The sequence below is a fragment of the Cavia porcellus genome, unplaced genomic scaffold (assembly GCF_034190915.1).
Source record: "Cavia porcellus strain 051 isolate PalLab524CR breed Dunkin Hartley unplaced genomic scaffold, mCavPor4.1 scaffold_10, whole genome shotgun sequence".
NCBI classification, from domain to species: domain Eukaryota; kingdom Metazoa; phylum Chordata; class Mammalia; order Rodentia; family Caviidae; genus Cavia; species Cavia porcellus.
In genome coordinates, this window is record NW_026947493.1 from 34358721 (window position 1) to 35512153 (window position 1153433).

General features: G+C 41.4%; 2 protein-coding genes and 3 pseudogenes across 8 annotated transcripts; 3 read left to right on the plus strand and 2 right to left on the minus strand.

Annotated features, from left to right (window-relative positions):
* Positions 1-129933: 129933 nt before the first annotated feature.
* Cacna2d3 (calcium voltage-gated channel auxiliary subunit alpha2delta 3) lies at positions 129934-969318 on the plus strand. 6 transcript variants are annotated; one of them, XR_010050128.1, is made up of 38 exons: positions 129936-130168; positions 130844-130925; positions 306571-306687; positions 369449-369508; positions 444101-444263; positions 484224-484355; positions 488803-488863; positions 488956-489106; positions 503836-503910; positions 546782-546871; positions 553414-553527; positions 666736-666814; positions 676566-676699; positions 720879-720896; positions 742493-742564; positions 743893-743973; positions 750175-750249; positions 774341-774424; positions 782415-782486; positions 782745-782806; positions 784167-784234; positions 787802-787847; positions 787978-788075; positions 790324-790417; positions 793378-793473; positions 798804-798925; positions 801714-801794; positions 862283-862344; positions 863104-863148; positions 872439-872501; positions 875359-875429; positions 888625-888700; positions 891649-891701; positions 893160-893215; positions 901637-901748; positions 967291-967403; positions 967611-967689; positions 968904-969318. XR_010050128.1 is itself a non-coding variant. In XM_063257291.1 (38 exons), exons 1-38 carry the CDS (start codon positions 130047-130049, stop codon positions 968994-968996), a joined length of 3276 nt encoding a protein of 1091 aa, XP_063113361.1. In that variant the 5' UTR covers positions 129936-130046; the 3' UTR covers positions 968997-969318. The 6 variants fall into 6 exon arrangements, 5 of the variants coding, with proteins under 5 accessions (XP_063113362.1, XP_063113361.1, XP_003480012.2 ...); XM_063257291.1 differs by having other exon boundaries at positions 967607-967689; XM_063257292.1 differs by lacking the exon at positions 546782-546871 and having other exon boundaries at positions 129934-130168; positions 967607-967689.
* On the plus strand, positions 259664-263067 carry LOC106025767 (poly(rC)-binding protein 1-like; annotated as a pseudogene).
* On the minus strand, positions 423984-426805 carry LOC106025766 (NADH dehydrogenase [ubiquinone] iron-sulfur protein 2, mitochondrial-like; annotated as a pseudogene).
* On the plus strand, positions 745048-745175 carry LOC134477969 (U4 spliceosomal RNA; annotated as a pseudogene).
* Lrtm1 (leucine rich repeats and transmembrane domains 1) lies at positions 816496-828350 on the minus strand. Of its 2 annotated transcripts, none has more exons than XM_013143932.3 (3): positions 827918-828350; positions 824734-825150; positions 816496-820629 (listed from the first exon to the last, which is right to left on the minus strand). In XM_013143932.3, exons 1-3 carry the CDS (start codon positions 827922-827924, stop codon positions 820181-820183), a joined length of 873 nt encoding a protein of 290 aa, XP_012999386.1. In that variant the 5' UTR covers positions 827925-828350; the 3' UTR covers positions 816496-820180. The 2 variants fall into 2 exon arrangements, with proteins under 2 accessions (XP_012999386.1, XP_012999383.1); XM_013143929.3 differs by having other exon boundaries at positions 824554-825150; positions 827918-828342.
* Positions 969319-1153433: the final 184115 nt, after the last annotated feature.

Consider the following 1153433-nt stretch of genomic DNA (forward strand, 5'->3'; position numbering starts at 1 on the left):
TCAAAGAGATGGTAGAAGGAAATCCCCCCATTTGCTATATTGCATATGGTCAACCTCCCAAGAGATGCTCAGACCTCTGGCTCCCATTTGCTAATGGGGGTAGGGGTGCAGATGGGATGTTTGATTCTCAGCCTGTGCGCCAGTAGGCTCACTATTGCTTACCAGGGAAGTGAGCTGGTTGCTTGGTTTCCCAGTGCCCTAAGTTCCAACATGCATGGATCTAGGGGAGACGCTAGGTAGTTCTCCCCCTGAGGCAGCTGCCACTTGCCTGAGCCACGACTCCTTACCAGGGAGGTGGGCTAGTTGCTTGGTTTCACAGCAATTTTAAGCCAATTTAAGATCTTAGTCACTTATACCCAAGTGAGTTTCAAGTGATACAAAGCTTAATTGGTGTTTCTACTTACATACTTGCCCCTGAACTGGTCTTGGTACCCTTGATATCCCAGGATCATTTCTGCTCTTATTACACTAGTGCAACAGGTTGAACTAGTGCCTAACTTTGGAGCACCATGGGAGATATAGTATAACTGGGTTTCATGGTTTATGTCGGTGGCCCCCAAGCCTCATGAGTTATGGACTGGACCAAATCTAGCATGTGTGATTGGTCGGTTGTCTAGTGCTCAGATTGGTGATGTGAGTGCTACACCCACCTAGGGGTGGAGCCAGCATACCATGTAATGGCTGTCTCTTGCCGTTTCGCACCTTGATGTTTGTAGTGGCCATGAATGGCTCTCTCGCCAGGGCACACTGCCTTAGAGACAACTGAGTATGGACTGAAACCTCCAAGGACTGTAAGAAATAAGCCTTTTCTTCTTAACTTTGGGCGTCAGGTATTTTGTCTCAGAGACAAGTAAAGAGGGGCTGGGCCTAGAAGATGAGAGTCAGGATGCCATGGTATCAGTAGCTGTCCTTGCCAAATGATCCTGTGATCCTGTTTTCTGTGGTCAGAGTTTTCCTTATCTCACACAGACTGGCTCGGATAGTTCCTCTGCACGATATTCTTCTGCAGCCTCTAGCAACCCAGGATCCAGGAGGCCCCAGATGACCTGGCTCCTGCCTCACTCTTACCCACATCTAGTCCTGGGCTCCTTTCCCACTAGCCAGCTTGGCTTTGGGAAGCTCCTGCTCTATTAGGCCTTTCTGGCCTTGGGAAGCTCTCCTGTATCTCAGTTCTTCACAGGCCAGCTCCTTGTTATCCCCCAGAAGCCTTCTAAGCTTCACTTCCTCAGAGAGGCCTCCCCAGAACACCCTCTGTAACAAAGGTCTTCCCAGTACACTTTATCAGAGGACTAAAACAAATGTGTGTTTGCTCTGTTTGGGGCTGCTTTCCACTCTAAGATGTAAGCTCTAGGAGAGGAAGTTTATCTGTTCAGTTCTGTCTGCCACATCTTCCTTGCTGGACCTGGCACTCAGTAGGAATTTGAAGACTTTGTGTGATTGATTCATTGATTAATGTCTTGTGTAGGCAAGATAAGTGCTCTAGCATAGAGCCACAGTCCCAGCCCTTTTTAAATTTTCTTTTTGTTTTGAGATACAGTAGTTGCCCAGGCAGTCCTTGAGTTTTGACCCTTTTGTCTCAGCCTTCGAGGTGCTGGGATCCAAGTGTGTACCGTCATGTCCAGTTTAGAGTTTATTGAGTGAATGAATGAAAGGAGTGTCTCTATGATAGTCTGCAGACACTGGAAAGTAAAAATGCTACATAGAATTACAGAAGGCTTCCAGGGCCTGCTGGGCAATGTCCTCTCAAGGGGCTTAGTGGCCGTTTAAATTTTCCACTAGCCCCTGCACTGACTGCATAGGAGGGCTGTGGTTTTATTCTATTACTTATGTGCTGCACACCAGTGGACTGAAACACAGGGTAGCCAACAGTGGAAACATGAGCATGGGATCTGTGAGAAGCTGCATCACACTGGGGCTAGAGCTGCTCTCTCCTCTTCACCCACCTGTCATACAGTCACTTATCATGGTAACTGCCTCGGTGTCCACTTCTAGATCTAACATAAATTGAAAGAGTTGCTTGAAAGCTGGTGGTCATCCTGTTGAGAACATCCCCTTCCTGTTTGGGTGTTGGTGAAATAATCTGCTTGTCCCTCATTCCACTGACTCAAAGTCTAACACCTGCTGGGCGTGGTGGCACAGGCCTGTAATTCCAGTAATAGGGAGGCTGAGGCAGGAGGATTGCCATGAGTTTAAGGCCAGCCTGAGCTAAATAGTGAGACCCTGTCTTGAAAAAAAATCCAACACACTACACAGCCAATAACCATGATTAACTTAACAGCTAACAGCAGTCACATAAATCTACTGAGTGATACAAATACGGTGAATGTTTTTAGTTTTAAAAATAATCATAGTAAAAGACACACTGTCATTTATCTCCCTCAAAATGCTCATCCTTACTTTGAACACACTTACTCCAGCCTTCTTTCCGCTTTCGGAAGCAGTTCTGAAAGTTTTCTTTCATGAGTATCTTTCGTGATGTCATAAATCCATTCAAAACAGTCACTTTCCGTGGTCATAATGACTTTGGAGAAGAGCCAGAACCGGGTGGTGTCAGATTTGGTGCATAAGGCGGAGGAGGACACACCGTGATGTTTTTGCCAGCCTGCTTTTCTACTGGATGGTACTCAGCAGCAGCACTCACTCTATTTTTGATCACAACTCATAAAGATACTGTCTGGGACCTGTGAGCAGTAAATTTCTTCTCATTGTATCATATCTGATACATATATATATATATATATATACCCAAACCTGGCTGTGAGAAAGAAAGAGAGAGCAAGAGAGAGCAAAGGGAGAGAGAGAGAGACAGAGACAGAGACAGAGAGACAGAGAGAGAGACAGAGAGAGAGAGAGAGAGAGAGACAGAGAAACAGAGACAGAGAGAGACAGAGATTTCAAGTTCAAACTAGAAAGAAACCATAACCATAGTTCCAATCTAAACTAGGAGCAAAGCTCCCTCGCTTGTGTCCATCCTGTGGAGCTCACATCTCAAGCTCAACATGTCTCCAGTTACGTTCACGTCCCTGTGACATAATCCAGTGAAATTTAAAATGCCAGAAGGCTGAAGTCTAAGAGAATTTGCCTCCTAGTCACTGTACCCTGACTCCCCAGGAAGGGTCTCCCTTGCCTTTCGTAACAGCATTTGAGTTTAAATTCCCCCTGGAATGTGTAATGGGGACGCTGCCTTTGGAACTCATTCACAGGCACCGAGGTGACTCAGCAGCCCTGAGTCAGAACCAGAATGGGCACTGAGAGGGTAACATTTTAGTTAACACCAGACCAAATTTCTGATGGTGATATCACAAGATGATAATGGAACTGAAAAATTACAATCACCTGTGACTTCACAGCTGTTGTAATGTGGTCATGCAGTATATTAGGTGTTAATGGTGGTGCTGATGTAAACAAACCTACTGCTCAGCCGGTCCTGTAAAATATAACACAATTAGGCACAGTGCATGCCTCTGGATAAAGGTAATAAACAACTGTTACTGGCTTATGTGAGCAGCAGACCTTTTATTGTTATTTTGGAGTATACTCCCTCTACTTTTAAAAAGGTTACTGTAAAACACTATGTCATATTATGCTGGAAGCATCTTCCTTTATCTACTGTTCATTGTGTTTCTTGATTATATCAAGAGGCTATGGTAAGAGATTGGCCTGTCCCATCTAGATTGCACAAATACACTCTGATGATCACACAAGGATGAAATCATCGAACAGTGTGTGTCTGAGAACGTGTCTTGTTAAGCTGTACAAGGCTGTATTTTAAAATGCAGACAAGGAAGCTCAAAGGAAAAATTCCTCCTTTTATAGTTTGCCATGTTCCCCAGCACATGCCTTTCTGCTTTCCCAGGTTGTAATACAATTGTGAACTGGTTTTCAAAAAAACATTATTCTACTTACATGTCAAATATACAAAAGAATTAAATTAGGAATCGATCTTAAAAGAGTCATCACAACATTTCTATAAACAGAGAGGTGTCTTGGAGGCAATTTAAATGATGGGATTTACAAACACTTAATTTGCACACAAACTTTCAGGAAAATATAATGTATACAGAGGAAGGTAGACAGGTGTGATTTGTGTGGGCACAATGCATGAGCTCTTTGTAAACTTTTGCAAATATTTCTACAGCCCCTCTACTATATTGTATGTATTATGATTATTTATTTTCATGTGTTGTCATGCTCTATGTGTTTGTTTGTTGGAGTGAGTCCCTTGATGGCAAGGAGCACAACACAGTTGTACCTCCAATGTCCAGCGGGTTCATTGGCAGCTGGATTCATGTCTTAGTCTCTTTTATCTTTAGCACCTAATTTAGGGACCGATGTTCAGGGCATTCAGAAAATGTTTGCTGAATTGAAAGAACTAAATATAAGTCCCCCTTTGAAAATAGTGTGGGGTTTTGCACTAATAAAAACACTTTCATTAGAATAACTTCTTAAACAATTATTTAATGCTCCTAGTCACAAGGTATCTGTAGGAACTCTAATTTCCCACCACTGGCTGATTTATTTATCACATGCCTATTATGTGCCTGGAACTGAGCTAGGAGATGAGTGATCAAGGCACCTGGGGCTTCTTCTCTTGTGAAGCTTATAGTCAAGGGGGAGAAAAATAAGGAACAGACAACAGTTGCACGCTAAGGGCTGGCAGGGTGGAGTCCAGGCAGGAGAGGAAATGATGTTTACCAAAAGACACGAAAGGATTGACCAGACTGTGCAGATGACAGAAGGTGACTTCACAGCTCAAGACAGAAGGGTCTTGAGTGCAACAAACTGAGTAAATTTTGGCCTAGCCAGAACATGGAAAGGCAGAGAGAGAAGAGTCATGTGACACAGGGCAGCCAGAGTAGGTTGGGAAAGGCTGTATCTGTGTGAACTGGGAGTAAATCCCAAGGGAAGGTGAGGGACAGCATGAATGGGGCTCTGGCCATGGCATGAAGAATGCGTTGGAGAGACCAACTAGGGTCTGTTGAGATACATGTCCAGATATACTTTTTATCATGGAAGTAAATGACAATCAGCCAGATAAGAAAAGTTGCAATCTGTTTATTAAGATCCTGCTATATTGGGGGGCCACCTTCCCCTGCTTTTTAGTAGAGACTCAAAGACCATCAGGAGAGTGAGAAAGCTGTGTAGTGGAAAACAGGAGAAGGTCTCTGATGTACCCTGGTTGCAGGGCTGAAGCTCAGGTAAATGGGAGCAAGGCATCTACATGATTGGTTAGAGGGGCATATTTGGCTTTCTCTAGTTGGTCCGAACCTGGAAACAGTGACAAACTGAGAAATCTGTCAGTTATTCATTAAGTCTGGCCACATGAAGCTCTGCTGGAATCCAAGGTAACCTAGATTTAGGGAACTGGAGATTCTGGGTATGGCTGAAAGTTCTGTAAATCTCTTATCCCAGTATCCTGTGTCCTGAAATATGAAGATACAGACTAAGTAAATTTAGGCCTAATAATAAACATTTTTGGGGCCAACTTTTCATATTCTCCCAATGGTGAACATACCTATATTCAGAGATGAGGATTTCACCCAGAGTTTTAAAATATAAAAGTCAAGGTTTATTTCACTTTTAGTTACCTGTTGGGCCTAAGATACCTAGGCCCAAGTGAAGAATCATAGTTTTTAGAGAAAAGCAAAAACCAAACAAGCAAAAAACAGAACTGCTTTTGAATGCCTGACTGGTTCAGAAGAAAACACAAATCATGCTTGTAATGAGTAACAGGTTAAGGGTTTGGGGTTTCTGTCCCTGTGCTAGTCTCTATGTTGCTTGGGTGGTACCTGGCACCACAAGCTTACCCGTGCTCCTTGGGAATCCTGAGCACTTTTCTGGAGCTATCATCTGTTTCCAGTGCCAATGGGTGCTCTGGATGCCACACAATCGGCCTTCATAGCCACACATTCTGCATCTGAACATTCAACCCCTGAAGACTGAAAATATTTGAAAAAAACTGCATCTCTACTGGATATATACAGACTTTTTCCTTGTCATTACTTCTTAACCAATATAGTATAACAATTGTTTATGTAGCATTTACATTATGTCGGGTATTGTAAGTACTACAGCGAGAATTTAAAGTACAATACATGGGAGGATACATGCAGGTCATATGTAAATACTATGTCATTTTATGCAACAGACTGGAGCATGGATGGATTTTGGTATTTTCAGGGGGCATCCTAGAACCAATTCCCTCTAACACCAAGGGACATCTGTATTAGATGTGAGTCTTATCAGTGCACCTGTGATACTTTGCAACTTGAATGTTCACAAGTCTGAGACTTACTATATAAACATATCAGTGAATTAAATTAGACAAAGTGCCCAAATTTCTTTGATAATTTGAAGAACATCCAGGACCCTGTCCCCAGAAAAATACAGGAAACATTTCACTTTAATGGAGTTTACTCCTCATTTTTCTGCCTTCACTGCTCATGGATTAGATGGCCTCTAAAAGCCCTTTCATGTTCCTAAATTCTCTGATTTTATGGTTCTGCAAACAAAGACATGCCCTCTTCAGCATTTTAAATCACCTTATCTCTTTCAAAGAAGCAAGGATAAAAATGGTACAGCTTTCATAGTGGATATGCTCTTTCTTTGAATTATCCCTCCATCTATTTATAGTGCAGCCCCTCAGGGCATAGGCTGTCTCTGTCTTTGTGCAATGGCTAGCATGTAGTTGGATGCTCAATAATGCCTAATTATAATAATATGGATCATGATGTAATGTCATCTGTAAACATTCATAAGCTTAGGATGGATGCATAACATTTAAACCTGTACAAAACAGTAGAGAGCCTTTAAGGGAATACACAAAAATCTTGTGTTTCAGTGTTACAAGGCAGGGTTAATTAAACATCCCCAAACGTTTATCTCTAAGAACCCATGTCTCACAGTATACAGATGTAGGTGTAGATATATATTCAGGAATTATTTGAAGTTGTCAAAATTAATCACTAGATCTACTGTCCTTAAAACCTTGCATTCAGAATCATCTCTTGATATTCAAAGTTAACTTTCTATATACTACTTCAGGCCCTACTATAAAGATTAGGTTTGGAAGAGGTGTTTCCTAGTTGGCTGAGAATTTACCCCTGTAAGTGCTAAATATTTTCTCCCCATTCTATTAAACAATTTGAACAGATAATTTTTTGAAATGTGCTATACACAGTGTCTTTTGAAGCAGATTCTTTGGAGCATAGCTTCCTCTTATGAGCGATGATTATTATCCTGGGTTGGTGATGGTCTTTATAAACTTTAGGCCTAGTAATCTCACTGCACAGTAAGATTACTGTATATGCTGGCTTGTTGGCCCAAACACTAACTGAATCCAGAGTACATATTTTGATTTTTGTTAGAATTATCCAGGCCTGTAGTTCGAAGAGCAACCAGTTCTTCCAGCATTTGTAAGAAAGGTAATTATTTCTAGCTACCTTGCTCTTATTTCCTCTTCCCCATCGGGAATCAGTTTTATATTTTTTTAGCTGATTAAAAATTGCCAGTCTGCATTTATAAATAACATGCTCGTGCCATTGCCTCTTTGTGTCTCTCTTTTCTGCTCTATATATTGACTTCTCACCAGTGAAAATAAAGATTTAATGCTGATCTTTCCCATCTCTACCACACACGTTCACTTTCCATCCTCCCAGGATCCTTTATCATAATTTTAGTTAAATCAATATTCAGTGTTTACATTATTAGGACTCCATATGCTCTCTGGAACTCAATCATGCAGAAAGCTGTAATTAATTTTCTTTTCCTGCACATTTTTCTTCAAGTTAATAGTTGTCTTGTTTTAAAATTTAGTTTTCTATTTACTTGTATCTGTTTTAATCCATTGTCTAAATCAGTGCTCTTCAAACTATGTGTAATAATTGATTAGTTTAAAATTTCTATTGTTATAGACATATGCTTCTATAAAGTACAATAAAATACCTTTCTGGAGCATACGTATTAGATGGTACCTGTTGGCCACACTTGGTGTGGCACATTTCAAGTCTTTTTAAATTTTTACTAGTCTATGTTTGCAGTGCCTGATGATTACACTGTAGTGAGTGGTAGAGGTACATGACACATCTGAATTATTCTTACATCTCCTTCCTCTCCCCTGAGTCTCCTCTTCCTGCATCCCTTGGTTCTCTTTCCATTTGCAAAAGATTTGTCTCTCTGTTTCCCATCTTTTATTTTGCTCTTTTATTATACTTTGGGCTTCTCATATAAGGGAGACCCTGCAATTTAAAAAATTTTTTGTTTAATTAAATCTGTTATTTATTTTGAGACAGGGTCTTACCATGTAGTTCAGGTTGGCCTTGAATTCACTATGTAGCTGAGGTTGGCCTCAAATTTTGGTGATCTTTCTGCCTCAGCCTCTTGAGTGCTGGGATTATAAATGTACACCATCATACCAAACAACCCTGCGTTATTAAGCCTTTGAATAAAAAAGTGAAAAAAGGAGAAAGTTGTACCACATTATGAAGGTCCTAGGTTCAATCCCCAGTACAGAAAAAAGTAAATAAATGTACAAAGACATTTCTTTTTTTACATTAGTCTCTTGGCTGCTTATTTGGCTGAGGGTAGAATTTTTGTTTGGAACTCGTTTTTCTTCAGAGTGTTGTGCTGCTCTTCAGCTTGCAGTATTGCTGCCAAGAAACCTAAATCACCAGGTGTGGCGGCACACACCTGTAAACCCAGCACTCAGGGGGCTGAGGCAGCACGATCACTGAGTTTGAGGCCAGCCTGGCTACATAGTGAGACCTTGTCTAAAACCCAAAACCCAAACCAAAACAAAGCAACAAAGAAAATGGAACCTAAGACCATTTTGGTCCCAGAACTTTTATTTTTTCAGAACCTTTTTATGTGACTTCTTTTCATTACTAAAAGCTTAGACACTTTCTCCTTTGACCCCATCTTGTGTATTTTACCCAATGTAGGTTTATTTCCGGCCATTATTTTGGTCACGTGCTGAGACATTTTAGTTTCGGTGATGTCCTTGCATCCCTGATTTCATTTTCTGCTATGTTTGGATCTTCCTAGGCCCCCGAAGGGCACTCCATGGGCTGAAGTTCTGGCTGCCAGCTTGGTGCTATTGGAAAGTGGTGGAAACTTGAAGAGCCAGGACTAAGTGGGCGTCATTGGTCATTGCGGGTGTGTGCGGAAGGGGTGTGGGACCCCAGTCTTTCCCTCTCTCTTCATTTTACCTCCAAGCCATGAGATTAGTGCCTCTGCCCTGCCACACCCCTACCATGATGTTTTGCTACAGTTCCAAAGCAATAGGACCAGACAAGCAAAATCTTTAAAATTGTGAGCTGAAGTAAAATTGTTTTATCTTAGCTGTTTGTTATCATGTTGGAAAACCAGTTAGCAGAATTTCTGTCACTCATTTTCCTTTTGTAGAAATACTGTTATTTGGACATTGACATGGTAGATTTGGCTTTCATTTGAAGATTTTCCAGTTGTTTTCTGGGGGGATCTTTTTGAGATAGGGTCTCACTATGTAGTTCAGGCTGGCCTTGAACTCACTGTACAGTCCAGTGTGGTCTCAAACTTGCAGCAATCCTTCTGCCTCAGCCTTCTAAATGCTGGAGTTATAAGCATGTGCCATGACACCTGGCTTGGATTTTTCATGTAGTAGTAGATTTGATTCTCTGTTTTCCTGAATACTAATTTAGGACTCAGCATTCTCTAGAATGCTTAGTTCCTTTTAGCTATCAAAATTATGTGTTATCATCTCTTGTTCATTCTCTGCATCCCAGAGAATTTGTACATTTCCGTGGTAATTTTAGTGAGGTTTTTTGAGGGAGCAAAATTAACCATTTAGTCAGCTTTCTGTCACTGTGACAAAACACAGTAAATCCCCAATTTATGAACATTCCGACTGAGGACTTTCATAGATTTGAACAGACCTCACCTTACGACATTCATAGATGTGAACCAACCATGCAGTGTGCAGTCAGAGCCCAGAACATCCAGAAGCAGGGGGAGAGCAGCAGGGATGAAGAGGGGCTGCTGGGAAGCACAAGCAGTAGACATCGAAACAAAAAGGAAAATAATTGAGACTGGACCAAGGCCGAAAGACTGGAGACGACCCTGCTTCTCATGACTTGTTCAAGCAGTGGCACAATTCTAAACAACAAGGACAAGACTATAGAACAGAGGAATCTTGTTCATGCTTTCCATCGTGTCAAAAGTATGTAAGACTCACTTTGTCGGACTTGCTAACAAATTCGGTTTACGAACATTCTCCCAGAATGGAAGTTGGCAACTTACTGTACCTGAGACAACCAGCTTAAAAGGTTGAAAAGTTTATTTTGAGCCACAGAGTCACAGGTTCCAGTTCTTGGTCACTTGTCTGTCCCTGTTGTTTCTGGGCCTGTGGCAAGCAGAGCATCGTGGCAAGGAGAATATGCGGAGCAAGGCTTCCACTCCTGAGGGCGTGGCTTCCATGACCTATTTCTTCCAACTAGGCCTTTCCTCCGGAAGCTGCACCACCTTCCAAAAACACTACAGGCTGGAGACCAAGCCTTTAGTACATGACCTTTAGGGAATATTCACAAAAACATGTGTTCAATCTGTTCAATCTACCATATTTACAAGTATTCATTGTCTACCTCTTGTTCTCCAGTTGCCAGGGGTTCTTTCCTTTTAACCAAAAAACACAAAAGTTGGGGATGTAGCTATTGGATTCCCCAGGCCTTGATTCCAGCACCATCAACATCTGTCAGTAGTAGTGTGACCCTGGGCAAAGTACTTCATGTTTCAGAAGTTTAGTTTTAATCTGTTTGAAGGGAAGAATAATAATATCTGTCCCAGGTGACTGGTGAGTGCTGGAGATGATACCTCAAGTATCCAGTCATTATTCCATAAATCACAGCTGTTACACTGCTGCTGGGGTTCCAGCTGTTCCTCTTCCCCCTTTTTCTCCCCACAGGTCATCTATAGCAGGGATGAGGAACCTTTTGGAGCTGTCAGTGATAACAGCCTGCTGCAGCACGTGTGCCATAGGTTTGCCACCACTGGCCTGCAGACTAGAAAATTGCATTCCCCTGCAAGTTTGACTGAAGTAAGACTCCCAGGGGGCTTTCCCAAGCTGTAATAAGGGAACATAATTGCCTGGGCTTTGTGGCATCTAGTTTGGCTTCCCAGCTCGTATATTGGCTTCAGATATCCACACCAGAGCAGAGTGGGGCCTTTCTGCAAACTGCAGGTCTCATCACTGAAGCTTTGGTACCTTCGTGATGAACACCATCTGTGGAAAGATGTCAAGGCATCTTCTTGGACTTCTAGCCTCGTGCCCACCTCACTATGTCCTTCTTCACCTCTTTTACTCTCAAGTTCTCTGCCAGCCCTGCAGAGTCTAAGCCAATGCTGCTCTGCCTTCAAGGGTCAGTGTGGTTTTCACCATTTCTAGGAATGAAAAGATCTCAAATAATACTTTACACATGATTAAAGAACAAAATTATTGAATTGAGGAACTTGACAATGTAATTATCTTAGAAAACCTTCAGAGTTCTACTCCACTCCCCAAGTAATAGTGTTTAATTGGCATTGTCCTTAAAAGTCTGTTTGGGTAGGGAAATTATGGGCAGAATGCTGTGAGTGCTCCAGTTCTCCATGCTTACAGATTGTCCAGTGCACCCAGGAGGAATGCAGTGTACCTTTAACTGTGTCCAAGGCAGGCATCGGCAGCTTTGAAAGTTTTCTAATCATCCCAGCAATAATATTTCAGTCACATTTCTGGGTGCTCATTGCTCTTCCTAAAATGCAAACTATGCACATGCTGTTCCCAGCCAAATGAAGACAGGGCAAGCTTTACATGTCTAATGAAGGCACAGCTCAAAAGATTAGGAACAAAGCATTTTGGTCACACCAACATGCACTTCAGGCATGCGAGGGCAGGGACTCCTGTCCATCCAGCAATAGGTGCTGTCAGTCTCAGCTTTTATCCTGGTTGCTCCTGAAGGAATCTGGATTAACATAATGAGGGTGTTCATGAACCAGCTCATTATCATTTTAGAAAACTTCAGGGCCAAATCAAACACCAGACTTTATGTTCAAGCTGTACCACTGACAGACAAGAATTTAATGAACTATTTTCTGCTTACAGATGGAGGTTGAAGTTGTATTCACATGCTCTAAATGTCAGCCTGCCTCTTTAGACTAAGTGAAACGAAGGAAAGACAAAACATGACGCACTTAACCTTGTTATGGTACTTAAAATAGGAGATTCAGTGTCTGGTAGCGTATCTTAATCCTTCTCTTGGCCTTCCTGATGGAGTATCAGCCAAGATAAGAAGTTTGAGTTTGGAAAAAGTTTTCAAAGCAGTTCATAAGATATCTGGGTAGTGCTATAATTTCAAAATTAAACAGCAATCAAGCCTCTAGGTTTCAGGTGAGAACTGGACTCTTGGAAAATGGTTGCTCTCTGGGGCTACAGTTCGAAGATTTGATGCTCATGGGTTGCAGTCAATTCCATGTCCTAAGTATGTATTTTATCTCTCAATACATTTTCATGTCTTACCAAAGAAAGTAAAGACCCATCTACAGCAGTCTTCCGGAAAGGTCAAAGGAAACTGACAAAGCAAGATCAAAATTCTAAAACTGACATTGATGAACAAGTGATGGTGCTAAGCAGCCTTATCATTATTAAATGGAATAGGAAGCTATTATATGTGGATGAGCCCAGAGTAAAATTGTTCACAAGAGTTAATCGCCCTCATCAGGTCACATTTCCTGAAGTACCCTCTGGATGCAAGTTATCACTGTTCTTGGCACTGGCTGTGCATTTCTTCAAGGGCAACAGACTCGGAATATGGAGCAACTCTGGACTTTCATTGGGGTTGACAAGAAGGGCAAAATACAAAAGCATCCTTGCCCACCTGAGTTATTTATGTTGTTCAACACAGCAGTAGTTGTCACTGGTCATGATCAATTTGGACCCATGAATATATTTTAAAAATGCTCTCTGTATTAAAGGGCTTCATTCTCATCTGCAGAGACATAGCAGGTTTTTGTATTCTGAGTAAATTGGATTTAGTTGTTTAGCGCTTAAAGCCACATGCAGTCAGGGAGATTATTGAATATCTTGGTTGATTGATTCATAGCCTCATGGCGATAGGAGAGGCACAAGAGAGAGATAATGATGACAAGCCAAGTGTGTCCTTCCCACTCACCGACACCCCGGGCAGAACCAGTCCACTGTGGACCCTGCTCTCTCTGAGGCAGTGGAAGTTCCCTGACTTATCTTGGTGTGGCTTGCTTTTCTCCACTGAACTTAAAGAGGCATCATCATATTTTACTTGTCAAAACCACAGGTTTCTCCTTCCTCTGTTTCATGAAACCGAGGAGCATAGTTACTATTTATCCGCATTCCTGTTCTGACCAGGAAGGTTGTACTCTGTTCATTTGAATTCAAATCTTTGTATCCTCAAGGTGGATTTTATCATTTCCATTTTGCACGCCAGGAAACCAGAGAGGTGGTGTGTCCAATATGTTTAAGTAGCACAGGTAGAGTTTAAATCAAGGTCTGTCTGATTCATTCTCTTCGGTGTGTTTGTGTGTGTATGTGTGTGTGTGTGTGTGTGTGTGTGTGTGTGTGTTATGAATATGAAATTAGGGCCTGACTTTATACGTAGAGGAATTCTAGCTTCCTCAAAAGTTAAACTAGGTTAATCATATGACACAACAACTCCATTCCCGATTATATACATCAAAGAATTCAGAGCAGGAACTCAGATATTTGTACACCAATGTTCACCGCAGCATATGTCACAGTGGCCAAAATGTGGGGAGAATTCAATCGTTTATCAACTGAGGAATGGGTAAGCCAAATGTGGTACATACATGCAACGAAATGCTAGGCCATAAAAAAGAGCGAGGTTTTAATATCTGCTCCTACCTGGAGGAGCCTTGCAAATGTTATGCTAAGTGAAAGAATCCAGGCACAAAAAGGCAAATGTTGTATGTCTCTACTTATACGAGGCAGCTCGAATAGGCAGATTTGTAGTGAAAAAAGTAAAACAGAGATTAGCAAGAGCTGAAGGAGAAGGAATATGGAGTCAGTGAGTTCGTTTTGGGGTGACAAAAATTTTGCACATAGTAATGATAGTCACATAACATTGTGACAGTGCCTATCACTTTATCAGTTTGTCATTTTAATCCTTACAGTGATTAAAATGGTAAACTTAACATTGTGAATGTTTTATGACCAAAAAGAAAAAGTCTTGTGTGAAGAGAAGGGTCAAGTGGATGTAGACATGAATCCTATTCTGTCAGCTACCACCTTTATGAATTGAGTAGTAACTTAGGATCTTTGAGCCTTGTGTTCCCATTTTGGAGTTGGAACTGACATTGCCTGACACACTCAGCTGGTGTGGAGTGTAAGATATTTAGTCACTGCCAAGCACAAAGTGTAAGCGCTCTCTCTGCGGTGTGACAGTGGAGGTGGTCAGAGTAGTGACAAGTTGTTATTCCTTAGCCCTGAAGGTCCTCACCACGAGGATTTATACACCAGGGACAGTGAATATTCTCACCACTTGCACTGATGAATTGTTAAATAGTTACTGAAATTTTGTTCTTGTTTTGGATAAACATTTTTTCCCAACAGAATGCCAGTGAAGAACCAGGTGTTTGAGAAATGTGGCTGTGTTAAGTTAAATGAGTCTTCTTTGGACTCCAGATGGGAGCACAAAGCTGTGTGAAACCCCAATGGTCTTTTCTTGTTGATTTTCACATGACTAAAAAAATGATTCAACCACAGTACCGAGGAGCTGCTGAGGTGTTCTTGCTGCCAGCTAACTGCTGTTATTTGGGGAAAGAAAAGATGTTAGGACAAGAACTCATAACCCAGGAAAACAGTGGATTTGCGCTAGAAGCCTCTGTAAAGGCCTTTAGTGATGTCCCTGTGGGGGTCATGTGTCAATTACAGGGCCCTTAGGGCCACTTCCTTCAACTGGGTAGAGTTACCATCGCTTTAGGAAACTGAGGTCTACGGTGCGAGAACTAGCAAGGTTAAAAAGACTTCCAGAGAGCATTTGAATGCTTCATTAGATGTTTGGTTTCTGTGCTCCATAGGGTGAATGATCAGTCCCCCATCTCACATGTAATAAATCTGCATTCAACACACGTTAACATTTTCTTGAATAAGTTATGCCAAATTCTTATGGGTATTGACTGCAGCCCTCTAATAAAGCACAGCTGTAGACCTGGAAACTTGTCCTTTGAACATTTGGAAGCATCTCTGCAGGCGCCTTCCTTTGCTTAGAGACACATATGGCCACTGAAAAATAATGTGCTTTTGTATTTAACCCTTGAATTCCGTAAAGGAAATGTTCTGGGGAGTTGAGCTTTAAATGATGTAGTGGTTTCTCGGTGATCTGTACACACCTCCCACAGTTAGCCTGAGCCCCTGCCCACCCCTCTGTGCCATGGGACAGTAGTGCTTTGAGAGATCACTAACTATTCCTTTGGAAATTTTTTGTTCAACTGGAAGTAAATGGGTTTTCAGGTGAGATTTAGGGTTTCAGAGAGGCCACATGCATAATGCCTGCTGAAACCAAGCATTTATGATAAAAAGCTGACTGATCAGTCCAACCACTAGTAGATAACTGTTGTTAAGCTTTAATGTATAACTTGCCAGACTTCTTTCAGTGCTTGAATACTTTCTTATTCTTTTTCTTTTGCACAAAGAGATTCATACTGCACTTAGTTTTTAAACTTGCCAACTATCAATACATTGTAAATATTTTTCTATATAATTTTTTGGCTTAAAATTTTAATTATGATGGACACATCTCTTCATTTTAAATCAGTAAAGAGAAGTTACATAGAAATCTGTAAGCTCATGCTCAACAAATGTATTTTCTCAGATTGAATCCTTTTGGGTATCAAAGACCATTTTACTAGACTTTTTTTTTAAAAATAAAACTTTTAGTATAAGTGAAACAAATAAGCATATGTGTTGAAATTTTTTCAGATGACAGGCTATGTAATTTGGGGGAGTCTTGAACTTTTCCCTATTTCCTAATTATATATATAATTAATATACACTACTAAAATATGTACACACTTCAGGAAAAGAAACACTGTTATAAATATTTTAATACTAAATTTATTGAGACATCATTTGATCAGTACAACTAACCTTTGGCCTCTGTAATTACAGGAGGTGCTCAAAGTGGTGACCATTAGCTTCCAGACATGTATTAGTACAGTGAACTGCTGAATTATGTATGCATTTCCTGGGCAGACTCTGTGTATAGTGTTTCTCACATAGGAGAAACCATGTGGTATTTGAACTTATGTGTCTGACTTATTTCACTTCACATTATGTTCTCATGTTGTATCCATTTACTTAGTAGTGCTTCAAGTTTACCTTTCTTTATGGCAGTATAATACTCTGCTGTGTATAAATACCACATTTTCCTTATCTATTGATGTGTTGTTGGACACAGAAGCTGCTTCCAAGATCTAGGTATTATAAATTGTGCTGCTGTAAACATGGGAATCATATATCCTTGTTTTGTTTTTTTTGTTTTTGTTTTTGTCTTTTTCCTTTTTATGGGTACCAGGGATCAAACTCACGACCGCCTGCTTGCAAGGCAGGCGCTTACCCGCCACTGAGCTAAATCCCCAGCCCCTATCATATATCCTTGTAACATGAAGATTTTATTTCTTTTGAGAAGATACCTAGTAGGGGGATTGCTGAGTCATATGGTATTTCTACTGTTAGTTTTTTAAGGAATCTACATACTGATTTTCATTGTGGTTGTACCTGTACATAATTCCACCAACAGTGTAGCAGTGTTTCTTTTTCCTTGATGCATTTGCCACTATTAGATTGTTGGATAATAACCATTCTTTCTGGGGTAAGATGGTATCTCAGTGTAGTTTTGCATTCCTCTGATGGCCAGCACAATAAGCATTTTTTCATGTATTTATTGGCCATTTGCATTTCTTCTAAGAAGTAAAGTATCTATTCACTTCAAGTACACATTTTTGATTGGGTATTTTATTTTAGGGGTCTAATTTTTTAAGTTTTTAATATATTCTTGATGTTAATCTTCTGTGGAATTGCTGGAAACTCCTTCCAACCCCATTCTGTGAATTGCCTATTTACCCCATTGATTGCTTCCTTTCTATGCAGAAGTATTTAAATTTGATACGATCCATTTCTTGGTTTTTGGTACTATATCTTGTATTGTGGGGGTTCTGTTCAGAAAGTCCTTGCCTATACTTATGTGTTCATGAATTGTACATATTTTATCTTCCAGGAGATTCTTTTTATTAACATTTAGATCTTTGATTTGTTTTGATTTTAGCTTAGTACATGATGAGATATATGGGTCTAGGTTCAATCTTTGGTATGCAGATATCCAGTTTCCCAGCACCATTTATTAAAAATACTATCTTTCCTCCAGAATATGTTTTTGGCTCCTTAATGAAAGATCAAATAACTATATGTGCCTGGGCTTGTTTCTGCTTCTTCTATTCTGTTCCTTTGATCCACATGCCTGTTTTTTGTGCAGTATCATGCTGTTTTAATCACTACAGCTTTATAGTATAATTTTGAGTCTGGAATTGTGAAGCAATCTCCTTTGATTTTGTTCCCTGAATTTATTTGCTATTCTAAATGTCTTCTGATTCCATGTAACCATATAATATTTTAAATGACTGTTTAGGTTTTACCATATTGATTCCATTTATGTAGTTTTTGACTATTGGACTTGTTAATCTAACTACTTACACGCTAGAAATAAGTTTACTTTTATTCATAGAAAACTGCAAATAGTGGCTTGAATAAAATGGACATTCTTTTTCTTTTTAATTACAGATAGTTTAGAGTTATATGGTAGTCATTAGGGACTTCATCTATCTTTTGCTCCATTATTTTTCTGGAAAGCTTTCATCATTGGGGTCACTTTTTGGCCTAAAATAGATGCAGGCGCTCCAAACAGTGTGACCAAATTCTAGATAAGAATTCTAGCTAGAGCAGATGAGGAAGTAAGATTCCAAGAGATTCTTCCTCAGCCAAGTCAACACCTTCAATTTGTTTCTCTAGCAGTCTCAGACAATGCTTCTGCTTTTTTCCCATAGAATGCTTCTGTAGTTGGCCATATCTTAACTGCAAGGCAGGGTTGAAGGGTGGTCAAAGTAGTCCTGCTGCCAAAGGAAAAAAGGGAACAATGGCTATTGTATAGCATCTAGGGGTTTCTGCCACACCAATCTTCGTCCGTATTACCAATTCTGTCACATATCTAATTTACCTAAGTATTTTGACACAACCAAGATTATTTCCTTAAGATTCAGTTTATTTTTATTGCTAAAGCAATATATGCTTTTTAAAAACAATTCAGATGAAATAGATATATAAATTGTCTTCATATATTTTACCACTCTGAGATGTGTTAATTCATAGTAGCCAGCTGTGCACACGGGGTCAATTGCATTGCATTCTTACTGTTACTTGTTATTGTCTAATCAACCAGTCCAATGAGTAAAAAACAGAAACATTAAATTGCTCTTTGATTACTCACCAATTGTCTGTTGAGAACTTTTGCCCATTTTTCTATTGGCACACTCATTTAAAAAGGATTTAAAAGAGTTCTTTATGTGTTTTTTATTTAACTGATGATTACTGTATCTATGGATCTGTATCTATATCCATATCTCTCTATCTATCTATCTATCTATCTATCTATCTATCTATCTATTCTTTGGTACCAGAAATTGGACTCAGGACCTTGCACTTGTCAGGCAGGGGCTTTGCTGCTGAGCTATATCCCTGGCTTGATTACCATGTATTCTAATATGTTTTCAAACCTGTCACTTTATTTTTAGTATTTTTCTCATGAAAAGATTTTAATCTCTATTTTCTTATATCTGTTTATCTTTTCTTTTTAAGGCCTGTGTTGGATTTGGAATTAGTCTCCTTGCTGAGAGCCTGTCATAGCAAAACAAGCAGTTTGTCAGCAGAATGCTCTCCTCCTCTCAGGCTAGAGCTTTGTGTACACTATCTACAGGAACAAGATCAGTATGTGTCAACCCCAGATCACAATCCGTGAGCTTCACATTCTGCAGCAGTCAGGTTTCTGGTACTTGGCGTGCGTGTGAGTCCCATTTTTCTTTATGAGTAACCGTAGGGAGAATTCCCACCAACGACCTGTAACCATTCATTCATTCAAATTGAGTCTCCCAGTTCAGGGGTTTATGGGAAGAACAGTCAAATAACCTGAACTGAAATAGGATAGCATTTGCTTCTTTAGGCAGGTCATGTGACTGGGTGGGCCTCTGTTTATGTGACATAAAAAGGATTAGAGGAGGTAGCGAATGTGAAAGCACCCAGCATTGTAACTAGTGCATGGCAATTGGGGCAGGCAACAGATGTTTCCCCACTCTGCCCAGAAATGAAAGGTTAGGTGTGTGGTGCTTATGGGAGTTCCTTTTGCAGTAGTAATCTCTTTACCATGCAGATAATCATCCCTTACTTTTACTGTTTGATAGCTCATATATGCAAATACTAGGGAAGCCTAAATAGGGCCTCCCTGGCTGTCCTGCTCCCACCTTTCAGCCTTCAGGTGAGTTTTAGCTATCCTGTGCTTCTTGCACTCCAAAAATTAGCTCCCAAACTGCTGCTAATTTTTTTTTAAACTGACAACTTTTGATTAATGAGGGGTGAGTGTGGGGAAGAGTAGGTAATCAGGGTCCCAGAAGGCCACACAGGTGACAAGTCATGGAGCCCCACAGCTGTCAGATTTCTTCTCTTTGCCTTTTAAGCATGCAAATATCTTTGGAGGGGGACAGGGTTCCTTTGTGCATTTAATGTTGGAACTGGAGAAACTGAGACCTGAAGGAAGAGCTTATGTGACACATCACAGTTAGTGGCAGAGCCAAAACCAGGCAGCAGCTCCAGCTTTCCCTGTCTACATGCCAGGCTCCAAAGTCGTTCAGAGAAGACGACCCAACGTGGTTAGCAGCTCACAAATCTGAGCAGCAGAGGTCAAGATGATCATTAGTTACGGCCCAGAGAAGAGTTATTTCCTATCCAAGGGGAATAATATGCCAGATGAATGGGAACATTAGTGATTTCCATTTGCTCTGTGCTTACTTCTCTTGCAAAGGTGAGCTGACTTTTTTAAGCTGCAAGCTGGCAGATTTCATTCTGTGCTATTTCTGAGGTCTTGGCAGCAGAGCTGACTCTCCATCCCATATCTCTGAGAACTTCAACGAATCTGGTGCAGGGTGTTCCTGTGAATGAAGATTTTGACAAGTATCAACAGAGTCTGGGTGATCTGGAGTGGAACAGGAATGCATGCGAGCAGCTCAGGGCCCAAATCCACATCTGTTTCCAAGAAAATGGGCTGTTCAACAGCCAGGGTACTCAGGAAAATCATCTAATGCTCTTGCTACAAAGATGGGCTTGGAGGGAGCTACCCTGTGCCACCCAGGTCCCCCCAGCTGTAGAGGGGATTGCTTGTAAATATCAGTTGCCAAGTATCCATCTGGGTATGGCAGGCTCCAGGAGTTTATGAGCAAAATAGCTTTAATAATTTCATCTCTAGCATTCACTGATGTAGAGCTTCTGTTTACTCTCCAGGAAGTTCATGTAAGGCATGTTTGTGTGATAAGTGGGTGGGTTGTGGTACAAACTAGGAAACAGTGACTTGACCTGAAAATCTATTATTAAATTTAGAACGAACAAAAATTACTCTGGCATGGGCAATATTTGTTTCAGCTCCTTTGCTCATTTAGTGTTCCCAAGCAGTTTAACTGGTTTAGTTCATCCTGACTCTAAGACCTCCATGTTGAAACCTAACCTTCAGTGAAAAGAAATTAGCACGTGGGGCCTTTGAGAAGTGGTTGGATTATGAGGGCAAATCCTTTGTGTGGGGTTAGCACCTGTATAGAAGAGGTCCCAGAGAGCACCTGGCCCCTGCTGCCATCTGAGAAACAGTGAGGAGGCATCATGGCTGAAGGAAGTGTCCTGCCCAGAGACTGAATCTGCTCATGCCAAATCTCTTCAGAACTGTAAGAATGCATTTCTGTTATTTGTAAGCTACTCAGTCTATGTCGTGCGTCACTTGCTATAGCAACCAGTCTAGTTTCAAGATGTGTAAGAGGAAAAGCTCTTGGAAATTGTCCAGAGTTCAAGTTCACTCTGGGTTTCACAGTAGGACTTTCCAAAAGCCCACCCTCATCTGATCCAAGTGTTTAGTGGACTACATCGGTGTTGACCACTGAGATTCTGAGGTCCCAGGCTGGGCTCATGGTGCGGGTTCTGAAAGTCAAGGTGTAGTTGATGAGCTGGTGGGGCAGTGGCCACCTGTAACTCTCCGCAGTTGTTAATTTACATGGAGAAAAGATATTGGCCAGGAGACGGTATGATACACCAAAAGGGTGGGGTGACGGAGGCTGTGAACTCTGGTATGAGCTTGCGCATTGCCCTCTGTATTTAGTCAAGGTTTTTGTTACTGGAACAAAACACCTAACACACACAATTTAAAGAAAAAAAATTTGTTTTGGCTTGTAGTTTTAGAGATGAGATTTAGAGATTTAGATGTGCTGTGGCAGGAATGACATAGAGGAAAACTGCACAAATCATGGAACTCAGGAAGAAGTGAGTAGGAAGAGAGCCAAAGGGAGAGGAAGGGACCAGAAATGAGATACATCCTTCAAAGGCATACCCCAGTGAGTCACTTTATCCAGCTGGGCCCCAGCTCCCGATAGCACATCTAGGTACAAATTCATCATTAAATTAATCCATTGATGAGGCAAGTGTTTCATGATTGAATCATCTTCCAAAAGCCCCACCTCCTAATGTAAGAGAATTTGAGGGGCCATTTTTTATCTCAAACCATACTAGCCCCAGACTCTGAGGGCCCTGGAGAGGGCTGCAGGCCTGGCCATCTGTTTCCATCAGGACTATGGCTGTGCAGAAGGCAGTGGCATAGGAGACTCAGGCCAGCACTGATTGGGACAAGAGTCCCATAGAAACCCTGGCTCTGCCTTGACATCCAGAGGTACTGCCCTGGAAATGTCTGTAACCAGTACCCAGGGCCTGGCTATCAGCATTCCTGTGGGAGGGCCAGGGGCTCAGAATGAGCCCAGCCTGCACCTCTTTATGTAAGGAGTTGACATGAACTAGGAGCCCGAGGTGAGAAACACCAACGGGCTGTCTGTGACTTGGACCAGCCACCCCAGGGTATCAGCCCTAACCACATGAGACTTCTAGTGAAACCAGAATTGGTAATTTGAGGTCTTATTAATATGGCTGGAACAGTGCCTAGGGAAGTTTAAGCTAATGAGAATTCTCTGTTTTTCTCATCTCAGAAAAGAACAACCAAGAGGTGTGGGGCACAGAGGCAATGGTGGCAGTCTCTGGATTTGAGATCCTGCAGTATTGTCTTTGAAGTCACCTTGCAGACCTTTCCTCCCCTCCGCTCCCTTTTCTCTCCTGCCCTTCCCTTCCCTCCCCTTCCGGGGGCTCCTGAAGTCTCCTCCAGTGCCATGGAATCTCGCAGCTCTCCTCCAGGGCCCCTTCATCTTCCTCACAGCTGTCTCCCCTGTGTGTTGGCCCTTTGAGGTTGCTGTTGGATCTCACCCCATCCTTCCCCACTGTGTTGACTCCAGTTTCTCATATCCACATTGGTGCTTTTTGTGCCCTGGCAGAGCTTGGTGCCCAGCTGGCACAGCCAAAGGCAGATGCCCTCTTTCCATCAGAGCTGAACTTTTGATTGGTTCTTCAGTGCACTAATTTTGATCTCTTACCTTTGTGTAGCCTCCTCGTTCAGAGAACTGAAGAAGTTACTCCTAAGCCCAGCTGCTAGACCTTACCAGTGTCTCACCAACAGTTCTCTTTCCACTCTTCATTAGCGGGCTCCTCCCTCATTCCTCCAGCCAGTGGGAGAATTCTCTACTTTGAGCCCTCTGCTTGGTGCTCTCTTTTCATATTCTCTTTAAAATTTTACCGCCTAACATTTGTACTTCAAGGATGGGATTCCTTAAAAGAATCTGACGCTCCCTTCCATGAGATTTTCCATATGAAGTATCTGGCAGTTACTTCTGTTTGTTTAAAGTTGAAAAAAATCAATGATTTCAAATTGCAAATTCAGTTAAAATTTACTTTACAGTAATGTTATAGGATAACACTGGCAGAGTTTGCAAGCAGAAAGCAAACGAGGCAGGAAAATAAAATAATCCAGAAGATGATAGAACAGGATCTTTGATTAGTGAAGCACAATTACATGGAATAAATACAGTATCGATTTTTGTGTAAAAAATCATGCAGAGGAGAAAGAAAACCAGGTGCTTTGTCATCTTTTCATTTCTACTTGTCAAGATGGTTCCACAGTCTTTGAGTCGCATTAGTTTTGCCCTTGTTTTTAATTCAGTTCTGATTTAGATGATTGAAATGGCATTAAGTGGCTTGGGTTTCCCTGTTTAGAAACATGCTTCTTCAGCGTTCCCTCAGCTCTGTCTCCAGCTCTCTGGTCATTCTCTATTTCGCACTACATGGTTGTGTAGATGTTTGGCGCCGTGTCTTCACTCATTTGCTAGACTGTAAATGTATTGAGGGTCGACACATACTTGTATGTGCTTTATCAACAATGAATTCACAGTGGCATGAGGAGGTGGAATTCTTATTCTAAGAACATGATTTTGAAAACTGAGTTACCAAATAATTTTCTAATGAGGATTTTCATGTGGAGTGTGTATTTTGGTGTCTCTGAGATGAAGAATACATACTCCATTTATATCTTTAATAATTTGTAGGAGGAAAAGATGGATATGTCAGCGGTGAAACAGTTTTTAGTTAATTATATTTGTTTATGGTTTCCAGGACATATTTAAAATTTAAAATTTAAAGAGGTATTCTCTCTCTCTCTCTCTCTCTCTCTCTCTCTCTCTCTCATACACACCACCCCCACACACCTTGAAGGCAGTGGGGGTCATCCCACTGTTCCCTTGGAGGTATAGTGTTGTGTCCCAGTAGAGCTGCAGGCTTGCTGATCCTGGAGGGCTGGGATCATGGATCTCAGGGGAGAAATGTGGTAACAAGGACCTGTTGGTGCTCAGCATCAGGAACCCTTTGGAACTGGGAAGTCTGGCGACGGCCCTGATTGAGCAGGACCAACCTCTCACTTCCCAGAATGAGAGCCCAGGGGAATGCTGGGATGATCCTATTTGTTTTTGCCTTTATTTTTTGGTGATTGATGATCTTGAGTTTTTCTGAGGACTCTTTACTTGGTATTTTTGTGTAGCCCTTTTGAGCCCAATGATTCTCTGAAAATTTTACTTTTGTATGTAACCTTACAGAAGGGATCTAGGATATTTCTTGACATTTGATAGCAGACCATTGCTAGAGAAGAGACCTAATTTTTTTTGAGCTGCATGTTCTTTTTATCAAGTTCTCAGCTAGGAAGTGAGATGCTTGGGCCCCAGTGCCAGGCCAGCTTTGGATTGGGGCTTCATTGCACATTGGCTGTGAGAAGCCAGTTAACCTGGAAGCAGACGATAATGAAATTCCAAGATTCATCTCTCCAAAGTGCCTTCCAGGGCCGCAGGAGGGACCCCAGCCCTGTGCCTCTTTCTACTCTTTCATCACCTTAGTGTCTTCTGTTTCTTGTATAGGGTGGTGCTAAATGGCCAAGGGCATTTTAGAAATCTGATTAAGAGGGTGTTGAAGTGGGAATGTGCTATTTTAGTTATAATTTGGGAAGCTAGTCGGTAATGCATCAATAAAACAAATGAAAAGTTACAGCTCTAATTTGAATATAGGTGAACGCTACATTTTTTGTGCTCATCTTTAAACATTTTAAGAGCTGACAAAAATTCATAGAAAGATAAAAATGTGAGACAAAAGTGGTGGAGTTGAGCAATAAAATAGACACAAATTATAATGTAAAATTTGAGCCGGGGGTGATGGCACGTGCCTGTAATCTCAACTATTCGGCAGGCAGGCAAAGGCAGGAGGACTGTGAGTTAAAGGCTGGCTACAGCAACTTAGAGACCCTATCTCAAAATCAAAACCAAAAAGGACTGGAAATGTAGCTTAGTATGAAGTCCCTAGGTTTACTCTATAGTAGTGGAAAAAATTTTGAGATCCTATTAGACTCACTCATTAATTAATGAAATTTTTTCAATCATTTATAGGAAGGGGAAATATTGACTAGAAATAGGGAAGAAGCTCTTGAAATTGTGATAATCCTTTAATGAAGAGTGAATCAAGTACTCACATTGGAAAAGATTTAAATTTCTTACCAATTTGACATGGAACAATGATACAAAAACCTACTAAGTCACTGTAGTGAACATGTCTGCCAACAGCAAGCAGATTAATAGCTGTGTTGGTGAAGTTGATTCAAGATGAACATTAACAGGAAACCTTGAAATGCCCAATGATAGCTCAGATATGAAAGCAATATAGTAGAGTTTCCCCCAAATTCGACAGCAACTCTAGAGATTCAGCTACTGTCATATATAATGAATCACAAAGCTGAAAATAATAAAAGTAAACTGTGATCAACCATATTACAGAAAATAAATGATATGTTATTGTTTGGATCCGGAATGTCTCCCCAAAACTCATGTATTGAAGGCTTGGTCCCCAGCTAACCCACTGGGATGAACTCCTAACTTAGTGTACAGTTATGAGATGAGATCTAATTGGGGAACGTGGACATGATTTTGAAAGATATTGCTATGGTTTGTATCTAGCTGTCCCCATAAAGCCTCATGCAGTCTTGGGGGCAAGCTTTTTCAGAGGTAGCTGAATATAGACTGTGTGATTGACTCATAGTTCAATGCTGGGATTAAGGGTGCTGGGGTTAAGGCTGGATGATTGCTGGATCAATCCACTGCCCTAATCCCAGCAGTCTGGATAAGACAAGAGAGGCAGGGAGAGACTTGCTTTCTCTCTTGCTCTCATGCCCCTTTTTTTGCTCTTGTGGCTTTTGCTGTCCTCTGCCATCACCAACTGTTGCCCTTCTGCCATGTGCCATCCTTCCTTGGAGACAGCCAATTAGGGACTAAAAATTCTACAAACTGTGAACTAAATCAACCTTTCCTCCCTTAACTTTGGATCTCAGGCATCTTATCTTAGCAATGAGAGAAAAGTAAGACAGGTGTAATGCCTGCCCTCTCCTCCTCCTTTATCATCATTGTTGTCACTGTCATCGTCATCCTCCTCTTCTTTCCTCCTTCTCCTTCTCCTCCTTTCTTCTTGCTCTCTGTCTCCTCTCCCCCACTCTTTGCTGCTATGAGGTGAGGGACTTTGTTCTGCCACCTGTTCCCATTACTATGCTGCTCTACCTCACCACATGCCCACAAACCACAGAGCCAGCTGACTATGAACCTCTGGAAATATGAGCCAAAATAAACTTTTTTTTCCTTTAAGTTGTTTTTCTCAGGTATTTTATTACAGCAATGGAAAGCTAACACGTTTTTTTTCTGTTCTCTTTATCAAAAAAATCTGTAGCCAACAAGTATATGGGAAGATACAATAGGCGTCAAGCAAATGATAAGAATCATGTTATTTTTTTGTGTCTTATGATATTTGTAATACTTTGCATTAATCATTTATTGGAATCTCTGTCCTCTTTCTAGAGAAATAGTCACTTTTAAACACTCAAATTTATATTTGTAATTTTATATTTTTTTCTTAAAATAGGTTTATTCAAGTTGTATAAATTTCAGGTCCCACCAACCTGGATCTGCCCTGCAGCTCCACAACCTTGAAGAAACAGTCTGAGTATTCTGAAGCTCAGTTTCCTCCTGACAGATGGGGGATTGCACGGGTTCCTGGCTGTTAGGTCAAGAGGTTTATAGGAGGTAATGAGAATGAATGCTTAGCCTGGAAGATGCAAGAAGTGCTCCTCATTGGTGTCATTTGCTCATTTATTCACTGGACACAGATTAAGCACTGAGATGTTTAGGCACTGCAGCTTCCATAGAGAACAAAATAGAAAAAGCCCTTGTTTTTAAGAAGTGATGCATTTATTCCAATTTATTCTAATTATTCTAGATAATTCTAATTATGATTGTGGTTTCCTTCTCTCATTATAGTCTCTGTGTTCCTCTTCCTCTTGAAAGACTTGCTGGCTCTTTCCCTTTTTCAAATTGAATGAATAAAATTACTTAGTTTGAAAATGATATGCCACCTTTTAGATATGTGCCTATTCTAGTAATGTTGCAAAGCTAGAACTAGAAGGGGACGGCTCTCTCTGCATTTCAAGGATGCAATAAAGTCAGGTTGGCACTGCCCAGTTTGTAGTTTGGTCTTCTGAGGGATCAGTGATAGAGGAGGATCAGCTCAGCAGGGAGCTCAGCCTAAGATCTGGAAAGAGGCCTGCCTAGGGGCTACATTTGTTATGTCCATCAGAAGCTCAGAGTGGAAGAGACCTTGTAGATCTAGGACATAGCATTTACTCACTTCTCTACAGGGTTGCCTGTCCTTCTAGGGTTTTCTGGGGTAGCCTATCATTTGGAGATACTATTTTCTGCATTAATAGCGTCCCAAAGTATAGCTTTCTAAAGCTGGAGCAGAGTCAGGAAAGCAGGCCATGCACACGATTCTGAGGATCAGTTAGATAGCTTTTCCTATGAACCCTTTGAGTCCAAGCATCTGCTGAAATTTATTTATAGACTTACAGAAAGGGTCTTGGTTGTTCTACAGCAGAAGCCCAGTGCACTGGCTTTGGTCCAGTTTTAGAAAGCTGAAATGTTTGATTCTTTGTTTTATTTTAGGAGTATGCTGCACTGGTATAATCCAATGAAGAAGCAGACAATTGTGAATACAATGCTGTTTTTTAATTAAAAGTTTTTTTTGCATATGGGTGACTTAGTTGGTGGTTTAATAATCACTTGATCATTTAGAGCCAGCTGCATTCAGTTATTAAAATCTCAGATCTAGAGAATCCACTTAATATTTCTTGTGATATGAATCTGTTTTTGACATCTAAGTCCCACCAAACAGGTTACAAATTCTGGATAATTTGTCCTGAACAGCTCCAGATACAGATTGTGAACTTCTTTTTAGGATAGGGACTTTAACTGCTAAGTTCCAGGAATCAGCATGGTGCCTAGCACTTAGTAAGTGCACAGTAAATATTTCTTGAAAAGAAAATAAGTAATGATGGAAGGAAGGATCATGTAAGCTAACAGAACTTCCAAAATAAAGCAGAGTGTCACCACCCTACTTAAAAACATTCAGTTGGCATTCATTTAAGGCAGGTTAAGGCCGACTCTGTTATTCTAAAAATAGAGGGGAGGGGTCAAGGATATAGGTTGGTGGCATAAGCACCTGCCTGGCAAGCACAGGGTTGTGAGTTCGATTTCCAGTACCCCCTCTGAAAAAAAAAGTTGAAAGTAAAAGGAGACTATTAGAGAAGAGGGAGGGGATGGAGGGAGGAAGAGTGGAGAGGGTAGCGGAGGAGAGCTAATCAAAGCATGTTACATGTGTTAGGAATAGGCTGGAGTGAAACCTGTGGTCTGTGTAACCACTATGCACTAATACGAAAATGTTTTCATGCTTTGAGAACAAACCATTTCTTGTACTGATGTGGAGTGAAGTGCTTTGCAACTCTCAATATGTTTACCTGAATGAGGAATATTTAAATCCTCAGTAAGGTAGCTAACATGCTTGCAAAGAGTGAGGAGGATGAGCCTGGCTTAAGCGATCCTGGGAAGGTTACCTAAGCACCCTGAATTTTCTCATCTATATAATGGGAATAACAATGATGACTTGGTAGGGTTATTGGAAGACTGAACAACAGCATACTTAGCACAAGTACTCAGTAAGTACACAGTAAAATTTTCTCCTCCCATCCACCTCCTCTCCCTTGCTTCCTCTTCTTCCTCTTCCTACAGCTGACTAAACTGGGCACTGGCAATTTCTTCTGCTGATCTCCAGGGAACAAGTTAGAGTCTATAAGCCACTGTTCAGCCCAACTGGTGGTGATATTTTTGTGTAGCCTTCAAACGTTAGAGAAAACATAAAAATTCTCATCCCCAGAATTTACAAGAGTCCAGCACTTAGAATTTTGCTCATTTAATTAGTAATCATCCCCCTCTAACACCCACTCTCCCCCTAACTTGAATTTCATCATCATTCCAAGTCTTTGGGATGGCTTTGTGTTCGTTTCTCTTTTTGGCATGCAAGCCTACTTTGATTTTCTTTTCTGGAGATTTTACTGGGTGAGAAATTGACATTGAAGACAGCTTCCTGAGGGCTTGGGGCTTGAAGGTGACTGATTTTTTGAAAGCTATTAGTGATGTAAGGAAGCAGGCAAAACTTGCCTTTCTGGAGAGATCCCACGACTTTCTAAAGCGGCTCTATCTCCTGACTCCTCTGTGAGGATTCAAGGTCAAACTCGGCGGCAGCAGTGGGAACTGGATTTTGCTCATTTTGTACATTATTTATGTAATACACAGGTTGTGAGGGAGTGTGGATGTAGATGATTCATAGGCGGGAGCAGTGGGAAACAGATTGCAGAAGTCCAACTCCTCCCTCTTGGATGTCCCCTCTGTCCCCAAGTTGCTCCCGGGGCTACTCCCTGCATGCCTTGCCACGGCTACTTGGCTAAGCATATCCCTGGCCTCCCCGGGAAGCTGTGTGGGCAGCGGGGTGCCCTGGCCCTGTAGAGGTCCCAAACCAGCGACAGATTATGGAGATACACCCACCTTCCAAGATGTAATTCTTGTTTTAAAAAGCCTAAACCATAAAATAGCATAAGGAATTCTAAAAAAGTGTGATGACTACTTCCACGCTTATTTTTTGAAATATCAAGTTAAAATTTTTTTCCCTTATTTTTATGTTGCTACCCCAGCTTTTCTGGGATAAGTTGGATGCTCATGCTTAGCCTACCTATTTATCAGGGACCCAGTGAGCAGTAAACATGCTACTTTTTCACTGATAAATTACCAAAGAATCGTTTCTAAACTTTTAAAAAGTTTTATGCTAATAGAGAGAACTCTCTTCAAGTGATGTCCAGCACTCCCCGATGCAGTGGTGAGAGCACAGACTGGGGAGGTGGGCAGGCTTGGTTAGAAGATTCATAAGTTCTGTGTATCAGTACTAGTGTGGGTGAAAATAATACCATGGGGTCAAACCTACCAAAACCTCCGGGCGGACAAAGACTTTGTGGCTCCTACATCACAGGTGTCCTCTAGGCAGCTCTGTTGATCTTGACTGAGGTTCTTTAGATATCTGGGTGTTAGGACGGGCTAGCCTGGGGAGATAGGCGCATCTCCATTCTCTATCCCAGACGTACTGTATGTGATGGCAGAAGTGAGAGGACACGTAGGCCAAGTTCCATGAACCGCCGTGAAGTTCCTTCTGGCAACTGATTTGCTAATATCTCACTGACTAAACCAAGTCACAGAGCCAAACCTAGAGTTGGACTGGATGGACTTGTGACATGGCAAAGAGCTTGGGAACACGGAGGGGTGAAGAATGGGGATTATTTTTGCAAGCTACTATATTGGGGAAAGTTACCTGTCCTCCCAGAGCCCCATTTTCTCCTTTTTCTGAAATATAAGGGTCATGACCTCTAATCACCACACCCGTGTGAAAATCAAGTACATGAATATGAATGGTTTATGGCCACTCAAACTTACAGAAGTGCTGTGCAGCTAGTATTAACCACATTTGTAGCTCAAGGAGAGTAAGTGCAAACCCTGCTGGCTGGTTTCCTCCTTAACAAACAAAGTGCTGTCTTAGCCAGGGTTCACCAGAGAAACAGAACCCAGGAGACATATATACATGTAGATTTATTTTAAGGAATTGTCTTACGTGATTATAAAGACTTGGTGGTCCAAAAACCTGCAGGGCAGGCTAGCAGGAGACTCAGGAAAGAGTTATAGTTCAAGTTCAAAGACAATGTGCTGGCAAAGTCTCTTTTGCTCAGGGGAGGTCAGTCTTTATCAATCAAGGCTTCAGTTGATTAGGTGAAGCCCATGCTTTATGGAAGGTAATCTGCTTTCCTCCAAATCCACCCATTTAAATGTTACCCTCAGAGGCTGAGAGTGTTGCTCAGTAGCAGACTGTGTGTTTACCATGTGCATGTGCGTGTGGTACTAGGTTCAGTTTCCAGTACCACATACATACACAAAACATGTTAATCTCTTCCAAAAAATACTTTCACAGAAACATCCAGAATAATGTTTGACCCAGTACTTGGGCACCATAGCCTGGCCAAATTGACCCATAAAAATTAACCACCAGAAGTGCTGTGGGCTCCAGTTTATAGTTAATGATTAACACAATAACTATTTATTGAGCTTCTAGTGTGTGGTGGGTATTTTGGTCATAATAGTTAGGAGCTGTTATCTTTGCCTTTAAAGCACTCCTATTCTAGTAAGAGGTAATTAAGCAGGAAATGAGAGAGCATGTTAAACACTGTGAGAGCTGCCATTTGTCAAATGTATTTCTCTTTGTTTGCATTATTATCTCATTTAATCCCAACAACATAACTGATAGGCACTGTTGTCCCTCTTTTGCAGATAAGGAAAATAAAATTTGGATGCATTGAGGGAGCCCTCAGGAGGCCTAGCAGCTCCTATAAGGAGCAGAGTGTGGGCTGAGCTGGCACCTGCCCGGCACCCCAGCCCAGGCTGCTGGGGCTTTACTGTCACTCATGTCCTTGGATCGTGGTTTCTCACAGATGAGAGAGCAGAGCAGAGGCACAGGACAACTATGCAAGCCTGAGGCTGGCCCGGAAGGCAGGCATCAGAGTCAGGGAGACATCGCTGCTGCTGCCTGGGAGACATTCCTGCTGTTCCACCCCTGCAGGCTGATTCACTTTGCCCTTCTTGAGCCTGAGAGGTGAACAGAAAGCAGGCCACTCTTAGAGTCTGAAAGTCCATCTTGGGAAGCAGATCTCTTCATGGCTGCATCTTTAAAAGGGGCAAACGAGTGTGCATCTGTGTGTAGGAGGAGAGAGACAAGATTTGAGACCTTTCCAGTAAAGCCACCCCTTCATCCAGTCTGCTCAGAGACGTGGTCTGGGTGAGCATGTGTACAGACATCCGTATGTAATATTTTCAGACTTGATCATACTTCCAAACTGTTCACAGTGAGGTTGCAGATGGAACTATATGCTAACGGGCATGGGGGAAAGTGCTCCTCTCTGTGTTTAAAGCAAACTATCTGCTAAGGGGTTTCACTCCTCACCAGTTAGCGCCAGGCTGCACACAGTGCTGCACACGTTAGCTACTGGCCTGGTGGATGCAGGCCCAGAAGTGTGACCTGCAGCAGAAATGAGGAACCTGTGGAGGCAGAGGAAAAGGGGGCGCTTTATGTAAGTGGCTTTTAGACAGATGGAGGATTCATTTTAATTGCATAAAAGGCACTCTTTCTTGAGTAGAGATGTAGGTCCTTTGCAAACCTGCGCTAGACAAATCTTTTTACTGTGGTGTTTCTAAATGCCCCTCTATTTCCATGACAATTGCTCATCCCTGGGCTGAGTTCTATCTGGGCTATTTGCATTCTTACCCTCAGGGTGAGTTCACCTCTGCCCTGTTGGTGCCATCTGAAAATTTGTAAGCCAAATTGTGGTTGAAACAACGGTTTTGACAAATGGAGTGGGTACTTCCAAGGTGGGGCACTGGGAAGATTGAACAGAGCTAGTTGAGAGCAGTAGTGTTCGGTTTGGATATGGTTTGGCTCTCAAAGCTTCACATTACAGAAGTGTGGTCCCCAGCGTGGTGGTGCTGATGTGGTAGACCCTTTAAAGTCAGGGCTGCGTATATAATTGGGCCATGGGAGTTCCACCTTTGTGAATGGATTAATGTCATCTTGCAGGAGAGCACTGATACCCAAGTTGTGACCCAAGTTGTTGTTGAGAGAGTAGACTGTTGTAAAGCAAAACTACTGCATGCCTTGAGCTCTTCTACATGTAGCCACTTTCCTTTCTGTGTCTCTTTCATGCCATGATGCAGCCAGAGGGCCTTCACCAGATGCCTGTGCCATGCTGTTCGGATTTTCTAGCTGCCAGAATTGAGAGCCGAATGAACTTTTTTCTCTATAAAGTTCTCAACCTTAGGTATTTTTAATAGCAGCACAAAACAGTTTCTCTGTTACACCTCAATGGATTGTTCAGTTTTGGGGAATCCATCAAGCTCTCAACCTTTGACACCCCCACACCTTCACCCGAGAGTCTACCATTAAGAACAAATCATCTTTATGACCTCCCGGAATAAGCATCTCTGAGACAGGATCTTGGGTTCCTGCATCTCCATCTTCGGAGCTCTTGTAGGAACCACTGTGAGTAGCTCAGTGACTTGGAGCTAGGAGAAAGTGGCTTCTTGGAAGTGCTAAGGGCTGCAGATTTGAGTGTAAAAACAAAGACGCCAACTTGGATCATCTGATTCCTATGAATGCTTATTTTATCATCAACAAATGAACAAAACCTAACCTCCAGCAGGAAGCTGCTTATGCTCTGTAGAATGAATTTTGCCTACGAAAGAAAAAAGAATTTTGATATACCATGCAGGACAGCTCTTTCCCCAAGCTAGTTACTTGCTGGGTGGGAGGAAGTTCCCTGCAGGTGTGGGGTTTTGTAAGTACTGTGCCAACTTTGTTAATCTCTGGGTATCCAGGGCTCTCCCCTGAGAGGCCAATGGTAAGTATTTGTTAGATGAATGAGAGGCTCTACTGAGAGCAGCCTCAACCACAGTAATAAAACTGTAACAACACAGTATGGGAAACCCAGCTCTTGTGCAGGTTGCTGGGCACAGCAATGTCAGGGACATAGGATCTTCTCCAACTTGGTCCTGGGCTTCTCCACACTGCGAGACACAGAGCATTAAGGAGAAAAAGGTTTCCTTTCCATTGTCATCCCTTTCTCTCCTTGCGATTTTTGGCTTCCCCCATAAATTGCACATTAATCTGAGTGTTTGTATTGTCACTGTTTGCAGTTCCTCTACATGTGTTGGCACCTCTTTCTGTGATGCTTCCACACTCACCCTGGGGACCCTTGCTTATCCTTCAGTCACGGAGCTTGCAATTCCATATGGGCAGCCTGGCCTAGAGCTGGGCCCTTGGGCTTGGGAGTCTACTGGCCTGGAATTCCACTCTGGGGCTGCCTCGTGTCTTGTGGACCTTAGCAAATTGCTTAAGTTACCTAACAAAGCAATATTAAAAGGGGGAAAATGATCTTAATCTTATTCTGATATCACATTTTGCCCATCACTTCCTGATTCACACCTGATGTGCCTGTCTAAATAGCCACTGCCTCTGTCCCTAACCCAGTCTGTGTCTCTGTCCCTAACCCTAAGTCTGTGCACTTTCCCTACTAGCTCTGGCTGCATCAGGCCACTGTGTTGTGGCCCTGTCCTTTCCCCACCTGCTACATGAGGGTCAGGGAAGATCCTCTGTGCCAGGGTAGGCCTTCTTGGACATGCAGGTTTCAAATACTCCTGACCTGTGCTGGAGACCAGAGTTTGCACTCACATTTAGAAAGGAGCACACAGGAAGGATCATATCACAAGAACCTGAAATCCAGCAGTGTTAAAGTTCATGAAAGGTTAATGCTCTATGGTCATCTAAGTACACTGATTTACTTACCTTTTCATGGTGTTGGTTACACTCCACAGAGCTTCAGGGGCCAATGTCAGGCATCCTGAGGGATTTTCATTTAGGAAATACAGGTGGCACAGCCTATGCCATAGTGAGGGTCACTGTATCGCATTGTCCCTGAATACATATGGCTTTGTGAATCATTACTTAATGTTCATAGATAGCAGAAAATATTTAGCATATCATCCTAGAGGAAAAAGTCAGAATGTGAAATTGCATTTAGGGTGTAATCTTAATCATGTACAAATCATGGGTTAGGACTAGAAGAGGCTGTAAAGTAACAAAAATAGCTTGATTTATTGGGAAAATAGGATTAAGATAAGTTTTAAATTATTGTTAATGTTATTGTTATCATGAAATTAAAACATCAATTAATAATATTAATAGTTTCCATTTAAGATACTTTATTACTAATGTGATAAGCACATGCTCAGTCTCTGCATTGTCTCCCAGCACCTCTGTGCGTTGGGAGTATTTATCTCTGGTTTATGAGAGAGAGGAGTCACTCAGAGTATCGAAGCCATGAGAGGACAAATGAGTTACCTTCCATACTATGGCTCCTCTCAACTATAGCTTTCTTACTAAAATGAAATGACTTTCCATGAATCAACAATACAAACTGTTAGAATATATATATATTTAAGACAGGGTCTTGCTATGTAGCCCAAGGTGGCCTGGAACTCATGGCAATCCTCCTTCCTCAATCTCCTGTGTGCTGAGATCACGAGCATGCGCCACCACACCTGGCCTATCAGAGAATATTAAAAACAACAGAAACAAAAACAACTTTAAGTTAAATGTTGTTTGGGGCTAGAGATGTAGCTCAGTGGTAGACCGCACGCTCAGCGTGTGTGTGGGCTTGCGTTCAGCTCCTAGCACTGCATATAAAGAAAAAAGTGGTCTCCAATAGCAGTATCTGAGAAAAACCATTGCTTCCTTTTTGGAAATATTGTCCAAAAAACATTGTGTGTCTTCCAGGGTACTTTCTACCACTGCTTCCACTTGTTCTTGAAGTGTACTCTAGAGAGTGGAGTCTAGAAAGGTCCTGAAACTACAGTGGGTGGGGGAGTTTGTCTCTTGAAATCTGAGTGATGAGGAGGAACTGGAGCTTCGAACAGAATGAGCCGCCTTAGCTGGCTGACAGAAGGCCACAGGGCAGAGCTGTGCCCAGGTAGCTGTTCTCATTACCGCTCTGCACTGATGTGGGGAGTAGATATATTCCAGAAGCACTTGAAAATCTTCAGCTAAAAACAGTTGAGCTTTCAAACAACATATGCATATCTGGAGCAAAGAACGCAGACTATTTTGTCGTAAAAGCTCTAAAAATTTATAAGGCAATTAGGCAGCACTCAGAGAATTATGGCTTTCCTACATTGTTAGAGCCATCGAGAGATAATACAAATGTGCCTAATGTTTTCATTTGATTAAAATATTTAATATTACTACACAATTTAGGTTTTATGAAGAATTTCTTGATTAGCTCAGAAGTGATTGTAATCTTCACTGGACTTAGTTCTGCCATAATGATTGTGATGAGGAGTTTCTGCAGCTTGTCACATAGAGATTTATCTGTTATTTGTTTATTCTTTTACTTATTAATTCATCTAGTAAATTTTTATCAAAAAACGACCACATAAAAATCCTTCCTCATGTATTTGTTCTAAAATCACAAGGCATTGCCTAGTGTATATTTATCAATGCTCTGTGTATAAAGTCCATGTAAAAAATTCTTTTAGAATAAAATCATAGAAAACCTTTTTCCTTTGAGCCATACCAAACACCCGTCTTTCTGCTCTCAGCCACTTCCCGTGGTTCCCATCTTGTGCTAGTTGCCAGGGAGTTTAGAGTTACTCTTGCTGCTCAATCACAAGCCTTGTATTACACTCAGGCTTGATATAGTTCTCATCCTCTTTTTATGGCCTCGACTTTCCACTTTAAATCCTTAATATACATTTTTCTCTTATCAGTTCAGCTCAGTTCTTCTTGGGAAAGCACAACGAAGAGAGGAACAGAAATTCCAGGCTCAGTGCTATACGTCCTTATCAGAGTTGGAACTACAGAGTGGAGATGTATGCACGACATGTAAATGAACTAAATGCTACTTTAAAATAGTTTTAAAAAATGGAGGGTATCTCCCAGATAATTGGTCCCACAGTCTAGTCCCACAGTCTAGAAGAGCCAATCAGTGTTGGTGATGTGTACAGGCAGTTTTTTCTTTCTTTCTTTCTTTCTTTCTTTCTTTCTTTCTTTCTTTCTTTCTTTCTTCTTTTTTTTAACCTCTTGAACTTTTCTCCAGTTATCTTTAAAATGAAACAACAAAAATTGTTTTAAATTACATAATTAAATATTTAACATTGAAAAATCAGTAAGATAATAATATTATGGTTTCAGAGTCACCCATATTTCTGACAGTCAACTAGGATCACAGTTACCATTTGTGCCTACCTCCTAGACTTCTGCATGGAGTCCACCCAATGCATGCATCCCATCATCCATCTTCAAAGTGTGGTCCCCAGGAACCAGTCTTGTGGTTAAGGAAGTTTAGAAAATGGGTCATTCCAGCATCTCTTCTTACAGATTCATGATCCACATTAGTAGAATAAAAGGTTTAAAAAATCTCATAGCCAAGAAGCCCATTTCACTGTGACTAATCCTAAATTTTTCCAGTGTGCTTAAGCATAGAATCCTTAGTTCCTATAACTCAGTGAACTGACGCAGTGTTTCATGGTAAGTAATGAAGCTGAGAAATGGTGGATGTCAAGAGTTAGATCAGATTTAGTCTACATAGTTGCATTAGATTGTTTAAGTCATGTCTGTGTTGTTAATGTGGTTCCTTGTCCATTACATTTTCCTAAGACATAATTTTTAGCTACGTAGAATTCTATTGTGTGGATACCCCATGACTTGGGGAACAAATGCCCTACATTTGAGATTTTGGGTCATCCCCCCTCCCCGCCATTGTTGGCTCTTGGAGTGTCCTTTATTACATCTAGCTAAAGCATTACCTACTCCTAAGACACTGCAGTATACAAAGCTTATTTTTTGTTCTCCACAGACTCCCCATGAGTGATTTTATTCTTGTTTCTTCCCCCTGTTACTTTAAGGGGCCCATTAACAGTACTCCAGAAAGAGAGGAAAGGTAAATAGTAGAAGTAAAAGGGTAGAAAAGAGGTGTGGTTTTGAAACTGGATTGGGTTGAAAAATGATTTTTTTAACCTTGTGTATCTGTGCCCAAAATTCTGACCTGGCTCCTGGCTTTTCTGTTTTTCACTTTATTTACTTTTAGAATTATCTAGTTACCTTCTGGTTATGGCAAGACGTCCCAAGAGGGATCATTTTTCTTCAAATATAAGTAAAATATGAAGCAAAAGTAGAGATAAAGAAAAAGTATCAGTACATAACAATACAAGTGATGCTCAGATGGGGCAAAAAAATGACATGTACAGGTAGTTGAAATTTGGGGAAGATTAGGTGAGCCCACGTCTCACTGGTCACTGGCCAGAGCGAGCTGCTCAGAGCTGCATGTCTGCATGCTCCTCAGCCGTGGTTCTGTTTTAGGTCCTAAACATGGTTTCTTCTCTGTCCTCAGCTTCCCCCTGCCCTGGGGGGTGGTACAAAGAGGACTTCACGCATAGGGATGCTTAGCTGGGTCTTGAAAGGGGGTAAGCATCAGACTCCATGGTCGGGGTGGGTCCATCCACGAGGCTGACCCCATGCAGGTCACAGTCGGCCTGTATTTATTGCAAGGGAAGGCACTTGGAAGGGAAGAAATAACATTTGGAACCAATAAATATAAATGAGTCCACTGAAAAACAGTTTGGTCAATGACAGTGTGTGGGAATTGGAGACATATTTCTTCTTTCTCCTCTGGTGGCTGGGAAAGCAAATAGCCCTAACGGAGACCGGCAAATAATAGCAATAAAAACCAAAGCCTGTGCGTGGGGCTGAGGAGAGAGGACAGCTCTGAGAAGGAAAAGACAAAGAACTGGAAGTGGAGCAGAGCAGCGGGATGTAGGTTTAAACCTGTGAAGCACAGGTGGGATTTTTACATTAAGGCTACAGGGGAAAAGCAGATGACTTTATTTCTTTTATGACAGAATCGATAGGATCTAATCAAGTTCTGAATGCAATTGTGGTAAGGGGAGAAATGCCAAGTGGATCCACGTGGTAGTAGGCAGTAACTAGAATATAATCATGTCCCGAAGGGATCACTGGAATGTTGCCCCACATTTCCCTCCCAGCCCCGATGGGAAGAGGGACTCTGCAGTGATGGAAGGATGGTACGGGCTCAGATTCACAGCCTGGAGTTTTGATGCCCTGCTTTGTGTTAATTTTATCACTCTTCTCTGTAGAGCGCCCCTGGGATGAGGCTCTCAGTTAAGAAAGGAAATGGATGTCCGTTTGGAGAGAAGTGCAGTCAGCTTTCATGCTGCTCAGAATCGGGTGGCCGATGCTCACCTGGAAGAGGATGAGGTCTGGGGACTTAAAAAGAGGTTAAGAGTAAGTGGTTTTAGAATCTCCCCCACATTCTGCCCAAGTCAATCAATATGCAAATAATCCCCCCAACAAACAAACAACCCTAGACAGCTTACAAATACAAATATTGCCTCAGTCTCCCCAATGAGACATGCTAAGACTGCCTACTTAGGACAAAGTGCTGCCCACGCGTGCTTTAACATTGATCCAGTTGTCCCTCGTTTCTTAAAACATTTTTTTTTTGTGATACTGAGAATTGAATGCCAGGCTTTACACATGCTAGGCAAGGGCTCTACCACCGAGTCAATTTTGAAAAAATTATGTTTAGACAGGGTCTGGCTAAGCTTCCCAGGCTGGCTTCGAACTCATGATCCTTCTGTCTTAGCCTCCCAGAGAGCTGAAATTACAAATATGTGCCACTGTGCCTATTCAGGTAATCCTCTCAAGCACCTCCATATAGGAGTTTTGGAGCTGAGCAATGATTAGAATTTGGGTTCATTGATTGAGTGAGGGATGTGATAAAGAGTGCAAACCATTTACAAATAGTGGCTTTAAAACTCCTCGAATTATATAGTATCTGCCCTGTTTGGTGCCAGGTCCTGGAGGGCAAGTGCATGGGTCAGAAACTGATCATTGCCTTTGAGGAAGCGATTCGGAGCTAAGTGCAAGACATAGGCCCAGAGTCAGTAATGTAAGTAGACGAGGCTTGGAAACTGGTGCCGTGGGAATTACAGGCAGCTCTACTAATCTGGGGCAGGAGATTGGCTGGGGCAAAAAAGCAAAGATCATAAATGATCATGATTTTTACACTAGTTTCAACCTATCTTTGATCTCAGAGCAAACTACCGCTAAGTGAGGTAATATTCTTTTAGGCATATATAGTTGCTCAAGAAGCATTTGTGATGAATGAATGACTAAGCAAATGTCTCCAGTGGAGAAATGGACACTTTGAGAAGGAACAGGTTACCTGATAACAAAGCAGACATTTAGATGTAAGAGTCTCATTCTCTTTCTACCACACACACACACACACACACACACACACACACACACACACATTTGCTGGATGGTGGAATGGAGAAAGCTAGAAGCCCAGACAACTTCAAGGAGAATGTGCAGCTGCTCATTAACACTGGGATTTTGAAAGAAAGAATTCGCCCTTGCTGTTCTCCTCATATGAGCAATTCACATTAGCCAGTGCACACACTGCTAATTGGTAAATAATATTTGTCTTTAAAGCAAAAACCTATGGCTCTCTATTTCACTCTCTGGTGTTTTTGGTTAGTAGCTTTTAGGCCATAGTCTGAATTAGCCCTTTAGAAATATTTCCATGTTTCCTCCTTCCAACCCACCTTGCTTGGGCATTAAATATAGAAACAACAAATGGAGCCCATTGGCCATATGGGTAAGTGAACTTTTTAAAGTAGGTGCTTTGCATCTCTGCGACTCCTGGAGCTGTTGTCATAGTAACATGTTCCCCCTTGAGTTGAAGAATGAGCAGTCCATGGAACCAATGGCAATGTAGGTCACAAGTGAAAAGTGGCTCTGTGGCTTGCTGCAGAGCCCAGTTTGGCACAGCTGGGGAGAGCTAATCCTGTGGGCTTTGGAGGGACTCACATTCCTCAGGTAGAACATTCTGCACTAGAACTGAGCCTGAACCGGCCATGCAGAGGAGGGGGAGAAGAGGCAGGCTGGCAGGAGACCCAGGATGTCCAGACCCCAGGTTAGCCTGTCCCAAGTGGTGACTGTGGGTGTGTGGGTGTGTGTGCAGCAGTGTCCTTGCTGCCTAGCAGGCCTTAGCACCCTGTGTGGTTCAGAATTCATTCAGCATTGCTTCATGAAGGCCCATGTCAATTATACAAAAATTATGGCTTGCAAGAGACCTCACTTTATATATAGCCTGGGAATGCATCCAAAGAGCTTCATTCATTCATTCATTCATGCAACACACATTTACTGAGCCCCTTCTTTGCACCAGGTACTATGCCGGCCATGAACAACTTCATTAGGCTACAGTTTCATTGAGCCTGTGCTCAGAAGGACTTTGCATTCGGTTCAGTGCTCTGCAGTTTCTGTCTTGAAACTCTCAATCATTTTGAACCAGGAACCCCATGTCTTCATTTTGCATTAGGTCCCACACTGAGGGTACGATGTTCAGCAAAGCAGATATAATTCCTGCCTTCCTGAAGCTTATGGTACAGTGAGAGAGGCAGACAGGAACACAAATCAGTGTACAAATACTGCTGTGATCCGCCACATGGAGAGGCACAAGTAGGAACTGCCAGGAGAGAAGACAGAGCATCATTTCACAGCTTTCCCGGTTGACCTGACTGAGTTAGAATAGGCAAATGGGTTGAAATGATATCAGAAGGGATTGGAATTGATGTTACTGAGAGCCAGTGCTGTGGTTGCCCGGTGTGGGCTTCTGAGAAGGAGGGGCATGATCCCCTCAAGGCCACAGAGACTTGGAGCATGTCCTCTGTCTGGGTGGGTGCATTGGGGGCAAACCTCTACCAAGTTTTTTCTTTTAACTTTTTACCTTGGCATAATTTCGGATTTACAGAAAAGTCAAATGACTTGTACAATGTGTTCCATGCATTCTTCATGCAGATTCCTCAAATACATTTGACCATCTTGTCTGTCTGTCTGTATGGCTCGCCTGACTCACTCACTTTATCTATCTCTGTATCTATGTATCTATGTGCCTGTTCTATCTACCTACCTGTCTATCTATTGTTTGATCTGTTGCAAACATCGTATATCTCTTTGCTGCTGTTATGAGCTAAATGTGTGTATACCCCCAAATTCAAACACTGAAATCCTAACTTCCAAGGTGATGGTATCAGGGGGTGGGTTCTTTGCCAGGTGTTTAGGGCATGAGGGCAGTGTCCTCATCAATGGAATTAATGCCCTTAGGAAAAGGCATAAGTTGGCCAGGGGTTTAGCCCTGGCTGGCAAGCATGAGGTCGTGAGCTCAGTCCCTGGTTAAAAAAAAAAAAAAGAAGCATAAACCAGAGATGTAGCTCAGTGGTATGGCATTTACCCAGCATGCACAACGTCCTGAGTTCAATCACTAGTACTTAAAAACAAAAAGAAGATATAAAAAAGCATAGCTTTTTTTTCCTCTCGGTTCTCTGATACAACTAGTGATTCCCTACAAACTGGGAAAAGAGCCCTCACCAGAATCCCACTATGCTGCTACCTTCTTGAACTTCTTTCCTCTAGAAAATAAACTGTGTGAGAAATAAACTTTCTAATTGTTGAGCCATTCAGTCTATGGCATTTTTGTTAAAACAGTTCAAACTGACCAAGAGAACTGCTAAATTCTTTAAAATTTTCCTAAAAACAAGATCATTCTCTTCCATATTCAAAATATGGTGATCAAAATCAGGAAACCAACATTTATACATCATTATCTAATCTGTCATCTTATTCAGATACCTTTCACTCTCCTTATAATGTTCTTTAGAGAAAAAGAAAATGTGATATCATATAGTATATTCACTTGTCTTATTAATTTACTTTTCTTTAATTTGGAATGGTTCCCAGTCTTTCTTTGTTTTCTGTGACATTCATATTTTTGTGGAGTGCAGTGAGTTATGTTTTTTTAAAATCACCCGTACTAAAGTAGAATTAATCAACTGATCATTTCATTCTTTTTAGATGTACAGTTCTCAGGCAGGTTGTCCTGTAAATTGACCCTCTGATATTTTCTTATAAGACTCAGATTATGATTCTTTCTTCAAAATCCCCCAGAAGGATGTTGCGTTTTTCTTCATTCATAAAATAGGAAATGTTGGTCATTACATTACTATAGAACTAATTTTTCCACTGTAAAGTTTCTCTTTTGTTCTTTTGCAATTTATATGTATCTTGTAGGGAGATACTTTCAGACTATGACTATATTTTTTTATTTCTCAGATTTTTACCACCAATATTTTCATTCAATGATGATTCTTGTCTGAAAGTTTGTGATAGTTGCCAAATGCTGATTTTATAATTTCATCATTGATTTTATATTCAGTAGTTGTTTTGCTACTCCCAGGAAAGCAAGCTTCCCCAACTAATTCATCAACTGAGCATAGCATTGTTATTCTTATGTTCTTCCATGGAGTATGTTCTTTTATTGCTATTTGTTTTGATTTTCAAGTTGTATCAGATTTGGCCCCTTTAAACTTGGCCATATTTTGACTTATCTCTATGATTCCTTGAGTTCTTTCTTACTTTATAGCACAATAACACGTTCCAAGTTCATCCTGTACTTTCTAGAGTCAACCATTCTCCAAAGAAGGGTGCGATTTTCCAAAGACGACGTACCTGTTGCCTACAGTCATCTCAGTCTTGAGATTCCTCCCAAATTTATGCCATAGTGCCAGAAAATGGAGATTGCAGACACCAAATTGTTTCAGGACATTTGCTGGCTCTTTTTGTCCCACTCTGAATTGAATTTGAAGTAATTTACAAAATAATTTTATTATGAAATTTATGGAACAAGAATTTTCAAAAGGGAAAAAAATGGTGACTAAGTGGAAGGGAAACAGATATGCCAGCCACAAAAGTTGCTGGACTTTCCCAGAAAAACTTGGCATTCAGCATTTTGGCAGCCAAATTAAAGAAGAGCTGCATGGGGAGAAGGTGCCCGGTGCTGAGAGATCACCTTCAGAGATTCTGACCTGCTGGCAAAGACAGGTGCTGCAGTGAGGCGCTGGGCTCACGTGGCATTGTGGGAATATATAGCTTGGAGGACAGCATTCCAGCTGGGCAGGAGACTGAGCTGCAGAGAGAAAACAGCAGGCCCAGGTCTTTGCTTCTTGAAAGCAGTGTAGAGTATATTCTAATTTTTAGATTGGTACTCTGCTGGGACCTCACAGTTGCTATCTGAGTGCTATCCAACCATTCCTTTACTTATTTATTCTTTCACTACTGGAGGTTTATGTAATACATTCTAGGAGAAGTGCAGCTTTCAAGCCCAGGGGAGGCAAAGACTACCAGGATCTCGATCCTGGCTACCAAGTCCAATAGCCAAAGCAGCTGGGCATGAAGGATGGTATACTAGATTGCTTGGGAAGTGCTACGGGAATTGAGAAACAACTATAAGTTATCTCTCCTTTGAAAGTTTCATGAAGGAGCTATTATTTGATAAAAACATGGAACTTCAGTTCTGCAAAAAGGCCTTGTGGAGAAGCAGGGACCAAGTAAAAAGTATGCAGTGAATGGAATTATCCTCATGTGAACAGACATTTTAGATCCTTCACTTACTCATTTATCCAGTGAATATTTATTTACCTATGTTGTTCTTGACTTGCCAACCCTGAGTGAGCAAAAATGCACCCAGTTTCTGCCCTCATACTGCTTGAAATCTAATGGGAAGGAAAAATTAAAACACATGCATTCTTAAAAACCACTTTTAAGTGCTATCCAGAGCGGTAGCCAGCACTCCCAGAGTAGGAGGGTAAGGAAGTATGCCTTGAGATGGGGACGATTAAGCTGAGAATGGAAGGAAGAGTTGGAGTCATGAGATGGGACAAGACAGGAGCAGTCCAGATAGAAGGAACTGTGTATGCAAAGCCTAAGGGGAGTCAGTGGACATCTGTCCCTAGAAAGAGACAGACTGATGTGGCTGGAGAATAGAATGCAGAGGAAATGTGGTGATACACCATGAGTCTAGAGAGGTGGACAACAGCTGAAGGGCACAAGCCCATAGCAAGCCTTCTCCCAGAATGACCAGGAGGGAGGAATGGGGCCAGAAAGAGTTAAGGTGATTGGGTCACAAAGTACAGTGTACAGGTTATAGGGCTAGAGCAATAATTTTAAGAGATGAAGGAGGGATAGGAGATGAGATTGTGAAATGAAGGAACAGCCGTAACAATAATAAAAATAGCATCTCCTTTTTTTGAGTGCCCCATTTTACCCAGACCTTATCGACAGAAGACAAGGTAAAGATTCAAACAGCTAAAGAGTGACCTAGATTACCTATGTCATCTCTTACACTCCCCTGTAGAAATGCTCTTGTGGGTGAGTAGGTCCACTTGGAGATGTCCACTGCAGTGATGACTGTAGTGAAACAACTGGGGGCACATAAACACTGATCCAAATGGGAAGGAGGAAATAGTCCGTAGCTCACTCTTACTGTAATGTAAGTGCAGCAATGGAAGAGCAGAAACCTCTATGTGCTGGCGTGGGAGCTCTCTAAGACAGTGCTGGGAGAAAACACAGGATACAACATCGTGATGGTATCGTTGCTGTAAATGGAAAAGATGTGGTCTTCAAAAAATACCATCTTGGCTGCGGCCCCTCCAGGGGGAGAACCACCAGTGTCTCCTGAGATCCACGCCATGTTGGAATTAGGGCGCTGGGAAACCAAGCAACGAGCTCGCCTCCCTAGTAAGCAATAGTGAGCGTATCAGTGCATGGGCTGAGAGTCAAACATCCCACTTCCCCTGCCCCCCCCCCCCGTTAGCAAATGGGAACAAGGGATCTGAGCATCTCTTGGGAGGTTGACCAGATGCAATGTGGCAAATAAGGGGGATTTCCTTCTACCATCTCTTTGAAGGCAAATATTTTTACTACTGTTTTGCTTTATTCTGATTAATGGTACTGCTCTATTCAATATTCTAAGTTCTATAATGTTCTGTATTTCATTTTATTTTGCTACATGTGATTGAAAGAACAACCATTGTGAAAATAACAAGATATACTGTGATACCTATTACTGTTATCCCGGTAACCTGCTGTGAAGTTCTGTATCAGTTTCACTACACTGTCTCACCTGGCTTTGTTCTGACTTGTTCTGTGGTATTTTACTACCTTCAAAATAAAAACAATTAAAAAACAAACGAACAAAAATACCATCTTAACCCCTCATAAGAACATATCTATTAGTATTACTTAAATGCCCAGAAAAATGTTTGGACGGCTTCAGAGTAAACAAAGCTGTGGTTCCCTGGGGAGAGGAAAGACCCTTGAGTGAAGGGGGAAGGATGTGGAGGGACTTTGGTTTTATCTGTGCTGTCTTAATTTGATTATGCAAACTTTTAAACATATACAAAAATAGGATAGTGTTATACATCTCCAAGTATCGACGCCCACACAGTCCTTCTTCCTGGACTATTTTTAAGCACATCCCTGATATTGTATTCCATTCATAAATATTTCAGTAGGTCTTTCTAACAGATAAGAACACTTTAAGAGAAGCATAACCACAATACTGTGATCATGGAAATGATCAAGTGCCCAATCATTGTCCACATTTCTGTTTTTTATTTACCGTTTGTTCAGATCTGGATCCAATAAGGTTTATGAATTGCAACTGGTTGATATACCTCATGAATTTTTGTTCATTTCTCCCACTTCATCTCTGGGACAAATTACCAGAAGTGACTTTACTGTGTCAAAATCATGTGTAAATGCTATCAAATTCTTCTCAGAGTTGCAGCGTTTTGTATTCTCATTGGCAGTGGTAAGAAGGCCCATTTCCCTACAGTTTCACCAGCAGACAGTACTGTAAAACTTTAGGGTTTTTTTTTTTTCTTTGCCAGTCTGGTAGATGAAAGGAACAGGTTATTATAGTTTTCATTTTTAAAAAAAGTTTCAAAAGAAAATGGGCTTGGGGAGATTTATGAACCTGTAGAAGAAAGGAACAATTTGCATTGAAATAATAATACTGCTGACTACCATTTAGCATATATTTTGTTTTAATGATCCTCAAACATTCCAAAGAAAGATAGTGTTTTAGTCACTTTCCTGTCATTGGGATAAAATACCAAACAACTTCAGTTTAAAGGAGGAGAGGTTTAATTTGGCTCACGGTTTTGGAAGAATCAGTCCATATGCTGGCTTTAAAGTAGAAACAGCATGGTGGAAGAACATGGTGAAGGAAACCTGTACAACCCACAGCAGCCAGGAAGCAGAGACCACAGGGCGGAGCCAGAGATGAGACTGCCTCCTTTCAGTCACACCCACAGTGATCAGCCAGTCCTGTCCCCCAGCAGCAGTTTGGCTATGAATTCACTGTGAATCAGCTCCACTAATGCACCAGTACAGTGCCCCAAGCCCTGCTTCTGACCACATGAAACTTTTGGGAGACACTTGGGATTTAACCATAACAGGGAAACTGTTACATCTTTTAGAGGAAGGAAACTTAGACTCAGAAGCATGAGTACATGTGTCTAGTGTTTCACGATAAGGAGGTGGAGGTCAAACATGAGCCTCCAAGTCTGTTCAGGGACTGCTTCTGGGGTGCTGTGCTAGTGTGAGCTGCCCAGCCTGAAAGACAGCATGGGCCTAGAGCGCTAGGGAACATCTCCCAGTTCCTTCCTTCTTTCCTTCTTGGAGCCAACTTCCAGACCACTGGAAATATCAGTCATTAGTTCCAGGGGTTTCTCAGTGGCTTGAAGGGCAAGAGGAAAGACATCACAGGCCATTACTAGACAGCAGATGCTGGTCCCATGGCAGTCTGGTGAGCTAGTGATCAAGGGCAAGACCAAGGAGTGCACAACCTTGGCATCCTTGGAAGCAAGGTTCTCAAGACTTTTACCTATACACCATTCTTGTATATAATTTGGAACCCCCACTTTTATATTAAAAAGACATATATGTCCCCTTTAATCTTCTTGAAGAAAAGATGAAAAGATAAAAAACACAAGTCTCTGAAATTCAGGCTTCTAAGACTCTGTCAAACATCTTTTGATTACTGAAATATGGCATGGCACATTTTAATGGCACATAAAATTTCTGGTTTTAGCTGTCCAACTTTACCACTGTGAACATGACAATTCCTTTTTTGGCCATTTGGTGGAGGAGGAAACTGAGGCATCTGTCATCTCGGGGGCTCTCAAGGTCCTCACACTTCTCCAGAAGAGACTATATTAAAGTGATACTTGATCCAGTCCCTTTAGGGAATGTTAGCCAAGATCCTCCACAAAATGGATTTTTGTCAAAGTTTGAATACTTGAGGAAGAAGAACTTTACTTGCTTCCCTTCGCATTGGGAAGGCAGGCACCACATTTCATTCTTCCTCTTCTTTACTCCTCAGTATCAGGGGATACAAGGGGGATCAGTGCCCAAGCTGGTTCTCAGGTGCCAGGGAAGGGGAGAAGGACACATGCAACTGGGTTACTTGAACTGAAAGAATCACAAATTGATTCTTTCCAGTCCATACGTGTGTGTGCGTACACATACACCACAACTCGAAGACACTGGCTGGTCCTCCAGTGAGGTAGATGTGAGCTCTGTTCTGATTGCCAGTTCTTAGCTGTGGGCTCTCCATTTATATCTGAGCTATGTCCTAGTCCTTTCAATCTTGGTTTTTAGATTTTGAGATGCGGATCACACTAAGTTGTTAAGTGGCTCAGGTTGGTTTTAAACTTGCAATTCTCCTGCTTCAACTTCCCCTACTTCTGGGAGCACAGGTGTGTATCACTGCCCTCAGACTCCTTCTTAGGAAAATGGTGCATCTGTCATGGCTTTAGAAAGGCCTGATGACATGGTTAGTACAGTGCCTGGGCATAGTAGGTGTGTAGGAAACACTAATGGAATCTAATCCCATAAATTCCATTGAGTGCTAGAGGTAAAGAGACTGTGGGGGTCACTGTGTGCCTTCTGTACATTATCTTCAGGAAAAGGTAGTGAGGAGGGAGATTTGTTTTGCTTTGATTATGAGCAGGGCTGGAACCCAGCCTTTGGACCCCAGTTCAGGCCTTCATTGCTATGCTGGACCAGGCCATCCCTGCTTTATGGATATACATGGGCCTTTTATTCTTGGTTTGCTCTCATTTCCTTTCTTTTGGTGCCACCTCTTACGAACAATCGTTTTAGAGAACAAAACAGAGGCCTTTGTGGGTTTTGGTACTTTGTCCATTCTCCACTTCCTCTAACTCATGAATGTCTTCAAAGATTAAGTTCAGATGGTAAACAGGGAGCAGGTCATTTTAGCAGTGAACCCTCAGTCCCTCCATGCATCTCTTTCCTAACAAAAACTCACCAACAACCCATGCTATCTTCTGGGCTCTTCCCTTTCCAAGCCCTCTAGGAGAAAGTTGGAGAATGATTCTGGGATTGGCAGAACTTCAGATTTTTTTTCCCCTCCTCAGTAGAAGCTTAATAATTCTTCAGTTCCAAATTTAGAAACTTGTATGGAGAGCCCTGAGAAATCAGTAGTAAGACAGCCAGGCTTTCTAACTTTTTCCCTCCAAGCAATCTGATAAAGCTATTGCATAGTTATTTCCCAAGGTCAATTTTCAGCTTTTAATAGTTTTAATGATCTGTTTAAAAGGGCTCCTCAATTTGTGCTCATCCAAGCTTGTACATGTTTGGGTGCAGGTAGAAAAAGAGAGGAAGGAAGGGGTAGGCAGGAGAACGGGGTTCAGTTCCACTAATCTGGGTAAAGGGGACCGCTCAAGGGCCAGGTCCCCTGCTGAACGTCCCAGGGATGCTAAGAGAGCATGGTTTCACCCTTGAGATTCAGACCTCAGGGACCGGAGAGGCAGTCTCCACTTCTTGCTCCAGACTGCATCTTCATAAGCTCTGACGCTGGGTATCTTCAGGGAGGAGGAGGAGGAGGAAGCTCAGCAAAGTCAGTAAAACTGTGATAAAGACAGTGGGAGACAGGAGCCTGAAGATTCTTGAGCAGCTGCAGAATAAATGAACCTATTGAAGGGGCTGAGAAAGAAAGAGAGGGAAGAAAATGAGGCTGAGACTCAGAGGGAGAGATCCTCCAAACACAACCAGGGCCTGTGTTAGGTGCTTGACGCTGATCACTAACAGCCTTACTGTTCCGGTAATGCTCATTATGGTAATGCTAATACCTGTGCAGTTTTTCCTCCAGAGCTGCCTGTGCCAGAAGGTTGGTCTCAGTTTTGTTGGATTGAGATGGTAGGACTTTTAAGAGGTGGGGTTGGTGGACATCAATTAAGTCTTGAGGGCTTTGACCTTGAGAAGGATGAATGTGTTTCTTGGAAGGGTCAGGTGTGGTTCGTATGGCTTAGTCCAGTGACAGTGGGTTAGCATGGCCCCTCCCTGGTCTCTTGCTTCCTGGCTTCCTTTGTATTCTCTGTCTCCTTGTCACAATGCTCCCAGACAATGCCACTTACTGTGCTGTGATATATACAAAATGCCCTCACCAGATACTAAACAGAAGGGGACATTTGCTTGGACATTGAGCTCTCCAAAACTGTGAGCTAAGTAGACCTCTTTTCTGTATAAGCTACCTAGCCTGAGATATTTCATTACAACTAATTAATGTGGCCTGAGGCAACGCCAGTACAATTCTCTACACCGCAACTGTGTACAGGGTTTTCTGCTCAGCATGTTGTGGGTACTTCTTCAGTTCTCACAGCTGCCCCTCTGGGGCAGACAATAATAGGCTCTATTATTGTCCCATGGTACAGAGGGGGAAATAAGGCCAGTTAAGAGACACTGGTCCAAGATCATCTCTTTGGAAGTCTGATTCGCATCTAGACTGTCTAGCTCTAGAACCCCTGATTATTACCACAGCTATTTTTTGTGTACCACCTGAAGCCATTGTGAACATTTTAGCAAAATCGAAAGAAGAAAATAAAAAGTACTCATAAGCTCATCACATAGTCATGACCACTGAGTGTTACGGTTCATGTGGAAGAGACCACAGGCTGTCCAGCAAGAGCCACATTTTCTTTTCCCATAGACACAGAGTTATAGTGAAGTCTACACCCTGCTGGATAGGCCTTCCTAGCTTCCTGGCAGTTAGCAGCCAGGATTCATTGCATCCCTTAGTTAGGCCAGCTTTCCCGAACTCTTATACCTGTTTATGTCTTCTCTTCCTGTGATTGTGTGTACAGTCATTTTGTACACATGCATTCTTACATATTAGTGCTTTCCCTCAGATTTTATAATCTCTTTCAGAATCAGGGAATCACTATCTAATGTCCAGACAATATTAATTGCAATGGCAGTTAAAGTACACACCACTGTCCCATACTTGATTTAAGAGGAACTTTGACCTGAGCTACTCCATGGGCCTCCTCAGGGCCAAAGAGGCGTGGGCTGCACCTGAAGTAAGGCTGCAGAGAGCTGCCACCGTCCCTCCCCACTCCAGGGACACCTGGCCTCTTGTCCTTGTGCTTTGTGTTGTGGTGTACAAGGCCCACTCATCCCACTGCCCATCAGATCTGTGTCCTGACTGAGCCCAGCATTTCTGTTTCATAGATTAGGACACTCTAAGCCTCACACCTGGTTGAGACTCCAAACCAAAGACTAGGAAGCATGGTAAGGACCAGGACTTATACTTGGCTTTTTCCAGTAAAAGATCAGTAGCTTTTAAGAAAAGTCTTTTTTTTAAAATTATATTTTCAAAGGTGGTGTATCAATAAAGTGGTATTCAATAAAACAGTCAGAATAAGCCTTTTAAAATGTCTTTTTAAAAAGATATAAATCAATTTTTTAAATGGGCAAGTATTTGAATGGACATGTCTCCAAAGAACACATACAAATGGCTAATAAGGCCATGAAAGGCAAATGAAAACCATACAAAGATACCGCTTCACAGGCTGTGGGTGACAAGAATGGAAAACATGAGAACATTTGCTCTCATGAGTGTGGAGGGTCAGAGCCTCCTGCTCTCTGGTGGGAATATTGAATGGCGCAGGTACCCGAGAGGACAGTTTGATAGCACCTTGCTAAATTGGAAACCACACAGAGTCTTGCACAGAAATGTCCACAGAACTGTTATTCATAATAGTCAGAAAGTGGAAACCACTGAGCTACCCATCAACAGGTAAATGGCTAACCTGAATGTGGTCTGCCCACGCAACATTGCAGCACGGATGAACCTTGAAAACATGCTAAGTGACAGAAGCCAGTCATAGAAAAATAGCAGGCAGCTGCGAGTGGTGGTCCCTGCCTATCATCCCAGCACTTTGAGAGTCTGAGGTAGGAAGATCTCAAGTCCAAGTCGAGCCCGGGCAATTTAGTGACTTCGTGAGACTGTGTCTCCAAATAAAAAATTTAAAAAGGACTAGGGGTATAGTTTAGTTAGAAAGTCTTTGGCTCAATCTCTAGTACAGCAAAAACAAAACAGAACAAAACTCTATGTGGCAGGTCCATAGAAAGAGAAAGCAGATTGGTGGTTGCCTGGGCGCGGTAGAGGAGTGGAGAGTCATTGCTAATGGGAGCATACTTTTGTGGCAGAATGAATGAAATGTCCTAAAATTAGACTGTGGTGGTGGTCACATAGCTTTTTGCTAGCATACCAAAAATCATTGATTTGTAAATGTTAAAAGGGTGGATTGTGTGGTGCATTATATATCAAAAGAGCAGTTTTAAAAAGCAAGAGTTGAACCCTGAGTATCCCCATTTTCCTAAGTAAGAACTACGTCTGTCCTCCTGCTGCCCCACTAGGCCTGGGTCACCTTGCCTTGCATTTTCTCCCTGACTGAAGCCGCACCTGCTCCAGCCTCCCTGGCCATGGGCTGCAGATGTAGCAGTGGCCTTCCTGCCTCGGGGCCTTTGCCCTGCCTTTTCCCTTCCCGAGGCACCCTAGTGAGCTCCAGTGCCAACTGAGTTCCCTGGTCTTGAGGCCTTCTCTGGCCACTCTACTTAGAATCCCGTTCCAGCCCCATGGGGGCTGTTCTTCCCGTTGTCCCTTGTTGTTTTGTGTAGAGTAGCATTGCTTCCTACCATTACATATAATTCACTTTATTGTACTATTATCCAGATCTTACCAAAATGTAACCCCACAAGATCTGCAGTTTTCTGTGTCTTGATCACTGCTAAGGTGCATTGCTCGGAACCGTGCCTGCCACATGGCAGGTTCTCGATCAGTATCTGTGGAGCGAATGGCCTAGGATGGACGGCCAAGCACAGTTGCTTGTTCCCAACTCCTAACTTGCATGCTTACCTGCCGTGACTGGGAACCCAAAACCTGGCTCTCATCTTCCCAGTTCACGGTACCTTCAGCCCAGGGTTCCCAGAGCACCAGCTCAAGAGGGGGCCAGCAGAGTTTCTGCTAAACCATTTTCTTTCCTGACAAAAAGAAAAGAAACCCAACAAGACGGTGCAATTCTTGAAAGTTCATGTGTGAGAACACCTTTTCAGAATTTTTCTTTTCATTTACCCACATTTTATAAAATTAGACATTGGGTTGTCTAATGTGTTGGTACATGCCTGTAATCCCAGCTACTCAGGAGGCTGAAGCAGTAGGATTGCAAAATAATAAATAAAAAAAAAGAGTTGGGGATGTGGCTTAGTGGTAGAACATTGCTCTGCAGTGTAGGAAGCACTGGGTTTAATTCACACTCCTGCAAAATGAACACACAAACAAACAGAAATTGGATTATCCTCTCCACACCTTGCTTGGTAACCTGCCTTTTTCCAGTGAGGGGTGTTGTGACATTTGGACTTGTCATTCTTATCCTCCCTAAGATTGCCAGTGTTTATTCACTCATGTGCCACTTATTTATTGACACCTACTATAATGACAGCCTGGCAGGGCAGATCAAAAATTGTTTCCTGTGTCCAGAGGAGAAGATGGAGTGATGAACCCGGATGTGGCATGAGGAAGGATTGGAAATGGGGGTAGGCACTGGGGATTTAACTCAGGGGCATAAGGGCCTGCCTGGCAAGTACAAGGTCGTGAGTTCGATCCCAGGTACAAAAAGAAAAGGAAAAAGAAAAAGAAATGAGGGTGGGGAGGGTTTTCAGGGAACAAACTCAGGAGAGAGTGGTGATTGAGTGGTCTTGAAATTGAAGGGACAGGTGAGGTCCTTTCTGTTCAGACTCCCAGGGCTTTGATGCAGCTGCTGGGTCACCCCCACCTGGGCTTATCTGGCAGGCAAGGAGATAAACCTGTGGCTCTGAGAGGGAAAAGCCATGGGGTGGTTTCATCCCTGTGCTCTCTGCATAATACAAATGTAATTAATCATGTCTACAATGGTTTATAATTTAGTATTTTTCACTTTTTGCAGTCTAATTAAATTCATTTAAGCTTTACAAGTAGTTATTTTAGAGTCTCTCTTTGTACCCCTACTGAGTGGTGCAGAAAACACAATAAATTCGTCTCAAGGTGGTTACTGCTGTTTTCAAAATGAGCCTCGGAGTCTGTTCAAGTGAAAAGTATTGTGTTATGCAACCTCGGTTAGCTGCAGAAGAGACTGGAAAATATTTCCTATTTCTTTGTTCATAGCCACTTTCCAGACATTAAAGTATTAGTGTGAGATCTCAGATGAGCCAAGGAAGGGCAGGGCGACAAGTGGCCATGGATGTCAGTACTGCTCCTAGGATGTGCTCTGCATGGGTTCTCAGCTCTCCTGTTTGGAAAAGAAGCCACAGATGCCCTTCTCTGTCCCTTAAAAAAACTTCCATTTCCTCATGTGTGCAAAGCTCACTTTAATGGTGGAGTAATTAAGTTAGACATCTGTGTTGCTCATCCCGTTACGACTACTCTAACCTACTGAGCTTACGCATTCCCTCCTGGAGAAAAATTACTTCAAACACAAAAGTTTAAAGTTTATTAACAATCAAAGAAATGCAAATTAAGGTAACAGTAAAATACCATTTCTTCTTACCCAGCTGCTGAAGATTTGTATCAGTGATTAATGCTTCGAGCTGTGTGATGTTGGCTGAAGTTTGCGTTGTACAGTCTTTCTGGGAAGCAATTGGATGGTTACCAACTGTTTTTGATTTTGGATAACTGTTTCTTTCTTTTCTTTTTGAGTATAAATTTGTTACAACATTAGCACTAGAAACTCACGCCCTGTAGTACTGTATCTTAAGGAATGGTGCACCTTAAGCAAGTACCAGAATAAGAGGGTTTTTGTTCATCTGGTTATTATTTGCTCTAAGCAAAATATAGTCTTTTCCTCCACCTTTTCTTGTGGATATTACCTCCCTTTCATTCCAAAGAAGCCATGTTGGAAATGCTAGACATGCTCCCTGCTCATGGACCCAGAGATGGGCCCTGGAGTCATGTTATTGACCCCTTCAGCTTACTGGAGCTTGTGGTATCCTCAAACAAATACAGGTAAGAATGCGGGTGGAGGCTGGAGTAAGGAAAATTATTCCTTGCAGCAAAATCTGACCTTTCTGTGTGGCCACTATGATTTATTTATCCTCATGTTTCATCAATGAAATATTAATTGATATTAAATCTATTGGCTGTTAACGCCCAGTGGAGGAAGGAGAAAGGAAGGTGGCGGCAGGCAGTTTGAGCTTTCATTGAGGCGGAGGAGGTTGCTGCTGGACAGGACCTCAGAGATCGCATCAGTCCCCATCCACAGAAAGGATGCCAAGCCACAGAGAGTGGTGGCTTCCCCAAGGGTGTTCAGCAAGTTGTTTTGCTCCTGGCTTGGCCTGGCCCGGCCCCTTCTACCCCTGGGCTGGGAGCACTCTTAGCAATAGCAGTCAACTTACCTGCACTTAGCTTTATCAGCATTTAACAATTTAAGTTTCTAGTTGTATCTGAGGAGAGTAAAATTTTATTCTGATTTTAGGTTTAAGCAGCATTAAAAGTTAATATTAAGGTCCCGAGCATTGTATATAGCATTGAGACTGATTCATATAGTATAATTCTATTCTTTTTTTGTGTGGCAAAACCATGCTTATATGAATTCATTCATTTGTATATTCAACAAATGGGTTTTTGTTTTTGTTTTTATGGTACCAGGGATCGAACTTCTAGATACTTATGCTGCTGAGTTAAATCCCTGGCTCCAATAAATGGTTCTTAAATTTAAAATGTTCCCCTTTTCTACTTGCAGGATTTCTGCTCTGTACTCTCAACTATTCTCATTTATGTCTCTTTTTATTTCATTTTTTCGTCAGTGAAATCCAAATTGTGTATCTCCTGTGTGCCAGGACCTATGAAGAAAACACTCACTCATGGGCCTGGCGTTCTGTTAGCATTACTTTATGGGGGAAAGGCAGACATTACATAGTTAAACAAAACATGACTTCAAAACACCAAGTGCTGTGAAAGAAGTGAGTCTTTCCAACTGTCTTGGAGATAGATCCCACCTCTTCAGTCCTCTGTAATTTCCAGGCATGCTCACAATCAAGTTTACTTCTTTCTTCCACTCAGACTTTCCTCTTCAGTGTCTAAACCACTCAGAGTGGTTCTGAAAGTTTCAGGAGCAGGACCCACTTTGAGGGCACTGCTGAAAGCTGTGAGTGCGCTGCTAAGGTGCACCCATTTCTGCATGCATTTCCAGGGGCTCCTACTTGGGAACTTCAGTGCTACAGGCATAAAGAGCTGCGTGGAAATGACAGTAGAGCTATGGCTTCCAGTTCTCCAAAGGCGGAGAACAAATTGCTAGGCTGACTTGTCTGCACAGTATGCCTTGTGTTTCTGTGTTCTTATAAAGAACAGATACAAAATAATACTAATTAATACTAATTAATTTAGTATTAATAATAGTATTATTAATTAATTAATAATACTAATTAATACTAATTAATACTAATTAATTTCTAAATCATTCAACATGTATTTGTTGATTTGAGATACAAAGAAACAGTGACTTGCCCAGGGTCACCACTTAATTTAACAGAGCCAGGGCTATTATGCAGGCTATTTTGTCCTCTAGAGAACCTGGGTAATGCTGGGGGAGATAATAGATCTGATTGGTGGGGAGGATGGTAAAGGGATTAACAGTGTACAGTGACAGTCACAGTGCTGATGTGTTTGTCAGTGGTGACATTTGTGGCCATCACAGTGTGGCAGTTACTGTAGTCCTAGTGTTGCTGGCTGAGGCTCTGGCAGTGGTGCTGCTGTCTATCAGTGCTAACTGCACAGAGTTGGTAGTGGTGGCAGTAATGGGTATTAGTGTTGGTGGGCCTGGCTGGTGGCTTTCCTGGTGACTCTTTGTTGGTAGTAACAGTGACAGTGTGGAGAGGTATTGAAGTAGAATAGGGCCATAGTGGTTAAAATTTTTAAAAAATTAAATGTAGAGAATTCAAAATTAGTTATTTTGATTGCTTTTCTAGTATATGTTTCTTTCTCCTTTTTTTCTTTCAGTCTTTATCCCTTACATTTTTGGGGCCACAGGTACCTGTTTTCATCTAGGAGTTCTCTTTTCTCTGGGTCTGATTATTACATGTAGAATATATATATATATATATATATATATATATATATATATATATTATTAGCAGGCTGTATATCTTTGTTTTGCTTTATAAACCATAAGTATGTTCTATTGTTATGGAGCAAGTACTTACAGCTTGTAAAAAGGGAGTCTTTACAAACCAAAGCTCTTAAATCTCCAGGTGTTCTTTCCACCTTGAGTTTCTTTGCACATGACCTAACAAGCTGTAGTTGTAGGACTCACGGAATGCAGACTGATAACTGCTGTGATAATGACCCCTGGGATGTGTTGACCTCCCTTCAACATTCTAAATGTGCTTAGCACGTAAGCTCCTGTGGGATGAATCTTGCCTTCTTTTCCTGTTGGTGTTAATACCAGAGAAGTTTCAGTAAAAATGGGTATCAAGTTGGTATATTTTGGGAGGTAGGCATAGGGCTGTTAACACTGCCAGACCAACTGCTGGTATTGTGTTAGTATTTAATCTCTGGTTGGTGTCTTATTCAGCTGCTTTTTATTCTTCCCTCTCCCCTCCCATGTGGGTGAGTACATAGATGACATGCTGATCGTATTTCTAGGCTGCGAGGGGGTTCAGAGAAAAGCTAATAGACAAGATGAAAGAATAGTGAACCCAAGCAATGTGGACAGTCTGGAGATCTGGGTCAAAGAAAGCAAGTTGGAGCATAATGGAGAGAAACGCACAGCCCAGCTTTTGGATCCAAATGAGAAATGCCACAGGGCAGCAGGCAGGGGGCCTGGCCCAAGTGCCCAGGAGAGATTCATGAGTTGTAGCAAACTACAGCCTCAACCGGGGAGAAGGGTGTCAGGAGTGGGAAATCTAGAGTATGTTAGAAAGGGGAGGAAGGAGTTCTACTGTCAAACTTTGCTGGGGGTCATGTTGAGTTTTCTTTACCTCACTTGACAGATAGGGATTGTCCTGAGCAAAGGGCTCAGGTGGGGGCTTGGAACCCCTGTGACGAACCTCAACATGGAGCTGAGCCATCAGCAGATCTTGTGAGATGCTCTTGGTTAAAATATGTTCCCTTACACTTTGCAGAATTGCCTGGTGATAAAAGCAAGATTGTGTCATAGAACAAAATGTCTTCAGTAAGCCAGTCCAGGTTAAGCAGCAGCAACTTTGTGATACCATCCACACCCCGAGCTCCTTCTGCAGATTTCCTTTCTCACTGCCCAGATAGTGCTGTCTGGATATGGGTATTCCACTGGCTTTTCAGTTTCAAAGTCTAACTAGATCCCATCTACAGGGCTGTGCCCACTGCTGCCTGCTCACAGTGGAATACAGAAGAAAGGAGCATGAAGAAGAGCTGTCAGAGAGGTAAGCATGTGCGTCTGCAGGTGGGCCCAAGCTTGTTTTTCAAATGTGGAGGCCTGGTGTGTAGAGGGGTCTTTGTGGGGCTCCAGAGGTGAAATTTAAAGAAGTGCTTTACCAGTTGGTGCCATCTTACAGGGAAGTCAGTTTTTGGTTTAAATCAGGTCAAGATTTCCCAATCACCATAGTTACCCAGGAGTGAAAGTCAGTGTTTAATGGAACGTGAGGTAGATTAGCACCTGTGAGAAGGGACATAGGCAAGGGGACTTCTCTCCAGTTCAGGTGTGGCAAAGGTTGAGATAGAGATTGCAACTATCTTCACTGACCTGTGAGGTTCCTTCCAATCTAGACAGTCTATGATTCTAGTAATTAGTTTTTCCCCTTTGAATGTTCCTTAGATAATTATGCTAATTGGAGATAATGTTTCTATTAAGTGAGGTGTAATTTCCAGCTGAATGGTATTTTTTATCTTTAGCATCATTGTATGAGATGCAGTGTTTACTTTGGACTTGGGCCTGTTTTTGGTTTATCACCTGCATTTATAAGAACAGAGCATTGAAGGAGGTGTCCTTTCCTGAGTCAGGTGTGGATAATGGTACCTGGACCTAGCCCACTAAGTGGCATCTTTGGGACTCAGTCCCATGGCCCATGGATATTGTTAGACTTGCCCCTATGGAAGTAGGGTATCAAATGGGCCAAACTGCACTCTTCACATCTGATGACTTTGCACAAGAGGATGGAAGTGACCCTCACAGATCAAGATATCAAGAAGGAAGGGGTGAGCCCTTCTGATGAAGAGAATTTGCTCAGTTTTCTCCAAAGGAGAGATTTCTAGTGGGTCTAAGTGCTCAGGGGAAATAGTCTGTTATCTAGAGTCTCTAAGGGTTCTTGGATGACATTTTCAATTTCCTTGCTGTTGGTAAAAGGAAGGAAAGGACTTGGAAGAGACACTTGTACATTGTTTTTCCTCCTCTCTTTAGATAGTGCTGTAGTAGGGACGTAGGGGCCTACAGATGCCCAGTGGGTATCTAAAAACAAGACGAAGCTTGGCCCCTTTGTCATTGTATTTGTACTTGCTTCCTTTATTACCCTAAAGAAAAAACCCAGCCTTCACAATGTCCTGCTGCAGACCTCCAGCTTAGCTCTGTACATGGGTGTGTTGATCACCTAATGAATGGCTATTACTACAAACTAGTAACACAAGCCTTACCAACCCTAAATTTTCCTGGTCTATCACATCCTCCCTCAAGAATAAGGACACCAAGATAAGCAAAACTAAAGTAATTTTTTAGGATCTTCAGAGACATTAAATTGCCAGCTTTTAAATGTCTTGTTCTAGGCCCCCTAGAGCAGTAATTGTGAATTTTTGGAGCTTTCAGTGATAACAAACAACCCACTACAGCATGTATGTCATAGATTTGCCACCACTGATCTAAAGAGAGCTCCTCTAATCATTGTCCTACAGTGCAGTCATCCTCAAATTCCAGGACCTCTAGGAAAAGCAGAGTCTTGCAGACCCCTCCAGGATGAAACCACCTCCCAGACAGGAACAACTAATTACCCATGACAGGAACTGAGACTGCACCCACAGGCAGAAGCCTAACTTGATTAAATGTCATCTCACTGTGGCTTCATCTCCGAATGGGTATGCATTGTCTCCCCAAGAGATGTGACTCTCCCAGCAATTTGCAGAACCTTGACCACAGCTCAGCTCAGATTATTTACCCTGCTAGCTGTGCAAACCTCAATATTTGCTTTTCCTCCCTTTTTTATAGAACCCTAAGATTTCTGTCAGCCCCCCACAGACAGATCCTGAGCATCTTGCCTATATTTCTCAGCATGGCCATGCTGATTACAGCTCCTTTCCTGCTTCTGTCTTTGATTGGTGTTTGGGCTGAGTGGATGCCCCTGGTCTAGGGGGACTCCTGGCCATGGCTTTAGCCCTCAGCTCCAGAAACACTACCACTTCCTGAAAACTCTATAGCACAATTTCTACTAGAAGACACTCTCCCCACCATACCTGTTAGGGCCACAGGTGTTTACCTAACCAATCAGATTCTGTTCTCAGGGTGTTTGGAACCTCAGGAACATATCGGAGTCAGTCAGTTCTGTGGGATGCCTGGTCACAGAAACAGCACGGTTGCCACTTTCTGTCATAAGCTCAGAGAAGTAAAAAAGGCAAGTGGCACGGACCATGTGGCTAACAGACCCTGAGGCTTTGTCCTTCTGGGTCTGGCTTTGTTATCTGTCCTTGAGCCCAGTTCCCCTACAACCCTAGACATTTCTTGATGTTTCAATTTGTGTCGCACTTTAGAGTCTGTCCTGTAACTCTTCTCCTAGATTGTCTGAGTAGTTTACGTGAATTTTTGTTTTTCATAGAAATATGAAAGAGAGTCCATCCTCAGAAGGGCCTAACAGGAAGCTAATATGAATTTTTAAAAGAGTCTCACCACTTTTTCCACATCTGAAATCATAAATTTTCACTGTAATTTATTTATTTTTAAAAATATTTTATTATTTTGAAGGTAGTAAAATACAACAGAACAAGACAGAACAAAGCCAGTTGAGACAATACAGTGAAATTGGTACAGAACTTCACAGCAGGTTACCTGGATACCAGCAATAGGTACCATAGTATATCTTATCTTCACTATAGTTGTCCTTTCAATCAGGTATAGTAAAATTGAACTAAATACAGAATATTATAGGACTTATCAAAACAGAATATTGAATAGAGCAATACAATTAGTCATAACAAAGCAAAACAGTGATAATAATATTTACCTTCAAAGAGATGGTAGAAGGAAATCCCCCCTATTTGCTATATTGTATATGATCAACCTCCCAAGAGACGCTCAGGCCTCTGGCTCCCATTTGCTAATGGGGGTGGGGGTGGATTGGATGTTTGATTCTCAGCCCGCAGGCCCGTAGGCTCATGGCTGCTTACCAGGGACACAAGTGGGTTGCTTGGTTTCCCAGTGCCCTAAGTTCCAACAGGGAGTGGATCTTGGGAGATGTTAGGTGGTTCTCCCCCTCGGGCGCCAGCCACTTGCTTGAGCCATGGCTGCTTACCAGGGAGGCCAGCAAGTTGCTTTGTTTCTCTCACTGTAATTTAAAAACATGCAGAAATGTCAACCTTAGCATGTGAAAATTCCAAAAATCATCCTCTTTGGAGATAACTGCCCTCAATAGTGTAGAGATGAGAATAAAAAGAGAGCCTACACAGGTACATGCGTGGCTTATTGGGCTTTCCTATGAACTACACATCCTTCTGAGCACCTGGCCTTTGAATCTTTACCAGAGGGCAGGTGTCAGGACAGTGCTATGCATTTGGAAATGCAAATACTGAGATGCAGAGAGGTCAAGGACCTGAATCCAGATGACTAGCTCCAAGCAGAGGCTCCTGACTCCTGTCTACACAGCCCCCTTTGTCACTGTTGCTATTATTCTGTTACATTATCCGAGACTTACCATAGCAGGCACCTGCTGTCTCATAGATTTTCTGGGTCAGAGTCTGGGATGGCTTGGCTGGGTCCTTTGCCTACATGTGTCTCTCCTAGTCTGTAATCAAGGCATTGATTGGTCTAGGCTGGGGATGCATTTGAGACTTGACTGAGGAAGAATTCACTTCTCAGCTTGCATGGCTGTTGGCAGCATTTGGTTTCGTGTAAGCCCATGAACCGGTCAGGTCCCTATGACTGTTGGCCAGAGACTTCCTCAGGCCCCAATTCAGTGGGATGCTTGGCAGGGAAGTGCTCTCCAGGGTGATTGGATTCATCTGGGCCAGCAAGACTACCAGCCAGAAGAACATTACTTTCCAATGTGACCGCAGCATGAGGTGCTGTCCCACCACCTTGGCATTTCCTGTGGGTTAATTTACATTAGAGGAGGGGGTTACACAGAAGTGGAGCTAAAGAACCTCTAGACTTGTTAGTAGCCTATTCACCACAGCACCTCCTTTCTTTTAAATTTGCTATTTTGACAGCTCTTTGGTAATGGCTAGGTTGAAGCAGTGCTTTAGAGAAGGTCACAGTGCACCAGCAGCCAGGCTTTTAACTCAGAGCAGCACTAGCTGCACCCACCCTCCCTAGTGCAGGAAGAAGGGCTGCTCTAGAGAGAGCTGCTAGGTCTGCTCTCCATCCCTTCCTTATTTCCCATCTACAGTCTGGAAATCGAGGTAGGGGCATGAGTGACACCGGAATAGGCAGTCTGAGACATTGGAGGCTCTCAGAATGTCCCCCTACTTCCCTGCCCACTAGGACACAGGGCTCAGAGAGTGTTTGCTGTCTTGGGGAGGCTGGATCAGAGCAAGAGAGCAAGGAGAGGCATTTGCGTCAGCCCTGCTGCTCCCTGCTGCTCAGGAAGCGGAGGAAAATTCTCACTGATCTGTGTCCTACAGTTTTGCACATTGGTTTTATCACTAAACTATTTGGGATCCTTCTATGTGAAAACATAGGGATCCAAACCATTCTCTTTTGCAATGCTTAGTACTTCACCACGTGGGTGGCCTGATGGATCTTGATTTCTACGGCTCTCTTCCAAGGCCACCACTTCTTGTGAAGCCATCAGTTCGGATGGGGCCTCAGAACTACCCCATTGTGATGTGTCATCATAAAAGCATGTGTTCTAAAGTTAACCTCCTGAAAAGTGTCTTCCTGGGTTTGGTGCTTGTGTGTCTCCTTGTGAATTGCTTCTCGCATGGGGCCTTTGAGACCTTCCTGAACAACGACACTCCCTAGTATCTCAGAAGAGGGTCTGGGCCTCAGAAGGAAGCAGCCAAGCTCTGCTGTTTCATGAGGGCAGTGGAGAGCTCTGCACTTGGAAGGACAAGTGTGTGAAGCCCTGGGGGACATGCTGTGTTAGTTCCTCCTCCATCCAGCGGAAGAGACGTCACTGCCTTTTAGGCAGCATCACCTACCAGCCCCCACCCCCCACATTTCTCTTGCACACTCAGATCACTTCTCCACTGCATGCTCTGCAGTTAGCGATGGTAAATCTCTGTGTGCCTCTCTACCCACAAGCGCCTTCCGCTTGGTTTAACTCAGGACATTGATAAATAACCTTTTCCCTCTCTTCCTTATAAAATCTGAAACAATGTAATGTGACTTCTGCATTGTGCTGAGATCTTTTCCATGGTTCCTCTGTTTTTAGGGTGGCTATGGTTTTACCTTTCTGATTAGTAAATAGTAATTTATTAAAGTTTTAGGGTACCCTGGCCCTGTGTTAAGTGTTTTATTGGAGAAACCTCCACCATAGACTGTGTATGAGCTTTTTTGTCAATCCTGTTTTAGAGAAAGTTGATAGAGGTAGAAAGAACACAGGGACAGGCTTGTTCTAGTTAGTGGTAAATGCTGTGAAGAAAACACTGCAGCAGGGCTCTGGATAAGCCACTGACTTGGGCTTCTCTAGAAAGAGGACAGTTAAACTGAGACCTTGAAAGTATAGCTGAGAAAATGCTTTGCTCAAGGTCAGGGGTTGCGTCTGAACCTATGCCTGCTTAGCAAGTGGCACTCCTAAGCCCTTTGCCACACAGAATTGTTGCCCTGTTTCTTCTGTGGGTTCACCTCGGGCCCCAGTAGGTACAAGGTTATCCAGCTTCTCTAGAGGACGAAGAGGAATTGGAGAGACTCCAGGGAAGGCCCTGGAAAGTGATTAAGAGGACAGGAGTAAGGCTGGTGAGAAAGCTCAGAGGAATAAGAGTAATTTAATCTGGAGAAATAAATTCCAGGGGCGAAATTAATGGCGTTCTACTGATGTCTTTGTGAGAATCAATTAAAATAGTTTTAAAGAGAAAAAAAAAAGGATCCATTCTGCTGTTTTATTATACAACATCAAAGGGGAAATTTAACTATTATTTTGTTTAGCTAATTCAATAGATACATAGTGAGCAGTGCCCATGGCCAGGATACAGAGTGCACAAGACAGACAAAACCCAGAGAAGAACTTACATTTTGGTGGCAAATTGAGGGAAAGAGGAGAGGGAGTTAAAAATGACAAGGCACAGGATTGTTCTGATCAGTGCTAACTGCTGTGAAGGTACCGTGACAGGAGCACGAGCGAATCAGCGACTATGAGTGGGCTCCTCCAGGAAAGGCACCTTTGAACTAAGACCTTAAAGTCCTATAAAGCTCTGGGGACAGAGTGACAGGTGGAGGGGTCCTCGAGGTGGAAATAAGGAACAGAAAACAGAAGAGGCTATTGGGTGCAAGATCAAGCCTGAGCCTTGCTGCACAGGCTGTGGGAGGGCATTGGATCACAGGTGATCAAAATGCAAGGTACTACAAGAGATGTCAGGGTGGAGATAGATGGGGGCGGACACAGGAGAAGATCAGAGTACCCTTTGATTGAATCTTGTATTCTTAGCTCTGATAAAATCACAGAGAATTAGGTGTTGCAGTGGGGCAGAGGTGAGAGAAAGAGAAGACTCTGAGGCTGAGTCACATTGAAGCCAAACTCTCCACACCTCACCTCATTTTGGTGGGGGAGGGACATGTACCAGGATCGTCTCATTTTTCAGAGGAAGGAAACAGAGGCTCTGGTGGCACCTTGAAGAAGGTCACACCACATCTGATTCTTGGCAGGCTCTATGCCTCCTGACTCCCCAGTCAGGGATCTATTTACCAGATGAGCTGCTTAGGGCCTGGGGATGCAAAGGCTGGGACAGGTGTTCATCTCACCCCGGACCTGGATACAATGGGGTTCTTTTTGGTTAGGGACCAGTTCTATGAAGGGGAGCTCAGTTCGTGGCACCCTCTGTGGCCAGCCTAGTGGAAATCTAAAGTAGGTCCTCTTCTCAGAAACATCTCTGATATTTGAGTGCTTCTGAAGTGTAAGCAAAACTCAGGTGTGACTGGAAGTGAAAGGAGGCAGTAGTGAGGTATGTGTGTGGATCTATTTTGGGGTGCAAATCAAGGCTTGAGGACTGTGGGAGGGTGGTGAGCTTTGCCAGGAAGTGTTCCCTTAAATGTTATTTCAGTAAGCCCTGAATTATAGTCAATCAGCTGGGATCATGAACGGAAATCTCTGTCATCATAATCATACCATGGTGCACCTTTTAAAGGCAGGAGTCAGAATGTTAGAGACACCTGCAGGAGAATGTGTTTCTCTTTAGTTTTGACTTTCCCTGCTTTGGGTACACTTGGGTGGCCCCAAATCTGAAGGTCAGCTAAAGAAAATCTAAGACAGCCCTTAAAAAAAAGCTGGCATAAAGAAGACAAAACCATGGTATCTCTAAAAATGTATAGAGATAAAATAGAGACCTCTTCTCAGAAATTTTTGAATAAAATTTCAAAAAACTTTCTAGTTTATCTCTTTGTGTACCCTGGTGAACAAATACATTTGTTCTGATGGTCATGATGCTCTGACCCTGAGGCTTATGGCCACGGGGTAAGACTTCAGAGAGCACCTGCAGCAGTGTTCCTTGAGGAATTGCTACCTTCCTCAAAGGCAGGGGCTGATTTTTACGACAAAGCCTATGTTTAGCCAAAGCTCGATTGACAGAAATTTTCAAGACAGAGAGTAGTGATCACCAGCAAAATTCAGCCTTTCTGAGATCTGTAATCCAAATACTTAGAAAGAACATCTTGCGGGGAGGGAGGGAGGGAAAGAGAGAGAGAGAGAGAGTTAAAGAGAGAGAGAGAGAGAGAGAGAGAGAGAGAGAGAGAGAGAGAAGAGAGAGAGAAGAGAGATCACTGGGAATCAGGATGGAGTTGACAGAAAACCTAGAAGCTACAGAGAAGTTGTGGAGACATGGGCCACAATGCAGAGAAAAGCATGAAGCAGGGCAGAGGCTCAGTAGCTCCCAGGAAGGGGAGGCTGCTTCTGCAGACACAAGGTAAGTGTCCAGGGCTGGAGGCTCCAGGGAGAAATGGTGGACCAGGCCTGTGGTGTGGGCCTGTGGTGTGTTGTGAACTGCAAAAGCAGTGCAAGGTTTTGCTCCAAGGCGATCCCTTCCACACAGCAGACAGCAGCGAAGACAGGAGATCCAGTGCAGGGCCAGCTACCTTGCCAAGGAGCGCTTAGTCAGGTGCCATTTCAGAAACATATTGATTATTTAAGTCCGAAACGCAGAACAACTGAAAATACTTCACTTCAGGTTTCCTGGTGTAACCTGTCACAGTGACTGGGGTGAAAGACAGCCGGGGAGACAGTTGCAGACAGGCAACAGACCAAGGAATTCCTGAGAAGTTTAAGGTCAGGCGAGGAGAGACCCTCCCTGGTGAGAAGCCAGGCCAGACTGGGGCTGTATGCAGAAACAGCTGGATCCAAAAGTACTGGTGTTAAGTACTTGAGTCCTTGCTCTGCTGCCTATACCCAGCACAGACCTGAAGTCAGAACGCCTTCCCCATCTATCAGTGTGAGCGGTGACTTGCCTCGACTTAGACAGTTGCCACAGCCGAGGGTGGAGCATCCTCCAGCACAGGGCAGCAGCTCTCAGACCCTCCGCTGTAAAGCCAAGTGAAGGAAACCATTGCTTGCTGGTTTCCAGAGCTGCAGATCTTGGAAAGAAACTATTCATTTAAAACTACAGAGGCCTATTTTCCTTTTGATGCATGTTCTTTCTTTTCTTTTTCCTACTTTTTCTCTTTCTTTTTTACTAGTTTATTGGGGCTGGGGAATTTGCCTTTTACTTTCTCCTCACCCTCTTTTGTTTTTTCCTTTTAGTTTTTTCCATTTTTTATTTAATCCTCTCTATTTTTTTCTTTTCCCCAATTTTTACTTTTATCTTCTTTTTCTTCTTTGTTCTTTTCTGCAAACTTTAGCTATTTATATAAAAATCCTCCTCCATACTAGAATCTTTTGTCTCATTTTTCTTTACTCTTTTCACTCCCATTGTTAAATTTTTGCACTTTTTCTTCTTTCATCGTTCTGTTCTCAAGCCCTTACACCCAACCGTTATACTTTACTGGTAAAACCATTTGGCTTCACCACTTTTTAGAAAGTTAGATAGCTTCATGTCATTGTTAGTGGAGGCATACTTGCTACATCTAGTAGATACTCATTATTTGTCAATGTTTGGTTTGTGTTAGTGTTTATACTAAAATTACAGATATCTTTTCTATGACAAAGAGTGGTATATTGTTGGTTCTTACAGTATGTCAAAGTCCAGTTAATCTTTGGCAACTTTATTGTTGCTGATTTACTTATTCTTTTCAGGGTCAAAGATTTCCTCTGTACACCAGAGTCTGAGATACCTTTCTGTCATTTACACTACTGCAGTCCATTCCCAGAGAACTGGGTGCTTTGCCAATTACACTGCAAATTCCGTTTGAAATTAACAGAGGTGTCAGATCTTGGGACAGAGGCAAAATACTGTAGTTGGTCATGTCTTGAGTTAGCCATGCCCTAAGTGCACTTAAAAGTAGGTACTAACTAAAGAGGTTTCCATGCTCACAATGAAGTCTTCCCACTATGAGTGCCCACAAACCTGGGTGCAAAACAAACATGGGCATAGGCAACAGAATGCTCTTCAAGCTCCCAACTCTCACAAAGCTGATGCTTGGGGCGTTAAGGGGGAGGAAAGCAAAAGCCACATGGCCAAATTATTTCAGATAGTAAGAGAGGAGATTAAAAAGCAAATCAATAAGTTGCTCACCAGGCTCACAGAAGATATAATTAAACAGATAATGGATGTAATAAACAAAATGATTAGGAAGCTTACAGAAGATACTAGCAAAATGCTAATTGGGAAAAACAAAATGATAGAAAACATGCACAGTGAGTTCAGCAAAGAATTTGGAGTCCAGGAAAAGGTGCCAAACAGAAACTCAGAATATTAAAAATTATACTGAAAGTATGGGCAGTAGACGTGACCAGTGTAAGGAGAGACTATCAGAACTGGAAGAGAGGGATTCTATCAAAGACCAGTTACTCAGGGATACCTCAAAAACAGTAAGAGAACATGAAAAACGAATCCACCAACTTCTAGATGATGCAAAAAACTACTCTAAGATTAATTGGAATAAGTGAGAAATCAGAAGGCTGCACAAAGGGCATAAAAAAGTTGTGGATAGAAATAATAGCCAAAAACTTTCTAAATATTAGGAAAGAATTAAACATACAGAGAAGTGACGCAAAGAGAACCCCAAATATCCACAATCAAAAGAGAACCTCTCCAGAACACACTGTAGTTAAAATGACAGAAGTTTAACACAGGGACAAAGTCTTAAAAATTGCTAGGTAGAGAAAAGCAATGAATCAGTTACAAAAGAAAATCGACTGTAATATCTGAAATGAATAAATACTTCTCAGATGAAGAACTACAAACAACAAAAAAACACATGAAAAAATTTCCAGCATCACTGATCATTCAAGAAATGCAAATTAAAACAATGCTGAGATTCCATCTCCAGAAAGAGTTATTATCATCAAGAAATCAACCAAAAACAAATCTTGGCAAGGCTGTGGGGGAAAATATCACTTTCCATTGTTGGTGGGAGTGTAAATCGGTACAACCACTATGAAAATCAATATGTAGATTCCTCAAAAAACTAAAACTAGAGATTCCATTTGACTCCCCACTGTTCCCCTTCTAGGCATTTTGCTGAAAGAGTTAAAAGCATCATACCTTTGTTTATAGCAGCACAATTTGTAATAGATAAATCTTGGAAACAGCCCGTATGCTTTTCAACAGATGAACAGATAAAGAAAATGTAGTGTTCATAAATGATAGGGTATACTCCGTTATCAAGAAGGATAAACTTGAATCATTTTTAGGTAAATGGTTGCACCTTGAGATAATAATTTTAAGTGACATAAATCAGACACATAAATTTAGATATCACATTGTTTCTCTTGTGTTAGAAATGTAAAGGGTAAATACAAAGCAAAATGGAGGATAGGTATTGGGAAGTAGGAAAAACATGTTTAAATGAGAAGGGGAATGGGGGAAGGAAGGAAGGGAAAAAGGAAAGAGATTGGAAGGAAAAAATGGATAAAAATATTTGTAAATGGGGGTGGGGAGTTGGAAAAAAAGAATTAAAATATAAACAGTTACAGATGTGATCATTATGTATGGCAAGAATGTACTAATAAAAAAGCAAAAAAATAAAAAAGGAAAGAAAGAAAACAAAGTAAGAAAGCAAGCAAGCAAGCAAGAAAGAAAAGAAATTCATTAGAATTACAGCAGACTTCTTACACAAATCTTAAAAACCAGAGAACTGGGAGTGAAGTGTTTCAAGCCCTAAAAGATAACAATTTCCGAATCAGGTTTATTTATCCTGCAAAACTATCTTTCAAAACTGATGGAAAATTGAGGTATTTTTTATTACAAAGAGCCTGTCAAGAAATTCATGACCACCACAAGATTTTCAAGTATATCCTAGAAACAGAAAATGAAGCCAGCAATGTCAATAAGTCCAGTAGCATGAAAAGGGTGAGCAGTTAAACAGAAGAAGGAACAAAACGAAATGGAACAACGGAGATAATGCAATGACAAAAATAAGTCAGTGCCTTTCAGTAATAACCCTCAGTGTAAATGGTCTCAGTTCCAAATTGAAAGATACAGGTTAGCAGAATAGATAAGAAACAAAACCCAGTGATATGCAGTATATGAGAAACATATTTATTCCCAAAAGAAGTTCACAGATTAAACTTCAAAGGGTGGAAAACAATATTCTGTGCAGTAGGAGCCTGAAAAAGCAGCAGTAGCTATCCCAACTTCAGAAAAAGTGGACTGCAATTCAGAACTGATCAGAAAATGAAATTAGTTAAGGGAACAATTCAATAATAAGAGGTAATAATTATAAGCATATGAACCAAACACCAGTTCACCCAATTCTGTAAAAGAAACACTATTGAATATTTTAAAAACCCAAATAAACACCAATAAAATTATGATGGAGGATCTCAATGCTCTACTGTCACATGTAGACAGATCATCTAGACAAAAGAACAACAAAGAATATCAGAGTTAAATGGAACTTTTAAACAAATAGAGATAACAAATATCTGCAAGATGTTTATTCTGGTGATAAACATTCTTCTCAGGAGCACATGGGCCTTTCTTTAAAATAGATCACATGCTAGCCCATAAAGCATGTTTAAGTGAATGCAAAATTATCCCACGCATATCATCAGACCATAGTGCAACAAAATTAGAAATCAATGGCAAAAGAAGACACCAAATTTTTGAAAACACATGGAAATTAAGCAATGTGCTCTTGACTAATCAGTGGATCATAGAAGAAATAAAAAAAAATTAGACATTTCCTAGCATGAAATGATAATGCCAGAAAAGGACTAAACCAAAAAAGAGACCAGTCTTTTTAACGAACACAAACACACAAATCCTCAATATCATACTGGCAAACAGAATGCAACATACCATTAAGTGATCATACATCATGACCAAGTGGGATTCATCCCAGGAATGTACAGACAGCATAGCATACACACATCAATAAATGTGATACATCACATAAACAGAAGCAAGCACAAAAATCCCATGTTGATCTTGTTTGCCATAAATTGCCTTTGACAAAATAAAATACTCATTCATGATAAAAAGAAAAATCCTAGAGAAAATAGGTATAGAAGGACATTATCTCAACCTGATAAAAGCCAGTTGTGACAAACCAATGGCCCACATCATATTAAAAGGGTAGATACTGAAAGCTTTCCTTCTAAAGTCAGGAATAAGACAAGTATGTCCACTAACACCACTTCTATCCAATTATGTTTCTCAAAACATTAGCCAGAGAAATCAGGCAAGAAAAACAAATAAAAGGGTTATATGGGGAGAAACAAGTCAAATTATCATTATTTGCAGATAGTGTGAGTCTCTATATAGAAGACTCCCAAAAATTCTATCAAAAGGCTCCTAGAATTCATAACCAAATTCAGCAGCATAGTACATTACAAATTCAGCACACAAAGTCATCAGTATTCCGGTATACCAGTAATAAACTAACCAAGCAAGAGTTTAAGGAAAGAATAACATTCACAGTAGCATCAAGAATAATTAAATCCTTAGGAATTAACCTAACAAGGAAGTAAAAGAACTCTACAAAGAAAGCAAACACTTCTCTTCACACTGATTATAATGCTCTGAAAAAAAGAGATTCAAGAGGACCTTCAAGAATGGAAAGCTATCTCCGGTCTTGGTTACGCAGAATCAATGTAGTCAAAAGGCCATACATGCAAAACTGATGCATAAATTAACACAATCCCAGTCAAAATACCAATACCATTCCTCACAAAACTAGAGAAAACAATCTTATGGTTCATATGAAACCAGAAAAAAGCTAGGATAGCAAAACAATAATAATCTTGGGCAATAAGAAAAAAATCCAATCCGGGACTTCAAGATATATTACAAAGCTACAGTGATTAAAATAACATGGTCTTGGCAAAAACAAAACAACAACAAGAAAACAAAACACAGACATATGGATCAATAGAGCAGAATAGAGAATGCAGAAACAACTCTAGGCACATTCAGGAACCTGATCTGTGACAAAGGGGCCAGAAATTTTACACTGTGGGAAAGACAGCCTCTTTAACGAATGGTGCTGGGAAAATTGGCTATCCACGTGCTGAAGATTGAGTCATGCTTCACCACATAAAAATCAAAATGGATCAAAGATCTAAATGTTAAAACCAAAACAACCTGCTGGAAGATAAAATAGGTGACACAAAATCACAGGCATAGAGAAGGACTCTCTAAACAGAACCCCAGTTGCACAAGAAATAATACCACCAATCAACAAGTGGGATCTTATCAAAAAGATTCTGTACAGCAACCAACCAATGGAGAGAAATACTAGCTGCAGAACAGATGACTAATATCTAAAAATATAAAGAACTCAAAAAAATTAGACCCCCCCAAATAAAAGACCCAATCAAAAAAATGACTAAGTGAGATAAATAGACACTTTCCAAAGAAGAAATACAAATGGCCAATAAATACACGAGAAAATGTTCAACACCTCTGGCCATTAGATAATGGCAATTTTTTTTTTTTTTATCGGTACCAGGGATCAAACTCACAACCACTTGCTTGCAAGGCAGGTGCTTATGCCGCTGAGCTAAATCCCCAGCCCCAGATAATGGTAAATTAAAACAACTCTAAGTAGCTCAGTATTGGGAGTGATGTCTATGTCCATCAATGATGAATGGGTTAAGAAAATGTAGTATTTATACACAAGGTAGCACTACTCTGCCATAAAGAAGGATAGGTTTAAGTAATTTTAGGAAAATGGATGCACTTTGAGATCACAATGTTAAGTAAAATAAATCAGATACACAAGCTGAATATTATATACTATAAAAAATAAAGGAGAAAGAAGAAAGAGGAGGGGGAGAGAGAGAGAGAGAGAGAGAGAGAGTGCTCAAAGAGAAGCTTTGTGGCAATGAAGGCCTGAGAGGGCCCGCTGGCTCCAGAGTGGCAGAACAGCAGCTCTCTTATTGAGTCAGGTGTTTGTAGGGAGTAACAGAGAATGAGGAAGCTGGGTCAGGTCATCTATCATTTTTATGTTATTTTTTAAAAACTTGTGCAATTATTAGTTCATTAATATCATCCAGGACTCATATATTCAATATGCTTCTTGAAATTATATAAACAAATGCAAATGGAAAGAATCCAAGTCAAAATTATATACCAAAACAACACTCCCTCACAAAAGCATGTAAAATTACAAGAACTTTGGTCACTGGTCCATTTCACGTTTGCGTAAGCTTCCCTGTTCTTCCAGAGCTAAGGGCCTCCTGGTCTGCAGTGGTCTGTATAGGAGTTCGCCCGGGCCTGTTAATTAGGGGTCATTGGTATTGTCACAAAGAAAAGAGAATGTGGGGAAGGGGCAGAACTCAGGGAAGATGTCCTATGGACTTTTCCTTTCACACAGTGTCTCTTATATAAGAAATCCAAAATACAAAGAAAGAGCAAACAAAAGACAAAGAACAGGAAATAGGGAAACTGATCTTTTGCAAATGAGAAACAGACCAACAGGTGGATGGAGGAGAAAATCTAGGAGCAAAAGGAGATTAAAAAAAGAATTATAATGTATTAGGTACATATACTACCTCCCCATGAGGATGAGGTCATGATTTACTGAAAATGTATACTAATAAAAAATTAGAAAAAGTTTTTAAGACAGAGAGATCTATCATATTTACTCCTTTAGGATTCCACTGGGATTCTTCTCAGTCATCCTTATTCCGTCTGAATTTACTTGTACTTTTCTATGTTGGGGCAGGTAGTTTGTCTTGAAGACTTTTACATATAAAGGAATGTGTGCTATTGGAAAATTTTATCACAGGCAATCACAAATAACATTATCACGTTGGTTGGCTCATGGAGTGGTTGGCAAAGCTCTGAGGAAATGAATCACACTGCGTAAGTTTTAATGAGTTAAAGAAGGAACAATCATCTGGACGTTCAGAACCTTCTGGTCTCAACTGATGGGGAGTGGCCAAAGGCTTTATTTCATGAACAACTTGGTTTCCTTTGGAAGGACACATTCGGCTGGGTCATATGGTTTACTCAAAGCTTTAGGCAAGGTATTATGCCAAGGAGTATGAGTTTGGATCTTGTTCACATGGCAGACTGAGGTCTCACACTAAGAGATATCCACAAGATAGGGGCTTTCAAAGGACTCAGAATTCAGCCACGTGCAGCAATGGAGTTACCTCCTCCTAAGGAGAGCAAGTCAAGTCCTGGAGAGGAACTCATCTGCTCTTCAGCTTAGCTCGCCAGGCTTTAGCAGGAGCCGTGATGACCGAACCAGCAAAATACACTCAGAGTGAAATGTTGACTGCATGAAGGTTTCTTCTAAAGCAGCACTGGCACACTTCCTTAGAGATCGTGTAGATAGCTGTGCAGGTATTTAGTTTTAGGGCCCTAACCACAGAATACTGGGAAAATATACTGTTGGGACCCTGAGAAGATTAACTATCAGTCACCTCAGGAAAACTCTAGGTATGGCTGATGCTGCATAGGAAGATGTTAAAGCAGAGGAGAAATGTGATGCTCGTTGACTGTCTGAATTAGGCAAGCACATAAACTGGAGCCCCCAGAGCTGACTGCTTGGCCAGTCTAGAAAGAGAACTTCCGTTTGAATCAGGCCCACCGCCAAACTCACTACATCTCTACTATTCTATGGTTGGTACAAACCAGCTTTGGCAAGTTGATGGGCATAGTGGGGACAGAGTAGAAAGGGATTTCTGGCATCACTTTTTGAGGTAAAACCCATGGTGCACGATACCAGTGATGAGCAGAAAAACCTTTTCCACTTTTCCGTCCATCAGGTGATTGGTAGAACCCCATCACTTCTGGCTCCAACTCAGTGTTAGTCTGGGGAGCACAGCTTTGAGCTGTTTTGGCTGTGCATTAGATGTGAGCTGTGTTTTCCTTTGTATCAGAGCTTTACGAGGTGGTTACAAATCTGTGCCATTTTGCTCGGCACACAGCAGAATTGTATTTCCCAGATTCCTTGCATCTCTGTGGGTGTGTGTGTGGGGGGGTGGGACTAAGTTCTCACCAGTGAATTCAAGGACAGATGGGTGCCTCAGAGTGAGAGCAGTAATGCCTTGACCCACTCACTTTGCCCTTTAATAACAACTTTGAATACAGTTCCACGTGATGTGGAGAGCATTGTTCCCTAAGAGGCCTGGATTTCTGAGTCAGTGCTGGTGGAGAGCTGCCAAGGGAGCTGCCCAGCCAGAACATCTCTGCATCTGACTTTGTGTGAGTGAAAAATGCAACTTGTTAAGCCCTGGATATTTAGGATGGCTTATAATGGTAGCTAATATTACCATCCCTGATTGATGCAGGCGTCCAGGGTCCATTCCCTTTCAGAGGGAAACTGCATCTATCTCAGCCATGTGCTCCAGAGATACACAAACAACAAAGTCTGATCAGTGAGACCTGCACTCCTACCCCACCCCCAGGCCACAGCAGTTGACTTACAGATTGGAAAGTGAGCCAAGAAGTGTCTTTGCAGAGGCTCTTCTCTGCTGAATTTGAAGCCATGAAGACAAAACAGCAGCTGCAGGTCTAACACCACAGGTTCCTTCTGCAGGCGGTTTCCTAAGTCACTGGTCCTCATCTACCCAATTTCAGAACTAGTGAATGAGCGAATGTTCACAGAGGTCACAATCCAGAGGAGAGTGAAATATGACTCAGCCACGATCCAAAAGTGGTTGGAGAAAGGTTTCGAGGTTATGGCACCATCCATACTGGATCTGCACATTGTTGTGGAACCCTTGAAAATGGGATGTAAGTGAACAAGTGACTGTAAGGCCACCTCACATAATGAGCACAAGTTGCCATACAGGATGTATGAGTGACTATGTCTGTGAATTGTTTGTTGGATTTCTTTAGCAATCAGCTGTGGTCTATCTTGAATTCTTTCTAAATGATGAAGCTCCATTATCGCCCCAAGAATGATTGTACCACTACTTAGGCTCAGCATGAAAGCTTTCATAATTCTAAGTGGAGGAAAAAAGGTCTTCATAAGACAGAAATGATATGCACATTTTATATGGCATTTCAGTGTTGAGCTTTTCATATAAGTAACGTGCACTAACGGATTGCGCCACTGGAGCTCCAGTGTTGAGTTTTCCTTGATCCATACACACTTTGTACTCTTTTGACTTGTGCAAATTTGGAATGAATGAATAAATGGCAAAGTTGAATAATTTAGGGCTAAAAATTCAAATTGGTTGGATGATAAAAATAATAACCCCATAACACTGAAAAGTCAAGGTTATACTGTGTTGACTCAGTAGTGAGGGGAGGGCTTCCAAGGCAATTTCTCCCAATTGCAATGACTTTCCTCATGGAGTATCATCTTTGCAATGGGCTTCACACTATTGGTAGCATATGATGGCTGAGTAGTTCCAGGCTTTTTCATCACTGTATGCACTCTCTGGGCTGAGAGAGATGGAGCTCTTTCACTGACTTTTGCAAACAAAAAGTACTATTTTTTTTTTTTTTTTTGCCAGAAAGAGTCAGCAGTGTCTTACCTCTGCCTGTGTTTCTGGCCAATCAGTGTCAGAAAAGACAAAGGGTGGGTGCTGATTGTCTTCAGCCAATCAAGGTCCACACATTGATGGGGGTTTCAACCTCATAAATTGCATAGCCAGATATGGAGGAGGGTGGTTTCCCAAAGGAAATATGGAGAGTTGTTTCCAAGAAGAAGGACATGAGTGATGGGCAGGAGGTAACAGGTTTCTTTACAAACCACAAGTGTATGAGTTGTAGCAACACAATATCATTTTCTATAACTTCTTTGAAGAGCCATTTTTAAAGTTTTGATACACTGAACTGCTCTCTAAGTGTCTTAGTTTTTTCATTGCTGAGACAAAATACCCGACATCCAAAGTTAAAGGAGGAGAGGTTTATGTGGCTCACAATTTGTAGAAGTTTCAGTTCATAGCCGGCTGGCTTCAAGGCAGGTTGGCATGGCAGAGGGGGATCACAGAGGAGAAACAGTTCATGGCAGGCAGAAGGCAGCAAGGCAGCAGGCTACGAGTGACAATAGCAGCTTCTTTCTGTCCTCTCATATTCCATCTCAGCTACCCACTCTCACAGTGGTTAGCATAGACACTATGTCAGCTCAATCAGTGGACTAATTTAGTCCTTAATCCCAGCACCACACACTCTAGATCCACAACCTCTTAAAAATCCCCACCTATGACCGCATGAGGCTTTGGGGGACATCTATACCTAAACCATAACAGTAAAGGACAAAGAAAATTGGCAATAAACATGATTTAAAGAATGACAATAAATAAAGATTATTGGTAAAATTAACACTGGTCCAATAGTAAATCTCCATATTTCAGAGGCTTAACACGGGAGTTTATTTTTCAAATTTTTCTCAATTTTCCTTTTTTAATAGTGCATGTTTGCACCACATGATTACACTCCTCCTGGGGAGTTACTACAAGTGCATAACACATCTCAAGTTTTTAAAACTCTTTCCTCTCCACATCCTCTCCCTCCATCTCTTGGTTTTCTTCCCATTTACAGAAGATCTATCTTCTTATTTTTCTATTATCTATCTTTAATTTTACTCTTTATTTATATTTTGTATTTCCTCATATAAGAGAATCCATGTGCTATTAAGCTTGTGTGCCTGATTTATTTCATCTAACAGTGTGGTCTCAAGGTATATCCACTTTCCTACAAAGGACTCAAGTTTATCGTTTATAGCAGAGTAATGTTCTATCATGTATAATTACCACATTTTCTTCATCTGTTGATGGACATATAGGTTGCTTCTAAGAGTAACAGCAATTGGGCCCAGAATTTAGCTCAGTGGCCTAAGCACCTGCCTGGCAAGCACAAGATCGTGAGTTTGATCCCAGTGCCAAAAAAAAAAAAAAAAATAATAACAGAAATTAAGTTCTTGATTCGCTTAATGGTGCTGGCCCAGAATTCTCACTCTATGATTTAGAGACCCAGGTTTTTTCTGTATTATGCCACAGCTAAAGACCCAATATTACTTCGTTCCAGGTAGGGATAAGGACTGTATCATGGATTTTAGGAGTTTTTTGTGGGCTAGGCTTCAAGGGATCCCCACCACTTTGGCTCTGAGTCTACTGGGTAGAATTCAGTCACCAGGCTACTCCCAACTTCAAAGGAGACCAAGACATGCCATCTAGCACCAGTGAAAAGGGGGAAAGTGTTAAAATGAAAGAACGGAAAAAAGTGATAGAATTTCATCTAGTGCATTTGCTAGCAAAGAAAAATTCTGTCTAAATCAAGATGTATGGGGCTGGAGATGTAGCTCAGTGGTAGAGTGCTTGCCTAGCATGCCCTGAGTTTTGTCCCCAGCAGTGCAAATGAATGAATTAATTAAAATATTTTAAAAGGTATAAGATGATAAGGGAGAAGAGTATATTATATTGCACTGTGCCAACACGAAGACTTTAGACTTTGATTTGTATGGAACTGACATGTATCAATAGCAATTTTACATAGTTTGACACAAAAACAATTTGATATGAAATCTAGAAATGAGAAGCTGAGAACATATTGGTAGTAGCTCCCATGGATTGTTCTGGGATCTTAATTTTCAAAGGAACTTTTCTGGAGGTCTGATTTATGTAAAGTAGAATGCCAGCATTTTAGGTATATGGCTTGATAGGTTTTGACAGCCTTATTAAATTTTTGATGGAGAAAATGTATAGGGAAATATGTGTATTTGTTGAGGGAATATTTGAAAACTTCTATGAAACAGTTTCTCTTGGAGTTAATTAACAGGGAGAAGGGATTTTCATCCAAGTCAGATTATTATTTCAGTTTACATGACTTCAGTCTTTGAGTAGGAGTACACAGCCTAGGATGATTATAAATAACAGGATTCTGATAAAACATGGTATAGGTTGGACAGTGGGATAGACTTGGAGTTGATTTCTGTCACTTTCCATGTGTAAACCTAGGGGATTGTGAACCCCAGTTTTCTTTTCTGTGAAATGGGACTGAACACTTGGCAAGGGTTGTATAAAAGCTAAAGGAGATAAGGCATGAAAACAATCCAATAGTTGGCACATAGCATGTGCTCAGTACACATTACCTATTATTATTTATTGCTCATTAGAGAAATATTTATTCTGAAAATCTCTGGCTCTAATTATTATATTGGTGGACAGCTCCCACATAAATTGTACTCAGCTTCACTTCTGCATCTTTATTTATTCACTCTCCTATTATTTTTACAAGATATTTGAATTTTTCATAGAAGCAAGAACCATAGTAACAAGCTCGCAGCTTCATTTTGCTTCAGCAATGATCATTAGTGGAATTATTATGATACTTTTTTGGGCAAGACAGCCTTAAGCTGTGACTACAAATGCTTTTTCAAAATGCCCTGGTTTATTTTCTGTTCAGCTGAACCCCTGCGTCTCTGTTTTCACATGTTTTTGATGAATGGATGGTGTTGGCTTTAGATGTTCTCAACCATCCTGGGCATAGTCAGATCTAACCAGTGGCTCCCATCAAGTGGAAACAAGGAGGGGAAATCCAAGGAAGAAAAGATACTGCAGACTTGCTTCCTCACATGTGCCTGCTAAGGGACTAGTTTTAGGAAATCTATAGTCAGCCTCTGATTATAAAGGTTCTTCCTTAAAAAGGAAAGAGAAAAAAATCACATTCACTTCAAAGAACTCCTGCCTGATTGAGTGGAGAAAAAGTGACCTCATTGCTTTGATCTTTTCCCTGAGAAAAACAACATGAAAAGAAAAGCAAAAACAAGGCTTAAAATGCGGGCTTTGTTGAGAACATCATTAGGACTGTTTATTGGCTGCAGCAGACACACATTCCAGCTCCGGAGCGTGCAGTGAGGTTCATCAGTACAAGGTGAAGGCTTCCACCTGCTTCTGCCTGGAAGGCGAGCAGCTGACGCTGGGCCATCTTCCCTTCCAACACAGGGAGGAGCAAGGACAGTAAATTGCAAACCTCCTTTATCTGTGGTGAGGCCAGGCTTTAGACTGGATTTTTTTTTTTTCTGTTGCCCTTGGTATTTATTCTCTGATTTTTTCCCCTTGAAGAGCAAAGCTCTTGGAGAAGCTGATGAAAAGGCTTTTTGTACATCAGCTTCTTCAAAACAACATTGTGATGAGTTAAGTGCAAACAAATCAGGATCAGATGAATTAAATTTTTGCCTTGGAGTACAGGGTTGAATGGACTTAAGGTGGAGGGGAAATTGTTTTACAAAAATTCTCTTCAAATCCAGGATATAGAGACAGCCAATACACTCCCAGTGTGGGCAGTTACCTTCCCGTACTTCTAGGACCACTTCTCAACCAGTATGCATGGCCTCTGTCCTTCACAGATAATCTTAATGACCTCATGAAGGTAATTTATTTTACAGTAGGAAATTTCCAATCCAGAGACATTGAACAGACAGAATATAAAGCTGAGCAGCACAGCAACTGTCTACTATGAGAAGATAAAAGGCACAATGTAATAGTAAGCTGATGCCAAGGAAATGCTATGTGCTTTGGGGAATGTGTGAGAACTCTGCTTCCTGAGCATATGAATGAGCAGGGTGAGGGCAGGAGCCATTCCACACAAACAGCACTGCCGTAAATTCCAGGAAGCCTGTAGCTAGGAGTTCCTCTAGCACTGGGTGCCCATTTCTCAGCCTGGGACTGGCAGACAGCAAATAGTTGGTTGTCCCATGAATAGATGAGGGAGTGAGTGACCCAGTGGTAAAGGTGACCAGGAGGCTGGACTTGCCAGATGGAGTCTACTTTCAACTGGGCCAAAATACTCAAAAGACTTAGAACAGTTGCTTTTGAGCAGGACTAGTCTCTGTCTTTCCTACCATCCATTCTGATGATGTGTGCAATTTTCTCTTCTGCTTCTTTTTCTGACCTGGACATTCAGTGAGGGCAGAGTGCATGTCTGTTGTAGTCAGGGGTTGTACACAGAAAACATCTAGGATTAGGACATGGAGTTTATAATATTTTTATAATGGTCACTGGAAGTTAACACAGGAAAATGCAGGAAATCTATCCGCAACACCAAAGACATAGATTATTTTGTCAAGAGCCTAAACCCCACGGCAATGTCCCACATGAGTCCAGATAAAAACCCAGAGCTCAGGACAATGCCTCCACGAGTCCAGCTGGAGGTCCAGAGCCCACAAGAAGGACTCACGCCAGTCTCTTCTCTGTGCCAGGAAAACCCAAGGGTCATCGGTGGAAGCCAGAAAGTCTATGCCAGCAGGATGAAGGAGCTGTGCTAGTGGGATGAGGGTTCTATGCTGGAGCCGAGAAGTCACACTCACAAGAAAGAGCAGGGCTATCCTGAAAGGCACCACAGCTGTCCTCAGCAACACGGAGGCCCCGAGCTCCTCCTCCAACAAGCTCAGTCAGGTAGGTGCCAGGAAGCAGCACGACGAGTTCATCCTGGAGACCAAGCAGCACATGTCTTCCCCTCCGGAGCCAGGAAGCAATGCTCAATGTGAAGACCAAAGCTTCTCCAGGAGAACCAACAGCTCATACAGCAACTCGTAGGAGAACCCACAATGCCTCCTTAACACCTCAACCCTCTCACACCTCCCTTCTTCTCCACCTGTTTATCCTGGCAACCCTCCTCAGGTGGAGCATCTTCTCTCAATGCATGCTCATGTAATCCAGCTGGCGTTAAGTTGACCACCAGTTCTCAAACCATAACAATGTCTTACTCATTTTTTTTTCTCCAGAAGGTTTGGTGCATGACATGTGACTCTAAATGATTCTGAACCCATGAAAAAGTCCAGACCATCATCTTTTTCCCACCTTCGTCATCGCCACCTTCTCACTGTCTTCGTCATGTTCATTATCACCCTGCTGCCACCTTCGTCACTTCCATCATCAGCCCCCATCGCCTTTATCACTATTTTCTTTCTATTCTCTTTCATTATTTCATTTTCTTTTCTTTTCTTTCTTTCTTTTTGTCTTTTTTCCTTTTTATCGGTACCAGGGATTGAACTCACAACTGCCTGCTTTCAAGGCAGGTGCTTATGCCACTGAGCTAAATCCCCAGCCCCTATTTCATTTTCTAATGATATCATTTCATGACGATGGTGCTATGCTGATATCTAAGGACTTCCCCAGGCTTGCTCCTACAGCAGGTGTATGTGCATGATCTTTGTCTGACCCAGTTAAGCTTTATAGTGAGGTTGATATTACTCCTTTTTCTTTGGTCGCCTTTGTTGGGCACGTCCTCCTGCTATAGATGGCTTTTGGTGCCATGAAGAAACATAAATGAGGATTTATTATAGTAAAAAAGAAATTGGTCAGATCACTTAGCAAAATAATCTATAATTTTAAAAAAAGAACTGAAAACAGGTACATTGGTCTTAGGAAGATAAAATACTCACTTTTGACCTTATTTCAACCAATATTTTTAATACAGAACATTCCAATTCTTTATTTATTTGTTTGTTTGTTTGTTTATTTTTGGTACCGGGGATCAGACTCAACAACTGCACATTTGCAAGGCAGGTGCTTGTGCTGCTGAGCTAAATCCCCAACCCCTATTCCAATTCTTAAACATTGCTTCAGGCCCTTGTTGCTCTTCATCAAGTAGTGAACTGTGTGTATGAAGGTGGGGAAAGCAGCTTTCCTCTCCCACGGATGCCAATGCACAGAAAGAGAGATTTTGCCAGACTGGGACATGTCTTCCCAAAGACCCACAGATCCCTTTGTGATGGTTGATTAGTTGTGTCAACTTGAGCAAGAGAAGCTTGACTAAAAGGCTCAGCACTCCCCCCCACACACAAACACACAGTGGATCGTCACGTAAATGGCATAAGAGGGAAATGAAGAAGCCTGGATCTGCTTCTGTTTCTTCAGAGGAGCTCCAGCCTTCATCTCCACCTTGGATGTCACCCTCTGGGTCCAGCGCAGGCTCTTTGGCTTCCAGCGTTGATTCTTCAGCCTTCCATTGCATTCCCATCAATCCCCTGACACAGACTACACTGGACACTGCAGCCAGCTCCAGACCTTCGACTGAATCTTTTGGTCTCCATGCAGACTCTCTGCACTCTTCCTCATCCGACTCTGGGTGGCCGTTGTAAGCCAGTCTTGTAAATTCATATATATTTATGTGTCTTCTGTTATATTTGTTTCTCTAGTAGTCACTGATACAGCTTTTCTTCGATCATTTTTGATTCTTTGCTGGTTTTCAGAGCATCCTTTCTCTCTGGTTTCCTTTTTTTCAGAAGCACGAGGTGAAGATTCATGGAATCAAAGACAGCTTTTTTGCTTTCAGATAACTCTTTTGAATAGACTTTGGGTGAATAAGTTCATATAACTCAACCTCTATCCTACTTAAAGAGATAGAGCTGCCTTGAGCCTGGTCTAAAATGAAAAAAGTTTGGGGCCTTGTGAAGCAAACATGATCTTGAAACTGAATTTTTAACCACCAAATTCTTCAGCATTTATATTATAATACTACTGAAAAGTAGATTGCAGAAAAAATGAGTATAAGCTTCTCATATTTTTATGAAACAAACTAATTTACTGGTTAAATTAAAACCAAAAATGAAACCAATAAAATTCAAATGAACAATGATATAGTTTTTCTGAGCTAAATTGCTTCTTGAAAAGAGGTGGTTAAGGTACATCCTGCTAAATTTTTCCTTAAAAGCCATCTTGGATTTTTGTGAATACCTTTGGTCCAAAGCAACCTACTCTTTACTATTATATCCAGTTTGGCTGTTTTTTCCACTAACCTTGGACAAAATAACACCATTTGTTGCTCATGCTGATGTAAACACAAATGCAAATTCAGGCTTTGGTGTTATTTTGGATAAGTTGGCCATCCAGGTAATTACAGAATGTACTTTTATTTATGTTTTTAAAATCAATAGGAAAATTGCAAATTAAAAAAATCTTCCTAGAGCTCCCAGCTTATCCATAAATTCATCTAAGTAACAAAGTAAATATGGACTTAAAGTTAAATCATTAAACTCACACTTTTAATGAAAAGGTTTAGATTGTAACACAGAGACTTTAATACATTTAATACTTTAATACATTTAATACACTTTGATACATTTAATACTTTTAATACATTTAATACTATACTTTGATGCCTTTTAGGATGCTTTTGAACTTTTCCCATGAATATGTTGAGCTTGCTTATAGCTTATCAAACAAAGAGCAAGTGTTTCAACAGAGTTGTGATAGCTAGCAGTTGTGTCAACTTGAGTAAGAAATACTCAACTAACTGACTTAGCATAGTTCTAGATGTGACTGAAGGATTAACTGAAAATGGAAGCCGAACTTCGGTGTACATGACACCAACCAATAGGCTGATAGCCTGAATGTAATAAAAAGGGGAAGAAGAAGGAAGTTTCCTTTCTGTTTCTTTAGAGGAGCTCTAGTCTTCGCCTTGGATGTTGGTCTCCTGACTTTCAACATAGACTCTTCAGCCTTCCAGTGAAGACCTCCTAGTGCAGTTCCTTTGGCTTTCAGATACAGACTTTCATAGGACTCGACTGTGAGTTCCAGGCCATTGACTTTTGACTGGAGTCTTCAGATTTTCAGTGCACAAACAGCCCTTCTGCTCTCTTCTACACCTGACTCTGCAGGTGACCATCATAAACCTACTTTGTAAACTTGTATCTATATACATATATATGTATATATCTTACATTAAATATATATGTATATATCTTACATTAAATATATATGTATATATCTTACATTAAAGATATATGTATATATCTTACATTAAATATATATGTATATATCTTACATTAAAGATATATGTATATATCTTACATTTGGATCAAAGGTACTCACAAAAATCCATTAATATGAGATATTACTTTAATATCTTACATTAAATATATACATCTTAAATCTGTTTCTCTAGTGAGCATTAATATAGGAACATAAGCAGCTTTTGAAGAAATCAAAGATTTTTTCTTTTACTTTTCTTCCATACAATCAGTATAAGTCTGATTACACAGCAATAATCCCCAGTCATATTGGTTTAACCCAACAAAAACACATTTCTCCAGTGATCGATAAAGGGGTTCTCTGCACATTGTGGTCACCTAAGGACTCAGGCTGATGACTTGGTCTTGACATATGCTTCCATCACCTGCCTGACTAGAAAGTATACGTGATGACTTGTGCCTTAGATTCCTAAATGTCAACATTTCATACACAAATTATTGTCCGCTAACAGTTACATGGGCAGCCTACTTGGGAGGAGATGGGAAAGTACAGTCTACAAAGTGCCTGCAGGAGGAAGAACCTGAGTAATCTGAGTTCTTTCTTGATCACTGCTCATTCATTACAAAGGCAGGCCTGACAGGGAAGGATACTGCCTCTCACACCTCTGCTAGGATGCCTACCTGCATTGCCTCTGTAACAGTGCCCCTGACACCCTAAAGGGAAGATAGGTAATGCAAATTAAGAAGGTCAATCCATTACTTTTGGGTGGTGGAGAGAATGCACGTTTGAGCAAAGATTAAGCACAAATTCAAAAAGTAATTAATAAAAATGATACCATATTTCTTCCTTGACTGAAGCTTATCTAAAGTAGTTATGATAATAGGAAGGTTAAGTTTTGAATCTTGTGATCAATATTAGGTAACAAACTGCTCCAAAAACTTTAGGGGTGCACAAACAATTTAAGGGTACTTGATAATTATCACTTTTCTGATGGCTATAGTTACTAAGGAAAAAACTCCATGAGTTTCTTTGTATTTCACTTTTTTATTTTTAAGTGGCAATGGGATCAAGCATAATTATACATGTAGTTTGTATTTAAATAAGGCATGTGAGTGGAAATATCACTTAATTTGCCTCTCAGAAATCAGCTCTCAATCGCAACGTTGAAATGTGCCATTAAAATACCTCATGCTATGATAATTAAATATTATGTTTTCCAAAGATGCTAAATGATATCTCCTGAGGGTTTTGAAATTTGCAAATGCCTCTGTTTTATATAATGGAACTTTAAAATGAGCACAAGTAACTATTTTATAAATTGAAGATTTAAAATACAAATTGGACAAACTTATTTTATTATATGACCAATGATAAACTCTTAACTGTCTGAATATAGTATATGAAAGCTGAAGATATTTCTCTTTTGCCAATATACTGTTTGATATGCCATCTTTTAGTTTTATTTTGGCCATTATGTTTTTTAAAAGTAAATATAACTTTTTCTATGATAGGTGATAAAAATTTAGATAAAACAGCTATTGCCTTTGATGCCTAATTATAGAACAAAGGCATAGTCACTGCAGGAAAATCAGGAATTAGTGAAAAACATAAAGAACCAAACCAAAGCAAGCAGAATTTTAAAATCCAGTATAAACTCACCACCTAAATGCAAACATTGAATGATAGATTTGGTATCAGCATTTCTTTTAGTGTGCATACACATGGATGCATACAACAGAGTTGAAATCATTTACAGAAAAATTTTATTTTTTGCAATTCTCACTTACCATTAGGATATTTTGGGCTATGGTAGTGAACAATCTAGGAGGTCTTGTTCTATAATAATTTGCACAGGATTGTGCCTTCTTTCCCCAAATTCTAGAACGTTATTGTGCTTGAAATGAAGGTAACAAAAATTCTTAGCCACAAAGATGTACCCAGTGGGATGCTTTTGGAAGCAAGTATCAGAAAACCTGACTCAAACTGGCTTGATCAACAATGAAATTTGTTATCCTGCATTATAAGAAGTTGAGAGACAGTTTAGGTTTAGGGTTCCTTGATTTAGTGGTACAAAAATGTCTTCAAAGAGTGAGGTTCTGCCCATCTCTTCTTTGCTATCCATTCAACTGGCTCAGTCCCATTGTTGACAGCAACAACTAGGTTAATGGGTTCCTTACATGCGAGCAGAGGGGGCCAGACCACTCCCTCCTGTATAATGAAAGTTCTGCCATCATTCGTGGGTTCCATGGTTATATTCCCACCTCGACACCATTAGCAGTTATCTCCTGAGTGTGGAAACTCAGAACCCAGAAAGATTGCCTTTCATCTATTGAAATCAGTCCCTGGGGTGTCACTTCTCCTGTATCCCATAGTTGTATAAGGGCAGGCTAATACCTACCCAGTTTCACAATGCTAGTGGAAAAGGTAGGAGTGGATGTGAAGGGGTGTCCAACACAATCCAGTGGAAAGACCTGTTTTAATGTCACTCCTGCCGTCCCTATCCAGTGTCACTTGTCTCTCCTGTCTCTCTCTCTCCTTCTCTCTCTGTCTTTCTCTTTCTCTCTCTGTCTCCCTTCTTCTCCTCCCTCCCTCCCTCTGTGTGTGCTACTGGGCAGTGAAACACTGAGGTGGATCCTTAGCTCTTTGTGTTTTCTTTTAAGACAGGGTCTTGCTAAGTTGTCCAGGCTGGCCTTGAACTTGTGACTTCCTATCTCAGCCTCTGGAGTAACTGGAATTATAGGCACACCCCACCATGCCTGTTCCTTCCTCTTTCTTGATTGCAGGCTTTTCAGGTCATACTCTAAACCTCAGGGCCTTTGCCCAGGCTTTTCCCGCTTCCCGGAATGTTCTTGCCTTCTCTTTTTTCTTAGTTAACTTCTACTCATCAAATGTTAGCTCAGCTTCTATCTCCAGCTCAGTGAGAGGAGCATCTAATGACCTCTAATAAGGTCAAATCCCTTATCCCTCCTCTCAAGCACTTATTAATGTTCAGTCTTTTAATAAAAGTGTCTCTAACTACAGTATTTTTCTTGACTTGTGTGTCTTTCCCCCACCCTTTAAATTCTAGCTTCCTTTATTCCCTGGGCCTTACACAGTGCCTGAAATATAGAAAATCCTTAATAACTAACTTCGAAATTAAAAAATGAATGGGTAAAGTTAATTTTAAACACAATTTGATTGCTAATGTATGAAGATGAAATTTAATGTTGAAGTTTTATAGTGAGAATTTCTTCCTGTTTATTCCAGGTATTATTTCCAGAGGAACACAGTGGTGGTATTTACTGTTGATACCACCAGGAGAGGTACTCAGAAGGTGGCAGGAGAGGATGTGGTATTCGTTAGCTTGTGATGGTTTGTGATTAAGGGACACTTTCCATGTTATTGTAGCAGATCTCACGGGAACATTTATGGGGACAAGAGGTGGCCAGATACCTCCTTTCCTTTTCATAGTTTGTTATCAATAGAAGTAAATCTCCTTTTTCTCTACAGGAAAAGAGATAACTATGGAAACATTATAAGAAGTGAAAATGTAGTCAAAGTGTGGATCTTCACGTGGGTAATGACTTTCTGTTTTGCTTAATGAAAAAATGTAGATGTTCTGCTAGGAAATTCAAGTTTATATATTTTAAGACTTCAATATATTGAAGATTTAATAAGGAATATTATTTATTATGGAGAGAATTGTGTATTAAAAACGCTAATAACTCACTAGGCTTCCTAGAGTAGATCTCACACTTTTATCATTAAAAACACTAATACAAATGGTCATGGGAGGGATACAGAAGAAGTTTACTTTGTACAGAAAACCCGCGATTCATATTTGCCTACATTGTTAACCCTAAGGTGGTAGAGAACACTTTTTCTTTGTGATACTAATGTCTGCTTAGTATCTCATTGCCTGGGCATATCATATCTAAACTTAAATTATTATGACATTTTTTCCAACTCTTAATATGAGCAATTCTTATATGACCATCTCACACAAATCTGAGCATAAATCCACGTACTAGGTTATGTCCTCCAAATTCCCAGAATTAGAATTACTGGGATCTCTATTGCTTATAACCACCTTCCAAAGCCTACTGTAAATTCATTATTCTCAATGTACGCTGGCCAACTGCGGTTCTGAAACTGGAGAAGAATAGGGAGGAAAGATAAAGTGTCCAGCTGAGGTGCTGCACTGATTCGCCAGAGACCCTAAAGCAGGAGCACTTTGCAGACAGGCCTGGGAAGGGGCGCTGTGAGTTGCCCCTCGTGATCCTCGGAGAGTCTGCTGCATTTCCAAAAGCACGAGGAAATTCCTGGCTCAAGCCCTAGTGCACGAGCACCTGCAGAAAACCCCAGGGAAGCCCACGTCAGCTGCGCACCTTTCAATATTGGACATGGAATGTGATCAATCAACAAGCCACAAGGGAGGAAGTATAAATAAAACATGTCTCTTGCAAAGAGGGCAGAGCTGCAATTTGCCAAGTGCACTGTAATTGTTTCTGGTTAATTATCTCAGTGGTGAGCTGGGAGCACCAAGGGTACACATTTACAACCACATTGTGAATCAAAATTATGCTACTCCTTGGAAGGTTCTACTTTTATTGTTGAGACATGGACAATGAAGATCCAGTTCCCTGGATCTGAATGACCAGAATGTGAGACATGGATAACAGATATGCACAGCTCCACTTTTTGGACTGTCAATTTTTATCGTCTCTATAATTGCTTGTAATAATTATAGTAATATAATTGTTAATAATAACTTCCAGCAACTACTGGACGTAGTCGATGGGCTAAGCACTTCTCATTAGCTCACTGAATTTCGCAGCAATCCTAAGAGGGAATATTATTTTCCTCATTTTCAGATTTGGCAACTGCAGCTTATAGAGATGAAATGACTTGCTCAAGGTCACACAGCCGACACTGAATCGAAGTTGTTTTTCTGGGCATTCAGAGGCTTTTCCCTTAAGTACTAGAGTAGATACACTGCGTCCCCTCCCCCAGTCTCCTGGGACCCTTTTTACCATTCAGTGCATCCAACTGCTTAGAGATATTGCTGTTGATAACTACAAGAATTCTCTTCTTGTACAATCTTTTTTTTTTTAAATTAAACATTCAGTTTATATTTTGAACACTGGAAGCCACACCAAGCCTTGCTGGAGCTCCCTTATCAAGCTGTCCTAGAAATAGAAGACCAGTGCTCAGAACCATATTGTTTTATCTGGGGTTTCTTCCATACTACAGAGCTGGAAGAAGAAGAGGGACTTTCCCACACTCCCCCGCTACTGAGCTCCGTCTCCAGACAAACCCTGACTTGGGTAGGATTGGGGAGAGGTGAGGCAAAAGCCACATTTCCATGTTTCTGTGGGTAGTCTTGGAGCTGAGCCTGGGCAACGGGGTGAGCACTGGCTCTGTGTACACGAAGAGGCAGTGACTCCACAGGCTGTCCAGTGTAGAGCATGCAGTGATGCTGTACAGTTGGAAGCCAGTGTGGAGGCTGCCAGCCCATGTGGGATCCTGTCCACAGTGGCTCTTTGATCATGGTGGTGGTTATGTGCGTATGGATCCTACAGAGTTATAATAGAAGTTTCTGAATTAGGCTATACTAGCTTCCCTTTGAAGAAGGGTCAGTCTTTTGGTTTGTCTAGTTGTACCATTCTGGGAAACTTAGTTTCCTTCAAGTCTCTAATGATTTTGTAAGCTACCCTGAAATAGACCCCTTATGCTTCAGCTTGCTAGAGTATATTCTATATCCTACAACTGAACTCAGATTGTGTTAGATAGTAACACAACTGGGGGAAAGATGTCTTGTGAACATAAGGCAGTGCCCTAGATATAAGCCTAGACTTGCAAGAATTAAGAGTCTACCAACAGTAGCTTGTCTTCAGTACCCACCACGTACCAGGCACTGTCTCCACACAGCTGGAAGCAGCAGAACTGGATTTTGAACCTGCTCTGTCACCTTGCCCATCTGCCACACTGCCTTGCTGGAGAGGGACTGCTCTATCTGGGATGCAAGGATCTGAAAAAGCCCCTAAATACAGAAAATGGTCTTTGTGCTAAGAAATATCTCTGGGGCATTTTTCTCTCTGAAACATTTTGGTAAAATTGGAGTGACTTTATTGTATGAAATGTTAGACATGCTCATGTTATGGCCATCCATCATCCCGAATCACAAAGGTTCTTAAATGGTAAGGATTTGAAGAGGAGATGAGAAGGGGAGTTGGAATCCTGAGCTCTCAAGGATAGGCATGAAAGAGAGGGTCATTTCAGCAAAGGACAGGAGGGCCTGGGAGCTGCATCAAAGGAGTGAGCTCCTTTGCATCCGGAGGGGAGATGTGATGGCCGCTCAGATCGGATTTAAGTCCTGGGTGGAAAGAGAACAAAGGAATCCTGGGCTCAGGAAAGAAGTAAGAAGTGGAAGAGCAGAGGGGCCTGTTCCTGGGCAGATGTGCTGTGCAGAGGAGTCCCAGCACCTCCTGCGGCTTTAGGGGAGGGAAGACCGGAAAGCAAAACATTGTGGACCAAGCACCAAGGTCCTTGAGATACCTCCGAGCTATAATCTTCTTTTCAGATAAAAATAGGACTCTGAGCCAACTAGGTTGGTGCCACAACTTTTTGCTCTCTGGTCTGACTGCCTTTGACTTAATCCTAACACAGCCTTCAAACTCCCTCCTTTCTATTAAGGCAGTCCCTCTGCATTGCCAGCTCAGGCCTCTCATTTTCATTAGTTACGAACAACACAGAGGCTTGGACCAAGGATGGAATGGGCTGGGCCAGGCACAAGCTTCCGGAGTCATCCACCCACTCTAACCCACAGTTTTCCCACTAGCAAAATGAGAAAGAGGATGTAGTTTAAATGAGATAATGCACAAGAAAGGCCCAGGAAAAAGCCTGGTGCACAGAAGTTCTCTATAAATATGAACTCTTATTATTACTTTTTACCACACTATTCTTTCTCTCTATACTCTTAGCTAGAAAAATAGAAAATATTAAGATTTAAGGACTCTGAATTCCTACTTGACTTTAGCACTTACTTGCTGTCTGATTTGGGGAAATCTCTAGATCTCTTTGGGCCTCAGTTTTCTTAATTCTGCAGTGGTTCCACAGATGAAAAAGTTGAAATGCATGAGCTTTCTTTCCTTAAGAGGATCATGCAATCTGCACTCCTGGAAATCACCGAGAATCATTTCCTCCTTTAGTGCTGGTAGGAGCAGTCTTTGGGTTGAGATCCAGTTTGCTTCTGTAAGTCATTCACTGAGCGCCTCTTTGTGTCAGGTATAGGGTCTGAAGAGGATGGGTGTGGATGGGAGACACAAACTAAGCCCCTTCCTTTAAGGGACTCATGTCTACTGCAAAAAATTGGAAGAAATACAAAGCTAATTACAACCCGCTGTGATGGAGTCACAAGATAGATGGAGACTGTGTGCAGAAGACAGGCTGGTTCTCTTGCTGCAGGGTAGGAGAAAGATTCACAGAGAAATTGAGGAGAGAACCTCCTATGTTGCTAGAGGAAATACGTAAAATGTATAAAAACACATAGAAAAGGAATCTTTTAATGGTCCACGTATGTCCCTCTCTTTCATGTGGTACATGTATGTATGCACAACTTGAGATCGTGGTCTGCATACTATACTGCCATCTGCTTTCAGTTTTAGCACCATGCCCTGTGAGTCAATAGCAGTTTGTTGGGAGAGGGACAGGGAAGAGAGGAGAGAGAAGGTAGGATTCCCAGCGGCAAAGACAGTGGAGAAGTAGAAGGGAATGCAGGGAAATACTTAAAAGATGGTGCATTTCTTTCCCATGCACACGCACAGCAGAGTAATGGCTAGAAACAAAGCATTTCCTCCTACATGCCTTGAACTTCAAGGTATAATAAATCCAGCAGCAACCAACACTCTATTGCCTCAGTGATAAAGAATTAGGTTCTAAAACCACGTAAGCCAGAATCTCTCAGGTGGGCTCATAGCTCCTTCCAAAAGAGAAGAGGTAAAAGAGCCTCTGTGAGGCAGAGGTATCATGACCTGGCGTTTCTGAGGAAAGTGGCCTTCAGAGGTTCTCAGGGCTTCAGGCTGTGTGTGTCCTTGGGGGCCTTCCCTGCAGTTCCAGGCAGGAGCTAGTGGATGGACCTGGGAGAATAACCCTCACTGTGGGCATACAGAGGCAGGCTGGTTCCAAAGAAGGCAGGCCTGCCTCAGAGGTGTCTGAGGTCTCTGCAGGGTGCTGCAGAATGCTAGATGTTCAGGGAGGGGCTGCATGGGTTCAGGTGGCCTCCACATGTGTGCAGCCTGACTGGCCCCCTTTCCCATCAGTCCAGAAGCCCTTCCTTTCATGGGAGATCATCAGTGCCTGACTCTTCAAATTGCAATGACTCAAATACAACTTTCTTTCCTGACAGTAACATCGGGCTGGCTAATGCTACCTTGCTGACTTACATTTTTGGAAAGTCTGTGAGGAATCTATTAAGCACAGCCATTATCAAACACTAAACTATGTATACACTTGAAATTAAATAAATTATGCTAAAAACAGACGTAGCAAGTACGCAGAACTCATCTCCTTTTAATTATTTTATATGCTGTATTCCTACCAATGTTTGTAAGATTTTTACCTGTTGTTTCTACATATAACAGTGGGCTACAGCAGTCTTCAATTCCACCTTCAGTGACTTCATTTTGGTAGTCTGAAATCAGGTACAGGCAGAGGGAGTATTTACCCCTCAGAAATCAAATCAGAAAACAGATCAAGGCTTTTTCCTCCGAGAGCTTGTTGTTACTCATTTATCAGCATGTTATTGCCTGCAGGCACCAGGGAAGCTGGGTTTTCTAAAAGCATTTTCCCAGAGAAGCGTATGCCTGATTCCACCCGCAAGTCAGCCCTGTGAGCGGTTGGAGGCTGTTCCGTATTTGTCACTCATGTATTAACACGATATCATCACAGCAAAGATTTCTTAGCTTATTATTGCAGAAACAGATACTCCTGTTTACCACTCACAGGCCTTTTTTGCATTCCTGTTGATTTTGTTGTCCAGGCTCGTCTTGAACTCCTGGACTCAAGCAACCCTGTCGTCTCAGTCTCTTGAGTAGCTGAGACTTTTCGTGCAGCTTGTATTTGATTCTTTATGATTGAATTAGTATGGAGCAGTCAATTTACCCCTCCTCTCTCCTGTCTCTCCTCACTGTCCTGAGGCACAGTATAGGGTGACAGAGAAGTCTTCGTTGCCGGGGTCATTTGCTGCTAAGTACCAGTGGCATGTTGACCAGACTGAGTTTCCTGGGAAAACAATGTCTCACTTCCTCTCACCCCTAAAGACAGAGGTGAGGCCCCTCTTCTGTGCCACTGTGAACCCAACGGATGTCAGGCGTTCACCTGATGGCCTCTCCTCTTGGAGCAGAGGAGGGAGTTACATGTGATGCCATGGAAAATATTAACTGGCTTATTCCCATCTCCCAGATCTATACCTGTGCTGCTAGAATGGGTCAAGATAGGAAAGTACGAGGCAGCCTTCTCCTACGACCACAGTCATCACTGCAGGCCATTACTTTCCCCTTGAGCAATGCACAGGGGAGCCTCAGAATGCTGTCTAGTCCCCCTTTCTGGCTCAGCTGGCCTGGGGCCAGGAAAGGGTGCAGACATGGCCTGGAGTAAACAGCTGGGAGATTGACAGGGATCTTCTGGTGCAGCAGGAAACATTTGATCTTATTTCTGAAGAAAACCCACAGAAGCTAAGTGTCCTGAGGCTCTACTTTTGCAAGAAGCATCTGCAGTAGCAAAGTTCTAGCTCAAGTGGGAGGGGGTTCAGGTACAGATGAGGCCCATGGTGTGGCTTTGGAGGTTGGGACTGCTATCCTGGCTCCATCCTATCACCTAACCCGAGCTAAATTTCATCACTTTATGGGGACAACAATATCAGCACTTGTCAGATGGTGTCACTTTGAGGGCTAACTGAAGAATGGTGAAGTGTAGCGGAGGAGGATCGGGCACCTAGCAAGCACTCAATAAATACTGGGGATGTTTCTCTCTAAACTCTATTGTTCTGCTTGAAAATTTTAGATTATGAATCTATGTTACCTAATTTTGGACATTTTTGAAAATTTTGTTTTAAAGAGAAAAAACAAAATTTCAAAACACAATAATTTGGAAGGTAACAATGGTTAAAGACAATGCATGTTGTTATCTTCAAATAAGTTACTCAGAGTACATGCTATCTGCCTTTAATTGTCCAAACAATATTAGCACAAACTGGTCTCTCTTCAATGAACTCGGAGAAATTAGTAGTATAATTATCTTAACACACACACACACACACACACACATAATTTGTTTTGGTTTCTCACACTAGGGAGACAATATAGTGTTTATACTTTTGTGTCTGATTTATTTCATTTTTGAGTATGATCTTAAATTGCATTCATTTGCCTATAAAATTCAAGTTGGCTGAGAAGTACTCCACCATATAAAAATACCACATCTTTTTGATCCATTCCTCCATCGATGGACATTTAGGTTGTTTCCAAGATCTGGCTATTATAAATTGTCCTGCTATAATCATGGATGCACATATATTGTTGTGGTATGATGTTTTTAATTCTTTTGGGAAGATACCCCGAAGGGGAATAGTTGAGTCAAATGGAAGCTCCAATCCTAGATTTTTTGAGGAATCCCCACACTGATTTCCACAGTGGTGATAGCATCTACACTCCTGACAATGGAGAAGCACTTGTTATTGGTTGATTTTTTGATGATAACCCTTCTGTTTGGGGTGAGATGGAATCTCAGTGTTGTTTTAATTTGCATCTCTCAAATAACCAGAACATTTTTTCATATATTTATTTTCTGTTTGTATTTCTTCATCTGAGTGGTATATATTCATCTCAGATGCCCATATTAGGACTGGGTCTTTAAATTTGGAAGGTCTGATTTTTTTTTTTTGGAGTTCTTTATATATTCTTGATAGCAATCCTTTGAAGAACAGTTGGCAAACATTTTCTCCCATGTCATGGGTATCTCTTAACACTGTTGGTGGTTTCTCTTGCCATGCAAAAGCTTTCAATAGGGTCAGATTCCAGTTATTGATTCTTTGTGATAGTTCCTGTGTGACTGGGGTTTTGTTCATAAAATCTTTGCCTCCACCACCAATGTCTTCAAGAGTTTTACCTATTCTATCTTTCAGCAGATTTAATGTTTCTGTCTTAATATGTAGATTTTAGATCCATTCTGAATTTAGTTTATTGCATGGTATATGATATGAATCCAACTTTAATCTTCAGCATGTGCAGAGTCAGTTTTTCCAGCATTATTTATTAAAGAGGCTGTCTCTCTTCCAGTGAATGCGTTAGGCACCTTTGTCAAAGATAAAGTTGCTTAGTATATCTGGAATTGTACCTGCATCTAATATGTTCCATTGATTCTTGGATTTGTTTTTTTGTTTGTTTGTTTTGCTAATACCATTTTTTTAATCACAATAATAGCTTTATGGTATAATTTCAAGTCAAGGGTTGCAATGCCCTCTGCGTTGCCTTTGCTGCCCAGGATTGTCTTAGCTATTCTAGGTTTCTTCCGGTTCCAGATGAATTTTAGAATACTTCTCTCTAATTCTGTAAGATATGCTATTGAAATTTTGGTTGGGATTGAATTGAATCTGTGTAATAGTTTTGAAAGTATGGCCACTTTCACTATAGTGGTTCTTCTTACCCTAGAGCAAGGGACATCTTTCCATTTTCCAATATCCTCTTCTATCTCCTTTTTCAGAGTACTGTAGTTTCCAATGTAGAGGTCTTTTACATCCTTCATTAGATTGACTCTTAGGTATTTCATTTTTGGGGATGCTATTTTGAAAGGTGTTATTTCCCTGATTTCTTTGTCAGTGAGTTTGTTGTTCATATATAGGAAAGCTAATGATTTTTGAGTGCTGACTTTGTATCCAGCTATGCTCTTGAATTTGCTTATTAAATCTAAAAGTTTTTTAGTGTAGTTTTTGGGATTTTCTATATAGAGTATTATGTCATTTGCAAATAATGGTAATTTAACTTTTCCTTGCCTATATTTATTCTTTTTATTTCTTTCTTCTGTCTTAATGCTTTGGTTAAAGTTTCCAGGACTATGTTGAATAAGAGTGAAGACAGTGGGCATCCTTGTCTTGTTCCTGATTTTAGTGAGATAGTTTTCAATTTTTGTGTACTTAGTACGATGTTGGCTATTGGTTTGTCATAGATGGCTTTTATTAGATTGAGGTAAAGAGCATGTATTCCAATTTTCTGTAGGGTTTTCACCATGAATAAGTACTGGACTTTGTCAAAAGCTTTTTCTGTATCTATTGAGATGTTCACTTGATTTTTGTCCTTAGCTCTGTTAATATAATGTGTTACATTTATGGGTTTATGTATGTTGAACTATCCCTGAATTCTCACTTGATCATGCTGTATAGTCTTCTTAATGGTTTGTTGCATTCCATTCTGTTTGCCAGTATTTTATTGAGGATTTTTGCATCTATATTCTTTAGGGAAATTGGCCAGTAATTCTCTTTAGATCTGTTTCTGGTTTTGGTCTCAGAGTAATGCTTGCTTTCAGAAATGAATTTGGGATATTGTTCCCCTTTCAATTTCATTAAAGAGTTTGATAAATAGTGTTGTTAGGTCTTCTCTAAACTTCTTATAGAATTCAGCAGTGAATCTGTCAGAGCATGGGCTATTCTTTGTTGATAGGTTTTTAATTACATCTTTAATTTCATTTATTGCTATTGGGTTATTTAGGATTTTTATACCTTCTTGATTCAGCTTTGGGAATTCATATGTATCTAGGAATTTGTCCATTTCTTCTGTATTTTCTATCTTATCAGAATGCAAGTTTTCCAAGTAGGTATAGATGATTTTCTGGATTTCTGCAGGGTCTGTTGTGATTTCATAATGTTCATTCCTAATTGTGTGGATTTGAGTTTTTCTTTTTTTTTTTGATGAAATTGGATAAACTTGTCAATTTTATTTACTCTTTCAAAGAACCAACTCTTTGATTCATTGATTCTTTGTATTTTTTTTAGTCTCCATTGTGTTAATTTCTGCTCTGATCCTCATAATTTCCTCCCTTGTATGAGTTTTTGGCTTAGCCTGCTCTTCTTTTTCTAGAGTTTGAGGTTCACCATTAAGTTGTTTATGTGGTTGTTCAATTTTCCTGATATGGGCATTTACTGTTACAAATTTCCCCCTCGGAACTGCTTCCATTGTGTCCCACAAGTTCCAGAATGTTGCACTGTCATTGCATTCAACTGTATAAACTGTCTAATTTCTTCTTCAATTTCACCTGTGACACCTGAATTGGTTATTTAGGAGGGTACTGTTTAATTTACATGTGTTTATGAAATTCTTGTGGTTCCTTTAGCCAGGGATTTCCAATTTCATTGTACTGTGGCCTGATAATGTGCATGGGATAATTTCAATTCCTTTGCATTTATGTAAGCATGCTGTATGAGCTAGTATGTGGTCTATTTTGGAGAACATCCAGTATGCAACTGGAGACGGATGTGTATTTTGATTTTGTGGGGTGAAACACTTTATAGACATCTACTAAGCCCATTTGTTGATTTTTTTTATATTACCCACTTTTAAGGCAAAAAACCCCAAATGCTACACAGAGTTTAGGTAGGTTGATGAAAGGATAAGAAAGGTCGTAACTCTTCCTACTGTCTTAAGTGTCATACCTTTATCTGTAAAGTGGCAGTGGCAGTGGTATTATGGTGTTAGTGAAGGCAGCGGCTCAGCCCAGGGCCTGGCATGAGGCCTTCACTCTGTCAGTGTATCTGCCCCTCATTAGCGTGAGTTCATGGCTGAGAGACCCTGCACACAGCCTGCTGATGCCAAATGTGCTTGCCTGCAAGAAAGCTGTCCTCCACTATGGTTTCTCCTCCAGTTTCTTTACTGTGTACCTGATTGTGGGTGCCCAATAGCCTTTACTAGGGCTCATCCAGGTTCTATAAAAAAAGATGCCAACTTGGGATAAAGTGCATGGATTATGGGAAATGCTTGTAGGAGGAAATGGGCAGGGAATTGAAGGTGCTGGGAGAGGTGTCAGGCCACAGTGCCAGTCTGATCCCACGTGAAGGACAGGGGATGATGGCTGCAGCAGCTTTCTAAGCCCCCAAACTATAAGAGAGTCCTCAAGCTCAAGCCAGCCATCAGGAGAGTCCCACATTCCTGGGCAGTCTCCACATGGTAGTTCCCTGCTGCACTGCCGTTGGCTAGGACAGTACAAGGCACAGTGGACTTCCTGGGTCCTTTGCACTCCCGTAAGGGTCTGTGCGGCCACACCTTCCTATATTCCCAGGCCCAACACAAGCTGGTCCACAGAGCATCACATGGTGGCCAAGCTGGTTGCTCTAGGGTATTTTCCCTAGAGAAGAAAGTCTCCTTTCCTTCCAGAAATTAACCAAATGCCTGGGAGCAAGCCACCGACTGGTCTGCGCTTTCTCTTTATGGCTAAATTCCTTTCACCAGTAAACTGCCAGGAATGCCTTGTCCCCTTCACCATCTGAGCAGTGTTCCCAGAACTGCTCCCTTGCCAATAATGTCGACAAAGCTACAGCTGAAAATCAGAGAACATTTTTAAGGAAAAAGGCCTTTCCTATCCCCCCGTTTCTCTGCAGATCCACTGCAGTAATTTTGAGACTGTTCGTGACATTTAGACTTTCTAGATATTCTTATGCTAGAGGAAGACTGTTCTTCCAACAGTTTCAAATAGTAAATCTCTTTACATTTCACCTGTGATGTTTTCCTTAATATAATGTCAGCAGAGAAAACAAATGTTTGAGGTTCCTGGAATAGGTTTTGGTGCCTGGGTAACTAACAAGCTTGGCATCCCTCCGTCATTACTCAGGAACTATCTTTGCAGTACCTTTTTCATAAGGTTAATTTGCATATGCCAGTTTCTTTTGTACTTCCTGTTATCTGAGCATGGCACATAGTAGCTTAAAAAATACCTTCCACATTATGATGCTATTGAGAGATTTCTTAAATTGGGCATCCGGGCATATTGCTCTTCCTTGGTGGACATGGTATGAGTGGCTGACATTTGAAAGAACAAGTTAGTTGGAAACTAATCAAGGTTTGCTTCTTGCAGGGATGCACAGTAGATGCTCCTTGGCAATCTTGTTTGGAACCTTCATCTGAGAATTCTTACACAACTGCCAGTATCAGAATTCTGTCTGCTTTATCACATTTAATCCTCATAGCAACCCTACGGGCTGGAGGTTCTAACTCCCATCTTACACACCAGGAAGGGGACCCTTGGAGGGACAGTTAGCTTGCCCGCTGTCTCAGGGTTAGGAAATAGCAATAGGCTGGATCAGAACAGGGGAGGCACTCCCTGGGCTCTGCTTGTAAAATATCCTTTCCTCCCAGATGATCCCCTGTGCAGCAAAGGCTGATGGGCAATAACAGCCCTGGGAGATGCAAACAAATCTGCAGGCTGCCCTTGGCCAAAGCCAGCAGGTCCTTTTGAGACAGTTAATCACCCCATGTGGACTTAAACATAGTTTTGCTGTTCAGATAGGAGAAGACAAAGATCTTATGTAAAGTGAATGGGCTGAGTTTTCACCCAGGACATTTGAGCAAGGCATGCTTTTCAGTTTTGTCCCCTGAATCCACCCTCTCTTCTGGCAAGAGTATGCTGATTGTGTTTCTGGAAGCCAGCTTCTCCTTACTCCCTGTTAGAGATAGAGCCCCATGAGGCAGCCCTGGGCGGTCAGGTCGTGTGCACCCCAACTCAGTGACTGGGGCAGGTTGGCATGTGGCCCAAGTCAGGCAGTCATGACCTGTCAGCCAGCCTGGAGGTTCTTGCTTGGGGTTTAAAACTGTTGCAGTTCTTCCCCTTCTCCCCTTATTCTTCCTCTTCTTTTCCCTCTTCCTCTTCATCTTCTGCTTTGTCTTCCTCCTCTCCTCCTCTTTCCTCTCCCTGTCTCTTCCTTCCCCCACCCTACTCCCTATTCTTTCCTCCCTTTCTCTTTCCCTCACCTCACCCTCTCTTTCTCCTTCTCCTTCTTCTCCCTAACCCCCTTTCCTCCTCCTTCCTGTGTTAGATATGAATCCCTGAAAGCCCAGCACTGTTGGGTTTCATGAAGGAAGAATCAGAATGGGGCCAACCATGGTAAATTGGGGCTAAGAGAAGCAGAGAGAGAGAGAGAGAGAGAGAGAGAGAGAGAGAGAGAGAGAGAGAGAGAGAGAGAGAGAGAGAATGTTCTGCACTATTTGAGTGTCTAGATCAATAGATACTTATATTTCATAGTTGTGCAAGACAATAAATTTCTTCTTGTTGATGAGAGTTCAGATTATATTTCCTGCCACTTACACCTGAGAAAGTCCTAACTAACATAGGATATCGGATATTACAGTCACATAAATCTAAGTAAGGGAAATACGCTTCTCTGGTAGTAAAGACATTCAGTCAGTCATTCCATAAATATTTATTGAGCTTCTACTATGTTCCATCTACTCTGATACCAACTGGGAGATTCAAAGCAGCCCTTAAGGGACAGATAGCCTGATGGGAAGAGCCTCTGAAGCAGAAGACAAGGAGAAGTCAAGGTGGCAAAGGAAGGTACCTCAGGGGATGCTGATGATGTAGTAAAGGGATCCTGGAGTTTGCTTACTCCCAGGAGGAATGGAGAACACTCCTTTTCCAATCACAAAACTACCTCTTCTCTTTAGGGTCCCAGGTGCTCAGTTCAGCACCTGGCACGGGACAAGGGCTCTGTAATTCCTTATGGAATGCATGGCTTTGTGGAGGGTATAGGGTGAGGGTTGGGACAGCTGAACTCCTGAGGGGGAGCGGCAGCGAGAAAGGGAGGAAGAACAGACTCCAGTGCCCAATTCAGACAGATTGTGCAGTTTGGTGGGAAAAAGGAGACCTAACTGTTTAAGTGTCCAGTGGCAAACTGATTTGTATCCATGTAATTGTATGGGACTCTCTTCGGGTCTGTCTTATCCTGGAGTTTCTTGAGAAAGAGTACTTTTTGAAGAAATAGATATTTCATTATTGATATTTTTCCTGATTCTAATTTTTTTCTAGGCTTACTAAATTTTCATAGACTGTATCCAGCTATGAAGAGGTACCATTCATAATCTTTTTTTTTAATGCTGGGGATTGAACTCATGACCTCGTGCTTGCAAGGCAGGCACTTATGCCGCTCAGCTAAATCCCCAGCCCCAACACTCATAATCTTACCAACAAGAAATGACAATTACTAAACCACACACCAAACCAAATTGATTTAATCCACTTTAGCATTATGTGATAGCTCTCTGTGTCAAGAAAGAGAATTGTACATTTTTGTACTCTACAGAGATCCAGGGAAATCAGGGATGATACTGGCAGGAGTTTTATTTTTTTTTAAGTCTACTTTATTCTTACACAATTACTGTTTTTTCTTCCCATTAAAATCTAGTGCTGCACTCTCAGTGAGGATGCTTTACCCTAATTGATGGGCGCTTCTCAACTGAAGTCCCAAGGAGGACACTGGGTGCTAACCAAGAAAAGATCCAGTGCTGGGAATGAGTCCCTGATCCAAGAGAATTCTGCCAGGAATCTCTGCAAGGGCAAAAACCAGTGACCCTTATTCATTTGATAACTAGCTGCTTAGGATCATCCCCAACATACCCTGCACCAGCCCAGAGCTAATTCACAGACTGTTCATTGTCTACGACATTTCAAGAGATTTTACCTCAAATTCCAGGAGTTTGCTCACACTGAAGCTCTACAGCAAAGTGAAAACTCACAGTCTTATAATCTTGGGGACCTGGGCTCCATTCTTATTTGGAGCCTGCTAACTAGTCTGTCCTGTTTCCTTCTGAGCCTCAGTTTCCTCATCTGTGAAATATTAGTGGCAATGATTCCACCTTCACACAGCTGTGAGGATTCAGCAAGATAGTCCACTCAGAGTGCTAAGCACAGAGGTTGATGTGTGGCAGGGGCAGTGTGATGAATATTATCTGTAAAACAGAGTCAATAATGCTAATCACATAAAGCTATGATTCGTATTCAATGAAATAAGGCTGAGTACCGGGAACCTGGACGGTCTCATGAAATGCTAGGGAGGGCTGTTTCTGTAAGGTATGTAAACACCAGTAGCCCTGCCTAGACATGAGCTACGCTAGTTTGGATGGATTTAAGATTTAAGAAACTGGAGTGTCCTGAGTGATTTCCCCCGCTTTAATGGCCTGGCCAGATGATTTCCCTGCTTGTTTCTCACTGCAAGAAATCTTAAAATATATTGTATGCAAAATGGAAAAAAAAAAAACAGGGAAGAATAAGAAAGGTAGGGAAAATCAAACCAGAAAGAGGAAAAAGGGGGTCACATTAATGGAGCAACATTAATGACAGGCAAACAAACAAATAAACAAACCCCCAGAGATTTGGGCTGACAATCTCTGTTAATGTGCATCAGGCAAATATGCCAAGGTTGGCACATGGGGCAGGCCTGGCCCCTGGCTGCATGGTGCTCACCCCTGAGGTCTGTACGCCTGGAGTGGGTGCCTGTGGCAAAGCCATGTCTACTGGTCAGTCGGCCCACAACCCTACCCCGCAGTGCGTTTCCCTGTCTCTACCCTCCCGTGATTCTGGAATCTGCTTTTCCGCCCCAGTACTCTTCATGGCCTAGGTGATGCACCTCTCTTTATTTGGCTCTCTCCTGTGCAACTCATATGAAATTTTCTCTTCTTTGAGAAGCTTCCTGATACCAGTCTGAGTTAGATCTACCCGTTGTACACACCTATAGTTTCCTGTACGGCTTAAGTAGTAATTTGTAACTGTGGCTTTAGACCTGTGTTTCCCATTAGCCTGCGTGTGAAGGCAGGAACAGTGACAGGTTAGCTCACAAGTGCCTAAGACTGAGCCTGACACATGATAGGAGCTCATTAAATACCAGTGAGGCAAAAGCTTTATTCTTTATGGTTTAAAGATATGTGTCATATTTTACTCTGTTTTAACCTGAGATTGTCTGTCTTGTTTTCTTGCTTGTTTGACATTATAATCTTCCTTTATTAGTATATTAGTTTTTACATATATCATCAAGACCAAACAAAGGAGAAATGGAGCTAAATAAATAGGGAAACTTTCCTCACATAATAAGTAGATGTAGAGTGAACAGAAATTTTTTTCCAAGGGGAAGACCAGAGGGTTGTCATAAATTAGACATGGACAGATGCTCCATTTGAAACTTTATAATATTAATCTATGATTATGGTGTTTCTTCTCATTTCTCAGATTTGAAAAGCAACTCGATGTTGTTGCTGTAACTTTAGATTATAGGGCTCTGTAAAGGTTTAAGCCCAAACACACTCAGAAGGGGAAAATCTGCACTAGAAAGTGTGAGCAGGGAAACAGGCTTTCTGGAGGCTAAGTTTTCTGTGCTGTTGGTGTCAGCTGAGTGTGTGTCCATGTAGATCTTGCCAGACCTACTGCCACAGAATGCCCAGCGCACTAGTCCTCAGAAAAGCTTCTCAGTGTCCAAGCCTCTACCAGGGAGGCAACTACATGAGTAGGGTCTTCTTTAATGCAGCCAGTGACGGTGGGTGGCTAACGTACCCAATGCCTGAAAATACGAGTCTGTTTCTAGCTGTTTCCTCAAATGGAGCTGAGACAAAAATTGTTGTAGCCCGGTGAAAACCTTGTGGGCTTGGGAGGTGGTAGAAGGCCATCTGAGACTCACAGACAGATTCTGGACCTAACTGTACATATGGCTCACAAAGGAACTCTACATAAGCTCCCTGTAGCAGGAAATGCAGGCCCAAGCTACTAGTTCCGAATTATTGATTATGTCCCTCAGAATACTATGGGACTATAGAACAGACAGCTCTAATAGCAAAAGCAGCTTGCCTTAGGAATAGCAAGTCACTCATTCCCAGGAGCCTCATTTTCCTCTCTGTAAAATGGGTTTAATCATGGGCCATGGGCCTAGGATTGCTCTGTAGAACGTCTAACCCAGGACCTGTGAGGTTGGTGGCAGCTGGACTCCTGCTTCTTTGTTCAGCTGGAGATTGATGAAGACACAAGGCCCAGGCTGGGAGGCACAGCTGTGAGCCAGACAGTACAAGTAGGGCCCTGTAGTGAGTCATAATTTCAAAGAAGGTTGGCGAAGTGGGAAGACTGTTTTCTTCCCCTTTGGAGGTTTGGTTTATTAGAAGCTTGGCCCTGAGAGAGTTCCTAGGGCCATTAGGAAGTTCAAATACTGTCTTGGGTACAATGTGGAGACTTCTGCAGGTCAATTTTTCCTCCAGCTAAAGGCACTTGAGAGCCTTGGGAGCAGGGCTAACGGAGACTACTGTGAAAAAAACATTGAGAGGGAAAAGCAGAAAAGCTATGCTCCAACTGACTGGCTCCAGATTACTGAGGTCTTCAAGGAAAGCAAGACGAAACAACAAAAACAACAGAAACCCCACATCGCTAGGCTCTGTCTGTGACTGCGGACTGCTGGCAGCTCGGAGGTGGGGAGTGTCTCTGTAGCCCAAACCTTCGCAGCTAGGAGCAGCACTGGGTCCCCCAGGGGCCATGCTGCCCCAAGACTTTGGGGAGGGCCACACATAGTAGATGACATGATGAAGGGGCCTACACACCCCCTCAAGAGGTCTCAGCGGCCCCCTTGCTCCACAGGCTTGTCACTAATTGACCCGCTGTTTTCTTCATTTGCTGGTTAATGGCTTTTCTTCATATGCCATCTGGGATCCTGATAGGAGTGAGCTGCCGCTCCCTTGAGGGCATTGCTTGACTCTGCACCATTTGTGTTTTTGGTCCCCAGATTTGTGGCATGAAACCCCACACTGCAGCCCAGTGGAACCCAAAGCATTCAAGCTGGGGGAAGTGGCCATGACCAAGGTCGTTGGGTATCAGAGTTTAGTGATTTTATTCCAAGCTACCCATTTGGAAGGAAATTGAAATAAAACCATTCACTAAGTTCTAGACACTGATCTTTTGGCTGGCTAAAGTTGTTGAGCTTCAGTCTTGTCCTTTTCCTTTATGTCAGATTCTAGTGAGGTATTAGGTGTCAAAGATTATATTAAGGATTCAAAAGAAGCAATTTATTAACATGTGCTCCTCTTCGGCGTTTCACATTTCACAGACCCTTGGGGTGTGTCTCACATGTGAGGCAATAGTATTGCTGGAGGTGGGACAGATATTAATCGTGGAGGTCCTAGAAACATTATGTTAGAAAGGCTCTACTGGAGGTAAGACGTTTTGCCTCTGGCCATTGAGGAGGAACTACAGCCAGACCACGACAGCGAGTGGATATGATGCTGTGTCTTCCTGTCATTGCCCTGATGTCCATTCAGTTCATTCAGCTGTCTTTGGGGTGCCAAAATATCTAGGTGCTTGGGATTCCTCAAGCAATGAGACATGCTCAAAACATCACTGAGCTCATGAGACTGAATTCTAGAGGGGACACAGAGTAAATCATTCATATTATTGAAAGAAAATTATTATATTGTACCACTTTTGCTCTCATGGTACCTTTGTGAAATAGGCAGGGCGTATTTTTTTTAAATTTTATTTTGAAAGTAGTAAAATACAACAGAACAAGATGGAATAAAGCCAACTAAGATCATACAGTGAAGCTGATACAGAATTTCACAGCGGGTTACCGGGATAACAGTAATAGGTATCACAGTATATTTCATTATCTTTACAATAGTTGTTCTTTCAATCACGTATATCAAAATAAAATGAAATACAGATTATAGAACTTATCAAAACAGAATATTCAATAGAGCAGTACCATTAATCAGAATAGAGAAAAACAGTAATAAAAATATTTGCCTTCAAGGAAATGGTAAAAGGAAATCCCCCTTATTTGCTATGGTCAAACTCCCAGGAGATGCTCAGATTTCTGGTTCCCATTTGCTAATGGGGGGGGGGGAAGAAAGGGGAAGTGGGATGTTTGACTCTAGGCCGTGCACCAGTAGGTTCACTATTGCTTAGCAGGTAGGCAGGCTGGCTGCTTGGTTTCCCAGCTTCATAAGTTCCAACATGGCGTGGATCTCAGGAGACACTGGTGGTTCTCCCCCTGGAAGGGCCACAGTCTGCCACACCGCCACCGCTTACCAGGGAGGGGAGCTGATTGCTTGGTTTCCCACAGTCCTAAGTTCCAACATGGCACAGATCTCAGGAGACACTGGTGGTTCTCCCCCTGGAAGGGCTGCAGCTGGCCACACCACAGCCACTTACCAGGGAGGGGAGGTGCTTGCTTTGGCAGGGCATATTATTAAATGGTGTTAATGATCAGAAAACTAAGCCTCAGGTTAGAGACTTCCTCCAGGCCACAGAACTAGTACAGAAGCAGGGCGAGTGATCAACTCTCCGCCCTGTGTCCATTCTGATGTCCTTCTACCAGGGAAAATGACAGGTTGATTAGAATAACAAAACTTCAGTACAGGGCACTGTGCCTGACACTTAGGGGTATTCAACAAATATTTGAGTACACATGTACTGAAATTTTATGTTCCTGTCACTGTTCTAAGTGCTGGTGCATAAAATAGACACAATTCCTGACGGAATTTAGAATTTATTGGGGGAGAGTGCTTTTCATAAAACATTATATAAATATTACAGCAAACCTTTACACATTTATCTACATCATAATCTAGTAAGATAGATCATAGTGTACAATCTGAGCTTTAGCATTGTTTCATTCAGTGTTTATTGAGTGCCAGAACTATAGCCCCTCTCCTAACTTTTTCTAGAAATGGAATGCAGTCCTTTTGTTATGGATTGCTTTTCTCTATATTATAAGTGATAAACTAGTAGCCAGTGAGTATCCTGTGATAAACACTGGTATTTACACAGAAACTTTGTATGAACTTGCCTCTTCCATATTTTGGTGCTCAAATGTAAAATAAATAAGTCTGTAAATGGTGAATGTGCATTCGCACTGAGACCAGTTAAACTTCTGTTTAGGATGAACAATTCACAGTTCCACTGAGCCCAGTGGATGGATAGAGACAGCAATGCAAGAGGGGGTAAACGGTCTTCCAGGGAAGGTGGGAAGAAGAGAGAATGGCAGGTAGGCAGGTGTGTGGCTAAAGGCAAGCCCGCTGTCTTGGAGAGTTTAGGCTACTGCGTTTGTAAGCCAGTTTGTTTGGTCCAGAGGCACTGCTAACCTCCTTGCCCTGCAACCCTCAGGACCTCTGCTTCCTATGCTGACAGTGCCTGTTCTTACTGAAGAGATTTGTCCCTAAGACCTAGTGAGGTCATTTAGGAGAAGCAGACAGCATCATGCCTGGCACATTGTAAGTGCTTGATGAAATTAGCAATTATTGTGATTTTTAAAGGCTTGTTAATCTTTTTAATAAATATAGTCTGTCTTGAAAGCTACTTTTAAGGTTGAAAGCACAGGTTCTTCAGAATATCTGCCTGATAAAGGCAAAAGACACAGTCAACTTTTAACCACCGTACTGTGCTTTCCAAAATCAAGTAATGAGTTGTTGCTTAGTAAAATTTTCCTGTGAGATTTCCTTTTAGTTTTGCTTTCTAACTGTGGATGATAACCCATTTTACTCAGCTAAGAACTGCTGGGAGTTTTGCGTAATTTGCTCCCACAGCCCACAGGCGGGACAACCCTCAGGTGGTTGGTTTTCCAGGATAAGAGTTACTCCAGGCTGCCCCAGCTGACCTGGCTCCACAGACTGCTTGACTGAGTTATTCACTATCCTTCATTGGGCCAGTCTAGGGCCAGCTCAGGAGTCCAGCCTGGCTTCCACCTGCCCTATCCAGCATACCTGTATTCCTGCCTGGAGCCCAGAGCATACTCCTTTGGCTTCCTGGGAAGAGGGCTATGTGGATGAGAAGTGAGGAACATGGGCTCATATGTTCACCTTCTGGGTTAGCTTGGTTGTAACTTTTAAATACGTAGAATATGGGCTTCCATTTGTTCTCTTGGATGCAACTCACAGGTTTAGGGGCAGGCTTGCTTACTACTATCCCTTTATTTCCCTCTTTCCAATAAAATATCATAGGTGTATTGGACTATTGATGGGTACAATCCTAAGGTGTAGAGAGTATGTGAGCCCCACAATGCCCTGCTTCTCCACCAGCATCCAGACTCATCATGTTACCTGACTGCCTACACAACTAACTGTATTAGCATATATTTTTTATAATGGATACCATATCATAGATACCAGCTGGGCAGAGCCTGGGGATTTCAATGTGAAATATTATATTCAGTGTGAATATATGCTTAGAGATGATCTGTCATGCATGCATTTATTGGTTAGTATATTACTTACTGTTGTGTAATGAATAGCCCACACATACAAATTAAGAAAGCCATATTTAGCACCTCAGAGTTTCTTTAGTTCAGGTATTCAGACAGGTCCTCTGCTGTAGAGGGTCCCAGGCTGCAGATGGCTTGGGCTGCATTTCAAGGCTAGACTTGGGGAGAAACCATTTCCCAAACTTATTCATGAGGTGATTGAGAGAATTAAATTCTTACAGGATGCTGGACTGAGTCTCAGTTTTTTGCTGGCTATTGGATGTTGGACACCTCCAGTTCCCTTCCATGTGGACGTCTTCACAGGGCAGCTTAAAACACGGCAGCTGGCTTTATCAGAACAAGCAAGAGGGAAGATACAGTGGATTATAAGGAAGATGGAAGTTATGGCCTCTGGACATGGTCTCAGAGAGTCACTTCACTTTTGCCATACTCAGTGCCTTAGGGCATGTCACAACAGGCCCAGGTCACAACAGAGGGGAGAGCATTACCCAGAGCAAGAACCCCAGGAACCGGGGACTCATGGAAGCAGTATAAGAAAGCTGCTCTCCAAGTTAGTTCAATTCTTCTTCATCTGACCCGGAGCCTTTTAGGCACTGGGCTGGGCACTGGAGTTTTCAACACATAACACTACTTTATCTCTGCTTTCAGAACAAATTTCAAATGACTTTGGGAACTGTGAAGGGTTAGAAATTCAGACTGGCATTGTGACTGCTTTTGTAACTTACACATTCTCATTCTCTTTGAGGACACACGTACGAATTATTTTTCATTCTCATGTATATAGAAAATCCTCTTCTTGTTTTAAAACAAAAATGTTTCTCTGATTCACTTTGAATCACTGAATCATTGAGGCACTGAAGGAATAAATAATGCAACCATATACCTGAAACAAAATAAATAGGGAAAGAAATCTGTTAAGATAAACGAGACAATGTAGGTGGATTCACCTAACCAAATTATGGTTATTTCATTAACTGTCCAATCGAAATTCCAAATCCTCATTCTATTAGCGGAGTTAAATTTGTTTAACATGAAGCCATGACAGCCTTTAAAATAATTATGCTTCTAAATGAAAGTTTAATTATTAATCATTTGCTTTGCTAACACAGAAACAAATGAGAGGATAATACGACAATTTACAAGATTCGCAATGGATCCCCTAGAGCTGGAGAGGCATGAATTTTTCCCGAGTGCTGCTGACTAGAGGAGGAATTCAAAATACGGTAATAGAAATACTTCCTTATAATGTTTGCTTCTTTCATGAAAATGAAAACAGAGGGAATTAGAAGCCAATAGAGGTAAAGCAGGTCAATGCCCCCTGCTCCATCGTGGACCGGATGGTGACTACCACCTTGTTTCCACAGTGAAGTTCGCTGGTGGATTTCTGGCCTTCTACATTCAGAGTGCTGCTGTGCAAGTCTCGTTATGAAAAAGAGCCAGATCCCAGTGAAACACAATGAAGACAATTCTTATCTGAGAGCAGCACAAGTAGATACTGTTGTACATTTGCCAATCATGAAATCTATGCACTAGGAGGGACTGGTTAATTCCTTTTAGCTTTTAGCCAAGTGCTGTGATTTTTCACTTTTTACATCACTTTCCAGAAGTTGAATGTAATGTCTAAGTCAGGTTGAAGATGTGAATTTTCTTAAGAGATCTTTTAAATCAGAATTACAAAGTAAGGAGGGAAGAACAAAGTCACTTTTGATGAACAATCCTCTCGTCTCAATGAGTGTCTGATGCAGGAGCCCTCTGCACTGCGACACACACTGCAAAGGATGCCGTGTTCTCTTATTCCAGGGCTTGTGAATGTACCGATTCTCTACTTCTCACAGTCTTTACTGCTTCACACCCCAGAGGACGTGAGTTTCCATACTACATGCACTTATTCCCTCAAAATAAAGTGGAAAATGTGTAGAAGGAAACGTACTGATGACTCCCCTTTTTTCAGGCTGCAGCAAGCACTAGCCTTAGAGGTGAGAGTGCTTTTTATTACTGGCCCTGACTTGTAATCTATATTTTGTTTGGTTAACTGTCCCTGGTCCTTTTAAAATCAGTGAGAGTGCAGGGACTTTCACTGTGGTCAGGAGTTGGTATATGACTTTTTAAAAGCTTGCTACCATTATTATTTATGAGAAAAATAATCTCATAGCACTACTAATATAAATCAAAGTGAAAGAAAAAGTTCATCCAATTGTTCATCACATTGGTGTCATTTTTCAAGTTCCCTCTCAGATCTCTACGGACAGATGTATTTTTATACAGTAGTAATATTAGGTTAGATGAAATTCCATATATGACTTTACTGTGGTGAATGACTGACAGATCAATTGGTTGTAGTACTGGGAACTGAACCCGTGATCTTCACACGGAGGTACAACCTCAGCCCTTTTAATTTAATTTTTTAAATTTTGAGACAGGGTAGTTAAGTTATGGAGGGTAAGTTTGAAAATGTGTTCTTCTTGCCTCAGTCTCCAAGAGTGCTAGGATTGTAGGTGTGGGCCACCACGCTCAGCTATTCCTGCATTTTGCTTTTAACCTTATGGAGTCATATAAATGTGTCAGTATTTTATTATACTCCTCACAGTTTAAGATGTTAACATTAGCATAAAATTCCATGAAATGGCTCAAAGAGCTGTGTCACTGGGTGCACCTTTGGAGGGTATTATCTCTCCCCTGTATTACTTTCTGGCGGCCATGAGGTGAGCAGCTTTCCTCCACCAGGCCTTTCCATCATGTTACTTCTGCTTTGGAGCTGGCTGACTGTGGATTCTTAAAACCACAAGCCAAATTAAACCTCTGCTTCTTTAAATTGTAAGTGTTGAGTATTTGTCCCAGAAGCAGGAAGGCTGACAGATATAGAATAGAAGCAGAGAATCCCACCCGAACTTCTGTACTAGTGGACTAGGAAGTAGATGTGACTGTTGTTTTAAATTGTGCTAATTTGTTACAGATCACAGTAAACTAATACAAAGATGTGGAAAGAAATATGTCATATATAGCCGAAATTACTTTTAAGCACCTTGTGGACTTGAGAGATTTCATGTGTAATGATTGCTGACAAGTTCACGGAGGCTTGAATGTTTTGGCTGTGGGTGCCTGTGCTCTGCTTTAGCTGGTCAAGTCAGGTGCGCCCAGATATGCGGACAGTTCATTGCATCCGTTAATATAATGATACATTTATATGTCTCTAAGTACTGTATCAACAGAAGACATAAGAGAGTGAACATGAAGAGAGCTGATCTTTCTTCAAAGCTGGCACTGAACACTGAAGAGACCAGATAAATGGTTATCACTGAAAAAAGCTGTGGAATTAGGCAGATGAGGAAATTAAAGGGCCAGAAAAGAATTGTGCATGTCTAGAAGACTTTCAGATTCAGATTACTCTCTGAATTGGAGACAGATTACTCCAAATCCTTCTTCCATGTTAGAGAATCTGAGACTAGTCCTTGTATGCAGTGCAATAGGAGAACAGCTTCCACGAGAATGCTCCTCTTCATGGTGCTATGCTCAGAATTAAGGCCCTCTGTCAGCAGTGGCAAGCAAAGAACTTAAGTTACAATAGGGTTTTTCACACACTGTTTTATCATAGTTGATGATTCTTCATGTTACCTGACTGTTTTTAACCAAAAAACTATCTAGTAAGTGACTGGGGAGAGTTCTAGTATATCAGGCACTTGCCTGCACCCTGTACAATTCACACAAGATGTACTAAGCAAGTTACAATGAAATGAGGTAAGAATACATTTTACAAAAAAGAAAAAAAGATTATTATCCTTTGAAAAATGGGAAAAGTCAATGATAGGTATATTTGAGTGGTGGGCTTTTGTTATTTTCTGTAATACAAATGTATTACTTCTGAAACTAGAGTACAAAAGAAAATGTAATAACAATAACAATAATAATAGAATAACTTCTGATAGTCCCTTGAAGGACAAGGTCCAAAATTTTTTCCCTGAAGTTTTTTCCATTCCATAAAGTTTTATAAACCATGTGTTTATTTATGTTTCCTTAGTCCCTTAATATTATTTTTAGTTTTGCAGGAACTGGTCTGATATGTAGCATGGTCAAATTGATCTAAGAGCAGGGACCATCACATGTAAATATCCATATTCCACAACACCAGACCAAGTTCCTTCCATCTAAAAGGTCCTCATCAATGGAGTTGTCTTCTGGTATAGCCACCAGTGACTCAGTGACTTGAAGAATGATTTTAAGAAAGTTCTCTTAGTGTCTTTTGGTAGATAGTTTTAAACTCATACTCTGATCTGTGTGATGCAGATCATGTATTTTAGTGTCTTATGTAATCTGAAAGCAAAGGCCATACATCAGTTCTTGAGCAGTGACTTTTTGGGAAAAATGAGAACAGCTTTCAGAAAAATAAAGGCAAACTGGGCACTGAATATGTGGCATCACACAGATGGGTGCCAGGCTCTAAAAGAATTTGCATTTTGGATGTTTCTTGCACACTATCGTCCTGTTCTGCATCTAGAGTAACTGTGAGCAAACTCCTCACATGTGTAAAGGAGCATTTGTGAGGCATTTGCAAGCTTGTGTCTTCTGCAAGCAGATTAGGCTATCCTGATTTTGTTAGTGTGATTGCTGAAAATGGAGCGGTCTATTAAAAAGTAATGGTCACTGCCTGATGGATTTGCTTCTTGCAACATTAGTGTCATGGTGATGGATTAGTAGTATCTCCAAAGTGGAAAAGCATGTTTCCTCAAATGTCTTGTATAAACACAATTCCCTAACAAATATTGCTCATTTTACTATCTGTTAACGTCTTTTTTTTTTTGCCAGTTTTCCTGGGTTAGTCATATTTTAATACACATGTAACCTTTGCTAGAAAGCTCTAAGTGATTCTGGAAGGGCCAGAGGAATCTTGGTGTTGTCTTACATTCATGTTTACAGTTTCCTTTCTGCTTCTGAGCTGCTTGCTGGAGGAAAAGAGAAAGCAAAAACCATAACGCAGGGCCAAACAATCTCACTTAGGGAAGCTGAGACAGTGATCTCTTTTTACTTCTACTAATCCTATTTAGTGATTTGAAGACTACTTGCTTCCATCTCATCTTTCACTCAAAAATTAAACAATTGCTTCTTATGTTGTCTCCTGACATTTAAAAGAACCAAATCAAGAAATGTATGCATTTTCCCACTAAAGTTGAATCCCACAGCCTGCGGAGCAGATCAAGAATGTGTTTCTAAGGATAAGGACACAAAACAGCTCTTGCATTAAAGTCACTCCATGAAAGACTTTAGAAGAATAATTTAGCTGCATATGGAATTTTCCTGGATGGAGAAGAGATTTGGTATCAGCAGACTTGATGAACCCAGAGTCCTAAAAGAGTAGGAAACCATTTGAAGAAGGGTGAAAAGTAACTAGTTAACAAGTGTTAGGGACTTAAGCACTGAATGGAAAGAGGGGACACCCATGACAACCCCTTCTCCATGTACGTAGAACACTGATTTCACTTAGCCCTGGTTTGTGTATGCTCATCGGGTAATTTTGCTGTATTCATCCTCCTGCTGGTGACTGGTCTGCTTTTACTTAGGGAACATTCTGTTCACCACTCTTAGATTTAGGTTTGGATAAAGTAGAATTGACCTCTGACATTAGGGCTCAGTGTGTGACCTAGGTTTGGCAAGAAAAGCCTCATCCTTTCCAGACCCCAGTGACAAGGGTAGCAGTGTATCAGCAACTGACCAGATGCAGCTATTCAGTGTCATGTTTCATGATTTAAGAATTCTTTCTTCTCTAGATGGGGACATTTTTGGTTGCATCTTACAAAATCCCCTTAGCAATATTATACTTAATATTTGTTTCTTTTTGTTGTTGTTCACCATTGGTGAGTTGTTCAACATTAGAAAGTATGGAATGCAGTTGATTTAACACACACAATATTGTAATGGCTTACAGGGTTAAAAGGTAACCAATTGGGAGAAAAATTCATTGTTTACTTAACTCTCACAGACATGAAAAGATAGGGTATTTTTGTGGCTGAGGATTCTAAGACAAATGAATCTTTAAGAAATAGCTTTGCAAACTGGAGTCCAGTGGGTTGCTTCAACCAGATCTGGCTAGCTGTAAACATCATTAATTTAAAATACTTCCTGTTAACTCTGTTGTCTGTCAGATTGGCTTCCTTAAAAGAGAAGAGCTATTCTTTCATACTTTAACTCCTTTTGGGGATGTAAAAGCTAGCATCATGATTCTGCAAGCTACATTAAGCTTGGATTCTTCTAGGTCAGAAGCCAGAAAATGTGATGTTTCTTCTACATGAGAGAAGTCAAAGACAAGGTGACTTTCTTAATCAATGCTTTAACAACTGAAACAAGGAGATCTGTATCAGTCAATTTATATGTTAGACTGATGGCATTTTTCTAATATTCCTATCTGCCACTCTGCTTATATTATAGTCTTGATAATCATGACCAGAATTTGCAAGATTTTGATGTTAAAATATGAAACTGATATCATATTTGGGGCTGTTAATGATTTTTTGTAATGAATGTTTTGTTGATGTTCTCAATTCATTATTTAAGTTACCAAGAAAGACTTCATGAAACCATTGACACAGTTTCTTTAAGTCAAAACATTAAGGAGGAAGAGAAAGAAGAAGAGGAAGAGAAGAAGGAAATGGTAATCATGGCACAAATAGTTCTATATTTAAAGAGATTAGATTTGAGGGATAAAATGGTCATTTGGACCTTGCATAGATTCTAGTTTGAACAAATAACATTTAGGGGATAAATCTGAATAAGGCCTAAATATTAGTTAAAGATAGTGTTATCTTTTCTGTTATGTATAACAGAAACTCATATTTTTTAGAAATGTATGCTGAAATATTTAGAGATGAAATATCACAATGTCTAATTAGTTTTTTAAAAAGATGAAGTAAGCATAGCAAAATATTAAGTATGCTGATGGTTATACAGAGTTCAGTGAACATTTTTTATGGATGTTTAAATCATTTTAAATGACTTTAAAAAAAAAGAACAAATAGATTGCCAGAAAATTCTTTTCTACATCTATTTTCAGAAACCAATATGGGCACCATCTCTGATGAAAACTATGCGAGAAATCTCCAAATATAAGTTAAGTAGATGTAAAAGTATTTTAAAAAATATCCTCTGCTACTGGAATATAAAATTATGCAGCATTTATAAGGAAAAAGTTCATGAAGTTTTCTTAATTCATTCATGTACTGTGGGTGGGGATAAATGAGTAATAAAACCATTGCCTGTTGAAAGAATAAAATTTTGAATCATAAATTGAACTCCTTGAACATTAAAGCACTTTTAAGTATAATAAGTTCACTAGAAATAGTTCTCATTTGCATTGCAAAATTTTCTATAAGTGAGAATAAAGTAATATACATTAATTCTAGAAAACTGAGATAACCCATTAGAAGAAAACATCTCCCATAATTTCACCCCATATTATTGACATGTTGCTATATTTCTCTCTAGCCTTTTTTCTCCTTCTTTCTTTTCTCATTATCACCAGTCTCCCAGAAGACAGGGAGAAAAAGTCAACCCAGCCCTCATGCTCATGTGCACACAGGCTGCCACTGGGATTCTCCTGAGGGTAATCAGCATGGGTGGGGAGAAACAGCAGCCAGCCTTGCCCCTACAGGCCTGCTGGCCATCCTTGTTTTCAGGGACCTGTAGTCAGTGTGAGCAGGGAGAATCAGGCAGACATATCTTGGAGAAGCTACCAGTGTCTGGAGATCTCGTCCCTGCATCCCGCTGCTTCCCTGAGAGCCTGGGTTAGGAAAAACCTAGGTGCCTGACCCATCCCCCTACACCATGGACAGGTAGCCAGTGTAGGAAGTGCCTGGGACCCCACACCCATTCATCTGGAGGAACCAAAGAAAATGTTAAGACAAAAGAGCAAAAGGCAATCTTTGGCCTCCAGCTCAAACAGAACAGGTCCAAGAGACACGGACACAGAAGAAAGTAGAAGTCACACATCTGAAATTTCTGGAAGTAAAGAAACTACTTCATGAGACTGTAAATCAGATCAGAAATAATATCTCAGGTAAAAGAAGAAATGACAGACATAATAAAAGTATTGCTGAGTGTATCTAAATAAGACATACATTTAAAAAAAGATGAGCATAGGAGAAGAAGGCAAACTTTAAATGAACAATTCAGAGAAGAAATGGAATGCATGAAGCAGACCCAAAGAGTTATCCAGGAAATCAAAAACTCCATTTAAATCTGGCAAAACTGCTTGAAAGAGACTGAAGGCAGACTTTCAGATCTTGAATACAGATTTTCACCTTTCAATCATTAAAGGAAAGATCTCTTAAAAATAACAAGTAATCAGAAAATAACAATTCAATGGCTACAAGACAATGCAAAAAAAATAATTTAAGAGTGATAAGTGTCAGCAAAAAAGCAGGAGTCAATATAAGTGACATAAAGAAACCATTTACAGAAGTAATTGCGGAGAACTTCCCAAGTATGGGTAAAGGATCTAGCATGCAGATAAGTGAGGCATATAGAACTCCATCTAGCCATAACCAAAATAAATCTACCCGCAGGCACGTGAATTAAGATCCCAGAAATTCAGCACAGGAGCAAAATATTAAAAAGCTGTTAGAGAAAAGAAATAAATCACCTGTAAAGGAAAACCCATCAGAATCACAACAGACTTCTCAACCCAAATCGTCAAGTCAAGAAGAGATTGGAGTGAAGTATTTCAAGTCCTGAAAGAAAACAACTTCCAACTCAGATTGATGTTCCCTGAAAAACTACTTTTCAAAATTAACGGAGAAACAGGATACTTCCATGCCAAAGAACAGCTGAAGGAATTCATGACCACCAAATCAACCCTACAAACAGTACTGAAGGATAATCTAAAGGAGGTAAAAGTGACCACAGTTCCAGAAACAGCAGCAGATTGGGATCACAGAGCAGGGCAGACCATTGAATGGAGGGGAAAAATAAGGAGCCAATGGCAGGAAAAAAGCATAAAAGAGATGAGTCAGTACACGTTGGCCATTACTATAGAAGGTCTCACTTCACCAATAAAAAGAAACACAGGCAGAGTAGATCAAGAAACAAGATCCATCAATACGTGGTATACAAGAAACCCATTAACTCAAAAGAAAATTAATAGACTGAAAGTCAAAGGAGAGAAAACAATACTCCATGTGACAGGTAACCAGAAAAAACCAGGGTAGCTTTCTCATCAACCACAGAATGGATAAGAAACATATGGCATTTTTTTTTACAATGGAAAGCTACTCGGCTATAAAGAAGCATAGTCACAAGGCTCCTTTAAGTAAATGGACGCAACTTGTAAGCATGCTCTTTGGGTGAAACGGTTCAGACTCACATAAGTGAACAGTATGTTGTGTCCCTAATATAAAAAAATTGAAGGATTTAGTGGGATCCAAAATATACAATAGATATTGTGAAAGAGGAGGAGACATCTAAAAAGGGAAGGTGGTGGCCATTGTTAGTTCCCTATTATCTTTGCTTTGAAGTTCTGTATCATTTTCATTGTTTTGATTGTTTTTTCTGTTTTGTTTGGTTTTATTGTATTATATTTGATGGAATGGGCAGCTATTTTGAAGATAACAAGATATATTATGGTAGTCATTGTTTATTTCCTATTATCTTGTTTTGATATTCTGTATCACCTTCACTATTCTGTTGATTCATTTTATTGTTTTACTTTGTTTGGTTTTATTCTCTTTAAAAATTGTAAAAAAAAGAAAGAAAGAAAGAAAGAAAGAAAGAAAGAAAGAAAGAAAGAAAAAAAAAGAAAAGAAAAGAGAAAATGAAGCCAGGAACAGGAAAGGTGGCCACAGTCAAGAACACAATCCACTTATAATAAAACAGTTTACTCCCAAAGAAAAGCTGTCTTTACTTGGCTAATTTGTTAGTTTTTTTTTTCTGGTATTGGATATTGAATCCAGAGAGCACTGAGTTACATTCTTATCCCTTTTACATTTTTTATTTGTGGCAGTGACTCCATAAATTGTGCAGGCTAGCCTTGAACTTGTGATCCTCCTACTGGAGCCCTCTGAGTAGCTGGGACTATGGGTATGCACTGCCATCCCCAATTAATAATTTATCATGTTCTTAAAATTATATTTAAAGAATTCTTGTATATAACGGTGAACAGCCCTTTACCTGAAAGATGAGTTGCAAATATTTTCACTTTGCCAGTTGTCATTTTTAAGTATTTCATAGTTTTTACATTACAATTGATCATATTTATGAAAACTGCATAAAGTTACAAATACTAATACAAAAAGGCAGTTATCACAAATCAAGATAGCCTATCAGCATCTCTTAAAAACAGTGTTATTATTGGTGGGCACCACTATTGTACAAAGAAAAAAACAAATTTAAAAAAGAGTAAGTCATAATTTACTCAAAATGAAAAGCTTAAAAGTTCAATTTTTTAAAAGTTTGGCACTAATTTTCACTTGTAGAAATGTCACCAACAACAAAATTTGGGAGATTTGTATCACTGCAGAAGAGTTCCCTTCTGCCCTGTATGGTCAGTTACCTGATGTCCTCCAAATGGCCAAGCACTTTCTGATTTGTTGCTACAGATTAGTTTTCATTGCTTTTGAACTTTATATATTTTGGAAACATTATAGGATATACTCTTGTACTCAGCTTCTTTTATTCAAGCATGATGTTTCTGAGATCCATTCACATTTCTTCTTGTGTGTATTGGCAGTTCTTTCTAGTGTGGGCAGCATTCAGTTATAAGAAGAGACTACTCTTTGTTTATCCAGAGTTGTCAAGGGACACTGGGCTGTTTTCAACTGAGGTGAGGAGCATTTGCATACATGATTCATATGGATGTGTTTTTAGTTTTCTGAGTAAATATATAGGAATTTTGAGGTTATAGAGTAAGTCTATGTGTATAAGGCATTTCACTAGTGTTATCCAAAATTATTATAACCATCAGTAGTTTAACAGGTAGTACATGAGAGACAATACTTATTGTCTAGCTTTTTAAATTTTAACTATTTCTGGGGTGTGTATTTGTGTCTCATTGCAGTTTTACATTTGTATTTATCTTTTAATAATTGATAAATAATTTTCAATATGCTTTTTCATGCCTTTCATAAATCTTCATTTATGAGATATCGGTTCTTCGTCCATTTGTAAATGTTATATCTTCATAATATGGAGTTTTATATTCTAGAGGCAAGTCTTTTATTAAATGTAGTCTTTCTATTTTCTTAAGGTATCTTTAAAAGCATAGGTATTGTTAATTTTGGTGAAGTCTAAACTATCAGTATCTTCTTTTATGATTAGTGTTTATTGTATTCTAAGAAAGATTTGCTCATGATTTTTGTTATGTATTTAATTTTTCATACAAAAATTATTAATTTTTGTGATGCAAAGTTTGAGGGCCATTTTTGCCAATTCAGATATATATCTATCTATATATCTATATATATACACACACACAATTCTTTCCCCATTGAATTACCTAGGGATCTTTGTTCAAAGAAAATCGACTGGCCATATACAAAGTCCACATCTTGATTATTGTTGAATTATTAAAATGTATGGAAGTTGGATTATGTAAATCTTCCAACTTTGTTCTTTTTCAAGATCATATTGTCTATTCTACATTCTTTATATTGCCCTATAAATTTAAGAATCAGCTTATTCACTTCTATAAAAATATCTTCTGGGATTTTCAGAGTCAAGTTGATCAATTTTGGGAAAATAGATATCTTACTAATAATGGTAGTATGCTCCATTTATTAGATACTCTTTAATTTGTCTCAACAATGTTGTATTGATTATATGTATATAGTTGTATTGATTATATTTTATATATATATATAAAATGTGAATTCTCATATGACCTCTAGAGTTGTGTGTTCTAAAATAAACTTAGTGTTTTATTAAATCATATTAAATATGTAAATTCAGAGATAATTGATATTTGTACAATATCCAAAAGAGGGTTTTGGGAGACAGTCTAGATCTAAACTATAACATTTTCTATGAGAAAGTCAGCTTGGTTGGATACAATACTTGCCCCACTTTTCTCCCTAGGAAGTGTTTAGAAATCCATTATCTTTTGGTTCTGAATGTTGCTATGGAGAAACCTGTGGCCCTTTATAAGCAGCATGTTTTTGGTTTTGGTTTTTTTTGCTTATCCATCCATAGGATATATTATCTTTAGGACTCCTTTTCACTCTGTCTATCAGCTTACAATTCAGGATAGCTTTTCCTAAATGTATACTATAACTTTTTTATATGTAGATTCAAGTTTTATATTTCAACAAAGTTTTACATTTGCAATTACACCTTTAAATATTTGATCTAGTCTCATTGTCTTGATTTTATTCTTTGAAGAAATCTTACAATCATGCATTATTTTGAATCACCTTGGGCAGTTATCAATATCTCATATTCTAGTTAATATTTTAACTGTTTATTTCTATTTTTTGTTTTTATAATTTGTTTTCTATGTGCCTTACTTTGCTTTCTTCAGTATTTATTCCCCTTTATATTGCTTCCAGTTTCATCTTTATTTTTTTTTAGTATTATCTTTTTCTTTTAATTCTTTCTAGAATTCTGTAAGCCTGTCTCACCAGCTCTTTTTTGAATGATTGCATTGCAATCCTGTGATCTTCCATCACTAGGATGATTGCTTCTTAGGCTTTGAAAGTTGAAATAAATTGTTAGTTTCATCTGCGTTATGGAAAAATGTCTTTTTTGTTTTGGGGGGGTAAATTTTATTACTTTTTACATTTTTGAGAATGAAATCTTTGTACTGGAGTATTTTTCCTCCTTGGTATCTTCCTCCTCAATCTCTCCCTTTCTTTTATTTTTCTCTTTGTCCTCCCCCCTCTCTCTCTGTCCTCCTTGGCTGCCTTTTCCTATAACCCCCTTCTCCTCTCATTGCCACCTTCTTCTTTTCCTTCTTCTCTGCCTCCCTCCTCTCCCCTCTTCTCTTCATCACTGAGTGCTTGATTTCCTAGATCAGTGTGTGCAGGGTCTTCAAGTAGGCACACCGGGGAAGGAGAGTGGGGCATCAACTGAACACGCCTCGTTTCCACCTGTCTTCACAACCCACAGACTTCCTCCTTATCTGCTTTCACAGTGACAGGCTATTAAAGGTAATTGGACTGCGTGATTCCTTGGGCAGTACCATCTTCTTTGCTCTAGGGAGGTCCCCTGAGTCCCGAAGGGCTTCTACTTCCAATTTTGTGCCATTTCAGGCCCATGTCCAGTGTTGCCACGAGAGACTTCAGGGAGAAGTGTGACTTCCTGGCCGCTGGGACTTCTGGAGTCTTCTGGTGCGGAGACCCTTTAGCACTCTGTCCTTCCACCCCACGCACTCCTGCTGCAGCTCCTGCATCATCTGCTCCTCTGGCAGCTTTTGCTGATTTTTGTAGACCCCAGACTATCTGCCTTCTTGTTTTGATGAAAATGGAATGTGAGGATTTTTAAACATCACTGTGGCTTTTGAAAGATTTTTCTGAGAGAGGAAAATAAAAAGAGGCTGAGTTAAAGGGGTCTTGTTCATACTAGAATTCTGTGTTCTTTGTGAAACTCGGTTTCTTTTCTCTCAGCTAACAATTTAGGACAGCTTTGCCATACACTATGTCTTTTCTGTGTGCGTTTAGTCAACCTCCACAGCTTCAGAGTCTATTACCAGTTTGCTGCCACAAGTGCAGGTTTCAGTTTCTATCATGAATCGTAGATGATGCTTGGGGATTAATTTAAAAAGTAAAGTATAATACAGCCTAAACAACATAAACCCCATAATATAAATGTTGTTTTTGCCAAATTTACATTTGAAGCAGAGAGAGTATTGAAAGGGTAAACAGAAATCTGAACATCCTCTTCCCTGTGGTAAATCCAGGGATCCAGACTGATGCAGCATGGAGAAGAAAAGCTTGTAGACCCACTGGTAGGCAACCTTGATGTGGGCAGGGACTCTCCTTACACCACCATGTGCATTGTAAAAGGAACTGTAAAATGTCTATGTTGATGACCAAATAATAAAAAACACAGATGGATAAATTACTATTTAAAGTTATAAGGACAGACCATAAAACAACTAAAAACAAATTATTCAGTCATTTCCGCTGGGGAAAAGGGAGATTTTGCATTTCTTTTACTTCATGGATTTGTTGAACACTATTTAAAATTATACTCACACAGTGCTTCAGTAATTTAAAAGAAATGATTGAATAAAAAAGGGAGAAAGAAAAGTACAAGTTCTGTAATGATAAAGATGCTCAATTTTGTTGTTTATCTGCATTTATTGATAATAACTTTTAAATTATTGATTATATAATTATTAATGATTGGCTTTTTATATTTAAGATAAAAACAGCATAATTTTTAATAGCTGCATAATATTACAAGAATCAGCCACAATTAGTTTAATCAATACCACATTTTTAGGCAAGGAAGTAGTTTATTCTTTATTATAGACAATATGATGTGTTCATACAGCAAAATATTTTTGTGTCCGTGATACTTTTTCTAAGAGGAATTCTTAAAATTAGGATTTGCCAAGGGTTTGTAACATTTCTATTAAATCATATGGCCATTTCAACTCATGTCATAAAGAGCAAGTTTGTCAGAGGATTTTAATTCTTCAGATAGGTTGGGCCAATATTCTTTACCTTTATATATTGTGCCACAAAGATAGGATTTGTAAAAATCTACTACAGATAAAACAGCTGCACATAACTGGTCACTTAGAATATCTGATAAAGAGGACCCTGTATGATAGGAGGTCGGCATCTCACCACCTGAGGCAGCAGAAAATGTGTAGAGGTAAAACTGTGACAACAAGGGCGGAGGGGACTGACACTGTTCTCTGACCGAGCTGAGATTTTAGGGTTACTCTTTTTACAAGAAGCTACGCTCAGTCCTGCCAGCTCGACTCAATGCTGAAAGACAGAAAACTATTAGGAATAAATACTTTAACACATTAATAAACAGCTAATCTCATTGAAAGTTCTATTTGCTCCTAGAATTAAGTCCATTATCTATGAACTGCGGTTTATCTTCCAAAGTGCAGCCTGTTGAATTCGGGGGATGGGGGGAGTGGTTGTTGCTAGATGATACTGGGGAAGCTGACCGAGGTGAGAAGCGGAAGGTGGATAACCTCAAAATTAACTTCAAAAGAGGGCCTCCATATATACATATAGATTTGAAATTTGGTTACTTCATTCAAAATGCAAAATATTAGATCACAAAAGTAATGTAGCAGAGAAATAATATTTTTGATTCTTGATATTCTTGGAATTTAAATCTTATGCCCCCAAAACACAGGCATTAAAAACATTTTAATGCGTAATAGATATTTGAGGAATTGAACTTCAGCACTTAAAGATTTGTTACCTGTGATAACAGCGCAGGGACTGTTGATGGACGCATGAGGCACTCAGAGGCTCTGTCTGGGCCATCCTGCTAAGGCGGAGCCTGCTCTTGAGTCTGTGCTCCTCAGCTGAAAAGATGTGCACTAATACCTCCTGGCAGGGCCTTATCCCAGCCCTGACAACCAGCCTCTTCTCCCCTGCCCGTTTATGAACTTAAGAGCAGTGATGGTTTTCTTTCTTACCACATCATGCTTTTGAAACAAGTGACTGTGCACAAATCACTTGTTCCTTTTGGGACAAAAAGTAGTTTGGAAGCTTCATATGTCAACATCCCCAGACTCATCATCTTCCAGTCTGGGGGATTTCTGTAAAGATTCAAGCACTCCAAAGTGTTGAAAGTGAAAAACTGAAACTTTCCCTTTGATTTCTCCATCCTGTTTTCCAGAGGTAACTGGCATTAACTGTTTAGTGACTTTGATGTTTGATACATATTTACCAACTCAGAAGCTGTATAGCAAGATATCTTTACCTATACTTGCAGTTACACTTATATTTGTGTTTTTAATGCAATCAAAAATGGGTTTATACTACAAATATCATTTTATAGTCTGTGATCTTTTTCCATTTAACATTTTTACTTATAGACAGAGTGGCATATGGTGCCTCTATGCATAGAAGTTATTTTTCCTTTTAAACGGCTGATGAAATTTCATTGTATGACAAACTGCAATTAATTAAACAAATTTCCATTTGATGGACATTTGGAAACCTTGAAATTTCTTAAAAGGTTTTAAAGAAACTGCTCTGATCCTGGGAAGATATTTCCTTGTGTCGCTCACCTCCAGAAGGCAATCTGCACTCTGTGAAAACAGATAACCTGAGATTCAAACAATTAGAAGGTACGTTATGCACGAACACTTCCTTCTCTTCCTCCATTTGGCTTGATGTGTTGAATGTGAAACAAAACCAGAATAGCAGCATCCACATATGTCGCAACTGTTCATTTAAGGGCTCCTCATTCCACACACACTTTCTGCTCTTGACCAAGGTGGATGGTTGCCGAGGAGCTGCCTCCCTGTGTGGTATGTGTGGCTGTGTGAGGGTTCGGCTGCTTTTCTGTGCAGACCAAGGTGACAAGTAAAAGTTGGTTCCTGGGATCCTCTCCATTGAATATGAGGTCTCTTCCCCAGCACAAAACTGCTGGGGTACAGTGGGCTGATCCACTCAGACTGTTCCTCTGGGGTGAGCCTGTGCTCCTGCCAGGACAGCTTCTCAAGGTCAGGGCAGCTCCTAAACAGAGGGGTCATATCTGGTACTAAGTGCCTCTGTGGTCACTCGTGTCATATCCTGTCTTGAGAACCTATGGGACCTCCTCTTCTGTGTCAGTGCAAGACTGCAGAGTTGAAAGGATTATCTCCTTTGGTAAAATTTAGCTGAAGTTGCCTAATATCTATTTCTTGCAAGGAACTTTGGACAGTCAATCTGGCATGATCTTAGGTCTATAGATTTTCCTAGGACATTTCAGACATAGCTAAACTGGCCTAGAAAATGGAATACTTCTGTTGTTCTAGTGGTCTCCTTGGCACGGACATACCTGCACACAGAGCTGGCTAGGGAAAATGTCACTGTTCTTTACCAGTCATTACTGATGCCCAGTTTGGGTTGTTGCTTCCGGTCTTGTCTTGGTGATGATGTGGCAAGAGTAAGCGATATATATGTATAGTGGTCTCGTGGCTCACTGACTTCATTTGTTCCACGATTCTGGAAGAGAAGGCCATATTCATGCTCACGTGCGCAAGATGGCTGCAGTCACGTTTGTCACCTCAAGCAGAGTTCACAAATGAAAACAAAATTTTGCCCATCTCTGTTTGTGAACCAAACTGTTCACAGACAGAAGTGTTCATGAACTGAGGTACCACTGTACATCATTTAGTAACTAAGATAAATGCCCAGAAGAGGAATTGCTAGATCTGAGATTATAGCATTGCTGTTTTGGTATTTCAGGGTGAAACAATTTGTATCTTCAGTGATCATACAGGACATTTTTTCTTGCACTGGGAAATGAACTCAGGACATTGTGCTTGCCAGGCAGGCACTGTGCCAATGAGCTATATCCCCAGCCATCATACTAGCCTTCTGTGCTCCTTTTTCATCCAGACTAGAATTTTTACTGTTTAGGTTCTACAGTCCCTTACTTTCTGATATGGAATTCACATAAGTCTACCTACCCTAAGTCAAAATTTTTTAAAGGTCAGTATGCTGCCTTATCTGACAGTATTAAAGAGAAGTAAAAGTAACGTGTAATAAAAGATATTTCGTTATGTGAAATGCTTATGCAAGATTAATTGTAAGATGTCGTGAAGTCATTTGCTTCTTAAACCTATGGGCACACAATGACCAATGCAGAGCCAAAGGATACATTGTGTTGATGGCTTAGGACCTGTAAGCATAGCTGCCTTTGGGAAAGTGATTTTGCAAAACAAAAAGAACAAAACCAAAGCACTTCACCTACACATCATACAAACAAAACCCCAAAATGTCTTGGTAAGCATCTGAAAAAAAATGAGACAACCTTCCCCTTATTTACACAGTAGTTGCATTCCTGGAAAATTCAGTGTTTATTAAAATCATGCAAAAATCCATATATATAGGAGTTTCTGGATTCAAATGGTCATATGTGTTTTCTTCCCGTACTTAAATGTCCAGAGGGATGTTTGAAAGTCCTGTGGGTCATGGGAATTCTTCCTTGTTGGACTGCTCTGCACCCTGTCCACCAAATGCCAGTACAGCCTCAAGTTATTATCACATAGAATGGTGCTGACAGCTCAAATGCCCTTGGAGCTGTGTTCCTCTTCCCAGAGAACTGGTGTTCCAGGTCTTACCGTGGAACCCACTGAGAACCGGTGAACTCGTTAAAGCCTTCATGTATGTTTCAGGCTTTTTCATTTCTGTTTAAACCCCACCAGAGGCTTGGTTTTGTCCAGCAACATGCAACATCCTTAGCTGCATGGACATCTTTTGGTTGGATTCAGTGTTTCAGATGACAGCTGGGTGCTGAAATGTGTGCTTTTGGTTGAACAAGATCCAATGCTCTGGTGACGCATCTGTTATACTGGAATGTGCTCCTGGCTGCAGTCAAAATCAGGTGAACTTTAGGTGGTTGTGTGTCTTCTGGCAGGTGCCTAAATCTTTCTGGGCCTCATTGTCCTATTTTGTTAAATAAGAGTATGGGACTTTATAGTTTAGAAATCTGTTTCTGTACTGATTTTTGATTCTGGAAAGAATGGTAAAGTGTGTAAGTGGTAGGACACCAAATCTCTGCAACCCTTTGAGCTCTGAATTTATTAAGAGTTCAAACATTTCTGAGACAGTAGGCAACACTTAGTGGGATCCATCTTGAAGGCATCGTGCATGATGTTCTGTATTTTGTGTTATAAATGCTCCACTCCTGGAGCTGGGATGCGTGGGCCCAGGCTCCTCTCTCCCTGCTCTTTAGCTGCCCTTAAACAACTGCAGAGTTTACCTGTGTCAGGCTGGCAGGGCATAATGACTGCTCTATTAAATGTCATCATGACCTTGGCATCCGGTAGTCCTCACTGTGCTTTGTCCAGCAGGCAGGCAGTTGTTTTCCCAACAGTTAACATACAAAATGGTAGTAAAGGTGTCACAGGTACTTTTCTTCAAATTGTTATTGTTGGTATCTTATCAGTGTACATAATCACCCACTTATCATTTGGCTTTGGAGTAAAGCCTGTCTCCCTTCTAGAGTAAAGAAGAGAGCAAATCGCCTGATTTGTTCACCTCTGGCTCCCCAGCACAGCCGACTGTGCCCATCATGTGAAGATGCTTTGCCGTGATTGACAGGATGTGTAAGCAAGGGCTTCACATTCAGGCAAAGGGCTGTGACCATACAGAGGAAATAGAAGGAATGGACAAAGCCCAGGCGCTTGTGTTCTGACAGAAAAATTAATTTTCTCCCAGTCCACAAGTTGAGCATCAAAGCCATCCGGACCATTTGCCCCGGGGTCAGGCTGTGCTTAGCTAGCTCTGGGAAAGGCTGGCAAGCTTCCATAGGCTGGAGGTGTGCACAGAAGCGGAGAATTCATTATAACCGGTTAGTCAACCGTAGAGATTGTAGACACTGCCCATGGGTGGGGCACACCTGGCTCTTTCCCATGGGGCCTGTTCCCTGTGTGGCTCCCTTCCGTGGGAATGGGACTTGTCAAAGACCACGGGAGTCCAGGGTCTGGTGCGGCAGGAAAAAGCACCAATGATCCCTCGGAGTGTGTCACCCTGACAGCCAATTCTAAAATCAACACCAATTTCTGCTAGGGTAACTTTTGGAGGACTACAGGCCGTCAGAGGTGGCCTGGGTCCTAGCCCAACCTCACACAGTGGAAGCTGTAACTCACCCTCACTCACTTTCCTGCCACCTAAGGGTGCAGAGGGCTGAGGGCAGTGACACGGGAGAACACAGAAAATCCACGCTGCAGAAAAGCAAGCGAACCCAGGCAGCGGGCAGCGCTGGGGGCCTCGGCGACGTCAAGCGCGCCAGGCTGCCCGGGGTCCACCGAGTAGCGCTTCGCCCGGTGAGAATGACTCAGCCTCACTTGGGCAGTCTTCACCGTCAGCCTGCTGAGGGCTCTGCAAAGTTCCTACTCACACCCCGGATCTTCTACGGGGACGGGGCTGGGTATTCGGATGGGGGAGCCGCTGCGGGAAGCCCAGTTCCCGGCGCCGAGCCTTCCCGACTTCTTTTCCCCAGCCCCTCCTCCGTGGTCACCTCGAGTGCGCCTCTGCCTGCGCTCAGCTGCATCCCGCCTGGGGTACGGGGCTCGGAGTGAAGCCCCGGGTGGAGGAATCCCTTCCCCGAAACCCAGGCTGTCTGCGGGGCGGAACGGACCGGCGCAGCATCTGCTTCCTCTCCCAGCCCCGCCATCCCCGCCACCACCACTCACCTCGCGGCGCGGACCCCGGCCTCGGCGGACGAACGCGAGCACCGAGCCGAAACCCCGGGTCCGGGTCAGAAAGCCCAGGGACCGCCGAGCCGCGAGCTCTGCCGGAGCCGGGGCGCCCGCGCCACGCCGCCCTCCGCGCTTTCCTCGCCGGGTGCGCGGCTAGGAGCGGCAGTGGGCGGCCACGCGGCGCTGCCCCCGCGCGACCCCTGACCCCACAGCTCGTCCCCACCCCGCTCTGCCGGCGCCCGGCCGGTCCGCTCCCCAGGGGGCTCCCTCGGCTGCCCGGCGAACAGCCCGTGGGTGGGGTTGCGACACCTCAGGGCTCCGCAGCCCGCGACCCATCGCCCCGGGCCCGGCCCGGCCCCGCCCAGGCGGCCCGGCACGCGGCGCCCGCTGCGAGCCTCCGGCGGCAAAGTGCGGGCCCCGGGCCTGGGCCTCCCTCCCGCGTCTCCGTACCCACCCGGCTCGGGTCGCCGGGCCTGGAAGCCCGCGGGGCCGCCGGAGCGTCGCGCCCGCGGCGGCGACTGCGGAGTTGTAAAGAACTCGGCGGCCGCAGAGGCCGGGCGGGGCAGGGCGCGATCCGCCGCGGCCAAGGACACCGGAGTTCGCTGGCCCCGCCCGCGCAGCGCCTGCCGCCCTCCCGCCGCGGCCGGCGGACTCCCGGGGCCGCCGAGGCGAGGCGGGGCGGGGGCCGCGAAGAGGCGCGCCCGGCTCCCCTGCTCCCGCCTCCCGCCGCGCTCCTCCCCTCGCGGCCCTCCCCCGCCCGCCCCTTTTTCTGCTCCCCAAGTGAGCCCGGCGCGCGAGCGGCAGGCGGGGCGGCGCGGCGCGGAGAGAGCGGAGCAGCAGCAGCCCGGCGCGCTCGCCCGCCCGCCGTCGCCCGGCGCCGCTCTCCGCGGCCACTCTCGCTGCAGCCGCGGCCGGCGCGTCGGACGGAGCCCAGCATGGCCGGGCCGGGCTCGCCGCGCCGCGCGTCCCGGGGGCCCTCGGCGCTGCTGGCCGCCACGCTTCTCTACGCCGCGCTGGGGGACGTGGTGCTCTCGGAGCAGCAGATTCCGCTCTCCGTGTAAGTCCGGCGCTGCGCCGCCCCGGGAGGGGACCCGCCGCCGCGCCCCGACCGCTGTACCCAAGTTTGGGCGCCTGCAGGTGCGGCTGCACGGGACCCGCTGCGGCGCCGGCTGTGCCTCTCGCACCTGCGTTCCGGCGGGCCCGGGGCGGCGAGGCTGGGTGGGACCCTTTCGCCCCTTCCCGCAGGTTTGCGAGTGAGACCCGGAGAGGCTCACCTCAAGTAACAGCGCCAAGTTTGGAGCCTGTTTACCGACTCCAACTTCCGTGGGCCATTAAATTACCCCCTTCTTTGCCTTGACATCTCACTCTTTTGGGGGAGGGGGAGGGGTGGATTTCTTCCTACTAGTATTTGCCGGGCAATGACCATTGGGGTGTTCAAGTCCTCAGGGCAGTTGTTGAGATGAAGCCAGTGGGCTTTTGGGGGAACCTGGGAGAGTTTGCGAATTCTGAACTCTGTGACCCACCTCAGACCCCCTTCTACGTTGCGCTCCGCAGTTTGTTGCTAGTGGCTTGTACCAACGCGCATTTTCTATCCCCCCTTTCCCTTAATGTTATAGCGCCCTGTTCTTTCACCACAGCCCCGTGTGTGTGTGTGTGTGTGTGTGTGTGTGTGTGTGTGTGTGTTGGCTGTGACAGGAGCGTTCCGTTTCTTCCATGCCCTTTCTCCCCGTAGGGTGAAGCTATGGGCCTCCGCTTTTGGTGGGGAGATAAAATCCATTGCTGCTAAGTACTCGGGCTCCCAGCTTCTGCAAAAGGTAAGGTTTCTGTGGTGGCAGGAAGCAATGATTTTTCCAGCACAGAAAATGGAGGCAGATTTAGTTTTCCAAACAAACGTGAGCCGGAGCTGCATCAGTTATCAGAGGAGTCTCTGATCCCAGTTTCTTGGCATTGTGCTGTGCAGCGACTTCTCCCTACCAACCGGTTATTTTTAGATGACACTTGATTCTAAACACAAAGAAAAACCAGGATACTCACTCTCACTGTCCTGGCTGGGGCTTGGAAACTGAGTGCTTCTGCACAGCTCTTTTCTCAGTGTCAGTACTGCTGTTTCAGTGTGACAGCAGATGCAACTCAGGCCAAAAATTGCTAACTTCATCGGAGAAGCAGAATCAGTGCCTGTTTTCTGATGCTTTTCCTCTTGCACTGGAGGCACGGGGTTCCGTGTATCAGAGGAAGACAGACACTATTGTTTGTCATCCCTGCGGTTGTACAATCCCATTATTCCCCAATCATCTAGACCCAGGGCTGGGATGCATTACATCATTACAGATAAGAAGAATGGATGTGGTTATCTTTCCACTCAGCTGCACTGCCGGGTAATAACCTAGGAGCGTGGCCTACAAACTTAAGAATTTGGTCTGTGTCCATATAATTCTGGAGAATGAGAATGGAGAATTGATTATTATTAGGCTTTTATCAGAAGCTGCATCAATTTTAATTCAAACAGGCAGCATTATGCTTAAAATTACATTGTGAGGGATATGGTCCTTCGTTCTTCCTTCCAAGAAATAAAAAGGATGAACTGGAGAGGAGAGAATGGAAGGGTTTTTAAGAGATTTTCAAGTTAGGAAATCAACAGGATTAATTCACATATTCTCCTGGCAATAGAAAATAAAATTGGCCTTTTGGGGATAATTCTCTGAAAATGGGTACAAACAGCTTAAATTGTTAAGTTAACTTTTAAGCATTTTTAAATGTGTTTCTGGGGCCGGTGTACCATATGTGTTGTGCGTGCTGCCTGGTAACCAAGTACGTTATTTTATTTATGGCATTCTGTTTTAGAGAGTAGCATTTTGGGGAACATTATATGAAACAGTTTGTCATGTGAAATCTAAATATCATAATAAACCTAAATATCCCATAATGGGATGATGAGGTATGCTGGCTTAAAAATTGCCAGTAGCTATATTTCTTCAAACCATGGGTAAGATTGTTCGCTTGCCTGTGTAATTTGGGAAGGTGTTCATTGACTTAAAGACAGTTGATATAAACTTGATGCTACTATGTGTCTTTGTAAGAGATGATAATTTACCTGTCCGTAACCCTCAGGGTTTATAGGAACTACCTGTTTCCCTCTTATTCTAATCTGAGTACATCCCAGGCTGCTTTGCTTTGGCTTTTTGCCGGCTTGTCAGGTATTTTATGTGAAGCACTGTGGACTGTGCTGTTGCCTGCGTATTTTCCCTTTGCCTTTGAAAAAGAGAACATTTTGTATAACTTTAAGGAAATATTTCTCATCTGCATGTTGTAGTTGTAATTCTCAAAGATTCCCTTCAGAGTCTGTGAATGGTTTGTGTGTGTGCGTGTGTGCGTGTGTGTGCGCACACTTACATATTTTTCCTAGCTCACAGTTGATGGGCACATGAATATGTTTATTCCTCCTTTCTAAAGTTAGAACACACACTTGAGAGCACACACACATACACTAAACCCCATCAGCTCTATTATTGGTTATTCTGTAATAGCAAATTGGAAACAGCTAAAATGCTTCTCTTACCTTCTCATCAGCATCCTTTCTGATATTGAATCACTCGCCTTGCTTTGCTTTTGTCGTGTATGCAGCTTGACAATTGTGTAATTATTTCCAGCTGTTTATGGCTTTGTTGTCATTTCTTGCTGCTGCCTGTTATTTGGTAAGGTGATACTAGGGGAAGGTGAGATGTTGCTTGGCCCTGGATCCCAGAAGTAGATATCTGCTTTAGCTCTTGGATGTATAATTACGTGATGTGAGGGGCTTGAAATACCCAGGGCTTTGTGTTGCTTGGCAAGGACTTTGCTGAGTGTTAGAAAGGGCGTGTTAGGCAACTTGGGGAACATTTTCCAGGTATCTTTTGGCCGTCTTAGCCCATTACCTACCAAATGTGACTGCATTTTTTAAACTAGCAGGGAACATTGTTTTAAAGAGTTCAGGGTATGACTGAGGTGCTTTGAGGGTAGGAAGCATAATATAAGTTGGGAGAGCAAGGAAACAATTGTCTTTCTTATTTTCAAGTTTCTGGCCATTTGTGTGAGGAGTTGCTTCTTCAAATCAAAAACTGTATGTATCTGTCCATCACTTTGCTGCACCCTGAATAATTAAAATGCCTTAAAATGAGTTAGAAAACTCAGTTGGAAAATGCATGAGCGCTGTATCAAGGGTACTCAAAGGTGACAGTACTGTGTTGCATAATAGACTGTTAGTGTACTTTTTAAGGCATGGACATTTTAATTTGATTTTCAGTTAAATGTATGCTATAGTACCATACAATTTGATGTATTTTATATAGTTTCTCTAGTTGGCATTTCATATTGTGAATCAATACAGTATGTTAGTTTTTAGAATAGCAGTTTAGTAATTTTTGTACTAAGACCTAAACTTTACGAAATTGTCATATATGAATTGGCCATGTATGTGAAGGTATTTGGAGATAGGTAAACTGCCATCTTGGTAGCATGCTTTTATGAGGTGATATAATTTGGGGTGGCAGCATTATTACTGACTTCATCCATGTAAACACAAACATGTAACTCTGCTTCGCTGTCATATTAGAAGGAATCATTGTCTCCGTTGCTTCTGTGCTTGATACCATGTGTTTCACCATGTTAACTTAGGGTACTACATTAGGTATTCAATGCAGACTTCTCTATTGTTTCTTCTTTTTGTCTTTGCTGAGCATAGGAATAGCAACTTACTAATTCCATAGAAGGAAGATATTTGTGATTTTAAAAACGTGGTAAGCCGCATATTCACAGAGTTGTGTGTGTTGAGTGTGGAGGGCGGCTGGTGGGATTTGCATGTCGCGATGGACCTGAGAGGCTCTACGGCTGGGCGGTACGGGCAGCAGGCCCTGGAGGGGAAGTTCGGTGCGCTGCTGTGAGCCCGTGTGCTGCCTTCCTTAGTTGGCACATACTGCAGGGGTTTCTATTCACTTCAACTTTCAATTACCTTTCCTATTTGACACATTTATGCCTTTATTCAACTGCCTCTGTCTTGCTTCATTTTCTTCGAAGAATGCAAGTTTGTTTGGGTTCTTTGGAGAGGCCTGGTTTGAACACTTCTGTGTTCTGAGAACCTGGACTGGTAAACATGTAAGTTCCACACCTTCAACATGAATAATAAAAGGCTTAAATCTGTGTGATTCTTGTTCCATCCTCCTTGGGGGATGTCAGTAGAGGCAGAATTTTTCATTCTATTTAGACCTGCATTTAGGGAACGGATGTCCATGGGAAGAAGGTTCCAGTTACATTTTCCAGAATTGTGGTGATAAGTATACAGCAGAAATACAGATAATGTGTGTCTCACCCATTGACCCCAGAAAAGAATTGACGTTTATGTGGGACATCTCGTGCAGTGTTTCTTGGAATATACCTAGGTTTTTACATTATCAACTATTTATTGAGAGAATGGCTTTAGTTCATAAACTTGATGTCTTTCTCTACAGGAAAGAGTCGGCAAAGTAAAAGGTTGATTCCTTAAGCCATCTTTATAATTATGACTTTTCATCAATGTGGATAATTTGGATAATTAACGAGGGGTATTCACAGATTAGGGTTTGGGTAGCAGCGATATGCTGCCCATCGGAAGCCTAACACTACAGATAATGAAGGAGACTATTTTGTTGAGCATTTTTTGTTTAATAAACATGATTACTTGTCATCACAAGGTAAAATGCATTCAGCTATGGTGCCGATGGTTTAATTCATAGCATGGTTTAATTCATTTTGAGTACTGGAGCAGATTAATTTTTAAAGTCTTGGAATTTCTAAGGGACATTTTTCAGAGAATTTGTTGGTGTCATTAGGCCAGTTACCAGGGCATGCATTTTTTGGGGGACATGCATATTAAACATGTATATCTAATTCCACTTGTAAACTCACACATGGTCACTTGCTGAGAGTTTACATGACCCTCTTTTGCTTGTTGTTTCTTCTGCTTTCTTTTTTTAATCACTCTCTTAAAATTTCTTTGTTGTGTTCCCTATTCTGTTTTGCTTTTTATTTTATTAAGAACTGCCGCAGCCTGAGTTACTCAGGAAATTTACAAGTCCTAGTCAACATTCAGAGAAGTAAAAATATGGGCATGATTTTCGTGTTGGAGGCAACCTTCAGATCTTTATCCTAAGGTGGTTATTTGTTTTGATTCTTTAGTATGATGATCTTATGCTGGCTTTCATTAACTAGTTTATTGTAATATCAGTTTGATTTTAGGCAAACACGTGAATACGGAACCACCTACCAATTATAAACCTGTCAGGCATGGTTAAACACAATTAACATTTCCAGTTTTTGAGGAAGACATAGCTAAGATAGTAGGATGAACAAAAATAAGGGCAGTGTGAAACTGATCCCCCAGTACCTGCGGCCTTTCCAGGCATTTACATTTTTTGTGCTTTGAAGCACTTCGTACAGGTAAATGTAACTTTGGGATTTTAGCCTTTTTCCGTTTTCCATTGATCTCAGTTGGTGTTTAGTGCCCCCATTTAGGGTGATCAATAGATGACATGGTGTGTTAGGCTTGCTTAAGAAGTGTGTATTCTCACATGGGCAGGATCTGTTGTCTCAGGTTTGTCATTAATCCAGATTTGCCATCTCAGAAGCCAGAAAAGGGACTTTAACAAAAATTAATGTAACACAATAAATATGAATAAAGGAAATGTTTAAAAATATTCTTTTTATTTCTAGGAAAAAATAAAACACGATTTCATGACCAAGTAATTAGAGAATAATAATGATTAATGTCTGTGTGTTATGATCTTACAAGAATAACCAAAATGCTCAGAGTACGAGTCATAAGCCAAAAAAGGTTTTCTTACCAAGAAGAAACATAAAAGGACTAGACTTTCTGTTCAATGCACAAAAAAGATATAGTAGAAATGAGACAAATTAGTATATGTTTTACAATATTTTTGAAGCAATGGAAGTAGATCATTTATCCAGGCAGTGGTCAGCAGTGGACAGAGTCTGTATCAGAGCCCTCCCCCCACCCCCACCGCTTACAGTCACAGAGCTGCAACAGCCTCTGGAGATGAGACCTCCAGCAATTTTTAGAGAGAGAATTTCAGCAGGTTGTAAGTTCCCTAAGTCACTGTGATTTGACTTAGAGGTTTTTGCTGTGCATGGCTGAGATTGAAAGAGAAATTAAATTGCCATTATAAAATGCCAGTGTGTCATTAACATATGGGATCTCTCCACCCTTAATGTCATTTTTATGTGAGAGGCACAGTGACCCGTGTTTCTTCTGGAGTGACCTCAGGGAAACCTACATGTATCAGTCATTGAGAAGGGAAGCTCCTGATGTCAGGCTCCAGTGACATGGATGGAGTCTTCATCTGTCCTCCTCAGGCCTTAAGCAGCGCATAGCTTCACCTTCAAGGGAGACAGACAAGGTAGTGAGGAAGAGGAGTGTGCTCGGTTTCTCAGGATTTCTCTGAATACTTAGCAATCAGCGACGCTCTCAGAGATGATTGTTTCTAAATGTAAGGCAGAAAACTGTCTCAGAAGACCATCTGAGAAGCAGTCCTGCAGCCTGTGCCACAGTTCACCTGCAGAGTATTAGGGTCTGGGTAGCTGGCACGCTGTATGTCTCTGTGCTAGCCAGCCTACAGACTCTCCACTTGTTTCACAAGGAGACTTGGAAGCGTTTCCAATGTGTTTGTAATTTTCATTTGCTTTAGCTACACTCCATGGTGGTTTAAATAGTGTCATCTTTATGAGGTATATTAAATGGATGTGTTGCATAGCTTCTCCAAGATTTGGAAAAATACACAATTCACGAGCCACACCATTAGTGTGCATTTGAAGGCTGTATTGGAGAGATGAGCATTATCTTTTGACAGTGAATAAACCGCCATTGCTTCACTTTGTGTTCTGCATAGTGTTCATCTTGACACCTATTATTGGAAATCAGTACCCTCCCAAGGTTACAGGAGCTGTTATCCATGGAAATGATCTGGACAGGCAAGTTGGGTAGAGCTGTAGATGCTGTGGGTTCATACAACATACCTCTGGTTATTCATTTTAGGGGAAGCAACTGCCAGTCCATATTGGAGGTTGCACGTCCTTACCATTATACTAAGTTTGTACGTGTGTTTGAGCCCATACCAAAAACAAACAAAAAACAATGGATGCTGCTTATTAGAGAATGTGCCAGGTGTTGCCTGCTAATGGGAGGGCTGATCTTGTCACTGTTGGTTTCTGGAGAGTTTGGTCTGAGATTGTGAATTGAGGTGCTTGGATAAAGACTAGAGATCCAATGGTTGTGGATTTTCCCAGGGCATAGGGTTTGATAGGCAACTAGAATGTGAAGATTTGCAGAGATAGGACCAGTTGTATGATTTGTAAATTGTAGAACACCTTGTTAAAAAATTATTAACACTCTCGAGATGATGAGAACAGAGCATTATGCCAAGTATGGGGTCCATTGGGTGCTGGCTGTGGGACAGGCGGGCTTTCTTTTAACTATCTGCTTTCTTTCTAGGAACCTTACCCTTTCAGCAGCATTCAGTGTAGGAAGCTTCCTTTGCATCATTTGTAGTAAAATGCTGCATAATAACAGGGTGAGGGAGGTCTTGGAACATCTTCAGAGGTGCACATCTTTCGAGAGGCTTTGTTGTTAAAGGAAAGGGCACTAGTCTAGCAGCTCCGTCTGTGTATCTCTTCTGTATGCATTTCCTGAGTGGCTTTGGGCAAATCACTTATTAATCTAATAGTAAAATCAGGTAGTATTCATCCTGTGGTCCATGTATTCCAGGAATTGAGATAAGCGGTTTACATGTCACCCCATAAAATTCACCCACAATTTTTAAAGGGGCAGGGACTACCATCCACCTCACTGTATAGCTTTAGAAATGGAGAGTTGCAGAAGTTAGGCAGGATCTGCAAGGCAAGCAAACTGGGCTTCTGAAGTCTTCACCTCTGGCCCCAGTGCTACACATTCTCACCTTTCTGCGATCTTTTTTGATTTCAGTTTGAATTTGAAAGAAAAAAGTGAGCAATGTAGTACTTGTGTTTCTTTATCTTAGAAGTGTTTGGGAGGATGGAGTAACATCTGGGAAGTTGCTTCAGACACAAAGCCTAGGTTAACAGCTAAGAAGACAGCCTTGGAGTTAGATAGACTTGGATTTAAGTCCCTAATGTGTCACTTCTTAGTGGAATAATCTTGTCATAGAACATATCTCTGTGCCTTTAAATGGAAGAGGAGGCCAGTAGTGTCTGAGGTGAGGATTGAATGAAATAAAATATGCAGAGCACTTTAGTGCAGTACCTGCACACCAGGGGCTCCTGCCATTGAGTTGCCATGGTTGTTATCTGTTCTTTCATGCAGTGTAGGCTCTTCAATATCTGCAGTGGCTGGCTGCATCTGTACCTGTGGACCTAGCTGGTCAGCAGGTGCATAGATAGGTGAGCAAGGGTCTGGTATGGGCAGGTGGGTTGGTATTCTCTACCTCTTCTACCTCTTCTGAAACCAATGTCTTAGAGAAGAAGGGTCACAGCATTGGTAGTGTCTGTCAGGATGTGTGTGCTCCACTGTGAGATCAGCCCCTTCTTCCTGTGGGCAGCTGAGGAACTAGGGTGACTGACTTCCTCCTGTCCTCTGCTGCCTAGGTGTGGGTCAAGCTGAGGAAGTGGCCACATCTGCTCCACAGCCTAGAGAGAGGCCTGTAAGCTGCAGCAGAGTCTTCGTTTTCTGCCATTTGCCTTGCTGTGAAGCTTGTACAGAAGCCACCACAGAGACTCCTTAACCCAGTGTCTTTTGGGACAGCAGGCCTGGCATTTCCTCCTGCGGGAATACTTCCTGCTTGGTCTGGAACAACCCAGGATTTCTCCTGAGGCCTCCTGGAAGCTGATAAGAGGATGAGGTGCTTGCCTGGGTGTTGTGATGTTTTTCCCTCAGTTAAGGAGCAGGGAGGTGAATTGATGTGTGGGATGGCCATCTGTCACCACTTTCAGAAGGCACTGAAGGGCACTGTGTGTCTCTTGGCTCTTCCCACTGGACCTGTGGTCCTGCTAAAGAGCTTCTTTGGCAGCTCTGTTGTTTTCTGGCCTTGAGGATCTGTAGTCCTGTGCTGATCTCCTTAAAGAAGTTTAATGAGCGAACCTTACCACTTCTCTGTGTAAACATGAAATGTAGGTATGGGTTTCTGCTGCTCTGGTTCCATCGCTTTTTGAAAAAACTACTTATTCCTAAAGCTAATATTATAATCATCCCTAAAAGCTAGCAGAGAGTCCGTAACAAGACTATATCTACCCAGGCTCTGGTGGTTTCTTTTAGATCAGTAGTCAGAAAAGTTTGAAAGAGCAATTTATTTACAGGAATGTTACAGAACTACAGTCAGACTGTGCTGAGGGCTTCCCAAATGCCCCAAGGTTATAACCAGCTTGGGGAAACAAAACATTGAGTGTTTTCTGCTAGCCAAGCATGCTCTGGGTAGCACTAGCTGATATGAGGCCTCTGATCTGGGCTTTACTTCCCCTCAGAGGTGGCCTTTTTAGCTGACACCCAGGCTGGACTTGAGGCTCAGGGAGGTAGGACACCCTGCTCTTTGGTGGGGCTGAGACTGAGGCTCTGGATTGTTTTGGCCCTTAAGTCTCTGATTCTTTTCTACAACACATGCTGGCAGTGTGGCCCATGCCACCCAGCGTGGCTAGAGTTGCATCTGCAGGGCCTGTGGAGAACAGAAAGGGCTGGATGAGTTGGGATGCTGTTGTCTGTGCTGTTTCCTTTCCCTGAGAAGCTTTGTGCTCGGGTGGATTTCAAGATGCGTTCTCCTTTGGCAGCAAAGAGCAGCCTTGTGGGGAGTTGGGTTCCCATGAGGCTCAGTACAGCTTCCTCACCTCTCAGGACAGACCTAGGGCTGCTGTGAGGTGTAAATGCCTCCTCACAGGGAGGGGGGCTGACTGATCAGCCCCTTGGTTGGTGGTGCCACGCAGCCTCAATCACAGTCCTCAGCCTGGAAAGTGGCACTGTCTGGGAAGAGACAGGAATTTCTTGCCACGATCTGATTTCAACTACAGCGTTAAGACTCTTCTTCAAAAACCAGAGAGGTCCCCACCCTAACTGTGTTTCTGCTAAAAGTAAAACCTGCTGTGCCTGTGTTTGCTCAGGTTACTGAGTGTATGTGTTGTACCATCCGCGACTTATTTTCCTGAGACTTTGATGTGTGTGTTCACGTGGAATGGAAGGAGTAATAGGCCTGAGGAATCCCTCAACCTAGGCACTCCGTGCTCTAAACTTGACTCTGGATTTCCTTCTTCATTTTCTGACAGTTGCTAACTCTCAGCTTTCAGGAGGGAACCAAGTACCTGGTTTTAGAAAGATCTGCCTTTCTATTGCCTTGTGCCATGGCCAGCTGAAAGAGAGTTTTTAGAACGTGTACTTGCAGTGGGGCTGGTTTCTGCCTTGCTATTAACTTTACCTCCCTTGGCTTTGATTTGCTCATTGTGAAGCAGAACAAATAACACGGGCAACTGTGTCATAGGGTTTTGAGGAGGATTAAATGATTAACCAACCAAAGAGCTGTTTAGAATCATGTGTGCTATATGGGAAGCCTTGGTTTTCTGGCCACATTCTCATTGATATGGTCCGACTTCATGATGAGGGAAGAATAAGAGAAGCTTTTGGAATTTTTGTCACTTTGATCCCATGATGAATTCATAAAATTAAAGCAACATATGTTGTGCACATATGTGACAGGGGTCCAGGGACAAAGAAAAGCATTTATATGTCCCCAAGGAGTTTCTTTTTCTTTCTTTCCCAAATCCTCCTAATCTTGTACAGTAAAGGTGGGCAGTGTGGGCTTAAAGTCTGTTCTTACGGTAATATTGTACAGTAATTTACAAAGCAAGGTGGAAGTCAGAAATGAGAGGCAGGTACTTTGTGTGTGTTCTGTCCTGTGTTGTTTCCAGGTACTTTGTCAAGGCAGAGGTGGAAAATACTAGTGAAGGAACACAGATGTAGGAAGTGGTGAATCTGCTGGATGTAGGTGGGTTCGGCCTCCGGTCATAACATGCAGCTTTCCTCCAGTCTCCTGCTGGTTTCCATTATTAGTGGAATGCCTATTAACGCAATAGGATCTCATCATGTACAAACAACTCAATGGGCAGAGGCTTTTGCCCTTACAGACATAAATGATAGTCATTTGGCTTCTGGGATTGTAATGCTGGAGTCTGAATATTTTTTCTTCACTTTGACCTAGGCCTGCATGGCAATGCTGCTGTCATTTGCTTTACCATAGAGAATTTGCACATTGACTCAGACAGCGAGGCAAATCACTAACAGGCGCTAGTTGAAGGGCCTTTGTTTTGGGGTCTGTATGTATGCATGAGTGCTTTATTGACACTGGTTGTTTTTATTTCATGAAAAGTGATCATAAGTAATTTAAAAATCTCAATGTCTGTGCCCGAGTTCAAGTATTTGAGAATCATAGGAGCCACCAAGTCACCCTGAAATAAAATGTAATCATCTCAGGAGAGGATTCACAGATTTTTAATCTTTCAGAAAACACACACACACATACACACATACATGGCATAATTCCCAGTGCAGAAATTTCAGAATTATGGAACCAGAGTTGGATTTTGTAGCCGAATAGCAAGATTTTCAGCTTTTGCTAGAAACAGATGCCCTAGGACTGCAGGAAATAAGAGAGACTTAGAAAGATGTCAAGGGGTTGACTTTTTAAAATTTTTTAAGAGAGGTGGTTAGTCTTGGGAAGGCAGATCTGCTAAGGTCCAGGGTCGAACATGAATGGGGTCACTGGGGTTTAAGTCTAACTACTTTGCTGTGGAGTCCTATGACCCTGCCATGTCAGGGCTGAGTACTCTGAGCTATCAGACACACTCTGTGATACTGACCTCGAGGGTGGAGTTGGGAGGCCTGGCTGAGAGGACGCTTGGTACAGTGCTTATTTTTTCTGTTTCTCTGCACAGTTGGAAAGGACTGTTTGGAAGAGAAGGACCACTGTCATGTTGTTGTTATTACTGTTATCCACAAGTCATTGCTTCCATAATCTTGGATGTGTTGCTGCTAAGCATAGCAGTTTGCTTGAGGGACAGTTAACACCAGGCCATTGCAGGCCTTGTCTGAAGCCCTCGGCCAGCTGCCTACCACTGAGGCCTGGAAGGGCTTTTTAGAAAATGATGATAATGATGATGCAGGTGCTTTATTTGTACTTTGTGCCTTGTGCTCTGTGAATTTCAACACAGCGGCCCTCAAGGCCTATTATCATCTCCATTTCAGAGATGCAGAAGTACAGGCAGAGGATTTTATTAGGCTCAAAGCTCCAGGTGGCAAAGGCAGGCTTAGAGAGGGCTGTTTGAGTCTCAGCTCAGATGCTGAGGGTCAGAGCTTTTGTCTGTTAGTGATTTATCAGGGCATTCAGTGGGACCTTCTTTCCTACCTTTATTATTTTCTCAGTGAAATTCTTCATCTTGTTGCTTGGATGGATTGTCATTTGCTTGTGTAATTCAGAATTTAAAAGGGGCAAGAGCTAGAAGGGGAGGAGGCCTGGTAAGCTGTCTGGATTTCTGCAGGTCTCTGTTTGCTTTTACACAACTGATGCTGCTTGTCTTTTGATTTCCTTTGAGGGTTGGCCCTCCCCTCCTCGGGTCTGACTCCTGAGAATTCTTCCTAAGAGTCTTGTGTGTTTCCCAGGAAGCTAGTGGATGGTAGTGTGAAAGAGCCAGCTTTGGCTCCTTGTGAGTCACTGTGGGGTTAGTGCCTGGGATGTCTGGGAAGTCCTGCAACTTTGGTTCCTTGGCTAGTGTTTTTCCCACTCTTTGTCTTTCCTACATGTATGTAGATGCTTATTTTTTTCTGCTTTTCTGCCCAACTGACCACTACCTTGGAGACCACAGCCCAGGGTCACTTTCATTTTGTGTGGCATGAGCCCAGCAGGTACTTCTGTGCCATGGCAGGTCTGGAGACAGGTTCTCATGAGGACCCCTTCTCTCCCAGATGGTGGTGGTAGGGGGGAAGGTGAGCAGGAGGTTGATAAACTTGACTGGCAACTGTCCCAGGCAGGCTTACTCTCTCTTACTGGAAAAGGTTCCCCCTCTGGCCCTTGGCACAGAGCTATCTGGAGGGTAGGGTTTGGGGTTTGGGTTTTGTTGTGGCTTACATGACTCTACAGATAAACACAGGAAGGAATACCCTGCCTAGCCTTTCCCTCGTCCCGGAAAGCTGGTGATGCAAATAGCAGTGCTGTCAGCATAGGCGAAGAGTGACATCCTTCTACCCCTTTCTCCATTTACTCTCTAGGGACTGGGTTTTAGCATCCTAAATATCAGGCCATGGGTGCTGCAAAAACTAGGTGCTGCCTTCTAGCTAGGGAGGTCTAATTTTGAAGCCCTGCAGACAGGTCCCTCTCCCACAGCTCCGCAGTACCAGCAGGGACTGCCAAACAGCACAGCCAGTGGGTCCTCCCCTTTCCGCACTAGGTAACTCCCTCCTTGCCTGAGGGAGCATCCCTGAAAACAGTGAATCTTCTTTGGAAGCATCCAGTCGGGCTGGGGGGTCCCAGCGCCTCTGCAGCACCAGGCCGTGGAGGAGCTGCCATGGGAGCACTGCAGTGCCGGGCGGGTGCACGAGGAGCACCAGGCGAGACTGATGGGGCCGCTGCAGCCGCCACCATCAACCTGGGAGAGGCCACTCGGCAGTGCAATTAGAAAGCTGCTGCAGCTAATTCCATAAAGCACCAGAACACTGCGTTCCTGGTGATGTTAGGGAGAAATACAAATGTTAATTTCTATCCCTTTGACCTTCACAGGCGGCGCCCTTCACCTGGCCCCCTCTGAGGCCCTGTGTGCTTCAGCTCACATGTGGGCTGAGCCTGATTTCACCTTCTCAGTGAGGAATTCTCTGCCTGTCTGTCTGTCTGTTTCCATCGGTGGGACAGGATGTCTGAGTTGGTGCTTTGCAGGCTGACTAGGGCTGTATCTCCTTTGGTGCTGCACATTTCTGCAGCGAGCATTGGATGCTCCTGGGGCGACCTCATGGTTGTGCTGCTCTGTGTGCACAGCTCCAGGCACCTTTATGCTGGGGGAGAGCCCAATGAGAAGCCCTGAAGCAAGTGTGGGTTATTTTTATTGGCCCTTGCATTCTGCAGGTGCGGTTGTCTGTTTCCTTCCCCTGATCTGGCCCTTGCACCAGGCACAGCCCCTCTGAGATGAGGATGAACAGCTGGCTGAGAAGGGAGAATTAAATTATATGGATTTAATGGGGAACGATTTTGCTCCAGCTTCTGCTTCCCCCAAATATGGGGACCCAATGGAGTAGTTTGCTTTGAGAATTTTGGAGGAATCCCACATGCAGCTCTTCTCTGATACATGACTCCTCTATGGAAGCTGTTATTTCTATACAGCAGAGCATCCATTTGGCCTCACAGTAACCGGGGTCTGATATTCACCTTCCTGCTGAGCCTCAACTACTCATTGAGAGGGGAATGAGAGGACTTTGGAGTCAGGACAGCTGTGGGGAACCAGCACTTCCTGTTAGATGATTCACTGGCAGGCCCTGGATGGATCTTAAAGGGATTCAGGAATACAGTAGTTTGAGCTCTGGCTTCTGACACCCAGCCCTGGGCCTTTGCATTTCCTCCGAGGGAAAGAAGAGTTCCATGTCCCACAGTGGGCTTCTGAGATGACAGAGAGAGGCAGCCTCAAGCCCCATGATCTGTCAGCTCCCTTTCCCATGTGGCCGTCCACAGCTTCCTGCCTGGCTCCACTGGAAACCTGCTGTATTTTCCTTTGCAAAAGGAAGTGTTTGCAACCTCTCCGCAATTAAATCACATCAGTGCCTAAATTTCACCTGGTAAAAATTTTCTCCCAATACATCTGTTTCTAAGTCAAAATATTTTGTCCTAATGTGTCATTGGGGAATATTCCTCTTATTAACCCTCTCTGTGTAAATCACGTGGGTAGGAGACAGCACAATTAGTCAACTGTTTATCAGTACTCTTAGTCCAGCCGGAAACCTGAGGCCTTCAGTATTTTCATTTCTCACCACAGTTCAAATGATCCAACACTTCCTTGAGGATAGAATACCGTGGTTTGCAAGAATCTGTGGCTGTCTTAACAGACTCGTAAGAATATATTTGATTTAGGCTAAATGTGGAAATGTTTTCTTCCTGTTTCTTGCTTCAGCAGATATCCATTGAATACCCACGGAGGCATGCAGAGGTGTGCGGGGTGCCAGAGTCCCTTTGCTGCTCTGGCCACCTCTTGCATCCTCACCCTGAGTGCTCTAATGACGTCGCTGTAATCACATTCCCCAAATGTGTGCAGCCGTGTCACGCTTCTGTGCTTTTGACTGTGCCTCTCACACTATTCTGCTGACCCTGCTGTCCTTGTCTGGCTGCTGAACCCCAATTCTACTTGTGCCGGACTTTGTCACCCTTGTTAAAATGCAGTATTGGAAGATCCTACTGCAAGACATTCTGACTCGGTAAAAGGCCCAGCATTTTGGAATCTCTACACTAATAAATGTCTCAGGGGGCTGACTTGGTGGTCCATGCACCAATATATGAGACACGCTCTTGAACATTTCACCTCTAGGAAGGCTTCTGACTCCCACCCTTCTCTCTGTATTCTTCTAGTTATATGCAGCTTCGCACTGTGGTTGGCTAACATGTCTGTGTGTGCGGAGTCTTTTGTCCTGGAACGGAGGCTGTGACAGTTCTGTTCCTGAACCAGGCTGGAGCCTGAGCTGGCACTGAGTCAGGTCTTCCTTAGTGTGGATGGTATAAATGGAGGAATGAGGGCTTGGAACAAGGCAGACATTTCATCTTTTAAATCAGAAGGTACCCAGGTGTGTGTGCCTGATTGTTGAAGCAATGTATTTAGAAATCACTGAGCACAGTTGAAGTAGCCACTTTCCAATTTGTGAGATGGAAAGAAATTTGTTGACCTGCCACCAATGGCATTTTCCTTTACCAAATAGGTTATGGGGACCTGAGATTTCCAGTCTTTTAACAGAAAATTGTTTGGTGAGCTTCAGGATGAGAGGTGCCAAAGGCTTCCCATAAAAGCCTCTCCTAATCTCCCTGGTACTAGAATTGCTCCCCTGGCACCTATTGGGCACAAAAACCACACTTTTTTTCTGTTAGTGCCTTTTGAACTTTTTTGACTGTGGCTCACAGTAAGAAATACATATTTCATTACGACTTATTACTCACAACTTCCCAAGTGAAAAGTGTTTCAAGAAACATTACTTAGCCTTATTCTCTGCAATGCAGTCTGGTGTGTTCTACTGTGTTCTGTTGATTCTATTTGACTTGATTCTGTTCTGCTTTATTCTGTACTCTTCTACTCTTATTCTATTTTGTTCTTTTTTGTTCACTTTTGAAAGCTGGCTGTTACCAATAAATTGATTTCACAAACTAATAAATGTGTTAAAAAACACAGTGCTTGAAATGTTACCAGGGTGAATTATAGGCAGGTTCAGTTTTATTCTAGGAAGTACAGCATTGATCTTTGGGACCAACGCTGTGTTTTCTCCAGGAATAATGCCTGGCGACAGCTATGCTACTAGTCAGTTACCACACTAAGTTCTCTGTGTGTGTAAATTTCACTCCACCTTCCCAGTAATCCCACGGGGTAGCACCGTTTTCTGGAGAAGGGGACTTAAGTTCAAGGAGGTGATGTGACCTACCCAAGATCATGTAGCTAATAAATGGTAGCACTGGCTTAACCCAAAACTGTCTGAAGATTGATGCTCATATGGATGGTTTCCAACTTACCATGATTCAAATAATAATTTTTCAACTTTATATTGATGTGGAAGCATGACTCATTCAGTAGAAGAGGTACTCTAAATTTGAATTTTGAAATTTTTTCCTGGTCTAGGCTATGTAGCACAATACTCTGTTTAAATGCTGGACAGCAGCATTGAGTTGTAGAGCTGAGTTTTCCAGAAAATCATGAGGGGAAAGAATTGGTATTCTTCAGTGTATTGTGTTCTGTAGACTGGGTGTGTTAAATGTTTTCAACTTACAAGGAGTTTATTGGGTGTGATCTCATTGTAAGTGGAGGGATATCTGTACTCTCAATTTTCTTATATTTGCTTCTCTACTTTGCCAGTGGTCGCCTTAGTTGTCTAGAAGTGTAATTCATGGTCTCTGCAGTGTGGAGGGCCGGTTGGAAGGAATATCAGGAAGGTGTGACAGGAAACAATGGGGATCTCAAACATGTGAGAGGGAGAATTAAAGAGGGAAGTTGGGGAGCCCCAGCTAACTAGGGATCTGAAAGCTGCTATTTTGCTTAGCACTTCTAGAATCGGCAAAGTGTTTTATAATGTGTCGGCTGCCTTTTTGCTCTTCCCTGGATTGCTCACTGCACCTGGTGTTTGCTGTTATACCTGCTGGGAAATTACTTGTCTCCGTTTCTCTTTTCTGACCAGCAGTCATCTCTCTAAAGGCAGGAATCGTGCCTTGTCTTTCTTGGCAAAGCCTGGCCCACTGTGATGGCTCATGGTGAATGGGCAAGAGTTGAAATGATCCTTTAAATTAATCTTCACAACTAGCTCTGAATTATATGCCATCTTTATGTTGCATTTGAGGAAAATGGGCCAAGTTCGTGCAGCAAGTGATAGAAGGGCCTCGGGGAGGCCGCAGCCTGGCTGTGACTACTGGGTTCATGTTGCCGGGTTTTTGCTTTCTGAAGATTAACTTGGTATCATATACCTCTTTCTGAGAGTTTATCTTCTTGCCACTTGGATCTGAGCTTTTTGGATTTTGTTTCCTTTTGTTTTTTAGGGAGACATGATGTGGTAGGGTCAGAGAGTCCCTAGAATGGGAGATGGTGGGCCTTGACCTGGAGGTATGAATTTGGGAAGCTTGGGGAGCTGCATGCTTTTCTCTGGGCCTGCAGAGAGAGAGAGAGAGAGAGAGAGAGAGAGAGAGAGAGAGAGAGAGAGAGAGAGAGAGAGAGACAGAGAGCAAGAGTGAGTGAGAGTGAGAGCGAGCTGAAAGGTCCCTCAGTGCTGAGAGGCAGCCTAGTGCCAGAGGACAGCAGACCTCATGCATTTCCAGGACATGCACTATGAGATGGTTGGCTCGGGCTTTTCCTTCTCTTCATTTTGTTCCAGTGTCATCCTTCCTGCCACTGGCTTTGCCCTGTAACCAGGCATCTGTGGAGTGAAGGAGGTTTGCAGATGCTGTGACAGTACCTCACTTTGCAGTCTAGTAGGGGCAACCAACTCTGTAGATGACAAGAAGGACTGAGCTGAGAGGCCAGGAGAAGATTAACATAGCACTGATATCTGAGGAGACGGAAGTGCCATCTCACTTTGGTAAATTCTCTACATTTTGCAGTCTTTCCTAGGAGTCCTTGTACTGTGGTCTTTTTCTTAGAGTTGTGCATGATAATGCAATCATCTTGGAGTATAAAAGACAAAAAGGGACTAAAATGTTTGACATATGATGACGTTCTGTGATATTTTAGACAGTGAGTAAATTGGTATTTATATAACCTGGTATATTCATTTCCCCTGATCCACCCTCCCTTGAATGTTGACTTAATAGCATGCTTGACTAAATGATGTTAATTGCTTTAAACTGCCAAATTAAAAAATAGCCAGCATTTATTCAACAAGTGTGCTGTGTTTACAGCCCAAACTGGAGTCAGGGAGGCAGAGCTGGGTCCCTTCAGGGATGGCAGGCCTAGGAGTGACAGGAGCAGCTCAGAAAGAGGGAACACACAGGTATCCGGAACCCCGGCTGCTGGCCTGGCCTGAACTTTGGGGACTGGAAGCTAGCATGGGTACCAGCCTGGCTGGCTGCACCTGTGGCTGTGTATGATCTCGAACAGTTTCATAGCTCCTCTTTTTCTCTTTCTTAATGATCGCTATTCCTTCATCCTGTTGTGAAGATTGAATTAGGTACAAGGATGGACTTGAGCTCAGTGTCTATCAGTCATAGGAATTCAATAATGACAGCGTTCACTCTAACCCTTACTGTCTTGAGTCAGGCGCCCACCCTCCAGGGGCAGTGGAATTGCCTCCTTCTGAGAGTATCACTCCCCAGAGGAAGACTTTTTGTCTGGCTTGTTCACTGCTCTATTTTAAGCTTCTGTGACAGTCTCTGCCAGTAAATAAATACCTGTGGTAAAATGAGTGAGTGTGGAGAATGAATGAACCTCACAGGCTGACAAAACAGGCCAGGAGGGGTCAGTGGGATACTGAGAGAGGACCGAGCTTCACTCAAGGCTGCCCAGGCCTCAGCCATGCCTAGTGGGGGCTTGTCACCTACACTGGCAGGGAGGCTCCCCGGTGCCTTGTGGTCTGTGGGTGAAATATGTGTGGGCGCTCACACATCCACTGCAAGATGTGTCCTGTTAGACACTGCCTTGTGGTCATTTAGAAACTAATTATTTGGTCAGTTTTCTTTCTTGAGTGAAATGATCCACTAGAAACCCTTTTCTCTTTGGGAAAAAAAAAAAGCTCCCTTAGAACTCATATTCTGAATGCATTAAAAAAGTGCCTCTAGGACGCAGAAACAGCTCATGCCTATCAAAGTCCCCAGTGAGGTCCTTATTTTGGGACCTGAGCAGTAAAAGAGTTTCCCCTTGAGCTGCGTGGGTGTGCATCCTTCTCTTGGGCATCAAAAGGTGATTTGAGCCTCCCTGCACCCCTCCTGGACCCTCACTCTCCCTTGCAGTGGGTTGTGGTGCTGCACTGTTTGTCCTGTTTCTCGGGGGAGAAGCGTGGCAGGGGTGGAGTGTGGAGAGCAGCATGCCCTGTTCTGTTAACAAGTCCTTGAGTTCAGCCCTCAAATAGCACCGGATCAATCTGAGAGATGATGGCCTCTGGTGCTTCGCTTCTTGTGTGGCCGCTGTTATTCCTGAGTGTCAGAAGTGCATCAATAACATGTTCTTTCTCCGTTTCTTCTTTCCACATGAAGGGAGAAGACAGTGGGTGTCTTGAGAGAACTTCGTTGCCTGAGACCATGGCTGATAAGCTACATAGCCTGGGCTTGATGGCTTCATTCATTTATTCATTCAAGAAATATTTTTGTGTCTTGCTACTAGGATGGCTATTAGGATGGCTCCTGGGTTGTAGGCACAAGCCAAATAAGATGCATCGCTTACAGCCTCATGGAGGTCACTCAGGTGAAGGAATCAGAAGGCATGCAAGCTTCCCTGTGGTTCTAGGAAGGAAGCTGACAGCTGGGGACCTGAAGGCCTGCTGTGGTGTGGAGTGAGGGGTGGCTTTGCTGACAGTATGGCTTTCCTGAGACCTGAGCACTGGGAGGAGACAGTGCAGCAGTGAGGGAGGGAAGATGTCCTGGACCACTTGTCCTGCGTGCTCACCTGTCCTGGCCCATCCTCATGCTCAGGGCCCCACTCAGCTGGGGCTTTGGCTCCTTGCAGAGTTTCAGGCTCTAGAACTACTCGTAGTTCTTTCTTGGTCTTTGCATCTCTTCTTCCTACCGTGCCAGCCTCCTGAAGTGGTCCCAACGGCAGCCTGTTGAATTCTCCGTCTGTCCAGCCTGTGTCTGAGCTCGGCCTTTAGGTTCCTACTGTCTGGTGTCTCTGCGCTCAGTCCTTGGTTGGTGCTGCCTTTGTTAGAAGTCTTTACCCTCTGTGCCTCGGTTGTGGTCATTGTCGTTCAGGGTACCACTGGAGAGTGTGAGGCCTTCCCTCAGTCCCTTTCGCCTTCCCTGTGCTTTCCCAGGACGGAGTTGATGATACCATGATGGCATCCTACTACTTCTGAGCACTAACCCGAGTCAGCATTCAGAATGCCCCATACGACCACTGATTTAGCTTGCACAGCTTCTCTGAGTGAGTCGTGTTCCTGGCCTGTGCGAGACCATCCACAAGCGGCTGAAAGCCAGACTTTGGTCTAGGCACCCATGTTTCAAATGCCGGCTCCACTCTGACCAGCTATGTGGATGCAAGGGCGCAACACCTTTGTGGAGGTTCACTCTGCCGAAGGAAAAGAATGCCAACTGATGAAGTGAAATAACACCTGTCAACACGCCTTAATTAGGGCAAGTGGTATCTTAATCACATTTACCATTTGTTCCAGCCTTTGGGCTTTGGGACTTCAGGAATTTGGATCATTTTAAAAACTGCTGTTTAAACATACAGAACCTTAAAATGTTCTTCAGATCAGTTTTGTGTGTGCAAGTTACTCTGTTGTCTTAGGGTGTCGGGTGTCACCTTCCATACCTGCTTATCAGATTCTTATGGACTGAGATTTAGGTTGGCTTCTACCTTGAAAGACTGACATTAAAAGGATAGACCATGATCCCATAGCTGCTGGAGGAGAGCACGCTGCCTCCCAAAAGCTCCCAATGCAGTCATATTAGCAGTCAAATAAATGAAAGGTAACAGTAATAATAGGAATTAACAACAGCTAGTTCAAATGAGGTAAGTTGCCAATTGTGCAGTGGTATCTAAATTCCAGACTGAAAGGAGGTATTTACAGATGTGAACTTGAGCTGGGCATGGTGTCTGGGGCCCGGTGTTACATTTTGATAGGAAAGCACTGTGGATGCTTATAAAACATGAATATTTGGAGCCCAGTGGATGCCAAATTCCAAACTGTTGACTGCTTGCTTGAAACCAGGGTACTCTAGATATTGTAAAAAACTGTCTTCTTTGTTTTAGAGAAGTTTTGTTTTGAACCTTTTAATATTGCTAGAGTGTCATGAGCAAAACTATTTCCAGGTATTTTCTGAATGCCTGGGTGGTTGGAAATGTAGGGAGCTGACTTTTCCAGGTAGGGCTGGCTCTACCTATCTGCGACTCCACTGCCTGTGCTGAGCACAGCGTCCAGTCACAGCGCAGATTGGCTCTCTCAGAGTGAAAGTCGACTTTTGCAGGAAGACCTCCGTCTGCTTTCAGTCATGGGAGATAATCCATCTTTGTCTTTTTTAACATGCCAGTTGTTATTTCTCTTCTCTCCTTCCCGATGGATATTGAGCTTCTCATTTTAGGTTCTCATCATGTCTTTTACTGTCCTGCGTTGTATTTTGAGTGAGTTTATCAATGTGTGTTCAGTTTCACTCCTCCTTCAGCTTGTTTAATCTTGTTAATTTGTTTCCATTTTTAAAAATTTGATATTTGTCATTTCTAGAATTTCTGCTATTGTTGTTATTATTTAATTTTTTCCCTGGGCCTTGGTTCAGGTGAGACAGCCCTCTACTGTGCCTGGAGGGCACTGGCCGTAGGTATACGCAAGCTGCGGATACTGGCTTACTTCTGTGTCTGGGTCCTCCTCTACACTGTAGGTGACCCTGGCTTCTAGTTCCCAAGCACAAGGCCTGGCACAGAGCTGAGCCCGGCACACCCAGGGTGTGTGGGGATGAAGGCAGTTGTCACTGACTGAGGCCACTGCCTCTCTTACTGCTGGGGCAGTGGGGGACTCATCTGTTGGTCAGCAGTCCTGCTCCCGGCCCCGGTAGGGCCAATAGCAGGGCAGCAGTGTCTGTGTCTGAGTCTGAGTCTCTCTTCCTTGCTCTGTAGGCGGAGTAGGTGAACTGGGAGATGTGATGGTCGGTGCTTGTTCCCATCCCACGGGCCAACACAGAAACAAACGTGAGGGAGACATGGAGAGTGGCCTAGCATGCTCCTGTCATGCGTGAGCTCTGTGAACCCCTATGCATCCAGCAGGCCGGGGGAAACCAGTGTGGAATGTAGTGTATTTTTAGGCAAGTCACTGAATTTCTTGAGTGTTGGTCCCTTTATCTCAAGGAGTGAGATGCTGGTTGTCCCTGCGCAAAAGGCGGTTGCTGGGAGCATAACTTGTGTGTGTGTGTGGGGGGGTATTTTGCAAGCTGTGCAGGGGCTGGAAACCTTCAGATGGCAGCCTCACTATGTCTCAGGGAATTGTATCCCAAGAACATGCTTAGCAAGGTAGCCTTTACTGCAAGCCAGAAGGGGCAGGGTTAGGGTTAGAATACTTGGCCAGTTTTCACACCCAGCCTGGGTGAAGAAAGAAGAGGGAACTGGGGAGCGGGAGCCAGTCCTGCCAACCTTTTCTTGATTCTGATTCTTGGTCACCTCCAGGTAACTAATGCTCTGGAGGTTGGCTCAGGTTTTGACCAGTCTCTTGCCACCCGTGGTCTGTTACTGTTACCTACATCTCTTCAAGAAGAGATTCTTGAAGGGAGCGTCCAGTGGAGACAGTTTTTAGCCTAGCAGGGAGACCATTCTCTTTGCTCCTGCTGAGGAGAATGGAGGATCCTATTGTTTGCTCTGTGGGAGGCTGGGGCTGGTTCTCTCTGCAGAGGGATTCCGATGAGGAGTACTGAGGAAGCCTGGCCCAGGCTCTCCTCTGGCCATTTTAGGGTCCCATAGCTTGTGTCTCCCACTCTGGTGCTTCTCCATACCTTGTGTTCCAGATGGACCAGCTCTCACCATCAGAGTAACATGTTGATAATGTGCTCTTTAGGAAGGATCTGCCCTCAATGCCTGTGTTTGAGCTCACTACTTCCTCTGAGATGGATGTGCTCCTATTATGCTAGCCTTGCAGATGAGAAACTGAGGCACACACGTCTTAGTAACTTGTTCCAGGTCCCCTAGTCCAGCGGTGGCGAACTTTTTAGAGCTCTCAGTGATACAGACAGCGCACTGTGGCACGTGCACCATAGGTTCATCACCACTGCAGTCAGAAAGTGACCAGAGATAAGGAAGAGGTGAGAGAGGAGCTGCATTAGCTTTAACGTGAACTGTGAGTGTTTCACATAATTATGACAGTAGAACATGATGTAGGAGCCTGGAATCATACACCGCTGCATGGAAAGACTTGTGTTCTTATTTAATCTTTCCAGGACTGTAATGGTGTGGAAAAAAGGTGTGACAATTCCCAGGTAATCCCCATCAGATAGAAAAAGGGCAGTGCTGAGAGAGGCAGCTGGTCAACCCAGGTCACACAGGGATTGAATCAGGTGGGGGGCTTGTGCTCTTAGTCTGTCCAACCCCGAAGGATGACTCAGTCCCTTATTATTCTTTGCTGGGTCAACATGCAAGACCTTTCCCAGGTCTCAGGGCTCTGATCCCTGCTCTGGCTCCTGATTCATCTTGTGTCACAGATTGTTTAGGAAAGAGCATTGCAGGAGGACCAGAATGGCACAGGCCTCCCCGGAGGATAGCCTTTTAGCTATACCTGTCTTGTGAGGTTGGCAGGCACACTCCTTGGCCCCCACTATCGTGGCTTGTATCGAGATGTCCCCAGGCTTCCTGTGGTCATAGGTGGGGCTTTTTGGAGTGGCTGAATCCAGCGTGTGTGAATGTGGATTAATGGCATGATCCTGGGATTAAAGATGTGGATTAGTCTGCTAGTTGGTTCTGGGTGTCTGCAATGGGAAGCCCTGCTCTAGTGTGGGTGGCACCACCCACCAGGCCTGTTGTAGCCTGGGGGGGGGGATAAAAGGGAAAGGGAAACTTGCTGCTGCCGCCTGCTGCCTTCTACTTGCTGTACTGTGGACTGTTTCTCCTCTGCCCCTCTGCCGTGCCACCTGTGCTGGGACCAGCCTACTATGGACTAAAACCCTGCAACTGTGAAAATCAAACAAACCTTTCCTTCTTTAAGTTTCAGTGTTGAGTATTTTGTCTCAGCAATGAAGAAAGTATCTAAGGCACTCATGAAGACAGGAAAGGAGGTGTCAAGCATTGCCAGCACTGGGCCATCAGTGTCATTGGGTCTTCATGATGCCGTGATGCTTGCTTGGGAACCTTGGGCTTTACCCCTGAGACAATGCATGAGCTGAGTGCTCCAGCAAAGGAGAGGTGGCACCTTGGAGCCTTTAAGAAGTGTTGTTCCTGCCTGGCACCCTCTTGTCTTCCCTCGATGGTCATACCCTGCTGGCCATGTAGCTTTCTCACTCACAGGGGGGAAGTGCTTTTCTGGGGGCCAGGAACACGTATGCGGGCCTTCTGATCTGTTTGTACCCAGAAAATGCAGAGGGAGACCCAGAGGTGGTTTGGGGCATCACGCTAAGGGTTCTCCCATGCCCTCCTGCTCCTCAGCTCCGTGTTTCCTGCCTGCCATTCTGCACTTCGCCACAGGGTGGCAGCAAGAGTCAGAGCGGAGGCTGCGCTTGGCTCTGCCCAGCTGGGCTCTGGGCCCCTCCTGGAGTTGGAATGGACACCGCTGCCAAGGGCCAGCTGAGGCTCGGCATCAGGCGTGACCTTTTCTGTCTGCATTTCAGGTTCAGAGAAGAGAGAAATCTCTCTCTTTTGGTGCATCGTGCTAATAATATACTTTGATTCTAATTAGCCTCTTCTGCAGCAAACCCCGTACTTTCTACAGAGAAATAGTGGATGGCTGCCAAAAAATGGAAACTAAATGTCCAAGAAGAGCTGGGAAAGAGAGTATAGCTACAAATCCCCAGTGCGCTGACTCCTGAGTCTTCATTTAGATGCTGTGGCTTTGCTCTTTAGGGCTTGTTGACTCCATCTGTAAAATGGGTACATCTGTGCCATGCAGCTGTTATAAGAGGGAATTCAAATGTTTAAAGCCATTATCTCTGTATCCAGGAATATTTAGCTCTTATGATTTTTTTTTACTATTTTATTTAAAAGGAAAAAGAGAAAAAACAAAACAAAACAAAGTGATGTAAGGGTACAAGTAATATAGAACCACAAAAAAAAAAAAAAAAAAAAAAAGCAAGAAACCACCAGTTAACAGATTACACATTATCGTCCCAGAGACAGCTGCTCAAGTCACAGCATCAAAGCACACAAAGTGAACATTCAAACAGAGAGACTGCAAACAGTTGTGTTCAATGATCCAACCAAAACCATTAATATGGTCAGCTATTTAATACCCCTAAACACACTTGCTGTTGTATCCTTTAGAGCACTTTTTTTCCCTCTCTTTTTTACAACAAAATTTACACATTTTGGGTTTTATTACTCCTTAGTTCTTATTACTTTTTTTTTTTGGAAGAGAATAAAGTCAAATATGGCAAAACAAAGCTGTCAGTCAAAACCAAGGATAGACATAGTACATGATGTAAGAACAGAGTACAGGGTTATCAACAATGGTTACCATAATGTCTCTTGTTTCCTTAAAAAGAATTGTCTATCTCATTAGGTATTATAAAGTTGGACAAAACAGTAGAGAACAAGACCAATAAAACTTAAACATTGTAAACATTACAGGACTTCCAAAGGAGATAATAGTCAAACCAGAATGGGCATCTTAGTGAATCTTATTGCCTTCAAAGTAGTTTCCTATATCCCCAAACTTGATACTATCATACAGAATGGAACAGAGTCTAATCAGTCAAAACAAGGCTCTTATGATTCTTTAAAACACAGTATTTGGTGTACCTAGAATTACTAGAGGAAAGAATTCCGAGAGGCACTTGCTTGGAGAATTTCTCCCTCTTCTCCCTCATCCTTTCCTTCTTTATCCTTCTCTGCCACTGTCAGTACTGCCTCACAGTAGCAAAGGTCACGGGCTTTGGGGGCAAACTCCAGGTCAGATTCTGACTTTTCCGTTCTCTGCATTACCCTGGGCATGTTATTTAACCTCTCTGTGCCTTTGTTTTCTTCATCTGCAAAATGGTAGGGATGGCAAGTTGTGGTTTTTTCCCCTTTGAGGATTTGGAGGGTTAATACTGGATGAGTGTCCCTTTTCAAAATGCTTGAGGCAAAAAAGTGTTTCAGGGTTTTACACTTTGTTATATTCTGGAAAATGTTCATAGAACTTGCAAACATCCTTTATCTGCAAATTTAAAATGCCCCCAAATCTGGAAGTTTTTGAGCATCACGTCTGTGCCCTTTCTTGAAGGGCTGGTGGTGCAGAGGGACACGGAGACACACGTCAGGCTCCAGAACAGACAGAAACATCTGTCAGTGTAGTCTGGATGCAGAAAGAGGAGCCAGCCTCTCTGTTACATCTTTGTGGGGGCCCGAGGTGCTGGAGATCCCCAAAGACGATGACTGCTAAATCAGAAATTGGCAACTGGAATGGGCTTGCACTCCAGGCCAAGGGGCATCCTGAGCATCTTGCAGGGGTGAGTAGAAAGGAGGACGTGGGGTGGTCTGACATGCAGTGAATGCATGCATGAAGTGGGCAGGAGCCCGCAGATGACAGGTGGGCGTGTTTCCATGCAAAGTGAGAAGCTTTTGCTGTGGGCTGAGTAGAGGATGAAGGCAAAATGACCAGGTTTTATGTTTTGACAACCAGTCAAGGCAGCTCACTGGAAGAAGTGAGAAAGCCTGGGGAGCCAGAGCACCTTGCAGTGAAGGTCTTCCAGCAGGGCAGTGAAAGCTGGGAGAACAGACACCCGGGAGGGTTTCAGAGGTAGAGTCCAGGCTCTCCCTAATGTTTGTGGCTCTCTCAGCATGTGGTTGCTGGATCCCTTCTCTACTGGTCCTCCTGGTTGTGAACTGCACGGCCAGGGGCCTTGTGCACACACATGGTGACACACCATTTGCAGATGTGTGCTACCTCTGTAAACCACAGCTTGGCTGCTCTGGGTCAGCGCTACCCATGCTGACAGTGGTTTCTGCTCTCTGGAGGACTGGCTTGGGAAGAGTAGCAGATTCTGGAAGCAGGCCAGAATGCTGGAGACTTTGGAATTCCACGTGCCCAGGGTAAGGTGGGTGGGTCAGTGGTGGGGAAGAGGGTCGTAGCAGGGCCTAGTCACCTTGGCCAGAGTCCTCTCCCCTGAGGGCGTGGCTGGAGGATGGTCGAAGGGAGGCCCTTTGGTGCTAGGGCCCAGGACAGGGCCTCCTGTGACTGAGCAGTTTCCTGAGGGACACAGGATCACAGAAGGATGAATAGTTTACACAGCGAGCGTGACAAACTTGGCTCCAAACATGCTGAATTTCTGGGATCTGCAGGGTGTCCTGGTAGTTTCCTTTGCTCTGGGGCTCACTGGAAGTGAAGGGAGCTGGTGCCTGGGTTTCTAGTGGGTGCAGGGCTTCATATGATTTTTGTATGGAGTCTTTCTTTAAGGTCAGTCTGTCTCTCTCGGTCTCTTGGTCTGTCTGTCTCTCTGTTTCTGTCTCTGTCTGTCTGTCTGTCTGTCTCTCTCTCACACACACACACACACACACACACACACACACACACACACAAATAGAAGCAGATTTGACCTTTGAGGAAGTTCAGTTTTGAGCATTTGCTTTCCTCTCTAGGAAAAAAGAAAACATTAAAACGACAACAGCAATAACAAAACACGTCCAGGGAGAAAAAACAGAACCGTGAAAAGCTCTTGTAACTCCTTGAGTTAAGAGGTAGTTTGCCTGTTGGGACCTAAAAAACTTGTCATTTTCTGGCTTTGAAGGAGAAATATAATGAGAGTGAAAGGCAGATGAGGGTCGTCTTACTCCAGGTGCAGTCAGAAGCCAGGAACTAGTGAAACCCAGGGACCCCTCTTCAACCCTTCCTCGCTCCTGAGAAGGTAAGCATGGGGCGTGCGGACCTAGGCGTCTTGCGCGGGCCTTGCTTCTGCAGCACTGTGGCTGTGGGTCTAAGCTCGGGGAGACGTTGTGTTTCTGGGAGCCATGATGGGGGACTTGGAACATAGTAAATTCTCAATAATTGGTAACGCTGTTGCTATTTCTGTCATTACAAATGCTGTATTTTAATTCTGTTACACGGTAGAGCCTTGAATCAAATTACCCGGAGAAGGCATAAATCATATACTAGCAGGGTAAACAAACTGATAATTATAATTCCACCAGGTAGGCTGGAAGGTATTGTAAGAGGGGGTATCTCCTGAGCTGCTGTAGAATTAAAGCTGAGTGCATGATGGAGGGATGGGTGGATGGATACATGAATGGATGTATGGACAGACAGACAGGAGGGTGAATGGATGGATAGTTAGATGACTGAACGGGTGAGTAGGAGGGGTGAATGACTGGATAAGTAGATGAGGGAGGAAGGAGAGAGGGGGAATGGGTAAATAAGTTTCTGAATGTGCATTGATGCTTCAGCCAACTTTGTGTTCTCCTCTTCTCTGGCCCTTGGAATTCTTGGCCATTCTTCTGGGCAATTGTTCTGTTCTCTCAGCCAAAATTATATACGTATTCCCTTGCTGTGCCAGTGCTAGGGTAGGGGGCACCAGTGCAAGGTGATAGGGGAAATGGGGCACCTGTTAAGAAGAGTGTTTCCCTGAGACAGCACTGAGTGGATGGCCTGTCCATCTCCCAGGGCTGTCCTTGTCCCTTGTGCTTGGCGGGCGTGTTCTTCTGTTGTCTGTGGCACGCTGGTTCTTTCAGCATTCTGTGAAGCCAGGGTAGCACCAACAAAGCTACCATCAGCTTTTTCTGGACTCCATCGTGTATCTTGCCCAACACCAGGAAGAAACCCTGTTCCCCCAAAAGGTCCTACACTTGCCTTGCTTGCTGTTATTGCCCGTATGTTTCTGGGTGAACCTTCTCAGTGCTACTCCTGTTCCTGGTGGTGTTCACAGGCCTTGTTTACAAGCACCTCTTCGCAGCAGCCTCCTGGGTGGTTAGATTCAGGTTCATGTTGCTGTGCTCCTGCAGGGCTTCCCTGTTGGTTCAGTTTTAGTTGAGGTTTGGCTACCTGCCCTTAGATGTCTTTCTGAACACTGAGCTACTACAGGACAGAAGGACCTTTGTTTCCTGTTTGTGCCACAGGTGGCCTGGTAGCTGCATGCAGTGGTTAAGACTCCAGACCCAAATGATGCTAATGTGCAAAGAGGCCTGCATTCAGTGGCTCAGTTTGTATTAAACTCCGTACTCAGGATGTTTAGGGCCCTGGACCTGTGTGTGTTTCTTTAAAAGCTGTGTTTCTGCCAACAGATCCTCTTAGATGGTAGGACTGTAAATGATGCTCACTTAAAAAGCGTTAGAGTAGGGCTTCTTTTTGAAACCTTGCCTGGTGCAAGAGCATGTAAATCCCAGTCTCACACATTCTAATACATACTAGGTTTTTCAGATTTTTTTTAAGGATTAATGAATTTTTTCAGGAGTTGTTCCCCCCTTGCACATGGTGGCCCACGGAGCTGTAGTACCGGAAATGGACAAAGCAGCCCAAATGTGGGTCACTCAAGGCCCAGGAAGGGGACCAGCCCCAGAACAGCCAAACTTTAGAGTATGTTTTTTCTTTCTTTCCTGTTTTTCCTTCAGCTTTGGTAGCATTTATGAGACAAGAACACCTGGGGATATTTTAAAGAGACATTTATAGATATTTTAAGTAACTTCTGATTTATCTTTTAATACCAAAATAATTAGCTAAGTGTGAGGGGAAAAAATGTGTGGTTGTGTGACCCAGTGCTTATTTACTGGGAGCAGACTGCTGAGGCTGACCTTCCTGTTTTGTGAACTGTGGGAAAGGGAAGAGATATCTTCTGGGAAGGAATTTTCTCTAAGTTGGAACTGGATGGATGACACTAGTGGTACAGGCAGAGACCCAGGGCCTTAGGAGTGCACTGTCACGCTCAGATTCTCCTTTCACTGGAGAATGCAGATGGAGTACTCTCTAGAAAGGACCCATCAGCCATGTAGTGCAAGGGCCATCAGGGCATGGGGACTCTTGGTGGCTAAGTTGCTGTTCTAGCCCTGAGTGTTGACCTCTCTAGTAAGGGGACAGTATCTTTTTTCCTAAGGAAGGGTGAGGTTGTTGTCTGAGTTACTTTCCTGATCACTGGGGCAAAATACCCAGTAACCACAGCCGGAAGGAGGGGGAAGTGTATTCTGGCTCTCAGGTTTGAGAGGATTCAGTCTCTGTGGGCCAGATTTGGATTCGAGGCAGTAAGGGCTCCTTTTCTCTAAGTAGAAAAGCTGCTCACTTCATGGTGGCCCATGAGAAGGGAGGAGCCAGGGAGGGACAGGACCCTTCTAGGTCACACCCCCAGTGAATCACCTCTTTTCACCAGATCCCACACCCTAGCAGTGTGTTCAGTTATGAGTTCACCTGCAGACCAGTCCACTGAGACCTAGAGTGTCCCCATGAGCCAGTCACTTCCAGAAAACCCAACTCTGAACACATAGGACTCTGGGAGACAGTCTAGATCCAGACTGTAACAGTTGTCTGTAAGAACCTGACCACAGCACTCGACAGAGTAACAAATCAATGCCAGTGGTCTACCCAAGTCCCTCAGTTGAAGACGGTGAGAGGAGACCATTAGGCAAGGAGGAATGTATGAATACTTATTTTGCAATCAAAATAAATACATTAAGTGAGAAATAGATGCTCTGGAGGTTTATGGGGGTTGTAGAATAACTCAGATCTCATTTATTTAATCCGCATTTGTTGAGTATCCACCATGCAAGGTACTGTGCTCATACAGTTGTTTTTTGAGTATGTGTGCTGTGAATTCCTTACTATTGGTTATGATTGATGAACAAGACAAACATAGCTTCACAGATTTGGTTTGGGAAGGGGACTGGATTATATAAATATATAATGACTAATGAAAATCTTAAAGCAGCTAGATTCCTTATTTTGAACTTTATAACACGATGCATTGTAAGACATAGTTGTGTAAGAAGCTGCTGTGTGTGTATGTAATAATTGTTTTTTCTAATATATATTGCACTGATATTTTTATTCCATTTACTTTTTGAAAAGTGGAAGTTCCAACCCACTAAATTAATTTTATTGTCTTATATAGGGTTGCTACTTGCAGTCTGAAAAACTTCTGTAGAACAATATTTAACCTTTTCATCTGGGATTTGTCTGGTATGCTTCTCAATAAAGTGAAATGTAATATAAAAAATCTTCCCGTGCTCCCTTTTGGACAGCATGGGTATTCAGCCAGTGAAGAATTAGAGGTTAAGTAATGTAGTAGACTGCAATCAGACACTGAATTCTAGACCTAGTTTAAGCTCTTAGCTGCAAAATATGGGTGTTTGTTTCAGCATATGATTGATAGGATTTATGTAGATACTTTCTAACACTGCAGAATAGATGGACAAAATGACTCTTTTAATCCAGCTAGCTAGTTTGAATGTTATTTTCCAATCTAGTCATTATTTTCTTTTATTCAGATTCAAACAATTTCTGCTAAGATCCTAGTATGTACATATTTAAAGAAAGAAAAAAATCTAGCATTTGTTATGTGGAGGGAACTAATTAAGCATTTAAATGTACTAACTCATAATAACCTGATTAGGGAAGGTCTCTTATTACACCTTACAAATGAAAAACAAGGTTCGTGGAGGTTAAATAGTGTGTCTGAGATCAAAGTGATAGAATTATGCTTCAACCCAGAGTTCTTGTGCCTAGGATCCTATATTTTTAAGTGGTGTAATTTGCTGTTGCAGTTGCTAGCCAGTATATTCTATGGTTCAAATGCCCCTTACTTTCTTTTAACCTACAGTGATTACTATTCCCCCTACAGCAGGCACAATACACCTGCTTCATTTTTCCTCTTCCCAGTGTTGCCATCTCCGCCTGAGCACCTCTGTTTTGATCTGCTTTCCAGGCATATTGACTCAGTCTGCTCTGTAGAGTCTAGCCAAATAAGAGCCTGTCTGACGTGGTTTTGAGATGACATGGTGTTATGTTACATGGCCACATTTTAAAACTCCAGACCTCATAGATACACAGTTCAGTCTTGACAAACAAAAGAGCCTGCCAGTCCTCACTGTCTTTCCCTTTGTGAAGTTGATGCTCTTTCTTATATTTCAGCTTTACTTTTATGACTACCTGATATTTACTATTTGTGTTGGTTGCTTTACTCTCATTGCTGAGATAAAATACCTGACACCCAAAGTTAAGGAAGGAAAGGTTTATTTTAACTCACAGTTTGTGGAGGTTTCAGTCCATAATCAGCTGGCTCCAAGGCAGGGTGGCAAGAGTTCATGGTGGCGGAAGATGGCAAAAGCAACAAGAGCAAAAAGGGAAGAGCAGGAAGAAGATTCTTTCTGTTCCTTATATTTAAGTAGGCCACCCATCCTAAGGGGGTATAGTCCTTACACCCATAACCACAGCATTGAACCATGAATCAGTCAAAAACTCTAGAAGCCTGCCCCCTTGACAGCATGAGGCTTTGCGGGAGACATCCAGACATAAACCATAACACTATTTTTCTATAAACTGACTTTTTGAACTTCAATAACATTATTTAAGAGGAAATCCTGCATCACTGTTATAAATAAATATCCATTGTCACCTGCCACTATGGAAATAACTGTTATGAAAACAATAGAATCCAATGCTAGCTGCTTATTTTTGCAAGCTGACTCTTCTTCTCTTGAGCCTTCTCCTGTCTCCCAGTGACTCTGAATGGGTGATTTTATAGGCCAGGGTGTATTAGACTATGCTGTCATTGAAGCTCATAGCTCAACTTACCAAAACTTGGTCTGTCCCCTAGTTGTATCTATCTCACATTTCCACTCAGGGCTACAGGTCCCCTCCGTTTGGGCTTTACCCTCCTGCCAGATGGCCTATATGGTTGCTGCAGAAAGGGAAAGGAGTGGAGATGTGCTCTCGTTCTACCTGCCTCACCTGGGAAGGGGCACACATAACTTTTCTTATCCTTTGACTGGCAGTAGTGATGTGGCTTCAGTCTAATGGCAAGGAAGGTTGGAAAATAAAGAGGAGTATGTGGGTATTTATTCACTAAAAGATTCTACCAAGTGTGACATTGAGGGTTTCCTCACCGTTAGCATGAGCTAAAGAACTGAAGTTATAAAGAGAAAAGCTACCTTGTGGGGAGATTACATGTTAATAAAGTTGGGACTTGAACTCAGGACCATCAACTTTCATATCCAGCCTATCATGTTTTTTAGCAGGTCTGAGCACTCAAGCAGTGATGAGGAAGATCATTCACAAGCAGGGAAACTCCTGGAACAAATATTCAACCTGAAAAAAATTTGTTTGTTTTGGGAACAGATTACTTCCAGAACTTTTATTTATTATAATTTAAAAATACATAGAATGATACTTTTATTGTTACCCATAAATCCTTTTCATGTGATCTTAGCCTTCTCAGCTGAAGCTTTACTGAGCACAGATTCTCTTTAGGAATATGCTAATAATAGTCTGTATCTTGGTTTTTTTTATCTTTTTGGAGACTTAACAGATTGGTTTATGTACATTTGTATGTTTCCCATCTAGGAAAAAAGCTCCATGAATTCAGGAACCTTCTCAGGCCCCATATCACCTTGGGCTGATTACCTAGCAGCAAGATATGAGTTACAATATGAATAAAAATTACTTACAAGGTGAACCCAGGAAATACATGTAGGGAAGTGGGAGAGTGAGACGGGGACAAGCAGGCAATCAGTACGGGCTGATCACCCACCCAATAGCCACTGTGGACCACTGGAGTGTAATTTTCTGGGAAACTCTGAAAGGAAATGTAGTAAACACACTATGGAATTACTCTACTCTAAGAGCGAAGGAGCCGGGACATTTAGATATGAATGTCCATGAATCATTGGTTGAGAGCTGCTTCTGGAACTTCCTGCCCATTTGGAAGGAGAATGGGCATTGAATGGGGTCTCTATTAGGTCTGATAACATCATAGTGCCTGATGTTCATTCTCTTTGTCTCCTAGGGTGTAGATTCTAAGATGACCTCTATTGACTTCTGTTCTTCCTGTTCCTGTATCATCTCTTCCACTCTGAATCAACTTGATAAAGTAGGACGTCTGAGATTTGGACTTCGTCTTTGGAGAGCTTGATCCTTTGAACTAGGGGAGCCAGCTACCATGCCAGGAGAGGTTCATGGTGGAGAGTAGCTGACCACCAACAACCAGTACTAACTTGCTATCTGCATTGAGTGAGCCACTTTTGAAGTGGATCCTTTAACCTTGGTTTAGCATTTAGGGGATGGCATTTCTAGCTGAGATCCACATAAGAGACCCCCACATGAAAATTGCTCAGGTCAGCCCTTCCCTAGTTCTAATCCACAAAAATCATATGAAATAAGGAATGATAATTACTATTTAAGCCACTAGGTTTAAGGACAATTAATATATGCAGTAGGATATGAATATTTATATTTATTGTATTAATTTGTTTGAACTACTACAGTGAAATACCATAGACTGGGTGGCCTCAACAAGTAGAAATTTTTTTTGCCTTCAAGTTCTAGTTCAAGATAAAGAAACACTCATAATGTATTTCTGATGAGAGAGCATTCTCTCCGTTTCTGTCTGTCTGTCTGTCTGTCTCTGGTTTGTGGACTGCCATGTTTACAGTGATCTTGCCTTGCCTTGCCTCTGATACTTGAGGAAAGAGATTTCTATCTCTTTCTAGCATCTCATTAAAAGTCTTCTTTTAATGAAATGAGTGCTGTTGGATTTGGGTCCCATACTTAGGATGTTATTTAACCTAGCCTGTCTCCCCAGAGGCCCACTTCAGTACCATCACACTGCGACTTTTAGCTTGAACATATGCGTTTAGGGGGAAGGGAAGATACAGCTTAGTCCTCAACATTCAGGGCTTTGCAAAGCTCCTGTGTTTGAACAATTTCCTTCCCAAGGGAGGGATGATATGCTGAACAAAGATAAGGTTTTGGGGAAACAGAGAGAAGAAAGGAGGAAATTCTCAGTGCGTAGATGCATTTTAGTGAGCAGCTTCCTTATAATCATTACATCCAGAGTTTTTAGGGAGGGGAGAGCAGCAACCTATAATTTTAAAAGGAGCTGCACCATTTCAGAAGAAAATTGCCACCCGAGTTGGGAGTCATAGCAGCTTCCTGGTGCTGGAAGCAGGGGAGATTGGCCTTCTCTGGTGTTGTCTGTCATCTCTGACCTGGGTTCCTACTGTCTGTCTACTTAGAGCTTTGTGATTCTTTGGTATGGGCTAGGCAGGTATTTTTGTGGCCTTTTATTTGGCCTCTGTAGGGGGTGTATTTTCCAGCAGCAGCTACGAGGTCACCCTGGGTGTAGCAGGATCCCCATACCTGTTAATTTAGCTTGTTTTGTGAGCTGTTCTATTGCAGATGCCTTCTGTGAAAATTTTGTTCCAGACTGACTTGAAAATGCTTTCAATATCGATTCTCTTTGAACAGCATCCCAGAGTTCACTGCCTGTCATAGAATAAAGGTGGGATAAAAGGAGCCCACCATGGGCTCTCAGAACAGCTTCCTGCATCCAGCCCACCCCAGTCAGAATCACACTAGGAGTCTTCTTTCCAGGACAAACCAAGCTTCTCTATTTGGCATAAAAGCCTTATCTCTTAAATACCAAGAGCAGCGCAGATGCTCAACTGGCTTCTCAAGACCAAAATGGCCACTGATGCATTCCAGAGTGGGTTCACTTTTCCTGTGGTATTTATTGTTACTGGGTGGTGTCACCCCTATCATGTCTGAGCTGTCTGAGGTAGTACAGAGGGGAGCTCTGGGGAGATTTTCATTTGCCCCCCCCCCAAAACAAATTTCATTTTCATTTGTTCCCCCTGGAAGCAAATTTCTTGTTCCTGTGCTGTTGGAGCTTCCTGTGGGTCATTACTGATGCTCACACATGTCCATCTCTCCTAGCACTGGTCCATGAGACCACACTTCTTGTCCTGGTGATGTTAGGTGTGGCTGTCTGATTTCTCTGGCCAGTGTAAGATGCCTGGAGGTGGTGTGTGTCATCTGCGGTGCTCTTCCAGACAGTAGATGCTGTGTCTCCACCTCAAGTGTTAAGCATCACTTTGGACCACACAGTCTTCAGAGTTTCCTTGTGAACCGTGTCATTTGTTTGCCATTGGGATCCTGTTGGATTCAGCCATCATGAAAGTGTACATGATCATTCAAGATAATTTGGAAAATACAGAAATAAAAAGAAAAAAAAACCCCATAGTTTTATTCCCAAACGTCACCACTGTTAACAAGCTTTTTGCTTTCTTTCTAGAGTTTTTTGCTCAATGCAAATTTTGTTCTAGTTTGGTTGCAGTTATTTGGTATGTTCAATTTTATGTACTGTCTCATGAATATCATATCATTCATGGTATTATAGAGCCTTTGTAAGGAACCTTTAGAAAGTGACTATGTAACTGGAGATGGCAGTTTAAGTAAAAAACAACAAAAACCCCAAAAAACTTTAACTCAGGGAGGTTGAGGTAGGAGAATCACAGTTTCAGTCCCACTTGGGTAACTTTGCAATTTAGAAGACCCTACCTCAAAATAAGTGACTGGGAATATAATCAGTGTGAAGTTGCTATGTTCAGTCCTCAGTTGCATGCATGCACACATACCCACACCCCACATGTGTGTGCAGGGACACATACAGTCCTGAAACAAAAGTTAACAACATTTTTTATTAATTCTGCATAATTGAAATATACGCGGTAGAAGAATCATAAAAGAGATGGAGGGAGACTCATTGTCTAAGTCTCTGTCGAGTGCCTCTGTCCAGTGCAGGTGAATGCTGGGTGATGGGTATAGTAGCAAATATGATAGAATTATCAAATTCCCATGGGCTTGGTGCTGATAAATGTTGATTTTATATGTAATCCTCTGGGGTTAGTTTGACTTCATTACCTACAATTTAAAAAGAAAAAACCTTACTAGTGGAATCTACATGTTAAAAAAAGACAATAAAAAAATCTCTGTTTTCCCTGGAGAACACTCAAGTTAAGGGAGATATACTATGAAAAAGAACAGAAAATCATGAATAGGAAAAAAAAATCACAACACATGATTTTATCTAAAAGCTAAAAGTGTCATTTACATAACAAGCCACAAACATTACAAAATCCAGAAAGTAACAGAATTATTATTTTAAAAATGGTTTTAATTAAATGCCTGACATACTGTTTAATCTTGTTTCTTTCTTACAGTTTTTGGCAGGATGCTTGTTGATCTGCTCTTCATATGATGATAATTTTGTAATATCATTTTGTGTGCAGAGAATAGAAAGATGAGTCATTCTTTTCTGGCAGTGGTTCCCTGCACAGGGAATATTTGGGAACTTTTAAGAATGCCAATGCTCAGGATGCTCCCTGGATCCATTCATTTGGAGTTGCTGGGATCCTAGCATTTTACAGATACTGGTGAGAACCAGTCCCAGAAGGGAAGCTAGAAATTTGATTTTTATTATTGATGTCTTAGAGGAAGCAACTTACACAAGCAAAGGATGTTGAAGCGTGAGTCTCTTTCACTTCACAGTTAACCCTGCTGTTTCAAATGATTTAGTAAATCTGACAGGGTGGGAGCTTAGGAAGAAATAAAAGAGTTACTGATGACAAAGTCGCAGCCCAAGGACCTTAGAGAATAGTGTGAACTTTTGTGCTTTGGTTATATTTTCATTGCATTTGAAATGAGTCTTGCTTATTTAGGTAGCATCCTCACAAAAATCAGCACAATATCACAATATGAGAAACATTAATCTTAGGCTGTTGGTCTGCTTCCATTGTGCACACTATAAGAGGTTCCTTTAGGAAATATAGCTAAGGTTGAGGAAAGCTAGCCTAGTTAGGTTTCTAAATCCTCTCATTTCCTGATACTAAGATAGTGATGGCTCCTTAGAGAGTGACCACTGTGTGTTCTGAGTGTGGAGGTTTGCCAGCTCATCATCTGGTTGATATTGCCGATCATGGCCATTTGGGAGATGTGGGACCCCAGGAACAGACCTGGCAAGGCTCAGGTCACAGGCAGTGCTCCTCTCTAAGACTTTTTGAAGATAAACAAAAGATGAAATTTAGTCTCAATCTGAAGATGAGAATGTTGGTCCAGAACAAGTTTTTTCCCCGAAGATATCTGTTGAGCGCCTACCAAGTCCATGCTAGGGATGGAAATGTTTCTGTTGCTATAGTTTAGTAAAAACATATTCCAAAACTTCCTGGCAAAAACAACCATTCTCTTGTGCTCAGGGATGTGGACTTAGCAATTTGAACATGGCAGAAGGGCTTGTGCCTGTTAGACGTCATCTGGAGAAACGATGGGAAGAGAGGACATGATGGCCAGGACGGGAATCACCTGCAAGTGACTTCACTCACATGAATGCTTTGCAACCTCTGCTGGACTGTTAGCAACCTCTTCCTATAGTCTCTCCTTCCAGGATAGTTTGAGCTCTAACTGTTGGATTCTAAGAGCACATCTCCAACAGAAAAAGGAAGAGCACGTAGTACGTAACGGTCCAGCTTTACTTGGCATCCCTTCTACCATATTAGTTGAATTAGTGAAGGTCCATCCAAATTCATAGTAGGGGAGTGGTAAGACTTTAAAAGGAAAGAAAATAATGTTCTTCCCAGTTTGGAAAGTACCTAACAGGAAAACGGTCCTGCCTGAATTAACCACCACATGTGTATTGAGCCAAGGTCTGTTCTAAAGATTCAGAGATAAGACAGATGTACCCCCAACCATGGAGCGTGCCCTCTTGTGGCAGAAACTGATAAGAAACAACTTTATTAATATATAATGTAATATTAGGTAACAATAATTGTTAGACTAGGTAAAGACAAATGTGGTAAAGGGGTAGGGGCTGTACAGATGGTGCTGTTAGAGAAGACCTCACTCCTCAGACACATTCTCAGCAAAGAGGAGAAGCAGCTTCAGGCCCAGAGGCAGAGCTATTCTTGGCAGAAGTAGTCAGAAGTTCAGCCAGTACAGCTAGAGCAGAATGAGGGAAGAAGAGAGAGGCTGAAAATGAAGTTGGGAAGGTAATAAGGGGTCAGAGGATACGGGGCCGTGTAAGGTGTGGTGATGGCTTTGATACTGAGTGTCGTGAGAACTTATAATTGCTTTTGCTCGGTTGTGCTGCAGTAACCACCAAATGTCAGTGCCCTACAAGGACTGATTGTGTAAGTGCTGTGAAGGAAAATCTCACAGAATACCTTAAGGATGGATGGAGTCTGCCTGTCAAAAACACGTTAACTAAAACTTTGTGGTTATGTGATCTTTGTGAGTCAGCTGTGGCTCTGTTCCACTCCTGTTTATCTCAGGATCTTCTAGACTGAAGGAAACTCCCTTCTTTGAGTGATTACCAACCTGGTGGCAGGAGGAAAAAGCAATAATGGAATCCATGATGGCCTAGAAAGCCATGGCTTTGAAGTGCATGTATCACTTCTGCTCACCTTTGATTGGCCCCCAATACATACATACATCGATAAATGCCTACGTACATGCACCCACACATACTTCCATAAGCCAGTCAGTCATCTGGCTCAGGCTGCGTCAGAGGGCTGAGAAGGGTAATCCTTCCCAGGGGGCAGTATGGGGGCATAAACTGCATACTGTACTTTGTGAGCCTTTGGAGGTGCTTGCTTGGGTAATGACATGATTTAATTTGCTTTTTCAGAGACAAATGTAACACTGCAGCCAAACGGACAGATAGGAGGGACAGGGCTACAGTGCTTGGGCTCCCTGAGTTATAGTCAAAAAGAACCTGGTAGATAAGGAGCAGTCAGTGTGTCTGTACCGCCAGCATGTCAGGCTCAGTGCTGGGGCTGCAGATGGTGCCACACAGACTGCACTGTCGCATTGGGGACCAGCCTGGAGAACAGTCAGTAGGGTTGTGCAGTGCCTGGGAGGTATAGGAGGAGATGGCCCTTCCCTCAAGACTCATCACCAAGTAGAAGTTGGCCAGGTGGAGGGGGGTGTTGGGGAGGATAGGAAAGGACTCTGAGGGCAGTGGGACCTGCACCTAGAGAGACAGGTGAAAGGATGGCTTCATGTCACAAAGCACAGATGTCCCCTGCCTTACCTGTGGGACCTGGCTGCATACTTACTTCCCTGTTCCCCAACCCTCCAGGAGCCCTAAATCTACCCCCACTCTCATCCTACAGGCCAGTGTCGAGACTACATACGTGTATCTCTGTACCCAGCTAGAATGTTGTGACAGAGGACAGGGAAAAATGGCTTGGTGTATCCTTGATTGCCCGCTCTGCAGCTCACTGTTGCTATGTGAGATGTTCCCAGCACTGTGCCCTCCTGAACAGGACAGGCCTCAGGGAGAGCTCCAGGCCTGCCGCTTTGAGCTGTGTGGCCTCCGAGAATGTCGGTTCCTTTTCTGCGACTTAATATTCCTCTCAGGATCCTTGTGTAGATTCAAGGACAAAAAATATGTGAAGCACTGATCCCAGGGGCTTGGTATGCACAAGTATACTAAGGGCTCAAGAAACAATTTCGCTGCTTCTCTTAATGGTGCGTTTACCTGTCCTTATGGAATAGAGAGAAAATGCTACAATACCAGGGTGTCAGCCCAGCCAGGGATGGCGAACCTTTTAGAGGTTTCAGTGATACAAACAGCCCGCTGTGCCACATGTGCCATAGGTTTGCTGCTTCTGGTCCCAGCCCTGCCTCCAAACCAAGTAGGTAAATTTGGGCAAAAATGCTTGACTTCTTTGAATCACTAATTCCTTTTCTGTTAAACAAGATGGATGAATGAGACCAACCTTTTTAAACAGAGTTTAATGTGTTTGGGGAGGCAGAATTCTTTGCACGGGACTGTTCACACTAAAAACCAGATTCTTTCCCCCAGAGCCCAAAACAGTGCTCTGCTCCTCCACCACCGGTCCCTGTGAGTTGTCAAAGGTGCAGTCTCTGGCTGAGATCCACAGAGCAACATACCCTGCCCTTCAGCTTTGCTCTGGCATCCAGTGTTAATGCCAGAGTAGGGCAAGGCCCATGGAACAGCTGGATAAGAAGCACCTCATCAGGGCTCTCTGCTCCTGTAATTCCGCGAAGGCTTCATTTCCTCTGACCCAGATGCTTCCTGGTCCCATGTTTTGAGGAAGAAAGGGGTTTCCAGCACAGGCAGAAAGAAAGCTGATTTTGTGCCCAGGATTCCTCTTTATCTCTGGTCATGTTCTTGGCAAATGATACATGATTCCCTTCTGGGATGGCAGACAACCACAGAGTTACTCAAAATACATTTGACCTCTAGTAGCATGACTCAAAGTGTGTGACAAAGAGAAAGGAGTCACAGAGGAAGGGGCCTTGGACATTCTGCAAAGCGAGAGGCCTGGCACGGAGGGACCGTGGCTGAGCTCCTGAAATCCTCCGAGCCCCATTTGTAGAGCACTGGTGCCCTGAGCTGGTCCTTTATGTATGTAAGCCCTTGAAATGCACTGTGTGGGTCTGTGTGGAGCTGGTTGAGTTTCCTTTCAGAGAAGACCCAAGGCTGGGAATGTGACTGTTGATATTCTTTTCTTAGCTATGAGCCACTGCCTCCCCAGTGCATAATGTCCCTCCACCCGTTTGTTTTCCCAAGGTCAACAGTTCTAAATGATAATGCCCCTTGCCATGTGCCATTAATCTTAAGCAAGCCACATGCTGCAAGTTATTAGTGGCTCACCTTGGAATCCTGTGACTAGAGAGGAAAATTACCCTACTGTCCAAAGCCCCTATTTAATTGAGCATGTGAGAGAGGAATAGAGAGAGTGTCATTAATTTTAAGATATGGGAATTTGTGTCCCCTTTTATTTAATTTCTAGAATATTCATTTAATTAAACTTTTTAAATTTGACAATTTGGGAGAAGATTTTTCTTTTCCTTTAATCACATGCATCTTAGTTAAAAAGAGTTGTCAATGTCATTGTTTCTGTGTTGCTTAATTTATAGAGGAATTTGTTGCACTCGTCAGGTAATTTTATGAACCTTTTAGAACATTTCAGTGAGTTTTTATTGTACTTTCTGTGACAGTATGCTGTGCATCTCTTTAGTGCAGAGATGAAGACAGTGACTTAATGGTCTGAAAAGTGATGACATCTTTATTTATGTGTGACTGATGATAGATTTTAGGTCATCTCTCCCATCAAAGATATCCCAATGAGACTTACTATTTTGAGGGAAGATTTTATGAGCTGTAATATTACCTGGATTAAAGTTTTCTTGAATTAAAAAAAATGCCTAGTGAGATTGTTTTGGGGAAAAGGATTCTGATTCAGTCTGCAGGTCTTCAGGAGGTGTCACTGACTATTCAGAGTGAGAATTTCTGCTCGCACAGTGTGTGCTGAATCTTCTGCCTTGCACTCTATTCCCTCTGCCTTGAATTCTTACTGGAGGTAATGTTATAGCTAAGTTCTCAACTAGGTCATAAACTCTCTCGAGATGTTTAAACATCTCCAATCCAGGTACACAGTTGATCCCTAGTAGATTTTTCTCAGTACAGGTTTGTTAAATGGAAAAGCACATAATTTCCCTAGCCCTGCAGAAGCACTGGTTGCCCTGGATGCTCTGACTGATTGAGGCAGCCCCATCCTCCTGCCTTCAGCAGAAGTGGACTGAAGCTCATGTGTTGTGACAGTAACAGGAGGCGTCACACCAAGATAGTGTGGAGACTGCAGTACACCTTAAAGGGCCTCTTGAGATGGTGAAAACTTGCAGAAGTCTCGCTCCATTGGAGAGGAGTCCTTTTGGCTTTGTCCTCTGCAGATGGCAAAGCCATAGTTTTTCTGAGGTTCTGCAAGATTTGTTATTTTTGACTGAAATCCTTCCTTCATTCCTTTCTGCTGTTTGTCATTTGCATTTCTCTCTGTTCCCCTCTTTCCTTAACTCCTGCTTGTTTGTGAGCCCTTTAGGAGAACAAACACAGGACTGCTATATTTGGCTCCTTGGCACTGGAGGAAGAGGTGTTGAGAAGGGGAGGTGTGAAGCAGGGGGTGACAAGGTCAGTGGAAGCCTCCTGCAGGCACCTGGGACACTGTTAGTTTCTCCACAGATGTCTGTAGAGTGTAACTTCCAGTTACTCGTGCTAACATTATTTCATTTTTATGTGATAGTTTGTAGTAGGTTATGTTTTGTTAATTTATGCAAAAAATGTCCTTTGACTTTTCTCCTTAATTGGGGAGCTTATCTTTTAAAATGTGAAGACAAGTGATAGCCTAGTAGTGATGGTGAAGAAGTTAGATTGATGTGGGTCTGGCGTTGTTTGCAGTTTCAAGTGGAGAGCTGGCTCTAGAGTGTAAGAACGCTTGCCTTCTGTGACGCTGTGATGCCGACGATCAGTCCTGGGAAGCCTGGCTTAATTTCGTTTACAATCCAAATGAGATTCTAGGTGTTTGCCAATGTCCACAGCTTTCTCAGCACTCCTGTCTATGTTACTGTGGCTGGTCCAGGAACCCGTGGCCAGGCAAGCTATACTTCCACAGCAGGACTGTGGACTCTCAGGAGTTTGCTTATGCAAATGAATTCACAGACTTATGCAAATGAGAGAGGACTGGAAGGCCTCCTCATGTGGTCTGGGCCAGCTCTGGGCTCCAAGGACTCTGAAGCTCAACAGACTTGTGGGGCCTCACCTACTTTAATGTTCAGTGCAAGGAAAGCGGATGTTTTAAGTACTGTGTCCCTAGGGTTTGATTCTGAGCCTTCCCTGTCCTCCCAGACAACTCTACTCTGTACTGATCTGAAATTTCTCAGGCTGCCCCGGTTTATTACGGTATATTGCATGGTGCCCACGCTGAAGAGTTTGAGATGGATGTGTCAGGATGACCAGGAATGTGAAACTTGTCATCAAAACTGGCAGAGGGGTTATTACTTATCACAGAAGACTGCTTGTGGTTTGTAGGATGTTGTGACAAGAAAGCCCCCCAGGGTCACTGGTCTTAGTACCAAAATACTGAAAACCAAAACAAAAAAACCCAGTTTTCCTGATTTCAGCAAAAGTATCAAGGTTGAAATTGGTTCATTATCTGCTCCTGAAACTGTAAAGAAGCAGCCTGAGTGAGCTGGGGAAGTGCATAGCTCTGGGCTATTCTTGGGAGCCCCCCCTGCCCCCAGTCAGTGCCATAGGCTCATTTGGCCCAAGCAAAGGGACATTGTATCTGAGGACACAGACCTTTCTTCTGACTCCTCATGGGCCATGAAAGAGTATTGGGAACCAAACTAGACCATGGACTCTCACATCAGTAGACCATGGACTCTCACATCTGGTTCTGTTTCTTGCACTTATTTTATAGTTTCTTATTGTGATTATACCTTGTGCCAGACACTTGCCCTCATAGAACTTACTGTCTAATGGGAGTGAAAGAAAATAAATATTTTAAATATCTTTTTAAAGAAATGGTGACAAATACAATAAACAAAATGAGGACTATTGATAAAGGTGTGCGTGTGTGTGTGTGTGTGTGTGTGTGTGTGTATGTGTGTGGTGGTGATGGTGGTGGTGGTAGTGAGTTGAAGGAACATTTCTTACTTAAGGTGAGGGCCCTCTCTCTTAGGCAGAGATGATTCAGCCAAGATCTGAATGATGAATAGGGAATTTTCCAGGTGAGAATGAGGGGAGCAGGTTCCCTAGGAACAGGCCAGTCCAGTGACAGGGACTCTGGTGGCTTCACCAAATACCCAGTGAGAAGAGGACGAGGACCATTTGGTCTGGGATCTAGTCACTCCTGTGGTTGAAGTTTCCATATCAAAGCAAATCAGAGCAGAGGTTTTCTGATTCCTAGTAAAAAATAGATTAATAAGGAAAACCCAATGTCCAATTAAAATTAAATGTTATGTATGATTGAAATATTTTTTATTCCGAATGACCAAATTCTGAGCCATTCTGAGGCACGGTGTGGAATTGCAAAATCTTGTTGCTGTTTACCTCTTTTGTATTGGTAATTTACCTTAGGAAGGCTCAGAAATCTTCCTCCTGTCCCCTTCTATCCCCCAACATGCTGGCTCTTTCCTTACACTCTTCTCTCCTTTCTGCCTCCCTTCCTTTCTGCTTTCTGTGCAGCAGTATCAGCTGCGGGTGGATCAATGAGCAAACTTGCCTTTATTGGAATCAGTTCTGTTCAGTAAAAGCTTTTTGTACAAAGTCCAGCAAGTGTATGTTTTGGAGTCTCTTTTCTGCTTAAGAAACCAAATTTTTGTCAAACTGGATTTCAGTCTTTTTCTAGGCTTTGTCAGTTATTTAGGCTAAAAAAAAGTTTTAGGTAGGGTAATTTTTAATTGGCTAAAGAAATGTAACTCTGTGTTACTTACGTTTCCTTTTTCATTGTGGAACAAAATACCCAACATCCATGAGATAAAGAAGGAAAGGTTTATTTCAGTTCTCAGTTTGTAGAGGTTGCAGTTCTTAGCTGGCTGGCTCCAAAGCAGGGTGTCATGACAGAGGGGCATCGCAGAGGAGAAGCAGAGCATAGCGTGGCAGGCAGGAAGCAGTGAAGCAGCAGCAAAGAGCCTCCCTTTCCCTTTTATTCCATCCAGGCTATAAGCCTATTGGTTGGAGTCATCCATACTCTGGGGCATTATACACACCAGAACTATGCTAAACCAACCAGGGGATTGATTTAGTTATCACATGCCCTTAGTTCATATTCATATGCTCTAGATCCAGCTACCTCTGAAAAGCCCTACCTATGAGTGAGGCTTTGGTGGGGGGATTTCTTACATTAAGGCCATAACAGGTTGAATAAAGAGACCTGTGCTGATGAAGAGATCCTGGGCTGTGATATGACAGTCTGTCTGGGGGTGAGAAGAGCTAGTGGGCCTTACAAATCTAAAATTCAGAGAATTGTGTATTTTAGTGCTTTTATGAAACCAATACATGAGTCTTGTTTACATTTTAAAGACTATAACCACTTCTTAGAAACAACTAATAGAAAATTGAATTTTTAATGGGGATGTGTCTGCATTCCATCTCTGTATTTTAGCTTCATTTTGATCTTGTCATGAACTTGCTTATCAATGTGATCTTGATGCATTACTATGGGATGAGCTGAAGGAAAACTTTGGTGATTCAACAACAGATGTGCTGGGATATATGCTGCCAGGCCCTGAACTTGGTTGTTTTGGTTTCTTGGTGGCAGGGTTGGCTTCTGGCACTGAAGAGCTCACTCAGGGACACTTCCATAGCTGTCAGGAGTAATCTTGACATGTAAGCTGATCACTGTCATAGAGGAAGGGCAATGGGTTTACAAAACTCCATGTTCCAGATGTGAAATGTTTTGTGTTCAGAACTATCAGAGGCATTATTTAAGAAGGCGATTTAAAGAAACTCAAATGTCTGTTGAGACTTAGAAGCATACAATAACTAGGTTAAGTGGGACCCACAAACAATTCATAGACTTCATAGACTGAAAACATGCCAGCAGCCAGCCAGGTTGGGTGGCAGAGTTCTGAATGCTGGGCCTGCGTGGCCCAGACTTGTCACCTGTTGAGAGAATGACACACCACTGCCATGGGATCCTTTCCACTGCACTTTGACTGATTCAGAGTTAAACCCTTGGTCCTTTGCCTCTCTCTTTGTGTACTGGTTTGTCTTCAGCTCCTCCTCTCTTTCTGTTCATTTCCTTTTCTCTCCTGACTTTCTTCTTGTCTGTTTTCTCTCCAAACTTCGTTTAAGTCTTTGGGTATCCTTCTTCCATTGCTGGGGTCCTAATTGTGCTCTTTGGAGTCTCTTGACCCCTAGCAGCCTCCTTGAAATGGGTTTTAAGTGACAAATAGGCAATGAGAAAGCCCTCACTTTTCATGAAAGGCTTCCTGAGAAAACCCATGGGTCCATTAAGCCGTTTTCTTTGCCAAGCTCATTTGCACAGCTGAGGTCTGAGCAGTGTACAACCACACTCTTTCTCTGGGCCTCTCTTCAGACATCTGCCGCCTCCAGTCTTCCCTTCCAGACCCAGAAATGCTGTTTACTCTTTGTGGGCTGCCAGTGTAAATCTCTGTGCAAAAGGTGTTCATTTTGTTTGGCAGAAAACATTATTCATACTGGACTTGTGTGCTTGTGTTCTGTGTGAGCCTTTGACATGTAGTCTTTGGCAAGCCTTGGTCACGCCATACAGAACTGCTACAAACTATTTGGATGTGATAGAACTGGAGGCCCCACAGCTCCGGGAGCTGTGAAAGCCCTCTTTCCACCCTGTGCACATCTAAGGGTAGTCTTGCTTTCTGAATGGTTCACTAAAAATAGATTAGGAGGATGGAAACCAGGCTAGAGGAGGTTTTGAAATTTACCAGGATGAACCTGATGCTGAGTGCATAGAGAGGTACCCTCTAGATAACATTTTTCACACAGTGAAACCTCAGTTTGGGAATAAACATGTGTGAGTTAGGCTGAAATGTAAAATTTTCTGTATTTGGCCATTTTCAGTCTACAAGAATAGGTATTTCTTATAGCTCACTCTAATAGCATTAAAAATGGAGTAAGCCTTGTTCAGTGTGACTGTTTTCTATATCATTAATTTATTTATTCAAGGTACACCTGTTGAACATATTCTCCTGTGCTCAGCATTTTGGTTGGTCTTGAGGTTATGAAGAGAAATAAAACCTATGTCCTGCCCTCTATATAAGAAGACCAGCACTCAACTGACTGCTGTGTAAATGCCAGGCACTAGGGAAGGCCTCTCAGAGAAGGCTGAGGGCACATGGGGTGATCAGCTGTCCTAGTTTGCCGAGAACATCCTAATTTTAACAGTTAACATTCCTACTCCTGAGAAAAATTGGACCAGTTCAAACGAGGGCATGGGTACAGTTGTGGCTCTGTGGAAAAGTAACAGCCATGTGGTTAAAGTAGCTTAACACTGGAATTAAAACCTACTCCTCCACCCTGGAAGAGAGAAAAAACACATTGCCAAGATCAAAGCTCTGTAAAGTCTCAAGAGTGGAGGAAGCTCTTTAATTTGTTGAACCAGAATTTCTCTAACTTATTTGATCCTGGAACTCTTTTTGTGCTCAACATCTTGAGAACATCTTTAGTCTCACCTCTTTTTCCTTTTGTAAAAAATTACTTCCTTCTCTATCCTAAGGTGCATGTCATTATATTATTAGTCATTTTCATAATTTGGGTGACAATTACTATTAAAATAGCCCCATGCAAGAACGTATGTTAGGAATGCAATTTGGGAATTAAAAGGTTTTTCAGAAGGGTTGCTAATGGGCTGTGGAGGGTTATGAGCTGTGGTGAGGGTCTTTTCCTGGCTGACACATACAGAGTAAGGCTGGCTGGCCAGCTCCTCTCCTGAAAATTCTTCTTCTTCTTTTTTTTTTTTTTTTTTTTTTTTAACATTGGAGGCTGAACCAAGTTGTTATGGAAACGGAAATGGTCTCCCCTGTCTGAGAACAGTTCCTAGCTAATAATTAGAGGGCATGGCTGAGCAAACTTTACTGGAAATGATTAATCTTTGCAAGGTGCAGGTAAGCCTAAAAGCTGAACAGGTGTTGTTTGGCCTTTGTACCTCCAGCCCCAGAAAATGTTCATTTGGAAAGAGTCCAAGAAGCTCAGGCTTTGAGTCCTTCCTTACTTAACAAAAAATAAAATTATCCTTCACTACTATGGTAGTTGGCTAATGGCAAATTTTAAAGCTATGTCTGAAGTCTGTGGTGCCTTAGAGTATGGTTTGTAAACCCAGGAGCTTGTTACAATGCAGATTCTGGGCCTCTCTCCAGATCCACAGTCAGAATATCTCGGCAGCATTTTGTTGGTTTGTTTTTTCTTTTCCTTGCTTTCTTTTCTTCTTCTCTAGCCCTTGAGCTCTTGTCACTTCTTTCTTTGCCTTGCACCTGTTGGGCAAGCACTCTACCACTGAGCTGTAACTCCAGCCCCTGGGTTTTGGTCTGGATGAGAGTGGAGCTGGTTCTTCCTCTATATTAGGGGTCTGCAGACCTTTTCTAAAAAGGGCCAGATGCACAGTTTGGGCTTTGCATCTCTGTCCTCATAGAAGGAGAGCAGCTCAAGACAGCGTGTGAAAGACTCGTCTGAGTCCCAGTATACCTTTGCTTCCAAAAACAGATAGCAGAGGAATTTGCAGACCCCTGTTAAGTGCTGCTCAGCTCATGGAACTTCTGCTTCAAAGATATTTGTACTGAAAGTTAACCAACGAGCCAGAAGATCTCTTTAGTCCTATCACAAGGCAGGAAAAAAGGGAAGAAGCTTCTGGAGTGGGATTCTTTTTGAAAGACTTGATAGCAAAACATTCTGTTAACTATAGTTGCTGGGCTGAGTTTTAAAGTGGGATGGCTCCCTTTGCCATTCTCCTTTGTTGTAGATAAGATGATTTCCTGATTTGGAGGCTGAACCAACAGTGAATTGATGAACTTTGATTTTTTTTTTTTTTTGGAAGAAAAACTTCAGGTTTTCCTTGAAGGTAAAGGCAGTTTATTAGAGATTAGGTGCATTGTTTTCCAGGGACTGATTTTCTTGTTTATCTCTATTCACTGTTTTGGGTTCTTTTTCTTGAGTTCTTGCCATGTGCCTTGAACTTTTCCTTGGGAGACAGACAAAATCACTCCATCCTTGTTGTTGGATACGTGTCTGTGCCTAACTTCATAGGGCATTAAAGTTTCTTTGGGAACCCATATAAGTTCAGTGACTTGAACTTGTCTTGCCTTTTGCAAGTACCACCATAACACAGACTATGTTACACGCCTTCAGCTAATTTGTCATTGCTTTAAAAATGCTTTTGGTGTGGATAGGGCCTGCTATGTAAGTGTGCATGTAAGTACTTGAGAATGGACTCTTCATTTATCCTGACTGTGTACATTCAGGCAGATTGTGAACGTCTGCTTCCTTTGTTCCAATATCTTGTTTTCCAAATGCTTTGCTTAGTTTCAAATTTCCTTTTTATGCACTTTATGGGAGACACAGTTCCCTTGGACCACAGTCACGCATGCCCTAAGTAATGCTGCACACATTTCTGGTCGTGCCCTTCAAGCTTTTCTTTTTGTGTCACAGCAATTCCTTGCTATTATCTTATTTTCTGATTTCTTGGGAGGAGATAATCATTGTGGCTGGTTTGTGCATTCTGTAGTGTTTTAATTCAGTTATGGTACTACTGTAGCATATGCTAGAAGCAAAATGGCACACATACCTGAATTTTTCTTTGATTCGGCCTTAAAATCTGTTTTCATGTGGTTTGAGTGTGTGTCTGTTGTGGCACTATTTGCTTGAATAGCTTTACAATGTCATTGTCATCTCACTGTTGTCAAACATAGGTGCATTGTCTTATGTCATATTTATAGCCCTTTTCCAAGCTGCTTTGTGTTCATTCATTACAAGGTGAGTTAAATCCTGCCCTTATTGATTGTTGTATTTTTGTTTAAACCTTGGCCTTTGGTTTTTTTTTTTTTTTTTTGTCTTTTTCCTTTTTATCGGTACTGGGGATCGAACTCACGATTGCCTGCTCGAAAGGCAGGCGCTTATGCCGCTGAGCTAAATATCCAGCCCCTGGCCTTTGGTTTTAAATATGAAAATTTATGCTTTGATCCTCTCTCTCACCAATTGTTTCTTTCTAATATGTTTTTTACTTTTTATTCAAAAGACATTTGTTTAGTGTTTTCTATGGGCAACACATATCTCTTCATTCATTTCCAGGAACTTTTGCTTAGACCTGAGAGGTTTTGCTGTCCCCTTTGGTTTGGGGAGAGCACTCTGGAAGTGTTTGTGGTGGCTGTTTCGGGCAGCCTGCTGAGGGAATAGGAGCAGAGTACTAAGAGCCTGGGTTTCCAGTCCAGCCTCCAGCCAACAGATGGGTGACCCAAGGTCTCACACCCCTCCTTTGTACTTGGAAAATGGCAGTGCCTTGCTGGGAAGAGCTTGTATCCCCTGCACACACCTGCCAAGAGTAAGTCTCCTGCCAGTGGTGCTGTTCCCACTGACACTCAGGAGAAGGTGAGTCAGCCTTTATAGCTGCTCCATAGTGTGAGCCTTTTCCTAAACACTCCACCTCTTCTGTCTACTGAAACACAAATGCCAGCTCTCTGAATTTGCTAGCTCTCATGGGCCTCCTCTATTTTTTACCTAAAATGCTGTTATTTATTGCAACTTCAGCCTGAAAATTCAGGTTCTTAATCTGTGGTTTGTTATTTTGAGTCTTGGACCAACAGTATTTCACAGGAAGAGTCTGGCAGTGTGTCTTTAGTTGGCCCAATTTTATCAAATAATAGAAACAGTAGATGTGATGATCATATTCCAGGTCCAGGTTGCTGCCTACAGTCCTGTTGAATTATGATCTAAGCTTTGGAGAGTTTCGACTTGGGAGAATTTTTCTGGGCCTACCCTTGATCCATCAGACTTGAGTTTGAGCAAATTATCTTCACTTTCATATATGACAGTGATGCTATTATAAAAGTTCATAGAGACACATGCTGTGTGATTAATGTGGAATGTTTTACTGCAGGCTCTTGCAATTGCTGCTGAGACTTTTTAAAAAATTTTCATTGGTTTGGAAGTGGTTGGATTGTGACTTTTTTATCCCCTATATTTATCTTCAACCTCAAGAGAGTGTTGCAGCTTTTGTAGCTGGTAAGCAGTGTACACTGTCAAATTCCACCTCTGTGAAAAATTGGTGGAAAATTGTGTAGGGAGAATTTCCTTTTTTAAAAAAGATTACCTCATTTAAAAATATTACCTTATTTCCACTGATCTGTCATCTGTTTCCATGGAAATAGAATTAGGAGATAGTTTCTGACGATCATCTTCAAGGCTGGCTCCTGATTCCCTCTCTAGTTTCCATAGAGATGGAAGCAGTGTGAGGGGAAGCCAAGGTAAAAGGGAGGCCATAAGGTAATAAGCCGACAGCTGCCCTGTGGACTGAGTCCAGTCCGCTCTCTGGAAGTTACTGTGTGGACAGCTTGGTTGTGAACCCTTGGTGATGCTAACACTTACTGGGGGCTGGGGGTACACATGCACTGTAGAAAGCAGGCCTTGCCTTAAGATGAGAAGCCCTGCTGATTTCCACATTGTATCTGAGGCCGATTCTAGAAATTTCTAGGATCGGCTTCAGATACACTTGCAGCCTCCTGGATATAGAGCCCTGCCTCTTTTTGTTTGTTTGTTTTGTTTTGTTTTTGACAATCAGGTATTGATTGCCTGGTAAGTTTGGTAGCTCTGATCTTACAAGGTGGCAGGAAGAGAGAAGTTGGCTTTTGTCCGTCAGTAGTTTAGCCTCTCTTAGGCTACACACTGGCAAAAGTTTTCAGATTTTCTGTCTACTTTAGTGAACACAGAAGCCATTGAGTGGTGTTGTCACCAACTGAACCATGCTTTGCTGTTCCTGAGGCTATCTTGGTTGTTGTCCAGAAATTTTGAAGTTGGCTTTATGCTTTTAAATTCAATCAATCTGCATCTTTTAACAGAACAGTTGGTCTGAAGCCGACTAATTGATACCATTAACAGAAATAATGTCAAAAAACAAAACAAAACAAAAAACCCCCCAAAAAACCAAAACAGTGTCCTTGGAAGAAAACAGTTATAAATTAAATAGGATAAAATGTGGTATTTGAGTAAGATTTTCTTTCTTTCAATCCAGGTCTTTTGTTCCTGGGCTACAGAAGGGCAGCACCTGAGACCCTCACCGTTGAGGCCACTTGTTGAGTGGATAGTTTCTAGAATATCCTGCTGGCCTTGGTTTGAAAGACATTTTAGGCAAAGGCCTTGAAACTTTATTTACATGGCAGTACCACTGATTTGAGATAGTGGCTAATGGGATCCAGCACTGCCTTTGCCCATCCCGCTGGCCTTTTTGGAAAGGGAGGAAGTATTGTGCTTTGAGCTCTATCTTGTCTTATCCTGAGAAGGTCCTTTTACCCTCTTTAGAGGTCTGGCACCTTTTTGATTTTGAAAAAAAAAATCAAAAGGAAAAAAACAAAGTTAGAAAGAGCTAGACAGCCATTGAGAGTTAACCTGTTTGACTTAGCTAAGAATCAGCCATTTGTATCATGTGTCCTGTGATTGCCTGTGAATTACTGCTGTGAAGATCTGAAAGATCAGGCTCAGGCAGCCTCGCTTGCTTCTCGATTCCCACAGAAATCTCTGTGGCTACTCTTGGGCCCTGTCCCACAAGTTTCTCCTCTGACCCAGGTTAATCCTTGAGTCACCAGTGTGCTTGCCTGTGATATTTGGAAGCAGCTGTGTACACCTTCTCCCCTTTGCCTGATGATGGAGGAAACTCACCTGATGAAATTTCTGCTGTCATTGTTTGTTGGTGACTGTGTGCTCCCAAAATTTATATATTGATGTCTGATCTTCAGCAGGTCGCTGTTTGGAGGGGAGCCTTGGATGGTAGTTAGGTCATGTAGGTAGAGCCTTCAAGGTGGAATTAGTATTCATATGAGTGGAGAGACCTAGGATGACACAGTGAAAAGGCGACCATTTCTAATTCAGGAGCTAAACCTTTCCTAAGGACAAAATCAGTGGCACCTTGATCTTAGATTTCTGGTCTCCAAAATAGACACATGTCTATAATTTAAGCCATGCAGTCTGGTATTGTGGTATAGCAGCAGAACTAAGCTATTCCTCAGTGTTCTTCAGATGGGTCTGTGGGTTGAACCTCTTTGTGGCCAGGCTGCCTGTGTCAGTGCCTTGGAATTTCTTGTTTTAACTAATGTCCTTTTTTTGGGAAAAGAAAACCTCTCAGAAATGTGGGTAACAATGACCTTGACTAAATTTCTAAGACCCTTGCCCAACAGTGCCAGGTGGTGAGTGGACTGCCTGAAGCTCTCAAGTCACCAGGTGGGGACTGTGCACAGGCCCATCTGTTGTGCACTTGCTTTGTGCCAGGTGTGACACAAAGTGCATGGTCTCAGTCCTTGGGATGAGCCAAGGAGACAGATCCAGAGTGGGGCATGCAACAGAGACGTGCTGACCCAATGAGCATTTCCATCTTCATTTCACAGGCACAGAGGCTCGTGCCTGATGTCAACTCAACTCTGTGAACCCCCAAGCCAGAATCACTGAGATACATGAACTCACTGCTAAAGACAAGGTCATATCCTGACTTTCCTTGGCCACAGGGCTGGGATTTGGATTGAGGCCTCTGGACTGTCAGCTGCTACTCCCAGCCCAGTCATTGTTGGTATCTAGATATGTAACTGTCTTATGTATTGCCTTGTCTTTCATTGAGGCCAGGCTTCCTCTTTGGAGACTTTTTAAGGCCCTTGTCTGCCTCCTGCCCTAGAAGTTGGGGTTACTCCTTACTGATGTCATAGGATCTGCTTGGGCAGTGGCCCTAGGGCTGGGAGTGTGGTCTGCTCCATCAACCTGCCTGCGAAGTGCTAGGGGCAAAGTGACCTGTCCTTCATGCTATCTCCAGTAGATGTTAAGTGAATGCTAGTGGAAAAAATGCTAAACTTGAGTAGAGTGGTCTGAGTAGCCAGGCCATCTGGTTGATCCTGTTTTGATGCATAACACAGCTTCCTAGGGTGATGTCCCTAACACGAATAGCAAGCCTCTTCCCTCTTGTCTGTGCTTGGTGGATGGTCCTATCCTGAGGGAAAACAGCAGAAAAGCTGACACTTGCAAAATTCACCCTTCACTTACTTACTGTGAAAAAGGGCTTGGTTGTAGGGTTGTTAATCAAGCTGTCAAGTAGAATATGAAGGGCTTATTTATTATATAAGGAGGTGCTTTATAAAGAAATTGGGTTATGGTAATGAACAGATATTGGGCACTAATTATGTTGCTGCTATTAATCAAGATATTCATATTTAGCAGTAATAGCAAACATAAGTAAAAGTAAATAAACTTTCCCATAGGTGAATTGTACCATTCATTGGTTAACTTTCCACTAAGAACATTGGATATTTAGAAAGACTTTTTAGAGAGTCATTACCCTACATTTCAGCAATACTTATAAATGTACATATCAACACAAAGAGACATTGCTAATTATTTTTTTATTAAATCCAAACAACTTCTTGGGTTTAAAATGTATGTACTTGTTAATATCTGTCCAAATCTAAACTTCCAAGGACTGATTTAAGGAATGTTTCATTTTATGAGCTTGGAATCATCAGACTTGTGCCCTCCATCACAGTTGGTAGGGGGCAGAGCCAGGATATACCCATTACTTACACTTTAAAAATTGATTTGGTATCAAGTACTGCGCTTACTTTTGAGACAATTCTATGAGCTGGCCTGAGCCACACATGCATCTTATTAAAGTGATAATGTGTCTTCTATCAACATAGAGTTAATTCTGTTTGCCTCAATTTTCTCTCTGGACATGATCATGGGACAGAAATGAAACCATGATTGTCTCGGGTACATAGTCCAGCACATACTAGGCTGCTAGAACATATGAACTGATTTAAAGTCATATTTTAGTGGTTTGAAGCAAATACCTAAATTTGGAAGTTGGATTTAATGCCTTTAATAATCTGGTGGACTTGAAATGTTGCTAAATACCTCCTCCTGGGAATGTATTTACAGGCAGCAAAATTTATCCAAGTTAGGTTTTAGATTGCCCCCAACTGAAGTAATAAAGTAATTTTAATGCAAATACTGGTGTTTTCTATGCCAAGACTGATGAAAAATGAGGGTGTTTTACATAAGCCACTTAGCAGTACAACCTTGTCCAGTGCTCACAGAGAACGCATCAGCCTTCAGTGAACTAACAGAATGGAAACATCTATTTGCTTTAAATGAAATTTCACTTGATTGTTATTTTTATGTTGAAAATCCAATTTTAGCTTTTAGCCTCACATAATAATGAGTTTTTTGATAACCATTGTCAACCTTTATTTTAGGTGTAAAGGGAAAATAACAAATAGCCTTCTATAATGAAATAGTGTAACAAATAAAATCTGATGCTGGTAGCCTGCTCATCATTAGCATCAATAAGTGGATTCTTGCTTACTGGACAGAGAGAACAGGATGCTAATTGTTAAATTGGGAGAAATTTCACATTGGGCTTGATAACTCAGAGAATGACTGTATTTTTATGTCTGATATTTTTTCTGTAGACTGACCCTGAAGTCTAAAGCCAGTGTTAGGTACCTTACTTGATTCAGAGCAACTACATTAGATAACATCAACAATTCTGGTTGGGCTTTACCTGGTAGCTGTGAGTCTACACATGCCGTGTTGGGTGTAGGGAAACGGGCCCTTGCCGGTCACTTTCTTGCCATAGATTCCCAGTGGGGTGGCAGAAACTGCTTATCGCAGCATGGTGTTGAAAATAAATCCTGGAAGCACCATATAGCTCAAGTGACAACTTGAAAAATAATAATCAGGGCACTGAATAGAGGCTGAGACACAAACTCAGTTAATAAGCAGAGGAACTCATCTGTCAAGCATTGGGTAGAAAACGTATTTCTGAGTTTATTTCACAGCACATTGGGACATTTCTTTAACACAATTCATCTCCACTTAAAAGACAAAAGTCTATATTTTCATGGAAAATAATCAGAGACAAAGCTTTGCTCTGTTTTTTTCCCTGAAATTGACCTTGTCCTCCAAAGAACATTTTTTATAGTGTAAAATGTAGTTTATTTGACCCCAGCAAACTTGGAGTAAAACCATCACAATCATCAGTGGATAAGGAAATAGAACTGAGTTTGGGAGAATCAGCTAAAGTGTTTGTTATTTTGTTACTGAGAAAATACATTGAAAGAGAGGTGGCAGGGAGACTCTGTAATTCCACAGGGGTGTTCACAGAGGTGGTGCTGAGAGTGGCAGGCAGCTGGGGAGCCCATGGTGCCACACCCCCCTTACTGTCTGCATGGGAAGAAGTCACCTGTTTAGTGTCACATGGCTGGTGTGGGGCAAGGCCAGATCTGTATCTAGATCATACACTAGGGCACTGTTTGCCAAGGTGACTTTTTAAGTCTTTACTTTCAGGATACCTGCAGGTTTACTTCTTTAAACTATTTCAGTTTCTGTGTTCTCTCAAGTTCTAGGTTCCCATATGCTTGCGTTTAAGAGAAGCCATAAAGTAAACGATTGTTCACCAGGGGTTTCAGCAGGGACAGAAGGGAGCAGTTCTCTCATCTTGGACTTGTTTCCTTTCAGGTTTGGGAACAGGGGACAGCCTGGCATGGAATCACCTGCTTTTCCAGAGGAACTGTCCCTGTGCGCTTGTGATGGTCTCTTTAGGTGAGACCTGGTTGTCAGAGGCCAGCTTGGAGGCAGGGTAGTTGTCTGAGCACAAGCCCATGTTGTCATCACTCTTTTTACAGCGAGGGAAGCAAGTGCTGTTATAGAGCTGGGGAGGTGGAGAGATCAGAGATTCTGCTGGTTGAGGAATGTGGGAGCCCTCAAGATTCCACCTGAACATTTGCTGCATAGCTGATGGATCATTTAGGGCAGTGCTACACTCCTAGGCTGAGGTAGGCCTTCCCGATGCAACTGAGTGAACACCAGCCACCTCCTGTTTGTTTTCTGTGTCATTCTCTGTGTACTAGGTTCTGTGGACAGGCCTTGTGATAGTCCCCTCTTTCCCGTTTTTGAGGCATGATGAGGTGGACTCTGGGTCATATGCCCGAGAGCAAGTCTGGAGTCTCTAACTCTGGGTTTGACTCGCGAAGTCCCTAGTCAAACAGCACATGGTCATTTCCATCCAGAAGCTGTAGTGCAGCCCTGCTGACCTTTCCTTTGCCCTTATGGCTGGTTCTCACGTGAAGTGAACGACTAGGTGAGAAAGTGCTTTCTTCATGGTTTGTTTGGATGGTGGTTATACCTGATGAGCTGAGCCCATCCTAGGAGTGAGCTGCTCAAATTTTCATCCCTTTATGGTTCATATTTCTTTCCATTTTTCCTTTGATCCAGAGTAGTGAATGTGAGTGAAAACAGAGGGAGGTTTTCTCTGGAACAGGGACCCAGGGTTAATAGTAAACGCTGCAGTGTCTGTCGCTGTTAACAGCATCCCAGTCTTTTCCAGCTCTGGTCGGGAGAATGACTTCTCAATTACTGGTGACTTCAGTAAAGCATGGAAGCCCAGCGGGGAGAGGGCTCATCTGGCCTCTCTCATTACCCAAGAGCACGAGCAGAGGTCCCCTGCCTTGGAGCAGGAGAGGCCTGTGTATTTTTGCTGTAGTTTCTATTAATAAACATGGTAATTTTTATGTTGACAAGGCAGTAATGAATCCATGGGCTTGGAAGAAGTAATGGAAAAACCTATTTCAGTTCCACAAAGTTGTGATTGTTGTACTTTTTAGATTGCAGTTCTTCTAAATGGCTCAGAGTCCAGAGGTTTCTAAACTTGGCTTTATCTTGAGATATAAGCTCTTTATGTTACAAAAAGAAATGCTTATGTTAGAATTAAATGGTTTTCCTGCAAAAGAGGATTTTTTTTCACAGAAAAGGGCTTTTGGACCAAATAAATTTGGGAAATTCGACTTTAAAATTGTTGCCATTGTATATTTGCACATTAAAGACTCTGAGAAATTCTGATAAAGAAACCTGTTCAGTTTTACGCTGTGATTTCTCACTTACTTATCATCCAAATTCTAATTTGCCTGCACTGCACTTCTAGAAATGGGGCATTAGGTTTGTAGAGTTCAAAAACATAACATCTAAATATTGAGCGATATTTGTTTAGGAGCATTTTTTCTACAAATATGACAGAATTTATTTGATCAGGGATTAACAGATTTTTTCTTTAAAGGGCCAGAAAGTAAATATTTTGGACTTTATGGGTCCCAGTGGCAGCAACTCAGTTCTACCACAATAGTGTGAAAGCAGTAGTAGAAAGTGTGTACACCTCAGACACAGAGGTGTTCTAATAAAACTTTATTTCCAAAGGTACTGAGTGGCAGGCTAGATTTTGTCTGTGGGCCCTCCTTCCCTACTTTCCTGTTAGATCCCTGGTCTGCTGATTACTTCATGCATGTTCCATTGCCAACATCTGAGAGAATGCAGGGGGCCAGCCAGTCAGTACAGACGTAGATGGGATAATCTGGATGCTGCAGATCAAAATGTCAGGTGACTCTCCCAGGGTCACCTCACCTATCAGCAATGGCTGTTGTTCCTTCCAGCAGTAATACATGCCTCCTCCTTTAAGGCAATTACTCATACTCAGCCTTGGGTCAAGTGTCCCCTTCCTCAGAGGCCTCCTTGACTCCCAGGACTGCTAGGATAGTCCTCTCATAGCTGTCTTTGACATTCACTGGCATAAATGCACGTAGTTGGATGGCTGTCCGTCCCCTCCCCTCCCCTCCCCTCCCCTCCCCTCCCCTCCCCTCTTTTCCTCTCCTCTCCTCTCCTCTCCTCTCCTCTCCTCTCCTCTCCTCTCCTCTCCTCTCCTCTCCTCTCCTCTCCTTTCCACTCTTCTCCACTCCTCTCCTCATCTGAATGTTGAGCTCTTAGGGGCAGAGATATTTATTATTAGTTTGTGTCTCCAGCACCAAGGACAAGGATGAGCATGGTACACCTGGCAAGGTGCAGGCACTCCCTGTGAGTTTGTTGAGTAAACAGGATTTGGTGAGCACTTGATACTGTGTTGTGTTGTGGGGTTTTTTCCCCCCTAGGTAAAGTCTTAAAGTTAACAAAGAGATTAGCAGGAGGAAATGTTTACTTCACATAATAATGGGTGATTTGAATGACTCTGAGGATGAATTCCTCATTTTCCCAAGATATATGCTTTTCTTGTGAAGAAAGGAAGAAATGAGACTTTGTATACTGTGCTAAATTACGTATATGGAACAAAAAAGCTGAGTGGAAATGATAATTTAGGGAGCCATGAGGAAGTATTTGAAAGATCTGAAGGCATATTTTTTCTTTCTTTCTCTAGGCATTAGAGATTAAATTGTATAGACCATTTTTTTCTTTTCACTCAGGCCCTTAAAATATTTTTCGGGTAATTTCTCTTCATATTACATGACTGCTGTAATTACATCTCCAGTTTTAAGATAATAGAACTGCATTTTTAATGTGCTCTCTCCTGTATCTGGATTGATGATATCTTTGCTTCCTTATAGCTTCAGAAAAAATTTAACTGAGTTAATATTAAAGCAAGGGAATTAAAAGGAAATTAGCCTTCAAATTTTCAGATCCAACCCAAATGCTTACTCACAGCCACTCTCAAAATCTGTGAGGCCAGGTAGGGCTTATCTTGTCTGCCTCCCTGATGATAAGGCCTCATGATCTCCAGGTGTGGCCAGCATCCCATGTGAGCTTAAACAGAAAGAAAGGAAGGTTGGCCTGATATCCCTAAGGCATTCACCTGGAAGAGACAAGAAGCTAACCATTTCTGAGTCATGCTGAGAGCTTACAACTTCTCAGGAATTTCTGCTGCTGTCCCTGGGAACACTGCAGGCTGTGGTGATTTTCAGAGCCTCCACAGCAGAGCAGGTATTATCTCCATGCCATTGCTGATAGGTGGGTGACTTTGAGAGAGTCACTTGACCTTAGCATCTGGATTATTCCATCTATATCTGGAATGATTGGGTGGGTCTCTGTATTCTCGCAGATGTTGGTAAAAGAAGCATCATTTATTATAGCCAGGCATGGTGGTGATTTGTAACCCCAGCTATTTGGGAGGCTATAGCAGGAGGATCATAAGCACGAGGCCAGACTGAACAATTTAGCAAAATCCTGTCTCAAAAAAGTCACGTACTCAATTATATATTAGATACAACCATGCCTACATTTCACTTTGGTTTTGTAGGAGTAGACAGAAACTACAGAGATACTAATTGAACAATTGAAATAGTTGCTCATAATTTTAAAACACATACCTCTTCTTCAAAGATCTCATATCTGGATGAAGGAGATGGATATACAGACCCCAAATTTCAGGACTGGAGGAGGAGGATTGCATAATCAGTTCCCTCTCTGGCATGAGGAAGTAGGCAGTCAGGAAGGACTTCCAAGGTGAGATTATAGTTGATCAGACTACTTGTTTAAGGATGACCTAGTGCTCACTGTATAGAGGGCTAAGTTCCAGTAACTAAAAAAAAAATTCGAGCTCCCAAATAACTGTCAGGTCTGCAGACAACAAGGGAGTGTCAAGAAATAACCTCCTCAACCAACCTCTCAGAAGAAAAATGAACATATGTATTGGCCAGGGTTATGGCTGTTAAGTTTTTCCTATGGCCACATTCACTTTTATCAAGCTAGGGAAGATGCACAAATCCAGAACGAAACCAACCAACCAACCTGAATAGCAAAAGAGGATGTGCATGAATTACTTTAGTGGGAAGATGCAGCAGAGAAGAGCAGTTGTGGTTCAGCACCAAGGACAGCGGCAGGCAGCTGCAGGATCTGAAACAATCCTTTGAAGATTCATGGGTATTGAGTGTGTTAGGAATAACATTCTCTACTGAATGTGTGCTCACTGTGCCCTCAGGACTGCATCCATGCATTAAGTATGGTACACATTATTTACATGCCTCAGAGTCCACATCCTCTTTCCTTAGACCACTTGGAGTTGTGAGTCTCAATCAAATCACAGAGGGAGCTGCTGCTGATACAAAGTGGAAGCCATCCTTGATGGGTTTCCTGCCAGACAGTTGGTCCAAGGTTATGGTTTTCTCCGAGATATTGTGTGTATGTGTGTGTGCGTGCGCGCTTCTTCCAGATCACAAATGGGGAGCACAGGGGCCTTACTATAATGGACCCACAGACTCCAGACTCCCAAAATGGGTAGTTTGGTGTTGTTGTGTATCATTGCATGGCATTAGTGGTGGGGTTAGCTGCCAAATTCTGTAGAATGCAGAGTTACTCATTTGGTACTTGGCAGGCCAGTCTGATATTGTTTGCAGTGTTTGTCTCTCAGCAACTCAGAATAATGCATTTGGCCTTTGACTGACTTTCACAAGTGGATGGCATTTTCTCTGCCCCACTCCTACTAAGTTCAGCCTCAGTGAGAAGGAGGCTGTGGCATCCTGCCTCAGGCAGGACTCTGCGTATTCTACTGTAAGCATTAGCTAAAGTAACCCCTGTTCTGGTGGAAACAAGGGCTCAGATTTCATGAAGGAATTTTTGGATTGTTACCACTTAGCCCGGGTGCTGCCTGGAAACTCCTTGTATGTGGACTTGGTTTCCTTGAGGGCCAGTGGAGAGGCGTGTTGGTTTGGACAGTCGTAGTTAGAACATCTAAGAGACTTTCCATGGAGGCTGACCACCGGCGCAGGGTTGTGTCTTTGGTTCTGAAAGGACTTGGGTGTTTAACAACTGTTTCATATGAGTATTTCAAAATAAACTCAATGTAATATAATTTTATCCATGGGTTTTTATAGGTCATTGTTCAGTTTGGCATACTTGGGGCCAGCTAGCTTCATGGATGTGTTGCCTGTGTAGTGGGGCTTAGAAAGGCTTGTGTTTGGATTAATGCTCTGCTGTCTTCCTTTTGAAATTTTTAATAATTTTTTAATTGACTCCAGATTTTCATATTGCACTTAGTCCTGTAAATTATGTAGTCAGTCTTGGGAATAATCTACTGTGCAAAGAGACTAACAGGCCTACAGTGGCCTTGTCTTTCCTATCAGCTCCAAGCCCCCTCTGCTTTTTCTTTAGATTGCCTCCAAAGAGAAGTTTTTATTCTTGTACTATGTAGTTAAGATTATCAAGTACAGATACTTTTATACTCTTCAGCCTTCATGTGTAATAATCTATTCTTATAATGCTTTGTCTTTAGTTGTTAGGTCCATTTAGTTTGCAATAGCAACACCATCAACTGGGTGTTTTATAAACAATCAAAATTTATTTCCTATAGGTACTGAGGTTGAATTCCAACGTCAAAGTGTTGGTGTATTTAGTGTTTGGTGAGGGCAGATTTTGAGTCACAGATGCAACCTTCCAGCTGTGACCTCACATAGTGCAAGGGAAAGGTAGCTCTCTGGTCTCTTATGAGGGCACTAATCCAGTCTAGTGAGTAGATCTAATAACTATGTAAAGGCCCCGCCTCCTGATACCATCACGGTGGTGCTGAAAATTTCAGTATGTAAATTCTGGGAAACACAAACTTGCAGCCCTCTGTGTTCCTCTGTGGAGATAAGGTTATAACAGACTGTCAGCAGCAGGTAAAGTGAGGCACCCAGAGTGTGGACACATTTCTTAAAGCTTTTGTCCTGGCAGAAGGTAGAGGGATGATGGAAGAATGTAAGTTTTAGAGTTTCCTAATAGTGACTCACACATTATACCCTAGATGGGTGAGTGAACCCTGCTCTGTTTTCAGCATAGACCGCTTTCCTCTCCCTCCACATCTAGGGATTTAAAACTTCACATCATTGTAACTTTTGATTTTCAGCTCCAGCTTAAATCTTTGAGCACATCCCCATCTGAGTTTCTGTCTGCAGAGACCCTTGAATGTGAGCCTCCCACAGGCTTTTTCATCTATTTCCTGGTGATGCATTATAATAAGCCACTCTGCTGCTAGGGGAAGTAAGTCTCTCTCTTCAAATATCCTTATAACATGATAAGTAATATTCGAGCTATATTTTACAAACCTGTATTTTGCAGCTGCGGAAGCATTATGGTCCAGTGGACAGAGCACAAGGTTTAGGTCTATAGAGCCGGACTCTAATCCCAAGTCTTTCCCCTGGTGACCATATTATCTTGACATGAGATTTTACTTCTTTGGGTATCAATTTTCCCGTCTCTAAAATGGGGATTATCTGTCTGGCAGAGAGAGAAGGAGAGGGAGACAGAGAAGGAGAAGAAACCCCTGCAATAAGGGTCCCGGGATGAAAGTGAAATAATTTCAGAAACTAGCCTTATCTTGGGTGTTGAGATGCTGGTGGATCAGTGGTAGCAGAAGCTGTAATTAATAACAATGCTTTTGTCAAGTAAAGTGTGTTTTAATCAATCACAGTGAACCATTCAGAGAAAGTCATGAAAAATTCCCACTGACCTGAAAACATACCGTGGGTTCTTCTGCAAGTTATAGAGAGTAATCTGGAGGTTTCCACAGAGCCCTTTCACCCCCTGAAAGAGGACTAGGCCTTGAGCAGCCAGCTGCCTCACGCAGGAACAATGTTGTGGGACACTCATGCAATGTTTCATATCGTTTTGTCGATGGGAGACCACATCAGATTAATGATTTTAAAACGAGTATTTTTCTGCCTTCTGGCTGTGCTTAATGTTGTCATGTCTTTTTAGAAATCATGATCCTGATCATCATGATCGTCACATTCACACCCACTCAGGGTTTTAATTTCATAACCATGCCCAGCAGTCCAGACTGTTAAATGGGCCTTGTACTTTGGTACCGGGGCGTGCCTTGGAAGGAGATGGGCTGTGCTTTGTGTTTTCACATTGAACTCACGCGGTGTGTCAGCCTGGTGCCTGCTCTTTTCTCATGTGTGTACCTAGTATCAGGCATGAGAGGTGGGGTACTGCAGCCCCTGTAAGCAGGCTGGCTTTGAGGAACTCAGCTTGGGACTGGGCAGAACTGGGTTTGGGTTTCAGGGTCCTGCAGACCATGTTGGGCAGTGTTACATGACTTCTCCAGGCCTCTGTTTTCTGATAGTTGGGTAATAGTAGCTAGTGATACCCAGCTCCACATGGCTGTTGTGAAGACTAAGGGAGGAAGCAGGTGACACATTTAGAGCCTAGATCTGTGAATATTAGCTGCTGCTTTTGCTGTTAATGTTGCAGTGAGACTTCATCTCCTGGGTCTATCTTGACTTGGAAATGGAGAGGCCTGGGGTGTGTCGACATTGTGGAGGTTTTAGCAGGAGGTTTGGGTCTATTTGGGACCTGCCAGCTGCCTCACTGCATATTCGTCTGCTCTTTGGAAGTTTTCTTTAGGACGGCTGTGCTGTCAGTGACAGCAGAACCTGGCATGCAGCATATTTTTTTCTTTCACTGTCTTTTCTTTGTATCTGTCAGTCAGTGCCAAGTGATTCAGGAGTGGGTGGCCCTTCTTCCTCCCACTTCCAGAAAGTTCTTTTAAAGAGTGCTTGGGGGTAGAGGGGAAGACTCTTCTTTTTAACACAAATGATGTGTTTTGACAGAAATATATCTGTGTGGTGAGTTCATGCTACAGGGGAAATGCTCGACGCTTATTTTACCTTCTGCAAGCACAGCACCGACTTGAGTTTCCCCATGCACCATGTGAACAATAGCTGTGATTGCAGCAAGAGTTAAGTATGATGCAGATGATATTCTTTGGTGAAAACAGGGAACCCGGCAGCATTGCCAAAATGTAAAATCTGAAGACACCTCGAGGAGGAGGCAGGAGTCCTAGCAAGCACACGCTTTTGAGGACCGGTGCTGCAGGTGCTGGCTCTACCTAGAGTCCTGATCAAATGACTCTTCTACTCGTGTGAAGCAGAGGATGAATGTGGGGGATGCAAGGCAGCCTCAGTGCTCGTGTCCCCCCCAGGTTTGTACGCATGTGTAAAGTGTGCATGCATCATGCTGCTGATTATCCTCTGGGACAGCTGACGCTGCTTTCCAGGTAACTCAGCCACACTAGGGACTGGAGGCATGCTGGGAGCACAACGGTGGTGCTGAGGCCGTATGAGGGAAGGCAACTCTCAGCCCAGCAGCTGGTATAGTGTCAGCAGAGCTGCTCAGCCCTCAGTGAGTCAGATTGCTTTAGGAGACCCATGATGGAAGGGAGGAGCCTAAGAATGACAGGCAGGGAAGTAGTGTCAGTCGCAGTCCAGCTGGACTGCATAACTGTCCTTCAGCTGTTTTTTCTGGGATCAGAAGGCCAGCCACAGTGACAGCATTTTTTCAGGGGATGAACCTTGGCCAGGCACTTAGGGGATTGGTTCGCATTTGCCCTTGACTACCGCACTTTGCGGAAGGACCCTTTCAGTACTGAATCCCTTTTTGCAGGTAAAAGCATGAAGCTCCAACCTCAGGGTCACTCCCTGGTCGTGTGGTCAGTCAGTCCTGATTTAGAGGGAATTTGGGCCCTTGCCTTTAGCTGCCGTAAGTCTGGCTGTAGAATTTATGTGGCTGTTCTGGGGGATCAGAGGTAGAGGCATGCTGTGCTCAGTTATCCAGTGAAAGGAAGCAATCAAAGGAATTTTTACCTTCCGTTTTATAAATCACTTGCTGTAACCGGTACGTTTTCTAGGAGCTGCTAATTTTGAAATTGATGGGGGCTTTTCCTGTGTCCCTGTTAGTAGTACTGGATAACCTGATAGTGCTAAACTTTTGAACTCTATCTCTAGGCACTTGTCCAAAATATTTCCAAACATTATCTCATTTAATTTTCATAAAAGTCTTATTAAGCAAATACTGTGATTATTCCCACTTTCCAGATGAGGAAGTAAAGTCACTAGCCTCAATCCTTGAGATTATTAGTGGCCATTTACCCTAGACAGCTTGTCTCTGGAGTTCCCACTGATGACCACCAGGCTGTATTACTCTCAGAAGGGAGGCAGCCTGCAATGTCCTTCGACATTTTTCAACATTGGCTCCAGGAGATGGGTTTTAAATTTGTTACTCCATTCATAGACCCACAGCAGTGGGCAAGTGATTATTTCTCTGTGCCTTGGTTTCCTCACCTGTAAAATAGGGAGAATAGTATGTTCCTCGGTGAGATGTTGAGAGCAGAGCTGTCAGTAAATTCACTGTTGAGGGGCAAGGCTGTCTTTGGGCACCATCTGTAGTAGCCAAAGCCAGAAACCTATACTGTCCTCCTTTTTCTCTCCCTCCTTCCCATGCTTTTCATTGTTTTCTCTGGAATGTTACTCCTCAACATCCCTTTTCTGCACTTAATTATCATCTGAATAGGCTGAGTTAGTCTACTGTGCTGCTGTAACACAAGATCTAGGACTACATAATTTAGAACAGGAACTGCTCACAGTTCTGAGGACTAGAAATCAAAGCCCAAGATGCTAGCAGGTTTGGTGTCTGGTAAAGGCCAGTTCCTCATGGATGGTGCAGTCTAGTATCCTCATAGGGCAGAAAAGTGGAACAGAATGAACTGACTCCTTTCAGCCCATTGACAGGTGTTTGGAATCCATCTCAAGGACCCTACCTTTATGATTAATTATCTACTAAAGGCCCTTCCTCTTCATATTGTCACATTGGGCATTAAGTTTAAGCACATGGATTTTGGGGGACATAAGCAGACCACAGTAGCACCCTCAGCATTTAAGAAGTGGCTCTGTAGAAGGCCTGCTGACCGTGTCTCCTGCCCGGCCTGGTCACCCCATGGTGCCTCCTCTGACCCATTGCTCACATGGCCAAACAGTTTAACCTCCAGCAAAGAGTGTCTGACCAGATTACATGCATGGTAAAGTGGTAATGCTCTGTCTCTTGCTGCTTCTCTGCTCTCTTATCTCAACGGGAACCGGGATCATGCAGTAGTGTCTACCTCAGATCATGTGTGTTAGCAGGTGCTCACTCAGTGACCAGGAGATAATTCCTCACCCCAACCAAGACCACTGATTTAGACCGCTGGGAGTGGGGCCCCAGGATGTCCATATTAGACAGCTTCTCCCAAAGGATCCTGCCACCTGCTGCAGAGAAGATAACCTAAACACATGGTTTTTATTTCAATAAATGCTGAACTTTCTAGGAGCAGGTCTGCCATAAATGATCGAGTAATCCAGTGTTTGGAGGAGTCACATCACTGAGGACAGCCTTCTCTTGGCATTGCTACTGCTGAATTTTCACTGGTTTTCTGTGTAGAGGTGTTGAGGCACGAGCCTCTGGCTCACTCTGCCTCTTCTTGTAGTTGGGCCTAACCGTCTATCTAAGAAGACATGGATTACTTACCTTTGGTTGTTTTTTATATTACATATCTGTTTTTAAAAGTTATATGTGAATATTATCTGAGCTTTATTTCAGGATAGTAAAGAAGAGTCACAAAACGATCTCAAGTCTGTTTCACTGGATTAAGAAAAGTGCAACGCAAAAGTCTTTAAAGGCAGGCGGGCAGTGAATTCTTGGGAGAGATATCTTGGGATGGGTTTTCCCAGAGAAGTTGTTAAATTAAAATGTGAGCCTGGAATGCCTTTGCTAGACCTCAGGGTGCCTCCTGCCCACATGCCACCGTCCTCCCGGTTCTCTTTGAGATGTTAATTTGTTGCTATGAAAATTATCTTGTCACTGACAAACGGAATCTGAAAGAATCAGCTCTTCTTATAAAATGGTTCCTATGGTATCTGCAGGGCTTTGTCAGTTTGCAAGTTATGAATATTTATGTTTTAGAAAAATTCATCATTTAAATTGCATTTTCTGTAATTTCCCACTTAATTTCACATAGAAAATAATGATATTTTCCTCCTTTGCCTAGGTGAATGTCTTGGGAGGTGGCAGTTTTTGCCCATGGGCTCAAGGGGCATCAGAAGTTACTGAATTCTGAACACTGATGCAATCCTGCAGCTCCCCAGTTGCTTCTCTGTAAAATTAGTCAGATGCCCATTACATTTTTGACTGCAGATAAATGGCAGACATGATTATGATGAATTAGACCTTTTGCATTATTTATGATATTATTCAGTGTAAAATGTGTTTCACTTTTCCTCACAAATGTTTACATAAAAGCTGTAGTAGGACCTGTTAGTAAACATTTTTAAAATTGAGTGTTAAAGGATAGTGCTAGCCTAGGTTTCCTCATCTCTATCAGCGAGCTTGGCAGGCAGAAAAATGGGTCCATTGAAAATGTGAAGGGTCATGTGGTGGGCATGCTCAGGGCTCTGGAGAAGTGGGGGCCGGTCATGGCAGAAGTGCCTTTGTTTGGGGTCCAGCTCTGTGGGTCACAGCCATAGTTAGGCATCGACAGGAAGATGTAGCATCTACACGTCTCCTCCCTGTTCTCAGGAAAACACGTAGGCTTTATCATGAGTCTACTTCTGGCACTTTTCCATATCAACACTGACCAGAGCTGTGTTTTCCTTTTTTATGTTTTTTCAGTACCATGCTCTTTCTCTTGTTTTGAATTGATTTCTTAAAGGAAGCCAAGAGGATGTACTTAGGGATGAAATTTCTTCCCGAACTGTGCTGTGGGTTCTTGTGGCACGTCATCATGACAACAACTCATTTTCCCTCAGGATTTTCCAGGTTCAGAATGGCTCCGGCCTGAGAGCACCTCTGACCCTCAGCTTGCTGCTGATGCAAGCCCTGTAGGGAACTGGGTGCGGCTGAGGCAGGTCACTACGCTGATTCTGTCAGCATCCATCCTTCCATGTTCAGCTTCCTGTGCATTCTTTGATGGACTATGTCTAAAATTCTTTCTTTCCTGTTTCCTCATTGTCTTCGACCCAAGATACAAGTTCTCGCCAGTGGATATTAGAGGCCCCCTTGGGAGCTAGTTTCCCTGTGAGCTAGCAGGCGTGGGCTTTGATTAGGGCATGGTATTATGTGTCTGCACATAGGAAGGAGGGTATGGAAGCCAGAACAGCATGGATGAAGTTCGAGGGAAAGAAAATCAGAGGTCAAACTGCTGCCTCCTATCAGATTTTTCTTTTTTTAACCTAAAAGATTTTTAAAAGGCTGGTTCTGTTCTTTCCCTGTGCATAGCAGGGAAGAAAACACACCAAGTCTTTGTGTTCCTTGTCTTTGTGGCATCTGAAAGAGGTCCAAACCCAGTGGGTTCCTTGTCTCTCTGCTCCTCTGAGGGCAGGGGGCCTGACGCAATGAACCCACGGGGCCAGGAAAGCCTGACCCTTGCTGGCCTTGCTTTACCTTTCCTGGGGTGCTTTCATGTCTGAACTGTTTGCAGGAGCCAGATAGAGCCAGCTAGATCCTCTGCTTTGCTGGGCTCAGGGTATTTCTGTAAACCAGCTGGAGGCTTCTGGCCAGGCTCTCTCAGTAAGGACTGATGACCAGCCTCGCAGTGGGGCTCTGTTTGTTAATTTATGCCATTTTCCTACTTTTTATGCTTCAGTTCCTGTACATTTGAACAATGAAATTAAAACGGCCCATTTCAAGCACATTAAACGGCTTTGTTCTCCCACTTTGGCAATGAGCCTCACATGGAATTGTTTAAAAAGAAAGTGCTCAGCTTGGGAGCACAGTGGAATTTAAGGTTTCCTGTCTGTCATTCAAGGCTGCACTGCTACCTGCCAGGCCCTGGGTGATGAAGGGTTCTTCTGGGGTGCATTCTGGCATCCTGTACAGCCCCCAGAGCCAGCCGGGCTTCCCTGCACCTATAGCCCGAGCGTGCAGATCTGGCCTCTGGGATCCCCACCAGAGCTGGCTTTGTTGTGTTGGGGCGGTGGCCCCTGCCAGGAGGTTCGGAGTGCCCTGCTCCCTGTACTTGGGGAAAAGGTTATTGACTTTATGAACTTTATCCCTTATTCCTAACCCCCTACCTTTTGTATTTTCTTCCCTTTAAAATTCCTTATTTCTGGCTTACATGTCTTGTCTTCTGCCTTCTTTCTCTTTTTCTCTTACATTCTTTTCCTACAGTTAATACTTCTGTGCCTTCTTTTGTACCAATCTTTTGTTGTTGTTGTTAACTTTTAAGTTACAGATAGTTTAAACATACACAAAACACCCACATTCAATAGTTGACCCACTTTGGGGTCTTCTATACTCTCTTTACCCCACTAAAATATCTTAACCTAATAGATTTTTGGTTATCTTTCTGGTTGAAATGTTTTTAAACAATTATCAGGCATGATTTTATCTTTCAGTAGTTCAGAGTGCAACTCTTAAAGAGAAAGATCCTTGCTTTCTCTCTTTTAGATGAAAGAATCTCAAGGAACATCCTAAAATTTCCTTATGGTCATTAAAAGCAGCATTTCTCAAAGTGTTGTATAAAAAGGGATTGGCATACAGTTGTTTAAGAGTGATTTTATATTTATTTTCCTTAATATATTCTATTTTATGGCAAGTGATTTTAGTATTTCATTATGATTACTAACACTAGGGAAGCAATGCAAACCAATTTTGAAATTAAAATATTGGTAAATGTAGTATAGGAGTTAGAAATACAGCGCAGGTGTCAGAAAACTGTAAGCCAAGGGTCGAATCAGGCCCACTGACTCCATTTTGAAAGTACAGTTTTACCGGGACACGTTTATTTCCACAATGTCCATGGCTGCTTTCCTGCTTTCCTGCAGAGGTGCAGATAGGGGTTGCATGGCCTGCAGAGATGAAAGCTCTGTTTTGCTCTTCGGCCACCCACCCCACAGAATGTACATGAAGGGCACACAGATGCCTGAGGTCTGGAAAGGCGCTGTCAGACCCGACCTCTAGCTTTGTAGCTGAGGCCAGGGCAGGGTAGAAGTTGCCCTGGTCACTCGGCCAGTGGATGGGGTGAGAAGCTATAGACCTGTAGCGTAGCTCTCTCAGTTACCATCTCTGGACTTCTCTATTGTAATACCATGGTTCTTGCTTTGTGCAAACAACTCTGAAGTATTTCAGATAGAGCTTAACAACTATTCTAAAGCAGAAATAATTCACAGTTTTTAGTAATTTCACACAGAATGCTCCATGTTAAGTATTCGTTGCCAGCCCCTAGATAGGAAAGTAATTTTAAAGGAGTAAGAAACCTACTTGTGAAGTTGAATAATTTATCACCAAATAGAATATACGGAAAGCATCACAGAACGCTGAGCTGACTGTACTCAGGGATATCAATTCCACCTCGAGCATTTGTGGTGGCATCCAGCTGGGGGAAGTATCAAACTAAAGTAAAATGCAGACCGTTTGTAGCACGCGCTTGTGATTTTCTTATTTCATTAGCCTGTTCTGCCATCATCGGCAGAGTGGGTGCAGTGCTGCGCGGAGAACTCTTGTTGGGTATTTTCTTTCACATAACTCGATTGCTTAAAATGGAACAGCCATGAAATTATACTGATCCACAGATCTTTCTCAGATGTCTCTGCTTCCCCCCATCTTTAGACAAACACTTGGGGGAAAGGAGAGCTTTTTTGGTTGTGATTTTGAGATGACTTTTTGTCTTTATTTGCAGTTCATAATAATAATTGTGTATCTTGTGGAAAAGATGATGGGTTAAAATAATTTGGTGATTTACTAAGACTTGTACTGTCCGATTCAGTAGCTGCTTAGCCACATTCGATTGTGGAGCCCTTGAAGTATAGCTGGTCTGAGTGCAAACGTCCTCTAAAAATGAAAAATAAGCACTGAGTTTTGAAGAGATAGTGCAACAAAAAGATTAGTAAATAGTTCATAATTTAAAAATACTGATTACATGCTCAGGTAGTAGTATTTCAGATATATTTGATTAAACCAAATGTATTATTAGAATTAGTTCCACCTGTTTCTTTTTAAGTTTCTAATACAGTTTTCAGAAATTTTAGGTATAGATGTACTTCGTGTTACATTTATGTAGGAAAGAGTAAGATAAGAGTAACTAAGGAAAATTTTGACAAGGCAAGAATGAGGAGGCTTGACTTGTTTGATGCCGAAGCATATTGCTATGATGTTTGAAGTTACTATAACAAAAAATGTACCATTGCTGAGATTCACAGACTGATGGGTGGAAACTTATAGCTGAGATTCCAGCTCTTAGCGGTCGTGCTCAGAAGATGAAAGGTGGCTTCAGATCACTTGGGGGGAAATGTAGGATTATTAAGTCAGTACCCTCAAACTTACTATTTGGTAAGAAGATTTTGAGTTTGAGTCTTATTGTATATTTTACCCCCAAATAGATTCCAGGTAGAGTAAGAAAATAAACGAAGAAGTGAAACATTTGAAAAGAACTATACCATGTAGTCCAAGGTATATTAAATTTCCAGAATGAGAACAGTAGAATAAATGGTAAAAGAAATACTTGAATAGACAAGAGAAAAAAATCAAGTTCCATTCCTTACAATAAATCTGATAAAATTAGAAGTTCTACTTATCAGGTGTAAGAGAAGGGAAAACAGCTCCATCGTCCCTGATACCTTGAAGGAGTGAGGTGCAGGAAAGTGACATCTGATGCATTTTGGAGCTTTCTGAATTTCTATGGGCCTATTCTTGCCAGTCTTTTGTGCATTAATAGAGTTGTCAGATTTGAAAAATTAAACTTCTGGACACCCGTTTAAATTTGAACTTCAGATGAACAAATAATTTTTAGTATAAACCTGTGTCATGCAGTGCTTTCCTAAAAAGATTGTTTATTGGAAGTTTAAAATTTAATTGGGTGTCCTATGTTTTTTTCTTTCCACCTCAAGGTCTGGAAATTCCAGGGCTCATTATACAGAGGGAAAAAGAAGGAGGAGGAGTTGAGTAGTTAAGCGCTTCCTGGAGAAAGGACCTAGGGTCTGGCTGTCCCAAGAAACAGGACTTTAAACCAGCTGCTGCTGGCTTCTGTAATACAGGGCATCGCTGTGTCCTAGGATGTCCTGGGTTTTGCAAGATCAGTTGGTTTTTCCAACAGATGAGAATAATCCAGCCCTAAATCATAGTTACTCTGTCTCTTCATGGATGTAGTAATCTTATTTATTTAGAACCCTTCTCCTACCTTATACTGTGAGTTTACTTACTCACTGTGTTCCCTTATTGCTTTCCAGTATGGTAGAAAAGTATGTTTCCTATGGTGAATAGGAAAGCAGCCTTAATGAGAATACATATTCTTGTTATCCAGTTAATACATGATTCAGGTTTATTGAAAAATGGAAAAGCTGGAACCTGGTGACACTAGACATAGGTAAGAATACAATATGTCCCAGGAGAGATCTAGTTTATGACTGATCATAAGTTTATGTCCTCGTAGTTATTAATAGTTATTAGCTTTAGTTATATTTCAGTGTCTTTCCTCTTCCTCCAACTTTGCCACCCTAAGAGTCTCTGTTTTGGTAGGAAATCATTTGGTCCTGATGGACTTAGGGGAGGGTAGGTGTTAACTACAGAGAGTGAGCTCAGGAAAAAACTGGCTTTCAAGGGAACTGGCAGCTGACACCTGCGGAAAGCTTCTCATCAGTTTTGGGTGCTGTGATGGTTATTTTTTTGTGTCAGTTTGACTTGCCACAGGGTGCCCAGATTAGGTATTATTTCTGGGTGTCTCTGTGAGTGTTCCTGGGTGATATTAGTATTTGAATCAGTGCACCCAGTAATTATCCTCCTCAAATTAAGTGGCCATCATCTAGTATTTAGAAGGCCTGAATAGAGCAAAAAGCTGAGTAAGGATGAATTTATCCTTTTTTCCCTGAATGATTGTTTGAGCTAGGAAAGCTCTCTCATCTCTAGCACTCAGACTGGGATGTCTTCCACCAGTTGTCCTGTCCTCAGGTCTTCAGGCTTAGTCTTAATTGCAGCACCAGCTTTCCTAGTTCTCCACCTTAGAGACTGCAGACTGTGGGTCTTCTCATCCTCCTTAGTCATGTGAACCAACTGCTCACTGTCTGTCTGTCTGTCTGTCTGTCTTCGAAGATTTTGAGTGTGTGCGGGTGGGTCAGGGAAACTAATCAGCTTTGTTTTTCTGGGGAAACCTGATTAATATAGATTCTAACTCCTGTGTGAATAGACAATGAGGATAATCAGAGTTTGAGAAAGCAACCAATGTGGGAAAATGCATACAACTAGAAAAAATGGAATCCCAAAGAAATGGAGAAATGGAAGACAAGAAAACATTTTAAAAACCTGAAATATTCTTAAAGATAAAACTATGTTACAGGTTAAAAAAAAAGTAGGAAGATTAAAAACTAAAGAAAAAAACTTGAAATGTGAGAGCCAAAATAAAAAATTTCTTAAATAGTTTGAAAGATAAAATTAAAGACATTGCCCTGCAAGAGAATAAAAAACAGTGAAGACATGGAATCAGGTAAGGGAATAGGCAGCCAAGAATTTGGTGTGGTGTCTGACACCTCCTGTGAAAAGTGCAGAGGGAAGAAGTTTCAGCAGATTCAAAGTCAGTTTTCCAGAACTGAAGATGGGCTCTCAAGATGGATAGGGATCATCTGGCATGGTGGGTTTGCAGTGTGCGGAGAATCCATACTTGGGTATATAGTACTGAGGTTCAGAGCACCAGGGACAGAAAGACAGACATAAAGTTTGTAGAGGAAAGATCAGGAAATGGGTTGGCATTAGTGTTTTCAACACTATAGTAGCATCTAGGAGAAAGGCATCTCCCCATCTAGACTCCAGACCATCACAAACTCAGTCAGGAGAGCAAGGATAGAGCACTGAGCGACCAGAGCATAGGCACAGGCCCTTTATTGATTTATTCTATACTGGACTCTAACTCAGAGGCAGTCTAACACCGAGCTACATCCCCAGCCTCTCCCCACCTTTCTAAATTTTGCCATAGGGTTTGCCTAAGCCAGGTGGGACTTGAACTTCAGTCCTCTTCCTTCCGCCTCCCTAAGTGCTGGGCGTACAGGTGTGTGTCACTGTACCTGGCTTTCTTTTTATTCTTCATCAGAGAAGGACATTGAATCTTAGATACAGAGACTCTAGAATTGGACACAGGACTTCTTTAGGCTACAGCAGTAGAAGAAGGGAGCCAGAGCGAGGTGGTGACAAGGAGCTGGAGCTGGAAGAGCATTTGCTATATTTGAACAAAGACGCAGGTTTTTGATAGATTTCTTACAGAAGACTTAGTGATAGGAATGTGTGTGGTTAGCAAATGAATATATAAGGCAGCTTTTAACATTGAGGAAAACAAAGTTGAGTGAGGAAATATAATTATGACTTACTTTATTTTAAACAGTAAAACTAAACATAACAAAAATAGAACAAAGCAGATCAGAAGAAAACAATGTAAGTGACACAGATTTCGAAACAAGACAACAGGAGATCAACAGTAGCTACCATAAAGTCTCTTGTTTTTTTCTAAATAGTTGTCTATGTCTTTATACCCAATGAATTCATACAAAACAAAATAGTATAAAACTGATCAGAACAGGGTGATGAAGATATTTATTTAGAGTGATTTTATGCTGTTTTGTATTATTTAATTTCAACATGCGTGAAGGTATGTGTAGCTATTTTGAAGAAAACTAGAGACATTATATTAGCCATTGTTGATTTTCCTATTGTCTGGTTATGACTTATTCTTCAGCTTAATAATGAACAACGTTTTCATGGGCAGTGTTTATATAACTGGGTGTTTTAAAAATTGTGACTGATGAAAAGACGGAGAGAGATGAAGCAGGGGATTCCAGTAAGAGCTAAGTTCATTTACTACAACAAATAATAATGTGGTGGGTAGTGTATGTGTTGCTGTTGTTGGTGTTTTGCAATGCACGGATAAATACCAGAGTAAAGAAATTGGAGTTGATAGTGGTTACCTCTGAGGCTGGAATGGAGTGGCTGTGAAACACGGAAAGGCAGGTCAGAAAATACTGAGGTGGAGGATGACCTCTTGGTTACCCAACATCATTATGCCACATAAAATGCAAGATTCTCAGTTATATTTGAATTTCAGATATACAGTGAATATTTCAAAAGCAGGAATATGCTCATGCCATCTTTATGATGTACATACATTAAAATATATTTGTACTTCATGTGAAATTCAAATATAACTCAGCATCCACTCTTGCTTAGTCTCTGTTATAGATACGTATTTTCTTGATAAAAATAAATAGAATCTGTAGTAATGTATACGTAAAAAGTTGAAGATGTTATACCTAACCTAGTTGTGGGTACTTCTTGAGCTGTATCTTGGGAAAAGAGAGGGGCATTAATTTCTCCTTTGAATTTTTGTATTTCAAGGATTTTGTTGCAAGCACAGGTTAATTTCAGGAGTAAAGAAAAAGCTGTAGATACTCCAGGCCATGACGTTGCTGACTGATGACCCATGGCAGAGGCCCACTGTGGGTGTCGGGAAGGGGCTGCTCTGTGTGGTGCTGGGAAGTCAGGTCAGAGAGGTTAAACCTGGGGAAGTTTTGAGCTGAGGTTTAGAAGATTACTACAGACTTCATGTCCCAGGAGGAAAGAGGGTCTCATTACTATTGGTGTTTCACGATTGGGATGATTCTCCTGTTCCTTGTGCTCATTCCCCTGAGATATAACGATTGCCATTGGGAACCAAAACACTGAAACCCTGCTATTACCCAGCTCTGGGAGAGCCAGACTATTGCTAAGCTCTAAAGCAACCATGTTGTTCTAGGTTACACCAATTCTGTTTGGGATTTGGGCTCTCATAATGAAGATAAATGTACAAGCCTCAGGGTCATTAACCCTGGGTACTGAAATAAGGAGCCACCAGTATCAGAGACTTATCATAATATAAATTCTGTCTTATAGTCATCTGCTGTGGTTCCCTTTTATGGAGTGAAAATCACTCGGGCGCCTAGGTTCTTATCATCTGGAGACTCCACTGTTCGCTTGGGACTTCTTAGAGCCTCTGACTTGTCTCATTCTGCAGTCAGCTGTGAACAGACTGACTAGAGACAGGCTAGAAGATCGTGTCAAGGACCCATGGACATTGTTTCTGCTCCAGTTCACAGGTCAGAGCCCAGTTGTGTGGACCCATTTTCTTTGCAGGGGATGCTGGGAAATGTCTTCCTGGGAGCCTGGGAAGAACAGGGCTTTCAGAAGGAGAATAAGCCTCAAGCCAGACACTGCTACAGGAGCTGAAAGTATGTCAGGTGCTCACTGTTCACATGTCAGCAGACCAAGGTGTTTGTATGTTTAGGCTCACTAAATCTGAGAGTCCTGTGCCAAGGTCTCCATCTTCCTCACCATGAGCAAAACATAGAGATAGAGCCACTGGCCGGGGTCATAAGCTAGCAGGCGGAGAGCTGGCCTTGCTCATGATGTGGCACCACTCTGTCCTTGGCTGTTCTCTGCACGCACCTTAATCATTTATTTAAATAGAGCATCATCAGCAAATTTAAGGCCAAGTTGGAGCTACAGCTGGGGTCTGTTCTGTTCTGGCAGTTTCCTCCTCTTCTGTCTGAGACTTGGACAATGCCTTTCTCTCTCCTGCTAAACCCACCATGAGGCTTCCTGAATGAGAGGAAGTTGGTGTGGGACCCCTGGTGGCAGTCTTCCAGGCTAGGTGAGAATAGCAACGTGCATTTGTCTGTGTCTCCAGGGGAATGTCACAGGCTCTGTGCATGTTCCACTTGTGGGAGTGGGCTGTGGAGCAGGGTCGGGGGTCAGAGGAAGGTGCTGACGGCGGGAGGGAGATGACAGATCTCTTGTCTCTGTAGCTTCATCATAGGAGCTGTGAATGGGCGCCACTTGACAGAAAGCATTTCCACTAGATTACTGTGGTTTAGCCATCCCAGCGCATCTGTTTTCATGACATCCATTATTGGGAAAGTGAGCTACAGCCCAGCTGGCTGAGTGACTGCCATGGTGTGAATCCCGCCTCTCACATTCCTGTCACCGAGCTCAGTGGGTCGCAGGCCCTTTTAAAGTCAGGGTTATGCTGTTCATGACTTGATTCTTACCATGCACCTCCTCTGCCTTTTTCCTGAATAATCCGAGTACTGAATGTGTTCTGTTACTTCTTTAGTTGGTTGGTTTTGTTTACTGATCGCCTTACATGTTGTGGGTTTTCCTCAGGCTTTTCCCGTGAGAGCTGGTATTGTGGGGTCGGTGTGGTGTGGGAGGTGGCAGGTTCTTTTCCTTTTTATTCTCCTCCCCTCCCCTCCCCTCCCCTCCCCTCCCCTCCCCTCCCCTCCCCTTCCCTCCCCTCCCTTCCCTTCCCTTTCCCTTTCCTCCTCTCCTCCTCTTCCTCCTCCTTCTCTTTTCTTCTTCTTCTTCTTCTTCTTCTTCTTCTTCTTCTTCTTCTTCTTCTTCTTCTTCTTCTTCTTCTTCTTCCTCTCTCTCTCTCTCTCTCTCCCTCTCTCCCTCCCTCCCTCCCTCCCTCTGGCCTTTTTGAGACAAGGTCTCACTGTGCGGTTCAGGCTGCCTTGGGCTCACTTGGAACGATCCTCCTGCCTCAGCCTTTTGAGTGCTGGGATTGCAGGAGTGCACTGCCATGCCTGGCTTTGAGCTCTTTATGTAGCCCAGGTTGCTCTCAAAGTCTGGCGATCGTCCTACCTCAGCCTCCTGAGTGCTGGAATTATAGGAATATGCCACCACATCCAGCAAGGTGGCAGTTTCTGAGGGGCCTCTGCTTTGGCCTTGGGAGAGCCTGCAGTTATGACTAGGCAGCTGGGAGCCACCTTTCCTCCATCCCCATGCCTGCAGGTGGTTTGTGCCTGGTTCTAGTCCCTATGTGATCTTGTGGATGCCAGGCCGCTGACTCAAAGTGACTCTGCTTTTAGCCAAATGTGGCCAGTGGGGTTCTCCACAGGCCAGGCGTATCCAGCGCTGGTCTGCACCACTGCTCCTTGTTGTGGAGAATCACTGTGTAAGTAATAACTTGAAAATTTTCCCTCCTAGCTAACTCAAAGAATACTTGGTGAGGAGAATGAGGTAGGGAGGCATTAGTTGAGGTGTAGTTTACCACCTTATACTCAAGGTTCTTACTATTTTAGAAGATTGTAAGGTATGGATTGAAACAATGAGACACCCCTGAGGATTATAGCAAGACTGGAAAATAATTTGGGCCCTAGAAGAGTTTTTTTTTTTAATAAAAAAATGGTCATTTGGTCATTTTTTTTAATAAAAAGATGGTCATTTGTCCATCCTGAACCCCTTCTTTTTTGTCTTTTTATTTGTTCTTGGTGACCTTGCTACAGATGAAAAGTCTGATAGGGGTTGAAACTTACGGGATATGGGAAAAGTTTCCAGAGAACTGTTAGCTAATGGAAATAGAGGTCAAAAGTAATTAATCTTCTATCTGTTCTGTGCTGAGTGAGGCTGAAAGGAGTTCACCCATTAAATTACATTTTCAGAGTTCTATTCCAATGTATGCTCTTTCACAACTTTATTTAAAGAAAGCATAATGTGAAAGCCTTTTAACTCTGATGGAAGAAAGGCAGGAACCCGAGTCAGTAATGGTAGAATCTCTCATCTTGCTGTCTGTCCCAAGAACAAAGATTTGTAAAAACCTGGATTCAGACAGTTTCTTTGGATAACATTAATGGAACATAACCTTAATAGACTCCTGTGGAGGGTGTTCTAAAATATGCTAACTCTCTAAACATTTTTGATCTTAAACTTTTTATCATTTTGCTGTGTAAATTTTCTGTGTTCTTTTTGCCTTTATCACATAATTGAATATCTAAGCGGTTTGTTTAAAAAATCAAAATCCCTTTAGAGATGAACATTGCACATGTGTCTCTTTTTAAGAATTTTTGATCACTAGACTTGAGATGGGTTTACCATTTATTGAGCAGCTACTGTATACTAGGTACTGTTCTAGCCTCTAGGATCCCTGAATAAACAGAAGAGAAGCTCTAAGCCCTGGTAAGGCTTATGTTCAGGTGGGAGAGACAGACAATGAAGATCATAGGTAAGAAAATTACAAAAGTTTGCTAGAAATTGAGAAAAATAGAAAAAGTGGCTATGGGAGAATATAGTATCCCAAAGTGACATCTCCAGGCCAGCTTGTCAACTTATTGGTATCCCACCATGTAAAAGCAGGTCTGGAGATACGAACTTATTAGGGTTTCGTTTCACTCTGATTTTTGGTGATGCTGGGGATTGAACCTCAGGCTTTTCACATGCTCTGGAAAGTGTGCTATTACTGAGCTCCAGTCCCAGCCACCTTCTCTGGCTTTTGGGCAATGCAATGGCTTTCATATTTTAATTATCCTAGGAGGTTAATTAAACAGTTATTTCTTAGCTAGTATATTTTTTTGCAGAAAAATTAACAAATGTACTTTAAATAGTTATATCTTATGGTATAATGTAACTCAGATTAACCAAAAGAAAAAAGTTCTTTTTTTAAAAATCTGGGATTATAATAACCCTGGTAAGGACACAGATGTCTGGAGTATACTCATCTGTCAGACACAGATTGATTGCTGAGAGAGTAGATGAGGTAGTGGATGTGAGAAGTCTTTGTGAAATGCAACTTATTATCTCCAAGAGGGAGGCAATGAAGTTTTCAAGGTAATTCATGCAAGCCCTTGGGGGAGAATTAACTCACCATTTGAAAGTCAAGGGCTTGGGCCTTCTTCCCATTGCCTGCCCACACCCTCAAGGGCCCATCATCCAGGCTCACCATCCGAGCCTCTCTGCCTGTGCTGAGTCCCTGAGTTGGGCCAGGGAATAAGGTAGTGGGTTCCACTCTCTCTTGGTAGCTTCTAGATGTCTGGTGGGCTGCGACTTGAGAGGGGCCAGGGTTGACTTTTAATGGAAGGATGTGATAGAGAACTGGCTGTGTATGCCAGGTAATACACTCAGTGTTACTCAGTTTTTAGCATGAATAATACATATACGAATCAGGTGTCAAAAACATGAGAAGGAAAATAGTTTATTTCCCAACTCTGTTTTCCATTTGCTCAGTCCCTACATGCCATCTATTTATTACCAAATAGGTAATCATTGATACTACTTTATTTTGCCCTCTTGGCATGTTAATGCATGTACAGCCTCTACTAGCATGTACTCTTTCTCCACTTTGGTTTTTGCATGATAGCATACTGTGCACCTTGCTGCTAACCCTGCTTTTTTCCACTTAAGAACACTGTGTTAATCAGCTTTCTATCACTGAAACAGTGTACCTGAGGTGAACAATTTAAAGGAGGTTCATGATTTCAGAGGTTTCAGTCCATGGCTACTTGACCATGTTGCTTTGATCTTGTGACACTGTACATCACGGTGGGAGCACATGAAAAAGCTGCTCATGTCATGGCAGCTGGGAAGCAGAGAGAGAGGAGGGAGGTGTCTTCCCACTACTTCTTTGAAGGTTTGACACTCCCAATAGCCCATTTCCTTCTACTAAGTCCCACTTTCTGAAGGTTCCATGGCCTTGGGATCAAGCCTTCACTACATTGGCCTTTATAGGTACACTTTTAAATAGTAGCAAATAATAGCACCTTTTGGAAGCATTCCACTGTCAGAGCATAAATACTTCCCTGGTTCCTTTCACAGCTTTGTGGTGTAGGGCATTGTATGAATGGTTGTCACACTTTTAACTGGATCTCATTCAAAGGCCTGTCTTGTGCAGTTATTCACAGTGTCACCATACATACATTGCACATACATCTCTTCACTTATGGACACTTAATTTTGGATAAATTCCTGGAAGTGGAATTGTGGACATAAAAGCTCCATGTGTTCATAATTTTGATAGATCTGACCTAAGTGACCCTCAGTGGGTTTGCAAACCTTGCCACCCTACCAGCCACTTATGATAATATATGTTTCCTCAAAGTCTTGCTGGGATATGTGTTGGTAACTTCCTAGTCCCTTTGAGGAGGGTGTTGGCTTCTTTTCAGTGTCCTCCTGGAAGAGCAGGTCCCTGGCATCTTTGGATACTACCTTGCATGACACCACAACCTGCTCTGTGCTGCATGTGTTCTTGACATTTGTCTGCAGAACTCAGTCAAACTCACGCATTTTTTAAAGGAGCTGAATACTTGCCTCCTACTATGTAGGTGTTCCTAATTGCTGTCTTAGTTGACGATGACTCAATAGTTTTAATTTTCTCTGTCATTAGCTTCTTTACCAAAATAGAAAGTTATCTATGAATTAATGCCTAATTGGCAAAAGGGTAACTGTTATTTAAAGATACTTAGGAATTGCTGAATAAAAAATACATTTATACAATGTAATTTATTTCATTCTTTCCTTAGGATTTTTGTTGTTATTTTTTTGTTCTGTTTTTGATACTGGAGATTGAACCTAGGGCCTTCTCACTGAACTGTGTCGCTACAATTTCCAGTCTTTGGAGGTGCTGAATGTCAGTACCAGGGTCTCTTGAATGGTAGGCAACACAGAATTTTTGTTGTTGTTGTTGTTACAGGGTCTGGCTATGTAGTTCAGGCTGGCATTGAACTTGCAGTGATTTTCCTGCCTCAGCTTTTGGGCATCCCAAGTGGTGGGATTACAGGTGTGTGCCACTGAACCTGGCTGAAGCAGTTTTTTTTTTTAAGAGATAAGGTCTCAATCGCCAACTTGCCTATGTGGGGCTTGAATTTGCAATTCTCTTGCCTCAGTTTCCTAGGGTGCTGGAATTTCAGACATGCGTTATTTTGCCTGGCATTTTCTATAGGTTTTTATAGTTTAATTTTTTTTTGGTCTTTTTCCTTTTTTTATCAGTACCGGGGATCAAACCCACGACTGCCTGCTTGCAAGGCAGGTGCTTATGCTGCTGAACTAAATCCCCAGCCACTATAGTTTAATTTCTGAAGTATTGAATTTATTAAAGGAAGAAGAAAAAGGTACGCAGCAAAGCAAAGGCACAGTCAAATCAGATGTGTTTATTTAGTGGGAAGACTACAGGGAAGGCTACCGAAATTGTAACTTCCCCCTTCTCTCTCTTGTCAAGAAATTCCTGCACATCCTGAGGACCCTTACTTTAGACTCAGGGTATGGAACAAATCCTCACCAACAGACCCAAGACAGAGTAGCTTAGAGTTGAGTGTCTCCCCTATAATAGATGGTTATGGAGGTAATAGAGGTTCCAATGTCACTTGCGTTTCTTGTTTCTGGAGCAGGGGTGGGGGGACCTGGACCTCCCAGAATATCCATTAAGGAATGTGGTGGGGCACCTGGGCTTAGGAGAAAACCCTCCAGGGTTTCTGTTTCCCCTCCATGTACATTAGTTCTGTGAGTTCATGGTTCTTCTCAGTGACTACCTGAGTGCATGATGTGGGCTCCTGAGTTGACAAGCCAAGGTCAGATTGTTCAGATCACCTTCTTCAGTGACTGGGAACAGTGCCCAGAAGTAACAAATGCTTCCACACATGGTTCTTTGTCACTGAAACTGGGTCAAATTTTCTTTAAGTAAATGCCCAGTTGTTGACTTCCTGAAAATCTTATTTTTCATCCCCATTTGAAAGATTGTCAATGGGTTAATTTAAATAGAAATAATAAAATCTTTTTTCTTGAGACCTTCTATTCTTATATTAATTAGCACATTTCTGTAATGTCAGTGCATCCATTTATCAGCATATTTTGGGCCATTAGAGGGCTCCCTTCCTACCCCAAACCCAGAACATTATGATATAGCAACAGTGCTCCTTTGGTCTTGCTCCTTGGTTACAGTTCACTGGCGTCTAATGGATGGCTCCATGTCTCCATTAAGGTTTGTCCAAGGAAAGTAACAGCAGTCCTTTTTTCTGCTGTGATCCTCATCCAAGGATGGTGCTATCACGTGAGGGATGTTGGCTGAATTAAGAAATCCCTGGAACTTATTGCCTTCAGTTTCCCCGATGTAGAGATCATACCTGCCACTCCTATGTTAATCAGTCTATGATAAAGTACCATACAGTTGTGAGGCTTTCTACTGGCATAATGGAAGAGCTAAGTATGGAGACTCATGATACATTAAATATGGAGGTTCATGATAGTAACATGCAGACGGCAGAAGTAAAGTTGAGATCCAGTAAGATTTATTTATCTTGATGTCCCCTTGGATTTCCAGGGGAAGAGGACAGTTTCTGGCCTTGACATCACTGGCCTTGGGTCCATATCCAGCACCTGAAGCTGACAGAGCCCTTTCCATAGGGAAATGCCTGGAGAAAGGATGGTAGAAGTCAGTTGGACGGCTGGTTCCCCATGAGGCCAGTGTTGCCATGCTGGGGTGCTCTATGTCTTGGCATTTGTTGCAGTCAGTTCTTCGTTGCTGTAACAAAATACCTGAGACAGGCTTTTATTCATGGTTTTGGAGGTGATAGTTCAAACAGTATCATACATGCTCTAATGAACTCTTCTTTTGACTGCATCACCTCATAGCAGGTGGAAAATGTTATGGTTGATACACTGTGTCAGTTAAGACTCAACAGAGAGCTAGGGTTCTTTGTAAATATTCTCAGCCTGTGCAAGAGGTGGGCAAGGAGATTTTGTGAGTGCAACACCTATCCTGGAGGGGGTTGGCCTGTGTACAAAATAAGGGAGGAAAAAGAGGTTTGCTTTTCTTTACTTTTGTTCTGGCTGCTGCCTTGAAGTGTTTGCCTGGTGCCATGCCACCCTGCCTTTGAGCCAGCTGATTATGGACTGAAACCTCCAAAAACTGTAAGCTAAATAAACCTTTTCTTCCCTAATTTTGTATCAGGCATTTTGTCTCAGCAACAAGAGAAAAGTAACTAAGACAGGAATAGTGGGAGCACATGCAGAACAAACACAGATATGCTATCACCAGCCAGGAAGTCAGAGGTTACAAAGGCCAATGATAAGTCTTTTATAACAACTTTTCTCTTGGGAACTACCAAGGCATTACAAGAGAATGACCTTAGTTTCTTCTGAGGGCAGAGCCCTCAGTGACCTATGAATTTCCCAGGAGGTCCTATTTCTTAAAAACTACACAAACTCCTACTCGGCCATACTGAGGATTAGCCTCCCAACACTTGGACAGTTTCAGGAGAAACTTCATCCAAGCCTTAGCAACATTTTAGATAGAAACATCGTGATAAAGATGTTTAGGAGTTTTCTGGGATTGCTGGACTATGGAGGTCAAGCCTAGTTGAAATGGGGCCTTCAGCCTATCTTGTGATAACTCGTAAGACTTAAGACACGGGGCTGGGGATTTAGCTCAGCGGCATAAGCGCCTGCCTTGCAAGCAGACGGTCGTGAGTTCAATCCCTGGTACCGATAAAAACGAAGAAGACCAAAAAAAAAAAAAAAAGACTTAAGACACCTGCTAGAGGGACAAAGCCAGTAGAAGCAGCCTGTGGCTAAGGTTATTCGTTCTTTAGACCCATCACTCACCATGCCTCAAGATCTAGCATTTATCTTTTGGTGATTGTGTGTCCATGTGCTTGTTTATTAATATTTTGTCTAGGTTAGTGAACACAACTAAGGGCTCTAAAGCTGACCTTTGCATCATGGGAAGAACTTGGTGAATGCATAATGAGCTGTCCTGGAAAATACAAAGAATGGGGAATAGTTGTATCTGCCATAGTCCTCATCCTGGCGAGCCAGGGATTTTTGCTGTGGGTTGGTAATGGAAATACACATAGGATCAGCATTATGGCTGAAAAGGGGGTGTGGTTGATGCTCCCGCTGATTTAACAGCTGAGAAGTTTGTGCTGAGTGACATGCCAGGGCACGAGGAGGCTCCCTTGACGAGGTTGGGCGGGTAGATATATCCAAGCAGGTGTGATGCATCCAAGTTCCAGCCAGTGTTCAGAGGTGACAGCATAAGATTAGAATACAACTCTGGTGTTTTATGTCTTGCAGTAATGAAATTCAGGTAACAGTGGCAGGATTGTGTGTGGTCTCTCTGGTTCTCATCATTTAGTGCTCAGAGACTGACATCAGCAGGGGCTGGAGCTTAGCCCCTAAGCCCTTCGTCCTTTGATGGAAGTATCCAAGAAGCCTGATGAAACACTAATATCTGAAATGCTCCAAAATCTGAAACTTTTTGATGCCAGCAGACACCACAAGTGGAGAATCTCACATTATGAAAGTTTTTTTTTTTTTGGTACCAGGGATAGAACTCAGGACCTTGCACTTGCCAGGCAGGCACATATGCTGCTGAGCTAAATCCCCAGCCCCTCTCATACAAAATTATTAAAGATATTCTATATAATTTTCCACTTTGTATGTATAAGGCATGTATGAAATAAATAAATCTGGTGTTTAGAGTTGGATCTCATGTCTACGATATCTCATTATGTATATGCAGATATGCCCAATTCTGAAAAACAAAATCCCAAATCCAAAACACTTGGATAAGTGATTCTCAAACTGTGCCTCAGAGGAAGATCATGGCCTCTTCCAAGCATCAGCCAGCCGCTGTATGACTGTAGACTTGTCCTGTCCCTTGTGGGCCTGACCACCCATGCTGTGTGCTCGATCGTCACCGTCCTCCTAGAGCTGCTGCTGGCTCCTCAGAAGAGCAGCCACAGAAAGCCAGAGTTGCCTTATCTCCATCCCAGTGTCTTCCTTCCCCAGATTACTAAGGTATAATTGGCAAAGATTGTATGTACTTATAGTATATGATGTAATTCTTTGATTGATATTTGTGTAGATTGTGAAATTCTTGAATCAGGCTAATTTACATATCTGTCACTAAGCTTGTTTTTGTGTGTGTGTATTCAAACATTTAAGATTTATTCTCAGCAATATTCAAGTATACAATACAGTATTATTATTATTATTATTATTATTATTATTATTATTGTTTTGGTACTGGGGATTGAACTCACGACCTTGTGCTTGCCTGGCAGGTGCTTATGCTGCTGAGCTCCACCCCCAGCCCCAACAGTATTATTGCTAAGGTCAGTACATGGACCAGTAGATTTGCAGGACATCTGCATTGTAACTGAGCCTTTATACCTTTTGACTAACATCTACTATTCCATACTACCCCATGAGTATATCCTAATGCATATGTGGGCTTGGGGGTTTTTGATTTTAGACTTATCTTTTGTTTTGGCATAAATGTTTACATTCACTGAGGTTGTTAGGCTCCTGTATATGGTACATCTTTAATTCCATTTATTTCCTCTTCCTCTCTTTACTCCTCCCCTTGTTCCGTTAGATTCCTTCCCTATTGCAAAACATCTGCCACCTTGTCTTCTTCTATTTCTCCTTTATTATTCTCCTTGTTCATGCTTTGCCTTACTCAAATGTAGAGACCCCATACAGTATTTAAACTTGTGTTTATTTCACTCAATGTTATATTTTCCAAGTCCATCCATTTTCCTGCAGATGTCTCAGATTTGTTATTCTTTATAGCTAAGTAGTATTCCATTATATGTAGATACCATATTTTCTTTATCCAGTTGAAGATATACAGGCTGTGTCCAGGATTTAGTTATTATGAATTGTGCTGCTATAAATATTGGTATGCATGTATTGATGTAGCCAGACAACGTCAGAAATGGAAATAAGTTCCTTGCTTCTGGGTAGGCAGAACCAGTACTGTCAGAATTGGCCATAATCCCAAAACTATTACACCCATTCCTGGCAGTCCCAATCAACGTACCAAGATCACACTTTATAGCTCTAAAGAAAACAATCCCAAAATTCATACTGAACCAAAGAAGTCCCAGGATAGCAAAAGGAATGTTAGGTAACAACAGCAAAGCAAGAGGCCTTACAATACCTGGTATCAAGCTGTACTACAAAACAACAGGGATAAAAAAAAAACCACAGCCCTAGGACAGAGACAGTTATGTGGGTCTAAGGAACAGAATAGAGAATACAGGAACATCCACAGACACATCCAGCCATTTGATCTTTGGCAAAGGGGCCAAAAGCATTCCTTGGAGGAAAGCCTGTTCAACAGGTGGTGCTGGGAAAACTGTTAGCTGTTTGCAGAAGATTGAAACTGGACCCAAACCTCTTACCATATGCTAAATTAAAATAAAAGTGGGTGAAAGAGCTAAACATTACAATAGAAATATGAAACCTATTGAAAGAAATGAAACACTTGAAGACATATGTGTAGAAAAAGATTTTCTAACAACCTTGATTAGATGAGAAATCATAGCAAAATCAACAAATGGGATTTTATCAGACTGAAAAGCTTCTTGCAGCAAGAGAATCAATTATTAGAATGAAGAGACAACCTGCAGAATGAGAAAAACTTTTTTCTAGCTACTCCTCTGAAAGAGGGCTAATAACCTAGAGTATATTAAGAACTCAAAAAAATTTAAACCACCTAAAATTAAAGACCCAGTCAAGAAATGGGAAGAGAAGTAAGTAGGCACTTTACAGAGGAAGAATTACAAATGGGAAACAAATATATAAAAAATGCTCAGCATCTCTATAGAGAAATGAAAATGAAAACAACACTAAGATTCTATCTTACTCTGGAAAGAATGGCTATCATTAAGAAATCAAATAATAACAAATGCTGGTAAGGCTCTGATGAAATAATGGAGCCCTTCTACCTTGTTGGTCGAATGTAAACTAGTACTATCATTGTGAAAATCAGTATGGAGATTCCTCAAAACACTGAGATTAGAAATTCATGCAACTTGCTATCCCCATTCTAGGAGTCATCCCCAAAGACCTTAAGGTCTCTCTTGTCCCCGCTGTTGGCAGGCATTGCCTGGAGGACACAAGAGGACCAAGACAGCTTTGTACTTTATCATCTGTCACTCTTTAGGACAGGGCTTACACGTGTAGTTCTTAGACCTGCTGGCTCACACATTCTTGCTAGTGCCAGTGGATGTGAAATTTGTTTCCTCTGGTCCCAGATGACTAGAGAAATAATAATGCAGGGAAGTGTTCACACATGTAAACATACCCCGCTCAGTGGCTAAGCTTTCTATTCTGAACATGGTCTTCTTTTTATTTAGAATATCCTTTCCTTTATGAAACGATCATTAGAGTAGACAGTATCTGTGTGTGCACGTACACATGTGCACGTTTATCCTTAGACCTATTCCCTCTTCAGTGTCCTTGCTTTGTTAGGTAAAAACTTAGCAATCAGTGGCCTCCCTTTCTTGAATCTCTGACCCTTTTAGTAACAGTGTACTCTGGCCCTGTGTGGCCACCTGCATGTACTTGTCTGTGAATATAGTTGTGTGTCAGTGTATGGCTGACACAGGACAAGGCAGAGACAGAGTAGAAGTGGTATGATACCCACTCTACAGGAGATTTTGCAAATGGAGGAATCAGAGGTTCTGAGAGGTGGGTCCTTATACTGTCAACTCCCAGGCTTCTTAATATCAGTCTTCTTGGAATAATACACTTCTTCACATTTCAGTGATTATTAAAAATTTGTGTTTTGATGAATATTTCAAATTTATGTGTACTTGTTATCATACTAGACAAAAGCCAATATTTGTATGATTGTCGAAATAGCCCACCTTCCTTTAAAGTTTCCATGGGTAGATTGTCAGCCAATTGTTCCCCCAAGAGCTTTAGGGGTGGGCTGTGAGCAGTAGAGAGCTAGGTCTATAATTGAACTTCTGGATTAATATCAATATTTTAAACTAATTAGGTAACAAAAAAGCATTTCAAAGAAAGCATAATGGCTTCTTGCACTCCAGCTGGAAGGCAGCACATTGTAATTGTCTGGTTGGAAAAGCTTTTTAACATCAGTGATTTAACTGAACACGTTTGAAGGAAACATAGAAATAATGCATTAACTATTTTGTTTTTGTCAAAAAGGAGTCCAGGTGGAAGATGCTAGTATGCAGTCAGTACTAGAAGCATTATAGTAGTGAGAGACCAGGAAACCATCCATTAAACTATTATTTTTGTGAGCATCTGCTTGTGTGTGAGGATGCTTTGGGGACAAGTCCAGTGAAGGTCTCTGGTTTTCTGGAGCATCTGTTTGGTGGGGAAGACAAATAAGAATACAACAAATAATTCCAGGTAGAGACCAGTGCTACAGGAAGGTAAAAATGAGTTAGCAGTTAGCATGGTTGGTGCAGGAGGGCAGGATGGCCTTTCCAAATGAGCAGGGCCCCGCAGAGCACCGGGCGGGGGGGGGGGGGGGAGGAGGAACCAGCTATTCCAGGAATGAGCAAGGCAGCGGGGAAGGGATGTGTGTGTGTTGGAAGTGGAGAGCAACCAGCATAACAGTGACTAAGGAATGGGCAGGGTTTCAGGGGACAGGTGACATCAGTCAATGGCAGTGACCCTTCTCGTTGACTCTGGGATGCTGCACACCTTGCTTTGGGCTAGATACACAGCTGAGCCTAAGGTAGGTGGGATCCTGACTACTGGGGTATATCAAGTCCTAATCCCTAGAACTTGTGTTACTTTATTCAGAGAAAAGATCTTTGCAGGCGTAAATTCAGGATTTTGAGATGAGATCACTCTGACCTATCATATAGGATACCGAATGCCAATATGTGTTGGCAGAGCTGTGTTCTTTCTGGGGGCTCTCAGACAGACCGTTCCTTGCTTTTCTAGCTTCTGGAGGTTGCCCTGGTTGGTGGCCCCTTCCTGCTATGGCGTTACTGCATCTTCTGCTTTTCTTGTCGTTATTTCCCTCTCTCACTGTCCACCTTCTCCACCATATAAGATCTCCTTCATACATTTCCATGCCTCCATATTAAAAACTTGTATATTTTCCTTGCCTTCCTCTTACTCATTGGGTTTGAGCTGGAGCTGGCTCATATCAGTTCTCAAGAGTTGTGTTAATCTTTTTCTGCCGCCTGTTTAGCAACTTCTCTCCACTGTTTTTGGGCATCGTCTTCATTTTTCTGGGGCCGTCATCTCATATTTGGGGAGATGATTCAGATGTCTCAGAAACATTATGGAGGTCTTGACATTCAGGTGATCACTCACTCTCTCTGAACTCTGTAGTTTTGGATTATCAAACACCTAACCTTTGGTTTTCTCTTCTTTCAAAGGAAGCTGGGGGATATTTGCTCATTCTTGGTGGCTACTATATATTTTTTGGATGATACGATAATTGTTCTTCACATACAGAAGGGAAGTGTTAAATATTTTCTGACAAGCCAGTGACCTCTGACCTTCACAAGTATTTGGACTTATTTGCGGACTGCTGACAGCACCCATCTCAGAATGCTGACATTGATAGACATGTGTTGTAGACTTATCAGCTGGCTGCAGTCCTTTTGAAAGCTCCATAATTACATGAATTAATAATCCGTAGAGCCTGGTAGAATAGGGCACATTTTGAGGCATGCTAAAAAGATGGTAGCAATTAATTAAGAATTCTTAATAAAAGAACTATCTTTCCTTATGAGGTGAAAGATTCTTAGAGAATAAATATGCTATTAAAACTTCAAATTGTTTTTGCACTTGGGATTTATTGTGCTAGCTGTGCCTTTTGAATCTCTAAAATTGTGTTTGCTTGTCTCTTTTTTAATGGAATTTCAAGCATTTTGATCAAAAAGTTCCATACAATGGGCTGTCGCAAATATGAAAAAATTGTAGTTTTCTCCTTTCATTTCAATAACTGGTTGTTCTTGGTGGCTGCTATGAATGTGTCTGTCTTTCAGCTTCATTTTAGCCAGGCTGCTCTGATAGAACAATTATTTTCATCACACAGATTGTAAATACATCTGAGACATAATTGCTCTTTTCAGGTTTTCAGTGAAGCCTTAGTAATTAGATGCATGAATTATTATCTAATATTCCCTGAATAGAGAAATTATTTTGAATAAGTTTGTTTAAAAATGAAGATTAACCAAAATATGGGTACGTTTACAAAAGTTTGCTATTTGAGTAACCAACACTTATTCCACTTCCTCGGTGCTAGGCTCCAGGCAAAGCACTTCACCTATTCCCTCATTTCATTTCCACAACCACCCTGAAAGATGTCTTTAATTTGTACCATAAATATGAGTAACTGCCACATGACAAGCATTCTTCTGAGTGCTGAGCTAGAGGTAACAAAATCAGTGAATCCGTGATTTTCGAACAGCGTACAGTGCATCCAATGCTAAGAGTGAAAAGGTGAGAGCTGGAGGCTGGTACAGGCTGAGTAAAGGTTTTATTATTTGCTTCGTTTCTATTTCAGATTACCAGAACACCTTATGATTACTATAGTGGGCATTTTCACTAGGCATTGCTATAGTATTTTATTTCTAACTTGGTATTTTACCTTTGCTGGGAACTATCTGAGATTATTTGAAATGTAAAAATTGATGTGTGTGTGTGAGTTAGTCTACACCGAACTATCTCAATGGATTAACATACTGGTAGAAGTTAGGTTCACATTATTTGTGAATTCTTACTAGCAAGATTTCTGTAAAACAATACTATTGATGTGCTGAACACTTTCTAATTCTGGAGGAAAATATTTTTTCTAATGAAGCGATTCACTTGTTCATTCATATGCCCACTTTTTAATTCCTAGAGAAAGCACTTGACCTTTCACCGTTTACTTAAATATTGGTGCTGCTTCGTGTAAAATAGACTTGTGGACCTTTGTGTTGTAGTCATCCTTTATATTGCTTTTACACGGCGTGAAAGCCCCCGTAGGCAGTGCTATAATTTTACTTCAAGCACTCACGCGTACTTAGGGAACTCAGCAGTACTGTACAAGCAGGAACAGTTGTGTGTTGCGTTTCACCAGCTGCTTCCATGTCCGTTGCTTTCCTTTTTGCCTGAGGTTTAAGTTTTCTCTATTAATATTTACTTAGGGTTTGAAGTCCTTTCTTGAGCATTTCCTGCACAGCAGGTCTGCTGGTAATAAATTCTCTTCATTTTCTTTCAGCTGTGAATGTGTTTAGTTTTTCCTTTATCTCAGAAGGATATTTCACTAGCTATGTAATTTTGGAGTGACAGTGGAAAAAAAATGAGTGATATTCATAGTTTCTTAAGGGAAATTTGTGAACTTCAAATTATTGCATAATATATATGTGTGTATTTATATATGTGTATTAGTTTTTTTCTAGTTACTTTTGAGATTGTTCTTTTTTATTTTAAAGAGAGTAAAACAAAACAATAAAGCAAATCAGAACAGAACAATGCAAGCAATACAGAACTTCAAAGCAAGAGAACAAGAAATGAAAAATAGCTACTGTAATTTCTCCCCTTTTCTTCAAAATAGCTGTCCATACCATCACACATAACAAAATCTAACAAAACAAAACAGAATAAAATCAATCAAAACAAAAACCGAAAGCATTATAGGACTTCAAAACCAATCAATAGGATATCAACAATAGTTGCTGTAATACATCTCATCATCTTCAAATTAGATGCCCATACCATCAGACACAGTAAAATCTAACAAAACAAGACAGAATAAAACCAAATCTATTATGAAAACAATGTTAGAATTCAAAACAAGATAATAAGAAATTAGCAGTGGTTATCACTTTCCCTTTTTAAGTGTTTCCTCTATGAATTTCATCATATTTGTTGTGTTGTTTGGATCCCATTAACTCCAATTTTCATGCTAGGAAGATAACTTGGTGTTCACCCATACAAGTCCAAACCATTTCACCCATGAGCATGATCTCCAGTTGCATTCATTTATCTACAAGAGCCTCGAGATTATCTTACTTTATAGCTGGGTAGCTTTCTGTTGTATGAAAATACCATATCTTTCTTATCCATTCTGCAGTTGATGGGCAAATTACCCTTGCTTTTTCTGATCTCCTCTCACATGGAACAGTTCTCTCTCCTTTGACTTTCAGTCTATGAATTTCCTTGTGAGTTAAATGTGTTTCTTGTATACAATATATTGATGGATCTTGTTTCTTGATCCACTTTCCCTGTGTTTCTTTTTATTGATAGTTGAGGCCATCTACATTAATGGTTACAACCAGCATACATCATCTCTGCCATGCTATCCTCCTGTTGTTGGCCGTCCACTTTTCCTCTTCCTGCAATTGCCTGTCCTGTTTGACAATCCTCCTGTGCTGCTGTTCCTGGAACCATGGTCATCATTATGTCTCTATGGAATATCCTTTAGCACTCTCTGTGGGGATGGCTTGATCGTCATGAATTCCTTCAGTTATTCTCTATCATGAAAGTTATCTTATTTTTACATCAATTTTGAAAGATAGTTTTGCAGGGTATATCAATCTGGGTTGCAAGCTGTTTTCTTTCAGGATTTCAAACACTTCATTCCAAACTCTTCTTGACTTGATGGTCTGTGTTGAGAAGTCTGCCATGATTCTAATTGGTTTTCCTTTAAAAGTAATCTGTTTCTTTTCTCTAACAGCTTTTAATTTTCTGTTCTTATGCTGTATTTCTGGAACTTGATTATTATATGTCTGGGTATAGCTTTATTTTGGTTATGGCTAGTTGGAGTTCTTTAAGCCTTACTTATGTGTATGCTAGATCTTTCCCCCATATTTGGGAAGTTTTCTGCTATTACTTCTGAAGTCTTTTTTATTTCATTTATGTAGACCCCTGCTTCTTCACTGATACCTATTACTCTTAAATTATTTTCTTTGTGTCATCTTGCAGCCATTCAATTATTTCCTGGTTCCTTGTTATTTTTAAGAGATCTTTGCTTTCACAATTGCTAGCTGCTATCCTGTCTTTAAAGTCTGATTGTCTTAAGCCTCTTTCAAGCAGTTTCACCAGCTTTTGATAGACTTTTTAATTTCCTGGGCATCTTTTTGAATCTGTTTCATGCATTGTAATTCCTTCCTATATTGTTCATTCAAGGTTTCCATCATTTTCCTATGTTCCTATTTTTTTTATCTATGTCTTCTTTAAATATGCTCAGCAATTCTTTCATTATATTTGTTATTTCTTCTTTTACCTGAGACATTATTTCTGATCTTGATTACTTTTACAGTCTCATGAAGTAGTTTCTGTACTTCAGTTGCTATCCTCTCAGAGATTTCAGTGCGTGACCTCCATTTTTTTCCATGACTATATCTCCCAGACTTGTTCTGTGTGCGCTGGAGGATGAGGTTGCCTTTTGCTCCTTCATCTTGACATTCTCTTCTGTTCCTCCCAACAAGCCGGTCGTGGGGTCTCCAGGCACTTCCCATGTTGGCTGTCCCTCTGTGGTGTAGGGGAATGGGACAAGCACCTGGGTTTCTCTGGACCCACCCTCTCAGGGAGGTGGCAGGGCATGGAGCAGTCTTCTCCAGACTCGGGTGGCTACACTGAGGCTTCCCTGATGGAGAGGGGTGCGTGGAGGCAGGGCTACTTCTTTTCTCAGTCTGCGTGACTGCACTAGGATTCTCCAGATGGTGGCTGGCACAAAGAGTGTGTTTGTCTGGTTCTCTCAGTGAGTGCTGGCTGCCCAAAGGAAGCAAGGGTTTCCAGTGGTGGCCTCCAAGTACACAGGGTGCATCTGGCTGTGTTTGTTGGATTGCGTTGGCTGCCCTGAGATGTTCTGCTTATACATGGTTTTTAGCCATTTAATGACAATGTGCCTAGGTTTTCCTTGCTTTACCAAATTTCTGAACTTCTGAGCTTCTTTGAATCTATAAATTTGTGTATATCATCAAATCAGCAGGGTTACTTTGCATTAGCTCTCTGAGACGGTAACAAATACCTGGCACACTCTGCTTATATGTAAAAGAAGAGGTTTATTTGGCTCACAGTTTGAGAGGTGTCAGTTGATTGGTTGGCCTTATTTCATTGGACCAGGAAGCACATCATGGTGGGAACATATCACAAAGCAATATCATTCACTGCATGGCAAGAAAACAAAAGAGGAAGAGAAAGGGACTGACGCTTTACATCTGCCATCAAGGGCATATCTGTAATTATCTAAAGACCTTTCCCTAGGTCCCAGCGCCTAAAGTTTCTACCACCTCCCAATTATGCGAAGTTGGAACCAAGCCTTTAAAACACAAGTCTTTGGTGGGCATCCAAGATCCACACTATAGCATTCCCCCATCCCCTAAAAGTTCCTATTCGTCTCACAATGCAAATGTATACAGTCTGTGTTTAAGAGTCCTCAATGCAGTCCTTAATTTGCTCTAAGTCCATGCCTCAAATCTTACTGACACTCAAGATAAACTCTTGTCTGTGAGCCCTTATTTAAATCAAAAGAGCACATTATATGCTTCCAAGTACAGTTGTGGACCAGGCACAGGGTAGGCACTCCTATTCCAAAAGGGATTGAACCAAAGCAAGGATGAAAAATCCAACAGGGAAACACTAAATCCTGGAGCTCTAGAACAGACTATGGTAGGATGTGGGCTTCCAAGGCTTATGTAACCCCAAGCCTACAGCTTCACTGGTTGCACCCTGCATCCTGCATGGCCACTCCCTTGGGCTGGCTTTTTGTACTGTCGATAGCTTTGTTAAGTAAGTGTTGCACCTTGCTGGCATCTTCATCTTTCTGGGATCTTCACTGCAGTGCTGGCTTCACTCTCACAGCTGCATGCATAGCAAGCCTTTCAGGGACTGTTTGCTGGAATTTTGACCTGCAACCCACCATGTGGCCTCCTAAGCTTTCCCTTGAAATTTTGATGGAAGCCTCCATGACTCTGTAACTCTTACATTCTGCATGCCTGTGAACCCAGCATCATGTGAGTGATCAGAAGGTCTGCCGAGAGAGACCTTGAATTACAGCAGCAGTAGTTCAGGATGCCTTTATGGCTGACCCTGAGGAGAAAGGATCTCTAGGCTCTTTGGGGCACACAGGACATCCTAGGCCTCTTGACCCAGAGGAAAGGTTTTGAAATGAATTTATATATCTATAATTTTGAACCTATAAAGAGTGAGGTGGCCTTGCAGCTTCCTCAAATTCTGCAACTCAAATGGATCTTTCTGCCTTGCTGCATAAATTTAAATAGATCCCATACGTGCATTAATTGTCTGGAAGAAATGTGTGCATGCTTCAAAGTTTATGTCATACAAGTTTGACTATACTTCACATATGCATTTTTCAGAATTAAGGCTGTGAGATGTATATACAGTATCTAAAACAGTTCATTTTTTAAAGCCTCATTATGAAAATTGGGATGTGTTTATAACTCAGGAATCAATTTGGTATTTGCTCAGTTTCATAAAATTAGACAATTCCCTCTTCTTCCTCTCTTTTAGGGCTCCCTATAGCCTCTTTAGTGGGCCAAAATCAACTTTGTATCATTTATCTAGCTAGAGAAATGGAGTTATTACTCACATTTTAATCACTAGCATAACTTTACTGCTTCATGACTGAGACCTACTCTCAAAAAAAAGTTGTGAAAGACCAAAAAACCAAACAAAAAAACATTAAAAAATAGAAAAATCCAAAATCCAAGTAGAAGCAAACCAAAACAGCCTGTACCACCACCAAGCGTCCCCATGTGGAATGTTTTGACTTCCCCATTATTTGATGTTTTTTACTTTGAAGAATTCTGTTGTTGTATTTTCATATTTTATCTGGGATTTTTAGTTATAAAACTGGGTAGTAGTTACCTTATGTAACCCTATAAAGACCAGTACTCTTTGCATTTCATTTAGGAGTGGAATGAAAACCTCATATTTTCTCATTTTGTAATATCTTGTCATACCTGGATAGCAAGGATCTTATACTAGCTGTAGTAAGTGGGTGGTGAAGTGTTCTTTCTTTTGTTCTCTGAGAGTTTGTGAATATTGTTATTTTTCTTTCCATATTTGGAAGAATTCTTTGTTAAGGTGTGGAATTGTTTCTGTGTGTGAGGTTTAAAGCTTACAATATATTACATTACATTTACTTTAATAGTTATGAGAGTATTTACATTTTAATATCTCTGTTTTGGTAATTTTTATTTTTTTTTATTTTTGTCTTTTTGAGACAGGGTCTCGCTATGCAGTTCAGACTGGCCTTGAGTTCATTTTGTAGCCCAGGCTGGCCTCGAACTCACAACGATCCTCCTGCTTAGCCTCCCGAGTGCTGGGATTACAGGCATGAGCCACCACGCCCGGCTCAATGTCTCTGTTTTGGTAATTTTTATACTACATAAGTGTTTCAAATGTGTGGCATATGATTATTTATCAAATTATCTTGTAACCTTATTAGGGTTCATTGTAATGTCATTTTTACTGCAGATATTTGGTGTGTGTGTTTCTTGGTTTGATCAGTCCTATTAGGAACTCAAAAGTTCTTTTAGTGATTTTTGAAAACAATTTTGTCAATTAATGTTTATTTTTTCTATTTTGTACATTTATTTTTATTATTTTCTATTAAATTTTTAATTAAAAGTTTAAATTTCCTGGTAGTTTTTTAACTTGTGGTGGATACTTGGATTCATTTCCATTCTTTTTCATTTTCAGTACATTGATTTAAGGGTACAAATTTTTCTCCGTGGATTTAGCAATATTGCACATTGTGATTTATTGTACTTACTATTTAGTTAACTATTTGTATTAGAGTTCTTCAGAGATGTAAAACCTATGTAAGGCATTGGCTTCAGCAGTTCTGAAGACTGACAAGGACTGTTCTTGTGGAGCTGGAGAACCAGGAGGACTGGGGGTATTGCTGTAGAGCGAGTCTGAAGGCTAAGGATCAGGAGAGCTGATGGTGTGTTCCTCCTCTAAATGCCAGGAGACTCGATGCCATGAGTCTTTCCATTCAAGTGCCAAGGCAGGAATGAATTAACGTCAGGGTATTGCAGCAGGGCAATCCAGCAGGGAAGAGTCCTCTTGCTCAGCCTTTTTGATGAATTAACATGTCTGCATTAGCGAGGGGAATCTTCACTCAGTCTACCCATTCAAATACTAATGTCATCTAAGATACCCTCCTAGACACATTGAGCGCCCCGTGGCCCACTCAAGTTGGTACATAAGATTAACCATCATGGAATTCTTCCTAATTCCACTGGGATTTCTTCATTGTCTCTACAGTTTTTTAAATAAATATATTGCTGACTTCATAAGCATTTGGGGAATTTTCTTTCTTGTAAATTATTGATTTCTGCCATAATGTCAGAGAGATCACAATTAGTTGTGATTTTGATCTTTTGAACTTTGTGACAGTAAGGTACAAATCAACTGTTTACTTAGTTTTCTGTTTATATTGTATGTTTTTAAGTAGCACAATTTTAATTTTTTAATCCATTCTGATAATTTTTAATTTTAACTGGAAAATTTAATACATTTCAATGTAGTACAATTATACAAGTATTTGGAATAAAATGTCATAATATCATTTCACACTCTTTCCAACTTTTCTATTATTTTTTCCTTTCCATCTTACTTTCTTTTAATCAAGTATATTATTTACATTTTTAAAGATTTACCTTATCAACTAAGAACTTATTTCATTCTTTTGATGGTTACCTCAGTATTACAAAATGCATATTTGACAAAGTGTAAGATAATACTTTAGCACTGTATGAACATTTTGAGAACCTTACAGCACTTTTCTTCCCTTCCTATTTTTTATGTTGTTGTGTCATAATTTTGTTTCACTTTGCTTTAATTAATTTTAGACAACATACTGTATGATATTATAATTCATGTGTTGTACAATCAAAGGGTTTCTATTCTGCATATTTAATTTATTGGTTGCTCTTTATTCTGCATTTTTTGAATATGAGATGTGTTTCATGTGCTTGAAACTACTATTTCTTTCAGTGAAATTGTAATGATAAATTCTTTCCATTTTGATTTCTTTCTAAATGCCTTTATTTTTATTTTTGAAGGATATTTCATTTGGTACAGCTTTTTAAACTGGCAGTTCCTTTCTTTCAGGTCTTTAAAGATATTCCATGTTCCTTTGGCTTCCATGATTTCCTGGCTTAAAAAAATACAGTACTGTATTAGTGTTACTAATGTTTCATTTAAGACCATTCATCTTCTTTCTCTAGGTGCTATGATTTTTTTCTGTTTGCTTCTCTCCAGTTTTTACTATGATGGTTTTGTGTGTGTGGTTTTCTTTATATCTATCCTGTCTGGATTCCTGAACCTTCCTGAATTTGTGACTCAGTTTCTCTTATTTTTAAGGCAAGTTCTTAGCACTGTTTTTAAATAGTGATTCCTGTCCTTTTCTCTTCTAGAGTATTTGCAAAACTTCCATAGATTATAATAATATTTCTGTAATATTCTATGTCTCTCACACTCTTCTGTATTTTGTTTGTATTCTTTTAAATGATAATTTATTAAGTGTATCTATTGTGTTGTAAATTTTATTTGATTTTTCTAAGCTCTAGATGAACTATTTGGTTTTCCTTAGAACAATTCTCTGGTGAAATTTATAATACAGTGTTATGTTTCTTGAGCAGGTTGATTACTGTTGAGATCTGTGTCTGATGACTTCATATCTATATCACTGAGATTCTCACTGAGATTGTTTCCTGTGGCTCCATGTATTGATACGCTAGCAATTTTAGAGCAGATGGCTGACATCAGCTGGTGCCTCTATGTGGATAAATGTCTCCAGGAATGACCTTCTTAAGTTTCTGGAAAGCACTTAGTGGAGGAGCAGGGATTGAATGGCAGGAGCTGGTGTCAGTCTCTGCATGGCTGATCTATTTCTGATTTGTCCTTATACCCAGGAGATCATTTTTCTATGGTCCAGACTGCAAGCCTAACATGTTTATCAGAGTTTATCTTTCTAGCACAGAAACTGATAATAGCAGTGAGCTTTTCTGCCTTTGTGTGTGTGGTTCTGGGGATCAAATACAGACTTCAGGCATGCTAGGCAAGCACTCTGTCCCAAGCACTCTAGCCCTGGCCTTTTCTGCCTCCTGTTAGGTTGCTGCTTTCTATGGAGCTTTCTGTCTCTCTTCCTAGAATATTGACCCAGATAAGTTTCAAACCTCAAGAAGACAGAAGTGCCTTAGAATGTTCGGTTACCCTCTCTGCAATGTGTTTTTACATAGGATCTTGGTATTCAAGTGTGTAACTGTCTTGGAAGCTCTGACCTTAACTTCCCAGCCACCTAATTCTGCACAGCTTTTGAACTATCTAATATCCCAAGTGGAAAGGCAGTGCAGAACATTGAATTCACTTCCGAGGATGTTCCATTGTTTCTAGGAATGTGTCCTCTTGACTCCAAGTTGGTTTGGTATGTTTCTGTAATTCCTCCAAATAAGTTATTTGTACTTGATGTAGCTTTTCAAACAGTTATCTGCAATAATCTACTTCATCGTTTTAGGAAGTCCAAGCATAGCTTTTAGTCTTACAGGAAGTGGCTAAATCTGATAGAGCACTGAAGTCAGGTGAAACCTGCAGTTCATTTCTCTTGGTTGGTGTACCACAGGGTCATTGTGAAGACTGTGGGACATGCTGATGTGTGGGTTTCACAAATGTGTTATTCATGTCAGGAAGCACTGAGGGTTTAGATTAACATTCTGTTGCTGTGCTATGCACTTATTTTATGGTTCAGGTGTTTCATAGTTGGATAAATATCCAGGGTGTTTGGTTCCTTTTCTTGTACTTCATGGGAATAAACCTTTCCTGGGAATTAACTGTTAACATTTAATAACTTCATCAGTGTCACTAGTCTTCTTAATTTGTGGTTGCTTCATTTGACTATAAGGCTGTTGACTTGGGGATAGAAGAAACAAAGACAAATATCTAGTCTCCTATTGTCTTAGTTACTTTTTACTGGTTGCTGAGACAAAATACCTGATGCCCAAAGTTAGGGAAGGAAAGGTTTATTTTTTATAGCTCTTGGAGGTTTTAGTCCATACTCAATTGGCTCCATGGCAGGGTGGCATGGCAGGGCAGCCCTTCATGGCTGCTGCAAATAGCAAGTGTGAACTAGCAAGAGAGAGACACACACAACCGCCCCCCCCCACTTACATCACATCCTGGCTCCACCCCTAGGTGAATGTAGCACTCACACCACCAATCCCAGCGCTAGACAATGAACCAATCACAAACACATAATTGTATGAGGCTTGAGGGCCACTGACCTAAACCATGACACCTATGATATTGAAATTGCATTCTTTAGTAAATCTCAACAGACTGGAGATAGAGTTTTACAAGGGCACAAAGCAAAGCCAAAGCCCTTGGTGGTTGCCTAGGACTCTGGAGTATTTCTCCACACCTTCTTGGCAACCTCAATAGTATTGTGTGTTTCTGTCCCTGAAGTGCGAGTGAAGTGGAAAAGGCTTGCATGCTGTCGGTCTGACTTTGTTCTGGGAAGCCATTGTGAACTCACTTTTATTTCAGTTGATGTCAGGCCTTGGGGTGCAGCTTAGGGGTTGAGTATATGTTTAGCATCAATGGGGCCCTGGGGTTCAATCTTCAATACTAACAAACAAAAATGAACAAACAAAGAAACAACACCTAGGTAATTGTGAAATACTATATTACTTTTCCAAAACCAAATTTATCCCTTATAGCTCCGACACTGACACTAGGGTTGGTAGAATCAGGGGCTTTCAGAACTGCCAGAGTACAAAGAGATTTGTTCATTCCCCTGATTTTACAGGTGAGGAGATGAAGGCCGTCTGCTCAGAGGTCTGCCTCTTGAACCTAAGTGAATGCACTCTGGTTTTCCAGTTTTCCAGGTTGGTTTTCTCAGCACAATGGTATGGCAGAGACAGGTTCAAATCTCATCTTTGTGACTTAACCATTTTCCTGTGGGAGGGTTTTAAGCTCTCATGTTTTTATACCATCCTCTATATAATGGGAACATGGAATACGTGCTTGTGTGCTGAGAATTAGAAACAAAGTGTGTAAATCACTGGTAGCCCAGTGTACCACTAAAAGGCGGTAAAAGATTTAAACAACCATATAGTGGCCTTGGCTAGCCTCTGATGGGAATATCGGCTCTGTTTTTGAAGAGGGGACTTTATTCTAGAAGCCATCTCTAACAAGTTCACAGAAATTTCAGTCCTTTATTTAAATCCTTTTATTTCACACATGAAATCAGAACGCCAAGAACACAGACCTGTGGCTTATTTTTTTTTTTAACTTAATTCTGTCCCCCTGCTGGATTTTACCATATGTCCCCTGTGGTAACCAGGTAACATCAGTGCAGTCTGAGTTGAGAGGTGACAGAAGCACTGTTTCACAGACAAGAATCGGAGATGCAGTCTTGCTGCGTCTCTTCTGCACGGGAGATTGGATTTTCCTCCTCTGCTGTACATAGATGAAATTGAGTCAATGCAGTAATTCAGCTTCTACTTCTAGTATTACCAACAGGAGCTCACGTTTGTTGTCATGGAAGACTGAGATCTCTCTGGATACAGATTGCACTTGCAGATTTGTATGTGTCTTGGACACAACCTGGGGCCTGGCGGGGCCTGCTGGGGTCCTCTGCCTGCACTGAGGGAAGTGGCAGCAGTGAATGCAGACCTTTCCTGAAGGGGCAGTGGCCCTGGTATTCAATCTGTGAGGACTTGGTTCTCTTTCTTGAGAGAGTTGGTTTTCTTTCTTAATTCTCTGGTATAAGCCTTTTGTTCCATTATAGTTTCTTGTACATTTCTTCGTTCTTGTAAGACACGGTGATTTCTATGCCAAATTTAATTTTTTGGTAAGATAAGGAAATTTTAAATCTTCATGAAGTTTTCTGGGTTTCTTGGTAGGAAGAAAAAAGGTAGGAAGCCAGCCCTGAGATCACTTGTCTTGGAATTTTTTTATATAATATGCTAAATTTACTGTATGGGGGACCTATTTTATTTTATTTTGCTTGGAGAAGAATGGGAAATTTTAATCAGCTGGATGCCTGCAGATCACAGAGGGTGCTCTTCTTGTATAATATCTTGTCATTTATTTTTGTCTTTTCAACATATGACACTTCCAGAAACCCAGAGTAGAGAGATCAGTCATAGAGAAATATGCGAATAGGGAATTTTGAGAAAGATAAGTTTAATTTCAAGCAAAAACAAAAGAATGAAAGGAAATAGTTGACACTGACTATGTGGCTGCTTAATTCCCCCACCCCCCACGACTCAAATATTTTGAAGCTATTAGTGTTTCTATTTTCTGGTCCTAAAGACAGAAATAAATTTAAAGTGTTGCATTGTCCTGTTATAGGCAAATTATGCCAGATTTCATTTTTCTTTTAATCTTGTTGGTATTTTCTGTTTTCTTCTTTTGAGTTTTTCAAGAGATAAAGATCTGAAAGTGTGAAATTCCTACTTTACCTTACTCATATCCAAGAAAATGTTTCCCAAATATCATAAGGATTATTTAAGGCAGTACATATTTAAATTGGTAACTTGTGTAGGTCATTAATTTCTGAAAAGGCATAATAGTTTTCGTAGATGATTTTGAGCATGTAGACTATGACCTCTGAGTGCAGAGCGCATGTTAGCATGCAAATAGCTTCTAAATCTGGGCTGGGCACTGGATTCTGAAGGCAAACTGTGTGGGCCTCTGTCGGGGACAGGTTGCAAATGTTGAGCTTCATTAAGCATGTTATACTTACAGCTTGAGAAACGCAATAAATTTGTAAGAGATATTATTCAGGCCACATGTCACTTCCACAGTCTTATAAAATCCCTTGTCTTGCCAAGGAATCTAGATTTGACATTTTTATTTCTACAGTATTTTATATAGGTAGATGTAGCTGCATCTCTTTGCCAAAGGAAGAATTATAAATGCTAATTCATTCAGCTGAGCTATAAACATTTTCTATGCTGCTTAATAGGACAAAATATATAAAGATTAATTAAACAATCCAAATTTTCAAGCTTCCTTTTAACCACGTAAATTGAATCTGTTGCCAAAAACTGTCTAGCTCTGGTAAATATGATGAATGGTGACAGGCACACATGGCGACTTGGGTGAACTCCACTTCTAGGTTCTGCCTGAGCACGCTGGCCACAGGCTGTGGTTTACAACAATCTCCACTCTACCAACATTCAAGCCAGGGTTCTGTGGTCAGCAGTTTCAGCTGTTGATCTCAGGATGCCTCCACATGGAGAGGACCAGGTGAGGCTCACTGGCTATGCCTGGGGTCTGTAGAAAGTAAGGGACTCCAATGTTGTAGCTGCCAAATATCTGAGTGTTTTAAGGGTTTCTGTTTGGTGAAACCTGGTGTTCTACCTTGCTTGGGAAGAAGTTAAGCAGGGAGTTGGAATGCCTACCTTCTGCCAATTAAGAGATCTGTTTGTTTCTCCCTCACTGGGGCTTCTGATGCAATGATTCTGTGAAAGCACCGTGCATTCAGTAGAAACTGTAAGTAACTCATGCTTCATATTTTGAATTTTGATTGTTGGGAATAGATGTTATCCTATGTTCTCAGTTGATTTTGAGCAGTGGCAGTGAGCACATCTTCTGGTCTACTCTTCGATCACAAGGGGAAAAAAAATGGGTGCACACAGGAGAGCTGCCTTGCTAATCTTGGATGTTCAGTGGGTTATGCACGTGTAAATGCATTTTTTACTTCGTTGTTGTTGTTTAGTTGGTATTGGGGATTGAACCCAGGTCATTCTACTACTGAGCTGTGTCCTGAGCTTCAGGCCTTTTTCATTTTTTATTTTGGATGAGTTCTCAGCAAGTTGCCTAGGCAGGACTCAAACTTTGCATTCCCTTGCCTCAACCTTCCTCAGTGCTAGGTGCTGCAGCCATGTACCACCATGTCTGCCTTATTTTCAACTTTTTACTTGGATGTAACCTATTATAATTTGAGGAACATCTGTATGCATAACTGTTTACTTATGCTTTTAGATACTGCTAGAATGCTGTTTGAGAGCTGAAAGAGATTTTTGCTCAGTTCCATTACTCATCTATTTCTAGGCCTGTACTAGTTAGCTTAAGAAATTGCTGAGTGAATGGTTTTCACAAACATTATAATGAGTAATGTACGGTCTTGTCAAGGCCAAGGTTATAGGTTTCATGGTTGTAGAGACACGTTCATCGTAGTTGTTTCATGGGGGCAGACTCTGCTTAACATCAGGCAGCTGCACGATGAGTGCACAGGGTGGTCCTGGGGTTGGAGAGAGCTCACAGGGACTCAGGCAGCAGCGCCAGATTTGTTGCACTTGCAACATTTGTGACCCCTTGCCCTTGGCACACCTGGGGTGTCTTTTTCCTTGTGGCTTGGCTCAGTCTCCAGCTCCTGGTCGCATTACATCATTATCGAAGCATAGCCTTGTTTAACCTGAATGACCTCTTGTGTGGCCTTGAGGGTGGCCTCAGCTGTGTAAACACATGCGTGTGTATGCTTGCGCATGTGCACATGTATATATTGTTTATATGTGATTCACAGGTGTATTGTGTGTTTCTGTTTGACATGACGAGCTCAGCTATAGAAGCAAACACATTCTGATTCTAAGTTCTGATTCTGGAATGCTGCTGGAAAATTACTGGACTTGAGGTTTTTTTGTTACAGGCATGGCACTTGAAGCTTGAGATTTTCAGCCACAAGGAGGTGGTACTAACACCTGGCTCACTGGGTTATTGTGAACGTTAAGTGTCTTTATGCCCATAAGAATGTAGAATGGATTGGGTGGCAGTGTTTGCAAGAGGATAAATGTTAGTTGCTACTACTTTTGTATTAATACCATGCGATAAGATTACTAGAAGATGGGTCCTAGGCTAAAAGGTTGTGCATTAACTAATCTTATTTAATTTCTTTAATATTATGACATGAGTTTTTAAAAAAGTAATACGTCATGAGTGGTGAATTGTATAAGAGTTTTTATAAATTTACTTTGATTCCTTTGTTTTGGTTGGTGCTTCCTGATGCTGACTTTGATTGTATTCTCCAAATGTCATCGTATACTTCTTGGGTCCTTTCTAGCAGCTTAGATCTTTCCCTGTATGGTTCTTCACTGGCTCTTCCTTACATTGGGTAGCCTGTCTCTTGAACAGCAGATGTAGAAGACAAACATTTTGTTTTATGATAGCACAAGGAACTACAACAGAAGTACAGACTTTATGCTACGTGATTAGGGTGTAAAGCCACATTGTAAACCGTGTTGCTATTGCTGCAGAATCTTCTACTAATCAATGGCCTTGAAGTTTGATCCTCATTGGGTATTGAGTCCCTGTAAAATACTATCCTAGCAGGATAAACCCAACCTATCCCTACTCCAAAAGGGATTGTGTGTACAAGGGAAGACAGGGAGACAAATAGTGATGGAGTGCTCAATACAGTGAGTGCTCCAGAAATGTTGGGAAAGTAACAGGCTAAGGAGAGGGACGGAGGTAGTCAGGATGGCTGCTGAGGTGAGGGGACATCTGCCTGGGTATCCCCCTGCACCCCCTCCTCGTATCAACTCTGGCAGAATAGGAGTTTACTCTGTTAACACTGTCTTGTATCCCTAGGGCCTAGACCAGACTGTTCTAATGCGGGACAAATGAATGATGGGTGCAGCCATTCCCTGTGAGCCATGAGTGACTCCTCCATAAAACCACAGACTAACGGCTTCCTGGTTGGGCGGGTGAGCCCCACACTGAAGGTGCAGAAGGGATGGCGTGCAGCATGCTCAGCTCATCCAAGGCATGAGCCCGGATGTACCCTAAGTGTATAGCTTCAAAAACTGCCTTATGTTTTGGCCTGTGTAATCTGGTAACCTAAGTATCCATGCAACTTGGATTTACATGTACGAATTAGATATAGGTCAAAATACAGATTTATATGTTACAGATTAATCTTTATCTTTGGAGCTGGATCTCTGGAACTTGGATGAAGAGGGAAATTAACTGACCCACAAGACTTCATTTACTGTGCTTGTATTTTTAATTTGTCCTTTTTCCTACCTGTAGGAATTATTGCATCAATATTGTTTACCCCAGTTGAAAATTCAAGAATTTCTGTATGAGCCTGTGCTGCAGCTAAGCAAGCTCACTGGCTCAATTCCTGTTTTGCTCCATTTTCACTTTGTTTTCATCTTTGAGTTGCAGAATCTCTCCAAAAAATTTTGAGTTCAAGTTTTAATAGGTGTTAAACAAGAAAAAGAATGCTTCAATGGATAAATAAGATTAGGAAATACAGAGTGAAACCAAGTTACAGAAGCCTCTTTACTGCAGGAGTTTTCAGAGCTTTGACTGCTGATTGCAGTGAGTCTGTGAACACAAGTGTAGTGTGATTCACCTCTCCAACTCTCACCTCATACCATGTTCTGGTTTGTGTCTGGGTGTCCCCCAAAGCCTCATGTAGTCATGGAGGTGGCTGAGACTAGTGTTTGTGATTGGTTTCTTGTCTAGCACTGGGATTGGTGGTGTGAGTGCTGCACCTGCCCAGGGACTGGTAGCTGGCATACAGTATAAGGGAGGTAGGGATGTGTGCTTTTCCCCTTTTGCTCTTTTTGCTTTTGTTGCTTGTGGCCACCATGAATGACTACCCCTCAGCCATGCCACCCTGTCTTGGAACAAACTGAGTATGGACTGAAACCTCCAAAAGCTGTAAGCTAAGTAGATCCTTCCTTTCTTCATTTTGGGCATCATGTATTTTGTCTCACCAAGACACAGCAGGTCTTGAGCCTGATGTGAGGGGTTAGTGTCAGGTGTGCACACTTGAAAAACCTTCTTTTGTGTATTTTCCAATTTCTTCAGACTCTTCAGACTTACCTTTCTGATGTCCACCATTGTCTGCAGCATAATTTACACGTGACAAATATTTTCCTTCCTATTCCTCTTACCCCTACAATAGAAGTTCATGATATTTTAACAGCAAAGTTGAAACCCCATGAAACTTTGGGTTTTATTGCAGTCCCATCATCTCCTGTGTTGGCACTGGTCACTAATGGGTCGTCAATCACCTGTGCTTACACACTGAGGAGGCAGAAGCACATTGCTGCTGAACCCAGAGGTGGAGAGAATTACCTCAAGTGATTATGCAAAAAAACATCTTACTTGGGTCTTGCAATTGTTTTCTTATGGCAGTCCCACTGTGTGAGCTCACTTTAATAGAAAAGCTTAGAAGGTCAATGCCCTTGGTAAACTATTTTCCTTCTGTTTCCAGAGAGCTTCTTACTTTTGAGGATACAACAGTAAATCTCAAATCATCTAGTTCCTTTGGTATCAGTTTTTTTTATGGGAGGGTCAGAAAAGTAGATAGAATTATACAAATGCACCCTGCTTTTCCCAAGAAAAGGAAAACGATACAAAATATCATTTAGTTAAAATCTAATTAATGAAAAAAGTTTTTGTAAGTGCTGCTGAAAAGATCTCTAATTATAAGGCGGTACATCTCTTTTTACACCTAAGCTGCCCATGATGGGGACCAGCTATGTAAGATACAATGATAGAAATCAACTTTTTCTCCTGTAGTTCAAGGGCATTAACTGGCTCATGCCTCCAGAAGTGGCATTTGCTAAAAACATAAACCATAGCACTAATGACTTGAGGTCTTTAGATCACTTCACCCATATATTAGCAATTTATAAACCAGTAGATGTGCTTATTATTGTAAAATGTAAACATACTGTGCTGTCATGCCTATAAATTAGTTGTCAGTCATTTTTCCTATTATTTGTTGAGGTAGTAACATTTGATAGGGAAAAAGGTGTGAATGTCTGGCCAGTGGCTAAAACATAAAACATCAGGCAGTAATGGACTGTAATTTCTGAGTCAGCTAAATCACAGCTGTAGGGTGGCACTTAACTTGAAGCATTCAAGGCTTTTCAAAGATTCTCAAAAAATAAGAAAAATCAGGGAATGAATTTTGAGATTCTTTGCTTCACTTTCATGTGCAAGAATGTAGTTATCGTATCAGCTAAGTGAAGAAATAAATGAGTTAGTGCCATCCCAAAGGGAGGATGTAAAGTAATGAACCTCATTCTTCTAGCTGTTAGAAATTTGGTGATGCTGATGTAGAGTTGAGAGGGAAACTTTAGGGCACTGTCCACCCATCCACCCACTGCCAATGCAAAGCTGAAAAATGCTGAAGCACCCCAGGGGTTTACTAATTGCATCTGAAAAACACTATTTTGCCTGTCTGTGGTTCCTTTTGTCACCTGGGGTCCATGCCAAAAGTACTGAGTCATGTGCTGAAAGCATTTGGGAAAGACACATTTGGTTATTATTTGATTTCTTGATGATAGTCATTCTTTCTGGAGGGAGATGGTATCTTCCTGTTGTTTTAATTTACATTTCTTTAATTGCCAGAGCTGTTGAACATTTTTTGTGTATTTACTGACCGTATATACTTTTGAGAAATATTTATTTATTTTGGTTGCCTGTTTTCTGATTGTGTCTTTTATTTTGGGAGGTTCTAATGTTTTGAGATGTGGGAAAAAGGAACCATCCTTCCTTATTGGTGAGAATGTAAACTAGTACCACCAGTATTCCTCAAAAAGTAAAATTAGAAACCCCATTTGATCCAGCTATTCCCTTTCTAGCTATGTGTCTTCCCAAAAGAGTTAAAGTCATTTTACAGCGATACACTCATGTTTACAGCAGCAAAAATTATAATAGCTAGATCTTGGAAATGGTCTGTATGTCTATCAACAGATGAATGGATAAATATAATGTCTGTTTATACACACTGGAGTACTATCGTGCCACAAATAAGGGTAAATTTGAGGCATTCATAGGTGAATGGATATACCTTGAGACCATTAATGAACTATTAAGTGTGTTAAGTAAGACACACAAACTTAAATATTAGTTTATCTTAATGAAAAACCTCAAATACAAAGAGCAAAATAAATGATAAGTAGGATGTAGAGAATCCTTTAAAATGGCAAGAGAAATCAGAGATGGAGGGAGGGAGAGAGAGAGAAGGGAAAGAGAACAAAATTTTAAAAATTAAAAAATAAATGGAAGTAGAGTTTTTGTAAATAAGAACAAGACCAGTAGCTGGAAAGAGTAGGGAGGGATGGGAAGAGTAGGGAATAAAAAAAATTAAGACGCATTATGTACCAACTTCCCATGATAAATATAGTCATTATGTACTGAAAACATTTACCAGTAAAACTATGAATAAGGGAAGGTTAAGAAAAAAGATAAATGTGTTTCTGCTGACTGCTGTGCAGATCATAACTTTATCTCCTGAAAAATTAGAGAGTTTAAGTCTTGCTCAAAATGTTGTCAAAGAGCCAGGTATGCTGGCAGATGCCTGTAATTCTCGCACACAGGAGGCGGAAGCAGAAAGGTTGCCGTGAGTTCGAGGCCATTCTGGGCTACAAAGTGAGTACCAGGCCAGCCTGAATGACGATATAGGGAGACTCTGTCTCAAGAAACCAAAACCAAGCAAACAAAAATACTGGCAAAGGAGATAATAGAACATAGTTGATAAATATCAGAGCTATAAATCATATTTACCTGAATTTGGGACAATTTATCTGATTTTTTAAGCCTCAGTTTACTCATCATTAAAATATGTATTGTTGAAATATAATATAATGGTAAAAGTCACCAACTTGTCTTTTTAGGAGAATAAAATGAAATGATACTTTAAAAATAAGATCATGGTACTCGAGGCTTTTACTTGGTAAAGTCTGAAAATCAGCTATTGTGGTAATCACAGAAACCACATCTGTGGAATCTTGTTAATAAAGTTTGCAGAGTAGGGAATAAAATAAGATAAAGGGCTTAATTTGTCATGTCAGTGTAAATTGCCCTCTTGGCCTAATGTCAGCACTGCTAGCAGTCTGGATGTTAAAGGGTTTCTCTAAGAAGGAGAATACTTGTAATAGTCAACCTATGGAGGTAGAAGAAAAGAATAGATTGATCATGTTACATGAGGTAGGTTTTCCTTTTTCCTTTTAAGTACAAAGAAAACCAGATGGGGGCCATGTAGGGGTTTGGTAGATGCTGTTGGTTGGCTATTGGTCACAATCCCAGGATTTGGGGTTGAAAGATCAGCAGTGATAAGCAAGCCTGTTTTGTTCAGTGCTGCCCAAGAGAACAGCAATTACCAGATGTAATAATGCTTGTCAGAGGTGGTTACTGAAAACCCTCTGCTGCTTCAGCATAATCAGTACGACAGAAGTTGCCGGATGATTTCCTTGTGAGAGGCACCCACTCAGAATGCTAATGGCATGAAGGGAAGGATTGTGGATCAGCAGCAGAGAAAGCATTTGCTATAGTAACTGATGATGGGTAAGGAAAGAGGAAGAGGGGCATTAGATCTTCCTGTTTTATGGCTTCTGGTGTGATTCTAGAAATGCTTCATTCTCTCTACTACTGCTAGTTTTGAGAAATGGGCCTGAAGCAATACCAACAGGGTGAAGGTTGACTTTTTCCTTAGACATTTTGGAAGCATTTCCCAATAGGGGAATACAGAACAAGGAAGCAAATCCATGAGGGCTCAGTTTGTGCATCAAAGTAAACTCTGAGGAGAAAAGAAACCATAAAAATAGTTTGGAGTCTCTTTCTTTTTCCCTTTTTCTGGGGGTCCATTTTGGTTTCTTTTCAGTAATCTCAAAGTGGAACTCAAATTCAGTGGCAAATGAGCCCAGTAGCTAGAAGCTGAGCTCCTTGGGGTCATTTTGTGACTTTCCTTTTATTTGTTGCCCAAGATTCAGTTTCTAAGGGAAAGTCAAACATTTATGTGAAATATTTCCGCGCTGACCTGAGTGTGGCTGTTCCTGAGGAGACCTGTGACTGAGGGTTTGTGCCTAAGCACTTCCCAAGCAGAACTGCCTGTAGTGCTTGTAGTGCACTGAGGGGCTGGTTCTATTACTATCACAAGTACCTATGTTATAGATGACAAGAGCCACCACTGTGAGGCTAAGAGTGTTGCACAGGGCTGCTACCATGTTTTGGCTTCTGAATGTACAATCAAAGACTCTCATGGAGGAAGGATGCTTTTGTGTAATTTTTAAGATGAAAATGTGGCCCACAGAGCAGAACCTGAGCCAACTGGGCCTTCTAAGAGGCACATTGGTCATGTCCAAGTCCAGCTGCACACAAGACATTGTAAGGTGGTTGGGACTTTCATACTGATGCCCATGGTTGTTGTCAAGTGGGTGTGAGAAGTGGGGGTGGATGCCAGGTGGGCAGTATTTCAAAGCTCCTGTGCCAGCAGGTGTCACAGTGGGGTAATAACTTGAGCTCTGAGGCCAAGTGCATCCAGTTCAAATGTTGAGTGTGTTGGTGGTGCTCACTGGTGAGTAATTGCAGTACTTGCTTCCTGTGTGAACTTGAGCAACTTCCCAGGCCTCAATATTTCCATGTCATTATCTGATGGTGATAAGAATACCCATGAAATGGAGTTGCTGTAAGGATTAAAAGTGTTTACAAGTTTTTGCTTAGTGCTTGAAACATGGCAAGTTCAGTGGTGGAAGTCGTTGTTGCAACTCAGGCAAAGAGGGGATTTTGAAGCCAATCATCAGCAAAACACCTTTTACCAGTTTGCAAAACAGGAAAGTGCTATAGAAAGCAGTCTTAACAGCAGAGTGTCGAGGTGATTGGGGTCCAGGTGAACCACACAGCCAGCTTCAGTGGTCAGCCTGAATCCTGTTGCAGTCTATAAACCAGGTGCCTCCTGTACCAGCTGACCCACAAGGCTGTCCCTTTTGCCTCAGCTCCCTAGTGTTCTTCCCTACACTTTGTATCATCGTGGAGTCCTAGAGCCCAGGTCTACCAGGTGCCTCCTGAGCAGAGCTGCATACAATCTCCAAAGCCGGCTGAGACAGAGGCTCACTATCCAGAAAGACAAGGGATTGGTGGAAGGCAGGAGTATGAGGGGCCTTCAGAGGTTTGGTAAGTGCCCATTGATGCCAAGAAGAGTTGGCCAAAAGGAGAATGGTGCTCTTTTTCAAACGACATTAGTGTTTAGTCTTCTATAATTTCATGTGCTTCCAAATTATTTTCAGCACTTTTTCCCCTTTGTCCTTGCCAGTCATTTACTCCCCTGATTTTAAAGCCAAGGTGTGTGAAATCTCAAATGACTTATGAGTCAAAAAATCTCACATCATTTTTGCTGAGGACTTGCTGGCTGGTGAGTTCTGGAAGCAGGGGTAATGAGCCTTTGGTGGCTTCACACTCTAGTGTAGTTTTGGGTTCATAAAGGGGCTGAGCAAAGGTTTGCTGATGATTGGCTAAAAGAAAAAAAAAAGCATTTATTGCATATGCCAGTAATTTTCAAAAGTAGATGTTCACCCTTAATCTCCAGTCTAATGTGTGTACTGTAACAAAGATCACCTATAGAGGCACTTAGCAGGCATTTTAAAATTTAAATCACTTTGCAATTTGAAAGACTTTTATCATTGCAAGCAATAATATAGTTTGAATCATGTATTTAAATTATTACCTGTAGGTATCTTTAATCTAAATTTAAATACTTAACTGATAAAATAAAAAGGTGCATGTTTATCTCCTGAAATGTTCTTGTTTATATCCTTGGGATTCATTGAGAGTATAGTAATTACGTACTTCTTGGAGGCTTCTCTCTCATATGGTATGGCAAGATTTCTCAAACCTATTGTAGACATTTCCTGCCTCAGACCTGGAATGAGCCATTTTAAAGAATTCTAATTTGTTTAGTGAGAGTCAACATATCAAGGCCACAGTCTAGGGATTAAGGATTTTGTAGGTTCTTGGTTAGTCAACATTTTTAGACCTTAAGGGATAAACCTGAGAGCAGGATAAAATGTAAACAGCAACTGTTATGTGTGTGCACACATGTGTAGTTGCATGTATGCAATGCATTATGATTTCATATGGTACTTCTGGTTCAAATACAGGATCACAGAATGTGATGGATTAACTAATGGTCAACTTGTACCACCCAGCTCAACTTCTGGATATAGAAGAGGACAGTTGCCAACTGCCTACGAGGAGAACTGGAGGGAAAGATGGTATGCTACTGTTGATTCTCCTGGAGAACTCATCGTGCTGGTTTTCCTGATATGAGTTCTACTGTTCTCGTCGTCAGAGGAGCTTGGGTCCTCACTATCACTGAGGATGGCTGCGGTTCTTTTCAGGGTAGCTCTGGTCTTACTTTGAGCATTGCTTCCTGCCTCTAGTACAGATCTCTCAGCCTGCTGGTACAGATCCTTCAGCCTGCTGGTACAGACATTTTAACTTCCACTGCTGACCTTTGAGCCTTTGCAGTGTGGATCCTTGATCCTGCATGAGACATTGGCCTGGGCTGTAGGCCTCCAACTGGACTCATGGAGGACAGTGCCAGTGGGCCTTCTATTAAACTTGTGCATGGGCCATTGCCACGGGATCCAAGCCCTCAGCTGCATTCTTTGGGTCTCTAGTGTGTGGACAGATATGTACTCTCCTGCATTTGTTTTTTTGGTGAATATTATAAAGTAATCCTATCAATTATCTGTCCTATATTAAATCTATTCCCTTGAAAACCCTTGCTACAACACAGGGTTTCCACTTAAAATTTTGTGAATCTGTATCTTTTATCTTATACACTAATACACTTGATTATATGAACATAGGGATGATAGAATATCTTGTAATAACTAATTTACTTAATCTCACATGTAAGTCTCAGGATAATGCTGCTGCCATGAAGGTACTACTCAAATATCTTTAAACATGTTTTTGTGTTTGCTTTTTCCACTTGTAGTCCGTGTTTTGAGAGGATAGTGCCATCACACCCTGCACTCTTTCTTATAATCTGCACATAGTCTTAATTTTGTAAGTCCTGATACATGTGCTACTCATCACTAATCTTAACTTTTGTTCTTTAGCTATTTTGACTGTCTAAAGCTTATTCCATAGTATATTCTTCAGAAATGGCTCAAGGGAACAATGTTCTTTCAGTTCTAACATGTTGCTATGTCCTCTATGCTTATGTCATAATCCTTGACTCATTTTCTTTTCTTGGGAATCTTAGATAGGTTTCTCTGTGTTCCATGCAAATTGTTGCTTTTGAAAGCTTGTTAAAAATTTTTCCCCTATGAGTCACATATTTTTGTTAATATAATCAGAAAATGTTTTCTTTTTCTTTATGATTTGGAAATAAAAGGGGACACAGGGGTAGAAAGCCAACATGTCTGAGAAAGTAGCTATCACGTTTCCCTAATGCTACCTGGAAGTAGAAGGAGAGGGAGCGCTGAAGTTAGAAACACTGCTGTGAACTATGCTCCTGATAGTTTAGGTAAATTAATTTCACATTTTAAAAAAGCCACAACTACATAAAGAGAAAGTACATAAAAGAATAAGGAGCTGAATAACCTGTCTATAGATAGCACAGTAAATCAAAAACTAAAACATGCCTACACAACATTAAACACACGCACACAACACTGAAAGTACAGCCTTCTATTGTCAAAACAAACTAAAAATTATCAAGGCAATTATACAAGACATAAGAGAGCACAGCATAAATAAAAATGGAAAAATCTCAAAAATGAATTGACATAAGGAATGCTTTGGAAAGAAAAGAAAAATGCTTAGAAATAAAGATTAAATTAGAATGAGTACAAGAACAAAGAAACACAACAGATAACGCCTTAAAAAGAAATAGAAGCCAAAGTTAAAAACGTTTGAAAGATAGGCAAAAGAGATCTAACACATGACTAATTGGAGACTTTGACTAAAGAGCTTACCCCCAAAACTGGATCAGGAGTGGCCTCATTTAATTCATTAAAGCTTGAAATAAAACAAAAAGATTGGCCTCCCAGGCAAGAGGAAGCTGTCCTGCACGCTGCCTTTGGACTTCTCACTACCGTTAGCTCTCCCATGTCTCTAGGTGTAGCCCACATTTGAACTTGTTGGTCTCCTTACTTATAGGAACTTATTCTTTATAATGTGTTTCTCTGTCTGTCTCTCTCATTCATTCATTTTCATTCTCCCCTCTCTCCTCTCTTCTTTCTCTCTATCCTACTAGTTTTTTTCCCTCTGGGAACCCTAATACACAGGCATTCCATATTCTATGCCAGAATGCTGAGAGTAAGTGGTCAGACCATTCTTTTTTTTCTCTCAATACCGTGAAAGTGATTTAAAGAGACCACAAATAATTAGAGGAAATTTTTGAATTGTCTCTTTGATGTTTGACAAAGACATACTATGATGCTTTTGCTGTCCTGGAGTCCACAGAGCACTTATCTGCTGACATATATTAAATAGGCAAAGTCCATTGGGGCTTCTCAGAGAGCAGAAGTTCTCAGTGCTTTTGGGACATCTGAAGCTGGTCAGAGGCAGCTGTGCTCAGTGCCATATAGTATCCTGCTGCTGCTTTTTCTTCCTCACTTTCATGAGTGGGTGACTTTGTTCTAAGGCACATGTTAGGACAGCAGGGAAGAATTCTCCTTTTGTGGTCATTGATTAATAAGTGACTGAATTATAAATTTAATAATATATTGTAATTTTGAAAATTGTTAAGAGAGCAAATTTTAAGTATTATCACCATAAAAAATGATGAGAAAGCATACATTAAATAGCTTGATGGGGCTGGGGATTTAGCTTGGCAGTTCAAGCACTTACTTGGTAAGCTCAAGGTTGTGAGTTCGATCCCTGGTACCAATAAATAAATAAATAAATAGCTTGATGTAATCATTTCAAAATGTATACATATATTAAAACATTATATACACAATTTTTACTTATTCATGAAAATAAATAAAATTTTTAGAAGAAATTCATAAAATCAATTTGTATTTACAGAGGCAGCCAGTGTGCTGCTTCTACAGGGCCTATAATCTAGTGAGGGGAACAGGAAATAGGCAGAAAAGAGTTTCAGACTGGGTAAGAGCCAGCAGAAAAATAGACAGGATGGTGGATTGCAGTTAGGTGGTGTCTGGGTGTGAGTGGCTGAGGAGGTCATGCAGTGGACCCTTGAATTATAAATTTAATTTGCTCATAAGGTATGGTTGTAACTCAAGTTGGTGATAAGTCAAGACTATTTTTCCCTTAAAAATAATGGAAATACCCATGAGTTCCAAACCTCCCAAAGCATCATACTTAACCTTTTAATAATAAAAAGGGTTGTATAATGTGTGTAATTTACAAGAAACTCTGATAATTTTGTTAGTGTATTTACCAAAAAGGTATAAAATGTGTCTAGTTTACCAGCAACAGTAACTTCATACTGTACTCACAGTTCAAGTTGACGTCTTCGGCTTGCAGGAAGGGAAAATAAATGGATGGTGGTTATTTGGAAGGAGAGTCCCCTTTCGTAAGAGCATCAAGAACCTGGCTCTCTGGTGTCTTTTTCTCTCCATAGGAGAGTCTACAGTCCACCAGGACCAGCGTCTGGCTTACAAGGTTCAACCTTTTCAGAACTAGAGACTGGTATAAGGTTATCTGTTTCTGCCTTTTCCTTAATACTTTCCTGTAGTATGAAGTGACATTGTCATTAAGCAAGTGAATACAACCATTGGTCTCTGTCTGGATGAGTTTTTTCTACAAATATTTGTAGGGAGCTCTGTCTATTTTTTCAGAATTTGCTTCATTTCAGAAGAGCCTTGCTGCACTGATTGTCAGTACTCCTCCTCCTCTTCAGAAGGCTCCTCAGCTGCCATTCTCTGTTTCTGAGTCGGGAGTTGCTGAAGTTCCTCTGCAGAGAATTCCTGAGTGCTCCTTCAGCAGTGCCTCCACATCACCACAGTCTCCCTGCAAGCCTGTGGACTCTGCTATAGTGACAGTGTCATCACCACAGGGTCAGGCTCCTCCACACAGCCTTCAAAGTCTCTCTCCAGTATAATTTTAGACCACGCTTTTTTCCAGGCAGGTTTCAGTGTCCTTTGGAGATATATTGCCCCAGGGTTTCCCTATTAACCCTACACAGGAAAGGATGCTGTACTGTTCCTTCCAGAACTCTCTAAGGGTTAAATCTTTGTCTGAGACCATCTGGAAGCACTTCAGGAACAGCTCCTCAGTACATGGCTTTTTAAAGTTAGCTATAACCTGCTGGCCCATAGGCTGCAGTTGTATTAGGTGGGAGGAACTTGACTAGACCCATGGAAATTCTTCAACCAATTCTTCTTTCAAATCTCACTGAGCAGGAGCACTATGGATGCGCCCATGGATGAGGAGAGCCTTGAGTGGTAAACCTTTGTCTTCTAGATATTTCTCAACAGTAGAACAGAAAGCCTCCCTGATCCACTCAAGGAAAAGTTCTCTTGTTACCCAGGCTTTTGCATTGGATCCCACGTGACACCTAGCCTATTCTGCATGAATTTGTGTTTTCTGAGCACTCTAAGACTCTAAGAGTGATAAACTGAGGCTTTATCCTGAGGGCACCACTTGCACTGGCACAGTGTTAGTCTTTCTTTTATAGGCTTGAGGCCTGGCGATTTTTTTTTCTTCCTGGATAATGTGTGTTCTCCTGGACATTTTCTTCCTTGAAGACTGGAGAGCAAAAGCCACTTCTCTGTAATTCTCAGCAACTCTTTTATCAGCACTGGCTGCTTCACCATGCCTAGTTATGCTAGGGACCCTACTTCTCACTTTAAAGCCGTTAAACCATCCCTTACTGGCATGAAATGTTTTACTGTTATCCACTGATTGATGGATCATCCTTTACAAGATCTGCATTGATAGTCCTGGCTTTTTCACAGATTATAGACTTGAATAGACTGAGTTTATCCACATTAGCAGTAGCTTTCTACCTCATCTGACACAATTGATTATGATTTATTAATTTGAGTAACACCTTTAGAAACACCAGCTTTCTTACACAAGTCTTTTCTCTGTAAGGTTGTTGAGATGGTGGGTTTCCACATACTGTATATATAAGTGAGATCAGTAATGTGAATGTCACTCTCATAGTTCTCCATGTTTTCCTCATTCTTTTTGATTGTGATTGCTTCCTTTACCTTCCCTTTCTTACCTTCTTGTCTAGCTTTTTGGGGGGCATTTTGATAGCAGTAACCATAGTGACTTATAAAACACTGGCTGAAATCACGTCCACAAACATGTGTCTGGGCCCAGATGATACTTACGTATGCTTGTGTATGCTTTTCTGGCATCGCAAGCATTTGTTTGCAATTGCACAAGCAGCCAGCATTTGGGTTGTAACTCAAGACTTTAGTCATAAGTTAAATCTAAAATTTCAGTTATAACCCAAGTTGTTTTTATATGAGTTGGTCATAATTAGAGGGTCCATTGTATTTAATCTATAGCAAGGATACAATTTAAACTGAAATCTAACGTCAGAAAGTATTGAAAATCTGAGTAAACAGACTTAAAGATGGGAGAAATGGCTGGTTCAGTAGCTAAGAGAGAAGACTGAGTGTAGATTATCCAAATCATAGGCTTGGGGTGGGGTGGTCAGAGATCTTCTAGATGATTTAGGATCAGATCAAACAGATATCTAGGTTCACCAGCTTGATTCTTTCCATGATTCTGGTTGCAAACCAAGTTCGATGGAAACCAAATCAAATTCAATGCTTAGGTTCAACGTTGACCTTATGGGAATTCAGTTCTCATTTAGTTTGATTTGTGGCCAGAATCAGTGGAGAGAATTGGGTTCATGAGCTGAGGTACTGCTTTGGGGAGGTAGGGAAACATGTTTCCAGGCAGGGGCTCGATGGGGTTGGTATTCACATGGCATTGTTGTTTTATGGTACTTTGGAAAGGAGGATGGAGTGGGTTCGGGGGCACAGCAGAGCAGAAAAGCAGTGAAGAGGTTTCTGCAAGAGACAGGAGAGGCAGAGTCAGCCGCTAAAATGGGTGCATGGCCTCCCCAAAACTTTTACCAAAGTTCCTGTATGTGTATTCCAAAGTTGAGCAATAAAAAAAATTTATCTATGTAGCCATCTTAATTTGAAACCATAGATTATTTACAAAGGAATAAGATGACAAGTTCAGCATTCTCTGCAGAAATTATTGCTGTCATCTGCCCTTGTTTATTGAGAATCTGTTCTGTGTGGTATTTCTGTGAGTGAAATGAGTGGGAATCTCAAATGTCAACCAGTTTTGATCTGAAAAGTCTTTCTGGACCTTCCCTTCCACACCAATTCCATCTTGTGCAGCTCTTACGGTAATTTCAGAAATGGAGTAAGTTTATAGCCTTTCTAACCAATGCGTGACTTAGATCTGCTCTGGCAGTGAAATCCATCTCTTCTCTCTTGAATCCAGATGAATACGGTTACATTGGAACTGGAGTATAAAACTAATATGGAGCAGACTTAGTATCAAGTGACCTGGCTCCAAGGAGTGAGTTAGATAAACCTCAAAATGGTGTAGTCATAAAACGGTTTCATTTACAAGATAGCACAGTGGAGTGAGACTAGAGGGCCTGCTGGGTTATAGTGAGGCCCTGGTGTTTTACTGTTCCAGCCCTCCTGTTCATTCTGGTATTTATGTGATTTTTTTATTCATGTAATAATCTCTTTCGAAAGCCTCTGTAATTGGGCTCCCAAGATGCCAGTGTGTAAAATACCTGGGTCCTACTGGTCTGAGTTCTCTCTTTGCCAAACTGCTTTTTTTAGCATAAAAAAATTCATATTCTTCTTTTCCTCTTTCCTTCCCTTCTTTTCTCTTCTCTTTTCTTTTCCAGGATGGCCTTGTGATTAGATTCTTGCTGAACAACCATAGATTTGGTGTGAGCTTTTTGTACTGTTTTATACTAAAAATTACTTGAGAATGACTTAATCTGGTTGTGGACTTACATCAGTAGACTTGTAAATGACGTGAGTTCTGCTTGTTACTGTCAGGTGAAGAGCACGGGGTGAGTTGTGTCTCTTTTCTGTGGCCAACAGCAGTAAACCACTGCCTTAGTTCTCTCATGTTCACTATGTGTTACATTTACTTTTTCTTTCCTTTTGTTTTGGAGTTCATAAAGACTTTAACTGGCTCCTGCTGTGTCCCTAGGGCTTGGCACATTCTGTGCGAGGACTGAGTGAATGGTCTCTGCTCTGTCGTTCTCACTGGGGACCAGCCACTTACCATTGCTCCCATTGTCTCCGTGTGTGCCTCATCTGTTTGTGCTGGTCATCTGCCTGATACCCACAGCAGGCTTCCTATGCTCGTGCCATCCTGGCTGTTGGTGAGGGTGACGTGTTGGGAAGTCCAGAGGTAATAGTGACCGAAAGACACAGGATGACCATCTTCCAGGCAGCACGGCCAACCTTCCCCCTCCTGTATCTTACTTTCTAATTTAGATCCTTTCCTGGCCTCAGCACCCTGTCTACACTTTGGGGAACTTTCTGGTCTTTCAAGACCAGGATTTGATTTCTCAAGGAATCGTTCTGGGTCTATCTTGTTCACACATGGCTCTGAAATTGTACTTTACCATTTAAGACTTCAAACTGCTCTGAGTTTGACCTACTCTTTCAGGCGTGGCAGCTCATGGGATCTTTGTGTCAGTGTGACATTATGAAATATTGTAAGGCTGCTGTGTGTCTAGGATTTTCTTTGCTTAGCTCAGTGAGCCTTGGGGTATTAAATTTTTCTTGAGTAGAAGTCATAAGTGGGCTTCTTTATTCCCATTCCACGTAGCTGGATTTGGAGAAAATATTTGTGAGTAGTGCTGTTTGGAGAACTCTGTGGGTAGCAAGGTCACCTTAAATGGATATTTTACCAAAATTAGAGATGAAAATTTCTGATTCAAAGATTTTCCATAAAATCACACAAAGGTCTTGTTTAAAATATGATTCCCTGTGACTTCTTGCAGTGAGTTACGGGGTTATGTCTGGGAGGAACTGAACCACGAGGATTTCCTGTCTTGTAGACTAGTTGAGCGAAGGTGTGCTCTTCCATGAAATGACAACGTGTGTTTGCTTGGGATGTGTCTGATCCCTGGAGGGTAACTTCCCATTTCCACAGAGGGCTCCAGGGAAAGGATTTATTTATTATCTCACAGTGCAGTACTTCCTCTCTACCCTTCCATCTTCCCTTTTGAGGTGGGGGTGGGGTAGGCATTAGCCTAAGGACCAGTGAGAACTCAGCTTCTCAAAAGCTGTTTTGCATTGTGAAACACACAGTATTTTTACTCTGTAGGAGTGCAGTGATGTAGCCACCAAATTCAAAATTCTGGTGGTTTCTTTGTGCTTATATATGTGGGCCTATGTGTGTTGGTGGGTGAAGATATGGACTTGTGCAACCTGTTCCACCTTTCTGAGCTCAATTCCTCTGTGTGAGGATGAAGATGATTATAGTAAATCATGCATAAAATTTCAAGGTTTAAATGCTAAGCACTAAAAATAGTACTTAGTATATAGATGCTGTGTTAGAAGTTAGTTACCGTTAATGCTATTGTTGTTAGCATTGTTCCAGCTAATTTGAATTAAATTAGAAATGTCCATCTTTGATAGTCATGAGAATCAATGAGAAAGATATAGGAAAATAGCTTGTAAGATGGAAAGGAACTGGTGTAACTTCTGGTGAAGGTGGTCCTTATCTGTAGTGTAGACTTTATCAATGGAATTTCTTGTCCTCTGGCCCCAGCTCAAAGATGTGCCAAATGCAGATAAAAGCACTGGAGTAATGTTAGTTGACTGCAGTGTGCCTCCTTCCTTAATCTTCCTAGCAGAGAAATTAGTATTTTGATGCCAAGGGAGGACAAACATCTGTAACTTTTCCAAATGCAATGAACATTTAGTTTTTATTGCATAAATTTTTTTCTCAGGTAAAACATAAATAAACAAAAAACCAAAGGACTGTCCAAACCTAATTGCTCTTTCTTAAAAATGAAGTCATGTTTAATTTAATGGTAGCATTAATAGAACTAAGGAAAGCTAAGAGCCATTCTGACTTTAAAGCCTGCCAAGCCTTTAAATAAATATACTGTTGTCATTTAAAACTTTCCAAACTGAGCTTGGAATTCACTCAGGCATCTTATAGAGCTTTGCCATATAAGAAGAAGACAACGAAAGATTCTGTAAATTCCTAATAACATTGTGGGCACTCTTGCAGCTTGAAAATAACAGAAGAAAATATAGCACTGCTACTTGGCTTGCAGATGTCCACATGAATATTAATTGACTAGCTCTTTGAAATAATGTCCCAACTACAGGAGATAAATTTTGAGAGAATTGGGTATTTATTGTCTTCTCCCCTGTGAAGGATTGAGGATATGGACTGTTCCACACATTAGTGCCGGGGTATTGTAGTGCTAAGGGAGTGTTCCTCTTCACTCCCCTTTATCTGAAACCTACACTGACTCTCTTGTTGCCTGTAACAAGCCCACTCCTAGAAGCTTTGTACTTATGGCTCTTTTCCACCTGATTCTCCCTCTCCCCCAGTTCTTTCTGGGCTGGCCCAACCATATTCCTTCTGACCTTTTGCTTATGCTGTTCACGCTGTCACAGAGCTCCTTCTCCACCTCCATGGCCAGCTTATCTCAAATGTCTTCTAGAAAAGACTTTCTCAAACCTACTACCTTAAGAACTCATCATTTTCCCTCCTGTAAGACAGAAATAGATGCATGGAGGCACAGAGAGGTTTATACATTTGTGATGTGGGCAATGAAATAATTAAAAAAAGAAAAAAGTATGGAAGCATAGGTGGTATTAGAATGTGATCAGCAAATTCAGGGGTGAAGGGAATATAGGCTTTCGGCGGACTCATTGTCAAGTGGCCCTCTAAAAGGAGATTGTAATGTGGAGTGTTGAAATGGCAGAGCCTCAGGTTTAAGGCTGACAGAGCCTCTTCTAGCGGACCTGAGTCTTGTCAGTAGATAGTGTGTGGTGAGGTCAGGATTGCTGCGCTGGGTCTGTCAAGTCTGGAAGAAGGGTAGCTGCCCTTTGTTGAGGCTTTCTGATGAGCAGCAATGCAGCTTCTGGGTTTTTCTTATGTCCGGAGTGGAGGGGGGCTCCTTGGACATTGCAGTGTCTGATTATAAATTAGTAGGTGTGTAAGTGAGAGAAAAAGGAAGAAAGTTTGTTAGGCTAGTGTTCCACTGTGGGTCTCCCCAAGTTTATGCTCCTCTCCAGAAAATCCAGATTTCTCTACATGAGCTAGAAAATGCTGAATGACATGTACACATGAATTTCATATTAGTGGCATTGTTCTCTGTTGCTGGTGTGATAAACACTGAAATAGGTTTTTTTCTTGTTGGGTGCCACGGAAAGAGCAATCTCTACAAAATAGTAGCTTAGGACTATTGTGCAAGACAGACCAGCTAGCAGTTAACTCAGTTGTTTAGAGGAGAAAAGACACTGCAACACCAAATTCTTTCAAAATGAGTCTCCCGTACCTGGGACATTGCTTCTAAGAGTACATTAATTAATACTTGGGTGGGTGTTTGTAATCTAAATGCTCTTCCTCATAGTTATTCTTTCTCTTAGGAGGAAAAAAAAGTAATGAGCTTCTCAGATTACCAGAACACAATAAAATTATGGAAAATGGTCTGTCGCCTTATTTGTTCCACCTTTGTGTGTGTGTGTGTGTGTGTGTGTGTGTGTGTGTGTAAAGATGCTAATGCTGGTGGCTTTTAAGTCTGTATCTGACCTTTCCCTTCATCCACTTGGTCTTACAGGTCACAGTAAGCAGGGCCTAGTTATGACCACTGAAGCAGATGCAGATTCAATGAGTAATTATTAAGAACTTTCCAGAATATTAGCTGTTTCAGTTGCGGCAGTGACTAGTGATGGAATAGTCCATTAGACGTTTCTGTTCCCAGCAACTCCTGAGAATTGATTCCAATCTGAGGCAGCCAACCACTTTGATCAATACCATAATTACTCTTATTGATGGATTGTTTTACAATGGTAGCCATCAAGGCAGTCCGTCAGCTCAGGAGGCACCTGAACTGTCCCCTGCAAGCTGTAATGTACCACAAATATCTGATTCAAATCAACTTACTATTGAAGCCAGGATGACAAGCGTGAAATTAATTGTTCCACTTCATGTAAGACCTGCATTCTTCTTTTGAGAGAGTAATTGGTTGCTGTGTGTAGTGTGAGGGCTGAGGGAGTTTTGCCTCTCTGCAGTGTTTATGGACTTATATTTTTTCCCCCACGAGCTATTTTTTTCCCAACTCTTTCAGATGTCAGCAGTGTTGTGCAGCTGCTGTTCTGCCATTGTTATTTCTTAGTGTATCTTGTCATGTCAGAGAGAACGGTTTCTTTCTAGAAAGGTTGACTAAAAGCTGAAATCAACTAAAAAGCTTACTTAGGAAAGAGAGTTTTTTTGGGAGGCAGTATCACAGCTCAGGACCTCAGAAGTATTTGAATGAATGTAGAAAATCAGTAGGCAAGTGGTGGTGGGCCTCCAGTTCTTCCATGGTTGTAGCAGGCTAATTCAAAAGAGTGATAATCTTGCAAAGAATAATCTGAACACACTCAGAGATTAGTGCACTGGTGTTTCTGGGCATGGTAATATTTTTAAAGTTAGAGTTGTTTATTTCAGCATTGCCAGGTTGAATCTGATAAGTAACTATGGAAAAGGTGATTCCTTAGAAGTAGATAATTCCATAGGTGACCAATATGGTTGAGTACCTGCTATCTGTAAAGCATTGTTTGGGCTCTGGGGTGTACCAAATAAATAAGCCCTGGACTCTTGAAGTTTATATTCTTGTGGTAAGATTGGGAACCCAGATAACTGCCATATACCCAAATATATAGATAGTATCAGATAGTGTTAGGAATGGAAGACAGTGACAACCTTGGCTGCTGTTGGAGAATGGAGGCTAAGGAAGGTTTGACTCCATCCTGGCTTGTGAGCCACCTTCACTCTTAAATTTAGTTGATATTTGAGATGTTCTAGAGGTAGAACTTTAATGCTTTGAAAGGAGGAGATTTGATACAGTCAGATTTCAATGCAGGGGAACAAGCCAGCATAAAATACATAACTGAGAATGTTGGGGATAGTTTTAGAGGAAAGTGATTTTCTGTTCAGTCATGTAAGTGTTTAAAAGTATTGATTGAACACTTTCATAACAGCTGAAGGAATCAGATATGATTAATAATAAATAGCCTATGATAGGGAAACTCAGAGAATTATAAAACCCAAGGTGATTTTGGCTGGAGAAGAGGATTCCACACTATTCAGTTGCATATCATTAGATACAGCGTGTAACTTCATTATCTCTCATCTCTCCCAGAGTGGACTGAGGTAGCTAAAGTGTCAACCTGATCATGCCTTCCTTCCTCCTATTTTCTAGGTTCTTTGAGGGAGCTTTCCCACTGCTTAATCCTGTGGTTCTATGAGCTCTTGCCACAGGTGGGTCCTCACATTTGCTTCCTCTGAGGTGTCACTTGCCCCTGGACACGGAATGGGTTAAAAAAAAAAAAAAGGCTTCATGAGTTAGGCTAGACCAAGTAGAATCTTTGCTGATCCTTTCTCCAGGAGTAATGAGAAAGATGTGCTCTCTGCCAGGTTGGCTTAGTACATAACACTAACTGGTCCCTGGAGTGTCCTGCTTGTAGCATGGAGAGTCTTGATGGAGACAGAAATAAAGTAGATCAGATCCAATGCTCAACTGTGTGTTCTTGGTTCTTTAAGTTGCCTTTCTAAACAACTAAATATTTAGTAGGAAAAAGCATCACTTAGAAACAAAAAGTTGAAATATGCTTCTCTGTAATGAAGCCACACTGATGAGATTTCATTTCTGCTGTCTGCAGAGCTGCAGCAAGGTGATTTCACTGTGTGGAAAAGAACTATTCTAGGGGAGATTGGTGACATGGAGCCCAGGACTTATGGGGCCCTGCTATCGTCTCTAGAAGCACTTGCTGTCGCTGGAGGAGTCCCTTGAAATAACTTTTATAGTGACAGCATTGTAAATACGTAGCACAAAGGCTTTATGTGAAGGAAATGCACAAAATAAAAAGTTCTTTAGTTAAAAGAGAAGCTTCCAATGCATTTATGTAGCTGCATAATAGGGGTTTCTGAGAAGAGCAGCGAAATCTGCAGCTGCTGGTGCAAAGCCCTGCATTGTAGCCGCTCAGCTTTTGCGCTGCTCAGGAATTTTCAGTTGTGTTTATGGACCAGCTGCTTTGCTAAGATTTGATAATATATGGGTAGAGAAGTCTTGAATAAACATGTTTCTTTCTCCTCCTCAGGGATCGAAGATCTTCAGTGTTCTAACTTCTAAGGACTGAACCAGTAATAGAACCAGTGGGGTTCGTAAATGTGGAATCAACTCTTTCCATAGCTACTTTCCATTTATTATATGGAACTAGATGTAAAAAATTTGTCTGCCTTCTAAGAAGATTCCAGATCACATTATACAGGGATGTCACTCTTTGCCAGCACTCTTATTGATCTCTTTTTTCCTTGGGGATCAAACCCCTAAATTGAGTATCTCAAGTCCCCACTTGGGTTTAGAAGGCACCTACGATGTGCTTCCTTCCCTTCTGTGACTTCCTCCTCAATGTTCAGCAGGGTTTCAGCCTTGCTGGTCCTTTCTTTTATTCTGTAAATATGCTGCCCTCTTTCTGTTCAAGATCTTGAGCGTCACATTCCCTTCGCCCTTCTTTGTACTCTTGCCTTATCACTCAAGTCTCAGCTCGTGGCATCTTGGGAGAGCTGGCACCAGCCAGGCAGTCTCAGTCTTCTGCCCAGTGACCCCATGTCATGCAGCCATACCTTATTTTCTCCAGAGTAGGTTTGTACAAAATCTGGACTTACTGCCTTCCTTTGTCTCTTTCTTCACTCAGAACAGTGGTGGTGAACCTATTGAACGTGTGCCACAGTGAGCTGTTGGTATCACTGAAAGCTCTGAAAGGATTGCCATCATTGCTCTGGAATATGTGTCAGGGACATGCAGGCATCATCTTCCTTATCTTCTCTTGTCTTTCGCACTTAACATTCTGATACAGAGTAGATGTTCACTTGTGTTTCTAAGAGGAAATGGCTAAGTAGCCTGCTCATTCTTCTGCACAGTGACATCATTCAAGTGAGATATGATTTAACTCAGCATCTCTCTCCAGCTACCCTGCTACAGAGGGAGAAGTAGAAGATACAATCACGGTAAGCTGGGTACTTTGAATTCTCATTTAATCCTTATAAAACTTCAGTTACAAATAATACTTAGGCTCATTTTCCTTCTACATTTGGAATCAAATTTCATTTTCCAACATCCATATTCCTTCTTGGCACTTGCAGCCTGAGGATTTACTGAATTTGCTATTGGAAGTTTACAAATTATCTTCTTCCTCTGCCAGACCTTTACGCTGGTCCTAGGGCTGGTGTATTCGTTGTTGAATATTCCCAACCATGTGAGTGTTTGGTCCATAAAATGGGTGCTGATGGCCCCATAGGCTGATCCTGAGGGCAGGGAGAAGGTTTCTGGCCGAGTATCCCAGAGCTGATTCTGAGGGCATGGGGAAGGTTTCTGGCCAAGTGTCTTCCTCTTCTGATCTGGATATAGAGTTTTGCAACCTCAGAAACTCCTTGTCTGAATGAATAGCTGCTTCATCATGACTGGAAGTATGTTACAGTATGGTGAGTGATACACAGTCTACCTTCCCTTTAACACAGGCAGCCTAAGTACACAAAGATGTAAGAAGCCTTGTGTTCAGTGATACAAGTCTTAGGTACTGCCCCTGTCACAGTGCTTTAGGTGTGAGGAGGGGGAAAATCATGGGTATGGTCTGACATATCAGATGTATTTTGAGGGTGCCATGTTGGAGTCCTGAAAACTGGAGGCTGCATGGTTCCCTTATTTCCCACACAGGAATGTCACAAGTCCCTCTGTGGGTGTTTGACAAACCAGCTAAGCCAGGAGCCCTTTAAAACCCGATGGGCTTTCCTGAGGAGGAGGTCTGGGAGCAGAGTTGGGAATGGGGGGCCCTGGGGAGGGGACATGAGTTTTGATTTTCTTTTCTTTTTTTTTTTTGGCTGCTGTTCCCTAAGGGCTTCTTCTATATTTCACTTGTATGAATCCCTAGAACCTGCGACAGGCTGCATAATTGCTAGACCGACATAAATCTATAGCAGCGATGGATAGATTTTGCTGACGTGTTTGCTTTGGCTGTAGGACTCAGTAGAGCATGCATATCCTATCACAGGCGCAGGCTGTGGTGGAGCAGGGAAGGCAAGCTGCTGTGTCCCAAGGTCACGAGGGAGTGATGATAAAAGAGACACCACTGAAGCAGAGAGTTTTCCAGGGTGGAAAAGTAGGGAGTTAAAGCAACACATTTCCTCCCATGAGGCCCATATAAGAGGGTGTAAAGCCCAATGCAAATGTGTATTCCTCTGTGTTACAGGTGTCTATAAGGTAAGTATACTGCTTAAGACCCTGCCTGACCAAGAGTCTTTCTTCATACTTGAAAGCTGAATAATTATTTGTATGTAGCCTTTCAAAAGATTCACTAAAAAATGAGAAAACTTATCAAATTGCTTAAAGGATTTTATTTTTTTTCCTAAATCCATCCATTTTGTCTGCTGATATTTGCTGAGCATATACTGTGACCAGCATTGGGACAGAAATTGCACTAGAATTGTAAAAAGGCAGGTAGTTTCCCTGCCAGCAGAACCGTGGTTCAGCCAAAAAGCTGTTGTCTACTAAGTGGAGATGCTCCTTGATTTACAACGGGCCGTGTCCTGATACACACCTCATTCCATGTTGAAAGTGATTGTAAGTTGAAAATTCACAGTGATAGAAGAGGACATCAGAAGAATGGAAAGACTTCCCTTTTAACTGAATAGGCAGAGCTAATATTGGCGAAGTGGCCCTGTTGTCACCAATGATATGTAGATGTAATGTATTCCCAATCAAAACACTAACAGCATTCTCCAATAACTAGAAAAACAACTCTCCTCTTCCCCAACCTGACACCAGACTTGACCACATAAGGGGCCCCGGCTCTCCTGAACACTGCCCATGGCTCACTGTGGATGCCAGTGTGACTGAAAGTGGGCTAAATGTGACTCTCACCATTAGGCTTCTCATGCACGGGAAGGAAATAGGAAGCATCACTGGTTAAGAGAATCTGTGAGGAGAGTGGTGTAGGTGGCCATCTCGGAGTGGGGAAGGAGGAGATAGAATCATCACTCTCACTGGCCCCACCAAGGCCATCTTTAAGGCCTTCACTATGATTATCAACAAGCTGGAGAAAAATATCAACAGCTCCATGACCAACAGCACGGCAGCCAACTTGCCTCTAGGGATCCCGAGGCTGGTGGTGCTGGCCATGCATTGTGGCTCTCTGATCAGGAAAGGCAGCTATATGGTCAAAGAAGTCCATAAGAGCATGTGGGCTCAGGTCCAGGTGGTGGGGATATGCTGCCCAGCTCTACTGTGCAGGCCATCACCATCTCTGGCGTGCCAAGCAGATATGCCTGGTCATATGAGACATTCTCCCAGTCTCTGCAATGCAGAGTTACGATCTTTCTGTACCAGCCCATGCCAGCCATCTGTGTGGGAAGGCCAACATCACTGCAGAGACACCACGGGCTACCCCCATGCCATCCGTGACCTGGAGGGACCACCTGTGGATGGACCACTTGTGGAGGGATCACCTGCTTGATTCAAGAATGATATACCCTTTCTGCACTTCACCTGGCCTAGCTGCACCAGGTGGCAGACAACAGTCTCACTTTGCCATCATGCATGGCGGGACTAGATTCGCTGGAATTGACTCCAGCTCTCCAGAGGTGAAAGGCTATTGGGCAAGTTTGGATACATCTACTCAAACCACCCATAAACTCACCATTCCAAATAACAATGGGCTGTATAATTGGGCGTCAAGGCACCTACATCAATGAGATCTGCCAGATGTTTGGGGCCCAGATCAAAACTGTCAACCCAGTCTAAGTCTCCTCTGGTAGGCAAGTTACTATTACTGGCTTGGCTGCTAGCATTAGTCTGACCCAATATCTAATCAATGCCAGGCTTTCCTCTGAGAAAGGAGTGGGGTGCAGCTGGAATAGTGTAGGTTCACTCCTGACCCTCTTCTGCTGTTTTCCCATGATCCAACTGTGTAATTTCTGGTCAGTGATTCCAGGTTTTAAATAATTTATTAGTGTTCAGTTTCTGTACCTTATCATCCAATGAGATTTTTTTTTAAAATCACACACACTATTCAGCCATTAATGCTGGTATCCATATTTAGTTTTATAAACTTTTCCCTGATTTTAGTTTGTTTTGGCTCATGAACTTTATTTCTGTTTGTCACTAAGAAATGTAAGAGTGAGATGTTAATTTCAGTTTAGTTCTGTAATGATAAGAATTTAAGAATTAAAAAATGGATTGGTTAAAAAAGAAAGGAAAAACAACCCTAAAACTTACATGGAATGAAAAGGTACCCAGAACAGCAAAAGCAATCCTGGGCAACAAGAACAAAGCAAGAGGTGTCACAATCCTGGGTTTCAAGTTATAGTACAGAGGTATGGTAATTAAAAACAGCTTGGTCCTGGCACAGAAGCAGAAATACTGATCAGTGAACAGAAGTGATGATACCCAAACAACCTCAGGTACATTCAGTCATCTGATCTTTGACAAAGGAGCCAAAAACATATGCTGGAGAAAAGACAGTATCTTTAACACATGGTGCTGCGAAAAGTGGTTAAACACTTGCAAAAGAATGAATCTAGACTTTTATCTCTCACTGTGAGCTAAAATCAAATAGATGAAAGACCTCTATATAAATGCAAACACTGAACCTGCCAAAAGATAAAATAGGTACAATTCTTGAAGACATAGACATAGGCAAAGATTTCTAGAATAGCACCCCAGTTGCACAAGAAATAACAGCAAGAGTCAACAAATGGGATTATATCAAATTGAAAAGCTTGTGCCTAACAAAGAAAACAGAGTGAAGAGGCAACCTACAGAGTGGGAAAATATTTTTGCCAGCTACTCTTCAGACAGAGGGAAAATACGTAGAATATATAAAGAACCAAAAAAATAGATCTCTGAAATAGAAGAACCAATCAGAAAATGTACATCTGAAATGAATATACACTTCTCAAAAGAAGTACATGACCAATGGATGCATGAAGAAAAAGTGTTTAGTATCTTTGGCTATTAGAAAAACAGTAAGCTAAACAACACTGAAATTCTACCTTTTTGCAGAAAGAAAGGATATCAAAGCCTTGGTGAGGTTGTGGGGAAAAAGAAACCATTTCACCTTGGTGGGAATGTGAACCAGTACAGCTACTATGGAAATCAGTATGGAGAGTCTGCAGAAGACTAAAAATGGAGATTTCATTTGACCCAGCTGCACCTCTTCTGGATATCTTCCTGAAAGAGTTAGAGACACCATCTTATAGTGACATATGCACAATCTTGTTTATAACATCACAACTCATAATGTGTAAATCTTGACAGCAGTCTGTGGCCATCAACAGAAAATGTGGCATATATATACTCAGCCACAAACGAAGATAAATTTAAGTCATTTGTAGAAAAATGGATGCAACTTGAGAACATAACATTAAGCAAGGTAAATCAGATGCAGAGTTAAAAGTAAATCATACACAGAGCCTTGCCTTACAAAACATGATAAACATGCTAAAAATCATTTAAAGAGCAAAATAAAAGACAGATGATAGAAACAGGGAGATAGACTTTGTGGTGATAGGAAGGGGATCTGTGGATGGGGGGAGATGGGAGGGGAAGTAAAAGGGATCAAGATGAGGAACCAATTCTCCATGATGAATATATTTATTGTGTACTCTGATCATGTACTAATAAAAATAATAAAGGACTTACGTGCTCACATAACCTTTCCAGCATCCTAGCTTAGCGATACAGTACTCTGTGGCTTATAGTTTTTTCCCCTTGTGTTCATGGGCTCACTGTGGGTGGCCATGCATCCCTGCTGCTGCCAGCCAGTATCCTGAGAGGGTATTGTACCGCTAATCCAGGAAAAGATAGAAATTCACAATTTGAAATGTGCTTTCTCCTGAAAGTGTATCACTTTTGCACCATCACAAAATGAAGCTATTGATAAGTCAAGGACTGTCTACAATTACTGTCCCTTCTCCTGGTAGTGAATATGAGTTTCCTCTTAATGTGAGGAGCAAAGATACTTATTTTTGTTTGTATTTTTGGCATAGGTTCATAAAGTTGGTTTTAACTTTTTTACTATAAATTAGGCAAATACTTTGGAATTCACTTGCTTTTTAGTCAGAACACTTGAGATAAAGCTTAAGATCCTTTGGTCTCCCAATTCCCTTCCCAGGTCACAGAGAATTGTGTGTGTGTGTGTGTGTGTGTGTGTGTGTGTGTGTGTGTGTGTGTGTGGTGTGCATATCTGTGAAAAATACCCATAGTGGTTCTAACACAAATGCAACGCATGCTATCTATGTGTGCTTGTACAACCTGCCTACTTGATTCCGTATCATAGTTTTACATTGATTCATGTTGATATCTGTGAAGATATCAGGTTATTTTTAATTACTGAAAGTTACACTTAGTAATAATCCTCCTTGATAGCTTATAAGTTGGTGACAGTCTACTGACCCAGAATCGTAACTACTAGGTATAGTTTACAGGTGGTGAGGTCATGTTGCCTGCCAGATGCTATTCTAAATCTCGTGCATAGATTGTCTCATTTAATCATGAGAACATCTCAGCAGGGTCAGTGTTGTTTTAAGGAAAAGGGATCTGAAGCACCAAGAGAAAAGGTAACTTGAATAAGGTTACAAAGGGAGGACATGATGCAAAATTTGAAGCCTAGTAATATAGTATGAGTCCGAGACTTGTTTGTTCTCTTGAGCACCTATGATTTCTGGGACGTCAGATACTAACTTTAACCTCCAAAGCCCCATGTGTCAGGATCACAGCTGATGCACTAAGAGGCTGGGGAGCTGTTTTGTACATTCATCAATTCATTGATCTACAAAGATTTGTTGCATACTTTGCTTTGCCCCTTTGTCTACTGGTGCCTAGCCTCACAGGAATGAAGACAGCCGTGCCTACGAAGCTCACAGTGAGAGGAGGAATGCTGAGGAGCCAGCCGTGTAAGGCAAGCACCATGGCTGCTCCTGGGAGAGCAGGAGGCTTGTATTTTCTTTCATGTTGGATGGCATTTGTTGAACTGAGTGACTCACGCAGGTCTGCAGCATAGTTGGAGGAGAATCTATGGTCTGCAGTAATACTGTTGCCCTCTGTCTTATGTTTGTAAAGGCAGAAGGGAGCCACTCCACAGCAGGTCTTGAATGCCAGTGTTTTATCCCCACTTTCTGCCCAGTCACAATATGGCAGATTTGCTATTCATCCAGCTTAATCATCGTTAGCATAATGGGCTTAATGCCCACCCAGATGTGGCGAGTGGTGTCCTCAGCTGATTAAGAAGATTGCAGCCCAGCATTTCAGGAAGCTGCTCTTACTTCCTGTCCTTGGATCACTTTTGTGGGTTGATTTTTTTGTGCTCTCATGTTAAAAAAATAAAGAAGTAAGTAATGGAAAGGTTTTCTTCTATTTCATGTATCTTATGTATTGATGAAAGATAATCACAGTGTCTGTGATTTTTTTCTTTGAAATTCAGGAGAACGATTGAGCACAGAGGAAGCATTAGTCACTTGGCTTTGAACGCTGAATTCGTTAGTTGTCCTGGAGGCTCAGTGGGCTCGGTGTTCCTTCTCATTTGTACCTGTAATGATCTTTCATCTTAGAGCTGGAAAAGGTGGAATATCTCATCTTTTTCTTTAAGAAAAAAAATGTTTTCAAGATACCAACTGTGAAATGGAAGGAGAGAAACATGGGGGCAATGCTGAGAAGCTTTCTTACATAAAGTTTTACTTTGTCATGGGCTCAGCGTAGCTAATGGTCTTACGTAAGCTTCTGTGTGTGTGCAGTGGTACATAGCTGTTTTCTTACGTATGGAACACTTAAGTAAATTAAATTAAGACTCTTAAAGTCAGAGGATCCAAAAACTGACAAGTTTTCTTTCACAGCATAAAGAACATATTTTAACAGAAATATCATACCTTTAAATAACACCTTTCTCCTTTGTGTGCATAAGAAGAAAAAAATGGAAAAAATATACTTGAGAGAGGCAAGCATATTTTTTTCTGTTTGGTTAGAATCTACTTGTACTTTGAGGAGGTTTAAATTTCAGACTGACCTAACATCTTTTGAGGTTCAAATTTAGTGTGCTCTTAACAAGAAAAAAAATAAAAAAGCACCTTCCTAGTTCAAAGAGAGAGGAAAATTTAAAGACTTGTAAAATTCCCTAAAGCCTTCTTGGATATCAAATAGCACTCAGAGAAAGCACTTGATGAATGAAGGACCTAAGAATTAAAAAAATATGGGCTACTTTTTCATTATATGTAATCATATTTAAAAGCAGTGGAAAAAGTTCTTAGGTCTAGGGCATTGGGACTTAAATCAATGTCTTGGAATTTTTTTCCTTGTTGCCAAAGCCAGAAAATGTCCTGATTTGGCTTGAGCCTGGTGGAAGTGAAAGGTCCTCTTTCCATTGTCTATGATGCATGAAACTGACTGCAGAGGTTTTGGAGCACAAGCTCTTCAGCAATGCTTCTGGTAATTTGAATGGGATAACCTATCACTTTCTGTCATAATAAAGTTACTCTCATTTTTCTGGCTCTTACTCCAGATAACTGAAATAGAAAACACTGTTAAGAGAAATGAGATGAGTTATCCAAGAATCTTCTAAACTGTCTTAAGAATGCTGGTTGGTTACATTCTGTGGTTTAGACATGGGGCCTTAGCATTGTCTGAAGTCAGCTCTGCCCTTGCAGAGTGAGTGAGGGGGCAGAAGGTGGGGTTAGAGGTATGGAGCATAGGGGTTTCTTTGGTGCATTACCCCTCTCTTCGGGAAAACAACCCTGGGGGTCTACTTGTGCAGACCACAGGGTTTTGCAGGCATGCACTACTTATGGGCAGCTACCTGGCCTCATTAGATAATGCCTTGTAACTGCTATTCAATGACACTGACTTGCTGAAGTTGCAGAAGAGGCTGTGACTAACTGGAACCTCTTGTTCTGGGTTATTTGATTTCAGTACCTAGTTCTAAAGTGTTTAAATTTCCCATTGGAGCTGCACAGTAGATTATCTCTGGGGTGAAACCTCATCAAGTTTCAGATTCATGGTTAACATGCATAGGTACCAATATTTTTTTAAAAATGAAAATTAATGTCATCTTTTTTGAATCAAAGAGAACATATATACTGTTTTCAAAAGCTCAATATTGAATGTGAGTCTGAAATCCCTTAATGCCTTTTACTGAAGGCTGATGTTAAGGTCAAAGAGCACTTAATCCCTCACTATTTTAAGCTTTCCTGGTGCTATATATTAATCAAAGCTTAGCAAATATACGTGAAGTATAGAAAATGCAGCATCTGTAATGTTTTGGTGGCAGTGGGAAAGGATATTCTAAGTCATTTTTCCAGAGCCCACTGCTTTGAGTTATTTTTTCCATCCTAAACACATAATTTTCAGGGGTTTTGCAATTCATCCATGTAATGATTTTGGGGCTTAAGCTAATGGTTACTAAAAGATTTCAGCCTGAGAGCCATTGATGTTTGGGAGATGTTTTTATGTTTAAAATATAAATCCCTTTGGTTGCTCCAAGTTAGAAATGATAAAATGAAAAGAAGGAAAGGGAAAGAAGTTAATGGTCTGAAACCTAGGGCTGGTGTGTGTTTATATCCAGAATCAGAGGAGGGTTCTGGCTTTGGCAATGAGAAAATACTAATATTCTGAGCTGTAGCATGGAAATTTGAAAAAAAAAGACTTAAAGAGGCTCATATGACAAATTTTAAGTGGGAAAGAAGCTCTGGGCATGTGTAAGGACTCTTGTGTGTCCTGGCTGCATGACCTTCATGTAGAGGCAGTTGGCAGGTTGCTCCCAGATCTGCTGATGTCATGGCCAGTAGCTACCTTTGCTAAGCGTTAGCACCTCCTCACTGCTGCACTGAGGGAGGCAGCTGCCAATGACCTTTGCCCTTAGTGTAGCCTGGTGAACTAGGGACAATTACTTTTAATGTTCTAAAGATGAAATAACTGAGGTCTTGCGAGGCAAAAGGACTTGTTCAAAGCCACCCAGCTAGTGTGTGGACAACGTGGGGGCTTGAACCCAAACCTTAATTTGTAGTCCAACCATTATATGTTAGGACATAGGAGCAAAGCACGTGGGAATGGTAACCTTGAAGGCAGTGGTTCTGAAACCTTAATAGCAGAAGAGTCTTCCAGAAGTATGTGGTTTCTGGAAGGATGGAGAAACCAATGCAGTGGATTTGGATCTCTTGTTATTTTTGGACCAGGAGGACCTGAGGTGGAAAAAGAGTTCCTGTGGCTAGGTTTGGGTCTTCATTTTGGGATAGATTGACTCCATGCTCACCTCAATGAGAAAAACAATGTCCATTTGAGTACCCAAGCCACAGTCTGCTTGGGGTCCCAGGGCAGGTAGAGGTGAAAGAAGCCTGACCTGGATTTGAACACTACAAGGGAACTTCTTGTATTTTGGGGTCACTTCTCTATCTTGCAGCTCTGTGGTTATCAGAGGAGGTAATATTGCGGGGTCTTTGAGCTCTCTGTATGTGGACCTCTTACAATTTTCTGTTTATCTTTTGTAGCCTTTTTAATGCTTTCTCTTGTTCATGTACGGTCTATCTTCCATTTCTTCATTGCTTCCCTGAGTTCTTTGTTATGATAAAGACTAAAATAAAGAAAAAGGGCACTTTCTATGGACCACTCACTATGAGCTGGAAGTGCAAAGACTCATCACTGGGGCCCACGTTGGGGTGGCACATTCCAGGACAGGAGATGGAGGCATCCATGCCATCTGTGATTAGCATGAGTGGTAGGTGAAAGAGGCCAGCCCAGTGCTGTGTACAGTGCAGACAGAAAACATGGAAAGGTGTGGCTGAGCATCGCTGATGCCAGCACCAGGTGCACAAACAACAGAAAGTGGCTTGGGAAGTTATGGGGCAGGTGGCACAGTCTGTCCCAGACTCCAGAGATGAACAGGGCTAGGAAATAAGGTGGATATAGCTTTAGGTAGCTTCGCTGAAAAAATTTAGGAATAGAAATAGGTTTACTTTTTGTTTGTTTGTTTTATGAATATAGGTGATGAAAGACACTTAAACCATGTGTAGTACTTGAGAAAGTGCTTGATGGATGAGGAAAGATCTCAAAGCATGGTTACTGTTATATTTTAGTAATAATTATCATAAAATTTTTTATAACCTAATGGCAATCAGATTTTGGTTTTGGGAACAGGAAAATGCCTCTCTTAGCTTGTTGCACCGAATCTGAGGCAGCGACTCTGAGTTTGAGGATGGGCAAAGTCATAAGTAAACACCTTGTAGTTAGATCTCAGGGTGTTTCCAGAATTGTTCCCACTTTTAGCTTTCTGAGTTGTTGACCTTTAGCAAACATACCTGTGTATTGACTTTGCAAATACAAATAAGGAAAAAGAGTTCCTTTTCTCTATTTTGTTTACCAGACAAAACTGTTTAATGATTCCATTTTGGAGAGTATTTAGTTCTTGTTCTAACCATACAAATGTTGCTTGACTTAAATATGAAGCAGAAATACTGTATGGTGAGAACTGCAGGCATTAATTGCCATGGCCCACCATTTACTGGCTGTTTCTCTGGAGGCAACCAAGTCCAATTGTTTCCACCTTGCCCTTTCTCCACAAGGTGGTTATAGACTCCATGTCTCCACATGGCTTTGCCAACCATCCACAGGGGACATATGTTAGCTGCCACTGCAGTGACTTTCTGGTCTTGCATAACAGTTTGTCATAAATCTGCACTGCTTAAAACATCACCCATGTATCATCCCATAGGCCTGCAGCCCTCAAATCCAAGTGATCTCTGCTGGGTTCTGTGTTCATTAACTACAAGACTGAAGCCAACTATCTGGGTTATCTCTTATCTGGAAAAATGCTCTTCCATCCTCATTTGGATTGTTGATTAGCAGTGTTTTTGCACCTTTAGGACTGAAGGCTCTATTTCCTCATTGGCTTTCAGTACGAATGCTCTCTGCTCCTCAGTGCTGCTCGCTTCCTTCTCAGGGTGCCCTCTCATCTTCAGAGCCAGCAGTACTGTGGCCCATCAAGTCCTTCTCAAACTCTTAAGTCTCTCAGCCTTCCCCCTTTGTTACCAGTCAGAGAAAGTTCTCTTTTCAGAGATTATTTAGTTTTGCTGATATATAAAACCAGAAACAATAAGTTACCAAGAGACAGATGAGAGACTCAGGAGGGCTGTATCTCATTTGCAACTGTAGGAGTAATTATTTGCAACTGTAGGAGTAAGTGACAGTGGGTGGTAACAGAGTGGCAGTGAACTGGAATTAAGAGATGAGGGTTCAAGTCCTGACTCAAGGACCATGCATCTGGGAGCTCGAGGCACTTTTTTGAGCCTTGACTTCCCCACCTATGAAATGAAATAGCCACGCTGTTAGGGTCAGCTTGTTTTTCTTCCACCTCCTTTTCTCTGCTTCTTATGTGCTTCCATTGTGCCTTCCCCTGGCAGACTTTCCCAATCAACCATCCCCTCTTCCCCACTGTGCCTGGATGCAATCCTAGAATCCTTTTGACATGGCCCTCCAGGAAGCCACTACCAGTCCACTGGAGTTGGCAATGGAGATGAAGTATGTCATCCTGGCCCTTGGAGGTCCTGTTTCATCCTGAAATGGCACAGTTCTCTCAAATGAGAAATTATCACCTGCTTTGGCCAAACTGCTGACACTCAGAGAAAAGCCAGTTGGCTGGGGCTTTGCTTTTCATCTACATCTGGGAAGCGGGTTCATTTTTTAAGCCACAAATTGAGGTGTGCAGGAAAAGTCACTTTCTTTCCCTCTAATTGAACTTAATTTTAGGTGTACCTCTGCCCATCAAGTTTTAGAAATGAAATTCCAGTCTTTTTGGTGCTCAGTCTGGTTCTCCCTGGGATTGATCTGAGTTCAGGGGCCCCAAGCAGAATCAAGGTATAGTCGCAGGGGGCTCTGGTGCTCTACTACCACCTGTCTGTGGTGGTATCTGTGGAGACATCCTTGCCCCCAGTTGTCTCTGAGAAGCTAGATTGAATAACAATCCCACTGTGAAGCTCAGCAGCCTGTAGTTACTCTCTTGCTTCGGCTTGGATTTAGGTAATTCTCAGGGGCATCTTCCTGCATGCAGGGATCAGAAAGTCAGTGTTTCGTCTTGTTTCGTCATGAAGCTAAGAGCCACATAGGCAAATAAAGAGGGTTAGAAGTTATTTTGTAGTTCTGAAGTGCTTGGGTGAGTGTGGGGTACACATCGTCCCCATCCAAAATGTTCACCTGGACACATGGCAGCGTCTGTCCAGAGGAAAGCTGAAGAATGTTTGTGGAGTGAGGAGTGACACTTGGGTGTTAGAAGAGCATTGCTAGTCATTGCTGCAGTTGTTGCTTCATTTAAAGCTACTTCTGCATTTCCCTATCCTGCCTGGAAGCAAGTTTTCAGCACAGTGACCAACTCTGGGCTTTGCTCATGCTGTTTAGAGCCAATAAGGGAGACTTCTATTCTCCTGTACCCCTCTGGGCATGAGGAAACCAAGAGACTGACTGGATCTTCAACCTAGCTGTGCCGTAGATATCTTCAGCTTTTCTCTTGATTAATGCTGCTGTAGAAAAATGCCTGAGACTGGTCATTTACAAAGAACAGAAATTAATTTGTTTTAGTTCAAAGGCTAAGAAAGCCTGGATCAAAGTGCTGACATTGGTGGCTGTTGCTGACTGCTTTTTTGCTTCCAAGAAGGTACCTGTTTATTGTCTTCACACGACAGAAGGTGGAAGAGCAAGAGAGCATTCTCCCAAGGGTACTGGTCCCGTTCACAACAGTGGAGCACTCATGACTTGATCTGCTGCACTGGGCTTGTGTTTTGCATGGATTTTGGAGGGCACGTGTTCAAACCATAGTAGATTCTGATGTGCTGCTCGTGGGATGATGGTTTCCTATATTGTAGGGGAACAGAAGGTATAGGCATTTCCTATTTTCTAGTTTCCTAAACCTATCTGGGGTTTTTTCATTCTCCTCTCTATTTCTAGACTTGACCAAGGAGGGATGTGAGGACTTAGGACCCCTCCCACAAACCCTTGTTAGAGGCACATGTGAGTCTGGCTTCTTCGTTCCCCTGATAGCGCTCCAGCATTTCTGGTCTAAGTGGACTGGCTCTCAACATAGGTGTTCTGGTAACTCAGGAGCAGTTCTGGAACCTGTGACCCTAGTTGTCCTGCATTGGTTTATCACGTTCCCTACACTTGAGGAATCTAAGAGCTAAGCCTTGGACTGTATTGTTCTCGGTCCTACTGTGGCTCATGCGGACAGCCAGCGGCTCTCCTGGTGAACACATTAAAAATATTACTTGGCCTCATCTATGTTTTTAGTTCTTATCCTGTTTTGCTCATGATAAACATAGCACTTGAAAAGAGAAGGCAGATTTTTGTGGTTTCCCCAAATCTAACACAAGGATAACATGTTGAGAGCTTGTGAAGGCCTCGTACTTGTTTTTCTCTCTGGTCCAGCTGTGCTTATTGGCTACAAAGATGGTTTTGGATCCTTTCATTGCTTTTGCCTGCTGGGTCTTCCTTTCTCTTCAGTTTGGCAATTGGAAAGGAGAATTTTCCTCCCTCTCCTCGCTCTTTGCTTTTCTGTGTCTCCCACTGTCTCCCACACAGATGCCTGTCTACTCTGTGATCCTACCCTAGATTCCCTACTTCATTTCCAGCTGCTTTTTTAAAACCCACCTATCATTAAGATAAGATAAACCATTTCCCTGTTGTCCTGTGTTCCTCCATGCTGTCTTTGGGGATCTCAGCTGGTCCACTTGACTGTTTCTCAGGGAGCAGTTTCTCCCTTTGTCTGATTTGCATCAGAGGTGAGTCCTGGGCACTGCTCATTGGTCAGGAGTTCATCCTCACAAGCAGCGACTTTTACAAGATGGGCTGGTGGCATGGACCAGAGGTGGTCAGGGGTCAGATGATGGCCTTGGAGAAGATATTCCTCTGGAGACCATTCTCAGAGTTTGGGGATTCTTCCCTTCTTTTCTTTCTTATATAAATTTTAATTTTTGTAGTACTTATGTGCAGTACACAGTGACTGCATTCCTCATGGGGAGCTGGCACATGGATGAAAGTCATTTTAATTCTTTTTACATTCTCTTCCTCACTACTCCTTGTCCCCTCCTCCATCTTTTGCCTTTTTCTTGTAAGTGTGCCCGGTCCAACTCAGTTACTAGGCATTTCTTCCATAAGGAGACTTCTCGTAAGGGTGAGCTTTGAATTAAGGGTCATGAAAGTTGTGTTTGCACTGAAGTGGCCTTATCTTTAAGACAACCAGAGATTTTAGGTTCTGTTGTCCTAGAAACAAAGTAATTCCAGGCCATAGCCAGAAATCCACAGCCAGGTTGCATCGTATTGCTTAATGTGTCAGTCAACTTTTCATTACTGTAATAAATACTGAAAGAATTAACTGATGAAGAGAAGAGGTTTATTTTGGCCCCTAGTTTTAGAGGGGATCAAGCATGATTTGTTGGTTTGAAGGCCTGTGAACCTGTGATGGGACTGCAGGCCAGGCTGATCATGGTTGGAGTGTGTGGCAGAGCAAAACTACCCACCTCATGGCTGGAAAGTAAAAAAGAGTAGCAAAGGAAAGGAGCAGAGTCTCCCAGTCCTCTTTGACAGTATACCTGCCTCTTGCCCTAAAAATCCCCAGGTACCCTTCTTCATAATGTTTTCACTGTCTCCTAATAGCGCCATGCTGGGGACCAAACCTTTACTACAAGAGCCTTTGAGGAGATATCTGAGATCCAAATTATAGCATTACGCCTCTGGCCTCCAAAGGTTTATGTCCATCTCTGGGTGCAAAGGCATTTGTTACATTCCTAGGGCCAAAATACTTCAGCCCTACTCAACAGTCCATGTCCACAATCTCCTCTCAGAGCTAAGGCAAAGTCAGTCTGTGAGCCTCTTTTAAAAATATCCGAAAACTGTTACATGCTTCTAAGATATGCTTGAGGCAAGCACAGGGCAAACCTTCCTCTTGTAAAAGGAAAGAATAGATTAGACCAAAGCAAGACGAAACCCAGCAGGACAAATATTAAATTCATGGCTCATGCCCAGCATCTGGAGTACACTGTGGCAGCATGTGGGCTCCCAAGGGCTTGGGCTCTGTCCTGTGGCCTTGCTGGCTGTAGCCCACTGTCCTCTCTCTTGGGGAGGTTTTCCATATTGCCTGTAGCTGTCCTCAGAAAGTGTTGCAGGTTTGTGGCATTTGTTCCTGGGAACATCACCTCAGCTTTGGCTTGCGTTACGCTGGCATGGACTGCTGGCAGGAGCTCTGACCTCTCAGTGCACTGCCTGGCTTCCTAGGCAGGTTTTTCTTTTGGTTTCCATGACCCCATAACTTTTGTATTTTGGATGCCCGTTAACCAACATGAAATGGAATGCCATTTTGAGATTTTAGTAACAAGCTGATGTGGTAGGAAAATAGCTAAATTTTGGTGGTGGCAAACCTGCAGGTTCTTCTAATACTACTTGTGTTGATTACTTTGAAAGTCCAAGGGGATGCTAACATGGAGCAAGAGGCTAGTGAAAATCAGATCTGATTCTTTTTCAAATTTCTGAAACCCTGGAGAAGGACCGTTACCACAGGGATGGGTCAGTTGTCTCCCTGCACCCTGGGGACCCTCGGTCTTCTAGTCTCCTACTGCCTCTGTGTGGAGGAGTCCTTGTCTGATCTCTTGCTGCAGAGAAGAATGGCTGGCGTGTTTCATAGTGGCAGGATGAGGATAGCCTAGGAGGAAAGGAAGAGAAATTTGATAAGCAAATAAAAAAAGACAGCAGCACCAGCACTTTGGTGTTTTCAGGCAAGGAAAGGAGAAATGGTGATGGAAGCGAAACCACCAGGCCTGTGAGAGAGGGAAGTGGAGAAAGAAGGTGTTAAAGTGAATCCTCTGTGTGTTTCTGGTAGGCTGAGATAAGTGTTCAAATTTGTTCATTTTTGGTTACTCAGCTGTTAAATCTTTGCACCGGTCTCCAGGCCAGACCCAGCAGATGGGGTGGGATTTCTCAATCCGCTTGTTCACTGATGATCCAGTACTCTGGTTACTTACAGGCCTGGAGTTTGTAAACTCTGACCTTCAGGCCCAGTCCTGCCTGCTACCTGTCGTTGGCCAACTCAAGTTTTCAATTTGGGATCTGATTCTTTTATGGCTGCTTTTACCTGGCCTCTGATCCATGGCATAGAAGTGGCATGTAAAGCTAAAGATCCAGCATACCATCTTCTCCTTCCAGTGTGTCCAGAAAACCCTGGTCTGGGGGAAGCATCTACATCCTGCCCCATGCAACTGAGCTGTTGTCATTTATTAAACTTCTGCCCTTTGCTTCCCTTTTTAAAAACCCACTGGCATCGACAGCCCAGCTACCAAGCTGACAAGAATCAAATTAGCATTCCTTAATGTACATGGATCCAGCAAAGCTATCTAATTCACTTCTATAAATGGGCTTGTTTCTGCATTCCCCAAAGCTCTACCCCTCCTTTCTGAGACTCCAGTGATAGAGAGATTGGCTGTGTCACTCTGATGACTCATTTAATTCCCAGTTACATGAGTGGAATGCACAAGCCTGCTAGAGGGAAGGTGCAGATTCTAACACACCGGAATGCTCAGAGCTATTGCAGTGACACTTCTGCGCCAACCCTGGCTCTGGGCAGGTGGGTGGTTCTGCCTGGCCTTTGCTGTGTGTGCACAAGTGTGGAATGCATAGGGAGGGCCTTCTGTTCTGCATACATAAGTAGGGCTGAGTAATTTCCCTGGGGAGGAGGATTCATTAAATATTGGACAGGCTCTGTCTCTCTGATATTGTGCCCTGTCCGGAGATGACCTTGGCAGTGCTGAGACTGCACTTGTACTTTTCAAGTGAAGTTTTTAGAGACCTTGTCTGCATGTGGCATGAGGAAGTTGGGTTTTCAAGAACCCTCCCTCTTTGTCCCCAACTTTGCCACAGGAGAGCACCTGGTAGTGTGAATAGCTCTGTACCTGTAGATGTGAGCATCTGAGCAGAATCCTGGTTCAGTCCTAGCAGGTTTTTTTTTGGTTTTTTTTTTTTTTTTTGTCTTTCTCATTTTTATCGGTAGCAGGGATCAAACTCACGACTGCCTGCTTGCAAGGCAGGCGCTTATGCCGCTGAACTAAATCCCCAGCCACTAGTCCTAGCAGTTTTACACTCTCTTGAATTCTATCATCTTCTGCACGGGACTGACTCCATCCACAGAATGAGAACAGCAGACCTTGGAAGGGGGGTGCATAGTTTTGAGTAGCTGCCTCTACCTTGCCTGGCTAGTTGGCCAGGGTAGGAACCCAATGGCTGGTTTTGTTGGTGGTCTTTGTAGAGTGAACAGTGTCATTTTTGCATGATGCAATGATTCTATACATTTTATGTCCTTAAGTTTTTAGTTGTGACCAGCCAAGGCTGGTTCAACCTGTAGAGAAATTCAACGATTTCTTTAATATGACTGCTAGGCCAAAGTGTAAACCAACAAAAATGACTTGTTTATTAAGTACATTCATACGTTTTGAGCATTTGTGGGTCTGCCTATTGCTGGTTTTCTGTGGGGGAAACCCAGGAAGAGTCATGTGCTCGTGGAAGTTCTAATCTAGTGGAAGGGAGATAGGAGTGAATGGATATGTGGGCAGTGTGAGATGCTAACAACATTGCCCCCAAGACAGTGAGAGTTGGCAGCGGTGGCCTGAGAGAGGAGGTGACGTGGAAGTCAGCCTGGACCGTGCCTGCCTGGCAGCCTCATACACTTCCCCTGGGCCTCTGCCATCACCAAGCCCTGATTCCTTTCTCACTTGCCCGCTTGTGTCTCTCACCTTTCAACCTCTGCAGTTTCCTCTGTGTGGTTCTCTCACGTCCTTTCACCCTCGCCTGTCTTAGCTGACTGCTGCTCAGTTCTTGAGCCTCACCTTGGGACGCGTTTCTCCCAGAAAGCACATTGAAGCTCTGGGTCTGGTCCCAGAAATTACCTGCTCGTCTTTGGCTTCTCCAGTTATGGTGCTGAGCTCACTTCTTTCATGTCTTCTTTCTTTATGCGGCTGTGGACTCCCAGAGGCCAAGGCTTTGGTTGTTGCCCACTCCTCTGCCTCCGCCTCCACCCTGAAACCTGGCTCTGCGGGGCGGTGTTTATTAAATGAATGTGTGGCAGATGCACCCTGGACGAGACCTGCTCCTAGACAGTTTGGAGTAGAGAGGAAGAAGGTGGCACTCTGGGGACCTCAAGAAGTCTGACAGAATGTGGAGATACACTTCCCTGAGGTGTAAAGCAGCATCAGGAATCCTGCCTCCTTGTTCTGGCTTGGTTTTGAGCCATGGTTAACGTAACAGGAAGGTATCTTGGCATTTTTATGTGGCTGGACACAGTTTTTGGGACTCGTACTTGCCATTGTGCACCAAGGAAACTGAAATGCACAGGGCTTCCCACCTGTTTGGGAGCAAGTAGGTGAGATGTGTGGCAGGCCTAGTCCTCCTATGCCTCTGTCTGCTAGTGTCTTTTGGGCCCTAAGGGGAGAGAATCAGGCTCTGTGGAGGGACAGTGGAGCCCAGAGTGTACTCGAATGTGGCAGCTCTGTAATGAGGTGATTCTTTATTCCTCAAACTGCTCGATGCAGATGTGTGCCCAAAGCAGTCCTGTGGGAGCCTCTCACACCTCCAAGCACCCATGGACAGCCCAGTTGGTAGGAATCTATTACATGGATGGCCGTCCTCCCATGCAGATTCTTGGTAGAAATAAGTACATGAACTTTGTAGTGTGGAACTAAAGCTTCAAGTGAGGAACTTAAAGCTGCATTAGAGTGACCACGGGGCCGAGTCAATAGCAGTTAGGAGAATGGATGTTCAGATCTAGTGATTGTATGTGACCGTTTGTCCCAGAGTCTTTGTACCCTCTTGGCCTAGTATGAGCTAACACTCCTTAGCCAATAGCACAGAGTAGGAGCCTCTGTACATGTGTTAAATTAGTTCTCCCTCCCCTCAACTTTTATATTTAAAAAGGACTTATTAGCAAGTGGCCTCACTGAATCAAAGCGTGACTGATGAAAGCAATGGTAGCAGAAAAGTTTTTATTGACTTAGAAATTTTTTTAAAATCACATAATAGTGTATTTAAAAAGCATTGCCATAAAGAAGCATAAGTGATACAATTCTAGTTCATTAAAATATGTGTTCAATATAGGGAAAAAACCAGAAGGATACATGCCCCAGAATTAAATTCTTCTAAATATTGTTGTTATTGAGGGTAGTGGGTTGGTGAGATTATTATATTTTCTGTTTTAAATATGTGAAATTTTATAAGCATTTACCTGTTTTATGATAAACTAATATAGGTATGGAGAGTGAGGCCTTGGAGTTAAATGAATGTAAGCTTGTTGTATTGCTTTATAATACTAAGTTCCCAAGTCAGCAGCTCCTTTGGAAAGAAGCCGTTCATAAAAATAACTGTTAGGTGTCAACACAAGTGTGTCAATGCAGAGACACAGGAGTGCTTTGTGGGCTGTCTAGGGGTTCTGCCTGAACATGCCTGTGGAGTCATGTTAGTGTTACACACATTGCTAGACAGTAGGGTAATCTAGGAAGGAAAAATGACTTTTGAGGGGTGTTACTGTTACTGAATTAGAAGTTACTGGTCCATGTGCTGTGCCCTGCTTACATAATGGTAATTTCTATCCCTGTGAACATACAGCATAATAAGACAAGACATTAAGCAAATATTTGAGTATACTATAAAATATGTGACCTGTTATGGAAATAGGATACCAAATTGCAATGTAAAATAATGAAAGACATCACTTTATTTAGGTATTAGCTGTCTAACATGAGATCAGACTTTCAGCTTTGGCTTTTTAAAGTCATCAAATGTACTCATTATGATTTGGATTATAAACTTTATCATGATAATTACCATTGTTTGTCTTTGTAGATTGAAGCCTATTATCAGACAGATAGGAATATTCATGAGGAGCAGGTCTTTATTTTTGAGAGCAAATTTATCTTGTGATGAAGCAGTTGTGTACAAAAGAACGTGGCTTTAGGTACAGTAAGTTTGAGAGAGAAGGAGAGGGATTGAGGGAAGGAAGGAGAGAGAGAGAGATTTAGACCTTGAGCTAGCAGGATTTTGAGATGTGATTATAATTATAGGATACAGATTGTTGAGTTAGAATGGGAAGTAACTTTGTTCAAATAGAATTAATAGGGAAGGTGAGGTAGTGCCTGTCTAGCTGTACCAACTGCCCAGGGCTTAAAATCCTCCCTTTTCCAGGGTCAGAATCTTTTGCGTACTTAGAATGGCATAGATTTTAAAGATCTTCCCTTCACTGGTAGTCCATGATGTAAAATAAATGAGCATTGATATTTATGTCTTATATAAAAATTAAAATGGATCATCCACCTAAATAAAGAATGTAAAACTGTAAAACTTCTAGAAGAAAACATAAAAGAAAATCTAAAAGGAAATCTTAGTGACCATGGATTAGATGCAAAAGCCTTACACGGGACACCAAAAACACGAGCCAGTGAAAAAAATGGTAATTGGAATTTATCAAAACTTTAGCATTTTTGCTGTGTGATGCTATCATGACAAGATGCATAACAGGAGAAAATATTTACTCTGTCTGTGACAGTGGATATGTATTTACACTATGTGAGAGCTTTCAAAACCCAAGATAAGTAAATCTGGGCAAGTTTTGAGCGTATATTTTACCAAAGAAAATGTGTGAAAGATAAAGAAGCAAAATTAAAGGTGCTTAACGCCATCAGTAATTAGAGAAATATAAGTTAATGCTACAAGGAGACATTACTACACACCTATGTGCTTGGTGTATTTTACCAATTTGCTTCTTTTTTTCTGTTTAAAGTATGATATTTGTGTTATTAGAATCACTTGCTGTTTCGTTTTGTCAAATACAAGTTTCTTTTGTTGCAGATTTTTTCCAGGTATTGAACTTACAACCTTGCGCTTGGCAGGCCAATACTTAGGCCGCTGAGCTAAATCCTTGGCCCTACACACCTATGAAAATATTTGACATTCTTCCTTTATGCTCAGTAAATAAACAAAACCCCAAACTTAGAAAATAGTAAATGTCATCAAGGAATTAGAGCAGATATTGATGGTGGCACTATGAAAAGGAATAACCATTTTGGAAAACAGGCAATTTCTCTTTAAGTATAAACCTATCACATGACCCACGCATTGTATTCCTAGGTGTTTTAGTTATTTTTCACTTGTTGCTGAGACAAAATACTGAAGCCCAAAGTTGGGAAAGGAACAGTTTATTTCTTATAGTTTTTGGAGGTTTTAGTCCATATTTAGTTGACTCTAAGGCAGGCTGTCATGGGGGGGCTGCCGTTCATGGCGGCTGCAAACGGCAAGGCAGAAACTGGCAAGAGAGTGAGACACACCTTTTTCTTGCCATTACATTACATCCTGGCTCCATCCCTAGGCCAGTGTAGCACTTGCACCCCCAATCCAAGCCCTAGACAATGAACCAGTCACAAATGTATAATGCAAATGAATGAGGCCTGGGGGACACAGACATAAACCATGACATTCTACCCCTGGCCCCCAGGCCTCATGTACATCTTTTACACAAAAGACATTTAGTCCATCTCTAAGAGTTGCCAAAGTCCTAATACTTTTAGCATTGTTGAAAAGTCCAAGTCCCCAGTCTCCTCTAAGATCTATGGCAAACTCTTACCTGTAACCCCCTGTACAAATGAAATGAAACAAGGTTAAACATTTCTGAAATGCAAAGGCACAAGATAAACATTATCATTCCAAAAGTTAAAAGCAGGGGAATATAAAGCATTGGAAACAAAGCAAGTCAAACATCCAGCAGGGCAAACATTAAGTCCTAGAGTTTTATGCTTGGCATTTGAAGCAATCAGGTTGCAAGCTCCAAAAGGCTTGGGTGATTCCACTCCCATGGCACTTTTGGGGATTTCAGCTCCGCAGCTTTTCTCTTTAAGTCTTTGCTGCTCATTTTTTGCAGCTTTTCTTAGATCACTCACGTTTCTGGCTTTTCCAAACTTTTGGGGTCTCCATTGCACCTTTGGCTTTACCCTTATATCTTTATAAATTGCCCTCTCAGGGGCACACTGCTTAGCCTCCCAGGCCCTTTACAATCGAGGTGTAAGCTGTCTTACTCTCAGAATTTGTGCTTTTTCCTTGCACCTAAAATCAGCACCATGTGGATACTGCCAAAGTTTGCTGCCGTCTGGAGCATTAGTCAGGCTTTTTTTGTCTTGGCTGTAGGGATCGATTGCCTGGATTGCTGGGCTCTGTGAACCTGATTGTGAAGAAAAGATTCTCTGTGTTGTCGTCATTCTGGAACCTCATGTGGCTGCCGCTGTTTTGGAACTTCGTGTGGCCTCTGTCGCCATTCTGGAGCATGGTGCTCTGCAGCTTTCTCCTCTGAGCAAATTCTTTCACTTTTGCAGTTTTGAGGCTGCAAAGGGCAGTGACCCACTGCTTCCTGGGATGCCTCTGGGTCATCTTTTTTATCTCTCTGTTTCTTCTCAGCAATCAAAGTCTCAACCCTCTCCTTACAATCCACAGCTTTCCTGGAATTTTCCTACTGGCCAAATTCACAGAGTTGTAAATTATCCTGCTGGGCTCTTTGCTCTTGATTTGCAACATAAAGCTGGCTAAAAGCCCCCAACAATAGCCATGCCACAGCCTCAACATGACTGCTTTGAAGTTTCCTTTTTCAGATTAATCAGTCCATTGCCCTTTGTCTCAGTCAGGCAAAGTCTCTGGGTATGAGCAAAATGCAGACAAACTTTCTGCCAAGCCATAACACACATCATGGGGAGTCCAACAATCAATGCATTCCTTCTTCCCAGCAGAAATCTCCCAAGCCAGGTCTTTACCATGAGCCTGGTCTCCTCAGCTCTGACCAGAATCTTCTCTGCAGAATGGCCTAAGCTGTTTCAGTTCTATGCATCCAGGAGACATGTCCAAACCCTTCCAAACTCTGCTCATAAGCCATTTCCAAAGCCTCTCAAACAACATGATCAGGTATAGTCATTGCAAATGATCCACTCCTTGGTACCAAATTTTGTCTTAGTTACTTTTTACTCATTGCTGAGACAAAATACCTGAAGCCCAAAGTTGGGAAAAGAAAGGTTTATTTCTTATAGTTTTTGGAGGTTTCAGTCTATACTCAGTTGGCTCTAAGGCAGGCTGGCGGGGGGGGGGGGTGCGCAGTTTATGGCGGCTGCAAACAGCAAGGCAGAAACCAGCAAGAGAGTGAGACACACCTTTTTCTTGCCATTACATTACATCCTGGCTCCACCCTAGGCCAATATAACACTCACACCCTCCAATCCAAGCCCTAGACAATAAACCAATTACAAATATATAATACAAATGCATGAGGCCTGGGGGCCATCAACATGAACCATGACACTAGGTTTTACTCACAAGATAAGAAAGTTATATTTTGGTACTGATACTTGTTTGGGAATGGTCATATTTGTAATAGCCTGAAACTTAAAGGTCCTGCAGCAGGACAAAAAACAAACAAACAAACAAACAAAAAAACAAACGAACAAAAAAACCAAAAACCAAAAACCAAAACAAAAAAAAAAATCCCAACCATACTCTCAGTTAAAAGAAGCCAACTTAAAAAGGCCACCTTGTTATTTTATTTATGTGGCATTTTTAACAGGCATAGTGTTTAAGGACAGAGAGTAGGTCTGTTGGAGTTGCAGAGTGGGTGATAGCAAAAAGGGTAGCTTACAGGGATTTTGTGGGGTGGTAGAACTGTCCTGCACCTTCTGGGCGGTCTGTGCTGCCCTGTGTCATACTAAGGATTGTGCTTATGGCCTTTGTTTTGAGCTATGGCTCTGGTCCCTTTTGTTTGGTGGCAGGGTCTCATTGAGTTGCTAAGCTGTCCAGGCTGGGTTTGAATTTGTGATCCTTTTGTCACCTTGCCAGAGTGCCGAGGAAAATGGAATACACTGCTATCAAAATACCCTTTTGTATTTTGATTATGGTTATGGCTTCACAACTCTATGTATTTTTCAAAACTCATAGACTTGTATTCCCAAAAGAGTTTATGCAAGCTGCATCTGGCGGCATAGGCCTGTAACCTAACACTTTGGGAGGCTGAGGTAGGTGGATTAAAAGTTCAAGTATAGCCTGGGCAACTCAGTAAGACCCTGTTTTAGAAAAAAAAAAAAGTAATGGGCTGGAAACATAACTAAGTATGAAGGCTCTGAGTTAAACCTCCAGCACACACACACACACACACACACACACACACACACACACACACACACACACACACACACTAAAAGAATTGTGCCTAAAATTAATTTAAATGGATGCTTGGAGTGTGTGGGTGATAGCCAAGAATACATTGGCTCAGAAGAGGAGGAGAAAGGAGGACACATCTTTATTTAAAAAAATTAAATGTTAAATTAATTAAAAAATTAAATTAAATGATCAAACTGATATCGTAATTTCAGAGCAGCACAAACTGGTGGAATAAGCAAGTTGGGTTTTTGAATATTGACTAAAGTGACCTGTGTTCACTAGTGATTTGGAAATTGATGAGTTGAAACCAAAACCAAAAGCAAAACCAAAACCAAAAACCGAATAGCAGACTGCTCCATGTGGATAATCTGTGCCATTCTGTTTTCTCATTTTGGCAAACCATCTCTTTGGGGGCCCACTTGCACTCAGCCCTGTCCGGGAATCAGTGTAGGTGTGTCTGCAGCCTTCTGGAGCACCTCGCAGAATACACAGGTATGTAATAAGAGTTTTTGGGAAAACAGTTACAATTTCAGCCTAGCCACGGCAATAGGAGACTATGCTTTCGCCTACCCGCTTGCTGTCTGCTTGTCTTCATTGGCTCATTGCTGATCTTTTGGTTCCTCTTTTGATGCACTCACCTTGGAGGAGAAGTATGAGAAGGCAAGAAAAATGTGCTTGGGAAGAAACCTGCCCTTTGTGTATGGGGATGGCAGTGTGGGGGGCCTATGGACTTACTTGTTTCCCGTGCTTTACACTAAGTCCTGGGACGATCCAGGCTTTGGTCACTTGCTTCAACCTTTTTCTGCCACCCTGCCTTCCTGTCCTTCTGATTAGCTGATGAGGATTTCTAATGTAGGATGGTGGTAGTTTAGGGTCACTCCACCCCCAGCCTATGGGTAGAGCTGCAAATCAGAAGTGAGGAAGGAGGCAGGTCTTTCATAGAGTATGGATATAACCCATTTTTGCCAAGGGACTGCTTGCCTTGAAGTCTTACCCTCCTTACTTAAGCCAGGAGTTTGAAATATAGGGAGAGCTGCGGCTTTTTCTGATACTTTGGCTTAGAGTACCAGGTAATTTTGCTTTGTTTCTACCATTTTTATCCTCCTACTTAATCCTCCCAGCATGAGGATTGAACTCAGTGCCTTTACCCTGAACTCTATACACAGCCCTTTCTAGCTTTTTAAGACCAGTTGTAGGTATGCTCTGAATTGCCCGGGCTTGAACTTGCAATCTTTCTGCCTCAGTCTCCCAGAATGCTGGAATTACAGATATGTACCAACATGCCTGGCTCAAACAGACCTTCTCCAGAGAGTTTCTTTTGCTTTCTATTTGCTTCTATTTTTTCCTTCCTTTCCCAGATGCCCTGAAGCCACGTTTTCACAGGAAGGTATGTTCCTTGCTGCTTTCTTACTTCCTGCCCCTGGGCTCCGTCATACACACCCAGGTCTGCTCAGGTCAGAATCTTACTGATGTATGATGAATGATTTTGGCTCGGGGAGTTCTGCATTTCCCAGGATAACATTTGTCTTTATTCCAAATCATCACGACACATTTACGTGAGAACAGGGATCCATGTGTGCTCTCATTCACTGCGCTTTCCAACTGCTTGCATTATCCTCTAATAATGGGATGTGTACCGAAAGGATGCAGAGGCCACTGGGCTGCAGAGCAGTCATTAGCTTTCCCTCAAAAATAAAGAGAGCGGCTGCGTTTGAATAATGATCCCTGGCTGTTTTCTCTGTACACGGGCCATTTCCTTAATTAGGTTTCAAGCTTCATCTCTCTTGTTTTTAACTAAAAAGCTGAGAGAGGGAGGGAGGGAGGGAGGAAGAGAGAGAGAGAGAGAGAAAGAGAGAGAGAGAGAGAGAAAGTAATTGTATGATGGAGAAAAAGGGGACAAATATGTTCCATGAGAAATAAGGGGCAAATAATTGAAACGGGAGGTTAATGGGTGCTGTAATGTTTAATGGACTTCGCAGAGCTGGCCTCATGTTTGGGAAGAATTCAGCATCTTTGGAGGTCAGGGGAACCTTTTTGCAGACCCTCTTCTGTTTCCTCCCCAGATATTTTTTTTTTTAAATCTAGGTCTTATATTTTTTCTTTAGGGCCACCTTTTTCTTCATGCAATCTTAAAATGACCTCATTAGCAGCATATCTATTAGGCTCATGTATATTTAGGACTCAAGACAACCTGAGTTCAAAGCTTTCTTTTCTGTGAGCCAGTTTGGTGTAACTGGCATGTCCTGAGGCTTCCAGCTGTTCAATGAGAAAATGGAGGTGACAGTTGTGGCTATTCTACAAGGTTGTGCAAGGTGAATCGCTTGGCATCCTACGTGGGGTAGGATGAATTCTAGGACTGCTTCAGCCTCTGTGGTTATTATTGTATTATTAGCCCCTGAGAAAGGTCCCAGCTGAGAGCTTAGGACAGATGCCGTACTGTGATTTCATAACCCCGACCACAGTTAAGGGAACCAAGGTAGCATGTTGGAGCCATAAATTACACAGCACACTGACAATCCCATTTATTTTTGCCTGGAATGTCGTGTTTTCTCACCTGTTGTTTTTAACTTACAAGCTCTTTAAGATGCTGAGGATGGTTTCATAGTTTGGGTCTGCTAAGTGTAGCCGAAATGACTTTGAATTAGACCAAGTTCTTGGTTCATAATCAGTTTCATTTTTCAAGTCAGATGCTTTGTGTTTTATTGTTGAATATTAAAAAAACCAGTGGGTTAGTGGCAGCACTGTGCAGTAGCTTGCCTGACCTTCTGGGTCAAAATTGCTCTTTATTCCCTCCGTGAGCCTTCCTGTTCCTCCTCATTTCCACTGCCTGTGTGTGGGAGAGATGCAGAGGAAATCCAGTCTCTCCTTCTACACTCAAATGGTAGCTTGTGGACCCACATTGTTACTGTCATTTGAGGACTTCTAGAAATGTGGAATTTCCAGCCTTATTCCACATCTGAATCAGAATCTGTGACTTAACAAAAATCTCATTCGTGCACAAATTCAAATATGTCAGGTTCTATGATATTTCGCTCTCACTGGGGAGAAGGACCAATAAGCCACAGTGAATGCTAGTGAGGTGGACCAGCACCTCACTCCGGGCATGAGGGAGCTTCCCACAGACATTCACCCTTGATCTAGTTATCCACAGTGGAGTAGGAGTTGATGGGGAGAGCAAGTATTTCTGATTTTGGCTCCAAATTGGTTACTTTTCCCTTTCAGAACCAATGGATGCAACTGAGCTCCAGTTAAGTAGAGAAGGAGAATTCTGGTTTTGGCTAAGAGTAGAAGTGGGAGATAAGCATATAAATCTACTTCTCAGACCATTGAGGATCAGACGGCTATAAATATAAGGAAAAAACATGGAGAAGGACAGGCTACGGAGGGAAGAATATTCATGTCTCTTCTGTGAATGGGCTTTTCTGGGAATTTGCACACTGCCTTTTGTTACTCTTTGTGTGACTCTGCCATTTGTGAGAAGAAACTTGGTGCTATTGGTAGTGTATGTGTTTCTGACTCTCCATGTGTGACACGTAACTTTTGATACTTCATTGGCTCATTGGGAAAATGTGGTTGGTTTGTAATGAGAATTATGAAATTCATGCTTCTTAATCTTCAGATACACGGTTCTACAGTTTTAGAAAAATCAGTGCTTTACAACCTAAACAAGATGTATCAGAGGTGGGGCACGGGGACTAGGCCCCCACACCAGAGTCCTGGTGCAGGCTTGTGGGTGGCAGTAGTGTAGCTCCCTGGAGCGTGCCAGTCCTCATCCTCTGGGGAGAACCATGCTCTGCTGTTTGGAAGGATGGTGTCCACCCAGGGACCTCACAGGTGCACCACCTTTTAAAAGTTAATTTTCACATTCAGTTTTGGTAGATGTTTCAATTTTTTTCTTTTGCTTTCCATTTTTTTTTCTGGTTAACCTTTTGTCACCTAGCACTGTGTTTAATAAAAGATGAATGGATTAAGGGAAGCATGGTGATAGCAAGGGAATGGAAAAGCAAAAGGAGCATCCAATTAATGAGAGAGCCCACGGAGCACAAAATAAATGCGAGAAAAGACAGATAAATCCAGGGCTTGCTTATTAAGTGCAATTCACCTTGAATTCAGAAAAGGGAACTTTTTCAGTAAAGGATTAGTGACAAGATTTGAAAAGAGTCCCCCGGGGAAAGAGGATTAACAAAAGGAGACATTATAGAATGAAATGGGAGTGAATTAACAAATTGATTTCTGTAAGAGTTAGAAGACACAAGATTTATTTGGAAGATAAATATTTGGTCATTGAAACCCGTAGCGTTTTGTTGCTGATGTTTTCCCCATGAAGCTCTGACTGTGCACTGCGAATCTCATGGGTAATGAATGTAGGATGGCTGGGATGCTGCATGAGGCTTCCAGTCTCTCTTGATACCGAATGCTCTGATGTAGTTTTTCTACTACAGTTATTCAGTGGTTTTCTCCTGTAATCAAAGAGGTTAGTTTAAAACTTAATGAGAACTAGACACTAAAATCTTTTTTTGTTTTTATACAAGGGAAATCCTTTGTTTTAATAGAAGCTTTGCATTTGATTTTTATTCACTGCTTCTTTCACCTCACCTGCATTCCATGAGGGGTGTCCTGGAATTCATCTTGTCTGTTGACAGCAGGATGTGGCAGTTTACCTGATGGAGGTTTTATAGGATGTGATATCCTGTCACCAGGTGAGACACTGGATGGTGGAAGTGCCACGGGCAATCTCTGCCACATGGTCTGTTCTCTGAAGCAGCCTCAGCCTGGATTCCTGTATCTGTTCCTTCCCAAAAATGTTGGGTTAAATTGTTTGACTCACTACTTACAAAGGCTTATTGATTTTCTGATGTTCTATATAGTTTCTTTGCCTTCAGGATGTAGTCCTGTTGCTGCCTGGAGAGGGGTAGCAATGGATAACCCCCCTGCGATAACTGTCTTCCTTCCCACTATTATTTTTTAACAGTTTCTCTTCCACTTTTTCCCTTTCATTTTTATGCTAATGTGATATTTGATTATGCATTTGACTTTTGACACTACTGCTTTCTGGGAACAAATAAGACCAATTCTTATTTGTGATGGTCTATTGGGTAGATGAGTCTCTTTCAAATAAGTTGTAATTATTAACCTTCATAAGTAGAAAAAAGGGCAAAGAAAACGTTTAACAAACATATACAATAATTTAGAAAGAACTTATTTATTATTAAATTCACAAAAGTATTACCATTGTCAGATATTGTTTTCTAAATAAAATTTTACACATCAAAATAGTTAATTTTCTGTACTTGTTTCTAGCTCTCCAGGTTCCTAGAATTTATCTCACTTCACCCCCATGAAACAGAGCATTCATACATGGCCACACAAACACACAGACACACACGTGCACTTACATATGTGCTTATTCCAGGTTTCTTTGGGCAGAAGGGAAAAAAGAAAGCACATAGTTCCCTTGAAATTTTACTGCTTTTGGATCAACCCATGTTTGGAAAAGATGAATCGTTTGCCTTAAGCAGACACATGTCTCCCACCTGACTGTTGTTTAAGATTCGTAATGTAGACATGAAATCCATTGCAGGATCGGTAATGTAAAGGAGAGAAAAGGAGAGAAAAGAAAATAATTCTCTGAAATTAAACTGCATAAACCTATAAGATAAGTACACAGAGAACTTTAAACATTTCTTGTCACATTTTATCACTATTTTGTTTCACATGCTGGTATCCATAAGAGAGCATCAGTCTCATACCAAACCCAAGTTTATTGAAAACCCTTAGGATTCTATTTAATTTTATACCAAAGCTGAGTGCTTGAACGACACATTCTCCTCTTACTGGTAAAATCTTTCAGTCAAGCCTTCTAGCCTTACATTTTTTTCCTCTGAGAATGATTCCAGCGTCTCTCAGGAGCAGTAAGATTGATATATGGCCTCCAGGGGCGTCTTGTCTCTGTGTGAAAGCTGAGGATGAAGATTGGAAAGTAGTTGGTGCGGCTCAGTACTCTGTTTTGAAAGCACCTTTTGTTTGTGCACAGAACTTTTTGCCTTATTTTTCAAGTGTTTGAAGGTGACATTACTTAGCTGAATGCGTTTGCCAGCTATGAGTTTCTGTGGGATAATTCAGATGCGCCCCAGTACAAAATGGAAGGAGCATTGAGTGGACATTTTGATTTTTAATCTGGTCTTTGCTTTCTCTGGACTTTTTGCCAGAAGTGTCCCTGAAGCTGAGCATGTACTCTTCCTCTACACTGCCTGTCTCCTATTACCTATGAATAACTTTAAATGCTCAGAATGAGACTACTTTTCATAAAGTCTAGTTAGATATGGGGAAAGTATGCCTGTTTACCAGGAAACTTAGGATAGACTGATTGTGAAAGCAGAAATCTGTGAACTTACCCTCCCTTATTGTCTAGGTCTCCTCCATTTGTTCCTGTGCACTACCCAGTTGTACAGAAACCTAGTTCTAGGGCCCATTTTCTCTCCTCTACTGCTCTTACCTCCCCGCGTTTCCGTCTGCTGTTTGTTATTGTGGGTGATTTCATTCATTTCCCCCATTGCCTTATCTTCACAGTCCTAGCATAAGGCACAGGCACGTGCCCTGCCTGTTATCTGTAGTGTTTTCCCTTCCACTGTGTCCTGCTTTGCTCATATGTTTAGTCTGTGTTGTTACAGCAGGTCCTCAGAAAGGGCTTTGTGTTTACGATGGAATCACCTCACTGTGCTGTTTTGTCACAATGTATTCTGTGCTTAATTATTTAAAGTTTTCCCAATAGATTTTAAACTCTTATAGATGGAAAAGGCAGCATATATGTTCTCTGGAATAGTCTCATTGCTCAGTAAGCAGAGTATCTGACACATAGTAGGTATTCAAGGAATATTGAGTAAAACAATCAGTGATTGATTTGATTCTTCAGGCTTAGCTAATGGTGTCACAATCTTGTTTAAAGAGATGATTTTCTTTCAATGGTGACTGGTTCTTGTATTGCTGGGCTGTTTACTAAGGAGAAATTAATTTAGAAGAGTTCCTTGTTCTACTGAATGATTACATTTACAAAATCTTTCATTGGAACCATCTTTGAAAACCCAGATCTCCCAGCTGAGTGTGTTTATATACATGTACTGTGCTATGAAATCTATTGCTAGAGCCTGCTGTTTAGTGGCCACCCTAAAATTTCAAAGCAGGCTGCTCACACATAAGTTCTTAGCTCTGCCAAGCTTAGCCTTCTCACCTGTCAAGAGTAGTGTCAATCTTTTGACCAGACTTGAGAAAGTAATGGTGTGAGAAAATACTTAGTGCCAGTTGTAAGATGTGCTCTGCTGTATTAGCTGTTATCATGATTGATTAGGTGTTTGATTTGGCACTCATCTGCCGTGACTTCATGGTCTGTACTCCAGAAATCCTCTTCTTTTTTCCCCACCATCTGCTGGTCCTCATTGTAATACCCCTTCTTAAAGACAATTTCTCCTAAGAAGCCTTAACTATCTGCCTCTGGAGGTTCCTTGAATCCTTATACTCAGCAGTTTACCTGCTTCCTGATGTGATTGTTTGATGGTATCATGAAACCATAAAGAAAATGAGACCAGCTCTATGTTGGGGCCAGCAGCTGCTGCAGAGCTAGTGTTACCCTGTGGATCAGTGATGGGCATTGGTAATGGAGTGCAAAGGGGAGAGCATTTGCATTGGACCTTGAATTAACCAAACAAAACCAGGATGTGGTAGATGATACAAGCTTCAGGTTTGAAAAGGAACAGGGAAAATCAGGATAGTGTTTGGAAATGAAAAAAACAGGACAGTAAGAGGCATCTAGTGTCAATGTCACATTAAGGCTCATGAAAAACTGGGGGTGTTTTTAGCCTGGAATAAAGAAAATACAGGGCCAAATAGTTCCAAAGACCTCTTTAAACACCATATGGAAACTCAGGATCTTCTTATCAGCCCCCCAAAGTGGTTGTAATCATTAGTCCCATTTTTTTTTCAGTGGGAAAACTGAGGCAAAGGATGTTTGTGACAGCCATAGAGAGTCAGTGGTAGAGTTAGGATCCCATCCAGGCTGTCCATGATTTTGGCACTGCATCAAAAACCTCCTTGTCTCTCTCCCATACCTCAAGACAGGTTGAAAATTATTTTGTGTGATTAGCAAATAGTTGTATCCAAAGGGCAGATGTTGCAGCAAGGCAGAGAGCATTCCTGGGAGAGTATTTTTCATGCTCAGTGCCACCTAGCATGGCGGGCGGGGGGGGGGGTCAGATCCAAAAGCTTCTGAACCACATGGCCAGATAATTTCACAGTGGTGACCCCACTTCTGGTACCAAAATCTGTTTTAGTCATTTTTCTCATTGCTGAGACAAATACCCAACACCCAAAGTTCAAGGAGGAAACATTTATTTTAGCTTACAATTTGTGGAGGTTTCATTCCATAGTAAACTGGCTCCAAGAAAGAGCAGCATGGCAGAGGGACATTGCAGAGGGGAAACATGGCAAAGAAGGCAGGCAAAAGGCAACAAAGCATCAAAATAGCAAAACAATTTTTTCTGTCCCTTTGTATTCCATCCAGGCTACCTACCTTTTGGGTGGTGCCAGCCATACCCAAGGTAGGGCACCCTTAATCTCAGCATGATGCTCTTAATCCCAGCATCACATTTTAATCCTAGCATCATCTACATAGTACAGCCACCTTTGAAACTCGCCACCTGTGACCAAATGAGGGTTGGTGGGGACATCTAGATACAAACCTAACAAGCTTCCTGAGGAAATATTGACAAATTTGCTTCTATTGATTTGTATAGGATGATCTCATCTTGATTATGAGCAAAGTTACATTTAAGATTTTAATGAGAAGAGGAGAAAGTTTGTAAGGATATGAACTGAGAGGTAAAGTGTTGCAGAAACAGAATTAAGATTTTCTTTTCTGTTTGCTTGTATTTATGATCTAGATTTTTCTCCCTATAATGTGAACATTTTGCTTTTACAAGAGAAAAAAATCTCACTTTACCATCAAATATTTTAGTAGGTTTACTTAGGCATGTAAAACCAGGGGCTTTGGAGCCAGTCTGCCTGAATCTGAGTACTGCTCTTACCTTTCTGTTTATCTCCAGTGTAGACTACTCTTTCCACTTACAAAGCAGTGTAACTTAAACAAATTTAGAAACAGAAAATTTCTCCCAAATTCTGCTACCCATATCTAGCCTCATAACTAGAGTTTTGTTCTTATCTCTTCCAGTATCTCATGCTTTCTTTTTTACATGATTTTAATTATAAACATGATAAATGCACTTGTAAAATATGTGTATTTACTTAGTATTTCAAGAGCAGATTTCTGTGATGGTACTCAGTTGTGTAAGCTTTGAAGTATTTTATGACACTGTAATGCATTATTTATAGACAAGGCCAGGCTTATTTAATGAATTGTTTAATTCATGTCTTAATCATATACCTGAGTCAGTCACACTCTGTTTTATATATTTGTGGGATATTTATTATATTTTTATGTTAGTGATTATTAAATGTCTTTGAAGTTAACACTGTATTTTTAATCCATAAGTAATGAGTGAATGTGTACTTTTCATTACAATTCTAAAAGCACAATAGTATATATAGAGAAAATCAGTATCATTAATTCAACTCTGTGACCCTGATGTGAGATAAAATTCTTTCCAGTTAAGTGTTTACCTTTCCCTAATCAATTAGGGAAATCATCATTTATTGACAGAATATCCAGAAAAAAATATTGTGTTATAATGTACACTTACAAAGCCATATGCAAGAAGAATAAATTATTTTAGAATCTTCCCAAGTTTGATGTATATGTTTCATATATAAAAATCTGAAATCATGTGACAAATATATGTATATGACAGTGATTAGACCTTGTACATGACCTAGTGATAGGTGACCTATATGACCTATAGACTGGTGATTTCCAAAGTGCACTGTGTATCCCGATGCAGTATGTGGGTTGGAGGCAGATTCCCATCTCTATTCACAATCAGGGACCTTTTCTGGGTCCCCTTGGTGTTCTTAGGGGTCGTTAACCTGTGCCCACAGTCTTGGAGAGAATTCAGAGGACTATGGACTTAAATAGGGAAAGGAGGGAATCTTATTCTCAGTCACCTCTAACCAAAATTTATTATTTTCTTAATTTACGAATGTAGAGACAAGACACAAGACTGCCTATAACTTTGTCATTGACAGAAATCACAGATATTTTTATATCATGTTCTAGTTCCTACCGATGTCTCTGTTGTTATCACTCAACAGTGGCTGGAGAATCACCATTAGATCTCATTGTTTCTGCATCACATATTTATATGTTAAATATCTTGAAAACCAAATTAGAATGTAATTGGTTTCCTTCTTATGTGTTTTTATCTTTGCATTAAAAATAACATTCTGAGAAAGGTTTGGTGGGCCTCCCTGGATATCAGAGCAGGCCCTGACATGCCATATTCCCAAAAGTTCCATTTTAAAGGCATAGCATGACATAAGAATAAGAACAATATGGATGAATTGATTAATTTCCTTATGGTTTCCTAAGCTGATAGTATAGTGATATGTGTGTATACATATGTGAACATATGAGAGAAAGAGAAACATTAAATTTCCAGTACTCTAGGATTCCTCAAAACATTGTGGACAAAGCGCTCTTTCACGAGTCCAGTGAGGCTTTCTCTCAACTTGCCTCTATTCCTCAACTTCAAGGTCTTGTTTCTCTGATCACCAACCTCAAACGTGAGAGAAATCAAGTGCTTTTTGTCATAGTTAGGGTCTGTAGAGCAAGGTTGCCACATCTCTTAGCCCCTAAATGGCTGGGAGTGTCACACAGTGTGGAGGCCGCTGGCTCTGTCCTCAGTGACTTGGGGAGCTGGGTGTGTCCCTGCCCCTTACTGGCTGGCTACACCCTCTAGGCCTTACGTTCACCCTTAGAGTGGGTAAATAGCGGTGTCTGATTGGAAAGCCCACACATGGGTGCTTCTAAGCAGCTAAGTCTTGCCTAGTGCATTACTGGCTTCTGCGAGACAGGAGCGCATGTTATTCTGTGTCTTGTATCTTGATTTCTTCACATGTGAAGATGAATGATGAAAAGGATGTTTGGAGATATTTTGTATATGAGCACCAGCATGTTCAAGGCAGACTCAGTGGAAGGTTTTACTTAAAAATGGACTCTTGGCTTCATTAACACGTGGCAGATTGAGTAACTATAGCACGCCCCTCACCCAAACACAAAACATAAGAAGCCAAGAAGTGGCCCATATCCTAGGAGGGGACAGAAATGCTGCTCTTTATTACAGACCCAAACTGGCTAAGTTCTCTCACCTGATAGGACCAGCCTGGCCTCTACAGGTGTTTGACTCTACAGTGGCTCTGGAATAGATTATTTGTAAGTTCCTTTTATATCCTAACACTGTGCTTTTTAATACTGGGGATAAGTCTTGTGTGCTGGGTTTGATGAAGTCTGTCAGAATATCATTTGATTGTGAAGTTGGTGACCTCTAACTGTTTTTACCTGATGGAGTGAGTGCCCTCACTGTTGAGAATTTTCACATCGGAGAAATTGGCGAGTCCCCTGCTGCACACCCCAGAGGACCTGAGAGCCCGAATGGCCAAGGCGAGGCAAGGAGATGTGCTATGAAGGATGTGGGTGCTGGAGATTGCTTTTCTGAATATCTGGTATCAGCAATAGGGAATTCTGAATCTAAGTCTCCCCAAACCTTTCACAAAAGCAGCTCCCTTCTGTGAGAAGGAAGACTTGGTTGTCACTTCTTCCTTTGAGCAGGAGGGAGGGTGGGTTGAAAATTTATCATACATGATCTCACCACTGCCCTCTGTGTCCACGGTGGAAAGTGAGGGTCCAGCTGTGCCATACTTTGGTATCTCTGAATTCAGTTTGGAGTTAACATAGTTAAAGATTCATTCAGAAGCAGGATCCTAACACTCATTCTGGTGTTGGCCCTGTAACTACAGAAACCATCTGAATGGCTGTAAATAGTATTAGCTATGAGCTTGTTACAGATCTTGCAGACTCATCCACTGATTGCCTTCGATTTCCAGGACATCTTGGATATGCAATTTAAAAAATGTTAGCTAAGCCAATTAACTTTTGTGGCACCTGGACAACTAATATCCTGTGCTAAAGAAGGTCACTATTATTATTCAAGTAGCAGTTTTATTTATGATGGGATTAAGAAAATCAGACAAAGCTTCTAAGAACTGTTTATAATGAGTTCTTCTATGTGTTGCAATATTTTGCCCTTTAACATCTGAGCTTAACTGTTAATTACACCTACAAGTGATTGGGTCACCTTAACCTTTCTGTAGATTGTGACTTGATTGAGCTAGCTCCCAAGTATCTGTTATGCAAATTATTCCTAGCCAAATTTTAGCCCGAGGTTTCATCTAGCTGTTGTTTATCAGGCTTTTAAACTGAAGTGAGGTGGTAGGCATGCTGGGCATTGGGCCATGCTGCCTAGGTTCAATCTGGGGTTCCACCAGTGGTTTCCATTTTTGTTTCCAGCATTTATGTAGAGCACACAGATGACTCCTTAGCCATGGGCTCAGTAATTTAGGCTCTGTGATATACATTTGAGTCCTGTGGCTACTTATTGCAGGAATGTGAGCAGAATTGGTGGGCAACACTTCCAGGAATTCAAGGACCCTCTCCTGTTCCTCATACTACACCTGCTGGCTGAATGCAGAAGACCGCATGGCCTGGAAGGATGGCAGTGCTGCCTGAGGGAGGGGCTGTTGCCCCTGAGGCACTGGATGGAAGGCAGTGTGATGGCCAAAAACCTCTTATGGGATAGTTCTGTGAAGGGCCATACCCTACTGCATTAAGCCATTGAGGCTCTGGGATATTTGTATTCTAGTAGTTTAAATTCATTTAGCTTTCTTGCTAGTGATATGACTTTGGATAAAGTTACTTAATCTCTCTGTGCTTTAGTTTTCTACTGTGTGAACTGAGGGAAATAATACCTACATGACACAAAGTAAATGCTCAGTAAATGGTGGCTGCTGCTTCTTAACAATAAGTTAATTTTGTTGTTCCTTGTGATCCCCATAGAGCAGGAGGGTGAATTATTCCCACCATAGTATCAGAAAATGTGTTTGAAAGAATTCAGTGGCAGAAAGCAACCCACATCAAGTAGTGCTGATTTTGTAAAGTAAGTTTTTATCACTTGCAGTTTGGCTACAGTTAAATTTGTTGTTGGACATAAAAGACATTCATAAATGTTACAGTGAGCTTTTTGTTCTCTGACACACTCAGGCTTATAATCATTGTTTCAGCTTGTGTGTTGTGAGATGTATGTCCAATATGAATATTAACATTTAAGAATCTCGGATCCCCATGCATTCATCCAAGAAACATTTGGGAATTGGGTTTTTAAAAATAAGCATTGAGACTGATTTTGTTCAGTAGACAGATGAATTCCTGTCTTAAAACACTAACAGAAGAAGGGTGGTTCTATCAATAGCTGGTTTACTCATTTGCCTCTGACTTACTTTCGTATATATATAAAACAAGAATATAATAGAGCATCCTTACTTAGTTTCATCATTACAGAGCTAAAATTGACCAGTTGCATTTGTCTGGTTATCTGTGTTGAACAGTAAAAACTTATGAGACTTAACAAGATGAGGGCAAGAAAACAAGGGACAGTAAGACAGGAAGAAGAAGATTTTTAATTCATGAGCCGACTGTCTGGAAGTAGTAGACATCTGTCAGAGACCACGCTTTGTAGAGCCAGCTGCTTTGAGTGGCAGTTTAAAGATGTTGCACTAAACATTAATTATCTCACTATTGCCACAACATACCAGCAGAAAAATGCCACTGCCCCAATCACACTCTTCAAACTTCACTTCATGACTTAGTGTGTGCCAGCTGGGTGTGTGCACCAAGGGCTCTGGGGCTGGTGACCTTGGTGATTCTGGTGGTCCTGCTGTCTTGAGGTACATGTCAGAAAGCACCCTGAGAAGTTGGTGAGTTCACACTACTCTTTCTGCCTATCTGGGCACTCTTAAAAACTCTGTTGCCTTCATGGCTGATCCATTCCCATGCTGCTCCCCACAGCACAGCAGGAACTGCTCCCAGGAGACTCTGTCTGCCTCAGTCCTGCAGAGCCCGGGGCTGAGCTGCCTCCTTTCTGCTTGTTCTTTGTTGCAGTTCATGCCCAGCCTTCCTTCTCTCTTCTTCCCTAAGCAGTCTTCCTTGTTCTGAGGCAGATTTTCTCTTGTTCTGATGGCTTTAACCGAGAAAAATTGCACTCCTCAAACTTCACTAGATCTGTAAAAGGACAAGGTTAATAGTGGGTGTTTTTAACCTTGGCAACATTTGATTGGCATGCCTACATGAAACAGAATTATTCATCCAGTATTGCACTTTCCATGCTCAATAGAAAAATGTTCTGAGAACCAGAGTGTCATAAAGTCAGTGAGCTCTATTGTTGTAATGGAGAGGCAGACTTCCTAACATAAGCTTATAGGATTTGGAAGTGTACTTACCTGGGAACATAATCGCTTTGAAGTGCTGTGTGTTGAAGTAACACTTCTGTATACAGTAATTGAATTGAGTGGAATACTAAGTACATTTATGTCATAATAAGAAGATGACATTGCCTATAATGAGAGATCCAAAAGTGAGAGATAATTAATTTTTATTGCAACATCTTTAATAATATATCTGAAAACTGCACCCCCACCCCACCCTGCCACAACCCACTGCTGCCAGACTAGAGCTGGTCCCAAGCAGTTGCTGCTGAAGACCCCTTGGAGTCTTGTGTGAAAAATGCCACTGCCTCGAGAAACATTTAGAACTGATTGGTCTGGTAGGTATGAATGTTGGCTGAGAATTTCTTCCTGTTGCTGAGGCAAAGGAATTATCTCTTCCAGAAATTTCGGAACAAGTGTTGGAACTCATTGCCACCTGTACAGTCATCATCATCATATTCTGCGTACTTTACTCCCTAGCCTTCTGTTGGATACTTCACGTTCTTTACCTCACTTATTGTTTTTAGAACAGCACAAGATTTGATAGCATCCACTCACTGGAAAGGAATGGAGGATGGTAGACATCAGGAAACTTGTCTCATTCACCAGTAAGTTGTGCCAGGAAGACCTGAACTTGGTACATCTGTCTGATCTTAGTAACTGGCTAACATGTCCATGTGAGTTTTTTGCCTTTGATTTGAACTCTGCTTTTGAACTAGGATAAAAATCAATAGCATTGCAGCAAAATTCACATGCATCCTTTCCTATCCAACCTATTATGGACAGCTGTCTTTGTTAAAAGTAGCGTAGAGGAGATAGACAAGTAACTACATCACTCTATCCTGCTGGAGGGACACAAAAGACATAGTTCACATGCAACCAAAGGAAACCCCTTCTCTCCTTTTTACCTCCCTTATCGTCACTCATTCCGTGTCCCTTAAGCCTTGGTTATAGAGGTCACACCTCTGTTTACCATCTAGCTTGTAGTGGCTCATGATTTTCTCACTACACTAACAGGATTGTTAATAGATTAACTCTATGGGGAGAGAGGGAATTATATATACTACACAGACTCTCCTTTTCTGGGAGTTTGGCTAATCCTGCATTTTACAACCCTTTTAGGAGTCCCTTTTATCTAGTAAGTGTGATGATCAGTCATGCTGTTCCTGACTAGTATAGTTAGTATACTTAGTATACTTACTATATCTTCCCACGTCTGGCAGAAGTGATGTGCCTGTACTTTTGTTTCTGTTAGTGTGATCTTTACTTAAGTGATTGGTGTTATGGTATGGCTGTGTCTGGATGTCCTCCTAAAGCCTCTTATAGTCATAGGGCTTTCTTAGAGGTGGCTGGATTTAGAGTGTGTAATGCTGGGATTAGAGATATGTGATTAGTAAATCAGTTCACTGATGGGTTTGGGATGGTCCTGACTAGGAAAGGGTGTGAATGCTGCACCCACCCTATGGAGCAGCCTGCATCAAATATGAGGAACAGAACAGGGCGCTAATGTGCTTATGTGCTGCCACTTGCCCCTGCCTGCCTGCTGAGGTCTGTTTCTCCTCTATGTGCCTATCTGCCATGCCACCCTGCCTTGGAGCCAGTTGACTAGGGGCTGAAACCTCTACCAACTGTGAGCTAAATAAAACTTTCCTCCTATCACTTTGGGTGTCAAGCATTTTAAGCATTTTCTCTTGCTATGAGAAAAGTAATTAAGACAATTGGTCTAACAAATTTATCTATTGCACTTTTTTTTTTTTTTTTTTTTTTTTTTTGAGACAGGGTTTTACACTATGCAGCCTGGGCCATCCTCCTGCTTTGGGTTACTCCTAAATTCTGGAACTACAGGAGTAAGCCACTGCAGCTGGCTGTACAATGGCTATTTTAGAGCTCGGAGGAATACAAAAGGTCAAACCTTACCATGGGAACAAAGGCATTTATGTTCTTGAAAAACAAACTTTTAAAGGTCCTGGGTTTGGGGATTTGAAGGAAAGCGCTGGAGGCTGGGCGCGAGCTAAAGAAACCGGCCTGTTGTTGTCAAGTCACAGGCGTGGAAGCACCCAGCTTCTCACTCGGGTGCGCAGGTCCTTGTGAAGCCTTCTCCTCCCCTGGACCTTCTGTCAATCCTCATGTTATGATTTTATGATTCCTAGTCTAGAGATGTAATTTTAGTTTCAATGAGAAAATTGACCTAAGTGAACATGGAAAATGTATTCATAGCCATCTTCTGCATTATTTCCTTGTACCAACTTACCCGGAGCTCTTCATGTTTGGCTTTTATCCCAATCTCTTTAATTGGTCAGAAGTGTCCTAACTTGAGCTCCCTCTCTTGGGGCAGTTCCAGGTGACTCTCTTCTAGATACGCAGTTATCATGCAGGAAAAAACAACTCCAATATACGAGCAGCATTAAGTGTCCTGACAGTGAAGCAGTGCTTTTCTCTTCCTGGTGTTTGTGTGAAATGATCTGGCAAAATAGATGCTGCAGAAATAATGCATTTCTGTGTCTCCCTTCTCAAGTGATAAATGTTCTTGGCTCATCATGGGATTTCTTGCCAAACGCTGATTCTGCTAACAGAAGGAATGGCAGCCTCAGATGCTCTCTCATGACAGGGAAATACAAAGTTTCTCAGGCTTGCCTTCCTTCTGTGTCATGAATGCTAAGAGGCAAGTTGTGAAGGGATGGGTTCTGCCTGACTAAAGCCACAGGCTGCCTCGCTCAGGCTTCTCCAGATTCTGGACTGGGCCAGGGGAAAGCAGAACGAGGAGCAGCGTCCCTCTGCACCCTTCCAAAATGTGCCTGTCACCCGGAGAGCTTCAGTCAGGAAGGCACAAGTGTGATAACATAACCCTGAGAAGAATCCTCTGTGGCAGAAGGGCCAAGAGGGAAGAACAGGGAGCAGTAGGATGTGGGGTACCTACTGGATGGGGGAATTGCTGGGGAATTTTATAGATGTCATCCTGGCAAGGCTGCAGGGCAGCCCTGGAGGGTGGACCTCATTGTCTCTGGTGTTCTGAAGGAGGACTCTGAGGTCCAGGAGGTTAAATACCTTCCTTAAAGTGACACAGCCAGCCAGCCCACACTGCTGCTGTGTCTGACCACCACCAGCCCCCTGAATGTCTTTCAGGAGGCTTCCTCTTGCCCTATTACCTGAGTCCTACCCACTCTATCTAGGGTTGTTTTCTTTTCCATTCTGTACACTCAGTGTTTCCAAAAGCACAGTCTTATCACTGACTGTATTGGTTATTTTTCTCTCATTGCTGAGACAAAATGCCCAGTGCCCAAAATGAAGGAAGGAAAAGTTTATTTGTGCAGGTTTCAGTCCATAATCAGCTGGCTCCAAGGCAGGGTGGCACATGGCAAAGGAGCCACAGCTCATATCAGCAGAATATGGCAAAATCAACAATAACAACAACAAAAAGGGCAGGAACACAAAGAGAAGACTCTCTCTGTCCCCTGTATTGTATGTAGGCCAGCCCCACTGTGGGGGGTGTAGCACTCACACCGTTAATCCCAACACTGAAAATCATGAATCAATCAGAAATCCTAGAAGCTTGCTTGCATGACTGCGTGAGGCTTTGGGGAGACATTCAAACAAAGCCATAACACTGACACCTCCACGCCTTATATTCTTCAGCAGCTCCTGTTGCCAACCTTTCCCTCCACATACACACATACAAATGAAGTTCACTACACTGGCCTCATCCTGGCCACACCCACTCCTTGGCTATATGCATACCACTAAAGTAGAACAGGAACAGTTCCTTAAGCTCGGGCAGTTTCCTAGAGCCCCTGCACCTTCCTACTTGCTACTCTCCCAGCCAGACATGTTCTTAATTGTGTCTCTCACCTTCCCAGCCTCACCATCTTTGAAGGGTCCAGCAAGGTGGGAGTCACTGCCTCCGCCCCATCCCCAGGGTCCTTCCTGTTCTGTGGCATGTTTTCCCATTTGTGTCTCGGGAAAGGCTGACCAGAAGACTTCAGGCTTTACGTCACTTGCCATTGTGTATTTATTGTCTAAAACCCCCTAGCATACCAGAGACATGGAGTATGGTCTGTGGAACAGATAAATGGAGTGCTGGAGACAGAATTGAGAGCCATCCAGGATGCAGTCTTTATCCTGGGTTACCGCCACACCTTCGATTTCTGTCCCCCTCATGTCCTCCTTTTGTGTGATTACAGAGACCTGTTAAATTTCCTAACCCTTTCTGTCTGCTCAACAGTAACTGATGTAGATGGAATAGGAGTAATAGGAATAGCAGTAATGAATAGTGTAGTTCTAGAAGCTATAGAAAATAAAAATCTTCACTGCCCACATGGGTGGTGAGGCCCACTAGGAGGAGGGATGCCAGGCTGCAACTTGTGCATTGTAGAGCAGGAAATGGGTTGTAACCCACTTCTGTCCCTAGAGAGCTTGCTGATGGAGGCTCCAGGCTGCCTTCCAAGCATGCTGGCCTTTTCTCTCCAGGTATTTGTACTGTCAAAGGCTGTGTGTCCTCTTTAGCCCCAAGCTTCCCTGAGAGGCCCTATGTGGGGGTATGGCCCACTTCCGAGACCTCACCTCCCCCAGCCACGTGATTTTGAGTGAGCACCTTGTCAGTTGGCAGTGTTTCCAGTTCTTGGTATTTGACCTCCTGATATAGTCTAAGCCTCTGCTGACTACAAAATTGATAGCATAGGGTTTTTCATGGCAAGGACATGGCCTCTTTAAATAGGTTCACAAATATTTGGGTTGTTAATGTTCTGGCCCTCTACTCCCAAGTTTGGAAGTCAAAGCTGTCAGAAGTCAGGGCTTTCCATTTGACTTTCTTCAGCTGACAAACCTGTCTGTGCCTCAGCTCCTCACATGCACCTCTAAGGAGAGTGGTAAGGACTGCGCACAGTGACATGTGGCATCTCTGGCACTGTGCAGGGCCTGTGATACTCAGAGGACCGACATTACTGACTGCTTTAGAGTCTTCTGATGAAGCCATGTTGCTTAACTGCATGGCTTCAGACTGGAGCTGCATTCTCCTAGAGGAATCTCTTTACGAGGAGCCCATATTTTACTCTAAATAGAGCTACAACTTTCATGTTTTCTAATTTCCAAAATGTTATTTGTTAAAATTAGAAATACAAGTAAGGAAAAAGAACAACAACACAAAAATTATTTGTGATTATATAGCCAACTGTGAACACTTAGCTGCTAGCTGTGGGTGTGTTCAGATCAGTGCTTTAAAACAAGAAGTCATCTATTACTATTTATAACAACGTTGTAACATATGGCACACATGTTTCCTCCATTCTTTGACTCTCCTTTGCATGGTGTGTGGAATTCTGCTCAAACTCTATAGCTTAGCTCACTCTGGTCCAGTTGTTGGACTCAGGTTGGTTGGTTTCCTACTATAGATACCTTTTTAACAGTTTTTATAGATGTCACTATTCTAAGCCACCAAGGGCTTGTGATTGAACAATGACTGTCACTGGGTTATGCTCTTGGATCTTCACAATCCTTTGATTCCAGCAAAATAAAACATTTCCTGGTAAGATCAAGGCATCATGTTGTTCTGACCTGATTCCAGCAGGCATCAGCACATTTTGAAAAGGCAGAGTGCTTTCTGTGTGTAGCATGACTTCCCTAGGGTGGTAAGAAAGTAGTTTGTGCTTGGCCGATTAGTAACGCGGGCCTGTTGGGGTCCTGCTTGAGGGGAGAGGACTCCGGCTAGAGGAGAAATGGAATCAGTGAGCTGTGGAGTGTGTCCCAGATCTGGAGTCCCACTTGGCAGGGAACTTTGTGCTGAGATCAGTCACTGTGACATAGGCATGAGCAGTCTGGGGACTGACAGCCTTTCCTGAGATCTGCGCTCCTTTTCATGAAGCAGACTCGGAAGACAGGCACAGGAAGATCTCTGAATGCTTGGGGTGGAGGGAAGATCAGAGTTAAATATACTGGTTTCTCTCTGAAAGTCTGTTGGCATAGAGACACATGCAAACAGCAGATATGACCAGAGCACTGGGCCCTGATACAAAACACAAAAGATTCAAGGAACGGTTCACTGTGAAATCTATTGGATTTGCCTTTCTCTTAAGCATCTGTCTAGATCACGTGAAATCACAGAACCACTTTAAATTAAGATTCATTTTGTGGTTGTCATAAATATTAGACTGACAGTTTTGTTTGTGTATTTTTTCTATTGAATCAGTCCTGGGTATAAACTGGCCCCTGCTGTGGGTTTTTGGAGTACATCTGGCAGGCAGCAGAGAACTCTCAGGATTTTTGGCTCCAGAGTTATTGGCTTGCATCTGAACTTACGCGAAGTTTCCATTGATTGGAGTTTTATTCAGACACCAGAGGATGATGCTAGTTTGGGCCAGGACTGGGTTGGCCAGGGTGCTAATCCGAGACCAGTGTATTCCTCTCCCCCTAGGTTGGGTGGGTCTCTCTTACATAGCGTAGGACAAAGCACCCGCTTCCTTACCTGCATCACCCTTGTATTATATTGTACTGCTGCTATTCTGCCTTACCAGCTTCACCAGGCAAGTCTTGTGTGTATTTTCTCCGAGGCAGTAACCATAAGGTCTTGTCTTTGTCTCTTGAGCCATACTGGATTCAAGGATCAGGAAGTAGAGAATTCCTTGGATGCTAGGATGAATTGTGAGGGCCCTTGTTTTGGGGGAACCAGAGAAGCTTAGTGAAAGAATAGTATTGGAATGTGAGGTGCATGGGAAAAGCCTCAAGACAAACCTGTGTAAGTTTTTTATGGATGTTCCCAGGAAGCAAGGAAAAACACAGAACTGTAACTTCTGAGTCAGTTCAGAACATCTAATTAATGACGTGACAGGTGTTTGTCTTGACCTGGACTCGGGTGGTCCAGAAATAGTAGTTTGTTTATTTCTTCAGAATCAACTTAATTCTGAGAAATTCCTGGACGTTAGTTTTGGTGTGCAGGTTACAAGGCCTGGTGCCTATTCCTCCTGCTCTGCCAGTATCTGGGTGCTGGGAATTCTGCACGTAGGCCTTTCCTGCTCATGTGAGCCAGGGGGAATTTGCTGCCCCAAGAACCTACTGTCAGATGTCCCATGTGTCACTGCTGGGTTCTGGGCATTTTTATTATTCTGACTGATCTGAAGAATTCTCTTTTTATATCATTCCTTTCCTTAGCATCCTCCCACCCTAATCTTCTTCTAGAACACCCACTATTACGTCCCAAAGGACTTGGGAACTTGAGCTGGGAAGGGGTGTGTGGTTGTGGTTTAAGAGACATTGGCATACCTACTCCCTTTTTAGCTCAGCCGTGGGTACAAGTTGCCTCTACTGGGACAGAAAGCCAAAAACTCTCATCATTTTTGAAGATGAAGGGTAGGGATAGTGGGAAGTAAATACAAATTTATATCTCAAAATTATTGTTGCTAAAAAGTCATTTATATTTCCTACTTAAAAGATGACTCTAGACTCCACAGTCATCACAGAGCCAAGATGCAGTGTGATACCTTGTTTTTCCTCACAGGAGAGTGGAGTAGCAGTTATTAACTACTCCAAAGTTCCCCCATGAATTAAAGTAGATACATAGCCCCATTATTTTTTGTTCCCCAGGTGTTTTGATAACTACATAAATGTAATGGATTAGTGTTTACAGGAAGAGTATTTTGAACTCTATTTGGAAGACTACAGTATAAATAAAATTAAATATTTGGTTGAGCCAACATTTTGGTTCAGGACCCCCTTATACTCTTACAGTATATGGAACACCTCCTAAGAGGTTCTGTTTATGTGGGTTATAGCTATTGATGTTTGTCGTGTTAGAAACTAGAAACAAGAAGTTTAGAAAGTACTGTAGTTTAATTCAAAAGATTCATTATACTGTTATGGATTTTACGAAAAATAGCTATACTTGCCAAATAAGAAAAATTTGAGGGATTTCTTCATTTTGCAAATATTTTTAATATTTGATGTATATAATATAATAAAAATATGTAGTGAATGTTTAAATAAAAAGAGTAGAAAAACATATTGCCATTAATCAACCTCAAAATATTCCTGCTCACTGTGCACACAATTATTTCATAATTCTTGACAATATGTCTTTTACTGTAATAAGTTTTTTAAAAAATGTGAAGGTACTGTGTTTTTCACTTCCCTCTTGGAAGAGGAGATAAATGGATTCTCATTTATCTGTTTTTGAGTTTAGTCCATTAGAATTGGTTGGAGAAAATCATGTAGATCCACTGTGGGGAAAAGAAGGGCTTTGTGGTCCTCTGAGTGGGTTTCGGGCACCCTCAGGAGCTCCTGGAACACTGTGGTGACTGCTAGTTTAAGTAGATGAATTACCAGAGCATGTAATAGATTTTAAATGAAAAATTGTCTTTATTTGAGAATATGCATAAACTGTGGGTAAGATCAGTCTTTTGTGAACAGATGATAAAGCATTTGATGGGCTAAAGGTTTATTCTTTTTCCTGGGTGCTAGTTAGATTTTCAGGAAGAATCAGAGTTTGTTCCATGTCTTTCTCTTGTTGTGTTAGTAATTTGAAATGCAGTGCAGTGTCCCAAATACAACAGAAACAGCCCTCTTACAAATGTATTTGGTTGACTCTGTAGGTGGAAGTGTGTGAAACCTAAGGCATGGTGTTTTGGTGTCCTGTGCCTTAAACGTTGCCCTCTGTTCCTGCAGAAATATAAAGAATATGAGAAAGATGTCGCCATAGAGGAAATCGACGGCCTCCAGCTGGTGAAGAAGCTGGCAAAGAATATGGAGGAGATGTTTCACAAGAAGTCTGAGGCAGTGCGGGTGAGTCCCTTGTTTTTGCTTTGTGTTGCCCGAGGTCACAAAAGCAGCTTTAGGGATAGGTTCTGGGAACCCAGCTCTCAAGGACAGAAGTGGATGACTGTGTAAGCATTTCGATTTCTTCAGTCTGATTAACCAGGAAAAGCAGGTACCGAGGACCTTTCTTGGCAGATTCTTTCTTATGATTTTATTTCTTTGTCAGAGATGCCACTAATTCTGTAGCCACAGGCTGTGGGCCTCCAATTGTGTAACAGCCTCACTAATTGCCCCAAATCAATCAAGAGTACCCTGCGGTTCAACTAAGCTGACTATTCAGAGTTTCAGCAATGCTTGCTAACGTGTGGAGCTGAAGATTTCAGTGGAGAAAGTGAGGTCCAGGAGAAACTGGAAGTTCTCCTTATCTTTCCTGCCATGGCAGTGTTGGTGTTGACTGTAAGAGCTCCCTGCAAATTTATAGTGCCAGCCAGATGAATGGAACTGCGACACACACACACACACACACACACACACACACATTATTTTCCAAGATGACTTCTGATTTTATTTCTCATTGCCAACCAAATAAGGGTTCTTATGTCCCTAATTTAGGGAATACGAATGTTTCAATGTCCTATGTTGACATCATTATCCTTTTCTGCCATATTACCATAGGATTTTGGGAAAAGTTGCAACTGAAAGAGTCTATAATTTGTAATGCATGGTCCATTCTCTTTTAGCTTTAATCATTTTCTCCATGATTTTAATAATTAATTTTCAGGTTTTATAATTTTGTTATAAAAGACATCTGACTCTGACTTTCCTTACACTAATTGGCCAAAGCAAATTTCTTCAAGTTAATGTAAGTCCCCAACTTACGAACATTCAGATTGGGAACATTCCCAAGTGTAGCCTGTGAGGCTCACTTTGTTGCATTTAGGGACAAATCTGATTTATGAACATTCTCCTGGAATGGAACCCATTTGTAAGTCGGGAACTTACTATAGTCTGCCTTAGACCTGATAAGACCTTACATTTGGTTATTAGTGAAACATTTCTGTGTTTTTCTGATTCAGGGAAAGAGAAATCATATCTTAGTAAGAACATGGATGTGACCTGAATTTAACAGGTGCTCTTGTCTTTATGAAGCTTTGATCCTGGAGAAAGCCTCAGTTGCTTCACCCATAAAATGGGAGGATTTGTGACACTCAGACAGTTATGATTTTGAGCCACTTGGCACAGGCCTTGGACTTAAGCAGTGTTCAGGGAGTGGAATCTGACACTAGGATTCTATGGAGGCTTCTCTGGAGGTTTTCAAGTTCCTTTAAAGAGAAAATGTACTTTATTGGAACAAAAATAGTGTGCTGACAGCAGACTCTGGACACTGGGTGGTGGCCTCCAGCATGTCCTTCTGTCTTACCTTGAAGCAAGCAGAAATGTGATAGCATAGTGGCAGTTCAGATCTCAGAAGCAGAAACCGAAAACAAAAACAATAATTTTTAAAATTCCCATGTAATTATCCTTCTCTGTTTGTAAGATGGATACTTCTTTGATAGCATTTTTATAGAGTATATTGAAAACAACACCAAGCAGACAAAAAACAATCACCTGATATTCTCACCACGTGGTACAAACTCTGGCTTTTATCCTTGTGTGTTTTTTTTCCAGACAGTCCCTTTTTTCCACATTTCTATGTGTGCGTTTTCTTTTTTCAGATTTTCAATCAGAGTACTTGTTACCTTTCTGTACCCAGCTTGCCATATCTCTCTACCATTCTGGTGTATGTCCTGTGTCACTGTGTTTTATGATTTCCCTGATTGACTATGTAACATTCAGTCTATGAGTCTCCTCACTGATCTCCCTGCTCTCACATACATGGACATTTAAGTTGTTTGCAAATTTTGTGACACATGTTGCCGCAGTGAATCTTCTAAATAAATAATAAATCACGTGCTCCCTTAGGGCCTTTCATGTACTCAGTTATGTGATGGTGGTCATAGCTATCACCCTTGTTTTACAAAAGAGGAGACCGAGAGACAGAGTTGGGTCACTCCCCAGTGTTCACCTTCTGCAAGCCTCCTGGAGCGAACATCGATTTCTTCCACGTGACTTTCCCAGCCCAGAGCAGCCCAGAGGCTCTGAGCTGATTTTTAAGGCCTTTTGTGCTTATGAAAATGCTTCTGTCCAAATAAAGTTGTGTCACCTCACATTCCCTTCGTGTATGAGAGTGCTTCATTTTTTGCATCAGATTTCTTGAACAAAAGAAATCATCTATCTGTGTATGTGTTTATTCTGCTTCATTTTGGCTTTGTTTTGAACACTAATAACATTGTCAGTTTGAGAGAGGGAGATGCAGTGTTAACATGCACTGCTTGGTGAGTCATAGGATTGTAGGGTAGAAAGGGAAGTACATGTCTTTCAATTCTACTTCTACAGTTGAAAGACGGGGAAGTCCTAGTGTCTGGAACTCAAGGGTGAGGCTGAGGGGTGGATGTGCCAAAAACTGCTTGGACTCAGAGACCCAGACAGCACGAGAACCTGGACTGGATCCTTTGAGACAGTGGACCCATGTGCTGGGTTAGATGTGGGCTCTAGAACTGCTATTCTGATTTTCAGTTCTTCCCCAATGTAAGAGGAAGCTGAGTAGCTCTTTCCCTTCCTTACTTCCCTGGAGATGTTAGAAAGGCTCAGTGGCTAACTAATGTGTTCATTCATTTTCTGGGTTCCAGTACAACAGGCCCTGAGTTAGCAGTCCTCTAATTTAATCCTAGCATCAGCCATAGGATTTGTTAGCTTTGTTTTAGAGAGGAACAGACAGGCTTGGCAAGATGAGGTCCTGTGCCCAGCCCATATCGGCAAGACTCAGTGGGCTTTGCTTTTGCACCTTGCTTGGTGGTGAGATCACAGTTCATCCGTGGATATCTGTGCAGGTAAGTTTAGCAAGTGTTTGCAAAAAAGGAACATTTAGTGAACATTTGCTGTTACTTTTGGCTAAGGTTTTTCTTTTTTTCATCTTGTGAGCATTTAACATTCAAGGAGTCTTGAGGCTTCAGGAAGCCCCTGGATAATGACAGGACAGAATAGGAACTGAGTTCTCCCTTCTTTGTGTCACCTAATTTTGAAACCTTTTTGCTTTAAATTAATGAGGTTTAAAAAGAACTATTTGATATGGTTGGTGTGGTTCCTTTGAAAAGGAAAAAGAAATTGTTTGAATTGAAGTATTTCCAGGATAAAGGCAGCCACGATTCTTTGAAATGTGTGTTTTATGTATTTTAAAATAGACATACAGGTCCTTTGGAGGCATGCTTGATGCTGTTACTTCTTGGTTGAAAAAATCCAGTGCTATGTGGCTTTCCCCACCTGCAGTCTTCGAAGTAGGTTTATGCATTATGTTAGGGTTTTGTTTGGAGATACTGAGATGGGGCTGGTTCCCATTGTGAGCCTGCAGCTCCACTGGCAGCAGTTAGGAACCATGTGGCACTTGGAATGAAAATGTTGGTTTATGCCAAAGCCAAGGGAGCAGACACTGTGACTCTTTTCATATTATAACGACATCTAATTTCTCTAGCAGGACAGATTGCTGTTTGCTTGTGTGATTTGTAAGTATTGAAGGAGCAAAGAGCTGAAATCCAGATTTGTGATTGAGCCCTAAATATAAGAGTATATATTTGATGGGTGGGGTGGATTCCTTTTCCAGTGGCCAGTGGCCTAGGAACAAATCTGAGGTTTGACTCTGTCATTGTGATGACCACTCCCAGGACTCTTCTATTTGCAAGCCCCACCCTGACCCCCGGCAATTCCAGTCAGGACATGAGGTCTTGGGACCACTTTTGTGCTTTCCTGGCACCTAGCACTCCTCAGTGCTGCCTGGCTTGTCAAGTTGACTTCAGAGAACATAATAAGAGGAAACAACACTGATTGTAAAATTCCCATTGATGTGTATGAAATATCTGAGAACCTGGTAATAGCTTTTTAAGAAGCTGTAATAACAACACTTTTAATATGTGAAGGTGGATTTAGTTAGCTGGGGGAAAAGGGAAGAAGTACAGAAACCCAGCACTCCAATGTGGTCTGTCATTTCCCGGCTGTTAAACCATGTTGGATTTTTTCTTTCTCTTCTGGTTTGATTTCATCATTTTCCTCCATTGCTTTTCCTAGTGATTAGTTGAATCAGAGTGATTTTATCATGCTTGTCCCCTATTTGAATTACTCTCTACTATGCAATTATCCTATCACAGAAAGCCCTATTTTCTCCTTGTCAGATGTCTGAGGTAAATGCGAGACCTAACGTGGCCTGCCCACTACGTAACCTCTGCCATCCAGTTGGTAATGGACTACATGTAACTTTTCAGACTGGCAAATTATAAATAACCTTAGCTTCCAAATTGCCATTAACATAATGGTGCCATCATTATGGTAGCCTTTCTTAACTATATTTTTTAGCACTTTTTAATGCTATGGGTGGTTTAAATAATTAAACCGCTTGGAGGCCAGCCCTAGGAGTTTGGTACAGGAGTGCTGCCACTTGCTTTTGTGCATAGTAGTTTTGCTCCAGGTACCTACTGTCTCCATCTTCTCATGCTTATGCTAGCAAGTCTTCAGTTTAAAGTTGCTGAGCCTTTATCATGTTCTAAATTCCTCTGAAAGGCCAAGAAATGGAATTGTTTGCTTTTAGTTCATTAACGTTTTAGTTTATTAACATTAACAGGGCTATTTCACCTTTCGCATGTGGAGGAAATGGTATGTATCCACCCTCGCCCATTGGGCGATTTTTTCCCAACCGACGCCTGCAGATGCATGTCTGTGACACCAATCAGAACTCATTTGGGATAGTGAAGGAGCCACTTTGACATAGCTCCCATTTCTCCTGAGTTTCCAGTGTTGAGAAACACACCCTCACTTGATAGGAGGCAGGAGACATGCATTGCATGGACTCCATCATTTGGACAGCTGCCTCAGTCTTCCCTTTGGCTCTATGTCTGACCCTCCACTAGGAGTAACACGAACTGTCAGTCATGTAGAAACATCAGCTGTGACCTCAGGGAACTCTAAACAGGAGCAGCTGAAATGCACAGCTGGAGAGGAATCTACGCAGTGACTATGAAGAACCATGGGCATTTCCAGGTGTGTAGATGAGGCTAAGGGTAGATGCCAGTGTCAGGAAAGGAAGCCACCATCTGTTGATCTTGGTTGGACGAAGTAGATAATTTAGGAAGTGATGAAAAGGACTGTGGAGTTTGCAGAGTGGTTCTGCCTTTGGCTCTGTGAGACTGCTCGGAGGTGGCACAATCTTTTTCACGCAGGTTTGGGCAGACAGAGCCTCCTTGGGTCTTCCTGGGGCTCCCTAGTTCAGCACAGGCACAGATCCACATGGACTGGGGGTGAACAAACTTCAGACTTAAGTCTCAAGGAAAATCATAAGATAGTGTCTGTTTTGATAGCATATCAAGTAAAACATTAAGGGCTTTATTTGCCATTCAAATGTATACTTTTACCAGAACAAGTGATTAGAATTACTTAAAAGAGTGAACTTCAGGGAGGATTGGGAAGAACATGAAAAGCTAGTTTTAGCAAAATTCACCATGTGGAGAATTTGTTATTTTCAAACCTTGCATGAGATATTTAATAAATTTCAAAAACACTCAGAGGCTCATATCTGTAAATACACATAATCTATTTTCACTTATTTTCTGATTTATACTGATAAAATGATAAATTGGACACTTGAAAAAGAGTGTTTTGCTTAAAAATAAGTACTCTCCTTGAGAAGAGCTGATATTAGCTCTATTTTGCACTAAAGTTTTTCCCTTTCCTATAGCTACCTGCTGTTCCTTGTGGAACTGATTCCCATTATACCTGTACTGTGGGAAGTAATTGCTGTTGTACAGTAATTCAATTTCAGTGCATTCACGCATCAGTTCACCGATAGGGGCTTATCTGGAGAAACCTGGACTTGAAAGCTTTTTATCAAGAAATTCCACATGCAGAGAGACATTTTTCCTAGGTAACGAATATCAGTATTTGCATTTAATAAACATTTACCTTCTCAGAAAAATAGATTTTTTCCCCTTGCAGGAGAGATTTACACCAATCTTCCAAAAAGCTAGAGGGTACTATTAAAGCAACTTTCCTTAGCTGTTTTTGACTTGAGCGTATCTACATATGTATGACTATAAAACACATCTATGTTCCTATGTAAATATGTACACTGGAGCATGGAAAGCAGGGTCCTTTCAGGGAATGCAGGCTCCGTACTGAAAATAGAAGCCATATGAGGGATTAATAGCTATGGGACAGATAAATTCTTCTGGTTCCGAAGCTCATTCATCTCTGGAGGCACTGTGGAAATTGTTGACAAGGCACACTCTCAAAAGGCCATTCATTGAGTTGGAAATGAAATTAATGATTTTCTTTATAGATTTCAAATTAAAGAACCTCCTTAAGCATTACTGATTTTCTTCTTTAGGTATTAAAGACCAACATGAGCCATGGCAGTTCTCAGGAATATAGCTGAACGTTGCTGTGAACTCCAGTAGTTCTTAGGCAAAAGATGTAACTGAATGTGTCTAAACTGTTTTATTTCTTGCCTTTTTCTTTCTTTTTCTTGCTTCTCTTCCTCACCATCTTCCTGTTCTTCTTTGGATCCTTTTTCTCCTCATCTTTTTCTTTTTTCTTTTTCTTTCTTCTGAGAATTGACCACAGGACCTTGTGATGCTAAGCATGTGATTATGCAAGTAATACTTATTCATTATCAAAGGAAAAAGTGTTCAGAAAATGATAAAAGAGAAAGTAATGATCAGAGCACTAAGTGGTATTAAAAGGTACTTAATACTTTTTGTTTTTAAACATTTGCTAGCTTCCCAGATTTTTTTCTATTTGTGCACATGTATACATACCTACATGCGTGTTGCATGTGTGTATGTGAACTTTTTTTTGGTCTTTTTCGTTTTTATCGGTACCAGGGATCGAACTCACGACTGCCTGCTTACAAGGCAGGCGCTTATGCCACTGAGCTAAATCTCCAGCCCCGTGTATGTGAACTTTTAAAGGCCTAGATTTTTTTTTCATAGCCAGCTTTTAAGGTTTTTTTTCTTATGTATTGTGGATGTTGTCTACATCTTTGAATATGTATTTCTATTATCTTTCATGACTGTATACCTGTTACGCTGTCTCTTCTCATTGCCAGTATAAAATACCAACACTCACAACTTAAAGAAGGTTTATTTTGACTCATAGTTTTAGCAGCTTCCATCTGCAGTCCCCTGGCTATAGAGCAGCTGCGATGTCCAGGAGGCTGAGAAGCTTGGAAGGGAAATAATCCTTGTAGGTCCCACTGCCTGCAGTCTGCCTCTTCCAACCAGGCCCACCTCCTCACAGTACATTTGGTTATAAATCCATCAGTGGGTTAATGCACTGGTGGGCATAGCACCCCATGATCTAATTGCCTTCCAGTGCCCCACATCAAAACACAGGAACCTTTGGGGAAACATTCAAGATCAAAATCGTATCAGTCTGCTTTCTGGGTGTTCTAGTCAAGCCATTCTTCCAGTAAATGTTAATGCTTCATATAGGAATTGTACTCTTAGAAGCAATAATACAATAAGTTGTCTTGCAGAGAGGCTTTTATTCATTTGATGCCAAGCAGTGGCTTTTGGTTTGCATTGCCACATTGTCTTGCGTTCCCACCTATATGGCTGGTAAGGCAGTCTTTCTCCATCGTACTCCAGCTCATTTGATTCTGAGTAGTCACCTGTTCTCTAACAGGCTAATGGTAACATCTCATTTTACCTTATTTCCTTTGTCACTGTCTGCACAACCTTATGGCTCCCCACTTGCCCTGTGCCAGTGTTTGAGGCAGACCGCACCATTTCAGGGAGCACAGACTTGAGAAAACATGAAGCCCCAGATGCAGGTCCTGTTTCCCTGCAGAAAGATGGTGGGTCCTGTACTCTTCTGGACATGACTGGGGGCATGGTCTTCCCTTCTCTTTCCTTTTCCCTTCCCTTCTGTCATAAGAATAGCTATGGGTTACATAGTGATTAGCACTAAGCTGCTGTGTAGTACCAGCTATTTGGAGGAACTGTCTAGTATATTAGTCAGTTTTTTGTTACTGTGACCAAATACCTGAGCAAAACTACAAGGAAGAAAGATTTATTTTGGCTCATGGTTCCAGAGGTTTCTCATCATGATTGGCTGGTTTCATTGTTTTAGGGCCGCTGTAGTGAGGCAGCCCTTTATGGTATGGAGGCCAGAAAGCAGGGTAAAAAGGAAAGAGCCTGAGAAGAAGGGCCCAGGCAGCCATGCACTGCTCAACGTCATGCCCCATCCCCATCTTGCAATCTACTCCCTTCCTATTTCTCTTACCTCCCTCCAATGCAGTCAAATTAAAATCTCATCAATGGATTCGTCTGCTGATGAAGCTCAAACCCTTCTGATCAAATTGCCTCATTAGGCCTCATCGCTAAACATTGCTCCATTGGGGATTAAGCCCTTAAAACACAGGTCTTTGGGGGCACTTAATATTGAAACCATAATAACCGGGAACTTGAGCCACTCAGTGCCTGGGTACTCTATTGCCCCAGGTGTTTCAGAGCCTCTTCTGTGAGAGCAAGTCACTAGTCCCAGAGAAGCCAGCTTGCTGCAGTCTTTCCCTGGGCAAGGCCTATTTCTAGATGCTCATTGTCTGGCATCCTGCTGAGCCCCAGACTACCCTGATCCTTCCTCTTGTCTGCCTGCCCCTCTCTTCCCTCCCTCCTTGCCTGCCACCCTCCTTCCCTTCCTTCTTTCCTTCTCTTTCTTTTCCTCTGTTTTTCAAACGATGGAAAACTATGCAAAACATGTCAAAATTGTATGTCTATGAATGATGAGACTGGGTTGGAACTGATCTTAATTCTCTCAGAGAGGAAAGAGGAGAAATATCTTTGCAGGCTTTCACTAGACCAAAGAATCTGTGTGTTACCATGGAGTCCCCCTCTGTGGACCATCTTTTGGTCACAGCCACAGGTGACACACTAGAGCTAAGGCCTGTCCCCATGGGCTTGCCAGGTATTTCTTCTCATGAGGCAGTTGTTGAACATGGGGAGCTTATTTCCCTTGAGAAACAGAAGAAGCTGATATTCAGAGAAGGTTCAAGGTTTCCATAAATTTGGGGGTGATCACTCCCAGAATATCATGGAGAAAGTTTTGCAGTTGTCTTGGTTACTTTTCTCTTGTTGCTGACAAAATGCCTGATGCTCAAAATGAAGAAAGGAAAGGTTTATTTAGCTCACAATTTGTGGAGGTTTTAGTCCCTAATCAGTTGGCTCCAAGTCAGAGTGGTGTGGAAAAGGGACAACACTTGAAGGTGGCAGAAGATAGCAAAAGCAGCAAGAGACAAAGGAGAGGAGAGAAAGAGAGAGCGAGAGAGAGAGAGCAAGAGAGCGAAAGAGAGAGAGAGAGAGAGGGAGAGAGGGAGAGAGAGAGAGAGCAAGAGCAAGACTCTTTCCTTCCCTTATAATGTATGCAGGATATCCACCCTAGGATGAGTGTAGCTCTCACACCCATAATCCCAGCATTGGACCATGAATCAGTCACACTCTAGAAGCCCACTCCCATGACTTTATGAGGCTTTGGGGGATATCTAGACACAAACTGTAACATTCTGTCCCTGGATCCTAAAAGACTCATACATATCCCCTTATGAAAAAAGGCATTTTAGTACATCTCTAAGAGTTGCTAAAGCCCTAACAGTTTCAGCATTGCTAAAAAGTCCAAGTCTCAAGTCTCCTCTGAGATGTAAGACAGACTCTTAGCTGAGAGCCCTGCTACAAATGAAAAGAAAATTTAAACTCTAATAGTCAATGGCACAAGATAGACATTTCCATTCCAAAAGTTACAGACAAGGGGATACAAAGGATTGGGACCAAAGCAAGTCCAAAATCCAGCAGAGCAAGTATTAAATGCTATAACTTCATGTGGAGCATCCAACGCAATCTGTGGTAAATTGAGAACTCCAAAAGGCTTGTGTGATTCCACCCTTAGGGCACTTCCGGTGGTTGTAGCTCCCCATGGCTTTTCTCTTAGACTTGCTCAGCTCAGTCTTTGCAGATTTCCTTAGATGATCCATATTCCTGGCTTTTCCAAACTTCAAGATTCTCCACTGCTTTTTTGGCTTCACACTGATAGCTTCAGGGGCACACTGTCTTGGCTTCCAAGCCTTCTGAAATCTTTCTCACAAGAGGAGTTTTGATTTGGTTCTGTTGTGCTACAAACAAATATATATATACACACACATACACATATATGTATATTTCTTGCACTCAAAGTGAAATGTCATTCAAAATTATATTTTTTCACTTTCATTTCTCATGTATAAAATTCAGTTTTGAAAGATTTTCAGTGGTTTTAATCAAGACCAAGAGGACCAAGCATTCTGGCAAAGTGAGGCTCATGGTCACTGAAGCCCCATGTGAAATCACTGCACTGTTTATAGCCATTAACTGGAGTAGTAATTATGTCCCATTCAAAAAGCCCATGCAAAGATACCAATATGAACCACTATCCTGTCTGGCCACCTGATCTGCTGTTCAAGAAAATCCAGGTGTCAGCCTGCAGGTGGAAAATATGCATGGTGCCTCACTTGAGCCACTTTGGATGGCAGGGCTCAGGTCACAGCAGTACTGCAACATGGTACTTGTTATGGTTCCAGTTTTTCTTTCTTTTTTTTTTTTTTAGTGTATTACACTATCGTTTCAATTCAGTGGGCCAGGTAGAAAATAATGCCACTTAGTACATATTCAGTCAAGGTGAAAGAAATCTTAAAAGGTTTGTGGGTGGGAGGAAGTTACAGTGAATCACCGAAGTGTCCCTATCAATAGATCCAAATGACAGAATAAAACCATAATAATAATGATAAAAGACCACTAGCTATAATTTTATAAATTACTAGCAACAAATTAAGGGTTTGCAGAAACATTTTGAATGCATATTGCGTATATGTAGCTGGAGGTGTGTTGGTGGTATCAGGTGTAGCTTTTTGGCCTTTTACTCAGTTTCCAATATGGAGATGAGGAGTAGCTGGGCCTGCAAACAGTACAATTATTTATGTTTGCTAAATTAGGTTACGAGGGAAAAACGAAAAGGTAGGAATTCGTTGGTGTTTCATTTATGCTGCATTCAGCAGAGAGATGCCAGCCCTTATGAGTAATCAGAGTCTTTGTTAAAAATCAGCTGGAGTGTCATTTGTTGCACATCCCAGACTGGCTGGCTGCTTGGGTAGGCAACACATAATGCCGTGTATTATCAGGAGCAAATGTAGACTGTTTTCCAGTGTGCCTTCTAATTAATTTTTTTTTTTTTTTTTGTCATTTGGGGAGGAAAACCAAATCCTGAGGAATATACTCAGCCCTGTCTGCTTCCCTAGACCCAGTGACTCGGGGCATTTCATCAGGCTGTTTGATGGGGTCCTAGGGAAGCCCCTAGTGGATATCAGAAAGCAGACTCTTCACCAGGTCAGTTGAGAGTTGTTTGTGGCTATCTCTCCATCTGCCAACGAACAGGATTCAACAAGGAGGTCTCTGAAAACGCCACCTGGGCAGAGATACTTACTGGCTCTCAGAAGTTTTGCCAAGAAGTGAGTGCAAGAGTGCCAGCTGCAGAGAAAGCTTGGGAGCAGCCCAGGCAGGTGTGCAGTGGACAAGCAGGGAGCCGTGCGTGCAGGCAGTGCGGGGTCTCTGCTAGCAGCCGGTTGAGCTGGCAGCCTGTTTCAGAGAGGACATCCTCTAGTGCCAGTGGATTCCTCTCCTGCTGGGAGTCTGTCACCATAGTAAGTGCAGCCATGATCCAAAGACAGTGGTCTGGGGACCTATTGTGTTCCATGTGGTGAAATCAGAGTAGGCTTCTGGGGCCGGGCATTGCAGAGGTAAATTAATTCTGGGAAAGCGTGTTTAGCCTTTGCTTGACAAAACGAGCATAGAGTGGAGTCAGTGGCATTCTCCTAGTGTTGTGTATGTGAGAAAGAATGTGCGTGCATGGCCCGGTACAGGCAGGAGCTATCCCTACCCAGGAACTGCTTCAGACATGGGAAAATAAAGCAGGAGTGACTGTAGCAGAATTGTACACTCCTGTGCCCCAGCAAGGTCTGGTCATAGTCCTCTTTTACTCAGTCCATGTGGGCTTTAGGGAGAAATAGTTAAGCATAAAAATACGAAGTGATATGAAAATACCAGATTTAAAGTTGGACAAAGAGAAGTATAACCATCCATGGCTCCCACTCCCACATAGCAACCCGCAGCGTGAACCACATCAGTTACCGATGTCCATACAGCTCCAAGCATTTGCATGGCTACTCTGGCCCCAGGGAGCATTCTGTTTTGCAACCCCTGTGTGAGGCCGAGGAGAGCTACAGCTTCATTTAACAGCTGCAGCAGAGTTTGATTATGTGGAGCTTTGGTTATGTGAAAGCTCAGACACAAGCCATTTACATCTTTCACAATTCCTTCTCTGAGCTTTGTCCCCATCCCATCACTGTCTTTGTTGTTCTTACAGTCACCACAGACAGGAATACTATCATCCTCATGGCACTCTCACTCTGTGATGTTAGAGTAAAAACATGCTTGGGTGTGTGCAGAGAGAAGAGCATTCACAGGCCTTAGGGTTAGAAAGCATTATAAGAAGACAGGGGAGCAGGTGTGGTGGCACACACCTCTCATCCAAGCTCCTCAGAGGCTGAGGCAGAAGGATAGGAAGTTCGAGATTGGCTTGGGCAATTTGGTGAGAACTATCGCAAAATAAAACAGAACTGGGGGTGTAAAATGCATAGAGCCCTCATGGGTTCAATGATGAGGACACACGTGAGCTCCTGAATTAGGCCCATTGCACATCTGCCTTGTTTGGTTGTGTTGTTTCCCAGGCTCAGAGACCCGACCCAAGTCCATAACTACTCATCCACTCTCATCGGCATAACCAGAAAACAAAAATCCTGGGGACCCCGCTTCCTTTCTGGCCACACTTTTGTACTAGGGTGATGACTGTGGTTCTCCGCATCTCTCCAGTGGAGAGGGAATGAAAAATGCTGAAAGTGGCTGCATTTGACTACGTGGCACTTATCTCTCTGTGCAGGCACCTTATAGGAAAAATAATTCATCAACTTCATTCTAGAAAGAAAAGAGCATTAAGCCTCCATCAACAACAACATAAAGAGCTCACTGTGGTAGGGACACAACAATAAAAGAATTATTTTAGCAGAATTAACAGGAAGAAATTAGCCCAATATATCCTTCCTTTTTATCACAGTGTGGTGCATTTATATGTTTTGAAATTTCACATTTGCATAGTCAATGACTTTAAATTAGATTCTCACATCTTCTCTGTGATGTTTGTCAGTGTATAAGTTCTTAATAACTGAGAGTTCTGTATGAGTTCTTAATAACGTTTAAATCACACTTATCTAATTACTGGTCCAGCCCTCAAAGCATAGCACCAGTGTTTTGTTGCAATCTTTTAAGCTGCTTTCTGAGATATTTACATACATGTAAGACACGTGGAATTCTCATGTCTATGTGTGCTGCTTTGAAATGTATCTGGGTGCATAAATCAGGTTCAGGTTCTCTGATTTATCTGGTGACCACAGCTGGGAATTGGATGGGTGAGTAATGCTTTGAACTAATGCCTGTTGCAAGTGGAATGAAGTATATATTTCTTTGAGAATTCTTGTCATTTCCAGGAGAAGAAAATAAAGATGAGAGTAGAATCTAACTTATTTGTCTTCTTTTCCATTCCCCATACCCATTCCCATTCCATTCCCCCATCTTATGCCTGAGTTAGGGTGGGGTAAGGGGTAAAGACAGGCATAGCCCTGCCTTTCCCTGACTGTGCCGTCCACCCTGTGGGCTGTGGGCTGTGTCAGTCTGGGACTCCCATTTGGCAATGGTTAACCAGACTTTCAGCCATAAGGTGAAAAACCTGCTGCTCCCCGTGTAGAGCAGGGGGATGGGGAGACAGATACTGAGTCAGGAGTTTGAGTGTGGGGGCAGCTGTGAAATAGGGAGTCTTGGCTTCTCCAGAGGAACCCATGCAGAGGGCCTGGGGAGCAAAGGGGAACGTGCACCTGGGTCAGGCAGAGGGCCAAAGGAAAGCTGTGGGAGGCGATCAGCCTGTGTGTTACTGGGGCTGAGAGTGGAGTGAATTGAAAGGAAGAAGGAAGGGGGCTGGGGTTGGGGACCTGCAAGATACAGGCTCTTGTGAGGTCTGCAAAGCAGCGGGGGGGGGGGGGGGGGGGGGGGGGAGCGCCATTGGAAAAAGGTGGTCCTTTGTTTATTAAATGCTTCCTTCAGCTTCCACCAGGGTGCCAGCTGGGTGCATTCTATGCCCTCTGTTAGCAGGGCACCTCGTGTGGGAGCAGTTTGGGCATCTTCCTGGGGAGGGGAGGCAGTGGGAAGGTCTGTGTCTTTGTCTCAGAGCAGCAGCACATCAGTTACTTCCCTTTCCTACGTCCAGGGCAATGGGGCTGTCCTGCTGTATTCACTGCCCTCTTCAGGGTATTTAATGTACATTCACCCACTCCTCCCCGCCCCGGAAGTATGCTGCACTCTATGCAATCAGAGCCAGTAGCTATCAAGTGACTTCTTTAAATGGCAGTGGGAGATGTAGCCCCGGTGTTGCCCTGCCCTCTCTTCCAGCTGAGGGCATTTTGGTGGTTAGAGAAAACACACTGTTTGGGCAGCCCGTGGAGTATGGGACCCACGGCCATACTTAGGAGGATGCTGGGAGACACCCTCTGTTGTTCTGGGAGATACCCTAAGAAACCATTTTCAGGAGAAGCAGAGTTGCTTTATATTTAGTGAATGGGCAGGTTCAGGACTGTCCTGTTTGGGGGAGTCTGCCCTTTCCACTCAGCAATTAGTGCTTGGTGAGTACCTCCTGGTTGTCAGCCCAAGAGGGCCAGTCACCCTTCAATTCTAGAGCTCACACCCCACTGGGTCTCTGCTCTCTGAAAGCAGTTGTAAGGAAATAGTATATAATTTGCTAGCTTTCAGCATTGGCCCTTAATTTGTTGGTGGTCTCAGCGATGTAAGGGAGGCTATCCTTGGGAATCACCCTCTCTCATCACAGTGGAAGCGCTAGATCTTTGCCCGTACTGTTCATATTGATTGTGGAGTTCTGGGGTGCTTAGATATTTTGGCAAGCTCTAGGGAATCTGGTCTTCCCTTTTGGAAAGATATGTATGATGAGGGGTTTGGGGGATGTGGAGATCTGAGATAGCTGTGGTTTACTGGCTGTGAGACTCCAGCCCATTCTGTTTCCTCATCTGTCAGATGGACATAGTAACATATGGCAGTCATGGTGACTGTCAGGCAGGGAAGGACAGGTGTGAAGCAGCTCCTTCACACATTGGGCCCCCCGTGGAGGTAGCTTGTATTTGTTCTCCACTGACATAGCAACTAATCAGAAGATCAAGTGAGAACATGGGCACAGTATCCCCCAGTGTAGAAGAGTTAACACTCAGTAAGTGGTAATTTGCTTTTATTTGCATATGTGTATATGTAGCATAACAGACCAGAAGCAGACTCTGGTTCTGGCACCAAACTCCCTTAATTCAAATCCTGTCCCATCATTTGCTAGCTAGATAATCTTAGCCAATTACATAAACTTCAGCATCCTTAATTATACAAGGAGGATTGCATGACCCATCTAATGGAGTTATTTTGAAGATCATGTGAAAAATTTATATGAAGCATTTTAGCTGAGTGCCTGACATGTAATATTTTTGCTTTATTAAGACTAGCTACTATTATTACTTACTGTGATATGAGTATAATCAGTGGAAAAGTATACATATGACAGAACCCTTAATAATAACATTTGAGGAAGTTTAAAAATTTAGTTCTAGGATGACTGCAGTTCATAACAATTTATTATGTATTTTATGAAGATCTAGAAGGAGAAGTATGACACTTCTGAACATAAAAGAGGGATAAGGAGAGGGAGATTGTAATTACACTGATAGGATCAACACACTGCATGCATGTGTTGAAATGTCACACTGCAACTATGGTCTGGCTGAAGTTAATACATGATAACAGAAAAATTAAAGATTCACTTCTGTGGCAAATACTATCTCAGGGGGCTATAAAGAAGAATCCCTGTTCTTTTGTTTGGGGGTGGTCGCCAGTACATTGTGGAGGGTCCTGTCCACAGGGAAGCCCTCCTGCTTTGTCCAGGCTACCATCAACCAGGAAGGGACCCAGAAAGGCTTGGAAAGCTCCGCAGCCCTTTCGTTACTCCTGCTACTTGATTGTCTTACTTGCCTGTAAGGTTGTACATCTTATCTTCCTTCCTTCCTTTGTGTTGTTTTGCAGTATTGCCTCATGTTGCTTCTTGGTGTCCTTCCTCCCTTAATAATCTAGCCAGTCAATTGGCCTCATTACAAGCAGCAGCTTCACACTTGCCTCTTATAGAGAGGGTGTTATATAACACTGAGCTGCCAGTATGTCTTCACAATGATTTACTGGGAAGATGCAAGGCTGTTCCATACACAGGAAAATCCTGGAACACTTTACAATCTATTTTATTGTACACGTGGAAGATCAAGTCACAGACCCCTTCCTGGCCGCCAAGATGCAGCCTGACCGCTTGCATCCAAAATATGTAACTGTCTGAGGTAAACACCTCATCTGACCTGACGGCTGTTAGCAGGGCTATGCAGCAGTTTCCAAAGGCAGACAAACACCAGTAAATCACAGTCGCAATGCAGCTTTGTGGAAGAAGCAAACAGTTCTGAAACTGTGCTGTGAATTGTCACCCAGTGATGATTCTGTTTTATTATGGAGGTTAAATTACAGCAATCTCTGGTGCACAAAGGCGCTGCAGTAAGAAAACATTTGGGAATGATGTTTTTCTCCTGCAGCTTAGGTGATGGGTACACAGGAATTAAATAGAACAACTTGTTTACCTTGGGCCAGAAAGAAAAACATGCACTGTAGCCCAGCATGACACATATGCTCTCTTTTTCTTTTGTGAACCAAGCAGGTTGTGAGCATGTTGTGGCTGCCACAGGAAAAAATGACAGACTTGACTTGAAGATACCTCCTAGCTGTGTTCTTGTTTCTGTGCCTTTTTTACAGCTTTCCTCCTCTGGCCACCCCCATGTCTGCATGTGTCTGTGTCATCTTGTGCCTGGAGGAGGTAGGAGCTAGGCCAGAGAATACCTAACCTTAGCAATCCCTGGTTTATGGGTACTGGACTTTGTTTCTCAAGTTCCTTAGGGTACCGTCCAAAGCTCTTAGACATTATACTCCATTTGATTAACTGGTGAAAAACATAGGCTCTGGAACATTCTGGATCCAGGCTCAAGTCCTGACTCTGCCTCTTGAGAGCTGTCTGACCTTCCTAGTCAGACAGGGTCAGACAGCCGTGGGGCTGTCTGGTTAGTTGGTTATAAAATGAGGGCCAGGACTGACCTGACTCATGGTGTGTGAGGTGTGAATGTTCTGTAACATGTGTCCCAATTCTAGACACAGACTAAGTGCTCATTAATTATTCCTTTTAATTATCAACATGTGCGCCAGCAACCATTAGCAGCATTGGCACAGACAGTCCCTTATCCCAATAGCCATGTTACCGTCATTGATCTTAGGATTATTTTACAGTCTTCAGAATTTCTATGCAAGAACTAGTGGTATTGTCTGGAAGTTCAGTGTGTTATTGAGGGGGCTCCATTATTTTTTTGTTTCGTTTACACTACGATGGAAACTCGATGGTGAGCTGACCGTATGGCTCTGTCTCCTCTTGCCCCTCCAGCCCTTCTCCCACTAGGTTCGCACAAAATTCCTCTAGCTCTGTGTGCATGCCAGCACAGGCTCTCTCCACTGTCTGCAGGGTGTTCTCTCTGAGGGACATGGTCTTCCCCAAAGCCTGGTCCCTTGTTGCATTCAGGCTTCACCTCTGCCTGCCTGTTCTTTTTGGAGCAGCCTTCCTGAACAAGAACCCATCCCATCCCACCCCAGAACCTCACCTCTATTTTCCAACTTCCCTTTGCAACTACAATGGTTGTATCATTTTTTCTCATGTTATCCTGTTTGCATGGAACTATACATATCTAAGATTAGCAATGAGAGAAGAGTAACTAAGACGGCTGCTGAGCTACTGACTGGGGTGCATAAGAGCGAAACAGAAGAGATGGGATCCTGCTACCCCTTCAGGGCTATGCCCCTGCTGACCAAAGATCTGCTAGCAGACCTCACCTCAAAGTGTTTACTGCTCTCATAGTGCCAATCTGGGGACCAAGCCTTTAATATGCGGTTTTTCAGATCCCACTTCCAGCCCCTTCGATGTACCTGGCTTGTTTTTCTTTCCCTTTGGAAAATGAGCCCCAAGAGGAGAAGGATCTTGTGTCTGTGGTTCAAGCAGGCCAGTGCCTCTAGAGTACAGATGCCCAATAAGTATTCAGAGAGTGGGTGAACAATCAGATGATTCCTGAAGCGCCAGATATCTGATCAGAATATTTTACCTACAAAAAAATATTTGGAACTGAAGCCAAATTCTCAATAATTTATACAACAATCCTTTAAGGCAGCAACACTGTTCGTGGCAAGTGAGTTGAAAGATGCACTGTAGTATGTAGAATTAAAACTCTAATGTGTAGATACCTCCAGTTTGTCTTAATTTCAGGATGGATGATAAAATTGAGTTCTCCAAACCCTTATCTTCTTGTGGCTCTCATGAGTATAACTTGTGATAACTTTTAAATATTTTATGGAATAATCAAGTATTACTTTATATGCATTTATTGAGTGATGCTGGAAGGTTATTTTTTGGAGGAAAGATTTCTCCCAGTGTGATGAGTCACAGTGGTTACCTCACATTTAAGGGTGACAGACATCAAGGAAATGTGACAGTACTGGGAGAAAAAGAATGTTAGAAAAGCTTAGGTTAAAGGCATGTTAATCTTACTGACTTAATAAGTACTTAGAAAATATCATTTCTAGCAATGTTATTTACTTAGATTTGCATGATAATGTTTTCTGTTCCCAACAATATAGTATGAAAATGTTCAAGAACATTGCAAAGTCAAAAACACCCATATACTATTCTTCATTTGTACCACTGATATTAAGTGTACTCATTTTATTATATATTTGTACATCTATCTACTCCTCTTGCCATTTTTTAATACATCTAATTTTGGTACATTTCATAGCACTTTTTAAACTTGTTGATAGCTCTTTTCTTGATACCGGATCTCACTATGTTGCCTGGGTACCCCAAACTGCTGGGCTCTGGCAGTTCTCCTGCCTCAGCCTCTTAAGTGGCTCCTGACTATACCTGCTGTTGGCAATACTTTTAACCATTCATTTATAATTGAGAAAGAAGTAGATGGCTCTGTATAGGTCAGACTAACTTTTGTGCCTCTTATATTTGAAAATAAATGAGAATAAAATTAGATAAACTGATTATACATTGATTTCAAGAGAATAGAATGAAGAAATATTTATGGATGCTTTAGTGCTGAGTAGTGCTCCATTGTATGGATGCACCACAGTTTATCCACTCATCAGCTGGTGGATATTCAGTTGTAACACTGTGATTGGGAAAGAGAGGATTCTGAGTTTTTCTACTATTAGGTGATTATTCATCCCTGTACTCAGCATGCATACTCCATTCCCTGATTTTCCATGAATATCTGTCCCTTCTTGACCCTTAGTCCACAAAGGGCAGATTCCAGGTATGGGCATGACTAATCAGTAACTCACCAAAATCTTTACCCTGGTGTGTGAGATCTGAGCTGCTTTGGTCCTGTCATCATTGTGACCTTTCTTCTTGTTGGCTTTCCCCGTACTCACTTTCTTCTATGTTGCTCAGAATTTTTGTACTTGCTTTCTCTTACCTGGAATCATTATCCTTAGATAGGCATATGATTTACCTTGCACTTCATTCTAGTCTCTGATCAAATATCAGTTCTCAAAGAGACTTTCCTTGGTCACCATACGATCACATGTCTGGACCTTCTACCATGTGAGCTAGTAAAATCACTATGTTACAAGGCTTCTTTGAGTTAGGCTTCCAATCCTCACTATTAGAGAAGGTAAGAACGTGCCATTTATGCAAGCTACCTTCCAACTTCCCAGTACTTAGGCTCTTCCAGTGGCCATCCTGGTGGTTCAGCCTGACACGACAGGTTCCTTGACCATGTGCCTGAGTTCCAAGCCATAGTTCCACCTAATCCTAGCTAGGTAAGTGATGGAGATGCACAAGGATGCTGTGCAGAGGAGCAGTGAATCCTGGAGGTGCACTGTAGACACGCTGACACCTTCAGAGCTGGGCACAAAGCCTTCCTTCCAACCTGAAGGTGCCAGGAGAGTTAGTTACCCTTGTCATCTTAATAGGGACGGATATGATGGCATTGTACAAGGAATCTAAAACCTGTGACTGTCAGCTAGGCATTGTCACCATTAGCATCCCCTCTCTAGGACCTCTAAGTCCTGAGAAGTTGGCAAGAATTAATAGCATCTCCAACGATTGAAAGCTACCAGGTATTGAGAGCATTCTCCATTCTGCCATCTGCTGACCCTTTTGACAGACTTGAAAGCTGTACCTTGTGTAGGTCCTAGTATGGTACTTGAATTGTGTATGTACTTAAATGTACTCTCTCTGACTCCCATGCTAGAGTGAGGCTTTGATTTTATTTTACTTTTATATTCTCAGTATCTAGCATAGTGCCTGGGTCAATAGTAATCAACAATTGTCAATTTAGTAACTAACATGTAACATTTCTTAAATACTTCCAATAGCCAAGCCTGGTTCTAATCCTATTACATGTCTAAGTGTATTTAATCTTTACAGTGATATTAACGGTCAGATATTACTATTTCCCTGTCTTGCAGGGAGGGAAGTTGACTCACAGATAGAATGAAGTTACTTGCCAAAGATCACACAGCCACTGGCGTGTGGATAACCTTGGACTTGAGCTCACCAACTTCCATATAATATTTATTTTCATACTGTATAGCACTAATTCAGAAGTAGTATAATATTACTGTGTTGCTTCCAGGTATGCTGGGATATTTATGCTGGCATATCCCGGGATGCTTAACCACTGAGCCTTTACCGAGTCTTGACTGTGTGCAGTTGGCAGGAATTGAGTCATTGAGTTTAAAGAAAAGGAAGGTGGCTTCAGGACAGAGAAGCTCATCATCTGGAGCTGGTGATGAAATCTATGCACAGAGCAGTCGTATGAATGAGGTGACAGGACTGAGGTATCATAAAGACATACAATTCTGTTGAAAGGTACAATGGAGTTATACGCAGGACTGTGTGCAAAGGCAGATTAGAAGAGAGGACACCATCCACAGAAGCTGGCTGGAGTGTCCCAGAAGTGGAAATAGAGTGCTAGAGGATGAATGGGGACAGGGTTCCAGGAGCAGCGTGACCAGGAATGCTGGAGCAGGATGTCCTCCTCGTGAGGGTGATGCTTTAGAACTGGGACCTTGTGTTCCCTCCAGACTAGTAGACAGATGGAAAATCATTAATAAGGACAGTGCTGGAGAGATTACTAATCAGTTTAACTTTGAAAGTACCTCCTGAATCCCAGGAGATAAAGCCTGACCTCAGCAGAGTGGAGAAGGTAGCTCATGGTCCAGAAAGAGGCTTAAGGTCCAGGTAGGTAACTTATTGCCAGCTGAACCAGGCAGATGCTGAGCTGAGCCTGATTCGGAGAGACACCGTCCTTCTGAGGGCTCTCTGGCTATTTGGGTCTGACAAGTGGTGGTCCCTGAGCAGGACTCACTGAGTGACCCTGCATGCCTGCATGGGTGGGTGGCTGCACTGGCTTCGCCCTTGGTATCAAGCCCGTTCTTCCCACTTGGGGCTTGTGCATGGGCAGATGCTCCCACTCAGCAGAGAAAATCACTTCTCTTGCAGCTCAGGTCAAGTCTGTTGCACCATGAGCAGCTGAAACCAGTGCACTGTGAGATGCGCTTTCTTAAACTGTTTTCTCCTCCCGGAAGAGTCATCCAGAGAGGAACTTGCAGACTCACAGCGAGGCTAAAGGCTCCCATGCCGAGTTTGGTAAATACAGATTCCTGGGCCCTGCCCTGCAGAACTGGTTCAGTAAAATTAGAGGAAGATTTAGAGTTGGGTCAAGCCCCCACTGTGCCCTGGAGTCCACCTGCACCCCATTCTGAGAAGCCTTGAACCAGAGCAAGAATTTCAAAAGAAGGTTGTATATATGTTCCTCTTCAGCTCAGGGAGAAAATATCGTAGTGCCTCTTTAGAAATATTTAGCTTTGGGAGTGCTCTTTGATATACATAGTGGAGCTGTGGTACTCTCCATAACTGTGCTACATGTATATTTGTACCTGTTCTCAGGCATGTATTTGCTTTGCTTACTGATAAGAATATAATTTTTTAAATTTAGAGACAGTTTAAAGGAAGTTTTTAGAATCCATTCTGCTGAAATAGGCCAGGTTTTCCATGTCACAGATAATTAAGGAAGTATAATAGACTGCTTCACTTATTACTAGTGACTGACAGATGATATTATTAGGGGACCCCGCTGAGTTGCTCTGCTCCTCTTCTCCTCAGCTTTCCGGAGGCTCCCTTCCGTGGTTCCCAGGCGTGGCCCTGGAGCCCCTCTGGAGTTGCCTCAGGCAGTACGTCATTACCCGAGGTCTGTACATCTGATTAGATCAAGGCTCCCTGAATGGCAGGGCTGGTTGGTCTTTAGATACCTTTGCATCTCTTTCCTGCTCCCACCTCCTGCCTAGCTCCTCACATACTTGGTGACCAGACCAGTGAGGCAAAGGGTAAAGAAGGACTCTGTTGCTTTCTGTCATTGTCATTAGCGTGCTGGAAGCCATAAAGAAAAACCAACTGTGCTTTGGCAATTTTTTACCTGTACAGTTCTTTTCTGCTTAGCATGTCCTTTGTCCAGGTTTATATTCCTTGGAGAATTTGAAGATGGATTCACTGGACCCCTGGTTTGGGGCCCAGTGAATTCAAAAGTTCAGCTGTTTATTACATATGTGACCTTTATTTATAAGTTGTTTGTCCTTTTGGGGGTATGGGGAGCCTCAGTTTCCCCAAAAGTAAAATAAATGAGTTACAATGGCCCAGATTCCTGTTCCTATTTCTTTATAATTTTGCTTTCTTTGAGTAATACGGCAATGTTAAACAGCAGTGTTTAACGGGTTTTTATTTTGACATTGGCTTCCTTTGCCCTTAAATTTATTTTGGAAGCAAATTTTGAACCACTGTTGCTGGAGGAAAATGCTAGGTGGGGCTGCCCTTCTCCTCTGTTAGGACCCTTGAGGAAGAACTGGAGAAGAAACATCTTTCTCTCTGTGAGGGTCTGAATTACTGAATGGGGTGTTCGGTGACTTTCTGTCATGGCCTACAGCAGCTTTAAATCTTGTGCCACGTCCACGGCTCTGCTGTCCCATAGAGTAATTCAGGTCTTTCTAAATTCACACAGATTGCCGATCCATTACAGGCCCTCTCTTACCTCCTCCCCATACCTGCATTGTGAAAGCTGTTTTTACACGAATACAGAGAACTGGAAAGATTCCACTCATATCATATCTGCTGCCAGCATTTACTGGTTGCTCCCCCACATCACAGGGCTGAGGGGACCTGCACCATGGACCCTTGCTCTAGTGGGGAAGGAAGGCTGTAACCAAGTTCTGCTGCTCCAGGCAGGGGAGCTGTGTTTTAGCTCAAGAGGTGTGATATCCCTGCTTTGGAGTGGTCATACTGTTCCTTCTGGTGTGATTCATGGTCATCCATTTGTGTCACTTCTTACAATGACCAGGAGATAAGCCATGGCAGTGGGACAGGATGCGGATGCCTCTTCTGTAGTCGGTCGTACATGCCGCATGCTTCTCCTGGTGTCTATCCAGCTCAACGCAAGAGGTATCTGGGCTGTCAGAGAACCGGCATTAGGAGGGATGACATGGCATTGGTTTGTGCTTTATAATATCAGCTAGCCTTTGCCGTAGGTTTATTTGCACTTCAGATCACAGTGAATTTGTTGATGTGGCATATTCTTTACTTATTCTTCTTCTCATTTTTAAAAACAACACACTTTTAGGGGAAGCAGTTTGGGGTTTACAGAAAAACTGAGCAGGAAGAATGATGGATTCCATATGCCTCATCCCTGTCCTCTCTACATTGCACCTAATTGCATCTTGGATTAACATGATATATTTCTTACAATTGATGAATGACTATTCATAAATTATTATTCCTTAAAGTCAATAGTTTATATCAGGGGTCACTCTTTGTGTGTTACAGTTTTATAGGTTTTAAAAAAATATAATGTATCATAACAGTGTCATTCCATGGAGTTCACTGCCCTAAAGATATGCTGTACTCCTGGAGACCACTGATCTTTTTACTTCTTTCTTCGTAGTTTTTCCTTTGTCTATAATTTTTAAAAATTAGAGTGAAATATATACTATAAAATTTACCACTTTAAGTGTCCAATTTCAAATATGCATACATTTTTAACAAGTTACAGGTTGCTGCAAATGGCTGACTTTGGCAATTACAGATGTAATGAGGAAAATGTCAAAGTTCAGATCTGTATGGCTCTGGGCTGGGACCACATCACAATGTTGGTAGAGTTGATAACAGCAGATACTGTGCTACACATGTTCTATGTAGGGCCATGCTGGGTCTTCATGTCCACACTAACAGGCCCCTTTACACAGAAGGAATCAGTTACCCAGCCTGAAAATGGCAAAGCTGGAGTCAGACCCCTGTTTGCCCAACCCCAAGCTCCATCTCTTCCCCAGGGAACTTTCCTTGGGGCGTGGGAACTTGGAAAGGCAAGTTTGGTGCTAGTGCTTGTAACATTGTGCTCCCTTTCATTTCAGAGACAGCTGTGATAGAGATCGTCACTCTTTTTCATTGGTTATTTCTTATGATGATAGCTAAGATGATGCCACAGCTTTTGTGCTGCCTGTGTTGCTATCAAATCTGACAAATGCCTTGCAATAAATACCATAAACACAGAACTGGTTCATTTCTATATTGAATATCAGAAACTTGGGAGACGTGGGAAAACCAGGAACAACTAACTCATTTTGACTGACTTTTTAAAATTCACAGTTTCGTTCTTCAAAGTGGCTCATTAGGGTCTTTGTGCCAAGTAAGCCTACAGATCTGTCAAGGTGACCTAAGGTTCTTCTCTACCCTGCTGTTGGAGAGCTAAGCCCTTCTTGCATGGGACTTGTTATACGTGCACCAGCAGATTCTGTGTCCTTCCTCTTATCACAGGTCTGTGGGTCCTGAAACACAGCATCCTCCCACATGGCCTGGCATATCGAAGGTATGTAATAAATGCACTAACCTAGTGCTCTATACTTTTCTAAGGATGTCTACATACAGAAAGTTACAGCTTTCCTTTACATGACTCTAGTATATGTGAAGGCAAAAAGTTAGTATAATGATTTAAAGGAAAGTTCCTAGACTGTTCTGCTTTTGGATTCATTGGAGTGAGGAATTGATTTCACCCCAGTGTTTGATCAAGGTTTTGGCTAAGAATAAAACTTCTGCATCTTGACTGCAATCCAGTTCTCACATCATAGACTCCTTGCTGCTCTTTGAGTGGGCTCCGCAAAGGCAATCACCATATTGGAGTTTGGACCTTGCCCTCAGCCTGAGGAGGTGCAGGGACACCTGTAGGGATTGGTCCTACGGATACCTGAAGATGCTCATGAGATATGATAGAATGTGCGCATATAATCAGCGCATATACTCTGTATTCCTTAAATCACTATGAGACAGTCCACAGACTGTGTACATGTGGTATATGTAAATAGTTGTTAGACTGTATTGCTTGAGGAATATGTTTAGAGAATAATAAAAAATAGACACATTCAGTATAGACACGCTTTTTGTTCCCAAATGTTTTTGGTCCATGGCTGATTGAATACCTGGATGTGGAATTCAAGGGTGCAGAGGACCGTCTGTACTTCTGTACCAATAGGTTTTGGTTGAGTTCTTGCTTTTTTTATTTTTAAACATCTGTTGGCATTGTGGCTGAAAAAGCTGTGGCTCAAGATTTATTATAACATTTTATCTGCAAGGTAAAATATTTTTTCATTGACAGAATCTTCATACTCAAGTTAAAAAGGGTAATAATTTTATTACTGACACTGATATCTACAGTATTGAATTTCAGTTAGAAAATGCATGACATGATGGAGTCACAGAAACATCTATTTATTTTTAAATGGAAACTCAAGACCCATTTACAGGCATCTTGTTCTCAGAAGAAGTGGGGCTGTATTTTTGGCTATAACCCCCACGATTTTTTTTTCCTTTTTGGAATTATTGCAACTGGCACTAACCTCATTTGCTCCTCTTTCTTTTCTGTGAAGAGGAGACTAGTGTTAGGAACCTATCTAATCATGACATCTGCTTTTGTAGTCAGTGTCCTGTGGTAGAAAGTGACAGGTTTCTGGCTCTGTCTCAGGGAAGGTAAAAGGGGGTCCTTCTGGTGGGGAGGTTGGTGAGAATCCCCACAGAAAGGCATTTCAGGGGCAGGGGTGCTGAGTGTCTGAGCTGTTCTTGTGGTTGTGGCTCTCAACTCCACAGTCACACTGCAAGACCCAAAAGAGGGGCTTGGAAAGAAGGCAGAGCTAGGGGCCCCCACATGCCCAGAGCCTCCCCAGGCCTGGGCTGCCTCTTTTACCCCAGCTTCCTGCAGTCATTTGTTCTGCATGTTGCACTTTCTCATTAGGAATCTCTCATTAGCAGACCTTCCTAAGAGGCAGCTCCCTTTAGGAATTCAGAAGGGAAGGCTTCCCAGAGCCCATCCAAACACCGGCGGCATCTGTTACTCCTCCTCGCCTCATCTCTTAATGTCTCCCCCGACTCCACACCAAGCTGTTTCTTCCTTATCTTTTCAGAGCCAGAGTGTTGCTGTGTTTATCTTTATTTCACTACGCTCCTTTGATTTTTGTCTCTAACTTTTCATTATTCCCTTTCTTATCTATAAAATCACCAGTGAGCTTCTTTCTTCTTTGTAATTAGGTTTAAGCTGCTTTAGTCCACAAAGCTCCCTGAAAATCACACCACCCAGGCATGTGTCACATGTTCTGTGCTGCAGCCCTTTGGATCTTGGTCCTTGGGACTACTTACATGTGTATCTGAGCAGCTGAGGCGTCTGCACTTTCTCCCACTCTCCAGGGCAGCTGCTTGGCTTCTGTGACGCGATGGTCTGTAGTTGTTCCTGTCGGGATGGTCCTGCACTCTTACATACTCCTAGATGGAGACCGCCCTTTTGTTTAGATGTTTCCTGGGAAATTCTCTTGTGTTTTAGGTGTTGGTGTCTCTTGTGGCACTTCATGACCAAAGTGGCAGATTTCATTTCTACAGTGCCTTTATCTCTGCGGCTCATCAGAGTGCACTTAGCAGATGGATCTACACAGTGGCACTGTTCTCTTCCCCGATAATGTCTGTCCTTTCAGAACTGGTATTGTGCGGACATAAGAAAAAGGTCTTTCACCAGGGAGTGGACCCCTCCCTACCTTTTAAAAAGACTGTGCAAATACTTGTACTTTCTTGCTAGAAATTCTAACTGGGTTTCCGGTTTCAGGGTGCAACATTAGTTTTTGCTGTTTTTGTTAAAAAGATACTTCAAAAAACTATTTTCCTAATTGAGTCTCATCACTTTTTCATTTATTTCTGATTACTCAGAACTTCTTTTGGTTCTGTGGTAGGCCCTATGGAAGCTGAACAAGACAGACTTGGCCTCTGTAAGCTTAGGGTCTGGGTGCCAAGAGAGATGGGGACCACCAGCTGCATCAGGATTAATGTTCAGAGGCTCTGTGCAGAGGTGTACACCATGTGAGGTTTTCCTAAACTGACTGCAAACTGGTTCACACTGTGACGTTTGTGCATGCTCTATTGGAGCGTGGTCAGAACCATCTAGACACTGTGGAATGATTAGCCCAGAAGTTCTGTTATCAACACTAGCATATTGTATCTGCTTGCTTGTGTGCCAGGTAGATGTTCCACAGGCATAAGCTTCCCAGGTACTTAAAGCATCAACCTTATAAAATTTGAGAATATGGGACATACGTCTTCCATGTATTCTCTGTCTATCTGCCTACTCAAGTGATACTATAATTTAATACTTCCTTTGTGGCCCTGTCTCATCACATTAAGAAAACATTTGTGACACAGCTATTTTATAAGTAGAACACAGAGATTGTTTAGTTCAAGGTCAAATGTTTCCAGATTTTTGTGGATTGTGAACATTTTCTGGCTTCATTTTCTTGTTGGGTAGCCACTGATGATAGTTTGTTCTTGATGCCCGCTAGTTTTCTTAGTGTGACTGCTTCTAAATATGTTGTGACTTGGGAAAGCATATAAACAAGAACACTATATAAAGAAGGTTTTCAGAGTAACTGTCAAAGATCATAAATGGTTGTGTTCCCTGCTTGAAAGGGAAATGAGTCTGTGTGACTCATTCATTCTTAGCTTTGCCTCCATGCTTCAAGGTTCTAGATCACCAAGGGTGACGGTGGGGCACTCACTTTGAAGAGTGATGAATCTTGGCAGTTTATTTTATAAGGTGAGAAACTCTTTCACCAACCAGTTAGCAGCTCCCTCCTTGGACTCAGTGCTGACATCAAGCATGTTATTATTTCTTGCAGAGATGATTCTTAGAACCTTCGCATTGGCTTCGCTGCCTGTCACTGTCACTAAGGCTCTTTTCTGCTGCCAGGAAGCTTTTTGAAAACATACCCACATGCTGTCATCACCCACTGGGCCTTCTCAGCTTTCCAGGGCCTCCTGGTGAAGTCAGTTGCCTGGTCTCACCATGCAAAGATCTCCAGAGTGGTTCTGTGATACTCCTTTGATTACTCATCCAAAGGCATCTCAGATACGTCTTCTTCAAAGTCTGTTTTCCTATTTGCTGCATATCTTGTTGAACATGAGGCTAAGTCTCTCTCCTGGTCCTAATGACACTTGGTGCTTGTGTTTGGTGACTTTTATTGCACCGGTGCAGGAATACACCGGTGTGTTCATCTTAGTTTCTCAGTTTGTGACAGGCCCTTTAGGAGTCAGGGCACCTTATTTTGTACTTGTAATTTCATTGCACTGGCACAGTGGACAGCAAGACAGCAAAGAGGACAGAGTGTTACAGATTTACTTGTCTTCTAGTTCTGCCTATTTCCTCTGCCCTTCACCACGCAAGCCACTTTTTTATGGGCTTCTACTGAGTCATTTATAAAATAGACTTGTTAATAATGCCTACCTCATAGGTTTGTTGTGAGGCTAGATTCTTGGGGTTCAGTACAATAAAATGCATAATGTTGGCAGTTGTGTTAGTTTTACTTTTCCTGACAGTACTATTACTATTACAAAATAGTCAATAAAAACTTACTTTGTTTTGTTTCTTTGCTTATTTTTGGTGCCAAGAATCAGACTCAGAGCCTCACGCTTGCCAGGCAGGCACTGTGCCACTGAGCTATATCCCTGGTGAATACTTGTTAAGGTGACTTGAATCTGAACAAATTAATCTGTTTTATTCATAGACATAAATCTAGAAGAAGCTGATGGTAACTCATGGAGTCAACAGTAAATAAACCAGGATGTGGAAAAGTTACATAGAAGATGGGGAGAGGGATTTAGCTCAGCAGCTCAAGCACTTGCCTGGCAAGCATGAGGTTGTAAGTTCGATCCCCAGTAACAAACACACACACACACACACACACACACACACACACACACACACACGTTACACAGAAGAGAATTAGGAACTGCCAAAGTTTTTAAGCACAACTGAGTCAGGCAGTTTCTGGTCCCTGAGGCAACAGTTTTGCTTACACTGGTTGGTACATAGCTCTTTTTCCAGTAATTACATCATGGACCCCAAATATATCACCTTCAAGGGTGAATGAGTAGGAAGGAAATTGTATTTATTTTATTCTAGGGAAATACCCACAACTGTTAAAAATATTCACTTTAGAATAGAGCTGTGATAGTAAATCCTGATAAGTTTTAGCCCATAAATTTGTTGGTTTTCTAGTCAGCTAATCAACCTCCTGATTCAGCTGCCTGTGTCATTTAGTTCACTTACTGGTACAGCTGCTTCATCAGAGTCAGAAGTGGCGGGCTAATTAGGAAACTGTCTGTGTAGCTCTGAAGGAAATGCAGACACTGAAGTTTGGAATTCTTGGGAAAGGTTGGCAACCCCTCCCAGCCCATGACCAGCAGTTGTGAGCACAGTGTTGAGTGGGACTGCACCAGCTGGGATCCTAGCTCTGCCTCTGCCAGTGATGTGGCCCTGAGAAAGTTCAGAAACAGTAGTTTTACAAAGCTACCCTTTCCAAGGTGGTCCAGTGGTCACAGATTTGGGACCCTAGCTTTATGCAGAGTTAGTATGAGGTGCAGAGCATTTTGGTGAGTAATCTAGCTCATTCCCAGCTTGTCCTCAGCCCTGCAGTAACCCAGAGTTCTGGAGGGAAACCTCAGACTTGGCTGCAGCTCAGGGTCCTGAAATGATCTCTGGAAGCATTTTTTCCTCCCTTTTCAGGCTTTAGGTAGGACAGTAGAGTGGGCTCAGCCATCTCCCCGCAGACTTGGGCTTCTTGTCTCCCTGTCCTCATGTGAAAGTCAGGCCAGCCAGCCTTGCTGCAGGCATAGTGGGGCAATCTTGGGAAAGGTCCTCAGGATAGAAGTTGGTCCTGAGCTAAGGCAAACTATTCTTCCATCTGCAAAGTCTTCCTGCCAGGAAGCTTTTTATCATGTTTGCCAAGGACTCCCATTACTCCTAATTGCCTTTTTTGTGTAGCTTTGGCTCTTATTTTCTTTGCCTTTTGGTATTTACTCTGTCAAATGTTTAAGGGCACTTATCATGTCTCCTTAGCCAAGCTATACACATTCAAGGTCTTTTCATCTTTGCACATAAATCTCAGCCGTCCCATCCCTCAACACCTACCCATATGTGCTGTGCAGTGTTTGCTTTGGATTAGATTTTGGAAGCAGAGGAATTTTTCTCCTTAGAATTATTGGCATCAGTATATGCTTTATAAGTCAGCCACAAACACACACAGGGATTTAAGGAGACATGATTCAGTTTACTATTGTTTTAACTGTAGCCCAGGGCCTTTTAGCTCCTCCGATGATATCTCTTTAAAATTGAATTTGAGGTATAGGCAAAAGTCAACAATGACTAGTGTTTCCATTACTTTAAAGCTTATAAAGTATAGAAGTCTTTTGCAAGACCTAAATCCAAAAAAGAAAAAAATGAAAGTATAATAAAAAATGACAAACAGTACTGCGGTGAGCTGCCAGTTCAATGGGGTGCAGTGGTTTCCATGCACTGGCCCCTCTGGAGTGTCCAGGCATCCCATTACTGTGCATTCTGTGTTTGTTCTCAGTGCCTCTACTTCTCAGCAGAGCCCACTTAACTAATGTACAACTGGCCCACAAATGGACCAAACTATTTGAATACTAAACTTAATTCCACTTGTCATTCTACTCCTTGGCTGGAGTGTGCAGTCCAAGGATTGGGTTTGTTGGGTCTTTAGGGTGCTTCATTCTTCTGGAACTTGAGGAGGACTCCAGTAACTACTAAAACCTATCTTCCACATGGTCTTTAAGAATAATCTAACTGCTGCATTTTTTTGATCTACAGTAACAAAAATCAAAAATCATTTGCAACACCAGTGGGGAAAATGACTATGTCAGACTTAGCGATGGCTTAAATTAGGTTTCATTCCTTCAATAAAATATTCACTGAAGACCTTGTCTGAGTATACTTCTGGGTGCTGGAGATGCTATCCTAAGCAAAGCTGATAGACATGCACACTCATTGTATGAAAAATGATAAATATACTTCAGGGAATGAAAGCAATAATGAAAGAGTGATTGGGTAGTGGCCTTTTTAAAGTGGGAGCCAGGCCCAGTTATTCTGTGGCCTTTTGACACAGGACCATGAATGGCCAGAAGATGGAGGAGGTGGACAGGGGCTCAGTCACGGGCAGCTTTGAGGCTAAATTTGGAAATACAAATTTTACTCAAAGTATAGCTGGAGGCCATTGAAGTGTCTCAGGAAGTAAGAAAGGTATCTGACTTTGCTTGGTCACCTTGGCTGCTGCATGGAGACTGGCATGCAGAAGTGAGGGTGGGAGAGGACCAGTGATGGGGCTCTTTTCACTCATGCATAGGGAGACCTGAGATGGTGCTGCATCAGTGAGAGAGAGAGATAGCCAGGCTATGGTTAAAGTCAGAGTCCTGAGGAAGTGCGCATAAATTGGCCATAGAGTGTAGGGAAGGGTGTATGTAAAGAGAAAACAAGTGGTCACTCCCAGACCTTGATGTGTATACCCTCCAGTTCTGCGCTGGCCATGTTAAAAGTTTGAGGCGTCCATTACTCATGTTATAGAGCTAAAAAGATGTCCTTGGCTCCAGGAGGCTTCGGCTGGGAGCAAGAGCAAGGGTAGGAGGTAGAGGTTTCAGAGGACTAGTGTAAGGGTTGAAATGTGTTGTGTTGCTGAAAGCATCTCCAGACAGGGAAGAGAGAAAAGGGGACAGGCGTACCACATCCTCTTTTCACATCGTACTCCTGTTAGTCTGCCAACTCCTTTGTGCAAGCATACATTCACCCAAACTCTTCCCTGCTCTGGTCACCCTGACTATTCTGAAGACTGGGGCCAGTAATCAAGGCATTGCTAAGTCCTTGGTTGATAGGGTATTTTTACAAAACCAAGGTCAACAGTGGAGGTCACTTATCATTCACCAGAGAAAACTTGGCTGAGCTCATAGTGGTATTTCTTAAAGTACTTTTAGTTTCCCCTGTGTACTTCCCTGTCCGTGTGGGCTGCTGTCTCCCATCTTTGTTACTGTATATAAATTGGGTACTGTCTTTTAGTCTCATTTTTTCCCTCTTGGCTGAGAACTTCCAGAACTCTGTGCCAAAAGGAGGCCTCAGGTCACTGCAAAGACACTGCTGATTCAGGTTTTTCATACCTAATGAATCTTTATTGGCATTGAGGTCTGACCTTGACATGACAAGATGAGTTATGCCCTGGTGGTGACAGGCAAGCACTGTGTTCCTGTCGCTGTGAACCCTTGGTAAGTAATGTGAGCTGGCTTGAAGTGCCGCCAACAAAACCTGGCCTGCGTGGAAGTCAGAGGCATGGAGGGCGGATGGGAAGGCAGCCTTACGGTAGAAGTTCAGTGCTCATGGGTGGCCATTCCAACCTACTGAGCAACTGTTGTTAGTGCAGCTTTTAGAAGATAGGGCATATGAATCTATAGTCTGTTACAGTGGTGTTAATTTTAAAAATCTGCATTCCTGCATCATGAGTGTTTGTCCAAAGTACTTTCAGGGATGATCATCGTTCTTGGTTCAAAAACCTCTCCCAGCACATCCTTACTTCAGCTCCTGTGTCACTTTTGTCTTTTGGTTGTTTTGGTTGGCCACATTCTTCCTGGAAACAGGGCAAAAGCAGTTGTAGGAAGTTTAGGACCTTTGCTTTGTCTTCCTGGATGTGCATGTGGCACCCTTCCTCTGTGCCTGCCATCATCGGGGCCTTGCTGTGAAAGCTCCTTTCTGACCCTTGGTTCTTTTTCCTGGATGTAACCGTGAGCCTCAGCACCCTGGCGTCTCCTATACTGTGAGCTCTGTGACTGCTGGCACCACATTTTTTTTTGTTCAAAACTCTATCTTCAGTGCCCATATGTTGCCCAGTACAGAGGAGAGGCTTAATAAATACCTATTAAGTAATCAAGTAATAGAAATTAATCAATGGGTACCTTTAATCCAACTGAAAGTTGGAATCAACAAGTAATTATTATGGGATTTAAGTATAATGAATATCAGACCTTATCCATTGAAGTACAATAGATATGACAAAAGTGGTCACAAACTGAGGTCACAACCAATTGCTGTGACTTCATCTCAGTTATTAATCAGCTGCTGCTGAGGATACCAAATACGTTAGTGACTTTGGAAGACAGCTTAGCAGTTTCTTATACTTTGATCCATATTTTTTCTATGTGATTCAGTATTTGCAGTTTTTGGTGTTTACTGTAAACACACTGAAGATTTATAGCAAAACCTACACACAGATATTTATTTTAGACTTGTACACAGTTGCCACGACTTGGAAGCAGCCATGATGAATGTCTAGACAAACTGTGGTATATCTATATATTGGAATACTATTCAATGATAAAAAGAAAGCCTGTTAAACTATGAAAAAGCACAAGGACAATTTATATGCATATTTGTAAAATAGGCAAGTGTATAGAGGCTATTTATTGCATAACTTAAACTGTATGCTATTCTGGAGAAATAAAGCAATAGAGACAGATGGAAGACTGGTGTTGCTAGAGATTTGGAAAGAACAGAAGTGGATAAATGAGGAGATTTTTAGGACAATGAAACTATTCTGTATGTTACTAATTTGTATGGTGCACACAGTCCCTTATGTATTTTCTAAAACACAGAGGATGTACAGTACCACAAGTGAACCCCAAGAGAAGCTATGGACTTACTTGATCTCACACATGGCTTTTCAGTTGTAGTAAATGTCTCATGCTAATTCAAAATATTAGTAATAAGGCAAATTGTATGAGGAGAGAGAGACCTGGGTGGGGAGATGGGGTGGTATATGGGTGTTCTTTGTATTTCCTCTCAGCTTTTCTGTTAAAACTGCTCTAAAAAATTAAAAATCAATTAAACAAGGTAAATATAGAAACATAACGAGTTAGTTCCAAGGAAGACATTGATCTTGTCTTTGTATCATGGGGTTTATCAAGAAATTATTATTTCTATCTTAGCCCAGAATTGATTTTAAGTTGTTTGTGCAGAAGAGAATGCAATTTCATTTAAGTAAAGGAAGCCTTCTCTCTCTGACTGCAAGGAGGGCTGGCTGTGACATTTCGGTGTTAGCATTTAGAGTCTGAGAGAGTCTCCGGGGCAGACTATTCAATTTCTCCATGCTCTGGTTTCATCATCTGTAAAATGAGGCTGTGAGTGCCTGAGGATAGTACAGTTAGAGGCCTGTGGGAGGATGAGAGAGGCTTCTCAGTCTCCAGCCATCTCCTGATGTGGGAGGCATCCGTGGGAGGGCTTCTGGGCCGTGGAACCTGATCGGAAAGATGGTCATGCTGTTCCCTCAAGCTCTGGTGCTCTGTGATTCCTATTTCGGTACTCAGTGTGTGAAATCGCCTACGAATCAACACCATGGAAAATTAGGTATCAAGCAGAAGCAAGACAGAGGACCACTATGCTGTTACTAAAAATTGAAAGGTAAAGCAAAAAAGTCTGGGAAGCAAATAAAATAATTAATTTTAATAGTTGATACTTGGTATTTGTTGGATATATTCTGGGTTAATTTCCTTCTGTTCTGCCCTTCTTTGTTTTCCTCCATAAATACTTCCTATATTTTTCTACTTACCTATCCCTTCCTGTGGTCTCAGGAACCCTCCACAAATTATATAGGGTGGGGGACAGTGAGAGTAGTGAGTTTAGATTGTTTATAACTCATGCATTATGGGAAGATCACCTCGGATGAACCTGAATGTATCGCACTGCATTATAGAGACAAGTAGGAAGTGGGTTACGGTCTGTCTTCAGATTAGTTCTGTCCAAGGTCACACATGTTCAGATGGGGAGTAGCACTTCCCTTGGGACTATGTTGCTTACCATCAGTTTAGGAATAAATGCAACTGACTGCGATAAATGAGTTATTGTTTCAGATATTGTCTAGGCACAAAAGTCTGAGGAGTAAAATTTTGGAAGAGGCCGCTTGATTGATTATCTAGTCCTAGCAAGATAACTTTGCTGAGTGGGTGGTGGGGGCAGAGCACCAGTATTTTGGCATAGAGATAGGAAAGTCCTTACCATGTTGGTGACATGTGAGCGAACAGGTCAAGTGAGTGAAGAGGAGGGTACACTGGGATGAAACTGAAAACTATGGATATTTTGAGGCTAGATTATAAAAGAACATTTACACATGCTAAGGGGAGTGTTATGTGGGAGAATTTTCCAAGGTATTTTTCCTATAACACAACTTCTGGGTGATTAATCTGTATGAATTAGTGGTTCCATAGTCAGATATGCTTGTTCTTGCTCCTTTTTTATAGCTACCGGATACCCATTAGCATGTGATCCTCAAATGTCCTCAGTAAAGAAATTTGTTTAACATTGTAAAACCTGAAGCTGGCCTCTTGTAACTTAAAAATCTTATAACTTTTTGAATTATTTTTTTTGACTAAGTCATTCATGATCTCTCTGAACTAGGTTTTGGGATGCTGGCCCAGGCCGTGGGGACCATAGAAGATCTGACAGGTGTAATAGTGCTTGCATTCTTCAAACACAATGCCCGACTCTCACTACCTAACAGAAGATGTTTAATTCGGTTCATGGTTTCAGGGGACTTAATCCATAGTCAGCTGGCTTCAAGGCAGACACATCATGGTAAAGAGCATAGTAGAACAAAGATACTTAGTTCACAACAGCCAGGAACCAGAGCAGAAGAACAGCGCCACAAATGAAGGGGCAGGAATCATATATAACACCAAAGGTTATCCCTCCATGACTCACTTAGACATATTCCAAAGTGTGTTTCCCTCACCTGCTACTTTCTCTTAATCTAATCCAGTTGATGCATTGGGATTAACATTCACAACAGGGAAGGGTTATACTCAGACCAATGTTACAGAGGTCTGGTGGCAGGTGAAGGATGGAATAGGGGAGAATATGTCTTTAGGTGCCATTATAAAAATCAAAGGTCATGTCAAAAAATTGTGTGGGGCCTTGGCATGTTTTCAGAGGTTCATGTCAGGGGTCAGCATATTAGAGACATGGCCCAATTGTGATTAATCTACTGGCTGCTTTGTGATGAAGTTTAGTGGAACACAGTGGTGCTCATTCCTTTGTGTATTGTCCAGGCACTGAAACAGCAGGGCCGAGCACCCCTAACTGACAGTGTATGGCCGGCAAACCCAGTACAGTTACTGTCTGGTTTCTGTTCGGCCCTTTTTAGGAACACTGCCTGACTCCTGGTCTAGCTGGTTGGTTGGATGGACTTTGGCCAGGCTGGGGTAAGACCATTATTTGGGCTTTTCAGTTCCAGGTTCCTTATATAGGTGAATATATATCACTCCCAAATACCAAATTATAGGAAATTCAACCCCAATCTGGATTCTTAATAAAAGTAACAGAAGCTAGGATTGTCACACTTCATTCGCCTTTCCTGCTCTGATCACCTGGGAGAACCAGCCTGCCTCTGGGGAGCTGTTGGATCCCTGTCATTGCTCAACCATCCCACAGTGGGACCCAGGTGGTGAGGGCATCAGGAGGCCACTGGTGTCCTGGACATTGAGCCCATAGCTATCAGTCATTACTTTGAGCACTGCCCTGGGCCATGCCTCAGCCCCACGAGGACCCAGATCCAGCTGCTGTCCTGGCTTCTGAGCTCCGTTTCATCTGCCACGTTGCCAACAGCAGATGTCTTCACTTCTCATCCTTGGAGGATACCTTTTGGCACAAAATTCTAGGAGCACATATATTTACATACTGTTCATAGCATAAACTTGTGTGGTGACAAAGGAGATGGTTGCCCTACAAGATAGAGTGAAGCCCTTCAGCTCCATGACTCCCAAAGATAGATTTATGTGGTTCATTCAAGATCTGGGCTATATGAACTGTTAATGTTGTACTTGAGATAGAAAATGTTTTAAAAATCCCATATTTTCAGATAGCTGGACACAAAACATAAAACAATATAGTGTTTCTTAGTTGTGAAACATGTCAGTAAAAATGTTCACAGCCCCACTATTTGAATATTGGTTTTGATGCAAAATTAAAGTACCAGCAAAGAACTCTGCAACTTATAAAATATATGGTCCTCAATGAAGTGTGAACATTGCGTGAGCCTAGATGTAAGCTACAGATATGGCAGAGCTGACAAGAGGTTCTGAAGATCATGTTTGGGTCAAACAGAGCAGATACGGGCAGTGCCTGGTGGGTCTTTACATCCCTACATGAGGTGCCTGGGTTTTAATTATCATTGCAAAGGCAATATTTAAGAATTTTCAATTTTAATTCTAATTCAGCTTCCAAGATTTTGCCTATAGTAATATCCACTTTAGCTGTTTCATTTGAGAATCAGAAAATATTGCTGATTTCAGGCTGGGCAGGCACCTACATTACCATTACAGATACCATTTTTAAAACTATGAGGCAGCTTATTAGAGGTAAAGAAAAAGCCTTCTAAATGAAGGTACATTGGATTTGTTTTTAAAGGCTAGGCTTGGGTTCTAAGACAATCTATCTGGCTGTGTGGTCTTGAATGGAATCTGGTCCTCAGATTTTTCTGTGACATAAATGGCAATGGTAGAATTTGCCTTTGTGACCTCCCAGGCTATCATGATTATCAGAAAAGAAAGACATGAGAGTAGTCTAAGAGATACAAAATAGTTGTTTTAAAATGGTAAGTAAATTGTTCTGTATATACGGGTGTATGATTTGTGGCAAAATTTTATTGGTATGTGTATGTGTGTTTGTTTATGTATATACTTTGCTTACCCTGTAAATAGGCCTATGTGGATTGTGAAAATTGATTATCAAGTTGAGCATAAAAGCTATTTTATGTAAGCTTAGTGATTGTGATATATATGCTCCATGGTTCCCATAAATGATTTAAGATCTTCACAAACCCCCATAATTAGTAGGTGTTGCACCCTGTAATAGTTTTCTGTTGCTGCTTAGCAAATGGTCATGAACGTAGCAGCATAAAACAATACCTATTTAATTATTATCATCTGTAGGGCAAAGTCTAGACATAATGTAGCTGGCTTCTCTGCTCAGTTTCTCTGAGGCAGGACACAAAAGTGTTGGCAGAGGCTACAGTCTTGAGGCTCAGGATTCCTTTCCCTAGCTCATTCAGATTGCTGACAGAACTGAGTCCATTGAGGTTCAGGGCTAGGGTCCCTGTTTTCTTTTGACTGGGAGTTGTCTTAGTTCCTGAAAGCCACTATGAGGGCCTAGCCATGCGGCCTTCTCACTGCATGGCAGCTAACTTCTTCAAAGTTATCAGGTAATCAGTTGCTCTCATGTCTGTCTATGTTACCTACTCTAATGAGAGAATGGTCATCCCTTCCTATCATAGGCCCTGCCCAGATGACTGGAGGGGATTATACAGAGCAGATTAGCAGTTGGGGAGTGGAAATTGTGGGAGATCTCCATGGGAGAGAGTATTTTCCCAGGAAGTTACATTTCTAAGCCAAAGTCATAGAGCTGGTAGTGGCAAAGCAGAGATTTGATTACTATCAACTTGCCATATGTGAGGCACCTCCATTTTACTTTTGTGGGTGGGGTCAGCCAGGTATACTGAGCCTTGATATGACTGCAGTACCAATCATGGGCAGGTGTCAGTTTGGGAGATGTTAATACGGAGCTATATAGCTCATTTGAGAGAACTTGTTTAGAAATATTAATGACACTGTGATGTTGCAGTGAACACAGCATAATTTTGTGTTTTATAAAAGAATTAAACTCCACTGGATTGGAAAACACCTACAGCAGGACAAAAACATAACCCAAAACAACTGGCCTTTGCCCACTTACTCAGTGAGGAGTTGTGGTGTAGGTTACAGTGTGGTGTAGGATCAGGCAGTCCCTTGACATCGTCAAGTGGGGTGCACTGTCTTGTACTGCAGACCTCACATAATAATTGCGTGGGGAATGCCATTGTGTTGGCCTCCCAGGTTAAGATAGTAGCTGATGTACTCCTCAACTTTTCCCTGGGATTTGATCTTGAACACTTTTTTTTGTTGTTGTTACTCCAAGCTTGAAAATACCCCAGCCAAATTCCTCAGTGATTTTGGGTGACTTCTGAGTTAGAGTATTCAGAAGCTTCCAATAGACAGGTCATCATTTTAGCCTTAATAGAGAAACTGTCTTTCTGCCCTGCCAAATGGTCAGGGTTCTTCTTGTGGCAAATCAAATCTCAGAGGATGAATATGGTCAAATTTCAGCAAGATTTTGGGTTGAAGCTACATCCATGTGTGATCGCCTCTAGTGCGGTGAGGGAAGTTCTGAGCTCCAAGAAGATCCCCGCAGTTCTCCCCTTTGCTGCTCCACCTTCTGGCTTCTGTTTCTTTTCAGCACCAGCCTTCTCTAGGTCTCTCTGTACCACTCTTGGTGGTGGCTGGCTGTCTTCTTGCAGGTTTCCCTATTCTTTTTTAAAATACCCTGCAGAGACTGATAGACATCTCCAACCTCCAGTTCCACTACTCATGAAGGTGTATCTAAGGACCTGACCTCAGTTACACAGCCACTCTTGAGAATGTGACTTAGATGAAGGCACTGTGGCACCTAGATCTCAGAATCTGTGGGTTCTGAGCCAGTTCTGAGAGAGGAGAGGCCTTGTGGGCTGGCAAGGTGCTCTACCATGGCTTCTGTTAAGCCGACCTGCGAGTATGTCTTGAGAGGAAACATTTACATTCCCTACCATGTTGATTAGCTTCCCTAAAAATAATTAGTGAAGAACTTTTGACACTCAGTAGCTCAATCCCTGCCTGAAACATGGTCCTGTTTTCATTAAGACCAAAAATCAAAACAATAAGGACATACAGTTTTATCTTCCTAAAACAATCTCTCCCTTCAGAATAGAAAGACCTCAAGCTACATCCAATTATTCCTGTGCCTCTTAATTTGATAGCTTGAAAAATGTTTTGTAGTCTTTAAAAATGTCTGGAAATTTCCTGTCCTTGCCACAGATCAAATTGTTTAAGTGATGAACTGTGATTTTTATATTGAACTGTGATAATAGTGTCTCATTTACTGCTACTTAAGTGATTTTTTTCCCCCTCTTAACACATGGAGGTCAAGATACTCTTCACATTAAAAAAAAAACTATAAATAAAAAAGAATGGCAAGAGAAAAAAGCCAATTGTGCAACAATGTTAGACTTTTGAAGTAAGACCATTGCATTTCCCAATATTGATTACTTTTCACTTGATTATAGCAAGTCTCTTCAGCTGTTTATTACAACATAGATTATAACTTGTAGACTGAACTTGTTTTAAACTAAAAATAGGTGCTTGGAAGCAGAATGAGCAAGGAGGTGTGTGATGGATTGACAGTTGGTGGTCAATTTGTAGTGGCCAACTGCACTGAATCAGCTGGGCTGTTGATTCTCCTGGAAAAGCTTGTCACATTAGCTTTCCTAATATGAATGTGGCTCTTTTCATCATCGGGGAAGCTCGGGATCTCATTGTCGCTAAGGATGGCTGTACGTCTTTTCAGGGAGCTCTGGCCCTTACCTTGAGTGTTACTTCCTGGCTCCCATGCAGATCCCTCAGCCTGCTGGCACAGATCCTTCATCTCACTGGTTCACATTTGACCTTTGGGCCTTCCCTGTGAAGATCCTTGATACCAATTTGCATGAGATACTGTTGGGGGTTTTAGGCCTCCAGCTGGACTCCTACAGGACATTGCCATGAGATCCTGCCCTTTAGCGGGATTCTTTGGGTCTCTAGTGTGTGGACCCTTTTGCACTTGACTCTTTGGATGAATATTATAAAACAGTCTTATAAATTATGTGTTCTGCATTAAATTGTTTTCCCTATAAAGCCCATTTACAAGAAGGTGAATGAAAAGGAGCATTATGACACCACCATCAAATAATCATTTTTACCTTTTTTAAGTATTGTATTTGACTATTAACATATTGAACTGCTCCTATCCGGGAAACTTGGGTTTCCTTATATGTGACATCTTATGCTTTCTCCTTTCATTTTTTACCATAACTTGCAGGTGAATTTTATGTCACTCATATCTGATAGGAGAGAAATGAAGTGGCTGGCAGTGATTGGAGAGTTCTGTGATCTGGAATTGGATACTAACACCCTCACACGTAGCTCACTTTGCCACCTCACACTTCATAGGACTCCCAGCTGTAACAGCTTCTCTGAGTGAGGTGGGGGCCGCCCCAACATTCTGCAGTGCTTTGTGAGCCTTGTGACTACTTCCTTGGTAGATACGTGTGTAAGTAACTTGAGGACTCCGGCTGCTCTGCTGTGTGCCCTGGATAGTCAGGCAGCTTCTGAACTCAGGTGACTTCTATTCCAGTAGATGTGTCTGTATGTCTCTAAAATCCAAGGCAAAAAGTGGGTTAAAATGAGGGATGAACAGGTAGAGAAGGGTGCCATTAATTCAGCAAATGTGAGCGCGTTGGAGAAACTAGGAACTATTTTTATTTGTTTACATTTTGTTGTTTTTCTTTCCCTGTTGTTTCTCTCTTTCACCCATACATTCAGCCCAAAATTCCCTCAGTATTACTGTCCCTCCGAGGTTGGAAAATTCCAGGTGGATAAGGCTGTCTGCTGCCCCAGATTTTAGTGTAACAGGAAGGGGGTGGACAAGGAAAGGTAGAAGGGGTGTTTGTTGTGAAACAGTCCCAGAGAGCGCAATTGTGCAGGGGGTCCCTTAAGCCTAAGGGGTCCAGGACAGAAGCAGAGAAGGGTCTGCTTTGCAGCTGGTGTTTACAACTATCATACAGATTGATGTTTACCGCTAATACAGGTAACTTGGATCTCTTGACTCACTACAGGTTTTTCAAATGTGGCAGTGAAAGGGGCCTAGGTTCCCCACATGAAGAGGTGTTTGTTCTACTTTGCAGTGTTCCGTAATAGTCATGCACAATAGGGGTTATTTGTTTTGGGCAGAGTATGAGCTGGCTAGCCGGGGATGAAATGAAACCAGGTGAAAGCACTACTTGTGGAAAAGATACCCTGCTTGTTACAGGTCTGGATAACTTAACATGCAGTCGTCAGTAATGATGGCATGGTGCCTAATTTCCTCATTATATTTTATATAGAAAAAAACTCTGGAAATGAAAAACTAGTTGAGGTTTTTCTTGTGAGAAGTAATAACCTTATAGCTAGAAAATTGTTTGCTCTGAAACTTCGAAAGAAAAGGTAAAACACACTTCTACTCTGGTCAGAAAATCTCTAAAACCATTAGGATGCAAAGATTAGGGGCTTAAAGTGGATTCACAGAAGACAGGCCAGCTGCACATATGTACTGCATTATTATTTTGAGATGATGTAGGCACTTTGCCATAGAGGAGAATCAGATTTCTCTCTCTCTCTCTCTCTCTCTCTCTCTCTCTCTCTCTCTCTCTGTCTTTATCTCTCTCTCTCTCTCTCTCTCACACACACACACACACACACACACTGATAAAGCCAAGAAAACAGCTTGGAGAGGACCTGTGCCTTTCACCTGGGAAGCCACTAGCTTACATATCCCACAGACGTGGTTCCTGGATGTGACAATTAGAGTTTTCCTTAACTTCCTTTTTTCTTCTTTTCCTTGCTGTCTCTTGATAAAAAGACAATCACATGCTTAGCTCAGGGCGTATTTGAATTATCCAAATGATCTCTTACATGTGAGGTTAAGCTTTTCAAAGTGGTTGCACTGCTTGGAAAGAGAAAGGTAACCCCAAAAGAGGAGAAGGGTGCTCCAAAGTCAGAGTAAAGAAAACAGGGGAGAAGAAGTTAGCATGTTCTGTGAGTAAACTTGGCAGGAATCCAGGTGCCTTCCACGTGGAGTTATTAAGAGAGAGAAAATGGTTATCGACCTGGAATTTATCCATCATTGCTGGCTCATACTTGATAAACTTTCAAGCCTGATTCTTTTAGTACCTACTTACCTTTCCTTATAACTTTCTACTCCAAAAGCATCTAGTTCTATGCCTTAGAGTTGTTTTTGTTGTTTTAATTTATAGGACTTACCAGAGTTTTTGTGCCATAAAATCTAAAATTCATTCAGTGGATTTATGTACTTGATCCTCCACCAAGGAGGGCATTTTAAAAAAATAGATGAAATCCCAGAAAGGCATCTACCCTGTGAGCTTCAGATTTGTGCTCAGCCCTTCTGGGGGTCCTAGGGATCCCCTGGCCATCAGCTCACCCAATCTTGTCGAGGTGCTTCTCACCTTACCCCTTGCGGGCAGCATGTGGAGAGATGGAATGAAAGAGTCCAGTGCTACTCACCCATCACTGAATAAGAGGAAGCAGTTGCCAAATGTCAAAAGGAGTGCATGGCTCATGCGGATGCAGCCCATGAGAACTGGGTGAAACACCGTCCAGGATTAAGGCAAGAGGTAAGCACAGGCTTAGATGGCTTGGAAGAGTTTGACTGCCAAATCTTCCTCTTCCTCTGGTGCCCAGCAGAACACACATTGTTTTTAGAGGTCTCTTTTGAAGTCTCCTCAACTTGTCTTTCCATGCTTCTAGCTTCAGCATCATATATTTTTCAGTTACCTGGGTGTGTTTCTTTCTGCCAGTACTTTTGGACTTCTTCACATTCCTTTAATTTTTCCTGGTTTCTGACTTTGTAAAATGTTGTCTACCAGTAGTGTGATTAAGACAGTTGGTTGCCCTGACTTCTAGTATTGCTCTGTCCTGTGGTTCACCATCCATTGTCTGTTGCCTATAATGTTAATTATCAGCCAAGGGCAGCATTCTACTGCTGGTTTTTATGGAGTAGGTGCATGGTAGAACTCTAACTCAGTGAAGAACATAAATTCAGTAGTTTGCCTTAGTTATTGATGAGGAAGGGTTTTTGTATGAAGAGCAAGATTTTGTTTAAATTGAACACAAAGGTAGACACAAGTTAGTGTTCTTGTTTTGAGTTTTTTTTAATCAATAGTTGTGCTAATCCTGACTGTCTTGGTTATGACATCTGAGCTACCCATAACATGCATCAGATCAGTACTACTATTTTGATTATGTGTTACCTCTTCTGTTACTTTTGACTCTTCCAGGGGTGAGGGCTGTGTCTTATTAGTCTTTACTTAATGTAATGGCTTTATCTCGTTTGAGAGAGAGAGAGAGAGAGAGAGAGAGAGAGAGAGAGAGAGAGAGAGAGAGAGAACGAACCCCAGGTAAAGCACAGATCTCATCTGGTTCTCATCTGGTTTATAAACTTTCACTTTCAGTACGTAACCAGTACAGACTGGTACAACCCGTCTGATAATCAGCATTGTGCCTACAGCAAGCTAGTTTTTTTAGGGTGTTCTTATCACCCTACTTGCAGTGCTAACGCCTTACTTAACAATCCTCCAAATAGTGAATGCTTAATTAGCATAATAAAAATAATCATAGATATGCACGCATACAACATGTCACTAGCTCAGGGCTATGGCAATTCCTGGAAAGGAATTTTGGAGTGTGCACATGTGTGTTTCAGGCCTGTGATTTTAAAAATGACTATTGTTCTTGTAAAATTATTTAATGACAAAATTTTTTGATAGTGACACAGAATAGGAGTAAATGCATCTTTAGGGTGTGCAGTGTGACTTCATGGCAATAGGGACCAATGGGTGTTCTGGGGAAATACATGGTACTGAGTGCCTGCAGCATTCTGCATGGCTGGCTGTGGGTCAAGGAAATAAACAAGTCCAGGCAATGTGCTTTCTTGTGCTCACTTTCCCATGTCCAAGTGCTGTTGATACTTACCATCTTGGATCCCTTTTCTTCTCTCACCTTTTTAAACTTATTAAGGATGCAGGTCAATCTTTACATGGACAGTCCAGGCTCCTGTCCTGGCTGCTCCCTGGTCCTTCCTGGTTCTCTGCCCAGAGTGGTGAACTCTCCATTTCCAGAGTGCACCTTGGCTTGTCTCTCCTTTGACGTCTGCCTTCTTTCCTCTGAACCTGCCCAAATCCCAGGCACCTCTGAAAGAGTTCAGCTTCTGCCTGCTCTGTGAAGACTCCTTCGCCCTCAGGCATAGGAAATCGTCATTCTCTTTCCACTCTTACACCCCTTATCATGGGAACCTTTGCCTGAAATCTGGCAAGGAATCTTGGCCATGGTTATTATTGCTAGACATGTATACAAATTACTATGAAGAGAAGACTGTTAGAATTATGTTGTAATTCCTTTCAGTGCCTGGTTATGCTCCTTCCATATATTAGATGCTTACTAAATATTTGGTGTCTCGCTTCATGCCTTTTATGATCATATCTTAATTAAATTTATAGTTTTTTCTTGATACAGTATGTGAGCAGTGGGAAAACCTTTTCTGAATGCATTGGGATATAAATAAACAGTAATAAATTTTTATAAGCCTCCTTAAATATTACTGCAAATCTATGCTCTTTTCCTCCATTTGGTGTCTACTTACCCAAGAAGTGAGAATATTTTCAATTAATACTATCTGTATGTGAGCTCTGGATGACCTAGAATTCTGCTAGATGCCATCAGAGTTATCATTCTTAGACTCCAGTGATTGCATATTCACTACATAAAGAGCATTTTAATATATTTAACTTACTTTTATCTCAATGATATGTATTAGTGCTTCTAGTCACAGTTCTTACAAATGACAGCCATTCATCCAGTTAATCTAAAACGGACTGCCATGTTAAAGATGCATAAAAGATCCTAATTAGGAATCAAGTAGGCAAGTGAGTTTTTAAAGGAGATTTAAATCTTTCTGCAAACTTGCCCAGTCTCGTAGCACGTAGAGGATACTGTTCCCGGGCTGCTGGCAATCGGCAGTCGCAGGTTTATATGCTATGAAGGTAGAGAATACTCACAGAACTGGCAGAGACCAAGAGTTATTGTGTCTCTTGAAGAACACCAAAACCCCCACTCCATCCCATATTTAATCACTCCTCCACAGCTGCAGATTCTACAGATTCTACAACCATGGATTCAAAAGAGAAATTGCATGTGTACTGAATATGTGCAGACTTTTCCTTGGTGTTACCTAAACAATACAGAATGACAACTATGGACTTACACTTTATTGTCTTAGGTAGTACAAATATTTTTGAGGTGATTTAAAGTATACAGTAGGAGATTAAATGTAAACACCATGTTGCTTTATATGAGGAATTTGAACGAGTGCAGATTGTGGTGTCTGAAGGTATGTCCTGGAACCAATCCCCCTTGGATACCCCAACGTGACTTATGAGAAACACTTTTTGTTAATTGCCCACTTAGAGTGTACAATTCAGTGGTTTTTAGTACAGTTACACTTATGTAACTATCACCATAATGAAGTCAAAACATTTTCATCACCCCACAAAGAAACCCACCACCCGTTAGCTGTTACTTCTCAATCCAGTCATTCCCTTCAGCTGCAGGCATCTGCTCATCTGCCTTATGTATTCATGGGCTCTCCTTTGATGGGTATTTTATATAAATGAAATAAGGTAACACAGGGCCTTTCATGGCAGGTTTCTGTCCTTTAGTTTGGTGTTTTTAAGGTTCATCTACTTGCAGTATGTATCAGTATTTCATTCTCTTTATTGCTTGGTAATGTTCCATTGTATAGATACTGTATTCCACATTTTGTTTACCCATGTATCAGTTACTATACATTTAGATTGCTTCCAGTTTTTGGCTATAAAGATTGATCCTGCTACGAAAATTTGTATATAGCTTTTGTGCGCAGGGCAGCATGGGGCCACGCCTCCTTTGCTGCAGCCTGGCCTGCTCCTTCTGCCTGTGTAGCTGCGCTGTCTCTGCTTGGCTGACATTGGGGATCTTGCTGGCCTAGGAAGAAGCGTTTGTCAGAATTCTTCCAGGGCATCAAAAGCTAGGTGCTTGGTCTTGATCCTTGTGCTCACCCCTGTGATTAGAGGTAGAGACAGAAAGTACCCTGAATTGCCACCAGACCCCAGGGGGAGAATTTCTTGGCAGTGAGAGGTATTAAACAATTAAGACTTTCAGTTGCTCTCTTTTATCCTCAAAGATTGGCTTTTCATCCACGTTTTTAAGATCAAAAGCAAATTATGACCAGAATATCTGTTGTTTTTTGCCTGCAGGCAAGTAGGTGGGAGGCAGTCTTCTTACCTACTACAAAACACAATAGAATGTATAATTTGGGGTGAAAAAGAAAAGAATGTGTGATTTTTAGAAATCTGGCTCTTTCATCTTCTACTCACATATGGTATCAAAGGGTAACATTCATGACAGTAGGACTCCAAGCAGCACATCCCACTTCAGCTGAATTGATTGTGAGATTTACGTGCCTTTGTTTGCGGGGCAGTTGAGGCAGCTGCTGTCAGTCTTGGGTGCACGGTCCAGTGCCACTCTAGAGGGTGCCCACATTGGCCTAAGTCTTCATGGCAGCTTGGCTGGGTGAGATTGTCCAGCATCCCTTTCCTGATTCCTTACTTCTTGTCTGTGCCTTGGGAACATGGCAGCTCCCCAAGCTTTCCTAGAAAGCTTACTATTTAGATAGTAAATAGCAAAACCTCTGTAAAGCATCATGTTCATTCCCCTCCTCTGTACCTTCCCAGCACTATGTCAATATTCTAAGGTCACTCAACTCCTTTATGATAAAGGGACAGTTAAAAACCACTAAAATCTAAAGGTGTTTTATGAATCAACTCAAACTGCATGGAACTGTTGACATTTAACAGTCTTGGACTTGCAAAGTAGAAATTTGTGTGGCTGGACTCTTTTTGTGTGTGTGTGTGTGTCTATTTCCACTAGAAAAAGGGTGACAGCAGCAGAAGGGTGATCCTGGTATATTGGGCTGAAATTGAGACTCTACTCTTTCTGATCACAGAAGAGTGCCAGACATGTGTGGGCCTCCATGCTGGTGAGGGCGAGGGATGTGTAGGAGGGGATGTGTGCACAGAGCAGGGTGGACTCCAGAGCAGGAGGGCAGGCGAGACACTGCCTAGACATCTGAGGGAAATTCAGATCCGGGTCTCAGTTTACTTTTGCATAAAATGAACTCAGTCCTCTTTCATTAGTTCTGTTTTTCCTTCTTCATTAAAAAGAATTTTCAAATCTTTTAGTGCTAGCATTCATTCAAATACCTGTGTATTTCTTTGTCATTTGGAAATAAAATTATAATTACAAGTTGACAAAGGAAGATGAATTGAAGCTGAGAGAGGAAAGTATATGAATAACACTTTATAAAAATTCAAGTCTGGTATGCAATTTCAGTTCATTACCTGGGCATTAAAAGAGGGAGAATCGGCTTATCCTTTAAGCTACTTTCTTATCCTTGGAAATTTGAAAATGCTAAGTCTGATCCAGAGGGTAAAAATGGCATTTCCTGAATGTAAGAGGAATATGAGAGAATTAGGAGGGAAACATAACAAAAAAGGTGACCGTGGCGCCCACGTGATCCCTTTGGAGGCTCTTGGTCCATGCAGACTCTGGGGGAACCTAAAACTTGTGCACAGCTCCTCAGGCCACCAGCACTGGTTCCCTTACTGCTATCAGTTCTGAGTTGGAGACTCATCTTCCTATCAGTGTTGGAAAAGGCTCAGTGTTGGTTTCAGAACTGAACTGCTGCTTTGGGAGAGCTTTTTCTGAGGATCCTGAAGCCACCAGTGTGATATTAAGTGAAGCAAGGAGCTTAATACTTGGGGACCAAGATAAAAAAAAAAGTCTTACTTTGCATCATTTATTCATGGATTTTCATTTGAAATAAACTCACACTTAAGCATATGTGGCTGATTTTACTTTACAGGAGTACAAACTAGCCTAGGCTTATTCCCCAGGCCTTTCAAAAGATAAGAGTCACTTAGGTCATGTGGATTGTTTTTCCTAAGCCTCTTGGTATATTATCAAATGAAGAAATTATAAATCTCAGTTGTAGATTGTGCTATACTTTATATATTATCAGCAAACAATTTTTATTTTTTTAATTTTTATTTTGAAGGTAGTAAAATACAACAGAACAAGACAGAATAAAGCCAGCTGAGACAGTGTAGTTTAATTGGTACAGAACTTCACAGCAGGTTACCGGGATAACAGGTATCACAGTATATCTCGTTATCTTCATAATAGTTGTTCTTTCAATTATGTATATCAAAATAAAATGAAATACAGAACATTATAGAACTTATCAAAACAGAATATTGAATAGAGCAGTACCATTAATCAGAATAAAGCAAAACAATAGTAAAAGTATTTGCCTTCAAAGAGATGGTAGAAGGAAATCCCCCTTTTTTGCTATGGTCAACCTCCCAAGAGATGCTCAGATCTCTGGTTCCCATTTGTTAATGGGGAGCAGGGGAAGGGGGTTAGGGGGAGTGGGGTGTTATACTCTCAGCCTGTGCATCAGTAGGCTCACTATTGCTTAGCAGGGAGGCAGGCTGGTTGCTTGGTTTCCCAGCGTCCTAAGATCCAACATGGCACAGATCTCAGGAGTTGCTGGTGGTTCTCCCCCTGGAGGGGCTGCAGCCTGCCACAGCCGCTTGCCAGGGAGGAGAGCTGCTTGCTTGGTTTCCCAGGGCTCTAAGTTCCAACGTGTTGCAGATCTCAGGAGACGCTGGTGATTCACCTCTAGAGGGGCCGCAGCCTTCCACGCCATAGCCGCTTATCAGGGAGAGGAGCTGCTTGCTTGGTTTCCAGCATCCTAAATTCCATCATGGTGTGGATCTCAGGAGACACTGGTGGTTCTTCCCCAGGGGCAGCCACAGCCCGCTACACCACAGCCACTTACCAGGAAGGGGAGCTGGTTGCTTGATTTCTCAGCATCCTAAGTTCCAACATGGCACTGATCTCAGGAGACACTGGTGGTTCTCCCCCTGGAGGGGCCGCAGCCTGCCACACCACAGTCACTTCCCAGGGAGGGGAGCTGCTTGCTTGCTTTCCCTACAACAAATAATTTTTTTTTAAAACAAGAGAGCCTATTCCTGTGATGGTGAACCTCTTAGAGACCAAGTACCCAAAATGAAACCCAGAACCCACTTATTTATTACAAGATGCTAACACTGCAGTTAGACCCGAATACTGAGGTTTTAGTCTATAGAGAAACAGCGCATACACTTGGCATGCATGCTGACAGAGAGGACTCTGCACACCAACTGCAGCACATATGCCATAGCTTTGCGACCACTGGCTAAATAGTGCAATTGGACTCTTTCCAAGAAATTAGAGGACACAGAAAGAAGAAATAATAGTACACCATAGGCGTGAGGCCCAGGAAGCCTTAACAACTTCCCCCTCCAGCACCATGGTATTTCTGTCACTGTACCTGTAATTCTTTAGGAGATAACATGGCAACGTCAAATTTAAGGCCCTGAGAGGCTCTGTGACCCTCAGGAAAGACCCTGCGGTTACCCCAAGCTGGACCTTCAGGAACTTTTCTAGGACAGTTCTCATTACTTCCTGTGATGCTGCTGTGATCATGTTTTTATTTTAGTCTTTCTTAACTCTGAATTCCTTTCTTCTGGGTCCAGATTTGACTCTTTCCTTCTATACTTTGTTTTTACTTTCTTCTTTTTTCTCCTTTCATTTTCTCTTCCTGCCCTCTCTTTTTTCTTTCCCTCCCTCCTCCTCTCTCTCCCTCCCTTTCCCTCCTTTCTTCCTTTCCTTGAAAGAAAAACCTGAAAGTCTGGTCCACTCCTCCTGAGTAGCTCACTTTGCTCCCTGCACCTACACCTGCTCTGAAATGGCTCTTCAGTTAACAGGTCTGATCACAAGGCATATAACCCTGTATGTATTCTGATTGGGGGTGAGGGTACTTAATGTAGGGAATAAAAACTTCCTTGATAGTTGGAAGAACTGGGAAGTGAAGGACAGGGAAACCTCTACCTGTGGTCACAGAATCAGGCAGTGCTGGAGTCATGGGCAGTGGCCAGTAGTGACCTCCACTGTCTGTGGAGTAGACCAACCTCTGGAGGTCTGCTGAATAGGCACTGGTGCAGGACATGGGCAGCTGTAGGTGTCCACCCTTTGCGCAACAGCTTCAGTGGAGAACATAGCTTCTCCCTGTCCAGTTTGCAAATCTTTTGGGACTGTAATCCAGAGTGCAGCTGGCAGAAAGCTGAGGACATGTACGGTGCAGACTTTCGGCTTTGCCCAGAAAGGACAGGTAGATGGTGTGGAAAATCAATAGGTGTGATCTAATGTATGCCATCAACTGCCAAATCTAAGAGACTTTAAGGGATTTTCCTCTGCTTGTGTCGTGTCCTTGGTCTTCATGTAGGATTTTGCAGCAGTTGCACACTCCTTGGTGTCCCTCCTGAGCCTCAGTTCCCTCTTGGCCGTTCTTGAATAACTCCAGAGTGGAAGCACTGGTCAGTGGGTAAGAGTCCTAAGATGGTTAGCATCACTCTCTCTTCCCCGTTGTTTGCTGTGTCCTGTGGGTTCTGTAGATTCTTCTTCCCAAATAGCTTTCAAATTCCATCTGTTCTCTTTATTGCTTTGGGTCATTTTTGATCCTTTAATCTGGATATCTCCAATAATCAACAATATTTGCTGCCTAAAGCTTCTAGATTTCTTTCTCACAAGCTTCATCTTCTACATAACTGTCCTTCCAAGGACCCACATGCACTGAACCAGGGTCCTTTCACGTGCAGGTCCTGTATTCCAAAATGTCCTTCTGTTTTCTGGGCTAGCTCTTATCTTTCAGGTCTCCACATAGATGACAGACCTGTGAACCAGAGATGAGAAATCTCTTTGTCCCTCTTTATTGGTATACTTATTCCGTGACTGGTCTCCCAGAGTCTCTCTTGCTTCCCAGGAGCCTTTTGAAGTGTCTCTTGCTTTTGCCTGTTGGAGTCTATGTGTTCTCAAACACAGTACCTGACATTCCTTAGAGTAAATAATATATATTAGTTGATTTTGCCCAACAAAATCAAGTAATACATTTCTGAGTGTTGGCCATATGCTCAGTGCTGGTTGGAGCACAGTGATTTGGTGTTTTGTAGGAGCTGGACTGGGCACAGGGTTTTTGAGGAGTCATTTGAGCTGCAAATGGAAAAGGTAGTGCACGCAGGAGCATTGAGATAAGAACCTTCTCTGCCAAGAGACCAGCCAGGAAGTTAGGAACAAGCTTGTGGTCACCTTGAGCTTCAAAAGTACTTGAGTGAGAGCAGCTGATGGTGCTAGGTTAGATCTTGAGGATTCTTGTGATTGTGGACCTAATTAGCAGGATGGCTTTGGAGCACTTTGAATGTGGGAGCAGTGCTAAAAGATCTGGTCTCACAAGGAGCTTTTTGGCAGCCACGTAGAGAATGGGCTGCAGGGCACTGAGTGGAAACTGAGTCTGGGGCTGTCCAGGAGAGAGAATACTGTGGTTCTAGCAGAAGAGATGAAGCTGAAATTGTTGAGATGTGGAGCCTGTAACGGAGAAAGAGCCTACAGGGATCATCCAGAAGGATTGAAGTATTTATGAAATAAATGACAGTAAGATGGTATCTCTACTTTGGCATCTCCTTCACTTTTATATCCTCCTATTTTTACAGCAATGTTTCCAGATTAATTTTAAAGGTTAACTGAAGCCCAGGTCTGAGCATGTTGCCCTTCTGCTAGGAAGGCTTCTCTGTGTGCACAGGCCATGTGCTCCTTGCTTGGCCCATCACCCTTCCTCACCTAACATCCCTTGCCTACCTCTTGTGCAGCACCCTGACTTCCATTTTCCAATCTGGCCTTGCAACTCTGCAGATGCTATTGGTCCAGCCTTGGAGTCTCTATTGCTGCTGCATCACTCCTGTTGGCCTCTGGAAGACTTTCACGCATTCTGTAACTCCGGCCTGCTGCCACATCATTTATGACACATTTTTGCACTGGTTTCCCAAGCCCTACATGGTCATCTCCTCCCTGCTCTGAGATTTCACAGTATTTTAACCTCTCTGCCCTTTATTTTTCCGGTATGTAAAGTTGGGAGGCCTTCTGTGATTTACTTAATGCAGGAGTCGGAGCTACTTAGATCTATTGACTGAAGCACTTATAATGGTTTGGCACAGGGCTGGTTAATCTTAATTGTCAGCTTGACTGAATTATAAGACTCCTGGATGAGCTAATGGGTCCTGGAGGTGTTAGATTCACCAATGGATTAGTCCGTTGATGTTCACAGCTGAAAGTGAAGGAGGTGGAGCCCAATTAGAGGAGGGAGGCAGGTCAGGGAGTGTGCCTTTGGAGGGCACATGGCTTGAGGGTATTCTTCCCTTGGGTTCTGTTGCTCAGATGTATGTAGTGAAGAGAATAGCTTTTCTCCATCGTGAACTTCTGCCATATTGCTGCCTTGGAGGTGGCCACCTATGAGCTGAAGACTCTAAAACCACGAACCAGGTTAAACCCCTCCTCTTTTAAGTTGCTTGTGTCAGTTTTTTTTTTCCCACTAACAGGAAAGTGGGTCAGCACAGGAGTCTAGAACCTGAAATGTGAAATAGTGGTTGTTACCATTTTGTGTTGCTCTGTAGACCCAGGATCCCCCTCAATAACCGACATCACGGTTAGCAATCTGTCTGCTTCTCCTGCTAACTGCACTGTGAACAGGCTGTCATCCTCAGAGCCTCAGCCTCTCAAATCACTCTTCTCATGTAATTCATCATCCTCATCTTTGTTGTCTTCAACAACAGGGACACTAAGAGCTGATATCAGTGAGCATTTACTGTGTGCCAAGAATTTTGGCTTGTAACACTGTTAGGAAGTTGCTGGAGCCAGGATTCAAATTCAGGTTGTCTGACTTCAGAGCTGCTCTGTAAACCAAACTAGTTTGCATAGACAAGAGGAAGGAAAGACCAAAAAAGAAATTGGAATGTCTTTTTCCCTGCAGCCAGTTATTACAGAACCTTGTTTTGTAAAGGTAAGGTCCAAATGGCCATAGGCATTGCTCTGCATTGTTCCTGTTTCAGGAGTAAGGAGATTTTCCTTCCCTGGCCATGGTTGGCAGCCAGGGTCCAGGAGCTGCCTGTCACATTCACTGCCCATTTGGTGTCTCACAAGTGCCATCCGTCAGAGGAGCTTGCTTTGGCAAACAGCTTAATTTCTGTGTTTGTGCCATTCTGAGGATATCAGTCAATGCTCTCGATAAAGGCCTTTGCCTCCTTTCATTTTCAGCCTCAGCGATCACAGATTTTACCAGGGAAGCTGGAAAGAGAGTGCAGGGTGCTGCGAAGCAGCCCTGGAGGAGCAGGTGCACAGTCTTGTGTTGTTGAACACGAGGCTTGGAGCCTTTCTCTGGCAGCAGAATTTACTTTCACATAACCTCCGTGTGACTGTGAGCTCGGCGAGCTGCTCCAAGTTCTGCTTGTGTGCAAGCCAACCGTGGGAGGCACAGCCCCTGGGAAGGCTCTTTGTTCCCGTCAAGCTGTTTTATACTGGAAAATCTTGTCTCTCCCCCTGCCCTACCTTCGTAGTATCTTCTGCCTGTATGGAATCCTTTAGAAAATGTTCCATGTGTACATTTTCAGCATTCTCACACTGAGGTACAGACTGGAAATGGTATTACTTTAGTTCACCAGAAATGAAAGCTAGAACTCAGAGAAGTGATGATTTTCCCAGCGCCAAGCAGCTGCTGAGTGGGAAGAATTGAATTTAAACTTTCATCTTTGGGCTGTCTGGCCTGTTAGCAAAATGGATCTGAGGCTTTTGAGGTCTAAGTGACTGAAGTCATCCATTTGTTGGGGGTCCTTCTCAGTTCTTGTTTATTCTCTTTACCTAATAGGTTCTCAATAAATACTTGTTAAAATAACTGAACAGAATTGATGGGCAAGGGAGACTGCATCTTGGAAAGGGAAAGCTCTGTGGCACAGATTTGTCACCAGCACCAGCACCTTGTTACCTTGGTGACTTGGCTTGTTTGAGGCAGAAGTGGGAGTCTTGGTTAGTTAGGTCGGCAATGACTTCAGTGCTTTGCCAACCTGATCTCCCTCTACCATACCTCTCTGGTGAGTAAGCTGAGGAGAGGGTGCAATTAAGGGCTGGAATAGAATTTTAATCACCTTCATTAGCGTCCTTAGGGAAAGGTGATTTCCTCTCATTGTGGAAGACAAATGTTCATCTCTCAAATCAAGTAATGTCATAGTCCCAGCTCATCCTGAACCATCCCCTGGGAAGTTAAAAACAGCTTCATTGTTTACACAGGAAATAGCTTGGTTACCTGAAAATGAAGGGTCTTCAGGGAACTTTTCAAGTTTTGTGACTAAATAGCCTTGATTATGATAATCAACCCTAAAATATTCCTAGGATGCAAACCATTCTTTAAATTGCTGGATCATTTGCAGAAATTGCCTGGGCTGAAATAGAAGGCTGTTTTCCCCCCATCTCCTCACTGAGCTGCCTGGGGCAGCCCCATGAGCAAAGTGTGTTTCGTCTTCAGCAGCGTGGCAAACGCTGCACTTTGCCACGTGGTGTCTTAGGTGCAGAAGGAGATAGCTTTAGTTTGGAAATAGACCATCCACACGGATAACAGGTATTAATCTAATCAGCCTCAAATTGATAACAGGTAATCTCCTGTGGAAACAAAGATAATTTGTTATTGATTGTGATCATGTCTCCTGATGTAAACTCCTGGCTTATTTTGTCTTGTAAAAGGCTGGTGTAGCCTTCAAGAATCTGAAAGAGACAGGAAAGGGGAGCAGTGAGAGAAAGTGTACCTTAGCTCCCCAGGCACACCCACAGGCAGTGTTTGCTCCATTGTTCTGTTATGGCTTTCTCTAGAAACCTTATAGATTATCCTTTATAATCCACTTTGAAGTGTTTGCTGTTTTGAAAGTAGAAGCAATCTCTGTAGCTTTCTGGCAGAAGGTCATTTTATACAGAATGTTCACTCATGTGCAACAAAGCTTGTTTCTTCTACAAGAACAAAGAAATAATGAAGAGACTTTAAAAACAGTTTTTCCTTAAAGAACGATCATCCAGATAGTTGGGGATTTATCAGAGCCACTGCTATTGGAGTTGAAAGGTAAAAACATTTGTATCAATAAGGATTCCTGAGTATTGTCAAGCTCTCCCATAGGACGCCAACTGCAGCTTGGTGCCCTGAGGAAAGAGCTGTGTCTTGGCTCACTTCCTGTTTGTGTCCATCTCTCTCGGCCCTTCCTAGTGGTCAGCCTCATGGACTGCCCCCCAGTCACTGATGCGCCCTTGCTGCAGTCTCTGAGAACTAGCTGTTTCCAGGACTCTTCTCTAATTTGTGTTGCCGGAACATTTTCTTACCTCCAAAGTTAGTGTGCAGTGTTCCCTCCAGCTGGCACGTTCTAGCACCTGTCTTTCTCCTAGATGCTTCCTGTTTCCCTTCAGAGCGCAGCTGAAATGTCACTTCCCTGGGAATCTTCCTCAGTCTTCTGCAGCACATGTTGTCACTGATCCCTTTATAGAGAGACAGACGTTTTCCTTGTGTGTTTCCCAGGCCATGGTTGGTACCACTCCCATAGTTTGGAACATTGTCTTCTAAGTACTAAGTTACAAAAGCTGCAAAGATTGGGGGCTGGGGATTTAGCTCTGCGGCATAAGCGCCGGCTTTGCAAGCAGGCAGTCATGAGTTCGATCCCCGGTACCGATAAAAAAGGAAAAAGACCAAAAACGACAACAAAAGCTGCAAAGATTGATCTCTCCTGCTACTGAGTGATGCAGATTGCATCCCAGAACAGAAGGGGAAGGATTTCAAGATCAGCAGCAATGAAAATGTAATTTGAGGGCTGGGGATTTAGCTCAGTGGCATAAGCGCCTGCCTTGCAAGCAGGCAGTTGTGAGTTTGATCCCTGGTATTGATAAAAAAGAAAAAGATAAAAAAAAATGTAATTTGAACATCTTTACTTTTTTTTTTAACATAATGGTTCTTAAATAGATGGTGTCTGACGCTTGATACAAGATGTAAGCATTTGAAATTAGTCCTAGACAAAAATCAATGTCATTTTGTATGAGCTCTTGGGGATACTGAATATTTTCATGTGTTAACTGCTTGTAAAGAGAAAGAAGGTAGTTCATTTCATGTTTGGGATCTGTTGTGCTTGGAATCAATGAGTGAGTAGAAGACCTAGGTCTTCCCTGCCCTCACTTCTATGGGTTGTCAACATGTCACATTCTACCCTCGCATGTGACACGTTGCTGAAATGCATGATTTCCAGATATGAGGGCTATTTTCCCATCAAACTCGAACCTTTAAAACAAAAGCCAAGAAAAGTAGGGCAGAAAGAAGCTGGACCAGTACTGCATCGGATCCAGCTGCGACAGTAATTGCTCTGTTTCTTGATTACCCTGGTTTTTCTTCTACACACTTTAGCTCTTGTTGATGAGAATACATGGCTGTGTGCTATCTGGCACTGGTGTTAATGTCAGTTCTCTGGCTAACTCCAAGTTAATCCATGTTAACGATTATAGATTTCTTTACAGTTCCTCCAACCCCTCCGTGGAACTTAAACCTTACTTGAGAAAGAGTTGTGGGTTTGTTCTAGAAAAAAATGTGGCAATAAAACCCTGCTATGAGCCTTAGATACATTGTTGCAAAACATTAAATGAAATCATTAAACATATTAAGTGTTTTGAAATCTTTGTTAAATGCAAACATCCCATTATAACAACTTGCATAAGCCAAACCTTTTAAAAATTTTAACAGGAAAAATAAAAATAACTTTTTACTTTGCTATTCCATATTATTTCTATATTACTATTTTGCTTTAAAAATTTTTATCCATAATTGTCCATCCTATCACTTTAGAGACTTTTATTTTTTTTTTCTTTTGTATGCAATTTATTCTTTCTGACAGAATCAGCAGGCGTCCAGTAGTAAGTTCCTTTGGGTGTATAATCACATTTTCCATTATCTTTTTCACCTCTTACTATATATTTCTTTTTCTCTTTCTTCCCCTTGGCAAACCAAAAATAAATAAGTAAATAAAATACAAGTAGAACCAAAAAATGATTTTCTTCTTCTGATCCAATTTTTACTTTGAATTGGTGTCTGATTTTCCTTATCTGTACTATGTCAAAAATCTTGACCTCTAAAATGCCTTTAACCCTCCTTTTGATTTGTGTTTGGGGAGGAGCCCAGAGACTATGCCTTCTGTAATGTTGTGTAGATATTCGTGGGGTCATGGTAACAGAAATAAGATGTGATTTTCAATGAAATGCTTTAGTGTCCCAATGTTCCCCCTCAGCAGCTTTGCCCTCACCACGACCATAAATACTGTCTGTGCTCCAGGGCTGCTAGCATTCCTCATCTGTAAAGATAGCTCTTGTTTGTGTTTATTTTACTGAAAGCTAAGGGTTGTGTAGGAAAATAAAAAGTCAGTGAAATGTGCATCATCTGATGAATTACAGCCTTTTAACTGGCAGGTGCTTTGTTAGCAGGCTAGGATGTCTATTCACAGTTTTATAAGCGAGGAAATGCTTTAGCATTAGAGAATGGGAAACAACTCTGTGGGCAGGCTCCCCCACCTCAAAGCTCGGCTCAGAAGATTGGAGTCTTCAGAGCCATTCATATTTCCAGTGTTCAATTTTAATTAAAAACCACATTCACAGTTCTATAATCCCATGTGCAGATTCAAAAAGAGAATTCATATGAGAGAAAATTAACTTATTATTATTAAAAGTACCCAGCCTTTCTAACAGATATAATAAAGAAACCATTTCCCCCAGGCTCAGTAGTAGTTCCTTACATTGCTAAAATATTAGAAAATTTAATGGATTTTCTTGCCTGCAAATGGTAATCAAACTTATTTTTTAAGCACACTTCATTTGACATAGGTGATAAGGATATTTTGCCCACAAAGCAGATATCATAGGCTATTATACTTTTATTGGCAAGTGTCAGAAGTTGAATGATCTTGACTTTATTAGATGAGAATCAGTTTATTTTTATTTTATTAACAGTAGGAACTTGTGTCCCCAGGACTCTCTTTTAGATAAATTTATGGCATATGGTTTCCTTCTTAGGATAACACTTCTTTAAGAAAGGCCACCTATCCTCCTCTCCTCCTGCACATAGAGAGTTGTGGATGTGCGGATTGTTGTGATCTTGTGTGCAGCAGCAAAGCCTGTTGGGGGCGGAGTGGGGGGGGGCGGGAGGTTGGTGGTGAGGTGGGTGGGAGTTGGGGTGGAGGTTCTCCTGGTAGATGTCCTCTGTCTTGTCTGCCACTGGGACTCTGCAGTCATTTTGAGAGAACCCAATGGCTGGCTACGTGAGGGGACTGCCTTTTAGAGAAGCCCTGTTCAAAAGTGCTTACTTGCTTCATGTGAGCCCACCATTAGTCATAGTTGCTGGTTGATGATCTTCTTTTCAGTCTCCTTTCCTAAAGCTTTGACATGAGAATGTTTGGAAAATATCTTCATATAAACAAGATAGATGTGAGACGAGTTAAGGTGTAAAAAGGCGTGCAGGGAAGTTACCTGGAAAATGATCCTAAAGACTGGCCAGCAGCGGTAGATGCCCCTATCCTCTCTGTGCCGAGAACAGGAGCCAGTTCAGATGGTATCAGTAAATTATTTCCTGCTTGTTACCTGCTCTGTCCTGTCCTGTGTGTTGTGCTATCTGTGGTAGAAATAATTTTCATGTTATGTTACATAGGAGTGTACTGTAAGGTATTTATGAAGCATACAGACACCCACACAGAAGTATTTATCATACATACACACATATCTATCTATAAATAAAAGATTATGCATGGAATTCATTTCATGCTGTGTCATGCAGAAATATGTTGTATGTGTGACTGTAGGATGTGTATGCACATACATATGTACACATACACAAAGGAAATGTTATGTATTATATGTGAAATACATTTCATAACTTAGCTTGCATGGTAAATTTAACTTGCATATTATTTTCATCTTCCTATCTTATTAGTTAGTAAGAAGCAAGTTTTTTCCTTCTCAGTGTTTTGCTTTTTTCAGTATTGTCTGTTTTGGTATCTGTGTAGTTCTGTTTTGGACAGTTCTTTTATTTTTTTTCTCCCTCTGGATTCTCAGAGTGCTTAAATGCTCTTAAAAGCTTTTTAAGCTGTTTAAGTAAATAAATGCTCAAATGCATGATTTGTTTTTATAATATGAATGTTCAGATGTGCATAATATTAAATATGCTGTATAATGCTCAGGATGTAACTGATTTTGTGATACATGTGTAGAAATTCTAAATGCATTACAAGGATTAAGAGAATAAACTCTCAGAAGTAAGGATTTCTTGTATCACTGTCTGTCACTCATCTGTCAGGAGCCATATCAATGCATCTGCAGATTGTGCTGTGTGATCACAGAAGACTCTTGAGCTTCCTTGATTACAGGGTCTCTAGGGAGCCTATGACCTGATGTAGACTTGGGGCCAACACGCCCAGTCTCTGTAGAGATTGTCTGCTATTATCCACCCCCTTGCTTCTCATTCCTCCATCTTCTCTCTTCTGTAATAATGGAATGTCTTAAAGTAAAAATATATATACACCCAGATTTTAAAAAGATGAAGAAGGTGTTGGGCTCCTTGATCAAGGCATGGGCTGCAGTGTGGTATGGGATATGTGTTGTTTCTGGACCATGGTTTTCAAACTTTAGATCAACATTAGAACCACATGGAGGATTTGCTTAGCCCCACTCCTGGAGCTTCTGATTTGGTAGGTCTGAGACAGGGCCTGAGAGTTTGCTTTTCTAGCAAGTATGCAGGAAAAACCAATACTGCCAGTGGGGGATTATACTTTGACAATCACATGGGACATTTGTCTGCTGATGTGTGACCATTTAGAGTTCATACCAATGTCATAATTTTTAAACATGGCCTGTTAAGCCAAAAGTATGTGATATGACAAGAAAAAGCAACTTAAAGACAAAAAAGACAGTAAGAATAACTATGGAAAGACTAGAAATAGCTGATTTCTCTCTCTCTCTCTCTCTCTCTCTCTTTTTTTTTTTTTTTTTTTTTTTTTTTTTTTTTTTTTTTTTAGGCAGAGTCTTCCTGTATAGCCCAGGCTGGCCTTAAACTCATAGTGAGCCTCTTGTTTCAGCATCCTGAATTCTCGGATTATGGTCACGTGACACCACCCCCAGTAGCTAAACTTTTATATGAATATAAAGTTTTCCTTTTAGTTCATAAAATTTCAGTGAAATACTATGTGAATAAATGAGTTTTCTGCAATGTTTTCTAGCCTACATTTTCATGATGGGAAGTGGCTTCTTGTTGACAAATTTAAATTAAAGTAAAAGTGATTTTGATAGTTGACTATAATTTTCTTTAAATAAACAGATGTCAGGAAATCATTTTCACAAGAATATGAATCTGTTGAATTTAGTTGGCTAAGAAGAATAATAAGAGCTGTGTTCTTATAGGTCCCCAGGATTGGTTTAATTTCAGATGAATGTTTTATGGGGATGCAGATTGTATTATAAAATACAGACAACTACTGATCATGATTTAGTGGTAGAACTGGGTGCCAGGAAGAACTGACCTTGAATGATTGAGGAAATAAAATAAGTACTCTTTATCTAAACCGGTGGGGAAGAACTGTAACTTATGTGCAGCTGGACTTATATCAATTCAGTAAATCTTAACTAAGGGCCATCTGTACCTAAGGCATACACTGCTCTAGGTATGTTTTAGATCTGCAGTCGACCTTAGGAGCTTTGAACTTTCTTTGCACTGTTTTGAAAATGATTCAAAATATGTGTACCTTTATAGATATAAATAACCATAACTACTTATTGGTGGAGTTATCATTATATGATGAAGACAGAAAATAAATTCTGTCACTGATGGCATTTCATTAAGTTTTAAACAAAGTCACCAGATATCACAGCATGTGTTTTGAGATAATCTATCCTTTTTAGACAATAGAGAAGCCTCCATCTCTCCATGTTGTCAGAGTTTGGGCCTGTGGTGGTGACTGTATGGCCCATGTGCCACAGTGGGCTCTCGCTGAAAGTTCTGTTATTGTGATTTTTCTGTAAAGACAAAAGGTGTTAATGTGTAAGTTGTTATTTCTAAACTACAAATCTCAGGATTCAGTTTTAATTGCAGTGTTGGCATTTGTGATAAATACATGGGTTTGGGGTTGCATTTTGGGGACTCGGTCTCTAGAGGGTTTGTCATCACTGGCACAGTTCTGATCCTGAATGCTGCTTTCTGTCTTTTCAGCGTCTTGTGGAGGCTGCAGAAGAGGCACACCTGAAACATGAATTTGATGCAGACTTACAGGTAACAGACTGTAATTTGGAATAAGTTGTTTTGCGTATGTCAGTGACTGGGCAGGAGAGGCTTTTGAGGGCTAGTACAGAGCTGGAATGAATGAACATGTCTCTTTCCCATCAGGGCAGGAGGGTGGTCCTCAGCCTTCCCCCAAGGGCTGCTATCACTGGTGATGCCACACACTCACACGTCTGTGTGACCAGATTTCAAGAAACTTTTCCCCAGTGTTGTGGTTGGAGTTAGATTAGTAGGTTGAGTATAATTACCAGAACTCTTACCAGTAAATTGATAAAATAGCAGGACATATGTAAACCTTCTTCCCTGGCTGCAGTTTGAAACACAAGTGGCTAGAAGTCATGTGATAATAGATCTAATCTCGAATCGGTTGTTAAAAATTAACAATCTTATGTTTAAAACTCAAGTTGTTTGTGTATTTAGGATTTGAATGCCTATTTAATATATTTCTCGTGGTAGATCTTGTGTCTGATCATGCTTGGTTGAAAAGATTTAGATGCTGACGTACATAGCAAACATCCTAAAGGCAGAAAGTCAGTGGGATGATACTTAGAAGTTTGGGGGATGCTAGCTGAAAGAACTTTTATTGAAACTGTCATTTTGAGTTTTGTGGCTTTTCTTCACTACCAGGAAAACAGAAGGAATAAATCTTTAAATCTGAACTTTACTAGAACAAATCCCCTTTAGTAGCATGTGGTCATAATTAGAAATATTTATGTATTTTGCTGTGTTTTCATTTGTATGGAACAGATAAAAGCAGATATAAATCTTCAAGGCCAAAATGTGATGCAAAACCAAAGATGGACTTTGGCTGTGTCTCTCTCCCACAGAGAGACTTCTGTTATATTTTTTCATATTTGCATCATATTTGTATCCTTGGGGGTAAAAGAATGCACATTTAAATGGGGTGATTCGGGAAACTTTAATGTGAGGAATACCGCAAACATGTGGTCAGGCTTAACAGAAATCATCACATGACAGTCTCAGGTGAAATGCATGAGTGATGCTGGCATACTTCGAGCTAGCCATGCTCCTGGCATAAGGAAGTAGGCAAGAAGCAGTTTCTAGAACCCAGAGAGAGTGACCACATGGACAGGCATGGATGGAGGTAGGCAGTCATTCATGGTAAGCATGTGAGAGAGGGATGTGGGGAAGACACCTCAGAACCCTCCCTGGCTTTCTTATCTCTTCCCCACCATTATGGTTCCTATTGTTGGGGTAACTCTTGTTGTCCATTTTCCTGAGACATTGGGCTAGGTGGAGAAGGTCAAAGAATAGGTTTGGAGGGATCAAATGAAAATATCGTCTACAGTCAAAGCGTCATTTTCAGGGATAACACTCAATGTAGGAAACACAGAGAGCCAGAAATGTAGGCAAGGATAAGGGATTGCGGACGGAGGTAGAGAAGGCTGAGGGACTGTCAGTCACATTAGTAGAGGAATGGGAAACTGGTCTAAATGTTTGAGCAGTGCTGTTGGAGACAAGGCAGAGGATGGAAGCAGCACTTTGAAGATAGCAAGAAGCAATTTCCTTTTGTGCACTCATGCGTATTCACAAGACAGCTCTTCATACCTAAAGGCCATTTCCTGGCCATGTTTGTGTTTAGCGAGTCTTGTCCTCAGAGGCTGTGGACCTCCTAGAGCAGGCCAGAGAGATTCAATGGGAGCAAAGGAAGCCCCTTGCAAATCTGCAGCTGATTAGGGCCCCTTGCATGTACTACCAGAAGACTATGCCATGTTTCTGGGAACTCCTGGCACTACTTCAGAGTGTCCTGGTTGTAAATGACAGAAACTCAACCTAAATCAGAGTATGACAATGAATAAAATAAGAATCCAATGGGGCTGGGGATTTAGCTCAGCGGCATAAGCGCCTGCCTTGTAAGCAGGCAGTCGTGAGTTCGATCCCTGGTACTAATAAAAACGAAAAAGACAAAAAAAAAAAAAAGAATCCAAGTGTCTGCTCTGATAGTAAGTGGAAAAAACAGATAAATACATTAATAAATTAAGAAGGAAGTACCCACAGTAAAAAGACAATACATATGGAAGAAATGACAGCGCTCAAAAATCATGGTAATAATTACTTCAGGCACAAATCTTCAGATGTGCTAAAGATGGTGGGTAGACATTTGATGAAGAACTTTTTGAGCGTTTCCAAGTATCTTTCCACAATTACTTAATTACAGAAGGAAAAATAGCAGCTTTGCTGTGCAGAAATCTGGAAGACCCCAGCTCAAGCAGGTACCCAGTGTCACCAGTAATGTGACAGAGTGACCACTGAGTGAGAGAGTGATGGTGATTTGGAAGGGCAGTGTCACCTGCAGAGAAATGCTGCTTAGAATATACAAGCCGGTTAACAGCTGGGGTGTGAGCCCACTCTTACTGGAGAGCTGGCCAGTGCTGGGCTCTGAGTCTATTGCTGTGAAGGTCCATTAGAGCTGATCAGTTGTTAATCTGGGTGCTCCTGACCTCACAGTAACCCCTGACAGAGGATTGTTTCTATCAGAAAAATTCAAGCTACCATCTGCTCCCATGAAATCGTGCTGAGGAGGACCCTGCTCCGTCAGCTTAGGAAGAGAGGAAGAGCCAGAAGCCTCTCTTCCTCTAGGAAAGACGAAAGGGTTTCTGTGAAATTCCCTAAAGTGCATAGCTTCACGTTCATGGGTTTTATCTTCCCTGTTCCCCAAACAGAAAAGATAGGATATATCTGCCCTCCCGTCACTGTAGATCAGAGCCTTCACACCCCCGGCCACATACCTATGCTTAGAAGTAGAACGTTTGTTTTTCCTTGGTGGAGTCACCAAGTTACCAAAAGTAAGTCAGGCCTTCCTTTTGATCTGGATGTTATTTTTCATTTAAACTGCTCCCACAGTGTCTTGGGAGGTTTAGCTTTCTGCTGTGGGTTCACATTCTTGACACTTCTGCCCCTCTCTGTGAAGCACTAACTGTGGCCTTAGTCCTAAAAAATCCTTTATTGCAGCAAGAGGCAAACGGGCAGCCTCTGAACTGGTAAGACTGTGTGGACAGAACAAACACACAGTCTTCTGTAGAACTCAAACCGGTGTGGTCTCCTGCGGCTGCTTAACTTCCTGTGGACACTGGGAGGCCTCCTGCCCCATCCTCATTTATGGTGATTCTGGATTGACTTTCTCTGGTTTGGCTTGGTGTCTTTGTTAGGGCAGTTTTCAGTCATAATTGATGTACAGAGGCCTTATTAAAATGGCATCTCTCATTTTAAAGTTTTTTATGCTGTGAATTCATGTAAACCTACAAAGGATTGGTCATTATAATGAAAATAATGTTTAAAAAAGTTTATGTTAATTATATGATTATTTTGGAGTTTCTTATTTTGATGGCAAAACCCAACTCAGAAGAGGCTGATTGATGAGCTGTAGTCTCAAAGTCCCTACTTACTGATAAATTCCTAGAAAACGAGATCAACATCTCTAGTAAACACAGGAAGAATGTCTTCCCCCTCTAACTTATTTTTTCTCTTTGGGTTCTTCCATTGGCAGCAAAGGAGAAGAAAAAAAAAGTCCTTTTGACAGTTTACTAGAAACCTGCTTATCTTTGAACTGCAAACATATTTTCTTTGAAAGCTGTCTCTAGTAAGTGCCAATTGCACAGAGCTGGTGTGCAGAGGGAAAAATGTGGTCTTGAGTTGTGTATCCTGCAGAAGCTTTTGCATCACAAAGTTTTCTGTTGTTTTATAAGTAATAGGGAAAAAATCCTGGTGACATTTAGTGTGAGAGTGACAAGGACCTAGGGTGAGGAATTCAACAGGGAGAGTCCCAAAGCCCCTCCTGGTCCTCATCACAGCACAGGACGGTACAGGCCTATCTTCCAAACACAGTGGCTTAATTTAAAGTGGAGTGAGGAGCTGGGCGCGAAGGGGTATAGTGCTCATGCATGGATTTCTGAAAAAGGGGAGGCTGGGGAGAGAAGCATTTGGAGGAAAAGCCAAGGGAGCAGGAAACAGCAGAGCAGAGCCATCCCTGAACCTGACCCTTTGGACAGTCACAGCAGCCTTTCCTGCTGTAAAGTAAGGTTTTAGCCCTGGGGAAAACTTCGCGATGTAAAGCAGAGCAAAGTAAAGGGTTAGCGGAAGTCCTTCCAGAGCGGAGGACAGGACTGTCCTCTTGGGGGCCCCTCCTGTGTTCTTGCCAAACCCCAATGATTCTGTCCACTGTGAGCAAGGCGTTGGCCTTCTTGCTGTGGGATTGAGAACCATATGCAGACACAGGCCCCAGAACAGAACCTGTGCTTTTCATGGAGTTAGGTAATTGGCTTTTGTTCAGTAAACAGGAAAGATAGCGGTTACACCCCAGGAGAAAAGGGAATTTCTCTGAATTTAAATAAGGCTATTTCTTGGGATCCAATAAAAGAATGCCTGTTTTTTTTTTTTTCTTTTCACTAGCTTGGCGGGGGGTCTCTGTTTAGTGTGCAGCATTTTGAGATCTGAAATTAGGTGTCTTAGTTAGGACTTGTCCTGTGTCATTTATTCCTAAATCTGACGTGTAGTTTCCAAGGAATCTTTCAGTGTGAGCCCATTTGAAATCAGTTCTCAGTTGTTTCCCCTTCCCCAGTAGTACTGGTTTTGTTCATTTGACTAAACGTTATAACTTGGGATAAAGCCAATGTCCTGTCTTAAATTTGCGTGAATGAGTATTTGGCATTCACATGTGATGCTCTGATGACCTAACTGTTGGTCATATGAGTGTGAAAGAAGGAGCAATGGAAGCGTCCCAGCTTGATCCGGCTGAGTACTTTGTCCAGGAGGCCTGGACATTTCTGTTCTAGCACTTCCAGGCTCAACAGTACCACTGGCTTGCTGGAGGATATATTGCTGGGGCTTCTTTCCTCATCTGTGAAGTGACACATTCGTAATATCCATGTGATACTTAAGATCCTGTCCAGCTCGCAGATGCTAAGATAACCAGGCATTATCAGTGGCCTCCTACCTATCAGGCAGTAAGTACCCCCTCAGTTTGGCCATGAACTGGACAGGCCATCACTGACTTTGTTTTCTTGGAGTTAACTTTCTATTAAACAGATGTTAAAGGTGTGATATCATAAGTCATTTTTAAATTTCAATCATGATAAGTAACATGCAAGGGAAATACAGAGTATCACATCATTTAGGACAAGGATCACTTAATCCAGGAGTCCAGAGGGTGGTGAGTCTGGATCAGAAGATTACTCTAACTAGGAAAAATCACCCCAAAGCACAAAGAGCCCATAAAATTTTTATTTTCCCTAAGTGTAAAACCAAATTTGTTTTATCAACTTTGGTAAAATAACCTTTCAACTCTTTTAAATAAAAACTATGATAGACAGTGTTACAGCACTGAGCTCCTACACTAGACCCTACCAGACCAGACCAAACTAAGGTACCGCCATGTATGCTCCAGGCCACGTCATCACACTGAAGCTGTAAGGAGACCGCTTTTTCCCCAGAACAGAAGAGTCCAGCCTACCTGAGTTAACAGAACAAGGGGGACTTTTGCTTTAACCCTTAGGAACAGTACCCTACAGTAAGTTATGTCAATCATTGAGTTCCCCATCACACTGTTTTTGTTTCCTGCTCTCCACCTTTCACCACCCAGTGATCTATCCTTGCCCATTGGGAACCCCCATTGGGGTTATTTTGTACTGTGGGGCTTCCTTGATTCACGAATTATAAATAAAAGTCAACTCGATCAGTAGTTCAATTTATTGTAGTTTTGTCTTTTGACAACTCTAATGACACCTTACTTTGTCTCTCTAATGATGCTTATCCTGTTAATTTTATTCAAACACATATCCACTCATTGCTTAATTTAACACTTATTTAGAACTCAGCATGTGTTAACCTCTGTTTTAGGTTCTAGGAGTCTCCCAAAGGAGAGGCTCAGTGCTCTGGGAAAGTCCTGTTACTATACAGGATGTTGGCAAATGGTTACCATGTAATATGGAAAGGAGCAGGCAATTAAAATGCAGCAGGGCCCTCTAAAGAAAGGACTAATAGTTCTTCAACATTTATCAGTCATTTATTCTCTAGCGATTGTTCACTGAGCACCTGTTGTATTCTGGGCATTTTTGTGCTATGCACAGTGGGAAGGATTCAAATGCAACAGGAAAAAAAAAAGGAGCAGGATTTCAGCCTTGGTGTCACAATTAGACAGAATATTGGCCAATTACAATTTTGATGAACACAGCTTTTCATTTTATGGTGTAAAATTTGGCATGCAATACAATGCATAGATCTTAAAATTGTATAATGGTACCTTATGAGGAGAGTTTTTTAAACTCATTTTCATTTAACTCCTTTTTGCCTCTGCAGGAAACCACTGTTGTTATTTCTGACATCGTAAATTAGTTTTGTGTATGTGTGAATTTCATAAAAAGAAATGGTACATCATCTTTTGGGTCTTGTTTCTTTCAGTGAACTAATGCTAGAGTTTCATCCAGTGCTGCATGAGTTTATCCTTTTTCCTGATAGAAACACTGGATATTGTAAATTTCTTCCTCAGTAGTGCTTACATTGCATTTCTCCTACCTCTAATTTTAATATTGTGTTTCTAAAAGCTTTTGGTTTAAAAAATTTTCCACTGGAAATTCCTTTAATCTGTGATTTTGAAGTCTCCAAAACTGATCACGAGCTGGTTTATTTCTCTTTTGATTTCTGATAGATTTTTGTTCATATATGTTTAACAAATTATTAGGTGTTACATATTTAGGCTTGTTTTTTACTCCTGCTGAATTGACTAGTTTATCATTAAAATATTCTTATTCCTGTTAGGACTCTTGCTTTTGTAGCACATTAGCTGTTTATGTGGTTTATCTTTTATTCTGTTCATTTAGCCTGTCTGTGTCTTTGTATTTAAATACCAACCTTGATTGCAAATAGTTGGATCTTGAATTTTTTCAATCTGACAGTCTCTGTGTTTCAATTGAACACTTTAGTTTTTTATACTTTATGTAATATTGCATGTATTTGTTTTGTTATTTGCTGTCTCTGTTTTTCCTACTTTCTGTATAGATAAGTATGTTTCAGTGTTTCATTCAGTTTTTCTATTGACTTTTAATGTACCTTATGATTTTTTTAACTGCTGACTTTAGGAATTTCAGAAAATATTTTTAATGATGGAATATATCTAAAGTTAATTCAGACCTTGACAATCTATCACTTATCACCATTTTTGTCATATTATCCATGTATTTTACTTCTGTTTGTTACAAACCACATAAGAAAATGTTTTTGTTTCATTTTTACTTTAAATAACTATCTTCTAATGAAGTTAATATACAAATAGAAGGGAGTATATTCACTGTCTTGCTTGCCATTTCTGGCATTTCTGTTTATTTCTTAGAGCTTTGAGTTTCCATCTGTGATTATTTCTCTTTGGCTTGAAGAACCTCTTAAGCAATTTTTTTCCACATAGGTTTGTAGCAACAATTTTGCTTTTGTTTATAAAAATATCTTTATTTCACTTTCACTTTGGAAGGATAATCTTACTGAATATAGAATTTTGTAACATCAGTTTTTCTTTTAGCACTTTAAAGATATAATTGTACTTTCTTCTCTGATCTTTAATGTTCCTGATGAAATGTTGGCCAGTATTTCTATTTTGCTTCCCTCTACACAGTGAGCACCTTTTCTCTGCTGCTTTTAGCATGTGATTTGCAATATACTACACTGTTGGTGGTGAACCTATGACATGCGTGTTACTTTTAAGATGAAAGATATAAATGTATAGGTTGTTTTTTAGAAACTTAGACCTCAGTATTGAAGTTTAATTAATTGCAGAGTTGGCACTATGTGATAAGAAAATGGGTTATGGGTTGCATTTTTGGTACTTGTCTCTGAAAGGTTCACCATCATTGGTCTACAGAGTGTAATAAATTAAGGATGATCCTACAGATGACTTTCTTTGTATTAATTCCACTTGGAGTGTGCTGATATTTTTGGATATTATGACTATAATTGGAAAACTTTAAACAACTATTTCTTTTGAATTTTGTATAAACAACTGTCTTTACATTTCCTTTTAAAGCATAGTAGCATCTGTTAGATTATTTAATAATCCATAATTTATCTATGTTTATTAATTAGTTTGTATCTATGTTTATTAATTAGTTTGTAGTCTCTGCCCTGCCATTAAACTTATCCAGTGAATATTTTATTTCCTATCTTGTAGTTTTTGTTTTGGGACTTTGTTAGGGCTTTTTTTTTTTTTTTTTCCTTTAGTAAGTTTTTAGTTCTTGGCTGAAATTTCTCATCTGTGTTGATTATGTCTATGTTTTCTTGTAAGTCTTTGGATATATCTACAATAGCTATATTGAATTTCTTTTACTAAATGTATCACTTGAGCCATTTATGTTTCTTTTTACTATATATTTTTTCTTTTTAAGTTATGTTGTTCTGTCTTTCAAACATCTGTTAATCTTTTGTTGTTTGCTGGATATTGTTGTTACATGTCCATATTGACTGCTTTTATAAATTTACTTACTGTACTTTAGTCTAATTTCATTCATATATGTTCTAGAACAGCCAAATATATTTATTAAAGAGATGCAAAGGAGAGAAAGACGTGCCACACACAGCAGAGTAACCTTCAGTAATTTGGTCTGTAAAATCTTAACACTGTATAATTGTACTGGTTGTACCAGTGAGTGCAACATGGACTCCTTTGTTTCAGAAGAATTGCATAGGCAGATTTCATGTAAAAGAAAGAGAAAAATGAATTTTTGTTATAGCATCTTAAAATTTAAACCTTGTTTATCAAAAGCTTATAATTTTTATAGTTTAATTATCTTCTGTTCTGAATCTGAAGATGTTAGTAAATTTAAAAATAGAAAGTGCAACTTTAAATCAACAATACTTGATGTGGGTTTTTAGGAGAACTCATTTTATAATTCAGAAGGAAGGTCATTATCTGATCCTTTCAGAATTATCTTTTGTTTGTTTGCATAATGTGACCACATTAGTGGACCTCTATTTTTTTTTTTTTTTGCTACTTCTGTGTTTAGAAACTCAGTTCTTATTTGATTAATCTATATCTGCATTAAGAATGAACAATCCGGTAAAATTCCATTGTCTTAATCTTGTTGTAAAATCTTTTTTTTTTTTCATGACCATATATAACTTAATATCTGGTAATAATAGTTACAGAAATCTAAATTGTTTTTTCTGAAAGTATTTCCCTACCAAAGTCATTGGTTCTTCTGTACAATAATTCTTTTGACTCTGAGGTCTTCTTAGGTGGGCCTTCTCAGTCCTAAGAATACTTGTTTTTACATAAATATTTGTTTAAAACACATTTATTTAAGTATTTTAAGCAGAATAATAAACACTAGAACATTTAAACCAATTTAAATCTCATAAGCACTAAAATTAACAAATACTGTTAAAGTTCAGCTTTATTGTTTCCACATTTACAATGTGGTTGTGTTTCAGACACCAGCCAGTTGGTAAAAGGAACATTTGGGGATACCAGGGCCTTTTTGGCATATCTATGATCACCTGAGAGAAATATTTAGTGGTTCTACTAATCATAGAGCAGAGTCCTGCAGTATAATTCTAGAAACCTTAGTGTCTTTCATTAAGAAGGCTGACCACAGAGATTGTTGGCAGACCCCAGAGATTGCCTCTGCATCTTTCTCCAGAAAATTCCTTGGCAGTTATGGGAATGCCCTTGGATTGTTGATTTTTTTTTTCCACCAGGATCTTGTGGTCTAGGAATTTGCCAACTGCTATTGAACTTTTAAAGTAAATCTTGAATCTAGTGATAATCCAAAAAGTAGACTACTCAAAAGAAGAAATTCCAGTTTTGTAAAGCCTGCTGCAAAAGCAGTCACCTATACACAGATGAATTCTCCTTCATTTTCTACTTTCCTTGTGATGTAGATTTTCACGATACACATAGCTCCGAGCACATGCTGCTCGTATGATAATGCTAAATTATTCAGATTGTAAAAATTTTTATGACTAATGATTTGAGGATATGTCTCTTTGTTGGTTAATACGAATAGAATAGTAACAAGATAAGGGTATAGATCCCATTATCACAAGTGTAGTAAGTATGGGCAGTGGTGTAAGTGCTTCGCAGACAATATGTCATTTATTCTAGTCTCTACAATCCTAAGACATAGGTACTGTCATTGTCTCTATTTTGTATGTGCTGAACCTTAAGAGTGAAAGGCACAGAGAAGGACTCAGAGGTGCGTAATAGTGAGTGTAGAAGAGCCAGAACTCACACCCATGTCTGTCCGGCTCCAAAGACTGAGAGGCTGTGGTGTCACAGTACTACAGATTGTAATATCAACCTTAGTCGGCACTGATGAAATCTACCAAAAAATCAGTTAAATATGGAATTTACCATAGATTAGTTGAAAGTTCTATCAAATGATTAAAAAAGAAGTGTAGAATGGTCCTCTCTCCTTCCCAAGCTTTTATAAAGCCCACGCATAGGTATCATTTGTTCATTTTCTGTCTCTTTCTGCAAAAAGATAAGCTGTATGAGCACAGTCATCTGACATCTATTAGGATATATACAAATATTTATTAGAATTAGTCACCATCTGGTGATACAATCACTAAAAATCATATCTGATTGATTATCACCAGTTGTCAATTGTAATTCATGAAGCTGTCATTTGCATATTTCAAGTAGAAAAAACTGATTTTTTAAAAATAATCATGGCTTCACCAGAGGTGATTCAATTACTGTATGATTCAAACATATTTTCATATATAAGTGGCAGTCTTTCAATGAAACAGTTGATCTTTATTGTTACTGGTAATGCATTCATGAACTTGTTATTTTCCTTCACCCAAATAAAAGTTACCTACCACTGAATATACAGCCACAAATATTTGACAATATTAATTAATTATAAGCAAGATAATTGATTATATTTATTATTATATTAAAAGCATACTTGTCAGGTTTCTTTATTAAAGAGTTACATGCTTGTAGGGAAAACATTTTAAAAATTGAAAGGGAAGAAAAATGGGAGAGAAACATGCTGTTCCAACTTAGGTTTCCAGGGCTGGGCAGGTTGCCTACCACAGCCGCAGTGTCTTAAAATGCAGGTACTCAGATGTGGACACCAGTAGCTCTTAGGGTATTGTTTTGAGGCCATGGATGAACCTTTGTGTCTACTAGAAAGTGTACTTCTCACATTATCGTCTCCTGACAATACCTTAGGCAACCGTAAGCTCTGGAAACTCCTCAATCTGGCATTTTACTTGTCCATAGAAAAATAAAACAATGGTAATAGAAAACTGGGGGCGATGTGTGGGAGGGATAGAATAAAACAGCCTTCCTCCAATGGGAGTCATTATTGAAAGAGATAAAATTCATTTTTTTCCTGTTCCATTGGCCGCTGGGGGCCCTGAAGTTTACTTGTCACCCTGTGACCTTGGGCATGTTGTGTGTCCTTTCGGATTTGTTACTGCCTGGGGATGACGATTCTTTTGCTTTTCCTTTGTGATTTAGAATTAAGTCTGTGTGGTCATTTTTATTTTTAAACAAAGAAAGGATAGCAACTATTTTTCAAGGGTGCACGTTCATTTTGTTAGGAAATCCAGCAACTTCTACAAGGCATAACATTGTCCTCAGGGAAAGTCTTTGAGAATGAAACCCTCTTTCTATTCTATCTCAACTGCAAATAGACACAGATTGAATCAGAAAAATTTCCAGGAAAGATTGTTTGATCAGATCATACCCAGTCCCCTATAAATATTATTTTAGATTTAAAGAGGTTCTGATGAATACTGTAAAAAACATTTTTTGGTAACGATTGAAGAACTTCACTTTGGAGCTAAAGTGACTTGTTTTACTCCAAACTTTAGTTTGCTGTATAAGTAAAGACATTCAAAACTAAATTAACCTTTGCTTTGGCTTGTTTGGAAGTGATTATGCCATGCGTATGAATATATTCATAATTTATCCTTCTTCCTCAAGGGTCCAGGTGAGTAAGAATGTATAATCATTCTGACATTTTTTTCTAAAACTTAAAGCCTTTTGTTCTCTCATTCTGTTTGCAATTGGCTGAGTTGTAGAGTTCATTCTGACTGGGAGGAGGAAGAGGAGGAGGAGGAGGAGGAGGAGGAGGAGGAGGAGGAGGAGGAGGAGGAGGAGGCGGCGGCGGTGGAGGAAAAGGAAGACTGACAGCTTCATAACAATGTTTTCTGAAACCCGGGTCAAGAAAAACAATGAGCCACAAACAGCTTTCATCTGGTTTAAATGCTTTTTTGATTATAAGGAAAGAGCAGAGGATGCATAAGATTAACATTCTAGATGAGGTAGTTATTTCCTGTTGAGAGCATGTCTGCTAAAGGTAGACAGCATGTCTGCTAAAGGTAGAGAACATGGATTTAAATTCTGACTGTTTTCCCTTTCCAGTGTTAAGACCCAGGGCAGGTGCCTTAACCTCTTGGAACCTCAGTTTCTCCATCTGTATAATCAGGATGACACTTCTGTCTGCACAAGGCGCTGGGCATCTATGGGCTGCTAGCTGACCAAAAACGTTTATATAGATGATCCTAGTTTGGGGTGGCCGTTATGATTATTATAATGATTATTTGATCAATAATCTTGAAACACAAAGATTTTCATTACATTTGTAACTGCATATTTTCTCTCTGCATCCTCTGTGGACAGTGATCTCTGCAACTCAGGGACCACATCTGTTTCTCAGCACTGTCATCAGAGCTGAGGCACACAGCCAGAAGTCAATATATATTTGAAGGACTGATGACTAAAGGGGAAAAATAAGAAGAGTTAGTTATCTACTGGGAAGACTGTTAAAAGCATTTTTTTTTTTTTTTGCAAGAGAAAAAAGGATGATACTGCTGTCAGAATTGGCAGTGACTTCCTCAGCTAAAAGCCAGGTTCAGCCTCTTCAAGCCTCTTTGTGACCTGGGCATTTGGGGACAGTGGCACAAGAGTGGGTGTTTTAGGGGCTGGGGATTTAGCTCAGCGGCATAAGCGCCTGCCTTGCAAGCAGGCAGTTGTGAGTTCGATCCCTGGTACCGAAAAAGACAAAAAAAAAAAAAAAAAAAAAAGAGTGGGTGTTTTATATCTGTAGAAGCTCTGTGCTCAACTTGTCTGTTGATCACACCTGTATCTTGCTAAGTGTGTGAGATAGGTAGAGAGAAGGCTGTATCTGCAGGCATGCAGAGCAAACTTGGAGAAATTTCTCATCACAATGACTTTTGGAGCAGTAGGCTGGCTTGCTGTTCAGGATGGTTTGCTTGTTGTTTCAAGGAGGTTTTTTCCAATATATATTTCAGAAGAAAAATATGAGCAAGCTAATACTTACATGATATATTTTATTTTTCCTAATGCTTTTAAACAAATTTGTATTTTATAATTGCCTTAAGTAGCCTGTCTTCATTGTTAAATGCTAGCCATTATATTCTACATTTATTTTTGACTATGCATGCCAAATTTTTCTGGGGCCTTCTGAATTAAAAGTGACATTTAGCTGTAGGAGAGATGGCCCATGATCCTACTCTCCCATTTAAATTTCCAGGAACACATTTGTGCTCAAAAAATGTCTCAGCAGAGCTGGGCATGGTGGTGCATACCTGTAATCCCAGCACTCAGGAGACTGAGGCAGGGAGAGTGCCACAAGTTCAAGGCCAGCCTGAGCTACATAGCAAGACCCTGTCTCAAAGAACAAGAAACCAAAACCAAACAAAAATGTCCTAGCAAATACAGATGTCTGGGGTCTTAGACTGTGTTCAGTCATTTTTCAAGACAACCTTAACTGTCAGGTTAAAATCAGAGGCACTGTCCTTGGTTTAGACTAATCTTGGGTTTTGACCTTGCCCAGAATGTTCAGGTGGAATCTTAGGTTGTGCCTTGAGAGGAGTTGCAGGATCGTGGCTCAGATTCACAAGGTATGCCTTACAATGCAGCCCGCGAAGGTAGGGTGGTATTTTGGAGGTCATGACTATTGAATTTAATCCTTATACCAATTTGGGTGGTAGGAACTGTTATTGTGCCTACTTCTTGGAATGATGAAACTGACACTCAGAAGTTTCACACATTATTTAAAGTTGTATGGGAGACAATGACTGACTTGGATCAGAAATTATCTGATGTTCATTGCAGGACCAGTACCTGGCTAGGCTTTCCAGAAGCAGCCCTCACTTACAAATTGTTTGATCTGCTGTTAAATGGTTATTTGAAGTTGTAATGGATTCAGAAAACAAAAATACAAAGAAGTGTCACCGTAGAGATTGGGCTCAGCAGAATCAGGTAGCTGGGTTTCTGTATTTTTGCACTATTGGTTACCATCAGGGCCTTCTACAGTGTTTGATGATACTGTACCCATATTCCCTTTCCAGTGTGGAGGGTGCTCTTTTGTGGGGGCTCTGTTCCTAGTGAACTAAGAGGCACATGTGGCCAGATGACGGTGCACTGAACTTGTTTGTGAACTATGAGAGCCTATCTGTAATTGATTGCCTTTCTATACCCAGGTCCTTGGGTGCTTTTTACTAAACAGGGGTGATCAAGATATATACTGAATGCTTAAATTTTTAAAAAAGATTTGTAAAAGATATTATTGTTAATGTCTCTTTCAAAATTCTTCCTGTTACTTTGAACACACTAATCCCATCTGTCTTGTTTACTTTATCTCATTGCTGATACAAAATACCCAACACCCAAAGTTAAAGGGGTAAAGGTTTATTTGTAGAGGTTTCAGTCTGTACTTGGCTGGCTCCAAGGCAGAGTGGCTTGGCATTGGGGGATCTCAGAGAATAGTTCATGGCACCCACAAGGTAGCAAAAGAAACAAAGGGGCCTTACCAGCATCTTTATGCTCCTTTTATCTTATCCAGACCACTTAAGTGGTAGAACTCACACCCTTAATCCTAGTGACCTTGAAGCCTAGCACTGCACCAGGAATCAGTGCCAGCATCATATACTCTGGATCTGCCCACCTCTGGAAAACCCCGCCTATAACTGCATGAGACTTTGGAGTCCATCAGACACAAGCCATAACACCACCATTCCTGCCACTTTCCAAAGCAACTCTGGAAGTCTTCTTTTGTGAGTGTCTTTATGAGGCGTGATCAAGAATATGGTGAATAGCTGGGTGTCGTAACATATGCCTATAATGCCAGCACTCAGGAGGCTGAGGCAGGAGGATCTTTGTAAGTTCGAGACCAGCCTGGGCTACAAAGTGAGCTCAGGGCCAGCTGAACTGCATAGTGAGACCCTCTCTCAAAAAGACCCCCCCCCAAAAAAAAAGCGAATGCTGCTTTTGAGTGCCATCCAATGAAAAGACAGGCTTGTGAAAACATTCTGGTGTGTCCTCATCTACCTTATTCACCAAATTTGGCACTATGTGACCTCCAGCTCTTCTCTAAAGTCAAAGTGACAGTGAAAGGTGGACAGTTTTAGTTCATTTAGTACATTGAGGCAGGCCCAGCCATGAAACCAAAGATACAACCAGGATGGCCAGAACTCTTCACTGAATGTCAGGAATGGTGGGAGAAGTATGTTCACTGTGGAGGGATGTGAATGGAGTATCTTTTAATGTAATGATTTTTAAAACTTTAAACATTCCCTATACTTTCAGTTAATACCTCATAGTAGATCAGTTACTGTGAAGGTGAATGTCTTGTTTGCTCATGCATTGTTTTCTTGGATCCACTAGCAAAGGGAAGGTTCTAGAATATTTCCCTACACCTTCTCACAGCACACAAGGAGCCAACAACACCGGGAGGTTCCTACTCACACAGCAAGTCACACACTCTGTGCTCTCCTTTATTTCCTCCTTTTGCCCTTTTCCTGTTTTCTGTAAATTCAGTGAAGAAAAGGAAAAGGCAGGGCGGGCAGCCTTTTCTTGAGCAAGAAGGGCCTGCAGGGTCACTGGGAGTATCTGCCCAGGGGATTCAGGTGGCTGGTACACAGCCCTCTTCCACATCTGGAGGGTATGTGTTCTTCAACCTCTTCTGGATGGGGAGGTTCATCTGGACTTGCTGGGGTGGGGCTGGGGAGCCGTGGTGGAGGCCTGGGTGCTTTTCTGGGAGAGTAACTATTTCCTGCTGGAAGGTTATCTTCAGCTCACAATGGCTCTAAGGATTTAATGAATACATATGAGAAGCAGAGATTCAAGCCACTGAGCAGCACAGTGCCCCGGGCCATTTCTTATTTCAGGATGGGGAGATATCTAAGGGAGTAAATTTCAGACCATCATAGACCAAAGGTTGTGTGAGGGGCTCTGGGCAGAGAGCTGTGTCCTTTCTTTGATTCCCAGTAGCAGGCGGGTGTTGCGCCCCACTGAGAGGCTTAGAAATTACCTCTGGGTTTTGCCTATTGTCTTTGTTTCTGTAATTCACTTATAGCTTTAAAAATCTGCTGAGGCTTGGCCTGGGCTCATTATTGCATGTGGCAGGGAGGACGTGCATTTAATTTATTCTCTGCTTCTAATTGTAGTGTGTGCATGTCAGGGTTCACTGGCTAGAGAGAGAACGAGCCCTGCTTTTGTAAAGCAGTTAATTGAACCTGGTAATGATTATTGTCAGCAATCCCCTGAGGCTATGCCAGTCCCTGTGTATCATCCCTCATGGTGATTTCCAGCATCTAATGTGCTAGAACAATGACAATTTTCCAAAGGAAACGGCAATGGCAGATTAGGGTTCCTCTTCTGAGTTTGTACCAGTGTCTGCTGTTAAGAGACTTCTGAAAACCATGGTTCTTGTTTTGAAATACTGAGGGAATTGTTTTGCAGTACTACACAGGCAGCAGACAAAGGACTAATATCTATGATACAGAAAGAACCCTTTCATGTCAGCAAAAAATATCAAAATAAAATCTCCTAAATATCTATCTTGTGCAAAATAGCAGTAGGATAATGGGCCAAAACTATGAAAAATCCCTCAACAGAAGTAGATGACCCGAACACCACCACCACCAAGGAAAAGACACATATCTCACTAGCAATCAGGGAAAAGGAAGTAAATGCAGTAAGGTACACTTCACTAATCATCTGGCGAAATATTAACAAGGATGATGATGCTAATAATATCAGCTGTCGGCAGGCGTCTGGAGAAATGGGAGTCCTGGTGGAGCAGTCATCCTACAGGTCAGTTTGCAGTAGTTTATGCAGCTGATAATGCACAGACGCCAGGAACCAAAACATCCACACCTTGCAGTTTGCTTACAGATACACCAGCATGTGTGCACCAAGCCCCAGCATCATTTGGCTCAGTGCAGACCAACACTAGGTTTCTGCCTGTGCAGGGAGGTCTGGAGAGAGCATGGTGTATGTGTGGAAGGAGATTTTAGGCAGTTGCTCAAAAGAGTGCAACAGGTCTGCAGGTAATGGCAAGAACATACTGGCACATATTGTTAATTTTCAAAAGCAAGATTAGAATTATGTGTGCAATATAATTCAAGTTGAAATTATATTGCTATGTATTTTGTGCATCTATATTTGTCTGTTATTACTAAGGAGAAAAGAGTGCTGTTGGTATCTGGGGAGGGCCTGGTATCAGCAGTGTGTCCAAAAAGATGTGTGCCTTACCTGGGATGCTTAGATTTCTAGAAAGGAACTGTTTGGTAGATTGAGTGATAAGAGTGTTCAAGAGAAAAAGAAGAAATGAATTTGAGTGCAATTATTCGTTTGTCTGCGACTTCCTTGCAGTAGCCTCTGAAGTAAGTAGAGCTCAGAGCCTCGGCCCGCAGCGCGCCCAGCCTCTTGCTTTCGTCCTGTGATTCAGCCTCAAAGCCCTGCCATCCTGAGGGGTTATGGTAAAGATCCAGTGAGACCCAGTGCCTCTGCCAGAGCACAGGCAAGCTGGCGCTAAGTACGCATTTACTGGGTCCGCACTGAGCTTGGGGATCACGTGTGTGGGTGGTGCCTTGTGATTGTCACCTGACTTACAGTCAGAGCTGTCCACTGGTTCTCATTTTGGAACGTGGGCTCTGTTTATACCCATGTAAGTCTCTGCTTGCCATTCTCTGGTGAAAGTCTTAGTCTCTGTGCAGTGCCTGCTGCTTTTCTCTGACTGCCTGGAGCACTAGAGTCAGGCCAGCCTCCTGGGCCACCTCATAGCCCCTGTACCCCAAAGAGCTACCATGCTGGTTTAACGCTCTCCTGTTGCCATCTTGAAATTCTTCCTGATGCTAGCAAAAGGGGCCCTGTGATTTCATTTAGCAAGTCCTATAGATTATGTCATTGGTCTTGGTTAGAATAACTGATGGGTCCTAGCAAGGTCCTTGCTAGGCCATGAAGAGAGCTGAGGGCCCCTGGCCTGGCCTCCAGCTCCAGGAAAAGCAGAGGACTCTGATGTTGAAGCAGCAAAGGCAGCTCTCCAGGACGGCCTGGTCTTTCATGTTTTGAAAAGGCAGCCAGGCAATCTGTTCCTGCTTTTGCCTGGAGGGCAACAACCACTTCCTCCTGTCGTGCCTGTCGATCTGTTAGCCAGGCACATTTCCTGATGGGCTGAGTCTCTCTGAAGCAAAGTTTTACTGCATGGCTGCAGAAATTGACGAGGCTTTTTATCCGACCACTGGGTGATTCTGGTTTGCATTTTAAACAAATCCCAAATGTGGACAGAACCAGGATTTGGGGTGGGCCCTGCACCCCTAGGTGGAGCAAGTGGCTGGTAGATAGCGTCCACTGCATAGCCCAGCAGCTTCTGGCCCACACTGGTCCACAGCACTTACGTACCTCCATGCTGCCTCTACCAATTCTGTCTTCTCCAAACATCTGCACATCCTGTATCCCTGCATCCCTAGTCCCCCACATCTCCGCATCCCCAGCGGCTTCTCTGTCCTCCTGTCTTTGTTTCCCTGCATCCCCAAATCCCTGCATCCCATCTGTCTTACTCTCAGAGCTGGCCTCAGGGGTACAGGAAGAGCGGAGAGGAAGTACCCACAGCTGTTTCTTCTCCTTGAAGCAGCCTCAGCTAATGAAGGAAGGTGGATTTAGAAGTCAGAAGGATCTAATTTCAAAGCCCAGGTGGCCATTTAACAGCTGGGCGAGTTCTTAGGCAAATTACTTAACTCCTCTGATCCACAGGTTAAGGATTAAATGAGCAAGACATTTAAGGCTCTAGCCTTGAAAGTGTTTAAACACTTTTCACTCTGCTGTTGGCCTCCTTTTGTGGAATTTTCCACAGTATCTTGCCATCCCAGCTTGACCTCATCTGAACAGCTCCTAGGATACAGGGAGGGGCCAAGGCAGGGTGAGGTTGGGGTTTTCTCTGAAATATAGACAAACTAAAAACTTACCTCTCCTTTGTCCTTGCTCAGGGGTGAGCCCAGTACTCTTGTTCTTTCAGTGAAGAAGCCCCAAACTGCAAGTTCTTATAGCACCAGGTCCTGCAGAGTCACTAGGTAGCTGCTAGTTCCTGCCCTTGATGTGAGCAGGTCAGCTGGTTCACTAACACAACAGAGTCTGCAGGTGACCCCTTCACTGGGGAGCTTGCTGCCCTTCCACAAACACAGATGGGACGTGGACAGATGGGCTTTTTGGTAGCTCAGAATTCATCAGAGCAGCTAAGACCAGCAGATTTCTAGCCTAGGAGACAGGAGCACCAGTGTGTGCACTGGAAGCTGCTGAGAGCCGAGTTGTTCCCCTGGGGTGAAACTCCCAGGTGGGTACCCTGTTTAAGTTTTCATACAGATGTTGATTTCTGGCTTATTGTAAGAGGCGAGGGGCATCTCTGTGTTCTAGATTTGCTAATTGGGAAGAGCTGGAATATATACTTTTATTTATAATCCAGAGTTACAAGATGTTTGCAGTTTATTTCAGGCACCAAACTCTTCTTTAAAACATATTTTTTTAAAAGAATGCAATAACATAGCAGTAGTTTTTATAGCTTCAAATTATTTTGGGGTTCTTCATCTTTACATCTTTGTTATAACTGCACTTTATGGATATGTCACAATATTTGCTTTTCACTTCTTTTAATGGGTTGGGATGTTTGGGGATCAGTTACATAACGCTTTTGTTTCCCCCATTAAATGTACCACCAGTTCTTCCTTTCAATATCTTGAATATTGAAAATAATTTTTTCGTGACGTTAATTATGATGCACCTCCCTGCTGAGCCGTTCTTCCCAGGTGATACTAATGATAGTGTTTCAGCCTTCCTGACTGGCTCTGTCATTAACCCATCAGAAGTACCAGCCCCACTTAGTGTGCCGGAGTGAAATCAGTTGGAGAAGTGAAATATACGTGCAACAATACAGGAGAGATGTTGTGTGTTTTCTGGAGGAACAACTGAATTTTTCAGCTGTCAAATCTGAATTCTTAATTGCTCTCTTTGTGTAAAAATTCATTCTTGAATTTTTTTCCATTTTACAAAACAACCTGTAACCACAGTCGGCAGTGATGCCTGTTTGCAAAACTTTATCCTTTTCCTTTTTGCGTTTTGTTTAATCAGAGAACACTTTCTAGATTTGAAGATCTCGTGCTGTGTAGCCCCTCCTCGCTTGTCTCTGATACTACATCTGCTTTCATGTGTTTCCTCTCTGTTCCCCTCCTCCCTTGCTCCTTCCTACCTGTTTGTCTTTTCTTCCTTTCTTTTTGTTCTGTGTCCCTTACGTCTTACCAAGGTCACAATGGAGACCATTTATCTAAATGTGTGCTGTGCTCAGCTTGGGATAAACTGAAAATACATTCTGTCTGGTCACGTGGTGTTGCGGAGTGCCAGAAAATTTCTGAAGTAAGTGATAAGTACACATCTATTGACTAATAAAATAGTTTTTATACAACAGAATTTTTGAAGTCTGTTAACAGAGAGTGGTTTTTAAATTAGCAAACATCTTAGACATATGTGCTTCTCCATGAGTTCCTCAGCCAGAAAATAGCTGTTGATTTGGTGGCTTAAGATGGGCCCCAGAAGGCTTCATACTTGCTTGGCATTGTGCTTGGTGTGGGTTCCCAGTTAGGGATCTGGCATTATTTATCTTCAAAATGATACTTTCTGAAGTGAGAGCAAAGCAATTGATAATTACTCTTGGACAGCAGCTGTAAGCCAGGGCTACTCAAATGGTAGAATTACTGGACATAGGATATTGAGTTGAATTAGAAATTTAAATTTAATTGCATCCTGTCTTTTTACTTGCTGAATCTGGCAACTATATTTGTCAGTGTAAATGCACGAGAGCATGCTTCTGGCCAGCCTGGAGCTTGAGGTCTTCGGACAGGAGTCCAGATTTCTGACCTCAGGTGCTAGGCTAGTTGTTCAACAGATCACAGTAACCCTGAGAGGTGGCTGGTGCTTTTGCCCTCCACAGTGGAGGATTAACAGGTTAGTAACAACTCTAAGGTCAGATAGCTAAGAGGTGGGTCAGGGGATGGAGAACCAGGATCTCACTCTTTTCTGTCTGCAGAGAGAGCCTCTATGTTTCTCCTTCATCGCCTCCTGTCTCCGACAGCCAGTGTAGCAACAAGGAGCTTCTTTTGCAGGTTTTGAAGAGATCCTATGGCAAAGTTAAGAGCCCTTAACATCACTTCTCTGCTGCTGGATTTTCCAAGCAGCAGGAGGCGGCCAGCTGTTTTCACTGTATCAAACCCAAAACATGTCACGCAGAAAAAATGTCAAGTCATTTTGAAAAATGTCTGAAGCATAATGTGCTTGACAGGAGTGAAACAGCATCGGCCATAGTCACATAATTACTGCCTCGGTGTTTGTTTACTGAGCAGCCCTTTCTTCTTTCACTAGAATTAAATCAATCTGAGCACCAGGGCAGCCTCATACAACCGGGGTCTCGGCGCCTACCACGGTTAGACTCCAGCAAGAACGCCGTAAGCGTGATCTTTGCAAGGTTGACTGAGCAGCTTAATGGTTTCTTCCATATTCCTTATCTTCAGACTAAACTCAGGCAGGCTTATTAAGTTAAAGGAAAGGAAGCTCACTTAGTTTTATTTCTGCAAACAATAAATGTTAAGGTAGGGTGAGATGGAGGTCCAAGACCTGATGTGGGTTTAAGCAGCAGCCAGCCACCATAACACTGGTGTCCACTAGATGTCGCTGGTGGTCCACCCCAGTGCAGCCATGGACCCATTCATGGCGGTTCAAAAATTTCCTTAGAAATGTCTGGCCAGTTAGGATCTGGAGCTTCCATGCACCCCTTGTTTTTTTAAAAAACCTTTTACTTTTTAATGTCTTTCTTGTGGTCATTGAAATGGACCTTATTTCTCCTCCTGATTTCTTTCTACTTTTCTAAATTAGCAAGTAACAAGCAAAGGGAAATGACAGAGTCCTGTCTTTAACCATATCTCTCTTTGTGTGTGTTCTCTTTTTTCCAATTTTTGGTGAAGCTCCTTAGACTCTGATGACTCTGGTGAGTCTGTGTTAACTTGTCTAGTTACTGTAAGTTTCCTATATCTAGTAAAGTTGATTTTCCTTTTACAGATTTATGCTTGGGTTACTTTGGGAAAGGGAAAAAAAAAAAGGTCCGTCTTTTCCCCTGGGGATTTGCCTTTGACAACAGAAAGGATCGGATGCCTATTGTAACCCAAACCATTCTGGCTTAGCGACTCCAGCCAGTGGAAAGGCTCCCGCAGGAAGATAGGCTGTTCCATGTGGAGAGGTGAAGCCAGCTCCCTGCCTATACTGAAAATTCTCATCCAACCAACAACAAAAGCAGAAAGACTGGCAGCTGCTGTAGATTTCCACTCCTAATGAGCTACATTTTTTCCCCAGAGCATGGCTAATATGGGATGGGATCCTCAATTTTTTTTTTAAAGGAATGTTAAAAGGGAATAAAGTTAGCTTTAATCAACTTTAAAAAAAATCAAAAGTAATTTTCAGAAAAGCTTGAGACCCATGGAAAGTTCTCTTGTAAATATTATAATGGCAAGCAGTTCTTTCTCTGTGTGTGTCTCTAACTCTTTGTGTGTCTCTCTTCTGTGCTTGCGTTTTCTCTTTCTATCTCTCTGTCTCTGTCTCTCTCTCTGTCTCTTTTTCAGAAAGTCTCCTGCTTTTCAGAGTATCAGCCACCTGATAGGTACAGGGATTGGGGCACATATGGGTAGGCAAGGGCCTCCACATTGTAATAGTGGGCTTAGGCTTTTCTGCTGCCACAGAGTTGAAAGATTCCTGGGCTTCCTGGGGCTTCTGCTGTACCATGTGTGGCCAGCTGAACAGCAAAGGGAGCTTTGCTGGACTCAACTCCCATGCCTGTCCTTGGTACCCAGCAGAGCGAAGCCCCTTACCATGTGAATTGTCTTTTGCCTCAGACTTTTCTTGGATGTTGGTGTTGGAGTCACTTGAGATACTTTTTAAGTAGTCTTCTATGGATTTCATTATACTAAAAATTTAACATCCATAAAATAAGGACATTATAATCATGGGAGAGTCAGATTTCCCAGTCATTGAGAATAAAAGGTCCAAATCTGATTATAATCTGGCATACTATATCTGTTTTGTAAATGCCTGCTTGACTACTATGGATGGAGATTGGAAGGGAAAAAGCTGCAACAAACTGTGAAAATACAAAATAATTCCCAACTTTACCTACTGTAAGAATTAGTCATATTTAGTATCAATTATGTTCTTGCTACGACAACTTCCTGGTGAATTGTGGGAAAATGTGAAGAAATGTCCAAGTATCCAGCTAATCCCACATATGAATTTGTGATTGTTGTGTATTTCTGTTGATACATTATATTCTCTGCCTATTTCCCAAAATGAAGTGTTGCTATTTCTGAAAAGTATTGATATATTCTCTCCCTGTGTACTACAGAGATGAAAGTATTGGCTTGGGATCAGTAATGTAGTTTTAACCTGAGTCATTGGTCTCACTCAAGCGTTTTGGTCCAGATATTAACTGAGAATTGCTGGGAGTTACTTGGGTTTTATGACTTAGAACTTTGTATCTAGAACCAAGAATGAAATTTATACCCAATAATCATGTTTTCTATCTTATAGCTACAAACTCAAAGTACATAGAAGCTAGATATGATTTGGTTTGAGTATTTTTGGATCTCTCAGATATACCCAGGGTTAAACTTGTCATCAGTTATCAAATCAGAGGCACCCTTAGGTTTTATTTAGATATGTTATGACTTTGGCAAAACCAGAATTTTCAGTCTTGCATCTAGGGAGAACCTATTGGTAGATGGTTTTGCTGCATTTATTAAATTTTTATTATGGAAATATGCTTCATATTAATTTTTATTGTAACTATTTTTTTGGTAAATTTAGAGTTCCAAAATTAGATTACTTTGCATAACTATATTAACACATGAACTTACAGTTTTATTAAAATATGAACTTAAAAATACATTGATAAAATTGGATGTTCAAATCTAATGTTCATTCATAGGGGCTTGTTGGACAAATTACAACCATAAATTTTATGATTCTACCTGTGTTTTTCAGTATGGAGAAAGAACCATCTTCCATTTGTAGAGATAACAAAATAAAAACTGCCCAATGTTCAGTATTCTTGTATCTCATTTTTATGGAAGTGTGTGTTCATAGGTATATACCTACAGACTACAAACCAGTAGAATGGTAGAATTACAACTATTTACAAATTCTTGATCCTTCTGTTTCTTTTAATTTTTATGATGAAATTACATTATTTTGTTATCAGAAAATAAGGAAGCTTCTTTCTATTTAGAATAAAGAAAAGTTGAATTTTTCAGCTCTCTCCATCACTTTGTTTCTTCACATGCTGTTATCGAATCATAGCTAGAGCACGAAAAAAATACAGATCCATTTCTCTAGTGAAGTGGATTGTAGAATACATTGTCATTCTCTTAATTATTGCAGTTCCCTTTTAGGAAGGATGCTAGGCATGTGCTTCTCCTTTGTTCTCTGTGAGTTTCTCCTGAAGACAAAGTCCTTGAAGTCACTGTCTCTGGGTGCTAAGTCATCTGATGTCTTCCTGTCTCTCCCAGCTGGGTTAGGACTCTGCGGAGTTTTATTGAAACATTCCAAATGTGTAGGAATGTGAGGCTTTTAGCATCTGCATAGTGCTCCTGCTCTTTATGTATGTTTATTCTTTTCTAAATCACTTTAGGCACTGATTTTAGGGAAAGCTCCATGATTAAACTTTTTAAAAACCAAAATGTAAGATGAGAATGGAAGAAAGGTTGACCCAATGCAAAAGTTCTCTAACATGCTGTCTGCTTTATAGCTTCTGAATTTCCATCTTCATATGTTTAAAAAAAAAAACTAAGAATTGCTGGGTCTCGCTGACATCATGATCTTCTGTGTCAGGACTTTGCTTGGTCAAAATAATTAAGTAGTAGAATTCTTTTATTCAAAAAGCAAAAGTTTTAAATTTGAATAGGTAAACACACAATGCTCACAGAGCTGATGTTTTGATTCAAAGCAAAAAAGAACAAATACACACTTATAAAACAAACAGTGAAACAACCCTCCAGTAAGCTTAATTTGACTTTGGAGGCTGGGAGAAGAAAGAACAAATTAATTCATTGGGCCCAAGATTGCCGCTTTTTGCAGTTGTGCCTGGCTGGATATGTATGATCTTGTTTAATGTCTGTCCCTCTAGTAAACTCTGTGTGGGTAGAGATGGACTTTGTTGTTGTAACTCTAGGATCTACCCTGTGCCTGTCACTGTGAAGCTAATTTATAAATAAACATCAAATGACTGAGAATATTCTGGGTATGACACAGTTGTCATCTTCAAGTATTTTTGTTAGAAGTTAGTATTCTAGGGGATTTAGTTTAGTGGTGTAAGTGCCTGCCTGGCAAGCACAAGGTCAAGGGTTCAATCCCCCCATACGAAAAGAAGTTAGTTTTCTTTTGGAAAAATATTCTTTTGGCTTTATAAAGTTAAAATTTGAGTTGTACAGCATGAGTCTACCCTTGGGAAACCTAAGAACATTTTTGATATTTCAAGTTCCAGCAAAAACAGCCCCATTATACCCAGGACCTCCCTTTTGCAGCTCTAGAGCTCTAGACATCACATAACAAATGAGTATGGGAAGAGTTTGACCGGTGGAAAGATGAAGACAGATGGCCTAAGGACCTTTGGACAGGAGGAACAACACAGCTAAGAGTCCCCAGGCTTCCTCACTGCTTCTCATAAATCATGAACAGAGTGCTCCAAAGCCTCCCACCTGGTCCAGGGCAGGCGTAGACCATAAGGAAAGCTGCTCCCCCTCACTCCCAGCAATGCGCTGGCGAACGGGTCACTGACAGCGGGGAACCTTTATGGCCGTACACCCTAGTGCCCATGGAAAGACCAGTCCCGGTCCTGAGGGGATTCAGCAGTCTCCTGGCCTTTGCTGTGAAGCCCGAGGAGGCAGGGCTGCTTTGATTTCTTCCACTCGGTGGTGGTGGACCTGAGGAGGGTGCTAGTTCGGGATTTCCTGCCTGACAGAAGCAGGTACCCTTGACCTCCCAGTTGGTGGTGCTTGTGCTCCCAAGTGGGGACCTAATCTTTGTGAGAGCAGGCAGTGCTTCTTGCCTCTGTGAGGGGACTGTCAGCAGGGCCTTGGAGTGGGACGAGGCTCTACATTTCCTGGCATCAGTAAGTCGATCTGGGAACAAGGCAGGGCAAGTTGCGAGTACTTGCAGTCTTCTTTCCTCTCCCGCGGTGCAGGTGAGCTGGGCTTTCATTTTCTCCTAGGACTCCCAGAACTGAAGAGAGCCAGTGAGACTGCCAGTATTGCTGGGTTTGGGAATCTCAAGTGGCCCTGGTCAACAACCTTCCCCAGAATGAACTTCCCCCTTGCTTTGATCTGTTTCAGAGAATTCATCAAAGGCAAGTTGTAGGCACGGTGTGACATTCAGGTGGTTTGTTCTCATGGGTCGTATTTTTACAGAACAGACAGCAGGAGCAAGTTGGTGGCATGGGCCATAGACAGAGGATGTCCATCTGGAGGCCATTTTTAGAGGGATGGGGCATTTGTCCCCTTTCTTATTTCTAGAAACAATCTAAGTTGGTTACCAGGCATTTCTTTCATAAGGGTAAGCTTTAAGGTTCATAAAAGTCGTATCTGTAGTAAGGTGGCCTTGTCTGTAGGACAATCATAATTTTTAGGTCCTCTGGTCATAGAGACCCAGGATCCCTGGGTCAGAGTTCCCAGGCCACATTTTATTGTATTGCAAGTGACACACATGTCAGCCTTGTGAACAGTTTGAGAGTGCCTCACGACTGTCACTGTCACAGCTATACTATGGCTCTTGCAGTGTACTATAAAGGTAGTAAGAGGTGGGCTATGCAAATTCCAGCTCCCAGCCTCAACATGCCTGGAGCTGACACTGATTAGTAATTCCCCTCTGTCTCCTCCCACCAGTGCCCATGAACTGCAATTTTTTCTTTTTTAAAGGCTAAGTAGTATTCTGCTGTACATGTGTGCCACATTTGCTGTATCTGTTCCCAACACCTGTTGGTTGTTGCAAACAGTGCTATAATAAACTAAAAAAGAAAAAAAAATAGAAGAGCATGAATGGAGCTAAGCCCTGTACTGTGCCAGTGATGGTGATGTGGACCACAGTGGTGAGAGGGAAGCTGGTTACTACTATACTCTGCTTCCCTTTCCTTTGGGTCAGGACTCAACAAGGCTGTAATTCTACAGTTAATAAGAGCTTGTATGTCCATTCTGCAGTCACAGAGCAGTCTGCCACCTCCAGACCCTCTCTTCCAGTGGCAGAGGGATCCAGCAGGGAGAAGCCTTTACCCTCCCATTCATGGGCAACAAGCTGGTGTGCCTCACTTTCACTGGGATGGTGTCAGCGGGCCTGAAAGGAGGACTGAACTTGCACCACAACTGAAAGCACAGGACGGTGTCATTCAGTGCTCTGCTTTCACTGAATGTTTGCCAGAGTCCAGCATTAATCAAACATACAGCCAACTGGTTATCCAGCTCCCCCATGTCAAGGGGGAATGCCTACTAAATGGAAATATTAAATAGAATCCATGGCCTTCTAATATCCAAAATGTCTAGGATGTGTTCAGAAAGTCAGTCATCATACAAGAACCCAGAAAAATCACAGCTTCACTAAGAAAAGGCAATCAGCACAAATCAAGAATGAGTCAGATGTTGGAATTATTTAACAAAGATTTTAAAGAAGCCACTATTAAAAAAGCCTTCAACAAGAAATTACAAATGAAAATTAGTAATCTTTGCCAACAAGTAGAAATTGTAAAAAAGAACCAAGTGCAAATTACAGAACTGAAAAACACAGTACCAAAATAATAAACCTTACTGGGTGAACATGCAGCCTGAAAAACAGAAAGAAGCAGATTGAAAGAGAAAACCAAACTAAAACAAGCAAACCAAAGGGACCTGTGGGACAATAACGAAAGAATTAGCATTCATTTCATCAGACATCTAGAGGACAAGAAAGAGTGAGACTGAAAAAGTAGTCCAAGAAATACTGGTTGAAAACTTCTTAAATTTGGTGAACTATAAACCTACAGATTCAAAAGGCTAATTCTTAATAGGCTAAGCCCAAAGAAATCCATGTAAGGGCACATCGGAATCCTACTTCTGAAACTAAAGAAGAAGAAGAAAAAAAAGGTTTTACGATGAGCCAGGGAGAAATTAGACATCACATATAGGGCAATACCTACTCGAATGGCTGCAGATTTATCCTCTGAAACCATGCATGCCAGAGGAAATAGTACAGCATTTTTTAAGTAAGGAAAAAAAAAATCTCCTGGTACATACTGAAGTGACAGTATCCTTCAGGAAGGAAGAAAAAAAATAAAGACAGTCTCAGACTATGAAGTACTAAGAGAATTTTGTTTTGTTTGGAATCTGATCTACTTTTGAAGATAAGCTAAAAGAAGTTCTCTGAATGGAAGGAAATAATAGAGGAAGGCTTGGGTCAGAAAGATAGGAATACCAAAGTGGCTAGAAACAGCGTCATCCTTCTTAGGAGTTTCTTAAATTACATTTGATGGTTCAGGCAAAAATTAGAAAACCACCGATGTAGTCTTCAATCTATATAAAGAAAAATGAGGCGATTATACTTAAAGAATGGTGACGGTAAAAGGGCTTGAATACCAGTAAGGCTTCCCTGGAAGTGTTAGGATACCTATGCCAGTGCAGTGTGTACGTTATGCGTATATGTTCTTATACCTACAGCAATTATTATCTCTAACTGACAGTTGTCTGTCCTGGTATTTTTCAAAGTACGTTGATATACCTGTGTGCCTTGCAAGATTTTTACTGTTGCCTTATGAAAATTTTACACAACTAGTTCCAAACTGTAAATGACATGCTACATTTTAATTCATTGTGGTTTTAAATGATTCATTATAATCACTGTGTTAGATGTGAATGCATCTCTTTTTGGTTCCATTATTGAGAGATGTTTTTGAGACATTTTCCCAGCCTTGAGCCATTATAAACAATACTTAATGGGTATGCTTGTTGGTAGCTCCTTGAGGACGTGTGCATATGTGTGTTTTTAAATTTTTCTAATTTAAATAAAACTACTTGGGTACTTTTCCTTGTATTGTTTCTCTGGCTCATTCTGGACCATTTGTTAAGTCAGACTTTTTAGGATTCCATTGAGTTGGGAATAGCTTTCCTGGAAATGCAAGCCCTAGGAGAATCAGAAGATATATTCCTGCATTATGGCAGGCCTCTGCCAAGGGATTCACATAGTGCCAGTCATGACTCCCAGACCACAGAGATACTCAAGGAATCATTTCATTATGTTCAAGGGTTCCGGGTCACCTGCTGATCTGTTTCCTTGGGGATGTGTAGGGACACAAGAACACTTTTCTTTCTTTTTTTAAAAATACTGTCTTCCTTTTCTTCCTCTCTGGGTTCTTTGCAGCATGTTGGGTTATGAACTGTACGTAGTACCTCTCTGGGCAGCCTAAACGGTTCACCCTCACTAGTCTGACAGCTCATGCCCAGAATGCCAACACGGACACCAAGCAGCAAAGAAGACAGACACCTGTAGCTGAGAGTGTGTGCAGGTTGATGTACTCCCACTCTGCTGGGTGAGGAGAGAGAGCCTGGATGCTCAGCAGGTCACTGGTAAAGTGTGTGTGTGTGGGGGGGGGGGTGCACAGATACAGATATTAAAGAAAAATAGAGTTATAAAAATCAGTGATGACAGAGTGGCTAACACTTTTCTCAAAAAGAGGACGTTTTGTTAACTTTACAGGAAGAGTTTTTGAGTCTAGGAAGGGGCACCTGTTGTTATTTGGCTGGGAAAAGTTTATGGGTTTGTAAGTGAATCATTTTAATCAAAACTTCTTGGAGGATTACTTCTTAAATATGAAGTAACTCATTTTAAACCAAGATGTAAAACAATCACAATTATATAGTAAAATAATTCGGAAGTTGATGTGCAAGGGGTTTTAGTTACTAATTTGTGTTTCATGGTTTGTCCTATGATGGTGACTCACCTCTACAGCTCCCACATTAGGGCCACAAAGACTTCTATAAATAATGATCAGTTTGAAAACTTCCTCATGAAAATGTTGCTTTGGAAAACCAGGATGACCTTCCACTGCATTTTCAGAGCACCTCCCTAAGAGACAGGAAAGCTCTTTGAGAAATCAAAGTATAATTAATGCACATTTCTTTGTTTAAAAGAAAGACTGACTTGAATTATTATTAAAAGCATGCAAGGTGACCTGTCTTTTGTAGCAAGGGCATTAGATGGCTAAATTGTGATAAAGGGAGTATTGTGTTTGTCAGCTATTATCATTCTAAATTTGCACAGAAGTAGTCATAATAGTGAGAGACATTAAGTACATTAATTATCCATTAAAGGGGCAATTTAGCAATCATTAAGGGAGGCATTAATAGATTGGTGATCATCTTTACAAATGATGTACTTGATCTGAGCTTTACATAACACCAGAAAAAGATTAATCTGCCGTTTTCACTTTGGTGGACTGTACATTTTGTTTTAGTTTTCTGTGAAGAGTTGAGTATTGGAAGGGATGAGCAAGTCTGTATTTTGTGCCTATGCTACAGATTTGTGCAAGATATGCAGGAATAGTAGTGTGCAGTCAGTTGAGCAGATACGGTTGATCACTTTGGCCGGATGGATCCACACTTCTGGGTACTGCATTGAGAAAGTTGCCACTGTTCTGGTGTTGGCAGCTATGAAAGCAGGGGCACTGCTCTGAAGCACGCCATCACTTTGACCTTACAGTACTTCGGGCTTGGCCACCAGTCATCTTGTGAACATCATAGTGGGCAGCAGAGAGTCTCCTCATGTCTCATATTAAGGTCTCCTTTGTCCCCTTTGTGGATATAAGTGAGTAAGACTGCTCAAGATAGTACCTCAGGATAGTGAGTTACCGCCCAGATTCCAGGGGCAGCAGAATGGCAGGCCTCCGGAGGGAATGGGCTGCAGAAGCAGAGTTTTTAGCAGTTCAGAGTAGTTTCTCCCATAGGCACTGCTGCTTTTAGCCTCTTCCCTTGAATACCTGACTTTTCTACTTTTCCAGAAATGTGGTCTTTTTTGAGGCCAGTGACAACAGTTGAAGGGCAGGATTGAGTTCTGAGCCCAGCTCCTAGCAGGGAGAACTATGTATTCATTTTCACCTATGTGGTTCAACAAGTAATGGCCAGGGGGCTGCTTCAGGTTATAAAGCATGCCCCAGGGGTGACCAAGGCTTGCGGGCAGCTAGCTACCTAAGATCCTTTTGTCACTCCAGGAAATGCCATTTTTTCTGTCAGAAGAGACCAGTGGGAAGGGAGAACCTGGTCTTTCTTCCACTCATCTCTTCTTCCCTTCCCAGTGATGGAAGTATTTCTCAAATGTACACAGTGGGTTACTGCACGTGCAGTAAGCTGAGGTCTCTCTGATATCTTGATACCTGCAAATCTAGCCTCTTTCTTGCCTCCCTGTCTGTCTGTCTGCCAGCCCCATTTTTTCTCTTCTATGGACCAGCAAATGCCCAGCAGGGCCGACTCATGTCCTGGCCCTCTACTTACTCATGCTGTAGAACTGTGCTCCTGTTAGCTCCATGATTGGAATATGCCTGACCTCTTTCCTCTTTAGAAACAGATGTAGGCCAGCCCAGGAGGGCCTGCGTCTTCCTCTCTGAATTGGGAAGAGTCACACACACCTGGAGAAGTTAGCAGGAAAACCACTCAGATTTCAGCTTTGTGCCTGGGCTGACCATCACATTGGGCAGGATGTGAGCAGCAGCAGGCCTCTGATGTGGAGGCTCCGGTGAAGTCCCAGCCCCTAAGAAGCTCAGCCTTGCCCAGCTGCTCTCCAACTTGTCCCTTGCCTTTGTCTCAGTAGCACTGTTTAGCAAGAAACTGCTGTAAGAGACACTGGCTTTCCTGAACCCCTCCTGACTGCAGGCACCTTATGGGTAGGAAAGGTGCCCTCTGCTTCCGTGGAATCCATTGCAATCAGCACTCCAGAAACACTTTTCTTCTCTATTATTAGACAGGCTTGACCTAGTTCAGCTCAACAAACATTTCTAAGTGCCTTTTAGATGCCAGAGATCATTCATTGAAAAGATTATCCTTGACCCAGCAAGGGCCCAGGGGGTGAATAAATTATCAAGGATGATATATTTGACTGGCATGGCAAAGACACAGAAACTTTTACTTTCAAGTCTCTAATTATGCATGGTTTCATACTGGCTCTTGAACAAAGAAAACCACAAAGATCTGTTCCCTTTGCTCGAATATGCTTAAATTATTGATATGGACTTAAGTAATGAGCTCGTGATGCTGGCTCTGTAGGATAACTCAAGTGCCTTCTCCACGTCCTTCTCCCTGCTCCTTTCCCTTGATTTGCCAGCTCCCTTGCATATTGAAATGCCCATGTGACCTAGTTCTGGTCAGTGGAGTGGGCAGGGGCCAGAGGTCCTAGAGAAGGCCTCTGTCATTGCTCAGAAACATAGATACTTATCATGAGCGAGCTTTACACCTCCTGTCTTCCTGCCTGGAACACAGATGGCATGCCTGAAGGTGAAGCAGTGATTGTGACTTCTTGAAGTTAAAAGCTCCAGGCTAAGGCTGATAGAGTAGGAAGATGAGGAAAGATCTTTAGTGATGGTTCTCATTGCTGCACTGAGCCCAGTGAGGTGGCCCTCTGAAAGACGCCTGCTTCTTGACATCATCATTCATGAGAAAAACAACTACTCTCTGTTTCAGCTTGAGACTGTGATATGAAGTGAACAAAGTCAGACACAAGCTTAAATATTGCATGATTGCTCTTGTGGGAGAAACTCAAATTAGAAATAAAGAGAAAAAGAAAAGATAGATAATAGGGAAGTGGGGAGACAGATCTTTCTCTCAAATTGGTAGGGTATCAAGAGATGAAAAAGGAAGGAGAGAAGGGAAAGGGGACGGAAAAAGGAAATGAGTTATTCACACGTGCCTGCTCCACACAAGGAGTGTAAGTATTACATGTACTGCAAATGTACACTAATAAAACCAAATTGTGTTTTTGTTTTTCATGTAAGAGAAGGCATGAGATAAACAGTCTGTCAATAGTTTCATTCTATTCCTGGTAGTTGAATGAACTATTGACAGACTGACATCCCTAGAGCAGTATCAAATCTTTATCTGAGGAGTGGTGATTCATGCTACTTGGTTCAGATAGCTTAATTCAGCTGCTTCTGAAGTCAGCATTTGCTCCCAGTGGTCTATCCTTTACTGCTCTGATCAGCCATCTGTGTATTTCTTTCATCTGCATGGGCAGAGCAGAGCTTACTGTAAGTATAGTGCTGGACAGATCCTACCTCTCCATGGTCAGCTGCTTCATGAGTTGCTACTGAGATGAGAAATGGAAAGAACTCAGGCTTTATGACTGTAACTTCTGTCCCATCATTTGGTAGCTCCTTCGGGACCTGAATGCCATCCACTTTTCTCTCCACTGGCCTTCATGTCTACTCATAGGGCTGAATGGAAGGAACATTTGGAGCTGTAGTAACTGTGGTTGGTATACGGTAGGTATGGAAAAAATAGGAGCAAGGTGGCAAAGGGAAGCAATGGGTGAAGAAGTCACTTGAAGAATGTCTGTGATGTTACTTACAGACTGAGGGACAGAGGACTGTGCTGTATCCTGGAAATAGCCTCTGGGTTCTTCAGACTGGCCCAGGAGCTCTTCCATACAGCCAGTCTTCTTCCATGATTGTTCACTTTTGTCCCATAAAGAGTGTATGTCTGTGTGTGGTGGGAGGCTGTTTGGGAACAGTGGGCACTCTGATGAGGGCTGCTTCACCTTAAATTGCAGAAAATTCATTGTAAAACTCATGACCAGTATACTCCTGTTTCTGTGTATGGGTTCTCTCCAGAAGGTGGTCCCTATCAGTGGCTGCTTATTGCTTAAAGCTTCTTTCCCAGAAAGAACTGGGAAGCTTGGGGTGAGGAGCAGAAGACCTTGCTTCCTCTTACCTGCCATGTCTGCTGCTGTTTACCTGGAACAGAGGGGCAGAGACAAATCCTTGGCAGGCTACCTGGCCTCCTGCTCTGCTCTCCATCTGTAGACACGCCAGCCCTTGGGGCTTGGCATTCTGTCCTCACCAGTTTGGCTGCATTGTGTTTAGTTTTCATGTTTGTCTCTTGCCATGTCTTGTCTTTAATACAAGCAGATAGAAGAGATCGGGAAGGGGAATGACTTTCATGGTTTCTTCTTTTGCTCTGAGTCATAGATGAAAGATCAAAGCAACCACAAAGTTGTCTCTGCTTTATAGAGCTCTATTGCAAAGCATGCCGATGTTTCATTGTATTGGGGATGAAAGGATTTTTCCCCAGATGGAACACTGTAGCCGGTGGGAAGCTGGGAGGTGGAACCAAGGGGCTCTATCTTGAGGTCAGCTTTCCTGCTTCTAGGCAATTTATCTGTGGCACCAAATGAATACCAATGGGCTACCTGTGCATCACTAATGCTCCTTAGGCACCACTCCAAACCTAAGCTACATGTACGCCCCCACACCATGTGTCTGGCGGAGAGAATGCCAGACCCCCGAGGGTCATGGAGTCTCTCTCCACATTCTTAAAATAAAGGTCGCTTTTATGTCATACTTATCTTTTTAGCTGCACCAAAAATTCTATCCGATGGTTCCCTTCCATGCTGAAAATGCTATCAGGGAAGACTAGGGGAAAGATTTGGTTTTATTTATGTCCATTCTCCTTATGTCTGGACTTCCCCATCATGCTGTTCAACATTTGCCTGATCCAACCAAGCAAGACAAAGACATAGCATGTATCAGGGCCTTAAGTAGAGCATTCTGTTTTCCCCTTAAATGGTCTCAAATACTTTTTTACCTGTGATCAATGAATTTCCTTGATTGGAAGCACTAACCAAGCTTTCTCTTAGCCAGGTGGGTCCTTGGTCTAGACCTGGTTTGTGGAACCTTCTGAGGACTTCAGCTGGAGCAGAATGCCTCAGATGCTGTTGCTAGGTCATTTTCTTGACTGCAACACTGGAGAGTTCCCACCTCTTAGAAACCCGTGGTGGCCCTAACTGCTTTCTCAAGTTTTGTGTTTACTGTTCTTACTGACTGAGGGATAAGGGTGAGGGTTCCCCTGCATTCTTTATAGAGGATTCCTCTTGATTTAAATTGATACCATTAGTATCACTTGCTTATAACCAAAGAACCTGACTCTTACAGTATCTTCTCATCAACTGGCTGATTTCTTCCTCCCATTCCATTCTCTCGTCTCTCTCTTTTTCTTTTTTCTTTCTTCTTTCCTCCTTCTCTCCCCTTCCTTCCTCTTTTCTTTTTTATGTCTTTAGACAGGGTCTTGCTAAATTGCTCAGGGTGGATGCCCCTGTAGCCTCCTGAGTAGCTGGAATTACAGTTGTGTAGCACCACATTTGGTCAGTCAATTTATTTTCCACCATTTTCCTGTCTCACTTTGCCTCCGAAAAGTTGCCTGTTAATCTAATGAACCAATCCAAGAGCCCAAGTGCTCTTGAGTCAGCACCTATGTTGCAGAACCCTCCTTCAGGAAGCACGAGCACCTTGGAGCTCTTGCTGCTGTTTCCAGTCAATGGCTTTGCACTTGAATTTGGAGGCCGTTAGAGCTGTTTCTGAGTAACATGGCCCCAGGAGCAAATAAGTCCTTGCTCAGAGCTTGCCTTATTACTCAGTGATATTTTATGATTCCTTATAGAAATAAGCAAAGTCTTGACATTATTGTTTTTCTTAGTGAAGGGTTTACTTCGTGAAGTGCAGCTCCCATTCTGTGTGCTCCAAGGAACCACCCTTTCCTCATTCCTGCCCCTCCACAGCCTCAGCAGTGTAGACTTTACTCCCCCGTGAAAGAGTCTGAGTTAACTAAAGGTACTAAAGGGTGGAGACTGCAGAATTCTCCTTTACCAGGCAGGAATCACTGGTTAAGACTGTGACCCAGGTATTAGTACATGACGGGGAATGGGACTGAGACAGACGTAGCACATGCTGCCTCCAAGGGCAGCACTACCTCAGTGACAAGGGTCAGCTCACTGTTGTCAGAGCTAGAAGTCCAGACTTCGGTGCAAACCATCCCATTAATTATGTGGGCAATTAATTAAGATTCTAAAGACCATATATGTAGATCTTATTACGCAGCCAATAAAACAGGCCTGTGGACTCAGCCTAGCTTGGGGTCTGAAGAATTCTTGACCTCTGATACTCTTAGGAAATCATGTCTGAGCTATACAGATTCAGGAAGGGGGGCAAATTGCAAGCTTGGTATAGTGGCTGATAACTGGCATTCCCAGCTACTCAGGGGCCAGGTTTAGGCCAACATGAGTAACACAGTAAAAAAAAAAAGAAGCAACTTGGAGAGCACACATAGAAAAATAAATATATGTCTCTGTGTGTGTGTGTGTGTGTGTGTGTGCGCATATATATATAATATGTTTCTATGAATGGTCTTATCTCTCACACGTGCACAAGCAACACACCCCCATACCCACACAAATTAAGAATGGAGAGAAATTAAAGGATCCATGTATCCAAATCTTTATTTCCACTGATTATATCTCAGAAGGAAGGAGGTATGGAGTCTTGGAGGACTTCTAATTTTTGTTTTTCATTTCTGTAGTGAGTAAGTTTTTAGTTACAACATGTTTTATTTTGGTAGTTGGAAAAAACCCAAAGAGATGCAATTGAAATGGGAGGACAGGAGAGGCCAGCTGTGCTGTGTTGTGGGCTCCTGCCAGCCATACCTAGGTTTCGGGGGACGTAACTACAAGGCCTCTACCTGTACGTCTAGAGCTCTCCAAAATCAGGACCTGCTTCATTTTTGTTGTATTACTGCACTTACCATAAAACCACCTGACACAGGGGCAGCTATCTGTGGGCACCTAGGGGACTGGATTAATGAATGACGTAGAGGGGTGGAAGTACCTGTGTCAAGAGGAGTAGGTGTGGAGTGTGGTGTTACTGTGTGAGTGTCTCAACTTTTAGTTCCATCCACTGTGTTCATGGGAGAGGAAACGGCTCCATGTCTTGCTGGTAGATGTCTTCACAATTTGCCATTTTAATTTAATTTAATTTTATTTACTTTTTATTTTTTAAGAGAATAAAGCCAAACAAAATAAAGCAGAATACAGCCAATCGAAACAGAATAGTGATAAGGGGGTTTTAGGTCAGCGCTCTCCACATGTCCTGGTCTCTATCCACCTTCCTTGTTCATCTGCAGGTGATCAAGGTGAGTGCCCTTCTCTGCTCAGGTTTGTAGTTCCCCAGCTTTGCCCAGCATGGTCAGGAACATCACAGGGAAAATGTGCAGAAAATGTCTGCACATATGGGACTCCTAAAGCTTCCAGGGGGACTTGAAGGACAGAAGGAGGAAGGGGAGGAGGAAAGGCAAAAAGCCAGGTTTCTGGATCCAAGATCAGGATTCTTCCCATACCAACTGTTGTCTTTTAACAAAATTTGGAAAAAGGCAGTTAATACTATACTGAACACCAGGTTACCACCAAGAACTAATTAATGTTTATTACTTGTTACTCTTCCATTTTTCATATGCCCTTTGTGTCATTTCCTTCAGGATTCCTGCCCCTCCTTGAACAGTGGTGAAGTCTGACAGAATTCCTAGGTAATGTGATTTAAAGCAGCATTGAGACAGTGGAGTCTCACTGGCCCCAGGATGACATTCTTCTCCTGTTGTTGGTGCTGAGGTTCATACAGAGTGTGGGGTGTGACAGCCACCTGAGGCCCCCAGCCCAAGCATTCCTGGGACCTGTGGCCCTCCTGAAATGGACAAGACCCTAAGAGGGTATTTCTGAACACCTGGACCCCTGGCTCAGGCTTCTTCCAGGTTCTTCTAGGTGAGGTCTGGGAGCAGGCAGCCCAGGAGGAGCATTTTTTAAGCCAAGCAGTAGCATCTCAGTTCATTGCATGGCACTCTTTTCAGACAACAAGACTGTCCTTGTTTCCAAACACTGTGAAACAGGAGTGCTGAGTCCAGTTTTCTTTGATCAGTACCATACAACTTTTCTGAGCCCTAATCTGTTCCAATTCAAATTAGTTGAAAACCAACACATGAATGGCAGATGCAGGGTTTTGTAATCCTTAGAAATTGTTTTAAGGAGAGAAAATGTGAGGATTTGTATTATGATGGGTGAAACTATTAACAATGAATTCTTTTGAAAAGATTAAAATTGGAAAGGTATGAAAAGAAAAAGGAACCCTGGAAGAGTAAGTTGTATAAAGAGAGCATCAATAATTCCAAGGCTATTTCAGGAGTGGTTCTAGTCTAAGGACCTCAAATGACTCTGAGAGGAAGTTTCCAAAAATGAACTATTTCCAGTGTTTTGTTTTTGTGTCCATCAAATGCTATATACACAGGGAGTGTGGGCCAGACCACAAAAGAGGTCTCATGTGGTGTGGAGGGGCCCCTGTGGCCTGGGAGCCATAGAGTTTTTGCTTATTTAGCTGCTTCTTGGCCTTGAATGATGACAGAGACATGCACATCTGTTGCTCCCACTAAAACTCAGGCAAGATGCTGTCAGTCACATTCAGCCACAGTTATCAGTCAGGGAAAATATAGACTGGAGAATATGGCTTCTGTTCTTTTGAAAATGATGCCTTGGTGGTGGTAGAAAAATGCTCTGAGCATTCAGTTTTCATTTAATGACGCAGATGACTGTGAACCAACCTTTGGCACTTTCAGTTGACTATCCTGACATTTCCGGGATGGTTAATTGTCATCTTGGCCTTGGAATCCTCATATTGGGTTCAAGTCTTTCAGTGATACTTGTGGGAGAGAGTTCCAGAAAGTAGTAGCTTATAATGAATCTAACAATAGAAAGGGCCTTGTTTGACGATGACATCAGTTTTGGTTCCAAGTTCTCTAAGTGAGAAAAGTCAACGCAACATTGCAAAGGCAAGAAAATGTACAAAAAGATTCAAAGGGAGATCGGGCTTCGGCCAAGGCTGAATGAGGGGCTTATATGATATCCTGAGAATGTGGGATCCCCCTTTGCCTGCTGTGTGGCTCAGCCCTATGTTTCTTGGCTGCCTAGGTGCTACGGTGCCAGATCTCTGTTCTCCTAGGTCCAGTCCAGCAGGGAAGAAGAATTTGCTTCCTTGGTGACTCAATATGAAAGTCTCAGAACTGCAGTTTGTTGCCTCTGAGCAACCTGACAAACATTGCAGACCAAGCTCTAAGCTGATCACTGAGTACTGGTTGCTCAGACCTGAAACAGGGCCCCGCCGTAGACTGGGAAGAGGAGCCATTTCCTGTACATCTGTCTTCTGTACCAGTGGTGGGGAACCTACCGCTTGCATACTGCAAAGCGCTGTTTGTATTACCTGAAAAGTCTAAGAGGTTCACCGTCACTGTTCTAGACTCTGCTTGATCCAGAAATTTGAACAATGTCATCAGGACTGAGCATTTTAACTCTCTGAACTTCTTTTTCATTATCCTCGCTCTCAGATAAACTATGCCCTCATTGGGTCCACAAATGATAGCATGTACCATGCTATCATTTTGGAGGATATATTTCATCCGCCAAAAACATTGGCGGATGAAATGCAAGATAGGGCAAGGACCACTGAAAGACCCAAATCCAGGAATGTCCTTTCTGGAAAAGAGCCAGTGCACCAACAAGTGAAGTGAGCAACCAGCCTTCCTTGTTCTCATTAGTGTGGCCTGTCTCCACATCTCCAATCACCAGTGAACCACGGGTTACTTCTCCAAGCCTGACTGGGCACCGGCAGCTCAGCTGTTTGAAAACTTGGGTCTTGTAACAGGTGATTCACTTCTACATTAGTTTTTCATTGCAGTGTCTCACTTTTCCAGTAATGAGGCCAGTTGCAGAAGAAGAGTATAGAGAAGCCATCAACATTTGTGTAGAGACTGCTTCTTCCTTAGTTGTTTCATGGCTCTGTGCCTCTCAGTTTGACTCAAGATATATTTGATGATAAGTACTCTGGAAGCATATGAGAGTTTATCTTGAAGTTATTTAATTTAGAGTGGTCAGTATAAATCAATTGAGCCCTCAGGGGTCGGGGGAATCCAAAAAATAACAAACAATTTTTCATTGTCATAGTTAAATTATAGTTTTGAATCTTTCATGAGCACATGGCGGGTTGGAACAGCAGGGAGCAAAGAAGCTGGATCTAAGGATTAGTTTGTGCTCTGTTAATGATTGCACTCAGCGAGTGCTTGTCACAGAGTGGTCTAAGGTGCGAGAGGGAGAGGTCTGACTTCGTTTTATACAAACAGTGTAAAAGGAAAGGAATTGCTCATATTAACAGATATTGAAGAATTGAGTAAATACAAAAATTCATCTCTGTGCATAGCTGTGTACTTAGGACAAGGTAAAATCTTCCATTTACAGAAAAGTGTATGTTTGCTTCATGTTTTCAATGAAAACCATTTCCTAATTTGGTGTTTCAAGTTTCCTTTCAAATTCATTTTCTTTATATAAAGGAAAGTAATAGTCTCTGTGCGAGTTTTATGTCACTTTTCATCAAAATAAATATATATATATATATACATATATATATATATGTATATATATATGCACGAACTCTCCTGTTTGTGCTTGCTCTTGGGCTTTTGATCTATAAATGCAACAGTAGGAAGTGTTCAATGTTTAAGGAAGAAATACTTGTTCTAATATTCACTTGTTCTAATATGTCATTTCTTTCTCACCTTTGTGTGCTTCATCAATCTATAAATAAGATTCACATTTCATAGACTGCCACTGGTTGGCTCTATACAGCTGAGTCTCTGGGTAACTTTCTAGGGCTTTTATATAAAGTACCATGAATTCAGTTGCTTATAAGAACAGTATCTATTGTCTCATAGTTCTGGAGATTAGAAATCACTTTCACAGGTACCTATCTATACTTAGGATATCACTGCATATTTTGGGTGACCTGATTTAGCCCATAATAGTCTAGTCCCATTCATATCCTGCCCATATAAAAAATACATTCAACACCATCTTGACATTCCCCAAATTCTTATTCCAGCAGCACCTCTAAGTCCAAAACTTAATTTAAACATAACCTCAAGGATCCCAAATCTCATCTGTCATATTCTTTAGGCAGGTCTGGGTAAGACTTGAGGTGTGGCATTTCATGCCATGAAATTCCTCCTCACTTGAAGAACTAAGAAACAAGTTATAGGCTGCCAAAATACAGTTGTAGGATAGCATGTGATAGACAACCCTATTCCAAGTGGGAGAAGTTTTAAGAAATAAGAGAAACCTGAGTTCCAAGCAAGTCGAGAACCTAGCAGGGCAAATTCCATAGTTTTCAAGGGCGGACAATAACTATGGCTGGAATTTCTACCTTCTGGGTATCAGGTAGCAGCCCCACCTTCTAGACTTTGTCTTTTCTGGCTTCTACATCTGTAGCTGTGTCCACTGGGCCATTCTTCCTTCGTTTCATCATGTCTTTATCCCTTTCACTTCAGGCTGACAATGTTTGTGCTGATGTAACTACCTTAAGAACTTTGCCAATCTGCCATGAATGGTAAGAGGATCCATACGATTAGATACTAAGGTTCACTATTCCAAACTTTGCTTGGGTGATTGAATGGACTCATGAGTCACATGCCTAATCTTCCAATTGTAGTTTGCACAGCTATACTCTAGGTTTTCTCTCCCAAGTACATTTTCTCATTTTTTTCTTCCCTTTGTAGCCTAAAAACTTTCCAGGTCCCCCAAGTACTGGTTTATTTTTGTTTAACAGTTCTATTCTCAATTTACCTCTTTCCTCTTGAATTTACTATGAGCAGCAAGGAGAGTCTAGATTGTACCTTCTGCATTTTGGGCATTTGATCTATAAATGCAACAGCACTTTGCTTTGAAATCTCATCAGCTAACATCCAAGTTTATCACTTATCAGTTCTACTTTCCAATGATAGAATACAACTTGGCCAAATTTTCTGCCATTAGATAGAAAGGCAAGTAATAGCCTCTGTGCCAAATTTGTGTCATCTTATCTATTAGCAAACATGTACCCACAAGCTCCTGCACCCTCCTATTCTCCTGTGCTTTCTAATATTTGATAACCTTTCTTCTGGTATTTAGTAGCATATGTTCTTTCCTCCAAGGTCTAGTAACATGTTCCTCAGAGGTACCCTTAGCATTCCTCTTTCTCAGATCAATTGCTTCATGATGATAAATGAATTCTGTGAGATATTAGAGCTTCTCTGACCGAAGCCTTTCTCTTATCATTGGAATTGTCTCTAATGCCTGTATTTCTACTTCTTGAAGACAGCATAGGCTTTTGCTCGTATGCACTTGTCTCAAAATCTTCCCTTCTCCACCTGTTGCCCAATTCTGAATGCATTGCTACATTTTAAGGTATTTTCATCAGCAGCACTGCATGTTCTGCTGTGAGACCTGAATTCATTTTCTAGAGCTCCAATAACATGGTACCATAACCCGTGGTACCAGTTTATGGTTTAAAAAATAGGACTTTAGCATCTCATGGCTCAGGAGGCTAGAAGGCTGGGATTGAAGTGTCATTAGGGCTCTGCTCCCTCGGAAACCTGCAAAGAAGAAATTTCCTTGTTTCTTGTGTCTGCTGAAGGTTGCTAGGTGTCCTTTGTGTGCCTGACTTACAGCTACACTGTTCCCAAATTCTGCCTCTTCACATGTCCATCATCTCTCTGTGTCCATCTGTGTTTCTCTGTCTTCTCCTTTTCTTGCAAGAACAATAGTCATGTTGGATTTAGGACCCACCATAACCCAGCATGACTCTTTCCAATTTAACTTATTGCATCTGCAAAGAGTCTATTTCCAAATAAGGTCACAACTGCAGGCTTAAGACTTTGACATATTTTTAGAGGAGAGGGTAATTCAATTCATGATACTGTCCTTTTCAGGGTTAGCAGTCTCTGCATTTATACAGACAGGACTTTCTGGTTACAAATGACAAAACAGAGCTCAAATTAGCTTAGGCAAAATGAGTCTCCTTGACTCTCCCAATGTATTCATGGCAGGGTCTGATCCAGTTATTCCAACAGTGTCATACTCATGCTCTATCTCCTGCTCTCTGAATTCATTCTTTCTTTGTGTTGTTTTCATTATCAGGCATGTTTACAGAGTTGTAAACACTAGGTCCTGAACTATGGATATCCCAGATGGAAGCAGATCTGTAGTCATATGGTGTGCACCGAAGTTCTAAGGCTCACTCTCGTTAGCTTCACTTGTGTGGGTGAAATGGGTTTCACTCTGTGTCTTGTCTGCGAGTCCTTTGTCTTCTCCTGAATCCGGAAGTGCAGTCAGTGTTGGCCAGGCCACATGAGCTGAGACCACGGAGTAACGCTACCATTAAGAAGAGCAGGTACTGGGCCAACTGGCACAGGAGCGCATCTCAGCCAGGAAGCGGAGGGATTGGCTGTCAAGTGTCAGTTCCAACCTTGTCACTCCAAACATGCACATCTCTTCCGTGATTCTTGGTGAGTAGTCACAGCGGGTAGCTTCTTCATCAGTAAAATCCTACTTCACAAGCTTCTCTTTTTAAATGTGCTTTTTGAGTGCTCAGCTTTCATAAATTATATTTTGCACAAGTAAAACCTACCACAATTGTGCAGCTTGGTGACAGGCATTCAGTTGTGAGGCCACAATCATTGCACAGGCCATTTCCTTGACCCTCAGAATTCTCTTGTAACCCTTCAGAGTCAGTCTCTTTAGCCTAGGCCCTCACATGTGAAACTGCTGGCCTGGGGAGTTCTGAGATAAACTATTAAAAGACCTGACATTGTACTTTGAGGCTAAAGTTGAAGAATTTATTTATGTTCTAAATAAGTATTAGTGTTTGTTGATTAGCATTTGGTGAAATCAAGCCACAGTTCCCTTGACCCTTGCATGTGGCCTCCTGCATGGTGTGTTGAGTCCTTCTTGAGCTTTGAAGCCCTCCGACTTTCCACTGCTAGGTAGAGAAAGTGCTGTGTGTGTGTGGTGTGGGGTACTGGGGACAGAATCCAGCACCTTGAAAATGCCACTGAGCCCTTTCTAAAGTTTTTATTTGGAGACATGGTCTTGCTAAGTTGTCCAAGCTTGGCTCCAACTTAAAATCATACAGTCTCAGCCTCCCAAAGAGTTGGAGTTACAGGCATGCATTACTATGCCTCCCAAAGAGTTGGAGTTACAGGCATGCATTACACAGCTTGAGAATGCTGTGCTTTCAAATGTCAGGCGAATCTTCACATTTTAAGGTAAACTTACTTGAGACTTGAATTCCCCCTGCAAAATATCTACACTAGTGTTCAGGGGCCTCGGAATCTTAGATGGAACCATCTTTAGAATTATAGGGGCTATTATGTAAACCTGTTTTCATTTTTGTATTGAGTCAAAGAACAACTTGAAAAAAATATTAATAGAAGTCTCGAATTAATTGATTTTATACCTTTAATTTCAGCATTCTTTTTACATGGTATCACTGTTGTGCTGGTTATACCACCCATTGTAAATAAAACCACAAGCTAACCAAGAAAAGCAGAACAAAACAGTAATTACGCTGATGTTGTTGGCTTTTTTATTTTTGGAAGGAAGGGAAATGTACTGGTCTGAGCCAACTTTTCCCCCTCAATGGCTGGCACTTCTCGGTAACATTACAAATGTTATTCACTTACAGTGTTTATTTTTTGTGGGGCCTAGGCAACAAACTTACTTATTTTTTAAATGAAAAAAATTGATCTAAACATGTGGAAAAATTTAAAAGAAGAAGGTCAGTATAAAATAGTTGTAAAAAGTGACTGATCTCATTATAATGGCCTGCATTGAATTTTGCTAGTTGCCCAACATTGGTAAATTATAAGATTAGCTAGAAAAGTGAGTCTCCTTCAGAAGTTTGAGATGGTTGGGATTTTGTAGGCAATCTAGTGCTAAAAGGTTTTCTTTGTCATTTTGTGGTGTTATTTTTGGGTTGAGAAACAATGATCATTTAGAAAGAAAAGTTCAGAGTTCTGGTGGGTTCTGCTGTACCAAGGGTGGTAGTCCCATTAAAGTTCTTAGTATTAAAAGCAATTTGTGGGGGGGGGGGAGAGGGAGGGAAGGTGGGAGAGAGAGAGAGAGAGAGAGAGAGAGAGAGAGAGAGAGAGAGAGAAAGGAAGAGAGAGAGAGAGATCCATGAGTGATAGGGTCAGGGTATTATGTTAAATAAATAATAGAGACCTTGACTGACAAAAGGAGATAGACCATTGGTTGACCTGTCTCTGGAAAAAGAAGTTCAAAGTAAAGTATCAAATGGTGTCTGAATGGGGCTCTGATCCCTTGAGACTAGCAAAAGACACCAGCCCTGTGGGCTCCTCTTGACAGCCTGTGTGGGCTTCTTCTATGCTGGGAGCTGTGCACTATGACTAACAAACTCGAAATAGTCTTGGAAGCACATCAGTGTGGCCTGAACCCCGTTAGTTTTGTGGAAAGGGAAAAAGAAGGGGCAAAGGAGAGCATGACCCTCAGTGGCTGATGAGTAATAGCTGCACTGAGTTTCCAGTATTAGTTTAAATCAGGCTGTACAAGCTGTGAGATCCTAAGTGAATTGCCTCATTTTTCTGAGTCTGTTGTGCTCACTGTGAAATAGAGACAGTGCTTATAATTTCACCTACCTTTGCATGTTTCTATGAAGTGATACACAAAAAGCATGTAGCAGGGCATGAATATAGAAGTACTTAGGCAATGTTGGTTATAATTGAACAAGGAGGCTTATAAAAGAAAAGAGAAAGATTGAGAGAAATAGGAGGAAGAAAAGGGAGGAAGAAATGAGCTTATGAGAACAAAAGAAGGAAGATAATCTGTGTCACCAGCATTTTGTGTGCTTAAAAGAATAAGGCATAGTTGAGTGTTTCCATTACATGAGTGAAGTTGAGTTTTCAAATGAAGAGACGCTGAGGTTCTCTATCATTTGCCTGAAGGGTTAGCAGCCTAGTCAAGGTAACTTCCCGAAAGCCTCTGTAATTCTGTAAATGCCCAGGAAGTCACTGCATTGCCAGGTATTTTATTTGCAAATTTAAATCTACATTAAACATGTTGACATCATACTTTTCACTCTAACTGAAGACTAGGTGAAGTATCACCTTGCACGTGACAGCAAGTTGAAGCCACTCAAGGCATGGAGATTGTCTGGCAGAGCCTAAGACTGAAGACTGGGAATGTGCTTCTCTCCTGCACTGAACTGTGCTCCAGAACTCTGTGCTGCTACAGCCACTCTGCCTCCTTTGAATTGCAAAGGAAACACTGTCCGGATTTCATCTGCAGCAGAAAATATCCAGTTTGCTAAGAAACTAATTGAATTATACCTCCCTGGGCAAAACTGCAAATCACATGGAAAGTCTCAGTTGCAGAAAAACAAAAAACACCAACAAAAGGCTATTTTGCTTTGAGTTTTTTGAATTCCATTCATTTAGAACAAATGAAGAAATTTCCTTTTCAGAAAGAAAAATGCCAACATGTTTGTGACTTCCCGGCAATTTTCTTGGACTCTTGGGGTCACAGGAGAGTGGCTGAGACGCCCATTCCAAGACCAATTGTTACGCTCTACCTGTGTCTCAATTTCCAGGTCAGTCTTGTGCTGAGAATCAATCCAGAGAAAAAGAGGGCTTTTTAGTTTTCAAATAAACTTTTGGCGCAGACTTGTTTCCCACTTTAAGGTTTACTGATGTGTGACTGACAAATACAAGCTGTATATATTTAAAGTCTACAGTGTGATGTTTTGCCATTCATGTGCAGTATGAAATGATCGCCGTTATTAAGCTCACTAACGGTCTGTCATGTCACATACTTACTGTTTTTGTGTGTATCTTGAAACACTTGAGATCTACTCTCCCGTGGGTTTTCAACTGTGTAGTGCAGTAGTATCAACTGTAGTCTCCTTGCTGTACAGTAGGTTTCTAGAAGTTATTCATCTAATGACCTCTAATGACCGGAAGCATACGGCCTTGGTCAGCCTCTCCTTTCCCCCTCCCCCAGCTTCTGTTACCCTGGCTTTGCCCTCTTCCTCCTGATTCCCCACTGAACGAGGTCAGGCAGTTTTTATCCTGCTGGGTTTTTCTCATTTCACTTAACATAATATTCTCCAGGTATATCCATGTTATCTACACAGCAGGATTCTTTCTCTGAAGCTACATATACTGCATTTTCTGTATCTGTTCTTCTACCAGTGAATAGATGATTTTCATAGCTTGGCTCTTCTGAATAGGGTATGTGGATATCTCTCAAAGGTACTGGTTTCAGTGCTTTTGGATAGACACCCACAGTGTGATAGCTGTATTATGTAGTAGCTCTGTTTTCTCTTTTTGTGGAATCTCCATATTGTTTCCACAATGGCTGTGCTAATTTACATTGCTATCAGCAGTATAGAAGGCTCTCTTTCTTCCACTCACATCCCACATCCTTTGCTCACATTAGCTGCCTTTTGACTCATTGACAGGGGCCATCTGGGGGGTCAGAGGCAGTACCTCATTTGGCTTTGATTTGCATTTCGCTTGTTTGTAGGAGACTAAGCACCTTTCCTTCCGTCTGCTGACTGTTTGCATTGCTTCTTTAGGAAAACAGAAGCTAGATCATGTGGTACTTGTCTTCCAGTCTTTTTACCCATTTTAAGATCACACTCTTTGCTTGCTGTTGTATGGTTTCCTGAAGTATTTTAATATTAACCCTTTATTGGATATATGATTTGCAAGTAGCTTTGCCTAAATTTGTAGGACGTTTCATAAAATAACTTTTTTTCTGTTAAAGTTCTAAGTGGTTGGTTAGATGAAAACATGAACGTGCCTTTCAGGTCTGGTTGTAAAGAAATAGTAGGTACTGTGCTGGTTTAGTGTCTGGATGCTCTGATCAAGGAGGGTGAAGCTTGGGGTCTGTGGGGGAAGTGGAAAGAGAGCAGCCTAGGGCTTTGCTCATAGTAATCACTGTAGGGATATTTGCTGACCAGTAGATATTCTTGGGTAAACTGGGATTCTAGGAGTGATACCGGCAGCTCACTGTCACAGGCTACTTGCTCATATGTAAAGGGATTAGATGGGTTCCTGGCATATACACACCCTAGGAGGAAAGGAATTATCCTTAATTTTTTCTTGAATGGGGAAAATAAGGCCCTGAGTAAAATGATAGGTCAACCAGGGTCATCGCAATAACACGTGGTGACTGACAGGGCAGGGATTTGAAGCCTGACTTTGAGGCCTGTGTATTTATTGCTCATGCTGGTCTACTTTCCACCACAAGATTTAACACTGAGCACTGCCATGTGTTTTCTCCCCCACTCAATTTCTCTCTGTGTCTTCACCTTCACTGAAGACAGTGCCTTCGTCCCCTGGTTCACACACACCTGGAATCTGGGGCTGATCTTGCTGCGCCACCTCCCTTCTCCCCAGATGATTGGACTCAGGACTAAAGCAGGTCTCCCTTGTCACTTAGTGGGTGGCACCTAGGACTGACAGTGAGATGTCCATGGGGACACTGAACCAGAGCCATTCCCTTTCCATAAATCCTTCTGACCACCAGGGGAACAAAGTCTCAATGCAGCATTTAAACGTTTTTCTAATTTTATTTTTTCTTCATTTTTAGGAAAGTGGCTTAACATAGTTGTAGTTCACCAGAATTTAATAACATTGTTTATTTTTAATGATCTCTTTCTGCTTTATGGCTTGTGATATGAGTCTTCCCATTTCTAGTGTGATACAAAGTTCTCTTTGAAAAGGAAAGTATTTAAATTTTTGTTTTGTTTTTGCAATGCTGAACCCAGGGCCTTATAGATGCAAGGCATGAGCTCTAACACTGAGCCAGATCCCAGCCCAAGTATTTAAATTTTAAAACAAAAGTATAATGAAATTATTAAGTAAGGAGTAAGGTAGGTAATCTAGCAAAGCATAAATTGTATGTGGCATAAGAAAGTACTAGAGGCATAGTACCTGTCTGGCAGGTCCTGGTACCAAAAATCAAAACAAACCAAACAAACAAAAACCACTAGAGTTTGAGAAACCCTAATAGTAGGTCTTTCTGGAACTTATAGTTCCCCTGTTTTAAATTGCTTCTTGAAAAGCCCTGACCTGCATAATGGCCCTCAGCTGTGTTTCCCTTCCGACCCCAAGAGGACACCTGACCCCACAGGAAAGAAGATGTTAATAGTCCATGTGTCCTGCAGCACAGAGCTGTCATTGACAGACGCTGTGTTACTAAACAGTTCCATTGAAAGACATTTTTGGAACACTGTTATTAAACATGTGGCCAAACACTCGAAAGCAAATGACTGAATGGTGTATTTAAAGATCTAATAGTAATGAATACTCAGTAGGCAGCTGTTAGTTGAGCTTTTTATAGTTATTTATTTCATGAAACATCGTACCATCTTCAGAAGCTGGGAAATCCAGTCTGCTTAGCCGGCTATCTTATTCCTTTCAGGGTTAATGTTATTTAAAATCTAGAAGTTTTTTCTCCCCTAAATGATGAATCAGAATATGAGAATTTCAGGCAGGGCTCATCCCCAAATGCACGGGTTCACAAAAATTGAATCTGCAATGGGGGTTAGCACTTTCTCCTAAACCCTAAAGGGGTCATATAAATGCTCTCCCTGGAGCAATCACATCGTGTTAGTGTGTACCCTAAAATAGATTTGTTTGATTTCCCATCATGCCTCCTCCAGGACCTTGGAGAATAAACCTTTGCCGAGATCATGCTTGGTAGAGATCAGCGTCTGAGCCTGCACTTCATAATCAGAAGTTGCTCCTTCCCAGATAGCCTCACTGTGCCTGCTTATCTTGTTCTGCTTCTTTGGCTCATCACCAGTCTTTTCATTACCTAGAGAGTAGTAAATACATGTCTACATGGCTGAAATAGAGACTTACCTAAACCATGAAAGGAAGTGTCACAAACAGGTAAGTATAAAATTTTAATCTGACACATGAACCTTCTAGTAATTTAATGATTGGGACTGGCCAACATGAGCTGCCTCCTGATTTCTAGGAATACTTCAATTTCATCTCCATTTGGAGTATTACTAGTGGAAAATGTAGAATTCTACTTGAATATACCAACATGATGGCTGATATTAAACACCTGAAAAACCTGGGAATGCACCCCAGAGTCTGAAATGTGTCCATATTAAAGAGGGAACCCCTAAGGTCATCTAGTGGAAATAACTTGTTGACACATGGGGAAAATGAAAGCTGAGGACTTGTCCAGGTGAAAACAAATCTACAGAAGGACCACCTCTTCTGACCTAGAGATGTGCAATCTTTCCTTTCTGTGATGACCACAGGATTCTTAGGTTAGGAGACTCTGTGGTTTCATGTGTGTTATTTGTGTTTGTCTGTCTTGGGGAGAATGAGTGGACTCTGTTCCTGGAGACAGATAGTACTTCTGCTGTTGTTCCCAGGAAGGGGAGCCAGAGGTTAAACATGAAAGAGTGGCCTATGGGTGGGCTTCTTTTGGGTAATGAAACAGCAAAGACATGGTGACAAGAAACCACACATGCATTTGGCTTCGAATTCATTGGGACACTCACCAGCTTCCCCCCCAAACGTCTACTTCCCTCTGTTGTTTCATTTGCACAGCCAAAGTGGAATTGTGTTTCTAATGTGTTCCTAGGATGCTTGCAGGATTTCTTGGAAACCTCAGGCAGATGGGTAAGTTGTGTGATCTCTATTACCACTCTCTGGAAAGCCTGTGGCTGATATTCCACCATGGCTCTGGAATCTGGGGTGGCTTCTCAGTGACCTGGCTTCCATGGCTTTTCAGGGAGAGATCAAAGACATGAAAACTATCTGAGCTTGTGAACTGATTAGTACTGTGCTCAGTGCTTCCACAGCGATTTGTTTTCCCAAGCCCAGCCTTTATATCTTTTTCCAAAAATTGTACATGGCATTCATCCTCTAGAGTGGTTTAAAAGCTAATAGATATTCTCATTTTATTCCACCTCTGACTAAAGCAACTCTATCGCTAGATGAGTTTTTTGAATTCCATTTGCTCAGGCCTTATGAATTGAATAAATTTGAATTAATGTGTGGCTTTCTGAGGAGGAGGAAGTATGCGTTGAGGGGTTAAGTGATGTCTGTGTTAGTTTATGTTAGTGGATCTTTATCAGTGCAAATGTACTCATACTACATTGCCACATTGGCTCTATTAGTTTATATGAAATTTTCATTAAATGATATTAAAATACACATATGGGAATTTCTAAAGTGCATGTTTCCCCTTGAACTGCCAGATATTTATATTCCTTTTCGTTATACTGACAGATAAATATGTTTTCTTTCAAGGTAATGATTAGAAAAAATATTTATCAGTCAGCATGTATGTAACAACTCAAATCCCAATGAATTTTCTATGCTGTATTTGATCATTCTTATATTTCTTCCTGCAATAATTAGAGCAGAATTGAGATGTAACAAATGAAACTGGTACTCAGTTGTCTTGGGAGGGGTGTGAGTGAGAAGCATTTGGCTTATATCTCAGTGAGTATGAAGAAAACCATGGTGAATAAACTCATGAATGTGAATAGGGCTCTAACTTCTGATTACATAACACTTACTTACTCTGTTCTTTATTACACTCTTATAGATGCTGATGGTTCAACAATTGAAGCTTTTAAACTAATGGAAGGCTTTTAACTAAGTAGAATGCCTTTATTATTAGCAAGTAGGGAGATCTGAATGTGAATTGAGGCGGTTTACAACAATCTTAGAAAACATTTTTATAAAAGTATAATACCCATAATTTATGTTTATTTTCAGTTTTCTTTGATTTGCATAAATGCCTTCATTTGCCCTCTTTCCACATGTCGAGCCCAGTTCCTAACTGTATCCATCAGGATTCTCTGAAACCTCAAAGGCTTAACATGGACAAGTTTATTTTTTGCTAATGTGGGTGCCACTATTACTACAGGAGCTCTTTGGAGGTAGTTTTCTTCCACTGTGTGACGAGGGTACCCTACTTTCTATCCTCTAGATATGTCATCTAGAAAAAGTAGCTTTTGCAATTTTACTGGTACCTAGCCAGTGTAGGAACTTATTACCCCTCTCAGTACTTTAATGGGGTGACACATGTCGCTTCTGCTCACTGCTCATTGGTAAACCAGTCACGTGCCCCACATCAGCTACTAGGTATTCTGGGAAACATTGGCGAGTGCACGCAGTCCACAGTGAGTACTGCTCTCCCCACCATCCCGACACAGCGCAGTGTTTGGCAACGCTTAGCAGAGTAAGTGAATGGATGACAAATCCTTTTAAGCAGTTTGGTGTAAGAGGATACTATAGCATTGCAAACTGATAGAGAAAAGATCGCAAATATCTGGCGGAATATTAACCTTAAGGGCCTTTTGTGTGTATTTATGCCATTAACATAGCTAGAAGAGCCTGTAACTGGGTTAAGCCTCCATGCTATGTAGTGGGTCTTTTCTGAGTCTCAGCGTGTGGACCCTGAAGAATCTTTTTTTCTGATCTTAAAGGCTTCTAAAGCAAACAACGTCTTGCAGTGAATTAGGTGGAAATGCCTGTAAGCCTTTGCAGAGTACTTGTAGAATGGAACTTGTTAAGGCACATGGAAGATTAACTTCCACTGACAAGACAGAATCACAGTCATTTTCTCTTGCCACCAGGCCATTCCCTAAGCTGAATGTCAGCAGGGAGAGTTCATCCATTTTTTCCACAGCATTATCTTAAACAAAGTGTCAGGACACTAAATAGACTTATCGCCTTTTCCTATTATTTTTAATTTTGATGTTTATTTTTTTTGTCCTACTTATGTATTGTCATATGAAGTTAAAACAACTACAAAAGTTGGGAAGATTGAAAGAAGAAAATATCAGAGTCTACGCCTTGTTTCTGAGTAGCTGTTGTGAAATCCATAAGACTTAAGCATGTATGTCAATTTCTAGTTTTTGTTTTCTTGACACATGACATCCCAGTGCTGTATTATAATTTGGATAATATTATCATAATTCAGTAATAGGTCCATTCACTCAAACGTATTCAGAGAACCTACTAAATACTAGACAGCGTATGCTATATGTGTTGTAATAGATGACTGTCATTCAATAATAAATATCTCATTAAATTGCAACTCTAGAAAGCAGTCCAGAGCGACTAAGGTTGAGTGTGCATTGGGAATTGTTCATAGCAGGTTCAAGTATAATTCTTTCACCTTTAACTATATGATGTTTGCACAGTTATGCAGTCATGTAGAGCTGCAGTTTCCTCATGGCCTAAGAGAAGCAGGAAAGTTTAAGACAAGTCCTAAGCAGGGAAGCACTTCTGTACCCCAGCATACTACCTTCACTGTAACTGTAACACTGGCATTTTCTTTGGAATGATTCATAAATTCCTAGGTATTGAAAGTGAGATAGTATTGTTTAAGATTTTGCAAAATTCTAGTATTCTAGTATTCTAGTGTGTTAGTGGGCTTTCTGTTACTGTAACAATATATAGGTGTTAACCAACTGAAAAAGAGGAAAGGTTTATTTTGGCTCATAGTTTTGAAGATTTCAGTCCATGGTTAGTTGACTCCCATTGCTTTTGGACCTGTGGTCTAACAGAACACCATGGCAGGTGTATGTGTTGGGAGGAGATTTCTCACTCATGGTAGCTGTGAGGCAAAGAGAAACAGAAGAAGGGGTATGGTCTCAATATTCCTTTTAAGGGCATCCCCCCTAATGACCTTACTTTTTCTCTAGGTCCCACTCCCCAAACATTCCGCTCCCCAGCCCAGTAGCACCACAGGTTGGGGATTAAACCTTTAGCATTTGGGCCTTTGGAGGACACTTATGTAAGTCATAGGTAGTGTCCAGGTCTATTTAAAAAAACTCATATTTTCTTCATATTCCATTCTTCTCCCCACCCAGCCCCCACTGTATGCAGCCTGATGGAAATCTAGCATTGTACCCTAGGTACACCAATGGTAATCACATTTGTTAAATTATCATGTTTCTTGCTTGCTTGCTTTCTGTTTCTTTTTTGTACATCTGTATGTGTGTATGTGTGTGTGTGTGTGTGTGTGTGTGTGTGTGTGCATGCGTGAGTGTGTGTAGGGGCCTCAAGGTGGCTAATTTATTATTTCCCCTTTTCTAGCACATGCACAGAAAGTCCATACAGATAAATGTACACATATACATGCATGTAGCCTCCAGTGAGAGACAGAGACAGCTGCTAGACAGAGAGGCCCAATGTTGTTTCCTCCTCACTAATGTATTTCTCCAAACACAATATCTTGGGTACCTATGATGGCAACAAGATTTGCCAACATATCCCTAGGACATCACATCCACAGCAGTCAGCTGGACAAAACCAGGAGCCTTGCAGTGGTGAGTGCAGCTGCTACCATCAGACACTAGGTACACCTGGACTTTTCCCTTAGGAGCCTCAGTAGCAGTGGAACCAACTTGGCAGCCCTCAGTGTACAAATTGAAGTGATGTATCAATGGTTCCACGAAAGTCTTCATCTCTGCATGCTTAGGTGGGCACAGTTTGGTATCATCAATCTTGATCTCTTCAGGAGACATCTTGTTTGGACAGTGCTGAAGGGACTGGTGCATCTCCACCCAACACAGGTGGACACAATATGCGTATCACACTCAACCTGATCATTAACATCATAAAGCTGGGTCTTCCACAGATCCCACTGGATACCCAACCCCCGAGCATCAATCCACTAAAACCATAGTTAAGTGCATTTTCTGCTATTACAAACCCAATGCCGACCATCTGATTTCACCAGATCCTGTTGTTAGTCAGCATCTCCTCCACTTCATCAACCCAAAGAGAGATGTTCTTAGAAAACTGATAGATGTCATCCATAAGGTCAAAGGGTAAGTCCTGAGGCACTCCTCCAGGTTGGAGGTAAGCAGCATGTTTTTGGCTCTGGACACCCACTTATAGAACTCAAACATATTTTCTTATTCCTTGAACATCCAGAAGAATGGGGTCATGACCTCAGTGTACTGGACATGTGTGGTCGCAGCCACGATGTGGTTCAAAAGTAGTGTGATTTATCCAAGCAGCACTTCCATTCACTGAGGCCGGGGAGAAGGCTGGATGCTTAACAGCTCCTCCACCACAGTAACTATGCCCACTCATGATGCACCAGGGACAGGTAAATCTCATAGTGGACTTCTCAGTGCCTCCATGCAGGAGCAACGTGAGGGTCATCTTCTGCACTGTCTCTTGCTCAGCTTAGCTCCATTGCTAGCTGCAGGACTCTGTGGGCTCCTTGGTGCTGGGGTCCAAACTTCTGGGTTAGGTTTGAAACTATGTTTTCCTTGGGAGAGTCCAAGTCATTCCAAAGTGAGGCTTCTAATGGGGTACATGACAGCACCCGCAAACTTCTGTGCCTGTTCCATATCAGACTGCCACTGCTGAGCAACTCTGCTGGGCTGAACAGGCAGGCAGACCCCAGACCCGGGCTGTAGCTTTTAGCCCCACAACCCCAGAGGGTGCAAAAAGCCCTCTGTGCTGCCTTCTTACCTGGCTGCCTAGTTTTCTTTTAAATCAGAGAGGCCTGGGGGGGGGGGGGGGATGGAGATTTAGCTCAGCGGCATAAGTGCCTGCCTTGCAAGCAGGCAGTCGTGAGTTGGATCCCCGGTACCGATAAAAAGGAAAAAGACAAAAACAAACAAACAAACAAACAAAAAAATCAGAGAGGCCGTTCTTTGTCTAAGATGCTAAGTGGTAACAGAAAAGACATTTATGTAACTTGTTACCTTGGTAACTGGAGATAGACATCCTGTCCTTTGTGATGTGCATGCTCTGGCTTTGATTGTTTCTTTCTTTAATTAACAGAGAAATGCAAGAGTAAATCATCGGAGCATCCGGACTGCTATGATATTAAGTGCTAGAACGTCCTAAATTGCAATAATAATCATGATAATGAGACTACATATTCTCTGTCTATCTTTTAATTGCTTTGTAACTCTTCTGAGTGGGAATGGCAAAGTTATGATGTGGAAACTAGGGTTGATTTATTTCTTGCTTATATTGAGCTTTGCAAAAAGTAACCTTTTTTTATTCTACTGGAAACAGTTCCTTTGAAGAAGAACAACTTAGATAATTTAAACGCAGTTTATTATGACTAATATGAAGCTCCAAAAATATGTCTCATAGTCAGAGGGTTGTTAGGCATAAAATACGCTCTAAGATTCAAATACCCTAGGTATTTCCAATTCTTTTTTTAATTTCCTGTTCTTTTACATCTCATACTCAGTTATGGATTCAGATTCAGAAGGTGATTTTTTTTAACTTGACCAAGAAAAATTAAATCATCATATGACACTAAAGGAGCTCATTTTAGATGGTTAGTCTTATAAGCTAGTTTTGTGATTTTTTTGTGGAGGCCAAATGTTTATATTCAATTTACAGTTCTTGAGTGTTTCAGCCATGGAACAATATGTTTATTCTTACTAATGAATTCATATATGGTATTTTAGCTCATAAAGTCTTGACTCCACTAGATAGTGTGGTATAGCAGACAGCTTTTGGCTTCTCTGCCAGACTGTCAATGATACCTGCCCCAGTAGCCCATGCCCTCATGAGTCTGGGCTTCAAGAACGATGTTTCTAGAACTCCACCCTTGTTCCCCGCTTCTTTCCACCCACTGCCTTTGCTTTTTCCTAGTATTTGAGAATTGTTAAAAATTTTTGACTAAACTGTGCTATTCTCCTAATAGAAAGATGTAAACATGGAGAAATTGTCAGTATTCCTCTTTCATTGTATCCGCCAGTGCCCTGAAAAAGCAAATCTGCAGGCGGGAGACTGTGGCAATCAGTTAGAGAAAAGCAGACAGGAGGAGTGAAGCTATTTCCCTAGATACCCAGTGTTTCCTGCTTGTTTCCAAGACTTTCTTAAGGCCGGTCAGAAATCTGTTCTTTGAATTCCACCAACACCTCCTATAACTCCTAATGAAGCACCTTCACTAATCTGAGTAGAGGGTTTCTCTTTCCTGGGTACAGGGCACTGAGGGCAAGGGAGACTCACCTGATCCCAAGTGTTGACGTCAGTGTTTCTGAACATGTTCGCAAGACTCCTGCTACCCAGGTCAAGTCGGAAGCAGATGGCAGGGTGTTATCTCACTTATCTGGTTGCTCCAGAATGTGACTCCACCTTTCACCCTAATCCATGAAAGCATTAGGCCTGAATCACTTGATCAGACTTCACCCTTTGCCAGTTCATGGCGCCCTCTCTTTCCCTTCCATTTCCCTTTCCCTCATCTTGTCTCATCTCTTCCTCTCCCTCTTCCTTCCTTCTTTCCTTCCTTCCTTCCTTTCTTCCTTCCTTCCTTCCTTCCTTCCTTCCTTCCTTCCTTCCTTCCTTTCTTCCTTTCTTCCTTTCCTTGTCATAGAGTCTCATTATGTGCCTTGAATTCACTATGTAGCCCAGGCTGGCCTCAAACTCACGATGATCTGCCTGCCTGAGCCTGCAGCCTGCTGAGACTGCAGTCTGTCTGTCCCTGCTGGGCTTTGCTCTCAGAAGCATAGGGAGGAGCGAGACAGCCATAGGCAGCCCAAAGCAGCAGCATTGCATCTTGTTTCCCTTGAAAAGTACTGGGGGAACGTTAGCTCCTGAGCATTTATAGTATTTCCTGAATACAGAGAGAATCTGGATCATATGCACTTGATCAAACTGTGGCTGGCAGGGCTGCTTGATTAGAAGGCTGTCCTGCTGGGGAGAATCTGAGTGCTGTTACTGGAACAAGGAAGGGGAGATGTGAACGGACCAGAGCAACTTTATCCATAATATTTGCCTTTCTCTACTTCAGTAGGAGTGACAGATGCTGTTCACATGTGTGACACACTCCCATATGCAGTTTTTCCCCTCAGGTGTTAGTCAGTTCCTCTTCCTCACACTCAAGAAACTAAACCTTGTTACAGTTGATTTGGCATTAGCTTATTATTCAAATACCCTTAACTCTACTGTATTAGCAAAGGAAGGCCCTTGCAAACATAAATAGTTTTACCTTTAGTAGTAACAGGCGAGGGAGATCTCACAATTGCTTAGGCATGTAAACCATCGGAAGGAAGGAATCCTCTGCTCTTGACTGGATTATTACAGACGTAATTGCAGTCTGACAGAGCCTACTTAGGCAGATCACAGTAGGGTGCCTCTGGCTGCCATTCACTGGGCTTCTACTGTCAACAAGACGAAGAGGGCCTCTGTGTTCATAGGGAGCTCACGGTTCTGATAGGAGATACGCACTCAATTTATGAATAATAAAGAAATAATTGCATATTATTTCAGTAAAGAAAAAATGGTTAGTGGGCCTGTTCGTATGATAGTTATCAGCCCTTATGACTATTTAAAGCTGAATTAAAATGAAATAGCATTTAACAATCAGTTCTTTTATCACGGTAGTGAATGTCATGTATTTGTAGCTGATGGCTACTGTGTTGGCAGTTTGAATATAAAAATGCCCATCATCACTCAGTTTTATTAGCGCTGGACGTGGCAGCAACTAGATAAATATACCAGGGGTGTTTAGGGAAGGCTCTGCCGAGAAGCTGGCGTTGATGCTAAGATGTGAGTCCATTTGGCCAAAGGCTTGGGGCAGAGTAGCCTTTCTGGCAGCACAGACAGTGAATGCAAAGATGAGGATGGAAATGGGCATTGCTTCTTTGAAGATCCAGAGATGGCTAGTCTGCTTGGTTGAACTAGAGAGGTACGAAACAGCTAGATCAAGTATGACCTTGAGTTTTTTCCCTGCCAAAGGAGATCATTGGTTAAGCAAGGTAATGATGACTTTATTTAATTTTAAAAGGCTCATTTGGCTGCTGGCCACAAGGGCAGAAGCACTGCATAGAAGGTCTTCAGAAGCAGTTCAGGAAATGAGAGCATGAACAAGATATCTAGCCAGGGTAGGTGTCCATTAGTCTAATACCTCCTTGTGAGGGCTTTATTTTGACTTGGGTTGGAACTTGCGGAGGGGTTTCTGGCTGCGTCATGAAGTCTCCTTATATAACTGCAGGCGTAATACCCCCATAAAGAGTCTTGGGCTCTACCCAGACTCCTAACAGGCCTTCTTCTCTCTCCAAGTCAGTGCTTGGCTCGCTGTGGACTTCCCTTAGCCGCTGCAGGCTCCTGTTATATCCTGGGGACCACCATAAGCATTGATGCCGGCTGACCTTCACTCAGCTCCTCTCTCATATTCCTTCAGTACCCTTTACTGAGTAACTGTTCTGTTCCACTTTCTGCACTAAATTCTGAGAACATAGTAGCATTCAGGGAAACAGCTGTGGTTTCTGCAAACCTACATCTCACTCTATTGAGTGAGACCCTATCATCCAGATAATCACTCATGTAAGTGGACTGTGGAGGACAGTCCTGTGAGACTTGGAGAGTCCCCAACTCATCCCAGTCAGGAGAGCAGAGGTGAGGGTCCCAGGGACATGATGTTCACAGCGAAAATGAGGCTGTGTGTTAGAAGCCGGAGCAATGCCTGGCATGAGAATGGACAGAGACCGTGTGGGTGGGGGGTCCTGGAGAAATGAGGACTAAAACTAGTGGTGGGTGTGTAAGGCCAGGACCGCAGGGCCCCTGTCTGTTCCGAGAAGGCCTCTGTTATGTCCCTAGGTCCCTGGGAAGTCCTGGAAGGATTGCGTACAGGGGGTGGCTGAGTATTCCCAGAAGTTTACTGTGTTGTGGGAGGATGAGGCTGGGTGATCTGGAGTAGGTACTGAAGGCTCAGATGTGGGACACAGTGATACTCTCTTCTTACCTTTGCAAGCATTTCTCTGCCTCCCTGTCAAGCAACCACAGCAGGGCCAGTTGCGATCTTTGGAAATTCTCATGGGACCAGATGAAATCTCCAATGCAGAACTACTTTTGACCACCAAAGTTGAATGCACTACTGCATGGTGGGCACCGATCTGAGTGCCTTTCACTCTTTGTCCATTTATTTTTAGGATGACTACACTACCACGTGGTTGTCTGTGAACCCATTTTATGGATAGGCTAAGAGATTCCCGCTCCACAGCAGAGCTGGGATTTGAATCTACTATGCTGGAGTTAGATACTCTATTCTGAGGCTCTCAGAATTAAATGCCAAGGGGCCAGCTAGCCTGTGGCAGGCAGCCATCCAAGGCCTGAGTAAGTGGCTTGTTAAGGAGCCCATTAGTACGTGGACTTGAATATTCTCAGAGGCTGGAGATTCCAGATGGCTCGGAGAAGGATATTAATTATCTGCTGTTTTAAAGGAACTGTGACACTTGGGGAATTCTAAGTGAGTTAATATAATGTTAATACCTAGAAATATTCTGGAACAGATCATTTAAAAATCAATTTTCACATAGGAAGAGAAAATGAGATTATTGAGCAGTAACCAGAGGGCACTAGACCTTAGGAGAGGGCCTCGGCTGAGGAGCGATGTATGTCACTTTCACACAGGACATGCTTGCACAAGGAGTTAGATATTTACTTGGCTTGTTCAGAACTAATATTCCTATTAATTTTTATTTTCTAATCTAAGTTGTAAAAAGCTGGCCCTCATCCCAGAGCAGGAGAGGAGAAAAAGTAAGCTAAAGCGAAAGAAACCAGCCCAGACAAGGAGCCTGCTACAGGTCCTGTTCCCACTGCTCTTATGCGTTTTACCCCATTCCATCCTCAATAAGACTCAAAGAGGTAAGGGTCACACTGTCACTTGACAGAAACAGAAACCAGGTTGGGAGTTTGTAAGGATGCCTTAGAAAACAGGCATGGTGTCACCCCCGGGCATCCAGCTCCCAGGCTCTTGCTCTTATGGCCACATCAGTTTGCCTGGCTGCTATCTTGCTGTGTGAAGAAATACGGGGCAAATCCAAGCAGAAAGAGGCTCTGTGTGGGAATCAGATTCCTCTCCCGGCTGGGAACTACCTTGGGGAGATGAGAGGGGCGGGTCTTTTTAGCTGGTGGTGAAACATGGAAGTATTTGCCTAGGAGGTCCAGACATGAAAGATTTATCCGTTCATTCACACCACTGTCCGGGACTGAAGAGCAGAGGTACAGAGGTGATAAAAGGACTACTGTCCCTGGCAGTGTGCCAGTATTTCCAGAAATCCAGGGATGCCTGTGTCTTTATGCCCTTAGCAGGGATCACCATCCAAAACACAACCTCTATGGGATTTCAGTGGAATGAATACCATGAAAGAAAAGGCCAAGGAACCCACTGGGAAGGAGATGGTCTTCAGATGGAGTGGGAGAGCCCTGAGCCTTGCCAGTGGGATGGAGCCCATCACTGTGTATGCCTCTTATAGTTTGTTGGCCAGATGCTTGGTAGGAACCTGCCTCACAGTAGTGAAGGAGTTTTACAGATGAGAAGACTGAGGCACACATGAGGAATATATAAATATTCAGTTATCCTGTGCCTGATTATACTGTCCTTCCTTTCTATGTATTGAACTGCCTGCCTGCAACCTCCCTTCCTACCTATGTATCTTTCTCTTCCCTTTCTCTGGAGAGCCCTGAGCAATACAGCAACTTACTGGATTTGCTGCAGAGTGAATTCTCTGTATCAACTTTCAGGCTGGATTTTATGAGTTGTTCTTATCATCAGGTCACCGACAAATGAGTGTAAAGAGAGGAACAGGCCTCCTCTCAGGGAGTTCACAGGGAGTTGTCTCTATAGCATGCACATACAGGAAATAATTAGAAAACTTTCCAGGGAAAACTCAATTCCCAAGTCGAGATGTATGGAATGGATACTTCCGGCCTGTGAAGCAGGTCACTGCAGGGTTGTCTCAGAGTTCTGTTATGCAACTTCCCAGCAGAAAGGGGAAGCACAAGCCAAAGTGTCTGTTCCTGAGCTGCATTCTTGCACCCTCAGGGAGACTGAAAGAATCCTGATGGGTTGGTCCTACCTAGGGATTTGATTTAATTGTTTTGAGGTTTGGCCAGAGTTGAGAAGCACTGCCTCAGAATTTCTTGATGTATGAGATTAGGTGACTCTCACATGAAATGAGTGGAGAGGAAATCAGGGCTGGGTTCAAAGAAACAGGCTTTCAGGGCATCTTATGCCAGCTGCTTGTTATTGTAAATAAAGTTTTATTGGAACCCTGCCACACCCATTTGTTTATATGTTGCATTTGGCTGCTTGCACTAAAACAGACAAATTGAATATTGCAACAGAGATGGTCTGGCCTGCAAAACCTAAAATATTTACTATCTGGCTCTTTACAAAAAAAGTTTGCCAACCCCTAAACTGGGGAGTGATGCGTTTTCAAGTATGTGGGTGGTGTGGGAAAGCCTGGCTCACAATCAGTGGATGGCATCCTTCCCTCTGGCTGAAATACTGTCTCAGGAGCCTTCTAAAAGCACACAGGCCAATATGCCAGCCGTCAGGGAGGGCCACAGACCGAGACTTCTCACTGTCCAGAGAGACTTTCTGCTGAATGTGCAGATGGACCCTTGTGACATCCCTTTCACAACTGAAAATTGCCAACTTCTATGTCAGTGGCATTGAAGGGAGACTCTATTGGCAAGCAAAATGCCCTGCCAGCCCTTGGGGAATCTGCAGAATTGTTGAGATATCAAACATCCTCCTTGTTCTCTCCATTTTATGGTGACAGTACAGATGAGTTGTGTTTATGCTGCTCCTCAGGGCCCAATCCTCTGTCTGCATTTGTGACAGTACCTATAGAGTTACATGACTTTGTTGCTTACATCTTTCTCACTCTTCAACCCACGGGGGTTGCTGTCTTCCCAACCTACTGGGCAGCTTTCCTCGTGTCACGCAGCAGAGAAGAACTGAGACAGGTGCGAAGACAGGTGTGTTCACTGCAGGTCCTGTAAGAGGCCTGTGGCCAAATGAATTCTGACAGTGCCATCTAGTCAGGCAACCCACGTGTGCTTATCAGATGTCTCCGTGCCTGGGACCACTGCTGCAGTTACGGATCTGGTCCCATTACAGACTTCTATATGATAAAGCAACCAAAAAAATACATATAAAGTGACCCCATGTTACAGTTAAATGTCAGCTTCTTAAATTTAAAGTGTATATCATACTCAGAATGAGCTAAAGGCTCTAAGAAGCATGCTGTGAAGAAACCCTCCTTGCCTTTCCCTCAGTGGCAGTTCCCCCTGAATGTGCCACACTTTATATAAAAAATATTTCCTTGTAAGTATTCTGTAGCAGTATTCTGCAGGTTGTATTTCAGAAATGCTGCTCTGAGGCACAGCAGAGAAGTGTGTTTCAGAGACTGCTCAAAGCAAGCCCCTGGGATGTCCAAGGGAACTATGCCATGTGGGCTTCTGTTTACTTCCATGTCATTGTTGTGGTTGGTTTTACAATGTACACATGTTAGCAAGAGCAGTTCAAAAGTATTATATGAGTTAGAAATAAATATTGTGTCTATAAAGTGATGCTTGAAAACTTTGAGTGAAAGGCAAGCCCAGTCAACTCCAAAGTCTAGAAAGTAAAAGTTCAGGTGCCAGTCCTGGTGTTCAAGACCTTCTCTGCACAGTTTTTCTCTCTGAATTTCCTGTGATCAACTACAGTTTGGCCAGTCTGATACCCTGTTTGTTAACCTTTGCCAACTGACTGTTGCCAGCTTTGTTTCTGCTGTCTGTCTTCTCCTGTTGGCTAGCCTGATCTTCCGGCTTCGAAGGCCCGCTCCTGGTACACCTTTACTGTGGATCCCCGTTAGCCAGAGGAATCATGATTATTTGCCATTACAGACTTCTATATGATAAAGCAACCAAAAAAATCATGATCTATTTCGCAAATATCCTATAGCAGCCTACTGCAGGGATTGACTGAGAACAAATTGTTTGTATCATTTTGTAAATTTCTGATGAATAAAGGTTTACTGGCATCGCCAGGCTTGTTGTTCCTTGTGTGTTGTCTGTCTGTGGCTGTCTCATCAGGCTGTGCCAGCACAGTGGAATAGCACTGTCTGGAGTCCAAGCACAGCCTACAATATTTATTGTCTGAGCCTTGATTGAGAAAGTCAGCCCACTGCTGTATTGAATGATTTTAGACTTTTACTCATTGAGCTGCCACATTCTGAGCCTGGGATGGGCTGGCTTCTGTGAATACAGTATAATACTCCCCACTTTGCCCCTGGTATTTTATGTGCCACATTTTATTCCCTGGATTAGTTCCTTTTATGTCCCTGTCACACTTAGTAGGTCATCAGATAATAGTCACAAAAGAATTAATTGACTCTGACCCCATGGGTGACAAGGATTCAGAATTCCTGATGTGGCTTGGATCAAACCTATCTTTTCCTCAATCAATCATATAGACAAAGGCACTGAGCCTCATCATTAGAGCAGTACATTCCAAGGAACTGAGAAATGAATCTTCTTGTTTGTACTGAATCAGCCTTTTGAAAATCAATACAGACAGACAAATGGATTTGGGGAGGAAAAGCAGACCACACAGTCATCCAGAGTAAACAGCGACTGCCCATGAGCAGACTGGGCCTGTGTTTCCACCCCTGACGCATCTGCATTCCAGGCTGTGTGAATTACTCAATTAAATGGCAATTTAGAAAGCCTCTGAGTCCCTGGGCTGAACCTGGCTGCATTGTTCTTTACCCAAGGACCAAGGCTTGGTTTTGTTAATATAACTTCCAGTTACCTAAATGAGAAAATGGAAGTGAAGATTTCAGTTTGCAAGTGTTGAGAATCTGTGGAATACTTGGGTCTGTGGAGGAGCAGGACTTTCTTTAACAGGGTGCTGGGGCTGGACGAAAAGTACCACTGACGTGATTCCTATAAAGCAGTTCTTTCAAGTGGGGGCTTTCCTCTCCTTTGTGCTGGGCCCTTCATAGGTTGTTCAAGGTGACGTAGTGGGTGAAACTCCCCACCTACTACATGTCCAGTACAAATTTGTGTTCTTTAAAATCAAAGAATGAATTTTAGGAACAACGGAGGTTAAGAGTGGAACGTATTTATTGAGAGAAAGAAAGCTTCTGTCTGAGAGACAGGAGGGGTCCCCAATGGGTTGCCAAAGACTGTCTTTTCTAGGGACTTTTATTGAGTAAAATCATGAGGTGAGATGGGTCCAAGGTGAGGAAAAATGGGAGTTTGCAAGGTGGGCATGAGACAGGGTAGAGCTGTGGTCAACCAATAAGATTAATTGCTCAGGTAAAATTGATTAAATTAGGCACAGATGGGGGAGTGAGTCACGTAGTAAGTAGACATGTTTAACAGCAGTGACGCTTCCTGTAGGGGGTGGGATGCTGCCTTTTGACTTCCTCAGGGTGATGGAGAACTATTTGGACTGTGCATCCTTAGGATGTGGTTGTGCTTGCTTTGCCTTTGTTTTGAGATCTGGCCCACAGCAAGGAGGTGATTGTCTCTTCCAAGGCTGCAAGGTATCTGAACTTCTGCTCTGGCTCCTTTGAGGGCTCAGCCCAGTCTGACTGCCTGTAATATTTCTAACTCGCTCAGCTGCCTCTGACAGAGGTTTTCTGCATGGGAAGGTTTCCCTTGGGTGGTGGTTTATTGCATTCCCCATGGTGTTTTGTCAGAAGATATGGCTGCTTTTGTTTCTTAATGCGTAGGGCAGTACATTGTTCTTTAAAAAATGGTTAAGCATGGAATTTGTTCACTTGAATTCTGTTTCTGTAAAGTCATTAAATTAATCATTCAAAAAAGATTGAATGTTTCTTTGTGACTTAAATGTTGTGAGGCATTAATTCCTACATAGTAAAAGGTACAATTCTCACCAGTGAGAAATGGGTACCCAGGCCAAATAACCCTGCTTCATAAAGACTCAGACTGTCAGTACTGGCAGCTCTCCTCTCTCTCCCAGGCCACAACTGCCCTTTATCCCAGCAGCAACCCAGTTGGCATCACAATGAAACAATTATCTTGCCTGCTCTAGAGCACTGAGTCTGGTTTCTTTCACTCATATTGGTGAGATTCATTTCTATTTTGAGTGTCAGTATAATTTGTTCCTCAATTCTGCAGTAATTCATTAGTTGAATATATCACAGATTTGTTTATCCCTTCATCTGTAATGAACATTTGGGTTATTTCTAGTTTTGGGGTATTATGAACAGGGCTGTTTAAAAAATGAACACTCACTGAATTACTTTTGTGGGCGTGTTTCGTTTTCCCACACTGGAGTGGAATTGCTGGGTTATAAAACTGTGTGTGCTGAACTTCACAAGAGGCTACAAATTTTTTTCCCAAAATGTTCATAGCATCTTATATTTTTCACAAGCAGTATATACAAGTTGCAGTGGTTCTATATCACAGATAAAATTACATATCAGGATTTTTAAGTTAAGCTTTTGTATAGGTATAAAATGACATCTGTTGGCATTTTCTTTTGCATTTTGCAGATGGCTAATGATGTTGAACACATTTTAGTCTGCATTAAACTGTCCTCTGTAATGTGAATCCATATTATTGCTGGCATTTTAAGACAAGTTATAGGAGTTTAACAAATATTTTGAGTACAAATCCTTTGTCAAATTTTGAGTTATGAATACTTTTTCCTTAGCAGTAGCTTTTGTATTTGTTTTATTAACAGTGGATTTAATGATCCAAAGTTTTGAATTTTCATAATGTCCAAATTATGAATTTTTAAAATTAAAAGTGCTTCCTGTATCCTAAGCAATCAGTATGTACCTGCTGTCCCAACAATACTCTTATTTTTCCCCCAGAAATAATAGAGATTTGTTTTTGCATTTAATTGTCACCTTAAATTAATGTGTCTGATGTGTTAAGACATGACGATTTTTCTTATATATTTAATATTTCAATGCAATTTATTGTAAATCCTTTTCTCACTAATGCACCTTTACTGCAAATCAATTGTCTTGTATGTGTGGCTTTATTTTTTGACTTTTTTCTTTATAATCTTTCTTGGCTATCATAGTGTGAATACCACACTGTTCTGATTAGAGTGAGGCTTAAAAGCAGGAATGTGAGTCCCTGGATGTTTTGTATCTTTTTAACATTGTCTTAGAGATTTAGGTCCCTTTGATGTCTATATGAAACTTAAAATCAGCTCGGAAATTTCTATAAAGCTGTTGTTGATATTTCCTCAAGATTTCATTGAATTTGTGGATCACTTTAGGAAGAGTCAATATCTTAATATAGAACATTCTAATTTTTGAACTACAGTGGCACAGTGCCTGCCTAGCAAGCATGAGAGCATGTGTTGGATATCCCCACCCCCCTGTACAAAAAGTAAATAAATAAATAAAGTAAAATAAAAAAGAAAAAGCATCTGGAAAACTAAATCTTGAGCAAGGTATCTCTCTTGATTTATGTAAATTTTCTTTAATTTCTCATAGCAGATTTAATTATAGATGGATTTGTTTCAGTATTTTAAGGTTTTTGCCTCTAGTTTAATGAGTAATATTGTTGTATAGTTTTAAAAATTATTTTATTTGATTTTGTCATCAAGGCTTTGCTACCCTTATTAAATATATTGCAAAGTATTCTGTCTTGTAGTTTTCCAGAGGAGTCTATATAAAATCACTTGTGTTTTGTTCTTGTATATTTGATATAATTTTTTAGTTAAGGACTGTGAACATATATTTTAATCTAGATATTGAATATTGCAATCCAAATATTGTATGTTGTAATCCCTTTGCAATCTGGAAAGTTATATTTGTAACCCCACCGAGATGTTACGGAATCCTGGCAAGTTAATTCCAATCTACCCCCTTCAATGCAACCCACAGCAGGAGTAAAGACTCTAAAGTGTATATTCCAATTTATGGGCAGCCAGGGAGTCCTAAGTCTGATCTAAGTGAGGCTGTATGGACTAAGGTCCTGATCTCATGAAGAAGGGAGTGGTTCCAGGATGAGTGACAGTGAGGGTGGCGGGAATTTCGTGAGCAAGGTGAGCTGAGCTGGCCAGGCAGAGAACAAGCACCTCTGCAGTATGCAGTGAGAAAGGCAGAAGAACCAGCCAGTGTAACTCCATGGGGCTAGCCTATGATGGAACTTAGGATGCTTTCCTTTGGTTTCTGGTATATAAGCTTTTGTGCCCTGGGAATTTACAGCCTTTTATTTTGAAAGTAGTACCAGTTGACATCCTTGGAGCTGGCTGCCTTTGCCATCCAGCTGCATTCAACTGTTTAACAGGGAACACAACGTGAGGAAACGGGAAATTGCCAGTTCACCTTAAAGATTACGTAGCAGTACCGTAGCTAGCCTTGTTTACAATACTTACAGCCAATGGAAGGGATAAGGAAATAACATAGCCAGCTCCGTGCATATCAGTACATAGGGAAAGGGCCAGTTTAAACCATGTGGAGGTGATAGTTTTGCATTCAAGAAGAGCATTGCACTTGGTCTCCTGCAAACATGAAGTACAGTAGTTCGCTTATTTACTTTGATATGGCTATTATCTGTAAAATCGATGTCTTTTGTATGGGTGGAACCAGCCATATCTTACATTTCTTCTTGTATTAATTTTTATCATTCTTGTTTTTCAAGGAGTTTTATATTTAAGTTAACGAATTTGTTAGCACAAAATAACATTCCCTTATCTTTTAATTCTTTCAAGGACCTGCAGTCATGTTTTCCCTTTCATTTCTGGCAGTGATTCTGACCATGTTTGGTGCTTTCTTGCTTTTGTCCTCATCTGTTTCTTTCAGCTATCACTGAGATAACCAACGTATAGTCATACCCTGATGCTTGACTGCCTTGAGACTTGTAGGATGTGGTATGTGATGCAGTTTGATATGAACATTCTGTCCTAATCCTCCCTGCTTGTTTGGTATTTGATAAGCCAGGTAGAACTTGTTAGTCTCAATGGTCTTGTGACCACTGGACTTGGACTTGTCACCAAAACAAGGTGATATTTGTCATTTGCTGCTGATGGCGCCTCCCAGAACCCATTCCTGGTGAGTGCTGAGATGCTACTCTATAAAAAGAAAAGGTTTCTTTTGGCTCACAGATTCAGCAGCTTCAGGACGTGGTCACCCAGACTGTTGCCGTGGACCTGTGTTGGCACGGCGCATCATGGCAGGTGTACGCAGCAACTGAGAAGCAAAGAGAGGGCAGAGAGGCGCTGGTGTCCCAGTATTCCCTCCCTGGCATGCTCCTGTATCTGATTCCACCCCAGTAAACCGCATCTCTTACAGGTTCTTCCCATCACTACCACAGGCTGGTGACCAGGCCTTAATGTGTGGGCTGTGGGGGACACTTCCAAACCATAGCATCACCTAGTTAGGGCTTTATTATTTCATTAATTTTCTGAAGAGCCAACTTTTTATATATCATTGATTGTTTTTACTTCTATTTGTTTTCTTGATTTCTGTTCTTTTCTGTATTAGTTTCTTTCTTTAATATTGTTTAATTTATTCTCCTTTTTGAAAGCTTCTTAGGGTCAATCTTTTTTTTTTTTTTTAAACTGTTTTGTCTTTTAGAGAGAGGATTTCATTATACATTTCAGGCTGGCCTTGAACTCACTTTGTAGCCCAGGTTGGCCTTGAGCTTGCAGCAATCCTTCTGCATCAGTCTCCTGAGTGCTGGGAATACAGACATATGCCATCAGGTTTGGCCAGGTTGTCTTAAGGGTGGCATATTCCTCTTGAAATTTTCTTTTATAAGGTTTTCAATTTGTCAGATTTTCTCTGCAGCTGTATTTCACAAATATTACTATGTTGCTTTCATTGTGATTAATTTTAAAAAATTTTGCAATTTCCCATGACACTTTCTTCTTTCTCACATATGTTATTAAGGTTATATCTTAAAATTTCCAAATCTTTAGGACCTTTCTATATATTATTTTTCATTAGATCTCTAGATATCATTGATATTTACATATCAATATCATATATTGATTTCTCACATTAGTCCATTATAATGAGACCGTACTATGTGAATTCCAGACATTTTTAATTTATTGAACCTTATTTGGTAGTCTGCTGTATACTCTGGAAAGTATTGGATTGCAGTTTTTTGGTATGGAGTTGTGTAATTGCCAAGTGAGTTCAGCTAGGAAACAGTGTTGCTACATGAATAACCATCAATAAAAGTCCTGAAAACGGAGCCTCTGTTGGTCCTCCCCGCAGACACTGTTCAGATGTGTAGCTGCAGCTCCTTACTGGAATCATTAGGTGAAACCTACCTGTGTGCTGGGAGGGCCTGACTTCCTTTTTATTATTCTAGCTCCTTCTATTGTCTAGTTCCTTCTACTGATTTCGCCTTTTATTTTTTCAATGTAAGAAATCGTTTCAAAGAAGCAGTTTGGTTTCATGAATTTTCTCCATTGATATTCGTTTTTCAATTTCGTTGATTTATTTTCTGCAGATTAAACTGAAAATAATTTCAATTTTTTCTTGTTTACTTTTGATTTAATATGGTCTTCATTTTTATTTCCCAAAGGTAGAATCTTAGTTGATCAATCTAGACCTGTGCTGGCATATGTTATCTGCTTTATATTTTTAAAAATCTGTAACAGTATGTTTTGTAACCTAATGTCAATGTTCTAAGCAAGCAGCCTCACATACATGAGAACGCTCATTCTGCTCATGTTAAATGAGCTATTTTATAAATGTCAGTAAGGTCCTATTGATGTCCTTCAGCTCAACTATATTCTTACCAACTTTCGCCTAGTGAGGCTGTCAATAACTAATAAAAGGCTACTAAGGTCATCACGTAAGGGAATTTATCCATTTTTTCTTGAAGTTCTTTTGGTCTTTGCTTTGTATATTTTAATCATCTGTTGCTAATTTCATGTACATCAAGTTGTTATTTCCTCTTCAAGAATTTATAGCCATGTAATTAAAATTAAGTAGTATCCATCTTTTTCTATGATAATTTTTCTTGTTCCAAATTAATGTGGCAACTCTAGGTTTTTAACATTTTTTTTTTCTCATATGGTATATGTTTCTGTACTTCTATATCTTTTACTTTTAATCTTCCTATTCTTTATATTTAAAGTGGATTTCATCTGGAAAAATATAGTTGGGTCTTTTTTTGTTTTTTAAAGCCATTGAAATTGTCTTTTTGAGTTTTTATTTTTCATTAATATATACTATTTACCTAATGATTATATTTCTGTGGGGAATTGGTTCAATTTTGTTATGCTTTTTTTCCCTTCCCTGTCCTCTCTCTCCCTCCATCTCTTCATTCCCTTCCTATTTGAAAATGATCTCTCTCCTATTATTGACTTTTTATTTTTCTCTTTATTTATATTTTGGGTTTCTCATGTAAGAGGAGAAATGTGATATTTAAGCTTATGTGTCTGACTTATTTCATTTAACTGTATGCTCAAGGTGCATCCATTTTCCTATAGAGGACTAAATTTATCCTTCTGTATGGGTCTTGTTTTTTATCTACTGTGATGATCTCCTTTTTAAAAATGATATATTTAGACCATTCACATTTAAGGTGATTATTACTATAGTAAGCATAGTATATATACGTATTCATAGTTGTTTCCTATTCATTGACCTTGTTTCTGATGTCTTTTACTCTTTTTTTTCTGCCTTCGGTAGTTTTAATGATGCATCTTATATGACTGTATTTTCTCTCCTCCATTAACATGCAATTTCTTTAAAAATTATTTTAGTGGTTCCGGTAGAGTTTGCAATATACATTTAAAGCTTGCAGTTTTAATTTTGAAGCTTTACTTTTAACTTAAATTCACTTTTAAATAAAGCTACACCACTTCAGGAGTAGTGTATGTACCTTACAACCAGGTGCCCTATCCTGTCTGTGCTGCTGTAACAATTCCAGAGACTGAGTAAATTGTGAAGAACAAGAACTTACTTTTAAAGTTCTGAAAAGTCCAGGAACAGTGCACCAGCATGTTTAATGTTTATGAGGGCTTCTCTCTTTTTCTGGGTTTCTGCCATTAGTATGTGTTTGTAATACACAATCCATTCACTGTGGAGATTGGTACATGTCCATACTGCATTCTGTGGATGAAGAAGAATGCTTTGGGCATGCAGGAGACAGGAGAGCAAGGGGATGAACTCCTCGGAGCAAGCCTCTCCCAGCACTCAGTCCCATTGTAAGGAAGAAGCCTTGATGATCTAATTGCTTGTTGACATTCCCACCTCTTAACACTATCACATTGAGAACACCTACATTTGTGGAAGGTACATATTCAAACCATAGGTGCAGAATGTTCTCCATTCTTCCCTCTAATTTCTTATAAGAATATTGTTATTTGCCTTAATTATCCATAAACTGCAATTGCCCAATGATTGTTTTTTGAGACATAGTTCAGGCTGGCCTGGAACTCACAGCTATCCTCTTGCCTCAGCCTCCTAAGTGCTAGGAGTACAGGCAAGCACCACCATACCAGGATTCACCCAATATTGTTGAACAAGATGTTAGGTATTAGATAAGTTAAGAATAACAGGCTGGGGATTTAGCTCAGAGGCATAAGGGCCTGCCTGGCAAGCGCAAGGTCATGAGTTTGATCCCTGGTACCAAAAAAAAAAAAAAAAAAAAAAAAAAAAAAAAAAAAAAAAGGAATAAGAAAGATTAAGTATTTTGCCTTCATTTATCTCTATTATAATATTCTTCTTTTTCTTAAATCAGAACCTCTCACCTATATAGTTTTCTTTCTCTTTTAAGAATTTTTACGTTTCCTACAAGCCAGGTCTCCTAGTAATAAATTTTCTCAAATTTTTTTTTTTTATTTTAGCAGATCCTTATTTCTCCTTACTTCTGAAGGATAATTTGGTTGGCTACAAAAATCATAAGTCATGTGTTTTCTTTCTTTGAATGTTAAATCGCTTACTCTATTCTCTTGCTTGCTTACGTAGTTCCTGAAGAGAAGCCTGATGTAATACTTACCTTTGTTTTTCTATAAGATGTTTTAAATATTTTACGTTTTATAGTAGTACTTCAGTTCATGAATGTTTTTCTTTGTAAACAATTTAGTTTGCAAACATTTAGGAAAATTTTGTTTCTGTTTGCAAACTGCATCAGGTGACAAACATGACCACGGCCGTCTTTTCCATACAGATAGATGTGGCCATCTTTTCCAAAACTGTAGAACAAACTAAGTCTAGGAACTGAGGTACCACTGCACTTTTTGTTGGTTAGATATAATGTGCGGTTACCATAGTTTTCACTGTTCTTGATGTTTTCTGAGCTGCTTGTCTGTGGTTTGGCGTTTGTCATTAATTTTAGAAAATTCTCAGCCATTATTTTTTCAAATATATCTTCAGTTCCTTCCTCTTTTTCTAATTTTGATTTTTGCAGACGGGTTCTCATTTTCTATCCAGGCTGTGATCCTCTGTCTCAGCCTCTCAAGTGCTGGGATTTGGGGAGTGCACCATCACGCCCAACTCCTTTCTCTCTCTGTTCTCCATCTAGGATTCCAGTTCCATTTACATCGATTTCGTTCACAGTTCTTGGCTATTTAGTGGTTTCTCTCCTTTCCTTTTCTATTTGGAATGTTTCTGTGGATCTCACACAGGCTCCTTGGCGAGCTGTCAGAGCAGTGTTCGTTTCTGCTCCAGCTTTTTTCTCTCTGGCATCTCTCGCAGCACGCTCACCTCCGCTTTCCTTGTGCATCTATTTTATGTATGTCCACTTTTTTCTCTGAGTGCCCTTGTTGTGTTCATCATGGTTCTTTTAAGATCCTGATCTGTTTTTCCTTCCATACCTTCCCTTGACTATCTTACAAGATTGCTCGAAGGTATACAAATTCTGGAAAGAGGTTGTGTTTGAATTGTGGCTCTGGTTGCACCTCAGTTTCCTTATTTGGAAACTGGGAATTCTGACAAAAGCCTAGTTCATGAAATTATTAGGAAAATCAAATGCGTTAACACGCGAGAAGCTTAGAAAATTTCCTGGTACGAGCTGAGCATTCCATGTATGTTGCATGATGGTGACATAGCTGTTTGTAAGGGTGCCAGCACATTCCCGCCTGAGAGCCTGTCCCTCACTGTCCTCTCCACATGGGCTGCTTCCTCTCTGCACTCGGTCTCTCTGCCAGTGTCACCACAGCAGCACGATCTGCCCTGAGCACCGCATGTAAAATCCTGCCCTCCTGGAGCTGCTTTCTTACTGCTTCGGAGTAAGTATTAGCATCTGACCTATTCCATATTTACTTGTTTTGTTGTTGTTGATTTTCAACCTTCCTCGGCAGGGTCTGTTTTCAGAGTTTAAAGGATAAAATATTTTGAGGACAATTTTCTTCATGTTCACAGAAGAAAGTACTGTGTAGCCCTTTAAATTCTAACTTTTCAGGAATGTTTAATGGCCTTGGCAAATATCTACATAGTGTTGTCACACCTCTGCAAAAGCAGCCACAGGTAGTATGTGAAACAGGAAGCGATTACAGGAGCTGATCAGCGTGCACAAGAGAGGGGCAGCGCGTGACCAGTGCCCAGCTGGAGTCACAGCCCCCATCACCGCGCAGCCTGTAATGTTTCCTGTCTTTCTCTTTTGCAGTATGAATACTTCAATGCTGTGCTGATTAATGAAAGAGACAAAGACGGGAACTTTCTAGAACTGGGGAAAGAGTTCATCTTAGCCCCCAACGATCATTTTAATAACTTACCTGTGAACATCAGCCTGAGTGATGTGCAAGTGCCGACAAACATGTACAACAAAGGTAAGGCCTCCGCCCCGGCTTCTGGACAGTCAGCGGGTCGAGAGGAGGGGCCTTGAGGGGCCAAGGCTGGCTGTTTGGGGATGTATAGTGAGTGGTCTTCAGTTTTTTTTTTTTTTTTTTTTAAGATTAATTAATTTATTTTGCTTTTTTGAGACAGTGTCTTGTTCTGTAATTCAGGCTGATCTTAAACTCACTTTGTAGCCCAGGTTGGCCTTGAACTCTCGGAGAGCCTCCTGCCTCAGCGTCCTGAGGGCAGGTATTACAGGCATGTGTCACCATGCTGGGGTATTCAGTTTTTTAAAAAACACATTTAAGAACTGACTACATCAAATGTCAGCGGGTGGATGAAGCCTGTGCCTGTTGTGCCTGGAGACCTGAGTTGTTGTCTTCCTGGCTGGTGTTTCCTTCACGCTGTCTAACACGTGGCTGGGGCAGCAGACTGTTTCTACATAGAGTCAGAGAGTCAGGTCTTAGATGTTGCCAGCCACAGGGTCCCTGTTGCTACAGTTGTGTATTTTTGGCAGGAAAGCAGCCCTGAATAATGTGTAACTCCCTGGGTGTGGCTCTTTTCCAGTACCACTTCTTATCTATTGAAAAAGGTTAAAACTGCAGGCTGTAGCTCGCCCCACCTGTTTAATCCTCCTGGCATCCTGCTCCACATCTTCCAGTGGTGCTGAAGAGGTGGGAGTACCTGGGGTTGTGCTGAGATCAGCTGCCGTCCCTTTGCAGTGTACAAGGCAGCAGGAATCACAGGGAGTAGAGCCACCTGCTTCTAAGCTTGTATCCCTCAGGGTCTGTCTTCACAGAAGTGGTGGAGTTCTTTTCCCAAAATTCCCATCTGTCCATTTAAGCTGAGATTTCGATGGCTGAGTACTGTAATTGTGTCTTTCTCCTTGAGCAGTTGTGAGCACTGACTCAAAATGTTGCTGTTAAGTTGTTCTGGATATTTTACCCTCATCTTTGTGGCATAGGAGTAGGCTCTACTTTTCATACCTGGAAGGTTTCTTAAAAAAACCTGAGATATGTAAGTCATAAAACCATAGTGGCTTTCAGGATAAAAAATATGTCCCATTGTCTGTCATCAAGGTACCAAAGATGTCAATGTCCAGTTTTATCTTTCTTTAAGCTTTTATTATTTTTATTTTTAAGAAGGTACTTATAACACGTTAATATACAGAGGCTCATTTGGGCAATTAGGGCACACATTTGATAGATAATAATCATCCTATCTATTTTCAGACTCATAGTGAGTGTTTAATAGTCAAAGGTAAGAGCCACAGGTTTGAATCTTACTCTTCCTCTTGTGGGCTGTGTGATCCTAAGCAAAAATCTTTGTCTCCCTGAGCCTCAGTTTCCTTCTTGGTACAATAGTAGTAAGGTAAGCACCTCCTTCAGAGGGTCACTGGGTGGGTATTAACTGATGCATGTATAGCCCCTTGCAGAGCAGTGGCTCCCAGAAAAACTGAGTGCAGTTTAGCTGTTGTTGCTATTAATGGGAAATAGCATGAATATGAACTGAGCTTCTGAACTGAGCTAGAGTGCTATTTAAGGAGGTTGGTCAGTGATTACATCTTCCAGCTCACTGTCTCTGAAACTTTGTTCTTGCGGCGGGATGCGTAAGATCCTCTTTTGTTTGTTTGTTTATGTGTTATCTATCCTTAATATTAAGTGGAGGCAGTTCTGTTCATTAATTGTTCTGAGTTATTGGAGATCTCATGGTGAACTAGATGCAGAACCTCCCTTGAGGTACTCCCAGTTGAGCTTGGAACAGACAGGTAATGTGATAATAAGCAAAACAGTTTCCATGAAATGGCCACAAGTATTAAAAGCCAGGGGACAGAGACTATGCCAGGCAGCGACCTGCCACTTGTTCATGTGAGGAGGACCAAAATTAGTCTTTTCTTCTCTTTCCTCTTTAGAGAATGGTGTCAATCTGAGCTACCTTCATAGGTCTGTGGAGTGACTCAATCTCCACTCTAAAGGAAACAAACAGAGTTGAGCCTTGCAGGGCTGGGTTCAGAGGTTAGTCTTCCAGGGTGATCTTGCCAGCTGATGAAAACCAAAATGAATCTGCCCCCTTTTAGGCAGTGTTGCTGGAGGAAAGTTGTTTTCTTAGCAGGAATAATATTCCAAACAGAAGATGAAAAATTAATAAGATTTTACACAGCAGTTTTAGGCATAAAACAATTCAGAATGATCTTTTGAAATATGATGGCTGTCTTCAGATTACTGGAGCCATTAGCACAGTTATAGGGATTTAATTGTACCTTGTGCATTAAAGGCATAATTGCACCTCAGTGATAGCAATGCACAAGGCACTCATCCCACCATTGATCATACAGGCTGTAGAACTCTGCTTGAAAGGATCGCTGGGCAGAATGTTAACAGACAGTTCACTCACTTGAGCCATGTGAGATAATGTTATTTAAAGTCATCTTCAGTGAGTGACAACTGACTCCCGTGGCCTGCCTATCATCCTCTGCCCAGACCTGACTGTCACCTCACCAGGCTTGGGGCACTGCAGCCAGGTACCATATCTTGTCTCAGTCAAGTAGTGAATAGCTGCCCAAGAGAGAGGAAAGGGGGCTTCAGGAAAATTCCCGTTTCTAATTCAAGCCATCTCCAAAGAATCTTTTCTTTTTCTAGCTGCAGAAATATATTTCATATTTAGAAGACCCTACAACTCAAATCTAGTTATTGATGACATGTCCTCAAAACTTGCTATAAGCTTGATCCCTGGCTATATTGTTCCTCGGTTTGAAAGCTTGCCCTGAACAAAAGAATCCCATACAAGGCATTTTCTCCTGGCAGCTTGGGTCCTGTGGGTTTGGGACTTCTTAGAAGCTGCTGCTGTAAGTCATGTTCTTGGGTGGGACTTCTAGCCTGAGGTGAAACTGGTTGTAAACTCTCCTTTTCTCCTCTTATCTGCTTCTGCTGCCTTGGCACCAGGTCAGTGCTTCCCTCTGTGAATGCTTCTTCTAGGGCCCTGACAGCCCTGCAGCATCAGGGGTGGTGCCACCAAGGCAAGCTGAGCCATTGCTCATGGGAACTCCAAGAGCCACTCCTGAGGTCTTCAGGAATGCATCTTAGGGTTCTCAGGTGCCTGATACAGCGGTTTCTCCAGAAGACCCTTAAAAGATTTCCGAGGGCCTGCCCTGGCATCCCCAGCCTGGCAGTCTTAGTTTCAAGGAAACTTGAAGAGTAGGAACTGATGCGTGTAGAGCTGTGAGTGGTTCCATGCCCTCCATGGGTGAAGTGAGAGGCAAGAGTCTTTGTGAGAGCTGTTGCTGAACTGGCAGAGGATTCAGAGAAGACTAAACTCTTAAAAATACTTTCTGTGCTGAAGCTGTATCAAATTTATATACACAGCACAGATCTGTAGCACGTGCCTGCACTTATGTATTTTGTTGAGATATACATGTGTCTATGCATAATGTATGTGCATGTAAAAGATAATTAGTGTTAATCAATGCCTTTTCTCCTGCTTCTCTCCACCCAGATGAATTCCTTTGTGTTTACTGAACATGCCTTTGTCCTCCTTCCATCATATCTTGTTTTCCTGCTAATTCCTGTTATCCCACTTTCCCCTTTCCTGTTTATCCAAGTGATCATTCTTCAAAAGCAGATCAAACTCGGCCTCCTTACTCCCTCAGGTCTTCAGTGAGACGTCGTTTTGCTATGTGCCTTGTTCTGCGGTGTTGTCTGCAGCCTTTGCTACTTCCCGCAGAGTCCTCTGACAGCCGGGAGCCTGCAGGCCCAGCCCCGCCTGCCCTGGCTTTACTCCAGCAGCCTGCTATCTGTGTAGTAGATTTCCACAGATGTCTGTGCCTCCTGGGTGACAGGAAGTCAGCCAGGACTGTAAATGTCCCCATGGTGCTTGCAAACAACAGAAACATGCCCTAGCTGATTTAAGTGGAAAAGAAACTTTAAAAAAAAGTTGAGGAAATGTACTCTTCAGGAAAGAATAATGACTTAGGAAACAACTACTAGAGAAGGAGGCTGAAGACCACGTCATCCCACTGCCAGGCTGATGGGACCCTCATGGCACTAGATTTGGCTCTCTGTCCCCCAACAGATCTCTTACTGCACAAAATGTCTCTGTCTCATTTGTGTCGTCTGTGAATTGAAGTTGACAGTCTCACTGATACGGTTCGGGGGTTGTGTTGAGAATTAAGCACATAGGAAGATGCTTGGCACACGATGGCCACACAGGTGCTGTTGTCTACACGTTATGTGTCCCCCTAAAATGCATAGGCTGAACTCTAATCACCAGGGTTATGGTGTCAGAAGTTAGGGCCTTTTGGGCATGTCTTAGACAACAGGACTATGGATCCGTGTAGTGTAACCTGAGCTCCTGTGGTAGCAGGGCCAGCTACTCTACTCTCCATCTGCCAGAAAACAGGAGGGTAGCCATGGAGTCCGAGAGGGCGGGGCAGGCAGTGAGAGGCTGTGAGAATCATCAGGAGATCATGGAAACATTGGTGATGGGCTAAGTGTGATTTCCAGCTTTGTGAGGAAGAGCCTTGTGGTCAAACCTTGAGATGTGCTCACACTGAAGAAGAGAGAGAAGAAGGAATAGTCCAGGGCCTTGCTTGGAGAAAATCTGGGGTGAAGAAATGTGTGTGCCCCGGACTGGGTGGCGTGCTGGGAAGTCTAAGGGCTGGTGCGTCAGAGAGCAGAGAGAATGTGTGCTTCATGAAGGCAAGAGCCCCGGCCCTAGCCATGGTACACAGTAGATGTGAAATAAATGTTTCACGGTGAAGAAATGAGTAAAGATTGCAGTTAAGAACATCTTTCCACTTTGTTCCTGCACAGGGGAAGGAGAGACATAGGCTGTAACCCAGTCGGATCCTTAGGAGTGGAGGGCCCAGCACGGGTGACGAGGGGCAGTGGTGTTGCAGGACGTAGTTTAGACTTACAGAGACCAAGTGCCAAACTGTAGCCCAAAACTTACTTGTGTGTCACAGAGTGCCAGCACTATAACTAAACCAGAGAAGTGAGGTTTTACTTTAGAAAAAATAGCCCAAACATTGACATCTTTTTTCTTAAAAGGAAAACACAAGGAGGTAATCTGTGCCATGGGTTTCTCACCGCTGGTCTAGACCATCTCTTCCTCTGCTAGACTTCCCAGAAAAGCACCCAGTCAGGATAAGAGTGGGGTACAGGGATGTGCTACACAGGGGTGCTCAGTCTCTGAGAAAGAAAGTAGCTTTAGGAAACCCCAGGACCACTGTTAAAGAGCTTAAGGAAGCAATCTGTGTGTTACAATCCAATAGGTGTTTCTACAGACTCCAGAGACAGAGCAAAGACCTAAGGAAGTGAATTATGTTCCCCGTTTAAAGCTGAGGGTGCATGGTATCATCGAGTGGGCAGGATCCCTGGGCTTGAATTTGTCAGATGTCTCAACCTATTTTTCAAACGTTAGATTTGATAAAACACAAAGTATGTTTTGCCAAGCACTTTTCCCCTTAATTACACATGTATATTTTAAAGGAAATTTAATCCATATGTTTTTGATTTGTTTACACAGAAATCATTAAAGTATTTTTTCTAAGATCCATTTGATGTGCTAGAAGCCTTATAAAATCTTTAAAACAGTGGTTTAATATTTCTTTTCCTTTGTATCTATATGGGGGAGAGAGAGAGAGAGAGAGAGACAGAGAGAGAGAGAGAGAGAGAGAGAGAGAGAGAGAGAGAGAAAGAAAGAGACAGAGAGAGAAAGAAAGAGACAGAGAAAGAAAGAGACAGAGAGACAGACAGACAGACAGACAGACAGGGAGACAGAGAGATTGAGACTAAGACCCCCGGACCCCAAGATGTCAAAAACAAATTCCAACTCTAAATAGTTTGTTTTCATCTTGGAATTTTGAACTGAAGCATTACAGCCATAAATTGGAATTGGAAGTCAGGATCATAGAAATCAGGCCAGTGCCTACTGTTTGCCGCTAGAGAAAAACGATCAGTGCACCCTAGGCCCCACTCATGGCCTGTTGGGAAACACAGTCCTCGCCGAGGTCCAGCACACCTTCCTCAGCTGTAGTTTGTTTTTTATTCAAGAGCCCCTTGTCAGTCAATTTGAGCAAAATGTGACTAAAGATATGCACAAAACAGTGTCATTGAAATGATGCCATAGTTGTCAGCCTGAAACGTTCATTATTTTTTCTTTATTATATTTTATATCATAGAGAAACTACTTCTGTCATAATTCAGTTTGAGTGGCTGGCTTCAAGTGCTTTGGCAATTCTTTCACATTTCTGAATGTGTCCACACAGACACACACAGACACACACACAGCCTGTGTAGATGTATGTGTGTGATTGTGTAAATTCATGTCTGTATCTTTTTAGAAGCAGTGTTAGTGGAAGAAGGGTGTCCTGGAATCCTTTAGGTATAAATTATAAAGTATTTGTTTAGCCTAGAAATTGCACTGAGATCGCTGGATAAGTGGATGAATAAGTGCCTGGATGGGGGAATTATTTATGATTATATATTTAACTGCATGATCTTACTGACAACTCCATGGACTGTAGGCAGCAGCGGCAGCCACCCTTCATCAAGGTGAACCTTCCATAGTCTGTTCTAGTGTTAGGTCTGGGGAGGAAAATCTCACACTCTTTACTTTAGCTGTCAGTTAATCGCTCCCTTAAAACGCAGGTGAAGAATTTTACATTCCTGCCTAAGTCTGTCGGCAGCACTGTTTTAGGCCTCCCAGTCTCCCTTCACCCTGCCACTACCCTGGACCTTTGTCTCTGTATTGGTCAATTAGAGGAGTTTGTTCAGATATGGATAGTGTTTAGCAACCAGCAAGCCTGGACTGACGTTTACCAGCTTGGAGGACTCAGAGAAGCACTTTACTCTCGAGCCTCTGTTTGCTCACCTCCAAATGCCATTCTGATCGTTAAAGGAGGTGAAGGTGCAGTGCAGCATCCCGCACAGTTTAGGTGCAGAGAGGTACTGGGTGCTCACCGGTTTCTCTCACCAAACCACCTTCCACATCCCTGCAAGCCTGGTGAGATCCTTGTGCTTCCCTGCCCACATCTGCAGGGATGTCATCCCCAGGCTCCGCTCCCTGTCCCTCCAGCACTGTTTATGGATGTGACCTCCAGCCCAGGACGGTCTCTCTTCTCCTTGTCACTCAAGCTAGGCTGATCTCTTTGAGAGTCTCTTTGAGAGTCACCTCACCTTTCCCTCTGGCTCCAGCCTTTCTGTCTAGAGTTCTCCTCTGCTGCTTGCTTATGTCCCCACAGCCTTTTGACTGTGACTCATGTCGAATAGTGATTTCTCCCTCACTGATCTCTTTTTTCTTGATCTTGGAGGCAGACCTGTGTTTTTTCATGTCCTGTGGATTCAGCAGAGGACCTGGGATGTCAAAGGTCTTCCACTGGAGTTGTTGAATTGAACTGTAGTTGCCACCTGTCATCACAAATGGATGGTAATTCTGTCTGCCTTTCGGCCTTGTCTATTACCTGTATTTGAATTTTGATTTTTGCTTGTTTCTGAAGATAGTAATTGTAGATGCATGCCGAGTGTGGTAATACTATTTTCAGGATCTTTGAATTTATTTGTATTTTTGATGTTTTTCTTTTTAAGTAATGATAATCATGGTGCAGTCTTGCAGTGAAATGAGGCTAGAAAAATTCCCAAAAGAGGGACCGGAGGAAGAAAGGACAGCAGAAGAGAAGGAATGATTGTTAATAAGGTTTCATTTCCCCCTGGTCTCCCAACGTTTGTGAAATGTCACAATAATAGTGAAAAATGTGAGTTTGTGGGTGGTTTACTTTTTAAAAAATGATTTAAGAGGGAGATTCAAGGTCATGTGCGTGATGACTTCATAAACACTTGCTTGTGTTTTGAGGGGGTGGGAGAGGTAGGGCCACTTCAGTGGTCTCGAAATGGCAACAGTGACTTTTGGGGGATGGTCAGGTGTATCTTGTAGGGAAAGTAGACCAAGAGCCACTGTCCCTAGGATGACCCAGTCAGCCACAGATGCTGCTGTGTGACAAGGGGCTGCTTTGTGGAGGACAACGCAGGTCAGGTCTCCAGGTCTTAAGAAGCACAGTGGAGACCTGCAGAGCGTCCTGCAGCTGACCTCAGGGCTCCTTGGCAGCAGTGTCCTGGATCTGCGGTACTGGGGCTCACTCAGGCCCCTGAGGTCTAATGTGGTATACCCCATTGCTCAGTGCTGACTGAGGGTTTAGACAGTAATGCTTACCTGAAGCATTATGATAGCTTTGTGATTTTGTGGCAATTGAATGACATCGTATATGTTCAGCATTTCATACTATGGCCACCGCGTCAGGAGTGTTGGTCCTGTTAGAAGGGTGACCATAGTGACATGGCTTATGGCTGGGAATATCTATGACACTGAGCCATGTAGCTGTCTTTTTTTCTTCCCTGCTGTACCTTGGGTATCCTTTTATAAGAATTCAGGCAGTGGAGAACAGTAGGGAGTAGAGTTGCAGGACTGAAGCTGGTGAGCCCTTCGTCAAGCGCCTGGTCCCGATCCTTGCTCCTTCCTTGCACTCACTCGTCCTTCTTGGACGGGGGCAACTCCTTGTGTCCACGCCCTCCTGCTTCGGCCACAGGCCTGCTGAGAACCGCCGCGCTTCACTGTCAGCCGGGTACCTGCTGCAGGCCTTCAGAGGACACTGTTTGCTTTCCTTTTGTCTGAGTCCTCGGGTCTCTAAAGGGTCTGGGGGCTCTCTGCTGGTGGTGTCAGCTGTGGCAGGGACCTAAGGGAAGCCTTTCTGTTAATTTCTCACACTCTACTGCTCTTCCCAGTGGCACACAGATGGAAGCTTCTGTCCAGAACTTTGTGTTCACTAAAGCCTCTATCAATATTCATCTTCAGGTAATGTGTCTGTGATAGTTTCCATGTGCCAGAAACAACATAGTTTAATACAGTGAAATCCCAACCACAATTCAATGAAATAGGAACTGTTATTTTTACACATGAGAACACTGGAACTTACAGACTTGTTCCGAGTCGCTCACCGAAGTGGGTAGATCAGCATACACACTCAACACTGTGACTTCAGAACCACCTGGACACACTGCTTCTCTATCCTGTGTCCTCCCTGTCACCATGGCCATGATCTCCACAACTGTGCCCTCATTGGGCTGTTTACATGCACACTTCCTGTGGGCAGCAGATAGAAGGCCTTGTTTTTGTCAAATTGTGCTATTTTCTTCTCAGCATGTGAAAATTTACCATAAGTGAAAACTATCCTTATTTTACATAAACACTTCCAATCTCTTCACTTCATCAAAATCATATTTGCAGCAGAAATCTTTTAAAAATGCAAGGCAAATTCTGCATCAGAATATCAATGGATGCCAACTGCTCTCACATAGGGGATATTTCCGTCAGAGATGAGGCAGTTCCATATTTAATCCCCCAAAACCTGCCATACCAACATATGGGTAAGCCAGGCAAGTAAGTAGGGAGTGATTCTTAATGCAAAAAGGCACTGTGCCACTCTAGCATGTTTAGGAGTAGGTTAGGGTTAGGAAGAGGTTTAGAGCTAGGAGGAGGTTAGGGCTAGGAGGAGGTTGGGGCTAGGAGGAGTTTGGGGCTAAGAGGAGGTTAGGGTAGGAGGATGTTAGGTTAGGAGGAGGTTAGATATCGGCCATGATAGCAGCTGGAGATGTGTTTCAAAACTGGGTTACATAGGATACCTTCACCATAGCTTGCATGACCAGTATTTTGTGGAGCTTTATACCATGCCAAATGAGGCACTGACCCTGCTCCCAGGCAGCTTAGAGGCTGTTAGTGGTACAGATGAATGGAGTATATGTTTACAGAACCTAGTGCAGTTAGAGAAAGGCCATGGCATCACAAGGGCACATTTTGGAACAACTCAGTGTGGTGCGATGTAGTTGTGGGCTGGGCTATAATCAGAGTACATTTTCCTGAGGAAAATGAGCTTGGCTGTCATCTGAAGATTGAGTAGGACACGATTTAGACAGGAGCTTGGCATGGAAAGTGTTGGGGAGTTTTGCAGTGAGAGAGAACACAGCTTATAAGAATTTGGTACATAATCCATGAGAAAGTGTTGTTTTGGGATGAAGTAGAGGAGGAGATGGCATGTAGAATTCATCAGACATAGTGTTGGTCATCTATATGGGTGTGTGAAATACTCTAGAAAACACTCGTTTCTCCTGAGCAGAACTGAAACAGGGATTAATTTAAACAGGGATTGAACGTGTGGTTTTCTGAGAGCTGAGGATGTGACTCAGTGGTGGAGGACTTGTTGAGTATATAATATATTGAGTATATATATATATGTATTATATAATATATTGAGTATATATATATGTATATTAAGTATATATAATATATATATATATATAATATATATATATATATTATATATATATATATATTCAATGAGTATATAATAAGGTCCTGAGTTCAATTGTGAGTACCAGAATCGAAGTACAGTTTTCTGGCCCTCAGAAGCAACTGTCTAATCTTGTCTTACGCTGTCTCTCCCTGACGTTATGTCAAATAACATGCGCAGAGCTTTTGAATCAGCTGGTCTGGGTCTTGGTGGACCCTTTCTGGTGAGGGTTTATGTGACCATGAAATACCCAAGCCAGCCCCCTCTAGTCCACCCCTCTGCCTCTGACCTTATCCTAGAGCCTGGCTTACATTAGGAACATGTGTCATAGGAGACTTGGACCAGAGATTCTAGGTAGGCTGACTTCTCTGTCTTTAAGAATCCTCACAGTGACATTTAAAATTCTGTGCCTAAGATTTTTTGACATTTATGGTACAGAGCACTCAGTTTCCTTTCTTATGTCTCACGACAGCACATGGTGACCAGTGTGGATGCAACCATGCTCTAATTTCCGGGTCTCCATCTTGTGTTCTCCCTGCAGCTGAAATAGGAGTTATTTCTGTACCTGTCTCATCCTGTTTTCTTTTTTTCCTCTCACTCCCTGGCAGTAGAAGGGCTCATGAGTGGTTTCTACCTCAGCACCTCTGCTGTGCTGCTTCATGTCCACGTGTATAGATATCTGCATTTCTCCATCTGCATAAATATGCCACAGGCTGTCACTTTATCTTTTGGAAGTGGATTAATCCACATTTTACAGGTAAAGAAAGTAACTTAGTAGAGTTGAGGCCACACAATGAGGAAATTCAGAGTGGAGTTGAGTCCTGGCTCTAAATCTGTGGTTTCCCACCAGTCCTTTGAGCACAGTGTCAGCAGCTGAGTCCCCACAGTCACATCTCCACGTGCATCTGCTTCCTCCAAGTACCAGGGTGGCTGCAGAGAAGTTGGCCTGTTCTTGACCTGCAGAGATTTTCTGCAGGTGTAAATTTTTGTTAGAAGCTAAGGAAGAAGGGGGAAACTCTTGGGTCAAAGGGCCTTGAGAACCGAGGTGAAGAGGTCATGAAGGGCAGTCAGGACTCCATGCTCAAGGCCATTCAGGGTACTGAAGAACGGGCATTAGAGAGATACTGGATGATCCTCCCCATGAGAGGGGAGGCCTGGTGGCAACTTCTTCATGCTCACATAGAATCAAGTAGTAGTAATTTGCTTTTTCACAATCCAGGTGTGTACAGGTCCTACTTGGCTGAGTTGTATGTTTCTAGACCATTCGTTTGGATGTCAAGACAGACTGCCATATTCTGTTCTTAGCTCTTGAGCTTTCTCCTGCCCATTGATAAACCTATTGCTGTATATTCTGTTCTCTCTCTATGTACCTTTGTGTGTTTCAAGTGGATCAGTGCATGGAGGCATATGATTGTCTTACTTGCCATTTTGCTCTCAGTTATGGCCTGAATTGTGTTCATTCTAAAACTCCTTTGTTAAATTCCAAGAACTTCAGAATGGAACCACAGTTGAAGACAACATCTTTAAAAGGTAAAAAATTAAGTTGAAGTAAGATATGCAGGGTGGGACCGTCATCCAGTATGACAGCATCTTAGAAGGGGAAGAATACCCAGGGGAAGACATGAGGACAATGGCGTACACACAGCAAAAGGGCAACAGTCTGCAAGCCAAGGGCAGATGGCTCAGGAGAAACCAAGGTGAAGACAGCCTTTGTGGATCCTTTGCCCCCAACTTAATCTTGGACTTCAAGCCTCTAAAACTTCGAGAGAGTAATTTCTGTTGTTCAAGCTACTCAGCCTGTGGTGGTTTGTTTTGGCAGCTTGATCTGACTGATATACTCTGCTCCTTTCCATGAAGTTTTGAGGCAGGTGTGCCTCTTATGCTGGTCACTGTACTTTACTGAATAGAAGAGCCCCCAAAGAGAGGTATTTTGGGGGATGTCTAGCACCAAGGTGGGTCTATTGCTAGTGTGGGGAAATTTTCCTGGGTTAGCCTGGTCAAAATAGCATCACCATGGCTGGTTCTTAGACATTTCCTGCATATGGTCTCAGCTAACAAGCCTCAGTGTGACTGTGTTGGTGGCTCATATGTTGAAAGAGTGTGTATGGCTGGTTAATAGCCCTGGGTGCAAGGCCCCTTCCCCAAAGTCTTTGTCTACCCCCACCTCTTCCCCACAGCTAGGGCTTGGCATTACAGGTTGAGGCCTGCATCTGTTATAACTGGCCATGTGTGTTATAACCTTCCATGTGGCTGTAAACCCTGAGTATCATCTAGGAGTAGCACTGCTTCCTTTACCAGGCGCTGATATGTTGTGTATGGACAGCATCTTTGGCAGGGAGTGAATGTGTGGTCTGTTTCCCTGTCTCTTCCCAGGGCCCTCACTCTTCTCTGAGGACATCCTGAGCCTCATAGGGTTTCCAGGCCTGTGTCTCATGTCTTCTGCACCCCATGGCTGCCTGGCTTGGCCCTGTGTTCCTACAGCTTTGGCTCAGTCACCCCGCTAGTAATTTTTGTGGTTGGTATTGATAGCATGACTCTAGAAATGCCCCTTGCCTGTCGTGATGCATTTCCTTCTAGACTTGTAGGTTTCATTTTCCTTAGCTCATTCTAAGGAGTTTTCTGAAGGAGATACAACCAAGAGTTGTTTCAGCTGTCAAGATATATCTTGTGACATTTTTCAACTTTTTCTTTTTCCCCTCCAAAGTCCCATTAAATAAAAAGGAGAGAGGACTAGGAGGGGGCCTTGGTTATTTCTTACTTATATAGGAAAAACCATCTTTATGCACTAAATGTAGATATGCATAAAGTATGTGAAAATGACATTGATTCGCTAAATTTAGAAATTTACAAGTATGTTGTCACTGGAACACACACACACGCACACACACATGACTTGAGGATGTAAAGGTAGAAACCCAAGTATCTCCTAAGTCGGGACCCAGTGTGTCACCTGTACCTAGCAGGGCAGTGATGAGTGTTCCCATTTGTTCTGCCTGCAGGGAAGATCCTCTCTGCATCTGTGAGCTCATGTCATCAAGTGACAGACGGGTGGCATTTGGTGAGCAGTGAAATCCCAACACTTGAAATCCACAGCATATCAGCCAGTTGACCCACACTCACCTGGTTTATTGCTGAGAAAAATGCTCTCCAGGTACCAGCTTACAAACTGAGAGGTGGTTCTCTGAACAGTAGTGACTCTTGCAAAGGACAGAAAGATAATGAGGCAGGACTCAGAAAAACAGAGCTGGGCTTGGGCATCTTGTCCTCCTGATCCCGTCCTGTGGATACACCCATCCATCTTCCAGGAAATCAGAGTGCTCTCAGCAATGCCAGTGTTTGCAAGGCAGGGAGGATCTCCTGTAGAATCTAAATGTGGTAACTAGCAAATGCGTGCCAGGGTACATTAGATATAAAGCCAAATTTTTGGTCAGTGTGATGAGAAGTCTATCCTGAGCCCTGCCCCCTTTTAGATAATGCAGCAGCAGAGAAAATACACTGTTTCCATTTGAGGCAGCTCCTTTTTCCTAATAAATAGCTTAGTCATAGGAGATAAGAAATATACTTTCAGGTTATGCCAGAAAGAGCCTTATCTTCCTTTTCCAGGCTGTGGCATATATTTGTGTATAATGAATAGCCAAGTTAGGAGGAATTGTTTCAGAGACACTCTGTCTTTGGAGGAATATGGATTACATTAGCACAGTGACAGAAATCTAAGTCAAATGTCCTGGTGACAAAGGATGGAGACCAAAATTAGTTTTTAGATGGGTAATGGTTGCTAATTTGGCTGATGTGAAGTATAAGCCCGTGCCAGCACTGAGCAGCATAAGTCAAGGATGTTGGCGCCAGGGCAGCACCAGCAATGAAGTGAAGTGAAGGGTTTGAATGCATCTATTATGCCTTGCTGTGTTTCAGTTAAAAATGGAAAACAAAAGAAGGTGGATCGCAGTATTGTGAACATGGAAATGACCAGCCATAAGGAGGCTGGTTTTACAAAAGTGCAGGGTAAATTTGTGATGTTTCACGGTTCCCTCTGCACACAAACGTGGGGGACTGAAGTGCATCCCGTATGCCCACGGACTTTTATAGTGCCCTAGTAGAGTTGTTTCCAGCCTTTCTCATGATGTAACACACTGGGGTACTAAGAAGAGGAGACAGGCGTTTCTGGCCTGGACGCTCTCCATCCTGAGAGCTGGGATCAGCGCTGTGGCCTAGTGGTGGAAGGTCACCTGTGTCCCTGTCTTAGACATTTTGAGATGGGTTATCACACAACAGTTTGTCAGTGTATCTGTCCCAAGCACAGGAGTGGTTCATACAGCCTGGACCTGTCTCAGCCCACACTCAGCATCCCGTTTTGGAGGTGACCATTCATACCCCCAAGAGGACTTGAGCCTGGGGGTGGACCGTGGATCTCGTCTTTGTCTACTCAGACAGTCTCTTTATGTTTTTACTACCCTTATTATATACTGTACAATTTCCTGTTCAAAACATGCAATTTGGTGGTTTTCATGTGTTCTCAGTATGTGCAGCCATCAACCGAGTGATTTTAGAATATTTTTGTCACCATAGAAGAAACCTAGAACCCCTTCACAATCATCTCCCTAAACCACTGATCTACTTTCTGTCTGTAGCATGGCTTCCTGGATGTTAAATGTAACCATATGACAGGAGGTCTCTTGTCATTGAGTTCTTTCACTTAACATAATGTTTTCAAGCTTCAACCATGTTAAAGCATATATAACTATGGAGAAATAATCTGTCGTATGTGTGCCTTACAGTTTGTCTATTCTTTAGTCCCTGAGGAGTTGGGTTGCTTCCATGTTTTAACTGTTACACACAATGCTCCTGTGGACATTCAAGTTTTTTTGTGGACAGTATTTCATTTCTGTTGGTTATCCATGTAGGAGTGTAATTGCCAACTCATATTATAACTTAATATTTAACCATTTGAGGAATTCCTAGACTATTTCCAAAGTAGTTGGATCATTTTCCATTCCAATAAGCAATATATATAAGAGTTTTGATTTCTCTACATCCTTGCTAACTCTTGTTAAAACCTAACTTTAGTCAGAGGTGTGGAAAGAAGTATCTCATTATGGTTTTTTTTTAATCTCTTTTTTTTATCGGTACTGGGGATCAAACTCACGACCATGGGCTTGCCAGGCAAGTGCTTATGTCACTGGGCTAAATCCCCAGCCCTTGGTTTTTATCTGTATTTTTCTGATGATTCACATTTCCATGCATCTTTTTGTGTGCCTGTTGGCCATTCATACATATTCTTTGGAGAAATGGCTATTTCAGTTCTTTGACTATCTTCAGTTGGGTTGTCTTCTTATTATTTATTTGTCAGATTTCTTCAGATATTCTGGATAAATTCCTTTATCAGATATTGACTTGAATATAGTGTTTACCATTCTGTGACTTGTTACTTTCTTGGTAGTGTCCTTTGAGGAACAAATGGTTTTAATTTTGATAAATCCAATTTACATATTTTAAAATTTTGTTGCTCCATGATTTTGATGTCATACCTAAGAGTCCATTGCTAAACTGAAAGTCATAAGGGTCTAGCTCTATGTTTCTTATAAGAGTTTTATAAGTTTAGCTTCTATACTTAGCTTTTTCGTCTCCTTTATTTTGCTGTATGTTGTGACACAAGGGTCCAACTTCATTCTTTTGGGAGCGAATCTCCCTTCGGGCTATTTCACAACTGTTTGTTAGGATGGCTGTTCTTTCCTCCCTTTAACAGTCCTGGTACCTTTGTTGAAAGTAACTTTACCATAGCCTCACAGACCCTTTGTTCTATTGCTTTAGCCTACATGACTATCTTTATTGTATTCCAAGTTATTGATTCTTTACAGTAAATTTTGAAACCAGCTGGTGTAAATTTTTCAAGTTTCTCAACTTTTCAAGAGTGGCTTGGCTATTTTGAGGTCCTTGAAATTATAGATTAATTTTAGAACTGTTGGACTCCAATAATTGCTGGCTGGTTACATTTGTTCCCCAATAATGACCTGGAGCATAAATTGCTCTATTGATGAATCTCATCAAATTGCAGTTCTTTTGAATGGCTGTTTCTCGAGAATATTGAGTTTTGACTTCTTCCCAACTGTCCCTTCCTGTGATTCTCTCCAACAAACCTGGAAGCCTGCAGCTTAGCTTATACCTCTGATATGTCTGTCATCCTTCTCACGGTTGTCATTCACTTCATCTGATTATGGCTGATTTCCTCCCAGGTTCCTGTGGTCAGATCTCTGGGTCACAGATTTGGAGCTTGACTTGGGGACAGTGATGCTATTCTTCCTAAGTGACGCTTTTGTTTAGGAGTTAAGTCCTCAGTGTAGTGGCAGCCTCTAGTCTTTCTCTTATCTCTTGATGCAGGTCCTTCAACTTGTAAGTCCAGAGTGAGCTCTTTCCTCATTTTAGAAGTTCATAAAGTTGGGGAAATACACATTTTCATTCCAAATGTATGAGAGTCTCCTCTAAATAGAGCTTTCCTGCCTTGGCATCTGTGAGATTATCAAGCAGATACCAGCCTGTGGGCTTGTGGTACCAGATGGAACAGTCTGTAGCTCCGAGTCCACAAGAGAGAATCATATCCTATGAAAGTTGCATTAATAACCTTGAGTCCTTGATCTCTTGTGACCTAATTAGTGGGAGAGAGTCCAGTCTACTTGAGTGAGATCAATGCCAGGCTCATCAATCTGACACTTTTAACTCCCTGCCATTCCTTAACTGCATGATTTAATTACACAAAAGCAGCAAAATTTCCCAAAGGAAAATGCAGTGAGCCAGAACAAATGAGAAAGCTCAGTCCTAAAGTGCTAGCAATGGGTGCCATCAGGATGACCATGTATCAACCACTAAGTTTCCTATTCACAGACTTTTTGTTTTTTACTAACAAAAATGGGCTCACATTGTGTACATACTTGTTTATAAACAGGCATTCAAGTTGGTGTTCTCCAACCTGTCACTCTTTCTTTGTACTGCCATATAAGCAATGGTGCCAGTCCTAGAGCAGATGGCATGGGTAGAGTGTTATCCCTGTTCCTTACAGCATAGGTACCCTAGAGAGGTCACTCAGCTCCCTGAGCCGTGGGCTTGGATCAGGAGGCACCATATTGCAGCTATTAGAAGCAGAGCTTCAGAATCCTACAGCTTTCTGCCATGCTGTTATTGGCCAAGTAGCCTGTGCAGTTGTTAACACCTGTATGGTCTTCCTTTTCCTTATCTGCGAAATGATTATAGTGGCTTTCCTGCGCATAGTGAACAAGGAAGAGCCAGAGAGTGAGAGAGCGAGAGAGCAAAAGAGAGAGAAAAACTGGGAATCAGAATATGACCTTTTGGGGGACATTTTTGATTCAGATCATACAATTACCTTACTTGTGACCATTATTTTTATTTTTCTTATGGAATGTTTAATGATGCAATTAAAAAAATTATCTTACTATAGAAGTGTTAGATTTCAAGGCAGCTGTCAAGAATTTCAAAAATGTGTATTTGAGTGATCAGGGCAGCAAGTGGGCAGGTGTACAGCTTCTGGTGTTACAGGAAGCTCTGTGTTGGAAGTGAAGGAAGCTGGCTACCATACTCCCTCTGCCTTTAGGTGCACACCTGGCTCATTGGCTTTGGGTGAGGTCCTGGTTTGTAAGCAGTTTTTGAGGAAGGACTGAGAGTGCCCAAGCCAAAGCCCTGGAAACTGGGCAGTGGTCGCTCCTGGAAGGCTTCCTTCCTTGGAGTTCCTGAGCAAAGCTGTTTCATGTTGCTTCGTTCAGGAAGACCTTGATCCTACAGATGAGGCAGGGTGTCCTATGGATGAATGACAGTGTGATTTTAGTGCCATAAGTTGTCCCTCATAAGGCTGCTCCACACATCCTCTGCAGGGGGATCTCCCTGGCCTGGCACTTGGTCATGCACCATAGTTGTTGGGTGACAGCTGCAGGCAAATGTGATGAGCCCCTGAGAGCTGGGAAAGGCAAAAGCTCTGCACTTGTGGTTAGGTTGGGAGGTAGCAAGTGTTTTTCTCTATTTTGAGGACACTGCACATGCCTGGATAAGGAGCAAATCAGAAGCAAACTCAGGGACATATTTTCTCCCCTCTTTACCTTTTAGAGTTAGCTCAGGCTGGGTTTCCTGTATCTTGGAAGTAAGTAGGAAAATTGGACTGAACTAATACCAACATTTTTGATGCAGCCAATATTGCCAGACAATGGGATCAATGTTTTGAAATGCACGATTTCCTTTAATCTTTGCGGCAATCCTCTGAAGATCAACCCTGCTTTATTTTCATTTCGTGAATGTGCAGGGAGCCCATAGCCATCAGATATCTTGATGAAGGTCACACAACCTGTCTATGAACTGCACCGTGTGCAGTAGTGTTGCCTGAATATCACATCTATTAAGGGAAATGAGATTGGGCTGTGTCAGCTGGGCTGAGAATAGATGTGTTGTATTGTGAACCCTCTCCCAGACTCACACCCCACAACACTGGGACTAGTTAGTTCATTTGCCCAGTGGCCAGTGGCCAGTGGGCTGAATGAGAAGAGAACACTTACTACCTATGCTATAGACCTGAAGACATGAATCCTTTTGGTGTAAGTGACACAAGCACAAAAGCCCTTTGAGAGTCTATGGCAGTGAGCTGGAATCTAGCAGGCCTTTCACGATATAGTGGCTTGCTCAACTTTATGTTCTGGTCGAGTGTGAAGGATCAGAAGTGGGAATGGTTAATATGCTTAAGCAGCCAGTCTGATTCATGTTTCTGCTTTCCTCCCTCGCAAAGGTGGATTTTTGCATACCTGCTGGTTATAGATTATCACCTGTGAGTACCCACCAGGGATCCAATTGGGCTTGGACTTCAGGTGCTGCAGAATTATAGATGCTCTTGGCCAAGATACCTCTTGGAAGAAGCTGATATGGTGTATGACCAAAGGATATTCATAGATCCCTTTAAGTGGCAAATTGAAAACCCTGCTTAATAAAAAAAATGGTTGTGGTTCATCACATTTTAATCTCATTTTGAGCTGCCTCTCTACCCTCAGAAGACTTTTTCCCCTGTGCAAGCAAAACTGTTGATTACTATCTGCATTTATCAGTTCCCAGTGAGTATGCTTGTCTCTGAGTTTGACAGTACAGGCCTGGCTGTGGCAATGCTCTGATGAGGTTGAAATCTCTTGCTGTGCTGCAGGGTTTTGGAGAAGCAAAGTGAGGAACATTTCTATGACATCCAAGCTGGGAATATCTAATGTTGTCAAAGTCAAAAGGAGTGGCTCATTACATGGATATTGCCCTGACAAGGAGAACTTCAAGACAGAGGAGATAATTTCAGAAATTTGCAACACTGGCAAAGATTAGAAAGGGTATTTAGGTTTACTTATTTAGCTCATTGTCATCACACAAGTTGTGTCTGTTTTCTAGTTCAGAATATAGAATTTCCTCCATAGGTGACCCAGCAGATCCTAGAGCAGTCCCCCTTCTCAGTTCATGCTGTAGAGAGCATCTGTTGCCTTTCCACTCTGCTGGCCCATCCTGCACACTGGCATTGATTTATATCCCTGCCATGAAGCTCCTGTCCATGTGAAGGGACTTTCCGATTGGTATATGCATAGGCTATGCGTGTTTCTCCTGAATTTCTATAGATTTATCCGTCTATTTGCCTTACATTCCATCTGTCCTTTTTTCTGTCTGTCTACATCCTGTCCATTTTCAAAGCTACTGAGCCTCGTTCCTGGCTCCGTTGCATTCCTGAAAATCTCTTGAATGCTGTTGTGCTGCTTCTTGGAGCTCCCACAGAACCTGCCGATGGACTCAGACACTTCAGGGTTTATTGATGTTCTCTTATTGTTCCCAGTGTGCTGGGACCTAGCTAGGTTATACAGTGGACTGCTGTGATCTTATCTGTAGATTCCGGCATTGTGCCCACTCAGCAGAGATGCTGCATAAACATAACTAGATATACCAGCCTTGGAATATAATAGCTCTGAGATACGTAGGGAAAAAAAAGTCATGGTGTATGCAGCTTGTCCTTAAAGTAGCTTGGAATAGAAAATTGTATACATGTCTCTGTGTGTGTGTTAATGAGAGCATGGAAATGTTAAAGCAATGGGATAAGTGTCTAAAAATGGGACACATCAGAAAAGATATACAGGTGTTCCTATGCTATTCTTATCTTAGTACTTTTCTGCAAAGTTCAGGAATGCTTCCAAATAAAACATTTTATTCTATTTTTATTAAAACACACTTGTTACCTCTTCATTTATCTGGAAGCCCCTCCCCATATTTCCTTTGTGGGATACCTTCTGTGTCTACTATTCCTTGCCACTCCTACTAGTGGCCACCGTGGCCCAAGCTGCCATCTCCTCCGCCTAGGTGGCTCTAGTGGCCTCCTAACTGACTGTTCTTCTGGCTTCCACTTTGTCTTTGGACAGGATTTTCCATATACCTCATAATAGCCATGGTGGCCTTCCTAACATGCATTAGCTCACATTGTTTCTCTCCTCACAACTCTGTCCTTCCAGTGCGAAATCTTTACTGCCCTCATGCCTTCTGAGAACCCTCTCTTCCTGTGCTGTCTGCTCTGCTCAGATCACTGCAGCTGTTTCTGTGCACTGGAATCTGGTGACCACACAGGCTCTTTCGGCAAGGTCCCCTCTTTGCTTGAGATCAGCGCTGTCTTCTTTTGATTTGGGATGACACCTCACTTTATCCACTCTTTCATGCTATGCCTTCTCTGATTGTCTGCTTTGAAATAATGATCCCTATTTCACCCATCATCCTAAACTCTTTTCTGACTTTATTTTTAAAAGAAATGACCAATTTACCAATTATTTTGTATTTCTTATCTCTCCAGGAGAATGCAGGCTCCATGGGGAAAAAGTTTTGGCCCACTCTATTGTACTTTCATGGTTTGGAAAGTGGTTCACTTATTTTTTGGAAACTCAGCCTCTGTTTTATCTGAGAAACCTGAGTTCTGGGGTCCTCAGCTTTCAATCAGATCCCTTTGGAGGGGGTGCCCAGCAATCTGCGCTTAAACCCTGCAATCTGCATTTAAACCCTGCAGTTGATCCTGACACATTTTAAAAGTTAGGAATTACTGCTTACTCAAATAAATAGCTGAATTAATAAGAAAATATATATTGCCTTCTGTATTATAATGTATATTCTTTGTTGCCTTCTTTATTTAGAACCTTAAAATTCCACTCTATAAGCACATATGCTTTTCATTATAACAGTGTTCATATATTAGTTTTGGACTATGTGAGGATTCATGGTTAAAATTGACTTCTATTTTTGCTAACCTTCTTTTTGATGCAGGTGCTAAGCTGTTATATCCTCTGGTTTACATTTCCAATAATAGTTTTTATCAGGGAAACAATATTTACAATTCAAAATTATGAAAAATTATAGAAGTGTCATTTTGCACTGCTAAATATCTATTGAAAAAGTATATGCCACAGGCAGGTTGCAACCTGAGCTGCCAAACCAGAAAAGCTGGAGTTCATATCGGCCCCACTCTCCAGCTAAATGTAGAAGCTGCCTGTCAGGATGCTGAAGAATATCCAGTACGACAAGAGCCTCTGCTGGTCAATTTGTCAGTGTCAGCCCTGAAGTCATCCTTGTCTGGAGAACAGATGAAGTGGCCACCAGGTAGAATGACCCAAAATAAATGAGAATAGGAGGTTATTTGATGGAAAATTAGAAGTTCCAACTTACAGAGAATCTCTCAGAGATTTACTGCCAGGAGCTATTTAGACCAGAGTGTTTGTGGTTATGTATTCCATCAAAAATTGTGATAAATACTTTATGTATTCCATCAAAAATTGTGGGCTTTCCACTTGAATCAACCTAGACAAAAATAGTTAATTAATTAAAATCATCCCATATTCAACATCTACCTTTGATCCTGTGCTACAAAGCTAGTAAAAACTGCCAACCTGATGTTGGCATTTGCACCTATGAAACGAACCCTCGTGTGTGGTGGGGTCTGGGGATAGATAGGATTTTGTCAGTGTTAAACACCATCCTCCCGGGGCTTTGGATTATAGGTTGCTTTTTCCTTCTTTATCCTTTTGTGCTCTCTGTTCTACTATGAACGTAAAAGAAAATTGTGAGTATATTTGGAATATAAATAGGTAGGGCCACTTTATCTTTTCTTTTTCTTTTTCTTCTTTTCCTTTCTTTTTTATTTTACACTTAGAGATGCTCATGGTAACAGAATGATTTCAGGTCAGTTGGGAACCAGCCCACAAGGAATTCTCTATGCATCTCTGATGGAAACCCTTTGACGAACCAGCTATGCCAGGACTTGAAATGAACAACTTCACAGTAATCATGTTCTGATGTCACTCCGATTTTTATGGCTTACTTTCTGTTGCTCTGTGAGTCAGCTTCAGGTATGTGACCAGCATTGAGGCCAAACTTGTATTATGGCCTGCAGGCCCTCCAAGCACGAATGCCGTGTGCCTAAGAAAAATCCTGGCTGAGAACAGGGTGAGATGAAGATCTGAGCATTGTGGGGAAGGACTTCCCTCCATCTCTTCTTTTCTCACTGTGATCAAAACTGTGGAAGATTTCTCCATTATTGTTGCTATTGTCATCAGAGGTACTGTCATTCATTGAATGTTCATGGTGCCTAGCACTGTATAAGCTTTGAAGAAAACCTCTTATGGGCTCTTAGCACTTCACCTCAGCAGTGTGAAGGAGGAGGTGGGAAGAGAGAGATATACGATGGGGGAGGAAGACACAGAGGTACAGAAAGCAGAGGCTACTGGCGTATTGACCCCCATATACTGAGCAGCTCTTGTGCTGACCATGTGAGGAGCCAGGGTTGACTTGCTGCAGCTGAGTGAAGAGGCTCCTTGTGCAGAGGTGAATGAGGTGGGCTCTGGTACTCGAGGGCTCCATCTTTGTGCCCTCCTTCCCATGCCATAGGGCATTAGAGGAAGTGCAGCTTACATACCCTGCCCCTCACTTGCCCCTCTGTGAGGTGGGAGTGGTAATAGCACCTCTTTACAGGAACCACTTCCTAGACATACAAACACTGAGCACTTACTATGTCACATGCACTTTAACGGAAGCAGCTTGATGGTGGTTGTATACAGATAAAACAATATTGCAGTTATGTTTTCAGTGCCTCCTGTACACCAGAGTTGGACTGACCACCTTTTCACCTTTTCTTGATGCTCAGGCCAACATGGAGACAAGGCATGATACATCCCATTTTACAGAAACTTGGAGGGTTCCTACCTGTTCACAACCCATTAGGGACGGTCAAGTGGTGTCCTGAATTTGGCTGTTTGACTGAGGCCTTGCTTCTTGAGGTTAGTTGGCACCGACACAAATGGTGACACAGTACTGGCCGCTGAGCACAGTGGCACAGACCTGAGCTGGGCGCTGCTGTTTCCAGGAGGCTGCACCTTGGCTTTTGGTTCTGGCCTGGATCAGAACCTGTTGGTTGAGTTCCTACTTGCTGCTCTCGCCCTCTAGCGCACAGGTCTTTGGGAGAATGCCATGTTTTCTTTCTCTAGCACCATTCTGGGAACCCTGGCTGTGCACCCTCTGTCACCATCAGTTTCCACTCAGGGGGACTGAGTTGTATGACTATACTGTATCTGCCTGGGGAAGTGAATCTGGGAAGTCTCAGATCTGCTGAGATGGCTTTGAATAAGTCATGCTGCCACCTTAGGTTCTGCAGGTTAATTAAGGATCTGACAACCCTGCCACTGTCAGCCCCTGAACTGGTCCCCAGGGTGACTTGATTGAGGTCAGTATTTGTCAAGTTAGCAGGTGTACATGGAATCTAATCTCAGCTCATCAGCCCTGAGTCAAACACCATGCATATCGTGCAGGACGCTGGTAACTATGCTCTCTTCTATGTGGTTTGCCCTCCGTGGGAGCCTTCATCCTTCTGTGTAGGAAGCTACATTAGGACCCACTCCCCTGGCTAAGGAAAGACAGCGTGCTGGCCCAACAGAGCCTCTCCCTCTGCCTATCCAGCTTTAATCCCTACTAATGACATAGAGGGGATCTGAGGACTCAGGAGAGCAGGCTGAAGTGGTGTCAGCTTTCTGGGTATTTATCTCTGCTGCATCAAAGGAAAGCGGCCTTTACCCTCAGACTTAACCAGTGCAGGGAGGTATGTGCCGTCGTCTTATGCTGCTTTGTTTGTGTCCTTGACTGTCACACAGCAATACACAAGATTCACAGGTTCTCCAGCATGACCATGTAGTGCATGAGATCCCAGCCCACCTCCCTTAAGGCTGCCAGACCAGAAGGGTCCATTCTACATGCATGTGTAAACTTATTTTTACCTTTGAACTTTTGGGAATGTGACCTTGGTAATTTTTTTCATTGTTTCCTCCCAATAAAATATGATTCAGAGGATTGATCTAGTGTGTTCCTGGGCATATTACTGGGTAGGCTGTTACTGGGAAGCTCAGTCTTTCCATCTATAGAATGGACATTACAATAGTACCCACCCTACTGGTGTTTTAACTAGATGTGTTATTCACCACAGATGTCTTAGGTAGCCCCAGGAACGTTCTGAGTGATAAACTTTCTGCTGCCTTCTAACACTGCTGCCTGGGCCAATTACTTAAGCCTTCTGTGGCCTCTACTTCTTGTGTAAATATGCTTGGTAGAGCTCATATCCTCAGGATTAGGATGAACAGGACTTAGTTGTGCAGCTGGCATGGTGGGTGTTATTTTTCAGAAAAGTGTTTTTGAAACAGAACCCATTGCTTCTTCTCTTATTTTATTTTTTATTCAAATAAAGTCATGTGAGTTGTGTATGTGCCCCATTAAGAACCCTATTGCTTTATATTTTGTTTGCATTTTGAGGATAAGAGAGAGAGAGAGACAGACAGATAGACAGACAAAGAGAAACAATTTGTTTTGCTATCCAGTAGGTGTCGGTGAGTACCTATACTTCCATCTGAAAACCTGCATCTTTTTTCATCCCGTTTGCCCTCCCTAACAAAAGTGATTTTAATTCATGTTACCCTCTTTGTGGAAACACATTTGACAGTGCATACAGAGGTGTGTGTGTGTGTGTGTGTGTGTGTGTGTGTGTGTGTGTGTGTGTGTGACATCTCCCTGTTCAAAGCTTTACCTTTTCAAAATTGGTAAACACAAGGCTGGGACAGGCAGTTTGTAAATTCTAAGTGTGAGGAACCTCCTCTGATTAAGGAAATTTTCAAAGAAATATGTGCAGCTCCTGAACTGGTGACATAGTGCAGTATTCTCAGAGCCAAACCCATGCATGGTTGGGCATCTTAGGTCTGGTTTTACAAACCTGCTGACAAGCAGGAGCTGCCATTGTCCTAGAAGAGAAGAAACATCATCCATTTACCTCAAAAAAAAAAAAAAAAAAGAAAAGAAAAGAAAAATGAGGTAAACCTGGGAAGCCTGCGGGTGGGAACGAAATGGTCTTCTCACCAGCTCAGTTTGCAGTTGCCTGGGGAAGGCAAGCTGTTTCTCCTCTGATGAATTCCGGCAGAGAACAAATCCTACCAAGCAAACCTCATCTCCCTCTCTAATCAAGTGGCAGCTGGGCTATTGAGCACACTGATTGTTCCAGTCGTCCTTCCCTATGGTCTGTGAGGCAGAGCTACCGCCTTGGCAGTACTTGGGAATAATGGCCTCTTAAAAGAACATTGGATTCAGAAACTGCCTGGAACTTCTGGTGCCTCCCTGGGTGAGAATGTTGCTCCTCTTGTCAACAGAATGATCACTGGCAAATTTTTTCATTGTGAATAAAATCCAGGAATGAACTGTGAAGCTGTGCTGAGTACTTGTATAGTTAAAATATCAAATGTAAAACTAAATATGCTTTGCCATATCTTCCCAATGATACCTGTAATGTTTTGAATTTGACCCTATTTTCAGATATAAAATAACTTTTTTCACCTGCTCATTCGTATCTCATACTAAGATAATGAGAGAAGTTGTCTAAAAAAACTCATAACCTAGTCATTGTCCAATCATGTACAATTTTAAACAGCTCAATGGAAGGCTATTGTCATTGTTGAATAATGTTTCCCACAAAAATCCACATGTACTCAGAATCTCAAACTGTGGCAGGCAGTCCTAGTCTCCTCAGGCTGCTATAACAAAGATAACAGAGCCTGGGCAACTTGAACATTAAAAAAATATTTCTCACAGTTCTGAGGCTGAAATTCCAACATCAGGGCACTGGCATGGTCAGGATCTGGTGGAGAACTCTCTGTGCTTTGTGGCTGACTATCTTGCTATGTCCTTAGATGGCAAGAAGGACGCTTTCTCCTTAAGAGTTCTAAGCCTGTCATGAGATCTCTACGCTCATAATCTAATTCCCTCCCAAAGCACCATCTCCAATACTGTCCTTTTGGCAGTTAGGGTTTCAGCATGTGGATGAAGGGTGAGGACTCCTTTCATAGAAGTCACTTGTTTAAGGATCTTGAGATGAACCCATGCTGCATTTGGAGTGGCCCCTAAGTCTAAGTTTAATATCTTATAGGTGCCCTTGTAAGAAGAGGGGAAAACACAGAAATGTAGAGGAAGCAGCCATATGTTTGAGTTAACTGTTCTCATTGCTGAGATTAAATGCCTAACACCCAAGGAGGAAAGTGTTATTTGGTTCACAGTTTGTAGAGGTTTCATTCCATAGTCAGCTGGCTCCAACCAGGGTACAAGGCAGAGGGACATCACCAAGGAGAAACAGTTAATGGCAAAGCAGAGCAAGCAAAAGGCAGCAAATCAGCTTTTTCTGTCCCTTTATTTTCCACCCAGACTGTCTGCCTTTGGATGGTGCTACCCACATCCAATGTGAGGCACCCTTAATCTTAGCATCACACCTTGGATTCCAGCATCACATACTTAATCCCAGAATTACATACCCTAATCCAGCCGTCTTCAAAACTCCCCACTTGTGATTTTATAATATTTTGGTTTGACATCTAGATGCAAGCCATAACACCATGCAATGATAGGGGCAGAAAATGGATTCATGTTTGCAGCGCAAGGAATGCTGAAATCACCAGCACCCGCAGGAAGCTAGGGGAGAAATCCAGAATGGCTTCTCTCTCTTAATCTGGAGAACCTTGATAACCCTGCCCATACCTTGATTTTAGACATCTGTCCTCCAAGTTTGTGAGGTAATAAATCTGGGTTGTTTTAAGCCACCTGGTTTTGGTAGATTGTTTTGGTAGCCCTAGGAATCTGTCTTAGTCCCCTCCTGGCTGTTCACACAAAATACCTGACATGCACATATTAAAGGAGGAGAATTTCATTTTGGCTCTTGTTTGTGGTCCATGTTCTGCTGGTTCTAAGGGAGAAATAGCATGGTGGGGAGGTCTGGTGGGTAAAAGTGCCCATGGAGGATTAAATTTAAAAACTCTCTTGGATACTAGATGTATTAGAAGTCTTGTCTTATTTCTAGCTAGGTACTATAATAAGATTGCTCATCAAATGGCTTAGTGGCCCAAAATGTTACTCAGAGTTTGATTTTCTCTGTACTTCTAGCCATTTGAAATATGGTCCAAAGTAGTCAAATTGATGGAGTAGAACAATATTTGAAAGTCTTAGCATTTTTATTGCTAAAAGATCTTTCTGAATCAGTTTATTTCTATAAATATAAAGAATAAAATTTGGACAGCTCAAAACTTTAAGGAATGATTTCCAAACTTTGATTTAAATTTTTTTTTGTCATTCTAAGACAGGATTTCACTCTGTAGTTCAAGCTGGCTTTGAACTCACTTTGTAGCCAAGGCTTATCTCGAACTCACAGCAATCCTCAGCCTCGAGTGCTGGAATTACTGACGTGCACCACCACACCCGGCCTATAAAAGCACATTTTGGTTAAATCATAACCACTAAACTCTACAAATAGTTGGGTCCTTGAAGATTTTTAGAGACAAACTTCCATTTTTGCAGTTCTGTTTTCGTCATACATTTTTTTTTTTTTTTTGGAGCTACTGATTTCTTCCTTTCATGATGTAGATCCTATTAAATATGTATGGCCTGGTTAGTTTTATTTTAGTGGCAATAACATTTTCTTTTTTTGTCTTTCCATTGTTGTATGTAACACGTAATATGTGAGACTTGCAGAATTATTACCCAACAGGTACTACTTTTCTCTCTTCTTTGATTTTTTCATTGCATCCCAGGAGCTCTGGGTTTTGCATTAAATTTTTATTTCTCATGACTGATGCACGACTTCCATCTGCTTTGCAATTTTAGAATGCACGACAAATTTTTTGTATACTGATATGGTATGGAAGTGTTTCCTTTGGGGGATCATATTGTCAAGTTTAAATTCTTTTTTGTTTAAGAACAGAATATATTTATTGAGAGAAACAAAGCTTTTGTCTGAGAGAAAGAAGGGATCCTGAGCAGGTTGCCACAAGTTTAAATTCTTTACCTGACATAGTGGCATGGTGAAGCCCTGAATCACCTAGATTTTGTGACCTCTTCCATGAATCTTTGGGTATTTGTGACCAAACTAGAAATCTGAAGGAAGTGTCTAGGATTCAGGGCCGTTGCTTTCTCTTTCCTGCCTATAGCAACCTGAATTTCCTTTAGGAACTCCTCTTTCATGGTTGATGGCCTTGATCTGTAGTAAGGGCTAACAAGTTTAAAATGATCAATGTGCCTCATGGCTCCCTGCATACTAACAAGTTGAAGGCTGTGTAAATAATGGTGAAAGTCAGTGAGAAGTGGAGAGACATGTGACTGTTCTTCATTCTGTGCTGGAGAAAAGATATGCTGCCGAGGGAACCTGGAGCAATTCTTTGGCCTTCAAAGGGAAGAGGCTTGAAATCCTTGGTCAAGGTCTGCAGAGTGTGAGAAAGAAAGAATCTGGGAGTGGAGCCAACCTTGGAGGATGTACAATAGGAGATGAAAAGTAGTCCTTCCGTGAAGCCACGGGCGATCTCCAGTCAGTCCACTCTTAAAGACGTTCTTGTTCCTCATCGTATTTCATTTTACATGCCAGTCGATTTTAAATGTATTTTGAGTAGGGTGTTCAGTTCCCGATGTTGGAAAGGCTCCCGGTTTGAAGAAGTAGAGAGTACACTGACGTAATCACTCAAGAAGCTTCTTTAGTGAGCCTTCACTTAAGCAAGTTAGTAGATTAATACTTTTCATTTCTTCTCTTATAGTCAAACATGTTCGGCATCCGCAGTGTCCTTAGCTATTTAGTTGCCGCGTTAGCCAAAAGGTCTTGGTCCACTTGCACAGACTGGCCAAGTATTGAGAAGTTGTTTAATGAATTGTTTGAAAATTAACTCCTGCTTTAATCCTGTTTTCTACCTAATTGATTGCACATCATAATCACATCTGAGACACACACACGCACACCACATGTCAATCATTTCTGTCTTCTGGGAATAGGGTGGTTTATAAAAAGAGGTCCTAATACATGTTACTTTGCCTGAGATTGATGTATGCTAATATACTCTCAGTGGTCCAGTTTAGATGATAAATTCCTGGCTATAAATCACTTACTGGAATTAAACCTATAATCATTGACTTTTCATGAGCCATTTGTAAGAAAAGAGGGAACTTTCGGATTTCTGTCCCTGCCACTCAGGATTTAGGAGTTAGTATACACACATTGTGGATACTCCATAAACTCACTCATTTTAGTTTATTTCACTTGGCTCAGCTGTTAATGTTCAACAAGCTATTGAAATAGTTGATAAAAGGATTTGTAGGGTAAATGAGGCCAGGGGAAAGACAGCTGGAGTCTCCTTGTAAATGTAGTTCTTGGCCAGCATTTCTGAAAGTTGGCATCACTCTTCATGCATATTGTGGCCTTGGCTTTTTACACTTCCTGTGGACAGTTCAGAAGGTCTGTAACCTGTGACTGTCACATGAAATTGAGTACATGAGAAGCAAACCTACCATGTTCCAACAGTGAAGACCCTCACCCCTGGCACCAAGTCCATCAAAACCAACTCAGCACAAAATTGGCTTCTTCCTGGCACTCTTTGAGGAGGAATATTTTCCTGAGATTACTCACAGAAAGTGTTTCCCATTCCTTGGGACAGTGGAGCTTTTTTTAGGCCTCTGTCTTATCTCTATTTATACTTTTCTATAGGGATGGAGCATCCTGCCCTTTTTTAGGTGACCACATTGATATTTTCCTGTTTCTGGGGCTCCATATCTGCCGCAGTTCATCAGTTTTAAAACAGAAAGATGTAGAAGGCATGTTTATGTTTTATTAAAGAAAAATGCCTTTTATTGATATAAGCAGTGTATTTGGGTGGTACCTGTCCTCCCACATGTAAATCTGGCCGCTGGTAAGGTTTGGTGTGGAGTTACAGAAGAGAGTCTGGAGGAAGAGTTTTTGGCTTTGGAGCTGATTGCCTCAGACCCCCACGATACTAAGCCATTCTCCTGCCTTCTGCCTAACATCTAGGTGGTTACTTCATGCTTTTCACCATTTTACACTAGTAAACTGTCACAGGTCGTGTAGAATGCAGATTCCAGTTATATCTCAGTGACGGTATTAAAACAAGCACAAAGCAAATCCATTGCCTCTGCCCCCTCGTTTCGCTTCCCAGCCTCCTAAAGCCAGACTCAAATTCATTTCATATCAGAGCAGAGAGAGAGAGACTGTATGGTTCTTGCATGTTGAAAACAAACACCAAACTTTTCCTTGGCCCCATTTCCTTTTGCAAATGCTCCTAATTACTTATCTTCCTGCCTATAGTTCCTGGGCCCTTGGGGTATCTTGCCGCAAAATAGTGAGGTGGTGATATGTGGCTCTGTCCCTGTCCCTCTGCAGCACTCTGCTTGCTGTCCCCTCCCTAGCTCAGCACTAGCCTGCCCCTGCCCAGCCTGCAGCAGCTCTGTGTCTCCACACCACCAATATCCCTGACAGCTCCTTAATTGCTACACGCGTTTGTACAGATCCTGGCAATTATATTTCAGACACTGTCAGGGTACTAGCTAGCCTCAGGGCTGTGTTTATATTAAATATCAATAAAAACCTGATAGTATCAGCCTGGATGGCAGGCTCACAAAATCATATTTTAGCAGGATCCAGGCTTGTCTGGGAGATGGAAGGGAGGAAGATTTGAGTTTCCCCCGAAAGGTTAAATAAAATGAGAAGAGACTTTCTGAGTGGAATGAGTTCTTACTAAATGGTGACAGGTATGTATTCTCTAACTTGCTTCCTCAGTTGTGTGGGAATTGTCACAACATCAGTTCTGTCCATAACTGCATTTTCTATGTTCTTCTTCCCCCATGGAATATGGACCAAAGTTTCAGATACCATAAATATTTTAAAGCACTTGTTGACGGAATGAGTAAGAGCTTATTGGGTTCTACTTTGAGAAGAGAGGACAGGACAGAGTATAAGAGATAAATGGCCCAAAGAGCCACCCCATCCTCCATTTCACACACTTTGCATGGCCTTCCATGAGGGAGATGTGAAAGAGAACCCATATTCTTCCTGTACTATGTGGTAAGCCCTTGCTGGACCTCTGTTCCCTCATCTTTCAGAAATGGTCAGCACCTTTCTAATGCTGAGAGCAGGAGGAGGGATTAGGGGTAGAGGGCACTATGAAAGCATAGAGCAACACCTGTCCAGAGGGCCACCATGGTTTCCATCGCCCACGTGTAACAGCTGAGGATGTCCTTGTCTGTGCTTCCCACTTTCACGCAGCCTCTGATAAGCTTCTGTTGTTGGTTCACCTGAGCAGCGGCTTGGAGGGAGATACTTTCCTAGGAATATCACACTGGTTCAGATCCACCAATCTGTAACTCTTGAGATCTTTGGGGACATGATCAGCCTGTTGAGTCAATAGAATTTCCCATTTGTTTGTCACCTAAGGAGCACAAGTTGTGTGTCCCCATGGCATAGCCAATCTGGAGATGTGTCATCTGGCTTTTCTGGTATGCATGTCCTGCTGTGATCCTGGGATGAAGCAGAAGAGCATTTTTGTTGCTGGTGCAAATGCTGCTTTTGGAGTTCAGACCTGGACTGGTGCTTGGCTTAGTAGCACATCCTGGTACCACCACCGGCTTCTCAAATTCTACTACCCCAGAGCAAGCACTGCGAGGTGACTTAAATGGTCAGAGCAGCCTCTGAACACCCTTGAGCCCTCACCAATGGCAAAAGTGACCACCTTTCCTCTTCCAGAACCCCCACAGGGGCTTCTGCTACCCTTGGGGTTGGAGCAGGCTGCAAATCAGGAGGCCCTGCTTGCTCTGCTTCCTGCCATACTTCCTTTTTATTCTTCAATTCCAGACATTTAGACTTCAACTCTGATGGAGCCACTCTGCATATGAGGTGTAATAAAAATACATGTTTAAATTTATAAAAATTTATTCCAGTGAAAAACATGTTATTTCCCTCAAAATATTTCCCCTTTCTTGGCACCCCTCAAAATACTTCTCCTCACTTTGAACACACTTATCCCACCATTCTTGCCACTTTCTGAAGCAGTTGTGGGAGTTCTCTTTTGTGAGTGTCTTTATAAGGTGTGATGGAAAATTCAGTGCTTGCTGCTCGCAGTCTTGCAGGACAGGCATTGTTTTAGAACTTGCCATAGGGAAAGACGTTACTTTGTGTTCACCCATTGCCAAACCTAACCAGGAAAAATTTTGTTTCATTTCCAGCTAGAGCAAAAACTCAGGAAGGAAGTGGGCTGTGGTTCTTCAGCTTTGGAAACTGTAAGGTGCCGTGCTTCATGAGAACGTTTTACATTAATGGAGGTGTTTTAACATAGTGATACCTGCTTAGCCGTGATGTGTCAAATGCTACTTTAGAATCAGAAGTTCTTTGCGATATACTTAACTTAGCCAAGGTTTTATGTCCCTGTTCTGTACCTAATTCCAAATACTGATGGTGCTGATTTAGTTTTATTGACCTGATTTGCAACAGAGCACCTGACAGGCATGCTTTGGGGGCTCTTGGAGAGCAGCTTTGAATTAGTTCCCAAAGCTACATACCTCATCCTGGACCATCGTGTCCCTTTAGCTCATCCACATGTCTTGGTCATGCCATAATAGAGCCAAAGGAAGCCTGATTTGGTCAAGCCATAATAGAGCCAAAGGAAGCCGTCTCATGACCGCCCCTTCCTTCTTGTGCTGATAGCTGCTGCTCTGAGCCATGTATTTTCTGGTCTCTTGGCTGCGGTTCTCATGGCCTCCCTTTCCCTCAGCCCCTGTTCACTTCCCTGGGGTGGTCAGTGAAATCCATGGCTGCTGCTGTGTCCTGAACCAAGTAGTCATTTCTACAAGGAACTCACTTTGCTAACTTCTGCTTCAGGTAAGGGAATGTGCTGGGGAAATGGACTTCAAAGCTTTGAGGAATAGTTTCCTCATCTGAAAAGTGGCACAAGGAAGCCTAGTTTGCACCTGTCTAGAGAGGGTCACACATAGCACATTGCACATTGTAATTATTCTCTGAATGCCTATCTCTGTTACATGTGTCATCATCACTGTCACCATCAGTATTTTGATGTCTGTCTTACAATTTTTCATTGTTATCTTTGACAAAGTCTTGTGAAACGCTTACTAATGAAGAGGAGGAAATAGAAGTTTCTCCACAAAATTTAGAACATGTTAAGGGAAGACAAAAAGACATCCTATCATTGAAGTGTCATCTCATTGGGGAATTAACCTGCAGATCAGCACAGTGAGGCTGAGGAAATCTAGGGTGCCCTCAAGATTTGCCAAGCCTTTTGCTTTCCTCCTCCCTCTGGAGTGCTTCAGCGTGGAACCATGTATCCTCCTGGTCTCTCTGGTCCCAACGTTTCTAGAAATCAGCTCCAGCTCTATGAAAAGCAATCTGCATTTAATACTGTCTGGCATTTCACTAAGTTTAGAGGATGATAAATGATTGGCAAATAAATTTGTTCTATACCTCAGCACACATGAAGTAATATTCTCTAAGAGACTTATAAGTACTTGAAAATAAGCATCGAAATTCTCCATTACTTAATCTATGACCTGTTTTTAATGAGTGGGGGGAAATGTCATTTGTTTGCTGAAGTGGAAGACATAAAAACCTTCCAGCCAGTTTCCACTTGGTAAAGAGTGGAAGCTGGTCCGGTGTGCAGCGCGAAAGAGAAAGTCTGTATGGGCTGAAGCTCCAGTGTATCCCAGGACTGGTTTTAAGTTCACATCCAGGAGCACAGCCTTCCAAAGACCTTTAGGAATGCCTGTGTCCCAGCCTCCAGCTGTGGTCAACGCAGGAGATGTCTCCCTTCCCAGAGCCACACTTAAAACAATGCCTGCTGTATCTGAGCTGTGTCCCTTCCCTCTGAACAAAGACTTTTGGGGACCTGTCCTTTGACTGTAATTCTGTATGAGCTTATAACTGTTTGTATTAACTCGGCCTCCTTAGACATAGACCCAGACTTTGAGGTAGAAGTAGCAAGTTTTAATTACTTCACTTGTACTAATGCACGAGGCAGTGAATGGTACTGAAAGGAACCGAGTGCACACTGGATGGTTTTTAAGTCTACAGAGGACACTTAAGCACTAAGACAGCCATGGAGATTCTGATTGTTTCACCTGGGAGGAGGAAGAGTCAGCTATGCTTATTACAGATTTCAGAAAAGAAATTTGATTTTGGAATCATGAATAAAGGCGTGATGGGCCTTGGCATGATGGAGCATGGTTACGTCTGTTAGAAAATGTGTGCTTGGCAAAAACTTCACCAGTCTGCTAAAATCCTTACTGCGGCCTGCCCATGGCTCCAGCCTCGTTCCACATCTCCTGCTCCCTCCCCGGCAGCACTCAGTTCGTCCTGTTCCAAGACGCTAGTTTATTCTGAGCTCAGGCGTTTTGAACACATTTCTTCTCTTATGAAATAACTCCTACTTCTCTTCCCAAGTACTGTGTACTGTAACTGTCTGAGCAATTCCATTTTATTTTCCTCATCACACTTGTTTGTATTTGAAAGTTGTATTTATTTATCCATTCTTACCTTCCTTCTCAGACTGAAATGTCAGTTTCATTGATTCACTGTCAAATGCTCAGTGTCATAGGTACTCAAAACATTATTTGTTGCATGAGCAGTGGTCTTATCATGATAATTTCAGGAAGGGAAGAAGAAATTCTACTAAAAATCTTTCCAGGATAACATAAGGATAGCAGAACTAAGGGCGAGGATCTGTGGCTCATCACACTGCTGTGCCTCACAGTATACCCAGTGCTGTAGGGGCTCTCCCATCACAAAGCACCTGTCTCACAACCTTTGGACTCTGGCTACTGGTGTCTCACTCGCATAGAGGAGGGACACGGGCTTTGAGAAGTTAAGTCAGAGTCTCAGGTTCAGCAGCTAATATGTACTGTGTGGTCTCTCAGATCTACAACTCCACTCCACTGCAGCCTGGGCTGCAGTCTGCTGTATTATTTCGATGTTGCCCAGAAACACTTTATGAAGAGAACAGGAATGAGCAATTCTTCTTGGAATTCCTTTCTCCTTCTCCTCCTCCTCCTCCTCTTTTTCCTTTCTTTCTCTCTTTATCTGTCTCTTCCCTAATGAACAGAACAAGTAACAACCAGTATTTATGAAGCTGCTTGCACGTGCCCATGGCTGTGCTAAGTGCTCAGTCCATTAATTTGCTTCCACCCAGTAAGGGCTGACCATCTCGGGCAGGACGCAGGAGGTGGGAACTCGTGACCAAAGTGCAGCAATAAGAGAGGTTACCTCATTCAAAGACGTTGAATGAAAATAAGTGAGCGGAGAACATTAGCCATCTGTGACTTGAGGGTCCACAAAGCAGAGCGCCCACTGCACGGTAAATCTTCAGACAGAACAGCTACTTGCATGAAAATAAAGGAACTACAAAAGCTATTTGTTGTCAGGCTGTATGATACATTACAAAACATATTTGGATATGCAAGAAAGTCTTCAAATACAAATTGCAAATTTATCACAAAGATGGTGTGGGACTTTTATTCTCCAAACATCTGTTAGTAGTCAGTTTTAGTAAAAGCTCACATCTGATAAATTCGTGGTGCCAGGAGTAATTCAGTGTCTCAGAGGTGGAGGAGGCAGGACTACTGCTATTCCTGCACTTCACACTGACCAAGACACATAGAAAGTTAATGTGGGTGCTGCAGGCAAATAGCAAAAACCATTATTATCTTGCAGGTTGATTTATTTAACAGAGAATGCTGGGCTTCACACTTATACTAGACATTAAGGAGAATGTTTTAATCCATTTTAGTACATTATAGATAGGACCCATTGACAAAGATCATAAAAATATAATGCAACATGAAAATCTGAATTTCTCTCATAAAGAAAGTGGTGTGGGCCTTTCTTCACTACGGAAAGTCCTGTACTTATTATTACTATTATTGTTATTTTGATACTGGGAATAGAACTCATGACCTCATGCTTGCCTGGCAGGCACTGTGCTACTGAGCTGTAATCCCTGGCCCTCTTGCACTCATTAAACTAAGATTTTTAGAAAAAATATGTACAAACCATGAATTATTTAGGAGTAATTAAGAGAGTATATGCGCTGGATTGGCCTCAGTGAGATCTGTCCAAGCTCAGTCTTCTACCACCTGCAAACGTGAGCTTATGTGGAAACAGGGTTTTTAATCTAAGGACCTTGCAGTGTGGCCATTCTGACTTTCAAGTGGGCCCTAAATCCAGTGTCTGTTCTTGTAAGAGAGAAAGAGTTGGAGAGTTGATACAGAGACACAGGAGAGAGGCTGTGTGAAGATGGAGACGGTAGACATATTGAGTCTGCAAGCCTTGAGGGCAGAATGTTTTTGCCAGAGGATGTCAGCGGGCAGGAGAGAGGTAGGAGAAGCAATCCCTGAGAGGCCTCCAGGGAGAATCAGCCCAGCTGTCCCCTTGGGTTTGGACTTTTCAAACTCCGAATTAGGAGAGTATACTTTTCTGTTGTTTAGGTCTGGCGATTTGTGGTAGCTTGTGCCAGCAGCCTTTGTGGGTTGATACACGATGCGGGGCCCCCAAGAAGATTCAAGGCAGAGGTTAAGGCCAAAGCCACCCTAAATCAAACCCAGTGCAGACTTTTAAACAAATTTGTAAACTAAACACAAACAGAAAAGCCTGAGCCTGCTTCTTGGGAGCATTCTGTCATTTTCACTAGTACGGTAATGTCATCAGTCTCCTTGGCAACTGTAAAAGGAACCTCAGCTGTGGACCTGGTCCAGCTCGACTGTAGCATTTACCTCCTCCTCCTTGGATGATGGAAGGTGCTGAGGCCCTGGATACATGAGGAGATGGCAGCGTTGGTCGAACTTTGGTTTACTAATTTGTACCTTTGCCAGTGATACTAGGAAACCACTTTTAAATTGTCTTTTTAGTGTCACTACTTAGAGGAATACTCCATGTAGTTTTTCTATTCTTTCTGTCTGTAAAATGACTGTCTAATGGGCAGCCGTTCAGATTTTCCCTTTTATTAAAACTGCTGACTAAACAAGCGTGTGACATCAGTGCTCAATAATTATTTTACAAGCCAGAGGAAATGTTATTTCAAATTTTGATCAAATGGGTGTGTGTAACACAGTTTCCATCCTAAATAGATTATGTATATATTTTTAGTGATTCCTGTATTTACAATGCCTGGAAAAACAAAACTCCACTTTTTCAGAAGACATAATTTCAGAGCATAATTTGGTGTGTCCAGATAATAAGGGTGAAATAGTCCTCAAACTATGCACTTCTCTTTGTGTTTCTTAAGATGCTCATAGACCTATAGGTGAAAATCTTAGCATTCTAGGATCTGAAGCAATATGCAGGTTTTTCTTCCCTCAGAAGTGTCAGAATTATCTAACTGAACCAATCCCAACCAGCACACTCAAGAAAAAGAATCATCTCTAACTGGAAACCACTGGACTTTTTAACATGTTCAGACAATGAGTTTATGAAATGGGATTTTTGCTTCTAATGTCAGAGCACTTTATATGATGCTGACATAATCAAAGACTCTGATGGAGGCAAGAGCTGTGGTCTTTTCAGTGTCATGGTTGTATTTAAGTCATTGTGGATTAATTTAAATAGCTTTTGTACCTAGGAGTGAGTCACAATAATTGTTTTCAAGCATTAGTAGGAACAGTAAAGGGCCCCATTTTTCAGGATTGTGAGAGTAATCAAAATCAAAGGTTAAATTGGCCATTTTTCCTCTCTCAGGTTATGAAGTGATAGATCATGGCTTACGGAGAGTTAGGGCATTAACCCTTGAGGTGGAACTTGGAATCACAATTAATTGCCTAAGTGATCTGAAAGAGTTAGCTAGGTTAGATTTCTAGGAGCAATCCAGCATGATTCTTCTCACTGGTTTATTATGCACCTTGAAGACTTGAGTGGCTGATTGTGTCCTCCTCCCCCCTGTGTGGTACCTCATCCTCTGAAATGAGTGTATCAGTGTGGGATGGTGGAGACTCAGTTCCACAGAGAATTCTGGTGAGGGCTTCAGATGCCACCTCAATGCAACAGCGCCCTCGGTGGCCCTATGAATGTCTAAAAGCTGTTAGCTCTTTCTGGTTTAGTTTGTTAAGTGGCCACTAGAATAAGTCTCTCTGTTCCCATCTTACAAACAAGGAGACTACAGTCAGAGGCTTTGATGCCCAGTGGGTGCCGTCAGTAAAGTACTTAGACTCCTGTGCCTCTCCTTCCACTTCTGTGTAATGAGTGTCGATGGAACCTGCCTCACAGGGGCAGAACTGTTGAGGGTAACAGAGCATAAGGTAAGCACTGGACCTTCACCCCAGGCAGGATCAGTGGGCAGTTCCCTCCTCTTCCTCTTCTTCCTTCTGCTCTTGCTCCTCCTCATGATGATTAATATGCTCACTGTGTTGTTATTCTCAACGCTCTCACCCAGAGATGTGACAGTTATCGCCCCTCTTAAACAGAAGGTCGCTGAATGGGGTATCACTGTGAAACAGGGTGCTGCAGAGGTCAAAACACATAAATGAACGGTGGACAGCCACAGAGCACTCCAGGGCACTCATCTTGCTTTGACCATTATGTGAGGCATACTTATTCTTCCTCTCCGCCCCCTCCACAATTTCTTTTTTTAATCTACTGTATGAATAAAAGGTAAAGAGTTATATTGGGGTTGCCAATAGTGAAAAAAAGAAATTTGTTAAGGAAATCATAGGACAGAAGAATAAGGCTGATTTTTGGAAAACAGCCTTTGTTTTATCCATTTCTTATCCGTCCTTTCATTTGGCTGCAACAATTTTGATTTCCCACTATGCCATGTCCAAAGACATGGTGTATGACCAACCAGAGGTGGTCTGTACCTTTCATTGAGTCAGCACTCTGCTGAACGGCAGTGGAGAAATTTAATTACATAATTCCTATATGTATTTCTGTTTTACATGCTGAGTTCTGGCTCATTTGGGAGTGGGGTCAGGTAGGAAAAAACTGCAAAGAAGGTTTCTCTGCTCTTTGAGGAACTGGGATTTCTGTGAGACTGAAAGTTAGAAATAGAAGGAAATACATTTCAAGAAAGGAGCAGAGGCTCCAGCCAGCTCAGAGGGCTGGAACAGGAGGAGAAGAGCAGCTTCTTGGGAGTGCTCCCTCTCTTGACAGCCACTTGCAAGGTGGGCTCTGTGCCAGGCTTCCCTGGCACCTGAAATGCCTGAGATTCTATCTTGTGCTACTTTATAACACTTCTCTCATTTCTCTTCTCAGATCCTGCAATTGTCAATGGAGTTTATTGGTCCGAATCCCTAAACAAAGTTTTTGTAGATAACTTTGACCGTGACCCGTCTCTTATATGGCAGTACTTTGGAAGTGCGAAGGGCTTTTTTAGGCAGTATCCAGGTGAGTATCACTGTGTTGACAATCATGGTTCAGAATAATGATCCTGTAATATGTTTCCTTATGATGCAGGCTTAAAATGTTTTACCTTTCCCTTAGAAGGAAGTGCAAGGTTAAGTTCTGTGGTTAAGGTACAGGGCGGAAATAAAAAAGTGGTATTTGTATGTGCAAGTATGCACACACACACACACACACACACACACACACACACACACACCTATCATAGAACTCTCGGAACCTGCATGTGGCCTCAGCATCTTTCTCAATAGTGACATTCATAGAGCTGTAACCAAGATGAAAATTTGGGGTGTGAAATGAGCTATATTTAATCTTCCTAAGCCAGAGTTTGGTTTTCTTACTATTACTACCACTATTATTGCTGCTATTGTAATAATTGTTTTTCTTTCTTTTACTTTTTCTTTTGATTTTTTGGAAAAGAGCAAGGCGTATGTGAGCAGGTCAGACTCTGATTTACAGGGATGAGAAACAGAGGACTGAGCATGGCATTGCCTGCCCCAAACTGGCTCACCCTACGGGTGGAGATGAGTGGCCAACATACCGCACATGACAGCAGTCCTCCTGAGGGCACTGCCAGGGCCGTGTGCCAGCTTTTGTCCAGCGTGCCATTGGAACAGGTGTTTCTTCTGGGGCCTTTCTGGGCCTCAGCTTTGCAACAGAATTTTAATTCTGTCTTAGTTTGAATTTTAATTAAAAAGGGAAGTTTTAATTTTGCTTACAAGTTGTGAAAACAGGACTCGGGGCTGCAATTGTGCCAACATCACAGCTGTAGAAATTAACAAGCTCAACCTAAAAGAAGGAAAAAACCCACCCTGCATAATCTTGGAGCAATTAAGTGGCATCTTTTATGTTTCCATTAAGTAAGACTCGGCACCTGATGTCCCCCTCTCTGTGTCACCGAGATATCTGCTGCTGCTGCGAGGAGCTGTTCGCCCTGCACATGGCATCTGTGCCCTGATACTTGCCTGCAGGGGTGTCTGCTTTGCCAGCCTTTTCTACATTTCCCGAGAGCTGTGTTTAGCAGGGTACACATGCATCCTCCCAGAGCTCACAGAAATTTAAGCAATTAGCATCCCATTAAAGATAACACTGGAATAAACAGTGAACTATTAAAGTTACAGTGTCACTAAATTGCAGTCTGCCTTGAAAATTCAAGGCAGATTTTGCTCATATTGGAGTAAGGTGGGGAGGCTGACTTGCCTAGCAAGCAGCTAGACACCTGGCCATCTAACCATGTGGCATGACCCTTAAACTATAGTCTCAAAGGTACTGGAAAACAAAGGGAGTCTTCAGAAAGGATTTATGTAATAGGAAAGGTTAATTGATGTGCAGGCTCTTATCAGTCGGAACAGTTGGGTCAGAAATGCTTATAATCCTTTTCTGAAATTTTTTGGCAGCATCTTGACTTTGTAAAATGTCTGCATCTTTTCTGTATCCAACGACGTGGGACACAGTCCTCCACAGATACGTCATCGCTCTGATAAATGGTTCTTGGTTCTAAATGCAGAGCATCCCTCTTACCTTCCTTTCATGATATGACTAGGAGAGTGATCATGAACTGTTTACTAGGGTATATTTTGTGTTGAACACTTCTTTCCATTTTTAGAGTAGTATACCACCATGAGTCCGTGGTGGGTAATGTATGTCCTTAAGCAAAATGCATCTTTCTTCATTCTTACGTGAGTGTGCCCTGCATCTTGGTTTTGTGCCAAGTACTGTGTGTGAACCCTTAGGTAGCTCCTCACTCTATGCTACTGAGAAGCACTGTCGTTCAGGGGAAACACATTTATCATGGATTTTACTTGCAGGTGACAAAAACGCAATTCTAATGCGCTCCAAGAAGAAACACACTTACTGGCCAGTGTAACTTGGAAATCTGCTATGGTGTTTTGGCTCAGTGGTGCCCTTTGGATGTGGATCTTTCCTTCCATCTCCATTTCTGTTTTCTTCCACTTTTACTTGTTTCATTGGGAGTGGTTGCCTCAAGAAAGAACATAAACTGCAGGCTTGCACAATTTCTCCGTGAGAGTTTCAGAGAGGAGAGAGTGTGTCCCAGTAGTTTGGACAACGTTCCAGAAATTGTCTTGCTTTGGATCAGATACCCACTATTGAAGCCAGTAGGCCTGAGTAGTGGGCAGGGTCAGCCATCTGAAGCCAGGGGCACCACTCTGGAGTACTATTTTCTTGAGTAGAGTGGAACCCCAAAGGAGGGTATGTCAGTGGCCACCATGGTGGAAAAGATCATGGCACAGGGTGTTTCATGCTAAGCTGAGGGAAATAAGAGCTGCTAGGGTACCACTGAGAGGAGGATGCACCAATCCCTGGGATCCTCGAAGCCAGATTTAGTAGGTGTTGGAAGCTTACCTGTGAGGATTGTCTGTACTCACACCCAGGGCTTCCCAAGTTCAAATTATAGCACATGGGCATGTGAGAACTCTTGTTCTATCCAGAACTTTACATGATGGTGTCTGTGCTGCCTCTGACGCCCCTGTGCTTGAGATGAAAGGCCCTCAGATGCTCTTTCCATGATGTGTAGACTGCAATGTGTTTACGTAACTTTGTTCCTGGAGGACTGTTCAGAGAACACGCTCCTAGAAGGGAGTAATGGCCAGATAGTGGGGTAATAGATTTTAGTCTTGCCTGGGCTCAGAGGATTTTGGCTCGAGTGTCAGTTTTGGAATGATGACCCCACAGGGTTTGTCCATCCCTGATGACTGGTGAAAGTGTGGTTTATTATTGTGTGCAGTGCAGCTGTGCACGCAGTGGCCTCGAGGTGCTGTCTTCACCCTGCTTAATGTGTACCTCATGTCCTGACCACCAAGGGGCTAGGCCTCCCGATTTCTGCTGTGGGCAGCTCCTCTCCACCAGTGTGGACCTTCTCTCTGCACAGCTATACCAGCGGTCCTTGTCCTTCAGCTGGATGTGCTCTTGTTGGCCTCAGAATCCTGACATGCATTCTTCTCTCTACTGGGGTTATTTGCCAGTCTATTCCACCTCCAGCCTGCTCCCATTTTCAAGAAAACATTCTAACTGTTGTTGGGTTTATATAAAACAGTATGTCAGATAAATTTTAAATAAACTTCATTCTTTTTCTTTAGTGTACAAGATTATGTCGATTATGTTTTGTCTTTATTTATTAGTGGCCTTCCATTGGTCAGTTCTTACACTTCTGTTTTCTAATTCCTTAAGGGGAGCTTTTTAAAGTAAGCACAAGGCAGGCATGATGAGTGTCACACACCGGTAATGCTGGGAGCCTGAGGCAGGAAGATCACAAGTGTGAGCCCACCCTGGGTTTCTTAACAACATAGCAGACTCTCTCTCAAAATAAAGAAGTCTGGGATATAGCTCAGTGCAGAGGTCCTAAGTTCAGTTTCTAATACTGAAAGAAAAAAGTTGGCACATGCACGTATGGGAAAGGTACAAAAAGGGTAGGATAGACCCTCCTTGTGGTACAAACCACCGTCTTAAGGCCATCTGTGCGACTCTTACAGGTGTGCTCTTAAACTCACACTTATTATATCTCAGCCTGGCACAAAAATCCAGTATCCTTAACTGGAAAGGAGACAGTATCATAATCTGAGTCAAGATTTTCTCCTATGGAAATAACTTCTCTGTTTTTATTTTCTTATTCCAAAGTGTATATTTCAAATCCTCCCATCTCTGAGCAGCATTAACAGTTGAAAGTAATGTTCTCCCTTATTTTTAAGCAGGCAATGCCTTCTTTTAATGAAATTTTATTCTTAAAAATAAGCCATAAATATATAAGGTCACTCTTGGACACATCCTTACTAGTTTGCAAACTACAAGTCTCAGGATGCTGGATTAAATTTTATATACAGGGAAAACTTCTTGGGGTTTAGGGACTGAAATTCTAACTCTATTATACAGTATAATTACAGCCATTTTATTTCACTTCAGTATAGAAATCCAGACCAAATTTCTGATTTTAAAAACAGGAGTAAGGAGGGAACAGACCTGTATATGTTCTGAACTGGAAAAATTGTATCATATGATACCTACCCCCCGCCCCCGTGCTGTAGACATTATCCACCTGTGTCCAGGGGTGGGGCCAGATTTGGACTAGAATTTTCCAAATGATGCTACCTGCTCCAGTTTGCTGAATAGTAAGAAATGGTCTTGACTAAGGAAAGGGACTGGAGTTACAATCTTTCTGGGTAGAGACGGCAGTACTAAAGGTGTCTCTGCTCTACAGATCTCTGGAGCAACGAGGCTAAGGCTGTATTCTCTGCAGGATTATGACCCAAAAGCGCCTTCCCATAGTTGGTCATACAGCATGTGATAAGCTCCCTGGATGATCTCCACATGTGATTTTTCACTCTGTCCACTCATTCAACAAACAAGAACAATCTTGAAATGCTATTAATAAATATTTGAAGTTTCTGGGCTTCTCATAATCCCATTTTTCTTCTAGGGATTAAATGGGAACCAGATGAGAATGGAGTCATTGCCTTTGACTGCAGGAACCGAAAATGGTAGGCGGTGGTCATATCTCTTAGTTATTCCTCAAAGAGAAAACTTGAAGAGAGGTCGGGATCAATTTTTATTTAATTTTCTCCTAACCCAGGTACATCCAAGCAGCAACTTCTCCAAAAGATGTGGTCATTTTAGTTGATGTCAGTGGCAGCATGAAAGGACTCCGTCTCACGATTGCGAAGCAAACGGTCTCCTCTATTTTGGATACTCTGGGGGATGATGACTTCTTCAACATCATTGCTGTGAGTGTGGTTGCTGTGTGTTTTCTTGGCGCTTTGGGTTCACTTGGTCCTTAGGCACCAGCCAAGTAGCCTTGTTACTGCTTTTGGATATATGGCAGCAAGGGGCCAAGGAATGAGGACTTGGGTGGTCCCAAATTGGTCCATGGAATTGTGGTCAGTGGAGGTGCTGGGAGAGGCCAGAGGGCACTGAGCACATGAGCTCTCCCAACCCAGCACACAGCCTGCTTATGTGAAAGAGTGGCCCAAATTTGATATCCTGGGGAGCCAGGATTTCAGAGACATGGGGAATGGGGAGCCTCTTCCTTAAAATTTAGACTTTCTCATTTGGAAATGAAATTTATGCTAGATTCTCCCAATGACAGTGATGGTGATGACAATCATGAAGACACAATGAGTTAAATATGGAGAGCTGTTCATACCTTGTAGTACTTTATCTCACTTTCTGAAACAAAGATGTGCCTATTTTTGTGCTAGTTATGTACCTTGCTCTTAATAGTTGTATTGTGTTTGTCTTTACATGAATTCCAGGAGGTAAGGGCTGGTTTGGGCATTTTTCTCAAAAGGTTGAGATGGATAGCATGTCAGTTAAATTATCCAGGGTCATAGGGCTGGGAAGTAGGGAATCCAAGAAGTGAACTAAGGATGGGCAGTAGCACTTGGCCTGAGAAGGGGCACTTTTGGATCTCCATTCCTGATTCTTTCTTGTTTTCCCCAGTTCTTCGATGTGATTCACACTGTGTGTCCTTCCCACTCTCTTTCCAAAGTCATAATGAGCTGATTCCCTTCCCAGCATTGAGTACTTAACTAGGTGTTCATGTGTAGTGGACAGCTGTGCTTGGCTACAGCTGGTCTGTAGCCAAAGAGTGGTGGCAGGAGGTAATAGAGCCTGTGCAGTGAGGGCCACAGACCTTGGGCTCAGGAGTCAGTTTTGCCACATAGAGTTGTGTTGTGTGTAGAGGAAAATTACTCTAACCAGAGTATCAGGGCCCTCAATTGTGAGGTGAGGGTTGCTGTGGGGATACACCTGTTCCAGACTGGTGCCTAGGGCTCCTTCTGCCAGGGACAGGATGTGAAAGAGTGGATGCCCTGGGAATATTGCTGCTATTGTCTATATGTCTGTCCCAAGTCCTTCAGCAGAATGTGTGTCATCATGGAGCCCTATGTCAGGACTGCCCACTGCACAAGGACAAGCACGTGACACCCATCATGCTCTGTGGATAGAGGGCACAAGTGTTTGAGTGACCTTAAGGCTGTGGGCTATTGCTTGAATGTCCTGGCTGCATGTTTCTTCTGATGAGAATCTCAGAACAGAAGGAGACAATTTCAGGGCATCCTACATCTTCAAGTTTTACAGAACCCTAAAGAGAAAAGAGAAAAGAGATTGCTATATTCCTTCCATGTGGAGGTCAGTTGTTCATTCATGTGTGTGTTTCCAGCACCTATGATGGTGCTGGCCAGCAGTAAGAGTTTAAATGTTGCTGGAATGAATACTCAGCTGCCTTCCACAGTGCTGGCTGTGTGAAGAACGCGTGCAGTGTGAAGACCAGTGCTGTGCGTCCTCTAGTTTGTCATTTTGACTCTCCACCCCAGCTCAGGGTGTATGCATGTGGACAGAGGCAAGTGGCAGTGGCCACTGTCACAGGCCATACAGCCAGGAAGTTTGACACTGTGTAGTCTCAGACATGTGGGTTTATCATGTAATGCTTCTCCTAAAGAAGTGCAGAAAATGTCCCTAGTGTACTCAGCCAACCTACTTGCAAAGTGAACTGTCCAGGACACAGTTCTTGGGAAGGAGGCTCAGCGAGTGAAAACTCATAGGGTTTTCTAATCAGGAAAAGTTACTGGAGTTGCCAACCTTCTTGTGAATATGTAAATGTGGTCTGATACCACACATCCTGAAGCACTTACAGATAAGCAGCTAATTGGAGACTATCTTTCCTATTAATCTTTAATTACTCACTACCCAAGTATCAGAAATTCACTTCCTATGAAGTGCTAACTAATTACATTGTGCATCCTTTATCAGTAAGGATTTATTGTTCTGTTAACAAAGCCAATTGATTGAAATAATCTATGTAAGTTCATTAAGATACAAAAGTGTCAACTTAATAATGATGAGAGAGGGTGATTAAGATAATTAAAAGTAGTCATGCCAGTTATTATGGAACAGCTAAAGAATTTTTTTCATTACCCCCAATTGTCCTTTTACAGAAAAAAAACCCATTGCTTGTCCCATTAACCCTCACTGTACATCTGTTTGTTGGGATTCAGTGTAAGTGATGCGCTTTGAGACTATTTACATAATTATTATGACAACTAGAAAGACTGTCTGAACTGTAAATTTGAAGCCTATAAAGAATTGTACTGTAAAGTAGAATCATGCACTTTGTTCCCTTAATGTGTAAGGAATTAGTCCAGATATATTAATGAATTTTTGTTTGAAGACCAAGGTCGTAAAGAAACCATTAAATAGCAGTAAATTTTCACATCAATTACTTTTTAATGTAAGCAGCAGATGTAAAAATTTTAAACAAGCCATAAACATTTTCATTTCTCTCCTGTTTGCCACATATTCTTAACAAAGTTTTTCTCAAGCACCCATAGTTTTTCTATAAAAAAAAATCATACTTTACAGACTCTCTGGCAACGTTCCTCTAAACTCTTATTGCAATGGAATGTTTTTGAATAGCTGGCCTTCCACCACAGATAGTCTGTCTCCAGTGTTTAACCAGCTCTCCGCTGCTGGTTAAACACTGATGGTCTTATGCATCTTTCTTCTACTCTTAAAGTACTCCAGCAGGGATTCTTCAGTGTGTGAAATGCATTGAAGTAATCCCATCTATCTCTGCAGGGTTGAGGATGCTTCAGTCAAATAAAATCTAGAAATGCTGTTGTTGCATCAAAGGGTATACACTTAAGTCCTCCAGAGTGTCCATGGAACAGAGTATAATATTTACACATTTACTAGCAGCTGGAGGATCCTAAGTAATAGGAAATTCACACCTGACAAGATTTCGTTTGTATTCCCATGACATCTCCCTCTCCTTTTTCCATGTATGTTATCTGTTTGACACTCTGGCTTTCTTTTCCTGAATTGTCATTTTCCTCTATTACCTCCTCCTTGCATGTTTGCTCTAGGGATGTGGTGTAGATCCTTCAGCCTATGGACAATATTGGCTGGCCTGTTATGACCCAAATGCAGGTTGTTGTCAGTGCAGAGGACAGGATATTTGCAAATTAGTTTCAGTGTATTGTTCTTATGGGGCAGAGTCCATTCACTGAAGAGGACTTTGTTACACTGGCAGCCTTTCCTTGCTCTTTGGGCACATGTTGGACAAGATACTTTAATATTTTAGAAAGAAAGTGAAGACTACAGTCTTTTAACATCAGAAACCTCCTGTACTGTGCGTTTTTGTTTATACAAATCTAATTTGTTGCTGCATTTGATTTGCAGTATCTTAATGCAAGAGAGCAGATGGAGTTTTCAGTAGTGGGAAAAGACTTTCGCTGGCCACTTGAGTCAATTTTTACGTTTTGTGAGGTGCATTTTATATATTATACCGAAAACCTTCTGATCCAGATCTTTCCAGACAATAAATGCAAAAGGATATTAAAAATTGCTTTAGTTTTGATAGGCAGGGTACTGCAAAAATCTACCTAAAACTGATGAACTGATTGAATTATAAAAGGATAGGTGAAATATGAGAGTAATTTTATGCAGTTGAAACTAAAATTTAAGGTCAAACCACTGGGGCTTGAAGAGTGATGTCTTTGACAAAAGAAAAGGCATATTTTTCTGATTCTCTTTGAAGTTGAACTCCAAGCTATGCATTATATGAACAATATTATCATAAAAATGAGGGTGCTAATTCTGTCTAATGCTGAAGCTTGAAAAGTGATTTTATAGAAGCCTGAGCCTAGCATTAAATGAATGCAGTATTAACTGGGCTGATACTGTGGAATCAATTGAAGTGCCTCCTGCAGCCATGTTTGTGCAGAATGGAGCAGAGAAGTGCATCATTTGTTAGTTCAAAGTGGAAATTTCTGCTGCCCTGGTTTTAATTTGCAGAATTTTCTTTAGAACCGTTCCTGCAGTGCTTTGCTGGCTGTGGACTTGCTCTCTCAAGTAATCGATTCCGTATTAAAAGTATGAGGATGGTATTTTCTTTCAGTGCTCATTTGTTCCATACTACTAATTATGTCCAGTCATGTTTCAAGTTACATAAGAAGCTTTTGTAATGCAAAAGATCCCCGGGATGCCTTGTGTCAGTAAAAATATTGTGGGTTCATCTGTTTCATTACATAATCCCTACACATTTTCCTTCTAAAGGTTATTTAATCAAAAGTGCACCAATGAAACCATAAAAGTATTTTGTGGAGTCTTAGCAATTTTGCATGAGTTTCTTGCATTACATGGGCATGCCAGCATTTTAATAATATAAGGTTCTGAGAGAACTTTAATTCTCTAAGACATACCCACTTACTTCCTTTACTCTTTGTTTACTTGTTTTTTTTTTTCATTTTAAACCAAAAAAGAACAAAAACAATAGTACAGAATTCACAACAACACAATGGGAGGTTAACAATGGCTAATATATTGTGTATTTTCATCTTCAGTTGTTACTTGTTTGTTGAAAAGGGTAGAGATTCTTATTTTATTGTTTCCACACCAACTTCTTTTTGTTTCTGTTCTGTTTTCCCATTCATTTTCTCTAGAATTTTGCCTCTTCATTTCTTTATTCTAATTGATTTATTCAATAAATATTAGTGAGGACTCAATACTAAGAGCCGGACTGCCTTTAGAGGTAAGGAGGGAGACAGTTGTCGGTCCTCATGGCCCTGAGCTTTTGTGCATGCGATCACCACTGTGACATGGCAGGAGGCAGTGCCATCTGGAGTGGAGTCAGAGGGGCATAGAGACAGCCTACAACCATCTGGAGCCTTGATGGAGGCTTCTGGGAGGAAGTGGTCACTAAATGAACCCTTTAAGTTAGGCACACAGCAGGGTAGTTCAGGGAGAGGTAAGTGATGTTTGCAGATTCTGGGGCCCCCTCCTCCCAGGCAGGAGCCATCATCTGGAGCACACTGGGGTAGGGGCAGAAATGGAGGGCAGTGGGTCAGGTGGGTGATAGTCAGGAGAACGGGTTGGGTTGAGAGAGCCTGGCCAGCTCAGACAAGGCTAGTCATTGCTGTAGAATGGCTGGGACCTCATTTGGAGACTTCAGCGTGCTGTGTAGAAATGATCCTGCCAGTCTTTCTTGGTTCGGTTTTTATTTGTCCACTCTTCAAGATCACTGATGGTCCTTGGTTAGTCCTAAAGCTGCCCTGCTTTCGTCCACCTGGCCCAGCTGCTCTCCTTAAACAGAGTTCATATTCCTCAGTGTCATCCTGAGCCCACAGTCAGCTGTCTTCCACTCATCTGTCCTTGGGCTACAATTTATGTGAGCCAGTGAATGGAATAATTATATGCTGCTGTGTGAACTTGCACGCGTCTTGGTGGGAGGATCCAGTCCACCGGGTGTGTTTCTAAATCCTTCTCTCGGATGTTCTGGCCATTCATTTAATGAAAGTTAAAACTTACCCTTTACTATTTGAGAACGTCATTAACATTCCTACTGAGAATTTTTGGTGTCTGTAAAACAGGAGATGTAGGGAATGCTTACAGAGATTGGGCAAAAGAAAGGGAAAAACAGATAGTGGTGTGGTTCTTTCAATGAGAGCATACAATTTGATATTTGATCGGGGGTTATTCCCTGAAGAAGAATGGTGTAGTGTTTGCTGCTCAGAGAAAATCATGGTTTTGTCAGAAGCCTGGTTTTATTTCTAAGTGGATCATTGTAACATCATAGATAGTTTAGTCCTTTTTATCATGAAAAGAAAAAGCAGACTTTTTCAAATCTAATGAACATATTCATTTAATATTAAAAGTATGAAAAAATGATTTATCATAACTTCTTTGTGATGATTCTGAGCAAATTTAGCCACGCTTTGTGTCCCTGGCACCAGGTAGATGTTGTTACTGTTCAGTGAGCAAATAAAGCAATGGGAGATTGTATGGCATCTGCTTCCCTGCAGGGGATTTAGCAGTATACTGGCTGTACCAGTGGCCCTGCAGTGGAACGGTAGGCTCCAGTTAGCAAGGGTTCCTATCTCAGGCTATCTGACAGTCATTAGTGTCCAGTGGTGCAGTGTCCATATGCTCTCCAAAGAAGGCCAAGATCCCATGACCCCTACTTCCAGGAACAAGTCTCTTTGTCAGAACCCCTTGAAGGAATCTGATTAGCGCCATTGTAGCTGAACAGACATCACATTAAACCTCTTCCCCCTGCTGTGCTTGCACACCTCTAAAAACGTATAATTGTGGGTTGATAAGACCCAGCGAGCACGGCTGCAGCCCATGATGCCCAGCGTCATGCAGCCTTACCTGACAAGAAGCCACGATGCGTGTACGTTCTCGAGGCTTGTTCTAGCTGCAGCTCCTTTTCATTCCACTCTCCCGCTCGAAAGTACCATTTTGACCTTTTCCTTCCACAACCCCCCATTATGCCTGTGACCCTATAAAAGATCCATAGCCTGTCCAGAGCTTGGATGAGAGTGCCTGGACTGGCCCCAGAGCCAGGGTGGTCCCTCTCAGATGTGATCTGAAATATCCTACTTTGCTTCTTTCCCTTTCTGCCTGATACCCCTTCCTTTATGGCAGAGGCAGCTGCAGTGGAGGATGTGCCCTGCCAGTCATTCTGTGTCTCTGTCTTCATTGCATGCGCACGTCTGCCTTGTTCTTCTCCCAAGCCCTGTGTGGACAAACTCTCACTGTGGTCTTTCGCTCTCTCATGTTCCAGCTTCTGTGCCGACTGCAGAATGGTCTCATTTCATCCTCACAGAGTGCAGTGAGAATGCATGTTTCCCTAATGCATAAACCAAGACTCCCAGAGTTATAGACCCCTGACCACGTCACCCAGCTAGTGTGAGGCGTGTCAGGACTGAAACCTAGGCCTGTTTGCCATTGCTCTACCTCTGCTGTGCTACCCTGGCGGGTCACAAGAGAAGAGATAGCCAGGGAGGGGGAGGGGAGAGAAAACAGTGACCTGTGCATTGTGAGGTAGTGTCCTAGCTCTGTAAGTGATGGACACTGTCATGGTTTTTGTCGGTGGCCCCCAGGCCTCATGTGTTTGCATTATGCATTTGTGATTGGTTTATTGTTTAGCGCTTGGATTGATGTTGTCAGTGCTACACCCACTTAGGGGTGGAACCAACATACAATGTAATGGCAGGAAGAAGGTGTGTCTCTTTCTTGCCAGTTTCTGCTTGCTGTTTGTAGCTGCCATGAACTGCGTGCAGCCCTGTCATACCACCCTGCCTTGGAGCCAACTGAGTATCAACTGAAACCTCCAAAAACTGTAATAAATAAACCTTTCCTTTCCCAACTTTGGGCATCAGGTATTTTGTCTCAGTGACAAGTAAAAAGTAACTAAAGCAGACACTCCTTGTCCATCCCCTCATCATACGGGTGTTACGCTGGACTGTGCCTTCCCAGAGGCCTACCTGCACCCTCTCCTGTCCTGCCAGAGGACTGTTCCTTTCCTGAAGAACTTGCAGGAAGCACTTTATGCTTTGATGGGAGGCAAAATGGTTGCGCTTGTCTTTAGGTCTAGTCTTGGTAGCTACAGGAAGTAAAAGCAAGTAACACAAGCAAATGGCCTCTAACCAGTGATGGTGTTCATTGCATTTGTTCTCTTCCTTAGCCTGCTGATAGCAGGCTATTTAAGTACGAATGGGGGAGTGCTACTACTAAGCCATTGTGTCTTTGGACCAGAAGTGACCAGATTTGCAGCTGCTCATTGAGGTGGCTATCCTACATTATTCTATCCCAAAGTAGAACTCTATGGACCATCCATTAAGATGCACATGCTGAAAGTTTTCCAAGTGGAGAGCTGCTAGGGGCCTAGATCTGTGTGCAGGGCATCCTTGGTGCCCCCTAAGGTGGATTATAGGGGATGTGATGGGCATTGCATCCCAGGCCTTCTTGGTACCGCTGCCTAGCACGCACCACTCCCTTTCACATCTGGCTGTGGTGATAGAGACCAGATTGCTGAGCATAACTTTGCCCTGATGCAGTCAAGGGAAATTAGTGCACTGCAAGCCTGGCTGATGCCACTAACAAGCTGGCTGAGTTTCAGAAGAGCGGATTCCTCTCCTGTGGCCCCGCACACACAGTGACAGTGAGCGTGGTTTTGATTACTGCCCGTGTACCTCCCTGATGAGGGCAGGAACTTCGTTTCCTTTCCTTTTGAAACCCTTCTGCAGCCCTACCCATATACATGCCTCTGCATTAGCATAGCAGTTTCAGGTCTGTGGCCCCACTGGAGCTGCAGGGCCCCTGGGAGGATAAAGAGAAGACAGATTATCACCACCTTCCTCAGTGTAAAAATCTGGGCTCAGCTCTTGTTTAAAATTAACTTTCTTGGTACATTTTAGATATACATAATGATCGGACTCTTCATAGGGAATTTGTACCTGTGCATAACATATCTTGATTCTCCTTCACCCCATTCATCACCCCTCTCTTCAATCCTTCGTCCTCTTCTTATTTATAAAAGCTTTGTTTCCACTTTTTCCTTCTCTTTTCTTTTTTCCTTTGCCTTTCCTTCATTTCTCCTGCCCTCTTCCCTTCTTTTCCTTTCCAGTTGAATACTTGCTTCCTGCTTCTTGATACCTGTCATCCACTTTGGTCCTTATGCACTCTTTGAGGTTTTCACACAAGAGGAATAGTGTGATATTTAAACATGTGTCCAATTTATTTGACTTTATAAGTATGGTCTCAAGGTGCATCTATTTACTTAAAAGTGTCTCAAGTTTATAATTTTTATGGCAGAGTAGTACTCCATTATATATTTTATTTATCTATTTTTATTTTATTTATCACATTTTTATTATCTATTTATCTGTTGATGAGCATCTGGGCTTTTCCCAAGATTTAGCTATTACAAATTGTAATAGCTGCTATAAATAGCTATAAACCTGGGTGTGCATATATCACTGTGGTAAGATGGTTTTAGGTTTTCAAGAAGATACCAAGAAGGGAAATAGCTGAGTCAAATGGAACCTCTAGTCTTAATTTTTTATGGAATATTCATACTGATTTGCATATAGATTGTACCAGTTTATGCTCCCACCAACAGTGGAGAGAGGTTTTCTCCCACAAAGTCCTGCCAGCATTTGTTGTGGTTGCTTTCTTGATAATAGCTATTATTTCCAGAGTGAAATGGAGCCTTGGTATTGTTTTAATTTACATCTCTTGAATGACCAGTGATGTTGAACATTTTTTCATATATTTATTTGCTGTTTGTACTTCATCTGATAAATATCTATTCATTTCAGATGCCCATGTTTGAATTGGATATTTAAATTTGGGGAGTCGGATTTTATTGAATTATTTATGTATGCTAGATAGTAGTTCTTTGAGGAATAGCTGGTAAAATTTTTTCCATCCTGTGGGTTGTCTCTTCCCTCTCTTAATAGTTTCTTTTGCTTTGCAGAAGCCTTTTAATATGATGAGATTCTAGTTGTTGATTCTTAGTATTACTTCCTGTGTAATTAGGATTTTGTTCATAATGCCTTTGCCTACACCTGTGCCTTCAAGAGTTTTACCTATCTTATCTTCCACCACATTAAAGTATTTCTATTTTGCTATTTAGATCTTTGATCCATTTTGATTTTAGCTTAGTGCATGGTGAGATATATGAGTCTAAGTTTAATCTTTGGCATGTGAAAATCCAGTTTTCCCAGCACCATTTGTTAAAGAGGTTATTTTTCTTCCAGTGAAGATGTTTGGCCCCATGGTAAAGATAAGGTGGCTGAGTGCATTTGAAATTGCTTCTGCATCTTCTGTTATATTCCATCAGTCCTCAAGTCTGATTTGTCTGATTTTTTTCCATACTGTTTTTTATCATAGTAGCTTTGTAATATAATTTCAAGACAAGGATTGTTATGTTTCCTGCTCCTTTTGTTGCCCAGAAATTGTCTTAAATCTATGTAGCAGTTTGGAAGTATGGCCATTCTCACTATATTGATTCTGCCTTGTGTAGAGAATTGCTGTTAATTTTGGGTGTTGACTTTCATTTTGATTTGCTACTGAATTTAGTCTAGAAGTCTTCTGATGAAGTTTTTGTAGTCTTCTATGTAGAATATCATGTCATCTTCAAATAAAGATACTTTAACTTAATCCTTTCATTTGTTTTATTCTCTTGTCTTATGGCTCTAGCTACACAATTAACTCACTGAGTAAGAAATTAGAGAAAAATATCTTTTATAATAGTATCAAGAAAAATAATACTTAATCTAACAAAGGAAGTAAAAGAGCTTCACATTGAAAACTACAGTACTCTGAAGAAGGGAATCAAAGAAGATACCAACAAATGGAAATATGCCCCTTGTTTTTGAATAGGCAGAAGGATTTGCTTTGAGTGAACTGGAGGTCTGGGTTGCATTTTACTTCCATATGTTTTCATTTTCTTTTTTTGTTAACTTGTTTTCTGTATTGATACATTGCTTATGGTAGGTAGCAATAGTATCAAGAAGTATTTTCAGAGACATCTTAGCATATGCAGCTGGATTTTGAGTTTTGAGTCTGTCCCTAGATCCTGCCTCTTCGTTTATTAGGAATGAGATGTTACTGCCTATTTGGTCTATCACCCGGTTCTTTGTTACTGATTGTGGTGTTGTTTATGACCCCTGACAATTTTGCTTTTGGAACAAAAGGAAGAACAGCTGACTACAACTATGGTACCTTAGTTATAGTAATAAGATCAGTAATAATAGGATCTGGCACAACATAGAAAATGATAAACAGAGGGAACTGTTAGTCACCTTTAACCATAGGTACAAGACTTGTAGTTACATAACAAAATCTAAAACAAATCAGAAAGTTAGGTACAGTGAAAATCCCCTCAATAGAGCAATTTTACTTCAGGGGAGAATATTTTAAAGGGATAGGAGGGAAAAATAGAAAAGTAAAACAAGAGAAAATTAGAACCAAGGCTAAAACACAGTGGAAGATTACCCAAGCTTTGGGAAGCTGGTGAAGAAGATGGAGGAAAATAGAAAAAAATAAAAAACAAGAGCTAAAGAAAACAGAAAAACTAAAAACAATGTTCACACTCAAGAAGAATAAAAATAACCTATCAATAAATAGAAAAAACCCAAAATTAAAGAAAAAAGACAGAGAGAGACTTCACTGTGATTTTGAGTTTATGATTATCTTCTAGTGTCTACAGTTTTGTGATCATGTCCAATTCAGAGCTTAGCTCCACTTTCAGACAAAACAGTCTGACAGAGCCCACATCTATGCTAGATAATCCCAGCAAACCTGCTGTAGGAATAGGGCTCGGCGCTGACTCTGGCGCATTCAGTGCACAGAGTTCAGGCTGATCCTGGCCTTTGGTTGTGGAGTTGGACTCTGAGCTGTTCCACCTACAACACTCTAGGTGTCTCTTGCTGCCCTGATATTGATTTCCCCTCCGTAAATGTCTTCTGTAGTGGTGCTTCACCCAGTCCTGGGAGCTGTAGGATGAAGTGAACTCACACCTGCTCCAAACCTGGGTTCACTTGGCCCCTCTAGAAAGTGGTGTCTGGCCAAGCTGTCTCCAGGTTACACATGGACTGGAGTCCCCCAGCTGTTGTAGATTACAGCATCCACTGCACTGTTTTGCTGGCGCGTTTCTCCCTGGAGGCCTCTGGAGTCACCCACCTTCACCCTTTCTCTATAGATCTGAGCCTCCTGTCTCATGCTTCAAGCCAGGAACTAGAGATAAAGTATACTTTGCCACCTCTTTTTTCTGTTTAAGGTCACTTCACTTTCCCTGTGGGCTCCAATTCTCTCTTTAAATCCTTCCTGGGTTCTGGGGACCCACCTCCCTCCTTGTCTTGCCTAAGTTGCTATATTCAGTGTCTGGATTCTGAATCTCAGTATGATTTGCCGCTGTTCATTTCTCTGCTATCTTGCCAGAAATTCCCAGGATAAGGTCTTGACTTCCCCAAGGCCACACTGCGAATCCATGGCAGGGTCAGGACTTGTACACAAGTATCTGAACACATGGCTCAGGCTGTCCAAGTATGAGAGTCACCTTTGAGAGTATGTATTTATTTTATTTTTTTATTTTTGTACCAGGAGTCAAACTCAGGACCTTGCGCTGGCTAAGGAGGCACTGTGTTACTGAGCTTATATCCCTGGTGCTGTATTATATAGAATATAGAAAAGGGAAGGATAAAAAGAAGAAGAAATAAGGTAGAAACGTCACTTTTAGGCTCTAAATTATGGAACAGCTGAATTAAAATCCACTTTAACAGACATAATCTCAATAGTCTCATATAAAGAACCCAGGCACTAGTAGCTACAGACTTAGTGCAGCGGGTCAGTAGTATCGTTAAACGTGTGTGCTGTTGCCATGTTTGCACCCTGTCATCTTGGGGCTGTGCTTTCATTCTTTATCTTGTCACCTCATGGTTGCAAAAGGGGTGCTGCCACTTCACAGTAACATTCCATGGAGGAATAAAGAATAAATAAATACATAAATAAATAAATGAGGTTTTCTTAAAGTATGATCGAAATGCACTGGAATGGGCCTTTTGACTACTCCTTGCTGTGAGACAGTCGATGAAAACTGTTTTTCAGCAAAGGGTAAATGGGTAGCTATGATTGGGTAGAATGTGCTTTAGACTTTAGAGCATATTACCGCTTTGAACAAGGTAAATAGCAAGAGAGGTGAAGGTGAGGGACCTGGCTGTTTTCTTGGCAGCACCTGTTATCTTTCCAGCATGCGTGAGGAATTCTGATCCACACTGATGGTTCCTGGATCCTGAGTACATTCCATTTTGTAACTGAAAGTTGCACTCTTTCTGTCTCAATGGCTAAGTTCAAACTGAATAAATACATTTTTGATCTGTGCTGTTAGGTGTATATTTAAGCTCTAAAATGTAGATAAAAAGTTTTAAATGCTTTTGAATGACCAGATACAAATAAAGGAGTCAAAAGTAAGATGATGAAGAAGTACAGAAGGCTGGGGGCTTGAGAGGAGGCAGAGGGTATGCTGAGATTCTGAGGTGAGGGGCTGTAAAGTCAGACCTCCTGGGTCTGAACCTGCCTTCCACCCCTTACTGTCTTTCTGGTAAGCAATTCAGTCATCCTTTCTCTGCATCACTTTGCCCTCTGTTAAAGGGTGGATGATTGGAAGAACTTACAATGTGAGGCTGAGATAACCCACAAATGAAGCTCAGCCTATGTCTAGACAAAGTAAGTGCTCAGTAACAGGGATCTATCAGTAGTAGTTGTGTCCCTGCTCCTGCTTGCTTGGGTGGCAGCTCTGCATATGAAGCTCGATACACTCCAGTTTCAGTTACAGCTGCTGTAGGCATCACTGCCATGAATCTACAGCAATTTTCCCAGCCTCACCCTGTGTCTCACTTGCTTCCCTCATCATGTCTCTGTCCTGGGCCTTGTTGACCACAGTTGCAAAAGTCAGACTTCTTAGCGAGACAGCACTCTTAAGGGCTCTGAGCTCCTTTGGGCACAAAAGGGAAATTCTGTGATCTTTTCATTGAACAGATCATTTGTGGGTACCTTCTGTGGGCGCAGCCTAATGCCTGCCACAGGGAATATGCTGAGGGGCCAGATATTGTCCCTAAGAAAATGAGTTTGTGTGGTAGGGGAGCCAAGTGATAGGAAATTAAGCTCTATTGAGAGCACATAGGAAAGGTGTTGAACTCTGTTTCCACTTTGCACAAAAGTCTTCTCAGAGGAGGTGGGAAACAGCTGACCTAGAGCATACCTAGGAGTCAGCCAAAGAGCAGAGATGGACCAGAAATGGATGTGAACAGGAAAGGATGGGCCATGTCTGTGGACAGGAATGGAATTAGGATTTAGTGGAATGTTTTGGGTGAGAGCTGATGAGTGAGGATGCTAGAGTGGTCATCAGGCCCAGGTTTGCAAAGCCCTAGCAAAGCTTAACTGTGGAGTAGTGGGGAATTGTGAATGGGGTTGACATGAAGTGACATGACCACGTCTGTATTGGAAGACCAGCTTAGCTGTGAGGCTAAGACTCAAGTTCAATGAGAGAAACAAAGATAAGAGCACTTAAATTTCTGCTCTCTTTTTGTGACCTCTAGACAAAACTAACAGGTTAAACTTTGGATAGCCTTAAAAAAGATGGCAAGCAGGTGTTGCTAAATCATGGTTGATGCTATCACTGTTCGTGGGCAGTACCATCACCAATAGCCTGCCCTTCCAGAGTGACTGGAGGGCACCAAAGTCTCTTCTTTCCTTTATTCTGTCCCCACTTGTGTGTGACCCACACATTTCCTTCTGTTCTCTCCCATCCAGAGATGGGAGCTCAGGTCGCTCTAGGATGCTCTTCAGGGCCAGCTGCTTCCTGGGCTGTCAACCACATCCACAGAACTTTTAGAGTTTTTTGGCCACTCCTGAAGGATGATCTGCAACCCTGATATATTCAAGTACATGCTCCAGAAATTTCCCAAACAACAAAAGAATAAAGTTTATGTTTACCACTTAATTACTGTTTTTTATAGAAGTACCTATGGGAAAAGCCACTACATATGAGCATATTGGATCTATACTTGTACTCCTTTTTATGTGTTTGTGTACTCTTCAATTATTAATTAGTCTCATTTTAGTCCCTAATCAACTGTTTCCTCTTGGCTGTTTCTTCTCTTTGCAGTATAACGAGGAACTGCACTACGTTGAACCTTGCCTGAATGGAACACTGGTGCAAGCTGACAGGACAAACAAAGAGGTAGGGCTGCCACCTGGCAGGGACATCAGCCTGTGGTGTATGATCACATCTTCGTGGTGATGTTTACAGTAGGTTCATCTGTATTGCAAAACTCAATCTTCTGTGGTGTCTAATCATCGTGGCCCTTGTAGCACCAGGGTGCATAGTGTTCTGAAGAAGTACAGGTAAAATCATGGTACTGAAATGGTTACCTTGAGATGAGATACTTACTAGTTCTCAAACGATCACATTATTTGTTTTCCTCTTCTTCTGTGTCCTGTATGTGCTTGACACCCATTTTGGCATAATTGAAAGAGCATGGTTCTTGCTGAGATTTCAAAGAGCATTTAATTCACTTTTACTTGTTGTAATTGACTAAATAATCTTTGTGATACCTATTGGGGTAACTTGTCATGTTTAGAAGGTAGACTTAGAGAAGAGAAGATGTTTACTTAGTGCCATATTCTAAATGTTCTAAGAATTATCTCTTCTATAAATATTGTATAACAAAAGGATACTCTTAAGGTTAATGGAAAATCTTAGGAAATGGGACAGGAGTTTCTTTGCCTGAGAGAACATTCTAGAATAATTCCTAAAACAGACTTTTATGCAATAAATTCTGATTTTCTTTGGTCACCTTTAAATTTATTAATACATTTAGCACAGTCCCACTCTATACCACACAAACAGGACCATTTGAAACTTCAGGGAGGTGGTCTTGTTGTTGTTACAACCCAGTCATTGCTCATAGGATGCATGGTTGCCCTACTCACACAGGACTTTCTTCCTTTGGAGAGCAGACCCAGTGATAGGGCTGAGGACGTAGACCCAGGCCAGCTATGAGGCACTGGGCACACAAAACCATGGGAATACCTTCTATACTCTTCCCCGTACCCATAAATAGCATTGGACAAACTCTCTGTGTTTTCTGTGATAAAGAAGAGGAAGGTGGCCTTCTTTTTGGCCTACCTATTGGGCCTTATATCATAATCCAAGTATGACTTTGTATTATTTCTTAGTATGACTACTAAGAAAAAAAGATTAAACAGGATCCTGATTCCAATAATGTAAAATTCTTACTGCACAATGAAATTTGAAAGATCACTTTTCATTCCAAGGACCAGGAGAACCCTCTGTCTCAGTATGGGTGTGTTATTTGTATGTCTTAGATGCAGTTGGTAAAAGAGCTTATTTTGGGTGTCTCTCTGAGAGTGAATAACAGTATAGGAAGAAATTCATTCCAGTTGAAATGCAGAGTGAGAGCTCATATGTGAGCTTTGATTTTTTGATAGGTAGACACCATAACAAGCTTCATTTTTAGAAGAAAAAAATGGGGGTCATAGTGGTTCAGAGAACAAGCGTATTGTGGGAGTGTTCAGTTGTGGTTCTGTTCTAGGCTGAGGTAGGAAAAATTACTTAAACCTATTATTAGATTTCTCTAAGAGCTCCCCTTATTTGGCCATTATCTAGATAAAAATTGAACCCTTTTCTGATATTTAAATATTAGGCTCCAATAGGTGTTAAATAATGTTTCCCACATTAAACAGAAAAGATAGTTAATTAATTAAATCCTTTGATAAGGTAGCTTAAGAAAAAAAGGGATGGCTGTGTGATGCTTAAAGGTATGATGAGTCTTATGAATGAAAAATTATTAAAGAAAGTGGGATAAGAAATATGTTTAAAATTCCCTGGGAGTTTATAGATAGTGAACATCCACATATCAGTCAGGTCCCTTTCTTTCAAAAATAAAATGCAGACAACACATCAGACACATAAGGAGTACTCTGAAAGGTGGAAAGGAAAAGGTGAATTCTGAAGGAGCCTTGGGACTTAACATGGAGGTGGGATTTCTGGTTTCCTAATTGACCTCTGTGTATCCCAAGTACAGTTTTCCAAAGTTACCTACCTTGATATCTCTCTCTCTCTCTCTCTCTCTCTCTCTCTCTCACACACACACACACACACACACACACACACACACACACACACACATCTCTTCCCAGAGAAGGACCACACAAAACCTGGTGGACATACCTTCTGTACTTTATCCCATACCAGTAAATAACAGTAGATCAACTCTGTGCTTTCTATGATGCAGAAGGGAAGGTGGCCTTCCTTTTTGGTCACTACAGATTTCTACCGGACATTTAAAAAAGAATTAATACCAGTTTGTACAGTATCTTCCATAAAGACAGGACTCATTTTGTAAGGCTATTATTTCTCTAAAAAACTGAAGACAGTACAGAAAAAGAAAAGCGTTAACTAGCATTCCTTATGAACTTACATGCAAAAATCTTTAACAAAATGTTAGCACAAAAAATCTAAGAATGTATATAAAGTAGAGTTTGTCCCATATATGCAAGGCTGATTTAACATCAACGTCAAATCAATCTATGTAACCCACCATCCTAGAGAAAAATAAAATGATTATAACATTTGACTGAGAAAGAACATTTGATAAAATTCAGCACCCACTCACAATTAAAGAAAAAACACCTCAGGAAACTGCTAATAAACAATAACTTTCCTTAAATTGATGAAAACCATCTATAGAAACCTATAGTTAATTTCAAACTTGACAGTTTGCAAGCTTTTCCACTTAAGATTGGGAATAGTTAAGAATGTTGCTTACAGATATACTGTCATTCAACATAATGTTGTAAACTTTAGCCAGACTAAAACAGATCAGTTAGGAAGAAGAAATAAAATTGTCTCTGTTTTCAGATGAACAACTATATATGTGAAAAATTTTAAAGAATCAACCAAAGAAAATTTAGAATTGGTGAGTTCAGCAAGGTTTCATACACAAGATCAACACCAAAGGTTGGGTGTGGTGGCATAGAACTGTAATCGCAGAGCTCTGGAGGCTAAGGCAGGCACATCTTGAATTCAGGCCCAGCCTGGGCAAGTTAGTAACTTAGTAGGACTATGATTTAAAATTTTAAAAATATTTTTTCAAGGGCCAGGGATAGAAAGGGTCTGAGCTCACTTCTCAGTAATGCCTCCCAAATGAAATCACATTTATATATGTGAGTTTATTTGAAATGCTTAGGATTGGAAGCATTTCAGATTTCAGATTTTTCAGAGTGTATAATATTTGAAGACTACTGGATGAATACCCATAAGCATAAGTTCTGAAGTCGTACATCTACCAAAATCAGAATCTTAAAATCAGTTTAAAATGAAGACCCTCAAAAAGTTTCCAATATAGTGTTTTGTGATTTTGGATTAGGGATACTCACACTATACTAACAGTGAAATACGGAAACCAAAATTCAAAGCATAACTACCATTTATCGTTGCCCCCCCCAAAAATAAACAAAACATGTATAGGTTTTGTGTGCTGCAAATTAAAAATACTGATGGAAGAAAAGAAAGACCTAAAGAAATGGAGAGACTTCCCATGTTGATAAATAAGAAGAGTCAACATTGTAAAGATTTCCGTTCTCTTCAACTAGATCTGTGGACTTACTCCCAGCAGTTTCATAGATATAGACAAGAATGTTGTAAAACTTACTAGAAAGGCACAGGCCTGAATGTTAAAAGGAGCTTGCAAAAAGATGATAAAGCAGGCAGAATTAAAATTATTCACTTTAAGGCTTTTTATGTAGTAACAGTAATGAAGTGAATGTGGCATTGGCTAGGGAAATGTGGCATGTAGGTCAGTGGAACAAAACAGAAATCAGAGACATGGCACTCAAGCCAATACAGCCAACTAATTTTTGACAAACATGCAAAAACAGTTCCATGGAAGAAAGATACCCTTTTCAACAAATGAAACTGGAGCAGTTAAACATCCATTGATGAAAACAAAAACCAAAAATAAAATTAACCTTCACCTAAACCTTATAACTTGAACAACTTTTAGGTCAAATGGATCTAAGAGTTAAGTGAAAAACGTGCACCTATTACTTTATGGAGAAAAGGGAAAATCTTCAGGACATAGATATGAGCGAAAACTTCTTAGGCTTTATATCAAAATTAAAATCCACGAAAGGAAAATTTCATAATGTTTTTTTAAAAAGTGAAAATTTAAATGAAAATAAAACAAAACTCTTGCTTAGTGAAAGATTATACTGAAAGAGAAAAACAGATGAGCCACAAATTGGGATAAGTGTTTGCAAACCACATATGTGATAAAGAACAAGTACATAGGGAGTATACAAATAATTCTCAAAAACTCAGCAGTAATAAACAATCCCATTGGAAAATGGACAAAAGCCACAAAATAGTTTTTACTAAAGAGGACATACATGTGGCAAACAAATACATGAAATATATAAAATATCTCTGGCAAATGCAAGTTACAACCACAATGACACATAACACCTGTCAGAATGGCTAGGCTAAAAAACAAAAGAATTAAAGAATAAAAATCAGCAGATGTTGATGAGAATCTGGGTCACTCCTATACTGATGGTAGGAATGTAAAATGGTACAGCCGTTGTGGAAAAGAGCTTGGCAGAGTCTTATAAAACTAAACATGGAACTCATGAGTGTTTCAGAAATTGCATTCTTGGGCATTTATCTCGGAAGGATGAAATACAGTGTTCATACAAAGTTTAGCGTAACAACCAGCAATTAGAAATAACTGAGATATCCTTCAGTGAATAACTGATTCAACAAGTTGTATGACATCCATTCTATGGAATATGATTCAGCAATTAAAAACAACTAACTATTGATACGTGCAGTATCTTAAAGGAGTTTTGCGGGGGAGGAACTGGGGATCAAACTCATGACCTCGTGCTTACTAAGCAGGTGCTTACGCCAGTGAGCTAAATCCCTGTCCCTCTTGAATGAATATTTTAATCTCTGGGGAAGTGTTATGAGTCAAAGTATCAAATCCTAAAAGAACATACACTGTATGATTTCATTCATGTAAGTTTCTTAAACTATAGAATTATAGAAACAGAGACTCAGTTAGTGGTTGCCTGAGATTGGAAGAGGCGTGAGGAGAGATCAGTGCAGCTCTTCAAAAGCTACACAAGAGCCCTAAAAGTGCTGATGGAATGTTCTGTATCTTGGCCATATCAACTGCAGTCCCTTGTTGTATGGTCAGATATAATTTGCAGCATGCCGTTAGAATGCTGGGGAAAGCTGTGCGGCATTCACGTTATCTCCTAATGAGGCTGTTGATCTGGAATCACCTCAAAATGCTAAAGGTCAATTAAGAATAAAAGGAGCTCTTTAAAGGAGATTGTATCAAATGAGAGCAAACAATTGTGTAATGTACGTTAGGTTGCTTAATTATTTGTCAAAAGTACTAATGATAATTTATTTACCAAGGCAAAAAGTTCCTATGCTTTGGGGTTTATGGGTCTTTTTATTTGGAGAAAAACTCAGAAGACAAAGCATTTATTTTCAGATATTTTAAGATAAAAATGAACTACATTGGATTACTTGGAAAGGTTCTATTTTTATCATTCAGTGGTAAGCCATGGATATTCAATACTCAATAACAATTGACCAAGACTATTAAAGTGATGAAAAGCAAAATTGAAACTTACATATACTTTCTAAACTGCAGATTCCTGGGGTGGAAGACTGCACTCAAGGCCTCATTTCTGCTGTTGGGGGTCCTCCCTCTCCCAATTTCATACCTGGGCGTGAGGTCTTGAGGGTCTGTGGAGTTTTTATTTCGTCTTTTAAAGGTATTATTTACTATCTGGAGGAAGTTTTACTTTACTTTATTATATACCAATAATTGGCTGATTTTTTTCCTTTTCAATTTTTTATTTTAAAAAGAATAAACAGTAAAAATATGATAGAAAATAATCAGGACAAGATAGCAGAGTAACTGTTAATACATTGTGTAATGTTATATTCAAAGTAGTTGCTCAGATTACAAGCTATTGCCATGAAAAATGGGTCCAACAATATAAGCACAAACCTTTCTTTTCAATGAACTAATTGAAATTAGTAAAATATCATATATTTATACATATTTTTTTCTTTTCCCTTTCTTTTTTTCTCCTTTCCCCTATCTCAGTTTCTCTTTCCTTTTAAACAGTTTGTCCTCATTTCACAGTATCTGCTGTACATTTTGGGTCTTATTTACTCTTTTAGTTTCTTACACTGTGGAGACAATATGGTGTTTACACATGTGAATCTAATTTCTTTCATTTATGAGTATGGTCTCAAGTTGCTTGACAAATTGGATAAGGCTGGAGTTCAGATATAGGATTCAAGTGCGTAAACTCTCATTATAATCTGCTTCAGCCCTTCTGAGCCATTCATCAGACCTTAAAATATACCTCCTGTGGTCTCTGCGGGGAGCAGAGGAGGAAAGAAGAGGAAGAAGGGTGATATGGTTTTTCTCTGGTTTTATAATGAAGATGTCCCGAAATCCACTGAATTTCATGGCTCTGTTTAAGATTCATCTGTTAGTATTTGTTGCAGTCTCCACTGATCTTAGCGACCCACATAATTCTCATCTTCCTTGACAGTTTTGATCTTTTCCCATGGGATTAGAAGACACTGAAGCTCCATGAACTAACAAAAGCCCACATCAGAATTACTGACTTTTCCTCAGGCTGAGCTTTGTCAAGGAGGCAGCCTGTGTTCTAAAACTTCCTGCCCTCCATGGCCGAAGGAACAGTGCACAGTTTGCCAGTATCAAAGGGGTGAGGGGCATGCTACAAACAGTAAGCAGAAATGGGGCCCGCATAGCAGTGAGTGTCACCTGCCCAAACACCAAGGGAGGAAAAGTTAATAGAACAAACACTAACTTGTTTTTATTTAGTTCAAAATTAGTACAAAAATATAGTAATGATTGCTTTTTAAAATGTCATGATTATATTAGCAGATGTCTTTTTTTTTCTTTTAATTGGTACCAGGGATCAAACTCACAACCACGTGCTTGCAAGGCAGACACTTACGCCACTGAGCTCTAAACTTGCAGCCCTGTAAAATGTCATGATTATATTAAAAATAAACAGAAAAAATATGAACAAACTAAATGTAAATAAATTCTAGATTGAATGTAATTTAACACATTATGGCTTTAAAGAAGAATAAAGTGGCCTTATGTATCTAGCCATAAAAGAGTAATAATGATATGCAGTTAGGTAAATTACAAAATTGTATGTTTTGTGATTTCTGTTTAGTTTGCTTAAAGATAGAAGGAGAGGAAAATGGGGACAGGGGAAACTGTCTTTACACTGAGTCCAAATTATTTGCAATAAAAATAATACTTTTTAATAGTTTCCTATTACTGACATTAATACAAATATTTAAAATAAATGACACTTTAAGAACTCTAAACACTGACCCAATTGTTTTTGTATGATTTTGAGGACTTGCTTTCTGTTACTTTTCAGATAGAGTTTTTCCTTTTTAAATAGGCTGATTTCTACTTCACCAGCCACATTTTAACTCTGAATTACCTACTGACACAAATCAATTTAAATGCTGTTGCTTTAGTGGTTCAAGTGATGCACAATACATTTCTTAGTTCCTTTGAGGGGGCTTTGTAGAATTGAAGTTATCAAAATGATGATTTAGGGATCATTTTTTTTTTTTTTTTGTCTTTTTCGGCAGTCGTGAGTTCAATCCCTGGTACCGATAAAAACGAAAAAGACTTAGGGATCATTTCTGTGAGGGGTATGCCCCAGAAACTCTAATTATTGCCCTCTTCATATTATGTATTTATATTTATTTCATAAAATTCACTTGTTTGAAAATAGCAAAATTACTACTGGGACACTGTCTAGGTTAGACAATACAGGACAAGCAAAGTTTGGGTCAAAATTGTCAATATAATTAAAATTATTTTCATCAGTTTCTACTTCAGTTTAGTAAATTTCAGCAAACTCTGTTGAAATCCAGATAACAAATATTTGAACCTTTATGGACTGCTCATTTTGGATCAGTGGTCAGATTGTAGTGTGACAGCAGCCAAAGGAACATCTAAATGAATGGAGATAGCTGTGTTGCAATAAAACTTTATTTACAAAAATAGGCAGTAGGCAAAAGGATGGTGCATGAGCTGTGGTGTGTCAACTGCTAGTACAAACTGTGCACAGGAATAGAAGAAGTCTAGTGAGTAAGAATTTATACCCATCTCTGGTTAAAAGCTTTCACAAAGGTACACATAGAAATGAGGCATTGAACATTTCAGTGAATTTGGTAATTTTTCATCATTTTTCTCATTAACTCTTTTGGAAATGAAAGTTTGGATTTAATCTCCACCTTGGAATTAATTTCTGTCTTGAATAAACTTGACAGTTCATTGATTTTTTTTTATTTTTCTATCTAACTAGAAGACAAGAAGTCATGGGTATGTGTTGTAAGTAGAAATAGGTATAAAAATAATAATATCAGTAATATATATAGCATTGTAGAATTTCAAAAATACCTATTTCGTTGCCATGATTATTTCTGCTATTATCCTCAACTTATACATTTAGAATGTTGGACCCATATATATTTGGCCAGCTGATTCCACAGATGAATGGATATGTAGGAATATTTATATAACTTATACGAGTATGTATAATCTTTAAGTACAATACTATGTTGTTGGCACTTATCTTAGGATTCCAAATAGTATCTTACTATCTTCACTGTTTGAGCAGATAGAGATATCTTTGTGATCTGGTTAAGCCCTATTTAACTCTTCTACTATTTAGCCTGTAGAATAAAGCCAAATTTTGACTTATATGTTAAAACAGGATTGTTTGAATATGGCATGATGGAATTTTCTATGGGGTAAGGCATCTTTATGGAACTGAGGTAGTCACCTTAGTTAAAAAAAAATTGATATAAAGTGAAAAGTGAAAAAATGCACAAGTTTGATCATCATTTATTTCCATCAATGTGGGAATCTGTTGATTTCTTTATCATGGACTTTTATATTCCAGCACATGGCCAAGTCTACTGAAAGATGTGCAGGTGTGTGTGAGAAAGAGAAAGAAACAGACAGACACAGCCAGCAAGAGTCAGAGACAGACAGAGACGGAGACACTGATTGTGGGTATAGATGGGCTTCTTCTTCCTCCTTCTTTCTGTCACTTAGCAAAGGTAGAGACTAATCATACAAAAAAGATACCTTACTGTTGCCTAGCTGTGACCTGGTAGTTTTGCCTCTATAATTTCCCCCCAATATCCAGGCAGGAGAGATTTTAGAGCCTACCTTTTGGAAGCTTTGACTTCTGGTCCCATAGTGTCCCATGTCTATGTTTTGATTTGCCTTCTGTCATAGCAATACATTGTATGGATACAATCTAGATATCTCCCCAAACCTCATGTCCTCACAGATAGGGCTTTTGGAAGTGACTAGAGTGTGTAAATATGGACTATGGATGTGTAATGGCTGAATCATTTCTTTGATTGGATTAGCATAGCTCTGGCTGTGACTGAATGGATTTACTAAAGATAGAAACCCACTTTAAGTGTGAGTGGCTTTAACCACTAGACCTGAATGGATTACAAAGGGGAAGGGGGGCTTGCTGTCTGCCGCTGCCTGCCTGCCTGCCATGCCATGCACTGTTTTCCTCTGTGATGCCTCTTTGCCATGCTTCTCTGCCTTAAAGTCAGTGAAGTATGTACTGAAACTTGGACAAACTGTGAGATAAAATAAATCTTTCCTCTTTTTAACTTGTGGGTGTTATTTTGTCCTACCAATAAAAAGTAACTAAGACACCCTTTACAGCTGCTTGCCCAAACTCTATCTGAACATCTTGTCATGTATACAAACTGCTCCTTCCCAGGGCTTCTTCCCTGGGATTTTGTCTTGCTGTTTGAAGTTCTGCAGAGTATTGAGTTAGCAATGAAGGCACTGATCAAACCCTGGCACCCTGAGGTATAGTTATGTGCCCACGGATAACCATATTTCTTCCCATAAATATTCAAATCTGATATACTCAAGAGTTCACCTGTACATTCACTGCTGGGACTACAGCAGGGAGCAAAGGTCTTTGCTCTGGAAAGGGCCCTCTCACTCTGAGTCTGTATACTCTTACTTGTAATACAAGTTTAAAAGTTTAGCTGTTAACTACTAATGAAAAGTACCTTGGTGGGAAGGGAGGGGCAGGAAGACCAATCTGCACCCCTCATTCTAGGGCTGGGGCCTCCATTTACCCACGTGTTCAAAGAAAATCTACATGACATCCCCAGTATCCTGAGAGAAGGAGTGTGATAGCCTGATAGCGGGGAGGGAAGGGCACTCTGTAGATAAAATAGCTCACAGAATTCATAGCCCTAGATCCTGAGTTTCTATGATTTTGATATTACTTAAACAAAATAGTTATAGCAGAATACATGTATTTCAATAGCTATATTATTCATTATGACAATTTTGAGTTCGGAGGTGAATTTAAATTCTTCTCAGTATTCTTTTAGAGGGAGAAGGTGAATACTTTTAGATGTGAAAGCACCGAATGCTTAAGAGGTAAGTTAATGCAGCTTTGAGGCTTAGCCTCGGTAACCAGCAGTGGGACAGTAGCATGTCACACGGTGGCTCTGTGAGCTTCCATTTTCCGTCCATAGGATGAGGCCATTATCCCCTGCCTGCACACACCTGTCACATGTTTGGGAAGTCCGTGAGATAAGCTTTAAAGCACCAGAGCCTAGCAGCTTAAATATGCTTGAGATTGGTTGTATACTTAAGCAGTGATAACCGTTAGTGCTTTCTTAAGAAGCATTTGTACCCAAATGGTTAGCATACAGAAAGACCCCGTATAGACAAGATAACTAATTTCCAGAACAGACACTTCCCAGGCGTCGCAGGGAGACACATCTTCCTGTGTCAGGTCCTCACGTGCAGCCATTGCCTCTAACTCACCTACTTCTGACATTTTTTATCCAGTATCTAAATTATCCAGCCAATATGGGCTGTTTCTGATTAATCACAGATATTTGGTTAATGAGAATGGAAATTTTAGCTTAGAATGTGGCACAGATAGGTCATCACTTCAATACACCCTCATGTCCTTGGCTGTCAGTTTGCAGAATGATCTCTGAGTAAAATGTGACCTCACAGCATGCAGCAGCACCCAGCCTACTCTGCAGATCACTCTGAAATTTGCAGCATAAAACAGTCTGTGACTGTGGTTATGAGGTTCTGGGTTTTGACAGCCGACATCTGATATCTGAGAAACTGGCCTTAGTTTTTAGTTTAGCGGTAGATGTTACTGCTAGAAAGACCTAAGGAAGTACAGTCCCTTGTGGAGAGGGCATTGGCTATTCTGCTTATGCCTATCACGTTGCAGTGCTGTCAGGATAACAGGCTGCAGTCATGCCATCCCATCATGCTTGGGAAGCTGACTCCTTACTTTGCAGAGATTCTTCTCTTTCATTTGTTCATCACATGCTCTCAGGAGGGAAAAATAAAGCCCTTGGATCACATATTTTGTATTGGATGAAATGAATTCAGGGTGAGTTGCTCAGAAAAAAAATCTATTAGTAGATATCTACTAGTTGCTATTTTGTAGATCAAAAATTTGTCACATGTCAGCAGTTTCCTGTGAGTGCAGTCTGATAGTTCAGTGTTCTGTTAAATGTTGTGGGCTTGTTCCTTTTAGAGGAGGTGACCTCAGGTGTAACACAGTAACCTGCATGCCCCCCCCATTTGATTGTGTTGTGGATTCCATTAATAAGGAGCCATACAGGAGAGTACCTGAGTATGTTTTGTCTTCCTGCTGCTTCAAGTAATTAAAGTAACCAGTAAGAAAAAAAGAAATACCAGCAGACAAAACAGTGGGCTTTCAAATGAATGCAGGGAGTAGCCTGGTGGCCTGCCTCTCTCTGCCTTTGTTTTTGCTGGGTTAGGCCTGTTGCCCAATCTAGATAAAATGAGCCATGAGATATCACTGGAGGTTTAAATGCTCGTGATTTCACTCTGTGCTTTTCTTTAGATGTGGGTCTGGGTGTAAGGCCATCAGAGCATTATCTAATCACCTTGTCAGTGGCAGAGCCTTCTGAGGAGAAGAGGAGGATCTCAGGGGTCTCTTGCGTCAGCTCTGATCGCTAAGCCTATAGAAGACCCTCCAGAAACCAGGCCCAGACTATACGCAATTCTGGCCAAGGGTCCTGGTAGAATAAGCCAGAGGACTTAGGCAGTGAAGCAAATTGCTTCATCTCAGTAGTGCCCTGAAAAATAGCAGAAGCCTCCTGTGGGTTTGCTCCCTCCCCTAAGATTCCCTTGTTCTGTGCTTGGGTCAGGTTGCTGGTCCAAGAGCTTCTTTTGCACTTAACATGTGGGCTGCACAAAGCAGAAGGCATTTCCACTTGTGTATTTGCCTCTTATCTTCAGAGAGAGTTGTTCCTCTGTTGGTAATACTTAAAAGATTTGCCTTAAGTCTAGCAGATTTTCTGGGTATTTGCTTCAAACCCTTGCTGGGTTGAGCTGTATTGACCTCATTTAACAGCCAGCTGGGTCTTGCTGGGGAGCATGCAGCAGAAATCAGCCATCCTGGTTGGAGCTGATTTCTCATTATCATTTCACTGGGGAGTCAGAAGCCAATGCCAGGCTTTTCTTCAAGAGCAGAGTGGGGATCTGCAGACTGCCAAGACCCAAGATAACTAGTGTGCTGTGAGGCACCCAGGGTGCTGACTTACAGCTCCACCTCCTGTTGCACATTGTGTTTGGCTTTGCTTCTTCAGCAGGCTTCCTGTGCTGCATCTGTGTCAGGTGAGTGTCTAAGGAGCTGAGAGAAGACGTGGGGCCTTCATCGAGCGTAGCCTGTACTCACTGCTGGAAGCATTCTAGTCACCATGCTCTGATTGCCCAGAGATCTCTTCCCATCTGACTTACTTTGATTGGAGCACAGTGTGGCACGTGTGTGTGTGTGTTATAACAAAATCACACAGAGTTGTGTGATTCAGAGTAATTGAAACCACATACTTGCGGCATTTTCATTGTAGACACATCATGGTGGATGGGACTGGGTTACACTTCACGCTGTGTGTGTGTGTGTGTGCGCGCGCACACACACACATGTGCTTTCTGGTGCTGGAGACCAAACCCAGGGCCTTGCCACTGAGCTGTGTTCCCAGTCCCCCCTCCTTTATGTTGAACCCAGCCTGGGTTCAAACTTGTGATTCTCCTGCTTCAGCTTTGCAGTGTGCTGAGATTACAGGCATGTACCATCATGCTTGGATACTGTATGCACTTTGATTTAAATAGTTCCTGAATTCTCATTCTGATTGTCAAGGTGGCAAATTACCAGAATTTTCTTGGTCTGAGACCCCAGGAACGTTTAAAAAAGTATGTAGTTTTTTGAGTTCACCTGAAGCCAACTGGATCAGAACCTCTCACTCAGCCTAGAGGCCTTGGACATTTTTAACAAGATTCCAAGGAATTCCACATCACTCTGTTCTCTAACGTAGTATTAAACAGTGAGGGCCCAGAACAATCCCAAATGATATACTCCAGTCATTCTGTGACCTGCTTGGATTTGTCTGAAAGCACAAATTCCATGACTATGACCTCTGGTCTTGCTACTGCTCAAATCAAGCCCTTGAAACTCAGATTTAAATGTCTGATGCATCTGGAGAGTTAAAATAGTAAATATTTCATGGTTAGGATTTGCCTCTTAAATCTGTACATTTCCTCTTGATCTTTGACATTAGGTAATTGTCTTAACCAGTAAATCAAACTAATAGTTGTGAAGAATTCTTTGCCAAGTTGCCAGTTTAAAAGACAATTTTTTGTTAATGACCTTTTGGGAGGTTGAGAAACATGGCTAAGCATTGATGAGCACTGATAGAGACAAAAAAAAAAAGAATCTATAAATACTGCATTGTCTGGCTCCTATCCTTGTGTCTCCCCTAAGCCTTAGTTGCTATCAGGATGTGGTACATTATTTTCAAGACTCTTGTTTGAATATGATTTTTATCCTAAAACTCATTTCAGGTTTTGTTCCCCAATATAATAATGTTAAGAGGTGGTAAGACTCTGAGTCGAAACAGGCTTCTTTCCTGTATAAGTTGTCCGTCCTTGTGTATTTTGTGTTAGCAGCAGAGGGTGGACCAAGAATATAATGGACCCAGAATATAATGACAGAACAGGACTTCTTGTTTAAAGATGCAAAGAACTTCAAAATGGCAACCACAGAGGATTACACCAAGTGGGGCCCTTATAATTGTGGGCACATATGATTCAACAGATCACATGGTGATAAATTCCCTGGATTTGTACTCAAAATCATGCTCTGATGATAAATGTTCCCCTTTTCTACCTGTTTATGAAATACGTGTCTTTCAAAGTATATTGAAATAATATTGATAAGAGAAGAGAGCCCTGAATTTTGTGGTAGAAATGTTTCAAGGTAAAAAATTGAGTTTTGGACTGCTCCAATTTGTTACTATTTAAAAATTCCTGCGCCCTATGTGGGCTTGACTCATGTGATGTGATGTTTATCCACCAGAGGAGGCAACTTCTTCACTCACACCCTGGCTAGCCTGGGACCGTTTAAATTACGCTGGGTCCAGAATCTGGGATCTCAGAGTTGAGAGGAAGCAGGGCTGCAGCTGCAGCTGCTGCTGTTAGACATCCCTGTTGTCCGAAGTTGAAGGCTTTTGCGGGTGGTCCCTCTCTGTTTGGTGTCACTGTCAACAAATGTGTGGAAAGGGGAAATGACCTGAGATGGAAGCACACTTCAATCAGCTCTGTCCTAACTGGCAGGTCAGTACCCAGGCAGAGTCCATTAGGGAGCTGAGCTAGGAGACAGCACTGGCCCCATGCCTGCTGGAATGGGAGGGTGCCTGCCGGTGGGTGGCTTCCTGGGAGAGGAGGGGAGCTAGCTTTGCCTTCTCCTCAAGAGGGCCTCAGACTGCTGAATTCCCCAAGTGGTGTGGTCCCCAGGCATTTGCAGTTCTTGCATTTTTCAGGGGTCTTCCTCGCTGCTGAGCTCTTTCCATCCCATTCATCCAACCCATTTCCTTCAAGGGGTTTCTTGGGGGTCTTTCTGGCTCCCAAAAGATAAATGCTGATGCAGCTTCTTCCTTGTGTGGCTTTCTGTTCAGTATCAATCTGGTTTCCTTCAGGTGGGGCCACATCTTGTCCCACTGCTTCCACTACACTGGGACGGGTGTCCAGCGGTCAGCACAGGGATCCATCAGTCCACGGTTGTATTCATGGCACATTGAATTGTGGCTTTGAAGCAAATATTCCAATATGTGGAACATTTCCACAGATTTGGATATGTTGGGAAGAGGAAGATCATCCAAAATAATAAGGCTTTGTCCGAGTAACGATGCCTCCTCATTACAGACAATGCCAACTTAGATTGAGTTCAAAAATAATCAGACATGAGCAAAAGGAGGTGAATTGTAAGTTGCATTGTAGGCTTACTTTAAAAAAGAACTAATATTTTTATGTTTATCTGAATGTCCATCATATGTTAGACGTGCATTCTTTTTTTTTTTTTTTTTTTTTTTTTTTTTTTTTTTTGTCTTTTTCTTTTTTATCGGTACCAGGGATCGAACTCACGACTGCCTGCTTGAAAGGCAGGCGCTTATGCCGCTGAGCTAAATGCCCAGCCCCTTAGACATACATTCTTTAGGAAAGGAAAAGTTTTAACTTAAATGTTTTAAAACTTATAGTAAGTTGTGATAATCATTATAGAACTGAGATTCTAGATGCAGTATTCTATAGTATTCCATCCTCTCTATTATAGAAAGCAGCAGTTGCTATTGATTTTTTTCTGCTGTTATAAACTGTGCTGTGATGAACATCTTTATGTAAGTATTTAGATATTTGTTTAGCTAAACTCTTAAACTTATAGTACTGAAATTGGGCTTTTGTGCACATGTAAGCCTCTTATCCTCTCCGTCTCTCTTCTCCCTCTCCACCTCTCTCTCCCTTTCTCTCTCTTCCCACCTACACACACATAAACACAGTTCAAGAAGTGTGTTTAATTAAAATAAATTTATTACAGTAAAGGACACATTGCCACTAATCCACATAAAACTATTCCCCTTCACTTCGAGCACTCTCATGCCATTGTTTTCGCCACTTTGTGGAAAGTTCTGGAAGTCCTTTTTTCTGAGTGTGCTCAGGATGAGGTGTGATAAAAAATATAGTGAACATCGTTGTCAAGTGCTGCCTGACAGAAAGGCAGGCTTGTAAAATCATGGTAGTGCGGGTTCGTTCACCTGACTTACCAGATCCGGTACTGTGTGACTTCTGGCTCTTCCCCAGAGTCAAAGTGATCATGAAAAATGTTTCAGATTGATTCAGGCCATGGAGGCAGCCATGGCAGTGCACTTAAAGATATGAAAGAGGACCTCCAGGACTGCTTCAGAATGTGGCAAGAGTGATGGCATCAGTGCATTCAGAGCTAGGGAAAATACGTGGAGGGGATTGATGGTAATTCATCTTGATTACTTTATAAGAAATTTTTAAAATTTGTGTGTACTTTATACACACGAGAAAGGTATATGCTTTTTATCACACCTCATTATTTGTAGATCACACCTTATGTGTATATATGTACATATAATTTTAAAAATTGACTTAAATATTTGAATGTCTACCTTATGCTACCTTAAATATTTGAATGTCTACCTTAGGCAGCATTAAACACTTGGGCGGAGCATGGCGAGTAAGTCTGACAAAGTTCCTTTTTTCATGGAAGTGGGAGGAGTGAGATGATAACTCAGTGATTATTAGAGCCAGACTAAAGATGCCACTGATGCACTCACACCCCAGGCCTGCCCTCAGCCCTATCTGCACCGCAGTCCTTCTGTCAAGCAAGAGAATCAGGCTTCTTTCTGACCTTCAGCCATAGAACTTCCTGAAACTCCGCATGACTGGCTTCCTCTGTGTCCTAGGTCTCTGACCAAATCCCACCTCTTCAGTGACATGTTCACTCACGTGTCTGTTGGAAAGTCTTGTAGAAGAATAAAAGAAAGAAAGTCCACAGAGGGCAACATGGTGCAGATGGGTGGGTGGGTTCTTTGGGAGCACTTACCTGAGTTACGTTTAGTTGGAAGATGATCCTAGTGAGAGAAGGTAGCCTTTTTTTTTTTTTTTTTTTTTTAATCAGTACCAGGGATCGAACTCACAACTGCCAGCTTGCAAGGTGGGCACTTATGCTGCTCAGCTAAATTCCCAGCCCCAAAGGTAGCTTTTTGAATGGCCTGGACAGAAGCAGCTGAAGGCCTGGCATAGGCCATTCCAAAGAGTTCATGTTACACTTGAAAACGCAGAGAAGTGCTAGAATACTCTATAAAGGGGAATGGCCTGGTGATTTGAATTTTAAAAATGGACTCTATTAGGTAAATGGAAGCTGTGACCATTGAGAAGGATCCTTTTCAGAGTCTAGGAGCAGGACAGTGGATGCTTGGATCAGGATGATACGTGGAGATGGCTGAAAGTGAATGATCCTGGGGCACGTTTTGGAAATAGACTTGGCAGGGCTTTCTGGTGGACTGGATTTGGACAGTGAGGTCAGGAATTTGTGTCCCATCAGAGGGACAGTGATCATTCCAGTGCCGATGTAGGGAGGGCCCTATAGATGACTCTAGGAGTGAATACCACACAGCAATCTGAAGCTATGTGAATGTGTACCATATGTGGAACGTACTGACTATATGCTGAGTACTGTCACAGCATAGCAGCCTTGTTAACTTTGCTGGGTTGAGTAGGGTCCAGCTATTTTTTCCCAGTAGCTTAGGCATGCTGGGTCTGAAATGGCCAGAGCCACCTACCATAGAAATGGTGGGCAGCTCCTAGGAGAAGAGAATCAATCAGAAAAGTCCACTGCTGTCACATATTCTTCAAGAAAGAGGAAAAATGAGAATTGGGGTAAGTAAATACTATAATTCTTTTTCAGCATAAATTAAAGAATGAAAAAAGGAAGAAAAATGGGCCAACAGGTATATAGTAATCAAAGATGAGGGCATGTTTCTTTGTTACTTTTTTGTTACTGAACCAAATTGCTCAACACCTAAATTTAAAGAAGGAAAGGTTTACTTAACTCACAGTTTATAGAGATTTCAGACCATAGGCAGCTGGCTCCAAGGCAGAGTGGAACATGGCAGAGGGACAATAGTTCACTGTGGTGGAAGACAGGAAAAGCAGCAACAGGGGTAGGGAAGGGACAAGCTTCTTTCTGCCCCTTATGTTGTATGCAGGCTACTCTGGATTCAGTCACTTCCAGAAAGCCCGCCCCCATGACTGCATGACTTTTTGAGGGGATATCTAGACACAGTCACAACAGCATGATTCTTTGAAAAACTGAAAAGGCCTCAGAGGGATCCTGAAGGCACCAAATATGTGAAAGGACAGTAATCATAAAGAATTATACTAATGCAATTTGTTGTTTTGCACATGACTTTTATACTCATCATGCAACATATTATAACTTCAAAGACTATGATTTCTGGTACCTGGGAATACAAGTAAATTTGTGTTTACAAAAAGAATTTCAGAAACATTTACCGAACACAATGTTTAAGTTCTATCCTACTGTCATAAGACAGCACTGTTCATTTAATATTTTAGTTGTGAAAATTTCTTTATGTTTTTGCTGTGTAAAATACAGTACTATTAGGATGACGGTATTCGTTTGGAGTGAGATAATGATGAATTTTGATAAATACGTTGAAAGTTTGTAGAAAACCGGTTGTCAGAATTTGGGACAAAAAGTTACCAGTTGACTTGGAGTTTTGAGAACTGAGTTTTGTTCTTTAGCAAAAATCTGCATGCAGGAAGAAAGGAGAGGATCTCCACCCAGAGGCCAAGATCATTCTCTTTGAGAACTTGACATACCACTGTTACAGTTCCTCTTTACACAGAAATATGAAGCAAACCTTCAAACCTTCTAGAAACTACATAGTGTCTACAGGAAAATAAGAGCCCAGAATTCCCAGGTAAACAAACTCTAAGAAATTACTGCACTTGGGAAGACATCCAGAGACCCTTGCTCAAAAACAAGAAGAATCTCCCAAAGCAAGACTCATCATATTTGTTCAGAAAAATGAAAATGATAAATAAAACATTTACAGTCTAAGGGAGTCGTTATGGTTGTTCAAGGGAAGGACAGCTTAAGGATGTGTTTTACTTAATTGAGTTACTTACTTCAAGGAGTCATGTATATCTTTGGTGTATAGACTTACCAGCCCCAGGAACATACTCTGTCAGCTATCCTGTGTTCCTCTATGGTTTGCATCCTGGTTGCCTATAGGTCTGTTGTTCTCTGTAACTGTTAACAGCACCTTTACTTTGAAATCTTGATAGGATAAGTAACTAATAAATCTGTATCTTTTGGGCCCCTCACAATACAGGGCTAATGAGTCTTTCTGTCTAAGACTCTGAGAACTGAGACAGGCAGCTTACACACTGAGTCTCCCCAATGATTCTACAAGTTGTCTGATGACAGGCTAGACTCTGTTTTTATTGCTTGCAACCAGAGAATGCCAATGTATTGGCAAAGAAATTTTATTAAGTATATGCACATTTATCACTTAAAGAGTGTGGCTTTTGTTTGCATATCTCAGAGAAGGAGATGGGCTCATACTCCTTGCCTAGAAAAGCTTGACAGCTGCTAAGGAATACAGCATTTGACCAAGATGTCTCAAACTATATGATTCTTCAAGTTGTAGGTGAACTTTGAGTCAATGCTCTGTTGACAGAGTTCCCCAAGACCTCGAAAACTCTGCAGCCTGAGCCATGTTGCTGGGTTTGTTTGCTGTGACTGCTATGCTGAAGCTTCTAGTTCTCAAGGCCAGAAGTCTGAAATCAAAGAGCTGTATCATTGAAACCAGAGGGAAGACATTCACGTGATCGTTAGTTTTCCTTGACTTGCAGATACATCACTCCCACCCACCCTTTTTGTGTGGTGTTCTCTCTGCATGTCTGGTCTTCACATGGTGGTCTTCTTGCAAGGGAAACAGTCCTGTCACATTATAGGTCCACCCGCCTCCTGTGTGGCTTCATCTTACTTGAACTCATTACTTCTGCAGTGATCCTTTTAGTAAGGATACATTCTGAAGTACTTAGGACTTTGGTATATCTTTTCAGGGATGTAGTTCAATCCATAATACTTATGACAGAGGTGGTCCTTGTCTTCTTGTGATCTCACCTATAAACGCTTTCTGAGCTAGCCTCTGTTTTTCATGCTGATAACATGGACTACCTTTTCAGAGGCTCCATAGTCTTTTTAGCCCTAGGACCTGCTCTTCTATGCTTTGCATACTCACACTTTTCTTTCATGAAGAAAGGATACTCAACCCAACTCTCTACTTTACTCTTTATTACCAAACACATACATGACACTTGCTCTGTGCTATTGTGTCTTAAATATTTTAAAATTTATTGGCTTTCCTGCCTCTTTCCTGCTCCTACATAGAGGGGTATAAGTTCCATGAGGCTAGGGGCTTGTTTACTTCTCCCAGTGCCTGTAATACATACTCAGTACACGTATGTACAGATATGTATAAAAAAGTTCCCTATTTGTAGTTACTTTTCTCATTTCTCAAGTACCTGACACCCAAAGTTAAGGAGGGGAAGGTTTACGTAGTTCACATTTTGTGAGGATTTCAGTTCATACTCATCTGGTTCTAAGGCAAGGTGGCATGGCAGAGGGGTAAAAGTTCATGGTGGTGGAAGATATCAGAAGCAACAAGAGCAAAAAGGAGAGAGCAAAAGGATGGAGAAAGCCTCCTTTCCTCCCTTAAATTATATGTAGGCTGCCCACCCTTGAGGCAGATGTAACACTCACGTTGCCAATCTCAGCACTAGACAATGAACCAGTCACAAACTCTAGATTCGGCTGTCTCTGAAAAGCCACCCCTGAGGCTGTTTGAGGCCTTGGGGGGATATGCAGACACAAACCTTAACATGCCATCACTTCAGTGGGCACTTGTAAATTATAGTTCCTGCCAGTGTTAGAGATGTGGGTTGATTTTATGTGCAGGTAAGAGCTAAATGGCAGCTGAGTGGCATGAATAAACAATACTCTATAGGAAAAACCATTCAGTAAGATTCTCTTGCAGCTTGATTGAGGGATTTTCATCTTGCATAATGCCGTTAGATTAAGATAGAGTCCTGAACTTGCAGAGTAAAGTGAATTTTAATTTCACAATAAACACTAAATCTGGTGCATGCCTCTAGTCCAATACTCCTAATATTTACTTTATGGCAAAATAATAGCATAAATCAGGACAAGAGTTATCAAGTTGTCTGAGAATCAGCTGCTGTTTTACTTAACTATCCTCCCTCCCTCCAACCTTCTTTCTTTTTTCTTTCCTTCCATCCCTTCTTCCTTCCTTTTTCTATATTTCCCATTTATTAGTTGCATGTAGTATCTTCCTCCTGTGAGCTGCTTGCTTTACACATTGAGCAGCTGGAGAGCATTGTTGGTGAAGCTGAAGGAGTTATTCTGGGTACAGTGGTTAGAGCAGTAGACAGAGGCAGACCTTTCAGCCCTGGGACTCACAAACACATGATGAGGCTTCGGACCCTATTCCACCTGCCTTTTCATTACTGCGGCCCTGCAGGTGTAGCCCAGTTCAGCACTAACCCCCAAGGACTGCATGATCCTGAAACTTGGCCAGGCCTAAACCCTTCTCTTCATTCTCCAATACAAGTTACTATCAGCTCTGATGACAAAAGGCTAAATTAATACAGTTTCACAGTGCCTGCACCCATTAAAGTGAAATGTTCCTGGTAGGCTCCTGCTTGCCTGCATATTATTCATGTAATATTCACTCAGTAGTGATGCCATTACACAGAAGGGTCAAAATAAATAGGACACTGACAGTGGTTTTTGGAAAGAATATTTTTAGTTTGCCTTGGATGTGAACTTGAAAATCTTTCCCATGTATAAGTTTTGGAGCTGGAGGAGCATTGGACAAAAACCCAATTTTAGGGTTTTCAGTAAAGTGTTCCAAAACTGTTAAGACAGAACATAATTATAGGAATCCCAAGGCAGAGGAACTCACACTGCAGAGGGAGTACATGTTTTCTTTGCCTTCTTTGGGAACCTTCAAATTCCCACAACGCGTTTCTCTTTGCAGCGTGGCACCCTCAGAAATGGCCGTCTTGCATGCGGCTGACTTCGAGGGCACTTGACAGGAGGCACTGTCTGGAATGGTTCCTATCCAGGGCCATCTCCATCGAACTCCAGAACAGGCTGGTTCCTCACACATCACCCAGAAGCACTCTCAGGTGGTTCTGATGTGTGCCTGAAGGGAGATCTTGTCCACTCAATGCAGCCCAGGCAAACCAAAAGGTCAGATACAGAGGAGAGACGTGAAGAAAGGACTTGATAATAGGGATGCATGAAGATTGCTATTAAGGTCAGGACACTCGGTGTGAAATATCAATCTCAAGAAGTTATGTACTGTATGGTTATTAAAATAAGAGGGTAATGGGGAAAAAAGCATTGTTTGCCAGATGCTAAGAGCAGAATGAGGTGTGCGTGTGAAGCGGGTAGTGAAAGGGAGTTTCCTAATGGTGACAGGAAGTTCTGTATCCCTGATTGACATGGTGGATAAACAATCTGTGATAATTTTTTTAAAAAACTATGCACACAATAAATAAAATGAGGTTAAAGATGAATGAAATCCAAGTGAGGTAAACAGTGTACTTAATAGCATTGTAGCACTTACAAGTTCTCAATTTAGATGATTGTACTTTGGTATAGAGTACTTTGTCATTAGGAGGAAGGTTGGGGGGTGCTGTGCAACTCTGTTGCTAGTTTTGCAAATTTTGTGACTGCTATCTTCACAAAGAAGAGGGCGAGTCATCAGGGATACATGTTGACAGAGGAGAAGTTAAGCCAAGAAGAGAGCTCTCAAGTGAAACCAGAACTGTGAGAAAGTACATTTCTGTTGTTTAAGCCACCTGGCTGATGGTTTTGTTATGGCAGCCCTAGCTGGATATTATCTAGTTTAATTTAGGCACTAAAAGTGTCAGAAAAGTGTAAAGTTCCACTTGCAATCAGTGCCTGAGGAAAGGTGCCTGAGGAAATCTGGCCTCCAGCCATGTTTCCCAGAAAGAGCAAGTTTGTACCTCACTTCTTTTTTGTGGTTAGATAGGCTTGTGTCTGTTTAAAACATTTTTGAAGGAAGAAGAGTTCTGTGTTGAGATATCAGTAGGTGTGCTAAGGGAAGTAGAGAAGAGGAGGTTTTCTAGTCAAAGCTTATGAGAGGCAGTTTGCACAAAATTTCAAATACTTATTTGCTGCAGACTTCCCAGAGCCTGCATGGTGCTGACATGCAGGCCGAGTGTGGTGACACACACCTGTAATCCTAGCACTCTGGGTGGCCGAGGCAGGGGGATGAAGTTTTCAGGCCAGCCTAATGAGAGCCAGTCCCCCAAATAAAAAGTACAAAAAGGGGATGGGGGATATAGCTTAATGGCTTAGTGCAAACGCCCTGGGTTATACTGCCAGGCTTGAAAAAAGCAGATTCCCTGCAAAACCACACACACACACACACACACACACACACACACACACACACACACCCTCTATCACATGTGACTATGAGAGTTAAATTTGTTTTTCATTTTTTAAAATTTAGAGAAAAAGACATAAAAGAAAAATAAAAAGCAAAAGAAACAAACAACAGACCCCAAACAATAACAGTATAGGTTTTCAAAACAAGATGATAGGAATTTAACAGTGGCTGTAATATTGCATACTGTTACTTTCAAAAGGATTGCTTAGAATGATAGATATAGACATGTAAAACTGATCTAATCATATGATTATTAACTGTTCTTTTCCAAGAATACAATCAGTAGTATAGTCATTTTAGCTATCTTATGTATAGATACACAAATTTGTGTCTTTTCCTTTTCCCTTCCTTCTTTCCTCCTTTCTCCTAGCCCAGTTACTTTTCCTCTTTGAGCAGTTTCTTACCCTACACAGTATGTATTGTAGATTTTGGATCATGTTTGTTCTTCCAGTTTCTTACACTAGGAAAACAATGTGGTATTTACACATGTGAGTTTGATTTATTTCACTTATGAGTATGGTCTCAAGTAGTGTCCATTTACTTATAAAAGCTTTGATGCAATCTTTCCTTATACCTGAGTAGTATTCCATTGTATAAAAATACATCTTTTTTTATCCATTCCTTGATTGATAGGCGCTTGGGTTGTTTCCAAGATTTGGTTACAAACGATGCTTCTATAAACATGGGCACACAAATATCACTGTAGTATAATGTTTTCAATTTTTCTGGGAAAATTCCCAGAAGCAGGATAGCTGGGTCAAATGGAGCCTCAAATCCCTAGATTTTTAAGGAATCTCCACACTGATTTCCACAGTGGTTGCACCGGCTTACACTCCCACCAACAGTTCAGGAGAGTTCCTTTCTCCTCACAGTTCCTCCAGCATTTCTTATTGGTTGATTTCTTTATGTTGGCCATTCTTTCTGGAGTGAGATGGGATGTGAGTGTTGTTTTAATTTGCATTTCTCAAATGACCAATGAAGCTGAACATTTTTTCATATATTGATTTGTCATTTGTATTTTTTCATTTGAGAATTGTGTGTTCATCTCAGATGCCCATTTGTGTGTTGGGTTTTTGAATAGAAGTCCTTTCTCTGAAGGACAGTTGGCTAGGTTATTTTCCCAATTTGTGAATTTTCTTTTCACTCTTTTGGAGATTTCTTTTGACATGCAAAAACTTTTTAATAAGATGAGATCCCAGGTGTTGATTCTGGGAAGTATTTCCTATGCAGTTTGATTTTTGTTCATGAACTCTCTGTCTAGCTCTTTGTCATCAAGATTTCTACCTATTTTGTATTCCAGTAGATTTAGTGTTTTCTGTTTTAATATTTAGATATTTGATCCATTTTGATATTAGTTTAGTGGATCGTGATAGACATGGGTCTAGTTTTAGTGTTCAACATGTGGAAAGTCAATTTTTCTAGCATTCAAGAGGCTTTTTTCCAGTGAGCATGTTTTGCCTCTTTGTCAAAGATGAGGTGGCTGAGTGTGCTTGTAGTTGTAGTTATATCTTCTGATTTATTCCCTTGATCTTCAGATCTGTTTTTATTCCATCATCATGCTGATTTTATCCCAGTAAGTTTGTAGTATAATTTCAAGTTAGGGATTGTGATGCCTCCTGCCTTGCCTTTGTTTTCCAGAATTGCCTTTCCTATTCTAGGTCTCCTCTGGTACCAGAAGAATTTTAGGAATGATTTCTCTAGATCTGTGAGGTATGCAAATGGTATTTTGATTTAAATTCCATTAAATCTGTGTAATAATTTTGGTAGAATGGCTATTTTCACAATGTTCTTCCTATCCATGAACCGGGAATGTCTTTCCATTTACTGAAGTTCTCTTTTATTTCCTTTTCAGAGTAATGTAATTTTCAATGTATAGATCTTTTACTTCCTTTGTTAGATTGATTCCTAAGAACTTTATTTTTTTGGATTGGATGCTACAGTGAAGGGTGTAGTTTTCCTTATTTCTGTCTCAGTGAATTTGCTGTTTGTGTATAGGAATGCTATTGATTTTTGAGTGTTGACCTTGTATCCAGTTACATTACTGAATTTTTTACTTGTATCCAGTTACATTACTGAATTTGTTATTACATTTAGAAGTCTTTCAGTGGAGTTCTTGGGGTCTTCTGTGTAGAGTATCATGTTGTTTGCAATTTAACTTCTTCTTTTTGTATCCTTATTCTTTTTGTTTTTCTCTTGTCTAATTGTTCTGACTAATGTTATATTTGCATTTTTGTTCAATTGTAGATATTGTTTAATTTGTTCTTTAGTTTCTTCTGTGACCTACTGGTTTTTTAGGAGAGGGTTATTTAATTTTCATGTGGTTATGGGTTCTTGTGGGATTTTTTGTCATTAATTTCTAATTTTATTGTGCTATGGTCAGATAATATGCATGAGATTATCTCAGTTCCTTTGCATTTACTTAAGTATATTCTGTGGGCTAGTATATGATTTATTTTAGAGAGTGACCCATGTGCAGCTGAGAAAAATGTGTATTTTGATATTGTTGGATGGAATACTCTGTACACATCTACTAGATCCATTTGTTCACAAGTTTGATTCAGTTCTGTTATTTCTTTGCTGATTTTTTTTTTGTTCATATGTCTCTTTGTGACAATGGGGCTTTAAGGTCCTTTGTTATAACTGTATTGTTTCTTATTTGATTTTTCATGTCTACTAAGATTTGTCTTACATAGTTGGGTGCTCCCATATTTGGTACATAAGTATTTATGATTGTAATCTCTTTCTCTTGAAGTTTTCCCCTTACAAGTATGTAGTGACCTTCTTTATCTCTTTTGATCATTCTAGGTTTGAAGTTCACATAGTCTACAAACAGAATAGCTACCCTCGCTTTTACCTGGGTTCCTGTCTCATTGTTTTCTGTCCTTTGACTTTTAGTCTATGAATTTCCTTTTGAGTTAAATGTGTTTCTTGTGCACAACATACCATTGGATTTTGTTTCTTAATCTACTCTGCCAGTCTGTTTCTTTTGATTGGTGAGTTGACACCATTTATATTGATGAGTATGACTGATATGTACTGACTTATCCCTGTCATGTTATCTTTCTGTTGTTGGTTTTCTGTTTAAATCTTTTTTTGCCCTGCTTAGAGGTTAACTTCTTCTACAGTTCTTGGAATTATAGTTATCTTTATCTTCTAGAGTATCTTTCAGTATTTTTTGAAGTGTTGGTTTGGTGGGCATGAATTTCTCCAGTTGTTCTTTGTCATGGAAGTATCTTATTTCTCCATCAATTTTCAAAGATAATTTTTCAGAGCACATGGATCTGGGTTGAAAATTGTTTTCTTTCAGGACTTGAAATACTTCACTTCAAGCTCTTCTTTACTTGAAGGTTTGTATTGAGAAGTCTGCCGTGATTCTGATAGGCTTTCCTTCATAGGTAATCTCTTTCTTTTCTCTGATAGCTTTTAGTATTCTGTTCTTGTGCTGAATTTCTGCTGTCCTAATTATTATATGTCTGAGTGTAGATTTATTTTGGCTATGGCTAATTGGGAATCTGTATGCCTTACTTATCTGTATATCAGATTCTTTTTCCAAGTTTGGAAAATTTTCTGCTATTATTTCTATAAATAGTCTTATATCATTTGTGTTGACACTTGGGTTTTTTTGTTGTTGACATGTATCAGTCTTATTTCTCTTTGCGTCCTCTGGCAGCTATTGAATTGTTGCCTGGTTCCTTGTAATTTATAAGAGACATTTTCTTTCATGATCATAAGCTTCCAATCTGTCTTCAAGGTCTGAGAGTCTGTCTTCAGGTTTATTCAAGCAGTTTTGCTAGCTTTCAGTGGAATATTTAATTTCCTGAATATTCTTTAAAATCTGTTTCATGTATTCTAATTCTGTCTTATAGAGTTCATTCATGATTTCCATCATTTTCTTATATTCCTCTATTTTTTTTACCTAGAACTTCTTTAGATACAGTCACATTTCTTTCATAATGTTTGTCATTTTTTTAACTTGTAAAATTATTTCTGTAGGACTGAGACTGCATCTTGCTCTTTCATTTTTTTCATTTTCCTCTGGGACCCGTGCAGCTGGCCAGGCATGTTCCCACTGGATTGCACTGGAATACTGTGCTGGGCAGAGCTCCAGTCCTCTGATTCCATGTGGCTACCTGAGCTGCACCCCCAAACTATGGAGCTGGAGCCTTGTGCTTGATGGACAGAGCTCAAAATCTCCAGCACCTGTTGGCTAGGCTGGTCACTCCCTGATGGGTCTCTGGGCTTGACAGGACTTGGTACCTCTGTGACCTGTGAGGCTGGCCTGGTATTCCGCTGATGGATTGCACTGGGACACTGGGCTAGGCAGAGCTCAGATCCTCTGTGCAGCTAGCAGGGATGCACCCCTGGAGTGTACACTAGGGCCTTGTGTCTGGCTGGGTGAAGTTCAGAACCTCTGGGACCTGCAGGTCTAGCTTGCAAGCCTTATTTGATTTTTAAGACAGAATCTCAGTGTAAAATCCAGGCTGACCTTGAACTCACAGCCCTCTTTTTGTCTCAGCCTTCCTAGTGCTGAGATTACAGGCCAGAACCACTATGCCTAGCAAGAGTTAAATCATTAATTTGCAAAATTTCCATAACTTTTTCTAAGTGTTCCATTTAATCAACTAAGTTTGATCGGTGACAGTTTAGAAAATGCTGTTGGGCTATTTTTTTTTTTTTTTTTTTTTTTTGCACTGCCATAACAAAGTACCACAAACTACTTTGCTTAATAGAAATTTCTTGTCTCATAGTTTTGGGAGCCAGAAGCTTGAAATCAAAGTATCACTAAGGTGGGCTCTTTCTGAAGCCTGTGGGAAGGATTTCTTCCTGTCTCTTCTGGCATCTGGTGGTGGCTGGCAATTCTTGGCATTTCTTGGCCATTTAGCTGGGTGATAGCTGTCATTCCAGTGTCTGCCTCTGTCTTCATATGGCATCTATTCTCTGTATGTGTCCACCCTAATAACCTCATATTAATTAAACTCCTTCTACCTATAATGGCTTAGTTTTCAAATAAAATCACATTTTAAGGTATTGCATATTGGAATTTCAACATAGCTTTCTGAGGGATACATTTTAACCCATAATACCTAATGACAGTTCTGGAAACTATTGGAATAATTGCTCTGAAATTTTACTTTTCTGACTTCCATGTTTGTTTCTTACAGTATAAGCTGCTCATTTTAATTTTATGTTCTTTAAAGCAGAAAATTTTAATCAGCAATGTACAGTAGAATCACACATGGTACTTTTCTCAGGAAAGTCCATTTCTATTTTCTATGCATTTCAAGATTCTGATCAGGTTGGACCAATGGACATTAATGCAAATTTGTTTGAACTGTAGTACTTTAGAGACTGGATGTGACTCTAATTGCATTCTGTATTTCAGAGTTTTCCATGCTTTGGATCTTTATTTCAAACATCTTTTCTCTTACTTGCGGCTTCTGTAAATTCCTCCTTCAAAAAGTGATGCTGCCCTCTGCAAGGATGTGGCCAGCATACATACCCTAGTCTCGTCTTAGATTCTGGGGAAGAATGTGGAAGGGATAATTGTACCTAGAGTTCTGTCCTAATCGAATGACTCAGCCAAGTCCTCTGTAGCAGTAACTTGTGAGGTTTTGCACTCAAAGTTACAACTTGGCAGGTACAGAAGGTGACCGCAGTCTAGCTGAATTAAAGTCTGTGTTAAGACCAGTTTCTATGCATGCATTTTCATGTTGGAGCATGAAGACAATTGAGTAAAGTCTTTGAGTCATGATATTTCTACTTCTTGATTATTTGTCAGATTGTTTCAGGAAGTTGTTGAAAAGTTTTCGCTAAGCAGTTTTCAAATAACTTTCTCAATTCTGCACATTAAAACTTTTGTCCACTTGCTAAGACTCAGACTGCAAGTTACTTCCCCTCTGCAGTGCATCACCTTAGCCAAGTGGTCTTTGTAACTGTCCTCAAGATCCTTAAGGTATGTCTAATATTCACCCCACAGTGAGTCATTTTTTGGTCTCCAAATGTGAACCAGAGAGTGATTTCACTCATTTAATGTGCTTGCCTCTTGCTCAATGGGGAAGTTGCATTAAGTAGAAACATGAAGTGTTTGGCTCTTTAGTCTCTTCTTAGAATTAACATAAAAATGATAGAGGACAGAACAGGACTTTTTCCAGTCTGGACAAGAATTACCACCTTGGGGAAGGTAGCGTCTAATACATGGTGCTACTGTATCAGAGTTCACTAGAGTAACAGATATGAAGCACTCTGCACGCTGGAAAGGTGGACAATCCAGTCAAAGGTGTAAGACCTCAAGGTCACTGTGGAATCATGCTGGAATTCATGCTGGTATCAGGATGCTAGAGGGTCTGTGTGGAATGGGTGAAGAGTCTGAGCTGAAGGCTGAGGAGTCTGTGCCAATAGCCTGGAGATAGATGTCCAAATGCTGTGGCAAAGGCTGGAGCACTGTCAAAGAAGCGAAGCAAGACTGTTCTTCTTTCTCTTATTACAATCTATTGGTTGCTGCCCCCCATACTCAAAGTGACCTTTCCTTCCTCATAAGCCTGTCATCTAGGCCCAGATCTCTGCTAAATCGACAGTTTACTGACACCACAGTAAGCTGTTACAGCCACCTTGCAAATTATATTCAGAATTTTCCAGGATGTGGTGGGAAAACTTTTGTGCCTATTGAAGAATCTTATATTGGAGGTGAGTGACATTTTTGTCCTTAAATAAATGAATCAGTACACACAATGTTAAAGGATATATATTATCATAAGGGCTGCATTAAAAAGATGAGATTTAATAACATTATGTAGGTGCACATAGTGTTTACCTTGTCCCAGGGGTTGAGATTCACACCTGCTCTGCTTCTTCCACCTGCTAACTGTCCCTAGGGAGTCAAGTAGTGGCTTGTCCCCTGAAAATCTGCAGCACTGTAAGAGGATTCCACATCATACCACCCGTTTGAGGAGGAATTCTTTTTCCTGAAAGTCCCATGTTTTCTGGTTGGCTCTCTTGTCATAGGACCTTCTCTTCTGCATGTAGTGTTGAAAGCCTCTCCTCCACTCACCCTCCACCAGAACATTTTGTTCTGGTGACATAACCATGGTCCATTGGAGTCAGGAGCAGCCCAAGAATCCTGAGCCACAGAGAGGCCAATAGACTTTGAAAAGGTGAAGTCAGGGAAGGCCTAAGGGGAACCTGATTCCCACAGGAAGCCCCTGCACTTAATGTATTTATGAAGAGTCTTATAGGAGTATCATGTGATGACCGTATTTTGATGTTTTCCCTTTATGGTGAGAATAATAATTTTCTTTCTAAATTCCCTTAACTAAAAAGTGAATAGAGATGTATTGTTTAAACTCATGAAACCTGTTTGTGACCCAGCCTGAAAAGCAGAGAACCTCCAGTGCACTAGAAAGATGCCCTAATATTTGGAGAAGATCCATTCATTCTTCTGAGGATGCCACTGGCCACATGTGAATTTCGTTTGTTGGCCAGCTGCAGTGGGCCATGGATGGCATGCAAGATGGAGCCCTCATTATTCCCATAATCCTGTATCTCTGAGACAGGTTTGCAGGAGAGAGGCCACTGCATTTGGTCATCTGGGAGACACAGGGAGAGATCTTGTGGAAGCACAATGAAAATGGACCATCTGCTGGCTGCACATGGGGAAAAGCTGCGTAGACAAACAATGCCAGTCATGAGACCTCTATACTAAGTGGACAGAAGCAGCAGAACTTAACCCAGTGGGTATTTAGTTTACTTGTGTTTAGAACCATGAGACCTCCTAGGGTATATATTGTGTTTATTAATTTATATTTCTACCTGTCAGGCAAACTACATCATTGCAAAGAGATATTTTGCTTCATGAAAACAACTTGAGTATTTAAAAGAGCTGTATCTCTAATCTTTTGACAGTGAGTTTAAGAAAGAAAATTCCTTTATTGACATGTCATAAAATTCTTTCTTGGAGAGATTTCTTCTACTGTTTTTGTGTTTCCCTTGCCAGTGATTGTGTCTTAATTTCCTAGAAGAGGAGCTTGCATGTTGTCTATGAAGCTCTCTGTTGATTTCATGTCCTGGATTTAAAAATCCTTACTTGTATTTTCCATGGGTTACTGCAGTTCAGCTTTACAGCGCATGCATGGCCCTGAGCCTCTGCTGCTCCATTCTGTAGGTGCATATTCCTGTTTACTCTCATGGCCTGCTTGCTGTTGATCTGAAGCCCTGTGAAGGGCCTTCTGTCCTGTATTAGGAACCCCATAGCCTCTGATTCCATTTTAGATCTGAGTCTTAAGACTCCTGAGTATTAAACAACGATTCTGCCTAATAATTTATTGAACACTGACTCTGAATGCCTGTAAGTTCCTGCTTAGACTGTTTCTTCTTAGATCTCTGGGTCATAGCATACCATATTCTTTCTCCTTGTCTATACTCTGGCCTCTGTGACGTTGCTGTAGTCATGTGTATGGACTCTTTCCTCTACCCCAAGACCAAGAGAGGTGCTGTTCTTCTACCTGCTGCACTCACACCCTGGCATCCCCACATTTGCTGGATTAGCCTCAAGGCCCTCCTCATTCAGTGTTTCTGTGTGGACTAGCAAAGCCCCACCAGCTCCCCTTGGTGACCCTGTTACTTTGTACATGTCTGCATGCTTATCAGCTGAGATCTGTCTCTCTCCATTGGCACATGAATTTTATCAAAGGAAACTGCTCTTACTCTATTGATCAAATGTAGTATGGAGCATTTGGTAGATTCTCCATAAAAGTCACTCAGTGAATTCCTGTGAGCCAGAAGGCAAATACAAACATAGGAGTAAAATACATACCACAGGAAAAGGAAAAAGAATCTATACCAGAAAACACATAGTGTTAAGATAGTCAGATTTCACTTCATCTGGTATGGTATGGATTGGACCTAATTAAGTGTCCTTGGTGACCCCATCCAGTCCTAAGGCTGAAATTTGAGTTCTCACTTGTGCTGCTGAGCAAGGGCAGATCCTGCCGCAGTACAGCCAGAGCCTCCTGCTTATTTGTCATATTGTCCTTAACTCCAACTCTCTTTGTGTATAGTTAAGGCAACTACTATACTTGGAGTAATGTCTGTCCTGGGTCTAACAAATACTTTGCCACCTTATTTCCTTATCACTGTGTGGGTCTGGATAAGACCCATACAGATTTTATACCCTCTGACTACGAGGCTACCATGTGCCTTTCCTGACTCTTCACTTGGTGCCTGTTCCGCTTTGTGATTAGATGTCCCAACAAAGACCCTTGCAGTCATAGGACTTTTTCTGAGGTGGCTGGATCTAGAGTGTGTGGGGCTGGGATTAAGGATGTGTGAGTAGTAAATCACTCCACAGATTGGTTTGGCATAGTTCTGGCTAGGATTAAGAATGCCAGTGCTACCCTCCCTAGTGTAACCCACATAAAATATAAGGCCAAAAGGAGGCTTGTCCCCCTGTCCTTGTTGCTTTTGCTGTTTTCCACCACTGTGGACTGTCACCTCTCTGCCAAGGGACCCTACCTTAAAGCCAGCTGATTGTGGACTGAAACCTTTACAAACTTGAGCTAAATAAACCTTTTTCCCCTTTACTTACTCTGGGTGTCAGGTATTTTGTCTCAGCAGTGAGAAAAGTAAGTAAGACAGTTCCATACTGGTCTTTTTCTTTCTTTATTCTGCTCTTTTTCCCTGCTTATTTCCCAATATATATTCAGGACAGTAGAGGCTGTCAGGTGTAATAGATCAGAGAGATTTGCTGGAATCCTTGGAAAAAATGACTGATTCAGACTTGGGGCAGACGAGTCACTGAATGTGCCTGGAACATCTTGCCCATCATGACAGCAGGAAGTTCTCAACTGCAGTGAGAGGAAGGGGGTTTAATTTTGAAGAGAAGGGGCTCCAACTGACCAAAAATGAGATATACTGAGAATGACCTCACTAAACCTCCCCAGACCTTAACATTGAAACACATAATACATGCCCGTGCTGATCCTGAAAACCAGAAAAAACCTAAGTTTTGAACCAGAAAAAACTTAAGTTCATAATGTCACTGAAGACAAGGATGGAGCCCCTTATTGGTCAGCTATGGACCAGTCTTTATTATGAAAGCTAATGGGAAATTAATGAAAAAGAGCTAGCTACCCACATTTCCTCTACAACTGATTTATCAGATAAATAAATAGTGCAAGAAGGAAAATTTTTCTTTCTAGAAAATTTTTACCTAATAGATAACAGGATTAAAATACTAACAGTTCACATCCCTTAATGAATTAACAAATCATGGATACAACCACCATAAAGAGACCACCAGATACTTAAATGAGGGATGTCACAACACCTATGAAGAAAGAAAATGTCTAAGAATAAAGCCAATATATAATCAAATTGGAATCTGATCAAGTTGCTAATTTGTAACAATTTCTGTTCTTCTAAAAGGATGTCATGTTAAATGAACTTCAGGAATACAAACAGTAAAATTTGGATTCTGAGATACTCTCTATGTTCAGCAGCTTGATTTGTTCAACACCTATACTAAAATTTATAGGAAAATGCAGAATGAGGAACTCTAAAAAAGACACTTAAGAGACTCTTAACCTATGACAATGTATGAACCTTATTTGCATCCTAATTCAAACTATGTGGCTCTGACTGACATCAAGTCAGATGTGCATTGTGGTTTTGTTTATAAGAATTGTTTTTTTTTTCTTTCAGAAACATGTTGAAATGTTTATAAAAACATTTATCAATGAAATAAGATGTGTGGACTGTGTTTAAAAATAATCTGGATGGAGGTATATTAGTTATCTCTTGTTGGGGAAGATAATACTCCTATGTGTAAATATCTAAAAATGAAACAAAAAAGCATTTATTATACATAGATGGTGGTTCTGGCTCAGGGTCTCTTGTGAGGTTGTAATCAGAAGATTGGCTAGGGCTATGGTCTTATGGAGCTTGATTAAAATGGAAGATCAATTCCTAAGCTCTTTCGTATAGAGATTGGCAGAGTATTTCAGTTCCTTGGGATTTGCTGATTGAAAGCTTCAGTTTCTCACTTGCTGGGTACCTGCACAGGGGTATTTCCGACAGAGCAGTTCATTTATCCAGAGTAAATTAGCCAGCAGAGCTTGTAGGAACAACCATGATGGAAGCTGTGACAGCACTTACAGCCTCTTTTTGCAGTGGCATATCATCATTTATGCTGTATTCTCTTGGTCATAGGGACCAACCTTGGTGTGCTGTGGGATACTCAAACCACCACAACAGTTTGAGTATCGAGAGTGAGGCTCATTGGAGGCCATCTTCAATGTTGAACACTGCAAGGTAGTTAGAAATAGGTAGTGGTGGGTATTGACAAAGCAGTATTGCCCTGAGCTGATGACTCAAGTTTTCTAGTATAGAATGTTTCTGGGGAGAAAACATTTCTCCAAGGAATGCATGGGTTTAAGCCCCAGCTCACCATTTATTAGCAATGAGACCTAGTCCTTGCTGTACCTCCACTACCTTATTCAGTGGGAGTAAGAATGCCTGACATGTCTCTTAGGTTATTGTGGGGCTTGAAGAAGTTCATTAGTGTTCAGAGGTGAGGCAGTGTTCAGAAAGCATCCAGTGAGTAGCTGTCATTAGCAGCATTGTATTCTCTTCTGTCTTGGGCACTGTCTCCCAGCTGAGCCTCAAGACATTGTAGAGTGTCCTATTTCCTAGAAGCCCTCTTCTTTAGTATGTTAGGGGAGTACTGTAATTTTCCCCATTTCTCCTCTTACCCGCTCTGTGTGTGTGTTCCTCCCTCTCAGACCCCTACACTGGAAAGCACGTGTTCAGTGCAGAGTCGCATTGCTTTGTTGCTCTGGCCTGTCTCCCTGGGAATGTGGACCGTGCCACAGGGGGGTAATATGTCTCCAAGGAGCTGCTGATAAGCTTATCTAGCTAATATTTGCTCCTCTTCCTTGTCCCCATGAAAGGCCCCGACCTTTGAAAATTCATGTGGAGAGCTTGGGTGAGATGCCCCTGTTTGTGCTACTGTAACTTAAAAGGGCCTGTGATCTGAGGTCTGCTTCTCTGGCTATGTGATTAACTCTGGGCGCAGACACATGACATTAGCTCGGCTAATCAGAGTATTTCTTGGAGTTTTCTGAAATTGGGCTGACAAAGAGTTGCCAGATTTAGCAAAAGAAATAAAGCACACAGTTAACTTTGAGTATCAATAAACAATGAATACATATTTAGTATAGTTTTGATTGTTTATCTGAAATTCAAAGTTAATCATGTATTCTGTATCATAGCTGACGACTGTAGCTCTAAGCTAGAGAATGGGAGCTTGGTGATCCAGGTAGTTATGGGCATAAGCTGCTGGTAGAGGAAGCTGAGGAGAGCAAGGAGATGGGCAAGAGATGCCAGCCCTAGTGCAGGGTTACTTCCTGAGGTCTGCTGCATTACCAGCTTTCTGACTGCCAAAGCTGGTGACTTTCCTTCTTCCATAGGTAGAATTGTGGGATTTTGTTTTTTGTTTTTGATTTTTTAGAATTTCAATTCAGATGCTAAAAAGTCTCAAAACAGTGCCAGAAAGCATCAAGTGAGGTAGGGATCCTACTGCCAATGCCTCATGTTTACTGAGTGGTTACTGTGTGCTGACTCTGCCTTAACCACTTTCTCAGCATGAGCTCATTAAATCCCCACAGTAACTCTGTGCTACATACACAAGAAAAGTATTGAGCCAACCAAACAATATTGTCTGTATAGTTGCTGTAATGCTATTACTACACATGTGTACCATAATAAAAAAATCTTGTATACCTACTTATCACTTGGGCACCAATCAAACACCACTCCTCCCCGCAAAATACAGCAACACAGAGGGCATTGGTTTATTGACAGACTTGAATAAGAAAGGAATAAATGGAGACAATTAAGTTTCATACCTATATTGTTTGGCAAAATGTAAAGATCATTGAAATAAACACTTTAATTCAATATATGTTCAATCTGCACAAGTCTTCCAAGTGATCATACTGAAAAAGTTCTAATCTCATTGTCTCATGGAGTCACTCGTCTTGCAAAGCTGCCCTGGAAATGAATGTGCCACCTGAGTTGGCGGGCCTGACTGACCACGTGCATCTTAGGGCCCACCAACTTTCCACTGGGGCCGTGGCTCTGCATTTGGGTGTTGAGCAAGGTCAGTGTGGTTGGGAGGTGACCGCTTGACAAGGAAAAGCTGCTGGCAGCAAGCTTCATGGTGTGTCTGCCCTACATTCTCCCTGATGCTGACAGGAAGTAGATTTCTTGAGTGTCAGAGCCTCCATAGAGCTTGGCACTGTGTTTGGAATTAGCTGAAACTCTGACTTCTACGATAGCTGATGAAAACATTCTTCCTTTTAGGAACATGTTTGAGGCAAATCAAGGCTTTCATAAAGTTTATGAAGACCGAATTTGGACCTTCAGAAATGTCAGAAAGACCTGAGGGCCAGGCCTGCTGTTTACACACATCTCCACACCATGCCGAGACACAAAGCAGGTGCTGCTGTCTAGGCAGGGTTTGGGCTGTAGCTTTCCTCCATCTCTTGGAGGTTCAGAAAGCCCAGATCCTGACAAACTCACAGGACTTCACAGGAGGAGGATGAGCTCAAGCCTTATGGCAGGGGGTTCTCTTTAACCCAGTCTTGCTCCTGGCACCATAATTAGCATGTCCCTCTTGGGCATTACATGGAAACATGGACTGCTTAGTTGGAGGTGTGGGTCTGCTTTAGTTCCCAGCTGCAGAGAATTGCCAAGTCTGAGCTCACCACCATCATCTTACTTAAAGTAATTAGTGATTTGCCAATGAAATGAAGTTGTAGTTAATTTGATATATCTGGTATGAAATAACATTCATTGTTCATATCCAGGAGATCTATCTTGTCTCTAATTTGGCACCAGAATTAAACAGCTGCTACCTTCAGACACTTCAATTTGTTACATGCAACAGGAAGGGGAAAGCAGGGAATAGCATAGATACAGTTCTGAGTTTGTACTTTCTTCCCCAAATTGCAAACAGCTGGGCCTGCCTCTTTCCTACCAGCCTTTCTGGGCCATTTTGTCTCTGAAAAGTGCCATGTCACTATTTTCCCAAGTGGAATCAAAGGACAAACTGATTTATTGGAGCCCATGTCACAAGATATCCCTGTAAAATGTCACCACTGGGCCCTACCCTTCCTGAGACGTCCCATAAAGGCTGTAAAACTCAGCCAAGGGATGTCTAAGTTTAAACAGGAGCATGGAAGAATCATCATCAGGTTGGGTTCGGGGTGCAGAGTATGTTTTGTCGTAAGGAATTACATGAAGATGAAGAGGTTGGAAGTCAGGGGTGACTCCAGGATTTCTGACAGTGAGCTTCTGCAGCTTGGTCTGGACCCCGGAGCCCTGTGAAGGTACGCTTGGAAATCTCCCAAGGAGTCTGGCTTCAGAATGAGGTAGACAGCATCACTGGGGCACTGTGTGTCAGCCCAGGCTGACTTGGCTGATGGGTACTGTATCTGGATTTTGGGAGAAGGCCAGCGGTGCTGAGTCTGTTCCCGTTAGAGCTGAAAGTTGGAACCCTCTACAGGGAACTCATACTGATACGCCTTAATTTTTTGTCAGGGAATCCGGATCATCTGTTTTTATTGGCTTTATCATATTACTTTTAAGCTTTTATGTAAGGGTGTTTTCAAGTTATTTTTATTGATGCACAGACTAATCACATTGATTGTAGGTAATATGTACCTGTATACAGTATATCTTAGTAATCTTTTTTGCCCCATTTTCCACCTCTCCTTTCCACCCTTTTCCTTCTTTATTTTAAAAATCTTTGTTTCCATTTTTTTCTTTCATTCTGTTTTTTGTTTGTCAAGGCCCCTTGAGTTGCCTGACAGTTAAACAGCAAAACAAACTGCTGGAGTTAAGCACGTGTGAGGAACACCTGCCCGGAAACTCTTCTCTTGGGGTATCGCGAACGTTGCGTGTGATTGGGGCAGCAGGGCAGCAGACATCCGGGTTACATGTGAAAGCAAAATTATGCCAGTGTTCAGAAACAGTAGTAGCAGATGATTATACCATGCTCATGTCCTTCCTGCTATGGGGCTGTGGATTGCTGCCTATCTCGTATTCCCTTGGCATTAGCCCCAAGTGGGAGCATGGCTTTAACATGAGCCTATGCTCCCTATGCCCTGCCGTGAGCTGTGCTAGGCTAGGGACATCAAAACTATGCCATGCGTGTACTGAGAAGGGGATCAGGAATGTGGCTCGGTGCTTTGAAACACTCTCTGTCTCATGCTTACTGTGCCATCTTGAGCAAATTAATTCATTATTTCACCAAGCTGGATCACCATTATTGTCTGTGTAAAACAGGAAAAGTGATAGTACCTCTCCTTTGAGGGTTTTAGGACGTTCGAGGAAGGGAATATATAGAAACCACATGGAAGCAGACATGGTGGCAATGTCTGTATTCCCAGCATTCTGGGAGGCTGAAGCAGAAAGACTGCAAGATTGAGCTCAGCTTGACTTAGGAAGAACCCATCTCACAAATGAGAAAGAAAAAAACAGTCCCTGAGGATGTAGCTCTGTATGAATGCTCTGTGTTCACTTCCTAGCACAAAATAACAACAAAAATTTTAAAAATCCCTAAAACCCACCCTGACACACACACACACACACACACACACACACACACACACAGAGCTGTCACTCTGCAAGTGTTGGCTACTCCCGTCTGTACCTGACCAGTATGAAATTCAGGTTTATAGCACCCCAGTGATCCTGGTGGGCGGCACTCATAGGTTGCTGTTTGTATCCCTTCACTACTGTCTCCCCAGCTCCAACTCCCCAGCTCAGGGGTGCTGGGGACCGGGGAGATTTATCACCTGATGTTTGCTTTTCATTGTACTCCTCTTCACTTGTTTGGGAGAATTCAAACATTTATTGTAATTACATAGACAGAAAACCACGAGTGCTGTTGTCACAGAAAACAGTTATTAGTATGATCCAACTGAATTAAACACTGATGGAGGGCGAGGTTATCTTACTGGGGTCCTTGGCCGCCCTGGACATGGCTACTGTTCGGCGAAGATAAGCAAATTTGGCAGTACCTGCTGGTGTCAGGCATGCACAGCCTCATGTGTGAGTTCATCTCCCCAGGCGCTGAGCTGAGCTAATTGCTTTGGACGTGAGAACTTTTCCCGGGCAGCAGCATATGCTGCGTGAGTTGCCTAAAGCAACGATAAAAAGCCATCCTCCTCTCCCTTTATTGAGGTCTAATAATGAAATGGAGCTGTCACCATTTCCAGTAAATTGTTTATTTTAATTTAGAAAAACAATGAAAAGCAGCCACCTTCTGGTCTGCAGTTGTCAAACTGCCCCCAGGTCGGCAGTCTTGAACCTTCTGTTCTGTAGCTGGGCGCTTGTGGACAGTCAGGGGTGGGAGTCAGGAGGTCAGGGAAATTAGCCATATTCTATCCACTTAAGAAAGCTTGGCCCTTGAAGGGCAAGAAGAATTATTTTTAGAAATGTATTAGATTATAAAGTTGGCACAGAAGATGTTTGAAATATAAAGCTTTTGCAGGTTTGTTTTTAATTTTTTAAATACTGAAGACAGCCCCTTCCTTTCTTCCTTGTGATTTAAATCTCCAACAGCATGTGTGTGTAAGGAGGTCTGCGGTGACCTGGGTTGAAAAAATAGCCGGGGAGCAGGGGGTTAGAACAGTGGCACTTGAGGAAGGAATCCTGTTATATTACCCATGGCAGGGCACCCATCCTCAGAGCCCTAGTATCATTTGAATCACTTCTGCATCAGAGAATCATTAGCACATGGCTGGAATGGGGCTATGGATGTGTCCCACAGCCAGGCTCAGGGGTCACCACCCCTCCAATCCGAGGTGACACTTTGCAGTTTCTTTTTCCTGTTCTGCTGTGTGGGGTGGTGGACAATCTTTTCTTCAGTGACTGTGGAATGAAAATAACCTCACGTTTTTCTTGTACCGCAGTTCTTTCATGTGGCTTATTTTTGCTGCCTGGGATCCCCGTGCTTGTGTTAAGAGGAAATGAAGGCAAGTGGGCGAGGAAAGTGTCTTTCCCAGCCTCACAGCGGGGACCTCTCATTAGCATCCCACGGGTAAATGGAGGCATGAGAGCTAAACCCACTTGCCTTGGAGCCTCAGGTGGTAAATGGCATAAGTCAGACTGGAAGCCAGTCTCCCACCTCCTCCTCTTGTTTTTTTTTCCCCTTCAGAATTCATGGAAGCTACATGTCAGTGGCTTATCTATGATGATAATACAAAGGCTTTAAATTCACTATATAATACTTCTGAATCTCACAGCAGCCACAAATGGAAGTAGACAAATCTAATCTGTAGTGAGGATGGGCTGTCTAGTCATTTTGTACATTGCTAGGACACAGTACCTGCCACCCATAACTTACAGGAAGAGAGGCTTAATTTGGCTCCTGGTTCTGATGATTCGGCCTATGGTTAGCTGACTCCAAGGCAGAGGCATGGGAAGGATGTGGCAGAGGAAAGCTGCTCACTGCACGGCCCCTGGCTGTGCTGGTAGGCAGGCTCAGGGTTGGTGCCTATGACCCAGGGGATGTAATTCACAATTATTCAAGCGTCACAAGTAGACCTGGTCCTTGAGCCAGAGGAGAGAAGGACTGGCTGGTCTCATCAACTCTTGTAAATTTTGAAGTGCTGAGAGAGAAGAAAAATCAGGAGGGAGAATAGTGGTACACAGGCAAACATCATGTATGTCCACTTTGTTCAGATCCTAGATTTCCCTCTGACTCATCATTAGTAATAGGCAGGCCGGGCAGAAATGTGTGGTTTAGCCCTTGTGTTTTTGGTCTGTGCTGGTCAATAGAACATTCTGCAGTGGGGGAGATGTTTGTTGTTCCATCTTCATTGTCCAGTGCAGTAGCCACTATCCATATGTGGCTAAAGAGCAAATGAAATATGGCTAATGCTTTGGGGGGACAAAACTTTAATATCTGGTAATTATAATGAAATTTAAACTTGAATGGGTATGGTGGTAGCTGCCGTACTGAACGCAGCAGCCCTTCATAGAAGTCACAGGAGGGGAAATGGTTCCCTTGGAAGCAAGACCTGGTTTTGTATAGAAGAGGTAGGCTTAAGGCTAAATGCAGCCCTGGTGACCAGGCTGTTGGTCTGGTCAGGTTCTGCAGAAGGAGGGAATTCTGGTGAGGTGGAAAGAAGAAAGAGAAACGGAGAATCCTGCATCTGTTTTGGAAGTCTGAAACTTGTAGACATATTTTGTTCACCTCATATATGGACTAGATTTGTACCATAAAGAAATGAATCGACTGGCCTTGCTGTGAAAGTGAATTGAGGGGAACTCCATGATGTGCTGTTCCATCTGATTCTAAGTGTACAAACGTAACAACAACCATGGCCTGAAATGCCACATAACAAGTAGCTATACATGGATTAGAATAAAAATTAAATGGAGTTGCAGTGTTGTTTTAAAAAATGCTGTCCAGTGTGGCTGAGCACCATTAAGCACAGCTAACAGAAGTGGGAGCTGATGAGTAGAAGGAACTGGTAAAGGCAGAGCCAGGTCAGAGCAGTATGGTCCTGGGACTGGCGGAAGAGTGGTCTCTGCAAGCCAGGCAAGGATGCTTCATCATGCAGTGTGCCTGTGTGGAGTTCCCAGTTCTTTCTTTTGTGCCCTTCAGTCACCAGCTGAGCCTGGGCTTTCCTGACAGCGTAACCAGAAGGAATTTAGGGCTAATCCTGAGGAAGCTCCTTTATGCCTGTGTCCTTCACCCTCTTGTAGATTTCTGCCTCTGTCTCCCTTGCTGTAATTAGTCTTCAACGTGTGATCTGTCCTTTGTCTTTGCTCTTTAGCAGTATCTAGTAAATACCTTTTGTGTGTAGCAGCTACGTAGTAGACTGGAAGATAGAATAATGTTGTTAGGGGGAGAATTTATTGAGACAGTTGCATGTGTGGAGTGCTAACTGGAAGGTGAAACTGAGCATGGGGTGGCAGCACGGGGTCACAATAGAAGCACCATAGGATGTGAGTGTTCTGAGAACACCTCCTACACATGGGTCCGTGCTGAGACCCAGAGGCAGGTGGGAGACAGGTGGCAGGGAGCGAGGGGATGGTCTGAGAGTAGGCTCCCTGTGAAAGAGAAGCATGTGGAGAGCTGTGAAAAAGGTCAGGACTGGGAGAGCAGGGGCAGAGGAGGGGAGAAGTTCCAGGAGATGAAACTGGAGAGGAAAGCAGGAATTTTTGGATAATTACTTTTTAATAGATTCAGTTAATCTTTTTCATGAACCATTATCAAAGCTTAAACATAAAAATCACAAGTAAATTTTACATTCTGGTGTTTTGACTATAGAAGGAAAACTCAATTCTGCCCATTTATTTGTGTCTGAGTACCTTTGGTCTTGGTGAAGCTGGTGCTGGTGTGTTTATGGCTGGTGTTTCCTGTGACAGGGTTGACATTAATGGATTTTCTGCCTTGTTGTTTCAGCATTTCAGGGAGCATCTGGACAAACTTTTTGCCAAAGGAATCGGAATGCTGGACATAGCTCTGAATGAGGCCTTCAACATTCTCAGCGATGTAAGCTCCTCTTTGATTTGCCTTTCTTGTTCACAGGAGAATAGATGGGATTTTTTTCAGAAACATTGTGGATCGGGATTATTGTCAACCCTGGTGTAGTCTGGAGAGCAAACAGACACAGAATGTGGCGGCATCCAAGCCAGGCTTCAAGCAGAAGCTGGAGGAATAGGTAGAGGTCTCCAGCCTGAATTGCAGATGGTCAGACAGCTCTGTAGGGCAGGCAGTGGTCAGTGTGCGGGAGAACAAACGGTTCAGGTCAGGACCTGCTCACTCCATACAGCATGGCTCGTGTTTGCTGAGTAGTTGCACTGACTCCCAAACTTGGGTTTTCATGCTCGGCTCCTTGGGCCTCTCAAGCTAAGAGTTGCCCCTAATTTCTAGAGTCCTTTAAAAAGGACTCTAATCAATAACATGGATTGGGCACAAAGAAGACTGCTTTGGACTCATTCCTAAGCTAGTGTCTTGACTGCAAAGGAAAAGGGAAAAATGAAGAAGAAGAGTACCTTGTCTGCTTCCTCCATTTAGACCCGGCTACTCCCTTCTACTTCCCGCTAAAGGACTTTGGCCCAGGTGGTCAGCGGTAGTGAGAGGCTGTGTTTTAGACAGGACATCTCTGGTGATGGCCAGGACAGAGGGCCAGACTGCTCTTTAAATTTTGGTTTGAACCCAGAGCAGTTACCTGCTTTGAGCTTTGAATCTCAGCAGACTTTTTCTAAGTGGTAATACTGAAAAGGCTTCTCAAATTAAAAAAAAATGCTTTTTTATTTTGTATTAGGTATTAGACCTAGGATTCTCACTGTGAGCTACATCTGCAGCCCTTTTTATTCTGAAATGAGATTTCACTGAGTTACAAATTTGTCCATGGTGGATTTGAAATTATTATCCTCCTGCCTCAGTCTCCTTTTTTTCTTTTTTAATCCTGGAAATGTAATGGCCAGAGCAAGGGGAGTCCACTTGGAGTTAGAGAATCTCTGTCCTATAGTAAATCTTGGTTTTCCTGACTTCTGACCTTAATTCCGGAGAAATGAGGGTTAGAAGATTGTTGTCTTGCTGAAGATTGTTGGAGTTTGGCTGGTTGAGTTGGGAGGCTGACCTTCCACAGCTTGCTTTTTGACCTTGAGAAAAATTAATCTCAGTTTCACTTCTTTTTTCCCTATCTGTAGAATGGGCAGAGAAATAGACAGACCATCACTGGCTGCAGGAACTGTGAGAACCAGTACAAAATGCCAGGCCCCTCGTTCACAAACCATTAAGAGCTTTAAAAGAACCACATTAGAATGTTACAAGCGTGGAGCTTGTTGGGGTGAGCCCAGTGCAGTTGTACACACTAGACTTAATCTTGGGAGACTGTTTCTTGATGAACTTAAAATAAAGCATTGAAATGGTGCTTGCTCCTTTCAGCAATGTTGGGGTGTGGTGGGAAGTGCCATCCCCGTAACTTTTAAGACTCTAGGCAGCCTCGAGCTGGGGATGTAGCTCAGCAGAGTAAGTCCCTGCTTGGTAGGCATGAGGTTATGAGTTCAACCCCCCCAAAAAAACACAGAAAAGAAAACCCCTAAAAGAACAAAGACTAGGCAGCCTTGACTGGTTCGATCTCGACACAGCTCCACTTGAAGGCTCTGGCTCTGCTCTCTGCACACATCTTCAGGAGCATCTGCTCCCTGTACCATCCCCTCTGCTTTTCTTCACTCTAGGTCCTCTCTTCTGCCCATTCCCTCCATTCCTCAGTTGCTTGTAGACACTGTTGAGCCAGGGCCGCGCCCAGGTGCATGCTGGTCTGCCAGCATTGGTGCGCACGATGGGCAGACGCTTCTTTCTCCTCAGGACTCACAATGCACCTGAATATATTAAAGCCTTTCAGAAGTACGGGAGTGAACAAAGCTTTTAAAACTGTTCTTATACCAGTGCTCAGTACTACTGGTCTTATCACGTCCTCACTTTTTATCATGTTGTCAGCCCAGTGCTGACGTCTTGGAAAAGTCACAGCTCGCCAAGCACATTTTTGGTGATAATATCATTGTATCCTCGTAGATATACATTTACACTCCTGAAAAGATTAGTAAGACCCAGAGAAACCACCAACATGAGTGGACTTTTCTTGAATACTGTGAGGAAAGTATTTTTGTACAGGAAAATCTCTTTGCAAGCCTCTTTGCCCTCGCTTCGCCCGTGAAAGCTTGTGTGGCATCTGGCCCGTTAGTAATCCAGAGTGGCTGCACATGAGCCCCAGATAGCAAGCAATGGAAGCACCAAAAAAGATGATAAAATATCTATGCTTGAGATCAGATGGCAGCTGCCAACAAATTCTTCTGCATGCACATTAACGCTATGGAGAGAAACACTGCCATCCTATCTCTTGTCATTGGCTTTTAAATCACAAAGCTCTTTCCACAAACAGAGATGCTAACCTCCTGTGAAAATGAAGACTTACCTGTTTTCCACTTTATCAGTATGACCTTTAAGTGATGTAATTCTCTTCCTGTGTGTCATGTCTGCCTCTATAAACCAATTTCAAATTTAAAAAAGCTGTTTCTCAGACACGTACATGTGCATGCACACACACAATTGAGGTTGTGACTGTGGCAGGAACTTAGAATGGTTCAGAGGTTACATCATTAAATGGAGTCAATTCTGTCTTAATAATTACTGCATTTCAGCTTTGGTATTTGCTTAGATGACTTAAAGGCTTGGGGTTATTGATACCAGTGTCTCTGAAAGGAACATTCAAATAAACTTCTAAGCCCTTCTAGCTATTGATCTCCATGCATTCATTAGATTCTGTAAGAACACAGAGCCTGTTTGCTACAGTAGTTAGTATCTACCTTGTCATGTGACAGCTGCAATTATCTTTTTGGGCGATGAATGTGATCTTTGCAGTGATTACCTTTTAAAAATTTTTCTTAGCCAATTAAATAAAATTCGGTGACATTTCAAAGACTGTTAATCACAACCAAATGCTCTAAATGTCAGGATGCATTGAAATTTTTGCTGCTAACTGATGAATCACTGAGCTAATTGTAGTTCATCACCAGGCCTTGTCATTGTTATTATTATGGAAAACACTTTCATCACTCTTGCTATTCAGTAAAAAAAAGTTCCAGACAAATATGAAGTGAAGATATATTACCCATTAAAGCATTTGAGTTTAATTGCATTCTTCAAAATTCTCCAACTACAGATTGCAGTGAAGAATACCCTAGACCCAGCCTGAGAGGAAAGTCATGTTCTTCAATAAATAGTTCCTGGAAACCCCTTCTTCCAGCCTATATTATTCAGATATCTTCATTTCCCGCTCTTTCTTTTCTTTTGTTTGGCAAAATTTTCCAGGATGTTTTCAAATGAGTTGCATGAACAACAGCTCAAGGGCATCCTGACTTTCATTTTCTGAAGCATCTGTGACGTGAATCACAGAGCACTTTTTTTCAGTGGCTTGCTGAGGGCTTCTTCCACACTCTGAAGACTGTGTTTCCCCAACCCTTCCAGCACAACTTCATAACAAGCTACAAGGCTTCTTGTTCTTACTGCAGTTAAAGAGTGAAATTCACCATCTTGTGAGTCTAAGTGCCATTACAGAGTGGAAGTGGCAAAGTTGGGGCACTTAATGAGACTTTGCATGTAGTTGAAGGTGTGTCTTTCCATGTGGAAGAGAGAAAGGAGGCTGGATTAGGACCCATTAAGGTTTGCAGTGTTGCATTTGAGGCTTGGTGGGGTCAGCAGAGGAAGATTTTGGGGTTGAAGGTTCAAACAGTCTTTGGATATAAACTGTCATTTTTATTTTCTGTTAAAGATCTGAGAGACTTTTCATGGTGGTTCCAAAGTAAGGATTACAGTTATTTGTGACTTGTATCTCCCTGGGCAAGAATTTTCTGTAGTAGTAAGTGATAGTGGCAGTGGTGATAGAATAGCAATCATGTGAGATGATGCTGTGGTTTTCCATCTGCTAAAACAGTAGTATTATTGCCTTATATACTGCTAACCCAAGAGCACATACGAGGTCTGAATTGTAAGAGTGGCTGCCAGTGCTAGATTGAAGTGAGGCATGTGCCTGGGACACAGAATTTAAGGAATACTTACTCTCAGGCTCATAGGTAAGAATGGAGAGAGAAAGATGTAAGAGGAGATTAACACTTGTGAAGTATTAATGATAATGCATCACTATCTTAGTTTATTTTTCATTACTCTGAACAAGATGGCTCAGATAGGATCACTATATAAAGAATTTATATTTAGCTCACAGTTTCGAAGGCTAAAAGTCCAACATCAAGTAGCCCCATTAGCTTGGCCTCTCCCAAGCTTGATGATGACATCACGGCAGGAGTACATGCAAGAGTGCGAGAGCACTTATCCTGAAACAGCCAGAGAGGCCACAGATCATGTCCCTTCTTATAACTTGTTCTCTCCAGAACTGGTTTAGTCTCTTCTGAGAGTGGCACCCTGAGTGACTTAAGAACCTGCCACCTGGCTTCACCGCCCAAGCCTCCAACCCAGGAAACCTTGGGGATATACTCAAATGATATCCAAAGCACAACAATCCCCACCTGCTTAAGGATCTTTGTGTCTTTACTAAAAGGTGTAGAAGGAACTGAGTAGATGCTAGAGCTCTTTTACCGGTATTCAGATACCAGCTGTGTCATCTAGTATCTGTGGGCAGATTAGCTAGGCTCTCTCTTCCTCAGCCTCCCCACCTAGAAGATGGGGAAGAGGATTGCCTATAGTAAAGGTTGAGTGAGTTCCTGATTGTAGCTCCAAATACCATGAACGTTTAACCTGAGTGGTAATGACTGTATAAGGATTTTTTCTATCACGTGCACAGAGAAGTTAATGTTCAGAAAGGAGAATCAATGCCAGATACTTAGCTATTGCACTAGGATAGGACAGATTCAGTGCTGCCCACAATATCATGATAACCCATGCATGTTTTGACTTGGCTTTTCTCTGTCTTCATGATTGCAAGGTGATTCCACTTATCCATCCATCCACCCATCCATTCATCCATCCAGTTATTTATAGACAAATTCTACAGCAGACTTCTAAATACATGGATAATGGGCATTGACAACCTAAATGCCTTAGCTGGGCATCGTGTCACACACACGTAATCCTAGTACTTCAGGGGCCAAGACAGGAGAGTGCTATAAGTTCAAGGCCAGCCTGGACTACATAGTGAGTTCAAAGCCAGATGACCTACATAGTAAGAGCCTATCTCGAAAAACAAAAACAACACGACAGAATATAACAGAACAAAAACTTCAATGCTATGTCCTCTGCCTTACCATTGGCCACCCAGCAAGTCTAACCTTAGACTTGCTGGGTGGCCAATGGTAAGGCAGAGGACATAGCATTCCTTATCATCATGGCTGGAGGTTGAACATGTCAAGGATGCTCCACTCATTGACTGCTTCCACACTTAAGTGTTTGGTCTTTCAGAAATGCCCTTTCCCCACAACCTCCCCCTCAGCAGCAATTATCCAGATATTGTATTCTCAATGATGTCTTCTTTGACTACTTTTTTTTTGGTAAAATTACTCCCTCCCCATTTGTAATCTGCTGTCTCTTCCTTCTCTTTTTCCCCTTCCCATCCATCATCTTTATAAAATATGCAGCATAGTTTACCTACCTACCTTGAGTTTGCACAACTCCTTAGAAAGAATAAAAGCTACAAAGGGAAAGGTATTTGTGTGGTTCATCCTCAGCACTGTGTGAGCACTTAGCAAATAATTTTACAGTAAACTCTACAGATTATAATGGAGGGTGTATTCACCACTGAATGCCAAAGACATTGTGTATAATTCCCCATCTCCCCACATCTATTTGTAGAATTTTTAAAGCACACCACAGTATTTTGAATTGCATCATTAATAGCATTATTAAAGGAATTTGTCACCCCACACTCAAGGGAAAGACACACATCTCTGGCAACTATATTTGGTCATTTTAGATACTACTCATAAAGCCTGGAATTTTTGAAAACATAAAGTTTCAAGTTGAAGAAGTTTAGAGATTTTCTCACCAGCAGGTACAATCTTGGAATTTCAGCATGATACTCCTACTAATAATAAACCAAAGAAAATGTGACATTCAGGTAACGCATATTTAAAATACATGCTCAAAAAAAGATAATTGTCTGAATTGTATATTCTTGAATCTGTTCCCTATTTGTTCAAAACTTCCCTGATTTTATTATATGGTCCATTCTGTACTCATCAGACCTACACAGAGCAGACCACCTTAAATGTCAGAACAGCTGTGCCTCTCAGATGCCCTGATGCCCATGCCATGGGCCTTAACAGACTTACAGAAATGCTTTTGGCCTTGTGTGTGCAAATGTGGTCCATACCTGAGGGTAACTTGCGTGGGTCTGCAATTAGCCCTTGTCTGTCAGTGCAGGTATGGGAGCCCACACAGGACGCTTACCTGGTAGGGCATGTGCAGCCAGCTGCTGCCTTGTGAGGCTTCCCAAGCTCATACTAATGCCCCTGGTGTCTTAAGGGCATGCCGAAGGGTTTCTCTGATGTGTTGACTCAAATGTTTGCTTTCCGCAGTTCAACCACACGGGGCAAGGAAGCATCTGCAGCCAAGCCCTCATGCTCATAACTGACGGGGCAGTGGACACCTATGACGCCATCTTTGCAAAGCACAACTGGCCCGACCGAAAGGTGAGTTGGTACTGGCACCGTGTGTGCAGTGGAGACTGTCATAACCTTCGGATTGTCCACAGATAAGTGTCCTCTGTAGACTTAATCTTGCACTGACCTATGGTTTCTCAGCCTTGTGTTTTTTGGTTGACCAAAATCAAATACTATGACTTTCCTTGTTTTTGAAATGAAATATTTTTACAGAGGAGAGAAGAAATCCATAAAGACTTGTTAAATGTGTTCTGTGGAAAACCTTATTATAAAACATACTTTTTCAATATCAGGCAGTACTTCTCTTTGTTTTTATTTTCCTTGGAGCCAAGGTGCTTGATGGGGCTGGGATCTGGAGAATGGGAAAGGTGGTTGTTAGGGCCTTGCAGCCCTTTCCTTTATGAAGCATGTGTCCGTGATTCCTCCCTGGACCCCATTCCCACCCAGAGCCTTTTCTCATCTCTCAGTGCTGTTTCTTAGCCTTGTCAAAGTTTCTGTCTTTTTCTATTCCATATGCCAGTGGTGTTATCCTGGCTGTAGCTTCTTGGGCCAGTTCATCCAAGCCTGCCCAGTTTTGTCTATATCGTGTATTCAATTTATAGGAATTGAACTAACCATACAAGTTTGTAAAGAGGAATAGGAGACACATGACAGCTGTGCCCTCAGCCATCTTCAGGAAGTACATATCCTGTGGTATCACAAGATGGGATGTGTCATTCCCTGTTCCCTTAGGCATTCTCCATCAGTCTAACAACACAAGATCTCACTCCACCAAGTGGGTCTGATGATGAAAGCTACATACATTTATACAACACAAGCTACGTACAGTTCACAAATAGATCAGTGCCCTCCTCTAGTATTTAGTCTTAGAAACACCTGTTGCCTCTGAAGCTGGAGGGGAAATGTCCTTGCAGGTCTTACTAAGAGTAAGTGAGTGTCTGACATCCCACCTACCCGAATGCTGAAGTAAATGTGTCCGTCCATAAGCACTGAATTAGGAACCCAATCCTTGAGTAAGATGGAATTCACTCTTCTACAAGGTGACTTTAGATACTAATAGTATTTTTTAATGTTATTTAAAGAAAGACTAAACAAAACAGAAAATGGGTAGAAATAATACATACGTTCAGAGAAAAAATAAACAGTAAGAAATCATTAGTTAATGTTTACATATTGTCCTTTTACATTTTTTTTTTCTTTTACCGGTACCGGGGATCGAACTCACGACTGCCTGCTTGCAAGGCCGGTGCTTATGCCGCTGAGCTAAATCCCCAGCCCCCATACCGTTCTTTTACAAATAGTTGTTCAAGGTACAAAAGTGGAACATATAAAGTGGGAATTCAAACAGCAAGACTGCAAACAGTTCTGTTCAACTATCCAAAAAAAATTAGTAATATAGTTGTCAATCCTATAAATTTAAACATACATGCAGTTATCCATATCTTCATTTATGTTGGGATTAAACAAACTAAAGCAGGCTAAAATCATTCTGAACAAAGAATAATAGTATTGCTGGATTTCACATCATTACACTCCAGGATCAGCACTGGGTACTGTAGTGTCTTTTTAAAAACTTTTATTTAAAGAAAGAGTAAACAAAACAGAAAATGGGTAGAAATAATAGATACTTTCAAAGAAAAAATAAACAGTAAGAAATCACTGTTGATGATTACAGATTGTTCTCTTACAAATAATTATTCAGGATACTAAAGTGGAGCATAATAAGTGGGTATTTAAACAGTGAGACTACAACCAGTTCTGTTCAATTATCCAACAAAAACTTAGAAATATGGTTATCAATCCTATACACTTAAACATACATGCAGTTATCCATATCTTCAATTACGTTGACATTGAACCAACCCAAGCAGTCTAATATCATTCTGAACAAAGAATAGTACTGTTGCTGGGTTTCACATTATGACCCTCCAGGATCAGCACTGGGTACTTTAGTGACTCTTTTTCTTCAAAGTATCTGTTCATTTCATCATGTGTCATAAGATCAGTTCTCATAAACTGTTTATAGATTCTACACATGCATGAGTCTTAACATGTATTTCTATCCTTTCTATATTAGAGGGAGAAACAAAACAAAGCAAGATAAAACAAAACATATTCCTATAAACATATGAAATGAAAAAGACAAATAAGACCGTTGTACAAAGAATTCTACCATAGTTCCTGTGTCGTCTCTTGTTATCTTCAATAGAATTGGCTATATCATCAGATGTAGTATAATTGAATATATCAGTACATAACAGTATTAATAAAACATAACTTTGTATATAGTATAAAACTTCAAAAGCAGGCAGTTATCAAACCAGAATGTGTATCGTAGAGTCTTACCATCTTCTGTGTAGTTGCCTATACTCTCAGACTTGATGCTATCAATCATATCCGTTTTGAATAAAATCTATTGGTACTAAACAGCAATCAAACAAACCAGATTTAACTAAGATCAGTTATGATAAAACAGTATAAGTCATATAGGGCTCCAGATTAAGTTAATAGGAAATTATAGATGATTACTGTGCTATATCCTGATGTTTTTGGGATAGCTATCTGTGTCTTCAAATCTAATGCAAGTAGACAAACTGGGAGGGTATAAAACCTATCTAAGTAGAGTGGTGTGAGTAATGTGAATTTTAAATCCTGATACACTATTAACAATATCTTCTGCCATCTTTTTTAAGATTCTTTCTCCCCTTTCACTTTCCCAGGGTACACTGTGCATTTTTGTGTCTGACCAAGACCCTTGATTTTAAATGGGGGCGGGGGGGAACCTGCTATTTACCTGAGTGGTTCCGAACCTTCTCTCTCCTGGACTTGATCTCTAATTGTATTCCTTTACCTATTAAAGCCTGTCTTTCCAACCTATCCATAAATACTGGTCTAGTTGCCCCTATTACTCTCTGGTTCTCTGTCACATAGAGCATTGTTTTCTCATATTTGATTTTCAGTCCATATACTGTTTTTCATGTTAATTATATTTCCTATAAATAACATTTCGGTGGACCCTGCCTCCTGATCTATTCCATGTGTGGTTCTTTTTTTTTAATTTAGTGTATCAAAGCCATCTATATTAGAGATTATAGCCAATCTTCTCTGCCTCATTTCTGTCATGCTCTTTTTTTGCCATCAGTAGTCTGCTTATCTTCTTCATTCTGTTTTCTGCTCCATTCATTGAGGCTTCTCTGCCACTGTTCCTGGAATCCTAGTACTTTTCTCTCTCTCTCTCTAGAATGCCCTGCAGTATTCTTTGTAGAGTTGGATTGGTGGTTGTGCATTTCCCAAGTTCCTCTTTGTCTTGGAAGCATCTTGTTTCTCCATTAATTTCTAGAGATAGTTTAGGAGGGTATATCAATCTGGGTTGGAGATTATTTTCTTTCAGGACTTGGAATGTTTCACTCCAGGCTCTTGACTTGATGGTTTGTGTCAAGAAGTCTGCCATTATTCTGATAGGCCTTCCTTTATAGGTGATCTGTTTCTTGTCTCTAACAGCTTTTAATATTCTGTTCTTATATTGAATTTCTGGGATCTTGATTATTATATGCCTGGGTGTAGCTCTGTTTTGGTTGTAGGTGGTTGGAGTTCTGTATGCCTCAGAATCAGAATATCATTTCCTTTTCCTATGTTTGGGAAGTTTTCCTTAATTATTTCTGTGAATAACCTTTGTAGTTCCTTTGTTTGTACCCCTGCTTCTTCATTCACATTCTTCATTCTCAAGTTGTAGATCCTCTTGTCATCTTCTAGCCTTTGTATTGTTATTGCTTGTTTCCTTGTTATTTTTAAAAAGTTTTCCCTTTCACAATCCCATATTGCAAAATTATCCTCCAGTTTGGATAATCTTAGTTTCTTTCAAGCAGATTTGCCATCTTTCCATAGAGTTTTGAATTTCCTGGCAATCTCTTTAAATCTGCTTCATTTATTCTATGTTTTCTTTATATTTTTCATCAAATGGTTCTCTCCTTTGTTTGAGTTCCTCCCTTCTTCCATCTGTGTCTGCTTTAGGGGTGCTTAGCATCTCTTTTATTAATCTACTTATATCTTGCTTTACTTGGCTAAATATTTCACTTTTGAACTCATCTATGAGGTCTCGAAGATATCTCTTTATGATATTGCATGTTTGCTGTTCTCATTCTCCTTTGTCAGTGTTTTCAGGGTTGGGACCTGGGGACTTTTTGTTGTTGCTTCCTCTTCCCATCCTTTTTGTTTCTTCCAGGAGGCCTCAGTTTCTTTCTTTGTTGATTACAATTCTTCTGAAGTGTGCTGGCTAGATGACCCTTCCCACTGCTGTGTGCTAGTGAGTTGCGGACAGAGGCAGCATATGCTGCCCTCCCCCACCCTCCGCCACCCCGGATCAGTCAAGCTGCTGAGACCTGCATTGTATTACTATGCACCGCCTCTCCTCCAGATCAGTCAAACTTCTGAGGCTTCATTGCCTTAGTGTGGTTAGTGTGTGCCGCCACCATAGGGAATTGATTTTGGATAACCTATTGGGTCTCAGCCAGGTCATGTGATCCAGGCCTAGCTCACTCCACCAATCCCATTTGGGAAGGGAACAACTGACTGAAGTCACTGCTGCCCCTTGTACTTGCCAGTCCTGACCAGTCCCAGAATGTCATCCACTGGAGCCTCCCTTTCTGTGAAATGGCTCCATTCCCGTCACTCACCACAGGTTGATGCAGGCTCCCCACCAGCTCAGCTCTCCATTCAGCTGGCCGACCCCCAACCTCAATGTGACTGCGCCTCCAGTGAGTCAAAATGGCGGGACCTTGGATGGTCGGAAAGTCGCCCGCTGTGGCAGGAGCACTGAACCTTTAGCTGTTCAATAATAGCACCAGGACTGTATGTTTGATTGGTTCTTCTTCCCTTAGTTTCTTCTTGGGACAAGAGAATTTGTCTCCCTCTGTTCAGGACTCCCCACACTGTATTATGTTGAATTCTAAGTTAACTATCTCAGGGAGCATCTGTAGCCAGCTGTTATCTATCTACCATCTTTGGTCTACACAGTTGCACTACTAACAGTGTTTTGAGTAGTGGTTTTCAGGGGTGGGTACAGGCCAGAGTCAATTCTTTGTAAGCAAATATGTCATGAAGGGATGCTGGCTATCTGTCTTCGTTACTTTCTCACAGCTTAAAGGAAGACAGCTTGGACACTCACAGCTTAAAGGAAGACAGCTTGTTTGTAGAGGTTTTAGTCCATAGTTTGCTGTCGCCAGGGCGGGGCAGGGCAGTCTGGCAGATGAGAATGGAAGAGGAGAAACAGTCCATGGTGTGACAGGAAACAGGAAGCAGTCTACCTTTCTTTTCCTTTTTATTCCATTCAAGCTATAAGCCTACTGGTTGATGCTACCCACAACAAAGTGGGCCTGCCCATTGTCCATGCCTAGATCATGCTGAAGCAATTAGCAAACTAATCTAATTATCATATTCCCATAATCAAGTGCATAATCATTCACCACGGTCCAGTTACATCCACCTGGGAGTGCGTGAGGCTTTGGGAAGACTTCTAGCTATAAGCATAACAGAGGCCATCACTTTTTGGAGCAATGCATAACTGAGAAATAGCTGTCCCCTTAGACAGGTAATGACCATTTTATGTTGCCCTGGTTCTTACTACTTTCTGTCATTTCCTCTTGGCTCTCAGAACTCACATGCTTTACCTGCCCATAGATAGAGGCCTTGACCACTGCTCTATAGTAATGGGCACTTACTATAATGGGTATAGTAATGGGCAGGACAGACATGTATTTCTCAGAAATGAAATTTATTCCCTTTTCTTTGAGCTGCCTAAAGCCTCTCCTTTTCTCCTCTGGTTAGAGGCATAATAGATAGCCTCGCCTACACCTGAAACTCCAAATTCCCTCGGAATTTTTTCAAGAGAGATAGAACTCCATTTCCAATACTGTCATTTGACTTGTCTGTCAGCTTTATTGTTTGGTGAGTCCATGAGGACAGCTTTCCACCTTGTGGACAGTCCCACTGTCTTGTGCCATACCTGAGCCCTGCTGTGAAGTGTGGGGTAGAGAGCCTGGAGTAGCTCTGTGACTCCTGCCACCTAGAGTTTATGTTCTATGCAGTTGCTTCACTTCAAGAGTGAGCAGGACCTGTGATTGGCTTCTGAGTAATTGAACTTTGTAAAAGGGAAAGGATTTTAGTGCAAAGTCAGTTGACATTTGAGTTAGTCAAAAAGCTATTATCCTGGGTAATCCTTACTCAGTTAAAAGCCCTCAAAAGGGGGGTTGTGCCCTCCCTGAGAGCAGTCTCTCCTTGCTGGTCTGATGCAGTGAGCATTTGTTTGGAGAAACCTATGTGGCTAAGAATTGCAGGCAGCTTGTAGGACCTGAGGGCGGCCTCCAGCCAAAGGCCTAAAAGGCTCATCTCTCAATCTTACAGCCACATGGAGTGAGTTCCTACAGTGATCTGCATAAGCTTGGAAGGGAATTCCTTCTCAGACTGACTTCTAGACGGAACAGTCCAGCCAGTACCTTGACTATAGCCTTATATAACCACAAGCAAATGACCCTGCTAGACTGAGCCCAGACTCCTGACCCCTGGATACTGAATTTTGAAGCACTGTGTTTCAGGTAATTCATTATGCAGCAAAACAAAACTAATAGGAGGTGCAAGGAAAAGGAAGGAAGGAAAGGATATTATTTGTCATGCCGTGCTATAAAACATTCTCAACTCTATTGACTTAAAATAACAATTTATTATTTCTTGTGATTTCTCTGGTTAACCGAGTGGTGGGTTTTCTCTCTGTGATGTCACTAGCAAAGCTATATTCTACTGGCAAGTTGGCAGGGCCACCTCACTTCTCTCTCCATGCCGGTGTCTAATTCTGTGGCACTGCACTGCATCCACCCCTGTTCTAGAAGCTGCACTTTCTTATGGAACTATTTGGGATCCAAGAAAGAGAAAGAAGAAAGAGTAGGGGAATGGGCTAGGAAGGCACTTGATGGTATCACATTTAAGAGATAGTTAGTACCTTACCAAGGCCTTGCTCAAGTTAACTGATTCGCCAAAACACTGTGGACCACACTGCAGGGGAAGAATGCGTGGTTGGTGGCTTAACAATAAGTCCATGAAGGCAGCATCATGATGGCCTCTACATTGGCTCCCTGGCTGGCATTTAATTTCTGAGAATGAGAGTGAAGAGCTCTTTGTTCATTCATGGCCTGCCATTTACTTTCACTTAATATCCATTGGTTAGCGGCTTGACAGTAGTTCTTACACATTTGGAATAAAATATGAACTCCTCAACATGAAAAGTGCGTGTTCCTGGTTTGGCTCAAGAACTAGAGCTGCAGATATTTAAATTAGGAAAATGTCTCTGCCTTCTGTTATATAGTTCCTCTTCTACTTTAAAAAGAGGAAAGTGATAGAATTATTTATCATTACCCATGACGTGCACCAGATAGAGATGCCCTGGCTGGATGGTTAAAGGATGATTAGCTGTGTGATTGGAAGAGGAGCTGGCAAACTGGGCCCAGGGACCAACTGTGGCCCATTGCCTACTTCTGCAGCCCATGAGCTGTGAATGATTTGTATATTCTTAAATGGGGAAGAAAAGGCTATTTTCTGATGCAAGAAAATGAGAAAAGAAGAATACAGTAAAAGCTGAACTTTGTGAATGGGGGGAGGGGGAACAGGTTTGAAAAGAGGGGAGGGAAATGGAAAAAAGAGGAATCAAGACATAACACGTACAGATACAAATTTCCTATAATGAATGTGGTCACTCCCTATACCTAAATTGTACCGGTCAACTTAAAATTTAAAAAAATTCAGATTTCTGGGTCCATACCTAATGTCATTTTAGCACAGACATCCTCTTTTGTTTCTGTATTTTCTATAACTGAGGGCAAGGCTCGGTAGTTGTTATAGGCTTCCCGGCCTGCAAAGCATGAGATATTTAATATTTGGCCCTTTAAGGTTATGTTTGCCCACCACCAATCTAAAGCGAACTTTGAGTTAATTCAGACATTTTGCATATCATCAGAAGTCATTGAGGCAACCTGAATTTTACGTTCTGACTGAATTCAGCAGTTGATGGCAGCAGCAACTTCTGCCCCCACCCCGTGAATAAACATACGAGCCACAGAATAAGTGGCAGAGAGAGGAAAATAGTTTCTTCTTACCGCTGGATCTCTTTTGGAATTGCTCAGTGACCCTTGCTGCTTTCCTATGATGAGTCGATCTCTGTCCTTTCTCCCACTGCCTTGAGTCTGTGTCAGTGCCATGGTTAGGGAGGTGAACAGTGCACACTGGTGGGGTTGTTCAAGATCAGAGTGAGCTACAGTTACTGGAATGGAGAGTCCTCTTCCATGTTATAAGACTTCTCCTTGAACTTGGTCTTGGTAGTAGAATGAGCATAGGGCAGAATGTCCAGCCTGCAGGTCACTGGAGTAACAAGAAACACCGAATCACTTCTTTGCAAAGATGCAGGAAACCGAAGATTCCCTGACTAGTTTGGGATGCTGTAACAAAAGAAACCTGTAGACTTGGGTGCGATTGCAAAGTAAAAGTCATTTCTCATCGTTGTAGAGGCTGCAGGTTTGAGATCAGTCTGCTGACATGCGGCTCCCTCCTCACCTCTCTTCCACTGAGCAGACTGTTGGCTTCTTGTATCCATACTTGATGGGGAGAATGGGAAACAGTCTTAACCTCACTCAGGAGAACATCATCTCTGTGATATTATCTAGTCCTAACCATTTCCTGAAGCCCCAAACTCCTAATACTGTTACACCGTCGGCTGGAGCTTCAGCATATGGGTATTAGGGAGCTACAAGCATCTGCAACATTCCTGAAGATGAAGAATGGAATCTCCAAGAGTTTTGTTACTCAGCAGCAAACTACCTACCAGGTTGTAAACTTTGTGTTGCTTTATTTTACACTTTAGCAGTGAAATCTGGGCGATAGCTGTCAAATAACAGATCACAGATTATCTTGCTTCAGCGTAGGTCTCATAGGGACACAATGCCTGGTCTGCATCTGAAAGACCTGTCTGCTTCTCCTGGAGATCACTGCACTGTCTGTCTTTCACACAGCTCTGTGATGAGCAACAGAGGCAGAACTAGAATGTTCTATTTGCTTTCCATTCTGTGCAACCTTTCTTTCAATAAGATAATGTTTCAGCTGATTTTTCTACCCTAAGTTTATAAAACAGAAATAGCATAGCTGATTTTTGTTGAATGTTCAGTGTTAAGCACTGTTCCTCCTTTTTCAGAGGAGGAAACTGAGGCCCTGAGAGGTTCTCTATTGGATTCGGGGTTCCGTAATGAACATTTGGTGGAACTGATCAGATGGACCACTGCAGTCAAATGCTGAACTGGTGGCTTTAACCAGAACTCAGATCTCTTGACAGAGAAGTAAAAAGATCAAAGTTGCTGGTGTCTCTGTTGTGCACATTGTCACCAGGACAACAAGTCCATTTCTGTGGCCTTCCTGACCCCAAGTACAGAAGCTCTTCAGATTATTAGAGAATTCTGTGATCTCAGAGCCCAGAAGATCAAGAGGAGAGCAAAGTGTGCAGCCTTAGGATGAGGTTGTCTCAAGGTGATTATGTGATTGTCCTCTTCTAAAGGGACAGAGGAACTTCAAAGGTGAATGCCACTTGACTTATGTGTGCTTCATTATCCATCATTTCATGAGCAGCAGCAAGGATGGTGGCTTTAAAGTCCTTAGAGTGGGGCCCGGGGTGCAGTGCTCCAGGAGGATAGTTGATGTCTACCAGAGATTGCAAGGAAAGGACAGAGCACATCTCGGTTCCAGAATAAAGGGAAACCTTTTATCGTAGAGTACTTGGGGGATGTGACTGTGGAGTGGTTTTGTGAACCACTAGGTGAACAGTAAACTTAAGGCTAGTGCCACTTAGCTGTCCTTAGCTCCAGGCTGGCCACACTGCTTGGCACAAGTGGAAGAAGATGCAGTGTGAAGGCAGCTCTTAGGGCAGAAAAGGCTGCAAGGTGTTCCAAAGTCTAGCTCTGCCTCAGGGTCTGAGAGGTGGTTTTGCTTAAGCCTAGGAATCACCTTTCCCCCTCTTTCTATGAGGCCTGTGTCATTCCCAGGGAGCGGAATTTCTGAGCAGAGTCAGGGATTATCGTATTAAAATCCTAATCCTTTAATGATCTTAAGCAATTATGGATCCCCCCAACTCCATTGTTCTATGGCTTTCAAATACTTTCACAAAGCACTTTCTTTGCTTTCGTTGGAGCAGGTTGAGAGGAGAAGGGATTTGCCCAAGACCATAGACAACTTGGGAAGAAGTTAAGATGAAACTGCTTTTTAGTGGGTGTGTGTGTGTGTGTGGGTGTGTGTGTGTGTACATATGTGGGGGTATCTCAACCCTGCACATTCACACACACATATACACAAAGAACCAAACTAATATGGAGGCTGGAGAGTGGCAGGGGCTGTTGGAAACAAAATAGAGAGTAGTGGTGCTCATAAGGTTACTTCATGCAAAAGGATTTATTGGGGAGCCCCTGTGTTCAACCCACAGTAACCAATGCAGGAGTGTGGGGCTGTATGACACTTCTGAAGAGACCATGGAGCTCAGCCAGAGCTTACAAGTGACAAGCCAGACACAAGGGCACTTAGTAAAAAATCATTGTAAATGTTCTGAGCAGGGTATGTGTGAGTCTTGGACACTGAGTGAATGGTAGGTGCTCTTGTGGGCAGGGTCTCCGTGAACGTGTAAAGGGAGCAGGGCATGAAGGAAGGGCACTTGGCAGAGGGAGGAGGAGAAGCTGGGCATGAATGAGCAGATGAAGCGCAGGTGGCCGGAGCCCTGGGAACATGGGGCCGTGTTATGGGTGGTGGGGAGACCTGAAGGGCAGGTAGGGGTTAGCAATCCCGGGTGGCAGCAGACAAACCAAACAGCTGGAGTGGCGATACACGGTGTTCGGAGCCATGGGTGGCTTATGAACCAGAGAAGAGTATGAGCCGTGCAGGGGATCAGGCTGAAAGACAAGGTGCCAAGCTTCTTCCTTGTGGACTTCAGTGGGATGGACCAGACGGTACAAGAAACAAGCACTGTTACCTCCTGTGAGCACCCAGGACGCTACCCTTCCTGCTGTCTGGTCCGGGCTCAGCTGACCAGGGATCTTTCTCTGTCTTCTTCCTCCCCAACTCTCTTTCCCCTTGACTGAAGTTACATTCTGGTCTGGAAGTATTGTGTGTGTTTGCACTATTGATATATTTTTTCCTCAAGGGCAATAAATCCTAAGGCTGTCTCAGGAAAATAGCAAGCACATTCATTTCTGGTGGTCAGTCAACAGTATGACAGGAAAGGCATTTTCAGTCACTGCGTGAGAGCTCACGCGGGCCCTTCTTGCCACTGAAGGGAGTTGAAATGGTTCTTTGTCTCTGGGTTTATTTTTAATTACTTCTGCTGGTATTTGATGTCTGGTGACTGCAGCAAGAAGAACATGACAAGACACATTAGGAACGAGGCCACTGATGCATGGCTGCTGCTGGCCATAGAAAAATCACTCCGAGTCAGAGGCCTGAGCCGCTGCCCGGTTCCTTTCCCACAGCTGCAGCCCTGTTTCTCCTCCTGGCTTCTGTGTTGGGGCTCTGGCCTCCTCTCAGGTGTTGCCGTCTTCAGAAAGTAGGTTCCTACAAATGACCCCCTCAAGTAGCCGTTTTTCAGGGAGACCATCCCCTCTTCTTTGCTAAGGGAAGAGTCAAATCCTCCACTTGAATGGGATTCGGTGGTACATATTAATAATCCCAGTACTCTGGGAAGCTGAGGCAGGAAAGTTGCAAATTCAGACCCTGATGGAGCTACATGATGACTTGGCAAGGTCCTGTCTCAAAATTAAGAGGAAAAAAATTAAACAGAGGCAGGGAAGTAGTTTGGTGACTGAGTTCAATCCTCTGGTACTGAAAAAAAGGAAAAAGATGGAGGGAGCAAGGGGAGGGGTAGGGGAAGCAGAAGGAGTGGGTGAGAGGTAAGGAGAAAGCAAGCCTGCAGAAAGGGACTGCACCCCAAAATGCAGACAGTCCGCGTGTCTGTCAGCCAGTGCAGGGCCAAGCACACCAGGCTGCAGTCGGAGAGAATGCGTGTCTGTCTGGAACCACTGCCTCTGCGGGTCCCCATACTGCAGAGAACCAGGAAGGCTTTCTTCCTCACTTAGTGCTTTTCATCATGTCTTTTTCACCCTCTCACCACTGCTGCCCCTGGTTCTGGGGGCTGAATTCAGTCTCATGCCTGCGAGGGGAGCGCTGTGCAGCCGCTTCCCTCGCCTCCCACTTCTTATTTCACTCCCACAATGTGCTCGTGGTTATTACTGAGGCTTTGAGTGATAGGAAACACTTGAATAATTATCGATATATTTACAGACTGCATGGAAAGGCATTGAAATATTGCTTCAAAAGCAAACAAATATGAAGAATAAAGCAAGAGCATTTTTCTTTTTTTGTACTGGGGATTAAACTTACAATCTCATGCTTGCCAGGTGGGTGCAGGACCCGAGCTATATTGCTGGCCCTAAAGTGAAGGCATGTAAGACAAATTGCATTTGAATCCTGAAAAGAGGGGAGAAAGGATTGTTAGGACAGTATTCAGAGACACCTTGTGAGCATGAGGGCTTTCCTGAAGTAATCAGTTCTGCAAAGGTGGGAACTTTGGCCCTTTGTGCAGCTTCCTAGGAATCCTTAGCTTACCAAAAAAGATGGAGATATACAAATATCATATAGAAAGTTCTGTTTGTCACTGCTGCAGGGGCCAGTGGATAAAGAGGTTGTTACCTCTTTTGTTCCATAGAGGAAGCTTGTATCTCAGGGAGCACGGTAAACCACATATTACACTATTGCTACAAATAAAATAAAATAAAGCCTTTAGATTGAATCAGAAAGAAAAGACAGTCAAGATGAATTTTTTCTCTCATAAATATAAATGTATACACATACATGTATGTAAAATAATTTTGGAAAGCATCATCTGCTTTCTTTTTTCCTGAGGTCAGATCCAATTTATCTATCATTTTGCTAGGATTTATTGTAATGACCATGACTTTTTTTGTACTCCTGTGACTAATATACACAAACTAATCACAAGTAATAGTCACGTGGTATTGTACGCGCACCAGGGCATAGGAAGCATGGCCAAAGAATTTATGAGAAAAAAACAAATTTTTTGTCTGCTTGTCTCTGATTATAGTTGGACAAAGCATTTTAACAAAATCCTTTACATTCAAGCTATGCTAAAATAAATTATTTGCTGTGGGGTGTGGTGGTACACATCTGCAATCCCAGCAGTCCGGGAGGCTGAGACAGGATAATGGCAATTAGAGGACAGCCTTGTGATTTAGCAACTTACAAGATTTTTCTCAACATCAAAAAGGGATAGATTGGGTATTTAGCTCACACAGAGCCTTGGGTTCAGTACCCAGTGCTGAAAGAGAACAAAACAAAATGCAAAAACAAAAGAAAAAAATGAAAGAAAGGATTTACTTGCTTTCTACGTTTCAATACATGAACTTTTTTTTTTTTTTTTTTTTTTTTTACTGGAAGGATTAAAAATATAAGAAAAAGGTGAAAGTTGAAAAAAGTTAAACAATAAAATGAAAAGTGTGTTGGCTTAGAGGCAAAATAGAGCAGAAAAATAAAAGATGTAAAAGAATATGTAGGTCATGGTATGAATCTGCACATAAAAATGTATAAGATTCTTGGTGTTTGTTGTCTGTATGTTTAATGGATATTTTCAAGGTATAGAGAAGGAAATAATTTCTTATCTTCTAGTTGGTGGGACAGGATGGGAGGCAAACACATACTTACATAAATAGACAAGCATAAGCATAAATGTGGAAGTAGTTAAATGAATGGGCAGAATAAAAGCTCAACAAGTTACTGGGTAGGCAAACCAGAAAGCAAGAAAGGGAGAATGGGGAGTGCTGGTTGATTGGAGTGTTGGCAGTAGAAATTAAATGATCCTGGAAGCCCACATGGGGGAGGTAAAATACAAGGAAAAAATTGTGATGGGACTGCAGGACAGAGCAATGGGCATATCCAGAGAACTGAACATCACGGAGGGAATAATCAGATGGAAGACTCTGTAAATTTAAAGTGTGCCCAGATAGTTGGAGAGCAGAGTGAGCAGAGTGGAGATGGGGAGGAAATGAAGCCATTCGTCTCCCCAAACTGGTGGAACTTTGTAAGCATCTTGGGGACTTGACCAAGCTGTGGAAAAATTTGCATGATATGGCCTGATGTATACAGCAGGGTCACTCCAGATCAGAGGTGGCTTACCTATGGCACGTGTGCCACAGGGGAATGTGTGTGACGTTGAAAGCTCTGAAAGGTTTGCCACCACTATTCTAGATATGGATTAAAGACTAGGAGAACAAGGACGTAGTTTGGGGAGGCCAGTGATTGGTTCAAACAGGGGATTTACAGAAATACATGATTTCTGCTCTGTAAAGATGTAGAACAGAAAGTGACAAAAAAAACGGGCCTCAGATCCCATCAGGCTCTCGGCCTGTTTCTGAGCTAAGAGTGGTTTCAAGGAGCTGTTGAAGAGGAGGAGAGACAGAAAGTGTACATGGCTTAGGAAAACTAAAAGACTGGGATCTAGAAAGTGTTTCCTCCATGCGTAGGGTAAAGTAGGTCCCCAACAACATTGGAAAGAGGACTACCTGAGTAAAGTAGTTGATGAAGATATTGGGGATTGATAGATGTTGCAAAACAAGAATCTATGGCTTAATCCAGAACCTTCACAAACAATGCTGTTTCTATTGAACTGCTGAAAAATACTATTTGGTTTTCAAAAAAGTAAACCAAAAGGCACTTCATAACACAAATAATGTGGTAAATAACTGCCAAGTAAACCTGCCATACCAAGAAATGAATTAAAAACACAAAGCACTTTTATAGAGATTTAAACTTTGATGTCTACTTATTTATGTAATTTTTAAGCCACCTTCATGGGGTAGGGATAATTTTCCTATTTGAAATGCTTAAATGCTTAGTGATTGCTCAAGAGAAGTTGGGTATTCACATCTGTTGATACTATGATGCCCCCACCCCCTGGAAACAGTGGATTCTAGAACCAATAGAGATGTCCATTTCAAGATGACAGACCAGAAATGCAGATTAACTTTGTGTTTCCTTGAAACTCTATTTAGATGTGTAATAACACCAAAACTGCAACAATAAAGCAGTCGATTCTAGAAGTCATCAACTGCAGAGGCATCTTGACATCTTTTTTGTGAAACAAAATTGGAGTGAAAGAGTGAATAAAGTAACCAACAGAAAGCTTCTCTGGAAGGCACCACGCCAGTCTCCTTTCGGTGGGCCCTGCTTGAAATACAGGGAAAATGGAACAAAAGGCTGAGATAACCACTCTGGGAGGAAATAGTTCACTGATTGAATGAGTTGCATGGAGCACTCCGTGTGTCTCCACTGTACCCATATGACTACAGGGGATAATTGATGATTAGGACCAGAGTGCAGAGTTCCAAAGGGTGCATCAGAAGCAGCCAGATATGGTTCATTGTCCTCACCACCACCACGTCCAATCAGGCCACCTCCAGTTCCTTTGATATGTGAGAAATTGATGCTTTAAAAATTATCACATTGTCTCAGCTCATAAATATAAATTCCCATCCATAAAATATTATTCTTCATTACTAAATTAGTGTTTTAGAAATACTGTGCCTTGACAAATTTACCTCAATGTGTTTGCTCCTGCAAAGCTGAATTGTCTTTGAGGAAACACTTACCCACTTAAACATCTGACACTGTTTTATCCTATAAGCACGAGGAAAGAACTTCCCATATCATAAAAAGGTGTTTTATCCATCTGTTTATTCCCACTGGACAAAAATTCAAAATGGACTCATATATTCTTCTTTCCAGCGTTGTGGGAACCTACTACCAGCCAAATTCTGTATTGGGAAAATATTTTCTAGATTTGTTTTAGGTTTAAGAAGCCATACACGGTTTTTGTAGTTTCTGAATTTTTCTAGGATATTTATGTCTAGATTCATTTGTATTGTAGTGAAGCCCAAACATTTGTCAAACAATTACGATTATTCCCTTTCGTGAAATACTGAAAACAATATAATAAACAAATGAACAGTTCTTGTTGGAAATCTTTGTCTAAATTTGTGTCACCTTACTATTTTTCAAAGAAACAACATCTTATTTCATATTGAACTTTCTTTAAACAATGTCAAAGAAATGTGATGCTTAGTATATCGTTTAGTATATTGTTTCTGCTCCTAGAAAAGTTAAAAGAACTTAGAATTCTTGTGTTCTCAAAAATAATTCTAAGTCTTTTTAACTCCTTTATAATTTGCATATTCAAAAATGGTAAATGGAAACACAGTTGTGTAAGGTGGAGAATTTAGCATTAATGTATATGGGGTTTTCTTTCCAGTACTAGGGAACATACCGGAGTCTTTGCACTAAGCTGCTGCCTCGCCATTTTTTTTTTTTTTTCGTAGATTGTTTTAGTTGAGACAGGGTCTTGATAAGTCACTAATTTGTACTAGCTGGACTCAATCTTGTTGTCTCAGGCATGCCCCATCATGCCAAGTTTATAATGTGATTATAATAAGCAAAATTTAGTCTAGGTCACCTGGAAGAGGAGCTTGGCAGCTTCAGTTGGTTTAAACCAGCACCGTGAGGTCTTTTCTGCAGACCTTCATGGGAAACAAAGACACAGCTTGAAGAGGTGCTAGCTGTCAGCACCTTCCTCTTCTCTCACCCCTCACCTGAAAGCACAGATGCTAGCTCTGTAACTTCCTGCCCTATAACCTACAACTTTCCAGATCATCTCCCATTGGGGAGGGGAAAGGATAGATGCAGATGCTTGTTCTTAACCTCAGGGTCCTGTGGAGTATCTCCCTCTTCTTTGACTATTCTCACCTACTATCTGGCATCTCTCTCATTCTAAAGATAGAGGAAGCTTCAATAGCCTCAAATCCTTATCATCTCACCCCAAAGCTCACATCCTTTGGGGGCAGGTGGGCAGTTTCAGGATGGAGTTGAGTTTTTGTGCTTATTCCCTGGGGTCAGCTATAAGGGACCTGACCTCATAATAGACAGTCACCCCAATTTTATCCCACACCTATGCCCCAACAGTCCTTTGAAGGCCTCAGCTTTTGTGACCTGGAAATTGGAACACTATTCCATAGGCAGGGACCTAGTCTTCTCTAGCAAGTTCTCCTGACCACAGCCTGATGGATTTCATTCCAAGGCAGGAGTGTCTCTCAGCCATGCTTTTGTATACTGCAGTCACACTTTCAAACAAATATCATTGCCTCTGTAGGACCCTGAGCTTATGGGTATAATTATTTTTACCTTGGGCTACCATTGGGTAAACTGAAGCATAGGATCAGTGAATGACAATCAAAGAGAGCCCAGGCCCAGCATAACTCCTCCAAAGGTGGCTACACTTGGGCTTTGCCAGAGGCTTGTTCTGGGCTGTGGTCTCCCCTGTTCAAGGTGAGCACCATTTATGGAATGACAAGTACTGTGGAACTCACAGAGGGAACTGGGGGGTGGGTTTCTCTGATGTGTGTGGACCCTAGAGCCTGTGTGGATGTTGGTAAGGTTCCCCTTATGTGAATCAACAAAGATGCCATCCTGGTAATGCTAGGACAGGTTGAGCCATGGGCACTGTGTGTGCCTGGCTTTTTTTTTTTTTTAAGTAAGGAGAAAAAGGAAAAAAAAAAAAAGAAGAAAAATGGTACAAGTTATACAGACTTTCAGAAAAAAAATAAACAGGAAATAACTAGTTAATGGATTACATATTGTCATCTTAGAAATATTTGTTCAAGTTACAAGAGTAAAGCATATAAAGTGGACATTCAAACAGTGAGACTGCAAACAGTTCTGTTCAATGATCCAACAAAACTCAGTAATATCATTGTCTATCTTATACACTTAAATATACATGCAGTTATACCATTTAGAGCACTTTCTTTTCCTCTCTTTTGTACAATGACTATTACACATTTTGGGTTTTATTGCTCCCACAGTTCTTATTACTTTTTTTGGAAGAGAGTAAAACCAAATATGACTTAATAGAACAGAGTTGGTTAAATCAAAAGGGTGGACATAATAGATAATGTAAAAACATAATACAAGGTGATCAACAATGGTTACCATAATGCCTCCTGCTATCTTAAATAGAATTGCCTATATCATCAGTTATAATAAAATTGAACAAAACAGTAAAGAACGAAACCAACAAAACCAAAACGTTGGAGACATTACAGGTCTTCAAAAGTAGATAATAGTCAACCAGTATGGGCGTCATAATGAATCCCACTATCTTCACAGCTGTTGCCTAAACTTTCGAACCTGGTACTATCAAGCAAAGCAGAATAGAGGAACATCAGTCAAAACAAGATGGTGAGAGCAATACAGGGCTTCAAATCAAGTTAATAGAAAATCAAACTGGGTTACTATAATATATCCTGCTTTTTTAAAATTTATTTTTCCTTTAATTAAAAGGATAAAAATAAAAAAGTAAATAATAATATTGAGATTGAGATAAAAGAGGGCATAACAACTAAACAGTGCAGATCAAAACATAACCATTTAAGCAAATTAGTGTTTAACCACAAGATAATCCCGACATAAAAGAGTTACCATATTGTCTCTTTCCTTGAGATCTTTGAGTATAACTTTGTATACTGTAGCATCAAATATATCAAAACAATGTAAAACCATTCAAGAGAATGACAGTATTACAGGGTATTTAGAATCAACTAATAGATAATGAACTACGGTTTCTGTATAATCTCCTTGTCTATAAAAGTTTTTGTTTATACTGTCACATATAATAAAATCCAATAAGATATAACATGTTAAGACCTATGGAGACAGAAGAACAAAAGCTTGATGGGACTTCAAAATAAGATGATACCAAATCAGCACTACCTATTATGATGTTGTTTTCTCCAGAATAGCTGTTCCTATCATCCAATCTTCTCTGCCTCATTTCTGTTGAGCTCTTTTTCTTTCATTAGTTGTCAGTTTGTCTTCTTCATTTTGTTTTCTGCTCCATTCATTGTGGCCTCTCTGCCACTATTTCTGGATTCTTCGTATTTTTCTTTTTTAGAATATTCTTCAGTATTCTCTGTAGAGTTGAATTAGTGGTTGCATATTCCCCCAGTTCCTCTTTATCCTGAAAGTACCTTGTTTTTCCATCAATTTCCAGGGATAGTTGTGCAGGATATCTCAATCTTGGCTGGAGGTTATTATCTTTCAAAGCTTGAATTATTTCCCCCCACTTCGTGATTTGATGGTTTGTGCTGAGAAGTCTGCTGTAATTCTGATGGGTGTTCCCTTGTAAGTGATTTGTTTCTTGTCTCTGACGGCTTTTAATATTCTGTTCTTATATTGGATTTCTGGAATTTTGATTATTATATGCCTGGGTGTAGCTCTATTTGGGTTGTGGGTAGCTGGAGTCCTCTATGTCTCATATATCTGAGTATCTTTACCATTTGCTAAATTAGGGAAATTCTCTTGGATTATTTCTGTGAATAGCTTTTGTAGTCCATTTGTTTGTGTCCCCACTTCTTCTCTTATGTTCTTAATTCTTAAGTTATAGATCCTCTTATCATCTTCTAGTTTTTGTATTGTTGCTGTTTGGTTTTTTTTTTTTTTTGTTATTTTTAAGAAGTTTTTCATTTCATGCTCCCATATTACAAATCTGCCCTCCAGTTCAGATAATCTGTCCTTAGTTTCTTTCAAGCTGTTATGCCAGTTTTCGATAGAGTTTTTAGTTTCCTGGTAATCTCTTTGAACCTGCTTCACATATTCTATGTGTTCTCTATTTTCTCCATCAAATAATTCTCCCCTCTTTTTCTGTTCTTCCATTCCACCATCTGCTTTTTCTTGGGTGGTGCTTAACATTTCTCTGACTATTCTGCTTATATCTTGCTTCAGGTCATTAATAACTTCATTCCTGAACTCATCTATGAGGCTTTGGAGATCGTGCTTTATGTCTATTGGTGCTGTGTCTGCTATTGCCTGTTTCTCAGGATTGGGGGCCGAGGAGCCTTTCTTGTTGCTCCCTCTTCCCATATTCTTTGTTCCTTATATATGCAAGCGTATATAGGAGGCCCAGCTTCCTTCCCTGTTGGCCACAGTCTGACTGAATTGCACCGGCTAGGTGTTCCTGCCCACCGAAGTGCACCTGGGAGTTACGGACCGGGCAGCCTATGAGGGCCCGCCCCTTCAGGTCAACCTACCTAAGGCTTCACCACTAGGGTGCCCCTCCAGGCGCTGGGACCTGGGTTGTGCTAGTGTACTGGGTCTCAGCCAGCAGCGTCACGTAGGCTAGGCACAGCTCACCAATCCCGCTTGAGTGGGGGATATGTGACTGAAGTCACTACAGCGCCCTGTTCCAGCAAGTCTGCCTGGTCCCAGAATGTCCTCTGTTGGCTGTGGGAGAGTCCCACTTTCCCTAGACTGTGGGAGAGTCCCACTTTCCCTCACTCACCGGAGGTCGATGCACGGCTCCCCGCCCGCCCAGCTCTTAACTCCTTTCACCGATTCCTGTTCTCAGAGCTTTTGCATGTCTCTCTCCCTGCCAAGCCGATTCAGATGCAGCAGCGGTGGCAGGAAACCCAAATTGCGGCTTCCAATGGCGTGGGCTCCAGCTTCCATGCTCGGGCTTTATCTGTTCCTGTTATAGCACCAGGATTGCATTCCCAGTTGGTATCTCTCAGCCCAGTTCGTTCTTGGGTCAGCAGGGTATATCTCCTCTTGGTTAGGATTCCTCACTCCACACCATTCCTGGATTCTAAGCTGGGTCTCGCAGAGAGCCTGCGTAGCTGCTGCTATCTGTCCGCCATGTTCTCTGGATCTCCGTGCCTGGCATTCTAGCTGTACATTTGGGGATCCATTGACTATATTCCATGGCCAACACCATAGAATGAGCCAGGACCTGGCCCTTTTAGTGCCCACTAAGGCCCAGACACATACTGTACTTTGCTGCTGTCCTGTTGCCTGCCCTTACCTTAGAAATCCCTGACCCTTAGATGGGACCACAGGGGAGCAGCTGCGTGCAGCTGCCTCAAGTCCAGGGATCCTTATCTCTGCTGGTGCCCAGTAGGTGGGTGGCGGCAAGGTCAGGAAGCCAGGCCTTTGCAAAGCACAAGACTCCCTCCTTTTCTTTCTTTTCCTCCTCCTCTTAAGCCCTCCCCTCACCCCAGCGTCTCTCCTCTTCCTATTCTTTGTTCTCCTTTCCCCGTGTGTCCCACATAGCTGGCCTTGTGCTAGACGTGGCAGGCCTGTGGGCTGCTCTGTTCCTCCCTAGTACTTTGTTGGCCCAACTGAAACTAGTGTTCACAGGGTTGGCTTGTTTTGTTGTGTCATCCATACCAAGCTAGAATCAATTGGCTGTGTTTCCTTGGGCCAGCATCTTTGGTTGGGGCCATGAGGGTCCCTGTGTTCTTAGCTTATGGGAACCTCAGTCAGCTCCCACAGCTGTGGTCCCTGTAGGGCTGGGAGTCAGGTTGATAAGTCCTGACTGCAGAGGACCTCGGGGCCTTCCTTAAGCTCTGAGACCCTGGGGGACACATGGTCATAAGGGTCCTTGAGAGGACAAGTGGTGGTCCTTCTGTCTGAGAGGATCCAGGTAAGCACTGGATTTAGACCTGGCTTGCACGGTATGGCAGAGTTAGACCTAGCCAGGGAGTCAGGGATGGGTGTGGCCAGAGTGGACAGCTGAGTCCACTCTGGAATGCATAGTGGCAGAAACCTAAGTGTCTTAGTCACTTTTGTGTTGTTGGAAAAAAATACATAACACCTACCACTTAGAGGAAGAGATGTTTATCTTCACTCACTTTGCAGAAGTACAAATGGCTCATAAACATGGGAAAAGTGTTCAGTATCTTTGACCACTAGAGAAGGCAAATTAAAACAACACCAAGATTTTATGTTACCATAAAGAAATCTAACAATATGAAATACTAGTGAGGATGCAGAGAAATAGGAATCCTTGGTCATTGTTGGTGGGAATGTAAAACTAGTACAACCACTATGGAAATCAGCTTGGAGATTTCATAGAAAACTAAATCTAGAAATTTTCCTTCTATGTATCTTCCCAAAAGAGTTAAAGACCTCACACTACAGTGATACATGGATATACCCACCAACAAACCAATAGGTAAAGAAAATATGATACTTATACACAGTGGAGTACCACTCTGTCATAAAGAAGTATATACTTGAGGCATTTGAAGGAAAATTTATGCACCTTGAGGTCATAATGTTAAGTGAAATAAATCAGACACATAAACTTAAATGTTTCATGGTTTCTTCTGTATGAGAAACCCAAAGTATAAATAGCAAAATGAAAGACAGATAATATAAAATAAGGAGATAGAAATATTGAAAAAGGGAAGAAGACTAAGAGAGGGAACAGTGGAGGAGGGGAAGATGGTAAGAAGAGAAAAAAAAATAGACCAATAGGACTCTTGCTCCATTTTGAGTGACTATTTTGAGCCCAAAGCCAGGCGTGGTGATGTATACCTGTAATTCCAGCACTCAACCTACTGAGGCAGTAGCATTGCTCCAAGTTGGAGGCCAGCCTGCATTACATAGTGAGTTCAAGGCCAGCCTGAATTACGTAGCAAAACCCTGCCCTAGAAACAAACAAACAAGACCATATTTCAGCTGGGCATGGTGGCATACACCTGTATGCCTGCATTGTGGAAGGCTAAGGACTTCCCATTTGAAGCAGTCTGGTATATTGCTTCCACTGGTGCCCAAAAGAGGCTCCTACCTCAGGCCCAGGCTGGTAAAAGCACAAGCAGACCCCTGGGATTTGGACGTGAACAAGTGGCTCCAGAGCCATACTTCCTGAACTGTGGGAGTGCTCCTGTCCACCCTGCTGCCCACTGTGGCCCAGTGAAGAATATCTGTCTAATCTGGAGCACACTGAAGAGTCCTGCAGGAAACTCCTCATCCCCACAGAGCCTCCAGGACCCAGTAGGAGCAGATGCCCACCAGTTGTTTGAACAGAGACCTGACTGAAGGAATTGTTAGCAGATATTTGAGATACATGGGCAGGGAAGCAGCAACTCCAGGGAGCAGCCTTTCTCTATGGTTTGGTGTGGGGCAGAGGAGAGGAAGGGAAGAGGGTATTTGTGCCATTGGGAAGCCTGGAGCAGAGGCCCACAGGGCTGAGACCAGACCTCAGAGGAGGACATGGTGAGTGGCAAATGCTGAGGTCTCTGAGCTGGAGGAAGGTTCTGCAAGGCCAGGACTTAGGCTTTTGGGGGCGTGTGTGTTGTTCTGGCATCTGTGAGGGGGATGCACGGAGACTGGTTCTGTAAGGGTCGTGAAAACTATACTTTCCTTTTGGTGTGGACTGTGCCTGCCGATTGGACCCCTTTTCATTGGAGTAAAGGCAGTGAGAACAAGAATCTACCAAAGAAACGAAGAAGGAGCAGCTTGCTCTCCTTCCTCATCGGCACAGCCTCCCTCTTTGGGTCAAACCTAAAGGAGGAACAGCTGGCCAAGCAGGGATGTGGTCTGCAGAGTCCCAGCACTGGCCTTCACAGCTTGGTGGACTCGGTGGGTGTTGAGGCACCTTAGCTTATTAGCTGCTTCATGCAGTAATAACTGGAAGCTTCCCAAGTAAGTTCTACATTAGCTGATAACCAAGGATATGTGCAGTGGGTCTTTTCCTGGGTTTTATTCCCCATGAATAGGACTTTTAGGGTGGGGTGGGGGTGAGGATGGGGCTGCCCAATGGGAAGAGGTGTGAGGGTAGGTGTCCACAAGTCTGTTTCTTTATCTAATGAATGGGGCTACTTACACATACCTTGTAGTGTTGTTAAGAATTAAACATGTACTTTGCTACCAACCTCAGCACTGGGCACATTGCACAGTCAGCAGAGTCCTTGATGGCGGTGTTATTGTCACAGTTAACTGTGATTTTCAGCTCCTTGCATAGTTAAAACCCCTTCATTGTGTTAAAATGTAGTTTCACTCAGTGAATTCAAGATGGTGTAGCAGTATTTCCTCAGATGTGGGAAACAGAAAGTGCTGTTTTTATCCCTGAATGTGGATTAATCTTACACAGTGTCTTGCTTGACTTGTAAGAAGATTACTCAGCTGCATTTTCAAAAACATTCCCAGGCATTTCCTTTTACCTGATTCATAAATAAAAGTGCACATGATATTATTTTTCCCTAAACTTCCGGCACTTACCAAATATACCAAGAAATATTTGAGCATTTATTTTTATTAATGATAAACAGTATAATGTTCATCAATTCAGAAGTGTTTCAGGGGAGATGAGCCTATCTGTATTTGTGAAATATGAAAAGGAGATTTGAAAAGTACTATTCTGTGTGAATACTATTTATTATTTTCCTAGAATAATTTTCAAGATACAACCTGCCTGGGTAGGAGTCCAGGCTTTGCCACTTCTGAGCTGGGTGACTCGGGATTCCATCTCCACGTGCTGACGTTTCCTTATTTAGAAAATGGGGCCAAGAAGATGAACTGTGGCCTCCAGCAGGTGGGGGCAGATGAGCAGGTCTTGGAGAAGAGGTCCATGGTATCTGGACCAAGATCAGCTGGCATCTCTTCCTGCAGCAGCCTGTGCTTCGTGGAGATAGGAGAGGATGCAGGTTTGGCGCAGGAAGCTAGGGCTGAGTGTGTTTCAGGGAACTCCATACTTGTAAGCAGCCCCACACTGTTTTCTTCACCAGCCAGACCTGAGAAGGGGAAGCCCCTCTCACAGAGCACATTGCCTGAGTGGATGGAAAGGCTTGGTAGCCTCCCAGGTAAGCTGGCTGAGTCCTGTTTTAAACATGCACTCCCTCCTTTGGTGATTTGCTGCCTGGCTCTCTGTAGGTCAGTCTGTGGAGGTACAGTAGCAGCACGGAGACAAGGCTGGAAGGCCACCCCAAAGGTCAGGAGCATGCTGGTGTGTGACAGTGGCAGGCCATGCTCCCACAGCCACTTGGACTCCACTGTGACCCCTTCCTGCGCTGAAGTCGCAGCCGCATTCATTCCTTGCCAGATCTTAGATTTATTGTCTTATCCCATTCATTCCCTGTGGTTTTCACAGCAGCAGAGAGGCCCTTTGTGTTTATTTCCTCGGTTTAATTGGAAATTACACGTAAGACATGTGATGTATTTGAAATTGTGCTTATATTCATGGTACTATGCTGGCAGTGCAGGTAAGAAGTCTGCTCATCACCACCGAAGTTTTCATAAATCCTTACGTGCGATGCCTTGTGTTTAACTGTAGGTGCCACAGTACACAGCAGATCTCTGGAACTTCCTTCTCTTGTCTGACTGTAACCTCTACCCCCTGGGCAACTCCCTAATCCCTCTCCACTCTCAGGACTAGGTAGCAACCAGTCAATTTTCTCCTTCCATGCCTTTGATTATTTTAGATGCCTCATGTGAGAAGAATCATGCTGACATACTTCCCTTAGCATCATGTCTTCTCAGTCCATCCGTGTTGTTTGTTGCTAATGGTAGGGTTTCCCTCTTTGTAATGTGGGATATTCCATTTTCTTTTCCATCTGGTTTGCTGCACTATGGTGACGTTAAGGTAAAGTCTTGCTTTGGTCAGCAGGAGCTGCTCTAGTAGGTGCTGATTTATTTTGATAGAGGCTATGATCCCCTCATGCCCTCTCCTCTGCCCGCTGCTCTCACAGCTTTTTGGGAACATCTGAAGTTCTTGTTCCTTTTGCCCCAGACTGGACTCATTCCTCACTTCCTTTTTGTTTGTCTCAGATGTCACCTTTTCAATGGCATCTACGATGACAGCCTTATTCAAATACCTGTCCCTGCATCCTTGGCCTTAGCTGCCCTCAGTGGTGCTTTTCTGTCGTTGACAGTACTTTTCAACTTGTAGCACATTTGATAAAGATCTTGTGGAAATATAGTATGCTTGTTGTCTGATCCACTGGATGCGGAACACTGTGCAAGCAGGACAGTGTGCTTGTGTTGTCCTTCTGTGCGGCTCAAGGGACCAGAGCAGGGCCTGGCACATCATATGAGTCCAGGAGCCTTTTCAGCTGCCAACTGAGCTCCGTGCAGCCATCACCTCAGTGATCCTGGCAGCATTTTTTGATACAGATCTCAATTATATGACCTTTCATGCTTGAGGACACAGCATCAGGAGCAGGTTGATAACTAAATGCCAAAGCCCATTCCTGCTGCAGAGTGCTCAGCACCCTCTGCTGGTGTGAAACCCTTCGGTGGACAGAGAGCATCAAAGTCTGCCTCAGGCCTCTGTTGGGTTCATTCGAGGTACAAAGAATGCCTAGGTTCTTTGTGAGAGACTTGAAGATGTCCTTGGTTCCAAACTGAGGTAGTCTGATTTTCAGGAAAAAACACCATGAAGAAGAGAGAATGACCTTGAATGGGAAAAACTCCCAGGAAAAGTCTTTCCCTGCACCTTGAGTATCTTCTTACACTGACCGCAGCACCACCTCTTCAGTATCCATCTTGCCCAGGAAACCCCAATGTGAGCTTTTCCTGCCCTCAGTGCTTAGTGTGTGGTTCAGTGCCTGATGTGTAGTTTGTGCTCAGGAAACATTTGTGGACAGGTGTTTGGAGCCTTTTGGATTAGAAGAAAGGAGGAACAAGTGGACTTAAGTCAAGGCAAGGGTCCAGCAGCTCCCAGAGGAGCCCTAAATGACTTTATGTATTAAGCCATTAAGAAAATTACTAATAAACAGAGGTAGTGTTTAGGTGACCAGGGTGCTCTTATTTTTTCTTGAAAGCTTGCCTTTTAAGGCATTTTAGATATACGATAAAAACTATTTAATCTGTATGGGCAGAGGGGTGATCTGTCTTTAGAACTCTCCCCCATAGCTCAGCAGGAAGGATTTCCAGAACCTGATAGTGAGCCTTGAACCTCCTGGCTTTTATTGATGATTATGCGTGTTGCAAGGTCGTCATCAAAGAGGAAACTGTTGCTTTCTTAGCTAACATTATTTGGTTGTTCAAACTACCTTCATGCCTTCTTCTTCCAGTGGATTTTGGGAAGCCTGATGCCCTTGCATTCCTTCAAGGATCCGGGTTAATCTGGAGGCTCCTGATGTGACTTGATGTTGGCTGTTAACCTGTTACCACCTGACTCCCCTTATCTTAATCATTGATATGCAAACTGCAGAAGGGAGCCCTATGAGTCTGTTCTGTTGCTGAAGTTGAAATACTTTGGGGCCAACTTCATTCAGTTTAGCTAGGCCTCCCCACGGAGCTGTCTCATTCCATCCCAAGGTCAGTACACTCAGTTTGGTTCATTGTTTGCTCTTCCCTAACTTAAAATAGATTTTGTTCTGTTCTCTCCACCCCTTGGGAATTCCTATCTAGAAACAGAAACAGTTGATGGTGGCAACTGATAGCCTCTGGGGGAGACTTGTATGAGCTGCATGTTAAATCTCCGGAATACACTCTGCTGCCTGCTGCCTTGAAGGCCTTGCTGGGGAACAAAGAGCTTCATGTAGAGATCTTCACTGGAATACAAACAGCAAGTGAGATGTCTAGGGAAAATTAGCTGCATGGCCACGAGGTCTCCTGGGGGTCTATCCCAAGCCTGGAGTACAGATTTCCAAGGTGCCTCTTGATTTGGGGAGAGCAGGTATTTGGAAAGTTTTGGCATTCTCAACTCGCTTCTATAAATCCAACTCTTGGAACCCATGAAAATTTTACTAAAGCTTTTATGATTCGGATCACTTCAGTTTTGCTTTCCTTTGATTCATTTTGTGTCTTTGTTGGACAGTGATGGGAAGTGGTGGTAGAATTTTAAAGGAGACCGTTCCAGATCAGAACTCCAAATGGAAGGGTGTCTGTGTGAGCTGAAGGGAGATTTATTGAAATGTCTTTTCTCCCTGCATCCTGACTACCTTAGGCCTCCTAAAGGGCTTGCCCTTTCCCTCTCCCTCACCTTAGGAAGTGGCCCTTTATGACCTCTGCTCGTTAAACAAAAATTCCAGACCACTCAAAAAATCGTGTTCTCTTTAAAATCCAGCCAGCTGCATTAAGCTAGGGTTTGACATGCAGAGAGCCCTGGTGCCCAGCTCTCTGTTTCTGCTGCTCACAGGCAGCGCACTTAAACATCCCCGTGCTGCTGCTGCTGTGAACTCACTAGCAGAGGTGAAGGACTGACAGAGTGGGCACCCCAGGCCTCTGCAAAATACTCCCAGAGGAAGAGCCATTTAAGATGTCTTACAGTCACAGTTGTAGCCTGAGCTGAGTGTTTCTTTCTTTCTTTTTTTTTTTTTTAAGGAGAAAAAAAAAAAAAAAACAGAAAAAGGGCACAAGTAATACAAAATTTAAAAAATAAAGAGTAAGAAATCACTAGTTAATAGATTATATATTCTCATCTTAGAAATAGTTGTTCAAGTTACAAAATTAAGGCGTATAAAGTGGACTTTCAAACAGTGAGAGTGCAAACAGTTTTGTTCAATGATCCAAAAAAAACTCAGTAATATGGTTATCTATCTTATACACTTAAACCTATATGCAGTTATAATCTTTAGAGCACTTTCTTTTCTTTTCTTTTATACAATGACAATTACACATTTTGGGTTTTATTACTCCCACAGTTCTTATTACTTTTTTTGAAGAGAGTAAAACCAAATGCGACATATCAGAACAGAGTCAGTTTCTAATATGTGTTAAAAACATGTACATCCACGTCTCCAGTGATGCATCCCTGGCCACCACTTCTCTTCTTGCTATGTAGGCTTTCATCACACCTGCTATTTCCCGTAATGACCCTCATCCATGGTTATGCTCAGGCGCTGATCTGAGAGTCTTTCAGTTAACTGTGCATCGTAAACTCCATAAGGTGAGTACCATGTCCCTCTCAGTCACCAGTATGTGCCCAGCACTCCTGTTTGGGCACAGTCACTGAGCACACACTGGACATGGTGTGTGCGTGCGTGTACATGTGGTTGAGTGGGTCGATAACATGATGTTGTGTGTGCAGAGGTGGTGGTGATGGAAATGGATGGATGGGTGATGGATGGGTGTATGTGGATAAGTGGATGAAGGGTGGGGATGAGGATAGTCCCTTTGAACCCCTGTGCTACCGAAGACTGAACAGACACTCTGCATTCAAGGTTGAAATGACTCAAAGCTTCAGGTATAGGGCCTGACTTTTTCTCACTGCACTTACCTGGGATCCCTGGGAAGCGAGATTTGCGAGCAGAACAAAGAGTTTAGAGCATTGACAGGAACCTGTAGAGCTTTCTGTGATATTAAGCAGTCTGCCGTGACTCGCATGCTATAGGTTCACCATCACTGATTTCCAGTGAGCACACGAATAGACTGAATACCATGCATGGTATCTGAGGATGCGAACATTGTAGGAAGTTCTCTTGAACAGTAAGAGTTCCCTTAGGGTTTGGTGGTGCTCCGGTTCCTCATCCCTCAGAAGCAGCGTCTCCCTCTGTTCTGGCTCCTGCCCTCAGCCCGAGGCCAGTAGGAACAGTTCTTGTCGGTCTCCTGCCCCAGCTTCGGGGAGCAGTCTGCTGAGCTTGTTTCCTGCTGAACTCTAGGGTTTTTTTGGGTCCCCTGGGCTGGTGTTTTTGGTAGAATATGGCAGAGTACTTAAATGGAACTAGAAAGGGAAGTAATTTCTTAGTATTAATTTAGAACAGGAAACCAAGTAAGAGTAACCAAACACTGTATTTGAAGGATAGAAAAGATGAGTTTAGCATTCATCTTAGTCTTGAGCTGTGTGATCTCAAACAAGTGAATCAGTCTCTCTGAGCTTCTAATTTGAAAAATCTCTTCCCTGCCTTTGTTGTGAGAATAAACAAAGGCGTGGCAGTACCTCTGGTCCGTGAAACCAGAAATGGAAATGGGACAGAAGTCTTGAAGAAAGAAAACAGAGTGAAAGAGTCAGACTACCCAAAGGAATCTGAAACCTGAGAATGTAAAAATGTTTGAGAGAGGTATCTTGAGTCCCTTCTGGAAAGATCCCTCTCTGTCCTTCCTGTGGCCAATTTTAACTTTTAAAATTTACAGTCATGACTGGTCATCCTTTGTTCTCAATGGCCTTTAGGACCTGCACATCTGTACAGGAAGCTTTGCAGGCTTTGGCATCTGGAAGCCAAAGTATAGGTTGGCTCATTTCAGACCTTCTGTTGTCCTCACCCTCATCCGAGACCTGAGGGGACAGCGTGAGCTGACAGGTCCACTTCTTATGCCTCTGGGCCCCTCCGAATATCTACATGACTTGGCCTTCAAAGCGTGGAGACTTTGATCAACTCGAGGCAGAAGGTTTGTGTGAAACCTTCCCTTGCTTTCTTTTTTAAACACAAAAGAGATCTGGAATTGATCCCAGATAAGACATCTGCCTCTTAATTTCACTTCAGAGGGGCAGGATGACAAGAAAGGCGATGAAGACAACTAAATGCATTTATGATTTATGCCCCATGTGATAAATCAATGGATGATTTCCCCCCAAAATGTGGTCACTGCTAAATTAACTCACACCAGCTGACACATCTGTGAGATGCATACAGGAACCGGGCTGAGCCCCTTCCTTGCCATGTGCACGCCAGTCCTGGAGACCCATATCCTAAAGATGGAGATTTCGCCTGCCAAGTGAGGGGTCGTCCGACAGATCTAGGAAGACGGCCACCTCACTGCCGTCCTCTGGTCCCCTGCATTCTGTGTTCTGCTCCCCTGCAGCTTGTGGTGCACACATGTTGAGTCTGGCCTGAGCCTTGGTTCATCTCCAGCATTCTTTTCTGTGCTTGCTTGCGTGTGCGTGGGGTTAGGTATTTTTGTTCCCAAAGGTGACTTGTGTCCCAACCCATTCTGTTATCCTCTGATCAAGTGGGGAGGATAGAGAGAATCCTGTTAACTTTCATTAACCCCAGCTGCACTGCACCTGATCTGAGTCAGCGAGGTTTCAGCCCGAGGACCAGCTTTAGCACCACCTCGAGAAGGCTTCTGAGGGCCAGGCGAGCCAAAAAAGAGAGTAGTGAGCAGTGGTCTTTGCCAAGGCTTCTCCATTCTGTCCCCTAAGATTTCCTCCATGTCTTTGTCCTTCTGAATTCAGAAAGCCATGTCTACACATTCTAACATATTCACTTGAGATCTTCAAAACTCTGTTGGACCACTTTTGATTACTTCCTAGTCACAGATCAGCTGTATTACTTCCTTCCCCATCACTTTTTCAGTTACTATTTTTACTAGTACTCATTTATAGTATGTACTGATCACATTCCTCATGGGGAGTTGGTGCATGTACAGAACACATCTCAATTTCTTTATCCCCTTTCCCTCTTTTTTTAGAAGCATTATTTGAAGGTAACTTCTTTAGGGTCAATTTAGGGTTTGGGGAAAGTCACATTTTGGCTTGTAAGTTATTTGTATGTGAAAGTGGCTGGTTGTGCTTTTCTTTTATTTTCCTCTGAATGAAAAATGCCTGTTCATTTTTAAAATGCGTTTGGTCTTTGTTTTGTGTTAGATTTTGTTCTGACTTTTGTTCTTTCTTTGTGAAAATTTAAGAAATTCTTTAGGAAGGGCCAGGACAGTGGGAAGGAGGGTTCTGAAATAGGTGCTTTTTCTTTGGAGGCGAGGCAGATGGAGGCAGCTCCTTGTCTGTGTGCAGACTCAGAGAGCTGCACGATGCCTGAGGTGTCCTGTCTCTGAGGTTGGAGGTGCTGGCTATAGATCAGGGTACCCTGGGCCATCATCTTCAACCTCTGATACTGGGACCAGATGGCCCAGCTCAGTTCTTCATGTGTTAAAAAAAAGGAAAACAGCCAGGTAGTAAAGGTTGCCTGTTGGGTGCCTCTGCTGGTCCCTTACCTTACCATTGTTCCAGCCAGAAATAATATACCTGCAGCTGTGATTCTGTAGGACAGTGGGGACATCTAATAATGTATCAGGCTGATCTAAGCTGCTTTTCCTCCAGCAGTGCCCCATGGGGAAGATAACACCCTCTCTCTACCTTTGTGTGAGCCAGTGGTACTAATCAGAAACCACTGCCATGGAAACAACTTGTCCTGTTTGGTCCCCTTCAAGTAGGGAATCACAAATTAAAAGAGAGCTTGATAGATTTTGCTTAATTCCAAAATGAAACCCTCACATACTTTGCTGGATATTACATAATTAGTTGACTTCTCCAAGGAGTTCTAATTATGCCTGTGGAATAAGCTGAAGGTAATGAATTGCATTCATCTCTCTAGCGCTCCGTCTGTCAGCCTGGAGCTCCAAGTCGTCCTCTGAGGTTTGCCTACCAGCTCAGCAAGCATAGCTTTATTTACAGCCACAGAACTTGGAAATGAAATACAATTTTATTTTATGGTGCACTACTTTTTTATTCTCCCTAAAAATCAGTTTTCCTTAGCTTCACATATTGAATAAATGGCCAAATGTAAACTACCATACTAGTCCCAAAACATAAAGATTCTCCCAGAAATGCATTAGTAAGACTCACAAAACCAAAAAATCCTGCCATAGATAGGAAGAGAATAATGACAGGAAGCAAGGGGAATGAGTTCTTTGGCCTTGAATTTTAAAGCTGCAACATTAGCACTTATTGAAAGAATCAGGTGGATGGGCAGGTGGATGGATAGATGCATGGGAGGAAGGCTGGATATTTGAGTGGCTGGATGAATATTTAGTCAGGGAGGAATACAGATTGAAGAGATTTAACTCAGGGAAAAGTCTACCTTTGGATATATTATCCTTTATTTCACTGCTAGATAAAATTAAGAAAAAGAATATAGTTCTGTACTTCTAATAACTTCTTATTTGTAAAAGAGAAACTTAACATCCTTTAAATCTGTCAGTAGACAATTTTGAAACATAACAGCAAAAGTGGAAGGAAAGTTCCTTTGGAAAACAGAGAAAATATGTCCCAGAAAAACCAGAGGAGAGTCTTGTATTTCAATAGCAGAAAACAGAAGATAAAGGGCATTCTTTATAAATAAGTCATTGCTGACCAGATAAAGTTAGACTGAAGCTGTGTTTAAATTTCGCATAGAAGTAGATGGTTCCAAGCCCAGAAGGAGCTGTTTAGAGGGCCAGGTGTGTGATGTGTCTGCCTCAGTTTTCTACCCATCAGTGCAGATGCTCCGGGTGAGGTGGGGAAGGCTGTTCCATCTTACTGCTGGCACAGCAGTAAGGTCAGTTAGTGGTGCCTGCTTGTTTTGCTCCTCCTCTGTAATGATTCATCAAAGTCTTCTGATGACTGCAGATCTTGAAGGTATTTTTGCTGTGGCATCACATTTGTCCAGGTTGTCCTCTTGAACTATATACAGAAAGAAAGGCCTTGAAAGATGTCGAAGTAAGTTTTCCAGAGACACAGGGTCATTCTTTTTCTATGCCAAGTGATTTTGCTGCCTAGAGAATTCCTAGTCATCCAAAGGGAACCTGGACTTGCTTTGTTCCTAAGTGGGTTGGAAACACCCCATGTAATCAAACACCTTCTATGTGGCCCAGTAATCAGGGCAGCAGAATTATACAAACCTGTCCACATGATTAGTGGGCTAAAATCCAGGGTAACATCTTTGGACATTCTCTGAGTCTAAAGGTGGGTTTTCCTACCATTGAAGTGCTGTGCATAGTAGTACGTGCCTGTAATTCCAGCACTCAGGAGCTGACTGACATGGGAGGATTGTGAGCTGAAGGCCAGCCGTGGACTTCCTTAGTGAGACACTGGCTTACAAACAGCAAAAGTGCTGTTCAGAAACGGCAGTGGAAGCATTAGTTCCTTTTTATTTCTAGCAGAAGCAATGTAATCTAGCTTGAATTCCAGCAGATTCGACTGGCACAGCAAAATTGCTACATGGATAGTACTTCAAAACCCCTGCTTAGATTCATTCATGAGATGTATAGAAAGGACCCTTCCTTGGACTATTTTTTCAAACATAAAATTGGGATCTTGAACCTGTAGATGTGAAGTACCTTTAAAACGATGCACTGATTTGTAAGACCAAGTTATGACCCCTCCATGTGGGTTTTGTTCTGTGTTAATTAGATGCATAGTCAGTAGTCATCATCCAAGCTGAGGCTGGAAGGCAGCAATAAGGCAGGAGGGCCAGTATCCCATGTAAGAGAATGCTCCTGCTTTCGGAGGTTTCATCAATACTCAAAGCAGGGTACCGACCCTGATAACTGCCCCATGGATTGTCACCACACGACCCTCTTCTGCTGGGTTAAAGGAGAGGTGTGTCCCAGTTTGTTAAAGTAATAAATATTTGAACCGTGTACTAAAACAGTCAAGATAGATATTTTAAAAATTTGTATCACCTTGACATTGCAAAAACAAATAAGGAAAACTTGCCATGAAGAAAGAATTTTCTTATTCACAAATTGAGAGAGCTGTGTATTGTAACTTCGCTGCGGTGAAGGCAAGCCTCTTCTTAAGAAAAAATGTCAGTAGATCTCAAGGAACGGATTTTTTTAAAAATCAATTTTTAAAAAAATCAATCCTATGAATAGGGAAAGACTGTCTTAAATATCAGCAGTAACTTAGAATTAAGGAAAGCAGAGAGTCCATCAAACATACAGTGCCTTGAATTCCCTTTTATTTTCTACACTGAGTCTTGAGCAGGTGGCTGAGAGGGGTAAGAGACCAGCCTCCATTTTTGTTTGTACCCTAACATTTCACAGCTATAAACTGCCTGGCAGAGTCCAGCAGGCAGGGATCTGCCCACAGGGTGTTGTTGGAGACAGACACACTACCCTGGGACCAGGAACCATGCAGTTAACGTGTGAAGAAGGTCTTGCCTTTGCTGCAGGGCCCCTTGGCCTTTCACTGTGTTTAATGACAGTGTCAGCATCTTGTCACTGTTGACTGAGGCTTATTGCTCAGGTATAGCGTGCACTCCAGGCTCACTCTTGGCATTTGCTTTGCAGCAAGGAGAATCCTTAGTCTTCTAAATTAAAAACAAATTCATTCTGTTCTTTCTGATATTGCAAATGTAAATATTTTCACCAAACCTAAATGGATGTTTAAATGGGTTTGTCACTTTAGCTGTTTGATGCTAGGGACAAGGACCCTAGGAAAAAAGTTACACTACTGATAGGCAGCCCCTCAGTTCTGTGCTGCTTGCAAACATTGCTTCAAGACTATAATCCACATGTATCCTGCAAGGCCCTGCAGAGATGTGGCATGAATCTCTGCCAGGCTGCAACTCAAAGCTGAGCTTCAGCTGCTTCAGGACACAGTCTTCCTCCCCAAGAGGGCTCCATCTCATCCAATTCTGTTACTCAAAAGCACAGGGACACCTGACACCAGGCAGGCTTCTGTGAGGATTTACCTTCCCTGCTCCAGCGCCCTGGCATTGTCTGTCATCTCCCTTTGTAAGGATTTCACAGGAACAGGATTCTTTCCTTCTGAGCATTTCTGTCTGTGTTTACACCCTCATTAATCGTGTTGTCTAATTGTTTGACTCCTTCATTAAATAATAAAGTCCCCCAGAACCGTCCAGGTGGGCTTCAAGGCCATGCGAATGTGCAGTAGCACAGGGCTCCGTGCTCAGAGCTCTGCTGTTTTTATCTTGATACCCTTGATACTTTTTCTCTTTTGCACCGGGCTGACACACATAGTCAGCCACAGGTTGAGGCCACATCTGTTTCTACTAGATCTCCAGCACAGTGTCTGCTTCGGAGGCTTTGGGGAAGTGAATGTTTCAGTGACAAAAGGTGGTCTCTTTTCATTAGTGCCTGACATGTAAAATGGTTAATACCTAATGTCAAGCTGGGATAGTATATGTATTTTCCTGGTGGCTCTCTACTTAACCTCATCTTTTTCATGAAATTTGGCCAATGCAAACAAAATTAAATTATAGAGTCATGCATATTATGATCTGAGAAAAAATTGGTGGCAAACTATAGAAAATATAGAAGTCTGTTATTCATTTTTTGTCTATGTTTCAAACTGAAAGGGAAATGGAGAGCAAAAATGTTAATTGGCTTGCAAAGAGTGCTGTAAGGAACTGGGCTGAACACTGTGCTGGGGAAAATATTCTTCAAATGATAGAGGGAGTTCACACAGTGGCTGAGGCCCTTTTAAAATAAGAACAGACTCTCTCCTATGTTCATTCAGTGCCAGGGAACCCCTGAAATGACCAGATGTCCAGTTTGATCTTCCTTCACACTTCTGAGGATGCCTTGCTGTCCCTCACACCAAGCACAGCCAGACCTCTGCTGGGGAGGGCAGAGAAAAACTGCAAGCCTTCACAGCTTGCTGTAGCATACCCATAAGTTTTCTGTCATGCGCCTGGCTTGGACACATTTTCCCATTCTCCCCTGCCCACCCTAAAGGTGACTGCTGTAGATTGCGAAGTCGGCAGGATTTTTCAGGCTGTGCCGACACCAGCTGTTAATAAATGAGGTGCACAGAAGTGCGATGGTGAGGCGTTTCCGCCCGGAGTTCATAGGCCTTCCAGAACATTTATGTCTCATTACAGCCCCATACAACAGTTTATGCCCTAATAAATCAGAGCAGCTTTGAGGAGATGGGCTGGCTTGTAATGAATCTTTCTGTTGGCATTTTCCCTTCAAGGTGCAAATAATGGAGCAAAACCACCCCATCTGGCAGCTCTGTGAGCGCTCTCACTACAGGAAGCTGTTTTTTCAAGCATCACAAAGGTCACCATAGGTAGTAGGAGTGAGGGGCTGCAGCTCAGACTGTGAGTGACGGGGGGATGAAGCTGTTTATGAGCCTTTATCACTGTGATTAGAGGCATTAGCTGGACTGTCAGGAGCCTGGCCTCCCTTCTGGAGAGGGACTTCAGTCATCGCTGATTTTTCACATTCATTTCAGACCCCTTTGCCGTCTGGCAAGCAGCACAGAGGGATACTGGCCTTGGCTGGATGTGTAGATCTGCTCACATTGACTTAGGCTGTATCCCAGTGCCTTGATGGGGCGTGCTGTGCTGTCAGTAGCTGGGGATGTTCGCCTATCAGAGTGAAGAGGATTCTGCCTGTCCACCTCAGATCATCCACTGTCTCTGCTTGTGTAAAGGGAAATGTGATGAAACCCAAATAAACAGACAGTTATTACTGGGAAGTAGTGATGGACTGTGGTGCATTCATTTGACTGGGAAACCAACCTTTCTCTAGAGAAGGTTTGCTAGTTGTTAAAAGGGAAGGACATAAAGCAAATTAAAGATAGCACTTTGTTTTTGGTGTTGTATGCCCTTTCAAAAGACAACTTATCTCTTGTTTTGGAAGCCAATAGATTTTGGTCATATCCTTCATAATTAGTAGTTCAGTCCTCATTTCATTAGAGAGTTTTATATCTAGTTAAATCAAAGAAGCTCTCTTACATTTTCCTTCCTTTCCAAGCTAGCTGGTCTGTGTTCCTGCCATTTATAGGGCTGTGGGGAGCTTTGGAGGTGCCTGGACTGCTTTTGTTCAGAGAGCAGCTTTGGGGAGCCCTTGGAGAGTGGAATATATTGGACGGGCCTATTTCTATTGCACAAAGGCTGAGTTGGCACCTATTCCACAACCACTCTGCTGTTGGGAAGGCTGAGGAGCAAGCAAGGGAGGGAGTGCATGATTTATCTAAAGTGACAGGGAGAACAGGACTGCTCCATCAGCCCTCAGCCACCCTCCTGTTTACATAACACCTTTCTCCCAGTGCTTTCCCCAGCAGATGGCCAGGTGAGGTTCAGGGACTCTGCAAGGAAATACAGCTGCTCTGCAGGCCTGGGGATCTTTTAGGCTCTCTCCCAGCAGATTTATGAGCAGTTCTTGGAGGGAGGGGACAAAGTCACTAGCTGGCTAAAGTAGACCAAGACGTGTAGACTGAGAGCCAAGAGCAGCTTGCAAATTAGGAGTTGCCAAGGCCCAGCACCCTGGGACTCAGGGAGAAAGTAAAATCTGGAGGAGTTAGTAATTGACCCTAAGTGGGTCTGCCCCGCCTGCCCCTGCTGTAATGGGAAAGTCAGACTTGATGGGGTTACTGAGGGACAGTAAAGTGTTCACTGAAAGGATTGTGCTCTGCCAAGGGGAAAATGAGTCTGCCCTTCAAAGGGGTTTTCCAAGTAAACTGAAAGTTCTCTCATTGTCCTGCATTATCAAGGTTCCTGAAACAGATGAGGCACTTGCCCTTGCTCTGGGGCAGAGCATGTGAGTATCAGGAGACCTCATTTGATACAGGATGTTGAACACATGGCTGCTTTTTTAAGGTTTCTGTTTGAATCTGGTTGAACTATAGTAGATAATTAGCACCTTTGCTCTTGGAGTCAGCAGTGCTTATTGGTTGGAGTTTCTCAGTCAGGCTGGCTGCTTCACAGTCCTTACAGAGAGCTCTCAGAGAGAACCTGGATGCTGTATCTGCTTGATCCCAGGGCCAGCAGGGGAAACAGCAGAGTTTCTTAGCTCAGAGCTTGACTGCACTACCATGTTCTAATCCTCCTGACATAGGTTCCAACCCCCATTAGGCTTCTCCTTCTTTTGAGATCTTAGGCAGACCTTGTTCTTGTATTTACTTTTTTTCTTAGCAATGATGTGTCAGTGTAGGAATCACACATAAACTTACCATCACGTCCAGCTTCTCCTGAGGTAGTGATTGTGATGGGCAAGACTCTGAGCCTATGATTGGGCTCTGTGAGAGCACCACGGAGTCGGCTGGGTGTCCACTCTGCAGACAGAACCTGGGGCTGCAGCACATGCGCCTGGCGTCTCTTTCATGTTTTCTTCTTTTCCTAAGTAGGTGCAAAGTCCAGGATAATTCTACCTGTTTTCCAATCTATTTTTAAAACTTCATAACATGCAGAAATTGGGCCAGATCCATATCTCAGAACCATTTAGTCGAATGTCAGAAGATACTAGGGTGGAGGTAGATGTTGGAAGGTTTTGGAGGTGCTGCATATAATGTAACAAGATAAGGCAGGTGCCTTTATTTATGGGTCTCTCTGCCTTTTTAATATGATTGAAAACTCAAAGAAGGGAGTATGTCAGTCTTCCCAAGCTTACCTATTGTTTTTCAAGTCACAACTTGTGAGTCTAGTGTTGCATAGAACGGACTTTGACAGATAAGCTAATTCCTGAGGTCCAATTTTTTCTGTGTATACTCAAAACCTATAAGCCTTGAAAGCTCAGCTAATTTAATGAATACCCCTCCCAATCATGAACTTTTCTTGTCTTGCTAAAACTGAAACTCCTTCTTAAAGGTTACATTTAAATGATGGTAATGATTCTTTGTTTGGAACAACATTGAAAACTATCAGAGATAATCTGTGGTATAACACTAATCCTTAACATTTATAATCAACCCTTCATTTCTAATCTCAGCTTCAGTGGCAAATAAAAAGATTTAGCTCCAAGCCCTCTTCCTTGCTTTCTGACTGACCTTCCTTGTTGGACTGGTCCACATGGAGGCCCTGCAAGGGAAAGGCCCTCTGGTCTGCATCTCCACCTTAACTCCTGCTGCTCGTTAGCCTGGTGAAGAAGCTGCTTGAGAGGTAGAGGATAGCCTTGGTTTGTCTTCTCACTTGTGGAAGTGAGGAAGCAGCCAGGATGGCACTGGAAATCCAAAGGTTTGTGCTGGTTTCTCACTTGTTATTTACCGGTAACTTTTCACTTTGTGTGACACTTTCTGGGGGTCACTCCTGAAGATTATTGCAACAATGTTTTGGTAGTAGTGTCCTATAATTACTTTGATAGTAGTCTCTTTTGGCCATCAAAAACTTGCAGAATGTTTGAAACATGAATACCCTTAATATTCTTTCCTTTTGCCTGATACTATGGAGCATTTTTTCCAGAGGGTTCCCATGGTGCATCTGGCCCATTCATTCGATCATGTTTTCATCAGTGAGAGGGTTAAGGCAGAGAGAAGGTACCCTTGAAAGGTAAGAGAGAGGGTGGAAGTTTGAGGAAAGGTGCCTAATTTCAGGAAAGTTGGGCAGAGAACTGACCAAAGAAGAGTAGGATACCCTGCAATGGGGGAAAACATTTGGAATTTTTAGTTATGACGTTGAAATGGGACTGGCGGATACAGTTAACATGTTTTGCTCCATCCATATATAGATGGATACCTGGATGCAGGTACAGAGGAAATGGAGAGTTGATTCTACCTAGGGTTATGGTTCAAGTTAGATGGAGAAGAGTTAATAGATTTTGAGAGTGGTTTCAGGGGAATTAACCTTGGGATTTGAGGTGGGTCAGGAAAGAAGTGAGAATAAGATGGGGGTGTCAGCAGAGGACTGACAATTGTGAGGTCTTAATGGAGGGAAATGAACTGTTGAGTTTAGAAAAATCAAGACTGGGGAGGGAATCTAACATTTACAGTGACAAAAATATGAGCAGTAAGTACAGACATAGATGGATGAAGAAGGCCAGGGGACATCATTATTAGGAGAGAATGTGTTAAGGAACTCAGAAACCAGGCTATTAGTGTCACTAGGAATGACAGAAAAATAATAGGGAGAGGAGCAGTGAGCCCCACGCTAGAGTATTTTACGAGTGACCAGAGATCAGGAGATAGCTGGAGCAAGAGGTATCCTGGGGGATCTAGCTACACAAAGTGTACCTGAGGATATGGGCAGTTTCATAAAGAGAAAGGACACATTTTTTGGATTTTGCTGTTAGTAGCCAGAGAGACATCTCACCAAACCTCCTGTCTTTGCAGAACCCCAGGTGTGGGAGATGAATATCTATTACTTGACAGGAACAGCCCAGATAGAGCATGCAGGTGAAGATAATGTTGAAAGAAGAGGTTGAGGATAAGGCAAATTTTGATGATGGTGGACCAGGGGTTCCTGAATGTCCAGGGGTTTTTGAAATGCGGAGCTGGCCAGAGCCATGGACAGACAAGGAAACCTTGTAGGGTTAAGGGTCTGGGTGATGAGGTCCTGGGTGCTTGGCCTTTCCTGTGACATAGGAATACAATGATGAAAGGTTCTCTCTGCCCCAAACAGAAGGAGAAGTCAGTTCTCTCCAGTCTCTTGAAGTTCCTGGCTGAGGTGGTGGTCCAGATAAGGCTGGGACTCTGTGGGCGTCTGTAAATTCTGCCTGGTAGAGTGCTCAGATAAAGGGGCAGTCCCAGGAGATTAAGGTCATCATGTTGCAAATACCACTGGGAATATCACTCACATGGTAGTGCAAATGCACCCACGTAGTTGTGCAAATCCATGTTTTGCTTGAGATAAATGAGCACAATGTCTCACCACTAAGGAAGTTGAGGGTTGTTCCAGTGCATCTTCTGGCGAGTGACAAGATAACGGCTCAGAGTCCCGCAGCAAACACACCCATCTAGCTTTGTTCATCACTGGGTTTCCAACTCTGCTTCTCGCCCCTGATGATGGTGTCTTGTGCCCTGCTTCAGCCATTTTCTCCCGTGGGACCTCATGGACTTGAAATCATGTTTTTCTTCTGTGGAATGCTGCTGATGTCCTGCAGAGGAGGCTTTCTCTGGTGCGTGATTTTGGAAGTTGTGAGTTTCAATCCCAGTGGGACCACCAGCAGCCATCCCTTACTTCCCTACTCCTCCAGTTCCTCCTCTTTAGTGACACTGGCCATGTAATAGTTGTGGGAATATGCATTAACACATGTGAAAAACTGATATGCTGCCTGGCCTATGCTGCCTGGTTCTTCTCCTTTCTCCAGTGGCTCCTTGGATATCTGGACATTAGAACTAAAATCACAAGCTCCATCTATGAAAGGAACCATGCTCTTCCCATGTCAAAGAGCTGAGTAAAGAAATAGTAAATACGGATTTGAAATGTGGATATGTTGGTTTCATTGCCAGCTGTGTTTGCAGATGACATGACGTCTCTCTCAACATTTAGCACAGAGCTTGAGCCTTGACAGGGTCCTGATAGACCCTGACTGCCTAGGTATCGCTGGGTCATTTGGAACATGTATTGTGAGGTGATGTTCAGGGCTGTGTGCATTGGGCACTGTGTGCTGAGTTTGTAGGATAAAGGGATTAGGGTGAAGATCCAGAGAAGTGGAGCCTGGAAAAACTGTTTTCTGTTGCCTCCTGTTATCTAGGGCATCAAGGCAGCCCTTCCAGGCCCTGGCAGGAAATCCAGAGAGCATAGTCCCAGGCCTGCTTTCTCTGAGCAGCACTTTTGATGTTACTAGCCAAGGAGGGCCAGAGGAGTGCTGCCAGCTGCCTGCCAAGCAGGAAGAGAGAGTGGATTAATTAAATCCAAAGATAATCTTCAGCTGACATTGCTCTTGTAGGTAAAGGGAAGAAAGATTGGCCAGGGTTAAGAATTTTGAGGCCACTTTCCATGCATTTAACTTTGACCCTTCAAGTTACTGAAGTAAAGTAATTTTGGGGGCAGCAGGTTGGGATTCAGACAACTGCATTGCTTTAGTTCTGGTTCAGCAGACAATTAACTAGAGCATTTTCCATCTCTCTTTAATCTCAAAATATGTGTGACATTTGAGAATCCTAAAAGAACATGTAAAAGAGTGTAGTACTTCAGCTAAGTAAGTAAATGTCTTTGGAATAAATAAATTCTACCTGATTACCTTATACACTTTTTCTTTACTTTTCATCTCTTGTTTGTGGCACCACCCCCACACAATATATCTGAAAAACCCTGTAATGTTGGGTGTCATGGAGTGGGAATCAGTGACTGTACTTGGAGCCATGAGCTTCATAGCCACATAACCAGAAAGTCAATTCAGCTGGTTTATTTTATATAAGGAAACCTAATTTTGATGGTTCTATAGGCAGGAGGGGGGGAAAGAAAGGAAAAGTAGGCATGAGCCTATGTGAACTTACAGGTTTTCTTTTTTTTTCATGACTTGTAAATGACAAAACTAAGTTGAGATTTGAACTAAGAAAAAAATAGGTTCGTCACCTGACGTTACAAATACAGCGATCCCTTTCTGTCCAAACACTTGGCCTCCATTTCAAGATAAACCCTCCTCAAAAAAGCTTCAAAAGTAATGTGATAATTATGGATTTTGTACAGTGATTCCTATACAAAAAATTTGATTAATAGGTTTTAAAAGTTAAAGTCATGATATTTGAAGAGTTAAAAATCTCTTGAGGCCAAAATATGATCCCTTTTACTCTTCTGTCCCAGGAATATGTTATAGATGGGTTTTCTTATTCTGAATATTACTATTTTTACCTCACTGTGTTCAGTACTTGGGTGGGAATAATGTCAAATCTTTGAACTAAAGAGAATATTGGAATCAGGTTGAGGTGACCATAGGAGTAGTTTGATTGATGAAGCTATGAGAGGAGGAGAACAGAGAGGAATTTTTGTCTTAAAAATAGATGTTCAGAGAAGACAGAAAAGGGGGATAGGCCATAGTACTCAGAAGGGAAAGCCAAGCTTCCTTTAGAGTTCTGAGTGATAACTTTGTGATGACAAGGTAATGAAGTAATAGGTGAAAAATTCATAGGAACAAGATGCTACTATTTTTTAAAAAGCACAAAGTAGATGTAGTTCGTCATAGATGGATCTTGTTTATGAAGACTTTTGTTGAATGTGAGATTCAGATTCTGAGGGCTCTGAAAAAAGTTCTAGGGACTTAAATCCTAGGCATGGGGACCCTGAACAAATTCTAGGGAAGTGTTTTTCAGGTGAGTCTTTCTGATTTAGTGAGAGTTTTCCAAAGGGAAGTGGTCTGGCTGGGGCAAGAGATCAAGTGTCCTCTTCTCTAGGATGTGGTCACTGTACAATTTCAGATGTGCTCTCCAGGTAAAAGAAAGTGGCCAGAAGGGAGACTGCAAAGTGAGAAACTCAAGAGAAAGAGAATTTAATCAGGAAAGAGCAATAAATAAGATTAATCCTGTAATTCTAATCACACAAGAAGGAAAAGAACAAAATCAAAAGTAGATGACCAAGTAAATCAAATGCATAAATATTTATTCGTGTAATGAAATTTGTTTTTTCAGGTTTAAGAAAAATAAATAATGATAATTTCTGCACTCTACAAAGAGCTGATGGCAAAATGTGATCAGAGTTGATCAGCCAGGAAACATATACAGGGTAACAAGGGAAGAGGCTACAGTAGAATCACAAAAAAAAAAAAAAAAAAAAAAAAAAAAAAAAAAAAAAAATCTCTCTGTAACATAAGTATTCAAAATGCAGAAATAAGTATTTTCTTGGACTGTGGCACAGGGAATGACAGAAGATCCCTATATTTGGCCAGCTAGGAGCGTGGAGTGTAGGAGATGGAGAACTAGGTTCAAGACTGAACTTGCAGTCAGACAACTGCTCTCATATTCTGGGAGAACCAGACTCTCCTCCTTCTAGGGTCCCCTTCCACTGGGGTCCCATCTTTTGGGGAGGGGAGGAATCAACAGGCTTTTAATTGCTGGAATGACACAGAAAATGAGACTTTTAAGGCTGACAAGACTCTCTTGTTCTCATGTATTCTTGGGCGTTACTGTGTGCAAAAAGGCTCTGTCCTTTCCAAAGTCTACTGAAGGCTCCCCCTTCTTATCCTCAGACAGAGGCCAGGGAGAGAGAAGGAGGGAATAGGGAAAAATTCAGGAAGTGTGAGGCAGACCAAGGACTCCAGATTCCAGAAGTGGAGCCTGTTTCTGTGGATCCATCCCAGAGGGAGCTGGAATGGGAAGGGTCCACGTGTGGTCAGGTTCATGTGGCTTCCCAAAATGCAGAGCGATCATGGCCCTGCTCACTGACATACTCCCTGGCTGAAGTGACACCTGTTGCTGTATCAAACTTCAGCTCATCCATCAAGACCCTATGTAGAAGTGCGCTGTCTCTGGCAGTTGTACCTTAGGAAATGTGTTCAGGAGTCCATGCACAACATTGTTTGAAAACATGCTTCATGGTGAATTCAGGGTCAACAAAATATATAAGGAGGTCAGCATTCTGTCAGTGAATGGGATACAACGGAAAAATCATCTCATATTTTTAAATAAAATGGTAGGTATACAGTAAATATTTCTATAGTGAATACCTTTATAGTGATTGCCAACCTTGCCAATTAATTCAAATACTGAAATTTTTTAAATGCAGAATCCAGTCTCTTACTGCCTATCTGACCCTGAAACGTTGTTGTAGGTCTGAGTGATTTTTTTTTTTTTGTTGCTATTAGTTTAACTTGGGAAACCTAAGCATTACAAAAACCAGCAACAGGAGAAAAATATACTTTTAGTTCTCTCCTTTCATATAGGAACAAAAGGTAATTTTTCCATGTGAAGAACTTTTGTACCAGTGTGTTGTAGGGAATGGTTGGGGGAAGCTGGAATTTTACAATACCTCCAAATTCACTTAGAGGCTAAAAACTTGTTTACTACAAAAAAGAAAATCGCTGTGCCCCCAGACCAAAAGTAGATGCTTCCAGTGATAGGCACTCACATAATTAGGAAAAAGAGAAGCTGATAATGTTGCCCAGCTCAATGCTTCCTTTTTATTGTAAAGTTTTGTTCTGGTGGCTGTGCAGATGTTTTTAATTTTTCTGGGTGTGTTTATATGTTTGCAAGTTTCTAAGACTGTGCTGATGAATGGAGTTTTTATTGAATTTATATGTAGCTCTTAGATAGTAAAATGTACATAAGCTTCTTAATTTACTCCTATCTCCAGCCTTGATCTTGTCAAAGGAAACTTACTGTACTGTGTTAGGATCATCAGGTTTCCTGGGCCTGTGCCTCAATTTCCTACTTATATTTAAAATATTTTGAAAAAGAAAATGGCATTTATAAACTTCATGGTAGGGTTGCGAGACGTTGGGTGCTGTATTTGGTAATTTCCAGAGTGAGACTTATCCAGTAGAGGGGTCTTTCATGAACAATTCCATTATGTCATCATGTATAAAGATGAATGTACACTTTTAAGTTGCATTTAGGACTTTTAGAAGCTTGGGAGATTTTTTTCAAGTGGCAGCTCTGTGTTTGAATTTTTTAAATAGAGTTATAATCAATTGGGGCTAGAAACGAGAGAGCCCTTCTGGGGCCAGCTACTTCCCAAACATGTGGACAGTACCCACTCTGTGTGCCAAGTGCGAAGCTGGACCTGGACCTGGACCTTGGGGAATGGGGCTGACACCCTGGGGGGCAGGCAGGCCCCTTAATCTGTGGCATATAGCTCTGAAGTGTGAGAGCTTTGCCACCAAGATGGAGAACGGATCTTTTTTTTTTTTGTTTGACTATTGTCTAATGGATTCTGTTTCTTAAATCTTATATGGAATTCTTATTTTTAAATTTTTTGAATATGCACATAACACACTTCAGTCATTTCTCCTCTGTTCCTCCTTCTCCATCCTCCCCACTGGTTTAATATCTGAGGTGGGGGTTCAATGTGTATGTATATAAAGTATGTTATGTATTTAGTATAAAAGGACCTGGAAAGAGAAAAGGAGAAAAATAGCAAAAAAAAAAAAAAAAAAATCTCCAACTCGTGATCAATTTTTAAGTCCATGACATCATGTGTATAGGTAGAAAGGATGGTTAAGTACTAGAGAAGTCAATGGAATGACACACACAAGAAGCAGACAGTTGGGTGAATGGGAGAGAATGTATTACAGTTCAATGTCTGCATGCTCTGAGTTTTACTTGGTATCATGTTTCTGCTGTACGGCACTGCCTTTCCTGGCTCAGTGACACAAAACAAAACGAAAACACCAAACACTCCACAGAACCCTACAAATGTTGTAACAGAGAAAAATATCAAAATACAGATATGAGAAGGAAATGGAGAAGCATAATTACATGTGGACTTAAAGTTATTCTGTTTTATATGTTAGAACATGGACAATGAAATCAGTAGGAGAATTAAAGAATTTTGAGCTCAAATGTGAACATACTCTGTGCTCTCAGAATGGCCTTCCAACTTACGCTTTTTCACAAGTCTGGGAAACCTGCAAACGGAGATTTAATCTTCTCAGAAGGTTATCAGTGGTGATCCAAAGCAGCTGGCTCGGGCCAAGCCCTGCATAATGAGGAGTAGAGGCTAAGCGTGTTCTTGCCAACCCACAACCCACTGCTTGCCCCAAAGCTGGGTCAGCCCCGATGACCTCTCTGAAGCAGAGCTATTAATTTTAGCTTCTGACTTGATTAAATTATGTGACTAAAATGCACCAAAAATAATGGAAAGCAGAAATTGGATTCTGGTTATCTTATAAAGGTAACTAGATAAAGCTTTTATGAAGAAACCAATATGGCTTGTCTCCTCTTCTCTTCCATTCACACTCCCTACACAGCGATGCTCAATGACAGGAAGAGAGCAAAGCAAGAGAGCTGGAAGCTCATTGCTCAACAGCATCACTGAACAGCACAGGACCAATGGGCCTAGCAGTGCCACCTTCCTTGGCCAGCTTCGACTTCCTAGAAGACAGTTTGTGTGGGGTGGCAGCCCCCAGGCTGGAGTCCTGAGCCCTGTGGTCCCTGACTTAAGGGCTGGAGCTAGCCTCTCTCGATGGAGCAGCTTGCTAAACCCTGAAGTAAAAACACAGGACAGATGCATAGACACAAGCCTTGCGTGTAAGCTGGAACAGTGTGGAATGGTTACAAGGATGTATTAGGGAGTCAGGGCACCCTTATTTGCATCCAGACCATGTTGCTTACTGGCCCAAGAGTTCTGTGGACAAACTCTCCAGGATCAGTGCGTCTGTCAAAGAAAATGAACATTAAAATCGTGCACACGACACACTCAGTGTGGTGCTTGCATCAGGGCTGCTGTTCTATGCCTGCTGCCTATTTTCCTCCCAGTTTATGCCCAGCACCACTGGCACTTTAGTTTCCCAGAACTGCCTTAACAAAGTTTGACTGGCTGGGTGCTCTAAAGCAGCAAGACTTACTCTCTCCCAGCTCTGCAGGCTGGAAATGGAAATCGGGGCATCAGCACTACTACACTGTCTGCAGGCTTCACTGCCGCCTCCCAGTGCTTGTCAGTACTCCTTGGTGCCCTTGGCTTGTAGCCGCAGGACTGCAGCTCTCTTTTACACGGCTGTCCTCCTTCTGGGGATCTGTCCCCAGCTTCTGTTTTCTTATATGGCACCAATCATTGGGTTAAGGCCACTCTCATACAGTATGTCTTCATCTTCACTTGATTACATTTGCAAAGACCTGTTTCAAACTAAAACTACATTCACAGGTTCTGTGAGTTAAAACCTCACCAGGCTTCTTGAGAAGCACGATTCAATCACACAAGCATCATCTTTATTTTATACCGGAGAGAGCCTTGGCCTCATCCTAGGGCAAGGCTCACAGCCTGCTTTGCTAGCTGCTGTGTCTTCTTCCACTCCCCTGTGTCCACTGCACAAACTGCTAACATTTGCTTAGTGATCACCACACTGGATTTGTTCTCTCTTGTTTTCCCTCTATGCATTTGTGTTTTGAATAGACTCTGTAGAGACCTGATCAAATGGTAAGAGATAATCTTACCTTCTTTATTTACTGTTAGGCCCAGGAAACAGCCTACAAAATTGAAAACCATTATTAAATGTTTGTCAGTTCAAGAAAAAAAAAAAAAAAAATCCCCTGTGCTGAAACACTCTGAGCTGATCACAGAATGGCGAGTTGCAGTGAGGGTGAGGGTTAGGGGCTGGGGAGACTCTTGGTAGATAAAAGGAGGGCTGGAGAGCTGCGTCACCCTTTGGGTCCTCGTATTCTCGTGCACCCCATTGTTAGGAGTGCAGAAATCTGCAGAGACATCTGTTTACCTTCAAATTCAGCAAGACTTGAAAATTCTGACTTTGATTAAATTTCTCCTTATAATCTATCAATGCCTGCATGTGTGTCTTGGCAGCTGAGCCAAGTGCAGAAAATGACAGAACAAAGGAGAGAGGGGTGTGTCTCCGAGGACCACTCAGCACCTCGAAGTACAGAGGGATGGACTTTGCAAGGCCAAGAGGTCATGAACTGACTGAAAAATGAGAAGGAACAAAAGCAACCAAAAAAGAAAAAAAAAAAAAAAAAAAAAAGAAGAAAGAAATAGAATAAAAGGAAATCCTATACACTGAATGAGTGAATCAGGGATCCTCAGAATTTCTCTGCAGAGTGTCAGATAGGAAACATTTTAGGCTTTGAAAACCATTTCAGTCTGTATCTTAGCTACTCAGCTCTGCTGCTGTCCTGTGACAGGGACTGCAGACTGTGTGTAAGCAAACAGGCATGGCATTGTTCCAATAAAACTTTATTTGTGGAAACCACAGGGGCTGGGTTTGGCTCCTGGGCCCTAATCCCCCACCCCCTGGCATGAATTAGTCGTGTGCTTATTTTCCCTCTTGCTACCTTTTTCTACAAACTGCATAGTGTAGTAATTAAGGGCCAGACACTGGAGCAAGAATGCCTGATTTCAGATTATGCTGCCGCCATGGACTAGCAATGTCACTTTAACCTCTGCTTTCTCATCTGGGAAAACGGAATCACACACAGAAAGTGATTAGCATGGGGCTGATTCAGAGTCACTATATAGTAACAGTGGGTAGTTAGCTATCACTGTGGACAATCACAGAAAGACTTCTTGTTCACAGAGGCCTGCTCTGGCCATTTTGTGTTTCATGGCTTTTTTTTTTTTCAGTTGCTGTCACATGAGTCCTGCCCAGTCTGTCTCATCAAATGCAAATTGTTACTCTCTTCTCTGCTTCTGAAGGATAATTATTATACCTGTGCCTCTTCATAGACTGGAGTGCTAGAGGACAAAGACTGTCCTGTGTTTCTCTACCTGTGGGAAACAGTAATCAACAGGGTTTGCTAAATTACCCAACTAGTATGGAAATAATTTGTACTGCACTGTTTTGAACTGTCTTGTCTCTTACACAGGATTTTAGTCATTCAAATCACAGAACAGAATAATCTACCTAGCTGGACCAGGTGTTAGAGCCTGTGTCTAGAGGTTCCTCCAAAGCCTCACGTGGTCGTAGGTGGGGCTTTCCAGAGGTGGTGGATCTCCAGTGTGTGATGCTAAGATCAAGGGTGTGTGCTTACCAAATCAGTCCACTGCTTGGCATAGTTCTGGATGTGGATTGTGGAAGGCCCTTCCTGCGTGGAAGTGGTACCTGCCCTAATGGAGCGCAGCCTGCACAGAATATAAGGGACGGAAGGAGAGCTGCTGTACTCACTGTTTGTCGCTTGTTGCTTCACTGCTCTGCTGCCTGTGTCGAACTGTTTCTCCTCTGTGATGCCCCTCTGCCATGCCCACCCTGCCTTGGAGCCAGCTGATTGCCGACTGAAACCTCTGTGAACTGTGAGCTACAGTAAACCTTACCTTCTTTAACTCTGGGTGTGAGGTATTTTGTTGCAGCAATGAGAAGAGTACCCAAGACATAAGAGTTTTCTGAAATATAACCTGTGGGATATATCTGGCAAATACCTATTGTTGTAAATAAAGTTTTACTAGCACACAGTCATACTTGTTCATTTGTGTATTGTCTATGACTGCTTTCTAAGTTGCTGAATTGAATACTTGTGACAGACATTATATGACCTACAAAGTCTAAACTATTTGCAAATAAAGGTTGGCTGACCCCTGGGCTAAACCCTTCAACCCTATTCTGACAAACACTTATCTTAAAACTGCAGATGGTTTAGATTATGTTCAGGGAAGATATGAAGTTGCCAGCCTATCTCAAGATTCATGGTCAAATGTTAAAGTAATAATTAAGATTAAATCTACAAGCCAACCGGAAATAGAGGAAAGTTTCAGTTACCAGGTTTCAATTTTAAATATCTTTGTAATTTTTAATTACATTGGGTTTCAGACATCAAAGTTTAAGCTTAGCACATGGCTGTAGTTCCCCAGGTGTACCCAGGCACCCGGGGTTGTGGTAGCAAAGTTACAGACTTTGCTAGATGTTTAAATTCCCAAGGGAGGCACATACACACTCATCACTGTTTGATAGTTTGTTAACTAGAGTGTCCATGGATCAGGCTCTTTGCTTCAGCAATGTCATTATCTTTGCAAATATTTGTTTTTCTTTTGTAGTTGCTGTGATTTTAAAAAGCAGGTATCATGTGAAAATCAGTATGGAACATGAAATAAGGGTTGCTATCCTGTCTGATTTCAAGGCTTAAGAATGTGTACCAGGTCCATCAGGTATAAATAGGGTTAAGAATAATATAAAATATGACTTTAACAAATACTCTTAAATTTCTAGGACACTACTTAATAAAAAAACTGTTACATGTTTCCTTTGGCCTTGGAACATTGTGAATTAAGAAAGTATTGGAAGTTCTACTCTTTGTAGTTAACAATCTTAGTGCGAGAAATAGCAGTTGGATATTCTAAATGGAACTTTTCCTGGGGAGGAAAAATTCCAGTTTGTTTTTTTTTTTTTAACAAAGTAAAAAGTCTGTTAGATAAGAAGGAAAATAAATTGATCTTCTTAAACCTAGGTAGTTGATATGTCCAGGTGTTTTAAGAATTGAGTATAGAAACCAAAAAGTTGCCTGTCTCAATAAGTAATAATTGAACAGAGACCACACTGAAAGAGATGCTTGCGGGAATCACTGCAGGAATCATTTGACAAAACAGCTTGGCTTCCTAAACCCTCGTGACTCACATACCTGGCTGAATTTGTTAATCAGATTTTAGGCAATGCTTTGGAAATGGCTCTGCCTGAGAAATCACACTGGTGTTAGATACAGGCAATCACCAGAGCAGATGCATTGCTGAGAAAGACTCTGCCGTGTCTAGAACCCCCTCAGATACCCTTTGTCTTGACACCTTGGCTGACAGGTTATTTTTTTAACCATAATAAAGGGACTCTGTTTGTCTTTGCATTACATTAGCCAGAATGTTCTTACTCAATAATAAGCATTGATTAGCTTCTCCTAGTTGTCTTTTTCATTTTGTGTAAGCAACATCATGTTTCATATTTTATTCAAAAGCCTTTAAAAACAGAGAACAGGTTTAGCAGGTGAATCCTCAGTTATAGACATGTCTTTGTTTTCAAGAGCATGGAGTTTCTATTCTTTCCTTTCTATTAACTGAGCAGATTTTCATTATGAAATATCTGTGTCTTCCAAATTACCTGCTGCTGTTAGCTCAGCCAGAAACCATTTATATCCATAAAGAATGCTAGTTTATTACCTTCTTTTGTCCGTCTTTTCCATATTCAATTTTTTTTTTTTTCTTTTTGTACCAGGGATCAAACTTGAACTTGCCAGGCAAGTGCTTGTGCCACAGAGCTAACTAAATATGGCCCTGTCCATATTCAGTTTTTTATTGGTTATTGTCTCACCTTCTTGGTTCCTTCTGCCTTCTGTCCTGTGTACTCCATGTTGAGCCAGGAAGAAGGGAGGAGAAAGGCAGAGTGCACACAGCTGTGCTGAGCCCCACCCTAGAGTCAGTGAGGTTTGCCTTTGGATGTTTCCTGGTACTTGCCTAAGTACTCTGTACTTCTCTAAACTTCAGTTTGACAGTGAAACAGACTCTAAGGCTGGGTGTATAGATTGCATGAGTTAATACACATAAAGAGTTTGACTTAGTTCCTGACACAGAGAGCTCACCAGCCATTGCTGCTGCTCTTAATGACAATGGTATGTGGGGAATCTAGCAGTCAATTTGCAGTTTTTGATTCCCCTAGCAGCAGCTCTGACATGGTTGGTGTCTACTCCACTTTGAGCAATTTTCTTTACCTGCCTGCCAGGGTACCCAGGTCTTCTGATTTTACCTTTCTTACCACTTTCTTCTCAGTTGCCTTTTCTGATTTCTTCTCATTTTGTTGGCCTAAAATGTTCCACATGCGGTGCTAGAACATTTTACCTCCACCTCTACTCTCCCTCAAGCCTGATCCAGGCTTGTGTTTTCAATTTTGTCTATACCTGGATACCTCCCACGACTCTGTGTAACTCCAGGGTAGATCTTGTTCCTGATAGTTATTTGTCTATTCAGCCTCTTCTCACATCCCCACCTGGCTGTCTGAGCAGGGCATCCCAGAGCTCAATTCTCATCTCCCTCCCTAACTTAGGCTCCTCCTTGACCACCCTCTATGTGTGACAGTGGTGCCATCTCTTCAGTTGCACTGGTCAGAAGCTTGGTTCTGTATTTGATGCCTCAATGTCTCTCAGACCTCTGTCCTGTCAATCATTAAATCTAAGGGCTCTACCTTCAGATGCAGTGACCTGATGCGCACGCGCGCGCGCACACTCACACACACACACACACACACACTCACACACTCATGCTCACACACTGCTCTCAGCCTGGACTACTATGGCAGCTTCCTACCTTGTCTTCCCAACTTTCCCCATAACCGGTTTCCAATCCAAAAGCCAAAGTGATTCTTTAAAAATGTCTATGATAGAATTCTGGCATGGCTGAAAAGATAAGAAGTATGAAATATAAATGACCTTTATTTTAAGAATGCGGGGAGAGACCCCCCGACCCACCAGGGTCCAGCATTCTCTCCGGGGTCTGGCAATCTCTCCATCAGACACATGGAGTGGGAGCATACATGTAGCTTAGGTTTGGGGTGGTGCCTGAGGGACATTAGTGATGAGCAGGTAGCCCATTGGTATTCATTTTGTGCCACAAGTAAATTCCTAAGGGCAGGGAAGACAGAGCTCCTTGGTTCTGCCTCTAAGGCTTCACCAGCTACAGTGTCCCATCTGGGCCAAAATTCTTTCAGTCTATTGGTTCCTGTTTTTCTCACCCTGTAATCATGTGGTGGCTCCCATTTCCTCATAGTAGAAGCTAATTCCTTAAAAAAAAAAAAAAAAAAAAAACTCTCATCTCTATTTGTCCTGCCCCACCCACTGTATCTTATTTCTCCAATTTCTTCTCCTATCATTTCTTCTCTCACTCATGTGTCTCCAGTTTGGCCAACCACTTTACCAGTTCTGAAAGAAGCCGTGTTCTCTCTTGCTCCAGGCCCTTTGCCCTGTCTGGAGTCCTTTCCTGGGGTGCTTTTCTCACTGCACAACTAACTTTCTCACTTCCCTTCAGTTTTTATCTGTATCACTTCTGTATCACTTTCTCCATAAACCCTGCCGTGAGCACCTGTTTAAAGTGTATTTCCTTCTGATTGGGTGTTGGAAACTCTCAGTGCCTCTTCATATGCATCAACTGTACCTACCCGCAGTACTTTCCGGTATCTCTTTCTAAGACACTGCACCCTTTTTCATTATATGTATTGCTTATTGCTCGGTCCTCTGCTGTAGAGCACTTTGGAGATGGAGATCTTTGCTGCCTACTCTCTGATGAATGCCAAGTGCTCCTAGCACAGCCCCAAACACAGTTTAGTAAATATCTGGTGAACAAATTCCCATCATCAGGAGCAGGAGCAGCATCACGTCTATCACCTTACACGTGTCAATGGCTCACTTTGGCCACTAGTGTCAGTGAGTATAGGATCTGGCAGGTGCTATTGGTATTGAATGGCCATTGTTTTGGAGAGGTAAGATACAGTGGGTGGAGCAGGCCATTGTTTTGTGGACAGCTAATTAGATCAAGTATCCTTTTCTTTAGTCAGCCTGTGATTTGAGAGCAGAATTTTATTTGATATGAATCAAGCAGTTTGGGAGAAGGTTACCTGAAAATGAAATGTATTTTTCAGGATGTGGTGAATAGACTTTGCATTGCTGTTTCATTTTACTTTTTAATCCTCATTGTGTCTGTAATAAGAGAAAATTATTCCTAAGAAGGGGTGTAGTCTAGTCTTCTGGGAAAAAGTGCTTTTCAAGAAGCCAACTGAATTGAGGAGCTGACCTTCCTTTACGCCTGTAATTTGTCACTGAATTTTGTAGTATTGTATGGCCTAAAACTGGCAAGAAAGTATAGTCTGCCTCTTGAGCTTTCCTCCCTGTTTTGATGTTAGTCAGTTTTCTGTTACTGTAACAAAATGCCTGAGCCATTAAGGTATAAAGAGAAATGTTTAACTTGGCTTGCAGTTTTAGAGATCCTAGACTAAGATTAGGCAGATCCCTTGCTTTGTGCCTCCAATAGGGTACCATATGGCAGTGACAGTGACAGTAAGAAAATGGTGAGCAAACTGTTTATTTCATGACCCAGAAGTAAAAGAGAAAAGGAGTAACACAAACACCTTCCAGGTTATGACCCCAGTGACCTTCCTCTAGGTCACACCTTCTAAAGGATCTATCTTCCTCCTCCCAGCAGTGTCTGTCATGGTTACTTTTCTCTCCTTACTGGGACAAAACACCCAACACTCAAAATGAAGGAAGGAAAGGTTTATTTAGCTCACTGTGGAGGTTTCACTTCATAATCAGCTGGTTCCAGTGCAGGATGGCATTGCACTGGGGCAGCACTTCAAGGCAGCAGCCAGACCGAAAGCAGAAAAACAAGCCTCTTCTCCCTTACAGTGTATGCAGACCACCCTCACCCTCAGGGCAGGTGTAGTACTCATAAAATCTCCTTGCCCTCCTTTGCCAGGATGAAGATATTTACAAAGTAAGATCCCTGGCTCCCTGCTGAGGCTCTTAGTTAAACTTCTAAACTTCTCAAGTTGACAATGTATCGGCGATATCAGTGTCATGGGAGGGACCAAGCCTTTAATGTGTGGGCCTGTGGGAGACATTTAATATCCAAATTAGAGCTTACTTGGTACCTGTCTGCCTTCCTTCTTTCATGTTTTTCTATCCTCCCTTTCCTCCTGCTTTCTCTTCCTTCATCCCTTCTTTTATGTATATGTATGCTTGAGGATGTCATCACAAAAATTTTAGCTCTTCATTCTAACCGGGAGTTCTTTGAAAAAGAGAGCTGAATTCCTGCCAGCCAAAGCCCTCTACCACCTGTAATAGCTGAGCCCAAACAAGGAGAAAGATGCCACACTGCTGAATTGCAACTGCCTCTGAAGTACTTGAGGAATATTATGTTTAGATCTGGAATAGCCCCAAGAGCCTCAAGTGTTCAGAGGTGAGGTGGGGCTTTAAAAACGTCGTGGATCATGGGAGCACTGTGGCCCTCAGTGCGTTAAACTGCAGAGGGGTTCAGAGCTAAATGTGCTATCAGGTGTGGGACCTGGTGGCAGGTGGTCACTGTGACCTGGAAGGGCATGTCTGCCTCTTTGCCTTCTGCCTCCTTTCTCTGCTTCTTGACTGTCATGATTGGAGCAGTTTTCCTCTATCCAGGCCCTTCCCCTCTGCCGTTTCTGCCTTTGAGCCTGCGGACTACACCTTCTGAAAGGGTGAACCAAGAGAAACCTCGATGCTTACATTTGCAGGTGTAGATACTTTGTCCCAGTGGTGAGATGGTGACTAAGACAAGTAAAACTATGTGTCCAGTCGCAGAAACAGCTCCTTTCTTGACTGACAGTGTGCACTCTGTCCCTGGGTATTCTGATCAGATTTTGGCAGGAACTGCACTTTGCTTCCAGGGAATTGCCAGTGGGACTCAGTCTCCATACCCATAGTGCATTGTTTAGACTCAGTCAAGGAAGACATGACCGAATGCACTAGAATAGTTCCAGCTGCATGTCACACAGGGCTCAGCTCAGTGAGGGTCATAGAGAAAGTGGCATGTGATGAAAGGCTGGCCCACGTTTAGGTCTGCAGCCTTTACCTGGAAGGTTATCAGACTTCCAAGGAGAGGTGCTGAATGTATATTCCCAGTGAACGGCTTAGGAAGAAAAGTAATTATAGAAATCTCTAACTCAAAATCCATCACTTATTAACATGAAAATGAGCAAATGCTGAATTCTTTTGAGAACTCAGTGGTAGGGGGGGTGCTTCTCCAGGGCCTGTTTGGGAATGAGTTGCTGCTTTTTACTGTAGGGACAGAGTTTTGAATTTGTTTACTGTGTGCTTAGTAAGATGCTCACGTTTGCAGAGTTGTGAGTTTATTGTTTTTCCTGCATTAAGAGTTATTCAGGGGTGAAAATATAGCAGATGTCTTTATTAATCTTTATCTTTTAATTTTTACTCTGTGATTAGCCCACTGGTTACCACAGCAGCTGATAGCTATTTAAAGTAATGAGTAGTAACAATTTCTATTGATCCTGTGGTCAGGTTTGTTTTTTTCCCTTTTCTCCTATAAGAAATCCTTTTGAACTGAGTTCCTTCTAAAAACAAGAGCGTCTTGGCAGATACTACCTCACACATCTCTGACACCCAGCCCTGCCACACTGTGGGGCACTGCCTATGGAAAGATCAGGGAGCCACAGGGCACCCATGCCAGCCACTGGACATGTGTGCCCAGCTTTGGGCCACATATGCCTGGCTCTTTCTATGTCACAGTCAGATGGCCATCTCCTCATGGCTGAGGAGACAGTTCATCTCTGAATCCCATTAAACTTTCTCAGATTCTCTGCCACCTGAGCTGTCAGCACACAGCCACGAGCATCCCGGGCATTCCAACCCCTACAGGTTCTAGCTTCCCAGCAACAGTGCTGGCTGCAGCTAGGTGCTGGATTCCTTGTTTTCTGCAGGGAGATTTGTGTCACACACACACACCTTTTGGAAAAAGAGTTCTCACTCTGCAGATGCCTTGGCCTCAGCAGACCTTTTAACTGGACCCAGTTTTCTGTCATCTTCTGTTGAGAATTTACCTAACACGGTCCTTGAGAGAAAAAGCTGAACAATTTTGCCTCCACTAGAGGTAGCAAACTCTTTAATTTGGATTTACAGCCTGGAGAATTGGCCATCAGATTGCTGGATTTTATGGACCTGTAAAATATGAAAAGAAAAAACAGTTCAATACCATGGGATGGGCAGGTTTTTGTTGTTTGGTCAGAATGTTAAACCCAAGAACTGTGTTTCATTATCCTCTCATATAAGAATGGAGAGCTTGATGCTGAAATAAAATAAGGTTGTTACCTTGGAATAAAAGACAATCTTGAGGGCACCTGGTGGCCTCACAGCCTATTAACAAGATAGCCCACTGCTGGGACTTGGTACAAGACAGGTATGTAACACCAGATGTGCCAGTCCATTGGGGAATACATTTAGAGACCCCCAGTATATCCTTGAAGCCACAGATGGTACATAATTCATGCCTATCACAAAGTTTAACTTGTAAATTAGGCCCACTAAGAGATTGACAACTAATAGTAAAACAGAACAGTTGTAATAATGTAGTGTAATTATATATGAATATGTTCTCTTTCTTCTTAAAATATCTTGTACTACATTTGCCCCTGTTTTTTTCTGTGGGTAGCTTAATCCTCAAGGATGAAACTGTAGAGCAAGACAGATTGGTGTACTCAAAGGTGTCCTTGGAGAAAGGAGTCAAGGTCCTGCTGTGTTTGCCTCTTTGGGATGGCCCATGCTGCCCACCCAGCCCCTTCTCTAATTGTATTCCCTTTTAGGAAGCAGTTTTTGTTTTGCTTTGAGTCACTATGTGGTCCATGCCGGGCTTGAATTTGAGATTCTTCTGCTTCAGCATCCCCAGTTTTGGGATTACACATTGGACCACCGTACTTGGCTCCTTTTAGCGATTGTCTTTTGACAGCTTTGTTATGGCCTTTTGTTTAAATACATGGTCATGGACTATAAGAAGAAAAAGAAAACTAACCTGTAAAATTGTCTTCCAGGGAATCCTGACTTTATTCCTAGCCTTTTTTCTATGCATAGTTATTACAAAATGAGAACCAATTTAAATAACTTTATATCTTGATTTCCCTTCTCTTTCTATGGTGGTGTTACAATTTTGTCATGTCATGGAATATTTTTTGTAAAGTGTAATCTGTTCATATCATAAGTTGTTTTTAGGAAAAATATATAGAAGTACATGAACTGATCGGAAGGTAAGAGCAGTTGAAGTTGTGGATCCCTCTTCCCCAGTACCCTGGAGCCCAACTCAGCCTGCCTTTTGCCCACTCCTGTCCTCACCAGCCTCCTCCACATTTTCAGTTTTGTAGTTGCAAGAGACGGGCGGTCAGTTGGAGTTGGAGGAGCTGTGTTGGAGGACTCTCACACAGAACGCCTTCTCGTTCTCAAACTCTTTCCATTCTGAGTGAATCTACTCATTTAGGCTAAAGATTGCCAGTTCAAGGATTTCTGATTCCCACATTCAGAAATGTAATGCTATACAGTCCATTAACCATAACAGTAGTCAGTTACCAGTAGCTAGCAGTTGTCAGAAGGTGTTAGTGATTTGAGTTTCTTTTATAGCAAATGTATTACTGTGGTTGTTTTATACTTCTTGTGGTTATACTTTTCTGCTGAGTGTTCAAGACCGAGTTAAGCTGAGATATGTATTAATCAATGTTTTTCTATCTATCAAAGTCAGTTAAATCTCCCCAGGATTTGCCTTAGAACCAGGATTTACCTTAGCACCTCTTAGTTTTTTAGTCAGTGTCAGTCATCTGTGTGAGTCATGGCCATTGCTTGACCAAGTTGCTTTCAGTGAAAGCTTGGGAGACTTTTCTCTCCTAGTAACTTTCCTTAGGCACACTGTACACTGTACATCTCCTTCCTGTGTGTTCCAACAAACTCCTTGGTGAGAAGATGGGAACCAAGTCATGGATGCCACAGCAGAGGTTCTGTTTATATCCCAAGTCCCCATTGACCTCAGAGGGCCAGGGCCAGCACATTGACTGTCCTCCTGACCTGTCTTATCTTTCTAGTTTTTTTTTTTTTTTTTTCTTTGTCTTTTTCCTTTTTATCGGTACTGGGGATCGAATTCACGACTGCCTGCTTGCAAGGCAGGCGCTTATGCCACTGAGCTAAATCCCCAGCCCCTTATCTTTCTAGTTTTTGGTCTCCAAACCTCAGTGTTTGAACATCCAGAAGGGAAGGTTGGTGACATTGCATTGTAATGGGAGCGGTGAGGTTAATATTATATCTGAAAATAAGCACCTTGGGTACAATGTAGAACCATTATTTCCTGCTAACTGTGGAAATTCTAGTAGTTAAGCCTTGTAGAATGTTACTAGAAAACGGCTATATAGTTTTACACAGAAAACTGGAAATCAAAAGCCATACATATATTACAGCACAACAATCACGATGCCATTAATGTAACACCTAAATTTTGATTTTGACATAAAATAATAGCCTTTTTCATCTCTATCTGGTACATAAAAAGCTTTAACTTGTTGACTTTTTTTATTTAAAGAGAAAAAAGAAAGGACATAAACAAAGCAGTAAAAGGGTACAAGTAATACAGAATTTAAAGAAAAAAATATACAGTAAGAAATCACTAGTTAATAGGTTACATATTGTCTTCTTAGACACAGTTGTCCAAATTATAAAATTAAAGCATATAAAGTGGACATTCATACAGTGATATTGGAGACAGTTCTGTTCAATGATCCAACAAAAGCTCAATAATACAGTTTTCCATCCTACACATTCAAACATTCCTGCGGTTATATCCCTTAGTCCACCTTCCTTTCCTCTCTTTTTTACAATAACAATTACACTTGGGTTTTATTACTCCCACAGTTCTTATTACTTTTTTGAAGAGAATAAAACCAAACCTGACTAAGCAAAACAGAGTCAGTTAGAACAGAAGGATGGGCATAATACATGATGCAAAAATAGGATACTAGCTGATCAAAAGCGGTTACCGTTGTGCCTCTTGCTATTTTTAAATTGAGTTGCCTATATCATCAGGTATAATAGAATTGATCAGAACAGTACAGAACAAGACCAATAAAACCTACACTGGAGACTTTACAGGACTTCAAAAAAAGATAATAGTCAAACCATAATGGGCATCATAGTATATCTTATTGCCTTTAAAAGTGGTTGCCTATACCCTCAAACTTGATACTATCAAACAAAATAGAATATAGTAATCAGAGCAAGATGGCGAGAGCAATACGAGGGTTCAAATCAGGTTAATAGGAAAACAAAAAAGTTACTATAATATATTCTGCTATTTTTAAATTTAGTTTTCCCTTAATTAAAAAAATGAGAAAAAATAGATTAATTAAAAAAGGGGGGAGATTGAGATAAAAGAGGACATTGTAACAGAACAATGCAGGTTAGAACCGAACAATTTAAGCATCATTGTGTTTCACCACCAGATAATCTAACATAATAATAGTCACCATAGTGCCTCTTTCCTTGAATTATTTGAATATAACTTCATATGTTATAGCATCAAGCATATCAAGACAGTGTGAAGCCATTCAAGAGAATGAAAGAATTACAGGGTATTTTGAACCAGCTAATAGAAAACAAACAACGGTTTCTATATTATCTCTTTGCCTATAAAAATTTTTGTTTATACTATCGCATATAGTAAAATATAGTAAGATACAACATGTTAAAACCAGTGGAAACAGCTTGATGAGACTTCAAAACAAGATGATATTAAATCAGCACTAGCTTTTATGTTGTGTTGTTTTCTTCAAAATAACTATTCATACTATCACAGATACTAAAATCGAACAACCCAGGTTAAAACCATTGCAATTAATGAGTGAAAACATTATATGGCTTCAAACCAATATGATTGGGAATCATGATTACCACATACTTTTATATATTCTTATCATTTCTTACACTAGGGAAACTATTTGGTATTTATATATCTGAGTTTGATTTATTTCACTTATGAGTATGGTCTCAAGCTGCGTCCATTTATTTATAAATGTCTCAATGTGATCATTCTTTATAGCTGAGTAGTACTCCATTGTATAAAATACAACTTTTTTATCTATTCTTCAGTTGATGGACATTTAGGTTGTTTCCAAGATCTGGCTATTACAAATTGTGCTACTATAAACATGGGTGCACATATATCACTGTGGTATGATGCTTTCAGTTCTTCTGGGAATATGCCTAGAAGTGGTATAGCTGGGTCAAACGAGGCTTCCAGTCCCAGCTTTCTGAGAAATCTCCAGACTGACCTCCACAATGGTTGCACTAGTCTACACTCCTGGGATGTCATTGAAAAATTTGTAACATTGGCTGGACTGTTTAATGTCTAAGCATCTCTAAGTATAGTGGCACACACCTAGCATATCCATCATACAAGGTTTTGTTAAAGGCAGATGTCTGAATCTGAAAGAAAAATATCACCATAAATGACCCCTGCTTTACATTTTGAAAGACCTGTACATGTAACACACCATGAGATTGATAATGATCAATTGTTACATCCATGTGAAAGCTTTTATTTCCTAGTATTGTGCCAGAGCATCTTTAAACCTGAATACCTTATTGTATCATTTTTAGAAAACCTTTGGCCAGTGTAAACATAACACAATAATGTATTTTTAAATAACATTTATTGGGGTGTCTCCCATAAGACTGTGGAAATCACTTTAGCCTCCCATTAATGAACAAGAATTGGGTGTTTCCAGGGGTTGCTTTCTTATTCATCAATTGGACTCTTGTGTAATAATCTCTCTTCACCCTAAGGGATTTTTGTTTAATTATCTTAGCAATTTTTGATGGCTTATGAAAACCACATCATTTAACACATTATTTTTGAGCAATGAGAAACTCTCAAGTCATAATACATAATCAAAATGTACACTACATTTATAAAACCAATTTAAACAACATTTTGACCAGCTGGCAACTTTGGTGGAAGCTGCTTTTTAAAACAATAAATGAAATTAAATTATGAACAAAATGTCCCAAAAATGCTAATAAAAAGGGGGAGAGGAGAAAAAATTGTTGAGCTCAAATAAAAACAGCTGTTTACAGGTTGGACACATAGACAAACAAATATGCATAAGACAAATTTGTTTATAAAAATACAGTGTACTGAATTGACAAAACTGAATTATATTAACTCTTTTATGATTTTAGAAGTTTGTGATTATGAATAGACTAGTCAGAATTATTTGTAGGTTAATTTTCAGAGATCTCCTAAAAGAACTTGGAAGGAACTTTATTCTGTCTACTTTATTCTGTCTTAGAAATACTGGCAACTTTTGTTTTCTTCCTTTATCTACCTTTCTGCTCAGTTATCTGCACACTCTATCATCTTACTCAGATCTTTGATTCCCAGTTTTAGTTACCATCTCCTTGGGTATCTTGGATCAATCTATTTAATTGGCCCCAGATCAAGTGTAGCCCTATCCCTGTCTATCAGCTGTGGCACAGTCTCCAAGGCATGGTAGCCACAGGTCTAAACATTAGCTTATTGAAAAGTGGAACCAACTCCTTTTCCAGGCCTGAGTCCATGATACAGCTGGACAGCATGCTCTGACACCCAGCAGACTGTTCAGCATTCTCTGGAAAAACACAAGCATCCCCTTAGCCCCAAATAAATACAGAGCTGGGTCCCTTCCTTTGTCCAATATGAAGATCTTCCCAAAGGACCCTTCTTAGCGTCTTTTCCCTTTCCCTGATTGAATCGGCTTTCTACTGCTATAGCACCATCCCTAGTAATATTTAAACAGTTTATGAAGTCCATTATGATATGTGAATTTGGTAGGGAAAAATCCTTCTTTTTATTTTTGTAATTGAATTTTGAGCATATGGTGAACATGTTCAATAGTTTCTTGACCTTGAGGGTTATAAGGAATTCCCCTAATGAGGGAAATGTGAAAAGATTTACAAAACATTTGGAAGACAGTGCTTGTGTAAACCAGGACATTGTCAGTCTTTATTGTCCATGAGTAGCCAAGAGTAGCCTCTTTATACCATTTATCTACATTTTGAAAGGTCCATTGTTGAACAATGAACTTGACAGCCTCAGTGTCAGCAAAGCACCTTTTTCGGTTAACATGTCTTTTGTAATGATCATGTTGTGTGTATCATTGCCGGTAGCTTGAACCACGTACAATTAAAATTTTCCCTTCCACAACAAACAATCCCCCAGACTTACATGTGCCTTAGCCATTCCTTTCCAATCATTTGGGGCAATAACTGATTGTCCTACAAGTTCCACAAACCCAAGGCAATAAAGGGTACAACTCCATGAAGATGCACAGCTCATCCCAGACCACCAGGATCTTGGAGTTCAGTAACAAGGCAGACATGCTGAAAGTCTCCCAGGGATACACACACACTCACACACACACACACCACCTCCACCTTTACACCAACTTCAAGGGGGGAACAAAGGATGACTGCATTCTTCAAGGGCTGAAAATCTCAGCCTGTGATGCAGTAAAATTTGTCTGAACAGAGGATGTGGAAGTAGCCACTTGAGGTGCAGTTTTACTGGTTTTACTTTGGGTGTCTGTGAAATGGCAATTGCAGTGAGACACTCCTGTAAGTGGGGTAGGGTCTTCTTTGCCCCGCAACTCCTCCCTTATCTCATTGAGCAAAGTGATAGGGTTCAAGCGCTATTTGGGACTTGATTTGGAGGTAGTGCTCCAAGCCAAACCCTCTGCGGTCATCTCAACAGGTCAGCATGCACTCCCTGATCCATGTTCACCACAAAAAGGTAAATATGGAAGTTAATAACACAGTGAGCATTTGCATATCCATCTGTGGTTCTTGGGAACCTGTTTTCCCCATGTTTTACACCTGATGTAATCAATATTGATGCTGTCAATACCTCTCTCCCCTGTACTTCTCATGAACCTGTTTTGCTCTTTTGCGCCTTTGCTCCCATGAGCCTGTTTTGTTTGCTTGCATACTTGGAGGTGTCCTCTCACCTTCTACATGAGTTTCCTTGTGCTTTGAGTCTGTTTCAGGCACCATTATGCCACCTCTGGCATAATGACTCTCCAGAGCAGAGATGGTGAAGGGTGAAGAGAATCAAGATGCAGAAAGCTGAGGTCAGGCAGAGCCTCCTCTCCTGCCAGAGACAAAGAACCACCCATTGACAGCAGCACATGTATTTATACACTCAGGAGGTTATTATCAGTTGAAACCCTTCTGCCTAGCAGTTTGTTTGCTTGGCTCACCTCAGGTGCCTTTTGTTCTCCGAGCTGGAACAACTTGATCACGTGGCTTGCCTCGGGTACTCCATTCTCTTGGGGCTGACCTTGCTTTAGCCCCCTGTGTGTGATTCATCTTCAGCTTCAGCCACTCCCCCATGCCAGCCATGTGCTCTGTTCTATGCCATCTGGCTTGCAGAATCTGTGCACTGTCCTCTTCTATCACCAGTAAGACTTGGTCTTCATTCCTGCTTATGGAAGAATGACTATGAAGCCAATGCCGCCTTTGTTTTAAATCAAAAAATACCCCTTTGTTCTTCTTGCTTTTCAGGAGATCTTTTCTATATAAACATACTAACTGCTGCCTTATCTGTGAACATTTTTCATACTTTTTTTGTTTGTATTTGTATTTTCTTTTTTTTTTTTATCGGTACCAGGGATCGAACTCACGACTGCCTGCTTGCAAGGCAGGCGCTTATGCCGCTGAGCTAAATCCCCAGCCCTGTGTTCAGATTTTCATAGTGACTTTCACTGGGCTCAGATTTAAAATTTTCATTAAGTCAAATGACCAGTTGTTTTTTTCTCTCTGGCTTTTGTGTTGGCTCATGTGCCTGACAGGTCTTTGCATCTTTACCCCCTCACTTCTGTATCTCCTTCTCTTCACTTCTCTTCTCATTGTGGACTGTGAGACCTGGGAGAGCTTTGCAAGGCAGGGTGGTTAGAGGGTATGGCGAAGGTTGAGGAGTGGGGTGTATTTCCACCTGGTATAACTCCACCATTATACCAGATAAAAATCTTCTTAGTAGCTTCAATTATAGCTGCTGACAACTCTATCTTTACAAATAATTGCCACTGTTAGCAGCACTTTGAGCCATTGTCTCTTTAAGTCAGCATCATGGGGAGACTCTAGCATTCTTCACAATCCATCAGATGCTGGCTGGTGGTCCCCATCCAGCCACAGTGACATGCCCTATGGCAGAGGGAGAATCTGTTCCCTGCTGTATTGATAGTGAGAAAGTTTTCCTTATACCACCTTCAGGGCCTAGAAATGCCTTTAACTTCCTCCACCCAATGACTCTGGTTAAAGCTGCTTGCATCGCTGGACCTAGGATATGTCCTCAGAGAGGCACTGGCTTTTGCAGTGGGACTCACTGGAGGGGCTTGAGATAGGTAGTTAGGAAGTCCTGGGTGGCCAAGGCCTTGCAGACTGAGTCCCCCTGTTCCTGGGTACCTCCCCTTTTGCTCACGATCCATGGGTGGCTGTGGACCTATTGTTGCTGTATCACTTAGCAAGTCCCACCTTCCTGTGGCTACATTTCATCAAAGATCGCACTTTCTTTCCTAGCATTGAACACTTTAGAAATCATTGTAAAGCACCCTAAAGTGGGAAATCTCTTGAACCAGCCAGAATATGTTGTCCATAATCACCCTCCTTATATTCCATGTCTGTCAGCTTCCTTCCTATGGGCCCAAGAGTATGCTTGGAGTCCTGGTGTTTGGAGGCCCAGCAGTGAGAAGCAGGGTTGCTAAGGCCCTGCCTTTGTAGTCTCCTGGAACTCTTCTCAGACTTCTGGCCCCTCTCGCAGCTTCCAACTCTGGATCTGTGCTTGGTCTCGGGTGTCTGCATGGGATTCTTACCCGCCACAGAATTTGAGAGCTATTGCTTTAAAGAATCACCTGTACTTGGCAAGTCAGCTCCAGAGGGTGGGTTTATCACCCTAGTGTCTCCTCCAGCCTCAGCATAGTCAGGTCTGTCCCCCTGTGCAGCTCGCTGTGGCACCACTGCTTCCTGCTTAGCAAAGCCCACTTGGAGAGAGTCACTATGGACAGGTGTCTGAGGAAGTAAGAGCTCTGAGGGCAGAACCTCTAGATAGCCTGGTACCTTTGGTGCCACATGGCCCTTGTTTATGTTTCCTTTCAGTATTTATGGAAGTATAGCAGATCAAGTGACTCCTTGAGCTATGTTGATGAAGCCTTGCTGGACAATGCAGTTCCTTGCTTACACCCTCCACCCAGCCTGGAATCCCCAGGACACTGGACTTGGGAGTGGAGGAAGCCTGATAAGGAGCTGGGCTATGATTTGAACAAGGGATGTTGGAGCCTAGTGCCTTGAATCTTCATGACTCTGTCTGAGACTCCAAGAGGAATAACAAATAACTGTGTTCCCATAGGCTCTTGGTCTCAATCAGATGGTGTTCTATACAGCACAGCAGGATTGGGAAGAACACTGTCCTACCCAGACTGCTTGGGAGCAGTAGGATCAGCTCCTTTAAACTTACTGTTTTCCAGGGCTGAGCACAGATTTCCAGTCTGTGGAGAGAGTTGCTGCCTGGCCATTCATTCCATTGGACACCTCCACAGTAATCTAGTCCCACTGCCCTTTCTCGGCCCCTTCTTCTCTGACCTCCCATGGCTGGAAGATGTGCCATTCTTGTGGGCTGGCAGGGAGTGAAGCGGTATACGCGTTTATTTTTCATGCATTCCAGAGAGAAGCAGTTGGAGCAGGAGGAGTGTACTAAGATACTTCTATTGCTTTTCCGACTGCTTCCCACAATTTCAAATCATCCATTTTAATGAATGCCAGGTTACTGCTGCAAAGGGGTGCAGGGAGGAGAAAGAATCCTTGCTAAATATCTGTAAGGTAGAGCAGTTAATTCAGTTTTCCCTTTGGTTCTTCTTTCACAGTCTCAAATTGCATGGTAGTCTGCATTGTTGGCCTGTTGTTCATTCTTATTTTCTAAATTATGTGCAATATGTTATCTTAGCAGTACTGTCCCGGAATTGGAAATAATGTTTATAATCCCTTCTTTGAGCTCTCTGTTGTCATTTTCTGCTGCTCTCTCTACTTACTTTCATTTAAACCAATCAACTGCACACAATTCAAATAATATTTTCAAGCTATTGTCAGAGCCTAGCCACAATTGATTAGTTACAGGTGCTTCCCAGGAAGCTGCATAGGGATGCAGAGTTAAACAGCACCCACAGCTGACTGGTAACCAAAGCACAGGCTCAGGAATGTGAATGGGAATCATGGGGAAAGAACTGGACTTTGGAGCTGGGGGAGGTGGGCTCACTGGTGTGCAGGGACGATGTTTGTTTAGAAGAGGAGTAACAATACAGTGCTCCTTTGAACTCTCTCAAAAGAACTGGCTTCTCGACAAAAGGAAATAGAATACAGCTAATGTTGTCTGTTTCCATAAACTTTCAACTTGCTTTGTTGCTGGTCCTGTTTTTAAAACTTGCCTTAGAAAAACATAAGACATGTTTAGTATTCTGCTTGGAACAATCTGATATTCATTTTGATATGTTTTTGGTCCCTATTGATTTTGAAAATGCTGAACACAAATACTTGCTATTTGGGAGGGCAAGCAAAGGATTAAAACTGAGTTTCTCTTGCCTGTGATAGTCTTTGAAGAAATGAGAATGTTCAAAGAAGCAGAAATTTGTACAGTCAGAATAAAACATGACTTGAACATTTGTGGAAGGAGATGCAAAGTGACTGAGGGAAATGTGAAAAATATAAATAATAAGTATATTTGCCTAACACTTTTCATCTCCTGTGATGTGCTTTATAAATTGGTATATGGGCAATGGCTTGCATACATATTTTTCCCACCCTGTGTGTTTCCTGCTAAATATAACCATTTACAGAGTACATGGGAGTTTGGGGGAGCAAGCAAAGGCTTGTACAAATCACTAATAACCACGCAAATGCAGGTGGCTCCACAAAGTTGTTTAACTAGAATCAAAGATCACTGAACCCATACAATGCATTTGGGTAAAAAGGATGTAATTATTGTTATTATTTAGCAGTTATTCAGGATTGAGAGTATGCTTCATTGGAAGTATGGGAGAAGCCTGTGAACATGCCTGAAAGATTTATAGTAAAAATCAGACAAAGGCATAAAGGCATGGTAAAGCTCAGGAGTGTATAAAAGTAGCTCACACAGGTCACAGGTAGCAGGTGGTGTCTGCCTTCCTCTGATGCTGTGCCAGCCAGACTCTCATAAGATGCTTGGGGGAAGCAGCAGGCAGGAGAGGACCTGTAAGAGGGGGAAGAAGAAAACTGGGAAGGATGCTAGAGGAAGGAGAGAGAGAGGCCTTGCGGTCCTACAGTAGTTTGTCTCTTCACTTTTGACCAGGAGGAAGGCATGCGAGCTCCTCTTTCAGTGAGGGAGAAGAGTGGTCCACTCTTAACATTATTAACTTGTCTTTCCTCCTATGGAAAATAACTTTGTTGCCCACTTAGCCCTAACAAAGTTTTAGGTAGCCAGCATTTCTTTTTGGCTGCTTCTTTCCCTTGTTTCACCTCTTTTTTACTTTGTGGCAGGTCACCTTATGTTTCTGTCTTATCCTCTCTAGACTAATAGTGCTTTATTGAAAGGAATGATGCATTGACCCTTGTGTTTCATATGCTGTGGGACTTTAACTGGACTTGGGTTTTTGCTATGCTGCATTCCTTTGGGTGATCTGTTTAGCTGCTCTTTGTCCCCAGTTGTGGCCTACATGGAAAGAGTTCAGCAGTATTGACTGCATCCTGGATGAGGTCCTGAATTGTCGTGAGTTTAAAGAACAGGGGACTCAAAAAGTGCTTCGTGTGTTCTAAATCTTAGTTTAGCCTTTTCTCTATCCCTTTAGGGCCCACCACATAGCAGGGGAGCTTGTTTGTTTAGATCCTGGTTGAATAATAGCCAAAAATATACCAAGCCAAGCCCTATGTAAATGATAAATTTTGTTCTGCATGGGTGTTCATGTATGCATGACACAGGCATGTGGAAGACTATACCTGATGGAGGTCCTGAGAGGCAGAACCCACACTGAGGCTTTATTCTCTACCTGTATGATGTAATCACACCCGGGGTAGTCAAGGCTCAGGGAGGCTGGTGGGTTCATCCAGGCACACACACTTGTCAGTAATGGATACAGGGTTTGAACTCAGAGGTCTACTTCTCAGTCAACCTAACTTTGAGAACCCTGTGTGACATCCCACTGTTTCCTAAGTGACAGCTTAGCAACCATTTGCATCAGCACGTGGCTTACCCTACAGACCAAAAAGCAACATATGCTCTTCAGCTCTTCTTTTTATTATAGGGCTGAATGTGCTGTCCAGTATGGTGGCCATCAGATATGCATGGCCATTTAAGTTCACAATTAAGTTAATAAAATTTAAAAGTCAGTCCCTCCATTACTGTGGTCATATTTCATATATCCTGTGATTCCATTTCACTCATATTAGCACAGATGTAATAGACTCATCATTGCAGAAAATCTATTGACTGTGCTGATCCAGAAAATGCCTCAAAGAAGCACCAGTTCGATGCTGGGTTTTTAATTTTATACTTAAGTGTTTTATGATGTACATGACATTGAGTAAAGAACCAATTGTTAGAAGAATAACAAATAACACTATAAAAATATTAAATTCTTATCTAGTTGACTTTGTCCTGTGTGTTGGACTCCATGCAGGCTGCCTTCCTGTAATTCTTCCAGCAGCTCTGGACTTGTGAAGTCAGTGCTACTGCAAAATTCATTTCATGAGTGTCTTGGTTACTTTTCTCTAATTGTTGGGACAAAATACCCAACACTCAAAATGAAGGAAGGAAAGGTTTATTTAGCTTACAGTTTGTGGAGGTTTCATTCTATTATCTGTGCCAAGGCAGGGTGGCATGGCACCAGGGAAACACTTATAAGGCAGCAGCCTGCAAAAGCAATCTGAACAAAAGGAGAGAGAACAAGCCTGTTCTTCTCCCTTATATTGCATGCTGGCCACCCCCTGCCCCTCAGGGCAAATGTAGCACTCATTAAGTCTCTGTGCCCTCCTCTTGCACAGTATGAACATATTTACAGAGTAAGGATCCTGGCTCCCTTCTGAATCTCTTAGTCTATGCTTCTTAAGTTGGCACAATGTGCCAATTGTAACAATGGAATTGGAATGTTTGTTGCCCAAGTCTCAGGCTGTTGAGTGAGGAAGTAAAGATTTAGCAACAATGTATTGGTCTCATCTCTATGGCCCTCAGCCATTGCATTGCTTCCTCCAAAAGTCCCAGGGAGCCCTCCCAAAGGATGAGCCGTGGATCAATCGGTAATGATAGATACAAGAAAATTCTCATGATGGCCTATACGTACACTGTACTCTGTATTTGTTTTCATACTTTTACTTTGCTTAAACTCCCTCTACAGAGCTTGTTTCTCTTCCTCTTTTAGTAAAACTCTGCTACCATTAAAAAATGAGTAAATGTAAAGGGACCTGGGCCATAGGCCAGGTTCTGTTCATAGTGCTGATCAAGTACCTTTAATTTCTAAGAGACATCAGTTTGGCTGGTAGTTGAAATTTTCTTCTGGGTTTTAAAAGTATTTGCTAGCCCTATAAGTTGTCTTGATTCCTTACAGATAAAATGTATGCAGCCACCAAAAGAGATGTTTAAAAATGGATCAGAAATAAATTATATGAGAAACTAATTTTACAGGTGTAATCCTACCCCAACACACTAAATATAAAAGTAATTTCTGGAATTTTGGGTGATACTCAATTTTCTTTAGAAAAACTAGTGCTCTCACAGTTTGGACTAGAGGCTAACTTTTGTTACTGACATTTTCTTTTTTGGAGAAAAATATTTCTGAAAGTTTGTCACATCATGCTGGCCTTAGAGCGAAAACCTGGTAAACAGTCACAGTCTTCCTGCTTGACTTTGACGGGAGTGACCTGGCTTCCCTGGATAATCTTCTCATCCTGGAAAATCTTTCTCTTGTTATTGGAGAGAGGGTGCCCTCTGAAAAGAGTTTACACATCTTTTTTTCTCTGTGCTACAGGTTTGTCATGTCACCCAGACAGGTTGGAAAACAAAGAATCAGAGAGCTCAGGTAGAGGACAAAATCAAGTGAAAGTTACATAACGAAGCCGCCAGTTAGAGAGGATAGGCAGAGATACTAAGGAGAGCCACGTCAGCTGCCAGTGCTTTACCCTCTCCAAGAATCTCCAAGTGACTTAATTCCCAGTTCAGGCTCCTACCTCAGCCCCCAGGTGATCACAGGAGTGATGAAAATGCTACGTGTTCTCTTTCTTTTCCTCGGCTCGCTTTAATCTCAATCTTTGAAAAGCAAGTCATTTTTCTTGTGCAAACAGCTTCATAGAAATGTCAAATCTGGCACCCAGAGTCTATCGCTGAAGGGTGAGACTTGGTACAGAAGACTTAGTGCTCAGGGCCCCAGCTTTGAAATGAGGCCAGCTGTATTGCCAATGCAAATGCAGGAGGGGAAGAAATTACTGGAACAAATTGAAAGGTTATTCAGACTGGAATTTAGAATCTCAATAAAAAAGGCTTTTATAAGCCAAAGCCCTCAGAGTAACCAGATCATTTAAAAATACATCTTTTCTGCATTAAATGTAGTGTGACAGCCACATTAGAAATGCTGCAGTCCAAGTATGTTCCTTAAACATTTTTAACTGGCTTTTGTAAGGATAGTTAAAATCTCCTCTTGGGGAGGGGAGTTCTGAATCCTCACTCTCGTAATTTCCGTTTCTTTGTCTTTTCTTATTTTTTTGGTACCTGGCAAATGGATTTGCTACTTTGCCTCTTTTTGGTTGCTATAGTCTCAGGGGAATCTCCATGAGCTGCATATCTCAATAAAAATTTACTGAGCAAGTTATTTTGTTTGTTAACCTGGTGGAGAACAGTCTTCTTTATCACTCAGATGTTAGTGACCAAAAATAGTGCACAGTCACTTGGGGGTGGAACCCTTTAACAAGTGATGTTTCACGCAAAAGACACACAGAGAACTCACATAATAGAAGGCAAGGCCCCAAATGTGGGACTTCCTGTTTATTGTGTATAGTTTCTTAACTCATTGTTCTGAGAAGAGCTGCTAGGGACTGAACCTTAGGCTTCATCTTCTTTGAAAGACACAATGCAAGCCTGCTTCTTGATGCTTGTAGCAGTTCTCCACCTCTCCACTTCAATTCTGAACAGTCTTTCTTGCTCTAAGTGGGACTTATTTTTAGAACAAGGAAACATCTCTGTAATATGTTGAAGTACAGGCAATAGACATTTATTGTAGCTCCTGTGCCCTCGGAATTCTGAGGTTACAGGGCCACTATGGACTCTGGAAACAGAACTAGCACTGCCCTGTGCTGTCCTCTGTATAGGGCTTCCTACTGGATTATTTCCCAAAATGGCTTGGTCACCCAAAGATTGAGTGAAATGTTTGCAATTTGTGAAATATTCCAAGTGCTTGGCATAGCTGCCATCTAGCATTAGACAGTATCACAGTTGGCCACATTGCTTTCAGCTCTGCAGGCTTGCTTTAAGACCTCACTTGCTGTTCGCCTTCCCCAGAGGTCCCATGGTTTCCTTTCCCAGGAAGGGCTGGCTCCCGGTGCTGCCTAGTGAGAATGTGGCACTGTCCTAAGAGGTGATTTTACTGAACTGAAGTTTTTAAGGCAGCTTATTCGTTGCCTCCTGTTACGTTCTCTCTCTTTAAAGACAGCTTAGCCTTCTCTAGGATGTTGCCACCAGCTTCACTGACATGCCTGTTGCTACAACTTGTTTTTATTCTTTGTTGGTATTTGTTTGAGTAGATAAGTCTCCAGAAGAAAAAAAAAATCAAAGAATTTAAGCCTTTTATACAATACTTTGACAGTCTGTTTTTTCCATGATGACCACTACTTTTAATGAGTATTTTAACATAGGCTTATCATCATTTATTTCAGTAATTAGATCCTCCCACATAATCTTTCTATAACTAAAATCTTTGAACTAAACCCTTTTGAATTATCTGATATAATTATAAAGTGAGCGGGCATCATGCTGATTAGAAGAATATAAATTGCTCCAAATACCACTGTGCCATTCCTGGTGTAACAGGTTTCAGTTGGATGTGAGGCTTTGTGTCTGGAACCTATTGTCTTACCAGTAAACACCTCAGTGATGTTGAAACCCATCTCTTATAAAGAGTGGTGAGAATCATGTTCATGATCTCTTTTTTTCTCATGTAGTTGTTATAAAAGAAAAGAGGCATCTGTTCTGGTTTCTCTGCCTCCTTTGAGATAGCATCAGTAGCTCATCTGTTTTAAGAACCTTCTTGCTTGTACCTCTTAATGCCAAATCACCCCGAACCTCATTGGCACCTGAAAGTCTGGTTTCTCCATGGATCTAACATTCTTCTGACTAGAAGCACGTCCAGGAATGCACTATTTTGGATATCCAGGTAGATATCTTTTAACATAGGAGGAACCTTCTTACATTTTCTTCATCTCGGATAGCATTTGAGCAAAGCCATGAACCACTGATTCTGTTCCTGAGATTCAAATTTCAACAGAAGGTGAGTATGGAGTGCTTTATCCCTATTGGAGACACTTTCTTCCTAAGGAAGTGGCAGTTCTAAATGATGCTTTTCACCACGGAAGAAGTAACACATTGAGCTATCATGCCAGTGTATCCTAACAGTTATGCATCAGTCACCCTTTGCCTTTCAGTCAGTGATACGCTTAGAGTGCAAGCCGGTAGCATGCCATTCTTAGAGTATAATTAAGATCTGTCTGTTAAAAATAGTACTGTCTCTATTCTCACCTTTGGTGCTTAGATTTTGTTTGCAGCAAAGACTAACTGTCCCTTAGGGGCAGCACCTCTGTAGACTGTACCTTTTACTGACATGCTATGTGTTTGGTCCATTCCAAAAAGATCCTGCAACTGATTGTCAGGGCAACTGTGGGAACTGATGCTCTCCGTCCTCAGGCTCTCCCTCACAGGGTGAGAAGCAGTGGGAGACTGATAACTTTTAAAGCTCACAGAGGGAAACATTTTTGCACTGACTGTGCCAGAATCCCATGCTCTGTGGGCAACATAATGGATTTCATTTGGAGCCCTGCATAGGCCAACTGTCATGATATGGTTGGGAAACTTTCCATCAGCTACTGTGAACTCCACCACTCTGTTCCCTACCTCTGCTTTTGGCTTCTCCATTCCTGGATGAATTTTACAAAGCAGCCAACCATCCAGATTGGGATTTCATGCTTTGCTGCACCGTTACTCCAGTTATTTCTCTTTCAAAGGCGTCCTCTCCAAAATCTTTAATGGAAAGCAATGCATAAAAGGTGTATTAAGGGGTGACAAATGAAAGAAGGCAAGGAGCAGGAACTTCCTGAAAATTATTGTCAGTGTATCACTTCCGTGTAGGCTGATCAATTCATTAGGGCAAGTGCAGGCAAAAGCTGCACCCCCTAAACATATGTAATGAATTCAGACCTAATTGGCCATGAGCCAGTGCTGAGGGGTATTCTTGGCATTTTCAAGGTCAGAGGAAAGGTTTGGTTTAAAGCTTGTCATGTGTATTTCCTGCACGTTACATTCAAGTTTGTTCATTATATTCATGGAATGTGCCCATCACCTTTTAATTTGGGGGCAAAGGTCAAACAGACTGGTCCACTGGCTCTTTTTGCTGCCATCTAATGCTCAAGGAGAACAGCTTCTATTCCCTTGTCCTGATATATGGGAAGAGTTCACAGAGGAACCGACAATGTGAATGAAAAAGGGGTCCTGGGCGCTGATTTAAGATTAACATGGGTTATGTTGGCTGGAAAGGAATCCCAACTGTCTCTTTCCTCTGTGTAATTTTCTTTGCAGTCTTTTTATCATGATGGGCATCAACATTGTCAAAGCTTACCTAGAAACTGTATTATGTGAAAACCCCTGAGTAAGGTAGGCTGCCCATAGGATCTTGCTGACTACTGAATTTCCATGATTTCTCTACCCTGGAACATCACTGTGTTGCTAGCTGGGGGACAGGGAGATTCTGAGGCACTTGACTGCCTTTTTTCCTTTGCTTGTCTGACTTTAGCAGTACATTGAGAAACATAAGTGACACATTTTGTTCCTCAATCAGCAGAGGTATTTGTCTAATGGAAAGGCTCTTCCAGATTGTTTTCATTCATTTTTCTCATAGGTGTGATAACTAATACTTGGGAATGTGACTTCAGGTCCACCTGAGTCCACAGAGAGGCTAGAGATTTGCATCATTTAAAGCTTAGAGGTGCTGCCCATGGTGAACAGTGAACAGGGTTATGCTCTGACAAGGTGGGGTTAAGAAAGCCAAAATTCAGAGATGAGTGCCTGGTTTCAAAGCATATAAAACTTCAGTAAAAGTTTTCTGAATTTTCACCTGATTGGACTTTCCATTTCAGTTCTCTGATCTTTAGTATCTGAGAAAAGTAGCCAGGTGATAGCACCTTCTGCACAACAAGGTGTTATCTGTTTTGATAGCATGGCACCACTCTTTTGCCTGGATGTTCTAATAAAGTATGGACATTTCAATTCTGTGAGATAAGTTTTATAGATTACTGTTTGGCCTAGTCCGTAGAGCTACCAAAGGCAAAGTGACAGAGAAACAACTCAAGTAAACAGTTCTTTGAAATAATAGAATTGCTTTTGCTTGGAAACTTTGGGATTGCTGCCCAACTCGGTTTTTAGTTGTTTATTACAGGTAGGTGTTCGTTGACAGAACAGAGATGCATGAAAGCTGGAAATGGCAAGAATAGTTTCAGTTTGGCGTAGGACGTGGGAGGTAGAGGCCTGGGCTATATGGAAGAGACAGATAATGAAATCTCTTAAATAAGAACACTTTTAATGCACATTTATCAGTTAAGCCACAGTTTAAATACCCCAAATGCAAGCAGTCTAGAATTTCCTCTAGCACCTGAGTTTATAGTGGAAGAATAAGAGCACAAGTTTAGGCTGGCTTTTAGCTACTTGCTTATTTTCCACAAACCCATTTTGGTTTGGATTTAAATCTTGGATCTTATGTTTCTTTTTTTCCCATAATATCATCAATAGAAAAAAAAAGTATTTCTTCCTTTTGTTTTTCCATTCATTCTGGCGTGATGAAGTGAAGCCAATTTTAACTAACTATTCACATCTGTTCTTCAACTCTATAATCGGATTCTACCTGCATCCTCATGTTAAAGCTTTGCTTGCAGACCACTGAAAACCTATTTTTAAAGAAAATCCCAATTCCTACCACCTGACATAGCTACTATTTTTCAAACTAAAACTATATTTTTGGCTTTCATGCAAAAATAGAGCTCTAGAATGTGGAAATCACAGTGCATTTGTTTGTGTACCAGACACATTTATTTCTGCAGAGAATAAGCTATTGTGTAGCAGTGTATGTGACCCTGAACTATTGCTGTTGGATAGCACAATGTGCCATTGGTTACTAAGAAGTCAGGAAATAAACAAGTCCATTCTAAATGATCTGTTCAATAGAAAATTATTTAAGTGTGATGAAGGAAAAGTAACGTCCTGAAAGATTTGCATTGATGAGGCTAGCTGAAACTATGTTGCTGTAATGATAATAAAGCCAAATAATAAATTTCAGTGAAATCACACAAGGATTTCTTTCTTCTCGCATCACAGTATGGTACAGTTTGGTAGTCCTATTGGTTGGTAAGAATCCAGCATCCTTCTGTCATTTTCATGGTCTTTTCAATTGGGGCTAAAGGGAAATAAAGATGGAAGCACATTGTGTAAGTCAGTTTGGGGTCACGTTCACGAGGATCTCTCTATAGAAGGGATTTTTAACCAGTAATTAGAATATTAATTGTTAATCACATTAAGAGTATAATGAGGATTCATTACATTTTAAGTATATTCAGAGACCTTAGAGCCATTTTTACAGATTTGCTGCCATTTGGGAGGCTATTACTTAAAATCTTTAGTTAAATCATCTTACCTACAATTGAAATTTTTTTTAAAGTCAAAGGCACATCTAAGGAGGTGATTTAACTGCAATCTGGGCAAACCGAATGACCTGCTTCACAGTCTGTCATTCTTCCACGCCTGTGTAGTGCACTTTGATTGCAGGTAACTGAACTCTTGCCACAAAATAACAAATGGGAGAGACTGACAGGCAGAGCATATGCTATAGACTTATGTAGGGCTAAATTCTAATCCTACTTCTGCCATAAAATAGTGTAATTTTTCCTCTAAGTGGTTTATCTCTGGGAGTCAGGTTTCTTTTGTGAAAAGAAGAGTAATAACCATTGTTCACTGCGTACTGTGTACAAAAGACTGCATCTAAGCATTTTACATCGTCTTACTGAGTGCCATAAAGTGAAATGTGCCCCCAGAAAACACCTGTCAGTCCAGCTAGGATGAGTCAGCGAAGAAGTCGATCATCTGGAAAGTCTGCAGTGCTAGAGCTGGCTATTTTTCCAGGTCAGGGCAGTTTCTATAGCTTGTACGCTTCCCTTCTCAGTATATAAACAGCAGCAATGTGATAGTCTCAGGCAGTAGCAGCAGCTGGAGGAATCACCAGCAAATACCCTGTATACCCTGTATTATCTTATTAAAAGGAAATCCTTCCACACACACCCCAACAAGCACCTCTGTAGAGCTCATTGGCCAGAGATGGGTTACATGCTCTTACCAGAAACAATCAGTAGTAAAACAGAATTACATGATTAATTTAGGCCAATCATGGCTCCTTCCTCGAACATGGGAGAAAGTATCATCTCTGAATGCAAGGGAAGGTGAATACTTGAACGAAATCAGGATACACATAGCAAGGAAAACAGGGAAGGCTCTGAGGTGAAAGTCAGAAAGGCTTATTTTTGTCCCCTCTAACTGTGCAGCTTAGAGCCCAGGAGTAACCCCTTAGAGGAAGAACATAAAGGACTAAAAATAATCCAGTGTTTTCTTTACTTTCCGTATCATGTAATGAATGTTAAATGGACTAAATGAAGCCTTTGTTTTAATGAAAGAAATACTTTTGATAAGGGTATTTTTGAGCCAAAAGAGCTGCCTTGGGAATAAGGTAAGGTAGACTAAGTGAGGACCCTGGACAGCCTGGCTCAAAGGCTGGCTCAACTACTTTCAAGTAATGTGACATCATGCAAGACTGAACTCTTGCTGATTCAGTTTCTTCATCTGTAAAACAGACATAGTTGTCATCATAAAACCTACTTGTACCAGTTTCTGTAGTAACAAATTACTACAGACCCTAGTAGCTTAACACAATTCACATTTAATATCTGACAGAAATCTGAGTTATAGGTTTCTCTAGATGTGGGTCTGACTAAATTAGAATCAGGGTTATCAGCAGAAACATATTCCTTTCTGGAGTCTCTGGGGAGAACTTGTTTTCATCCCCTTTCCAGCTTCTGGAGGCAGCCTGCAGTTCTTGGCTCACAGCCCCTTCCGTCTGCAAAGCCAACAGTGGATAGCTGAGTCTCACACTCAGTACTCTGGCTCTCACATTCTCCTCCATGTTAAATTACCCTGTGGGATTATTGGCCCTATTTTAGGATGGTCTGATTAACAATCTCTGTACCATCTGCAAACACAATTCCCCTTTGTCATGTATCATTTAATCAAAACTCCCTAGACATCACAGGATCACAGCAGCGAGGATGCATTGGTTTTCAGGTCAAATTACTACTTGATGATGATGTCTGATGATTTAGTGAGACTCAGAACACTACCAGCCATGTAAGAAAATGCTCCTAAACTTTTCACCATGACCTCAATGTCTAGCCATTTTAAAAAGTCATTTGCAGAGTGGCAGGCTATCGGCAGTTCTGTCTGAGGAAGACACTGATGCTATCAAATGATGATGAAAGATTCTTGATAAGTTGGAATGAGTTCCTCCTTGTATTCTGAAGCCAAAGCTGAAATGTCTGAGATGCTTTTGGAATTATGTGATCCTCCACAGAATACATGTGTTTAGTGGAAAGCCAGTTTTATGAGTAACAAGAATGAAATAAAGCATCAGGATCCAAGCTGATAACATTACCTACTCTCTGTGGTAGATTAAATAATGGTCAACTTGTAACACCCAGCTGAACTGAGTCAGCATGGTGCTGGGGTGGAAGGCCCACCTGAGGATTGCTGCTACCAGCAGAAAAGCAGAACTTGAGGGGAAGATGGTGTGCTATTGATTCTCCTGGATAAGATTGTCATGCTACTTCTCCTGACATAACTCGGCTGTTCTCATGGATCATCAGAGGAGCTTGGGTCTTTGCTGTCAGTGAGGGTGGCTATGGTTCTCTTCGGGAGAGCTCTGGTTCTTACCTTGGCTCCAGTGTAGATCCATCAACCTGCTGGCACAGATCCTTCATCCCACTGGTGCAGACTTTCTAGCTTCCCCTGCTGACCTTTGGTCCTTCTCAGTTACAGATCCTTGAGGCAGACTTGCATGAGACATTGCCGTGGGCTCTGGACCTCCAGTTGGACTCATGGAGGACATTGCCATGGGCTCTAGGAATTCACCTGGATTTAAACAGTACATTGATGTGGGATCCAGGCCCTCAGATGGATTCTTTGGGTCTCTACTGTGTGGACAAATCTCCCATACTCTTTTGCATTTGACTCTTTGGGAAAATATTTTAGAATAAGCCTACACATTATGTGTCCTGTATTACATCTATTTCCTTGAAGACTATGACTACAACACTCTCTCTGATAAGTAACAAATATGAAGAGGTAATGAGCCACCCTTCCTTGAATCCTATCTCATTAGTTCATGAAAGAGAAGGAATGCAGGTATAGATGGTTGTCTTGAATTGCACTCTTCCTTTTTTGCTCCTCTTATTAGCTTGGTAAATTCAAACACTGGCTTTCCTCCTTGTCACATATAGATAAACATAAAATCTATCATAGTGTGAAGTGATTCCTGACCTTACCTAAGTGTTTGGCACATGGAGAGCCTGGCAGTAGGTGCTACATCAGAGATGGCTCTGGGATTCTGTGTAGTCATTAAGGACTTCCCTGGCAATAACTACAGTTGAGAGATCCAGTCTACTACTCAGGTGTAAGAGTTTGTGGACTCTGAGGATTATATTTGAAATCCTATCCTTCTGTAGATAAATCTTACAGTGAATGCTTACTCTATTAACCTTTTCTCTAAATTGTGTCATATGTAATTATGAGTTGAGAACAGTCTGGAGAATGCAGCCACTGTTTAAGTCTTACATAACTGATAACAGCTTCTGAATATTCTTGACGAGGAGGAGGCTGGATTCTTGGGTTCAGGTAGATTGTGATGAGTAGAGCAGACAGACAATAAATAGCTACAACCTCTTGGTTACATAAAAACATGTTGCAGGTCCTGGACTCAGCAGGAGTAATTTCTTGTTTTGGACTGTTTTCATTCTACAGCAGGAATAACTGGAGATAAAGACAAAGATTATATAAGACAAGATGACATTTTAATGTCACAGGGCCTGGACACAAGGGTGCTATTGTTTGCAGACAGTCCTTGTTTGTGTGCCAGATGAGAGCAATGGGGCTGTTAGATTCAGGTTTGGAAGGGAAGCAGGACCCCCTGCGTTCATCCAGCACACTTTGCTGCCTCTGGGGCAGAGGGGAGTTGTATGGTGCTTATGGCCAGTGCATCTCAGAGTAACTAACTGTCTTCATACAGTGCTTTACCCAGAGAGCAAATCTTAGAAATCATCATGTTTCCCTGCCTCATAGGCCAGCGATGGCAAACCTTTTAGAAACCAAGTTCCTAGACTGTAACCCCAACCCACTTATTTATCACAAGGTACCAACACTGCAATTAAACCTGAATACTGAGGTTTCATTTTAGCAAAAAAATAAACTGTTGGCTGCTGGGGTGACTTGGCTTACACACAGGCAAAGAGGGTTCTGCATGTCTGCTGTAGTGTGCACACCATAGGTTCATCACGCTGTCACAGGTACTTGTAGGATTCTTTCACAGACTTTATATAACCCAGTATTCTTCAGATTTTTATTGGTGAAAGAAATGGCCATGCTTGGAAAGTGGAATTTAGTCAGGTCAGTGCGCTTCACTTAGAACTTTACACAAGTGGTAATAGTTCCTGAATAGTTTGTGAATCTTTGGTGGGGAAGATCTTGAATGTTCGCTAATGAGAGATTACAATGTATTTCACCAGTACCATTATTTTAAGCCTGATCACACTCTTGGAAAGACTATTACAACCATAGATGCTCTTTAGAGATGAATAATAAGGCTTATAATAGTGCTGAATTAAAAAAAAAAACAAAAAACTCTTCAAGCTACTGAATCTTATCTGCACTCCTGTACTGACTGAAGCATTCACGGTAGTCGAGGTGTAGAAACTACCTAAATGTCCATCAACACATGTATGAATGAATAAAGAAACTGTGGGGTGTGTGTGTGTGTGTGTGCATATGTGATGGAATATTAGCCACAAGAAGGAGATCTTGCCATTTGGGATAACATAGATGAAACTAGAGGAAATGTGAGGCTGGGTACAGAAAGAAAAATAGATATGAACCTTACTTCCATGTGGAATCTGAAAAAGTGAATTCATAGAAGCAGAGAACAAGATGTAGGTTGCCAGGTGCTGGAGGTGGGAGAAATGAGGACACATTTGTCAAAGAGTATGAACTTTCAGTTATGAAATGAACCTGCTCTGGGAAATCCAGTGTATAGCGTGGGCAATTGCAAGCATGTTAATTATTTGATTGTTATACTCATTGCATGATGTTTATCTTGAATCACCATGCATACATACACAATCATGTAGATACTATGCGTGTACTATATATCTCAAAGCATCGTATTGTACCTCTGATAAGCAATCTTTGTCCATTAAATATTTTCAAATAAAACTTTATTTTGAAATATTTAGACTCATAATTATTATAAAAATGATCTGTTCTTGTGTAGCATTCTCCTTCTCCCCTGTGATTCAATATTACACACCATCAACCAAATTTTTAAGGATCTTCTCTTCTGAAGTGTGTACTCAGAAATACATATGTGAAGCTTGGAGAGCTAAAGTACTTTGCTCTTTGAACTTTGGCTGAGTTCTCACACCATAGTGGGAACCTACAGGACCTCTGGGGTTGTTTCACTGGCCTTTCTTCCATACGTGTGTCACTAGCTGCCTATCTCCATTGATGAGTTTTATCTGCTGCTGAACTTTAAATAGCTGGAACCATGTGTTACGTATTTTGTGGTTGGCTTCTCTTGCCCAGTGTTATGACTGATCTACATCACCCCATATTTATCTCACCTGGTAAAAATGGACACATTCTTTCTAGTTCAACCTTTTTCAAATTATGCTGCAGGAAGTATCCTCCCGTGCCATCACTGCACATGTGCATTTACATTTCTATGGGGACTGTAGAATTACTGGCACACATATGTGCCTACCTTCAGCATCAGTAGGTGCATGTAAAGAGCTTTCCAAAGTACTTGCAATAAGGATATGAGGGTGACCTGACTGCAACACCTGTCACTGCACTGATCACCAGGATTGGTTTGGCTGATCTGGCTGGCTAGGGGGTGTCCCTTTCCTCCTTCATCAACCATGTGTGTTCTTCAACACCTGCACATTCAGTTGAAGTGGACCCCCTTCCCTGGTAGAGTATCACTGTTATTCAGTAAAGTTATGAATAGCTGCACCCTCTACTGAAATATCCAAGCAGCCCCTCAGACCTGTTGTAACTGTGATTTCCACTTTCTCTTATCAACACTGGGAATCATTGAAATTCTTAATTTAGCTGCTGGTGGAGTATGATATTAGTGTCTAAGTATATTTAATTATCAATTTTTTTTGGTCTGATACCGGAGATCATAGTCAGGGGGACTTTGCAACTAATTACATCCCTAGCCCCCAGGTTTTGTTTCTTGAGGCAGTGTCTCTCTAGGTTGCCCAGAATGACTTTGAATTTGAGATCCACCTGCCTCAGCTTCCTGAGTAGCTGGGACTACAATTGTGTGCCACAAGGGGGTGGTCGTTTTAATCTGGTTTTCCGTAGTGACTTGTATTGATCGGCTTTATCTATGCTTCTTGGCTATTTGAATATCTTCTTTTATGAATTATCTGTTAGATATTTTTAAAAGTATTTTTAAAAGGTGGTGGTCTGATATTTTTCTTAAGTGACTTATAATAGGTTTTCATATATTAGCAGTATCAAGTCTTTTATTGTTCATTGCTTTGTCTATCTTTTCATACTGTCTTTTGATAAGTAGGTATTCTTAATGTTGATACATTTTCCTTATTAACAGTGGTAATGAACCCCTGGCACACGTGCTGCAGAGGGCTCTTTGTGTCATTGAAAGTCCTAAAGGTTTGACATCATGCCCAAGACACACTTTCCTACCAGCAGGTGAATGAAAGTCCCCAACATTATCTTCTCAGAACTTTATAATTGAACCTGTTGACCTTTAACATTAAACCTTTAGCGTGAAATCAATTATGGCTTATTTTCTCTTTATAAATAATCAGTTGATCCAGTACCTATGAAAGAATTCACCCTTTCCTTCTTACCTGGTATTTGTAATTTTTAAAAATTAGAGTTTTTCCCCAGATACCTACATGATACTATTAGTCTATTTGTCTATACTTGTACCAACTCCTCACTGTTTTAATTGAGTTTTACAAGTCTTTTTATCTGATAGTGTAAGTCCTCCTTCATTAATTTTGTTCTTCAATGTTGTCTTTACTCTTCTTGATCCTTCAAATTTTCATAAAAATATTAGAATCAATTTGTTTATGTCTATAAAAAAATCTGATGATATTTTCGGATTGGGTTTAGTGTAAACCTCGAATAGAAGAACCTTGCTGTCTTTTTTACAATACTGAGCCTTTCCCATATCATTACTTATTTTTTAAATTCTTATTTTTATGAGTTCATGTTTACAGTACAGACTGATGACGTTCCTAAGGGTGAGTCGGTCCGTGTTCTTAACATCTTCATTCTTTTTCCATCCCTCTTCTCCCTTCCTCCACTTCCTCCCCTTTCTATAATATTTTGCAGTTTTTGTATCAGAAGTGTGTGTGTGTGTGTGTGTGTGTGTGTGTGTGTGTGTGTGTGTTTGTATCTGTGTGTATATTCTTAAATTCATTACCAGGTATTTAAAGGGTTAGTTGCACTGTAAGTTACAAAGTTTTAGAATTTTTGTTTCTCATATGCGAAAATAAGATTTTCATGTTTATCTTGTGTCTGTTTTCCTGAGTTTACTCTAATAACATAAGGTATACATCCTTTTACATGTTTGTTCATAGTGTTATAATGACTGTTTACCTCTTCTTTTCCTACCTGTATATCTTGTGTTTCTTTTTGTTTTTTTGTTGCACCATCAGTATGATGTTGCATGGATAAGAATTAATAGGTATTCCTATTTCATCTTAGTCATGTTGTCATGTTTTCAAGATGAAAACTTTTAATGTTTACCATGAAGCATTATGTTACTCTCAGTTGTTATTAATATTCTTTTTAAAGTTACAGAAGTGCTATCTTATTTCTAGTTTGGCAAGAATTTTGTTGAATATGTGTGGAATTTTATCAAGTATTTCTTCATTTATTAAGATTATCATATACATTTTTAATGCCAGAGATTACATTGTTTTATTTTCTTTATTTTAATTCTTACATTGTTTGATTATCAACTGATAAAATAGCCTTACATTCGTGGCACAAGTCCCAGTTTGTCATAATATAATAAGTCTTTTCCTTTCACTGCATTTATCTTGCTGTGATTTTAAGATTTTTGTGTCTGTCAAAAGAAGTGTCATGCTCTGAAATTTCCCTTTTGTAATACCTTTTTCAGAGTTTTGATTATAGTTGCAGGCCTCAAAATCAGTTGGGCAGAGCTTTTTTAAATTTGTATTTTCTTGTTATCTGAACAACTACTTTCAAGATAATATGCAATATAGTAACGTATTAATTTCCTACTATTGTTTTGATATTCTATATCATTTTTATCCTTTTTTTAAAAATAAAAACATATTTTCTGGAAGGATTTGTTTAAAATAATTATTTCTTTCTTACTTGTATGGAAAAATTCTATGGTGAGGCACAAGAGACTGTAGTTTATTTTTGGAGATTTTTTTATTATAAATTCAATTACTTTAATAGATGTAAGATATTCTGATTTTAATATTTCATCTTGAACCAGTTTTGGTAAATTGTGCTTTTGGAGCAATGTGTCCGTTTCCCATAAATTCTCATATTTCTTGGCCTATAGTTGTTTTAAGTGTTCTTTTCTTCTACATATATAAAAATCTGTAGGGCTGCCTTCACCTTTATTCCTAATAGAGTTAACTTGTATTTTCTATAGTTTTTCCCTGAACTTATCTAGGGAAGAATTAACCAATTTATGGATTTTTCAAAAAGAAACTTTTGGCATTGTGTGATAGTTTTTATTGTCACTGATTTTTATTATTTTTTATTTCTTTCCTATCACTCCCTTTAAGTCTGAGACTTTCTGTCTTGTAAAAACAGAACCTCAGATCCGTAATTTTCATCCTCCTTTTTTTCTTTTCTACTCTCTGAACTCTAGTTCAGAACTAGTCTCTAGTTGCTTTGGTGATATCTCACTTTCAGATATAATATTACCATTATCCTTGAGTTCAAACCATTTTCTAACTTTAATGTGGGCCTCTGTCTCATGAATTGTTTAAGGTATATTATTTGATTATAAACCAAATTTTATTCCAACCTTTCTAATTAGTACATTTTGATTTTTATCTTGTTCCACTGGATATTGAAGACCATCTGTCTTTGAAATATCCATCCTTTCAAATTCATTTAGACTTACTTCATAGATGAGCATATGGCATGTTTTGGTTAATGATTCTTGAATAGTTTTAAACAGAATGCATTTTGCATTTGATAAATGTAATTTTCATATAAGCCACAAGTCAAATTAAATAATTGTAATATTTAGTGTCATTCCTGGTTGTTCTCTTGGCTTAGTCTATCAATTGGAAAGGTGTGTTAAAAATCCCCCTGTGACATTGTATTTTTCTCTTTTTCCTTTCAATTCAACCAATTTTTATTTCAAGTATTACTGTGACTCTGTCATTATTAGTCTACAAAATTTTAGTGGTCATATTATTTTGAGTGGTCAAATTATGAGTGTTCAATTTTCTGATTTGCATCTACTTAAAGGGTAAGTAGTGTATGAGATTTATATTAAATGTGCTTACATAGTTTGAAAGTTTAAAAAAAATGAGACAAGATCCACTAAAAATAGTAGATATTCAATGTAATTATTATATATTTGAGTCTTATCTACTACCTGTTTTTCCTGTCTGTTTCTCATTAGTTGTTTAATTAGATAGCAAGCAAACGTGTCTTACGATGTATTATTTTATTCATTTTAGTGATTAATTTAGATTTATCACATTTTAAATTAATTAGACTATGATAAATTGTTACTTCTATCACTTCATAGGTAACACACATGCATAATGTAATCTAACTCCATTTAACCCTGCTTATCCTTGGGACACAGTTTAACTCCCAAACAAAGATTATTGCTATTTTAAATTGATAATACTTAAATTGATAATAATATAGCTGGAGTTACTCATGTATTTCTTGCTCTAGTTCATACTTTTCTGTGTCCTTAATTCTTTTCTGTTTCCTACTGTAGTCATTTTTATTCTCTTTGAATTATTTTTTGAATTTTGCTGCTACATTTGCCTGAATATGTTTTAATTTTGCTGAATAAAGTTTCAATAATACATTTATTGGGTATAAAATCTGATTTGGTACTTATGTTATTTCAACTCTTTACCTTTCTATTATTGTTATTATTGATAAGTTCAATCACCAGTCTCATTATTGCTTATTAGTGGGTGCTGTTTTAAGTATTTCAAACAACTTTTGTTAATACATGTTTGTACTACAAGATAATTACATTTATGGTGGGGGATTGGTACATGTACATAAATACCTCTTAATTCTTTCTAATTTCTATTTGCCTTTGAAATTTTTACTATGAATGCACATTTTTTCCCCTTCATGTGTATTCTGCTTGGAGCATGTATATTATTCTGAATCTGTGGTTGGGTGATTGTTATCTTTCCCAAATTCCCTAATTTCAATTACATATCAGCTATTTTGGCATATTTATTTATTTTTTACTTCTTTGTTTTCCATTATTTCTTCTCCTCTGTGTTTCAATCTAGGTATTTTCTACTGACTTCTTTAATTTATTAATATTCTCTTCTCTTTTCCTTAATCTTCTATTAAACCTGTGTGCTGAATTCTTAATTTTAGTCACTGTTTTCAATTCTAGGAGTCCTATTCAATTATTTTTCACTTCATCTTTTGTTTTCTTTGATGTGCAATCACAGTTATGTCAGAGTTCTTGCCTGGTTACTATACAATCTGGATCACCTATGAGTGTATTAGCACTGACTGTTGTTTCCCTTCTGATTTTCAGTTATCTCTGTTTCTTGGCATACTTGCCTGAAAATGTCTAAAAAATTGTTGAAACTTGGGAAATTCTTACATTCCTTATGAAGAAAGTAAATTCTTTAGGTAGATATTGTACAGGCAGAATATCTTGATCCACTTAACAATTTGTCCTTATTGCTGGGTCATAACCATTTCAGAGATTTTGGTGAAAAGCCTGCAGTTTCTCCCTGTGCTCCTCCTCCTTTGTGTATCCTTAACTTCAGATTTTCATTTCTCAGCATGTTGTGACTGTCAGGTTCTCTGCTTTCCACGTCAGCTTCGGAGCAGCTGCTCCTGCTTGGTCGTGTGGAGTCTTTCCTAACTCATGTACGTGTTAAGCATTACAAAATGCCAAAAGGAGAAATTGCCTACAGAATGAAGACTTGTTATCTAGAGTTCCTATTTTCTGAAAAACTTTGGCATTTTATATAACGGCCATCCAATTTTTGTCTTCCTACTGTACTGAGCCTGCCACTGACTCTAGATTGCTATTTTCTATCTTGTTGACCTCTACTATCCTATGCTGTAAATTGGCAATATCATGATGGAGGAAGTGGCAGTGCATGCAGAGCCTTTCTCCTCGTGACTCTCTTCACTTGAAGATTTGGTGCCTTAGGCCCTGGTTGCCAGAATTCTGTAACAGTGCGTGCCTGCGTCCATACATGTGTTTGGCTTAGCCACCCTTAATAGGTAAGATGGGAAATAGATATCCTAATAGATGGTCACTTGACAATAGCTAGTTCCTCATATCTGGAAGAATTTCTCCAGTTCATGCTTTTTAATTTAGTTGTCAAAGTTCTTTCTTTCTGGACTTTGGGCTCCCATCTGTCAATGCTGTTTGGATGGAGTTGTCAGTGTTGGTGTACATTCAGATGCAGCTTTGTTGATGAAATGCACAGAAATGCCAGCATTGCTCCATGGAAATGTTACCAGGAGGCTATTTACCTGTGTACCAGTGCAGTCATAAATCCATTCTTTCCATAGTCTGAAGTTTCTAAAGGTGCTGTTTTTAAAACATACTCTTTCTTGGGTATTTTGTTTATTTACTAAATATATGTAGGAAGCTTAGAAAGTCTTAGTCTGTTTCTATCCCACTAAAAAATGTATACTCCACCTTATCAGCATATTGAAGACCTATACACTTGCACACTTTTGTATTTCCCTTTGTCCTAGGTGCTAAGAATACCTAGTAATGAACAAGATAAAAAACATTCTTTGAGGGCACTGAAATTACTCTTGCCCTCCACATTAGTAGCAGCCATGACCATGCACAGAAAACATAATTGGGAACTGCTGAGTTAGATTTGTCTGTGTGGCAGCCTTGGGCCTGACCTCTGCTTCTTTCTATGATCACTGTGTTCACAAGGCCAAACTAGAGCACACAAACCAGAGAGCCTGCCTGATGGGAATGGTCACTTTGGAGTGTGCAGTCTTCTCCTGGAAATTAATTAGATTGAAAGAGAATATTTTAATCTGCCACAGTGAGGCTGACTCTTGTCAATGCATTGTCACAGCTTCTGACAAGTACTGCGGCATTACTGAAACAAAATTAACTTAAATTCTCTTTAACACCTCTTTTGTTTTGATTTTCTAAACTTAAACAGTCAAGGGATCAAATAACAGTGTTATTACAATGAAAGACAGGGAACTCTGCTTTGCAAACTGTCAGCCCATTTGATCTACCATACAAAGCAAGGCTGGTAATTATCCTAAAAAAATAAACTTGGCAAAAAGAAAATGCTCAAAGAGTCAGAGATTGCATATAAATCTCCCTAGGGCTTGGATATCTAAGTATCCCAATATGGAAACATGTACATATTCTTGTTTGTATATACATTTTTCATATTTCCATAATCACATTACTTCCAGATACTGTAATGAGAAAGTTATATCTTTACACAAACCCATCTTGCTTTCTAAAATGGAGAGTTGGAATCCTTGACATTTCATATTAGCCATGTGACTGTTATTATGGATAACTGGCACTTAGTTCTTTTCTTATCATTGAGCAAGTTCTCCTGATCTATCCATCAGAGCTATTTTTAAAAAAACTGTATTCCCCAAATTGTTAAGGGCATGTGCGTTTATACCTAAAGGTTTTGGAGGAATGTAAGCATGCTTTTTCTGAGCTGCAATCACAATCATTTGTATCTTCTGCTCTCTCTTCAGAGTCATATTGTGTTGATTTTGCATTTGACTCAGAACCTGCTAGATTCATAGTTGCCCTGGAAGAATCAGAAGGGGAATGATGAAAATGATAGGGATTTGTAAGAATTTGTCTTTGTGGGGACAGTGTGACCCATCCTTAGTACATGTCTACAAATATCACCTTTCCAAAATGGTGAGTTTTAAACTGGATTCCGGACTCCAAAACTATGTCTTAAAATACCTGAATCCTCCAGTTTTAAATGCATTGTTAAAAGCCAGGGAATGTCTACTGCAGTTACTAACATATTTAGACAAACACTTGAATAAAAGCAAAAATGTGCAGGGCAGTGGTGTGGATCAACACCATCACTGCATAATTGAAACTGACTGGCTATTCGGTTCCTTCAAATGTCAAGCCCCTACCTTTTTTTCATTTTCAAAGTCACATTTTGTCTCTCATCTTTTTTGTCTGCGTCTCCTTAATTATCTTCAAATGTTTATTGGTTGATGTCCCCATTCTATGTTTGAAATCTCATTTGTTGCCATTTTTCTCTTCCAGGGAGAGGAAGTATTCTGTTTAGACTATGTGTTTAAGGGTGAAAGTGTTTATGGAATCATCATCTGTTCCCCCTGAGCCTGATCTATTTGGTGACATCATTCTCTAATTCTACATGATTTGGACAAACACAGAGCACACAGGCCAGCTTAGTCAGGGCAGCAAACAAAACAGGTTTTTGTAATTAGCCAGAGACTCCAGCCTATAACTTGTGATTCCTGTTTGTTATACAAGTCCACTTACAAATCCAGTAAGAGATTTCTCCTTACTGAGAAGACATTCTTTGGTGACCCAAGACTGGCTGAAAACTGGTTTTTTTTTTAGTGCTAATATGTGGCTGCCATGCTAGTCTTATTGAGAGGACAGCATTTGGATTCAGAATTTTGATCTGAACCAGGTCATTGATAAGATTCTGGGATTCCAGAGATATTTGAATAAAATCACTTAGTTTGGGAAATTTTAGGCATAGAAGATCATGTTAGGTTCATATTAATAAGTATTAAAATAATAAACAAATGCTCCATTCATTTCCTTGCTATTTATTTTCTTTTTCCCATACTATCTCATTCTGTCATTCTGAAGCGATTATTTGGGGTCTCCCTCCATGTAGCTCAGTGCTTCTGCTCTGAATGCTATTTGTTGAGTGCTGACCTGAGGGTAGTGTTTGGTAAGCCTTCTGCTTCTTGGTTGTCAGAACTTTACAGGGACCTTTTAGAAGAGATGAGAATACAGCAGAGAGAATCCTGGTGAAGATTTGTGAAATGTCAGACTTTAGTGTCCGTGTTTAAACTCAGTGAGAATGAAATCTTTGACTAGCTTGCACCAACACATGAGTGGAAGGAAAAGTCACTGGAGCTTCCCAAAGTGGGAACTACCTGGAGAGCATCCCCACTGGGTCTCTCTCTGTGGTGCCTGGAAACAGTCCTGGAAGAAAAGGCTGTTTGGTAGTCACATCATGTTTCTTGCTCACTGTGTGAGACCCTTGCACCTTGAGGGTCCTAGGCTGATAAAAGGGTTAACCCAAGTGTTGAAGGCTGCTTAATGTCTTGGGACATTTGTGGTGTGTTCATGGATTTAGTAATTTTAATGTAAATAGGTACCTTGGCAGCTGTGTCCCCTTAAGCGGATTTTATTTAGCAGCTGAATTTCCCACGTCACTTGGCAGTCCTAGATTTTCAATTTTTCCTTGTGCCAAGAGGGCAGCTGGAATAATTTGCGTACTCATTAATTTGGGAGAAATATGAGCTGTGTGAGGCAGACAGCACGAGTCTTCTGTATGTTGTGGTACCAGGATAAGCAGCTCAGGGTAGAAGCAATTCACCCTATCCCAAAGGGGCCCGAGGATTTTAATAAGCTGGTTATGAAAATTCTATTTCTTTGCAATTTGAAGCATCTAATTAGAGCCTATAATTTCTTTCCTATAACGAGAGTGGATGAAGGTTAACATTAGGCCTCCCGGGTCCTTTCACATTCATTTACAGAGAGAAATCAGGTAACAGTTGTAGCTAATTAGAACAGGGTATTAAATATTTAGTCCATCTTGATTTAACTTGGAGAACACATGCGTGTTGTTGGGATGGAAAATGATAAAGGGAAGTTAAATTTAATTTTTAATCAAAGATAAACTTAAAGGCAGAATAGTAATTTTAGCGCTGATGGTCCTACCCTCACAGCCAGAGCAGCAATTGCCTTTAGTTGTCTGAACTGTCAAGATAAAGGAAGATGATGTGAGTTTAATTTCATCAGTGAATACGTTACCCAAGTTCAAACAGCTGGGATTTATGCAGTCTGAGTAAAGTACAAAGAACTCCATGGTTTTTATCAAAGCAGTGACATAAAAACTTACCTTCTTGATGTTTCAGAATTTAGAGTTAGGGTTTGGTTGATATGAGTACATTTTTTAGAACCTTCCTAAAGAGTGTCTCATTGATAGGCTTTGTGTGTGTGTGTGTGTGTGTGTGTGTGTGTGTGTGTGTGTGTGTGTCTGATAAACCTGCTCCTGGAGAGGAAATCTTCTGCTGGAGGCCGTCTGCCTTGGTAATAAGGTAGCATCGTGGTGAGCAAAGTCTGCCGTTGATGTAGACCATGGGAGGTTTTACAGGCTGAGAACAGTTAAGTCATCCTTCTGTCATACTCAACCCAAATTTTATTCCTCAGGTGGAATTAAGTCCAGACTTAAGTATTAGAAACTCTTCAGAACCTGTGTCAAAACTACACTGCCCATTGGGATACCACAAAAGGCAGAGCATCATTTCAGTGAGGTCCACTGATAGCTCACGTGGAAACAGGCTTTTAGGAGCTATGACACCATGAGAGGGCACAGGTGAGGCAAATGTGTGGTCATGGGAAACAATGCAGTCTCACCCTATTAGCAAGTGACTAAAAAGACTAAAAGCCTGGCTTTTTAGAAGCCAGAAGTTGGCCATGAATATTGAACAGAAGCTTAATCAGAATAGTAGATCAGAGGCTCCTAACTGGGAAACTCAGCATTCTGGCTTCTACTGAGGAACAGTAAAGAAAACATAGAAAAATATGAAATACTAAAATCATTATGTAAAGGCCAATATATATTTTAGAAGCAATTACTGTTCAGTGTAAATTTTGGAGAATTTAAATAAAATTAGCTGTGGTTCATTGAAAAAAGATTTTAAAAAGTCATAAAATGGAAAGACTAGCTGTGATGGGAAACCTTGTAGAATTTTTAATGATAACAGACAGCCCTTTGCGGCACATCTTCTCTAAAGCATAACTTGAAGGTAACTTTTTATCTTAACTGATTATCTTGGCTCAGGAAAGCCATCACTCCAGTGGTTTGATGTGCAGACACTTCAAGCACCCTTGCAGATCTATGTAAAGTAGATGGTAACTTCAGAGACTGCTATACTTTGCTACATTGCCTTCTAGTTGCCAGTTATTACAAAATGGTTTCTGACAGCAATAATCCTTTGAAAATGCCTGTTAGGATAATAGCTGGCTGTCAGAGCATTAACCACCCTTGACTTCACCTTGGGCTATTATGTAACAAAAGAACAAACTTGTGGTGAGTCTGCCAAATGTATTAAATTATATCTTGCATTATAGAAGTTCTGTGATGCGGATTAGCATCCTGAAAAGACAATAGATGTTGCCAGACTCATTATGTCTAGGACAGGAGGCTGGCCTCAGGCCTGGGATGCATAGTGCTAGTTTTAGCCACTAAGCCTCTGCTCTAGCACAAGGACCTACAGGTAGCACACAGCATTTCTTGAATATTCTTTGACCCTGAAAGATCAAAATAGTATACTCTGTTTGTAACAAGAAATGGTCCTGCTAGCCAGTATACTTCAGTTTGTTAGTTGTCCAGGCAATACTTCATATTCCAATTTTGCCTGGTTCTGTCTCTTAGAAATGGCTGGTTACTGTGATGCACAGCTGGTCACTATGATGCACATTGTATAAACCATTCCCCAATTGACAAGCCATTTTGCCTCTGTATTTTTGCTTACTTATCCTGTGTAAGCTCTAGACCACCAGAGATCAGGGCCTGATATTTTGAGAATGATCCTGATCAGTGCTCATCATTGTAAATAGTTCTGCCTCCAAATCCTGGGTATCATTTTGCTTGCTGTTGCATCAGCTAGTAAGTCAGACCATGCTGACCTCTTTGGTCACCAGTCGTGGATAAGAGCATAAACATCTCCAGATCCTTATTGAGAAGGTGTACCCTCAGGATTTCTTGAGGACCCTCAGAGGCCTAGAGGAGGACTCCTGGATTCCCACTCTATACAGAGCACTTCCTGAATTTGTAATCATAAAAGTTACTGGAATCCTAGGGAGTTAATATCAGTTTACCACCACTAGTGTGACATGTGGCGAGAATAAAGACACTAAGGCATACTTGTAGTTGTCAAAAGCCAAGGGAATCCTAAGTCCTGCTACAGTGATGGCCAAGTGAAACAAAGGCCTAACCCAGGTTCAAAACCAGATTTTATTAATTTGACAGGAAGGGAGTGGCTGAAGGATAAGTGACTATAGTAAGAAGTATGTGAGTGCTGTGAGCGGGGCTAGGTAGAGCCCTGAAAATACCTCTGCAATATGCATAGGGAAATGCCCAGAAAGAGTAATCTACATAGCACTATTCTGGGCAGTATCTAATGTTTTGGGATAGGTGCTTCAGCTCTAATGTGTAATCTTTTATTTCCTGGGAAGTCACAGCCTCTTATCTCGAGGCTTCAGACTCAATCCCAGCTGACAGCATGAAGCAGGACTGTCCCTCCTGCCCAGCCCACACATGCTTTGGGGGAGCTACAAAGCAGGGCAACTGACATATGATGTAATGGAGGCCTTATATCCCCTTAGCTAAGTCATACCTAAGTTCCTGTGAGGGGTGAAGCCAGGTGGGCATCTAAATGGTTTCCCTCTGAGGGGAGCCCACCCTTTGTTGTACTATTGTTCAAGGGAACACCACATGTAGAAAGTCAGAGATGGGAACTAATTAGTTAAAACCTACAGTCCTTGACCGCAAGAAAAGGGGGTTTTTATAGAGTTAGAAATGAAACTAAACTGCTTCCTGCACTGAAAAAAAGGAAAAAAAGAGTCCCATTCTTCCTGAGATTTCTGCTTAGCACCCTCATCGACTGCTATAGTTGATGCCAACACCTGTAGCTTCACTTCCTGCTCCCAACTCATCTACTTCCAGCCAATTGAACTGGTTCCAGCTAGTCATTGTCTACATTCAACTACACAACCCCTGCTGCCCCCACTGAAAGAGAGACATGCCTATCCTGGTCAAATGGCATCATCTAACATGCACCTGAGATGACTGTCAGCAATCCCTTCTAAGTTCCACATTTTGACTGAGGAAAATTGGACTGTCAGGCCTGATGAATAAGTTGCCATGGCCTTTCCCAAAGGTTACCCCACCTAGAAATAACTCAGTCAAATGCGTCTCAAAGACATCAAAGAGGGGAGACAAAAAGGCCAATAATATGCAAAAATCCCAATGATATGTCAATGGTATATTACTCAGGAGCCCTGTATAAGGACTATGGACACTAACAAAATAAATGCCCATTCAGATTAAAAGATAAGAGCTTTCAAAAGCTTCAACCTGGATCAGATGACAACCCTTTCATCAGTCTTACACCTCAGACGAGGCCAGACTGGGCGCCCTTCTTGAGCTGGGCCACTCGGAGCCCATAGTACCATTATCAGGGCAACAAGGACTCTTGCCTCTCATCCCTTCTGCCATGCATAAATTTGTAGTTTGGGAGAACATTCCCTGTATAAGCCAGTCCCCATAGAGCTTCTGGGAAGAGACCACCTCTTCAAGTTAGAAGAACCATCTCCTTTGCACCAAACCAGCCAACCTTGTGTCTAGTTTGACACTGCACTTTCAACTCTGACTCTTTCCCAAGAGGAAAATGATACCTGCATCAGCCTGAGACAGATAACCGCAATCCTCTGGTTTTAGAAACTCTCCTCCTAAAGGCATGAACTAAAGATTTACCTCAGGGCCTCGCCATCAGTAATGCCAGCTCACCATGACCCCCACTGCTGTCAGATGTCATGGGAAACAAGCATTCAGCCATACATCAGCCTGATAGACTGTTAGTGACAGAATTGCAAGATCTCTGTGCTGTCAATAACCTAGCCATCACCTTGCAGTCTGGAGTTCCCAACCCATGCACCCTCTTTAAACTGTTACTCAGTTGCCACAAGCATTTGGGAAGTCTCCCACTGTTTTCAGACAGGCTCTGACAACAGATTTGGCCACTCTGAGATAGCCTGTTTCTCTGCCCCTTGCAGCTCCACAATTCTATCACTGTCCCTTGGGCTCTGAGATTGGGGCATTGGCCACCTGCCTCTGACTGTGAAACCCCATCTGGGGCAACCCCCACCTGCATCAAACAATATCCTATGCCATTAGAGACTCAGCTAGAAATTCAACCACACATTCATAGGTTCCAAAACTACAAAATGTTTATAGACTGTCCAACTGCTAACATACCCTTCCTCTGCCTGTAGTTCAAGATGAGTTCAAGATCTCCAAGCTACCAATACTGCTGCAATTGTTGTGTTATACATATACAGTCTTCTGTGACCTACAGCAATCCACACCTGGCTGGTATACCTGCCTAGACCTAAAGAATGCTTTCACCTGCCTTTGGTTGGCTCCTGTCAGCCAGCCATTCTGCAAAGACCCCAGTTCTGGACTCAAAGGTTAACTCCCCTGGACTCAACCTCCCAGACGTTCAAAAACATGTTTACTTTCTTTGGAGAAGATCTGCACTTCCGCTTGATGACACCCAAGCAGCCTGCTGGCAGAAACTGGTTACAAGAAAAAAACTCCACAGATTTCTTGGAGCTGCTGACTTCTATAAAATCTGAGTCCTTATATTATATTTATTCAGACTATCAGACTAGGAGCGCCCAGTGGCCTACCTGTGCAAATGCTTGTATCCAGTCATGAAGGGCTGTCTCCACCACAGTGCCTCCATGCTCTTAACAGCCACTGTCCTTCTGATCAAAAAAGCTGATGAGCTCACCTTGGACCAAGACCTAATCGTCCAGGTGCCACATGCTCTACTGGAATGAACGGGTCTAAAAAATGGGCCCCCTGCAGATGCTGAGTATATCCTGTTTATGGATGGAAGCAGCTCTATTAGAAATGAAGTCTGACAGGTTAGATATCCTGTGGTCACCTTGGACAAAACTGTTTAGGCTAAAACTTTCCAGCAGGGATGATCTGCACGGCAAACTGTTCCCTGCAGCTGTATGGAAATCTGCCACCTATGACGCAAAATAATCCAGAGACCTAAGCCCCCTCTGGGGATCTTATTGGCTGAAACATCAACCCCAGCCACTAGCCCCCCTCCCTGCATATATTCTGTAAAGTGAAGCCACTGCTGTGGCACCTGTACCCTTGTAGCTGGCTCAGACTTCAGGGTCCATTACCACCCCTGACCTCCAATTTCCTACCTGTACTGAAAAGACAATGATTAAGTTTGGAGGGTCCTGCCATAAAAAAAAAATGTCCCTAAATATAGCCTACCCTTAATCATTGGCAGTAACAAGAGGCCTGCATTTGTAGCAGAGGTAACTCAAAAACTAGATTAAATAAAAACTATATACAGCATGCAGGCCACAAAGCTCTAAAAATAATTTTAAAAGAAACAGATTGTAACCTGTTAAAAGATCAGGTATATTTGGAAACATTCCTGCACACACATATAACCCAGGTACATAGTAACTACCTCTATAGGTTTCAGAAATCCAGCCTTTGATCCACTGGAAACTTTACCTGGACAGCACTTGCAAGGCTCAGCCTGAAGAGACAGTGCACTCAAAGCCCTTCTCTGGCCACTCTGAAAATTGACCAGTCCACACACAACTGAAGCCTGAGAACATCATTCACAAGATTTCTCCGTATTATTTTTGTGTCTTCTCAGGCTACTTACCCCAGTCCTTGCTCCCCAACACCTGCTAGCTGTGTTTTTTGCCCTTAAACTCCATGGATGGTTGTCCCAAGAGATAGAGCAATCAATCAAACACTTGACCAAGATTTAATGAGCATTCAAGGCACACTGGACACTCCTAGATCAGATTAGCTTTTTCCCTTCCTTGCCAGAATAATGTTATGGAACAGACAGGCCTAAATTGTGTCTCTTCCTAAAAGCAATTTAGGAAAAACTGTATAATAGGACAGTCTTGGGGGACTCAGCTAGGGCCCATCCTAGGGTCACTGACAACCCTAATGTTACTGCTTCTAGTTGGGCCTTGTCTCAGAAGATCACATGTAATACGCCCAGCAAAGATTTTCCAGGGAAACTAAAGGAAGGGTTATGTAACAGAAAATACCTACTGCTACCACCCCCAGCCTGTATACTTCAGTTTGTTAGTTGCTCAGTTACTAGTTCCTGCTTTAGTTCTGGTTGCTTCTGTCTCTAAGAAATGCCTGGTTACTGCGATGTACATTGTAAGAACCAATCCCTAATTGACAAGCCATTCTGCCTCTGTATTCCTTGCTTGCTTATCCAATATAAGCCCTTGACTACCAGAGATCAGGGCCTGATATTTTGGGAATGACCCGGAGTGCCCATTGACAGAAATAAATCTACCTCCAAATCCTGGGTGTCATTTCAGTGTTTCTGCTTGATGTTGCATGTTAAAGTCAGTTGCAAAGCTGTATTACAATGGATTTAGTCATTTTCTGAATTTCTTAGTGTCATACTTGTTTCTTGGATTGTCATCTATAGCCATAGAACTTGATGAGTCTTTCTAGCATTTTGCTCTTTAGTTTCCTTAGGATGATAGGAGTGGGTTGTGAGCCTTCAGAGAGTGTGGCCACCGGTGCTCTGAGCAACGTTTCAGGCACACATATTCACTAATAAGCTTGACATGTCACACTGGGCTCAAGACGTTTTTCAGGGCAGAATGGGAAAAGCATGAAATGAAAGGTAGTCTTAAATTCTACAGAAAAAAGCTTCCAGCTACTAACAGATGAATGTTTCGCCTCTTGTTACTGGTTTGGAACATTCCTTCACATAGCTGTATCGTAATTCAGTGTTTGGGAACTGTAGGATGATATCTCTTCTAGCTTTCAGTAGAACATCCTTCTGAGATATTTGATAGCACCTCACCACTATCATCTGTGCTTCTTTTAAGCTTCTGTGCTTAAGCCCTTCGTGGTCCATTTTCCTATCTGTGTGTTATCTGTATGATTAAGAATTGGTTCGTCTCCATGACTTATACAAAGCCTGACACATGGTAGATGCTCAGTATTGGGCAAGTAGGTTATTTGATTGGAAATTCTGGTATTTTTCTTTAAAATATTTGTCTTATAAAAAGTATCATATGCTAATTGTAGAAAATTTATTTTAAAAATATTATTGGAAATAATTTTCTTTTTTTTCTTTTTTTTTTTTTTTTTTTTGTCTTTTTCATTTTTACCGGTACCAGGGATTGAACTCACGACCACCTGCTTACAAGGCAGGTGCTTATGCCGCTGAGCTAAATCCCCAGCCCCTGGAAATAATTTTCACCTGTTATCCAATCTGCAGAGATTATGGCATTAGACCCTTTTTCCATATATCGTTCAATTATTTTATGCATATATATTTAATAAATATGATTAGACTGTGAATAGCATTTGAAAAACTTTTTTTTTCATTTAGTGATGTCTTTCTTAGTCATTAATAGACATACTTTACCATTATGTATAATGGCTTGTGACAATGTCATGCCTACTGTGATACATTTAGATTTGTGGTAATTTTTCTCTAATGTAAACAGTGTTGTGACATATATCCATTAAGTTAAATCTTTGTTTCACTGTGGGATTTTTGTCTTTGAGTTGGTCTCTTGAAGTAGAATTGCTATTTCAGTGGAGTATTTTAAATATCTGATAGATGTGGTCAAGTTTTTTTCAGAAATTTTCTAACAAATTATATTTCCACCAATAGAATGACTATTTCCTAACATGCTTATTTTAACAACTCATTTTAAATTTTATAATCAAAAAATACCCAAAATTCTTTGTATTTGTGCAACAACAAGCAGAAACACTGAAATGAAACCCAGGATTTGGAGGCAGATTTTATGACAATGGGAACTGGCTGGGATTGTTCCCAAAATATGAGGCCCTGATCTCTGGTGGTCTAGGGCTTATATGGGATAAACAAGCAGGAAGTACAGAGGCAGAATGCTTTGTCAGTTGGAATTGGTTTATGCGGTGTGCATCACAGTGACCAGCTGTTTCTAGGAGACAGGAGCAACTGGAGCTGCAACAGGAACTGTTACTTGGGCAACTAGCAAACGGAAGTATACTGGCGAGGGGCAGGATGACATTTTCTGCTACATTTGTATTGTATTTTAAAAATGACATTGAACATTCTGTTCTATGTCTTTTGTTTGTTTTTGTTACAGTGGTATTTCTTCTTTTGAATCTGCTGGTTCATGTTCTTTGCCCTATTTTGCTTACAGCAATTAGGAAAATGAATTTTAAAATCCTCCATGCCTTAAAATAGTTCAGTGGCTGTCATTTACCTCCCTCCCATGTGACCTGGCATAACGTCATTCTGTTCAACTGCCCTTCACCCCCTTCAGGGCAGGCCTGCTATGGATGGTTCCTGGCCTGGAGCCCAGGCTCTACATCCTTACTTTTAATGCTCTGGTGCTCATGTAACTATCCCCTTTGTTTTAACTTGTTCTTACTCCATGTATTTGTGATGGATTAGCCCCCATTTAATCTGAATTTATGCTTTTTAATTGTCTGTAATATTATATTAATTTATCTGACAGTTAAAATAGAGCCTTTGATTTTTATTCTGAATAAAAAGAAGGCCCACTGCAGAGCTTTAAGCAAAGGAAAAACACCGTCTGTTTCCTGTTATGAAACTGTTTCTGTAACGACATTGGGAATGAATATCCTTAGGTAAGAGGTTCAGCTTGTCATCTAGGTGAAAGGCATTGGTGACTTGGACTCAGATGTCTGTGGAGGAGTTGAAAATCACCAAAATATGTTTGACAAGAAGCTTCCAAAAAAGTCCTTTCTTTCCCTACTCCAGATCAATCATTAAGATATCTTTTAGCACTGGCTGTCATCAGAAGTCACCCAATTCTCTGAAAGAGTGGATTTCCAGGCTGTGGCAGACATACTGGTCCTGCCTGGGAGTGGTAGAGAGTACAAGAGATGCACTCAGATTTACTCCTTCAGGAAAACCTACAGTATTTCAGAAAGTGAGGTTTTAAGTGGGAGATTGTAAGTTTTCTGCAGCCATGAGGGATTCTGACTGTGACTGGTTTCCAGGTTCTCTGCTGGGGAAAACATAATCAAGTCAACTCACTCCCAGTGTATGACTTCTAGCTTTTCCCTTCTCATGATCCTCGCTAAGATCCTGTTCCCAGAATAACAGCAAACAAAAGAACCACATGGGGGAAGAAACAAGACAGAGACTAACCCTCAAGACTGTGAGTTTGTTCCAGCTTGAAATTTTTAGTTATAATGCATCATCCTTCTTCATTTGCTACTTTCCACAGCACCCTTTCTACCATCCCTGTGCTTTCTCACAGATTTTGTGCAGCCTTTCCCCTGGACGAAAAGCTTCCAGAGATTGGAGATGATCTGTTGTCCTGCGTGACCTCACCTTCCTCAGTCTGGTGTGTCATCTTTGACACCAACTTATTTGTATGACCAATGCTACTGATTTGTTGTACTTTAATTTTACATGTAAGACTTTGGGTGGTGCATTGTGGACAGTGCCCAAGGGATCATATGGAGGAACAAAGAATAGGGGACAGAACCAAGAAGAATTTTTTTTCTCCTTAGATGTTTATCTCACAGTACAGGAAGCTTAAAAAACAGCTTTAAAATTACATGATCCTTTTTGTCATCTGAGGTTTGGGGCTATGGAACTTAAAGGTGGTATGTGTCATGGTTCAGGAAACCAGGCAATTTAAGATGGCAGGTGAATGTAGTTCTGATAGAGTTCTAGAAGTATTTGCTACTCTAGAGCTCCTTCACAGGCCCATTGACCAGACATAAAGACAGGTATATGGCCCCAGTGAGTGTTATAAAGTAGGATAGATATAGTACCAAAAATAAAAAAGAATTTTCAACCAGTGACTTTTGAACAGTAAGTCAATAACAAAACAGCCTATCAACGTCTCTATGCCTCTTTGTCTTCCTGTTCTATAGAAAGTATTTCAAGAATTTACAACATCCCTGAGGGAAGAGATCATAAAAGATTTTCTTTCCCACCAGGTCTGGGCATCTTGATGGGGTTTGATGTGGAGTGAGATCCATTTAATGCTTGATGGAAGGATAAATGTGTGTGCAGAAAACATCAACTAGGAAAGAGAAGCAAATTAGTGGTCAGAAAGGAGGGCAAGTGACACCCAAAGGAGCCCCAAAACACCTGCCTTCTGTTTGGGGTGTTTGTGCTGTCTGCTTGAGTCAGTTTGCCATGCAAGAGGGAACCCTATATAGCTTTCAAACTGAGAGTCTGCAAGATTAAAGCATAACATGCAAGAGGGAACCCGATATAGCTTTAAAAATGAGAGTCTACAAGATTAAAGCATAACATGCAAGAGGGAACCCTATATAGATTTAAAATCGAGAGTCTACAAGATTAAAACATAACAGTTGTGTGGGATAAAGTACAACTCTTACCCTGGAATTTCTCAAAGAGAAAATCCTGTTCCCCCAAACCATCAGCAGCTTTGGCCTCTCCTGTCCCATTCAGCTGAGGCTCCTTATTCATTGACATCATAGCAGTGACTGTCTATATTAGGATCATCAGCTTGGAGGGCTTGTTCCCCCAGTGGGAGCTGGGTGTCTTGGGGGGCCCCACAGGGAACCTCGGTTGGTATAAAGATAATGAACACATACCAAATGCCAAAACACCACTTGCAATTCTGATACACACATCCCTCCTCATGCTTCCACTAGGCACCATGTCCCTGCCTGTCTACCTTTCAGAGTGTCATGGATAAAGTGGAGTGAACACTGTCCTCAAAAATATCATTGCAGATGTCTGATTTGTCCTTGGCTTTTCTTACTGAGAATAAGTCCCAGAAGGGGGTAGGTGAGGTGACAGCAGAAACTGCTATTTTGAATTAATTCTTAGTGACAGGACAGTTTGATTGGGAAAATGGAAGTGACAAGAACCTTGGGAAAAAGTAACTATGCTATCTTAACATTCACAACAGCTGTTTTAATGAATCTGAGAACAATTTGGGCAGAATTCCAAACTCCTAAATTCTGGGTCTTGTAACTTGCTGGTGAGTAGATCTCCCAGGGCGGTCCGCAGTGGAGCACAGCAGCTAATTGTGTGCTGCTGCTTACGGGAGTGGGTGTGGGTGTGGCTGTGGGTGTAGGGGAGCTTATGACCCCAGATCCTAATGAAAATTCAATCACCAGGATGCTGTTTATGCCCAAGGGCAAGTGAATCTTGAGAGGTGAAGGGAGACAAAATCAGGGAGAGATGTGCATTAAAGAAAAAGAAACATTTCTTTGAGGTCCAGATTGACCCAGCCAAATATTGTTTTTAAGTTTCACTCCCCACAAAAATACCTACTATTATTTTCTACCTCCAGGACTCAGGCAAAGAACAGTCATAGAAAGAACCAGATCTATTTTGCATCATTAGTCTTCCCAACCCCTGATGTTTTACCTTATTTGAACAATTTAGTGTCGACTCCTTCTTTATTCTATTATGCTAAGCTACTTAAAACTAAGGGAAAAGAAGTTGAGGGAGATGTTGTGACTTGACTAAGGCCTCACAGAACATTGGGATTCTGAATCCAGATATGTCTAATTCTCACGCTCATTTTATAGCCCTGCATTGTGTTAATCTGTGCACCCAGTTTTTTTTCTTTTCCCCCAATGATGCCATCTGTCCACTATTACAAAATGGAAGTAGGAAAAACTTCCACCAAGTATTTTGCAATAGCAGTTGTCATATTACTGCTTTAAAATATACTAATCTTTTCTCTATTGGGTAATCTCCAAAATGGCAGTTACTTGAAATACCATTGGTCTTGCTCTTTGCATGGCTTCCATCTAGAATCAAGGGCAGACACCTGAGAACAAATACATAAAACCAGTCATCCACCTGTGGAAGAACTTGATTAAGATGCTAGACTTTTGGCATGTGCGTATGAGGCAGTAATAACAAACAGCAAGAGATTTTTTGTACCACTATTTATTCATATTTTATCACTGAGCTTCAGTGAAAAAAAGCCAAGGGAAATAGAGGAGCTAACACTTCAGCTGATTGATGGCAGATCAGTATACTAAAACAGAAAGCAATAAAACAAATTTGGTAGTCAAGGAAACAGCTGTAATGCAAATAAATTCAAGTGTGTCCCATGTGAGCTTCTTTTGACATCCCACATTTTAAAAAAGAATTTGAAAAGAATGAGAAACTAATATTCATTGAGAATCTGCCACATTCTACACACAGAGTGGGGCTCAGTTCCCTCCTTTTGTCCTCACAAAACTGTGATCCTGTTCAAAAGAAGAGGTAGATATAATTCAAATAATCAAAAAAATCATCTATACTATAATTTCAAAATGTACTTTAACACTCTTGTTTGAAGGAAGCAAAAGGAATGGGAAGATATGGTAACTTGGGTGACAGGGAGTTGACCATGCAAAATGGGAGGTGAGGAACATTCTTGGTGGTGGCAAAGTTGAATGCAAAGAGCTTAAAGCCAGAAAGTTGATCATGTTTCTGGGTCTCCCAGATCCTAGCTGTGGTCAGGAGATTGCAATACAGTGTATTCCAAGTGCAATAGGAAAGCACTGGAGGGTTCTACCCTTGGAGCGACATGATCCTATAAGGTTCCATGAAGAGAACTATTGCTGTCTCAATTTGTGGAACAATTAGTTTCCCTTTTAAATAAGTGGAGTCTCTGATCTTTCTGTCCCCTCAGATGGACATGTGAGTTTGTCTTGGTCGTGGTGCTGCCTTTGTGGAGGAAGAGGCATACTTGTGAAGAAATAATTGTCACTGCTTGATCTTCTGAGGTCCTAGAGGTTTGGGGAAGTAGAGGGGAACCTCATAAATCCTAGGCTGTGCTGTGGCTAACAGCCTGAAGCTTAGAGATGAGTATGTTTGAGAAGCTTCAGTGTTGACAGAAGGGAACTTTTATTAGTGCTTTAGACAAACAACACATTTGAGTCTAGTTCTGTGCCAAATATTGGATTGGGTTCTGTGGATTCAAAAGTGATATATATGGGGATCCTACTTGTCCCGGCTGTTCCTGTTCCTTTCATTATGATCACACAGAGACTGAACAGTATGATGTGCACCATGAAAATACAGTGTTCACAAGTAATGCCTGTTCTGTCTCAGAGCTCTCAGTAGCTCCTCTTTGTCTCTCTGAGTCAAAGACTCATCCCCAAGATGACATTACTGAATCTCTTCATTGGTAGCAAATATCCAGTACTAAATTGTCACAGAATATGTGTGTAAATGAACAAATGAATTTCTCCCTTGAACACTCAACTGTGCAAAGAATGCAGTTTGTTCTTGCAGAAGTACAGTGCACAAGGTAAGCAATGTGTAAGATCCAGAAGTTCTTGGGGAGTGTGAATCTGGACTTTGGTAGAGTAGATGCCCCGAACCTCAGAAATCTTACCAGAAATTGTGAGTGCATAGCTTTGGTAGATTGGCAATGGTAGTTGCAAATCGATCTGTAACACCTGCCAGATTTTCAGTGGATCTTGAGGCTTTTCAGTGGTTGATAATCATTATACTTCTAGAGTTACTCTGTCAAACCCATTATCCTTAGGGATGGCAAGCAGCGCTGACTTGTTAAAACCCTGCTCTGGAAAAGTCCCCTTCTTTATTCACTAAAATCAATATTCTCTTCAGCCATATTTTTGTGCAGAGTGAGACAGATGTCTATGGATAGAGTTCTTTGTGAAGTTTTGCTGCAGCAGATAGTGGGATGCCCTTTGGCTGGCTTGGATTCGCTGCATCTGATTTGTTCTTTTTATTCCTTATTCTCTCACTTGCTGTCTATCACTGTGGTAGAAGTGTAGGTGTTAGCAGGGTAGGGAGTGATCCAAAGTTTAGGTTGAGCTATGCATCACGGGGTTCAAATCATTCATTCAAGAGTCTCAAGGCTCTTTGGAACCACCTGGCACCCTGATCTCCTGATTTCTGATTGTTCCAAAGGTGCTTAGAATTTGTTTCATCAAGGAACAAAGACACACAGACACAGCAATGATTATCACAAAGGAAAATTTCTTTATGAAGTTTGTAAGTTCCAAGACATAAAAGACATACTGTACAAGAAAGGCCACACAGGAAAGCATGCAAGAGGGGCAAAGCCTTTATTGTGGTTTCCAAGGGAAAGAAAAGTGAAGCAGGGCAGATAGGTTAGAATTGGGTAGTCTGAATAAGTCACCAGGGACTGAGGTGTGAGAGCTGTCCTGTGGGAGTTTTCTGATACCTGGTTCTGGAGTGGTAAAGGCAGGTGTGTAATGTCCTCTTGATCAAAGAGCTTCTTAGGAGATGGACTATGAATTGGTTGGGTTTTGCATATCAAAGATGCACTTAGGGGCATGTTGTTTATAGTCTCCAAGAATGAGCTAGCTAAGTCTGTGACAGGCAGTCCCTTCAAGGTCAGCAAGGCACAAATATCAGAACATTAAATATACAGAAAATTAAAAATCATAGTTAATGCACTGGCTCTGCTTCCTGAATGAATCCATGGAGCTGGATGGTGTAATAAATTTCATCACCCACCTTTGAGGGCGTTTGTAGCTTGACTTTTTGCTGTTAAACTGTGTGTAATCTCTTTTGTTCTGCTGCACCAACACCAGATCATGAGCTTGGGTGGCCAAGAGGCACCCATCTCCTTTTCTTTGACACAACCTGTCATGTAAAACTGAGCTTTCATCCCCCAGCCAGAAAATTACAAATGGCATTCTTTTTAGAATTGGGATAATTTCAATACCACACATGAAGTATCAGGCATTTGTGCTTGGAAGGAAAGAGATTACGTAGACTCTTAGAGCATCCCCAAAAATGACAGGCCATTTTTCATAATGATCTATGATATTCATTGGTTAGGATTTTATTACTTTTGTAATCTAATTCAATTTATCCAATTTTATTGCTGCTCAGGGCAGTGTTACTTTCATTGCCTCTCTCATCCTTCTGGATAAGGATGTTTCTTCTTTCATTATGAGCATGACGGCTTCTAGATTAAAGCAGCCTGCTCAATAAAACTGTTTCCTGTGGAGTCAACCTTCTCCGAGCCCATCTCTACTCCTAGCACTTTCTTGAAGATAAATATTGGCAATGATTTATGAAGCATTTTTTGAATAATCAGGGTCTCATCTTCTACTTAGAAATTATGGATTTTATTCAGAAATATTTTCCTGCACCAGAACTTACACAAAGAGCAAAGAACAATAGAAGTTGGTTAGGAACAGTTTTTATGAAGATACAGATTAAAAGGTATTTAGCAGTACCAAATTGGCTTGAAAGCATAAAGACATCAGAAGACTTCTTTCTGAAGCTGAAGCCATTCATCATTCTGAGAAACTCTAGAGGTGTTTTAGGGAATAATTGAGTTGGGCAGTTAGTCTAGAGGGAGATAAGAAAGCAAAGACATGAAGACGATTCTACATGTGTAATGTGGAAGCTTCTACTCAATGAACTAAAATTTATAGCCAACGAATGCACCACCCATAGCTACTGGACAATTTGTGTAGCAAGTGTCATTTGCACATCTAATCCATATAAATGGCATGTTTTAAAAAGTAGAAATAATTGGGTTGTAATTAAATTTTATTCTTAAATTTAAAAATTGCCTTCTTTTTTCTATAAAAGCGTAGATAATGTGTTTGTTCTGTCCCAGCCATTTCTCCTGCACCTGAGAAAAGGGGGGTTGTTGCACTCTGTGCAGCGTAGCAGCTGCAGAACACCAGGTGCAGATCTGCCCTCTCTCTGAGAAGAGGAGGATGCTGCTCGCTCGCTTATCGTGCTTGCCCAGTATGCTTGGTGTCTCATGTTATTGCCTTCTTAGATTAACATCAGCATCTTTAAAACTGTCCTATTGATCTAGCTCTGCTATTTGGTATATTTTCTTTCACTGGATTCTCAATTTCTTAAATTTAAGCCTCAGTACTTAGCAATCTATAGCAATAGCTTGCTGGGAAATAGTTCCAGAGATTTCTTAATCCACCGTCCTACTTCTCTTTGCTTAGGCCTCACCTTATTGGTGCTATTTTTTTCAATATTGGATTTAAACCATCAGCATGAGATCCACTACAGGCACCTAAAAAATAGTAGTGGCTGAGTTGAATGATTTGAACTCCTGGAATGGAGCCAGAAATTCATCTTTAACAGGTGCTTTCTAGGCCCCTGGTGATTCTAACACCCAGTAAAGTCAGAACTGTCGCTACTCTGACCGTTCATAGCCACTGTCATCTCTCACCTGGGACACTGTAGTGGCCTTCTCCTCATTGTCTTCATTTCACATCTTATTGCTCTGTGGATGTAATTCAGAAATTTGGCTGCACATGAGAATCTCTATGGGGAGATTAGAAATTGGGTCCTGCCTAAGGACATTTTGGTTTGGTTATTCTTGAGTGGGACACTCAGAATTTTAAGAGCATTGATGAGCAACCAGGATGAGTAGAGGTTCTCAGGCATGCCCAAACATCCACAAAAATGATCCTTTTATGCTATGTGTCAGCCCAAGCCAGGCTTTTATGTATCTTCTATGGCTCTTGGTGGAAAACACCCCATGCTCTAACAATAGTCCATGATCCATGCCAAGGATTCATGGCGTCCATGGATCTGGTGCCCGTTACCTCATCCCCAGGACCCTCTTAGATGGCTCTACTCTATCCTTACTGGCTTCTTCAATGTCACTTTAAGCATCTCAATTTCAGTGACTGTGTACCTTGTTCCTTTTACCTGGAACATTCTTTCCTAATAAACCATCTGGCTTGTCTCCTGTTCTCCACCCCTATGCGGTCCAGATCTCTGGTCAAAACTCACCTTCTAGGACGCACTTCCCTTCCTGTCATTCTAGGATACAAGTCTCATTTCTCTCCATCACCTTACCCTGCTTTGTTCTTGTAGTAAGTCTTTAATCCAACAAATAAATATTATCTGTGAATTTGTCACTTATTCCTGCTTCACTCCCAGGAAAATGTAAACTGCATGAGGATAATTTACTTTGTCTTCATGGAAGGTCCCCTGGTGTGTAGTGGGCACTTGGAGGAAGTTACAGGGGGTGACAGACATGAGTTGGTGATCTTCATTGTCAGTATTCAGTTATCGGCTCCTCCCCTTCATGGATGTCCCCTTTCTTGTCAAGGCAGCAGAATCTTTTCTGGCTGTGAAATTGCCCTGTTATAATCCTCTTCACAGCCACTTCTGTCCCCTATAATAATAGTTACCAAACAAAGGAGAGAATTTGATTCACTAACTTACAGTTTCATCCTGTCCTCTACTCACCAACAGTTCAAAGGAATGGTGCCCCTCTAGGTTTCTAAATAGAGATTGCAGCTATACAAGTCAGAAGTATAATCCATTTGGGGAAAAAAACTGGACTGAGTTTTTTGTTTGTTTGGGTTTATTTTTTTTTTTTTTTGAAGGGGGGAAATTTTATACTAAGTAGGTTAAAGCAAATGACTTTGAACTTTGAAAGTCTACACTGGACTTTCATTACGCTTAATTGGGTTTGTAGAACACTGAAAGACCACCCAAACTTAAGTGGGAGATCAAAATGAACCAATAGGTGGATCAGACATTTTTTGCCCCTGCCTCTGAATTGCATTAATGGCAGTGGACAGTAGCCGTGGCCTGTTCTATAGCTGAGGATGGGGCACGCCAAGGCCTGGCTCTTGGGAGCGCTAAGACGTCTCTGGTGATGACTCAGGCCTGAATTGTTCAATGCTGCTTCCCACAATTGTGCATTCTGTGCATGTGACTATCAGGGATCCCTGGATCTGGCCCCGCCCAGGCTTCTTGCCACATCAGAGAAGCACTGGAGTTCAAGACAAATTGGTGAAAGTTGCTTTGGTGGCACTGCATAGGGAAGAAACCTCCAGTTGTTAGAAATAAAGCCCATCAGCTCCGGAATCTGTCAATGAAGGAAATAAGGACAATTTGACTCCATTAGTCACAGAGGATTTATACTCCTAGAGTCCGCCAACCAAGCCCACACTTCATTTCTACATAAAACATTTTCCTGTTTGATTTTCGCCTCTGTGTCTGTTCTGCCTCTGTCCTTCAGAATTATTCAGGAAATAACAGTTTCATTATTTTCATTTCATCGAAAAAGATCTTTAAGTAGTAAAGCACTACTAGTTTATTTGTAAAATTAGTCAAAAGATGTAAAAGTTTCTGACGTCAAAAGCATGAGCCTCATGTTACCAAAAAAAAAAAAAAAAAAAAAAAAAAAACAACAATTCTGTACTAGTTGAGGGATCCTTCACCTGTTTTTCCTCTTTTACCGGTTCACAGTGGATGAATGCACAGCTGTGTGGCATCACACTACGTGAATGTACCATAAATTTTTAGCTAATTTCCTATTAAGAATCCTGATTTAATTCTTGGCCATTACTGGTAAGGAAGTGAATATCCTTATGCTTTCCCCATTGTGTATTTGTAAAAGTGTCTGAATATGAATCACAGGGCTCCCAGAAGACATGTACTTTTCCACATCCCTATTTCTTCATGTCTTCTTTGTTACCTGTTTGTTTCCATAGGGATTTTATTTGTAATCCTGGCTACAAAGCCCCAGAGGTAGAATTACTGGGTCAAAAAAAAAAATCACAAATAATAAAATGCTACAGAAATTGTTAAATCATCTCCAGTGTAGTTTATACTTTGAAATAAAATCCCTTTGTGATCAGTAGAGAGGCATCATTGTGAAGAATGCAGGGCATAAACTCAAATTTGTTTGATTATGTTTATTTTATAGGCACAGATACAATAAGTCAATCCTAAGCTGTTTTCTCACAGATAAAAGAGGTCAGTCCACTGGGAGCCAAAGACTGCACATAAATGGAAATACTGCCCATGATTCTGATTTTCTTTCATAAGTAATAAAATAAAATAAAACACAAATCAACGAATAAATATCATGCCTGTAATCCTTTCACATAGTACCTGACCCATGGGATAATGCTGATTGTAGAACCAACATGATGATGTTGGGGATCGTAGTGCTGGTTTTCATTATTGTGGTTGTTGTTAGAACAGTGATTCTTGAGCAATCATGTCTGATCTGAAGTTTGGCGCAATCCTACTGGTTTTCCAAGTAGGTTGCCATCTTTTAAATCAGGAATTGTGGAAGCTTTGCCAGTGATTCAAGGCATTGTTCTGAGGTTTGTAACTGTGTCTCCAGGAGAGAACTCAGTTTATACTAAGCCTCTTCATCTGTACAGTGGTGGAGACTGGCAGACTCAGCTACCTTTACTCAAAACCAAATGCGCTGCTTTGTTTGCAGAGATAATCTCATTGCTTCGTTTCCTAATAGCCGTCTCTTCTGTTTTCTTGCTTGGCTAACTGCCAGTGGAGATATATGTTTTTATGAGTGTACTGGTTTCCATTTAAAGAGCTTAAATATGAAATTAAAGGCAAGGATTTGTGAAAAACTGTGAGTCTGATCGCTAGAAACCGGACTCCAATCCCAGCTTCTGTGAGTGGTAGCTGTGAGCCTTGGAACTGGTCAGAATCATCTGTGTTAGCAGGACAAGCAGCTCTGCGAGATTGAGGGGAGACCTCAGAACTATCCGAAGGTCTCAGAAGGCCTCTCTCAAGAAATCAGATCTTGACAAAACCAAGTAAAATACTTTGCTTCAGCTAGTCTTTCTTTCCCAAGCTGATCTCTCTTTCCCCTGAAACTGCAGGTGGCTCAGCTAATACAGAGCACATAAAGGGAATAAGGAAAGCTGTTGCATTGGGGGGAGATAACCATTTTCCTCTATCTATGGCTGGATCTTGGCTTTTTTTTTTTTTCAAGGAAGGCCAGAATCTTCCATTTAAAAAAAATCATATCCTTGTTCCCAACTGTGACTCTGGTGTGAATGATGAAGAACGAGCTTGTAGAGTGAAGGCATGGCTTGCCCATCTACCAGGAACCCGCCTTGGGGGACTTGGGTGAATGGGTTACCTTTCTTATAGGCCCAGACAAAGACAGACTGAGGTTGCATCATAATAATGTCCACTTAAACATCTCTTTAGTTACAAGTAAACCATCAGCAAAAGCTAGCCTTCATGTCCCCCTGCTCAGATTAGAGGGTCTTCATAATTAAAGTGAAATACTCATTTTTACAGTCAGATTTCATATATTTTCATTGCATTGTTTGTAAGGTTCCAAGTATTAGCTCCATGAAAACATGAGTGGGTAAAGGAGATGCACCCCTTTCAGGCTAACTCTTCAGTGAAGCAGCCATGTTGACCCTCCAGGCTTGCTATCTGAGGGGTCCTCAGGGTACAGAGCCTTTGGAACTGCACATTAAGTGTCCTTTATCTCATTCAATGTCCTTATGCAGCTTCTTCACAAAGATGCCACCAAAGAGCCACACTTAGCAATTGGAAACAATTGCTTGGACTGTGTAGCATTGACATACAATCCCTATAGGTTCAAACAAAAGGAATTGTATACTTTTAATTCTTTACTTTTCCTCTGTCTAGTCATCAGGTGCTACTTTGAGGATGAGTAATGCTTTCTTTCACAGAGATGTAGCTCATGAAAGAGTAAAGAAAACAACAGAAAATGAGTATGCCAGGGTTTTATATGTGTTTTCTACTCATTGGGAGCCAACAGCTTAGGACTAGAGCGAATCCCCATCAGTCTCCTGGCGACAGTCTGTGCCTCTTGTCTTAGCTAATTACCTTCAAAACTCATGCCAGATACCACAGATGGTAAGAGAGTGCCTGCAGCCTGCAATTCCCACTGGGGAGAGCATCGAGGGTCTTTCAGTGGCATTTTAGCCCTCTAAGAGCACATTCTGAGTTTCCTATGGAGAAGAAGGAAATGGCTGGGGATTTGATCCAGACCTAGATGATCCTTGTCCATCTGGAGAGCAAACCCAAGCCCGTGATGTTCTCCACTGTTCTTGTGAGCTGCACACCGAAAAACAACTACCACCAGTGCCATATGGCTGAAAAGATCAAAGGCCCCAGTTCTGAATATATTTCTAGTTTACTATACTTCAAATGTCTCAAATATGTTCCTGCAGATGGGAAGCGTGGAGCATAAAGAGGTGAACCACATGTGCGTGAGGCATGCATGTGATTTGTGCAAGATGGCGGGAAGCAAATGTCACTCACCCGTGTGTTTGTCTTCTTTCAGGTTCGCATCTTTACGTACCTCATCGGACGAGAGGCTGCTTTTGCAGACAACCTGAAGTGGATGGCCTGTGCCAACAAAGGTGGGTCTCCCCCGAGTTCTTTCCTCTGCACCACTCTCCACGCATGTGCAGAATGAGGAACAGATGTGAGAAAGAAAGTTCTAAGGGAAGGCTGCAATTTTCTTCAAATTGACAAATAATAATGGCACATACTCTCGGGCAAAGTATGAGGTTTTGACATTTTGTATACAATGCACAATGATGAAATTAGCATATCCGTTACCCCAAACATTTATCATTTCTGTGTGTGAGGTACATTCAAACTTCCCTTTCCTCATTATTTTGAAATTTCTAATAAATTATGATTAAGTATATTCACCCCATTGTGCTACAGAACACTAGAACATAATCTTCACAACCAGCTGCATTGTCCAACCTTTCTGTGTTCCCCTTACCCTTTCCAAGTTGTAATAATCATTATTCTACACCCTTCCTACTGGGAGTAAGAGTGTATAAGAAAGTTGTGAATTCCAAGCTAAGGTTTTGGTGTTCCTGATAGATGAGTGACAGATACGTAAGAACTTCTCCCCAAATAACATTATATATTTTAACAATATTATCAAGCAGAGTGGCTAAGTCCCTGCACTCTGTTTCTTTGAAACTGAATAACCTTAGGAGAATTACTCTGGTTGAGACATTTTCTGTGTACCAATTGAGATTCCTAGCTCTGTACAGACCTACGGCAGAACTTTGCCTGTATGACTGATTAAGTTAGTTAACTAGAATGTACCTCAATGTTTTAATATTTAAAATAGTAATAATAATTCTTCCTGTGATATATTTTGAATCCATAAATAAAAGCTGCATGTGTTTACACTGCACAGAACAATGTTTTTAAGTGTGTAGACATGGTAATATGGTCATATCAAGGTGATTAACATGTGCATTACCTCTCTGCTTATCTATTTATGGTGAGAACACGTAACATGTATTGTTGGCAGTTTTCAAGTGTATGGTGCTATTAACTATGGTCATTGGATTTGGACTATACTGAACAATAGATCTTGTCTTGGCACTTTCCCATCTTTGAGATGTGATGCCTAACATCCACAATCTGGAGGAAGAGAGTTTGTTTTGGCTTATGTTTTCAGTCAGTAGTCATCTGACTTCAAGGCAGAAGTACACAGAAGAGGAGTCTGGCACTCAGGTAGGGGTCACCAGGAATCAGAGAGAGGAGGGAGGAACCAGGAGGGAGGTATACTCTTCCAGATCCCTTCCCAGTGGCCCCCTCCAGCCTGCGCCACCTCCCAACAGCAAGTCAGCTGTAGTGTCCACAGGACCCAACACCTCCCCAAACACCTGCCTATGAGCAAAAGACGCTCTTTGGGTACAGTCTAGATCTAAGCCATAATGGGTCTATTAAATTGATTCCTCCTGTCTAGCTGAAGTTTCATATCCAGTTCTTTTGATTCTTAAGCATTAAGATGGCTATATAAAAAGGTTCATAGTTCAGTGCTGAGCATAAGAGTTTATCAGTCATTGTCAGATTTTTATAATCATAAAATTAATCAATTACTGATCCCCTGTGGTATGTCAGAAACAACACTGGGGCAGAACAGATGCAGTAACAGGGCCTCCCTGTTGATAAGGGCTTTTTTGTTGTGCTTTACACAGCCACAGTGGCAAAGTGTGGGAGGCAAATAAACAGTTAATTACAGACTTTTGGATTTGAAATCCATCCTCCACAAACAGCGTACAAGTTACCAGACCAACCTGAATGTGTCTGATTTAGGTCACTCACAGAAGATGTGTGCTAACAGTACCTTCCCAAAGCTTACGTTGTGGGCATGAAATGAAGCCACACAAGTAAACCCAGTAGCTCAATGCCTGGCACATAAGGGTATATTCCTTTGTGCTGTATTTTCTTCTAATACATCAACTCAGGAGAGCAGCATTGACTGACCTCATCTAGGGTCCTCTGACTCAGAAAAGGTGCTCCTTTTATATGTGAAAAGGGAGTAAAATAACTGTCACAACTAATAAAATCAATTATGTGTAGTGGTTGATATTGATGGGTTTAGGTAGTCTGCTCTTGTGTTGGTTTCCTAACCCATCCTTCATAGATGTTGTAGTGTTTAGACGTTTAGTGAAAGAAAAAGAGATGCAGGGTTTGCAGGTCTTAGCTTTAATTTTGGTGACGTAAGAAAATGTTATTTCAGTTGTAAGCAACCAAAACTTGTTCCCTGCAATTAAAGTAAGGAGTGTTTTGGAAAGAGAGGGGAGTGACTCAGAACCCTGAGTGGGATGGAAAACTCAGTCGCATGAGGGAACACAGATGAAGCTTCTGTTTTTCTCTTCTTTCTAGATCTTGCTCTAAATGTTCATAGCATTGTGCTGTTCTGCTGTAAATACATCTTCCATACTTTGATATGTTTCCATCCAGAAATAGTCACCCTCCACTGTGTATGCCCAACCATGTCACAATACATATGGCAGGCAAGGCACGATGTTGCAGCAGATAATTGCTGTCTGCTCCACACGAGACTGATCAGCAGACTTAAATTATTTCAGGTTCCCATCCTCATCATCAACAAATGTGTCACCCAGCCTAAGCCAGTTCTGATGAGTGTGGGCAGAGGTAACCATATGCTCAAGGGACCTGCACTGTTGGTAGGATAGGTGGGAAGTTTCCAGAGAGCAGATGCAGAGCCTCATCTAAAACATGAGAGCTAACATAGGTTTTTAACATTTCCTTGAAGGTTTTTTAAAAAAGTTTTTGCATGGCTTGCCTTGTGAAGAGTCAAGTGTTTGGCTTCGTGGCGGGGGGAATATAGGAGGAGCATAGGCATGAGAGAGGGAGACGAAGTGGGTCCCAGATTTCCTCTGAATGAAGAAGCCGTGCTTTTAGAAATTCGTTGTGATTTGAAAACTTTGAGTGGTCTCTGCTGTCCCCATTTTTTCCTTTATTCTGTGGTCTCGAAAAAGAATTTTTTTTTCTATTTTTTAATTTGAAAAAACTTTTTTGTTATTGCTGCCATACCAGATTGCAGCTCTTTCCAACAGCTAATGTGCATTTAGTCATGGGTTATTGTTTCTAACTGGTGTCCAGCTGATGAGAATTATTCAAATTGAAGCCTTGTCTTAATCAACTAATATTGTGCTATAATTCGGTTTTAGTCATTGTTTATAAAAATCTTTGAAGCATCCTTTTGAAGACAATTTAGTCATTGCAGGATCTGGCTATAGTATATAGCCTTTAGGATTTCTAAGTTCTGAGTACAGTAACTCAGAAAGTCCTTGAAGTTAATAGTAGCAGCCTTGCCGACTGGGCTGTCAGATTCCACAGTGAGCCTCTCCTTTTGTCCAAATCCAGACATTTCTTTCTCCATCAGAATCATTTGTTTTGAACAGTTTCACCATTCTGATGCAGCTTTTTTTCTAAAGGAATTTGGAAATAAGATGTCATCATTTGCCTCTCTCTTCAAAGTAGCAGTTACCATCAAAATGTTCGGTTCCAGTCATCTGTGCCTATGTAAACACTGGCTTCATGCTGTGTCAGTTACGGGGTTTTTATCCACGTAAGATTGGTGAGCAAGCATTCATCCACGGTCATTAATTAAATCACTGTTTATAGCCTCAGATTGGTACAGTATGCAAACAGTGTAACATGTTTCATCTCAAGTGACATGAGGTCCAGAGCCCCATCCCTGTACATATTTTCACCCTGACTCAGCCAAGTTCTTGAGTGAAGTGAAAACTCAGCATTCAGGAACCAGAGCAGATCTGGTAAGAGGCCAAGGCGAAGTCTGTTGACTGATTGAACAGGCTTGACCACAGAGTGACCCTGGGAATGAGAAAGAATAGTTAGGGCTGTCACATCATCCCTGGGTCAGTGGGAAGGACCTGCTATCCGTGTAAAATGTTTTTCCTGGGGGTCTGATCACCATGGAAACAGTTCTTAGCCAGTGGACCTCAGACACTGTCCCCTGGAAGCGGGTGTTTGGGCGACCTCTTACACTTGCAGGTATTCTCTGCCTTCTTCACTCGACTAGAGAAGTCCAGAGTGGCCGGATGCTCATTGGTTTGTATCATTTTATGCATAAATAGGTTCTTTCTTGAGAGAACCAGCTCTAATGAGGCAAATCAGAATGCTGTTTTAAATACATTAAAACAACCCCTGCCACTGGAATGGCTTGTGAATTTTCAAAGAGCTGCATTCACACCATTTTATAAAAAAGTGGACTGGGAAGACAGAAAAGAAAGGCCAACTGTCCTAGACACTCTGTAAAGTGGTGATGGCCTTCTCTTATGTTCAGTGTGGAGCATGTGAAGTAAGTATTGACTGATTTCCCTTCAGAAATCATGGTTAGCAGAGTCTTTTCCAGCTGCACAAATGAAGGTGCTCTGTATTTGTGTTCCCAACCATCTGTCATCGTTAGGTCCAGTCAAAATGCAGCGTGTGTTCTCTTGATTGTCTGCTTAGCTTAACCCTTTTTTATGGGTTAAAGGTCATTCTTGCTTTATTTGAGAGAGAACTGGTAGCATAAGGCCACCTTGGAAGTCCAGGCCCCCACCCGTTTTCTAATAGAAGGTTCTTAATCTCACTGGAATAAGTGTTATGTCCCTCAAAAGACAGTCTCTGAGTTTTGAGGCCACCAAGTGATAGCAGAAAAAAAAGTGGCAGCTAAAACATTTTACTATTTCACATAGATAGAGGAAGTCACAGATAGCAGCTATTAAGATGCCTTTGCTAGTTATTTGTGTGCGTTCTTTATTACAGAGAAGAAAACTGAGGTTGCCAAATCTGTCACCTAGATCTAAGTTACCAATCAGAAAGTGGTAGGAGGAAAAACCTGGCCCTGGTGAACTGGAGCCTCAGCCTGAACTCCTTACAGGATGGGAAGCTGCCTGTCTTTGCAAGGAAAGAGTTATGGTTCATGGAAGACTTTAAGGTCTCCAATAATCTAGGAAAGTAAAACTAGAGAGCAAGAAAGGACTTGGATGTGCCATAGTTTATAAAAACTGGAGCTAGGTTTTATCCCCAGCTGGCGAGTTCTGGAATTTTCACTACCTCAGCTTGCATTGCTCAGCAAAGTCTTGCTTCCAGACACTTGACACTTGGGGACATTAAGGCCCTAAGAGGAGATGAGACCAGGTGGACCACAGTGGGCTGTAGTGGGGACATGGCCACAGAGCTACCAGAGCAAGCCAACATTACCAGCCCCAGTGTGTACCTTTTGATTGGTTTAGTTTTCTTACTTTATTTCTAACATGGAATTAGAAACTGAAATGTAATAGTAATAGCTACAAAGGAAAGGGCTTATAGTAGATCTGAGACTCTCGTCAGTTTTCACAGCTTCCTCCAGAACTCCTGTCCCTCATCCCTCTGAGGCTAAGGGCTCTCTGCCCTCCTTGTCATTGTTTGCCTGGTCTGTCCTTCCAATTCCAGGGTCTTTGCTTCAGGGTTCAGTGGGCCTCTTGCTTGTTCTTTGTGTGAAGGTAAAAAACAGACGAAGGCAGAAACTGCTAAAAAATTGTACATCTCTCTACAAAAAAAACCAATACTGTTTAAATGTATGTATGAGAGAGAGAGAGAGAGAGATGCTGATGAGGAGGAAGAAGATGAGACAGAATAAGAAGATGAGACAAACTGGCACAGTTGCATCAAGGTCTTCCTGCCACTGTGGGTCTCACTCTCTCCTTAAGTTCCTGAGGAACCTGAGATCTGTCCCCTCTGGTTCTCAGCCTGCCTCACTTGTGAGACAAAAAAAAAGCCTTTGGAAAGATTCAAAGGGAACTTCAATTATCATGCTAAAAGTTGGAAAAAGGACCTCACTCTCTGAGGTAAAAAGCAGGTTCTATTTACTGAGCACAAATGCTGGGCACCTTCAGAGCTGGTGGCATTGCAAGATTCAGTGTGGAATGAGGTGTCAATGGAGCAACATGGCAAAGCAACTTTTTAGACAAGGAGCTCTTAAGAAATCCTGAAGTCAGGGTGGTAAAATTGGCTACATATGGTTTATCATACTGAGTGGTTGTAACCCAGAGTTCACAGAAGGAACTCTGTGAGGGAATAAGGTAAATAAATTGATGTTACATAGAAAAATGACCAGGCCATCTGTAATAGGTGGCTAATTTCAGCATTAATTATTTCTTGGTAATTATAAGATGATTGCTGATTCTATTTCCTTACATGATATATGAAGTCCGAAAAGGCACATTCAAGAAGAGAATAAACATTATAGAGCTACAGTTTAATGGGGAAAAGGGGGAAAGGGAGGGAAAGTGGCCAGCTCAAAGAATACAGAGGGAAAGCAAGGAACGTGTCTGTGGTTACAGCCCAAGATTCTAATCCTTAGCTCTTTCCTCCTATCCATCATTAGTTAACTAAAACTTACATGCAAATATTGAAAAATGAAAGACTTTTTCTCAAAGGTTTTACATTTTAATGGATCAGGATCAAATTTGAGTGAGCTTTGCACCATACAGTCTCGGTATTATTTTCATAATTTCAGGGATTTTATTTACCTTTTAAACATTTGCATCCCTGCTCTCCATATTGAAGGATAAACTGGAACTGTGCCCAGAGTTTGGAGTAGTCCTTTGTTACTAATTCCTGGTGAACCTTAGAGGACATTGGTGTATTACCTGTTCTCACCCTCAGTGTTTCCCAGCTGCACAGTCTTGCATGAAGAGGTGATTTCAGATGTTCTGAAGAATCCAAAGCAGAGTGAGGAGAGAGGGAGTGTTCTGAACAAATTTTTAGGGTGGGCTTTTCTGAACTGAACCCCCAGTTATAAAGAGGAATAATCCTTGAAAAAAAGCAGATAAAGGCTATTCCTAGGAGAGGAACAAAGACCTGTGCTGCAATATGAGCTTAACACAAGAGAAAAGATCAGTAAGGCCATCAAGCAGACACAGAGTGTGGAGGACGAACCCACAGGCTAGTCAGAGATCTCCAGGGTCAGAGTAAGACATCTGGATTTTATTCAGATTCTTGATAGAAGCTACTTTAGGACTTGAGGCAGAAAGGATGATCTGTACATATTGGGAGATGCTCCTCTCTAATGTGAGAAGCCTAGACAAGGAGCAGGAGCCCAGGGGAGGCTGTTGCTCTGCTCCTGATGACTGATAGATCCTGGGAGTTGGATAAGCAGTGGAAAGAAAGGAGTAAGTTCTAAACATGGTTTAGAGACAAGACCAGGGAAACATGGTGGTGAGTTGGAGGGAATGATAGGTACTGAGGATAATTATACTTTTAGCTAACTGGACAGAGCGCAGCTCTTGAGACACGAAAGATGAGCTGTAGGAGGAACTGGAGAGAGTTCCTCCAGAGAGCTGGCTCTGGAGGACCTTAGTTGGAGGTTCCTGTTGGTAATCCCTGTGGAGGTGTCAGGTGTACAGCTAGATCTGGGGATTCAGCTTTGGTGACTTTCCAGAAATTTGACAAAACAAGGCCTAGTAAAGATAATTACGCACCTCAATTCCTTTCCAAGTGTGTGATTGCTTTCCTCTCTACTCCCTTTCTGTGCTAACGACCTATCTTGTCCATCTTCCTTCTTATATTCCTCCTCTTTCTTCTCTTAGGTTTGTTTTGAAAAATCTCAATCAGAACGTTTTTCTGTTAGTGTCAAGGATTTGATGTGAAAATAGAGTCAAGAGAAACTTCTGAGAAATGCTGGCTTCACCGTGCCCTTGGCAGTGACCCCACAAGGCAAATGTTATCCTCAGCTAGTGTCACTCTATTTCCTTCTCTTACCATCATGGTGGCACCCTCTTAGCTTGCCCTCTGTCAATACTCATCACATGGAACTCCAAGATGTTGCCTACTAAAGAAAGAAGTATTTTCTTTCCCATTCAAACACCGATTGCAGGCACCAGGCATGGAGAGATGGTACCTGTAGCTGTAGCATGTCCCCTTTCCTCCAACAAGCTCCTTAAAACCATCTTTTGCACTATGGCTGTAGGAAAACCAGCTTGGAGCACTGTGGGAGCAGTGTGCTAAATGTGTCTCCCTAACTGTGGGGTCAGATCCCCAAGAGAAGTGCTTTCAGGCCCTACTCCTGGTTCTCAAGCTAGGCCAGGCTCTCACACTCTTCCTGTGGGGCCTTTTTTCCCCTGGATGGAGAAAAGTGTGGCCCTGGCAGGAGGGTGGAGCATGCAGAAGTGATAATACATGCTAATTAGCTCTGTGCAGAGCTGTCATCAGGGACCCAGAAGCCACATGGTCACAACCTGTCTGGGTTGGCACATCAAATTCAAAGCAGCTGGCCTTTGTTTGGAAATCTCTGGGAGGGTCCTGACCTTCTTGGACAATGAAAAGGCTGGTGTTTCTTTACCCTCAGCCATATTTTAGGCATGAAGAGATCCTATAACTGCTGTAGCAAGATATGGCCTCAGAGGCACGCACAGACTCTCTGATTTATTTGGTAAGTAGCAGTGAGCACGAGCTTACAGTTCTCACTTAACAGCAAGCGGAGGAAACATGAGTCTGTGTCCATCTAGTGTCCCTCTGTAAACTTCTATGGCCACACTACCTTTAGGATAAAGTTCTCAGCTTTTTTCTAGGAACTGATATTGCAGTTCCCTGCTCATTTTAGAGCCCCCTGTTTCTACCTTCTGTCCAGTTTCTTACCTCTGCCCATTCTGGGCAATTTTCTATCTCTAGTAGGCCTGGTTCTCCCTCATCACAGGTCTTCGTTAAACTCCTCCATCCCACTTCTTCTCTGTAACGGGTCCTCTTCCCTTAGATTTCGACCATACTGACCTTGGTCAGGGCAGCCAAGTTTGATTTGGTTTGTCTCCTGTGTATTTGCTTAATGTTGGTTATGCTGTTTTGTGACCACTCCTCTCTGACAGGTGTCAGAAGGGAGGACTTCGATCATCTCATTGCTCCTTGCTCCTTAATGCCAGGAAGCAAGAAAACTTGCCACAAATGCTTGATTGAGGGTCTTTCCCTTAGGGCAGCAGGTCTGTGCTCAGTCCCCACTTTCCCTTCTGATGTTTTCTGACTCACAGCAAAGCCCAGAGCCCAAGATAAAGAGGTTGAAAGGAAACAAAGTGCCCTGGAACTCAAGACGAAACTGAGATTCTTATCCACAGCATTTTTGTGTGTTACTTAGAAACCTTGTCTACCTTGCACCAAAAAACAGATCTGGCAGTCACATTAGGATATGAGGAATTTTAGCCTGGAACACACAAAGGAAAAATTTTCGTAGAAATAATAGGTACAGATGCAGAGACTCAGAGTCCTGTGTTCACTTTATGTATTTGCTATTTGTTGCTCATGAGAGCATGAACAAAACACCCATCCACTTATTTTTATCATGGACATAGTCATTTCCACTTCACCATGTTATCAAGAGCAAATGAGATGGAGCTTATCAAGTGTCTAGCAAATTTTGTGGCATTTAATATACATTCAAAATGAATTGAAACTCAATTGTTAAAATTACAATGATGAAACAGTCTTTGATTTTGGTGGTTTATAGTTTTCTTCTTGGAAATAGACTCACTAATGTGGAAAAAAAGATTACAAAATGGAATGTGGAGAAGACTTCTATTTGTGCTGTGAAAATAAATACTGGGAGGAAACCCTGTGGGTTCATAGAGATAGACGCTGGGCGGAAGGCTTACAATTGATTTCAATTTTATTCCTTTGACGTGACTGTATTTTCTAACATGCTATCCATGAAGTGAGTAGTGGTAGAGATAAGCTCCAACACTGAAGAAAGAAATTAGCAAGAGGGCAAGAAGGCATGGCCAATGTATGCTCCCCATTTCAGACTCCGCTGGGTGGTACTGATCGTGGTTTTCCATTGTTATTTGGCAGGATTTTTCACACAAATCTCTACCTTGGCGGATGTGCAGGAGAACGTCATGGAATACCTACATGTGCTTAGCCGGCCCAAGGTCATCGACCAGGAGCATGATGTGGTCTGGACCGAAGCTTACATTGACAGCACTGTGAGTCCACAGGGCCCTGGGGAAGAGGCTGGGATTTACCCTCATCTTGCACTAAGATGGTTTTCCTGTTAGTTCCAAAGAAAAGCGTTTGTATCATTCTTCTTTAATTATGGGGCTCAGTGACATTTTCTGGGTTGTGTACATATCAGTGTTGGTTGCATTGGCAAGCAAGGTTGCTGAAAATATCTTGGAATGTACCACATACTTCTGAAAAGTGTCTGGTCAGCATAAAGAATGCCCTTCTGGCTTCCATCCTGCCCAGTTCCTTTTTCCCCTTTCCACCTGTGCACAGATCCTCTCAAGGAAGCAGCAGTTTAAACATGTTCTCGAATTCAGCCCTCATCAGATGTGAGGCCAAGTCCCAGTGATGAATCTTTACCTCAGTTCTAATAAGTCTGAGCCACCATAGGGGCTGCAATTACATTTGCTTCCAATGATAGGGTCTTGACCGAAGCTTACAAGTGAAAACATGCTTACATGTCGGTTGCAAGAACTCTGTTATGTAAATTCTGGACCTGGGCTCATTTGAAAGACAAATTCCAGGCAGGAGATTGGGATGTCACAATGGCCAAAGAGGAGGTACTTAGCCGATCATAAAGTACTGGCAGTGGCTCGCTCCATGATCGTGCGTCTTGTGTGATGTCAGTCCAATTTTTCACAGTGATAACGTGTCTGATGAGAGCAGCATTTCTCATTTATTGATGGTGGGTATTTTACAAGACTGCTCTGCCTTTGTTTTTGTTGAAATTAACGTCATATTAATCTGGTTACACCTGTAACGCAAACACAGCTGTCCTCTGGAGTGCTCTTGTTGTGGGCTATATTTTTCTACCTAGGCTCTCTGGTTCCTGCTGTATTTCAGGAAGCTTCAGACACATGCAAGGCAGGAAGAATATGTGGGGACCCATGTTTGGGAACATCGTGACCTAAGCCAAGCCTCCACAGCTTGCCTCTCCTCAGCCTTAGAGTAGATAGGGGAACCATACAGATATGAATGTGTCTTCTGGCCAAGAAGAGATCCCCCACCCCTGGAACCATCTCCTGAATACCAGTAGACATGGAGCTGAAAAACCACTTATTGCTGTGGAGACCTTGAGCTTTTACCAGTTTGACATTCTGATCCCAGTTTGATTTTTGAATCACAGAAATAAAAATAGGTAAGCTGGTTCAATTATATGAGTACTAACAAAAATTGCAATATGAGAGATGATTCCATCTCTTCATACATGAGAACAATAAGGCTAAAAGCCCAGGAGGGAAGAGATGGATGGCTAGCCACTACTTCTGCAGCTGAATCACTGAGTAGTCTGTGTACAAATACCAAATAGCCACTTTGTGCCATTTTATTTGTTTCAAAAATATAAAAATATAACAACAGAATCTGTAAAATCACATTATGATACTAGAACCTGGGCACTCAGACAGATCAGTACAATAGGAGATTAAAGAGAGAAGCAATCCCACTATGTGCAAGTATTTACTGTGTGATACAAGAAGTATTTCAGGCCAGTGGAACTGGGATGGGCTTTGTAATATATGTCTTTATGAAAACTACAGAAAAACAAAATGAGTTCTAATATTCACAGAGTAACTGGAAGGGAAATCAGGAAATCCAGAGGTCTAAACCATAAAAAATGAAACCATGAAAGTAGGAGAAATCTTGGTGAATTTCACTGTGATCTGGTTTCCAAAAAAGGCTAACACAAGAAAAAGAAAGGTTAACTTTGATTATTTAAAAATAAGACAAATCAACCCTGAAAATAACCTTTGTAAGTCAAAAGGAGAAAATACTTCTAACACATAGCAGATAAAAAGTGTTGATAATCCTAATATATGTAAGATTTTTTAATGAAGAGAAAATAACTGTAGGAAAAAATGAACAAAAATATGAAAATAAAATTTATGTAATACAAATTACTTTTATATATGAAAAAATGAGCCAGAGAGATAGCTCAGTGTGGTGCAAGTGCCTGCCTGGCAAGTGTAGGGTCCTAAATTTGATTCCTGAAATGAAAAATATATGTGAATTACATATGAAAAATATATAATCTCATTCATAATAAGAAAAATGTAAATTACACTATTTCTCACCCATAAGAAATTAAACGGTTAGCCATTCACTATGTTGGCGAGGCTGTGGGTGAGGGAGGTGTCCACTGATTGGTGTGGAAACACAGAATGGGTTGGTCTCTATGAGGAGATTTGTGTTTATCCTTTGTCCCAGCAGTTCTACTTTGAATTAACTGTGGAGGTGAATCTCCAGTGACATAAAAATACATAAGCACATTTTTTCAATGCAGAATGCTTGTAATTTCAAATTATTGGAAGTCATCTAAAAGTTCAAAAATAAGACATTAATGGGATAAACAATGGAATAAACACCTATTAGTGTTATTGTTAAAAAAAAAAATCAACATGAGGGTGATTTCTATTGATTGACCTGAAATGATTTCCAGGTTCTATTGCTAAGTGAATTGAGCAAAATATAACAGTAAGAATAGCAGCCTACCTTTCATAAGAGAAGGAATTTTAAATAAGAAGACATACATGTATCTGGTTCTTTTCATAGATAGAAACATAAATCAGAAAACAGTAGAACTGATTATATGTAAGAGGCAGGAAGGAGTACAGAAGAGAAGGGATTGGGAGGGACTGATGCATCTCTGAGGATTCCTTTTTGCAGAGTTTTGGCTCATGAAAGTATATGTTTGGTATACTCAGACTTAAAATCATGTCAGTAAGAATGGAGTTCAGCTGAGCGTGGTGGCACACGCCTGTAATTCCAACATTTGGGAGGCTGAGGGAGGAGCATCACTGCAAGTGAGTTCAAGGACAGCCTGAACTGCATAGTGAGACCCTGTCTCAAAAAAAAAAAAAAAAAAATGGAGGACAAACTAAAAGTAAGTGCATACTCGAGTGAATAAACCTAGACATACTTCAGCTGAGCAACAGAACTATCCAGGTTAACTTTTTGAGTTAATTTTTTGTTCAGTATTAAAATTTGAACCTAAAACTGATAGTACCTTTCACTCTCTGGAGGAAAATAAGTGCAAATAAATTTGAATTCCTTTTGGTGCCATTTCTAGTAATGTGGGTATAGTGATTCTCAATCTATTCCGTGAGTATATTGAAATAGATGAAATGTGGATGTGGATCAAGACAAAGCAGATACATGTGAGATTAGACGGGGTTGAATGGTACCAGAATGAAATCTCAACTGTGTCTGTTGAAAAAATGCTAGAAGCAAAGGCACCCAAGTGTGAGTCAATTCCAGGTTTTCCACATGAGAATTATTTGGAGTAATTACTAATGTCTGGTGAGGGTAGGTAAGATTAAAACACCCCAACCCTAAGAATAGACTGAAATATTTTGTGACAGAAATTAGGAAGTACAAAATGTGGTCATGTCAGAAGGACACAGGACCTTGCACTAATCAAATCTGAGATGATTTGACCCTCAAAGAATAACAGTAATGGATTGTAATCTCTTGAAACAGATTCTTAATACTAAGTAGGTAAAGAAATCTGAAATTGATGAACTAAATGGAGGCTTAAGTGGGTAGGGAGGAGGATAATGTTTCACACGGTGTTGATGGCTCGGTTTGGAGGAAGTGATAGAATGGGAATATCTCCATTTCATACCATGTTATCAAAAACTAGTTTGGAGATTATCAAAGGACTTTAGGTACAGGGGAAGGGTGATGATAACTAATGTATTTCAAGGTACTTTCCAGACAGTTTTGATTAGTTATGAAAAGGAATAATAGCATCTAACCAGTAGGATTGTGTTTATACTGCCTAGCATGCCATAGAGTGGTGGAATCCTAGCCACAGTTTTGGCAGATCATCAAAATTAGCACCACCAGTGGGAAGCAGATGGACTCTGTGTGCCTGAGAAGAAGATGCAGCACACATATGCAGTATTTAGCTGGGGAGGTGTAACCTGAAGCTCATAGTGAACATACATTTATGAAGAGGATAAGTCTTTGTGTGAATTTAGTGTCTTGCTTGAGATAATTTTAATCATTTAAAATCAGTGATTGTGTTGGCCTAATTACAAGCATGTGTAGGTTTTATATATGAGGGAAATTAGTAGAGAGGGATACCCATCGCTGCTTAAGCTTTGCAACTAACTAGTCCTTGATAGCAGTGGTAGGGCAGATGGTTTGGGACCTGTCTGGACCCACAATTCTACAAGAAATGCCTTGAAAGTCTCATGATTAGTTAAACCTTTCCATGGAATTTAGATTCTGTGCCATAATAAATTTAACTTACTTTTAAATAATGCGTTAAGTTGTTCACTATGGAGTAAAACTGGTGTGCCAAGGTTTCGGAGCTCATATATTCCACCTCTTCAAGAGTGCTTTGGAGTATATATGATAAAGACAAGCCCCAGAATCTGGCAAACCCCCAAATGGTAACTCAACACAGTCACTCCTTTCAAGAATTTCTTATTGCAAATCAGCCTGCCAGATCCTGGGGTAGAATTTTCTGAGGGTCTTTCTCATCTCAGTGCTTTTGGGAAGCCTGATGGACCTGTGCAGAGGTGGGGCAGTCCTTTTCCTCTTTGCCAGCCCCGTGGGTATACAGAAAGCCACTACCAATGACGAAGAAGCCACGGTCTCTTCAAGCTCCTTGTCTGGGTCTGGATTCTGCAGAACAAGGACAAAATTTGTGTCATCCTGACAGGGTCAAGATGGGATTCACCTTGCAAACACATCTGCTGAGCCTAAGTTCCAGGATGAGCCCACTGACTGTAACTATCCAGAAGGTAAAAGGAGAGGTGAACTGTGGTGAGCTCATCATCCATGCAGGACAGTCCCCACCAGCACTGCCCTAGTGTGGCCCAGCTTGCAGTAAAGAAGGAGACTGAAGCATTTGGCACTGGGACTCATAATCAATGGAAAATTAAAATCAATGGAAAATTAAAATTCCATTTTAATAACCTGATGGTCAGGTGAGGTTGGTAGCTCAAAATATCTTTTAAAAACAATATTTACATGTGTTCATAATCTATCTTAGATTACGAGTTAAGAGCACTTAATTCAGAGTTAAAATAATTCCCTAGGTTCACATCTATTCCATACTGCCTATGCCATCCTTAAGCAAATTTCTTAGTATTTGTGTTATTTTCAGGGTTATAAAATGAAGGATAAAATCTGACTTTCAGGTTGACGCCAAGAACTGAAAGTCTATATATGGCAGGAATACAGTAAATGCTACCTATCCTCATTTCCCAGCTTCAGGAAACTCAGTTTGAATTCATCTCCTGGGCCATGGAAGTTTATAAAATGTCCTTTCTTTGCTGTGACTCACACATTAACTACAACATGGCTTGTAGCTTTTGGTATTAGAACTTGGTAATTAAATGTAATGAAGACCTTGGAAGCGCTGTTAGTCTAGACATACTTTAAAGTTTTGGAATTCAGTATGCTTTATTTATGTATTATGGGCTGGGCACCCAAGTCTAGGAGGCAGTGCCTTGGGTCAAGATCCCTAGGAAAACCTGGGATTGTGCCACCTCAGCCACGCCTATTACCACCCAGATTTACTGCGAGGACACTTGTTGAATTGTTCAAGAAAAGGGCAATATAGTACAGTCTTTCTGATTGCCTGCTACTGTGTGACTTTGTGTCCTGGGCGGTGTGTCCACAGAACACTGATTGTTTGGTCTGAAAGTCCATGCTGCTACATACAGCCACTGTCTGTTCCTGGGCTTGAGATGCAGGGTTGCTAGAAGGCAATTATCTTTACTCCAAACCTGATGCCAGTTGTGGCTAGATCATTACTGAGTAAGTTAGTTAAGTACTATTTTAACTAATGAATAGTGAGTAAAAGAGAAAATGATTGATTCTGAGGAAAAGTGAATGACAGACTTTCCAGAACTCTAAAGAAAGTTGCTAAACATTACTATAGGCAAAGGAGTCATAAAAAAGAGAAGAGAAAAAGTCTTCCCTGCATTCAGAGGAAATCGGTGCTTAAAACTGATATTTACTTCCTTTATTCCTCCCTTCCTTCTTTCTTTCCTTCATCCTTTCTCTTTCTCTCTTTCCCTCTTTTCTCCTTCCTCTTTACCATGATTTGCTGACAGCCTCTTAGATTGATCTGGTAAAGCTGAGCTTGCTGTCTGTATACTATCTTTCTGTCTCTTGGCAGCTATGAGGGACAATGAGTACACCAAACACATACTTTCATGAGCCAAAACTCTGCAAAAAGGAATCCTCAGAGATGCATCAGTCCCTCCCAGTCTTCCCAGACCCAGAGAGGAGGGTCACTTCTTGATGTGGGGGTGACCCATGCTTTTCAGTTAGAGCCATTGACACCCTTCTGTGATGTGGCTACATCTCTCAGACAGCTGCATCAGCTCTCCATTACCAAGGAAGAAATCAGCACATAGTTAGCAGCATAAAACAGCATGAAGAATTGTGCGGAGGCTCCCAGAGGTGAAGAAGGTCAGCACAGGCAGCTAGATCCCAAGCTCAGGGATTCACAAGGCTGGAGTTAAATGTTGGCTGGCCTGAAAATGTCATCCACAGGCCGGGGTTCTCCTCCAAGCTTATTCTGCTTTCTTGGCAGAATGAAGCTCCTTGCACTTGTAGGACCCGATGCTATTTTCTTGCTCACTGGAGATGCTCTTAGAGGTTGCTGTATTTTCCCTTATGGCCTTGTTTGCAGTCACAGGATGCTGTCTGTTTGCTTCCAGACCGTACAGTGTGCCTCCCTTGGATGGTTCACCTTTTCTTAAAGGCTTTGGTCATGAGATTTAGCGGCCCACGTTGATTTCTCCTGTAACTGAAAGTCAGTTGATGGGTTAGTCAATCACATGAGTGACAACCCTTCATACTCACACTGAAAAAGGAGGGGTTTCCATGAGAATTTACTTGTTGGGAACCATTTGAGAGTCCTACATATGGCTCATGTAACATTACGGAGAAGCAAAGATAATATCAGAGGAAAATTCAGCCAACCCTTGCCTGCAACACTATCCAGAGCAAGTTTTATAGTAGCTATAGTCCTTCCTTCTCATACATTTCTGCTCACCTGTGCTCTTTCCAGAAGACTGATTTTCTTTGACATATAGCAGTAGGAAAGTGACCTTGGCGCTTTCATAAGCAGACTGTAACCCTGCTAATTTATGTTATTTCTACAAAGTCAAAGCAACTAGGCATTTGTTGATTAGCAAATTTGGACACTTGGTCCCCTAAGTTTGCTTCATGAGATCTTAAAGTCTCTTTCTTCTTGATTATCTGGGTAGTTAAAGCCGAGTGAATTCCTGCATGTTTGACTCATCAGTTATTATGGCTGAAAACCCAGCAGCAACAAATATAATTAGATAATTGATTTATGACTTAAATAAGTAGCTTAAAACAACCTGTACTTATTAAGCTTTTCCCTTTATTACATATACACTGACACATACCATTCTTGGTCTGAACAAGTTCAGGATAAAAGCTGAACAATGAACAGAAGCTGAGTGTGGATTCTTGCATTTGAGAGACAAAGCTTACATTTGACCAAGCTGATTCTAGAATCAGACTGACAGGACTTCCTTTCAGGACCCAGCCTCCTGGCCTGTTGCTGCTAGTCTGATTAATTATTCTGTTTCTGTTCTGAAATAGGCCATTCTATTTCAATTTGCATTTCTGGTGAATACCAAATAAATGAATTAATGTTAACAACATTAATTATGTTTAATCTAATAAGATCGCATGTATTAACTGACAAAATAGCAAACACCAGAATTCTGAAATTTATAGGCTTTTCATCTAAATACAAGTCAGGTCCAGTCATTATCTCTTAGGTGCAGAGCAAAAGTCATTCACAATGAGATTTGTTCCATTTTGTAATCAAATGACTTGTGTGTTGTAGTTGGGTCTTAATCAGCCTGGGGATGCTATCCAATTTGCCATGCAGGGTAGAAGCAGTGTCACACCAAGGCAGGATCAGCATCCCTGATGAACCTCTCCAGGGGAGTTGGCACAGGCCACAGTGACACACGGAAGGGAAGCAAAGAAATCTTCTAGAAACAGTGGGAATAGGACCATTTAAAATAATGAGGATTCATTACCAAGCCCTCCTGCCCCTCCTATTTACTGCTAATGCAGTTCAGTAGGCTTTGTAGGCACTTTCAAACCAATTTAGTTTCATTTGCAAATTAGACTGTTATTCCTTCTCCTCACCTCCCCACCCCCAGTCCAACATGGAGAAAAATGCTTTGCATTTGATAAATCACACGTCTTGGTTTCCCATCTAGGAATGCCACCCAGGCCACTTAAGAGTCATTTGGGTGACTGCTTTAAGCTATGGCTTCTTACTGCCTAGAAGCGATTACTCTAGGGGTTGAAGCCATCTTAAAGGAGTTGTTGGGTCTTGGAAAGCGAATTTACAATATTTTCCCAAGACACTGCTGCAGATCAAAGAGGTCCCAATCATCAAAACAAAAAGATACGTGTAAGAAGAAACATAACATCCTGCTGGGCTGTGGAACAGAGATTGCCATCTGCATTACATGGCATAGAGGAAACTGGTTACATTGGGACCTCTATTTCATAGCAGATGGGTTCATTAAATTTAATAGCCTCCAGAGCCTTTAGAAACCGTGTTAAAAACATGTGGAGCATGCTGTGACACTTCACTCCTGGCCCTGCAGTCATTATAACTCTGGCACAGACTATAAATATTACAGTACTTTATTTCCATTGAAACAGATTACTGCTATAATTATTTTTTCCCAGAGATACTGATGTTAAAAATATGCATGTATTCCTGATTTAGGGTACTACTTACATTCATTCATGTATTCTCTTTTTCCATTAATTCTGGATTTCTCTATCAAATACTTTGGGTTTTTTCTTCATAGTTCCACTTTTTTTTTTTTCTTCTTGGAGTTGTTGTTATAAAACTAAAAATCAGTGGTATACATAGGACTAAATATGAAAGAGATTTTAAGATTTCAGGTACTTATTACTGTTTCTCTTCTTGTGATCCAATGGTTTGTCCCTGTCTCTAATAGAAACCAGCCTATATCCTCTGCCACATAGAAATAAGCAAGACCATTAAGTCTGTGTAATCATGTATTGTGGATCGTTAAGCACTCTTTGTTTACAAATGACAACGACCAACTCAAAGTAGCAAAAGTCTAAAGCGAAATGGATTGACTCTTAGAAACAGGATGCCAATACAGGTCTGTCCTGAGGCGTTACTAGATTCAGGGATCAGTTTCCTGTCCTTTTGACTTGTTGCTTGACTCCTGTCGGCTTTGTTTCCAGGCATGCTCTCTCTGGATGGTGGCAGTGGTGGTCTCCACCATCCACGTTCCTTCATAGTATTCAGAGCCCTTTCTCGTCCAGCTCCCGTGTCAAGCCCTTGATGGATAGGCCTGTTGATTCACACCCACACTGAGAAGTGAAATGGAGCTATTTCTGAATCTCACGAAGTGGGAAATCAATCCACAGGAAAACTATGCTGGGAGGACTGAAAAGTATTTGAGTTTTACACAGAACTTGTTTGTAAAAGCCAAAACCAGTCCATGCCTCAAATCATGTATAATGATCACTGTGGTTCATTATGGTGCCATACATATAAGCAATAAGTTCTTTATCTTGTCAGAAATGTTCATGAATCTTTGGTGCATAAATGCATAGAAGCAGCACTGCTCTGGGAGACACTGGGAAGTGAGGAATAGAGCCTCAGTTGCTTGAGTACCTCCCAAGGGCTTAGGGAAGCTCTTAAGCACTTTCTTCCTCCTTCCTGGCATTGCAGATCCTGAATGTACTCTAAATAATTATGTATCAACCTCTGATAATGGCAATGAAAGAGTCTGCTGTGCATTATGTGCTCTACGCTAGTGTTTATATCAAGATACTGGATTGGATCTCACTGGGAAAGATGACTGCAAAGATCAGAGGTTTTATCTGTGAATGTATTAGAAAACCAAACTGGGAGGATTATAACCCTGATAATGTTAATATTTTATATTTGCCTTACTTTTCTTCATTAATTACTTCAGATAACCACAAGTTTACTCACAGTACTGTGTCATTTCTTGGATAGATCCAGCAGCAACCTCAGCAGGACAAATACTATCATAGGGCAGGAAACAATCAAAAGCAAATAGCCCTTCTCTTTCTTCTTTCCCTCCAAACATAGCCTTTGTGCTTTTTCTCAAGCCTTTGCTGTTGTTTCCACAGTCTTTACAGACCAGTGCTCTTCTCCCCATCCTCAGCCATTGGTAAAACATAAGATCCTTGAAATCTTGGCTTTAAAGGATGTCCCAATTCAAACCCTATAGAGATGAACTCAGTGTTTGTGTTTCTGCATTGACGTTTCTGAGACAATTATGTAAATCGCTCCTGTCCATGCTTCCACTGAGGTCAGAAGTCTACTTACACATAAGCTGTGGCTCAGGAATCGACTGACAGCACTGTGGATAACAGATTCTATAATAAGGAGGAAGTATTAGAGGTCTGGATTCTGAGGAGGCTGGCACTTCTAGAACTCTCTTTCCATCTAGGCTTCTGCACATTGCTGCCCAACTAGAGTCTAATGCTGGTCCTCAGGAATGTTCTTTTGCCTGTTCAGTGAGCCACAGGCTTAAAGCCCCCAACTGCCCTCCTTCCCCAGTAAGTACGCCCCCAATCTCCTTCTGTCTTCTATGTGCTTGACCCTGTCATTCCTTCTTACCCCAGCTCTGCTGCATGGTGGTGGAACTTCTCTTTCTTGTGCCTTCTGAGTGTTGGGGGAAGTATCTTGGCTACCACAAGCAAATATGTACCATGTTTTCCCCTTTCATGACCCAGATATTTGGGCAATTTAGATTCTCAGAGCTGATTCTCACGCTTCGACATGGTTTAGACTAAAATGAACACATTCCTCTTAATACCAGCATGAAGAACAATTAAAATAATCCCAGAGAATCATTCTGTGGTTTGATATCAGCTGCCAGTTTCTCTTCTCTTGGGGTAGATAGAATTTTTCTCCATGAGAAACATTTAAGTATTTGCTATTATTCCATGAGGTTTGATGTTCCAAACACAAAAACATTGTCAGTGAGGCTATGGTTCAAAGATATAAACAAAAATATTCCACCTGTTTTTGCTCTTAAACTGTTCCTATTTGCAAATGGTAGAGAGTCATCCTTTTGCTTTCTGCTCTCCTGGCTTTTCATAAGGACTAGAAGGTGATGTGGCAGTCAGGGCTCCTTCCAACCTTATTCTTCTGGTAATATGGACTTCTGTTAGATGGCCAAACCCACACAACACTCAATGCCAGGTCCTCAGGGGGAATTCTCTCTTGCTCAGAGCAAAGAAAGGCAAAGTACAGACAATAGTTTATTCAGCAACAGGCATATGTTTTCACATTGGTTTCTATTATATTTAATCACAGGACCTGAAACATCAACATTTTTTCTGGGTGTTGGGATAATTCTTAAGCATTCTCTAACCTTAAGATTCACTCTGGGAGGTGCATACATACAAGTGTGTATAGACATGTCCAGACATTGCATGAAGTCAGACAATATCCCTCTCCTTAAGGAGTTTATGGTCCAGGGGGGTAAATTATTTCTCTTTCAAAGTGATGAAATGAAAGGTGGTCCAAGATGAAGCAAGTGTAGAATGCTCACCCTACAATCTTTCTCTCTCTTAATTACCCCACTGTTACAGCAGTGTTTATTTCTGCCTGAAATATCCTTCCTTTGAAAAAATACAGGTTTCAAACATACCTTTGGTCAGTTCTCTCATAGTCTTCCAAGGGAAGTGACCAGTAAGCCGTACTGTCCCTTGTACCTTACAATGGCAAATTCATTACAAGAGCAAGGTAGATGATTTTTTAAATGTCTACCTCTGAAAAACATTTGAAGACCTACTCTGAAATAACTTCACAAGTATTTGAGGATTTTTTTTGTTTGTTTTATTTTGTTTTTACTGTCAGCTAATAAATTGGAGAATATTTAAAAGTATGGTAGGCTTACCCCTGGTTCAAAATCCTTTTGGTGATCCTAAATCCTAAGCCACTGAAGCCCTTTATTACCTATCTCCAGTTTGCTGCTTCCTATACAGCCTTTCTCCATTCTCTAAGTAGTGTTGCCAGTCAAGTCTTGAGAACCAACTCCATGCTATTTTTGATCTAGCCTTTTACCACATCTGAATGCTTCTCTTTGTTCTCAGTATCATTATCATCTCCTCTGAGATATCTCATCTTTGAAAGACACCAGGCTGCATTGAAGCCCTCAGAATGTGCTTACTAAAAATATGGACTCATCCTAGACTTGTTGTACTCTATCAAGATATCTTCAGTCATTTTTACCCCCCTAGACTATGAACTCCTTAAGGAGAGGGATATTGTTGGCCTTCGTGCAATGTCTGGACGTAATTATACACACTTGGATATATGCACCTCCTAGAGTAGAGATCTTAAGGTTAGAGGAAATAACACAAGTTATCCAAAGGTTTGTAGCTGTTAGAGATCAATGGCCTCATCTCCAGCATTCATTCACACATTGCATGCTTCCTCAAGGCCATCTCTGTTACATACCTGGTAGGACGATTCATTGTCTCCATGTTACTAGGCTTCTCTCTCAGGTGCCCAACACCTCTAACTCAGTTAAGCATTGGTAATGTACATACAAATGGTTTGAATTAATGTGTCTAATCTTTGAGGAACTAGAATAGTACATTCTGGATGGCAAGGATGATTTGATATCATATGTGTATATCATTGTTAAAATAAAATTTATCATATTTTCCCACTGTTGAAATAGAAGAAATATTTTTAAAAGAGTTTTCACATCAATCATTTCTAGTTGGTAGGTATATAATGGGCATTCAGGAAAGCCTTGAATATAATTCCTTACACTGATTTTTCATTTCCTGGCTTCATGTGCTTTTTGTATCTTACTTCCAAGACTCTTATCATGGTCAACAGAGCCCCTTCAAATTGACCAGTTGGTCACTGTCACAGAACATCAGCAGTCTTTTAGTTGTTTGAGCACCCCAAACCCTGTCCACCTTCGGGACTTTTGCACAGGTTTTTCTTTCTCAGTTGGAAAGACTCCCCTCTTGCTCTGCTCCTCTGTGGAGGAGAGGCTCTTAATCGTGCTCCAGCTTTCCGCTAAAATGTTACCCTTCAGGAACCCATTGACTTTCCACCCCAAATTTCCTTCATGGAAATTTCTATCACTTGTAATTATGTTAATTGGGTAGCTTGATTTGTCTCCTTTTAAAAAATTATTCCATATATGTCTCACCAACAATAATGTAAAGAATAGGCAAAGTCTGCATTGTATGCCTATAATCCAGTAAAACCTGGCACATGGTTGGCACTCAGTATTAACTCAGACAGACAAAGCAATTTATTCTTAGTCCTACCACCTGTCTCTGTTTATTACTCACTCGGTTCTTTCTCCCACTTCACCGTTTTCCTATATTCATCCAGTGAGACCCCAAGAATTGGAGAAGCAATGAAGAATATTGGGTATCATATTGTGGAACCAAAAATAGTGTTCACATTATTGTCCCCCAGACACAATATTGTCCCCATACATATGTCATATTGATCTTTCCATTGGAAGTCCTAGCTGAATGGTCATAACTGGCTTGTACGAATGTCAGCTTTATGTTCTGAATAACAGTCTCTGACTTTAGAAGGAGAACAGAGAGATTTCTGGAGTGAGCCAGATTTCTGCAATGCTCTCTTCCTAGGCATAGTGTTAAATCCAATAGGTTGGGAGAGGAGTTGATTGCTTAAGGCGTATTGTTTATACTGTATTACTTGGGTCTGATGGAAAAGTTCCTAACAGTGGTTTTCTTGCTAAAGATATGGTTATGGATGAATTGTGGAATGTGATTTTTTTTGGTAGTGCATCATCATAATTTAGGTGGACTCCAGAGAAATTTGATATTGGGAGAGGCCCAGAAAAATATTTAGGTCCATGCAGCTTCTTCAGCATTAGCACGCAGTCCCCCAACAAAATATAAGTGCTCTCTGGTTTTAATTACTGTCCATATTCAAGCCAAAGTAATTACTCTGGGTCAGCCTGGAAAGGAAAATTCCCAGAAAGTCTGATATCATGATAGAATAGTAGCGTGTTTCCTAAGAAGATGCTAAGAAATCCTTAATGAATTAGTGTTTTGACTTTTGTAACAGAATACTAAGGGAATGGGAGGAGGTAGGGGTAAAATCATAGATTTTTGGCAGCTGTTTACCCTCATAGCACTTGGTAATCTGCTTCTTATTTAGTTTTCTGTTATGTAAAAGCATAGCATTCTCAAGAAATATTGATCACTGCATGACAATTCATATAAAAAAAACTATATTGGGTTCAAAAACTTTTCTTTAAAAATGAGAAGACTGTTTGAAATATGTAGGTTTTTACTTAGAAAGTATTGTGGTTTTGTTAAACACAAGTTATTCAAAGGTTAAAATAATCTTAATTTTAACTACTAATATTATTAAGAACAGATTTTTCAACCAAGTCCAACTGAATACAAACAAGAACAAACTTGGAAAAGAAAATTGGTGGCTAGGAATGCAGAAATGCATCAGCCTGGGCTGGGCGGTGGCCGCAATCTGCACACTCACAGCAGCCCTTGCTACATTGGCAGAGCCATACATTTTTGTAAGGTCTAGTGATTTCCCCACACTTCATGGAATCTTAGATTGAATTTATCCATTTCCCATTTCTCTGGCAATGACAGTCCAACACAGGGTTAGATTAGAAGCCCTCAGAATATATGGACTTCACAGCCTACTTACGGAGCTCAACTGTCCTTCTCTATTTGTGATGGGTCAACAAACAGTAAGTCCTTCTCTTTAGCCATAATTGTTTCTTAGGGACACTTGTGAAACCAGATGTGTGATGATCTAAATCCTCCATCAGGCACTGGTTAAGCTAAGTGTTAGTCCCTTAATGCTGGGTTGTCTTGTTTTTCGTTTTTAGGAAGTTTCATTTTAAGTTCCTGCAATTAATCATGGAAGCCAACTGGGTAATTTGTAATTGTCCAGTTATTTTGGATAATTATTCATATCCTCCAACATTTAGCAAAGAAGCTGTCGGTCCCACCCTCACAATCTTTTTAATAGGCCACCTTGGAGACAAGTCTCATGCCAGTTCTGTCACACATGCAAACATTTGTTCATAAACACAAAAACAACTTGTTCTGAAAGTTCAAACAGAGCCTAATTCACTTCCTTTTGGGGTTCTGATGGTGCCTTGCCTGAGAGCATATGCATTAGTCATAAGAATCTTTTCACCTTCTGTCTGAACTCAAGTGACTGAAAGGTTATTACCCAGGTTATTTAAAAACCAAGTTTTGGGCACTATTCCCATAGATAAAGCTCCTAAAGCACTTTTGTGGGTTCTCGCTGAAAAAGGCAAGCAAGGTCTTTGCAATACATTGAACCAATCCAAAATGAACACTTCCAGTTTCACCAGTGAAAATTCATTTCCATTACAGTCATTGATAGTACCCCCCTGATGCTGATCAGAAATCAGCAGCCATAGCACATGTAACTTTTTGCTTAAATACTAGTTAGAATGCATATTCCTGAATAGGGCAATTGACCACTTCTGAGATTAAACACCTCTTCATGCTAACATTGGCTTTCACATATGACACCATCAGTAGGAAAGCATTCTATAGTAAACTACATATCAATATGTGTGCTGTTACCTTCTCTCAAGGCTTCTATTTCATCAAGTTAGAATATAATGACGGTGATTCCATTGAATTGTGAAGATTTATAAGAGATAATACATGCCAAGAGCATAGCAAATGCTAATCATTATTATTTAACAATTCAGAATAATATTATTACTTATAGTTCCATACACAAATTTTGCAGAATGAATTCTGCCTTTCTAATGAAAGGCCAGATTCTGACACTCTTCAAAAGAAACATCCAGAGTCTCAGACTGCCCCTATTCTCTTCCTTCCCCTTCTTTCTCTTGCTCTCTTTTTCTCTCAATACTGGTACTGGGTGAACCCAGGACATTTTCACTGAGTTACATTCACAGTCTTTTTTGTTGTTGTTTGTTTGTTTTGAAGCAGGGTCTTACTGTGTTGCTAAGTCATGGGCCTATCCTGAGCTTAAACTTTCAGTTCTCCCTTCTCAGCTTCCCACAGTGCTAGGAGTACAGTCATCCACTACCACATCTGGCTGTCTCAAAAATCTTTATGGCTATAGAATCTGCAAACAACTAGAAGTAACTCCAATCCCAGAATCTGCTGTGCTTCTGCTCTTGAGCTGTGGCTGGCAGCTATGAGCCAGGAAGGCTGAGCCATGTACATTGATGGTGCTCCCCAGAAACTTTCTGCCCACAAACGCAACTGGCAGGTCTCCTGTGAGCAGTAGCATTAGGGGTACTTGGGAAGATCTGCCATCAGAAGACCACTGAAGGTACCCCCAGCTCTGAGCCAGGTGCATTTGCTTCTTTCTCAGGTGGTTGCATTAACTCTGTATTCCAGAGGACCAAGCTGAGGCTGGGGAGGTTGAAGAATTTACCTACAGAGATGGGATATCAGTGGACCAGACAGAACTCAATTCCATATTATCTGTGCGGATGTGGGACTGTGCTCTCAGACTTAATGTTGCATGCAGACAGGTGGGAGCAAGGCCACCACGGGCTGCTTTCCGAGATGCAAAAGTCTTGAGAAGGCCTGACTGGAGGTTTCCAGTGTTGTTCCATTTCTGTAAGCCTGTGTTACATCGCTTCCACTGAAGTCAGAAAACTCCCCCAGTGGCTGCTTTGAGAGATGGAGGCATGGCAGGCTGGCTTGTCCTGAATTATGTTCCTTATAGTCTTGGCAAACCCAAGATAGGAAACTTTAAATTTTGCAATATGTGTCTCCTACATGGAAAATTCTCTGTGCTGTATTAAATGACAGAAGGAAAACTCAGCTCATCACACTTGTAAAAGAAACCGCAACATTCCTGAGTTTAAATCTCAAGTCATAACAATTCTATTTGATGGGCTTTTAAATATCCTGGAATTTGCATTTTGAATGTGTTATACATCACAAAAGGATTTTAATGGTGTTATCACAGCAAACACTGTAATCACATCCTATAATTTGTTTAAGTACCACTGTTGTCACTGTGTCAAAAATCAGTTTATTTCTGTTTATTTCAGTTTATTTCACAGCTTCATTCTTGGAGGAAGTGAAGGGTCCTGAACCAAACTCCTAGAAACTTTTCATAACTTTGTATGATAAATCTGGCTCTCTACAAAGAAGTCAGGAGCGATAACCAGGGATTCAGAGTAGATCAAATTATCAAATATTCAGTTGAACAAGTCAACAGGACCTAAAGGCAGGCCAAGACAGGGGATAGAACCTTGGCTGTAATACAAATAACAGTTTTTAAAATGGGCAATAGAGCTACACAAACATTTCTCAAAAGAACACTCAAAAACCTCATCATCACATTCATCAGGGAAATGTATATCAAAACCATACTGAACATCTCCCCATTCTAGTCAGAATGGCTACTTACAGATAGACAAAAGATAACAATGCTGGTGAGAATACGGAGCAAAGAGAGTCCTCTGCACACTCTGGGAACATATATTAGTACAGCCAGTAGGGAAAACAGTATGGAAATTCCTAAAAAAAAAGAAACAAAACAAAACAAAACAAAACATAGATCTACTGAATGCTAGCAGTCTGACTCCTGAGTATAGATCTAAATGTAATGAAATAATGTATTGAAGTGGTATCTTCACTCCCATGGTTATTACTGCTCTATTCCCAATAACCAAGAAATGGAAATTACCTGTGTCAGTCAGCTGATGAACGGACAAAGAAAATATGGCACAATCACACCAGGGGGTAGAATTTAGCCATAAAAACAGAATGGAATCCTGCCATTTATGACGGGATGGATGACCGCAAGATCACTATGTTAAGTATAAGAAGCCAGACACAGAAAGCCGAGGAGCGCGTGATCTCACACGTGTGGAATGGAAGGAAGTCGATGTCATGGCAGTTGAGAGTGGAACAGTAGTTAGCAGAGGCCAGGAATAGGAGGTGTAGTGAGGAGCGGGAAAGATGAATGGGTGAGAAGTTAGATAGGAGCAACAAGTCCACATGTGCTCTTGCACAATAGGCTGGCTACAGATAATGCGCTGTACCATTCAAAATGCTAAGAGAAAGCCTTTTAAAACCTTTTAACACAAAACAGACAGATGTTTGAGGAGATAGATCTGTTTAACCTGATTTAAACATTCTACAATATATTCATGTACTGAAATTTCACATATGTTAAGGACCACAAATTCACAATGGCTCATTTTGCATACCTCCCTAAGGGATAGCTTGAGATAATCAGTATCACTCTTTGGAGATTTCCCATTGGCTGTCTAGGGATGGGCCATCCTCTCCCAACCTTGAAGACTAAACTAAAATCCCTAAGGTTAAGAAGCACACTCCAGGCCAGGCTCCTTCTTAGCTTAAGATCATCTCTATCCTCTTGAGTCATCCCAGGATTATCCATTGCCCACTATCCATGGACCTGTGACTCTTTGCCCACCTTGAATCTTTTGCTAACCCCTCCTATCATTGTATACACCCAGGAAATCAGATACCTAGCAGCTGACTTGGAGAGTCTTTGTCTGTGCCCGTCCTGAAGCACTGACCTTCCCGCTCACTCTTCTTGAGTTACAAAACCTGTCTCTGTTCCTATTTCATTCTTTTGACCTGCCCCTCATACAGACAGTTGGGGATCTTGCCCAGGTCCCCAGTAATTATACTTTATTATTATGTACATTTTTTTCTATTTTTATATGCAGGGTAAAAATGAATTTAAATACAGAGTGGTAGGTCAGTCCACAAACTCAAGTTTTCTCCACAATTTTGGTTGCAAACCAAGCTGGATGAGAACCCAATCAAATTTCTACATAAGATCAGCATTGAATCTAACCATTGAATTTGATTTGGTTCTCACCCAATTCAGTTTGTGACCAGAACCATGGAAAGAATCAAATTTGTGAGCTGAGTTACCACTGACTATATATCAAAATATCACATAATACTTTATCACTATGTAGAGTCTTTCTATTTTTGTGTGTAAGTTAAAAATGAATTTAAATTCAAAGCAAAAAGTGGAAACCTGAAAACTAGATCAAGTTGAGCAATTAGGGTACCCTGCATGTACGGGGAGGCCACAGCTAAGGCTCGGCGGTGGGCCTTCTAGGAGGCTGTCCATTGAGCCTCATCACTAACAGTTTCTCTGGGCAGCCTTGGCTCCCATGTGCACCTTCGTGTGCACACTGCTCGAAGTGGGGCTGGAGGAAGCAGGAATGACCCTGCACTTTCAGGAAGAGGGTCGGCAGTGTGCATTGGAGATGTTGAGGCAGCCCACAACCAGAACAAACACAGCAGCAGGAGGAGCTGGGATGCAGGGCTGGTTAGAAATCTGTCCTTCCCCAGGAGCCCAGTAGGGGCTTCTTCCTGCGTGGGGGTGGGGATTTGTTAGCTGTAAGTCCCATTGTTGGTATCTTGCCTTAATGGTCTTTCTGGCAAAAGTTCAGTGGGTTATCAAATGCAGGAACTTTATCAGGAAAGGTCACTTTGACTCTTTTTCTCTGTGCTGAGTTACCTAATATCTGTTCCTTAGTTTCTCTACCTGAAGAATGGAAAGATTAGTGTGGCTTAGGTGACCTCAAAATCTAATATTGAACCTGAAAGAATCTTGCCCTAGGCCGGACACTGTAGTTGGTAAAGCCTTGGAGGTGTAACCAAGAGGCTCTAACTTGAGGTCATCTTCCTGGCCCCTAGGAATTTACCTGTGGCACAAAATGAATACCAATGGGCTACCTGTGCATCACTAATGCCCCTTAGGCACCACCCCAAACCTAAGCTACATGTGTGCCCCCACTCCATGTGTCTGACAGAGAGATTGCCAGACCCCAGAGAGAATGCCAGCCCCCTGAGACAATGCCAGACCCTGGAGGGTCAGGGGGTTTCTCCCCACATTCTTAAAATAAAGGTCATTTATATTTCATACTTATCTTTTCAGCCACACCAAAATTCTATCAGAACCATGTGTGAATGTAAGCAGTCTGTGATCCCTCCCATCAGGACTTGTTTGTGCATGAATATGATTCTCCCTGGTAATGGAGTCCATCATCCCCACCACATGAAGAATCCCCAGGATAGATCTCTTAAGTGTACTCAATCTATAGAGGCCTGCTTATGTTTTGTTTTATTATAAATTATTTCACTCTGTTTACCTGAATGGCAAACAAAATACATAAATTCTTTTGCTGTGGGGACATTGAGAAGCCAGCCAGTGCAAGTGTGGATCCACCATGTGTCTTACACAGTGATGTCATGTGTCTGACACACGGGAAGCAAACCTGCTGAAAATGTCCCTGGTTAGCATACACATTCACACAAGTGGTGGCCCAGCATCCTGCTATCTCACAGTACTAGTATTATTACACATTTCTCAGGCAACTTTAAAACTTATGTCTCTCTGGCTTACTCTAAACTATTCTTGGTAACGATCAGACTTTTTCTTGTTTTGAATCTGTACTCTCAATACTCTGTACCCAACACAGTTTCCTACAAATGACTGCAGGAATGAGTGAATTGGTGAAATAATCTGCACTTGGGAGCATGACTTTGTTCTTCCGTTAGTTTGCTCTGTTTGCCTAACATACAGCAATTTAGTCCCTTTTTAAGTACCGCCTCCTCTAAGGACCATTCCGTACCCTGGCTCCAAAGCCCAGTTATCATTAACCCCTGCTGCTCCCAAGTTTGTAAGCATCCTAGGGAAGAGTCATGCACAAGTCTCTTATGTCCACTATTTTTGGGGTGACCTAGAGCTGACGCTTTGTAGGTATGTGGTAGGTAGAGAAATAACATAGAGTTATATTACTAATTCTGACAGGTTTAGCACTGAAAAAAATTGTGAATGTCATGACTTTACCACTTAATAACTCCTCACTTGAGAGACACTGTGCTATTTCATGTTTATCCGATCCATCATGATTAAAAACACACAACTGATTTTACATATGGAACCCTGAAACTGGACACACAAACAGTGACACCTCCCAGAGCCTGTGTCTTATTTATCTTTGCATGTGGCTTCCATGCCCAGTTCTGACGTTCACTGTCAGTGAATGATTCAGTGAAAGAGTTCATGAATGTCTGATTTAAGCCCTCCGTCTTTTATTATGTTAGATTTTCAAAATTGCCTATACAGAGACTTGGAAATAATATTAAAAGAACTGTGGTTGTTACTCATTAATTTCAGTTAGTAACAAAAAGGAAGATGGAAACGAAGTTTACTATTTCCACAGGTTTCAAAACTGTACTCTTGTAGTGGGTGTTTCTTTGTACATATATATTTGAGTTTGGTGCTCTGGATACATTTAATACTGTTACCTTCAGTTGCAGATCCATTGTATTCTGAAACAGCCTGTTTGAGTTACTTATGGGTAACAAGCTATCAAGTTAACAGTCTGCTTCTGTTGGCTTAAAACTCCCCTTATCAGCTCAAACTCTGCTTCCTCAAATATTTCAATCCCCCATATAATATCAATTTAAAGCATCATTAGATTAAAAAATCTAAATCCTGTGAACATGTCATTGTTTCTTTAAAATATGAGCAGGAAACACAACTGATTTTTATGCATGAAACTGGATGGTAGCCATTAGAGTGGAGAAAAAAATAAACATATCTCTGCTCTCCCAGGTTTATTAACTGGGGCATATGAATTAAACTGATACAGGACAGGTTAATAGGGTAAAGATTTATGTTATATGCAAGTAGTGGAGTTCATAGCAAAGAAGTAGAAACCCTCAAACTCAGCCTTGGGAGCTTATACAAAAGGTAGTAAATTGTAGAGAAAAAACAAGACAAAAGCGAGGGCCATACTTTGAGGCAGATGGTAGGAAGACAGTAACCTTCATCACAAAATAAACCTTGTGCACAGTGGAATATTTGGAGGTAGCATATGCTGATCCCTTCACTGTTGTTACCTCCCTTTTTCTCCCGTTGGCTTTTGATTGCTTTGTCCCTGATACTGTTAGCAGATTGTTTTAAACTTCCTTATTGGTGGCCATTCTGCTGTATGCTGTGACTTCGTATTTTCTTTTAACTTTTAGCCATCTGGTCATATCTCTCAATCATGCTAACATGTGTGTCATAATGATTCTCAAAAGCTTTTTCTTTTGCTGTGCTGATGTAGGATATTGGTGATTTTAAGGAAGATGGTTTCTCCCTTTAGTAATTCGTTGTCTACCCCTTTCCCATAGTCTCCGGAGGGGAGGATGTTGGTTGATGTCCTCAGTGGCCTGGTGAGCTACAGAATACATGGTCATCTTTAGATGGTGAGCTCACTGTTCAGTTCACTGTCATCCCCACCCCCACTCTGTGCGCCCGTGGCCTTGCTGAGCTGTGTGTGCGGGGGTCCTGAGACAGCACCTGGGCATTTTAGAAGAGGCTTCTCCTTCAAAGCTGTTTGGTGTCTGTTGTTGTGCCAGTACAGCTGACGCTGACTGTAGAAGCCAAGCTCGAGGCTGCCCTCCAAAGTCGCTACCCCTAGACCAGAAAACGTGGCTTCTCTGGTGTTATTAACCAGCTCCCTTCCTTGGGGTACCTGAAGATTTTCCCGTCTAGTCTTGAATACCTGCTTGTATTTATTTTACCTTTTTGTTATAGATATATTGAAGTTCTTCAAAGGGAAGTTTATTTCCCTGAGCACAGCTCAGTCACAGAATGCCTACATGTGATAAATGCTTGGGAAACATGTTCTAATGGATTGCCTCCGTCTCATTTCCGTCACTAAGGCTTTGCTAATGTTCTGGAGTTATTGGAGATGGACACAAATCTGCTTGCACCTATTTCTGGATTGTACTTGATATGCCTTAAGAACAGCAAGGATTGGCAAAGGGCACGATGACCACCTAGACCAGGTCCTAGTAAGGAAAAGCAGACATGGTTTATATGCAGGGCAGGTGTAAAGACAGGAATATGGAAACAAAGTAGCAAGGAAGGAAAAAACAAGCAGTCTTCCGATGTGATTAGATACTTTCCATTTTTAGCCCCATGGCTTAAATTTGCATAATTCCTTTAAAAAGAAAAATTAATTATTTATGACTGTAGCTTTTAACCAAACTGTGCATTTAAAATAATCGCTCTGGGTAATTTAAATAAAATCTTTTCTGTAAACAGTTTATGCTCATTAGAATGAGCAAACTGTTGGTTTATTCAATTAAAAGGACATTATTGCCAGTTTGGATTCTCTGTCTTTTTCTACTTCCAAATAGAGGGCAGTCACATTGAGACAGATGGGTACTAATTAACTTGTCTCAAAAGTAACCAGATTTTGTTTTTTAAAAAAAATTTAAAGAAAATAGACTCTGTAAGCACTTTCAAAGCCCAAGCCACCCTTTTAGACCACTGGAAAGAGATTCTCACCATTTACTCTGACAAGCAGTCAGCACAGAGATAGGCTTATTCCCTTGGAAATGCACGGGACTTCCCCATAAACCCAGCCATCAGTCCAAGAAGATGATTCCTAACCAAGCTGTACTGTGGTGTGATCTATAAAGAATGCAAAAACACAGACTTTGTAAGGTGCTTCTGCAGGTGATCCCTTTCTCTATGCAGATGCCTCCATAGTCTTATGATGACATTGTTTTTTGGTTATTGGTTAGCCCCCTACACATCCATCCCTGCGACACACCCTGGGTCCTAGGACAGCTGGGTGTTTCTGCACTGAAGGGTAAGTAGGCAGCTAATGCCAGAGGTACAGGTTGGATCCCCACATAATGGTCTGATGAGACTGGGTCAGAGGGCTCCATTCAGAACCTTTGATTCGTAAGTGGTGCATGGAATTATTTGGCTCCACAGATCAGAGTCAAGAACCACTACCGTACATAGGTAATATGTTGTCTTAGTGAGTCAGGTCTGTTTGCCTCTGATAGAAACTCAATTTGGCCAGACTTATGTGATTAAGGAGAATCTACTGAATTATAAACCTGAAGAATCCAAGTATCAGTCTACCTTCAAGTGTGGCTGCATCTAGGTGCTCAAATTCTATTAGGAATCTATCTTTTCCATTTCTTGGCCTTGTTTTCTTCAGCATGACTTTACTCTCAGAGGAGTCTCTTCTCTTTCAATGTCAAGATTCTCACCAACAGCTTCAGATTTATATCCTAGCAGGAAAGACTCTGGTTCCTGAAGAAATCTTTTCCTCAGGCTTCTAGTTTGCCTTGGTGCTGACACTCACGTCCTCTGCCACCTGCCCTTCTCTATTTAAACCAATCTCTTGCCAACAAGACAGGGGTTCTGATTGGCCAGGTAGGAATAACATATTTATCTTTGGAGTAAAGTATAGGGAGGGCCATTTCCAGTCCACTGGCAAGATCTGAACTAAGGAGTATCTTTGCCTCAGAGACTAATCAAAGTGCTATTATCAAAAGAAAGAGGAACAGATTTTGTGCATGCTAAAGCCCACCTTTCTCCATTTCTACCTTCCAGATATAACACCCCATGCATCCCAGCAAATCCTGCTACTTTTTTTCCGTACCTGTGGAGAGTTTGTTCAAGCCTGGTGATGACAGATTTAAACATCCAGAGAGATTAAACTGATGTTTCTTAAAAAGGAGAAGATATTGGGGAGTAAGGGAGAGTAGGAGAAAAGACAACAGAAAGATAGAAAATGCCCCTCCATCTCAACCATCCCCAAACCAGTCATTGTGTCTAGGAGGGAATAGATTTGTCATGGTAGCATAAATACATACTTGTTCACCACCTTTTGTCCCCAGTGATGCACTGAAGTGAGAGTAAAGACTGTAACAGGTTTCATTCCTCTACTTTCTTGCTTTTTACAGCTGTTCCGCAAGAATTACTTAAGCTTGTATTTCAACCAACTTTTGTAAAAGTGCCCAGATTTTAGACCACATTCCAGCTACTTGAACCTTGCAAATGTAGACATTGGGATATATTTGTGCTAAATATTTAATAGGTAGATGATTTGCGCTGAGTGACTTGTGCATATCAAATCTTGACCTCACATGTCTTGCAGCGAGAAATAGAGCAGCCGTGGGCCAGGTGAGAGCTGATGTTCTCAGTGAGGACAGGATCCAAGTTCTTACAGCTCTGAGCTAGAACTCTGAAATAGGCAGGACCACACCTGGGTTCCCTCTGTCTAGGTCAGCACCGTGCAGCCACCTGCTTGCCATCCAACCACCTCATTCTCCTGAGGTACAGTGTCCATTCTAGAAAAGGGATCTTGCTCTCTCCTGAGGTTATTTTGCTGATTAATGATCACCGATGCTGTAAAACAGTGGTGTGAAGTAATATTTTAGTATGCTGTGGCAGGACCTTGGACAGGAAACGTCAGCTCAGAAGCTGGGTGACTTGATGGTGGGGTTCTAACATCCTCTGAAGGCATGTTTAGGTACCAGTGAAGTATTAGATACTAGTTGGTGAGCAGGACCTTAGGTGAACGGTCCGCAGAACACCTCCATTGGCCATACCTGGCCGGTTTTCCTGTGTGGTCATTTTGCAGGGATTAGTTTCAGCTTTCTTATGTGTAGGTTTTAAGGCCAAGATAGAAGTGTATTACATTTTATAATTTATTCCTAGGAGTTGTCTGGGGCTGTTGTTCCCATACTCTGTAGATGGAGGTGATTGAAATACAACAGCAGGGGCGTAAACCCCAAAACAGCCCACTATGAAAAGAGCCCACATCTCATAGTGTGGTTGGTGGGGTGGCATAGGAGATACTGTAACCATTTTTGGAAAAAGCAATCTGTCAGAAGAAGCAAATTATACAAACTGGTATCGATTATAAGGATATGATGATGATCCTGTTCCTGAAATAAACAGCTTTTGGTCATGATGTATGATTCTTTTTACACATCGCTGGATTCCATTTGCTAACATTTTTATTAGGGATTTTTGCTTTTATGTTTACAGAGAGCTTTGCCTATAATTTATTTCTTCTTTATGATTTGTTTGTCAGGATTTAATAATGTTGGCCTAGTAAAACAAATGGTTTTTCCTTTATTTTTTAAAAAGTTTTTGTAAGATTTTTGTATTTATCTTTGAATATTTGTTGTGAATATTTGTAGTGAATATAGAATTCACTAATGAAACTGTTTGAGCCTGGAGCTTTCTTTGTGGTGGTTTGTAATTCCACATTCATTTCCTTTCATAGATAGAGTACTATTTATATTTCTTACATCAATTTTCCCAATTTGTGTTATAAGGAATTTATTTGCTTTGCTTGTTATTCAATTTATTAGCACAAAGGTATTCATAATACCCTTTCATTATCTTTTTAATTTTTTTTTAGCTATGGTGATATTCTCTCTCCCATTCCTGATCTTGGCTATTTGTGAACAGTCCATGACATTTTTCAACTGTATTGATATTTTCAAAGAACCAGATTTTGATTTCACTGATTTTACTCTTTTTCTATCTATTTTCTATTGCACCAAGTTTTTTTTATCTTTATTTTCCTCTGATTAATTTGTTTTAATATGGTGCTTTTTCTAGCTTCTCAAGGTGAAGTTTTGCTGAAGGCTTACATTAAGCCTTTCTCTTTTTCTGTTATAAGCATGTAAAGCTGAATGTTTCTTGCTAAGCACTACTTTAACCCATACAGAATCTTGCAATTTCAGTTCATTTCCTTTCTTTTCAAAGTATTTTTTTGGGTACTGGGAATCAAAATATTTTAATATCTTCTGTGATTTTTCAGATTTTATAACTTTGGTATATTTAGAAGTGAAATATTTTTCAAATATTTATGGATTTTGCTAGATACATTACTATTACTTCTAATTTGATTTTTGGGTGTTTGAAGAATATGCCTTATAGGTTTTCAGTCATTTAAAACTTACTGAAGCTTGTTTCAGGGTTCAATATGTGGACTTTATTGGTGGATCTTGTATAAATATTTGAAAAGAATGTGTATTATGCTGTCATCATGTATATTTTTCAATAAGTGTTCATTAACTAAAATGGCTGGTAGTATTGTTCAAGTCTTTTATATCTTTACAGATTTTCTATATAGTTGCTTTATGAATTACTGAGAGAGGATTATTGACATTACCAACTAAGATTCTAACTTTCTCAGTTTTCTTTCTTTATGTATTTCTTTTTTGATTCTGCGAATTTTTGTATCATATATTTGGAATCTCTGTTAGGAGAATATATTAGTCTTGAAGATCCGCATGTCTTCTTGATGAGTTGGTCATCTTCTCTTACAAAATATTTCTGTTTGTTTCTGGTAGTATTTCTTGTCCTGAAGTCTATTTGGTGTCCAATTTTTTGTTTGATATTGTTATACCAATAGCTATCCTGAGGTTTCTCATCATCATTCTTCTGTTGTATATGTGTTTTCTATTCTTTTCCTTTTAATCAACTTATCTTTTCATTCAAAGTGTAGTTTTTTAAATAATATATAGGTAAATTTTCTTTTACTTTTTATCCAGCCTCAAAATTTCTCCTGTTGAATTCATCTGTTTAGACCATCTACCTGCAATGTGATTATGTTATTTGTTAAATATATTATACTGTTATAAGAAGATAGAGATATACACATATATTATATATTTTCCATAAGTTTATCAGAGTGTTATAGGCAAGTATGTATTTATATATAATGTATATAGCTGTATACAAATTGTGTACACATACATTATAGAACATATATACATATATATACATTCTGTTATTTTTCTTAAGTTTATCATATTGTTGTAAATGACTGTTACATATGTATATATACACACATACACAATACATATAACTACATATGTAAACAGCATGTTTGTGCAAGGACACATCATTTATATCTAATGATTACATGCACAAACACACATACACAAATATATGTATAGCTTTGTATTCCACTCTTTTACTCCCTGCTTTCTTGTGACCTGAGTGGATATATTCTGTTTCACCTGTGGCTGGTCTGGGAGCTGTGTATGTTTGCTGTGTCTTTTGAGTGCTTGGTCTGATGTTACCTGCTTGTGCCTCACTTCTCATGTCTATTTCCTTCACACGGAAGCATCTTGCAGCACTGAGCCTCCTATGCCTGTTTCTATCCTTCGTGCCATTGTGATCAGGGGTTTTACTTGCACATATGTCAGAAACTCTACAATGTATTGTTTCTATTTTGCTTAAAACAGTTTTAAAATGAGACAAAGTTCTATTTACCTACATATTTTCCATTTCTGGAACTATTTATTCTTTTGTATAGATTCAAGCCTCCATCTGGAATTATTTTTCTTTAACATGAAGAACTTCCTTTAATCTTTCCTATAGTGCAGCTCTATTGGCAATGAATTGTCTTGATTTTGGGGTCTGTAAACATTCTAATTTTGCATTTCTCAGAAGCAGAATTTTCACTGGATGCAGAATCTTAGGTTTAACTGTTTTCCTCATAGCACTTTGAAGTGGCTGTTCTATTGTCGTCTGGCTTGCATTGTTTCTGATGAAAAGTCAGTGGTGATCCTTACCCTGCAGTGCTGTGCCTAGGTGCTCTATTTCTCTGGCTTCCTTGGGATTGCATTGTGATGATTAGTTTTTGGCAATATTATTATTAACTCCCATGACACTTTGGCTTATTTTTGTATAAATTTCATTTGGATTGCTGTACTTACAATTTTTTTTTTTGAAATTTGCGTTATTTAGTTATTACTTCAGGTATTTTTTCCTGTAGTTCCCTTGATCCAAATTTTTCTGGAATTTCAATTACATGTATATTCATATTATCATACTAGTTACTGAAATCTTTTTCAATTGCTTGTTTATTTTTAACCTATCTTTGCTTGAATTTCTATTACTTTTATCTGACAAATCTTCCAATTCACTGTTCATTTCTTCTACAATGTCTAAACTACTGTTAAATCTATACAATGACTTTAAACATTACAAAATACTATGTTTTTCAAATCTATGATATTTTGTTTTGATTTTGGTTTTCACTGAGTTTTGGTTCTGATTTAAGTTTGTTTTTCTTCACCATGTTCATGTTATCCTTTATATCTTTTGTATTTCATGGTTATTTTAAATTCTATATTTGCATATTTTACTGTTTTTGATGTATATTACGTGTTGATTGTGTTCCCTTTTATGAATCACATTATTTCTGTTTTCATATCTGTGATTTTTTGTTAGATTATGAGCAAAATGATGTGGTGATGGTCATTATGTGTTTTACTCTATATATTCTGTTGTATTACTTTAAGAAGTATAAGTTTAATTCTAGCTGTCAGTTAATCTATTTAAATATCTCCAGGCTTTTCAAAGTTTGATTTTAACCTTTTATTAGATAAGCATAAGGTTCTTTTCACTCCAGCCAGATTAGGCAAATCTAAGGCACAGCAATTTTCAGATTTGCACTGAATATCCCAGTGTTTATCAAAGCATTCTACCCTGGCTGGTTGAATTTGTAAATTCATAGCCATGTTTCAGTTTGTGTTTCTATTTTTGGACAGGCTCTTGCTGTGTGATTCAGACTAGCCTTGAACTCACTATATACACTATGTAGCCCATGCTGGCCTAAAGTTATCAACCCTCATGCCTCAGCCTCCCAACTGCTGAGATTTCAGGCATGAACCACCACACCCAGCTTAGTCCTCACATTTTAACCGACCTTCTTTCTGGGAACAGACAAAATAAACCTGAAGCAGAATGCTACTCACTGTTAGCAGGCTTGGAGAGGAAAATCTCTCTTCTCATCTACTGGCAAGCAGGCTGCTCAATTTTCATGTTATTTTATATCCCCTTTATTAGACCTTACTAGGTTACCCTAAAGTTTTGGAGATAATGCTAATTGGGTTATATGAATTGTTTGTGTTATCAAGGCAAAAATCCAGCTCCAGAAGCCTCAGTTTCTCATCTGTGGCGTGTAGGAGTAGATGATCCTATTGGAACTTGGAGTTATCTTGGGAATTTTGCCTGAGCATGCGTCATACTCCTTACCTCCTGGCCTGCTAGAGTAAGCATTCAGCACTGGCAAGCTCTCACTGTTAATCAGAATATCTGGTCTTGATGGAGAAATTCTCAAGGAGAACTAACATCTTGCAACATATGATTTTGGTAGTTTTTTTCCCTGACATGGTAAACATAAAATATAGCCACTAAAGGACTGAGGCAAAAACAAAATGTGAGAGAAGAAAATATTCAAACGTGTTTTTCATAGAGAAGAACTTTTCTTAGACTGGAATCACATGTTTCCAACTGGGATAAGAAAGCTGAGAATTTCCAGAAGAATTTCTTAATGAACATGGACAAAAAATGATCTACCAGTCAGAGCTCAAACCTCCTCCTTCTACTGTCTGTCTCATATATGCACATATGGGCAATACAGGTCTGATGGATAAAAGAATTACATGCCTGCTTGCCTTTAACAGCTTTGTCTTTCAGAGAAGGCAGAGAATAATAGGATCACAATGAACCTTTGCATTTCAGCTACAGGTAGAAATAGAGGTGAAAGCAGAGGTAGATAGAATCTGCTTCATTTCATCTGTTGTTTCTAGAGTAGTAGAGATACTGCTTCTCAGGAAACACTCCACCAGAGCTGTCTTCTGAATTTGTCCCTAACCAGTTTTGTGCCAAAGTTGGCCTTTCAATGTGTCATTCTTTCAGATGACCTCAGGAGATAAACTCTTTCCATCTGAATGATGCTGTCTGTTTTGAAGACAGTCATTTGATGTGTACTGAAATGAGATAGAGTGCCTGGGCATCTTTGTGTCTCAGGTAGGTTCTAGATCAATAGGAGGCATCAGGTTGCCTTTTTACTCCTGACTTTTCCATGCACTGGGGCCGTGTTTCCCAGGGATGCCTTTGGTTGTGTTCAGAAATGATCTGTGATCATTCATTGATTCTGGAAGAACACACTTATCAGCTTGACATCTGCCCTGCCATGGCTGACCTCAGTGGCACTGTGTCATTTAGTTACAGAAATCCATGTCACTGTGATTGACTGCCCTCAGGAAAGCCTCTCTCTCAGAACTGCTATTTTGAGAGGATTACAATCCTACCACAGAATCTGAGGACAGTGTTCAAGGATGATGGAAAATATGACAGTCTTGAATGATTTTTTGATCCATTTTACTTTGGCAAGTTCTTTTTTGCCCTGTGACATGAACTATGATAAAAATACAAAATTTATCCTACTTACTGTGTAACTCCTTGCATCTCTGATTTCCCTAAAAATGAACCCCCTCACGTTTGCATGCCTTTTTATCATTATTTCAGTGGCTCCATTATGAAGTCTTGGGTGTTTTTAGCACAGTGGTTTAGCACTCATCTAGGCCCTTTGTTCTCAGAAATCTTGTAATAGCATTGTGGTATTCACTTTGTAAGCTAAAACATGACTATGCAAATGTAAAACTGTGCCTCTGCTTAAATAAAAATGAGTAACACAAATAAAGATTCAAACGTGCATTCCCAAAGGTTCTTTATGAGATCTTTGGAAGATCTGCTTTGTGTGCTCTCCTTTCCTTCTGGGAGTTTCCACATACTTGAAAAGCCCAACTTGGAAAGTCCCATGAAATATTATACTTAAAATACTGCTCACTTCCACTACTGTATTATGAAATTATCAAACATTATCTGTTTCGGAAAATGTGGAGAAGCTTCGCCTCTTTTTGAGCTTCAGACTTCTTGCATTTACACGCAGCTCTCCTACATAACTGGCAAACAGAGAATGATGAAATAATGAGATTTCGTATTCAGATGATGTCATTCTTTATCAATTATAGCCACTCATTCGCATTACAGAAACATAAGCTGTACCGGCTGGGACAAGGGCTTTCTTACTGAATTCTGACTCAGCTTTTCATAGAAAGTGTGGCACTTGGTGAGACGTGGGATCACGACCTTAACGTCATTGCTAGTCATAATGAAGAGTTACAGAGGTTTGTGACCTCTGACCAGTGGTCTGCACTGAAGTCCTGTCCACATGGTTGGGGGCAGCGAAGTGTTGTTTCCCTAAGGCAGAGTCAGGTAGATAAACAGCAGACCCACGCAGTAGAGACAGCGCCCTGCAGAGAGGCACGGTCCGGGGATAAGAGATGTTCACTCATCCCTCACCCTCCAGGTCTTTGACTGCAAGCTCTGTCTTGGCAGTGCTTCCTGTCTCGTTCACCCAGCGTGAGACATGAGCATTTTTGCCCTCGTCTCCGGTACTCACTGCCTCAGTCCTTGCTTATACCTCCTGCATCTTCAAGTTGCCATTCCTTTAAAGGAGAAGTAGTAACGTACTTTAAAGTTTCCATCAGGAATTTAACATGTACATTTTAACTGTACCACTATTTCTTGTGAGTTATTATTGATCTTATTTAGTGCTCTGATTACGAAATTGCTAAGGGTTTGAACTATCTGCCCTAACCCTATTTATTCCATTAATCCTGCTATTTTTCATCTGCAATTTTATGGAAAGTAAAGTTTCTTAGCGATACGCGTCACATCTTAGCAGAAACGTTGGCAGTTGTGCTTGTTTCAAGCTACAAGTTTGGTTTTGTATCCCAGTCACTGTGAAATGTAACTTAACAGGTTGCTTGCTAAAAAATAGAGCACCACCAACATTATGCCACACACTCTGTAAGTTCAGTTTGCTTTTACCTTCATTATTTGCTTCATTGCTATTTTCCTCTGACACATACTATACATGTCCTGCACACATGGAGGGAACTGGAGGTTTAGTCACAAGTGAATGAACAGTGAACACGCTTGTGAGTTGGTATAGGGGTATCTTTTGGATCATCTTTTTGGGGGACCCTGTATGTATTTCTACCTAAGTTGCGACACAGATTTCCCAGTGGTCCAACAATTTCATACATCTCTGCATATTCTCTTTGGAAGACATTTGTTGAGGAAAGTAGTTGGTTTCACCACAGCCTTGTGAGTTTTAATTGCTTTTCCTCCAAGGACTTTTTTACATCTCCTTTTGGGGTGGGTGGGAACTCGTTCATCCAGTTTAGAGGATTTCAAGTTCTTTGGGTCCCTTGCCCCTTGGTGAGACTCTTGGGAGGACTGTTCTGGCTATTGCTGACGTTCCTGGCTTTCTGTGTCTAGTCTGCCAAACAGGTTCTGTGCGTTTAGGCAACAGATCTCATGTCTTTCCCCAGTGGTTGCAGATTCAAGTGACAGGAAGCTAACAAAAGCATCATGCTTTGCTCTGCTGTGCCCTGTTGGTACCGCTCTTCCTGCACATTCCTCCCTCCCCTAACCTTCTCCCACAGCGTCTCCTTATATGGCCCTGAGTTGGCTCCAAGTTCATCATCTCAGAGGAATTCCATGACATGCATAAATTATGAAATATTTTTTCAAATTAAATTTTAATTAAAACCAGCAGTTTAAAGCATCCAACTGGAAGCAGTCACAATGTTGAAAAGTGACACTGGTAGGGTGGGAGTTCATGAGGAGGTCTGGGTGGATTTGCATCCTGTTCAGATCATTCCAGAATGAAAGCTGCAGAAAAGAGCTTCCTTCCCCAGCAGACCCGCCTTCCTTTGCACGCTAACTTCCACCAATTGCTTTGTGCCTCGTAGCCCCTGGACTGCTGTGCTGACCACTGTGATCTCCAAACAGGAAACACAAAAGCATCATGATGGTAGTTTTATCTGGACTTTGCCAAAGTTCCATTTGGTTCTACCCACCCATGTTCGCACAGAGAACTGGCAAGACTTCAGGCTCCCCACATTGCCAAGACTCTGATTCAGATCACTTTTCAGCAGGATGGATGACCACCCAAAATAAGGCTGAAAAATGACAATTTTAATTGAAACCTTATTTTTCCAATACAACACAGAGCAAGCCTGATGAGAAATGACTTCTTATTGTGAGAATTTTCAGAACATTACAACAAGCAAAATGTCTGGGGCTTTCCACTGTCAATAGACCTAGCTATATGTAATGTGAGAATTACTTGGTCTGCCCATTAATAATCCACATTTTCCAGATATCCCCCAAAATGTCGTACATTAAGTGAATAATTTATGCGGATATGCCTTTCATTTAGGCAGGTCTCCACTGTTAGAATAAAATCCCTGGATCTTTTCATGTAAAATGTTTAAAAATCTGACCTTTAGATATGAGTTCATTTCTCTTCCTCCTAAGTAACCCAGCACTGCTTATGATGGGCAGTATGACATCCTCTGGAGACCTACAGCAGAGCTGGCCAGTTCATCACTCAGGAATCCTGAAGCTTAATATTCTCTCTCTCACTTTAATTTATTTGAACCATAAGAAAGGCTCATCCATCTAATCTGTGTTCAAAAATTACAACAAGATCTTTAAAGATGATACATAGTGTTGGCTTGGGGAAGTGGTGATCATCATCACAACAGAACTTTGTTCAGAGGGTAAACGGAACCAACACCATTTGGGCCGAAATATGCAGTGCATACATTACTAGAAATGTAGGTTCTGAAAAAGTGGAGATTGTATAGCAGTGTAACTACAAAGATGTTTACCATAACAGCATTCATCTTAATGACAAGACAAAAATGGTTTATCAATAAGGAATCCATAATTTGTTCTGTATTTAAATAATTTGTACCCCATGCAGTTATCTAGCATGATGTTATTGAGATCAACAATGATTAGTACCATCATAGATGACTTTTAGTCTGTTCTTTGGTCTGGATTTAACATTTTATTTTCTACAAGGAACATTCATTGCCGATGTTCTGGAAATACTTTCAAAAATACATGCACTACAAAGAAGACTGTTTTTTTTTAAAGACAAAAAATAAAAAGTATCAAAGCAGGCTAATAGGACAGTAACAATAATTGATATTTTGAATATTGTTACCTTCATAGTAGTTATTTAGAGCACAAGACATAGGCTTGAAATATTATCCAGATGATATTAGCACAAATCTTTTTGTTTTCAATGAACTAGGAGAAACTAGCTGTATAACTATCGTAACTATCTTGGTGGATATATATATATATATATATGTTTTGTTCCTTTTCCCTTCCTTCCTTTCTCCTTTTACCCAACCCAATTTCGCTTTTTCTTTTGAACAGCTTCTTCCCAATTCACAAAATCTATTGTCAATTTTGGGTCTTATTTACTTACTCAGTTTCTAACAACAGGCAATATGATGTTTACATATCTAGGTCTGATTTATTTCACTTATGAATATGCTCTTGAGTTGCAAAAATTTACCTATAAAAGTTTTAAGCTTATCCTTTTTATGGCTGAGTAGTATTCCATTGTATATTTTTAAAAACCATCTTTTTTATCCATTCCTTGGTTGATGGGCATTTGTGTTGTTTCCAAGATTTAGCTATTACAAACTGTGCTGCTAATAAACATGATGGACATATTGCTGTGGTGTGATGTTTTTAATTCTTCTGGGAAGATACCCAGAAGGGGAATAGCTGGTGAAATTCTAGTTTTTTAATGAATATTCACATGTAAGTATCATAAAATCAAGCAAGACTGTTGGTGAATGGGAAGTAGAAGACAAATAAATGAAAACAAAAAGAAAGATAATAAATTTAAGTCATTATAGAAAGAGAAAAGAAAGAGTAAAAGAGAGGAAAGAGACTAAAAAATAGAAAACAGAGATAACCCTAAAAAATAAAACAAGACCAAATTAAACTAAGTTTTAAAAAGACCTCCATAAGACTGAAAAAGGAAGACCAATTAAACAAACAGAAAAATAAATGAAGGAAAATTCCTCTGGTGTTTGCCATTCTGTGGAAGGTCCAGGTATGATCTTAGCAATGTGTTATACAGCCAGTCAGTTTTTCTTTTTTTGTACCAGGGATCAAACTCATGACCTCACTCTTGCCAAACAGGTGCTTATGCTGCAGAGCTAAATCCTCAGGCCATACTTCAGTTTGTTTTGCAGTAGGATTTGTGCTGGGTATAGGACTGACCTTGGCCTCTGAAATGTGTGGGTTAGGGTTGGTATCTTGTTGCCAGGGTCCCCCCACCCTGTGTGTGTGTATATATATATAGTGGTCCCACCTGTCCCCTTCTATTCCACCCGTCTGTGTGCTCAGAGCACAACACTGTAACTTACCAACTGCTGGTGTGTGTGGACGCCTGGGGTGGGCCAGCTGCATGGGTCCTGGAACTGCTGCTTTTGCTCCTGGTGCCTTGCTAGGTCACTGGGAGCCAAGAAGAGTCTTTTTACCCATCTTTTGTTTTCTTTTAAAAATACTGTCAGTAAAAAAAGAAGTTTAAATTCTACCTACATGTGAAACAAAATGTTGAGAAATCACTATTAAATTGTGTATGGTCTGGTAAGATAATATACAGTTATAAAGCAAAAACATTTGGAAAACAAGCGTACCATGAATTTTTCCAACAGAGTTTGAAGGACTTACAGAGATGAGAAAGAGAGAGAGAGAGAGAGAGAGAGAGAGAGAGAGAGAGAGAGAGAGAAGGAAGGAGGGAAGGAAGGAAGGAAGGAAGGAAGGAAGGAAAGAAGGAAAAGGAAAGGGAGGGAAGGGAAGGGAAGAGAAATAGAATGGAAAGGAAGGAAAAGAAAGGAGAAACTTCGGATGAGAACTTGCATAACTTTAAAGCAGAAAAATGAGCTATACTTATTTCTTTCTATTGACCCTATGTTTTCTCTTGTCTTCTCCTCTGTTGTCTTGCCTGTCTCTGCTTCCTCTTCCTCGTTACCTCTACCCCCACCCACAGAGCTTGGTTGCAGCGTGAGCCTAGGAAGGTCACTCCAGTCCATCAGGGACCCTAGAATGAGAACAGAGCACTCAGGCCTAAAGAATGCATGTGGAGAAGAGGAGGCAGTCACCTGACACCCCTGTGAGAATCAGGGCATGGGAGGAGGGGGGAATGTGCAGAGAAGGCACCCTCTGTGCCCTGGGTAATCCTGCCTTATCACAAAGACCAGGGTAGCTTCAGACTTTGGGAGAAATAGTATCCCCTCAGGCACAGTGTTGGAAATCTTTTGAGGAAATTACGTCTGACTGTTTTTGATGCTGAGCAGTTAATGGAAACCTTTTGATGAATCTCTCAATGTGGGTACAAGTAAAATCTACATGTGTATCTAGTCACGGTCAGCTACAGATTGCTGTAGGAACAATGAGAAAACCTGAATTCATTCAAGATGTCTCAGTGCTCTTATGAAGCTGGAAGCTGCCACAGGCTGAGTGCCATGGATGGAAGGAGGTTCCGTGTGGCTCTGTGGGCACTGAGCTCTGTAGATCTCACTGCTGTTCCTTCAGTGTACTGGGCTAACTTTCAGGCCTAGATAGTGATCCCTCTCCAGCTGTTCATCCTCTCAAATGGAGTCATTTGGGGTTCTTTTGATAGAAGCCCTGACTCTGCAAGGCTGGGTCACATATTCACCCTGAGTTGCTTGTGGTAGCCAGGGAAAGTGCTGAGTTCTGGTCATTGCCCCCCTCCTGGGGTTTGGTCTCTGACTCAGAGCTTGAGGACACTAGGAGAGAAGGAGGTTGGACAATGACCACAGAGAGTTATGTTCTGTCTAAGTCACGCACTATCTAATAGACCTTATCCAGGCATTACTACTGTTTTACACAATTCAGTTTCAAGAAATGGAGACCACCCTGGAGTTCCATGGATGCCAGACGGTGAGTTATTACTGTCACTTCTCACACACTATTCAGTTTTAGTCAACCCTGAGAACTTTGCAGGTTGCAAGATCCAGGGTAAAAAACATCAACCAGTTGTATTTAGTCTGCACATTAATCCCATGAAATTGTGTCGTTGCTGTAATCCTACAGAGGTGAAGTCCAGAGCCCAGAGAGGACATACTGTTGTCCATGGCCTCTTGGCTAGTATTGGGAAAGGTACTACAGACCTGGTTTGCAAGACTCTAAGGCCTCCTTCCTCCCTGCTTGCTTCTTTCTTCCCTTCTTCCTGTTCTTTTTACCTCATCTCCCTTTCTCCTTCCTTCCTTAGGTTTTCTTCCCTTCCTTCTTTCCTTTTCTTCCATTCTTCCTTTTTCCTCCTCCCCTTTATCTTTTGTCATCTCTTCCTTTTCTCTCTTTCCTTTTCTCTGCCACTCTCTGACAGATATGTACTGTACTGTTACCCAGAACCAGGCACAGTCCTTGGTGCTGTAGTTAGATATCACACCTTGATGTATCTTGAATCCTTACATAGAGATAAGTAAGCAGCAAGCTTTTCAATGCAGTACATATAATGCAGAATAAGTAGACTGATGGAGAAGGACACTCACGGTGCAGATGAGGACTCCCATCAGAAAAGGTGTGATCAGAGCCCATATCTGTTGATGAGGACTCATATGGGTGGGGGACAGAGCACCATCCAGTCAAAAGAAAGAGCAAATGAATTCTGTAGGGAGAGTGGGTTGGCAGAGTGGCAGGCTGGTACTTTAAGATCATTCTAGATGCAGTGTAATGAAACGATTGGGGGCAGGAGCAAGTGGGGAGGTCAGGTGAACAGCAGTGGTGGCTTGGCACTGCCCAGTCTCAGCTCCTCTGAGAGCGTCTCTTCCTTGGCACGAGTTACATTTTGAGCTAGTCTATAGCTCTCCTCTTACACGAAGAGCTGGCACCGTTAGCCACTTGGCTCCATGAAGAAGAATGAAAGATTATAAATATAGGCATCCATAAGTAACAAAGGCAAACATGAGGAACCTTTGCAGTGAGTAGGAATTTATCGTTCATTCATAAGCTCAAGGCAGAGGGCCAGTCCTACAAATGGATAAACATGTGTAGGCCCAGCTTTTTATTTTTGCATTACACATTTGGCAGGAAAAATGCTTTGTTTCCCACTTGATCTTTACATATTTCCTGATGAAATGTGTTGTTTTGATCAATAGATCTTTAATTGGAGTTTTATTTTTGAAAGAGTCCACTCAACTTTGCAATGTCATTGAACTAGAGGGACGAATGTTCCCTCGCTCACCCCTGTGGCTCTGTGTGCAGTTATCAGAGAGAAATACAGTGAAAGAGAAGAGCTGGCAGAAAAACCTTCCCAGCCTGCTCAGGAACTGTGTCTTTCTGAAACACCTTTGTTATCAAGCATCGGGACCTCATTGACATGGGACGTCCTACTGCTTCCCTGTCCCTTCTTCACTGCCTTCTGCCACCACACAGGCGTCTGACTTTTGGACAGCCACGCAGTTTGGTCCTGAGACAAGCGTTCTTCCTGTGTTTGCCCATTTGATGACCTCCTTGTCCACATGGACCATGAACAAGTCAGACCTTCTCCCTGTACTCAAGCTCCATATGCCCAGCTCCCTGCCCCACCAGCAAACCTAAGAGGGACTTTAAACTTCTGTCAGTTGTAGATCTAACTGAACTTTGGGTGTTTTTCTTTGAATACACTTTTTCCGCAGCCACCCTCTCTGTAAGTGGCAGTTTTATGTTTGCATTTAGCAAGGCCAAAAACCTCATGATATTGCTCCTCTCATATCATTATCCAGTCTATTATCTCTATTCTCAAATCCAACAAGAAACAGACGCTGCTGGCTGGCTCTGTCTCTCCTCTAGCACCGGGGTCCCCTTTCCCAACAGCTCTTAGCTGATCTCAGTAGCCAAGCCTTTGACCTTCTCAAACCCTGGCTTTGCTGCTGTTGGCCTCCAGACCTTAGCGTTTCACCACCTACGAAACTGGAGTCATGGTACAATTTGCCTAATAAAACTAACACGTTTTCAAAAAGTTCATATAGGTAAGACATTTCCAAGGTTGGGTATCAGCACAGCAATCAGAATAACTGCTGTTACTGCTGTCCTCAGCATCCTGTGCTTGGCTTCCATCCTGTTTCCTCAGAGGCCAGAAAGAGTTCTAGGGTACTAGCCGTAAAGTCTACCTTTCTGGCAGCAGAATGGAAGGAAGCCTTTTAAGAACATGGACCCATGAACTGATAAAACCGTATCCACGCATATCTTGTTGACCACAGCGCATTTAGCAACATGTATCTCTAATAGGGTGAATTGTCTGAGCCTGGGTAAAAGTTGGATTTCTGTTGCCAAAACAGAAGGACAGATGGTGGTACGGCAACGGGCGGCAGCTGTGCCATGAATGGAAGGGAGGTTATTTTAGGAGAACTCGGGAGGAGAGTTTGTGACCTGAGAGGTTGGGTCAGGGTTTTTTGGGTCGGTGAAAGCTGACTGGAGAAGGAAATGTTTTCCAGGCAAACAGGCGGGAATTTGAGGAGGAGTTTTAAAATGAGACAGGAGCAGGCATGGGTGCTCTGCTGGGGAGGAGTGGGAGGTGTCATGCTGCATCAGACACTGTCTGCTGAGAAGCATGGCGTGCTCCTTTTAGACTCCCCATAGGGAGCCAGACCAGGGCTCCTCACTGCCTCTTCCTGCGATGGGCGGCGCTCCCTGAGAATGGCCTTCAGGGTCTCCACATCCTTTAGGATCCTGGGGACGGAGCAGATATGGACAAGACAGAGACTTGACTTTTACCCTGATCTTGAGCATTCCCTTTCTTGCAACCTTGATGATGCACTTGGCCGTCCTAAACATCTATTTCCTGAGCCTTAAACAGAGAAGTACGTTACTCACTGACCCCGAGAGGCACTGTCAGACCGAAAGAGCTACAGCTGGCATTGAGCCACGTTCCTGGCCTATGGTGAGCCTTTAGTAAGCAGGACTGTTACTGTTATTCCCTTTATCCATCCCTTTCCTCTCTTTTATTCTCTCCTGTGTGACGCAGGCTCAGGCTTTTGTGTTTTAAAATGATGTGTCCTCTGAAGTATATCCACATCTGAGTTTCTGAGCGAACCACAACTGCTATCTACTTACCAATCTTCAGGAAAATGGTTGGAAAAAATGTCTAGACACAGTTGTTTGTGGGATCATATAATTCAGGGCCTTCAGCTTAAAAGAACTAAGACCTTTGGGTCAATGAAATGGACCCAGAGAGGCAACATTGGTCGACCATTGCCTGACAAAGCAACTTGGAAGAAAATGTCTCTACTCTGTGGAAAGAGCAGTCACCTCAGCTCAGTCCCTGTGGGGATGGGAAGTCCTCAGACAGGCTGTGTGCACACCTCTGTGAGTCAGTGAGAATCTTACACACCCAGAGGCCTATGGCTGGCAGATGGAAGTCTGAGAGACACACTTCGGTCCCAGAAGAGTGTTTGCTGCAAGCAGCGAGTGTGGGTTATAGCATTGGAGGGGCATGGCCTGCTACAAATTCAAGATAGTTACTCCATTTACCTTTCCTTGGTGTCAGCCCTGGCTGGACCTTAGTCATAAGGTCCCTGGCTAGCAAGGAGGGCACCAGTCTCAGAGTCAAACATGTCAGATGTACCTGCGGGGCATGCAGCTTCTCTGCTGTCATAGAGTTTGTGGTGTGGCAGGGGACAGAGACATTACACAAATAAACTATGTGGCAATTACAGATGTTTTCTGAACTTCAAAGAAAAATGAAATAGGATTTTGAGAGTTCATGTCCAGAGCTATGTTTTGCCGTCTCGTTTCTTAACAAGTGGTGCTGACTGGCTGTAGTATTCTTTCCAGTGAGACTCAGGCAGGCTTTGGGATCCCTGACACTGCCTACAGACAGCCATCACTAAGCAGAGTCGGTTCTGAGTCAAAACGCATGGGTCATCTAAGATGTGACCAGCCACAGGCCCTCACCCACCCTTCATCTTCATAGGTGCACCCTGGCCAAAAGTTAGAGGCCGTTGCCCCAGGACTCTAACCCTGGCCAAGTGAGGGCAAGGGGCCCTGTGTCTGGCTAGTCTGGCTTCCGGTTCAGGGCTCTGCACACATGGAGGTTAGATGCATGTTGTGGCAAAAGAACTGACTTCCAAGCAGTAGCATCTGTGGCTGCAGACGATCTGCTCTAAATTTGTTATATTCTATTCTGAGGCTCCTTCTCCAGGACCAACCTGTTTAGGACATCGTAAGCTATAATTTACATGATTTCAAAGCTCCAATAGAAAAGTTCCTCTTTGTTATCATGAGTGACTTCTTGGGGAAAATACATGTTTTGTGGGGAGTTTGAGGCTAGTCTTAAACTGAGGACATCACCACAAGGCCTAGTCTTTCATTTTCCTTCCCAGGATTTCTTCTCATGTGCTTTAATGGGTGAGTCTTTTGGTGTCTTGTTTCCTGCTTAACCAAGATAAAACTTGAGAGAGAGGGAGGGAGGGAGGGGGAGAGAGAGAGAGGGAGTGAGGAGGGGAGAAAGAGGAAGACAGGGAGGAGGGAGGGAAAGAGGGAGAGAGGGAAGAAAAGATAGAGAGAGTCAGACAGACAGAAACAGAGACACAGAGACAGAGACTGTGCTATCTGAGGCCTGTGGAGTCTGACAGTTGGTAGGGAATTTAATTTTGGTATTTATTCTGTAATTTATCAGACATCTGTAATTGTCATGGCCCCCTGTGTGGTTCATATGACATAACCGTGTCTTGACACAAATGTTTTCCTAAGGAAACATGCATTTTTCATGCCACAGTGTTCCTGCATCCAAGGTTTATGTTGTGTTGTGTAAGAGATGTTTAATATTTCAGAAACTTTTCTCTAAGTGATTCCTCATTGTAGGCTCAGTTTTTCCCCTTTTGATACATTTTTCTTGAACTCCCACAAAGCCCTGGAGAAATTTGTGAACTTCCTTTATGAATATTTGTAGCCGTAACTAGGAGAAGAAAAAAAAAATCACAAAAATACGTTTACTTCCCTGTCTTCTGAAACGGGAAGACCACTTTGGGAGGGAACTGTCAGAAGTGGAGATTTAAGGTCAGAATCTGTGTTTCAAGGACACTCTCAGTGGCACTTTGGAAATGCCTCTGAAATTCAAGACATTTTCTTTCTTTAGTTTACCCCTTTATTGTCCCAGGGCAAGGAGCTGGGCAGGTTTGCAGGGGCGCTGATCTTGGTGCAGGTGAGAGGTGATGCTCTTCCCAAGGACCAAGGATGGGAAGACAGAACTTTCTAACGGGGACCCTGAGATATCTGATTTAGTTATCTTGTATCTTTTAGTACTTCTAATTTTATAATATCTAAACAAAGAAGGAAAAATAGTCTTTAGCAACAATTCTCAAGTGGTTGGGGTTTCTATTCATGTGAGTTAAGTTGAATTTGTACATTCTAAGGTCAGACAATTCAGAACTACAATTTATTACCTATGGGACATCATATAATTACTTTAAGTGCTATTTTTTATCTGTGACATGGAAGTACCTCACATGAGTTGCTATGATTTAATGGGATAATATAAACAAAGGATCTACACACAGTATTAAGGATGACTAGTTCATCCTTGATAAATGCTAGTCTCTGTGTTGACAAGTTAAGTCTTTGTAATTATGTAATTCTTGGTTTGGGAATTTAATCCATGGATAAGGCTAATTCTTTTCTAGATTAGAAAAATGCTTTCCAAAGCATGGCATGTATAACGGCAGTCACAACATAGCGACCTAATATCTCAGCAGAGCCGAATGGACAAATATATCTCATGAATGTTCGTCTTTTCTACATACGTATTAATTTCAGTTTCTTGTATATACATTGGGAAAGCGGTTATTTTTTATTTTATGGATTGATTATCTTTTCTTTTTTTTTACAATATCAGCTTTACTTTATTATAGGCACAAATCTCTGTTCAGGCTCCTTTAACCACCAATAAAGGAAATAGTTAATGTGTTGCAAAGCATGGAGAATTGACTTTAAAAACAGAATCTTGCCTTTATGTACAGCAGGATTTCCAGCCTCAGCACCACTGACATATGTGCTGGGTAATTCTTTGTCATGGAGATGTCCCATGCACAGTGGAATGTTTTGCAGCACTCCTGGCCTCTACCCAGGAGAGGCCAATAACTCTCTTTTCCTTTCCCTACACCCCTAGTTAGGACAACCTCAGATACCCCTAGACAGCTGTCCCCTGGCTGAACACTGCTGTCCAGGAGGAAGCAGGAGTTGAGGCATAGATCTTTTTCTGTGAGCCACTGGACAAAAGATCTTGAGGGCCTTCAGCTTTATAGGAGGTCACCAAAAGGCACAAAGCGTGTGATTCCCATAGCACCTGTTGGGAAACTCACAATCTGTTGATAACCAGCAATTCAGAGAGCAGATCAAATAATCATCACTATAGCTTTACTTGGAAAAATTACTTGTGTTTAATTTTATTTCATTTTTTTTTCTCTTCATTTTGGTTTTTGCACTTGCTAATGCTGCAAAATGAAGTGTTACAGTTAACCTTGACTTCTATATGATGATTGATTTTTTTCTTTTCTTTCTGTTTGTTTTCCCTTGTTTTTCAGCTCCCTCAGGCTCAAAAGGTAAACTCTTTTCTGTCACATCCAGTCATTCCCAGAACTCACAAGTCATGCATGTTTCCATGGTGTTGTGCACTTCACACTGTCTGTGACCAGTGAAATGGTTTTCTCCTTACAACTTCAGAAACCTGAAGTCGGGCAGGAATACAGAGACCCACACACTCAGTGTCCACTGCCCCCCTGCACAGGAGTCCCACCAAAGTATCTTTTCACAGCCAGTGACTCAAAGTCAAGTCCATGCCCAACTTTTCTCCTAAGAATTCTGAAATAATAGATGAAGAGTAAGTTTGGAGTGTTCCTCTGGACATCAAATTCCAAGCCTTTCCTGGAATAGTCTCTCAGGGAGACAGGGTAAACAGTAAGTAAGGTCTAGTGACCAGGTTTAAATTCTGGGCTTTTTAGCCAGATCTCTGAGACCTCCACACTGGATTTCACTTCTTACCAAGCCAGCAGCTCCTGTGCATATCTCATCACCTTTTTAATCCAGAGAGAATTAGAGTGGAGTTTTTGCCAATTGCCAGACCCTTTCACTGGTCCTCACTGTCTACCAGAAGTAATCTGGTCCCACCATCTGGAATGAATTTTGTCCACAAGGACTCCACATGATTGCAGTGATGGCTTTGCTTTGTTGTCCCATGTGTCATGGTCATTGTATCCTAAGGACAGTTATGGTTAAGAAAGAGGCATCCCACGATGCTCACTATTGTTCTCACATATTTGATAAACACAAACAAACCTCCTGAAGGGCACACAGTTTCTGGGGGTCAGAAGTGGGCTCGTTTCATCTCAAGACTTAAGCTGTGGCACACTCTGAATCATAAGCAGCTTTTCTCCAGTTTTCTATTCCAGAGCAGTGATGATTTGGTTCCTTCTCTTTGGGACAGATAGCACAACTGCTGTATGAAAGACAGTCTGTTCAGACCATATGGACAACCAGGGGCCTAGAACCATTACACAATTACTCAAATATATTGGAGGTATTTAAACAAAGCAGGACGTGCTAGTGTGTGACTTGGCTTGTGGTAATGTTTGATTATACTTCAGTACCATCACTAAAGGACTGAACACTTCATTAGAACTTGAAAGTATTCGAGATAGCAACAGATTCCATGGTAAAGATATGGCCAGAAATCCAGATTGTTTACAAGACTCAATGTCTTTGATAGGACATGCCTTCTTAATTGCCATATTTGAAAGGGGTTTTTTTTTGTTTGTTTGTTTTTGTAAAGGGACTCAACAAATTCATTGCTCAAAGATGGACCCATGTTAATTTACTGGCATTTATCCATCAAATTCCCACTGATCCTTATACAAAAGTGTTCCTGTTGTAGAAGATTCTTCATGAATTGCAGGTGCTATTGGCCATGGAATTTTTAAACAAAATAAACCAAGACAGAACATGGCAAGTACCAGGACACGTGTTGCTGGGCTGCAGGGCTGAATGGCACTTACCTCATTGCATTCGTTTCTTCTGCCATCATGTACTGCTGCACATGACATGCCCTGTGAAATGGAGACTGTCACTGTAAAGTCCTAAATCAAGAAGATTTCTTAGCTGGTGCCTTTGTGATTTCGCTGTCTCCAAAAGAGGTTAGATAATTCCAGGGCTTGTTCTGAAGGACTAGCTATGCCTTCTTTCCTTAGCCTGAAAATCATCTTTTTCTATTGAAATAGAGATGGCATGTGTCTTTAAAAAATATTAAAAGTGCTATGTGAAACTCAACTCTTTGGGACTAGTTTCTGTGTACTCCAGTTCTGGAGAAGCAGTGTAAGCTGTGGGTCTCTGGACTGAAGGATGAGTAGCATGAGAAGTGAGGTCGGCAGGTTGAAAGCATCCTTCCACATGGCCGAAGCCTGTATCTAGTGATGTGTCCACATCCCTACTTTTCTCCTTCCCTCCCTCTCCCCAGTGTGACACATGTAGATGCTTTTACTAGAAGGATGAGATTCTTCCAAGCCTCAGTTTCCCTCAAATATCCTATCTTGCTTGGCTAGTGAAGGCATGTAGTGGGTTCCTTCCTAGTCTTCATCCATTCTTGACCATGAACAAATTATGCAACTTCTCTGAGTTTTGGATTCATTTTATATTTAACTAGAATGATAGCCTACATTTCCACCTTTGTCATGGAAATTATTTCTCTAGCCTAGAACATCTGTGAGACACTCACAAAATGTAAAGTTCCAATGCCCATTTGCCGTGGGTTGGCCCCTGGTGTTCCAGAGCAGATTAGGAGAGCAGATCATGTAGGAGATGGTGGTCTCAGACCCCTGCCCAGTGTCCAGGCTCCTGACTCAAATCTAAGAAATAATCAAGAGATGACAGAAGATCCCATCTGGGATACAAGGCTCCTTTTTATTTCACTAGGAAACGTGCGTTATCTGACAGTACCTGATCCCTGGAGTCAGAAAGAAATGGAAATTGGTTTTGAAACCCTTAAAAAGCAAAGGTTTCAGCGACAATTGTTTGGAGAATTCCCCCCCCCCAATTCTTTTGACATTACCCATAGATTGCAGCCATCTGTGGACACGATTCTAATGAGTTCCTTTTAAAGCCAAGTTTTTGTTCTGCGGGTAAAAGGAAGGCATCCCCAACAGCTATGTCTTTGGCCTGCTTTTTGCATGAGGTCATGAGCACATACATTGGACCATATGGCGTCTGCATTTATGCTGTTTTTGTTGTAATGTCTTTCTATCATTTGCAACTGTTTTCTCTATAAATATCTTAAATATTTATATCTGTAAACAGGCTTTTTAATCTGTTGGCTGATCTACAACTAAAAATGTCCCATTTCCATCTTATGTGTAGCAGACATTCATAACTGCTGTCTAGAACTATTACAGTTTCCATGATTCTAGGATTTTCGGGACCTTCTAAAGCTTCTCAGCTACACCTTCACAATAATTATGTGAAAAGTAGTTTGCCCCCAAGAAAGTGTTTTTCCAATAATTCATAAGCACCTTCAAGGTAACTCTTAGGCTCTATAATTTTGAAACCTTGATATCACATTGGAGGTGATAGTGCAGATGTAGCTGATGGATGTCAAAAATTCTCACTAAATAATGGAGACAGCATCCTGAATTCTTGGCTAAAACCCATGCAGCGTTCAGGCCTGATGCCTTCTAGTAACCACAATCCATTCTTTCCATAGAAATGGATGTATTTGTTGTGTGTGTGTGTGTGTGTGTGTGTGTGTGTGTGTGTGTGTGTTTGATTGACTTTGAGTTCAAGGAAGAAGAGTCCCTGTGAGAGTTTTTCCTTTTTATCTCTTACATGATAGTTTTTGATTTCTACAAAAATAAGGCGGGAATTTCATCTTACAAAGGTAACATAGCAGAAAGACACAAACCCATTTGTGCATCTATGTTTGGCTGTCAGATTATTGAACGAAACAATTCATTTTTATTCAAAAAGTTTCTGCCTGTAGGAACTACACCTCAACCGTTCCCTGTGAGGTTAATGTAATCGGTATAGATTTAACAGTGAAGAGTGAGCCTTGAGTGTTTAGTCGAGGATGCCCTTGGGATATTCCACATCTGGCCAGCTACATGGCTACCTTGTTCAGGCACTGGTACACTTCCCTCCACTTTCTGCTGCATTCACCCAACCTTGGAATTTGCAAAGAGGCTTTCCTGACCATTTCCTAGGTGCTCTGTGTCTTTCCTAGGATGGGATTAGCTAATATTAGCCTGAGAATTCCGAGGAGGCATAAACATTTTTCTCAAAACCGTGGTTAAAGCAAACCACATCCCTAATCCTGTTTGGAACAGCAAGTTGTGCGTTCAGGGCTGCACAGTCTGGCAAGAGGATCCCTGCTCAATCACCCGGCCTCATGTTTTGCTTCCTGTTAGGAAAGCTCACTTGCCTTCTTGAGCAAACACAGCAGGGTTCAAGATCTGTTGTTCTTTGCCTGCTGTGATATTCTGTGCTGCTTAACTTGTATGAGGACTCAGGAGTGCATAAATTAATTTATTAAATAGAGGTCCATTTCTGGTCTTTCCTTCAGGAGCACTGTTTTATTAACCTACCCACCCCCCATGCTCCAGGGTAAATGGCTTCTGAGCCATTTGTTGTGTTACCTTGTTTATAATATATTAGGGGGGACTAATTGAAAGCATTCATTTATCTAAATTTTCCCTTCCTTTCCCTTTTTTATCCTTTCCTTTCTTTTTCCTTCCTGTCTTTTGTCATGTTTATTTGTTTTTATTATTTATTTGAGACAGGGTCTGGCTATGTAGTTCAGGCTGGTTTTGAACTTGCTATGTAGATCAGGCTGGCCTGGAACTCTGAGCTATCCTCCTGCCTCAGTCTCCCAAGTGCTGGGATTTCAGGCATGTACCACCGCACCCAGCTTTTGTTATGCTCTTTAGATAAACATTGTACAAATAGAATTTGGCCACCTCTTATATCAGATATTGAAAGGTGTAGGACATCATTTATTATTCTTTGCCTCATTTAGCTTTTATACTTTGAACTGTCAAACTAAACTGTCATTTAAAATAGAAAATTGGAAGTTTGCTAAGCTGCTGCTTTTGTACATCTCAGATCTAGTGATTTTCATATTTCATTACAGTTGTGTAACCAGCTAAACTGGTGCAAATGAGGTGAAAAACTCAGTGGTGATAACTATTTACATTTGGTTCTGGTTTATGACTACGTGGCTTTTATCTCTACTTGTGGAAATTATTATTTCCAACGTTGTCCTGTTTTTTTCCTTATCATTCACTGTTTTATACAAACATACAGGCATCTTTTATATGCATTCTCAACTTGGGGCCAAGATTAAAATGCTCATAGTCTGAAAGATGCTAGTTGTCCACAAGACTACATCTTAGTCTATTACACTTAATTTGTCAGTAGAGAAGGGAAAATATATACCAAAAAAAGTTCAGGCATTTCAGCTTTTCCTGTGGCCGTGAGACACTATGGAAATCTGAATGATGCTGTGTTCCTTAGCCATAATGATAGTCAGTGAAAACTTTCGTTCTCCACCATTTTATATAAACATGTTTGTGGCAGCCCAGACCAGCTGTGTTGCTGCTGAAGGAGGAGGTGAATTCTATGTCTCAGACCCATATACGTTTTGATGACTCTTTTTCTTTGGTTCTATCCTAGCCTGAGCATGAGACCATCAGTAAATGAATCCAAGACTCTCAGATTCAAAGTGCACGGCATTCTGATGGCAGCCGCTTGGCAGAGCGGTACACAAGTCTTTCAGCCGCAATACTATAGAGGAGGGTGGGGGACAGGGAGCTCTGCTTGCAAACAAAATGCCATTTGCATTTCTTAATGAAAGAAAGAATTTCCTAATACTAAACAATCCCATAATGTGTGTCTACTTGTGGGCTTTCCCCAGGCTCATATTTATGTAAACATTTGAAATGTGTATATATTATTATAATCAAGAAAACAAGGTAAAAGCAAGAGATTCAGCTTAATTATAAAAAAACTGCTAAAATAAAGGTTTTATGAATGAGACTTGTTTAAAAGTCTTCAAAAGACTGTTTATTACCAGTGTATGTCAGGCGCTTTCACACTTGTGTGCTTTGACTTAGTATTCTGTTTTGCAGAGTCTATCCTAAATTAACTGACTTGTAATTTATTTAAAATGAGGAAAAGAAAATCCAAAATACTCAGAAATAAGAAAGAGACTGTAAAAGTCACTGACGTTCCAAAAAGCAAAGCATTAAGAAGCCATTAAAAAAATAGGTCAAAGGGAGTTTAAGAGTACAAGAAAATAAATTAGATTTAAAGATAGAATGTAACTTTCATGTATTTATGCTGTTAGTGGTGTGTGTATGTGTGCTTGGGTAAACAGATGTACAAAACAATATTGGAAGGAAATGAATAGATGTTAGTGGTTATTAATAAAAGAAACATTTACCTAGATAAGAAGTTTTTCTTTGTATATTTCTGTATTTTTCTGTATTCCTATACAATGAATACATATTATAAATAGTTATATTTATGCTAATGAGCTAATTATATTACTCACAACGCATTAAATAGAGTAGACTAATAGGAGTTAACCTGCCACTGTATGCTGATCTGAACTTTCTCCAGAAACAAAACAATGGGAAACCAAACTCAGTTGAAGAAAGACATGCACAGTTGCACTGATTCTTGGTATAGACAACGGTACTCAGAAAAGGGAAGATCTGTAAACGGTGGTTGTCCTTTGTGGGATAGTCTCAAATTCCCTTTGTTTATCAATAATTCTTACTTCCTACCGGAAAGAAAGATCACTTTGCATCTTTAATTATGGGCCCCATTCTTGAGAGGGAAAGGAAGGGCTATTCTGGCTGAAATGTGGAGACATGAAGCGAGGTGGGGATGTAATTTGTCCACCTTGCTACTTAGGGAATGTTATAGGGATGGTATAGCCCCTTCTACTGTGCTCCCCAAGTGGAGGGAGACACCTCCACTCTTGCCACAGAGCCAGGGAAGCCGGTGGTTCTCAAGACCAACTTCTGTCCAGGCTGGAGGTGGAGCTGAGTCCCTACCCCCTTAGTCCTTTGTGACATTGGGCCCTGGCACCATTACTCTGAACCTTTCTCTCCTTTTGTCACAGTGGGATGAAGACATCTCTGTCAGAGGACTTTGCTGAGAAGCAGGGAGTCAGCACTTGCAGGGCCCAGCACTCCGAGTGCTCGGTGTGAAGGTGTGGGGGCCATGCATTTGTTTACGCCCTGACCATCCCAGCGTCACTTGGGCAGGTATCATTTCAACCAGTCGATTCTTATTTGCACAAGAGACACTTGTATCTCTGTTTGTTTTATATCGACTATTTTTTTTGCATTTTTGAAATTTAGAATGTTGTATTTGCCTTTAATGTTGTTTCTAGTGAAACCTAATAGTAAGTTGTAGTTGTGATATGTTATTAATTCATGTTGTGGTCTTTTATTAATTCATGTTTATTTTATTTGTGAAAAATAGCCTATAACTTTGTGCTACAAGCTGTGCAAATTCTTATCATAAATATATTAGATATAATTTTTATACTCCTCCAGAGCTCAGTGATATTCTTTTATAATACAAAACAGACATGTTTGTGACACTGAGACTGAGTAGGAAGCCAGTGCCAAAAGGTCTACAGAAAACAAACTGAAAAGAGAGAAATAATAGCATATAAGAGAGGAAAATCTGTGTTATGAAATGGAAAGACAAAAAAGATGTCCCCTTATTGTCAACTGTTCCTAATACAGAAATGATAGAACTTGAAAGCAAAAAATAAAACTAAAAAGAATTACAAAAGTCATCAGTCATTATAATAATTACAGGGGTGGAATCAACAGAGTTGACCAACACTTAACAAGCTCTTAATCAAAGTGAGGAAAAAATGTTGTAAAATATTTATGTACCTTCTGTATCAAACAATATAGAACTCTGTTATTTACTCAACAAGGGCTTAAAAAAGCCAATTACCATTTAGGTTAGCTCTAATAGATCAAATAATTGAGAAATATGGAATAGCAAAATGCCAACCAGGACATCTATCAACAACTTTGCCATTACGTTCAGTGGGTAGTCACTTTTTTGAAATTGTACTAGCTAAAGAAAAAAGGAAAGGATGACATGACAGTGAAGTGTATTGTTTAAAGAAAGACAACAATGCCAGAAGAATTCAGAAAGAGGCTGCATACTACTGTCCAGATTGTAATGTTTCATTGTGTATTGAATGTTTTAAGGTATAGCATACACTGAAAAGTCATTCAATAAATTTGATTAAATTGTCATTTTTATATCTCCTATTATATTACCTTATGAAAATTAATGAAAAATGTGCAATTTTTGGTCATCCTCTATTTAAATAATTGGACTAGTAAGTGGTTAGCATAGACAAATATGTCAAATAAAGACAGAAATAGTTTTGGACCATGGATGTCACCCAGTTTTTGTTTTGTTTTTTAAAATAAACCAAAGAAATATATATTTCTGAAGCTAAAAACCAAGAAACGATTTTAAAATCTCTGATATACCCAGGCTTTCTAATTTCAGACTTAACTTTTAGTGTCTTAGAACTCAAAGTCTTTTTTCAACAATTCTCACTTAAACTATGTGTTTTCAATGTATTTAAATCAACCACAATTATGAAATATTATTTTCCTGAGATGTTGAGACCATACAGACTGTTTTTAACTTTGTTAAAGGTAAAGTGGCTTTTCTTTTGAAATTCAGTGGAACATTTGAATAAAACCATTGGATTTAAATATTGTTTTCATGTCAGTTGTTCTTACATCCCAAAGAAATACAAAGATCCTCCTTCTGTATAGAAAAGAAGGCAAAACGGAGAAGTTACCTCCCACTGCTCAGTGACTGGGCTATCATGGCCTTAGTGCCAGTATAGCCAATTGTCACGGCTTGTATCTGGATGTCCCCCCAAAGCCTCATGCAGTCATGGAGGTGGCTGAATCTAGCGTTTGTGATTGGTTCATTATCTAGCACTGGGATTAGTGGTGTGAGTGCTACGTCTGCCCAGGGGCAAGTAGCCAGCATACTATAAAGAGAGGGAAAGAGGCGTGCTTTTGCCCTTTTGCTCTTGTTGCTGTGGCTCAATGAACAGTTGCCCCTTAACCATGCCACCCTGTCTTGGAGCCAGCGGAGTATGGACTGAAACCTCCAAAAACTGTAAGTTAAAACCTTCTTTCCTCTATTTTGAGTGTCAGGTATTTTGTCTCACCAATGAGACAAAAATATCCAAGACACTAATATTAAACCTAGGAAAATTTTATCTCAGAATGTCCAATTTGTGATTTTCTTACTTCAGGATGCAAGTGCATAGGTCATTTTTATTGATGTAGCAGTAATTAATCTTGAATCCAAAGAGTTGGGTTGCCATTTTGAGGTCTCTTCCATAACTTCCAATATCCAGTTCCTGTGTGCATCACTTGATATGGGTGATGTGTTTTCTAAAGATAGTTTATGAATACATTTAATGGTCAAATCCCTGGATGGTATGTCATTTCAAGGACAACTTCATGGAATACTTTGATGAAATAATGAATTAAATAATCCTAAATATGTGGACTTGAGTTAGAAATGTGTTTTCTTTCTGATTGCATTAGAGAACATATAAACAACAGCATTCCAACACAGGAGCAAATAAAAATCACTATAATTCATTGACTAAAACCAAAATCAAGTCTCTCCAAATGCAAGTGTAAGTCAAGTCTGTATCAAATAAGTGTCAAATTACCAACAGTGATTTTCATCTGACTTCAGTGGTCACATGTGGGAGACAGGCCTGTCAAATGCCACAAGTTCAAAAGAGTCATATACTTTGTACTAATAGACATAGACTTTCTTTACATTCATGGCACAGTTTTTATTACCAAAAAAATCCAATTTTTATTGTCAGTATTTATCTGCCTTTGTTATTTCTGCACATAAAATTAGAAAAATAACTGATTTTAAGGCACCTTTCAGTTTTTGTTCCTCAATTGTGATGGATTTGTTGGTCTGATCATAGTTCAGCTGTCTGATCCTTTTTCCAGTCATGTCATTCATGTGTCAGACCCCTCGGCTGCCACAGCCCACACGTCACCTGGTGCCATGGGAACGGAAGGAAGGGGTCTAGATGAGCTGTCAGATGTCTCATGCTGAAGGGTTCAATTGGAATGACCCTCTGGGGAAACTGGAACAGTTGCACAATCATGAACATCAATGCTGTGAAGAAGTTCAAAAGCAGAGAATTAGATGTTTATTCCTTTGAATTAGCTAGAAGGATTTTGGGAAACCGAACCAAGTTTCGTGAGGTACAAAAATGTTAAGCAAGGACTAATACCATGGTATGGATTTTCTTTTTCCAGAAATGACTCATGGAATTGAACCACTTGCTGAATCGTGGGTTCTGTGTGTTTGGATTGAGCCCATCCCTACTTGCCCAGACCTGGAACACATTAGGTATTTGGAGACTGGGCGCTGGAACATCTGTCCTTTCTTCCTGACCCCTTTCCTCCATTACTAATGTGCTCCTTCAACTTCCTTTAATATGCATAGCTGTCATTTATTACCTCCTGTCCTGTCTGAGGCACATTGAACTATGAAGGCCATGATACTCTATTCTAGACAAAGGAGAAATAACTTCATACTTCGCTTGTAATACTCAGATGAAGAGGCTGATGAAGTGGAATAATGAGTGGATTTTAAAGAAGCACGTGAATTTTTCTTCCCAAATCTGCAGTAGCCCTTGAGGAATTTGTCAGATGTGCCAGGCACTGTGTTGGGTATTTTATTGAAAATTCTCCTTAGGCTGTCTGTATTGTAAGAGTGCCTTAGTTGACTGCCTCTTTCGCTGCACTCTAAACTCCTGAAAGCAGAACATAATCTTTTTCCTTATCCTGTAAAACAGGAAACTGAGGGTAGAGTGATCTGCACATAAGCTCTAGAATCAGGTGGAGTAAGGCTCATAGTCCCACCTGCTGCCAGCTATGACCTGGAAGAGACTCCTCTGCCCCTTTATCTTAGTTCATTTGCCTATTAAGCAAACACAATTTGCAAGGTCTGTATCAGGATTAGACCTAAAACTACACACATGTACAGCATTTAAAGCAATGTTGTGCAGTAGCAAGCCGTGTTTGACAATGGATATACCTAGGCAGATGTATGAACAGATAGATAGTAGGAAGAATGGATGGGTGGAAAAATGACAAGTAAAGATGACCCAGCAAGCTTGAGTAACCTGCTCTAGGATTTTAATTCAGATATAATTGCTTGAAGTCATAGTGTTCAACTAAGCTCTTTAAAAAAGTTAGATCCTTTTTCTTTTACTTCTGTGATGTTGGCTGTATGTCTTGAATCTTTTGCCTCTTTCAGTGGCAGCCCCCTGTAGGCAATAACTTCTGAGAAGATAATTATGATCTCAGGCTTACTAGAGTGATGGAGGCACAATATTTCAGAAAAATACTGAAGTTGTTTTCCTTTTTTCCCAGTAATTCTAAGATATCAGTGATTAAACTGAGTCTATAACTTATTAGTAAATATCTCAACAGAGGGAGGGCACTGTTTGACAGAGCACACATATATTTAAAAACCAGAGTCAAGAGAATATTACTGATTAGCATATCTAAAAGCTGTCTTGAAAACTGCTTAGTTTATTAGGATGCAACCCAGTTATTTCAAGAGCCCCTGGTAATGATGACAATAAGAATTATCATTAAGGCACTGGATTTTGACCAATATTTATTATGTACTCTGACACATAACTAACTCGCTGTCATGGAAGGGAGTAAGTGAAGTAACAATAAGTTATATCTGAGTTTGGGTGAGTCCAGTTCTGTGTGACTCCTTTCCTCACTGGTTCTCTTTTACAAAATAAATAAAAGAGCTGTGTTGCAATAGATTGATTCTAGGATCATTGCTGAACATTGTTTGTGTACCAGGCACTGTGCTAAATTCTGTGGTTAAAAAGAGGTATCGCTCCTACCTCTGCCCTGGGAGTCCACAGGCTGTGCACAATCACCAGTGTGGGTTCCAGCCATAGCATTCAGTGACTTTGTCGTATTAACAGTTTGCACAAATTTGGTCCAAGATGGTATCTTTGGTTGTAAAGTAAATATGATTATCTTTTTATTGAAGTTTGAGAACATCTGGTTCCCATTTCCACTTAGTTAGGAAAGGTTTTATGGAGGAAGCAGCATTTCAGGGGGTCTTTAACAAGGAGAAGGTTTTGTCCGAGAGCCCTGAAGCTCCAACAGTTGACTGTGTTTTCAGACAGCTATTTGGGAGGTGTGTAAACCACGTTTGTAAAATATGAATGTTGGGCCACACGTGTGTGTGTGTGGGGGGGTGTCGGTTATGTGTCGGAGTGCATTGTGAATACTGGGCAAAGTCCAGTGCCTTACGACAGTCCTCATTGTCATCATGACTGGGTTCTCTTGAAACAAGCAGGTACTCTTGAAACAAACGAGTTTCCAGGACAGTTTTTAGATATGTTAGTCAGTAATACTCTCTTGATTCTGGTTTTGTTTTCCTCTTACATATATGTATTCCTGGTTAAAGATAATGCCCTCTCTCTGTTAAAATGTTTACTCATAAGCTATAGATCCAACTTAATGACTGTCTTTTGAAATTACTGAGAAAAGGAGAAACAGCATCAATGTTTTCCTCAATAATAACTATCTTATTAGAAGAAAGCTGTTTTTAGATTCTCATATATGATGTTCCAACATTATGCAACATTATCCTTTACAAAAGCGGTGTTCAGATCGTTAAAAAGAGAAGGAAAAAACAAATTCACTAATCCAGTTCATCTAACATGCAGTCAAAATTTTTTTTATTAAAGAAACTTCAAATACAATAAAATCTCTAAGCATTCAGAATCTCCAAATCTAAGATGCAAGTTATAATGAGTCAGTAAGAAAGAGAAAATGTCTTGGTCTAAAACAAAAGATGGCTGATGTTCTCATGGATTCAGTGACTACTAACACAATCCAGGGCAAAAAAAGAGGTCTTGTTACTTCTTTTTATTTACTTATTTCTTCTTTTTCTCCATTGTCATGTTGTTAGGGAGTTATATTATTTAGGATTCAAATATCTTGCAAAAATGTTGGAAAATACCAGTGTCTAGTAGAAATTCAAATTGGTGATTGGTGTCCTTAATTTGTCTGAATTTTTTAAAGCAAAGTAGGTCATTTCAGTAGTGGTGTAAAAGACAACTCATGTTGCTTGCATTGGTTTTCACTGAAAAGTAACCCCAACTTTTGATACTTCCTTCCTATAAGGTCATTCAAAATACTGACAGTCAAATATAAATTCCAACTGAGACTATAAAAACTTTACTCTGATAGCGTTTTCAGTATAAAAGATTGTTCTATTTTCGTATAAAAAGGACTTTCAAAATAGGATTTAAAATATTTTTATCACGATATGAATTAATTTAGTTTTAGGTGTCAATCTTCATTGCAAGCATATGCTACTAAGTGTGTTATTTATACAACACTTTCTACAGATGAGAATGTAGGGAGATGTTCCTGTTATTAAAAATTGTCATACAGAAAATACCAGGAAACCACATATGTCCCCACTACACGGACTTACTTCTATCCTAGTCTCTTTCTTTATGGTTTTATTTGAAGGAGTGAAGCCTTGCAGTCATTATGGGGCTGCTGGAGGCTGATTGTCCTCCCTGGGTCACAGCTCTTTCATCAGGTTTTGTCAAAGCACAGCTCTGCCCAGCGTTCTAGCTCTTTCACACACCCCCCCTTTCTGGTGCAGGAGTGCTCCCCACTCGTAGCATCCAGGGACTGCACTGTCCCGTGGCAGGGAGTACCCTGTGTCCTGTCTGCACTTTCCCCAACCGTCCCTCCGTTAAACTTGGTCAGCTCACTCACTCTGATGGGTCATTTATTTTTTGAAGGGTCCTAATTACTGGAAGTTCTATCCTGTTTGTCTGTTTGAGTTTACCATCTGTGTGTGTACCTATACATGGTGGGCAGCAGTGTTTTCACTGTTTAAAGCCTTGTAGAAATAGTTCTGCATTGCGTGTAGACTTCTGCAACTCGCTTCATTTTCCAAAGGGTGAGATGCATCCATGTTGCCATGTGAAGATTAGTCATGTATATTTTAAGATAGTTTACATATACTCTTCAGGTCCCATAACTGGGACAAAAATTCTCAAGAAAAATGTCCAGAAGACTGCTTAGAGTTCATGAAAGGTGTGTGTGTGTGTGTGTGTGTGTGTGTGTGTGTGTGTGTGTGTGTGAGAGAGAGAGAGAGAGAGAGAGAGAGAGAGAGAGAGATGCCACTATATTGCCAGTGGTGATGTAGTTCTACTACTGAAACATGTCTTTCTTTCTCTCTCTCTCTCCCTCTCTCTCTCTCTCTCTCTCTCTCTCTCTCTCACTTCAAAATGGCTTTATGGATCATTGAATGAACTGCTGAGTGAATAAGTTTCTAAGCATGCATACCTGTGGGAAGCCCCTCAGTACTGGTCACTATTAAAGCACCTGGAAATATCACAAGTCTCATGAACAGTTTGGGAAATCCCACAGCTTAGGTTACGCAGTACGATGAAATGCCGAGCCACATCACATTGGCATCAGCCAAGCAGTGGCAGTCCTGGGCTTCCTTTGTAAGTGTGAGTTGCAGCAGGATTTCCTCACCACATCTTGGTGGTCTCCACCTGGTCCTTCCTCTGAAGGTGTCCCATCTCCACCGTGGGCTGTGTCCACACAGAGAATGTCCTGCCATGCACAGTCAGGCATCCTCACTAAATCCTCCTCCTAGCACCTCCATCCAGTGTTGGGGAGCATGAGGTGGTGGTTATCAGATGGAGATGGCAGATTGGGGGAGGGTAAGTGGCCAGGGGAAGAGGTAGACACGGAGCGCATCTGTCTTGGGTGTAGGGGAGAAAAGCCCAGAGTTTCTGGCTGTGGAGATCCTCCTCATAGCTGCTAATCTTCTGCCCATGTTCCTTTTTTCTACATTTACATTTCCTTCTTTCTGCTGTTCTATTTCTTATAAAGCATTAGCCCGGTGACTTTGAAACATCCTGTTCTCCTCTCGGAATGGAATATAAATTTAAAGATATTTATACCCTCTCCTAATTCCCTTCATTATGTAATACCCACAGCTTGGCTTTCAGAAATTCCCAGGTCATTGTAGCCTCAGCTCATCCACAGAGGAGAAAATGCCAAGGAGGTGCCTTCTCTTCTGCTCAATTATACTTCAGAAACTAGACTGAAAAGGTTTTGCCTTTCCTGGACTCCTTGGTCGCATTCCTAGATCCTGCACAGTTTAAAGAATTAATTATTCTTTTTCAAAATGGCTCATCTGATACTTCAAGTTACACACAACTGTGTTTTTCTACTTCGTAGTCCTATTTCTTTCCTCTCAAGTCAAAGATTGTTGGCAGACTAAAGGTTGATATTACCTGTGCTTCTACTGGGGGTTTTCTAAGTGGCAGTGGCTGCCATTTAAATATGTTTTCCCTGCAAAGGCTTGTTCCCTGAAAATACCTTGTATTTATCTCCCAGGACATTGTGCTTGCAATTCACAATGACTGCCACTAGATGGTGACAGTGTCTTTTTAGGAAATTAAGGTTGCTGTTCACCGGCGCCAGTGAAAGAAAATGGAATCACAGCTGTGTACTCACAAATCACATACACATATAATATATAGTATATTATATATATTATAATATATACTATATTATATTATATATCATTTACTTTAGTATTATACATTTATATTATGCACTCCATTGATATAGTAAGTATGTTGATCATCTACAGTAAGAAAAGAAAAACGTGAGAGGAATAAAGTTACAGGAGAAATTTGGTATTTGAAGAGAGTTCACGAATTAGTCTTTGTTCTTGGCTTTCTGCTGGTTTTCCCAAGCAGAAATAGCCACTGGTGTATAACTTTTCCTGTGAACCTGGCCTCAGGCATGAGCAGATCTGTCAGAACCCTCTGCTGAAAACCACCTGGCAGCCTCAAATGGCCTGCTAAGCACACTGCCCTGAACTAGTCATGGTGCCTTCTCCAGGCCTGGCCCAGCTTGCCTCCTTTCGCTGAAGCCTGGCATTCACTCATAGAGCTCCCAGCTATACGAGGAACAGCATCCTGCCACCAGCCTCAGCAAGTGTCCTCTGATGACAGAGGAGAAGGCACATAAAACAGGTGTGCCTCAAAAACACAGGCTATTCAGGCAGCACCGTGACTGCAGTGCTCCCACTGCAGGGGGCACCGGCACCTGCCTGCAGCCTGTCCCCATGCCGGGCCTCTCCCAGGAAACGCTGGCACATCTGTTTCCTGGTGGGACCCTAAACATACTCTTATCTGCATCTTTTATTCATTATTAATATTCTTCCTAGAGTCTCAATGACAACAAATAATCACCATAGAATGGTCATTTCTCAGGTGGTGCCTCTTATTCAGTGTTTGCTACTTTGTGGAAGGGAAGAGGTCACCTGAATTTTGTCCTCTGAAAGAAGTTCACATATTTTAAGAATGTCCTGACAGTTTTCCCTCTTGCCTTTTCTAAACTCTGAAAGTCCTCACTGTGTAGGTTATACTGGCACTGGGAACCACCACGACAATGAGCAGGTAGAGCTGTGTGGTCCAAACCTGCACTTGTGTGATTCAGAGGAGTCACAAAACCAGTTTATGCTCATTTGAGAAAAAAATATAAAATGTATTGCCTGGAGAAACATAATAAGGAAAAAAGACAGGGATTGACCTTAAGAACGAAGGTGTCCAGCTGGATGAGGTGGTGCATGCTTGTAATCCCAGTGCGCAGGAGTCTGAGGCACGAGGATCACCATGAGTTTAAGACCAGCTTTAGCTACGTAGTGAGTCCAAGGTCAGCCTGGATTGCATAGCAAGACCCTGTCTCAAAAAACCAAAACCAAAAAGAAAAACATAAAAAAAGGTAGTCTTCCTTATACTTCCCTCTCTCCTTCTATCCTTCTCTCCTCTCCCCTCCTCTCCCCTCTTCTCCTCTCCTCTCCTCTTTCCTCTTCTCTCTCCTCTCCTCTCCTCTCCTCTCCTCTCCTCTCCTCTCCTCTCGTCATCTCTCCTCTCCTCTCCTTTCGTCTCCCCTGTTTCTCTTCTCTCTCTCTTTCACTCTCTAAAACACACACACACACACACACACACACACACACACACACACACAGAATCACACACACCCCTTCTCTCTGTGGTTTGACTTGGTTTCTTCAGTCTGATTCAGTGTCTGTAGAAAGGGGATAAACCTGGCCCCCTCCATTCTTGTTGGGAGTTAGTATGCTGAGAACCATCTGCAAAGGAGAGTAAAGGATCTTTGGCATTAGCTCCAGACAGACAAAATAAAAATCTTAGGTGGTCTCATTTGAATCACATACCTCGTTAATAAGACAGTCAGTGTGACCTGGATAGCATGATGTGTATGCGTGCATGTGTGTGTCTGTGTGCATGTGCGTGTGTATGGACATCTGGGTATGGCACAGCTGGGGCTGGATATTTAGAGATGCACTCAGCTTGGGAGAGGTTACCTGCCATGATAAACTTGTGTTTGGAAAGGAAGAGAATCTCTCTAAAGTAAGGAGTGATATTTGCAGAAGACAAAAGTGGGGCTCAAACACCTACCCTTTCTCTGCTTGATTTATAAATGTGCTTCCTATAAAGCAATGCAATGAAACCGCAAACTTCTTCCTGGTAGGTAAGCCTGCTTGTAGGAAGCATTCTGAACCTGTCACATGACCCCTGGCAGATACCAATGTATGCAGAAGTTCCTACGCTAGTTCAAGCTAAACGTGAAAAAGACAGCCACTCTCTTTACCAGAGGAAAGCCAGTGTGCCAGTCTCTCCCTATTCCTCGGGCGCTTGTCTCCCAGGGGCTCTTGGGGAGAACACCAATGTATTATTTATTATTCCCTGTGCCTTCACAGTTATGGCATGGAACTTGGTGCATAGCAGCTACAGAATCAGTGTTCAGCAAAGAAAATAAATGAATAGCAATCACCTGACCAGCTGCAAAATGGAGAGACCTCAAGTGTGACTTTTTATGCTATCTGGGGCCACACCCAAGAGCTGGCCACACTGCCAACTGATGGCATTAGTGAGAAACTCATTAAACATTAAGAGTAGAGCCCTGCCGTGGCTGTATAGACGTTGCACATGAGTCTGAATGCATATTCATATGAGCCCACATGCGTGATTAACTTGGGAAGCTGACAGGAAGCAGTCAATCTGTTGAGCAAGTTTGTGTTTTATAAACCAGATGTTCCGTATTATTATTCATCGCTTCCTTTGATACTAGAATGGTCCCCATTATGTAGCATAGGAAATGAAGGATATGGAATAATATACATGTATTATACAACAGAACACCACCACCAAGCATTCTGAATGCCTGTTCAAAGCCTGAACAAGCGTAATTTAGCAGCAACTGATTTTAAAGTTCTCTCTCAGATTTAAATTTATGGGATTTTTCCCCAGATGGACCACGGTGACCCCCATCTCCTGCTCCTACCCTTTGGAAAATGAAGGTTGACTCTTGTCTGCACTTTTCCTGGAAGTCAGATAGAGGGATCCAAAGCAATGCTTTTGCCTCAGGAGCAACTGCAGATTGGGGGCCACAGAAAAACAAGGACCCACAGTGTGTGGGGAGGGCAGAGAGTTTCTGGCTGTGATTGGCTGCATAACATCTGCTTGGTGGTCTGGGAAAAAGCTCTTGCCACTGGCTGCTATTTCCTATGGCAGGAGTACAGAATGCCTTTTGATTATAAAGTGCTTATGGTGCAAATGAACTTTCAAATTGATTTTCTTCTCCATGAAATGTTTAAGATGCACAGAGTTCAGACCTGTGGAGACAGAATGGTGGGGTGGGTGAGGGTGGGTGAGTCTTAAGGTTGTACAAGTGCTGTTTCTGGGCTCCTGCCAGCCCTTAGAGCCCCATGAGCTGGTATTATAGGAAGTATACAAGTTAGAGTCCTGGCCAAGCCTATTCAAAGTTGAGCCAGAACTGCCCCTAGAAAAGGGGTACAGGAGACAATGGTTCCACTTGTGAACTCTGGCCAGACTAGACTCAGTGCATGTCCTTCGTTTACCTGAGGCTGGTTACAAATGAGTGGTTTCAGTACAAACGCAATATTTCAGGGATTTTTAAAAATGTAATGTTGCAGTAATTACATTTGGAATTAGCCCCTGAGTAAAGCTGATACTCCATTCTGGTTTAATATTTGGAAGTTCATTTTCCATGATCTTGTGTTTGTGCCAGGACAATTACTAGTGATTTATAACTGATTTTTATTGGTTGTAGGAGAAAAGCTTCATTTCTCATTATTGTCAATGATATGTTTTGATTTCATCCATGATACATCTTGGCATTGCTTGAAATTTTGATTTAGGTTGCACAGTGGAAGTTGTCCAGGGTTATGGATCAGTTCAAATCTGTTTTCTGAATAGCATTAAAGATTAATCAGAGAGTCAGACTTTGGGAAGACTTCTGATTCCAAAAGTGCTGCTTACTGTGGGTTAGTTCTGCCTTGGAAAATGACCTTGCAGGCCTGCATTGGTGGCCGTCATATACTTTAAGTACTGTATTTTTAGCAAAATGTTGGTGCTATGTTTCCACAGGCTGTTATTTGTTCTGTTTATTAGTTTACTTGGTGCTTGACAAAAATAACTGTCAACATAGTCTCTTACTTACTAGTATCTTGTTATCAATATTAAAAAATTGTTTAGTTATTCAAGTACACAATGGTATGTGATTACATGTATATTAATCGAAGTTCTCCACATAAGTAGAATCAATAGAGAACCTACTAGAAAAAGAATGTGCAACTGTGTGTAAATAAACATATAGTATAGGTATAGTTCATGTATTATAGAAATATTATGTATGCATCCATATATATGTACTCTCTCTCTCTATATATATATGTATATATCAACTCTCTATATATGTATATATCGACTCTATATATAGGTGCTCTCTCTCTCTCTCTCTCTATATATATATATATATATATATGTATATATGTATATATCTATATATGTATATAGATATATACATATATCTATATATATGTATATATAGATATATGTATATATCGACTCTCCATAGATATATATATGGAGAGAGAGCAATTTGTATCAAGGAAATGCCTTGTATGATTACAGAGTCTGACGAATCAGAAATTTGACTTTTTTTTTGTTTTGGTTTTTGTTACTGGGGATCAAACTTATGACCTTGTGCTTACCAGGCTGGCATTTGTGCCACTGAGCTAAATCCACAGCCGTGTAAAGGCAGTCTCTAAGGTAGGCTAGCCAAATAGAAATTGCAGGAACAGTTAATATTGGAGTCTTGAGTTTAAAAGCAAATTAGAGGCAGAATTTCAGTTGATTGAATGAGACCTGTCCACATTATGGGAGATAATTTCAAAATCTTCTAATTTAAATCCAAATTAAATATCAAAAGTACCTTTCTTGCAACTCTGTAGAATCAAACAAGTAGGCATCATGACTTGACCAAAGTGAGACTTAAAATTAACTACACTATCACGAGGTCCTGGACCTTAGGAGCTATGAAGATCTTGCTTTTCATGGAAGGGTGTAGACCCATGTTGACATAGATGCAAATCTATTAAAAACAAGCCCCCTCCATTCTTGTTGGGAGTTTTTCCAATACCTGCCAGTTCCTTTTAGCTATCATGATTACTGGCAACACCATGGTGAAAATGGTTGTCCAGCAATGCTTCTTGAACTGTGATATGCATCCCGATTGTTAAAATAGTGATTCACATTCAGAGGGTTTAGAATCAGGTCTGGGACTGCACATTTCCAACAAGCGCTTGAGTACTCGTGTCTTGTGCACTACAGTGATATCCTGTAGCTCCAAGATCCTATTAGAAAAACAGAAGAAAAGGTAAACAGAGTTTAATGACTTTTAGGATACTGGCCAGGGTATGGAGGCGTCCATTGCTTGGATTTTAAGATCTTTTTATGATGCCTCATCCAAGAAATATGAGAGAGAAGTGGTTGACTGTTCCCTGGAACTACAGATATGGAGGAAAAATGCCTCAGAAAGCACTCTAGATCGAAGATGGTGGGTTCCAGTTCACGGAGTGCTTCATGTCTGGTGCGTGAGGATGCCGTGAAACCAAAAAGTATTTCTCTCCCCTCGGACTTGCCAGGCCAGTTCTCTCTTTGGAGTCTGTTGTTTATAAGCTGTGTGACTTGAAGACAGGGAACCAGGGAGTAGCAAACTTTGAGCCCTTGCATATCCCCCAGGTACCATGCCAGCTGGTTACATTTATCCTCATGGCAGTGGTGTTGTGGAATAGTCTCATTTTATCTGAGGACATAAGCTTAACTAATGCAGCTAAAAGTCAGAGCTAAGGATTCAAACCAAATTCAGCTTGGAGCAAAATCTACCTGATTCCAGGACTCTGTTTCCCCATTTGTTACTGGGTGGCATAGGCACGCTCACCTGTTTCCCTTGCGATGCAGCGTGAAAAGCAAGTGTAAGCTGGATCCAACAGTGCCCATCTGCACTTTGAAAGATTTCAGATGGTGTATTTTATTCCTTGAATAGAAATACTTAGGTTCTTAGTTGTGATTTTCAAAGTCATTGGATTATCTTTTTATTTTACTTTTGTTGTTTTGATTTGTTTTGTTTTCCATCTGGGACTAACATTCCAAAATCTGTAGTATGAAAGGGCTTCGACTTGCCTACCTTGTGGAGAATAAATGCTTCCAGACTCTGTGGTTTCCCACAGAGGCAACTCACAAGACTCTTTCTGCCTGTGCTTTTTGACCCTTGATTTTTAGATTATAGAGAAGTGTTATTAGTGCACAGACTGAACAAAAGTGTCTGGTAAGTAAAATAATAAAATCAATCTGTTATAATAAAACAGATCACCAAGATGCAAGCAAGGCTTTATTTTGAAGCAGAGTGGCTGAAAACAGAGGATGGATCCACTGGATGGTCCCCTTACTTCCTCAGCTGAAGGCCGGGGCACTCTCCACCTCCACTTCCTTCCCCACTGGCGCTCCCATAGTGCTGGTCTGTTCACAGCAGCCCTGTCCAGTTTAGCATGTGGCTGTTGCAGGCTGTCTCAGCCCTGAGGTTCCAGAGCATCCTTGGTAACCAGCTTTTCTCTCTCTGTCCAGCTTGCTGATGATCAGGGCCTCGTTCTGATGACCACAGTGGCCATGCCCGTGTTTAGTAAGCAGAATGAAACCGTGAGTATGGTGGATGTTTCCCATTACTGCCAGGAGGGTTGCCTTCTCAGTTTCTGCCTCATTCAAACTCTGGTGGCTTTTTTCCCCTAAGGTTAGAGGGTGTTTACTTTTCTTTTCTTATTCCATCCTGCTCGGAGAACCACCTGGTCAAACACAAATGTCACTCAAATAGATAACAGTTTAGCATTTGTAGCACCTTTAGTCCCTCCCTTTCCAGAATTTTAGTGTTGCATGACCAGAGAGGGAAAAATAAAGGAATTCCTGATAATGGTGAGCTGAGTTCTTATCAGCTCATATTTAGCAGCTTTGCATGGATTTCCAAGTACCATGTACTGGGGTTGTTTAAAAACCAGAAATTTATTCTCTAATAATTTTAGAAGCTAGAAGTCTGAAACCAAGAAGTTAGCAAGGCTATGTTCCCCGTGCAGTGTGTAGGGCAGAATGGGAGAATTCTTTTTTGCCTCTTCCCAGCCTCTGGGGTACCTAGCATCCTTTGGCTTGTGGAAACATCTTTCCAATGTCTGCTTCTGTTTTTATCAAGTGGCCTTTTCCCTCAACTCTTCTCTTTGCTTATAAGGAGACCGGTTTTTGAGCTCAGGGCCCATCTTAGATCCAGAATGATTTCCTCTCATTATCCTGAATTATTACATCTTCAAAGATTCCATTTTCAAGTGATGTGTCATAGTCTGAGGTTCTGAGTGAACGTGACTTTGCAGAGATACAACTCAAGCCTTGACAACCTTCAAAGGAAATGATAAATGGCAGAAGTTTGGATATTTTTCCTAATTGGCCTTTGGAATTCAAGCAAATCACCACAGCTACCTACCTTGGAAACTGAGACATTCAGGTCCCTCCCTTCACCTTGGTCCATGGGTGCAATTTGTGTGCAAGCTATCGGGGTTGTCATATCTCTTTCTGGTCATTTATTGTCTCTCTTCTGGGCAGCAGGTGGCAGTCTAAACTGAGAGTGAGTTTTCCTTGCTGTCTTTCCTGTGAAAAGCTTTCATAAGAGAAACATTCCTGGTTAGCACCCTTAGCTGCTGAGATCACTATGCGCTCTCTCATCAGCTTATTATTTCTAGGAAAGATAATAGATAGTCAATTAAAATGTCTTGGTGCGAGGGTGGGTTGGCACATAGTGGTTGATGCTACTCATATTTTGAGTAGAGGGTAAAGCACACAGAAGGGCCTTCTAGGAATCGGGGTGAATCCTTGATCTATGTCAGTCAGAGGAAGGCACTGGATATACTCTGTGGCAAGTGGCTGCCCATGAGTTCCTGTTTCTTTTGCCAAGTTCACTGTTACTGTTCAATGTTTATTTTCAACAGAGATCGAAGGGCATTCTTCTGGGCGTGGTTGGCACAGATGTCCCAGTGAAAGAACTTCTGAAGACGATCCCCAAATACAAGGTGATGTATGACCTCGCTCCTGACATCAGAGCAGTGCAGAGATCAGGAGCCTCATTCCCCACAGAAGTCAGGCTTCCTGCGTCCCTTTAAAACAGTGTTCTTACCCTGCCATAAACAGTTGCCTTGTCTTTGTGCAATCTGAAGTAAAATAACAGGTATTTTATGTAAATTGACTGTTTATCACCTCCTACCTCAGTTTAAAGGATCAGTGTGAAATTGTAAGGTTAGACATGAATATTTTATTTTTTCTGATGCAAGCAGTGTGTTGACATGACTGGTTTGTCTGATAAGAAGATGGCATGGGGAGTCTTTGGGTCCCATCCAGATAACTAGACCTCTCCTCCCGAATGAGAGGGAAGAAAATCAGCAAGAAGAAAAGGGGTTCTGGCCTTCAGGGCTCAACCCAGGCACACAGCATTGCTCCAGGGCCCTCTAAACGTGGGAGCTTATGTGGGTCAGAGTCCTGCCCTGCTGCTGGTCCTGTTGGTCCACTGGACGAAGGGCTCCACCAGGTGCTCAGAGCTAGGGATCATGCTCCTTCCCTTCTCCCTGGGTGTCAAGCAGATTGGCTGGCTCACCTCCAGTTTAGGCCCGTTGTAGAGCGGAGAGGGCTCCTTCTGACTTCATACAGAGAAATGGTCAGGATATGAGATTATTGGCTGCCGGGGTCCCTGTCTGAAACTCCCTCCCTGATGTGCAGAGGCCTGACCCTCCTTAGTAACGAGGGACCTAATAGTCTTTCTGGGCTTCAGGTAGTAAAGGTTATGGTTAGAGCTCAGCTGAGGAGGTTCTCAGCTCCACTGTGAATGAGATGGTGTGGGTGAGTTCTCTAATTCCTGGTTTCCCTTCTGTCAAGTGGTGACAGCCAGCTGCATATACCAGTGCTTCCTAATTGGAGTTAAATTGCCAAAAGCATGATGGGGCTTCTAATTCACCTGAACTCACATTATCAAGTGTTGGAAATGGCAGGTCCCCAAAACTGAAACCCAGGCTAGTGAGGGTGTGTGTCTAAGGAAAGGGGACTTTATGGCCTCTAAAGGAGAGATTACTTTACTTCTTTGAAATCCCCAGCCACGCTTTGTGCAATGGTAGTATCATAGCCAATGAGGTTTATCCCAAGGCACGATTATTGCTAAATGAAATCCCCAGGCCTGTGTGTTCAGACCGCAGTCCTGCTACAGTTTTGCCTCAGTTCACAAACTCAGTTCTCTTCATGATTCTGGTCACAAACCAATGTGAACAAAAGCAGAATCAAATTTCCCCATAAGATCAACATTGAACCTAATCATTGAATTTGATTTGGTTCTGGTCCAAATTGGTTTGTGACCAGAATTGTGGAAAGAATCAAGTTGGTGAAACAAGGTATCTCTGTATTTAAGGAAAGGTGTCTACCTTGGGAGATCATTTCCACATTTCTTATGCTTATTTCACAAGAGGAGGTACAGAAAGCCAAGCACAGAGTCACTGTGTAATATGCTGTGCCCAATAAATCCAGGCTGAATGGATGCAATATGGAACTTTAGTATATAATCTCTAGGTCAGCTTCTCAGTTTTCCCAGGGCTTGTGTTAAGCCCTTCCTAACATTTTTTCTTAACAATAGATATACATCATTGTCACTTCTATTTATACATAAGGAACTGATGCACAGAAAGCCTGAAGTCTTGCCAAAAGTGAGAGCTGTGATTTTATGCTCCATAATGTCACTATGCTGGGAACGATGGAAGCAATGACAGTGATAATGCTGATAGTTGTAAGTTAAAATACAATACTATTAATAATTAAAATCCAATAATACATTTCTGGAACTCCTCACTGTGTAGTTGGTGTAGTCCGAAGTACTTTCCATGCATCATTCCCATTAAATCCTTCTTTCACTCTCATGTGTGGGGCATTCCATTTAGATCCCTGTTTATTTATGGGCACTTGTAACTCTCTCAGCATCACTGACCCATTAGAAGATAAGTGACAAAATGTACAGGAGAATAGAAAAGACCTCCTCTGAGGGATTAGCTGGTAGTGTTTGAAGTGGAAGCACTGGTATTTTATTCTTTCTGGAGACTCAGGCTGGGAACTGGAAACATAGGTAGCTATGGCTGATGTAGACCTAAGGTGTCTGTCGCTCTTCTGGCTCTTGTAAAGAGCGTTGGGAAAGAAGTAGGTCTCTGCCAAAGATGGCCTTGGCCAACAGGAGAGGAGAGCTCACTTGCAGGAACAGAGTTCAGGTCACACCTTGCCCTCCTCATTAACACCTTGTTAAGATGAGTCAGCCCTTGGTTCTTGGGGGTTTTTCAGAAGATAGAATTCTTTCTTTCTCCCTGAGCTTCATAGATTTCCCCACAAGTAATCAGACTTCCTGTAATTTTTATTAAGAATTCCAGACACCCCAGCAATAATTTCCAGACACCATGGCCTCTGTTCCCATAACAAGCCATTTTATAATTGGGTTCACTTCATTAGCCCAAAGGTTCTCCACTTGGAAGGGAAATGCTCCTTTCCCCAGGCTGGGGCCTGGGCGGCTCCGGCCTGCAGGGGAGCCTGTTCAGGGCCAGGGCCAGGGCCGCTTGGCAGCCCCCCGCCTTGGAAGGCCTTGTGTCTAATCTGTTCTCTATTACACTGCAGGACTGCACATGCAAATGGACAGAAAGACTGGCTCTGTTTGGGATGTAACAAGAGTTAGGGATTTCATCAGCCTATTGATTTGTGGCCAAAACCAAATGTTGGCCATTGTCATATTAGGAGCTCTCCATTCTCAGGGAATTTCATCCACAGGGTGCGTTTAGAAGATCCCACGAATTTCTCTTTTAGACCTGCATCAGGTGGCATCTAAGTGCTACTAACCCACAAATACAACACAAATACATCATTTTCTCAAGACTGTTCTCCTGGGAAAGACGCTAACCTGACTAGTTTGAAGGTCTGGAAGACGCTGAGGTGCGAGGTTGAAAAGGCCTGGCTGTGCGTCTGCTGGAGAAGATCAGCTTTTTCTGGCTTGTTTTTCATATTTACTGTGCTTCAGGTTTTCTGGATGAACTAGGAGATAGCAGAGTGAAGTCTTATGTGTCTTAGGTACATGCACCTTTACCGAGCTCCGGCGGTGTGGGCTGGCCTTGTGCTAGGGCCGCAGAAGTCCAGGTGCTCCTTCCCATGGAGAGCTCACGCTTGCAGAAGAGATGTCACCTTCCAGAACCAGGCAGAAGAAGGAAGGAGAATTGCCTGAGGTCAAGAAGCAACAAAGTATAGATGTAGTGTTTGTGTGCAATATTGTAGAAATTAAAACAGAAAAAAAGAAAAAAAAACATGCCGAAAGTAGAAATGAAAAAAAAAAAAAAAAAGATGCTGAAAGTTTAAAGAAACAAGGTGTGAAGGAAAGGACGGACCAAAACAAAGGTCAGGGACATTTTATCTCTCAGGAGGTGATCCTCAGGCTGAGGGGATAAGGCAGGCAAGGGCACGGCAGGCAGCTGGCGTGGGCAGGGAGGAGAGGTCTGGGTGAGAGGTGCTGTGGTGGCTGCTGCTGCTGTGCACCCTAAGAGGCGCCGGGGAGGGGGAGAAGCCAGTGCGGTGTGTAGGTGAGACCTGAAGGACAGGCTTAGGGAGCCTCATGCATGACGAGGCTTCCATGGCTTTTGCACAGAGGGCCAGGGCCATGTGGCCAGGGTGCCTTTCATCAGCCCTGGGAAGCAGTTGGCACCATCGTAGAAACCTGCCGAGCTAAAGTGGTGGTCAGCTGGGGAGGCAGAGTGAATCTGAGAAATATCTGGGGAAAAACTGGCAGAAGTTAGTGATTACTCAGATCAAAAGATTGGGGATGGAAGAGAAAAAAGAGACAAGGGTGCTGAGCGGTGGTCACCCACCAGCTGGTCTCTTGTACTGCCCCAGAGCAGAGAGCCTGAGGTGCGGGAGATGTGGACTCAAGTGCACATGGGTGATGGTGGAGAGTGAAGATGGACAGGGCCACGAGAGGCAGTCCTTGAGGGATGAGCAAAGAGGATCCTTAGGAGGAGGAAGGGGATTGAGGGAGGACCGGAGGACAAAGCAGAGGGTTAAGAAAACAAGGAAGATTGAGCAGAGAGAGGCAGGGTAGTGGAAGGCCCCTGGGAACTATTGAGAAAAAAATCGTAGTGGCATCTTGGGAGGTGGCAGGAGGCGAAAGGCAGAGTCCACTAGGTTGAAGGAAAAAGGGCAAGAGGGAAACAGGGGTGACAGGTGGGCTCTGAAGAGGACATTGGGGTGGACGGTCCATGCTCCTGCATTCCACAGGAGGAAGCAAAATGCTGAGTTGAGCTGGGAAGATTCTGCACTAAATTCAGAAGTGCTCCTTGTCTCTTCCTCCTCCTCTTCCTTCTCCTGTTCCATCGCCCTCCATGCCAAACGCCCTGCTATGTATTTTGACCACTTTGACTTTATCCTCATGGACCATATATTCTGGCAGGAGGAAGCACACATTAAATAATAAAAGGTCTTGATGGACACCTTGATTGTTTATAATCCACCTAACACATGATTGAGCTTAACACTTTTATAAATGCTACATAGGAAAACTACAGTGTATTAAGGGGAGTCCTACCTTCTTTTGAGACTCACAAGCAAAACAAGAAGAAACAAAGTCATGTACATTAGAACATGCTGAATGTTTGGCTGACTATATAAAAAATAGTTTGGCTTGATGTTGTTTGAATTTCCAATCAAAGACCATTTTTTGCCTTTAATAGAAAAAGTCAAACTCTCAGAGTCCTTTTTGACCCCTCCAGCCCATGTCAAACCGGGACGTAATAATAGTAATTAATGCAATGTTGACTGTGTCTGACATTTTTCCAAGAGACAAGATGAAAGGGACGATACCCATCTCAAAGGATAGGAAATCTCTGGTTTATCTTTCGCAACATAATGAAATATATTTTTATCATTAGAATCAAGTAGAATCTTATTAAGACTTGCTGTGCAAGGTAACTCTGGAGGAAATGTCGGTTGCCCTTGACGACGGTGTGCATATTTGCTTTATGTAATGCAACGGAAACTTTTAATTGCTGGTGTTAAATTCTCTGAAGTTAATTTCACATCACCTTGACGTTAAGCTAACAAGCAGACAGGGTCACTCCTGGTTTGTAAATGGTGTTGTCTGAATCATTTAATAGTATCATATTCAAGAAGGTGAGTGCAGAAAATTTAAAGAAAAATAACAATGAGAGATCAGAACTGTGAAATAACTTCTCAGAAAAAAACTACAGGTTTTTGTTTTTGTTTTTTGCCTCTTCCTTTTCATTGCTCGGGCAAAAGTGGGTTGCATTTTCTTTTTCTTTTCTGAGAAAGATCAGTATGGGTTTTATGCCAGAGGCTATTTTAATACGTAAATGATTTGTAGGTAAATTTATTGTAGCCAATGGGTGCAGTCAACTGTGTAATAGAAATATTGTCAAAAGACTGAGATTATTATTTAAATAAGTGCAGTGTTAAATTTGATTACATGCTTTTTAAAGCTAATAAAATATTTCACTGCTCACAAACTATTTCTTATAGTCCCATTTGGTCAGAAAACATAAATTAAGTGAGGCTCTGCATAGAAAATTACCCTGGCTTTGTGTCGATGGACACATGCATGGAAAAGGTTGGCGGCACATGGTTTAAAGACCAAAGGACATGAAGAAGCTGACACGCTCCCATGTAAGCTGGCAGAGACACTTTTATCCTCAAAGAATTATGAAAAATGACAGCCCTGGAGAGGCCATGTTTGAGGTGGCTTCTGTGGGCCTGGAACTTGAGGAAGCCTGGAAGTGAAGTAGTGTGAAAAATCGCTCTTCCTTACTTTGGGTAGAATAGAGATGCCCGATTTTAAAAGTTCTGTTCTGAGGACATAAGTCATTTCCAGAAACAGTAGCGAGAAATAGTAGTTCCAGAAACAGTAGTTTGTTTGTTTAAAGTAATTGTTTTTGTTTTAAATAATCTGAAATAAAGCCTTTGGATGCTAATGTAGGCTGTGACATTTTAAATTGTACTGTTTGCCCAGCTTACCCAGTGACAGGTCTTCATTTCCAGCAAATGTCAAGGATCAGTGCCTTGCATTCATTTTAATGAAATATTGTGCTGATAAGGGTTATGAATGCCAGGTTTAAGCTGTAAATTACTAAATGCCAGGCTGCTTCATGCTCTGTGAATTCAGCAGGGAGCAGGCTAATGAAGGTTTCTCTCGCTTCCTCTTGCAGTTAGGGATTCACGGTTATGCCTTTGCAATCACGAATAATGGATACATCCTGACGCATCCAGAACTCAGGCCACTGGTAAGAAAAATACACCTTTCTGTTTCTCCTCTTAGGATTTTTAAGCGATTTTCTTCAGTTCTACAATAATGACACATTATAGCAATTTTCACTTTAAAGCTACTCAATTCATCTAATATTATAAATGTTGTTTTAACAGCTTATACATCAATACACAATATATCAATAATGTAAGATAAGTATATTTTCTACCATACTTTTATATATAAAAGCATTTATCTCCAAGTATCTTAGTTACTTATTTCAATAAATATCTGTAAATATTTGGCAATGTTTTATTTAACTCTTGACATCCATTATAATAGGCACTTTTATATAATAAATTAACTCACACTCCAGCCCTAAACTACTTGTGCAAGTCACACTTGGTGTAACAAATTAGAAAACAAGATCTGTGAATAAGATCTCTTCATCACAGGAGGATTTGCCCCGAATTATTCATAGTGCTTTCAATTCCTTCTGCTCAGAGTGGAAATAGTTGAGACTGTATCCATTTCCTACCCCAGTTGGTGTTAGGTGACCTGCTGTATAGACCACTTTCTTTCCTTCAACGTCTTTGTTAATGTCTCTAAGAGTGGGCCTTGGCACATCCAGGAGAGCTGCGACCTCCTCAACCCTGACCCCCAAGTAAATGCTGCCCAAATCCCTTTGTTTAGAGCAGTGAGGACTCTGAGATGGCAACCAAAATTGTCAGGAAGGGGCCCTCATCTGCAGCAGTATCTGCTCTGGACTCTGGAGGGGCAGCAAGTGGACACCTGCTTGTGTTCCTTGACCAATTGCAATATATTGCAAAAAGGACATCCTTTTAGTTCAGTGCATATTTATTTAATTTTAAAGAAGATATAAAAGTATACAGAGCAATATAGTGAGCACTGCTTTTCAAGTTCAGAAAGCATAGATCATTTTCTCTAGCAATGTGCGGACTCACAAATACACATACACGTGCATGTACGTAAATGCACATGTAGTCAGCCTCACACGTATTTTTCCTTTTCATCAGAATCAGAAAATAGCAGCAGGGCCTGCTATGCAAATGTGTGCTGGCAAAGTGTTGTGGGGGACCAATTGGCTCCTTTCTTGCATCATTGTTTAGAAACAGTTCATGTGGGAGTTCCATCATCATCCAACTTTGCTCTAATCGCCCTGGTATTAATGGAGTCATGAGCACATCATGTGGAGCCCATATGCATGCTTTCAGATGGGACTTATGGTAATAATCCCAGAAATCTTTGTCATTATCAGAAAAGGACTGAGTTGACTAGTTAGCTAGTTCCAGTGTTAGTCAGAATTATTAAAAAGTCGGATTGAACAGTTTGTCAGGATGTTTGAGTCTAGACAGCTTATTAGTACATTACGCATCTTTAGGCAGCCCAGCTGAGGTTGTTTGTTGGGGGTCATGGAAATTCACGGTTGGCGTGGCTGAGTATGGGCTCCCAGTCCTTGCTTATTTCTAACTAGAATGGACCAGAGTCAGTGAAACAGTCATGTCTACATCTTTTGCCAGTGAATGAATTAGCTTCTTAAATACTTGTTTTTGATGGAAGGAAATGGAGCCAAAGTCACCAGGGCAGTTTCTGTCTCTCTGCAGCTATAGGAATGATCATCTGCCCTCTGCACATTCTATTCCCAGTATTTGCCTAGGTTTCCTGCTTTCTGGATCTGCAGCGTGACCCATTTGCACCTCGTCAAGCTGATGTACTTTCCAGAGTTGTGGCCACTGTAAGGGTAGCTGAGAAACTCCTAGAAAAGCAGGTCAACCGAGCTGACAGTATGCATCTTCTGGTGGTATAAGGTCCTTCAGATCCAAGTCACTTCTGTTATGATCACTGCTTAAACCCTGAACTCAGAGGTTTCATCAAAAGCCAGGGTCAAATGTCCTGGGGTGATCTAAGAAAATGTCCCACATCTTACTTGTAAAAACCAGTGATAGGAAAGTCACAGTCTATACATGATAAGAACATTAGGAATGGTCAGGCCAGTGTGCCATCTGTCTTACTCATGTTTCTAGATATGATGCCATCAGATGTTTAAGAGAGATTATGAGCGATACCAGCCAATGAGGACGTCATGCATTAACTCATCTTCAATATGACAGATAAGTATCTACTGACTCTGCTTTGAGTTTTGCATTTCTGAATAGAACTCAACTATAGTTAAGCATCAGACAGGTTAATTCCTAGTCATACCATACACAGGGCTGTCATCTTGGACAAGTCACACAGCTTTCTCTGAGCATCTTTTTTCTCTGCTTATCCTTCTATAATGAGAGTGTGGACACCAAAGCGTGGTTAGAGGAAATAAAATAATGTGAGCCAAGAATCTGGGAGAGCACATGATGTGCTGTTGCACCGGGGCATTGTGATTATTCTTGCTTCTGTTCATCTGTGCTCAACCACTAAGGAAGATGCAGGGGTGATGGAGGCTCAGTGGGATCTGAAGAACACATTTGGATCATTCGGTTGGTTCAGCTTCTTATGATGAGCATTAACAAGAGACTGACAGTGTGGTGTACACAGGCATGTATGCACGCGCACATGTGCTCTTAAAGTTTTCTTTGTTTGTTTGTATGGAGCAGTCTTGGCCTCCTCTGGCTTAGAAGACAGTGACGTTATATGTAAGCCCTGCCATACGAGGAAAGCAAAGTTTTCTGCTTTTGTATCTGAGAGTAACAACAAAAACTAGACTAGAAGCCATAGAAGCTGAAGATCAGCCTTCAGAGATGTGCCAGGCTCTGGCAGGTTGTTATTCTTCTCTATTTTATTCACATTTCTGAATTTCCTCTCCTCCTTCCTACTAGTCCATGTAGGACTTACTAGGGACTCAAAAGATAAGTGAAGGAAAGAACCCTTCAAAGTCACCATTTTCATTGTCATTTACCTTGGATTCCTCTGGAGGGTGTCAGTGGCATCTACATTTCCACTAGCGACCCAGTATCTGTGCTGGGTGCATGTCCACCCTGACCAGACCATGCAGCACAGCTGCCCCGAGCTTCCCAGGCTGGCTCAGGCAAGAATCTTTCAGGCACTGCCATATAATGTGATCCTTATTTTAAGAGGACACCCGATTGTTTCTGGCGAGGATGGTGGGTGTGTGGGTGAGGTTGTGATCAGTGTGTGGGCTATGGAGCAGGCTCACTTACAAAACTCGTGTTTCATCTCTATCTGCCACTGAGGTGGTTTCTGGCCCAGCAGAGGAAAGAAGTGGGTTTCTCTGAAGCACAATGCCAATATCTTTGTAATTTGTCCAGTGAAATCGTTCCCCCAAACTTCATGTTTGGCTTGGTTTTATCCAGTATTTTCTTTCATCTTGTATGAGTTGGGTGTGAATAATGAAGTATCCACAAAAACAGCTCAGACACAGACTTATTCAGCAGACTCACTTGGGTTTAGCTGGCCATGCTGCTGGAGTAATACTGTCCTGTGATAATGGGCTCTCCTCTGTCCTGCTCTGAGTATTTTTCAACCACTCTGCTTCCCACCATTTTGTGACCTCCTGATAGATTCACTGATGCTGATTCAACAAGCCTTTGCCAGGTTCCTAGTGTACCCAATCCTGCATTGGACTGTGCACTGAGGTAGCCTGCCATCCTTCAGTGGCTGTGGGACCCTTCCAGAGGGATCCCACATCTCTTCTTTGGGTGGGGAATGGAACCCTAGCTCAAGGGGGATTAATGTTGGACCTGGATAAATGCTTCTTATATAGTTAATGTTGATTTGAATATTTTTGCTTGCTCTTTCCCATTCTCTAGCTGATTGAGGACACAGCTTCTGTCTACATTTCACTTTCTTGCTCTTTGTCTTTGAGTACTTTATGGCTCTTTCGCAGAGCACAGAGGCTTGAGTGTGTCTTTCTTTGCTCAGCGGATGGGGAGAGGAAGGACTCAGAATCACTCTTGTTGGGACTCTGATGATCTCTCTGTCCTTCCCTTTGAAAAGAAAAGTATATCAAAGTCGATTTCCTCCTCTGGAGGAGGCCTGGAATGTAAATGAAACCAGCCAAACCTCCAAGAGCACACAAAGCTGGTTCCCTTCCAGCAGCCACAGCAGTGACAGTGTTCCATGAAGACGAGCCATGGCAAATTTTAGGTCTCATTTCTACAAAGCCCATATAGAAAACTGCCCAAAGCTGTCTGCATGCTCAGTAGGTGGGGGGAAATACTGGAAGGATTCTATTCTAGGTGAAAATGTGCTCCTCACATGGCCCACTGTTCTATGAGATGGGATACAGGATTAATGGAGAGGAATTTACACTTATTTACTCAACATTCCATGGATGCCCTCTATGTTCTGGACCTGATCAAGCTCCTGGAGAAGTTATTCTAATGTGCCCAAGGCAAGGAAGGCACGATCTACTAGCGTGGAGAAGACATCAGTACTTGTAAGGAACTTGCAACAGTGAGGAAGGTGCATCTTTTGTTTCTTTGTTGTTATTGCTATGGATCTTAGGATGCTTTTCCTACATTCACTAATTCCTTTTATGGGACAGGCATTGTTTCCCTGCATTAGTGCTCTTAATCATTAGCTAACGGAATAGGAAACCTAAGGCACATGAGCCCTGGACTGACTCAGAGATTCAGAGAAGGTCAGAGGGCGGACCTGGGTGAGGCCTATATAGAAGGCAGCCTGGGGTCTCTGAGCATCAGGCTCAGGATCTGGGATTCCACGAGGAAGATAGGAATGTTTCAGGTGGGAAGCTGAGGCCGCCCATGATAGGGACTTCCCCTAGTCATACAGCTAGAAAGTGCCTGAACCAGGACCCTGATCCCATCCACTCGGATGCGCTCTGTTCAGTCTGCTGTGTTGGCTCTTCAGGAAGTGGGAGGCTGTGTGGTTGGAGGGTGGGGGTGGCCGGGAGGCCTGGTCTCTGCAGCCACATGGATGACGGGAGGCAGTGGTGGGATGGTTATAGTTAGAATCTGTCTAGACTTAGCGCTGTCCAGTAAGAACATAATGTGATCCAGAAACATGACCTGCCTCTATAATTTAAAATTTCCCAGGAGCCACATCTTAAAGAGTAAAAAAAGAAACAGGTAAAATTAAGTTTAAGAATATATGTTATCTAATCCATACATTTCCAAAATATTGATGCTTTAACGTATAACCAATGTAAAGCTTATGAATGTTACGTTCTTTTCATACCAGTCTTGGGGATCTTGGAGTGTATCCCACACTTAACAACAGACTTCAACTCAAATGCCTGTTTTAGTCCTCCAGTGCTGTATGGCAGTGCCCACCCTAATGGACAACAAAGATCTGGAGGATGCCTGGATGTTCTGGATCTCACTAGATGTAACTCATGATAGGTCTTCCTCTTCTTTAAAGTGGATTAGAACAGACCCTGCTGCCACAATTACCGCCTATCATTCGTGTTATTCTAGAAGTCTGTCTAACAGTCTGTGGTCAGTCAGCCTCCTCCACTGTGGCCACCACCCTCTCCCCAGCTGGGGACTCTTTCGCCTCCAGGGCTGGAAGTGGGAGGTTGGCATGATGGCCAGGGCAGATGGTCTGTCTCCCTGGCTTGGCCAGGAAGCTTTGAGTGTCCCAGCCATGTGAGGTCACTCCCAAACCACGTCGACTTCCTAAACCAGACCGCCACAGGGTCAGTAGGCAGAAGGCGTTAGCCGCACTGGGTGACTCTGAGCTGTCAGGTTACTCAAATCGAAATGTTCAACCATCTAAACCACTTCTGTTGTCCTGGAAAACTCAGGGTAGCTTCTAAGCATAATGGTGTCATCTTTCTAACTCATGAGAGGAGTCTCACACAGTACTGCTGGTCCAGCCCCTGGCTCTCTGCAGCCTGACCCCTGATAAACACGCCCAGCCCTCCCTGCACCACGCCTACCCCACTGTGAACACTGATTCTGCTGCTTTGTCCTCGTGAACACCCAGGCAGTTCTTTTGCTATACCTTGTTTGCTGTTGTGCATTGGTTATACCTGGCCCCCTCAGAAGATTATTGAATATGCAGACTGACATTTAGACATGATAATCAGCGTAAATGTTCTCATACTTTGTCCTCTTGCATGGAACTAAGTGGCCATTCCCATGAGTACTTACAAGTATATACTAAATCCTAATTAGAGAGTGTACATCAAACACTAGTTCAAGTAGGAGTTTAAAAGGTAGGAGCACTGTTAAAATTCTTATCTAAGTTCAGCAGCCTTAGGTCAAGCAGTGGGCCATGTGAACAGATTCTCCAGGAAATTTAGATATGAAGTTTAAAGGGAATCATTGTATGATTATGTGTTTCTGGCCCTTCTGTGCCTTTCTTGGGGACCCCCAGCTCCTTCACACTCTGGATGTGGGTGCTGGCTCCTTCCATCTGGAAGCATGTTCCAGATACACTCACTATGGCCTCTGTCTCATCCTCGGCTCGGCGTCTCAGAGAAGCATACCTTTCCTTATCACTCTTCATTCTTCGTGGCCCCTGCTCTGTTTCTTTGGGTCACTGCTCAGTCCTGGACAGTGTCTCCGTGTTTGTTCATCCCCTGTAGGACTTTGCTGCTACCCTCGAGAGTAGTCAGTTGGATGGTGCTGAATGGTACTGAGCGACAGTCTGTGTACCAGGTGCCCACAATAAATGAGTGCCAGTGCCAGACACGCTTCCATCAAACACTGACTGGTTGTCTCTGTGCCAGGTACACAGGGCTGGTCAAGCCCTCCCTTTTACCTGCTTCTGCCCTCCTGCTTGCCTGCACATGTTCATCATCTGTTCCTGTGTCAATCATGGTGCTAGCTAGTGGGGACAGAGGATGTCTCTGCTCAGAAGTTCATTGCACAAAGCAAGTCCCCAACACAAAGGGGGCCAAGGAGAGCAATGACCTCCCATAGGGACCATCTGCCTTTCCCAGGGGTGGGTGCCCTAGAATTTAGGAGGGCTTCTTGGAGGAAGTAGAGGGGGACTGCTGCCATAATTCACTCTGGGTATATTTTTTCCATGCACCGGGACCCTTACCCTCTCCCCAGGCCTGCTGACTTTAGGTAAGAGAGGCATGGTTCTTCTCTAGTTCCGGGGCCACGAATCCTACCGGTCTCAGCCTATGGGGGAATAGAAAATGGTGCTGCATCACTGGAAAGCTTCTCTGTAGTGGAACCCCTTAGACCCCATGCTGGAGGCCCTTCACCTCCTTGGCCTCTCTAAGCTGTCAGGGTGCTGGTGAATTGGAGGCGACTACCCAGTAGGTGGCGCACAGGCACTGCGGTGTGTGGTTCCACGTAGATGGCGTCTGCTGCTGGGCTTCAGAAAGGGGCCTGGGAGACCCTGCTTAGGCCTGGTCTAATCCATCCTGTGTAGTTTAAGGGAAAGAATTTCGAGATGCTTAGGAAGTACCATGCTCAGAACGGTGTGTCCTTGAAAAAGAATGTCGTGCCCCCACCTTTGAGCAAGCCTCTTTGAAATACATTGTTTGGTTAAGAGAGACCAGAGGCTGTCCTGCTGCCCTCTTGCTGAAATTGTTGAAGGCCCAGTGAGACAGTGAGAGCTGCTGGTCTGTCTGTCTGTCTGTCTGTCTGTCTGTCTCTTCGCCTTCTGTGCCTGGGGATTGAACTCAAAGCCTTTGTCCTCAGTTGTGTCCTCAGTCCTTTCTATGTATTTTTTATTTTGAGACTGTCTCATCACGTTTCTAGGTTGCCCACACTAGGCTGGCACTCGTGGTGCTCCTGCCTCCACTTCCCCGAGTGCTGAGATGCAGGTGTGCCTGGCCATGCCCACTCCGGTCTAGACTCCTGAGCAGAAGGCTGTGTCTCAAGGGGGAGACTAAAGATACCATTCAGGTGTTTAGGGTTTTTTCAGGCAGGAGCTATGTGTGGTTGTGCAAACCTCAAAAACTCCACAGTCTCTTGGTCCCTATACCATAACTAGGTACAGTTGTGCTTGGATGGTCAAGTGGATCGGTGCACGTGAAACCCATCCCACAGGTGTGTTTGGAGTGTGTACGGTGAACATTATTAGTGCCCCTGGGTGCTGGCTGTGGCGGCACTTAGGGGACCAGCAGGGAAGTTGTGCTTGCTGCCCTGGGTGCTGGGGAGGGCCCCCATGCTGAGCACCCTTGTGCCTGGACCCCATTCATGTTAGCACTACCCAGAGGGCTCACTGCATGTGAAGATGGTCAGTAGACAATAACATTTGTTTAAAATGCAATTAACTAAGTCAACATAGGAAAGAGGGAGAAAGTGCTCCCTGATAGTTCACCCAAGGATAAGCCTATGGATGATAAAAAATGAAGTAACTTAAATAAGTAAATATATGAAAAAGAATGGTCCCTGATGCTTTAGCCAAAGAATGTTACAAGTCACAAAGTAAGTTTGGATCAGTGTTAATATTTATACTGCCAAAAACAATTGACAATGCAGTTTTCGTAAAATTTAATTTATTCAATTGTGAGAAGTTGCTGCAGTTCTGAAGCTGTGTCTTCGGGTTTTCTGACGGATGTGCCTGGGTACTGGGGAGCCTCCGCAGCCTCCCTAGACTCCGTCCCTTCCTCCTCAGCAGTCAGCACTGAGGTGGCTCCTCCCTGTCCCTGCGGTGCCTGTCTGTGGGGTCACCCATGAGAATGGAAGGCTGGCTTCAAAATCTGTGCCCTTCCTCCACGTGTCACATGGGGCGAGCTGTACCCTATGTAAAACACACCAGCCTGCGTCTCTCTGTGACCTTGCTCGGGCTCCTGCAGCTGCTCCTCCCACTGTACTTCCCTGAAGAATGGGCAAAAAATTCTCTACTGCTTCTCACTTCAGAGAGCTGCACCATTTTCTTAGGTCCCCACACCCTGCCCACACTGTCATAGTAGCGTCTAAAGACCTTCCTCGCTCAGCTGTGTGGACGCTCATGTTTTCTGCTAAGGCCTAGACAAAGGTAAGAGTAGACTGAAGACTTATTTCTCTAAGCCATGAAAGAAAGAAAAAAAAAAAAAGGAGGAAAGATGCAAAGGAAAAGAGAGAGGAACGAAGGAGGGAAAAAGAAAAGGATGAGAGACATTTCTACTAGTCCCTTTATTTGTTTACTATTATTTCATTTAGGTATTTATCTCCCATTACAGTGGAGGTGGAGAATTTCCATACACCCTTCAATAAATCACCCCTTCGTTCAAGTGAATAAGAATTGATATCTGTTGCTTACAACCTAAGCAGCCTGACTGATTCAGTCATCAAATTCTTTTTTTTTTTTGGGGGGGGGGCACAGAGGGTGCCAGGGATTGAATGCATGACCTCACACTTGCCAGGCAGGCACTTGTGCCAGTGAGCTGAACCCCCAGCCCTCAGTCATCAAATTCTAAGGTTTGGGAACTCCTGCTGGCCAAGGCCCTGCCCCTGCTGTCAGGGAGCTCAGAGCGTGACATCCTGCTCTGTTCTTCGGAATACAGGTCCCATCCCACCATGCTTCTTGCACAGGCTGGAGTTAGTCATCCCACTGCACTGCAGAACTCTCTGGACACACTTGTCCTCTCGCTGTGCTATAGTAAGCTGGAGACCGCAATCAGACTGTGTATTTATCACCCTTGTGCATCCAGGGGCTAAAGGGTACTTGGCAGGCACAGGCGGTGAAATGATGAATAAATGGGTAAGGAAGACCCACATGTGAAAAGCCGAGCACAGGATAAAGTAGCATATTGTCATGCTCCATGGATGACTCTACTGGCAGGAAGTAGAATTCATGAAAAGCTCTTGGTACCCAGCTGTGGACTGAGTGGTTAGGGAAGGCCGCAGCAAGATGTAAGCTTAAGACCACCATTTATGATCCAGCCTAGCACAACTGGGAGCAGCAGGGGACCCTTGGGATACCTAAAAGTAATTTGCTCATTTGTGTATGGAGGACTCTCAGTTCCCTTCTTTCCTTCCTCCCCTCCTTCCCCATGTGACGTATTTATTGAGCACCTACTTCCTGGCACATATGCCATTAGGTGCCAGGGAACCAGTGATGAAACAAGATAAATAAATTCTCCCTTTATTTGGTGTTTGCAATCTCATGGAGGAGATTTCATAAATAAATGGATAAATACAGAGCAGCACTCTACATATTGGATAAATTCTCTTGAGACACCAATGATATGAGAAAATAAGAGGTGGGAGAAACATCACCTTATGAGGATGTTCTGGGAAAGCTTTTCATAGGGATGCATTTGAAGCTGATCCCTGAGGGATATAAAAGAAATCTATGCAGAGATTATGGAGACGGACTCAAGACAAGGGACAATATGTGCAAAGACCCTGGGGCACAAAGAGGTTTAATGTGCTATGCTCTGGAATCTATTGAACACATTAGGACAGATTTCCAAGGCAAAGATTCAATGATAAATTTCTACTTGTAGCACACTTAATGAACCAGCACTACTCATTCCCTGCTTTCTTCCATTTAGCCTCACTGTTCCCGCATGTGCTTCTGGACTCACTGCAGTGGGTTCCTGAGTGAAGACTGCAACTTCTAGAATCCACTCTCCCCAGGCATGTGACAGGCCAGGTGCACAAGGCATTACTGTCCCTCAGCCACATACTGATGAGCGCTGCCCCACTGTCAGGTGGGATAGCGCTGAGGTGTGTGTGCTGCGGCCCCAGTTGCCCACAGTGGTGACACAGTTGCTGATTCACCTGAGGTGGGCTGCCTTTCTATCACTCAATCATGGCCATGTCCCTGCAGGCATTTTCTAGGAAATCCTCTTAAAGAGAAATCTTGCATACAGTCTGATCTTGAGGGTGGGATTGACAGTTCTCTGTGAAAATGACTTGCTGTGGGCCAAAACCCCAAATACAGTTTTGGGTGTACTCACCTGGACAGTCACACAAACCCAGCCTTTCTGTCCAGGTCTTGGTGCATGCCTTGCCTTGTGCTTCTGGGAGTCACTTTGTATTTGGCACTGAGGGAGCACCGGCTTTTTGCTGCTAAATAATCAAGAGTAGGCTCTGGAAGGAGACTTGTTCAGAAAGGATTCTCTGCTGCTTTATTCTTTGGTGAAAGGATTTGTTGAGAAAAAAGCTTCTCTTCTCACTGGACACACTCTGACCTTACTTTTACTAGATTAATTTCATATCTAGAGTGCCCCATCGTGGATGATGAATTAGCAATAAAAAGCTCATCAAAATGTAATTACAGGCAATGTGTTGAATAATGATCTCTTAAAAATTCCTATAGATTTGTCTGCACCTCTTTCTCCCTGTGGGGGAAATGAGCCTCAGCTGCTAGCTACCAGCCCCAGCTTAGGAATTCAGACCCTAGCCGGGCTGTGAGGCTGAGATGCGAAAGCTGGCTTCTATCATTGCCCGGTGTCATCTCGTTGATCAATTGCTTTTCTCCATGCAGAGCACATCTTTATACAATTTAAAGGACCATTTCAATGGGGGTAGAACATGCAGGAAGTAGAAGCCCAAGGCAGAATAAAACCCGACTCCTCCATCTGTAGCAGCCAGTTGGGAGAGAGTTATTAATTAAAATGTTAACTGCCCAGACAATAGCAGGCAGACCAACGCTGAGAAAGCCTGAGAAGCAAGCATTAAGGCTTTCATAACTGCAAATTCCAGAAACATTTGCTCCTCCTCCAGATAGGAAACGGAACCATCTGCCCCCAGGAGGAGATAGCTGAGCTGTTCAAGTGATGCTAAGCTTTCCCAAGGGAGCCCACCTCCTCTCTATCCAGGGAGGTGGCTGTGGCCTGGGAGATAACCTAGCCTTACCCTCCCTCTCTGGAGGAGCCCTGTAAAGCCCTACAGCTGGGTTTGACAGCAGAATATTCAGATGGTCTGGACTGGAGATTGCCTCCACTCATTTGAATAACTGACGAATTCAATCATTTGAATGCCAATGATTATTCTTAAGAGTTTACATTTTAGAAAGACCTTGCATGTGAATCCCCGTGAGAGCACTAAATTGCTGTCTAATTAACAGTCCCAAATTATGTGTATTTAAAAGATAATGAAGAGTTTGAAAGTTGTTGGAATAAGTGGTTATACATTTAAATCCATCACTAGAAATTTGTTAGTGATGTGTGGAGTTTTCCTTTATTTCTTGCTTCCCTCTTTGAAGTTCAGTAGACCCAACCTTGCAGGGTTAAGTCTGGTAGCAGTAAGATAAAGGCAGATGTTTTTAATTATTCCAGTTCAAACCCCCAAATAATTATAAGCAGCTGTCATTTTTACATAATCCTAAATGATAAAGACCCGAAGAATGCAAATAAAAATGTTGAGACCATGGGCCTTTTGGCAGAATAATTTGATCCCTGTCATACAACAGGACTGACCACTGAACTTCCTGTAAGGTGTGTGTTCACTATTATTCTCTTTACTCAGCTTTTGCTAATCATGTGATAAGAAAATAATATTTCCAACACATCTTCCAGATCCATTTCTACATTTCCTATGGATGTTTACTGGGCAAAAGAAAACAAAATGGATTATTGAGGCAAGAAAGAAATTCAGATTATTGGGGAAAGAAAGACACGTGGCTAAGCCAGGCAGGGCTTTTGCTGAATATCCTTCTCAGGCTTGCTTGCCCCTTTCTCCTTGGGATGGAGTCTTCCCCTGTGGCTCCCACACTGACTTCTTCCATCCATTAGGAGGCATGACAGGACTGTACTTGGTGGCGTTCCCTTGGCCTGTGACCAAGGTTTTCAATGCAATGGTTGCTGTGTCCATACATCACCTCTCCAAGGGACAGAAACCTCAGATGAGCTGACCTGCCTGCTCCAACCCTGTGGCTTAGGTCTCAAAGTCAGTATTTCTGTGCCTGTCTTGCCCAGGAAGCGTGGGAGGCTTTTGAGTGGCAAAACTAGGGGACATTTAGCATAACCGCAGTGGCTTCTCCCATTTGGATCCAATGAAGACAAAACCCAAATCCAAAATTTACAGTGGGTTGAACAGAAACCATGTGCTTCAAGCAACACACATAGACCAGCAGCCAGAAGGAAGACACGTATATGTACATTTATTCTGAAAAACACCAAGCGCTCTTTAAATTGAAGCAGAACCTTCCTTGGAAAAGCCATGCTTGAGCAGAGCAGACTTCCCAGTGAGCTAAGCTGAATTTCTTGTGGGTGAGAAGTTTAAACAGATGAAAGAGAAAAGGAAGCAGACCCAGGTATTTATTACTCTTGGAGCAGTAAAGTACAGTATCATCAGGCATTGTCACTTCTCCCAGGAAAGTTACAGAGGAGCCTCAGACTCATATCCTGAACGTAAAAGTCAACTATGCTATCTGGATTCTCCCATAACTCTCCTGGAGTTCCAGTTTCTAGCTACCTTCCAAAAAGTGACAGGGAAGGGTTGTGACTTTACCGACTTCCAGTATTGCAGCAGGTATGATCAGAGTATGCCTCAGACCTTTGGTAAACAAAGCCCTTGCTCACTCAGGCTCAAATTAAAAAAAAAAAAAAAAAAAAATATATATATATATATATATATGTGTGTGTGTGTGTGTGTGTGTGTGTGTGTGTGTGTGTGTGTGTCCTGTAGATTTAAGGGAAAGATTCCTTTGAGACTTGATCATTTGAAACTCAGTTCTGGTCGCTTCTAGGGACCTGGTGAGTAGCTAATTGGTCACCTTCCCAACCACCCCTCCTGTGTCTCGAAGACACATCTGCAGTGGGCCCTGGCCAGCAGTCTCGGCTCTGGAACTCTGCCCCTTGCTCTGTGGTTCTCCATTGAACATGGCCATCTCTGAGGCCAGGTGCCTGGGTTGCACCTCAGTTATGCCACTATCAGCTGAGTTACCATGGACAAACTATTTAACCTCCCTGTCCTCAATTTCTGCCACAGAAAAGTGGGGCCAAAAACAGTGCCCAGTGCAGGAACTTGGGTGGGATATAAATGATCAAATGCATACAAAACACCTCACTTGGACCAGGGGCACAGTCACGGGCACTTATGGAAGGGACACATACACTGCTCCTTCTCATATGTTCATGGAAAACCTGCTCTTTGCTGAATGTTATTCTAGAGTCTTATAACCAATGATGAACAAGAAATAACTGTTTTTCTTCAAGATGCTCAGCACCTGGCGTGGCAAGCAGCCAAATAAGCTCATACTGTGCAACAGAGTGTGGCAGTGGGGCTGTCAGGAAAACCAAGGAGAAAATGGGAAGGACTTGAACTGATCCTGTAGTGGCTCAATGCAGACAGGTCCCGTCACAGGATTCGCTGTTGGACTCTGAATTGGTGTGAAGCGTGTCAGGAGCAGATAGGATAGCATGTGGAGAGGCCTGAAGGCAAGAGTGACTCTAACATTTTCAGCAGCCAATTATATTTAGCTAAAGGAGCACAGTGAGAGGCAGAAAGTGCACCGAAGAGAGGCAAGCATGCGATGGGACTTAGGGGATTCTGGAATGTTCAGTATTGTCTTGCAGGACGTGGGTGCACATGAGGGTGTGGTCTGAGTTTGGTTGTGGAAGAAGCCTTCTGGCTGGAGGCAGGAGAATGAGTGGGAGTGGGTAGGGTCCAGGAAGACAGTCTATTTCAAGGACATTTACCCTTATCCAGTAAGTGGTACCATAGTAGCTGGCACTAGGCTGATGGCAAAACTTCTGTGATTCAGTTCCAGGACCCTTGAAGGGTAGCAGCAATCAGCGGATGTTGTAGTTTGACAGACCCTGGCTGCTTTGTTAGCTCACTGGCCCTTTCCCTGATTATAATCACCCACTCTAGCCCCTGGCTACATTTCCATGGTCATAGGCAAATAGTTGACTGAGAGAACTCAGCCAGCCTTGCAGGGGACTTTGGATTTTCCTGTGAGTCATAAATCACCTCAGAAGTCCTTTGGGCTTCTTCACATCACCACGCATCCAGAGAATTTTTTAAAAGATACATCACTCTGATTTGGGGATCTCACACACACACAAAGATGAAATTAAATATTTGGCTAGGTCACCAGTCCAGTAGACGGCATGGACCAATGATGAATGACAATCTGTTCCATTTGGTGGTCAGGACATAGCTAGGGAAGGGGGCGTATGTTGGACAAGATGGCCACATGTGTGTTTATGGTACAAATGACCATTCTCAGGGTGGTGGAGAACAAGAACCACCCAGAATGGGAAAGGAGAGATTAGCTGGAAAGGTCCAGAAAATTTCATGAACTAGGTGACCACAAAGATGAATGATTCCTTCATGTTTTCTCTTCCATTGCAAGTGTCTTTAACAATTTAGCCAGCAAAGCAAATTTAAATAAAACTTCATGCCAAGCAGCTCACACATACACATACAGGGTGCAGCCCCTGACCTAGCCTGCTACTATAACAGGCATCCGTCGGGTGTGGCAGTTGGTTTGGCAGGAGAGAGTCCTTTCTCTCTCCTCTTTGCATCCCTCTGTCACGTCGCTTCAGATTCACTGCCAGCTGGCTGCCACTAGTGTAACCTGGACTTTGAATGCCCTCTCTCGCTTGTGACTGCATTTTCCAACCTGAGATGGTGAGCAGGAGTCTTTTTCTGGTTGATGGAGCTAGAGAGTGGCTTTGGGAAGGTGGAGGGACAGCAAATGGTCACTCCCAACAGCCCAGAGTATGTGCTACCTGATGAACGTTCCTCACAGCTTTGGAAAGTCTACCAGACTTGTTACAGTGTTGATCTAATCTGTTTTCTGACTTCATTTCAGTGAATAAGGAAATTCATTGTCTTTTCAGTTTCAGAACTGTGAGCGAGCGGTTTGTGTTGCCTATTTTCCCTATTTACAAGTTCAGCAGTTGCAGCCAGCCTGGGGTCTTCTTAGTTAATTCTACAGTGTAGCAATGTCAAGTCAAGTTCTATAATTTTTTTTCCTTAAAGTTAGTTGCTAGATGTCACAGATAAACTTGCAAATTATAGAGGCTTTCTGCTACTCTGGATATTATCTCTTAATGACATAGTGGTATCTAAAAGCTTACATGAAATTGGCTTTGGAATCAAGCATAGATCCATACTCAGGGACTAGCTGAAGTTTGCAGCTCATCCCCAAGGCTGTCTTGCCTCTTAGCATTTATCAAGGAGATGCTGACCAGGTTTTATGTCAAAGCGCCTAAACAAACATAGGGGTCCTTCAGGTGCTTTGTGCATCTGTTTTAGGTGCTACCTCTTTGTGTTCTTCTTCTTTTCTGTTCAGCAGTAGTCTTTTCCTAGCATTGCTCTTTGCCTGAAGTGGCCAGCCTGACATTGCCTGTCTGTTCCCTGCCATGGGAGTCCCTGTCCTCTGTTCCCTGGCTAGCATGAGATGTCCCTTCTGTGCCCACCTCTCAGGAACATCTTAATTTCTAGGAGCATCTCGCTTCTGACCAGGGGCTAACTTTCTGAGAACTGAGGTTTGAATCAGCCATGGTATAGTTAAGCAGCGTTTGACCAATAAAACAGTGGGAGAGCTTGGTCACCTACCTTCTCTCCACACACAGTGTATAACTCTCAACTACTTTGAGACCTCTCATTAAGATAAAGGTCATTTGGATTTTCAAAGCAGCCTGTTAATTGGTTTTTTTAAAAAAACACCTAAGTTGTTTTTGTTTTACAGCAATCAAAAGAATTTAATAATCATACTAGGAGAACATGCAGAACTTTTCATCTTGGAGGTACTTAACATTAATAAGTGCATGGCACCTTTTAAAGGAAGGGAAAGGCTGGCTGTCTGGACATGCCCTGTGGCCTCCTCAGCACTCTGTGGTTGTGGACACACCCTGCAGCCCTGCTTCCTTGCGGTGTGTCTGGCTTCTCTTCTCCCCGTGACATGTGGGGTTCCATTTCGAAAGCAGAGTCATCGGAATTTCTTTCTTGGCGTCACGTCTGTGTCATCCATGCACGTGTCTCATCTAGAGAATTCTGGTCCACTGGCAGTCACACAACCAAAATAGCCAATGTAATTTTAGTGGGAATTATAACTAAAGTGACACGCTCAAGTCTGAGGGGGATGCTGAGGAAATAAGATGTTGTCCACTGGTCACAGGGTGTCTTATTTAACTCTCTCCAGTCCCTCAATCTAGGTCCTCACTCAGGATTTGAAGTTTATTCTTGCATCCACCTCTGTTCAGTACACCTAAAGGAGTTGGCTGTTTGCAGATCCATAAGTGGCTGCTGGGATTGGACTTCCAGAGTGGTTCTGTGGCCACTAGTGGACTTCCCCTACCACACGCAGTCTTGGTGGGGATTGTCCCTGAGCTCAGCTTCAGGCTGGTAAAGAGGAGGCCACCTCAAGGGCGGCTCAAAAACAGAGCCTTAAAGACAGAGTTGCAATGACTGGGTCCTGCAGTCCATTGTCCACGTCACCGAGGGATTCATCATGCCCAGGCTCAGCATTCTCCTGTCTGTGAGGCAATTCTTCTTCACGTGGAGTTGTGGGAATTACACAAAATACAGCATCCCACACAAGAAGGTGGGTGCTAGGAAGCCTGAGAAGCTGTTCGGCAGGGGGTGAGGCGGTGCTTCCCCCCCCCCCCCGTCCAGAGGCAGTCATTTGGAAAGCAGGACACATTGGCTGCTACATTTTGTAAATTCCTTCAGAGAACAATGAACTCTAAAAACTGGAAGCAGTAACAGCTTCAAAGTGCTTTTATTTTTACCCCTGGGGGAAGAGAGCAGAATGTCAAGTGGTGGTCCCTATACTATGAAAGTGAGGACATCCTTTTCTATTTTTCACTTTTCATCATTTCCCCCAAATTTCCACTATAGGCAGTTGTTACATAGATAATCAGAAAAAGTTAAGCAAAAACAAGTACTAAAGTCATTTAATTGTGACACTTCCTGTCCTTGCTGCTAAACTTCCCTAGAGAGCAAGGGCTCACAAAGGCCACAGGACGTCTTTCCTCCAGGTCACCTCCTCCAATCTGTCACTAAGGGGAGACATTTATTGACAACTGACAAGATGGAGTCAACTGTCACGTTCTAAGGAAATGTTCTAGGAGCTTCACTCTGCCACACGCCTGCCTGGTCCTCACCTTGGGCTTGAAAACAGAAGGCCAGCAAGCGAGGATGCAGGGCCTCTTTAACTAACCCGGCTCTCTGGGAGGCGGAGGTGGGGGGGGGTCACAATTTGGAGCCCAATCTCACTACCACAAGGAGAAAAAAAAAGAGGATTATCAACCAGCAACACTGTTAAGAACCATTTACCAATTGGGAGCGCACTCCCTCGGGATGAGCTCTCTGACCCGGGCTGCCTCTTTTCTTAAGTCAGTGATAATGCACCAGCGCATTGGTGTCAGCTGTGTGGCCAAGGTTTCTAACCCTGTGCGTTAGGCTATGTGATAGCCTCAGCTCTGTGTGACCAACCTTGCTTCTTCTCATTTGCTTCTCACTGTAGCTCTGTGAGCTAAGAGCTTGTTTTTTTGTTTGTCTGTTTATTTGGGGGGTTTGTTTTTTTGTTTTGTTTTGTCTTTTTGAGACAGAGTCTGCCTACGAAGTGCCGGCTGGCCTTGAATTCACTTTATAGCCCAGGCTGGTCTTGAATTTGCAACGATCCTCCTGCCTCAGCCTCCTGAATACTGGGATTACAGGCAGGAGCCACCTGCCTGGCTGAATTGAGAGCTTGTTACTGCATCTTGTTGATAAGGAAAATGAGGATCAGAAATGTGCATAGCTATCCCTGGAGCATGAAACACATAGGTTCGATTAGAATTGAGGTCTGAATCCAGGACCCTAGCTTTTAACTGCCCTGCTAAATGGCCACTCTCAACCTTTCTTGGTTGTGAATTGTGATCAGGGGCTTGCAGGCAGGAGCTTAGCCTTCCCTGGCAGCCTCTCTGCACCTTCCACAGGAAGCCTCGTGTCTCTGGCCTTGGCTGCGTGCCTCTTCCTGACAGCCTGATGCAGGGCTCTCCTTCGCCAGGGTGCTTGCTCTGCCCTCGTTTCCTTCCTCTCTGTTGACTGTGTGAAGTGGTCCAAACCACATGTGTCCCTTAGGGACTGTGGAAATCACCTTGCTCAGGGTCAGCACTTCGGTTTTTCTACAGGAGCCCTACTCTTAGTAAATATTCTGGTGAAACTATGACCACCCTACATCACAGACGGCCATATAGCTGAGAGCTACACAGAGGGCCACATCATTCCAGGACCCAGGGATTCATTCAGGGCAGGGGTGTAGCCCAGACCAGTGATGGTGAACCTATGGCATGTGTGCAACAGCCAGCTGTCTACTATCATTGAAAGCTCAACAGGGATAACCATGACTTCCTAGGTGATTACACAGAAAACCATTACATAGGTGATTCCCGCAACCTTTCCCAAAGGAACACAGAAGAAGCAAAGCCATAGAAGTCAGTGTGACTTCTCCTTGACCCATTTCACGGTACTTCCAAAGTCCATCTTCAGGTGACGTAAGAGGGTGTTCTTATGCAGACCATTAAATACAGCCAAGCATATCTGAGCTGCAGGCAAGTACCGCATGTGGGTGCCTTCACGTCCCTCCTCAGGGGCCACTGGTTGGTTTGTGTGCTCACCATTCACTGCATCTGGCCTTTATTTTGAAACTTCACTTCACAGTCTTTCATAGCACGGAATATCTTCCCTTATTAAATTCTCCTCAACATCCTTTTCCCATAAAACAGGCACCAAAAACTACAATCCTACCTGTGGCTCTCCAAGTCTGTTTAGAAACCTTGGGAAACCATTTGCAATTCGTTAATCCCATTTTCAAAGGAAGTTACAGATTACAGATACACTAACAATTGCCATACACCAGGCACCTCAACCCCGTAACTAGCTCCTTACACAGATTAGGAGTTGTAGCCTGGGGCACCTGGGCTGTGTCCTGGGCCAAAACTGCATGTACATGTAGGAGGGGACAGCTGGCCTGGGGGTAGAGATTTGGAGCTTCAAGGGCTTAGTTCTTTTTTTTTTTTTAAATCAGTACCAGGGATGGAACTCGCGACTGCGTGCTTGCAAGGCAGGCGCTTATGCCCCTAAGCTAAATCCCCAGCCCCCAAGGGCTTAGTTCTTTTCTGTCACACGGCCTTGAGTGAATCAGAGGAGATCAGCTCTACTCGAAGTGGTGTATTTTTTGAGCAGTGGGGTATTTTATAAATCAGATGCTCCCAAATAATCACCAGAGCACCAGGCTTTGTGGTACTGCATATAAAATATAATTTAAAAAATCATTCGTGTGGGGCTGGGGATTTAGCTCAGTGACATAAGCGCCTTCCTTGCAAGGGTGCGGTCGTGAGTTTGATCCCTGGTACCGATAAAAACGAAAAAGACAAAAAAAGAAAAATCATTCATGTACAACTTTAAAGATGTTAAGTATACACAACTCAGAACTCTACTGACTACTTCATGCTTGAAAGGCAAACCCTCTTTGAAATGATCTTTCAAACAAAGAAAAGGAGATAACAATAATGTTATCTGATCCTTGTCCCTGGGAAGATTTCAGGCCCAGCTTGATCTGGTGTGCACATGGATGTCAGGACTTTTTTCATGTGTGTGGTCTTGGCTTTTTCTGTACTAGTTTGGTTGTCTCTATTACAAGTAGTGACAGAGATGGCCAAGAGATACTCTAAGTGCCGTCTTACCTACTATCACCTTAGCAATGCTAGTAGATGGGGGGGGGGGGCTTTCCCAGATTAATCCAGGAGAACATCCCAGGCCGAAACTCCTGAATATCATTGGATTGGCCTAGGCAGTCATGGTTGTCCCCGTTGAGCTTTCAATGACAGTAGACAGCTGGCTGTTGCACACATGCCATAGGTTCACCGCCACTGGTCTGGGCTACACCCCTGCCCTGAATGAATCCCTGGGTCCTGGAGTGATGTGGCCCTCTGTGTAGCTCTCAGCTATATGACCATCTGTGATGTAGGATGGTCATAGTTTCACCAGAATATTTACTGAGAGTAGGGCTCCTGTAGAAAAACCAAAGTGCTGACCCTGAGCAGGGTGAGGGATGGTTTGTGCCAGGCTATAGCACAGGAGTTCGAAATTGAGTGCTACTTTCTAGCTTTCTTAATAAAGAAACGATGAAGGAACTCTTGGAGTAAGTATGCCTTGACCTTCTTTTATCTATGCAGCTCTTTTTCTCTTCACACCCAAATTCATTACTCTGCAATATTAATGTTCATATTCAGAAGGAGCCCACCTGTTCATGAGGACCCTGGTGAAAAGCGTTGCAGACCAATTGCACGTACTTACTCAGCAAACTATGGAAGGGCATTCCCGAGAGGAAGTCGCAGAGGAAGCACCCTTACTTCTGTTTCCACCAGTGAAATTAAGTTATAGGCAATTGCTAGAATACAGCAGCTCGTGGACCCACATGTTGGGAAGTCTTTTATTCTCTTTCTCTGTAATTGCTCTAAGTTTTATGAACGTGTTTTAGTGTAATATACTGCATTTCTTGAGTTCTTACAAAAAGATAAGTACAGACATTTGGGAATGGTGAGATTTCACTTTTGCCAAGTGCCAGCTAACAGGCCTACGTGCTTTAGCACAACTAATTTCTCTCCCGGGAGAGTCTTATATCCCAGCTTTAATATATGAGGAGGAGATACACGATTGTGCTTAATGGCCACAATCACCTCCACACACATCTATGACATGCAGGAAGTGATCTGGAGAATTATTGAACATCCTCCTTCCTTTCAAGCAAGGGAGAGATTAGCTCCTTCTAAGGAAGGTCCTGTCTCTTCACAGGAAGTACGTGGCTCTCAGCCATCGCGCTAACATGCTTAGGGCTATTGCTCTCTGGGAATGTGATGCCATCTTACATGCAGGGTCTTATTCCAGCCTCACAAGCTGCCTTTGCTGTGGTAATACACTTGTTCCTCCTACTGAGGAAGGAAGTTTGGAGCAGCAAGATACCTCACTTCGAGTAACGTGCATCATGTGACTTGGGACACATGAAGTAACCAAGCCATGGTGCTCTTCTCTGCTTTTAAAACCGTAGGACACCTTCTCTGATGAAGGCACAACTGTTTCCTTGGGTCTTGAGGTGGTGTTAAATTTCTATCACAGGGGTTGAAGTAACACAAAGCTTGACAGTTTGGGCAGGAGCTAGTGGTAAGTGAAGTGATGGCCCCATTACAGGGTGTAGAAGTTATTTGACTTGTTCTTTTCAATTAGTTACTTAACATGTTAGAACCTGTTTTCCCATATGCATGATGGGCAATGCCAGAAATAGAATTAAGGGTAGGCTACTACAAGTAAGTCCTTGGGAAAGAATAAAAACGCATTTTAAATCACTTTATACTTTAGTGCCTTGTACTTTGGAGGTATGGAAAAAAGTGTGTTGAATAATGAGCGAAGGAGCACTTTCAAGTGACCAAAGGAAGAATTCCTTCCACCAAATAAATAAATAAACTGCTTAGACCCAGCAGTGGGCTACCAAGGAAATTTTCAAGGTTCTTCCTGCGGTAGTGCTAGGAGTCAAACCCAGGGACTCACACACACTAGGTAATTCTGTGTCACTGAGCTACATCTCACCTGAAATCCTGCCTTTAAAGTTCGAGTTCTAGACTACATGAATCCCTAAGGTGCCTAACAACTCTTGTGAATGGTTGTCACTAACATGGGAGTTGGGAGCTATTGGCACACACAGCAGAGCCCAGCGTGACTGTCCATGTGTGGACACTCTCCAGGGAGTCGGTCTGAGTCTTAGGGTCTTATGGCCCCTCCCCATCCCTTTTGTCTATGCCAACATCTCCCATGGACCTCAGTCCTGTCCTCTGGCTCAGAAAGTCCGATTCTCCCAGGGCCAGAGCTTCCATGCATGCAGGAACTTTTCATAATAGGATCAACTGCTAACCTGCTATTGCTTACAGTGCCTTCTGGGGACCCACTCTCTTCCTCCTCTTCATCTGGGGGGGGGGGGCTCCAATGTTCTAACAGTGACCATGAACATCCATTCACTGGAAAGCAGAGAGCAGAAGCATGTTTGATATGTTACTTAAAACCTCTTGAAGACAGGCGGGTGGCCTTCTGTGTGGTAGGGAGGGCTGTGCAGAGATGGTACAGAGTTTCCAAAATGCAGGTGACAAGGAGGAAAAGCACCCCGGTAAAAAACACTTGACTTTGTTTGGTACTATAGTGCTGCAGATCTCTTTTAGCCACTGTGACCCAGAATCCACGAGGGGCCCTTTAGACTTGTTTGCTTCCAAATCATGGCTGATTTTCCTTTTGTGCCCAGGGTACCTTCAACACCTGTATCTATAGTAACCAAAACAGCACCTCGTGGTTCTGGGGTCTGAGAACACCTACACTGATCCTGCATCCCATTTAGTGTATTACCATTCAATAGAAAGGTGACATGCTAGAGAGAAGGACAAAGAAACAATGTCATGTGTGTGTGTGTATATATATACATATATATATATATATATATATACATGTATATCATATTTTTTGTATTATGAATCTTTATAAACTTATAAAGAGATTGCTTATCCTTAGCCTGCAGCAGAGGGCAGACTTTCCTACCATATAAACAATGCAACAACCAGCACTAAAAGTCTTGGCACACGTGATCATCTAGGCACAAGAATGTCCAGTCAATAAAATGGTAGATTTGCAGGACAACTATGCCAGTGATTTATGGAGGAAACTAAAACTGTTCCCCCAGTTATTAATGTTCTCATCAGCTTTTCCAGGGACATGCCCTGATGGTCGTTAAATCCGGCCAGCACCCACAGCTACTGCAGAAGAGGTGGCCGTGCTCTGCTCAGTGCTATGATGGTCAGGGTGACAGCACATAGGTTCTGTGCATCACACAGTGTTAGCAGGGTGCTGACAACGTCATCAGCAAGGGAGGTAGATGCTTTCCCTGCCCAGCCAGGAACTGGGGAAGGTTTGAGACTAAGAGACTTTTAGCATAAGGAATAGGACTGGATTTCCATGCACACATTCAAAAAGCCCTCTCCTGTGTCACAAAGGGTGACATGTCCCGCATGTGTACACCATCCAAGGAGGAGAAGAGAGTTCCTCTACATAGGTGTTTTAGGGACAAAAAGGTCCCTAGGTGAATCCATATGACACAGAGACTCAGTTTTTTATATCCTCCATCTGGGAGCAAAGGTTTCTAGTATCCCTTTCTGTGCCTGACACTAAACCCCCCAGAACTGTCACCTGGTTGTCTTCTCACTGTCCCCAGGACTTGATACAGGTTGCCCTAGATGATGATTTCATGAACTTTGTTCTTTTTCTTTTCCTTTTCTTTTTTCTTCTCCTTTCTCTTCTGCCTGACATTAGTATGAAGAAGGGAAAAAGCGCAGGAAACCTAACTACAGCAGTGTCGACCTCTCTGAGGTGGAATGGGAAGACCGAGATGATGTGGTAAGTGACTCAGCTTCCTGGGAAGCAAGCTCTGCTTACCTGAGGCTGTCCCGGGAGCTGGCCGGAGGCCCACCTGGCCACCGGAGGGACGTGCACACACCTTTGTTTACCACCTTTGGAGTATAGCAACTTTCTTGCCAGTCTGCTGGACCAGTTGCAGATGGGCTAGCCACCTCACCTTTCGGGCAGTCTGCTGAAATCGTCCTGAACTGGTGCCCTCTTCAGGTTGTTGGCCCAGTCTCCGCCCCAGTGCAGTTGGTGGGACCCAACACCCTCAGTGAATCCTGGAGGGATGCAGGGGGCCCTGCCTAATTGGAAAGCTGTCAACCTACAGACCAAGTAGGCTCCACACATCCAGAATTCATCTGCAAGACCTCGGGGTCATGGTCCCTGCCTTTCTTGCTGTGGCTGCAGCCACCCCGGCTCTGTATACCTGCTTATTCCCTGAACACTCAGCCTTTGGTACTGTGTCAGGAGTTTTCCTCATGCTCATGACTTAACCCCACCGAGTTTTCCTGTTGCTTCCTCAATAAATAAGATTTGTTAGACATGACTTGCCTTTATGTGAATCCAGGCCAACCATCCTTAATTAAATCATAGCACACCAGGTGTTCCTGGCTGGGATTTCTCTTCCTTTGTTCATGCAGTATCTCTGTGCCAGGCTGATTTTCCCTGCCCCTGCCAGATATCTTATTATCTTTTTCTTTTAGTGCTGGGGATCAAATCCAGGCCTCATGCATATGCTCTAACTCAAAACTACGTCTCCATCCCTCTGGGATCTTTTCTTAAGTTGTGTCGTGGAGTCACCACTGTTTCTGTCTCTATCTCTGTCCTTTTTTCCGTAGCGAGGTTGAGAGCCATTTGAAGTCCCAGGCTGGCTTCCCTCTCATGACCTCTGGAGACAGGGCTGGCTTGGCAGCTCCCCTTCTATGGCTTTCCTTCTTTCCACATCCTCTGCTCCCCACCCCATCTCAGCTAGTGTAAACCTGTTTTACTCTCCGGAAAAATGCAAGTCATACCTGTTTTAGAAATTTAACCTGTTTCCTTTTTCATCTACACTAAGTTTAGTTCAACCCAAGTTCAGGTGAAATAACACTGTAATTTGGTAGAAGTCACATCCCCATCAACATTCTCGCCCGGGTGCCTGAGGTCTGATGTACATCCATTTGATAACTGGTAAAGTTGATGTCTTCTTGTGCCTTGTACCACATCACCAGGCTCTTGCTGGGGTCTTTGCATCATAGCACACCTACTCTGCACCCCTAGGAGTGAGGAGCCAGAAGGCCAGGGCTTTGCTGCTAGCCATTTGTCTCCAGCGAGCAATGGACACCTCAGTACCGCAGCGGGGTTCTTGTTCGCTGTGAGGCTTTTTATCCAATAAAATGAGATGGTGGTAGTGAATCCCCACCTCATCAAACTAAACATTAGGACTAAACATATTAGTATGTATACTGAAAGATGCTTACATGACTGTATGAATGTAGGAGCTCTCTGTGAGTAGCAGCATTATCAGGAAGAAGCATTCTTACCATCACTGTCCAACCGCAGTCTGCCTCCTCATGAGGAAATGTCCTTGCTCTGTGAACCTGCAGTTTTAATGCGCCACACGTTCTTTGAAGGGCAACTTCCATCCTCTTCTTTCTCTTCCTTTTCTTTGTATGTGTTGCTTCCTTTTGGTTTGTTTTGACCTCATTGGATCCTCTGTTTTCTTTCCCCAAGGGCTTGAACCTGACCATCACCTTGCTGCTCAGCTCCTCCGTCTCTTCGTCCCAGTCAGCATGGGATACCAGCTTGCTTGTGCTCATTCCTTCTGCAGAACCCTACACCCCACACCCGGCTGGGGAGCCAGCACATACTCCTTCCTTAACCCTAAGCCGCATTCTCACTTTTTGCGCGCATGCTTCTTGAAGAGATTGATTTCTTGGCTCCCTGTGCCCGGCAAATTTTCAGTGAACAGGTTTTTCCCTTTAGTAATCATGGTTCGGCAATGCTTTTTATCTCCTCATTCCAAGTCCCTTCTCTTTGGGGCTGCAGGCATCAGATCCCCAGCCTCACTTGCTTGGTCTTCAGCTACATCTGACTTGCAGATCCAAGTTCTCACCCTGAAAGCTAACCCAGTGTCCCCTTCTGCGCAGACTGGTCCCTGGTTATCTTTGGTTTGTGTCTCTTGTGTTGTCCCCGTGGGAGCCTGGTGCATTTGAGATGTGAATTGCTTTATTTTCAACATAATTGATTTAGAAAATCCCAATTCATTATTCTCTCCTGGAGATTTGTACCCCAGCAACTGGAGGATTCTGTAATGTATACAAAGCATCTTTGTGAAATCTTCACAGAATTCTGTATGTCCATATTTCAATCCAGTTCTTGGGGAAGACACTTAGCTGAGCCCATGGAGGAAGCAGAGAATACTGTAGAAACCTTGGAAGAGAACCCTGCTTCTCTTGAGCAACTTATTGCATGCTTCCAAAAAATGATGTAAGATCACCTGCACTGAGGAGCTCTTTTCCACTGTTGGTGGGAGTGTAGGCTGGTGCAACCACTGTGGAGGTCAGTGTGGAGGTTCCTTAAAAATCTAGGATTAGAGATCCCATTTGATCTAGCTATCCTGCTTCTGGGCATTTTCCCAGAAGAATTGAAAATATCATACTACAGTGATATATGTGCATTCATGTTTATAACAGCACAGGTATAGTCAGATTTTGGAAACAACACAAATGCCCATCTACCAAGGAATGGATAAAAAAGATGTGGTATTTCTATACAAGGGAGTACTACTCAGCTATAAAGAGGGATCACACTGAGGCCTTTATAGGTAAATGGATGAGACTTGAAGCCACATTCATAAGTGAAATAAATCAGGCTTACATGTGTAAATACCATATTGTCTCCCTATACAAGAAACTGAAAGAGTAAACAAGATCCAAAATCTACAATAGATATTGTGAAAGAGTAAGATACTGCTCAATGGAGAAAAATAATGGGTAGGGGAAACTAGAAAAAAAGCAAGGGAAAGGAAAAAGGTATAAATTTGTTTTTATATACATAAAATAACTAGAATGATCATACTACTAATTCTATTAGTTCTTGGAAAAGAACAGTTAATAGTCATACAATTAGATCGGTGTTGCATGTCTATATCTTGTAATCTAAGCAATTCTTTGAAAGATAACTGTGATATTACAATCATTATTAAACCACATCATCTTGTTTTGAAAGCCTACATTGTTATTGTTTGGTTTTTTGATTCTTATAGTTGTCTGTATGTCTCTTGTTTTTGTTTTGTTTTCTTTTTCTTTAAAAAAATAAATAAAAAAGATCTCCTGTGCTGTTAAATGTGCAAAATAGCCTGGCTAAAATTAAGGTGTTGTTTGCTAATTTTTAAAAGCAGAAGCGCAGACCATGTGGCAGGGTGTGCTGTGAAGGGATGAGTTAGAAGCTGTGCCAGCAGCATAACAAGCACAGCAGGTCTTTGGGGAGTCATTGCGGGTGGGGTCTTGTGGCGTGTGTGATCTAGCCTGAATCACTAGAGAGAATCACCTCTCAGGAGGAAAAATTGTCTTTAAAAATACTGACTACCCTTTGGTTATAAATTCCTGGAAATGACGAATAGCATTGAGAAGGATTTTTCTTTTATTTCTGTTACATTTTCCACAGTGAACACGATGATTGCTGTAAACAGGGAAAACCCAGTGAGTGATAGTAACTTCCATATGATGAGCTCTTCCTAGGGCTGGTGCCGTGCTAACTGCTGTGATTTCTCCCAGCAGTTCCCTGAAGTATGGGTTATTGCTGTCTCCATTTTACAGGTGAGGAAACTGAGGCAGAGAGTTGATGAAAGGGCACAAGGGCACTCAGCAGGAATCTCAGCTCAGCAAGTCTGGCTCAAGAGACACCTAGCAGGCTTAGAAAGCATCCTTAAGACCCTTACAGACTGCTTCAGTGCCTAACAGCAGATGGGTCATCCTCCTCTGAGGGATACAGAGAACATGGGAGGCGACTAAAGAGTGTCTGTGCACATGGTATCGTGACTGCTGCCTGGAGATTCTCCCCCAAACCTAGTTAAAACCCTGTCTGTTGCCCTGTAAATCTTTTTCAGCCCACATTTCCACTTACCATGATGACTCTCATGGAAAGTTTCCCCAGAGCTCTTTCTTCCCAAAGCCCTGTAAGCCTCCTCCCCTGGGCATATTTCCGAGAATTTCACTCATGGATTTTATACTTTTTTGCACCCTCCTCAGCTTCTCTGCAGCTCATATGTAAGCCTGGAGCCCCTAAACCAAACCCATTCTGAGAGTCCAGACTGACCCGTGGGGGTGGGAGTGATTCTGTGTCCGTGTCCGTATGCATTCATGTGCTGATGGCCTGCTTGAGGTGACAGCGCTGGTTTTTCCCTGAATCTTTTTTCCCTTTCACCTGCCGAGTTGGGCAGGTGGTGTGTCATTTAGAGGCTGCCTGAGCAGAAAATGAGGCTCCTTTTCCATATGGACAAGGAGCCACCATTAGGAGAAGGAACTATCATTAGGTAATTGCCCTGTCATTAGGTAACACCCTGAGGTGTCCACTGGCCAGCCAAGGGAGGTTTCCCTGCTGCACTCTGCCTGGGAGGTGAAACCAGCAGGCTCACAATAGGACGTGAGCACAGCTTGCAGGGGTAACTGCTGTTGGGTACTTCTGCTTCTCATCGAAGTCACCTCAGCTTTGGCACCATGAAGGAGACCGACAGGTTCCCCAGGGGTTCTCCAGGGGTTCTGGTGAAGCACAAAACAACTGGATAAGGAAGAGTGGTTCCCTGAGACCAGGGGGGCTGATCACTGCAACCAGATTACTATTTCACATGGGGGGGCTGTACTTTTCATGTTACAGACTGCACCATGGTTGGGCATGACACTAATGCCTGCTGCCTTGTCACACTTCCAAATTTGTGGCATCTGATGGGCTAACCTGAAGGTCCCCATATTATAGATGTCTGATTTGCCGTCTTTGACTATGGGTATTTGTGATGTAATTTTTATTGCCTGTGTGATATCCTAACATATAGGAGCACTTAAATTTGGAAATTTTCCTTTAGAAAGAATTTTCATTTTTCCGGTTGTTCACTGTTAAAAATCCCAGCAGTGACAATTTCAAAGGGTATTTAGATACCCCTGAGCCACACCATCAGTCACGTTCTTCCTGCCCCTGTGGAGGAGACAACACTGTTGCCTGCTTCACCGTTACCCTTGATTACATTCCGGTACCTGTGCCATATGGAAACTGGGTGCCACTGACTTACTACCTATTGCTGGGCAGGTTGGTCCCCTTCTTGACCCTCAGCATTCCTTAAAAAATGACATTTCTAGGATTCCCTAGCATCATAATGCTGTATTCTCCTAGGCAGTGTCTTGTGTGTGTGTAGGGGAATAATCCCCAAATCCTCTTTCTTCCTCTTGCAATAAAAGAAAAACATCTCCCTACCCCAACCCCACCCCTGGATCCTAAGTACTTGGAGCTTATGGGAGAACGTGCTGGGAAGTTAAAACCACCCATTAGGACATAGCCAATTCTTAAAATTTTACTTTAATTAAAATCAGGACATAACATATAATTTTGATATTAATGCTAAAGTATTTAATGTTGTCCAAGGACGTTTTTTGCTGATTTGAGAAGCAAAGGTTAAAATCTTGGGGCCACAAGAAAGAGAGATTGTTACTTTGGATAGGTTTCTTAGCCCCATTCCCCAGTTTCCCCATCTGTCAAGAAGGAATAGTAATGGAACCCTAGAAAATAATTTAGAAATCTTAAAGCTGGTACCCAGCGCATAGCTAGATTTCGGTGAATAGCATCTGTCACTAATGTATGCTTCATGAGAATCTGATAACCACAGTTTTTATAGCCACTGACAGGATCCCCAAAGTCTTGGAGTCTTCACTCAGGGACATTTTTGACAAAAAGAAGAACAAGATCTTGAGCCACAGAGAAGTCCAAGGCATCCGGTGTGTATCCGGCCAAAAAAATGAATGTTGATATCTTATCTTAGGACTCTTACTTGAGGCTGCCTGCTTTTCAGTCTGTGCCAACTCACAGGCGCTTAAAACCAGCAGTTTTCAGCTTGAGGAGTAGGGGAGAGGTCCTAGGAACCACTTCATGGTCACTGAGAAGCAAAGACAAGCAAGGTGATCTGCTGACAGAAACACATGACACCTTGAACGCAAGCTATCTTTTTATGTGGGTCACAATCCACCAAGTTTGAAGCCACTGGGTTAGAGCATGGGCCTCTGTGGCATGAGAACTGAATCTTGGATCCCGATTCCTTAAGCGGTTGGGAGATTTCCAGCCCTAAATGAAGATGAGGCCAATATGGTGGCAGCAGTGGTGTGATGGTGGCCATGGTGGTGGCCGTGGTGGCGATGGAGGCCAGCTAACACACACTGTATGTACCAGCACTGTCCTAGATAAGGACCCCTTTGATCCTTGCTGTAACTGCCTGAGGTGGGGGCTGTATGAGAGAGGTGCTGTCACTAATTCCATTTTTGCAGAAGGGAGAACTAATGCAAAGAGAACATAAGTGACAAAAAGTCCTGACCCTTACTCTGTATTTAAACCCCAGTGCTGTTCTGCCTCACAGCTAGGTGTTCATGGTATAAGCGATTTTTATTTTTAAGGCGCCGACCTGGACTGTCTGAGTCTTTGCCTCCAGAGGCATCTGAGAGCCTGGCCTTGGGTCTTTGCGGGCCTGTGCACCTACCCTGTGCTGCTGGGAGTGGAGGCGGAGTGGCACAGAGGCACCGAATGTCTTACCTAATCTCTGACTTGCCTGGGGAATGTGAGAGGGGAAGGTCCCAAATGGCTTTAGGCAGGCACCAGAAAGAGGAAAAATGAAAACCATGTTAAAGATAAATCGAGCCATTCTTAAAAGTTAGAAAGTAGACTTAATTAGGACCAGCTCTCCCCATCCAAAACCACAAAAGTTAAAATGGGAAAATATTTCCAGAAATGCCCATTATGTGTTGTTAAAAAATATCTAGAGTAAAATATATGTTTTATTTTATGTATGCCTCCAGCTAAAAATTATGCTTTAACTCTCTCTCCTAGAAGATGGGAATGCAAACCCAAATGGAGACAGCACCAAAACAAATTTAAGTTGCTTGCAAGCGTGGCAGTTTTCTATCGGCCAGATCTTACTCAGACTCCTCAAAGGAGAAGAGAAAGGACAGGAGGCAGAACTGAGGCACTGGCTGGGAAAGAGCCTCCTCTTAATGGCCTTCTCTGTGTGTCCTCTTGGTGCCTGTGACGGCGAATCTCTCATCACCACGTCTGCTGTCCTCCTCTGAACTCCTAGAGGGCCACATGTAATTAGATGAGGCTGGCAGGGTGAGGGAGGAGTGTGGGGCTCACCGTGCCTGGATGGGACCTCTGAAAATCAGAGACAGGGTCGCCCCTGTTCACTGCCCTGTCAGCAGGGCCATTAATTGGGCTGAGAATTCTCAGTAGGCATTTGAAGATGATTCATGTTATAAAAAATTAATCCCCTTCTTCCGCAAGTTCAGCCTTCTCTAAAAAAACGACTGGGTAGCAGTAAATATCTTTAACTTGATTATCTTTTGAAAGATGACTTCTTCATTACAAATTGGTACAAATACACAACTTCTTCCCAGGAAACGCTCCTGCTTCTTCAATGCTTGAATGGTTTGCTGGGAGCTCCTTCTCTGATTCTTCATCAGTATGGTGCAGTCTGTTTTGTGATTGTTGTCCTGAGGTTTACAGGTACAGCCCAGATTGGAGAGGACAGTCATGCATTAGCCTGCCTCCCACTTGTGCAGGAGCAGTGGAGTGTTTATTCTCTGGAAGCTTTGGCACAGGCGGATGTGGACTATACCTGAAGGAGCTCTGCAGTCTCTGGGGCACTGGGTCTGCTTTGCCCTGGCTGTCTGTGTGCTCTCAACTGAGCCTGTGTGGCTGGGTAACGGAGACCAGGGAAGAACTAACACCATATTCTCTCGTATCCTTGCAGTTAAGAAACGCCATGGTGAACCGAAAAACTGGAAAGTTTTCCATGGAAGTGAAGAAGACAGTGGACAAAGGGGTACATTTTTTCTCAAACATTCTTGCTGCTTAATTTAAAACAAACCTCTCTGAAAAATTAGCTTTGAAATCTCTATCTGGAATAAATATCTTTCACTGAGATCATTTTTCTCTTGTCTTTACTTATCTCAAATAAGATTCATGTAGTACTGTTAACCTGATCACAGTGTGTCCATTTATTTTTATTGATTTCTGAAACGTCACCTAGCAGACTAACCATGTTTTCTTTTTCTCTACGACTTTTTTTTTTTCAATCTAGAAGCGGGTTTTGGTGATGACAAATGACTACTATTATACAGACATCAAGGGTACTCCTTTCAGGTAGAGCTGACCATAATACATGGACATTCCATCAGACCCATCAGTGTGTTTGTATAAAGCTGCTGACGCGCTCAGAGCTCATCACCTGAAGATAAAACACACCCTGCCAAAAGGCTGGAAAGAGTGAGGAAGGGGCTTTTCCCAGGCTGCTTTTGTCTGTGCTTTCCAGAAGGGGGAAGATGGTTCAGGCTCACTGAGGAGAATTCACTTCATTTCCCATGGCTTTGAATCCCATTTCTAAGCAGCAGAGCTCGGGGGATTCCACTAAGGATGGACACTGGTTCTGAGGGTGACCTGGTCCTTAACCATCTAACTTGCTGCCTCCTGAGTTCCATTTTGCCTTTTATTTCATGACCAAAAAACAATGCTTCCAACATGGGGTAGCATTGCACCCTTCCATGTTGTAATTCTGTCTGACTTCTCCGAGCTGTCCTCCTGTGCTTGTGTGCCTTTGAATCCTGTTGTCCAACTTCGTAACCATCTTGAAAAATGGTTTTGCCTCATTGCCTGCTTTCAGATGCAGCATGTCGCACTGGAAAGTCCTGCTACTGTTGACTGAGTGTTATAACACATTTTGTGAAAAATGTTCAGTAGGGCGTTTCGTATTCCTGAACTGCCGTCTCCCAGAACTAAGGAAAGAGAGTTTACAGACTATAGAATAGAAGCTAGCAGCATTGTCATCTCCTGCCAGCGATCACAGGCGGTTCCATGTGGAACCAGGAGCAATCAAGGAGCACATGAGCTGCTCAGTGGGTTTGCCAAATGAAGAGGCTGCAATTTGAAAGCATAGTCTCTTACTTTAGACAAAAACAGAAAGGGGATTAAACCAAGCCAGAGAGAGTGTGGGGAGCCTGTTGGACTAGGGAGAGGCTTGGATTGAAAAGCCTGCACATGATAGTATAGTGGCATATGAATGGAAGTCGAAGTTTTCATTTTAGTTCTTGAGAATGGGTCAGTTTTCCTGATCGCAGAGTCCAGAATGTAGAAAGACCCATCTCTGGCCACATGCTGGGCAGAGGTGTGAGGTGGGAGGAAGGGGCAGGGTGCATGGCCCTGGGAGGGGCTCCAAGAAAAGGGCTTGCTGGTTGGGCAAGCTGTTTGCCACAAGTCTTGAAAACATAAGGGCAGCCAATTGCTGCTGGCATTTCCAATCAGAAATTACTTTGAAGCAGCTGCTTAAGCCTAAGAGAAACCAACACCCACTATAATCAGTGAGGTTTTGAAAGTAAACTGTTAGAAAGATTGTTTATAGAACATGAAATGAAAATGTGAAAATGGAAAATTAAAAAAAAATGTTAACCCGCAAGCCTATTTCAATCCATGCCATAGACTCCAAGGTCTGCTTTGTCTCTCTGCACAGTTTAGGTGTGGCGCTCTCCAGAGGCCATGGGAAGTATTTTTTCCGAGGAAACGTGACCGTCGAGGAAGGTAAAGTGTGACCTTGACTCCTCTCACCTTGCATTGTAGGAAGGACCCAAGGCAGCTAGGAATTCACTGAACTTGCTCACTGACCACCCTGCTGACCAGCCCCGTGGGCATTTGATTAAAATAACTGCCCACTGGCTGTGATCTCTCTTGCTAGATTTTCCTGAGTTTCACTATGGTGGGAATCCCAACTAGGTGGCTTTTGTGATGGTTTTATTTATATTCTACCGTAATTCACAAAGTTGTGAGGGCATCTCATAAGAATCATAAACTGGCATTATTCTCATACATAAAATTCAGAACCAGCAGAAATACAGATTAAAAACTCAGCCTCAGGGAAGAAAAGAATTGGAACAAATAACTGGAAGCCAACATCTTCCATGATTGAGCCTGCATTTCCCTTGTGTTTCCTGGCAACCCTGACCGTAGGGCAACTATGACAGTTCAAGTGGTTCCCAAAGGGCCAAAAGAAGAAATCGCACCTGTCTCAGCTTTTTCTTCTTCGTGGAGCATGAGGTGCACAGCAACTCACTCTGCACTAAGGCAGTCATGGCATAGCTCTGTAAACTGTCCAGTGCTGTTGCCTATCTGTCCCTTTCATCTCCCAGCAACTCACTAGCTCAGAAGGAAAATTCATGTTTAAATTATCATGTCTAACTTAATGGTCAGTTCAACACAGTGAGAGGCCACTAATGGACTATTTGCTTCTCATCTTTTAGTGTCCTTTTAGTGAATCCTCACCACATGGACCTGTCCCTCCCTCCCTCTCTGCTTCTCTCTCTCCCTTCCTCTCCCCTACTGACAGTTGTTTTGCATTGTCTTTTGGATCATTTTTTGGTCACTATCTTTGTCCTGCATGTTCCACAGCTGTTGGAGTAAGCAGTCACATAGAATTTCAGAGCTAACCATAAGCACCATGCAGGAAATTAGTTTGAGTCCTCAGGAAGGGGGAGAGTGACTGGGTATCCACACAAATGAGGTCAGATTTTTCTCTCCCTGATGGTCCTGTATACATAAAGGATTCACAATCTTGCCAACTTTGCTGAGAAATAGAGCCTCGGAAAGCTGCTTCCCCTTAGGACATCTAATAGAGGGTCTTGTCATCTCTAAGAGCTATAGCCTGAGTATTGTTCTTTTATTTCTTATAAAGGGAAGTAGTTCTTGAGAGACAGCAAGCATACTTTTCCAGGTTCTTCAGCAGAGACTGCTTCCCTCCAGACTGGAGGGATTTCCTGTGCACCTCTGCATGCCAGATACTACAAATATGGTGAACAGGTAGACTTGGCAGAAGTGAGAGAAGTCATTACTAAGGCTGAAGTTCTGGGATGAAGCTCTCCCTGCTCAAATTATGTTTCTTCTGATTCTCCTTTGACTTCTCTGTACCTTTATATGCGTTGTACCCAATCCCTGTTTAATAAACCATAGCCATGTCACCACTGTCAGAATTATCCATTTTCAGTAAACGTGATTTTTGTTAGAACTAAACTTAGAGGTGAGGTAATTCAAGAACATTTAAATATTCCTAGGTGCCCAGAAACTCAGAGAAGAAGCACTAGGAAAGGGTCTTCCTTGAGTTTCATCTATAGGGTCTACGATATACAGCCTGAGAGGGCTTTGTGGATAACTTAACCTAGAACAAAAACAAGACTGCCATCTACCACTCAGTATCTGGGGAAGATCCGGGCCCTACCTGTGCCTTGGTTCCTTTGCATTTCCTCCTCCCACAGCCGCCACCTCCTGCTGTCTCCAGGACCCCTACTCTCGCCTTCTTCAGGTCTTTGTTTAAAAATCCACATTCTGTGACAGCCATATTTGGAATGGAAACTGTCTCTGAACATTTCCCATCCTTCTTCACCTCTCCTTCTCCTTGTTCCATGCTCTTTTCCTTCACCACCCACCCTGCTAACTGATATGCTTTTAGTTTTACCTACTAATCTCTTTTCTGTCCCTGAAAATGAATATCACTAAGGCAGTGATTTTTATTTCATTCACTCCTGTATTCTCAGGGCACAGAATATTACCTGGTACATAGCAAATGCTCAGTAAAAATGCTGAAGTGAATAAAGAACAGAGAGAAGGCTGGAAGAAGGGAGGAAGGGAGGAAAGAAGGAGAAGAGTGAGGCAGGAAAGAAGGGAGACAATATGAAGAAAATATGGATGGGCGGATAGGTTATCGTAGGGATTCATCCCTGTCTTGTGGAGTTTAAAAGTTGTGTAATATTACCTGTACTGTACAGGTAATAAACTCAGAGTTGATTTGACATTTCCAAGGTATTTTAACTTATGTTCAGTCTAGTATATCTACCACTCCAAGCGTGATTGTGTAGTGTTTTCCTGTTTATTTCATGTGTCTTTATTTGAGGAGAAAATTGGAGATCTGAGTACAGGGAGGTACTACTAACCATCTAGGAAAGTGACCTTCTGAAACAGGCTATTAAAGTGCCCACGAGGGCCATTCAGAAGTGTATGCCCACCTACTGAAATCAGGAGACTGGAGGATACAAGTGAAAAGAATGACTTCATAGGGTGTCTGGGGCTCTTTGGTTTGCTATAATGGAATATTTGAGACTGACTCATTTATAAAGAAAAAAATTTTATTTACTTCACTATTTTGAAGTCTGAGCATCCAAGATTGGGTGACCCCATCTGGGAAGCCTCTGATGAGGGTCTTCTGGATGTGTCATAACATGGCCGAAAAAGTAGAAAGGGAAGTTACCACCTACAGAAAGGGCACCCAGGCAAGTGAAGAAGCAAAAAGCAGAGAGCGGCCAGAAGTACTCTTTTATAGCAATCTGATCCTATAGTATCACCCAAGTTCTGTGGGAATGATGTTACTCCCTTCTCATGCCCTAACTGCCTATCAGTATATTCACACTGGTCACCAAACTTCCAGCATATGCACCTTGGGGGAACAGGCCATGTCCACACCAAACCACAAGTCAAAGCAACCTGGAGGTTCTGTAAAATCTTCCTGATACCCTGCAAGCCCCAGCTCTCCTGGTTCCCTTACCAGACAGATGATGCACTTACTAAGGCTGCATAAGAACTAGTAATTCTTGCTAGTCAAAAACAGTTGAGTACGGACCACTTCATATCGTTCACCCTATACTTCACCCTCACCACTCTTCACCAGTTAGGGATTATTATCACTCTTACTTTGAACGTGAAAATACTGACATTTAGAAAAGTAAAGTAGCCTGCTCACGTCACAAGGATGAAGTGTGTAGTGCACTTCCCAATTCCAACTACATGAAACTCCAGGGTCGCTGATTCTGAACATCTGCAGCTTCCCTCCAAGGACTCATTGCCGGGTCATTCACTTCCCAGGGGTGAGCGTTTCCATGGGATAAAGGGTTGAACAAGGTGGCAGGGCTGGTAGAGCGATGTGGAGATGGGGAGGTGTCTGTGCAGAGAATTTTCCCTCCGTCTGAATTCCTCCTCCCATGCTGATCCCTTGGGATCGACGTTTACCCTAACCCACCTCACAGCCATCCCCTAGAACATTTGGGGCACAAAGGAGAGTGAGTGAGAGCAGCACTAATTTATGAACCTCTTCTCCTTGACCTCCAGGCCTGCACGACTTAGAACACCCCGATGTGTCCTTGGCAGATGAGTGGTAAGAACTCAACGGTCCTTTATCAGCATTGTCACCTCCTTTGCTTTTTAATTGTTGGGACTCTGAGTCCCATTTTCCTGATTCTGTCAGTGTTCATACATTCTTGTTTTGGGCCTGGTCCTGTTCTTAGGTCCTACTGCAACACTGACCTGCACCCTGAGCACCGCCATCTGTCTCAATTAGAAGCCATTAAGCTCTACCTCAAAGGCAAAGAACCTTTGCTTCAGTGTGAGTGCGCGGTCAGAAGCATGCTGTGTGTGCAGGGGGTGGGGGTGCACTAAAAACCATTGCTGCCTCAGTTTTCAGGAAAAGCTCTAATTTGGCAGAGACTGTCCGTCACAGGATATCTGGCCAAATAATCATCCCATGCAAGGCCCACACAAGGCTCCCTAAGAATCTGTTTCTCCAAGGATGGAGTTAGCAAGGGCTGCTGTTGCTTGTGTTTGCGTATGTGACACTTCCTCTGCTCCTACTGTGTGAGCCCTGGGGGAGCTCAGGGAGTGAGAAATGGCCAGTGCTGGTGTTGAGAGGGGACACAGCAAGCTGGATGCTCCTCTAAGGCAGGCGCACACCAACTTGTGGTGCTTGCCATGTGTGACCTTAGGAGCAGTCCCATAGGAGGCTACTACAGGGCACCCTCATGGGACTGATTTACTTTTGAGGATATGTGTTAGTAGAGAAGGCACAAATCCATCTTAGAGGAGCCCAGTTTTTCATTTTCTTTTGATGTTGAATTATATATTATTTTTATGAATTTATTATATATATTAGAAAAGCAAAAGTAAAGACGGAATGTTTTTCATTGACATGAAGCTTCTTATTATTTTGCCATACTTTCTTCAGGATTTTTTGGGGGGATCTTTTTGAGACAGGAAGTTCAGACTGACCTTGAGCTCATTTTGTAGCCCAGACTGGGGGCCTGGCTTGGTTCGGGTATTTTCCAAGGGAAAAACATTACAGATAATACTGAAGCCCCTGGCTGTCCTTGCCCTGTGGAGTTCCTTCAGAGAGAATGACGTTCCATGTCTGTCCATCATTCTCTTGTATTTTACACTATTAATACTTAGATATGTTCCATAAACAATATATACAACATTATTTTCATTTTTTATGTGTTAAATGTTACAATATGACAAATTGATCATCTCTAATCCCCATATCTGAAATCTAAAATGGCCCCAATCTGAAACTTTTTGAGTGGCACTGTAATGCTATGGGGAAAAAATCCATATTGTGGAACTTTGTTTTATGTACAAAATTGTTTAAAATGTCTCATGAAATTCCATCCAGGCAATGTTACAGAGGTATATGTAAATCTCATGTTTAGACTTAGTTCCTTTCCCTAAATGATCTCAATCTCATTATGTATGTGCAGTTATTCCAGCATCTCCAGGACTGAAAAATCTGAAACCCTTCTGACTCCAAGCATTTCAGACAAAGGATACTTAACCTGTTTATTTGAAGAATAGTGTTGTATGTATTAATACATACAATATTATAACCTCATATATATGGAATAGAGTTGTTTTCATTCATCAAATTTTTGAAATTTGTGTTGGTCATTTATTTCAATTACATTTGTTTGAATTACTTCATAGAATTCCATTATGTGTGTCTTAATTTAGGCATCCTTTTTGATGACCAGTGAAGTTGCTTCTAGGTTTTGCTTTTCAGCAAAGTACCTTTGCTTTTGTTGCTCCCAGTCAAGGTAAAACCTGTCCTGAACCAGGATAGGCTCTCTCCTCTGCAGAAAGAGAGAGAATTCTAGGAAGTGCTCAGATTTGGGATCTTCTCTTGCCCCATTCCATGGCCCTTTCCTCAGAGTTTCCAGGAGTCCTTTGGACAGGGACAGATATTCCCTTTAAAATGAAAACAACATTTTTGTTTGTTTGTTTAGACAAGATCTTGCTGTATAGTTTGGGCTGGCCTTGAACTCACTATGTAGCCCAGGCTGGCCTCAAACTTACAGCATTCCTCCTGCCTCAGCCTCCCAAGTGCTGGGATCACAGCTGTGCACCTCCATTCCCAAGGGGAAGCAATTCTTAAATGGTCACCGATAAGGGTCCCAATAGTCATTAAGTCATCTCACAGCCATCTGGGAGCAGGATGCTCTGCAGATGGTCATGCAGAGATGGGCATGACTAGGACCAACTTTCTGAGCAGCACTGGCTTCCAGGCTCCAGGTCTGAAACTCGGTGTGCTGAGCCATGGCGTGAACTGCATGAGGTGAAGAGCCGAAAACTGAAGCAGGAGACAACCAAAGCTCTAGATTTTCTCTCCTGTAGTCCAAATGATTCGGCCAGCCCTGTACTTCTTGCATATCAGGTGTCAGACTGTGGCGTATTTTCCAGCTGGTGGGAGGTTAACTCATAAAGCAACATACTATAAAGATGTAACAGATACTACAAAAATAGCTGGTGAGTCCCTCTCCTTGGGGCCTGGCCAAAGCCATCTTCTCTTCCGCCCTTCACGACAGGTGATAAAGAGTTGATCCAAGAAGTCCTTTTTGATGCTGTTGTGAGCGCCCCTATTGAAGCATATTGGACCAGCCTGGCCCTTAACAAATCTGAGTAAGTGGTTGCATGTGTCTCCCTTTCATGGCCACTTCCACACTGACACTCCAAAATATGGTTATGGTTTAAAGAACTAAACTGTTTTAGGAGCTTGGTGTTAAAGTCCTTTAATTTTCCCTCTAGTTCCAAACCACCAGAGTTAGAGCAGATTAGCAGCGTGGGCTTGGACAGCAAGCTCCTGGCTTTGATATGTAATTTGTTTGAGTTTCAGCGTTAAGTGAAATTCGGTATGTGGAGGTAGGGTGACACTTCAAGGGAGACGGAGGGAATGTTTTGTTTCCTGCCCTGCCACAGCTTTCTCTCCTTTACAGTCTTGAGGGAACTTGGGATCCCAGCCAGGCTGGGTTGTGAGCAGAACTGGGAAGGAGAGGTCTATTTCAGTGTGAGTGAGATTTACCCCTGTGGTTTTATTTGTGAGGTAGGGGATGGGGGAGTGGAAGAAGACCATGGGAGTTGGCATCAGAGACTAACGAGAGAACTGCTGTAGCGTATTATTATTATTATTAACTATTATTTTACATAAGCTATTAAAGAACTGAAATAAGAAAAAAATATAATTCCTTTTTATTATACTTTCTTTTTTTTTTTTTTTTTTGTCTTTTTCATTTTTATCGGTACCGGGGATCCAACTCACAACCGCCTGCTTGCAAGGCAGGCGCTTATGCTGCTGAGCTAAATCCCCAGCCCCTTATTGTACTTTCATGAGATACATCTTTCAGTCTCTTCTTGTATTTACTTTGTTTTACCTTTCTTTCTATCCCTTTTCCATTCATTCTGTTCTCATTTTCATTCACTCGTTTGAGTACTGAGCACCTCAAGCCAGGTGCTGGTGAAATCGAAGCAACACAGACAGGTGTAGACCTTGCCAATGTGGATGGCAGTTTTTGCCACTTTCTGGGGTAGATAGTGTTCTACTATAGTATTAAAATTTGTGACAACCACTCTGAAGAAAAAGTGAAGACGCATGGGCTGTAACAAGACACAGAGCAGAGGAAAAAGGAAGGCACTAGCTCAGAGCTGACGTGCATTCTATTCAGGTGAACAGCAAGTGCCAAGACTGAGTGCTTGACAGATCTGAGGGATTTAAGGATCAACACAGATGATATGAAGACGGCAGGAAGTAATGGCTTGAGGTGAAACCGCGGAAGGACAAATAAACCTTGGAAGTCAGTTTATTACAAATATGGATTTTATACTCAGGGTATCGGAAGACGATTAAAGGCTGTTAAGAAGAGGGCTCCACAAGATCTGCATTTTTAAAAAGATATCTCTCCTGCTACATGGAGAACATAGTGTAATGGACAAGAACAGTAGCGTAGGTTCCTGGGGCGTTGTGAAGGACTGGCCACTTGGACCTGCAGTGGGCACAGACAGAAGAGGTGCATACTTGGTCTACTTCAGAAGAAGGACTCCCAGCACCAGATTATGGGTCTCTGTGTGAGGGCTGGGTGACTGAACTGTCAGGCTCATTCCCAGGCTGACGTCAGGAGCACCTGGGAAGGATGTCGTTTGGGCATCCTAGAGGAAGCACAAGGGACTGAGGAAGATGAAGAGGCTTGAAATGGAACGTGGCTAGAGTTCTTTCTGGACATGGAAACTTAAGACAGTTGAAGTCTCCAGGGTGGAGATCTCAGGTAGATCCAAAGAGAGCCTGACATTTTCATTCTGTTTCAGGGGATCCTGCTTCCCCGCTTGGGTCTTGTTCCCAGGAAGGCTGCAAAAGAAAGCCTTGCCTAGGACATTCTCTGTTGTAGATGTGGAAGTACTTCTTTCAGGTGCTTGTGAAACTCAAAATCTTGGGTAAAAATTGTGATTCATTCCTGACTCATGCTAAGACTTCCTAAAATGGTAGCTTACTATGTAGGGCACATCTGTAACTGACCGGACCACCTGGCTTTCCAGTTTGGTGTAGACTCCAATTAGAAACAAATGCGTTGTGTTGGTTTTTATTCATCCCTTAAATATTTAAAGGTAGTAGTAGCTACCTTCACCAAGAAGCCAATGATCTTATATTGAAGATGGCAGGGATAGTTCTTTAGATCAGATTGCTACTACACATAGGACAGAGAAGGAAACTCAATAATTGCCATTGTCTTCAAATTTTTAGTATTAGAATGAGATTGTGTTTGAGGGAAAATGGCATTTATGTTTTTGAAAGAAGAAATACATATTGCAGATCTCCTAGGAAAAGAATACACTTGAACATAAAATTTGCTTTGCATGTTGAAGTGTTAGATTTAATAAATTTCAAATTTATTTTTCTTCACAAGGTTGTTTTTAGAGTTCTAGGCATGACATCCTACAGGGCTATTGGAAAGAAACCATTCTTTTCTTCATCTCTTTGGGGTTGATGTGAGAATAAGACCTATGGTCTAGTAGAAGTTACAAGTTGGCACCCCTACAATTCCATAGAAATACATCCTTTTCCAGCTGTGTGGAAATCCAGCCCGTGTGATCCTGCAGGCTTGGTCACTGACCTCGCTGCTTTGTTAGTCCCATGGCAGTCTCCACAGATAGTCCCAGAACCAAGAATAGACCTGGTGACACTGAGGCCAAAGCTGATCCTCAGGGCATTCTTTCTCTCCTTCAAGTCCTTCTCATCCTCAGCCTGCTGTCTGAACCTAAACCCAGGTGGACATAAAGATACGGACATGTCTGTAGTTGGAAGTTGCATTTTTCTCATGCAGCTTTCGTTCAATTTTCCAGAAAGTATCACTGTGCATACATTTGACAGGGATGAGGATCTGTAATCTCTGAGTAGTGCGTGTGTGTGTGTGTGTGTGTGTGTGTGTGTGTGTGGTGTATGTGTCAGTGTATGTATGTGTTTCTATAATTCCTTTTCAAGTTCAGGTTTCAAAGCTACGATTTTATAAAACATTCTGTGAGTCTTGAGACGCAAAAGCCATTATCTGCTTACCGTCTAGAAACATCCCCTGAGGTCTGCTGTTCTGTTTCAGGAATTCTGACAAGGGCGTGGAGGTCGCTTTCCTTGGCACTCGCACCGGCCTCTCAAGAATCAACCTGTTTGTTGGGGCTGAGCAGCTCACCAATCAGTAAGTAGGGGGGCGCCTCTGCCGCGGCCCAGCAAGCTTCTGAGATGGGAAACTCAAAGGGAAGCTTATTTCATTGCTTGGTTCCTTCTCCAGTAGAAACAAAATTCAGGCCGCCACAGGCCTGCTGAGACATTCTGTGTGTCCACCTGCTGATTTGCCCTTCCACAGCCCTTTGTTTCCTGGGCTCCTTGGCTTTGCTCTGCTGCCCTGCAGTTTTCTGTGCCTGGTGAGTCACTGCAAGACTTGGAAGATGGAGGAGCTTCTGGGGCAGAAGCCAGAGGGAGGAAACACTGGTCTCTGACACACAGCTCGGGGGCACTCAGCTGTTGGGCAGCAGTGCCGAGGAATTCTTGCCTGTGCCTCTCCATCTGTTGTTTATTTGTTTGTTTGTGTTTTCCTAAACCTCTGTGCCTTTGTCCTTGGCCAGAGGGATTGCAGAACTGCATACCCTAACAGTAGGCTATCAAGTGAGGCAGGGTCCCCTTATACTTCCAGGGTGAGCCCCGGGACCCTGGGCTCAGACTGGCCTGGTCTGGCACCTTGATGCTCATTAAGCCACTGAGCAGCCCCTATGCCTTCAGTGAGCTAGACCCTCCTCAAGTGGAAGTCTTTTCTCCACCCACTTGTAAGTTCTTTCCATTTATTTTCTTTGATACAGATGTACAGTTAGGCCAGGGACAAACAGAGCCTGAAATTCAAAAAGGTTGAGTGTGTTTGCATATGAGTAGATGAGTTCAGTTGTCACCAGGAAATCTCACATATCCTGACCTTCAGGGCACCGGGGTTACATAACCAGACCACAGGCTTGTCACTGCTTTGCAGAGGTCAAACCACGCAGGGCCCAAGGAGGAGATGCTCCCTGCCCCTGGGACCTTGCTCAGCAGTGCTGCCTGCCTGTGAGGTAAAGCCTTGACACCAACCAGAAAAACCTCACAAAACCAGGTCAGATGGGTCAGTTTTTCTATGTTCTGGAGTGCTGGGTTTGAATTCCCATTCTAGAACTTTTGCTGAGGAAATATCACACATTTATCACTTATGAAGTTTGCTGTGGTTATAATTTGATTTTTAAAAGCTCTTAGCCCCGTGACCCCCCACAAGTCTTTCACCAGTGGGAAAGTTCCTAAGAAGGACCAGAAGTGTTAATCACACACTGTTTTCTCCCATGATGGGTCAGAGAGTGAAGCAAGGCCTGAAGACAGATTTTCTAACACTTCGAGGGCATGGATGTTGGTAGTACTAAGAGTTCATCAAACAAATAAAAAAATACAGTAACATGAAGAGCTATGGCCCTTTGCTAGCCTGGAAATAGTATTATTGTGACAGTTTGGATCATCCTTGGGATTGCCGGGATATGCACTTAGCTCGTTTCACTTAGGAACTTTTTTCTGCTCCTCTGAAAAGTGAGGGTTGTGATCTCCATTAGTTATTGTGGAGATTGAAATACCTATAGTGGTGAAACTGCCCGGGGAGCCAAGCAGTATTTACAAATTGTCATCCCTGGGGCACTGCTGCAGCCCAGCATGGGCATCGCTGGCTGTGCGGACGAATAACTCTTTTGTCTCCAGTAAACTCGGATCAATGATTGATGCAGAGACACCTTGACATCTGTTGTTTTAGGGTCTTTCACTTGCCTGTCTCTTCCCCTCAAATGGTATTTATTCAGATTCACCTAGGTAGATACACTCCTTTTGCAAGGAATATAAATGTTTTAGCATCTTTAATTTTTGTTTTTGACTAGTATTAGAGAGAGACCTCAAAGTATTGGACAGAGAATTGGATCATGTAAAATTCATATCCTGGCATTAGTGTGTATCATCGCTAGTTTTCTGCATGGAGATTCCATCTCCTATTCCTTTCCCTTCCACTTGGAAGTCAGTTAGCTATGTTAATGGCCTGTTACTGGGCCATTGTCCCCATCATTCTGTGTCATCAGTTGATGTCTGCTTTACCTGCAGCATCCTCCAGACCAACAGCATCTAGTGGTATTAGTGTTCCCAGTGAATTCACTGTCTCCACAGCACTGAGTTCAAAAGAGGACCATTTCACCTTCAGCTTGAACCACAAAGAAGAAAAGGCCTTCTCAGGATTTAATAATCCCATATATTTATTGGAGTTCATGTTCCGCTTACAAAGACTTCATATTTGATGTTATATAATACTGATGGCATCCCAGTAGACTGCTACTATGCCCCTTTTGTATATGAGAAAATGAGGATTTAGAAAGTCAATCATTTACCAAAGGTCACTCAGCTTTGCCTGTAACCTAGACCTGACTTACATAATACCACAGTAGTCCCTTGGACTCAGAAGTAAGCCGCATCTTTCCTTTTGAGAGGTATTCTTGATCTTCTGTAGAATCAGCTCTCTCCTCATCTTCCTCCAGAATTATTGCTTAGTAGGTGCAGGCAGATTCAATGTCCAAACTGCCTGGCCCTTTTGTATTAATGCCGGAGCTGCAGAGCCCACATGCTTTAGCTCACACTTGCTGCCCTGGACGCAGCATTCTGTCCCCTTGTCTGTGTGTTGCCTTCAGTCCAAGTGAGGACCCCTCATGTCTTCTAATCAAGCTCTCAACCTACCTGCCACGACCCTGAAAAAAGACCTCAGCAGTAACATCAATCGCAGCGTGGCTCTTACCTGGGGTTATCAGCGTTCTATGCCACATAGGTCTGGCATGAGGCCACACAGGCTTTCGGCTCAGCTGTGGCTGTGCCCTGGCACAGTGTGGGTAACTGTCCTTCAAGGGCTAGGAATTAGAGGCCCTCCCCGATCTGTCCATGTCAGCGTCTCAGGTCTAAAAATATTGAAATCAGAATGTCGATATTTGTAAAATCTGGTAATTTTAGGAGCAGGAAACCTTACCACTGACTATGGCAGTGCCAGGAAGAGCTTGTCTGTGTCATTGAGCCTGCAAGTCCACATGTTCAGCATTCTCTGCAGCACAGGGGCCAGAGTGCCTTCTCACCCTATGACTCCTGAGTCAGCTTTCTGGATGAGAGGAAAATGACCAAATTTTTAAGAAGTTTCTGGAGAGGATTCTTGGTTTTAGTCAGTAAACGGATATCGGTAACTATGATCTAGCATCCCATGTTTGTTCTGCTTTGACTGGCAGTATAAAATCTCACAGCAGCATTATCTCAGGGGAGCAGTTACAGAGGCAGGTAGCCATACGACTGAAAGACTGCAAGGGAACTGGAAATCTTAATTAGAAGAGATACAGAAAATTGTTTTAATACTCCAGGAGCTCTCATCTGGATATAAATTTGATTTATCTTGTGTCATTAAGCATAGATATGAATGCCTGCTGAGTGCCTGGCCCTGGGGATACTAGAAAGCATAACATGTCTATCTACCCTTAGAGAAGAATTAGCCATGCTAGTATAACTTACGGGGAGGCAGATTCCAGAGCTAAGAACTTCAAGGGGGTTTCTAGTGAAGTTGGTTTCCTGTCAAAGAAGTGGAGGTGGAGAGAATGCTAGTTGGCCAAACTCTGACACTAGAGAAGTTTTTCTGTATTGAGTGCAAAGTTCATGAAACCAACTAGTTATAACTTTATAGAAAAATTTATCTCCATGTTCCATGTGATCAACCTCCATGCTGCAATTGGCTCTATTGACAATGATGTCATTTCTGGTCCAGATGATCACCTTTTCCCTAACCTATACATTGTTTCCTGATTGGACTCCCTTTGTTTGAGATATCTGCAGAGTTCGGACTAGCCAGACAGCCACTGAATTCTCTGAGTTGTACCATAATGACCAAAGTAAAGTGCTCAGGTACCAGGGTAAAGATGACTCCCTGGAGCTAAGTGAAGTCAACGAACATTTACTGTGACTTTATGGTAGTAGTCCCCTCTTACATGAGGGAGTGTGTCCCGAGACCCTCAGTGGATGTTTGGGTGGTACGTGCCCTGTATGTTGTTCTTTTCTATGTATAAATACCTGTGACAGAGCTCAATTTTATATCCAGGCAGAGTAGGTGATTAACAATAATCACAAATAAAAGGACAATGACAATAATATAATAAAAGTTACATGAATGTGCTCTCTCTTTCTCTGTCTCTCAAATTATCTCATTGTCCATCCTACTTGGATAATGGGAGAGGATAAGAGACCTTCAAGGTGAGATGAAGTGAGGTTGATGCTGTGGGCACTATGATGTAACAACTATGTGTGGATTACATGAACACAAGCACTGTGATACCATCACCACTGGTCTGATAACCCAGTGACTAAGTTCTTAGTGAGAAGGTAGTATATATAGCATGGAAACACTGTACCAAGGTATAATTCACTTCCAGAATGAGCTGGTATGACAGAAAAATTTCATTACATTATTCAGAATGCATACAATTTAAAATTTATAGTAACTGTTTTTTTTTTTAAGTTTTCCATTTAAGATTTTTAGACCATAGTTGACCACCAGTACTTTCTCATTTCTATCAGTAAAAATCTTTTCAGAAAGCAAAACTATTGAGAAGGAAAGACCACTGACTTTTAGTGTTCTGTGGAGGGACGGAGGAACGTTAGCAAAGCTTCTGTCTGCAGAGATCTCAGGAGGCTTGAGGAAGGCATGTAATAATTGTGCAGATAAGGATTAGAAAAACAGAAGGCTGGGGACCCAGGGTGGGCCAAGAATTTGTACTCTGTAGATTCGTGAGCACATAGTATTTGAAGTACACCTTGTTATTGATATTTCAAAATTGTTAAAAGACAGATTTTAATGTCCTTACCACACATTAAAAAAAAGATAAGTTGGTGAGGTGATATATATCTGAATTGTTTCTTTCTATAATATATACGCAGGCCAAATATCACTTTGTACACTGTACAGAACAATTATTTGTCCATTAAACATAAGTTAATAATATTTTTAAAAGAAGATGATCATGACTTTGAGAAGAACAAATGGGAAGAGGAATGTCGGTGGCCTTCTGGCTAAAGGGTACAGCTGGTGAGGAGCAACCATTGAGACCAAAAGAGGAGGAATCCTTAAAGCGTACTAGAGCAGAGAGCAGAGAGATGAGGGAAGAAAGATGCAGAGGTCCTAATATAGCCCACTCTTATGTCCTGTATGCTTTTCCTAAGACCAATGATTTACTACGAGATACATTAGGAAAAACTACTTTGCTTCCTTGGAATCTGACCACAGGGCTTTATAATGATATTTTGGAGCAATATGGGATATATAATGTTGACTGGGGTCCCCTCTGTGTTGAAAAAGGTAAGTGGGGCTCCTAACAACCAATCCTGGTTTTACCTGGCACAGGCTGTTAGACACACTGTGTCTGCCTAGACTGAGCTGACAGTGCTTTTCTTATTCATTTTCAGGGACTTCCTGAAAGCTGGAGACAAAGAGAACATTTTTAATGCAGACCATTTCCCTCTCTGGTACCGAAGAGCAGCTGAGCAGATCCCGGGGAGCTTCGTCTATTCAATCCCTTTCAGCACAGGTGGGCGTCATTGTTGGGAGCCAGGCTCTGTCTGTCTGGTTCTGCTGCCCCTGGCATGGTGCACAGCATGGGGGAGTTGCCTGAATGCATCAGGGAGCCAAGAGCAACCTTCAGAGTTAGTGCTGAGTAGTGGGCCGGTTCTGAATCTGCTGCATAAGAGTGACAGCCCCCAGTAAAATAAAGGTTTTACTTAACCAGACCTTCAGAAGGGCATTTCAGGGAGCAGCACTGATGCGTTTCACTGTGTAGAATTTGAATACTCTTATTTGATTTGTTGTTATGGCCTCAGTTTGGAGAAAGTTCAGCCCTTTTATTAGAATCTTCATCAAATCTTATTTCAAAGGTCCTGCTCCCCATCTGAACAAAACTGGTCTCAACTGATCTGCTGGATCAAAGACCAAGCTTTGTGTAGTCTCTCTGTTGCTGTGACCAATGAGAAGTGTACAGCTGATGGTTTTTCCAAGGATAAGATGCTATGATATTATAAAAAAAATTAAAGTCATTTTCCTCCAAAAAGAACAGAGTACTATCTTATTTCAACTGGTTTGGTTTTTAAATTTTTTTATTAGTAATACAATATATATATATATATATATATATATATATATATTACTAATATATATGTATTATACTAATATATATATTATTACTTATATATATATATATATATATTACTAATAAGGAGCATAATATACTCCTATGTGGAGTTGTTTGTATATATAACACACCTTAATTCCTTTTTTCATCTGCTTTCCTTGCCCCTCCGTCTCTTGATCTCTTTCTCTTCTGAGGAAGATCTGTCTCCCTTTTCCTGTCATGCTTTTCAATTGTCCTTGGCTTTTTCTTGTCTCCCGCATCCAGAATATTTGGTGAGTACTCTGCATAAGGCTCTACTGAGTACTGGACGTTCTACAAGCTGCAGGGCTAAATGAGATCTTGTCCTATTAACTCTAATTACTCCAGAGAATTCAATCTATTGTTATATTTTACATTAGTACCCTTTATACTACCTCTTACCAACACTACTAGCTCAATCTTAAGGGAAGCTTAAGACAGTGTCAAATTCTCTGCCCTGTTCTCACAGGGAACATTTCCAGGAAAAGTGCTCTTGAAACTTGTAGAAGAGCTGTTGGCAAGAATAATCCAATACTTAGTTGAATGAACCCATTAGGAAAATAGTTCCTAACTGATGAAGATACTCAAGGAAAATGTTGAGATTCTTTCCCTTGCCTGGCTTCAGACTAGATCATCTGTCAGGTTTTTATTTTTCTGGTCTAATATTCTTTGAGACTGGTCCTTTGCTGATGGGCTTTTGTGAATGTGTGTGTGTGTGTGTGTGTGCGTGTGTGTGTGCGCACGCACATGTGTGTGTCCTCACATATTATTTTCCAAGTGTCAGAGACTCTTTCTTTATTCTTATTTATGTCACACATCATTTCACTGTTGGACATACTAGCTAAAGCAGGTGAACTTTTTCATTCTGCCTCAAACGTATGAACAATAGCATCATTTTCTATCTTAAGGACTTCCTTTTTGACATAGTTCTACAAAGAAAAACATACAACTTAGCTTGCTGTTCTTCTGGTTCCAACCTGGAGTCATTCAGTTCCTGTTGTGGTAAGAGAGGCTTTTGCCCAGTGCTGTACAGGCAGGGATATGGGGGACAGGTGTCCCTAGACTGCTTCGTACTTCAGTGCGCTTGGAAGTGATAGCCCCTGCTGCTAGTTTGCTTTGTTTTTCCCTGTTTGTCCTGTACAGTAAAACCAAATTCTTACTCATTAAAACTGTTGCTGTACTTTTTGGAAGCAGATTTTTCATTGAATGTTTAATGGAGCATAGAGTGAAAAGACATTTGACACATTTGTGGTAATGTTATGAATGATATCACAGAATTTCATGGGCCCTTTAAATTCAAGGAAAATCTTTAAAATCACCAAATATGCTGTGGAGAGGTTCACTTTCTCTCTGTCTCTCTGTCTCCCTTTGTGTCTCTCTGTTTCTTTCTCTGTGTCTCTCTCTCTCTCTCTCTCTGTCTCTGTCTCTGTCTCTTTCTCCCCTCTGCTGGATGTCACATATCTGCAGACACTGGCTCATAAGTATATTCAAGTGTAAGTTTGCCTTCTCTTCTTAATTCAGTTGAACCCCATTCCCTGAGCACTTCTTCTGAGGCAAACACTGGACTCACAGTTCCCAACTGTGGGCATTCAGAATTTGTGCTCATCACCTTTAATTCATGGGCATTGAAGCTATTGTTAGTCAAAAAAAAGTCTCTTAATCCTAATACCGTATTGTTGTCACATTAATAAAAGTTTCAGCATTTCACTCTAGCTTTTTCCCTCTTTAGGATGGTTTTGTTCAAAAATCTAGACTTGAAACTAAGATTTTATAAGTCACTTGAGATTTACCCAACAAATGAGAGCTACAATTGCCATTATTGTAAAATAATTTTAAAATCCTCATCCTTGCAGCTCTTCGTGAATACGTTTATAGAGGTGGTATAAATGTGAATACTAACACAGTAAACACTGCAGTCAGTATCCACAGATTCCCATCGTGCACTCCCTCTGTAGTGGTCAGTGGTTTTGATGTAAAGAGCTGGATGTCCCCATTTCAGGTGGCCATAACTCAGCACTCTGATTGCAGCACAAATGGCTGATGAGAGCAGCAGATTGGCCATAGCCTGGAAGGCCCTGGACTCCAGGAACGGAGCCTCAGAACAATTTGCAGAATTAGTGGCTGTGGGCCAACAGGATCTCCATTTTTGTCATGGTGGTTTTTCTTTTTACAGGAACAGTCAACAAAAGCAACGTGGTGACAGCAAGTACCTCCATCCAGCTCCTCGATGAGCGGAAATCTCCTGTGGTGGCAGGTAAGAGATGGATCTCATTAATGCACGCAACATGAGCGTGGCAGGGACTCATCCGGCCAGGCAGCTACTTCTGCAGAACATACTTATTCTACAGAAGTCGGCTTTAAAGGGAAAAGAAAGCAAAAGTAACTTTTTTCCTCACTTTGACGTTATCACCTCCAAACTAAGGCTATTGGTTTTTGCTATAAAAGCAGAAACCTTTCCTAGAGTTTCTGTGAAACTCTGAGCCAGTGGTAGATCATTGGTATATGCTGCGGAGAATTTCTTCACAATAAATAGTATGCTCCTTTAAGGAAAACATCACATCTTTAACTTCGGTGTCATGAAAATGACATTGAGTTAGCAAAGAAATTGTGGGTTTGTTTTAGACAAACACAAGCTAAAATGTGTTCTCAGAAAGACTGAGATTTTGGTCACCCTAATCCTCCCGGGAATTACAGTTAGCTATATCTGCAGGTGCTAGACTTGGGACCAGGGGATGAGTCAAGTGTTCTACAATTGAGGGTTTTGAATTGTCAAAGAAGTCCTGTATCTGTCTTTTCCCACTTCTCCTGGTTCTCAGGGGGGTCAGTCTATACCTATGGCTGGTTAATGGCTTTTACTGGTGATGCTTGCCCTCGCAGTTTCCCTAAGCCTGCCTTTGAAGATAGCTGCTGACCAAAAAAAGACCTTAGTGCATGTTTGGCACTTAGTGTACTCTGATATATAATTATTGGTTCCCTTGGTTGACAGATGGGTGATATACTCTAAGCACTACCCTGCTACTGGCTGGGCTTGTCAAAGGGAGTCTTGTTTCTTGGCAGCTTCCCTCGTTAAGGTGTAGGTAAGGGTAACTTTGCACATCAGCATCTCTGCCCTTGTACACTGATAATTTGTGGGAGGCAATGCAAGTGGAATAGATGATGCAGACCTATTTGAAGTGGTTGTTGTTTGGCTGGAAATAATACTTTTTCCTCCACTTTGCTTCTGATTTAGCCAATGCATCATAATTGTGCTAGCAGAGACTGAAAGAGCTTTGGATCATTACTTGGTTATTCTTAGTTATTGGATATGACAGGGAAGACATCCTCATGTGTCTAACCTGTAGCTTATCTTGAGCCAGGCAAACCTATAATTAATCAGCCAAGTGATATGGGTTCTGAAAATTCACAGCTGTTGTCCTCAAATTTTGTCACTTAATATCTCATATTCCTTAAGAAAAGCAAGAGACAGGATCATTTAACTGAGCAAGATTTATTTTTGCTTAAAGGGGGTCAGACGTGCTTACCTCCAGGATGTCCTAGGAAGCTAATTCCAGAGGCATGATATTTCCCAAGAGTCAGGGCCACATGTAACAGCTGTCAAAAAACATGGTTGATCCAAAACTGTCTGGTCCGAAACTTCTTTAAAACCCTTTCCATAAATTTCTCATTGAGTCATCTGAAAGGATGTTCCAGATTTGCCCTAAAATCACTGTAAATACCCTACCTTCCTCTGTCCACGTATAAAAATTATGTTTGAATGTTGCCAAGTACCTTATATTCATAAACCACTGCTTGATTGAGAATGAGTGAAATGCAGACTCAGCCAGAGGACTGTGTAGCCAGCCTAGAGTGAAACATGCATTTTCCAAATGGCCTACTGGCCTCTTATTGAGTTACACAGTTGGCCAGAGATCATAGGCAGGTCATAAGATAGTCTGGCTCACCTTGAGTGAGTAGGAAAGACATCCTCCTGTTCATTGCTCCTATGTATGTGTCAGCTATGTATGTATGTATGTTCAGGAGATAATTACGGAGAAACACCAAGAGGCAAGGTTATCTGGGGAGCTGTATTTAGTTAGAACCTTTTAAAGCTGGTGACTACTGACTTTCTTTTTCCAACTGATCTTTCAGTCTGCCGTGAATATAGTCCTATGAAGACGGCGATGCCCAGGGAAGCCTTCTAGCTCTCAGAGTAGAGCAGTCTCTAGCATATCCTAGAGATTTCACTGACTCTGAGTCAGCTATCACGTCACCCTGTGATTAGGGTCAGTGATGCTCCTCTGTGCGTTTGCCTCAAGTGAAATAGACGTTGCTCACCTCTTATTTATTTATGTCTTTTTGAGACAGGGTCTTGCTATGCAGTTCAAGCTGGCCTTGAACTCACTTTGTATCCCAGGCTGGTCTCGAGCTCACAACGATCCTCGTGCCTCATCCTCTGGTGTGCTGGGGTAACAGGCATGTGCCACCATGTCCAGATACATCTCTACAATTTAATAGGTCATTTTATTTGGGCAATAAGCCTGCTTTTGGCAGATGAAGATGAGTGTGTGACATGTTTGTGACATCATCTTTCTTTCACCAGCACATGAGATGCAGCCAGCTGCCGTAACTTGGGGTCTCATGAAATCCCTGTGTTACACACTTATCTGAAAGAAAAGGTGGACAACTTTGCAAGTAATTTTGAAGGACCTTTGAAAGATCTGACCCACTCCCAAGCCTGATTTAGAATTCTCACATTCACTGAATATATGCATCTGTTTGTGGTAGAGTTTTTGTTTTATTTTTGTTTCTCCTTTATTTTTCTTGTTTTCTTTCTTGAACAGTACTTAAGATGCTCACATATCAGTGATGCCTTTGAAGCCATGCTGGCCAAATGAGGCAGGGTTTCACTTGTAAGCCAGCCTTGGTGCATAAAGCAGTCCAGTCCACCCCCTCAGCTTGTGATGCAGGTCATGGTCCTACTCAGAGGGCTTTGCCAGTTCTCCAGCTGCCACCAGCGTGGTGCACTCCTTAACCGCTTCTCTCTTGTAAAGGAAGAAGTGGCAGGACTTTCCCTTCGCCCGCCGGGTTTTCCCAAGTCTTGGGACTTCCTATGTGTCAGACCTCCAGTCCTTTTTTTCTGTATTAGAAACTCAAATCTTGGGCTGTGAAATTATTAGATATTCAAATTTTGTAACTTGCTAAATGTGAGATTTTGAGTCTCTAGGCATCATCTAAAATAGAGTTGAGAATATTACCTCCCTTTACTTGTGTCAATTTGGGGATAAAATAAACAAACAAGAAAACACTTGGACATAAAGAAATATGCAAATATTGGCATATAGAAGTACTCAAATTTTTAAAGTTACATTTATACCTTTGCTCATGCATGCAGAGAACATTTCAAGAGGCCCTGTTTTTGCCAGGAGCTCTGTAATATAATCCGATATATCCAGTGCAATAGATATCCCCTCTGCCCTCTCACAGAGCTGTAGAATACTTTTAAAGACCTGTTTGTGTGGGGCCCATCCTTCTCATTGCTCCCTCTGACAGACACAAATGTTTGCTTTCCACTTTGTTAAAAAATTCAGACGTCCCTATGATGAATTCTGAGTTATTTTCATTCTTATTGGAAGGTTGGCTGTGTAATGATTATGTTCCTCATAGGGGGTTGATACGGATACATAATGCATTTTGGCTTCTTTCTTGATCCACTCCCCTCCTTAGCCTCTCGCTCTATCTTTTGGTTCTGTTCATTTTCATAAAAGGTTTATCTTTCTATTGCCTAATATCTGTCTTTTATTTTGCTTTTTATTTATATTTTCATTTCTTATATAAGGGAAACATATGCATTCTTTTTAAATATACATTTTAACATATCACAATTTATAGTTATTCCTAATAATGTGGTACTGTAATTTCCTGAATAATTATGAGTTTTCTAAGGGTAAGGACTCTCCCAACCTTTTCTTGTTACCAAAGCCAAAAAATAAAAGCTAATACATGGTAGATATATGAGAAATATTGTGTGAATAGTTTATTCAAGGAAAGAAGATTTTATGTCACCTGCTGTGTAGGCTTAACTAGACATGAGAAACACTATGCTTAACTAAAGTTCTAAGAGACATATTCAGCATCTAAGCTCCTATCTACATGTATATTACCTTAGGAATATGGTATAGACCAATGTGAGTATCTCAGGATAAGAAATCCATTTGATATATCTCACTGACAGTTGTGGCAGACCAGCTGTCATCTATCCATTAGTAGAAATTGTTTGTGAGGTCTGAGTTCTAATATGATGCTTGGAATAACTAGTCTAATAATTGACAGAAAAATATAAACGTTATAATACTGGTTTCTTATAGAAACCACTTTTTCAAACGGCTGTAATAAGGTGCAATTTACGTACCAAAAGTTTACTGATGTTAATTGTAAAAATCAATGATTTTTAGTAAAAGTTTTTTGGGGAGAAAGTCCTGATCTGCAGCTGCTTCATTTTAAGAAACACAAAAATTAGATCCATTCATGAAGAAAATTTGAAAATATGGCTATGTGGGGTTGTTTTATTTTAATGAACTAACTAGGGTGATTAATATCAGTAACCATTAGCTACTGTCAGATATATAGTGGTTTATATGGGCCCTTCATTGTAGCTGAATAACTAATATTTGCAAGTTTCATGGGCTAACATTCAATTTAACCCCATTACTTTGGTGCAATCTCACTTATTGATATGTATGAGTTAAGTAACCTGTCAGAAATCACGTTAATCTGCATAGATAAACTTCTAGTTTGTTACATCTGAGCAAAGAACATGTTTTATCTTCAGAAAAATTAATACCCAATGATTAAACCAGTAGTAGCAAGGATGGTTTTGCAGCATTATAGACACTGGCCAGGAAGAATGCTACTGGGCTCTAGTGAGTGGAGGGCAGGTGTGGTGCCAGATATCCTTCCAAGCACAGGACAGCCCATGACAAAGGATTGTCTGGATCAAAATGTCAGTCACGGTGAGGTTAAGAAGCGCTGGATTAAGCTAACAAGCGAACTTTAACTCCTGCTGTTTACAATCCATCTTTTCCTGTGGAGGGAAATTTTAAAAACAATTCTGCATGATAATTCACATTTCAGTAAACATGTGTTTGGTGCCCACCGTGTACCTAGTGCTGAGGCTGCAGCCTTGAACAGCGAGCCCGGGCTCCGTTGTTAGTTAATGGACAGGGCACTGTTGACACCCCATGCTCAGAGTAGGATGGGAAGGATTGAGAGCTGCTGGTGGGTGAATCTCTTCACCCCAGTGCTGCCGTGCTAAGCATAGTCCAGCTGCTGTTGGTGGAGAACTCTCAGATGTGCTAGAGATGCAAATAGCTCTAAGTGCTGCGTGAATGGCAGGGCAAGAGGGGTCAAGGGGAAGGAATTTCAGTACTGGTAAATGATCTCTAGAAAACAAAGATAAAGAGATGTGAAGTGTGGCTGGCAGTGCCAAAGGGGAGAGGTGCATGCTCCACATTTACACATGTGTGTATGGATATGGGGGCAGGCGATACCTCCCTAGATTGACATATGTGACATATGTGAAAATCTGAGAGGTGAGATGCAAGGGTCTGTGAAAGAAAATTATCCCAGGCAGAGGGAATTAACTTCTTTGAGTTTGGAATGAATCTGGGGTGTGTGATTCCTCATACACAAGTTCATGTTCCAGATGGGCACTCTGAGACCCAAGTGAGTCTCTTAGGTTTGCAGGAATTTATCAGAACCTGAAAAACAAAGTCTATGGGCAAGTGGGCCGATGAGCCATGTAAAGGTGCAGAATCTAAGTCGAGGCTTTGCTCTAAATTCTCAGCCATGAGATGGAGTTTTTTGGTGGTAGGCATTAGTGGGTTTTTTTGTTTTGTTTTGTTTTGTTTTAATGTCTAAACAGAAACAATGCAGGCACAAAAGCAGGTTTAAAACAGTAGAACTGATGGTAGAAAATTTTGTGGAAGTGGAATAGTAATGAAGTTGTAGCTTGTCCTGTATTTAATGTTTGCAGTAGAATTTGAGAGTTAGTGGTGGCTATTGGAGCAGCTGCTTGTGGGCCTCAGTAGCCAGGGACAAGAGCACACTGAGGCTCATTGCTCTCAGAATAAAAATAGTCTCAAGAAACAAGATCCTCTGTTCTGACTCGCCAGGCATTCTCTCCCAAGAGTCATGTCCCTTTAGCAAACTCATCAAAAGCCACAACACATCCTCCACCCAAAAATCAGAAGCAAAATTTCAGGGTTATGAGTTCTTACACCTCGTGACTTGCATGTTCCGAATTGGAACCTTAAGCCACCTCTTTCTATGGTAATGGTGGGATTTGGACATTAAGTCCATTGTGAGCTAAGTGCTTAGAAATGAACACAAAGCCATTCCCTTTCTCATTCCCACAGGGCTTTAATTTTCATGTTCTTTAATTGAAGTTGTTTGGTACTTAGTTTGGATTCCTAACAGCTGAGTTTGTTAAAAGGCAGAAATTTATTTCATTAGCATGGAAAAAGACTAGTATTAGCCAATATTGAACCATTTTGAACACTCAGATTCAATCTGTCTAGAGGGACACCTCTCCTTGTTGAGTGAAAAATAATGAGCATATATATTCCAGTTAGCACATTTTATGTAGATAGTCCATGGGGAGTACATGTGATTGAGTGCTCAATAATCTTCAGCTGCATAATGATATTGCTTCTGTTGTCATTAATAATTACTGTATGTTACACTCACTGCGACTCACTAGCCAGAGTTTCCCCTATACATCTTTCTCTATAAACTGCCTGTGGGGGTATCATTATATTATCTTGACATGTTTTATCATACAACTTTGAAACTCCCCTTCATGCACCAATATAGTACTTTAGAGCAGAAGTTGGCAAACTGTAGCCCAGAAAAGCAGACCTAGGCTATTATTTGTTTTTGTTACAGTTTAATTGGAAAGTATCTGATGCACAAGAGATAGCCACTCATGGAAAGTGGACAGTTTGTTAGCATTTAGTGTGATGAGAGGTCTGTAAACCATCACAATCTAGTTTTAGAACTGTCTCAGCATCCCCAGAAAAACCAACCATACTGTTGTATCTCCACTCTTGAGAGCTCACCCTAGCTCCAAAACCATTAATCTGCTTCTTTGGCAGATTTGCCTATTTTAGGTCATTTCCAATCGACTGAATCATGTAAAATGTGGCCTTTTGTAACTTGCTTCTTTTACTTAACATGATGTTTTTAAGGACCATCCACATGTAGAATGTATCAGCACATTTTTTTTTTATTTCCAAGATGTATATTTTATTTTATTTTTCCATTCATAGACATTTGGGTTGTTCCAACTTTTTAGCCATTAATCATATTAAGAGGAACATTCCAATGCAAGTATTGTGTAAACAAGTGCTTTCATTTCTCTTGAATGGTTATCTAGGAGTGGAATTGTTGCATCATATGGTAACTCTGTGTTTGAAGAACTACAAAACTACTTTCCAATGTGGTTGCACTATTTTTCTAATCCAGCAGTGTGTGAGAGTTCTGATTTTTCCATGTTCTTGCCAACACTTACTATTATCTTTCTTTTTAATTTTAACTCTATTGGTAGGTGTTAAGTGATTTTCATTTTCCTAATAACTAACTATGCTGGCCATTTTCGCATGTTCTCACGTGCTATTATCGTCTCTGAGGAAAGGACTGTTAAGTTCCTTTGTCCATATTTAAAATAAGTTATTCATCTTATTGTTCAGCTGGAGGAGTTTGTTACATATTCTGGAAGTAAGTACCATAAGGGATATCTGCTGCCTGTTTTTATAAATAAGGTTGCAGTGAAAGGTGGCTGTGCCCATACTGTCTATGGCCACATTCCTTCTAAAGTGGTGGAGAGGACTTGTTAGTTAGAAGCTGCATGGACTACAGCATAAAAATGTTTACTTCCTGGCCTTTTATATAATGAAGCTTATTTCAGCCTGCTTTAGATTAAAATACATCACATGGCCTATGTAAAATAGAAATCAAAAAGCACTGGTATTTTACTCACCTATTTCATCATGTTTTTGTAGAAAGGAAGTGGGTATTGAGATCAGAGCTTATGTAAGTGAAAGCTGAAGCCAGCACCTCATATATCAGAAATTGTCCATCCATGGGACCTCGTGCTTGTGTATGTGATTACACAAAAATTCCAACCAAAGATCCTAAGCTTTCTAAAAATATGGGTTCTCATTATCAGTCAAGATAGTGATTTGCTTAATCTTCGCCCTAGTTTATAAACCTCTGAATGGTGTAATCAGCATAATGCTTGGTGTAGCATTGGAAATGCTCCCCCATGCTTTGGCAGACTGCAGTTTATATGACTTTTTCTCAGCATGGCTCATGAGAGATTTGGGGATTTATGTAACTGCCTTTATCCAAGCAAATCTCCTGGTGACCTTGTTAGGATTTTGATCTCAGTCAAAATGAGGATGTATAACTCATGCTAAGTAAAGGGCCTGTAGAGAATAAAGAAACAGACATGAAACTGGTAGGAGAGAGGTGGGTGTGAGTAGAATCTGGGGCTGGCAGGCAAATGTTTTGATGTTCATTTCATGGACTTCATTGCTGGTGGAATATACTTTGGTGGGTCCTCAGTGGGAAAGGGCCAGTACTGACCAAAGGTCTTTTACTCCCACTGCCTCCAAAAGTCTGGACCCACCAAGAGCTTCTGGGACCTATTCTGGGTGAACAGAACTGAATGGCATCAGAGTCTATGTTTTAATGTCACTGCCTCCTCGAGGCCAAACTGTGCAGTGTTATACTGCTGCAGCTCAGGCAGGTGGGAGTACGCATTCATCTTTAAAAATAAAAACGAAGTTCAGGATGGAAGTGTAGTGCATGATCATTTTATATTCCTTTCCTTCAGGAGCCTTCCCCAGCAACTTCCAGATTTTAATTGAGATAGAGGTCTTTAAGCCCAAGTCATTTTATTATTACATTCTTTAGTTGTGCTGTACATTACTCTTTTAAGCTGTGTGCTCCTCTCCCCTACTCTCTTGAAAAAACCACTGTAGTCAGGTTTTATACACACTGAAGCATTTCTTATCACACTGTCAATAATTTCCACATTACTGAATCCAGAATTCAACTTCAAATATTCACTTTTCTTGCCATACAGCAACATCTGACCACTTGATTGCTCTCTTGGTTCTTCCCCTACCTGGTTGCTCACCCCTTCCTATTCTCCTTTGCTAATTTCTTTGTCTCCCTGGCAAGGGCATGTTGGAAAGCCCCAGCAGTCTACGGTGTCTTGTCCACTCTCGAGGCTTTAGCCGTCGTCCGTGAGCTGGCATCTCCAAGCCAGACCTGTCTCCCTTGACACTCGCTTGACTGCTCAGCATCTACGCTCCTTCTCAGACAGACCCAGCATGTTCACTTGGTTCTCAGCTGAAGTTCTGACTTCGTACAAACGCACGACTCCCTCCACCCCTCCATCTTTCTTCCATAGTTTTGCTGACCTAGGTATGTTTAGCTCAGTTACTCCCCTTTTCCAGTTATTCAGTCCAAAAACTTTGGAGTCCCTATTTTCTCCTTGCCATTTTATTATAGATAAAATTGAATATGCTAAGAAAAGACAGAAAAATATAACAAAACTGTATGTTTCCTTCACTCATTCCCAGTAGCCATGAACTTATGGCTATAGTGCCCCTCAGCCCCAGTACTCCACTACCACCCCTGTCATATTAGTTTAAGTCAAACCTTGAGCATTACATCATTTTGTCGATAAATATTTTAGTGTGCACCTTTAAAGGACAAGAACTTCTTTGTGTTCCAGTATAGCAGTGCTGCTGTTGTACCTAAAAGTAGTCATTCCCAATTGCTTGTCAATGTTTAAATTCCTTGTTGTCTCAGATATGTCACTCTAATTTTTTTACACTTTAATCAGGTTCTTCAAGACATTTTTAATTTTCTTTTTGCTCCTACCCACAACCAATTTGTTCTCTGGTTGGATCTTTCTGTGCATTATGTAGAAAGTCTGACTGCTTGTCGGTATTTCTCTGCCCTGAATTTTTGTCATGGGATTCTCATTGGTTCCACTGCCTTCTCCCCTCCTTGTCCCTTTAGTTTGTTCTTGGTAGGAGTCATAGCAGTCAGGTTAAAAGTTAAGTAATATCATGCCCTTCCTCCATGCAAACTCTCTATTGATTTCTGTTTACTCAGAGTTCAAAGTTAAAATCATCACTATTGTCTGTGTGCTAATTAATTTGCTGCGGCTAAGAACCATCACCAATTATGACAGCTTTGTGCTGCAGCGATCTGGGAACAGCATAGCCAGGTGTCCTCACTCAGGCCTTCTCACAGGTGCTGCAGGCAAGGTGTTAGCCCAGGATGCCCTGAGGCTGCAGTGAAGGCATAGCTGAGGGCCCTGGAACCTTCTCCAGGCTCCACAGATTGGAGAGTACCTCCATATTCACTCAATTTTCAGGATCCAGACCCTTTGATGTTTATGCTGAGGATCTCAGTTTCTTACCAATGGCTGAGCAGAAACGACTCCTGGAATCCCATGACATAGGTTTCTTGGTAGGGAAGCTCACTGCTTGTACAATCATTTCTCAGAATGAGCAAGAGAGAGTGAGCAGGATAAAAGCCAGGGATTTTCGTTAACAATCCTGGAGGTAATGTGCTGTCATTCATGCCATAGTCTGTTTCTTGTCACTGAATCCAGCCCACATCAGGGAGTGGCAGTTACACAATGCCAGGAGTGTCAGGAGGCTCAGGGCTACCTAGTACAACCCACGAGGTCTTACGTGACTCTGACCTCAGCTCTTCCTCCTTCTTCTTCTTCTCCTCCTCCTCCTCATTCTCCTCCTCCTCTTTCTCCTCTTCTTCCTTCTCTTCCTCCTCCTCCTTTTCCTTTTGCTTCTGTTTTTCCTTCTCCTTCTCATCCTCTTGTTCTTTTTCTCCTCCTCCTCTACCTCCTCCTCCTTCTCCTTCTCCTCCTCCTCCACCTCTTCCTTCTTCTTCTTCTCCTCCTCCTCTACCTCCTCCTCCTTCTCCTTTTGCTTCTGTTTTTCCTTCTCCTTCTCATCCTCTTGTTCTTCTTCTCCTCCTCCTCCTTCTCCTTTGCCACTCAACTATAGCCAGACTTTCACCTGACTGTCCTTCAAGCACACCACGCTTATGCTACCTTGTGGTCTTTGCACTAGCTGAACTATTTCTCTGAGATATTACCACCAAGTGTCTTCATCACCTGGCTCCATTGTTTTCCTGTTTAAGTATTTTTTCAGAAAAGACTTTCCTGACCCCAAATGTAGAATAGAAACTCTTCCTGTGTCACATCCACACCACTTCCTGGCCATCACATCTGCTTTTTGTAACCTCATATATTTCTTGTCTCTCTATTTTCTCCCTCTGGTAAATGTTAGGTTTTATGAGCCATGGATTTTGTATTTGCTGTTTGTTCCTTTATCATTGATACTTATAAAATTAGAAGTTTGGTGAATTATTGACTGCACTTCATTGTAACCATATGAATACAAACACTGAGACTTAACTGATTTGAAACAGTTTCATGGCTTATCACCACCACTTTCATAGCATCCTCACGGTTTTCTTCCCTTTTCTTCTCTTCTTCCTTTGTCATCTCTTACTCAGTTAAAATATGTGGAGTTATTTTTCTTCAAAAGAAAAAAGGTGTCATGATCCCTGAGCCCAGGCATATCTAAGTGTAGTTTCAATTTTGTTTTGTTTTGTTTTTTGTTTGTTTGTTTGTAGATTGTAGAACCTTTTATTTGCCCTTAAGTCTTAACATTCTACTTGAATCTATTTATTTACCTGTACCCAATTTCTGCTGATCCGGATTTCCGTGTGCCAGTCACTAACTTTTGAATTATTTTGTTAATCTGTTTCTTAGCAAGCATATCTTTACCTGCAGGACTTGGGATTTTTAACCCTAGAAAGATCACTTCTGAGTCTTAAAAACCTTTTTTTTCTGTTTGATGTGTTCTAATCTGTTTATCAGGAGCTCAATTATCTGTTTGTTAATTCTTTACTATGGCTTTTTATCTACATAAGCCCTTATTTTCTTTATCGGTACTGCCCCTTCTGTATTCTGGGAGTGAGCACTCTGTAGTGTGTGCTCTGTAGCCCTCATTAAATATGTGACAGTATTTCTTTTTATGCCACTGATAATGACTGAGTGTTGTATTCCTTTGTCATTGAATTATTTTTTGACGTATTGCTATTATTCATTATTATTTTATGGTTATTTGCAGTCATTCACTTCTTTTGTCCTATAAGAGTGTTGTGTCCTCCATCCATTGTCCTGTCACCTGAGTGTTCCCCCTGGAGCTCCATGCATCTCTGTTTCATTGGCTCTGAACTTGGCAATGTGACATGATTTTGTCACTGGAACGTACCTCGAATGCATCGATAAGAGGAGATATAGATAAAGCATAAATAAAATGTGTATGTGTACACACACATGTACAGCAAACACACTGTATACCAACCTCACCAGAAACTTGAAATATTGTACTACAATAAATTCTAAAATTCATCCTTCATGTTTCTTTTTTCATCTTGTTTGAAATGTTGCCTTTCTTTTTTTTTTTTTTTTCATAAGAGTCTTTTAAGGAGTCCTGAGTTAAGTTTCTTTTCTTAATTTTGATCATCCTTAAAATACATAGTGTTTGCCAGTGGGTTGCGTAGCCAGCCTCCCTGTAAGTGTCTCTTGTTGCTGACTTTAGTGTGCTCCTTGGAGAGACTGAGATGTAGCCTTAGTTGCTATGCACAGCCGCTAGGCAAACGTCCTGTGACCAGGTGTCTTCCATTAATGCAGGGTCCATAAGGGGAAACTACTTCCTGCTGCTTCCTTGCTAAAGACATCAAAGTCTGTGTCATCCCTCGTAAGACAGAGTAGGTAGCCAGGTGTGGTGGTGCATGCCTGTAACCCCAGCACTTTGGAGGGTGAGGCAGGAAGATTGGTGCAAGTTAGAGGCCAGCCTGGGCTATGTAGTGAGTTCAAGGCCAACCTAAACTACATAGTAAGACCCTGACTCAAAAAACAGAAAAAGAATAAAAACTGGTGGAAGGGATGCTTCTTGTATGTAGTCTTTTCCACCCTCCAGGTTCTAATTAGGCAGGTTGGTCCCCAGGATGGTAGTATCAGAAGATGCTATGAACCTTGGTCCAGTAAGTCACAAAGGTAACTACCTTCCAAAGGGATCAAAGTATTTCTCCTGGAATCCCAGCTAGTTTTTGCGAGAGGACTGATATCAAACCCTAATCCTGGTCCCACCTAATTTCTCTGGCTTCCTGTGGACATACGATCTCTTATTTCCACAAACACTCCCACCATTGTCTTCTACTGTTTGGACTTCTAGGCTTGAAAACCTTCAGTTAAATAAGGCTATTTTTCTTTATAAAGTTGCCTGCCTCAAGTATTTCATTATGGTAAGACAAAATGGATTATGATAATAGACAAAAACTGTAACACCAAGTTATATTTACTGTGTTGTCTTTTATTTCTTTATTATTCCCTATTATGTGATACATTTATCTCTAGTTAATGAAGCCAAAAAGATCTCAGTGAGAGGTGTTGTTGAAGTTCGTTGTCCTCATGTGTCATACACATAGGAGAGGGTGGTTCCCTGATTTTTTCAAAGCCAGTGTCTTAGAGGAAAGAAAAGGAGCAGTAGTGTAAACCTCTACTCTTCTCCTTTACACCCTGTTCATATGTCTCGAGGGCACACACCTTGACTTTGACAGTTGAGGTTTGTGGTAGAGACTTGGGTAGCCTTAAGTGGTAGTCCTAATTTCTAGGGCTCTCATAACTTTTTCCTTCTTTTTAAATGAGCTTTTTAATGAGAAATCTGACTGACTGTATTAGCTAAAATTTTAATGTGGACTCTATCATTTTTTCAAATAATGCAGAAATCTGGACTGAGTTTCTTCCCCACATATTCTGAGAATGTCCTTACCAACCCCGCAGAGTCATGAGTGATGAAAGGACCCTGTTTTTGCTTTTGCTTTGGTTCCTTCAGCTGTCCTGTTTTTGATGGGACAGGAACTCTGGCACTGACATAGTATTTGGCAGTTGAATCCATTTTCTCTGCCATATTTTAAAGTAAGTGTTGGGTAGTGCCAGAAAATGGTTCTAACTTCTTCAAATCTGTCACGCCTTCAAAAGTGCACAAGATTTGGCCTTAAGAAGACCTGCATGATAGTTCCTCTGCCACCATTTCCTAGTGGCATGACCCTGGCCAAGTAACCAACCCTCTGATAATATTCTTTCACCTGTAATATGGTGGTAAAATGCCCACTTGTTTTGATCAATATAAGGTTTATAGAAAATAATTAGTATGCTTGAAAATTTCCTGGCACAAAGTTGGATATCCAACAAATGTTGATGGTGTGCTATAATTGTCATTACACTAATAGTTAGTGTAATTATGTCATAGTCTAGATATTTTGGTTCACCACAGAATGAACAAAAGATGTCGGGGAAAGCCTGTATTATTCATGTTTACCTCATGCATCTGCAACTGCACTCATCAAACATGCAATTAATTATGTGTGTGACTTTTATGCTTCTATTTCCTATCTGTAAAATAAGGGCACTGAACTGTATCAGAGCAGTAAATAGGTTTAATCTCTTATGTCAACTCCAGTTGATCAGTGAAGGGTACCTGGAAAACAGATTTAAAAGGATTCTGAGGTCTTGTCTGTGCTCAGCAGATAAGTTTGCTATGATCTGTTAGCAAGGTCTGCAGTGGATCAGAAGGTTTGTGGCAGGTATTCTGAAATTTGCCAGGCCTCGATTAAATTCTCTTCAAGACTTTTCCTGGCTTCTCAGTCCTTTGATTCTTTTTCTATGTCTTTTTGACAGCCCTTTATGGCTGGCTGACATCCTAACCTAAAGAATATTTAGCATCACTGGAGTGAAAGTCGATATGCAAGATCAGTCAAGAATTCAAAGGTAGTAGCTTATAAAAGTGCTCCTCTGAATGGGATAAAGGTTTATTTGAGGCTTCATTGCAGTTTAAGCATTAAAAAATAAAGCATTTCATCAAAGGGAAAGACAGGATGGTTCCCTGAATTTGTGCATATAACCACAGCTCAGAAATGCCAAGGAAGTTTTGAAATATCATTTTCTGGTAAGTTTCTATCAATAACATTTAGTAATGGTTACACTACTGGGTTTTACCAAACTGGAAAGAGAAAATTCCTGACCTGAAATAGAAATTTATAAGTTTTTCATAGTCATTATATAATTAAATGAGTGTCTACTGCAGGGAGATTATTTTGGAAATTTAGCCACTTCCTTTAATATTTGAAATCTGATATGGTGTCTTTTTTCTGCATTATTTAGTTAACTTTAGTCATGAGATTTGATTTTCACACACTTTCAGAAAGAAACTCACCTGTGTAGAACTTTTTAGTCTTCCATTTTTATGGGGAAAAATAAGACAGTTATTTCACTAACACTTTATAATCGTAAGCCCAAGAATCTTCCTGCATGGACAATAATATCTACATTAGTTGTAGATATTTTTCAGATGTGGGTTTGGTGCTAGATCTTTTTACTCCAAAATCTCCACCACAGTGTCCATTTCTCTAGGCCTTTGCTTAATATACTTTACCGCTGACAACGTGGGCATCTGTTTGTGAATTCATGATCTCTGGCAAAGCAAAAATCAGCTGTTTGTAGTTACTCACTTCTACTAAATAGGATGCAAAATGATATTTTAGAGGATCTTGTCAGAAAAAATAAACAGTAATTGTGATTTTTGTCCTTAGTGTACCCTTGGCATGGTTCTCTGTGGAAGGACATTTTTATAGGGAAATCTATGAATATGACAGCAGCAATAAACAGCTGAAAATAATCTATGAGGAATTTGTGAATTACCCCTCATGAGCTCCAGTGGTTATGAGAGATAATTTGTGATTCTTGCAGAATACACTCCAAATTGGGTCTTTCATTTGCAGTGTTTTTCTACAGTTAAAACATTTCATTCCTCATATTAACAAATGATAACTCTGCATTTGCTAATCTAAACAATTTGATTTGTATTTTTCTGTACTGAGAAGCTGTTGACACTTCAGAGTACGTAATTATTTTCATTGCCAACTGCTGTTTGTGGTGACTGTAGCAATAGATAGAAATCTGATGTATGTATGCCTCATTTTAATCATTTCCCTTAAAGACTATCCATAAAGCTGAAAGTCTATTTGCGTGAGTTATCATCTGCCCTGCGAAATCTAATAGGATATGGGTGTTGACAAGAAGGTTTCTAGCTATGTTCAGGGGTTTCTGTTGGATATTGGAAACTTTTTCATGCCATCTCTGTGGGCAGGGAACAGGGTTGACCTGCAGTGTCACCACGCTTTGGCAGAGTTCAATGTGCTCACAATGGTAAGTTGCTGCAGTTGGAGGAAACATATTTTATTTGCTTCAGTATCTTTCAACTCTGTGATGTCTGTTCAGGTAGCTCACAGAGTGGGTATGAGCCCTGAGAACACTTGATGAAATCAGAGTGAAGAATAAAATATTTGCAAATTTTTTTCAAAATTTCCTTTCTCTTATTGAGGTTTTGTCCAGGGATCCACAGTCCAGAGCAACGGAAAGAAAGAATTTACCTGCCTGAAAAGCCGTTGCTATGTCCTTAGAGCAGGATTCTGACCCTTGTCCAATAAAATAGCCCATGTGGCATAGCAGGACAATGTGACAGTGCCTTCCCTGGAGTCTTTTAAAAATCTATTCTTCATGTATTCAGGTTTATTTTGATAGTCAGGGAAAAAAAACCACCATTCAACTTTCAACCATTCCCCAAGAAAAACCATTCAGCAAAACTACTGCTCCAAAAGATGGCCCAGGTCCAGGGCTCACTCTGGGCAGGTTCAGACCGCCACTGTGATAGAGATGCACTGATGGGAGTCCTGCACAGTAGAGTGCAGTGCATCTGTTTTGCTGTGGCTTCATTACACCATTGGCCAAGGCAAGGGCTCCATCTGTCCTTCCCATACACATGTAAACCTTCCATTCACATTTCAGCTAGGATAGGGCATGCACTACTGATTTAGGATCCAAACCAATTTTTACATGGCCTTAAGGAGTGAATGTAGAGCCAGTATCTTGAATGGCAAATGTGCTTTATCCTTTGAACCAGTTCCAATTGATTTGTTCTGGTTGCCTACAGTGCTGTCTTAAGAAACCATCTGTGATGCATCCGGGCTCTGCTGGGAGGGGAGCTGGGATTGATTAGAGATGTCTGTCATGGCCTTGGAGGGACAGCTTGCCCTATAGTTGCCATGTCCTTAACACCTCTGTGCTCTCTTCCTGTGTAAAATAATTTGAATCCTAAGTAGTAACTGTAAATATGAATTGAGAGAAAACAGGTAAATTCCACTTTAAGAAAACCTAGCATGAGAAAATGCAAATTTACAAAATGTGTAAATCTGGAGTCAATTATTTTCATTACAGAAAGATTCCATGAAAGGTCCCTTTAAATAGTGAGCTCCCCTACTGCATTAAAATGATGATTCAATTTACAAAAATTCACTTTGCATGCAACTCTTCAGGACGATGTCCATGGACTAAGCACACTACACCTGATTTTTTAGAGCCATGACCTAAATAACATTCAAGAAGGCTGCCACCACATATCTTGGGTCTCTTGGTAATTCTCACTCTCCTCAGACTTCCTTCTCACTTCCTATCCCAGAGTGTTGAGTAGACAATCTGGGTGGTGATCAGAGTTGCTGGCTCCTACCCCAACACGGCTGCATTTCATTAGTGGGCAAGCTGATTTCTCCAAGCTTGTTTATGTGTGGGTGTGGTTGTACACGGCTGTGCACTCTGTGCACTATGTATGTAGATGCAAATACACAAAATCCGTTACCTCGCTCTCAGCCTAACCTAAATTCATTCCTGCTGTGAGAGTTATAAATGGAAGGTTACAACAGCATGGTGGATATGGCTTTCAGTAATACATGCCTCGGATTCTGGCTCCCTATCCTCTTTGTGTTTGCTTAAAAACTCTACCTTTGCATCAGAAAACTTCCGCAGACTCTGGGCTTGAGTTACATTATCCAGGCATGAAACCTTCCTCTTCCTCTGTGGCCTAGAAAGCCTCAAATGGTTTTCTGATTTAAAAAGTTAAATATAATCTGACTCTTGTGGCAAGCTACAAAATTCCCCACTAACAAATGCTCCTATTAAATATATAACATACACAACATCTGAAAGTATCACCGATTTAGCATGAACTTGAATTAGAGAGGCATTCAGCGCCCCTCAGGGAAGATCACCAGCTTCTCCTAGGCACTCAAACCTGGGCGGTTTTCCAGGGATCCTAAAGCTCCCGAGAATGCTGATTGGCTTGTGTGCCGGAATTCCTGTTTCTTTGCAAAGCAGCTTAATCCTGAGAAGGGTACCTGCAAGAGCTAGTATCTTCTCAGCCTCTGTGTATGGCATCCCCCCATGGAATCACAGTCATAACTTCCTGAGCCAGGGTACATCTCTATTTCATCTGTGGTATTTTAAAAATTTCAATGTATATTTTCCAGGTATATCTTCTTAAAGACACACTTTTTAAAACCTTTTAGAAAAAGCAAAATGTGACAATATCAGGTAATATTCAGGCCTTTCTTCCAGCCTGTGTTACTCAGTCCTCTTTGAGGTGCACGCTCTCAGGCTGGCAAACTGTCAAATGGCTCTTTTCCTCCCATCTTCCCAGACTCACTGGTTTGAGCTGAGGCTCGGCCGTGGTGCTGGGCTGTGATGGCTGCGTAGGTGCAGCCATAGATGGCAGCCGCCAACATCATGAGACACACAATGCCGCACACAACCCCAGTGATAACAACAGTAGCCACAGCGTGACGCAGGTTGGCAGGCCTTGGTTTGGGTTTGACCATGCACTCTGAGATATCATGCCGGCCCACATTGTGGTCTTCAGGAGACTTGGGGAGCTCCCCTTGTTCAGAGTCATGCTGCCGAGCCTGGGAAAACACCAGCTCTGGAGGAGGAAGAGGAGGAGGAGGAGGAGGGCAAGGCTGGTACAGCTCGTGGGGGATTTTAAGGAGATCCTTCCCCTTCCAGGTGTCAGGTGATCCACAGACAATGCCGTCTGTTATTCCCCCTTTAAAAAATAAAAACAAAAGCTGATAACAGAGCCCTAATACATCTGATTTTCAGAATCCCTAACCTGCAAAACCTATGCAGATGGTATTTATAAAGTACCTCTTTGACTTTTCAGGAGTTGAAGAATTTAACAACCATAGTTTATGATTTCAGGATTTCTAAATTGGCTAAATACTAAAAATGCCATCACACTAAATTGGCAATTACTTATGACTAAGAAGTCATTGCAAGCTAAGTTACTTTTACTGTATACAGATGCTAAGGGAGAATAGTGCAAAACCTGACCAGGAGCATTGGAGGCCAACACGGAGGGTACCTTAGCCCCTTGCATTTCTGCTGCCCACTCCACTAATGAGCCTGCTGGACCAGAAATGCTTTGTGCTAGATTCCAAGTGGACATAATGAAAGCATGAAATAAATGTCTGTTCTTGTGAACATTTGTTATGGTTAATTATAAAGACCCTATGCATCTGATGACACTTTTCAGTGATGCCGAATAGAGTAGTCTTTTGAGTGTTGTGTGTATCTGATGATCTTTAGTCCATGGGATTAAGTTTAATTAATGCATCTTCTCAGATCTCAAAACATTTGCTACCTTGAATGCCAAACTTCCTAGTGAGTTATATGCAGTTTCCATTCCTTGTAAGGTGATCAGTTTCCTTAGGTATATAGACTTCCGGTGTTTAGGGGACTGGATACTCAGTAATTCTCCCTTAGAAAGAGCACTGGACTCAACTACTTCATTGTAGCCTACTTTTGCCACTGATATATTTTTTGACTTTGGGACATCATTGACTAACTGTTCTTCCATAAAACCATTATATTTGTACCCAGCTCAGAACATACAAATCACTGTTAGATAAGCCCTCACATTCTGCTCTGGTGGATAATTCTTGTGCAAATTCACATGAGTCATGAGTGAACCAATCAATCCACAAACCTAGCCCTCCCTATGCATCCCGGGTTTTCTTGTTACAGTCAGTACCTCTCTCTACTTCCTCCTCTGTAGAGTCCCAGCTGGGGGAGTGAACAGAATAGCCCTCTTAAAACTCATTGACTAGGCAGGACTTGGTGGCTTGCTTCTCCTGTACTGCCATGAAAACCACCTGCCAAACTGTGTAACCCTGAAAAAATTTCCTGTGTCTTTGCTCACGCTTCTGGAAAGACTGAGAGGGAGATCATAATGAAATTTATACCCCAAGATTTCTCAGAGGCTCCCATGGATAGAAAGTCAGGAACACAAATACCTAGCCAGAGTAAATGTTTGATAAAGCACACCATGATATGGAAAAGATTTGCTTCCTTGTAAATACAGAGGAATAGTCATTTCAGAATCTAAGTGCATATTTGTGCAGAGCAGTTATTATTATGAATTTACCAAGGCAAATCTTTCTGCCCTTAGTCCTACAGGAAGACTATTTGGAGCCATGTGACTGGGTTTTGGCCAATGAAACCAACAAAAACCACTTAAGAGCACGGGCATCCTCAGCACATCCTCCATGTGCTTTATTGCTTTTTGATGGTGACCTTAGGGACCAAGTGGTGAACTGGTGGCATCACCAGTGTCCTGGAATGACTGCCTGTAATGCAGCCCCTGCCCCAAACCTATTGGTTCTGACATGAATGGACAATAAACTTTTAATGCATATGTGATTGATATCGAGGGTTATCATATCACTTAGCCTGTCCTGTTATAGTATCTGTATTGTATGCATTTGTTTATGAAGGGAACTATTTTTTTTCAAGCAATATTCTTTTTTGATAGACTGTCTGTTATTATCTGGCTTATGTGTGCAATTTAATCCAGAACAAAAAGCTCCTTCTGCTCTACCTCTAGGCGTTCCTTTTGTTTTGTTGGCAGCCTCTTATCAGAAGAACCCCACATTATAAGTCTGCTGCTGTCCTCCTCGAACTTGGCCTTGCTGTCTTGAACGCTGGCTGGTTAGTACTATGTTACTTGCTGTTACACTGTTGAGAAGCTCTAGGATTCTGTGAGATTGAACATTTGAACTCATGCTGTGCTGTAACTTGCCACCCTCTGACAACAGCTGCAACTATTCAGATGCCATTGGTCCTCTAACTTATGTCTGTACCTGACATATCCTCCGGAGCCACAGGCTCAAACATTTGACCAACAACTCAGCATTCCCCTGGTACCTGGCATCTCCAATGGGCCCCAAATGAGTTCTGACTGAAGCCCTCCCCTCCCTGTTACACTTCCCCTCCCTCAATTCCGCTCCGTAGTCTGCCTTGCATCACTAAGGGCATCTCTACTTATGGGGCTACCCCTGCAGGGCAAAGCACTTCCCTCATCACGATTCTTTTCACCTCCCACTCCAGCCCACTGGCAATTTCTGTCCATTCTGCATTCCAAATGTCTCCCAGTGTGGATCACTGCTCACCACCTGGCTCCGGCCTCACTGTCTCTTCCTTGAAATCACTTTCTCCACCTCAGTCTTCGGTCTACCCTTGCAAGAGCTGGCAGAATGGCCTTAAATTTTGATTAGATCATATTGTTCCCCAGCTGAAACTCCTCCAGAAATTTCCATCTCACTTAGGATAGAATGCAGACATCATGGCCGGCTGCATACTGTCTTACCTCACCTGGCCCCTGAGGCACTTGACCGGCTTCATCTCTGTCCCCTTTACTGCCTTCTGCTGCTCCAGCACTCTCTGGTCTCTCACTGAGCAAAGCCACATAGTTAGTCAGTCCCTTGGCACTTGCTGTCCTCCCCCGCAAGCCCACCAGTCTTCTCTGGGCTCATTCCTCATTGCTTAGATTCTATTCTCACCTCCTAGGAGCAGCCTTCCCTGTCCGTCCTGTTTGCTCCCTCTCTGCCGCTCCTCATCCCATCTCTCTGCACACTTCCCTGCCCACTGTCTTCTCAGCGCTGCTATATGAACAGGTAGCTTTACTTATGATTTTCTTAGCATCTGTTTCCGCTACTCCAGTGCAACCTTCGTGATGGAAAGAGTTTTCTTGCTCACTGCCCTGTCCTCATTATCTAGAACAGTACCTGGCATATAAAAAGCACCCAAGTGTGTGAATGAGTGAGTGGTACACAGAGAAACACTGTGGGGGTATGGAAAAAATCCTTGCTTCTTATTGTCATCTGTGCTTTCAACTTGGGCAAGTTATTGCACTCCTCTGGGCTCCTGTTTCCTATTTATAACTCTGGTTGCAAAGCTTTTATTAAGGGCCACATAGTAAGCACTATAAGCTTTTCTATAGAGTCTCTTAGGAATCCCTAACCTTGTCCCACAGTGTGAAGCAGCCACTCAGTACGTAGCAGAGAGGCTGGATTCAGCTCTCAGGCTATGGTTTTCTCACCCCTGGATGATGTCCAGAGCTCATCATTAGTGTTCTGATCTCTTACATGTGCTTTAAGCATCTAGTTAAAGAAAGAGAAACCTCACAGAGAGGCCCTCATGTTCTCAATTTCAATAACAATAGTCTTTGCAAAAGCAGAAGGAATTGTCTTTGGGAAAATTATTGCTATTAAGTGGGTAGAAGCAGACAAAGGGTAAAATATCCTGTAGAGTGACAGCCCTGCCCACAATTGCATCATACTTGAAAATTAGAGGTCAGTGTTCCTTTAGGATTGAGCAGTTACTAGGTGGCAGTTGAAGTTCCTCTATCTTAAGTATATACTTCCCAGATAAATCACTTTGGGTTGTGTGACTCAAACAAGTAGAAAGCTATCTCCCTGCATTACATTTGTAGATAAATGTAAATACCTGCATCTAACTCGCTGTAATGACTTAATTGCCTCTTTTGCCGTATCTTGAAATGACATCAATGTGAAAAAGTTTAAAGCTGTCCCTTGCACTTTCCTCAGTGTTTCTGCTGATGCAGAGAACAGATGAGGTTCATTCTAGGCTGGTGACATACAGATGGGGTTTCCAAATAGACATTACTGACCTTCATAGATAAATTTTTCTAGCCAGAGTTTAAGACCAAGCAGATGGCAATTGCATTTCCAGAGGTTGTTCTGGAGCAGTAACAGCCTCACCCTGGGCATGGATTCTAGAAGCTCACGACTGAGATGCTGAAGCTGGTTTTGTTGCACTGCAAATACAGTTAGGTTCTCCCAAGGCTCACCCAGGGACGTGGGTAGGTGGCTTATGTTGTTGGATGACAAATCAAGCTCTCGCAGCTGTGGGAGAAAGTGGAAAAGCCTGCTCTCCAAAGAAAGCAGGGAGTTCTGGGTTACATTTAAAACCTCCAGGTGCTGAAGTCCATGGAAAGCTTCTGGGACCAGTTCTGAAAGGGAATTGTTGGACAAATTTAAAGTCTTGAGCCGTGGCACTGTCCTAAATGCAAAAGCAGGAAGCTGGTATATCTGGTTATCTTGCAAGAGCAGAGTTAGTGTCTCAGGAGGCAGATTGGGAGGGATTTCAGCCAGACCTCGGTGGCTGCAGTCTACAGAATTTGAAGATGAGTGACAGAAGCACTTCTCTGGGCAGCCACAGGCCCCCTGGAGTAGGAAGATCATGCTTGAAAGCAGCAGCAGCTCACCTAGGAAAACAGAAACAACTTGGGATGGAACCAGTGTTTAAGGCTGGAGATAAACATTTCTCTCCCTTTGAATTCACAGGTTGTATGATTCTGAGCCAGGTCCCCTTTTCCATCCTAGGAAAAAGATTGTATCACTTATCTTCAGCAGAATCAGGGTGGACTAAGTATATCCCAGCATGGATAACAACTGGAAAGTCTGTGCTAACTATTGTCAGAGCCTCCGAAAACATACTTTCTCAGCTCCTCAATAATCAAATAATCGAAGACTTAAGAACCTCAAACAGAACACTTGAAAAACATCTCAGGAACACATGCCCTTTGTAGATCACAGCTTGGCTTTGAGGCGCCGGCATGAGGAAGAGTGACAGAGGGTTGCAGATGCTCACATTTCTGCAGAGTGTGCTCGGAGGAGCACTGTCTGATGGAGTTTTTTGTGATGATAGGAATGTTTTACATGTGCTGTCCAGTAGGGGAGTCACCAGCCACATGTGGTTACTGAGCCCCTGAAATGTGACTACTGCAACCAAGGAACTGAATTTTGATTTGTATTTAATTTAAATGTAAATGACCACATGTGCCTAGTGGCTACTGTATTGGCTAGGACAGGTCTAAAGCATTCCTAAAAATGGATGTCCTTTTTTGCAGGTACAATGCCAAAGACGTCTCTGCTTCTTTTTTACTCAGGATATTTGTACAATGCATAGAAGCATTAAATATAACATAATAAACATCAAAGCTGGGTGTGGTAGTGCACATCTGTGAGCCTAGAACTCTGGGAAACTGAGGAAGAAAGATCATAATTTTATGCCCGATCTGATAATGTAGTGAGATTTGGTCTCAAAATATTAAAAAAGGCTGGATGGTTGGAGATGCAGCTCAGTGTGAAGGCCCTGGATTTGACCCCATTCACATTCCTATAACAATTATGTGTCATCCACGATTTATCACACATCCTTCACCTTTTTTTTTTTTTTTTTTTTGTCTTTTTTGTTTTTGTTGGTACCAGGGATCGAACTCACGACTGCCTGCTTGCAAGGCAGGCGCTTATGCCGCTGAGCTAAATCCAATGAATAATGCATTGGTAATCCAGAACCTTCCATTGATTAGAGCCCAAGTACCATCTTTTCTAACAGGAGTTCCCTGCCTCTGTCACTATGATGTACCCTTTCAGACATGTTACAAACAGTGGTTATAAAGAACAGTAGTAGGTAACCGTTTACATTTTGCCCTGCTTTGTAAATGTAGTTCTGTTATTTACATGATTTTAAAGGTAAGAAAACTGAGGCACAGAAAAGGAAAATCACTTACCCCAAGGTCACACACTAGTAAGCAGCAGAGCCATGATTTGATCCTAGTCTGCTTCCAGAGCCTGTGAGAGTTCTAATCTGCTGAGTTCCACTGACTGTCACACACACACACACACACACACACACACACACACAATGATTTGTAGAGCAGTTTGCAAGTTCACATTAATATAATCTTCGGATGTCTCATTCTGTAATCTTTTATTCATTTAAAATTAATCTATTGACATGGATACATAAAAAACTAGTTTTTCCCTTTTGACTGCTATAGAGTATTTTATGGTAAGACCATGTCAAATGTTATGTTTATTCACTGCCTTAGTGAGGGCCACTTGAGTTGTTGTGGTTTTTTATTTTCCCTTAATTACAAGCATTGCTACAAACAGCGTTCCCATCCAGAACTCCTTAGCTGTGCAAAGGTAAGAGAGAGACCTGGAACCAAAAAGGGTCTCTTAGTAGGGTTCAGAGAGGGTAGGGTATCCATTTACATTTCTGCAGATACTTCTAGATGACACAAAGGTATACATCATTCCCTTCTTGTTTCTTGAGAGTTGAATTTCAAAATATTACAAACATCTATCTAACAATGGCATTTTATTAAATTGGTAAAGGAATTCAGAAGGCCATACAATGATATTCAAAATTCAAAATAATTATCTACTCATAAGATGCTGTTAAAAAAGATTGCTTGTTTGGTTTGGATCTTATCTTGGGAAACACACAGTATGGCTGTCAAGTACTCTTCAGCCTGTTTCCTTTGTTCTTGAATTTTCTACTCGGAGTTTGGGTGGGTGCACAGGGCCAGAGGACAGATGTGTGGGGAACCTTCTGAAAGAGATGCTCCTTGGATTGATTTTGTTCAAGCATGGCAGGCGCCATGGCTTTCTTTCCTATTCCAGAATATAAAAAAACAAAACTCTTGTTTTCCTTTCTATAATCTGCAAATAATCCAAATGATTCCTTTCAAAGCCAAAGCATCTTCTCTTTTGAACTGAACTGACACCCCTCACGGTACTGTGAGGCTAGAACATTAATTAGCTGTCGGAAATCAATTCTTAAGCCATAGAACATGCTTTCTACAGAATATGCTAATCTGTTGATCAGCTTCAGCTTCTCTGGCTGAAACTAGGACTTGTTTGTTCATTCTTCCTTTGGTTCCATCCCCACTCCAAAGGGAATAATATATAAATTCCAGCGCCTGGCACCATGTTGCTGTGAAATGGCCTGTGACCTGCCAATCGCATATCTGCATCCTGGCTGCATGCTTTGTCTCCAGCCTGTTCCTCTCCACCCAATGTGGTAAAAACATAAATCTTCCCAAAGATATTTCTTACATCTGCCTGATCTCTTAAGGAAGATGACAACAATAGATTTCCCACTGACATGTTTCTGAAGCAATCCCCTCCCTCTTGCAGCCAGTGAACTTTTCTCTAAGGGGTGGCAGAATTGGTCAGGCTTACCTTTCATGGTTGAGTCTCCCTGGGCTGCACACGTAGCCCAACCTTATTAATTCACAGATCAGCAAACCAAGAGCATGACAAGCTTGGAGCCCAGCTTTTCGTTCCTTTTTTTCTGAATCCTGCTTGTGTTTTTCTTTGGGCAGAAATCACCAAAGTGTTCGGCAGACCAGTTATTTACGCAGCCTGTTTCCTTGTCTCCATCTGGCTGGTATTGCTCTCCAGAAGAGGAGCGTTTGATTGTGTCTCTTCTCTTTCTTAAAGCGTCAGTCCCCTGCCCTCACCCGGCTCATCCCTGCCTTTCCCATTCAGAGGGTGAGCCACATAAAGAATGCTTGTCAGACCTCAGTGAACAGCTGTAGCATTCAAACATGACCCCAATGGCTCGGCCTTTTTGATTATTTAATCTGCTTGAAGTCCAGGGCACCAAAATAAAACAGCCTTCTTAATCTGGTCGTGACTTCTGAATTCTGTTGACTTATTAACCATGCTGTGTCAACCTCATTGGGTTGGGGGGGTCAACACAGATCTTCGATCCAGGGGCCAGGGACAGAGCAAGCAGAGTGTGTAATATGAGGACAAATTGGCCTGCCGGAGGCGGACATGGTTTCCACAGTGCACTTCTTTGGTCATCGAAGGCTTATTCAGCCGACATCCGTGTGGATTAGCTGTGTTGACAAGGTCTTGATGCCCCGAAATTCATAGCCATGGTTTCCTTTAGTGGACATCACAACCTCTTCTCCCCGGTGCCACAAATACTTCTCAGCTGCTGGCTTGCCCCCTGCCCCCTCCTCTCAGCTGAATTGACCTTTTGGTTAGCGTGACTTTGGAAATGCTTTTCCATCTTTCATCATCTCCCCAGTGCTGCAGGTCTGGCCCTTTCCTCATTTTTCACATATAAAATAATAAAGCTGCCCCCTGTGAGCCCCAGGCTTCAGTGAACTGTGACTGTTCTCTAATTGAAGCTGCTGGGAATTTTCCCACGAGGGATGGGAACCAGGGGTTTGAATGTGCAAATCTCCTGCCACTTCTTGAGGAGGGGCTTCAAGGCCTCTTCTCCAACACTCCCACATCCCCTGAGGGACTGCACACAAGAGAAAAACCATGCTTTCATGAAGACAACCCGAAGGGAGCTCCTGTTTCCTGGGCGGTATGCGTATGGGCTTTGGAGCAAGCTGCCCCTGGATTTGATTTGTCCCCTGGGAATTTCATCTCTGACATGGGGTGACAGTAGTCCTTATTTCACAAGATTGTGTTCAGAATTAAATCGAACAGTGCCTGTAGTGGCCTATAGTATTTTTCCCCCCAGAACTAGGTACTGAATCCAGGGCCTTTTTCTCTGAGGCAGGTACTCTATCACCAGTACCATTAATCTACATACTCAGCCTCAGATCCCTGAATGAATATCCATGTTGGCCACAAGAATATGTTCCAGGACTTCTGAGCTGCTGGCATTGGAAGGGTCTGGTGACTTAGGAGTGGGCATGTAGGACACCTCTTGAGGAAAGGACTAGGTATTGAATTTTCTCAACAGCATGTTCTTTAGGGACCTTTTTCTGCTTTGATCAAGTCTCTCCACACCACACAAACCAAGTATTCATCCTAGCCTGTCATCTGTTGCTCCTCTCTCTCCAACATGTTTTGAGTATCACAGAGCAATGGGGAAAAGTCAGATCCAGGTGACGAAGTAGGTCAGGTGATAAAGCTGTTTAAACTTTAATAATGGTGATTCCTTCTTTCCTTCCCCTATCCTTGCCTTTCTTCCCATGTAGCTGTTTTCACAATTTCATAATAACATTTCTTTATCATATGTGACCTGCAGTGGCCCACCTCTAACATAGTTAGAGATATTCCTTGTTTAATCAGTGAGTCCCTTTCTTGGGAACAAGTTGTTAAGTGAATTAGTTGCTAAATGAATATGTACATTACAATATTTAGAACAAAGAAATGGTCAAAGGAAACTCCAATTTGATGACTTTGCTTTTATTTGCATAACTCTTACATGCAGTAACAAAACAAAACTATAGTACTGTACTGTAAAGTACAATCAGCAAAAATCATAGTACTACACTGTAGAGGAAGCCACCTTAAAACCACACTGCCACTCATGTTTCTGCATTGCAAGTCTGAATGAGGACTGTAAACCCAAGAATCAGTCTGAACAACTGTTACCCAGGTAGGTTGTTAAACGATGGATATCTGCATTACTTATCCTAACGTAACAAACACCTGTGAATTTAAGGCTCCTTCCATGCACTAGGTTGTTACCTATTTAGCTGTATGCTTCTGTTTCCCAGGGATCAGAAAACACCTTATATGTGTGTGAAGGGCCAACTAGTTTGGCTGTTTTAGTGTTAAAAAAATGTAATGTTTCATTAATGTGTGTGCTTGTGTTCAAATACAATTTAAAAAAAAAAAAAGGCGCAGGGCTGCACTGGCCAGCTGTGGCTTGCAAAGCCTGCCCTCTCTCAGCCTCTAGCCACCCCTTCAGTACTGTTCCACACCACCTCTCATCCACCTCCACCTAGCTCCTATGTCCCAGCCATGCGTACCCACTATCCTGTTTCCTCACATGTGAAATGAGAGGGCTGGCGGGATGATCTTCAGGCCAACTTAAACTAAAACCTTGTCATTCTGACTGGAAAGCACAAGAACGCCAACTTGGGGAGTTGAATAGACAGGGAGTTTGAGTGACTGTCTTGAGTTCTAGGGTAGCTAAATAACTGTGTCTTTCAGGACCCTATGAGAATACAAGTCTCTTGGACTCAGAGGCCTGAAATGTATAAATCTAATCACAACATGCTTGGGAGTGGGAGGCCAGGATACCTGCAGGGAACTGCAGTGATCAGAAACACTGCCCTCTACAGATGGACTGTGTGGCAAAATAGGAAGCGCACTCTGTGTGTTGCATTTGTTCTACTACTAGGTAAGTCTTAGGCAAATCACGGGGTCTCCTAGTCCAACTTCCTGTCTGTAGAACCAGTCACACCTTCCTGCTAGCGGACAGTAAGCATGGTGCACTAGTGGTTAAGTGCATAGCACAGGTCTAATAGATCCAAAGTGACATCTTCTCTTAGCAGTGTGTTTTCCTATACCTCGAAGAGTTTATGCAGATACTCTGGGAACACACAAAGAACACCCACAGTGGAAAGGTTCCTGGGAGCAGCTGCTTATTGCCCCAAGGGGCTATTTGGTTCTATTTGTTACTGCTGATTCTACGATGGGCAGCGCACACATGAACTAGAAGGCTCCAGGACACAGTCTGAAGACTTTGCCTGGATGCAGAGGCTGACTGATTTATTTCATCTGACCTCAGCCCAGAGAACAAAGAGAGAGTGTATGACCTGCATGCTAATGCTCATGGCTCCTTCCGTCCCTCCCTTGGAGAGTCAGACCTAAGGGGTGGTATGAAAACTGTGTTTGCAAAGAATAAAGCAAGAGAAATGCTGAGTGGCAGCTCAGGCCATACCTACTCCCTAGAGGAGAGGCCGTGTGTGACAGACTCGTAGCACCAAGACTTAGACCCCAGGCTCTCACATGGGAACCAACCCCAGATTCATTCTTGGAGCATTATTGTCACAGGGAGCTTTCAAGAATTTCCTACATTCTTCCACGGTGTACTCTTTTGCTCATTTTAAGTCAGAATATTTCCTAATTTAAATGAATTTAGTTAAAATTTCACTTTCTGTTTTTAAAAAAAATCAGCTACCATTATTAACTCTTAAAATGGATGATGTCTCGAAATCTAGATTTATTTCCAGGGACTTGTATACATCTAGTTAAAAAAGAATTTAGGTTTAAACTCAATATACCCATGGGGGAGGAAATTTATAATAAATTGTTAGGTGAAATCAAGCAATTTCAACTTAAACTCATATTGTATAATTGTATTTGTGTGGCCAAAAAAATCATGACAGTTGGAGAAATGAGCCCTTCCAACGTGTGTTGGTTTATCTGAAGACGGAATAAGGAGGGAAGGGAGTTGCTAAACTGGTGATGCTGATTTGGCGGGAGTGGGAGGGAGAAGGGGAAATTAACTTCCTCTCTTTATACTTGGCACACATTTAACTTGCCAACACAAGCATACATCCTATCTGTAATGACAAATCTACCAAGAAGAACTGACTTAAGTAGCAAGGGAGGCCACTTCCGTCTACAGGAATACTGAGGTAGGATGTCCTCTATGACGGCCTCAGTGGACGGATATGCACAGGCAGTGCCTCAAGATGGCCTGGGTCCACTCTGAGAGGATTAGCCCCAGAGGTAACATCTGTCTGTGTGTTCACAAGACCTTATCAGGAGCGTGGGCATTTCTCCCAGCTCTTAACATCTGCTTGGATAAAATCCTGGCAGAGTGCTCTTCTGTCTCTGTCAGCAGGCAGCCCATGCAGAGCACGTGCTCTGGTGACCTGATGCCAGAGAAGGGGATGGGGCAGCTGAGACCAGCAACAGCTGCTGCCCAGGAAGGCAGGGATGAGGCCGTAGCACTGTGAATCAGTTCAGGAATTCATTTGTCTAGGGAGATGGTTTGTACCTCAGAAGTGGAAATATTTCTCTGGGTATCACGAATGACCAATGGGGATCTAAGCATAAAGTTTATCTGAGCTGTTTTTAAAAACTTTCGTATTGCTTGCTTGTTTACTTTCCTCCTTCCTTCCTTTATTCCTCTTTACTTCTCTTCTTTCTCTGTACTTATTTTGTAACACAAAACAAAAGAACTAGGAATATATTTGTTAAAGAAATCCTGCCAGTCATTTAGAACATCTGATGGAGCAGATATTGCTATGGATATGTATTAAAGCCATGTGTAACAATAAACGCCCAAATCCCAGTAACTTAATACAACAGTAGTGTATTTATTACTCTTATCATAGTCTAGGTGTAGTTGACAAGGCAGAGGCTCTACACAATCATTCAAAGACCAGAGGTGTTTCTCTCTGGTGGCCGAACTCTCCTCATGGCTCTGAGTTCTCCTCATCACGTAGCTCATGAACAAAGAAAATGAAGATGAGGCATGAGCGAAGCTCAGAAAAGATGCATATACTTCCCTTCATATTCCACTGGCCAAGGTGAAATCACATGACCATATCTAGCAGCAAAGGAGTCTGGGAGATAGAGTCTGGCCGTGTACCTACAAAGAAGAGATGTGGCCATTGGAGATCATTAGCAGTTTCTTCTCCTGTATTTTGTTTGCATTAACTCACTTAAAGGTGACAACTTTCTAGACTAAAATTCCAGTGACCTTTTATTTCTGCCCATAGTTTCTATAAAACTTACACAGTAAGTTCACTATATAAATACGGACTGAAGGAATGTATAAGGGTGTTAGTATTATTTTCCTTACAGGTGACAAAGCTCAGACATAGCGAACTTAAGTCACAAGGACTGAGAGTACCTATACTGGTATAATAGTAAAGTGACCTGTAATTTTCTTTATTTAGTGCCTCAGGGTTTTTTTTAAATGCCATTTATTCTTTCCACAGTAAACTGCAGATTTAATAATCTGGAGACTCAGATTCAAAAGGCGAGGACAGTTTCCTTTTGAGCTAACGAGCAGAGAATCAAAGCTGCCATATAATTCCTGTAGTGAGAAGGTACAAAGGGTACGTTTGCCCTCTTATTTCCACCAGCTCTGTGCATAATTTAAAAATTCAGATTCAAGAAATACCAAAAATCATTCAGCTTAAACTCTCTAGCAGACCTGAAATGGTCTGAGAAGTTAGTGCATTAGAGGAACTAAACTAAAATTAGTGGAGTGGTGGGTATGGAATGCATGCCCTGCCCTCCCTAAAACTGAAGGAGGCAATCTTGCGACTGCTTTTCAGCACCTACTTATTCACAGGGCACAGACTGAGCTAAGTTGTGGAACTAGGAACCCAAGCACGATGGCCCTTTAACAGTTTTAGGGTGCAGTTAGCAATCTTTATTTCTTACAATATCAGTGTTGATATTGATCTTCTGATACCTAAAACTAGCCACCCATGAAAAATTTCAATGATTTCCCTCATACTTTGAACTCTCAAGACAAGCAATTTTCAAAGTACCAACTTTGTATGGTTGAAGAGGCCAAATTAGATGCATTTATGGGGGAGAGGGAGCAAGACTGGGTCTGTCATCCCTGTACACCCAGCTCAGAGAAAGCAGACTTTCCAACTCAGTACCTTCCCAACCACAGTTTTGCAGCCTGTTCCTATGCATAAGACATATGTGATGGTGAAGATGCATTTCAGGTAGTATGGTTAGAGATAATTAGTGAGCTCATATGGGTACTACAGTGAACACAGGCAGATACTGAGGAACATAAACCTAATGAAAGGAACAACAGGATGAAGAAGTGTGGCAGTTTGAGGCTGGCCACGGCCTCGCACTGACATGTTTTACTCACATTTTTTTTATTCAGATCTTTTGATTGGCTACTTTTGTCTCTGCCCCATGGATGTAAAATGAAATAAAATGCTCATATTTGATTGTACAAGCATATTACACATAAAGTGAGCATTTATGTAGTTCTTATCGAATTTTTATTGGCTTTTATACTTTTATTACAACATGAAGTCCCGTTTCTGTAATAGATTACAATGTGTGCTTCATATTTTTAAGTTATAGCCTAGTGTATGTACATTGAGACACAATAATGAAGCTGTCTTGCTTTTATTCTCTTAAAGATTTACTCTGAATTAGCTCTTTGATATACAAACTTTGAAAATGTTTTGGCGAACACAGTTCCATCAAGAGGACTTTCATTGTAACCCACAAACTATACATCCTGAATTTTATGGGTCCCCTTTTTGTCCCAACTTCATCTATCTTACCATTTCATTTCAGAGCAGTGTCCCTGTTAAAAAAATATATATATAGAATCTGTAATGAAACCATCTAGGCTCAAATGCTGCTTCCAGCATTTACTGGCTGTGTCATCCACAGTTATTTATCTTTCTTGATCTTCAACCTTGTCATCAGATCCAGACTTGTATATTTGTGGGAAGGGTTAAATTAATTTCTTTAGTGTCAGCATCTCAACCAAGTATAATTTTTTGAGTAGCAACATACGTTAGCTTGGGTCATCTTGCACTAATTGGCTTGGAACAAAAAAGAAAGTTCAGTGCAAAGGAGCATTTTGCCTGTGGACCAAGTTCACTTTCTTTTCAGAACATAAGCATGTGTATATGTATGTTTGGCTGGAGTCAGTTGCTAGCTCAATGAATTTTCACTCTATGTATCTCTGTATGTCATCAAAATAGTGCCACAAAGAAAGGGAAATTTATTATTGGTATCTTGAAATTAAAACCTTCGTGTAGGAGACTTGTTAACAAAATTAAAGTCCAGTGTAAACTTTCCTGCAGCTTCCATCAGGTTTATAATAGGCAGCTTCCATTCTGATGCATTAGTAATGTGCTGATCTTTTTATTTAATTCAAAAATCCCACATGGGTCTGCCTTCTCAGTGCTGGGCAGTGATCTGCTAAGGGTTCCCTGCAGTCTTTTCTGGTTATCCGATGTTGGTGAGAGCCTGTTTCCACATCCCTGAATACTTAGAAGAAGCATGGAGTCATCTCCTCAGGAGGCTTTGGCTTTCAGCATGAAGCAGGACTATCAGAGTTTGGAGCTTAATAGGACTAGAAACTCTTGTATTCAGCAAGAAGCCTTCTTGGTATATCAGCAGTATTTCATGTGTGGTTCTAATGAGAGCAAAGGAGAAAACAAACTCACGTAACTCACTCCCAGGGCTCATGTTTACAAGTCTCATCTGTGGCCTATTGTTCCTGCCATGAAGGTATTAGAAATGCAACTTGGGCACTGGACTCTGTAGTGAAAATCTCATATGGTTAGGTCTTCTGAGCTATTCCTGACAATGAGAAGTCTAGGTATTTACTTCTTAGAGACTAGTATGTCTCTACTTGTTCATGCTTCATAAGTCTTTTCAAGGCAAAAATAACTTTATGTAAAATCCAAGTGTATCAGAGGAATTTTCATTCTTGACTCTCTGTGGTATGTTTTTTTTTTTTTTTTCTTGTTAAAGAAGCATTTTGGGTGCTCTCTGAACTACTAGACTGTGTTTGGGATATATGGGCTTCAAAATAAGATACAGCAAAATAAAAGGACCTACAATCCAGTTGGCCACTGGCCACTGGAGGAAGATACTCACTTCACATCTGCACAAATACAGGAAATGTGGGAGAAGAAGGAAGTACGTTAGTTCTTAGAATAGAACTGGGAATTTGCCTTGAGAGGGTAGGGCAAGCATCCCTACAGAAGTTAAAACCTTGTTGGAATCTGAAGTAGATTTAGAATTTCATGCAGGAAGAGAAAGGATAAGGGTCATTCCAGGTAAAAGACAGGATATACGTTAGGTTGAGAGGCAAGAAAGGGTACAATGCACAGTGGCTACTGGAAAACCAGTGTGACCCTAGCACAGAGTGAGGGAAATCTTGGGCAAGCAGATGGTGGAAAAGGAGAGGAACCTGGTTTCAGGTTGTCCACCTATGTGCCCCACACCCCTGTACTTCTTATCATCAACACTACAAAGCTTTGCCTCGTGCACATACTTTTGCATCAAGGCTCCTGCCTAGTGTTTGGGTCAGGGTTAGAGCCCTACAGGGCACCTTGGGAAGAGGCACCACTTCAGTGGTATATTTGGTAGCTCCATGGCTAGAGAGATACCCCTTGCTGTCTTCTAGACCTTTCTTGGAGGAGATAGAGAGAGTGGTGATTTTGCAAGCCTTACAAAATCTCAATGTGTATTTATCAAATCCTCAGCTGTTACCTGCAATTTGTAGATGTGGGCAGCAGAGCAGAGGAGCTGACCTAGTGCCGGAGTCCAATGTGGCCAAAAGAACCATCCCTGCTGGCCCCTGTGTCTGTAACAACAGACAGAACTCTCCCTCCTGTGAGTCCTCACACGTGCTGATATGGATGCGATATCCAGCAGAGCAGGTCTGGTAAACAAGTGTGGGGGTACACAACTGCCTGCACTGTGGGCCCATCGAGGCCTGCCTCAGCAGCCAGCTAGAGCCTCTGATCCTTTCCAGACCAGGAACTTGAGGCAGACAACATTAGACAACTGCAGGAACCGATCTAAAGCAATTCTAATGGCCGTTCCTAAATTCAGGTCTTGTCTTTTGCAGCTTTGACTAGCTGAAGGTCCCCAAAAGTCTAATGTGAAGACAAGTGACACATTGCTGAGGGGAACATTTGAATCAAGCCTTAGGAACCCACTGACTTAGAAGATTTCCTTCACCACTGAGATTTCTACATCTTAGTGTAAATTCAGTGTCTTCTCTTCTCATGAACATGGTGATTTTTCTACAATAAAAATAAAGATGTTAATTAGTTTTAAAAATGGCTTTCAAGTGAGTGACAAGGTTTGAGGACATATTGAAACAGAAGTTAAGTTTTGGTCTGTGCATTTGCACAGGAAAGCCATAGCTTGCGTTAGAAATACAATTCCAGAAAAGTCTGTCTGTGGCTGGTGTATTCTGTGTTTTTCAGCTGGGGCATCTGGATGATCCCCCTGTGATTGCTGGGGCTTTGCTGTGGGTTGTGGGTTACCCATGAGGTTCATGTGTGTTACATTATGGAAACCCACCAGCACATGTCCATTGCCTAAGAGGTGAGCCAGAACAGAGGAAGACGATCCAAAAGAGCAGCAAATACCAGGCAGGGAGCTGGGTACCTTGAGCCCCATTGGAGGTGACAAGGCACTGTTATTAGCAGCTGCTTCTTTGTTTAATTCCTCCTTGTCAGAATTTCAATGGGCTGTGACCAACCCAACTGAATCCCTAACTTCTGAGAGTTGAGTCACAACATCTAAGACTCACAGTTCACTGTGAGGGTCTCAGAGATAGGGTACTTTACCTGGAAACCCCCATGCCCTCCTTGACCTTTTCAGGGACCAACAATTATCTTCTGCATCTTGATGAAGAAAACTGAGACCCAGCAGTGTTCTCTGCCTTGCTCAAGATGTCCATTTTGTAAGCAGGATTGAATTCAAATTAAAATTCTGCCTGATTTCAAAGAATTTGAATTACTGTTCTCTTTTATCTCATTTTTCACAGTCTTTTCCTTTGCATCTGGGGAAAATCAGTTAAAGGGAGCTGCTGTGAGGCAGATGAAACAGAGCTGGTGGAAATAATCCCCTAGGCCATGCAGAAAGTTGTCTACCCCTGCCAGCCTTCTCTAATGCTGGGACCGTGGGGAGGGAGAAGAGGAAAGCCACTGTCCCTCTGCTTGGCCATGGGTTGAGGGCAGCATTCTGGGGCCAGACGGAAGAAAACAGGGCATTTGGTGCAGAATGTTAACAGTAGTCTGGGCCATCCCTCAGAGCGGCGCTATCAGTCAGATCTCGGACACACTGGTCATGCCTGCTCCCCTGTTCAAAACTTGGCCTTGGAGGCCTGCCCTGGCTTCATCCTCGCCAGGCAGGAAGGAGAAATGTCCCTTTGATCTGCAGCACAGTAGCGGAGAAGCACTCGTGCTTCCCTCCCCCCTTGACTGTTTGGACAACCACAGGAACAAAGCCCCATAGGCACATTTGCTTTGGAGCATCCAGACTTCAGCAGAGCAAGCCATGGACAGCCGGTGAGGAAGTGGAGGAGCCACTCGCTTCCCACTGAGGAACCCAAGGTCCTCACAGTGGAAAGGATGTCAGCACTCAGATGTGAGCAGACAAACGTCTCAAAGAGGGACAGAAGCTGCAAGGGACTGAGCGGGCCCATAGCCATCCCACTGGACAGCACGGCTCTTGTGGCCGGGAAGGAACCACACTCCAACCCTGTAGGTTTCCAGGCTCCATTCCCCACCCCAAGCCCAGTGAGAGGCATTGCCTGGAAACGGATGAGCTAACTTTTGAGATATGTTCATAATTTCAAAAGTAAGACAAGTTGCTCTGGGGAGACAGTGACTGTTTTCTACTTATCTCCCTTTGGAAAGGAAAGTTTTTGAGTTGAGTAATTCTGAATAGAGAATGTGTCTTTTAAAAATGTATTCAGCTTCCCTGTAGTATAGTATACTTTGATGTATTAAAATACAGCTCACCCCACTCAAATTACTGCCTCAATGCCTGATGTTGTAAAATTAAACTGTTCCTTGCTGATATTTTATTAAGCCTCACCAGTGTTTCAGACTGAGACATCTCACAGAGCTTCAGGCCGTGTGTTTTATATGCTGTCAGGGTGAACTCTGACATCAGTCAGTAAACCCCTTCCCCCATGGCTCTATATAATGCAGCATTTTCCAAAGCTCTGCTTCAGGCTGTTCTGAAAATGTTAATGATTAGAAATAAATGTCTCCATTTGTGTGAAGGAGATTGCTTACAAAGACGCAAAACAAACAAACAAAAAGATTGCTTTATGAAAAATCCTACTTCTCTGGACATCATTTCTGCTCTTATTCTTGTGCTTGATATTCTTGAGATTTTTTTAAATGGAGGAAAGCTTTATTTTGGTGGAATTTTTCTGAAACCCACATGCAAAAAAAAGAAAGCCTATGTTTATGCAGAGTGATTTTACCTCTTCAGCAGGAGCCAAAGGTACCTATATGTTTGCTTTTTAAGAAATAAATGGATACAGCCATAAATGCCGATCCCCTTAACAAGACTAACTTTGTCATTTAATAAGAGAGATTATTTCATAGATTTAAAACCAGTTAACACATTTAGAACTTGATAAGACAAGGCAATCCTCATGCGTTTCCTGTTCTCCAGTGATTAAAGCAAATCGAAGGCTGATCTAGGGGAGGTTTTCCATGGTACGAGCAATGCCGTGAATGTTTCTCCTGGTAATGCAATTAGGAAATATTGGCCCCAGCTAATGTAACTTAAACAAAACATGTTGTCCTCGTCAAACTTGTTCAAGTTGTTAAACAGGCAAGGCCTTGTCCAAAAAGTTAAAAAACAGGGCATATAGTGTTTCCATGGAAACTCTGTTAAAATACTGATTTGTGGATATGATCATAATCAGCCCCATAATCTAATATGACTGAATTAAATGAAAAAGAATCTCAGTTATGAAGTAAGCCCCCTGTGTAAGAGTATTCTTACACATGCAGAAAACATATGGTTCCTGACGGACACTACTCTCAAACTACTTATTGGTGCAGGGAGAGCTTTGAAACTCTGGTTTTGTCTGTTGGTTTTTTCCCCCTCCATTCATTGTTTCTCATTTTTATAATGCTGGGACTTTGTAGAGAAGCAGTAAATAAAATCTTGATGACATTTGGGTTTTTAGTATCTATCCTTGCTCCCCCAACACAGTACCCCATATTATTTTCATTCTTGTCTGCGACACGAGAAAACCCGAAATATGACTTTGTGAGATGGTATAAGATTAAGTTTTATTAAGGTAATAATTTCTTCCTGCTAATGGGATCTTGGAAGAATTCTAACCATGAGGCCTCAGACGGATGCCTTTAGCCTCTAGAAGAAAGGACACTAAGCCAAGAATGGGAGTGAGTGCCCCTCAAATCTGGGAAGGAGAGCCCAAAGGAGTGCACTGCTGCTCAGCTCTGCAGCTCCGTTTGCACCTGCCCTGGTTGTAGTGAAAACTGCTCACCATGGGATAAACTTCATCTTGTGGTTGACAAAGACAGCTGTCTTTCAGCAAACCTACTTGGTATATTTGATAACTACATAGGTGGTATTTGTGGCATTAGTTTCCTTTTGCAGAAAGACGTATCTTCAGGCAAGTACAGACCTCAATAGAGTATACTGAGTATTTGCTCACTGGAGGGAACACCTTCATCCTGGTATCCCAGGGCAGAATGACTTCACACTGGTGCTTTTCATACAGCTCTATGGTACTCTGAAGGGCACAGCATGGCTGAGACGTAGACAGGTAGGGTTAGGTGGCCTCAAAGGTTCAGACTCCGAGCCGAGAGGTGGGTCTGGCTTCTTCCCCAGGCTCTCCCTGCGCCTCCCACAGTGGCTGCCCCTTTTGCCTCACCTTCAGCACTTGGGTGCAGGGGTGTTGGGCACTGGGAGAAATAAGCAAGGGGGGACAGACTTAGGTCTGCATTAATGCTTTTCTTCCTAACTGTCTTTTAGTTTCATAACAAAGTTATACATGGTCATTTAAAAAACTTATATAGTGCTAAAGAATCTTACACAAAGAAAGGAAGTAAAGAAGAAAAAAGAAAAACATAGCAGGTCCTAACACACTTCTTCTAACTCTGGTCTCACTTCCAACAGTAATGATTTCCACCTCTCTTGGAGTCTGCCTCTCATTTTCAAGTTATGATTACTGCCTTTGAGTAAATTTTAGACATTACCTACTAACTTCCTTTAATAGATGGTGCTTGGGACTTTTTACAGTAACTCTCTTTACCTGCCTGTTTCATACTTTTGCTGAATTAGACAATAACTATATTGTTATAATCTATGTATAGTTCCTCGTGTATTAAAAGTATGCTATTATGTATTTCCTTTTTTATGCTATTTTCTATATATATAATGAAAAATCCCCTCATCGCTGTATTTGCTGAGATTTTCTTCTGCTTATCACTAGCTTTACCCCCATGTGTTTTATCAGATATGTAACATGCCTGTTATTATTTTCTAAATGCTTGCTATTTCCACCAATTTTATTGCACCGTGGAAATACTTTCCTCATTGCACTGTCTGTGGTCCTGCTTCTCTGGGACTAATTGTTGGAGTCCAGGCCTGCTGGGCAGCTTGGATCCAGAGACTTCCCTTTACCATTTTCCTCTGCCGTATCTCATAAACCTAAGCTTTTCTTTTTCTTTACTTACTTTCTCATGTTTCTGAAAATATTTTCCACTATGTTTTAGGAAAGCGAGATACTTTCTGTATTCTCGCTGCTCTGAAAATGTCTTGACTCCCTTCTTTCACTTGGTATTCATTTGTCTGGTGATAGAATTCTGAGCTACACATCATTTTCCCTCTGAATTTTAAAGGCATCCCTTCGTTTTCTTTTGACTTCCAGTGTTGTTGCTTAACTCTGATACAGATCCTTTGATATAACCTAATTTGCACTAAAAGCTTTCAGGACATACTCATTGTCTCTGGTTTCAGAAATTCCAAGATACTGTGTGTTGTGGTTTGGATCTGACATAGCTCCAGAAGTCTCATGTGTGTGGAAGGTAATTGGACCTTGTGGGTTCATCCACTAGTCAGTTCAGTAGCTGAATATGCTGTTAGGAGATGAGACTTGATCGGGGCAGTTCACTGAGTGTGTGACCTGAAAGGGTTTTTTGGGGGACTATTATTTGTTTGTGGAGACAGGAACGTGCTATGTAATCTGGGCTGGCGTCAAGCTCATGGCAATCCTCCTGCCTCAGCCCCTGAGTCTGGTATTACAGGGTTGAGACACCACCCTGGCCTGAAGGAGAGAGTCATGGGCCTCAGATCCTCCCTTCTCCCTGCTCTCCCTTGTTGCCACAAGATGAGCAGCTGTCCTCCACCACACCCCTCTACTGTACCCTTTCTGCTTTAGAATCAAAGTTGCTGTGACCCAGAAAGAACCTCCCTTTCTTGAAGGTGCGGTGTCAGGTATTTTTTCCTAGTGTTAGAAGGGAGAAGGTCTGCGTGCCACAGCCCCGCTCCACCAGGGTCCTCTGCCAAGACCCCTCACCCAGATCTGTCCAGTTAGCAAGACAGCTTGTGCTCTGCCTCATTCTGACAGCCGCCGGAATCTAAGATGCCATGAGTGGAAATGGAACTCCTAAAGAAGTAAGAAGTGGTGCACACTGGAGTCCCGATACTGAAAGCTGCTCAGTGCGCCCACTTTCTCCTCCTCCGCAGCCTCGGGGTTCTTGCCCTTCACCCCACTTTGCTTAACACTTGCCCCAGCTCCAAGCTGCAGATTAAAATTTGTTTCCCCATGAGCCCCAGGACTTGGTTGGGGTTCCCCTTTCCTGTCCCTGTGTCATCTTGCACGTCTTTCCCTCTTACATTGGTTGTGTAACGTATGTGTGCCTTCAGAGATTTTAAGTCCACGAACACATGTCACATTCTTCACTGTGCCCAGCTCATTTGAAGAGAGAAGACAGAAGGGGGAAAGGAAGAGAAATGCAGGATCAAGGTACCTTCATGGGACCGGCCCCAAAACCTGGGCAGAACAGGGTTATGTCCACATGGGAAAAGGAGGCTGCTTTGTGCTTTTGTCCCTTGGATGGAAAGAAGTCAGTCCAACTTTTACACTTACGAACAAAGGAAAAAATAAAAACTAGGAAATGAAACTCTGAAAGAGGATGCAGTTTACTGAAAAGTCCCTGGCACCACTTAGTCCCAACTGAGATTATGCCAAAGGCACAGGGCTCTAGGGTTGAGTGATCTTTATCTGTGGTTGTAATACTGCGCTGATAAAGATGGCTATGCATTGTAAAAAATTAATCTGTCTGTGACCAGAGTGCATTTAGGATGATTAGAGTTACCTGGAGAGCCTAAGGCAGGGAATCAGCGGCTCTTTGCTCTTGACTACTACATGCAGCAACAATTTAAGGAGGATTTAAATGGTTTATTATAGGAGCAGTTGGTGAGGGAGAGCGAGATGAGTGAGTAAGGTACAGTTCCAAGAGGACTCTGTGGATCTGGGAACATGTCACTGGGGTAGGGGAAGGAAATTACTGACTCTGGCTGACAGAGGGGTCATCATTAATGTTTTCTGGAATCCTGTAAGGAAAGTGTTCTTCCACTCTAGGAAAATACTATAATACCAAAGATAACAATTTCTGAGCTTTTACTGTGTGCCAGACGCTCTGGTTGATCTAACTTTGTCATCACAGCTTTAAAACTGAGCCAAGGGAGATTAAATAACTTGTCTAAATTCCTTCCATGACTGGTAAGTGGGAGTCCTAGATTCTAGTCCTAAACCCACCATTATTCTGTGCTGCCTCTTAACTTTGTCAGTAGACTGAAAAGTAAAAAAGTGGAGTGATGTTCCAAGCTGTGGTGATACAATCCTAGGAGAAGGCAGGGAGTACATCAGGCTGCAGCAAAGACTTGCCAGCGAGGGGAAAAGGAGTCCCAGGAGTGCAGCTGGGCCACCACTGCAAGAAAGGACTCTAGAGGAGCCATGGGACACTTGCCCAAGGCTGTAGGAGCACCTGTAACATCTGTCTATGGATAGCAGCACAGATGCACAGCATCCTAAGTTCCAGATGTCCCCGTGGTGGCTTGGTGCCTGGAACAGGCTGATTTACAGTGTGCAGAGAGCTGAGATTTACCAGCATGCAGCATACATCTTTGCTCTGGCTGTACCCCGTGAAAATAAGAGATCCCAATTTAATCAGTCCAGAGTCATTCCTGGGAACAGAAACTGTGTCATGTATTCCAAGTATAAAAAGCTTGAATAGTGGGAAGTAAGTGTTTTCAGTAACATGGAAACATGGGAGGAGGAGAGTGAGGAGCATCTAAAAAAGTGATTCTTAAGAACATGCATGTTCAAACTTCACATTGTTTGCAGCTGCCTCTAGAGCATTGAAGCCTTCTAAATCCTTGCTACCTTCTAAATTTAGTACTACCCTCTCATCAGCAAACCCTAATCTGGATCCACATTTCGGGAAGGGAGGACTGGCCTTTCCTCTTCAGTGCAAGGCAGACTTCCTGTAGAGGAGGTGGTACAGACCGGCTGAAGGCCACCCTTCATAGACATTCTTAGGATTTCATGTCTCAATGGATGGTAGTCCTACATCCCTACCACCCAGCCACTTGCCCTTGGTTGTCTTGTTTTAAGCAATGAGATAGAACACTTTGTACCTGGGAAAGTTTAGGTCTGGTGTGAGTCCTAGGTCATGTTAGGGGTATGTGTTGAGAGCCCATCTGGCTGAGTGATTCCTGACTGTACCACCTCATTCCCTACCTCAGTAAAAACTGAAAGATTCTAGTCTCTAGGAAGAAATGAATATACTCCTGAAAAATGAGCAGCCAGCCTCTGCATAGGAACGCACGTGTACCTTCTTTGTGGTCCAGGACCTGGTGACTTAATACCAGTTGAATAGCCTACATGTGCTACGCTAAGGCACAAACATTTCACCATAAGGAGCCGCATGGCCAGCTAACCAGGTACCATGGCATGGTTGGAAGGATGGTGAGGCTCCCTAGGAAGGAGCAATAGGATTCATTAGTGACACGCGAAGCAGAGAAGGGAAATTCGTACACAGATTGCCTTGTCAGCTGTTGAATTTGACTCAGTGAAGATGCTTATGGGAGCTCTTCATACTCAAAGGTGAGTTGCCCATCTCCTGGCAGCCAGAGCCACTAACCTAACCTGAAGCCACATCTGTTAAGAAGACCAAATTCATGCAGGCAGTGAAAACCAAACTCAACTTGGCTTCTACAAAATCAGTAAATTAAAAGGAGCTAATTATTTGATTGTTTGAAGTAGGTGGAAACTAATTGTCTCCTATATCTAAAAAGTCCAAAGCTACTTGTGACTTCAGGTTCAGTTGGATTGAAGTTTCAGCTATAGTCACCAATGTTCTTGCTCTCTTGTTTTATTTTTCTTTTATGTTATTCCTCTTCATCAGCATCCAGTGCCCCCAGCACTTACATGACCAGGTTGGTAGAGTCGGTGAAAGAAGCCTTCTCTTTTATAAAAGTTTCAGCTTCAAGTTCTGGGGCTTGTTCTCATTCATAGCTTGGAGGAGTGGGTGGGGAGGATGCTTCCTGCACAAGGTGATTAGTGCAAACCAGGAGGACTGAAACTGGAGGCCAGACACTCCCCAAAGAAAGTGAAGCTGAAGCTGTAAGTAAGAGAGGAGGGGCTCTAATTCCCCAAAAAGGAGACAAGGATGCCCTGCTGGCAAAGGCAACAGCTAGTGATCATTCCCTCCCAGCTGCAGTTGGAATTCCCCTTAGCTGCCTCTGGTTATCTCAGGTTAGTTGCTAACCTCTCTGGAACTCTAGTTACTAGATTATGAAGTGAGTAGTTTGGGCTCAGTGGTCAACTCCTGGGTTCCAACTCTCCTCAATAGCACACCCCCTCTCTCTAGGCCACAGCACAGTGGACTCCTACAGAATCAGGGTCCTCATCAGTGTTCACAACAAGCACATTAGCTCTTTATTTCAGGCCTCATTGTGCTGTAAAGCAGTGGACAGCAGTCTGATAAACCTCCCAGTGTTGTCTCAGAAAGTTTCAGAAGTGGCTTATGGAGATATATTCCATAGACATGAGCATAGTCCCTGCCACAAATGACTATGGCTTGTAGACTCTGTGTAGAAAATTTCTTTGCCTGAAATTCTCTTGGAAACAGGGCCATTGCCAAGTTCGTCTTGTGTGTGTGTTCTGCATAGAAGTAATTATTTTTACGAGGCATTATTCATGTCTCATCTACCTGAGAGCCACCCCAAATAATGTTTCTCTAGTTATTAAAGTCTTGATCAGGCACCCAGAGTCTCTAGCTGTTAGCTTTAGGGGAAAAGAAAAAGATTCGTCTTGAAGTCTACCACCTCCGGGGGCAATTTGCTGCCCATTTCAGGGCCATGCTAAGTGGTTGGCACTGGAAAAAAGGGCAAAATCTTTCTCTTTCAAGTGCAGCAGGAAAATGGGAGTCATACGTGAAAGTAGGGAACCGAAAGAAGTGTTTCCATGCGGCCAAGGTAGCTTTCTTGTTTTGTTGTGAGCTGGCAAACTTCAACATGCTCCAGCAATCTTTTGTCAAATTGCTTAAATGCTGAGCGTGGCACTAGCCCAAATGAATGTAGATGTTATTTTAGTACTAGGAGAGATTTATTTTAATGTACAGATGCAGCCACTACAAAGCCCCCTTTTAAAGTCTACTGGGGGCTCTGTTCCTTGCCCTTTTCCTCTCCACTGCCCTCCTCCTCATTTTACGGAACTAGCATATGCTGTGAAAGTGCAGATTTTCTTCCTTTCTGCCTCATCTCCCAAGGCAGTGACTAGCTGCTGCCAGCAATGATAATTAAGATGCTTTAAGCAAGAAAAAGTCATTTTCAGGCTTCACACCCTTTTCTATCTTGCCCATAAGTCAGACATTGCTACTTGATAGAAGAAAATTTGTCCATGGCAGGATGACCTACAATTCTATGGGGCCAAGCAGCCTGCCAGGCCAAAGCAGTTTCTCATCTAGATCTGGATTCTCTAAGGACAAAAGCATGCATTCCTTCATTGCTCAACTCTGAGATGGGAAACCCATCCGCTGAGCTGGGCCTCAGATGTGTTGCACCTTAATCAGGGCCAAAACAAACGGGAAGGGATGCTCATAGGAAACCATGGCAACACTGAGGTTTGACTTAGCCAAATCTATGCTTTCAAGACTGACAAGAGGAGGGAAGCCACCAACCAAGAGGGGCAGGCTAGGAAGGGGGAAGCTCATAGAGTGCATGGCCAGGGGAAGTGTCAGGCCAGACTTGCATCCTGGCTTTTTTCCCTGTCTTCCTTTTTCTGAGTGAGGAGGCAAACACCAAGGACCTGGAGGCTTTGAATGCTGCCTCCATCGTATCCCACTCCACCCAGAGCTTCTTTTCCATAAAAATTTGTACTGTCTCCTTTACTAACTCGAAATGAAACTCATGATAAAATAATCTGTTTCCCAACATACTACCAAAACATCTATAATGTGATATAATATCAAGAAATAAAAGGAAAGTGGGTTTACAATGGGATAATGGAAGCCTTGCTATGCAAATGCCTTGGTCGTAACTGCAGAGGACACAATGAAGTAGCCAGGATTTCTGCGAATGCAATGGTTGTTATGTGTGTGTGCACACATGCCACATCCACAAATCTGGCCAGCTTCATGGTGAGGCTACAGACAAAATACACTATACGCGTCTGCCTCTCACTGGACTGTGGTGGAGTTTCCAGAGAATTACATGGGCAGGAATATACTTTTTATCTAGATGTGAAACAGAGTTGGGGTCAAGGCTCAGATACAGGAATGGCGAAGGAGATATTTTGAAGGCTTCTTTCACGTGCAAGTTCTATATTTCTGAGCACATCAGTCCCAAGCAGTGAGGCACATGGAATCATTTGTTGTGGAAGGCTGGTCCATGAATTCTAGGACATCTAGTTGCTGTGACAATCAGATCATTATGGCAGACTTCCAAAGCAGCTCCCTAGGGGCTGATGCAGCCCTGCTAAGACCCACAGTGGGAGGCAGCACAAGGGCAGCTGGCTTCTGAGTCAGGCCTGTGGGCTCAGACCTCAGCCCCACCAAGTCCTGGCGGCGCAGGGCCCTGGATAACTCAATGAACTCCTGCATCTCGTCTTTAAAATAGAGAACTTCTTTCCCTGTGGGACTGCTGAATGGTCAGGATCCAGTGCAGTGGGTTTTAGAGATCAAGAATGCTACCATTGTGCTTGGCAGTGCCCCCATGAAAGTGGGGCCCCCAGATTTTCTTTTGGGCACCACCTGGTTTCTGTCTTTCTTTTTCTGAGTGAGTAGGCAAACACAAAGAGGCTGGATGCTTTGAATGGTGCTGTGAGCATCTTAGAAGCTCTGTTAGGCCTCCAGGAAACAAGTCAGTTCACAACCTTGGAAGGAAAGAATAAAACATGAAGCAAAAAGTGGTGAGAAAATATGTGGACTCATGAGTCTCATTTCAAGCAAATAGTGTCACAGGCTTTTCTACAGGGTCATTCTTTTTAGGTAATTACCTATTGTTGATTTATCTGCTTCTGCTGTGAAGTCAGAAAAGTCTAGGTTGAAATTCTGGCATCTTCAGAAGTCCCATGAAGCTTCCAGAGGGCAAACTTCAATCTCCATCCTGTACCTGAGCCTCTCAGACACCTGTATGTCCTCAGGATAGCAGAGGTGGTGAGGACAGTGTCACCTGCACAGATTCTAGTGGTCACTGGGTTTGACGAACTCTCCGTGAGTTGGAACTGCTCTGAGTGATTTAGATGGTATCAGATCATCTTGTTTGCCTTCAGCAATAGCATATGAAACCTGATAAGGCTGGAAAAGACCCAAGGTCCAGGCCAGTAGCTGTAGTGCGTTTGCAGGTGGCTGTGGCTTGGATCTTACATGTTTTGGAGGCTGAGTTATAAGCCTGTGGTACCACAGGGAGGTGGGAGAACCTGAAGGAGGTGTGGCCTAGTGGGAAGAAGTTACTGAGGGGACATGCTTTAAAGGGGTTATGGGGAGCCTGGCTCCCGCCTTTTTTTCTTTTTCTTTCCTGGCTGCCATGAGGTGAGCAGCGCTGCTCTGACTCCATTCCTGCCATGATCCGCTGCCTCACCACAGACCTGAATTCAACAGGACCAACTTACCATGGACTAAAACCTCTGAAACCATGAGCTGAGATAAACCTCTCTTCCTTATAAGCTGATGTTGTCTGGTACTTTTGTCAGAGTGATAGAAAGTTAACAGAGTCTCTGTTAAGAGGACCTTAACTGTTTAACCAGGGAACTGGTAAGCAATGGCAGTTTTCTGAAACTTTGTGGACACTTGACTCTCGGGAGGAAAGCAGGATGTGGATCATATTAAATAATACATATGCTTAGTATAACAGCTATTGCTCTGTGTGTGTAGCATTTATTGAATTAGTTGCAACATTCCTGGCACTATACTTGGCTCCTGGTGTGTATTAGCTTAGTTAAGGGTTAGGAAACCAACCCTAAAGGCATGCTACCTGCCTGTGAGATAGACAGGACTCAGACCCACACTTTTTTGATGTTTTCCAATTGGGACATACACAGAAGGGAAGAGATTCAAATAGTAACAGGTACAGGTGGGGCCTAATAACGCTATGGAAGTTTTTACCCGTAAATCTGGGACTCATGAAATCCTCCACTCTTGGAACACTAAGTATTGGATTAAGGTCCTGGGATACACCTGCAGCCCCAGAACGCAGTAGTTAGATGGCCCATGCTGTGTGTACAGGACACACTCCGTCAGGACACTGGGGCCCTCAGAAGACCCTATTTCCTCAAAGCTACCCTATTTAATACTCATAAATCCATGATGATTTTTCATTTGAAGACTTTTTCCTTTTCATATCAAGAGTCCGGTTTTCATGGAAACAGCAGCAGCAGCCACAGAAGGCAAGGCTTAAGCTGCTGAATCCTGTAGCCTGCTTTTTTGGTATCAGGGATCAAACTCAGGACCTTGTGCTTAGCAAGCAAGCATTTGAGTCATTAAGCTAAAGCACTGGCCTGCCCACTAGCTTGTTTGAATCACTGTGTAGAGGAGCCTGGAACTCAGTGCCCACTCTCCTGGCTTCTCTTTCTGGTTGAGTAATTTAGATAATACCAGACATGAGTAAAGGCCCAGGAAAGGCCATTGTTTGTGTTATCGGGGCATGAACAAGGCTATGAAATTCAGTCATCGTAGATCAACTGCACAATCAATGCAGCTTTAAATTCAAATTTAATTTCTGCCAGAAGCCACCAGTCTGCATAGGTGTGAACTCTGGATGAAGTTAGTGCCTCTCTTTACTCTCCTCTAGCTCTTACCTCAGGCTGCAGGGGAGGGGTAGTGTTTAATCACCTAATCATGCTTGCAGTTCCTGAGTTCTCTGTCATCAGTCCCTGCACAGGTCAGTGCCATGCCCTGCTCTTTCCAAAGGAAGGGCCCCTAGGAGTTAGCAGGCAGCTCCCCAGGCTCACGCAGACAAGCCTGCTTGGGCAAGGAGTCTCCTGCTGAGCTGTGGCCTCTGCTAGGTCCTCTCCTTTTCAGCAAGAATGAGGCTGGGAAGGGGAAGCCTGGGGGTCCTGCTGCTTCACAGGGCAGATGAAGAGAAGAATGCGAAGTCAAGAATACTTTCCTACCCTGGGAGCCCTGGCCAAGCCATGGAGTGTGCCCCAGGGCAGAGGCTTGCCTTTGCTGGGCTCCGCCAGCACCTTGGAGCCTCTTCCCTCTCCAGTGCAGGCCGCTTCCCTGAATGGTCTGATGATGGTGCTGGTGGTGCAGTGGGGGAAAGTAACCAGCTCAGGCAGTTCCCCTATTCTGTTTCGTGCCCTGAGCTTCCTTAGAGCCTCAGTGCTAGAGACTCACAAATCCAGATTTTATTTCTTTGTTCGCCAAGTTCCTCTTGCGTTCTCTCTTCCCTGAGGCTGTAGGCCTGGAATGCTTTAACTGAGGGAATGGAGAAGAGCCAGGGGGTGCCAGGAAACTCTGGGAAGAAGAATGTTGGTGACAATTGTGTTTCAAACTGTTATTCCCCCAAGGAAGCAGGAAAGGCAGCTGATTAACTGCCTAGTGGCCAGAATGCAGTGCCTTTGCTTGTTCCTTCACTAGGGGTTTTTTATTTAATGTCTCCTGAGCCCCAGCTGTGCCTAGGGACTCCTGGTGGAAGGGTCCATGTCGAGGGCCGTTAAGACCAGCCTGCTGCTCTCTCCTGAGGCCACTGACTGTTGAGCAGGCTCTTGGGTGTGGGCTCTGCTGAGAAGGACTCAGACTGGCCTGCTAAATCAGAAAGGAAGGGCCCGCCTGCCTCTCTGCCTACCTTCCATGGACCTGACCCATGCAGACTGTTGAGAGACCCAGACGAAAGCCTCAGGTGTTGCCAAGCTTGTGTTTGGCAACAATCACTTAATGACAGAAGATACCTTTTCCAGCCTCAACATATTCCTGATTAAAATATGAGACAAAACTGGTATCCTCCTTTCAGGGCTGATTCCCAAATGTTCCAAGATTCTGAGATTCCAGGAGGTTAGAGAAAACAAAGTGCTTGATTACTCTGGAGTGCTGTCTGCTCTCTTGTTAATGATTTTGCATTCTCTTCTTCCTCCCCATTCATATGCACCTTGTGTCCAGCTGTTCTAATAGGACCTGCTATAACCGGACACATCTGCCAGCCAGGTGTTTGACTTTGGCGTATCTGGATGGCCAGAGGGAACCTGGCCCAATTCATAAGTACATGCTCTTCCCTTGGTTCTTTTCTGGTGTAGTTAACATTTCCATGGTAAATGAAGTGGAAATTGTGCATAAGGATAGGGAGCAATAGTCTTATTGACCCATAGTCATGAGGGCATTTTGCATGTGCCAGTCTGTCTCTAGAATGACCACCAGTTTTGTTTAAACTTCCTGCTAAGTCCTGGTTCCATAAAGGCTGAGGATGGTCACCTTCCTTCTTTGCAGCAGGCACGCAGATGGTTTTGAACCTCCCAGTCTCTCTGAATGCATTGCCGACTTGGGATTTCACACAGGACCTTAAACATTTTCTTCGCCCTCTCTCTACCTGTTTCCTCGGTCCTTGTGAATTTTTTCTCTCCCTACAGGGCCTACCTGTTTCGTTAACTCTACTTCCAGATTAGATTGGTAGTTCTCAGACCATTCTTAGAAAAAAAAGCATGGTCATCTAAGGCAGTCGGTCAACCTTACTTGGACAGAGCAATCAAATTGGAATATTTAGATAACTGGCACAAATATCCTGGATTGTTTGGCTAGAGAGTGACAGGTGACTTGGACAGGTGACTCCCACTCTGCATTTTACCTGGCAGAAGAAAACCAGAAAACTCCAAGCACATGGTAGATCTCACAGTTCTAGGAACCCCTTGACTTTGCTGTGAGAGTTTAAATCAAAGGTAGAGGCAGCTTCCTAGGAGAAGGCCTTCAACCCCATAACTTTTTCTGTGATCCCTGATCTTCTCAGATGCCTATGTGACTGCTCTTAAGCCTCACTTTGCAGAACGTTGTAAGGACTGGCAGCAAAATAGCTGAAGCTTCTAGCAGATACCTGTTGTGCAGTAGGAGGCCTAATGAATCGTACTGACTACTATTAGCATTGCTATTGTCGTTATTATGAGGTGACATCATTTCTGTGGTCCGATTTATAAAATAATTTTTATTATCCAATTTGTCATGAAATTTGGAGACATCTCTGATAAGCAGGGAAATATGTTTCATGAATTAACTTATTTGGAAGCAAAAGTATGTTTATGGTTTTGCCACCGTAAGACGACAGTGGCTATGGGTTTGGTGAATGCACTGGGTGGGTTGAGGAAGGGACTGTGTCTGACCCAAGGCAGAGGAGCCTGATGTGCCATGGAAAAACTCAAGGATTCCCTGTTAGGAGGGATCAGAAACAAGATGGCAGCCTTGTGTCATCCTGGCCCCTGGTTGGATGAAGGCTCTTGACTCTTTCCCGCGTCCCCTGACATGAACCTATCTGGTCATCTCCAGTGTTTCTAAAGCTCAGAGAAGTTCATATCTCCCTCCTTCCCTGCCCTGATTGAGAATATTTTTGCAGCCCTCAGGACAGAGTCCAAGCTATCTGGGTAGAAAGAGGAAGTCTCCTGAGAGCAAGTGTCTAAGCAGAGTGGACATTAAGCTCAGCATCCCGACTGACCACCCAGTTTCCCACCTGGTGTCATTCAGAAGTGCCCACCTGAGAGAGACCAGGATGTAGACAGCTTGCCTCTAGCTGGATGAGGTTGAAATGATAAGTAACTGATAATGCAATTTAGTGTCAGCAACTGATAATCCTGTGAGGGAAAGTGAAGCCATTTTAACTGCTGACAAGAAGCCCCACCCGGGTATTCTGTGGGTAAGACGGAGTCAGGTTTGTTCCCTACTATAGTGGGAGAGTACACCTGGACAGTCTTCGTGTCTCCCACAGAGGAAGTGAGGCAGATATTTAAATGGTTCTGGGGCTGAGGGAGTCTTGCACAGTGGGGATCTGTTTGGCATGGGACAGCCTGGACACTGTGAACCTCTCTTGAGTCTTGGCAGAGGAAGAGTTTTTTGATAGGCAGGTTTCCTAGTTGAGCCATGTCACACTAATACATGGGATTGTTTGATCAGTGTGCTGTTCAGAAATATTGATTTTGGGGGAATTTCTGATGAAGTATTTTTCCTTACCTGATCTTTCTGGGTGAAAGTTTTCTGAAACAGTGAAGTCATAGAGAGTCATGTTGATGGAGGTGGCCTTGGTTCCCAGCCTGGAGTTAAGCTATAGACACAGACTGACTCAGGTCTCTCGGGGATAAGTATTCAAGAGGTCACTCCAGCTTATTTCCTGGGCTGTGCCATGTGACACCCAGCCTAAGGTTGGCGGATTGAACAAATAAAAATTATTTTATCTGGTGGCCCTAGAAATGTTTTAAAAGGCTCTAGCTTCTACTGCAGTGTCAGATGGCTTGCAGTATCTAGATTGTGTTCCCTGTTGGTATCAGCTGGGTTGAACTGGGGTTGTAGCTCCCTTTACACCAAGCAGAAGAGGTTCCCAGTCTGCACCCAGCCCTAGAGGGAATTCATCTTTCCAAACTTTGAAATGGACTCAAGGCCTCAGGACCATTGCACTGGGTATGCTTGGAAAAGTGCTTCTCTTTTAAGGTGCTCTATAACATAAGCCAGAAAATCAGAGAGTTTGGATACCTCTCTCCAGCATTAAAGTCTACCTATGAGAATATTTTACTGCTGTTTTATATAAAATACAGTCACAAACACCCAGCTCTGAGGTGTATGGAAAATATACATGGCCATTCTATTATGGGTTTTGCAATATTTAGAAATTTGACCCCCAATTTTGTTATAAGATCTTTGGCAAATTTTATTAAGTGCTGGCCTAATAAGGAATTATTAACCAGGGAGCTATAATTTGGAAGCTTGTAATTTTCTTAATGGACATTGATTTGTGCAGCCTTGATTAAAATACAATGAAGCCTGAGGCTTAAATATTGTAATCTGAAAGGTTGGGAATTGACTCTAAAAATGTATTGGCTGGAAAACTTTATTGAAATAATATTATTTGAAAAGTTCTGTGAGCATAAAATGATCTGACAAAAACTATTCGATGCCAGCTCCAGCAGCCTCAGCAAGCTAAGGGAATATAGGTTACTTCAGATGGAGTCTGGAGAAATGCTTCCACTGTACCTCGGGGTGAAAAGAAAATTATTATTCCATTCCACAGCCCTGCTAATTCTTTTTAGCACTGATCCAGGCAAGCACTTAGAATCCAGAGAGGAAACAGGTATAATTGTCATTTACTAGACTTCACTAAAGGTGACTGTTCTCAAGAAACTCTGACAGGATAAAGAATAAAGTGGTCATGAAAGAAATGTGCAGGCAAATGGATCAGGTCTCCTAGGTACATCCCCAGAAGCCAGGCACAGACAGCAGCCAGGAAGGCTTCCATATTAAGATAGGCTTCACAGCTAGGAGTCTTCAAAGAAAATCTTCTGCTATCGCGTTGTCAGGCAAGCGATAATGTGGCCTTCCCTCTCCTCCCTCCCTCTCACCACAGACATACATCATAGAGCTCTTTGTTATTTAAAAGTGAGTACATATAAGAAAGATTACCCCCCCCCTTTGCCACAGGGAATATTTCAGAAGTAAAATATGCAATCGGCTAGGGTTTATATTTATAATACCTCCTCCTCTTTATCCTTCTATTTCTTCACTCGGCATTGGCTAAAATATGAGGTGTGTCTGCTGCAAGGAGAATGGAATCTACCCCGTCTCCTGGTTTCTGAAATAATACCATACCTTGGAGATTAATGTCCCAGCTTTCCCAAGATTATAACAAATACATATTACTTTGATCTAGTTTTTTAAAGGTTGTTGTGCTCATTCTCCCTTGCCTATAATCTTCTAAGAAAGCTTTTGGGTTCGCCAGTCTGACACCCAGGGGGACATGAGAGCAGCTGGCTTCGCTTTCCCTCTCATCTTCAGGAGGATATTCTGTTCTCAGTCTCGCCCAAATTAGTCCCAGGATTTTAGTTGTCTTTTTTGTCCAACATTCCTTTATGCAATTCATTAAAATCTTCACATGAAATATTTAACAGATGAGCTGTGTCATAAAGCACATTACGGTTTTAAATGGTGATTCATGTGGTCAGTCACTCCTGGACATTAGCAGATCCCTGGAATGGGCTTGCATTGGACATAAAGAAGTTTAGAGTTCTTTTCTTCAAGATTCCTGCACAGTGGCCTTATTCCAAATCCAGTGTTAATTGTAAAATACTCCAAAGAAGTGACATTCAGATTCGTTTTTAGTTCTTCTTGCAATTAACTGTTTTGAAAACAAACAGAAGAAAACATTTAAACAAATATGGCTTGGCTAACAGCTCTTATGGTTGACTGTTTATTAAGGCAAGTTGGAATCCAAATGTGCCAGAGCTAGCTATCTTTGCCGCTGTGCACGGAGAAATATAGATTCAGAGATGCCATCACCGGGGCTGGCCGATAGCTATTAACCCAGCTGTGTGAAAATAGCCACCACCCAATGGGGGAGTGGTGTTCAGAAGGAGAAAACCTAGATGGCTATTTTTCTGTGAATTTGTTGTGGGTTTAAAGAAAAACTAAGGGGAAATAAATGAGGAATATCCATGAGGCATTGTCCTTGTGATTAACTTGCTATAGATTTCTTTTCCTAACAAAGGTAGTTTTCTATCATACATTTGTACCTATGCATTAGAATCTGTCAGAAGGCTCTGTTTGTGGCCAGGCCAGCTCTGAGATACAGCTCTCCCCTGTACGTCAGAAGACAGTGGTCACTGTGTAGCACTGGCCATTACAAAGCTTTATGGCCAAATGCCTAGCCAGTGATAATGCATTAGTGCCAAGGTGGGACAGTAATCTTCTTCAATTCTGCACCCTGATCTATATGGCTTTGTCCTAACTGCACAGAAATAATCACACTTTCAAGAGTGGGGAGAGCCACTGCAGGAACCCACTTGCTGGGTGTCATGATGTTTTAAAGGGCTCACTCACTGATATTAGACCCTAAAGAACATTTTGAGCTGTAGACAATTTGGGTTATTGCTCATAAATTTTCTGCATCAAAGGTGTATCGGTTGTGAGATGATCAGCAAGAACTCTAGAAGCAAATCATTATGTAATTACATGGAAACTATCACACTTCCAAACCATTAGAACATTCTAGTACTATTCACTCTTATTTATTCTGGTTTCACAAAAATTCTGTTCTAGAGCCAGCGTGACTCAACCTGTGGAAACAGAGAGTTTAAGTGGTATTACCAAGGGCACACAGCGGTAACTCACAGAGAAAGGGTTTGCTTTTAATCTTCCCTCAAAATTTCTGGTTGTAATTCATTGATGGTGGCTGGATTGCTTTTCTGTCTCCTGGATGGGCTCTCCATGGGTATGTGAATGCATTTATGTCGCAGGAGCACTGGGCAAGTTTGGAAGTAGGGGCGTTTGTGTAAGCTATCGTGCCAGGAGTGGTGAGCACTATTTCACAAACCGGATTTGTGCTTCTAGGGGTATGTTGCAAGTTGAGGCCAAGCCCATAGAAAATTCTTTCTAAATGAATACAATATGAAAAAGTTATTTTATTTCTAATTTTACATGTAACATTGTTATTTCGTGAGTTTCGGATTACACTTGAATGCATGTCTATTAACATGATATGAGATGCATGCATGATTTCATCTTGAATGCATTTGAATATAATAGCACTGGAAATGTAATTTGTATTCTCAAATTTTGTAAAGCAAAATAAATAAATCTTGGGGGGTGGTAGCCATATTGAGCATATTGCATTGATTTCTTTGGGGTTCTCTCAAACTAATTACGGTACAACATCTTCCCTTTGCAGATCCAAGTTGTCTCATTGAGCAGTCCAGTTTAGCCCACACCCTGTGTGCTGTGCCTGTCTTCCCATTACTCTCACCTTTGGGGTACGGTGTGTGGAAAGCCTCACCTTTGCTCCTTTAAGGCGTGCCACTGTGCAGTTCTCTGATCACACCTGTGATCACGAAATGCTATGAAGGAGAACTATCTGTCATACTGGAAATGTTCTAGATGACAGTGGGCCTGTACAGTAGCCTCTATTTCCATGACCCTTTGAGTTCATGCAATGTGACTAGGGCCACTAAGAAACTAAATTATGGATTTTATTTTATTTTATTTTATTTTACATAGCCATAAGTAGCTGATGGCCACCAGTGTGAGCAAGGCAGAATCAACAGATTGGAGAGCAAGCTACCTGTTCCTGGATTTGAGTGAAATGATCACAGAAATCCATTCCAGAAATACATGTTTTGGTGCTTGGACAATGTTTTGGTGCTTAGACGATGCCCTGTGATCGCCTTTGTTAGTCTAAGAATGTTAAACTATGAATCTCTCTTTGGTGACTTGACTTCTTTCCCCAGGTTCCACCCCTTGCCTGTTGTTTCCCTCATGTCTTTATCACAATGTACCTGCAACCTGGATTATACTGGATTTCTGAAAAATATAGGAAGAATTGAACGGAGGAAAGCAGGGAGTAAATGGGAAGTCAGAAGGCTGGGAAAAGAGGAATTCTAGAAGGAAGACACTCCACTGAAGTTCTGCACTCAGTGTTTTGTTTTGTTTGTTGAGACAGGTTTTCTCTATGTAGTTCAGCCCAATCTTGTACTAACATGAATCCCAGGTTGTCCTTGAACACTCTGAGATCCTCTTGCCTCAGCCTACCAAGTGCCGGGATTATAGTGTACACCAACCACCAAGTGTGGCCTGTGTTTATGTTGCTAAACTGAGTATCTGTACCCAGGAATTCTTAGCATAGGGGGAGATTAGTTGAAAGAACCATCACTTGGATAATTCAAGCCCAAAGAGATGTCAGGGCTTGAGATTCCTTAGTATTTCATGTGAAAGGGACTTTTTAGGGTAGCAATTATCTTAACAACGCTTTTGGTGTTTTGTTGGTTTCTAACGACCATCCCAATATCTTAGAGTTACTGTGCTGGGAGGGTCACCCTATCCTGGCAGATTGGGAAGCCCCTCTAGATTTTATTGGGATCTGTATCACCAAAAGCTCTTAATACAAAGAGACTTCTTATGATTGAGATTCCTAACAGGGAGCCCTGGACCGCTGATAAATCTCACGTAAGTGAGGAGTGTGCAGACTCCAGGGAAAATATGCTGACGATTTTCTGGACTGTCTAAAAAATTTCAAACTCCAGGAATGGTGTTTTTATTTTTTGCGTTCTCCCCGGGACTTGGGTTTCACTAAGCCTTTTCTGGCCTTGTTTTCCTTATTGAATTAGTGGGGCTGACTTGAAGCAGCATATGCCATTATGGCCTGAAATGCTGTTGAAAGAGTAAAATAGACGGGCATGACAAACACCCAGGTTCCATTTAGGTGGTGGGGGGTGGGGAAAGGAGCGGAGCTCACTGATGTGAAGATGTTTTTTCTGATAAAGGTTGAAATGGAAAAATGTGGACAAAATAAAGGAAAACAGCGATGTTTGGAACGGGCTTTTTATTTTGTTGTTGCTGTTGTTATTTTTTTAATTTCTTGATTTTGCTTTTTGAACTTGAAATCATTTTCATGTTTAAGAAATGATGAGTCCAGTGCACCATGGCGATCACATCTCCCACTGTCCAGGTCTTCTGCCCAAGGCTTGGTCTGTAGGCTTCCAAAGTGGGCTTCCTACTGTAGGGGTCAGACTTTACCTCATCTGTGAAGAGTTTTGATGGTGCCTGCAGCAGATGTCAGCATTTTTTGTTGTCATTTTCCTGGGAAAAGCCAGACAGGAAGTGGTGTGGGCTCTGTAGGCTGTTCCATCTCTAATGCACCTCCTCAGCTGTGTCACTGGAGTCACAGACACAGAGTAAACAATGGGGATGGCTGGAAAGAGGCTGGCTTCACCTGCTGGGCAGGTCCTTGGCCTACATGGATATTCTTTAGATGCCTTTTGACCTCAGCTTACAACTTATTTTTCGTAAGCCCCAGAACACATGGTGGCCTTTAGAAAGGCTCCTCCTTCTCCTATTGCTGCTTCCTCTGTTTGGTCCACTGGCTTCTCTAGGGTCAGCTCTGTTGGGATCACCAGCTTCTCTTGGTTCTCATTTCTTACTTCATGCCTTACTTAGCTCTTGCTAATTCCCAGGCTAAGTGAGCCCCTATCCTCTGTAGAGCTCTTTGTGTATAGCTGTAACTCAGTTTTTACTATGTAGCTTCTCCTCATCTAGACTTGGAGGGGGTGAGTGGCATCGTTCCCATTAGTACCCAGCTTAGAGGGCAGTACAGAGAAGGCACTGAATAACTGTAAACCTGACTCACCAATGAGATTGTGAGTCTGCTAGTCGGAGAGAAATATATTAATTCCTAGGTGAAAATGCTGCAAACCCAGATGCGTGAGGAAAGCCAGGGACCACTACTGCTTGAGGAACAGTGGCGGTTTGCCACCAGGAACACATCCCGTGCAAAACTGAGGAGATGAGCTTCAGTCAGGGCTCTGTGGGAGCCCTTTGTGCAACCTCATGGCCCAGACAGGGAGGCAGTGAGAAAGAGGGAAGCATTGTCTAGGTTAGGATGTTGGAACCAGGGAGAGGATGAAGCCTGCTGGATGGAGATCAGAGATGCAGCCTGCTTGATTAATTAGACAGGGGAGCTGACTCATGAGGAAAGATTAAAGTGCCCAAGGAGCTTAGGTAAAGGACCAACAGAGGCAGATGATAGCAGCCTCCAGCTATGTGAGGTGGATAAACACCCTGGTGGAATTGCCCAGCTTCATTAGGGAGGTGAAATAGGGACCACATCGATGATGGGAGGGGTACTCAGAAAAGGGCATAGGAAGCTGACGAGGAGCTCAGGAGGTGACTGGTAGGCCAGGAGTGGCTCTGCACTTTTGGAACAGGAAGCAATGTGGAACACTGTTGGGGAATGGCTCTTATGGAACCCTCATGCTTTTACCCTGCAGAGTCTCTCGTAGTTTGCCGCAGCCTGGGCTCTGAGAGGTAGCTGTAAAATGACTGTTACCACCAGACTGGGAAGGCTGTCTGGGGAAGGATCTAGAGGAGAGCTACAAGGGAAGCACCAAGGAAGACAGAGAAATTCATCCCGCCTCCCTTCTTTTAGATACCAGTGATCCGCTGTTAGTACAATTTTGAAGCCTTTTTTCTAAAGTCAGTTTGCTGCCAGCCCCTACCTGTCTGTGATAAAACCAGAGATACAAACTTCAAGGCCTCAGTTTCCCAGATATATGGAGAGCCATCCTTAAAGAAATCTATTAAGGTGATAGTCTAATTCATACAGAGGTTGCCCTTCCTCACTGGAATGGTCTGGGAAAAGTGAAAAGCAAGCAAGAATTTATGGATGGATCATCTGTGTGCTTGACACCTTGCTAGGGACATTTCCTCAGGAACAAGAAAAGGTCCTTGCTCTCTGAAACTTTAGGTGCAGGGGTCGGAGAACACTTATTGGCAAAGCAGAGTGGGCTCTATGTGTTAAAATGGGCCATTTCAGAGACAATTCTCATTCTGCACAGTGAGACCCTGCCTGGTTCATCTCGTCCTAGAGTCTGAAAGCCCAAGTCTAAAAACCGACGGCAAGTCCCTCCACAGATACACACACCTGGGTTACCTTGACTCTCTGCATTTGCCTTAACAGTATCTTTAGGAAACAGACACTAGGCAGTGTTAAGACAGCAGGCTAAGATCTTCATAAATCTCCAAGTTCCTAAACCCAGCACAATAATGATGACTCAAGTAAGAGTCCTAACAGGGTGGCATGAAAAATTCTCAGAGGATTAAAGAGGTCTTTCCCCCTTGCAATTATGCATTTCTTTTCTGGGTGAAATTATTTAGGTTGAAATTGCCATAGGCTGTTTAAGTAAAAGAAGCACAGAAAGATAAATAACAGTACTGGTGCTATGCAGATTCCGCAAACCTTGGGGAGGATGCCTATGACTAAAGGAAGTTTGCCAAGGCATCCTGCAGTGAATGGCCCCGGGGAGTCAAGCATTGTCTCCTTCTTTTGAACTCCTCTGAAGTTGAATCACTGTCTGAGGGGTTTGCTGGCCTGACCGGTTCACTGTCTGAGTTTTGCTGTCTCGGCTTCACAGAGAGTAAGACATAGGATGAACTTGCTTATGTTCTAGGTCTGCAGTTCCACCAAATTCCTCTTCCCTCAGCTGCGGTCACTGTCTTATCCTCCTCCCTTTCAGTACCTTTCTGTGACTAGCACCAAGGCTGACTATTGCTGCAGGAAGCGGTTTACAAAGAATTGTGTAATCTCATTAGAGTTTCTGGGGAAAGCAGAAACTCTTATGAGATGTAGACACCAAGGGGCCAGTTAATCTCCATCACAGATAGCGAAGTGACTCCCTTCCAGATTCCAACTCATGACAAGTCCTTTTCCAATATATACATTAAAAAAAAAAAACCCACATGCAGAATGCATGTTGTAGACATTCAGTTACAACTGAAAAAGAAACTGAAGAAACACTGATCTTTTGAATACTTTTTTCATTTCTAATTTCAGCTTGTGTTGAGTGATGGGGCAATTATTGCAAATACATGAATTTTAGAAATGCCAAGGTAGATGTCTCCAAAGAGACATTTGCACTTTATTTTCTTTGTTTTATATCTTTGAGTATAGATAACCTTGAAATTCCTTACTTGGAAGAAAAAAATGTCTTTGCTTTATACTTCACTCTACACTTTTTTCTGATATGCTTACATCAGTTTCTTGCCATAATAGGTAATTTTCAGTGATAATAATGAGTAATTGCACGGTGTGATCTCTGATGCGTTGTTTTATTTACAATTTGTCCAGCTGTAGGCATTCAGATGAAACTGGAATTTTTCCAAAGGAAGTTTTGGACTGCCAGCAGACAGGTAAGGTATAATCAGCATCTTGAAGCATTAACGACTCTGTTATTATACAGGTGTTCACATTTCAGTACCCAGAGCCTGAAAATACCAGTTTTCCAATGAATGCTTTTAATAGGTACTACTGGCCTCTCAGATTTCCATTCATTTTCCTGCAAAATAGAGAGGGCTGTCAGCATGTTAGACACCTCATGCTGGGCAAATCAAGGAATTTGCTTCTAGGAACAGTTTGATTTGTGAGATCGAGGTAATGACTTTTCAAAAGGAATTTTTCTTTTAACATGGGGGCTGCAACTTTTCTCCTAATCTTGTTGCGATGCCTGGTTATTCCTCTTTTGTGGCTTAGAAGACCTTTATATGACTTGGTTTGTCAAAGTATGTATCTGCCTTCTTTGACCAAAAGGCTTCTCTGGGTTATTCCATGTTGGAGAATCTGGAGGCATTCTTCCTTCTGTGCTCTTCATACTAAAGAATTTCAGTGGGATTTGTTCAGTGATTCTGCAGAAATGGCAACTGGTATATAATTCTAAATGTCCCAAGTACAAAGCCAAAGGAAATGACATCAGCATATCAAAGAGAAACGCTACTTCTGTTTATTGAGCACTTTTCACAGTAACAGTGGAGTCAACCTACAGGTCCATTAGTGAGTGATGGGTGAGGAGCCTGGGTGCTTTATCATTTCATATATTAAAGTACCTTAGGAAACCTAAGCTGAGAATATAGACCAATGTCATGTAACGGTGTCCCTCACTTTTTTCCATGCAGTGTGCTGCTCTGGATGGCAAGTGCTCCATCAGCTGTGACGATGAGGTAAGGTGCTCTCCCGGTCTGCTTTCTGGCCAAGGGAAGATGGTACTTAGCAACAGAGGCTGCCATCAACAAAGCCGGATCTGACACTTTACTCTGGGACAGATTCCAAAAGGAAAACAAGAGATTTGCTTTGTTTCTTCCCTCAACCCCAATCACTAATCAAGTAATTTATTTGTAAAAGCTACAGAAGTATGCTTTAAATATCTTATGGACAGTCCTATTCGATTTTTTAGATTTTATTTAGAGGCAGTAATACACATGGCTACCATTTGAAGTTCACGTTACAATTCTCAAAGCTTGTAACTCAGGCCTTATTTTCTTTCCATTTTTATTATTACCCAGTAAAATAGACAGGAATTATTGGCCCATTTTGCAGACAAGAAAACTGAAGATCAGGAAAATTGAATGACTTGGTTAATTTCATGCAATAAGTAAATCAAAAATCTGGAGTTTAAAACTGTGAAACTCATAATTATTTCATTTAGCATAGTGCTTTCCTTCTAAAGATCCTCCTCTCCTTCTTCCTCTTTTGGAAGGAAGTATTTGAATCCCATCAACAATGGCAGAAAAATATGCCACTGCCCAAGTTTGTCTACCAGTTTCTTTTGTACAACACCCATTCCAGTTCATTTTCTCCCCCTGCTTGACAGCAAGCAGAATCCTGGTGGCTTTTCACTTACCTAAATGTTAGTCAGTATATAAATTAATCTTTATAAGTAATCATATATTTATAGTCCTCCTGGTTACCACAAGGGTTTAATAAATCCTAACCAAACATAATTTCAACCTAGGAAATAAAGATTAGAAGTAGATTTTTAAATAAGTAGGCAAAAGAAAAACAAGCACATAAATATAAAAGACAGTCCAAGATGAAGTTAAAACACAAAATGCTTGGTCCCTTAAGGGTCTGGCTGCCGGCTTAAAAGAAAAATCATAATCATAATTAAATCATTGTGTGAGTCATAGTATCTAAAAAATAAGAATCCAATCAATCAAGCTTTCAGTGGAAGCCCAACCTTTTTCTGATCATCAGATCAAAACTAATTTTCCCTTAGGAAAGAGAACACTGAAGTTTTATGGCCAACATCCTTTTCTTAAGTTGAGGGATAACTTTTCAAGATAGCAAAGTGGACCAAAAGCCTCCCTTCATCTTCGAAACTTTTCTTGTCTTACGGGAGTGAACAACATGGTTTGAGAATGATGTTAATCAGTCAGCATTCTGAGACCTACGTCAAAGGTCTTCATTTGCACAGTGGGACCAATTCCAAATTTACAAGAAGAGAACAAAAGATGGTTAGTTGGTTAGTTGGCTGGTGGAATGGATGGTAGTTTGGGTAGCTAGTTTGTTGATAATTTCCTGGATCATTTGTTGTTTGCTTGAGTGTATAGATGAATGTTTGTTCAAACAATTTGGTGAATAAAAACACAGGTAATAATCTTCCTACAACTCATCTTGGCTCCATGGATTCTTGTATAAGAATAAATGGAAACAGGTCCCCATTTAGAATTGGAAATATCTGGCATGTGTGTTGTTTGGTGGCTGATTTCAAGGTGGGGTCACATTGTAGCTAAAGATCCAGAATATGGAGGAAGAGTGACTAGCTTCCAGTTGTGACTCTGGAAATGAGTGTGTGACTTCAGACAATTTTCTGCAGCCCTCTGTGCCTCAGTTTTCTTAATTATCTGAGTATTGAAATAGCCTCCTCATGCAGTGATGGTGAAAGATGCATGAGAAAAGATATGAAAACTGCACGGCATGACTTCTAACAAATAGTAAGCATTCAGTAATGTTAGCCCTAAACCAAGAGTCTGAAGACGTCTCCCCTTATACAGTGAGCCACTGGGGTCTGAAACGTCACAGGACAATGGCACAAACTATTGTGCCCTATTAGTGATCTCTTTTCAGCAGCCACTGAGTAGCACTTCATTTGAATTACATTTAAAGTTTCAGGGCTGTAAAAAATTAAGCATTGAATTTGTCCTGATTTTTGAACTCAGCCTGACACTCAAATGTCCCCAGCACTCACTTCGAAACTCTCCTCCATTTTCTTCTTTGATTCTTATATTTTGACACCAGGGAACTGGTTAAAATGGTTTTCAATGGAAAAGTCAGCCCTCCCTTTCCACCAAAGCCATTTCCATTCCTTTAGCAGACTCTTTCCATGTGTCATTTTCCTTTCTTAACTTTTAATTAGGCATGTGAGACCATGTCCTTCCTCTCCCCCAGCTACCCTCAAATGAGCAGGTCCCCATTAAACACAGCTGTAGGGGCTCATTAAGTCCAGTGCTTCTGGCTTCTCCACTGTAGCAAAGAATCCAATAGACTTCTCAGTCTGACCAGGCACGTTTTGCCTTCAGTCCACTCCAGAACCCCCTGCCCTGGTCAGTGCACTCCCTGGGCCTGGGCTGGATGGCAGAGTCAGTGTGGTTGGATGGCTCCAGATTCTGAGCTGTGTATTTGGTGCCTGAGGACCTCACAGGAGGGTAAAGGTCTCTGTTAGGGGCCATTCAGAACTTGTCCTTACCGTCCTGGAGATAGCTGGGGAGCAGGAAGGCCAGTATGTCTGGTCACCTGTGATCGGTGCTGTAGGGTAGCTGATGTGTACTGCTTAGGGAAGACTTCTCTGCAATAAATTCTTTTTAAAAATCCAATATTTTATATAACTCACATGATGAAAAGGTGGATCATGTGATGTGTAGGAAGGATCACTGTGTTCTTCTCTTAATCACTTCCTTCATCACTGAGACTCAATACCTGAAACCCACTACTTACTGAAGCAAAAGTTTATTTTGGCACAAGTTTCAGTCCAAATTTGGTTGGCTCCATAGAATAAATGGAATCGCAAAGGGGCACGATGGGGAAAAGCTTCTCATGTCATGGAGGCCAAGAAGGAGAGAGAAATGAGAAAAACTGGGAAGAGAGATAATGCCTTTCCAAGTCCCAGCCCCAGTGACTTACCCCGAGAGGCCCCACTTCTCACAGAAAGTCAACTGTGACATCCCCATAATACAGTCACTTTCTAAGCACAGGAGGCTTTGGGGACCATTTTAGATCTAAATCATAATAATTCCAGTATTATTAAGGATGAGATTAGGGAAACCCAGAGAAAATATAATGGGAAGCGGCACTTTTATGTGCTTGAGATGCACAGACTCAAGCCTCACCCTTAGATAGAAAATCCAGTGCCACCTCCAGCAGAATGAAGACAACACACAGCACCCTACGGAGCTTTTGAGTTACTTCACCAGCCAAAGCAAAAGGCACCCCAAAAGGAGAAGCCTGACTGCAGCAGTGTTCCTTTCCGAGAGTGAAGTTGCGAGTGACGTGCCACTCTCAGCAACTGCCCTGTACCCTCCTGGGCCTTTTCACCACCATCAATGGGCTCCCATTGCTGTCTCAGCCTTTCCACAGGAGGTGGAGTCAGTGTTCAAAGACTTGGCTCAAGGTCATAGTGACAGCAAATGTCAAAGTCTCTGACTTTAAAGCTATTATCTTGGCCCCCAGCTAATGTCTCCTCCTCATTAACACCAGCACTTACACAGAATGTCTCAGTGCCAGGTACTTTCCTTGCCATTTGTCACCACTCAATCCCATGGCCCCAGTTGGGCCTTTAACCTTGGGTATCTTGTCTTTGTGAACCAGAATTGAGTTTTGAGCAATACTGAGCCAGAGAACAGTTAATAGAAAGATTTCTCTTAATTAATTTCTTTCTTCTCACTGCCTCCCTCTCCCCCAGCCCTCTTGGTCTCTACCTTTTAAGAACAACCTCATTGCAAAGGTTTTACCAGAAGTGACTGGGAAATAGATATTAACACGCTGATCTCTCCAAGCTCTTCAGCCTGAATAGCACCCCTGATGACAGAGGAATTGATTGACATCTCCAAGATGCTGGGCTGACTCTGGGGGAAGGTGCTATAGTAAAGGAAAACTACAGCAATTTCCTCTTCTAGGGGCAATTCAGGGTGACAATTGAATAGTATTTGCTGTAAATTACACCAGAGAAACACCTGACCCGTGTGACTGCTGGCTAATTCTGTCCTTGTTGATCCATGCACCCAACATTCTGTTCCCTAACTCCAGTGGCTGTCTCCACACCACTGTCCTCAGGAGTTATTTAGTCCATTTGGTTGTTGATAGAGGAGTCCGTTTAAGAAGTCATCTGGTCACTAAATTTACGCTTCAGTGTTACAGGTAGACAAAACAGTATCGCCCGCAGTGAAAACTTAGTGATTCTTTCAGATTCCATGACCCACATCTGCATTAGTAACACAACACCCTGCTTTTTTTATCTGACTTTGTCAGAAAGGTAGCAATCCCAGTGTTGGTGGGACTTGTTTTGTGCTTCACATGTTGACCAAATATTTCTGTATACAGCATCACCTTGAGATTCAAACTTAGACACAATTAAGTACAGCAAGTCCCCTTCTCTGCCACCAGTTTCTAGAATCCTACAGAATGAAGGGAGGGGAATGGAACATATGTTAATTGGAGGCATGATCCAAGAATGAAATGCCAGTGGGCACTCAGTGTGGAAGACACAAATCTTCTTCCTCAGCTCATGCTCACAAGAGTGTGCCCACTATGCTGGAGCCCAAAGCAAGCACCTTGAGAAGAAGTTGTAGGTGAGGCTCCTTATCCTCCTCCATGGGTCTAGGAGCCCTTCCTGCTCCCCATCACTATCTGTGGTGAGGAAGCTAATCTGACCGAAGTGAGTAGATCATTGTGATGGTTAATCTTGACTGTAGCTTGGCTTGAGAGGCACCCAGGAGATGAGTAAAACACAATCTGGTTGTGTTGGGGTGGGCTGTGGACACATGCCTTTGGGTAGTATATCTGGTCCTTGGCCCCTAATTCTCTGGCATTTTCATGTGTTCTGCTTCCTGGCTTTGCTCTGCTCTGCCTTCTGCCATGATGCTCCTACCTTAGAACTAGCTGACAATGGACTGATACTTCTGAACCCATGAACCAAAATAAAACCTCCTCTTTTGAGTTTTAGTTGTCATGTATTTTGTTTCAGCAACCGAAGGTATATTTTAGACTCAAGACAATAATGAACTTTTTATTTTCTCCCATAAACTGTTCCTTACCAAATCCTGGCTACATACAGAAAGTCCCTCAAAACTATGCTGATTGTCTCTTGGCTTCAGATACCAGTTTAAGAATTGATGTTCACAAGGTTCCAGGAACCTAGAATCAGGGTTAATACTACTCAGCAACATAACCCAAATACCAGCCACCTCAGGGTTTTGCTTATTTTTAGCCTTAACAACAACACCTCCAGCATTTAATGCACTGAATGGTCTGACAGACTTTTATGCCATTTGTTATAGTTTCTTACTTGACAGATGACATCTGTCCTTAGCTGTCTGCAGGTTAAGGATGTGCTTCTGTCAGACATGGAAATGTTCCATAAGCAGATAGGACTCTGTTGACTTTTGAAAGGTAGCGGAGTGAAGAATGTGGAATGTGGGCCTTGTCACATGGCACTGGTCCCAGTCCAACCTGCTTAGCTGTGTGACCTTGGGCAGGTACCACTTCCAGGCCTCGGCTTTCCCGCTTCCCAAGAAGATAGTGCCTTACCTCATGGTGTAAAATTGACATTCGTATGAGTGACGCCCTCCAGGAGCTGCTGTCCACCATCTCTTCTCTCTCCTCCTCTTTTTCTCCCTACTTTTCTTCTCCATGAAAATCATATTTTTTAAAATTTTATTTAAAGGAGAAAAAAAAACAGTATAACGGTACAAGTAATACAGAATTTCAAGAAAACAGTAAGAAATCACTAGCTAATAGATTACATATTGTCATCTTAGAAATAGTTGTTCAAGTTACAGGATTAAAGCATACAAAGTGGACATTCAAACAGTGAGACTGCAAACAGTTGTGTTCGATGATCCAACAAAAACTTAGTGATATGGTCATCTATCTTAACACACCTAAACACACCTGCAGTTGTATCCTTACAGCACTTTTTTTTCCCTCTCTTTTTTACAACAACATTTACACATTTGGGGTTTTATTATTCCCATAGTTCTTATTACCTTTTTTTGGAAAAGAATAAAACCAAATATGACAAAACAAAGAAGTCAGTCAAAACAAAGGATGGACATAGTACATGATGTAAAAACAGAATACAAGGTAATCAACAATGGTTACCATAATGCCTCTTGCTACCTTAAAAAGAATTGCCTATATCATTAGGTATAATAAAATTGAACAAAATAGTACAAAACAAAATCAATAAAACCTAAACATTGGAGACATTACAGGTCTTCAAAAGAAGATAATAGCCGAACCAGAATGGGCATGATAGTGAATCTTATTGTCTTCAAAGTAGTTGTCTATACCCTCAAACTTGATACTATCAAGCAAAACAGAATAGAGTAAAATCAGTCAAAACAAGATGGTGAGAGCAATACAAATCTTCAAATCAAGTTAATAGGAAATCAAAAAAGTTACTGTATATATCCTGCTATTTTTTATTTTTCCCTTAATTAAAAAAAATAAAAATAAATAATTTTTTTGAAAGGGGGAGATTGAGATAAAAGAGGACATAACAACATAACAATACAGGTCAAAGCATAACAATTTCAGCAACATAGTGCTTCACCACAAGACAACCCGGCTAGTAGTTACCATAGTGTCTCTTTCCTTGAAATATTTGAGTTAACTTATATACTATGGCATCAAACATATCAAGGTAGTGTGAAACCATTCAAAAGGATGAAAGTTTTACAGGTATTTAGAACCAGCTAACGGAAAACGAACAATGGTTTCTATATTATCTCTTTGCCTATAAAATTTTTGTTTATATTATCACATATAATAAGATACAACATGATAGAACCAATGGAGGCAGAACAACAGTTTGCACAATTATATTTTATGAAAGATTGCTCTGTGTAACAGTGATCCGAGATTCTCCCAGGCTTGTCTCTCCTCCATTTTTACAGTCTGTACACATGCTAAAGCCTCTAGACGACTAGGCAGGCTTCCCTTCTGCTAGTGCTGTCAATGGAAGGGCACAGAAAATCCCTTATCCAAAAACTGAAGCCAAGTGAAGAAGCGGATGTTTACTGCTAATATCAAAACTTTCATTACATCTCGATCCTAAATAAAGTGGAAATTGTGAAAATATGCTGATCTAGCAAATTCTGATTATAGTTGTAACTGTTATTCAAGTTACCAAACAAATAAACAAATAGATGGAGCTTGGGGGCTTGTTTCTAATAAAATTACAAAACAGCCCAGTGTAGATCCTTTACATCTCATTTTCCCAGAGTGACACAAAGAAAGTCAAAGATTCCTAGGGTTCTTGCCTGTTTTCCCAGGGGTTTTCCTGTTGTCTTGCTTTAGAAATCATTTTCTTTAAAAGCACTTCTCAGTCTTGTCTTATGGTAATGTTGTTTTTCTTTATGGGGCTGCTACAACTGTAACATGCTAGATTCTCATTGTGTGATTTTTTTTTTCTTTATGTGTCTACTATTTCTGATCAATCTTAATATGCCAGTGGCTTCATGTATGAATGAAGCTGTTCTCCATCATCATTTTCATGGGTTTTGTGAACTCTTGCCTCCTTCTCAAAGATTTTCAACTGATTTTCATATTTGACTTACCTAGTACCTGTATTACATTGCCCTGTATTTACAGTATTAGACAAAGAGATATTGACCAAAGATGCATGTAACTTTAATTAAATAAAATGACTGATTGGTTGGGGATGTATGAGGAGAGCTCATTTTATAATTAGGAGTTGAGATTGCTATGAAGACATTTGACTTGCTATGCAGCTGTGAGGAACTGGATAATCAGTATGTGAAAATGGAAGCCACTCCTGTATTTGTATTTATGAATAATACATACTATATTTCAGGAGTGTCCATGTTTTGCGTTAGTGTCTGTATATGCAAAATGAGCATTAAGATATTCAAATCAGCGAGGGTATGGATTTATCTACTAGGATCCACTATAGACTGGATTAACACTCATTGGAATCCTAGTGTAATCTAAGACATTTCTGTCTATAATAAATTTCTACAGTGATAAACATGCACAAAAGCATAGCCACTACATAGTAGTATAGATTTTCAACATTTAAAATATAATTTATACAGCCTAGCAACTGAATTTGTAGCCATCTTCATTTCATTAAATTAAAATTAAAGATAAATCTACACAAAGCAGTGGTTACCATGGAGAGCTCTGGAAGATCACTTTGTTGATTCTGAGGATGCAGAAAATTTATCAGGATTCTGTCTGGTACCAACACAGCCACCTCTCCTCTAAAAATTCTAGCAGGGCTTTCCATTTGCTGTCAGTTCTGCATACTCATTGTCTAGAAATAAAGGTCAGACCTTCTAGACCAACTCACTTCTGTCTTTTTGTGCCCAACTGAAAGTAACCATGTATATAGGCCAATGGCCCAGAAAACACCAGCCCTGCGGTGGCCTGCAGCTAGGCGGAATTTAGCTCAGGGTAAAGATATGTTACAAATTAAATGTTGCAGTCGGTAGGTAAAGCTGCAATAAATAGAAACTGAGTTACATCAAGGACAGAATTAAGCCTTAAGTTTAAACTCCACAGCACTGTAATTAAAACTTAGCCTGTAGCAAATCATTCACTTGAGATTAAAGCAGTGTGGGGGAAGCAGAGGTCTGGGTTTACCTTGCTTTCCACAATTTATAAGTCTGAGCTACCAAAAGCCAACAGCCCTGCCCCCATGGCCAGCTCCCAATTAAAAACACAGTTTGAAAACTTTTAGGAGGCCTGAGGGGCCCCTTTCACAGAAGGCTGCCCCTTCCCCCTGCCTCAGCCTATGAACAAATTAAAAAATATTACCTGGTCCCCTGATGGTCCCTGGAGCTGACACAGTGTTTTCATTAATACATCATTAGAGTAATGACATTGTGCTGGCATTTTGCTTTGAAAACAGCCTGCGCTGCAGCCACCAAACTATAGGCTCCCTGGCCTCCAAACACTGTTCCTGGGAAATGGTTAGATCCCGTGAAGGAAAAAAAGGCAAGGCAAACTGTAACTCATCATTATTTTAATGTATTCTTTTTACCCCAATCTGGGTGATTCAAGGCCTGTTTTGTGTTCTGTTTTTGTTAGTTTTGCAGCGTCAACCCTCGGGTGTGCTGAGCCACAGCCTTGACTTCCAGGGCCAGTAGGCACTTGCGATTCCCTGAATTCAAGTCCCCTCCAGAAACCTGGATTTCTTTCAGCTTAAAAGTGCATCATTATGTGGAAAAGCAGTCTGTGGACTGAACCCTGTGTTTGGCTTTGCTTTCAGACTGTGAACTGTTACCTCATAGACAATAATGGATTCATTCTGGTGTCTGAAGACTATACCCAGGTGAGTGGGAAAGGTCTACCAGCTCCTGACAAGGGGCTCCGAGGGCAGCTGTGCTGAAGAGAACAATTTCGGTGCTCACGGATGACCTGGAGACAGTGCTCTACCTATAAGAGGCAAGACATTGTACAACCTTATTTCCATCTCCCGAAGAATGCCATGGCCACTTCTCAGCAGGCTCAAAGAGTTCTTACTTCCCGATGGGGGCCACTAAGGGGTGGCAGAGACCAGAGTCTGTTCTCTTACTCATAAAATGTTCAGTTTATAGAACACCCTCAGTCATGGAGGTGCCTGAAGGTACCTTTAAGAATTTGGGCAACTTTAAGGAGGTTTTTCACCCTTAAGTATTTTACCTGTGTGCACACATGTACACACACACACACACACAAACACATACACATACGCCTTCCTACATAGTTCTTGTGATTATTGTTTATGGCTTTCCTTCTGATTTTCACTGTTTAAAAGTCAGGCCTGTAAGTCCAAAGATTAACTCTACTCTTCACATCTAGGTACATGGGCCCAAAGACAGAAAAAAATAATCTATTTAATCGAGCTGTGTGTAGCGTGCAAGTTGGAGGGAGAGAGAGAAAGCAAGCAAGCCAAGCACAGAAAAATGCACTGTATTTAGAAATCAAAAGGAGAATTAAAGTCAGTAGTATTACAGTGGAATGACAGGTTTTCCCAGTCAGATTTTCTGCATTCAAACTTTTCTTGCAATTAGAAATTCTATTAATGTATTAAAATAAAGTGAAATATGGAAAAGTTTAGTGCTACAATTTTGTAAGTTACACTACCAGGAGGAACAGATCGTTTCTGGTGCCAGTTTTCTTTCTTAGCTGCTCTGGGGTGATCAGTGTGTCACTAAATGTGTGTGGGCCTCTGGAAAGTCTCTGGAAAGTGAGGAGGATTGTTGAGTGTATGTCTGCCTAATGTTGAAGGGTGTAATATTCTACAAAGAACCCCCTTCTAAATCATTTAAGATTTTTTAGTATTCAACAGAATGATAGGTCCAATAATGCTTAATGCATTGACTTCAAGTGTGACTCTTTAGGACCTGTGCTTAATGGTTTTTCCATTTGCAAACACTGTACATCAGTGGCTACTGGGCAGCTGGTAGATACTGGGATGAATGACCCCATGAAACAAGTCCAGCTTCAAAGCACCAACAATCCACCCACCAAGGGCGGTGGTAGCAAACTTATGGCATGCATGTACAGCCAGATGTGTGTTATCATTGAAAGCTCTTAGAGGCTTGCAATCACTGACCTGCTTGGCTGGGGAAGACACTGAGATATTCAAGAATCTCTGGAGTGAGAACCCACATTAATCTCCTGGAGAAGGGGTTCTGTACTTCTGCCATTGCTATGCAGGGCTGAGATAAGAGCCTGGTCTCAGGGCATGGAAAAAATAGAACGGATGATTTCCAGTGGGGAGTCCCAGACTTGCCAATAAACCACTGAAATAGGAACTCCTCACTGTAAGGGAACCACAGTCTCTGCAGACTCCACGCTATGTCGACCCTGGAATAGGCCTGCAGCATTGCCCAAGAGCCTGCCAGCCTGCTCAGCCTGGGCTTGTTTGATGTTGTCTGGTTTCTTGTACTCCAATTAGGATAATTCTTCTTCATCTAACAACCAGTTCCACTGACACTGGCATATTCACACACGCAGAATAAAAATGGCTTTCTTGCTGCTAGAAGCAGCACATACCCGTGGTTTGCAAAAGTTTCCATGTTCCCCTCCATTGAAAAAGGAAGTTCTTGATATTGTCAGAGAAATGTGGCTTCCTTCTTCTTCGCTTTCCTGACTTTTTCCTGAAGTCTTGCTGGCCTGGAAAACTCAGCAGTGTGGTTGAAATCACTCAATTTGTTGAGGTGGAATTGGAGTATAGTTAATACAATGCCTAAGGAATATATTTGATCAGACTCTTGTCATATCCTCTACTCACAAATGCAGAAGCTGCAAATCCTCAGGGCTGGCACAGTAAAGATGAGGATTGCCTGCCACTGTACTCTAGCTCATTCCAGGGTATGGGCAGAAGAAAACTATTGCCAGAAGCTTTGTTTCTCGGCAAGGCAGAACACTTTCCAGTGGTGGATTCCCCATCACAGTGATCCCGGAGGTCTGGACAATGCACCTCCTTTGTTCCAAACTTTCAACTTTGTTCACAATTTGCAAATAGCAGCAGCAGCAAGGGTTAGACTTTTAGGAGCTTCTGCTTTGTGATGACCTGGAGATAGCCTCAGAGGTAGTGGAAGACCATTTCTATCTGGCCATTCTGTCTGCCCAAGGGTCCAGATAGTCTTATTCCTGGTCACCATACAATGGTCTACGGACTAAATGGGAATGTTACTCAGAAAGTGATTTTGAAAAAGGACGGATTCTCAACTGCAGAAAAGTTATAGGGCTGAGGAAGAAAACTGCTTATATTTCCCTAAACAGACCCCTCAGGATTTATAAAAAATTTTGTTATTACTATTTAGGAAGCCCTGTGGTAGCCTCATTCTCGCTAGATGAAGTAGCAGTTTACCCACAAGGGATCATGCACAGATTAAAGCCCCCTTCATCCAAGGGAGACGGTGTGCGTATATGATGTGTGTGTGTGCACACATGTCTTAATGTCTACATTCACCACACATTGTGCACCTCCCCCAGCCCCTGTAGAGTAGAAATGTTCACATCTGCTCACTGATTTGCTCTGCAGCGTGGAGCTGATCACTACCACTGTTCCCCCTTTTATGTAACAGTAATGCTCTCCTGTCAGTTCCAGGACACTGCCTGTCCCTGTCTTCATTTCTTCTTTGCTCTTGAATCCATGACCCATCCACAATTCCTCACATACCCACTTTTCCTTACAGACCGGAGACTTTTTTGGTGAGGTCGAGGGAGCTGTGATGAACAAATTGTTAACAATGGGCTCCTTTAAAAGGTAAGAATGTTATGGTCCTCTGAGTCCCCTGAAAAAGTTTACCTAAATAAAATAAAGCAAACGGAGGTCAAAGCAAGCCCAGACTTGACCCATACCTGGTTTCTACTTGTGCTCATGCTTCAGACCTCCCTGTAATATGATGCTCGCCTGCCCATGAGTGTTAGAAGCCTTAGAAACTCAGCCCACAGTGAGTTTCTTTTAGCTCCAGCAGGGAATTTATTGGAGGCAAATACTGAAGTATGAGATGATTCCATCAGGCTGAGAAGTCACTGAAAACAATAAGAAAACTTTTTACCTGGTTAGAAAGGAATTATTTTGTCTCCCTGACAAACCAGGGAAGTTACCTAGGAAGCTGGCTCTCAGGTGAAAGGTAATATGTAGAGGCTTATTGATACACTTTTAGAAAATCAAAGGAAGGTTCTCAAAACCTGCTCCTGATGGAGGTAAATCTGAGGCCACTACTGGAAGAAAAGCTGGGGGTGCTACTCACATAGCTGTGAGAACTATCCTGGATCCTATGTAAGGGGACAGGAAGCTGTGGGGACACTTCCCTCTGGCTCCCTGTCCTCGTGGGCAGGCCAGATGTGCTCTTGGAGACACCAGAATGTATGCAAAAGCTGATGCCCCGAGATCACAGTGTGAGGTCTCTGGGAAGACCAGTGCTGTCCCCTTCCATTGGCCATCCAGGAAGAATGACATCCTCCGAAGTGGAATTTTAACTGGCATATTTGCTGCTGCTGAGTGTGGAGTAACAAGAAGTGTAAGAGTGGGCTTCTAGGACTGTGAGGTGACAGCCATTGTCCATCCTTGCAGGGGACAGGGAAGCAAGTGTGCACACAGGCCTGGTTCACCACTCCCCAGCAGCTGCATGGCTAGGAAGTGTTCACCCCTGAAATCAGACGTTAAGCCAGTCAACAAGACCAACAGTGCCGTGCTGAAAGCAGGGAATTCAAAAATGATGACCCAATTTTGAAAGACCACAGCTCATTTGTACTAGAAGGGGGGGAAGAGTAATGATACAAGCTGCTGGCAGGAGTCCAGCACTCTTGCCCTCTCTGACACACTCGCCTGCTCTCAAGCCTGCCTGGCGCACATGGATTTCACTCCTGCCTGATTCTCTCTTGGCAACTCAAGTGCAGTCTTCTTCGCCAGGACTCATCGTATTCCTGCTTGAAAAATTTGCTTGGCCCTCGCATTGGGCTGCCATGGCGTTTTCCAAGACTTCGGGCTTTCCAGCGCAGTTGCTGGGTTGTCTGCCATCCAGGGCGTGAACCGATGGTTCTTGTCTTGCGTGGATGTATACATTTACATCATGTTAGCTTGTTTTCAACTAGGTGGGGGGAAGAGACAAAGGATGAAGAATAACCACACATGTGTTTCTCATTTGAAAGTATATTTTTCAACTCTTTTAGCAAATCCATTTTCCCCCTTTCCTCTTGGATATTCCTTTCAAACTGGTTGGTGGGAGAAAAAGAAAGGTTATGTTAGAATTTCAAACTACTAGTCTCTCTTTAATGCGAGTGAAGTATGGCTGACATGAATCTAGAACTTTCTTTTATTACAAGATTAGCCAACATATTTGACAAAAAGGAAGGGCTAGGGTTTTACTCAATTATCACAATGACCGCTGTCATGTAGGAGCTGGTTGATGAATATCCTGGGCCTCTTTGAGGGTCCCTTTTATTGGGGCCAACAAAGCAGTGAATTTGGGGGTCAGACAGACTGACGTCAAATCCAGGCTCTGACATTTACTAGCTGCATGACTTGCAATAAGTCAAATTATATCTCCAAGCTTTGGTTCTTATATGAAAACAGAAGGTGATAATAATTCCTTGCAAGGGTTTCTGTCAGAGGTAATAAAATAATAATAGGCATAAAACTCTTCACACAGTGCCTGGCATATATGAAGGGCTCAATAATTGTTAGCTGCTGCACTGGTGTCTGTTGGTGTGGATCTTTCCTCAGTCTTGGCTTTACTTTCTCCCTGGCAATGGGTGATGCCTCTGCTACCTTTATATACCCCTGACACCAGATGCGAGGTCTCTAGTGCCAGAGTACTGCAGGCCTGGAAGTCAGACAGTGTCTTTCCAATAGGTAGCTCTTCCTAAGTGCAGAGCTCAGGAGCCCTTCCATTCAAAGAAGATGTGCATTGCAGACATGAGAAAGACAGTGTTTGTTTTCTAAAAACCACGCTCCAAGAGGACAACACCATCTCTCTCTGTCTACCTCCCCCTGTCTTTTCTCCTTAGTCTGTCTCCCTTACTGCCTCTTTGGGGAAGTGAGGTGATGCTGGCCTGCACATGACAAGGGACCTTTTCTTTGATTGTTCTAACCACTTACCTGGTGATCTGATGACTGTTCTATCAGGCAGATAGAAAGGAGGGAAAGAATAAATACTTTGAGTCTGCAACACTTCCTGGAGAGAAAACTACTGATCCCTGTGAACAAATACACCTCAGGAGAATTCTGATAAAGTCTGCAACACTATATGAAGCTATTCTGAGAGGCGAACTTGCTCACCAAGGGTCACTTACCTGACCTGATTCTGTCTGACCCACTTACCTGTGACTCAGTACCAAGGGTCAAAGTCACACCAGAAGCTTTGGCACTGGGATAAGAGTAGCCTCACTGCCTTCCTCGGCACCCACCACATAGTCTGATCTGCTTTCTAGAGGGACCTTATCTCTTACAGGCCTTCTAACAACTCCATAGGGCAGATATAAGCAGGCAAATTGTGTGCAATATTAATGTCTGAGACTCTTGAAAACTTTCAAGAGTTCTAAGATACTGACAGTGAAATAGTAAACCAAGCACTACCCACCTTTTCAGAACTGGGCATTGAACCCAGTTTCACAGTCAGCTGCTTCCCTAGCCTGGCCTGGCCTTGCTGTGCCTTGCCTTTCCTCTTTTGAGACATGGTTTCACTAAGTTGCTCAGACTGGGCTCACGCTTGCTATCCTGCTGCAGCCTCCTGAGCTTCTGAGGTTACAGGCTTGTATGACCACGTCTGCCTCAGCACAGGGCCCTCTGAGTGCAGGGCTGTGTAATGAGGCAGCTTGCACACCCAGAAGGCAAGCCATGGGTTTAAATCCATGTAAGTACACCACCTTCATAAATGGAAATACTAAGGCAGAAAGATTACGAACTTCCCCTAAGTCTCCGTTCAGAACTGATTCTGAGGCCCCCAGTCTGAACCCAGAGATAGTTTTCTAGCTTTCACCCTTCCAACTTCCCTGTACAAGCCTGTGTGGGAGACTCCCCAAGCTGTACTGCAAGGTGACACCCAGCTGAGGAAGCTGTTGACTCAGCAGGGTTTCATCTGCATGAACAGAATCTCTGAGGTAGGAGGCCAGCAAAGATAAGATTGCCCAGATTTCTTTTGGTTGAGGTTGTCCCATCCTTAAGCCAAACCCATGTCGTCAGGGTTCACCTGTTTTCCTCACATGACACCATGTTCCTGGTCAGTAGTTTATAATTCAATCAGAGAGCATCAAATATTTCTCCATTCTTATGGCTGACATGGAGTGGGCTCTCTGACTCGTGGCTTTTTCTTCTGGTTGTTTTCCTTTCTCATTCGTGTTCATGACTAGTGGAAGTATGGTATTCATTTTGCTCAAAATTCACTAGGTTATGGGCTATGACATTCTCCCTCTTGGAACTACTAAGAAAACTGTTGTTTCAAAATCGTTTTGTCGCAACTATTTATTCCCCCTTTGTTTTCTCCTTATCTATAAGAATGCAAGTTCAGTGTTGTCAGATATCCAGGAAAAAATGGAAAACAGTGTATAGCAGGTCATAGGAAGGTGTCCAGCATTCCTGGTGGGACCTCTGCAACACTCTGGTCTTGAAATAGGACCAAATTTGAAACTGTGTGACTTGGGACAGATTCCTTGACCTCTCTGGGCCTAAGTTATTTCACTAAAATAGCGACCTTGGTGAATTTTTCTGAGAGTTAGCTAAATAAGATATGTGAAAATTCTTTCATAACTGGAAAACTGTATAAAGAAGGGGAAAGGTTATCCTTGAGTGAGAGTTCCAAATGTCTAAGATCTTTCTGTTCATGTCTTTCCTGCTTTGTTTTGTCACTAATGGCTCCCAAAAGGTGATACTGCACCACAGTTATCTTGGTTGACCTGTGTATGAGCCTGGACTTGGCTCTGAATTAACTTTTCCGGGAGAGGGGGACGGTTCAATTGAAACACACCTAACCTCTAGCTTTGCACCAAGACATGCACATGAAATTGGCCTGGGAAATAACCGAGGCACTGGGGCTCTTTATAGGCAATCATATGATTCTTATGTGCAGTCAGGGTCAAGGATTATGAAGTTTAAAGCTCCTGAGTTCCAAGCTAGCTGTTGGCTGCTTAGAAGCCACATTATTTTTTGACAACTTGAAGTCACTACAGTTTTTTCTGTAGCAAAATTGGACTAAGAAAATATTCATCTACTGGCAAATAATGGTTAAATAGGTAACTGAAGTGTTCAAAGCTTGAGGGTCCACACATGTCTGTCCTCCAGAGCGCAGAGGCTGAGCCTCCTGTCTGCTCATCTTTTCTTGGGACTCTGGAGAATCCACAGCAAGCTGGCACTGTGGATCAGAGCACAAAATTGTGCTATGATCTAGAACTTCCACCCCTTCTGTTTTCTCCACTTGCAGACTTTCAAGCAAACAAGCAAAAAGGTCTGGGCAGACTTTTTCCTAGACAGAAGAACCCCCAGCCTGGCTTTATGGAGTCTACTTCTTAGCTTATCTTCCATTATCTGCATCCATCCCTTAGGGAGTGATGGTGGGGGACCCACCGTTTATTCTTGATGGCTGCTCTTTCTCTGGCACCACCAATACTAGAACAAAACACAAAGCATATGAACATCAAGAACAAAATCCAGTTTCTTTCAGGAAGGGCAAAACACTTCAGAGATTCCTGGGCAAACAGTGAGCCTTTGCCTCTTCCCACTTTGTCTCTTCCTTTCTTCCTGAGAGTGATAGCTCACCAGAATGCCACGCAGTAGGAACCTTGCTTAGGTGAGAGGTGCGGATTGTTAGATAAGGCGGACAAGTAAGACTTTCAGGATGTGTGGGCCAGGGACCACTGGAATGAATTCAATACAAGCCCCAAGAAAAGATCAGCAGCCTACAAAAAAACAGATAAATAAATCTTCACTGAAGGATGAAAGAGGGCTGCTACTTTTATCAAATGCCACGAACTTGTGATTTGCCCCGAGGTTTTACTTTTACCAAATGTTCATGTGGTTTCTGGGAAAGGCCAGATGGTCTTCCTTTCTATATCTTTTGATATATTTGGTTCTTTGTATATCTAATTATGTTTGAAGGCAGCAAGGCCAGTTGAACACACCTGGCCTTTGAATTGTAGGGAAATAGACTGCTCGATAATAATTTGCTTTTGCTTTTTGTTTTGGAGATACCAACAGTGCCTGTCTCTCTTGGACATTCTCTGTCTCTGTCTCTCTCTGTGTCTGTCTCTGTCTCTCTCTCTGTGTTTCATTGCGTATGTCCATATGTGTTTTGGGTGGTTTTGATTTTGCTTGGGTTTTGTTGTTGTGCTTACTGCAACATGCTTGGACTTTTTTCACCCAAGTCCATTCGTATTTTTCCTATAGCACCTGGTCTATGTTTTGGTCCTTCCACCGGCACGTTCATTAACATGATGGAGTTGTGTAGACTCCACTGTGGTGGACCATTCTGCTAAATCGCCTTTCTTAATAGTGACACATCCAGGTTGAACCAAGACCTAGACTATTCCTACCCGAGAAGGGCGAGGATGCAGTGGGGCAGGTGGCCCTCCCAACTTTGGAACACAGACTCCACTTCAGCAGGTGGCCTGCCCTGTTGTCCAAAGCATGTGGAAGCAGACATCTGTTGTTTGGATGGCTACTCTCTTCATGCTGCTGTCCCAATGAAGCCTGCGGTACTGAACATCATGGCTCGCTGGCTTCCCATCAACCTGGCCATTTCTGCCCAGTACACTTTGGCAGAGGTGGCGTTGATCAGGGAGGCAATGCAGCTCAGATAAGTATGCTGTAGGAACGCGCTTTCTGGAATGCAGAGCATGGAGATTTCAGTGGGCCTGGACTGCTCTGTGAAATTCTAAAGCTACGACCTGAGAACCCTGATTACAGCGCTCATCTTTGCCCTAATGGCAGTCCATCTTATTTCTTAAAAATTAACAGAGGCAAGGCACTATTCCAAGCAGTTAGTGTACATTGCCTTAATTACCCCTGTGGAAATGGAGGAAGTAACTACTATCATTATTTCCACTTAACAAGGACCAAAGGGATAGCTCCAAGCACTTCAATAATTTTTCAAGTCTACCTACAAAGATGAGTCAGGGAGATGGAACTTGAATTCATGTCTCTCAGATTCCAGAGTGCATCCACCAAATCACCGCTGTTCTTTTTCCATAGTTAGAGCAGACTAAAATATTTTCTAGAAAGATAATTTTACACATTCATGTTTGTTCTTCTCAAGATATAGTCAAAGAAAGTCTTAAAGTCAATCTTGGTAACCAATGGATCAGTTAGCAATTGGTTCTATTGTAAATAATAGAAAAAGCCTAAATCACAAGAGGTTAAAAGACATAGGAGTCTTTTTCTTATGTGAAGGAAGTTTTCAAATACTAATTTGGGAAGCTCATATTTCATCAAAGACCCAGGACCACACTTTTTGTCTTAACTTTCTGCAGGTTGGCTTTTAAATGCAAGGTTCCTTCGTGGTCCTGTGTGGCTGCCACCTGCAGCTATCATAGACAATTCTGACCAGGAGTGGGATTCAAGGAGATCTACAGTCTCTAAAAGGCTAAATATTTTTTCTACTAAAAATTGTTTTAATAAATGTATAAATTTGCAGCCTTTCATAATACAAAACACTTCTGCTTAATCAAATTGGTTTATCTCATTACAGAGGATCTTGGGAAATGTACACATTGAAAAGCCAGAGTTCTACCTCCCTACAGAGAGAATAGATACTGGGAGACGACCCTTAATCTCTGTCTTACCCAAGTGTGTCCCAGTTTATTTCGAAGCATACAAGTCCTCTGACTTCCTGTGGTATCCACTCCAGAAATCCTCAAGAGATGGGATGTATTCACAACTGCTAGTCTCTCCCCTGCCCTGCAAGCCTAAGGCAGCCCTACACAATGGTCATCACCACTGTCTAACTCACTTGATTGCGTGCCTGCCTGACCCACAACAAGGGAAGCAGGTGTGCTCAGCATTACTCATGTTTCCCTGCTACTGACAGTGACGCCAGTCCTCCACACGTACTGGCATTGACAGACCCTCGGTGATGTGTTTGTGTGGTGCTAAGCACAGTGCAAGCAGCGTTTTGATGCAGTTGTTACAAAGTATACATGTGACTTCATAGACACATAGAGTCTGAGAACGCACCACAGTGCCCAAGCTTATAGTCTCAAATGGGTCTTCCATTAACTTATTCCTAAAGCGGAATTCAGCTCTTTCCTTCTATTGCCTACTCAAAGACACAAAGGAAATTTTATATTTCCTATGTAGGATACTTTGTGATTCCATTTTCCCCTCAGCTTAACAAACAAACAAAGCTAATTTCCATGGAATGCCCAGGTGAGTGGGCAGACAGGTGAGCAGCTAGGTATGCTTACCAGAAACCCTGACTTGGGTCCACATCAAATCAGATGTGGCTTGGAAAGCACTGCCCCCCTCCGAGTGGAGACAGGGTCTGCTGAGAAGCTGGGAGCTCACTGAGCTCTCAGAACCACGTTTTTTTCAGAGAACTTTTTTGGCTCTGGGGCACTCATGCTTGTGACATCTCATCTGCTCTCCAGGATGATAGGAAGCTGTTTGTCACTGATGTTTGCAGATGTCATCTACTATTTAATGCATCAAGAAGCACCTTTAAGTATGACCAGGCTGGGGAACATTCCTAGTGCAATGAGTCCTGTTGCTTGCAGGGCATTTACAGTCACATAGGGAAGGTGAGAAACCAATCACAGAGAAATGCAAGTGGGATGCTTTGCTCACATTACCATTCCTTGAGGGACTTAAAAAATAACTTGTACTGGGTCTTAAATCCAGACCGGTGAAATCTTGGAAAGAAGAGGTGATGCTCAGGAATCAGAATATACAAAAAAATTCTTTTGAAGTTCTCCAGGTAATTCTAGAGGATGGACAGGATTGACAATCATTGTGTTAAGCAAACGCCAATTTGTATGTTCACAGATGTACTTAGGAATTGAGACTAAGTTTACATCCTATTTTACAGACCTTCATGAGATCCTTAAGGGGCAAGATACCTTTGGAAATCAGTGTTTGAAAAGCAGTTGCGATGTGCAGCTTTAAAGGGCTGGGACTGCAGTGGTAAAGCGCATGCCTAGCGTACTCCCGGCCCTGAGTTGGATCTGCACAACAAACATTAACAATTGAAAGTATAACAGACCTGGACCTTTAACTCACCTGCCATGCTTACTAGTGTGGTAGAGCCCTTGGGCCACGACTGCATCTTTCAAAGCCTAAATGATTTATCCTGTTAAATGTATCCGTGTCACTGATCTCAGAGATAATGCCAACATTTCTAGCAGAAAATAGCTATTTCTTATTAGTATCACCCTTATTGCCTGAGATGTGGATGAGATCATTGTCCACATTACTATTATCCTTAGCATTGACAGCAAAAGGTGTTGATCTGGCACTGCTCTTGGTTGATCTGTACGAAATGAGTGAAGCCCATAGTTCTCGTTTGGTTTCTGCCGCAGACCTTGCATGCTGGGCTCCAGAGCAGCACAGCACCACCTGCTAAAGATGGGTGCTCATTATTTAAATTGGTTTTTAGTGATTTCTGATGAACAGATTCAAAGGCAGGGAGGCTGGGGGATGAAAACGTACGTGTGTGAGAGGAGTCGTGCTGTGCTGATCTATAGGCACTGTGCTACGTCAGGGAGCAGTTGATGTGGAATGAGGGCTCCTATGAGCAGGAGGAGAGCTGATGCACGCAGGAAGGAAGGGCTCTTCTGTTCACAGCCACCCAACAGCTGAGCTGTCCACAGGCTTGGCTTTCTGAGATGTAAGTATGAGTTAGGACTTCCCATGGCGACACTCCCTTTGTTCAGAATTTCCTATATTCCTGCTCTGTGCCCTTGCACTTGCAAGTTAAAGCTGCCCCCAGAGAACATATTTTATAGCTCAACAAAGAATGCATATTTCTAAATGCAACCTTAGTGAGTCATTTCGCTTCTCAGAATTCAGAGTTGCTTAATTATGTCCCAAGATGAGTCTTTATGTCAAATGCTTCCCTTTGTTCTGCTTCTGGAAGTGTGTTTGCAAATATTAACTTAAGATTGCTTTTAGGCTAATCGTGTAGCCAGTGAGCTTATTTAGGAGTTATTAAAGGTAAATTATCTGGCCTCCTGGCAAATAGTAGGTGTTTATTAAATGTTGATTACTATCAACCACCCTGTGTAGCCAGTGTAAATGAACTGATCATACAACTTTAAAATTCAATCTGATAATTCTTAGGGAAACAAATCTTTTTTTTTTTTTTTTTTGGTTGTGAGTTTTGTCTAATTTGAAAATAATGGTATCAGCAAAATAAGTCTGCACAAGTCTCACTACCGCGGGCCTGACACTGGAGGTTTTACCCAGCCCAGGGCCAGGGGCTCTCTCTCAAAATGACATAGATCCACCTGGGGAGCACAGCGATGCTGATAGTCTTGGACTACAGGCCTGACCACTGCTGTAGAGGTCTGGTGGTGGTGTCCTGGGGATTAAGGCACTTAATCTGTAACAGAATAAATTCTGCTGCTAAGCCTCAGGCTGAGCACAATTCTCAGGGCTTATTTTAGAGCCAAATGAAAGCAGGTAATTATCATGTTCCTTAACTGTAATCAGCTGAGCAGGATACAGGTAGCCAAAGAATGGTGTTATTTAAAACAGTAACAGAATCACTTCAAAAAGGGTAATAATCCAGAAGACTGTCTTTCTGCACCATCTGTCTACTTGTGGAAAAGACAGGGAAGCCTTGCTGTGTAACCTTCTCAGTGGCAATAGCATCAGAAAATCTCCTCTGAAAAAAAAGAAAAAGAGGCTCCGAGCTATGTACTACTCCCAAGGAATTTAATTTGGCCCCAGCAGGTAGGCTTACACTTTGGAAAAGATCCAGGGCGATTCTTTAGGTTCTTGCCATCTGGGTGGTTACCATGACAAGGTAACTAGCCGATCTTGTGAGCTGATCTCGTGGTCTATCCTGGCCAGGAGACTCCTAGATGTTTCCTTGGCTTGAGACCCAAGCTGACTGGATGTTGGTTATTATGAGACCTTACCTGAGCAGCATTTCTTGTGAAATTCCAGTAAGACCCTGGAATGGGGCACAAGTCTGAATTCTAAGCATTTCTAAGACTCTTTCTGACCCTGTTTCCAAACAAAAACTGAACTGGGATGAATTCCACTCCCCCACCACCACACCTTAGTAACTGTGGTTGCTAGGATTAACTGGGTAAACTTGGGCACATTATTTAGATGGCTAAGATTTGGTTTACCCCTCTGGAAAATGAGGATTAGAAAATATCTTGTAAGAATGTGCTGAGAAGAATGCATTGCTTACAGTTGTTATGTAGAGCTCAATAGACCTCAGCTGTAATTGTTGCAGTTTTTGGCTGGAAGCCCAGGGATGGAAGTTCTGTGGCATCACCTAAAACCCTTCACAGCTTCTGAATGTGCCTTGTACTGCAGTAACAAGCATGAATTTCACTCTACATTTCATGTGCCCATGAGCTAAGAAGACGAGAGCTGTCCATCTTCCAGCCAGCTGGCTAAAACCTGGATTAGTTCCCATTGCATTAAACACCATGTCATTAATTAATAGCAGTAATGAAAACTATACTAATGGTAGTAACAGCAGCTGCAGCCTTGTCTCCTGTTAAATACCAGGCACCGTGCTAACTACAGTGTACAAATGACTTCCCTTAATCCTCAGGACCCCATCATGAGACCCTGAGACCATGGTACCTCACGATACTATCTAGGGTGGCTATGATTCTGAGCGTTTCACAAATAGGTAACCTTGAGCCCAGGTGTTAAGTTTGAAGCTTTTAACCACCGCTGTGTCACAGTGCTATCCTTTGGACCAATGGAAATAGTGCAGGCTTTAAGAGCCTAAACTCTTAACAAGGCAAAATCAGGCTTTCTAGCATAAGCATCTTGATAAAACAAGAACACTTGATGGCATATTTCTGTGTACTTCCATATATCTGGTTATTTAGATCTCCAATCATCTCTGTGAGCCATTTGACAAGTGAGAAAATGAAATCTCAAGAAAAAAAAAATGCCAGCTGAGCTTGTACCCTGTGTATGTATCAGACTGGCTTTGTAAAGTTGAGAGCCTCCCACATCCTTATCTGTGACCTCCAAGCACAGGTTAATCTTCTTGGCCTCATGTTTCTGTCAGTGAACACTGGCACAGGTATATGTGTAGCAACAGTAAAAAGAGGATAAGTCACTACCAATTCCACAAAAGCCTAGACTGTTTTATCAGAACACATGGAGAAGTGTTCTACACAGGGATGAACACCGTGACAGTGTGGCCAGGCAAGATCCCTTAAAGTTGTGTGCTGTGTCTGCAGTTGCCTATCTGGACAACTAGAGTAGTGTCACAGTTGTGTCACTGGTGAACATTTCTATGACAAGTTTGTGTCTGGGTGTCCCCATGTCTAATTTCTCTTCAGTTTGTCGTTTTTACTTCTGTTAACATAAGCAAAACTTCTTGCTTTTTTCAGCATCAGGAAAAAAGCAAGGGGTCAAGAAAGAAATATTTTGATGAAGGAGTGGCTTTGGGGATTGGATAGGGCATTGTGTGACCACTGGGGTTGGACTTCGCTGCCCAAGGAATGTGGTGTCCTGCCGGATTAGGAGCTGCTTCCACTTGGTCAAAGGTGGCACCCATAGGTGATCTGTGTTTAACCTGTGCCTCTAATTTTCCAGACAGAAACACCTCCTCATCACATTTTGCAGTCAGCCTCTTTGGTCTCAGTCACCATTTATTCAGGATGTGTGCAGTGAGACACTCATTCATGCATTCATTCGGGCTTTGAAAACTGAATCCCTTTACCATAGAGTAATAGGCTGCTTTTTAGGTGTCCTTGCTATAGGCTGATAGAGTTGTATGAGACAGCTGAAAGGTAGAGGTGGGCAGGTGGGGTGGAGGTCTCCTTTTGCTGCAACTTCTGAATATAGAATGAAGCGATTTCTGTTCCATATAAATGTAACATGCATCCCCAAACTCCCGTGGTCATATTACTTTGTAAAGAAGTCAATAGAGAATTAAAATATCTCAGTTATAAAACAAAACATCTTTGCAGTTGAATAAAGACCACAGTTGGGATGAGAGCTAGAGTTTTATCAACAATAGATTAAAAATCCACTGTATCCTCATAAACTGCACTGTTTTAGAAATAACCAGTCCCCTCTTGTGGTGTTGGTAGTGGGCAGGCTAGGGACACGGATGGAGACTGTAGGCATACCTTAGTAATCTACAGCTTTGTGACTCATTTAATTTGATGCTCATATTTTGATGCAACAGTTTTGTTCTAGTATCCATCACTTGTTTAGTACTAGACATACAAGCTAGAACTTGCTACCCTTTGCAGCCAAAACAATTTGACACCCACTGTACCTTTCAGGACCAGTGAAGAGTGGGTACCAAGGTATCACCCTATATGCAGTGGGCTAGTTGGTTCCCTACAAACTGTCAAAATGCAGGGATTTTTATTTCAAGCTTATTTCCTACTGCTTGAGAAAAACGGATGTTCTTGCTTTTTTTTTTTTTTTTTTTTTTTCTTAAAAACCCAAATTGGCCTTTCTAAGACCTCATCAGTCATGATTCTGTTCAAGAGCCCAAATCCAATTCACATCAGTGTGTTCCCTTTGCAGCATCTTGATCCACGGGAGCCATCCTTGTTTTAGACCACCTCAAGTAAGGAGGCTTCTTCTTCCCTCTGTTCTTCCCACTGCCTTTGCTCTCCGTGTTCCTCAGCTCCACTGGATGACATGACTGTCTCCAGCACTGGACTTTGCCTCAGTCCCTACCTGTCATACTCCGGGTCAGGCTCACTCTGTGCTCCTGACATTGTGCTGGCTCAGCCTGCTAAGGTACAGCGGCCGTAGTCCCTACGTTTTCTCACTTAGCTAAGTTTCTGTCCATTCTCTCCCACAGAATCACCCTTTATGACTACCAAGCCATGTGCAGAGCCAACAAGGAGAGCAGCGACAGCGCCCACGGGCTCCTGGACGTGAGTAAGATGGGCTTGTTCAGAACACAGCTTCACATTTCTGTCTGTATCTGGGGACCATGTCTCCCTCCCTTGGGTACCGAGTTTATCTGTTTGCAAAACTGTTAGTGCTTAGAAGTATTTCCTGACTTCACTTATTAAGGAAGGCTACTTCTGTTTAAGCCTGAACTTGGTGACTCTATGAATGTCAAAGAGGTCCAAGTCTTTGATGGATTGGTGCAGTAGCCCCCTTTTGATGGATGGCAAGACAGAGAATTTTTGTCAATTTTCTTCCTGTTAGATAAAAGAGGATTCAGTTTATTTTGATAGAAATCTTCTTCTTGTCTTAGAATTCTGAGGTGCCCTTCATCAATGGGCACATTCCTGTCTCCACGGTGGGTACCCTTCCTGATCGAGCTGCTGCGGAGTTGAGGGTGGGCTTCCCTGGAGCTGGTTCCATTGGTGATGTCACAGCTGAAGATCTGGCAACACGGGGTGGATGCAGAAGCTGCTTTCAGACTGCCAGATGCAACTGTTATAACTGGCTCTCAGTTCAAAGTGTGATGTAACAACTGGTGATGTCTGAGTGGGCAAAGTGGCCTGGAATCCCAGCTCCTTGGGAGAAAGAAAACAGCAAAAGAACTGAGTTAGAGGCCAGCCTGGGCGACAGAGGGAGACCCTGGGGTTTTGTTTTTGTTATTGTTTTGGTTTTGGTTTTGGTTTTTTGGTGCTAGGGATCAAACTCATGACGTTGTGTTTACCAGGCAAGTGCTTCGAGCTGCTGAGTTAAATCCCTGGCCCAACATCCTATCTTTAAAGTAAAATAAAAAATTTTTTAAAATATATAATGTATGTTTAGTCACCAGTTACCTAAAACACAGGCACAAATAATCATAAAACATACATGTACCTCTTTAAGGTCCACATATGTGTGTAAATATAACCTTTTCAATGGTATGATTTATGAAATACTAAAAAAACCCTAAAATAAACCTGATTCAAAATACAAGATTTAAAAGCAATTTCAGCCATGTGTGTGTGTCTTACAAAGAGAATTATTAAAAAGCTGAATATTTAGCTTGCTTCTCCTATATTGAGGCAACAAGAAATGATTCATAGCTAGTAATTTTCAGAGCGGCAACTAAGAGTTGGACCTTTTGAAAACTACTGATAAGACAATACAGTATCTTTCCAAATTCAGCTTCCCTAACTGAAAACAAATATTTCCAGGTTCATTCCCAATACATGTGAGGTGTTTTTTTGTTGTTGTTGTTTTCTTTTTTTCTTTTTTTTTTTTTTTTTCTTTTTGGTACCAGAAATTGAACTCAGGAATTGGTGCTTGCCAGACAGACGCTGATGCTAAGCTATATCCCCAACCCTACAAGATATATTTTCATCATTAGGCTTACAAACTCAATAGCTTCATTCTTTTGAGCAATAGTGTGCATTTAAATATTTTAATCCCATATTTACATAATCCTTTTGTTTGCTCACACACTAAGCCAGCATCTAGCAGGGAAGCCTGAGCGCCTCTCCTGCTAGTCTGGAGGCCAGCTGCCCCCTGCCAAACCCTCTTATTCTTCCATTTACCCTATTCCTTCTGCCCCACGTTACCCATCTCAGCAGTTCCAAAGACACAGAGTTGTCCCACAGTCTAACCACTTTTTGAAAGACGATTTTTTTTTCAGGTCATAAAATGTAACGCAAAAACCCTGGGGGACTGTAGGACTGGATTTGGTTTGAGAAAATTGTTAAGGTTCACATCCTTATCTGACCCTCATTATGGAAGCTCAGAGCCCTCTCATTCAGGGGACGGATGTTGAAGCACTCAGTTAAATCAGAGCAAGAGATAGAGAGCATGTGAAATCTGGGTGGGCTGGAAATAACCCCAGTCGATCTTTCTGTTTTGTTTTTGTTGTTCTGCTCATTTACTTTCTGGCCTGAAGTAGGGAAGTTTCAAGAATGCTTAGGAGAATATAAATGCATTATTGTTTTATTTAAAACTGGATAATTCCACCTTTCCCAGTTCCAGTTTCTACAATTAAAATACTTAGAAAGTAGAAGTAAGCAGGTCTCGCCTCAGATTCGGCATGGGTTTCAACTCTGAGATGAAGGTGACTGTGGGAGGTTCTGAGATTTTTCTGGACCGATGTCTGGATCCCAGGATTCACCAGTGTCATTGCCTGTCTCTTAAGTCTGACCCCCACTTGCGTATCTGGCATACCTAGGTACAAAGAGCCAACTGAGGGGGAAACTTGGTACTTTCCAGAATTCAGGAAATTGAATTATCCATATAGGAAATATCATAAAATAAACAATTCAACTGCTTTTTCTAATTAAGATATTCTGAAATAAAGATTAGGCTTTTAGTGCCTTCTCTTTTAAACTAAAGGGGATTTTCTGCAAGGATAGAATCTCCTGTTTATATGGTTTATCATGTTTTCAAGTCCAAATATGTAAGTGTGAGAAAAGGCAGCTTAAATCCTCCATAATTCAAGGAACGAATTAAAATCAAGTTATGCAATTTGTGCTTATTTCAGTGGGTGACATACAGTTATGGAGAACAAGGAATCACCTTTCCAAAAGAGAGCTCTGTGAATTACCATTTGAAATTAGTTATATGATTCCAGCCCCTCACATTAGGCTGCGAAATATTAGCCCACAGAGACTAAAGGTTTAAGCATCGTTTGCTGAATTTCCCTTTTCCTCCCAGTGATAACCCTTGTATTAGATCATATTTATTTTACTTGTAAATCATGTCTTACTACAGGGAGTTCAAAGTTTTAAACTGTTAGTTTTGGGATATGATATCCCACCATTTTCTTCCCTTAGCTAGAGTGTCACTGCTTTCTAACATGATATCAATCTTTCTAGAAGAATAACACTGTATTTCTGGAAAGACTTAAGTTAAACTACAAACTCTGTGTATGTGATACATTGTTTTTAATGGACCGAATTCTTCCCTTCAGCCTTATAATGCTTTCCTCTCCGCTGTGAAATGGATAATGACAGAGCTTGTCTTGTAAGTACAACCCATTACATTTTTGAGGAAACGTATTGTTGTTTTTCTATTTTTCTATTAAGAAGTAAATTGGGAGATTGTGCTTCCTGCTTTCAATAACCATTAGATTTACAATACTTGGAGATGCTCTTATTGAATATCTCAGAATACTGAGCATTAAGACCAGAAAGCTATCTTTCATTAAGTTATTTGTGATTACACCCTATGCTCTTATGTCATTGTTTATTTAACAGGCTAACAGCTTGCAATACACAAACCAAATTTATTTATTGTAGTTACTGTTAAATTTAACATGGGTGTCTGGCTGTTTTTAATGCAGCCTGGGTGGGCCATGGTCAGAACACAATGCCGTAGCTGGCCACTGCTGCTTGGATTGTCTTAACAGGTACACAGCCGAGGCTCAGACAGACATCAGCCAGGGCTGGGGGCTTTTCTCAGGTGTAAGTTCATTATTTACCCTGTCCAATCACGGTTCTCTTTGGAGGATGTTGGATGTTTCTGTGACTTAATTCAAATTTGAAATGGCATGAAGCTGAGAAGGTTGACTTCCAGACTACAAACGCATTACAGAAACACATGGATTCTATGGCCTCATGAAAGACACGGATTCTATGGCCAAAGATGTCGACCAGTTATATCACTGTCTCTCTTATTCTTACTTTGCCCTGCCAGGGCTCCAGTTCTATGGACTGAAGGCAGATTCCCTCCCATTCCATAAATAGACATTAGCCCCCAACATCATTTTTAAAATAAAGCCTATATGAACAGTTTTTATAAAAAGGGGAAAGTCTCCACTAGGTGACAGCAGGATTTTAACTGACAGGGAGCTGCTGTCTGTGGGGTCCAGGAAGCTGAAAAATAAATGACTTGATTTTGACCCATCTCCATTTATTTGGAAGCTGATACTCTTTTTGCATCCTTTACTAGAATTTAGAAATTTTACTTTTCTAAAATCAAATTGTGACATAAGGTCATAAAAATGTACTTGTGTCTTCCCCCATACATATACAAGGGTTAAACAAATTTGAATTGCAGTAAGAGTTTTGAAAGTGTTCTTTATTACTACAGAGATAGTCTTGGTAGAGAAGAGTATTCTGTTTATATCTGAGCAAGGCAGGAGAGGCCTTTAAAAATTGGTTGCTTATTATAGAATCAAACTAGATGATTAAGAGTGAACACCAAGCTAGTCACTAGAAGACTATTTCTGCCCAAGCAGCAGGATATCTCTTAACCAGCAGTCTTTGAGTCTGTGTAACCCGATTCAGGGTCGGGCTGGTGCACTCAGAAAAATAGCCATTCATAAGAAGGATAAAGCCTTAGAATGCAGTGGGAACCCATTCCACCATGCTGATGTGTCCAAAGTGTGATGTTATTCTTTTAAATAAGGTGAGCAGACTATCACTGTTCAAGCCAGGGAGTGAATGACCAAGTAACACTGGACTTTCCCACCATCTATAGGTTCCTGGTGGAATTTAACCTCTGCAGTTGGTGGCAGTCTGATGTGACAGCTGCAGGTAAGTGGCCACTGGTTCCTATGTCCTAGTCGGGGATAAACCCTAGCTTCACTGGCTACTTTTCATCAGGGCTGTGTTGAGCTGCATGAAACTCCCCAGGGCACAGTGATGATTTTTCAGGTCTGGCAGCAAAAGCCACTCTGCTAAACCAGTCTGTCCAAGCTGATGCAAAACTCCACAGGTTCCGTTCCACCCTGGTGAATATGTGCTTTGAACTACTGTGCTAACTGGTATTTTGAGGCCACGCATTGCACTGGAAAATTCTTCAGAATATTTATGGGCAATGCAAAAATCTAAGGGAGACAGGTGTATTACCTGTGTCTCAGCCTGGATGCACGGATGACAACCCTATTTTTACTTCTACAGCTAACCCTCATAAAACATAAATATGATCTTATTATGTCTCCTCAAAAGCCGTCAGTGATGTGAGCAGTGACTAGCAGAGACTCCTGGAGGCCTGATTTTAGAGTTAAGTCAGTAGGGGTTTGAGTCTGTCCTGGCAGCTAGCCTTAGACCAATTAGCTGTGTTTCCCCCAGTAAGCACAATAGGAAAAGCAATGTTTACCTCCCAGAGGGTGTGTGTGTGTGCAGTGATGAGGTAAAACATGTTATATACTGACCACAATCACGAGAATGTAAAATGGTAGCTGTAATTAGTCCCCATACAGTGGTGGACACGGGGCTGACCTGACCGTAATGGCGATTGTCTAGGAAACCTGTGCTCTGCAGACACGCCACCTGCCCTGCTGCTGCTGTTCCTCACATACTCTGTTCTGTGTTTCCTTCAGGCATCCACTCATCTTTCTTTTTGACCTGAGGTTCTAGAGCAGTTGTGGCAAACTTACGGCAAGCATGTTATTTGTTTTCCTTTTAAGACAAAAGAGAATGTGTGAGTTGTTTATTCTAAACTAAAACCTCACTCTTGAGGTTTAATTGCAGTGTTAATGCTTTGCAATGAATAAGCCAGGTTTGGGTTGCAGTTTGGGTGCTCGTTCCTAAAAGGTTCACCGTCACTCCCTGTATTAGCGTTGGTATTATTTTTAACTTTTTTTTAAAAAAAAGGTTGATTAGTAATGAATCAAAAGTTCTTCAGTTTTCTGGGCAATGTCAGTCTGGCACCGCCTTTTCTTCTTAGGACCTCTGTCTCAGGCAGAATTAACAACTCTTCTTGCATGTGCCTCAATTGACATGAGATCTTTTAACTGTTAATGTTACAGTTTGTTTTGTACTACAGTGGAATTTCTTTATAATAGATATGTCCTAACCACTGTTATTTCTTATTACATAATGAGTTTGGTACATAAAAATGTGCTTAATCTTCACCTATTCAGTAAACTAACAAGCCGGGAGTGGTAGTACACACCTATAATCCCAGCACTTAGGAGGCTGAGGCAGGAGAATCGCTGTGAGTTCCAGGCCAGCCTGATTACAAAATAAGTTCAAGGCCAGGCTGAACTGCACAGTGAAATCCTGCCTCAAAAAGACAAAATACTAATAAAAGATCCTAACAATCCTTCTTGTACTGGGCATAATGTTTGTAACTGCTTCTCTTTTCTGTGTTGGTACTGTGTCTGGAATGACAGTGAGTACCCCTAATCCCACTTTTGAAAATTTGTCCTAAGGAAGTAACAGGGATGGGAGTAAAAGTTCCTGTAATAGGATGATCAGCCATAGGGAGTTTATGATTGCAAATAATGGTGACTCTTTAAGTGTCTAGTAATAAGGGCATTTAAAAATAAATTACAGAGGCACATACATTGTTTCTGCAAACTTTTAATGAAATAAAAAATGCCCACATAATTGGGTCTGAGGACATATGCTGGTGGTCCCAGCTGCTTGGGAACCTGAGGCAAGCTTATCACTTGGGCTCAGGAGTCTGACACCAACCTGGACAACATGGTGAAAGGCCATTCTCCCCACACCCTGCCCACCATAAAAACCTTGCAACATTATATAATAAAACCCAAGATATAAAACTGTACATACACCAAAGCAGAGTCCAATGGTGGAGGAAAAAGGATTAGGAGTTTAGGGTCAGCAATGAGGCTGAAAAATGAGGAGTCAGTAGGTAGGGATTCAAATATGATGTAGGTAAGAAAGATTATCATGTTCATAAGACATTTTACCTATAGGACGAACTCACTTTTGTTTAACATTGCACATAGTTTGAAAAGAAAAGATCAGAAGGAATTTATTAAATGGTCACTTATGTTTTCTACTTTTCTTCCTTGACTAAGATTTTCACAGTTTAATTTTTTTAAAATTAAAAGAAAGGGAAGAAAATAAATCAATAGAGGCCGAGGGCGTGGGTGGCATCCTGGTTAAACAGCTGCGCTCTCTGTAGTACTAGTAACCGAGGGATGAACCTCACTGTCTCTGAATAAGGCTGTGATCACACAGAGGGGAGAGGAGCTGTGCAGCTTGGTGATTAAGTGTCCTGGCTTTGGAGCAAGGCAGTCCTATGCCGCTTGCTACCTGGGAGGTCCTGGGAAAAGTGCTTGGATCGCTCTGAGCTGGTTTTTCATTTGTTCGTAAAGATAACAATAAACATAATGTGGTTGTGCGATGTGAGTTAAACACCACACATGGCCCATGTGCAAGTCTTCCATGTATGGTGGGTGGTGGGCTTTTGACTAAAACATGCAACTATTCGTCAAAGAACACTCCGTGCTGAGGGCAGCAGGCTGGTCATGTTCAGTGGCTTGCTTTTTGACAGTGCTGACCCTACTTGAAGAAGACCTTCTTCTGCATGCCAACCTCCAGTCATATTCCCCCAATTCTCACTCTGACCTCCTTCTCTTTCCCATGGCATTCCCTGCCACATCATACATCACCCACATTCTTGTTTTGGTCCTACAGCATTGATAATTTCTTCTGAGTTTTTGTTGAATGCCTAAATCAGTGGTTTTCAACAATTTTCAACAATACTATATTGTAGTATTTGGAGATGTTTTTGTTTGTCATAACTTGCTGTGGGAACCTAGTGGATAGGGGCCTGAGATGCTACTAAATATCCTACGACCATAGACAGCCCTACAACAAAACAATATTTGATTTGAGATGTCACATGTACCACTGTTAAGGAACCTTTGTCTGAACAAGGAGGGCCAAGGGGAAAGATCTGGTCTTTTCATCTGGTCTACTGATATTTGGGGAGGCTCCCCTTCTGAAATTTTATGTTCCTACCCCTTCAGATTTAGACCAACACTGGTCAAAATTTTTCCTAAGAAAAAGAATGCGATGCTTTCATTCTCTATTTTCTGTCTTACAAAGATTTTAAGCAAGACCCTTAATGGATAACTTTGAAAAGTCATCTCACTTCATTGCCAGATTATAAGACTTTCTTCCAACCAACTGTAGAAAGACCATGTCCATATTTACATTACTGACACATGACTGCTGGAAGAGTGTGCTGCCATTTCCAGAGAGCTGGAATCCTTTTCAAATTACCTTCAGACCCCATCAGTATACCTAAGAACTAGACATTACTAAAAATTTGTCACCAAACCTCTCTGAAGCACCTATGTCATCAGATGGAAAAATACATGGACACATGGATTAGGACAGATGGACACATAGATGATAGTATATAGATACACTGATGGTAGGGGCATTCATAATGATAAAATAGAAGTGCTAGACCAAAGCCAAGAGCTGCCACTCTAGCTCAGGACTGACCAAGGGCACAGCTGCCTTTCCTTGAACCGAGGTGTCAAATTGGGTCCTGCACATGAATTACCCTGTTTAGGCTCACAGCTTTCTGCTGGGCATGAATAGTTTTTCCATTTTGTAAATGAAGCTGCATTAATTCACTCGCAGAGATACTATCTTTGGAAAATTCTATTAAAAGTAAACGTAAATGCTATAGCCAGTGTACAAAGGGAGAAATTTTAAGTACCATAATATTGACTCGCAAGACCTCTTCGTTTTAAATGTACTTTTCTCTCACTAAAGACCCAGCGCTGAGACATACATCTTTGTTTTAGCTAAAAATGGAATCCATAATTACACTGTTTATCTGCTTCATTTCCTTAATGAAGGAGACCATGGAAGCACATTTCTGCCTGATTATCACAAAGGCATAATTTTGGAGAAGTTGCACAAAGAGGACAGAACTGGCTGGCACCGGGTTATGAATGGAGGCACATCCGCAGAAACAAAAGAAGAGGAAAGCTTTTCAAATAGCAAATCTATTCATCCTCAATTGTCTGCACATAATTACTGTGAACCCGAGTTAGCTCTTCTCATCAGGAGCATTTGTTGCTAAGGGAAAATGAAAGAAATTCAGTTGTGTGGATGCTCCGTTGGATGTCTCACTAGGAGTGAGTGACAGGTCATAGTGACTTTAGCTCTACATATGTTGCACAGCTCGGGTGGGAGGCAGAGCTGCATGACTGTGAAGAGCTTTGACTCCAGGAAGTGGTGCAGGCTCACATCTGGTCTTCACTATGCATGGCAAGTGGCTTTAGGCACACCTTTTCATTTCTCTGTGCTTTAGTTGCTTCATCTGCAAAATGGGGTAATAGGAGAGCCTTGCTCACTATGCAGTGGTGAGGATTCCAGTCTGACAAATAGCCTAGCACAGCACTTACCATGTAGTAAATGCTCGGTTAACTTACTGGTCAGGTAAGTAGGGATAGTGGACTAGAGAACGGTAGCTCAGGGACAGAGCTCCTGCCTAGCATGTGTGAGCCCTGGGTTCAGTTCCTAATAACTCAAAAGAGAAGTGATGATGATGAATTATTTTCATGGGACTCGGGCAAGCTGTATCTGCTTTCTGAACTTCAGTTGTCCACTATGGCAAAAGAAGGACCTAGCCCAGGGAGCACTGTGGTCCTTACGTGCATGCATCTTTGAAGGATTGTGAGTTATGGATGCCTGGAGTTAAAACAGTGGTTGATAGATTGCTGGAAGCTTGGTTATTGGTTGCAATTCCATAAAGAGTGGTGCCTGGAAAATATGTAGGGTGTTTTCCATAGAATTACAAACAAAGAGAGGTTCATGTTACTTAGATCAAATGTAGCCATAGTTTTGTATGATAATTTGTGTTTCCCAACAGCACATCAAGCAACTGCTAGCCAATCTATAGGCACGCTGTTAATAGACTCAGCAGTTTATCACCACATCAACACAAGCACCCTACGATTGTCAAAGGAAAAAGAATTTCATCTCCAGGAAGGATCAGAGTCAGATGGGTCTTGCCATTGGGAGTGCTTGACTCATTCCATTCTAACAAGGACTACACAGATAGAATTAGGGATGGTGAAATTATCAGTCTTACTTAAATCATATGTGCACCTTCTCTCTGCCTGCCCCAAAGGCCTTTCTTGATACCTTCCATTGGCCCAGTTTCACAAAGCAGTGAGACATTCGTGAGCTGGGGCTAGACAGCTCACGTTCTAATTTTTGGTCTATGCCATGTACCTACTGGGTGAATCTGGGCAATATAGTCCTCTTGTCTTTACTCATTATTTGCAAGTAAAGATAAAAATCATTTGTACTTTGTTTACTTACCAATTTTGTCATGTTTTGCTGTTAAATAAAGTAATGCAGACAAAGCAGAATAACCCCTGGCACATAGCAATTTCTTAGTAAATTTAGCTGATAACACTGTCAGGTTTTTGTATGCCATTTGCAGGCATATTCCTTATTTGTTTATAATCCATGGTGCTTTGTACGTAATCTTTATTTCAATTTCATGGACTTGATTTTTGAAATCCCAATACTTAAATATAAAGGGAAGCTTCTTAAATTAAAGATCAGAATCACTTGCCATACAATGGTTAGAATAAGAACTGTGGAAATAAAAAAAAAATCTCACCAAGTTATAGTCAGATACTATGCAGTTGGTATTTGGCTCCTCCAAGCTTAAAAGGAGAAACTCACAAAAGGAAGAAAGAAATAGAAATTAAAGAAAGGTAGTAAAGCTGGAAGAAAGAAACAGGAAATTAAAGAAAGGTAGTAAAGCTGGGCATGGCAGCACACTCCTGTAATCCCAGCACTCAGAAGGCTGTGGCAGGAGGATCGTTGCAAGTTCGAGACCAGCCTAGGCTACAAAGTGAGCACAAGGCCAGCCTGAACTGCATTGCAAGACCCTGTCTCAAAAACACAAAACAAAACAAGAAAACAAATCCTTTAGTATCATACAAGCATACCCTCCTCAGAAAAGAGGCTTTGAAAAAGAACCGGGAGGAAAATTTGGTTCCTATCAAGTATCCCTTGGGGTTGTGACAAGGACCTAAGAGATCGAGAGCCACCTGAAAGGCAGGCAGCGTGTCGCAGGGACGCTCACATTTTTTTGTCCACTGTATTTGCTTGAAAACACCATTCTGCAGACTCATGGGTGTGTTTAGCAGGCCTCTAAGGACCCTCCAATGGGGCAGCACTACTGGGCAAAGAAGCATGGTTTTCGGAACTTGGCCCTTTGGAAAAATAGCAGCTCTGGCATCTTACAACCAGTGGGGTCAAGGAGACAGCTATCTGCTTCAATTTCCTAATCCAAAAGGAGTGTCTCAAAAAGTTCACAGCTGTGAGGGCTATTGGAAGTGCCACAGGTAGCAGAGGACACGGGGCAGTGATAGCACACTGTGCCAGAAACTTTCATTCAGGGTCAATCGCATGACCTTGGTACTGCCACCTCCATTTTGCAGATGAGGACATGTGTAAAATTGTAAAACTCACTGTTGTTAAACAGCAGAGGCAGGATCCACAACCCTTAGAATTTATGCTGTTAGCTACTAAACAATTGGCTCAGCTTTGGGGACATCAATGGTGACAGTCACTACCAACAGCAATTTGTGAAGGATCTGTGTATGCGTATGTGTGTGCCGAAGTAGGAAAGTGTGTATGTCTCACTGTTAAAAGCTGAGTGTGCTTGTCTCCATTTATCCCTCAGAACAATCCCATGACGTTACCAGAGGTGACCTCCCCTCAGTGTCCCTGAATTCATGTCTGATCAGAAAACCTGAATAACAAGTCTGCTTCCTTTTGTTCTAAATAAGAAAAATTACAGTGCATTATTCTTTAAGACTCTGGTTTCATCCAAAGAACTAAAGCTCAGTAAAAAAACCCTATACGTGAGGAACCATTATATTAGGTAGAAATGCTGAGAACATGGCTCCTGGATCAGCCAACAGGGATCTGAGCGTTAGGGAGGAGCTGTCTTGTGGGCGGTCACACTGGTGTCTGTTAGCGTCCACAGGGTCACTGGTGGGCAGCCTACAGTGCTTCTGCTATCTAACAAGGTACATGTAACTTGAGAAACTATATTTCACTCATCCCTGTGTTAAAATCCTGTTTTAGAATTGAATGTAAATATATATTTTTCTTTTTCTTTTTTCTGTATACACCAGCTATAGACTTGGTGAAGAATTTGGGTATTAGAAACTATACATTCTTTACTGGAAGAAAGTTAAAGACTAGACATCCTGTGAGGAGCTCGCATAGCACTGGCATCCCCATCTTACAGATGAGAATATTGAGGATTAGCTAAAAATAGCACAGTAGACATTTGTTCTCCAGTCAAAGAGACATTTGTTCTCTTACATCAAGGCCTTTACCCTTATCCACTGTGTTGTGGTAGCCGTCTCTGTTGTTTCAATGTCATATGGGCTTATTGGAATGCATGTGCTGTTTCTGTTGTTACTGCTGTTAATATTATCTGACGTTTTCTTAGTACTTACTGTGTCCCAAGTAGGTACCAAATATTCAACAAGTATTGTTTCATTTACATCTCACATCAGCTTCTGAGGGAAACTATGATCTCCAGTTTAGCAAAAGAGAACTGAGACATGGATTTTGGATCCTGTCCACTGGACATGACTCATCTACATAATTCAGTCAACCACCAAACCGTTACCCAGTGCCTACTGTGCGCCCTTCCACATTGCAGGGTTATTTGGTGCTTTCAAGCCAACACAGCATATTATTGGACAGGGAACTTTATAATAGTAGGATTTGGTTCATGGCTGTACTTCAAAGGTATTACGTATTTTACTATTTCATATTTCAATTTGCTTTCTATAATAAAACTGTGCAATTTCTGCGTGACCTTTGTCTCACCCTAAATAATATGGTATTGGTCGACTTATATTTTATGTATGTATTCAGATATACATATGTGTTGTTGTGAAGTTCAAGTGAGCCTGAGGTCAGAGACTGATGTTGTCCCAGAAGGAATTCTGTGATACATAAATGATAGCTGATCAAGCCAACGCAACTGCTTGAGGAATTATAACTTACAGAGTTGCTGGGCAGATGAAATCACTTGACTAATTAGAAAATAATGCTTTGTACTGCTTTTAGAAAAATCACAGAGCAGCAGAAGCCCAAGCACATTCCGAGTTGCTGTGGGCTGCCAGTATTGACCCTGTGTATTGCATCTTTAAACTTTTCTTGTCCTTCCCTCCCCCTTCCCTGCAGCCCAGAAACTGAAACAGACCTTGGAGCCTTGTGATACAGAATATCCAGCGTTCGTGTCTGAGCGCACCATCAAGGAGACCACAGGGAACATTGCTTGTGAAGACTGCTCCAAGTAAGCCAGACCTGTTTCCATTCCCGCTCCCATGCTCTACACACATGCACACACGCACACACTCCTGCAGTGTCACAGAACTTTCCCACATGGACCAATAAGCAATCAGCCTGGAAGCACATGCGCTGTTACAGTGACAGACGTAAGACATGGCTGCCCTCTTGTGTGAGAATGTATTTCTATCTGCCCAAAAGGAATATCACTTGATTTTGATAATCATTCTGAGGTTGGTGAATGTTCAAAATGTGTGACAGAACATCCTGTAATATAGATCTTTAGCTCAGTTTGTTGATGTGTGCAGAAAATCCTATTGGGTGTTTTCTCAGTTGACAGTTGGCAATTTCAGCGATCTGCACAAGGTCCTGAAGTACCCTTACCAAAGATAGCATGCCTTTACAAACCCAAATCCTCTGTAATGAAAATGATTTCTCAGCAGTTTAATGAGCATTCCCCTAATTACCACTGAGGCTGAGCATCTTTTAATGATTTTATTGGGCATTTGGTCTTTATATTCCTAGTGGGCAATTTCCTACTGGGTATTTATTTGGGTTCATTCGTATTAATTCAGGTGGTCTTTCTATATGTTGGATACAATTTCTTTATAATTGCATGCATTGTGAATGTGTGTTCCTATTCCCTTGGTATGCTTTTTCACTTTAATGGGTAATTTTTGATGCAGAAGTTTACTTGTATTTTTAATACAGCATAACTTGTTCTTTTTGTTTGCACTTTGTGCTTTTAATGCCTTAATAAATTCTTCTCTGCCCTGTCAATAAGACAAGGCAGTTATGACTCATTCCCAACTTAAAGGAATTGCTTCTAATAATTCCATGTGGAATCAGACTGGAGATCAGACTCAGGGCCATGTACATGCTAGAGTTCTATCAGCCTGCAGTTTTTATTGGGTCATCTTCATTGGAGCATAATGTTTGGTAAAGATTTGATTGTTGTAAATGTAAACAGTTCAAAATTTGCTGCTTTTAACTCTTTTTAATTGTACAGTGCATGGCTACAACCATAACTATGATTTATGTTCATGACTGCTATGGGTTTTGGTAGTGAACCATTTGTTAACAAAAATTTCTAAGATTTTGTTGCTGTGTTTACTAATACCTGGTTCCATATTGAATTTTACAAAAATTATATACATTATAAAAGTAATTTTTGATTGTTATAGTTTTTAAACTTTTAACTATGGAATGTATATATTTAATCATCTGGTACATATGAGATATGATAAAAACTATGATGAAGCTTTAAAAATATTCCAATCAAAGACTCATTAAATCCCTCAAAATTTTTTTCCTCACTTCGAACATATATCCCACCATCCATGCTACTTTCTGAAGCAGTCCTGGAAGTCCTCTTTTGTGAGTGTCTTTAGTTGCATCATCTTGGCTGCCTTGGTATCATGAATCAATTGAAAACATTTACCTTTCATTGTCATTGTGACTTTGGGGAAACAGAAGTGGCAGGATGCCGGTCATATGAGTAGGTGGGCGAGGACATGCCATCACGTTTTTACAGGTCTGCCTTTCCACTGGGCGACAGTGGGCAGGACGCCTCCCAAAGGCTGTCATGGAAGAGAGTGCCCAGAACTGCTGAGCACCAAAGTGCTCAGCACTTAGCTGAGGCTGAGAAGTGTGTTTATAGCAGGGAGAGTGTTCTGAGGGAGATGAGTAGCAACGCTTGTTTCTGTATAATTTTAATTTATATATACTGAATTGCACTTAATTGTGAAACACACACATTTCATCATTAAAATACATATTGTATTCACATATACGTGCTGCAATGTGCACACAAGGCATTTTAGCCACGCAGTGATGGCCCCATAAGGTTCTGTTTCTTAATGATGTGGCCACCTTAGTTGAAGCACATGCTCTGATGTTCACTTTGATGAAATCTCCTAGTGACACATTTCTCAGACTGTATTCCTGTCATTAAGAAATACATGACTCTGTCACATACATTGTAAGCACTTTTAATAGTAGCTAAGCTATCTAATGTGAAAACATCTGTTTTTCCAGAATGAAACCATTATTGTCATGATGTTTTGGTAAAAAAAAATGCAAAATCATACTACCATTAATTTGTTTTGCTCATGTGATGCAGTGAACTTTTAATCCATGGTCTTAAAAAAGAGTAGCTACACTTTTCCTTTCTTGTACTGTATTGTTATTTGGCTTTTCTAATAAGGTCATTTTATCATCACAAAATTTCTTGGACGTTTCACTCATTCTGTAAATGTGCAACATTTCATATGAGATGGAATTATCTATTTCATATAAGTTTGGTTAAACTGACAAAAATGCCAATGATTCATGGGATTTGTGTGTGCGTGTGTGGGTGTGTGCGTTTGTGTGTGTGTGTGTGTGTGTGTGTGTGTGTGTGTGTGTGTGTGTTTTGGTTAGGTATCTCTGGATTTTCTACTTCTTTTTAAAATGATTTTGAAGATTATACTTCTTAGAATATTTGCTATTTCATCCTACTTTTCAAGTTTTTATAGCATAGATTCCTAGTGTGAACTTTCAATTGAAAGTGCTATAATACTGTAGTTTTGGCTGCTTTTTTGTTTTGTAAAAATTTAACTGATACATAAAAATTGTACATATTTATGGGGTGACATGTAGTGTTTTGAAACTTGTATACATTGTGTGATGTTCAAATAATTATCTCTAGATATTATGTATTTATGGTGAAAATATTCAAAATTCTTTACAATTTTCTAAAGAAAATATGATTCATTGCTTCTTGTTTTAAATTTGTAAATTTTAATTGCTTTTTAAAAAATTTTTATTTAAAGAGAAAAAGAAAAAAAACCAAAAAGGTACAAGTAATACAGAATTTAAAAAAAAAAACAGTAAGAAATCACTAGTTAATAGATTACATATTGTCATCTTAGAAATAGTTGTTCAAGTTACAAAAGTAAAGCACACAAAGTGGACATTCAAACAGTGAGACTGCCAACAGTTCTATTTAATGATCCAACAAAAACTCAATAATATCGTTATCTATCTTACACACTTAAATATACATGCAGTTATATCCTTTAGAGCACTTTCTTTTCCTCTCTTTTTTACAATAACAATTGTACATTTTGGGTTTTATTACTTCCACAGTTCTTATTACTTTTTTTGGAAGACAATAAAACCAAATGTGACATAACAAAACAGAGTCAGTCAAATCAAAAGATGGACATAGTACATGATGTAAAAACAGAATACAAGGTAATCAACAATGGTTTCCATAATGCCTCTTGCTATCTTAGAAGAAATGCCTATATCATCAGTTATAATAAAATTGAACAAAACAGTACAGAACAAAACCAATAAAACCAAAACATTGGAGACATTACAGGACTTCAAAAGAAGATAATAGTCAAACCAGAATGGGCATCATAGTGAAATCATAGTGAATCTTACTGTCTTCAAAGTAGTTGCCTATACCCTCAAACTTGATACTATCAAGCAAAACAGAATAGAGTAAAATCAGTCAAAACAAGATGGTGAGAGCAATACAGGGCTTCAAATCAAGTTAATAGGAAATCAAAGTGGTTACTATAATATATCTGCTATTTTTAAATTTATTTTTCCCTTAATTAAAAAAATATATAATAAAAAAAAAGAGATTGAGATAAAAGAGGACATAACAACACAACAGCACAGGTCAGAACAGAACAATTTAAGCAACATAGTGTTTCACCACAAGATATCCCGACATAACAGTAGTTACCATAGTGTCTCTTTCCTTCAAATATTTGAGTATAACTTCATATACTGTAGCACCAAACATATCAAGACCATGTAAAACCATTCAAGGGAATGACAGTATTACAGGGTATTTAGAACCAACTAACAGAAAACAACCAATGCTTTTCTTTGTTTTCCCGCCTTCTTCCCTTGCACTATGCCTCTCCAGACTGATAGAAATACATTTTTTCTATTTTTAATTTTACTTTGATTTTTATTTTTTAGCATTTTGTTTTGGTGTTTAGTTTTTCAGTGTGCATGTATTTCTCTCTGCATACTGTGTATCTCTATAATTGAATGTATAGGGTTTTCTTATTCATCAGTTCTAACATTTCTCTAATTTTTACCATTTTAAAATTTGTAAATGTTTAAATAATGTATCAGATTTCCTAATGCATGGGATTTGTGACTACTTTTTCATTATTGATGTTTAATTAAATGGCTTGTGTTCAGGCTAACATATTTTCTGGTATGTATGGGAACTCACTTTGCGTGTGTTTCTGAAAGCAGTTATCTTCTCTCACAGCTTGGTATAGAAATCAGTATATACCCTAGGATCAAGTATACTAGTTGTGTTACCACTTACTTTTTTTGGAGAAGGTCTGTTTTAGAGGTCAGTCTTTTACTAGATGGGTGGATTTTTCAACTTTTTGTCATTCAATTCATTTTGCTTTCTGTATTTTCAAGTTATCATCATCCCTATTAAACATTCTAGCTTTCCAATAAATCTTTCTTTTACCACCATATAATAACCCTCTTTATGCATGAAAATGTTGTAGTCTTTAGCATCTACTTTGTTTTCTAATAGCATAGGTACAGAGGCTCATCTTTTGATCACATTTCCTAGACATATTTCTCCCTTCTCTCTATTTTCAATCCCTTTTTTAAAAATCATTTTTGCATTACGATTTTGCTTCATAAAGAGGATATAGCTGATTAGAAATTTTTATTATTTATATCATCTTCTATACTTAATCTTTCAAAATTTGTTTTGCTTACTGATAAATTTGGATTTATTTTCACTCTGATTCGATGTGTTTTCTATTTGTTTTTTTTTTTTCTTTCTTTGCCTCTAGATATGCATTGAGTTTTCTGTACTTCTTTTCTTCCTCCTAGTATGAAAAACATACACTCTGCTTTCATTAGCAGCCTTTAAGCCTCTTTTCATGTTTTTGGTGGTTAAGGTTCCGGTCCTCCTCCAGAGCAAACAAAAACCTAGAATTTTCTAACTAGGATTTCCTCCCATCTATTTCATGTAACACTTCCCAAAATTTCATTTCTATTATGTTTGTAATTCACTAAGTAATTTATTATTGCTGTTGCTGGTTATAGTAAATTGCATGTTTACCTGCATTGTCACCAGTCTATGCATTCACCATTGGTCTAAAAAAAAGAAAAAACATTAATTTCTGTCTTATGGTAATGTAAACATTACTATATGATTGAGGAATGACAAATTCTCTCATTCTTTGTCCAAAATGCCTTCTTTAGTTTAGGATATCAGTAATAATTTAACTCAACATTCTCTAAATTGGGATATTTTGAAAATAACATTCCCTGTCTTCTGGCTTTCAACTTTGTATCTTTGTAAGAAGTCTAGCTTTTTCCCTTTTTCTGATGACTTTTGAAGTGCTTACTCTCTTTGTAATGTTCTGAAGCTCCACTAAAGTGATTAGATAAAAATTCATTTCTATTTCTTTATGTGCTTTATTCTCTATAATACCTTTAATATTTCAATTCACTGATTTCCTTTTTTTAGGGTCTGCTACTGTAAAAATCCATTGAATTACTAATATGGTTGACTTTCCAAAAATCTTATTTGCTTCTATTAAAAATATGTGCTTTTATAGAGTCTTTGTAGGCATTTTGTAGTAAAATAAAAAGATCTTTGTGATTGTTCTAATCGTTTGTATAAAGGAGGTACCAATCAGCTTTCTTTCTGTCTGCTTTCTGGTATGATAGATTATTTGCTCACATAATTTTTTTTTTAACTATGAGCTGATCTTTACTTTTACTTACTATTTGCCAACAGAATGACTCTCCAATTTCTCTTCTCAGTAGATTTTTACCCAGGCTTTTCTTGCATATCCTATTAGGACTGACTGCCTGGGAGTAATTGTTATGTAAGTTTTTATATTTAGGGTTTTGTGCACCATATAATTATAGTAAATATTTTCCCTAAGCAGCATGTAGTTTAGGCTTAAAGTTTGATTTCTCATGGGCAGTATTATTTTTCCTGCTCAGAGCCTCAGAGAGTGCCAGATTATCAGCTTTTCACACTTGGCTAAGACTGTAAAGTTGATGTTCAGTGCTTTTTTGTCCTGTAAGTACTTTTGTATTATTTTGTTTACTGTTTTTTGCAGTATGTCTGAGTATTTTGAGGAAGACAGCTTCTTATCTGCCTCATCTGTCATGTCATTGTGTCCTCTTCCAAAGGGGAAATTTTAAGGCTGCCACAAGAAAGCACAAAGGTAGAGTGGTTTAGTTCAGGGATTTTGAAAGGGCAGGGTTCAGAGTATGAGTCTTAACTTACTAATTGTTTTGTGGCCATGGATGAGAAATTTAATGCTCTAAAACTCAGCTTCTCCCTGGATTATTAGGGAACCACTAATAGCATGCCATGGGTTTATTGTAAGAATTAAATGAGAAAATTTATGTTGTAAATTTAGTGAAATGTCCAGAATAGAGTACAAAGTAAATGGCCAAATTTAATCCATGTATATGCTATGGTCTGAAATTTTATGTTTTTTTCAAAATTCAGGTATCCAAACCTAATCCCCAGTGTGATGGTATTAGGAGGCAGGGCCCTAAGAGAGCCTCAGTGGGTAGGATCAGTGCCATTTAAAACAAGTTTGAAGGAACCTATGTGGCCCCTGAGGACCAAACTAGAAAGTGACATCTACAAAGCAGGGTGAGCCCTCTCTAGACACTGCATCTGCTAGTGCCTTGATCTTGAACTCCTCAGCAACCAGATTTGTAAGCCATGCACTTCTGCTATTCCTAAATTACCCAGCCTGAGGTATTTTGTTAAGCAGTTCCAATGGACTGAAATGCATAGTACTACCCATTTACCAGAAATCCTGAAAATCATTCCATTGAAAAGCGAGTTTCCCTTTCATAATCTAATATCATTGTACTACTGCAGAATTCTCCATGGGAAAAAATATCATACCAGATTATCACAGATCATGTAAGATTTCACTATTGTCAACAATTTATAATTCTGTGATTTTTTTGAAGTGGATATCACCAGTTTTATAATGACTGAGAATCTTTTTGAGCAAAGGATACTGTACCCAGCCATCAGAACTACATGCACTGTTATCTTGTACCAAATGATAAGCAGTCATATCTAGTAGAGCAAGCTAAGATTCTGATTTTCATTGTTTATGAGAAAACAAATAGAACTCCAACTGGAAGCTATTAGGACAAATAATATTTTTCCTTATAGACTCATAATTAGAACTCAAAGATGCAGTTTGATTAAGTGGCCTAAAGAAACCAAATATATAACTACCTATCATTGAATAGAAATAGGACATCATTGCATTCCTGCCTTGTTTCAGAAATCCTGCTGGTACTTCCAGAAATGCAAAAATGGGTGAGATTTAAAGTTAAAACTGAAGCTATTCACAGCAGTCCTGACTACTGTGTTAGATTTTGAAACTGTGCTGATTTGGCGACTCCCAGGAGATTGGGGATTTAAGTCAGAGTGCTACAGTTTACTGGTGGTTTTAGAGGATTTTTCTTGTAAACCTTGAATTTCAAGGCTGCCATTCAATAGCTCAGTCAAAGGTTACAGAGGCAAAACAATGAAGACTTGAGAAAACCAAGTGCAGTAGAATGCACCTGTAATCCCAGCCCTCCAGGAGGTGAAGTAGCAGGATCTCAAATTCAAGCCCAACCTGGGCAACTTAACTGGTCCATCTCAGAGTAAACATTAAAAATAGGCTAAGTATATAATTCACTGTGAAGTTTCTGAATTTACTCCCCAGTACCAAAAAGAACAGACTATGGGCTCTGGTGACAAAAAGAATAGAAGAAATACAGGGTTTTTTTTCTGTATAGTAAACTTTTGATTGAAATGTAACATATGTAGAAAAGCATTCAAGCCTTAAGTTTTCAGCAGAATGAACATATGTATGTAGTCAGCACTCAGGTTAAAAAGAGAGAACTTTGCATGTTTTCAGCTGCTTCCTACCTGAGCCACTTCCCCAAAATAGCTACTTTCATTTCTAACATTGAAGATTGGTTTTTGTTTGTTTTACACCTCTAATTTATGAAATAACCATTAAATGATACCAACCTTGATACCTTCAAAGATTTCTAATGAATTAGCTCTGAAAACAAAATAGGGCAAATGTAAAACTAGCTCAGGGCTTCCTTGTTTGACCATTATGTCATCGACACTGGGGTACACTTTGAAGAAACAGCATGAATGAGACTCCGCAATTCCTCCCCTCAAGCCAGTTACAGACAGAGCCAAATAGTTGCAGCACTTGGTGCTTAAGACTGGCTGAAGAGGGAATGGCACGCAGAAGCACAGAGGCGAGGCCAGTGAACAAGAAAGGCTCCCAGGATGGAGGACGAGAGTTAGCAAGGACGGTACCTGCCCCAGGGAAGAGCAGGCTGAGGGACCTGTGGTCTGTCCCACAAATCACTGGAAATTCTAGGAAGCTGGAATGTAAACTGGGGATGAGGAGAGGTAAATAAGGTGATCAGGAATGAACAAAGCATAAATGGTGTGGTCCTTTGGTCTTGTCAAAAAGAACTGGTGCTCAAAGGACCTCAGATGCTAGCCTGAGACCAGTATAAAACAACAGAAAGGTTTTTAGGAAAGCAGAACAAAACCACCAGATTCCAGATAATAGGAGAGATGACAGAAAGAGCAGTGAGACTGGTGGGTGCTTAACACAGAAGCCACTGAGCCATTAGGCTGTTTACCACAACAGCCGGGTGCATTCAGTCACCCAGAGAGAGCACAAAGCTCCTCTGTTTCTCCTCTTTTTAGTAATTAGAAATCAACATATTTGATTAGGTCACCAGTTGAATGAGACATGAATTCATGACTATATTTCCAACCCGCAGTCTCTGTGAAGGTTAAGAAATGGTGGCACAATGCCACACAACATAAAAGTAGTCTTGTAAACATAGTTTTTGAAAAACTGAGCCCTTTTTATCTTGTGCATTTCCCTTTCTCTCTGCTCCAATTTATGAACTTGAATGAATTAGAATATACATTTGAGTATTGAACTGTTTGTGAAGATTTCACTTTACATCTTCTGGGGGTTTTGCATTCTTGAAATATAACATATTAAGGCTAATGATGTCATGTGACTTTTGTTGACTTCCTTTTCTGGATAGCCCACAGATAGTTCAGAACAATGGTCAGCATGACTGATGGCAACCAGAGACCAAATCTGCATGTGTGCTTTGCATCTAAATAATGTCTGTACTGTAGACCAATAAATGTTCACTTTTAAGGTTGCCAATTTAAATGTTTGTATTAAGAGGAACTGTGTCACCTCTAACTGTGTTTTCCATATAAACCATCTAGTGATTCTGGAAAGAGGCTACAGGAACACAGTCAGGAGCAACCAGTCTTCAAAGATCCTTGAAATCCAGAAAGATATCTCCTAAATGGCTAGCACTGCTTGCTCTGGTTCCAGCCTGAATGAGCTATACCTGCATGACCTTTTCCAGCTTGCATTCCTTTAAGATTATTACTATTTTTTTGGTCAAATTTGAGTAGGCAGCTTCAGGTCAGGAGTAATGACATTCAAAAATAACACACTTCTATAGCATTTGGCCAGTAGTGAGCTGGAAACTGAGTTTGGTGAAAATTATAGTATTTCAGAAATTACGCACTAAGATCTTTTTCATAGAAAAACATCTCGCCTTCCACAATGGAACATGCAAGACTGTGTCCATGAAAGCCAGTTTCAAGGCAGCGATTACTCTTCTCCACAAGCTATGGCAAGCCGTAGAGCCACAGTCCCCAAGAGCTGTGCACTTCCCACGGGAACACCCTCAGCTGCTGTCTGCTCTTGGGCTGTCATTAACAATCTGCCCATCTCTTAAAAGAGATCAAATGACTCTCATGTCTAAAAATTTTGCTGAGTCTCAGGAGGCCATGTCAGGTGATTCTAGCCAGATAGTAGAAATCATTTTGGTCTTCAGAGATCTTTGAAGACTGTCTACTCCTGACTCCATTTCTGTGTTCTGTTTCCAAAATCACAGGGTGATTTTATATGGAAAACACATCTAGAGGTGACTCAGTCACTTTAAATAGAAACTTTCAAGTTGGCAACTTCAGAACTGTACATTTATCTGTCTATAGCATAGACAGACATGTTATGTATTATAGCACAGAGGGCAGTATGTGATGTTTTTAAAAGGATTTGCAAAAATATAGGGTTTATTAAGAATGCAGGAGCCTAGAAGAAAATAAGAATTTACATAAGAATGTCATTAGGGTTGGTGGTTTGGCTGCTCTAACCAATAATTTTTGTCATTCAATACCCCACTGATTATTAAATTAATCTGTTATTCAAACAGCAATCGAAAACAACTCAGCCCATATTTTCTGGGCATTTGTGACTGTCAACAAGTTTACAAAAGTGGATGTCTTAAGAAATGTAATGTGTTACTGTTTTCCAGTATGTTGCTTTACCTCTTGATAACCTCTCCCCTCCCCCATTTCCTGAGAAAGGGAACCACAAAGATTTCCTTGGAAGAAGCATCAGTTGCAAAGTTAAATACCTATAGGCAGTTAGAAATAATTAATCAAAAATAAAATTTTAAACACATGTCACATGTCAAGTATAGGGCTTTAAAAGTCTTATCATATTTCAACGCCGGCAAGATAATTTCTAAGGTAAATTAATTTTTCTGTTTGTTTTGGAGTGTGTTTTTTCTTCTTTCTGGTGGTATCACTTGTCACTTTTCATAAGAGTCATGTTGCCATTGGTTTCACTTTGGGCTATGTATGCAGGCTTTGCTCATCTCCGCGGAAGCCCCAAAGCTGTGGCTACACTTCTCTCTCATCACTTCTCCCCACACGCCTTTCATTTACCCACCCAACTGAAGAAAGTAATTGGTCTCGAAACTGTGTTGACATGTTTCGGGGTTGCAGCTTAGAGAACCATAGTTCAGGGATTCTATTTTCTTACAAAGGACTCTAATTTCCTGTTAAGGTCTCACACTGGGTGGCCAATGAACCAGGAGTCATGGGCCTTTCTCAGTGAGAGTTCTGCAGGTGTTCCTACCGAGGGCGCCTTCTGAGAACAATCTGCATAGTGGATCCATCACACAACAAAGACATGGCATTTTCCTTGAATAAAGGCTGGAGTTGGTCTCTAGGATGAAGTAAAATTGGGCCACCACTTTTTAAAATTTTGTTTATTTTTAGTTTTTCAGTACTGGGAGTTGAAGTCCAGGGCTTTTGTACTGAACTACATTCCCAGTCTCCCACCTCACCTTTTTAAGGACAGGATTCTACCATGCAGTTCAGGCTAGCCTTGAACTCACTTTGTAGCTCAGATGGGCCTTGAACCCCAGTGAGCTTCCTGACTTGAACTCCTGAGTGCTGGGATTACAAGTGTGCACCACCATGCTCGGCTTCCCCAGCCCTTTTAAAAAAATACATTTTTTAAAAGATTTGAGACAGGGTCTCCCTAAGTTGCTACACTACCCAGGATGGCTTGAATTAGCAATCCTCCAGCCTTAGCTCCCAGAGTGCTGGTATTATAGGCATGCATCACCATGCACAGCTATGGGCCATCACATTAGCGTAAAGATCCTAACCAGTTATTTAAATAACAAACTGAACCTCAATTTGCTTATCTACACAAGGGACATAATAATAATTATTATTATTTCTTCCTGGGATCTACATGTGTGTTTAAAAAATATGCACCTCTTGTTTACTAAGAGTCTAGAAGGGAGCTATGTTTATGGAACCCAATCCACCTATCCATTCTATGCTTGCAGGTATGCAGGAAAAATCACCGAACCCCAGTCAGTTTCCTCTTCCAGATTTTTCAACCCAAAAGGCAAAAATTCATAGTTTTACTTGAGAAAAGTAGATGGTCAGGGTTTTGCGCTGACAAGACTGTCCTACAGAAGTAGCTCTTGGAATTTTGCCTCCTCCTGGGTCTACTTGAGCCCTTGGTTCATAAAAGTTTAGAATTCTGAATTTGAGACTGCACATATTTAATAGTGATCATTACCTAAATTAGATACAGACTTTGCCAGTGGGAGTACATTAGTGTCATGAATAATGTAATTTGCAGGCGTTAAAATGTAGCAGTTTTTAACCACTTAATTTGCAAACATACACTAATTTGTTGAAATATTTTGTATCTCCTGCCCTATAGAGTCTTGCCAAACTACTGTATTTGATCTTAAAGTGAGTAAATAAATGTGATTTGCTTTCCATGAAATAATCAGTGGCCTTTTAAAGTGGGCTTTCATTTCTAAATGAGCCTACTTTGCACTCCAGGGGGAGAGCAGCAGCCGTGAAATTCTCCACTCCATTCCTCAGGGCTCGCTCCTGCTTGCACCCTTACACTTCGTCACTCTGGGTAGTAAGAATCAGAACTACTGAGTGCTCAAGTCAAATAGTTGCTCTCTCAGAACTGGGCACAGTCACATCCAGAGGGCAGCAGAGAAAACTCAGCTTCCCGTCCAGAAGGAGAACCTTGTGATTTCCTGCTGCCTCCTGCCCTCTGTCTCAGAAACCAGGTTGGGGGAACTTCTAGATCCTAAAAGTGACGTCCTTCTATCACAAGAGATTTAAAACGTGACTCTTACCAGATCCAAAAGGCTTTCAACAATGTGTCATCTAGCACTGAAGCTGCGCTGCTCAGCCCCTGAGTAAAGTCCGCCTTCTTTTCCTACCACAGGCTCGGGGCCAAGAGTGAGTAAGTCCGCGCTCACTCACAATGAATAACCTCGTTAGTGCTATATGTCTGTGCTTGCTAAAAACGTCTTGGCTTTAAACTTTCCAAAAAGGGGAAGAGGAGGTAATGCTTATCTTGGGACCTTTATTTTGAATGCTTGAACTATTGCCAGAAGATGAAAATGTGTTCCAAAGTGTTCTACCACTTGGGATCAAAACTTCTGGGTGATTTTTCCACGGATCTTTCTGAATTTCAGTTCAGTGAATCATGTTCTTGAGGACAGGGCTTCACTGATTTTCTTCCTCAGATGCTCAAGGAACAAAATATGCCCTATTTCCAGATGATTACAACCTTGTGGATGCGGAGACTATTGATGTTGTTGTGTAGGTGTTGCTATCTTTACCTGCTCTTTGATAAGCAGTGTTTGCACAGGTTTTTACTACAGGAAATGTTGTAAATTACTGTTTTCCCTCCTGAGTTCATGATGCAAAATAAAAAGGGCACATGTCCATAATGACTAGGCAGGTCCCTACCTGACATGAATTAGCCTCACAAACAGCTTCCCATTTGTGCATTTCTTAATGTGTGGGAAAGAGGGTGGGGGGCACATTTAAGTTTGGCCAGGCTCAGAGCACAGTGAAGTTTTCCTCTTCCATGCTGGAGGGTAGGAGAGCAGCAGAGCCAAGGAATATTTTTAGAATGTTTATTTGCATGTGGAATGGCGGAGCTCGGGCTGGGTCCACACTACTGAGGTTTGCAGACTGCATTTCTGCAGTGCATTGTCTCCATCTTGATGGTGGTTTGTACTGACTCCTGCCATCCCTACCTCAAAGAGCAGTCTGTTCCTCCCTTGGTCTGCCTAGGACTGGAATCCACCTGAAGTGGCTTAGCAATTTGCCAGAGCCCTATAGATACATGTTTATTACCTCTCCAGTTTGCTCTCCATTTGTTTAGCTTGGAAAGGCTTTATATATTCCTATGGGTATTAAAAACCCATCTGATACATTAAAGGAGCTTTAAGGATCAAAACAAAAATGTTGTTTGGAAATGGAGCACACAGACTATAGACACACAATTTCTAGACACACACCACTATTTCAAGGGACATTCTACATACTCAAGAGGGGAATTCATTTTTAATGATCAGCTTTCTTTTGGAACTTGAATTTTTCTTTTGCTTCAAGTGACCTCCAGTTCCACCTTCCTAAGGACTCTCATGATTTTGACATGAAGACTCCTTGGCAGCTGAGTATGGAGAGAAGTATTAATTTCAGTAAAACTTTATGCTGAGGAAGATGTCTAAGAACCTTAACAAAGACATCAACCACTGGGTAATCCTCAGCTTGATACCAGCAACCTAACAGTTTTGAATAAAATCTGTCAATAATAAGCATTTGGAAGGTAAATGGAAAGGGCACCAGGTGAACCAGATTCATCTATGAGCCAGAGCAGTCACAGATGTAGATGACCACAGTCACAAGGAGATGAGCAAAATCACTGGACTAGACTCTGATTATATCACATGATTCTCAAACAAAATACTGCTAGGCTGATCTTAAAATTGAAGCACATACTTCATAAATTGTTACATTTCTACTGATGTAGATTTCCCCAAAATGCTGGATTATTTCATGACTTATCCTCTGAGAATTCCTTTGTAATGGCAGTTTACTGGCTGCCAATTTTCTGCCAAGACATGCTTACCCATTTCCATGTTTATTTTTCATTTCATCTATGTTTCACCCAGGAGACTCCGGAGGCTCTAAGGGGTAAGGAGACCATGTAACAGAACAAAGTGCTAGTGTTGGATTAGGTCCACCTCTCTTGGTGCTGAAAGTTGTAGAGTATTCTCACTAGTATCCAGTGCAGTGCATCTCTGTCAGAGTACATGGTCATCCTGTGTTGCCACATGTTGGATTGAACTTGTCTTGACATCAGGGTTTGCCTCAGAAACTGATAGTTCCATGATTGACGTAATCTATAGGAAGAAATGTAGAAATACCTCATGTGACCAGAACCATAAAGCATGTGAATACCAGTTTCATGGCAGTCTCGATTAGCTGTATCTGGGGGTTCTTTCCAGCACTCACTCTAATACTATTGATCATCTCTTGTCACCTTCTCCACCAAGTCAGCTGAGGTAAAGTCATGAAGACCTGGTTAGGGTTCCTCATGCCATCACTTCCTGATTGGTGCCTCTTTTCAGTAAGTGACTTACCACTTAATGCCATGTGCTCACCTATAAAATGAAGATGCCACAGTGCGTACAGGAGGTTGATGTGAGTGTTAGTAGTTATATAAAAACACTTCAACTCCTGCATTTCACTGCTGCTCCATAGCAAGGAGATTTCATTCTAAATTCCCGGTAGATGGGGACACATCATGTCAGCTCCTATATTTCTAGTATTATATATAAAGTAGTACTCAGGAAACTTGACTGAGACAAAACAAAGTAGAAAACGTCAGAAATAGTACATACTTTCAAAGAAAAGAAATAAACAGTAATAAATCACTAATTGATGTATATATATTGTCCCCCCCACAAATAGTTGTTCAAGATACAAAAGTGGAACATGTAAATGGGAATTCAACCAGGGAGACTGCAAACAGTTCTGTTCAACTATCCAACAAAAACTAAGTAATATGGCTATCAATCCTATACACTTAGATATGTACACATTTATCCACATCTTCATTTATGTTGAGACCTAACAAAACCTATTAGATTAAAATCCTTCTGAACAAAGATTAATAATATTGCTGGATTTCACATCATGACACTCTGGAATCAGCACTGGGTACTGCAGTGCCCCTTCCTTTCCTTCAAAGTATTTGTTCATTTCATCATGTGTGATAAGATCAGTTCTCATAAACTGTTTATAGGTTTTATGCAAGCATGAGTCTTAACATGTATTTCTATCCTTTTTATATTAGAGGGAAAAACAGAACAAAGCCATACAGAACTAAACATTCTCCTATAGATATATAAAACTAAAAAAGACATATAAAACTGCTGTTAAAGGAATTCTACCGTGGTCACTATGCTGTTTCTTGTTATCAACAGAATTGGCTATCTCATCAGATAAAGTATAATTGAACATATCAGTACATAACAGAATTAACAGAAATACAACTTTGTAGATAGTGTAGAGCTACAAAAACAGGTAGTAATCAAATCAGAATCATTTTCAGTATAGTTGTCTATACTCCTCAGCTTGATACCAGCAACCTAACAGTTTTGAATAAAATCTGTCAATAATAAGCAGCAATAAAACAAGTCAGATTTAACTAAGATCAGTCATGATACAACAGTATAAGTCATACAGGAATCCTGATTGAGTTAATAGGAAATTAAAGATGACCACTGTGCTATGTCCTGATATCTTTGGGACAGCTGTCTGTGCCCTCAGATCCAGTGCTTGTATACAAACTAGGACAGAACAAGTTCCAACCAAGCGGAGTGGTGTGAGTAATAGGGGTTTTAATTTCTGATACACTATTAGCTATATCTTCTGCTGTTTTTTTTTTAAGACTATTCCTCACCTTTACTCCCCCAGAATGAACTGTGTATTTTTGGGTCTTCCCAATGCTCATGGTTTTGTACTGAGGGGGCAACCTGCTATTTACCTAAGTGTTTCTGAACTTTCTCACTCTTGGGCTGGATTTCTAGTTATATTTCTTCATTTATTAAAGCCTGTCCAACCTATCCATAAATACGGTCTAGTTACCCCTATTACTCTCTGGTTCCCTATCACATCGAGTTCCGTTTTCTCATATTTGATTTTGGTCCAAATAACCTTCTTCAGGCTAATTATATTTCCTATAAAGAGCCTCTCTGTAGACCCTACCTCTTGATCCACTCTGCCTGCAATTCTCTCTTTTTTTTCTTAAGTTAGTGTATATAGCCATCTATATTAGAAAGTATATCCAACCTTCTTTGCCTCATTTCTGTTGTGCTCTTTTTCTGTCATTAGTTGTCTGTTTGTCTTCTTCATTTCGCTTTCTGCTCCATTCATTATGGCCCCTCTGCCACTGTTTCTGGAATCTTGGTATTTTTCTCTTTCTTTAGAATGTCCTGCAGTATTCTTTGTAGAGTTGGATTGGTGGTCACGAATTCCCCCAGTTCCTCTTTATTTTGAAAGCGCCTTGTTTCTCCATTAATTTCTAGGGACAGTTGTGCAGGATATGTCAATGTTGGCTGGAGGTTATTGTCTTTCAAGGCTTGGATTATTTTGCCCCACGCTCTTTGAGATTTGATGGTTTGTGCCAAGAAGTCTGCTGTAATTCTGATGGGTGTTCCCTTGTAAGTGCTCTGTTTCTTGTCTCTGACAGCTTTTAATATTCTGTTCTTATATTGGATTTCTGGAATCTTGATTATTATATGCCTGGGTGTAGTTCTTTTTTGATTGTAGGTGGCCGGAGTTCTATATGCCTCATACATCTGAGCATCTTTTCCTTTTCCTATGTTGGGAAGTTTTCCTTGATTATTTCTGTGAATAGCCTTTGCAGTTCCTGTGTTTGTATCCCTGCTTCTTCATTCACATTCTTTATTCTTAAGTTATAGATCCTCATGTCATCTTCTAGCCTTTGTATTGTTACTGCTTGTTTCCTTATTATTTTTAAGAAGTTTTTCCTTTCATGTTCCCACATTACAAACCTGTCCTGCAGTTCAGATAATCTGTCCTTAGTTTCTTTCAGGCTATGATGCCAGCTTTCAATAGAGTTTTTAGTTTCCTGGTAATCTCTTTGAACCTGCTTCATGTATTCTAATTTTTCTCTATTTTCTCCATTGAATAATTCTCCCCTTTTTTTTGTTCTTCCACTCTACCATCTGTTTTTTCTTGGGAGGTACTTAGCATTTCTTTAATTATTCTATCTATATCATGCTTTACTTGGTTAAATACTTCACTTTTGTACTCATCTATGAGGTCCCGAAGATATTGCTTTATGTCTATTGGTGCCATGCCTGATATTGCATGTTTTCTGTTCTCGTTCTCCTTTGCATTTACCTTTCCTGGATCAGTGTTCTCAGGATTGGGGACTGAGAACCCTTTCTTGTTGCCTCTTCTCATATTTTTTGTTCCTTCCATACAGGCATATATAGGAGGCCCAGTTTCTTTCTTTGTCTTTTTCAGTTTGTCTGAAGTGCACTGACTAGGTGGTCCCGCCCACTGCTGTGTACTAGGAGGTACAGACCCAGGCAGCCTATGATGGGCCCGCCCCTCCAGGTCAACCTACTGAAGGCTTCACTGCATTAGGGTGCACTGCCAGACACAGGGACTTGATTTGGGTTAGCCTATTGGGCCTCAGTCTGGGGCGTCACCCAGGTCAAGCACTCCCCACCAATCCTGCTTGAGAAGGGAATATGTCACTGAAGTCACTGCAGCGCCCTGTTCTGGTCAGTCTTCCTGGTTCCAGAATGTCCTCTGTTGGAGCCTCTTTGTTTATGGAAAGGTCTTTATTCCTCTCACTCACCGCAGGTCGATGCAGGGTTCCCCACCAGCTCTGCTCCCATTCTGTTCACCAATTCCCACTCACAGAGCATTCACATCTCCCGTGAGTTGAAACTAGTGGGCTATCCCGGCTGCACCAATTCAGGCATGGCATCGGCAGCAAGTTCAATCCGCGAGTCCTAGCGGTGGCACTGAGACTTTAAGCTGTTCCAGTCGTAGCACCTGAACTGCATTTCCAATTGGTTTCTCTCAGCTTAGTTCGTTCCTGCGTCAGCAGGGTATATCTCCCTCTGCTTAGGACTCCCCACACTGCACCTTTCCTGGAATCTAAGCTGGCTGTCTCAGAGAGCCTCTGTAGCTGCTATTACCTATCCACCATCTTTTCTTGATCCCTGCATTATTTTTTTAAAAGCCCAATGTTAACAAAAGGTACTGACTTCTAGAATAGAGTCACATTAATTATTTCATTTTAATTAATAAGCAACATTATTTAATAAGCAACAGGCTTCTTTAGAGGTCCCAGATAAATGAGCTCCAGGAACATTTTTGAATGTGTAATCATGGCTATAAGTACAGCTAATCAAGAGAATGAAACAATGAGAAAAATTGTTGTGATTAGTAAACCCTGATTAAAGCATGTACCCAGGGTTTATAAAATCCCATGATTCCGAGAAAGCCTGTGGTGCTTCCATACTTGTTTCTGTTATCATTAAATCTCTCAAGTAAATGATGTTAGCATTGATGAGTCCATTCACTTCCTGACTGTCCTAGTCATGATCCTTATGTCATTACTATAAAGGATACAGGTTTCAACCACATGCCTTTTGTTATGGTTTGTGTCTGGATGCCCCCCCCCCAAAGTCTCATGCAGTCATGGGAGCAGATTTCTAGAATTTGTGCTTGGTTCCCAGTTCAATGCTGGGATTATGCTCCTGAGTGCTATACCCACCCTAGGGTGGATAGCCCACATACAATATAAGGAACAGGAAGAGTATTCTGTCTGCACTCCTCCCTCTTTGCTCTTGTTGCTTTTGCTGTGTTTTCACTCCCATGAACTATTGTTTCTCTGCCATGATTCATTCACCCTGCCTTGAACCCAGCAGATTATGGACTGAAACCTCCACAAACTGTGAACTAAATAAACTTTTCCTTCCTTAATTTTGGGTGTTGGGTGTTTTGCTTCAGCAATAAGAGAAAATTAATCAATACATCTATCAAGCTCTAATCATTAAATGAGTTTTTAAGAAAGAGGCAAGATGCAGCCTTGTTCTTTGGGTTTAGAAATTGAGCAGAGGGCAGAAAATAAAGTTAAATGGCCAGGGCACATAAGATAATTCTGAAAATTTTGGTTAGCTTATCCCCTCAGTCATAATTCTTAGGAAAAAGTGACATGTTTTCTATCCAACAACTTGGCCTTGTCTAGAATGCCATATAAGTGGAATAATTCAGATTATAGCTTTTTGAGTACACTTTCTTTTATACAGTAGAATATGTTCAAGATTTACCTATGTCATTTCTTGCTACTCATTAGTTATTGTTACTGAAGAGTTGATTGCATAGATGTATCATAGTTTGCTTATTCATTCCCTAATTGAGAGACATTTTGAAACATTGGAATTTTTTATTATTTTTAATACAACTCCTATATAAACATGCACTGTTGGCTGTCTGCCACACCACCCTGCCTTGGAGCCAGCTGATTATGGACTGAAACCTCCAAAAACTGTGAACTAAATAAACCTTTCTTTCCTTAATTTTGGATTTCAGGTATTTTGTCTCAGCAGTGCAAAAAAAAAAAAAATAACTAAGACAGAATTTGGTACCAGAAAAGTGGGGTCATTGCTGTGACTATACCTGACCATGTGGTTCAAGAACTTGAGACAAGTTGAAGGGTGGTGGACTAACTAATCTGGCAGAAGAAATTTCATGGTAGTTGAATATTGAGACAGTGGCATGCTTATTGTGGGGGGCTTTTAGCCAGATTTATGTTGCAAATCAAGAGCAAAGAGCCTAGCAGCATGATTTAAAATGTTGAGTTTGGCCAGGAAAAAAGCTCCAGTAAAGCTGTTGGACTGTAAAGATAGAGTTGATTGCTGAAAATGAACAAGAGAAGATAAAAGATAGCATGGGGACATCACAGGAAGCTGAGGGCCTCCACATTTTACAGCCTCAAAACTGTAGAGGTGAAAGACTTTGAAGGAAAAGCCAATAGAGCTCCATGTTCCAGAATGGTGGTGGAGGCCATATAAGGTTCCAAAATGGCAGCTGCTACATCAGATTCCAGAATGGTGGTGGCATGGAGAATTTATTCCCCAAATTGAGGTTGAGAGTGCTCGGGGATCGAGGCACTTGACCCCTACAGTCAAAAGAGAGGAAAAGCTGGCCACTACTATCTACTACTCCAACTGGCAGCAGACCTTGGCATCATCCACATGGTACTGGTTTTAGGTGCATACAGAATCAAGAGTTCTGATGTTAAAAGGGCTTCCAAAGTAATTTCAGTAGGCCTGGGTGGCCAAGAAGTATGCCCCTGAGCAGGCAATATGTAAGGCTGTAAATGAAGCCAAAGGAGTGGTGGAGAACCCAGATGTTTGGAAAAGCCAGGAGTGTGGATCATGTAAGAAAACCTGCAAGGAGAAAGTAAGCCAACCCAAGAGAGAAGTCATGGGAGCAACAACCACCAGAAGTGCTGTGGGGGTGAAGCCACTCAAGCCTTTTGGAGCTCACAACCAGACTGCTTCAGATGCTAGACGTGGAACACCAGGAATTAATGTTTGCCCTACTGGATTTTAGACTTGCTTTTGTCCCAGTTCTTTGTGTCCTATTGTCTGTAGCTTTTGGAGTAAAAATGTTTATCTTGTGCCATTGAGTGTTGGAAGTGTTTAACTTTTTCATTTGTACAGGGACTCACAGCCAAGTTTGCCATAGATCACAGAGGAGACTTGGGACTTGGACTTCTCAGCAATGCTAAAACTGTTAGGACTTTGGCAACTCTTAGAGATGGACTAAATGTCTTTTGCATAAAGAATGTACATCAGGCTTCGAGAGGCCACGAGTGGAATGTTATGGTTTGTGTCTGGATGTTCCCCTAAAGCCTCATGCAGTCACAGAGGCAGATCTAGCATCTTTATTGGTACATTGTTTAATGCTGGGATTGGCAGTGTGAGTGCTGCAGCCACCTGGGGTGGATGATCTGCATAAACAAAAGGGAGAGACAGAGGTTTGCTCCTTCTCTTGAAGTATTTTGTCTCAGCAATGAAAGAAAAGTAACTAAGACACTAGATGTAAAGTTTTATAAAATATGAATTTGGAAATATTTTGGTCTAGGAGTTATCTTTCCATTCTCTTATGAATATCTTTCATAGAGAATAAAATACTTTGTTGAAATGGATTGGTTTTAGATATATAAAAAGTCTTTGTCAAACCAAAATCATGAGGACTTTCTCTAAAATTTTCTTCTAGATATTTTATATCCTTCAGCTTTACATTAAAGTCTATTTTTGGTTTCAAATTAATTTTTACATATGGTGTAAGATTAGGATTTTTGTTGTTGTTGTGTTGTTGGTACATTTAGGTATATATATTGATCAAATTCATTATAGGGAATTTGTACCTATATGTGATATAATTAGATTCTTTTCCCCCCTTTTCCTTTACCTTCTTTTTAATCCCTCTTTCCCTAATTTACAAAAACTTTGTTTCCATTTTTTTCTTCTTTTCTCATCATTTTTTCTTTTCCTTTTCTTTCCTCATCCCCCATTCCTGATTCCCATTCCCATTTGAATATTTTCTTTCCATTTCACAATATATTTTGGTCCTTATTTTCAATTTCTCATCCAGAGAAACAGTATGGTATTTACACATGTGTATCAAAAGAATTTCACTTAGGAGAATTGTCTTAAAGTGCATCCATTTATCTAGAAATATCTCAAGTTTGTCATTCTTTATGGCAGAGTAGTACTCAACTGAATTTTAAAAACCTTCATCTTCTTTAACCAATCATCAGTTGATGGGCATTTGAGCCATTTCCAAAATTTAGCTATTACAAACTGCTGCTATAGATATGGGTGTGCATGTATCGCTGTGATATGGTGCCTTCAGCTTATCCAGGGAAATGCTAAGAAGAGGAATAGCTGGGTCAAATGGAACCTCTAGTCCTAGTTTTCTTGGAGGAATCTCCACACTAATTTCCACAGTGGTTGTACCAGTTTACGCTCCCACCAATAGTGGTGAAGTGTTCCTTTTTCCAACCACATGCCCTCCAGCATTTGTTATTGGTTGATTTCTTGATAATAGTCTTTTTCTGTTATGAGATAGATTATTTATGGACATCCAATATTTATGTTATCATTTATTAAAAATAATATACTTTATTGAACTGCTTTTTGTGGTTTAGTTTTGTTTTTGGTACCAGGGATCAAACTCACAACCTCGTGCTTACCAGGCAAGTCCTTGAGTCCCTGAACTAAATCCCTGGCCTGACTTTGTGTTTTGTTGAAGTTATATAACCAAAATATATGTATCTACTAGAAGTTCATATTATTTATTTGAGCTATGTGTCTATCTTTTCTCCATGTTAAATCTTGAGGCACTGTATTAAGTCTTGAAATCAAGTAAAAGAATGTTTTAATTTTTCTCCATCAAAATGTCTTTGGCTATTCTACTACATCTGTCTTTACATGCAGATTTTGGAATAAGCTTGTCATTTTCTATATTTAAAAGTACAATTGTGATTTTGTGTGAAATTGGGTTGAGCACACAACTCAGTTTGAGAAACCTGATATCTAATATTATTGAGACTTCACTCCATAAACATGGTATACCTTTCCATTTTTGTTTTTAAAATTAAGTAAACAATTGAATATATTTGCTTTCTCTTTATTATTTTCTATGTTTTTAAATATCATATGTACAACTATTCTGTAAAAATCTTAAGATTAGTTTTCATAGAGAAGAGTGTACTTTTGTTTCATGTCTAGTAAATATTTGCCAGACAATCTTAGGCCCTTTTGATTAGTTTCACACGTATTTTATAGCTTTTAGATTGTACATTTTTCAAATATTTTGTCAGAATTTTGCCTATATATTGCTAGTTTCCTTGATGTGACTATAAATGATACTGCTTTCATTTCAGTTGTTTATTGCTAGTATAAAAACATTCAGCATTGATCTTTATCATGAGAATTTACTAAACTGAATTATAGTAATCTTTGCTTTTTTGTAGCATATTAGGGACATCTTTATGGGCAAATTATGTACGTGTTGAGATGGTTATATTTCCTCATTTACAATCTGTATGTTTATTGCGTTTCTCAACTTACTACATTGATTAGAACCTCCAGTGTGACGGTGAATAAGGTGATGACAAGCAGAGACCCTTGTCTTATTCCCAGGCATAGGGGAACACTTAGAGTTTCATCATCATGTCAAGTAATAGGTGTCTGTCTCCTTCCTACTGTTTCTCCTCCACTGCCTCCTCCTCCTATTCCTTTTATCAAAATAAGGAAATTCCCTTCTAGTCCTCATTTGTTGTTTTATTGTGAAAGCATGCTAAAGTTGATGAAAAAGGTCGGAGAAGTTTTATTTCAGTGCTGAGTGTTGAATTTAGAGCCTCACATATATTAAGCAAGTGCTCTACCACTGAGCTACACCCCCAGGCCCTATTTTTTAAATGTTGAACGAGTTTATCATTCCTGGGTGAAGCTTTATTTGATAATGTTACACTATATTATTCTTTTTACGTATTGATGAACTTTCTTACATTATGTCCATTCTGTTTTTAATACCATGCCATGAATTTTATTTATTATTTGTGTTTGCAGTACATAATTATTACATTCATTGTGAGTAGTTGGTATATTACATAACACATCTTAGTTCTTTTTTCATCTCCTTTCCTCCTCCTCTTCTCCTTTCCAAGTGAATTTTATAGTTCAGATGTTTTTCCAAGATTTTCATTTAGTTATTTCTTATAGATTCCATATATATGCTGAAGTTTTTCTGTCTTAACCCAATATATTCATACTTTAAGCTCATCAACATACAGATATATCATGTAATATAAAATATATCCTTAATTATTGATTCTAACATCTGAACATATGTTGGTATATTTTTAGTGACTGATTTTTTTGGTTGTTTTGTCATGTAATTTTTATCACATGTACCATAATTTTTGTGCATTGGATGTGTGGCTAGTACATTGAAGATAGCCTGGATTTAGTTGTATTCTTCTGGAGAATTTTAAATTTATCATACCATGCATTTAATTTATCAAGGCACTTCTTTTTCTCTTTTGGCAGCTTACTGTTATATTTGGAAGAATAAATCTGTCTTATTTTTGCCCTTAGCTCTGGGATATGTGTTCATTCCTTGAAATTATGCTTCTTGGTCATATATAGAATTTCTTTGTATTAGCTGTGAATGATGTTTTATCTTACGTTGATTTAACAGTTAAGAATTTTTGAATTTTAACTTCAAGAGTCTAGACAATTTTTAAATCAGGAAAATGCTGTTGGCACTGGAGGAATCTGAGGGAGAAGATAAGGACAGCAACTAGTCTAAGTCTGTTATTGCAGCCTGAAAAGATTTAAAAATTTTGTGTGGGAAGAAAACACTGAGGTGAAAACCCAATATTTTAGATGGTTAGGAGCCATCAGAATGGCTTTTCAGATGGAAAAATTAAGACTGAGGGAAAAGGCAGATACTTCTCCATGCTTCTCATTAATTTCCTTCCAGGACTTCATTTCCATTGACTTCTGACCTGGCATCTCTCTAGGTCCCTGTTTTCTCTTCCTTCCTTTGTTTTATTCTTCTTCTTTATTCCATGTTCATATTTTCTGTGCAGATCAAACAGATACAAAATAGGGAAAGAGTTCTAATTTTTGTTGTGGTAGATTTTTTTGCTTGGAAAGTAAGAGGTCATGCATTTGATCCCCTGCATTAAAAAAAAAAAGTTTGAGTATATTTTCAGTTCTCACAAAAATCTGTAATAACTCTAATTTTAAAATGAAAGCCTTGCCTTTCATGCAGTATATCCAAAATACACTTTTTTCTCTTGAGACTCCTCCATGGCTGGATGTCTGTAACTTAGTGTTTCATCCTGGTCGCTCTAAAATATCCAGCAAGTCGAAACTATTGAATGGGAGTGGAAATTATTAGCGGCGTTGGTTCCAGAAATCAGATGCCAAAGTGCAGCAAACTACATGATTTATCTGATTCATCCCAGGGCCACTAATACAAAACTACATAATAATTATTAATGAAGCCTAGATAGAGTCAAAGTAAGAAGACAGCTTTCATTTCAAGCAGCAAAAATGTCTTAGGCTCTAGCTGTAGACCAGGAGTGTTAAAATTGATATGATATGAAGAGAGGATTCTTCTGAGGGGACTACTCCAAGGACAGGCAGTCAGATCAAGCACTTAGGAGAAGACAGAAACGCCACTAAGAAGGGACTTCCTTGCTCTCTCCACTAAGGATCAGGGAAAATTTTTACTCTTTTAATTTTTCTGGTGGTTACAACTTATTGAGTTAAATACTAATCAATGAGACTTAACTTTCTATAGATAAATGTATATTCATATAAACACAAAATTACTATTCCATGGTTTTTGGTTCTTATTAAAATGTAATCTCCTTTCATTGTAGGAAAGCAAAAAAAAATAGGGAAATGTATAAAGAATCAAATTTTTAAAAAAGTCATCTTCCATTTCACCACTTAGACCTAAGAGGGAGAACATTGCGTGCTTAGATCGCACAGCCCAGGATTTAACTCCAATTTAAGGTCTAACCAGTTCTATATCTCTGGAGAAATTACCTAGTTTCCTCATTTGTAAGAAGGAGATAGTACAGGTATTTCAACACTTCTGTGTTCTTATTCATTTTTTCCTATAAAAACTGTCTTCATACTTAGTCCAGTTATTTTCTTGACCTTAACACAATATAGTGGACAAAAGGGTTTTTCTTGTGTAATGCAAGATGTGCAACCTTTTAGAAAACAGTTACTGAATATCAGAAGTTGACTTTGGAATTTCACTTAAAAATAGATGCTTCACTCCATCTTGAATCCTTATATGTGGACTATATTCAGGCTTCTCCATGGCTCCGTCTGATGCTGCCTATTCTGCTAAGTCACTGGAGGATACACATGGAGACTGCAAATGACAGTCAAAGCTCAAGGCAGATTAGAACTTGGAGTCTGTGGTTATGCCAGCCTGCCCCTTGATTTAGGCACAGATTCTCCGGTTCCATTTTGTTACACAATTGTTACATCCCTATTGCCACAAACAAGTTTCCACATGAAAGCTGGTTGTGCAGTGGGTTAGAAGGCAGGCTGCAATACTGTTACCTGTGTTCTCTTACACCAAGATGAAACCAAACTACGTAAGTTCTCTAACCCTCAGCTGCCTCATCTATACTTTGGGGACAACGTTAGTTGCTCCAGCATTGTGAATGAGTCAGTTTTAAATAAAAGACTGTCACATGATACCGGCTTGTGGCAAGTGTTCAGGTAAAGGGTAGGTGGTGCCTGGTGGTCCTCATAGTGATGGTCGTGGTTGCTGATGGTGACCACTAGTTGTGAATCCCAAAGGTTGAGACAAAAGTTTAGAGTAAGCACTCATGGCTCTGTGAAGTTTTGATGCTTTGATGTGTGATGGTGTCTAATATTTCAGGAAGTTGTTTAGTTATCAAAGTTTACATGTTTTCATCCATATGTCAGGAAGACGATGATACCCTTTGAGTAGGTGTGAAGAAGAAAGGGCACCAGCTTATAAAGTGCTGCACTCTAGGTAAACACGCCAGAAATCTTAGCTCTTATGGCCATTATTTATAAGGAAGATGCTAATAGTTCTAGTGAAAATATTTAACAAATTCCTGACTCTTCTTAAGGGATTAGAAGAAAATGACTCATAATGAGAGTATTTACTGACACCTTTGGCACAAAAAGAGAAGAGGGAAAAAAAAGAAACTTTGCAAAGCTTAAATAATCACCAAGTTTTGAAAGTATCATTTCTTGTCAGTTCTTTTGAGATTTCCTTCCTGTAGCTAGGAAAATGGGGTCCCTCTTGTCTTTCTTTGTTTGCCCCCCATATTTCAACTACAAAATGCTATTCTTTGCCACCTGCCTCAGGCTGACAATGCTGAAGAAATCTTGTCCAAGTTGTTTTGAAGCTCTAGGTTGGCACCATAAATCTTCTTAAGTCTTTAGTAACTAAGTACAAGATGAATTTTGGAGGCTGTCATGGACGCAGTCTGTCCGCAGGATAATAAATACCACTGCAGGATACCATGTGCTGCAGACCAAGCAGAGCTCTGGCATATTGTACCCCTTCCCATCAGCAAGTCACAAATGCAGTGCCGTGCTATGCCCATTGAACGCCATTTTGAATAAGTAAGTAAAACAAAGAGAATATACTGGACCTATGTAATCTGAGTACTTAACTGTGAAACACGTTTCCCACGCTAGTGAATAGAACATGGGAGGCCTGTACCCATCTGGTTTTCAGCAGGCTATCTAAAATTATACATGGCGGGAGCCATGCTGATGGTTTCTAGGGTTCAGTTCCCTAAGACCTAAGGCTTCCCATTGCAGGGTGTTCCGCAGGCAATGTAGAGTTTAAGAAGCAATTGCCAATTATATTTCATTTTCAAATGACAAAAGGCTCAATTCTGGCAAGTTTAAACAATCAAGGGAAAAGTTGAGCATAGGCTTTAGATAAGGCTTACTGTAATTTCCTAGAGGTTAGACTTAGAATTCAGGCCCAAGTTTTCTCCGAGGCTGGAAGTGCCCTTGTTCTCTCTCAGGTAAGAGTTGTGGGTCTGACTGGAAAAACTTAGGTCTGGGGCCCAGCTCTGAACCCATGGCCCCCTCCAGGGGAAACAGTAGCCATCAGTGTGTATGTAGATGACACTGGGGACAGAGCTGGCTCACAGAGCTTGGGCTGCCTGGAAGAAATAGCATGAGGTGACAGTGCCAGAAGAAAGGACTGCAATAGCAAAGGAAAACATCTATAGCAGATAGGGCAGGACCCCCTCTTTTTTCTGAAATCAGCTAGAAACAAAAAACCTTTGGACTTGAAGAGTTGTGAAAACCACAGAGGTTGGGAAATTGTTGCTGTTCAAACTGCACACTGTGTTCTAAAACACTCATTTCCTGGGAAGTAGGTTACTTTGAATTATATTTTTATCTTTTTCCATTGTTAGTAAGCAAAGTATTAGCAGTGAGCTGATGTGTAGAAAACAAATTAAGGAGGGTATGCTGCTCAGATCTTACTTTCAAGAGTCTAGTAGAAGACAAAGTTATCAAATTTAAAACAAAGTTCTCTGTCTAGTTAGCTATGGAAAGATGGAGGGAGGGAAGCAACAAGCTAGCTTTCCTGCTGGACCGCGCTGTGACGTGAACTAGTTCCTGCCACTCACCTGTGAGATAAGCTACTCAGCCCCCCAAGGGAGCAGCATGGGGCCAATCAGCTCCTGACTCTGTAAACACCTCTCCTCATCACCTTTGAATCAAGCACCTGCTGGAAAACTTTTCTTGGTGGATTCTTAATGTGTGTCACCTGTGCCACCCACCAAGGCCTTGTCTTGAACTTCGCTTCACGAGTTACCAAAAGAATTTTCTACAAACTCTAAAGTTTAGTGTTCAGGCTGGACTTTAAGGTAGCCTAGACTACTGGTGTGTGTCTTTCCAGTCCCTTCCAATGAAGTGGTGCAGGGGGTACGAGAGCTGTAGGCACTGAGTCCCATTTACATGTGAGAGTGTGTGTGTGGTCTAGGGGCAGTGTGGTACCTTGACGTGAGGTGGGAGAACAAGGAGGAATGCAGAAATGAACCTGTGGGCTGCATGTTTGAAAAGCAGGACAGAAGTGTCATTGTTGCCCAAAGATGAAACTCTTCCTTCTTTTCATAATCTCTTGTACTGTCGTGATGTTTTAATTTACTGTTTGGTATTGCATTCCCTTGGACAGGATACTCATGGGGTAAGTTCAGAGCCTCCCAGGTCTCCTCCAGTCCTGCCCAGGAATTTAGGAAGATGTGCCATTCACTAGCTTCTAGTTTCTCCCTACCTCTTCCCTGCTGGTAAATATCTCAACCCTTCTTTTCCTGAGGCTCACTGCTACTCTCAGTAGTTGGCGGATTCCAAGCCTTTGGAGCAAGAATCATTAGCTACCTGATGGGGCATACAAATTAAGATGGCTGAAGCTTGGTCAACACACCAAAAAAAATTTCTTTGTGACTTCTTTCAGAAGTCCATATGCCAGGTTGTTATTTACCTCAAAGACAGAAGTTCCTCAACTTTAATTTCTAAATAAAGAAAGTTGTTCAGAAAGAATGTGCTTCTCAGAGTCCAGACTGGGACATCATCCAGCCTCATGGCTTCTGCTGACTTGCTGACTGTCACGGAATATTCAGAGTTTACTGATGACCCCTGAGACATAGCACCGAGCCACTAAGGTGTGTGACTTTATACCAGTAGATCAGTGTCCCCAAGTTCCCCTTTTAACAGATCCCCCTTCTTCTTCATGGAGCACTTGCTTGATGTCTAACTGAACCTGTGCTGCCCAGTTTGTAACTCTGTTCTGTACCTAAATGAAAACTATGTTTGTATTTTAACCTCATATATGGGTTCCTGGTTCATACTGGGTTGGGGTGATTATAGCTCATATCTAGATTTCCCCCCAAAACCTCATGGGGTCATAGGAGGGGCTTTTCCAGATCCCGAGGGCTGGATCTAGAGCACTGGGATGCTGGTGTTGAGGGTGTGTGATTACTAACTTAGTCCACTGATGGAGTTGGCACAGTTCTGGGTATGACTGCTACCCCAAAGGGTGGGTGCTTAGATGGAATATAAGGGACCAAAAGAGGGTCCTTGCTTGTTACTTGCAGTGTTCTGCCTGCCATGAACTGTTTTCCACTATGATACCCCTCTCCCGTGTCACCCTGCCTTGGAGCAAACAATCTATAAACTGAAACCTCCAGAGGCCAAACAAACCTTTCCTTTTTAAACTCTGACTGTTGAGTAGGTAGGCAAGAAAGTCACCTCTGTTAAATTATCCACTGAGTGTGATACTGGCAGCTCCCACCAAGCTTGGACCTTCCCTGCTCTGTGCCAAGGCCAGGCCCCCCAGGAATGAGGCCGATTGTGGTTGAGAGGCCTCAGCAGGAAAGGGTGTAGGCAGGGAAAATCCCTCAGCAGTGGGTGTTGGGAGTGGGACTGCTCCTGAGATGAGGCCTTCCTCAGCCCCCTCCACCTCGCATCTCTGTAGTGCTCCATTATCACCTGGACTTCACTTATAAAACCCAAATGCAAAAATAAAATGAACACCTTCAAGTAAGAGGCTCTAAGTGAGAAGCTCTTTTGAGTCTGAGTCCCGGAGTACCCATACTGACCATGTGCTCATAAAGCTGGCCCAGGGAGGATGGGTTTGACACGTGGTAAGGAGATAGTCATATTCATGCATGGTACCTTCAGAGACAAGTGTTGATAATTGATTCATGATTTTTGGCTTATGCAGCTGGATGGATGATGACATCATTACGAGATATAGTAGGTTCCACTTATCTGTTGTTTGACATTCTGAGGTTTTAGTTACCTCTGATCAACCATCGCCTGAAAATACTAAGTGGAAAATCCAGAAATAAACAGCTCATAGATTTTAACTTGTGTGCCATTCTGAGTAGTGTGATGAAATCTCGTGCCATAGCATCCTATCCTGCGTGGGATATAAATGTCCTATTCATCCAGCACAACCAATCTGTGTCCATTACCCACACATTACTTACTTGGTAGTTGTCTGGGTTATCACATAGGCAGTCACAGAGGTGTTGTCCTTGTATGCAGGGTTCAAAACTACCTGCACTTTCAGGCTTCACTTGGACTCTTAGAATGTATTTTTCATGGATAAAGAGAGGCTACCATACAGGGAAACAAAATAATTACAGGGAGCAGGGGTAGCAGTAAAATTCAGGTACCTGTGAATATTTCCGCATTCAATCATCTGTCTTTTCTCTGGCTTAACTGCACAGGCTGACACTTTCAGAACAAGGATAAATAACAGGGAAGAATGAGCCTCTCTCCCTTCTTCTGACTAATTAGGCTGTTCTGTTTTGTGTTCACGCATGATGCCGAATTTGACTTACACATGAGTGCCAACTTTTCTTCTTTCTAGGATTGTTTTCAGAGATGGAACTTTTCTGTCAAATATCTTTTAGACCAAAGTGAATAGATCCCATAGCACGGACTCTTCCAATTTTGTGATAAGGTGTTTTTCATGACTAGATTAACCAGAAGGATGCAAACTAGTTGTCAATGGCAGATTTTCTTCTAGTCTCAGATTTAAAAGAAGACAGTGACACCAAGTGCTACACAGTCTAGAGAGACCAGCCATACATGCAGTAATTACTGGTCATTGGAAATTCCCCAGCTCTATCCCCAAGCTTACTTGAGTATCTTCAGCTTACCTTATGGGTGAGGAACCTAGCCAGAATATCAATGTTTATAGAAAGTGCACAGAAGGAGCAGTGCTCATAGCAAACCATCTAGAGAAAGGTTTTCCTTGTGGGAATCAGATGGGCTTTGGGAATTCCCTAACAGACTCTCCCTGCATTTTGGAGGTTACTGAAAAAGCCAGGTCTAGTGCTAGTTGAATGTCTGGTCCGTAGGTAGCTGTGTGTTGCGTCTCTCTGAGAAAGAGAAAGAGGATTAGAGGGATGGACAAGACTGTGCCAGAGTAGGTGCAGCACTGACATAGACTGTGGCCAGGCCAGGCAAAGATGAATTTGTTTCCCAGGGTCAGGGCACAGTATGGAAGATTATTCCATTCGTGGCATTTTGCTTAAACCCAACAAGAAGGCTGTCTTCAGGTGAAGGCCACCAGGTGAGGACCAGCTCTGTGGTAGGACACTATGGAATAACTTCTGATGGTAGAAGCTGAATGTGTGGACACATTAGGATCTTGTTGAGTAACTCCAGGTCATTCACAACAACCTCATGGGAGAGCCAGCTGGGATCCTGGGCCATGCAACAGGAACCAAAGGCTAGTTGGTACAAGAAAGTAAGCTTCAGTGACAGAACAGCACCTGGCCTGAGAAATAGAAAGTGCTTACTTTTTTGCCACTCTTTCTCCAATCTCAAGCTGCAGAAGCAACTAGAACCTCGAAGTTTTGGGGGAAAGACAGCAAGAGAGCTTTGTACTAGATATGAAATGCTACTGAACTAGATGGTACTACTTTTATGCTAGATTAGATACTTATGGAATCTATTCAAGATATCATCAGAAATCATTAAAACAGGAATTTAAAAGAGTAGGGTTGAACACAGAGACAAAGGGAAAGGACGGAGGGAGGAATCATTTAGTGCTCCTGTTTCTACTGAGCTGAGACACCTTAATGAGTTATTCATCTGCATGCCTGGCTTAGTCCTCTGGGCATGCTGTATTACTCTCACTGTCCTCCTAAAGCCTACTATTTCATTTACTATCATTCCATCCTAATCAGGGTGAGAGGTAACTCAGATTTGGGGGTTATAGTCTTAGTGTTCTTCATTAAGGAATTTGAAGTATTTCTTTCTCTCTCCCTGTGTGCTGCAATGGTTTAAGTTTTTGATACTACCTGTGCCTTGACATGCGAAGAAGCTCATGTGAGAAGTGATACCACCACCCTGTTAGGGGTGAGCAAGTGAGCCGAAGCTGCTCTCCTTTTTCTTTGCTTGGCCTGGCGCGAGGAGGTGCCTTTTTCGCATTCCCCAGTCAATCCGTAGTTTGTTATAGTAGGTATACTGGCATATATCCACACTGCTTAATTTTTAGTTTGAATTTAAGTCATCATCAAATTTTTGTTCTCTGCAACTTATTGGCCATCTTGGTGCATGCTGGGAACTTCCTGTCTCCAAGGAGAGTAGGGTCCTGTTGGAGATCCCTGGTTATGTACACTACCCAACTGGAGACCTCGTAGAAGTCAGTCATTTCCTGTGACTTCCTTGTTGACTTTCACTTCATCTTTTGACAAATCTAGACAATTTCTAAGGGCAAAAATCTCCAAAAGGTGCAAGATTTCAGTCGAGGTTAAAATTACTACTTTAAGATTCTACCATGCCCAATTATTTTTCAAGCCAGAGTTCTGTACCCATTAGTGAAAAGCAAGCCAACTGAAATCTCCAAACATGCAATCCTGTGCTCCTCTGGGAATCTTATCCTCGGGCTCCTCCCCAATCTGCCTGTTCCTTCAGGTTCAGGGTAAGCATTAGGGAAGCGTCATGATGGCTTTTGTCATCCAGCCAGCAAAGCCTCTCTCTGAAGATAGTGTGTGAGCAAATAGCCTCTGCTCATCAGGGGAGGCTGTCTTGAAATCACATCATCGCTTCCTCTCCAGCTCTTGCTCAGTCTGTGGTGAACAGGACAGGAGGACTGGGTTATTTCAGTTCCAGCAATGGACACATCAAAATTGCTTCCCTCTACCCGAGCCTCTTTCCCTTGAGGACCTAATTTATTTCATGCGTTTTGACCTATCTCTGCTTAGCAATCGCTGCTGTGATTCTCTATTGAAGCATTTCCCTCTTCGCCATTTTTGGCCCCCGGGCAAACCCACCAGGCCACAGCTCCTCCAGCTCTGATTGCGGCTGGCTGCCGAGCCCAGCTGGATGGAGGTGTGCTTTATGAAGTTCAACCCTGCACCCCAGGCCATAAATACACATCGCACACATAAATGTACAGCTAACATTGCCCAGGCCCCTGCGAAGCACCATGTTAATAAGCAGACGGTAAGTCTTTAAAATATGGAAAAGCAGTTAATCTTTCCGCTGGCAAAGCCTTGGGTAGGGGGTGGTTTTCCTCCATCTCAGGGTAGCCTGATTGCAGGCTTTCCATCTCCTAGGTTTTGAAGAGGAAAGAAGGGGCTTCATGGTAGTAAGTGTGTTAAAAACAGTAATTCCTTCCATTTGTTCCCGGTGAGCACCGGTACTGAGTGATGTCACTGGACCTACCCTCAAGGAGCTTGAGTACTAAACCATCTAATCCAAGACATAAAGTTTGCTGCCTGGGGTATTTCAGCTGCAGGGGCCTGGGCAGGTTCGCACCTCTAGGTTTAACTGGGATCAGTTCTTCCCTCGTTACTCTAAGAAGTGATTCTGCTTCTTGTTTCTTCATTTTATCCTCTGAAAAGCAAGTATAATTTTGCCTTATTCCAACAGCCACTGTGTTTACTTATCCTCTCTGAGCTCCAGTGTTTTTTTTTACAAAATGAGAAAATCATTGTCCCTAACATGGTACTGTACTTTCCTTTATGAATGTTGTAGGAATGCATATATAATTTTTCCTGGTAGAGGTCTTCAGTGTTGCACATGAAATTCAAATTGATTATGGATAGTTATTCCTTATCTGAATTCTTTTCCCAGAGGTAGCCATTGTTGTTGGTTTGACATGAATCTGTCCTGATTTTTATTCTGTACTACTCTATGTATGATACAGAGAGAGGACTTAGAGAAATGGATCTCATGTGGAACCCACTTTATGCATAGGTGCTAAGGTACTTACCTGGAAAGTTACCATAGACGTCATTGTCCAGTAAGACTCAGAAGCAAATGAAGATCCTAACAGCAGGTGGCTTGTTGAAAATTTTTTTTTTTTGAAGCATACAGTCTACAGGAAGTAAAAAGAGAAAGGATAGGCTTCCCTGCTCACCTTGTTATTCTGGAGCCTTCATGCATTCTTCTCTTTCCAGCTTCCCTTGTCTTTGTTCCGCCCACCCCACCCTCCTGTCTCCCACTGTGGTAGTGTCACCCTACTACCAGGCCTAAAGATGGGAATGGGGTATCCACAGGCAAAGATTCCTGGAGCCCCACACAGACTTGATTCCCTGGAGAGAAGAGAGTGCAGTCTGACTGCCTCTAACCTACTGAGCAGTTGTGGTGTTTATTTGTGTATTTCTATAGCATGAAGGCTTCAGAATAACAAGGTGAGTAGGACTTACTCTGCCTTACACAGCTTTTCCTCATGGTAAATAAAGATGCCTTTTACTCTTTCACCGGATACCACGTAGACCAGCAGGTGGCCACACTGGTGCTTTGTAATCATACCAATAATGATAGACATTCTGATAGGTTCTGGGGTTTTCCTCATCTGTAAACAATGCTACAAAACCATCTTTACACATAACATTACTTCCTGAATGAGTGTCCCTCATACTGACTGAAGTACTGAAAAAAATAGGATCTAAATGATTTCCACTATAAAAATGGCAAAATATCCTCATAACTGCTGTCAAAGTTCACTTTTTCACCAGTAGAATAGATGAGTGTACCTTTATTCATTTTTTCTCCATCATTTATACTTCCAGACAATTGAATTCCTACCAGTGAGCTAGTAAAGCATGCATTTCATTATCCTTTCCGTTTAGTTTGCCTTCTCTTATTTTAGTGAGACTGAATCCTTCCTTACATGTCTGTTGTTTATGTGTCTTTTTTCTTCAATGAATAGTCGCATGGATTTCATTTAAGACATAGGTGAGAACTATGAGAGCAGAGATGACAGGTCTGTGCCTTGTGAATAAGCATGCATTTCATTCTCGCTTGCCTTTAATTTACCTCTTATTTTAGTGAGACTGAGTCCTATCTTACAGACCTGGCGTTATGTGTGTTTTATCTTCAAAGTCACAGGGATTTCATGTTGGATAGGGCAGCCAGCTTCCTTAACTTTATATACCTTTTCTCATCATGTGCAAACTGTTCTTTATTTTGAAAGTACCTTAGGGTCATTGTCTCAAATTCTGTCAAAATTCTTCTTGGGACTTTGAGATTACTCAAAATTACAAAGTTAATTAAAGGAGAAGTATAATTATAATATGAGTATTCTTTCTACAACCATCATATGTCCCTCTGACTTTTAGGTTATCTTTTTATGTTCTTCAGGAAAGCTGCATCATTTTCTTCATTAAGGCATGTGTTTTTCTATTTTTGTTCTGGGTATTTTATAGTGATTTTTTATATTATTAATGGTTCTTTATTTCATAAATTAAAAAGTGATTTTTAATGGCTACTGCCAATGTTCATATGTAGTTTCATTATGTTGACTGTTCAACTAGTCAGCTGTGTTCTTTTATTAGTTTAGTAGTCACTGGGTTTGTGTGGATTTTTTGTGAACACAGCCTTAGCTATTCTTTGGATGGTTTGATAGTATTAACCTATTTTTAATAGCTTGACTGAACACAGATAACACATGCTTTATTCCTGAAGATGTGTTTTTTCTAAGTTTGCAAATTATTTGTTGCGGTATACATAGCAGTCACTGATGATGTTCAAAATGCTTCTGTATCTTTTGGGTCTTAAAGCTTCTTCATTATTTCTTTCTTCTGCCAAAAATTGATTTATGTCAATGTCAATGTTTCTTTAAACCAGAGTTGCATTCTGTCGTGTGGCTTTACAACGTTACTTGCATTTTTAATCCTCTGATTTTATCATTATAAGTTCTAACATTGATTCAACAAACATTCTCTGGGAGTCTGCTCTGTCCCAGAATCTAGATGCTGAAGATAACAGAGAAGGTGGGCAGTCAGACAAAACCTTGTTCCCATGGATACCACAGTCAGTGCAGACGGTGGGGGTTGTGGGGAGGCAAGCAAAGGCCTGAGGTCATTGTTCCTTGGCAGGCACTTACTTATTTGGAGTAGTATGGACTGCAGTCTTCTTGTAATAGAAGACTTCTTATAATAGAAGAAGATGCTTGAGAAAGTGGAGAAAAGAACCACAGAGAAAGACAGAAAAGGGAAGGAGGGAGAGAAAATGAATTTAGGAGCCACTGCAGAGAGAGCAAAGAAGCTGGGAGTCCCTGATGTGGGACATGGGACAGCATGAATGAGCTGTTAGCTGAGGGAACCTATAGAGTGGTCTAATGTTCATCCATCTCTTCTCTCCGCATAAGTCAAAGCCCAAGAAGTGTCTTTGGAGGGTGTGGGTATTCCATCCATCTGGTGTACAAACAAGAGGAGAGACACGCTAGGGCACAGAGGAAGGTTCATGTTATCATTTTTCCAGCTTCTTGATTTGAAAAGCAGTCAATTACTTACACCATTGTTGTTTCAAAGTATTTAAAGTCATACTGCACAAATTTAAGCCTGAGCTATTCTAAAGTTCTCAAGGGTGAATGAAATTTTTTTACCTTTTACTTTTTACCATTTACATACTTTTTATATGTATTTCTGTTTGCATACTACAAGGGCAACATGAAATTGATGTGTTTGGTCTTAGAAATCTACTGAGTTTCCTGACTCTGAAAATATATTCCATAGTATACAGAATTTCCACTCAACATTTTTAATAGATCATACTCTCATCCTTTTGATATTTCTATCAGTTTGCTTACTATGATTACTATATACATGAAGGTTCATGTTATACATTTAGTGGCTTATACTATTTTCCAGTATGAAGTATTTTTATTATATTTCTTATTTTCCTATGAATATTCCTATATTACTAACCCATTCCCTTTTTTTCTTAGCATTTTTCATGTCTTTTCCACCTCAAAAATCATTCTCTTTTAGAAGTATATAGTACTTTTATAAACCCAACTTTATGAGACTCTGTCTTATACTATGTATGAATCTAACAACTTCACATATATTGTAACTGGTAATAATGTAAGGCTTACAGTGGTAGCCATATTGCATTTATCATGCTATCTGGATTGACTATTTTGTTTTTTATGTATTTTGTAGTAATTCTAAAATTTTAAACTTAATTTTCTATAAATGTTTACTCACAATCTATTTTTCAGTAGACATTTTTAACTTTAACTTTTTAACTTTTTTAACTTTTTTTAACTTTTAACTTAGATAATTTTAACTTTCTTCTCTCCATTCCCTCAAAATGAAATATTTTATTCTTTATCTTCATTACTGCTTTGACAACTTGATTCTGTTCTTAAGTCATTTATTTTTAGTGAAACTTTTAGGATTGTTGTTCCTTTAATCATCTGAAATTTCACTCAAGTTTGAAAAACAGCAAAGCTGTATAGTTTTGTCAGCCAGATGTAATCTGGAGAAGGGTGGGCACAGCAGAGAGTGGAGATTTAGTGTACTACAGATAATGGTTTAGGCCAGTGATAGCGAACCTTTTAGGGACCCAGCGCCCAACTGCAACCCAGAACCCACTTATTTATCACAGAGTGCCAATGTTGTTCCTGTGGGTGCCATTATCTGATGCTCCACTGCTGGGGATATGCTAGGGTGACTTGGCTCCCTGACCAACAAAGAGGGTTCCACGTGCCTGCAGCGCGGCACACGTGACTTAGGTTCGCCACCACTGGTTTAGGCATTGAAGAAGTATCTTTCAGCAGTGGCATGTCCTAGTCCCTGTTATGGATAAAAAAAAAACTGGATTGGTGGCTCATACCTCTAATCCTAGCACTCTGGGAGGCTGAGGCAAGAGATGACAAACTCAAGCCCAACCTGGGCAGTTTTGTAAAAACCTTTTGTACAAACTGAAGACAGCAAGGGATGTGGCTCAGTGCAAAAACCCTGGGTCCAGTCCCCATGACTGCAGGTAAAAAGGGAAGAGAACACGTCAATGGAACACATCCAAGAGATGCACCCTGCGGAAGGCAGCTGAGCTGTGATCTCAGAGTATTCTGTGCTAAGTCAACACATGAAGTAGTAAGAGGCAAGGGAAAGAGTCCTTTCTTTAAAATTCTCCACAAAACAGAATAACTTTTCTTTATTACATGACATTTGTTTACCATGGTGACATATTGAGAATGGAAAAAAAATTGTTGAAAGATAAAAGAATATAAAATGATGAAATTGGCAATTTCATTATGTTAAATTCTATTTCATGCAAATGATTTTAATGAAATATTCAACAGAAATTCTAAGTCTGGGTTAAATATTTAGCTCATCTGAAAGAATTACTCTCTGGAAGAATATAGAATTTTGATCTGGTTTCTTTTTCTGAGGAATCAACAATACTACTTGGTAAAAGATAATTTTTACCATAGCATTGTTGTACTTCACTGTGTTAGGTGACAGGACTGTAGACATTAAAAAATGGCTTTGCTTTAAAAGAAATAAAAGTAGTTTATTCTGAGCCAAATATAAGTACATGGTTCAGGAACTCTTTCTACCACGAAGGGGTTATTTGAATATTTATAGACGCAAAAGGGAAAAGTCCTAAATCAATGTATCTTCCACCAGCACTGTGGAGGTGTCATGCAGACATGCACAGTGAGGAAGACCCTTCTGTAAGTTGCAGGTTTTATCTTACATCATTTGTAGCTATAGGATCGTAGAGGCTAGAGGTCAGCTAAGCAACACACTCCAGAGAGTTTGCCTGATAGTTACAAGAGCGTCAGATCAGATTCAAAAGTAAAGATTAATGGCTGTAAAGGGCCACCCTGGCTTCTCCCCACAGTCGTCATGTTCTGGTCAGTGGAGGTCTAGCAGTCACCTGCACCTGTAACATAGGTGCAGACTTTTCAGAGAATCTCAGGTCAGCCATGGTGTTGACCAACTATCATACTTTGTCCACATAGAAGCCAAATATTTCATGTTCCATGTGGCAAGGAAGGCTCATTCCTATGATGTGAGAAAGAATATATCATCAAGGCAGGAAAATAGTCTTCACTAGAGAGTAACAGTTGTTTTGTCCATTAAAGGAAAGATACCTGAATCATATTAATGTTATTAGCCACCGTGATCAAATTCTGACTTTTCCTTTCTTTGTAGTTAGCTCTAATTGTAAGAAAAATTGGCCTTTGATGTGCAAAATTTTTTCAGTAAGATGAGATCTCAGTTGTTAATTCTTCATAGTATTTACCATGCCATCTGGGTTTTGTTCTTGATGTCTTGGCCTATACTGTCAAGAGTTCTACCTCTTCTCTCTACCAGCAGATTTAATGTTTCTGTTTTAATACTTTCAACTTTGATCCATTTTATTTTAGTTTAGTGCATGGTGATAGATAATGGATCTAATTTTAGTCTTTGACATGTGGAAAGCCAGTTTTTCCAGCACCATTTATTAAGGAGGCTATTTTTCTTCCAGTGAGCATGTTTTCTCCTTTGTCAAAGGGGGCCGAGTATGTTTAAAGTTGTTTCTGCATCTTCTACTCTCGTCTATTTTTTTTTTTTTTTTTTGCCTGTACCATGCTGCTTCTATCCCAGTATGTCTGTACTGTAACTTTAAATCAGGGATTGTGATGCCCCCTGCCTTGCATTTGTTGCCCAGAATTGCTTTTGGTATTCTGGGTCTCTTCAGGTCCAAATGAATTTTATGGTTGTTTTCCCCAGTTCTGTGAGGTATGTTAATGATATTTTGATTGGGATTACATTAAATATGTGCAGCAATTTTGTAAGTGTGGTCATTTTTACTGTGTTGATTTTACAATTCAAGAGCAAGGAATATCTTTCCATTTTCTGATATCCTCTTCTATCTACTTTTTCAGAGCACTGGAGTTTTTTAATGTAGAGATCTTTGACTCCTTTGTTAGAGTGACTCCTAAGTATTTCATTTTTTTTTCAATACTATTGTGAAAGATGTTGTTTCCCTCATTTCTCCCTCAGTGAGTTTGTTGTTTGTCCACAGGAATTCTTTGTTTTTTGAGTGTTGACTTTATATCCAGCTACATGACTGAATATGGTTATCAAGTCTACAAGTCTTTTGTTGGAATTTTTGGAGTCTTCTTTGTAGTGTATCATGTCATCTGCAAATAATGATTTAACTTCTTCCTTTTCTAGCCTTATTTGTGTTATTTCTCTCTCTTGTGTAATTGCTCTGGCTAATATTTCCAGAACTATGTTGAATAAGAGTGGCGATAGTGGATGTCCTTGTCTTGTTTCTGATTTTAGAGTGAAAGCTTTCAGTTTTTCTCTGTTTAGTATACTGTTACCTGTTTGTCATAGATGGCTATCAGATTGAGATAAAGACCATCAGTTCTCATTTTCTATAGGATTTTATCATAAATGGGTATTGTACTTTATCAAAAGCTTTTTCTGCATGTGATGACATAATCACATGTTCTTTGTCTTTAGCTCTGTTGATTTGTGTATGTTGAACCATCCCTACATTCCTGGGATGAATCCCACTTGGTCATGATATGCAATCTTCTTGATGATTTGTTACATTCTGTTGCTAGCATCTTATTGAGGAGTTTTGCATTTATATTCACTAGGGAGATTGGTTTGTAGTTCTATTTTTGGAGTATTGCTTCACTTTCAATTTAATTAAAGAGTTTGAGTGAGTAATGGCATTAGATCTCTAAATTTCTTGTAGAATTCAGCAGTGAATCCATTAAGACTTGGGCTTTTCTTTGTTGGTAAGTTTTCATTATTTCATTAGCTAATATTGGGTTATTTAGAATTTTTATATCTTTTTGGTTCAACTTTGATAATTTGTACATATCTAGGAATCTGTCCATTTCTTCTGTTTTCCATCCTATTAAAAATTTCCAAAGGATCTGTAGATATTTTCCCCTTTACATTCTTCATTGCATGAATTTGTATCTTTTTTTATAAGGTTGCCTAATGGTTTGTCAATTTTATTTCATCTTTCAAAAAAGCAATTCTTTGATTCATTGATTCTTTGTATTGTTTTTTTAGTTTCAATTGTACTAATTTTTTGCATTGATCTTTATAAATTCCTCCCTTTTACTGGCTTTTAGCTTGACTTGCTCTTGAGAAACTTGAGGTAGTATGTTGTATTAGCATTTTTGTTCAACTGTGGATATTGTTTAATTTTTTCTTTGATTTCATATGTGACCTACTGGTTCAGGAGAGTATTTTTTAGTTTCTATGTGTTTATGGACTTTTTAAATTTCTTTTTTCATTGATTTCCAGTTCATTGCATAACATGCGTAGGATAACATGCATGTGATAATTTTAATTCCTTTACATTTACTTAACGTGTGTTCTATGGGATAGTATTTGCCTATTTTAGAGAAGGTTCCCCATGCGGCTGAGAAGAATGTGTATTTTTGTATTGTTAGGTGAAACACTCTGTAACTGTCTACTAAGTCCATTTGTTCACAGATTTGATTCAGTTCTGTTATTTCTATGCAGATTTTTTGTCTAGTTGATTTGTCTCTTTGTGACAATGGGACATTAACATTTCCCACTACAATTGTGTTATTGCTTGTTTGATTTTTTCATGTCTATATAGTTTGGTGCTCCCATATGTGGTGCATTCATATTTTTTATTGTAATCTCTTCCTCTTGAATTTTTCCCCTGACAAATATCTAGTGACCTTCATCTCTTTTGATTATTCTTGGTTTGAAGTTCCTATCATCTGCTAACAAAATAGCTACCCCTGTATTTTTCTGGGTTACTGTTGCATGGAGTCTTATTTTCCATCCTTTGTCATTTAGTCTGAGTTACTTTATGAGTTAAATGTGTTTTATGTATGCAGCATATGGTTGGATGTTTCTTGATCCATGCTGCCAATCTGTTTCTTTTGATTGGTGAATTGAGGCCATTTATACTAATGGTCATAACTGATGTGTATTGGCTTATCTTTTCCGTATTATTTTCCTGCTGTTGGTTCCCTTCTTTCTCTTGTGTTTAATTGCTTTTCCTGTTTGGTGGTTTCTTTTTGTTGTTGTTCTTGAAACTGGGTTGATTTTTATATCTGTCTAGAATATCTTTCTGTACTCTGAATACTGTTGATTTGGTGGTCATGAATTTCTTCATTTGTTCTTTGTCATGGGAGTATCTTATTTCTTCATTAATTTGGAGACATGATTTTGCCAAGTACATCAATCTGGGTCAGAAGTTGTTTTCTTTCAGGACTTGAAATATTTTACCCCAAATTCTTCTTAACTTGAGGTTGTGTTGAGAAGTCTGCCTTGATTCTGATGGGCTTTCCTTTACAGCTAATCTATTTCTTTTCTCTAACAGCTTCTAATACTCTGTTCTTGTGCTGCATTTCTGAGATCTTTGTTATTACATGCCTTGGTGTAGATTTATTTTGGTAACGGCTAACTGGAGTTCTGTATGCCTCAATTATGTGAGTGTCAGATTCTTTTCCCTTGCTCGAGAAGTTTTCTGATGTTGCTTCTGCTAATAGTCTGTTTATGCCAGTTGTGCTACCTCGCTTTTTTTCATTGATGCCAGTGAATCTTATACAGTCCTTCTTTGCATCATCCTGCAGCTGTTGAATGGTTTTTTCCTGATCCCTTGTTATTTTTAAGAGAGCTTTCCTTTCATGATGGCTAGCCATCTGTCCTGTCTTCAAGGTCTAATATTCTATCTTCAGTATTATTCTGTGGTTTTGCAAGTTTTCAATGGAATTTTTAATTGTCTGGGTATCTGTTTGGATCTTTTTCATGCATTCTTTTTTTTCCTATGTTGGGCATTTATGGTTTCCATCATTTTCCTATGCTCCTCTATTTTTTTAAACTCTGTCTACTCCAGATTTGCTGAGCAAATCCTTTATTATGGTTGTCATTTCTTTTGTACCTGAGAGATTATTTCTGATGTGATTTTCTGTGTAGCTTCATGGATTTGTTTCTTTACTTTGATTGCTACCATTTCATAAATTTTATTTGTGTGTCCTCCATTTTCCTCTGTCTTGTCTTCAGGACTTTTTCTGGCTGGGCTAAAGGAGTAGTTAGTTCTAATTGTAAGAAAAATTGGTCTTTGATGTCTGAATTACTTTAATTTTTACTTGTTGCTGATGAGTTGTTATCTTGATATTATACCATATGACAGGGATGTCCCAGGAAGTCACATTACAGAAGGTAATTATACAGCATCATTGTGAGTTCCTTCCCAGCAAAGCTGCCCTTTTCCCACATACCAAGCAAATATCATTAGATACAGGAGTAGAGATAAAAGACCAAATTTGTGAGACACTGGGATTCCACAGATTTTGTAAGTATAATCACCTCTTATTTAATATTGGGATTCCAGTAAGTGTCATTTTGTTATATTGCCTATTTCCCATTGACAGAATATAGGGATTGTTTCTGTTTTTAATGCCAACTACCTAACTATACCAGGGTATCTGGGAATCTTACTTATCTGGGGAACATGGGCCCTCAAAGAACAGGTCCTAAATTATAAGTCTCATCTATACTTTCCATAATGGATACTTTCCATAATATTTATAAAGGTCATTATCCCCAACTTTTGCTCTAAGTAGTACTGGCCATTATCCCATGCATGCTTTAGATTTCCTCCCTCTTAACATAGTGAATATCCCTGTGGAATTAATCCAAAAGCTCTTTTTCCCTTTTCAGTTCAGAAATATATGTATGTATGTATATATGTGTATATATATATATATATATATATATATATATATATATATATAGTGTGTGTGTGTGTGTGTGTATGTGTGTGTGGTTTGTATCATTTTACTAGTGTTTTCTGATGAGATCAGGCATGATATTCGGGTGGTATGGCCATAGCCTGCCTAATGTTTTCTAGTTTACTTTTTGTTTCTTTGTTTTTCATTTAACTTCGTTTTGTTGAAACAGGGTTTCACTATGCAGTTCAGGCTGGCCTTGAACTTACTTCATAGCCCAGGCTGGCTTTCAGCTTGCAGGGATCCTCCTGTCTCCGCCTTCCAAGAGCTAGGATTACAGGCATATATCACCACTCTTATCTCTAATTTGCTTTTGTAGCACATAATATTCTTGTGTTCCAATTTTTTTCTTTTTAAAATAACATTCCCATTATATGTCCTATTTTTTTTTAAAGCAAATGACCTTCCAGAAATATCTGGAACTTATTTATTTATAGCAGTCAGCTTATCCTAAAAGCCCTACTCCGGTACCTAACTGTCCAATGTAGTCTCTTCTGGTTTTAGCAGTTTGTCAATTTTTATAAACTCACCATAAATTTCAATGCTATTGGAAACTAATCACTTTTGCACAGTTTGGCTAAAAAGAGCTAACATGAAATTGGGAGACATCACATAAAAGAATCAGCAGAGAAGTGTGACTCCAAGGTAAGAGCCACAGGGCTTCCCAGAGTCTTGTAAGCTGGTTTGTCATATTTATGTCATCTGGAACTTTGAGTTCATTATAAATTGACATTGATGTGGATGGTAAGTGTGTTCAAGTCCCACACTGTGGTGTATCCAGCCACACTTACAGAGCAGATGGTTGTCAGGACAAGTTTAGCTGAAGTGGAAAACATAGGCAGCTGCAACAAGTTTACCATTAAATTCAGGAATTTGTCTTCTTCACCCTCTCTGATATCAACAGGAAAAGTGATTTAATTGGTTGGACCCCGTTAACATTATTTCTTTTTTCCTAGTAGGAAGAAGTTCTATTGTTTTAGCTATAGGGATTTGGATCTGAAATATGCTTATCCCAAAAAGGAAGTTCCACTTGGTAGGATTAAATAGGGCTTTACTGTTCTAGTGTGGAATTTTTCTTTAGCTAAATTGTATTGAATAATGACAGAATTATTTTCTAACAATAGAAAATTTAAATTTTTCAAATACGAAGATTTGGTTCAAAGCTGGGCGTGGTGGCACACACAACATGGGTGCTGGTAATCCCAGCACTCAGGGGGCTGAGCTAGGAGGATTGTTGTAAGTTCAAGACCGGCCGGGGCTACAAAGTGAACTCACGGCCAGCCTGAGCTACATAGCAAGGCCAACCTGTCTCAAAAGACCTGGTTTAAGTAAGGTAGAGGATCTGGGTAAGTAAAGAATGTTAACAAAAACATGATTAATGATATGACAAAATATTACCATTTGTAGTTTCTCTGAACTGTTCAGCTTCATATTTTCATCCTTTAAGAAAATATACAGAGCAAATTCCAAATGTGTCAGACAAATTTTAAAAGATCTGCATGAAGGTCTTCACAACCATAACAAATATGTTCTACAAGAATGGGAGTTAATAAAGTTGGTGGAAGAGGGACTTTGGTTTCACTGAGTCAGGGTTCTTGATTGTTGAAGATGAGTGTCACCTAGTTTTTATGAAGTCCAAATGGATGTTCCCCCACAAAGAGTTGGTGCACATTTGCACCAAACGGCAAAGTACTCAAGCCTTACCCAGTACTGTGTTAAGAAGCTGTACTTCTGCAGAATTTCGACAAGCAAGAAATAAAGTTTTTCTAAAGGAAAATATATAACAAAACCAACAAAAGCAAAACAACTCCAATTTTGTAATGGTTTTGAACAAAGAAACATAATTTTTCTACAGTAATATCATTTTTTATCAAGCAATCAAAGGAAAATCAATTTGTTTTTTAAATGAATTCATTTATCAGAAAATCATATTAAAGAGAAAAAACCTATGAATGTCAAAAGATTTAGAACACACATGGTTAGAGATTCAATAACCACTCACAATTGAGAAGGAAATTTTGTTATGTCTGTACTGTATTTAACATTAGAATTATGACTGATAACATCAGATTTCTGGGCAGTTCGTAACTTTGGAACATTAAATCAATAATTCAGTCATATAAACATAGATTAACATGTGTCTCTTGGACTTCCAGGGTGCTCTGGAAATGCCAAAATTAATTTTATACCAAAAAGAATTTCTCCAGAAAATTGAAAGTTTAAAACAGTTTAATAGTATCATTATTATGAACTAAAGCCAAAATGATAAAGCAAATTTTTTAAAATTTGATTTTAAAGAGTATAAAATTAAACAGAACAAAACAACAAAACAGATCATAAGAAAAGAATGTAAGAGACACAGATTTCAAAGCAAGACAACAGAGATCTTCACTGTCTATCACATTGTCTCTTGTTTTCTTCCAAATAGTTGTCCATGTCTTCACATGTAATGAATTAATACAAAACAAAATAGTATAAAACTGATCAGAACAGGATGATGAAGGCATTTTAGGACTTCAAGACTAGACAATAGGCAAATCAACAATGGCTGCCATAATGTCGGTCCTCTTCAAAATAGCTGTCCATTCTTTCATGTATGTTGAAATTAAACCAAACAAAACAGACTAAAATCACTCTGAACAAAGAATAATAGTATTGCTGGTTTTCACATTATGATGGTACGGAATCAGCACTGGGTACCTGAGTGTCTCTTTTCCTTCAAAGTAGCTGTTCATTTCATCATGCATTATATAATCAATTCTCATGAAGTGTTTAGAAGTTCTACGCATGCATGAGTCTCTACATGTATAGCTATTATTTCTATATGAGAGGGAAAAACAAGACAAAACAAAACAAATTCCTTGACAAACACGAAACGAAAGAGACATATAAACAACAATATCAAAGAGCCCAGAACACTGATAATATCAAAACAAGGTGGTAGGAGGAGAACTAGGGTTGTTATTTTACATAATAATCTTTTAAGAGTTCCTTAGATCACCATATAATAATGTGCACAATTGTTCCAATCCCATGAATGTTAACTATTTCGTTCCAAGAACCTATAGAATTTGTAGCACAATCATCTTAGCTATACTAAGTGTGCTTATATAATTTTATATTTTTTCTTTTCCCTTTACTTTTCTTTTTCCTCATTTTCCCTGAAATATTTTTCTTTTCCCTTTAAGAAGATTCTTGTCCTTTCACTGTGTTTATTGAGTTTTTTTGTATCCTATGTACTCTTACCATTTCTTACACTACTGACACAATGCAGTATTTACACAAGTGAGGTTGATTTATTTCACTTACAGTATAGTCTCGAGTTGCATCCATTTACTTATAAATATCTCAACGTGATTCTTCTTTATAGCTGAGTAGTATTCCATTGTATAAAAATACCACATCTTTTTTATCCATTCCTCAATTGATGGGAATTTAGGTTGTTTCCAAGTTTTGGCTATTACAAATTGTTCTGCTATAAACATGGGTGCACATCCAGTGTTTTCAGTTCTCCTGGGAATATGCCCAGAAGTGGAATAGCTGAATCAAATGGGATCTCAAATCCCAGCTTTTTGAGGAATCTCCAGACTGATATCCACAGTGGTTGTACCAGTCTATACTCCCACCAACAGTGCAAAGAGTTCCTTTTTCCCCACAGCCTCTCCCGCATTTGTTGTTGGTAGTTTTCTTTATCCTGGCCATTCTTTCTGGAGTGAGATGGAACCTCAGTGCTGTTTTAATTTGCATTTCTCTAATGACCAATGGTGCTGAACATTTTTTCATGTATTTATTTGCCATTTGTATTTCTTCATCTAAGAACATGTCAGATGCCCATTTTTGGATTGGGTCTTTGGATTTTAGGGATCTGATTTTTTTTAATTCTTTATATGTTCTGGACAGAGGTCCTTTGTCTAAGAGACTGTTCACGAAGATTTTTTCCCAATTTGTGGGTTTTCTTTTGGCTATGTAGGAGATTTCTTTCGACATGCAAAAACTCTTTAATAGGATGTGATCCCAGTTGTTGATTCTGTGAAGTATTTTGCGTACAGTTTGATTCTTGTGCATGAATTCTCTACCTACCCCTATGTCTTCAAGATTTCTACTTACTTTGTCTTCCAACAAATTTAGTGTTTCTGTTTTAATAGTTAGATGTTTGATTCATTTAGACTTTAGTACATGGTGATAGGCATGGGTCTAGTTTTAGTTTTCAGCATATAGAGAGCCAATTTTTCCAGCACCATTTATTGAAGAGACTGTCTTTCTTCTAGTGAACATGTTTGGCCTTTATCAAAGATAAGGTGGCTGAGGGTGTTTTGGTTATAGTTTTATCTTCTGATCTATTCCATTGATCTTCAGGTCTGTTTTTATTCCAGGACCATGCTGGTTTCATTACAGTAGCTTTGTGGTATAACTTCATGTCAGGAATTGTGATGCCTCTTGCCTTGCCTTTGCTGCTTAGAATTGCCTTTGCTATTCTATGTCTCTTCTGGTTCCAGATGAATTTTAGGAGTGATTTCTCTAGATCTGTGAGGTATGCTAATGGCATTTTGATTGGGATTGCATTAAATGTGTATAACAATTTTGGGAGGATGTTTTCACATTTTTCACAATGTTCTTCCTATCCATGAACAAGAGATGTCTTTCCCTTTTCTGAGGTCCTCTTTGATTTCTTTTTTCAGGGTATTATAATTTTCCCTGAATAGGTATTTTGCTTCTTTTGTTAGATTAATTCCCAAGTATTTAATTTTCTTGGATGCTATTGTGAAGGGTGTGGCTTCTCTTATTTCTCTCTGAGTGGTTTTGTTGTTAGTGTATAGAAATACTATTGATTTTTGAGTGTTGACTTTGTATCCAGCTACATTGCTGAATTTATTTATTATGCCTAGGAGTCTTTCAATGGAGTTTTGGGGGTCTTCTATGTAGAGTATCATGTCATCTTCAAATAATGATAATTTAACTTCTTCTTTTCCTATAATTACTCCTTTTATTTCTCTTTCTTGTCTAATTGCTCTGGCTAATATATTGAATAAGAGTGGTGATAATGGACATCCTTGTCTTGTTCCTGATTTTAGGGTAAAGGTTTTCAGTTTTTGGCCATTTAATATGATGCTGGCTATTGGTTTGTCATAGATGGCTTTTATCATATTGAGGTAACGAGCATCTATTCCACTTTTCTGTAAGGTTTTTATCATGAATAAGTGTTGGACCTTATCAAAAGCTTTTTCTGCATCTATAGATATGATCATGTGATTCTTATTTTTGGCTCTATTGATATGGTGGATTACATTTGTTGATTTGTATATGTTGAACCGTACCTGCATTCCTGGGATGAATCCCACTTGGTCATGCTGTATAATCTTCTTGATGATTTGCTGCATTCTGAGATGGGGGGAGAGGGGAGGGCATCTGGCAGGGCGATTCACTTGGTCTGCCAAGGACATTCCAGGGTCTGGGTCTGCTCAGACCCTCTCCTCTGCCAGAGCCGTCAACCAGACCTCCAGACCTTTACTCCCCATATATGTTCATTAGGGAGATTGGCCTATAGTTCTCTTTTTTAGTTGGGTCTTTCTCAGAGTTTTGGTATTAGAGTAATGTTTGCATCCAGGAATGAGTTAGGGAGGATTGTTTCCCTTTCAATTTCATTGAAGAGTTTGAGGAATGTCTGCATTAAATCTTTGAATTTCTTGTAGAATTCTGCTGTGAATCCATCTGCACCTGGGCTTTTCTTTGTTGCTAGGGATTTAATTACATTTTCAATTTCATTAATTGATATTGGGTTCTTCCACAGTTTTACATCTTCTTGACTCAGCTTTGGTACTTCATATGTTTCTAGGAATCTGTCCATTTCTTCTGTGTTATCAAGCCTATGAGAGTAGAGGTTTTCAAAACAAGTATTGATGATCTTCTGTATTTCCACAGGGTCTGTAGTGATTTCACTGTTTTCATTCCTTATTGCATGAATGTGAGTTTTTTTCTGACCTTTTAAAAATAAGGTTGGCTAGAGGCCTGTCAATTTTATTCTTTCAAAGAACCAACTCTTTGGTTCATTGATTCTTTGTATTATTTTCTTAGTCTCTATTGCATTGATTTCTGCTCTAACCTTTATAATTTCCTCCCTTCTTTTGGCTTTGGGCTTGACTTGCTCATCTTTTCCTAGATGTTTGAGGTGTAGCATCAGGTTGTTTATTTGTGTTCATTCTGTTTTCCTGATGTGGGAGTTCAGCACAATAAATTTTCCTCTGAGGACTGCTTTCATTGTGTCCTATGGGTTCTGGTAAGATGTATTTTTGTTTGCCTGTAAATATTGTTTAATTTCTTCTTTAATTTCCTCTGTGACCCACTGATTGCTCAGGAATGTATTATTCAATTTCCATGTGTTTGTGGGGGTTTTGCAGTTTCTTTTGTCATTAATTTCTAGTTCCATGGTGCTGTGATCCAATAACAAGCATGGGATAATTTCAATTCTTTTGCATTTACTTAAGCGTGTTCTGTGGGCTAGTATGTGGTCTATTTTATAGAACATTCCATGTGCTGCTGAAAAGAATGTATATTCTGATGTTATTGGATGGAACACTCTGTATACATCTACCAAGTCAATTTGTGTGGTTCAGCTCTGTTATTTCTTTGCTAATTTTCTGTCTTGTTGATCTGTCCCTTTGTGTCATTTGTGTTGTCATCTTCCTTTTCATTTATATCTATCAATCTTTTGTTGTTTTTCTTTGCATCATCATGCGGTTGTTAAATTGTTATTTCCTGGTTCCTTGTTTCCTGTTTTTCCTTTCCTGTTCACTAGCTGCAGTCTTGTCTTCGAGGACTGAAATTCTATCTTCACTTTCTTTGAGGTGCTTTTGCCAACTTCTGATGGAATTTTTGATTTCCTGTATATCTCTTTGAATCTGCTTCATGCATTTTTTTATATTCTTCATTCAGAGTTTCCATCTTTGCATTGTTCCTCTAATTTTTTAACTATGTCTTTTTTACATATGTTCAGCATTTCTTTCATTACATTTACCATTTCTTCTCTTACCTGGGAGACTATTTCTGATTTGATTTCTTTTATAGGTTCCTGGAATTGTTTCTTTACTTCAGTTGATATCATTTCAGGCATTTCAGGTGTATGGCTTATAATTTCTTCTGTGTCCGTGTCTCCTAGGCTTACTTGGGTTGGGCTGGAAGTTTGAGATTGCATTTTGCTCCTTCATTTTGTCAATTTCCTATATTTCCAGGTTTTAAGCAATGTTTCAAAACTTCCCCCATGCACTGGGAATCACCTGGCCCACATCTGCTCCTGGGGAAGACTGCTTGCAACTGCTAGCCACTTGGAGCTTGCTGGGCGTGGGTCAGTTGGGCCCCTGGGGACTCCCATGTGTCCTCCTCTGGTGATTTCAAACGCATGTCATGGTCTTACTGCCTGGGAATGACTTTCCAAAGCTTCCCTGTGTGCTGGAATTCAACCCAAGTGCACAGTCAGGGCCCAGGACTAGATTCTGGCCCCTGCTAGCTGCTTGGAGTTCGCTGGGCATGGCCCAGTTAGGCCCGTGCAGATATTCCCATGCTTCTTAGGGTGACTTCAGACATAGAGTGTGGGCTTACCACCTGGGATTGAAGTTCCAAAATTTCCACCTGTACTGGGATCCAAGCTGTGTGCGCAGTCAGGGCCCAAGACTGGATTTCAGTCCCTATTAGCTACTTGGAGTTTGCTGGGTGTGGCCCAGTTAGGCCCATGGGTACCTCCCATGCATCTTAGAGTGATTTCAAACACAGGGCATGGTCTTATTGCCTGGGAGCCAAATTCCAAGGTTTCTCTGTGTGCTGGGATTCAACCCCTGCATGCAGTCAGGGCCTGGACTAACACGAATTTTTGAAAACATCTTTAGTAAGTTATAATTGACATGCAATAAACCGCAAACATTTCAAGTATGCTATTTAGTAACTTTGACATAGGTACAGAAGCTTGAAAACATACAATGAAAATAATCAACATATCTCTCACTCATGGAAGTTTCCTTGTACCTCTGGGTGGTCATAGAGCTGTGACCATCACCACTTTATCTGGTCCCTGGTTCCTTCTTCCCTGACACTGTCCCCTGCTCCACTTCCCAGCCTCCACAAATTAAACAGCTTTTCTCTGCCGCATCTGTTTTCCTGTTACCGTAGACTGAACTCCCTAAAATGATGGCCCAAATTAGACCTCTCCCCCTTAAGTTATGGTGCTGGGTATTATGTACAAAGATTGGGAAAGCTGACTAAGGCACAGATATATGTTGTAGTAAGATCAGAGTAACAAGTATTTCCTCTGTTGAAATATTAATTAATCCTTTATGTGTATGCAGATTTCATTGTTTTCTTATCATTAGGAAATATATCACAGATTGACTTCACATATATTTCTATATTGTACCTAATGAAGAAACAGAAGTCATTCCTCATCTCTAATGGGTGTTTGAGTCCCTCTCCCCTTCCAGTCTTTGGTGAGACTGGAATTCTAGTCAGTTCTACACAGGTTACTTGCACAAATGCAAACACATGGTATTGGTCTTTTCATTTCCACTTATTTTACTTAACATGATGATCTCTAGTCCCATCCAGGTTGCTGCAAAACACACAATTTCATTCTTTTCATTCCATTATAAATGTTTTCTTTATCCATCCATCCATTGATTTACTGTTCCAAAATTATGAGCTGCCAATCTAGGTTGATTCCATACTTAATCAACTGTGATTAGTACTGCAGTCAACACAGGAGTACACTCATCTTGCTGGCACGGTGAGTTCATCTCTTTGGTATATACCCAGAAGTGGGATTGATCATATGTTAGCTCTGTTGTTAGTTTCTGATGAATTACTATCCTGTTTTCCATAAAGACTTTACTAATTTATATTCCTACCAGTAGTGGGTAAGAGTCCCTTTTCTTTCCATCAACATCAGAATTTGTAATTTGTTTTGTTTTTGATGATAATCATTCTAACTGGGGTGAGTTGATATTTTACTACTTTTTACTTATACTTCTCTAGATACTTTAGCCCATTTTAACTGGATTATTTGGGGGATTTTGTGTTCAGCTTGAGTTTATCTATTCTAGGTATTAATTCCTTGTCAGAAGAGTAGTTTAAAAGTACCATCTCCCATTCTTAAGTTATGTCCCAATTCTGTTGATTATTTTCTTTAATATGCAGAAGTTAAATAACATCATTTGTATATATTTACTTTTGTTGACTGTGACTTTGGGGTCCTGCCCCAAAATATTTCTAACACCAATGTCTTCAAGTATTTTTCCTGTTTTTTTTTTCCCCCACTGATTTTAAAGTCTCAGGTTTTACACTTAGAGTCTTTGGTCCATTTTGCGTTTGTTTTGGTAGAAGGTGAGAGGAAGCCAGTTTCGTTCTTCTGCATACTGATATCTAATTTTGCCGGACCATTTAGTTATCTCTTTTTTCTTCCACATATCTTTTTGGCACCTTTGTCAAAAATTATTTGGCTATAATAAAGTGGATTTTCAGGCTCTCTGTTCTGTTCCATGGTCTGTTGTCTTTATAGCATTATCTTGTTGGTTGGTCCACTGTAGTTTTGTAGTATGGGCTGAAATCACACATACTGTGGGATTCACTGGCTCCTTCCTCTCTGGCACTGTTCCCCTGCTCAGCTTTTGTGAAACACTTGTTTTATAGAGTATCTATTTGTGGTCTCATATTTGTTTTAGGATTTTTTATGATTTCTGTGTGGAAACTCAATGATATTTCAATGGGAATTGAATAGATAGATCTCTTAGGGTAGTACAGTCATTTTGCCAATTATTAGTTGCTCTGATCTATTAATTAGGGCTATATTTCAGGGCTTTGTATTCTCTATCTTTTCTTTATTACTATTTTCTTTTTCATTTTGTAAACTCCATGTTACCACTACATTTCACACTCAAGAGAAATATATTCCCACATTTGGTGAGATTTTAGCCTAATTCCCTTGCACGTGTGGTGCCTTTAGGGGTAAACTGACATGGTACACTATTTTGTGTGTGTGTTTTACATCTTTATTAGTACATAATTGGTTATACAGATTAATGGGTTTCATTTTGGCAGATTTCTACGTGCACAAACATACCTGCTCATTCTCAACCTCTTTCCTAGGTTCACATTTAATTAATATAATTTGATCATGTACATTACCCCATTATCCACTCCTTTATTTTCTCTCCTCTTTGTTCCCTTCTACACTCATGTCATCTTTTTTAATTAGGAAGCAGATGTGATGCTTGTCTTTCTAAGTCCAGCTTGTTTTGCTCAACATAGTGATCACAAGATCCATATATCCATGCATTTTCCTAAAAAAGGAACAATCTCATTTTTCTTTATGGCTGAATAATATGCCATTGTGAATACATACCACATATTTTGTATCCATTTACTGTTAATGGGCACCTAGACTGGTTCCTTTGGTTGGCTCTTATAAGTTGTGCTACAATAAAACCGTATAATGTGGTAGCATTAATTACATCCAGTGTATACCAAGGATTGATACAGCTGGACCAATGGTAGCTTTTTTTAGTTCTGTGAGGATCTTCTATATTGATTTCTGTAGTTGTGTTACTAATTTACATTCCTACTAGCCATGCAGAAATTCCTTTATTCCAGTCATCCTCACCAGTACTTATTGGCATTTCTTTCTTTATTCTTTATGACAACTATTCTGACTGTGTTGAGATGGAATCTCAGTATAGTTTTGGTTTTCATTTTCCTGAACATGAACATTTTTTCATGTTTATTTGCTATTTGTAGGTATTTTTGAGAAGTGACCCTTCTATTCATCTGCCCATTGATTGACTGGGCTGTGTATTTGGTAGTGTTTTGAGTTTTTATACGAGGTAGATATTTATATATTTTGTCTTTTCAGTCTGTTACTTGTTTGCTCTATAGAAACTTCTTTAATTCAACTTAGTTCCATTAGTTATTTCTTGCTCTTTTTCCCTATTGGTTATGAAATGATATTCAGGAAGTTTTTGCCTATGTGTCTGGCTTCAAGTGTTCTATTTTCTTTCAGTGGTTTCAGAGTTTCATGTCTTATGCCTAGGTCTTTGATTCATTTGGAATTGATTTTTCTGCAGCATGACAGATAAAGATGTACAGTAGATTCAGTCTCTTACTAGCAGATATCTAGTATTATTTTCCAGGACCATTTGTTAAGCAGTTTTTTTCCAAAGTGGATTTTTGGCTCCTTTGTCCAGAATCAAATGACTATAGTTGGTGGGTTTGTTTCCATGTCCTCCGCTCTGTTCTTTTGGTCTCCCTGCCTATTTTTGTGCCATTACCTACTATATTTATTACTATGGCTTCGTAGTATAATTTGAAATTGGGTATTGTGATGGTTCTGGCTTACTCTTTTTGGTCAGGATTATTTTCTTTCTTCTGGGTCTTTTATATTTCCATATGAAATTTAGGAATTTTTAATTCTGTGAAGATTATCATTGGTATTTTGATGGGTTTTTACTCAGTTTGTGGATCAGTTTGATAATATGGCTATTTTAGTAACTTATGAACATGAGAGGTCTTTCTAGCCTTAAATTTCATTCTTTTACACTTTTATTATAGAAGCCTTTCACTTCTTGGTTAGATTGATTGCCAAGTGTTTCTTGGTAGCTATTGTGAATGGGATTTTTCCCTGATTTTTCTCAGATAGTTCATTATTGGGAGTATAGAAAAGCTATGATTTTTCATTGTTGATGTTAGGTGATGCTGAATTTATTAGCTCTAAAAGCTATGTGGTGGAGTTTTTAGGGTCTTCTAAATATAAAATCATATCTGAAAACAAGGGTAATCTTATCGCTATAAATTTCCTTGTTTTTTGCTGTATACTATAGATTTCAGTATGTTGTTATTTGCATTTGTTGCTAGAAATTATCTTATTTCCTTTTTAATTTCAGTTACCCATTGGTCACTTAGGAGAATCTAATTAAGTTTAATCATATTTGTATATGTTTTTTGTTCTACTCATAGCTTTGTAGTTTAGTCTGCTGCAGTCTAAGAAGATAGGTAATATGACTTCTGTCTTTAGACCTGAGACCTGATCTATGGTCTAACACATGCTCTGTCTTGGAGAACATTTATGTGCTCATAAGAAGAACATGTATTCTGCTCACAGTGTTCTATATTGTCTATTACATCCACTTACTCTGTAATATTGGTTCAATTCAGATGTTTGTGTTGATTTCCTGTTCAGGTGATCTGTCCCTGAAGGAAATAGAGTGTTGAAGTCCTCTAGTATTATTAGAGTCTATCTAGTAATCTAGTATTTGCTTCATATACTTGGGTGTTCTGTTGTTTAAGTAATATGTATTTAGAATTGTTATATGTTAATGAATGAAACTCTTACCAAAATAAAATAATTGTCTTAGTTATTTTTTCTTTTGCGGAGACAAAATATCCAACACTCAAAGTTAAAAGAGGAAAGGTTTATTTCAACTCACATTTTGTAGAGGTTTATGTTCATAATTTCTGGCTCCAAGGCAGGGTGCAATGGCAGAGGGGCATTGCAGAGGAGAAATAGTCCATGGCAGAGCAGGGCCGGCAGAAAGCAGTAAACTATATTTTATCCTAGGCCAGGTAGCAGTCACACCCAGGGTGGGCCACCCTTCATGCTACCCAAAATTATGCCAAACCTATCAGTGGACTAATTTAGTGGTCACACTTCCTTAATCCCAACATCATATGCTGAGGATACAGCCACCTCCAAAAACCCACCTGAGGCTGGGTATATGACCACATGAGGCTCTAAGTAAGCTTATAGACACATACCAGAACAATGACCTTTATCTTTTTTGACCTTTTTGATCTAAAGTATGCTTTATTAGATTTGAGTTTAGCTTTTAGTTTCCTATTTTTTTTATAGATTTTTAAAAATTCTTCATTTTTGGTCTTATGTGTATTTTTACCAGGGAAGTAGGTTTCTTGTTGGCAGCATATACTTGGATCCCATTTTTATTATCATTCAGCCAGTCTGTCGTTTCATATGTGAATTTAAATGATTCAAAGATATTATTGGTAAGTATGACCTGTCATGTTTTGAATTATATTTTTCTCATTTTTTGAGGGTTGTTTTTCCTTTCCAAATCTCATTATTTGTGTGATTTAGTAATTTTCTGTTAAGGTTTGGTTATCTCTGCTTATCTGTTCTTCTAGTAAGATATGTATCTTCTTGTGTTTTCATCATGGTATTTATCCTTTGGTTTATAGAGTTGATTGGTAAGTGTCTCTTTGGAGGACTTTTTTTCCTTGTACCTGGAATTACACTTAGGACCTTGCACTTGGAGGCATGGTGCTGCTGATCTACATCCTGGCTTGAGGGACTGATTTTGTGCTGAGTTCTCTGTTTCTGCCTGAGAAAGCCTTTCTCACTCAGTTTGAAAAGCTAATTTTGCTGGGTATAGTGGTTTTGGTGTGAGGCATTTTTCTTTCATTTTAAATATGTCAAACCATTTCTTCCTGGCCTATAAGTTTTCTGCTGAGAAGTCTGTTTCTTTATATATGACTTGATACTTTTGTGTTTGCTGTTTTTAGGATTGTTTGTGTCATGTACCTTTGAAAGTTTGACTACAGTATATCTTGGTGAAAGTCTGTTCTGGCTGGGACTAGAAGAGGGTCGTGGGTGTTCATGTCTTCTCTCAAATTTTGGCAAGTTTTTGCTATTCTCAAAATAGGGGGAAACACGTGGAAAACCTTTGTTTAAGAAGCCCTTCACCTTTTTTGGCACCAGGGACCAGTTTCATGGAAGACAGTATTTCCAGATTGGGTTGGGGTAGTGTTGGGAGGACTCAGTTGAGCACACAACCTAGCTCCCTCACATGCAGTTCACAGTAGGTTTGTAGGTGTCTAATATTGCTGATCTGACCTCAGGCAAAGCTCAATTGGTAATACAAGCAATAGGGAGAAGCTGTAAAGACAGGAAGCATCTCTCCTATTGTGCAGTCCAGTTCCTAACCAACCAGCAACCAAGATCAGTTCATCTAGGGAGTGAGGACCCATGCTGTAATGTGAATATTTATTTTTTGATGTCCCCTAAGTTTGATCAGATTTCATCTTTTTTTTTCTCTTTTGTGTAAGTTAATTCAAAAGACTTGTCTTCACATTCATAAATTATTCCTATCAATTGTTCTAATCTGCTGTGGTTGCTATCTGTTATTTTCCTCATTTTACTGATTGAAGGTTTTAGTTTTAAGATTGCCAATAGGTCTTTTTAATGATTTCTGTCTTGACAAGTTTCTCATTTATATCATGAAATTTTTTTTCTCGTTTGTTTATATCACTTACCTGCATTTTCCTGCATCTCACTCAGAATTTCCTCTGGATCATTACTTTGAGTTGTTTTCTTTTAAATTGCTATCAAGTCCTGGAGAACTATCCTCCTTTGTAGATGCCATGTTTCCTTTCATACTTCTATCTTGCATTAATGTCTGTGCATCTAGTATAAAAATTATTTCTTCCAGTTTTATGAAGTAGCTTTTGAAGGAAAATATTTTTAAATTTAAATAGAATTTAGGATATTTAGATTGGTGCACTGGGTGACAGAAAGGTAAAACACAAAGTCTCTGTATAATTTCTTCATCTTTGATATCAGCAGGGTATAAGACTGCAGTGGGTCAGAAGGTAGTTATATGACTTTGGAGTTAACATAGGCTTTGAAAGGTGTTTGTCCTCAGACTGCAGAGTTGAGTACTGATTCTGTGAGGCTTGTGGTAGCAGCTGCCATGGTCCCTGTGGAGCAGGATATGGATAGGACAGTTCCCTCTGGACAAATATAAGTGATACCAACGACTGTAGCGCCAGCACCCATGGTTTCTATGCTCCCCAGGATGTGGAGGAAACGTTGCCCAGCATTCTCAGGATAAATGTAGAGGGACATAAGAACTTCCAAAAGCCCACTGGATGAGCACAGGTGGTGCAGTGTCTGTGGCACCAGCTCATGGGCTTGAAGCTGTAAAAAAACACAAATAGAGTTCTACCGTAATTACTGTTGGTGATAGATACTGTGGCACTGTGAGACCTAGGTGATGCTTTCTCCAGGACTCAAGGGACAAGCATCAGTGATGCCAGGGCTTTTGGCACCAGTTCTGTAGTCTGAAGTCTGTGGCTATGGAGAAGTTTCTCAGCCTTTCATTCATGTATAGGTACCAATAGGGCTTGTGGCACTGAAAATTATGCTCCTGGAGGTAGAGAACAATGGAGAGAGATTTGCTAATAAAACAGCTATCACCATGCAAACCTCATAAATTGTTTCATTTCCTCACAGTGTCAAAGAATGAAATTGCAGACAAAAAAGGAGAAAGTTAAGAGTGTTTATTAAAAGAAGAAAACTAGCTCCCAGTTAGAAGGGTCCCAGGCAGGTTTCTGTGTGGCTTCTTGGTCTAGAACTTTTTATGGACAAATAAATCATGGGGCTTGCTCTGTTGTCCAATGGCCATCACAGGTAACTATGAGTTTAAAATGACCAATTGGATCTCAGTCTACCTAAACCAGCTACTCAGCATGCAAAGTTTGAAGAGAACTGATATTAATAGAAAACCAGTTACATATTATTCTTCATTATTAAATTCCCCCAAACTCAGCTACGAATGTAGTAGGCAAAGGTTGCTTTCCAGTTTGCCTGAAAAATTCATTTCCAGATCAAAGCTTCAATTTTACTGCCTATTCTTATTTTCATCTTTATTAATACTGGTGACTCCTCAACTCTACATCAGGCCCTTTCTCTAGCTAGCTGCATACTCATAAGCTGACTAACTGAACTGCCTTTTACTCTAGTTCCTAAAGGCTGAGCATGGGGATTCCTGGGACTGGTGGTTTTGAGATTCATAGTCCTGGAGCTACAAGACAAGGGTGGAGATGAAGAGCTGTGGTATTTACCTATCATGGATGGAGCCTTTCCCTATAGCTTGAATGATGTTGAGGATTTTGGCACCAGCAGTTGTAGCCCCAAAGCTTGAGTTTGGAAAGAGACCTTCAACTTGTAGCAGTGGCTATTTGTAGAGGTTTTGAGTTCTGAAGGTTGGCAGAGGTCTAACGTTAGTATGTTTTTTAGAGTAATAGATTCAGACCAGCCAGATTTCCAAACCGGATTTAAAGCTGATAAGTACGTGGAATTCTTTTGCAATTAGGACTGTGGTCTGCTGCTATTCCAGGGTCCCAGATACTTTTCCACTTCCTTCTATGGGTAGGAATGGGTTTTCTGGTCTGGGAGCCACGTGAGACTTGTGAATTGCTTTGGTCTTTCCCAGTAGGTTGACTTTCTGACTGTGCTGTCCAGAGTTTCTGTCTAAGTTCTCCTTCCCTCTCCTCAAAATACAGTTTCTCCTTTGCTTTCTGGACTCTTCTGTGTGGCCGAGTCACAGGCAGGGCATCTCCATTCAGCCATGTTACCTCCCTCTTAACCAAAAGTTGCCCCCCAACACATTGAGGCTGTTATTTGACCTAAAAAATAAAGAACAACTTTTCACCATTTCCTATTAGGAACAGAGCTGAGTTTTGGAAAATTTTTTGTCTTTAAACATAGATCAAATCTTAGTTTTGCATCAGTATACCTCAGGTATTAGCTGCTGGAGAGACCTATAAATAATTTTTGTCAACCCAACCCTTCATAAAAATCTTCAACTAGTTCCTTTCCAAACCCCTTTCCCGATGAATACTTTCGTGATGTATACAAACTTTTGTCCTAAAACTGACCATGGTTCCAACATAGCAAAAAAAAGTAGAGTACAGATAAAAGTGTATTTTTTTTTCCTTGACCCTCTGTCAAGTACTAGAACTTTCTTTGTAAAATACATCTCATGTTTCTAATGTTCAGAGTTCTTTCTCTTCCTGAGAGTTATTATCAATCCTTAGCAATTATGTGGACTAATAGTTTTTAGAAATGTGTGCTTTCTTGTAGTGCAGCTTTTAAATGTGGAAACACATCCAGATATGCACAGTCTTTTTTTAAAAAATCCTATAAATCAAAATACTTGCAGGTAGACTTAGAGCTTATGTTTAGTAACTGATGCTTTAACTTACTTAGAAGTGACCTAGACATGTACTGAATATTACTTTGGAATAAATAATCTTAACATTTTTTATTAGTAAAGATTTTTTGAAGCTATAAGAAATTCATTTATAAATGCTTACCCTACTTATATTTACCTGGTTCCTACATTCCTAACAATTATTTTAATTGTTAAGCTTAATTGTTAAGCAAATATTGAAGTATTAAAACTGGCTGACATCTTACTAGGTTTATGGCTTGAGAAGATCCTTCTAAACAAGAGCTCTGTAAAGTTAAATACATAGATTTTTTTGTTGATCAGGAGACACAGCTGTTTTTTATTATACTAACAATATTAAGCAAATCTTATCTACATATGATTTTACCAAGTCATATAGATCTTGAGTATTTGGGTTAGTGTTATTTATGAGTAGTCATTTATTTTTAAGTCAACGTGATACAAGATACAGACAATACACAAATATGCATGTAGGTGTAGGTGTAACACATGTACATAAAACATATGTAAAATGTAGACAAAAATCAAAGATCTTACAGTTTTCATTTAGACTCATCATTTGTTAGTTTCCAGAGTTTTTCTTTTGGACTATTAATCTGATTACCTTGTCCAAAGGCCTAAATCATCCCTAATCCTAAATTTGCATTTGTAAAGCTCCACATTTTAAGTTAAACTGGGATGGAAATTTACATCTCAAAGACAGTTTTACCCAAACTTCGTTAAAGGAAGGGTAGAAGTGAAAGTTTGGTGAGGTCAAAAGGCAAGGCTTGTTGTGCAAATTTGATAAGGTTTCCTATTTTAAGAACTAGTTAACAGAGGTGAAATGAAACTCTGTTTTTACAGAAAAGTACTACTTTCAAGAACTGTGTAGTTGATGAGTCTTTCTAACCTATCTCTTTCCTAATCGGATGAAACCCTTTAATGAGTTATGCAAAGAGCATTTTTTCTGCCCACCCAACCTTAGACACTACCTGGGGAAGCCGCCTTTCAGATTGCTAAAGTTTTCTCTTCTTGATTTAATAAATTGCAGGCTTCAGTCATTTTAGAAAGAGTTCTCCCACTGAGAGAAGGAAATGTATGCACTGAGTTTCTAAGAAACCCCTACCAAGAAGATGTCCCATGAACATGGGAGAGGTAGTCTAACAGATGCTTACTTGGAATAGTGTGACTGGGGACTTGAACACTCACAGGATGATAAAAAGAAAAAGAAATCCTTACTCTTGGGATGGTTTTGGTACTCCAAGAGGAGGAAAATCTGTGGGATGGGATAGAGCACAGGGAAAGTGGATCCAGCCTGTGTCTGTGTAAGACTGGGTTTGTTCTCCCATTAATGAACACAGTTCTTCTCCCTATAGTATTATTATGTAAGGTTAAAGGGTCAGTAAGATTAAAAGGAGGAGTCAGGGTGACAGAAGGGTTGAATCTTAACCAGTCTGCTGCCAGGGAGCATCAGTGGCCATGGTATTGTGAGAGCACTGACATGTCTGAAGAAATCTTTATTGCACAGACAAACTTATAAGGAAGAACAGGGTGACCTAAATTTACCAGTTTACAAAAGTTGAGCTGTATTTATGATACAAAGGAATAAATTACAGCCATTTGTGTATATCACTGAACTGTAAGGTTTTTCATTTGCAAGTTTCATGTAGGCTATGGACCAAGTTTTTAGGGGGAAGGGTGTTGTACCACTTTTAGTAGTTAATTTTTAGATGTTTGTATTTTAGCTAGGACAGGGTGCAATAAGAAACTTCCCAGCAATCTGGAATAACAAGATTACCTTAATATAAGCAGAGTCCACCGATGAGAGGGGAAAAAGAAAGAAATTCAAAACTAAAGATGCCTTTGCATGGTGACCTTATAAATTGCAGTTTCAGAATGACCCTAAAGCTCACAAGAAATTTTTCAATTAGGTAAGCTAATCAAATACTAAACTAGGCACAGAAAGCCAAACATGAGGTCACCAGAAAAAGTAATGTTACCATAAACTGTTATTAAAAAGCATTGGATTGATCTCAGTTTGTACTGCCAGAAGAGTGGAGGAGCAGAGGAAGCCCCACCAAAACCACTTTAGAGATTCCAGGGGTCTTTATCTTGAGGACTGTAAATTAAATTTTGCAGATGGTGTCTCCAGGCCTTACTTCCAGGTTATTTCTCTCCTGATTGCAAGGAGTACTAGGACTAAGCAATATCACCAAAAAAAAAAAAAAAGAAAAAAAAAGTTTTTATCTATCTTTGTCCTTCACCCAGTTTTCAGTAATGCAAGCACCCAGTAGGCTATTTGTGAAAATCAAATTAACATTTCCATTGCACCAGGTTTAGACACAGCTGGTCAGATGATCAGGCCTATATACCTATTTCACAGCTAGACCCAGATGTCAGGCCCTTCATAATAAAATTCAAACCAAGTAAGATACCTCTTTCCAAGACTCCTAACTTAGCACAAAAGAAAAGTAATTTAGGAATATCTAGTACCCACCTCACCCCCATTGAGGAAAATGTAAAGCCAACTCATCCTTAAATTTTCCCATCTCCCAAATATTTGAAAGTTGAGATGCCACAGTACGTGTAAAACCCCTTGACACAGAGACATTTCTGTAATAGTCACAGTAACATTAGGTCAAATACAGAGGTTAAGATAACAAGGTCAGTGCCTTCCACGGTGTCTTGGGTGTATCTTGCACATTTATGGAAATGGGGGGCATAAAAACAGTGGGTAATCTACCCTTCTGTGTGTCTTTCCAAATAAACTAACAAAGTTTCTTCCGACACAGGAAGGTGGATTTTATTTTGGGAGTTTCCCTAAGAGGCCATTGTACCTGCTGGGGACCTCCACAGCAGACAGATTATTAGTTGGACCTTTTTAGGCTGGGGGGAACTATACTTTTGTCAGCCTCATGATTAATCACTCACAGAATTTCTACACTGAAAAGATAAACAGTTGCAATGACCAAGAGAAAAATGAAAAAGACCAAATGCCAGCAGACAAAAGTTCTAACAAATATTCTCAAATAGTAAGACTATATCCAAATCCAATACCAGCTCAGAATACACTGAAAGAACATCTCAAAAAAAAAAAAAAAAAAAATCTCGGCTGATACCTACTTGAGGCAGTTTCATGGTGCAAAAGCTATGCATAGGACCAGTCTAAGTGATTCTATTAATACAGACTCAGATTATTCTGAATGACATGTTACACCATAAAAGAAGTTCTAGTCACAGAACCAAAGAAAGTCCTAAGTCATTACATCCATGTACTGTACTTTGGTCGGGGTACAAGGTAGGTGGACTTTAGCAAAATAATTTTTTTATAGCTTTCAGATGTTATAGCATTCTTAGTTTTAGGGCTAATAGAGGATGGAGGTCTGCTAAGCTTATTGATACATTTAGAGAATTTTCTGTAATAGTCACAATAATCTTAGGTCAAATTTAGAAGTGAAGGTAAGTGTTATGGGTAAATAGCATCACATAGCCCAAGATAATTTTACAACTGTTTTTCATAGTCATGTTTTAATCAACTGAGCTAAATGATCTGTAATATATTTAATATTAAACTTCAGATCACATATTGGTGGTACCAGCAATTTTGCTTCAATTAGACTGGCTCTACTGATGGATTTAGAAGATCAAGGCTGTTGTGTGGCCTTAGTTCTGTATGGGAAGAGTAGAACCTGCATTCACCTGCAGCATTCATTCAGGAACATCTTGTGCCAAGGGGTAAAGGGATGGGTCCAGGAAAGTCATTAAATCAGTATTATAGAGTTTCACTCTCTCTTTGAGGAAGGGAGAGAGAGAACTATACTAGAAAAACATCAAATTAAGCTTGGAAAAGCCTAACTTCTTGAAACTGAGATGATTTAACAAATCTCCAACTCAATTTTAAACATAAAATTTCACCTTCTCCAAGGTGAGAATGGGTAGTTGCATATGATTACAATTGTTGTTTCTTTAGTGAAACTTGGTATTTGTAAGTAGAAAGCCTCATGGAAAGAGGCAATTTTAGTAGTAAAGCTGCTCTTGAAACTTGTATAAATATTATTTTGGCATCACCCATGGGAAAAGTTGTCCCATCCATGTTCAATTGAGGGACAGTAAATGATCTTTTACTGACTCACTGCCTTCCATTCCAACAGGTCCTTCGTCATCCAGCAAATCCCAAGCAGTAATCTGTTCATGGTGGTGGTGGACAGCAGCTGCCTGTGTGAGTCTGTGGCCCCTATCACCATGGCACCCATCGAAATCAGGTATATCCTTTTGTGTGGAGGTTGGGCCACGACAGCTGAGAGGAATACTGAGGAACCGGGGGTGGAGGGAGTCCATCAGAGAGGGCAGAGTTGCAGCCATCCCGCGGTTGCAGAGAGAGTTGTAACAGAGTTTCTTACCCAGTTTTGACCTCGAGTTCAGAATAGGAACAATAATTCTTGGAAATATGCCTTAACTACAGTCAACATAATGAATCCCTTAAGTGTGAACGTCTAAAGGCTCAGAAGATCAGAAGGCGTCCAGAATCTTGTCATGGCTTCCATCCTGAGGTAATGCTTGAGAATTCTCCCTGTTCTTCTTTCCCATAAGATTCACAGTGAGAATCTCACAATGGTTAAAGAGCTGCAGCTGAAAAGTTTACTCATGAGAAAATAATCCCTTTCAGGAAACAGAGAAAGACACAGAAAGACCTCATAATCCTCCATGGGTAAGGCCTTGGTGCCTTAGTCTCGACTTAATGGTCTTTTACAGTTATTTTTAAAGCCTTGTAATTTTTCCTATTATAGAGAGCCTATAATTTCATTACATACACTATAGCTCTAACCATGTTGGTTTGCTTTAAATTGAAGTGAAAATTAATTTCTCCTGCTTATTTTCTGTGATAATAGTCTCATAAAAAGTTCTATAGAAAGGACTTGGTAACCCAGAGCTGAAAACTAAGGAAGAAAAACAGATCTGTTTACTTGTACAAAAAATATAATTTATCTATTTTAAATGATAATAAAGCCTCCAATTTATGAAACTTGAAAAATTATAAATAATCAGGTTTTTTAAGTTGATAGGTCACTGAAACACATACACAAATAAACCAGAGTCATAATATTGTAAGTCATTGGATGATCAGGAAACAAGTCTTGATGTCATGTCTCCCTGTAGCTTGCAAAGGCAAAAAACTATTTTTAACTTCATAGCGTCAATCCTGGACACCTTCATCACAGGCAGGGCAAAGCCCCGGCTGATAAGGACTTACACTCAGTACTCTTTGCAGCAGTAAAGAACCCAAGAAGTGAAGGCCTCTCAAAAAGAAAGTAACGAATGAACCAGCCTAGAATAAGAGATGGTGACATTTCTGTCAGTTTGTGGATAAGAAGCATATTGGAGAAAAGAGTAAATAAAACAATTGCATTTTTGTAAAACAGAATCCCCTTTTCCCAAACACAAAAAAGAAGTGTACAAAGCCTCCATGGCCAAGTGTAAGGAAAGATCAGACCCCTTAGCTGCTTCTGAATAGGAAAAACTTGGAAGGTCAGGCTTTCCCTCCTGTGGTGGTCACAGCAGACACTGTTTCTGAGAGCCCAGTAACTTGAAATGCTGTGTGTGTTGACAACTGACATTAAAGCTTCTCCTCCTTCATGAAATTTAGACAAATCCATATCGTATCAGAGAGCTCCCAGAGGCTGGAATGGATGAGGAGAGAGGGCTGAGGGATTAACATCTTGGGAAACAAATGCGTGGCTCTAACCAACCTCTGTCTTCCACACAGGAGAACGCGAGGGAGTGTGGGGGTGCGTGCAGCCTCCAGGCCGAGGCGGCCCTTCTCCTGCTCTCCCTGCTTTCAATACTCTTCTCAAGGTGACACTGACTGAGGTGTTCTCTTGGCATGCTAAATCATGGATAAACTGTGAACCAAAATATGGTGCGACATAGGAGACATAAAATGTAATCCAACCATCAGCAGCTCATGATTTCAAACTGTGCGTGATATAAACTCTTAAACATGTTGACAAAAGTTATCTTTTTACTTTGCCAGTCATGCAAATGTGTTTGCCACATGATAATCATCACCCTTCATCCGAACTGGGACAGCAAGTGGTATAGGCAGTGTCCCTTCTGCTTGAAATCCATTGAAACCAATTTAAAACTGTGTACTTTTTAAATAAAGTATATTAAAATCGTAATTTCCTTGTTGGGGTTTTATTGTCACTTGATGGCTGAGACTACAGAGTTTAAGAACACAGGGTGGGGTGAAGTCATCCATTCCAAAAATTAGTGAAAGATGGCTGTGGGCAGAGAATTTGTTCTAAAGTAGATTCTAGACAAATATTTAGCAGTTGTTTAGATGCTCCACTCAGTTATAAAAATATTTACAGAAGTAAATCAAAATACCATCTACTTGGGAAGAGTTTATTGTTAATTTTTGTTGAACTAAACTTCAATAGAACTCATAATTGGATGGGAACACAGGCTCTCATAAGAGTCAAGGATAGGAAGAAGCCATGAATCCTAGGAATTTATTCTGAAAAGGCTTGGAGGAGGAAAAGGATCACCACGGAAGACTCTCTGGCTGAGTTAGTTGGGCACTCGGATTCTGTACCATACCCCACAGGGGTAACTCTTGAGGTCATCTGTATGAGAGATTCCCCGGGGGAACTTCAAAACACCTAGACTTGCCAGGAGTGGGCTTCTGGTACTTGGATACAGATTTTTGACTCTCCCCACATGCAGTGGAATTGAAATACTGACAGCAAGAACTCCCATGATGCTCTTTGTGGCTTTGTCCTCAGCTCCTAGAACCGTGCACAGAATAAAAAATAAACCGGCTCCTACCAGAGACCCATGCAGCAGCTGCTGTGTCCTGGGGTCTGGCTTCCTAGTGCTCTTGGAATGAGCTGACTTCAGCATGTGAGCTCCATGACCAACCTGAAGCGTGGATCCAGTTCCTGTCTCCTTCTGACAGAGAAACAGAGGCACCAAGGAGGAGAACAATGTTCCCAAGGTCACGTGGTGGTCAAATGACAAAGCAGAAGTTGGAAGCTCAGCAATTTGCCACTGTTGTGAATAGCGAAAGGTAGAGTGCAAGTCATGTTTGAATACTGCTACGCAGTAGAGCCCAGCACAGAGAACTGACACTTTTAAATGCTTCTGGGGAAATACAGTAATGAAGGGATTTACATAAGCGATGATGCATAAGGCCCCACCCCACCTGCCCTCCCTCTCTGTCTCCTCTTTGGTGTCACCACATGCCCCCGCTGGTCATACTCAAGCCATATTGTTCTCCTGCTCTTTAAATATGCTAGGTGGACACCCACCTCAGGGCCTTTGCAAGTGCCATTCTCTGCCTCGAGCACACTTCCCCAAATACTTGTGTGCCTCGCTGTCTTGTCTGCTTCCCTCCATCCTTCCTTCTTTAGCAGCCCTCCCTAACGTCTTTGTTTACAGTGACAGTTTCCATACCCCTCACCCCCTTTGCCTGCTTAGTTTTTCTCCCTAACAGATAGGTAGATGAATAGTCTTTCTCCAAGAAACATAAGCCCAGAAGAGGGAAGACTCTTGAGCGGTGTTCTCACTGTTATGTCCCTGGCTCTGAGAGACTGTCGGAGTCCCAGCAGCCCCTCTGTAAGAATCTAAGCAAATAACCAAGCACAGCAGTAGGAGCGGAGCTGCTGACCCAGGCGGCTGTGCACAGCCCTGTGGCAGTGTCATCCTGCTGCAGAAAATACAGACCAGAAGGACAGTCTGTTCTGTCACTGCTAGGACTTGAAGTAGAGGTCAGTGTGCGATAATGTGATTCAGGTAACCATACGGACTTAGCAGTGAACTTTTTATTCAAATACGTAGTTTATCACTAATTATTAAGAAAACAAAATATGATGTAATCTGTACATCATTATCTATCACAGTTGTTTAAATTACAGGCTGTAACTTTGAATATAATTAGATTCAAAAGGTATCTGCAGCTCAGCTTAGTGTAACACTGTAATGATATTCTCCCAGAAATGTAGAAATGTTTCCTGTATGTGTACCCACGTACATATGTACCCATATAACATTTATCTGTAAATCCTAGGTTAAATTCATAAAAATACAGAATTGCAATATTTATGGAGTTAGACTAGAAAAATACAGCACAAGCATACTGATGTGACATTTTGTAGGTAGCTTCATGTATGACATTTTTATCAGCAGGACTGAAGGGAACAGAATGTTAGAAAACTAAAATATGATGGTAATGGTGTAGTTTAAAACTATCCTGTGCCCAGGGGTGCTGGTGTGTGCCTGTAATCTCAGCACTTAGGTGGCTGAGGCAGGACAGTCTCTGTGAGGTGAGGCCAGCCTGGTCTACATAATGAATTCAGAAACAACCTGAACTACATGGCAAGACTCCATCTCTAAAAACACTCCTCTAAAAAAACCTACTACTCTGTGAAGTCGTTTAGAGTGAGGAATTTAGTAGTATTTAAATTCTGAGCAATGCAGCACTGGGAGAATATTATTGCTCCTGTTGAGAGACTATATAGTTTAGGAAAACGTTCAAATTACAGGCAGAAGAGCAGTGTTTTATTACTATGAGTATTGGAGTGAAAATAATTTAATAGACTGCAATTTGGGAGCCTTTCAAGGTGACTCTATCTGGCACATAGATGCCAGGGAGCAGGTTAGGGGTGCTCCTACCCACACGACTTTGTCATTGGCACCCAACAGGAAGCAGCTGGAATGGGGGGTTTGCCCAGCATCATCTCCCCTACTCAGTGGGTACAAACACTGGACAGCTTTGCCCCCAGGGGCCAGGACAGCACCCCAAGCTCACCCTACAACCAATTATTTCAACTGGGCCCAACATCAGTCACACCAGGAAGCTTGGGCCAAAGGAAGAAATATTTTGCACCATTTCATATAGATTGTAAGAGCACCAGGTACTTATATTATTCCCATTTCACTGAGGAGGAAACTGAGGCTCAATAAGCAAGTTACTCAGAAGGGCTACAGTGAGTGTGACACAGCCTAATTCCACAACTTTCCCCTTAACTCTGACAGCACCTAACTGGCACCAAAGGTCACACCAGTCCTCTGGTTAGGCAGCAGGTCCAGAAAGCAGTAATTCCTAGTGGAGATGCTTTCATTCAACACTGGGGCATACCAAGGCAATATGCCTAACAAATTAACCTTTGTTAATTTTGATTAGAAACAGCAAATTATGGGACTGGGGATTTAGCTCAGTGGCACAGGTGCCTGCCTGGAAACTGCAAGGTTGTGAGTTTGATCCCCAGTACCAAAAAAAAAAAAAAAAAAAAAAAAGAAAAAGAAAGAAAGAAAAGAAAAGAAACAGCATATTATGACGCCATGGCTATATTTTCCTACATTCAAAAGAGTGCTTTCTCATAATGCAGGCTGGTTACATTTAGGGCTCAGAAAACCTTATTTTGTAAAGACCCAGAACATGTACTTTCCAATGTGCTTTAGATTTTGTGGACCATGCAGTCTCTGCTGCAACTACTTGACCTTGCCATGTTAGCACACAAACAACTGTGTTCCAATACAACTTCGTCAGACATGCTAAAATTTGAATTTCAACTCTTTTCCCATGTCAAAACACACTATTGAATTTTTCCTCAAACGTTTCAAACCCTACACACCACCATTAGTCTGCACTAGTACAAAACAGGCAGTAGACAGATTGGACATGTGATGGAGAAATTCTCTGGTGGAGGAATTGGCTGTGGCTAAATTGGGAAGCTCTCACAATACGATGAATTAGGGATGCCCTTGCTACGTTACGGATGTGTACCCTAGAATGTGTCAGTGCTGGGTTTTGCAGCGGGTACAGTTCAAAGGTGACTGCACATTTCACTTCCATCGTACAAACTAGCGTTATGTCAAACACTGTAGAATCTTAAGTGTAAGCTCATGCCTCTCTCTGCATTTAACTACAATATAAAGTGCTTCATTCACTGCAGCGTGCTAGCAGTACGCCTACCTGGATTGCAATACAGTGAAGCGTAAAATTCATACTGCTTCTGCCAGCATCAGCTGCCTCAGAGCAGTTACGTCTCTCAGCCTGCGCCATGCCATGTCTAACCTATGAAGCTGTCTGCCACATCACTGCTAAATAGTCCTGTTGGGCTGCCAGGAATCTTAACCAAAATCCTAAGATCTTATCCTAAACAACACCATCTTGTAACTATCTTAGCTACACGTGGATAACAACAAACTAGTGGAGAGGAAAATGTTTGAGTGGCATCTTCATAATGAAACACTGTCACTCTAGCATGAAATGCCTCTACTGCCTGTAACATCCAGAGGAGTTCTAGGTTACGGTCATGCTGTCCTTACCGGAGTAAATACCTAGAGCGCGCTCTCAGCTGTGCGTCTGAGTTATGCAGCTGCATGGCCTTCCAGCCTCAGCAGTTACGACTGGGTATGTGGCAGCATGAACGGAGTGCTGACCATGGAAAGCCATTTCATTTCTTTGGGGTTCCTCACCTATGAGGGGACACAGTCATGAGAAGGAGTGGGCTAAAGATCAGCAGTCTAAAATTCAGAGGGGTCACACAGGTGGGACAGATAGAGCCATAACAGAAAGCCAGCTTACTGGATCCCAGAGCCTAGATTCTGTTCGATTTGTCTCCATCTTGGTTCCCACCACATCACTTCCTAAGACTCAGGCAAGAGAGAGCAACCACACTGGGATACACTGCACTCTTCTGCACTGTCTAACTGCTGGTGTGTGCCCAACTTCTGTACTATTACACATGCTGTTCCCCAGAGAGACTAACGATGCTTTCCATCCACAGGGAGGTGCACCAGTCCCCCGGCCCGGCCCTTCAGTTTTGGAAGCACAGCATAGTTCGCTTCCACACCCTTCGTCTAGCAATCACAGCGCCCTCTGTGTACCCAGTCCTACCTTACTTCTAGTGATAAGAACAATACAGCTATCAGGCTAACGCTGCCTGTAGTTTTAGGAACAACAATAAAAATGCTACTATGACTCAGACGTGGTGGCTCACACTTGTAAGCCCACAAGGAGAGAGAGGCTGACACAAGACAACTGGTACAAGTTTGAGGCCAGCCTGGGCTACATAGTTGGGTTCAAGACCAACCTAGACTACAGAGTGAGACCCTGTTTCAAAAAACAAAATCAGACAAACAAAACACCCTCTCCTCCAAAAAGTACCTATATGGAGCCCAGCACTTGCTATTTTATCTTGTATTCGAAAAGCCACTTTCATGACTGGATCTTTATAGTAAAATAAAGAAGCATTGCTGCTCAAAAGCAGAGCTGTGGATTATAGGTTCTTTCTTTTAACATCAGCTAACTAGATAAACTACTCACACCAGAACCGCTGAGGTTCTCTGCTATCATTGATCTTAGAAGGAATCCCTTTGCTATTTCACTCTAAGTAGTGTCTACATAGCAAGTATTTGCTAATTCTGATATGTACGGAATTGATATATTGTATTACATTTTAGTTTAATACAGTAATACAGTAATTCTCTGGTTATTTACATTATGAAACCCAATATTTGTAACATAGATTTATACTAGTATTGTATACTATGCTACATAGTTGTGGCATATTTAGAGCATATATGTATTTACCATCAATCTTATTGTTTACCATAATAAAATATATGATAAATTAATATACAAATATTGTGCTGACAGTTCTACATTGTCACTTTAACAGGGATACTATAATACCACAACACATCATCTCTAGTATTAGAATAAATATTATTATACACTGTGTTTTCTTTTAGCTCTACAATTTTAGAAGCAATGCTATAATAATTTACTATCTCCAAAATGGATAGCAACAATTACATTAGATAGATCCATATGGAAATTATTTAGCATCAAATTACTCCTATACTAAAATAGAGCGCACATATTTCCTTAACTTATAGCAATAACAACAAAGCACCTGCTCATAATTTTAGAATTATCTTACTTTTCATCAGTATTATTTTTAGTTTAGCGTTGCTATACTGTACTGTGTCACATTTAACATACTATATCAACACTACCAAAATGAGTGTAGTGAATGTTTTGTCACAGGATCTGTGAAGTCAGAGAACACAGGTCTGTATCACAGCTCTACCTTCCATTTGAATGTGATTTTGTCAAAATGTCTGATGGTTTCCAGGAGCCATGTTCTCACCCACATGGTGGGGATTGCAGCAGAACCCATCTCCCAGTGTTGTGTGAAGTTGAGATGCCATGGTACTGGACATCTAAACCGAGTCGTAACTCCAGCTGCCACAGGATGTGACACACGGGAGCCTAGTCATTACTCTCTGGTGCTTTCCCACGTGATCGGTCGGCGTTTCCAGTACATGATGGCCACGGTCCCCACGGGAAGCAGGTGTATGTCCAGAGCACATCTCAATTCCTTTCCATCGCCTCCACCTGCCTTCCTGCTCCCCTCCCTCCATATCTTCCTTTCATATTTATCTCCCTAGTTCTTACTAGCTGTCCTTTATTTTGTTCTTTATTTATAGTTCTTGTATAAGACATACCATGAGCTGTTTAAGCTTATGTGATGGTTTTATTTCTCCTATTTTAATTGTTTTTACTACTGATGCCTCATTCTGGCAACAATAATACACATCCTGCTGCTCTACTTAGAGACAATTTTATTGCAATGATAGACTACCTATTATTTAAACCAACACTGTGAAAGGAAAGCTGATATATCATTCTGTAATACACTCAACTCCTCTACTTCTGTTTTAATTTTTTTTTTTTTTTTGGTACTAGGGATCAAACTTGTGGCCTTGTGCTTGCCAGGCAGGTGCTTATGCTGCTGAGCTAAATCCGCAGTCCTGTTTTAATACTCTTCATGGAACTATAAATTTAGAGAAGAGTGGCTTTTAGCAACTATTCTTAACACTTTTGTGTTGGATGCCCCTTGAGAATCTAATGAACACTATGGCTCTCCAGAAACATAAGAAACAATATTCTGTACCACGATTTTGAGGCTTCAGGAACATCTGGCTGCTGTAAGAATGTGCATTTCTGAGCCTCACCTCTGGTCTAGTGAACCAAATGCTTCCAAGGTTAATCACAGTCTCAGTAGATGAATCTGGGACAGAGGAAAAGAGGAGATGACTGAAAAGTGATAAGCCAGGGGAAGGAAAATCAAATTCACTTACAGAGTTCTCACTTAATTCATGCTACAGTAGACTCTGGGAACACCATCTTTCCCTTTTCTTTTATAAACTCAAGCTCTTTTTTGATCAAAAATATCCTTCATTTTGGCGTACAATTTCAACTTTTCTATATTTTCTTGACTTTTTGAGGATGGCTGAATGGATTTATCTAATGTATATGTGAAAAGATATTAGATATTACATTTCAGTAAGGGAAGCTGCACTCCCGACAAGTGGGCATTTTCTGATGACTAAACACCACCAATCAGTACTATTGACCACCAGACTTGCGCTACCTGTGCTTCTGAAATTACTCCATCTTACAGAATCAAACAAAAGACCTTGGCTCAAGGGATCAAATAACTTGAGAAGGTTGTCTTTCAAGTCATCTATGCTCAGTAACAAGCAAGACCTCCCCTGGAAATTATGTCATCACCATACTTGGCTGCTGGTATCTACAACATAAACACAAATTCCACTAATTCAAAAACACATGGTAAGAAAATGCAAGAGAGAAGGTGGAAGGGCAGGAGCAGAAAAGAACAAGGCAGATGCACAATTTTAAAAATATAAAAGGTTGAACTGAAGGCCAAAATAGACACAGTTGTTAGCAAATTTAGCCATGAAAATGTCTACAGCAGAACTAAAGGGAGCACAACCAATTATAAAGGGTACAGCAGGGAGAGACTTTAATTTACCTTTCATAGAATATAACAAGTCAAGTAGACAAAAACCTAAATAGGGCTTCTAGTGATTAATTAACTCAAGTAAAAATGTAGGTTTAACTAAAACATATATACATATATCTCCACAAAAAATGTATATATTGAGGAAAAAACTTTGTAAATATTTTAATACTAATTTTTTTGAGACATCATGAGATTGATACAAGTTACCTTGGGTCCCTACAGGAGGAGCTCAAAGTCGTGGTCATTAGTTTCCAGACACTTAGTACAGCAAACTGCTGACGTATGTATACATTTCTTTTTCTTTTTCTTTTTCTTTTTTTTTGGTGGACATAGAATTTGGCTGGAATTTTTGGTGGACATCAGATTTATTTATTTTATAAAATCTTATTAATTTATTGTCATAAATACAGATTAACAGCCAAAAAACATTTAAAATATGTAAGACAACTATACTAAATCAAGCTACACTTTTAGATATATTGTCCAAACTGAATTACAACCATTTTTTCCTCTGTGTTTTCTCCTCCTGTCTCTCTTATTTTATGCTGTATTAATATATATTGTGTTTTTCTGACAGGAGAGACCATGTGACATTTAAGCTTGTGTCTCATTTATTTGACTTAACACTATGGTTTCAAGGTGCTTCATTTTCCTACAGATGGCTTGTTTATCCTGTCGTATGGCAGAGCAGTCATTGTACGCATACACATTTTCTTTATCCATTATAACTAATATACATTAAAGGCTACTGTGAAAGTGCTTCCTCCACTGAAAACATATCATTTATACTCTGTGGCTATACTCTTCCATTTCCTTATTTCATACCTTTCCCAGGAAGGATGAGGGGTACCTGGCATAGCATCTTTTACGGTTGATACATTGTGTCAACTTGAGAAGTTTAGAAGTTTAGCCAAGAGACTCAGCAGGGAGCCAGGGTTCTCACTTTGTAAACATCCCCATCCTGGGCAACTTTTGTTGGCTGCTACCTTGAAGTGTTGCCCTGTACCCTGTCAGCCTGCCTTAGAGCCAGCTGAATATGGACTGAAACCTCCACAAACTATAAGCCAAATAAACCTTTCCTTCCCTAATTTTTGGTGTTAGGTATTTTGTCTCAGAAACAAGAGAAAAGTAACTGAGACTGTATCTTAGCCTACTGAGGTTGCCATAACAACATGCCATGACCCAGGTACCTAAATAGAATGTATTTGCTCACAGTTCGAGGCTAAGAGACCTGAGTTAAGGTCCAGCAGTATTAGTTTCCCTCTTCCTCACTTGTGGATGCCCGACTCTTATGGGTAGACGGAGGGAGACTGACAGGCAGAGAGGGGAAAGGGTCAGGAGAGCAGGCACAATCTGTGGCGTCTCTTTCTCTTGCATAGAGGTACCAGTTCTCCCAGAGCTGAGCTTTAATCTTGTGGCCCCTTGTGTTAAACTTAACAGCCTCTTTAAAGGCTGTCTCCAGAATGAACACATGAAGAGTTGAAGATTCAGTGTATGAATTTTGACAGGGAGGTACAGACAGTCTACAACTTTAATCAGCAGCAGCCATTCTTTATCTGAGGAGTGTCCCTTATACTCACTAAGAAATCTTCCCTAAGCCTCTCTGGTAAAAGCACTCTTCGTAGTAAATAAACATAATCTTCTCTATGCATCTGTTAATTGGACTTGTATCACAGTTACTTTGCCATGTTGCACTAACCAATTAAAATCAAAATAATAGTGATGGTGATGGTGACGGTGACAATGTGGATTGTGATAAAGGGGGCCAAGTGAACTGAGAGGTTAATATGTTCTAAATGTAGCGCTAAATCTTTACACACCTAATCATCACCCCACTATACTTATCCTAGTTCCATGAGAATAAGACACACAGAGCTCTGACAAGTAACTATCTAAGGTCAAAAGTCAAATCCTAGACAGTTTCATTCTAGGGCCCTTGATCTGAATGACTGCATCTCATACCAGACTTAAATTACATCATTCTTCCTGGCCGAGCTTGTTTAATTCCTATTTTGGATAAGAAGTACATAACTAATGCATTAATCCAACCAGCTCCCTAAATAATTAGCAATTAAAACAGCATGAAGACATCTTTTAAATGCCAAACGATGTTCCATCTCTCTGCTACTAGAATGACCACATTCTGGACTTCTATTCAGAGGAAATAAAATCCCATAGAATAATTCTTTCATGGGGTTTCCTCACCAGATTCTCAGTGGGACACTGAATTCTTTAATTTAGGACGGGCCCGATAGTCATGTGGAATTCTCGGAACTGCTGCGATTTGAATTAAAATCCCACTTTTTCATACATAGGAGGTTCCACCTTTGCTACTGTCACTCTGAGTGGGTGTACATGTGGTCACCAGTGTTCTTTTCATGGCAGGCTGCTGATTCAGAAGGACCAAGCTGACATGCAGTTTACCAGGCACAGGTGCCACAAGGAAAAGGACCAGAAGCAGCTTGAAACCTTACCAGCTAGAATCCCACAGCAGTGCCTCTTCCAGAGCCCACTGTCACAGTGTTAAACCCACACACAAACTGCCTTTCGGCCCTCAGTCACACTCACTGGACAAAGCTTCAACTTCTGGTTAAACACAGCTTCTTCTTTACCCTGCAGTTCTCCAAGCTGCTGCAGCAAAATACAAAACCAGCTCACTACTTCAGTCTCATGAGGACCTCTGACATGGGTGCTGCCCACACTGAGGTGATCTCACTGCATGCCCCTTGCATTCGCCTTCCCCATCTTCCAGTTCCTATGCCACACCTTCTGGGCTCTGATCTCCATGCCCTGGACAACTGTGGAACCATCAAATGGGGATGCTGCCACCTCCTCACAATCTGCTGGCCTGCCTCATCTGTTTTCTCTGTTCCCTCTTAGATGCCACTATAAAGCATCCCTGTCCTATGAGGCAGTCACTTCTGCCTGGCCTGTCTCCCGCTGCTCCACACCTGGTGTGGACCGTGCCCTCGTGTTTGGCATCAGCCGTTTCCTCCTCTCACCAGGATTATCCCTGCCCAAGTGGGTGGCCCTTTACACTCTGCTTGTAAAAGAGCTTCTCTTGACACACCTCCTCTAACAGATCCCCATTCCTGTTCCGCCCTGCACAGTAAAACCTCTGAAATCACTCAGAACACTGCCTGCCTTTTCTTTCTGGTAACACTCTTTCCTCAATAGACGCCAGGACAGGTTGCTTCTCCTGCACCAAGAGCTTTTTTTTTTTTTTTTTTTTTTTTTTTTTGAGGTATTCAGGGCCTCTGTGGCAGTGGTGGTGAACCCATGGCATGCGTGCTATAGCTGGTTGTTTGTTATTACTGAAAGCTTTAAAAGGTTCACCATCACTGATCTATGGAGTGCACAAAGCTGTCTTCTTCATTTGTCTGTCTTCAGCAACGAGAATGAAAGTTCTGTAACTGAACAGGAATTTGATTTTCCCTGCTTACTCATGGGCCCGGCCCTCGTCAGATGCCTGTACATACACAGGTGTCACAAGCACCACCAGAGTGAACTCTATGGGAACATCCTCATCTTCAATAGAAACTTGGCCCTTGTGGCCACTGCCTCCTTGTTCGTGCAGCAAGGATGTCAATGCTTGTGCCATTCCTGAGCAACCTAGGCCCTGGAATTCAAGACAGTGCATTTTTACAGTTTCTGTTGGATACACACTGATCGTGTTCCAGCTACCATCGCAACATCTAATTTATCCTCAGAGGCACCAGCGACTAGAGATTTCTTCCTATTTGTGAAAGAGAAAACTAAGGCACATGGAGGGATGGTCAGAACCTGAGGTCCCATGGGTAGCTAGCTGTAGGATGGGACTTCATCCCCTGCTCTGCCTGTACAGTGGCCTCTCAGTTGTCCACTGCAACCTGATGTTAGCCTGGAAGAGTGCATCCTGGGTGGGCATGCTGCTGTCTCTGTCAGGTTTCATCTGCACGGTCCCAGCTCCTGGTTGGAAATATTTGTTTGTGTCCATCCACCCAATCTACATTGATGAAGTTCAGAAAACAGAAATATCCCCATCAAGGTTGCCCACACCAAGGCTGAACTGAAGGCTCTTTCTCAGTAGGGTTCAATATCTGAACTTTTAGAGTTTGGAAGGCTATCTCTTAATTAAAACAAAAGAAAGACACACCTGCCCATGCCTGGAAGTGACAGGAGAAATAAAAATAACAGGAAGCAGCATCTGTCATGTGCTTACAGTGCACCTGAGATATCACTGAACACACTGACTGTTCACAGTGGCTAATGGGATGCAAAGGACAGGATCTCACTTCAGTGCCCACCTGGCTTCCCAAGAAGAGCTCAGACCTAACCTTCCAGAAAGAGAAATCATCTCTCCTCGCCATTTCAACTTGCCATGCAGAGAATGCAGCTCAGCGCTGTCTCACTGTACTAGAGAGGAAGTCCCTTGGGGGAAAGGGAAGATTTTTCATTCTGTACACGATTTCTATGGCTCACATGGTGGCTAGCAAAGAAAGATCCCATGACTCCAGGCCGATCACCTCCAGTCCCTCCAGCCTATTCTGCTTCCCTCATTTGACCCCTCCTTTACCATCCCCTCTCCCCTACTTGCTGCAAGCCTTCATGACCCCTCCTTGAAAGGACAGCCTCAAGCTCAGGTCAGCACACAATCTTCTATCCCCATTTTTACAGGATTAGAAAAAGATCTCCTTAGAGGACGTTGATGGGTAAGATCGATCACAAAGGTCAAGGATGAGCACGGTGCCCAGTACACAGAAAGCAGGCACAAAACTCACCTATGATTCCAATTTATGACATAGCTGCTACACATCAGAAACAAAAATTTACTGACAGACATCTTGGCTTATTGCATTTTTTCAATTTAAGACCCTCCAGGGGCCTCCTGCGTTCGCCACATGGAGCTCTGCGATCTCAGCATGTGGCCATGCCCAGGCTCCCCACACCCCCCACGGTTCCCGCAGTGCCAGCTTTCCTGCCTGCCATCCACACTGCCCACATACTCGACTGTGAGCGAAGAAGTCTTCGGCAGAGCCTTGCGTCACATCTTCCTGATCTCAAATAAACATCCCCAACCACATGGTCGGCATCTTAAGTGGATGCAGCCCAGTGCCCCACGGATGTGTATGAAAACCATTTGGGCAAAATCATGGGAGACTTAACACCGTGGAACCTTCCTAATGAATTGCAGTTTGGAACAAACCCTGCCTTTTGCCTTTAGAAGGAATGAAATTATTCTAAGGCCTGGAGGTAGGAAGTCAGCTGGTGCAGGGAAAGTGAAGGTGCTGTAATTCCTGAAGGGACGGGATGAGGCCTTTGGAAAAAAAAGTCTCAATACACCAGAATTAAAGTGCAACCTTTGCAAACGCGTGAGATGATGGGTTTGGAATTAATTAGGGTTGAGTCCTTTCCAGTTACCAGTAACATAACTCTTCTATCCATTTTGCAATCATGACTCAGTGACTCCTGAGAACGCCACGTTCAAACAGGATGGGAATTAAAGGACAGCTTTTGTAAATATCTGAAATTGCTAGTTTAAAATTAATTTGACTTGTCTGCTTGCTGGTTTCCAGTAACTTAAAGGAGCTGGAGAGTTTTCTGAAGTCATATATACCAGCTTCCATCTTTGAAAGACTTCATATGGAGAAAATGCAGGGTGGAACTTGGTTTACTCATTGCTAAAGACATTCTGTGATAACAGAAAAAGGGTCAACAAAGACAAAATGAAGTGGGCCTTTGATGTGATAAATGACCATGTGTAAACACTGCAATTCAGTTACACGTGTGGGATGCTGGACTGAGTTCTGCTGTATCTGACCCATTTTTATAAACAGCTCTATAAGACACAGTCACACACTGTACAATTCACTCACTCAGATTATGTAATTCAGTAATTTTGGATATTGGCAGACTCAGGGAACCCTCACTACAATCTAATCTGAAAACTTTTTCATCACCCCAAGATACCCGGTACCCATCAGTAGTCACTCCCACTTCCTGCCTCCGCCTAGCTCCAGTGCTTGGCAACAACCAATCTCCTTTCTGTCTATAGATTTGCTGATTTCAAACATTTCATACAGATGGGGTCATGTAAATATGTGGTCTTCTTGGTCCTTTAGGCACTTAGTATGCTTTCAAGTTTCATTCATGCAGGAGCCTTTCCAGTACTTCCCTTTGTATTGATGACTGATACTCCACTGCATGACAACCACATTTATTCTCTTACAGGTTCATGGACATTTGAGTCACTGCCCCTTTTTGGCTATTATGAAAATGCTGTTCACATGAGCATATGTTTTTAATTCTCTTAGGTAGACACTAGGAGAAAAATCGCCCAGTCACATAACAACACCAAATTTAACATTTTGTGGGCTACCAAATTATTTTCCAAAGAGGCAGAAGCAAGAAAGTCTATGCCAATGGGGTGAAGGAGCTGTGTTGATAGGTTGAGTGTTCTACACTGGAGCTGAGAAGTCATGCTCATAATAAAGACCAGGGCTGTCCTAAAAAACACCACAGCCATCCTCAGCGACATGGAGCCCCTGAGCTCCTCCAACAATAAGCACAGTCGAGTACATGCCAAAAAGCCAGCATGACTAGTCTCTCTTAGAGATTAAGCAGCACATGTCTTCTCCTCCAGAGCCAGGAAGTGATGCTCAATATAAGGACCAGAGTTCCCCGAAAGTGAACCACAGCCACTCTCACCAACAAGGTCCCAAGCTCCTCCGACAACAATGCTCGAACTCACACTGGGGAAGCTAATCATGACAAGCTCCTCCAGAAGAACCGATGGCTCAAACAGCAATACTTAGAGAAACCCACAATGCCTCACTCATCTTTTCCATGTCTCTATTTATGCAGGCAACTTTCCTCAGGTGGGGAATCTACACTCAGCACCATGCTGATTTAATTCAGCTGGCATTAAGTTGACCACCAGATTTTAATACATAACCAATGCATTCATAACTGGCCTTCCTAGTCCCGTTGTCCTGCCCCAGCTCTCCTGTCTGTTAGGCTTTTCTATTCACTTGGCCCATGGAAGCAGAAACAGATTCTTCCTAACTCTGTCTTCTCACCTTTTGTGCAGGTCCTTTCACACACTAAGAATATCCAAGTCTTTGAAACTGCTTTCTCCATCACAAAAAGCCTGGATCATGACTCCATCATCTGTCCTGGGGACTCTTTCTACAGCCTGGTTCACTCCCTTGCCTCCTTTTGGGCCCTGCTAATGGAAGACACAGAGAGGACACTTCGATAGGAGGCTAGGGATTGTCGGCCCTGGTTCTGAAATCACATTTTCTTGGTTCAAATCTTGGCTCTGTCCCTTAGCCACTCTGCTTAACTTTTTTTCATCTACAAAGTGAGCTGAGAAGAAGCTGCTTGCAGTAGTTTTGCACCTTCACATTTCAAAATGGGAAACTAAGTTTAGAACAGCTGGCTATAACTTCTTTCAGGTATTGTTTCTCCACAGCCACTCATAAGCTTGGCTGTGGGCTCATCCTCAGCTGGCAGCGTGCTCAGCAGGCTCTCTGCAAGTCCCACCTCCGTTCTCACAGCTCCCAAGAATGGTTACATTGCTCTGCCCCACTTTGTAGCCAAGATAAATGAGAAGGTAAGTCAGCTGTCTAAGATCACACAATAAGACAGCAGCAGAGGAACCTGGACATGCTCCCAAATCTCTTGGACACCAAGTCCTAAGCTCTTGGCTCTGCCTCTGAACGTTTTTGAAGAGGTGTCTGCAGACAGACATTCTTAAAGGCAGTCTGGGAAGGAATTTCAACTCCTTACTTCATGTTTATAATTCCTAAACAGAATACATCTTCCATCTGGGAAGTCTTCACATTGTTATCCAAACATCCCAAAATTCTTGGGACTAGGGCATTTTAAATGTAGTTTCTGAAAGGTCTTGCTCAGCAGAAATAGTTTTTCTAGGGGGTAAGTGTCTTCCTTTGCTAGTGAGACTATGACCAATGAATTCATGTAGTTAAAATGAAAGAGCCTTAGATCCAGCTTTCTTCCTTTCCCAGACAGCCCCTGAGATGTGCTAGGAACCAGGGCAGAGAATGAACACAAGAAGAGACATCATTTACTCTCTGACAAAGGTGCATGAGCATCGGTGAGTGACTCAGGAGCAGCATCTTACAACACAGGAGAAACGCATGCCACACTGTGAACACAGGGGGGTCTTCGTTATCCAGAAATAACTGGTCCTGGAAAAAATGCTACTTAACACGGATCCATTAAATCTAGGGACTAAATCTGCAAAATAAACTGTGAAAACAGCTACGAGGCTGTAAGTCGAAAAAGCTTGCAATCATGAAAACAAGCTTATTTTATTTCACATTTAATTAAACAGATAAATTAAAACTTTGCACTCAGAATATAAATTGTCATTTCTGTTTTGACAATATTACATAATGGCATTTTCCCCTCAAGCTTTTATGGACTAGAGTCTGTCTGTCTCTGTCTCTCTCAAAATATTCAAGGATTTCACAAATTTTCCTGAGGGCCTTTTTTCTTAATTTTTGCTCTTCCACTCATTCTTTTTTAAAGCTCTAATTACATCCTCAATTGAGCTGATTTTTCTTTCTTGGTTAAACCCTGTCCAATCCTCCTTGCTCTGTGGTTTTCAGCATAGTTAACTTGATTCTTTAAATTTCAGGGATTCTAAGAATGTTTGAATCTCATACACAGTTTGCAATTTCATTTTCAATATCGTTTGTGTTGTGTTGTTGGTTGTTTATACCATACAATCACCATGACACAGATCAACAAAGATGTTGACCAGCTGGGTTGGGATAAGAAATGATGTTAAACAGAGCAAGTTGTGTGAGGGGATAATTTTAATGGAGGGTATTTTTATACTATGCCTTTGTTTCCTTGTGCAAACTGAGTCTTGGCATTTCTCCTGATATAACATGCTTTTAACCGGCACATGGTTTCTCCAAATGCTGGACACATGGTCCACTCTACACTCGGGTTATATTGAAGGCTTTCATATTACCTGGAGTTTGCTGAAATCTAAACCTTTTTGCTATGATCAGAAAGACCCAATAGGCTCTTTCAGGCAGCCCTGGTGTGACCATCCTTATCCTCATCTTATACTTGTCCCTTGCTTTCTTGGTTCTAGCCATACTTTTCTTCAATGCTGGCCAAACACTCTCTGGCCTCTGGACTTCACATCCATACTGCTCCTTCTAATCAGAATGCCTTTCCCACAGCTGAATCTCATTCATCAGTATCAGTGCAGATCACCTTCTTGCAGAGAGGTCTGCCCACCACTTCCCTGAAAAGGCAGCCCCTCCCATCAATCCTTTGCACACCTCCCATTTATCTCTTAGCAGTGTTCAATAAAATAGAGATCTTATTTTCTTACTTCTGCCTCCTAGTCTAGGACATGAATTTGAGAGTAACAAGGACTTTCAAATACTCTCCTTTAGAAAAAGCCTCGGCACCCAGCTCCACCTGGGGAACCCAGGTATCTGGCCCCTTCTACTGCAACTGACTGACAACCAACCAGGGAAGAAGCCAGGACTCGATAACCAGCCCTTCTCTCTCCATTTTCTCTCTGTCTCTTCTTTGTCTTTTTTTCTTTTGTTCTTCCTGTTTTTCTTTTCTTCCTTGTTTTTCTTTTTCTCTTTTATAAATGGCTGGAGAGAACTCCAGCCACAGAAAACTAATCCTATCCCCCAAACCCAGAGACCAAGTTCAGATAATCCCTCAATTACTCCTTCATTCTTTCTATTCTACACCCTTCTGTTTCCCAAACCTTGCATGACCACCCTTCATCCTCTAGCCTTGCTTCTACTTCTTTTCCAATTATCTTTGTGTTATACACTACTCTCCCACCACAGGGTAAAACCACTTACTACTAAAGGGAAATACTTCACATACAAACTCCTAATTTATGATCAATTCTGTTCAATATCTACAGCCCTTGCTCCTATGGCCTAATGTACAAAATCAATAGTTACCACAGTTTGACAGTTTCTAAACTGTGCTTGATGCTATTGTTATTGCCAATTTACTACTTTAGCTAGGATGTCATATATTTTGTAATCAATAGTCCTCCCTTCTTTAACAACACTGGGAAGCTCTCGGGTAAGAACTGCACCACAAGCCTACACCAAAGGACTAGGGACTGAACCAAACAGGTACCAACATCCCACTCTTAATTAGTTGGGAAGGTAGGATCTTGGGACAGATGCAAACCAAGAATTTCTTGCACGTAGAAGACATCCCTGAAAGAACAGACTTTTTCCAAAAAGGCCCTGACACAAGTGATACAACTGCCTACAATAAAAACTCAAAAGGATAATTACAGAAAGCAAAATAAATAATTTTCTGAAATAGAAAATGACTAGATAAAACAGCAAAATGCAATTTCAGACAACCAACCCACAAGACAAGTCCTGGAGACATCAACATAGAATAAATTAGAAAACACAAACCTGAAATTTCTGAAATGATAGCAACCAAAGTAAAGAAAGAAATCCATGAGGCTATAGAGGAAATGAGAGCAGAAATAATTTCTCAGATAAAAAAGGAAATGCTGACATTTATAAAGGAATTGCACAGAAAATCTAGAGTTATAAGTAGATAAAAAAATAGATGATGATATGAAGAGAATGGAAACCATGAATAGTCAACATAGGAAACAAATAGAATGCATGAAATGGATTCAACAGATATTCAGAATATTAAAATTTCCATTGAAAGCTGGAAAAATCATTTGAACAAAAGTGAAGACACATTTTCAGATCTTGAAGACAGGACTGTGGCTCGTGGCAATGAAAGGAAAGATCTCTTGAAAATAACATAAGATCAGGATGTAACAATTCAGCAGCTACAAGATGCTGTGAGAAAAATAATATAAGAATAATTGGTATCGATTAAAAAACAGGAATCAATGCAAATGACATAAAAATTATTTGCAGAAGTAACAGCAGAAAATTTCCCAAGCATGGGAAAACAATCTGACACTCAAATAAGTGAGGCATATAGGACTCCAACTAGCCATTATCAAAATAAATTACACCAAGGCATATAATAATAAATGTCCCAGAAATTCAACTCAAAAACAGAATATTAGAAGCTGTTAGAGAAAAAGAACAAATTACCTATAAAGGAAAGCCCATTAGAATCAAAGCAGACTTCTCAACACAAACCTCAAGTCAAGAAGAGCTTGAAGTATTTCAAGTCCTGAAAGAAAACAACTTCCAACCCAGACGAATGTATCTGCAAAACTATCTCAGAAATAATAGAAAAATAAGATAGTTGCATGACAAAGAACAACTGCAGTTTGCAATTTGCAGAGAAACGCAGTAACTCAACTTGAAGAATTTCATCACTCCCTCCCTGGTAGCCTCTAGAAAACCTGTGCTTCTTTCTAAGACACAGCGGCCTGGGTGCAGCACGAAGGGAAGGATTTTGAAGGGGCGCCCAGGAGCAGGGATCTGGGGCTCCATGTCAAGCTAATCAACTTGTTTTTCTACTAAAGAAGTGGACAAGAACTTGTTTGGACATGACTTTTGTTCACTTTTGGTCAGCACATTCAAAGATTTTTCTGAAAGGGCAATTTTCCCTACTTTTCTAAAGGCTAAATAAAATTAAGACAACCATGAGAAAAATGCTTCATTGTAATTCCTGCCATACTGGAGGCTCCAGATCAGGTTCTGGTTGGTGTCTCTGGAAAAGAATAGTAAAACTAAATAAAATAAAGATTAGGAATCCATGTTTTCCATTGCTGAGACTTCAGAAACTTATAAAAGCATTTGTTTTATGAGAACACTTAGCAAAGCACTGCCCAAGTCCATTTTAAAGTCTTGAAATTCCTTGACATATGGCAGTCATTATGTGTGCTCAGCTGTCTATCTTGCACAACTCTGCTTCCCTCCCCTGAGGAGAGCATTTCTGGGGCTCTACACTTCCATATTTTACAAGAACCACTTAGCAGCAAGGAAAGCTCAGAGGCAGTCTCAGGAAAAATAAGCCTGGTCAACACTCCAGGAATGCCAAAGCATTTTGTCTCAAGATGGAAGGCTTGAGGCAAGGCTGGTTCAGATTAGAAGGGGCACACATTCTTGGTCAGAGCTTTGCTTTAGAAAAAGGCTTAATGACTCAGATATCTTAGACAGCAAAGTGGAACACATTGTCTTGCTTGGCCTTTTCTGTAAACAGAGACATGAGTCTCAGTGGCCTGTTGGGACGTTGTGGGGGTTCCTGATCACCGGACGATACAAGTAATCAAAACACTTGTCAAGGTGAGCTTTTCAGTGTGTCTCTGTAGGTCCCTTTGTTTTGAAAATGTGACAGACTCCTCAACACCAGCCGGATCAAGGTAGAGTCAGCATCTTCCTGAACTCTTAGAAGAGTGGATGAATATTTCCCCAACAACATGCTGCTTCATCCTTACCAGGGGACAGATGGTAGTTCATATCTATCCCTATTATTGAAAAGCATCCCTACTGCAGTTTTGATGTGGTTCTCAGGAAAATCACCCAAACTATCCCAAAGAAATAAAAATAGTTGAATCCAACTGTAAAGGCAGTGTAGTCTAGATTCAACTAAATTATGGAAGCTAATACATTCTTGATATCCCATCTTGGCACAAAACAGGATGGGTGAGACCCACAAGAAACATATGATGCCCCACTTTAGAATTTGCGATCTGTCAGTGAAAGCCATTCTCTACCCCAAAATCCCTGGAAAGAAATTCATATGGACATTTGTTTCCCCCAAATATGAAGAGCTTCTATTAAAAAGAACATACATAACATCCTTCAACTCTCTGCTAGTGGAAGCATAAATTATTACACTCTTTCTGGTTGTCAAAATTGCTTTTTTAAAAGTGCATACTTTTAAAACTTAACAATTCTACCCCTGTGGCATTTCCTAAGGATATCTTACTGGAATAGGTAGGGGGTGTGTTTTTCTCATCATTTTTTGATCTCCTGTCAAATTTGGGCTTCCTAAAGAAAACTCCAACTGAAAAAAAACCCTGAGTTCAGATGCACTGCTTTCCTGAAACCCTCATAGAGCTTTCAGAGGAGGACTGCGCCACGTGACAGAGCGGCACAAACCCAATATTCTCCTGGGAATGAGGCGCCCACTACACCTGCGTGGCTTTGCAGTTTCTCTGTCCAAAAACCAGTGGCTCCATTCTCCAGCAATCTCTTCTCAACTTTCCCAAGTTTTCTCTTTGCTAAGTTTTTTTTTTTTTTTAAGTCAATGAATGTGGCATGATTCTTTTCTTCTGATTGCCCTTTCCACCCAGTTTTCTCATCAGCCCAGTAAATCAAAGGACAATAGCAACAACAAAACCCTTCGGATGCAAGATGGAGGAAAAGAATATGAATGTTCACTGAAATGTAGGCCTGTCATTCACAGTTTTTAAAAAGATACACAAAGATTTAGGAGGTGTTAGTGAAAAATTAGAAACAAACTCAATGTCTTTTAATCACGGATTATATGAATAAATTATATAGTTGTTAAAAATTGTGTTTGCAAGTGATTTTCATTGCTTCGGAAATGTGAATGGTGTATTAAGTGGAAAAATAAATGCAAATTTAAATCCAAATAAACATTATATTTTCCAATTATGAATAACTACATGCATGTTAGCATATGAAATAAAGGAACTATAGTTCCTTCCAACATTTTAAGAGTGATTATTTTTGGACTATGGGGATTATGAGCACATTGTTATATTAAAATAGTTTTGTACTCTGTCCTAGTTTTCTAATTTTTTCCATCATTCTATTAAAGGCTTTCTACAAAGGCCTAGAACCATTCTAGGGCAGGAGACACAGCTAAAGACAAGCTGTACACAGTCTATGTCCCCTAGGTAAAAACGCTTTTTAATGCGGTAAAGTCTGAGAGTAGTAATATCACCGGCTTGTCTTTTAACCTGGTATCCATGCATCCCTTTTCTAACAAAACCGTGTTCTAATTTCTCCTTCTGAAACCAGTATTTCCTGTTGTCAGCTGGGTAGGTTTCAACTCAACTCCAAGTGATTCAGCTCCAAGTCCAGGAGTGTGATGGGCTGGATGTCTGTCTACTTTCTCAGGTTCTGATTTTGCAAGCTTATCCTCCACATGATGGTGTTACGTAGTGAGGTGACTGCGATGACACCTTTATAAAAGAGAGCAAGAGAGCTGCCCTCCTTCCCCCAGGTGAGGATACAGAAAGCTCCAGCTACAAAACGTAGCCAGGGAACCACCCCAGACTGCGAATCTGCCCACACCTTCCTTTTCAGCTTTCTGGCCTCTAGAGTGAGTGGTGAGTTTCTATGGTTTAAAGCTACCAGGTCTGATGTACTGTGTTTAGTTACAGCAGCCTGGGCAGATGACAACAAAGAAAAGCCCACCAATCACTCCCAAGCTAAAGCCACCAATCACTCCCACTCATAATAGCGCCAAAGACTGACTTGTGGAAAAGCATGGGAACCATTCTGATGACCCAGACAGCATTCTAGGATGCACAGAGGCCGTGCTAAGAAAAAAATGTCTATTCCTCTACACTTCGTGGTGTAAGGACAAGAGGTCAGGAATATTTTGCAGCCACACAGAGACTCTCTAGAAAGGCTGGAAGGGCTAATAAAAATATAAAGGAAGTGAGATCTTGGGGAATGACATTCTTTGGCACCTGGATTAAGCTTTGCCTGAAGCTATACTTTGGACTTTTCCATTACCTGAGCCAATAAATTCCTTTTATTGTTTAATCCAATTTAAGTTACTTTTCAGTTGAGTGTAGCCTAAAGAAATCTAACAGGTAGGCTTACGTAAAGCCAACTGTTAGGGAGAGTGAAGAAAAAGTACCCTGACTGAGACTCAAATCCTGGTCTTTCCCTAAATAGAAACAGTAATTCAAATTAGTCCTTTCCTACTCTGAGCCCCACATCTGCAGAATGAAGCAGCTAGAGCAGAAGAGCATTTTCTAACCCCTAGGCAGACAGACCATGCTGGTAATGAAAACGCAGCTACCAGATCTCAACTTCGAAAGAAAAACAAGAATATCAGTGTAAGTTTTTATACCATTCATTTCAGAACATTCATTTTACTCTTTATTGTGAGATCATAAAAATATAGGAATACTAGTACATGAGTATTTTATGCCCTTAACTGGTAAGATGAAAAATCCTAAACGTTCCATAGCTCCCTATAACTTAAATTGTTGAATTGCCTCTTACTCATGAAATCTCAAGATCTGGCGTTCCACTAGCCAAATAATCTTTTATGGAAACATTCGTCCATACTCACTCAACAAGTTTACTATTTTACAGGGGTGTCGGCTTCAACAAGTGTAAATAATTTAATATGATTAATGCAATTTTTAATATATTTGAAAATGCTTCAAGTTAGCAAGAGCTATCAGGATAAAGAGGGTGAAATGTCAGAGAAGTGTCTACTTTGGATTCTTTTTTACCTTAAAGAGGAAACCAGTTAATTGTGCTTGTTTTCTTTTCCAACTAGATGGAGCCAGCACATAAATATTGTCAAAAATTCTCTCCATATAACTTTTTAAAGTCCACAATTATCAAAAAATTGAGCATCTAATTCCCATATTTATACAGTTGTCCAAGGACAATAATTAACTATTTGCCTTCACAAAGGAAATCCTCTGTATGTCACAGAATCACACTATTTCTCTAGGGTTTTCATTCCACATTCCTGGAGTGAGTTATGATTGGTTTAGAAAGTTGTAAATCCTTTTTTTTCTGTCTTCCTGAGATAATTGTCTGATTTTAAGATTAATAACAGGTTTTCTTGGCCTTTCCCTGTAGCATGTCATCCTCCTCCTTGTGAGTGTGGAATTTCTTTTTTAGGTTTTTTCTTAGTTTAGAAGTAAAGCAAGTGCTACTTTCATGGAGTGAGCTGAACCATAGAAAGATGATAAATATGTACTCCTGAATTCAGCATGTTTTTATCCAAAAAAAAAAAAAAAAAAAAAAAAAAAAAAATCACAGCAGTCTCCAAATAAAGGAGGCCACTGAAATGCTCCAAATTGCTAAATTTTAAGATTGGTTTGATTCTAGATCTGAGGAAATGAGAACTACATTTTCTTAAAATTATGTTTTGTTTTTATATTTTGAATTTCGAAATGATCACAAGATATGGAGGAATTGCAACTAGGCCACGAAGGACTTTTCCTGAGTCACGTGAGCCTGATGTCCCCTTGCTGGGCAGTATAATCAAGGATTTTTTCTTACATATCACAATAAAGCCATCAAGAGCACGAGATTAAAAACAACCATTCCATCTTTGGATCCTGTGCAAGTCTCCCCAGTGGCCCTGATAATGCCATTTAGAGTAAACTGACCCATTTTGGAGCTGTAAATTAAATTGTCGTGCTTCTTAGAATGGCAAAGTTATTCAATCGTTCCTCCTCCTCCCCCTATTTTCTTCCATGCTAGGATTGAACTCAGGGCCTTGTGCATGCAGGGCAAGAGCTCTTGTCACTGAGCCACATCCCAGCCCTCTTTCCACTTTTGTGACACTGATACTTTGAAGATTATAAGCAGATCACTTTTAGGATGTCATTAATTTGTGTTTGTGAGGATCAGGTTTAGGCCACGTACCTTTGGTAGGAAAATCAGAGAAATGGCACTACAATCCTGTCATATCCTATCAAATGGCACATAGGTCCAGATTGTCCTATTATTATCATGTTGATTACTTAAGATAGTGGCTATCCACTATAAAATAACCACTTCTCATTTGCAATTAGAAAGTATTTTGAAAACGATACATTGACACTATGTAAACAGCCAAACTTTTGATTTATTCATTTACTTATTCACTTGTTTTTTTTATCAGTATGGAATAAAGTTAATATAGTGGGTTATAATAAGTTGTCATTATTTATTTTTCTATTGAAACACTCTCTAATTGAGCAATTCAAGCTATCTTTGGTGTGTGTTTGGGTTTCTCCAACATTCTCTGAGAAGCTTCTTACTTTTAGTCATCATAAGAGCTTCCAGTTTTACCTCACCCTTTCTTGTATTCATCCTACCAAGTCACTTCCCTAAGGTGCCCCATTCTTTAGAGGAGGATGATGTACAGAGGAGCCAAGATCTAAGCACTAGATGTTCATTGGGGCGCTGCTGTGACCAGGACCTCTCTAAGGACAGAGCTAGGAACTAACTGGAGTCAGACAAGCCTGTGTGTATTCACCTATCCATAAACGTACGCACATGCATTTACACATGCAAACATACACATGCTTTTGTTTTTTTGTATATTTTTACGTGAAATTTATGAATTTGTACCTCCAATACCTTCATTTCCAACCTACCATATCATGGCTCACAGTTCTGGAAAGCAGGATTTTCCCCCCCCTTCTGTCTCAGAGATTATTCTCATTATCTATTCTCTGTATGGACCTCATCTACGTAACATCACTGCCCCTACCTCAGGCAGCTGCTCCCCTCCCCCAAGATGGGCTGACCTTCTGCCCCAGAACAATCCATGAGCGAGCATGCCCTCCATGACGTGCTGGGATTTGACACCACAGGCAAGATGCTCTCCTGGGAAGACAGAGGCCCCTCTTACCAGGCCATGCTGTGATGTCCCATATTGGATGGTCTCCTGGGTACACCGATGCCATAGTCACCAGCCAGGTGCTGTCATCTCACGCCCTGCTGTTCCTCTACTCACGCTCACCTCCTCCTATCAGCATGTTGACAGCCCTCTACAGGCAGCCACCTCGTGAGGGCACCATCCTCACCCTGCTCAGCTCTGAGTCTCCATGTTCTGGGCGGGGAGAGGTGCAGTGTGGAACCAGTGCATGTGTGTGTTCCATGAACTGCATCAGTCAGCACAGATTCCAAAAACTAATCCAAAACAGAGAATATATGCACACATACTTAAAGGAAAAGCATTTGAAGATGTGAAATTTATTAAACTAAGTGCAAAGCCTTTGATCACTGGTGTTTGCCAAACCCGTTTTGTCTTCTTCTTTCTCTCTTGTGTGCCTAGTGCCCCTGCACTTACAGAGAATGGAAAACGCTTTTTAGAACATAAGCTTATCTCCCCAACGACGTGACACGGTGCCCAGTCCCATGTAGAATGACATAAAAATGCCTGATCAGTGCCCATAAATCTATGATGTGGCCCCGGGCTGCCTTTCCAGTATCTTCCAGATCAGTCCTACTCTTGCTGGTCTGGCCTCCAGACCTTCTTTTCCCTTGTCCTCTCCTCAGAGTCTCTGGTCTTATAGGGCCTTTTCTCTAGAAGAGACTGTGAGGTGGGATATTAGGGCTCAGGCAAAACCAGTCCAGCAAGTGGGCATAATCTGTCACAGTCATGAGACCCAAGGCACATGTGCAGGACACAGGATCCAAAATGACCCTGCAGCTCCTGAACACTGCACATGGAACAAATCAGAAAATCTGTATTTGCAAGTATGGCCATTTCACCATGTTGTTCTTCCTATCCAACAGCAAGGATGGCTCTCCATTTTCTGACATCCCACTCAGTCTCCTTTCTTAGGGACTGTAATTTTCATTGTACAAATCTTTTCATTCTTTGTAAGACTGATTCCTAAGTATTTCATTTTTTTGGATGTTATTGTGAAGGGTGTGATTTCCCTAATTTCTCTGAGTTTGTTGCTTGTGTCAATAGCAATGGGAATGCTAATGACTTTTGAGTGTTGAGTTTGTATCCCACTACCCTACTGAATTTGCATATTAAATGTACAAGTTTTTTTGGTGGAGGATTGGGGGTCTTCTATGTAGAGTACCATGTTATCTGCAAATAATGATAACCTAAACTCTTCCTTTCCTATCCTTATTTGTTTTATTTTTCTCTTGTCCGATTGCTCTGGCTAATGTTTCCAGAGCTATATTGAATAGGAGTGGTGATAGTGGGCATCCTTGTCTTGTTCCTGATGTTAGAGTAAAAGCTTTCAATTTTTGACCATTTTAGTATGATGTTGGCTGTTGGTTTGTCATAGATGGCTTTTATAAGACTGAGGTAAAAACCATCTATTCCAGTTTTCTGATTTTGTCAAATGCTTAGAAAAGCCCGATTTGCCATTCTTTACTTACATGTGGCACAAAACCAAGCAAGTCTTCGGTAGGACAGTTAAAGTGTGGCACCAGACCAAGTGAGTTTTTGGTAACACAACTGCCCCAAATGCCTATTTGCCTATTCCTAGAAGCAATCTAGGAATTCCAGTTATGAAAGACTCCTCTCCATTATCCTCATGGCTGCTGTCAATCTGTTCACTGGCCTGCTTTCACTCTGCAGAGTGTACTTCTTTACTTCTTCAATAAATACTACCTGGGGTGATCAGCACTGGGCTATTCCATTTCCAGACATCATATATGTACTTTACTGTCTTATTTCAGGCACACATGGGTTCTGAATGTAGTGTGAACAGAGTCCACAACTGACTACTCATTCTGATCACATCCTGTGTTTACATTTGATAGTCACAGCTCCTTCAATGGAAAACAACACATAAAACAGAAACAACAATAAAAAATAAGGCAAAATCTCAAAGCCACGTTGGGTAATGTCACATTCAAAGGAAAAAAAAAAAAAAAAAAAAAAAAAAAACAAAAACATGGGGATGATTTAAAAAGGAAACTAGTGTTTGTGTTCCAGAACATCTCAGAGCCAGAAGAGGCACCTCCATGGGAGTGCTTAGTGGTATCATCAAGCGAACAGAAGCAGAAATCAGAGCATAGAAGAGAAGAACAGAGGAAAGCAAAGGAAATCCAACATTGGCCTGTCATTCCTGTATGCAAGAGTATTTTATCTGCTGAAATGCAGCCTGTGGCGAGACCTCTGGTTAGCTGGATGTCAAGTCTGCCGACAGAAAGGATGACCTCACCAGGAAACAAAACAGCGACCCTCCCTTGGGTCCAAGAATACACACACTAGACAAATGGTCCCGATTCAGTGAGGGGAACTGAGGAATGATAGAAGCCCAATCAACTGCCCATTTTTCATGCTGATAGATGTAGACTCAGCCGTGGAGAAGGGGATAGGTGGCTGTTGGCCAATGGTCCTTCAGAGGATCCCATTAGCCGCAGAATCCCTTGGCAAAGTCTTCCCCATCCAAAGACCAACCAGCTTTGCAAACCAGAGCAAGAGTCTTTGGAACAAAACTACTTATTGCACAAAGCACAGTCTCAGCAGCTGGTTACTCTGGGAAGGGACTGATGTCTCCACACAAGAGAAGGAACTGGGGCAATCACGGCTTCCAGCCTCAAATAAGAGCATCTTTATGACTCCCCAAAGACCATTCTGCCAGGCTCTGATATTTAAGACTTGCCTGCCTCAGATGCTAACAAAAAGAATAAAACTTCAAGTCATAGTCTGAATATACAGACTTTTTTTTTTTAATGATCCCACTCATTCCTACTCTGTGAAGTGGGCTGCTCATGTCACTGCTGTTCTCCCCATGGAGAAGAGGAAACTGAGACTCAGGCTGGCAGAGTGACTTGCCCAGGAACACACAGCTAGGTAATGAGGGAGCTGGATTTTGAATCCCAGTTTATAATCAGAGCTCATGACTTCTCTGTGTGCCATCATGGCCTGCATGACGGCCAGGTTTATGTCATCAGATTTTTCTTTTAATGAATTGAGTCACTACGCTCTCAGATATAGCTGACAAAATTATGAAAATTATAATTTAGGAGTCAAATGTCAGATTGCTGAAGCAAGTCAGTTGGGAATTTGGGGACCATCAGGAGCTATGTATTCCTGACTCATTGAAACCAGCACAAAGGGACTTCTGTTTAGAAATAAAAGAAGGAAGCTTTGATTGTCCAGTAAAACAAACTTACCTGGAGACATTAGCCAGGCTGAGCCCTTATCTCCGTACCTCTTGTTGTTGGAATTACCCTGCTTTGGAGTGAAACCTCCAATATGTTAACAAGACCCTGTCCCTCCAGGCAGTACACTCAACACACTCATTATCACACGGGAAAGATGCATGTTTGTTTAAAATAGTTGGGTCCTTTAACTTCTGTAACTCTTACAACTTCCTAAAGACCCCCAGGCTCTGCTGAGCTGAAGAACCAAATTAGGCTTAATACCATCTAATGTAAAGGTCTGGATTATGCCCTGAGTATACTTTGGGAGATGAAAGGACCAATATGCTTATAAAGTTCTATGACTCTTTAAAAAAGACTTTTAAAATGTTAGAAGTACCTTCTGGCTAAGGAAAGGATTAGATGCCTTGCTTTCAGTTCATTACTCCTAATATATACACCCAGTGCTCAGGTCAGCTGACTGTCTTTACACAAACTAAACAGATGCAAAGCCTTGGGCCTTTGTCTCTGAAGTCACTTTAATGACTGGGGCCAAGTGAGATGCTTTATCTCATTAAAGGCTCTGCTCTTCAAAGCCATACTTTCTTCCATTTGGGGAGGACAATGTTTAGTGTGGCTGTGCCTGGTTGGTGGATGGGTGGAGCAGGTACTAAGCTAATCTTGGTCTGAAAATATCAAGCCCCACGGGGAACAAATCACTGGAGACTCTTGCACAAAATATGAGCTCAGGGATGTATAAACCTTACTGAATGAACACTGCCTAAATGGACAGTGTGCTGCTTACATTTAAACTACTTCTAATTTTAGAAAGCAACATGTTTATTACAAAAAACTGGAAACTGCAGAAAAGCAAAACCAACAACCTATTGTCATTGTGCCTATGATCATACAATCTGAAATCAATAAATTATCACCTTGTTACGTTTTCATTCTTCTCCAAGTATTTAATACATGCACTTGACAAAAAATTTAGGATCCTCTCATTTTTCACCATGTATCAATGCCTACTGTCATCATCTTTGATAATCACAAATAATTTCATCAACCAATGTGCAATTGGGCATTTAAGGTATTTTCAGTTTTATAGTGTTATAAAAGGCTGAGATTTAAAAAGTAATACCCCAGTTAGGAATGTTCTCTAAATATTTTTCCAGGATAAATTCCCATATGTGGGATAGTAGGATCAAAGAAAACATGCATTTCTGATTTTGACTTTACTATTACTTCACTAGTCATGCTTGGTACAGGAAGATGTTGGGTGCCTTTTCCTCCGCTTTCTGATACATTCAACATATCCCAGGACTGTACTGTAAAATCAGTTCTACAGGAAAAAACTACTACTTATTGTCACGCTAATTGGTTTATCTGAGTCAATGTAAACAAAACACACATGTTTTGGCTTTGCCAGGTGGCCAAATGTCCCCTTTACTGAATTTCTTTATCAATCTTTTTTGTATTTTCTAGCAATGAAAAAAATTTGTTGCATGGAAAATTATAATCGTCACATGCCATGTGTCTTGTCATTTCTGCTTTTAGTGATTTATGTACTAAGTTAATAGGCACATCTTTTTATAGTTTTACATTTCTCTTTGGTCTCTGTATTTATCCTCAAGCTGAGGAAATCCTCCAGTCGAAAGTCAGAAAGTGACCTTTGTTTCTTCCAATTATTTTTTGTTTTTTTCTTTTTCCATTACACTTTAATTCACTTGGATTTTTTTTTCTTTTCTTTTTCTATTTTTAGTACTGGGAATGAAACCAGGGCCTTTGCACTGAGCTAAATTGCCAGCCCTTTTAAATTTTTCCTTTCATTTGAGACAGGGTCTTGTTAAGTCTCAACATTGCTCAGACATAGTTGGAGTTTGACATCCTACCTCTATTTTCCAGGATGCTAGAATTACAGGTAACCACCACTATGCCAGCCTCATTATTATTTTTTAAAGCATAATGTGATATTTTGAAATTCTACAGAAGTATAGATCAAAAAGGCAAGTGAGTATTCAACCATTTCTTTCTGCTGATTGCAGAAAGAGAAACTATGGTGATAATACAGCAATGAAAGGGATCAGAGAGTAGGTCCTCTCTACTATACTAAGATTTTATAATCTTAATGAGTTAACTTTCCATCAAATCTTATTGACAAAAATCATTTTAACAATGTTAAAAACACTAACAACTATAGTTCCATCTAACAGCAGAAAAAGCCTCATTCTATAAATCTGAGCAAACAATTACAAGGCAGAGCTCTTTGTGCTTCTGAGTGGCTTATATGGCTGAGATACAAGAGGTCAGAGACAAAGCTGTATTTTGTGGCATAGGTTGATGTGCATGGGACGTGCTATTAGGCAAAGTCAGGATCGCAAGAGAACTTGGAGCTAGAGGAACCAGTGAATTGAATCAGGACAAATGAGAAGGGTTTCAGGCCAGGAAAGCAGAGCAAGTGAAGCTGCGGGGAAGAGGAGAGCATCTGGCAGTAAACCCAGGATCGGCAGGCAGGTTGCACCTCATCAGTGCTGTGGGATGCCTTAGTTCTCATCTTTGGACCTTGGTTTCATCATCTGTAGAATAGGGCACTACACGGAGAATTTTCTTACAACAAAAATTCAGCTAGCACTACTTATTCGAAAAGTGGTATATTTATCGGACAATCCAGATGTTGTCTTCAGGTGTGGCTTAACCAAGGAACTTAAACTAAGTCAGTAAGACCTGGTGCTATCCATCTTCAGGTTCTCTGCTAGCTTCATGTCAGGCTCCATGTGATTGGTTGCCACAGCCCTTCACCTACAATGGCTATCTACAAGTCAATAATCATAAACTGTGGTCATGGTGCCAGAATACCTTGAGAGACCAAGTCATATATTTTATTCCTGTAGTCACAAATGGAGGCCAACCTAACACAATAGCTTGAGTCTCAAGGAATAGTACCCACAAAGAAAGTGTGGGGCATTTGTCTCCCATGGGGGGGATTGAGGGTGGCCAGGCTAGGATGACCAAGGTCCTTTTGACCAAGAACCTTAATAGCTCATGATTCTGGAAATTAACTCTCTACAACTGATGGTTTGGGTACCACCTATTCCCACTTCACGGATGACAAAATGAAGTCTGGAAAGATGAACTTCCCCCAGCATCCCCCAGCTGGTAAAAGCAAGGCCGCAGTTCACACTTGTTCTTTTAACTTAAAAGCTAAACCCAGGTGAAAAAAAAACTTATTTCAGCCTTATTTTCCATTCCCACAGCAGGACTCTTCTGATCAAACCTGGACCAGGAAGCTGTCCTGCCACCTTCTGGCCAGCCAGCCAAGCCACCGTGCAGCCATCTTTATTCTGTTCTGACCTCACCCTGAGGACCAGTGAGCAGCAGCTGGGCACCTGCTGGGGTCTGGGGGGGATTAACGACCCTCAGAAGCTGGCCTGACAGGTATGGAAGGGAAACTTCTAATTGTAAACTGCCTTCTGCCACACATAATTGTTCAGGAGTCCAAAAGAAGAAAGAAATGATAAATTGGCCATTTTCTGCCCCTGTGCCAGAAAAGGTAATAAAGCCGATTTATCTCTCAGCCGGTAATGCCTAGTAAAAACAAAACCGAGTATTTAAATGGCATGTGTTGTTAAGCTAGCAGCGGTTCAAATCTCTTATGTCCCATAAAGATCCAATTCACAAACGAGCCTAATATAAAAAAGCCTCCCCTATATGGCAGGACTCCACTGTTACCAAACATATAGCCAGTGCAGTCCTGCAAGGCAGCAGGGCACAAAGGCAGAGCTCTTCACAGTCAGACAGATTCAGAGCTGCGGCACTAGCTCTGTGATCAGCCTGGTCCTCAGTTTTTTCATCCGTTAAGCGGGAGCAGTGCCTTCCTCACATAGCTGACCGTGTATGCATCTCTGTTTCTGACCCCATCAATATTACACAAGTAACTCTAATCTAAGAGAAGGGGCACAGAAGGGGTAATATGGTCCAGTCTGTTTCTTATACCTTGCAATTCATGAAAATGCTAATAATGTTTAAAGGTGGTGCTGAAGATGCATATTAGCCAATGAATCTCACAGATAAATCTAAAAATTTTAACGTTGCCAAGTGCTACACAAAGAAAAAAGATAACTAGAGTGAATAATATTGAAATACGATCACATTGTAAGATGAATGGTAGAGAGGTAACTGGGCAAAGAGCAGATCAGTTGGTATCATTCCTGTATCCTTATGTTCCTAATGTGATTGCCACAGATCCCATCACACGGTGGGTAGAGTCATCTACACTAAGGATCTGGGGTGGACTGTGACTGGCTTAACTCTCCTTTCTGGGCAGTGAAGCACTTGACCCAGCTGTACTTCTCCTGGATATCCTCCTGAAAGAGCTGTGGTCATCACATTACTGTAACAGATGTGCACTCACATTTAGAGTGTCACAAGGAAGCACCTATGTGATCATCAACAGATGAAGAACAGAAATGTGGCATCCACACACAAGAAGCATTACTCAGCCCAAAAAGAATGATAAATTTGAGTCATTGGTAGGGAAAAATGGATGAATTTTGAGCCTGTAACACTGTAATATCCCATGAAATAAGTCAGTCACAATTGTATTGTATGATTCCTCTAATATGAGAGATCCAAAATATAAATAATTGGAAGAGCAAAATAAAAGAGCCATGTTAAGAAACAAGGAGGTAGATTCTGCAAAGACGAGAAGGGAATCTGGGGAGAAGGGAAGAGAGGAGGGCAGCTACGGGGAGAAGAGTGAAAATGATCAAGACTCAGTGTGTGTGTGTACTCACCACCCGAGCTGAATGCAATCACTGTATGTTTCCAACACACACAAACAACAAAGTTTTTATAAAAGGAAACAAAAGCCAAGAGAAACAACAGACAACAGAAATAAATCCACAGAGCATTACATAAAGGGCTTTGCAGACACAGGTTTTTTGTTCCAAAAGATAATACTGAATATTTCAGCAGGCAAAAGGAAGTTGTCAGATAGGGTTAAATGAAAATCCAGAAATGAAACCCCAGGGTAACTGAAATGAGCAGTTTAATTGCATATTACGCACAACTGAAAAGTGAAGTGGGATCATAGAGTCTCTGATTTAAACAGAATGGTGCTTGGATAAATAGAAAAATGAAGTGTGATCTGTCATCTAGTAAATATAAAACACATGCAACATAATCTTGTCAAAGGATAAACAGATGGCAAAACAGTAAAGCTTTGCCAGTATGATTAGAAAAGAGATGTGGATGTCTACCTGTACCCTCTAGGGCTATAATGTCCTGTGTATTGTGATTGAGTCAAAGAGGCAAGATAAAGAATTAGAATTTAAATAAGTGAAGAAAGAAAGCTATTTTTATTCTCAGGTAAAGTAAATATGTATATATAGAATCCATGGCACATGTGGCTTTGGGTACATAACAAAGTATTGTTACTTTGTAATTCATATTCATTCATATGTAGCAAGAAGATATGTTTGAGAATGTATATGCACCCAAAATTGGACACTCAAGTATAGAAATGAATATTAGCCCTAAAGACAGATAATAGTATATTAATAATTTGGTAATAGTGGAGGAGATCAATACCTCACTTGGGCAATGCACTTGGGGAGATACAGATAGAAAATCCACAAAGAAACATCTGAGTTGTGCCAGGTCGCTGATCAAATGGACCTCACAGACTTACAGGACACTTCACCCAAGAGCGGCAGAATATACATTCTGCTCATCAGCGCGTGGTAGATTCTCCAGGACAGACCACATGCTAGGCAGCAGATCAGGTCCCAGTAAATGTCTTAAAAGTTGATACCATGCAGTCTTCAGACTATAACAGTATCAAAGAAACATCTAGAAAATGCAAAGTACATGTATATATGGACATTGAATAACATGTTTCAAAATGAATAATGGGAAATTGAACAAATTCAGAGGAAAATAAAGAATTTCTAGAAAGAAATGAGGATGATGGCAGAAAATACCAAAATTTGTGGTAAACAGCAAAAGTAGCACTGAAAGTTATAGCAGTAAACACACATATGAAAACTAGAATGAGCTCCAATAACCTAACAGTGTATCTCAGGGACTTAAAAAAGCAAAACAAGCAACAAAAATACAGACAGACAAACAAAAAACCAATAAACAGCAAAATCAAACCAAACCAACCAAGAAAACAATCCCCACAAATTTAGGAGAAGGAAAGAATAAAGATCAGAGCACAAATATAGACATAAAAGCTAAAAAAATGAAAGAGATACCACAGAAATATAAAGGATCAAAGAAACTACCATGAATACAGTAATTTTACAGTCAATATTGGAAAACATAGAAAAAAATGGATGAATTCCTCAACACATGAAACCCACCAAAACTGAAGCCAGAAAAAATCTAAGTAGATCAAGAGAATAATGAAATTGAAGCGGTAAATACTCCAATCTAAAAACAGTGCAGGACCTGATCGCTGTACTGCCCAATTCTACGTCATTTAAAGGATAACTAGTTTCAATTGCTCTTAAATTTTTCAAAAAAGTTAAATGAAAGAGACTCTGTCAACTTCCTTTTATGAAACCTTTTTATTTTGGTACCTTAATACTAAAATCAGACAAAGATGCATTCACAAAAAACAAACTATAGACCCCATCCCTGATGGACACATTGCAAAAATTCTCAATAAAGTACCAGCAAACCAACGACAGTGGCAAGTCAAAAAGACCACGATCAAGTAGCTTCACCTCAGGACTGTAAGGTGGATTAGCATATACAAATCAATAAAAGGGTGTAATCCGTCAACAGAGTTAGGAAGAAAATCATGAGTGTCTTGGTAGTTGCAGAAATCATTCAATAAGATTCAACATTTCTTCATGATAAAAACTCTCAAAAACTCTCATCTTGAGATGCTAAAGACTACGTGTGAAAAACCCACAACCAATAACTTGCTGATGGGGAAAAATTGAAAACGTTTCCTCTAAGATCAGAAACAACAGAAGAAAAACTACGTTCACCTCTCTTACTCCACAGAGTAGTAGAAGTCTTAGCAAGAGCAATCAGGCAAATCAAACGAAGAAAAGGTATGTAAAATAGCAAAAGAAGTACTTAACATGTTTGTAGATGGCATGGCTTCATGTATAGAAAAACCTAAATACTTCATTCAAAGCTATCATAACTTATGAATGAACTAAATAAAGCTGTTGGATACAAAATCAACGTACAAAACCAATGGCATTTTTATATATCAATGAATTTGCTTAAAAATTAAGAAAACAATTCTATTCACAGAGCTAAAAAAGAGAAAAATACTTAGGAATAAACTTAACCAATAAAGTGTAAGATATACACAATAAAAAATTAGAAAATACTGATGAAAGAAATAAAGAACACAAAAATTGTAAAAACATCACTTATTAATGAATCTGAAGAATCAGTTCTGGTAAAATGACCATAGTACCAAAGTCATCTATAATTCATCGCAGTTCTCGTTGAAATACCAACAAATTTCATCACAAAAATAGAGCACAATATTCTAAAATTCATATGAAACCCATTGAAACATCCTAAATAGCTAAAATAGCTTGGAAAAAAACAACAAATAAAACAAAAATAGTAAAGGAATTATAGTACTTGACTTCAAAACATAGAAACTAAAACATAAAAATAGACCCATGGATACATGGAACGGCTGGAAATTAATACATGTTCTTCTAGCCAACTGATTTTGACAAATGTGCCAAGAAAGTACACTGGAGAAAATTCTCTTGCATAACTGATGCTGGCCAAATCTGGTATCTGTGTATCTGTATATGATACTAGATTCCTTCCTCTCTGCACACACACACACACACACACACACACACACACACACACACACCATGCACGTGTGCATGAAATGGACCCAAGACCTAAATGTTAAATGTGAAACTATGAAGCTGCTACAAGAAAACACAGAAACAACACTTTCAAGACACTGAGGCGGCAATGAATTTTCAGATAGGACCCCAAAGGCAAGGCAACAAAAATAAACATACGGGGTTATATAGAATTAAAGAGCTCATGGAAGCAAATCAAATAATCAAAAAGACAACCTAAGGAGTGGATTTTAATCCATTAAGCTAACAAAGAAAGGGTTGATATCAGAGTGTTTCAGGAACTTAAAAAACTGAACACCATAATTACCAAATAATTCAATTTTAAAATGGCCCCAAAATTAAATACACACCTCTCAAAAGACACACAATTAAGCAATAAATATATGAAACTTCTGGATCTCACTAATCATCAAGGGATGCAAATTTTAATAAGTGAGACCTTTCACTTCCATTAGAATGGCTATCTTCAAAAAGACAAAATAGCAAATGGTGATGGGGATATGGAGGAAAAAGAACTTGTATATAGTGCCAGTGGAAATGTAAATTAATATAGCCATCAGTAAAAGAGGATAGAGACCCTCAAAATACATTATCAAAAAAAATGCCTACATTATCATGTGATATAGCAACTCCACTACTGAGCATACATACAAAGGAGATGAGATCATGAACCAAAAGATACTTGTACGTCTGTATTTACTTCAACATTATGGTCAATAGCTAAAAGATCAATCAGCCTAGAATCCCATAAATAAATGAATAAAGAAAATTTGATGGAGGATCAGTGGAATATTCTTCAGTCATTACAAAAATGATACCCCTTCATTTGCAGTACTGTGTTGGAACCTGAGGTCATTACGCTGTGTGGAAATAAAGCAGACACTGAAAGACTAATAAAACATGTACACATATGGTGTACCACACGTTCCATGGTTTGTGGGAGTTGGAAAGTCAGTCTCCTAGAAGAATGGAATGAACAGTGGTAACTAGAGACTGAGAGAGAAAGAGTGGGGCAACCACACAGAAAGAAACAATTAGTTCTGGCATTTCTATAGGACAGCAAGTTAATTATTGTTTAAAATAAATATCATGTATTTCAAATGACTAGAAAGTGGGTATGAAATTGCCAACAAAAAATGATTAATGTTTGAAGAAATGAAAAGCTTATTTTTTGTCTGTGTTTTGTTTTGGTTTTTGAGACAGGGCCTTGCTATGTAGTCCAGGTTGGCCTCAACCTCACAGTAATCCTCCTGCCTCAGCCTTCTGAGCACTGGAAATGCACGTATGCACCACCACACCCAAGTGAAAAAAGCTTATTATCTTGCTCTTTCACACATTGTAGACATATATCAAATCACCATGCTATATCCCATAAAGATATACAAATGTTATTCCCAATAAAACTGAGAAATTTGGAAATAGTTTAAAAATTAGAATAAAATTTAAATGAGTGTATAGTAAAAAAGCCTTTATATTTTCAGGTTAAAAATATGCATATAGAAAACGTGTTGCATACATGGCTTCAGGTACAAGACAAAGTGTAATTATTTTGCAATTTACACTTCTGTATCTGTAGGTATCACTCACTAGTGGTAAGTGTGTGATGAGGGAGAATTCTGAGATGTCCTCATATACCTGTGATGTTAATTCCATCCAATCTTAAAAATAATTTTTAATACATTTGTGGAGTCCCATTTATCCTTTCCAGCACACATAGGAGATCAACAATTTTTTTGTCAAACTGAATTAACTAATCTGACCAGGTCATTGGCCAGATCAATAGTAATTTCTTAAAATTGTCCAATTTTGGCACTCATCTTTGAGAAATAATAGATCCTTAAAATAATAATAGAAGCAGTAATTTAATTCAAGAATAAAGTTTATGATTATGCCAAAGGATAAAAATTCAGTGTACCAATGGTCAAATAGAACAAATTGAACTACCTAAGACAAAGATTAGGAAAGTAATTAATTCACAGATGACAAAGTACAAATAACCAACTAATATGAAGAATTCTTACTACCTGAAACAAGATGTGAACTATATTGGTAATGTGTCACTTTGAATCACGTGGATGACACTGCTATTGTTTGTTGTCATGTACCATGGCCTCTGCTTCCTGAGGAAGACGGGGCTGATACTTAGAGAGGCCACTTACAGAGCCTTATAATGGTCCTGCTTTTCTCCACTTATTGGAATGGAACCCCGGGGTGTTCTCATACCAGTTTACCTCCCCAGCCCTTCTGATTTCTTTTGAGACCCAGTTGCCCTAAGTTACCCCAGGCTGACCTTAGCCACTTCATCTTCCTGCTTGAGCCTGTGTAACTGGGAACACAGCTGCCATTGCACCCGGGTTTTTTGATCAACCTATTGGCTTTTTAAGCTGTTGAAGTAATTTGAGGTACATAGGATGCTGATCACTAGGACTTCCTTGCCATAACTTTCTTTCTCAGTGCTTTTCCTTGGTCTTGTAGCCAGGCATGGCCTTTTTCAGTGGTGAGCAGCCTTGAATGAAGGAGGAATGCCTGCTGAGAGCCCACAGCACCATACTCGGGGGTGGAAGATTTGTAGATAGCCCTGAACTGCCAGGGCCACCTCCTGAGAGCACTTGGGGCGTCAATGTGTTCATTTCTCCACAGAAGAGGTAGATTTTAAACACAATGGAACACTACCCTGCCATAAAGAAAAAAAAAAATAAACAAACAAAAAAAACCGTGTCATCTATAAAAAAATGGGTACACCTTGAGGCCATAACATCAGACACACAACCTAGGTTTCTCTTATATGTATCAACCAAAGTATAAAGAAAGAGCAAAATAAAAGACAGATGAAGAAAGAAAAAAGACAGATGAAGGAAGCAGGGAGGTGGATCTTTCAATAAGGATTTGATCAAGGCAGGAGGGCAGGAGCAGAGGGAAAGAAGATGAGAAAGGAATTAAGATGTGAGCTACCTGCATATACCAACTCCACATGAGAACTGTAAACATTACGTACTACACACATGTACTAATGAAAACATTAATAAATAATACCTTCATTTAAGGAAAACAAAAGCAGTAGTAGTTAGTAGGTTGTATGGACATAGTAGGAACATACTGACACTTGGCCAGGGGGGAATTTCTCCATGGGAAGAAGAATCAGGAGCCAGAAGATGACTCACCCTGTGTCTTAGTTACTTCTCTCTACTGCTGAAATGAAATATCCAATACACAGTGTTAAAGGGGGAAAGGTTAGTTTGTAGAGGTTTCAGTCCATAATCAGCTGGCTCCAAGGCAGGGTGGCACATGGCAAAGGGACAACAGCTCATGGTGACAGAAGACACAAAAACAACAAGAGGAAAGGGAGGCAGGGAGGGAGAGATGGAGAGGGAGCGGAGAGGAGGCAAGAGGAGGGGAGGGAAGCAGAAGAAAGGAGAGAGACGAGCCTCTTTCTGTGCCTTATATTTTATTTGGTCTGCCGGATTTAGGGCAGCTCCAATCCTACCACTGGTCCAATCTAGCAATCACCCATCCTTAATCCCAGCACTGCACTATGAATCACTCACACACTCTAGATTCAGCTGCCTCCCAAAAGCCAGGCCACCCATGACTGCATGGGGCTTTGGGGGAACATCTAGACACAAACCATAACACCCTGTGTCACCAGTTCCAGCATAGAACCCCAGGGGGCCTGAGCTGTCTGCATTGGAGCCGAACCCTCTAGGTTGTGGTAGCCATGTTTATCATGGTTGGATGATAAAGTATTTTTCACAGAACAACAATGGGTTGGCTTTATAGATTAAAATACTGTGGTTAGATACATGCCGCGATAGCCTTTCTTAGACAAGGCTGTAGTCCCAAAATGCTAAAGGTGAAGTCTCTGTTCCCAATTCCATTTTAATGAGAATTAAAAGGAAACTAAACTAATTGACATGGAAACATACTTTAAGCTAGACAACAATCTAAGATTTTTGACCGAGTTGTGCAGAGAGGGATCTGAGAAGGCATGTGTGCTTGTTGAATAGGGGGGCGGCTTATTTCCTCTCCATTAAAAGATAAACATTTAACAGATACTAAAAAAAGTCATCCTGCAGTGGTGAGGGGAGTGAGGGGGATTAGTACCAGAGGAAGTATTCATGCATTATATTTTTGTTCTTTGGTGCTATTTTTCAAGAATAAATATACATGACTTGTGAAGTAACCCCAGCTTTCCATCGAGATAAGCCAGAGGAAGAGGCAAACACTCAGGACCACGCAGACAACACTGTTCCTTGGGGCCATCACAGCGAGAGCATTTCAACAGGTGTTCACCACCAATCCAACTGTCACAGGATTTCCCCGAGGAGGGATGTCTCTCTTTTCCCACCCATGTGCCCTGGGTAGCCTACTACCAGTGGCTCTTGTCTTTGAATATTACTTCTCTGGGCTGAAGTAAGGAACTGAAGTTCCTGGAGAGGCTCCTCCTGGAGAGCAGAGGCTCAGAATGGCCCTCAGACCCTTGGAGGAAAGGCATGCCTGGGCCAACTCCACCACTGGACCTGGTGCCGCTGGCTTACCCTTTAATTTATGCCTCTTCATGCCTTGACCCACCCCTGGGGCAAAACCTTTCTTAACAGGGCCAGGAGGAGGTGCTATGTGGGCAGGTAACTCAAGAGTATCTAAATGGATTCTCCTGGGACACTGCTTGAAGGGAAACGAACCCCAATTCATCACATTGTTTTTTTTCCTTACAGTGCTTACAGTGTCAGTAAGATGGTTTAAAATTAAGACAAACTCCAGGAGCTTAGTTAATTTATGTCCACTTCCTACACTGTTTAATACATTAACTGGTTCTTTAACTCACCAGGTGATTTTGAAGACTAGCCAAACACTATTTTGTCCAAATGACATTTATATTTTTATTATTACTAGTTTTCCTTTGAGTAAGGGAAGAAAAATATGCTATTAAACTAATCAGAGATAAAATCTTTCATGAGTAGCAAAGGGTTACAGAAATCCATAGGACACATTCTTAACTTTTCTATGCTCATGGGCTAGCTATTTCAAATGTTAACTGGTTATGAATGACTGGGTCTAAGAAACTCAAATGCTCATTACCTTCTATGAATTCTGAGTCCTGGGAAACAGTAATGCATATGTTCTCTTGCCAGTGCAGTAGACAAGGTTTTAAAAGGAGATGGCTTGTAGGTAACTCTTTCATGTCTTTTGCTGAGTAGGGTGCAGTACTAATGCTAGCAATAAAGAACCATTCACATGAATTCCAGAAAGGAAGGAGGGCATGGAGGCGCTGAATGTGTGCCCACATGACTGTCTTAATCATCTAGAGAAGTTCACAGAAAGTCCAGGGGCAGCTGTAAATGCCTTGCGAACTGTTGTTTTTTCAGTACACCCAGATACAACACTGCCACTTCTATGACCAAGAGCACATAAGTTTGTTTCATCATTCTGACTTCTTTTGCTATCAAATGGGCACAGTGATAGATAGTATCAACTACCTATAGGGCTGTTACAAGTCTGAACAAAATACAAACGCAATGATCATTCACAATCAAGTCAGAAGCAGGCGGTCGTGAGTTCGATCCCCGGTACCGATAAAAATGAAAAACACAATCAAGTCAGGACATCTCCCTGGATACAGGCTCTTTCAACTCATACTATTAGTAACTAACAGCATTGGTCTGAAAGTTAGGCAGATTGAAATCCTAAGCACAGATAAGATTTGGATCTAATTCAGATCAAGATTAGGACCCCAAGTGCCAGGCATCACTGAATGTGTCTCAGGAATTGGGTCCTAAAGCATGCATTTTCTATGCCATGTAGTAAGCGAAAGACACTGCTCAGATTACAACCGGGCCCCAGGCAGACGGCTGAGTGCGGCGCATTGTCAGAGAAGAGTGAGTATGCTCTCACCAAGCAGTGATGATTGATCTGTCCCATGGAAACAGGCAGGTTGGGCCCAAGGATGGTACACAATGCAGAAGCTCTGTTGATTAATGATCTCCAAGGACCATAAAGGGACCAATGATTAATATTTATTGTTTTCATTGACAATAAGAACATTACCAATTCAGTTGGAAAAGACTATTGCAAAAGAGTGTGAAACCTTGAAACAGAGATAAATGTGCTATGTCCAGAAGCCAGCTTTCTTCAGCAAATGGAAGATATTCATCATAGAATTCCCGTCACCCAAAGAAAAAGCCTCCAAATTAAAGGTTAAGGGAAATCTAGCTTTCTCACAAGCTTATAAAGCCACGCTCACAGGGACAATGAAGGCAACACTTTTCTCTCAAACAAGAGGACAGAGAATTAATGAGCGCTTGGCTAGGGCCAATGGGTCAAAAATGGTACAGGGGACCATGGCAGTGAGTTGATAGTAATGATGCCTGGATTATCATAAAGACCAAGAGGAAAGCTGAGACAGAGAGCACGAATCAGGTCCAGATCTGGGGGTGCGATAAAACTAGAGGATAGGTCAAAAAAATCTTAGTTATGATGCCAAGGACAAGAGTAGGCAGTGGACCAGATTCAAATTTGGAAATCAACATTAAAGGAACACTGATGGTAGAGTTAACTACCTAGGAGAAAGGGCCTGACTTAGAGGGTGCCAATTTCTTCTTCGGTGGAGACCCCAGTCTATTATTCACTTGTTTGAGACTAAAAAACAGTGCACATCTAGTGTGATGTCAGTGTTATAGGGGGCCTGGGTACCAGCTCCAAGGAAAGGTGATACATTTACATTCATTTCTAGTATACACATTTACTCAGCTATTTCTTGCATTTATATAATGTTTTACACAAAAACCAAAGCTGCTATAGAAATAAAGAATCAAAAACCTAAAGTTGCTTTTATTTGAGCTTTGCATCTCCAAACATTCATTCTTGTATTTTTTTTAGTACAAATTACTGACATAACTACTCAGTGAACAATCACACTTACATTATAAAATATTCACTCAAGAGAATTTCCAAGCCTGATTCAGACAGATGCTTGTCTGATCTGAAATACACATTCTGAATTATCTCAGTATTTTAGAATCTTAGATTTTTCTTAAAGCCCTGTGGAACAAAAGGGTAACCCAGTTAAAAAATGGGAAATGACCTGAATAGTCACTTCAAAGAAGGCATACAAATGTCAAAAGTGCTTGCTAGCATTAGCTTTCAGAAGCAAATCAAAATTATAATGAGATAAGATCTCAATCTGTTTAGAATAGCAGTGATAAAACTTTTAAAAACTGCTGGTCAAGGCATGGATAAAAAGGAACTCAGTCACTGTTGATAAGAATGTAAATGAGTAAAAATATTGAGGAGTGTGGCAGTTCCTTAAAAATTAAAAATTAATCTACTATATGATGCAGCTGTCTCACTTCTGGATGTATATCCAAAGAAAATGAAATCGGGATACCAAAGAGATATCTGTAGGTACATGTTTACTGCAGTATTATTCATAACAGCTAAGATATGAAATCAACCTATATTTCATCAGTGGAGGAACAGATAAAACCACACACACACACACACACACACACACACTGGAACATTACTTGACTATAAAGAGAATGGAGGTCTTACATGGGTAGCAAAACAGAGCCGGAAGACTCTATGTTAAGGAATAAGACAGACACAGAGAGAACAGCACTGTGCATTCACCCTCATACACTGAAGCTGAGGCAAGTCCACCTGTGTGCAGAAGAGTGTGAAACAGAGATTGGAACGTGAAGGGGGAGGAGGCTCAGTGAGGAAGGCTGGGGTTGATCAGGACACACTGCATCAGGCACTGAACTCCCATGTAAAACCCCATTAATATGTATAATAAACCACGTTATATTTTAACAATGTAAAAAAGCTTAGCTTTAAAAGACCGTATCTTAAGCTAATGAAATATTAATAGACCGCTGTTGTGAGTGTCCAAGATTGACTACTCCGACAGTGTATCATATCGGTGCTATGTCAGCACCACTGACTGATATATTAGTCAGCTGTTTGTTCCCGGGACATGATACCTGGCACACACAGCTGTCAGGAGAGAAAGCTTGGTTTAGGTTTTCAATAACTTAGTGTGTTGGCTCCACAGCAGGAACCTCAAGGTGGAAGTAAGTGGAAGAGCAAAACTGCTTCTCTATGATGGCGGAGAAGCAAAGCAGGCAGCAGGACCTGAGAGGAAAGGGGCCAGGATCACATACGGGCCCCAAGATCATGCCTCCGCGAACGATGTCAACCTAGAAGTGTGCTGGGCTAAACTGCTAGCCTGTTTAACCCAGTCAAATTGACACAGCAGTATTAAGGTCACAGCTGACAAAGATAAAGATACAGTTGCCTACTATTCAAGGACTTCAGGTGAAATCCCACAAGAACAAATCCACCAACCAAAACATCTCAAATAAGGCACAAAGGAAAAGTGTTTACACTCCATTTTGGTGTGGCACAGCTACAGATTCTTAAGAAAAATAACTTCCTCTGACTGGAATTTTCACTTAGATTTAGGACTGCGAAGATACTAGAAGTTAGAGGGCAAAAATTTCTTCAAGATTATGGAGATACAGGACTACTACTTCCTTTTGTGGAAGACATAGGCACGTAAGAGCCTCATTAACAATAATTTGAATTGAGAAATATTTGCATGATGGAAAGAATTTATGTATGTTTATCTCTTCCTCTTCTCTGATTTCTTTTTTAAGTAAAGGAGATTGATCTCAGGGCCTTCACACTGATCTATATATCCCCAGCTAAGGCAAGAGAGCAGAGATCTGTGTTTTCTCATGATGCATCTCAAAGAGGAACATAGATTTATGATGCAGAAATGGATTTGGTAGTTACAATACTCACTGCCACCCTCTCCACTCTGTAGTGGGACAAAGCAACACTGACACACTTCATCTGCTCACTGGCAGATCCCAGATTGAAATGTGAAATTCCTACAAAATCAGGCAGCCACCTCCAGATTTCAAATAAGGGTACAGACCTCCTACCCTGCTGTGCCAAATGCAAATGTTCCTGAAGACAAACAAAAAATAGGTATCTTATGTTTGTATTGTTAGTCCTTTTTTGCTTATTATATATCCATTTGGAAGATAATTAAAATGCTCAAAAATATCACTGAAACAACTAACTACTCAAATAGATGTTCAAAATTGGATTACTTATTTTACAATTTTGAGTTTCTGAGAGAGAAACCCCATTCTCAGTAAATCTTTGCTTTTGTGTTTCTCACATTGGCATTGCTGAGATGCTGAACAAGTATTTCAAATTCCCTATAAATCTGATGCTAATATTCAATTAATTTTCTAAGCTGTTAGAATTTGCCTTCCATTCAGCTTTCTGAGAGTAAATCTTATTTAGAGAAGCTGGCTGTTATAACAGGATCACAATTTATACTGTATTATTACTATTTATGCTACATTTGCCCTTTTTCCCCCTCCAAATCCCTTTGAATCCTGTTATTTTATGAAGGTTCATAGGTACTCTTCCAGGCATTCAGTTATCTATTCCACCAGTGTGTGGTGAGAGTGTCCCCTTAATCACAGGAAACATGGTCAGTGGGTGCAACACAGAGCCAGGGCATCCAGTCCCTGGCCGGAGTCCAAGTACTGTTTAATGCTAAAAGCAAAGCCCAGGCTATGAGGAGCACCACCTGCACATAATTCACACTGCCTTCTTGCCAGGTGATATCTAGGATGAGGTCTAACAAGGTAAGAAGAAGAAGTCTGGCAAAGGGAGGAGTTGAAAGGCACAGGAGGTAAAGCCAACAGCAGCAGAGGGCTGCTACAGAGGAGAGGCTGCGAGTTGAAGTCACTATATAAGCAATCCCGCCGCCGGAGGAATGGGGAACGGGGAATTGGTCAGAGAGGTCAAGCAGTCATGCAAGGTCTCAAGTGCACAAGGGGTTTTATTTAAAAAGATGTCTCAGAGACAAGACATCTTAGGGGACCTCAACTCTGGGAATTTTTTAAAGTATTTTTTTTCAACACTGGGGATTGAACCCAGGGTTTCATGTACATATTATGAGCTCCACCACTGGGCTGCATAACCATCCTGGTGTGTTGGATTTTGAGTGGTCCCTAGGTGATCCTCGTGTATAATCAGAGCTGGACCCAAAGGGAAAAGCAGATCTCTCGAAGCACGGAGCTGGGTTGGACACTTCCCCCCTTGTTGGATGGGTTGCATTTAATACAAAGAAAAACTGTGTTCAGTTTATTCCAGTTAACTCAGCCACAGAAGCATTGTAGTCAATAACTGAAAATGCTGTCACTTGAGTTTGAAAGAAGTTGGGAGCAGTGTGAGTTAAGTAACAACAGCTTGTGATATTAATTGCATATCAGCTCAAGATAATGCCGGTCAGCACACCACACCTCTACTGTATACTCTTGGTTGGAAATATGTCATTTGCTATGTATGTATCAAAATATTCCTTCTAAAGCACTATTAGGGGACTATTTGGGGCCATGTGGAATCAGTTAAGGCCACGATGCTGTGAACTACTGTGTTGCCAAACTGCATGAGCTGTTCTCCAACTAATGAACCATATCATTAATTACAGACACCTCAAATAAAAATGCCTACAAGGCAGCCATGATATATACAATAAATAAAAAGGTCGTGATTTGCAAAGTGGCCAGCTCATTCTGAACCAATTGTCTCTTGTTTTCCTGAGCTGTAATTGGAGACATTAATTTGATTTATCACACAGGCTGGGAAAGACCCTGCAGTTAGCAGAGATTAGAGAGTTGTGAAATCTGCGACCCCCAAAGTGCTTTTCACCAAGTGCAGACAATACGTTTCAGATGGGGTTTATTATTGAAGTGACTATTTCCAAAGAGAAAGACAAATTGCAGGTAATAACACTCAAAAATCTTTCCCATTCACTTTTCAAAATGACACTTTTGGTTTTAAAGGGAAGAGTTAATTAAGCAGAACCAATATGTTACTCCACTTTCTATCACTGTGATAGAATACTTAAGATAAACAACCTCAAGAAGAAAACACTTACTTTTGGTTTCAGAGGTTCCAGTCTATCCCTGCTTCCTGTCTTCCCCTTACTCTGGGCCTGCGGTGGCCCTGTACAATCTGCTGAATGTGGGTGGTTAAGTTTCTGTCCACCTCCTTGGCAACTGGCCTGCAAAGAGAGAAAGAGCAAGGGTTGGGTTCTGAAAATCCCCTTTAAGGGCATGCCCCAATGACCTAACTTCCTGCAACCCAGCCCCACCTCCAAAGGGTCCACACCTCCCAGTAGCACTATGGCCGATGAAGTAAACGTTTGACACATGTGCCTTTGGGAAACACATAAGAGCCAAAGTAGCAGGCAGGTGTAGGAGCTTGGTGCAGCCTGGCAATCCTAGCACCTTGGGAGGTAGGAAGGTCACAAGTTCAGGCCCTGCCTGGACTCAACATTTAAAAAAAGGTTTAGGAATGTAGCCCAGTGTGAAAGCCCTGGACTCAACTGCCAATACCATAAAACAAAACATCCAAATTATACCACTAAGAGCTGAGCCCAGGTGAACACTCTCTTAGCATGCACAGGTCGAGGTTCCATTCCCAGAACACACACACACCCAAAAATCATAGTGAAAAAATCTTATTTAATGATAGTAATTGTCAAGGTCTTTAAGTGATAGTAATAATCTTTAGGAAAAATAGCTTCTATGTTAATAGTTTATACAAAAAAGACATTTGAGTATTTATCTTTTCTATGATTTTATGTGCATGTAGAGTTGCCTTTTGAATAATGAAGTGTATTCATATACAAATGCAAGCAGTCAACTAACAGGGACACTTTAATTCCTAATTATCTACCAAAATGAACACACAGGATTGAACTTTTCTTTTTAGATGTATCTTTTTAGCAAAGGAAAAATTTTATGTGTAGTCTTCTGATAATTCTCATTCATGAGTAAGACTTTAGCCAAGAAATATCAATTAGTTACTGGCTATAAGGAAAAAATTAATTTCACCAGTTTGTTCAAGGAGCCAGTCTGTCTTGAGGTCAGAAGTGAACGGTAGTGATAGGGACCCTGGAACTCTGCCACGTGCCAGAGGTGGGGCACTCAGCTGCACCTCTGCGGAATCACTTTAGCCCTGCACAAACCCAAGCTGGAGTTCTAGGTGGGCATATGCTGACATCGGCTTTGCTCAGAAAACTTTTCCCTATGCCTGGCATATCATAGGTGTTTAATGATATTTCTTTGGCTGACGGAGTAGATAATTCCTTGGCTTCAGGGCTTTCCAGAGGTTAAGCTAATGTGTTTTCAAGTTTCTCATCTAGATTGTGAAAATGTGTCAAGGAACATACAACCTCTCCTCACTCCTCAAGTTACACTTAGATACAGTGGCGACACATTAAATGTGCAAATCTTTGTGAATATGAGCCCTGAGCCTGTGTCTTCACCCTCTCCTTTTATCTCTGCCCCTCATCTGTCACAACAGAGGTATACGGGACAGATGATGTGGACTCTGCCTGACAGATTTTAGAGGAATACCATCTATGGCATAGTTGTCCTGAGCCCTGCCTATGATGCAAGCCCTGAGACTGATTTACTCTGCAGAGTTTTATGATCTGATAATCTGGAGCATTATCACCGTTTCTAGGACAGCGTTAGCTAAACAGACATGGTCTGTGTTTGGTAGAAAGTCCCGCTAAGCAGATGCACTGGGTGAAGGATTGTGCTGATGATTTGCAAAGGGAGGTGGGAAGCGTTGGCCAGTAAAGGGGGAACTAGGGCTGTAAATAGAACATCTGAAAGTGGACGCTTTTGGAAGTAAAAGGAGGTGTTATTCACTACACGGGGATTGCTGTCCTCCCAGGAGGTCATGTGGGAAGGCTTATTCTGTTTTTTGGTTCTTTTCCATTAATGCGTCTTGCTATGCCCTGTGGAGCACTGAAAAAACTCACATTAGTTGGTTGCGTCATGAAACCCTTTAAGGATTTGATGAAAGTCGCCACCTTTTTCCCGGAGAAAATGTATAAATGTGAGACTCACAAAGCAGTGCTTCTGATGTCAAGGTGTTGTGATCCATCTGACCCCCATTCAGAATCCTAAAGTCAAACACCCAGTGAGCCTTGATGTATCCTTAATGATTTTCAAAACATGCAGTTTTGCCATTCCATTTACCCTGTATTTTTTCCTTCCCTTTGCTAAACCACAATGTTACCTTTGCAGACAGGGTATCAGACCAACACGCTGAGTCAAAGGATGCCAAGCCAGTGGTTTCCAGAGAAAAGAGCCACATGAAAGTCCGCTGAGCTGCATCCTCTGCCTCTGTGACTGTTTTGTGGTTGGCAGTGGGGAGAAAATAACAGCCAATAGGTGTCCAATCTAAATTTACCAGAGAGTATAAAAGCCCCCAAAATGATACAATGTCTCCACCACTGTAGATGAACAAATATTTGGATCCACCAAGGAATCTAGTTATTTTCATTTCAGCTTCATTAGAGGATTGCGTAATTTCCAAATGTACGAATAAGGTTAAAAAATAGTGAAAGCTAAGCAAAAATACAGGGAAAGGGGTACCATCCTAGGCAGTTCTCCCAGGAATGTGGGGAATGTTTTCACTAAGTTGAATTGGAATCAATAATTGCCTAGCAAATGTCTCCCGGAAGCACAGTGGTATTTCATTAACAGAGTCTCCATTCACAGGAAAAGTGCGGGATGGCTCTGTCAAGAGCCTGCCCTGTGGAGGAGAGGGAAGCAACATGGTCTGGGCCCCAAGTATATTAGGAAAAGCATCTACCAGTCCTGCATTCTTCACCTTTCCCTAGACACATTTTCAGTTGTGTTGGGCCATCTCTAGAGTTTCAAATGCACTGGTAACCTGAGGACCACATGCATCTCTTGCCCACTACTGCTCCTTGGCTGAGTGATTTCAGTAAAATAAACAGGAGATGGGCAATTGACTGCCTTTGTGACAGGACCATGCATATGACAGGAGCCCCGCGAGGCCCCTGCTTCTTACCACGTTGGACTCCTGCTTTTATAACTTGACTCTTCGGCTACTACTCTGTCAATAACTGAAAGACAAACCAGGTTGTTGGCTAGGTATGTGTGTATGCATGGGCTGCAGGAAAGGACTCAAGGCCTGAAAACCTTGAGCATGTCGCTTCCAGAAAAGACCCAGAGAAGCTGAAAGAAAAGAAAACAAGGGATGCTAGAATTTTTCCACATTAGTTGGTCCTCTCAACAAAAGGTTACGGTCAGTGGTGCAAAAAGCGTATGAACAGCTTGCAACTGTTCAGAAATAAATCTCTTCAAATAAAAAAATAGACAAAGTCTTCAGGCAAACAACTGGTATAACTGGATATATATGTGGTATCACTGAATTGTCTCACAGATACTTGTAGATTATAAAGAGAAAACTTGATCACTGTCATGGTCTTCAGTCGGGATAGATGTTTACATACATCAAGATGGGGCCAGTCGACATGCTACAGCCCTGACAGAGCACACTGGAAAGTTCTTTACAAAATACCCACTCTAAATATGTTCAGAGTATTTCATTGATATACCCTTTAGATCTAACCTCCAGCTTACAGCAAATAGGGAAATTATACAGGAAACAAGTTTATTAACACTACAACAAACCAATTAAAGAAATCCAGAAAAATGGGGGCAGTCTACACAAGTGACACAGTTTTCCTGGTCTTTTTAAGAAGTTTAAAATGTCCTGGGAAAGTAAAGTAAGGGTGCTAGTGAGGGTCATTAAGAGAAACTCAAGAGAAAAAAAACAATCTAATAAAACACCTGACTTTAGTTGACTCTAAAACCGAACAAAGCTGCTGTAAAACAGGCCTGGGGAGTTATGGGGATGGGAACGCAGACTAGATTTAGACAACTCTAAGCAACTTTAATTTTAGTAGGAATGATACTGATCAGCGGTTATGAATTCATTGGGATTCAAACTAAACTACTTTAAGGGAAAATGTCTTGATATCTGAAATTTACTGCACTGTACTTCAGAAAATAATAAAGCATTAACAATTGTTAAGCACAGGAAATAAATGTGTGAATGAAGGTTCATTACCTCATATTTTATATTTCTAGAGTCTGAAAATTCTGATAAGAAATCTACAGAAGTAAAACAAAACAAAACATATGAGAACACTTCTAAGACAGGAGAGAAGATCCAGAAAGGGATAGGGCAGCTGTGACATCTCTGTAACTAAGTGTGAGGCTCCCACCCTACCCCCAAGCCTTGCTGCATCCCAGCCCCTCAATCCTACCATGTCTCCTAAGGACCTATGCCCACAGGCTCTGCTCACTTCCAAGGTCTCTGTACCACCCATGGTCCATCACTTCAATACTGTGGGCTCTCTGAGATCCTTTGTGCCCATGGTTTCTGTCTTCCTCATCGGGCTTTGCACTCAGTGCTCTTTCTTACGAGCACATCGTCAGTGTGCCTGTGCCCAGCTCTGCTCAACCCTGCGCCCTTTCACGTGCTGCCTTCCCATCCAGTTCAGCAGAGGAAGGAAGGGACTTCATTCCTGGACACTAAGATATCAAAAGAAGAAGACCACTGTCCTTGAGATCTGCAATACATAAAATCATGAAGCAATGCTACGAAAGGACTACAGAATAGCCCTATTTCAACAATACACTTGACAAATTGGATTACTCAATACCTGCTGATGTATTCATATTGGGACCATACATCACTATTTTAAATAGCAAGAAAGTTAAGCTCAGATTTGAGTCCCTTCTAGAATAGCAAAGGCAATTTGGGCAACAAAGACAAGGCAAGGACATTGCATTCCCTGACTCGAAATTGTACTACAAAGTTACTGTGATAAAAACAGCAAGATACTGGCCATAAAAATGACTTGAGAATCAACGGAACACATAAAAAGATGTGGAAACAACTCCACACATACTCAGCCACCTTGTCTTTGACAACAGTGCCAAACACCTTCTCTGCAAGAGAGACAGCCTCTTTAATAATTGTACTGGGAAAATTGGCTTTCCATGTGCTGAAGGTTAAAACTAGATCCATTATCTTTTATGATGAACTAAACTAAACTTGAAACGCATATAAATATTAAAACAAAGACACTAAATCTGCTGGAAGATAGAATAGGTAGAACTCTTGAAGACACTGATGTAGCAAAGACTTTATGAGCAAAGCCCCAATCACACAGGAACTATCACAAGAATCAACAAATGGAATCTCATCTTATTAAAAAGCTTTTGCACAGCAAGAGAAACCACCGGCAGAGTGAAGAGAAAACCTAAAGTGTGGGGAAAAAATTTTGACAGTTGTTCCTCAGACAAAGGAGTACTGTGTAGAATATATAAAGCACTCAAAATAATCATATTCCCCAAATTTAAACACCAAATCCAAAACTGGGCATCTGAAATGAATGAACACTTCTCAGATGAAGAAGTAAAAATGGCAAATACAGGCAAAAATGTTCAACATCATTTGTCATTCAAGAAATGCAAATTAAAACAACACTGAGATTCCACCTCACCCCAGAAAGAATGGCTATTATTAAGAAATCAACTGATAGCAAATGCTGGCGGGGCTGTGTGGAAAAGGAACCTTTCTTCACTGTTGGTGGGAGTGTAGAATGGTACAACCACTGTAGAAGTCAGTGTGGAGAGTCCTCAAAAACTAGGACTAATGCTGGGTGTAGTGGTGCACACTTGTAATCCCAGCTTTTGGGAGGCTGAGGCAGGAGAATTGCTATGAGTTCAAGGCCAACCTGAACTACCTGAACTATACCTGTACTTAAAAAAATCCCACAAAACCCAAAAACAAACAAACAAACAAAAAACCTAACTAGGACTAGAGGTTCCATTTGACCCAGCTATTATTCTTTTTGATATCTTCCTAAAATAATTAAAATCATCATACCACAGTGACCTATACACAACCATATTTATAGCAGCACAGTTTGTAATAAATAAATCTTGGAAGCAGCCCAGGTGCCCATCATCTGAGGAATGGATAAAGAAGATGTGACTTTTTATGCAGTTGAGTACTACTCTATCATAAAGAAGCTTAGACATTTCCAGCTAAATGGATGAGCCTTGAAGACACTCCCTTAAGAGAAATAAACCGTATGTGCATGTGTAAATACCACATTCTTTAGAGTGAGAAACCAAAAGTGTAAATAAGGACAAAAATGGATAATCGATATTGTGAAGTAGGAAGAAAATATTCAAATAGGAAGGGGCACTGGGAGGGGGGTGGAGGGAAAGAAAGAAAGGGAAAAGAAAAAAATGATAAGAAAAGAAAGAAAAAATGGAAACAAAGTTTTTTTAAATGAGGAGAAAGGGGGTTGAGGGAGGGTAGAGAAGTGAGAAAAAAAGTTATATCATGTACAAGTACTAATTCCCTGTTGATGAACCTCATGATCTAAGTATAGCAACCCCACACATACCTCAGCAAAGGCTTTGCTTCAGTTCTAAGTGGTACCTCTGCTTTGGATAGATGCCTGAAGCTGTATTATATACCTTGATTTTGTCCAGTTTCCCTTGAAAGGAGGACTTTTATAAATTAGCCTGATTCCCTGGACATGCTCTCATATCCTTATATGAGCAGAAATCACTGCTTCCAGTTACAGAGTGTTAATTATGTGTGTGGATCTGCCAAGCACTTGATAAGATATTGTTTCATTTCATCTTCACACATGGAGCTGCTTGTTCATCTGTTTTATGGATGGAAATAAAGGAACTTTTAGGCTAGTTATTCAACAGCAGAGACAAGACATCTACTCAGGCCTGGCTTTAAAACTAGATTCCATCCTTGCTTTTACCGTAATGCACCGCTATCTAACTTTCCTTTTTTATTCAGGTCTCCCTAGGTTCTCAGTGGCCAGGACAGCATTGCTCCTTCCTGTGAGCATCAGATGCACCACAGACCTGCTAACAGCTACACACACTGATGAAACCTTGGTTTAGTGAAAAAGACAGATACTGAATTTTTCAGAAGGTGAGTCTACACGGAGTCAAACAGAAATGAATCAAGAGAGGAGAATGTGAAGATGAGTGAAAAGCCTCCTGGTGGCCTGTGGTTGAGGTACCATCTTATATCAAAGATGCCATGACCCCGGGAGCCCAACAAAGAGGTCATGTTGCTGGAAGATAGATGATCACTATGTATACCTAAAACATACAATTAACAGAATTAATTAAATTTGCACCTACTTTTGAGTGTGAAGTCAGGGCCAGATCATTTGCAAATCCCCCTCCTGCACCAAGACATATAATTACTCCTTGGTGTCCAAGATATGATATTAAATGCTGTGGATTCTATTACTACTATTATTCCACATTACACTTACTATAGTATAGCTCATTTCAAATCAAGCCCACTTTTCTTTATTTTTATTAATTTGTTTTTGGCAAGCTCTCAGGTCTCATTCTGTCTCACACTGCAAGGAAATATGCAAATCTAAGTAATATCCAGAAAAAGTTATGGTATCTCATCAAAGAAAGGGATTCCTAGCACTATAGTATAAGTGTGGGGTCCAAAAGCCAAATCATTGAATTTCTAGAAATTTACAGAAAGTATCTGAAGTTGAAAAATCAAGGAATGTACATTAGTTACCGAGTTGCTGGGGCAGAATGCCTGACCTGAAATTTAAAGGAAGAGAGGTTTATTTTGACTCAAATTTCAGTCCTTGGCCAATTGGCCACAAGGCAGAAAATGCCCAGTAGAGAGTTCTGGCAAAGGAAAGCTGCTCTTATTATGGTGACCTGGAAGCAGAGAGAAAAGGGAGGAGCGGGGAAGAGCAATACGCCCTTCCGGGTCATGACCCCAGCAAGCCCTCTCTTCCAACTAGTTCCGCCCTTCCACAGCACACTCAGACACTGCACTTACTTGTGGATGAACTCACTCATGAGTACAGTGCCCTGCTATCTAATGCCTTCTACACAAGCTGCCCATGTAGGTAAAGTGAAGAAACCAAATTAAGGGTACCTCCATCCTCTGGGCTTCTGGAATATGCAGAGACAGTCACCTGTGATGGTTCTGGAATTCTCCCACTTTAACCAATGAGTGTCTTTAACCTTGATAAGAGCAAAGAGAGTGCTACAAAGGCCAGATCAAATGATTTATAGATCTGAGTGTTTGGGGAAACTAAGCAAAACAATCTAGTTCTTCAGCTTCAGGCCTCACAACTCCAGGACAAAGGAATGAATCCCTTTCTCTTACTCCTAAGTTGCAACTATGGTGTGTCTGATTAACCCAGAAGAAGGCAGGGTCTAGTCTCGAATGAATGGGGCTCACTTCTAGTTAGATTTGGTTTTGAGATACTGATATGAGCTTCTGTAATCAGTTTCTAAGCTCATAAATCACTAGGTTCTCAGGCGTGGAACACTGCAAGCCCAAGGTGCAAGGGATGGTGGTTGTACATGTCTACACAAAGAGGTCACGTGTGCCACCCCTTCCCAGAAAAAGACAGCCCGTACCAGCTTGCACAGAGCTCTGCCCCACAAAGAAATGTCTCCCCTTTGAACTTCAACAACTTCTTAATACAACTCCAACTTTTATTGGATCTATATCCATTAATCAGTCAATTAGCACCAGGGAGGGAGCCAATGAGAAAGAAACGCTGTTCATCTACAAAGTGTATTTGAATGTTTCATGTTACTTACTTATGCCTTCAGGGTTTCTTGTAGATGGTGTGACAGATTATGCAGGAGGCTTCATATGTTCTTAGGTCCAGAGAAGGTTTTAGAAGATTAATCTGAACCCTCAAATGGCTTTTGCCAGGACCACAATATGAGATTAGAATTCCTTGCAAAATATTTAAATTAATGTGTTTTCCTCATAGACTTCAAGCTAAATAATAGAAACAATTATCCAGACAGTTTGACATGAAGTTCTCTTTGCTCTTGCAATGGTGAGCAGAAACACCAAAGCGATACCCAGGATTCGGAGGCAGATTTGTTTATCTCTATGGGCAGTGATCGTGATCACTCCCAGAATAGCAAGCCCCAATACTTGGTGGTCTCCGGCTTCTAAATGATGCACAAGCAGGAGATACAGGGATGAGGCATAACAGCCTGGTAGTTCTTCTGATTAGCTAGCAGGGTGAGATCCTCAATTACAAGCGTAGATTAATGATCACACCAGTTCAGGAAGCTTGGTACAAGGTATGATAAGGCATCCTGCATGTTCGGTTACACTCTGGTGGTTACAAGGGTCAAGAAAGTAATTACAAAACCATGAAGCAATTACAGAGCTAGGCAGTTTCAAAAGAACAAAGTTTTAAAAAGAACAATTTTTCTTGTACTGTTTTTCCCTTTCGCTCTCATCACTTAAACTGACACGGAAATCGCATTAGTCCTTGTGTTCTAATGAGTTTCCCTCCTCATCTGAAGCTGTACCAGTAGCAGGGTAGGAGCCTGAAAATCCTACATTTTGGGTCAAAATTGATCTTCTATAGTCAGGATCCATCTCTCCCTAGATTTAGCATCTCAGTGTATTTCTGTGGCTTTTGTAAGATGTGCAGAGGTTTGTAACATGGGAAGAGGCTTTGGCAGGTCACAGAACACCTCCAACTGCCTTCCTAAGGCAAGGTGCTTACACAGTAAGAAGCAGGGTGGGTCTTCCTGGGTGTGAGTCGTATTTGTGGCAAGCTGATTGGTGTTCCTCAGGGTAGAAGGCATCTGACAAAATTGATCTAGACAGCCTTTTCCCACTGGCAGCAGTGCAAAACCTAGATGACATAATTCACAGTCTAGGAAATGAGGAGCAGATAGGAAACGCACATAGGCTACTGTATTTCTCAAAGGGAATGCACATATTGAATAGATTACCAAGGAGGATCCTCAAAGTTGGCAAAATCAATTCGTACAAGAGATAGCAGCAGTGTGTAGGAGAAGACGAAGGCCAGACCAGAAAGGCAAGGAGCTTAACGAATGGGATATGACAAGGCTCCTTTGGTCCTCTCACTCCTAAGTCTTCTATCACTCTTGCAAGTTTGGTGATACACTAATTCGGCACTGACACACAGACTAGTGGGGCTTTGCCATCTAAACATCCAACCCCTGGGCTAATGTCTTAATTATTTTCCACTGCCTATAACAGACATTTTTCCCATAAATTTGGATGAAGGAAATTAAGTTGAAGCAAATTACCTATAACCACTCAGAAACTGGGACTTCTGGAAACACTTTAGAGTGAAGCAGCAGGGTGGATTTTCTCCTTTTCTGTCAAGTCTAGCACTTTCCGAGTAAATAGAGGTGAGGAAATGTTCCCTTCCCCCTCTAACAAGGAAAAAGTACGTATTTGGGGTACTCACATCTGTACCAACAGCCCAACATTTACTCAGTAATGTCCTCAGGTCTTTCAGTTGCACCTCCATTTCCCTTGGTTGACAAAGTACTGGAAAACCACAGATAACCTGGTGATAGAGACAGGCTTTTTCTTTGGAGTAAGGATGGCAAATATACCACTTCTTCAGCTCCCCTGCACCAACGGGGAGACTGACAGCCATTGCATAGCTGGAATTGTGAGTACTTAGGTTTCCTACAAGGACTGAAGCATTGTGTGTGCTGGGAGGGACACACCAGACAGGCGTGACAGAAACCCCCTTGAGACGCACGCACACAACAGCAACTGACTCTGAGTTTTGGGTGAAAAGAGATCCAGGACCATGTTCTTGGCACAGAGTCCTCTCTGTGGTGTTCTTAAGGGGTACCGGATCATAAAAGAGGGGAAGCAAATAAACTGTGATTTCCAGACCCTTTAATTTGTTCAACAAGCCATGCTGGGCTGATTAAATTGCCCTGTGAATCCTCTCTTGCTTCCTGAAATGCTTCCAGAGCGTGCTGTGGGGGGAGGCACGGGGCTCAGATCTGGTGTGGTAAAGTATCAGTACGTGGACTTGACTGAACGCCTAGTCCTGGCCCTGTTTGCTTTTGTTCCTAGTTATCTTATTTTCTATTAGTGCTGTACAGGTCTGCAGCGCATAATTATTACATTCATTGTGGAGAGCTGGACTTGTATATTTTGCATCTCAGTTCTCTTTTGGTACTGGTTATATCTGAAAGAGGAGCCCACTCTCACAGAGCTCACAGGGGACAACGGTGTGACAGAGAGACTCTGCAGGCACATTCTCCTTGGGGAAGGGTGGTAAAAGCAAACATGCTACAGAGAAACCAACTGGGTTTCTTGTGTGTGGAGAAAATATAACCTTGGATAAGCACTTTAGAATTCTAATGTTGGTACCCTATGTATAAAATAAGGATTGTTCAGAACACTGGGTGATCATTCTTATGAGCCCATTTCACTACATAGTAATTTCTCCAAAACTCTTTTGGTCATCACAAGCCAAAAGCCTGCAGAAATAACTTGCTTTTGAATGAGCAACCCTTTGCATTGCTTACCCAGGAGAATGAACCCAGTAGGAGTGTCAGAGTCCTAGTCCTGGGAAGGGGTGACAAGAGGGTGATCTGACCACAGTCATTCCCATAAATAGTGTCCAGCATTTGAAGACATGAGACACACACTTTGCTGGTGTTCTTTCTCCAGGAAAGCCACAGTGCGCCCAGGGAGTGATTTGTAGCCTGTCAGCTGTGAGGAGCTCCAGGGCCTCCCCAGGGAAGTCTCTGATAAGAGAGAGTGGTTACAGGCTCCGGAACGTGATTAAGCACCTTCTACTTATTCTCAATAGAGAATTTAATTAAATACAATGTATATTCTCTTGACAGCTTTTGCTAAAGCTGCAGAGATCGTGAAGTTATTATGGCAATTATTAACAAGAATAAATGATCCTAGGAGTGATGTTAGGAATTATAATATTGATACTGGCAGAAGTGAAAAGAAAACAATTACGAGGCAGACAGTTAAGAGGCTTTCTCCCTTCCTCCTATGTGGAGGTGGGTGCTAGCTATTAACAGCTAAATCTTTAACTATTTAAACAATCTTCTCTTTATTCTATGGAAGCTGCAATCAAATGGGATCATCCCACAAGGCTGAAGGGATGAACAGCTGGAGGATGAAGAGCATCACACTAACAACCGTGAGGTGGAAAGGTGAGGTGGAAAGGTGATTCTAATGCCTTCATACATGCTTTGTGCAGAAGGCTGCTGGGCAGGTGGGGTCAGCTGTGAAATTCTTCACTCTAAGATGGGGGTGGAAGTGGAGTCGGAAGCCCTGCACTTGAGCAGGGCTCCTTTTCTAGGAGACAGAAACACCTTTCCTGGACAGCCTCTTCAGATGACAAGGCAGGAGTTCAAAGTGGCACATCTGCCAGCTGAAACTCAGGAACACTATTGGCCAGATGGGCCCTTGGTCAGGAGTGCCCCGGCTTTACCTCTGTGATTCTTTTGGGGTAGGGCATAGAAGTCATTTTGCTTTTTTAATAGTGGTATAACTTGTGCCTTTGCTTTTTTTCTTTTTCCTCAGGGTACAGAACGATGGTGCACTTTTTGTGAATGTATGTATCTACATCACGTTTTAAAATATTTTTATGGGGTTTTATCTAACATGTAATGCTTTTCCTACCGATTAGACGGGAGTATTTAAAAGATTTATTTTTCACCCCACATGGTTATTCGTTATTTACAATTCTCAGTGACTCAAGTTTATTTGAAAACTTGGATATCTCACTTCAGACCAACATCCAAGTTGTTTCTATAAATAAAAAGCCTGGAGCCACTTAACTTAATTTCAAAGACTCCTCTATACGAAGTTAAATGGAATAGTCTGGAGTTTGCTGGTATTAATCTATGATTTTATTTTAAATAGTAGTATTATGTTGCCATCTTACTTTATTGTAATTTTTTAAAATGTTCCAGGATCACTCTTGAAATGAGCAAGGTTATAATAATAAATGATAACTCTTAAGAATCTAAGGCGTCTCTAATTTCTGCTTATTTTTATGAACACTTGGGACAATATTGTTTGGTTTTCTAACCTTATCATTTTGGAGCAGCTGAAGCCACAGCAGGGCTTCACATGCGATCCTGAGCCATGAGGCCATCCATCCCAAGCCTGGAAAGGTCTTGGCTTGGCCAGGAATGGGATCACTCCGCACTAGACTTTGTTCCTGATGAAGGATGTTGATGGGAGGCAGAGGACTCCGGGAAAGGGCTTGCTGTTGTGTCCCCATTCTGCAAATGGACTTGCGCTTTCAAGGATCTAGGAGTCTGGCAGGAGTGCTCAAGTGCATTGGAGTACATCACACAAAGGGCTTGTGAACGCCTGCCCAAAGGGGCTGGGCTGGGTCTTACTCATTCTCATGTTTCCCAACTTATTTAACACTGAATTTTGCAAGAGTAAGAACTTGATGCTTTCTGAAATGAACTTCAATAGCTAGCCTCTCAACCCCAACGGAAGACAGCAAAATAACAGCAAAATGCCACCAGATGGAGGGACAGAGAGTTGCTTTGTTTGTCATTCTCTTGTTGACTCGTGTCCACAAGATTTTAAGGTAATGATATAAGAAAACTTGAAGCAGGTAGCCCACAAGCTAGGGCCTGCAGAACAGATAACATTTAGGCCAAAGAGCTTTTAAAAAGAAAATATAAGAGGAATAGCATTTGAAAAAGATAAAGAAAGTTGGATTTTTAAGATCAGGCTTGAGGAGCTGGGGGAGGCTGGCATCAAGATCACATAAGTAGCTGCACAGAATGTGAAAGGAGCCCGAAGCCCACGAGAGGGGCCCTTATTCATAGCTGCACCCCAGTGGGTGATGAACAGGGGGGCACAGCACGGCCCACCAGAAGGAACCAGACTCTGCACTCAGGCTGAACACAGACAGCAACTCTGGACACAAAGTCTCACGTTCCTGACTTTTCATGCATTTGAAATGTAAGAGAGCTGAGAGCAGTGCAAGAGCACTGTGCAGAGCTGTCTGGCAGGACTGGGCCAAAATGCCACGGATACTCAGGAAGAGGACATTTCCCTGTGTCCCAAATCTTAAGCAACTATGATCGATATAATTGTCTCCGAACAAAGTACAAGTTTCTTTTTTTAAATACATGTCTTAGCTGTATTTGCAAATAGCAAAATAGTTGATTTAACTTATACCAGTCACAACATCTAGTCACTCCTGGAGCATTCTGGTTATTGATGGATGAGGTGTATCATGTTCTCCTCTCCTCTCTTCTTCTCTCTTCTCTTTTCTCCCCTTTGCTCCCTTCTCCTTCCCCTGTCCTTCCTACCTCCCTCTTCTTTCAAAGCATATTCATGGATGTCCAGGATTTGCTTTACACTTTTTTGAAGTTTTTCTGATCCACCTGCATGCACCCTTCCTAATGCCCACATGGCTGCCTTAAACATGGAGAAACATTTACATATGCATGAATCACATTTGCACCTTTGGACTGAAAAGCTAAAGATCATTTACAAGGACCACTTTCATGATAATGGGGTGGTTCTTTTCCATGTGCGTTTGGACAAGGAGCAAATGCCAAAGAGCAATAGTTTCATTACACAGTTGCAGATTCATTAACCTTTTTTTTTTTTTTGTCTTTTTCCTTTTTATCTGTACCAGGGATCGAATTCATGACTGCCTGCTTGCAAAGCAGGCACATACAGCCCCTCATTAACCTTTTCAAAACATTTTCACTTTTTCTCACTCACTACAAAGTTTTATCTACTGATAAAATAATAGTCCCCCTTCTTCACAGTTTTGCCTTCTAAAGTTTTAAAGTTCTTAACTGTGACCTGAAAATATTAAATGGAAAATTTCAGAAATAAAGAATGTATAACATTGAAACAACTTTTATTACAGAACATTGTCAAAATTGTCCTATTATAAATTGCTGTTGTTACTCTTCTTGTGCCTGGCTTATAAACTATTCTAAGCCTGTATATACAGGAAAAATATGGTACAGAGCTCCTCACTCTCCAGAAGTTCATATATTCACTGGGTGTCTTGCAAAGTGGGGATCTGGCCTTGCATAAGGAAAAAATGCTGTATTCATTTTTGAGTTTGCTTCTACTTGGTTAATCACTAGATGAAAGAGATTTATTTTATTGGTTAAATGAGGCTGGAGTAAATGCAAATTTGTGACTATTTTAACCACTGATATAATTAATAACTGTGATGACATTGTTGTCACCAATGCAGTAAGCCCAAGACTTACAAATATTTGGTTGCAAACTTTCACAGGTAAGATCAGACCTCTTGTTAAGAACCTTCATAGTTGGGAACAAATTGTGGAAGTAGCTCACTTGTCTGGTGGACGCTGTCACAGTTGGCTGCCCTGTGCTTACTGTATAGTACAATAGGGTACAGTAGTACATTACAGACTGGGACTTACTGTGTTTGTATGTGTTTGGGTTTTTGTTTTACACTGTATATTTGTATCAAAGGTGTACAAGACTTATTTTATCAGACTTACAAATGCATCTGATTTACAAAAGTTTTCTTGAATGGGACTCATTCATAAATTTGGGGACTTACTGTATTTTGATTATTCTCATTCCAGAAACAAGACCTAATATCCCCACTTTGTGGAAATTAGTCAGGGAGGCCTTGCTTAGGCCAGTGAGGTGTGAACAGAGGTGGACAAGCCTGGAAAAGTCAGGGAGTCATCTGCCAAGTCTGGTGATATTCCATGTCCAGAGGCTACAAGACTCCATGCCATAAGCATGGACTAAAAGCCCAGCCATACTAAGGAAAGCATATGGTACCAGTGAGAAACGGACCCTTCTTGTTGCTTAACTTCTATTGTGAAGTTCTTGTATATTCATGTGCTGGTGTTCCCATTTCTTTCTATCCAGTTTCCAGCAATGTAACATCTTGCATAATATAACCAGGAAATGATAGTGCTAAAAGCCTCTGCTGTTACTTACATTTAGCAGTGTCCTTGGTACACATGTGCTTGTATATATTTAGTTCTATGACATTTTGTCGCATGTCCAGATTCCCACCCTGTTGTGTCTGGTATGACTGTTTGAAGTCATGGCCTCTGCCCACAGATAATCTTTTCTTAATATCTACTGATTTGCCATTTCAAGAATATGTGTAAGTTGAATCACACAATATAAACTCTTAAAATAATTTTTACTATGTTAAAATGTATATAATATAAAAGTTGTCATTTTAATCATTGAAGTAGACAATCAATGCACACTAATTGTATTCACAATATAGGTGATCTTTTGAGACTGGCCTTTTTTTTTTTAAACATAGACCATATCTCTTGAGATATAACAAAGCTGTTGTGTGTCTCCATAGTTCCTTCTTTTTGTGGCTGAGTAATGTTCCACAGTAAAAATGAATTATAGTTTGTTGAATCAGGCATCCAACAAAAGGCCTTTGAGTTGTTTCTAGTGTAGGGCTCTTATGAATGAAGCTGCCATGAACATTTGTATATAGGATTTTGTGAGAACATAAGTTTTTGTTTCTCTGGGACAAATACCCACTAAGAACATGTGTAGTTTTGCCTAGCTGTACCATTCTTCATTTCTGACAGAACCTTTTTGTTTAAGCCATGAAATGTAGGGGTTTTTACCACTGCAGCATAACCTATTATGACTTATTATATTGCTAGAGCAATTCCCCTTTATCTTTAGGTTCATTTCTCTTGATCTCAGTTATCCATGGCCAGCTATGGTTTTAAAATATTCAATGTGAGATTCCAGAAATAAACAACTCATATATTTTACATTGCTCATTGGATAGTAAGATAAAGTCTTGTACCTTTCTGTTCCTTCCCATATCAGACATAAACCATCCCTTTGTCCAGTGTATCCACTCTATATATGCTATCCACCCATTAGTCACTTAGTAGACATTTTAGTCATTGGGTTGATTGTTGAGGTATCACAGTGCTTGAGCCCAAGTCTAGTCCCTTATTTAGTAACCTAATTCTACATCATTCCTATGTCATTCATCTTCTCATACAAACACTGTGTCATCTTATATCATTACAAGAAGAGTGAGCACAGTACGAGAAAATAGACTCTATATTTACCTGTTTCTTACAGTATATTGCTATTCTTCTGTTTATTAATTTTTATTGATATTGTACTATAATTTAAGAATTAAATTTTATTATGGATACATATGAATGGGGAAACAGAATACACAGGGATTTGATAATATAGAAGTTTTAGGCATCCACTGGGGGTACTAGAATGTGTCTCTTGCTGTAGATCATCATTTGATCACATTTAGCTTAAATTGTGAAATAAGAAGTACCTTCAAGAGCTTTTTTTGTTGATTCACTTGTTTATTAATTCACTTACTATTGAGCATGTGCTATTCTTGGGGACAAACGAAGTGCTGGGGATAAAACAGTAGAAAAAACAACTGTTGGAAGATAGGAGAAGGTACCAGTTTTGAATAATGTGGGCCCTTGCCAAACACAGAATCAAATCTGCCAGACTTTGATCTTGTCTTGCTAGCCTCCAGAATGGTGAGAAACAAGTAAACAAACAAAAAAAACTTTTATTTTGTTCCAAAGCTATCCAATTTATGGTATTTTGCTAAAACAGCCCAAGAGTGACCAAGAAAAAAGGGGAACAGGAAAAAAAATAGAAAATCTGAGTGTCTAGGAAAGTTTAAGACGTTCAGTCTTAGGGCCTCCTGCTTCAATAAACTTTCTTTGTCAATTATTTCTTCTTTGGAGCGTTTGATGAAAATGTCGAGCTTCAGGTCTTTTTTTCTGGGGATTCTAGGTTATTTTTCCCTAAGAATATGTCTAAAAGCCTAGGAACTCTATGCTAACAAAACTCAGGAAAGACATTGAGATAAGAAGACCTAGTGCTCTGGTGAGAGGAGAGGAGGAGCTGCAGCAGGAGGAAGAGGAGCAGCAGGAGGAGGAGGAGCAGCAGGAAGAGGAGGAGAAGCAGGAGGAGGAGAAGCAGCAGGAGGAGGAAGAGCAGCAGTTGCAGCTGCAGTGATGCCAGCTGCTGATTCTGCTGCCTTGATAGTTTACACCTATATCCTGACACTTGCCTTGAAATTGGACGCTCGTATCTGCTAATGCTAATGGGAAATTTGCTGGAAGGTTCTGATCCTTCAAAACATTCAAGTTGAGTTCACATTACTTAATATACTTCAGGAAAACTTTCCTGTTAGTCACTACTAGAAGCTTCCCTTTCCTTCACTGCTCTTCCGAACTTGACAGCCCTTGTAAAGCATCAAAAGCAAAAGAGGATGCTCACTTGACTGAAACAATGATGAGCTGCAATTGTTCATTTAGGGAACAGGCTGCCAAACGAGCTGCAAGTCCTAGTTTCTTTTTACTAGTTTCCTTCCACCAAGCAGACCTTTGTGACAAAGAAGGCTCCTATTCATAATTGAATTTGTTGCAGACAAGTGCGGTAATCATTATAATACACAACCTGGCAGTTGTTATGACATGGGAGGAGTCTTTGGATATGATATCAGAGAACAAGTGAATCCCAAATCATGCCAGGTCTTAGGACGCCTCTGATTTCTCTTTGTCCTTGTTCTTTTTTATTGCTAGGACCAAATACAGGACATCTACAAGTTAAAGGAGGAAAGATTTATTTAGCTCACAGTTTCTAGAGCTTTCAGTCCATAGTCAAGTGGCTCCCAGGCAAGATGACATGGCAGAGGTAAAATAGTCCATGGCAGGGTAGGCAGAAAACAGAAAGGAGCAACCTCTCTTTTCCGTTAGTCTCATCTGGCTACAAGCCTGTTTATTGGTGCCATCCTTACCTGGGGTGGACTCTCGCATATCCATACCCAGATTTATGCTAAATCAATTAATGGACTAACCCAGTACCACTAATCCCAGCATCACACATGCATGATCCAGCCACCTACAAAAAGTCCCTTCTGTGAGCAAATGTGGTTTCAGGGAAACATCTAGATACGAGCCATAATACACTTAATAAAGCTGGGAGTCATTGGAGGACCAGGACCAGGTAAAAAGTACATTTTCAGTTGTTTTATTGGGACTACACCATAGGGCACAGGCATAGATAAACAGGACCCTATCAGGAAGACATGGTGCTTTTGGAACAAAATAAAAGGAAAGAGGTGATTGTGGTTTGACCTGCAACAGAAGCAAGATAAAGGTGAATTTGGGATTGATGCAGAAAGAAAGAAAAAGCAGCACCCAGCTATGCCCTCTTGAAAGCTTGCATCATTTTGGATATAAATTTTATTTCCTTAAGTTTCTGTTTCTTGGAAATGTTGAAATGCCTAGCTAATCAAAATGACCCTATGTTTTGTCGTATGTTTGAATAAAATCTGAACACTGTCTCTTTGGAAAGCACCTGTTATTTTTAGAAATGGGACTAACTGTATATAAACCGCTGTTTTTCTCTCCTTCTTGGTAGGACTTTGTCCAAGGGCTAATAAAGTTTGCTTGTTCTCAGGCTCTGTGAGTATCTCTTGCGATCTGCCCTAACAGGATATATCTTGAAGAGAAAGTCAGCGGAATTTCCTGTGGATTGCATGTAAGATAGGAAGGAGTAGCATTTACAAGACTCAGGAATTTGAAAGGTCACAGTTGGGGAAGGTAGCAGGTAACGCAGCTTTTTAAGGAAGTCAGGAGTCAGGCAATGGATAAGAGTTTGAAGTAGGAGATAAGTCTGGCCTGATGAATGGGGAGTTGATAGCACAGAGCTGACATGTGATATCACCTAGCACGCAAATGGAGACGAGATGAACACCAAGGCTGAGCCAGGGTACTCCATCATGAAGAGCCAAGGGGGGGTGACACATGGCAGAGTATGCTGTATACTGTAATACAGAGAAAGCATTTAGGAATTATTTTCTAGGATGGTTGCAATAATTATTATATTTACTGCGTCCATAATACCTTTTGTTTCTCGTATTTTGTTACATTAAGGAGCAATCACTTTTTTTTTTCTGGCCCATCAAGACTGACAATTCAGTTCCACCAAAGTCCTTACTATGCTTTTATTTATTTTATAAATAGATATTTATAAAATTAGGAGAGTTACCTATCATAATCACTAACCACTTACTAAAACTTTTAAATACATTATGCTTGGTGGTGGCCCGAAGAAGGGCATGGAGATGAATACAACGAGAGTTTCAGTCATCAGAGTGTGTATCCTCCAGCTGGGGAGACACAGAACTACGTATTAAACATAATGGGGCACACAGCAATGTGTTTTCAGGAAAAAAAGGAAACAAGTCTAATTATGAGTTCAGGACTTAAGACATGATGGTTGGTACGTGGGGGTGGACATGGGCATTCATTTATAACATAGATCGATACATATGTGTATTTACTTGCTTCAGAACATTGGGACACCTGGAGGATTTGAGCACTGGATGACTGAACTAGTGGGTAGCCAAGCAGGGGCTGCAGAGAGCAGGGTGGGAGGAGAGGGGGCAAAATTCAATGATACGTCCAACTGAATATGCTTGGAAGTAATGGAAAAGGGTTTTCAAGGAAAGGACGCACGTCCCCCCCAATGTCCTTTTAAGTTCTGCCAGCTTTTTTCAGAATCCCACACTCATTCACTTTGACCTGAGCCTCCGACTTTCACCAACATGAGAAAAGTACTTTGATCTGCTTTAAAATAGGGTCTTGGAAAGGTGATGAGGTTCCAAGGGGGTTCTTGGCAGAGAGTCCTTTCAGGCTGCCAGGCTCAAAGGCAATTGGGGTCCTGCTGCTCTTGGCTCAAACAGCAGCACCTCGGTGAGTCTACAGAAATGTGTGCATTATTCTTAAATTCTGAATCAAAGGGAGAACTGGATCTCAGAGTCAAAAGATGGGTTCTTATTGGAAACTCTGATGTCACGGTCAAATGTGCTACTGTTCACGGTTGGGGAACCCAACTGTGACAGCTGAAGCTTGAAACAGGAGCCTTTTTGAAATCAGAAAAAAGTAACGTGTTGGGCTGAATTTCAGGAAAGGCCCTAATGATGAAATGTGGGAAATGGCAAACGTGCCTAACAAGGGAAGTGGTGGGAGCCCCAAAGCTTGAGTCATTTAAAACCATGCTGGAGACATCCCTGGAAAAATGTTGGGGGAGAAGGGTCCTCTCTCAGTGGAAAGTCCATGAAGCACCCCACCCAATGCTGCAGGGACACTTTTCTTAGAGTAACTGACAAAGCCTGGCTGCCAGATATGTCTTGCCTTGCTCTGCATCACATACTGTCTACTGAGACTCCCAGGGAGGCACAACACAAACCTCCCGGTTTGCTCACAACCCAGGCACCATTCTCTCTAATGCAGAGACAAATTTCAAAACCAGTTTAGGAATAACACATGACAAATATGAGGAATTAGAGTAGCAAAGGTTAGTTAATTCCAGACCTATGTTATAAGGTCAGGCACAGCTCTTATCTCCTTTGAATCATGACCCATCCTCATGATGGGCATTCCTTGTCCTTTTGTAGGTTAGATCACTAAGAGTCTGAAGTAGTAAGATTTAGCAAGGTTAGGACTCATCTTGAGTGCTGCCTAACTTGTGGTTATTCATGTTCCACTGCTCAGTCTCGCCAGAGAATTATTGGAACAAAAATCCCACTGCACACTTTTAAAAAGCTTATAAAAATCTCATATTTTTAAAGAAAAAAATCTACAGATTATCAGGAAACAAAGGTACACTAAAGTGAGCAACAACAACTCCACTAATTTTTTAAAACATTAAAGCAAAGTGTTTCTTTCTTGCAATCTTTTAGATATGGTCCTTGTTTGCTCTGAAACTAACATCCTTCAAACCCGCATTTCACACTTTTCTACTTTCCTTAGATCAGCAACAACCTCTTTCCTTTTATGTGTCTTTAGTTTCTCTCCAGTGTATGTTTTTCTACTCTGCCCACCTGTTCAAATAATTTCTACCCCAAACTCACTTGTGCCTTGTGTTAGATTTGTTTTAACTTCCTTAAAACATTCTCTTACATTCCTTTAACTTCTCAACGTCTTTACAAAGGAAGTCCACAACACACTCCTCTGGTTGTTTTCTCCTTAATTCCTTACAAACCGTTTTCTTTTCTGTATTCATGTGAGATGCTCGCAGAGAACATTATGGAGATAGGAACAAACTGACTGCTTGGTTCTCATGGTGTTAAAGGCCATTTTAGGACCATTTTATCATTCCAGGTTTGACTTTCCCACATACATTCATGGTTCTCCAATCTAAGTCTTTTATCCTAAAAAGTCTATTGAAATTTGGACCTTTGAATTTGAAATTCCTATGGAAATCACCATTCTGAGGATTTACCACCACCTTTGATTCAGCACTCTTACAACTGAGATAATTTTCCATGAACTTACCCTGGTAACACCAGAAAAAAACTCCTAATGTCCTGGGCTCAAATCCTTAAACCATTACTGATGCCTCCTTTCTTGTGTTTCATGTCTCATGCACTACGTGATTAACTGCTCCTTCAGCCTCCGAAAGGTATACACATAGTTTTAGTTTTCACTCTTGCCATTCAAGTGTCTGTCATTTTTCACTAAGCTATTTCAAGAGTTTCATTGCAGCAATAGCTATTTTTTTTTTGAGTTAACTGTATGGGGGTGCAGTGCTGAGCAGGCTTTTGTACCCACATCTCTGTGAGTTAGCCACTGCTATGAGATCCACTTAGAATGAGAAAACTGAAGTCCAGAGAGTGAAGTACATTTCCAGTGTCACACCATGTGCATGAAGTCAAGCCATGACTCAAATTCATTCTAGTGTAAAGGCCTGAGCTGATATTCCCAAGGCATATTGCCTTCTAACATGAATAACAGAATCCAAATCTTTCAACTTCACCATCAAAACTAGAAAATATGGCCTGCTTCTACCTCCTTAACTTTACTTTGCACTTTATCACTTAATTCCACTGTAGGCTACTGCTTTTATGAAAGATGAGCCCCCTTTTATCCACGCTGTGTCCTGGTCTTTACATCAGCCCTTGAGGTCCATGTTGGAAAACACACACTTTGCAGGAATCCTTCACAGGAATCTCACTCAGAACCTGTTTCCCAGTGAACCTTGCATGAACTTTGTCCCAACACTGGATCGATGTCTGGTGTACTTGTGTTAGCTGAAGATACACATGTCCTTCGCTCCAGATAGTGTCTTAAAAACAACAGCCACAGTCCCTCCTCTTTCCGCTACTCCCGCTCTCCACTGTGATGCCTAGCACAGTGTTTGGCAGATGACAAGCCATCAGTAAATCTTAGTAGAAGTGAGTAGCAGGTTTGTGTGCGACTGGGGTTTCCTCCACATCATATACTCTCTTCTGAGAGGGGAGGTGAGAGGTCACCTTGGTTAGTCTGCTGAGGAGCACAGATTGTAGTCTTGTTGGCCCCAGTCATCCACAGGATGCAGCTTATATTAGCACGAAGTCTTTCTTACAACTGGAGTCTAGCAATTCAATTTCCATAAAGCATTTATTCTATAATCATACAATTTCCCCCAGAAATCTTTTCTTTTCTTCAACTCTCACCCCCAACTCGATTATCAGTGATAGTAAAAATAATGATGATAAAAGCTAATGTCTACCAACTTTTACATTTACAATCTCCATTTGATGTTCAGAACCATGTGATGGGGTAGATACTAACATAATTTCCTTTTTCTGTTGGTGAATACTTAGTTTCAGAGGGGCTAAGAAGTTTCCCAAGATCAGCCAACTAGTGAGAGGCCAGATGCAATCTGACACCTAGAGTCTTGGTCACTGAGCTGCACCACCTCTCTAGCCCTCTGAGGTTGATATATGTTAGTTTCCTCCCCACCTCCCTACACAGCCAGCAGCATTGAGACGCAGAAGCCTTAGCTCCAAACAGCTGATATTCACTAATCCCTTGCTCTGTCCTTGCATGCCTGTGTTACAGCTGGGCTGTAACCATGAAGACTTGTACTTGAATCCTGGTCATTATTAATTGTCTCCGTGAGCTGCTCAGGAGGAAGTAGTGGGAAGCGCCAAGGCTCTGTACAACTGGGGCCCATTGCAGATGGGATATGAAATCTTGGCATGCCATTGGCCATGAGTCACTGCAAGCCCGAGCTGTGTACCAGAGAGGACAGCAGGAAACCACAGGTCCTGGTTTCACTCTTGCGGTGACAATCTTTCGGGAGGCTGGATGACTGTGGTAGTTCAGCTGTTCCCTGATGGTTCCCACTCCGTCAGCACTAGACTGTGTTTGTGTTGGCCAGGCAGGATGTGGAACCCTTCCTGGCTCAGTCAGTGTTACTGAGGGAGACACATCCACTTCCTGAATCTCCGCCCCCTGTTTAGGCCATTACGGCCATTTTGCACAGCTCTTTCCTGCTGTTCGCAGACATGTTTATGGGCAGCTGGGACACAGGGACTCTTCATCTTGGCAACAGCTTCTCACCACTCTAACAAATGATCTTTGAAGTGGTCTTGGTTCCTGAGTGAACGGGACATCTATCCTCCAGCAACAAGACCTCTTTGTTGGGCCCCCGGTGTCATGACATCTTTGATACAAGATGGTATCTCAACCACAGGCCACCAGGAGGCTTTTCACTCATCTTAACATTCTCCTCTCTTGATTCATTTCTGTTTGACTCCGTGTAGACTCACCTTCTGAAAAATTCAGTATCTGTCTTTTTCACTAAACCAAGGTTTCATCAGTGTGTGTAGCTGTTAGCAGGTGGTGCATCTGATGCTCACAGGAAGGAGCAATGCTGTCCTGGCCACTGAGAACCTAGGGAGACCTGAATAAAAACGGAAAGTTAGATAGTGGTGCATTACGGTAAAAGCAAGGATGGAATCTAGTTTTAAAGCCAGGCCTGAGTAGATGTCTTGTCTCTGCTGTTGAATAACTAGCCTAAAAGTCCCTTTATTTCCATCCATAAAACAGATGAACAAGCAGCTCCCTCTTAAGTTACGTGTGAAGATGAAATGAAACAATATCTTATCAAGTGCTTGGCAGATCCACACTCATAATTAACACTCTGTAACTGGAAGCAGTGATTTCTGCTCATATAAGGATATGAGAGCATGTCCAGGGAATCAGGCTAATTTATAAAAGTCCTCCTTTCAAGGGAAACTGGACAAAATCAAGGTATATAATACAGCTTCAGGCATCTATCCAAAGCAGAGGTACCACTTAGAACCGAAGCAAAGCCTTTGCTGAGGTATGTGTGGGGTTGCTATACTTAGATCATGAGGTTCTTTGCAAAACTTGGTCTGAACTTGTTTCCTTTGAGGTGGAAGACAAATGAAGAAAGCTCCCACTTAATCCAGCTTCCAAACCTCCAACTGCCACCCAGCAGGCAAGCCATCAGTGGCTCCACATTCAGCTCACACTAAGCAGAGCCCTAGGTTCTCCTGTCACAGACCAACCAGGAATGTGCGATTGGAGTTTCCTCCACATCGTATACTCTCTTCTGAGAGGGGAACTGAGAGGTCACCTTGGCCAGTCTGCTGAGGAACACATTAGAGAGATGGGCACAGCAGCTCCAAAAAAGTCCCAAATACAAGGCTGCTTCAAAGCCTTTGGGCCTTGCGTGCCATGAAATTATATTTTAACACCTCAGTCACAATGCTGATTCTCTCTCTCTCTCTCTGTCTCTCTCTGTCTCTCTCTGTCTCTGTCTCTCTCTCTGTCTCTCTGTCTCTCTCTCTCTCTCTCTCTCTCTCTCTCTCTCTCTCTCTGGAAATGCATATGTCTGCCTTTCATGGTGGATCTTACACATTTTGAAAACACTGAGTGGTAGCCCCCCGGTTTACATGTGCTCAGAGGAAACCTATACGCTGGCCAGGTCAGTTTGAATTCAGTCACAGGTTCTGACCTCTCCTTTACCCACAATGAGGCTATTTATATGTTCTATAGTTTTGCCCAAAGCTAAGATCTGTTCTCATTTTTCTAGATGTATTTATGCATCTTTAATAAGCATGTTATTGTAGAAAGCAAGCTGATATAGTCTAAACATGCAAATGTGCAGCAGCTGTAAGCTTATCTATTTGGAGTTTGGATGTGACTTCCTCTGTAGCAGAAGGCATAGCACTTGAGGCAAAAGAAGGACATAAAGACAGTTGTTTTATTTGTTTTGTTTTCAAAGAAAAAGGACTGACTCCAGAGAGCATGCAGTGTTCATTCTTTAAGCTTATTACCAAATGTTTTCTGCTTTGTCCAAGAAATTTAGGTTCCTTGTCACTGGCCATAGGAATATGGACTTGACTTTCTTTGAAATTTCTGCCATTATTAAGGCTCAAGGACAATATAAAATCTGTGTTGAATATCTAGTTAAATTTTTCCAGAAGCATTAAAATTCTTGATGGAACTCAATATACAGTGTACATGGAAGAAGCTATCTTGTTTTATAATAAAACAAGGTTTTAAGGAAGATAAGCGATTTATTCTTTGATTCCCTTCTTCTTTTCTTTCTTTCTTTCTTTCTTTCTTTTTTCTTTCTTTCTTTCTTTCTTTCTTTCTTTCTTCCTTTCTTCCTTCCTTCCTTCCTTCCTTCCTTTCTTTCTTTCTTTCTTTTTTCTTTCTTTCTTTCTTCCTTTCTTCCTTCCTCCCTTCCTTCTTTCTTTCCAGTCATCCTGACCTCTGTCTCTCTCCATCTAGAATATTTATGTTAATCTGTTATTTGGGGCCACATAGTATGCTAAGTATGAGAGATAAAAAGAATAACACACAATTCGACTTTTAATTTAGGAGAGGTAAGAAAGGTTCAGCATTAAATGGGAAAAAAGATGTAACCAAAGCTTTAGCAAAGTTCATTCGAAAACGCACAGTGAGCCCAGGAGAAAAAGCTTCCTTTCAGAGTCAGGTAGACCGGGTATCCATCTCTCCCACTACTTAGCTGTGTGAGTTTGGCAAGTCACTTCACTCTGGAAAGCCTCAGTTTCCATGTCTGAGAAAAAGGGATCAAAATAGAATCCTTCATAGGAGCACAGTGAGGATTAAGGAAATGAAGCAAAATCAGCATTGTGGTCAATTTTTCTGTCATTAAAATTAAAATTAGTAATCCCATGTAGGGAAACCTTACAGATGATTCCGCATTGGTCTTGATCTTAGAGAATGAGTAAGTACTTGAAAGAGAGAAGAAAGGAACATTGCAAGCAGGAGGAAAAGCACGTCTGAACTTGGAGTCATAAGAGTGTGACGCGTTAGGCAGGGGATGATGGTGAGTGTGGTCAGACAACAGTCAGGCATCAGTTAACAGCAGGGACATAATGGGTAAACTGTGTTGTTAGGCAACTTGATTGGTGTGCAACTCACAGTGCACTCAGACAAATAAAGGTCACTACAGCATCCCTAGGGGATGGAGCCTCATAGGAGCCCTGCTGCATATGTGGTTCAGGATTGACTCAAGCATCCTTGTGGGACAGATGACTGGTCACACGGGTGAGAGTTGAGACTGCACAAACGGGGAAGGATAGTTGGGAAAGGATCATGTACTCCATGGCAAACTATGTGCTTCCTCCAAAAATGATATGCAACATGATCTACCCACTCCTGAAATGAAGGACCAAGTCTTGGAAGGATGGAGGAGAATAAGGCTTTCAAAGAGAGCTTTAACCTTCTGTTGTTCATCCAGCAGCCCTCAAATATTTTCCAATTTAGTCCTGTCTACTTGGAAAAATATTCAGCAACTCCCTGTCTTTCCTTTTGTCACTATAGATGGCCTTACAGTCTAATGGAAATGGTAAAAGACTAAAAACTGGGAATTCTAGAGGTTCTTCATTAAATGAAAGGTAGATCTAATGGGGCATTGGTTGAATAAGATGGTCTCAAGTTTGCCTTCAATAATTAAGCATGATTCCAACTTATAGGGATTCATCAACCTCTTAAGTTATAGGCTCCAGGTATCAGAACTAGTGAATAGCAGGGCCAGGATTTAGACTCAGCTACCTCTAGGTTCCATGCTTCTAGGTTTTTCTCAGACAGTCTCCATGGTGAGCTCAACCCTTTTGCCTAGGACAATGATGACATTTTCCTGCTTGCTGTTATTTATATATTTTGGAATTGCAGCTATTCTCAAATTCAGACTTAGACTTCAACTTGGGAGCAGTGGATTTTGTGGTCTGTTTAATTAAACTCCTAGAACATAGAGTCCTCTGCAGAGGCCTGGTTCTGGAAGACATCCTGGGGGTTGAACCCCATTCAAAGCATGGAAGTGTTTACAGCAAATTTTCCCCTATACTGTGGGCTGGCCTCTAGGCAGGCGGCCCCCCAGAGAGTAAATTCATTAGCCTCATCCCTTCCCTTGCCACACTCTGGGTGGTCAGATTCCATTATTTTGCAGCACAGGTGAGGATGAGTTTATGAGTATGTATGTGTGTTGTCTTGTGTTGTGTGTGGGAAACTTCTATAAAGCAGTACATCAATTTGGTTTTCCTTTCCTTTTTTGTACATCAATTTCAATTTCTTTTTTGGAAACTCAATGTGTGGAGATGACATATCCTGTTTTAAAATGTGGATGGCATTTTCAAATGATTCCTAACCATACTTACTATCCTTGAGTGAAAGGATTGTCCTTCAAGGTAAAAACATCTTACAGGTTTGGAGCTACCTCACTGGCTTCCAAGTACTTTCTTGGAATGGAGTATAAACAGTACTGATTTTGAACCCCACCTAGTGTGCAGAGCTTTTGTCCCTCTCTTGACTGTCAAATGGTTCTGAGGTCCGCTTCTAGCACCATTTTGCATAGAGGCTGTACTGCCAGAGACTGATAGACAGCTATAAAATCTGGCAGCCCAAGTGAGGGAATCTACCCTGCTTCTTATTGGGTAGCCAAGAGGGTTAGGTAACTCCACAGCCAGCTGTAGGTCACTTTTATGGATGTCAAGGGACATGTTGTTCCAGTAGTACCTGCACAAGGTGTGTCTCTGGTTGGTGCCAGGCTGAGGAAGGTTCAGATGTGGCAATGCATTTTTGTTAAATCCCCACAAGTGAGTAAAGCCCACCACTCAATACGGTCTGGGCTTTTTGTTGTTTGAGCTCCTCTTGTGCCATGAACCTATGGCAGTGTCTCTTGATATCTGAAATTCAGAAATCAAGTAAAGAGATCACTTTCTGGTACCAAGCACATCTCTCTCTACCTAATGCTGAGTTTACTTCATTATCCAAGCTCTTTGGTCTCTGACTTACAGTAAATAATTGTGCACAGCTGTTGCAACTTGGTTTATCCTCCAATAAAGGTCAGAATGGCTGACTAGACATCAGAGGAAAAACTTCTAAAATTTGGTGTTTAGACTAACTTCCATCTATGTTTATCTCTTTTGTGTTTATTGTATGTAACTAAATCGGCAAGTGTGGCTTGTGGTTAAGGCATGACCAGGCAACCTGCATGTCATGGTTTTCTATTTTTTCTTAACTTGGATACATCTGGAATTCTCCCCTTCCTCTGTGCCTCAGGTTCCCCAGCCATCACACACTGACAAGTAGGCAATGCTTTTTTTTCAGAAGGGGGTTAATGGAATCTGCTTGTCAATAAACCATGGAACTGAGTATAGAAAATCACTTTTCTTCACAAGACCAAGAGACGATTCATCTTCCTTGCTTGACACACTCCATCAAAAGCTCTAACATCCAGAAACTAAAGTCTGCTGAAGCACACAGCAAATACAGAGCTCCTCCACAGAAAGTTTACCTTCAAGACCAGAAGCCAGAGAAACAGACCTAACTTGCCCCTGCCGTAAGCAGAGCACACTGGTGCAGTCCTGTTTACCAAGAGAACAGGAAAGGAGGGAAGGCGTCTGCCACGCATGTTTCCAGATGGGATTTCTAGGCTTGGCACGTGGTGGGGCCCACACAGGCTCTCCAGCTGTGTCCTGGGATCTTCGGGCAGAGGCCTAACAGCAGGATGAAGCAGGAGACATCCTCCTAGGGATAAAAATTTATTAGGTTAAACCTATTACAAACACAGATTTCTCTAGGAACACCAACGCAAGGAGCAAAAGGATAAGCAAAGATGAGTCCAAAGAAGATGAAGGCAGCTGCAATTAATAGGGAGGAAAGTAGGGAGATGCAGAAATTACAGGCTAGGAATAAAGAACAAAGAACATCTGAAATTTGCTAGAAAGAAAGGGCACGACCCCCTAGTTGAAACCATGATCATTTCGTGCCTACAATACTTCTTGAACTGCTGAACGGGCCTCCCTGACCTCAGTTTCTGTATTGTGGAATAATTTTCTCTCATCATCATATTAATTCAGGTCCAGAGAAGCAGTGTGATGTAAAACTGTGCCTTTCAGGCCAGATGAACTTGCACCTGCAGAAGTTACTTAGCCTCATTCGGTCTCCATTTCCTCATCTGTGCAATGGAGCCAATAACAGAACTTGCTTTGCAGGCTTCTTAAATGCGGTCATGACTGCTGAGGGACTTAAGATACTACTTGGTGTCTCAGAATCCCTCAAAAGCTGGTATTATTGCTATTAGCACTGTATTTCTATTACATTCCATTCTCTTGCAATTCTTTCATGACTACCCGGCTTATAGGTGACCAACTTTTTTACAAACTATGGCTCCAACTTGCTTGCTAGACCACAGCTACTGAATAGAACTTTCTACAGTAATGGTAAGACTTTCATCTGTGCTGTCCAACATGCTAATTATCAGCTACAGGTAGCTTCTGGGCACTTAAAAAGTTGGTAAGGTGATGGAGATACAGAAGTTTTTATTTTGTTTAATTTTAATTGATTTAAACGTGAAGAGCCATAGGTAGTTGACAGTTACTGCCTTGGACAGCCCAAGCTTAGACATTTCGATTTCCTTCTGGGCCATCTCTTCCAGTCAAATGGAGTTTGCACCTCTTGTTTTGCCCTCAGAACTGCAAGATGCCGTATCCTGAAGTGTGGTTTGTGTATGGCGAAACGGCCCGCTGGAGGGTGAAAGTGGGCACTGAAACCGAGCCGGGCCTGAACTTACCAACCTTTGTGTTCTGCATCTGTGGAGAGCACGAGACAGTTTTCTGGCTGAGGACCCTTGCTCAGGGGTGCCTGTACGGCAGCAGTACCCTGTGCTGCTGCTGTCCTTCTTATTCCTCCTGATGAATCTTCCACTCAGGTTGCCTCAATGCCTGTTGGTTCACAAAGATTTTCTTTTCTTTAAATTTTAAAACTCTCCTCTGTGAGCATTGGCAGAAATCAGAATCTAAAGCCACGTTCTTCACTGGAATGTAACCTCAGTTGCATCATTTCACCTTTCTAAGCCTTTGTGCACCCAGCTCTATAATGGGAACAATAATTGTAGCACTTCTTGCATAGAAAACAACAAAAGATATCTAAGGGGTAAATAACAAAGGGATTAAGTTCATAGCATAGAGCCTGGTTCAGAGTGAGCCTGAGTTTCGTTTTTATATATTTTTTTCTTTCAAAAAAATATTTACCAGGTACTTTGCTACCCTTTAGAGATACAATGGTGACTAAACACAGATCAAATCCCTGCTCACTTCGAGGTGTGTGTGGGATACCAGTAATGTTTCAAGTGATGACAAGCAAGTTTAGAATTACAGCTGGGACCAACCAAAATAAAACGTTGTTGGTGCTATGAAAATCTGAAGTAGGTGTTGTCCTGCTTAAGGAGGTCAAAAAAGGCTTTTCTGAGAACAAGATGCAAGAGCTGAAATTGAAAGCATCCTGAGAAGACTGAGATTAATTAAAGCAAGGGTGTTATAGGAAGGAGAAAAACACACACAGGGACTTGACTGGGTGAGACTGGACATACCCCAAAGAGAAACACACAGAAGCCATAGGATGGGACATAGGATAAGACCAGCCAGGCAGCATCTCTTAAGCATGGAAAGAAGTGCACAATAATGACATGGGCCACTTTGCTTCTTCATAAGACCCTACTGGCTTCAGCATAGAGACTCAGTGAGCCAGTGTTCAGGATAGAAGCTACTCCAGTCTTCTAGGCAAAAGATAATGGTACCGGAAGAGACCAAAAAGTGTTTGGACTCAAAAGAGTTAATATGCTTATCTTATTCAAGATCATGCTAGTTTTTGATGGTTAATGCAGTTTTGCGTTTCTAATCATTAAAGATCCCTCTCACTGTCTAAAATGCTCTGTGCTGTTATTCCAATAAAAGGATATGATTTTTTTGTAGGCAAATGTTTCATATCTCTTAGTTTAATTTGCATGGCCCTCTGCTAGTAACTGCAACAGGAAAATTTACTAAGATGCTTCCTTGAGTTCATGTCCTAGTGAGAGGAAAAGTTGTTAAGACAGACGATTAAAAACATGAGAGGGCTGTGGAGGACATGAGGCTTTTTTGTTAGGTTGCCAGAGGAACCAGGGCAAAAGCAATAATGGAAAGCAAATACTTCCACTGAATAGGAAGAGCACTTCTTTTCTGTATGGGACAGGCTTCCTTGAAGAAGGTAGACTCGGGAGCACTTAGCTCCCGGAGGTGCAGGTGTCTTCAGTGAAAGGCAGGACCTAGCTGAGATCTTCCCATGTGCTGCACATTCAGAGGTCATTGTTACTGGCTATTGAAACAACATAGATTGGTCTCCAGGCTTCCTTCCTCTTCTCAACCTATAACTTCTTTTACTTTAGCCTTTTGTTTGCAAGGGAATCCACAGAAATTACAATTCCAGGTGACATAAACTAGTAGGAAGTCAGAGTCTCTTAAAGTATAATAAAAAATCGGAATGTTTCGTAGGAGTATCCAGGAACTCGGTTATTTCATTAGGAACATGATTCTTCCCTGCTGTCTGCTCTGCATAGCAACAGCTTCCAACCAGAAGTCATGAAGTCATTGGGACAGCTGGGGCATGGTCTTTTCAGCACAGGAGGGGAAACCCTGGAACAGAAAACAGGGTGACATGCTTCCTTACTTATCTCACAGGAAGCAAGAGAAAATTTCTCCCCGTAACATGAACTTCAACTCATCTTTTTAATCTGATTGGGCCAGACAAGTCACTAGACTCTTTGATCAATCATAATCTCCATAAAAAATACCATATTGATTGATTTAGACAAATTAAGACGTTCCCCTAGGATAGAGAAGTTTCCTGAGTAAAATTGAGTAGGGATTCAAAAACAGAAAAAGAAAAGTAATGGAAAGGCAATCAAACGTGCCCTCTAATTGGTGCGCTCCTTTCTAGAAAAAGGAGATGACTTTATAAGTTCCCCAAGTTCCACTTCATTCATCCATCCATTCACTCACTCAAGGAATATTTATTGGGTGCTTATTCTGCTTTGGGATCTAGGCAAGCTTACTGAGGCACCTCAAGAATTTTTCAAATACTTTTGCACATATTTTTCATTCATGTGCCACATATGGAAGCAAGTAGCCGTATAAAGAGACAGATGCGCTCACTTGATGCATTTTTAAAAACCCATGCGCCTAACACTCAGTTCTCAGATTCAGATCTTCATAAATCTGGACTCCACTGGGACCAGGTCACGATATCATTTTGGGCCATTGTCAAGGAGGATTTACGATGGCTGTTTGCATGACCCAGCCATATGGTCTGGCTGGGGAAATACTCTGGTTAGCTTGCTTTGACATATGTATTGATGACAAAGAAAGTTACACCACACCGCAGGGAAAAACCAACATGAGAACACTCCCCAATTTATCAGTGGGGAAATAATGTAGAAATAATGACCTTCTTGGTAAAAATCAAGAGATGATTAAAAAGAATTAATGGATACTTCTTAAAATAGATGTAACAATCAGAGGATCTGGAAGCCAGCTGTCCTAACATTTCTGGAGAACAAGGTGCATTTTATTGGCTTTGTGAAACCCATGCTGTTAGCCCCACAGCAAAAGGCCAGGGAAGGCAAATGCACCCCAGAAAGAATGCCCATTTTCTGTTCTGTCCTTTCAGCACAGAGCCAAAGTACTGGGAGACAAGGCATGTTTTTTAATTGACCACATTTATCCCTGCATATGACCCAGTAAATCTGAAGGTCTTATCTGGTGCTGAGGGTAGGAGCTCCTTATCTGTACAGGTAAGTAATTCCTCACAGTGTGAGGGAATTTTTTCCTGAAGTGACACTGTTTTTCCGTTCCTTGGTGGAGGTAGGCCTACATTGTCAGAAGCCATAGACTTGTCCACTGCAAAGAATGAATTTTAAATGATACAGATAAAAAGTTAATAAAATGTACAGATCCACAATTTTAATACCTAAGCACCAGACTAAGTTCATGTTTTTAAAAAAATAATACTCCCTTCCTTCATAGATAGTATGCTAACCCTTAGCATTCTCACTACCTCTATGAAAGGTCTCTTCACACCCGCTCAGCTCTATGAACTCACTGTGACCTGCTTGGACTCTATATGCACCATTCTCAAGTCTGGCACAGTCTTCTTCCCTGTTCCCTTTGTCTACTTAGTCTCCCTTCATCCCCTGGATCTCAGCTGGACCACTTTCTCCATCTCTTCTAGAGGTCCAGTACCTGCTCCTTGGCATAGTCCCCTGCAACTCTGCTGTCACGCCTGGGGCTTCTAGGGCCCGTGATCTGTGAAGATGGGAACTGTGCGTCTTGGTTGCTATTGCATCCCAGCATCAAGACAGTGTCGTGGTCATCTCAGAGGATTAAAAAATATTTTCTTCAGGTGGATGGGTATGTGGGCTGATGAGTGATGATGGAGAAGTTGTAAGTAAAGAACAAATAGGGTACACAGTGATATCCTGACTTTTTCAGCAGTCTTGACCTTCATAAGCAATACAAGTCCACTTGAGCAAGCTTAACCAAAATAGATGGTTTACCAACAGGATGTGGAAGAGCTGTGGAACTCCAAAACCCATGGGTTACATAAGAAACAGAAACAGCAACTACATATGACCTGATAAATCTGGTCATGTCTAGCTGGTGGGAATCCAGGAGTTTTCTTCTCAATCTCTAATCTACACTGCTTTTCTGTAAACCAATGTCATTCTCCTCTCTCCTCCAACTCGGGTCTTTCTGTTGCACATGCACATACAATATTGGGGAGAGGTCATCCAATAATTGCTGCATTCTCTTCCTTGAAAGGAAATATCCCAGACTAACTGGTGCTTAGTAAATCCCAATGACAAAATGCTGAAGGGAGAGTCTGACTGCTTTGCTTTGGGAAGGATCTTCCCTTGCACCACAGCCCACTCTGGTCAAAGTGTGAGGCCCTCTGGCATATACCTGGTTGTCAAGATTAAATGATCCAGATCCCAGAGAAAGGGCATTGCGGTCGGGCAGACACTCATTCCCATGATTCTGGTCAGCTGTGTTCTTGACCTTGAATGTGGGCAGGACTGGTAACTCGGTTTTAACCTCTACACAGAGGACTCAATTAGTAACATCTGAACTTCTGACTAATAGAAATTGGGATAACAACTGTGTGTTGTTTTCAGCTGCTAAATTTGTAGTATTACTGTTATACTGCAATAGAAAATGAACAAAACTAGATAATTTTCAACTAAAAATACATTAAGACTCACGGGTACTTGGCACACAACTAGAAGTAAATCAAACTCAGAATCAAAGTCAGAGACGATTTGGTGGGAACTTTGAGAAGTTGTATTGAAGACTCCAACTTGAGTATTTCATAAGGGTAGCGATTCCCCAGGTAGCAGGTGAGTGGCTCAGAGAAAAATGTAAGGAAGGGAGGTAAAGAGGACAGGCCACCCCCTGGAGACTTCTATCCCAAAGCTGTGTCTGCAGCCTGGCTTTGCTTTGCCTGAATTGACCATGGCCTCTAAAATCTTGAGTTTTGATGCTGCTGAGTTAGGAGTGGAGGGAGGGTACGTACTCTGTCTGCGTTAGAGAAGGACCCTATGTGTCATCTTGAGCTTTGATTCACACAGGTGGCTGATGCACTGATCATGAAACACATCTGGCTTCTCTCACACGAAGCAGGAAGCTACAGCAGTGCTGGAAACATCTACCTCATTGTCCACATTTTACTGATAAATGTCACCTGCTGTTTGTTAACATTCCAGATCTCTAGACCTCCCCTTGTAGCTTCTGCTTCAGTTAGTGTGGGCTGGACCCACGAATAGGAACTCTTCTCTCTGGGGTGGTTTGGGAAACTGCTGTGTACTACGGTTTCTGGGGTCTGTCCCAAGTGATGCCAATACTTTCTACCACATATTGGAGAGGCTGATGTCATCTGAGTTTAGGGAAGGATGCATATCTGCATACTACACTGAAAGCTCAGAGAATTCCTATGACAAAGGACCTAGGGATTCACAAATAAATGTGTGGCTGAGCCCCACAACTGGACCAGTCTTGCTGCTGGTCCCCCCACCTGTGCTGTGGGGGGATAGCTGAGGACAGGAGAGAGTTTGTAGTCTCTCCTGGACAAATGGGCCTTGCATAATTCCTGGCAAATCATAGGTGCTCTGTAAAATCCACAAGGTCACATGGCTGCGTTGTCTCCAATAGGTAGGGCTGGCACAAACACAATGAATGCACTACAATCCTAAGAAAGGAAGGCACTTTCTTTGCTTCTGTATTTTGACAAGAAAAGATGTTGGTCCTTTCTATGCTTACTTCAATCCCATTTCTTGTCTTAGATCTTCCCTGGACCAGAACCACCTTTGTAATCTACACATACACTTGCACACTCATACATTATACACGTGCATTAATACACAATGTGCACATGTGTTTGTACTCCAAAAATAGCAATTTTCTTTCCCCTTTTCCCTCTCCATTGGTGTTTTATTACAGAATTGGCTCAGCCTCTCTAACTCTCTATACAGGATTCCATCCTTTCTCTGGATAGTGCCTAAGCAGTAGAAATGGAGCACACATCTGTAGGATTCTCCCCGTGGGGTGGGGAGAAATAAGAGTCAGGGATCCCTCCACCCATTCCATAGCTCAGATCATAAGAAGGCAGGAAATCATAGCCATCTAGCCTCACTTCACAAGGGGACAGGGCTGAGAAATAAACACACAGTAAGGTTTTATCCTGTTGGCAGGCAGCTGCTGACCAGAACGTCATTATATAGTGCATAAATAGGGAGCTGCTCAAAGACACAACACTCTGGTCTTTTGGGTGGGGAGAGAAAACTATAGGTGTCCCCTGTCTCTCACCAACAGGACTGGGAGCTGCAGGGCGTGTGCCCTGTGCCCATCTCCCTCACATACCTACATTATGTCTAGCACCTGGCACATAGGTTCTTGGAAGGAATTGTTTTGGGGTAGTTAATATGCACAGGTAGGTAATTATGTTTACTCATTAATTTTTGAACCAATTCATAGTTTTGGAGAGGAGGATTTCTAACATAACGATGATGATGGTACATTTAAATACTTGACTAATTCTTACCAAGTACAGTTCTGATTTATAACAAGTATGAAATCATTTGAAATTTGTAACAGTGCCATGAGGCAGATTCTATTATTTCCTCCTTTGAGGGGGAACCATAAGGCACAGAAAGTCTCCCTGGCTTGGCAAGTGTATTAGTTGTGGCCTTGTCACAGGAACACAGTATCCAACACCCACGATTTATCTGAACTCAAGCTTTCAATGGATTTGCTCCAGGTGAGCTGGCTCTAAGACAAGAACATAAATGGAAGAAGGTCCTGGGAAACAAAGACCCCAAGGCCACACCTCCGCAGCCGACCAAGACACACTCAGAAGTGTGCTCTACCATCACCCTCCCAGGTGGTTCCCCAAGTCAATCAAGCAGACAGTGTATCCTGACTTCTCCAGGAAGGCTACAGAGCTGCAAGAGATGGAGGCCTAATGAGGACCCAGTCAGGCTCATGTCCCTGTCCTTAACTTCGTGGTGTTGTGACAGAATACATTCTCTGAGACATTTTGATCTAAAATTTAACTCTACATTCTAACTGTACAGCTAGAGCCATTTAATCCATTAAACCTCAGTTTCTTCAATAGGACAAAGAAGATGACATTTTTTAAACTGAAAAATTGGGGTGTGGACTGAGTTAATGCACTTTTCAAGAGCAGTATCTGGTATCTATTAAGCCCTTTGTGAATACTATATTGCTTTTATTATTATTGATCACAGTTTGCAATTGAGAAAAATGGAGACCAGGGAAACTAGGTCTTTCCCAAAGTCACACAGTTTGTCAGGGCAGATAGAAAGAAAAGCCCAAGTTGGTCTGTCTTTTCTCCTGTGGATGAGAAGCAGTCTTGGAAAACCTGCCACTGCGTTTTCTCAAGTTCTAGAGTGCGAAAGTACAGCAAATTGTTTCCACCATTCATTTCTTCTAAGCAAGGCTTGCTCCTGGGCAGCGCGAGCTCCTGATGGCACTAGACACTCTAGGAAGTAAGTTTCCAAACCTGCATATCATCAACAGGAGAAAGTCTAAATGTCAGATTACCCCCTGACTGATATTTGGCTTTCCCAAAACACTCATAAAACCAAAGTCTTTGTGAACTGCCTTGTCATTTTCTAAAGAATTTTCCAGACTCTTCTTTCACCCAGCCTTCAGAGTCCTGCATGAGCCTCTCTCCGACAGTACACCTCAGCACAGGCCATGGCTTGGCACTTGTTTCCACCCTCCTTTTACCATTTTCTATGATATTGGAATCCCCAGAAGACACGGTTTTGGGAATTCAAAACTCTCACAGGTGCAATTCATGACCAGGTGGCTGGTGAGAGAGCACAGGTGTGTCCCCAAACTGCTTACTACTCAACTAGGAATCCAAGGGAGCTAATCTGAACCCGAATAAAGAAAGCCCTATTTTGCATTTTGAGGAAAATATTCCTCAAATTTTCACCTCTTCACCAATAAAAGTGATACAGATGAGACTCATTTCCAGGAAACTCTAAATTGTTACAGGAATATATTTTATAACTCATAAATTCATAGTGCATTATACATAGGAAGCAAAAAATGCTAAAAAAATGAAACTAGAATTTTAATCTCTGTGTGTCTTGAATTTTTTAGTTCATTTCAGAAAGACTGGCCATATTTTCCAATACATTTATCTCACTTTATTTTTGGTAAAGGTTTTCTGGTTCAAAGAAATGTTTTCCCACAGTAAAATTTCAGTGATATTCTATTTGCATAAGCTATTTATAAATACCATCTGCTTTTAAATTAAAATGAAAAATACTATTATTAATAAATACAGTATTTGAGTTTGATTACATATGAATTATCTAGAAGTTGGGATACATCTATATAATTTCTGCACGCAGACAGCCTAACGTCCGTAAGCTTCAAACCATGGTTTTTTGTTACTTGCTATCTTTTGGAGACAGGAAGAAAATATCAATATGCTTACAAATTGTACTGCATGGACCCAAAAATATTGCTTATAGAAAACCCCAAATAAAAATAAAACAAAAAGAATTAACAGACAACTTTTTCCCAGAGATGAATTTTTACTTTACTATTTATTAGTTGACTTTAAAAAAAACTGTTTCTTAAATTAGTGGTACTATTAAAATATTCTTTTATGTTCCTGCAATATTATGTTGGGAGATTTACAGAGCAGTAGAAAACTGTTATGACCAAGAATCCTTCCCCTTAAAAAAAAAAACAAAAAGGAGCAGCCTTTTAAAATTTAAATAAAAATAATAAAGGCATTGGTAAGATAATGCCTTTTAAAGCAATCCATAGAAGATCTGTCTATGATGTCAGTATCCATTCCAGATAAATCTTTGTTTTTTCAAACTCATATTGCACATATAATAAACTTAATACAATAGACATTCCACTGAAACTTGTGCATTTCAGCTGTTTTGGATGCATTGCTTAATCAAATATCTTTTTATATTTTTCATAGTTTGAGCCATTAAATTCATCTTCATTGCATCAAAATGAAAATTGTTTCTGCTTAAATTCTGACAATTGTTCTGTTCTGTCAGTATTCATTGGAGACAGGCTAAGGAGTTTCAGAAGTTCTGCCTGACTTGTTCCCTGTGGCCTGGACCCTTACCTGTCTGCTTGGTGGGACCTGGCACGTGTCAGAACCATCACTGAATGTAGACTGCCAGTTTATCCAGGACTCTCCACAGTCATGCTGTGGGGAGAGACAGAGTTCCAGGCTCCATCTTTTGCCTCTTCCTGAGCCCCTCAATCCAGTCCCATTCTAACCAAACCAGTTCAGCAGCTCCTCAGATTTGCAGTGATGAGAAACCACACCCAGGGGTCTAGGAAACTGGGCACCCTGCATGGGAGGAAGGAGGAGAGGAAGGGTGCTGAGGAACCCCCTTAGGCCAATCTCAGAGCTGTGCAGACTTGGGCCCTACCAGGACTCCCAGAGACACTCCTGCATCTTCTGTGTTCATTTTCCCTGCAACTCAGTTTTCCATTTTAAATCACAAAAGGCAGAAGACAGACTGATAGGACTTATCAAGGTTCCTTCCAGTGTTGGAATCCGTGAGTCCAGAGTTTAAACTATCTTATCCTTAAATAGCACAGCTTTCTCAAAAACTGAATGCATGCTAGTGCAGAGGACTTAGAGGTCCTTCAGCTTCTTACCTCCTTCTTCCTTTTTCTTGTTTTGTTTTCTATTTTCTCCATCCATTTAAGAAACACTGGTTCTATCCCTCGAGGGCAGATGTAACACCTCATCGCTGTCAGGGTCCTGTACACTCTAAACTGACTGGAGGTCACATTCTGACCCTGAATAGTTACCTTCTTTAAGAATCTTTTACACCCAAGGAGGGCGAGGGGCTCATTCTTTACAGCAGGAGAACATTTCCCATGACGTAGATCTTTGTGCTGTGACATAGAAAAAGGCTAAGAGATGTGAAGAAAAGAAATACTTAGAACATCAGTTATGCTGTTTAAAAGAGAAAGCAACCCTCAGCTGCTTGCTTTATTCAGGTATGGTATCTGTCTCAGACACAGATTATTAGACAAGCAGCCAAGAAAGAAAATAGAGAGACGAAAGCTTTATGAGACAAAGGAAGAAATGCCCAACTTTCCTCTTAAAACTGAGCAACATAGAAAGGGTGGTGCTTCACAAACACACTGTGCTGCTCGTGCATGATCTGCGAAGCGGGAGAATTTAGCAGAATTCACTTACATAGGCCTCAAAGGACATGGCTGAGCCAGCTGGAGGAAGTGCCCATTTTAAAAATAAATCTTAAAGGAATGCTTTTTAAATATTAAACATGAAAGTCATCAATAGATAACTCACAATGAAGTAATTTATATTGCAAATAACTTTTATTATGCTTACCAATTTCCTCATTTGGAAGTGAATGGATAGGTAAAAGATATCTTGGTTATAAAAGAAAATTCAATTTACATCTTTTAAAAGTTAATACTTGGGGCTGGGGATTTAGCTCAGCGGCATAAGCACCTGCCTTGCAAGCAAGCGGTCATGATTTCGATCCCCGGTACCAATAACAACAACAACAACAAAAAAAAAAAAAAAAAAAAAAGCCCAAAAGTTGATACTAATGTTTTCACACAAATTTAAAAATATCTGAAGATGTAAATGAAATTTTCTTCACAGAGATGTTCAACAAAATACCGACAAGGAGAAATTTTACTTTTATTTAAAATAAAAGATTTCCACTTATTTATCAATATCTTGTTTCAGTAGAATTTAAAAAAAAAACAATATATCATTTTATTGAAAAACACTTTGTGGTCATTGCAGAAAATCGGAAAGTAGAGACAGCAAAAAGGTAAACAAATGAAAACATTTCAGTAACAGCTACCTATGATTATAACTGCTGAACTCTTACATACACATATATATTATGGGTATATATATATATATATATATATATAGACACACACCCATAGCACCAAAGAGATAGTCTTACAAAGCAATTAAACTTTATTTGACACTGTTCATACTAATAAATCACTATTTTTAAACTTGCAGACAATAAAGCCATCTGTTCATCAAAGTTCTGTAGTACAGAATTCACTCAATAAAACCTTGGTTTCTGAGCAATACAGAACATTTGAATGTCCCCTTATAAAGTATTTACAAATCACTTTATTGGATCTTCCCAAAATCCAGCGAGGCAGGAGCACGCACCACTGTAGGAGACATTCCTGTTGGTGTGCCCGTGTGCCCACCAAGTTCATGACCAGCTGCTGGGTAAAGGAGGCACGACCCGACCTGGGTCCACCGGTTACAAACCCTACCTGCCTGGGTTCCTGCCTGGTAGCATTTTGGATGCTGCCCACATGGAACCTTCTCAAATCTCTGCCACCCAGCACCACTGGCCACTTTCTCCTTGTACCGTGTTTCTCGCTGTCCGCATGAGCTGATCTGCAGCAGTGGTCCATCACCCAGCACAGCACCTAGGTGGTGTCCAGTACCCAACAAAGGGTTACTGCTATTGATGCCACATTTTGTACATTCCAAAGGTCTTTACTTGATATTTATTTCTTCTGAGCCCGTTTTGTTTTTATTTTTTAGAAATCCCTGTCATGGTGCCCCACTGGCCATCAACCAACAGTTGTCTGTTTTGTTGGCTGTCAGAGAGGGTGGGCAGAAGTGCCAGCATCACTCACGTCTGCTCAGGTGATGCCACAAAACACATGCAGGGTTCCCTCCAAGCCAAGTCAATGTACTGACTGAATTCAACTGTGCTTCTATATCTGAGGGTACAATCAATAAAACAAAATAAGATTACATAAATAGTAGATACAACCATTATTTGAGCTTAAAAATAAACCAAAGAATAGTTGATTTTTTAAAAAAAGAAATACTTAGTGAAGGAATGAATTAATGGTTAAATCTTATTTGAATAACCAGATGACAGGATTTTTATTAATTCCTAACCCCTTATTTCTCTGCACATGGCAAAAAAACACTGGGGTTTGCAGTTTATTACTACTTTTTTCCGTCATTTATAAGCACAAACCAATAGTAAGGCCCCCTAGTGGCCTGGGACGGATTACTTCTCTCCCATTGACACGTTAAAAATTGTTAATTAAAAACAGTTCTGCACACAGCTGAATTTCTGTCTCAGCACTACTAGTCAAAGAACTTAAAATTAGCTTCTCATAGACTAAAAGTTGTACATTTTAAATGTTTATTCTCTTTCTGTGTTCATAATCATGACTCTTACCTATAGGTAAAAGAGTATCAAACTGTAATTCTGTATCTGTCTTCCTGATGACTTGGTCTACGTTAAGGCTTTTCTTTTTCCTAATCACTTTATTCCAGCAATACTCTTACAAAGAACTTTCTGTTGTATATTAGTGTACATTTTTCCTGGAATGTCTTTACCTTCAATTTTTCCTCAACTTGATTTTGCCTCACTGTCATGACAGCCTAGGGTCAAATTGATCTATTTATAAATGACATTCTAAATCTAGGTTTATTTAGAATAATACCTAATTTCATTACAAAAGTATTAAGTATTATTTGAGTAGTGTTGAGGAGAACGTGATGTCACTGGGAATTATGACACTGAAAGACATCATTTCTCGGGGCTGGGGATTTAGCTCAGCGGCATAAGCACCTGCCTTGCAAGCAGGTGGTCGTGAGTTCAATCCCTGGTACCGATAAAAATGAAAAAGACAAAAAAAAAAAAAAAAAAAAGACATCATTTCTCAAATCTGAGATATAAAGCAGCAATGATTCAATTTATACCTTATTGAAAATATTGAGGTCTTTTATTAAGAAAAAATGATGCCAAATTTTATTTTTATTTATTTTTATATCTTTTAAATATTTTTCCAAGTGTTCTTCTAAAAATGCGTCTTCATACAAAGTAGCATGCTTTTCCTGTAATGAGAGTATTAAGTTTCCCACATAAATGGAAACATGTTAATGATCTTTTTAAAGGAAGCACTAAAAACAACACACCCGCAGCCCTCAGTTGACTCTACCTTTGTATAAAGTAACGCTCTGCTCGAGATTCACATTTCATCTGCCGACCGAGACAACCTTGTAGCATTTCAGTCAATGTAAACGCAAATGAAAGACAGCGATGAAAAGTAAGCGGTGGTGGATTTTATTTTGTGATTCTAGTATTCTCCCATCAGTTTATGTAGTTTATTTTTACTAATCCTTGTTATCTCATTTCATTGTATTCTTTCAGTAGATGAGGGACTTTGATCAGCTTTCCAAAACAAAAACACACGTAAGCCATATGTACCCAGATTTCACTGAACCCTTTTCTACAGAACTGAGAAAAACTAAAAAGACCCATCTTTCTCTGTACAAAACATAGCTTTTGCTTCATTATGTTCTACACATTTCTAGAAATTTCTTTTGTTATTATTAGTGCCAAATCACTCTAGCCATGTAAATACTTGTACACGGAAAGTAGAAAAAGACTTTCTTTGCAAGAATTTCAGTGATTTTCTAAATTACAGTTTTTATTATACGCTTTAAATCAGGACAATTTAGAGATTATCTGTCTGATTAAGGTAACAACCAAACATACTTTTCAAATTTTTTTAAGTCAATTAGATGGTGTCCCTTCTGCACCCCATCTCCCTTTGCATGTTTGTAGGACTGAGCATATGCCTATGAAATATTATTGCTTTATTCTGACAACTTTATTTGGGGCTTTAGCTGTAGAGGAAGTGGAAAATTTTAAATATTTGAACCAAACAGATTATAAAGATCACCTCTGTGCTTCCTTTGTGTGGGAAAGAAGTCCAGCTCTCACGCACCCCTGTCTTGTGCTTTCCCCAGCCATCAGCAGCCCCTCTCTGTGCACATGGAGACAACAGGCCTTGATGTTGTTTCTCTGAGGATATATAATCAGCAGAGTTCAAAGTGGAAAATGGAAGCTCTGATCACACACTCATAAAAGGCAATTTCAGTGTCAAAGCGGTGGACTAAGTAAATAGAGAAGAGGTTTATTATGAGGCTCTGAGGTGATGTGAGAACCAGCAGCAAACGGCCGGGCAATGTTCTATTGCCCAAATCCAGGAGCAGGCAAAGACACTGGACCACTGTGTTCTCAGGACAAAAAGGAGACAGCTTTATGGCTGAATGGCATGGCCACAAAGCACATACACTGGCATGTTGCAGGGATAAATGACAGATTTGCGTTGATAATTATTTAATCAAACTCAGACTGCTGAACCTGGAGGGCTATAGTATGTCCCCCCAAAAGTGGAGAAAAGACAGAACTCAAACACTGACAGACCCCAGGGGAACCTCCATGGCCATGGGAGTGTGGAGGTGTAGGCTTCCTCTGGCCAGCCAGGGTCCATCCTATGCCTGGCAGGCATTTGCTTCCTCTGGGCCTTGTCATTCCTTCTGTCTAGGGCTACAGCTCTTGACTTACCCGCCATCTGCCTGATAGGCAGACGGAAGTAGAATAAATTGTATTTCCTTTCATGGAAAGAAAGCGATGTCCTGCTCAGGAGCAAATCACTCACTTGAGGCAACTTTTCCTCCAACACACACATGACCTTCGCCGGCCTCCCACTGTGGTATGTACACTGTGTTAAATACTGAAGAATACAAAGCTCTACCCCAACTCAATACCCACACCCCACATTTGCCAAATAAGAGGATGAACACGCCATGGTCATTAAACTTCCTATACTCTGGACATTTGGAGCAGAGGGCAAACTGAATTTTAGACTTTCTTTGTAAATAAAATGGAGAAAGGGGTGAGAGTTTCTCCCACCTCCATGCCCCACCATATCAGAGCCCTACACCTTAACTCTAGGGGTAACCATCAATCAGAGATTGGGCAAACCTCCTCCCCAGGGACGCTTGCCCTTTGTGAGGAACGAATTTCAGAAACAAAGTATGGAAAATATTTAACCTTCTGCCACGATTATTAGGTTTTGATGTTTAAGAGGGAAAAATGCCCAAAAAACATATAAGTGGAAAAACCCCAAACAATTTGGTAAGATATGCGCTGTAGGTTTCCTCCATCTGAAAAGTCCTCCAAAGGGTTGACAGATATACTTTCAAACATATGTAAAGACGTTTCCAGTTTTAGAAAATAAATGAAGAGTGAGGTCAATTTTTAAAAATGAAACCTTTTATCAGTTTCCAAAGGGGGAAAAAGAGTCAGAAGGAAAAATATTAAGCCATATTTCAACCACTCATGTTTTATCTTCAACCAGTTTTGTTGTTTCTTTCTGTAGCAGACTGGCATCATTCTTTAAAAGTTTTGTGAGCTTGGGGGGTTTTAAACCCAATCCATCGCTGTGGTATAAATGTACATTTAAAAAACTGGTGTTTTTAGTTGACATTTTAACTGGATAATAATCTCCTTTTATTCTTTTTCTATATACCGTTAGCAATGTTAAAGTAGTTTATATAGAATCTATAATTAAACAAAGATGCAGACTTATTTTATAGGTTGCAGTCAGTACTTTAATTTTGTTTTATAAATGAATTAAGAGGAATGCAAGCTAGCAGGAGAAGTAGGAGGGGCAGAATGGCGGTGATGAACAGTCTGCATATGTATAAAACAATCTCTCAGAGATGCTAACAACATTATCCAGAGCATCTGGAGCCTCCCACTTCTGCCCCATGAACACCCATGGGGATTTCCATGCACTGCCTTGCGAGCAGCTCCCCTGACTAGTAACTGATTGTTTACAATTGTTAGCCTGGGCTGAATTTCTTGAAGGGTATTAATTATCAAGAACGCTGTTTTCTACTGCCTGTCTAAGTCCAATGAGACAGAGGACACTCTAAGTACACCTTTAGGCTATGCTCTGTCTTCACAGAATGGTAAACTGAGAGAACAAAAGACAAATCCAACTGAAAAATCAGCAAGCCTTTTGCTTGGCACCACATAGTCAACTGGCCCAGCTGAGAGAATGAACGCTCATGTTTTGTTTTTTAACAGAGACCCCTGAGCAGGGGGAGAGTTGGGAAGGGGTCTGTAGCAGGGAGCCGTTGGTCACTATCTCAGCAAGCACTCTGAGTGAAATGCCGTAGTCTGTCCCTGACTGAGGAACACACAGCCCTGGTAGAGAAGGCCAGACAAATCGAACAAGATGAAAGGGTAATTCTGACCCAGGGGGACAGAATCTGATCCATCCAGTGAAGTCACAGAGGAACATAACATAAAGAAGAATTTCTATTTACTATTTCTGTGTTGAACTCTTTGTTCTTCTTTCATAGGGCATTGGAATTGAAAAATAATTTGGTGGTCTTCAGATCAATTGTTACCCCAAATATGATTTTTTTTTCTAAACAGCTTCTTTCAGATCATTCGCCCAGCAGAAATTCAATAACCAAGTGCATTGCTTCTGCAATATTTTAATAATGGAGTCTCTACCATCCGCAAAACAGGAGCTGCAAGGGGATGCAGGTGTCTGGAGGGGAGGAACCGAGCTAGGATGTGCATACAAAAGTTCAGTGTCCACACCAGTGGAAAATAATACGGGGGCAGCACTGTTTACATGCACAGCATAAATCAAACCTCTTTGTCTTTTCCAGGAAATCCCCAATGGGAGTGCCACTTGCAGCATGCAGTGCCATTGTGGAAGTAAGTTTTCTGGGGACTGAAACTTTTCCAGGATAAATCACGGCCATGACTTTAGCGCATACTGCCACCTCTGTTTCAAGTGACAGTCAAGAAACATGAATGCTGGAGTTTATCCATAGGAGTGGTGACAAATATACTTTTTGTTAGTTTGACTTCATTGTTTTAAAATTTGCTGAATAGTAATTCTCTAGATTTCTGTTCCTGGTTCCATGGATAAAGATTTAAATTTCTATCTGGAGGAATGTCTCATTTTGGTCTTGACTTTGTTATGATATAAGAAGAGCCAGGTTGTACAGAACGGCCAGTGGACATGCCCAGTACTGTTGGTGTCCCTATTTGGGGAGAGTAGGCACACCTGAGAAGTACTGTGGCTCCATAATATTACTGGGGTTTCCACACATGAAGACAGAATTTTTGTAAAAGATAAGTTTTTGTAAAATGTCCCAAATGTGGCACCCTGCATTGTTAGAAATGTGGCAGTTCCTTAGAAAAGAAGAAAATTTTTCTGCTGCCTACTTCCTGGTGTTTCCAAAGTTAGGGTGACACTAATGAGTTCTAGGTCAACCTCTGAAGTTGAACATGAGCCTTGAGGCTATTTCAGCTCCCACTGATCTGAGTTTTGTTGAATTACAGAGAGCCAGATGGGTCATCACAACAGAGGAAGGTCTTAGACTTCTGCCCAAACTCTGACCTACTAGTTACTAGAATCTTCTAAGAGAGTAGGAAAATCTCAACTGTCACAGAGGACCATTTCTCAAGGGATTCTGGTAGAAGTTCTGTGAATATCCATCACAAGGAAGAGAGAAAAGGACCTGGAAGACAAGGGCTTGGGAGTAAACAAGGCATGGCAAAGCCAGGCCACCTCTGCCTGCAGTGTTTTCTGCCTGGAGCCTGGTTTTGGAAAGACTTTTCCTGGCATAGTGGATGTCAGTCGATGTTATTGTTATTGGAACAAATGAAATTTTTTACCCTCACTGATGGTCTAGTCCACTCTCTGCCTCAAAATTTCTGTGAAAGTCTTTAGGCAGAAGTTTTATTTGTAAAGAATGTATAACTTCTAAATCGTATAAAGATATGAAAGACTATAGGTAAGACGGTGGCAGAGTCACTGGGGAGGCCAGGCAGGCACATGACTAAACAGGATAGGCCTGACATAACTGCACTAAAGAGATCAATCCCAAATGGGTGGCAGAGAGAGACTTCTGTTATAAAGAGAGACTATCAACTTGGCATAAAGATTGAATAGTGATTCAGAAGGCATAAGAAACCGCACTCCCTGCAGCCGGTGACAAAATGGTTCAGAGCTAGGGAAGGTCATACTGCCTTTGAAGATCTCTAGATCTGCTGAGGCAGAAAAAGACATGAGCTTTGCAGTGAAATAAGGGTAGTCAAGGTCTATAAAAATTGGAATTTGTTCTTTGGGCAGTGGGGATCCTCAGAAGAGGAATATTTTATTTAGAACTGAATTATTAAGTGATTATTATGCCTCAGGGTTGAGGCTAGGTTTGAAGAAAAATTAAAACAGAGACAAAGCCAGCAAAATAGAGAGCTACCATAAAAGTTCACAGGGTTTGGCTAAGGTCAGGACCAGAACCCAAGTGGGATGAGATGTGTACGAACCTGGGAAGGTGGAGAGCGCACAGAGCAGGTGTAGCTGTGTGTCATATCCCACGTTCAAGGCCAGCGGGACCTCGTAGTCTCACACTGTATTTGGTTGGGAGCAGCACAGGGGGCCTTGCTCTGGAGGAATGGGTCAGAAAATTTCTTTGCTGGGAAAACTGTACCATCTGCCGGCATTTCCCTGGGGTCTTGACACTGGGGTGACCCTGACTAACATTTTCCTTTTCAGCCATGGTTGTACTTTTCCACATAACAAGATGTTAGCTTAGTTTCACAGAGACTCGGGAAAGCCTAGGCGGGTGGAGACTTTGCACCTCTGGGGATATAGCAGACACAATATTGTTACTTTCGAACCCAGAATCAGGGAGTAGGGGAGACCCACCTGACTCCCCGTGGTCGTGGGGGAAGGCTCTGTAAAGGGACTATGCTTTCCCAAAGAGCACTGGAAGTGGTTTAAGGAGACATGAGCCACTGAACCTTTCTCACTGGCAGATGTGAGCATTCATTCAGGCTTTCCTATGTACACTCTCCTCACACTGTCCAAGGGTGTTACTCTAAAATCTGTCAGTCTCCAAGTTAAGTGGATTCTTGCATGTTGGTGTCTGTGCTTACTTTTAAGTAAATTTATGTGTGGTTCTAAGAGTGTCCGGAGACAGACAAGGAGGATGCTCAAGGAGCCGGCTCAGTGGTTCAGAATGAATGGAAAGAGGGGAGCTTGGTCGGGCTATCTCTGGAATGAGGGAGTTCCTGGGAGACATGGGGCAGCTTCCCAGATAGACAAAGTGTCTGGGGCTGCAATCAGACAGAGGAATCACCTAGAATAGTCCGACCTGAAGGATAGGTGGGGCCAAAAGCATCACTGACTGTATTAGAAATGCACTATTTCTGGCCTCATCCCAGACTTGCAGAAACAACCTGTAGGCACTGGGCCGAGGAATCTGTTTTAACATCAGTCCAGGTTGTAGGGTGTGACATATCCTTGAATTATAGTTAAAATCTAGCTTATAATTAAAATCAAGCACAGTCATAGTCCCACGACGACTCTTTGTGTTCTGGAAACTTAGCCATGACAGAAGCCCAAATTTACATCTTTTCTCAGCTTCCGACAGTCATCCATAAGCTCCTGGGATCCATTAGAGTTTCTGGTTTTAAATACAGAACTGGAAATGGGATATAGAGTTAAACATAAATATACTCTGTGTTTAAAGACTAATGACAGCCATGAGTGCCCTGAAAAAGACTAATATTTAACCAATAATCTTCCATATTTTGTCAAGTTGTTTTAAGAGCATTTCTAAAGTATATTTAGAAGACACCATCTCTTTTTGCTGCTCAAATATTTGGTACAGTAACAGGGAGAGCTGCTATTTTTACCCCATTTGGTATATAAGGAATCTGAGACCCAGGAGCATATATTCTGAGAAGAGCACTGTGAATCTGGATACCTACCTATGCTTTCTCTTATTTCCAGATATTTCTGGTGGCTTACTCTGTGAAGACTACAGACAGGCAGGAAGTCTTATGAGTCAAATGAGGCTGATTTTTCCTCTGGTATTCCATCTGTGGGAATGTTCAACCCCCCAGGAAGTGGGGTCTAATTCCCACCCAGGAAACATCAACACAAGTGGTACGTTCCTCATTTGCTGAAGTTTCTCCATGCCAGGACCATTTGTTAGTGGACAGCTGACCCCATCCCCAGCAGAGGTTTAACATTACTATGATTTTATGAATTCTAAGCTGAGAATGAATTACTTAACCACGTCTGGGCAACCTCTTAGAAACTGGCTAATAGTTAGACTATCCAGTCACTTGGAACAATGTAACTCAGGATGAATCATAGTTAAGTAACCTAAACAAAACCAAATTAATGCATATCTGTACTCTCTTTGATCTGGGAAGCCAATTCCTAATCTCCACCTAAAAGTTCCCTGAAGGATGTACAGATTTCAAAGCATGTAGACACTAAATTCCTTCCTGTTTTAGCACAGGTCCAGGAGTAGCCCATGTATGTACAGCTGACCACTAGAAGGACAGGGCATTGTGAAAGACCTTGCATGGAGGAACTCTGGGCCCTAGCATTACAAGGCTGCAAGAATGAGTACAGACTTAGAACCAAACAAACTGTCCAGCTTGAGTCCCAGATGTACTCCTTACTAACTAAATGACTTCAGTCAAGCTATTTAATAAGTTTTCCTATTCAAAATATGGAAATATGATAGTATTTTATGCATAGTTACATATAAATGTATTATATATGTGTAGAGGCTTTTTGAGGACCTCAGACTTCAGAATATGTTGTTTCCTCTTCCTGGAATGACCTTTCTGACATCTTTTTCAGAGCCTCTATTTTCAGAGCCTCACTCAATGGTCTCTTGAATCTTCTTTGGACAGAAATTATTCAGGTATTCTAAGTGCTCTCCAAGTAGCCATTTAAGAATCAGTGAACAACTTATTTCAATGAAAAATCCAGATTTTGGAGGGAGGAGTAGCAGCAAATGATAATGATTTCTATTAATGTCTCACTCTTTACATTGGTTATTTTATTTTATCCTAAGAACAATCCTTGTTGTAGTCAAGGGTTGTGAGGAGAACAATTAGAATCAGGACACAGAATTTATAATATTATTTTATGATGGTCATCCAGAGTTAAACACAAGAAAGTGCAGGAAATCTGTCCACAACACTGAAGACCCAGTATATTCAGCTAAGGGCCTGGATCCCACAGCAATGTCCTGCATGAGTCCAGCTGAAAACCTAGAGCTCATGACAATACCTCCCAGGAGTCCAACTGGAGGTCTAGAGCCCATGAGAAGGACTCACGCCAGTCTATTTTACAGATCTGTGCTGAGAAGGACCAAGGGTCAGTGGTGGAAGCTAGAAAGTCTATGCCTGCGGGGTGAAGAAGCTGTGCTGGTAGGCTGAGGGTTCTATGCTGGAGCCAAGAAGTCATACTCAAAATAAGAACCAGGGATGCCCTGAAAAGCATCACAGCCATCCTCAGTTACACAGAGGTCCTAAGCTCCTCCCATGAGAACAGTCAAATACATGCCAGAAAGCCAGCATGATGAGTTTGTCCTGGAGATTAAACGGCACACGTCGAGGCTGGGGATTTAGCTCAGGGGCATAAACACCTGCCTTACAAGCAGGCAGTTGTGAGTTCGATCCCCGGTACCGATTAAAAAAAAAAACAAAAAAAACAAAACAGCACACGTCTCACCCCCTCCCTCCCGGCCTCCAGAGCCAGGAAGTGATGCTCGATGGAAGGACCAGAGCTCCCCCAAAGTGAACCACAGCCACTCTCAGCGACAAAGTCCTGACCTTCTCTGATGGTAATAGCCAAACTCATATTGAGGAAGCTAGTCATGACAAGCTTCTCCAGGAGAATCAACAGCTTGAAACAGCAACACTTAGAGAAACCCACAATGCCCAGATCTTCCTCTCCATGTCTCTATTTTTGCTGGTGACTTTCCTCAGGTAGGATCTAAAATCAGCACTATGCTGATTTAATTCAGCTGGTGTGAAGCTGACCACCAGTTTTTAATACATAGGAGAGGGTATATGACTCACCTTCAGAAATGAGGAGAATTGGTTTAAGTTCAATTTCAGAAGCCTGCTTTCAACCACTATGCAGCACAAACCTGCCATTTTGGAGAATGTGACAGACTCAGCCTTGCTTCCCCCAATCTACTCTCCTCTCTCAGTAAGAGACCTCAGATTTATCTGAGGTGCCATCCCAGTTAAAGACACTTCCCCAGACTCCCTTGCAGCTAAGTGTAGTCATGTAACCCTCTTTTGTCTACGAAATATTAGGTGCAAAAACCACTGCATAAGTTTCTTCCAGCAGACTTCTGTTGGCAAAGCCTTTTCTGTCCACTTTTTTCATCTTGGTTCTAGCCTGAAGTTTATATTCTTTGCCTAGAGTCAGACAGCTGTTTTGTGATTATAAAGTCAAAGTTACAATTTAAGGATCACAGGGCAAGAGCTAGGTGGAGCCACAGTCTTTGAGGCCTTGACTAGCTACAACTCCCCAGAGTGCTGTGCCCATATTTCCCATTGGGATGCCAATATTAAATCTCTACTTGATTTAGCCACTGTATCTAGAGTTTTGGCTAAAAGCAGCCAAGTACAATCCTAGTTAATAGAACTTAGAGGAAGGCAAGAAGCATAGCAAGTTATATTTGATTTCTTCTTTTTCATAAACTGCTACTTGTTAGAATCTTTTTAATGTGGTGATTGCTGCAGGAGTATATCTTCATTATTTCAACTGATTGGACAACTTTTCTGTTCTCTTTCCACAAGCTAATTTTGCCACCACACAACGTTTCCCAAGAAGGCATGTTTTCTTTGGCTGACTCAAATCATTCTTCCTAGGCTACCTGCAGAGTTTCCCACAAATAGTCCACAGATGCATTTGGCAACAGTAGAAGTCACATGATCAACGTGCCAAAGATTTCTGCTTTTCCTTCAAGACAGAAGTCAAGCAGCATGGAAGCCAGGAGCTTAGAGTTTCCAAAACAATCACATACTTAACTAAGAGTGAAGTGCTAGACAGGAGTCCACACACTACAACCCATGGCCCAATGTCAGCCTGCTGCCTGTTTTTGTACCTAACATCTTCTGAGACACAAACATGCCCATCTGTTTCCACGTCGCCTGTGGATGTCTGCACTACCATGGTGGAGCTGAGCAGTTTCAGTACAGTCTTCTATGGGTGCCAAATTCTAACTGCCTGGATGGTCACAGAAAGAATTTGCTAACCTACCCCAACCCTTGAGTAACTAACCACAGAAGACTTACATGACTGAGACGAAACAGTAAAAAGAAACAACTCCCACCACTTTTCTTCCTGTGCCAAGACTGATGTGAATGAGACCTTTGCCATGGTTCTGAAAGGTGCATTTGATGGGCCCAGTTTTGTTTTGTTTCATTTTTGTATGAGGACCCTGAGGTTCCAAAGAAGGATAAGCACCTCCGCTGACAGGTGGTGGATCCAAGATTAGAATACAATTCTGCCTGTACCTAAACACCACGGTTTTAATCACTAGCCAATCATTACCCTGTATTCTTCCTCTTAAGCTTACTTTAATCTCTATAATAAATACTGAAGGTGAATGCAGAGAGTATTTTAAGTTAGGAAATGTCTGTGTGGAAGAAGAAAACTTATGTAGCTTAGAGAGGACCAGGACAAAGATGATTGTGTGCCCAAGACTGGCAGGAGAGAAGACAGGAGATCTAAGATGGTTAGAATAAAAGTACCAGTGAGTCTACAGGGACATTATTTCTCTGCTCAAACTGCCCCCACTTCTCCTTTGCTCAGTGGCACAGCACCTGAAAAACCTCCACCCAAGGAGCAGCTGTCGCCAAACAATGGTGTCCACCAATGGGAGCCCTCTGAGAAGGGAGTCACAAGACTCCCCATTCTGCCTCTGCAGCTATCAGGGACTCTGACAGGAGTGACGCATAATACCATGCTTGAGAAAGGAAAAGTAGATGGCAGCTGTTGAGGCCCAGGAACTGAGCTAGCCCTGAGTACCTGCAGCAGGTCTTTAACCTGGGCAAGTCATACCACAGTGGAGCACATGTAGAAAGAGCTCCACATACTTGGGAAACACTACTAGAGAGAAGTGATCCATATGTTCAAGGGTGGCGCCTGAAGTTTCTTTCTAGTCCCCGATCTGAGGCAATGCTAGGTCTTACTCACTCATGCAGTTCCTTTCAAGAGACAGAGAGTTTAAAGGCAACATGATTTTAATACTGAGGCTCTTTGTGCATGTAAAGATTGTGTAATGGTTGATACATTGTGTCACCTTGAGAAGTTTAGAAGTTTACCTAAGTGATTCAGGAGGGGCCAGGGTCCTCACTTTGTAAACATCCTCAGTCTGTGCAGGAGGAGGGCAAGGAGATGGTGTGGCTGTGGCTGTAAAGCAACAATCCCCACCCCCATGGCGGGGTAGCCTGCCTACCATATAAAGGAGGAAAGGAGGCTTGTTCTATCCCCTTTTGCTCTTGCTGCTTTTGCGGTCTTCTGCCACCTTGAAGTGTTGCCCCTGTGCCATGCCACCCTGCTTTGGAGCCAACTGATTATGGACTGAAACATCCACAAACTGTGAGCTAAATAAACCTTTCCTTCCCTAATTTTGGGTTTTAAGGTATTTTGCCTCAATAAGGAAAGTAAGTAACCAAGACAGATTGTTATCACATTCATGTGGTCTTCAACCTTACTCTCACACTCACTAGCTGGGTCAGCTCTGTATGTAAAACTATCAGTGCCAACCACAAAAGTCTGCAGGAAGGACTTAGATGAAATACCATGTGTACATAAATGCTCAATAAATGGGAGCATAGGATCAGTAAGGAAGAGCCCTGGGATTACCATGACCCAATGAACAAGACTGGTAGTTCTCAAACTTCAGCATGGATCAGTGTCAGCATCAGCATTTTTATCACCTGCAAGACCTGGTACAACACAGGTGCCCAGACCCTTCCAAGAGCCCAGATTCCATTGGTCTGAAGTGGGAGACCTGAGACTTTGCACTTACAACAAACTTCCACGGTGGCCTTGGGGCTACACTTTGAAAACCACTGAACTAAATTTGTGTTCAAAGTACTAATCAGTTTCTTTCTACTCTGACTGAACAAGGCTTAATTTACAGGTTGCTTATAAGAAAAACCTAGAACTGTCTTATCCTCATGCAATTTCCTTCTTGGGCTTATTTCCAAAAAGGAGCTCCCTTCCTCACCCTACAGGTACATTAGCAGGAGATAGGAAGACACAGAAGGTGGGAACGTCTGTAAGGCGGAGAGCCAATCACACTGCTGCACATTTTCAAGGTACTTTGCTACAGGATGCTACAATTTGAAGATGATCATTATTTATCCCCCAGTCCTGGCTTAGCTCCAGAGGAGCCACTAAACTTTGCTTCCATTTTTAGCAATTTTTTTTTTTTAACCAGAGAGGAGTCTCTCTGGAGGACTTTTATTCTCCCTGGATGCTCCTTAAAAGGAAAATCTATTTGTTTGATTTTGACTTGTTTTCATCATTTTGGGGGGCTTATCATTGTTTTGTAAAAAATATATATCCACACTTTACTCTCATATTCAAGTTCTGACACTTTTCTTGTACCATGTTGAAGACAAAAGCTGGGCTGGAGATGATCTGAGGGGACGCAATATTTATGAACTGTATCAGATTTTACAAACACCTGGCATTTATATACACAGGAGACATGGAATTTTTAATAAGGTAACCTCTCTAAGTTTTGGCATCCAAATCGAAAGCAGGCTTATTGGGTTTTTCCTGTATGCAGGGAATCTCGTTGAAAGTACCTGGCACCTGGACAGTACTTTTGTAAATAGACATTTTAGTCCCTGGTGAATACTAAATTAGACACAACATATGCAATACTGCGATATTTAATAAGTGCCTCCTGTTTACTTTTGTTTAAGGAGAGATAGATGGGAATGCCATGTTTATATTAGGTCACCTTGAAAGACTTTGCTGTGATGATTGTAACGATCGATCCCAGAACAACTGAGCCCTACACGGTACTGAAAGCAGACTTGGTAGCAGGCTTGTCACCATGGGCATGCCCTTTGCCCATACTTGCTACCCCTCTGCTTCCCCACAAGCTGGTTTCCTGGTCATCCACAGCAGCCTCTGAGCTTCCAACAAAATGCTAATAGCTCACCTTTTAAATAAGTAGGACCAGTTTTCTGGGAGGCCTAATAAAAATTACTTCTACTCTTCAGTGTCCAACTGAAGAGCTAGAGTATAACTTTTCCAAGGCCAAGAAGTTGGCCAAAGAGGTTATGTGCCAACTGAAGCAAGTTGTTTGGACTCCACCTTGGACTGCTTACCTATAAAATGGGCTGGAGGTTGTGGTGGGGGTGCTTGGAGAGAATGTCTTCTTGCTGGTTTCAGGAGAGGGTGACAGGTAGTGACATGCCCAGTGGAAGCCCAGAAAATGATGATTTCTTTCTGTGGTATTTCACTGGGTTCACATTATTTCGCCATCTTCTCATGTGCTTCTAAATCACAGCTGGAGTTTTCATGAATGGGTTTGCCCTGTTCTTTAGGAGCAGCTTCTTTTCCAAGCTCTGGAGTTCCCGAGAGACATGCAATCCTGTAGCCAAGCTCACTCGCTAAGTCTCATCCATGTGAGTCACAGGTTTTCTCTCTATGACCCATGCAGAGCGAATTCATTTCAACATCTTCTTAATCCCACATCACTAACAACAGTAGACTCAATGAAACCCACCTGTGATGGGGGACTACAAATCTATTTACCTGTTTGAATCAGACAAGCACCTACCCTGTTGGAACCTTCATTAAACTTCTGGGAAAACACTTCCTACACCTGAAAATATGAACTGGAAATCTCATCATGAAAGATTTTCCCAATGAATCCCAGGCTTCACTACATTGTGATTCTCAGGAAAGTTAACTTTCCTTTGTTACAGGCTGGACTAGAGTCAAAAGTATCACTCAAATGAAAAATCATTTTCAGAGAGGCCAAAAAATAGGGCCATTCATTTCGCTTGCCATTGGGTCCTTTGCATTCAGCTCCCCTCTTTATCCATAACAATGAGAAAATTAATGTTCATTGACTTAGGGCCAAGTTGGTAGACTACAGGAAAACAATAGGATGATGAGAAATAGGAGATTATAGTCACTGAGAGTTTAAAGGGAGTGTAGGAACTGAAAAAAGCAAAAATTCCTGAAAATTATACTTGTCCATAGTTCTTAAAGATGGGATGGAATAAGTTTTCCAGACTTTTGAGTTTAATTAATGTCAAAAGAACAGCACAAAGGCAAGTGAAAAAAAACAGAGCATGTAAGACACCAGGGTGGCAGAATAAGAGACCATGGAGAATGTTACAGAGACAACACAAAACACAAGGAAGGGAAAGAAGAGGGGAGGAGGTAGGAAAAACAGAGGATGAGGAGGGAGGGATGGCAGGGGGAAGCTCAGCATAGGAGATCTGGAAATGAACTTGTCTGCTAAGAGTGAGATCCAATTCTTCCCGACAGCATGGGTACCCTCCTTAATTTCCAGAGGGTCCCTGAAGTTGGAGAAGGCATCTGCTTCATCTAAGGATACTTCTCAGCAAATGGGAGCACCAAGACCAAACCATAGCATCATATCTGGTCCCAAAGCCTATGTTCTTTTAATCTTCCCCTACTGCCTTGGCTTACCACTTACGGATTTCAATTGCTGAGGGTAGAAGGAGGAGTCAAAACTACCTTAATTTCTATTTCTCCTTGCAAGGATAAGGTATATTCCCTGGAGAAAAAAGAAAAAAAAAAAACACGCATAAGTGGCCCAAATAATAACAGCAGTGCTCACACGGGTTGTGCTCTTACTCTATGCCAGCTTCTACGTCTGCAGGAATTATCTGACTTTATCTGGATGTACCTACTCTCAATGGAGTAGGTACAATCACTTGGGAAATGCTTACACATCAGGACACCTGGGTTTACCTAGCTGAGATCAGGCAGGTTCCCCGCTCCCCCTTGGTAGAGGAGTAGCTGGGCTAGAAGGCCTTCAGGGATCCCCAGGTTGCCTCAAGCTTTGCCTTGTCTCAAATCCTCAATGAAGATGCTGGAAAAACACTTTGAGAACCGCTAAAAGCTCATGGATTGATGGATATTGATTGGTGAATTATGCTTATCCACACTTCGTTTTCTTTGTTGTTGTTGTTTATAATCTCATCCTCAAAAATAATACATTGCAGCAATGGTTTTAGGTGCTACTTACAGATTTTCTGATATATATTAAGCTAAACATAGTGTAATAAATATAGACTGATAAATATTTAAAATATTCACCTGCAAACCAGATAAAATCAACTCTTAAGCACTAGCACATGTAAGAATGTTCCCTTCCATCACCTGGTAATGAGGCTGGAAAAGGTCTAATTGCACCCTGTACTTCTGGGTGGGGAAGAAAAAGGCAGGATTAGAACCCAGGATTTAGGCCTTCCACTCCACACTCCTCTCTCTCTGCACCACCAGCCTCTCCTATATTTCCTAGAATCCTGGAGACACTGGGAGAATGGGAGTAGGTGGTTGAGAAAACTTGAACATACAGTGGATCCTTGGCTTTATTTAAAATGTAAATATGATGTTCATCACAGATGTTTTTTGCCTTAATCTTGATGCTAAAGGATGGTGCACTGAAATATTATTCATTTGATTACTAAGTTGATTAAAATGTTTTCATACATAAAATACATGTGTTTTCACATTAATAATGACTATAAGGCATAAACATTAAGATTTTTAATAGACAGCCGGACCTCCATACCAGAATGCTGCCCTTATTTAAGGGGATTATTTCCTACCTCAGTCCAGCCCACTTATTCTTCTTTCTCAGGATCAGGGGGCCCCTGAGAGACCAAAATTGGTACCAATCACCCAGGCCCACAGCAATTTAGAGCACTTGACTTTCCAACTGTGAAACTGGAATGCATTTTAAAAGCTTTACCTTGGTACACAATGTCTCAGAGAAATTCCATAATATACTTAACACAATTTTCCCTTTACTTACTTAGGCTTGTAACTCCTCTTGCAAAACTCTTCAATTTCTCTTTCTCTGGGGCACTTTAGCCTCCAACCTTTTATCCTTGATAAATTAACCATTACAATCAAACTATCTTGCCTAAGCATTTTTGGTTACTATTTCATTTTTTAAAAGGGGAAGGGAGACCAACCAAGAAACCAGATGTGGCTGTCTCCAGTTTCAGTTCTTAATGTACAATAAGTTGCAGGTTTCTTATAGTTCCTCGGGGGTAAATCACAAACAAGAATTAGCACATCACCAACCCAACTTCCTCTTCCCAGCATGTCTGTTTAAAGTTAACGTGAATGCTGGACTCAAATATCAAAGGCACATTGCCCCTAAATGAGCCAATCGGCTCCAAATACAGCTGGAAACAAGAGCAGGGCTTAATGTTTTTCAATCAGTGGACAACCTTTGAAAGTCTAATTATAAATGGTAACCATTTATTTCAAGCTAAACGAAGTTTGCCACTTCTCTGCAGGCGATACACACTGTATGTCACCCCGTCTAATCTCTCTCTTACAGCCTTCCGCGGGGGTGCAAAAATGGTATGGATCCCCACTCTTTTCTGGTATCATACCATTATTTTAAATGAACAGTGAATTCTTGCTCCCTAATTATTTAAGAAATCAATTTTCTGAGCAATGGTTTTAGGAAGAAAATGGTCTGGATTGACCTGACAAGACAGACAGGAGACTCTCCTTAGAACTGGCAGTTTCATTATCCATCGGTGACATCAGGGAAGCTAATGGCAACCTGTCACTAGTGAGGGGAGCCTGAGAAAGCTGTCCTTAGGTATGAGGCAAACTTCCTCACTCATGCCCAGTGAACACGCCATTTCGCTTCTGAGAGAGGATAGAAAGGACATGTGGGGATTTGTCCACCCAAAACATCCTCTCCTCATTTGCTTCCTTTTACCCTGCCAGCCAAGGCAGGATGGATTATCCAGTCATGATCAGTACACATCCCTCAGATAAACTTTGAAATGGTTTTCAAGGTGTGAAATGCCTGTCTACCTGTAGGAATGAAATCAAACCTGGAAATCTAGCATAGAGTTAATAGGAAATGCAGCTCAGCCTTTGAGGACGGACAGATCTACCACCTACTAGCTGGCTTTCTCTGAGCTTTGCTAACCCCTTGTGTACAATAGGGGCAATCTCTGGACTGGGAGGCAGATCGTAAGGACTATTGTCACTGCACATACTGTCCTGGAAATACGGGAGTAACTCAAGTTTGTGAGCATGGGTACAGTCTTATCGTAGCAAGTCTCATCTGCCAGGATAGTAAAATGGGTTCATATTTGTGTCCAACTCCTGAACCACTCTGGTCCTAATTCTGAGTGATCCGACCTTTGGTGTTCAGTCTATCCTTTAAAATACTCTGAAGTTTTCCCAAGGTTTCCAGATGCCTATGTGTGTGCATGGCAAACTGACCGAGACTATAGTCTCCCTAAGGATCCTGAATTCAATCCCCAGAACTAGAAGGAAAAAATGAAAGCAAAAACAAAACCCACAGTAGAACTCATTAACACCCAGTGATCACACATTTGTAGGAAAGGGAAACAACACATGGGTTTCAATGTCAAGGGCCTTCAAGGAAAGATGAGAATATAACTTGTTGGGGGGATACAAATCTGGTGTTCTCCACTGCCTTTCTCCCATATGTCATGATTACAAGGTCAAAGCACAGTATTGTATCTTAGTTTGACTTTGTAGAAAGAGTAGGCTAGGGACTGGGTCAGTAAAAATGTATGCGTCTTAAATAATTGATAGAGGATGCATTGCGGTATTTAAATAAAATATGTCAGTATTCCTTTCTGTAATTTGGTATCTAACTTTACTGGTGGTAAACAGAAACATTAATACGTTGAAACCCTTACGAGTTGATCTCAGCCTTTCAAAATTAACTTTCACTTATAAGTACTACAAATATCGTGCTGTAGTTGAGTTAATCTTCCCACCAAATTACCAATTATAACCATGCCACAGAGGTCCTGTGCTCACAGAGACAAAGGCAGGATACCCAGGAAGCTGGTGACCCACGCATAATCAGCAACCCAGGAGCAGGATTCCAAGGAAAGCACTGACTAGACCTTGTATTTACAAGACAGCAAGTGAGTGTGAAACAACCAAGATGCGTTCTGAGTGCCACGACACTCTAACCAGGCCAATTTCAGGTGGTGGATGACAGGTACCCAAGAAAAACCCGGTGTTTTACTCAGGCTCCCTCACAAATTGGCTGAGCCTTAGACACCAGCATCTCACCAGAACAGTTTTTAATGAGTCTTTACTGTTTGCATTTTTCTCTTCATTTTATGAGTCTTTCATATTTGATTTATTAAACTAGTGCAATTCTACTTACAGTTTATCTCTGTTGAGGATGGTGTGAGTCACATTCTGAGCTGATGAAGCTGGGTCATGTCTGGTAACGGAAGTAGTTTAGACTGAGTCATGGCAGGATATGAAGGTCGTCTCCTGCAGGATGCCCTCAGCCTGAATGACTAAGCCTTCAGGGCTCTGAGAGCCATGTCAGTAGGTCTGGAGGGGCTGGCACTCAGGGGAAAGGTGATAGTGCTTGGTGATGCTTTCCTAAAAGGAGGAACTGTGATCTGAGGGAAATCAGGATGTCTCCACCAACAAATCCATTTCAGGAAAGTTATTCAGTAGCACTAATTCAGTAGAGCAAAATGAAACAAAACACAATTAGTTAAGTTGTATTTTGATGTAAAGTGGCCTCTGTATTTGTTGTTGTTTCAAGGTTTTTATTTTGAAATAATTGTAGCTTTACATATAATGTGACAAAGAGATCTCTTACTGCCACAGGAATTTAGCTTGACTACAACTATCTTGGTTGTGACCTTTGTTTTGCCTGCAAGGTAACCCTGGTACCCAGCTCAGGGCCTCTAGGACAAGAAAGTTGTTAAACTAGTTAGACAAATATGTTCTACCAACCAGTGGCACCTTCTTCACTGACGCTCTACATGTTGGTAGTGTTTGAGAAAAGCCAGTCACTCAGTAGGCCACAGCTCACCTTTGCGGTTTAACTTAGCTTGCAAACTCCTTCCTCTGGGTACAGGGATCGTCCTGTCTTGCTGCAACCATGGCATACTTCTGTCTGAAAGTTCCTAATAAGCTGCACTTTTCACAGTTCTAGATTCCTCTCCAGCTTTCTTCCATCTTTCAGCAGACTGACTAGGGCGGCTGGTTCTCATACACCTGGAGGGGCTCTGAAGTACCCTTTGCCTTGCATTTTGCTGCATGTTAGTTGAAGATTACATCCGGGATTCTGATATCAACACAGTGAAGATGCAGAGCATCCATATCACAAGGATCCCTCATGCTGCCTTTTCTAGCTTTTCTGCTTCCTGCCATCCCCTACCCATCCATAGCCTCTGGCAACACTAATCTGTTCTCATTTCTGTAATTTTGTTTTTCCAGGTATGTTATTTCCAGGTATGTTATTATATTAAGTGGAATCGCAGAGCATATAACCTTTGGCACTGGCTTTCACTGAGGATACTTCTCTGGAGATTCATCAGAGTTGCTTATGTCAATGGCTCATTGTTTTTATTGCTGAGTAGTATTCTATGGAATGGATGTGCTGCGGTTTATTTAATCTACTGAGAGAAAAAAATTTGATATGCAGTATTTTCATTTTCATTCATTTTCGTTCAGTATTTTTTTTATTTCCCTTGAGACTTTCTCTTTGACCCATGAATTATTTAAAAGTATATTGATTAGTTTCCAAGTGTTTGGAGAGTTTCCTGTTATCTTTTTAGTTTTGATCGTTAGTTTTACTCTATTGTGTTCAGAGAATAAACTATGTATAATTTCATTATTATTATTATTTTTTGTACCAGAGATCTAACTATGACCTCGCGCTTGCCAGGCAGGCCCTTATGCCACTGAGCTAAATTCCTGGCCCTGATTTCAATTCTTTTAACGTTAAGACTTGTTTTATCACCTGAACATGATATATCTTGGTACACATTCCCTGGATGTATAAAGTCATCTACATCTTGCCATTGAAGGGCAGAGTATTCTAAAAATGTACATTAGAACTTGTTAGTTGTTGCCAAATTCTTTCATTTTGCAGATTTTTGGACTAAGAGTACTCTTAACTTCTGAAAGAGGCATTGTTGAAATATCCAACTAAAATTGTGAATTTGTAAATTTCTCCTTTCAGAACTATGAGTTTTCCTCACACGTTGCAGCCATGTTGTTTGGTATATGCACTCTTTAGATTGCTGTCTTTCTGGTGGGCTGACCTTTTATCACTGAATCGATTATATCGGTATTACTTCATCGTGTCATCACAGGGATTGTATTTTCTCCCTGGTAATTTTCTCTACTTTGAAGTCCATTTATGTGATATGCACGGACTGTTTCTGCTAGCCTGGATAAATACTTTTGTGATTATGTATTTTTCCATCTTTTTAAATTTTAACCTTTATATACTGTTTTTTCAAATGCATTTCTTATATATAACATGTTGTTGGTTCATAATTTTTAACTCACTCTGCCAGTGTCTGTCTTTTTATTGCTCTTTTTAGACTCTTTACCTCTAGTATTGTTACTTATATATTAAAGCCTATCTGGCACAGTATTTTTTGGTTTCTGTTTTGTGTTTTTCATCTTCCTGTCTTCTTTTTTATGTCTTCTTGTGGGTTACTTGGACAGTATTAGATCACATCTTGACTTATATATAGTGTTTTAGTGTATCTTTTTTTATAGTTTTTTTTTTTACTGGTACCAGGACTCACACTTAGGGCCTTGCACTTGCCAGGCAGGCACTGTGATGCTAAGCTGTATCCCTGGTCCTTTTTGATGCTTTGTGTGGTTTACTGAAGCATATTATCTACATATCTTCAGATACTGCCACTTTACCACTTCTAATGGATTATCACCTCTATTCTCTTACCTCCCTTGTTTACAATAAAATTATCTTAATATAAAATAATTGGTTTTTTAAAAGAGAATAAAACAGAATAAGGCCAATCAAAATGAAACAACAAAAACAATACAGGACTTCAAAACAAGTTAATTGGAAATCAACAATGGCTACCATAATACCTCTTGTTATCTTTAAAATACCTGCCCATATCATCAGACACTATTAAAATCAAATAAAACAGAACAGAGTAAAACCAATAAAAACACAACAGTGAAAGTGATACAGGATTTCAAAACTGTAGGAATAGGAAATCAACAATGGCTCCCATGATACTTCTTGTTATCTTCAAAATAGCTGCCCATGTCATCAGATATAATAAAATCAAACCAAACAAGACATGAGAAAACAGATCAGAACAAAACAATGAAAATGATACAGGACTTTAAAACAAAATAATAATGGCTACCACCTTCCCTTTTCAGATGTTTCCTCCCCTTTCACTTTCACAGTATCTCTTTACATTTTGGATACCCCTAACTCCTTCAGTTTTTATACTAGGGAGACAACATGATGTTGACCTATGTGAGTCTGCACCATTTCACCCAAGAGCATGCCACAAGTTGCAAATTTTTTACCTATAAGAGCCTCATGATTAACCTTCTTTGTAGCTGAGTAGCTTTCCATTAAGTAAAAAGGCTGTATCTTTCTTAACTGTTCTGTGGTTGATAGGCAAGCTACCCTTGAGTGTTTCTGGCTCCCTATCACATAGACCATTGTTTTCTCTCCTTGACTTTCAATCTATGAATTTCTTTTCAAGTTTATGAATTTCTTGTATATCATATATTGATAGATCCTGTTTCTTCTTCTACTCTGTGTTTCTTTTTATTGGTGAATCAAGGCTATCTACATTAACAGTTATGGTCAACATGCACTGATTCGTCTCTGCCATGCTTTGTCTCTGCTGTTGCTTCCTATTTTTCCCCTCCATTCAACTGTCTGCCCTGCTCGGGGATCCCACTTTGCTGCTGTTCCTGGGAATGTGGTAATTTTTATCTCTCTCTAGAATGTCCTTCAGTATTCTTTGTAGGATTGGTTTGGTGGTCATGAGTTCCTTCAGTTGTTCTTTGTCATGGAAATACCTTATTTCTCCATCAGTTTTGAAAGATAGTTTTTCAGGATACAACAATCTGGGTTGGGAGTTGTTTTCTTTCAGCACTTGAAATAGTTTACTCCAAGCTCTTGCCTTGATGATTTGTGTTGAGAAGTCTGTCATAATTCTGATAGATTTTCCTTTATAGTGATTTGTTTCTTTTCTCTAAAATCCTTTAATATTTTATTCTTGTGCTGAATTTCCAAGATCTTGATTATTATATGGCTGGGTACAGATTTATTTTGGTTATGGCTAGGTGGAGTGCTATATGCCTCACTTATCTGTATGTCAGTTCCTTTTCCCATGCTTGGAAAGTTCTCAGCTATTACTTCTGTAAATAATTTCTTTATGTCATCTGTCTTGACTCCTGCTTTTTTGGTGACACCTATCATTCTTAAATTATTTTTCTTTGCCTCATCTTGCAGTCATTGAATTGTTATTTCCTGGATCCTTGTTCTTTTTAAGAGATCGTTCCTTTTGTAATTGCTAGCTACTATCCTGTCTTTAAGGTCTGAGAGTCTACCTTCAGTTTCTTGCAAATGGTTTCCAGCTTTCAAGGCAGTTTTTAATTTTTTGGATATCTCTTTGAGTCTGTTTCATGCATTTCAGTACTTCTTTATATTGTGCATTCAAGGTTGCCCCCCATTCTCTTACGCTCCTCATTTTTAAAAGTTTATGTCTTCTTTAGATATGTTCAGCAACTCTTTTATTATGTGTGTCATTCCTTCTTTTACCTGAGATATTATTTCTGATCTGATCTGATTTCTTTTACAGCCTCATAGAGGAGTTTCTTTACTTTAGTTGCCATCATTCCCGAATTTTCACATGTGCATCTTCTGCTTTCTTCCATGTCCATGTCTCCTGGACTTGTTTGGGCTGAAGGCCCGAGATGGCCTTTTGCTCCTTCATCTTGACATTTTCTTGGGTTCCTCTGGACAAGCAAGTTGCAGTCTCAGGCGCTTCCCATGTTGGCCATCCATCCACAGTGTAGGAGATGGGTCAGGCACCTGGGTTTCTCCTAACTAGGTTCCCCAAGAGGGAGAGGGGAAACCCTAACCCTAAGGTTTCTCTAGACACTCACAACTTCTCCAAGTCATGGCTGGCTGGTTCTCTTGGCTTGCACTGGCACCCGCCAGAGAGTCCTGATGGCAGCCAGGGTGCATATGGGGGCTGGACTGCCCTCTTCTCCCCACTGGTGCTGGCTACTCGAGGGAGAGTCCCATTGGTGCCTGCCTGTGCATGGGAGCTGGACTGGCTGCTTTTCCTAAAATAATTATTTTAAACATTTTCTACACACATTTAGAGCTACTTGGATGGTGTTTGATTTTTTGTTTCTCTGTCAAACAGAATTCATGCATCTAAAAGGAGAAAGAAAATACACTTTATTTGCCCATATTTTTACTGTTTGTTTTCTTTCTAATTGTTCTAGAGACTTTTATCATTTTATTTGCATTTAAAGAAATGCTTTTGCTCATTCTTGTAGGACAAGTCTTCTGCTGACAATCTCCTCTCGTTTTTTCTTCCTAGGAATATGGCATGGTTTCCTACTATTCCTTGAGGAGTACTCTTTTGGATAGAAAATTCTAGATTCCTGATTTCATCTGTTTAGTACTTGAGATATATCATGTCATTTCCTTATATCCTCGGTGAATTCTGATGAGAAACTCAATCATGCAAATATTTTTCCCCTACAGGTAGTGCTATTCCTTTCTTGCTGCTTTCACGATTTTGTCTTAGTCTTCAGAAGTCTGACGTGTCTTGGGGTAGATTTCTTCGGGTTGGTCCTGTTTAGAGTGCTGACAGTTTCTTGAATCAATAGGCATTTATTTATCTGATGCCAAATTTAAGAAGTTACTAGTCATGACTTTTTGAGTGGCTTTCGCCCCTGCTCTATTCTCCTTTCCCTCTGGTCCTCTGATTCCTGCAGGCCCTTTCATTTGTGCTAAGCCCGTGTTTCTCTTTCCTCCGGATTGGGTGGTTTCCATTGCACAGTTTTCATGTTGGCTGCTTCTTTCCTCTGTGCCCTCTATCTTGCTCCTGAGTCCATCCCACAGTTTCTGATGTTTAAGTGTCAGTTACAATATTTTCTCAAAGTTCATTGTGATTCTTCTTTATGTTTTTATTTCTTTTCTGTGACGTTCTTTGTTGAGCCTTATCACATTACTTTTAAAAATTTGTTCTGAGAGTGTTTGGAATTGCTCGCTAAGGCACTTTTATGATAGCTGCTTTAAAGTCCTTGTCAGATAATCCAAACAGCTCTTCTAATATCTCTGTTATCTTTATATAGGCATTTATTTATAGTCTTTTTTTTCAATTCAGTTCAGATTTTCTCTGGGGTTTTTTTGGTATGGTAATTTTTTTAATTGAAGCCAAATTATTGTAAGTGTTATGTGACTGTATTTTTTATTTATAAATAAAGGAATGCTGTATATTTATTCATTTGTAAGGAAGAGGGATGGGCTTTTTACCCATTCCCCACTTGAGCAGTTTATAGTTTTAGTTGTTCACAATTATGAATCAAATCAGAATAAATACTCACATACAGATTTTTGTGAGAACTAAAGTTTTGACTTTACCCTGCCATTTTATTTGGTTTTCTGTGACACCCTCCCACAGGGGAAGACTCATGTCAAGCTAGTGCCAGGTGGGGGTGAAGGTCTAGATTTCCTTCTCGGGCTCCTTTAACATCTGAAGAAGACAAGTAATGCTCATTGCTGCATGGGCTATGTGGGCACCCTGCTCCCTGATAGGTGTCTGTTGATCTCACCCAGGTGGAAGAGGCAGGAGAACCCCAATCCTGCTTCCCTGCAGCCTCCACTAACGTCACTGATGAGTTGCTGCTGAGTCATGGTGACCATCCTGACTCCCCAGAGGCCTCCTCTGATGCTGATGGGAAGGAACAGGGATGGCTCATGATGTGGTTTCTCCTGGTACCATGAGAGAATTAGTAGGAGTTCTGACCCCCTATTCTGTTTTCCCTGACGTCACTCCAGCAGGGTTTTGAGGGGCCTTCTTACATCTTGGTAAACATCTACAATTTCTGCTAACATGAGTAAGCTTGTGTCACTGCGTTTTGTTTTTTTCTGTGCCACTTGGCTAGTGTAGAACAGTTATTATGTAAAAATGTTCTCTTTTGCTAGGCTGGCTGTCCCTTTCATGCTATTTTGGCTAGAAAACGTAGGCTTTTGTACTGATTTTTCTCATCTACACTTGTTGGTGTTTCTAGGTTGCTGTTTGTTATGCTTCAGTTCTGGGATGTATGAGGCAGAAGAAAAACCCAGGCAACTTGCTGCCCTATCTTTCTTGGGGCCATAGTTCCTGGCTGAATTGTGTTATTTTCATCTTATATGTGTTTTATACATATTTAGAATGTTTTTTTGTACTCAGTTAAATACTTAAAAGAATAGCCTATTCTCTCTTCCTGAAAGTAGTAATCTTCCTTTTATTTCAAAATAGATATTTGGCTTACCAAACAGATGGGTCATTTTGATGGAGGAGTTCAAACTATGTGGGAGAAACTAGAGGACAAACAGAATTAAATTCAATCAAACATTACTTACAAGATGATTTTGCAAACTTAAACAGAACTTGCCTGTTTTTATCAACTTTAATATGTAAAATTCCCTAAATTTTCAATTTCAGGGCTGTGTTTCTGAGTTCTCATGGCTAATTTTAAGGGGACGTTTTTCAGTTGTGAGATGTGAAATATATCCTTGGATTAAGTAGCTCAGCTACAATGCAATTCTGGTTCTATTTCCTCACTTGAATTTTTCTCCCTCTAAGCAGCATGTACTGGGGGTCTCTTCTGTGACCAGTTGTACAATAGATGCTTCAGATTCACCTCTGAGATACCTAGACAGTCACTGCTGGACCTTAATCTAGCACTGTATGCATTCAAACTTTGTCAGCAACCCGCCATTACATCTTGTACTGAACCCCTTCCCCTTCTTGTTCTCAGTTCAGGATCTTTAAAATGAAGATGAGTAAACTAGGTTTTTTCTTGTGTTACTAAATCCATGGAGAATATGATGAGAGCTTGCTTGAAAAACTGTATCTGCATGTCTGCATGTATAGGGCATCATGCACATGCGTGCGCACACAGAGTTTTACGTATGACTTTGTAGTATTCAGAGTGGGTCATCCAGTTAGAAACTTTTCCAGGGAACCTTTGAGTGCTGTCATTTTATGCTTGCATCTATCATACAAATTGCTTGGGGTTAGAAAGCACTTAGGAGAATACTTTCTGGAATCCAGGAGTTGTTCTAAACAATTGACATTAATTTTCCCACTTTATCCTTATACATATTAACTGAACATAAAAGACGATTCAACTGTAAAAGAAGATTAAAGAGAAGATCCTTTCTCTTTTATATTAGATGAGTCTGAAGGGCAATATTGTGCCCTATAAATACAAATTAATAAAATTCCTCATTACAGCTCCCTTCAGGGTGATATAAAAATGGGAATTGAGGAAAAACAATAAGTGCAAGCATGTTTGATACTTTTAAAAGAAGACAAAGGTATTTATTTCTATAAGCATCGGATGAAAAAAATGAAGACAACTATAAGCTCTAAAAAATCTGAGCCCTGTCAGCAGAAAAGTAAAATCAGAATAATGGATAAATAATGTAAAATATCATCTAATACAAAGTGATGTTAAAAATTAATAATAGCAAAGTTAAAACATAAAATATCATAAATGTGCCTCAATTTATCCAACTTATAATGTATATAAAAGGAAAACTTAAGTATACATATCACATTTGATCTTAGCCAAAAGCCTGAGAACCAATGAACATACACTCATCAGAATATAAGACTCACAAATGAAAATAAAAAACCAGCAAGACAATATTTTGCAATATAATTTTTGAAAAAGATAAACTTCAAATAAAAATAAGTCACAGGAGAAGACATGCCACAAATATAAAATCAGAAGATAATTTAGATATGTGATCAAATATCACAAAGAATAAAGAGGTATTGAATTAGATTGTTTAAAAAAACAGAAGCACTCATAATCCTGAGACCCAAATACATAAAGCAACAGATGAAAGAGCTGAGAGAGATAAACTGTTACTGGCAATCTTGAATCAGTGCTCTCAGAAACTGATACACTAAATCCATTAAAATAAACTAGAATGTAGTTGATGTTAACATAATTATTAATAAGTTGTACAGATTTATATAAAAATGTGCATGTAAACATAGAATAATTTTTTCTATGAAAAGTTCTCAGTCACAAAACTGTCACAAAAACAGATCTTATACTAGAAACACGAAGTATCAATCTATTCCTAAGTTTAAATATTAGACAAGTCTTTGACTTCAGTGTGACACAGTCTAAAATTAACAAAATAGAGTTAACTGGAAAAATCCATGTATCTATAAACCAAGAAAAAACGAAAACAAAACCTGTCAGCAGGTAGACCTTGAGTAAAAGAGTGAAAAGGCAAGGTGTGAGGGGTGCAGCCCCCTGAAATACTTACAGGTTAGTGACTATGACAGCATCTGCTAGATGAGGACACCCCAGTTCCCTCAGCACAGTGTAGAGCTTTGAATCCACTCTGAAAACAGACAATGAGTGAATCAACTAAATGGCTATCTAGGAAGATAGGAAAAGGAGAACAAAACAAATCCAAAGAAATAAGAACAGGGCAATATGAAGATAAAGTACAAATTAATACAGCAGGCAATAACAATCAATAAGAACATTTAACAAAGTAGAACTTAGATTTGTTGAAGACTAATAAGCAATCTTCTCTGATGTTTTACCAAAACAGTGGCAAAAAATAAATATGAAAGACAAAATATAGAATAAAATACAGGAAAAAATTGTAAGTTGAAGTTATATGCTAGTATATTTGAAAATCTATGCAAACATATTCTTTCAAGGACAAGTCTGTATTCTTCAAATCCCTGAAACGAGCCTCATTTACTCTCTTCTTCAACACGACAGGCGTAGAGGTTTTTAGAGATGAGACAAGGAATGTGCAACTTCTTTCTTGTACATGCTGGTTTTAAAAGCCAAAGACCCTGTGTCTAGACTGCTCCCTTTGTGAAGCTAGCTAAACTTAATAGCCATGCGAGATGAAAAGAGCATTTGATGTGACGAAAGTAATAGTAAGTCCATTTAAATTTGGAACTTAATTGAAAATATTAAATGAAATATCATTTATTTCTTCCCTGCTTATGGTTCAACATAGGATAGCCTAGCAATATAATTCAACTTCTTAAAAATAAACTGAAAGATTGTAGGTCCAAATAGAAATAGAAAAGGCATAGGTTACAGTTTGACATTAGTTTCTGGGGAAAATACACCTCAGAAAATTAAGACTACAAGAGGCTTTCCTAAATCTGATATTTTATCTAGCAAAACTCATTTAAATCATCATTTAGTGAAGATGTTTTACAAGTATTTCTTTTTAGATAGAAGTCAAGACAAGAACTACTATTATAATACTATTCAAAAATATTTAGAAAAGCAATAAGCTGATAATTTAAAAATGAGGATTGAATTAGAAAGGAAAAGACAAAATATTCATTATTGGAGACATTAGAATTAGTAAGGGAGTTTGGCAAACTTGTCAGAAAGAAGAATATGTTTTAAAAACCAGTAATACTTTTTAGGCACGGGGGATTGAATCCAGGGCTTTCCCACTGAACTTTATCCCTACTCATTTTTATGCTTTGTTTTGAGGCAGGGTCTCCCCAAGTTGCCTGTGTGGGCTGGAAATTGCAACCCTCCTGCTTTAGCCTCCCAGAGTGCTTGGATTACAGACATGCTTGAAGACATCTAGCTAAAATCAGCAAGAATTTTCCGCCAAAGCAAATTTCTATTAGAAGAGTATGATAAGAAAAGTACAATAAATGAGGCAAGCGGTGTGGCTCAGTGGCACAAGTGCTTGCTGGCAAGCGTGAGGTCCTGAGTTTGATCCCTGGTACTCCCCCAAAGATCTATGGTAACAACTAATACTATGAATTATTGATTGGATAATTTAACAAAAGCTATCAGAATCTTTACAGAAAACTTAAAAATTTTATTCTAGAACATGAAAGAAGACTTATATAAATACTAAGCCCAGCTGGGCCTGATGGCACAACCTTGTGATTCAGCACTCGGGAAGCTGAGGCAGGAAGATTGCCATGAGTTCAAGGCCAGTGTGGGCTACACAGTAAGTTTAAAGCCTGCCTGAACTACACAGCAAGACCCTGTCTCAAAATTTTAAAAATTGTTTTAAAAATTTAAAAAAGAACAAAACCAAGCCCAATATCATGGTACTCCAGCATACCCTAAATTAAGCTGAAAATTAATGCAATTCCTCTTAAACTTCAAGAAGAATTTCTTTTTTGGAAATGTACTTGAAAATAGGGATTAGTGGATAAGGGTCCAGGGATAGCGAAGAATATTTTGAAAGAAAAAGGGAGATTCCTGTTGCCAGGTATTAAGGCACATTTAAAAGCAATACCAATTACAACAGCTTAGCCAGGAAGCAGGACCAGGACAGCAGACCAAGAAAGAAGCTTAGCTCCCCGGTTTGCTGGGAAGTTTGCATATTATGGAGATGACATCACAAGTCAGTGGAAGAAAGAACTAAGTATTCGGTAAATAGTTTCACTCTGGAAAATTTACATTAAATTGCTACCTCATAGCTAGTAAAAATACCATTGGTCTCTGATGTAGGATGGTTGGACTTAGGATTTTTAGACTTTGCAATAGTGCAAAAACAGTACATAGATTTTGATCTTTTCTGAGACTAGCAATATGCTAAACAATATTTTCTGACAGTGGCCAACCATAGGTCAATCTAAGTGCTCTGAGGTATCAAGCAGGCCAGGCTCAGCCCTGAGGTTCAGTAGGTTGGATGAACTGAACACAGTTTTGATTTGTAATATTCTCAATTTACTATGGATTTATTGGGAAAACTCCATTATAAATCGAGAGGCATCTGGTAAACTCTATTTGGAATAAGATTAAATGTGAAGATTAGAAGTACAGAATTAATGAAGAAAATGTAGATAATATCTTTATGACTTTGGGATAGGAAAGGATTTCTTAATCAAGACTAAAGCATAAACTCTAAAGCAAGAAATTGATGTCTCAGCTCAAGCACTAAAATTCAACATTGGCTCTCAGAAATATCCACAAAGTTAACAGGCAGGGCACACATTTGCGTCTGCTATGACAGATTAAAAACTAAAAATGTCCATTGAGCAGATACTATGTAGTAGACGCTGTTACAAGTATTTTAAATACACTGAACCACAGTTTTTACCACTCCATCAGGAGTACTGTCGTGAACCCATTGGAGAGATGAGGATTATGGAGTTAAATTGCTAAAAGTCACACAGCAGGTAAACAGTAGAGCTGATGTTGAAATCCCGACAACCCAGTTGAACTCGGTCTTTCTCCCGAACACACACTACACAACCCTCCAGCTCACAGGGGCCGTCAACCTACAGCACAGCACCGCGGCAGTCTGTATCACTGGAAGCCCTGAAGTGTTTGGCAGCACTGCACCAGGATTTGTCTTGCTGATGCCAAGGGAAAGGAGCAGTCAGGAAAGAAAGGGTCTGGGATGCCAAATTCTGCCAAGCCCACAGGAAGAGGCTCCTTGATCCTGCACACTAGTGAACCCCGAGAGCACTCTGCAGGGAAGGAGTGAGGACGGGGGGTTGTGGAGAAGGGACGGGCCAGGAAACGAGCTCGATCTCTCAAAGTAGGACTCTGGAAAGTTCAGGGACTCATCCTTCTTGAGACTAGCCACTTTAAGTGTTTTGTGGTTTACATTTTAAGAACATATTTTAAAAATTCTTTGGATAATGCTGCTGATTAGGAACAACATGTCAGCTATAAAATTCATGGCGCTTACTCTTGAGAACAGACCCACTACAAATTTAGGGTGTCTGGCGAATTATGACCAAAGCCATTCTAAACAAATTGGTTTTCAAATCAGCATCTCCAACTAATATTTTCCACAACACGCAACCCCATTCTTGTTTGCAGTAAAGCACTGGAATGAAACCATACTCTGTTTGTTCTCCAGCTCACATTATGACCTGCTATAAAAAGAATTAATATTCATAAATCTTTTTTACTGCACTAATCTTGATGTTTTAAAGTGGTGATTACCACCTGACATGAGGGCAGGCCAAAGAGTAAAGGAATCTTCAGAGAGCAGAGAACATAAGCCATATTCCCACGTGAGTGTTTGGAGAAGCAAGCACAGGACAAGTTCATATGTTGAATGTGGGCATAAACACATACACTTTGAGAAGGCTTTTCATAAGGACTCCAGATACTCAGGGGTAAAAATGTCCTAAAATGTTTTTTCTTTTATTTTTGCAGAGCATCTGGGAACATGAGCAGGAGTGGTAAGCATGGGTTATGTAACCTGGAACACATCACATGGCCAACCTTCTGAGATTTTCCAGATGGGACCTGTAGTTTGAAAAGCTTAGAAATGTCTCTTGTGATGTCCATGCTTTCTGTAATTAAAGTTCTCCGAGCTCTGACAGCTAAGCAGTGGCCTGTCTCCCACTGTCCATGCCTGAAGCTACTGAGAAGCCATCACACTACCTGAAACGAGGTAGACCCAAAAGCTTTCCAACAGGAACCCAAACACACTGGGAAACAATGATACAATGGGCTTTCTACTCAAGAGAGGACCTTGAAGAGCCAGGCACGCCAAGTGCATATGCTCCAGGGCCATCTCTCCCGAAGAGCAAGGGAGCTGGATCCTCCAACACCAGCTCCTTGCACGTGTTAATTCCCAGGTGATGGAATACAGGTGCGGCAGTTAGACAGTTTTGTCTTGAGTGATGAGGATGGGGCTGAACATTCACAAATTTCTCATCTGTCCTTTCAACAAAAAGTTTTAAATACTACATGCCAGGAGCATTAAGAGTTTTTACGGACACTACAGGAAGTGCAGTAGGAGCCAGGCCATGCTCTCTGCTGCAAAGACCCAAGTCCAAGCTGTCTTTCCAACACACTCATCCTCACTTCTATTCAATGGGCCAGGCTATCCCAGAGCTACTAGAGCCTTATTCACCAAAAGCATAATCAGATCCAAGAAGCTGGGAATTTACACCCTTCAGGACAACTCTAAAACACCATCTCCCTCTGAGGAGGGATGTCATTGTTTCCAGATCTCCCTTGGGAACTCAGGCAAAGGTACCCTTTGTGCACCTTTCTTGATATTCTTCCTTTGCTTTCTTCTCTTCCCTTTTCCACATCCCTCTGGCTTTTCTTAGCTCATCTCCCAAAAAATCACTTTCATATGAATCCTGGTCTGGGTTCCACTTCTAAAGAACTTTGTGCTCTGTACCTGGCACAGGCTAAGCATTGGTTTCCTTTGCTCTTCAAAGCCACAGCCTGAGGCCCACACCATAAAGTCTCCCCACCATACCAATGATGAAACAGAGGCACAGGCATATTTGCTAACATTGTGATCACATAGCCAGTATGTTGGAGGGCTAGGATCCAATCAAAGTCTAGCCAAAGTACTGATCACGCAGCTGCTCTCTGGCATACCTTTGCCTGGAGACCCTCTTGTGAACTTCCTGGTACACACTGTAGAGCCGGAGACAGTGAGCTCATTCTGGGGAGCAGTTCCAGGAAATAGGAAGGAGCAAGGCGTGTGCAACTGGGCCAGGGGTATGTTCACAGTGGGACTGGCCTATGCAGCCATTCTTCTGAGGAGCCCTGTACAATGCACCCCCAGATTGCCTGCCCAAAGGACAGAACAGGGGAGGATTTACCCACCAGCTCTGTGCTTCTTAGGAGAGTCCATATTGGTTGGGCATTCTGTGCATCAGCACTGGAGCATTTCCCACACTCCAGTGAATCAATACCTGGTGTGCTCTGGGGCAGTTGTAGTGTGAGTCCCAGTATATACCAGTGTACACCGAGTTCTAGAGAGGAGATGTGCCTCATGGGTGGTGTGGATGGACTCAGTCTGGAGTTCTCAGCTCCTTTCCTTACCCAACACTCCCTGCTGCTCTGCACAGAGGCCAGGCAGCCAGTCTCCTGGCTGTGGCAACCATCTACAGGCTGGGCAGGCCTCAGCTTCGGGACTGGTTCTAGGGTTAGGGAATCCTTTTGCAGAAATTCAGCCAGGGACCGAATGGTGTCTTATCATTTCTCTGTATCCCTCAAGCTGCCTAACGCTAAATAAATACTCCCTGGCTGATTGACTTGTTCCAGCCTTGCTTCCAAGTTTCCTTGGGTCCTTTCTCATGGCGGTCTGGCCCCCACCTTGCCTCTTAGACTCGCCTGTTTCCACTAACTCCTGAACTCCGCTTTTGGCAGTAGAAGGAGTGCTGTGTTCTTAGAGATATGAACTGGTGACAGGGGGCCTTTCAGGGTGGTGGGCCAGTTGAGCTGTGAAAGGATCTTGCTATTTCTCGTTCTGAAGACCTCAAAGCAACTTAATTCAAGAAAAACATGCAGATAATCCTGTGGTAATACTCTCAGGAGGCCACGTAATTCAGTGGGTAAAGACACAGACTTCCAGGCCGGGTCCTGGGTTCAGACCCTGGCCATAACTCCCCGTTTACTTTTGTGTGCCTCAGCATCTTCATCTGTAAGCTGGGACCGTAGCAACATCTGGTAGGGCTACTGTGCCTGGACGGTCATGGTTACTGGCACTATGATACCAGTGTTTGTAACCTTCAAGGTCAATGTGCTACTCTCATCCTACTGATGAGCAACCCGGGATCAAAGAAGAAAAGTGTTGTATGAATTAGAATTCAAATTCAAATGTGGTCAGATGTTTTTGAAGCCCCTTTACTTCTGCTATGTCCTCTTCACACACCTTTTTGGGTCAGTACTAAGGACTGAACCCAGAGGATACTGAGCTATATAGCCTCAGCTTTTTAAAAATTTTTGACACAGGGTCTTGCTAAGTCGCTAAATTGCCCAGGCAAGGCTGGAACTTGTGATCCTTCTGCCTCAGCCTCCTACAGAGCTCTGAGATTACAGGTGGGTATGTGCCACCACATCTAGCTTCCCATTTACATAGTTACTTAATTTGTCTGTTGGTTATTCTGGTATTAATGAGAGCTGTCACTAATGTCCCTCATAATTTGAAAATAGTCTTCAGTAGAAAACTGAGAGGTGAAGGAATTAAGAGGGAGACCATGAAAAGCAGTTTATCTCTCATTTCTTGGTTCTGACAGACTGACAGATCACTGAAGTTTGGTGGCTCAAAGTGACCAGGGTTGAAATCAGATAAAACCTTGAGTTGTCTGCAGTCTCTTTAGATATTCCAACGTAATTCTCATTTCATAACCCTAGAGATGTGGGACTAGTCACAGAGTCTCACAACTGTAACATGTTTTTGTATAATGTTCTGTCAACATATGATATTTGTATTCTTACTTGAGTTCTAGCTCTGAGCTGTGCCATCTAAGGCAAAGGTAGCCTGATTAAGACGAGTGCCTCTTTCTCCTGAATGGAGCTAACCAGGAAGTGGCACCTGGAAGAGTGCCTTGAGATTGATCCAGGAGAAGCACAGAAGTGACTTTACCTGCATCGCTGCTGCTGCCCCTGCACTGCTACATGTGTTCACATTCACAGAACACTGTCTGCCCAATGAACATGCATCTTCAAAACCATCCTAGAAGTAGGGAATATTATCCCTACTGTACACATCAAGAAACTAAGGCACAGAGAATAGTAATTTTCCAGGGACCACTTGGCCAGTGAGTGGAGGAGTCACTCCAAGAAATTAGGCTCCACTTTCTGTGCCTTCACAGCTTGGCTCAACTTCATTATGCAGGCTGAACTTAACCATGGACCTCCTGTGACTTCTACCAGTTCAGGTGCTGGCTGGATTATTCACAAAGAAAGTGGTTCTTGGGGGTGTGGTTGTTATAAAAGTTGAACAAGGAAAGACAGGATGCTGAAAGGAGTGGTTTCAGCTTTAACTGTCTTCTTAGCACATGCTTGGATATTTTGTATGTGCCAACCCATGTGATCTTGATAACAATCCAACAAACAGGAAGTATCCATGTTGGTGAAAGTAGAAATTCAACTTTAGCAAGACCAAAATGCTTGGCTGAGTTTCTTGGTTATTCAGTATTAGATCTGGTCAAAACTAGTTTTTTTGGCCTTCAGTCTCAGGATTACCAAAGCTGAGAACTGCTTTGAGGCTCAAAAGATAAATATATTTATTTTACCTGCTTTCAAATGCAGGATTTATTAATGGTATGGTACAGCCAACATATCAAGAGTCAACTGCCATTGGAAAGATGGTTGTTATTGGGAAGTCTTTTTTTTTTTTTTTTTCTTTTTTTTCTCTTTTTATTGGTACTGGGGATTGAACTCACGACTGTCTGCTTGCAAGGCAAGAGCTTATGCCGCTGAGCTAAATCCCCAGCTCTATTGGGAAGTCTTTTTTTTTTTTTTTTTTTTTTTTGTCTTTTTCTTTTTTATCAGTACCGGGGATCGAACTCGAAACTGCTTGCTTGTAAGGCAGGCACTTATGCCGCTGAGCTAAATCCCCATCCCCATATTGGGAAGTCTTAAAAGGAGGGCCCATGCCAGGCCATGCAAGGTTACATTGTGAAGCACTAAGCCGGTCAGGAAGCAGGTGTGAGGGGAAGGTGTGGGCAGGAACTTTTGTTGTGGTTTTCCCAGGAATAGGTGAGGCAGAACAACCAGGTTAGGCAAACTTAAGAGTTGACAAGTTTGAAAACTTTTGGTGCACTCAGGGACATAGGAGCGTTCTGTCCCCGAGCACACTGGCTTTTTACTGGTTGTTTTGCATGGGGAAGGTGTTCCCCTAGGAGATTTTTCTTTCTGGAGGAGTTTGTTAACCCCAGAAATATAATCCTTTATAGTGTCAGCAAGACACTGAGTTAAAACATCAAAATAAGAAAAATGCTGAATACATCAGCCTTGAAGAGAAAAGAACTACGAAGTTTTATAAGAAGAAACTTAAGTAGACAGTATACAGTTAGATTGAAAGATGGATCAAGGGACCAACAAACATTTGAGGTTCGTTCTCCCAGTTGTTCACAGTCCAATTCTAACAGGTAAAATTGTTTTAGTGAAAATGTCCCTATTTCAGGAATAGGGGTACAGCACAGTCACAAAGCAGCATTCATGGGACCCCAGACAGACATTTCTGCCATTGCTTCCAAACGAAGATCCTGTTAAATGATGTGCAGGGAGAATTACAGGCCTGCCACTGGCCATCTGGGATTTCTCATTAGCTGTTCTTCCCCATAACTCTGCTACTCAGACATCAGAGTGTGGCTGGTTACGAACATGATGTCCGCTCCCTTCCAAAATCAATAAGAAGCTTTTGACCCAGCGATTCGCATTGACTCAGACAGAAGAATAAGGATGCAAACCAAAGCTTGAAAATAAAACAAGCTCTGAATGGGTGCTTTCATCGGTTTGTTGGCAAGAAACACATTCGAGGAAACCAGATTGGTTCTCAATTCCCTTTTTAATAAATTAAAAATAGCTTCTTCTGATACTGAGACATGTGAGTCCCCGATGGCCCGGGTAATTCATTCGCTCAGATGGAGAAGGCACATTCCTCCGCCAGTAAGCTGGACTCATCTTGCTGGGACCTCTAAGCTCATGGATCGTGTGGAAAGAGTGCCATATTTAAGGCCTGGCTTGCTAAATTCAAAATTTTCCTCTCCCTGAACCTCTGTAATTGGTACTTTTCCTCCTGGGGTATTTCTATAGAAACTCATCCCTAAGACCAGCTATTAATTGGGCAAGGTTTATTTATCCTATAGGTTTGATAATCAATCATCGGATTTCAGCACTTGTTTTGTGGGATTCCATTTCATCACTTGCTACAGTATATATTATTATTCATTATATAAGTTTGTTAACGGTGTATTTATTTGAGTGAGGCTCCCTCTAAATAAAGGGGCCTTATAAAGTTTTTTTTTAAAATAAAAGGTTTATTTTTACACCAGCTATTTGCTTTCCTATGCTAAACCCTGCTGAAGGCTCCGAGCAGCATGCAGACCAAATTCCTGCGTCCCAGGCCAGGATGGGGTATTGGAAAGGCGGTAAAAGCAGCTGTGCGAGCCCTTCAGGAGAGTTGGTTGTTTTCAGCCCTGTCAGTCACTTTTCCTTGGAGGAGGGAACAGGACGGCTGGTAGAGATTAGGAATGGTAATGCAAAGGTTTCTACCTACTGCATAAAATCTTTCAAATTAATGCAAGCATTAAATTGTCAATGATTTTTCACATAAAGCAGATATTAAGCTGTGCATACCCATTGGTGTTGGTACAAAGTTTTGTCAACGTTTTTGGCATACAGTGTCTAAGCCTTGGGGTCAGAAAGTGTTTTCAAACAAATTTTGTTGTTTCAGTTACTTTTTTTACATTCGTATGCCATAACTCAAATGTAGGTTCTTTTCCCAAAAATGAAACTTGGCAGGCCATTAGTCCGTAATGTAGTCTAATGCCTTTGGGTATTTTTTAAACATGCAAATGGCCAAGATATTTAGGTTTTTGAGGTCGAAAAACCGTGCATGCACTTTTAACAACTTCTTTTTCGGCTATGTTTAGTATGCATATTTATTGCACATGTGTATTATGAGGCATGCCGATTAGACTTGAGATTAGTTGGGAAAATACACAAATGCCTGTTCACAGGGGGGAATGCTTCAGCAAGTATGAGCTGTATGTCTGCTGGTTTTTTACTGGGGAATATGGGCTTGGCCTGAGGGATCAGCGGGTAAGGGGTCTCAGCCTGTTTCTATTCCTGCTTGGTGCCAGAAAACACTGAACAGGACACCATGTCTCAGCCCCTGCCCAGCTCCACAGCAGGCTCAGAGCCACAGAGAGAGAAGCAGCCAGTTCTCTCGCTCTAGAATCTGGACCATGTCTCCTGCCTCATGAGCCTAACCTGCACTGGCACCCTATGGACACCAATCCAAGAGATCTTCACAATCCTGAAGGACCCACAGACAAACTCTGCAGCAAAACCTCTGAGTATAAAGAAAACACATTATGGCCTAATCCACTGTCCAGATCACTGAAAATGAGCAGTTATTACCTCATTTGAAAGTAATTTTTAACAATTAGCTTAGGAAAGTATTTTATGATTTTTTACTAGTGTTATAGAAACTAAAAAATTTTTTGTGTAATCAATTAAATCTGGCAGCATAGCATCAGGCCCTCATTAGGCCGGGTTGCTTAAAATTCACATACAATTTCTTCCTTATGCGGATCTGCAGGAGCTTTTAAACTTGCACTGGGATGCTGGCAACATCCCCCAAACATCTCAGACACATTGTCTCTCTGAACCTGAACTTTTTTAATGGTGGTTAAACATGTTGTCTGCTTTAGTTTCCTGTCTATCTTCATCATGCGCCAGCACCTGTTTCCAATAAATTATACGAAGAACTGTATCAGCAACACCTTGGCAACAGCTGCCACCCTTAAAAGCAGAGTGCCCTTGAGGACAATACACCTGTGAACACACAGAGTGTTTATTTAGCTGAAAGCCAAAACTCTAAGTTACATAAAGCAATTATCTAAAGCCTAATGTATGCCCATTATTAACACAAAATAACCGTGTTCTTAAAAACCAATAAAAATCTATTTAAAGGATTTTTCCAAATCCAACTGAAATTTGTATTCAGCTAGAGACCTGGTCTTAACCTGGGACTTAAAATTCTAACAGCAAGCAAGGCGGAGGTTTGTGTGTGCTATAATATTCTGAGCTCATGCTTGGAATCTGGGGCATGAACATGCATGGGTGGCATGGTCAAAGCTTTAGACTCCTGCACCAGCACATGTTTATTTAAGCTAATTTTTGTTACAAGCCATTTTAAAAAGTATTGTGGTCTACAGGTTTGAAAAAGGGATGGATTGTTTCAATTTGTATTTAAATGTAGGAACTGTTCCTCTAGATAATTATATTTGTACAATGCATCTTAAATTTATAGTTCATTACATAATAGCATTACTCTTAAGTAACAGTGTTAGCAATATACTAACGCAAATGGAACCAGCTTCAGGTAAAGACTTTAAAACGTCCATCCTACCATGTGAAATAGATTAACAATGAAAATCCCAACCAAACACAGTCCCACTGCATATAGTTCAGTTTCTAGTGTTTGACTTCCTGGCCTTTTCAAGAAACGAGATCACATATTATATATTGGTGAACAATAAATAAGAACAGTGTAAAGATACTCCTTGGTCATGAAGGGGGTCACACATCATAATGCACCTCTTGTAAGTTAAAAAATATCAAATAATGTCTGGGCTGGGGACTTCATTCAGTGGTAGGGTACTTGTCCAGCACTAGCAAGGCTGTGGGGTCAATCCCAGTACTGCCAGCACACACACACACACACACACACACACACACACACACACACACACAGGAAGTGTATTTAATACATCTAACCCATTAAGCACCGTAGTTCAGCCTACCCTACCTTAAACATGTGCAGAACTCTTACGTTAGCCTACAGTTCAGCAAAATCGCTTAACATAAGTCTCATTTTGTTAGTGTTGACTCATATGGCAAATCCTACACTACAAATGAGAAACAGAATGGCTGCATGGTTACACTTTTGTACCATTATGCAATCCAAAGATTGTAAATCAGACCATCGCAAGCTAGAAACCATTTATACAGCCACTGTCTCTCCCATCTTGAAGCCTCATGAAATTGACTGACTCCTGGCTTAGTGTTGGTGATACCATTGATTCCCGTCTGCGACTTCCCACTGGCTTTAATAAACTGAGGGCCTACGGTCACCCAGGTGCAAATGTGTTCTAATGCTTCCGTTTGGCCGAAGGCAAATACGGTGCAAGTAACTGCTAATGAGTATCACAGCTTTCAACTGGGTCCTTGTCCCTGCTGATTCACATAGAACACACGTGAGTAAGCAGGCACCTAAAGCCTGACACTTTAACTCTGTGGGGAAAGTCTAGAAACAGCAGATCTGTGTGTTATGACAAAGTTCACAGTATATAAGGCTTTCTTGAAGTGGGCCATGCAGGTGACAAGGGCTGAGACTGCTGTAGACTGAGGAGAAAACCAAGACTGTGGCACACTACAGCCACAACTGGTTACTTCTGCTTTTTAATTGGCTGTCACTCTCATTTCTCTAGCAACTGTTTTCTAAATTCCTATTCCAGACTAAAACTGGAATACTGAGATGAGTTAAGCAGATGATTGCTTCTTCTTTCTGGATGCCAAGGTCTCTGTGTGTGTTCACGTCTCTGTAATGAGAGATCAAGGTCCTCACTGTGATTCTGTCACCACTGGAATAGTTGGTCTGGAGCTAAGCTCTGGCTCTTGTTCAGCCAATCCCTTCCCTTGTGAAACATAGAGAATAATTCCGAGGTCATCTACATTAGAGAACTGACGTGAAACTCAAATAAACAAGAACGTAAATATGTCCTGAAAATTTCAGGCTCTCGGTTATTTTGAGGATCTTTTGCTTATTGAGCTTTCCTAGCACTAGTTATTTCTTTAGGTGACTTGGCTTGTTGTAAATCTGAAGAACCAACCGAGACTCACACAGTGCAGCACAGTAGTGGTTTCATTACCAAAACTTCAGCCAGCATTCTGGTCAGATTATTCTCCACGGGACTCACTTAATGTGTAGGAAGATGTTTTAGCCAGACTTTCCTGGGAAAATATATAGAGACAGAATTTTAAAAAAATAGGAAAAATGAGCTTTCCTTTCCTAACCAGTGTAGCCCTATGTTAATTCCAGGCTCTCTCTGTTCAGCTATAAGACTTCTTTGATTTATTTTCTTGATTAGCAGCCCTCTTGTACAATTGCATGTAAATGTAAGAGGCATCCAGTTTGGATGTCAAGGCAAAGTAAACCTAGAAATGGATTTAAAAAGAAGCACTGGTCCCCATATCCCTAGAGAATTTCTTTCTGTTAAAGGTCAGCAAGTTTGGAGTAGGCTTTATTAATTTATCACATGCTTGTGGAGTAAGTTGTTACTACAATTTACACTGAAGATAAAGATTTGCAGTACTTCAGCTATACTGATTTCTGAATATTGAAAGTGTAATTCAAAAAGCATTTTAAAATCCTATTGGCTTCTCTGTCTGCTTGTTAGATTTCCTACTGGAGATGAAACTGCCAAGAGTGGATTTAGTACAAGTAATAATATGAGACTCAGGATTGCGATTACTTAATAATAACTGTGATAATAAATTCACCCATTAACTTCTTGCCTTTTTCCCTATGTAGGTAACATTAGACCAAGATGCTATGGGATATAATTATTTTCATTTATCCATACATGCGTGTACTTGTGTGTGTGTGTTTTCACTCACATCCTCTTTAGAAATTCTATTATGCTACTAACTCTCACAGACAGTATCTTTCTGTCTGTGCTAAATGGAGGTAGTGCAAAAGTTAGAAATGTGGACCTATAAGCTATAAAAGAGAGAGGCCCCATAGTCATAGACAAGTGTGTCTAAATGGCCTTCATAAGGAAAACGAAGAAATTACTATAGCCTGTCTTTGAATAAAGCAAGACTGGCATTTTTCTTCACCTATTTCACGGATAAATGGGTGTGGCCATTTGTAAATTCATACTAATTTTTTGGTTATGTGATTTTTTAAAAAAAATTAACCCAGGTACAAGACAGAGAGAGACAGACAGACAGACAGACAGATTTTTATGCAATACTTTCTATTACATTTGACCTGAATTGATGTATTTTGTAGGGAAGAACATTTCAAGCGAAACCATAGTTCTCTTGGTGAATCGTTGGTGGGCTTCTGTGTGACCTTCTGTCACACCTAAGATCACTCTTCAGATTTCATCATGCTCCACATAGTACGATGAGACAAGCCCGGTCTTTGCACTTGTGTACTTGAAACAAATCAGTAAATCAACAATGATTTATTTTCTCTGCTTTCCTCTCTCTCCCTACCTTGAAACCAAGGGAAAAAGAACCAAAGGGAACTGTTTTTAAAACCATGGTCATTTTGTGTTAGGGTATGGGTCTTAGATTTATGCAAACACCCTGAGTCTGAGGTTCTGGATGCCCTTTTAGCTCTATACAAAGCAGAGAGAACACACAGCAGGGTGATCTTCATGTGAAAAAATGCTTGCTTGTGTGGGATTTGGTTTCATTCCATTCTGAGCTGCCAGTTCATTATTGAAAACTGCACACCTGCACAAAAACACTTGTGGTCAAGAAGTTTGTCAGCAGAAGAATGTTGATTAGTTCCTGGAAATTATAGATAAAGAACCATCATGGTTTTAAGAGTCACCTTCAGTTAATCAAAGCCCAGACTTACATCCTGTTTTTGTGAAGAGAAGATTTGGAGGAAAAACATCTCAAGAAGGGAAAGATATTCAGAAAAATACCCAGGAACACAGAAAACAGGCCGGTGCCCATACACTGGGTATAGTATCAATTTAAGGCAGAGTCACAAGATAGTTCTGAATGTTCTCCTCCTGCATAGCAACTGGTTTCTCTCAGTTACAAGGACAAAATGGATAGGAAATGGTTCTTAGAACTGACAAACATCCCCTGAATACAAAACTGGATGTCTGGAATGAGACTGAGTCCTGACATTTATTTTCAAAGTTTCATGGCTATAAAAGAGAAAATGTTCTTTTAAAACTTCAAACTGAATTCCAGTAAGACTAGAAATAGCTTAGATTCATCTTGTTTAAAGTATTAAGGCACACAGACAATTAGTTTTGCATTTTGGTTCTGTCTAAGAAAACAGAACCCTATTTCTGAGCTGGAATATTTGGAACCCACATGGGAAGAGAAGCCTCTGCTTAGTAATGGGGGATTTTCCTTGGAGACATCTCAGAGACAGATCAGACTTCCTTTTTAGAGAAGATTTGGGATTGGCTTGCTTTGTCTAGGTACCAGAGGAACAGGGGCCCAGGGCAGATGTATTTTCCAGGGGTCTCCCAATGGGTAGAGATAAGCTGGCTCCTTCAACATGGTGGCTTATAGATGGTCAGTGGAAGGGGACAAGGTGAGGTCTGTGGAGGGGTTCTGAGTGTGGAGGGGTTCTGTCTGTGAAGGGGTTCTGTTACAGATATGGTAACTCCCTCTTATTTTCCAAGGACCTTAATAATTTCTTATAGAGAACAGTGTTCTGGAAGTGGCTTTGAGAAAATGCAAGGCTGGTCTTAGTCCACATCTGAGAGAAACCAGTGGCTGGGCAGCACAATCCACCTAGACAAGGCTCTTGCCACGTGAAGGGGGTAAGCAGGGATCCTGAGAGAAACGTGTCTCTCAAGTGGCACCTGGGGAAGGTGAGCATCCCTAAGGTTAGGCAAGATACCTGCCATGTTGGTGCTGAGGGGGACAGAGTCCCTGACCTTGAGCAGAGGAGGCCAAGGAAGCCAGGAGGCAGCTGTAGCATGGACGGAAGGCACATTTTCTGCCCCATCCTGACGTGCTGCTTCCTATTTGCATGGCTTGGGAAGGCTATCTAACCTCTGTATCTCTGAGAGTCTGTTACACGGAGGTAATGGGAGCACTTGAAGGGACGACATGAGGAAACTGAGGCAGTGTATGCTGAGAAGGCAGCTTGTGATGCAGCATTCTGTCTTACACTTGAATATTTATTGTGCGAAATGTACATCACAGAAAGAATTGTACAGGGACACAAGGAAGTATACCCGAGGATGTTTGTTGTAGTATGTAAGAGTCAAACAAGGTATAACAACCAACCGAACAGAAATGCCTGAAGGCCTGCTGTTGAGAGGGCAAATTTTCCAACTGATAGTGAGAACATTTTCTTTGGCCTGTGGATGATGATTACTCAGGCAGAAATGGATATCAACCGTTTCAATAACACACCATTATGAATTTAGCACACTGTAACAGAGAGCACGTCTGAGAAACCTGTAGAGAGAAGGATGAGTTTCCAATGAAGGATCCACGTCAGAATGGTGTTTTCTTCTAACAGCAGCCTGGAGGACTAGATAACAACTTTGTGTTGCTGATGTTCATGATCACTCTGAAATAAAGTAAACAGGGCTCCTGGAAAGCTTGAAGTTAAGCAGTTTCTAGATAAAGAGAAATCTAAAGGTAGGGAAAAGTGAGGCAACTATCAATTCTGGAAAAATCAAAATTTTTTGCAAAGTCACATAATCATAATATATTATATAGTCATCAAGGAACACTACTTGTAATTGTAATAATAAAAATACATTTTACCATACTATATTAGTCTGCTGTTTTGGGGCATGAGAAAGGAGAAATTATGTGCATAGGATTGGATGAAGGTCAAAGAACTAATTTTTTAATTCTAGAAAGTTTTCATTCTAGGTATCAATAATACTAAAACACAGAAATGAAAGAATATGAGTATATTTATATTATTTAGAACACAGGTAGAAATATTTTTTATAAGAAAAGGCATTCAAGTTTGAGGAAGGGAGCTACCAAGGACTGTTGCTTTTACTTTAGAGGCTTGTGATGCTATTTAACTTTCAACACTATGCATCTATGACTTTGATTTAATATAAATCAAGTGGCTGGGCATTTAGCTCAGCAGTGTAAGCACCTGCCTAGAAAGCACAAGGTCTGAGTTCCATCCCTGGGTACCAAACAAAACAAAACAAAAAGTAAAGTTTAAATCAAAATGCAAACCTATTACATGCTTAATGGAAACATTTGGAGAATACTTGATCTTAGCCAAAAGGCTGAGAAGCAATCACATTTGGAGAAAAAATGTAATGATAATAACAAAGTTAGTCATAATCTACCACCGAATATAACCACAGTTAGTGCTCAAATACAGTCTTATAGTCTTTTCTATTTAAACAAACTTGATGAGATTACAAGGCATTAAATTTTATAGGCCCTTTTAATATTTGACATTATGTTCTGTACACATCTTCACACATTAAAGCAAATTTTGTAGATATTAGTTTTAGTAATTTAACAATATTCCAATTTCATGGTTGTGTGATAATTAATGATTAATTTTTTGGAGGTGTTGGAGATTGTGCCAATCTTTCATCTTAATAAGCAATGCCTTGATAAACATCTTTATAGATAAATTGTTACTGTTTAGAGTATGCCTATAGATGTTCACAGAGACTTTTATGTCAGTCTTTTATTTGTGGACAAAATATGTTATATTAGCATAAAGAAACCTAAGATTAACCTAAAGGGCTAATTAACTCAGACTTCAATAATATAAAGCATAGGAAAACATCCAAAGCTCAATCTAGTTTACTTTTTTCATGCAGGTTTTAGAAATATTTCTTAGGTACATTTATAGTAATCTGTAAATAAATGTGCAAAATCCTTCAAAGGTAAAAACACACAACTCACTGACCACAATGTTTACCTCTGGGGAAGGGCAAAGATTGTGGATGGACATCAGGAGAACTCTAATTTTCTCCAGACTATTTGCGTCTTTTTTCAAAGAAGATGAATTGAATCGCTGTATTTTTATGTAGTTTAAAATATTCCTACCTTTATGTGGAATTTTTTTTAAAAAAGGATAATTTTATGTTACCTGGTCCTAAGCATGGAAATAATTACAAAATTTAAATTCTTAAGGTGATTTACATATTTTAGAGAAGACTTTCTGTTACCTTATTATGTATTTAACGCAAAAGCCCTGTAAAGCGGGCATTATTATCCTTTAATCTTTAAAGCCGATGCGCTTAATCCCACCCCTTGGGTAGTGCAAGTCAAATCCCAGCAGCCCCTTGGGCTCCGTCTGATAGTGTGTGTTCCCTAAACACCTCCATTGCTCTCTTACCATTCACAGTCGTTTATTTTCTGCTTCTCCCCTTCTTGCCTCCCTTTCTCTTTTCCTCTCTATGTTATTCTCTCTTCTCCCTTTACCTTCCCCTCCTCTCTTTCCTTTTGTCTTGTTCAGAACATGTTTTCTCCACAATGTCCTCCTTAAAGACACAATCCAAATGGATCTCTACTCACTCATTCACATCTTCCAAAGACTTATTACATTCCCATTCCTATGCTGAGATAAAATATTGCATATTCGCTCCACAAACTCTCTTTGCTCTCATGTAGATTGCATGCTACCAGAAGCAGACAATACAAGAAACATAAACCAGGAAAATACAGTGAAGAATATAATCTGGAGCGATGTGCTGGAAATTTACTACTGGGCAGGGCAATAACTTTAGGTAAAAAGGGTCGCAGAAGGCTTCCTGGGGAGGAGTCCTCCAACACAGACAGAAGGACACGAGAGATGTGACAGCCATGAGGATGGAAGGGTGTAGTGCATGCAGTTCATAGACAGGCAACACAGCGGCCATAAAGCAAAAATGATCTTTCGAGCTCAAGAGACCAGGACAAAAAAGTAGTGACAATATTTATTCACAATGCAGATGAAAATCAATCATATGATTCCTGTTAAATGTCTGTGTTTGGTATCTCATCTGTAGTAATTTCTACGTCAGAAGGAGGCACAAACATGAATCAAGCGCCCACTCAGGGCTGCCCTACTGCACAACCACAAAGGACGGCACCCAGATTAGCTGGCTGTGAGGCCTGGGCACTGGGACACGCAGAGGCACTGACACAGGCAGACGGTCCCTTACCACCGACCATCTCATGGAATCCTGGTTCCAACCGGGTGGATGTATCAGCAGTGTCCCTGTAATAAAGAAAAGCTGAGACTTAGTCGGTTTAGGTCAATGATTATAAATAGGTGAGCACCAACACTGCACGTTTAAACTAGAAATCTGCAATGAGGTTTACTCCCTCCATGTGCCGTGTTGTGGTGTTTAATAAGATCCCGGTAAGCTCTGCAAAGGGAGTAGGTGTGCGTTCTACATTTCTGTATAACTCCAACACACTCGGTAGTGGTGTGTGTACTCAGTTTTGTTTACTCATCTACTATATGCTCAGTATTACTTATTTACTGACTACATGGAAAAAATTAACTATCAAGTCACTTACAATGAACATAAAAATCCAGATAAAGCAATCCAGTGGCAATATGTGAATTTCTGGTCTCATTGGTGTACCCTACTGGAAACCCAGAATCATCTTCCTGAGGACACAGCTCCAGGTCTGACACTCAGTTATCTTGCAGTGACCTTGAGCATGTGGAATAGAAATAACATTGTGATTATAAAGGCTTGGACATAAACATTACGGTTTGCATTTTGTTTAATTAGGGGCCATGATAAGTGAGGAATGCAGGAAGAAAATTTTCCTACCCTGAGTTAGCAGAAAGAGAAAGCCGATGAGACCTAATCTTTCGTCAAAGACTTTGGGCTGCATAGAGAAAAATTTAAGCCCATGGAAAACTTGTTCTCTGTCTCTTTTTTTCCGTGATAGTAAGAAGCTAGGAATGAGGAAATGTACATTTTTGGATAACACATGGATTCTTGAGGTAGTTCCCTCATGAGCTGTCCCTCCTAAAGCTAATGCCCTATGGTACCCTATCCTGGACTGTGACCTGCTTCTTATCTATAGAAAATGGGGAAAATAGCAAGTTGTATGCCAGTATGTGTACTTGATTATGTGATCCTGTTACATTAGATTGGAGTACTCTCTCCCTCCTTCTCCCTGTCCCTCCTCCTCCTCCTCCTATATAGCCCTCCTTCTCTCCCTTTATTTCTCACTTTGAGAGTCAAGAGAGACCATGTTGGGAAACCCCAAGTGCTAAGAAACTGTAGGGTGGCTTTCAGGAGCTGATGAAACCATTGGCTGGCAGCCAACAGGAAGCACCCTTATTGCAAGCACCTGAATTTTGCCAGAAGTCTAAGTTATCTTAGAAGTTCACCCTTACCTAGGTAAGCCACCTTTTCCTCTCCACTCCCCAGCCAATATCTACACTGAATTTTGTGATATTCCAAATAAAAGATCCAGCTAAGCTATGCCTGGGCTCCTAACCCAGAGGAACTGTGAGATGAAGTGTGTATTGGTTTAAATCTAAGAGGTTTCTGATAATATCAGTACATAATAAAAGAAAACAGATATACTGTTTCCTGGGAGATACAAAATTTGAGGAGCATCTTTGAGGATGGGCTGTGTATAGGAAAGTATAAAACTGGAGAAGCCACCAGCACATTGCTCATGCTGGAGACGAAGGTTAGAGTGAGCCTTGTACAGGGCAGCCTTGACCTTCCTGAACCAAAACCCCCTTGCTTTAACTCTGTGGAAGTGCTGAAATGTCAGCGATTTGTGCATGTGTGAAGGGATCTTACACAGAGGATCCACGTCTCAGAACACGCACATGGTGTTTTTATAGCAAAAATAATGTTGGTTTGCAGGACCTACACACATAGGATTTTACTAGAGCTGAGAGGCCTTGGGAAAACCTCCCAGCCCAGCAAGAAAGTGTTTTCTTTTCAAAGAAATACCAACCAAGCTTAATTTAAATCAATAGAGAAGGTAAAGGTGAAAAAGGGCAGGGAGGATTACATAAGCATGAGATAACACAAAGAAAGTGCTAGATAACGTGTGAACCTGGAGAAGAAAAATTCAACCAGCGTGTAGGGGGAAATGTGTGTCACTCTCCCATAAATATGGCCAGTTTCCTTCCTGTGAAGAGGAGGCTCTCTGGGTGACTCGTCACTGAAGGGATAGCATGAGACCCCTGAACATGACAGCCACAGGCCCACTAACAGCCACTGTTCTCTCCCAGAACCTGGGGCAAACACTGGAATATGCTGGTTGGGAAAAGGAAAAAATATTAGAAAAATAGCTTAGAAAGATAAGCTGTCAGAGAAGATGGAAACAACTTGCAGTGATCCAAAGGGAGACATTAAGACAGAAAGGAAATATTAATGCAGCCGAAACACTTCTATCTGGGAAGAAAATGAGAAAAAAATCCCATAAAGGGCAATTCAAACACAATCCTAAGTGTAATAAAATTTAAATAGCCATCTATTGAATTAAGCCACAAAATACTGAGAAAAATTCATTAACATATTGCCTTCTTCACTGTTACAATTTCATTCTTCCAGCCAACAAGAGGCTACACTAACTTTGATATTCCTCCACAACTCAAGGAGGTCAGTGGAGTTGTAAATCTCCACTTTACAGGCGAGCCAACTAAAAGAGGTTCAGTGACTCTCAAACCCCGTGGCTGGCACAGAGAAGGGCTGACTTTTAAGTCGGAACTCTCTGATCCTATTTTTCTCACACTTAATATATTAAGAAATGTTAGGTGCTGTTGTGTGACCGAGGGGAAATACAGGCACAATCTCCGTCAGACACACACATGTGCAGGTGGAGGACGGGCGGTGTGTCATTCCTGGGAGAAACGCGGTGACTGCAGAAAAATGTCACCAGTGGGCAAGCCGAGGGAGGTTTCCAGGGAAAGCTCTGCAATGAGGTAGAACAGTGGGAAACGAAGTCTCGTCCTTTGACTGAAGTCACTTCTCTAGCCACCACGCCACTGTTTCCTAGAATAAATCAGGGATAGAATCACCTAGGAATCGTGCTAAAAATCGTGTTCTTGATTGAACAGTAAAGCTAGAGAAGATGCACAGTAAAGCTAGAGAAGATTCTGCACAGGCAGTTAGTATGGGAGTGCTGCTCACAGGGACAATGGCCGTCCTAACTTGGGACTTTACAGGAACAATGAATGATAAGGTGGGACTCTTGCTTCACTGAGGAAGCCAAATGCTCTATTATATGGCTTAGATCCATGGCCCAGCTGGAGGGAAAGAGGCACAGAGGAGGAGATGGAAGAAGAGGAGGAGGAGAAGGAGGAGGAGGAGGAGGAGAGAAGAGGAGGAGAGAAGAGGAAGAAGAACATCAAGGAGAAAAACAACAATGTGCTACCTTCTATTCTGTCAAGGGTACCCTGGATAAATAAATGAATAAATGAAAGCATATTGTAAGCTGGCAACATGGACCTTTGGGCTGACCCCGTCCCTTCTGGGCTGTAGCAAGTGGAGGTGAGCACATAAATGTCGCTGAGTTCCTACACTACCATACAAAATCAGCAACAGAGCACTTTCCGTCACTGAAAGGGAAGCCTGGATGGATGTCAGTCTGAGGAAGCTGCCCAAATCTCTGAGAGGAGCATTCGTCAGACAGAAGGGATCCCTACGGAGCATTTTCTAATACTATTCTTGAGGCAGACAGAAAACTGAGACGCTATTTCTAAAAGAAAGAGGCTTCCATCTGTGGTACCTGTCTCAAAATCACAGGGGTTCCTGAAACAGAGCCAGCGACCCCCCTTCATAGCAGCTCCCTTATGGCCATACAGTATTTGTTTTCAAAGTGCTTGGCCAGCTATATTTGAGACATCTTCAAAACCCACTTACCAGAACTTCCTAGAAAACAGAGCGATGAAAAGGCCTTTTATGACAAACAAATTAAACTCAGTTCCAATGCCAGGAATAGAAGGAAAGAGAGGTGGAAAGAGGCACAGGAAAGAGACTGTGCATGGATGGGGTTTTAGGTAAGACTGGAGGTGAGTCAGCATTTCAGTGCAAAAAGGTTTTAAAGGCCTTTCCAGACATCATGTGCCCAACAGGAGGATGGTCTGAGAATACCTTTCAGTCAGCAGAGGAACTTTGGCATCGGCAGTTTTTTAGGAAAGATCTCACCCACAGGAGTCCACTGTAGCATCATCTTTCACCTGTGTTTGCTACTGGTGCCCTGGATCTTTTCTCCGGGCCTCTTGGCCAGGCTTCCTCATTTTGCCTTTACCTCTGCATTCCTCTCTAGTGCTGCAAGATAAAACAAACCGGCTTCAGGTGACCACTCAGTACTCCAGGCTGGAGGCTCCTCAAGCCGGCACACTGGAGGAGCTCTTCAGTTCTATGGTGTGATGGTTTCCATTAAGTACTGAGTCTTGCCCTGTAGGGATGGAGCTAAAAAAATGCATAAATTATTTAATATAAGGGTTTGCTGATGACTGATAAAATCGAATTAGCTGCTTTGGGCTAAGAATGAATTTGAAACAGAATTTCCTCCTTTGAAGAGACAGTGACAAATCTATTTGATAGGTCTGCACGTCAACTTTTTGGTAGAAAAGTTAATAGAATCTTTTTTTAGACAAAGTGAATGAGACTGGCTTAGGTTATGAACTAGTCCTTTTTTATTTCACCAAAATGTTTATTTTTTTTGTCACGTTATTAAAGCCATTCTAAACAATACAATTTTTATTTTAAAAACATGGAAAAATTTATAGTTCTAATAGTCTAGTAAAGCCTGACATTTGGAGTTTTTTCCAGGCTTTGTATAAGTGAATATACATATTTTACAAAATCAAAGTTCATATATATATATATATATATATACACACACACATATGCATATACATATGTGAATATTTACATTCTTTACATAGTTGCTAAACCCTGACTTTAATGACTGTGTAATATCCCATTTTCTACATCAGTTTGAGTTTATTGCTTTAGGATAATTATTCTACAATTCTATATTATTCTACAATTTTATATTATTAAAATATCATTTTCTAGAAATTCTGATTTAATCTATAATCCCATCAGTAAGGTACAGGTTTTAAATTGGAGGATGGTAATGTTGGGGATTTAAAACAACAGAATTCACTTCATACATGTCAGTACTTTCTAAAATAATTTTAAATTTATTCTGTGAAAATACTATCTCATTGCTCTTTGAGTTGACTAATGAAATTTATTGCTCTTAGGCTTTCATATTACTTTCTTTTTTAAATGAAAGTACTGTATGAAGAGTTTTTTCCTCAGCTTTATTTCTCCCTTAATATATGATATTCTAATTCACTAAATGAGTAACTATGACTAATTTTGAAATAAAGATATGTCACTTGTAACTTGAATAATTCCCTAACCTCATGCAATCTTGAGCGAGGGTATTTCTCATTCAAACAATCATGCCACGGGAGCCAAAACTAACAACAGTTTCTAAAGCACACCTGTAATCCTACTTGTCTCTCTTAAAGAACATTTTTAAAAATCCAGTTTGTGACCCATTACACAGTATTACTTTTTAAATTTCTTGCTTCTTCTATTGTCTTTTACTCTCTTGTCATTTGCTTTTAAAAAGCCACTTTCTCTGCCATCTCTCAAACATTATATCCCACCTCCCACACCACTTAGTCTGTCCTTCCCAAGCCTCCAATCCTTATTTCCTCTGCTCCTACTTAAATCTGGAATCAAAAAGATTACCATCAGGTAGGCATGGAATGAATTGTATGTGGAAAGAGGCTAGGACAGGACATAAGGGAACACTGAGGTACCCTTCCTGCACACTGGTGTTTAAACTCCTCCAGCTGTGAATGCCTAAGCAGCCTCTGAAGTACATCATCCTTATGCAAATGGAATTGGCACTGATCTCAAAGAACAACCTAAAGGTCATTCATTATTAAGTGCCCATTATGACCAAGGTACTGTGCTGCCTGCTCAAGCGCAGGAAAAAGATGCAAGGATGAAGATATTGGCTTCTTGCTGTCCACATTCCTTAAGCTTGAGAGGAAAAAAAAAGAAACACGAGGGGAAAACCCCATCTATTAAAATAAGATGTCATAATGAAGCATTTTCTATTTTTTTTTTTTTTTTTTTTTTGTCTTTTTCCTTTTTATCAGTACCAGGGATTGAACTCAGGACTGCTTGCATGCAAGGCAGGCGCTTATGCTGCTGAGCTAAATCCCCCGTCCCTCATAATGAAGCATTTTGAGGAAAAGCCTTTAAAAATAATAGCCCCTGAACTAGGGTAGAAAGATTGCAATTTTCCCACTGTTCCTTCAAACAAATTATATTCATTCCAGACTGAAAGAAATGGCAACAGGATCTCCAGGTTCTATGTAGTCTGGTCCAGAAAATATGGTCTCAAATTTTAGACTCAAATTAGTTTTGACGTTGTTAATAAATTGCTGCAAAGCCTAAACTGGAAGAAGTGCTTACTCGATTCTTTGTTTACTGAACATCTACTCGGTGCCATTCACTGGTGTGTGCACAGCACAGCAGACAAGGCCTTTGCTTTCACGAAGCTTCCACGACACACATTTTGGGAACTGGTCACAATTTTGGCTCGTTTTCGTTTCCCCTCACCTAATCTTTCTAACTCCCTTCTAAGTCTTTTCCACCATATTGTATGTTTGTTTGTTAAGATGCCATAAATGCCTGACACAAATCTTGACATAAACATCAACAGAACGCTTCTTGTTAGCAGTGTGCCAGCATTTCTTGCCTTGCACTTGAAGACAGGAGAATATGCTATTTATCTTTATACTCACATGAGATTGGTAAGCATTTGTTGATAAAATTTATTCCATTAAAATAGTTTCTACAGGCACTTCCCTCAATTAAAACAATTGCCCTCTGCAATTTCTCAAGCAAGAGGTGATGAAATATCCAAAATAATGTATTTGCTCAGCAAATACTGAGATTTTTAAAATTTGCTGGATCATGAACAGATAAAAGCTACGCAAAGCATATAACTTGACTCTCAAGGAAACAACAGTTGGTTATTAATCATTATAATCACTGAGGACCAAGATGAAAATTGTGCTGCTCACAGAAGATGTTTTACTAACAGACTCTGACAGAAGCTCAGCATCGAGATAAAAACAGCATTGTTGTAGAAATGATCTAAATGCTCACAGCATGCCTCGTTTTGACTTGGTACTCAAAAGGAAAGAAAGTCAAAATGAAAAGGTTTGGATTTTCTTTGGAAATGATCTTTCCCTGGTTTGGCTTAGCAGGGAATGCTCTGAAAACTGCTGACCACTGACCCAAGCCTGGCCAACAGAGCACCTATTCAGCTAGAGTCTGTGAGAATTTCTGCGGCTGCTTGATGAGAGATGCTAATTCAGGCATGGTAGAAATGTCAAGGAGACAGACAAATGTGGAGGGCAAAAATGAAGAAGCACACAAAACAGGAATTGGGGCAAAAGCACCGAGAAGGCCTTTAGAAGCACGAGCTTGATGGCCAGGCAGAAATGGAAGGACAGACATCATTCACGGAGTGTCGGGGTCTGTGCCTAGATCCTCAATCCCCCAAATGAGGGCACAGTGAAGGACCAAAGGAATGAGACTAATGACATAATCTTCAGATTATTTATCACAATAACTGCTTTGGCATAACATTCAAAATTGATATAAATTTGCAGGAGGACTAAAATCCTCTGCAGAGCTCGTAACTCTGATAGCTGGTGGCTGACTGACCTGGGAAGCCCGTATTTAATCAGAGCAAGCAAAGAATTGAGTGGAAATCACACAAAACCTTAGCAGGATCTTGGGAGGGGTTCAAGGACTCCTCTGAGGATGCTAATTAAGGAAAACTACCCAGAGAGTCTCCAGGTGGCCTCAGCTGTGGTCTGTCTTGCCTATCTCCTCATTCTCAGTTCAGCCATGCCCAGGCCACGCCACAGACCTGCACATGTATTCAGCTTCAATGACTCCAACAATGGAGAAACAAACCATGAATACTGAAGCAAGGTGATGGAAAATTTAGTCTCCGTTTAGTAAAGCAGAGTGCATGGCTGAATTACTGCAGAGGTGTCAAAAGTCATCAAAATGTTTAAGAGAAATATGGGTGTTTCAGCTAGTTCTACATAGAATTTTGAATCCTCTATATCCACATCCAGGTCAAGGAACTCTATCTTTCACATTTCTTGTGTATTCTCAGGGAACTATGTGGAGGTTTACCCTCTCTTCTTTTCACCAGTTAAGCCATGTCTATTTCTACATGACTTGGGAAAGGGAAAAGTAACAATGGCTCATTCACATGGACCAGTGATTCTTCAGATACAGCCAATAAAACCCCAAGGTTTCTTAAGAAATACTCCAGTGTTCTCTTGGATTGCAGAGGAAAACAAAGTGGGGATGGTTAGAGTCATATGGACCTCCCCTTTCAATGAGAACAGATCAGCCCTAGTTTATTTTACATGCTTGTCCTTTGCATAAGATTTCATTTGAAAAAAATGGATTTTATACTATCCAAACAAATGGGGAAACATTTTTGTACCTGAACATTTTGAAAAACACAGCAAATTTCTGGAGGGAGGGAGGGAAGATGCAAAAACAAAAAAAGGTTCAATGGAGGAATGTGGGATGGAGGTGGTGGAAGGCCAGGTACCGACATTATTTATCAGAATAATTGCTTTGGCAAAACATTCAGAATTGATATAAATTTGCATGTGGGCAGTTCTACATCTCTAGCTAAATATAGCTTGGAATTTTCATATCTTTGCCTTTCTGAAAGAAACAAATGAATCCATTACAAGGAAATAAAGGGGAGAGACAGAAAGTGGGAGGGAAGGAGGGAGGGAGAGGGAGACAGACAGACAGACAGAGACAGAGACAGAAACAGAGACAGAGACAGAGACAGAGAGAGGAGAATGAGAATACATTTCATTTGCTTGGGCAAGCTACACATAGGCAAACTTCAATAATACCATCTACAGAAGTTTAGCATTTTTTCTTATGTTTATTAGCCATTTATATGATTTCTTTTGAGAAATGTCTAACTCATTTGTTCATTTACTGATTGGATTATTTGGTTTTGGGGGTTAAGTTTTTTGAGTTCTTTATTTATTATAAATCCTCTATTGCAAGAATAGGTAGCAAAGATTTTCTCCCATTCTGTAGGCTCTCTTTACTCTGTAAATTTTTTTTTTTTTTTTGCTGTGCAGACAGTTTTTAATTTGATATATTTCCACTTGCTGATTGTTATTATTTCTTGTTCTACTGGAATTCTAATCAAGATGTCTTTGTATGTATTTATGACTTCAAATATTTCCCCTATATTTTCTTCTAGTAATTTCAAAGTTTCACATCTTTTACTTCAGTCTTGATTAATTTTGAATTGACTCTTTGTACAGGTGAGAGATGGGGGACTCTAGTTTCAGTTTTCTACATATGGATATCCAGTTTTCCCTGTTCTCAGCACCATTTGTTAAAGTAGCTATTGTTCAGCAATTTTAGGCAGGAGAGAAATGCAAATAAAATTACATTAATATTTCATCTCATCCCAGTCAAAATAGCTATTATTAAAGATACAAAATTCAGTAAATGCTGCCAAAGATGTGGGGAAAATGAACCCTTCTACATTGTTAGCGAGTATGCAAATTAATATGGCCACTATGGCAAGCCCTCAAAAATGAAAACAGAAGTGTCATTGATAACACTAATAGCACTCCTCAGTATATTTGTAGAAGAACTAATGGCAGTGTGTTATAGAGATACTTGAATATCCATGTGTATTGTGGTGTAATTCACAATGGCTAAACTATGAAAACAGTACCGTTGGTGCCCATCAACAGATAAGTGAATAAAGAAAATGTGATACACACACACACACACACACACACACACACACACACATATATATATGAATATTATTCATCCATAATGAAGGATGAAACAATTTAACTAGCTGGAAAATGGATGGAACTGATGATTACCATGTTAAGTGAAATAAGCCAAACTCAGAGTCAGCTATTACATGTTTTCTCTCATATGTGAAGTCTAACAAATAAAAAACACCCTTAAAAAAAGAGAAGACAAATTTTAAAGGGAGTATGAGAGATGAGGAAGGATATGGGCAACAATGGGGGGAAGGGGTAAGAATAACAGAGTGAAAATAATCCAGATACGTTACATGCATTTATAGGTATGCCAAAATGAAACCTACTATTCTAATATATGCTAATAAAAAAGTGAAATGATAATCATACTTATAATTTAATGAGGTAGTTCTTACTTTATACTTTTTTAAATAAGGAAACAAGTCTCAGAAATTTAAGTAATACTGCCAAAGTCTCCCAGTTAATAGGAGTGGTTAGTAAACTTAGGTAGATCTGACAGAAATTAGGAAATACGTTGCAACACTGGCTATGAGACCCAAGATCACTTAATTAGGTTGGAAATTTCCACAGAAGAAATCACCTCTCCTCTATAGGAACGGCAATCTTTAGATCTTTGTTTTGTAACTCTTTATCTCCTGTCTCCCTTTCCTCCTGGACTATCATGTAGTTTTCAAGCAGTAAGATGTACCAGATACACCAAAGTTTTATGTGCAATATGCATGGTCTATGGATCATATTTATATCATAATTTTTTAACCAAATATTCATTCTCTACAATAATTGCTCTCAAAGCTTCAAATAAATGTGTCAAGACTTTTTTTATCTTAGACTGTTTAGTCTACATTACTAACCAAATACTGCATTCCAGGCCATTCCGGTTCAGTATGAACCCCTTTGATTATTCACAACCTACCTGTGCTTTCACAGCATTTGGGGCCAGTCCCCCAAATCCTTCTGAGCTACTTCCATGCTCGTCTCATCCAAAGGACCCAAACTCTCCCTGAGGCTAGTGTTGACACACACAAGAACAACTTCTTCAGGCTCATTCATTAAACCAATGAATATTTATGGAACAATATACCCGGATGTAGTGTTTTTCAAAGGTCTACTAAAGCTTCTCTTGAGGTGAAGTCCCTTTCCTGTCTCAAAAGAATTCAAAACTTTAACAATATTTTAAAAATACAAATAACCCAGTTCTTCTGTGTTGTTTCTAGACAATTATGTTACCTTTTATTCTTGGGTTCAAATAATTCCTCTGGCTGTTCAAGGCTTCATGTTCTTGGCTCTTTTTACAGTGATCATAATTAACAGATTTTATCCAAGTAGCTGAGTCTGAAAAGCCAGAAATGTGGACAAAAACCATCATCTGAATGTCTACCCTTTGCTGAATACTCTTCTATAAATCTTATAGGCACTAATGACAATTCTGACAAAAAGTTAGTATTAGTAAATATAATCATGAAAGATATGGGGAAAATACTTGTAAAATGAGATTATTTCTTGGAACAGCAGATAAGTACATCAGATAGTTGACAGAAGTCAGACATAAAATATTTTACACATATACCTACAATTTAGGGTGATAATATATTTCAACAATCTGGGAGATGGTCTTCTATCTTTCAAAACTAACCTCTCTCTCTTCTGTACCATCTTGGTAAAGCCCACTGTGGTCTTTATTCAGGCTGCCTTGCCCACTTGTGAGCTTTTTCTGTTTTTTTTTCCCCCTACCAATCAAGATCAGGTGGCTTGGCTTCCCTATTCAGTTCTCTACATAGTGTTTGTACTGAGTGCAACAGCTGTACTCCATTTGACCAGTATGCAAGGTCCCTTCCTTTTGCTCCCATGCATTTTTTAATTTCCTTGTTAAAGATTATGGATCCTTAACTCAGCTACCATCCTATATAGTGCTATCTCCTCATCCAAACTCTTTAGGTGGGTAAGCCAGTATCTTGGAAGGAAACAATCCAAAATGCATAGGCTTGACTATTGTTTCCTAGTTCTAGGAAAATATTACACCTAAATGTGTTATCATAGCACACTTCTTAGGCAAGAATCCATACTTGTGTGACCAGGGGTCAGAGGGCCCTCAAGAAGTCCTCAGAGAAGGATGATAAATAAAGTGACAGACACAAGACAGGATGTTCACACCTGGCCAGGCCGTGGTCCGGCTAATATCCTGTCTCGTCTTTCACACCATACTTTCAACTCCCAGTAGAGACATGAAACAGTATATGAGGGAAAATACCTTGGGTCACATAAAACAGTATGGATAAAAAGTCCTCATATATACAGACCTACTCCTCTCAGGGCCTTGGTTGTGAATCTACATCATAACATCTGCATCATTCCAAATGCAAAAGGAAGTTGGAAGGGTCAAGAATAAACTTAAGAGTTTTGACCTCAAGAGTTGCTACTAGAGGTATTACTGTGTTATTTATAAAGTCAATAGATCTTTTTCAGTAGATGCTATTTGTGTGACACCATATAGGTAGGCCGCATGGAAGATGCACAGGTTAGCACAACACTGGCCTTGTCCTTGAGGGGCTTACATAAGTACTGTTCAGACTGCTCCCACTCTGTGGGTTTTGTCAGGCTCATCTACAATGAATTAGAAAGAAATTGTAAGCAAGCATTTAGATCCTTGTATGGAAAGGAATGTTATGTCTGTTAAATCGAACAATAAAATTCAGGTTTATGTTTTATTTATGTTTCATATCTTATTTACACTACATTTTCTACAAGTTCAATGTTTAATGTACTTTATCGAGGTAAAGATTTACAATGCGTTGGAAATTTATGAAACAAAGAAGCTTGTGCTTAAACCATAGACAGTTTGAGTACCACTAGTCTAATAAACACAGGATAAAAACATGTGACAGGTAAAGATAAATTTCTACAAATCTGAATAGAAAGCTATATAGAGGTAGGAAGATTCCAAAAAAAAATTGAGAAAAAGGTACAAAATTTACCCGTTCCAAGCTGCAAAGCATTCTTCAAAAAGGAAATAGAAATAACAAAGAAATTATCATTCATAGTAGAGTAGAAATGGTCCCTATGTAATATGATAAATATCCAGACATATTATTTAGGTCTGAACTATTAGAACCAAATGCAAGACAGATTCTGGAAATGAAAACAAAATTTCCTTCTGGAAGGAACAAATGTATGGCTGAAAAGAAGCAAGGAAATTCTAATGTACTCATGCATGCCTCACAGTAATAGAGAACTGGGACTGGATATAGGTGAGTTCTTCAGTGGGTAAAAGGTGAGTTCTTCAGTGTACCTTCTAAGGCCCCTTCTTCACATCATAAAAATTTGGAGGCCTCACAGTTGGAGGTACAGCATCAGATAAACTCTGTAATACCCTATCAGATTGTAGAAGCCAAGAAAGTAATAATATCCTAGCATCAAGAGTTTCAACTAAGGCCTGGTATCAAAAGAAGATACTTTTTTAAAAAAGACAATGCCTCTAATAATTCAAACTCCATAAAAGAGCCTACTGAGACCACAGATGGAAAGAAGTAAAATCTGAGGGAAACTCACTCTTTGGACTGGAACCCACTCCCTTCAGTTAGTGTATTTCTGGTACAAGAGTTTTGGCAAGACCAGAAAAAAATCAGTTGAGGCACCAAAGGCAATGACTCCCTTTCCTGGGATGCTGAAGGACTACAAGTATCTACTACTCCCAATTCTCATGTCTTGAGAGAAGAGTTCAGACATCTGAGGGGAACATTATTTTTCTGGCAAACAGAAAGACATATTACTTGGCTTTTTAACAAGAAAAAATACCAAAAAAAGCAATAAAAGTTTAAAAAAAAAAGAATTACCCTTCCATAAAAATTTAGATTCTTAGCCTATCTCCTCTCTCCCACTGAAAGAGGAAAAATATAATATAGAAAGTGATATAACATAAAAAGTGGAGCACAGATAGTGAAAAGAAGGGAGTGTGGCATTATAGAAGTTTAATAAAAATGGAAAAGAATGGCAAATATACTGAATTCTCACATAAAATTTAAAGCACATGGACAAAATAAATACACAAAAATTTGGCAGAAAAATATAGTGATATTATGAAAAAGGATTTACCAGATCTAACAAAAGAAACTGAAAAGTAATGCTCTTATAGAACATCAAACTTACTCTCAATTAAAGCAACAACAGGAGCCTTTAAAAGATACTTAAGATCCAAAATGTAGCAAATAGCAATCAATTTTGAGGAAAAATAAAATTATTGTACTTAATTGATAATTCTACAAACATATGTAGAATAGGCAAGTCAGTTAAAAAGATAAAAAGAGGCCAAGTAGAGAATGTTCAGAGAATTAGTCACCATAAAATAGTGATATTTGAAAGGGAGGGCCATCAGCACTGGGGATAGACACACTATGCTATAGATCCCCCTGCCATGTGCTCATGCTCTAGAACCAATCAATCCAAACATATTGGCTTTCAATTTCACCACATGTAATCTAGGATGCACCTTCCATAAAATTATCCTGTGCATGCTTTGGAACTCCTGAGAGGTCATGAATAAAAATAAGATAGACCAGTTAGTGAAATATGACCAAATAAACCAAGACATTGAAACACAGAAAGTAGGGGGATCCTGAAGATGGCAATTGATAGGTAGCAGAGTAGAGAGCCTCTCTGAAAGAAACAACTCAGATGCTAGAATTTAACACCATGGAGAAGACCAGATGAAAGGAGAGAGATTCTCATGACCCAGGAAGAAACTGAGGAAAAAGAAAAAGAAAAAGAAAGAAAGAAAGAAAGAAAGAAAGAAAGAAAGAAAGAAAGAAAGAAAAAAGCATGGACAGAAGGCTGGAGCTAGACATGCTCTCACCAGAGTTGATCTCGTGCTGTACTTGGTGCCTTGGAGTCGGAAGACTCGTGGTGGTGCTGAAGTATTAGTTGCACCAAAACCGGGGATTGGTGAACCCAAGGCCCTTGGCAGGAGGATGAACCTCAAGAGAGAATGGAACCAGCGTGGAGAGCTGCACTGACCCACAATGAGTGCTCAGAATTCGGTCCTGCGGGGGGAGGTGACTGGCTGTATGACATATTGGAGTTGGGAGGACAGGCCTGAACCTGGAACTGCAGTGGCATCAGTCGGCTGTTCCTGGCACAAAGCAGACAGTTGGAGGATCTGCTTGGGCTGGGTCATACCCCTGGTCAGGAAGCTGTCCTGAACCTGTGACACCTGCACAGCACAGACTAATGTGGTAAAGGCACTCGCTGGCTGACTGGCGAGGAGGAGAGGGGCCAGCCCACATTGCCCCTGCACGCACCTCACAAATCAACAGCAAACTGGAAAAGGCAGCAATGCCAGGCCAGTATACTTCAGAAAAACTGTAAGCAACATGGAAAGGACCTGAGGCCTCCACCATATACCTGCCTGAAAGAAACCAGAAACATGACAAGAGAAAAAAAAAAACAAAAAACAAACAAACAAACAAAAAACAAGAAAAAGCTTCCAGCCACTGACCCAGGGAAAATAAGTCCAGGAGAGGTAAATACAGAAGAGATTGAGGGCAGCAAACATGCAATACCAGACACAGTATCAACCAACACAAAGAAATACCTTTGTGACATCATATGTGAACTTAAAACTGAAATGCTAAGTCAAGTGAAGCAAAATAGAAGAAGGTTAATAAAAGAAATGGTAAGTACCTCTCAAGAAGACACACATGGAAGAATGGAGGAACCCAGAAAAAGGAGAGAAATTTTTGATGAAAGATATAAACAAAATCTAGAGTATATGAAATAGATTCAAAGAGATTACCAGGAAATTAAAAACTCCATTGAAAGCTGGAAAAATTGCTTGGCAGAAACTAAAGTTAGACTTTCAAAACTTGAAGATAGATTTGCAATGTGTGATTGTGAAAGTAAAGATCTCTTTAAAATAAAAGGAACCAGGAAGTAACAATACAAAGGCTAGAAGACAACAAGAGGGTCTATAACTTAAGAATAAAACTTACGAGTGAAGAAGCAGGAATAAACACAAATGAAATACAAAGGCTATTCACAGAAATAATTAAGGAAAAACATCCCAAGCATAGGAAAAGGAAATGATATTCAGATATATGAAGCATACATACCTCCAACCAACTACAACCAAAACAGATCTACACCCAGATATATAATAATCAAGATCCCAGAAATTCATCACAAGAACAGAATATTAAAAGTGTTCAGAGAAAAGAAACAGATTACCTATAAAGGAAAACCCATCAAAATCACAACAGACTTCTCTACACAAACCATCAAATCAAGAAGAGCTTGTAGAGAAGTATTCCAAGGCCTGAAAGAAAACAATCTTCAACCCAGATTGATGTACCCTGCAAAACTGTCTCTCACAATTAATTGAGAAACAAGATGTTTCCATGACAAAGAGGAACTGGGGGAGTTCGTGACCACCTATCCAACCCTACAAAAAATACTGAAGGACATTCTAGAGAGAGAGAAGAAAATCACCAGGATTCTAGGAACAGTGGCAGTGAGGTCTCAGTGAATGGGGCAGACAGTGGAATGAAGGAGAAAAGTAGACAACCAATGGCAGAAAAATAGCATAGCAGAGATGAGGCAGAAAGATTGGCTATAATCTCTAACACAGATGGCCTTGATACACTAACAAAAAGAAGCACAGGCAGAGTAGATCAGGAGATAGGGTCCATTGAGATGATCTGTAAAGGAATATAATCAACCTAAAAGAGGGTTAATGAACTGAAAGTCAAAGATGAAAAAACAATCCTTTATGTGACAGGGAACCAGAGAGAAATAGGGACAGCTCATCCAGCAGCTGCAGATAGGTTGAAAAACCATGACACTTTTGTGCAGTGGAGAACTACTCAGCTATAAGGAAGAAAACCTTGAGGCTTTAGTAGGTAAAGGAATGCAGGTCAAGATCAAGATCAGGGATAAAAAGGTTCAGAACCACTTAGGTAGATAGTGGGTTACCCCTCTAATCTAAAAACTAAAAGAGTTAGTGGGACCCAAAATGTACAAAGCACCCTGTGAAAGTGAAATGAGAGGAACTGTCTAACAAAGGAAGGCAGAGGACATTGTTAATAGTGTGTCAAGATTTAAAATCCACATTATTCTTATCACACTGTTTAGTTTGATTTTATTCTGTTCCAGTCTGTCTACTCATACTAGATTTGAGGGTACAGACAGCTATCCCCAAAATAGCAGGATATACTATGGTAACTATCCATAATTTCCTATTAACTTAAACTGAAGGCCTATATTACTTACACTGTCTTACTATGACTGATCTTATTTGAATCTGGATTTGTTAGATAACTGCTTTGTCTTGACTGATTTTATTTGAATCTGGTATGCTTGATAGTATCAAGTCTGAGAGTAGAGGCAACTACTCTGAAGACAAGATTCAATAGGATACTCATTCCAGTTTGATTATTAACTGCTTTTGAAGTTCCATAATGTCTTCAGTGTTTTATTTTTATTAATATTGCTATGTACTGCTATATTCAATTATATTATGCCTGATGATATAGACAATTCTATTGAAAATAACAAGAGACATCACAGTAATTATGTATGTCACCTAGTATTGTGGCTCTATATGTCTTTTTTGTTTCATGTTTTTGTAGGAATTTGTTTTGTTGTCTTGTTTTGATTTGTTTTTCCCTCTAATACAGAAAGGATAGATATACATGTAGAGACTCATGCAAATGTAGAACTTCTAAACAGTTTATGAGAATTGATTATATAATGCATGAGGTAATGAACAGATACTCTGAAGAAAAAGAGACACTAAGATACCCAGTGCTAATTCTGTAGCATCATGATATAAAATCTAGTAATACTATTATTCTCTGCTCAGTGTGATATTAGTCTGTTTTCTTTTGTTTAATTTCAACATACATAAAAGTATGGATAGCTATTTTGAAGAGAATGAGAGACATTATGGCAGCCATTGCTGACTTCCCTATTGTCTGATCTTGAAGACTTAACATGTCTCATCATCCTGTTCTGATCAGTTTAATATTATTTTGTTCAGTATGAATTCACTGTGTGTGGCGATATGGACAACTATTTGGAAGAAAACAAGAGACAATATGATAGACAGTGATGATCTCTGGTGTTCGTGCTTTGAATCTGTGTTTCTCAAATTGTTTTCTTATGATATATTTTGTTCTGTTTAATTTTACCCTCTTTAAAATAAAAAAAGAAACATAGAAAGTAAAAAAAATGCTGAAAATACAAGAGAAACTTCAAGGACTATCACAGGGAGACTGGCTTTAGTACATCTCTCTAATATTTGTCAGGTAATGTATAAAACAAATCAATAAAGCAAAAGTAGATTTATATAGTATAATCAATAGGCATTCCCTACTGATATATCATATGTACTTTATGCCCCACCACTGAGAAATCACATTAGTGGAATAATCTATTTCAAGTACTAAAAGAAAACAGCTGCCAACCAAGATTACTTGGTAATCACCCAGTAAAGCTTCCCTCTGAAATAAAAGTTTACACTTAGTGTAAACTAAGTGAATTCATGACACCTAGATCAGCATTGAGGAAGATACTTAAGGCAATTCAACAACTAGAAGAAAAGGAAAGAAAAACAATCATGGGGATGGAACATGGAAAAGAAAAAAATCTCAGTAAAATACTAGACACACAAATGAGAAGCGGGAAAAATCATGCATTATCAGTATAAAACCTATAAAATACATTGAATAAAAGAAAAAGAAATGAATATGTAATATTAAAAACAACAAGAAATTCAACAAAATAATGTGAGCAACTATATACCTTTCAATAATAACCCTGGATTTAAGTGATGTTGAATTTATCATCTAAAAAGATGAAAACTAGCTAATTAAAAAAAAAGACCCAACAATATGCTGCATGCAAGAAACTCACCCAGCCTATAAGACATGCACAGATTAAAAGTGAAAGGATAGAAAGTGACATTCTAAGCAAATAAAGTCTGAAAGAAAATATGAATACGTGTATTTGTATCTAGAAAAATAGAATTTAATTAAAAATCAGAAGGGACAAAGAAAATCAATATATATTGACCAATGGAACAACTGATCAAGAAAACACAATAATTAAAAGTATATAGGCATCAAATGTTGGAGGACCAAATTTTATAAAACATTGCTAAAAATTAAGGGAGAGACAGGATTTGTTATGACTTGTATCTAAAAGTCCCCCAAAACCTCATGCTTTTCAGAGGTGGCTTGATCAAGGGTGTGTGATGCTAGAATCAAGGATGTTGATTACTATGTTAGTCCACTGACTGGCTTGGCATAGTTCTGGGAGTAGATAATGGGAAAGCCTACCCTGGTTGTGAGTGCTAGCTGCCATAAAGGTGGGTAGCCTGGACACAGTATAAGAAAGAAGGCTGCTATGGTCACCTGTTGATTGTTGTTTGCTGTTTTCAGCCTTCTGTCTGCTACTCTGTGACATCCCTCTACCACTCTATCTTGGAGCCAGCCAACTATAAAGTGAAGCCTCTACAAAAACTGTGAACTGCAATAAACCTTTCTTCCTAAGTAAGTGTTGACTGTGTGGTCTCAGTTACAAGAAAAGTAACTAAGACAGACCTGAATGCAATATCAGTGAATGACTTTAACATTCCCATCGACAGATAATACTATCCACAAGCCAACTAAGAAACATCAGAGTATTAACTTTAGACCAAATGGACTTAACAAGTATCAACAAAATATTCTATCCAAAAGTTACGGCATAATCATTATTTTCATTAGCACATGTGACTTTTACAAAGTGCATCATATAGTAGGCCACAAACCAAATCTTTGCAAATTCAAAACAACAATATTTTTTTATGTGTTATCACCTCATGATGGAATGAAACTAGAACTCAACAGCAAGAGAAACTACAAAAATTATACAAACACAATCAAATTGAACAACACACTTTGTAATCAAAAGTGGACCACAAAAAATCTTGAGGGAGTAGGTGGAAATTTATTCTATATCAAATAAAAGGGGAAACCACAGGAAAGAATTTGTGTGAAACAGAAAGAGCAGCACTAAGAGGGAAACTTACAGCAATGAATGATCACATAAGAGCAGAGAGATTTCAAGTAGCCTAATGATGTACCTCAAATTCTGAGAAAAGCAAGAACAAACCAAACTCTAAAGCAAAAGGAAAGAAAAATAAAGAGCAGAGTAGAAATAAATGAAATAGAGACTACAGCAATACAGTAGATTGGTTTTTTTAACAAAATTGACAAACCTTTAGTGAAACTGAACATAATAAAGAGGTAGTCTAGTCAGGCAAGGGGATACATGCTTATAATCCTAGAACTCTGGGTAGGAGGATCACAAGAGGGGGATACATGCTTATAATCCCAGAGGCAGGAGGATCACAAGTTTGAACCAAGTCTGGGAAACTTGGAAACTATAAAAAATTAAAATATAAAAATGCTGAGGATGCAGCTCAGTGTGAAGTCTCAGGCTTCAAGCTCCAATACCAGAGAGTGTGGGAGGGAAAAGGAAAGGACAGGAAATGGACAGAGTAAAAAAAATAAAGTTAGAGATAAAAATGAGACTTTAAAACAGATATCATTAAACTTCAAAGGATCGGTAGTGAATATTTTAAAGAATTACTTGTCAAAAAATTGGAAAATCTAAAAATGGACAAGTTGATGGACACATTGAACCTAAAAAATGGAACCAAGAGGCTATAAAAACAAATATATCAATAAAAGGTATTAGTATTGAGGCAGCAATAAAGTTTTCCAACAAAATAAAGTCCAGAACCATATGGATTCACTGTGAATTTTATCAGATTTTTAAAAAAGAACTAATACCAATGTTTGTCAAACTATTACATAAAATAGAAAGGGAAGGGACCCTTCCAAAGTCATCCTATCAAGTCAGTATTATTCTGCTATAAAAACTTAATATAGATGGAACAAAAAAGAAAACTATAGACCAATATCTCTGATAAACATGTATACAAAAGTCCCTAGTAAAATGTTGTAAACTGAATTCCATAATAGTAAAAAGTCCTATACTATGATCAAGTTGGTTTCAATGCAACAATGAAAGTCTACTTCAATGTACATAAATTATCACATATAATACAGCATTTAATAAAATCAAAGATTAGAAATTACATGATCGTCTCAATAGATGTGAAAAAGTGTTTAAGAAATTTAGCATTTCTCTTCAAGCTAATGGTCTTGAATAAATTTGGTCTAGAAGGATCATCTCTCAACAAAATAAAGGCTTTTTGTGACAAATCTCACAACTAGCATCATGCTGAGTAGGGAAAGTTCTCTAAGATTGAGAACAAAATAAGGGAGTCTATTCTCACCATAGTCATTCAGTGTTATAGTAGAAATTTTAATCAGAGCAATTATATAAGAGAAATAAAAAGGATATAAATAGAAAAGAAAGAAGTGAGGTTATCCACTTTTTGATGATATGAGTCTATACATAGAAAACCCTAAAAAAAAATTCACCAGAAGACTTGTATAACTGATAAAAATTCAGTAAACAATATAAAATCCCCATACAAAATCAGTTGCTTTTTAATTTACCAACAAATGTAGGACTAAACCTAAGAAGGTTAAATAACTTTATAATAAAAATCATAAAATACTGAAAAAAGAAACAACAAAACATTAGATCTCCCATGTTCATGGATTTGGTGATTAATGTTTAAGTGGCCATAACATACAAAATGATCAAAAGTTTTAATGTAGTATCCCTCAGAATAGTAACAGCTTTTTTCACAGACTAGAGTAAAATCCTAAAATTCATGTAGAAGCACAAAAGACCTCAAATAGCCAAAAACAAAAAATCTTGAGTAAACAAGGCAAAACCGGAGATATCATAATACTTGGCTTCAAAACATGACAGAAGAAAAAAACAGCATGGCATTGGCATAAATACTGCTATATAATCTAACTGAGTAAAATAGAAAATAGAGGACTCAGAAATAAACCCACATATCTATAGTGAACTGATTCCTGACAAAGGTACCAAAACCACAAATTAGAGAAAATATAGTCTTTTCAACAAATAGCACTGAGGAAATTAGAAATTCTTATGCAGAATATTGAAAATAAACTCCTATTTCCCACCCTATACAAATATCAAATCAAAACAGAACAAAGATGTTAATGTAAGATCTCAAATTTTTAAACTATGAAAAACACAGGGAAAAGACTTCAAGATACTGGCACAGTCATTTCCTAAATAGGATTCAATAACTCAGAGAACAAAAGCAAGAACTAACAAATGGGATCAGAACAAATTAAAAATCTTGTGCACAACAAAGGAAGCAATCACAAGAGTGGAAAGACAGCCTACAGAGTAGGAGAAAACTTTTACCACCTTATTTTATTTTATTTTATTTATAGCACCGAGGTTTGAACTTATGACCTTGTACTTGCCAGGCAGGCGCTTATGCCAGAGTTAAATCCCTGGCCCCTCTGTCTTTTTTATCTGAAGGAGAATTAGTATCCACACTATATGAGGAACTCCATAAATTTTTTATTAAATCACTTGCAACAAAAAAGCAAGTGATTTAATAAGAAATGGGCAAATTATCTAGACAGACACCTCTTGAAAGAAGAAATACAACTGGCCAGTAAATATATGAAAAATACTCAATATCTTTAGCCATCAGTGGAATGCAAGTTAAAACCACACTGAGAATTCATTTCACCACAGTCAGAATGGCTATTACCAAAAAACAGAACAAAACAAAATAGAAATTAATATTGGCAACGATATGGAGTAAAAGGAATATTTACAGATGGTTGGTGGGAATGTAAATTTATATAACCACTATGGAAAACAGTATAGAGGTTCCCCAAAATATTAAAAATAGAAGTACCATGTGATCCAGCCATCCCACTCCGGGGTATATATCCAAAAGAAATAAATTCAACATACAAATGAAATACCTACATTTCCTTGCTTTTTTGGCACCATTTATAATAGTTAAGATATGGAGTCAATCTAAGTGTTTTTCAATAGGTAAATGGATAAATAAAAAATATGTATGCATATGTTATGATCCAGAATATCCCTTTAGATCCTGATGTTTCAGAGGTGGGACTTTTGGAAAGTGATTGGTTGATAGGGGTGCTACATGCATCACTGGATTAGTCACTGATGAGGTTAGTGACTAAATGTACTGTTAGGAAGAGGAAGATCACTAGGTCACAACATGGAAGGGCATATCTTCCTTGCTGGCTCCTTAACTGTCTCCCTATTTCCAGGCCACCATGATGTGAGCAGCTTTCCTCCGCTGGACCTCTCCACCATGCCATTTCGGTATGGGAACCAGCTGACCATGCAATGGACCAAGACCTCTGAAAATATGAGCGAAAATAAACTTTTATTCATTAAATTGCAGGTGCTGTGTACTACCATGTCTTAGGGCTAAGAAAGTGACTAAGTTCATATGTATATATCTGAGATTACTTAATCATAAAGGAGAGTTAAATCAGGTAATTTGCAAGAAGATAAATGGAACTAAGGAAATAGAGTTCACCACATTACATAAAATAAACCAGATACAGAAATGCAAGTAACAGGTGTTTTTTTCATATGTAAAAAGTGAAAGCAAAAAAAGATAAGGGACTGTTATTTATTGGGGAAAGGGACCAAAAAAGTGGGAAGAGATGGAAAAGCAAGAGAGGGGAGAAGCAAGAATGGACGTGATGAAACTGTAGTATATACATTTTTCAAAGTGCCATGGTGAAATGTTAATTTAATTAGTTTAACTCATCACCTTAATAATAAAGAACATCAACTTGCATTAATAATGAGAAAGAAAGACAAAGGCCTTAAAATTCTCACGATTTCTTACCCTCTTATAAACATACAAAGAAACAAGGAAGGAAGGGAGGGAGGGGGAGGGAGAGCAGGAAAAGGGAAGGAAAGGGAAAAGAGAGGAAGGGCGAAAATACACCTGATGGTAAAGTAGCTAAACAGACTGGTGTACAGGGATGGGAGGTATGCAAAGCATCTCTATTTACCTAATCTTAAGTAATTCACAGAGCCTTGTACAGATGGTGTGTGTTGGGGAGGAAGAGTATAAATCTAAAAAAAAAAAATTTATGAAGAATTCTCAGCCAGGTGATTGTATCCAACTGAGCAGAATGTATACGGTAGAATACTAAGTGGTACCAGCCATTTGAGACCAGTATAACTGAGAGTACAAGTGATCACCTAGGGCAGTGATGGTGAATCTTTTGGAACTTTCAGTAATACAAAGAGTCCACTGCAGCATGTGTACCCTGGGTTCTCCCCTGCTGCCCTAGGAATTGATATAAATCTTGGGGGCTCTGAAGATGTTGTATCACACGAGTCATGAATTAGAATTTTGAGCCAATTTTCTCTAGAGTTTAAATGGCACTCCCATGTGAGATAAATTATTTTAAGCTTGTTTTCATGTTAGCCTCCCAATATGTGCATGAAGAAAATGGGTAAATGTTTATTGGAGCTTTAGATGCATGCATGCTTTATAATAGAGGAAAACAAATTTATAAAGCATGCAGAAGATTATTGGTTCAACCAGAGCCAGATCATACATTTCTCATGGGCTCCTTCAGTTAGAAAGGAAAAGGTGTGATCAGTAGGGCGAGACACTGGGTGGTGATGAGTTCAGCACATAATTGAGTGGGCCTGGCAAAAAGTCTTCCCTGATTAATTATGTCAGCTCTGAGCTCTGGATGTTGGGGCATCAGCTCATGTAGGGTGGATCTCTTGTCTCTTTAGACATGACAACTGTCTAATCCCCGAGACTGGTGGCAGCAGCATTTGGTGTGATTGATATCACAGTCCATGTGCTATTTTCACTTATTGTACCTCTGATGCCAGATGAGGTGTTTTATTCCTCCAGACATCAATTTCTCTATTCTCAAGACACGAACTGAGTTCTTAACAATTCCATTCAGTTTTGACTCTATCCACATTTAGCATAGATCCCATAGGCTGAATACTAAGTTCGACAAGAGTGCTGCCCTACTTCAATTGCAAGTCCTAGGCCACCCAAGCTTTGGACCATCTGGCTATGAATTGAAAGTCCCTACTACCTCCTCCGCAGGTTGAATAATTTACTACAATGGCTCACTGAACTTGCAAAAACTCTACTTTCATTTACGTATCTATCACAAAAGACATAACCCTAAATGGGAGAGATTTATAGGGTACTGCATGAGAGTGGGGTGGGATGCGTGTCCATGCTCTCTCTTGGTAGATGTACCTTCCAGCACCTAATGTGGTCACTATCCCAGAAGTGATCTGAACCCACTCCTTGAGGTTTTATGGAGATTTCATCACTGGAAACAGGGATCCCAGTTCCCAATCATCTCGCCAGCATATATAAGACATTTTTATCATTTCAGGAATTCCACAGGTTTTAGGAGCTGTTATGGTTTATATAAAAATGCCCCTCACATTCCCATAGGATTGTGCCTCAGTAATGAGAAAGGTTTTATACCAGAGAAGTGGGTTATCGCTGTGAAACTACCTGACCATGTGATTCAGAAACCTTTGGAAATGTTTGGCAGGAGAGTTTGGAGGTGCTGGATATAGAAGACAGAAAACTGTAAGCCAGCCTTGATAGGAAATTCCAGTTGAAGCTCACAAGAAAGAACACTGATAAAATTCAGATGGTAAAGACCAGGCTCAAGACATTTTCAGTGGTGAACAAGAACTTACTCCATTGGCAGCTGAACTCTAGGCCACGGGTGTTATGCTCTGGTGGAAAACCTGTCTACATTTTGCTCACTTCCTGAGACATCACAGGCGAGACTGGGATCAAGAGCAGTGGGTTAATTAACCCGGCAAAGCAAATTTCAGCCCAACATGAAGGCTATGGAAGGTACTATTGGCAGCTTTTAGTAAGATCTATATTGAAAACCAAACACACACAGCAGGGCTGGAGTGATTTTTTAAAGTTTTGAGTTTTACCAGAAAGAAAGCTTCTATAAAGCTAGAGCAGAGGAAAGCTTGATTTCTGAAACAAGTAACATTAAAAAGAAGCCAAGTCCTTTATGTTAGGACAAGAAGAAAGATACTTTCAGGGCATGTAAGATATCAGCAAGTCCCCATCCCTCTCCAGCTCAGTAATACAAACCTGTAAAGCTTTCATTTGAAAAGAGAACACTGGAACCCTTGCTCCAGACAGCCACCTAAGGAATTGGTCCCTCAGGATTTCTTTCTTAGTGTTCAGTTATCCATGTACTTAGAAACTGCTGTAGTCAAGTTACAAGAGGGCTTGGCTATTTCTCAAACCGGTGTCAGACCTTGGCATCAGACATGGGGTATTGGTTTTGCAGGGATGCAGAATGCAAGAGTTGTGGGGGTCAGGAAAGCTTCCATTCCGATTTTAGAAGAAGACCTGGGAGGTCAGACAATGTGTCTTTGAGAGGACAGTTGTGCGAAGTTGTCAGAACGTAACCAAAGATGCAGTGGAGAACTCAGGAAGTTGGAGAAGTCAGAAATATGGAATTTCTGGGGAGAAAAACCACAAGCACTACCACAAGCAGCGAATAGAGCTTACCCAACATAGAGGCCATGGGAGCTACAGCAGGTGATTCTTCAGAGGCAAGAGTGCTCATGCCATTAGGACTTCACATCTCACATCTCACCACAACTTGCCCCCCGTGAAAGATATGGAGCTACAGGATTTAATATTTGCCCTGCTGGCTTTGGGTGTTGCTTTGTCAAGTTAGTTTCTAGCCCCTTATTCTTCCCTTTTGGAATGAGAATGTTTACTCTGTTCCATTATATGTCAGTATTGTTTAATTTTCTTCTTTTCTTTTTACAGGGATTCACAGAAAACTGTGTGCCCTAAGTCTCAGAGGAGTCTTTGGAGTTAGTTTTCAGCAGGGGTAAACTGTTAAGACTTTGGCAACTCATAGAGATGGACTATATACATTTCACAAAGAGATGCATTTCTCTAGTCCAGGGTCCTTACACTAGTGTTGAATTCCCCTGCATCTTCTCCAGAAAGGCCAATTAGGCAGCTACTAATAGTTTCTCTCATCAACATCTCAGTCAATGCAATACCATGTTGCCATTAATGTTCTAGGGTAAATGTGGGAGTGTTTGATAGTGACAAACTTATGGGTCCCAATAAATCATGGGAGGTAACTATGCAGAAGCCAGGAGAGATGCAAAGTCTCCCAGTCTCTTTCCTTCTAGACCCAGTATGTGGGGAGTTAAGTGGTATCTGACGCTTGTTCCCTTCCACTATGTGCTGTGCTCTCCCTCGCCTACCATCCCTGTCTCCTAATATTTAGAATTTACCACACATGGAAAGTTCTGTTTTAAGCACATGGGAGATAGCAATGAATAAATCAAATACAATTCTTCTGCCTTCACTGAGTTTGCAGATCCATCAGAGGAGACACAGAACACACACTCACTGGCATCATTGAAAAGAGCTCCAGTGAAACACCCATGCAAGAGAAAGAAATAACTCTCAGATGGGGCTCAGAGAACTTCTAAAAACTGTATACCTTGTTATGATTTAGATCTAAAAAAGATGCAGGTTGGGCATATGACCTGGGATGGTTTATTTTTTATTTTTTTTAATGCCAGGAATCAAACTCATGACCTCAAGCTTGCCAATAGTTTATTCTTATTTCTACCACTTCCATCCTTTCTCTTCTTCCTGGCTATCATGACCTGAGCAATTTTCCTCTGCCATATCCTTCCATTGCATCTTTCTACTGTGTAGCCAGGCTGCCATGATGATGGACAGAGGCCCCTGAAAATATAAGTCAAATAAAAGTTTCCTCTTTTCAATTGCAGGTTATGGGTATTTTGTCCCAGCAATGTAAAGTGATTTATACATACCCTCAACTAGAGCCTTAGAACAAACTTGGAAAAAGATTACATTCCACCAAGGTCAAGTCCAGGAATAGAGAAAAGACATTAGTATCTTTCCCTTAAAAGTGGTCCAGGATATGGGGTCCAGCTTAGTGGTGTGTGTCTAGCATGCATAAGGCCCTAGATTTGGTCCCAGTATTATAGATAGATATGGGGGGGGAGGGGGAAGAGAGAGAGAGAGAGAGAGAGAGATTGAGATTCACAGCCTGTGATATTCATTGCCCATAATTTCACATAGTCTCTTTTATGTGACCCAAAAGGAAGAAAACTTCCACCTGGTCCAGTATTTTTAAAAAATGATGCAGTCATGAAGAATGAGAAGACAAAAAATAATAAAGTCCAGAGCTTGCCTTGAGAATAACATTATACCAACAGGATGTATCATAAATATGAAATGGCAAAGAAAGATGTTTCAAGATTTGTCTTTTGTCCTTTTGTTAGCCAGACAGATAATGAGTTCCCATCAGGTAATTTTTTTCTCATTCAAACATGAACTACACATAACTTCCATACTTCTGTGTATAGGGAACAATAAATCACAAGTTATTGTTTCCTAGAAATGTGGGTTGTACAAGGGAGAGCCAAACAAAATCCTTTGTTTCGTGAGCTTGCAACTTTTTAATTAAATACCATTTTAAAGTCACACGTACATAAGCCAAATGTTGCTGCAGATCCATTCAGCTTCTGAGTAGTGTCTGAGCTCCTCTGCCATGCTTGCTGCTGTGGTAGAGATAGGATTCCTGCATGCATCCATGCATTTATATATCTAATTATTTCCTCTTTCATTTTCCATGTAATAGGAAATTGCCCTGTAATCTCACAACACAGGTATTAATTCCGAGGATTCTTTTTTTTAAGTCATGACCAAGAATTAAACTCATTCAGATAGACCATTAATAGATAAGAAAGGGAGAGAAGGAAGGAGAAAACAAGAGAAACAACAAATGAAGGAAAAGAGTGAAACAAAGTCACAGGGGTAGAAGGCTTCTTAAGCAATGGAGCGTGTAAACTACGGCATCTGGTCAACCCCACAGACGGCAGGCGCAGTCTGGTTAGTTCTTTACCACGTTTCCTTTCTCTTTGGCTCCTTTCTCAACTCCACTGCCCAGTCATCGTATGTGGATGAAAGCATGTGACCAACTATTCCTCCAACAATGTGGGCAGAAGGAGTGCTCGTCACATCCGGGAATGGGCCCTAGAATCTCTCACTCTGTTCCCCATGCACATTCCTGGCAAAGGACCCAGTGAAGGTCTCCTGGGTCCTGGAAGACACTGTAAACACACTATGCAGGGAACTGGGTTCTAAATGATTGTGTGAATCTCAGTGCTCCTCTCACAATGGCCTATGACACAAGCAAGGATTGTGGAACGCCAAGAAATAAGGGTTCTTTCCACAGTTACCCAGCTGTGATTTATATACACATTTTCTCCTCTGTCCACTCTTAGGGGGTGACCCTATCAGATACTTCATGAACAAATTCTCTCTTCTGTTATTCGCCAGCATCTAGGCCATGTCCCAGCAATCCTAACTTACAGGGGACCTCAAAAACCTTTGCCAAATAATTTAAATCATATTTATAAACACGTTATTTTCCATTTGCAACTTAGCCTCCCCACAATTCCTACTTCTGAAAGCTTTTGAGAATGAGTCCATGATTCAAGTCAAGCTGAGAAAAAATTGTTAACTCAGGGGGTCAGCACATTTTTCTATAAAGGTCCAGACAGCAAATATTATAAGTCTCCTAGGCTTTTATGCTCTGTCTTAGCCAGTAAGCTCTGTTGCTGGAGTGTAAAAGCAGCCACAGATGATGCACAAGCAAGTGCCCCAGCTGTGCTCCGGCAAGCAGGACTTTACAGGAATGGGCAGGAGGCCAGGTTTGACCCATGGGCCACAGTTTGCTGACCCCTGCTTTAAATCACTCTCACATTTTCACTGACTATGACTGGGGCCACGTGTAAATTCCAGCATTAATTCCAATCTCTGTGACATTGCTTTGTATTTATTTGTTTGTTTTAAACTCCTTGGCCTCTTCTGAATAGTGTGATATATGACAAACGAAGTTGTCAACAGTTTTAATCCTTCTTCCTCCCTCAGCACTGCACTGTACCTGGCATAAGATAAAATGCAATCAATTCTAGCTCCTTTCTACTTCCCTTGAACTTGCTTTGAAGGCTGGACTCGAAGTCAGACCTGAATTTAAGTCCTATTTATCAGTCTGTGACTCTGGTCAGTTTACTTTCTCTTTGTAAGCCTTGGTTTCCAAATCTGTAAATGAAGATAGTAACGTATAACTCACAGGACCTGAGGTAGAGTGGGACTGGAGGAGACAGAACCACATGGAGTAATGTATAGATTTTGTGAAATGTAAATCCCAGTACAGGGGTAAGAGACTGTTTCTATAAGCTGCCTCTCCCTTCCTGGATTTTGAATTTACTTTCTTCCCACTGGAAACATGATTTTTTTCCCCTGACAAATCCCATGGAGGTCTACTAAATCCCCATTTAGCCTAGGCCAAGAGGTAGTTGGGGTCCACAGGCCGCCTCCACCTGTGCTCTGATTGACTGCCAGAAACCTGAGCTTCCTTTACAGCCACTAACTGGATTCAGAGAAGCCAGCTCTGGCTGCCAAAAAATGTTGCCTTAAAGAGATAAAACACACTCACTGAAGATATGTGTGTAATGGGTGTTCTCAGCATGGTCTGACCAGCCAGTGACATAAGGCAGTTGGCACTGAAGCCAGGGCTATGTGAATGATCTCTGGAATTGAGGTCCTATTCTCCTCCAAAGAGTATCACCTCTAGCCATCCACAGCTAAAATTTCAGAGTAAAAAACTCAGAACTCCTTTTAGTCAAGTGTTAAAAAAACTTAAAAAAAAAAAGACTCGTGACTAGAATCTTTATCCCGTGGTTGAAACTTCACATGAAAGTTGTCGTGGGCATAAGACTCAACTCCAGCCCGAGCCCAGCCTTCCCATCCTGGGACAGCTCTACCATCTACATTCAGTGCACACTTTGCTTACTCCGAGAGAAACAAAATGCTTTAATAATGTACCAAAGCCTAAAATACTTTAAATGGCTCAGGTCAAGTACTCATTCAACATGCCTTGAATAATGCACAGCAAGAGAAGGGCTTCAACACACACTCACTGCCACTCCAAGTTCTAGACCTGGGCATTGTCCTGTATCTAACAGAGGAAGAACAGCAAAGTGTCCAACAAGGGTGCCAGAATTCCTCCATTCTAGGCTTGTGACGGCTCTTTTGTAATCTAAATTCACTTTAGTCCATTTATCCACACATTCCCCCAAGTCCTCAAACTAAAACCTTGGCAGCATTTTTGACTATGTCCTCCAATATCTCACCAGTCAACGCAGTCTATTAATGTCAGTGCCCCAGGTAAGAACTGAGCTGTTTCCCTTCAGTTCCACCACTCCAGCCGAGGCACCTTTGGCTTCAGCTATTTCTCCAGTTGCGGATCCACTGCTCTGCATTCCTGTCAGCTCACTGAGTTCTGCTTGCCATGTGACTGGAGGCTGTGGGGAAGCGGGGCCTGATGGTGGCTGGCTGATGGACGGCACAGCTGTACAGTTCAGCTTTGTGCTTCCTTCCGGACACACCTCTGCTCTCTGTTCTCTATCGCTTACTGCAATGGCAGCTGCCCCTGTCTTGCCAGCTCTTCTTGAAAAATGTCAAGACCTGGACCCACTGGGCCTTTGTGGGCGCATGTTCTGACACTTATCTCTAAATCTGCTGCCTGGGATCTCCTTAACTAAACTCTAGCTTTTCTGGTGACAACTCAAATGTCACTCCTTAGAGAGGTCTTCTTGGATTTTGCAGTCATTTGCCTTCTTCTCTACTGACCTGCTTCCCCTATCCTCTTATCTCCCTCTTTTTCTGAAGATTTGGGTTTTCTTAGGACTTTCACACACACACACACACACACACACACACACACACGCTGCCATTTTCAGAGAAGAGGTAACATCTATGAAGCATGGCTTCAGTTATTTTTAAGTATTTACCACATTTTGCAGTGTATATTGCTTGTTTTTATACCTCTTCTCTTAGTTAATGGGTTATAAACTCCATTTCAGATAGAATCAATCTTCTCTTGTCACTCAAAACTGGAAAGAAAGACAATAAAAAGCAAACTTTCCTTTAATCTGTACAATAAGAAACTTTAATCCATATTGATAGACGCCTTTTATGGCCAGATCCTCAAAACTATTTAGAAATGAACCCCTGCCATGCGCAACATTGGGCCAGATACCTGTCTTTGCATGATGGCATATTGCCCATCCTGGCTATCTTTGCCACTTGCCATCAGCTGTCTTAACCAGAACACTTTGAGGGCAGCGATCCCATTGCATTTGCTCATTTTTAAATCCACCAGCCGAATGGTGGTTGCTCCATAATCATGTGTTGAATCTGTCAAAAGACAAAGCCAGTTAGTGACCCAGGCATCTAAGTCTTGTTTATTGGGTGGCCTGAGTTGGTTCACCCTGCAGACATTTATAAGAGGACACCCAGAAAGATGAAACCATAACTCTAAACCCCTACTCATTCAATAAGCCCATAATAATTCCTAATAAAATTAGAAACAAAGGACAATTGTGAAGAGTCTTTGTCTGTCTGTCCCCCTCCTCAGAGAGCCTCCAGGAGAAGTCTCCAGAGCCTTGGATGAGGTTTGGCTCATGAAAATCCCATTGTTTGCAGTTCTATTAAAAGGGCCCAGCTCTTGTCTCAGCCCCCATGGTCTCTTTGAAAATAGCATTCAATGGAGGGTGTTCCTTAAAGAGAATCTGTGCTCTAAGGGGAAAGTTGGAGATGACCAATTCATAAGTTTATAAGGCTCTGGTCTCAGAAGTCACTATGAGTGATTTCAACAAAGTACAGGAAGACAAGGTGCTTTTAAAACAGTTCTGTCAGAGCATTTCGAAAAAGGAGCAGACTGGTAGGGAGATAACAATCTACCTGTGAAAATACTTCAGGAAACGGAAGACACATATTCTTCTGTATCACTAAAGATCCCACTATGGAATTTGCCTACCTACCTGGCAGATGAGCAGACTAAGTCTGGACTTTGCTGAGACCGATACTAGGACAGTACCTTTAGGAGAGATACCCATCAGACCAGGCTCCACAAGCCTTAAAACCCCTTCCTTCTCTTCACACTTAGAAGCTGACCCTGACTCACATAGACAATGCTGATTCCCCAAAATGGAAACTTCCTGTCAGGCTTGAAATAAATGGGTACATTCAGAGAAAAAGTCAGTTAAGATCACCATCACGGTGAGAATTAGGAAGCTTGGGTGACTTGCATGAATCCTGCTCCAGGTGACAGTTCAATATCAAAGGCCAAAATCTGATTTGACTTCCTTTGTGGTCTTGTCAAAAATACAAGGATACGGATCAAATCGCCACACTGCTAGTCTTTCTTCCCCTTGTGGGTAGAGACTTGGTTTTGGACATCCACTCTATTCTCAGCATTCAGATCAGTGCCTGCACACAGTCTGCCTCAATAAATAGTTGTTATTTACCACTTCACCTTGGCCTCACTCTCTTGGACTGAGACCACTATTCTAAGATCAGCTATTTTCGTCTTAAGCAGTAAGTAAGTAAGTAAGCCGTAAGTAAACCGCTACTTCTACCTTAAAGGAAAACATTAGGAGATGAGCCTTAATCACAACTCCATGGTGTCCCTTGATGTCTGAGGTGCATGGGACAGAGATGGAACATCATGAGTCCCCCCACACCAGGTCTAAAGGTACGAGCAGCTGAGTATACAATCCATGGACCTGAGCCCAGTGAAGTCACTACTTTGGGGGCCCAGCACTGTCATCACTGTCTTCACAGGTCCGTGCTTCTGGAATCTTGCAGTGAACTCCACACACCTGCACCATCTGGCTCACCACTGAGTGCTTTGATTACAATAGACCGGATGTAAGTTTGGCTGGACTTTAGCCCACAGACATTGTAGTGAGCTTCTCTGGGGCTCAGTCTCTTTGAAAGGGAAATGGGAGAGGATATAACTACCTCCAGTGCAGAAGATCAAAAACCCAACATGTACACAAATCCCTTAGGCATCTTACGGTCACACAGGTCCAGGCTCAGCAGGGCCAAGATAGGCCTGAATGCCTGTGCTTCCAACATGCTCCAGGTGGTGCTGGTGCTATTGGTTTGGGGGACACATTTGGAGCACAAGTGTCATAGGGGGCAATGGGATAATAACAGGAATAAAAGATTATATTAGCAGTAATAAGCATTATGAAGCAAGTTATTAATGATTATTATCAGTAAAAGCATTTTGATAAAATATGGGAAATTGCCATCAGCCAGGCTGAATGAAATTGCTTCTGCCTCAGCGTTCTTTTATGCAAGATTTGTGATTCCATCTGAAAAGCTCCTTCAGAGCTTCCCATCAGACCTCACGTAACTACAGAAGTCAGGGGCACAGTGAGAAGATATTTTATTGCCAATGTATTTATGTGTGGGTTTTGGGGGTTTTAAAATTGGCAATTAAAACCTTGTAAATTTGTATTATCAACAAAATAAATGTAGACAGGTTAGTTACTCATTGCTAATAAATTTGATCATTCATTTATAAAATGAATGTTCACCCAAGAATCACAGAGCACTCTATAAATATCGCTTCACTAAGCCACAAACCACCTCCACAAGGAAAGCATACAGCACCCCTGAGGGGTGAAACAAACTCCCAGGCCTGGGTGGTGGGAAGCAGGGCCGACTCCAAGCCCAGCCCTCAACCCTGTCGCCTTCTTAGTCAGGTTCAGCTTCTGCTGACTCTCTACAGCTTGATGTTCTTTTGGAAGTGTTTCAGATCGGCCTGCCTGGAAGCCCCATCCCCAGACACCCTCAGGAACCTGTCTGCGGAGCAGTAAAAGCTGTCTTCCTCTCACTGCTGAGCTAGAGGCCTCTCTCCCCCTTCCTCTCTTCACATCATGCAGCCGGGCTACTGTCAAAGAGTTCATTTCAGAACCTGAAGGCCACTGCTCTGTCTTGGAATGAGGAAAACAAAGCAAAATTACCAGGCCCCTGGTCTCTCAATCACATTCTCCACTTCAAGCTGTGCTCCACTGAGGAGCCTCCTCTCTTTTCCCCATGAACAAATTCGGTAAAACATTTTATCCTTGAGTCCTGGTGCCCTGGATGGAGCAGGACTTTGGAGCCTGGAGGGACCACAGACTGCACATCTCTTCTCCGGGAGTTGCTGTTACTACAGGCAATACCATCTAGTAACTGCTAGGATGTTCAGCCAGGATGCGTGAAAAGCTCCAGGCAGGGGGTGGGCCCCACTGATGGAATTTACTACTGAGAGTAGCCATGCTGCCAGTTGTCAGCTGGTCACAGAAATGGCACCAGTGTAGGGCACCAGGCCAGGTCATGAGCTTTAGGAGCCTTAGCAACAGAAGAGTATGGTGCTCCTTTGACCCTTGCACGCATGTAATCATGTATACACACAACTGCAAACCCATCTAACACACACACACACACACACCCCTATATATCTGCTGACACCCATACACACACACCCCAACACATGTACTCACATACATCTGTGCACACACATTCCGTCCACAAATGTACCTGCAAACGTGCTCACACATCCACATGTATGATTCCCCTTTTCCATTGTCATAGACACCACATACCTGTGAGCACAGCTGGCACATGCACATATGCATACATGCTGGCTGCATACTCAAGAATCCACAGAACCTAAACTTCTATCATGTTAAAAGTTAAATACCATTTTCCAATGTTTAAGTTCTTGATAATTATCTAAAATGTGAATGAACCAATGTCTTTCTCTTTCTCCCTTTTTCTGTCTTTCTAGAGAAGAAGAATCAAAATGGTTGTTCTCCCCTTGCGGGTTCCCTAAGCAGAGTGTTGGTTGCCCCGGGGGGTCACCTACCCTCCTGGACATCATATCTTACTGCTTCCTGATTTGCTGACCGGACTATATTCCAGTCTTTTTCCTTCCAGCCATCTGGTATTGCTTCTGTCCTTGCTGGTAAGAGGAAGTAAAATCTCTGCTCCCCAAAACAATCACTGAGGAGGTAAGCTTATAGCCCCAGACCCCGAGGAGGGAACTGTGTCCTTGACCCTGCCGTTTGCCAGTGCTTGCAGCGTCCACAAGTTGTTCTGCTCTACAAGGCCTCAGGGTAGGGGAAGGTTATAGCTCGCTGTGCTCTGGCTCCTACTGAATTCTTCATCACCATTGGCTTTATCTGTGCCCACCTTTTTTCAGTATCTGAAAGGACAGAGCTCATCTTTAATGAGTGAGCTGAACTGTGACCCTTATTGAAAGGTAGGACTGCGGTGACCACTCAATACATTCCATTTCTCAGAGCTGCCTTTAGCTGATCAAGCCAGAGAAGCACAAAATTTTGAGCAGAAAATTCAAAGAAGAAAGCTGACAGGACTTTAAATTTGCTAAGCGTATCTACCGAGGGAAAGGACCTATAAAACCGCTTTTTTATATAATATAATGGTTTCTGGTTCTTTCTGGGTTGGATGGCATTATCACCATTCAGAGTTTTAAGACAATGATCATCCTAACTACTGCCATGTGAAGGTTCTTTTCTAAGGGAACAAAAGTCCACTATTAAAAATACGCCACACTGAGGTGATAGGGGGAAAGGAACCCTTTTCCACTGTTGGTGGGAGTGAAAATTGGTACAACCAACATGGCAATCAGTATGGAGATTCCTCAGAAAACTAAAACTAGAGGCTCCATTTGACCCAGCTGTTCCCTTTCTTGGTAACTTTCTGAAAGAACTAAAATATCATATCATAGCTATATATGCACACCTACATTAATAGCAGCACAACTTATAATAGCTAAATCTTGGAAACAGTTTAGATGCAACAGATGAATGGATAAAGAAAATGTGGTTTTTACATACAATGGAGTATTACTATGCCACAAAGAATAGTAAACTTGAGACAATTTTCAGGTAAATGGATGCACCCTGAGACCATACCTTTAAGTGACATAAACCAAACATGTATGTTTAACATCATATTGTTGTGTGAGAAACTGAAAGCATAAATTATGACCAAATTGGATAGTAGATATTGGAAAATAGAAAGAAAACATTTAAATGAGAATAGAAATAAGGGAGGGGGAAGGGAAAAGAAAAAAGATAATAGAAGAAAAAAATAGAAACAAAACTTTTGTAAATGAAGGGAAGAAGGGTTGAAGAGAGCTGAGGGGAATGTGAAAAAAAGAAAAATCAAGATATATTATGTACAGATACAAATTCCTTATAATAAATGCAAATATTATATATATCAAAAGTGTACAAAAATTTTTAAATGCTGTGTGTCCCTTAGAGATAGGAGTTTAGCTTGTGTGTGACAATAACAAGTCAGTCATCCAGTCAAACAAAGAGAGTTTCCTTTGATCAGGTAAGTATCAAAATGGATGTTCTAGGATGCAATTGTAGTGCATGGTTAATCTTTCACGAAGTATCACTAGCATCTCTAGGCCCATTTTAAATGTAATACAAATCTTTATGGATACATTTTGCTTAAATGAATAAAGATCACCTCTCACCATTCCTTATAAAGTGTACTTATGTTCACTTTATATTTTTAACTTCGATTTCCATTACAAAATCATCCCAGAGCTATTCATTTCTGTGAGCATTTGAGAAGTATAGTTTTAAAATGCAATATGTCTTCTTTGTTTGCAAGGAATGTTGGGGAGGTCAAAATTTTCCATTCTTGCTTTTCACCTCTGGAGTTTTACTCACAGGGTCCTTTTTGGTTAAAATATCATTGCTTTGTGTGCTCAGCGTATTTCATTTTTCAGGCACATTTGAAGCTCTCACCTGTAAAGCTCAAATGTCCCATTTAGTAATCTTCCCTCTTTCCTCACTGGAAGTCACTTCTACTCTTGCATACTCATATTAAGTGTGTTAATTTTTTAAATCAAATCCAGCTTATCTTTATTTTGGGATCTCCTTGAGTCACTGGGCTCTGAGGCAGTTTCTCACATTGACTAGTCCTCCATTCATTTCTCCTCATGCTCCTGTTGTAACTTTGCAGCGCCTCTTCCTGGGTAGTTGTCTCATAAAGCTCTGGCCTGTTCCCAAGTCCTCTGATGCCTATGGAGGTTTCCCAGCATCCTGGGAGCAAAACTGGGGATGATGAAGCAACACAACGATTCTGTGAACAGCAGAAGCTTCAGAGGTGCAGCCCTGCATTCCAACCCAGCATCATTGCTTGACAGTCCATGACTTTGAGGATGGAAGTGAACCTTAGAGCCTTAGAGCTCCTGCCTGTACAATGGGAAGATTAAGAGCTGCTCCCACAGTGGGTCTGTTCACTGCAATAATGCACGCCGAGGAAGGCTCACAGATCTGGGAACAGAAACTTGCTGAGGGTTTAGTAAATAACAACTTTCCTTGATAACAAGAAACAACATCAAGGGCGACCACAGCTCATCTAGCCCCCACAGCAAATCTGTGACCATGATATGAGAGCCATCATCATTCTGTGGTGATCCCACTGGGCACTAGGGAAGAAGCAGCCCACCCAATGTCATGAGCAAGTGGAGGCTCTTAAGTGTGCCTCCAGCACGGGTGTCTGGGCTCATCTCCTGATGATAAAGTAGGTCATGAAGCTAACAGACACAACACAAAAGGGGCCATTTGTCCCACACCCCTTGTGCTGGCCTCCCAGAATTGCCCCACAGCACCAGACTCACTCTGGGTGGCTACTGTGGTTCCTCTTTTGTGTCTGAGAAAGAAGAGTGTTCCGATGGGATCCAGCTGCCAGCTTTCTGCAGCCCAGCTCATGCACTCCCCAAGCAGCTCCTGAGTCTGTGACAACAGAGCTCTGACTGGCCTTCTTGCCCCAAGCACTGTCAGGAACACGAGCAGTAAAGCCGAGGCAAAAGCCCAGCCAAAGCTTTAGGACCCCAGCTCCAGTTCTCTTTCACAAACACACACACACACATACACACACACACACACACATACACACACACACACACACAGTACACAAATATATTCCCTCTACAAAAAAATAGAAATCAAACAATCAATAAACATGCTGAATAGAATTGAAAGCTGCCCATCGCTCTCCACCTCCACCCTGAACCCACATCTCCTTCCAAGAGTAACCGTGATCAAAGGAGTGGATTCATCTCCTCCCAGGCTTTCTTGTGTGTCCTATACAGGCTTGTATGTGTGTGCATAAACACAGTTCATTTGGAAAAATGTTTGGTTTCCACACAAGTGCTATCACAATAAGTTCATTGTTCACAAAACTCTTTGCTTGCTTTATTTACTTAACGATGGTCTTAAAAATCTGTCCAAGTCTGAGCACAAATATTTTCACATTATTCTTCATTAACTACTGAAGCATTCTCTATGCTGTGACGCTACCATAATTTATTTAACCTTGTTCTTTTTATAGCTGTTTGGTTTTCCTGGGGGCATATTTTATCCCCCACCCCGTGATCCCTACTTCCTGGTATTTGTAATCCCTTCCTCTAAATGTGGACAACCTCAAGACTTCTTGTTCTAATCATTAGAAACAAAAAAAGATGATATGTCAATTCTGTGATTGGCTTGCAAAGGATCAGAACTTGCCTCTCATTGCCAGACTCTGCCTTGCTGCCTTGCAGGAAGGTCCATGAGTCACCAAACGATGCCAGCTCCAGGTGGCAAACAGAGTCTCCTCCATGGGCATCTCAGATAAATTCCCAGTCCTGGCCAGCACCCTAATAGCAGTCTGTGAGAGATGCTGAAATGGAGGACCCTAAGAAGCCGACTAGATTTTCAGTTGCAGAAACTGAGATGCTAAGTGTGTGTGGTTTAAGCTACTAAGTTTGTGGGAATTTGATGTACAACAGCAGATAACTCATAGACAGCTGCTCATTGCTTTCTGTCATAAACAATGTGGCGATTACCCCTAAATGCAAGATTAGTGCTGTATTCTGAGATCAATTACTAGGCCTCAGGTTGCTTTAAGAGTAAAGATATTTAACATAGTTCTATGATACTAAATAACCCTCCAAACTATTCAGCAAGCTACAAGCATGAAAACAGTATGAAAATTCCTAATCTATCCATGCCTTTGCCAAATGAAGTATTATGGATCATTTTCCATGCAGGAAGATCAGTGGCCACTTTACTGTGATTGTATTTTCCTAATCACTAGGAATAGTGTTTTTTTAATAAACTCATTGACTTCTTTTTCTTCTTACAGCTTGCCTGTTGATATTCTTTGTGCTAATTCTATTTCAAACTGACAACGAGAATGACGGATGAGTCTTACTTCTGCCATCTGCCTCTTTGGTTACACTAATGTTAATCACTCTGTTACCCTAATTCTTCACTGTACAGTTACTACTTTTCCCCTGTAACTAATAAACAATTTATGTGATATCATTCAAATACCTTGGTCCTCATTAAAACAGTTACCTAGATTTAGCATCCTCTGGTGAGTCCTACTCAAATAAAACCTCATCATTCTGGAAGCAAGATTATGATTTTTCTAACTCCAGCACTGTCTTCACATTTACCAGTCCAAATTCAGCCTCCTTTTGTAGATAAAAATCTCCTCTTTTCCCTCATTTATTATGTGTATGGACTCACAGGTTCCTGATTTTCTCAATGGCTTACATTCATTATTCAGTAGTTTACAGTTTATTACTACCCTTAATTATATTGGTCCCCACATATTCTGATATTTGGCCAGTGGAAGCCTTATCCAGGATAGCTATTACTTCCTTGTAACATACCCACATTTTCCCTTCTTTCCCCTCCCTCTTCTTTTCTCTGGCCACTCTTTATTTTCTAGCACAACAAAAAGCTCCAAAACCACCCTGTGCCCACCTTCCCATTTGTCTGAGAAGTCTTTTCAGCAGACAAAGGGATTAGAGACCCAATGCTGGGCAGCAGTGTGCTCAGCAAAGCAACCCCATTGTATGACACCATGAACTCTTAAAACCACCACCACCACCACCATCTGAGCATTTCCTTTCCCACTTCCAACCCTTATCTGGCTTTCTTTTAAGTGATTTCCTCTTCCAAAATCTGCTCTCCCCGATCATTCCTATGGTTCTGAAAAACTGTGGTGGGATATTCATCAGAACTTTTTTCAATTTCCTCAGGAAAAGTGTGTAGTTTCTCCTTTTTTCTCATAGACAGTTAAAATGCTTGCTCAGCAAACAACAGGGTCTCACAAAGGTTGCTATTGTCACCAGTGGTGTGTCCTTAGAAGAGTTAATCAACTTCTCTCTGTTCACTGATTTGCCATTTGTAAAATGCCTCATTTGCACCCCATGAAAATTTGTTAGTGGAACCCCAAAAGCTCTCTCCAGATCTTTGCCCTTCTGGACATTTCTACTGCCAGCACTCTCTAGTACCTCCCCCTGGAAAACTGCCCAATCTCCCAAACTCTGTCTATGTGACTATTACAACACATTCTCTACAGTGCATCTGAAGTTGTCTCACAGAATGTCAATCAGGGATGGCCATGCCAGCTGCCACACATTCAGAAGCTCAGCACAGTGAGGTCAATCTCCCTCCTTCCCATGACTGGTAAGAAGGACTTCCTACCACTCCTTCGCTGCTGACCTGCTATCAGTAGGCTTTTCTAATACTCTACCCACCAGCTTCCTGCTGGAATAGCTGCCTTCACATCATCTGTCACATGATTACACCCTCTGAAGCTTCCACCAACTTCCCTAGTGAGCTCGAATCCTCCTCAGCACACTCCTCTAGCTCTGGGTAATTTTATTTCTTTTTGTGTTTTGGTAGCACTTACCATAGTTATAGCATCTCGTTGGTAGCTTGTGATAGCTTTGATGAATATCTAGTTTCCCTAACTAGAATCTTTATGGCATTCTTTTATTAGTATAATTTTGTATTTCATAATGATTATGTTGATTGTGGGGCACAGGTACGTATACACAACATGTCTTAATTCCTTGTTTCATCCTCTTTCCCTCCCTTCCTTTCCTCCTTCCTTACTTTATCGCGTATTTGAAATTTATCTTGTTACTTCTTATCTTTTATTTTATTGTTTATTTGTATTTCTCATATAAGAGAGACCATGTGATACTTAATCTTGTGTGTCTGATTTATTTAACATTATGGCCTCAATGTGCCTTCAGAACAAGTGAAATTTCTAGTTTTAGATTTGAGGAATCTCCATACTGTTTTTCATGGTGATTGTACTAGTTTACATTCCCACCCACAGTGATGAAGGCTTCCTTTTGTTATTATTTGATTTCCTGACAATCGGCATTCTTTCCAGAGTAAAAGGACATCTCTCAATATTGTTTTAATTTGCACTTATCTAATGGTTGGTGATGTTGAACATTTTTTCATGTATTTATTCACCCTTTTGTACTTTCTCCTCTCAGAAGTGTCTATTCATTTCCATTACTCATCTTTTGACTGGATCTTTTATTTGGGGGGGGTCTAATTTTTTTAAGTTCTGTGGATATTCTAGATTTCAGTCTAAGGAATAGCTGGAAAAATATTTTTTCCAATTCTGTAGGTTTGTCTCTTCACTCTCAATTGTTAAGCTTTGCTGTGAAGAGGCTGTTTAACTTGATGTGATGCCAGACTTTTTACCACTGCAGAAATGTCTGGAAAGGAGAGATGGAATCATATGCCTATTGTTTTTATGGCACTTGGTACAGTGTCACCTATGCTTAGTAGTTCAATAAGGAGGGGTGAATTCACAAGTGATTAAGTGGACGGAGTTTTAAAAATCCTATATGCTTCTTTTTCCTCATCTGGACAAAGGAGAAAAATACATTTACCTAATTCAAGGGTTAGTTATGAGGACTGCTATTTAGAAAGTGCTTGGAACAGCATCTAGGAAATTATAACTTCTCTTTAAAGAGGTATGCAAGTGTGTAACCCACCTGGAAATGAGGAAGACAGGTTATCAGGGTATTCTCAGAAGAGTTTACAGGGATCATTTCTTTCCCTACACATGTAAGCATCCTTTGTCTCTGTTTTAATTTTTATTTTAAGAGAATAAAACCAAGCAAAACAAAACAGAATAAAACCAATCAAAGCAGTGTGACATAGGACTTTAAAACAAGATAATAGGAAATCAACAATGGCCACCATAATGCTTCTTGTTGTCTTCAAAATAGCTGCCCATACCCGCAGACATAGTAAAAATCAAACAGAACAAAATAGAACCAATAAAAACAAAACAATGAATGCAATGAAGGACTTCAAACCAAGGCAATAGTAATTCTAAAATGGTTACCATAGTATATCTTGTTATCTTTCAAATAGCTACCCGTGTCATGGGATATAACAAAATCAAAGACAACAAAACAGATTAAAACCCAACCCAATAAAACAATAAAAACAATTCAGGACTTTAAAATAAGATAATAGGGATTAACACTGGCTACCACCTTCAGAAGGAGATCCCCATATATGCTACATTGCATATTGTTATCCTCTGAATAACTGATCAGACTACCAGCGCTGGACCTGCAAAGTCAGTGAAACACCAAACACCACAAGCATCAAACCGCATTTCACCTCAGTAGCTATCATCATAGCCTGTGTTTCTCTGGATCAGCCAATTGCAGACATTGGGGTAGGGTGGGGGGTTCTTTCTGTCTCCTAGCCCACATGCTGAAAGGGGTTGGGACCTAGCTGTCCCCCACAGTGGCCAGCACAGGGCACCGACTCACAGGGAGGGCTTGCTTCTTGTTGACTTCTTTTTCTCTTCCCCTGCAGTCTGCAAGTGACACCTACTCACTGTCTCTGTTTTAGAAAACCCCAGAACACTTATCTGCTCGCTTTTTTTAAGTTCACATCACATTTTCCTAACCATTTCTTGCACATTTTTAAAAGCTAATCATTAAATGTGGGGCAGAATGGAATTTTTCTTAAGTTGTTCTTCATTGTTCTTTTTAAGACATTGCTACCTAATCAAATCTTAATTACAATGTGCAATAGTGAAAACAAACCAGGCCTGAAAATGCTGAATTTGGATTTTTTTTGATTGTTTATGATCATTCTTGCTGACCACATATTTCATATTTAAAGATCTCTTACCAAAAGAACTCAAAGAACTAAGACAGCCCCTTCTCAAAACCCCAATATCCATGAAAACAAAACTCTGCCAATGCTCTACCTTCTAATAAAAGTCTGACAAATACCATACTTGCCCAGTGAGTGACTGGGACATGAATAGCTTTATCACACTGGTCATTTAGCACCATGGCAACTCTAGTGGCTAAGTCTTTGCATTCAAGTGGCTTGGCTGTGAAGGCAGAGGGCTCTGTAATGAGTCAGAACGAGAGACCCCCTCAATGACTTTCCGCCTCCCAGTTCTCAAAAAATTCTCAAAGATGGCAGCTAGGATTTGATTGGGTATTCGAGTCCTAGCTGTGAAATCACTGACATTTTCCATTTCAGTTGTATGAGTGTGAATCTTGTCTAGGAAACTGAATCATACTTTCAATTCTTTACATCCCAGAACATAATCCTTTTTCTTCAAAGTTAAATCTGGCAGTGTCTTGGGTCTTTTCTGAATGTCTCATCAAAGCCAAGAAAGCTTTACTTATGGGCCAGCATTCATCATCTGTGCCTGTTTTTGACTCGGCCTGAAAAAGAAAATGATCCACTCTTCCAACTGGCTATTCTCTGGTTGCCTTAATTCATGGGAAGCCAAGAAGGAAAAATTGGTAGGTTCAGCACTGCTGGACAAGGATAAACAGAATCATATCACATTAACCGTAATTTACAGCATTTCAACACATCCCTCCTTCTGCCAAAGCTGGCAAGGATCAGCCCCCACTGGAAAAAAAAGGAAAACGGGGTAGGCCTGGGGGTACAAATAAAAAACCTGTATTTCTATTTTATAAGATGGAGTTGAAGAACGAGAGTACCATCAGCACTTTCTTGAATGTTTTGCTCATTCATGCTATAAAAATAAATATCACAAAATATTCTCTGGATATGGCCTTGTCTGTTGCTAGAACCAGTGCCAGGCTGCTTCCAAACAGGCTCACTGAGGCTTCACTCTCAAGCAGGGACATTTCTAGGCTGGCTGTTGGCCATCAGCAGTTATTGAAATTCGATTTAAAATGATGGACCTTGCATGAAAATGCCCATTTATGAGCACTGAAAAGGATGGAGAATTTCTCAGGAAGATGACAGCAATGACAACTTCTAGGGCCCAGATCAGTGTTGCCTGGAGATGATTACTCCCAAAACACACATACCCTGAGAGCTTTGTTGGAGAGTCTTCTAAAGCCTGGGACTGTTTGTATTCAGATGGAATCTCTGTAGATGAAGCTATTTTTTACTGGCTGAGAAAACAAATACAAGCAACAGACCGTTGGTGAATTTGCAGCTAAAATACCCATCATGGGGTCTGCAGCATGGATCACAATGCCAGGCTCTGATCAGAGCCCGGGGCCGAGCACCATTTCCAGCCCCAGAGTTCCTCCACATCCCAGGGAGAACATCTGGAAGTAATGTTTTCTCTGTAGATTCCCAGGGCATATTGATAACTTTTTTTCCTGCACGTGACCCACAAACTGAAACTATGCCTATGTTATAGGTACATAAATTAACAAACTCAATTGTCAATACTGTACTTTTTTTTAAAAAAAGAAACTGTCTTTTTCTCTCCTGAAATAATCTGATTATCATAGTCATGGCTGCCTTCCCAGGATCTGGCTGAGCATCCTTGAAAGCAAGAAAAGGTCTAAATGCATGTGCTTCATCAGGCAGTATCTTTCCAACAAATTCACTAGCTACTGCTTAACTTTTTAATGAGCTAGGTGGTACCTCAGACTTGAAAAGGAAATTACAGAGAGGGAGAATGCTAAGTAATTCATAACAGTCTAGTAGGCACTAACATCTTATCCCATACTTTGGGAGAAGACTAGCATTATAAAGCTTTTAAGATGGCAATTTTTTAGACACATAGTTTATTTTTAAACTATGATAACTGCCATTTTCATAGATCAACATAATTTGAAAATCAGTAACCTTTTGTGGTTAAACTGAGCATTTATAAGTAATTTACATGCACCGATGAAGTAATATTCATGTACAGTACCCAGCACCCTCAAAATGAAGAACTGGGGAAGGCCGACCCGGGGCACACACATCGAAGGCTGAATGGTCTCTCCCACATCCCAGCCATCCTCACCCTCTCCTGTGAGAACCGCGCCCCAACGGAGGACCAGCATCCGCTCCAAGGCTCCCTCCACAAGAATAACAACTTTCACTCCCTAAGGCAGTTCTTCAAAGTGGAAAACATTGCTTCAAACCATGAAGCTCACCACTTAGAAGGCTCAAGTGTAGCACTCATTTCCACTGACCCAGGAATGAAAATCTCAGTCCCTTAAAGTGGCAATTTTAAAGCAGGCTTTTGGTCCATTAGCATTAAATGCCGGCAACTGATAAAAACGAAGTTTGAGAATCATTAGCTTAATTTATCCTGACAGAGAATGCAAATCATAGTAAGGGATTTAGTTTCAACTTACTTAAGAATCAATTAATAACTACAGTAAATGTATTTCAGGAAGTGATTCTACCTCACGAGCACCCACTAAAATAATCCACACCTTGGAATAAGCAACAAAGCCAAGCCAGTTTCAAAGGAAGATGCTTTTTCACTTTAGTGAGATTAAATTAGAAAGATATATATCTGGAAAACCCTCCAACAATAGGAAGGGAACTGGAAAAATCTCCAACTGCTTAGAAATTAAGCAACCCACTTCTGTATAACCTAAGAGCTGGCGGCAATTGAAACAGAAATTAGAAAACAGATACTCAGTGAGGAAACCTAACAAAATCAAAATCATCTTTGACAAGATGAGTAAGTTGATAAACTTCTGGCAAAACTGATCAAGAAAGAAAGGCAGAGAAAATCACTGTATCCACATATAAAAGGGTCACAATGTTGCAGTTCATATAGACCCTACAGGATTATACTGGGATTTTTTTAATTTAGAGGAAAAAAGCAAAACAGCAAAAAGGGTAGAAATAATCCAGAGTTTCAAAAAAGAAAGAAAGAAAGAAAGAAAGAAAACTCACTAGTTGATATATTTTAAATAGGTTTCTACCAATGAATTCAACAACATAGATGAAATGGATGAATCCCTTGTAAAATATAACATGTCAAAACTATCACAAGAAAAAATAAGAGATCTATTAAGGAATGTGAATTTTTAATTAAAAACCTTCCTATAAAGAAAACTCCAGGCTCAGATGATTTCATGTTGAAACCTTCCAAACATTTAATAAGAAGTAATAACAATGTTATATAAACTCTTTCCAAGTTTGAAGAAAAGCCACAGTTTTTAAGTTCACTTTATAAGGTCAGCACAACCCTGGGACCAAAACATGACAAAGCCATTACAAGAAAAGAAAGCTACAGGTCAACCTCTCTCATAAACACT

What these genes read in the sequence shown, in the direction of transcription:
- Cacna2d3 (XM_063257291.1), top strand. Translation starts at nt 130,047, where the DNA reads ATGGCCGGGCCGGGCTCGCCGCGCCGCGCGTCCCGGGGGCCCTCGGCG. An exon ending in GCTGAGCAGCTCACCAATCA is followed by an intron (nt 793,474 to 798,803) that starts GTAAGTAGGGGG and finishes ATTCATTTTCAG; the next exon opens with GGACTTCCTGAAAGCTGGAG. An exon ending in ATAATGACAGAGCTTGTCTT is followed by an intron (nt 891,702 to 893,159) that starts GTAAGTACAACC and finishes CACCATCTATAG; the next exon opens with GTTCCTGGTGGAATTTAACC.
- Lrtm1 (XM_013143929.3), bottom strand. An exon ending in AGAAAAATTTATCTATGAAG is followed by an intron (nt 820,630 to 824,553) that starts GTCAGTAATGTC and finishes TATTTTTTAAAG; the next exon opens with GGGGAATAACAGACGGCATT.